This window comes from Pipistrellus kuhlii, unplaced genomic scaffold (genome assembly GCF_014108245.1).
Source record: "Pipistrellus kuhlii isolate mPipKuh1 unplaced genomic scaffold, mPipKuh1.p scaffold_m20_p_1, whole genome shotgun sequence".
Lineage (NCBI taxonomy): Eukaryota > Metazoa > Chordata > Mammalia > Chiroptera > Vespertilionidae > Pipistrellus > Pipistrellus kuhlii.
In genome coordinates, this window is record NW_023425404.1 from 121,620,554 (window position 1) to 122,773,986 (window position 1,153,433).

General features: G+C 40.5%; 2 protein-coding genes, 2 long non-coding RNA genes and 1 pseudogene across 19 annotated transcripts; 3 read left to right on the forward strand and 2 right to left on the reverse strand.

The window, feature by feature from the left end:
- Positions 1-223,077: 223,077 nt before the first annotated feature.
- Positions 223,078-237,669, reverse strand: LOC118707677. The gene is made up of 3 exons (XR_004984360.2): positions 237,520-237,669; positions 233,518-233,521; positions 223,078-223,087 (listed from the first exon to the last, which is right to left on the reverse strand). It is a non-coding gene; the product is annotated as an uncharacterized LOC118707677 (long non-coding RNA).
- Positions 237,670-320,516: 82,847 nt separating this feature from the next.
- Positions 320,517-855,026, forward strand: CELF2 (CUGBP Elav-like family member 2). 12 transcript variants are annotated; one of them, XM_045588688.1, is made up of 16 exons: positions 320,517-320,667; positions 443,156-443,191; positions 693,620-693,816; positions 745,713-745,795; positions 778,157-778,205; positions 786,257-786,391; positions 795,225-795,304; positions 799,342-799,500; positions 803,103-803,166; positions 812,560-812,694; positions 834,152-834,283; positions 835,755-835,790; positions 841,089-841,286; positions 845,995-846,138; positions 849,372-849,543; positions 850,919-855,026. In XM_045588688.1, exons 1-15 carry the CDS (start codon positions 320,564-320,566, stop codon positions 849,497-849,499), a joined length of 1,680 nt encoding a protein of 559 aa, XP_045444644.1. In that variant the 5' UTR covers positions 320,517-320,563; the 3' UTR covers positions 849,500-849,543; positions 850,919-855,026. The 12 variants fall into 12 exon arrangements, with proteins under 12 accessions (XP_045444644.1, XP_036263754.1, XP_036263771.1 ...); XM_036407861.2 differs by lacking the exon at positions 320,517-320,667 and adding an exon at positions 321,980-322,455; XM_036407878.2 differs by lacking the exons at positions 320,517-320,667; positions 443,156-443,191 and adding an exon at positions 535,065-535,191.
- On the forward strand, positions 626,136-626,803 carry LOC123653260. The gene is made up of 2 exons (XR_006742953.1): positions 626,136-626,216; positions 626,300-626,803. It is a non-coding gene; the product is annotated as an uncharacterized LOC123653260 (long non-coding RNA).
- A 27,691-nt stretch (positions 855,027-882,717) lies between the features above and the next one.
- Positions 882,718-895,661, forward strand: LOC118719910 (annotated as a pseudogene).
- A 56,342-nt stretch (positions 895,662-952,003) lies between these two features.
- Positions 952,004-1,121,084, reverse strand: USP6NL (USP6 N-terminal like). 5 transcript variants are annotated; one of them, XM_036407977.2, is made up of 16 exons: positions 1,120,065-1,120,217; positions 1,101,721-1,101,807; positions 1,046,415-1,046,465; positions 1,028,727-1,028,794; positions 1,024,447-1,024,529; positions 1,013,519-1,013,558; positions 1,003,312-1,003,392; positions 994,488-994,595; positions 987,607-987,716; positions 985,253-985,301; positions 982,916-983,036; positions 979,783-979,877; positions 978,859-978,924; positions 978,668-978,767; positions 975,451-975,603; positions 952,004-955,358 (listed from the first exon to the last, which is right to left on the reverse strand). In XM_036407977.2, exons 7-16 carry the CDS (start codon positions 1,003,348-1,003,350, stop codon positions 953,959-953,961), a joined length of 2,241 nt encoding a protein of 746 aa, XP_036263870.1. In that variant the 5' UTR covers positions 1,003,351-1,003,392; positions 1,013,519-1,013,558; positions 1,024,447-1,024,529; positions 1,028,727-1,028,794; positions 1,046,415-1,046,465; positions 1,101,721-1,101,807; positions 1,120,065-1,120,217; the 3' UTR covers positions 952,004-953,958. The 5 variants fall into 5 exon arrangements, with proteins under 5 accessions (XP_036263870.1, XP_036263850.1, XP_036263840.1 ...); XM_036407957.2 differs by lacking the exons at positions 1,046,415-1,046,465; positions 1,120,065-1,120,217 and adding an exon at positions 1,120,926-1,121,084; XM_036407947.2 differs by lacking the exon at positions 1,046,415-1,046,465.
- Between the last annotated feature and the right edge of the window lie 32,349 nt (positions 1,121,085-1,153,433).

Genomic DNA, 1,153,433 nt, shown 5'->3' on the forward strand with positions numbered 1-1,153,433 from the left:
TTATCTTTTCTTCAAAGCTGCATTGTGCTAAGTGATGCAATGGCTTTACTAAACCCACTCTACCCCTTTTGGGAGGGAGATCATGGAAACCATTTGCCAAAATGCACAGGATAGAGGTTGTATATTTTCCAGGTTCCACTTTACAATTGCCAGCATAAAAGGGAATAAGTAGCTACTTCATCTTCCTAAATAAAGCCTTGTCCCTGCAATAACACCATTATAGTATACATTATCAGAAAAACAGAGCATACCTGGTTATCATTTTCTGGCACATTTAAACTCTGAATATAAATGAAATAAATAAAACAAGCTGAAGAAAGCAATAAACTCTGTGCCTATTTGGAAAATATTATTCTCAAAGAGATCAGCTGCAACTGCAAAAAACAAACAAAAAAACAAAAACAAAAAAACCCCACAAGAAAATTAGAAATTAGTCCTGGGATTAATCATAACCATATAATCCAGAGGATATGGCATTCTTCAGCATAATTCCATGCAGTTAGTTAGCAAGTAGGGAGGATGTAATGATAAAAAAAAAAAATAAAAAAAAATGACCAAATAAATCCATCACCAAAACTGCAAAATTGAAAATTCATGGCAATTGGGATGGGATGTGACATTCATCTGAATGTCTTTGAATTTCAGTTTTCTTTATCCAAATGAAGGCTGACGGTATAAATCCACACTTTGCGGAGAAAGGCATAAGGGAGAATGGTGCTAAAATTTGATATCAAATATAACCATTAATATTGAAAGTCCTAAAATTTAGCAGAAGTTTGAAGGAGTAAAGTCCTATTCCAGAAGAATGATTTAATTTCATCTGTAGCTTTCTCAATCTATAATAGACTGGTGATAAAATTAAGTGAAATAACTACATAGCATTTACCTTTGGTTTTATGTATTACATAAAGCACCAGGGGAAAGAGCACTTAGAAAAATATTAAAATTAAAAAGCCATAGCAACTTGGAAATACTACCTAAGTCTTGCACTGGTCCAAACTGGAACTCTCAGGACGTGTCTGTGCTGTCTCACACAGAAAAATTAAAAATTCATGTGTTTTGCAATTGGCAGCCAAATTGTGCATCCTGCCTCCAGCAGATAAACCCTGAGGGTTGTGCAATGCTGTCTAGCAGGTAAAAGGAAAACCACTGACCCCACTGAGCTACTCGCAGTACTACTCAAACATGAAAATACCAGATGGATTGAAAGTGACAGACCTAATAAGCAACTTTCCAAATCTGCATGAACCTAATTGCAGAAAATCCTTAGTGCAGCTGCTTCCATTTGCTTTCTCAAATCCTTGAGCCAAACAACCTAGATCAGAGAGCCTCAGCATGCACTTCAACTACTCAAGCCATCTTTAATGTAATGTCAAATTTCTCTGAACCATGGCCCAATTAGGAATTATTCAAGGAGGTTTTCCAATATTCCACAGAAAAGAATGTCAGGAATATAGGTTTTGCCCATATCTAATTGCTTATAGTTTCAATAATTCCTTCACCCAAATTTCATAAAAGATAAAAGCATTTTTTTCTATTCATGAAATAATAATGATCAAATGTCTTGAATCCTAAGGTGGCTGTATAGTTGGGCAAGCTGAGAACATTCTTTCACTGAGAAATATGTAGTTTTTTTCAGAATTAGACACACTCGGAGAAAAAAGGCTTTGTTTAACTTTATTTCCTACTGTTGTGTTAATTCCCCTTTTATAAATGACTTGAGGTACTTGAAGAATTAGAGATGCCTGCAGTGAGATGGGACAGAATGGATTCATTTAGACTTCTTTTGGTAAATTGTCCTATTTCTATCATGTCTACTTGTGACATTCTGCTAAGAAATATTCTCAGCCTGTCCCAGGAGAAAAACCTTCATTCTAGAGAGTAATCTTTGAGACTTTCCTGCCATTCTTTGGCAGATTTTCTTCAAGATTAACCATATGTCCTGCCAACACACTATTGTAGCTTTGGTGCAGTCTTGGAAAAGTGGGACAGTGGCCACTGCAGTCCCACTTCAGAAAATCTTCATGGTATCTTAACATATTCCTAGAGGACTCAAGGAATTGGTTGCCCTATCAACATGCACAATAATGAACTAAAAGGTGGATGGACATTAGTGACTCAGCATTGATCTGACCAATGATTTTGATTTGTGCTATGCCAGAAACCAAGGTCAAACATCTGCTTAGGCATCTCTACATGACCAAGGAAGAGTTCGGCATCTGAACCTGTGTGTCCTTGCCTATGCATTACACTACTAGATGCTTTCCCCCTTTTCTAGAAAATATGTTTAAATTATATCACCATTAATATTCATTTATTAGTGATTTCTTGGTTATATATCCATATTAGTGATGATCCCTCTGGAAGCACTCTACATCATGATATTCACTTCTGTTTACAAGCTTTGAAATGCTGTTACCCTGATTGAAAAGTTGACATTTTTACTGATGAAAAGTCAGGCATTAATAGTTGATTCAGAAAGGCTCCTAGCTCCTCCTGCACCTATCACTTAGAAAAATAAGTTCTTAGCAGAGCTTCTTTTAGGTTGTACTATTCAGAGATGTGGTACTGAAAACATGAGGAGAGTTATATATAAAATATAAAAATCATTTAAACTTATTTTTACCTAACAAAATGTTTATCTTCCCTGGAGTAATATTTTATCAGTTTGTTTATTTAGTCATTTATTTATTTACCAAATACTTATATGAACTGATACTGTATGGGGCTATGTTCTTGTCATTGGCATGGTAGCAGTGAACAAAATGGATTTAATACAGCTCTACTTAGGATTTATGTTCTAATAGAAGTTACAGACAGTGGATAAATGCATGAATTTTTAGACAGTGATAATGTCATAAAGAAAGTAACAGCAGTAAGAAAATGTGTGGGTGAGGTGATGGGATGACCACTGTAGATTGTATCCAAGGAGGTGATATCTGAGCAAAGATCTTAATAAGAAATGAGTGAGCCATGCACAGAGCTGAGGTACAAGCTTTCTAGATAAAAGAAATAGCAAATGCACAGGAATTGAAGAGAGAATGAGTATGGAATGTTCCCAGAATACAAAAACCAGGGAACTAAGGGGAGATGGATAAGGGAGAGGAGGAGCTCAGAAGAATACGGAGGCCCTGTAGACCTGTGAGGAAGTATGGAGGAAGTTCTGCATTATATGGACAGCAATAAAAGGGTTTTCACCCATATCTGTTTCTAAAAACATATTATTCTGACTGTTGTTTGCAAAATAGTATGTCAAGTAGACTATATGTAAATAATCCTATATAATAAAAGCCCAGCAATTGAATGACCAGAATGTCCTGTCAACAAGTCACTATGATGTGCAGCGATCACCAGGGGGCAGATGCTCAATGCAAGAGCTGCCCCTGGTAGTCAGTGTGCTACCACAGTGGGAGCATCACTTGGCTGACTTGGATGAGTGGCTGCGAACCCCCAGCCAACAGGTAGGAACCTGGACTGAAAATTTTGCTTCCTTGCCCCAAGCTCCTCTTCCTAACTCCCTGCCACCTCCTCCAGAGACCCACAGGCCATGCAGCACTGCCACTGGGCTTGCAGAGCTGATCCTGAGGTTGGGAGGTAGATTCATGGCCCCAGCAGTACTGAGGCCTACTCTGCCACCTCTCAGTGCTACTCTCCCTGGGCCTGGCCCCTACAAGTTCCCCTGGAGAGGTGAGTGCTCAGGCTCCACAGAAAATGCTTGGCTGGGGAGTAGCTGCTGACAGGGCAGGTCCACGGCTGCTCAGCTGACATGGATGAGCAGCGCTCCCACCACAGGCCAATCCCTGTAGGCCATGCCCCCCACCCTCCCTCCAGTGCATGAATCCCATGCACTAGGCCTCTAACAAATAAATAATCTTAATATTTGAAGCCCCCTTAGCATGGGGCTTTTTGTTTGGGGAACACTGTGTGTGGGATGGGGAGGGGGAGCTATAGGGGGAGATAATGGTAATCAATAGAGACCTGCAATTGCTCTCCTGAGCTGGGACACTAGTTCTACCATAATGCCTTGGATAGTTATATCAACCTATCAGTGCTTCAGTTTCCTCATCTATACAACATGAAAAATAACATCACCTACTTCAAGGGTTCTAAGAATTGAATGAGTAAGTATAAACCACTTAGAACAATCTGCAACCCACAATAAGGATCATAAAAGGGCTTACTATTGTATTTTTCTTTATTGCTTTGCAATCATGGTTTCTCTTTTCAAATTGATTAAAAGATTTTTCAGTGAAAGAACTGTGTATTTTTTTTCTAACACTTTTTTGTAGAACAAACAAGAGATTGCAATTGTTAGACCTTGAATAGATAGGTATCTGCTGAATTAAATTATTGTAAACTTAAACCACATGGGTATTGAAACAGGTATATTCTTAAAGGACCATGAGAATCTGGCAAAGTTACCCTAATTTTTTTTTATGGTTATTCAATTTTTATAAACTAGCTCATCGTATCAAGGTAGAAATAAAATGAGCAATTTAGGGAGTTTCTGTGATCAAACAGCATGCCTCCCTTTATTTTCTCTTCCTACAGTTGGAACTCAGTAAATATTTATGTTTCTGATGGCAAAATCTATAACGATAGGACTTAAAATTCAGGACACCAAGTGTCAATAGTTCCATACCGTTACGTCAGGAAAAAATGATTTCTTCATTATCATTGCACATAAGGTCTTTCTTCTGAAAGGTCCAGTGCAGATCCTTCTGGGAATTCTAAACAAAATCACCTAAAGACATTTTGGTTTCTGCTTCTTGGAAGCTCCTGCCCTCCTATTAAACCCAGAGTCAATTCTTTAGTTTCTTCTTAGAATTGTCTTTGTCATCAGAAGATGGAAAGATCAGCTATTATTCTTAGTGGGCAGACAAGTCAACACTCTTGCTTCTATATCATGCTTCAAAGAAATACTCTTCTGACAATTTTAGTCTATTTCTTTTCTAAGAACCTACATGTTGCTTAAAAGGGAGGTTCAACCATTCAATAATGCATCTGGCACAGTAAAAAGAATATGAAAATGGTTGTTTTCTGGAGATACATAAGCTCATCTGGGACACCACTCTTTTGTTGATGGATTATGGCACAATGATAATAATCAGTATCCATGAAGAGATTCAAGTTAAGCATGATAATGGACCAAATGGTATGTACCTTAATAGTGAATTTGCTATGTCATACTTAAGAAATGACATCACCCTACCAAATCTAGATATCAAAGGGCCATGATGTCACAACCAGATCACCCTCACAGATGGTCCTACCAGTCCTGATTTGTTGAAAGGGTAGAATGTCCTTTGTCCTTCTATATAAACTCATTAAGGTCAGACTATTTCCCCCTCCTTTCTATTTCAAAGCTTTATAAGAGGAAGGCAAAATGCATCAACTCATAGGAGTAAATGCTTTTGTCAAATTAAATAAAATTATCCTTCTTCATTCAGGTTAAAGTAAGAGAGAGAGATGCCAAAAACCAGAGTAATACAGAAACCTGAGTTCATCCTATGATCTCAAGTTTGTTTAAGCCGAGCCTCCCACTCATGATAGTTCAAATTACAGTAACATAGCCAAGATGATAGCATCATTTCATCTAAAAGATATAGCATAAGTTTGTTACAAAGCATCTATATACTTTCTTTAAAGACTTTTAATTAAAAAAAAAAAAAAACAGACATTCAGATTCTACTTTGCTACAGACCCTTCCACACTCAAAATTAACTCCAAAGAAAGGGCAAAAGTAATGTATATAAGCAAAGCCTGGATCCTTCTCTAAACAAAAGCCTAGATGCTTCCTCTTGCCAGCAGACCTCCCACCATCCATCACCTACTAAAACACCCTAAAGCCATCCACTCCTTATGGTTGCCTCCTGACAGGCTCATTCACATTCTTTGCCAAGTACACTGAACCCCTGAGGGCTTTAGGAGATGTTATCCCTAGGTCCTCAGGGAATGTTAGCAAATATAAAGTTTTTCATGTCAAATATTCTGGAATGAGAGATGGTAAAACTCAGTTTGGAACTGTGAAAAGGAAGAAATTTACTAAGAGAAATGGCCCTAGACTAGCTATAGACTGATCCATTCATGGGATTGGTTTTTAATAATTTGGTTAAGGACACAACTGGCCTACTGATGGGTGATGATTAACTGAATCAAATATGGATTTTGTTATGAAGTAATAGTCATATGTTCATAAAAATCTAGGCAAGGTATAAAATAAAGTAAAATAAAATAAGGCATGGCTCCTCCTACTTCACAGTAACCCACTAAAAGAACATTAACACATGAGGCAACAAGCACAAGGCAGATAAGATGATCAAGTGCTGGAAAATTCCTGGTCCAGAAAGTGTCCTAAGGGCAGTGCCATGTGTCCTGGCTGAGAGCAGAGGGTTAAGATGAGCCAGGGAGAGTTGGTAAGCTTGTGGATTCACTACCTGGTGAGGAGAGCAGCTGGTGTAATTGAAAATAGTTGGGGGCCCAAGATAGCCACATTGACAAGAGAGATGCTTTTTGGATCATGCTGCAAAGAAAACAAGTATCCAGAGATTGTTTAATCCTAGGCTTAAGTAGAGAAATAAGTAATCAAAATATGAGTGATAATTCCTGAAACTTCCATTGTCACCATTTCATGTGACTCAAATTATTGTGCCCACTAAATTGTACCCTCCATTTCCTCATCAGCAAAATCAGGATGACCTCTGGATGCTTTGCAAAACACAGCTATTTGGCATTGATGAAAAGTAAGGAGTTACATAAGAGATAATATACATGTGTAAAAGCAGCAATGACCAAAATGCTTTGCCTGTGGCATTTTGATTTGAAAGGAGACATGAAATGTTGAAGGCCTAAAGCCGGGGGGCAAGGGTGGGCGAGAAAGGGTCAATGGGCGAGAAGGGGTCAGTGGGTGAGAAGGGGATATATGTAATACTTTAAACAATAAAGATTAAAATATATATATATATATATATATATATATATATATATATATATATATATATAAATAAAATAAAACAAACAAGCATGGAGAAAGGGAACTCAACACATGAAACACCCTCTGAGCTGTCTGTACACAGCTGAACTCTACATAATGTCTGACCATGTTTTATACACACCATGCCAAGTCTTCACAACTGATTCCATACATGTCATGAAGCTGGCATACACTAGTTGTGTAAACTGGTGAAATCACATGGTTAGGTTTTGTATTAAAATCAGCCATATTTATACAAAGAGGTCATCTAAAATCCTTCTTGAATTCATATCTTGTATTTTCTTAATTGCTTTCACTAAAATTCATTCCTTTGATCTGAAATCTTTCCTACTACTGTATAATTTTCAAACACTAATATATAGTGTTTGAACATTTATATTTAATAATTAGGAAAAATGAACCTCATTCCATCTGGTAAAAGAAAAATCAAGTGACCTTGAAAGAAGCAAGCAGGATTATTTGAATTCAAAAACTCCTTTTTCACCAAGGATCCCATTGTGCCCTGCTATTAATCTATTATTACCACTGTTACCTTCACTTTCAACAAAGGGAAAAAAGGAGCACAGAGGGAATTTGTGATGACTCAAGGTCACAATGCCAAGTTGGAAAAATCTCAGGAGCCGGGGTGTAAACTTTGATCAGTCATTACACTAGTTTTCTCTTATGAAAAGCAAAGATGCAGATGACATATTTCATGGCTTCTAAGGTCAGATATTTTTCACCATTGAACATCTCTGAAACAGGGAAACATTCTAACAACTACTGGTGTACCATATTGTAGTGGGCAGTAGTTTTTCTTGCCATTTCCTAGTGATAAATGAAATAATGCTGGGTCTTAAAATCCATGCAGCTTAGATTTGGTAAGAGACAATAATAATAACCAGCTCTGGCAAGAATACGTGAGAGGGATGCAAATGTGGAGAATAGGAGCATGCAGATTATGAGACTGAGGAGGCTACGCCAACAAAGGAAACTTACTCAGTGGCTGGAATTTGCTAGGTGGATGAAAAATTAACTTAAAAAAATTCTCTCATCTTGGTCTAACACCGACTTTTGGAACGCATGACTATCAGATCTGACACCTTTAAAATACCTGGCCACAAGTAAGAAAAAAGCATTGCTCAGTCAATGCAAACAAAACAATCAGAAATTTCATGGACTATATCTGAAGTCTATTATTTAAATCCAAATTCCATGTTAGCTTGCCATTGTGATAGGTTTGACAAGTGCATGTGAGGATTCTGACACCAAGGAAGTTTCCAATATACTTTTACTCTATGAAAAAATAAATGTAAAATACATAAATGTGTTTCTAAATTGCTACTGTTTATTTTGAGAAATAAAACATTCATCATCTTCAAATTCTGTACTTCTGTGCACTGATTGCTATGTAGTAAGGGTGAGGGTAGCAGCAAATTATAGTCAACTAGGCAGCCCAGATAAACTGCAGCTGTTCCAGTTCTGTTTCTGCAACATCCATAGTGGAATTCAGAATTTACTGAGAGCTGGCTTTTCTCATTTTCCTGGCAAAGGAATTGCTGGCTTAATTACCCTTGGGGGTCCTGTGTAAATTATGTCCCTAGATGTGTAGAGAGAAGATGGAAGAAAATAAATATTCAGCTGAAGAGAGAGAGAGAGAGAGAGAGAGAGAGAGAGAGAGAGAGAGAGAGAGAGAGAGAGAGAGGAGAAAAATTCATCTCTGCTGAGTTTACATTTCTTCCCTGGACTCTTCTGAAGCTTAGAAGGGGACAAGTTCCTCCTATTCCTGGATAAAATCATTAGTTCTGCCACCCCCCCCCCTCAGTCCAAGAACATCTTTCTCAGCCTGGTATCTATATGCACCATGACCAAACAAGCCTGGCCTTGTGTGGCTGTATTTATTTATCTAACACAGGTTGATATTCCCACCCTTTGAGGGACCCCCATGATCTTGTAAGTGACCTCACTACTTGTTGAAAGTGGAGATTGTTAGAAATATATATATGAAAAATTCACAAATTAATTAATATGTGAATTTATTAATTTTTGCCCAAAATATCCACCAGAAACAAAATAATATCTAACATTTGTTGAAGTTTGCTCTCTGCCATTTATCTCATCCAAGCTTCAGTAACTGATCATCTGCAGGCATTATTGAGAGTATCCTGCACTTAGTGACTAGATTTTGGAACAGCTTGAGGAGAATTAAAATAAAATATGGGCATTTCATTCTTTTTTTTTTTTAAATATATTTTATTTAATTTTGATTTTTTTTTTTTTTTTTTTTTTTTTTTTTTTTTTTTTTTTTTTTACAGAGAGGAAAGGAGAGGGACAGAGAGTTAAAAACATCAACCAGCTACAGGGAATTTCATGCCCTAGACTGGAATCAAACCTGGGACCTTTCAGTCCACAGGCTGTTGCTCTATCCATTGAGCCAAACCGGTTTCAGCTGGGCATCCCATTCTATGTGGTAATTGCCCTGAAGGAGAAAGAGGTGGAGCCAGTTTTCATCCAAATTCAGGCTGTGTGCCCTGAGTTCACTCTTTTAGCCAACTAATGTATGTTTTGCCTTCCTGGTATGAGAATTCTGGGTATGAAGAAGGAAATTAGAGTATAGTAAGAAAAATGGGGATGCTGTCAACCTTTCACAATCCCAGCCTTGGTCAGCTCAGCTCATATAAATAAGAAATATGATGTTTTGACATGTGACTCTCTCCTAGAGTTCAGGCTGACACTCAGAGCCATATTTTACCTTTGAAGCCTGCATCCTTTAGTCAAGTGCATTGAAGACATCAACAAGGACTAATGTCATTATGAAATGAGCACAGTTTTAGGGAGCGGTTTTGATTGGCAGCACTAAAAAGAGAGGCGAAGGGAACAGGATGAGGGAGTAGTCTCAGTAGGTGCTGAAGTGCTGCCATAACTCTCCACAAGAGCTCTGAAGCTCTTCCAGAAGCAATCCCACTCTGGCAATTATGTGGGAGAGGGCTGTGCTTTGCACAGAGCGTGCGATCCTGCTGAGGAATTATGCAGTTAATGTGCTAGAAAATCTTTTATAAAATGGCATTTCCTTCACTGGCTTTCTAGCCGCCCACACCTGGGGTGTGCCAGTTTTTCTTACAAATACAATGGCCTCGCTAACATTATTGTATTTCATTTCCGTTGAGAAGGTGACAAACCATGTCATAACCACCCACTATCTTCTTGAAACCCACCCAGCTATCTGGACTCCCCAATCACACTTACCATCTACTTATGTTAGGGCAGTCTCTCAGCAACAACCTAGCCCATCTTCTACCTTCACAGGGAAATGATGTTTCCCTTTTTGTCACTTCTTTATCTTTCTCTCTGATCTTAACTGAAATTGTTGTGAGCAGTTATGAGAAGGTGAGTCTTTCCCTAGGTCCAAAAATATAGTTAGAAATGGCCCTAAGAGAAACATTGAACTTACTCCAGCCCAGATTTCACGCAAATGCGTGCACTAATTGTGTCTGATGGAAACAACTGTGATAAAGGACAAATACAGTAAGAAGCAGGATTTTGGTCTGCCACTGTGTGACCTTGGAGAAGTGACTTAATCTCTCTGGGCTCTAGTTTTCTCTTAGATGTTGGGAGAGGATTGTACTGGAGAATGTTTATGTAATGTAATGATTCTATAATTCCGAACACTATAAGAGTAGAGTTCTCTCTTACCTTGAGCTGAAAAGTATTAACCAAAACTCAGTAAAATTCTTAATCAAGTACTAAGTGTTGATGCACAGAACCTGAAAGAAGCTAAATATTTGAACCCAATGCTGATACATACCTTTATCTGATGGCTGCCAGAGTAGATATGGCATATCACAATGTGGTAAGAGACAAACAGCAACATACTCAAAAGGGAAGAAGCATATTTTAAGGACCATCCTAACAGTGACCCAGGTCCCAGAGGTGCAGAAGAGGGCAGAGAAGCTGAGAGGCTCCATCTAAGACTGATTTCCCAGGTGGATAGGGAGGCACTCTGCTGGGAATGAGACACAGGAAATGAGACCAACCGAGCTTTCCACGTGGACAAAATTGTTCAGGAGTTCAGCTGAAACCGGTTTGGCTCACTGAATAGAGCATCGGCCTGCGGACTCAAGGGTCCCAGGTTCGATTCCGTTCAAGGGCATGTACCTTGGTTGTGGGCACATCCCCAGTGGGGGGTGTGCAAGAGGCAGCTGATCGATGACTCTCTCCCATGAATGTTTCTAATTCTCTATCCCTCTCTCTTTCTCTCTGTAAAAAATCAATAAAATATATATTTTAAAAAAATTGTTCAGGAGTTCAATCCCAAAAGGAGTCAGGAGGGGGATAAATAAGAGCCAAGTTTTAGGAAGAAATAGCAGAAGTGTACTAAGTCAACAAAAAAAGTAAAACAACATCAAATAGGAGGATCTGAGGCTCGATATGAATACGGGCTAAGGGAAGCCTGGCACAGATATTGGAGAGATAGGCCAATAGCAAACTAGAGGATTTGCTAAAGTATCAGAATAGGAATAGTGCAAGTTACTTGGCTGTTTGGGGGCAGGTACTATGTATTTATTGTTGGATCCCCTAGTTCAGGCATCAATTGCTGGGGTTCTTTCTCCCCAGCCTTACAAAGGGTTCAGCATTCTGGAGAGAGCTGCGAGTAGATGATTAAGACGGAGTCCCTGGACTGAAGATATTTTTGAAAGGCTTTGAGGGTCAGAGGAGCTTCCAGCTAAAGGAGCTAGAAGACTCTCCTTGTCTCAGGATTCCTTGCTTTTATTAAACACAATTTGTCCCAAGGCAAGGTGGAAATATACACTTCAAAGAGTAAGGTATTAAAGGGTGTACACAAACCTTATCAGTTTTGGGAATAGCCTATAGCTGTTCAGGTGTTTGGCCAACAGGAGGCAATAAAATGCCCTGAGCTGTCTGGCAGTTAACAATACCATTCAGGTTTGGGAGAGATACTTTGTAGCTATTTCCAACAGGTAAACTACTTGTGACTCAACCCTGTTGAGCTTTCCAAGCTTCACCAATCTTTTGGGAAAATTCTTGTAATTATTACATGCTGGAATTGGTTCCTGGAAATTTATGAAGCAGTACCCCTAAACCTTCAGTCTAGATAAGCCCAGGAAATTATGGCTGGTTAAGCAGGAGAGGGGTCAGATAACTCTCCCTCCCTGCTTAATCCACACCACAGTTACTAACTTCACTGCTCTGTATTTCACTTCATAATTTGGGTCTACTAAATCTTTCAGTGCATCGAGTCAGGCAATAGACAAAATATTTGAACACGCTTCACATTTTTCAAACTATATGACAACATTAGACTGTCCCTAGACAACTTTATAAGCATGTATTTAAAAATCTTAGAGAAGCCCAATATTTATCCCAATTTTCATGGCAGTGGGAAAGGACCAGAAGAGCTGGTATGCAAGCCTTTTCATACCTGACACTCTGTCCAACTGTCACTAAAATCAACCCACGTTATTACTGAAAACTCTAGATTACGCAGACCATGGTCAAATACCAAGCCTGCTGGGTCAGGGTAGGTTAACTTTCCAGAACATAATGGAATACTTTAAATTTTTTGCCAAGCACTATATACCATAAGAGCCAAATATTCTTATTCTCCAGCATTTGAGAGCTTGTTCTCAAGCTTTCACCCAGCTAGTGACTATGGAAAGCAAAACCCACGCTGAGTTTTAAGCTGCCAGGAGAAAATAACATGCAAAGGGAAAATGAGGGCACAGTGCTAAAGGCAAGGGTAAGGGAATAGGGCATGTGTGATATGGGGACAGAAGCCGGAAAGCCAAAGCACAATATGAGATGCATCTAGCAGGAGAAACAAAGGGCAGCCAGACAATATTTCACAAATACATTAGGAACAAGACAAAGGAGAATGTAGACCCACTAATTAGGAGGGAGGGAAAACAAATAGCAGATGCATGAGAAGGCTTGAGCTTTTAATACCTATTATGCTCTAGGCTTCACAAAATGGTTCACTATCACCAGAAGCTGAATATAAACCACAGTAATGAGCACATGGGGGGACGGGGAAGGGGGGGGAAGGAAGTTTAAATGGAAACCAAACAGATTAGTAACTACTTAGTCAAGCTCTACGGTTTCAAATTTGGCCCTGACAAGAGCCAGAGTGCTATAGTAATAAAACTATTTTCTGAAATTCAAGTTCCAGTAAAACATTCTGTTAAAGGAGTAGGAAGATTTCAGGTGGCTCAGTCTGAGGCAAATAAGTGGTCAGCATTGAGCAATAGGAAATGAGAGGTGACTGGAAGAAAAGCATTGACCTGGAAAGGGGCATGAGTATTCCTACTGAGTGGCACTCAAAGTTAGTTAAATAGATAGCCTTATCTACTCCGTACCAAGCACAGAAGTGAGGGAAACGCAACTGGCCAGGGTGCCATGGTAGACAAGACCTTGGTGTGAGGCCCAGGAAGTGCTACATTCCAAAATAGAGTCACCATGTCTTCATGTAAATGTCAGACACTTGACCAAAGAAGGCATAAGTGGGAGCCAAGAATGGAGCTGGGAACCTCAGATGGAGAATATAATTGGGGGGCTGGCCTGGCAAGCTGAGTTTAGTACCTTTCATTTTCAGATCAATATAGCTGAAACAGCTTGCATCCCTGCTCTGTGTCATGCCTTGCACTGTACTAATTACTTCATATGCATTTTTAACTTAATATTCTCAATAACCCAAAAAGATAGGCACTGTTATGATTTATATTTTATAAACTCTAAACATCTCTGGGTAGCAGGTCCTTTACGTAAATGATCTAAAGATGGATGTAAGAAAGGGAAGTGGTTGCATTTATCGGTTTATTTGCTCACTCTAAGCTGCATATTCTATACAACCTCTTTGATTTGTTAACTAAAGCAAAGTATATATAATTTAGTTTATTATATTATTTTGCCATCTACATGTAATTCCCAAGGTTTCTTCAAGATGTTAATGCTACCTTTATATATATATATATATATATATATATATATATATATATATATATATATATATATATATATATTATAAAGGGAGAGAGAAATATAAATATCAATGATGAGAAAAAAATCATTGACTGGCTGCCTCCTGCATGTCCTCCACTGCAGATTGAGCCCAAACCTGGTCAGGTGTCCTTGCCAGAATCTAACCTTTAATCCACAGGGTGACTCTCTACACACTGAACCAAACCAGGTAGGGCTGCTACTTTAAAAAAACAACAACACCCATAGGCAGATGTGTTACTTTTAACAAAAAATATGATGCTCTGTAGAATTATCACATCCTTTCCCAATTATCAAACAATGAAGAAAAAATGAACAAGGGTAGCCAGGCAGTGATGGTCTACATCAGCTGAAATTAATAAAAGAGAAAGCCACAGTTCTGCAAGGACCCTCTTAGGGAAGTCACTCTTATCTGAGGGCAAGGATGACAAAAATAAGCAAGTCCCTCACATTTGCTGTACCCTTGACAAATACTGTGAAATAATTACAGCACTCACTCTCTTGGAGTCCATGGGCCCCTAAAGTTCAAGATTCTGTTTGCTAAAGTAAAAGTACCTTATAGAGTAATTCTTCTTGGTGTCAAGGTATCTTGGGCATCAAATTAACTGTCAGGATGTTTGATGAACACAGACTCAGAAACTAGAATCCTGGCTTGATTTTTAAAAATTTATTCACTCAACAAATGTTGGTAAATGTTGAGCTCAAACAGACACAATAGATGTCTTTACCATAGTACTTCTCTATCTTTAACATGCTGATTTGAATTGGAAGTCTACTTAAGTTGGAAGTAGACTTATAATTCCCAAAGTTGGAGACCATTGGGACCATCTTCCCACAGAGCTTGTAACATCCTATAGGGAACTCCATGGCTCATATTTTTGAAAGGTTAATAAGCATATTCCTATCAGGGAACCAAAGGTTATTGTTTTGTTTTGTTTTTTAAATATATTTTATTGATTTTTCACAGAGAGGAAAGGAGAGGGATAGAAAGTTAAAAACATCAATGAGAGAGAAACATCGATCAGTTGCCTATTGCATGCCCCATACTGGGGATGTGCCACAACCAAGGTACAGGCCCTTCACCAGAATCAAACCTGGGACCTTTCAGTCCGCAGGCCAAAGCTCTATCCACGGAGCTAAACTGGTTTCGACAAAGGTTATTGTTAATTATACTCAGTGTGTCTCTTGCTTGGATGACATTAGCACAATGGTCAGACCTAAGTTAAGTTTAAAACAGAGTCAAGCAAACAGAAAGTATGTTCAATGCTGAGGTCCAGACTAAAGGGTTGGAACTCTTTCAGTCTCTCCTGCTGAGAATGTAGCCACCCTATTGAAAGGCAAAGAAGTCTATCTCTGGGAGATGAATTGGGGAGGATCTGGCAGCAACAATGACTCAATGGATAAACCTTGATGGATTGCTATTGTCCAATTTCTTTTTTTTTTAATGTGCATCATGCAATTACTTCAGGCCCTTCAGTTTATAGGCAATTTATTGGGTTACAGCATTCTTTAGTAACACTCTATTCTTGCTTGAAGATACACGTGTCATTCAATGTGTATATAGAAACATTTTAGATACTCTAGCTAAAGACACTTTAAACCATTTCTCAGATGGCTACTTATATCCATTGTACATCAACTTCTATTAATTAACAGTCATAAGATGTTGTTCCCAAATTTTGGAGGCAGCTTATTTAGAGTGATGTTGCTGGGGATCCAGTAAAATTTTGTTAACTTAGTATAAAACCAACATAGAAGACCCCCTTAGTGTGCACCACCAAAGCTGTCATTTCCCAGTGTCAAAATAAAAAATCCATCCTTGTGGTTGGGCTAGGGCAGTGGTCGGCAAACTTATTAGTCAACAGAGCCCAAAATCAGCAGTACAACGATTGAAATTTCTTTTGAGCCAATTTTTTTTTTAAAACTTAAACTTCTTCTAATGCCATCTCTTCAAAATAGACTCGCCCAGGCTGTGGTATTTTGTGGAAGAGCCACACTCAAGGGGCCAAAGAGCCGCATGTGGCTAGTGAGCCACAGTTTGCTGACCATAGGTATCATACATCCATCCAATATCCACTAAGCATTCATTCATTTATCAAATATTTATTGAGTACAATTCTTCATTAGTACTAGAGGTGCAACAAGCAAAATATATATAGCCTGTGTCCTCACCTATAGCTGATGATCTCAGTGCAAGATCAGTAGTGGAGCTTTGCAGGAGTGAGGATAGAACCTCTGATGCTGGAGCCCAGGCTTACCCAGTTCCCATTTCATATGTGAATTATTTCATACTTCAGTTTGGTTGTTCTCACAAAACAACAAGATCATCTTTAATCTTTGAACGGCACCATCTAGTATCCAATGCAAGTCCTGCAGTCAGCAAAGTTACTACAACCCTTAATGTCTATACATATACTGTGTTAATGATTAAGGCAGGTTTAGAGACAATTTTGCACACACAAATAGATATGTAATCTCTACCTACATATTTTTGTTGGGAAGGAATTTCAATGAATAAAACCTATAGACAGCTGGTACTTAAAATAATGAGAAATGTGAAAAGATGTAAATAAAATGAGGATAACAAAAAATGAGAGTGGCAAAGTATAATATGTGAGGACCTACAAGAGACACTTTGGTCTTGGGCTAAATGTAGAGTTCATTAGATAAGTTTGAAAGACTGTCTCATGTGTGTGTGTGTGTGTAGGTATGTGTGTGTGTGTGTGTGTGTGTGTGTGTATGTCTGTGTATGTTTGCATAAATCTAAATGAAAAATAATCTTCTCCAAGGAGGTTCAGAGACCTTGAGGCTCAATCAGTTTCTGCTTTATGTGAACACAAGATGAGCAGACGCTTGAAAAAATGCCCAGTCATTATTAACACAGGATTGAGATTTGCTTAATGCCACCTCCATTTGTATTCACACAAAACTACATTGAAGGAAATTCATGACCTTAATTTTAAGTTGATTCAAAGGAAAATTTACTTTCAAAAATAATGATTTGGGCCGAGACCGGTTTGGCTCAATGGATAGAGCGTCGGCTTGGGGACTGAAGGGACCCGGGTTCGATTCCGGTCAAGGGCATGTACCTTGGTTGCGGGCATATCCCCAGTAGGGGGTGTGCAAGAGGCAGCTGATCAATGACTCTCTCTCATCGATGTTTCTAGCTTTCTATCTCTCTCCCTTCCTCTCTGTACAAAATCAATAAAATATATTTAAAAAAATAATGATTTGGGAGACTGTCCTTAGGAATGACAGAATTTCACTCTGGGATATCTTTAGGAATGGGTAAATGGCTTTCTTAAGAGATTGCAAACACTATCTCCTATTTCCTATTTCCTATTACAGCATAATTTAAATTATGCCTCACACTCTGAGAATGTTAGCATATACTTTTGAGCTAATAAATTACCAAAGTAATTTTATAACTTTGGGTGTAACTTAAGAGCTTTTGTTTAGAAGTATAGGCTATGCATTTCTTGAAAAGAGGAACAATATCTACTACTTATTTAGATAAGTACCTGAAGGACTAGAAAATATCTTACAGTGAAAGTTCAGTCCTGCCGAAACCGGTTTGGCTCAGTGGTAGAGCGTGGTCTGCAGTCTGAAAGGTCCCGGATTTGATTCCGGTCAAGGGCATGTACACTGGTTGCGGGCACATCCCCGGTAAGGGGTGTGCAAGAGGCAGCTGGTCGATGTTACTCTCTCATCGATGTTTCTAGCTCTATATCTCTCTCCCTTCCTCTCTGTAAAAAGATCAATAAATATATATAAAAAATAAAAATAGAAAAAAGAAAGTTAAGTCCTGTGTGTGTAAATATGTGCATGTATTTCTGATAACATCATTGTCCTATACCTAACAATAGAGGGTTCTGAAATGGTGCTATATTTCTAAGTTGCTCAGCTCTTTAGAAAAATAGCTTTTATTTTATTTTTATTTATTTATTTTTTAATATATTTTTTTATTGATTTTTTTTTGCCCCCCTCCCTCCCTCCCACACATCCCCTCCCTCCCCAGAGTTTTGTGTCCATTGGTTGTACTTATATGCATGTATAAAAGTCCTTCGGTTGATTTATTATCTCCCCCAGATCTTCCTCCCCTCCCCGCTGTAATTTGACAGTCTACTTGTTGATATACTGTCTCTATATCTATCATTTGGTTCATCAGTTTATAATGCTCTTTATTATCCACAAATGAGTGAGGTCATGTGGTGTTTCTCTTTCATTGATTGGCTTATTTCACTCAGCATGATGTTCTCCAATTCCATCCAGGTTGCTGCAAATGATGAGAATTCCTTCTTTTTTATGGCAGCATAGTATTCCATTGTGTAGATGTACCATAGTTTTTGGATCAAATCATCTGCTGACAGACACTTAGGCTGTTTCCAAATTCTGGCTATTGTAGATTGTGCTGCTATGAACATAGGGGTGCATATATCCTTTCTGATTGGTGTTTCTAGTTTCTTGGGATATATTCCTAGAAGTGGGATTACTGGGTCAAATGGGACTTCCACTTTCAGTTTTTTGAGGAAACTCCACACTGTTCTCCACAGTGGTTGCACCAGTCTGCATTCCCACCAGCAGTGCACGAGGGTTCCTTTTTCTCCGCAACCTCGCCAACACTTGTCGTTTGTTGATTTGTTGATGTTGGCCATTCTGACAGGTGTGAGATGGTACCGCATTGTTGTTTTGATTTGCATCTCTCGGACAATTAGTGACTTTGAGCATGTTTTCATGTGCCTTTTGGCCTTCCTTCTGTCTTTTGAAAATGTTCTATTTAGGTCCATTGCCCATTTTTTAATTGGATTATTTATCTTCCTTTTATTTAGTTGTATAAGCTGTTTGTAGATGTTGGAGATTAAACCTTTATCAGTGGTATCATTTGCAAATATGTTCTCCCACACTGTGGGCTTTCTTGTTGTTTTGTTGATGGTTTCTTTTGCTGTAATAAAGCTTTTTATTTTGATGTAGTCCCATTTGTTTATTTTCTCTTTAACTTCCATTGCCCTAGGGGTAGTATCAGTGAAGAAGTTCTTTTGGCATACGTCTGAGATTTTGCTGCCTGTGGATGCTTCTAGTATTTTTATGGTTTCCCGTCTGATGTTTAAGTCCTGTATCCATTTTGAGTTTATTTTTGTGAATGGTGTAAGTTGGTGATCTAGTTTCATTCTTTTGCATGTGTCTGTCCAATTTTCCCAACACCATTTATTGAAGAAACTGTCTTGACTCCATTGTATATTCATGCCTCCTTTGTCAAATATTAATTGAGCATAGTGATTTGGGTTGATATCTGGGTTCTCAATTCGATTCCATTGATCTATATGTCTGTTCTTGTGCCAGTACCAGGCTGTTTTGAGAACAGTGGCTTTGTAATATAGTTTGAAGTCTGGTATTGAGATCCCTCCTACTTTACTCTTCTTTCTCAGGATTGCTGTGGCTATTTGGGGTCTTTTATTGTTCCAAATGAACTTTTGGAGAGTTCTTTCTAGGTCGGTGAAATATGTTGTTGGTATTTTAATGGGGAGTGCATTGAACCTATAGATTGCTTTGGGAAATATGGATATTTTGATGATGTTGATCCTACCAATCCATGAACATGGTATGTTCTTCCATCTCCTTCCATCTTCCTCTATCTCTTTTTTCAGTGTCGTGTAGTTTTCCGCATATAGGTCCTTTACTTCCTTAGTTAAATTTATTCCTAGGTATCTTAATTTTTTTGGTGCAATGGTAAATGGAATTGCTTTTTTAGTCTCTGTTTCTGCAGTTTCTCTGTTGGTGTATAGAAAAGCCATGGATTTCTTGGCATTAATTTTGTATCCATCTACATTGCCAAATTCATTTATTAAGTCAATTAGTTTTTTAATGGAGTCTTTTGGGTTTTTTATGTACAATATCATGTCATCTGCAAATAAGGATAACTTTACTTCTTCTTTTCCAATTTGGAAGCCTTTTATTTCCTCCTCTTGTCTAATTGCAATGGCTAGTACTTTCAGTACTATGTCAAACAGGAGTGGCGAGAGTGGGCATCCCTGTCTTGTTCCTGTTCTTAGAGGGAATGGTTTTAGTTTTTGCCCATTGAGTATAATGTTGGCTGTGGGTTAATCATATATAGCTTTTATTATGTTGAGGTATGATCCTTGTACTCCCACCTTGTTAAGAGTTTTTATCAGAAAAGGGTGTTGGATTTTATCGAATGCTTTTTCTGCATCAATTGATATGACTATATGATTTTTATCTTTCATTTTGTTTATGTGATGTATCACGTTTATTGATTTGTGGATATTGTACCATCCTTGCATTCCTGGAATAAATCCTACTTGGTCGTGGTGTATGATCTTTGTGATGTTCTTCTGGAGTCGATTTGCTAGAATTTTGTTGAGGATTTTGGCATCTATGTTCATGAGGGATATTGGCCTGTAATTCTCTTTCATTGAGTTGTCTTTATCTGGTTTTGGTATTAGGGTGATGCTGGCTTCATAGAAGGAGTTTGGAAGTGTTCCTTCCTCTTGGATTTTTTGGAATAGTCTGAGGAGGATAGGTTTTAGTTCTTCCTTGAATGTTTGGTAAAACTCTCCTGTGAAGCCATCTGGCCCTGGGCTTTTGTTTGCTGGAAGCTTTTGGATGACTGTTTCAATTTCTTCCCACGTCACTGGTCTATTGAGATTTTTAGATTCTTCCTGATTGAGTTTTGGCAGTTTGTATTTTTCTAGGAATATGTCCATTTCCTCCAGGTTGTTCAGTTTGTTGGAGTAGAGTTGTTCATAGTATTTTGTAACGATCTGTTGTATTTCGGTGGGGTCTGTTGTTATTTCACCTCTTTCATTTCTGATTTTGTTTATTTGGGTCCTCTCTCCTGGTTTCTTGGTTGTCTGGCTAGAGGTCCATCTATCTTGTTTATCCTTTCAAAGAACCAGCTCTTGGTTTTGTTGATCTTATGTATTGTTTCTTTGGTCTCTATGTCGTTTATCTGTGCTCTGATTTTTGTTATTTCCTTCCTTCTACTTACACTGGGATTTTCTTGTTGCTCTTTTTCTAACTCTTTGAGTTATAGAGTTAGATCATTTGTTACACTTTTTTCTAGTTTTTTTGCAATAGGCTTGTAAGGATATGAACTTCCCTCTCAAAACTGCTTTTGCTGTGTCCCATAGATTTTGGATTGTTGTGTTTTCATTGTCATTTGTTTCCAGGATGTTTTTAATTTCTCCCTTGATTTCTCTGGTAACCCAGTCCTTGTTGAATAGCATGCTGTTTAGTCTCCATGTGTTTGATTTCTTTGGATTATTTTTATTGTAGTTAATTTCCAGTTTTATGCCATTATGGTCTGAGAAGGTGCTTGATATGATTTCTATCTTCTTGAATTTGAAGAGACTTTGCCTATGTCCCAAAATGTGGTCTATCATTGAGAATGTCCCATGTGCATTTGAGAAGAATGTATATTCTGTGGCTTTGGGGTGGAATGTTCTGAAGATGTCAATTCCATCTGGTCTAGTGAGTCATTTAGGATTGATATTTCTTTGCTGATTTTTTGTTTAGATGAGTGACAGTGGGGTATTAAAATCTCCTACTATGATTGTATTACTGTTAATCTCTCCCTTAATGTCCTCCAGCAGTTTTTTTTATGTATTTGTGTGCTCCCGTATTGGGTGCATATATATTTACCAGGGTTATTTCTTCTTGTTTGATTGCTCCCTTTAGTATTATGAAGTGGCCTTCATTGTCTCTTGTTATGTCCTTCACTCTGAGATCTAATTTGTCAGATATAAGTATTGCTACCCCAGCTTTCTTTTCATTTCCATTTGCCTGGAAAACCTTTTTCCATCCCTTCACCCTCAGTCTGTGTGCATCTCTTTTTCTGAGGTGTGTTTCTTGTAGACAACAGATGTATGGGTCTTGTTTTGTTATCCAATCTGTTACCCTATGTCTTTTGATTGGAGCATTTAAACCATTTACATTTAATGTTATTAATGATAGGTACTCATTTGATGCCATTTTTATTCTATACCCCTGTGTTCCTTCTTCGCTTCCTATTTCTTTATTTTTACAGTAGACCCTTTAGCATTTCTTGCATTGCTGGTTTGGTGGAGATAAATTCCTTTAGTCTTTTTTTGTCTGTGAAGCTCCTGATTACCCCTTCAATTTTGATTGATAGTCTTGCTGGGTACAGTATTCTTGGATTCAGACCCTTTCTTTGCATGACTTTGTATATTTCATCCCATTCCCTTCTGGCCTGATAAGTTTCTGTTGAGAAATAAGTTGTTAGTCTGATGGGGGTTCCTTTATATGTAACTTTCTGTCTCTCTCTGGCTGCTTTTAAGATTCTAAGTTTGTCATTGGTGTTTGCCAATTTAATTATAATATGTCTTGGCGTCGGTCTTCTGGGATCCATTTTGCTTGGGACTCTGCGAGCATCTTGGATTTGTGTGGGTTTTTTCTTCTCTATCTCAGGAAAATTTTCTGTCATTATTTCTTGAAATACGTTTTCCATATCTACCTCGGTTTTCTTTCCTTCCAGAACCCCTATTATTCGAATATTGTTTTGTTTTGCATTGTCCCAAAGCTCCCGTAGGCTCTCCTCCTGCTTTTTAATTTTTTTTTCTAGAAGCTGCTCTAATTGGGTATTTTTTTTCCATCTTGTCTTCTAGCTCACTGATGCGATCCTCTGCTTCTTCTAGTCTGCTCTTGATGCTTTCTATTGAGTTCTTCACAGTAGTGATGTCATTTTCATTTCATCTTGAGTCATCTTCATTTCCTCTTGGGTTTTTTTCATTTCCTCTTGGGTCTTACTCATATTGTCAAATTTGTCTTCCATTCTTTTTAGCCATCTCAAGATCGTTACTCTGAATTCTTGCTCTGGTAGGTTGCTTTCCTCTATATCGTTTACTTCCTTTTCTGGTGAAGCCTGCTTTTCTTTCATATGCGGGCTCTTTTTTGGTCTCCCCATGATCTAGGATGTCTGGTTGTGTAGTTCTCTCTCTCCTGCTTTGATTTAAAGGCACAAAATACAACACAACCAGGTACAACACACAAGGCACTAAATAGAAATGTGTTTGCGGTATTAATAACCACCAATAAGGGTGACTAGAATCCAGCTAACAAAAACATACAATCAAACAAAAAGCATAGGCAAATCAATCTTATAAAAGAAAAGCATACAACTTCAGTAAAGTTAACATTCAACATACAACTTCAAAGAGTTAGAGAGAAAGACTGTTTTTTTTGTTTTGTTTTGTTTTGTTTTTAGGACAACTGTGAGGGAGGTGTGAATGGGTTTGGAGCAGGTAGTTGGAAATTAGATATATACAAGTAGGGTGAAATTTTAGGAGGGGGTAGACAGAAGGAATGGGGGAAATCTAGAGCAGGAAAGCGTTAAGATAAACAGAGTATCAAAGGAAAAGATTGGAAAGAGGGTGAAGGCATAAAGGTAGGGTTGAGATAGAATAAAGCGTTGGAGAAAGAAGGATAGATAAAGACTGTAGAACAGTAATCCTGAAATTAATATATATATATATATATATATATATATATATATATATATATAATCAAATGAAATAAAAATAATAAAAATAAACAAAAGAAAATAAGATGAAAAAGGTAAATTAGTAGTAGTAATAATGTTGATTACATATACAATGTAATAATTATCAAGATAAAATCAAGTGAGGAAAAAGAAAAAAAATAGTTTCTTGAGTAAACGTTGCAAATAATGAAAACAAAAATAAAAAACAAAAATTTAAAAATTTAAAAAATAATAATAATAAAATTTTAAAAATTTAATTAAAATTTGCAGTAATTAAGGTCATTTGCTTCCTCTATTGTTATGATCCAGTCCTGATTTTTAGGCAGGTTTTGCTTTGTTTTTATTACACTAGAGTCAATTTGTGAATTAGCCTCTGGGGGCAGGGTTTCTAGGTTGACTTCCAGACTCTAGACTCTGGAGTCTAGAGCCTCTCCAGCTTTTTTTTTTTTTTTTTTTTTTTTTTGTCCTCTCTGAAGCTGGAACTACAGAGGGGGGGAGGGGGCAGGTCCGAGCAACTGGAATCTCCCGCAACTCTCAGATATCCCTCTGAGCCGGATCCAAATGTGTTGCTCTTTAGATATCTCCCCTGTTAGGAGCCCTGTCCACTTTCAAGGGTGACAACAGCCCAACAGCGGGGGCTTCTACTTGTAATCACCGCCCTTGTCCTCCAGCTTCCGCGAGCGTGCTCTGTGCACGCAGGCATTTTGTTTTCGCCGCGAGCGCTCTCCACCCTCTCCCCGCGAAATCTGACCTTTTCGCTGAACAGTGGGGCAATCCTGTGAGGGCAGGTGTTCGCGCCGCCTGGGATCCGCGTTCTGGGGGTCACAGATGCTTGGTGGTCGCTGCGGCTGTGGATATTCAGGCCTCTGACAGGATCCTATCTTCCTCTCAAGATGGCGAGGTTTCCTGTCCAAGCCGGTAGGTAGCTCCCGGCAGGGACACAGCCCTTGTGGGTGTTTCCCTGTGAGGGGCACCTCTGTCAGCAGACCCCCAACAGTTTCTTCTGGTGTTCACTGTCTCCCAGCTTGCCGATAAACACTCACAGCACAAGACCCTCAGCTGCTCTCTCTTTCTGCTTCGGGAGAGGGCTCAGAATCCGCCCATCTATTCTTCCGCCATCTTACCTCCTCAGAAAAATAGCTTTTAAAATTTTGTTTAATGAATATGTTATATATTGTATCTGGTTATAATCCAACTAGAGTCCTGGTGCATGAAATTTGTGCACAAGGGGGGGGAATGTTCCTCAGCCCAGCTTGTACCCTCTCTGATCTGTAACCCCTCAGGGGATGTCTGACTGACTGCCATTTTAGGCCCAATCTTTGTGGAATGTCCCTCTCACAATCTGATACTGTTCGCTCCTAACCATTCACTTGCCTGCCTGCTGATTGCCCTTATCCACTTCTGCCTGCCATCCTGATCACCCCATAACCACTCCCCTGATGGCCTGATTGACTCCCAACTGCCCTCCCCTTACAAGCCTGATGGCCCCCAAATGCCTTCCCCTGCTGGCCTGATTACCCCCAACTGCCCTCCCTTACCAGCCTGATTGCCCCAGCTGCTCTCCCCATGCCGGCTGATTGCCCACAGCTGCCCTCCCCTACTGGCCATCTTGTGGTGGCCATCTTGTGGTGGCCATCTTGTGATGATGTGAGGGCACAAGGACATGAGGGCCACCTAGTCTTTTATTAGTATAGATTATATACATCCCTTTCTTCTCTCACTATAAATATATTAGAAAATATAAAATAATATGGCAGCCAAAACTGGTTTGGCTCAGTGGATAGAGCACTGGCCTGCAAACTGGAAGGTCCCAGGTTCGATTTCAGTCAAGGGCACATACCTTGGTTGCAGGCATATCCCCAGTGGGGGGGGAGGGGGTGCAGGAGGCAGCTGATCAATGTTTCTTCTCATCGATGATTCTAACTTTCTATGCCTCTCCCTTCCTCTCTGTAAAAAAACAAAATATATTTAAAAAAAATAAAATGATATGGCAAATAATATTCTCATAAAAATCAATGTAATTAAGTGCATAAATTCCCCTAAATATCTTTTTTCTGGAATTACAACTTCAGATAAAGTTTTATGGAGAAACATCACAAGTAATGTCACAAAAGAGCAAATGGGACTGGCCTTCTTACCTATCTGATGACTCCTTTAGTCAGCTCCTTTGTATAACTTCAACTGTTACTGTTTAAGGGCTTCCCTCCATCATCATTATTTGCCAACCCCATATTTTTTAGGGTTGGCTTCATACACAACAAATGCTGATAGCTTCTAAACCAGCTATTAGGTCCAAACATGCATATCCAACTGCTTGCTGGACTATTCCACTAGACAACCAGAAGACATAAAATCCACGAGTCCATGTTGAGCTCATCACCCACCACCTGGGCTTTTAGCCACTTTCTATTTCTCTTTTATGGAGTAAATGTTTGAATAAATGAATTAAAAACTTTTAACAGTTACTAAATGAATGTTACATAGAAGACAAGTATTTATATAATGAGGCAAACTGGCTGGACTCTTTTTAAAAATTTTTTTTATTTTTAATATTATTATTGATTTTTTACAGAGAGGAAGAGAGGGGGATAGAGAGTTGAAAACATCGATGAGAGAGAATCATCGACCAGCTGCCTCTTGCACACCCCCTACTGGGGAATGTGCCGGCAACCAAGATACATGCCCTTGACCAGAATCGAACCCGAGACCCTTCATTCCGCAGGCCGACACTCTATCCACTGAGCCAACCCAGTTTCGGCGGCTGGACTCTTTTTAAATTGAGTTGGTTCTTCTACAATTTCTGGAAATCACAGGCTAGTAAAATACTTTAAAACTAAATCTCTAGTCATCTGAGCAAAGAAATAAATTGCATGCTAGGATCAGAGGATATCACAGTTTACATAAACTATTTATGGCATTTTCTTTTGAACCATCCAAGAAAAGTGTTATTGTTTCATTACAAGCCAAACAAAATCTAGTTGTGTTTCTTTGCACACACACTTTATTATGTTTACTTACATAAAAGTAAAGTAAATCAGTTAATATTTGGCTGAGCATCTTCCACCACTACAGTAGTAATGATGTCACACCCCAGTGAGGTCTGAAGCAGTGAATCTGGACTATTCTTCATTAACCAACCTACAAGGTAGAATATTGTGTTAATGCATGATGCTCCTTTTAAGATACCATACACCACAGAGTATGTGGAGTTATTTTCTTTTCCAGGAAACTCCAATAGTTGAGTTTTTCTAAACGATGCTTGTATTTCTTTTATGAGTCTTTAACTTCTTATTTGGCTGGAACTTCAAAGGGCATTCTGGCTAACATTCAGGGAATCTCAACCAGTGATTGAGGAAACAATTACTGCTTCCAGTGTGAGACAATAGTTCTTTACAGGAAGAAAGGGACTGTTGCTTACATAGCTTTTTTTCTCTGGGTTTTTGACACTGTCACAAGTAAGTGCATGAACAGAACCAAACTATCATGAAGGAGTCACTGTAAAGAGTCCAAAGTGGCTAACACTCCTTGACTTGTCTCTATAACCTCATTCAAGAAAAGCTTTTATTTCAGGAAGGGCAGCAAATTGACTCTATGACAGGTATGCAGAGCTTTTTCTTTTCTTTCTTTCTTTATTCTTCTTCTTTTTTTTTAATATGCTTTGTATTGATTTCAGAGAGGAAAAGGGAGAGAGACTTGGAATTATCAATGATGAGAAAGAATCATTGATCAGCCCTAATCTGTTTGGCTCAATGGATAGAGCATCTGTCTGGGGACTAACGGAACCGAGCCTGCAACCCGGGCAAATGCCCTGACTGGGAATTGAATCATGACCTCCTGGTTCATAGGCTGATGATCAACCACTGAGTCACTCCAGCCGGGCTTTCTTTTAGTTTTAATAAGACTTTTTCCTACATTATTTTCTTCTGTCCCTAAAGAAATTAAACAATTTACCCAAGATCACAGTTAGTGGATGCCCTTAAATTAGAGCTCAGGCCTTCACATGTCTAGCTCATTGTGCAACATCCCTTAACATACCACCCCAGTGGATTTAATTTTAATTCACAGATTTTTGAATTTTCACACTTTGAGATATACCCTTTTATTTATTGTCACTTAGCAAATATACCTGGAAGGGATAAGTAGTATCACCAAACAATCTGGGAGTAGATGATGATAAGATGAAAGACATCCTACATAATAAAAGCCTAATATGCTAAATGTCCAGTCATCTAGTTGGCCATTCAACCAATCAAAGGGTGATATGCTAATGATATGCTAAGGTCACTCAACCACTTGCTATGATGTGCACTGATCACCAGGAGGCAGATGCTCCAATCGTTAGGTTAGCGTTAGGTTAGCTTGCTGCTGAGGTCTGGCCAATAGGGACTGAGGGAGAAGGCTGGACATACCCTGGAGCCTTCCTGTAGCCCCTCTCTGACTGGCCAACCTCCGAAGTCCCTCCTCGGCCCCAATTGTGCATTAGTGGGGTCCCTTGGCCTGGCCTGTGCCCTCTCTTGATTGGGCTGAGGAAATCCCCCACTGAATGCATGAATTTCATGCACAGGACCTCTAATAGAGAATAAAAGGCACAGTTTTCCTGAAAGGCAAACTGTGTGAAGGCTTAGAATCATAATTCTAGGATAGCAGACACTTGTGATCTGTCTCACTATCATGTTCATAGCCAGTTGACATTGACATTTAACGTTATTGTTGAAGATTTTATGTGAAACAAACACTATCTACATAACATTAAAAGAGAAGCCTCAAGCTTATAGGACTGCCTCTTGAACCTAAGAAATTCGTAAACTAATCCATCTTCCTAAATCAGCAGAAGACTTTAGGAGAAACTAATCCTATAGCATGGACTCCACTCAGGAGTCTGTCTGCAATGCAGGCGTGTATCAATGCTGAATTGATGTTCAGCCCACACCCGTTGTGATCCATTTTTCTTCATTTATGGAGTGATGATAATTACTATGGTATTCACACTGCTGAAAAGAGCCTTTGTGCTATTGCACATGGAAATGTTTGTTTAAGATCCTTTATCACCAAGCAAGTGAAACAAGAGTGAAAATTGAGCCTTAAAGAAGTGTATTTTGATCTTAAAAGAGAATTTTGTCCTGTAAAACATTATTCCCATTATTAGTAGTAGTTTTATTTTGACACTAGCTTTATCCAGAAAAATCTATCACAGCACAGCCAAGAATGGTAATTGAATGTGAAATTGATTTTTATTATATCTAATAAAAAAGCAACTCTTACTATTATTACAAATGGCCCATAATTATAATTGTCTAGAGACTTCTTTATCAGTCTGAGTGGGATAGACATAAGCTACATGTACTTTCTTGTCTATGAGTTAAATATGGATGCTCATTAATGGCAGTGCAAATTAGCATTCTAGCAAATGTAGTCTATTTCACTCTCCTAGACAGAGTATAATACTGCTGATGAGAGATATTTAGTAGGCAAGTCATTTATTTTTGTGCTGTATCATTCAGAGGTGCATAAATGGTGGCCCTGGTATGTTCTTTCTAGTTAATGGAGATCCTGTCAGCGTTTTACATCAGAACTTGGTTCATAAAATATTAAGCAGCTATTATGTTCTTTGTGTACATCACAAAGATTAGTAAACTATTTACTAGCCATATTTTGGAGAGCACTTATTTTATGAACATGTCACCCAGCCACCTTTACATCTGGCTTCTTGATGAACAGATAATGTAGATTAAATCTACCCCATCTCAGATAAGAACACTAAGGAATTCCAAGGTAAAGACAACAAAAACACTCTATTCCAGGGTATTCATCATCAACTCTGAACCAGATCCCAAGGCAGTGCCAGCATCTCCAAGCTGTGGCTTAGCAAGTATTTAAGGGACTGTTGCCCATCATCAACACAATATCCAAACCTTGTAGAAGTTGATCAGTTTCTAGAGTTGTTTTGCTACCTCCATGGGAGATGAGATGGATGTTTACTTATTTTCTTTTCCTACTCAAGTTCTTCCCCCTCCCCTCCACCGCCATACACACACACACACACACACACACACACACACACACACACACAAATAAGCACTCTGTTTCAATGTTTAGGAACCCTTCTCTTACTGGCAGATTGAGGATGCAGGGAAGGTTAAGGCATCTGGGGGAGAGACCATTTTTAATTGCTATATAACTATCACTTATTGAGGCCTGGTTATTTACAAAGTGGTTTGAAAACAGTGAGTGCTGGAATGGGCTCAGTGTTTTGAAAGAGGAAAAGTTTCTGAAGCAGCAAATGCAGCAAACTATTCAATTCTTACTAAAAACTATTTTCAATGGTGATGAGTTGCTGCTCTTCTTTTATCCCAGGTGCACAAGAATGGTCTCTTTAATGTCATGTCTTCAAATTACATAGGAGTAAACCAGGGGGTCAACCTACACCTGCGGCTGATGATCGCACATAGTATTTAAAATGCAAAGCAGCTAATTAAGATGATGGTCAAGTGGTAGTTTTCTGGTGATATTAGCACAGAAAATCAGGGTTGTGTCTCTATTTTCTTTTTTGCTGTACAGTATCAGCAAGCTAAAAACTAATGGTTAATTTCAGCACCAGAAATTTTAAAAATGAGCTAGCCATACCTAAGAAATGCATTTGCATTTACCTATAATTACCTACCATCTCAGTTTAAACTGATATATCTATACCACTTTCAAAGTAGGACATGAGGACCTCATAAACCAGAATATCTGGAGATTTGTAAAATACAGATTACTTTATCTCACTCTGAATTTACTGAATTAGGTTCCAGAAATCTGCATGTTATCAGTGTCTCCCAGGTGATTTTGATGGACACCATGTGTAAAAAAATTACTCTATAAGATAATTGACCAAAGTATTATAATGCCTTCAACATGACAAAATAGCCAGCACCAAGAGTCCTAAAAAGGAACATACTGTTTACCAGGCTCTGGTACCTGACTGAATGCTCCAGATCCAGGCCACAGATCCTATTCCTGATAACTCTTTCAGGCACCTCTTTAGGCAGCTGTGAGCTCCAATATCAATCCTGCATCTCCCACCCTGAACCAGCTCTGCCCAGGCAAGGGGTGCTAGGCAAAGAACTCTCTTCACTGAGGGCTGAGATGTCCTTTCTTGTGAATTCTGCAGGAGGAGGAGGCTGCTGTTTACATTCCCTACATTCAATTTCATTTTTCACTTCTTTGTTAATAAATTGTGAATCAGAATTAATTGCCTGTACTAAAATTTCTTTGAAGACATTAATTGGAAAGATGGCAAATTACCACCTTTAGTCCAGTGGAAGCCCCCAGCATGCCACAGTACTCCAACCCCACTGACCGTACTGCTGTTGCATTGATGGCTGCATCTACTCCACCCAAAGGGGAAAGTAGGCAAGCAGAGAGCTGAGCATTTGGAGATCGCTAGATGAAGATGGTTTAGAGAAAAGAAATATTTTAAATCTCAACTATTCTGAATTTGCCTAATAGTCAATGAAGTAAAAAAAATCCTCAAGATCCTAAAGAGATAGGCAACATCTCTTCAATCCTCATTGTCACCACTGCAGTTACCATATTTTCCGGCGTATAAGACGACACTGTGTTCTAGTAAAAAGCCTGCTCAGATTGGCCAGAGTCAGGAGGCGGTCATTAAAAAAAGAACTGGTGTTGCCTCAGAAGTGGGGGGTAGTCTTATACAGCGAATATAGGCCTAAACCTATGTTTTAACTGTAAAATTAGGGGATTGTCTTATACACCCGGTCGTCTTATACGCCGGAAAATACTAAGTGTTAGAGTAGACAGGTCTTTTTTAAAAAGTTCAGTTGAACCCTAGCTGCTTTAGCTCAGTGGATAGAGTGTCAGTCTGTGGACTGTGAGGGCGAAGGCGGGGGAGTGTAACCAGTTTGATTTCAGTCAAGGGCAAATGCCTGAGTTGCAGGCTCATTCCCATGTAAGGAGCATGCAGGAGATAGCCAATCAATTATTATCTCTATCATTGATGTTTCTTTCTCTCTATCCCTCTTCCTTCCTCTCTGAAATCAATAAAAATATATATTTTTTAAAGTTCAGTTGAGCCCCTACCAGTGTAGCTCAGTTGGTTGTCCTGTGCACTGGAAAGTTGTGGGTTCCTGGTCAGGGACATGTCCAGGTTTCATGTTCCATCCCTGCATCCCTGGTGGGGCTGAGAGGCATTTGGTTGAGGTATCTCTACTCTCTCTCTCTCTCTCTCTCTCTCTCTCTCTCTCTCTCTCTCTCTCTCCCCCCTTTCTCTCTCTGCCCCTATTCTCTCTCTAAAATCAGTAAAAATACTTTAAAAAAATACAGTTGATACTATTGTAAAACTCCTTAGCCATACATTTGGAAATTCTTTAGTAATCATTTATTCCAATAATTTAATTACAATTTAAGCCACACATCTGTTTGAAAACCTATCTGCAGAAATAGAGGGGCTTGTTCTTGGGATGGTGATTGACAGGGAGAAGCAGATTGACTTGGCACGTATGTAGAACTCATTAATCTTCTTCAAGTACATTCCGGGAAACATGGAGTTCTCTCCACAAGCTGTTACCAAAACAGCACATTTATTTGCACAGTTGGAAATCTAATAGTTTAAGTGGAAACTGCAAGTTAAGGGAGAGGGGGATACTCTCATGTGACCAAGTTTTCCATGATTATACAACCTAATACAATAAACAGGACAAGACATGTTAAATAACATCACAGTGTTTTCCCAGTTGCTGCAGTTTTAATATCTAATAGGCTATAGCTGATTGTGAGGTCAGTCCTAGATGTCATTTGATAGATGTTGATCCTTGCATGTTAGAGTATTTTGTAAATCCTGTAAGTATCAATATGTGTATTTCAAAAAAATGGTTTAATCACTAGAGATCTGGGAGTGCTCTAAGTTATCTTAGGATATCATTGGGAAATTAAATACTACAATGATACTAGAGGGGGGAAATTAAAATGTAGTTATCATTTTTTTTGAAGAAGGAAATCGGTCAATCTGAAAGAAATGTAGAGCAGCTGCCCTTAAATAGACATGCCAATATATTGGCGGGAGATTTGGGCTGATGGAATTTTCATGAACTTAGCTTTCTGGCTTTCTCTGAATGCTGTCTGCAGATTTAAATCCATCTTACTTCAGAATGCTGGGTTTGTAACTAGAAGAAATAGTGCAGATGGCTAAATTATCCTTGCTTGTTCAAAGCCATAACAACTTACTGTAATATAGCTTTAAGCACCTGAATTTAATTAGACTACATTTGAATGTGGAGAGTATGATTTACAATACGTGCTTCAATATGGAGATGTGTTTTGATCTCAGGTTGTCATTTATTATTTTAGCTATAAATGTTGATCAAACAGACTTTGTTTTATCTTTTAATGAATACTGTCTTAAGGGGCAGTGAGAATGGAGTATACTTCCCAATATTTAAAGTATATAAATTTTGGAAAAACCAGAGCAAATTTTTCTTATAATCATGACATAAATGTTACTGATTATTGTGAGAATGTAGGAAGACACACTAACAATTTTGAAATACTTATGAAGGGTCATTACTTTTTTTAGACTTATTAAATTTTTTAAAATGTCAGGTATATTGAGATTTAATTTACATAAACAAATATCATTCATTTTTTAATGTGTCTTCCAATATTTTTTTCTTTTTCGATTACAGTTTACATTCAATATTATTTTATACTAGTGGCCCAGGGCATGAAAACTCAAGCCCTGGAGGGGAGGGGGGTCCCTCAGTCGAGCCTGCTTCCTCTTATAGTCCAGGAGCCCTCAGGGGCTCAGGCAACCTGGCAATCAGGGGAAGGCAATGCCCCCATCACACCTATGATGCTGCCACTGCTGGAAGTGCAAACCTTGGCTGGCTGTGGTAACTTGAGCCTTGAGTGACCCTGGGTGGCTGGGCAGCTGCCATCCAATGCTTGTCTGTGCCTGGGGCTGATCCTGGACAGTTGGGAGGCTGCAGGGACTGGGGGCAGGTGTGTGGGCCTGGCCTTGCTGTGTGCCTGCCACCCTACTGTGGCTGAGTGGACAGGGCACCACCATCTTGTGGCTATGGGCACCACCATCTTTGAGGGCATGTCAGTCAATTAGCATATTTCCTCCTTACTGGCTATGGGTGCTGCCATCTTTTCTATTATGTGAGGATCAATTAGCATATTCCCTCTTTATTAGATAGGATTGTATTCAGGTAGTCAGGTATACAGCATAGTGGTTATTAATATTTATGTAATCCTATCTAATAAAATATTAATATTCAAACTGACCATCACTTCAATGCAAAGGTAGCCACCCCCATGTGGTCAAAGATGGCTGCCCCCATTTGGACACAAGATGGCCACCACAAGATGGCTAATAGGGGAGGGCAGTTAGGGGCGACTGGGTTGGCAGGGGAGGGCAGTTGGGGCAACCTGGTCAGCAGGGGAGGGCAGTTAGAGGTTATTGGGCCAGCAAGGGAGGGAAGTTGGGAGTGATTGGGCTGGCAGGAGAGGACAGTTAGGGGCAACCAGCTGGCAGAGGAGGGCAGGTAGGGGCAATTAGATTGGCAGGGGAGAAGTTAGGCATCAATCAGGCTGGCAGGGGAGTGGCTAGGGGCAATCAGGCAGGCATGTGAGTGGTTGGGAGCCAGCAGTACTGGATTATGAGAGGGATGTCTAACTGCCCACCGGGATCAGGTCTAAACAGGCATTCACACATCCCTTGAAGTGTCCCAGATTGAAGACGATGAGGCTGAGCTGAGGGACACACACACCCCTGCCCCCATGCATGAATTTCGTTCACTGGACCTCTAGTTTTTATGTTTGGGAGCCATTTTATTTTTTAAAAATGTTAAAAATAATTATTTATTTTTGAAAATATTACATATGTCCCCTTTCCCCCCATTCACCCCCTCCAAGCTGCAACTCACCCCTTACCCCAGGCCTTCACCTCCTTATTGTCTGTTTCTTATGGGTTATGCAAATATGCCTACAAGGTTCTTGTTTGATTATCTCCCAATCCCATACCTACCCCCACCTTCCCTCCAAGGTTCTGCACTCTGATCCATGTTTCAATGTCCCCGAATTCACTCTATACATCAGTTTATTTTGTTAATTAGACTCCACATATGAGTACGATCTTGTGATACTTGTCTTTCTCTGACTGACTACTTTCACTTAAGCTTGATACTCTCCAGGTATATCCATGCTGTCTTAAAGGATAAGTACGTATAAACTTACCACAGATTTTTTTCTACTCATCTACAGGTGGACACTTGGGTTGTTTCCAGATCTTAGCTATTGTAAATTGTACCACTATGAACATAGGGGTGTATACATTCTTTCTGATTGGTGCTTCACATTTCTTAGGATACATTCCTAGAAGTGGGATCACTGGGTCAAAGGACAATTCCAATTTTAGTTTTTGAGGAAACTCCATACTGTTATTTACAGTGGCTACACCAGTCTGCACCAGTGTATGAGGGTTTTCCTTTTCTCCACATCCTTGCCAGTACTCATCATTTGTTGATCTCTTGATGGTAGCCATTCTGAAAGATATGTGGTAATACATCATTGCCTTTTTAATTTGCATCTCTTTGATGATCAGTGATTTTTAGCATTTTTTCCCCATATGTCTCTTGGCTATCTATATGTCCACTTTGGAGAAGTATCTATTTAGATCCTTTGCCCATTTTTTAATTGGATTTTCTTCTGTTGGGTTGTATGAGTTTCTTATATATTTTGGATACTAACACTTTATCAGGTGTACTGTTCTCCCAAACAGTGGGCTCCCTTTTAGTTTTGTTGATGGTTTCTCTTGCTGTGCATAAGTTTTTTATTTTGATGTAGGATTTTTATGGTTTCACAACTTACATTAAAGTATTTTTCCATTTTGAGTTTATTCTTGTGTATCTTGTAAGTTGATGGTCTAGTTTCATTTTTTGCACATATTTGTCCAAAACCATTTATTGAAGAGACTCTCCTGACTCCATTGCATTCTCTTGCCTCCTTTGTCAAATATTAATTGAGCATAATGTCTTGGGTCACTTTCTGGGTTCTCTGTTCTGTTCCATTGATCAATGTGCCTGTTCTTGTGCCAGGACCAGGCTATTTTGAATTCAGTGGCTTTGTAGTGTAACTTAAAAATCTAGTATGGTGATTTTTCCAACTTTGTTCTTCCTTTTCAAGATTTCTGCAGCTGTTCTGGGTCTTTTTTGGATCCATATTAATTTTTGAAATATTTGTTCTAGATCTGAAATATGCTGTTGGTATTTTAATTGGGATTCTATTGAATCTGTAGATTGCCTTGGGTAGTATGGACATTTTAATGATGTTGGTTTTACCAATCCTTGAACATGGCATATTCTTCCACTTGTTTATATCTTCTTCTATCTTTTCTTCAACATCCTATAGCTTTCTGAGTACAAATCTTTTTTCCTTCTTAATTAAGTCTATTCCTAAATATCTTAATTTATTTGTTGCAGTGATAATTGGCATTGCTTGTTTAGTTTCTTTTTCTGTGAGTTCATTATTAGTGTATAAAAATGCCACTGCTTTTTGGATGTTGATTTTGTATCCTGCTACATTGCCAAATTCATTTATTCTTGACTTTACTTGTTTTTTTTAGGTAGGCAGGTCTGTGGTGCTATGCACTTCCCTCTCCAAAGTGCTTTTGCTGTCCTAACGATTTTGGGTTGTTGTGTGTTCATGTGATTTTTCATTTGTTCCCAATAATTATTTTTTTTCTTTCTTGATCTTGTTGATAACCCATTCATTGTTTAATAACATGCTATTTAGTCTACATGTGTTTGAATGTTTTGGGGTATTTTACTGTAATTGATTTCTAATTTCATTGCACTGTGATCTGAGAAGATGCTTAATATGATTTCAATCTTCTTGAACTTGTAGGGATTTGTTATGTGGCCTAATATATTATCTGTCTTTGTGAATGATACATGTGCACTTGAGAAGAATGTATATTCTTCAGCTTTGGGGTGAAATATTCAATAAATGTCAATAAAATGTATCTTATACAGTGTGTCCATAAGATTCACTATTTCCTTGTCAAGTTTTTGTCTGGATGATTCATCCATTGAAGTCAGCAAGGTGTTAAAGTCCCCTATTATGACTATACAAGTAGCCTGGTACACAAATTCGTGCTCATTGAAAATAAATTAACTAAAAGAAACATTTTAATGTCTCTGTTCACCTTTTCTCTATAATAAAAGTGTCAACTAAATTCACAATCGACAATGACAGATCTAAACACATGATTGGCAACAGTAAGAGCTTCATATGTATTGCACATGCACGAGTCAACTTAGCCTTTTATAGATATATAATAGAATAAACTTACTTAATTAAACCTGCTTTCTGATTTAACTAAACATTTTCCAACCCCATGAAGCACCCCAACTTTGCTTTCAGGTGATTGTCAGAAACACAGCAGTACTAGTAAATATCAAAATGAAGCAGATTATTATTGTAGATCATGCAGGAGGTACAAAGAGTGAAATATTTAACTGCAGCAGTCTTTGACTATATTCTGCACAGTGAGAAAATGTGAAGTTATTTTCAAGGTTCACCATTTCTTACTTCTTCTCAGTCTGGTCAAGTTCCTAAGCTTTCTAAATTTCTGTTTTCTGGATAATGAAAAGAAAATAGAATTCCACCGAGTCTCCTAGGTGCCTACTCCAGGACTTTTGGAGAAGATCAAATGAGATAAGGCATGGTAAAATACTTCACAGACATTTGGTTAAAGTATAAAATGTTTGCACCTAGCTATAAAGCAAGTTGTGTTTCTGGGCTGGAGAAATTCTAAGAAGGTTAGTTGCTAGGGAGAGGAAGCTGGGCGTTGCTACATGATGTCATTACCTGGTGTCCAAGGCCAGTTTCCAAGTTGGGCTGGGCTGTGAGCCACATTTTTGCCATGGTGTCTTGGCAGTGTTGGCTGCGATTTGATGGGGTATTACTCTGGTATGGTGGCAGGGTTCTGTGTTCCACTTGGGAGAAGCCGAGTATTGGTTTGTAGGTACCAGGTCCATGGTGTGGTTTCTCTGTAAATTGCCAGCTCCTGTGCATCATGGCAGCTCCTGAATTGAGCATCTGGCCCCTGGTGGTCAGTACACTTCATAGCAAACATTTGAATGGACACTTAACATATTAGCTATATATATATATATATATATATATATATATATATATATATATATATCCCTTTTAATCCTCTAGAATTTTAATTTTTTTATGAATCTAGGTGCTCCTATATTGGGTACATTTATGTTTACCAGGATCATATCCTCTTATTTAATTGATCCCTTTAGTATCATGTAGTGACCTTTGTTGTCTCTTATGATGGCCTGCATTTGAAGTCTATTTTTCAGATATAAGTATTGCTATTCCAGCTTTTTTTTCTTTTCCATTTGCATGAAAAAATGTTTTCCATCCCTTCACTATTATCCTATATATATCTTTTGTTCAGAGGCAGGTCTCTTGTAGACAGCATATGGCTGGTTCATGTTTTTCTATCCATTCGGCTACCCTATAACTTTTGTTTAGAGCACTTAATCCATTTACATTTAGGGTTAATATTAATAGGTACTTATCTATTGTCATTTTTATTATGTATGCTGTTTTTCTCTCTTCTTCTTCTCATTACAGCAATCCCTTTAGCATTTCTTGTAATGTTGGTTTGGTGGTGATGTACTTCATTAGCCTTTTTTTTTTTTTGTCTGGGAAGCTCTTTATCTGACGGTCTATTTTGAATGATAGCCTTGCTGGATATAGTAATTTTGGTTTCAGATCCTTGCTTTCCATTACCTTGAGTAACTCATGCCATTCCCTTCTAGCCTGTAGAATTTCTGATGAGAAATCAGGTGTCAGGATTATTGGAGCTCATTTGTAGATAACAATTTTATTTTCTCTTGCTGCCTTTAAGATTCTCTCTTTTGGGGGGTGTGGGTCAATTGGGGGGGGAAGAGACATATGTAATACTTTAAACAATAGGAACTATTCTCTCTTTGTCTTTAATTTTTGACATTTTTATTATGATGTGTCTAAGTGTGGATTGTTTGGGTTGTTCTTGCTTGGTGTTCTCTGTGCCTCCTGGACTTATGTAACTTTTTCTTTTACCAGATTCGGAAGTTTTCTGCCAGTATTTCTTCAAACACATCCTTTATCCCTTCCTCCCTTTCTGCCTCTTCTGGCACACTTGCTATTTGAATATTGTTACATTTCATGTTGTTCCACAGCTCTGTTAAGCTGTTCTCCTGTTTTTTAATTGTTTTTTTTTTTTGTTTGTTTGTTTTGTTCTCTGATTGAGTGATTTTTTTTTCAGCACAAATTCACTGATTTGATCTCCAGCTTCCCTTACTCCACTATGTATTCCTTCCAATGTGTTCTTTATTTCTGTTTTTATAGTTACTGCATATTTTCTCATGCTGATGAGCAACTTTATCATCATTACTCTGAACTCTGTTTCAGATAAATTTCTTATCTCTGTTTCATTTGTCTCTTCATATGGAGAATTCTCTTATTTTTTCACTTGGGGCTTGCTTTCTTATTTCCTTATTTTGGAAGCTGGTTTGGTTTTGTGACTGTGTATTAGATAGATCTGCTATGCCTCTCAATCTCTAGTTAGGACAGTGTCAAACAATGTTGCTGACTAATTAGATCAGGGTAAGACTCAAAGACTCCAGAGACTAGTCAGCCTACAAACTGATAGGATTCAAATTTGAATTGCCCTCAGGCAATTGTCCTTAAGTGTGGCAAGAGTGTTTTTTCAACAGGATGGGGCAGTTTCTTCTGCCTGGAGACTAATTGTTATTTTTAGCCTCTTAAGTGGCCTCAGAAACTCTGCACTGAGGCAAGGTGTTTTCCAATGGAGTGAGTCAGCTGTTTTTCCCCAAGGCCATGTGTATAGCAAAATTCTGTATGGGAAAGATGTCCTCTGCTGCATGAGGGAATGACAGAGCATAGGACATTTGGGTGTCTGCCTCCTGAGCTCTAACTCCAAAGCCCCCTATTCTGACTTATACTTTTATACAGCTCCAGTCCACTCTGCCTTTCCTCTACTGGAACACAAGGTGTGTAGCTCCATAGGGAATTTTGTGCATTGGCCCTTTAAGAGAGTGTCTGAATTTCCAGCTAGTTTCCCCTGCCAGACAGCAACCCTGCTACTTTTTTACAGTCAGATGTTATGTGGATACTATTCTCAGTTCTGGGGCTCTCTGCTAGGAGACCCAGCTTGGGGATTAGACCCCAGAGTTCTCAGTGGCAACCCCCCACATCTGAGATATCTCTGCAGAACATCAATTGCAAACTGTGAGCACCTCGCCAGCCCTTTCATGCCTCTGTCCCTCCTATCAATCTCTGTGGGGTCTCCATTTTCAGTCCTTAGGAATCAGGTGAGTCTTTCGCTAATTATTCAGGAAGTTTTTTCTGTATTTTAGTTGCAATTCCAGTGTGTTTCTGGGTGCTTGTCACCATAGTATTCACTTACTTCACCACCATTTTTTTAATCTCCTGACACTTATATAACTTATGAAGCAATAGCCTAGTGTTCACCTAATGTCATACATAATTATTACAAATATTATTGACTACATTCCTTATGATGTGCTTTATATCCTATGACTATGTTGGAAATACCAATTTGTATTTCTTAATCCCTTCACCTTTTTACCCAGAACCCAATCCCCACCCTCTTATTTGGCAACCATCAGTTTGTTCTTTGTATTTATGGGTTATTATTTTTTATGATATCGATAGTACTCCCAAAACTTTATTAAGGCTCTTTAAAAATGGAAACTAGATCTTATGAATTTCTTCCCCTCTGAGTAAATTACTAGAGGAAAAGCATAGTGTATAGTGTAGTCAGACAAAATCTGTTTTGAATCTAGACTCCACAACTGGCAAGCTGTGTAACCTTGAACAAATGGCTTAACCACTCTGACAAAGAGGGATTATTTGCAAATGACAGAGAAATAGAACCAGAGATAATGGGACACAGATTATGCCCAGACAAGTCAGTCTCTGAAGAAATAAATAATTAGCATCTAGATAGGTTGAATCTGAGATGCTGGTGCACCATTCAGGAAAAAATAAATGACAGGCAGTGAGAAATTGGGGTCTAGGAGAAAGCAGGAGTATACAGATGAGTACTTGGAAGTTACTGGCAAGTAATATTTGAATTTATGGAAGTGAATTAAATCATCAAAGGAAAGAATACAAAGAAAAAAGAATGATTAAAGATATCCCTGGAAAATTTAAAGGTCACTGGCAATGAAAGAAACCAAGAAGAGACTATCTGAACATAGGAAGAAGTTCAAGATACTATCATTTCACAGGGTATTTGAATGGGAGAAAGTAGACCACTAGATCAAATGCTTTCAAGTGGGGGGGAAAAAAAGTCTAGAAAAATAAAAGGCCAGAGGGTAGCAGTAAGTATAGTTAAAAACAAAACAACAAAAAACAAAGGAACTAAGTATAGACAGGCTTTTAAGAAGTTTTTGGTTAAAGGAGAGGTGACAAATAGCAAATGGTTTGAAGCAATCCAGATAAGTTTTTTAAACTTGGGAGACCAGAGTATGTGTGTTGATGGGCAAAGGACTCAGAGAGAAAGAAATTGATTGAGAGTTACTAATGAACCAAGGAATAAATAGGTGAGGGACAAAAAAAAAATGGGTAACCTTGGAAAAGAGAGACTTCTCTCTGATCCAGAGAGAGGAAGGATAAAGGGAGATACCAATAAATGTTATGGCAGTTCACTAAATTGAATTTCTCTGCCTTCTATGTTGTTCTGTGCCTGTCTACCCTCCTCCCAAACACACACACACACACACACACACACACACACACACACACACACACACACATCAGATATTAAGACAAATTCTGCCGGGATTGGTTTGGCTCAATGGATAGAGCGTCGGCTTGGGGACTGAAAGGTCCCGGGTTTGATTCCAGTCAAGGGCATGTACCTTGGTTGTGGGCATATCCCCAGTAGGGGGTGTGCAAGAGGCAGCTGATCGATGACTCTCTTTCATCGATGTTTCTAACTCTCTATCTCTCTCCCTTCCTCTCTATACAAAATCAATAAAATATATTTTAAAAAGAAGACAAATTCTATGTTTGAGAAGAACAGAATGTGTTAATTTTTAAGAAATGGTTAACTTCAGGCCCTTGCAGTATTTCTGTGAAAGAAAATCAGAGATCATCCTAATACATCCCTGTGCCCTGAAAGCACTGATGAACTTTGATAAAGGGGAAAATGTAATTCTTTCCCCTAGTAGATTTTTCCCTGCACCTATGAGACTGTTCAGTGCAGATGGTGACCCTTTGCTGGACCAACTTTAGAGGGAAACTGTATGGATTTGAAAGAACAAAGACTCTCTCTCTGTGTGCTATTTTTGGACTTCACTCATCACCACTGCAGCAATAGGAGAAGTTGGGACAGGTATTTCACTCCCACTATCCAGATGGAAAGTCAAGACACAGAAGGAAACATGCCCTAAATTAAGGCCTTGCGATGCTTGGCCGCTGGCACTACACAGAAAATTCTGAACTCCAACTCCTAAGAGATTAATTTTATTCCTACACTGTGTCACTGCTTATACTCAGCTTGCATTGAGAATGCCTCCCAGATAGAAATTTTACCACTGGGCAATAGAACCCATGTGCAATGTCCATCATTAAAAAAGGCTGAAGCATAATAGAACACATTTGAAAAAGCTCAACAAATACACATGTTCAGTTACAGAAGCTTTCAAAGTAAATGACTTGACTACTTGAAGCAGAAAGTAAGAAAATAAGCCAGACTAAATAAGGGAGTTTTTTCTAGATTTTTATTTCTCTCCTCTTGGGTACTCAGGGAAGACTGCCAGGTGTAGTTCTAGCAAATTGAGGAGATAGATTACTGCAATAGAGGTAAAGGGAGAACTGGACTTTTCTGGCTCCCTTGTTTTTTAAAAAATACTTATACTCCAACTCTCTCCAAACAACATCAACAGAGTAATAATTCCTTTACTCCTGTGTCTCAGTTTTGAAAAGCAGAGCAGCTATTAGGAGCCCTGCAACTTCTCAGCTTCTCTTGGTGGAGGCAATCTTCCTCAGTTAGGTAAAGGACTAGAAGATGAAGTTTTAATTCTGTGTTATGGTCCAAGGTGTTCCATTGCAAAGTCTGGAAGCATGCATGTCAGTACATACAACACACCAAAATAACCAGAAGTCTGGGTTCAACTTAATGTGATACAATGTCCTGCATGCTCCTGGTTTTCAACGCCACTTTATTCTTATCTCTTGCAAATAGTTCTCGGCTTCAGGCTCTGACACTGAGATCTTCCCAGGAACTTTTTGCTTTGAGGGATGTTCACAGTAGTCATCAAGAAAAGTCACATGGATTGCCTAATTTTCAGTCAAATATTTAAGCTGGACTTGTCTTTTGAAAGAGCAAAAGGACTCTTTAATTTCTAAGTTCTAGAAGGCCTCCCTACCAACACAGTGATTCATGACTAAACAGAAGGAAGTTGCAGAACAGCAGGGAAGGAAAGGTTGATCTTTTGGTCCAAACCATGTAATGTTACCAATGATAAATAATTCAGATAACTTCCTGGTGGACATAAATAAAAAATCTGCAGAGAGCACAGGGTTCCTTTCAGGGAAGGGATCCATCTATTTCCACCAATAATTAAAAAACATGAAGTGACCAAGATTGTGTCCACTGTGAAAATCCTGGCTGGATAGATTACATGATGCTGGTGTCTATTCTCCTGCATACTCTGTAATAAACACCCTGAAAAGCTTAGTGTCATACTAATCTCAACCCTGTAAGGTTCATTGGATGCCCCTGAAGTTCCTACTCAACTCACAACCCAAAAGACCCACACATGAATATAAAACCTTCTTAAATCTTACTGATATCAAATTTCAGGATTCTTCCTAGATTAGTTAATATTATTATATACTAAGTCAGATAACTTTGTGAATAAATGGTAACAGTTTCAAGTGCTGCCTCTCCTAGATATGATTTATATCATGTAGGGTTTTTTTTAAATATATTTTATTGATTTTACACAGAGAGGAATTGAGAGGGATAGAGAGTTAGAAACGTCGATGAGAGAGAAACATCGACCAGCTGCCTCTTGCACAGCCCCCACTGGGGATGTGCCCGCAACCAAGGTACGTACCCTTGACCGGAATCAAACCCGGGACCTTTCAGTCCACAGGCCGACACTCTACCACTGAGCCAAACCGGTTTCGGCTATATCATGTAGGTTTTATACCTGATAATTCAGGTAAAAAGAAAGGATCAGAGGATAATAAACTTAATTGTAACAGGGATGGTAAGAAATAACTACCACTAGCACCTAGAATAGATAATGTTCTAGGTGTTTTATGGATATCATGCCATCTCACTTGCATCTACTGTATGATGCAAATCCAGTTATCATTCCCATTTATAGATGAGGAAACTGACACACAGAGGGTTAAGTAACCTACCAAAGGTCACACAGCCAGCAAGTGTAGATACCTGTATTCAAAGACAAGTAAGTGTGGGTCTGTAGCCCCATACCTAACTGCTATATAGTCCAAAGGGAAAGAACATTTGGTGATGTGGAATAAATGAAGATGAGCCAATGAAAACACACAGAAGCTATTTATTGAGGTGTCATTAAATATCAATATCTATATTTATTGATCTACCATGGTGTGTGTGTGTGTCGCTAATGTGCAAATAGACTGAACAGTGAAACAACCAAACAACTGAAAAACTGAACAACCAATAGCATGATGTGCACTGAGCACCATGTGCAGAATGTGGAGGGCGTCTACAGTAGGCACCAGAGTGTGGAACATGGTGGGTGGTGGCCGTGGTGGGAGGGTAGAGCAGGTAAGTGAGGACACCATTGCAAAGGTGGGGCACTGGTCGCTGTCATTGGGGTGAGCCTCTGGTGGTTACTGAAAATTCTTTGCTCCAGCATGCCATAGTCCTACTCACATTCACAGCCAGCTCCAGAGCCGCTGCTCACACCCACTTCCAGAGCCAGTGCCAGTCCCAGTTGCTTGGTGCCATTAGTGGGCATAAATGGTGGCTGCTGGCCCTGAGAGGCCCTGAGGGCTTTTCCACCTTCCTCTGTTCCTGAGAGACAAGCGGGACAGCAGCTGCCACTTGCACCTGCTGACAATGCCAGCTCTAACTGCTTCATGACTTCAGCAGATGCAAGCAGAAGCTGGTCCCAATAGTGCATGGGAGCAGTGGCAGTGGCAGTGGGGCTGCAAGTAGACAGAGGACCAGGGGGTCACAGCAGAAGGGACAGGGTGGGGGCATGGAGAATAGGTTGTGACCCGCCCCTGTGCCCACCATAGCCTTGTGGCCCACAGTTCCTTTCAAGGTGCACAAATTCATGCACTGGGCCCCTTGCATCTATCTATCTATCTATCTATCTATCTATCTATCTATCTATCTATCTATCTATCTATCTATCTATATCTATCTATCTATCTATCTATCCATCCATCCATAATTTAGATAGATAGATAGATAGATAGATAGATAGATAGATAGATAGGTAGATAGATAGATAGATATAGATTCTAGAGGCATGGTGCATGAAAATTCATGCACTGGAAGGGAAATCCCTCAGCCTGATCTTCCCCCTCTCACAGGAGCCTTCAGGAGCAGGAGGCAATCTGGTGTTCAGGGAAATGTGACACCCCATCACACTCTGCTGCTGCCACTGCTGGCAGTGCAAGCCTTGGCTAGCCCTGGTTTCCTGAGCCTTGGGCGGCCCTGTGTAGCTGGGCAGTTGCCATCTGAGGTTTGCCTGTGCCTCAGGCCATCCCTGGGCAGCTATAAGGCTAACATCTGAGGCTTGCATGAGCCTCAGGTGTTAGCTTGGCAGCTGTCATCCAAGGCGTGCCTGCACCTTAAGTCAGCCCTGGGCAGCTAAGGGTCTGAAGGGACTGGGGGACTCCAGAGGAATGCTTGCAGGCCTGGCCTTGCCACACACCGGCCACCCCAGGGGGGCTGAGGGGAATGGGCACCACCATCTTGTGGCTGTGGGAGCTGCCATATTTGAAGGCACATCAGTTGATTAGCGTATTCCATCCTAATTGGCTGTGGGCACTTCCAACTTTGCAATGGTGTGAAGGTCAATTAACATATTCTCTCTTTATTAGATATGATATATAAAAAGAGCAGGTTGCAGTCTTTTGTACTTTGGCCAAGACTCAAAGGCAGGAAGAGGAGTAGGAGGGTTTTATAAGAGAAAAGGAGGAAGGCTTTGGAGATGCCCTGATTGGTGGCTGTTTGCACAGGGAAGTTGTAGATGGGCTAACTAGAAGTGAAATTTCTATGTGATTAGTGAGAGGTGCATGTTTGGCCTCCTCTGGTTAGTCCTAAATTGGAAGCAGATACAAAATTTAGGAAACCTATCACTTATTGATCAAGCCCTGGTTGTTTTAGGTCAATTGTTATAAGGGTTTGTGTTTCACTTCCTGAACTATGTTTTAGAAATAGTGGTTTGACTCCTTACAAGTCTGACTATGGGAGGTAACTTCTTGCGCTAGTTACTGAAGATAAGGGGTTGGTTTCCTGGACTGATTGCTGCAGATAGCAAGCCATACTTTTATTTTATATGTAATCTGGACATTGTCACTCTGTATATTCAGCCTTTCAGGCAGAAGAGTCCTCTGGAATCATTCATTTGCCTCCAGCATGGAAGGAGACCTCCTGCTGGGAAGGGATCTTCAGCTAGCAGCAGGGTCTTTTACTGAAGCAGGTTGGTGAATTACAGTGAAGTCTTTATTTCTGGCAAAAAAGATATTTGTTGTGTTTCCTCGTGCTGATCTCTCATATGCTACTTAATATTTGCTAGGCAGAGAAATCGTTATTTCTAATAATGCCCCCAAAGTAAATGTCAACTGCTGGCCAAGGTCCTAGCTGGTAAAGAAGGAAGGGAGAACACTCTATTTCCATTTCCTCTGTGTAAAGGAAAACACAAATCTCAAAATAACCACACAAGTGAGCTGGAGGTGAACCAACCTGGTCAACCTACTTGCTCCCAAATGCTACAGACCTTTTCAGCAGTTGATCACCTGCACAGCAGCCTCTAGCCTTTCATTAAGTTAATAGATGGTTCTGTTTGCAAGAGGACCAAGCATATCCCAGAGAACTTCAAATATAAACAATACAGGTAGGCAGTAAGTGTTTCCTGAGCACATACTCTGTGTTCATTGTGATAAAGGAAGTAGAATATAATGCCTCTGCTTCAGAGGGTCTTACAGCTTTTATGTGTGATACATTTTTCATTGACTAGAGCGAATTATAAATAAATTCAACACTAAGCATCCAGTGTGTTTTGCCTTGAGAAATGCATGCGCCCCTAATGAGATATGGCTCTAGCTGTGATTTTATTGCCTCTTTCTAACACGGAGTTAATATGAAAGTGCTTGCATTTGGGGACATGAATCAATTACATACCCACAACAACTACAGATGTATGTGACATTAAAGGCATGCCAGCATGCTGTCTATTATAAATGTTCTGATGTAACAAATGCCAGGGACCAGTGTTAAAATTAGATTCTAGTACAAAATAAACAGTGACTCCTTCTAGTCACCAGGTGAGAACAAACCCAAGAAGTACATTCCCCATTGGCAGTGTAGGCGAAATGCTGATGAAGGCATAAGGTGATTGGTCAAGGCGATGCCAGGGAGCAATTTGGGACCAGGGAAAGGGTCACAGGAGAGCAGATGTGAAGACTGTTTAGTTACATAATGTGCAGTTTGATTAACCTGGGTTCTAACCTGATTCAGTTATTACTTAGTGGAGTGACTTTGGGAAAATTGCTTCCCTCTTGGGGCTTCAATGAACGTTATACCTGACAGCTACAATAGATAGTATATGTGTGATTTTTTTTAATAGATTTTTGCAGAGAGATGTAAAGTGTTTTAAATAAAAATTACCCATGTAGAAAGCTATTAGTATAATAGTACTAGTATACATTAAAATGATGGCTATATAGAAGAAAAATAAGTGGAAGATTAAAGGAAGAAAAGGACAAGCCTAGACTTTTACAACTCTTTCTCAGCATTAACTATGGAGACAGAGAGAAGAGAGAAGAGAATTTTCCCTTCAGAAGCAACAAAGGTAACAGAACAAGAAGTATCAGAGGTCACTCTTCAGCCAGTGTAGAAACCAAGCTGGACATTCCTTCCAATAGCACATATTAAAAAAATAATACCCTGTTTTGATATTCTGATGGTAAAAAGTGACAACATAACCTCAGTACAGGGACACTTGAAATAATGTCCAGGTTTCTACATGTGAAAGAAAAATATTTTGACCAATCATCTTTTTTATTCTTATGCGTGAAGTGCCTGGCTTCTAATCACTGTAATGCACAAATCTCAATGGGTATTCTGCTTTTCTTTGATGGACACATAGAATTAAGTAGTCAGCCCTGGCAACTTGTCAGTGCTCTTCTTGAATACTTGATGCATAAAGTAAGAGACCACAATAATACAGTGGTGCCTCGCATAAAGAACACCTCTCACAGCGAACGCTGCACACAACAAACTTCCTTTCATGATTAATACAACGAACTTCGTTTCACACAACGAAGTCGCCCGAGCTTCCACGACCGCTTTGCCCGAGCTTCCACGACTGCTTCGCCCGAGCTTCCACGATCGCTGCCGATGTATTGCATCCTTCCGTGCAGGCACTGCAGGCAGTCGTTAGTCACTGCGCTTAACTTAAGCACGTATCGCGGCAATCGTTCTTCATTACGAATTAAATCACGCACGTATCACGGCAGTCGTCCTTTTAAGTTAAACTCAATATTTTTTTTATATCATGGCTTCTAAAAAAAGCAGGAAGGTGATTTCTGTTGAAATGAAACAGGAAATAATTAGAAGGAGTGAATGTGGGGTAAAACAGTGTGACCTCGTCAAAGAGTTTGGCCTCAGCAAGACCACCATTTTCACCATTTTGACAAATAAGAATGCAATCAAATCAGCCAAAGTAGCCAAAGGAGTATCAAAACTATTTCATGAAAAACATAGGTCTTCAATCCACAAGGAAATGGAGAGGCTATTAGCGATTTGGATTAAGGACAGGCAGGTGAAAGGTGACGTAACAACCCAAGATATTATCTGTCACAAAGCCAAGAGAATTTATGACAATCTAAAGAAAAACGTCCCTGGAAGTAGCAGCAATCAAGATAATGAAGAAGAATTCAAAGCCAGCAGGGGGTGGTTTTTTAGATTTAAGAAAAGGTGTGGAATCCACAGCGTTACTATGCATGGTGAGGCTGGCAGTGCTGACAAGAAAGAAGCAGAAAAGTTCTCTATTAACTTTCAAAAATGTATTAAGGATGAAGGATACTGCCCACAACAAGTGTTCAATGCCGATGAAACGGGTCTTTTCTGGAAAAGAATGCCGAGCAGAACCTTCATTACAAAAGAGGAGAAGAAATTGCCAGGACACAAAGCCATGAAGGACAGACTTACCCTTATGTTTTCGTCTAATGCCAGCGGAGACCTCAAGATCAAACCTCTATTGGTTTATCACTCTGAAAATCCAAGAATTTTCAAGAAAAATAACGTTATTAAGTCCAAACTGCCCGTCCATTGGAAGTCCAATCAAAAAGCCTGGGTGACAATGGATTCTGGAAACCTTTGCTCCTGCCGTGAAGAAATTCTTGCTGGAAAAAGAACTGCCGCTCAAAGCCCTTCTGATACTTGACAATGCCCCTTCTCACCCAAAAGACCTAGAGGAAATATTGCAGGAAAATTATCCTTTTATCAAGGTGCAGTATTTGCCACCAAACACCACATCCATTCTTCAGCCAATGGATCAGCAAGTTATTGCGAACTTTAAAAAACTCTACACTAGAGCCCTCTTTAATAACGTGTTTGAAGAATGCGAGTTTGGTGGAGACAATATGACTGTCCGAAAGTTTTGGAAGGAGAAATTTGATGTCCTTATGGCAATACGACTTATACAGAAGGCCTGGGAAGAAGTGTCACAAAGGACCCTCATTTCTGCTTGGAAGATGCTTGTGCCTTCGTGGACCCAGGAAGAAGCAGTAGTTGATGACACAGAAGTGGTGAAGGACATCATCACAGTGGCCCAAAGGTTGGAATTAGAGGTAGAGGAAGAGGATGTAGAGGAGCCTATTGAGGAACATGAAGAAGAGCTGACAACTGAAGAGCTCCAAGCACTTCTGGTCCAGCAACAGGACAATGCTCAAAGGGAAGCGTGATCTGATAATGAGGAGCAACAATCAAACAATCAACCAATCCCAACTGCTGACATCAAGAACATCCTGGTCAAATGGAAAGCAGTTCAGGAGTTTACCAATGCCCACTATCCGGATTCAGCTGAAGCAAACAGGATCAATGATCTTTACTCCGATACTCTTGTCCGTTATTTCCGGCAGATGTTGGAGAAAAGAGAAAAATAAACGACTTTGGACAGGTTTTTCATGAAACCATCGGCCAAAAAGCAGAAAATGGATGAAGATGTGCAAGATTCGGTAGACTCTACTTAGTCTGTCTTAAAATTAAAAAAATGTGTGTTTTTTTTAAAAAAAAATTATGTTTTTAGATGTATCTAAATAAAAATAATAACAAAAAATTTATCTTTTTTTATGTCATCTTAGCATATTTTATGGTACAGAACGAATTATTTTTTTTAACATGTATTGTTATGGGAAAACACGTTTCACATAACGAACTTTTCGCATAACAAACTTGCTCCTGGAACGAATTAAGTTCGTTGTGTGAGGCACCACTGTACCTGCAAGATTATGCTTTCTATTTTTAATGTAAGGATTCCCATTGCTACCTTAAAACATTATTTTGCGATTTATTTTGAAAGCTATACATGATCTATGAAATATGTATAGGCAGTTTTGTGTGTGTGTGTGTGTGTGTGTGTGTGTGTAAAGAAATGCAACTACTGCCAAAACCAGTTTGGCTCAGTGGATAGAGCATCGGCCTGCAGACTGAAAGGTCCCAGGTTCGATTCTGGTCAAGAGCATGTACCTTGGTTGCAGGCACATCCCAGTGGGATGTGTACAAGAGGCAGCTGATCGATGATTCTCTCTCATCGATGTTTCTAACTCTCTATCCCTCTCTCTTCCTCTCTGTAAAAAGTCAATAAAATATATTAAAAAAAAAAAAAGAAATTCAACTACATAAGACATACCTGTTCAGGTTACAGAGGTTATTCTCAGATATAAACATTCTACTTAAATGTGCTATGGCATGTAATCCTATAACTGAATTAACTCTATATCTGCCTACAGTCAAAAGAAACACAAACAAGTCCATTACAAAAGAAATGGAACCAAGTCTGTTTCTCTAAATTAGGGGTGTCGAACTCAATCAGAGAAGGGGCCAAAATCTAAAATCCAGCCTAAATCGCGGGCTGAATGGTTTACTGAACAGTCATAAACTGTCATTGTGATGGAAACACAGCGGAGTGCAGTGATGACAGCGCGGTGCGGGCCACATTGCAAGGCCTGGTGGGACGGATTTGGCCCGCGGGCCTTGTGTTTGACACATGTGCTCTAAATAGAAAAAATATGTTTTAATTAATGAAAAATGATGTCCTATCTTATAACCAACTAGAGTCCCAGAGCACGATTGAAATCTCACAAGGAGACACCCTGCCTCCAGCTGTGCAAAGAGGCACCTGCCAGGCCACCATGGGAGTCAGATCAAACCAGCACCATGGGAATCAGGCTGGACCAATGCTGCAGGTGTCTGGGACCCATGATTGACTTCTGCCTGATTGCCCCTAACCATTCTGCCTACTGCTCTGCTCTCCCCTAACTGTCCCCTGCCACCAGCTTGCTTATCCCCAAATGGCCCCCTGCTAGCCAGATCACCCCAACTGACCCCCCACCCCCACTAGCCTGCTCATCCCCATCTTCCTTCTGCACTGGCCTGCTTAACCACAAATGGCCCCCTGATGACCTGTTCACCCTCAACTGGCCCCCCTGCTTGTCTTCTTATCCCCAATGGCCCCTGACATCCCATCCTGGTCTGATCACTCCCTGGTGATACAAGGTACCAGCCCCTCTTTTTTTCTTTCTTTCTTTTATTTTATTTTTTTTTTCAGCGCCTTCTTGAGCAGAGGCTAGGGTCAGCTGGAAGCAAGTATCTAGGATTTATTTATCTTCTATAATTGAAATTTTGTAGCTTTGAGCGGAGGCCAGAGCCTGCCAGGGTGGGTGGGAAGCTTGGCTTCCTCCATTGCCAGGGCAACCAAAGCCAGCTCCATGGCTGGCCAACATCTTGGTTGGGTTAATTTGCATACTCACTCCTGATTGGCTGGTTGGCATGGCTTTTGGGTGTGGTGCAGTGATGTTTAATTTGTATGTTTCTCTTTTATTAGTGTAGATTAGAGGCCAGGTGCATGATTTCATGCATGAGTAGAGTCTGGTCAGCCTGGCCAGGGGGAGGGGCAGTTGGCCACCCTGCCTGCTGGCCGAACTCCTAGTCAAAAGGACAATTTGCATATTAGCCTTTTATTATATAGGATATACACTGAGTGGCCAGATTATAATGCATTCAGTAATCATAATTTGGCCATTCAGTGTAATATATATATTATGATTAGTTGATCACCCACTGCATTATGCTCAACAATGAGCATGTAAAATAAATAAAATGCAAAGCCACAAATAAAATGATACTTTTGTTACATTTTTGGCTTCTAATTATAATTTCTTATTGGGTTGACATTATTCTAAGAATAGAAATAGATATGCAATCTTTTTATGGTAAGAAAGAGCAAACCTTCAAATAGAACACATTTTTTTTTTTTTTTAAGAGAGAGAAGTTCAATATTTTATGGATGAGCAAGGTAGCAAAGCCATGAGAGGAGGCCTTTGGCAGTGCACTAAGAAATAATAGCAGTGTGCCCTGGCAGTTGTAGCTCAGTTGGTTGGCATATTGTCCCATGCACCAAACGGTCACAGATTTGATTGCCACTTAGGACACGTTCCAGGTTGTGAGTTCCATCCCAGGTTGGGATGAATGCAGGAGGCAACCAATCAATATTTCTTTCTCACATCAATGTGTATCTCTCTCCCTCACTCTTTCTCTAAAATCAATTAAAAGGTCCAATTGAAAAATGAGTAAATGACCTAAATAGATACTTCTCCAAAGTGGACATACAGACAGCCAAGAGACATATAAAAAAAAAATCCTCAAAGTCACAGATCATAAGAGAAATGCAAATTAAAATGATAATGAGGTATCACCTCACAACTGTCAGAATGGCTACCATCAACAAATCAACAAATGTCAAGTGCTGGCAAGGATGTGGTGAAAAGGGAACCCTAGTACACTGCTGCTGGGAATGCATACTGGTGCAGCAATTATGGAAAACAGTATAGAGTTTCCTCAGAAAAGGATAATATGCTAATTAGACCAGATGTCATTCCTAACGTCCTTCCTGTCAAAGCCTAGGCTACTTCCCTCTCAGGTGCCTGCAGACAGCAGAAGAGGGAAGTAGCCCAGGTCCTGGGTGTCAGAGGGAAGCCGGTGCCGGCAGTTGGGGAAAGGAAAGCCTACTTTTGCATAGATTTTGTGCATCAGGCCTCTGGTTATAAATAAACTGGTTATAAGTGTTTGAGTGAGTCAAAGCATGTTCTACTTCTACTCTGCATGGCCATATACTATGGGGCAAGAGCGAGCTCATCTAGACAATTACATGCCATAATTACTCTCTGGTAAAGAACACATATTAAATTGATTTTTTATGTTGTATTATAGGTACATTATTTTTCTGACTTGTGTTTTTAAAAAATACTGAACACGCCAAAACCAGTTTGGCTCAGTGGTAGAGCGTTGGTCTGCGGACTGAAAGGTCCCGGGTTTGATTCTGGTCAAGGGCATGTACCTTGGTTGTGGGCACATCCCCGGTAGTGGATGTGCAAGAGGCAGCTGGTCGATGTTTCTCTCTCATCGACGTTTCTAGCTCTCTATCTCTCTCCCTTCCTCTCTGTAAAATATCAATAAAATATATTTTAAAAATAAAAAAAAATAAAAAATAAAATAAAAAATACTGAACACAAACCTTCCACACAGAAAAAATAGAGAAAGGGAATGCAAATACCTAATGTACATTTCCCCCATAATCATTCCTTGAAACTTTATTTTCAAGGAAGTAACTATGAATGAAAATTATTTTCTGTGTATTGTGGGGAGTGGGAATGTTAGGAGGGACAAGGGTTTTGAATCTTGACTCCATTCAAAACTTGCCTATCAAAAAAATATCCATTACAATGTCCTGATTAGTGTGGCTCATTTGGTTGAAGTTGCATCCCTTACACAAGAAGGTGGCAAGTTTGATTCCCAGTGAGGGCACATACCCAGGTTGTGAGTTCAATGATCTCTAGTTGGGGCCCATACTGGAAGCAACCAATTAATGTTTTTCATGTTAATGTCTCTCTCTCTCTCTCTCTCTCTCTCTCTCTCTCTCTCCCTCTCTCTCTCTCCCTCCCTCTCTCTCTCTTTCTCCCCCTCCCTCTCTCTCTCTATCTCTTTCTTCCTTCCTTCCTCTCTCTCTCTCTCAAATCAATAAAAACATATCCTTTAAGTGTATAGAGTAGTTGCCCCTTTTTTTCATAGGGAGTCACCCATGTGAGAGCCACTTGGTCTTTGTAGAAATTTCATCACTGTTGGGCCCTTCTTCCAAGAAATAACACTGCATTTGTTCTTAGAATACCATAGAATACAAGTAGCCTGACAGTGCAATGATACTTTTTTCACTCAGTGAAAAATTCTATTAAATATTTTAAGGTCTATTTTTCTGAATAGCTGATTCATCAAATCTGTGAAATTATTAGACCTATTGTTCTCTAACCTTTTTTATTGAGCAAAATTTATTCTATTCTATATAAAATATTTATGATTCCACCCATGAAAGCTAACATTTTATCATGTGACATACAAGTATATGCACAAATTATCACATTTATATGCAGAGATAAATATAATTCATAAAAGGTGTGGGTCTATTTAAAAGCTTATTTTGGAGTTTACCTTCTATAGAAAGAATAGGCAGTAAGTTTCTTGTGCTATTGCTCTGAGGATTTTTTAATTATAAAAAAATAAATAAAACTTTGAATGGCAAAAGAAAGAAAGAAAGAAAGAAAGAAAGAAAGAAAGAAAGAAAGAAAGGAAGGAAGGAAGGAAGGAAGGAAGGAAGGAAGGAAGGAAGGAAGGAAGAAAGAAAGAAAGAAAAAAAAGAAAGAAAGAAAGAAAGAAAGAAAGAAAGAAAGAAAGAAAGAAAGAAAGAAAGAAAGATATAAAGAGAGGAAATGGAGCAAGTTGTAGGGGAGAGAACCCTGGATGATCAGATCAGCCAAGGGCTATTGGTTCCAGTCCTGACTCCAGTACTAATGAGCTTATGACTTTGGGACATCATTTAATCTTCCTTGGCCCCAGTTCCCTCATTTATTAAATGGACTAGAGAGTCTCCAAGTTTCCTCCCACCCTAAAATACAATTCAAAATCATTAATTGTCAACCTACCTATATAATTATTACTGCAAACATGCATTTGCTGGTTCTTGTTGGTTCTAAAAAATAAAATAAAATAATTTTAAAAAAAGGATTTGTCATAGTCTCAACTTCTTATTTCAACCTTCCACTGCCTAAACACCAAGATTTTGAATTTTCACAAGATTCAGCCTTTCCAATTTCAGAGAGCAATTCTAATTGGACAGACAAAGCTTTAAGTTATTCTAATGTGGTTTTATTTTTGATTATGTATATTCCAGTATATCCTGAGAGTAGAAATACTTTGATGCATTTGAAATATTTGAACTTTATCAACTTGACCAGAAGCATCATTATTTTATGGTTATAGGAATCATAGTATTTTACAAAGTTATATAAAAACTGATGACTTGGTGCATGGATTCATGCACATTTGAAAGGAAATTAATTAGAAGAAATATTTTGATATTGCTATTCACCCTTTCTCTATAATAGGAGTGTCAACCAAATTCACAATCCACAATGACAGATTAAAACACACACATGTGAGTGTCACTAGTGAGAGCTTTATATGTATTGTGCAAACAAGAGTCAACTTAGCCTTTTATAGATATAGAATAAACTTGCATAATTAAACCTCTTTTCTTATTTATCTAACCTTTTTCCAGCCCCATGAAGCACCCCAACTTCTCTTTCAAGTGATTGTCAGCAACACAGCAGTAAATATCAACAACAAAAAAACACAGATTATTATTGTAGATCATGCAGGGAGAACAAAGGGTAAAATATTTAATTGCAGCAGTCTTTGACTATTTTGCACAGTGAGAAAACCTGAAGTCATTTTCAAAGTCCACAATTTCTTACTTCTTTACAATCTGATCAAGTTTCTAAGCTTTTTAAATCTCCATTTTCTGGCCAGTGAAAAGCAAATAAGGTTCCACTGAGTCTCCTATGTACCTACTCTAGGACTTCTGTGAGGATCAAATGAGATGAGGCATGGGAAAATGTTTCATAGACATTTGGTTACAGTGTAAAACATTTATAACTGGCTATAAAGCAAGTCATGTTTCTGGGCTGAAGAAACTCCAAAGAGGCTAGTTACAAGAGAGAGGAAGCCAGGTGTTTCTACATGATGTCAGTACCCAGTGTCCACAGCCACCGACTGTGGGTCACATTTTGTGCCATGGTGTCTTGGCAGCATTGGCTGCAATTTGGTGGGGTATTGCTCTGGGATGGTGGCAGAGCCTGTGTCCCACTTGAGGGAATCCAGGAGTTGCTTTGTGGGCACCAAATCTGCAGTGCTGTTTCTCTGTGAATGGCCAGTGTGTGTCATGGCAGTTTCTGCATTGAGTGTCTGCCCCCTGTTGGTTAGTGTGCATCATAGTGACTGGTCAGACAGACACTTGGCATAATAGCTATACACACACACACACACACATACACACACACACACACACACACACTACTGGTCTGGTGCACAAAATTTGTGAATGGAGGGAGAAGGGGGGTCCCTCAGCCCAGCCTGCACTCTCTCCAATCAGGGATCTCTTGGGGGATGACTTCCCTCTCACAATCTGGGACTGCTGGCTCCTAACTGCTCACCTGCCTGCCTGCCTGATAGCCTCTAACTGCCTCTGCTTGCCTGCCTGATCACCCCTAACTGCTCTCCTCTGCTGACCTGATCTCACCCTCAATGACCCTCCCTTGCTGGCTTGCTTGCCCGTAACTGCTCTTCCCTACTGGCCTGATCTTTCCCCCAGCTGAACTCTGCTGCTGGCCAATTTGGTTCTGATTGGTCTATACCAGTCAGCATCTTCAGGCCTATGTATGGGCCTGATCAGAGAGGCGGGGCTGATCCACAGTCCCCACAGAAGTCCTGAGAGAAACAGAGGTGCAGCTCCTGAGAAGCCTGGAGAGAAAGAGAGAGGCAATGGCTGCCAAGGAGGCTGTGGATCAGACCCTGCCTCTTTCTTTAGGTCTCTCTCTAGGCCTGATCCTCAGTCCCATCGGCAATCAATGTTGGGTTGCTGAGACCCCACTGGTGGCAGACTGTAAGACTGACTTTGGGTATTTGGTAGAGCCTTTGGTCAGTAGCTATGAACCCTGGGTTTTTATATTTTAGGATAGTTTTTATCTTTCAGGGTGGGTCAATAATTTTCCCTGGGCTAAGATTAGAGCATGATTTCTTATTTCTTAGAAAAGTGATCAAAGTTGCCTTAATGTCTTTTTTGAGATTGGGTTTAAACTATTTTAGTTTTTCTAAGTAAATGTCTATTGTATATCTTGTACTTCTGTTTCATGCTCTATAGTACCTTGAATTATATAAGTATGTTCATTGTGGAGATACATGTTATTTTAATGATTAATAAAGAAAATAAAAAGCAATTTGTGAGTTGTTCCTCTTGATCAACCCCAATTACAAAAACCTTCATTCTGGACAGAGATTAAATGAGATTGAGTGTGAAATTGTTTCTTGGAATCTGTTGGGCAGTTAACAGTTGCTACAAAGGGATCAGCAGATGGCAGTAAGAATTTCAGATTTCATCTCATGGAGCAGAAAGGCATGGACTTTGAATCAGGACTTTTTGTGTTTTGGCTTTGTCACCTTAGACCAAATAATTTACATCTCTGACCCTCAGGTTCTCATTTATAAAATGGAGAGACAAAGGCAGTTAGAGAAGATGTCTTAGGTAGTATATTAGTTTGGTAGGGCTTCCAGAACAAAATTTTATCTTTTTATGGTTCTGGAGAATAGAAGTTCAAGATTAAGATGTGGTCAAGATGAGTTCCTTTTGAGGCTTCCCTCTTTGGCTTGGGGATGGCTGTCTTCCCTCTGTGTTGTCACCTCTGTCTTGCTGTGTGCGTGTGTCTGGTATCATTCTCTCTTTGTCCAAAGTTTCTCTATTTTTTTTCAAAGTTTCTCTTTATATAAGGACACCAGTTCTGTTGGATTAGGACCTATCATAAAGACCTCACTTTAACTTTATCACCTATTTAAAGATCTTATGTTCAAATACAGTCACATTTTGGGAGGTGAAGACTTTGACATATGTATTTGGAGGAAAGACAGTTTTTCACATGTGGGTAACATTCTGAGATGCTATCTACATGCAGCAAATTTACAGGGCATGGATGGGAAATCTCAGAAACAAAAAGCAAAAAAAAAAAAAGTGATGGAAGCAAGAGTGGACAGTGGAAGAATTTGAACCATGATAGAGTCATAACAAAGGTCTGCATTGATCCCACAGAGAGCTTTGGAGCTAGGATGGCCCTTCAGAGTTATCCTGAATTGGGCAAGGGGGCTGAGTCTTTGCACCCTCGCATTAACCAGATGCCCCCAGGAAAGGCATAACCTCCAGGGGAGGAAAGGAGGAGTATCCTTGGGTCAGGAAACTTCTCTCATTTGAAGGTCATTTGTCTAAGCCTTCAGCTGCTTTGGTCTTGAAAGAGGAAAGCTTGGTGGTGTGCCCAGGTCCATTAGAGAGCTAAATGCCAATTTGATCATTGTATAGAAATGTGATGAGGACTGGCTGAGACAAGTATAGTCCCTGGCAGGTAGTGGAATCTCTATTGATATTAATTCCCTTCCATGGTCCCAATCTTCCAGTTCCATAAGCCCCTTCCTTAACAGCAAGATCCTCAACAGTGGGAGATCCTGGCCTCCCACACAACTCTTAATGTGATTCTAAGGAATAAGTACAGAGTTGCAGGGAGCTGGTTCTCAAGGACTTCCTAATGTTGATATTTAACTTCCCTCCCCTCTGACCTCCTTTCTGTCATCCAGGTAGATCATATCAACAATGCATAAACTCTCTGAACTCTTTAGAAAGGAGCTCTTTAGGGAGCTGCATGCTGCTCCCATACAAAGCTCAATAATTTTCAGGTTTTTTTTTTAATTATGAGTATTTTTAATAATACCCTACATTGAACGTTTCCCATCTGCAGAGCCATAAAGAAGAGCATGTGGAACACAATGTGCAGTGAGCACAGGAGGAAAACAAAAGAGGAGTGGGTGGGTTCAGACAAAGGGGTTGCCTTTATCTCTGACACAAGGCTTTTGTGGTGGATGTTGATCCGTGCAAATGAAAATCCAATTGGGAGAGCCGAGTGCCTCTCCAAACTATGAAATAATACTTCATGGCAGTGAGTCCTTGGGTAGAGGAACAGTTAGGCTTAGAGAGAAGCTAAATGGCAGTCCATTGTTATAGAAAATGTAACCTAGCAATGAATGGATGGAGATAAAAGAATAACTTTAAATAAAGAAAGGCTGTGGTGGAAGTGAGAGAAATACATAGTATACCTCTTTTATCAGCATTTCCTAATGGAAACTAGCAGAAAATAAATGAAGATTTGTTCCATGTGTTTATTCTCCCAAGGACAAGACCTTATGTGGCCTGTACTTCAATACTACCTGGACATGAATCCTATTTCCAGGTGTTAACTCACACTCACAACATAGAGTAGGATAAAGAAGCAAAATGTTTCAAGCCATGAAAGGAAACAGTTTGTTCTGACCTCCACTGAGCCTCCTGAGTGGGTAGGCTGGGTGGGTGGGTGGGTGGGGGGGCTGGGGGGGACATGAAACAGTCACATCCTTGTAATGGACACATGAGAGAAAAAGGCTCTTTCACATTAAGTGATCAGGGATCAGAGACATTCCCAGGGCAGCATTTAGCTTATTGGGCTGCCATTTCCCTTCTGACATTGTTTGTTAATTCTTCATTCAATTAGTCAGCCCAGGCTGCCATAACAAAATACCTCAAACTTAAAAAACAGACATTTATTTTTCCCAGCCTCAGAGCCTAGGACTCCAAGACCCAGTTTCCAGCAGATTCTGCTCCTCAATGAGTGCATCCTTCCAGATTTCACATAGCTGCCTTCTCACTGTGTCCTTGCAAAAGGTAAAAGCGGGAGAAAGGCAGTAAGCACCCTGGTGTCTTATTTTAGGAGCACTAATCCCATCAAGACAGTCCCCACCTCAGGACCTTGACTAATCCTAAGTACCTCCAAAAGGTTTCACCTCCTATTTCCATCCTATTGGGGATGGGAGTTGAGCGTAGGGCTTCAACACCTGAAAATGGTGAGGGGAAAAGATTCAGTCCAAGCACCTTTTAGGCTAGGGAGAAGGAGAAAATGGGGATACAGAGAGAGAACATAGTTAGGAAAGTAAAAAAATTCCCCAAAGACATGACTGAGCCAGGATCTGAGAGATGAGCAAAGGACAAGTAGGAAAGAGCATTTTAGGCAACTGAGCAGTATGAGCAGAGGCCCCATAGCAGGAGGGAAACAAGACAAGTTTAAAGCCTGAAGAAGGGCATTGCATCTGGAGCAGAAAGAGCTCAGGAAAGTGAAACTGGCAAAGGGTTGTTGGGGACCAGGTTTGACAGGGCTTTACCAGGCCTGCTAAGGAGCTGTCATTACCCTCTGGAAAGAATTTACACATTTAAGGTTTTCCATCTGCAGAGCCATGGGGAAGAGCATGTGGTCTTATTTACAATTTGAGATTGCCCTGTCTCCATTGTGAAGAAGAAACTGAAAAGTGACCTGAATTGGAGTAGATACTGGTATAAACCTGGAAGTAATTGCAATAATCCATGCAGGAGATGGTGATGACTTGGACTACAGTGGTGATTGTAGGAAAGATGTGTGAACCGATCCAGGAGTTATTGAAGAGGCAAAGGAGGCAACATGGTTTGGAAATAGACTAGATGCAACAAGGTGGGAATTAGAGATTAGAGCCCTGGTTGGTTAGCTCAGGCTTGGGTTGGTTGGAGTGTTGTCTCAAAACTCTAAGGTTGTAGATTTTATCTCCAGTCAGGGCACCTAGAAGTTCTCTCTCTCTCTCTCTCTCTCTCTCTCTCTCTCTCTCTCTCTCTCTCTCTCTCTCTTTCTCTCTTATCTTTATCTATCTCTGTCAAATCAATAAATAAAAAATAAATATCACAATATCCTTGACACCTGACGGAAGAATCTGACCCAGATGTGTGCACTTAGTACATTTCAGATTTTATAACCCTCAATCTTTACGTGGAGGCCCAGATATGGCCTGGCAAGTCCTTGGCCAGTTTGCTCCCAGACCTCCTTTTGACACTTCTCCTGCTGTACTCTACATATAGAGCAATTGCTTCTGCAGTCTTAGTTTTCCAGGCTCACTCCTGGCTTTTTTTTTTTTTTTTTTTTTTTTTTTTTTGCCATTGGGAGGCCCTATAGTGTTAGAGGGAAGGAAGAAGAAAAAGGTGGGTATAGCTCTATGTTTCAGGAAGTATCCTCTGGGATTCCAGCTCCTGCAGAACAGGTCTTCCTTAATAGCCTCTACTCCCAGGACACTACTTTTCCTTACTGTGCCCCAGACTAAGAGTCACAGTGGTTTTCTCCAGTTACCAATCTCTGGGTGATTTCACTCTCTCTATTTTGCTTCCCAACACTTTCATTGCTTATATATTGAATAACTACTAGAGGCCTGGTGCACAAAATTCATGCACTTGGAGGGGGGGTGTCTCTCAGCCCAGCCTGCACCTTCTCCAATCTGGGACCCATCAGGGGATGTTCGACTGCTGGTTTAGGCTCAGTCCCACAGGGACTTCCCTCTCACAATCTGAGATTGCTGGCTCCCAGCTGCTTGCTGACTGCCTGCCTGATCACTCCCAATCACTCCCATGCCAGCCTGATCGATGACTAACTGCTCCCCTGCCAGCCCAATTGCCCCCAAGTGCCCTCTCCTGCTGGTCTAGTTGCCCCTAACTGCCCTCCCCTGCAGGCCTGGTTGCCCCCCAACTGCTCTCCTCTGCTGGCCTGGTCACTCCTAACTTCCTTCCCTTGCAGGCCTGATCACCCACATCTACCCTCCCCTGCCAGCCATCTTGTGGTGGTCATCTTAGACCACATGGCAGTGGCCATTTTTGACCACATGGGGGAAGCCATCTTGTGTGAGGGTCAATTTGAATATTACCTCTTTATTATATGGGATTTTCCTGAATTAATATCCATCTGTTTGCCAGGTTTGACCTTATTTCATGCAGTTCTGAAAGTCACTATGACCAGAAATACAACTCTTCCAATCACTTATCAATGCCTGAAATTCACTTGTTTCCTCTGCCATGAAATAGAAGGCTTAAGAAGCAAATAATCTGAGGGACTTTACAAATTGAATTATACACAGCACATGGTATCCCCCAACCCCTCTCCCACCCCGTAGATTAGTATATATTCGGTTTAAGTAAACAATAGCCTGAAGTGGGGTGGGGTAGAGAAGTGCTAATAAGAATCACAGGGAATAGGACAAGGACTAAGGAAGGTAGGGAAAAAAGTGTAATGTGCTAAAGATTTACTTGTTTCAAAATTTGCCACAGGCAAGCCACAGGGTGACCCATTGCTGAACACATATTGGAAAGAATGACACCCAACCATTAGGTGAGTTAACAATTAGACAAGTAAATATAGGATCTCAAGAGGAATAGTTATAAAGCTCCATTAGCAAAGGGACCATATGAAACCAAATGTCTGTTCTATTATTTATTTATTTATTTATTTATTACTTTATGGTCAAATTAAAATAATTTCCATCTGAAGTCTATAATAAGCTATGATAGTCAATCAGTCTCCATCTATAGTTTACAAAAAAAACATCTGTTTGTGTAGTGCACATGTTAGACACATGCCTAACATACTGGGGTAGGGAACTTAACCATGAATCCAGGACATTTTTGTTCGGAGCGGGGACCTTTTTACACTCATGAGGATAATTCTGGTGTAATACAAAACTGGATTTGCTTGATTGTAAATATAACCGGTGTTTTAGCAATCTGTGGTGTGAATGACCCAAGTTGTCACTTTTACTATTTTTTTTTATTGAATTTATTGGGGTGACACTGGTTAAAAAATTATACATGTTTTGGATGGACACACACAATATAGTCCACAGATGATGTGGTGTGGACTTGTGGCTTTTATAATTAGCTCACATTTATTATATCATTTGGTACATTGAACAAGCCAAATTTTGCAACCCATGCACCTTTCTTTATGATTCTTCTCTCTCTCTCTCTCTCTCTCTCTCTCTCTCTCTCTCTCTCTCTCTCTCTCTCTCTCTCTCTCTCTCTCTCTCCTTCTCTCATACAACTATAAACACTGGTAATGCAAGATTTTACAATAAAGTTCAGTAAACTACAACACATGCCTTGAATACATGAATGAAATAAAAGTCTCACCTGGTTTCAGTTGCCATGATCCTCATTATTCCACTTTCAAACTTTCCAGGATTTATGTGATTGTATACAATCCCTCATCTCTGTCCTAAAGAAATGAGAGATAGAAGAAAAATGAGACAGAGATGTGTATATATGTACTTCATTACATGTATACATAGTAGTTTATTGAACTTCATTAAGCTTGTCTGACCATGTCATTGATGATTTGGGAAATACAACATTTCCTCTGGGAGATGTGAAATATAGCAAAATAAAATGAGATTGATAATCTGTACTTAAATGTGTCAAGTAAAAGCCCTTGATAAAAAATTTTAAGCCATATATTTTTTAATGGAACACATAATTTATAATATAGGTTTCCATATATTCATTTCTGTATCAGTTTTTATTTTCATTTACTCACTCATTCCTTCATAAAGTATTCAGATGCCAAGTATGGATTGGTAACCTCCCATGTCTTTGCACTCAGTGCCAGGCTTCACGTCCATAGAACCTACAGTCTGTATCTGTGCTGTCTGAGAACAGCAGTCGCTGTGGCTACTGAGAACTTTCAATGCCGCTAGTATGAATTGAGAAGAGCAGTAGTGTAAAATGCAAATTGGATTTCTTTAAGATTTAGTATAAAAATAAAGTAAATAGTTCATAGTTTTAATTGGTTTTCTTTTTCTTTATTGATTAAGGTATTACATGTGAGTCCTTATCGCCCCCTTGCTCCTCCAACCCCTACTCAAGCCCTCATGCTCCTGGTGTCTGTGTCCATTAATTAGGCTTATATGCATGCAAGTCCGTTGGTTGATCTCTCCCCCTGACTCCTACCCTCCCCTACCTTTTGTTTGAGGTTTGACGGTCTGATCGTTGCTTCTTTGTCTCTGTTTTCATGAATAATTTTTATGTTGCTTACATGTTGAAGTAATTAGATAGATTACAAATACTTTCAACTGTTAAAAATATGTGTTAAAAGTTCATTTTAAATGTTTGTTTTTATCTTTTTAATGTGGCTACTAGTAAATTAAAAAAATACACATGCTGCTAATGACAGTGTAAAAAAAATAATCACTATCTGATGACAGGTTATAATAAGCACTATGAAACTCAAACCCTCTTCTACCACCATGACTGACCATGTCATTGGTGATTTGGGAAATACAACATTTCCTCTGGGTGATGTGAAGAATAGAAAAAAAAATTAGATGTGTAGCCAGAGAAACGTGACTTTGAATCTAGTACTCACTAGATTTGTGGCCCTGAAAAAGTTATTAAACTTTCTGAATCTTAATTTACTCATCAGATAAACACCCCACAGGATTGGAGACATAGTTAAGATAATGAATGCAAAGTACCTAGTTCATGCTTGACATATACTAGCTACTCAAAAATAATACCAATTATTTTTCTTGTTTTTCTTTAATCAAATATTTAGTGGGGACAAGTGGGTAACACAAGACTGATTTTGCAATAGTGTCACCAACTCAAGCAGCATCAAAGATTCTAATACACAGTGGAAATCATATACTGATGCATATTGAGGGAAATGCCTAGAACATAAAAATTTCCAACCCATTCAAATGTCTCACCTGGGAATTACAAGGTAGCATTTATGCCAATGGCACAATAAAAGACATGAGCAAGGTATAAATCCCTCTGCTCAGAGGTAGACTTACTACTTTCAACTGCCAGCCACATTCTGCCCATGTGACTAAGGCCTCCATAACCTTAGCCATGATCTTTAGTGAGGTTCTCTGGGAGTATAAAAATGTGTGCTGAAATTATTATTGAGTGCAAATTTACCATTCAATGAAGATTTAGAAGTCTGTGATAGTTTTCTGTATTTCTAAAAAAAATGTAGTACATAGTTATCTACATACTGCTTTAAGTTAGATTACCAACCAATTAACCAAGTAGAAGAGGAAATCATGAATGAAGGCTCAGTGTCAGAAAATCGTCAATCTGATTTATATCTATTGTGACTCTGGACAGGTTTCCCAAAACTCAGGTCAACTTTCCAAGAATAGCTGTCATTTAATAGTAATCTACAGGTTATCCAAAAGGGAATTTGGATCTGAATACATTCTTTCTAATGTATCTAGATCTCCTCTTCCTTTTTCTTTCCCCAAGAGAAGGGTAGCTAGGCATTCTAAAAAATGCATGCTATTATTGCTTAAAACACAGAATTTATTTTCCACATTGCTACAATATTTTGTATAAATCAGAGACCTAATAATTTGTGAAAATGTCTGGATGTGAGGCCAGAAGAGGTTAGAATTGTCTGAGGAAGGAGTTTATGACAATTGAGTTATTTGGTGGAGGTTCTGCTTTTAGGCAGATAAGGGATTTCAGGAACCCAGATGCCTCAAAATAATTCTTATGTCAAAGTGGCATAAATTTTGGGATAGTAGTCCTGATCCCCTTCACAATGTTATCAAATGTTTGGGAAGTACCTTCTTTCCAAAAACCCAGGTATGTGGCCCACAGTGTCTCTAGATGAGGGAGGAAGAGTTGGATGAGGAGTCTGTTGGCCACTGGGATAGAGAAAGGCTTATCCTTCTAGCTTTTGAACCCTTGTTCTGTCTCTCCCAGGGCTTCTAGCAACAGTCCTACCTAGAAGGAACCCAATCTGAAAGGTCTTGGGTAAGAGATGAGGTGCTAGGATAAAAAACTGTGATAATTAAAAAGAGAAGAGAACACCTAAAAATTATGATGGAAGGATGGGATACTTGGTTATGAGTCATTATTAAATCACTATTCAAATATAAGACATATGCTAAAACTGTGTAATCTATGAATGAACATTCTATAGGATGTGTATTCTGTCAGCTTGGAGTCATACAAAGGTGACAAAGCTTAGCTTTCCCCTTTAAATATCTTCAAGTCCAGATAAAACTATTAATTAATTTCCTTAAAAATATTTAACATTTTCATTGTTGAGATTTGTGAGAGGTGATTGAAAGTGTTGATTTCAATAGAAATGTATCATAATTACACTGTTCAACAGACAAGAGTATTGCTCAAGGCTTGTAGCTTGATTCTAGGCAGTTTTGATGTTGTTATTTTTTCCATTAAAAATTGCAAGTAGAAGTGTAACATATTAGAGTAGGTTATCTGCACTAAAAAAAAAATAAAAATCTTTCTTTTGTCCATCCTTTTCCTCCCCATGTTTTGCCTCCAATATCTCTGTGTGAATATGAACCACTTCCAAACAAGTTAAACTTGAAGATCTACTTAGTTTCTCAGGCTCATTACCAAGGATTTAAAACCTCTCTATTCATTCACCAACAATGGTTTCCATGGCAATTCCTGCAACACATGACATCTCCTGCAGCTCTGCTTAAAAATGCACCAGCAGAAATGGCTACACATCAACACATTCACAGGAAAAGCTAGGCTAGGCAGGTCTTCTCACTGGCACTGGGCATAACAAATTATTTTTATTTTAAAAGACAAATCAATCATTTTGATTGCTTTGTGCAATATTTATTTTATCCTCTTTTTATTTCAACCAATCACACTTGTGATGATATGATTTTAGAGCAAATCACTTTAATTGTATTTATGTGAAAGTGGCCAAGGATGAAGACAAAGTGTTTGTCATAATGTCCATCACCTTTTACCCCCTTCATCTGTTTCTGACTCTAGTCATTACTCCTAGCCCTTTCCCCTTCCAAGAGAGACATAAATTCTGAAAGAATAAGTAAAGTGCCAATGTTGAAACACAAATCTAGCTGAGAATCATGCTTTACACAATCTTTCCAGCCTTCCTCTCTTCTACCAAGAAACCACAGTAAAAGCTCTGCATGAATCATTTTATCAAGCGCATATGAGATCTATATTTTTACTATTGTACAAATTAAGAAATGCATGTTCAGAAAGATAAAGAAATTATTTGCTTAAGATCATTCATGCAAATGAGTCAGAATTGATATTTTTTAAACACAATTGGCCCAGCTCCAGAGCCCATGCTCCTGAATTAATTAATAAAGAGATTTATTCTCTCACTCAGGTTTGAGTGAAGATAAGTGGGGAGAGGAGTGCAGTCAAGAGATCTGGGCTATTATATGAGCTCTTGGGAGACCCTAGACACCATTTGGGATCATATGAAACAAGTAACTGCAGCCTTACTCCTTCATTTTTCTGGGAAATGTTAATAGTGATGTTGACCTGCTTTCCTGGGTCATGTAAGAAGAGATTGTGCAATAAGCAATAGATGAGAGTTTTGAAATGTTAAATAATGAAGGTGATCAGAAACTTTCAGAGATAGACCTATACACAGGGAAGGCAGTGAGGAAATGTACACAATATAAATGATTTAAAATGAATTGGAAAAGGGGCTTGCCCAAAGAGAATGGGTAGTGTAATTTAATTACCCTCATTCTATCAACTCCTAAACAGATATGTTGGATGAAAAATGCATGTCAGATTCTAATTTCTGTGAGACCTGGCTCTAGAGGTGAAAAGGTGCCCCATGAGGAGACTGTATAAGTTATTTCTGGTTGTTTCTGGTCCAAGAATATATAAGTATACTAGAGGCCCAGTGAATGAAATTTGTGCATGGGGGGTCCCCTCAGGGATAAGATCAGGTCTAAACTGACAGTAAGACATCCCTGTCACATTCTGGGACCACTGGCTCTTAACTGCTCACTTGCCTGCCTGCCAGCCTGATCACCCCTAACTGCCTCTGCCTGCTGACCTGATCTCCACTCTGCTGGTCTGGTCACCCCCAACTTCCCCCCACCCCATCAGCCTGGTTGCCCCGCACTGTCCCCCCATTGGCCTGGTCGCTCCATGCAGCCTGCTGTTCAGTCTTTTGGTCACGCCTCACTGCCTCCCCCCCACCTTCCCTCTACTGGCCTGGTTGTCCCATATAGCCTTCTGTTTAGTTGTTTGGTCAAACCTCACTAACCCCCCTGCTGCTGACCTGGTTGCCCCACACAGCCTGTGTTCGATCATCCATTGGTTGTTTGGTCATGATGGCGCCTGGCTTTTTTATATATTAGGATAAGACCCTGGAAAACTTGATGTGTGTGCATTAATTTCTCTGCAAGGACAAATTTTTGACTTGGAGGTTTCCTTTTTAGCAAGCATGTTAATAATACAAATATCAGTTATCTTCAGCTTGGGAGCCTGAGTGTGTAACCTTACCTAAAAATAGACAAACTTGTAAATTGACCATACCTCTGCTATCCCACCAGACAATTAGGAGTGATATGAAAATTAACTCAACAAAGATGGTGATTCATTTGCATACTCAGCTGCCAAGTGAAGGGGCAGAAAGCCTGCATCATTCTGCCCCACTCCTGTCTCTCAGGGCCTCTGGATGTGTGGAAAAGAGGGGATGGAGCAGAAAGAGGTGGCTCCTGGAGCAGAAAGAGGCAGCTCCTGGGCCTGAGCAGAAAGGTATTGGGCAGGAGTGGAAAGGCGATGTTGGCAGCCATTCTAGCACAAATCTTTGTGCATCAAGCTTCTAGTCATTAAATAAGGAGCTATATCAGTTTCATATTAAGCTAATAGTTAGGCTTATCTGATTTTTCGTTTGCTTTACTTAGTCTCAGTCCTTAATGATGTATGATATCTTTAATTAAGGGTCAGCAATTAATGAGGCAGTTGAGGTTCCCATACTTTACTTTATGCTTTGTTAACAGAAACTAGTCTGGGTGGTAACTTTGAATCATTTTCCTCTTTTCCTGTACTTTTGAGATTATCTAAAAGATAGCTTTGGAAATAGCACATAACTGTGTCCCCACACATACTCACCTATATACAATATTTATGTCACAAGCCTTTATTTGGTAACTAAGCATACAAAACAGCATCCTGCATGGTCCTTACATTCAAAGAACTAGGGGTCTAGGCAAAACCATAAGAAATCTTAACAAGCATCTGTTAAAAAGAACTATCGTCTATACTATAGATGTGATGAAGTTGGGAATCAAAGACTTGAGGATTACACTTATGTAAAAAATGTGTAGGAAAAATGTGTATCAATGGCCAATGATTATTCCAAGACTTTCCATGATAGTATCAAATAAAGTCACTTGGAAATTTTAATTTTCAGAAAAAAGATAAAGCAATCATATTTTATAAATCTTTGGATTGGTCATTTTTGTCCAGAGCTTACATGTGGTAAATGGATTATAACTGAATTTTTACAGTGGATCTAAATGGCTCTAGATTTTTTCTATTTGGGGATATTTTAAAAAATCACTGTAGGAAATTGATTTAGCTTCTGGGAAATAAATAACTCTTCTAGAATGTATTTCTTATACATATGCCTACTTAAATGTTTAGGTTTTTGAAGATTATACAAGCTATAGTCAAAACACATAAATGAAATTTTTGCTTTCAGAGACATTTCTGTTTAAATGTAAATATGCATCAGTATACATTTTCAAATTGGTCTTTTACTACTAAAAGTGAGGAGGGTAATTACAAAGAGGAGAGTGGTCACTTAGAGAATATAATCTTGATATAGAAAAGGCTAAAGCTTCCAGATCAATTTATTCTAAACTAAATAATAGATGCAACTAAATTGGATGAGTCAAATAAACATCCTAAATGTATAAAAACATAGGGTTCATAACATTCAAAATGACTGAAGGCTCGACAGACTGGAAATCAGTGCTGGCTTGCTGTGGAGATCTAGCACTGACTGCCACCTCTGTGGGCACCCTGACCTAGCACTTACTGCTGAGGCGGCTGTGGATCAGGTTGGAAGAGAGGCCTGAAAGGATAACCAGGGTCTGATCCATAGCCTCCATGGCAGCTGTTTATCAGCCCTTGCCTCTCTCTTTCTCTTGGGGCTGGCCAGCAGCTGCACCTCTCTTTCTCTTAGACCTCAGCGGGGCTACTGATCAGCCCCACCTCTCTGATCATGCCCACTGATAGGCCCAGAAATGCTGACTGGCATAGAAATCGACAAGTCAGAACCAAATCTGGGTGAACTGCGAAGGCAGAACCTAAGGTGAGGGATGAGGAGGGGTTTTGTGGTAACAGCTGTTGTGTAAGAAAGTGATTCAAATTTTTAATGACCGGTTTGGCAGTATAGTGCATATGGTTGGCTATCAGTCCAGATATAGGGATTATGTGTTTTTGTTTGCCAAGAGCATCTCCTCCTGCTGAAAAGGGCTCCACCCCCACCTTCCATTTAAGCAATCCTATCCTATATAATCTATCTATACTAATAAAAGGATAATATGTTAATTAAACTGGGTGGACTAGACCTCTGACAAAGCCATGGTAGTGGGGGCCAAGGCAGAGGTAGTTTGGGGTGATCAGGCCAGCAGGGCAGGGCATTTGGGGGCAAGATCAGGCCAATAGGGGAGGGCAGTTAGGGGTGATCAGGCTGGCAGGCAGGCCAGTGGTTAGGACTCAGTCATCCCTGAGTGTGTCAATGTCTGACTGCCGGTTTAGGCCTGATCCCTGTGAGATTAAGCCTAAACTGGCAGTTGAACATCCCCTGAGGGGTTCCAAATTGGAGGTTGCAGGCTGGGCTGAGGAACTCCCCTCCATGCACAAAATTAATTCACTGAGTGGGGATCCACTCTGCCAGGTCTGCACCCTCTCACAGTCTGGGAGCCCTTGGGGAATGTTTGACTTAGGCCCGCTCCCCATTGGAAGCAGGCTTAAGCTTGCAGTTGGACATCCTTAGCACTGCTGTGGAGGTGGGAGAGGCTCCCACCATTGCCACTGCTCCCACCAGCCATCAGCCTGGCTTGTGGTGTACTGACCACCAGGGGATAGCTTCTTCATTGAGCATCGGATCCCTGGTGATCAGTGCATGTCATAGCAACTGGTCATTCTGCCATTTGGTCAATTTGCATACTAGAATTTTATTATATAGGATAAGTTAAAACTTAGAATTATTTGTTTCTGGAATTTTCCATTTAATATTTTTGGACTGCAGTTAACCATGAGTAATTAAAACCATAAAGTCCTAACTGGTTTGGCTCAGTGGTAGAGTGTCAGCCTGCAGACAGAGAGGTCCCAGGTTTGATTCCAGTCGAGGGCATGTACCTTGGTTGCGGGCACATCCCCAGTAAGAGGTGTGCAGGAGACTGCTGATCAATGTTTCTCTCTCATCAGTGTTTCTAACTCTATCCCTCTCCCTTCCTCTCTATAAAAAAATCGATAAAATATATTTTTAAAAAGTGAAATTGCAGATAAGGGAAGAAGTACTGTATAGATCAATACAGCTTTGGTAAATATCAAAGTTGAGTTCCTTGGAGAAGCCAACTCTAAATTAGAGATTAACCTAGAGGAGCTATTTTTTTAGGGGTGCAGTTGTGAAAAACATCTAGAGAAAGGAAAGGAATAGAAGCAAAATTGGGCATAAAGAGTAGAGCTTTTCTGCTATTTCAATAGAGCAATAGATCTCAACTTTCCTAATGCCTCGATCCTTTAATACAGTTCCTCATATTTTGGTGACCCCCCCCCACCACCATAAAATTGTTTTTGTTGCTACTTCATAACTATAATTTTGCTACTGTTATGAATCATAATGTAACTATCTGTGTTTTCTGATGATCTTAGGTGATCCTGTTACTGTAGAACCTAAGGCCATCAGAAAACTCAGATAGTTACATTACGATTCATTAACAGTAGCAAAATTAGTTATGAAGTAGCAACAAAAAAATTTTTATGGTGGGGGTCACCACAACATGAAGAACTGTATTAAAGGGTTGAGGCATTAGGAAGGTTGAGAATCACTGCTTCTTGGTTTTACTAGGAGCTCTGAAGTTGAGATGGTCCTTGGGTTTAGGTGAGGGACTAGGCTTTGTAATTCCCACACTGATTATTCATTAGCGCCTCCCCAGAAGGGGCCCTGACTTTGGGCATTGTGTCTTCCTTCAGCAAAGGCAAAAGCAAAGACCCATCTGCCATAGCTGCAGGAGGATAAAGTGCCTGATTTTTTCTTAAGTTTATTGCAAGGCAATGAGTAGAAAGGAAAGGAAGGGTGAGTTAAAAGAAAATGGATAAATGAACAAGCATGCTCCCTGTCAAGGATTAGCAAACTAGAGCCCTCAGTTCAAACCTCATCTGTTTTTGTAAATAAGGCTTTATACATCCATGCCCACTAGGTTACTTATTGTGTATGGCTGATTTCACACTACAACTTGAGTAGTTGTGACAGAATTTATGGTCCATGAAGCCTAAATGTTTTACCTCCTGGACCTCTACAATAAAAGTCTGCTGACCTTGGTTTAGAGGAAGCAAGATGGAATGGGATCTAGTGCAGATCTAATGAAGCTCCCCTTTGAATAGAGAATGTGCCCTTTGGGGGATATAATAAGAAAAAATGGAAAAAAGACATACACACAGACATGTAGGTTTATGGATTTGAGGATGAGGAAGAGAAAAATGTTCCATTTTAGTAGCTTTTCATTTCTAAGAGACAAATAAGAGTGTGAAGGGAGGAGTTCAAAAATGTTGAAAAGAGAATGGAAGTTTTGAAGTTCTTGGTTTGGAGAGTAAAAAGTTAATTTTATTTGTAAGTGAAGTAGAATGAAAAGAGGTGATACTATGCACCCAATTGGAGCTTGCAGCCATAAGTTTAAAGTAAGAAATTTATGTTTTCCCATTACTTGCTACTTAATAGGAATCCAGCTTCCAGGAAGGGGGTCTCTACCAAATATAGCTTGGATGAACTTCATTGATTGAGCCTAAATTACATATGGGAAAGAGTTTACAGCATCCCTCAATAAAAGGAAGAAGAAATGGCAGGTGGGAAACCAATCTGGTATGCATGATGAGGTATCAAAATATTCAAAGGTTGCTGACCTGAGAACTATGGGTCTGTTGAGTTGTCAAGGAGAGGAGATAGGGCCCCAGGGACAGAAATTGAATCAAATCACCTTCTGGATCAGTGGTGTGTTGAGCTCTAAAACACCATCATAAGACTTGTTTCTAAGTTTTGCATCCAAGAAGCGGGGTGAAAGCAACTGTTAGATTAGAATTAGTGACAAAAAAGTGAGAAACAGAGAAACAAAAAACTTCAATTCAAATTAACCTAGCAACCTAAATTATTCTAAGAAAGTTAGCAACAAAATCAGCAATTGGAACACAAATTCACTACTAGTGAAATTAATTATATGTGTTGCAGATACTCCAAAGATAAATGAAAGAATAATAACTTTAAAAGTATAATAATTTGTAAAAGAAAATTGACTAAAAGTAGATGAAAATAAAAGAGATCCACTTAAAAACTATGAATTAAAATATGATTACTATAGTCTTTTAAATCAATAGATGTCATAAATATAAAAATAGCATAGTTAAGTAGAGCATTAGTAAATTGAAAATAGTACTGAGAAAATAATCTAGAATAATAATAGAATGTAAAGAAGAAGCTAGAAGTTGTAGACTATAGCTTGAGAGGCTTTTACATACACCTAAGGAGAGTTTCAGAAGTAGAGAATTCAGGAATAATGTCAAAACTACATTTTGAGACTTCTGAATTTTTTTGCAAAAAGTAAAAAGATAAATAGCTGTTCGTAGATGGAACATGCACTGTGGATACAAAGTTCAAGTAAAATGAACACACACTGAGATGAGTTATAATTAAATAAAAGCACATCAAGAATAACGTTAACATCTTAAGAGCTTCTATAGAGATAATGAAGATGACTTAAAAGAAACAGACAAGTACAGTACCATCAGAATGATTATAAACAGTAACATAATGTTTTCAGCAGAAAATGTCATGCTAGCTTCAGAGGACTGAAGAAAAACATAAATGGCAACAAGAATCCTCTGTCTAGATTGACTAGAATTTTTAAAATAACAGCAAAACAAAATATCCAGACTTTCAAAATCCAAGTTTCTACCACCATAGACCTTTACTAAAACTATTAGTGAAGCATGCACTGGAGAAGAATAAAAGGTAGATATATAGTTGGCTTGGGATAAAAGAAAAAGTGCACTGAGACATGGATTCAAATATTGACAAATATTAATCACTGTTGACAGTAAAAAGAAAAGGTAAATTCAGTCACCAAGAAAATATAAAATTTCTCCAAAATCTATGCATTTTAAGCAGCTCAAGAGTTGACAAAAAAGTGTAAATAGTTGGGCTTTTATCACATGAATTTAAGAGCAAGACAGAGAGGTAAGGTTACTATGTAGCAGGGAGTAGAATGATGGTGGGCCATGAATTGTCAAAGAAGTTACAAAGCACACAAAGGCAATGGTCAATAAGTCAAGTACTCAATGTGATCATGGAAATGTTGCAGTCAGGATGCCTGTAGGATAGGATATAAAGCTGAGTCAAAGAGTGAATCTTTATAGATTTTAGAAGTATTGTTTTGAAGGGTGGCCATGGGTATGAGTCATGAAGTGAGGCAAATAAAAAACATTAAAACTGAGGTATAGAGAGTGACAGAGTTCTATCATTCCTCAAAATGAATGGGAGAAGGAATGGAGGAGAAGACAGAGGATCAAGTCTCCAATGAGTGAAGAGAGTAACAATGTGATCTGTAAATGACAGCAATAAGGAGAAGAAGAAGGGGGATAGCCTGATGGAGTAGGGTGTTGAAAGAATTTGGGTATTGCTAGAAGGAGCAGATCTTGAATGGAGTGATGTTTAAATTTTTTCTGTTAGAATGAGTCTTTCAAGAGTTCCTACTTGCAAGGCTTAAGTTAGATGTAGAGGGAGTGCAAACATTTATTTTTTATTGTTAAGGACAGTTTAAAGCCTACTAAGTTCCCTTGGTCTTTCTAGATATAACTTAATTAAATCTTATGATAATTTCAGAACACTTTCTAGGGATTGCATTGTTTTAGAATTCCATGAGTACCCAATGGTATGGAATTATATATTATTCATTGGAGAAGTAATCTCCACCAAAAGAGATTCAGAATTCTTTTTATCAAGGAATTGACAGTCCAATTAAATAATAGCAAAAAACAGATCATATAAGGACATGCACTTGCATTGTTATTGTTTTATTGATTATATGCTTATCTTATATAATAAAAGGCTAATATGCAAATAGAATGAACAGCAAAACAACCAAACAACCAGTCACCATGATGTGTGCTAACCACCAGGTGGTGTGGGCAGAACATGGTAGGCATCAGCAGCAGGCGGCAGAGCATAGAAAGTGACAGGCATTGGCCGTGGCAGGATGGTGGAGTAGATGAATGGGGGTGCCAGACCAATGTGGGGCATTGATTGCTGTCATTGTGGCAAGCCTCTGGTGATTACTGAAAATTATTTGCTCCTGCAAACCATGGTCCTACCAGCACTCGTACCTGCTGCCAGTGCTGGAGCCACCACTGGCACCCGCTGTCAGTGCCCTGCATCAGTCCTGATCGCTTTGCGCTGTCAGTGGGTGTGAGCAGTGACTGCCAGCCCTGATCACTTCTGGGGTCTTCTCCACATTAACCTGCTTTTTAGGGGCAATCAGGGCAGCAACTGCTGCATCTTTCTCTTTTATTAGTGTAGATTAGAGGCCTGGTGCATGAAATTTATGCATGGTGGGGGTTCCTTCAACTCAGCCTGCACCATCTCCAATTGGGGACCCCTTGGGGGGATATCCCACTCACAATTGGACATCCCTCTCACAATCTGGGACCACTGGCTCCTAACTTCTCATCTGCCTGTCTGCCTGATAGCCCCTAACCCCTCTGCCTGCTTGTCTGATCACCACTAACTGCCTCTCCTGCCTACCTGATTGCCCCTAACTATCTCTGCCTGCCTGCCTTATCACTCCTAACCTCTCCCCTGCCAGCCTGATTGCCTTCAACTTCTCTCCCTTGCCTGCATGATGACCCCCAATAGCCCTCCCCTGCAGGCCTGATTGCACCCCCAAATGCTTTTTCCTGCAGCCTGGTTGCCTCCAACTACCCTCTGCTGCCAGCCTGATTTCCCCTAACCCCCTGGCAACCTAATCATCCTAAATGACTCTGCCTTAGCCCCCACCATCATGACTTTGGAAGAAAGTCGGACATCTGGAAGATGGCTGGTTGATCCAGTCTAATTAGCATATTATACTTTTATTAGTAAGATAGATTATATAGGATAGGATTGCTTTAATGGGAGAGGGGGGATTGGAGCTTTTTTCAGCAGGAGGAGTTGCTCTTGTCAGACAAAAACACATAATCCCTATATTTGGACTGATAGCCAGCCATATGCACTACTCTGCCAAACCAGTCATTATAAAATGGAGTCACTTTCTTACACCTTACACCAAACAGCTGTTGCCCTTAAAACCCCTCCTCAGCCACCTTAGGTTTTGCCTTCACAGTTCACCCAGATTTGGTTCTGATTGGTTGCCTTCTATGCCAGTCAGCATCAAAAGCTCTGCCTCCTCAGCAGCCATTGGCTCCTCACAGTTCACCCAGATTTGTTTCTGATTGGTCAGTTTCTATGCCAGTCAGTGTCAAAAGGTCCACCTTCTAGGCTGCCATTGGCTCTTCTGGGAAATCCAGAATGGCTCCGCTGATAGCCTTCTCTGTCTCTTGGCTTGTCTCTGGGTCTGATCTGTAGCATCTGCTGTGGCTGTGGATCAGTCCTTGCCTTTCTCTCTGGATCTATCTCCAGGCCTGATCCAAAGCCTCTGCAGCAGTTGCTGATCAGGTCCTGTCTCTCTCTCTGGGCCTCTCTCTGGGCCTGATTCTCAGCTTCCAGGCCAAAGGCTAACAACCTTGCTGCATCCACCTTGCTCTACCCACCCCTCTGCACCCCACCTGCCCACCTGCTGCCAGCCTTGTGAGCTGTGGGGGAGGGACTGAGAGGTGCTCCATGCACGTCCTGATGGCTGGTCATTCATCTGGTCATTTAGGCTGTGATGGCCCTAGACTATTATTAGTATAGATTTTGATGCTGACTGACATAGAAACTGACCAATCAGAACCAAATCTGGGTGAACTGCAAAGGCGGGGGTCATTTCTCAGCCTGGCCTATACCCTTGCAGTCTGGAAGCCCCACAATTGAATGCCCTACAGATGGAGGTCCCACCCACCCACCACAGACTGCTGGTCAGTGGCCTGGGCCTCTTTCTTTGCATCACAAACCCCCCCAATAGATCATCCCATAGATGGTGGCTTGGGCCACTCTCTTTGGGGTGATTATGGAGCCCACCTTATTGGTCACCCTTCCAGCCTTCCCTCTGCAGGTCAATTGTGGGGCAATGGCCGGTTCACCTAACCAATCACATTGCAACCATCTTGGCTGGCCTGGTGCCAGTGTGTCAGAGTGTGGTCATTTGGACGGTTGTTCTGCTGTTCAGCCACTCGGTCAATTTGCATATTATACTTATTATACTTATGCAAACATTTCATATGTAGATGAACTATATCAATAATATAAATTTAAATCTGCATTTTTAAAAAATATATTTTATTGATTTTTTTTTTACAGAGAAAGAGAGAGGAACAGAGAGTTAGAAATATCGATGAGAGAGAATCATTGATCAGCTGCCTCCTGCACACCCCCTACTGGGGATGTGCCCACAACTAAGGTACATGCCCTTGACTTGACTGGAATCGAGCCTGGGACCTTTCAATCCACAGGCTGATGCTCTATCCACTGAGCCAAAACAGTTTCGGTTAAATCTGCATTTTAAGGCACAGATAAAACAAGGTGTAGCACATTCTGCTTAACTAGGTATTTTAGATTAACAAGATTAGAAATAGCCAAGAAAAAATATTTATTGAAGTCCTTGCATATGTAGGGTGAAGTTTTCAGTGTCACAGATGAAAAAAAAGACATATAAGACAATGTCCCTGCTTCCAGAATTCTAGTTTATATATTTTAAGTATATGTAATATTTTTAAAAGCCAATGAACATTATATTCTAAATAGAAGTATTACTCAGATTATTTTTTAAATTGCTCTATATGTTCAGAGTAGAAAAGGTTCAATATGGTCAGACCTGGTCAAAGAGAACTTCAGAGAAGTTTGTATTTTAAAGATAAATTGCAAAGTTAAAAATGGATAGATTAAAAATTTGGAAAAATTAATGCTGGAGACATTTCACAGAACCAACTTTCTTAAATAAAGGGTCTTTGTATGGGAATAATGGGAAATAAATATTATATGATAAAAGGCTTTGACTATCAGGAACATAAACCCAAAAATATTCAATGCTAATGAAAGACTTTGGGGCAGATAAATAACACTGTAGAGGCAGAAGTATAGAACCAGTTACTGGTGACAAAATACAACAAAGATTATGTAAGGGAGACATGAAGCTCGTTAGTGATGGAGTGTAGTGCTTGGCATGGAGAAATGTAGGCCTACTCCAGAGGTAAGGAGAGAAATGAAAAAGAGGTTGTGAGAACCATACCAGGTCCCCAGATAGTCAAGGCCAATGGGAGCACAGAGGCCTTATTATCAATACAACAGAATGACCAAAGGCCATTCTGAGCATAAGCTTAATCAGGATGTCCAAGGACCCTGAGCCTGGGAACCATAATCAGGCCAACTAGTATAGTAAACAGGATCCAGACCATGTGCATATGTGCAGGTTGGTCTAAGTTCCCAGCAGTTAATATAGTGGACAAGGTTCAAGGAAGAACTAGCCCTGGCATAGTTGCAAAGAATTTAGAAGACTATATAAACTCAAAGCCACTCAGAGCAGCAGTGCTGAGCAGTGATCCTGCTGGCTCTGACAGTGGTTGAATACAAAAGGCATTATGACCAAATAGCAGACTTTGTTACTAATTATTAGCAGTGAAGTGTCAACAAAGAATAAATCAGAGACCCAAAAGAGTCCAACAAGAGATCAGTTTAAGCAAGAAAATTATAGTATTTTTCATGAAAATAGTGAAAAATAGGAAAGAGTGCTATTTTAGCTTAAACTAAGTGTTCTTGTATTATGAAGAATAATATCTACAAACAATCCCAACATGAGTAGCTAGCGGTGTGTATGTTAATGTTTTATCTCAAGGAAATAGCTTTTTATTCTGTTAACTAGTGGCCGGGTGCACAAAATTTGTACACATTAAAGGGTGATTAATTACAGGAAATAATTTAATATTGCTATTTGCCCTTTCTCTATAATAGAAGTGTCAGAGATGAAAGAAAAATAGTAACATGTATATGAAAACCCTCCTCCGGTCAGAGTCTGGGGTGCACCACGGGACCCAGAGTCAAATCTCCATTGACCCACATGCACCTCAAAATTGTGTGAGACCCAGACCCCGCTGGCTCCTACCCACATTGGGCTAGATCCAGACCTGGCCAGTCCCAACCTTGACAAGCTCCACCAGGCAGGGGACATAGCCTCAGGTTCCCTGGCCCAGTGCCAGATGGGGGTCATGCCTTGAGGTCCCCCAACAAGCCCTGCTGGGTGGAGAGTGCAGTCTGAGGTCCCTCAGCCTGGTGCCAGGGTGGGGGTGTGTGGCCTGAAGTCCTCAGTCAAGCCCCAGTAGGGCAGGGGAGGGCATAGTCTCAGGTCCCTGCTGATGGCTTGTTGAGGCTCCTTATGGGAACTTGGATTCTTCAGTGGGTGCATCCATCTTTGTGACAGAATGATGGTCAATTAGCATATTCCCTCTTTACTAGAAAGGATATTAGAAATGCTAATTGTATCTAATAACTTAAAAAACAGTTTTAACAGTGGATAAATAAATAGAAGAACAAAATGTTTCACTGAGTCAGTTGTTCCCTAATAATCACAGCAAAAAAATGAATTAACAAATACAGGAGTAGCCATTACTCATTAGTTCATTCCTTATGGACACCAGATACTAAGAAAATAAGAACATATATAAAGCCCAATATAGTCCTGGCTGGGTGGTTCAGTTGGCTGGAGTGTTGTCCCATACACTAGAAGGTGGGGTGTTCAAATCTTGGTCAGGGCACATACCTATGTTTTGGGTTTAGTCCCTATTTGGGGATGTGTGGGGGGCATCCAATCAATGTTTCTTTTTCACATTGATGTTCCTCTCTCTCCAAAAATCAATGAAATTTAAAAAAAAAAAAAATCCTGAATAGAATAAGATCCAATCATGAAGGAAATCTTAGCAAATCAATTTTGTGTATTTAGTTTACACTTCTTACTTTGCTTTATTAATAAAAGTTGTAGGCCCTGGTTAATTGGTATTTTATATGAAGTACTGACAAAAATTGCATCATGTTGGAAATTTATTCTTATAAAGAAATTTTCATTTTCAAATTATCTTATCCAGACAGGTTTTTCTTTTGTCCACTTTTGTCCACTGTGTTTTATGTGCTATGTCAGGATTTGTTTTTCCTCCCAATGCAAGTTCCATTCTACCACCAGGCAAAAGAAATATTCTCTCACTGTGATTTCTCAGTCTGACCAAACATCAAATAGCAAGAATCTGTTCCAAGAATTAAAAGCTTGGTTTTCCTCTGACTACTAAGGTCGTGTGTTTAATTTTTTAGGTCAATACATCTAATTAAAACAGGTTCAGTACAGAATAGACAGTGAAAGGGGAAAGGCTTTCAATGGACAAGACATTCAAATGTTTTAAGTTATAGAAATAAGGAGAAAATAAAATTTATTACTTGCTTCTGCTGTGAGTATTGGGCACTCTAAATAAAATTCAAGGACTCAAAAAACAATTTTCAAGATAGCATCAAAGGAATTCTGTGGCCCCTGGCAAGGTCAAGAATAATAAACAGACATTATCTCCAGATTTGGAGGAGTAAATCATATCAAAGTGATTTTAAATCAAATCAAAGTGGACGTCTTATCAGTCTCCTGGACTAATATAAAAGGTTCTGCATATTGAACCCTTCACAAAACCTGTAAAGCTCAACATTTACAGGCATCCAGTATCCCCCTGTTTTGTTACCTGGCCAGGCCTTTAGCCCAGAGTTTTTCTGATTCTCCCATGCCCACGCCCAGAACTCCAAGAGCCCTGTGTCATCCTTATAGGGAGATAGAAACCACATCAGGGCTTGGAGCTGGAAGAGAAGTTAAAGAGCATTTCAGAAGGGTCAGGTGATTGGGTAGAACTTACTAAAAGTTTCCTATCATTACCCCTTTCTCTGAAGTTCATAATTAACATGGCACAGAAGATTGCCCTGATTAAATTTTTTTAGGTATTTTTTAACAAGTTGTACTACGAACAAAATATGTTTTTTCTTGCACCCATGTTTTGACATTTTATACACCCATAAAAAAAGACATCAATCCCTGAAAAGGCTTCTGATTCTCTTAATCACCATTTGGTACATTATTACTATGAATTCCCCAATGGATGGGTCAGAGAGATGTGCCTTGTTTCTGCTACTTATAAATGTGTGAAATCAAGCAAATTGTTTAAACACCATAGGTCTTGGTTCCTCATCTGTAAAAATAGTGTCTGCTCCAAAGAGCTGTGAAAGTGGAATTGGAGCTAACACACATAATACATTTAGCCCAGCGATTCTCTCCCTCCAAGTGCTCAATAAATGTCAGCTGTTATCATGTGGTTACTCTGTGAGCCTACTTTAATTCACAATGAAAACTTGATAATATCAAAATAATACTCTACTTTTGGGCAATTGCTTTAATTTCCCTGGGATGACTGAATATTGCCAACATTGTGCCTTTACACATGTTATTTTCCTTTTTTGGGAATAAGCATTAACCATCCCTCCACCAAACCATAAAACTTGGCATACCATTTATCTCATTCAGGATGCTTTCTCTGGCTTACGTGATTCTATCCACTCTGATCTTTTCTCTCAGGTCTCATCTATTTAATAGTTATTTATGCAATGTATGCTACAATACCCTGAGTAACCTACATAAAATAAACTAACAGTGAAGTTACTCCTGTAATTCGCATATTTAATTTTGTAGTAAAGGAAATATAGTGTTGCTTGTGCATATGTGAGTGAGAGATCAGTTTTCATTTTGGAAACCAAACAGGAAGAGGCTATTCTATTTCCAAAAGAGTTTACAGATCTATTTCTATTACCACAGCAAGAAGGAAAACTCTAATCACACAAGGAGAAGGCATCTATCAAAGCAGAGGTCTCAGATCACAGCAGAGAGGAACTCTGAGGCAGAATACTGTACTTTGAACAAGTGCATAAACAAAGCCTAAATAGGGGCTTCAAGCAAGAAGGAAACTGCCTTTGGCCTTTAGTAATGATGGGACTATGTCATGACACAGGGAAGAAGATCTAGACTGGCCTAGATCTGTTTGCTCACCTCCATGCTGTGGGTTATACAGGGTGTCCCAAAAATGTACACACAATGTCTCTAAATTCTATTACATTTGAAAATGAAATGAATTTTAATAAACACTGCCTTTATAATTATTCAAATTGTATATACCTTCTTTGGATACCCTATATTTTTATTAGTGGAAAGGAACTGAAGGTAGAAAAATTACTTAGCTCTTCAGGTGTTTTCAGTAGGAGTAAGTGTCTATTTTGCTCTTATTGTTAAATTTGCCTTCAGTTATTTTCATCAAAACAATTTATCAATTTTCATGAGGTCTTTAATTTTCATACATCAGAGAAATAATCTAATGTGTGCAAATAGTTAGGGTTTGTCCCATAGGACTATTACAAGTGGAATATTGATTTATAAAGTGGGCAAGGTACCCTAAAAGCATACTCAAATCACACAATATAATTATCTTAACCAGATATGCTTCTCTCTGAGTTTTTTTTATTGCAATTGCATTTTTCACTACAAAGACTTAAGTTATCCATGTTTCATATATTTATTGATCCTTTCGTGGGTTCAGACCCTTTTTAGGCATTCAAATATTTATGTTAATTTCTTCCTGTAAAACCTAAGACTAATTTTATTTTACATTGGTCATTTTAACACTCAGTATTTTCATATGTTGTTAAGATTAATAACTTTTACAACCATTAGCTGTTTATATTGTACATATTTTGGCTCTTCAATGAAATTGTGATCTTCAGGTCTCAGATACAGGAACTCTTGTTCCTGCTTTTGAAAACTTCAAAATGATTGGTAGTTCTCTATTCATAGTAGACCATACATTTTTTTGTTTAATAAACAATCAAGGAAACAAATGTATAAAAGAACAAATAAGTGATGTAAGAGGAAATCAGAGTTCTTATTTTTTTGGAATTTCAAACTGGACATCTAAAAAAAACTGAAATACCATCAAAAGCTTTCAGAGGAGTTTTATAAATTTAGTGTGTGTGATTCAATAAGGCTGAACATGTGTGATTTAAATTCATTGGGGAACATACATGTAAGACCTGTTTTATTCATTGTATTTCAGTGTTCTTCAGGTTACTACCTTTCTTCAGGGGATAGAAGCCTCACTTGGCTTTGACTGAATAGATCCTCAAAGATCTCTATAGATTGTAAGATGATTACTTACAATGACTTTTTCATTGTGTTGAATTTGTTACTGGCCTTAAAACTTCTGTTCTAAACTTTGGACATTGAACCTTTGTTCTAAGATTTACACACTGGACTTGGATGTTGCATAGTTTTGATATTAAGATAAAAATATAAAACAAACCATATAACCTAGAATAAACTTTTCCCACCACCTTGAAGAGGCGGCATCTTTGAGAGAGGATAAACATAGGCAATATCTTAACATGGCAATGCTGCTCTAGAATAATAAGAATATTCAGCTTTTGATGCCATACTATTCCCTTCAGAATATATTTGAGGAATTTCTCATCACTTTTGGGAAATATTCATTATCTGATACTACAGAATATTTAAAATATCCAAATATTTTAAAAAATAAAATTATTTTTGAGTAAGGTCTGCAAAGAAAAAAATATATGGCCAGAACACATTGAGGTGTTGATGTAATGTATTAAATAGAATACAGATGGTAGAAAGAGAGATTTAATTACACGAAAATATAAATAAAAAAGGGAGATATAGATTGACATCTGGGGATTCAAGAACATTTTGGAAAGGGTTTCCATAATTTATGTTCTCCTGCTATACAACAATGATACTTGCCACACAAGAAAAATGCATTTAAAGCTTTTTCCTTAAAAAAAAAAAAAAAGGGACAAATACATCACAAATGTGTTTTCATATAAAATTTACAATGAGAGAATGAGTTTGTAAGATTAAGCCATTTTAGAAGCTAGTAGTTGCTCTTTATTTCATCAATACAGGGGAAACTTTATGCAGAGGAAAGGAGAGAAGGAGGAAGGACCTATTATTTTCCCAGAGTCATCTGTGCACTTTGCAAGGATTAGTTTATTTAAGTCTGAAAGCTCTGTCTTCAATGAATTAGTATAAGGCACAGAGCATAATACATGCAAAAAAAAAATAGACTCTAGATCATTGTATTTCAGTTTCAAGCTTATTTTTCTTGGCAATTTGGTCTCCTGAGAATCAAAGACAAGGCAATGGAAATGTTTGAACATGCTGCATTCTGTTGGATTGGTAAATATTTACTATATTACTGAGTCAATGGTGAATTGATCTTATAGTGACTGTATAAACCATGTAGAAGTCAATAGAATTGTCTGAACATATAATGCGAGTAATAGAAAATAATTTCCATTAATAAATGACTCTTCTTTGTGGTAATGTCTATAGGAAAGTTCTAATTTTAGAGAAATGGTTTTTTTTCAGGTCACAATTGCACCTCCATAGTTACAGCTCTTTGTTGGTCCTTGTGGCTTAGAGTGATCATTACTGCCTGTAGGTTAAAGATAACGTGTTTTTAGTTATAAAATATTGGTGAATTATGCATATTTTGAATCTCCTGACAAGGATAAGATGTCAGTATATACATATAATTATTGTTGTGAAAGATACATGGCATTTACAAGCTAACAAATGGGTAGCATTCACTGAACAAAGAAGTTGGCCCTATTTATTCAATTTGGTAACACTTGATCCCAAAATATTAGTTTAATATTAGTCTAAGTGTAATTTTTAGCTGTAATTTGTATATTTAAAGCAGTTATAGAAGTAGCCAATTATGTTAGTCAAGAAACAACCTATGAAAGCCAAGTTGGAAATAGTGCCAATTTTGATGCATTCCCTGTCAAGAGGGTACCTTAATGGAGAAGCCCAAAGCCCTGGAACTTGGATTGGCCATTGCAAATAGGAGATGACAGTCAAGATGAAAACTGATGAGATGACTTTGGCAGGGGTGGAAATTACGTCAATAGTACTCAGAAAAGCTGACATACTGACACAAGTAACTGAAAAAAACTGCTCTGTCATCCTTCCCTCCCTTACATGTTCATGCAAACAGACATTTTAGTCACATGTGGCTTCAAAAAGAATGACTAAGATGGAGACAGAAATTGGCAACCACTGCCATGATCATCTCAGGAGATGAATTTTATAAAACCATACTCAAATCCTTTTGAAAAATCAAGAAAATATCTAGTCTAAAGATTTGGTAATTATTAAGACACCTTCCCATACCTAAGTTAAAGTTAAAAGAGTCACATGTTCCAATCAATAGGAGCAAGATAAACTTATTCTTGAAAACATTTCTCTGATTCTTTCTATAACCCCATAAAGATTGTTTTCCAATCAAACATAATTTCCACTTTACCCCATTTATTGCTACCCTGTGTTTGTGAATCCCAACTCGGTGTTAAGATATTTTAAATAGTTGATGTAATGTTTCTTCAGCAAATCCTTTGCAACACTTTAAAGGTTGCATCAAACTTTAAATATATTAATGAAACCAGTTGTTAAATAGCTTTTGATTATGTGTCTTTGGAAAGGATTTTAATCATTTTTAGGTAACCAGGATGTTAGAAAGGTCGCTGGTATTTTTCTTAATGCCTGACATTGCTTCTTACAATTCAAATATTTTTTCATAGAAATATATAAATTAATCTTAGTGACTATGGAGTTCAGGCTTCTTACTTTAGTGATGAACATATTCTTCATTACCTAGAATTTTCTCCTAACAGCTCTCCTAATCCTTTCCAATTCCAGGGAACAATCATGTTGTTATATTTGTTTATTTTGTAATTTCTTTAGTCATACACATTCTCTCAGATTTTCAAGCAATCAATGTGCATTTTGTTGAGTATGCATCATATTCTTTGAACTGTGTTAGCTAATCTAAGGGTTGTAGATGAACTATTTGCATTGTTATATTTTCCTAAAATAATTATAATCTGAGAAATTGAGTAAAATAAATGAAGGAATGGAGACCACTGGGTTATAAGCTTCTCCTATATTTTGTCAGTTTCTGCCTTCAACAAAAAGTGGTGGTGACATCTCTGGTTTGTGTTAATAAATCTATAAGACTTATGAATAAGGAAGTAATTGTTTCATTCTATTTAAAGCCACATTCTATTTAAAGCCACAGATAATTAAGCCACATCTGGAATAAAATGTTCCATCATGGACTTCTCAATTTAGGAGTTAGTCAAACCACAATGTGTTAAGAGGATAATGAACAATTCCAATATTATGTAGCATAAAGAAGATTGAAGGATAATATGCACTTTAGCCTAAAGAAGAATATATATAAGAGGATAATGAAAACTGTCTTCAAATATTTTGAAGTGCAACTGTATGAATGAGAATTAAGCTCCTACAGATATGTGTAACCTGGATGTCTCTAAAAGTACCAACCCAGAAGTATAAATAAGCTCCCATTGATAGCTGAATTGTATTTTTCTGCCCCACCTACTGCAGGGTTTTACCCCAAGCCTCAGATTTCTTCCTGTTTATGTATGTATATCCTCAGAGTATTTTATAATTCATCACTATTTGTCCCCTCATGTTTTTCCTGCTCTTCCCTCCATTGCCCATTAACCTCATGATGGAAGTGCTTCACATATACCAATGCTGCAGGTAGAAACACTATTTCTCTACCAAGGATGTGTTCTCTTGATACCCCAAAGTTTCAAAATGTTCAAATGCAAAAATCTCTGAGCACTTGAAGTTGCTTCTGTGTTGACCTAAATGAGAAGATAATCCCCCCCTCCAAATAAAGCACAAGATCTAGAGTCTGGGGCAAAACTGGGTACCAGATTCTCTCCCATCACACCCAAGGCAGCTAACCAAAATTTTCTCTTTTCTATAAAATATATTCATAGGTCACAGCACCTGAATAAGAGGAATGGGACCAGCATGAGCTCCTCATACCCAAAGTTATGATGGAGCTTTGACGAGAGAAAGCTAGGACTGATGAGCAGAAGCTCCTGGGAGATGCTTCAATATAAGGGGAAACTAGTCAATAATTGGGCATTTTATCAGATCTAATGTGCTACCTTGAGAAAATTTTCCTCATCACTGTTTCTGTTCCAGTATATACTCAGGAGCACTGTTGGCAAGTTGTCTGGAGAGGATCCAAGCAGCAAATGATTGTTTGGGTCAGAATACCCTGAAGATTCCTTCTGACTCCAAGACTGTAGGAGTCTAAAGTTGTCTACTCACCATGGACAATGAGCTAGGATGTTGGTTATGGAGATCCATCAGTGGGGCAATGATAACACAATCATCACCACAGGCCTAAAAACGAACACAAGGTGTCAAGATGTCTTCATGCCCTCTTCTATGTGTTAACCTTAGTGCTATTTCTCTAACAGTGATGTGTAGACCTTGCAGCAGAATCACCTGATAAGCTTATTAAAAATTTAGATTCTTGGGGTGAAAGCTTAGGAACCACTCTTTAAAGCCACACTCTCCAATAGAACTTTCCACAATGATGGAAATGTTTCATACCTTCAGCCCCAAAACCACAAACCACATAAGCATGTTGAGCATTTCAGATGTGACTGGTGTGATTAAAGAACTGAATTTTTAAGGTTAGTTCATTTTAATCAATTTAAATATAAATTGCTGCATTTGGCTAGCAGCTGCCATGTTGAACAGGGCAGTTCCAAAGTCTTAGAAGAAAGCTTAGAGAAAACCAAGTTTGTGATATATAGGAATAAAGGTAGGCAATTGAAGGAAAATATGAGATCATATCAACATTGCAGCAAATATTAAACAAAAAACAGGAAAGGATCTTAGATATCATCTAATACAATTGCTCACACCCCTTTCCTATGGTTCTGGAACCTTTGCAACAGATATTTACAATCAGAAATATGTGCTCATTCTAATTCATATGATAAATTTATATGAGCTTTTGGAGCGGGAGAACTCTTCCATTGTTCCCTTTCCAAACCACAAATCCCTGACTAGGAATTCCTGATGTAGTAAAATACCCCTCTGTCTATAAACAAAACTAAAACACAGAGTTTCAGGATTAGACCAGTCATTCATTTATTAACAAACTTGGCTTCTATTATCTCCCTCTTCTGTCTTCTGTACATCTTCTTTACTCTAGAACATGTAAACTTCACATTTTTATATGATTAGCAGAACTAGCTAAGATTTATACACAAAAATCAGCTGGGTTCAGCTGGGTGTGTTGGAATGAGCACACTTGGATTTATTTGGAAGTGCAGTGTTTTTTTGCAACACTTAATGCTCTCCTGTTTTGGGAAATGAAGTTACCCTTAGTTCAATAGTCCAACTGCAGGAAGAACAACAAAGTGATTTTGATTATCTTTCCTTTCTCTTATAAAAATAAAATGTGGTTAAAATGAATCAATAAAGAGAAGTCTTGCTCCTCAGTGTTTGATTAGGGAAGCCTTTATCCAATTGATTTTCTAAGCTCTTAGTCATATTGCAGAAAGGTCCTCATACATTTCAGGAGTATTAACTGTTAAAAATAGTTTTCAGTTGCTGGGAAAATACCAATTTGCAGCAATAGGAAAGAAAAATGTAGCATGACTATTTACATCTTTTGAGAGAGAATGTTAACATCACTTTGAGCTATCTGTTGTTTGCTTGTATGTGTGAAGAGAAAAAAACCAATGCTTAAATTAATACAACACTTGGAAGTAACTCACATTTGCTATTGTATGTTCATAAATATTAATCTAGAGAGATAATTAGCTCTTTAAATTTTACAATTAGCCTTTCAGAAAAGAGGTGGATTCTAATAAAAAATAAGGCATGCTTTTAAGCTTCTCTGCTGCAAATGTTTTCACTAACAACTTAGAGACTGGGACTGTCTTTATTTATTTTTTTCCAGAAATAGTCATACTTTACACTTATTTCATCTCTCCCTTGAGACCATAACCTTGCAACAGGGAAAATAGGCTTTCTGTTCTTAAATCTAGTTACCATATATTTTAAAAATCTTTTTCTTTCTTTTTTCCCTGAAATACCCTAGGATAACAAAGAGACCATAGTTCACTTTATAAAATATTGCTCCAATTCAGGCCATCTGAACTCTACAAAAGTGTTTCACCCAGGTGAAATCAATATGTTTGTGTTTGAATGTAGTAATTTTAAGTAATACTCTGGTCTTTAAATCTGAGCCTTAAGTCCTACAACTTAATGTTAGTCACAAATTGGGAAGATGTTGGTCCTAAAGACTTTGTCATACCCTCTTTTATAAATTAAGACGAATAATGAGGAAATTATTCAACTGGAAATCAGCAGTGATGAATTCTAGCCTAATGATATTAACTAGTATAAACTTGAACAAATTGCATAAATGTTTTCTTTGAAATTGAGAGTGTCACCTTGATTAGTGGATTCCTTATCTGTCTGTACACTGGAATCTGGGCCCTGCTCCAGCACTACTAGATGATTTATTTAAGTTATAATTTCCAAACAGTGGGAGCTATGAATTTTTTGTTGTTGTTGAAAACAAGTTCACCTAATAGTTCACAGATACCCAGAGGAACCAAGGGAATTGTATGTGGCAACTAATGAACCCAATGGCTTTTACTGTTCCTTCCTGTTCTAAATACCTGTGATTGAAATATTCCTAGGAATTGGTGCAGAGGACAGGTCTCTGAAAGAAAGGGCTTGCTAGTTGGGTCACACAAATAAAATACAAAATGTGAGCAGGACCAGCCTGGGTTGAGGCCTTTCCTATTCACTCATGGCTGTTTCTTATCTATATTATGAAAATAGTTGTAAAACTGGTCAAACATTTTATGGAGGCAGTCTACAAAATTCCCAGGTTGGGGAATAGTTTCTTTGTGTCATATCAACTATAACTGATAGGTGGTGAAGCCTAGAATCACATGTTAAGAACAGTAAAGATAAGTTTAGACCCAGCTGAGAAAGAGCACCAAGATGTATAGTTAATGGATTAGTTACAATTAGCATCATATGCTTTCTTTTTAGACCCTGCAAGAGGTCTAAAACACACAGGCTTCAAAGTCAGCCTAGATTCAAATCTAAGCCTTATGATCCATGGCCATGGCCTATGGAGGTTTGCTCCCCTTCTCCAAATTCATTAAAAAGTAGGGATAATAAAACTCACAAAGTAGTTTGAGAACTAAATAATGTTTCAGAAGTTCATAATATACCTAGCATCTAAAATGTAAAAACATATATTCTTCACTCCCCACTTCCCACAAGCAAAGGATTCATTATCTGCCTCACTAACATAGCTCCCAATTAAGCCAGTATAATATAATACTTGGAACATGAGCAATGCTTAAATAATACAAATAGATGGTGAATGGATAATAATAGCAACCATATATATATATATATATATATATATATATATATATATATATGTATATGTATATACATATGTATATACATACATATATATGTATATACATATATACATATATACATATATATATATATATATATATATATACACACACACACACACACACACACACACACACACACACACACACTAGAGGTCCAGTGCATGAAATTCTTGCACTGGTAGGGTCCCTAGCAGCTGCAAGCTGCTAGCTGCTGGCCAGGGCCTCCCTACCTTCCCCTGCTGGCCCCAACCCCCTGGTTAAACTCCTGGATGAACTCTTGAACTCTTGGTCAAGGGGATAATTTGCATACTACACTTTTATTATATAGGATATACTGTATATATGTATGTATATATAGTAGAGGCCCAATGCACAAAATTCATGCTTGAGTAGGGTCCCTAGGCCTGGCCAGTGATCAGGACCAATCAGAGCCTTCCAGCTGCCAGAGGGCCTTCCTTCCCACAGCTGCTGGCTGCCAGCCAGGGTCTTCCTTCATTCTGTGCTACCCCCTGGTGGTCAGCACACATCATAGCAAGCAGTTGAACTCCTAGTCTGTTAAACTCCTAAGGGGACACTTTGCATATTAGCCTTTTATTATATAGGACTAGAGACCTGGTGCACAAAATTTGCGCATGGGAGGAGAGTCCTTATGCCCAGCCTTCACCCTCTCCAATCTGGAACCCCTTGGGGAATGTCAAACTGCCTCTCACAATCTGGGATTGCTGGCTCCTAATCGCTCACCTGCCTGCCTGCCTGCCAAACCCTAACCACCTCTGCCTGCCTGATCGCGCCTAACTGCTCTCCTGCTGGCCAGATTGCCCCTGATCAGCTCTGCCTCACCTCACACCTGGGACCCAAGATTCCCTCCTATAGCCAGCCGTAGGTACCTTGGACCCGGGCCAACTTCACTCTGGCCAGCCTGAGGAGGAGGCAGGCACCCAGGACCATGGGGTGGGTGGCTTGTTCCTCTCCTGGGCTGCAGGTGCATGGGGAGGGTAGCTTGTCCCTCTCCCAGGTTGTAGCCTGGTTGGTCCCTATTCCTCTCTTGCAAGCTCATTTGTGCCAGCCTAGTCTCCATTCCTCGCTCCCCAGGGTTAAATGTCTGAACCGTTATGGTGTGATGGCATGAGGATGTGATAACATTTGCATATTAGCTCTTATTATATAGGATGTCTTTATGTGTACCTGGCACTGGTCTAAGCACTTGATAGATTGTTTATTCTTCATACCCGCCCTTTTATAGATAAATAAAACTGAAGCACAAAGAGGTAAATTAACTTGCCTAGTTATACAGTTATTAATTGGTATTCTAGCATTCATGCTCCTAATGACTTGTCAAGCTGTTTAGAGGAGGGGAGAGAAAAAAGGGGGAAAGGATTTTACTTCATTGAATAGAAGGATAAGGAGATAGGCTGCACCTTGGGCAAAATGCGCATTTTGTGTGGCTTGCATGGGATTTATTAAAACTTCAATGTGGGTAGGATAGGCACATACTACCCTGTTTCCCCGAAAATAAGACAGTGTCTTATATTAATTTTTGCTCCCAAAGATGCACTAGGTCTTTTTTTCAGGGGATGTCTTATTTTTCCATGAAGAAGAATATGGTACACATTTATTGTTAAATGAAAATAAAGGGAGTTTATTACTTGTATATGGTATGGTAGTATGGTAGTTGTCAACACAAACCAGACAAACTGTGAATCCTACAGTATCAAGAATTTACTCATTTATTCAATGATAATCATGTCATCATCTTCTGGAACATCATCATAACAATCCAATTCCTGAATTTCTTGGTGAATTTCTTGTGACTCCATTTCTTTCAGAATCAGTGGACCAAATCTCTCATGTTTAGCCTAGGGGGGTCTTATTTTCAGGGGGATGACTTATATTTCACTCAGAAGGAAACCTGTAAATAGGTCTTATTTTCAGAGGATGTCTTATTTTTGGGGAAACACGGTAGTTTCTGTAGTCTCACTACTTCATTGTCTCATAACCAAACTGCCTCACTCATTTCACTCTTATATGTCCCTTCTGGCCCCAGAAGTATTTGAGTTTGAGTCTATTTTAGTGCAACTATGTAGGGCCATGCAACCCTTGCCAAATGAGTAAGTGCCCTTGGATAGTACAGGTGAGTTGTTACTCAACTAAAGGTTTGAAAGCCTTCCAAATTAGATAGAATTTATAAAACCTTCCAAAATTGATCTTTTGTGAAATTTTAAAAATAAAATAAAAACAAACAGAAAAGTAATTAATTCTATGATTTTATTTCCTTGTCCTTTTCAAATTAAGTTCCTAGGGACTTGAAATATTAAAACTATTTAGTTTTAGGCCCAATATTGCATTCTGAGATTTTCAGCTCAATTTTGTTCTTGATCTTTTGTTGTTATTGGTGATGGTGGTGGTGGTGGTGGATTTTCCCTCATGGTTTTCCTACTGAAATGTCTGACTTAGCAAAATTCAAGAGGAGAAATAAGGACTTGGTTAATATGGAAAATTAACCTATGGCTTTCTGGGACTAGAGAAGATCCTAGGGCATGTTGTGAATAGACATTTGCAAATCTGAGGGTTCACAAGGCATTCCAGCTTGAGTACATGTTAACTGGCTCCCACTTACCCAGAGAAGAAATTGGGAGGAAAAATTAATATTCAATTCTTTTTACCTAATATAGAATATTAACTATTGAGGATAAAGATGTGACCCTACCTTATACAGCTTCTTAATGGGCTGGTGACCCTCAGTTTTAGGGATGCTTGAGACCTCCCTCAGGGGGCGTCTCCCAAGGATTGATATTGGAACTTTGAGCCACAAGAGCAAAATTCCTTTTACTTTGAAAGCTTTTAACTAAAACAAAAGAGGAAGTCAATTTACTTCTTCAAACCTCTGCTCTGGCAGTCTGGGACTGTGAGGTTGGTCCAGGTGCACCATTGCACCTTCCCAGGAACCCAGAAACATCTGAGCGAACTGTGGCTGTTGTCTTAGTATTTATTCCAGAGCCATGCCCCATATAGTGGGGGGGGTGGGACTAGTAAAGGGTAGCTTTTTAAGGGGTTGTAGATGACTAAAGTTTGGTATTGATAGTTAATATACTTTGATATTCCAAACAGCATTAAAGAAATACAAGACATATTTTTACCAACAGTGGTCATGACTTTAAAAGGCAGAACAATATTACCTCAAAAGGATCTGTGAACTGTCTGGCTGTTCACAAGGCATTCCAGGCTTTGACCACCTGATTGTGAAACAGACCTTCCATCTCATTCTGGTGTTGATGCTGATATCAGCAGAGCACTACCCTCTTATGTTGCAATGCCTATTTAAACTCTCCCTAGTGCTTTTAAATTCATTAACTCAAATAGCCCCTGGTGTGTTCATGCACATTGACTTACTGGATCTCTACACCTTTCCACCTTAGTGTTAAGTAGTTGTGTTTGATGTTGTAAACCCTTAGTTGATAGAACATAAAACCAAGGCTCATGGATACTCAGTGGTCACTCCAGGACTTGAGCTAGCCCCTGGCTCAGCCAGGATGGCAATGTGTCCTTCTCCTAACATGAGAGGACAGGAATTACTGTCACTCTGTTGTTCATGAAGAAAACCATGAAACCCAGAGAAATCCAGCTGAATTCTCAAAAGTCTTTTACCAATCAGTGTCTGGGAACAGGATGACAATCCAGATTTTCTCAAACAGTTTTGTATTACTTTCTGTATGTCTGCTGCTTCCAAAATACTGACTAAGGTCCTGGACTTTTCTTGGACACTAGGATCAGTGTCTTAGCACATTTGAGGCCACTAAACTGGATGATTATTCACCTCCAGGGCTGCAAAACCACTGTTTGACCTGAAGTGTGAGACACTGGGACACACACACACACCCATACACACACACACACACACACACACACACACACACCCTTCTGTAACCTCTCTCTACTTTGACTGGAGGAATGGGGAGATAAGGCTTCTTAAAGTGAGTCTGTGGGGCTTTTTTTTTTTTGGCAACTGGGGTCAAGGAAAGATTGGTTATTTGGAATCCAGAGATAATCCTTAACCTTTGACTTTAGCCTTTATTTTTAACATTTCATCGAGTAACTTATGAGCAAATTCACCCAAGAGAAAGAGAAATCAAGAACCAGAACAAATTACAAAGGGAGTTATCAGACTCAACTGGATAGTAAGTTACATTATAAAGGCAAAATTATCAGCCCCAGATCAAGAAGAAGTCCACAATGATAGGCAGAATGTCACCAGGCTATTTTTTTCCTGCTTTTCTTTTGGTCAGTTTCTTGCACTGTTACTACCAGCAGCACCAAAGGATCCCAGGGCTTTCTTGTGCCATCTTCAGCCTCTCTCAATATCCCACATGGCCGCCCAAACACGCACGCTCCTTGCAGCAAAGCTCTGCCCCATCCCTGGCTCTACATTAAATCCACCTGTCAAACCTTTAGGAAATACCAAGGTCTGGTCCCTCTATAATCAGTTAAATCAAATCTTCATAAATTCTTCAACTGACTCTGCCATGCGGCTATATCTAAGCCCTGGACATGTCTTTCTTCTCTTGCCTTTTTTTCATCAGAACTTGTCTGTGTACCATTCTTCCAAGCTGTATTATCTTCTAAGAAAAAAAAACACATAACTAGAGACTATGGGAGCAGGCAAATAAACTTGTATATCCCCACTAAGAGTAAAAGAAATTCAAATTAGAACAACTAGAGAGACCTCTTGACTTGTCACATTGACAGTTTTTTAGAATATTTAATTCCTAGTATGCACAAGAATATGGCAAGACATGCAATCTCATATACCTTTAAGTGAGTATATTAAATGTTCTGACAAAAAGAAAAAGTATGTCCATCCTGCATAGCTCAGTGGTTGAGCATCTACCTATGAACCAGGAAGTCACAGTTCAATTCCCGGTCAAGGCACATGCTGGGCTCCATTCTCAGTGTGGGGTGTGCAGGAGGCAGCCGATCAATGATTTTCTCTCATCAATGATGTGTCTCTCTCTCTCTTCTCTCTCTTCCTCTCTGAAATCAATAAAAATATTTTTAAAAAGAAAAAGCATTACTATTATAATCAGAAAAACGTAAACATGTATTTTTATTACAAACTGCTATAGAATTGGAAGTTTGATCTGTTCCCCTTCCCAGGTAACATATTTTCACTTTTTTAAGAACTTGACTTTCATTGGGACAGAGGGTTTCTATGAGTTAAGTAAATGGCAGTCCAGAGAGAGAAGATAATTCTGCAGAGAAGGCATTTCCCAGCCTCTCCACTACCACTATCAGGAGGAGCTTGCTTCACCAGCAGCTGGAACACACATGCTCTCCTGCACTCACTGTCAGACATGGAATTCTGGCTTAGTATACACACACAAACACACACACACACACACACACACACACACACACACACGCACGCACGTGCGCACGCGCGCGTGCGCTCCATCCTCTTGTAATTGTATATATATATTTGTTACATTAAATTCATCCAGTCAGCAGTTTCTGCTGTAAACAGTCCCAGGGTCTAAAGGAAAAAAAAAAGTCAGTAATCAACATACTACTTTCAAGTACAGCGTAATGACCTATCTATAAAAGAAAATTAAGTAAAACCGGTAATTATAACTAGAGTACAACCTTTCAACATAGTCAATGAGAAATTCAATTTGCTTAAAATAATGAGATACTCTGGCAGGAACAATCTGTTCGTGTGCTGTTCCCAAGAGCCTCGGGATGGAAACAAGCTCTGTCTGACATTTGATACTATCTGTCAGTTTATCAACTCTGTCTCAGGGTGAGTTTTGCCATGTTGCTAGGAGGTTTGGGATGGAGGAAAAAAAGTAAGAAATATATTTTCTCTCTTCTACAGGAAAAGCGGTTAGAAAATGGATTCCGATTTCTATTTTGAACACATGAGCAAGTTAAATAATCTCCCTCTGACCTATTTATGATGGGTTTAAGTTAAATACCCTCCACTCTTCTGCACCATCATCCAAACCAAAGGGTTTACATCTCTGAGATATATATGCTAGCTCACAGCCCTCTTTGCCTGAACTTCAATTGATGTTTTCTTGTTGAGTTTATATCTTATTGAGGTGAGATAAAAACATATAGAAGTTGAATTAAAGAGTGTCAACACAAACCACTATATGCTAATTTGGGGGCCTTTCCCAGGTAATTACAGCCTACCTTCAGAACTTCTTCATTCCTTCCTTCATTCATTCATTCACTCAAGTTTTACTGGCTATTACTAAGTGTCAGCCACTCTGCTAGATGTTGGCAGGAAAAGAAAATAGTGAACAAAGTATAGACTATGTCTTCAGAAACTCCAGTGTCTACCAGGGGAGTAGACCCATAAATAGAGCATTCTAAAACTATTTGGAAGCCCAGAGAAGGGAGTTTTTGAGAATGATTACAAGCGGTGCCCAGCTAACACAACCACATAAAGTAGGATAAAGAGAAAGTGTCAAGGAAGAAATAAAAAGATAAAATTGAAACTATAGCTATATAACATAATGACTCAATATCTGTATATATATATTGCAAAATGATCGTCACATTAAATCTAGTTAACACCCATAACCACACATAGTTAAAAAAAAAAATTATGAGAAGTTTAAGTTCTGCTCTCTTAAAAACTTTCAAATATCAGGACAGGGTGAGAGGGGCCGGACACGCCCTCCCTGGCCAGTTGCACCTGGGGCAGAGTGAACTGGGTCCCTCTGGCAGGTGGGGTACCTTGGGCTGGCCTGCGTGGATTGGGCTGAAACTGGCTCTCTGATTTCCCCCAAAGGTCCCGGATTGTGAGAGGGTAGTGCTTGGGTGATGTACCCTGAAATCAGGCTCCCTCTTCTTTGGTTCCAGCTGCATTACTTGAGAACCACAGGTGCCAGTCACTGCAGTTCAACAGCCTCTGCATTGAGCATCTGCCCCCTGGTGGTAGGTGTGCTTTATAACTACTGGTCAGATGGTTGGACAGTCAGCTGTCGCTTAGACTTTTATATATATAGTCAATGTGCTATCAATTATGTCCCCAGGACTTATTTAGTTTATAAGTAGAAGTTTGTGCCTTTTGATCCCCTTCACCCATTTTTGCCCTCCTTCACTCCCCACATCTGGGTATCACTGATTGGTTCTCTGAATCTGTAAGCCCAGTTTATTATTATTTTTATTTACCCTATTAAATGAGATCAGACAGGATTTGTCTCTCTCCACTTGTCTATCTTATTTCACTTAGCATACTACCCTCAAGGTCCATCCATGTTAGCAAAATTATATATATGATGGCACACTATATTTATCCATTGAAGGATATATACCCTATTTTCCGGAAAATAAGACAGTGTCTTATATTAATTTTTTCTCCCAAAGTTGTGCTAGGTCTTATTTTCAGGGGATGTCTTATCTTTCCATGCGCTAGGTCTTATTTTCGAAGGATGTCTTATTTTCGGGAAAACACGGTAGATTGTTTCCATAACTCGCCTATTGTAAAGAATGTTCAATGAAAATGATTGTGTATATAACTTTTTGAGTTAGTGTTTTCATCTTCTTAGAATAATTACTCAGAAGTGGAATTTCTGGATCTTATGGTAATTCTATTTTTTTATTTTTCAAGGAACCTCTGTACTCTTTTTCATAATGGCTGCACCAATTTTCATTCCTACCAAGAGTGCACAAGAGTTGTTTGTTCTCTACATCCTTGCCAACAGTTGCTATTTCTTATCTTTATGATAATATTCATCCTAACAGGTGTGAAGTGCTATTTGTTTGTGGTTTTGTTTTGCATTTCCTTCATAAATAGTGATATTGAGTATCTTTCTATGTTCCTCTTTCCCATTGTATGTCTTTTTTGGAAAAAATATTTATTCAGATCATGTGCCTGTTTTTTTAGTGTATTGTGTTATGTTGCTATTGAGTTAAATTAGTTCTTTATATATTTTTTATGTTAACCCTTTAATATATATATACATATATATACATATATATATATATGTGTGTGTATATATATATATATATATATATATATATATATATATATTACAAATGTTTTCTTCTGCTATAGGGGTGTCGAACTCAATCAGAGAAGGGGCCAAAATCTAAAATCCAGCCTAAATCGCGGGCCGAATGGTTTACTGAACAGTCATAAACTGTCATTGTGATGGAAACGCAGCGGAGTGCAGTGATGACAGCGCGGTGCGGGCCACATTGCAAGGCCTGGCGGGACGGATTTGGCCCGCGGGCCTTGTGTTTGACACATGTGGCTTAGTAGGTTGAATTTTCAGTTTATTGATGGTTTTCATTGTTGTGCAGAAGTTTTTTAGCTTTATGTAGTCCCATTTGTTCATTTTGCTTTTGTTGCCCTTGTTTTTGGTGTCAAATCCAAAAATCATTACCAAAACCAATGTCAAGGAGATTGCCACCTATGTTTTCTTCTAGGAGTTTAATGTTTTCAGGTCTGATATTCAAGTCTTCAATTCATTTTGAATTAGTTTTTGTGTATGGTGCAAGATCGTGTTCCAGTTTTATTCATTTGCAGGTAGCCATCCAGTTTTGCCAACATCATTTATTTTCCCATTGTATATTCTTGGCTCCTTTGTTACAATTAAATTTATTAGAATCCAGGGGTATTGGTTAATAATGGCAGATTTTGTAATCAAAGAAAACACAATTTCAAGAGAAAGATCAAAAGTAATTTATTCAAACTAATGTCCATCGCTATCTACACATTTCTCCAATCTTTCAGGTAATTTGTAGATACTGTCCCAATATAACTTTTCTTGTTTTGAGACAAACCATTTAGAGACCAAATTTTCTACTTTTTTGTATGTTTTGAAGTGCCGCTAAGTTTGTATGCCATTGATCAGAACAAGTGGTAATCTGAAGGAGCAAGGTCTGTGAATATGGCAGGTGAGTTAATACTTTCCAGGCAAGATTTTTTAACGTGTCTTTAACTGGTTTTGAAGTATGTGACGGTAAATTATCATGAAGCAAAATTACTTTGTCGTGTCTTCTGGCCCATTCTGGTCATTTTATGATCAAAGTGTGGTTCAAATATATTATTTGTTGTCAACAGTGATCAGTATTAATTATTTCACCTGGTTTTAGAAGTTTGTAATACACCGAACCTTCTTGATCCCAACAAACACAGAGCAGAACATTGTCTTCTTTCCAAAGCAATTTGGCCTTGCAGTCAATGTTAATGGTTGTCCTGAATTAACCCATGATTTTGTGCATTTGGGAATTTCAAAATAAATCCACTGTTCATAGTCAGTCACAATTCAATGCAAAAAAGACTTTCTTTCCTGTTGTTGAAGCAACATTTTACTGATGAACTTTTGGTTTTCCATTTGTCTTTAGTTCACTTGATGTGGTACCCATTTTCCTTCCTTTAAAATATTTCCGGCCAAAACTGGTTTGGCTCAGTGGCTAGAGCATTGGCCTGCAGACAGGGGTCCCAGGTTCGATTCCAGTCAAGGGTGTGTACCTTGGTTGCGGGTGCATCCCCTGTGGATGCTGTGCAGGAAGCAGCTGATTGATGTTTCCCTCTCATCGATGTTTCTCTTTCATCGATGGTTCTAGCTCTCTATCCTTCTCCCTTCCTCTATGTAAAAAAAAAAAAAATCAATAAAATATATTTTAAAAAATTGTTCCCATTGCTTGTAAATGATCAGAACTTGTTTGCTTAGCAATGTTTAATCTTTCTGCAATGTTTTTGAGTTTGACATGCATCTTTATCCAGTATGCTTCTAATTGTTGGTCTTCAAACTTTTTAGGTTGACCTGGATGCTCTTTGTCTTTCACATTTAAATAATCACTTTTAAAGCATTTAAACCAGTGTTCACAAGTATCTTGAGATGGTGCATGTTCACCATAAGCTTCTCGAAGTATATTACAACCCTTAGCAGCACTTTTCTTCAAAATAAAGTAATGAATTAAAACGTCCTGCAAATTCTCTTTTTTATTTTGGACATCTTAAAAATGTGTCTACAAAATTAGACATTTTTAATCATGAAAACATCTATGATGTTAACTCTCCAGAAAATCTGACTTATGAAATTTTGAAGCCTGCTGTCAATGTAACAAAGTAGCATACATATCAAATTGCATATATATCAACATATTTGTAACTCCATCTATTAAAAAATATGCATTAGTAACCAGTACACCTGGTATTCATCTGTATTTGTATGTGGGCTCTCATTCTGTTTCATTAATCTATGTGTCTATTTTTATGTAAATACTATATTGTTTTGATTCCTATAACTTTGTAATATAGTTTGAAATCAGGGAGCATGATGCCTCCAGCTTTGTTATTCTTAATCAATATTGCTTTGATTATTTGGGGTCTTGTGTTTTCATACAAATTTTAGAATTGTTCAATTCCTGTTAAAAATGCTATTGGAATTTTGATAGGGATTGCTTTGAATCTGTAGATTGCTTGGTCATAAACACCGTTGATTCTTCTATTTCATGAACACAGAATATCCAATTATTTGTGTCTTCTTTAATTTCTTTTACAATGTCTTATAAGATTCAGTATACATTATTAGTAAATAAAATGCAACACATTTCTGTATATTGGTTTGTATACTGCATCTTTACTAAATTTGTTAATTAGTTCTAACAGTTTTTTGTGTTGTGGGGGTGGTAGAGTCTTTAGGGTTTTCTATATATAATATCATGCCATTTTGAATTCCTGACAGTTTTAGTTTTTTCTTTCTGATTTGGATAACTTTTATTTCTTTTTCTTGTCTAATTGTGCTGACTAGAATTTTCAAAACTATGTTGATTAAAAGTGGACAGAGTAATCATCCTTGTCTTGTTCCTGATCTTAGAGGAAAAGCTTTCATCAGTGAGTATGATGTTAGTTATGGGCTTGTCATATTTATATTTTATTTATATTTTAAGTGAATAAATCAAGAAACTATGACTTCAGAGAAACCATAGACTCTGCAATAAAATTTCATTCTCTGAAGACAGACTGACCTCAATTATTATTTTGTTGTCACTGCATTCTAAATATGTGACTTTGAGCAAGTTCCTTGATCTCTGCAAGCCTCAGTTTTTTCATCTGTCAACTGGAGATAATAGCAAATACCTAACCTGTATAGTTCTAGTGAGTTTTAAAAGAGATAAGGCACAATAAAGCACTTCTAAAGCTTGTGACAAGCACCCATTAAACATTAGCCATCATTACTATATATTATTATTATTAATAATAGTAATTATTATTATTATTACTAGAGGCCCAGCACACAAAAGCATGTGCACATAGCTCACCACTACTTGCCACTTTGCCTGCTGCCTGCCACAGAGAGCTGCAAGCCACCCTGCCCACCACCATGAGCTGCTGCTCACAGGCTGGAGGGGAGGGACCAGGAGGTGGTCAATGCACCTCATGGTGACTGGTCAATTGGTTGTTCCAGTCATTATGCTTATGGTCCCATGGCCTTTTATTATATACGATTATTATTGATTTGAGAAATAATGAGAACTCAGATACACAATTTCAGGTTAGAGATGACAAAAGCCAGAAATTGGCAATAGTAGTTGAAGCAGAAAAGAGATGATCGGCTTGAGAAATATTTGGGTGTTAACATTGGAATAAGAAGGATATTGATTGTATGTAGAACTCTAAAAAGAAGGAAGACCCAAGAGAAATCTGAAGATTTTCTAGTTTCGGTTGCTGAGAAAAGTGCTACTAAGTGATATAGCTAATATAGGAGGAAAAGCTTATTTTCTATAGGAAAAATGATGAGCTGTATATGAGGTGAGTGAGTTGGTGATGCCTATTGCAGTCTAGGCAGATGGGCATCCATTGGACAGATACTGTGAGTTTAGGTTCAAGCCTACATGTACCTAATCATATAATATGAAAGAAAGAGAGAGAGAGAGAGAGAGAGAGAGAGAGAGAGAGAGAGAGAGAGAGAGAACAAAACAAAACAACAACAAAAAAACAAACAAACAAACAAAAAACCCACCCTCTACCTTTAAACTCCATCATTACAGGTAAAGGGTCATCTTTTTAGAGGAGAATATAACCTTATTATTATTTTTTTTTTATAAAATAAGCAAATGTAGGTGGCTACATTCCTTTTATTGTTCAGTGTTATTTTTTTAAAATATATTTTATTTATTCTTTACAGAGAAAGAGAGAGGGATAGAGAGATAGAAACATCGATGAGAGAGAATCATCGATCAGCTGCCTATTGCACACCCCCCACTGGGGATGTGCACACAACCAATGTACATGCCCTTGACCGGAATCAAACCTGGGACCTATCAGTTCGCTCTATCCACTGAGCCAAACTGGTTTCAGCTGTTCAGTGTTATTTAACTGACTGCAGTTTCCCTAAAAGATAAGACAGAGCTTACCTTGTCATCCAATCAGAGGTTTCCATTGGAAGGGGATAAATTAGGAGAAATTTTGTTTAGCAGGTTAGACCAAAATGAGGGAAGGGAAGCAGATACCTGGTGAAGAGGGAGAGGATTTTACCTCCTATAAGAGGGAACAGCAATTTAAGGCTGCTCAAAACAAGGGCACTGCAGATTTCCAATTAAATTATGAGATGCAAGAGTTGTGAGGAGGGAAGTAAAGAAAGCTACAGCTTTGCTTAAGAATTGTAGAACTTTTACTGGAAGAGTATTGAGTACCAAGTCATTTTTTTTTAAAGGAATTCTCTGGACCCTTTATTCTCAGAACTCTGGGACAATTAGAGAAAATCAATTTCTTTCCCTAAAGGAGGCCATGAAATCTTCTAAGCAGAAGAGATTTCAGAGGGTGGACTAGTTGCCTTCTGATATCTTAAAGATTTCCCCCAGACAGCATAATGGAAGTGGCCAGTATCTCTGGCTTTGGCATTGGTCAGACAGAATAATTTTCAGACATGCTAGTGTATTAGGCAAAGGATCTTGAAATAGTGACACACTAGGTCATTAGTTCTTAAACTGATAAAACCCATGGGCCTCCTCACCAAGAAAAATTCACATTCACACACAATTACCCATATAATTTCAGTGTTTGCAAAAGACGCTTAAAGGCAGTCCAAGAAAAACCCGATTATCAGAGAATCAAAAGCTAACAAACTGGCATAGAAAGGGGGTTAGAGGAAGCACACAATTCACCAGATAACTAAGTCCTGATTTGGAAGAGTTTTTCAGGGAATAGATCAAGACAAGGATATGCAAGAAATAAACAATTTCACTAGATGATATGCTTGAGAAATTTAATAATGATATGCTGAAAGTAATTAATGAAAACTATTATTGCTGCTCCATTTTGGTATCATGGATACTGAAGCTAATGGGATTGAACTGGGTGAAAAAATAAGGACTTTTGGAATTTGAGAAAGGATTCCAACTTCTATCTGTAAAAAAGTTAGCAATACCAAATTCAAGTCTATATTGTAATGTTCATTTTGAAAGAGGAAGAAAGTTAATTTTTATTTTTGAGAGTTTTTGTCATTACAGGGTAGTCCTCCCACTCTGTGCATTTGTCTCAAATTTGCACAAGTGGCTTGGTGTCCTTCCAGGAAACATTGTGTGCATGAGGCTTGAGTCTGCTTTGCTGTGGTGGGTAGGCAGCAATCTGTGCAGCAGGAGACCCAGTTGCTACTACAGAGTGTAGGTGTCCCAATAGCTTCAGACAGTTCTGTGTACAAAGCAAATAGGAGCCTTGAGGACACAGTTTAAGTCCTCTTGGGATACATCACAACTTCCAGTTTTAAAATAAGACTTTGAAGATCTCTGGTATGGGCTCCTGCTCAGCACATCCATGTGTGTGTGTGCATTTGTTGTTTTACTCTTTAATCGGGTCTTTTTTTTGTTTTGTTTTGTTAATCCTCACCTGAGGATATTTTTCTATTGATTTTTAGGGAGAGTAGAAGAGAGAGAAAGACAGAGAGGAACATCAATGTAAGAGAAACACATTGATTGGTTGCTTCCTGCATGACCCCCGACCAAAGTCTGGGCCAGGGAGGAGCCTACAACCAAGCTTTGGGCCATGACCAGAATCAAACCCAGGACCCTTTGGCCCACAGGCCAACATTCTATCCACTAAGCCAAATCCAGTAGGGCTTTACCCAGTTCTTAAAGGGGATATAAGCCATGATCCCATTGTCTTTTCTTCCTCTTGTTGAACATTTCCTGTCTTTTCCTCTCTTCAAACTGAAGTGCAGCTTAAAATGTGTGAGGGCTGCACGAGACACAGGCATAAGTGTTCAGCCACACTGTGAGTGGAGATATCCTCTTTCCAAGCTACCTCTCTAACTTCTCTCAGATTCTCCTCTTCCATCACAGCCCACTGAAATACAGCCATTCCTCAAAGCTCACACAAGAGACAAACTCCTCTCAGACATCCACTACTACCAAAACAGCAAATCTATGTCCAAAGCCTGCTCATGTTGTGGTCACCTGTTGATTACCCCAGAGTGTCCTCTCTTTATTTTAGAAGAATATAAAACTGAATCCCTCTCCTACCCTCAAACCAAATCTGAGTTTCTTAAGTGTGTTAATCAAGGATAGAAAGAGACATGCTTCCAGTAACTTAAATGTTGAAAGGAGATTGATGATTCAATCTAAGAAAAGGAGGGACCTAATAAGTTATACAAGTTGCATGTGGAAATGCAGTGAACTGTAGTTGTCCATATAGGACTCTGAATGATGGTGCATCTGCAAATGCCATTCTGAATAATGGGAATATTTAAAAATAAACCTTGAGGGTATAATTTCTTTTTGTCTTATATCAGAAGTTCCTAGAAAGTAAACTGAAGCTGTACACCTGACCATGCTGTGGATGTCCGACTGTTAGTTTTGGCCCCATCCCCACAGGCCAGGCCGAGGGACCCCGCCTGCTAGAGGGATCCTGCTCTCTTTGCAGACACTCTTAGAGCCTCTGTGCTTACCAAGGTTTGGCCAGCCACTGAGGGAACACGAGAGATTGACTCCAGGGCGTGTCCAGCCTATCTTGCCCAGCCCTGCCCCTCCTGCCACCTTCTAATTAATTTACTTTCAATGTGCATGAATCCATGCACTGGGCCTTTAGTTGAGTAATGATAATAAGCCACACTTCCAAATCCTTTCCAGGCAGGCACAAGTGTGACATAGACAAATCAACTCTAATGAACAAAAGGACGTTTTTGATAATAACCTTTTGATATTACATAGTAATTATAATTAACTTTAAAGGACTAATGTGTGATATATAGACCTTTCAAAAATCCTTATAGTTGATTCCAAGTTAATGGTAAGATTGGACAAATTAATGCAATTAAGTGGCACTACATTAACAAAACCCACATTTCAAGAGCTCTGATCCCTAGGCCTCTTCTACCACAAAGCTCAATGTTTTTCAATCTTTCTCAAGTGCTTGTTTTAATGACTCAGACACACTTGACTATAGATTGAGCAACATGTTTTCCTACTAAATATTTTCTTTTTAATAATCCCTTGTGTTTTAAGAAAAGAAAATGATGTCTAAGATTAACAATTAAATGTAACTTCTCAAAGACACCCAAAAATGAGCCTTTTATTTTAATGAACCTAGTTTAAGGAGACACCTTTTATGCAAAGAGGATATCATTTATCAATACAATGCTCTCTGGTAAAAGAGTACCCCTTGGTGCCTGGACTAAAAAGCTTTTTGAATAATACTTTCTCTTAAAATGATAGAAGTGTTGAGTTCTGAGAAGATTGGAGTCCTAATGAATGGAACACTTCAACAGCATTTTATTCCAAATCTCATTTTCCACCTGAATATTTAGTGTGAGATGCTGATATGCCCAGAGATGCTGTTTTTGGAATCTCAGAAAGGCATGAATAAAATATGAACATATCTATTACATGTGGTCTCAGTCTCTCCTCATAAAAGATCCTTTTTAGATTGTCACTCATCATCCTTTCAGGGAGGCTTTTTAAACTTTTACTGCAGTTCTTTTGGGACTTGGCAATGGGTATGTAAAATGGCTGTGACTCATGTTGGACAGCTGTGATAATCAATACTGAAATGTGAAACCCAAACATTGCAGCAAATGCCTTGTGTCATGCAGTTGTGATGTGGGACGCATCTGGGGTCTCTGACCTGACAGCACATTGGTCAGGGTCCACTGATCCCAGTTACAGAGTGGCAATACATACACATTTGGTTGGGAGGGTACTCATATCTGTGTAAATTGTTGTGAATGTATACAGATATGCAGAGCACACTATTTAGATGAACTCAACTGAAGCTAAAGATTTTAGGCATGATGAAAAATCTGTACGATTTTGTCAACTTTTGAGAAATTTTGAAAATCAGGGCTGATTTTCTAAACTGAGCACAATTTAGCATTTTGCTTCTTTTCCTTCCCTATGCCCACTTCTGGGATTGATTTTTAAGCTGACTCATGTTTTGGATGAAAATAATTAACTAATATAAAATTTGAAGAATAGTTTATAACATCTGGATATTTGTATTTCACAAATTCATATGTTGAAATTTTCTACCCCAAAATGATAGAATGTAGGGGTGGAGTCCCCCTTGGAGAGTAGAGCCCTCATTAATGGGATCAGTGCCCTTATTTAAAAAAAAAAAAAAAAAAAAAAAAAAAAAAAAAAAAAAAAAAAAGACCTACTTAGCCTCCTCCACAGTGTTAGAATACAGTGAGAATTGGCAGTCTTGTACTGGGAAGAGAGCTCTCACGAGAATCCAACCAGACCACCACCCTGATCTTGGACCCCAGAACTGTAAGAATTACAATTGTGCTGTTCATAAGACACACAGTATGTGACATTAAATCACAGCAACCCTAATAGGCCAAAAGAACAGCAAAAGGAAGTCATTAAGAACAATGGCTTTGGGTGAAATTTTGGTACTGCCCCTTTATAAACTATGACATGTGCTTATCATAGTCTCTTAAACAGATCATGAGACTTCTCATGTTTCTGTTCTAAGGTTTGTAGCCAGTCAGGAGAATTCTTTAAAAAGAGATTAGCTTGTAAGAACATGTAACAAATAACTTCAAAATGCAATGGGCAGAATCCAAGATGGCAGCATAGGTGACACCTAACTGCAGCCTCACACAACAATTTCAATAAAATACAACTAAAATACAAAATGGACATTACCCAGAACTACAGGAAAGTCGACTGATTGAAAATTCTACAATGAGAAAGAAAGAGAAAACCAAAGGAAAATCAGAGGGGCTGTAAAAGCCTAAGGTATGGAGACACGTTGTGTATGCAGAGAGGACGAAGCCTGAGAGGAGGGGGAGGCTGAGTGTCTGGTTGTCGTTCCCTAGTGGGAAGGAGATAAAAGCTCCGGACTGTAGTGAACCCCAGATCCGACAGCACTGAACCACAGTTCTAGGCCAGACCCTGGAGACCCAGGTTCATACAGAGGGAGCCTGGGCTGTTAGGCAGAATCTCAGGGGAGTGGCAAAAGGCAGAGCCCCTGGAGACACGTACAGTATGTGCAGAGGACGGACTGTGGTGGTAGACTGTACCACTAGATTGCCCTAGTGGAAAGGAGACAAAAGCACCAGACTGCTCCAAATGAACTGAACCCCAGTTCTGGGCTCATTGGGGGAGAGCCTAGACTATTTGGTAGCAGGCAAAATTCGAGGGCACCTTTCTCTCAGAGATGCTTGCAACGAGTACTGAAGGACCCTGAGGAATACTGAGACTCAGGAGCCTCATAAGGTGTGGCTGACTGAAGCCAAGGCTGTAATTTCCACCCTGAAACTCCACCCCAACCAAGCTGAACACAGAGACTTTTAAGGCTATCAACTCAGGGAAGCTGTGAAAATGCTGAGACAAGGAAACAAATCAAAAATGAAAGAAATGGAGGACAAAAAGCGACTGGATATAGAGTTCAAAACCACGCTTATAAGGTTTTTCAAGAATTTCCTAGAAAAGGTCGATAATACCTATGAGGATATGAAAAGGGATCAACTAGAAATAATAAGGGATCAACAAGAAATAATAAGGGATCAACAAGAAATAAAGAATATATTGTCTGAAATAAAAAATATTATACAGAATCCTAAAAACAGAATGGAAGATCGCAAGAATCAAGTCAAAGATTTGGAACATAAAGAGCTAGAAGATACTCCTCCACAGAAGCAAGAAGATAAGAGAGCCAGAAAGTTGAAGATAATGTAAGAAACCTCTGGGACAACTTCAAGCGAACCAACATCAGAATTATGGGGTCCCAGAAGAAGAGAGAGAGCAAGATAACAAAAACATACTGAAAGAAATAGTGACAGAAAACTTCCCCCATCTGGTGAAAGAATTAGACTTACAAGTCCAGGAAGCGCACAGAACCCCAAACAAAAGGAATCCAAAGAGGACCACACCAAGACACATCATAATTAAAATTCCAAGAGCAAAAGACAAAGAGAGAATATTAAAAGCAGCAAGAGAGAAACAGGTAGTTACCTATAAAGGAGCACCCATATGATTGTCAGCTGAGTTCTTAACAGAAACCATGCAGGCCAGACAGGAATGGCAAGAAATATTCAAGGTGATGAATAGCAAGAACCTACAGCCAAAAATAATCTACCCAGCAAAGCTATCACTCAGAATCGAAGGCCAGATAAAGAGCTTCACTATTAAGAAAAAGCTAAAGGAGTTCATCACCGCCAAACCAGAATTATATGAATTGCTGAAGGGGGTTCTTTAGGAAGAGAAAGAAAATAAAGATAAAAATTATGAACAGCAAATACATAACTATCAACAAGTGAATCTAAAAACCAAGGGAATTAAAAAACTTGATGAACAATATTAACTGTTGATTATAATAGAGTCAGAGGTATGAAAGGGGAGTGGACTGATGATTCTTAGGGAAAAGAGGAGTGAGGGTTTGGGAAGAGACTGAACATAAACTGTGCACAAATGGATGAGGACAATGGGTGGGGTAAAGGGCAGAGGGTGGGGTAGGAACCTGGGTGAGGGGGCGGAAATTAGAAAATTTTGTAGTAATATGAACAATAAAAATTTATTTTTTTTAAAAAAAATGCAATAGGCATTTAATTTTAAAGCACGCCTTTAACATTTATGTAAAAACATTTTTTGTACTCATTCAATAGAAACTTATCTGGCCACTGGCTAAAGCTAGCAATAAAACTACTGGTTCACAATGTGTTAACTTCTCAGAGATTCAAGTTTCTTACCTGTAAAATCCCTCTTGAGTTACTAAGAGGATTAAATGAGATGACTTGCTAAAAGCACTTAGCACAGTGCTTGGCTCCAAATATGTACTTAATACATATGAGCGATCTCTGAGATTTACTGGTAGTAGATAAAGTCATATTATTCTGTTTCTGAATTCCAGTTGACATCATTAAGTGTGCCATCAGAACTATAAAACTATGGGAAGTTGACAGTAGAAGAAACATTGGCTTTGAAGCTGGTAGGTGTGCAAAGGAGAAAATAAAAGGCATGCCATAAAAAATTTAAAAGATTATCACTATGTTCTTTGTTGCCAAACCACCACCTGTGACAGGATTTTTAATGTTTTCTGTTTTTTTAATTGTTTAATCTATGTCCCCTTTCTTTGTCTGCTTTGATGCTGACCTCCTGCACAAATGTGCTATTATATTCTTAACAGTTATTATCAGTTGATGTGATGGGGTCTAATGGACACCACCAGCAATTCTATCATCAGGAAAATACAGAGTAATTCATGCATCCCAAGAGGGGGGCTCCAGGAAAGAGAAAGCTGGTTTATGGTTTAAAGATCTAGGATTCTGCATAGTAAGCCTTCATTTAAAGGTAATTTTCTCAATTGGCATTCATAGGGAGTCAATTACCAAAATCTATTTTTAAAACTTGTTAATAGGAGCCTGGTCTGTCTCTGAAGTCCTTTGGATGACCACAGCATGGAACATGTCCAGCTGTCATTCTCCTTAGTATTCTTATTATTGAGAGGATTAAAAGGACTTTTGCTTACAGTATTTTTTAAAGAAAAGATTTGGATAAAAACAGAAAAATGGAAGTTGCATGCATGGTGATGCTATTTGTAGCCATGGAAACAAATAAAACCCCAAAGTAGAAAAGGAAGCATTGCAATCTGGGTGCAGACCTTTGGGAAAAGGCTTCAGTCGGATGATGGATAGAGGAAAAGGAGACAAACCTAATAGTCTGAGAGAGAGAGAAATCAATATATTTAATTGACATATAATACAGAGGAAGGGACAACATTTGAACAGTGATATTCAAATAGTTTTTAGACACAGATCCTTCTTCTCAAAAGATTTTACAGAGTTCAATAAATAAACTAACAAGAACAAAATGGTAGGACTTATTATGTGGCATTTCTAAGCATGCATTATCAAGTCACTTATTTAAATGTGCAACCCTATAAAATAGGTACTTTATTATATTTGCTTATTTTACAGATAAGCAAACCGAAGCACAAAGAAGTGAAATAATCTGTCCAAAGTCACACCATCTTTAAGAGGTAAATCCAGAATTTGGATCCAGAATGACTGACTCAGGGTGAGAAAGGTCTAGGAAGATTAATGGAGGAGGAGAAATGGGTCTTTAAGAGGCCAGAGCAGCAGCCAGACCAGGATAAATGGGGAAAATAGAAAAGAGTATATCAGCCAATATTTTAGCTATTAGAACTCCCTTATCTCTCTATTGTTCACAACCAAATTCAATATTAATTTCCTTGCTGAATCCTATAAGAGACAGTCCCAGTCTCCAGCCTCTCCATAGTAGTTCAACCCAAATCTTAAAAAAAAAAAAAAAAAAGTTTCCAGGGGGAATGGAAGGAAATGGAGAGAAAACCACTTAAAATAATTGTAATTTTGATAGGGAGAGCAGAGAAAGGGAGTAACAACTAAGGAAATGAGAGGATGGTGCTGTAAAATGTGTAGTGTGTCTCCAGTCGGGTTGATAGAATTTAATAAGGAAGCACAAAGAACTTTGATAGCCCAAACCCACACTGCACACCAAAAACCAACCACATGTCAGGGGAAAACAGACCCTACTCCTTAAAATTTGGCCCAGGAAAGCACATAGTGAATGAGGATCGTTTAAATTGCACTTGGTTTCTCTTCAAAACATTCTTTCTCTAACCTTTTAAATGTCAAACTTACTGCAATATAAATCTAAGGAATGGCCCATCTGTACTCTATTCCCTCTTTCAAACCAAAAACAAACTTAGCTTCTAAATTTGCATTGTCTTAATATCAGTTTGGCTTAAGCATCTGGTTTCTTATTTCCTGGAAGTGGCGGCTGTACCCACTGTGACAGGCTGTGTATACGGTTTTCCCTGAATTTCCCAAGGCTTTGCTGACCTTGCACAGTTTTGCAAAGTCACTGAAACCTGGTTTCAAGTCTAGGTTCCTTAAATACAGACACTCACTCTTTCTCATATCTGTTCAAAAGCCACTACAGGCTCATGCACAAAGTTGATACTCAATTACTTTTTTAAAAATAGAACTGGCTTGCCTGGTGTGGCTCAGTGGTTGAGAGTCAGCCTATGAACCAATAGGTCAGGATTCAATTCCTGGTCAGGGTACATACCCAGGTTGCAGGTTCCATCCCTACTAGGGGCCAAGCAGGAAGCAGCCAATTGATTATTCATTCTCATCATTGATATTTCTGTCTCTCTGTCCTTCTCCCTTCCTCTCTCTGAAATAAAAAAAAAACAAAAACCTGAATTGCCTAAAGTAATATTAAAAATCAGCAGGTACTGTGACTGGAAAATCCTTTATTTTTAGGTAAATTCATTTCCATTTCACAAATATGTTACTGAGTGTCTACTGTATACCAAATTTTAGATTTGGTAATGAGTTTATCAAAATTCATAATTAATGAAAATGTTTTGATTTGGGCAATGATTTTTTCCTCCCCAAAGCTGGAGGAAAAGAAGAGAGTTTTATTTCCTAACATGATGTTCAGCTGTTTTTCGATTGATTGACACGTGGTGAGCACACATCCATTTATAAAACACAGGCAGGCATCACAAAAGTATCTGTGATGGCACCAGGGAGCTGGTGTTTTGTTTTTGTCAACTTGTCACAAATGAGCCACAAAATGGATAAAGCACAGGCAGATAATTTACAAATAACTTTTCCTGCCTTTTCTTGGCTGATATAGTTTGGGGGATTTAGAATTGCCAATAAAACATGAGACTGTGCATACCAAAGAGAAACACAAAGAGGGAATATGCATTTACATTTATTAATATTTTGGAACTTAAATGCATCTTTGCCAAGTAGTCTTAAAGCTGCTCTTACACCAGCATTTGTATCATCACACCATAACCATAAATCTTTAATTCCATTTTTTATTAATTCTAACTAAAAGTAGAGTCATATAAATGTGCAGATTGAAACACTTGGTAGATCTCTAATAGTGCCCTGCTCTATTGGACGGGGAATTGGAATTTCATTCTTATAAGAAAACTTAAATCTGTTTTAAAGCAATGTTAAGTATACTAGGAAGTTCCATGTCACTTCAAAATGAGAAAAATAGCCAAGAGGACAATGAACTGGAAGTAGAATTATTTTCCATATATTTTGCAAATCTAGGAAATGTACTCTCCATTCAAACTACAAAATGAATGAAGAGCTAAGGGAGCAAGCCAGAGATGAAGGCTCAAATTGCTTTTACCTTGGGCCCACTATCTTCTGTCTCTCAGGATGCACTTCAATCTAAATTATCTATTTATTTTGAAAGAGTGGGGAGGAAAGGAGACTAATTGTCATAAAGTGGATTTCATTGCTAATCTTATCACCAGAACTAAACACTGAACTTAAACAACAACTTGGGATATTTTACTGGAAAAACAAAACAAAAATGCTTTCTGAATAAATAAGAATAAATGTTTTATTCTCAAATAGTCTGCTAATAAACTTCTAAGCCTTTAATATTTCTATAGAAAGTGATCAAATCTTTTACTGCCTAAAGACAAAGGAAGGAAGCAATGTCTTGTATATTTTCATACACAGAAATACACAAATCAGCCTTACAAATAAAACCTTTACTTCTAAAATTAATAATAGATTTCATCATATAAATGATAAAGGTTGAAACACTTCAGAGAGGGATAAAATTAAGAGGTTGTTTAGAAGATTTACAAATAAAAGCTAGGGGAGGGTGGGGGAGGGGGCAGAGATCAACCAAAGGATTTGTACACATTCATGTAAGCCTAACCAGTGGTCACAGACAACAGGGGGTATTGGAATACATGAGGAGGGGTTCAGATGGGAATGGGGGGATGAGGACAATTATGTGATAAATACATTTTAAAAATAAATTTTAAAAATAAAAAAATAAAAGCTAACTCATAACTAAAACAAATTAACTTAAGGCTCTATATATTTAGCATTTTTCTTGTGGTTAATTAGAAATTAATGAAATCAAAGTTTCTGGAGAAGTTTGGTGGCTACAAAGTCTTGTCCAAAAGGATTGAAATTGTTGAAATTATTAAATTCAGTGGGTTTATCTCCTATGTACTGAGTAAAATGATCTCTAAGATTCTTCATAGTAGTAGTAATAATAATAATTCACTGATTCATTATGTAAGTTATGGTAAGTAAGCCAGAGAACAAACATAAGTGCTTAGAAAAATTTACAAAATTGTTCTTTCTCTAAAGAGCTACTCTACTAGATTTGGGTCGGCAACTAAGTAACTGCGGATTTTTAAAAGAAAATCAAAGACAATTTTTTCATGGAACTAAATAACTTTATTCTGTAATGTATTGCCCATTTTGATCAATGACCTTTTGCCATCTTTCAGGCAGCATCATAATCCCAAGTTCAAAAAACTTCTGGTTTTTATTAGCAAAAAACTGAATCAGGTACGATTTGACATCATCATCATTATTGAAATTTTTACCATTCAAGGAGTTTTGTAAAGATCGAAACAAAAAGTAATCAGATGGTGCAAGGTCAGGACTATATGGTGGATGTGGCAAAACATCCCAATCAAGCTCCATTAATTTTTGCCGAGTGACCAAAGATGTGTGTGGCCTTGCATTGTCATGATGGAATACAACACCTTTTCGATTTGTCAATTCGGGCCGCTTTTCTTCAACTGCATTGTTTAATTTCATTAGTTGTTCAATGGAGACATCAGAATTGATCGTTCGGTTGGGTGGTAAGAGTTCAAAGTAGACAATTCCTTTGTAATCCCACCAAACTGATAACAAAACCTTTTGATGAATATCAGCTTTTGATGTTGTTTGAGTTGGTTCACCTGGCCTGCTCCACGATCTTTTCCACTTGATATTGTTGTAAACAACCCATTTTTCATCACCAGTTATCAGTCGTTTTAAAAATGGATCATTTTCATTACGTTTCTTTAGCAAATCGCAGCTGCTAATGCGTTGCGTTAACTGTGATTCTTTCAGTTCGTGAGGAACCCATGTATCGAGTTTTCGAACATAGCCAAGTTGTTTTAAGTGATTTTCAATGCATGTATGTGATACATGAAGCTTCTCTGTAATCTCACGTGTTGTACTGTGACAGTCCGAATTGATTATTGCTTTGATTAGGGTGTCATCAACTTCAACTGGACGACCAGAGCGTTTCTCATCTTTGAGTGAAAAATCACCAGAACGAAATTTGGCAAACCAATTTTGACACTGCCGTTCTTTTAAGGCTTCGTCACCATAAACAGCACATAACTTTTTATGAGCTTGGGATGTGTTTTTCCCTTTGCGGAAATAAAAAAGCAAAATATGACGAAAATGTTCCTTTTGATTTTCCATTTTTCAACGAACGCCAAACGAAAACTACAAAACAGATCAAAAAACTGTTTTTACTGATTAACAGCTGAATAGCCAACTATCAAATAACAAAATGTGTTTTACATTTGTACTACGTCTGCAAACCTAAAAATTCAACTGAAGCCATATATGTGTGAAACCCGCAATTACGTAGTTGCCGACTTAGAATTACTTAGAATTACCTACCTACACTAGCCAGCATCCAATCAGTTAGCAGCACAGAAGTCATAAACAGATAATGTGTAAAATAGTCAAATAAGCATATCTAACTTCTCTTTTCTTAATACATGTTTTATTTAAATTAATAATTACAGATGAAGATACCTTTATCCTTGTATTAAAAATGGAAATATTTTATGATTATCCTTTAAATATGGGTATTTTTTGTCACTATTCCATTACTTTCTAAGAATAATGTTAGAAATAAAAATGCAGAATTCCAACTACAGAATGAAGTTTTGGATTTTTCATGTGATCAAGAAAACCTCTGCCTTGCTGTTGAACCACCCCTAATATGATTACTCTTTTGAATGGCGTATTGGTCAAATCAGAGGGCATGGCTGATTCTGTGGTTAACCACAGTGTCAAACCTAAAGTCTGCTGAGAGCATTAACTGAACCACACCCAGGCCAATTTGACCATGCAGGGCAGGCATGCTTACTTTGAGAAGAGTCCAGGAAATAAAGATTGTGTGGGTTTGCAAAATGTTCTGTAAAATTCCATGTAAGAACATAGGGTCACATTAGGCACGTGAGAAAGAGAAAGTTGATATAGCAAGTGGAAGGCTTGCTTTCGGAAGTTTTGCTTTAATCAGTCCAAAGGACTTAGTATAGAAAGAAAATACAATGAATTATTTGGAAGGTCACTAGAGCTTCATCAATTGCTAGCCTGTAAACATGAGTCAAAAAAGCCTGTGCACCATGTGCCTGAAATGCATGATCTATGCTGAATGTTCTGCCAATATTTTCAGGGCTATAAGTCATTTTACAACCCGCCATGTGACTCAGAGAGTTGGAAAGCACTGATGTTCTGTTGTGCTGAATGCTTTTTCCCACTCCCTTCCCAATTATTTCTGTCCCAATCTTTCTTTCCCCTTTAAAATGAGTAGACCTGGCCTTGGATTTTAGAGATTTACAAAGGGGCTGCTACAGTTCACCAGCTGTGTTGGGTTCTGCAAGTTAAGACACATTTAATGGAATATCTGTAGCACCAAGATATCTTGGCTGGTTTCACTCCTTCAGGGGTGCTTGGGAGGTTTTAGACTGTGATAGAAAATTCCCTGGACAGATAATTAAAGAACTGAATTTTAGTCCCAGTCCTAAAACTAAAGGCAATTACATTTATAAATCAACATATTGCTACTGATTCATGGTTAGTTGAGAATGAGATTTCAATTGGACATGATTTATTAATGATAAATTAAGAAGAAGCAGGCACCATGGCCACTCTTTGGCTGATGGCACATATTTTCATAAGTTATAGGTATCTATTATGGTAAGGAAACAGAAAATTAGTATAGTATGGGGTTCAATCCACAAACTGGGTTCCTTGTAACATGTTCTAACCAACTGAGATTTTATGAAATAAGTTATATCGGTCCTTTTTTGAGCTGAACCTTGCATCACTTTGGAATAGCTAGAGTAAAATTAGAATACTGAAATAATAATTTATTTGATAAAATTTGAATGGGCTAGCTCTGATAAAGACTTGGAAACACCTGATTTCTCATCTAGAGCTACCTGGTTTTGTGGGAGGATGTCAAAACTGAAAGATGACAGATTAGGATTTTAGACAGGGTCTATTAAGAATCAATTGTGTAAACTAGGGAAAGGTTATACCCATCTAATTCTCAAGTTTTTTCTAGACTTGAAATTCATGATTATTTTAATCAAAGGAGATATGGAGGGAAAATGTCACTGATATTGTCTTTAAACACCATATGGGATTCTATGTTCCCCATAGATATTTAAAAGCTATTTAATGCTGAAGGATGATCCTTGACCTAGAGGAATTTTACTTCCTTACTCAGTTTATAACCTTAGCAATGTTCCTAACACTGAAATATTTAGTGAAGCTTGCTCATCAACCAACCACTTGAGATGAGTAATGTAAGTACTCTTTGGTACACTCATCATGTGTTTTTGTTTAGGTGTTTCAGTTTACACCGTGTTACATTTTATTTATGTAAAGAGAATGTTAAAAATAGGAAATGGCAGTGAAATTAGTTATCTGACAGCCTAACAAAATGTCTACCACAGGAATTATGACTTCCATTTGTAACTGCTGGGCTTAAACTACAAGTACTGAAATGACAGGTTATTTCTTTGATAGATCACAAAGCCAACCATGGGTAGAATCTTGTCCTGAAAGAGCAGCAGGTGTTTCCCCCTTATCGTGATTGGGAGTCCCCAAAATACAAAGGTATCAGTCAAGTGAACCAACATCAGAATTATGGGGGTCCAGAAGAAGAGAGAGAGCAAGATAACAAAAACATACTGAAAGATAAAGTGACATAAAACTTCCCCCACCTGTTGAAAGAATTAAACTTACAAGTCCAGGAAGTGCACAGAACACCAAACAAAAGGAATCTAAAAAGAACCACACCAAGACACATCATAATTAAAATTCCAAGAGCAAAAGACAAAGAGAGAATATTAAAAGCAGCAAGAGAAAAGCAGGTAGTTACCTATAAAGGAGCACCCATATGATTGTCAGCTGATTTCTCAACAGAAACCATGCAGGCCAGACGGGAATGGCAAGAAATATTCAAGGTGATGAATAGCAAGAACCTACAGCCAAAAATAATCTACCCAGCAAAGCTATCACTCAGAATCGAAGGCCAGATAAAGAGCTTCACTATTAAAAAAAAAAAAAGCTAAAGGAGTTCATCACCTCCAAACCAGAATTATACGAATTGCTAAAGGGGGTTCTTTAGGAAGAGGAAGAAAATAAAGATAAAAATTATGAACAACAAATATGTAACTATCAACAAGTGAATCTAAAAACCAAGGGAATTAAAAAACTCGATAAACAATATTAACTGTTGAATATAATAGAGTCAGAGGTATGGAAGGGGAGTGAACTGATGATTCTAGGGGAAAAGGGGAGTGGGGGGCTGCAGGAAGAGACTGAACATACTGTGCACTTATGGATGAGGACAATGGGGGTGGGGAAAGGGCAGAGGGTAAGGAGCCATGCAAGGGGAAAAATTAGGAACATTTGTAATAATATGAGCAATAAAGATCTATTTTAAAAAATAATTAAAATTAAATAAATGATTGTAAAGAAAGGCAATTATGAACAACAAATATGTAACCATCAACAAGTGAATACTGTTTCTCTGTTCAATTTAAACCAAGACCACTAGGTAAATTTTTTTCTCAGATTCAAGATATCAGCGAAGAAATAAAATTTTAAAACAAGTGAGTGACTCATTTTCAATCAGGCTCAACTCCCTCCCAAAGATCACTGAAAATGAAAGTCCAGGCATTTTTAAGTGACAGATTTTGTTTTCTTTGATACTAACAAAGGAAAGGTTTAAGAAGTTGAGTAAGGTAAAGCATATGTTATAACTTTGGTTTCATCCTGGAAATCCAGAGAATTACACAAAAGATATTTGGTTTGGGGATTCCCAGCTTAAAGTAGCTACTTGATTTAGATGAGAGAGAGAATTATGTATTTATATTCAGACAAACCGATTAATACTGGTCTGGAGATCCAAAATCATTCATCCTTAGCAACTGTCCATTACTTTAAGCACACACACACACACACACACACACACACACACACACACACATATATATATATATATATATATATATATATATATATATATATATACATACCATCCTGGACCTAGTACATCACACAGGATGCTTAATTAGTGCCAAAGACAACATTAGACACTAGTGATGCCTCTGCGATTTCATAGAGTTTGAGGGGTTGAATGGATCTGGAAGCCAGACTATGTCATCATCTTTAATGGGTGATCTTTAGAGGAAGATAAAATTCTGTCCAGGTTGAATCGGAGGCAAGGGAAAACAATCTGGATGAAATCAAAGCAAATGAGGCCTGACCTCATAGACAGCACTCAACTCGTGTCCTACAAGCAATACTTTCCCAGGTCTCTAAACTCTCTCCAGTCCAAACACTTGCCTAGTGTGTAGTTCCAGAATCACACTGAGACCGAAGAGATGGCATGAGCTAAGGAGTCTCAGAAAAGCTCTGACTCTGCCAAATATCTTCTCCACTTTCTGGAATTCCTCAGTGTATAGCAATAATTCTTAACTAAAAATACTATCTAGAAGTGCCTATTATAAACACCTCAGGATCTTTTAAAAATATAGGTATATATACCCAGGGAGCCCCTTGAATCAGCAGGCTTACATTAGAAATTTTAAATGCCCTGGGGATGGGGCATGACTTCGATTTATGAGCTGAGAACATTTGCCTACATGGCTAAGGACTGGTAAACAGCAGCCTTCTTGCAAATGTGGTCTCCATTGAGAGAGCCACTGGTCTTGCCCACCTTAATGGAACAAGTTCCATCACATTCTCCTATAATTTTAGAAGCTCAGTCTGTGTTCATGTAGTCTACTCTGCTCTGCCTATATCTAGGCGAGGGAACTAAGTCCAGAGGGGGAAAAAAGTATTAACCAAGGTCACACAGATTTAGAGGCAACAGCCAAAGCCAGAAGCCAGTTATTTTGTTTCTGATTCAGTGCACATTCTACTTTGCTACCACCTGCACTGCCATCAGCAATTTGTTTATGTAGCATCCATCATGTAGGTCATGAAATATGGCCCCTCACCAATAATTGGTAGTGAAGCTGGGATGAGAAAGTGGTGTGAAGTACCCAGAGATGCATTTAGAACAGATGAAATGGTTAATAGACGTGTCCTTTATCAAGGATCTCCTTTTGTCACCTGAGTACCTATACCACTCTCTTTGTGTCACAAGTAAAGGCTTTGAATATCTGATGAGAATATTGTAGTTATAGAGGAAGAGGGTAATTAAGAGGAGTGAGTGCTTGGAGGAATAAGAAGTGCAGGAATGAGGAAGTTCAGGCAAACTTTGCTGGGGCCAGCTCTATCCCTACTAATAGAATCAACAGACTCTTCTGACAAAAGAACAGATAATTGGCTCTTAAAGACTTTTTAAAGAACAGATGGGAGGTAGGAGTTGAGAACTCTATTCTGGGAGAGCAGTAATCACTCTAGATGCCGTGGTTTTTGCCAAATCACCCAACTGGCTTGTGACTCAGTTCTCTCCATCTGCTAATGTGCTAAAACCATCTTCTGCACCTACTTGCATCATAGATATGCTTTGAGGAACAACATTTTAAAGCCTCTCAGAGACTTTGGATTAATTTAAAACTACTCAAGGTACAAGGAACTCAACTAATCACTATTGTGAAGGGAAAATTAGTTTTAACTTTTGGAGTCAATGAGTTTCTGAGGTCCTTCAAAAGGTAAATATTATTTTCAAAAAGACAATTGATCTTTGACCAATTCATGTGGATCAATACATTTTGCTGGGCATCATATCATATAAGATAACTAGTACAGGCTGAAATACCCATAATATTTTGATCAAAACTAAAAGGCAGCAAGAATATAAACCTTTTTTTTGTTGTTGTTGTTGTTCAGATAAATAAGATCTATCACAATGAATATGCTAGGAGCTTGATTGAATGTGTCACTACACCCAGCATTATTAATTAGAGCTGTATCTTTAAGATATTCATTGTTTCTAAAAATGAAAATATTCTTTTTGTACCACTAAGGATACATCTTCACATTCCTCCTCTCTCAATGCTGATTAAAATGGTGCCAAACAAGATTTTTCATTCTAAATTTTAGAGCATGTGTGAAAAGTATTTTATTCTGTGAGTGGATGGTAACATATTTTTAGAGTTGACATTATTTGACAGTTCATTTAAAATGATTATTGCTCCAAGTTGTTTTTGCTAATGTGAGATAACTTCAAAATCTTACATTTCTCTTTAGACAAGCTTATACACTTTTTGAGATAGAATTTAGAAGTTTAAAGAAAGAAAATTTTCCTTGATTGAACTCCTCTTAACTTACAGAAAATTGTTCTTTTGTGCTAATAAAGGTTTGTGTCTACATGATATCAAAAGAGTAAACAGTGGAGTGGATTCAGAAGGGTCAAGAAAAAATACTTTGAGATAAAGAAGACCAAGTAACTCTTTCAGTGTCTCACATTTAGACCACTGACAGTGGCTGGGTGAAAGAAAATGGTAGAATTACAGGTTAAGAAAAGAAATATAAAGTTGATGACAGAGCCAGAAGGCATTTTTTAAAGTCAATATTGGGACAAAGAAATAAAGCCAGAAACAAAAACACCACATAGCATCCTAGGACTGAATTACTTTCTGTCTCTCAGGATGAATAGTAAGGTAAGTAGTGAATTTGGAGGGGGCGTTTTCACATGTATCATTGTGTTGTACTATAGTCCAACTATGCTGTGAGTTACAAAGGAGAGGCTGGAAATACCCTGAAGTGTGATGAAGTCAGGTGTATTACTCTGTTCCCCTTGAATAAGTGTGTGGGGGAAGAAGGCACTGCCACAGGCCTTGTGTAGATATACAGAGCCAAGAAGGCAGCTGGAGGCCTGTGCACCCCAGTTTACTGCATGGAGTCTAGGAGATCTCTGTAGTTGATGAGTCCTTCTAAAGATGGTCCCATAGACATAGAGTCCCACTGGGAAATAGCTCACCAAGCACATTCACTTGTCCTAACATCCTTTACTGAGTTTTTTAAGGGAACTTTGCATTTCTCTGCATCATCTCATTTGACCTTGCTTCTTTGAGATGCAAGGATGCCACTTCCAGTTTATTTACCTTGGCAAAATACTTAAAAAGATGGCACCATGGATACATTAGTAATGCCTTCTAGAACCCCCAAATCACCAACACTTGAAATGAAGATACAGTTGGAATAAGCCATACACTAGAGGCCTGGTGCACAAAATTAATGCGTGGGGGGGGGGGGGATTGTCCCTCAGCCCAGCCTACACCCTCTCCAATCTGGGGACCCCCACCCCTGAGGGATGTCCAACTGCCCATTTAGACCCAATCCTGGTGAGATTGGGCCTAAATGGGCAGTTGGACATCTCTCTCACAATCCAGGACTGCTGGCTCCCAACTGCTCACTTGCCTGTCTTCCTGATTGCCCCTAACTGCTTCTGCCTGCCAGCCTGATCACCCCCTAACCACTCCTCTGCCAGCCTGATTGATATCTAACTGCTCCCCTGCCAGCCTATTTGTCCCAACTTCCCTCCTCTGCTGGCCTGGTCACTCCTATCTGCCCTTCCCTGTGGGCTTGATTGCCTCCAACTCACTCCTTTGTAGGCCTGGTCCTTCTCAACTACCCTCCCCTACTGGCCTGATCACCCACAACTGCCCTCCTTTGCAGGCCTGGCCCCTCCCAATTGCCCTCTCCTGCTGGCCATCTTGTGGCAGCCCTCTTGTGTCCACATGGGGACAGGACCTTTGAACACATGGGGGCATACATCTTGTGTGTTGGAGTGATGATCAATCTGCATAATACTCTTTTATTAGATAGGATAGAGGCCTGATGCATGGGTGGGAACCAGCTGGTTTGCACTCAAGAGTGTCTGGATCAGGGTGGAGGTTCCCTTGGGGAGTCAGGTGGCCTGGGCAAGGAGCCTGTGGTGGTTTGCAGATCAGTCACACACCCGGCAACCTAAGTGGAGGCCCTGGTATCTGGGATTTATTTATCTTCTATAATTGAAACTTTGTGGCCTGCAGCAGAGCCAACCCTTCTGCTCACTCAATGGGGGCAGCCATTTCTGTTGGATTTTATTTATCTTCTATAATTGAAACTTTGTAGCCTTAAGTGGAGGCCTTGGACACCCAGGGCTGCAGAAGCTTGGCTTCCTCCATTGCCAGGGATACCCAAGACTCCCTCCTGCTCTCTTAGTAGTCACAGCCATCTTCGGCGGGTTAATTTGCATACTAGCTCCTGATTGGCTTGTGGGTGGGGCTTGTGGGTGTAGTGGAGTGGTTGTTAATTTGCATATTACTCTTTTATTAGATAGGATAACTGATATTACTGCCAGTAAGAATCTAATGTAGCATCCTTTCCTTAAACAAATCCTGAAAATCAGTGTTATCTCTGTCTATGTGTCTAATTTGATTTCCTGATTTGGTTAGTGATTAATGATAATGATGTCAGACACACATGAGGTCCTTTAATTATATTCAAATAATCAAGAGTGCATGTGCATACATATATACATACATAATATTATATATACATATATAATCTCTTTTTATAATTTTATTTTATAATCACCCAACTGTCTTAAAAAGGCAAGCTATTTGTGAGAAGAAAGACCAGGCAGGAATTTAGTATAGCCCATCGTAACTGGGGCTAGGGAGAAAGCAGGGGTTATGTATTTATTTGTACATTATCTAAACATTAATTCCTGACTCCAAAGAGAGCTGTTATTTCAGTCTAATGTTAACTTGAGGAAAGAAAAGAAGCACCCTGTCTACTTGTTATGATATTGTGTAGCAGAAACAATCAGTCAGAAAAATGAAAATGTCCCTTCTATTCAAGTTGTTGTAATACTAGGTAGACCCACCCATAAAAATATGGTAGTGCTTCTATCCAAAGTATGGTCAGTGCTATTCCCATAAAATAAATAACTTTTAAAAGACCTCATTATACTAACTGTAAGATTCCAGTTAAATTACATTCTTGAAAAGGCAAAACTATGGAGACAGTAAGTAAAAAAGTGTTTGCCAGGGGATGGGTACTGGGAGGGATGAATTGAATGGAGCACAGAGGACTTTTAGGGCACTGAAAATACTTTGTATGATACTATAATCATAGATACATGTCATTATACATTTGCCCCAACCCATAGAATGAACCCAAGAGTAAACCCAAAGATAAACTGTGGACTTGGGGTGAATAGATGTGTCAACGTAGGTTCATCAGTTATAACAAATACATCACTCTGGTGCAGTTATATGTCAAACCTCTGTACTTCTGCTCAGTTTTGCTGTGAACTTAAAACTGCATTGAAAAGTCTACTTTTGGGAGGCCCCATTGAGGGGAAAATGCCCGTTTGCCTTTATGGATTAACAAATCCAGTTGTACATTTCATCTTCTTTGGTTACTTTACCCAAAAAATAATAAAATGATAAGCTTGCCGAAGCCGGTTTGGCTCAGTGGTAGAGCGTCGGTCTGCGGACTGAAAGGTCCCAGGTTCGATTCCGGTCAGGGGCATGTACATTGGTTGTAGGCACATCCCCAGTAGGGGGTGTGCAAGAAGCAGCTGTTCGATGTTTCTCTCTCATCGACGTTTCTAACTCTCTCTCTCCCTTACTCTGTAAAAAAATCAATAAAATATATTTAAAAAAATTTTTTTTTAATTGTAAGCTTTTCTATAGGTTGATTGAAGAGGAGAAAGTACAAAGTAATAGGCAAAACACACTCACATAAACACATGTGAGTTCTAATATCAGATCTGTTCCTAATTAGCTATGTGTCCTTGACCTTAAACATCCTATCACCAAACCTTTACTAAGAATTCTATGTGCTAAGACCTCTGCTAGGTGCAGGGACATACAAGCCAGAGAGAGAAAAGGGCAAATAAATAATTCTGATTAACAGAAGCAAGTGACTTACTCTTCCTGAACAGGGGGAACACTATTTGCAAGATATAAAAGTTCTACAGCACAAGATACTAGTAGTATGACAGAAGGAGGGTGAGCCATAATGAGCAAGCCTTTTAATTTCTCCAGATCTCAGTTACACATCACTTTTAAAAATTGATTTGTATGGGATACCCTTCTTTCTGCTAACCCTATGATACCCTTGGTTACTCCAATTTGAAGCCACCATATCTAATCAATTTACATGAACTTTCAAAGCCAGAATAATTTATTGGGTTTTCTTGACTTGGAAAAGGTGACTGGTAACTTTATTCCAATAAAAAACCTTGTTTTCTACAAATAGGAAGGTCTTATTAATGTTGGATTTGCAAGGGCAGTCCTAGCTGGTCACTGCAATCAATAGTCATATAAGAGCAATTGATTTAATTATCCAATTAACATGAAGTGATGGATTTATGGAAAAATACAATATTATGAGAAGTAAAACAGTGTAATGAAGCCTGTATCAGTGTAAAAATTAACAAAGTCTTAACTTTTATAAAGCAGATTTTTTGGTATTTTCTTTTCCACAAATCATGAAACAAATGTCAAGTAAAGTGATAGAGTGCACTCTCTCTCTCTCTCTCTCTCTCTCTCTCTCTCTCTCTCTCTCTCTCTCTCTCTCTTTCTGTCTCTCTCTCTCAGTAGTGAAAATGGGGGTGTGCCATGTGGGGGAAAGGAATAGTACTGTTGCTTGACAACATTATGCTCAGAAAATATCAAAAAGCAAAGAGAGTTTAAAATGGGTGTTTACATATAATATCCATGCATATTTACATTTAATATTATATTGGATTTAATTTTATTACTTTCTAGAAGGCAATTTGGAGAAAAATAAACACAGTGGAATGTTATCTCTTTGCCATGCAGAATCAATATAATCACATGGCTGATATAAACTCATAAGAAAATGCTTCTGACATTTCATCGGATCTTCTTAATTTAGTATTTACAATGTCTGTGTGAAATGATATAGTAATTTTATTGTTTAATTATGGAGATGGCAGAATGTAGCTGATTCCTGACTTTCCCCTCTTAATTACTATTAGCCTACTCTCAAACTGTTCAATGTAGAAGGATATGTTGGTCTCCTGTTAGGGTTGCTATTGCTCAGATTTAAAATAATTTGTGATTCTCCATGAAACTGCTCTTTAAAAAAAGCTTTTCCTCTCCAATATGTAGACTTTTATTATGAGCAATAATGGAACACAGGGGTATGATTATGGTGAGATAATCACAGTACAAAATAAAACTGATGCTTTGGAGCACTATAACCTGCCTGAAATGATTATTCATCTCGCTGATGTCCCTTAGATTTATTGCTCCTTCCTGTTAGGTGATTGGATCTTTGGGAAATGGGGTCTGATTTTTTTTTTTTTATTAGCCTCCATGTGTATAATTTTTAATGACATCATTTGCACCAGCAAATATATAATAAAGGGTAAGTCAGAATGAGGGCATAAACAAATGCCTTGTACCTCTCCCCAACTAATATTGAATTCATGAACTTGGACTATAACCCAGAGTAATGTCTGTGGAAAGGAGACAGGGCTTGTGTTTCTAAAGTAATTTGGATTTGAGAATCTGGGTTAACTGATCCCTAGGGTTGATGAGATTGACCAGATATAGCCTTTTTTCTCCATTGCTCCTTGGGTAATTTTAACAAATTATATTATGCCCTTGAATTTAGCACCAGTTAGATGTCCATTAGCACTTCTACATTACTAGTAACAAAAGAATTACTCCTCACACCCCACCTATGCATTTCTCTCCAAATAAGCAATTATCCCCAACCCTAGGACACAGGCCCCACCCAGAAGCCAATGTGAAATATAAGGCCCTCCCCCAGTAGCAATTTCCATAAGGCAATCTCCACATAAGTTGTTATTGTGATGTTAAAGGCAGATTTGTCTTATGGAAAATAGCTCTATTTAAACAAAGCAAAACAAAAGTAATAAAATTCCACTGTCTCCAGAACTGATAGTGAGTGATTAACATTCCCCACCAATTCACAGTGGCTGCCACAAGGAACTCAGCAAGGGGGGGTTGATTGAGTCTCTTATTCAAAAATAAAAATGAATAGGGTGCCAGATTGACAGGGAGAGATATGAGCCCAGCCTTATCTTCATGTCATTGCCCTTGTCAGTTGCTATCACACTATTAAGATAAATCAAGTTATCCGGGTTTGTAAGCCACTGATTGGAAGTTGGATAGTGAATTCAGGATTTTTCACTCAGAGTATTGGCCTAGCCTAGTCAAAGATGAGTCGGTAAATGAAAAATCTATTTTCTATGAGACAGACATAAGGAAAAAACTAAAGCACTTGAGCTTAGAGCTTTTCCCATAAAATGGTAGGTAGTGAGTGATCAAGTGGTGGGAACTGGTGAAGAGGGGAGATCTGAAGAGTTTGGTGATATCTACAGACATAAATAAATAAGGGTTCAATTTAGTCACTATGGCTACTATTCCCCAGCCCCTAGGAGCCATCTTCCCATCAATAAATGAAGTCTAGTAAGTTCTAGTCCTTGTTATCCGTGAGACCTTTTGTTGTAATTTCTAAAACCATAAAATGGAGATAAAAATACTTAATTCAGTTATTAAGGAGACAAGCTATGTACCTAAATATAGTTGTTCCCTATTCTTCATTGATTCTATATTGTCAATTGGCCTACTCACTAAAATTATTTGTAACCCTCAAGTCAATACTTTTGTAGTCATTTATTAACATGTATAGAACAACAACAAAAAAAAAATCTTGAGTTACCAGGTGTACATGTTCCAAGCTGTGCCTTCTTGTCTTAGCGCACATAATGTAAACAAGTATACTCTTCCAGGTCTATTGCATGCCATGTTTTCTACATTTTGTACTTTGTGTTGGTAATTTTGCTGTTTAAAATGGTCCCCAAGCAAGAAGTGTATAATATGCCTTACAGAGAAAACAGCCATTAGGGTAGGTAAGCTTCATTCAGGTACAAGTTATAGTGCAGTTGGCAAGGGGTTTGATGTTAATGAATCAACAATATTTATATAGTAAATGGGGTGTCTTCAAACAAAAACACGGGTGTCTTTAAATTTTAAACACATAAACAAGGTTATGTATTGGTTGGTTGATGAAAATGTGACCAGAGTCTCCCCCACAAACTCCACAAACTCTAACCAGCTTGACTCTGCCAGGACCCTCAGACCTTTTTTTTTTTTTTTTTTTTTTTTTTTTAGCTATCACCATCTCAGGCCTGGATTACTGCTATGTCCTACTCTGGTTTCTACAATTGAATCTTATAACAATCCTATAAGTCAGTGGTCAAGAATAGGGAAAATAAATTCAACCTATTATCTAAAATAGGGGTGTCGAACTCAATCAGAGAAGGGGCCAAAATCTAAAATCCAGCCTAAATCGCGGGCCGAATGGTTTACTGAACAGTCATAAACTGTCATTGTGATGGAAACGCAGCGGAGTGCAGTGATGACAGCGCGGTGCGGGCCACATTGCAAGGCCTGGAGGGACGGATTTGGCCCGCGGGCCTTGTGTTTGACACATGTGATCTAAAATAAAGCTTGATGGATGTTTTCAAAGTATAACATTGATACTTAAAACCATTCAATGTCTCTAGAAATAAATCCATTTCAAAATGCATAATGAACTGGGCCATTCTTTCTACCCAATCTCTTCTGAAATTTTTTCACTTTGGTTCAATGTCCTATATTTTCCTTATAGGGAATATGCTACTTATCACCTCAGGTCCTTTGCAATTCCTGGGCCCTGGCTTTCTGGCTCAATATAAAATTTGCCTCATGGAACTCTATTTGTATATTTGTCAAATAGGCATCATCCAGGAAGTTGCCTCCTATTTGATTGGGTTTAGTGTTCTACTATGGGAGTAAAAAGCATCCCAAATAATCCCCATCACAATGCAAGTTTCTTGAGGACAGGAACTTCCCCTTGTCTGTCTCACCACAAGGAATGACATATAGTAAGTAGGATTTCAATAAGTATTTGTTAAAGTACTCTGCCCCTTACCTGCTGTGGAAAAACTACTCAGATTTTGAGTATCAGTTTCAAATGTGTAAATTAATGCCTACAAATTTTATAAAATATCTTGCACTGGTAATCATTGGGCTAACTTTAGTCTGCCAGTTTGTTTATCAAATGCACATAGTTTTGTTTCTAAAGATCGATGTGAATTCCTCAGGGAGAGCATGCTTTTCCAGTTCACATTCCCCACCCCACTTGCCCCTCCCTGTAGTCTCATCTTCCTGGCTACTGCCTATTATTAAAGGCATTATAGTTTTTGACCACTGACTTAGAGGATTGTTTGAGATGAAAGAAATGTAATGAGGTGGAGAACATTGTATTATCTAAACAGTTAGTGCTAGAATCCCTTTTAATAGGAAAATTGTTTCTGCTTGGAAAAACATTTTCACAAGAGTTTGGAGTAGAAACTGAGACCCCAGGGACTCAGGTACCATCTAATGCCAAGGTTCTGGAGGAAAGGACAGGATTTCTCTGTATAGGAAGAAAGAGAATTTAGGGTTATTAGTGATGACAAGGATGGGGAATAGGATTGACAAAAAGACTAACAGAGAAGGAAGAAAAAGCCCACAATATATCAAAAGGAATACTCTAGGGCAAGGTTGGCAATTTTTGACCTGGCAGCCAGATTTGTTTTTTGTTTATGTTAATAAAGCTGCATTGAACACAGCCATGATCTGTTCGCATATCATCTACAGCTGCTTTCCTGCTATAAGGGCATATCTGAGTGGTTGTAATAGAGACCATATGGTCCACAAAGCCTAAAAATGTTCCTCTTTGGCCCTGCACTGAAATTTGCTGAGCCTTGATCTAGGGACATAGCCAATAAGCAAACCCTTCACTTGTTAGAGTGGCTAAGCAAAACTTTTTCAATCAAAAAGGCCCAATGTGCAGTTGAATATGCAGTGTAAACATCCTATGCTTCATTAATTCTTTGGGAAGAACTAGGTTGAACATGAAGTTTTTATAGATAAGACTTTGTATGGCAAGTTTGAAGAAAAGTTGAATTTCACATTCAGGACAAAGGAGCATATTCTTATAAATGGATACATTTTATGTGGCCATGAAAGCTATGCCTTCTGCTCCTAATGCACAGAAATCCCTGAGAGGGATTTCCCAGTCAGGAATGGAGTAGGCTGTAGAGGATTGTAGAGGAGGAGTGCTAAATCCAAATTTACCCACCCCCCTCCTGAGAGAGGAAGGATGACTGACATGAGTTACATTTGTAAATGCTCAGCACAGTGCCCGATGCATAAGGGCAATCAAAACACAGCAGGAGCCCTGGTCAAGTTGCTTAGTTGATTAGAGCATCTTCCCAATATGCCTATTTTGCAGGTTTGATCCCCATTCAAGGCACATACAAGAATCAACCAATGAATGCATAAATAAGTGGGCAACAAATCAGTCTCTCTCCTTCTGTTTCTCCTCCTCCCATTTCCTCTCTCTCACTCTCAAAAATCAATAAAATAAAAAACCCAGAAGAAATTATTATTATTATTGTTATTATTATTATTTAGCTCATTTTGCCATTTATTTTAAAGTTGAGAAAATTGGAGGACAAAAACAAGAAGCTACTCCAGAAAATAATCTGCAAAAGCTCACAATTAAATATACTGTTAGTTGACCCTTGAACAACGCAAGGGTTAGGAGCACTGAGTCCCTCTCTCTACACAGTCAGAAATCCTTGTATAAATTTTGACTTCCCTAAAGCTTAAATACTAATATACTACTAATCACCAGAAACATAAGCAATCAATTAACACATATTTTGTATTATATATATATATATATATACACACACACACACACACACACATATATATATACACACATGCATATATAAATATCATATACTATATTCTCACAATAAAATAAAATACAGAAAAAAATGTAATTAAGAAAATCATAAGGAAAAGAACATATATTTACAATGTCCATTAGAAAACATCCATGTATAAGTGTACTTGTGTAGTTCAAACCCATGTTGAAGGGTCAACAGTATCACACAAATATTTATGAAGATACTAAGATCAAATCCAAAAAAAAGTGCTCAAGTATATTTGCTATGAGAACAAAGATAGCCAGTGTGATTGAACCTTCAATTGACTCTAAACTTTCTAATACCCAGGATATAAGAAATACAGTATATTATGAGTCTCTCTCCTTAGGAGAAGAAAGAAAGATGAGTCATTACTAGAAAAAAAAATAAAAAGTTTCCTCAGCCTTAATTTCTCAAAGGAGTTTCTCACATTGGACCTTCAGAGTATTTGGAGTGGCAGAATGGAAAGCAGAGTGCTTCCCAGGCTGTCTACACTGTGAACCATGTGAAGTTTTCCAAAAGTGTCCATCCTTAAGCTTGTACCTACCTATTGACCATCTCTAGGGCTGAGACCCAGGCGTCCCTGATAAAAATCACCATGGATGACTCTTAGGTAAGCCAGGAAAGTTCATTTTCTGATTTAGAAAATTATAGAAGAGATTCAAATGAATATATTTTGGGGTAAGAGAGTTTTTTTAACATTTAATTTTTTCAATTTATTTATTTAATTACAGTTAATATCCAATATTGTATTGCTTTGTGTATAACATAGTGAATAGATACTTACATGACTTATAAACAATGACTCTAAAAAGTCTAGTATTCACCATACAAAGTTGTTACAATATTATTGACTATATTCCCATGTTGTACTTTACATCTCCATGACTGTTATTATAACTGACAATTTGTACTTTATCTTTTTTAATCCATCCTCCAGTCCCCCTCCCATCTGATACTATCAATTTGTTCTCTATATCTATGAGTCTGTTTCTGTTTTGTTTGTTGATTTATTTTGTATTTAGATTCCGCTATAAATAAAATCACATGGTATTTGTCTTTCTATCACTTATTTTACCCCTAGGTCCATCCATGTTGTTTCTAATGGCACCATTACTTTTATTGCTGAGTAGTATTCCATTATATATATGCACCACATCTTCCTTATCCATTCATATATCCATGGACATTTAGGTTACTTCCATATCTTGGCCATTGTCAGTTACGCTGCAATAAACATTGGGATACATATATATTTTCAGATAAATACCTAGAAGTGGAATTTCTGGGTCATATGGTAGTTCTATTTTTAATTTTTTCAAGTTCTATTTTAATTTTGTCATTTCAGTACAAAAAATAATAACTATTTTTCATAGCGGCTTCCCCAGTTTACAGTCCCATCATCAGTGAACAAGGTTCTCTTTCCTCCACATCTTCATCAACAGTGCTAATTTATTGATGACAGCCATTCTGAAAGGTATAAGGTGATATTTCAATTTGGTTTTAATTTGGATTTCTCTGATAATTAGTGATATTGAGCATCTTCTCATTTGTCTGTTGACCATCAATGTGTCCTCTGAAGAAATATCTATTCGGGTCCTCGGCCCATTTTTAAAAAAGATTGTTTCTTTAAAAAACATGTTTCTATTGATTTTAGAGAGAGAAAGGGAGAGGAAGAGATATAGGAACATCATTGATGTGAGAGAGTCATTAATCCTGCATGCTGTCTACTGGAATCGAGCTGGAAACTTAGGCATGTACCCTGAAAGGGAATCAAACACGGATCTCCTGTTTCATGGGTCAATGCTCAACCACTGAGCCACATCAGCTATGCATATTGTTTCTTTTTGTTATTGTTAAGTTGTATGAGTCCCTTACATATTTTGGATATTAACCCCTTATCAGTATCTTTTCCCATTTGGTAGGATGAGTTTTGGTTTTATTGATTTTTTCCCTAACTGGGTTAAAAAAAAATTTAGTTTGATACAGTTCCATTTGTTTATTTTTTTCTCTTTCTTTCCCTTGCTTAAGGAAATATAGCCAAAAAATAAAATATTGCTGAAAGCTATGTCAAATAGTTTACTGCCTATGTTTTCTTGTAGGAGTGATATGGTTTCAGATTAAACCTCTGAAAGGTATAGTGATTCTTTAAAATGCTAGGGTTGCTGCCATGAAATGGGAAAATAATTGAGCATTTTAAAGTTTAGATAAAGATTAGTAATTGGGCTAAGGAGTGGACTCCAGGCAGGATGTATGTTTGTGTATCTGGTTTCAAAATAGTGCCTGGAGCCCTCTTTACGACCATAAGCAACCTTGCTTTAAACAATTTGATGAAATGTTTTCATTCAACTGGGAGCCTGTAGAATCTGCTTCTATAAATTATAGCATGGCTATCTCTAATCCAAAACTTGTCTGCAGAGAATATCTAGGGTTCTTCTTATCTCCAGAGGGCAGCAAATGTGGGTAATCTGTGTCATAAACACACATCAGAAATAGCTCCATATTTTGTTTTACATAAAAGTAGAAGGGTAGCTTGCAAGTAGATTGTAGAATAATCATTTAATTTCTTCTGCGTTATCTCTACCAAAACTGTATTCTGATTCTGCAAAGATGCTAATTTTAGCAGTGGGAAATTATGTCATACTGGCAGTATTTTAATGGCATCAAGCCTCTTTCCCTTGGGTAGAATTGGCTATCACTGCATTTTACCAAGTCAGTATGTAACCAAATGCCACTGCAAAAGGAAGGGCCCTGGAAACAGCATGTCAGCCTCGATCTGAGAGGAAGCCTATCAGAGCCTTAGTAATAAGAAGTGGGAGGAGCCAAAATGAATCAGAGATAATGAAGGGGAAAGTAGCCTGAAATAATGAGGGTGATGAGGATAAAAGAAAGTATACCCAATTTACTGATCAAAACATTAAGATGCAGGGAAGTTAATGTACTGTCAAGTGTCAGCCAATGAGTAAGATTGGGCCTTAACCAGTTTGGCTCAGTGGATAGACCCAGAATCCAGGCAATTTGGCTTTAGTGTGATGTGCTTAACCCCCCACACAAGAAGGTATAGAGCCCATCTGATAAAACTGGACATGATCCTTTCTGGATTGTACTATTATCTCTCCATTTCCATTGATTATTTATCCAGAGGTGTTTTTTTGTTGTTGTTGTTTTTGTTTTGTTTTTTTTTTGTTTGTTTTTTTACATGTCTCTGACTTGGAATGAGAAAGAACAGAATATACTAGGCAGCACTAGTGTTATGTGCTCTTGGTCCCTGTGTTCCCCAGATCCCTTTAACCATGGACTTTGCTTCATTTTCACCATCTCCACTATTTCAGTGGCTGTTGCCATGATTCATATCTGAGCTTATGTACAAATACCAGAAATCTGCACTGTCACAATTTCTAAACAAGAAAGTCCTTTTAGCACTTTTAACCTTTCACCTTTGTTTCAGTACACGTGCAATGCACTGGAACAAAGTTACTGCACATATATAATCTCTCTGTAATACATTGTATTATTCTAATAACCTAAAAGATTTGGTCTGATTTACATAATCAAAATGGTTGTCATTTCAGTACAATCAATTAGTAAATCTAACTACCTTAATCAGTTCACATCACACTCAAATAATTTTGTCAATCAATGCATAATGGCTTGTAAAAAATGACCCCAATTAATGTTGCACCATGTTTCAGCATATAAACCTAGTCATGTTATCACATATGTTGACTGCAGAAAACCTTTAAAAATAATTTCAAATACCAATAGATCTAAAAAATATCTAAATAACATACTATACTCAGGTGTCTGCCTGAATTTTGAGCACTGAGATTTTGAGAGATTACTTCATCCCTGAAATAACTATCAGACAATAATCTCCCTCCAGGGAATGAGGGAGAAAGTGCAAATGCAAAGTCACAAGGAGGCAGAAGGCAGGAGGAAAGGTCCTGGTTCTACCACTTCCGTTAACAATAAAAAAAGATGTCACACAGACACATATATTCTCAACTAATGGCTTTTACCCACTGCACCATTACCAAGTCTAAGTGGTTGAGAATATGTATTTGAGTTTACACCCTGCCCCCCTGCAAAATACAATACACAATAAAATAAACAAAGTAACTAAAAAAATCAGTCTTCAGACTGCCATTTTGTGACTTCTTTTTTCCTTTAAGGTTTTCAATGATCAGTTTTCAGTTTAATTTTATAGCAACTGAATCAAAAGAAGGTGGGAGATTTTCCCTAATCATGTAAGTATAGTGTTGATAGAAAAGACAAATAAAAAAATGTCTCCCATTTGGCCTTTAATCCACTTGCTGTGTTATCATTTGCCCGCCTTCTACTAGTAAGTGTCATGACTGTGGGCAATCTTTCTATGTAAATAGGGCCATAATAACCAGAAGAGCAGCAGCTATAGTTCATTGACCTTGTACTATGTGAGGCTGCATTGTGAATTAATTCATTTAATGTTCATGGCAAGCTTTTCTAAGGTACTTTAGGGAATATTAATATCAATCCCATTTTACACAGGAGGCAACTTTGCATAAGTTGGAAGCATGATAATGACATCCTATATTTTCATGGAACAAAAAGCATCATGCTTTGCTGGATCTGCTGGAAATGGCGTAAATTTTCAAAGCTTCAAATCTTGATGCTCTGAACAGCACTGTTTCCTCATAATGAAATAACCTAAGGGCCAAAGCGAAAACCCACCACTTGATCATTTGTGACTCAGGCTGGGTTTAGACTGTCCTTCGAGGGCCAGCTTCCTTGCGCTTTCCTTTCTTCCTTGCAGCCTTCCCTTCAATCCACAGCCTGAGCTCACTCTCTCCATTTGGGCTTTTCATCCATTCTCTCTTGAAGAAGTGAGATAGGCACAAGGCACAGGCAGTATCCTCCTGAGCTCCAGAGGATCCAAGTGTTCAGATGTCACTGAGCCAGCAGCATTTGGTTCATTCTTTGGAATTCATTAAAAAAAAAGAAAAGAAAAGAAAAGAAAAGAAAAGAAAAGAAAAGAAAAGAAAGAAAAGAAAAAAAAAGAAAGAAAAGACTCTAGCCATTGCATATCTCATGTGGTATTTTTTTCTATAAAAATACCAAGTTATCTACTAACAGGAGTCAAGCCTATGACAGTGCAGTTACATGTGGTTTCACCTTCCGTGGGAGTCCTGCTTTCACCTAGAAAGAGAACATTTTGGTATTTGCTATCAACTGGAACCAAAATAAAAAGCTCATGCAGACTTGAATTTATTTTCATTCAACTTGTGTACTTGCATGCCTGCACCAACTTGTGAAGTATGTTGCTTGCTCTATTGATTTACAGTATATTCCAGGTTTGGAGCTTCAGAATCACACCTTCTCCAAACTGCTCAGTAATTACATCAGGGTTGTCATTCATATGAAAGGGAAGGGGTTATTATTAAGGCAAAAACTTATGTATTCAAGTGAAAATGAATTTGTATTAGAAATCAGTCTGGATTAAATGAAATAAGACTGATCCAAGGTAGTAAATCTGCCAGATTTAAGTGAGTTTCGTATGCAGTTAACAGCATGTAAATTTTCTAAATGTGATTAACAACCTCGTGCATGTGAGACCCATCAGCTACTGACAAAGCTTTCATCAGGGAATGAAAAAGGAAAAAATAGGTCACAAATAAACAGATTTACTTGAATCCTATCTCTAGAGTTTTGTCTTTGTGCTGTGGATTTTTATTATTTATATTTTTCTCTTATTTTAGAACTTAATGTGTAATGCTTTTAAGGGTGCCCTATATTATGGAGTGGAAACAGAATGACTTTTCAACTTGGTAGCTCCAATAGCAGGCAGCAGTATATTTTCTATTTGAGGTATTTCATTGACAGCTTATTAAAATATCTGTCTCTTGTGTATATTAATTGTGGAGTCCTCAAATCCTAAAAAAAATAATAATAATAAAATAAATCAATATTTAATCAATTACTTGTTTGCAATAGAATTATTATGGTGCATGAAATTCCTGCACAGGTAGGGTCTCTAGGACTGGCCAGCAATCAGTGCCAATCTGTGGGGTGACTGGCAGGGCGATCTGGGGGCACCTGCTGGCACCACCTTGGATGGCTTGGAGCCTGTGGGCTGGGGGCAGCTCCTGCATTAAGCATCTGCCCCTTGGTGGTCAATGCACATCATAGCAACTAGTTGTTCCAGCAGTCACTCTGCTGTTTGGTTGATTTGCATATTAGGCTTTTATTATACAGAATTTAAATATATATATATATATATATATATATATATATATATATATATATAATTGATTTTTTACAGATAGGAAGGGAGAGGGATAGAGAGCTAGAAACATCGATGAGAGAGAAACATCGATCAGCCGCCTCTTGCACACACCCTACTGGGGATGTTCCCGCAACCAAGGTATATGCCCTTGACCGGAATCGAACCTGGGACCCTTGAGTCTGCAGGCCGATGATGCTCTATCCACTGAGCCAAACCGGTTTCGGCTTTTTTTTTTTTTTTTTTTTTTTTTTAGAGAGAGGATAGAAGAGGAAGAGCGAGGGGGTGGGGAGAGTCAGAGAGAATGAGAGAGAGAGAGAGAGAGAGAGAGAGAGAGAGAGAGAGAGAGAGAGAGAGAGAGAGAGAGATGTGTGTGAGAGAAACATCAATCAATTGTCTCCTGATTGGGGATTAAAACCAAAACCTGGACCTATGCCCTGACCAGGAATTGAACCAAGGACCTTGCAGTGTATGGGAGAATGCTCTGCTAACTGAGCCACACCAACCAGGGCTGCAATAGAATTTTAAGATACTGAGTATTTTTCTCTGTTACCACCACTGATGTACTAATTTCCTATAAAGTATTACAGGACTCAGGGGGCTTGGATTATTTGATGGGTTTGATTTTTATTTTGTTTTTTATTTGTTTGTTTTTGTTTTTAGCATTTCTTAAACCCTAGCATGGAACTTTGTGAAATAAGTGTAAGTTGTTGGATATTCCCTCTCATTCCAAACTCTAGGTCTCTGTCATTTAAGGAGCCTCTGCTATGTGGCTCTGATAACAAAGAACTTGTCAGTAGAATTCAAATCAGAGAATCACTCAATACAAATGTAAATGGGACCTCCACAGCTCCCTAAATGAGCCTTGTCTTATGCCTGAAAGAAGGTGAACAAACTGGTGTTCAGAGCAAGAATTGCAAGTTAGATCCATAAGACTTCATATCTCAGGGCCTCATAGTTTCCAGTGAAACCTCTTTTTTTTAAATATATTTTATTGATTTTGTACAGAAAGGAAGGGAGAGAGATAGAGAGTTAGAAACATCGATGAGAGAGACTCATCGATCAGCTGCCTCTTGCACACCCCCTACTGGGGATATGCCTGCAACCAAGGTACATGCCCTTGACCGGAATCAACCCAGGACCCTTCAGTACCCAAGCCAGTGCTCTATCCATTGAGCCAAACCGGTCTCGGCTCCAGTGAAACCTCTTAATAAATGTATATATACCCTTGGAGGAAAGGGGTAGAATGTAGATTTTGGAGAGTTCTTTAGGGATGAATTCTAAACATGATACTTATGTTTCAATGTCACTACTTGTTGACTAATATTAAATAAGTGAGTGGTCTAAGTACTGCCTTCCAGGGTCCTCCCTCGGCCCAGGGAGTTGATATCTGAGAACAGAGAAAGAAGAAATACTATAGGAGGTCAGAGTTCCCTAGAGAGTGGCCTGCAGAGGGCTGAGGCAGAGCCCTAAATAATTAAAGTGCCTCTTTTCTGTCTAGCATGATATATGTTCACACATTTTCTCATGTGTGCTTCAGCACCTGCTGTAGGCAATTGATAATCTCAGTGGACAGTGACACTGGGTAGCATGCAGCATGAGGAAGGGAGGAGCATGTGTGATGCAACTCAGAACCCACCCTGAACCCAGCAAACACAGTACTTGTCCTGGCTCCTGGGGTCTCTAAAGGTCTCAAATACTTCAGCACCTTCCCTTTGAAGGAAACCTTCTACAGAACCTCTAAAAAATTGTATTATTTTTTATTTTCTATTTGAAAATAAGCTTCAGAGCAGCAGGATCCTGTGTATACAAACTCTTCATCACTACATTCCTAGTGTTTAATATATTTGAATGCTGTGGATACCTAATTCTTATTTAACCCTCTTAAAATCAATAACCCACATGCAATTTCAAACTTTTTATCAAATCATGTGTCATAGAGCCAAGTATATCATTATTATGTAGATTAAGCTGTTCCTGTTCCAGTAAAGAAAGCAGAGGAAGAGCGGAAAGAATCTCATTTACAGAGCACCTACCATATGCCAACAACTCTGCTAGATACTTTCTATGTGTGTGGGTGTGTGTGTGTTCCACTAATCCTTCCAAAGAGTATATGAAGTGAGGACTATAAGTTCCATTTTAGAAATTAATAAATCAAGTGTTAACGATATTAAGTAGCTTATCCAAGTCTCTGGGCTAAAAGTGGTGACACTCATACTTACATGTTTGACTATGAAACATGTATACCTCTATACCAGTATGCCTTCCCATAAATTTGTGTCTATAAAAAAGATGATTCTCATAAAAGGAACATGACTATATATAAGAATATCATGTTCTAATATTAAAACCCTAAAGCTTCTAAGGAGTAGAGAGGATCCACATTTTTAATTCAATTGGAGTATTTAACTGTCCTGTAAAGGCGGGACATTTCATTCTTTCTAGAGAGGTGGTTAATGCCCAGTGCCCCACTTTCTGGGCTCTGGTCAGTAATTGCCCCAAACTTCTCTAGCATTCTGACCTTATACCTCTGACCAAAACATTCCTTGGTTCTAATCTTCTTCGTTCTCTTACTCTCTGGTCCACTCTCCTATCCTCTGAAAGTAGTCTCAAGTCAATAACCACCCCCTGCTTTTTTTGTTTTGTTTTGTTTTGTTTTGTTTTGTTTTGTTTTAGAAGAAAACTGGGAAAGGCACTCCTATTCCTGAAATTCATCTTACAGTTTATCGAACTAATGTGTGCATTTGCTTTTTAATGTTAGGGTCCTTACAAACCCTAGAAAATATCCATACTGTTTTTAATCTTCATTTTAGAATTTGATTTCCTTAAGTTTAATAATGCTCCCTTTACATAATCCCATCTAATAAAGAGGGAATATGTTAATTGACTGTCCCACCCTCAAAGATGGTGGCACCCACAGCCACAAGATGGCAATGCCCAATCCCCTCAGCCCTGCTGGAATAGCAGGTGCCTCCAAATTCCTCCAGTCCCCTCAGCCCCCCAGCTGCCCAGGGCCAGCCCAACGCATAGGCAAGCCTCAGATATGTTAGTTGCCCAGCCCCCCAAGGCCAACCGAGTCTTGTGCTCCTATAATGGCAGCAGCAGAGATGTGATGGGGCATCGCCTTCCCCTGATAGCTGGGTTGCCTCCCATCCATGAGGACTCCTGGACAGTGAGAGGGGGCAGGCCAAGCTGAGGGACCCCCTTCCAGTGCATGAATCTTAGGCCTCTAATCTTAGATAAATATCTAACTATCATGCTTTCTGTAACATAAATTTCAAAATCATTATTGCTTGAGCTACATTCTTTTTGGATTACCAACATACTTTGATAGTAGCAATCTCTCCAACAAAGGAACTGGTATGCTTAAAGATAGCAAAACTCTTCCAGTGAAATATGTTCTAATGAAAATGTTGGCGTGGTAGTGAACTCCATTTTGAAATACTAATTGGAGATATTTGTTTAAAGAAGCTGAACACATGTCATGTGATGCAGTTGCTCTCTGTATAAGTGAATCTTTACAAAGCACAAATGAAGACAAAATATCAAGCTTTTATAAAACTATTAAATAATAGCCTATTAGTTGTCTTGGCCCTGAAGGAGTTTTACCTGATGTTTTAGTTCTTACAAATCTGTACCTACTATTTTTCTATGTGCTCCCCTTTCAGAAGATAGATAATGAAAGAATAATGGAATAATTTCTTGCCAAGCAAGGCACTCCATCTGCTTTTGTTTGTTACTTTTTCCCAATCCATTGCCCACGTTCCCCAAATGCTTCCTCTAATGCAATAATTTTCCTTTAACACAGACCTATGATTTTAATCAGCCCATCTGTATGGTTCTGTCTGGGGGAAGGGATTGAAGAATTAGCATTTGTTCATTTCATATTTTGAATATAAGGGTGCTCAGAGTACACAGTTTCCTTATGAAACTCAGAATTAACAATTGTAGACACCATCCAACAGTCTGAAATCCTCATCCATTTTCTTTTGTTCAGTCAGGGTTGTGCTAAATATTAAGCAAAGGATTGTGTATCATCTTGGAAGAGAGATAATTCTTATACTAACTGTTTGTATTAGAGACCACTCAGATCTTTATTCAATAGTGACTGGTTTCCTAGCTATAAAAAGACAGAAGCCCAAATCACAAATAAATGTGACAGGACTCTAGTGACTAGTGGAAACCAGACCCACTAGGTAGAGATTGTCATTGTAGCCATTCAACCAACAGTTTGTAAAACAAGTGATATTTAAACAAGAGTAAACATGGAAACTGTTAACAGCTCTGGAGGATCTTATGTGTTAGGAGGGAAATTAATGAGTGGGAGAAATGGAATATGAAAAGAAATTGACTGATATCACTATAGCATTATGGCATATGCAATACATTTGAATTACTAAAATTATAAGAACTGCAAAAAATACAATTGCAAATAAAACAACTGCATAGATTAAACATTATAGTTAAGACTTCAAAGAGATGACTCCTACTCTCCTCTTATCTCTAATTCCACTACACAAAGAGTACATTTTAATATCTCATTTGATAAAAATGTGATGTCACAGAGTGATAGTTGCCAGGGGAACTCTAATTTGGAATTGCCAATATTATATACCTTAAGATTCTCAACTGTAATGCAGCATTAAAACTCTTCTTCATGAATTTCTTTAATAAAAAACACAGCTGTGAGCATTCACTCAAATATGTAGTTATTGTGTTTTATTCCGATGAGTAATCACTTCCAGATTCAGTCTGGCATTTGGAACTTTGTTTCTAAATGGAAGACTTTAGAATGAACAAAGGCACCTTTCCTCATTAGAAACAAAGCCAAAGTCATGGTGAATTTGAACAAACTAGACTGCAGCTAACAAAAAAGCTAGTTTGAAAGCATGTACACGTGCTTGGAAATTGTAATTTGGACCCAATACTTTTCTGTTTGTTCACAAAAGTAACCTAAAAGCCTTGGGACTAACTTACCATCTTCATCCCATAAATGTTCTTCACATCTGTCTCTATGTCATGCCAATCTGAAAAAATGTTATTCGATAGCTTTAGAAAAATTTAGGATTTCTCAAAAAACAGGGATAAAGAATAGTCATCTCAACATAAACTAGTTGACAAATGACATAAAACTTTAAAATAAAAGTACCTAAGGTACTTAAAAATAAGAAATACATAATTTTACTTTTTGTTAGGGAAAGATGAGGGAAGCTGTAAATTCCTGAAATGTGAATCAGTTAAGATTTTAGTGAATCACCTTACATTTTCTTTCTTATAAGAGCACCACATTTGACGTTCTGCTCCTCTTTTGAGTTCTTAGTAACAAAATTTCCCCCAGTATAAGTGAAATTCTATTTATGAAGGAAGAATGGTATTCTATAAAATGTGAGATAAGGAAATGAGAAAGCATTGAACAAAAATACCAACTAATATTCAAAGCTGTGATGCAGGGCAAAGTGGATTGGGAACTTGGTTTGCCTCTTACCAACTACATCAAATGATGTTGATGATACATAGTTCTTAGTGTTGTGAAAAATAAATGAAATATCTATGTGAAATGCTTAGCACAATGCTTACCACACAGCAGGTGGTCCTAACCATTCATTCTTTGGCTCCTACATACCAATCCATTCTCATTCCATCTCTCTCTTTCTGCTTTATTTTCAAATGCCAAAATGTCTTAGGCTATAGTCTCATAACTAAAAACAAAGTGGAGAAGTCATTATTTCTGGATTTATTTCAAGACATAAATCTGACCCATACCTTTACACACTAGAGCAAGGCAGGTGTTTCATTCTTTTTTCTTAGAAATATAGACACAAAGGGGGGTGTAGTGAGAGATGAAATGGGTATCATATTCATTGTTCAACCTTGTAAGTAACCCCCTGGCTCATCCAGTGATTTCTTTGATGTTCACACCTAGTTGTGGAAACCTCACATTGTATATTCTGTAAGCACAGTTTTCTTTCTAATTTCCTCTAAAAGTTAAAAAAAAAAAGTACAAGATTCCAATATATGGAAGAGGAAATAATCTAGGAAAGATGAGAGTAAAGTGAAGGTGCTCTGTCATCTGGGAATCAGATCATTGTGACAACCAACCCTCAAGTGCACTTTGTCTTTTACAGTTCTATTAAAATGGCTAACACTTAGTAAACCTGAACTCTTCATAAAATCTCTAAAACTTATTTTTGTTTATTTGTGCTTGTCAATCTTGTTTTAAACATTTGTTTTAATTATTTTAGTAGAGGATAACTATGAAATTCACAAGATAGAAAGGAAGTCTTCTTCCTACCTCTGTACTAAAGGCAACCATTATTGCCAAGGCTCTACAATATTTTTTCAAACTAACATTATGCACACAAAAAGGCACAAATATAAACATCAATGTTAGCATGAGATAAACATTGTTCTGCACCTAAACCTTGCATTTTTTACTTGACAATGTACCTTGTATTTTGCTCCAAATTAGTCATAGAAAGAGTCTCATACTTTATCAAGGCTGCATAGTATTCCATTGTATGGATGCACCAAGCTTTTCTTTAACCTATTTCTCTATTTATAAGCATTAAAGTCACATTTCTATCATCATCATCATCATCATTAATTATTACAGAAACCATTTGATGGGCTATATTTGTGTCTAACACATTGTAAACTTGAATATATCTGTATGACAAATTTATAAAAATTAAACTAGTGGTTCAAAGACTATGGGAATTTTTTTAGAAAGGTAGATATTTACCAAATTACTCCCACAAAGACTTCGTCAGTTATACCATCAGAAATGCAGGAAAATTTCTGCCGGGACCGGTTTGGCTCAGTGGATTGAGCGTCAGCTTGGGGACTGAAGGGCCCCGGGCTCGGTTCCGGTCAAGGGCATGTACCTTGGTTGCGGGCATATCCCCAGTAGGGGGTGTGCAAGAGGCAGCTGATCAATGATTCTCTCATTGATGTTTCTAACTCTCTATCTCTCTCCCTTCCTCTCTGTAGAAAAATCAATAAAATATATTTAAAAAAAAAAAAAAAGAAAGAAATGCAGGAAAATTTCTATTTCCCTACATCTTTTCAACATTGTTTATAGGTTGTTTTGATTTTTGCTAATCTATGAAAATAATCTCTCAGCGTAACATTTGCTTGCTAGGTTTCTTTAGTATATTTCTATTCCCTTGTGTGTGTTTTATTTTATATCCCTTGCTCATGATTCTATTGGCTTGTTAGTGTTTATATATTTTTTATATTTTTATGTTAAAAACTAGAGGCCTGATGCATGAAGATTTGTGCATGAATGGGTCTTCCTTCCTCTGGCAGCCAGCACCGCATTTGCTACTGCTCAGAGCTGCCTTTCTGCCTTTGCTCTGATCTGGAGCCACCTTTCCCTCTTCCCATGCTGCCAGAGACACAGAGCTGATGGGGTGATGTGGAACTCCTGTGTTATCTCCATGGCGATGATGCAAGCATCCTGCCCCACCCCTGGTCACTCAGTGCCTGGGTATGCAAACTAACCCACCATCTTTGTTGGTTAATTTGCATGCTTACTCCTGGTTGGCTGGTGGGCATCGCAAAGGTACAGTTAACTTGCATCTTTCTCTTTTATTAGTGTAGATAGTAACTTCCTCACATGAATTGCAACTATCTTTTTATACTTTGCCTTTAGTATTTGGTACTTTTGATCACATAGCAAATGTTTTTATTTTAATGTAACTAAATTTTTTTTTATTTTCACCTTTTACATCTTCTGGGTTTTGTGTCACATTAGAAATATCTTTCCTACTCTGAGCTTATTGCTTTTTATTAGTATTTTAATGATTTTAGGTTTTTTAATATTTAAGAATTTGACTTTTCTACTATGTATATTTGTGTATAGAGTTTTATTTACTAAAGTTTACATCTTTAAAACTGATTTAAAATACTGTTTTATCATATATTAAATCCTTATATGTGTGTGTATTGGGCTTATTCCTAAATATCTACTCTGTTCCAATTACCTGTCTGACTATTCAACTACTAAAATCACCAGTTTTTATTTTGTAGCTTTATAATATATCTCAATAAATACTAAAGGTAGCCTACTCCCTATTTCTCTGGATAATTTCCCAGGAAGTTTGCTTTTCATTTAACTGTATGCATTCTGGAATAACTATGTCTTGATATTTTAATAAAACCATGTGAAATTTACAAATTAATGTAGAAAATTCTTAAATATTTACAATATCATATCTTGAACCCAAGAACATGACATGCTTTTATATTCATTCAAGCTATCTTTTGAGTTTTTTACTAATGTTTAAAAATGTTCTTTATATGCATTATGCACATCTTATTAATTTTATTCCTAGGTATATCCTCACTTTGGAGGTGTGTCTATAAATAGAGATTTTAATTATATCATACTTTTTTATTTATTGTTGTATATATTAAGGTTATTCATTTCTGAATATTAACTTTTCACCATTTTATTGAATATCATATTGTTTTGGTAGTTTGTCAGACGATTCCCTGTGTTAAGTAAATAACATATGAACAGTAAATATTTCTTCTTAATTTGGTTATTAGATTCTATTAATCAGAATATGCTAGGTCATGATGCAATTCTTACCATCCCCAAATTCTTAGAGGTTTAGCACAGGTTTAATTCTTATCAAAAGGAAGTGTGCTGTGGGTCCAGGTAATTCTCCAAGACAGCAATCCTCTATGTGTTTACTTGGTACTCCAGTTGGCATGAACCTTATAGCACTTTAATATTAGCACATGATTTCCATGGAGACTATGCAGCAAAAGAGATGGACAACAAGCTGGGTATCAGCAGTTAAACCCAGTAGGCAATGCATCTCTTCTGAGTACATTTCATTGCTCAAAGCAAGTGACATGGCTACACTCAAATCCAAGGGGTGGGGAAGGGTTATCTTACTGCACACCTGAAAATAGAGGCAATTGGGCTACAATGCAAGGCCCCTTCTCCCTTAATTCTGTTGTCCAAGTTAACAGATTTTCCAGTTGTCCTCAGCAGAATTAGGTCCTTAATGTATTTGTCATCCTACAAGTAAAAAATGTTTCAAAATTTTACTTCAAATCTTGCTGAAAGGAATTCTTATTAAAGTTTAAATGTACCTGAGAAATGATTTCAAGCCCATTTCTCTTTCTGTGTGGAAGGTCCCATGTATCAGTCCATCTGTGTTTCTTCCAGGGTGCTATCACACATTCTAATCTGATCCCACTATAGGGTTTGTCTCCTTAACTTTTTCTTTTATGTTTTATCCCTTTAATTCTAGATAAACTTTCTACCTCAAGAAGTAGGGATAATGAGGAAAGAGATCTTATTCTTTAAAGTACTGTGCATTAGGTAAAACTTTTGTGTATAAAATGTGTGTGTGTGTGTGTGTGTGTGTGTGTGTGTGTGTAGGAAGGGAATGTATGTGTATATACATTTGCCTTCTCTATCTGCTCTCCTCAAAATCCACACAATAAAAAATAAACATATTCAAGTGTCTCTATATGATTAGCAAAATAAATAATCTTGGCATAGGAGAAGAGTAACATTACATGCCTATGAAAATATTTTTAGGCATTATTTTTTTTAAATTCTATCTAAAATCAAAGTATTCACTTGGTTGACAAATACATACTATCAGTATGGCCTTTAGGTTCTTTTCTTTTTTTTTTTTAGTGGTCATCATGGTGACTGCCTATACTAATAAAAGAGTAATATACTAATTGACCATACTTTGTGACACCACCAGCCAATCAGAGTGAGTATGCAAATGAACCCAACAAAGATGGTGAGGTAATTTGCATATGCAAGCACTGAGCAGTAGAGGTCGGGGAAGACTTGTGTTGTCCTCATGGCGACATCACAGGTGTTCCAAACCACCCCAGCACTTTGGGCCTCTGGGCAGTGCTGGAAGGTGGAAAAGCATCTCCGGGCAGGAGTGGAATGTCAGCTCCAACCAGAGCGAATGAGGTGTCTGCAGCCAGGGGAAGGAAGGCCAATTCTTGCATGAATCTTCATGCATCAGGCCTTTAGTCTATAATAATAAAAGCAAAATATGCTAATTATAAAAGATATCCTTCCAGACGACCTTCCAGATTAAGATGGGGCTGTGAGAGAAGCCCAGGTAATGGATGCCAGAGGGAAGCTGGTGGAGGCAGTGAGAGGAAGGAAGGCCTATTCTTGCATGAATTTTGTACATTAGGCCTCTAGTCATAATATAATTTCTGACAACTCATTTTTTAAAGAATGCCTATCATCTATTAGAGAAAATCCTTTTTTGATATACCCATTTGGGTATATCTAAACAGAAATATATGTGACAAATATCCTAAAGAAAAGGTTATTGGGCATAAATCATTTTTTACATAAGCAATATATCAAAGAACCTAAAGGAATACAATTTTAACATTTCCAAAATACTATATTAATGGCCAATTAGTCAAAGTTTATATTTGCATTATTTTCTTCTGATCAATAATATATTCACAAGGAAATATCTGTTTTAAAGAATTCTCTACATGATCAAAACAATATATAATTGCTACTTCACTTGACTTCCTTTGGAACAGAGCTAATATTTGGCTTTTCAACCTGTAATAAATTCTTTCCTCTCTATTCTCTTCTGATTGTGCTATAATTAACACTAAGGAAGGACAAGTTTAACTATATATGACAGATATTTATTTAAAATACCTTCTGCTGCATATATTAACATTTTTTTTCTTCTTTTTAAAGTAGCCTTGAGTTCAACAATAAAATGAGATTCACATTTCTGTTATGTTAATAGCCCCATTTTAGGGCAGAATATATTATTTCAAAGGAAGTCAGTGCATAGCATTACAATAGTGTGTTTACTGAACTAGACAATTTAAGTAGAGAAGATGCTATGGAAATATGGCATTCTCAATCTCTCCTGCTGTCATCAGGTTCAAATGTGGAAGTTATATCCAAGCCAACTAACAGTAATCTATTAGATCAGTGTTCAATGTTCAATTTGTTTCTAATTTCTGAAATAGAAATTAGAAATGCCCACCGCTTGAAAATCTCCACCCTAATATCATTGAGCTCAATAATTTAAGTATGCCTATTGTCAAAAAGAGCTTCCATGTGATGTTAATCTATAAAAGAAATTATGATGGGAAGTGGCTCACCAAATCCTGGAAACCTAGACTTATGAAACACTTGCATGCACCACAGTGAAATTATAAGGATAAAGAAAAACAAGTGTTGTTTGCATGTTAGGATGTATGTTTTAAAATGTATTTCTTCCTAGGGAAAATACATAGTTGGAATACACCATCAATTATACAAGCAAAAAAATTTGGAGGTGATATCATGATGAATGTGGAAATGAGGGAACCGGGGTTCAGAGAGTTCTGATAGCTACACAGCTTGCAGGCAGTGGCACATCAATTAGAGCCCACTGCCCTGCCTGACCCACCCACACCCACTTTTCCCCCCATGAGTGAACAACCCCTGGTAAGTTATTCAGGGAAAATTGCAAGTATTGGAGTGAAATTTGCATCCTGTATGGATCTACTGTGCCCACTCAAAACATACTGTGCCAGAAAGTGAGGCCGAGTGACAGGAAGATAATCTATTTTTTTTGTTTTGTTTCAGCACTAAGATTGGGACTAAAACCTGAATCTTCCAAGATCCCAAAACAGAGCAGTTTCCCCAGCACTGGATTATCTTCCTTTCCACACAGAAATAATACATCCCACAGCCATTGCATGTGAGCTTGGTTCTCTCAGAGCAGGGAAACAATCCGGAGCAGCATTGGCTCTGATAAGAGGTGGTCAGAGAAGAACCTGGTTGCCATCATTCAAAAGTTAGAGAACGTAGTGTTTTCAGAACTCTGATGCATCATCTCAATACTGCAAAGCGGGAAACTCCCAGTAAATGTAACTGTGAGAAAACCCGCTGTATTTCAGTCGGCCTCTTGAAATTGTTCTAGGATCTCTGCTCTGCTCACATTAACTTGAATAGAATGCTGTTGGCCCCTTTTGGTCCTTTGCATCAAATCTTCATGGTTGCAGCTGCAATAATTCCACATCCTGAATAGGGGTGAAGTAGACTTTCTGAGGTCCTAAAAAGAAGCATCTTAATTACAAAGTTCAATAATAGTTAAAAATTATACTTATTTTTGTAAAAAAGAACAATCATAAGGTAATTATTGATGGTTTCCCCTTTAGTTCAATTGTTGAATAGTTCATCAAAAAGATAATCTTGAGCAATATTTTGTTTAATTAAGGGCACTAACATGGATGAAGTGTAGTAATTTAAATATTGTAAGCAGTGTTGCCAGATCAGAGTGGGAGCTCCCTAGGCGCATGGGCTGGCCTGGGCAAGGGACCTGTGGCCCTTCTTACCTTTCTATCTCATCTTTTTACAACAGTCCCTCTAGCATTTCTTGTGTTGCTGGATTGGAGGTGATAAACTCCCTTAGCCTTTTTTGTCTGCAAAGCTCCTGATTTCCCTTTAAATTTTGAATGATAGCCTTACTGGATAGAGTATTCTTGGATTCAGTCTCTTGCTTTACTTTACTTTGTATACTTCATTCCATTCCCTTCTGGTCTGTTGTGTTTCTGTTGAGAAATCGTTTGATAATCTAATGGGAGATCCTTTGTAGGTAATTCTTCTTTGTCTTTCAGCTTTTAAGAGTATCTCTTTATCATTGACATTTGCCATTGTAATCATGACATGTCTTGGTGTGGATCTTTTTGGGTTCATCTTGATTGGGATTCTCTGCACTTTGTAACTTTTTTCTTCACCAAATCAGAGTTTTAGTCATTGTTTCTTTAAATAGCTTGTCTAATCCTTGCTCCTATGCTTGCCTTTCTTGCTCCCCTCTTATACATATGTTACTTCATTTGATGTTGTCCCAAAGCTCCCTTATGCTTTCTTGCTGCTTTCTAATTTTTTTGCAATTGCTGTTCAGATTGGGTGTGTTTTTCTGCCTTATCTTCTAACTGACTAATTCACTCCTCCATTTCTTCTATTGAAATCTTCCATTGTGTTTTTTATTATAACTCTATAATTTTTTATTTCCTCTTGATTCTTACATTAGCTGTTGATTTTCTTATCTATCCTGTTTATGAATTGTATAACTCTTACTCTAAATAAATTATTTTTCTAACATATTACACACCTCCATTTCATTTAATTTCTTTTCTGGCAATTCCTCCTTTTCTTTCCTTGAGGGTTTCCCCCCCCCCCCCCCCCCAGTTTTGCTGTCTCTTTCTGACCCTGGGCACCCTGATTAGGAGTTGAGAGGTTGAAGACTCTATCAGGGCAATTTTCCAGAAATCATAAGGCCAGAAACTGGGTCTGCCTTAAGTCTCAGGCCTTTATTTTCTTTGCTTTGAGTTGTATTCCCTTCTCCCATGGACTGGTACCTTGGTTGTCTGCTTCAGATGCTCAAGGTATGTGGGAGTGTATGCACAGTTCCTGTGATATGCTACTTCCTGTGAAGACCCAGAGTCCTTTGGAATATAATTTGTTGTATGGCTCTGGCAACCTTGCCAGGGTGGCACCCTAGGTACCTCTGGTAGCACACTGTCATTATGGTCCTGTGGCCCCTGGCTTGCTCCAAGTCACCCCTGCAGGACTGTTCCAGGGACCAGGAGAAGCAGGTGTAGGTTCCTGGGGTGAGATGCATGCTGGGTTGCTCCAATTTGCCCCTTCTCATGTGAAGTGAGGGTTGTTGCCCTGGGTTGCTCAGTCCAAGCTCTCCTGTCCCCATAAGTGAGTTGTGTATTAGATTGCTCTGGATGGCCCTGTCAGGACTGTCCCAGGGTCCAGGGTATAGCAGGCACAGGTTACTCTGTATTGCATAGTCAGAGCTCCCCTGAGTGAGGCATGCACTGGGTTGCTCCCGGTTACTCTAGTAAGGCTGTCTAGGAGGCCAGGGTAGGCCAGGAAACAGTTGCTCTGGGTCTCACAGTCTGAGCTCTCCCAGAGTGGGGCATGCTCTGGGTTGCTCCATATAACCCTGGCAGCAGGTGTCAGGGCTTGGGGTGGAGTGGTTGCCAGTTGGCTCCAGGTCATTCTAGCAGCAAGGTTCTAGTTCCTTGGGTGGGAGTGGGGCACAATGTTCCCCCTGGCTTTTACTCACTGCCAGATCTTGGAGTCGGATCCTAGGATACTAGGTTCCAGTAGGCTGGTGAGGAGGCCTGGTGCAAGAGCTCTCTCTGGTAGCATGTGCTCCTGCAAATGTCTGGGAGCCTGCTGGGAAGTATTGCACCACTCATTGCAAAGCATGGTGGTGGTTCCAGGCAGATTATGGCTGGCAAGCAGCATTCTCTAGGCCAGTGTTTCCCAACCTTCTCTCATGATGAGAATCACCTGGTGGAGTTGTTAAAACACAGATTCCTGAATCCCAACTAAGAAGTGCTAAACTAGAATTTTTGGGAACATATAGGTAAAATTGCATACCTAACTTAGTGCTCTGTATATAAAATCTGTCTTAGAGCACTAGTTAAGAATACAATTTTACCTATATGTTCCCAAAAATTCTAGTTTAGCACTTCTTAGTTGGGATTCAGGAATCTGTGTTTTAACAACTCCACCAGGTGATTCTCATCATGAGAGAAGGTTGGGAAACACTGGCCTAGGCATCCTGTACCCTTCCTTATTGAAAATTGTCTCTTCAGCTGTGTCTAGTTTTTTTAATTCATGGTGGATATTCTCTGATGTAGTTGCTTTTCTGGCCTGGCCCTAGGAGGAGGTGCACTACACGACTACCTATTGGCTGCCATTTTCTCCATCCTTATCTTTATTGTTGAAAATATTACAGATTTCCCCTTTGTGTTTTTTTCTTCTTCTATTTACTCCATCCACCCTTGCCAACCCCTCCTTTCAACACACTATTGTCTGTGTCCGTGGGCTGTGCATATGTGCATAAAAGTTCCCCAGTAAATCACTTTCCACACCCCTGCCTTCCCTCTGAAATTGGTCAGACTGTTCCATGCTTCTATGTCTCTAGATCTATTTTGTCTATCAGTTTATTTTGTTCATTAGGTCATGAGATACTCACCTTTCTTTGACTGGCTTATTTCTTTTCGAATAATATTCTCCAGGTCCATCCATTGTGTTGCAAATAGTACGAACTCTTTTTTTTTTTTACAGCCATATAGTATTCCATTGCTTAAATGTACTGCAGCTTTTTGTCTATCTGCTGAGGGGCACTTGTGCTGTTTCCAAATATTAGCTGTTGTAAATTGTGATGCTATGAACATAAGGGTGTATACGTTCTTTCTGATTAGTGTTTTGGGTTTCTTAAGATATATTCCTAGAAGTGGAATTACTGGGTCAAATGGGGGGTTCTATTTTTAATTTTTTGAGGAAATTCCACACTGGAATTGTGGAATTCCACAGTGGCTACATCAGTCTTCATTCTCACCAGCGATTTACTAGGGATCCCTTTTACCCATATCGTTGCCAATACATATCATTTGTTGATTTATTGATGACAACCATTCTGGCAAGTATGAGGTGATACCTCTTTGTCATTTTTAACTTGCATCTCTCTGATAATTAGTGAGCATTTTTTCATGTCTCTGTATGTCCATTTTGGAAAAGTGTCTATTTAGGTCCTTTGCCCATTTTTAATTGGATTGTTTGTCTTCCTTTTAAGTTGAATGAGTTCCTGATATATTTTGGATATTAACCTCATTAAAAGCTGAATCATTAACAAATATATTTTTCCATGCAGTGGCCTCTCTTTTCATTTTGTTGATGGTTTCTTTTGCTGTGCAGTAGCTTATTATTTTGATGTAGTCCCGTTTGCTTATTTTCTCCTTAGTTTCCATTGTCCTAGGAGATATATCAGTAAACATATTTATTTGAGAGATGACTGATATTTGCTGTCTCTGGATTCATCTAAGGTTTTTTATGGATTCCCATCTTACATTTAAATCTTTTATTCATTTTGAGTTTGTTTTTGTGTATGGTGTAAGTTGGTGGTCTAGTTTCATTTGTGTGTTGTTGTTTTTTTGTTTGTTTTTTGCAGGTATCTGTCCAATTTTTCCAGCACCACTTATTGAGGAGACTGTCTTGACTCCATTGTATGCTCTTACCTCCTTTGTTGAATATTTTTGAGCATAATGGCTTGGGTCAATTTCTGGGTTCTCTGTTCTGTTCCACTGAGAACACTCAGATTTTTATCTTCCCCATGCACCATATGCCTGTTCTTGTGCCAATACCAGGCTGTTTTGAGTATAGTCGCTTTGTAATATAACTTGAGATCTGGTATGGTGATTCCTGCAACTTTGTTCTTCTTTCTCAAGTTTGCTGAAGTTATTCATAATATTAATTATAGACACTATACTGTACATTTCATCCCCAGGATTTATTTATTTTATAATGGGAAATTTGTACATTTTGACCATTTTCACCACCACCCCCACCCTACCTCTGGCAACCACCAATCCATTATCTGTATCTATGAGTTAGGGGTGTGTATGTGTATGTGTGTGTGTGTGTGTGTGTGTGTGTGTGTGTGTGTGTTTGTGTTTTGTTTTGTTTTTTATTCCACATATAAGTGAGATCCCATGATATTTGTCTTATTTTACTTAGATTAATACCCTTTAGGTCCATCGATGTTGTCACAAATGGCAGGATTTTTTTCTTTTATAGCTGAATACTATTGTATACATGTACCACAGTTTGTTTATCCATTCATCCATGGAGGAACTCTTAGGTTGCGTCCATGTCTTGGCTATTGTAAATAATGCTGAAATAACTAAGAAAGGTGAAAATATCTTTTCAAGTTAGGATTTTATTTTGTTTGTTTTTGCTAAAATCCAAAGAAAAGATTTTAATATGAGCCTGGCTACCACTTTATGATCATAGAAAAAAGCTAAGATATAGCCTAGAAAAATGTGCAGTTGTTCTGGATTGTATGATTAACATGGACATTGTGAAATTCTTTCTAATTAATTGAATACTCTAAGTGTTGTAAGTGTTTTCAATAGCTAATATTATTGTTAACTTATATCTTCTAATTATGGCAAAATAAATATTTTTCAATCTAGACTATAACAAAAATGGCACTATATCTTTTGAGAGAATTATCTCTTTAGATACTGTAATAGTTGTTGCAATTTATAGTACTTGTACCATTTTGAAAATGTCCTTTCTTTTTCAATTAAATACAATATTTAATGAAAAGCATGTTTGTTTTTTAAAGTTTGGAGGACATATCTATTCTCAGAAATCATTGATGCAAATGAGTTTATTCTTTTACTTTTACTATTTTCATTTATATTTTGTTTAAACTATATTTGATAAAAAGAGTTCACAATAAATAGATTTTTTAATTTTTCTGACAATATCTTTAATTTTTTTTCAATGAAAGTCAGACTGTGGGAGGAGATGCTATCAATGCCAGACTCCTTTCTTATTATTCCTCCTATGTATGCCATGTTCCAATCATAGGAATACTATCCATTCCTGGAATAGGTCACAACTTCCTGTCTTTGTGCAAACTCTTCTTTCTACCTGCAACACTTTCTTCCAAGCTTAACAAAAGCTTGCTCATCACACCAGCCTCATTTCAAATGTTATCTCCTCCAAAGGACTTTCCTGATTCCTTACTTAATTATCCTTTTTCTAGACTCTCAGTATGTTATTTTCACCCTGATTTAACACTGTTTTCATTATACCTTCATTTTCTTTTATTTGTGCTATTATTTATATACTAGAGGCCCAGTGCATGAAATTCGTGCATGGGGAGTGTGTCCCTCATCATAGCCTGCACCCTTTCCAATCTGGGACCCCTCTAGGAATGTCAGACAGCCTGTTTAGGCCTGATCCCAGTAGGATAGGGCCTAAACAGGCAGTTGGACATCTCTCTAACAATCCAGAACTTCTGGCTCCCAAATGCTTACCTGTCTGCCTTCCTGATTGCCCCTAACCACTTCTGCCTACAATCCTGAAAATCCCCTAACCACTCCCCTGCCAGCTTGATTGATGCCTAACTGCTCCTCTGCCAGCCTAATTGCCCCTAACTTCCCTCCCCTGTAGGCCTGGTCACCCCTAACTGCCCTCCCTTGCAGGCCTGGTCCCTCCCAACTGCTCTCCCATGCTGGCTGTTTTGTGGTGGCCATCTTTTGTCCACATGGGGGCAGGCATCTTTGTGTGTTGGAGTGACAGTCGATTTGCATATTACTCTTTTATTAGGATAGAGGCCTGGTGCATGGGTGGGGGCCGGTGGGTTTGCCCTGAAGGGTGTCTGAGATCAGGGTGGGGGTTTCCTTGGGATGTGGAGTGGCCAGAGCAAGGGACCTAAGGTGGATTGCAGGATGGCAATGCCCCCATGGCAAACCAAGCAGAGGCCCTGGTATCTGGGATTTATTTATCTTCTATAATTGAAGCTTTGAAGCCTTGAGCAGAGGCCAGGGCCAGCTAAGAAGCTTGGCTTCCTCCATTGCTGGGGGCAACCCAAGCCTCCTGCTTGCTTTAATACCATGGCTGTTGCCATTTTTGTTGGGATTAATTTATCTTCTATAATTGAAATTTTATAGCCTTGAATGGAGGCCAGGACCAGCCAGAGCAGGTGGGAAGCTTGGCTTCCTTTATTGCTGGGGAAACACAAGCCTCCTGCTCACTCTGTGGCTGCAGCCAGCTTGGTTGGGTTAATTTGCATACTTGCTCCTGATTGGCTGTGGGCATAGCCTACAATTTGCATGTTTCTCTTTTATTAGTGTAGATGTTTCTGCAATGGGATCTTAAATATGCTGAAAATAAAAACCTTATCTCTCTCTTTGTATCTTTGTGCCACTAACAATGTTTTGAACATATTAGGTGTTCAGTAAATGCTTGGCTTCAATCATTTGTGCAATTATGTGAAGATATTATTTCTCTGCTTTATACCTTTGTCCATTCTGTTGTTCCTTCTGCCTGGGATACCTTCTCCCAAACCCTCTGTCCTTCTCTGCCCACCTCTCATTCAGGACCTCCCAAATTATCATACCCCTTCTCAGATTTTTACTTTCCACTGTACCAACAGTCAGGAAAGATCTGAGTCTTTCTTCTACACTTTCATAGAAATCTATGTCTTCCTCAATCATGGCAGGAATTACCTGATTCTATAATGGCTTATTTAAAAAGTGGTCTTCCTTGTGAACAGGAATCTCGTATGTTTGATTTTTTAAGCCCAGCATAGTAGGCACTCAATAAATATTTGCAGAATGAAATGGATGGATGGACCCAGTTGTGGCAGTGAGTGTCACACCTCACAGACTTCTTTGTTTTCTTCCATACTTTCCATGCCACTTAATTCTACCTACTTAGCTTTGAGAAACAAAAAGATTCTAACTGGCTAGAAGGCAATTATATGAATACTAGGGGCCCGGTGCACAAATTCATGTGCCTTGAAAGGAACTGTGGGTCACGATGCTGTGGTGGGCATAGGGGCAGGTCTCGGCCTATCCTCTGTGCCTCTGCCTGGCCCCTCTCACTGTGGCCCCTGGTCCCTCCTCTCTCATAAGCCCCACTACCACCATCCACACTCCCACCCACTGACAGTACCTTCTCCGTTCACACAGAGGGATGGAGACTGACACTGTCAGTGGGTGCAAAAAACAGCTGCTGCCCCAATGGCCTCTCAGGAGCAGGGGAAGTTGGAGAAGCCCTGAGGAGCCATTGTGGCCGACAGCTACTGCTCAAACCTGTTGATAGTGCCCAGTGGTCAGGGCTGGTGGTGCCAGCAGCAGGTGCGAGCAGGGTTGGTGCTGGCAGCAGGTGTGAGCACTGGGTGGAACTGCAACATGCAAGTGCAAAGAATTTTCAGTAACCACCAGAGGCTTGCCCCGATGACAGCGATCCATTCGCCCCCTTGACTAGTGCCCCCACTCACTTGCTCCACAATCCCACCACGGCCAATACCCACCATGTTCTGAGCACGCTCCCTCGATGTCAGTGTACATCATAGTGACTGCTTGTTTGTTGTTCTGCTGTTCAGTCTATTGGCATATTAGGGTTTTATATATACAGATGATATACCTTCTTTCTTATTTTTTTAGATTTTTTTATTTTTTTTATTAAATTATTATCTGTGTACATATTTTAACATTGTCCCCCCCTCCCATACATACCCTCTTTCCCCAGAGTTTTGTATCCATTGGTTGTACTTATATACATGTATACAAGTTCTTCAGTTGATCTCTTATCTCCCCCAGCTATAATTTGATGCTGCCATAAAAAAGAAGGAATTCTCATCATTTGCAGCAACCTGGATAGAACTAGAGAACATCATGCTGAGTGAAATAAGCCAGTCAATGAAAGAGAAATACCACATGACCTCACTCATTTATGGATATTAAAGAACATTATAAACTGATGAACCAAAAGACAGATATAAAGACAGTAAAGCAACAAGCAGACTGTCAAAATACCTTCTTTAAAGAAAAAAATGTTTTAAAATCTCTGACTGGGCCAGCCAATATGTCTCAGTGGTTGAGCACTAACCTATGAACCAAGAGACCATGGTTTGATTCCCAGTCAGGGCAAATGCCCAGGTTTCCACCTTGATCTTCAGTGGGGAACTGAAGGTAGTAGCTGATGCAGTGGTTAGCTGATCAATGATTCTCTCTCATCATTGATGTTTCTATCTCCCTCTCCATTACTCTCTGAAATAAATAAAAATATGTATTTTAAAAATATATGACTGGAATATAAACTTATAAACTACACTATTAAGAACTTGTGCTACATCAACCTTAATCATATGTTATTAGAAATCCTTGATAAATACAAAGTTTTACCAATTTTCCATAGTCTGAGCTCATTAACAACAATAATGATATTTTTTTTTATTTGGAAGGCAGCAGGTAGTTGTATAACAGAGTATAGTCTTTGTATACAGGCAGATCAATTTTTAAATAATATAAATTCACTTCCTAACAGGACCTTAAGTGAGTTACTTAGCCTTAATATATTCATATGTACAATGGTAATAATGTATACTTTGTCATATTATTCTTAGGAAGTAAACATATAAGTTTATACTTGGCAAAGTGTCTACAGCATGCTAAGTATTATTTTTCTTCTCACTAGTGATAAAGTGCTAAAGACGTTTTTGTAAATTTTATTTTATTGTTTAAAGTATTACATATTTCTCATTTTTTCCCCATTGACTTCCCTGGCTTCTCCAACCCTTCCCCCCCAGACATGCCCTCCCCATTGTCTTGCATCCATTGGTTATTTTAAAACAGATTTCTCATTATCTCTGCTGTCTCATATTTCTCACCCAACTTCCTATTATCATTTTTAGATAGAAATGGGGTAAAATAAATATCAATATTAAACTCAATAAACCTCAGGCAGTATCAGTATCCCTCCTTGTTCTCCCGGCATATCGTGTGTTTTCTGCTGTTGTATCATTTTTTATGCTGTTTATTTTAATAAACTTCAAACCAGATCAAAACCCTTTGAGAAGAAGGACACTGCTTTTATTTCTGATTCTGAGTGCCTAGTAAAGGCCTAACAGTAATGGTCAGTTAGTAATTGATTCACTCATTCATTTATTTAATAGTCAATCAAGATCATCTTAGAATCAAAACAGAAAACAGGAATTCTGCTACACAAAGACAAAAGATCCGAAACAGATAATTTCCTTTGCCTTGGAAAGGGTATTTATAAGAGTTCCAGAATTGTCCACTTTTAAAAAAAATTATCTGAAGCAAATTTTCCTCCCTCTCACATCACTATTGTCCATATCTTGCCACAATAGTGGTGGAGCAAAAGGGACTTTGGACAGGTCACACCAACTATCCTACTCTGAATCACATCTCCTGCAAGGTCCCAAAGCCAAACTCAGATTACCTTAAAAACCTACATTCCCCAACAGACTAGAGTGTTGCATGATTGTTGCATTAATAATGATGTCACAGCCAGACTGAGGATGCCTTTCTAGCAAAGAGCAAAAGGGAAAATGAAACAACTAGGGAGAGAGAGTGTTTATTGAAATGCAAATTAATCCTTTGTGCAAATGCCTTAGAGCTTCTCAAAAAGAAAATCTGTTAGAAGATAGCAGCATTTGTATTTCTCCCTTCCTTGCTTATCTCTACAGTGTTACAGGGAACTAGTAATATGAAAATATATAAATTCTGGAGACAGAATACTTATTTTAAAAACGTATACTTCCTCTAAAATTAGCAACAATATATATAGTAAAGGTACTCAGAAGAGTAAATTAATGTTGGTTCAAACTATTCTTTTCCCAATGGGGCCTTGGACAGCAGGAGTGCAAGTAGAGCCAGCCCCTTCCTAGAAGCCATTGGTGGGAGTGCCTGATGGCATCCCCAGGCCTGCTGGCAGGCCATCTGACCTTGGTGCTGTCACTCTACATGGGTTGCTTCTCAGTCATCCTGGCAGCCTCTTCCCAGGCTCAGAGAGCAGGACACTCCTCATCTTCACTCTGGTAAACAGCAGTTATGAGTATTGGGGCTGGCACAGCCCTTTGAGTTTTGCAGATAAGAAAGTTCTCTTGTGCCAAAACCGGTTTGGCTCAGCGGTAGAGCGTCGGTCTGCAGACTGAAAGGTCCCAGGTTCGATTCCGGTCAAGGGCATGTACATTGGTTGTGGGCACATCCCCGGTGGGGGGTGTGCAAGAGGCAGCTGGTCGATGTTTTGATCTCTATTTCTCTCCCTTCCTCTCTGTTAAAAATCAATAAAATATATTTAAAAAAAAGAAAGTTCTCTTGAAATGTAAAATATTAAAAAAATGTTTTTATATCATGAGCTGACAGTCACTGTGAGGCTGATGGGACCAGCAGAAGAGATGTGTGCTTCTTCATCCTAGTCCAGTGAGACCTTTGTAGGGTCATATTTCTGACAGTCATTTAATTTTTGTAAATATAAGTTTTGGAGATGTGGGAGCACAGAGTTTTAAATATTTTCTCAGTTTATACTGGACTCTGCTATCAAACACTCTTTTATTTGTCATGAACCCTATGTACCAATATCTAAATATTGTTCCTGCTACACTAGAGCTTTTCCATCAATCTACCCAGACTTCTCCTAGAACTGAAATGGAATGTTACTCATTTACTTTCTGTTTTTATGTACCCTCTGAAATTCTAGATTCTTCAGTTTTAAGTGGAAATTTCTTAGTCTCCATTTGCATTTTGAATATCTGACGTGATTACAATTCAATGGTTTATAAATAGTAATCTCATATAATCCCTAATCAGAAATAAGCACTTTCTATCTTCCAAAAGATAATTTCTTGGATATTGTCTTAGCTCTGAGGTAAAATGCAAGATTATGGACATCCTCCCATTCTGTCTCCCAAACTCCAAGTTTGCTTTGTTTTTGACCAGAGACCAAGAGGTTTTACCTCATGGCTAATAAGATGCTGTTGCAAGTTAGGCTTTCTTCACAAAATCATGTCTTCTCTCTACCACCCCATGATAAATAGGATCTGTACTTCTTGACACTAGTGAACAATAGGTGGAATGGATATTAGAAAAATCTCATTTATCTTCTGTTTGTTTCTTGATAGAGGTCCTTGTCATTGGAGCTATTGTGTGACCAGCTCTGGAAAGGGCAACTCATTAGTTTTTCTTATCAAGATAGCAAGGTCCTTTTAAGCAGCAAAGCACTTACATTTTAGATTCAATCAGGAAGCTGCATAGTGTATATGTGCATGCATCAGTGTGCATGTGTGTGCATGTGCATGCGCATGTGTGTGAGTGTGTGTGTGTAGTGTGTGCTCGGATTCACTTCATAGCTTCTGCTTTGGAATGGAGTAGTGTCTCACAGATCCAGTGTTCACCGCAGTTGGAACCACCCATTTGACCACTTCCACAGCGGATGGGCTGGCTGGTCAGCACACTGTCATCAGGTCCCATAGCTTTATAGGAAACAGGGTCAATCTGAGCAAGTACAGGAAGCAGAAAGCCATCAGCATATTGAGGGATGTTCATGGATTTCTTTTCTGAGGTAGTTTGTTTCAAAGTTAAACAAAAGCTCTTTTTCTGAAGCTTCCCCTTGGTTTCCTCAGTCCTGAGCTCTCACACCCTGGGCTCGCTTGACAAGTGAGCTTTTCAGAATGTCTCACAGTTGCCACCTGGACAACTGGGAGAATGTCAACAAATCAGCAGTATTTCTAATATGTCGGATGGAATTCAACTTTTTCACACCATTTCGAAAATCGTAGTGACAGGTGAAATGGGACAACTGTGCATCAGGCCACTAGTTGGTAAATTTAGCCGACACACTTAGAGAGAGCTCTTCTCCTTCAGCAGCTGAGAAAACAAACCAAAATGGAAACATCCTGCCAGGGTTGTGAATGATCTCCTGGGGATACTGGCCTCTTCTGAAAACACAGTGATTTCTTTCAGAACAGTAGGACGCCATGTAGCTCACTTGCTGAGTGGATATGGTAAGTAATTGGCTTGCAAGGTAGAATCCTCTCTTACGGAATGCTGTTGAATTCCCTCTTGTCATTCACTTTCCTTGGAACAGTCACCACTCATGACTCATACTCTTCACAATTATGATGAAGAAATGATTTGCTTGAGAGTGGATGAGCTCTCAGAGTGCTGGATAAGTGTTGTTCACTGAGTACCTCCTATGTCTAACAAATGCCTGATGGGGGGAAAAAAGGTACTCAATTCATTTCTTTGTGAATGGACTAATGACTGAATGCAAAGATGTTCCTGTCTAAACTTCCTTTCCCTTATTGAAGTAACTCCAGTCTGACATTCTATGGGACTGCCATGTAGGATGACTGAGTCCAGCTTCCGACTTTGGGGACTGATATCAGGGGTCTAGCTTCCTAGGGACTCATTTATTCTCATATGATAAGTAGTGTTAACTCAAACCTTCCCAGATGTTCTAATCCTAGACCCTCAGGGAGCTTGACAGTTTATATCCATTTGAATATGCAAATTCTAAAAAAAACAAAACAAAAAAAACGGTTAATACATAAGGTTGCTAACAATTTATTATGTTGTGTTGGTCCTATTTTTTCTACCACCTAAGTGTTCTGAGCATGTGCAGTTAAAGGACTACAAAGAATCAGGGGTCTTGAGTAAGGAAAGAAAGGGAGGCAGAAAAATCACCCAACCCAAAATTCACCTACTTTATAAGTTTCCCAATTACCCATCAGTAAATGCCCACAAATAAAGGCAGAGTACATTCCTGGTAAGCATGAAATCCAACAAACCCATGCAAATGAAAGCCATATCTAACTGATACTAATTCCACAATTTTCCCATAAAACATAGGTCTGTCACGAGTCACCCCCTAAGAGTGCTTGGTTCCCGGCACATCATTATTTTACCCCTTATCTTGCTCCCACGTTATTTAACCAAATATCTTCCATCGCTACAGCACTTGACAATGTTAAATATTAGAGTAGTCACATCCATGTTCATGCATAATTAAGAAATGGATTAGATACTTTGAAAATTAAAATAACTGCTACAATTTCCAAGGCTAGAAAAATTATCCAAACCCAGTATTACTTCCTGAGTTTTGTTTCATGGGATATTTATGACAAGCTCTGATAAAATATTAAACCAGGCTGTTCTGATTAGAAACAGGTGTCATTGAGGTGGAGCTTACTTGGCATTTGTTTGTAAGAGCTCAAGAGCTCTTCTCTGATACACTGACTTTGCTTTGCACTTGCCTTATCAGCTCTGCTATTTTAATGCTAAGAATGAAGAAATGGACCCCAGAAGGGTGAGTGGTTTGCTCTGCACTAATGAATTACCCTGCTTTTCAAACAGTTGCACAAATCCTTCCTAATATATTTGCCTTCAAGCCCCCTCATTGGTGTGAATAAGGATGAAGGGAAGAATACATCACATTTCCTGCCATCTGATATCTCCATGACTTTATAGATATGACCATGGGGACATAATTGATTTCCCCTTCATCTTGGATTCAACCCTGAAATCTGAGTTTGATGACCTGATTCCCATTCCATAATGCACAACCCATCCCTTGTCCCCTCCCTCACTTCACATTCAGGGCTTGAGTGAAGCATCACCAACTGTAAGATATCCTTGCTAACCTGGTCCTTGAGGTTTACTGTCCATTGAACCCACTCCCACACCACCCCATATGCAGGTATGCACAAATACTACTACTTGTCCCTAAACACTGTTTTGTTTTGTTTTGTTTTTCAAATTGATCTCCACTCTTCTGTGTGTTTTTAACCATTTAAGAATAATTTTTGAATGCAAATACAAATGTGGGTCAGATTTTGCCCTCAAATTCCAAAACCATTTTCTCTGTAGCTGATATGTAGCTCTTGCTTGGTAAAGATTTAAATGACTTATCAATAAATGATGATCACAAATCAAGACCACCATTTGAACAGACCCTGCTTTTTATCCAGTGACTCCATAACCAGCATTTTTCAAGAATTTCCTCCTTCACACAGTGGATGTACATCCCTAGGATGCGGGGATACACACTGAAAAGACAGACAACATAAAATATTTTAAGTCTCTTGCTTTGTTTTAAAACTTCATGTGAAAATTTTATCTTTCATGATAAACCTTCTCATTTTTAATTTTTAAATGTTTCAAATTACTCACCATTAATTAAAAATACCAGTCTTAAAAAAAATAAAAATAAATTTTAAAAAAAGATCTCATGGGTCTACAATACCAGATTGAAAAACTAGAATGTCTTTGAACATGATCCTTTTCACTGTTTGGTAAAAGAGACAAGACATTCATTATTAACTCCTTGTTATAGGAGAGAAATATGGGCCAGTTTGATTCACTTCCCTGAGTGACAGATTAGTGATATGCCAGGATTCAAACCCAAATGTGGAAACTCCAAACCTCCTGCAAAAATGTATTTGCCCTTCAAGAAGTTTCCAGTGCCACTGCCCTAGTCTTATATGAAAGATTGTCTTTTACAATCTGGCCACCTAGAAGCTAAGTGGAAGAAACTGCCCACTGCCCTGGCACTACTTATCCCCGTGTTCATTCTGGCTCATTCCACTGGAAACCTTACACCCAGCTCTCAGCCTGGTCCCTTCTGCAGCCATATCCAGCATCCAAACTAGAAACCCATGGGAAGCGCTACAGTCTCTCTGTATATTCCCATTGCATAGCTCCTGGGAGTACTTTATTGTCCTCATTATTATCATGCATCTGTGTTCTGTTTGTTTGTTTATAAGCTATAAAGTCTTTGGTCATAATAATAATCTCTTCTGCATCTTAGTGCCATTTCTCACCCAGCTCAGTATCTGGCTTTTCGTAAGTGCTCTTCTGTTTGTATTTATCAAATGAACTGAAGGCCCAGTGCATGAAATTTGTGCATGGGTAGGGTCCCTAGGCCTGGCCAGAGATCAGGGCTGATTGGGACCTTCTGGCTGCCAGCCAGGGCCTCCTTTCCACAGCTGCCAGCTGCCAGCTGCTGTCTGGGGCTTCTCTTCCCCGACTGCCAGCTGGGGTCTTCCTTCATTCCATGCTGACCCCTGGTGGTCAGCACACATCATAGCAAGTGATCGAACTGGTCTCCTGGTTGAATTCCTAAAGGGACAATTTGCATGTGCCCCTGGACACAGCATCCAGCCTCATGGAAGGGCTGGCAGGCCTGGACACTCTAGCAGCAGCAAAGTGGCAAGGCTGGATCCTTCGCCAGAGTTGGCGGATCCAGCCTCGCCACTTGGTCCCTGTGACCCTGGGCCAGGCCAACATGTCCAGACACTCAGTAGTGGCAGAACAGCTCCAGCAGCCCCCAGTCAGGCCAACAGGCGTGGACACTCCAGCAGCGGTGGAGCGGCGAGGCCCCATAGGTCCTGACCAGGCAGACAATCCAGACACTGCAGCAACAGTGGAATAGTGAGGCTGAATCTGCCCCCTCCGGCAGCAGATCCAGCCTCATCACTTGGTCCCCATGTCCCCTGGCTGGACAGACAGGCCCAGACACACAAGCAGCACCATCTTTGTTGGGTTAATTTGCATACTCTCTCCTGATTGGTTGTTGGGTGTAGTGGTACAGTCAATTTGCATGTTTCTCTTTCATTAATGTAGATGAGTTAGCCTCCTCATTTCCCAAGACTGGGCAGAGAGAGATGGAGCTGGTTTAAAAAAACATGAACCATTTCCTCAAAAGCCAAAGCTGAAAATAATTGCAACAACAAATCACAGCACAGTGTCACTCCAACCCAGGCCACAGCTTTCCCTCTCAGTGTAGGTAATGGCATACAGCATTCTTAAAGTACTAATGGTTTATAGCCTACAGGAATCTAAATTTCCTCTTACTGCCAGGTGAAAAATATTTTACAGTTTTGTAATTTTGCTTCTTAATATCCAAGATGATTGACCATACCACCAAGCAGCTGGAAGGAAAACATCCTTAAATATCATGATTATTTATCCCAAAATACCATAACAATTGTATTTGAAATTTTATTTTCTCAAAAATATTCCTATAACTGCCTTCCCTTTGATCCAATGACTGAAATAGGAGGGAGGGACAGGCTGCTTCCAGGCTGGGCTCTTTCCCATTACTCTGTTTCTCCGTCTCTCCCACTTCCCAAGGGAGCCATGGAATTGAAATGTTGCATGTCTCTCATCTTTTCTTATGATATATTGTAACTTATCAAGGCTTGAGATTTCAATCCTGGATTTTCAGCTGATAGGCGAAAACTGATTTCCCATATATTTGAAAGAGGTACTATGTCTGAAGAAACCATTATCCTCTGATATTTTCACTCTGGTGAAACCATGGATCCTCACAGATAATCCCACACACACTTACACACTCTTCAGTGCCAAGAATGGTGAGCCTTTCATTTTTCTAAATGACCTAATAAATCAAAGGTAACTGCATTTTCTGAATATACTCACCTTCACAATCTTAGAATAAAAAACCAGGTCTATTTTTCTAGAGGGAAGGTTGGAAATTGTTATAAATAGTTGGGGAATGCATCTTCTCTTTCATATTTTACTTTTATATTTTCTTGTATATAATTCAGTTCAATTTCTTCTGGGCGGGGAACGTGGCAGGGAGGGTGACCTGGCCCATCCCCAAGGTGGTTTTTATAAGTTTCACATATAGGTACATCCTATAGAGAGGCAAATAGCGTCAGAGGCCACACAGCTTGTCTTAGATGGCAGTTTTAACTCACAGGCATTACCTGTGTGTAATAAAAGACCTGCAGAGCAGATTCTAAATTGAATCTGGATGTGTAACGATTCACAATTCTAGAAGAAGCAACCAGATTCCCATAGGCACAGCTATCTCTGGCTCCCAAAACTCTAGGTCCTGACAGCACAGTTGCCAGCATGTGAAAGACCCAGCCTTCAGTGTACATAAAGTGAAAATCTCCAGCCAGGCTCACTTGCTTTGGGGATACTCCGTCGCCTGAGAGTACTCAGATCCCCTGGACTGTGGTAGTCCTCCTGCCCACTTCGGCCACCTCCACATTGGTCTCTGGGGAGAAGGAGGATGATGTAAGTGGCCATTTAGATCGATTCCTGAGACTGCCCAACAAAGATATCCACTCTGCCATAATCTGCTTGTTCTCTATGGAGAAACGTGGGCTTAGCTCTCCGAACTGCAATCTACCAAAAACATCCACACTATTGAACATCCACACTGTTCCTACAAATGTGGAATCTAAGGAATAATAAAAAGCAATGCAAAGTACAGCGTCCCTTAGTAGTACTTTATTAAGGCCTCACTTTGAGGCAATAAATTGAAAATAAAAATCAAACTAAGCACAACAACAACAACAACAAAAAACCCTTGTTGGATGTATTGTGGGTATCCCATCAAAGTGTTCACTTTTACAAAAATAGCCTACAAAGAGCAAGACATCTTAATAAGGGAATCAAATTATTTTCATTGAGCATATTCACACATCAGCTATCCATCATTTGACTCAAATTCATAGTTAAAAATTAATTATCCTAATTATTCAAAGAGTTGAAGATATGCATATCCTGATATATCCCTAAAGGTGCCCAGAGAGGCCTACATAAAAATATACATACAGCATTATTTAGAGAGCAAAAGAAGAAAAAATCTAAGTACCCCTTAACAGGAGAATGATTTTTATTAAAACAAATTGAAATACTATACAGTATTTAAAAGTGAAATAGCATCACAAAGTACTGTTTCACATCCTCTGGGATAGCTATGATAAAAAAGCAGAAAGTAATACATGTTGGCAAGGAGGTGGAGAAATTGGAATCCTTATATATTGTTGATAGGAATGGAAAATATTGCAGCCACTTTAGAAAAAACAGTTTAGGAGTTCCAAAAAATGTTTAACGTAGACTTACTGTCTGACCCAGCAATTCCACTCGTGGATATATACCAAACAAAAAACATGTCCACTCAAAAACTTATACATGAATGCTCATAGCAACATTATATAGAATAGTGAAAAAATTGGAAACCATCCAAATATCCATCAATTGATGAATATATATATATAAAAGTGGTATAAGCATACAATGGAATATTAGACATGAAAAGAAATAAATTACTGATGTATGCTGCAACTTGGATGAACCTTGAAAATGTTATGTGAAAGAAACTAGACACATGAGGCCAAATGATATATAAGTTCATTTATTTGAAATATCCAGAAGATGAAAATCTACACAGATAAAAATTAACTTAGCTGTTTTGCATAACTTTGTGAGGAGGAGGAGGAGGAGTGATTGCTAATGGGTACATAATTTACTTTAGGAAAGGATGGAAATGTTCTAAGATTCAATTAGGATAATGGTTGCACATCCATGTGATTATATGTTTAAAAAATTGAATTGTATTTTTTAAATGGGTGAATTGTATGATGTATTAATTACATCTCGATGAAGCTATTTTTTTATGTTACAAAGGAAAATAATGTTATCAACATGATTAATTCTTACAACATAGTGTTGAGTAATTAAAAAAAATGCATATAATATAACTAGAGGCCCAGTGCATGAATTCATGCACAGGTGGGGTCCCTTGGCTTGACCAGGTATTAAGATCTATCAGGGGGCCAGCTGGCTGCAGAGAGGGACTGCAAGAGGATGGCCAGACGGGGGAAGGACCAGGAGAAACTGGCCGACTAGCCCCCTCCCTGATCAAGACGATCAGGGAGGGCAGCCAGCAGCAGGGAGGAACAGCGGGAGGTTGACCTGTGACCCCTCTGACCAGGGCCTAGATGGAGGGACCATGGGAGGTTGGCCTATCAGCTGATTTGGGCCTTCTGGCTTCCAGCTGGGGTCTCCCTTCTATAGCTGCCAGCCAATGGAGAAGCCAGCCAACTGGAGGTGGGGAAGGGACTCAAGAGGTTGGCTGGCCAGGGGGAGAATCCAGAGCAGATTGGCTGGTTCGGAGGTAAAGGACATGGGAGGTTAGCTGTGGAAATGCACTGAAGACTAGTGGAAAGCTCCTGCAATGAGTGTCTGCCCCCTGGAGGTCACTGCACATCATAGTGAAAAGGCAACCAGTCATTCCAGTCATTCCCTTCCTTCCATTGTAAAGGATTTTATATATAGACTAGAGGCCCAGTGCACAAAATTTGTGCACTGCAGTGTCTTTCCCTCAGCCAAGTCTTCACCCTCCAATCTGGGACCCCTTGAGGGATGTCCAACTGCCCATTTAGGCCCAATGCCAATAGGATCAGGCCTAAACAGGCAGTTGGACATCCCTCTCACAATTTAAAACTGCTGGATCCCAACTGCTCGCCTGCCTGCCTTCCTGATTGCCCCTAATTGCTTCTGCCTGACAGCCTGATCACTTCACAACCACTCCCCTTCCAGCCTGATTGATGCCTAACTGCTCCCCTCCAGCCTGTTTGCCCCCAACTTCCCTCCTATGCCTCCCTGGTCACCCCCAACTGCCCTCCACTGCTGGCCTCTTTGCCCACAACTGCTCTCCCCTGCCAGCCATCTTGTGGTGGCCATCTTGTGGTGGCTATCTTGTGGTGACCATCTTTTGGAGGCCATCTTGTGGAAGCCATCTTGTGATGACATGAGGACATTGCATGAGAACATGAGGACAACCTAGGCTTTTATTAGTATAGATAAATTATCATAACTAATGAAAGACTAATATGAAAATTAACCATCACTCCACTATACCAACAAACAATGCCCATAAGCCACACCCACCAGCCAATCAGGAGAAAATATGCAAATAAACCCAACTAAGATGGCTACTACGGCCACAGAGAACAGGAGGGAGGTTTGGGTTTCCCTGGCAACAGAGAAAGCCAAGCTTTCTGCCTGCCCTTGCTGGCCTAGGCCTCCACTCAAGGCTACAAAGTTTCAATGATAGAAGACACATAAATCCAAACAGAAATGGTGGCAGCCATGGAGCTGGAAAGAGCATGAGGCTAGGGTTGCCCTTGGCGATGAAAGAAGCCAAGCTTTCCACATACCCTGACTGACCCAGGCTTCTGCTTAAGGCTACAAATTTTCAATTATAGAAGATACATAAATCCCAACACAAATGGTTGCCACCACAGAGCAAGCAGAAGGCTTGGCTCTGCTCCAGGCTACAAAGTTTTAATTGTAGAAGATAAATAAACCCCAGATAATGCGGCCTCTGTTTGGGTCACTAGGGGACGTGGCCGGCCTACAAATCACCACAGGCCCCTCACCCAGGCAGCCCCATGCCCCAAGCAAACTCCACTCTGATCCAGGACACCCTTCAGGGCAAACCAACCAGCCCCCAATCATGCATCAGGCCTCTATCCTATCTAATAAAAGAGTAATATGCAGATTGACCATCACTCCAACACACAAAATGGCTGCAGGGGAGAGAAGTTGGGGAGGACCAGGCCTGCAGCAGAGGGCAGTTAGGGGTGACCAGGCCTGCAGGGGAGGGCAGTTAAGGGAAAACAGGCTGGCAGGGGAATAGTCAGGCATCAATCAGGTTGGCAGGGAGTGATTAGGGGGTGATCAGTTTGGCAAGCAGAAGCTGTTAGGGGCAATCAGGAAGGCAGGCAGTTGAACAGTTGGGATCCAGCAGTCCTGGATTGTGAGACGGATCCAAGATTGGAGAGGGTGCAGGCTGGGCTGAAGGACATGCCCACCCTACCCCCCCATGTACGAATTTCATGCACCAGGCCTCTAGTATATATAAAAGCCTAAGTGACCATCCAACTATTCAAACGTTCAACCAGTAGCTATGACACACATTGACCACCAGGGGGCCTGTGCTCAAGTTGTAGACATGGAAACATGGAACAAACTGATGAATCTCAGGGGGAGGTGGGGGAGAGAGGAAGGTGGGAAGAGATTAATCAAAGATCTTATATGCATACTAGAGGTGAAGTGCACAGAGCCATGCATTGGTGAGGGTCCCTCAGCCTGGCCTGTGGGGATTGGGCTGAAACAAGCCTGGTGCACAAATTCATAAACCAGTGGAGTCCCTCAGCCTGGTCTTCAGGAATCAGGCTGAAACCTGCAGTCCAACATCCCCAGAGGAGTCCCAGCTGAGGGACCCCACCAGTGCACGAATCCATGCACCCAGCCTCTAGTAATTATATAAAATATAGATAGATGCGAAAAAATGCTACATTAGTATTAGGTATGTATATGCATATGTAAAATAGGAGGGACAAGTGGATGAGGAAAGAGAAGCTTTTCTTAGAGAGTTGGTACACAAGGTTTCCAATTCCACTGGTAATATCTTATTTCTTAAGTTTGGTTGAGGATACAAGATATTCATTATAGTGTCCTTTATGCATTTTAATTTTTTAATCAATATTATAACAGAAATATTAATAATGACTAATAAGCAAAATCATCCAGAAAGGGCAGCTGTATTTTATTAGAACCTTCTTTGCCCTATTATTAGTTTTCTGCTCCCATTAGGTTTATCTTGAGTCATAAAATCAAAGAAAGTTAATTTGCCTATTATTTTTTATTGCAACTTTTATCTCTCTCTCTCTCTCTCTCTCTCTCTCTCTCTCTCTCTCTCTCTCTCTCTCTCTCTCTCTCTCCCTCTCTCTCTCTCTGTTTATATATCTGAGATTGTGCCAGAGTCTGTCACAATCGAAACAACCTAATGGATGACCCGAACAGGCCGGCAGAGGGATTAGCAAGGGATGACCAAACAACTGAGCAGCAGGCTGCATGGGTGACCAGGCCAGCAGGGGGGCAGGGAATGGTGACCAGGCCAGCAGAGGGGAGCAATGAGGGGCAACCAAGCCAACAGAGGGGGCAGTTGGGGATGACTAGTCCAGCAAGCGGGGGGGCATGAGGGATAACCAAGCTGGCAGGGGGGAAGTTGGGGGCAACTGGCTGGCAGGGAGGGAGTTAGGGGCAACCACGCCAACAGAGGGGCAGTTGGGTCAACCAGGCTGGTGGGGGGGGGGGGCAGTTAAGGGCTACCAACCAGAAGAAAGAAGCTGTTGGGGGAAACCAGGCCAGCTGGGTGGGCAGTTAGCGGCGATCAGGTCAGTAGGCAGAAGCAGGTGGTTAGGGGTGATTAGACTGGCAAGGGCCAGTTAGGGGCAATCAGGCAGGCAGGCAGATGAGCAATTAGGAGCCAATGGTCCTGGATTGTGAGAGGGACATCCTAGAGATTGGGCCTAACCTGGCAGTCATACATCCCCAGGGTTCCCAGATTGGAGAAGGTGCAGGCCGGGCTGTTGGAACACCGTCCCCTGTGCATGAATTTCATGCACTAGGCTTCTTGTCCCATTATAAAACTCAAAGGAAATTATGAAATATATCCCCACACTTGCCTTATAAAATGTCAAGGCTTTAAGTTACTTTTGCTATTTCCCTGTTGAATATGGTTACTGATAATTTTATATTTGATTATCTCTTCTAAAATCCAAATACAAACCTTTAAAATAGTAGGATCATTGTGCCCCCTCCTAGCTCCCCCTTTGCTTATCTCAATCTTCTGCTGTTTGACCTTAAGAGTGGTGAAGTTTATGGTCCAAAATAGATTGTCAAATAATTGCTTAATCGTTCTTCTTTAGACCAGATCTCCACTCTTTGAAATGATATTTAATTTTAAATCTGGAATCTAGAATAATACTGAAATTGTTATAAGAAGTGTAATCCTTTAGTTTTTTAATGACTATGTTTTATTTTTATTAAGAAATGCTGCACATGCTGGATCAGGAACCATATCTGCTACAGACTGTCTAAGCAACTTTGTGCATTCATCTGATAGGACCCAAATCTTGGCCTGGTTGCCAATTTATATGAATGCTTTTATCATTAAGGTATTTTAAGCCTATTATGCATTTCTAAAAAAAATGTCTATGCATTCAGGAAGTTTAAACATAAAATATATTCCATATTGTTACAGTTTCTGAATATATAAGCATATTCCGTATAGATCATTTCTGTTTCTTTCCCAATAATTTAACATTTTAACTGGGCTGATAGAATTTGCTCTTCACAGAGTATTGATGGTTGGAACTGGCCATTTTAGGACTTTGTCCATCTTGCCTGAATAATACAGAGAAAATGTCGAGGTCTCTTGGAAAATTGTAGAACCTTCCAGCAAGATGAAGGAGCATTTTCTGTAGTTTGAGGAGAATATAGCATCTTACCTAAAGATAATATTGAAGTCATAAATGAACTCATAAATAACTGTTTGAGATACTAAGAAAATAAATGCTTAAAAATTGTTTGACTTCTGATTAATAGAAAAAGCAAGCATAAGCTTTCTAATTTCTTGCTGAAAAAAGGGCTATTCAAATTATTTTATTGAATATAAAATGGCCTTAAGAGCTTGATAATAAGGGTTTTTGTTCTTTAATATTTTCTTGACCCGTCTAATCCCTCAATTCATAAAGAAAGCAGCCTGATAAAGGAGATTGTGCCCTATATACAAAATAATTTGTTACTGTTTTCATAGTGAATCTTCTTCCAATCAGGTCAGTCAATGAATTGTTTGCTCTTTAATTAAATATTTATGTTTAAAGTCTAAAATGCACTCAGTGTTGTAATATTTTTTTATTTTTTTTAATATATATTTTTATTGATATCAAAGAGGAAGGGAAAGAGAAGGATAGATAGAAACATCAATGATGAGAGGGGATTATTGATCAGCTGCCTTCTGCACACCCCCTACTGGGGATTGAGCCCACCTGGGACCTTTCAGTCTTCAGGCTGACTCTCTATCCACTGAGCCAAACTGGTTTGGGCTATACTATACTTTTTATCATTATTTTAGAATGTATTCTCTCTACTTGTTAAAAAAATTTTGCTGTAAAACAATATGCTGTGCATGCAGCAGCTTCATACATTTCCTTTATCATGTCTCTTGATTGCATCATTTTCTCTGCTTGATTTAATCTTGTGTAGTTTTGTTCATCATAGCCTCTAAGTCTATAAAATCCACTGCTAACATTGCCAGTTAGAGGCCACATTGAGTGATTGACCTGGAAGTGAAATTAAACTGATTAAGGACTACGAAGTGGGGATGCTCATTCATGTCAGACATGTCCTATTTCACCATAGCTATGGTCTTGAAGAACAACAACAAAGTGATGAAAGCTGTTAAATAAGTTGCTTCCTTGAAGGCAAAGACACTGCCATCAATTCAAAATGGGCCTTTATCAGACATGGAGGAACTTGTAGTGACATGGATTAAAGACCAGACAGAGAAGCTATCCTTCTCAGCACCATGATGATCATGGCCAAAGAAAAATGTTTTTGCCATTTTAAAAATAAAAGACTAGGCCTAACTACAATGTTGCATTTACTGCTAGCTCTGAGTGGTTTAAAGATTCAAGAGTCATTATTCATTACATAATGTGAAAGTGAGTGGTGAGCTGAGTGCAAAAAATGTGAAGGCAGCTGAAGAACTTTTGCAATCTCTAGATAAGCTGATTGTGGAAGAAAATTACTGGAAAGAGCAAATATTCAACATGAATGGCACCTCCCTTTTCTGGAAATGATGTCTGAAAGCACCTTCATCCTTAAGGAGGCTAAATCAATGCTAGATTTCAAGGCATTTAAGGACAGGATAATAGTTTTTTCCTGGTTACAGGCTACAAATTGAAACCTTTTGTGATCTGGCACAGTGAGAAGCCTGGAGCCTTCAAGCACATCAATAAGTACACACTGCCATTGGACTACAAATAAGTCCGGTAAAAGTTTCTTTCCTTTCGTGATTTAACTGTTCTGTCAAAACTCCTGAAAAAAGAAATCCATGCTCTCCCTCCCCCTGTCCTCTTCTTCTTTTCTTCAAATCTCTTCTTACACTATGGTGTTTAAGGATAAAATTCATCTTTGACAAGATTAAGAAACTGGTGAAGTTTGTAGTTCCCAGCTCACCTGGTCCATTGCAATGACTGCAAGGTTATGGCCTCCTCCCCAGCTCTAGGATCCTTCCTAGTCACTCTCCACCTTAATTAGAATCAGCTCCCTGAAGCACAGATCTAAGCTTATCAGTGTGAGGATTCTTTGCTGTCTTTGGATCTGGTTCCCTTATAATGGTATACTAGGTGTATGGTTTAATAACAGATTTTGTTATTAAAGAAAACACAATAATTTCAAGAGAAACATCAGAAGTGCTTTATTCAAAGTAATATCTATCATTAGCTACACATTTCCACATCTTTCAGGTAATTTGTGGATACACTCCCAATAGAGCTTATCTTGTTTTGAGGCAAACCATTCTGAGACCAAATTTTCCACTTTTTCATACTTTTTAAAGTGCTGCTCAGAAAGTACGTGTGCCACTCATTGGAACAATGGTGATCTGAAGGAGTAAGGTCTGGTGACTATGGCAGGTGGGTTAATATTTCTCAGGCAAGATATTTTCATGTGTCTTTAACTGGTTTTGAAGTGTGTGATGGTGTGTTATCATGAAGTAAAACTACTTTGCCATGTCTTCTGGCCTATTCTGGTCGTTTTATAATCAAAGCATGGTTCAAATAGATTATTTGTTTTCTGTAGCGACCCATATTAATGGTTTCACCTGGTTTTAGAAGTTAATAACACACCACACCTTCCTGATCCCACCAATGCAGAGCATTGTCTTCTTTTCAAAAGCAATTTGGCCTTGCAGTCCATGTTGACGGTTGTCCTGGATCAACCCATGATTTTTTTTTTGCATTTGGGATTCTCAAAATAAATCCACTTTTCATCACCAGTCATAATTCAATGCAAAAAAAGATTTTCTTTCATGCCATTGAAGCAACATTTTACTGATTACTTTTTGGTTTTCCATTTGTCTTTCTTTCAGTTGATGTGACACCCATTTTCCTTCCTTTAAAATATTTCCCATTGCTTGTAAATGACCAGAACTTGTTTGCTTAGCAACATTTAATCTTTCTGCAAGTTGTTTTTGAGTTTGACAGGCATCTTTATCCAATAATGCTTGTAATTGTTGGTTTTCAAACTTTTTCAGTTGACTTGGATGTCGTCTTTCACATCGAAACCATCACTTTTAAAGCACTTAAACCAGCGTTCACAAGTATCTTGAGATAGAGCATGTTCACCATAAGCTTTCTGAAGTATTCAGCAGCACTTTTCTTTAAAACAAAGTAATGGATTATAACTTCCCCACAAATGCTCTTTTGGGGGGACACAAAATTTGACATTTTTCACCATAAAAATATCTATGATGTTAACACCTTCAGAAAATTTGACATATGAAATATTGAAGCTTGTCAAATTGCATGTATATCATCATATGTATAACTCCATTTATTGAAAAAATCTGCATTATTAAGTGGTACACCTAGTACAATATTTTTTTTTTTTTTCCTGGCCCAACCAACCTCTTGTATGGTCAGTGCCACCGTCTTTGCCTTGCAACTATTCAGAATCTGCCAAATGGTCTAAGGATAACTCAAACCTTTATATTTTTTCTTTATTAATTCAGGAATTACATATGTGTCCTTATCCCCCATTGCCTCCCACCCCCACCCCTGCTCATTCCCTCACCCCCTTGTCTCTGTGTCCATTGGTTATGCTTATATTCATGCATACAAGTCCTTTGGTTGATCTCTCCTCCTTACCCCTACCCTCCCCTACCTTCCCTCTGAGGTTTGACAGTCTGATAGATACTTCTCTATCTCTGAATCTGTTTTGGTTCATGAGTTTATGTTGTTCATTATATTCCACAAATGAGTGAGATCATGTGATATTTATCTTTTTCTAACTGGCTTATTTCGCTTAGCAAAATGCTCTCCAGGTCCATCCATGCTGTTGCAAATGGTAGGAGGTCCTTCCTTTTTATTTTTATTTTTTTTTAAATATATTTTATTGATTTTTCACAGAGAGGAAGAGAGAGGGATAGAGAGTTAGAAACATCAATGAGAAAGAATCACCGACAAGCTGCCTCTTGCACACCCCCTACTGGGGATGTGCCAGCAGCCAAGGTACATGCCCTTGACCGGAATCGAACCAGGGACCTTTCAGTCCGCAGGCCGACGCTCTATCCACTAAGCCAAACTGGTGCCGGCAAGGTCCTTCCTTTTTAAAGGAGCACAGTATTCTACTGTGTAGATGTACCAGAGTTTTCTAATCCACTCATCTGCTGATGGGCACTTAGGCTGTTTCCAAATCTTAGCTATGGTTAATTGTGCTGCTATGAACATAGGGGTGCTTTTATTCTTTCTGATTGGTGTTTTTTAGTTTTTTGGGATATATTTCTAGAAGTGGGATCACTGGGTCAAGTTGGAGTTCCACTTTTAATTTTTTGAGGAAACTCCATTCTGTTCTCCACAGTGGCTAGACTAGTCTGCATTCCTACCAGCTGTGCAGGAGGGTTCCTTTGTTGCCAGCAATTGTCTTTTGTTGATTTGTTGATAATTGCCATTCTGAAAGGTGTAAGATGGTACCTCATTGTCGTTTTGATTTGAATATCTCAGGTGATTAGTCACTCTGAGCATGTTTTTATATGTCTTTATATGTCTATATACTCTTTTGAAAAGTATCTATTTAGGTCCCTTGACCATCTTTTGATTAGATTGTTTATCTTCCTATTGTTAAGTTGTATGAGTTCCCTGTAAATGCTGAAGATTAAACCCTTACCAGAGATAACATTGGCAAATATGTTCTCACATGCAGTGGACTTTCTTGTTGTTTTATTAAAGGTTTCTTTTGCTGTGCAGAAACTTTTTATTTTGATGTAATTCATTTGTTTATTTTTCTCTTTAGTTTCCATTGCTCTAGGAACTGTATCAGTTAAGCTTTGGCATATGTCTGATATTTTGCTACTTGGGCACTCCTCTAAGATTTTTATGCTTTCCTATCTTATGTTTAAATACTTTATCTGTTTTGAATTTATTTTGTATATGATATAATTTGGTGGTCTAGTTTCATTTCTTGCATGTATCTGTCCAATTTTCCCAATGCCATTTATTGAAGAAACTGTCTTGACTTCATTGTATGCTCTTGCCTCTTTTGTCAAATATTAATTGAGCATAGTGGTTTGGGTCATTTCTGGGTTCCCTATTCTATTTCATTGGTCTATATGTCTATTCTTGTATTAATACCAGGCAGTTTTGAGTAGAGTGGCTTTGTAATACGGCTTGATACCTGGTATTAAGATCCCTCCTACTTTGTTCTTTCTCAGGTTTGCTGCAGCTAATCGGGGTGTTGTTTTTATTTATTCCAGATTAATTTTTATAGAGTTCATTCTAGATCTGTGAGATATCCTGTATTTTAATGGGAAGTTCATTGAATCTATAGATTGCTTTGGGTAGTATGGATATTTTAATGATGTTGATTCTACCAATGCATGAAAATGGTATGTTCTTCCATCTATAATATTTACTTCTTCCTCTATCACTTTTTTAAGTGTCCTGTAGTTTTTTTTAGTACAGGTATTTTATCTCTTTAGTTAAGTTTATTCCTAGATATCTTTTTTTTTTTTTTTAGGTACAATGGCAAATAAGATTTTTTTAAAATCTCTCTTTCTATAAGTTAACTTGTGGTGTATAAAAATGCCATAGATTTCTTGGCATCAATTTTGCATCCTGCTATATTTTCAAATTCATTTCTTAACTCTAATGATTTTTTGACGGAGTCTTTAAAGTTTTCTAAGTACAATATCATGTCATATGCGAATAAAGACAGTTTTATGTTTTTCTTCTAATTTGGATACATTTTATTTCTTCTTCTTATCTAATTGCTATGGCTAGTACTTCCAGAACTATGTCAAACAGGAGTGATGAGAGTGGGCATCGCTGTCTTGTTCCTGTTCATAGGTGAAATGGTTTTAGTTTTTGCCCATTGAGTATGATGTTAGTGATAGGTTTGTCGTATAAGGCTTTTATTTTGTTGAGGTCTGATCCATCAATTTCCACTTTGCTGAGGGTTTTTATCAAGAATTGAATTTTGTCACAAGCTTTTCCTGCATCAATTGATTTCTGGATATTGTATCATCCTTGCATCCCCAGGATAAATCCTACTTGGTCATGGTTTATGATCTTTCTAATATAATGCTGGATCCGATTTGCTAGAATTTTGTTGAAGGCTTTGGCATCTATATTCTTGAGGGATATTGGCCTGTAATTCTCCTTTTATGTGTTGTGTTTATCTGGTTTTGAAATCAGAGTAATGCTGGGTTCATAGCATGTGCTTGGAAATGTTGTTTCCTCTTGAATTTTTTGGGAATAGTCTGAGGAGGAGAGATTTTTAGTTCTTCTTTGAATTTTTAATAAAACTCCCCAGTGAAACCATCTGGCCCTGGGTTTTTTTTTTGCTGGAAGCTTTTTGAGGACTGCTTTAATTCCCTCTATTGTTATCAGCCTCTTAAGATTTTAGGTTCTTCCTGTTTGAGTTTTGGAAGGTTGTATTTTTCTAGAAATATGTCAATTTTTTCTAGGTTGTCTAGTTTGGTGGAATAGTGTTGTTCATAGTATTTTTTTTTTTTTTTTTTTACAATCCTTTGTATTTCTGTGGGGTTTGTTGTTATTTTGCCTCTTTCATTTATGATTTTATTTATTTGGGTCCTCTCTCTTTGCTTTTGGTGAGCCTGACTAGAGGTTCATCAATCTTGTTTATTCTTTCAAAGAATCAGAATCAGCTCTTGGTTCATTGATTTTTTGTGCTTTTATATATATATAAAATATATATATATATATATTTGATCTCTATGTCATTTATTTTGCTCTTTTCTTTATTATCTCCTTCCTTCTGCTCACTCTGAGCCTTTCTTGTTGCTCCTTTCTAATTTTTAAGTTGTATAGTTAAATGATTTATTACCATTTTGTTTTGTTTTTTTGTTTTTTGAAATAAAATGGGCCTGTAAAGCTATAAAATTTCCTCTCATGACTGCTTTCACTGTGTCCCATAGATTTTTTGGATTGTTGTGTTTTCATTGTCATTCATTTTTAGGATGTTTGTAATTTCTTCTTTGATCTCTTTGGTAACCCAATCATTATTTAATAGCATGCTATTTAGCTTCCAGTTGTTTGAACTTTTTGATTGTTTTTATTGTAGTTTATTTCTAATGTTATGCCATTGTGGTCTGAGAAGATGCTTTATATGATTTCAATCTTCTTGAATTTGGAAAGACTTTACCTGTCTCCCAAGATGTGGTCTGTCTTTGAAAATGTCCCATGTGCACTTGAAAAGAATGTATATTCCGTGGCTTTGTGGTGAAATATTCTGAAAATGTCAATTAAGTCTATCTGATGAAGTGGGTCATTTAGGAGTGCTTTTTTCTATGCTGATTTTTTGTCTAGAGGATGTATCCAGTGATATCAGTAGGGTATTTAAGTCCCCTACTAGAAGTTTTTTTTGTTTTGTTTTGTTTTGTTTTTGTATTTGGGTGCTCCTGCATTGGGTGAATATATGTTTACCAGGGTTATAGCCTCTTGTTATAGTGATCCCTTTAGTATTATGAAGTGACTTTCCTTATCTCTTGATATGGCCTTCACTTTGAAGTCTATTTTGTCATATATAAGTATAGCTACCTCAGCTTTTTTTTCATTCCCATTTATCTGAAAGATATTTTTCCATCCCTTCACTTCCAGGCTGTATAGTCCCTTGTTCTAAGTCTCTTATAGATAGCTTATATATGGATCATGTTTTCTTATTCATTCAGCCACTCTATGTCTTTTGATTGGAGCATTTAGTCCATTTACATTTAAGGTTATTATTAATAGTTATTTGTTTGTAGCCACTTTTTATTTTTTATGCTTGTGTTCCTTCTTTCTATTTATTTCTTCTTTTTACACCAGTCCCTTTAGTATTTCTTGAATTGTTGTCATGAACTCCCTTAGCCTTTTAGCCTTTTTTTTGTCTGTGAAGTTCTTATTTTCCCTTCAATTTTTTAAAAAATATATAATTTATTGATTTTTTACAGAGAGGAAGAGAGAGGGATAGAGAGTTAGAAACATCGATGAGAGAGAATCATCAAACAGCTGCCTCTTGTACACCCGCTACTGCGGATGTGCCCACAACCAAGGCACATGCCCTTGACCGAAATCGAACCTGGGACATTTCAGTCCGCAGGCTGATGCTCTATCTACTGAACCAAACCGGTTTTGACTCCCCTTCAATTTTTAATGGTAGTATTGCTGAATAGAGTATTCTGGGATACAGTCCCTTGATTTGCATCACTTTGAAACTTCCTTCCATTCCTTTCTGACCCAGAATTTTTCTGTTGAGAGATCATTTGATAATCTAATGGCAGGTCACTTGTATGTAACTTTCTGTCTCTCTCTTGCAGCCTTTAAAATTCTCTTTGTTCTAAATGTTTGTTATTATAATTACAACATGTTTTGGTGTGGGTCTTTTCAGGTTCATCTTGTTTTGGACTCTCTGTGCTTGTGTGACTTTTTTCTTTACCAAATCAGAGAAGTTTTCTGACTTTATTCTTCAGATAGGTTTTCTAACCTTTGTTCCTCTTTCTGTCATTCTGGCAATCCTATTATTTATAAGTTTCTTTGTTTCATGTAGTCCCAAAGCTCCCTTAGGCTCTCCTTCTGTATTTTTATTATTTTCTCCAATTGCAGTTCAGTTTGGGTGTGTTTTGCTTCCCTGTTTTGTAATCTGCTAATTTGGTCCTCCTCTTTTCCTACTCTAATGTTGAAAGTTTCCATAATGTTTTTTACTGCAACTATATCACTCTTTATTTCTTCTTGATTCTTACATAAGTTGTTGATATTTTCATCAATTCTTTTTATAAACTGTATGACCATTATTCTGAATTAAATTTCTTACCTATTGCATGCCTCTGTTTCATTTAGCTCTTTTTTTTTTTTTTTTTTTTTTTTTTTTTTTTTTTTTTGGTGTTTCCTCCTTTTTTTTCCTTTGGGATATCTTTTCACCCTATTTTTGCTCTCACTGAGGGATCTAGGTATCAAGTCCTACAGGAGGCTGATCCTTGGTGACAGTGACTACTTGGGCAGTGGCTGCTCCTCAGTGGTGGTGGCTCCTCTGGTGGGCACTGCTCACCCAGCTGCAACTCCTTGGATGGGAGTGAGCTGCTCACCTGGTTGCTGTTTCTCAGATGGGAGCAGTCTCTGGGCAACTTTATTCCTTAGATGGGGATGGGCTGCATGTGGCTGCCATTTCTCAGATGGGGGTGGGATGTTCATAAGGCTGCTGCTCCTCAGATGGGGGTGGGCTGCTCTCAAGCCTGCTGCTCCTTGGATGGGGGAAGGCTGCTCACGATCCTGCTGTTCCAATAATGGGGGAAAGCTTCTTGGGGCTGCTGCTCCTTAGACAAGGGCTGCTCACAGGGCTGCTGCTCCTCCAACAGGGGTGGGCTGCTCATGCTGCTACTGTTTGTGTGATCACAGTGCCCTGGGCTAAAGCAGTGGGTCAGCAAGAGGGAAGCACACTTTGGAACTCAACTCACATCTTTATTCTGTGGTAGGCTGTATAATGCCCTTCTCCAGAAATGTGCATCAAGTCTCCAAATCCTGGAATATATTACTGTACATGTTAATGGAAATTTTGCAATAGTGATTAAGTTAAGGATCTTGAGATGAGGAAATCTTTCTGGACTATCTGAGTTCCCTCAATGTTATCACAGAACTTTTAAAGAGGAGGCAGGAGAGTCTGAGGGAGAGTAGGTTGTGTGATGACAGAAGAAAAATGTAGGTGATGTGAAAATGAAAGCAGAGGTTAAAGATCAAGACTTGAAGATACAGCACTGCTGCCTGTAAAGATGGAGGAAGGGTCTACAAGACAAGTAGTCTATGCAGCTTCTAGAAACAGTAAAAGACAAGGAAACAAACTTAATTTTGACACCCAAAATCAAACTTTACCAGTAATCTTTGCTATAATCCTGAGTTGCTAATCTGATAAAGCATAATTTTAATGGATGATTATGATTTAGGAATATCACCTTTCCCAGAAAATAATAATAGTGAGAGATGATTTTATAGCAACACTGGCATTGTTATGGAGGTGATATATTGAGAGAATGCAGGTTGACATTATCCAAAGTTAGAAATTATGATGTGGAGGCTGAAGAGGAATAAGAAAATTAGCCAAAGTGAGAGTATTTTGCAGCAAAGGTGCTAAGTTTCCTAAATCCAGAATCATCATACTTTAACAGAACCACACTGTCTCTTATGGTTTATTAACACCTTGTGTGTTTTATTACTTAAAGCATCACTTCCTTTAGCAAGCTTGTCCTAGTACCCCAGATGGATTTTTCTATCCTCCTTTCAGCATCTACATGCCCAGTACAGTATTTACTTCTACCACGTCTTTTATCTCCATAATTGTTACAATCAGTTCTTTCAACACATCTTTTGAGGTTGAAAAAATATCTTATTTTTCTTTACATTTCTGGCATCTTTCAGTACTTGCAATGCTGGTAACTAAATCACAAATGTTTGCTAGAAGAAATTTGATGAACAATGGAATTTTTTATATTTTTGCAAATTGTCATCAAAGGGTATGACCTATTACTTTTTAAAAGCAATCTAGAGAATCAATTCTCTCTCTCTCTCTCTCTCTCTCTCTCTCTCTCTCTCTCTCTCTCTCTCTCTCTCTCTCTCCTCTCTCTCTCTCACCAAGGTAAAACTAAAGTAAACTTGTACCCATGTGGAACACTAAACACTCTATAGAATAAATGCATGGGGATGCAAAAATATTGCAACCAATCATTTTGGTCTATATTTGAGCTAACTTTTTCATAGTTCCTGTTCAATACACATTTATGATAAAAATAGAACTCAGAAAATTATGTTTCTCACACGTACTTTTTTAAATTGAAGGGTAATTTACATACAGTGAAAGGGTCAGATCTTCAATTGTAATGAATGCAAACCAAGGCAAAATATTTCTATTACCCTAGAAATTCCTACCTGCCCCTTTCCAGTCACTTCCATGTCTTCCTGTAAAGTAACCACTTTTCTCACTCAGGATTGGTTTTGTCTATTTTAGACATCCATTTAAATTGAACCAAATGGTGTGCGCTTTCTTATGTCTGTCTTCTTTCACTCACCATAGTAATTTTGAGATTCACCTATGCTGTTGTGTGGGTAAATAGTTCATTTTCTTTATTGCTTAGTTCTATTCCATTTTAGGAACACAGCACAGTTTACATTTCCTTTCCTCAGTTGATGGGCATCTGGGTTGTTTTGAGGTTTTGGCTTTTATGAATAAATCTGCTGTGACTATTCTTGTGCAGGACATATGTTTTCATCTCTCTTGGATAAGTACCAAGGAGAATTCCTGGTTTACACTTTAAACATACATTTGTATTTTACCAGATGGAGTAAATACATCTACATTTTAAGAAGTTCAAGGACAATGTAAATTAATATAGTTGTCCTATAACTATTAGTATGTTGCAATAGTAGAATTAGTTACCATGTGTCTTGTTCCCTTGCAGTAGAGTCAGAGACTGGGATTGTTATGGAGGTGATATATTTAGAGAGTGCTTGTGAGAGAAAACTGAAAGGAAGTAAGGGAAGCAGGGGAAGAGAGGAAAGAAGCTAAGCAAAGAGGTAGTTTTTGCTGAAGCCCAACCATAATTTTATCCCACAGAAAGCTCACGAGCATCTCATCTTATGGTAGGAGAGCTGGGCTTTGTACCTCACACTATAGCTGGTTGTTTGTTGAAGACAGCCCCTTCCAGATGGGTAGAATTTGCTTGTGCGAAGTAACCTCCCAGGCATCTCTTGGCTTGAGTGATTTCTGTAGTGATCAAGAGCATTGAAGAAGGGAGCAGTTGTGAGACCTACTATCCAACACTCACAACAAATAGGGAATGGGAACACAGCCTAATAAAGGGGATCTAGGTGGGGCTATAACAGTATCCATTCTACCAGATCAGTCATTAGAATACGTAAATCCTCTCCATGCCACAATTTACCTGCACTTGTTAAGAATAGAACTATCACACACAAAAAAGTCACTCAGATTTTAATTTGAAAGACTCACATCCATGGTCCAGATCACATCGTTCTAGATGACAGATATCTGTCCAAGCTTATTACATACCTCAAAAACTGCATGGCTTCTCAAGGAGTAAAAAGCCAACAGTGGCTGCCATCCTTTGAACTCTGCCTGATAACTTTACACTTTAAGAATGGTGTGGCTGACATCTTTTAGCACTGACCTAGCTCCTAGTATCCTGGTGCTTTAATCACCATTTAATATTGTATTGCAGATTTGTAAGACTAGCAGGATTGGCAAGCATATGAGGAAGGATATGACTTGTGACCTGAAAGAAATGTATGTGCCCAAGAAGTTTCATTTTGCATTAACACTGACTCCTCTTCTATAGACCTGCCTTTGGAGCAAGTGGTGTCTTTCTGTGAGGAATATGTGAATCCTAAATTGACAGAAATTGGTATAAAAGTAAAGAACAAAAGGTCACTAAATGGCAAAAATAAATAATGTATCTTCTTTTTAGTCAAACCTGTAATAGTAAAGAGATCAATAGGCAAAGGGGACTTAGAAACCACCAGATGATCTTTGACCCTGTAGCTTTGCTTTCTGATGTGTTAATTGGAGTGCACATTAAGCACTTGCTAAAAAGAGAGGAATGTCACTACAGCATCGTAATGCTTCCATGGTAACTCAGTGTCAAGATGTCTTTCCATGACCCTGTGGCACTTTGTATGAAGAAAGGCTCATTCCAGTTTCTCAGTCTCACTGCTATTCTGGAGGGTCTTACTGACAGCAATATAAGGAGCTATTGTTCCACTTCTTAGAAATGAGATAGTGGTAGGAACAAGAGCTGTTATTGAAAACTCATCATAGTTTATTATTTCCATCAAAGAAAAGAAGGAAGTCCTCAGGCAGGCCTAGCTGAAATATTACAGGAGCTAAAGGTGAATTTGAAAAACCTTTCATTTTAAGCTTGCAGCTGCTGTGTACACTCAAAATACTGTGAGGAAGAACTTGCCTAAGAACAACAACCATGAAATTGAGCAACATTTATTAATCTTTGGTTACTTCTCTGTAGTTGTTCAAGAGCAAGCAGCCACAAGTTAATATTTAGGGTCATTTAAGTGGAATAGTCTCATAAGTTGGAACTTCTTTCCAGTTTATCCAAAAGAATAAAAGCATAGAAAAAATGTAGGATATTCACACACTGAATCAAAGGAATTGATTTTAGGGAGTCAAGCATATTATTTAAATTTTTGTCATTCTCAAATTTTTATGACATTAATTTTGGCTACTGAAGCTGTCCAAACCATTTGATAACTGTGGCCCAAAGAATGTCTATGTCAGCAGCTGAACCAAGGGGAAAACAGGCAAGAAGATATACCTAAAGTTCATTATTTCTCAGTAAATTCCCAGTTGTTAGAAAAAAGTGTAAGACAGTTTGTAGATACAGGAAATTACATGGTAAGATGATAAGAAAGCCTCGGATGGTTGGCCCATTGAGAAGTCTCTTAAGACTGACTTACTGTTTGAAATGAGTGTTTGGTGATATCGGAGACTCATGTCCCTGGCCCTGAATATCTATCCCTTCCCTGAGAGATGAATCATAGCATGTAGCAGAAATATTACATTTCTAACTCAACAGTAGTGACATGTTATGGAATTATAACACAAATAAATTCTTCAGTGTGTCATCTTCAGTTTAGTACCAGTAGTTAACCTATTGGAACAAAAGAAATCCATTTTGTTATAAGTGGCATTTTGAAAGAGATATTGACTTTGAAAACTCACATTTATTTAGCCTTATGAAGCTTATCTCAAAGAACTTTAAACTCTCAGAAAAAAATTAGTTTAAGAATAAAAACCATTGAAGATATATGCATATTAACTTCCCTACTGTTAAAAAATAATTATGAGTCCATTCAAAATCTGTATCAAAGACAGGTAGACAAAAGTACAGAAGCACAGTTTTGATGGTCCTAGCAGATCACAATAGAAAGATAAAATTTCAGCAACTAAAAATGTTACACATATTGATATAATGATGTTGACAACAATAGAATATATTCAGAATGAGATGAGTCAGGAAGAGGAACCATTACTCTCTTTCAATATTCATTGTAACACTCTTTATTTGCAACCATTTGGGGGCACAAGCTTTAAAAAAGTGGGTATTGAAATATAAACGCAAAGGGGAATAAGACATGCTCTGTGATTAAAGGTTAATGATAATGGAGGTGTTTTAACTTGGAAAAGTAAAGCTAAAAAACTAGCCTCACAGCAACCATTGGGTATTAGAAGCAATAGTACAGAGAAGATACACAGTGAATTTTCTTTCTTTCTTTCTTTTTTTTTTTTTTTGCTAAAGAATAAGCCAAAGAAAAAATGCAGAAGCAGACTGGCTAGAAATTACTACACATATTTTTTTTTATTTTAACACTGGGATAGGCTATCAAGGGAAATTTGGGATCCTAGAGTTCTTTAAAAATAGCTAGATAGAAAACATTCCAGGATAGAAAACCTTCTGAACCACTTGCCTTCAGTTCTGCAAAGCATACAATAAACTGAAGAGAAGTTTTGTGTTCATCTTCATGGCACTGGCCTTAAGTGTGTGGTTTAGGAGAATCTGTCTTCATATGCATATCTTGTACTTGAATTCTTTCCTTCACAAAGTTGGATATGAGTCATATAAAACATTACTGAAGTAGTTATGACATTTTTTTTGCAATTGCAGAGAGAGATTCATATTAACTGCATAAGTGAAAATCATCATCATTCTAAAAAATCAAATATACCCAACAATTTGAAAACAACAATACCAACAAATGAAGCCAGTGTGAAGCCACTCAGCACTGTGGTACTGGATTAATTATATTGCTCTTTGAGAATTTAAAGCTTTTAATCATGTAGTGCTGCAGTCCTTGGTTCAAATTCATGGGCATTTGATGGGTTTATTTTGATCCCCAGGATCCATGTATTACACACTAAGTACAATGAAAACCAGTTAAGAATAAAGAACAAAAATGAATGTCAAACTGAATAAAGGAGTTGAAAAGGTCAAAACTTGTTCCTGGGGTCAAAGAATATGCTTGCCTGTGGAAAAGACCACGGTGATCAAAATTAAATAGAGAGCTTATACCCATAAATTTGTTGAAATAGCAAAATTGTCTGCAAATCAGATTTCAATAGCTCAGTGTTACAAACACATAGTATGCATAGAATATATTATGGATATATGTTAACATATGTAGAATCAAGAAAGACATTTCTATTTTTTCTTGGAATCCAAATAGAAATATCTACCAGCAAGCCTTAAAATTTTGTTATCTCGTGATCTAATTAAAAACAAACATAATACTGATATAATAAAGAATATATAATTCTATATTTAATCCAAATGTCAATCCATTGTAAATTAGTTTTAAAAGAGGGGAGATTCTATAATTTTGCAAGTCATTTATTAATAAACACTAGGATTCAGGATTGCTCAAAGGATTGGGTACATCAACATCTTGAAAATTATCCCTAAATGTCAATGCTCACCAATAAACAGTCATGTTGTAGAAAAATTCTAAGGAAAAATAAAATAAGTTCTACAAAGACTATTTGTTCAAATTTATTCCACATAATTATGAGCAGTTGAAGATCCATGAATGAAGCCAATGGATCTTGAAATATGTGCTTGAAATAAGAGTGTGGTCTATTCTGCCAGACCCAAGTGACTCTAATGGTTGGGGACCTTCTCAGCAGGTTTCATTCTCTCCCTGCTTGAAAAGGACAGAATATTCTTCCATTGGTTTTGTTACCACCCTAGCTATGTTCTAGGTATCTTAGTTTTCTTTTCTCGCAAAGTCATTTTCCATGTTTCCAAATCTGCTCTTCAACCTGACAGTGCCAGTTTATTCTTTTCATTCAGGACCTCAGAGCTTCAACATTTGCCTATTCCAGGTGAAAAGAACCAGCCAAGCACCAGTGACTGGCTGTGTTATATTTGTGGATTCCACTAGCCAAACCAGTTGCTGATGGAAGGACCTCCAATGGCTTGGTGTCTTCCCAGGGGAAATGAGTCAGGGGAGGGCAGTTCACTGGTAGGTATCCAGCACTGGTGGTAGCTCTGCTTTCAACCTCTTCATCCCCACCATGACCTCCAGCAATCCCCACCATGCCTGCCCCTTGAGCATATTTGAAGGAAGCAGAATGGATCTCAAATGGTAATGGGAGTAACAGATAAAGAGAAAGGGAAGCCTTGAAATTATTTATCTTAGAAACAGCCAAGATTTCTACCTGAGGAGAGAAGCTGTATGCCATTAAGAAAGAAGTTAGTTCACCTTGTACCTTATTTGAGAATGTGTTTGCTTGATTGTTTGTTTTTAGCACACATACTCATTCACATACACACCACCACCACCACCACCACCACCACCACCACCACCACCACCATCATACTTTTATAAGCCAGGGGCTCTCCAAATAAATTAGATGGGGATGTATGGAAGGGAATGATAGAAAGGAAAATGAATATGCATTCTGGGCAATCCAAATGAATCTGTTTCATTTGAAGATGTTTTTAAGATGACAGGTTGAAAGGCACCATTGCTATTTGAGTAAGTGAATTGGTTATCTGGCATTCTGGCAGTTGCAGTTATGATTACTATTTCTCAAACAGCTCACTTAAAAATATGCAATAGAATCAAGAAAATGTCAGGGATCAGGTTCTTATTTTCGTAACAGCCTATATCAGTGGGTTTTGTGGAGATTGATGAAGCATTTGTTTTAGAAGTAGGAACTTATTTAAAATGTATTCCTGAATTTAGCTCCTTCCAAGAGAATGAAAGAAAAGTCTGTGTTAGTGACTGTGAGCTAATGTTATCGGGTGTCTGCATGTTGAAATGGAGATGCTTTGATGCCCAAAGGCCACAGGAATAGTTACCAATCTAGTCACAACTATAAATTGCTGTTGAAATATTTCTTATAACTTAAAGAGCATGTAAGCTGGAGTTATTGAATATGTTCCCCACATTTCAAGGAGCCTTTTTATTTTTATCTGCAGGAGCAATGTTATACTTATTGATGGACCTTTTAAGCACTCGGCAGTGTGTGGGCTTATGCAAATCAATTTTTCAAAGGTGCCTCTGTGAGTGCACATGCATTAGCCCCCAATCTGCTGAGACACCTGGGATAAGTGCACAGGTGGAATCAGATGAAGGTCAGATTGAAATAAAATTGAGCCTTTCCGCTTGCTCAGGGCATAGCTTATACCATTTTTCAGTCAGGAGTGTTCTGGGCATCTCAGAATAGCAGTTCTGTTTAGCCTTTTGGTTTAAAACTAACCCCATGATTCTCTGCACACCTTTGCCATAAGCACAACCATTTTTACTACATTAGCTGCTCAAATTATGTCCCTCAAAAGGGCACAGATTCACAAAAGCAGGCATGCCAGTCCTTCAGTTTTCTTTACTGTTCAAAAGGATGAAATGACCATTCAGGCAAAACAGCAGCTTAAAAAGAAAAACTGAGATACCTGGAGATTGAGAATGAGTATTTCTATAGTTTTGCAAATTGCTTTCAACATTCACATTTTAAACATTATATTTAAGTATAGTTAACAATCATTAAACTGTACATACTTAAAATGTACAATTTGGTAAATTTTATTATATCCATGAGACCATGACCAGAGTCAACATAATATGGCACTTTCTCTCAGGGTTTCTTTTTAAATTTTTTAAAACATTTAATTGATTTCAGAGAGGAAGAATGAAATAGAATCACCAATGATGAGAGAGAATCGTTGATCAGCTGCTTCCTGGATGCCATAAACTGGGGGTTAAGTCCACAACCCACACATATGCGCTAACCATGAACTGAACAGTGGTCTCATGGTTCATAGGTTGACGTTCAACCACTGAACCACATTGGCTGGGCTCTTGGGGTTTCTTTTTTATCATTCCCTCCCACCATTCCCTGCATTTCTCAACCCCGTTTTACAACTATAAACTTAATCTGTTATAAACAGAACCCCTGCTGGAACACCCCACCTTCTGGATTGGACTGGTTGCTTCTTCTTGGTGACAATTAGTATATTACTCTATATCTTACATTTATTATAAAATGGAAGGTATATTTAAAGGTCGGATAAAGTCACATTATGCATTGAGTTAAAAATAGCATGTATATTTCATGAGGCATCACATCAAAGACACTTAATATCTGGTAAGCCCAACTTTTCTGTTTTACTTTCTCTGATACCAGTTTTTATTTGTTGTTGTATTTTTGTTCTTTGCTTTTAAGGATGTATTTTGTTTCAAGTTGCATGCAAACAAATCTAGCCACATGAATGTGAATATTATTTGGGTTATACTTAAGGGAGTTTTAATGCTGCCTCCATTATAAAAGATTTTTATATTCACCTTATTAACTCCTCACTGTGAAAAGAGGAACCCTAGTAGGGAGTTGGTGGCAGTAGACATGAATTGCGGCTCTCTCATTGAAAGCAATGTGGCCTTTGGACAGTTTACTGTACATTTTTTCCTCTGAGCATTAGTATCCTCACCTGCAAAATAGAGATTAAGATGTCAATCCCAAACACCTGAAAGTTTTGTTATACAAACCAAAATAGATAATACCTGGGGTTGATGTTCTGTGAAGAGTAAAATCCTAATCAAATAATATTTTTTATTATGCCGATGTTCCTTTGAGATAAAGAGGAATTCTAAGCATTATATTGCACAGGCAGATAAATAGAAACACAGAAAGAACAAGTGACTACATACCCAGAGAACAGAATGGTATCTTCTTGAATCCCACCACTACAGTGGATACTGATTTGAAATTAACAATGCCTTTGTAGGAGTCAGGAGCTAAACTCATGGAAGGACAACAGTCTACAGCTGTATCATCTGCTCTCACTTCAAAAATGCAGTCTATAAATCACCCAAACTGGATTATCTATTTTCTCAACACAACCTTGCTTAACTGCCATTACTAAAGCCACCTCTTCCATGATATCACTTACACTTACAAAATATAATTTCCTGCTGAACCTTAGACAATTTAAACTTAACTACACATTTTTTCATAGTACCATTGCTACTTATTGAAGATTGCATGCCTCTTGGAAATAAGGACTGAATTATATGCATGCCTTCTACATAGCATATACTCACATATCTTTGTTGAATTAAATTAAATTGACTTTCCAGTGAAAGTACTAACATCCTTACTTGTTGGCCAGCCCAGCTATGACCATTGGAAAACAAACTAAATAACAAAATTATGATTAAAAATTGATAAAAAATAAATAAATGAAATAGCTTGTTTATAGGTTAGCTCTTACAGTTTTAATAACAATGAATGCCAAATTTAAATTAGGGGAATTAAATTGAAACTGCATACCAGTAATTAATCATTATTCTAAGGGCTGGATGAGCTAAATACTTCACCTTTGATTGCCTCCACTTATTAATAATATAAAGTATTTTAGTATAGTAAAAAAAAGAAAAGAAAAAGCAGATCTGTTTGGGCCAGCTGCTCATGATTTTATTGAACAGCTGTAAGGTAATGATAACTGTAGCAATGCATGATCTGGGGGGGAGGGCGGGATCTGCCAAGATTATTCTCTAGGGACATTAGTGTATCCATTTACATGATGTTAATAAAGTACTTTGGAGAGTCCCATCGATATATCTTCAGAATTATATAGAAACTAAGTAGGTGCCATTTATATATACAATGGCCAAGGAATCTTAGTTTGTGGATAGAGCCATTGGATGCAACTTTTCTACTGAGTGATAGAATGTGTGCTTCCTAAAAAGTACATTAATTACATGGTGACAGTAGAAACCAACAGCCCTTATCAGAAGCCTAAAGCAGTTTTGTTTGAGCTACAGCACAAAGAAACTTAGTGTTTCTCTAAGGTTCTTGGAGACCATCTGTATCAGAATGACTTAGGTACTTACTGAAAATGTATATCTTTGGGGCTCTAACACAGCATATTAAATCAATCTCTCTGGAGTGGAACCCAGGAATCAGAGTTTCTACACAAGTTCTTTTAAATGATTGTTATACATAATAAAACTTGAGAACTGCCCTTTGTGTGCTCCAGCTCTGTCTGCAACAGTATGTGGTGGTGCCACCATGTGGTATGTTCTCTACAACTATATTCTTGACTTGGAAGCAGCCTGGTGTTTAGTACTTTAAAACCCCAAATGTGGCCAGCTCAGGCTTTGGAGAATCCTACCTGGAATCTGCTAAACAATGAAACCAGTTGTCACAGGGTCAAGTTGACTGAGTTGTTCAGTTGGCCAGAACAAGCAAGTAATCAATGAGCAGCCTGATTATTTAGGGCCACATGAACAATGAAAACAGGTGAAGCCAGATAATGCAATAACCAGGAATTGACTAGTGACAGTCAATCCAGGTGACTTGAAAAAGGAAGTCATGCTATAAAATGACCCAGTGAGTTTCTGTCTTCAGTCTACACACATCCATCCACCCATCTGTCTGAGTGGACCACTGAAGGAGGGAGGTCTATGGCAAAATGCTGCTTCTTTAGCATACTTTCACTCTTCTACTCAGGTGGTTACCAGCCATTGTTATCATCTCTTTCCCTTTGTGACCTATAAGTATATTATTTTATAGGAGATACCCTTTCCCCTAAATCTAGCAAAGATGTTTCCAAAATGGGTTGACTTGTAGGTTATCAGTAAAGGTTAATAAATTATATATGATGCCTTAAATAAGTTAAACGAATACTTAAAATTATTTCCCATTACTGTGACCATATTATAAGATCTCTATTTGGGAGCTTTCAGCTCTGTCAGACATTAAGCAATGGAAATTGCTACAGAGGTTCAATGACCTAGCAGTAAGGAAACAAGCTGTGTCTGAGCTGCTCTTCCTACATAAAGATAATGGTGGTCTTTGATTGTGTGCTGTGTAGATGTGAAATGATGGCACAAAGACCAGACACTGAGCCTGAAGATCTCTTTGGGTGCAAAGCACCAATTGTTAATGGGTTCAAATCCTCCTTATGGTCAATCAATGTAAAATTGTTTACTGAAACACACATTAGTCCTCGAACTGAGAGAAGTGCTGAAAAGGGGAGAGAAACCACAGTTCTCACTGTGGAGGAAATTATAATCACCATTCTGAGCATATGTGACTCTACTGAGTAGTGGAGGTTTTGAGGTCATTGACTGTAACCTTACTGGCAGGGTTCATTTTGCTGCAACTTAGTCATAAAAGAGACATCACATATACTGTTCCAAAGGATACATATGAGCAATGAAACAGAATTTCTAATACTGTGGAAGATAACAATCAATATTTTATCACACTACCATGACAATTGTGATTATAATCTTTGAATAACTAAGTGACTTATTTGTGGTGGGGTACTTCTTTTTCCGTGTCCCACACAGAAAGGGATAAGGACAGGTTCCTGAGTGGAGGAGCTGGGGATTAAGAAATAAAAGAAAGAAAGAGACAAGAGGCAGAAATAGATTCATCAAGCTTGGATGCTAGGTGGGCGCCATCCTCTCTGATAGAGAGGCAGCAAGCAGCCCAGCAGCAGCAGGTTTATTTTATAGGGTCAAAGGAGCTTATTTGCATTCTTAACTAGGCTCTAGCATTACTGGATTTACATATCTAGATCCACCCCTGCTGACACCTGGACAAAGGTAAGTCAGAAACTGAATACACCCTCAGCCCTTGGTCTCAGCTGACAATTTAAAGGATGTCCATGTGCCTTCTCAGGTGGCACTCTACACTTATTCCTTCACACACAAAAAGGTAATAGTTCTTGAGCAATGAAACTAAGGACAAAATAGCAATCTTTTGTGTAGCTGAATACATTGCTACACTGATCCTATGTGTGTGCATTTGTATGGGGTTATTTAAAGTAATGTACTTTGTGAAGAGTTCTTTTCCATATTTTTAAATAGTGATATATTATAAATTCACAATTGTACATAAATGCATGTGTACAGATTAAAAAAGAATTATATATAATATCTTGTTAACCACTATCAAATGAAGAAATATAATATTGCTACCATCCTAGAAATCACATGTTATGCCTAGCACCAAACCTTGGTAACCACTAGCATGATATTTTTTATGTGTGTGTATGTATATATGTGCAGATACAAATAAGAAATGTATATACACTGCATTTTTTTCAGAAGTCTCCAAGACTACCCTAACTTGTCAAACCAGTTGAAAGTTAGGAGTTCCCTAAAACCAGCCTCTGTTTCTATAATTTCCTGGAAGAACTCACAAATTTTATCAAAGCTGTTATGCTCAAAATGATGTTTTATTACAAGGAAAATGCAGAGATTAAAATCAGCCATGGGAAGAGGGTTCTAAGTGCAAAGCTTTTAGTGGTCCCCTGCCATTAAAATTGTGTTGATCATGCTTATCTCTCCCAAAACTGATGTGCAACAGTTTGTACTGACAACCATAGCCTACCCAAGTCTTGGTGTCCAGAGTTTTATTTGAGGTTCTGTCACAAAAACATTGTTGACCATTTATAGGGCTGACTTTGTCCCGGGCCCTGTAAATGTCCCCAGCAGTCAAGTTGATACTACTTGGTCCAAGGCCCCATCTAGGGATCATACATCCCTTTGGTGGCATATATTATCTGGCACAGCCCAATATCTCCAGGTAAACAATGACATTCTTATCAGACAAAATATTCTAATGGTTTAACAATTATCCTCCAAGAGCCAAGAACAAAGGCCAGAACTTCTTTTGAGCAAAGTTAAATTTTCACTAAAAAATATGGTTGGGTTGTGCCTGATTTTAATCTTCATATAAATGCTTAAGTGTTATATGCATTAAATGCATACTTCACATAAATGTGTAAGCCTTTTGGACTTCATATAAGTGATTATATATATATATATATATATATATATATATATATATATATATATGCTTCTTTCGAGATTTTTTCTTGTACCATGTTGAATAAATGTTCTAGGCATTTTTATCAAATATTAAAGAGAATCTTGAAGTCTTATTATAAAATAAAAAGGAGATTTGCTGTGACCATAGTACAGCAATGAAACCACTCTAGAACCTGCTGCATAAATAGGCAAGTACTCCATTTATTCATTACTGTTCCCCTACGGTCTGTAGTGAGCAATCTAAATGACTCCAGAATGAAATGCAGTCCTTTTTAATGGCTTGAAAAGCTATTACTCACATGCCTATATGATCAGCTTAAGTTAGTAAGATCTCCTCACATTACCTCCCAATACACACAAGGAAGATAAAATAAACTATAGCCTAAGCCAGGGGTCAGTACATTTTCCTTAAAAGACCAAGTAGTACATATTTTAAGATTTGAAGGCCAAATTCTGTGTTATAACTACTTACCTCTGCCATTGTGGATAAGAACAATCATACACAACATATATGTGTATGTTCCAATAAAACTTTATTTATTAACACTGAAATTTAAATTTTGTGTAATTTTCACATGCTATGAAATATTATTATTCTTTTGGAATTTTTTTTCAACTGCTTAATAAGGGAAAAACTCTTCTTACTTTGAGTCATATAAAAAGAGGTAGCAGACTGGATATAGTCCCCAAACTATAGTTTGTCAACCCCTGCTTAGGCCAATGGATTCCAGGATTCTAGATTGGAGTTTAAGATTTCCATTTATAATAGAATATTCCTCACTGCTCCTAACTTCTCAATCTTACTCCAATGACAACCACAAAAATTAATTGTAACTCACTGAAAACATTTTAGAACCCAATCTGTATTGCTTAGCAAAAATATTTTTTTTATAATAAGCAATTTTACAGTAAAGTTTTGGACCAGAACAACTAGTGAGTGTTCTAGATTTTGCCACACAAATAAAATAAACTAAGCAGATTCTCAATATAGTTTTCTGACATTAAGTTCCTAGATAAAATTTTTGTGGCAGAAAAAGGGCATTCATTTTCATCCTTTCACACAATTCAATTGATATCAATAAAATAAAAGGTATACATCAGGTATCAAAATTTCCAAGTTAATATAGACAAACCCTCGTCAAAATCTCACTGGCATGATGTGACAACAATCAGAAATCAATAATGCATCATTATCATTTTACTCTGATGACAGAACAAGTCCCCACTACTAAATTTCACTCCTGCTTTCACATTAGGTCAATGAGTAATTTGCAAGAGCAAATAAAAGAATATTCATCTCAGTTGCTAAATCGTTATGTATTTCTTGCATTCCTACTTTTTCTTTAACAAAAATCAATTATTTTCAAAAATTACATGTTAGCCTAGAATATATTTCTCAAATTAATGAACTTAGTTTAATTACTTCTACTTTTTTTTTAATTTTAGGGCTACAGAACTAGAGAAGAAGTGGTCCAGCCAAGCAGGTAGGAGCTGGCTTCTTTTGCAGATTTACGGTGGAAAGGTAGATAGAGATGGTGATTGACTCATGTGGATCAATTTTCTATCCTTTATGCTTTCTGGTAAATAAGCATTTCTAATATTTCCCTTTGGGTTTTTCTTTCCTGGATTTTGTTTACTGTTGAGTCTGATTCACTGTCTCTTTGGATCACATTGGTGGATATTTACATTTCTGTATGACCATTTGATTTCACATTCCAAATGCTTTTGTTTTATTTAGTTTATCCAAAACATTGGCTTCTTTTAAAAAATATATTTTTTGAATAAGGTTATTGGAAGACTGTTTGGAAAATTAGGTCTTTGGGTATAGTTAGAAGCAATATACTATATACCAGTTCCATCAGTCCTCAACTGATAAAAGGCACCTATGCCCAGTTACTTTCCAAGTTACCTACTGCCTGTTCATACACTCAGAAGGACTCTATGGAAATAGATCATAGTTTTTTGTTTTTGTTTTTCTTTTCTGTGATTTTTTAATATAAAAATAACAATATTCAAATTTAAAGGAATAATTAATTCTTCTTCTTAAATAATTTAATACAGGGCACTTTCCCCCAGTGTAATATTTCTATACCTTTACTTGATAAAGATTTATGCACTGCCAGTTTTTCAAGACTGCCAAAAAAAATGCACACGAACTAATCAACCATTTTAAGTCATCCTCACAGATAGGCTTTTCAGAATCTTTTTTCTTCTCTTAAGTTTTTAAATGTCTTTGAAATTGAATTTTGAGGACCACAAACTCTGGAATATTGTTACTGATAAATGATTGCTATGAATAGCAATTTCATTCATTTGAGTTTTTACACTTATTTGGGTTTTGTTGATTTTCATGCACATGCTCTTTTTATTTTTTCAATATATCCCATTTTCCTGTTTCTTTCAATGTTTTTAATCCAATTATCAGCCCAGTAAATAAGCATTTGCCACATCTACAGTAGGTGCACTGAACTGTGAGTAAAAGTGATTTTTGATTACAGACAGGCTAATTTTCAAGGGACAAGAGAAACAAAATGCAGTGAACTGCATAAAAGAATAATGGTAAATACCTTGTTAGGTGACATATGGCACAGATTTAGAGCACAGATGGGAAAGGAAAAGTTACTTATTCCTAAAATATATATGCATTGCATGGATAGGAATTGCTATCTCACTCTTTTATGATCTGCTTGTTTATAAAAGGAACAATATTTTATACATTTTATTGCTCAAGGATGTTCTTCAATATTAGTATTAGCTGCTCTAATTGACAAGGTGACAAAAAGCAATTTATTGTAGATTCTTTAAAACCATAGAGTTGAGTCAACCAGGCTAATGGCAAAACCATGAGGCAGGAGTGTTTCCAGGATTTGACCATTTTCAATTTCTTGTCATCGTTTTTATTTCTCGGTCCCTTCTTCATCTATTTTTAGAATTTGTAGCCTCTACTTACACACACACACACACACACACACACACACACACACACACACCTACAACTGTACACACACACACAAATCTCACATACTTCCTGCATTTTGAGGTATGATTACTAATGTCTTAGTGAGTTATCTTTATTACAGCCTTTATATATTGTCTGGCATTTATACCTTAGGATAAAGGGAGGAGCCAACAGATTAGCAGATATTCTAGGGAGTCCAAGGACCACCATGGATCCTCTGAAATCATGGATCTCACTACAAAGTGGGTTGCTGCTTCATCGATGTGAAGCCTAACCAAGATTATCTGTCGGAGGCAGAGTCAAAACAAAGTGAGTGTGCAAAACTAGATATCACTGATTTTATGGAACCGTTCTTTTTTTTTTAAATAGATTTTATTGATTTTTTTACAGAGAGGAAGGGAGAGGGAGAGAGAGTTAGAAACATTGATGAGAGAGAAACATCAATCAGCTGCCTCCTGCACAACCCCTTCTGGGGATGTGCCCACAACCAAGGTAAATGCCCTTGACTAGAATCGAACCCGGATCCACAGATCGGTGCTCTATTCACTGAGTCAAACTGGTTAGGGCTCTGGACCCATTCTACCTAGCATGAGTGAGGTATGGGGTTAGGGCTGGAAAGCCCTTACCATTGGCAAAGGACCCAGTCACATAAAGATGGAAAATAACAAGAGCTTTGTCAGATTAGGCCCCTTCCATCATGATAATAAAATGTCCTGTTTTGAAGCTCCTAAATCAGAGTAACAAGGTTCATAGGCTATAGACTTCAAAGGAACCAGCAAGTATCTAATAGTCACAGCACTAGAAACTATTTCACAATCCTTAATCATTGTGAGCTAAGATTCCTACATAATGATGAATTCTCAGCAAAACTAACAAAGTCAGGAGATTTAAGCACAAATGACCACCAGAGACCAAATTATCAGTTTCTTAGAAGAAAAGAACTTGCAATGATTGTCAGAGCAAGTTAAGTACAATGAATGGAAATCAGGTAAACTCTTCATTTTCTCTGCAAGGTGTGGACTTGATGAGCCTCTGAGAATGAGCGTCCAGAGGTATATAGATCAACTCAAACATGGACAATGTCCTTCTCTTTTCAGAGGCCAAAGGAAACTAGATCAAACATCTGCCTCTTGATGGTTTTAAAAAGCATAAACTGACTATACCAAGTAATGCAGTTTAGGCAAACATTACATCATAGAACTTTGCACAGTATTTGAGAAACATTTAGCTGCCAAAGGATGAATAAAATGAGTGATTTAGACACTGAAATCCAAAGCTTGGTGCCACTTTTATTACCGCATCTCATTATATATTATAAAATAGAGAACTGTAACTTCAAAGTAAAATCACACACACTGTATTTTGTAGATTCATTTCTAATACTAGTACGATGCATTTTAGACAGACTATATAGTAGGTATACAACTAGACCATAGGACTTTTGACTTTGGTATCAATGGTTTTACATGATATCTCAATGGCCTAGAGCTAAAGTGTCAGGAGATGTTCATTTGAATTGGACTTAATTTGGGGCTGACTTATATCCCAGAACCCCTGTTGATAAATAAGACTGTTGAGGATATGGGTGTGAAGCAGTCTGTTTTCTAATATGCACTTGTGTGAGCTAAGGAAAGAGAGGGAGCACAAGTAAGACTTCAGTAAATAGAAACTGACATTTAGAAGGTGCATAATCTAATTTGGTTTTCTACATTGGTCAAATTCACTGAATAATTGCTGAGCAGCCCTCTTCCTTTACTAGAGGGGTCAGAGGAAAGAGGCCAATTCAGAATGGTAATGGTGGGCAAGAGCTGGGCTGCCCTCTGTGGTTTTCCTCAGTCACAGCTGTCACAGCATCTCTACAAGCCACAGCTCTATATTTAAGCCCCTGCTGCATGACAGGGGGTCTTAGTTACAATTCCTCTGTCAACATGGTGACAACTTTTTGAGAAGCTGGACTTCATTGTTGGCACATAGTATTAGATTCTTTTAATTTGTAGCTAAGATGGAGGAGTGTTTAGCTTTGCACGGCCCTATGCTATTGGCAGATTAGTTGGAAAGGAGTTTGAAGTTATCACCAGGGAAGTCTAAATCAGGTAGCTTTAACAGAAAATTTAATTGCTGGGGGGGGGAAGGGGGCACTTAAGTGTGTGTGTGTGTGTGTGTGTGTGTGTGTGTGTGTGTGTTTCACACCTCTTGTTCGCTCATCCCTTTTGCAGTCAAGCAGGGAAAACTTCCCATCACATCTTCAGGTTGGTCTACCTCCAATGACTGGTGCTGTGATGTGGCTTTCTCATCTGTATTTAGGACACTGAGTTTACCTTGATTACACCTTAAATAATAGTTCTTCTACCTAAATTTTTGATCTCTTATAATTATGTACTACTTAACTCTTATTTCAGCCATTATTTCAGGAATCTAGCCCTCGCCTCTAATGTACTGTGATTCTGTTCCTAGGCCTGATTTATGTCCTCACAGACCTGAGGACAGTGTGAAAACATGCTATGCTTAAGCCCAGGGGCCCTTTTTCCATTTTAGTGTTTCACAAAAGTGTCTCTTGTAGAATCACTGCTCAGATGGGCATAGTTACATGGTACTAATACTGTGCTTCTGAGCTTTTTTTTTTTTTTTTTTTTTTTTTTAAAGAATGCCTGCAGTCTATGCCCAAAAGGACTACCATGGCAATACTAAAGGTTAACTTGCCTCCACCTCAGACTTCCTACTGAAATTAGAAGAGCTCATTTGAGAGATAAATTTGCTCTTTAAAAATTTATTTTCTCTGCATTCATTTTCTCTTTCTATAAATGGGAACCTGGGATCTCATAAAACTGAATTAAAATTATCAAATACTATTGAACCAACCTAATGAAAATTTTAACCAAAAGTCATTGTAAATTAGGTATGTGTTATACTGAGAACACAAGTCTTTGTAAAATAGATATTGTTCCTATGTAAACTCATGAATGGGAACTTTCTTGAATAAATTACTTCTTAATAACATTGGATAGTCATCAGCTAGGTAAATATCTCCGTATGGTATTCACTGAGTTTCTTGAATTTAAATGTTCAATAGAATTTCATATTTGTCATGAAGTTTTCCTTCATGAACTAACAAGTTTTCCTTTATGAAATCATTATTAGCATGAGAAAGTTAAAATTTTTGTTCACTTTTTAGAATTAATGCAGTTTTAAAGATCTTGAAGGATTAGAATTTGTCCTCTGGGAATGCAACATTTACATAATTTCTATTGCCCCTACATTTACTCTTCCAAGTCCACTGTCAATTTACTACCTGAGGCAGGAGAGGGAAAAATTATCAGAACCACCAAGTGTCTGGGAATTTCTGCTAGGAGGAGGAATGGGCTCTCTCAAAGAACAAGAAAGCAAAATCATGTCTTCTAACATGTGATTTAAGTATCTAAAACCTTTATTGTTGTCCTTTCTAACCACATATGCCCAGCAAGAGCTGTGGTGGCTGCTACATATATAACACCAGCTTGGATTACTGAGTTTTAAGAACCAGCTTGGTTATGCTTATTATAGAGTTTATTTTTTATTTTTGAATTTAGGATCTTAGCTGAATTTCTTTTATTTCAACATGGCAGCACATGCACTACGTGTTCTTATATCAAGATAAGAGCTGAAGGTCCTCAGAATTACCTAGATACCTGATTCTGCAGAACCCTGTGAGGAGAAGATGAAATGCTTGCTTATAAACAGACCTGAACTGCTTCTTTCACATAGAGAATACCAGGTCTATGCTGTGAGATTTCACAGAGGCCATTCCCATGACCACTCAAAAGAAAGATGCAAACAGTTTGTCATTACTGTTCTCTGTGCTGCCCAAATTCTTCCCAAGTTCCTCCTGTTTGGGGCTAACTATATTCTCAAATTTACAAGTGACTTTATACCACAATGGGCAAAGTCAATAGGATATTTGCTGCATGCCTAGGTCAGAGAAAGTTCTGGATGCAACATGGGATCTTCCATGCATTGCTCCCTGACCACTAAGTGTTTATAGCACCTTTATAAGATTTATAGCATTTAGGTTCCCTAAAAATGGAATCAGTACCTTAAGACTAATCCATGATGGCTTTTAATTAGATTTGTATTGATTTTTAGAGAGAGAGCAAGGAAGAAGGAGAGCGAGAAATATCTATCAGCTGCCTCCTGTATGCCCCATACCAGGGATAGAGCTCACTACCCGGGCATGTGCCCTGACCAGAAATGGAACCAGCAACTTTTTGGAACACGTGATGACACCCAACCAACAGGGCTAATTTATGATGATTTTATTGGAAGGGGAGACAAAATTATACCCTTTCTGAGTGCCATATTTTTTAGCCACCTTTCTAGTATATCAGGTCAAAAATATTTTGTATATTTAATAAAACCATAACATGAATAATTAAAACTAGCATTTGAACACACATAATATTACTATAAAATTTTAATACATAGGTTAATGATATTAATAGCAGTTACTCAAAGATGGTTTTATGCAAGTGAATTTGCTCCTAAACAAACATTCAAGAAAGCATGCAAATCACCATGGCACAGGTTTGCAAAGAACCCATATTAGCAAATAGTTGAGTATGTACCCCAACTTCCACAAAAAAACCCTATATTCAGCCAGCAGTTTTAAACAGAAGTGAAAGTTGTTTCCACATTATGCTACAGATTCATTGAAATATATATATTCTAATAAATTTATATATATATATTATATATAACATTTTCTATTGAATTTTAAATCAAATCAAATCAAATCTGACTAAAATAAAATATGAATTCCCATAGAAAATATCGAGTCATTCAACAAGTATAAGTTGAGAACAATCTAAGAACTAGACAGATTTTAGAGGCAGGAGTCAGAGTAGAGGAATTGAGAATGAGGTTTAAACAGTGAGTAGTTCTGGGTAGCAGAATTGTGACATGCACACAAGGTTGCTGGATGCTGCAGTCTCTGGTCAATACTGTGGATTATCTTTGTATCATTTCTACAAACTTGAACTCTCTCCTCTTCTTCATTATCCTCCAAGTCTGTAAGTATTTCTAGCAGATCCTCTGACCTCATATTTAAAATTTCCAGAACTTTGCAATTTTCTGTTTTTGGACTGTCTGCTTACAATATCTGTGTTTCTGGTGTCAGTCTTGATGTTGTCCAGTCCCAAATTCCCTTATGTTGGAGACTTAAGTTATATAAAACAAGTATGTTTCCTGCCTATCAATTCTGTATAATTAAAATAGTCAATTTATCTTATTTAATGAGCTATTTGTGTGTATGATAAAGCAGTATCCTACATAAAATGCTGATTTGCCAAGATAAAAGTAACAAACTAAATCAAAATGTCTACTGCTCCCATCAAGCCTCCCATCAGTGTATATCCTATACTGGTTGGTAGTGGTGATGGAATACCAGAATGCAAAATCCCAGATCAACCTCCCTGAAGCTGCATGTCCTTGGGAAATTTTTATTTTCTCATCTCAGTTTCCTTTGCAAATACAAGAGAATCTGTCTCATAGTATAGTTTTGTGGATTAGATAATAAAGTATATTGAAGATGCTTGGTATCATCATTGGAACATGTTATTATGACATCCTGCCTTAGAACATGGCAAAAGAAGTAGCTGTCAATTTGGAGCAAGTATCCTGTTGAGTTCTGAGGAAGATGAATACACCATTTGATTGTAGAGCATAATAAATGGCAATACTGGAACACCAACAACAAGGCCTGGGAATCTTCAACATGATAGTGGTTTTATGCAGGATGTTTCCAAGAGTACAGAGGTATGGAGAATTGGTGATAAACTACCGAACAGCTCTTGGATGACAGCTGTTCATTGCAAATAAGGAGGACCACAGAAAACCCATCTCTCACTAAGAGCGCTCCCAAGCACTGCTTAGGGTAGGTATAAGAGCTGGGAGTTGTAGAGACAGATAAACTCTCTAGCTGTCTATGAGAGTTGGTGAGGCAACCTCAAGCCCCAGCATATTACCAGTCATTTCATTCCACAGATCCAAGAAACTTGTCTAATCTGACAGTGAATCTATGGTGTAACATTCACTTTAACTGGAAGATGTCTGGGAAAGTATCTTAAGCCAGTGGAATTATTCATGGAGCTCAGAATGGTAGAACAGTTTTGCAAATTAGGCTATACCTGTTATGTCATTCAAATTAACTGACTTCTCCAATATAACATGTCATTAACAGTACCTCCATTTTTCAAGGTGTGGGGAGAGTTAAATAACAAAGATAAAACCTAAAAGTACTTCATGCAAAATAAATATACACACATGTAATAATGTGTGTTTTATTCATCATTCTATCTACTTAAAAAAAGGAGAAACCCTATGCTTTTGCAGAATTATATACCCACTAATTCTCAGGATAACCTATTCAAACCATGTAACAGACCTCTCAGTAAACAGCAGGTCTGGGGCTCTGGTCCAACAACATGTGTGTGCCACAAATGCATTTTGAGCTCATTGCTCCCGACTGATTTCTGTTTTATTCTATCTTACTTTATAGAAGAGGTAGCAAAGAAAGACTTCCCAAAGCATCAATTTATTTATTATTAAAGAAAACAGCAAAAGATTGTGCTAAAATTAAAGAGCCATTTTCACACACGCCAACACAGAAAGCAGTTGGTCTGAAGTCAGTCTTTACAACAGCACCCACATAGAGCTACCTCCATTTTAAGCATCACTCTTGATTATAAAATACAGCAGTGAATTCTGTCTTTGCAACTAACATGCAGTGTGGTTTTAGGTAAATATATATAATATGCTGGTAAATGTATACATATAACATAATGTATATTTAACATATAAGTACAACATACTACTAAAATAGTATATTATATATCTACTTTACATCATATATACATATATAATATACCTGTTATAAACCCTAGTTTATAATAGGTATCTGCTATACTGTATAAATTATCTATAGTAAATAGCTGTTACATATTTGACCTCTTGTAAGATATCTATATACATCTTAATTTCTTCATAATAAAATGTCCTTATTTTCCTCATAGATTTTTTATAAAAATATCATAGAAGTTGCGAAATATCCTTTAAAAAATTAAATATTATCCCAATTATGCTGCACATTTTTTGTGGATAATATGCATGCATACATATCAAACTTACCCCCACAATACTATGTGTTTTTAAGGCAATTCTGTTTAAGTTTCTTTCTGATCAGTAAATTAACTATAATAATAATAATCAGAGTAAAAGGGAATTTCTACAAAACTTTTCAGACATCCAGTATAATTTGTCAGTCCTATACATAAGTTGGTTGATATTATAACTACTTTTTATTGAAGCCCCTGAGCCAGGCAGTATGCTAGAGAAGGGGATGCCAATGATGAGTGATTCATATACATTCCTTGTCTTTGTGGAGATGGGTATTTACATGTTTAGTAAATAACGGCACAAGTAGATGCATAATTCCAAATTGTCTCAGAGCTGTAATGGATATGAATAGAGCACATAACGAGGGAATGGGTCCTAATCATCAAAGCATTCCCTGAGGAAGTGACATTTGCTCCAACATCTGAGGGATGATTTGCAGTAATCTAGATGGAAAGATGGGCCTGGGAGGGGAGGAAGTAGGGGACGAGGGGCTACCTTTCCAGGCAGAGGGAGCATTAGGCATTCCTTTTGGAGAAGATGGTTGCTTGAGGCACAGTTGTTGCATGGTGGATGAACTGGAACGATAAACTGATTCTGGCTTTCATCTGGAGTGAAGAGATCTGTGTTTTCTAAATGGAAGCTCTGGCAAGTGATTGTGGAGAATAGAATGGTATCTTCAAATTTTTTCTAGATTTCACATTTTTACCTTCATCTTAGGAAAGACTAGTCTTAAATATATAGAAATGGCATCTAAATAATTAAACATTTACATTTCAATAATTCCAGAAAAAAAAACCTCAACCATATCTTAAACTAAAATTATGGTCCCTGCTAGATATCTGATATTCCAGACAAGAAGTCTACTCCTGTGGCTTTAAGGCTTTGTTCCTGGGGATAGGCTAAAAGGGATAAATGGTGGGGAAAAGGGGGACATATATAATACTTTCAACAATAAAGATTTAATTTAAAAATAACCTAAAAAATAAAATGCTAGAAATAAAGAAATCAAGTTTTTAAAAGGTAGCACATAAACCCCATCTGTCAATTATACTTTATTAAGGATCATTGACTCCTTCCATGGGAAAAGGTTTTGTTTAGGAAGAGTCAAAATACAAAAAGAAAGATAGGTAGGGTGGAATGAGTAACAGCTGGAGAAGGGAAAAGAAGAAAATGAGAAGGTCCAAAGGCAAAATTCACAGACTGTAGTGTTTATTCTGATCACCCACCACCCTGTGTGTGGAAAGCTTGCAAGAAGCTTCCAAATTCCAAGTTCTGGCATCATTATTCCTTCTGTTGTACCTCAACTCAAAGATCCAATCTGGGCTTCTCCCTTTTCCTACCATAATAAATAACAATTCTGAAACCTAAGCTAAGAGTTATCAGGGGCACTCAGATATAGCAACTCATTAAAGCTCAAATTAGTTAGTCTCTGCCTTTCTCCTGGTATAGAAAAGGGAGGAGGCATTTGTGAGCCTCATGAGCTGCTTCCAACCTGCTCAGAAGGATTAGACAGACAAAACCTAAACAGAGAGAAAGATGCAAATGTCCCCAGGAACTGGGACACATACAAGTCTCAGCTCCAAATGTCAATTACTGGAAGTCTCCAGAGCCTGGTTAAAAATAGATATGCAGGTTTCTTTGTTCACGTGTCAGAAAGGGGCATCCCATCAAGTCAGATTCCCATCACCTTCTTTTTACCCAATAGCTGAGATGTCAACCATTTGTAACTGTGAATCTTGGTTACAGTGCTGTCACAGGGTCTAAATTAGCATGTGCCCTTTCAATTATATCCAGATACCAGCATCTCCAGGTTTGCACAGAATATGCATGATATGGGACACACAGAAACATAATATGTGTAAACTTTGCTCTAACTAGCCCTCAACCCACCCACCCAAATAGACTCTTTTTTTTTTGGAGAGAGATGAGAGAGAGAGAGAGAGAGAGAGAGAGAGAGAGAGAGAGAGAGAGAGAGAGAGAGAGAGAGAGAGAGAGAGAGAGAGAGAGAGAGAAAGAAAGGGGGAGCAAGGAGCAGTTACAATTCCTATCAGGCAAGGTAGGCAAACCAGGAGGCAGGTCTGGTTTGAGATGGGAGAGAGAGCCACATTCCATTTTCCATTTCTGCCACCACCTCACTAAGGAACTTAGAAAGTCCCTCAGACTGCATTTTCCCTCTTTCTATATTTAGGAGAATTCCTAGCTACCCACCTTTGGTCAACAAATATTGTACAAATGAATGAGACTTAGACTGAAGGACTCATGAACTTCTCCTGCTAAATGTGCTTAAATTTGCAGTCAACTCCAAATTAGACTTGATAATTGGAGGAACTGCATACAGATATCCCCAAATATCAGACAATTTAAAAGTTGTTTTGACTTGATTCCAGTCAGCAATGTTTGATTTTTGAGGTGAGCAGAGGATTTGCTTCCCTAATTACTTTTAGCTTAATCCAGTATTAAACTTATATGTATTCTATTCTTTGAGCCCTGCCTTGCTTGAAAGAGAAAGATATGAAATAAGGAGATGCCCAAAATGTAAATTTGCCACTAAAAGTGGAAATATACATCAAATTAACAAGTTACAAATTGCCCATAAATATAGGTTTAACTTTAGAGAGAGCAGTGGTGGTTGTATGTTTAATTTGTTATTTTTGCCAGAAGTTTCATTGTCATTTAATGGAATCCTTTATGTGTCTCTCAACAATATGCCTCTGAAATTGACCCTTGCTAAAAGGTAAACACCCATCCTCACTAGCTCAACTGGAGCACTCTGGTTTGGGGACAGCTTCACAAACCTTATTACATCTCTGTAGTAGTTCCACAGATAAGCAAGCATTTTTAAGAACTAGTCTTTCCTCTCTAAACCATTCCAGATCCACTTTTGGTGGTGAATAGAATTCATTAGAGTAATTTTATTCTCCTGTCCATTTTCTAACATAAAGTTTCTTCCCCTAAATATGTACAAAATAAAAGATCTACTAAAACTGACTCCTTTCCAAACCATGGCAGTGTTTACTCAGAAGGACTGCCCTTTTCTTCCTGAGAGCTCCAGCAATTCTGCCCTCTCTTGGGGGGCCCAGCCAATCTTCTCAGAACCTACAGACATTGTAAAACATTGCCTTTGGCATCCTGTGTTGCCCTTCAGATTCATTTGAATAACAACTAACAAGTTTATAGTTCTTGCCAAGTGCTGAGAACGGAACCCTTCATATAGATTAACTTAGTCCGTCACAACTCTATAGATACTTTTATTATGGGAATTTTACAGATGGAGAAAACTGAGCATTGAATGAGACATTAAAGTAAATTTCAATACAGAGCACAAGTACGTAGTAAGGGATAGAGTGAGAAGTCACACCAAGCAGGCTTATTACAAGGTTCATGCTTCTACTCTATACCTGCACCTAACAGTGAGACTCTCCCCTATCTTGCCCTGGAATCTACACTTATCCTCACTACTGTGGCCCAACTAAGGACTCAGACTACAATATTAAAGATTCAGCCCAAAACAGAGCTTTTCATTGGTCCTTTAAAACTATCAGTGATCTTGCAATGGCTCTCAGTCTTTAATTATAGCAGAATGTCTGCAGATGGGGAATGGTGAGGTTCCTTCTGCTTCAAAGGACCTGTGATTGCAGAGAAAAAATACTCTGCTAATGCTAAATGACAACCAGAAGATGGGTTAAACTATCTTTTTTTCTTACTTCCTCACCCTGCATTTACAGTAGAACTTTCATGGTTCTCAGTTCAGTACTCTGTAAGTCAGATAATTATTTTAAACCCTCTGCAGTCCCAAAGCTATCTCTGCACAAAGATTTAATGCCTGAGTTCCATAGTGAGATTTCTGATTACCCAGACTTCATTATCTTTATGAAACAAGCAACAATTCATTTACTGGTGTGCAGGTAAGTTTTATTATAAACTGTTAAGTCTGAACTACCATTGTCAAAAACAGATAGATAAAGTACAATATATTGTGCGATTTGCTTTTGTTGATTTTTTGTGTGTGTGTCTTTTTGCCTACCCACTCATCTACAAAATTTGGTAATTCACAATAGGGCTTTCTGTCATTAGTCTGAATTAGTAAGTTTCTACTATATTTTAGAAATCAAATTGAAGTCCTCAGGAGGTTGAAATGCTTGAAATTATCTAAATGATTTTCATTACCAGACCTCAGATTCTATTAAACATGTTATTACTTTTCAGAAATTGTGAACTATAATATAATAATTAATAATCAAACATCAAGGAGTACTATATTTTCTACTACAGAGTTAAGATGGTGATAATCAGTCCCATGTGTCTGTAGTCTGAACGTGATGGAGAATTTGGGCTGAGTTAACTCCCAGGCAGGCACCCTACTATCTCCCTCATCCTGCTGATGTCCTGGCACTTTGTGTCTATTGGGTCTCAGCACAGGCTCTCAACCATGAAATCGAAGTTTCAACAATGTTCACAGCATTTAATGCTAAGAAATTGCAAACGTTCCCTTTAAAATGCCCTCCTGACCATTCCAGAAGAAATGAAGAAACTATATAAGAATTCAATTCTTCCTCCCCTCCCCCTTATCCACCCAGCCCTACTTCCCTTCCAGACTCTTCCATGAGTGAACATAAAGTTACAGAATAAATTTGTGATGCTCTGTGTGGGTGGGCATGTGCAACGCATTTTCTCCTCCTTTCTTCTATCGCTCCACATATCTAGAGGAAACTCTTCCATATCAATTGTGTAACTCTCCAAAGCATTTGCATTCCTGCTATGAAATGAAAGGCTATTTTTGAACTTCAGGGTGGAGGAGGGTAAAACTATTATATATATATACATAAAAATCTAACGTGGAGCCTCAAACTTCTTGCATACTCACTTAGCACTTTGGAGTTTAGAAAAATACTATGAGTTTGGCTCAGGTCATTCCTGCAATGTATCTTGGATATCCTGTTTTGATCCCCTGCTAAAATCTTTCAATTGTTTTAGTTGTTTAATTTTGCAATTATTCTAGGTGTTTGTTCCTCCATTCCTCCTGTCCCCCATCGATATGTTGGCCACATCAGGCTTAATACTCTTCCTCCAGGAAGCCACGCCTGGGCTGGGGTCCCTTCTTAGTGCACATCTCCCAGTGGTCCTTGATGGTTCATAGTGCTTTGATGGTATCCTCCACGTGGGCCATACATTCTGAGGACAGGAACCGTATTTGATTGCTCTTCTTCATCCTTAGTACCTAGCATAATACTCATAAAATTTTTGTTGCATGAAAGTGGGTAAATGAATAGATGGATGACAGTGATGCAGGGAAAGTTTGAATGATTTCCTCTCCCTGTTCATGCCACTATCCCTGGTCCAGGTACCCCTGCAGCCCTTCTCATCCTTCTGGAGCCTTTCATCAACATCCTCCACTTACAATATCTTAACTCAGAGTATTTTCTATGAAGTGAAGCCTCCAGCCTTCACAACACTCAAGGATGAGAAGGGAAAGCATGTGCAGAAACAGAAAGAACCATCTCCAATAGGAGACTATTATAAAATTCTTGGGACCCTATGTAAAATGGGGAGCAGGACTCCAAGTTTTTTAAAGAGCCAGATGTCAGAATCAAATACTAAAAATGATATTGATTGGAGGGGTGGGGGGCATAAAAGAAGGGAAACTAGCCCATGGAATTATGGTTATCAAGTGACTTTAGTGACACTAACTATAGATATTTTAAAAATTGACCAATTTAGAAAATATGTATTAAAAACTTAGAATGGCTATGTGGCTATAACACAAATTTGCACTAATTTGCATAAATTGCTTACAAATTTTGCCTAAACATGATGCAGTAAAAGAATAATTTTATTTATCAAAATATATAAGTCAATGTTTACCCTTGTGATCAGCCTTTTATTAGTAGAATGACAAACCCAACACATACATTTTTTCTACTTCAATTATCTGAATTTAGCTTGGTCAACTCTCACAACTTTAAAAATCTATGGAGAAATCTTATTATCTATGCATATGTTGAATTTTGCATCATTAAATGTTTTAAATGATGAAATTAGCTTTCTCTAAATGGTTTGCCCATTTGGGAAGAAAGTGGTAGCAACTGACAACACTTTTTTGTCAGGACCTACCTTTAACTTGTTTAAGTTTAATTCAACAAAAATAAATGAGTACTTCTAATGTAATTAGTTTTAAAAATATCAAAGAGAGAACTTTTGTCAAATCTCCTATCCCAGCTAGATCTTTTAGGAAAACCAAGCCCAAAATTAGCTAGAGCTAATCACATAGCCAACCCATCATCAACATCAACCCACCACTTCATACTAGACTCATGTCATTTATTTATTTTTTAAAAATATGTTTTTATTGATTTTTTTTTTACAGAGAGGAAGGGAGAGAGATAGAGAGTTAGAAACATCAGTGAGAGAGAAACATCTATCAGCTGCCTCTTGCATACCCTCTACTGGGGATGTGCCTGCAACCAAGGTACATGCCTTTGACTGGAATTGAACCTGCAACCTTTTGGTCTGCAGACCGATACTCTATCCACTGAGCCAAACCGGTATCAGGTGTCTTCAAACTATGGCCCGTGGGCCACATGCGGCCAGCAGAGGAGTCTGATCCGGCCCGCAAGGTTTTTTGGGCAGTGAGCGCAGCCGAGGTGTTACAGTAGGAATTAGTAGTTCATATAGTCTGACCCTCCAGCTCTCTGAGGGACCGTGATCTGGCCCCCACTTTAAAAAGTTTGAGGACTCCTGATAGACTCATGTCATTTAGAGCACACTCCCTTTTTTCAGCTTCTACCTTTACAGTAATCAAAGTTATAGACATCAATTTTGTATGGAAGGAAGATACCTGAATTGTAAGCACTATTTAACAAGATATAAACCAAATGCAACCAAACCTTTAGTCATTCCTGATAATGGGAATCAAATTAGCATATGTATTAAAATTCTCAAGTAGTTCATTATCCTTCCTTAAGTATATTTTTATTGAGCATGAATGAATCTTAAAGATATCTACCTAGATGATTCTCTCGGATTATATATTAGGAAACTGAAATCCAAAGAACTCAAGTGAATTGTCAAAGCTCACGGAAGCATTAGTGGCAGTCAAGAATAATACTCAAGTCTCAGATATATAGTCCAATGACCTTTCACTGCCTAGATTTTACAATGTTAAACTTTATAGTTTCACCAAAACTTTAGGAAGAGAGATTTGCCATCCACATAAAGATTTCCTCAGTCTTCTACTGATTTTAATGAAAGAATTATCAATAAAGCAGATGAAAATATCAAAAAGAAAACTCAAAATTTTACAAGAGAACAACTAGTTCATCAATACTGACCTGCAAGTCTGACTTTAATGTTCCAAAAACATACTAGTTTTACAATAAAGTTTAATCCTAGAATCAAAACTAAAATTGTGAATTCTGACTTTTAGGTTGATTAACTCTTCTACCATATATCAATGTTGTTTAAATATTCAAAATCATTGGAAATGCTGGCTGTTTGATTATAATGCTCTGGTTGAAATATAAATAATAACTCTGCTTAAGGGCACTAATTGCATACATAAGCCAGACTTTCTAATCAGTGCATAATTTAATCTAGAAATCCTCCTCTGTCTTTATACTTTATTTAATGTCAGCAAAATCCTAGACATCTGATATTAGCTGGGGCATTTGCCTATGTCACATAGGGTGAAAATAAATTTCTTTCTTTTATGTAAGGTAGGAAAATTGGTCAACCAAATGAGGTTGATGTTGTATATTGTAAAGTGATAGATGTCATTAAATACTTGAATGGTGAGAATGTTAGATGAATTTCTTATTAATGTAGAGGCAAAACTAGTTTAAAAGGTGGCTGAAATATAGGTAGATATATTTTTGGTTCATGTGGAAAAGTCAATACCTCCTTATAAGAACTTATCAACAATATAAATGACCAGTCATAAGAATCTGTGAGCAACTAGCCACTGCAGAAGCAGAAGCAGAAGCATACTGGATGACCACCTGTCAAGGTGGTGTAAATGGGATTCCTGCTTTGAGTGGTTGTATTGAGCAAGATGATCTCCTTTTTACTTGTTCCCCCTTCTAATAGCAGGCATTATACAATTTAACTTTCATCCATTGATTTTAGTAAGATTTGGAATATTAGTTTTATCAACCAATCCTAAGTAGCTAAATTTGTACTTTGCTAGACATTGTACAGAGAGAGAGTTTCAGGGACATAAACCTAATCCTTACAAACTGATATATACACACAAACATTGAGATAAGAATGAGTTCACATTTTATGCTTTTGGGATCATCTAAGGAAAGGAAGTCATGAAAGCTTTGAGTATTTGAAGTAGGGAGCAAAATCAAATGTCATAAAAAAAGAAATATCATTGTATTGTTAAATAAAAATTTCTTGTTGCACAGTATTTCATAGCACTGGCTTGGTCCATAAACCAAGAAACACAGGATCATATTTAGGTACTATAATGAACATATGTTCTGAATAAATATACAGGTAGAATCTCATAGGTAGAACAAACTCCAGATCCCATAATCTTCCATAATCTTTCTTTATAGATGAGGCAATTAAGACTCAAGAAGGTGAATGACTTCCTTACCATCTCATGGGATTATTATAGAGCTGAGGGACTGAGACCTGTTTCTAGCCAAACTAATTAATTTATGTAAAGGCTGATGTCTTGAGACATAAGACAATGGCATTACATAGTTCTGAAGGAGGAAAAACAAATAAATGACTTGGCATGCATAAAATACCTCCAAATTAAAACATAGCAAAAATCATGTCAGTGCACATAACTCATAAGAAAGAAGAAAATGGTATAGAGCTTCATGATAAGAAAACTTGTCGACTCAAGAAAGATGAGAAAATCATTGAAAAGGAGTTATAGATTATTTCATTTTAGAGCTATTTCTCTAGCTTTTCTTTTTTGTTAACTCTTTGTGAGATCATTTCTTGGAATCTTATATAAATGGTATTATTCAGCCAAGAATAAAATCTAACACACATGATTTAAATAAGATCCTGAGAGTGGTTAAAATGATATTTAGGGTAAGAAATAATAATTCCATTAGCATATCAGTATTCAACTTGAAGCTTACACACACACACATACACACACACACACAAAATTTTTATCTAAAAATGAAGTCATCATTACATAAACTATAAAGGTAAAGGTTATTTCTGTCCTGTAGTCTTTAAATTGCCTGCCCTGAAAGGTGTTATATATATAATATATGTTTAATAGATACTTATATATGAAAAGGATAGTGATGATAATAACCTTTGCCAAATGCCAATTACAGGACATCCAGTCAAAGCTTCATGGATCAATACATCAGCAGAAAGAAAGCAGCAAATGGAATTAAAATAATGTATCTGTTTGTTCATTGTTAATGGCTGCTATGAATTTGAATTAGGCCAGTAATTGCTTCCCTGATATGAGAGCAAAATGCCAAGGTAAAGACTGTAATTAAAATTCAGAAAGAATGTAGGCCCAGAGTATGGGGATGCCTTAGAAAAGAAATATCTAATTTCTTCTGTCCCTTTTCCAAATCTCTTCCTAATTTCTTATAATTCTTTGCTCTCAAAATTCTTCATTTAAATTTTTGTCTCTCTCCTCCCATTGCTTTATCTATTTATCAGCTATTATCCCCAATTATGAAGCCAGTGAAATTCCTGTGTTTAAAAAAAATGTTACTTCTTTTCTGAGAAAAGTTAGGGAATAAGAAGTGTTTAAAAATTCAACTAAGTAAATTTGAAGTTCTAATTGCTTTATTCAATGATTCATGACTCAGGCAGCATCCTAGCTAACAAATATAAAGGAGCTCCCAAGAGCTGTAGAAAAGCAAAGGCTTTTATAAAGGCAGAGAAGGAGAGGAACAAAGACGTTTTCTACCAAAAAGCACAAAAAAAGTGGATTGTTTCAGGCTTAGGTCACTTTCCTACAGGGTGTAGGAGTCAGTCAGGCACATTACCTCACTTCTGCAGACCAGATTGACTGGTTAAAGGTTACAATACTGGGAAAGTCTGGAACTGAAATTAGGTTAGGTGGTAAGCCTTAGTTTGCTGATATGAAGCTTAGCACCAGCAACTCAATGTTGGGCCTATTCATTTATAACTGCCCTACAAGCAATAAAAGGAGTCTTGATGAGGACAGTATGGAAATATCTCTGAGATACTCAATTTTCAAAATAAGACTTACTGTGCCAGCTCCTCTGAATCCAAGGGGAGACAAGTTGCCTTTTGTCATATCCGATCACTGCTTAACAGGGAAGGCAAGAATATGGCTGACAATTTTATGTCCAAAAGAAACCAACTGACACAGCTGCATCCATCAAGAAATAAATAATAGTAATAACAAACATTTTTTAAATAAAACACTTAGATTTTTCTGATTTCAATTAGTTTATATCAATCTGTGACATCTTACTGCTTTTACTAGCTTAAAATATGGTTGATATATCTTAGAATGTCTTCAATTTCCTCTCCAAATCACAGGATTCTATAAGGAAAATAAATCTCCCCAAAAGGAAGCTGATGGCTTGGGGTTTGGTGAATAATACTGCTAAGAATATTTGCTTTGTTCATTGCTTCCCTCATGACTCCTAACTTGTGCTGGATTCTACCACCCTGTAACAATGTTTTGACTGAGGACTCCACAATATAGTCATGATAACTCACATAGCCCAACCTGCCCCTTTGCAAGGACTCAGACTCCTGTAACACTAAAAGAATACTTTAAACAGCAAATGGAGAACAGTCTTCCTCTACAGGGTATGGGGCATAGGAACAGTACATTTGAAACAGAATAGTGGCTGGGAAAATGTATTTCTCAAAGTAAAATCTTCAAGCAAGTTGTGGTTGTTATAATAATAAAGTGGGGTATAGAAATATATTTGAAAAAAACTTCATTGTCTTGGTATAATTAGTGTCCCAGGCAAAAATTTTCTAAGACAAGGATTTCATATTTAATTATAATAATTACAAGGAAACAGGAAAGACAGTTTTATCTCAGAGTGTCACTTATTTAAGAAGCATGTACTAAGTATATACTGCATGTTAGCATTGTCTTATAAGCATAACCGAGTCCAACAGAAGTGTGTTTTTGATTTTGTAATATGATTAAGGAAAGAACTGTTTGGTTGAAAATCAATTGCACTGAATACCTACTACCTGGTGTGCTTCAAATCAGAATTTCATTATGGGTTGTTTTCTTGTTTCTTTTTTAGAATGACTTTAAAATGTCAAATTTTATCTCAAGAGCAGAAGGGTTTTTTGTTGTTTGTTTGCTTGCTTGCTTGCTTGCTTTTACTTATCTTTATTGTTCAAAATATTACAGATATCCCTTTTTTCCCTATTGATCTCCCCTCTCCTCCCCATTACCATCCATCCCCAGCCTTCATCCCACTATTGTCTGTGTCCATGGGTTATGCATATTTGTATATAAGTCCTTTGGTTGATCTCTTCACTCCCTTCTCTACCTCCTTCCTTCTGAGGATCCTCAGTCTGTTGCATGCTTCTATGACTCTGGATCTATTTTGTTTTTATTAGCAATATCAGTGACACAAAAACTTCATAATAAATGCTAAAGTGCATTAATGGAATCGATAGTAATCTATGGGCACTTCTGTGCACTTCTCATGGAACAGCTTTCCCATTTTCTTTTTTCAAATGTGAAACCAATAGCATAAATTTGAGGCATTGATATTGTTATATACAGATATTACAGTCGAGAAAATGAGCTAACAGGCTGGTATTCGCAATTCATTTTAAAATTAAGACTAATGCTGAAAATTAAGTATGATTTTTAGTTTTCTTTATATCAGAGTTTTCAACCTTAACATTATTGGCATTTGCTGTGGGGCACTGTTTTGTGGGTTGTAGGAGAGTTAGCAATATCCTGACCTCTACCCTCAAAATACCCCAGGAGTCCCTCCAGTGACAACCAAAACTGCCTGTCTCCAGACATGGCCAAATATCCTCTGGAAGCACCATCCATTCCCCATTAAGAACATCTGCTGTATATTGATGTCTAATTGTGTGAGTCGCTATTGCCATTAGAGAAAATATTGAAGTCAATACATCATGGCTGCTGTAAGTTTAGCCAGGACATCTCATAGACAGGGAGTTGTAACTTATGGAATTTATACTGTTACTGACTCACAACTTCTTTTCCAAAGAAAAAGATGAAAGATAGTGTATGTGCTCATCCCAGGGTTGCCTTTCTGAGTGACAGTGGAGCATCTGCTGTTTGGATGTCAGGTCCACCCCTAACCTACCCTGAGCAGAGACAACCTTGAGCAGTTGTTCTAATTTGCACACCTTGGGGTTAGATATAATGACTAACCATTTTACCATGAAAATAATGGGGAAAATGAATGTCTTTAGTATACTGCTGGTTTACCTGATGGGAGGATGACAATCTGTTGACCTCTGGATTTGCAGGGAAGTGAATGTGATAGGTGTACTGAGGTTAAACAATTCTTGACTTTTCAAGGCCTTCATTTTCCTGTTTATAAAACCGTTTGGTGGCCTTAAATTATCTGGATTTTTTTTTCATTTCAAAAGATTTTAGCATGTCTCCATAGTTTAGCAAATTCCTTTGAGATTGGTAAAATATAACCACAAAGAAATAGAATATATCAGGACAGGGAAATGTAATGCTTTTTGATGGTGGTCTACTCAGGTTTACATTATAGATCAACCACCTAGATAGTCCATTAGATAAGATTTTCATTCTTACAAGATACAATAATTTTTAAAGTGGACTGTTCTTACTTAACATTTTAGCACTTGTCATGATTGAGGGAGTATACTCTTCTTCTCTAATAATTTTATTCTCTTGACTTCTATGATTTACATTTGCCTGGTTTTCCTACTATACCACAGGCCCCTTTCTCCTAAGTTCCTTGACTGCATCCTTCTTTCTACAAAACCTATAAATATTTCAGGGTTTACAGGACTCTGCCCTCAGGCCTTCTCTCCTCATATCCACTGCTCCTATGTGATCTTATCCAGTCCCATGGTTTCAAATTCAATCCATATATCAGTGATTTACTTCCCCAGCCTAGACCACTCACTGAGGTCTGTCCTCATTTATCCAACTCCTACATGACATCTTCATCTAAATAACTAGCAGTCATCTCCAACATAACAAGCTCAAAGTGCAACTGTTAACTTTTCGTATTCACTACTGTCTTCTATCCCACTCACACTCCAGTGTTCTCCCAAATCTACGAGTCCCTTTTTTGCTTCACATTCATATTGAGCTCTCCAAAATACAATACTAATCCAACCACTGCTGGCCTTCTACTCTCTTGTACATTAGTGCAAACCTTTAGTACCTCTCCTCTGGATCAAGGCCATAGTCTTTGAAACTGTTGATCTGTCAATAGATTATTTATAAAGCTTTAAATCCTTTGTGCTTCCCATTATACTTGGAATGAAATCCAACCCTTACTAAAATCTGCAAGGCCTCCAAAAGCTGGCCCTCACCCCTCCCATTTCTCCCTTCCTCTCACTCACAACACCATTGTCACAGTGGCTTTACTTCTGGCACACAGCACATCTGGTTTTGATCACAAAGCCTTTTGCCCGCTATTTCTCATGTTTGTGACATTCATTCCCAAAATCCTTGTAAGATGCACTCCTCTCATTATTAAGATCTCAACTCCAGTGGGCCCTCCTCAAAAAGCCTTACCACCTGTTAAAGCAGCTCCCATCTCCATCCAAGTGGCACATTCATCTCTTTTATCTTATTCATAGTATGTATTCCTGAAATTATCTTTTTATTTGGTCCCATGTCTATTGTACACTCTCATGTAGAATACATGCCCCTTTAATGCTATATACCTATGGCCTATAACAGTGCCTAACACATAGAAAGGTTAAATAAATACTTGTGGGCTGACTATCTAGAAAGTTAAATGCTGTTTAAAAAGTCAACTGCTTGGCTCTAACACATGACAACCTACCTACCACTAGAGTACATTTGCCCATTGAGACCTGGGGATAATCCTAAATTGCCCTTCAGTCATTTTAAGACCAATATATTAACTAATCAGGTAAACTCAGGTAAACTCCTTTTTCCAGATAGCTTGTTTCAAATGCTGTTGTGTTATGCAATTCTGCTTTCATAATTTTGCTTACTTCTAAGATTCAGTGATATCAGTACTCTTATGCAATTTGATCAAGGATGAGTCATCATGAATGAATCGAACTAACACCAAAAGAAAATATGGATATAGACACTTTGAGAGCAAGGAGATTTACCTAAAATTACTTTCAGACAATGTTTTGATGGTGATTAAAAATGAAAACACTCTCCCCCAATATCAATTATTTTGGACCACTAGAAGATATAAAATTTCCTTTAAGAGCAGCCTTTAAATTGAAGCTCATTTTTTACATTTATATCAATGTCATTAAGTCTCTAATTATTTTGTTATTAACAATATCATCAGCATTATAGTTGTTAAAAAAAATTTTGAACTGGGAAAACAAAGAAAGCATGTTGCAGAGTTGCCAGTATTGACCTGAAATATAAAAATAAGATGTTAACCAAATTATAACTAATTAAAGACTAGCCATCAGATTAGGATGCTCTGTTGGTTAGGCATGTTTAATTTCAAGAAGAAAAGAAAGTGTGAACTTGGTGGGGGGGGCACATAATCTTCCTTGGATCTTTCCACAGTTTGGCAAATAAATGAAATTCACTTCAATTGAGATCAAGGATGCCTGTAGGCTGACACAATAAAGGAAGGTTTTATATGCCCATATGACACATTGACAGAATTACAATCATTTCAGTACTAGAAGGAAAGGGAATTTTTGATGAGTTCCTTACAAGGGATATCTTTTAACCATAGGGAAAATAATTTCTCTAAAATATGAAAGTGGATATGTTAAAATTATTTCTTTTTTTATCCACATGCTTACATTTTAATTGGCAAATAATTATGTTAGCTTAGATCTACAGTGTGCTTTTTCTCTTTTATCCCCATGCCATACAATCAAAAACATTTTAAAAGTCACAGATTCAAAAAAGTCTAACTTATTGAAAATAGTTTATGTTACTATCAGAGGAACAAATTTTTCTCTACTTTCTTGGGTATGGTAATAAAAACAATTGATTTTAAATGATTTTTACATGTCACAGAAGGTTCATCTGGCTGGTCTAATACTCAAACAGGCATAAGACAGATTAACAACAACACACACAAAAAAAACCACAACATATTTAATGTGTACATATGTATGGGAATCCTGGATACATGAAAGAGTCAGACACCTCACATGCAGGAGAGGTTCAGAGACAGAAAAGGGAATGGAGGTACTAGTATATAAGGCATCTGAGCTAGAGACAAGGTAGTGCACCTTGGAGGCTTCAAAGGATCACTGCAGGATTATAAAAAGAGCAAATGACTAGATTCTATATATATAAAAGCCTAAGCAACTGTTACAATCAAATGACCAGAATGACCAGAACTATCGGTCAACCAGTCACTATGATGTACACTGACCATCAGGGGACACATGCTCAATGCAGGAGCTGCTCCTCGTGGTCAGTGCGCTCCCACAGCCAACCTTCCATTGCCCCGCCCCTGCCAGCGGGCCCCTCCAATAGGCCCCAATCAGGGGGCCACACAGCCAACCTCCTGGGGTTCCTCCCCCCAATTGGTTGGCTGGCCCCCCAATAGGCCAGCCCAAGAGCCCTACCCATGCACAAATTTGTGCACCAGTACTCTAGTTTAGTACATAAAAGTTTGCCCGGCCATACAAGTGGGTTGGAAAAGTTATTTCTCAAAATCTTCTATGAGCAAGACATCTAATTCAAATTCTTTTAGGCAGATAAAGGTGAGGGCATAGAAGTTTCTCCTGGGTACATGTTTAAATTTGTCTTTAGCTCAAACAAGTCTCCATAATGCAGAAGCACAAGTTGGGGTAACTTGTACTAAAACCCCTACATTACAAAAGGGTTTTATTTCTTCCATGTGAAAGATTCATCTTTGGATGACTTATAAGGAGCTCTCCTGTGTTTTTAAGTGTTCAGTTGGAGATTATGACTGAACCTAGATGACAGAAAGGAGGAAATTTAAAGGTCACATTCTAGAAGGCATAACCAATTGAAGAGTTCTCAGAAATAAAAATAAAGAACCTTAAAAATCATTAAACATGTCAATAGGAAAGTAAGTTAACATCTTAAAAACTTGATAGATCATTTTAAAAAACAAAAATATGACATTAAAAAATGATATTGGTAGCCAAGAAGCAGAGAAAACAGACACTCTCTGAGAAACTGGTAACAACAAAAAAAAAAAACACACAAAAAAACATATTTTTTCATACTATGTTCATAGAATTCTAAATACTCCAGCCTCCACCACATAAGCCAGACAATAAAACTGAATATCTATAATAATAAAAGGGTAGTATGGTTATTAGACCAGAGATCCCTCCAGATGAAGTCAGGGCCAGAGGGAAGCCTGGGTCCCAAGTGCCAGAGGGAAGCCAGTGCAGCAATCAGTGGAAGGAAGGACTGCTTGTGCATGAATTTCATGCATCAGGCCTTTAGTATGAAATAAGTTTCCACATATCAAAACTCTTTGGCTTAGTGTTCAGTAATCTCCTTATATTTTTTTAAAAAATTATCTTTCACCCCCTTGTCTCCATATGCACCCCCTCCCCAAGGCTAACTTTTATTCTTGGCCAGAGATTACTTTTCACTGTTTTATCAAAGCATATTTTTCAATATTTACCATTAAATACCTTTATAATTAAAAGTCCAAAATCCCAGTGACCTTTATTAATTTGTTACATAAAATTGTGGATTCAGATAGTTGGTATAAATCACTATAGCACTGTTCTATGAAACCAAACACACCTGACACAACTGTCAAAAACTCTGATAGGAAAGCTGATGACCAGGATTGAATTTGAGTCCAATTACATAACCATCATTTCCTCAGCAGTAAAATACCTCATCTATCAGTTTGGCTGATAGAGTTACTATAATAATAGGGTGGACTGAGCTATATGGAAACTCTCTGGAAAGCATAAAGAGCTATACATAAAGTTAGGAGAAATAGTGATATCTAACAGTGATATTGGATTTACATTTATAAGCAACAGGTGATTAGAAAGTTCTTCTATGGAGTCCAGAAAAGATTGATCTTCTGGCATGTCCTCATTTGTGGTGATGGCTCACCATCTCTGCCACTTGACTTGTTCTTTTAAAACCAGCTATAGTTAATACAGTCCAAATATGATTTGCTCTGTATCTTAGAAACAAAATCCATTCTTCATTTGTTAGAAAATTCTATTTGAACATCACGAGAAACCACATGGAAGGAAATAAGAAGGTATTTAGCTTATTTTCCTTGCTGGCCCATGGATATGAGCATGGATAGAAATTCTATTACTACTAGCACTTAAGAGCAATTTTGATCAATGATATTTTTCTATTAGTATTCAAAAGATGCAGATTATAATTCATGAAAGTTTTATAGTATATGCAGGTTTTATTTTGAAAACCTATTGACAGGAATAATTTAAAAAACAATTTCTCTAAGGTTTTGTTTGTTTGTTTGTTTGTTTGTTCGTTTGTTTATTTTTATTGAGACAGGTCAAGTTCTCTTCCCTGTTTTTATTTTAAGCCCAGGTGGTCACCATACTGAATGTCACAGATCAAAGTGGTCCGTGGAGCCTGATAAAACACTAGCAAAGAAGATCTATTGTTGGAACTTCCCTCATTCCTGCAGTGTTTGGGTGTTTGTTTGTTTTTTGTTTTTATTGTTTTTGTTGTTGTTGTTGTTGTTGTTGTTGTTTTGCTTTTATTACCATGCCCAAAGTTCATACCTATATCTCACAACCCAAATGCTTTAATTATGCATACCATAGCTAATCAATGTCAGTGAGATGGTCCCATAATTTAATAAAGAGAGAAAGCCTGAATGTCTACAGATAAGAATAAATCATTGGAGCATGTGAATCAGTTTTTATCAGAGACTCAGTGGGACCATAATGTAGTCTTTCACTCTGTATCAAAGGTAGTAGCAGGAAGCTATTTTATAGATTTCTTGGTAATTTGAGCTGATGTTATACTTGTTACAGGACTTTTCCAATAAAATAAAAACACAGCAGGATAAAAAAAAAAATACAAATGGTGATTTTATAACAGTCAATAAAAGCATGACTCTATAGTAATGGAAAATTTGTTCATGAATTGTGAAGTATCAGTGGCTCAGTTGGTGTGGTAATAAAATAATTTGTGTCCTGCCACTAGAACTTTTTTTTACTGTGTTAGCATGTACCTTTAATTTACTGTGGGGTTTTTTTTCTTCCCTTTGAGAGAGGAGTCACCAAAGGCAATGAAACTTATTAAGAAAATAATGTATCTTAGTCAAACACAGACACCTAATCAAAACAGCCTCTTAAAGGGCTTTTTAAACTACTTTATAAGCCATTACTTTTATTCAAGAAAGAAAATTTCAGCCCATTATGTGAAAAGTAAATTTATATTTAGTTCTTCCATGTAAATGAGAATGAACCAGTTCATGTATAAAATAGTTAACCTCATGCCTCCCAAATTAAGAGCTTTCATTACCTTTTAAGTCACATGTTAAATGCAAAAATAATGAATCACAATTTTATGTGAGCATTTAAATGAAAGCAAGAAAATGCAAAGACAAAGAAACCAGGGTCATTTGGGGGAAGAGGGCATAAATAATATGATATTCTATTTGACCCATCAAAGTATGTTTTATCCAAAAGGTTTATTCCCAACCCTCTCCAAAGGGAATGCTATTATACAGGATTCTGTTAGTGTCTTTGCAGATATTAATTTGCTAGGAAAACTTGCTTCTGCCTGACCTTACCCCAAGGCTCCCAATTATTACAAATAATTAAATAATGGAAGAATCCTGATTCCTAGTGAGGCTATACTGACAAATTTATAAATTGTGATTATTCTCTCTCAGTGACCAGATGCATTTATTTAAATAATGACTTTATATTTGCTATTAAAGACAGGGGGAGAGGATAATTGTTAACTCTAGAATATGAAAAATGAAATCTGGGAGCAGAACCTCTTTTAAATGCTTTCTTGCCTGAAAACCAATCCAATTTTCTTTTAATTTCTAAAAATTTAAATAAACAAATCTGAGAGACATATTTGAAAAGATGGGTGTTATCTTGTTCATAACAGGAACCAAGAGCACACTAGAAAATTTGAACTAAAGACCTATATTCTGTCTACTCTTTTGCCCTGACATCCTACCCATGAGTCTAGAATGTCTTTCCAATCATTTTTATGTGATTGAAAAAGCTTTAAAGTGCCCAGCAGCATAGATCATGAGGATGTTGCCATAAAACTCCACTACACTGTGTGGTGCTAATCAATATCACAGTCCTGGTCAGTTGTTCTGCTTATTTCACCTTCCTTCATGTTGGTCTGTCTCCCTCCTCCTCTGGGCTGGTTGCAGAATGAGGTGCACCTCTCAGACCAGCCAGACCAAGGGGCCAGGACAGGAGCAATATCAACACTCCTGTAATCCAGCCGGCAGCATTTGCTGGACCCTCAGAAGTGGAGTAGGAGCAGCTCTGCTGTGTTTGCACAATTAACACAATGTTAAATGTGCAAACAGAGCTGGAGTGCAGACAACATGCTGCTGAAAACACAATCATGGTCACAAAGAATTGAGTGGTGCCTTGCTCAAGGTAGCTGTTGGGTTCATTTTCCCACCTTCCACTCACTTAATTTTGTAAAAAACAGCTGTATGAGAGGCTCACCATTCTCCTGCTGAAGAGTGTGGCTGAAACCTGGGTGGCACTAGGAAGCATTCTCCAAGAAGCCAACCAAAGTTAGGCCACCAAAGACCAGACCCTGCAGCTCTTGTTGTATCCTCCTCACACTGTGGGAAATTGCCAGAGCTGCAGGTTTCCCATAAATACCAGTTAACTTGTCACCCTGGGATAGTGAACTAGATTTCCCTCTATACCAACTCCCCAGATTTCTTTAGCCTGAATATTTGAAGATTTTTTTAATTTAAATTTTTAAAAAGTACTTAAATAATTATTTAAATAAGTATTTAATAAATATTTATATAATAGAGACCAATGCACAAAGATTCATGCAAGAATGGGCCTTCCTTCCCCTGGCTACTGTCACTGCCTTCACTCCTGCCTGGAGCCGCCTTTCTGCCTTCCCAAGCTGCCTGGAGTGGCTGGGAGTGGTGTAGAACACCTGCATAGTCACCATTAACTCACCATCTTTGTTGGGTTAATTTTCCTACTCACTACTGATTGAGTATCAATAAAGTATGGTCAATTTGCATAATATTCCTTTATTAGTGTAGATTCCTATTAATTCTAAAGAAGCCTAATTAACTTCTTTTCAGAATAATGAATTATTGGAATCTTTATATTGTTTTTATGTTTTGTATGGCAGTCGCCAAGAACTCCCTTCAGGTGTATGAACTGAATTATGGCAACAGAGCCAAATTTTCTGAGCTCCTTTCCAGATAGTTTTGTTATCTAGCTGTGTAACCTTAACATCTCTCAGTCTCATGTAATCTGAAGAGGAGGAGTTTAAGTAGTACCTACTCCATAGGGTAATTAAAAAGCTGTATAGAGGCAAAATTGTTAGCATAGCATGAAGCAGCATACAATAAGCATTCAATAAATGTTAGCTATTGATTCTGATTTTGGGCATTACAGCAATCCATAACCTAATCTGGAAAAAAAAAAAAAAAGGAGCAGTTATTTGCAGTCCAGTGACAGCCATCCAGTTAGTCACAGTTATGGGCTTATTATTAGCCCCTTCATCTGCCTGAATTTCATCATCTTGGGGAGCTTGTTCAATCTTAAGGGGATACAATTTAGCCCAGTGGAGTGATACAGTCAGTCTTTTTTATTAAATGAGACGGGAAAATGTGATGGTGAGTAATGGGCCTTGAGTAGTCAGAGGCCCTGGGACTCTAGCTTTGGCTTAACCACTGGGAAGAATGTGTGGCAAGTAACTCATTTTAAGAACAGGGATAGTGGTAATCCTACTTATAAGTTTAGTTTACTAAACAAAACTGTAATGCATAATCATATTAACTGTAGAATACTGGACAAAGATAAAGGACTGTTACTTTCTTTAGTAGCATATTGCCTGCCCACCACTAATTTGCCTGCTTCCTCCCTGTTTTTGAAACTGTCCTCAACACCCAATAACTTGAGATAGTATATAAGATCACTTTTATAAAACAACTAACAAATAGTAGAACAGCATCTTTAGATACTAGATCCCTTCCCTAATTCTCTTGTCCACCTCCACCTGTATCCCTTCCTTGGGAGGAACAATGGTACAGAATCTGGGGCACACAGATTTTGAGGAGACAGGGCAATGCCAAGAATTAGATTAGCATATAGTGTTGACTGGGTGGTCTTGATTAAAAAAAACTATATAAAGGAATCTGGAAATATTGTAATACAAGAAGCTGAAGAGTACCATTGAGGTCTCTAAATTGATTCCTGGATTCAATTCCAAGGAGGGGAGTGAAGGAGTGGTTTCCCACAAACCTACAAACAACCCCCAGATACCAGCATGGCATGTAAGAATTCAACTATACCCTAACACTATCTACCCCAACATAGACTCAGTTTCCACAGGGTAAGGGTTTAGTCCTACAAGATTGTCCCTTCCTCCCCAACACATCCACACATGCACAGGTCAAACTTTGATTGCAAGTCCAGGCAGGCTCTTACCTATGCTTCTGGCTATAAATTAAGGATCGCACAATCCTCTACTTGGGTTCAATTAACTTGCCAGAATGGCTCACAGAATTCACTAAAACTCACTTACTGACTAAATTACCATTTATTACAAAGGATATTAAAGGACACAAATCAGCACCCAGATGAAGAAATACATAGGTACATAAGACAGGTCCCAAACAAAGGAGTTTCTGTCCTCGGGGAGCTTGGGGCTCCAGGCAGTGGCACATGGAAGTGTTTTGGTTCCCCAATACAGAATCTGCTCAAACCCCCTTCTTTTGGGTTTTATGGAGGTTTCATTACATAGGTATGATTTGATAAACTCATTGACCACTGGTGATAGTTTCAACCTCCAGCCCCTCTCCCCTCCTTGGAGGTGGGGGTGAGAAGATGGGACTGAAAGGTCCAATCCTTTAATCACATGGTTGGTTCTCCTGGCACCCAGCCCTCAATTCTTAGATACTTTCCAAAACTCACTTCATTAGCATAACAAACTTCCTTGATTTCTTTCAGCACTTAGGACATTTCAAGCTGTGAGCAAGGAATTGTGGACAAAGATAAGATATACATGAGAAATATATTTTGGTCATCAGAATAAATAAATAACAAATCACACAATATAAATATCTTTATCCAAAGTAGCCCTGTTAATCCTGAGTTCAGTCATCATTTAATCTGTACTCAAGTAATCTTTTTTTTTTTTAACTAATTACAATTTATTGAGAGCCTACTATAAACCATGTTCCAGAAAACTTTGCATATCATGTTTCCCACTATCACAACCACAATTGGGATTATATATTGTCCCTGGTCTATAGAAGAGGAAACAAGGCTTAGAGGGGTTTGATAGGCCTCAAGCTCACACAGGGGTTGAATGGTAGAGCCTGTATTCAAACCATGAGCACAGAAACCCAACCTCTTGCCCTATTCCACAGTCTTCACTGTGATTCAGAGGGTGATGAGTCCAAGTCACCTTGATGAGCAACTGCTGCCAAGCTACAATAAAATAAGCAAAAATAAAATTTTATGAAAGCTAGTTGGGAGGAGGAGAAATGCATGAAAACTTTAAAACTATAATTTAAAGCCCTACTGGATGGCTCTAGTCAGTTTGGCTGAGCAGATAGAGCATCGGCCTGTGGACTGAAGGGTCCTGGGTTTGATTCCAGTCAAGAGCACATGACTGGGCTGTGAGCTCAACCCCCTGTAGGCGACGTCCTGGAGGCAGCTGATCAATGATTCTCTCTCATTGATGTTTCTCTCTCTCTCCCTCTCCCTCTCCCTTTCTCTCTGAAATCAATAAAAATATATTTAAAAAAAATAAACCCCACTGGATGTAAAATAAAATGTTCTTCCTGGTGACAGATTAATAAAATAATTAAACAGGTAATGTTTTTGTCAATTTAGTGTGGGTAAAGCATTCTAGCACAGATTGCAATTCCTGCTTAGACTATAAACATTTGCATTTTATGAGTTTTTAAAAGCAGTTCATATTTCAAATTCAAGGCCTAATGTCACATACAACTGCATTTGACAAAATGTTATTCCTGTGCTATTTGGAAAGAAAACCCAAATACTAGGTTTTGGCAGAGGTTTTGAGCAGGGTGAGGTCAATCTGTAAATAGCCAAATAGATCTAACTTGAAATATTAATCATTTATATAATCCTATTTAATATATTTTACCCCAAGTTAAAATGCACTGAAATCTCACTTGGAATTTAACAACCATCTATACTCAACCATCAAATATTTAGTGTCTGTTTAGGGAAAGTAATTGGTAGAACGCACAGCTACTATTTATTCTGTTTGATTAATGTTTACCAAGTGGACGTTTTGGAACAAAATACATCAGTGTTCCACACTCACTGATGGTCCTTCTACTTATCAGTACCTTATCTCCTGATGCTGCTTTCCATAATTCTTTGAAAATTAAGCACAATGATTATTTTCTTGAATTAATTTTTAATTTCTGTAAAGAATTTGCATTGCTCCTGGACAATAGATGTATCACCTTTTCATAATCCACTCTAGATTAACATATCCACTTCTCACTACATTTGCTTCTCAAAATCACTAAGGACAGAGAGCAGCATTCCTCCTTTCCTGGTGCCTCTCGTTGCGTTACTTCAGGTGAATGCTATGATCTCTGGGGGCAGCCAAGCACCTTGCACATGCTATAGGTTCATGGTTTGATTACAGAATTAATGAACCTCCTGATATGATAATGGAGTCCATCCTGCTGATTGAACAGGTGGTTTCAATGATTAAACAAGGCATAGTCTAGGAATGACACTTAATCTGCCATGACCAGACATCCTATGAGGAACAGAAAAGTTGAGAATAATTTGTGTGAGTTAATTAAATGTCCTCACTGTATTTCCAGAAGCAAGTGTTAGCATTTTCTTTACAATACCCCTATCTAGGCTTAAACAAGGTGACAGCAGTAGTGAGGTTTGGGGACAAACTAAAAGATAATAAAGCAAGGTCCTTTCTGTCCTGACAAAGAAATGATACTTCTCTTCTTCAATTTTGGGTGTTGATATTAATCTTATTTTGATTCTTCTAAAAGGAAAAGCTAAAGTCTTAACTGTATCGTACAATTGATTCCTTCCTCATAAATCTTCGTGTTCTATGACAGTCATGAGTTTTGCCTTTTCTCTGTATTTTAGTTAAATGTTGTCTAAGAGGAACAATATTTTTGAGCCAGTTGTTGTCAATTGAGAAGACTAAAACAGCTCTAGGTTGATCTTTTTTTTCTTTTTTAATGTGACTCTGTATCTGGTTCATGCTTTCCTCCAGACAGTTGTTATTGTTTTCATGGGAAGCATTGCATGATGAATATATTAAAGTGAGTATAGCTCTCTCAAAAAAAGATACAATATTTCTTGACATTTGGGAACCTGAAACGAGAGAGCTCTTGGTCCAAAAGATGTTCTAAGCCATGTCCCTTCCATCCTAGAAAGGAAATTCTCAGTGGTTACCCAAACAGATCTGATGAAAGAGAGAGAGAGTCTATATCAGAGATTATAAAAGACTAAAGGACTCCTCAGAATTTTGCAAATGTGTTTTCAGTTCTTAGTTAATTATCTTTTGAATAATGTTTGAGTTGCTAGAAATTGTTCACCAAATAGCATGTATCTTGAAATGTGAATCAGTTTTTTGGAACATGTTTAAGCCATCTAGAGTATCCTACATCTTATACAATCCTTGTAGTGTTTTTGTTTTTGTTTTAAAGTATTGATTCTTTTTTATATATATATTTTTATTGATTTTTTACAGAGAGGAAGGGAGAGAGATAGAGAGCTAGAAATGTTGGTGAGAGAGAAACACCAACCAGCTGCCTCTTGCATACCTCCTACCGGGGATGTGCCCGCAACCAAAGTACATGCTCCTGACCGGAATCGAACCTGGCACCTTTCAGTCTGCAGACCAACGCTCTACCACTGAGCCAAACAGGTTTCAACTAGAATCCTTGTTTTTAAAGCACAAAACCACACTATCTATATGAAAAAGAGAATGGGGGATGCTAGGGAGAAAAAGTGAACAAAGTATAGAGAGTCCCTGGAAAGGACCTGTGTGCTGTCTGGGAAAAGAGAGAGTGAATTCTAAAGGAGGTAAAACTAAAAGCACTAGTGTATATTTTAAGAACAGCCAAGGTGTTTGCAAATGACTAGTTATATTTGAGTAAACCCATATCTCATTGGCAGTATTCTTCACTTATTGGTCAGATAGTTGCCCTAAATATCATTTTAAGGATAGTAAAAAGATGAAGATAAGTGTTTGCTTTTTTTTCTTTTAAAGCAAGCATGATACTTGATCTTTAAAGAGCCAGTAACATTATATGTCAATCTATTAAGTCAAAGCAACCTAGAATTAATGTATTGTTATATTCAGTAAATGCAAATTTGAGCTCTTCTCACTTTTGTCCCAAGCTAAGGACTATGATGGCTGACTTAGGGCTGCAGAAACATCCAGCCCCACCGTTTAAGTTTATAACCATAGTAAGTCTCCTCATATCTCCTCATATATATGTGTATACACACACACTCACACACACACACACACACACACACACATATATGTGTGTGTGTGTGTATTTATCCTCCTTTTATTTTGAATATATATATATATATATACACAGATATATATATACAGATATATATATATATATATATATATATATATATATATATATATATATATCCTACTTTTATTTTGCGTGAAAATAAATAAAAAACAAAGATATAAACACCTGGATAGTAATGATGACACGTTTTTACCCCGCTGCCATCTCTCTAGGATTCTTGCCTCCTGTGAATGTTTCTAGCTCAGCAGTTTCTATATAAGTGGCTCACACAGTGGCCCCGTGGAATTGACTTAATGGCTGTGTCTTTTGGGATGTGTATGAGACATTAATTTTGATATAGATGTAGAAAGCTCAGAAAGATGTGTAATTTTTAGTTTAATCCTAAAATGCACAGCTCTACTTAAAACAGTTTGTCCTGACTAATAGAACTACTTCTCAACCCCTGTTTTGTGCTGCTTTGAAAACATGTTCAATCTCAGCACTAACTTTTGTGAATTTTTCTTGGGTGTACTGTTGCTTTTACCAGAAGTCCAATCCTTAGCTCAATTATCGACTGTAATTTCCCTAAGGGTAGCTTTCTTTTTATAATACTGAAAAATCAATGTTTTTGTTTCCGAATATGAATTGAAAAGTGACTCTAATTATCCGCCACTAACAGGGATGATAATAACTACATTGGTAAGTGCTTACATTTATATAGGATATTATTTGTATCAAAGGAGGATAGAATCCGTCTCCTGTTTGACAGGGTGATAAACAAACTTGATCACAGTGATGGATTCAAGCTCCTAGGGTGAAATGTAGTAGCTACTAAATAGTCCACAGCGGTACAAAATTGAAGGGTAAAGAACAAAAAACGGTTTCTTTATTTATTGCCTTATCGAATGTATATCCACTGCTGGTGGCCCCTCTTAGACTGCCAGAAAAAAAACCCGAAAAAAAAAACCCCAACAATTTGCTTGTAACAGGATTCACCTGTAAACGCTTGCGTTTCCACGTTGGATGCAGTGTTAAGAAAGTGTGTTCTAATGAGACAATCACAGGCTCCGAGCCAGATGAACCGGCTCTCTAACTTCATTTCTTCCACTTATGAGCTTATCAACTTGGGCCATGAATACAACCTCTGTGAGCAGCATTGTCCTTGTGGGGTAAATGCAACATGAGGTGATGACTCTCTTGGCGGGATGTTATGAGTATTAAGTGATGTACAATATTTGGGTTGTCTGGTAGGTATTTGAATACTCCACATGTGATCGTTCCTGAGGGAGGAAAGTAAGGAGTTGGCATTCAGGACTGAGAGCGGGGCTGTGGCTCTTTTCCATTGTATTGGCTGGTTATTGTCTACAAGTTTTTTGTGGTTTTTTTTTTTTTTCTTTTGCCAATTTGCCCCTTTCCTGGTCTTTTGGCTAGAGAACAGATCTTTTCTCTGACATATTTTTGGGGGGGAAATTCTGAAGCATTTGTCTTGATTTCTACCTTTATAAGCATCTGATACAAAACATAAGTTGATCTTTTTTATTAAATATATTTTATTGATTTTTTATAGAGAGGAAGGGAGAGAGATAGAGAGCTAGAAACGTTGATGAGAGAGAAACATTGATGAGCTGGCTCTTGCACACCGCCTACTGGGGATGTGCCCGCAACCAACATACATGCCCCTGATCGGAATCTAACCTGGGACCTTTCAGTCTGCAGACCAATGCTCTACCACTGAGCCAAACCGGTTTCGGCATAAGTTGATCTTTTTAAAATTACAAATAATGCTATATTGTCTATCATAACTACAGATGCTGTCACAGTGGGATTAGCTCCCACTATAAGTTGAATATAAAAATTTATTTCAGACAAAAAATAGTTTCCTGCAGTAGTTAAATCTGTTTGCTTGCATTTTCCTATCCCATTTGTTTGTTTTTATGCAGCCACTTATTCTAACATTATTAGAGGATTTTATACCTCCTTCCCAATCCTTCCCACATTGTTTGTAAAACCACTCCACTATGTATTAATATTGAACTAAACTCCTAGCTGGCTTTATATCATCAGCAAAATCACAGAACACCTTGATTGCTTTATAAAAACAACAACAGGGTGCAATCTTAAAGGTTGCTTTATGGTTTACAATAACTTTGACAAATAGAAAATATTTTCTATTTAATCCAATTCATTTTTATGGGGCACTACAATAAGCGAGGCACTGAGCTGCTAGGAACACGAAGATGAATACGATCCTCCCCCAAGTTGTCCGCAGAGGACTGAGGAGGAGGTCACACACGGCTAAGGCCAGGTAAAGACAGCATGAATAATGCTGGCCTGGGTTGGGAGAAGGGAGTTGGGAGAGCCTAAGAGTAGAGGTGACCTTTAATCTGGAACTAGAAATACAAGGAGGATTTTTATTTTGTTTCAGAGGAGTAAAGGACTAGAGAACAAAAAAAAAAAAAAAAAAAAAAAAAAAAATTAAATTTAAAAAATGCATGCATGAGTACAGGGACAGCAAAACACCCAGAGAAGCTCAGGGCTTGGCCCAGTGCCTGCTGCTCCGGAGATTCTTAGCAGGTCTTTGCAGAGGTATTGATTAAGGTTGCATGGTGAATAGGAGAGGGTAGGACACAGTTAAAGAGTTTCCTAAAACATTTAATCTTTGTCTTTTTCTACTTCATTAAGCACCTTTACTGTGCTCTCTCTTTTCACCTGCCTCAGATATGTAGTCATAATATATGCATATTGCAAACTGCACAAAGTGAGAATTTACTTTCTTAGGAAAGCAGACTATAAGCAGGTTTTATCTCCTTTTTTCTAAATTGTAAGCACTGAATTGGTTAAATTATTTTGTCACTTCTAAATGTGGAATATAGTTGAGTTCTGGAGGAGAAAAGAATTGATTGCCATAACAAGGTCTACTGCTAAACTGAACATATGTTGCTCATAATGTCACTTTCTAAATCAATGAAATTATCATTATAGAACATGTCGACAAATTAGACATGTAAAGTGCCGGCTGTATGTGGGAGAGAGGTAATTTGGCTCCATAAAAAGAAAATTAAACAATAAAATATCATTGACAGATGTAGTTAGCTAAAGGTTTTGAGGTTTAAATACCAATTTGTGGGGGGAAATTATGCAGACAAACTGAGAAAACTAGATAAAAATACCAGTCTTCATGGAGAGGAAAATTCAGTCTTTTGACCAGATGTTCTAAGACCTTCATTGTGGCCTTTTTTTTTTTAACAGATGGGTATTCTGACAGTTACTAACTTTTTCAAATCCAAATAAAGTAGGTTAGTGGTGATAAAAGAATAAAGCCAATTAAATATTTAGTTCATGTCTCTCATTTGAAAGAGTAGGTTAGGTTAGATTAAGAAGGTCAGGTTCTTCCTCACAGGGCTTCTTCAAGCAGAATTTGTCTTGTGTTTCTCTCCTTAGAATGCAACATGCCAAAAAGCCACAGGTTCCTACATTTTTTTATAATTGTGGTTACTTATTTCTAACAATAACAGCACTGTGACATTATATGAAAGTCTTAAATATAAATATAAACATTAAGCAGCACAGTTATTGATGGCAAGCTGATTGTCATTACTATGAAAGCTGTGTATTTCTACTTGGATAGTAAAACAAGTGAAAATTAATCTCCTTTTATACTCAAACTACAATCATTATTCCTACTGGGTTTCAGATTTATAACATCCATAGCTGAAAAAATAGCTGCACCCACACTTTTCTCAATATTAAAGGCTGGGACAGAGTAACGGAATATAAACAGTAGACAACATTGCTGGTGGCTTTTACAAAATATTTAGCATCACCTATAGATTAAGATGGTAAACATTACATATACTGAGATTATAGAAATAGTATTAGAATATTTTAAGATCAATGAGAATTATTAAGGGCCTTCTTCAATCTTTTCTAAACCCTCCGCTTTTATTTTTCTCCACTATGCCCACTAATCCTGAGAAGCAATAGTAAATTCATGATTTTGTTCTCTAGCCCTCAGCACAGTAACTTTCACATGGTAGTAACTAAATAAACACATGTTGAAGTAGCTTACAGATGCGTAGAGGCAGAGAAGAAATAAGGTTAAAATATTTCCCAAGTGGAAACCATGAATCCTGCTTATAAAATAATTTTGCCTTGCATGTCCCAGGCACTTGGGACGGTTATAATTCTGGCCCCCATATAGTTTATTGGAGCTGCATGAGCAGGACTTCTACCAACTAGTTGTAAGGGAAAGTGCCCTGAATCACTTCCAGGTTGTGCTCTCTCATTGTTGGTGTGAGGCCCAGCAGAGTGTTCTTCCATTTCTTGGTGCTCTTGCCAGTTGCTCTATCAACCTGAATCCTGGGTCAATTAAGCCCACTCTAACATATGGGTGGACACAGTGCATTAGTGAGAAATAACTGTTTGTCACAATGTATTAGTGAGAAATAACTGTTTGTCCCTGAGATTATGCTGAGTGATACAATAGGCAATGGATCAAGTGGCCACAAATATTTCCCAAGAAAGATTGCTTCTCTTATTAAAATGCCACATGAGCCTGGCCAGTGTGGCTTAGCTGGTTGAGCCTTGTCCCATGCACCAGAAGGAGACCAGTTCAATTCCCAGTGTGGGCACACACCCAGGTTGCAAGCTGGATCCCCAGTAGAGGGTGTACATGTAGGAGGCAGCTGATCAATTTTTCTGTATCTCTCTCCCTCTTCTGAATTCAATTTAAAAAATATTTTTTTAAAAACCACATCTTTGCCAATATCTTACCCTCACTCCCAATTTCCATCCTTTTTCCAAAATAGCAGTTTTATTGAATGTTAAATATTGCAGTAGTCCACACCTGAAGATTTTTGTCCCATGGAAAAACTCTTTCCAAAGTGGGCTATATGCTAATGAGGTAAGGATGATTCTGCAGAAGAATACACATACTAATACATACAGACACACACTACATCCTAAATAACTTTATTTACTCTCTTCTTAGCCAAAATAGAAAAACATAATGATATAAATAGTGGGATTATCATGGTCATTCAGGTAGATACTATTTTCTTGAGTTTCAATGACTAATGGAAATTGATGGCTACATTATATTTCACACAATATAATTAATAGCAAAAAATGACAAAATTATACAAGTGGGAAGAAATGAGTATTTAACATACTAGTAAATGACATTGCCATCTGAAAGTTGTGGGTAGAAAACTTTTCCTAGCATCTGTTACAGAAATATGGAAATTGATATTTTTAAATGCAGTGTGAAATGTGAAATAAGAATAAAATGTGGTTAGTCCATATTTGAGGATTATTGCTTGTCAAAATAATGTGTCCAAAAAGAAAGCCATCTAAAAAGGTTACCCCTCATAATACTGCCACCAATAGTGCATTTCCAGTAAATGATATATTTCATATTTCCATGCAACATTCAATACTATAAACCTAATACCCCAAGGCAACCCAAAAAGAACAGAGAAGGAATGTACCAGTGCACATATGTAATCTCCGGACTGTGTGAAAGAAGGAATGTGCCAGTACATATATGTAACCTCCGGACTGTGTGAAAGAAGCCATATTTCAACAGGACCAGGGAGTCTATACCCAAAATCCCCTGAAGAGAAAGAACTCATGGCAGGGGTCATTTCACCAGCAATGGAAATTAAGAAGGAAACATCCAGCAATGAGGAACGTGACGTAGCACAGAATACAGATAACCCTTGAACAGCACAGGGATTAGGGTTCCAAAACCCAACATAGTAAAAAATCTGTGTATAACTTCTATTTTCCCAAAAACTTAGCCACTTATAGTTTACTGTTGGCTGGAAGCTTTGCCAATAACAAAGTCAATTAACACTTATTTTGTGTTATATGTACTATATGCTGAATTTTTACAATAAAATAAGCTAGAGAAAAGAAAAAGCTAAGAAAATCATAATGTACAATAAGATGCATTTATAGTACTATATGTATTTCTTTTTAAATCCTCATAGAAATGAACCCTCACAGTTGGAACCCATGTTGTTCAAGGGCCAACTGTAATTATCTCCTAAAAGTTAACTTTAGGACCATTATTTTAATATCAAAAGCAGCATCAGAAAAAACGTTTTATGAAGATGGCACCAAAAGCTAAGAAGGAACCCCCTGCCTCTCCCAAAGCCAAAGCCAAAGCAAAGGCTTTGAAGGCAAAAAAAGCAATGTCAAAATGTCCTCGGAGGAGCACACCCAGGAGAACAAGCTTGCTCACTATGCCATCATCAAATTCCCCCTGACTACCAAGTCAGCCATGAAGAAGATAGAAGACAATAATACACTGCTGTTCATTGTGGATGCCAAGGCCAACAAGCACTAGATCAAATAGGCTGTGAGGAAGCTCTATGACATTGATGTGGCCAAAGTCAACACCCTGATCAGGCCTGATAGTGAGAAGAAGGCATATGGATGACTAGCTCCTGACTATGATGCTTTGGATGTTGCCAGAAAAAAATGGAATCATCTAAACTGAGACTAACTGACTAATTCTAAATATAAAAAAATTACACTGTAAAAAACCAACCAAACAACAACAACAAATAGCATTGGAGTGCAATTCAATAACCATTAACCAAAGGAAGGAGACCACTCTTCTCAGGAAAAAGAGAGAGCCTAAGGCATATTTAAGCACCTGTGTCTGTTTGCCCAAGGTGGAGTATATATCTAAGCCTATTTTTCCTGTCAATTTATAAGCCAGTCAGAAAAAGACAAGTATCACATGATCTCACTCACATGTGGAATATAATGAACAAAACAAAGTGATGAACAAAATACATACAAAGACATGCACACATAAAGCAGACTCAAATCTCAGAGAGAAGGCAGATGGGTGGATGGGTGGGAAGAGATCAGCCAAAGAACTTGTAAGCATATATGCATAACAGATGGACACAGACAATAGGGTGGTAAAGGCCTGGGGTGGGATGGAGGCTGGTTAGAAGAGATCAATGGAGGGGAAAAAAGGGGGACATACATAGTACTTTCAACAATAAAGATTTAAAAAATAAATAAATAAAATACCCCCCCCCCCCTAAAAAGAAATTTGCTATTCTTGTCTGGATCTTCATGTAGCAGATCCAAAATTTATATATTTTCCTTCAAACTTTTGTTTCAACTTCAGTCTTCAAAGAAACAAACTGGAGCATGTAAGGAATTAGGAAGTGCACCCAGAAAAGCAACAGAAAACAGACATAGCCCCTGGAAAACATTTCACCTGAGATCTAGGTCATCCAGGGACATCATCCAGGGATGCTTCTAGGTGTTGTGAGGCTTAAAACTTAAAAATTGATAGACCCTTCCGAAACTGGTTTGGCTTAGTGGATAGAGCGTTGGCCTGCAGACTGAAGGGTCCCAGGATCGATTCTGGTTAAAGGCATGTACCTTGGTTGCGGGCACATCCCCAGTAGGGGGTGTGCAAGAGGCAGCTGGTCGATGATTCTCTCTCATTGATGTTTCTGACTCTCTATCCCTCTCCTTTCCTGTCTGTAAAAAAAAAATCAATAAAATATATTTAAAAAAATCGATAGACCCTCTATAAGAATAATACAAAATGACAAAATTAAATAACTTAAAAGTATCTATTTAGAAAGAGAAATCATAGAAAATTTTAAAATTTTAAGTATTAAAAACCCAGAAAGGAAGCATAAGTGTATTTATTTATAACTGTTGAACATATCTAAATAAACCCATTTCTCCTGATTTTTTTTGGCTTCATAGTCTTTGATCACTCATTGATATGATAACAATCTTGTGTGTGTGTTTTTATGAAGAAAATGGAAAGATATCCAATCTTCCAGGGTGGTTGATCAGAAACTGGTAATTATTATTATTGCTAGTGTGAGTTCTTCCAGCCTCACAACTTGTGATTGATAAGAGCAGGTACATATTTAGGATTGTAGTTAAGTTTGGGAGAACCTCCTCAATTTTCTTTTCTAATTAGGTGTGAGACTTGGAAGAATTTTCTACAGCAGAGTCTTTGGATCTGCACATTTCACATCCTATCTTTCCTCCATACTTCCGGTGCAAGGTGCTGTTAAGAAATAGTTACGTCTGGATTGGACCTCTGTCATTGCATCAGTGTGTTGCAGTGTGAGATGGGTTGGCCAAGCAGGCATAGGAGCAGTCCTGGGAACCTTTCCTAATCTGGAATTGTTGGCAAAGTAACTGTCCACAGAAATAACTGTGAACCACATAAATACAGTATATCCCTCTAATTGCAGCTCAGCCTCCCCTTCACTAAAAAGTATAGAGGGCTATCCCAGCAACACAAGAGTGAGTAAGACAAAAGGGGAGGAAATCTGAGTGGGAATGGGTAACTCTCTAATCATTGTCACCATAACATCTCATTTTAAAAATTGTTTTTAAATGTTTCTTATTTGTTTATTTATTTACTCACTTATTTATTGGGGGGGGCGGGAAAGAGAGAGAGAGAGAGAGAGAGAGAGAGAGAGAGAGAGAGAGAGAGAGAGAGAGGTGCACAGAAACATTGATGTGAGAGAAACATGGATTAGTGGTATGGAACTTGTACTCAGACCTTGGATTGAACCTGCACCTCTCATATCTGGCCTGACTGGGAATCAAACCAGCAGCCGTTCAGTGCATGAGAGGACATTCAACCACCCGAGCCACACTGGCAAGGGCTCATTTAAATAAAATGTTACAAACTTATAATCCTGTATAATAGGGTAGCCAATCATCTCAATTTGCCAGGACAGTCCCAATTTTATTACTGAAAGTCTTGCATCCCCAGAACCCTTTAGTCCCAGGCAAAGAACAATTGATCACACTATTTTGTAAACTCATTTCCAGGACACTTCCCAGGGCCTAAAGGGTGGGGTGAGTTGAGTAAGTGAGGGGTCCAGAAACTCAGTCTTCATTAACCTCATCATTAAGCTAATCCTGGTTCCAAACCTCATCCTGCCAATTATCAGGGTATAACCTTGGGCAATGTACTATATCTTCTGAATTTTCTTCTTTTAACAGGTACAAAAATGTTTCTTGAGAGGAGTAGAAGAATTTATAAATATACAGTATCTCTAACAAAGTGGGATTGTTATTGGCAATTATTTTTGTTGTTGTTGACAGTATTACAAATGTCCCCCACTTGCATCCCCCCCCCCCCGCCAGTTGAACTCCTCCACCCAGCCCCTGGTCCAACCCAGGCCTTATCTACACTATTTTCTGTGTCCATGGGTTATGCATTTATACATATATATTCTTTGGTTAATCTCTGTCCATTCTCTTCACTCCCTTTTCTTCTGAGATCTGTCATTCTGTCCTATGCATTCACACATTAGGACCTATTTTGTTCACCAGTTTATTTTGTTCACTAGATTCCAAGTGAGGTCATGTGATTTTTGTCCTTTTTTGTCTTATTTAACTTAGCATAATAATCTTGAGATTCATCCATGCTGTTGTAAAGGGTAAGAGTCCTTTTTTTTATAGCCATATATTATCCCATTGCATAAATATATCACAGATTTTTTATCCACTCATCTACTAATGGATGTTTTTTTTTATTATTATTATTGTTATATGTTAAGGTAGGCCTGTAATGCTATGAACCTCCTTCTCAGGAATCTTTTCCCTATGTCCCATAGATTTTGGGTTGCTGGGTTCACTTTCATGTTTCCAGGAAGGTTTTTTTTTTTTATTTCTTCCTTGATATCTTTGGTAATTCATTCATTGTTTAATAATATACTTTTAATCTTCAGTGTGTGGGAATGTTCTTAAGCTTTTGTATTGTAGTTGATTTTTAGTTTCATGCCATTGGGATGTGAGAAGATACTTGTTATTATTTCAATTTTATTGAATTGGTTTGTTAAGACATATTTTGTGTCTTAACATGTGGTCTTTGAGAATGTTCCATGTGCACTTGGAAAGAATGTATATTCTGCCACTTTAGGATGAAATGTTCTGTAAATATTAATTGAATTTATCTTATCTAGTATGTCATTTAAAGTTGCTGTTTACTTGTTGATATGATGTCTGGAAGATCTATCCAGTAAAGTCATTGGGGTATTAAAGTCCCCTGCAATGACTGTATTGCTATCAATCTCTCCCTTAAATCTCTCCCATATATATGGTCCTATATTGGGTGCATATATGTTTAGAGGGGTTATATTTTCTTGCTGGATCAATCCCTTTAGTATTATATAGTGACCTCGTCTCTTTTTATAGCCTTTGATTTGAAGTCTATTTTGTCATATCTGAGTTTTTGCTATTCCAGCTGTATTGTTATTTCCATTTGCATGAATTTTTTTTTTCAGCCATTCACTTTCAATTGGTGTGGATCTTTTGTCCTGAGGTAAGTCTCTTGTACACAGCATGTATATAGGCTTCTTTATCCATTCAGCCACCTTTGTCTTTTGATTGGAGCATTTAGTCCATTAAATTTAAGATCATTATTTATAGGTACTTATTGTCATTTCTTTTCTTTATGCCTTTCTTTCTTCTTCTTAAAACAGTCCCTTTAATATTTCTTGCAATGCTAGTTTGGTGGTAATATACTGCTTTATTCTTTCTTTGTCTAGGAAGTTCTTTATTTCACCTTCAAGTTTAAATGATAGCCTTGCTGGATAGAATCGTCTTGGATTTAGGTCATTCCTTTTCATTACTTTGAATACTTAATGCTAATCTCTTCTGGCCTGAAGTGTTTGTTGAGAAACCAGCTGACAGTCTAATGGGACCTCCCTTATAGGTAGCTTTCTGTCTCTCTCTTACTGCCTTAAGATTCTATCTTTGTCATTACCATTTGTGATTTTAATTATAATGTGTTTTGGTATAGGTCTCATTGGGTTCATCTTGATTGAGACTTTCTGTGCTTTCTGTACTTGTGTGACATTTTCCTTCACCAGGTTAGAGAAGTGTTCTGCCATTATTTTATCATACAGGTTCTGTATGTATTGCTCATTTTCTTCTCATTCTGGTACCCTTTTGATGAGGATGTAATTACATTTCATGTTGTATAAAAGTTACCATCTACTGTCATCCTACTTTCTAATTCTTTTTTTCTTTTTGCTGCTCTAGTTGAGTTATTTCTCTGCCTTGTCTTCTAATATGCTGATTTGATCTTCTGCTTCATACAATCTTCCTTCCTGAGTATTATTGGTGTCAGAAAAGCTATTCTTTATTTCCTACTGGTTCTTGTTCATGGTTTCTATTTTATTTTTCATGCAAAATTATTTGTAATTCACACTAATTTCCTTGCAATTCTCATAAGCTAATTGAGCACTCTTATAAACATTATTTTGAACTCTATATCTGATAAATTGCTTGCCTCCATTTTATTTGGCTCTTTTCTGGAACTTCCTTCTTTCCTTTCATTTAGAAGTTGTTTCTTTGTCTCCCCATTTTTACTATCTCATTGTGTTTGTTTTTGTATTTGATAGAACTGCTAATCCTCCCAAGGCATAGCATTATGTAGTAAGTATCCTGTAAGACCCAGTGCTGCAGTCTCTTTGACCTCCTGAGCTGTTGACAAATGAGTTTCCTGACCACTGCCCTAGATCGTTTCAATGCTTAATACCATGCCTTCCAGGAAGTCGTTTCTTATTTTTAACTAAACTTTATTCTGTTGCAACATGAGCCCATTTGTATTGCTTGCATCCATACAGTGATAATAGATGGTCAACAACTTCCTCAGAACATCTTATACCCTGTGGACAATTATTGCCCCATTGCCTGTCCTAGTCTAAATGTAACAATACCATATATTTTCAATATTTATGAGAGAAGCATGGTGACAGACTGAATATAAGCTGTATGATGGCTCACTTGCCACTCTTTTCTGTGCTTTAAATTCAATAATACTTGATATATATCAAATGCAAAGCCAACAAACATCTGCTAAATAAATAAGCCTGCCAAAAGCTCAATGTATGTATTTAGGTAAGTCACCAAACCAAATAGGCTTAATCATGTTCATCTTTTAAATAAAGGAATTAGATTAAATTTTATTAAATATATTTTCCTATTCCTGAAGTTCTACCATTTTAGAATCTTTTTTTTTTCTTCATTCTTTGTCCTGGATTCTTTCTGGAGAGCCAAAACAAAATACAAAACCTTAAAAAAAGGACCCAGTCCAATGTACTGACAGGGCTTTTATGTTATTTTACTAGTAGGTCATTAAAGCCTACTTTCTTTTAAAATAAAAGTTCTGGGAATGTAGTCCACTCTGTAGTTCAGAATTTCTTTCTCTAAAATTAGTTTGTTTTTCTTTTACCAATATCCTGTTTTGCACTTCTTGGTTAGAGAGATTTATCAATCATGTCAAATTGACAAAATCTGAAATTCTGTGAATAAATACCTGATAAAAATACTCCATAGTAACAAATAATAACTTAAGAGAGAGAAAGTGGGTTTTTAATTTTGTTTGCTTGATTGCTTGTTTTGGCTCACAAAGTCATACCTATAGAGTGAGATGATCTATTTGGAGGAAAAGGAAGAGAAAGAACCTTAAGCCCAGTCTTTTTGTTGAATTTATAGGGACCACATTGGCTAATAAAATTATATGAGTCTAAGATGTACAGTTCTCAGCCTTTTCAGTTAATAATATCATTTAATCATTTAAAAAAAAGAAACCACCCAAATCGATCTGTTTAGTAGTTTTATATGAGTACTGACTAATAATTTTGAGCAGACTGATACAGCAACTGGCATACAAGTTTCTAATACTCTAGGGATGTAAGGAGTCAGTGTGGAGGTAATTGAGGACAAGCTGAATTGTCATTGGACAGGTGAGACATGAGACTCCCAGGGCTGAGCTAGAGGTCAAAGATTCATTCCAAGGAAGTTCTAAAACATGTTATCAGCTCTAACATGGCAGATGACTTAGCCATGGGAAACCTCACTGGAGTCTCACTAGATCAGACTATAACTGGAGCTCTTAAAAACTTTTGCCATCAGAAAATAACAAGAATGAAAATCAGATATATACCTACCACTTCAAGTAAGTTTTCGTACCTGTAACAGTTTTGCAGTTGAGCTAGTTTATTTGATCATCAAGCAGTAATACTCATGCTACCAACACAACTGAGAAAAATGTATATATCAATATTTTTCACATTATGTATCATAAAATTAACTGAGTCACAATGAACATTTTTAAAACAAAATAAAATTTCAAATATAAAAAACAAGTCAATGTGCCTTTCAAATGGTGCAACTGAATCCAACAGAGAAAATTACTCAAGTGGTATGATCTGCCCCTATCTGTGTAATTATAAATTATAAATAAGTAATTAAAGATTAATTCCAAATCTCAGTAGGCCCTCTGACAGAATGACCATCTGGTTGTGCCTGAGATGTTCAAAGAACCTTATATGTCCCAAGACCTTTAAAAGAGAAAAAGTGCAAGAATTTTTAGCATTTTGTTCTCTAATGTATTTATTTGTCCCATCTAACTATTGCCTAGACAAAATTTTCTGGTCACATTGTAATGTCTCATGTAATCACATAATTATCTTTAATCCTCCATATATATATATGAAGATTTAGGAGATTCTTGTACTTTATATCAGTCCTTTGTCACCTCAAGTGTGATAAATATCTTTGCATGAAGAATTACTAAGTCACATCAAAAGATAGATCTAGTATCTAACACAGAATTATCTCTGAACAGCTCTTTCTGATGCTTTTTTTTTTAATGTTCTCCTTATCCTCTGTAATGTATTTCTGTCAGGATTCAAAACTAGCAGAAAACTGTCAGCTGTCTAAATGTTGTTACTTTTATCTCTCCATTGCTCTTCATTTCAAGGTGGAACTCTATGTATAGCAGGCAAGGTTAAATTCATTAGCAGTTATTCAGCCTTCAGCAGTACCCAGGGTCTTCCCATTTGTTGTCCCTTCCCTTCTCATCACCCAACGCCCTCCCTCAAAATAAATTATGTTAGCACTTCATTTTCTCTTTCCAGTCCTACATTCTGCATTTTCCCACTTGATAGCAAGTTAGAGTGGTTTAAGAAAGAATGAAATATCATCTGCATGTTGCCTTTTTATTATTTTGATGACACTGAGCCAAGCTTAAAAGAAAAACACCCAGCCATAATCTAACAGCCCATTTTAAGAAATGAAGACATGGCACATATCACATTAAGGAGATTGGCTCTCTCCTCTCTTAGCAAGCTTCAAATGGCCTCCCACTACACTGAGAATAGAAGGTAAAATCTTTGTACACCCTACACAATTGGGCCTCTATCCATCTACCCTTCCACTCCAACATTGTCTTACATTATGCATATCATGCTCAATCACTCCAGCTACACAAAAGTAGTGCAGAGAAATGTCATGCTCTCACTGTTACATGCTTGATGCTAAGACTATGGGTTACCATAGATACTCTAGAAATCCATTTTATACTATGCATCAAAAGCCTCCCTCTTTGTATACTATGATCAACCATTCATTCCTTGTTGTTTTTGTGTGTTTTTTATCCCAAATAAATAATCAGTAATACATTCAGACATCAATATTCTAGGTTAGAATGTGCTGCAAGGTTTTTTTGTGTGTGTGTTTTAAGTAATTAAAAAATTTAAAACCTTCTACATATCTACCTAAAAAGAAATTATTTAACTGAATTGCAATATACTCATAATTCTGAAACCATTAAAATTAAACTGTATCCTAAGTGTGAAATATGTATATGAATTCCTTCCAAAAAGTACTATAATATATGAAAAAATGAGGAAATATGTAATTTTTACAGTGAAGAAGCCTGATGAACAATATATCTCAGCCAGATGATTAATGTCAATACCTATATGTTGACATGAACCATGTTGAGGATATGTACCCTTGATATGTTATGAGAATGGCAATTTACTTCTGTGGTCTTCCTCCAAGATAAGATTACTTGAATCTTATCTTGAGAAAATATCAAATTCTAATAGAGGGATTTTCTACAAAATACTTGATTAGTAAATCTCAAAGCTGTCAAATTCATGAACAGTAAGCAAAGTCTGAGAAATTGTCAGACTAGAAGAGTCTGAAGAAACATAGTCAGTAAATATAACCTGATATCCCGGAGGGGATCTAGAGACAGAAAAAGAAAATTAGATTAAATTTTTAAAATCTAAATAAGGTACAGACTTTAGTTAGTAATAATGTATTAATATTGGTTCATTAAGTGTGACAAATGTATCATACTAATGTAAAATATTAATAGTAGGAAAACTGGGTGTGGATTATATGAGAATTCTTTGTAATATATTCTCATTTTTTTCATAAATCTAAAACCCTTCTAGAAATTAAGGTCTGTTTTTATAATTTATATTTTAATTATAATTGACATACAATATTATATTAATTTAATTGTGAAACAGTGTGATTAGACTTCTATAAACCTTATGAAGTGATCATCCCAATAAACTGAGTAGTACTTATCTGACACCATAATAGTTATTATAGTACTAGAAGCCCAGTGCATGAAAATTTGTGCATTTAGTGGGAGGAGGGTCCTCAGACAGCGTGCCCCCTCTCACAGTCCAGGAGTCCTCAAGTGATGTCCTACTGGGGAGCATGTCTAAGCTGCAGTCTGGCCTCAGCCCATCAGGGAAAGGTGATGCCCCCATCATGCCTCTGCTGCTGCCACTGCCAGCAGCCACAACTGCCTGAGCCTTGGCCCTCACAGCCACCATAGCTTGTCTCAGCCTCAGCCCAGCCCAATGGAAGTGGCAGCTGCCATCTGCGGCTTGCCTGAGCATCAGTCAGCCACTGTGGCTTTGTCCAGAAGGACATCGGAAGACATCCACTTTAATTATCATATTACCCTTTTATTAGTATAGAGTATTGACTATATTTCCTGTGTTGTAACTGTATTTAAAATTGACTATCTCTACTTCTAGAAAAAATATTTCTTTTCCCCTACTTATATATTTAAATTGGTATGAACTTATGCCATTCTATTGGTTATTATTTAATACTGTTGCTCAAATTGTTCCAGACTTTGCCATTAAGAACTCCTTTGGTTTGACTCCTTTGTCCTTTTGATATGCTTCCACCAGGTCTGGACAATTGCTTAATTATGGCACCACTAGATGTTCCAGGATTCTCTTATATTTCTCTGCTCCAACCCTGAAATCACCCCCCTCTGCAAGGAACCCTGGTTTCTTTTATTGGAACCAAAATCTATGCCCAAGATAATGCTATTAATATTGGAAAATCATTGCTTCTAGGACCTCTAAACATAAGAAATATATTTAGCTCTACTGTAATTTTCATTAGAGCAGATACTTGTGTATTTTCTTATATATCCCTCTTTTTTACATGAAGGTAACATACTATAGGTTCTCTTTTATACTTTGCTCTTTTCTCTTAACAGTATATTCTGGAAATTTTCTATCAGTTCAGAAAAATCCCCCTAAATCTTTTTTTATATTAGTATAGTACAGTTTTACATCATGTGGTTATTCAATACTTTATTCATTTTTCTCTGATATATGGGTATATAGATTGCTGCCAATGTTTTGAAATTATGAACAATTCTATAAGAAATAATCATAGGCCTATATATTTCCATATTGTTGTAGGTATAGCTCCGGAGTAAACACTAGAAAGTAAGGCTGCCAGGTCAAAAGACAAATGCAAATCCCATGTTTATTGCAGCATTATTTACAACTAGAGACCTGGTGGATTCCTAGGCCTGGCTGGCAATCAGGGCTGATCAGGGCCAGGCTGATCAGAGCCTGCTGGTTGGATGGAGGGACAGGGGGAGGAACTGTGGGCCGATCAGGGCCTGCTTGGCAGGGGAGGGATATGGTGCCCTAAGGCCCTCCTGGGAAAGGGGCCAGATCTGCCACCACCCACTCCTAGTTCCCCAGCCCAGCCCAGGGCCCAAAGACCCTAGTGAGGTCAGGAGAGGAGGTAATAGTCTCCAGGCCGGATGCAGAAAGAATGGAAGCTAGACGCAGATACTGACAATGGTGTCCTGCCACAGCGTGGTTCTCCGCCTCCCCCCTCCTTCCCTCATCACTACACTGCACCAGGGGGGTGGTGGGCCAATCAGCGCCTGCCAGCTGCGGGGAGAGATGGGGTGTAGGAGGTTGTTCACTGGCCCCGAGGAGGGAGCCAGCCCTTGGCTTCCCTAAAAAAGGGGCCATGTCCACAGCCACCCACCCCCAGTTCCCTGTCCCAGCCTGGAGCCTAAAAGGTCCCAGCTGGGTTGGGAGAGGAGGTGATGGTCATTGGGCCAAGCGCAGAAGAAATGGACATGCGCACCATCGCCGGCTGTGGGAGCACACTGACCACTAGGGGGAAGCTTCTGTATTAAGCATCTGGCCTCTAGTGGTCAGTGTGCATCATAGTGATTGGTTGACCAGTTGTTCTGGGCATCCAGTCCTAATGGTTACTTAGGCTTTTATATATATAGATAGCCAAGACTTTTATGTAGCCCAGGTGCCCATTAATAGATGAGTATCTAAAAAAGCTGTAGTGCATTTATACCATGGAATGCTACACACCTGTAAAAAAGAAGGGAATCTTTGCTTTTGCAACAGCATGCCTATATGGTTTTATGCATACATTTAGACCCATATTCAAGTTAAAGTTTATTCCAATGTATGTCCACACACCCCTTTTCCAGCATCTCTTAAGGACATTTTTCACTCAAGTGAAATCACCTTTGAATAAATCAGATTAGGGAAATATGTAGCATTGCATTAGGTATAGAAAAAGAGAAATTGTTAGAGGCAAAGCCAGTGCTTATTGCAACTCTGTATGGTTGAGTCTTTACCTGCCTCTCAGCCTCTTTTCTGTAAAAGCAGGGCCATTTATCTCCCCTACCCAGGGTCTTGTACCTCACTGTAAATGTACATTATGACAAGACTTCTGATCTCTATTAGCAAAAAAGGAGAGTGGCAACTGTATGCAAAGGAGAGATTCAAGTTGATGTTCTTTGACCTGAAGTTGGTGAAACATTCTGAAAGTTATTCAGTAGGTATTTCTGTCTTTGCTCTTATGGAATCTACTGTTACATTAATTAATGCCTTGATTTAAATACTTTTATTTAAGACTGCTTCAGTTTCTACGTAAGTAGTGAATAAAACAGTCTTGACTCCCACAGTTCCTGGATTCCTCGGATCTCTTAGTAGCCTCAGTCTTACTCCCCAAAAAAAGTTTCTCCAAACTTGGAAAGCACCCAGGGATGACCACTGAGATTAGTGTGAATGCACTGACAGTCTCTCTTGGAATCATTAGAAGCAAAGCAAGCTTCTTTAGACTGGAAGAAATTGGAGCATTATTTTTTCTGAAAAAAAAAAAAGGAAACTTATAGGTGTATACAATAATATGGTTTTTCTGTAAAGTGTTCCATAGTATGCAGCCAGATAGAGGACTGCCCTTTGAGAAACTGAGAATAGCTCTAATCTCTAAGTGGTTACTGCAGTTGGCCCATTATCACCCTGATGAGAAGACACCATCTGCCAAACTCATTTGAGGATTCCCTCACTGACAGGCGACTTCCAAGTGCAGTGAATTTTTTAATTGGAAAATACTATTGTTCCATTTTGTCTCTTTCCCACTCATTTGTATAATGTGCAAGCAGTAACTTTGTCTTCATGATGTTCTACTCCTGTAGAACATCTGAAGTCTTAATTCTATTTGTGACATTTAACCCATAAGCAGTTGCTATGGAAATTATTAGAATGTCATACACAAAGGATTATTGCCTTTGGTTGGAACTTTCCAGACAGGGTACCCAACCCAAAGGGCATTATTTAATGAAAATATTCTAATGAGAAATTTGAGAGAAAATCAATTTGGGGAATAATAAGTCTATTGATATAAGTAAAATGCTTCTGTTCAGTATTGTTGGTTAGCTCTGATAATCCTAGGGTGTGACATACAGAGGTGAAATTTTTCTTAGTAACTCCTTTTCCTTATTCACATTAATTGTGTTCTACCTAGTTTTTAAAATATAAGTTGATTTTTTTTCTAAATAATTCAGATAAGATAGTTTTACAAATATCTGATATAGTGAAAATGACCCAAAGCTACTCAAAGATACTCTAAAATCTCAAGCTCATATAAGTACCTACAGATATTATCAGCTCACTCTACCACCTACATATTGAAAATAGTATTAGAAGCAGCACTCTCTCCTAAATACATTTATTCTCTTTGAGGTTAAAAATATCAGTGTTATTTTACATCCTGAATCATTCAAATGCATATAATTTCAGTGCCTCAAAACGTTAGGTGTAATTATTCACATTTGCAAGAGGCATGAAGAAATTTGTTGGTCATAAATTAGCAGTAATCGGATATGCAATTTAGCACTTATTTATTTTAGTGCATTTCCAAAGTGTTTAAAGACTACTTTTCAAAGCAACTCTCCATGATATTTACTCTTTCCCAATTAAGGGAAAGTTGGCACAGTGATTATATTTTTCCTAATCCATACCCACCATCTCTAGCCATTAAATACCACTGTGGGTGGCATGATTATCTCATCCCATCCATCTAGCATATCACCCTCCACATCAATTCCCAAAAGCCTATGTAATGAGATGTTGTATTTTTTTTACTTCAAAATCTACATATATATATGTGCCTGTTGTGCCAGTAAAAATTATTACCCCCCCCCTTTTTTTATCAACTACTTACTGAGTACTTACTATAAATTAGGTACTTGGTAATCTGACATTTAGCTGGCCAATACAGTTGTTAATTTTTGTCCCTCATGCTCTGGCTTACAAGTGATTTGTATGCCAGAGAGGACCTCAGTTAAGAGGAGGGATCTTTTTTCTATCTAAACCCTCCCTCTACCTAAATTGGAAGCCAATTAGCAAACTTTCCTGCTTTCAGATCACCAACTTTACTGGTTTATGGTTCATACATTGATCTCAAAATCCTCCATTCATCTTTAGCATCAGGGCTCAGGAAAGCCAGTGTACAGACATGAATATTAGCTTATTCCTGTCTGAGAAGCTTCTCCATAAAAGTTATGCAGATTGTGTTTGCTGTCAAATCCATCAAAAGTATGCCATGTAAAGCTATAGGGGGGAAAAAACTGATAAAAACTGAAGAGACATTTGCAAAGAGGCCTGTTTTGCAGATATGGCCTACTTGTGATTTTTTTTTTCCCCTTATCATTACTGGGCAAGTGAGCAGAAAATTTACAGAACTGGGATTCAAACTCATGTGCAAAATAACACTATATTGGTCAAAACGGCTGCTTCATTTCCTTGATTTCTTGCTAAATTATTTCCCCTTCTTTACTCATATCTCTTTTTATAGCTTTCAAATTTCTAGCCCATGTGAATTTGTTCAATCCCTGCTAATAGATCCATGTAAACATTTTCACATGTCCATCCAAATTCTTCTTTGTCTACACCCCTACTGAGCTCTCTTTGATGTAGAAAACTTGGCAGATTCTTTCCAGCAAAGCAACATGCTTCCTCGGTGGAGGGAGGGTGGTTAGTTTTGTGTGTGTGTGTGTGTGTGTGTGTGTGTGTGTGTGTGTGTTTAACCTCCTTCTAACTAGCCTGCTTGCCAAAACTTAATAAGATTTTAAACCAGCTTCATTTCCCTCCAGTGAATATATTTGTCCTCACAAAGACCACCTATCTTGGTTCCGTTTCACTGTTTATGGATTTTTTTCTGTTGGCCTCTGTCAAATGGAGAAAGAATCCTCTAAAAGGAGTCTTTTAGAGGAACTGCCCCCTGAACATCAATGCTTCCTATCTTTGACCTTGATGTAGGTGTCTTTGGGTAAGTCTCACAACCCTTGGTAATTTCCCAATACTTTTATACTTGAACAGGGATGATATTCCGGTCATCCCATCTATTTTGTGCTAAAGGAGGGCAAAGCCTTTTTGAATGTTGCCTGCAACATGGTGATATTATTTCCTGCTTGTCATTCAAACTGGATGACATAGACATGGAAATGAATATTCTTAAAGATAGTGTCCTTATTTTGCATTAGTGCCTGATTATTAATTCCCCAAACTGCTTAGCATCTGCCTGTGCCATTTCTCATTTTAATTAGAGGGCCAGTCCAGGGCATAAATCCTTGTGTCACCTAAATTTTAGCCATTCATCTAAGGAAAATCAGCTGCCTTGCCTTTTGCTGCTTTCTTTCACTGTCTTACTTTTCAATCTTGTTGCAGCAGGAATAGTTATTATGAAAACTGAGTAATCTGTGTTCTTGAAGGACAACAAGGAAATCTGCAGAAAACCAGATAACTGAGAATATGGTCAATAATGACACAGACTTTAAAAATAAGATATTAATATTCAGTTATACATTCATTTGGTAAAATGTGTTATAATCATTCTGGTTGCATGTAAAGAATACCAGTGCTGGCAGTCTCTTTGAAAGGTGCTGCGTCAAAAAGCTGAGCAAAGGCCCTGTCCTGGTAAGGTAGCTCAGTTGGTTAGAGCATCGTTTTGATAAACCAAATTGTGAGTTTGATGCCTAGTCAGAGCACATACAAGAAGCAACCAATGTATGCATAAATAAGTAGAACAACAAATCAATGTTCCTTTCTCCCTTTCTCTATCTGTAGAATCAATTTAAAAAAAAATAACCAGAAAAGGGACCTAGTTATGTGATTAATTAGCCATCCTATATAGCTTTCTAATTCAAAAAAATTAGAAATGTAAGTGAATTATTTTAACTTTAAACAAACCTGAAAAATAAGTTTCAGTGCATGTTGTAAGAGAATTTTTATTATCCTTCTAATGATGTCTTTGTTCAGAACTGAATAGAAAGCAACAATCACTGTGAAGCATTTATTTTTTAAAATTTTCAAAACCTGTTACTAAATCTCTTTAGACCTCAAAATTGGGGATTGGGATGATATTGATTTTATAGTTGCTATCCTATATAATAAGAGAGGAATATGCTAATTATCCATTATGCTATAATGTCATGATCAATCTACAAGTGATGGAGAGCTACAGGAGGACAGGGCAGTGAGCTACGAGTGGCAGCAGGAAAGCTACAGGAGGGTGGACCAGTAGGCAGAGAGCTACAGGAGGGCGGGGCAGTGGGCAGAGAGCTCCAGGGGGGCACAGCAGTGAGCAAAGAGCAGCTGAGAGCTACCAGTGGTGATGGGCAGGGAGCCAGCTGAAACAAGCAGCAGCAAGCTACTCACGCAGGGATTTGTGCACAGGGCTACTAGTTCTTAATAAAAATAAAGTAATTATGTTATTCAAGTATTAGAATCATAATGTAAGTATCTCACACACATAAAAAATAGATAACTGTCATATTACCACTGAATCATGTTCCTTAACAGTTTTACACGTAGAGCCTTTGCTGCCTGGTCTCACCATGCATGAAGCAGGTAAGTGTAAGAGAAGTAAATTATTGTGTCAATCTCTAAGTGAGAGCTGGGTGGTATCAGAGTGCAGCATCTCCATAAGCTATAGCTATCTTAAATTGTTTAGAAACTGTATGAATTTATTCATGGTAATCACTTTTTTTCAGGGAGAGAATGATTTTAGGGAACTTTGAGAAAATACTGGAATGGTTTCTAGTTCTGTCCAATTAGGAAAAGATCCATCTTTCAGTGTCTGTCAGCAGGTGGACCTATATATGGCTTGTTATAAGGTATCCCTCTAACAACAAATATTATTGAAAGGTCCCCTACATGCCATGTACTGTGCTGGGCATTAGGTAAAACGCCATAAATAAAATAGATAGGATGGTCCCTTACAGTTTTCAGTCAAGTAAGGGAGACAAAGAATAAACAAGTAAATCAATACATAAATTTTTGCAAAGTATGGTAAGTGCAGTGAAGGAAATGAAAAGGTTCATTGATAGAGTGATGGGTGTTGTAGAAAGTGGCATGAGAAGGATCATCTTTGTGAAGGGTAACAGTGATGGGGGAGACACAGCAAAAAGGATAGTGTAACTGATGCTCTGAAAAGGATACTAAAGGGCCTGGGTGCAAATTAGGTAGTGCCTTATAAGCCATGGTAAGTAGTCTGAGGTTATGTTTTATTAAAAATGCTAAGTGCAAAGGTCAGTATTGTATTGTCTTTAAAAGAGGAGGGCCATGAGCCTCTCCCTGGAAGAGGCCAATAGTGCAGGTGGGAAGTTCTGAAGGAAGGACTCACCAGTGAACTGATGATGGTGTCTTGGGTCAGGGGATAGCTGCAGTGATGAGAGAAGTGAATGGATTGGAAGTGATTCTGTATAGAAATCATCAGGACTTCCAAGTGATAGAGATAACAGTGTTAAGGATGATTCCCAGCATTCTTCTATGACAAAATGTGTGAACTGTGGCTCAATTTGCTAAGATGGGGAGAAGAGAGAGAGACAAGTGATTTTTTTGTTTGTTTATTTTATGGGATATTCATGGCAGTTATTAAGAAGTCAGTATGTGGGTATGCTAAGCTTGAGATGACTATAAGATAATCAAGTAAAATGTCAAATAGACGCTGGGATATTCACTTTACAAATAGTTATTTAATAACAACTATGTATTATTCAATGTTCAATTATAAGGAAGATTGTTTTGCATGTAGGAGAAGTTTGGGCTTGTTAAACACTCAACTGAGCCCTGCCTGTGTGACTCAGTTGGTTAGAGCATCATCTTATGCACCAAAGGTTTTCCAGTTCAATTCCCTCTCAGGGACATTCTTTGATTATGGGTTCAATGCCAAATTGGGGCACATTCAGGAGCCAATCAATCAATGTTTCTCTCTCACATTGATTTTTCTCACTTTCCCCCTTTCTCTCTCTGAAAAATTAATAAAAACATATCCTTGGGTGAGAATTAAAAAAATAAAATCCATTTAGAAATGCTTAATGCCGGCTTCATTAGAAATGCACATGACCTTCAGCTGCCCCTCTAATAAGCTATGACATGAGACCTGTCATGCCCAGCCAAGAGTGACTAAGTACTCCTGAAGAAGGAGATAAGTTACAGCTTTATGTACTACCCATCAAACTGTGAATTAAATGGCACCTGAGTGAGTGGAGTCAGTCAACAATTTTTACTCAATGTGCAAAGAATATTATCACTTATTAATAATAGCAAAATATTGACAAAATCTACGTAGGGGCACAGAAGGAAAGGTTAAGTAGGGTATCCTATATAGTAAAAGGCTAAAATGCCAATAGACTGAACAGCGGAACAACCAAACAACAAGTAGTTATGACATGCGCTGACCATCAGGAGGCATGCACAGAACATGGTGGGTATCAGCAGCAGGCAACAGAGCTCAGAACATGGCAGGTGTAGGCCACAGCAGGATGGTAGAGCATGTGAGCGGGTGTGCCAAACCAAGGTAGGGTGCCAGTCACTATAATTGGGGCAAGCCTCTGGTGTTTCCAGAAAATTCTTTGCTCCTGCATGCCACAGTCCTGCCTGGTGCTCACACCTGCTGCCAATGCCAGCCCCGCTCACAATCATTCTGGCACCCAGCGCTGGCCCCGCTCACTCATGCCTTCGGCAGGTGCAAGTAGCAGCTGCTGACCCTGATCACCCCACAGGGCTTCTCCACCTCCCTCTGCTCCTGAGGGGTGATCAGGGCAGCAGCTTCCACTAGCACTCACTGATGGTGCCAGACCCACTTGTACCCACTGCTGGTGCTGACCCTAATCGCTCCGTGCTATCAGTGGGTGTGATTGGGGCTGGAACTGTCAGCACATGGGAGCGACAGTGGTAGGAAAGGGGCTACCAGCAGACAGGGGTTAGGAGAGGAGGGCCATAGGAGGAGGGTCTGGGCAGAGGCATGGAAGATGGGCTGAGACTTGCCCCTGTGCCCACCACAGCCTCTCGGCCCACAGTGCCTGTCAAGGTGGACAAAGCCCCTAGTATTGTCACCAATACAAGGTGTCAAGGCCCCTAATATTCCTATAAAAGAATGTTAAGCCCAGCTAGTGTGGCTCAATGGTTCAATACTGACATATGAACCAGAAGGTCACAGTTTGATTCCCAGTCAGAGCACATGCCTGGTTTTAGGGGGTGATCCAATTGGGGTGTGCAAGACTCAGTCAATGATTCTCTCTCATCATTGGTGTTTCTCTCTTCCTCTCCCTTCCTCTTTGAAATCAATAAATATATATATATTTAAATAAGTAAAATAATGTTAACCACTCATAATGTGTTTGGAAAAATATTTAATGAGACAAGATAAAATATTTAATGGCATGAAATAATATTTTAAATATACAAATGAAAAGCAGGCTAGTAAGTCACATTTACAATGTGATTTCAGCTTTCTTTAAAGACAAAGTAATATATGCATAGAAAAAAGATGAAGAAAATGAGTAAAAAATGTCAATTATAGTAATCAATAGCTAGTGAGATGCGTTTCATATTTTACCTATGCTGTTAAATATTTTCAAAAATGTTTTATAATGAACCTATTCTACAGTTCTAAATGGAAAGTGTTGGTGTTTATTTGAGAGAAAAAAGAACCATGATAGGCACTTTGGGAAACAGGAGGAACAAGTCAATATGACTCTATCTTAAGTTACATTAATAGACTAGATCTATGAAATACAGGTCTATTATTTCCTCTAATATCACTAACGGGATCTGCAGTTCTGTATATTATAGACAGGAGAGGCCTTGTAGGGAAAGTATACCAGAGATTAGAGAGATATTTTTCACAAGAGCAGGAAAATAAGATAACATGTGAAATTGTTATTGTTAATTAACTTTTATTGTGCACTTATTATGTATCAGGCACTCTTTTAAGTATTTTACATTTAATAAAGAAAAATGAAGAATGTTAAATGTACACTAAATTAATTTGGATTAAACACCATTCCTTTTCTTTACTTGCTCTGATGTAAAACAAACAAAAAATATTGGAAAAATTTAATTATTAAACTAATACATGCATGGAATATATATAAATTGATATATATATATATATATATATATATATGTATATATATTCCATCTACATATTAAGTTAATTAAGACAAAGTTAAAATTTAATTTAAAATTTTGTCACTAATTCTAAATGCAGTGATAAAGTGGAAGAATATAATGGTTGTCACCTGCATGTCTGTTGATTTATCATTAATTAAAGCCCAGGTGGTAAAGATGTCCTTGAAACTGAAGCAGTGAGACAGGGCTCCAGTGTAGTTGCCATGGGTGCAGACAGTAAGGTCCTTAGAGTCTCTAAATTTGTCCCATTCTCATTCCAACTTAAACACTAGATTTATAAAACCCAAGTCCCTTTGTTAAAGCATATATGAAGACCTACAAAAATAACAAACATCACTTTTCAAAATAATTGTTTCAGATTTCAGAAACATTTCAGTAATATCTAGAAATCTTTGAATATTTATTGGCTCTTTACAGATCCTAGCAGGCTATTGATTCCATTGTGCTAGGAATATCTTCTTCACAAAGAAATACTGGTGTGCTGAGTTTGTAGGGAATTTTTCTGTAATCTTATAATACTGTTTTGGGGTCTCTTTATAAATCAGATTTTCTGAGAGCCTCTCCTTCTTCTTTTATTAAAAAATAAGTGTCCTATAAGTGGGATCACTGGGTCAAATGGCATATCCATATTTAATTTTTTGAGGAAACTCCATACTTTTTTCCATAATGGCTGCAAAAGCCTGCATTCCCAGAGCAGTGAACTAGGTTTCCCTTTTCTCCATATCCTTATCAGCACTTGTCTGTTGATTTGTTGATGGTAGCCATTCTGGCAGGTGTGAAGTAATACTTCATTGTGGTTTTACTTTGTATCTCTCTCATTAGTAACATTAGTAATGATTAGTAATGTTTTCTTCATATGACCCTTAGCCATTGGTATGTCTTCTTTCAAGATTGTCTTTTTAGGACCTAAGAACCCTTTACATCAATTAGAAAGAATATAAGTATCCATATGTTCATAGCAGTGCTATTTACAATAGCTAAGATCTGGCAACAGACCAAGTGCCCATCAGTAGATGAATGGATCAAAAAGCTGTAGTGCATCTACAGAATAGAATACTATGAAGCTGTAAGAAAAAAGGATCTTTTACCCTTTGAGACAGCAAGGAGAGACCTGGAGAGTATTATGCTAAGACAGAGAAAGACAAGATCACATGATCTCACTCATATGTGTAATCCAATGTACAAAATAAATTGATAAACAAAATAGATCCAGAGTCATGAAAGCATGGAACAGACCACAGAATCTTAGAGGAAGGCAGGAATACCGGGTTTGGGAAGATATTAACCAAAGAACTTCTATGAATATATACATTAGCCAAGGACACAAATAATAGTGTGGTGAAGACCTGAAAATGAGGAGGAGTTGGGGGGAAGGGTTCAATGAGAGTAAAAGGAAGACATCTGTAATACTTTCCACCATAAATATAAATTTAAACAAAAAATGTCACTGCCTTACAAACAATTGCACCAAATGAAGATATTGTGTTTTCAGAGGACATTTGCTTTAAAGCAAGGCCTGCTGACTATAGTCTCAAGGTAGAAAGTAAACTATAGAAACTAAAAGAACATAATTCCAATTCAGATATAAATCCATGTCTGAGATGGGCTCAAGTTTGCATCAGAGAGGAACAGAATCTACACTAATAAAAGAGAAAGATGCAAATTGACCATACTTCCACGACACCCAACAGCCAATCAGGAGTGAGTATGCAAATTAGCCCAACAAAAATGGTGGATTGATTTGCATACACAGGCACGGATCAAAGGCTGAAGGCTGAGGTCTGAAGTATCAGCTGTGGCTGGAGCCAAGCCTGAAGGCTGAAGGCTTGGCTCCACTGTGGCCCGGGTCCCGGGTGCCAGAGGAAAGCTGGTGCTGGCAGCCAGGGGAAAGAAGGCCTATTGCACGAATCTTTATGCAATGGACCTCTAGTTAAAATATAACTCTCTCAAGGAAAAAACTAGACCACCATGGACAGAGCCCCTCTATATCAGCCATCTTGGATCTCCTCCCAGAGGGTGCCTTCTGCCTTTTCTTCCCATGGCTCCTTTGAGAAGAGCTTCATGATGATGAGGCAAAGCATTGAACTCACTGTCAGTTCTGATCAAAGTACCTCCCTTTCAGAGCTAAAACTTCAGGACTAAGCTTTATTAATTTCTATACCCTGCTCAGAGAAGAATACAATGAAAATAGATCAGCAAAAATTTTGCACTGATTTTGAGAAAATTAGCTTACTATTTTACTTTAATGAGTCCAAATTAGGTGTGTTAGTGAAAGAATAAAATTTCCAATTTGTGAGAGAATTTTTTAATTGAGTGAGAAATTAAATACTCAAGTGCTATTTCCAGTACTTGTGTATTCTTATGTTGCTTTCCTGACCTCATTTTCTTTTATTAAAGTTTGAAATACATTCCTAAATCAAATATGTCAATATCATTACTGAGAAAATATGTGCAAGTAACAACAAATTATGACTGCCTTAGGTCACTGAATTGACAAAGGTGAGGTGTTACCTAACCCACTGGTGTTCTAACTGAAAACACTCAAGTGGATGCAGGGAAGTGTTGGTATCAGCATCTGCAACAATAGGGCATATAACAAATCCAAATATTTGTTCTCCTCTTGGGAGAGACTGGCCAAAACCCAACCCATGAATAACCCTGGATGTTATCTGTCACTGTCTACACTGCTAATCTATCCTTCATATTGTAGAATACTCCTGCTCTAAGATGCCACTAGGAGCAAGGGGACAGCTGGAGTTTTAAATAAAGTGGTTCTAGAAATAGGACATGACAGGAATGAGATCCTTCACTGTTTCTTTATGTGTCAAGATATTTCTGGAGATCTAAAAGAATTCAAGCTAAATAATTTACTGGTGTTACCCAGGGAGGGGAAAAGTGCTGGTAGTAAAAATATTTCCACCATGATAGGCTTTGAAAATGAAATACCCTCAAAATTATCCTATTGGTAATTCCTGGTTCAGAAGACTCTTGGTTCTCATATGAACAAACCAACATTACATGTTTATATACATTAAAGTTGACCACAAATATAATATAATGTACCTAAAGACAGTGTTTTACAATTGATGTGATCCATTACCAAGTTGTGAAATCAATGTTGTGAGCTGATCCTTTTAATTTTTTTTATTTTTAAATAGATTTATAGAATTAAAATGTATCAGATTGCATCTTATTTTATAAAAGTAAATATGGCTTAATAAAACTCTTGTTTCCATATGTAAATATTGGATACGTGTGTATATTATATCACAATGTGAAATGAAATTTAAAGCCACTATCATAGGAGATTTATGTTTATTTGATAATAACAAGTCACACTTTAAAACTTTCTCACTAAAACTGAATTCTAACTTCCAAATTTCCCTGTATATGCCTGTGTATGAGAGAGGTTATGCAATAGAAAGTCACACAAAAAATAAATATGTTACCATGGTGTTCCAGTTATCTCCATATCATTTCTGTCCTGTCTACTTAGAAATAGCAGAATATCTTCTTCTCTGGTAGTGTTATGGAAATTTGCTGATGAACAGTATCTTATGAAGAGTGAACCCATTCCAATCTGCACAACAAAAGAAATCAATAAAATAACAAGAGTGCCATTCCATGGGAGAACATATTTGCCAATGATACATCTGGTAAGGGTTTAACCTCCAAAATCTACAGGGAACTAATACAACTTATCAAAAGGAAGATAAACAATCCAATTAAAAAATAGGCAAACAATCTCAATAGACACTTCTTCAAAATGGACATAAAGAAGGCCAAAGGCATATGAAAAAGTACTATAAGTTGCTGATCATCCAATAGATGCAAACCAACATGACAATGAGGTACTGCCTCACACCTGTAAGAATGGTTATCATTAATAACTCAACAAATGACAGTGCTGGTGAGTATGTGGAAAAAAGGGAACTCTTGTGCACTGCTGGTGACAATGCAGACTAGTGCAGCCACTGAGAAAAACAATTTGGAGTTTCCTCAAAAAATTAAAAATGGAACTACCATTGGACCCAGTGATCCATCTTCTGGGGATATATCCCAAGAACTCAGAAACACCCATCAGAAAGGATATATGCACCTCTATGTTCATTGCAGCACAATTTACAATAGCTAAGATTTGGAAACAGCCTAAGTTCCCATCAGCAGATGAGTAGATTAAAAAACGTGATACATCTATACAATGGAATACTATTTTATCTAATAAAAGAGTAATATGCAAATTGACCACATCTCCACTACACCCACAAGCCATGCCCACCAGTCAATAAGAGCAAGTATGCAAATAAACCCAACCAAGATGACTGCTGCCACAAAGAACAGGAGGGAGGCTTGGGTTTCCCTGGCAATGGAAGAAGCCAAGCTTTCCATCTGCCCTTGTTGGCCTAGGCTTACACTCAATACTAAAAGTTCCAATTATAGAAGGTAAATAAATTCCAACAGAAATGGTGCAGCCATGGAGCTGGAAGAGCAGGAGGCTAGGGCTGCCCCAGATAATGGAGGAAGCCAAGATTCTGCAGCCCTGGCCAGGCTAGGCCTTCACACCAGGCTTCAAAGTTTCAATTACAGAAGATACATAAATCCCAACAGAAATGGCTGCCACCATGTAGTGAGCGGAAGGCTTGGCTCCACTCCAGGCTACAAAGTTTCAATTGTAGAAGATAAATAAACTCCAGATATCAGTGCCTCCACTTGGGTGACTGTTGGGTGTGGCCAGCCTGCAAACCACCACTGGTCCCTCACCAGGGGACCCATGCCCCAAGGGAACCTCACCCTGATCTGGGACACCCTTCAGGGCAAATCAGCTGGCCCCCACCCATGCACCTGGCCTCTATCCTATCTAATAAAAGAGTAATATGCAGATTGACCACTCCACCAAACAAGATGGCCACCACAAGATAGTCAGCAGGGGAGGGCAATTGGGAGGAACCAGGTCTGCAAGGGAGGGCAGTTGAAGGTGATCAAGCAAGCAAGGGAGGGCAGTTGGGGATGATCAGGCCTGCAGGGAAGGGCAGTTGGGAGGTACCCAGGTCTGCAGGGGAGAGCAGTTGGGGGGTGGGAGACCAGGCCTGCAGGGGAGGGCAGTTAAGGGTGACCATGCCTGAAAGGGAAGTAAGTTAGGGCAAACAGGCTTGCAGGGGAGTAGTTAGGCATCAGTCAGGTTGGCAGAGAGTGGTTAGGGGTTGTTTGGGCTGGCAGAAGTGATTAGGGGAAATCAGGAAGACAGGCAGGTGAGCAGTTGGGAGTCAGCAGTCCTGTATTGTGAGAGGGATGTCCCACTGCCCATTTAGGCCAGATCCCAGTGCACAAATTTTATGCATCAGGCCTCTAGTGTAGCTATAAAAAAGAAGGAACTCACCATTTTCAATGGAATGGATAGACATGGGGATTATTATGCTAAGCAGAATAAGCTAGTCAGAGAAAAATAAGTATCACATGATCTCACTCATATGTGGAATCTAATGACCATCATAAACTGATGAACAAAATAGACCCAGAGACATAGAAACATTGAACAGGCTGTCAAACCTCATAGGGAAGGCAGAGGAGGGTGGAGTGGGGAAGAGATCAACCAATTCACTCATATGTGTATATGTATAACCCAAGGATACAGACAGTGGGTGGTGAAGGCTTAGGGGGAGCAGGTGGAAGAGGGCAATGTAGGGGGAAAGAAGAGATGTGTAACTTTCAACAATAAAGATTTATTTAAAAAGAAAGAAAGAAAGAAAGAAAGAAAGAAAGAAAGAAAGAAAGAAAGAAAGAAAGAAAGAGAAAAGAAAAAAGAAAGAAAAGTGATGCCACTCCCCCCACCACCCCTCAAAAAAAGGAAATGTGGTCAAGGGAATCATAACACCATGTTAATTTATTTATTGCCACTTTATTCCTGGGCAACTAAACAAAAGTAGCATTTCTGTTTCTTATATAAAGACATTCAGAATTATTTTGGAAGAACTTATAGAACGAGCAGTTGACGATTGAAACTATATATTTTTTTTTAAATTGTGAGGTCCCTACATTGGGGAGGCAGTCACATGCCCCTGACTTCCCAAATTAAAACTAAAGTTATGCAATAGACTATGCAAAGAAATAGGGCCTTCATAAGATTATGTACATAATTTCAGGGCAAAATGTATGACATCTAGAAAACATGCCTTGTTGTTTAACATGGAAGTTTAATTTAAATGTTTAATAAATACTTATAGGTAAGGGTTTAATCTTAATAGGCTGTTCATCAGATTATATGCATGGATTTAATTAAATTGCTGCTTATTGAGACATGTTTTATTTATCTTATTATAGGTAAATAACACATAAAGTTTGTTTAAAGAATTGTGCTTTTTTAAAACATTTGACTGGAAAATAATTTTAAATGAACCATTTAAATTATAAAGTAGAATCATTCTTCTTCATCTTCTTTAAGATACTAGAGGAGAAATAAGGACACTAGACCAGTCTCTAGCAATGGACATGAGCAAGCAGGATAATAAATAAATAAATGGCTTTAGAGTGAATTCTTCTGTCTTAGAATTTGATAAGATAAGAGGTGCTTAGTCACAGGTCTATTTTTACTGTTCCTGGGTTCTTTAGATCTTTGTCTCTAGGCATCAACATTTTTTGTCAAACTTAGTCTCCAGCTACATTCTAGCCCATGCCCTTCTTACAGATCTGAACTCTTATTTGTCCTTTGAAGCCCCAAGTCTCTCTGCCATTCTCAAGCTTCTCCTGATTACCAAAGGCTTAAGTGATAACATCCTCTTGAATCCCTGAGTCATGAATTATCTACTTCAATTAATTGACAATAGGAATAGACTTTGTATATTGTGCTAGTTATTACTGTTTTTTAAAACATACTTTGTTTCCATAAATGGATTAATTGCTTCCTTTGAGCAGTCACTGTCTTCATTGAGCACAAAGAGAATACTAACTCTTCAGTGAATTCAAAGATAATACTAATCAATAACATTAAATTTATTCCAAGTTCATGTATAAAAAAGATAAACGCTTGGATGAAAACTGAAAAGAGAAACAAAGAAAACATAAGGAGTGATAAAATATGGGTTTATAATCTCATGATGTCATTAAAATATTCGCCTTAGGATATATGGAGAATCCTATCTAATAAAGAGGGGATATGCTAACTGACCATCTCACCCTCATAAGATGGCAATGCTGCTAATTGACTTTCATACCCTCACAAGATGGGGACACCCAAGCCACAAGATGGAATAACCCAGTCCCTTCATCTCCACCTTATCCAACCAGAGTCCCCCAGTCCCCTCAGCCTCACAAGGGAAGGCAGTTGGGGGCAATTGGGTGGCAAGGGAGGGCAGTTGGGGGCAATTGGGTGGCAGGTGAGGGCAGTTGGAGATGATCATGCCAGCAGGGGAGCAGTTAGGCATGAATCAGGCTAACAGAGGAGCAGTTAAGGGGCTATCAGGCTGGCAGGCAGGTGAGTGTTTAGGAGCCAGCAGTCCCAGACTGTGAGAAGGATGTTTGAATGACTGCAGGTTTGGGCCCAATCCCTCATGGATTCCTGTGGGATTGGGCCCAAACCAACATTCAGGTATTCTCCAAGTGGTCCCAGATTGGAGAGGGTGTAGACTGGGTAGAGGGACACCCCCTTCTCCCTCAGTACATGAATTTCTGCATCAGACCTCTAATTAATAATTATCAGATAATGAATGTAACCTTTTATCATTTTACTAGTATACCAGATATTTGGAGTTAGAGTAAGAATATGTGTTTCTTCCATTCTCATACTTATCTTCTATTGCCTTTTTTTCATCATATACTAATATTTCAGTTATTTAGGAATTATTTAGGATGACTCTGGTTGCAAGTAATAGAAATTGGTCCCAACAATAAAGGCATTCATTGGCTTAAAGCACTGGCAATACAGAAGTAGGACAGGTTTCGATTTGCCTTAATCTACTGACTCTGTAGATGTTCCTGTGATTCATTTGGTTCTGCCATCCTGTGTCTGTGACTTCCCCTCAGATTGGTTTTAAAATAGTGGCAATAATACCATGGCCAATATTTGCATATGACAAGTTGTTCAAAGAGAAAAGAACTTTTATAATCTTTTCCAAAACAACAGGGTAGAATGTTCCTAATATGATCCAGCATGTGATATCCCAGTGCTACTGTGTCAAGTTATATCGTGTAGCATCTCTTAGGAACTTAACCAGACCAATCACACCCACATTGCAGCTGTGAGTGGGCCATGATTTACCTAGAGCTGAGTGGGAAATAAGAAGATATGGTAACAAAACTGGGTTCTTTTGAAAAAAAGAAATGAGAAAAAAAGATACTAAAAAGGAGAACAGGAAGATGGCAGCATAGGTAAACACCTGTACTTGCTGCCTTTCTCAACCACATCAAAACTACAACTAAGGGATCTTATCTGAGACCTAAAGATGCTAAAAAGGCAACCAAAATAAATCCCCTACTTCAATGTTTTAGAAAGTCTTTTCTTTCCAAGTAAAACCAAAACATTCTGATGATCATCTCTCTGTTTCTCAGTGTATGTATTGGCTTTGTTAAACATAGATGCTTCCTGTATTTTTCACAATAATTTCACAGACATATTCTTGGGGAAAACTAATAAAAAATTATCTTGAAGGAACCCATTTCATATAATATCCTACCTTATAAATAGTAATATGTAAATTAACCACCACTCTGCTCAATCCACATCCACCAGCCAATCAGAGAGAGTATGTAAATTAACCCCAACAAAGATGGCTGCAGCCACAGGGAGCAGTTGAGAGAGGCTTGGGTTTTCCCTGCAATGAAAGCCAAGCTTTCCACATACCCTGTCTGGCCTAGGCCTCCACTCAAGGATACAAAGTTTCAATTATAAAAGGTACATAAGTCCCGATAAAAATGGCTGCCAACCATAGAGCAAGCAGGAGGCTTGGCTCCACTCCAGGCTACAAAGTTTTAATTGTAGGAAGTAAATAAATTCCAGATACCAGGGCCTCTGTTTTGGTTGCTGGGGCCTGGCTTGCCTGCAAACCACCACAGGCCTCTCTCCCAGGCCATCCCACACTACAAGGGAACCCCCACCCTGATCCAGGACCCCCTTCAGGGCAAACCAGCTGGCCCCTACCCATGCACCAGGCCTCTATCCTATCTAATAAAAAAGTAATATGCAGATTTACCATCCCTCCAACAGACAAGATGACTGTCCCCATTTGGTCAAAGATCCTGCCCTCATGTGGACACAAAATGGCCACCACAAGATGGCCACCAGGGGGGTGCAGTTTTGAGGCACCAGGCCTGCAAGGGAGGGCAGTTGGAGGTGATCAACCCTGTAGGGGAGGGCAGTTAGGGGTGGCCAGGCTGGCAGAGGAGAGAAGTTGGGGGCAAACAGGCTGACAGGGGAGCAGTTAGACATCAATCAGGTTGGCATGGGAGTGGTTAGGGGGTGATTAGGCTGGCAGCAGAAGCAGGTAGAGGCAATCAGGAAGACAGGCAGGCGAGGAGTTGGGAGCCAGCAGTCCTGGATTGTGAAAGGGATGTCCGACTGTCGGTTTCACATCCCTGGAAGTGTCCCAGATTGAAGAGGGTGCAGGCTGGGCTGAGGGATACTCACCCACCCCATGCACGAATGTTGTGCAGTAGGTCTCTAGTCAATAATAATATTTCTTCTGTATTCAGCATACCTAAAATAGTACCAGGAATATGGTGATTCACCAAAAATGCTGATTCTGTTTCTTCCCATTCATATGTATTTTCTTTTGGAAAAATGTTATACTTTACAAATCATTACCTATTTTGATGCAACAGCCCTATTAAAATTGCTCAGCCTGTGTTAAAAGTGTTTAAGAACATTTAATTCATTGATTACTAATGATAAAAGTAATCTCTCACTATTGACATGATAGTTTTTCATAAGGAAATTTCCTTTTCATCTCTTCATTTATAAGGGATAAAATTTAAAAAAATACCACGCTGGTCGGTTAGGTCAATGGTTAGAGATCCAGCCCACCAAGCAATCGGGCCTAGGTTCAATTCCTAATCAAAGGCATGTATCTAAATTGCAGGCTTAATCCCAGGCCTGGGTCAAGGCACATGTGGGAGTCAAGAAATTGATATGTCTCTCTCACATCGATGTTTTTCCCTCTGTCTCTCCCCCCTTCCACACTCTCTAAAAAATGGGGGAGGAGGGAAGAGGAATATCCACAGATGAGGATTAACAAAAAAAAAAAAGAGAAGAAAAAAAAAAGAAAACCCTATGCTTATAAGCATTAGCTCATAATATCAAATAGTCTCATTATTAGACATTTAAAATAGAGTTATGTTTATGGTACAATTTTTTTCTCCTGAAAATAAAAACACACTCACAATTTTTAACTACAGATTTTATTTTCACTTCTCCTAAATTAATATTATGTTACATCTTGATTTACAAAACATATATTACATAGATTTATTTTATATATGTTTAGTAATTTTTAGTGAACATCAGAGGTACTTCACAGGAAATAAATTTCTAGTGAATATGTCTCTCTGATATGTTGACTTTTAATGGATTGGTTATATTGATTCAAATTAAATTAACTAGTGATAATATTTTTATTGATTTTTTTATTTTTACCATTTTTCTTTTCTTGAATTATCATTTTAATTAATTTCATTTTTGATTGCAATTTTCTAGGAATCATTCTTTTAGAACAGTATGAATATCAAGGCCCTATAAATCATATTGACTAAAAAGAATCAATAGGTTTTGTTATTCACTAGACAAAATGCCAATATATATAATAATAAAAACTATGAATTCATTGAAGTCAGCAATGGCAACAACAAATACACATATATACACACCTGCATATATGTACGCATGTCTCTCTGTCTCTGTATGTATGTATATGAGAGGAGATAAAACCAAATGAAAAAGAAAAAGGAATGATCAAGAAATATATGAAAAGAAATTCAACATCCTATATAAATAAGCTACATGATAGAATATATACAACAGTAATGCAAAATGGCAAATAACTTTTCTGCTATAAATTGAAAGCAATGTACAGAGAAATAGAAGGCACAGTTTTTGCCCTTAATATCCTGCCATTGAATCTGTTATAAGATGGTTTTATTTCATATAGTTTAAAATGTGTAAAAAATTTTTAGGAAACGAAGTTTGTAAACAGCCCCTTGTAGCCATAAATTGTTTGAGCCCCAGGACTTTCCATTTATTGATGGGTTCAGATGCTTACACTCTTCCTACAGGCATCACAAATAAAGTGTTGTTAACAGTTGAATGATATTGACAGAGCTATCAGCAATTTGTAGATTTTCATTTTGAACTGTGGCATCCTGAATAAGTTGAAGCAGAAATAATATCTCTGTGTTGAAAGATTTCAAATTCCTTTTATTGATAGGTGAAATACTAGTCTAGAAATAAGTGACTGAAGAATGCTTTGAGAGGGCAAAATAACAACTGGATGGCTAACTAAAGTTGTGGAAGGGAAAAACAAGAGGAAAGGGAAAGAAAATAGCCATGTATTGGTGTATTAAGCTTCAATCCACCTTAGGCTCTTTATCTACTTTCGTCAGGTTTGCCTCTCTGCTTTATTCTCTTCAAAGCTCTAGAAGGAATTATTAGCAACTCAACCCTTTGGCAACACTTAGTGAGAAATGCTAGGAGGTCAGCGATATGAGCCAGTGTAATGACATCTTCCTATCTGGAACAAAGATACCATTCATCATTGTTTAAGTAGAAACACAATGCTGCTGGACAAAACCTCAGCAATGTCCCTTATAGAGTTGACCCTTGTCCCAATATCTACATGGAGTGGAGATCTCAGGGCTGGATAGTGAGATCCTTGCTAGAACTTCAGGGAAAATTAATGGGCTAAATTAGTTGGTTAATTATCTGTATCATTGAACTTGGTGTCTTAATGGGAAAAGATAGTTCAGACATGGCATGGCTGTAAGCAAGGAATTGTAATGTGGCATATATGCTATAACTGACAAACTTGAGTGCACTTAAATAATGTGGGATGAAATAATCCACCCACTCCAAAACAAGTTCTTCCTTTATTTAATTCATTTCTTGTTCTGACTTATGCCTCACTCGATTTCCTTAAAATCTATACAGCTTGCCTTCTAACTTTCCTTGTCTTTTGATTGATACTGTCTTTGTTGAACAAAGCTACTCAGAAAGCTTTCTCTATCCCCTATGTGTCAGACAGTCCTCTGAATGTTTATAACCTTGCCAAAAGCTTAGGTCTCCTCAGTTGGCATGGGTCTTTGCTTCACAGTGACAGACATGGAAATCTAATCTAATTCCACTGCTTTATAACATAGTTTTGCCATGCATTCTCTGAGCTTGAGCATAACATACAAATTCATCATTAAAGCCAAATCCCAGAGGCATAATATTCAATGAAACCAAGATGAAACAAGAACATAAAAATGGTAAGCCTGACACACACACCCCTACAGGAAAGCAGATATAAGTGAGTATTGAGTAAATTCAGTCACCACACTCGACAACCACCATGGTTCACACTGGGCTTCGCCCCAACTGAAGTCACATGGCCTTAGCAGCACATAGGAGAGTTATCACTATCATAGATGGTTCTGTTACTGTAGGCAGTGGGGGTGTGCTGGGGAGTCTCCCCCCCTGGCCAAGATGGTACAGGGGGAGGGATTACATTGAGCATGGAAATGGCTAGCAAAACAGGACCCCAGTGAACCAAGAGCTAGAGAGATGAATGGATGGGTCCTGGTGAACCAAAAGCTAACAAAATAATTGAATATAAAAACAAAAGAAAAGAAAAGAAAAGAAAAACCAACAAAAAGACAAAAAAAAAAAAAAACCCTCTTCTCCCTATTCCTATAAGAACCTCAGGCTTGAGTAAGAAGGTGAGATGGTCTTTGAGTCTAGAGTCCACCATTCTCCCAGGTCACAATACTTGATTACACCTCTTTTCTTTTAAATCAGCATCTGTCTCATGAGTTGCCTTTCATTGTGATAGGCAGCCAAACCCGCATTTTCGGTTACAATTCTTCCAGTATTTTACAAGTCTAACAATTTATTATTTCTTTTTCATGAAAAGTAAGAGTATTCAATATGAGATACCATATTTTTCCTAAATATATGCCTCTCGGGAAACCACACAGAGCAAACAAATTATATTCTTGAAAAGATATGCTATTTCAAATAGAAAAAGTAGCTAAAATAGCCAAGTTTTTTTAGTTGTTTGTTTGTTTGTTTGTTTGTTTGTTTGTTTTTAATCATCTTTACTGTTGTTTGCCTGACTCTTACCCTTTCTGACCTGGCACATCAGAACTCCTCCTACTCCCTGAGAACATGGGATATAGGTATTATATCCTATTGCCTTTTGATCCTTCACATGATCCAGACTGATGGGTGGGGAAGAGATTCTGCTACTGTTACTTGGTTTGGTGTTTGATTGTACAGAAAGAACCAGCCATTTAATTTGCTCATTCATTCATTTACAAAATTATTAATTTATTTACTACCCTGTTTCCCCAAAAATAACACAGTGTCTTATATTAATTTTTGCTCCCAAAGATGTGCTAGGTCTTATTTTCAGGGGATGTCTCATTTTTCCATGAATAAGAATACGGTACACATTAATTGTTAAATGAAAATAAAAGAAATTTATTACCTGTATACAGTATGGTAGTACGGTAGTTGTCAACACAAACCAGACATACTGTGAATCAAGAATTTACTCATTTATTCAATGACAATCATGTCATCATCTTCTGGAACATCATCATAACAATCCAATTCCTGAATTTCCTGGTGAATTTCTTGTGACTCCATTTCTTTCAGAATCAGTGAACCAAATCTCTCATATTTAGCAATAGCACTGTCTTTAAATGAATACTTCTTGTCAAGGTAGCCTGCTCACAAAGCATTTGCAATGCAACTGTCAGTGATTTTCTCCCAGGAATAAATACTTCACCCAAGTCACAACTTCTTGCAGTTTAGGTTTCACAAAGTTTCCATGCTTATTTCTCTCCATTCTATTTTCAATGTAGTCATTAATTTCCATGCACAAATTGTCTTTGAATGGCTTGTTTATTGCAATATCAAGAGTCTGGAGATAGGCCGTCATTCCTGCGGGAATCATTATCTGATCTATTTTTCTTTAATAAAGAAATGTCTTCATGTCTTTAGCACGGTGAGTGCTGGCTGCATCCCAGACTAACAGACCTCTTTGGCTCCCTTGCATAACAAGTGGCAGCATTAAATCGACCCACTTCCTTATAACTACTTATGTGGCCCAGGCTTTTTCAGCTTCAAGAATAAAAACGCCTAAAACACCTTCAATCTTTTCCTTCTTGCCCTTAGAAATGATTAAAGGTGGGATTTTAGTGCCATCCAGACGAATTGCCAAAATACAGGAAACACGTGCACTTTCGTAAGCAGTGGAGGGAATGTACATTGAGGAGGCACCCCGCTGTTCAATTGTTGTTTGAGATGATTGGCCCATAAACACTGCAGTTTCATCCATAGCAATCATGTTGGAAAGATTGTATTCAGAGAAGTCAGCATCATCAATAAAGGACTTGAATCAAGTGTTCCCTTAATAACTTGAGTATCTTCTAACCTAAACAATGTTGTAGACCTTGTTAAAGACAGTTCACTTCGCTGAAGGAAATTATCCAGCCAGTGTTGTGATGCTTTGAAGTCTTCGGGGGCAATGTCAAACTGTGGTGCCATCGCAAGGGCAAATTCTTAAATCTGAGCCCTATTTACAACCAAAGCCTTTGCTCTCCTGTCAACAACCCATTCACAGATCAGGTCTTCCAGCTTGAAAAATAATGGTTGCCAACCTGATCCACACTTGTGCGTTTTAGCATTTCCCTTGTCCACTTGTTCAATGAGGTTACCATACTCTGCTCGCCATTTTTGGACCAATCGGATACTCAACATCTTCTCTTTGCAGAAAGCAGTAAGATTTTGGTCCCAAGAGTCTTTCACGATTCCTTTCTTGTACTCCACGGAGTAGCTTTTTCTTTTTGCGTTCATTTCTAGGGATAAAAAAAAGAAATTGGGGTATCAAGGTTGGGGAAGGGGGATCACTTAAAATGACACGAGGGGATCAGAGGAGGGAATCAAAATGGCACAGGAGAATCAGAGGGGGATTACCATTTTAGTAACCCCTTTTGATCCTCCTGTGTCATTTTGATTGCCCCCTCTGATTCTCCTGTGTCATTTTAAGTGATCCCCCTCCACCCACCACTGTGCCACTGAACACCTTCACCAGACATCCCCCCTACCCCTTTATCAGATATTTACCCCCTGGGGCCTGCCTGGGGACTATCACTGGGCTTGCTGGGGCCTGGATTTGGGCTGGAGCAGGGTCATCATGAGGGCAGCTGCAAGCATCAGGTAATGTCACCAGAGACAGACCATCACTCACCACCTTAGCCTTGTAACATCACTGGTTGCTAGATGCCAGTCGGGGCAGCCCTAGTGACCAGTTTACGGTAAATTAATTTTCATTCTGAGACAGAGCCTAGGGGAGCCTTATTTTCGGGGAGGGGAGGTGCCTTAAATTTCACTGAGAAGGAAACCTGTAAGTAGGTCTTATTTTCGGAGGATGTTTTATTTTTCGGGAAACACGGGAAATGTTACATACTTTGTATAAGCCCTGCTTAACTTAAAAGATGCAAATAATTTAGATGGATAAAACTTATGGTATGGTATGGACAAAGGGTGTTAGGGCATTAAATGTAATTACAAAAGCAGTAAATTATCAGTACCAACAATTAGAGCTGTAATGGAGAAGCAGGGATGCTGTGAGTCTGGAAATACTGGAACTCAGGAAGAGTTCCCAAGGGAAGTGACATCATATGGGTCCTGAAAGCTGCATAGAACTTTTCCAGGCAAAGGCAGTAAAAGGCTAAGAGCAATTTATCAGAAAAAAAAAAAAAAAACATTGTCTGCCATAACTGTTTTGCTCAGTGGTTAGAGCATCAGCCTGTGGACTGCAGGGTCCCAGGTTTGATTCCAGTCAAGGGCATGTACCTTGGTTGCAGGCACATCCCCAGTAAGAGGTGTGCAGGAGGCAGCTGATCAATCTTTCTCTCTCATTGATGTTTCTAACTCTCTATCCCTCTCCCTTCCTCTCTGTAAAAAAAATCAATTAAATATATTAAAAAGAACAGTGTTGAGGAGAAAAAGAGCCCAATGTGTGGGAGCAACTGAGAAAAAACCTTCCAGGCAGGCATAGAGAATGAGAAGGATCAACAAGATAAGGCTAATGATGTTGGCAAAGGTCACATCATGCAAGGCTTTCTCCTGTTCCTAAAGGAGTTTGAATTTATCTTAAGAGCAATAAGAAGTCATAGAAGAATTTTAAGTTGAGTGGTAATCTACACTAATAAAAGAGACACATGAAAATTGACCGTCCCTCTGCTACACCCACCAGCCAATCAGTAGCAAGTATACAAATAACCCAACAAAGATAGCGCTGGCCTCTGAGTGGGAGCAAGCAGAAGGCTTGAGTTGCCCCAGGTGACAGAGGAAGTCAAGCTTCCCACCTGCCCTGGCCACTGCTGAAGTAGTGGCTGGGGGCCTGGGTTGCCATGGAGCGTGGCCAACCTGAAAATGGCCCTCAGCCCATTTTGCTAATTAGACTAGGAGATTTTTCAGGAGACCTTCCCAACTTTCTTCTGGACAAAGCCATGTTGGTGGGGCCGAGGTAGAGGCGATTAGAGGCCAAGAGGCGAGGGCAATTATGGGTGATCAGGCCAGGATGGGATGGCAATTGTGGGTGTTTGGAGTGGGGGGGGGGGGTCTGTTGGGGGTGAGCATACCACAGGGGGGCAAGTTGAGGACAAGCAGGCCATCAGTGGGGGTCAGTTGGAGGTGATCAGGATAGTAGTTGGGGGCAGTTTTGAGTGAGCAGGCCAGTGGGAAGGAAAAGTGGGGGCAAGCAGGCCAACAAGGAAGGCAATTGGGAGTGATCAGGGGGGCAGTTGGGGGTTATCTGGTTGGTGGGGGCAGGGGGCATTTGGAAGTGAGCAGGCCAGCAGGCAGAGAGGTTAGGGGCAATCAAGCAGGCAGGCAGGTGAGCAGTTAGGAGCCAGCAGTCCCGGATTTCAAGGGGGATAACCGACTTCTGGTTTAGACCCAACCCTGTAAACCGGCAATAGGACATCCTTCAAGGATTGGAGAGGTTGCAGGCTGAGCTGAAGGACACTACCCCACCCCCATGGGGCCACTAGTCTTATATAATAAAAGGCTAATATGCAAATTGACAAAATGGTGGAATGACAGGTTTCTATGAAGCGCAGCACTGACCACCAACAGAGGAGCTGCACCTGGTGGTCAGGACACTCCCAGAGGGGAACTGCTGCTCAACCAGAAGCCCTGAGCTAGGCTTACAGCTTGTGAGTGCAGCAGCAGTGGCAGGAGCCTGTCCCACCTCCTAGTCAGTCAGACATCCTCTGAGGATTTCTGGACTGCAAGAGGGTACAGGCTAGGCTGAGGAACCTCCCCGAGTGCACAAATTTCATGCACCAGGCCTCTAGTATGATATAATGAGCATTTTAAAAGATCATTTAGTGCTTTATGCAGTATGGGGCTTTGGTGGTGACAATTAAAAGACTGTAAATCAGTTTGATAAAGAGTCTTAATATTATGATGACCTGAATTAAGTAAGAATATACATGAAAAGAAGTAAACAGCTGCAATAAATACCTAAAAATTAAAATTGGCTGAAGTTGATTATTTGGGGAATGTAGGAAAAGGAAATATAAAAAGATGGCTCTCAGGTTGTAACATAAGTACTCTGTTTCCCCGAAAATAAGACAGTGTCTTATATTAATTTTTTCTCCCAAAGTTGTGCTATGTCTTATTTTTAGGGGATGTCTTATCTTTCCATGCACTAGGTCTTATTTTCGAAGGATGTATTATTTTTGGGGAAACATGGGAGTTGAATGGGTTGTTTTATTATTTTGCTATTGGGGGGAATACTTGATAAGGAATAAATTTGAAAATGATGATATGTTGATTTTTGACAGGTTAAATTGGAAGTACTTATATAAAATCAAAGTAAATATGGTAAATAGTTCATTTGAGATAACAGCTTCTGAAAAGTTGTGATGGTTAACTTTACGTGTCAGTTTCCCTGGACCATGGGGAGCCCAGATATTTAGACAAACATTACTCTTGGTTCATCATTGAGAATGTTTTTGGATGCAATTACCATGTGATTTGGTAGACCAAATAAAGCAAGTTGCCCTCCTAAATATAAATGGTTGAAAGTTGAAAGTCAGAACAGAGCAAAAAGAACATAAGAAAAAGGGAATTCCTACTGTATGAATGCTTGAGCTAGGACATCAGTCTTTTCCAGTATTTGGATTTGAACTGAAAATCAGATCTCCTTGAGTCTCTAGAACTTCCACCATTGGCTCTATTGGATTTCAGGCCTTCAGACTTAGATTGAAACAATACCATTGGCTTTCCTGGGTCTCCAGGTTCCCAAATGCAGATCGTGGAATTTCTCACACTCTATAATCACACAAACCAATTCCTTATAATAAATCTTTTAATGTATATAAGAATTTAAACTTGAAAATTTTGAGCATCTACACAAAGTGGCCAGATTATTTTGATCTCTGAATTCATAATAATCTGGCCTTTTATTATATAGGATATACAGTGAGTGGCCAGATTATTATGCATTCAGATCATAATAACCTGGCCACTTAGTGTAGATGGTAAATGGAGTCATTGGAACTGATAAAGTAGCCTAAAATTGGAAGAGAGGGAAGAGATCTTAAAACTGAGCTCTGAGGCATTTTGACATTAGAGGCTGGGTAGAGAAGGGAAATTCAATAAAAGAAATAGAGACAGGAGGCAAAGTAGGAGACTGAGCCATCATGGAATGTAGGGGAAGAATGCTACAAGAAAGGAGTGAATGGTATACGTTATAGTGAACGTAAGGAGATGATCAGCAGATTAATGTTAGTTGAGCTGAGATTTATGAAACTCAGTGCTTGAAACAGAATCTAATTATGAACTGTGCTCCCAGATGTCAAATGAAAGTAATTTGAGGCATGACTTGGAGATGAGGAATAGAGATATTGTATAGGAAAATTATCTGAGAATTTATTGTAAGAAAAAAAGAGAGAAAACATTGTAGCTCTAGCATCTCTTCCCTCTTTTCCAATGTTAGACTATCTCATCAATTCTAATGGCACCATTTACCATATAGTGTGTGTGTGTGTGTGTGTGTGTGTGTATAGTGTGTATATATAGTGTGTGTGTGTGTATATATATATATATATATATATATATATATATATATATACTATATATGAATACACTATATATATATATATATATATATATATATACAAACATTAGTAGCCCTGCACACGAATCCATGTGCCAGTAGCTCTCTGCTGCCCTCCTATAGCTCCCCCAACCCCCACCCCCTTCCTCCTCTCATAGCTTGCTGCTCTGACCCCTCCTGTAGCTTTTTGTCACCCATTTTTAATTTGCTGCCCCACCCTTCTGCAGATCTATGATCTGGTTGTTATGTGGTTGGTCATTATGCCTCAAGGCGTAATGGATAATTAGCATATTCCTCTCTTATTATATAGATGTTTATTACAATAAGTTGATTTATGGGATTATGGAGTCCTGGAAAGGAGTCACATATGACAGATTTTTACATATCAATAAAGTTCAAACTAGTGCTCAGGAAATGAGACAACATTCCAGAATATCTGGAAAAGCATAACCTCTAACCTTTTGGCAGATGTTCTCAGGTCTCAGGAATAGTGAATTCACACACAATATCTATGCCAATGGGTTTTTATATTAATAAAATCTATTATCTTCTCAAACAAACAATTCCTGAAGGATAAAGCAAAGGCAGATTAAAAAACAACAAAAACATGTTTTCAGAGCTGTAGTTTTTACTGAATACTAGAACTTCATGTTAAAAGTTTGAACTTGTATTAGAAGTCTTAGATTTTAACCCAAGATTTTTCATATACAATCTTTTAACCTCTCTGAGCTTCAGTTAAAAATATACTTGATGACTCTTGCCCTATGAAACTTAGAGAGAGGTTGTAGGAATCTGATGGATAGTGTATCAGAAGGTATAGTGTTAAGTATAAAATGCTGGTCTAATTGGTATCTATGGAACAACTGTTTTTCTCCTGTGCACTAGTCATTGGAATAGTTCCAACAGTTTTTAAAAACTTTCTTAACCCCCCCCCTCATTTAGTATACAAAAATGTAACTATTTCCCTTGTAGTGAACTCTATGAAGTTGCTAATGAAGGATATGTATTTGATAATGGGTCTGAAAATTAAAATCCCTGAAGAGTCCAAGAGTCTGTGATTATGAGAGGGAACCCCCAGCTCACACAGGTCAGGAAAGGGCAGGCCCCTTAGGTCAGGAAAACCCTCTCCAGTGGTTTTAGGGCTGAATAGTGCTTTTATAAGGATTCTTGTTCTTCTGTAGACTTGACCTGAATGTTAAAGAAAAGGAAGCAGAAGAGGAGACAAAAAGCAGGTTAAACTGAAATATAGCATTTTTGTCTTTTGAGTCATTTTTTCAATTGTGTTATTATTCAAACTATGGACCTGTTTTAAATAGAATTAAGCTTAAGCATGGGAACAGAAGGTCAATGTATTCTCACTAGACGAACATATAAAATCCAGTTGGAAAAAGACTGTTAGAATATGGAGAAAGGAGGAGGAAGATTAAAAATGCAAAACAGAAGGAAACTGCCTCCTTTAATATTTATTTGTGACAGGTAAGTCAGTCCATCATATCACCTGAACCGTGGAGAATTGTGCTATTGTATTAATTACTCTCTTTAGTGACTCTCTGAGCTTTGGACTATTTAAGTTCCAGGATGAGAAAGCACTAATGGATATGGTATTGTAGATGTAATGAATTAGTATTTCATGCTGTGCTGCTGAGAGTTTTAAATGGTAACCCACAGACTAGCAGCGTCCCATGCTTTTAGTGTTCATTCAGCCATTCGCTCCTATTAGTAACAGAGCAACTCTGGGCTCATGTAAAAATTCAAAAAGAAAGAAAAGGAAAGTAGATGTCAGTGGGACACTTCAGGAAGATTAACATGCTTTGCTGTGAAGCTGTTTATGATTCACTGTATTGTGTACATTGACAATAGTTCATATTTGAAAGGGAAGTCATGTATCCTTTGAAAATTTAAAATCAAAGCTGCTTTGAATCAGTTGTTTTAAGAGGTGTCCTTTCCACACACAAAAAAATCCATTTGGCAAATTGGCACTGGGCACATACTGTGCCTTCACACTCAGCCATTTCTTTTGGCCTAACCTGGGCTTCCTCGTACATCATAAGTATAAACAAACATGCTTATAGCAGAATATTTTGGAGCTCCAACACAATTGCTCATGAAAACCTAACCAAACAATAGAGGAGCTCTGTGCTTTGCACAAAATGACTTCTGAGGAGAGTCAAGGCCAAGAGCTTCAAGAACAGGAAGGAGGCTGGAGATTACTGGAAAAGACACTGGGTTTATGTTAATGTCAGAAAAAAAACACATATGCATATAAAATGTTTCACATGTCTCATTATCTGACTTTTTCATTCCCTCTAAGGATCTTTTATGATACTGTAAATTATTGTGCCAATGCTTCTTTAAACTGTCTTGAATTGGGAAATGCAGCCAGGAAGAAAAAGGCATCTCCCACTTTTCAGTCATGCCTGTCTCACCCTCACTGCCTGTTAGTCATCTGCTTCTAGATCTTCTGTACAAACTAAATATCTGTTTCAGATCTCCGAATCATTTCTTCAATTCTACCTTGAAAGAAAGCCTGAGGAAAAAAAGCTTATGTGTAGTATTTTACTGGGGAGTACTATCCCAGGAAGGCAGGATTGATAGAAAAGAGAATTGACAAGGGAAGGTGAGACTCAATATAAGGACAGGTGATCATTACCCAGCTGTCCACCTTTGGGGATTGAGTGTCACTGTTGGCTTGATTTTATAGGACTTCTGTCCAAGGAGTCATATGAACAACTGTAACTTCAGATGCTGTGTCTGGGGGAGGAGGAAGGAAACATTTATCTGCCAGCTCTCACTTCCCACTGGTCAATGTTCACTTCATGGGATAACCACCTCATACTTCTGATTTGCAGAAGTGTAGCACTGAGAAGATCTCAAAAACTCTCTTGCTTCAGTTTTTACAAAAATAAAAGGCCCAGGGCAGGCGGCTAGAATGCTTAGTGCAATTATGGAAGGTGCTTTTTGGTTATTCCTGCATGAAACTAGCAAGAATCCCAGCAAGGCTGAATATATAACAGTAGGTAAGTTAAAGGCAGTGGCCTAGGCCTTGGTGTTAGGGAGTCATAATAGATTTTTCCATGCCCTTGCCTTTTGTTGACTTCCCTGTTACAATTTGAGCTTAACTGCTACAAGAACAAGATGCCCTGAGATTATATATGAAACCAATCAAGGCAGCAGCCAGCTTCAATCTCTGAGGACCTGAAGTTAAAAGGTAAGTGAAGCAAACTCTAGTCCTCACCCCTGCATTTGGTCTAGAGCACATGTGTCAAACACAAGGCCCGCAGGCCAAATCCATCCCGCCAGACCTTGCAATGTGGCCCGCACAAGGCTGTCATCACTGCACTCTGCTGCGTTTCCATCATAATGACAGTTTATGACTGTTCAGTAAACCATTCAACCTGCGATTTAGACTGGATTTTAGATTTTGGCCACTTCTCTGATTGAGTTCGACACCCCTAGCTAGAGTCAATGACTAATCATCCCCCACCACCCATTCTACATTTCCCTTCTGCTCAAGGAAGGGAGCACTGGGACTTCTCTGTGTGGCTTACCTGGAGGACTGACCCACACAGCTGTCTTTTCCTTGTCAGGCTGTGGTTGCTGCAATTGTCCATTTTCATCACCATCACTAAATATCAAAGTACAAGAGATACTCCAGTGAATCTTGGATTTCAGATGTACTTTCCCTGCCTCATTGTGCAGCCCTCCTAGATCCTCTTAAAAGATAGAACTATGAATTTACAATAACTGCTATATTGGCCTCTGACACACTGACCCGAGAAACCAAGTACCCTGTGGAAGTGTCCCAACCACTAATCATGGAAACAGGAACTTCTAACCTGGTAGAAGCTAATATAGCAGGGACAGCAAACATAAATGATATATACTTTGGTGATTGGGTAATGATAAGAGGGACCAATTCTATTTCTACCACTTTTGTTCCAAGAAACATATATTCTAACTACTGAGAACAGAATATATGTGACACCTATTAATATGAACTGCATGTATACTAATGTATATAGGATCACACACTGACCTGTAGGGTGTTTCCCTAAACTGGTGCCTTGGTTGAGACTTTGATAGGCCAGTACTATAATGCCAGCTTTTTGAGGTAATGAGTCACAGAATAACAAAAATTATCTTGCTGTGTGTCCATAACTATATTTCTTTTGTCATAAAATGTGTCTGAGATGACCTTATATGGGACTAATCAATAGGTTGAGGCCGTGAGAAGAAGGATGGTGAATCACATATGGAGAGTATATGGGTTCATCAGAATGGAAGGGTCCATTGTGCAGTAGCCCTCCTATCTCCTCTTATAAGATGAAGCTATGTATTTACAACCATCTAATGAGGCTCCTTGAGAAATGGTGCATGTGAGAGCTCAGCATCAGTCTCTGTTGCTAGAAGGCTGAGTATCCAGCAGTATCAATAGCTATGCCAGTCTTGGTGAGGGACCCCATGCCATTAGACTCATGTTTAATTTTCATTTCTATCACCATGGCCACTCTGTTCATGGGCCCATTACACCTTCATTGGGGTTGCCAAATTTGCAGATGCTGAGTGACATCACATAAGGAGTCATCCTGTCCCCTGGATTTTTGAGATACTGCCCCAATGGGCATGACCATGAGACATAAACATCTGCACATTTTGTGCCCACACACATATGCCCATCCACATGTGTGTTCCCTAGAACTACATGTCCCTGACCCTCCAGTCTTTTCCTTCTAATCCCCTGACTATTCAATCAATTCATCTGCCTTTCCCAATTGCCCACATATATTCATATCTCAGACCACTTTTCCATGAGTACAACAGGAGCACCTAAGTATAGTGCATAAAGTTCTGTACAGCAAGGGTATCTCCCTTAATCACTGTGTTTTGTGGATATGCTTGATTGGCACTGAAATGTAACACTAGCATAATTTTTGCTAATATATCCCGATGACCTAGCAAAAAACTATAAATTTGCTTTCAACACATTTAGCTGACCATAAGCACCCACCAACATCACCACAACCATAATGCTGGAGGTGTACATAGAAAGACAGGTATCAATACTTCAGAAGTAAATGATAAGGTAGAATGGTCTAACTCTTCATGTAATTCATGTTTTCTGGATCTACTTAGGCCTGATCCCAAATCTAGAGTTTCTAAAATACCATCCTGAGAGTATTTTTAAGGGCCACATCTGGCACCAACTATCTCATTCTAGGTTCCACCAGAAAGTATAATCTGGGGTTAAAGCAATAATCCTATCTAATAAAAGAGTAATATGCAAATTGACCATACCTCTGCTACACCCACCAACCATGCCCACCATCCAATCAGAAGCAAATATGCAAATAAACCCAACCAAGATTGCTGCGGCCACAGAGAGCAGGAGGGAGGCTTGGGTTTTCCCAGCAATGGAGGAAGCCAAGCTTTTCACCTGCCCTAGCTGGCCTAGGTCTTCACTCAAGGCTACAAAGTTTCAATTATAGAAAGTAAACAAATCCAAACAAAAATGGCAGCAGCCATGGAGCTGGAAGAGCAGGAGGCTAGAATTGTCCCTGGTGATGGAGGAAGCCAAGCTTTCTGCACACCATGGCCAGCCTAGGCCTCCACTCCAGGCTACAAAGTTTCAATTACAGAAGATACACAAATCCCAACAGAAATGGCTGCCACCACAGAGCAAGCAGGAGGCTTGGCTCCACTCCAGGCTACACAGTTTCAATTGTAGAAGGTAAATAAATTCCAGATACCAGGGCCTCTGCTTGGGTTGCCAGGGGGCATTGCCAGCCTGCAAACCACCACAGGCCCCTCTCACAGGCCTTCCCAAGTCCCAATGGAACTCCCACCCTGATCTGGGACACCCTTCAGGGAAAACCAGCAGGCCCCCACCCATGCACCAGGCGTCAATCTATCTAATAAAAGAGTAATATACAGATTGACCATCACTCCAACACACAAGATGGCTGCTCCCATGTGGTCAAAGATCCTGTCCCCATGTGGACACAAGATGGCCACCACAAGATGGCCAGCAGGGTGATCAGGCCAGCAGGGGAGGGCAGTTGGGAGGGACCAAGCCTGGAAGGGAAGGCAGCTGGGTTCAATCAAGCCCACAGGGGAGGGCAGTTAGGGGTGATCAGGCTGGCAGAGGAGGGAAGTTGGGGGTGACTGGGCCTACAGGAAAGGGCAGTTGGGTGGGACCCAGACCTGCAGGGAAGAGCAGTTGAGGGGGACCAGGCCTGCAGGGAAGGTCAGTTAGGGGTGCTAGGCCTGAAGGGGAGGGCAGTTAGGAGCAAACAGGCTTCCATGGGAGAAGTTAGGCATTAATCAGGCTGGCAGGGGAATGGTTAGGGGGTGATCAACTTGGCAGGAAGATTAGGGACAATTAGGAAGGCAGGCAGATGAGCAGTTGGGAGCCAGCAGTCCTGGATTGTGAGAGGGATCTCAGATTGGAGAGGGTACAGTCTGGGCTGAGGGACACCCCCCTCCATGCACAAATGTCATGCATTGGGCCTCTAGTAATTAAATAAATATAAACTTATATGTCACTGCTTTATTAGGAAGATAAATTGTACAGTACAAGTGAGATAGAGGGAGTAAAGCAGAGAAAAAGAGAGAGCCTACCCAGAGTGTGTTAATCACCAGACCATTGTTTGGTGTTCAGTATGATTGATTTCTCAGTCTCATAAGTTTCATCTTCATACAACCCCTCTGTGGGATGCAGGGTGTTAAGAATTTATCTGCCAGATCCCATATCCAATTGCTAAAGGAGTTGCTTCTAGTCCTCTGGGGTTGCATATGCATGGGTCCTTGATGCATGTGATCATCTTTTACATCAGCCCCAAGGTGGAGGATAAGAGGTAATGTGGTTGGAACATGAGGCAGAGTTCTAACAAGTTGAAGCTCCGTGAATTTGATTGGAGTTTATAAAGAGTTTGCTGAAGCAACTACTGGGCAGGCACAAGTGGCCAAAGACTTGGGAACCAGTAAGGTCAAGAGGAACTGAAGACTCTATCTGGTACAGGATTTTTTTTTTTTTTACCTTTATCATTTCCCTCTTCTAGATACTACTTTTATTCCCTCGAAACCCCACCCTGATTTCTTATAGAGTCTGTATCCCTACAAATCGCTGTTATCTACAGTGATAATATTGTACTCTCCCCTCAATCCTTCCTTCCACCCCAAAATATGTTCTACTGTACACAAAATTATAAAATAAGCAAAGGGAGTTTTTGTCTTCTTCTCACTTCTTAATTTTTCTGTGTTCTTTAAATTCTTTTGTTATTGTCTCACCAAGATGTCTATAGTTCAGTACAACAGATATATAAATTTATTACAAGCTTGGCATTTGTACTGTGGAATAAGAATGTAGAGATTAAAGATGTGGGCCTTGTCCTAATCAGTTCACAGTCTATGAGGAGAAAGTGAAGCATTTCTCCTAACCTGGAGGACTAACCAATGTTTCCTGGAAAAGGTGACTTATAGGATGAGTAGTAATTGATCCAGAAAAGAACAATGAAAATGTATTCCAAGAACAGATGGTCACCTGACCAAGGCACAGAGGCTAGCACAGGGTCAGAAAAAAAAAAAACCTGGAATCAGTTATATGTTACTTGTACATAAAATATGATACAGTGGCTGGCTAATGAGTAGTAGATCATGAGGAATCTTTCATATTATAATAAGGAACTCTACATTTATTAAGTAAGTGTGCAAATCCACTGTTAAATTTTAAACAGTAAGGGTAACAGTCAGAATTAACCCTTAGATACATTACTCTGAATGAGGAGTAGAGGATCAACTTATAGCAGCAGCAGGGAGACTAATTATAGAGGTAATGCGACTTCCCAAGCAAAGGATGATGAAGGGCAGAACTGGTAATGAGGTTATAGAGGGTTAGAGAGAAAGAATGAGGTTAGCGATACATTGAAATAGTAGTATCAGCAAAGTTTTATAAGCAATTAGGTATAGATATTGAGGAGAACAGAGGTAGTTTGAGTAGTTTGAAGCTTTCTGAGTTGGATTCCTAAGTGAAGTGATATAGGTTTGGCATAAAAGATACAATTAGTTCTGGATTTGTTAAGATTGATATGCACATGGGATATCCAACAAGCCAAGCTGGAAATATTTGGGAACCATTAGTATAAATTTGGTGGTTAAAATGTAATAATATTGAGATCACCCAAAATAAGTATCAGAGGGAAGAAATTAATGGGTCATAAATATATTTTATTGGATCCAATGTATAAAAAGTGGATAGGCAAAAAGCTACCCACAAAGAGAAAGAGTGGGAATGTGAAGAGAAATAAAACAGGACCCAAGGAAGAGTTTACTTATTTTTATTGTTTTTATTGATTTCAGAGAGGAAGGAAGAGGGAGAGAGAGAAGGAAACATCAATGATAAGAGAGAATTATTGATTGGCTGCCTCCTGCACACCCACAGTGGGGATAGCCCACAATCCAGGCATGTGCTCTTGACCAGAATTAAATCAGAAACCCTTCAGTCTGCATGCTGATGCTCTATCCACTGAACTAAACCAGAGAGAGATCAAGGAAGAGTTTTGAAGAAAATAGAGAGGCCAGCCATGAACATGCAGAGGAAAACTTCAATCTCTGAGAATCGGGAAAGATAAGTAGGAATTCAATTTTATATGCAGATAAATTTTATATTAGAATTGGCAGGTTGGATGGCCCCAGTTTTCTTAGTAAAGTAGGGAATGAAGGATATGATGGGCATGAGGATTGAGTGGGTAGCTTCATGAGAACAGGACAGATGGTAATGAGGTAAAATGATAGCATGACTGAAGGTTTGTGAGCAGCCTTGAGGACATACTGATAATATACACCATGATATGGAGTGTCTTCATACAAAATCCTCAACAGTGAACAGCAGCTGACAAGCCAGATGAAATAAAGCAAAATATGGGAATGATGGAGGACTGAGGTCTACTGAACTAGGGCACTAGTAGGTTGAAGTTTCAAAGTAGTTCAAGCAACTTTATGCTCTAGCCTAGTAGGGGAAGAGATTGAGAAAAAAAAATGAAGAAATGGTGAGCTATAAGAATGAGACTGAATAGAAGTTATAAAAAAAAATAAGAATGTGGAAAAGTTGAGAATGAGGACTAGATTATGGTCAGAAAATGAAATATAAGTTTAAAATCATTCTTAACTAGACAGGGCCCCACTGTAATTCCATATCATACCACTCTACCCCACACCATACACCCCATTAGTGCCAGCCCCAATTTCTCTCTTCTTCATCAAATAGTATATCCTGTATCTCATGCTTTTAAAATCCAGCTGAAAGAACCAGACCAATCTTAAACTAATTCATTATAAGATATTGATGGTTGATGAATGCTTGATATGTAACCATCCCAGAAAATACACCTCTAATGAGTGTTTAAAACAGGAATTCATAACTAGAGATGGCTCCAGGAGCAACAGGCTCTCTCTCATGAGACTGAGTCATCTTGAAGGGGAAAGTAGATGTTGTCAGAAGCCTGAAAATCCTGAGAAACTGCAACACTGGCACCTAGTGAACAGCAGCAAACCCTGGAACACCGATCCCCAAAAGGCATGAGCATGTGGATTCAGAGGAGCTCTGCGCTTCCTCATGGAAAGGTCAGATTTTGCCTGGGATAAGGAGAGAGAGAACTACATAACCAAACTCCCAGAGAAGATAGATCATGGGAAGACAAAGAAACAGCCCGCATATGAAAGCAAAGCAGGCATCACCAGAAAAGGAAGTAAATTAAATGGAAGCAAGCAACCTATAAGAGAAATAATTCATAGAAATGGTCATCAGGTGGATAAGAAGAATGGAAGACAAATTCAACAATATGTGTAAGAACCAAGAGGAAATGAAGAACAACCAAAAAGAAATGAAAAATGACATCACTGCTATAGAGAACTCAATAGAAAGCATCAACAGTAGACTAGAAGAAGTAGAGGACTGCATCAGTGAGCTAGAAGATAATGTATGAAAAAATACCCAACAGAGCAGCTTCTAGGAAAAAAAAAAAATTAAAAGCAGGAGGAGAACCTAAGGGAACTTTGGGACAATACAAAATGAAACAACATCTGCATAATAGGGTGCCAGAAGGAGAGGAAACTGAGCAAGGAATAGAAAACCTGTTTGAAGAAATAATAACAGAAAACTTCTCTGATATAGGGAAGAAAAAAACTCATACAAATCCAAGAAGCTCAGAGTCCCAAACAAAATGAACCCCAAAAGACCACTGCCAAGACACATTATAATTAAATTGGCAAACACCAAAGACAAAGTAAGAATCATAAAAGGAGCCAGAGAATGACAGAAAGTTAGATATAAAGGATCCCCCATCAGACTAGAGACTGATTTCTCAACAAAAACACATCAGGCAAGAAGGGAATGAAATGAAATATACAAAGTCATGCAAAGGAAGTGTCTGAATCCAAGAATACAGTAACTAGCAAAGCTATCAAAGTTGATGGTGAAATCAGGAGCTTCACAGACAAAAAAGGACTAAGGGAGTTTACTACCACCAAATCAGCAATGCAAGAAATGCTAAAGCATCTGCTGTAAAAAGAAGAAATAGAAATCAAAGAAGGAACACAAGGGTAAAGAATTAAACTGATGACAAGCAAATACCTACCAATAATAACTTTAAATGTAAAATGGTTAAATGCCCCAATCAAAAGGCATAGGATAAATGAATGGATAAGAAAACATGGCCCATATATATGCTGTCTACAGGAAACCCACCTCAGAAAGAAAGACGCACACAGACTTAGGATAAAGGGTTGGAAAAAGGTTTTTCAGGTGAATGGAAATAAAAATAAAAAAAATAAAAAAGCTGGGGTAGCAATACTTATATCTGACAAATTAGATCTCCAAGTGAAGGAAATAACAAGAGATAAAGAAGGCCACTTCTTAATACTAAAGGGAGCAATCTAACAAGATATACACACCCAATACAGGAGCACCCAAATACATTTAAAAAAAATAAAAAAATAAAAAACTTCTGGAGGATATCAAAGGAGAGATTGACAGCAAGACAATCATAGTAGGGGACTTTATTTTTTTTAATATATTTTATTGATTTTTTTGCCCCCCTCCCTCCCTCTCATACATACCCTCCTTCCCCAGAGTTTTATGTCCATTGGTTGTACTTATATGCATGTACGCACATCCTTCGGTTGATCTATTATCTCCCCCATATCTTCCTCCCCTCCCCACTGTAATTTGACAGTCTGCCTGTTGCTTTACTGTCTCTATATCTGTCTCTTGGTTCATCAATTTGTAATGTTCTTTATCATCCACAAATGAGTGAGGTCATGGGTGTTTCTCTTTCATTGATTGGCTTATTTCACTCAGCATGATGTTCTCCAATTCCATCCAGGTTGCTGCAAATGATGAGAATTCCTTCTTTTTTATGGCAGCATAGTATTCCATTGTGTAGATGTACCATAGTTTTTGGATCCAATCATCTGCTGACGGGCACCTAGGCTGTTTCCAAATTCTGGCTATTGTAGATTGTGCTGCTATGAACATTGGGGTGCATATATCCTTTCTGATTGGTGTTTCTAGTTTCTTGGGATATATTCCTAGAAGTGGGATTACTGGGTCAAATGGGACTTCCATTTTCAGTTTTTTGAGGAAACTCCACACTGTTCTCCAGAGTGGTTGCACCAGTCTGCATTCCCACCAGCAGTGCACGAGGGTTCCTTTTTCTCCGCAACCTCGCCAACACTTGTCATTTGTTGATTTGTTGATGTTGGCCATTCTGACAGGAGTGAGATGGTACCGCATTGTTGTTTTGATTTGCACCTCTCAGACAATTAGTGACTTTGAGCATGTTTTCATGTGCCTTTTGGCCTTTCTTCTGTCTTCTTTTGAAAATATTCTATTTAAGTCCATTGCCCATTTTTTAATTGGATCATTCGTCTTCCTTTTATTTAGTTGTATAAGCAGTCTGTAAATGTTGGAGATTAAACCTTTATCAGTGGTATTATTTGCAAATATGTTCTCCCACACTGTGGGCTTTCTTGTTGTTTTGTTGATGGTTTCTTTTGCTGTAAAAAAAGCTTTTTATTTTGATGTAGTCCCATTTGTTTATTTTCTCTTTAGCTTCCATTGCCCTAGGGGCAGTATCAGTGAAGAAGTTCTTTTGGCATACGTCTGAGATTTTGCTGCCTGTGGATGCTTCTAGAATTTTTATGGTTCCCATCTGATGTTTAAGTCCTGTATCCATTTTGAGTTTATTTCTGTGAATGGTGTAAGTTGGTGATCTAGTTTCATTCTTTTGCATGTGTCTGTCCAAATTTCCCAACACCATTTATTGAAGAAACTGTCTTGACTCCATTGTATATTCGTGCCTCCTTTGTCAAATATTAATTGAGCATATTGATTTGGGTTGATATCTGGTTTCTCGATTCTATTCCATTGATCTATATGTCTGTTCTTGTGCCATTACCAGGCTGTTTTGAGAACAGTGGCTTTGTAATATAGTTTGAAGTCTGGTATTGAGATCCCTCCATAGTAGGGGACTTTAATACCCCACTATCATGATTGGACAAATTCTCTAAACAAAGAATCAGCAAAGAAGCATCAATCCTAAATGACTCACTAGACTAAATAGAATTAATCGACATCTTCAGAAGATTTCACCCCAAAGCCACAGAATATATATACTTCTCAAGTGCATATGGATAATTTTTAAATGACCCATAGACAATATATTGGGTCACAGGCAAAGGCTCTTCAAATTCAAGAAGATAGAAATGATATCAAGCATCTTCTCAAATCACAGGGGCAAAAAATTGGAAATCAACTATAATAAAAACAATCCAAAAAAAATCAAACCATAGAGACTAGATAGCATGCTATTAAACAATGACTGGGTTGGTTACCAGAGAGATCAAAGAAGAAATAAAAAACATCAAGGCAACAAATGACAATGAAAAAACAACAATCCAAAATCTATGGGACACAGCAAAAGCAGTCTTGAGAGGGAAGTTTATAGCTCTACAAACCTACTACAAAAAAAAAGAAAGAAAAAAAAGAAAGAAAGAAAGAAAGAAAGAAAGAAAGAAAGAAAGAAAGAAAGAAAGAAAAGAAAAGAAAAGAAAAGAAAAGAAATAATGTTAATAAATTATCTAATCCTACAACTCAAAGAGTTAGAAAGAGAGCAACAAGAAAAGCAAGAAAAGCCCAGTGTAAGCAGAAGGAAGAAAATAATAAAGATCAAAGTGAAGATAAATGACATAGAGACCAAAAAATAACAATAAAAAAGATCAACAAAACCAAGAGCTGATTCTTTGAAAGGACAAACAACATTGATGAACCAATAGCCAGGCTCACCATAAAGCAAAGAGTGAGGACCCACATAAACAAAATCAGAAATAAATCCAGAGGAGTTCTTTAAAGGTATACTTTTTTTTTAATTGATTTTTTACAGAGAGGAAAGGAGACAGATTGAGAGTTAGGAACATTAATGAGAGAGAAATATTGATCAACTGCCTCCTGCACACCCTCTACTAGGGATGAGCCCACAACCAAGGTACATGCCCCTGACGGGAATCAAACCTGGGACCTTTCAGTCCTCAGACCTACCTCTATCCATTGAGCCAAACTGGTTTCGGCTAAAGGTATACCTTTTAATGAAATGGTATTCATGTGCTAATTTTTTCTCTACTGTATATAAATTAAAAGCAACATTTATCTGGCCTAGAGCTAAATTTTCATGACTCCCTGGGTATTCTCTTTTTTATCTTGATTTTTTAAGATGTTCAAATAAGTGAGTTTTCTTTTTACTTGACACATTTTCACATATGTTGCCTTGATCTTTCACATTTTTACCCATGTGGGAGACTTTCTAGGAAATAAGGATCTGTGTTTAATTATCTCATGGGGACAATTTAAAGGGAAATCCAAAGCATCTCCTCTATAGCTCTGCCTTAAGGAGAAATAAAAAGCAATGGTGAGTTTATAGCTTTTGACCATTGATAGAGATTTCTCACAGTTCCCTCTGTGATAGCACTAATTCCACCTGTTCACTTGGGTACATCCCAAGTTTGCTGATTCAGACTCTAATTTGTGGATATTCAGTTTGGGGCTAGGCTGACATATACTGTGTAAGTATCACAAACATTTGCTTAGCAAATTAATAAAATATAAAAAGATAAAAGAGTCCTACACAGTTAGGCTCAGTGGTTAGAGCTTCGGCCCCTGGACTGAAGGGTCCCACGTTTGATGCCTCTATCCCCGGCCCAGTCCGAACGCTTTCAGGAGGCAACAAATAGGTAAGTCTCTCTCATAGTGATGTTTCTCTCTAAAAATCATAGGGAAAAAAATGGCTTTGGGTGAGGATGGTCAAAGAATAAGTTAAAAAAATAAGATAAAAGAGGTAGTGCTTAATGAGAACCAAACTACTCTTATGCAACTTTAAACACAAAATTATTTAATGTTTCTATTTATATAGTTTATATTTAATAAGTTTAATCTGATTAAAAATCTATACTCACATAATTTACATTTTATTTATTTTTTAAATCTTTATTGTTCATATTATTACAGATGTTCCTTTCCCCCCCCCCTCCAGTGCTCCCCTCCACCAGGTTCCCACTCTACTCTCTGCCTTTCCCCACACATCATTGCCCTCGTCCATAGGTGCACAGTTTATGTTCAGTCTCTTCCCACATCCCCATCTTCCCTTTTCCCCAAGAAACGTCAGTTCACTCCCCTTCCATATCTCTAATTCTATTATATTCAAAAGTTAATATTGTTCATCAGATTTTTTTAAAATTTTTTTGGTTTTTAGATTCACTTGTTGATAGTTACATATTTGTTGTTCATAGTTTTTTTTTTTAATATATTTTATTGATTTTTCACAGAGAGGAAGAGAGAGATAGAGAGTTAGAAACATCGATGAGAGAGAATCATCGATCAGCTGCCTCTTGCACACCCCCCACCGGGGATGTGCCCGCAACCAAGGTACATGCCCCTGCCCGGAATCGAACCCGGGACCTTTCAGTCCGCAGGCCGACGCTCTATCCACTGAGCCAAACCGGTCCCGGCTGTTGTTCATAGTTTTTATCTTTATTTACTTTCTCTTCTAAAAAAACCCCCTTCAGCAATTCATATAATTCTGGTTTGGTGGTGATGAACTCCTTTAGCTTTTTTTTTATTGGTGAAGCTCTTTATCTGGCCTTCGATTCTGAGTGATAGCTTTGCTGGGTAGATTATTTTTGGCTGTAGGTTCTTACTATACATCACCTTGAATATTTCTTGCCATTCCCGTCTGGCCTGCATGATTTCTATTGAGAAATCAGCTGACAATCGTATAGGTGCTCCTTTATAGGTAACTACCTGCTTTGCTCTTGCTGCTTTTAATATTCTCTCTTTGTCTTTTGCTCTTAGAATTTTAATTATGATTTGTCTTGGTGTAGTCTTCTTTGGATTCCTTTTGTTTGGAGTTCTGTGCGCTTCCTGGACTTGTAAGTCTAATTTGTTCACCAGGTGGGGGAAGTTTTCTGTCACTATTGCTTTCAGTATGTTTTCGATGTCTTGCTCTCTCTCATCTTCAGGGGCCCCCATAATTCTGATGTTGGTTCGCTTGAAGTTGTCCCAGAGATTTCTTACATTATCTTCAACTTTCTAAATTCTCTTGCCTTCTTGCTTCTGCTGAGAAGTATCTTCTGGCTCTTTATGTTCCAAATCTTTGACTTGATTCTTGCGATCTTCCATTCTGTTTTTAGAACTCTGTATAATATTTTTTATTTCAGACAATGTATTCTTTATTTCTTGTTGATCCCTTCTTATTTCTTGTTGATCCCTTATTATTTCTAGTTGATCCCTTTTCATATCCTCATAGGTCTCGTTTATTTTATCAGCCTTTTCTAGGAGATTCCTGAACAATCTTATAAGTGTGGTTTTGAACTCTATATCCAGTCACTTTTTGTCCTCCATTTCTTTCATTTGTGATCTATTTCCTTGTCTCAGCATTTTCGCAGCTTCCCTGATGGGGCGAAGTTTCAGGGTGGAGCCTACAGGATTGGCTTCCGTCAGCCATGCCCTATGTGGCTCCTGAGTCTCAGTATTCCTCAGGGTCCTTCAGTACTCACTGCAAGCACCTCTGAGAGTGAGGTGCCCTCGAGTTTCGCCTGCTACCAAACAGTGTAGTCCCTCCCCCAATGGGCTCGGAACTGGGGTTTAGTTGACTTGGAGGTGGGATTGGAGGTGGCGTTCAGAGCAGTCTGGAGCCCCTGTCTCCTTCCCGGCAGGGCAATCCCATGGCACAGCCAACCGTCCCTTCTCTGCACGTAATGTGCATGCCTCTGAGGGTTCTGCCTTTTTCCGCTCCCCCAGGGTTCCGCCTTACAGCCCAGCTCCCTTTGGATGAGCCTGGGTCCCCAGGTTCTGGCCTAGAACTGGTGTTCAGAGCAGTTGGAAATGGGGCTCAGCACAGTCCGGAGCTTTTGTCTCCTTCCCGCTAAGGCAATCTAGCAGCAGAGTCAACAGTCCATCCTCTGAGTGCAATGTGCATGCCTCCGGGGGCTCTGCCTTTCGCCGCTCCCCTGGGATTCTGCCTCACAGCCTGGGTCCCCAGGGTCTGGCCTAGAACTGGGGTTCAGCGCTGTCAGGTCTGGGGTTCAGCACAGTCCAGAGCTTTTATCTCCTTCCTGCTAGGGAACTCCAGCCAGGCATTCAGCCTCCCCCTCCTCTCCAGCTTTGTCCTCTCCCTGTGCGCTGTGTGTCTCCGTACCTTAGGCTTTTACAGCTCCTCCACTCTTCCTTCTGGTTTTCTCCTTGCTTCTCATTGTAGAATTTCCAGTCAGTCAACTTTCCTGTAGTTATGGGTAATGCGCATTTTATATTTTATTTGTGTTTTATTGAAATTGTTGTGTGCAGCTGCGGTTAGGTGTTTACCTGTGCAGCCATATTGGATCCTCATAATTTACATTTTACAGTTGAAATCAGAGTAGAGAGCTCAAAAGATTTACCCAATATTATTTATCTGGATTATAGCAAAATCAAGATTAGAAAGCAAATTTCCAAAGTCACTGTTATGCCACACTATTTATCCACTAAAAACAGGTTCTCAGGAAACTCTTATGCTATTTCCAGTTGTTTTTATTATATATATACAGGGTATCCTCCAAAAATGTATACACACTTTGAATAATTAGTAATCCCAGTGGGGTAAATCTGAAAAGAGAGAAACATCAATTGAGCTTTCAGCTGTAGAACGTGCACACATTTATATATATATATATATATATATATATATATATATATATATATATATATATATATATATATATATATTATAGAGAGAAACAAATTTGTTGTCCCTCTTATTTATGTATGAACTGGTTGATTCTTTTATGTGTTCTGATCAGGATTCGAACCCACAGCCATAGGGTATCATAGCGACTCTCTAACCAACAGAGATACCTGGCCAGGGCTGTTTTTGTTTTTGAATGTAATATTACTTCTCATAAAATCTGCTCTATAATCTAGAACTTTTTCCTAATTTCCATTCTTGTTGGTTAGTCACATTAATGAGGGTCTACTCTTTCTGCTCTAATAAGATTTGTACTTGTAAAAGTTTTCCTGTCCATGCAGATAAATGAACCCAGAGAAGAGAATAGCAATGATGTACTTAGGAAGTATTTGCCTTACCTATATATATTAATCAGGGAGTTTTTGGTTGCAAGTGACTAAAATTGATATTTTTGGCTCTCATAACTGGGGAGGATATTGGGACAGCACATAGGATTAAAAGAAGAACTTCAAAAACCATAACCAGGGCCAGGATTAGTGACTCACGTAATTTTGCTTACCTCTGCTTAGCTTCTTTCTGTAGACAGACTCCTACTAACATCTGGGAAAGTGGCCATAAGCAGCCTGAGATTTATACTAGATTAGCTAGATTAACAACACTACTGTAAATAATAATAATGACTTCCAAATCTATTTCTGAATCTAAAAAAAACAAAAAACAAAAACCTGATTGACTGTCTGGTCAGTAGGTCTCATTGTATCTAGATAAAACGATACCAAAGTTCCCTAGGCTACTGCAAGTTGGGTTAGGAGAAGATAAAAACTGGAGGAGGGGGCATAGAAAAGCTTCATGAAGAGATAAGAACAGTAACTACCAAAGTCAATTACATATACATGTTATTGATTTGAGGATTTGAAGAAAGGGTCATCTACACCACAGTTGCTTTTCTATTGACTTACTAGGTGCTTGTGAAAATTCTTATGTCTAGTTCTGATCGCAGAGCAACTGAATCAGAATTTCTTAGGATGAAGTCTAGGAAAGGGAAGTAGTGTATTAGTAAAATAGTACCAAAGATGACTCTCTGCTCCATCTCTAGTTATTTTTTAAAAATTTATTTTATTGTTGAAACTATTACACATAGTAGTACATATATCTCTTTTTTTCCCCATTGACATTCCCCCATCCTCCCCTACCCCCTGTCTCATGTCCTTGTCACCCCCACAGTGCCTAGTGTCCACTGGTTGTGCTTATATGCATGCATACAAGTCCTATGGTTGATTTCTCCTTCCCCCTCCCCAATACTCCCTAGTCTTCCCACTGTAATTTGATAGTCTGTTTGATGCTTTACTGCCTCTGTATCTATCTTTTTGTTCATCAGATTATAATGTTCTTTAATTTCCATAAATGAGATCATGTGGTATTTTTCTTTCATTGTCTGGCTTTTTTCACTTAGCGTACTGCTATCCAGTTCCATACATGCTCCTACAAATGGTAAGAATTCCTTCTTTTTTACAGCAGGTAGTATTCCATTGTGTAGAAGTACTATAGTTTTCTGATCCACTCATCTGCTGATGGGCATTTAGGCTGTTTCCAAATCTTAGTGATGCTGCTATGAACATAGGGATGCATATATTTTTTCTGATTGGTATTTCTAGTTTCTTGAGATATAGTCATAGAAGTGAGATTACTGGGTTAAATGGGAGTTCCGTTTTAGGTTTTTTGAGGAATCTCCATATAGTTTGCCACAGTGTCTGCACCAGTCTGCAATCCCAACATTAGGGCACGAGGGTTCCTTTTTTCCCACATCCTCACCAGCACTTGTCATTTGTTGATGATTGCAATTCTGACGGTGTGAGATGGTACCCCACTGTCATTTTGATTTTCATCTCTCGGATAATTACTAATGCTGAGCATGTTTTCAGGTGTCTCTTTGCCTTCCTTCTGTTTTCTTTTTAAAAGTACCTATTTAGGTCCATTGCCCACTTTTTTATTGGATCATTTATCTTTCTTTTATTAAGTTGTATTAAATGTTGGAAATTAAACCTTTATCAGTGGTAACATTTGCAAATATGTTCTCCCATACAGTGGGCTTTCTTATTGTTTTGTTGATAGTTTCTTTTGCTGTGCAGAAGCTTTATATTCTTATGTAGTCCCATTTGTTTATTTTCTCTTTAGTTTCCATTGCATTAGGAGCTGTATTGGTGAAGAAATTGTTTCAGTATATGTCTGAGATTTTGCTGCCTGTGGATTCCTCTAGTATTTTTATGGTTTCCTGTCTTATGTTTAAGTCCTGAATCCATTTTGAGTTTATTTTTGTTTATTATGTAAGTTTGTGGTCTAGTTTCTTTTTTTTTTCTTTTTTTTTTTCCGCATGTATCTGTCCAATTTTCCCAGCACCATTTATTGAAGAGATTGTCTTGACTCCATTGTATGCTCATGCCTCCTTGGTCAAATATTAATTGAGCATAGTGGTTTGGATCGATATCTGGGTTCTCTATTCTATTCCATTGGTCAATATGCCTGTTTTTGTGCCAGTATGAGATTGTTTTGAGACAGTGGCTTTGTAATACAGCTTGAAATATAGTATTGAGATCCCACCTACTTTATTCTTCTTTTTCAGGATTGCTGTGGCTATTCTGGGTCTTTTTTTATTCCAGATGGAGTTTTGGAGAGTTCTTTCTAGGTCTGTAAAATATGCCATTGGCATTTTAATGGGGAGTGCATTGAATATGTAGATTGCTTTGGGTAGTATGGAAATTTTAATGATGTTGATTCTACCATTCCATGAGCATGATATGTTCTTCCATCTGTTTACATCTTCATCTATCTTTTTTTTTTCAGTGTCCTGTAGTTTCCTGCATATAAGTCTTTTACCTCCTTAGTTAAGTTTATTCCTAGGTATCTTAATTTTTTTTTTTTGGTGTGATAGTAAATGGGATTGCTTTTTTAGTCTTTTTCTGTAAGTTCACTATTGGTGTATAGAAATGCCATAGATTTATTGGCGTTAATTTTGTATCCTGCTAAATTGTCAAATTCATTTATTAAGTCTAATAGTTTTTAATGGAGTCTTTAAAGTTTTTTATGTACAATATCATGTCATCTGCATATGAGGACAGTTTTACTTTTTCTTTTCCAATTTGGATGCCTTTTATTTCTTATTCTTGTCTAATTGCAATGGTTAATATTTCTAGTACTATGTCAAACAGGAGTGGTGAGAATGGGCATCTCCATCTTTTTCCTGTTCTTAGGGGAAATTATTTTAGTTTTTGCCCATTGAATATGATGTTGGCTGTGGGTTTGTCATATATGACTTTTATTATGTTGAGGTATGGTCCTTCTATTGCCACCTTGCTATGAGTTTTTATCAAGAAAGGGTGTTGGATTTTGTCAAATGCTTTTTCTGCATCAATTGATATGACTATGTGGTTTTATCCTTCAGTTTGTTTATGTGAGATATCACGTTTATTAATTTGTGGATATTGTATCATCCTTGCATACCTGGGATAAATCCAACTTGGTCATGGTGTATGATCTTTCTATTTTACTGCTGGATTCAATTTGCTAGAATTTTGTTGAGAATTTTGGCATCTATGTTCATCTGGATTTCCCTTTAAATTGTCATTATTTAATGAAATAATTAAACACGGATCCTTATTTCCTAGAAAGTCTCCCAAATGGGTAAAAAATGTGAAATATCAAGGCAACATATCTGAAAATGTGTCAAGTAAAAAAAACAAACAAACAAACTCAGTTATTTAAACATCTTTAAAAAATCAAGATTAAAAAAAAAGAATACCCAGGGAGTCATGAAAAGTTAGCTCTAGACCAGATAAATGTTGCTTTTAATTTATATACAGTAGAGAAAAAATTAGCACATGAATACCATTTCATTAAAAGGTATACCTTTAGCCAAAACCGGTTTGGCTCAGTGGATAAAGGTAGGCCTGAGGACTGAAAGTTCCCAGGTTCGATTCTGGTCAAGGGCATGTACCTTGGTTGTGGGCACATCCCCAGTAGAGGGTGTGCAGGAGGCGGTTGATCAATGTTTCTCTCTCATTGATGTTCCTAACTCTCAATCTGTCTCCTTTCCTCTGTGTAAAAAATCAATTTAAAAAAAAGTATACCTTTAAAGATTTAGATTATCAAATTAGGGGCCTAGTGCATGAATTCAGGCACCTTGAAAGGAATTGTGGGGAGACTGAGGTGGGCACGGGGGGGGGGGTCTTGACCCATCCTCCATGCCCCCACCCTCCTCATTCCACTGTGGCCCCCAATCCCGTCTGCCAGAAGCCCCACTCCCATTGCCATTGTTTCCACCCACTGATGATGTGAAGCAGTTGGGGCTGGTGCCAAGTGGCTGCTGTGAGCAGTGGCTGCTGCCCCAATTGCTCTCAGGAGCAAGGGGAGGTGGAGAAGCCCTTAGGGGTGATTGGGGTCAGCAGCCATTGCTCTCACCTGCTGACGGCACCATGTGATCAGTACCAGCGCCAGGCGCAGGCAGCAAGTGCCAGCGGCAGCTCTGATGCTGGCTGCGGGTACGAGCAGGGCCAGCTCCGGCAGCAGGTGCAAGCACTGGGCGGGACCGTGGCGCATGAGAGAAAGGATTTTTCAGCAACCTCTAGAGCAGTGAGGAACTATATTAAACGGTCGCGGCATTAAAAAGGTTGAGAACCATTGCACTGGAGGCTCACCCTGATGACAATGACCAGCGCCCTGCCTTAGTATGGTGCCCCCACTCACCTGCATCACCATCCTGCCAAGGCTGATGCCCACCATGTTCCGTGTGCAACCTCTGGTGGTCAGAGTACATCATAGTGACCAGTTGTTCGGTTGTTTGGTTTTTCCACTGTTTGGTCTATTTGCATATTAGGGTTTTATATGTATAGATTTGAATGGGGAAGATAGCATTAGGTAGTTTAAATTGTCTGGCCTTTGCTGATTTAGTATTTATTTGCTAACTAGTATCTTAGTAAACACAAATATGGTATAGATTTCAAAAGAATATGAAACAAAGAAGGGAAAAATAACTCCACCTTTTATTTTGCCCACTTTTTAAGACTATTCTCAGTCACATGGCCCATTGTGTCCCATGTGCCAGCACAAGTCTCTCTAAGGGTTCCATTACTGCAGGCATTATTACAAGCATAAACAGAGGCATGAAAATGGAATGTGAGAAATTCTGCTACAGTTTTTCATACTTAAACACATAAACTAAAAGCCTTTTGCTTCATTTTGTAGTTCAGGCTCCAGCATTATTTTTGCTGATGTGGTTTAGTTATGACATAGAAAATTCCTATAGGCATTTTTACCCATACGGGTTTATTCCTTTGATTTAAAACTTAGCATGTTGCATCAGTAAAAATAAGCCATTAGAACAATTTAAGGATCGCTATTTGAGCAGAATGCTGGGTTTTTAACTCGGTCAATCTGATACATTTGTTTCCTGACTTCAGTGGTTTTATAAACCTGGCTGCATATTAGAATTGAGTGGAGCACAGGCATCAATGTTTTTTAAAACCCAGACCCCCATCCTGCCATTCTGTGATTCTTCATCCTTGGCTTTGACTTCTCTCCTATCAATAAGTTCTCTCCTATGTTCACTTCCTTCCCCACCTGGCCCAGACCCCACTGCCCATCTTTTCCATCACTTTCTTCCCAAGAATTACAGCAAACCTCCATTTCCAGTTCAGTCCCACACTCATCATTTTCTATTCCCATGGACAGAATTAGCTGAGATCCATGTACCAGTGAGTCACAGTCCCATAAACTGGGCCTTCGGTGCTGCCTGGAAACTTTTAAAAATTATCTTTATGTATTGCTTCCATTTTTCAATCAACAAAGAAATGTTCAGTGAACATATATTTGACATTGTTTTAGGTGCTGAAAATGTAATTTCAAACACCACAGGGGAGCTTATATTTCATGAAGGAACATGTAATAAATATACACAAATAAAGAAACTGCTGATATGGAGGGCTGATGCACCCTATGAAGAATCTAAAATTGTATCATGTGGTAAGAGGGTGAGAGTGGATTGTATTTGGTGGTGTATCTGCACATTGCTCAGGGAAGACTGTTAGGTGAAGTGACTTGAGTTAAGACCTGAAATAGTAGGAGACAGGCCTAAAATATCTAGAGAAAAACACTCCAGGCCAAGGACCAACAAATGCAAAGACCCTGGAATGAGCTTGGTATGTTTGAAGGGCAGAAAGGAGTCTCCTGTGGCAACAGGGTGGTCAAGTGAGAAAGTAGGAAAATGACGTCATAGAGCTAGACAAGGGACAGATCATGAGGCCTGTTAGCTCCTGGGGAAAATGTCTGATTTTATTAAAGTGCATTGGGAGGCTCAGGGCGGGGGCGGGGGGGGGGTACTTTTAAGCAGGGGACCCACATGATCAGATGATGGATTCTTTATGTTCCATTCACTCCTTAGCCTCTGGCTCTGGTTCCATCATTCTTCTCACAATAATTTGGCAGATACCACTGCATCCAATGAGGCTAAGTCTACAGCATTCTCTTCACTTCTACTCCATGGCCTTGGTCCCAGTCACGCAGTCCCTTTGTCCTGAAATCTCCCTCCTGTGACTTCCACAACACTACTCTCTACAGAATTTAATCCATCCACTCTATCCACTGTTGGACTTCTCTGTCTGTTTTGTGGAGTTCTCTTTTTTAGTCACCCTTAATGGTTAGCATTCCTCAGTATTGTGTCCTGGGCTCTAATTTCTCCTTTTTTTAAAAAAAAATATTTTCTATTCCACAGGTTTTAAATACAACTGAGTAATAGCTTCAGCCCACACCTCCTCCCCAGGCTCTGGGACAGTGTATACAATTGGTCTCTCTGCATCCTCACCTGGATGTCCCCAGCATTGCAATTCCCATATCTCAAACTAAATTCAAAAGTGTCTCTTCATTGCAGAGCATCCTTCTGCACTTCCTTAAAGAATGCAACTCCATTTAACAAGTTGATCAGGCTGGAATTAAATATGTCAGACCTGACTCCTCTCTCTCTCCCTCACCCTTAACATCTGATGAGACCCTTAGTTCAGTCTGATCCTACCTTCATAGCAACTTTCTAATCAACCTCCTTTCCTCCTCTCACACTGCCTCAATTCTGATCCTTTCTTATCTCTAGCCTTGTCAACCCTACACTCCATGGATGGACTTCTTCAAGTCTCACTTGCTTTTAGTCCATTTCTCAACTGCAGTCAGGGTGGTGTCTCTAAAATTCAGATTAATTTGGCACTCAAATTTTAAAAATTTTAAGTGTTCACCTACCCTCACTCCCTTTGTCTTAAGAACGAACCAAAACACTAAAACAAAACTTCATAGCCCTTCATGATCTGACCCCCTGCATACTCCTTCCTCCAAATTTATTTCTTATCATTCCTGTCTTGAACTCAACACCCCAGTCATAAGTAACCATTGGCATTCCCTTGACTTCCTCCCTCTCACTTCCCTCATAACTTCTCTCTGCCTGCACAGCAGTCTTTGGATCACATATCTTTTCTCTTTGGCAACCTTAGGTCTCAGCCTAGAGATACTTCCTTGCAAGAATTCTCCAAATTCATCCCCTGCTTCCAAAATTAGTTTCTCCCTGCCTGATGTAGCACCATATTCCAAATATTTGAAAGAGAAAAGAGAGCATTCCTCCTTCCCATGTACACCATGGTCACCCAAATCTGCTTCCTGATGAGAATAGATATTGACACAGCTGAATTAACATAGCTGGGTCCAGAGAGAGGAACATTGTACCGCATTTTTTGAAAGAGGTCAACATTGTAGTAACAAAATGATTATTGAGTTTTTGAGACTAGAGAGAAAGCAAGGGGTATTGGGGCATAGAGAGTGTATGCTTGGGCATAGTTATAGTAGAAGTCAAGCTCCCAAGGAAAATTGGACAGGAATTTTAAGCTAATAGAGTGACCGAGAGAAGGAACTATCAAATCTGGAGAGGCCAGGGAGGCAAAAATATGAAGTGTGTAGGTGACTTTCTGCGTGGGTATGAAAACACACACATGCATAGACAGATAGCTCAAGCAGCAGGTGACTCTCCTATTTTTAAAACTTCAGTAATCTGTAAGTTTTCAGAATTAAGACAAAGTATAGGAAAAGGGTGAGAGATTATACATTAATTGATATTTAAGTGAGGTTAACTGAGTTGACCTGGTGAAATAGGAGGTCAAAAAAAGTTAAAGAAAAATAAATACATATTTCTTGCATACCTGAGTTATGAACTGAATAACTTTGAATAGTACTCACCTATTTATTTGTCTATCCCTCTAACCAGACCATAAGTGCCTTATGGTGTTATAATCGCTGCCTTATTTGGAGCATAGAATCTGGCTAATAATCGCTGATCAATACAATATATCTGCATGTAAAGAATAAACTAATGAATACAAGGTTTTAGAACAAAAATTAGTCATAGTTAAAAATTCTGAGAACTACAGTCAGTTGGCAAGAAAAACAGGATACAAGTAACTCTGGAGCAGTGTTCTAGTGGAGATGCATAAATGGGGTGATGGGAACACTGGAGGGAACAACTAAAATTCTTGCTAAGAGCCCAGGAAGGCTTCATGGAGGAGATGACTTTGGAACTTGGTCTTGATAACCATTTGGATCCCATATCAGGCCTAGGTAATGAAATCACCTGTTCATAATTTGATACACACCATCTCCTCTGAGGGTCAGTGTGAAAAAAACAAAAGAACAAAGATGGTCCATAGAAGGCACAGAGTTCAGACCCCATGAAGAGGTATTAAGAAAGAACCTAACAGAATAGATTGCATTTGACCAAGTATGAGTCACTCTTTCATTTTAGCTTTTTTTCTCCTTCTTACACTGTATCATCTCTCCATAACTTACATTTGTATCATGGGCTACAGTTCACAAACTATATTCCTTTTATCCTCCCATGTGATAAAATATAGCTAAGGTTTAAGGAATAGATTTCATTCTCTGGAGCCAGAAATAGTTTTAAGCTAGTTTCACCTTATTTTCTCTTTTCCTGTTAGTGTGAAGAATAAAAATGAGGCCAAGCACTTTGAAAATGTAAAATCCTTAATTAAATCGAAGCCTGACTCGAGGAACAGCAAGCTCCTTCATTCTTTGGCCCCTAACATTCAACCTTTGCAAATCTTCCTGTCTCCTTCCTTCCTTTTCCTTCTGTTTTGCTTTCTTCTTTCTCTTCTTCTTGTCCTTTATTCAGCCTCTGAACACACATTCCCCCCCCCCCCATTTTTTGTCCCCTGGGGGAAGCTTTCTGTTAGCAGGCATTGTTGGTCCCAGCTGTGAAATGACTCACAAACTGAATGATCATGACTAGGTATTCCAGTGGTTCTCACACTTAAACTTCATCACATTCATCTGAGGATATTGGGGTGGGGGTGAGGGTGGGGGGTTAAGCGGGGAGAAGGGCAGATGTTCATGTCCTCAAGAGTTTTAAATTCAAATATTCTGGGCTGAAGCACAGACATTGGTGTTTTTAAATACATCCCCAGATGTCCTAGCTGGTTTGGCTCAGTGGATAGAGCGTTGGTCTGTGGACTCAAGCATCCTGGATTCGATTCCAGTCAAGGGCACATGCCCAGGTTGCGGGCTTGATCCCCAGTAGTGGGTTTGCAGGAGACAACAATCAATTATTCTCTCTCATCATTGATATTTCTATCTCTCTCTCCCTCTCCCTTTCCTTCTGATATCAATAAAAATATATTTTAAAAAGATAATAAATAAATACTTCTCCAAGAGATTTTGAAGTGCAATCAGGGTCAAGAACCAGTGACCTGCCAGAACCAGTTTGGCTCAGTAGATAGAGCATTGGATTGCAGATTGAAAAGTCCCAGGTTCAATTTCAGTCAAGGGCATGTACCTTGGCTGCAGGCACATCCCCAGTAGTGGGTGTGCAGGAGGCAGCTGATTGATGTTTCTCTCTCATGGATGTTTTTAACTCTCTATCCCTCTCTCTTCCTCTCTGTAAAAAATCAATAAAATATATTTTTAAAAATAACATTAGAAAAAAAAACCACTGACCTGACTTTTCCTCCCTACCTTAATTTCTTTTTTTGTAAAATCAGTCTAAATGATATTTAAGAAAACTCTCACCTTTCCAGTATACAATTTTCCAGTATACAAGGGCCTATATTGGTGGGTCCCTAAGAAAAAGTTTCTTCAAGAGTAGGGAGTTAGAGAGGATGAGAAGATGAAGTTGGTTTTAAGTAACATGGGAAGAAAAGGAGAGAGGGTGGATTCTGATAATTTTTCTGTTCACCTTTAATTAGTTCTGATTTTTTTTTTTTATAATAGAGGGTTTTATGTCTTTCTTTTGCTTTGTTCAGTTTTTCTCAAGAGGAATAACACTTCCTTTGAAAAAAAGTGTCTTGTAAATTATATATTTGGACATCTGGTATGATTTAAACACTCTGGTTTGTTTTTTGTTTGTTTTGTTTTACTAGAGTCTAAAGCCAAATAGCCATTTTTGGGGGACTTCCTAATCTCACCCAAATTCTGTGCATGTGAATATCTGGCAAGAATCAAAGATTCTTGGAGGCACTTACTCTGGGCATTAAAAAAAAAAAAAATGGTTGACAGTATTACGGATGTCCTCCAATCGCTCCCCCCACCCCCACCCCCTGTATTCCCCTCCACTGAGCCCTCGCCCCACCCAAGCCTTCACCACATTATTGTCTATGTCCATTGGTTATACATATATGTATATAAATTATTTGGTTAATCTCTCCCCCCCCACATACCCATCTCCTATCCTGAGAAATGTCAGTCTGTTCCATGCCTACATGCCTCTGGACCTATTTTGTCTGTCAGTTTATTGTGTTCATTAGATTGCTCTTGCCAGTTTTTTTAATCAGACAGTGGACACTCAGTGCTTCTTAGTGTTGCCAGGTCAGCAATTCAGCTCAGTTACTCTAGAGATCTGTCCCTTCAGACCTAAGAAAATTGTTTGATAATGGAGGGAAACACCTGGAAAGCAAAGGATCCCAAATATTTGTGGCTGAATTTGCAAGGGTTTCTGTGCATGACACCATTTTCTAGAATCTACACATCAATACAACTCTTATCAAGTTTAACTTGTCAATGGGTTTATTACAGACTCTGAATAACTGTTCCACTTGAGGCTCAGCAGGTTTCAAAAAGCAATACACCTTGTTGAGGAAACATTCTATTAGGTCTAGTAATAATTAATGTCGTTTTCTAATACTTTTTTAAATTGAATTTATTTAAACAATACAACAAAATTTAATCAACAATATAGTTGCCATTGTTTTCTACTACTTGTGTCCAACGCTAAGGAAGCATTTTAATCCCTCTGTTGTAAAATTCTTGTGATTTTGATGCAAAAAATTCGGTCAATGCATTTTTGAGGCATTCTTCATTATTAAATTTTTTTCCAAGAAGAAAGTTTTGCAAAGAACGAAACAAATGGTAATTGGAAGGGGCAATATCAGGAGAATATGCAGGTTGAGGGAGAACTTCCCATTCTAACTGGCGCAGTTTTTCAGCAGTGATTCTTGCAGTATGCGGTCGTGCGTTATCGTGGTGAAGAATTACGCCCTTCTGATTAATCAGCGCGGGTTCTTTTTCTCTTAAAGCTTGGGCTAACCTTTCCAATTGGGCACCATACACTGCACTTGTAATGGTTTGGTTAGATGGTAAAAGTTCATAATGAAGAATTCCTTTAAAATTCCACCAAACACACAACATCACTTTTTTCGCATGCAAGTCAGGTTTTGGCGTGGGCTGAGGAGCCTCATTTTTGTCCAACCATTGAGGCCGCCTTTTCAAATTAACATACAGCACCCATTGTTCATCTCCGGTAACAATTTGCTCTAAAAATGGCAAACGGTTTTGACGAGAGAAGAGCGAACTGCAAATTGTGAGTCTTTGATTACGGTTGTTGTCGGTCAACTCATGAGGAACCCATTTTCCAAACTTTTGGACTTTGCCAAGTGCACGCAATTGATTGGAAATTGCTTCTTGTGAACAATTTAAAGTTGTCGCAAGCTCCTGTTGGGTAATTTGAGGATTTTGCACCAAAAGAGCTTGAAGAGCTTCTTGATCAAAATTGGACACACGGCCTCGACCACTCTTGTCATCTAACGAAAAATTTCCCTCGCGAAATTTCTCAAACCAACGCTGGCATTTTCTGGCGCTAACTGCATCTTGACCAAGAGCACTACAGATGTTTTTTGCAGCCTCACTTGCTTTTCTTCCTAATTGGAACTCGTAAAGCATGCAGTGCCGAATATGCTCTTCATCCGCCATCTTCTTAGCCCTAGTTTTGCAACAAAAACCAAACCAAACACAAACTTTTTCAAGCAAAACTTGTTAATTGCACTTCACACGTTCTGTAGATACCACGTGTTTGAAGGTTATGTCAATACAAGTCAACACCAAGCAAGATTTTAAACGAATGTTTAAAAACGACATTAAGTATTACTAGACCCGATACTCCTCTTGTAATTCCGTCAATGAAAGCATTTTGAGCAAAAGAACCCACATACCAAAACAGCTAGTCCTCAGTGTCCTCTCCCTTGCCAGTAAACAGTATTGAAAGAAGCACATACAATGGTAGCATTTTTTTTGTTGTTGTTGTTATTTTCCCTCAGTATTCCAGCTTGAATGTTCTACTTTGTGAGGGAGAACATATTCACCTTCCTTTGCCTTCTTGCAGCCAGAGGACCATTCAGATTTTTTATGGCATCAGTTCAGTAAATCTGAGGTTTTATAGCCATGCTACCCTCAAGGTCTGTGATGAGTCAGGCTGAGCCCTTAATTTATTTTGGGAGAACAATAGGTATGGGTGGAGTTGGATGACTCAACTTCAACCAAAGATGTCCCATCTCTTATTAGTTTTGTGGCCTCAGTGTTTAAAGAAACTGATTTAAAATTTATTTAAAATCTAAAGGGCCACTATGAAGACTGGGGAGTAGAGTTTCTATGAATGTTATAAGCTTTAAAATTATATGCACATTTAAGATATAGTTATCTGTTTTTTGTGTTTGTTTTTTTTTCAGAAAAAATAAGGAATTTCCTCTATCTAGGGCTTTTTGTAATTTCTGTCTTTGATAATTTCTTTCAGTCAACACAAAGTATTTGTTATTGGTTGAATTTGTCCCCCTTAAAAATATTAAATTCCTATCCCCTAGGATAGGGGTGTCGAACTCAATCAGAGAAGGGGCCAAAATCTAAAATCCAGCCTAAATCACGGGCTGAATGGTTTACTGAACAGTCATAAACTGTCATTGTGATGGAAACGCAGCGGAGTGCAGTGATGACAGCACAGTGCGGGCCACATTGCAAGGCCTGGTGGGACAGATTTGGCCCGAGGGCCTTGTGTTTGACACATGTGCCCTAGGATATAATGTCTTTGTAGGTTATTCCATTAAGATCATTAGGAAGAACCTTAATCTAATACACCTGCATCCTAATAAAAGGGGAAATTTGAATGTAGAGATGGAGAAACATGAAGAAAGGAGATGGCCATATACAAGCTAGAAATGCAGGAGGCTACCAGAAACTGGGAGGGAAGCCTGAAAGAGAATCTCTCTTTCAGCCGTAGAAGCAACCAACCTTGCTGATACTTTGATCTTAAACTTACAGTCCCCAGATGTGAGATGATACATTTATATTGTTTAAGCCACTCAGTTTGTGGTATTTTGTTATGAAAGCCTCAGGAAATGAATTCCTGCTAATTTCCAGAAGACTGACAGGCCCTGCAGCAGAAGTTCTGGGTGACAATCTTTTCATATCTTCAGCAGGGCTATTTCAAAGCAAAACAGGAACTGAAGGTCATGATCTCACACCAGCTGCCTTGGGGCTATGTCTCTGGGGTTTCAAGGGCTTAAGATATTTAGCTACACACACTTAGACCCATTTCATTTTACCTGCCTTCTGGTACCCTCACTGCCTCTGCAAGATGTCATATTGGCAGACTTGGCTCTGTGAATACACGCAACCAAAACTCAAAGTGTTTAATTACATAATTTTAAGTTTTTCAAGTAGAACTCCACTGCATTTGAATACTGAAATCATTACGAACCACTACTGTCAAATATGAAGTTTAGATTCATAAAACTTCCCTGTGCCCTTGACTCAAATGTGAATTATAGCCTGTTCTCATCTTGACTTCTTGTAGCGGACAATGAAGTCCATGTGGCACAGTGTTATCAACCCAACCACACTTTAGCATTACCTGGAAGTTTTTTTTTTTTAAATACTAATGCTTGGATGGTACCATCCTCCAAAATTCTATTCCAGTTTCATCTGTAGGGTGTCTTGATATTGGAATGATAAAGTTCTGAGCCAAGGTTGAGAACCCCTGGTACAGGGTGGATTCTGTGGTCAGCCACAGGTAAGTTTGAATCACTACTCTACTATTTAATGCTATTTTGGGCTTGCTCCCATTCCCTAATATGTGAAACAAGGGCTATAATAATATATACCTCATAGTGCTTATGTGAGCATAAAAAGAGGCAATGCATGTAAAATTCTTGGCCCATATTAAATGTTATCAAGAATAAACATCCCCCCTTTAAACTGTCTACAAATGGATTTGTGGTCATGCTGAGAATTTAGAGAGGCAGTAAAAATGATCCTAAACTATTATATCACAAAGGCACACAGTTGGCCAATCATAAAACTTAGATCTGGATGATGTCTTTTTTTTTTTTTTTTTTTTTTTTTTTTTTTTCCCGGAGGGGAAGAGAGAGGGAGAGAGAAATAGATATATCAATGATGAGAAAGAATCATTGATTGGCTGCCTCCTACACGCTCCACATTTGGGATAGAGCCTGCATTGGGATAGAACCTGCAACCCTGGCATGTGCCCTGACCAGGAATCAAACCACCTGGTTCATAGGTTAATGCTCAACCACTGAGCAATGCTAGCCAGGCAAGGACGGTATCTTCGATCATACCTTATGATTTACCTGAAAAATAAATCCCTACAAAGGGTTAATTTTTTTTTTAAAAGAAAGTTATAGAAGCCTGGAACCATTGCTATGTTTTTCAATCAGTTATAACAAGTTTTCTATACTCTATGATTCAACTCAGAGAATGGAAATCTAGTTAACAGAAAACATTTGTTTTCTGACCTTATTTGGAGGAGGTCACAGGGAAGTAAGAAGAGGACTGAGGAAGATATTTCCATACGGATCAGATGGTCTGCCATCTCACCTGAAAGGTGAATGGAAGTAGAAAGCAATCTATAATTAAACAAAGTTTCAATGATAAACATAGTATATTTAACCTCTCTGCACCCTCTGCAGCTTCAGGAAATATTTACCACTTTTCCTTTCCATCTTTATTTTCCTGTAAAGATTATATTATTAAAATGCATTAAAGGAAAGACTATAGTATACTCCCATTTTCATAACAAACTCATCATGTCAGGAAACTATTTTCAAGTTTTAAAGTGAGAAATTTTTATATACATACTTTGTAGAAAGAAAACATGAGCAAAATGGGACAAGAATTACATTATGTGGTATGTGTTATAACTTTAATATGTGTTAAATATTCAGTTATAAAAAGTTCCTTCTTGCATTTGTAATTATAAACTGACATACTCATTTAAACATTGTCAACAAGATATCAGAATTCTCACTTTTGAATGCTTCAGTAGGAAGAAATCCCTCAAGGTTTGATATCACACATTAAAAAAAAATTCTCATTTTAAAGGTTATATCAAGCCTTTCTTTGAAAATGAATTACACTATGTCCTGGTCCAATGACATCAACACACTTGTTTTGATGCTGAACTAATTTGAACATTTTTTTTCTTTTTACTTAATACTTTTAAAAACACAATATGCTTCCAGCAAAATAGAGAAATTAGAAAAAAAAATACAACCTAAAAAATGAAAGCCAGATTGTTCTCTCTGTTTTTCCAGTTTTTCTAACAAACCAGCTTTATAACTAAGAGAAATGGTCCAACCATCTTGTTTCTAAGAAGCCTCGCCCTTTAAACATAAGACACCGGGAGGGGGAGGTGTATAAAGATTATTGTATGTGTGCCCTAGTGATTCTGTAATTAATTTGTTGTGAGCTTTGTCAAAACCATTCTTTGTCCTTACATACAGGCTGGGCTTTGTAGTTTTTGCCAGTTATTTTATCATAACCCTCAATCGGCTGAGCCTATTACATTCTTTCCTTTCTAGATTTAATACTATAGTTGTGACTGCATTCCTTTCTCCTTTTTTTTTAATCCCCCTTTTTAGGGTGTCTATCCAGAGAAGCCTGTGTCTGGGAGATGGCATGACAGTGCTAATTAAACCTTAAAGCTTTCTATTCTCTCAAGGCCATGCCTGTCCAAACACTTAGGGGATGTTCTAATATTTTAAATAATAAAAGACACTTTGCCCAGTAAACTGCTAAAATTGTACCAGCAACAGAGTCTAGTACTAGAATAAAAACAGCGCTAAATATCACTTAGCTATAATAGGGAAGGGTATATAGGATTTAAAGGACAAAAGAAAAATGCAGATGAAATTAGGACAAAATGAATAGATTATGTCACAAGGGAGTAAAAAATAAGATAAATGTTTAAATCCCGATTTTCCAAAGAAGCTTCTGACAGCTTAGAAATAATTATTTCATAAATAATAATATGACCTATAACTATGTAGAAGTGTGGACATGTGGAAGATCAGAGACAAACTGCACAAGAGGATCCTTTTTATAATTTTAAAAACAACTTTATATCTCCTAAAAGGATTAATAAATAGGTAAGATAATATGACAGTTATTCAAACTTTTCTGATTATAAAAAGAAATAGATGGAGAGAACCTAAGAAAATAGAAAAAAGTGTAAAGAAAATGAAATTATGTAATAATTATTATTTTTGTATTTTCATTGCAATTCATACACAAAAATGTGAATGGTGGAGGTCATTTTTGCATTCAATCACATATGCTTGAATTGTGGAGGTCACAAATTTGAAGCCCCTTGAGGTGCTTTGTTTCATTTTCACAGTATGTACAGGGTGTCCCAAAAAATGAATACACACTCTAACAGCTGACAGATCCATTTTGAAAATGAAAATGTATTTTAATAAACACTGCCTTTGTGATTATTCTAAGTGCACTTATACATTTTTGGGAACACCCTATATATAGATTATAGATAGGAAGGTGATGATAGATGATAAACAGATAGACAGATGATAGATAGATATAAAATGTTGGGCCAACAATTTAAAAGTATAATTTACGCTGTGGCCTGTTTGGCTCAGTGGATAGAGCATTGACCCTCAAACTGGAGGGTCCTGGGTTTGATTCAGTCAAGGGCAGGTACGTAGGTTGCAGACTTGATCTCAGGCCCTGGTCAGGGTGCATATGGGAGGCAACCAATCCATGCATCTCTCACACATCCATGTTTCTCTCTCTGTGTCTCTCCCCTCCCTTCAACTCTCTTTCTAAAAAATAAAATAAAATAAATGGAAAACATCCTCAGGTAGGGATTAACAAAATAAAAAACTAGATTCACATTTAAAAAAATAAGATTTATGTCATCTCTGAATCAAGTGCAGATTTGGCCTCACTCTACCATGGCAAGAACAGATGAGAACTAGACAGAGGACCTGTCCTTAGAGGGCTCCTTCTCCAGGAAGCCCCACTCCTACCTTGGCATCCTATTCCTTCATCTGATGCTGAATTCTCGTTGCCAGTGATTATTCTTTCTTACAGTAAAGAGGAAAGTTGGGTGGTGGGGGAGGAAAGATAATTTTAAAAGGGAAAGGTAGACAAAGAAGACAGAATGTTTCTTGAAAAATTGGAGAAAGGAAGGTTATTGGATTTTAAAAGGCATCTTCCCTGCCAGCATTACTCACTATGATACCAATGTGAACTTTTGGCAATTGAGTTTACAGCCGTGGTAGCAATGCCAAATATTGATAATGCATCATACATAACATGTTATGACCTGTTTTTTTCACTTATTTTATTGTGAACATCTTTCAAACTTATTCCACCAAAACATGGTTTTGATGGCTTCATAACATCCCAATTATATATAAACGTATTTTTAATGCACCTTTAATTGTTGGATTTTTAAGTTGCCTCTAATAGCTAAGTAATGGAATTAGTACTGCAATAAATTGTCTTCTATATAAATCTTAAAAACAAAAATTTAAAAGCATAAATTCAGTATCAAATGGAAGAAATATTTAAACTTTTTAAATACATACCATCAAATTGCTTTCTGGGCAGCAATTAAACATTCATACATGAATGGACACATTTAATCATATCTCATTCTGCCATTAAATATAATCTCCTAAAGGTGTTTAAATTCAAGGGGTAAGACACCAAAGCTCATTTCAAACTTTTATTTCTAGGACTCTTATAGAGATATTGCATACATGTTTTTATTTGAATTTCTCCTTCTGTACATTTTGTTGTTGGCATTTGCCCACATTTTTCTAGTAATTACATTCACAGGTTGTTGCTCTATTGTACATGCATATGTTTATTAATTGGTTTTTAATATTTTAATGTTATATATGTTTTGATAAATGGAACTTTATGAAGTAAAATGTAAAACTTTTCTTCATATTTTTAATATTTGCTCTTATTTAAAAATTGTCTTTATAATTTATTTTACTTAAAAAACAGAGAATTTATTAAGACAAAGATTTACCTCCAGTAGATTATCCTCTAATTTTCTGTAGTTACAGTTTTTTTTTCCCCTTGTTTTTTTTTTTTTTTTAATTGATTATGGTCTCACATAATTGTCCTTATTCCTCCATTCCCATCCCAAACCCCTCCCTAGATATGCGCCCCCCCTATCCCCAACCCCACCCCGCGTTGTCCATGGCCACTGGCTAGGCCGATATGTATGCACACAAGTCCTTTGGTTGATCTCTTCCCCTTACCCCCATCCTCCCTTACTTTCCCTCTGAGGTTTGAGAGTCTGATTGCTGGTTCTCTTTCTCTGGGTCTGTTTGTGTTGTTCATTATTTCCTCTAGATGTGTGAGACCATGTGATCCAAGAAATACCCTTGTAAGAACCTAAACTGCAACAAGCCATAATGGTTATGCTGAGAGGCAAATGAATCAGTCTGTAGTGAGTTCCTTTCTGGGCCAACAGTTCTTTTGCGTCCCAATTTCAATGCCAGATAGTTCCTTATGTGTACATGCCAGCCATGATATTTCAGATCTGGTTGGTGGACAAATGGCAGTAATGCAGGACCGCCTGTCTCTGGTTTAGTTACAGTTTTACATTTAGTTCTTCAATTCATCTACTATTTTTGTTTGTTTTTTGCTTCTAATACAAATTGAGAGCCTAATATTTTTACCTCCATATAGAGTCCACAGTTTTTCTAATGATATTATTTGAGTCATTATTCTAGTTCTTCTGTTATATTTTTCTATTCATGGAAAAGTATAAATACTATGTTTAATTTTGCACCAATAAAATCCTATAATTATTGTCTGGGTAGGTCTTCTTTCCTTTTTTCCTCTTGGAAATATCTCCTTCACAATTGTAATTACATGCATAAAGTTTTTGTTTGTTTTTAATTTATTTTTTACTGTTAAGAGTATTACAGATGTTTTAGTTTATATGGTGAATAATAATTTCCCTCTGAGCACCTGAAGAGCTGTATGACTTTTGTTGCCAACACACTCAAAGACTGATCCTTTGTAAGCTTTGATAGAGTATGTATAAATCATACAGAGATGAGTATTAGAGAGTGGAATTATTTTCTTCTTTAAATGAACAGTTAGGGATGGATGTTTACAAAGGAAAGTATGAAGGCAAGTGAGTAGTCATCATTCTATATAATTAAAGGCTAATATGCAAATAGACCCAATGCTGGACCAACAGAATAACCAATCACTATGATGTGCACTGACCACCAAGGGGCGTGTGTGGAACATGGCAGGCACCAGCAGTGGATGGCAGAGCGTGGAACATGGTAGGCACTGGTCACTGTCATTGGGGTGAGCTTCTGGTGGTTATTGAAAATTCCTTGCTTTCATGTGCTGCGGTCCTACCCAGTGCTCACACCCACTGCTGGTTATGGCCACACTCATACCCACTGCCAGCACCAGCCTTGCTCACACCTGCAGCTGGCACAGGAGTGGTCACTCACACTGCCAGCTCCTGACACCAGTCCCAATCACTTGGCACTCTCTGCGGGTGTGAGCAGCTGCTAACCCCAATCACCCCTGAGAGCTTCTCCACCTCCCCCTGCTCCTGAGGGGTGATCAGGGCAGCAGCCATCACTCACACCTTCTGCTGGTGTCAGCACTAATTGCTCAGCACCATCAGTGGGAGAGAGCAAGAACAGTGCCATCAACATGTGGGAGCAGTGGCAGCAGGAGCTGAGCCTCTGACAGACAGAGAACTGGGGGCCAAAGGGGGAGGGACAGGGAGGGGACAGAGGATGGGCCAAGACCTGCCCCTATGCCCACAGTAGCCTCGAGGCCCACAATTCCTTTCAAGGTGCATGAATTCATGCACTGGGCCTAGTATTATTATAGTTAACTAACTCAGAAAAGACAGTTGTAAAGGGAGGTGAATGGATGATCAATTCCTTTTCAGTGACCTAAAGAGAATAAACCCAGGGTTTTGCCTTCTGCCTTGATATGTTTGTGGTCAAGTTTTATTTAAAGTATGACGCTTATTAATTGAATTGTCCTGGGGGATTGCATTTATGATATTAAAAATGCTTACCCCTTCTTTCTGATTGCCCATGAGACCCCCCTTGTGTATGCATGAGCGTGTGACTCTAAAGCCAGATTGCTTAGTTTCAGATCATGCCACCTCCTCACTAAGAAAATCATTTACCCTCTTTCTACTTTAGTTTCCTCATCTGTACAATAAAATAGAGTGTGCGTCATAGGTGGCTGTGAGGATTATGTGAGTTTAATTTTGTAAAGCCTTTAAACAGTTCCTGATACATAGTAAATGCCATGTGTTTGTTTAATCAGTGAAATTTCCCTCTATTTTCATGTCTAGGCCCTTCTATTTACAACTGTGTCTCTATTGTTTAGTGATTGTGATCTAAAAAAAAATGCTGAGAAAAATACACTAGAGAAAATTAAATAGGAGCCCTCCAAAATATTTTGTAATCTAAATGTTTTTTTTGGGGGGAAAAATACATTTGCACTTTTACCTAGTGAGATATCTTAAACTGTGGCAAACTGCAGTTTTGCTTTCCTTTCTCTAATATAGAATAGGAATCAGTAAATAAAATAGAAATGAGAGGAACCAGTTGGAACTATGTCACACTTACTAATTACCACTTTACCAGTCAACAAAGAAGCATTTTCAATGAACTCAGGTCCCAATTTGATAAATGACTTAAAAATTTCACATTAAATGATGACTTTAGGAATGCTGAACATTAGGTGGCTTTTAAGTTCATTGATTTTAATTTTTCATTATTTACTAAAATAGTATGTTTTTGTTCTTTTTATCAACAATATAAATGGATATATTGTAGTTCCTATTCACCTTGGCTCATATAAGGCTTAGTTCAATACAGGTTCTAAAACTATTCTTTAAAAGTCTCAATAAATTATTTTCTTATTATTGTTGGATACTTTTTATTAGTGCTCCTTAGAGTGTGGAAAGCAGACCAATGCTGGTCTGTGGATCATTTGTTTATAATAAATTACACTGAGTGGATAGATTATTATGATCTCTGAATGCATAATAATCAGGCCACTCAAATATATATTAGAGGCCTGGTGCATGAATTTGTTCATGGCCAGCCTGGCTGGGGGGGGCGGGGGCGCGCGGGGAGAAGGGGGGACATGAGCGGTTGGCCAGCCTACCTGCTGGTCCATTTCCTGATCGAGGGGACAATTTGCATATTAGCCTTTTATTATATAGGATATACACTAAGTGGCCAAATTATGTGTTCAGATACCATAATAATCTAGCCACCCAATGTATAACAAATTTGTAACAATTAAGAGTAAGAGTTTAGACACATAACAATTTTATGGAGTAATTTTATGTCTATTAATCCAATAATGTAAAAAATGGGGCCCTGGTCAGTGTGGCTTCTTGGTTGTGCATTGTCTCATGCACCAAAAGGTTACTGGTTAGATTCCTGGTCAGTCACATGCCTGGCTTGTGGGCTTGATCCCTTATAGGGGGCATGTAGGAGGCAGAGATCTTGCTCTCTCTATTCCTCTCTCTCTAAAAATCAATTTTTAAAAATAATAAAAATAAATAAAAATTGGGGGTTACACATAAATTTGTAATTCAATTTTATTGTATTTTGCAAAAGTATTGATGAGCAATAGATTGTGAATTTAAAAGAAAAAGAAACCTGATCCTTCACCAAGGTGAGAGGCACTGCTTTACCTATTAGACTAATTGGAAAATGCTTTGGCATGTTAATGGAGCATTTGATTGCCAAATAAATACTTTATACAGTCAATCCATAATCAATATTTTTGTTTGTTGTGGTTACCACTTTGAATTAAATGAGCAAGTCATTGAGTATTTAAATCTGTTTCTTCAAGTGAATTTGTTGCACTCTTTAATTCCACTTAGGTCTGCTTTTTTTTTTCTTTGAGGGTAACAATGGAAAGCTTATCTATTTCGTTTAATGATTCAAGGGCAGTATTTGTGCTTAGTCAGTCCTTCCCCATGAGCAGATGTTGACATTGCTGCATTGACTGGAGACTTGGCAACACTGTTTGATTTTGCTTTAAAACTCAGATTTCCCTCTTAAAACCCTGTGAGGAGTCTTGTCTTTAGGCACACAAACACCCGAGTAATCTGAAACTGCCATTTAAAGAAAAAAATGATTATAAAATCAATGTTGCAGGTTTTATTCCCTGGCCTGGGATATGGGGACTGCCTGAACAATGCATCTTCCTTCTGGGCATTCCTTTGTCCCTCTTGGTGTAAGCCGGTGTTAACAAAAACAAACTGGGTATTAAAAGAAGGATATTACACAGCTTTTAAAAATCTCATCTTCCTTGGCAGTACAGGAGTTAAAGCTCTTTTTTTTTTTTTTTTTTTTTACTGTATGTACCAAATTTGGCCTGTGATTCCTTTGAATGGCATGAAAAGCAGCAGGCTGGGTGTAAGTCTCCTTTCCTCTCTTCCTTTCTCACTTTTAAAATATGCCTGGCAAAGACTCAACACTCCCCCTCCCTCAGCTCCAATCCATTTGCCCTCCTGCTCAGCTGACTAAGACTCAATGAAAGATGCATTCCTTCCCAATTGTTAGGAGGGCCTTCGCCTGGTAGAAAATATTCCATACATATGTAGACGCTGAAAAACAACACATTTGGTCTCTCCCCCACACTTAGCAGGTTTTGTAGCTGTCTCTTTAGAGACCCTGTAGATTTTTTTTTTAAATTTCCATAATAGCATTTTTTTTTTAGTATTCCATAATAGCAATTCTCAACTCATTGACAAAGCACCTAAACACAGACCTTTGCTCATAGCATTTTCATCCTATCAGTTCTTGTGAGTCAAACAGGAAAGCACTTGAAATCCCATTAAAGTTATAAGTGAATGCATTTATTTTTAAAGGGAGGAAAAACACCATCTTTGGAAGTGTGTCTCTATAGACATCCTTAAAGTAAAAATATGTACAATACACATTCTATGTAACTGAAGATGAATGATTAACTGTTCAGGTGCAAATTTCTTATGGTAGGAGCTGATGCTTGGTTCAAAAACAAGAAAACACAGCAGCTGAATTAACTGTTAAGTCACTGTATAAAATAAATATAGAAATTCGTAAAACATGAGCTTCAGTGCTTTTGAACACATCAATCTTATCAACACTTAAAATGCAATCAGCTAGCCAGTCTAAAGACAAGAGGGCTGTGTGTCGTTTCCTTATTTCCAATATTGGAAGACAGACATGCTTTGATCATATCACTGCTTTGCTGAAAAAGCAATCTGAAGTAGGGCTTTTTATGTTTGGCTTATCACAGCTAATATAATTTTTATAAAGCTTTACGAACCTTTAAATAAATGTATTTTAATGCCTAGTTAATGACATTGGAACACCTTTATAAAAATCCATAAAAGAAAAATAATAATCACAGTTATGTTGTCATTTTTATTTAAAAGTCAGTCTAGCATGGGGTTGCCAGATTTGGCAAGTAAAAACACAAGACATGAGGTTAAAGTTGAAGTTCAGATAATACACAAATGATTGGGTGTTTTTTTGTTGTTATTGTTGCTTTTGTTTTTTATTGTAAATGCGTCCCATGCAATATTTGGAGCATACTTACACTAAGAATGTACTCCTTGTTTTTTCTGAAATCCCACTTTAACAGGGTGTGCTGCATTTTATCTGGCAACCCCTGTTTATCATCCTTGCCACACTGTAGTGTGCTATGAAAAGCATGCAAAGCTGGATCCTATTTCGAGTTTCAAGAACAAGTGTTGGAGTTTCTGAGCTCACTCCATCTGCCAACTTTAAAACTCTGGCACATCAGAAGACCAGGAACTCTTCTTTTAACAGAAGTAGAATGCATTTCCAATTAGTCATTTCCGTTTCTTAAAGGGAGAGAGAGACCCTACCCACTTGAAAAAAAGGTTACAAGCTGGCAAGTAAGAAAAAGAAAAATCTGGAACAAGCAGGAGGGGAAATTTTATCAGGAAGTAACTGAGTTGGGCGTAGATAAGTTTGAGACAAGAAAATGAAACACTTAGCTTAATCAGATTCCTAGGAATCAGAAATTGGAGATGAAGGGAGAGAAAATGAAAATAGGACATAAAGAAACGTTTTCCATTTTTTCTTAGGAAGGTTGCTTTTTTTTTTTTTTAATTCCTGATGATCAGAAAGTTAGACATTTTATGGGAGAGAAATTTCCTGAGATATCATACCTCTTTCTGAAGCTCTATTTAATAGTTCATCCAACAGAATCTAATAGTTTCCCTTTTTTTGTCGGCTAATTCACACCTCCAGGTGCTTCCTGCTCCTCTGTATCCTATAAGATGAGTTCCCACAGATCCACACCTCTAACTCCAATGACATAGCCCACAACCATATGAAAACCCACCTGGGATGCTGCATGACCAGGGTCGTCTTTCTGCTTGCTAGCTCTATCTTAGCATTTCCCAGGGTGTTCTGTAAGCCCCTGGGTCTGCTAGGAAATGCAGATGCCTTGGCTCCTGCTGGTGTCTCCTCACTGAGATTCTGCATTTTAATTTGCTTCCTGGTGACTGTAATCTCAGTACATGTGGAATTCACAGTCTCATAGGGTTCTTGGCTCAAGGCTTGGGGTGTTGTTTGTTTGGATGAAAGAGGTATAAACAGTGGGGTTGCTTTTGGTTTGGATTTGGATTTTGCTTTTGGATTCTGTATTTGAGGAGAAGGAAGGGTATCACAGATTTTATTTATATGAAAAAGAGAATTATAAGTCTTGCTGATGGTAATAGTAGGACAATCATGAATGTTGCTTTAAGTTGATTGATTTTTTTTTAACACATTGGGACCATTCAGAAAAGGCAAGTATTGAGCCATAATAAGCAACAAAAAAATAGATTTTTAAAGGGGTAAATTTGTCAAAATGTAAGAAAAAGAAGACAAATGAAATCTTGTAATTTATTTAATATATCACAACATTATGGAAAATTATACATCTTTAGCCCAAGTTTCTGAAGGTTAGTCCTAACCTTTGAGTTTTATGTATAGAAAGTTTTTTACTGCTTTTTCTGAGTTACAGATGAATAGTTGGTCTGTTTTGGACAGGCCAGTATTTTTTTTTTTTTTAGTAATCACCCTTAAAGTTGAAGGTGAGTGGTAAATCATTCTGATTGTCTTTTTCTTGGTAAGAAATGGATCCATTTGATCTGAGGCTGCTCAGAATCAGGGAATGCTTAGGGGAACAGGAGAAGGAAATCTGCAAGATATAAAGCATGGAATTAATCTACATCATGTTGAGAAAACACTTGATTTTCTAAATTAAGAAAGAGAAGAGCAAAATATTCAGCCCATTTAATACAGCCTTTAAAAGATCATTTAACTCTGTCACATCAAGTACTTTTAGGAAGTGGATTTCAAAGTGTGCCCTCCTTAAGGAGTGAAAGCACAAGATTCATGCAATCCCTCTTTACTCACCCTTAACCTGATCCCAACCCCAACCCTACCCCCAAACAGACACACTCACTCTGCTTCAATATTTCTGCAGTGGTAGCTCCAGGGGGTCCCAGAGACAGACCTTTTAGGACCCACATACACCCTGTGCATGACTAGTTCAGACCATTGCTTTCTTCTACATGTGCAAAGATCCTAATGTGTGTTAACAAAATGTGTGTGCGCCTGGTAACTCGCCTCATTAACAAGTTAGTTACTAGGACTGAAACAGTTAACAGACCCAAAGAAATTAGAACAGTGCCTCGCACCTGGTAATAAACTCACTTTTATTTGTTTCGGTTCTTGGACTTGGTACAAGATTTTATTCAAGGGAAAGTTTCTACTGCCTTTAAAAAGATTTTGGAAGGCCTACTGCTTCGAAGCAGTATTTCATAATTTATGAGCATGCTTTTGTCCTTTCGTCCTTTGGCTGAAAGCTAAGTCCCTCCCCCTTTCATCCATTAACCCTGAACTCCAAGGGTTAAAGACATATCCCCTTCCTTTCCCAGATGTGGGCTCAGGGGTGTGGTGGTTAATGATATAAGGATGATGTCATTATAGTAACAGAAATGATTGCATTATAATTTGTTGTTTTTCTCTTGCGAACTTTTTAAAGGGAGAAACACTTTATTCATTATCTAAGCTTTCAGAACCCTTTGGAGGTACACTCTGCACAAATGCTGTTATTATCACCCACACTCGGTGAAGTACTTGGGGATTAGACGTGTTATGTAAATGTTTACACATTATTACACTGTGGCCCAAGATCCACAGTGGGACAGCAAAGACAGCCGGGAAAGAAGCAAGAAGCCCCAGAAAGGCAATGGTTTTTGTAAAAGGTATGAAATTCTCTTTAATTATAGCATAAAAATAGTTTCATTTCTGAAGAGTAATTTATGACCATTAAAGAAAGTACCTAGGGCTGTGTAAGAGAAAACATCTAAACTGAAGATTTGCTGCATACTTTAAGGATAGGGTTCTTAGAGAAAAGGCTAATAGGGAAATAGGGAGTGGATTTAATATGCTGTGAGGGGCATTTGGGATTGACTAGAAGAGCTTCCTGGCAATAAAAGGGGAATGTTTCCCAAAGCTGTCACCACCTCTTTGCCTATGGAAAGAACAGATTCTCTTACTTGGTAGGTTCTGCCTGAAGGCAAAAACTTGGAACCCTTCCTCCCAGCTGACAATTTTAATTAGCGAGGTCATTACAGAACATTGAATCACACCATATTCTCTTCAAATGTTTACTCTTCCTCTGAGGCAAAGTTCTGGTTAGTACAAGAGTGTCCTGAACACTCCCAACACTCCCTAGAATTTTTTTAGCCAAGAGAAGCAAAGATCAGTGCCTTTACCTAGTCCGTATGCCTAGGTAAATCCTAATAGGTGTGTTAGGCCAGTGAAGCTGACTTTCCATGTATGGTAATAACCTTAAAAATTAATTTTAAAGTAAGTGTGAGAAAAAAGAGGAATCTGTTACCAAGACAGACTGCCAGACCAAGTAAAGCGCCTGCGGCACGCACATGTAATGAAAATCTTGACCTGAGAAACCATGAGAAATCCATACACTCAGGAAAAACCTACATCAGCACAGGCGTCGCTGTGGGCACTGAAGACAAACAGGCCTGCTCCTGATATTTTAAAAATATCTGCTATGAATGGTTTCAGATGATTACCCAAAGGATGTTCAGTTTTAAACTAAGGGCAAAAGATACACAAGTTGAAGGAGGAAAAAGCCACGCCCTCTTTTCTTAATGTTTAGATTCTGCACCGTCCCCGCTTCATGTTATTTTTAAAACACGAGAAAAAGGAGGGCAGAAACACAGTGCTGCAAAATCTCTGCCAGAAAACACAGTAAATTCTAGCTTGTTAGCAGCCCGGTTCCAAATTATTTTTCAAAAACAAATCCTAAGAGTCATGTAGTTACAGCTTCTGAGGGGAAGCTCTAAACTCAAGGCTGGTGTCCCAGAACCACACACACACACACACACACACACACACACACACACACACGCACGCACATGCACGCACGCACACACACACACACACACACACACACACACACACACAAAGAAACCTAATCAGTCTTCTGACAGGAATCTGAAAGCAAAATCTCTGAGGCAGCAGCAATGCCCCAAAGGAGGAGAGGGCTGCAGCTTGCAGTAATCTGTAAATGATTGCGGGTAAAGTCTGGAGGCTTCAGGCTTGATCTGTGTTTGTTCCAAAAGAAAGCCAAGGAGGACGGTGTTAATAAAGAGAGATTTAACGGAGAGCTGTGCTTGGAATAAAGTGGGCTACAAAAAGGTCAAATTTGATCAGTTGGAGCAGATTACAAGAGCTTTAAACGGTGGTGTGGAGAAATGAGCCGGGGCTGGGAAGGAATATAGCACAAGATTGATTTGGGGGGTGGAGAAAAGCCAGGACAAGTGCTTATCAATCCTAGAAGTAAGAAGAGCTGTGCTGGGCGCCCCATGGCTCTGGCCTGAGCCAAGAAGCAGGCTGGCTGGTTTCTTCCCCTGCACCCACCCCCTCTTCCCTCCTCTCCGATTGGATTCGCCTTCAGCTGCCTCTTAGACAATGGTTTCCTTAATCTCTGACTTGGATCCACTCAAAGACTGGAAAGTTTTAAGGTAGGCCTGCTTTCTTTCTCTCCCATCGCCATTTCAGTTCAGGGCCAAGTTCCTCCCCGCCCCCACCCCAATTACAGAGCTCTGGAAGAGAAGCGAAATGCCTGTGGTGGCTCTCAGGGACAGCCAGAGCTGCGTGGAGGATCACTCCTTTTCCTCAGGGCCACAACCCCAGCAGTTGTGTAAAGCAAGGCGTGAGAAGTCCTCAGTCTCACTCAGAGCAAGCGGGGAATGCGATGCATTTTAATGAGCGTGTGTGCAGTCTTACTGAAATGATTCCTGACACCAGCTCAGTCCCGGGAACCTGTTCTTATATTTATTATTATGCTTCATGGGGCCCTGAAGAGATGAGAGTTGGATGGGATGCAGCAAACTAGCAAACTTTTGGGGACTTAAGATTTAAAAAAAAAAAAAAAAAAAAAAAAAAAAAAAAAAAAGCAAACTCTTTCCAGAAAGCATTATTTATTCCTGCTCTTCTTTTTACAATCTGTGGAAATATGTTCCTCCTATGTCCTCTCCTTCTCCCTAGGTCAAATTTGGAAAAGCTAGAAAAACTCGGCTGACCTTAAAACTGAATGAGTAGAATTTATAAAATGAGGTCTTTCTCTGAATGTTCCTAAAAATGTGAATTCTGACCTTGGCATGTGAACTCAGTGGCCCAGGAAAATTAAAACCAAGGAACTCAAAGTGGCAAATCCACATATTCCCCTCTCTCAACCTACTCTTTTTGTAGAGTTCACAATGAATTCAAAGGTTTAGCGGAACACCAAATGGTATTTCCCAGCAAAAAAACAAAAAACAAAACACTTCTGACAAGTTTTAATATATAAAAAATGAAATTAAGGTTTTTATTAAAAGTGATTCTATAAAATATCAAATTGTTCTAAATATCTACCCCAAAACACGGTTCCATTGCAACTAGATATAGAATTAGAAGTGTGTGTCTGTCTGGGACCACTTATTTTCTGACATTAATCTTGTACTAGAGGCCCAGTACATGAATTTGTACACAGGTGGGGTCCCTCAGGGTAGCCTGCAGAGATCCCACTCAGCTCTCTCAGCACCTGGTAGCTGAGCAGTGGCCCCACCCACTGCCACCACTGGTCACTTTATGTGGGCAGATGGATACAGCAATGGGGACCCCTTTTGCAACAGCTTGGCCTGGTGCTGCCCACTCACCTGCTCCACCATCCAACCGCAATCCAGCTCTCCTCAAGGCCCATTGGGTCTGGCAGCACCTCCACTGCCTTCCACTGCCAGTACCATGTTCCTGATGCCCACCATGTGCCACACTGATCCCTGGTCAGCACATGTCATAGCAAGCAGTGGAACTCCAGGTCTCAGGGTCAAATGACCACCTGAGGGGACAATTTGTATATTAGATTTTTATGATATTACTTAGCTATTTCTTATTAACTCTCATGAAGTCTGCCTTTTTGTTTATATGTTTTTTTATTTTTAAAAGCAACAATATTATACAAAAGAAATAGAAAAAAATACCCAATATTCATCTTAATGATTTTCTTGCTTTCTAGAACTTTATGTATATATTGGTTGTATATCATATTTTAATCTGCTTTAAAAAAAAGTTTTTCCAGGTAAATATCAAACATATTTTCATGATTCTGTTTACCATTCATAACCATGATTTTAATGGCTAAATAAAGCACCATAATATTGGTGTACATTATTTACTAAATTATCATTTGTTGAAACTTTTGATTGACTCCAGTCCTTGATTTGGATTAAAAACAACTCAGTGAACATCTTTATGTATATAGATCTTTGCTTTCATTAAATAATTCCAAGGATTTCTAGGTGAAATGGCACAGTTTTATGGGTCTTTCAGTGATGTTTTTTTCTATTTATAGGTTTAAATTTTATTTGTAAGTCATTTTAATAACAGTATTATAAATATTCTTATAATACTGTTATTAAAATGAATTTTATTCTTTTCTTTAATTGGATTAGTAGACTATTTCTAAAATTAAAATATTTCTTAACAATTCTTTTTAAAAATCATTTCTGGTGATTACCTTATTAATATTATTGCATAAGTAGATAAGGTAGTCCCTAGCTTTAAGAATGTGTGGGACAATACAACTTTTGATTATGTGGCCCTTAAAAATCCTTTTTGGATGATGATCCCAAGTCTTAACCCATTTAAAAATCAGTCATACCGTTGCCTTTTCCCTAATGTGTCCTTAACATAAGTAAAATTTACTTTATGGCTACTGTAAGTAAAGCTTCCCAAACCTGGATTGGCAAGACCTGGCAAAGATATAAATTTTTACATCGACCACTTTGGGTACACCAGTCTCATTGTCTTCACCTCTACTTGGCAAGCATGACTTTATCATCCTTTTAACTGTGTGTAATGCTTTTCTGAAGTAGGGAATTATAAAGGGGATAGTGTTTATGAATTGCATTTTATATTCTTTTATTGTTTACAATGAGGACTTTTTTTGGCTAGTCAGTCAGTCACTGACAATAAGTCTCTGCCATCATATGTGAGAGAATTAAAGATATAACATGGCCTTATAAATGGGACAACTAGCAGGAGAATGAAGATGTGTGTGCTGATGCCATATAGGATTGTATGTGATATGACTTACATCAATAAAATGCTTTAGACATCCCAGAGGGGAGAGACCCCATTCCGGTCAGGAAAAGGAGCATTGTTACTGCCCTTGTCTGATTAATAAATGAGCAGAATGCTTAATTTATGACAGTGGAAAGGTTTCAAACCTGGAATGTTTCCCGATGTTGCCTCCAGGTATGCAGCCTGGAATTCTGCCAAACCTGTTGATCTTGAAAAGTGATCGCAAGGAACAACTTTTTAAATCTGCTGACACCATAATTTAGTGTTTTAAGATATGATCTGCTGCTGGGGAACAAGTTCAGGTCATAAACCTTTCTCAAGAACTGCATATATCATTCTAGGTATATTTTGTCAAATGGAAAAATCAAGGCAATGAATCATGCTATTGGCTGTTTTAATGTAATGTCTATGCTAAGGGATATTAAAGAAATCTAACTTCCGCCTGAAAACATGCCAATAATTTTCAACAGTAAGACTCCCCTCTTGACCATTGAAAAAGGATGAACACAAAAGTTTCACTCAAAGAAAACATTCAAAATCATCTAAATCAATAAAAAGTATTCTTAATGCACAGAATAAACAAGAAATGACTATTTAGACCTCAGATTAAAATAATTTAAAAAAAACACCTTGGCAATATGATTAATACAAGATTGAATGTTTATGGGTATTACTTGAGGGGAAAATAGTTGACAATGAGGGAGAATTAGCAGGGGGTCAACATCTGAATACCTAGCCTTTGCTATACCCTTCCAGCTCCTTCATCACCTCTTTGGAAGAGTCTAGAAAAACCCAAGTCTAGTTTAACTCTACCATTAATAGATGAAGGCATTGAGCACAGACTAGTTGAGGTCACAGAATTTGTTAATGAAACAAGTTTTTGCTATACCTTTCCCTTGAACTCCATCATATTGGCTGAGGGATTTTATTCACCTTACCTTCCCTTTTCATCTCTCCTCCCATAATTTAATAATACAACTCAACCCAGGCTTCTCTGAGTTCCCAGACTTCTCAACACAGCCAATGGTATGTCTTAAGGATGATTGGAGCTCAACAGGCTGTACTATATATATAAATCTCCCCCAAGACCTGATTCTTTCTGGTGCTCACAAGCTAATGAGTCACATAGCTATCTAGCCAGGTATTCAAATTGGAAAGCTAAGCATCCTCCATAAGCCCCCACTTTCTTGCTTATTCACATCCACACGGTCACTACCTCCTGTTGATTTCAACTCCTAAACATCTATAGATTCTTCACTTTCTCCACCTTTCCTTGCTATCATCTCTATGCGACTTCCTAACACATCTTCCTGCTTCAGTTCTTGGTCTCACAGTCAATTTTCCACACAAGAAGAATGAAAAAAAAATTCAAAGGACATAAATAATATGGAGTGACTTTTCTATTTGAAAGCCACCCTTTACTATTCAAATAAAAGCCAGTGTCCTTATTCATCTGAATTAGCCCTGACTACCTCTCCAGCCATATCTCCTCCCTCTCTCCCCACAGACCATGTTTTCAGGAGCCACTCTGATCTTCTGTCTCTTCCTCAAACAAGTCAAGCTTATTTTGGACTTAGGATGTTTGCACAAACTACTCCTCTCCCTACCTTGAAATCTTTGCTATTGGCAGGGCAAGATGCTGCTTGTCATACAAAGCTTAGCTCAGATTCACCTTCTCAATGAAGTTTCCTCAGACCCCACAATTAAAAGTCATTGAAAAGCCACTCTCTAGCCGAGACCAGTTTGGCTCAATGGATAGAGCGTCAGCTTGGGGACTGAAGGGTCCTGGGTTCGATTCCAGTCAAGGGCATGTACCTTGGTTGCGGGCATATCCCCAGTAGGAGATGTGCAAGAGGCAGCTGATTGATGACTCTCTCTCATCGATGTTTCTAACTCTCTATCTCTCTCTCCCTTTCTCGCTGTACAAAATCAATAAAATATATTTAAAAAAAAAAAAAAGAAAAGCCACTCTCTAGCATATATCCCTGATAAGTTGAACCATATACAATTGCCATTTTTGACTTATTTAAAAAAAAACAAACCTCAGTCTCATATGATTTAATTAGTATTCTCATCATAGCACTTACCAATACCTTCTATTTTCACATGTGCTTATTATTTATTTCATTAAAGAGTATATGGTTTGTGTAGTTGATTGAATATACCCAGTAACAAAATATTTTCTGGTGCATAACAGATACTGAATGAGTGAGTAAATGAATTAATGAAGTGCTCACTATTTGTCTCTCTCATCAACTTTACCCTCCCTAGGCCAAAGGCTTTACCTATTTTGTTCACATTCTTATGCCAGTATTTACAGTAGTGGTGGTATGTTATGTGGAATGGATGAATGAATGAATGAATAACTCACTCCTAACTCCCAACTTACTATTTCTATCTCCAAGTCCTCATTTCCATTCTAATCAGTAAAGTGTCTGAATTTGATAACACGGAAAAATGTTAAATTGTCTGATAGGCATCTATTATTCAAGCAGAATTCATTCTTTCTACATAAGAGAATGATCTAGATTGGGGCTTGACAAACTTCTTATATAAAGGCAAGATAATTTTTGGTGGCCACAGAATTTCTATTGCAACGATTCATCTGTTCTGCCAGTTAAAGGTGAAAGTAGCCACAATATGTAAGTAACTAAACTTAGGTGCAACCAAAAAAAAAAACTTTACTTACAAAAATAGGCAGTGGGCTGGATGTGGCCCATGTGCCACTGTCTACCTCTCTTCTATTATCTAGGCTAACAATCTGACCAATGAGAAAATAGAACTGTTTTTTGGTGTATAATTAGAAAGAAGTTTTCAATTTCACATGACAAAGAACATTTCATAAATTTGCCTTGTTATTGGGGGAAAAAATATTTTAAAGATCTTGATAATATTTCAAAGGTCAAAAATGTTTTACGTTATGAGTACTTAATCTCCCAAAGATGATTATGGACTGGAGAAAATTTATGGCTTACTACATCCCTAAAATGTCTAGATGAGCCTTAATGCTATATAACAAAACTAGCTTTGCTGTTCCCTTTCTGGGTGTGTGAGAATCTCCCTTTAATAAGAACAGCACATGGTGATGGAAAAAATAGACCAGATCCTGACATATTTGGCCTTCTTTCTTTGTTTTTCATTGCTTTCTCTAGCTCATTTAGGGGACATTTCCCTTTCACATGCATGATATATCTCCAAGATAAATTACAAATTCACAGAGGAAAGCTTGCTTGTAATTTTGAATGAATGCCATGCTCTTCAGCTCACATTGGATGACAAGTTGGAGATGGTTGGACTAAGGAGAGGTTATGTGGAAGCTTTGTTGGTGTTCACTGAGGGAAAGCTGCAATCTGAAGTTCAGGTATTAGTCTTCTTAGAGGGTGAGATAATAATTACAAATGTTTTCTATATGCCAGATATTATGCTAAGCGCTTTATAGTTAATATGTCATTTAATCTTTGCAACAACCATATGAAGTAGGTGTTCCCTTTTGTCACAATGTGGAGTTGGTCTTTACTGAGCCAGAGCACCTAAAAATGATACTATATGCTGTTCTGGCATTGCATATTACCTTGGTACATTGATAATTTGATGAAACATATTGCCTTAACTATGCCTCAGGTGTGAAAAATTTGCACCATATTATTCTTCCTTTTCCCACAGGAAAGTCTGAAGAATCATGACCTACTTAGTACAGGGTATTAAAAAAAAAAAAAAAAAAAAAAAAAAAACTTTGCAAGAGCAGGGAGGAAGTAGGCTATGAGAATAAAGAGAAGATTCTATAATAATTCTCTTGGTAGAATGAATTACTGTATATGTTTATGAAAGTGAATTCGAGATCTAGGTGTCTTAAATAATATATTATATTAGAAAATAATCTATTTTTCACAAAGCATAACTAATGTAGCTCATGACATAACCAATAATGACAAAAATTATTATAAGATCATATAAAAATGCCATTGCATTTTCATCTCATTCCAGCATTCTAAAAAAAAAAAAATGCTTTTATGAGTTATTTCTGCTCCATTGACACAAATAATCAGTAGAAAAATATTCACATAACGATTACTTTTCCCCCTCCTGACTGGGTCTGTTTCCCTAGTGGGCTGAACCAGCACAGAGTCAAGAACAAAATCACCAAATTCAGATCATTTGAATCCTCTGTTTAAAAAAAAACAATAAGAAATTCCTCATGTAATCTGGTAAACATCTCCCAAAGGTCAGAGACCACAGTAAAGCTATTTTCCCAAAATAGAGGAGAACCACCTGACACTTTTATTCCACCATTTGGGAATAAAAACCAGAATGTGCTCCTTGCTTCCCTACATTATCCAAGTATGTGTTTAAGCTCAAAGTCCCAGAATACTAGAATCATGTGCTATAGATAGTGTGTGCTGGAGGAGAGAACTCTGTGTTCAGGTTTCCTGTGTGTTCTCATGCAGAGCCTCTTTGTTTACCTCCTCTCTGTATTTTAATGCAACAGGAAGAGGTACACAAGAGCTCAACTAATCCACTCTCCTTTCTTCAGTTCTATTTTTTTTAATCTCTATTCCCCACACCCCTAATTTTTTATGAAGACATGGACTGTCTTTTTTATTGCTGTGTCTCCAGCAGTGCCTAGTCCTATTCCACGTCTTTACTTCCTAATTTAAGCTGAGAACTTTTCACTAAACCTTTCTTGTTATCGCACCTTCCAAAAGAAGGAAGGTGTCCTTCCCCTGAATGGTTATAGCACTGACTCTAAACCTGAGATCTTCAAATGCAAGTGCATATTTTCTCCTTTGTAATATTAGATATATATAGACTAGAGGCCCGGTGCACGAAATTCATGCATGGGGCGAGAGTGAGGGAAGGCGGGGGTGTCCCTCAGCCCAGCCTGTGACCCCTTGAGAGGTGGAATGGGGCCTAAATAGGAAGTCATATATCCCTCTCACAATCCAGGACTGCTGGTTCCAAACTGCTCACATGCCTGCCTGCCTGATCACCCCTAACCACTCCTCTGCCAGCCTGATCGATGCCTAACTGCTCCTCTGATGGCCCAATGCCCCTAACTACCCTCCCCTGCCAATCTATCACCCCCAACTACCCTCCCCTTCAGGCCTGGTTGCCCCTAACTGTCCTCCTTTGCCAGCCTGGTCCCACGACTAACTGACTTCCCCTGTCAGCCTGGTTGCCCCCAACTGTCCTCCCCTCCAGGCTTGCCCTCCCCTGCTGGCCCAGTCACCCCTAAGTGCCCTTCTTTGCCAGCCTGATCCTCCCCCTAACTGCCCTCCCCTGCTGGCCTGATCACCCCCAACTGCCCTCCACTACAGGCCTACCCTCCCCTGCTGGCCCTGTCACCCCTAACTGCCCTCCTTTGCCAGCCTGGTAGCCCCTAACTGCCCTCTCCTGCTGGCCTGGTCACCCCTAACTCTTCTCCCCTGCAGGTCTGGTTGCCCCCAACTGCCCTCCCTTCCTGGCCCAGTCACCTCTAATTTCCCTACCCTGGTGGCCTGGTCACCCCCAACTGCCCTCCCCTGCCAGCCATCTTGTGGTGGCTATCTTGTGTCCACATGGGGATAACCATCTTGTGTGTTGGAATGACGGTCTATTTGCATATTACCTCTTTATTATATAGGATGTAAATGTAGATGTATAGATAGATACAGATATAGATATTTTATATAACAAAAGGGAAATATACAAATCAACTGAATGGCAGAATGACCAGTTGCTATGATGTGCACTAACTACCAGGAGGCAGACGCTCAATGAAGGAGCTGCCCCCTATGGTCAGTGCACTACGACAGGGGGAGTGCCACTCAGTCAGAAGCCAGGCTGATGGCTGGCGAAAGGATTGGTGGTGGTGGGAGCCTCTCCCATCTCTACAGCAGTGCTAAGGATGTCTGACTGCCAGCTTAGGCCCGTACCCCAGTGGGAGCAAGTCTAAGCCATCAGTCAGACAGACATCACCTAAGGGCTCCCAGATTGTGAAAGGGCACACACCAGGCTGAGAGACCCCCCCCCCCCCCCCAGTGCAGAAGTATCATGCACTGGGCCTCTAGTAGATCTATATCTTTGTTCCATTCGTATGCTGTAAACTCTCTGAAGATAGATAAAGTCCATATCCAATTCATTGTTGTGTCTACTTGCATCCTTCATATTATTAGACACTGCATTTTGCCCAGCCAGTTCTTAAATACACATCAGTACACTTCTCATTATAAAATGAGAGATTGAACCAGATTATATATCTAAGGATTTCCATTCATAAATTATATGATCAGTGAGATAGAACAAAGAAACATTCTCCCACAGATTCTGAGTCCCACCTCTGAAACACACTATGCATCCTTTGCCCATACTGTAGAGTTTTGTGGAAACCAAGCAATTATCTTTATATTGATTCTCATTTTCCTTCAAAGATCTTTTATTCCAAATCTTTCTGTAGAATTGATAGACTGAACTATAAACCTGTTTTCAGTTATTCTATCTCTGAACTAGGACTATAATGTAAATCAGCTGTTACAGGGATGCATTCTGCTGACACCTACTGACATTAGCAGTCACGTAATTATTCCTATGGGCTGAGTATTGCAGTCTAACCAGGTTGCAGGTGTTATCCTTAACCATGGCTTTGGAATTCTATTTTGTTTTTTCATTGCACTCATTCTTCATTCTTATGGAGACACAAATACTTAAGCCAGAAAGAATTGTTAAAGGCCCATGGAAACTGCAATTCTATATATTTTATCATGTTTCCTGGTGGATAAGTGAAAGATTTTATGCACTGGAAAATTGTTGTCCTCATTTAAGTTTGGCATTTATAAACGAAGCTCATACTTCTTCCAAGCCTTGGCAAATGGCTTCCAACCATCATTATCTTCATTATTGACCATAACAGCCATTAGTAAGTGTCCAAAAGCTGGAATATTCTTCCCTTATTCTCCATGAAAACACATGTTTAAAAGGTTTGTACTAATCCTTGGTGTAACTCTGCTAAATAATTCTATTCAAATTGTCCACTTGCCTCATTGCAACTTCCTCAACACTTAGTTATCACTCTCCAGAGATGTAGGCAAAGTAACTATTTGGGATTTGGGTGTTTTTTTGTTTTGTTTTGTTTTGTTTTGTTTTGTTTTGTTTTGTTTCAGATATAATTAACACATTACATTATCTTAGTTTCAGGTATACAACATAATCTATAATAATAAAATTGTAACATGATAATTAGACCAGACCAGATGCCCTTTAGGACAAAGCCAGGGCTGCTGCCATGGCTGTAAGGGAGGAATCCAGGACTATTGTAAATAATGCCACAATGAATGGGAGTGCATATGCCTTTCTGATTTAGTGTTGTCATTATTTTGGATAAATACCTAGAACATAATTGCTGGGTTATATGGATGGTAGGCCTATTTTTAATTTTTTAAGGAAACTTCATACTGTTTTCCATGGCTGTACTGATTTTCAATTTCACCAAGAGTGCACAAGAGTTCCATTTTATCCATGTCCTTACCAACACTTGTTCTTTCTGATCATGTCATTCTAACAGGTGCAAGGTGATATATCATTCTGGTTTTGATTTGTATTTCCCTGATGGCTGGTGATGGTGAGCACCTTTTCATGTACCTGCTGGCCATTTTTATGTCTTCTTTGGAGAAATCTCTATTCCAATTATCTGCCCATTTTTCTTTTTCTTTTTAAATATATATTTTTTATTAATTTCAGAGAGAAAGGGAGAAGGAGAAAGAGACAGAAATATCAATGATAAGAGAGAATCATTGATCAGCTGCCTCCTACACCCTTACCACATATATACACGTATTGGTGATTGAGCACACAACTTAGTCATGTACCCTGACTGGGAATTGAGCTGTGAACTCCTGGTTCATAGGTTGATGCTCAACCACTGAGCCACACTAGATGGGCTATCTGCCCATTTTTAAATTTGATTATTTGGTATGTGTTTTTGTGGGGTTTTTGTCTTGTTTTGTTTTTTTGTTTGTTGCTTTTGGGTTGAAGGGGTTCTTTATATATTTTGGATATGTATTATTATATATATGATTTCAAATACTTTCTTCCATTTAGTCAGTTACCTTTTTATCTTGTTCATAGTTTCCTTTTCAGTACAAAATGGAATGTATTTTTTATTTACTTATCTATTTCTTTGGGTTACAGAGTAACTTCCACGAAAGCAGAAACCACACTAGAATTCCTACTGTGGTAGAGTGTTTATGAAATGTGCGCACTTGCAAAACATAAAAATATATAATTATTTCACACACAGATAGAAAAAATAAAATTGGATAGTATTTATTAGATGGCATTTTGCTTAAGAATCCAAGAATATTTTGGTCCTGAGGTAGACTTCTCATGTACACATTTTCAGAGGGACTAAGAATAGAGGGACCAAGATGGCGCCCATCAGTTTCTTAACTGATTCTGAGGATTCTGAAAACTGTTTGGGAATCTCTGGAGGCACTGGAACATTCTATAATACTGAGCCAACCTCCACTGCCAGTTTTGCCAAACCCTGACTCTCATGGCCTGAGAGAAACAATGGCAAATTGAGAAGTAATCTATATTATAAAAACCCAGTGACCATAACATTAAACAACCAAATGATCAGTCACCAGGAGGTGCATGGAGCACCTCTCAGTCCCTCTCCCTATCTGCCCCTTCCCCCCCCCGCCCCCGCTCTGCCACCCATGAGCTGCTCTAGGTGGGACAGTGGGGCCAGGCTCATAGTTTGCAGCAGCGTGGTGGGGCATGGGGCTGCTGCTTGTGCAGCATGGAGGGGCTCGTGGTGACGAGCTACTCGCACATGATTTCATGCATGCTGGGCCTCTCATAGTGTATAATTAAATGTGCATTGGTTCAAAACCCCAATATATATATAAATTGAATGAGTTGGGCTGGACTGTTAGGACACCAATTTCCCCCTTAATCTAATCTAGATTGTCCCAGATAATTTCTGCTCTGTTTTATGCTGAAACCTCAGTCTATTAGTTAGGAATGTTTCAGTTGTAGGTAACCAAACACTGAATATTTCAGGTCCATTTTACAGTGACATGAACCAAGGGTTAGCAAATTTTCCCTATGAAGGACCAGTTAGTAAATATGTTTGGCTTTGCTGACAAACCATATGGTCTCTGTCATAACTACTTAACTCTGCCATTGTAGCACACAAGCAGCCAGAGGCAATATATAAATTAATGGGCAATATGGGATTCCAATAAATTCTACTTTTAAAAAAACAGGCAGAGGTATGGATTTGACCCATCAGCCACTTTGCTGACTACTAGGTTAGCCAATGGACTATATATGCACCATCGAGATTTAGACCTTTCAGAGCCAAACAGCCAGGTCAGCAAGAGGGAAATTGGACCAGAGAAAGCAGCAAGAGAAAATGTTCCCTATGTGTTATGTACTGCTCTGACCTGAACTGCACTAGGCTTTAGCCCTTGGGGAGAAAAGAGTGTACAAAGAGTGAGGGAGGGATAGTTGGACTTTCTCTGATCCAGGATCACCTTTCACTTTGGCTATGTGGAGGCAAGAGCACACTGCCTTTTAAGGAAGAGCCAATCTTCTAACCCATCTGACCTTGACAATGACCTGGAATCTCATCCAGGCATAGCAGGAACTCATCCCACTGGGGAAGGGGACAGATTTTGAAATGAGGGAAGGAAGAAAACAGGTTCCTTGGAAAACCTGGCCTAAGGATTATAGGAGTTGTGGAAGGAAGGCAGCTGGGATGATTTATTGCCCAATGCCCTGGAGGGCCAGAACATGACTTCTGAGGAAATAAAACTTGACTTTCCATGCCTTTTGTCTGTATCCACAATTGCCATCTTCATTACCAGCAAATCAACCTCTTCTTTATGATGTGGTTAGCTGTTTTATTATTAAACAAAAAGAAAGCTCATTCCTGGATTGCATGCTAGATTGAAAACATGCATGATCACAACAAGCAAAGAGATTTTGCATCTCATAAAAGCCCTCATTTTCTGCTTATAACAGATACCTCTCTGCCCCCATAGTGATGGGTCATTCATCATAATCACTACAGAACAAAAATAGAATTTTTAAATATATTTAGGATTACCCCTTGCCAAATGAAGTAACCTGGCATTTCCAACTTCCTTCTACTTTAGAAGGTTCTTCAGATCAATCAGTTATAGCTCCCTATGAATTTAAACCAACATAATTTGACATCAGGGAACTTACTTTTTAAGACTTACTTCTAGTGTACAGTGGGGAGGGTGAGGAGCAGAAAGATAGAAAGATACAGGGATCAGAAGTTTGGTGAGAACTCCTCTGTCACAGCCCCATAGATTCTATTTTGAAAGCCTGAGTCAGGAATACTCAGGTGTGAGCCAAGTTCACCCCCCACCCCTGTGTGTGTGTGTGACAGAGAGAGAGAGAGAGAGAGAGAGAGAGAGAGAGAGAGAGAGAGAGAGAGAGAGAGAGAGAGAGGGAGGGCGCGCGCGCGCTTGAGTTTGAGAGCTTTATCTACTCTGAATCTTAATCAATTACCACTTTACAATAAATTACCCTTAAATTACTAGATCAAAAGAGTCAGTGTCCTTTTTCAAAGAACTAAAATTATATAAGAAGGGACTTCAAGAAAATCACTGGAGAGGAAAGTGGTTTGAGGCAGAATTTCTTTTTTAAAGATGTTAATTTCATGATATTATCCTCCCAAATGGCAAAAACCCTCTCAAGCACCTGCCCTGGCCCAGTTGCCACTCAGGTCCCCACCTGGCTGTGGCCTCTGTCCTCCTCCTGCCCCTCCTCCCCTCCTTTAGCAGGAGTGGGTTTCATCTCTGGGCACTGGCACTGGTGATGGGACAGGAAGTGGCAGGATGGAACAGGGCCACATAAAGCAGTTTTCTCAATTAATATTCCTGTAGGAAAGGAAGGATCCTTATTTTCATTTTTGGAAGTGGAGTGAGTGTGTTTGAGGAACAGCTCTTGAGGACATGGATTTTGTAAAATATGTGTCCCCAATTCCTGGAGGAGTATTTGCATTACTATCTTCTCATTACCCAAGGCGTTTTCCATTTATTAAAGGTATCTTGGGCAGAGCTCTTAAAATGGAACTAGTTTGTGATGCTTTTAAAATCTGGTTTTGAGCTCTGTCCACAATCAGGCAGAGCTCTCTAGAGGAGAAAGCTATATTTAAGCCTTACTTCTCTAGTAAATTTTTTGTTTGTTTGCTGCTATGAAATTGGTTTCTTTGTCTTTGCTTATTCTTTGCAGGTCACCATTCAGTATATCAGCAGTTGCCACTCTCAACCAGCCCATTAGATGGGATTCAGAGAGAAATATTTTGCATATAAACTTCCAACATCATAATGTAGAAAAAGGAAGAGTAAGAGGATTTGAAGTCCTGAAATCTATTTCATAGCTTGGGTTTTTCTCTCCAGTAATTGGCTTTAAATCCCTTTTGATCATCATTTCTAACTCTTTTACCAATGTTTTTTCTTTATAAAAACAGTGAATTTTTTTTTAACTTGTGGTCACACCATTCTCTCACATAGATGTTTTTCTTTCATTGACCCCTATAACTGTATTTGCTCAGAACTTTAATCTCGCAACCATAAAATAAAAGTTTAAACCATTTCTTGAGGTAGTAAGTTACTGCCTTTGCCAGTGGTACACTCATAGGCTTATGTTACTGAGAATTCATATGAGGAAAAAAATAAACCTGTCCTAGAAGGTCAGAAAAGATGCTCTAATGTTTCACAAATCTATTGATTTTACATTTTGACTTCACTTTATATGTGATTTAAAAACGAATCAAAGGTAAATTTAGTTAATTTTGTGTTATAAGATGATTCTGAAAGCTGCCTCTCTGCTTATGACTTTAAATAAACCTCTGTTTAAAAAGATATTTGCTGAAAATTTAATGTACCTAATTATAGCAATCAGGATGTTTTGGGTATAGTGAGTGTATTTTGCAAATGCAGGTTTAATTATGATATTCTCTGTATCCCTTTTGTTATCATTATTTTCCCCTGCATTATGCACATAATGATAGCCAAAGAGCTATCTGTATGGGGGAAATGAATAAGTGGAAAATTAAATGTCCAGTTCAGTAGCAACAAGTCTCTGTACAGATATTGAAAACAAGCCATATCTTAAAAACACAGTCCATTCTTCCGAGGGGCCTTGAATAAACAAACTTAGTATTAGTCAAGCTAATCATGTGGTATTAATTTGCTGCCTTGCTTTTCCATTAAACTCTCTCTAGGTGATTCTATATAACAATTGGGTTTGGTATATTCCATATTTTAAGTAATAGATTAAAGTTAAGCAGATATTCTTTTTAAAAGACAGCATGTAACCAGCATCTGTACTAGAATTTTCAACATAAAAACCTCTAGTATGAAAAAGATAAAATATGTTAATATGCACTACTCTGACCCTTCCTTAAGAAAGAAAATTGAGAGTTGGGAAAAGAAATTTAAAGTCTGTAGGTCAGAGTTATGTGGTATCAGCAATTCAGTCAGGTGATTTGGAATCTGGTTCTGGAAGTTTCCAGATGGCACGCAACAAACATGGCAATGGAAGGCAGTGGAGGCAGAGATTGGTGAGGAAAATTGATGTTTCTCATGAGTCAGAGAATGTGGACACAACTGCCTGGCTTTTTTTTTTTTTTTTTTTTTTTTCCTTTTCCTGAATTTTGGGCATTGACACTATTATGTAGTAAAATAATGTTAGTGAACCTGCTCCCTTTTTCAGCATTACTTATCCTAATTTGTCCCTAAAGCCTACTATGTGGAGGGAGAGTGAGCTGCAAAGCACTATGGACTGGAATTCAGATCCAGTCTATCACTTAACAGCTCTGTGACCTGAGGCAAGTATTGATTGGAGGTGGCCTACCTTGAAGGGGTGCTGTTAACTCACAGGTGACCTTTATAAAACCCCTGGCACACTGTTCTCACTCACTCAATAAAAAAGCTATTAGTGCTATCAATATCACTTATACATAAAATCAAGCACTTCTGATATTCTTGGGGTTTACTTTAGAGTAATTAACATTGTTTTGGCAGCAACTTTTCAGAAACTGTATTTTGAGGCTACCAGGCAAAGTGTTAAGAGGTAATCATATGCCATTAGTTTTGTGTCAATAAAAAGTCTTGAGGTACACATTCAGTGACCCTGACATCTGACCTGCCAGAATGAGATTGCCAAATTGCAGACTCGGGCATAGTGATTCCAAGTAGCAGGTACCAAGCAGATCCCGCTTCCCTACCACTCAAATCATATATCTAAAAGAAGGGCTTTCTCAGTAGAGATGAGGTTCAGCTTCCATTAGAGACATAACCATAGAAACTACTTGCAGGGGCAGATAATAAAAAAGCAGTCAGCCTATCTCCAGTCTGAAGAAGGTTCTGACATTCAGAGGTCCAACAAGCAGCATGACTTTTTCCAGGGGGGAAGTTGAGCTTCTGAACAATGGTCTGCTGGGCTTGCTCTGTCTGCAGAGTTTGCTTGGGGGAAGGGGAGATGGGTGTTTCCTTTGGTAGAGGTATGCTTGGTTGATATTGGCAATAGCATACCACCAAGTAGTCTAACCAGGAAGGTTCCAGATCAGCAATATGGGAGGAGCCCAGATTGAAGCTAATTTTTGTTGGAGCATTTAACTGGTTGTGTGATCCTTGATAAATCCATGAACTCGCTAAGTTTTTTACTCTTACCTATAAAAAGGAGACAATAATTATTCCATGTACCACTCCAGGTTATTGGATATTCAAATTATAATATTATGAAGCATATTCAAAATAACAATTGCTTTGATTTTATTTAAGTTGTATTTTAAACTTCATTTTAAGAATAACATTAAAGGGAAATGTGAAGCCATAGCTGGTTTGGCTCAGTGAATAGAGCATCAGCCTGCAGACTGAAGGGTCCCAGGTTTGATTCCAGTCAAGGACACATGCCTGAGTCGCAGGTTTGATCCTCAGTAGGGGGCATTCAGGAGACAGCAGATCAGTGATACTCTCATCATTGATGTTTCTATCTCTCTTTCCCTCTTCTTTCCTCTCTGAAATCAATAAAAATATATTTTAAAAAAATTAGAATGTGAAATATTTATGTTTAGCAAAAGGGAAATTGAGTAAAATAAGACTAGAAACAGTGCTTTGTGGTAACTGAATTTGTAGAAAAAGTGCCAAAATCAACTTGGCTCAAGAGCTGAAAACTAGATTTTTAGCTTGAGTTTAGCATGAAACTGCTTTTGCTAAATCCTAACTGGCAAAATCCAGTGGCCTAATTTTAATCATCATTGTACTGAACTCTTCAGAAGCATTAATACTGTTGATTCACCCCTTTTCCTTAAAGAGTTCCTCATCTTGGCTTCTAAGAGATTACCCTCCACTAGTCTCTCTTCTATGATCTTTCACTAACTTCCTCCCCTTCACAAATTGCTCCTCTGTATATCTAGGCTTTCTCTTTGACACTGTTTGCCTTCATTCAAGATAATGTCAGTCAGCTCTCCCAGAGGCTGAATGGAATTTGTAGAAATGTTTTGTTTTGCTGCTAGAATGTTTTGTTTTAATCTGATCCTGCATACCTTACAGCAGAGCACACATCCTCCAATTCACACCTACAGCCACTCGTCTCTTACTTCATTATTTCACTCATACCTTTTCTGGGTGGTCCCTGGAGGCATTTGAGCTTGCAATTTTTCCCTGTACCTGTCCTCTTATCACTGCAAAGTATCAAGTACATGTACACAATGACTCCCAGTTTTAACTTCTCTCTGAAAAGTATTTTGTATCTATATACCACTATCTTCCTGTGCATTCTATAGGTATCTGAAAATACAGTCTAACCGTGACCCAAACTGAATTCATCTGCCCAACTTTTTACATTGTCCAACTCTCTTCTCAACTTTGATCAATAAATTCATCCATCTCTTGTTCTTACTCATTAGGAATCATGGACTTGTTCATTTAGTCTGTTTTTACTCAATCATTTATTGAGTACCTAATATGTACCAGGCTGTGTGTTAAAGAATTCAGTGATGATCATAAAGACCTGGCCCTGCATCATAGCATTTACAATTGTTAGGGTCGCTGAAGGAGGAATGCACGAGGCCAAAGTGATGAGAGATTATAAATTTATTGCAAACCCAGATGGGCTGAGCCCCAAAATGACATCAGCACCCAAAGATGGAGAGTCAGAGTTTTTTTTAACAGACTGTGGATGGGACATTTCTGGATGGAGAATTCTCTGGCAGGTCCAGATCCTGGGAAGGTCCAGAGGGTAGAGAGAATGGTTTTAGCAAGTAGAATGTGGTATAAGCAAAAAGAAATGTCCATGGTGAAGTGGCCTAAAGGTCAGTTTCTAGGTGAGGGGGTATCAATTAAATTATTTGATCAAACCTAACAACCATCTAGTCAGAAAAACATTTGTGAGCTAATACAAATATAAATGCAAAATTGCACCTGTGCTAAGGTGTAAATAGAGACTACATAGTGCTATGAGAATTATGTATAGGCCTCCAACCCAGTCAGGGATGTCAGGAAAGGCACTCCTATGGAAAGCTGAGGTCAGAACACGATGTGGCACAGAGGGCAGGAGAAGATATTAAGACCCATTCTAGGCCACATTGAGGATTTTGTTATTTCAGCCCAAGAACACTGGAAAGCATTCAAACCATTTTCAATAGAAAGAGATGCTATGAAGAGATTGATGTTTCTGAAGGTTCATTCCCACAGTAGTAGGGAGAGTGAGTATGAATGGATGTGGGAGGAGCATTTTGGAGGCTGTTGTGGATATCAAGGCCAGAGATGACAGTAATTTGGGGTGGGACTGGAGATAATGGACAGATTCAAATGATACTTAGAAAATAAAATTTAAAGATTTTGAGTGATATTAGATATGAGGGTGAGGAAAAAATGAAAGTACCATGGACACCACATGGGTTTCTGGCATGGTGGGAATGACCTTTACTGAGATTGAATCCTATAAGAGAATAAAATTGGGGTTGATTTTGGACATCTGAGTCTGAGGTACATATAATATACCTAAGAAGACATTTCAAGCTGTGAGATGGATGTATAGATTTGGAGTTCTAAGCAGATGGCTGGAGAAATCTACTTATAATTCATTTGTGTAAAAGAGAAAATAGAGTACATATGTGATAGTTGGATGCATATATATGGCATGGAAAGGGAAGGGACCTACGACAGAGGCTTGAAAAATACCAATCACCAATGGCTTAGTTCCTGTCTCTCATCACATTAATTCATTAATTGTCATTAATTAATTGTCATTAATTCACTTTCTTGGAAGTACCTCCTAAGTTAAGGTTCTCATCTTCCTTACTCCCCCTGCCATAATGGAGGTCCTCATCATTACTCTCAAATACTGTTATATTATAACAGGGCTTACAGGTATTTCCTTTCAGACTCCAGACCTTCTAACATGGCTACCCAGTTATTTTCTTAAAAGACTAATGTGGCACTGGCCGGTTTGGCTCAATGGATAGAGCATTGCTTCTACACACTGAGGGATCCCAGGTTCGATTCCGATCAAAGGCATGTACCTTGGTTGTGGGCACATCCCCAGTAAAAGGTCTGCAGGAGGCAGCTGATCGATGTTTCTCTCTCATCAATGTTTCTGATTCTCTGTCCCTTTCCCTTCCTCTCTGTGAAGAATCAATAAAATATATCTTTTTAAAGACTAAAGTGATCTTATTTCTTCACTAATCAAAGTTTCTGGGGCTTCCCATGCTCTAGGAGCACACTATTTAAATATCTGTCCTGCAAGAATCACATTGTACTATAGCTACTTATTCAAGAGCCTTTATCTCCTCTATAGCTGGAATGCAACAAGCTCTCTGATAGAGGTGATTGGGCTTTGCCCACCTTTGCATCTGCAAAGCCTATAAAGGCATTTGTCTTCTAAGATGTGTGCAGTAATTCGAACTCTGCTGCCCTCTGACTTTGACCAAATAAAATCCTGTCATCTGCTTTTGCCTTCATTTTCCTCTGTACAAACACAGATAACAGCTATTGGCCTTTTAACTATTACATCAGAGGCACATTTTGCTGCCAGTTTGAGAGCTATTCCTGCCTAAAGGAGGGAAGTTGTAAAAGCATGCTTACAAGAAATAGCAGTAATACATTTGCAGTCATGCATTTTTAAGTCAATAGTTAAAGCTGCTTTACTAGTTTAGGCATGACATTATTTTTACTCAAAATAAAATACCTTCAAAACCCCATCGGATTAAATTCCACGGGTAAAGTATATGGGTTCAGTGGGTAAAAGTTCAAACTTCAATTTGAAGAACAGTGGGAGAAAGATTTTTTTAAAGCAATTATCTATCTGTATTTGTGTGTAGAACCAATTTACTATTTTACTATTTCTCCCAACTTAGGTTCTTTCTCTATTCTCTTTTCATATGCAAGAGACAGAACTAGAGATAAAGACACACATAGAGATAAATAACATTTTTAAATATAATTTGAGCCAAACCAGTGTGGCTCAGTGGATAGAGTGTCAGTCTGCGGACCGAAAGGTCCCAAGTTAGACTCCGGTCAAGGACATGTACATTGGTTGTAGGCACATCCCTGGTGAGGGGTGTGCAGGAGGCAGCTGGTCAATGTTTCTCTCTCATTGATATTTCCAGCTTTCTATCCCTCTCCCTTTCTCTCTGTAAAAAATCAATAAAATATATTTAAATAATAAATATATTTTGAAGCCTAGTTATTTGGAATAAAGTAAATTAGATTGCTTACTTACTAAATATTTTTATATTTTATCTTGATTGGAAAAGAACTGATTGCCTAGGATTGATGCATTTGGAAGAATCTACTTAGAAAGAAAATTTTTGTCCATTTCTAAGATTTTCACTTGTGAAGCAATGATGGATACCAATAAATCTAAAATGGAATTTTAGAAATTGTTTACTTACTTGATAAGAGCTTAGATGTATGCAGGCTCTTGAAAAATAAGATATTTTCTTGAGTTGGAACAAAAAGGCTCTTAAAAATGACACATGTAATTCTATTCTTGTTGTTTCCTTGAAGAAAAAAATTCAGAATCAGATAGCGCTTTTTAAACTATATTTTTGTTATATGGAAACATAAAGAAAAAAACCCTCTAGAGTTCTAATTAAAAAGAAATGTATAATTAGCCTGTAATTGAAATTACATATTATGTCAAAATTCACTATCTAAGCACTGCCTTAAATCAGTTTAGTTGCACTAATTCTGCACTCACAGACCTTTCTGGCAGTCTTATGGGATAAGGAGGGGAGAGTAAGAATCAGAGTACTGGCAGGGATGGAATTGGCTTATAGGGCTAGAACCCCATCTGGGTTATAGAAATAAGGAGTCACAATTCATCTCATGCTATGACCTTCCATATTTAAGATTTCCCTCTTTCTCTACACATAATGCATTTTAAACTATAGACAAAAGAAATAAAGTTAGAGACTTTTTTAACTGAGCTGTATGTGTATATCTGTGTGTGTGTGTGTGTGTGTGTGTGTGTATGTGGTTTTCTGATTTGAAAATCAAATGTTTATGTGTGTGTTTTCCTACAGACAAAAGTGGAGTGACTGGGTTGTGTTAAATGTCTATAAAATTCGTCAAAACAATTCTATGCATTTAAAAATACTAAACTAAACATGGTGGATAAAATAGTATTAATAATCAATCCTTTATAATTATAGTATCACCTGCCATCTTACCTAATAACAGAGAAATGTATAACTTATCTATACCTCCACTATGCCCACAGTCAATCAGAGTGAGTAAGCAAATTAACCCAACAAAGATGGTGGTTAATTTGCATATATACCTGGGTTCCAGGAACCTCCTGGGCACCTGGGTCACTCCCAGCCAGCCATTGGATGGGTGGGGCGGGGAGGCCTTCCCAAGCCTAAAGTCAGGGGCAGAGGCTTTAGGCTTGGGCAGGGGCCGAGCCAGAGATCAAAGGGAAGGGGAGAAAAAAATCAATGGAAACATATCTTCAGGTGAGGATAAAAAGAAAAATAAAGAAAGAAATGTCATATCCTATGAAAGCCACATCTTAAAAATGCTAAAAGTTGCCATTTTTTCATGGTGAAGGGACTGGAGTCTGTGTTAATCTTGGTGGCTGTTATGACTGGCAGTGGCTGCAGCAGCGGGGTGATGGGGCTGGTGCCTTCCCCTGATCAGCCCAGTCACCTCCCATAAAGGGAGCAGACCTAAGCCATCAGTAGGACATCCCTTGAGGGCTTCCATTATGTGAGAGGCAGCAGGCTGGATGAGGGACCCCTCCCCAGTGCACGAATTTCATGCACCAGGCCCTTAGTTTATATAATAATCACATGCTAAGCCCTGAACTCCACACTTTAAATTTTCATCTCAGCCCATTCGAAGTGGCTCAATTGGTTGAGTATCCTCCCATGCAACAAAGGGTTGCAGTTTAATTCCCAGTCAGAACACTTACCTAAGTTGCTGATACCTGGTCAGGGAGCAGGAGCATGTGAAGGGTAGTTGATCTCTCTCTCTCTCTCTCTCTCTCTCTCTCTCTCTCTCTCTCTCTCTCTCTCTCCATATTTCTCTCTAGGCATGTCCTCAGGCAGGTGAAGATTATATATATATATATATATATATATATATATATATATATATATATGTATAAAATATATATATATATATGTATAAAATATCATTTTTTCATCCTTGCAACAACTCATAAAGCAGGTACCATCATCATCCACATTTTATATAGAAAACAAAGCACAAAACTTGCCCAAACTCATACCGTTAGTGTGCATGCTTATGTCAGATCTTTTGATAAATGAACAATAACTACTTGGCTGGCAAAAACAGAATTTCCCAGAATTTTCTTTTTCTCTCATTTCACAATATTTCTCACCTTTCAATTGTATCAACAGAACCCCAACATTTCAAATGCCTATCTGGAACCTGAGGTACTTTGCCAAAACTCAAGAGAAAAGAATAAAAGTAAACTAAACTTAAGAATGTGAAATTCTTGTCAAAACAGCCTTCACATCGCAGATATTCCCACTTTATAGCCACACATAACTTTAGGATGATTATTATGCAGAGTCTTTTACTGGAGCATTAACACTATTAATGTAAAGCCATACTTTTAGGAAGAATATAAAGTGTAAAGCCACTTAAAATGACCATTTGCTTAAGCAATGTCAGAAATGTTTAGTTTCTGTTGCAGAGCAGACTTGTGAGCCAACCTCAGCCAAAGGAGGTCAGCTCAGATATGTGCCTGCACGTTCAAGCTGCCAAAAAACATAAGAAAATGTTTAGCACAATGAATTGTAAGCTGAAGGTTTCAGCTCTCATGGAAAGTTAACTCTCCAGCACTCACTCCCACCTCTGATGAAGGGGGAAAGTCAGGAAAACAGCATGGAACGGAGCCACCTAATGGAAATATTTCATCAGGCAGTGACCTTTCTGTTTGTCATTGTTTGTCTTTGCTGCTTTCTTGGGCATACTGTTTTAATAAGCATTTGTAATTTTAATCTGCACAAGCATTTTAATAGTTTCCAAAGAGACTCAGAGACTCATTTGAGCTATTTCACAATTGGAACGTGGCATTTATTTGGAGATGGCTCTAGCAGGATCATTAGCTCCCATCCTCCTGGTGTTCCCTGTATGATTTCAATGGTTCTTTTTTGGGAAGGATGCCAATGTTTTATGCTTCCAACCGTGATATTAAGATTTCTGTGTTTCTATAAACTTTCATAATAGTACAGTTAATGCTTGCACATGTGTTTAAATATGCCTGATATTTTTACTGTGTAGGGATAAATCCTTCAGGAGTTATGTCACCTATCTCGATATCTAGAGCAGTGTTTTTCAACCTTTTTTGGGCAAAGGCACACTTGTTTCATGAAAAAAATCACGAGGCACACCACCATTAGAAAATGTTTAAAAAAATTAACTCTGTGCCTATATTGACTATATATAAAGTAATTCTCTTGAATAGGAATCAAATAAACACAAAGAAAGTATTTTATAATTACTTTATTATGAAATATTAAGTAAACAAAATAGTGAAAAATTATAAAATTCTTGTCTTGTCTGCACCTACGGCACACCAGGCAACATCTCGCGGCACACTAGTGTGCTGCGGAACAGCGGTTGAAAAACGCTGATCTAGAGCATTAGTGTACCTCTTCACAAGGCTGCTTGATGTAACAGCAAAGAGCCCTGAGGACACCAGCTATGCATCTACCTGGCTTGGAAACTGGGAATTAATCCTTTTATCTTCCCAGTCTCTGTTTTATCTGTAAAATGATCAACTTAAACCAAATCATCTCTCAGATCTGGAGCTCTGATTATATGATGCTTGTAAATTCATCTCCAAAGAATATCTTAAGGTTAGGCAGTAGGTTGCCCATACAGAGATGATTTAAGAATAACAATAGCATTATCTTCCTCTAATGAGCATGTACTCTGTACAGTCTCTAATGTTAATCATTACTGATTCGGATTAAGGGGCTTAATGAAACAACTGCCAAGGTAACCAAACCACAAGAGGTTTGGTTTCTGATAAATTAAAACCTCTCGTTTGAGCATTAATTTATTGTTAAAATTAAACAGTTTACTCCTACTTTCACAGAATACATTTCATGTAAATATTCAACAAATATTAATTGGATGGAAAAAAATTATTAATCTTTCAAGGTCCCCATTTTTCTTGAGCCTGGTCCTCCTTTGAGAAAGATCATCATTATTCCCACTGGACAGGTAAGGAAGCCAAGGAGTTTGGAGGTTGTGTATCCTGCTCAGTCACTCATCTACATGTGGCCAGGAAAGGCTTCATTCCTACAGAACTCATGTTCTCATGGTTATGAGATTTAGCAAACAAAAAAAATATAGGCCATCCAGTTAAATGTGATATTCAGATTAGTAATAAACACACACACACACACACACACACACACACACACACACATATATATATTTGTATAAGTATGTCTCAAACATTGCTTATGCTAAATATATTTGTCAATCATCTGAATTTCAAATCGAACTGAAGATCCTGTGTCTTGATTGGTCAGTCCTATCTATGACAGAATTCTCAGATGGAACCTGATCTCCATGCTTTGGTAGATGCACTGGTAATGAAAAGGAGGAGGCCTTATTTGTGGAAAGTTTGCAAGCTAGATAATGAGCCTGAAACAATAAATAGAGTGAATATGGAAATATTCACAAGAGCATCTGAGTAGCCTTAGAAAATAAAGAACACTTGTTCACCGTAGGGCCTTCTTTTGGATCTTTGCCTTTGGGATCTAGAATTTGTATTGCCATAGATAACATGGTGGTTTGTACAAAATAATCATGAGAAGCATATTTGTAGAATTTCAGTGTTGAGAAGTGGGTGGCCTCAAAAATCCATAGATTTAGATCCCTTATTTTATAGGTGAGGACACACACTATACACAAAGTCAAAGCTAGTTGGGACTGAAATACAAAGACCTGATTTTCTTCCCTAGAATCTTTTAGGGAATTGCAAGTGAAGGAATGTTGTAGGTGGCATGAGACTAATCATATAGAACTATTGTATAATAGCACGGCTTCCTGGAAATGTTACTGTGATCAAACTGTTTTTGTAGGTAGTTAAGTAGGGAATTCTACTATCCCGACACAGATCCCTGGGCCAGTGAAGGGCAGTTTTTCTCCATTTTGCAGATATTTTTGTATTTTCATGAACAGATACTGGTGCCCACCCATCCCATGAATTTTCAGGAGCTAAATATCTAAATATCAGCAAAATAATATTTACCCAGATATTTTTGCCCTTCTTCCCTCATTTTACTAACATGCTAAGAATTATTTCATAGCTATTACTCTAACCTCTCAGTAATGTCTTTTTCAGAAAATAGGGGGGAAAGTTGACAAAACTAAATAATTTGAAACCCTGAAAACAGACCACTCTGGAAAACCATGAGGTAAGAGAAAGTGTTTAAAAAATAGCTAAACAGGATTTATCTATAGATTTTTACTAATTTATCATGTCCTCACCCTAGCTACCAAAGCTGGGTATGTTAGCCCTTCCTCTGGACAAGAAGTCATTTATGGTCCCTAGGGTACCACAGTGGGACTGAATTATGCTTGATAATAATAGTTCTTAAAACATTTTTCAAAAGTATTCACATGTCATATCTAGCATTTATTTTATTTTTCTCTATGCTGAGAATATTGTTACCCACAAACATGTGTATGTTTAAATGAATGTATGTGTTCATTACAAAGATGAAATGATGAAAGCAAAGAATGAAAATCATGTGTAGAAAAGCGTGAATTACAAATATCACTTGTCACTAGTGCAAATGTCTCTCCAGAGTATAATAGAACACCTTCAAAAAGGAAACTAATTTGGATTAGGGAAATATAAAAAAAAAACAAACAGGATACTACCTCACACCCATTAGGATGGAATTATCAAAAGAATATAGCAAGTGTTGCCCAGGATGTGGAGAAATTCAAACCCTTGTGCACTGCTATTGGGACTGTAAAATGGTGCAGCCACCATAGAAAACAGTATGGCAATTCATCAAAAACTTAAAAATAGAATTACCAAATGATCCAACAATTCCACTCTGGTATGTACTGAAAAGAATTAAAAGCAGGGACTGAAAGAGATATTTCTATAAGCATGTTCATAGTAACGTTTTTCACAATAGCTAAAAATTGGAAGCAACCCAAGTAACCATCAAAAGATGAATGGATAAACAAAATCTAGTATATACATATAACAGAATATTATTTAGCCTTGAAAAAAAAAGGAATTTTTAACACATGGGTGAACCTTGAGAGCATTATATTGAGTGAAAGAAGTCAGTCACAAAAAGACATATGAAATACTTAGAATAGTCAATTTAATAGAAACATAAAAGGTGGGTGCGAGAGATGCAGGGAGAGGAGAATGGAGAGTTGTTGTTTAATGGACATAGAGTTTTACTTTTCCAAGTTGAAAAGAGTTCTGGGTATTGGTTGTACAATAATGGGAATGTACTTAATGCTACTGAACTGTATATTTAAAAGTGGTTAGGATAATTAATTTTATGTTATGTACATTTCATCATAATTAAAACTAATCAAATAAGTAAGTGGATAAATAAATCTAATGTGGTCATTTATAAATTTACTAATCAATATTTATTGAACATCTGTCTATTATGTTCCAAACAATATTCTATACCAAGAATGTCCAGTACTAAGGCAGATATTTTGAGGTTTAGTGGTGGGCACTTAGTAAATAATTGTGGAATGAAATGAATGAACTAAATAACAAGTAAAAACACACTGGAAATGATGCTGTGTTTACCATAGGCATAAGGAGAAAAGGAGGTTGAAGAAGTTCAGCAATTATTATGCATTTGCCTTTCATCAGGGTCCACTAAATCACAAAATTAAAGGTAGTACCTGCCTCCCAGAAACTCCAAGTCTAGAAGAGGAAGTAAAAATTGAAATTACAAAGAAATTGTAATGTGAATTTATAAGTTATGATTCTCAGAATTAACTCATAAAAATTATCTCCTGTATAGAGGAATGGTTCACTATTATCAATCTCATCTTCTTATTTTTGTTGTCAGTGTATACAGACTAATATTTATCTTGAATAATGACTTTTTAACTGCCTGTACTGTCCACTTTTAATTTTTTTAAATATATTTTTATTGATTTCAGTGAGGAGGGAGAGATAAAAAGAGATAGAAACATCAATGAGGAGAGAAAATCAATCAGTTGCCTCCTGCGCACCCCCTACTAGGGACTGAGCCCACAACCTAGTCATGTGCCCTGATCAGTAATCAAATCATGTCCTTCATTCTGGTTCATAGGTTGATGCTCAACCACTGAGCAACACTAGCAGGGCTGATTCATTTTTTATGAAGATAAAATAATCAAGAAAATAATTATATGATTATAAAATAGTCCTTTTTATTTGTTTATTAACAACAGAATTATTTAAAAGTCATTTTCATTGAAAATCAGATCCTAATTCAGGAGTCAGGAAACCTTTATCTTTGACTCTACCTAATTATTAACAAGCTGTAAACCTTGACTATATAACATTTTTTCTCTGAGACTCATTTTATTTTTTGAACCCTTTTTATTGCTGACAGTATTACAGATATCCCCGTTTTCTCCACCTTTGCCCACCCAGCTCCCAAACCCCCTTCCCTCTGACCATCACCACACTGAGACACATTTTAGGATTCATCATGTCTTCTGGAGAAGATTCTTTCCAGAAATGACATTCTATTAGCCAATGAATTTGAAATTTTGGTTGCTCCTAAGCACTTTGTGCATAAGAGATTGGTATAGATATAGAGATAAAGACAGAGACAGAGATAGAGATAGAGATAGAGATAGAGATAGAGATATATAGGTATATATAGATATATTTTTTATATTCTTAATCATTTTCTGGAATTTGGACTTAATATCTTAATTTCTAATCAGAAGTTAATCCAAGGGGATTGCCCTGTCATAATTATAGGTACAACAAGCTTGGGGATGTCAGGTACAAGGATTTCTTCTGATTACCATTCTACTGAAATCTTTTATTTATTTATTTATTTTATTGATTATGGTTTCACATAATTGTCCTCATCCCCCATTCCCATCCCAAACCTCTCCCTACATATTCCCCCAAAACCCTGTTGTCCATGACCACTGGTTAGGCTTATATGCATGCACACAAGTCCTTTGGTTGATCTCTCCCCTTTACCCCCACCCTCTCCTACCTTCCCTCTGAGGTTTGACAGTCTGATCGCTGCTTCTCTTTCTCTGGGTCTGTTTTTGTTCATCAGTTTATGTTGTTCATTATTTCCTCTAGATGTGTGAGATCATATGATCCAAGAAATACCCTTGTAAGAACTAAACTGAGACAAATCATAATGGTTATGCTGAGAGGCAAATGAATCAGTCTGTAGTGAGTTCCTTTCTAGGCCAACCATTCTTTTGAGTTCTAATTTCAATGTCAGACAGTTCCTTATGTGTACATGTTAGCCATGATATTTCAGATCTGGTTGGTGGACAAATGGTGGTGATATAGGTCCAACCGTCTCTGGTTTGGTCCTGGGCATCCTTCAGCAACACAGCTGCTGTCTGCTAGTATGGCCAGGCATTGTCAGCATCTTCCATCTCTGAACTGTTTCTCTTCTGGTCAGTTCCTCTCTGTTGCAGGAATCCAGATGGTCTCAGAGTTGTTTTCTGAAAATATACAAACATATTCTTGACCAAAAGTTAATAAAGGGATATTTTCTATAAATTTGACTTGGGATCCTTTTTCTTTTCTTTCCCCCCTCCTCGCCCACTCCCAAATGATTTTCCTCTGGCTTGTTTTGACACCATGTGTGTTCTTTCATATGTATCTTGCTTGCTGTTAGCATTTGGAATGAAGGTTAATTTTCTAAAGTACAAATTTTCTAGATGTAATTTATCTGCAGGATATTTTTCCTTACATGATATTTTTCCACTGTCACCCCTTTTTTTAATTAAATAATAGCAGGCTATTGGAAATTTTATAATGCAGTCTTGATAGCTTTTATATTTTAATTATTTGTGCTAAACTATGACTACTTTAGGTTCATTACATGTTATGCAATTTTACCATGAGATGCTAACACTTTAGGAACAGCTTTTTGTACTGTACAATCAGTTTTTCTAGAATATTCACTTATTTCCATTAGCCAATTTAATTTCCTCTGAGAAATTGCCTACTATTCAACTGTCAAATTCAACACTCTAATAATAATCTTATTTTACAATGTGTGTATTAGTGGAAAGGATTATTTGCCTTCTTGAGAAGGGCCTGAGCATTCCTGTTACTAGGCTGGACTTGAATATTAAAAACCCACTTGCCCACACCATGGATACAAGACCTCTCAAACAAGTCTTGTTGCAGTGAAAGGGTAGCTGCTGTCAGCCAAGTCTCTGTCTGTTACCTGGGTCCTGATTTGAGCTGTGCATGGGAAGCGAAGCAGCCATAGGGCAGGAGACCTCCCCCAGAAGGGTGAAGATTCAGGTGCCTGCCAAGTTGGGGGGGGGAGGGTAAAAGTCTTTTCCCCACCTCTGATGGCCCCCAAGTTCTCTCCTGATGGCCCCTCTGCGACTGTGCCTGTCTTAGGTTGTTCCTTCCCTGAGGAATCTTACCCATCTCTGACTAACCAGCCATCTTTGGGGCCAGGAACGGTGATGTGAGGTTTAGTTCTGTCTCCTTGGTAGCCTATGCCTCCATGGCCTCCATGCCCAGCACCTGCCTCGGGATCCCCTCACCTGCTGGTGAGGCCTGGGCACTGATCTCATATTTTGGGGAACCCATGTTTCTTCTCCAAAGAGGGTCCAGCTCAACCCACTGGGAGGCAGAGAGATCCATGGTACTAACTACCATGATGCTTCAACCTCAGCATGAACTGAAAGCTCAGATATCAGATGTGGGCAACTGGACCACGAGAAGAGGGGCCAATATAGAATGCTCAGATGCTTTCCCAGGGGGCCCTCTACATATTGGAAGGGATTAAATCCTTTCATGTCATTTTTAAATTGCTGCCAGACATTCAAAGAATTGGTTTGTAAGTTTGTTTGGGATAATTGTACATTATGCTGTTGTAATTCTAAAATATCTAGAGATGTGTTACCTTTGTCTCCAAGCACCAAAAAGATGATTTTTTATTTGATACCCAAGGGTGCGAGGTACTAGTATAGGTAATAGAATAGAGAATCCAGATAACCCAAATCTGGATAACCCAAATCTGGGAAAAATTATAATGACCTTGTAGAATAATATCATGTAAGGATATAGGCCATGGCAATTCCATCTCAAACTGGCTGTCAATTTCTTTTTGTATAGACAAGGTCTTTGTTACATTCTCTGTACCTCTCCCAGGAGGAAGTAGTGATGGTCCCTTCCTCTGGTGTCCTCGAAAGCCAGAAACCTCTCTTTAATTTTACACACAAAGGATCAGTGGTTTAATTTTGTGTCATACAGAAGGGAAGCGGGGTGGTGATCCCTATGTAATTATACTTCCTTGCCCCACTGGTAGTTCTCCTGGATGACCAAGGTGTTTGGTATCATATGCGAATAAGGACAGTTTTACTTATTCTTTTCCAATTTGGATGCCTTTTATTTCTTCTTCTTGCCTGATCACTATGGCTAGTACTTCCAGCACTATGTTGAACAGGAGTGGTGAGAGTGGGCATCCTTGTCTTGTTCCTGTTCTTAGAGGAAATGGTTTCAGTTTTTGCCCATTGAGTATGATGTTGTCTGTGGTTTTGTCATATATGGCTTTTATTATGTTGAGGTATAAATCCTTCTATTCCCACCTTGCTGAGGATTTTTATCAAGAAAGGGTGTTGGATTTTGTCAAATGCTTTTTCTGCATCAATTGATATGACTATATGGTTTTTATTCCTCAATTTGTTTATGTGATATATCACGTTTATTGATTTGTGGATATTTGTGGATATTGTACCATTCTTGCATCCCCAGGATAAATCGTACTTGGTTATGGTGTATGATCTTTCTGATGTACTATTGGATTCGATTTGCTAGAATTTTGTTGAGGATATTGGCATCTATGTTCATGAGGGATATTGGCTTGTAATTATCTTTCATTGTGTTGTCTTTCTCTGGTTTTGATATTAGGGTGATGCTGGCTTTATAGAAGGAGCTTGGAAGTGTTCCTTCCTTCTGAATTTTCTGGAATAGTCTGAGGAGGATAGGTTTTAGTTCTTCCTTGAATGTTTTGTAAAATTCCCCTGTGAAGTCGTGTGGCCCCAGGCTTTTGTTTGTTTGAAGCTTTTTGATGACTGCTTCAATTTCTTCCATAGTTATCAGCCTATTGAAATTTTTAGACTCTTCCTGTGTCAGTTTTGGAAGGTTGTGGCTTTATATGAATGTGTCCATTTCCTCCAGGTTGTCTAATTTGTTAGAATAGAGTTGTTCATAGTATTTTTAACAATCCTTTATATTTCTGTGAGGTCTGTTGTTATTTCATCACTTTTATTTCTGATTTTGTTTATTTGGGTCTTCTTTGCTTCTTGGTGAGCCTGGATAGAGCTTCATCAATCTTGTTTATCCTTTCAAAGAACCAGCTCTTGGTTTTAGATTCTTCCTGATTGAATTTTGGAAGGTTATATTTTTCTAAGAATATGTCCATTTCCTCCATATTGTTCAGTTTGTTGGAATAGAGTTGTTCATAGAATTTTGTAACAATTTTTTGTATTTCAGTGAGATCTGTTGTTATTTCACCTCTTTCATTTCTGATTTTGTTTATTTGGGTCCTCTCTTTTTGTTTCTTGGTTAGCCTGGCTGGAGGTTCATCAATCTTGTTTATCCTTTTTTTAATATATATATATTTATTGATTTTGTACAGAGAGGAAGGGAGAGAGATAGAGAGTTAGAAACATTGATGAGAGAGAGTCATCAATCAGCTGCCTCTTGCACACCCCCTACTGGGGATGTGCCGCAACCAAGGTACATGCCCTTGACTGGAATCGAACCTGGGACCTATCAGTCCCCAAGCCGATGCTATATCCATTGAGCCAAACTGGTTTCGGCAATCTTGTTTATCCTTTCAAAAAACCAGACCTTGGTTTTGTTGATCTTTTGTATGTTTCTTTGGTTTCTATGCTGTTTACCTCTGCTCTGATTTTTATTATTTCCTTCCTTCTGCTCACTGTGGGCTTTTCTTGTTGCTCCCTTTCTAATTCTTTGAGTTGTTCATTTAGATGATTTATTACCATTTTTTCTTGTTTTTTTGAGGTAGGCCTGTAGAGCCATAAACTTCCCTCTCAGGACTACTTTCATTGTGTCCCATAGGATTTGCAATGTTGTGTTTTTATTGTTATTAGTCCCCATGATGTTTTTAATATCTTCTTCAATCTCATTGATAACCCAATAATTGTTTAGTAGCATGCTATTTAGCTTTCAAATGTTTGAATTTTTTGGAATGTTCTTATTGTAGTTTATTTCTAATATTATGCCATTGTAATCTGAGAAAATATTTTATATGATTTCAATCTTTTTGAATTTGGGGAGACTTTGCTTGTTACCCAATATGTGGTCTATTTTTGAGAATGTCCCATGAGCCCTTGAGAAGAACATATATTCCATGGCTTTGGGGTGAAATTCTCTAAAGATGTCAATTAGATCCATCTGATCTAGTGTGTCATTTAGAATTGTTGTTTCCTTGCTGATTTTTTTAAATATATATTTTATTGATTTTTTTACAGAGAGGAAGAGAGAGGGAGGGATAGAGAGTTAGAAACATTGATCAGCTGCCTCCTGCACACCCCCTACTGGGGATGTGCCCAAAACCAAGGCACGTGCCCTTGTCCAGATCGAACCTGGAACCCTTCAATCTGCAGGCCAACGATCTATTCACTGAGCTAAACTGGTTTCAGCTCTTTGCTGATTTTTTGTCCAGAGGATTTATCCATTGATGTCACTGGTGTATTAAAGTCCCCTAATATGATTCTATTCATGTCAATCTCTCCCTTGATATCTTCCAGGAGATTTTTTATGTATTTGAGTACCCTTGAATTGGGTGCATATATGTTTACCAGAGTTATATCTTCTTGCTGATTTGCTCTCTTTAGTATTATATAGTGGCCTTCCTTATCTCTTGTTATGGCCTTTACTTTGAGGTTTATTTTATCTGATAGAAGTATCATAACCCCAGCTTTTTTCTCATTTCCATTTGCCTGAAAAATGTTTTCCCATTCCTTCACTCTCAGTCTGTGGGAATCCTTTGCTCTAAGATGGGTTTCTTATAGAGAGCGGATATATGGGTCATGTTTTCTTATCCATTCAGCTACCCTATATATTTTGACTGGTGCATATAAGCCATTACATTTAATGTTATTATTTTTTAAAAATATATATTTTATTGATTTTGTACAGAGAGGAAGGGAGATAGAGAGTTAGAAACATCGATGAGAGAGAGGCATCGATCAGCTGCCTCTTGCACACCCCCTACTGGGGATGTGCCCACAACCAAGGTACATGCCCTTGACAGGAATCGAACCCGGGACCCTTCAGTCCCCAAGCTGACACTCTATCCATTGAGCCAAACCGGTTTCGGCACATTTAAAGTTATTATTGATAAGTACCTGTTTGTTGACATATTTTTCCTTAGTGTTTGTGTTTCTTTTTTACTTTCTTCTTTTTACAACAGTCCCTTTAGCATTTCTTGCGTTGCTGGCTTGGTAGTGATGAAATCTCTTAGCCCTTTTTTGTCTGTGAAGCTTCTGATCCCACCTTCAATTTTGAATGATAGCCTTGCTGGGTATAGTATTCTTAGATTCATTGAATCTAACAAAAATAAAACATTTTTCAGGCAAATGGAAATGAGAAAAAAGCTGGGGTTATGATACTTCTATCAGATAAAATTGTTTTATATGACTGTGTATATTTCATTCCATTCCCTTCTGGCCTGGTGTGTTTCTGTTGAGAAATCAGTTGCTATTCTAATAGGAGATCCCTTGTACGTAACTTTCTGCCTCTCTTGCAGCCTTTATGATTCTTGCTTTGTCGTTGATGTTTGTCAAATTAATTATGATGTATCTTGGTGTTGGTCTTTTGGGGTTCAACTTGTTTGGGACTCTCTGTACTTCTTGGACTTGGATAGTTTTTTTCTTGCCAATATCAGAGAAGTTTTCTGTCATTATTTCTTCCAGGAGGTTTTCCATTTCTTGCTTTTCTTCTTCTCCTTCTTGTATCTCTGTTATTCTAATGTTGTTTTGTTTTGTGTTGTTCCAAACCTCCCTTAGGCTCTCCTCTTGCTTTTTAAGTCTTCTTTACAGTTGCTGCTGTGTTTGTGTGTTTTATTTTTTCTACCTTATCTTCTACTTCACTTATGCAGTCCTCAGCCTCTTCTAGTCTATTTTTTTTAAGCCTTCTACTGTGTTTTTTATTACAGCTATGTCATTCTTCATCTCCTCTTGGTATTTTTTTCATGTTGGTGACATTCTCATTCAGCCCTTATAGGTCTCATTGAGTTGTGTGTATTTGTCCTCCAGCCATTTAAACATCCTATAACCATTACTCTGAATTCTGTCTCTGATAAGCTGCTAATTTCAAATTCATTTAACTCCCTTTCTGCACCACACGCCCGTCCACACACTCACTTCCTCTCTCTCAGCTCCATCCTGCCAGCGCCATCTTTTTCAGGATCTCCTCTCTACTGAAATCTTTTAAAATGTACTTTTGTTACTAAGCCTTGTGCAGCCAACATTGCCAGAGGTTAAAAAAAAAAGTGTGTGTGTGGAGGGGGAGCAAATGAGATTATTGGAACACAGGTGCATACAGAGGCCCTGGCAGAGCTGAGATGGTAGACTGCTGGTCCTGCAGAGGCTGACTTCCTGGGATGTAATGCATATGTTTGAATGGAGTTCCTCAACTTCCCATGTGGTTGGTTAATCTTTGGAACTATGTAATATTGTCTTAGTATGCAATTTCCTTTTGTAAAACACAATTAGAGCAACCCATAACCCACTGGCCAAGTTCTAATGTTTCTCCCCATCATGATTTCTATCATATTTACTTCTCTGCCTGCCTGGCATCAGCATAGGAAGGCTATTGAACGATAGCCAGACACGTGTCAAGATATGGCAATTTTCACTGAGAAATTTTCTAAGACTCCTTTCTTAAAACTGCATGGGTGATCTACAGTAATAGAAGTCTTCCCACTTGGGTACATAAAAGCAATTGTTTAGCCTAGGCTGTGAAAAGGTTTCCAAAGGGTAATACAAATTGTGAACTATTCAATGGCATGGATTAAAAAAAAAAGATCAATAGGAAGGTATTGTAGAATTACAATAATAATACAAACAGTATTTATTGCAGGTTGTTAGTATCTGAATTCAGATGCAATCATGGCTATTTCATAGCAATAGTCTTTACTTCAATTCTATTTTATTTCCTGAAAGCTTTAAAAAATATAACATAGTTCATATACTGTGTCATCTCATAATGAAGCCAAGCAAAATTGATTCCTCATTTTACATTATTCTTCCTTGAGTTCTTGTAGGATTTTTGTTTTTAATTAATAGCTTACAATCCACTCCCTTCTTTTCTTTTTACATAACTTCCCACTCTTGATGCCCTGTGAGAAAGACTAAGAAAAATAATAAAGGGACTGTGGGAGAGAAGTCAAAGACAAGCCTTCTAAACTCAAGGGGCTTTATTCTTTTATTTTTTTATATTTTATATAAAGAACATTGGCATAGAGAAATCAAGAGATTTATAATTCCTATTATTTGGCTAAAAGCACCACACAAGTACATACTTCCTGTGTGTTAGTCATTTTTCGTTGCCTAGCTGCAGAACACAAATATATTGCAAAACTATTTTTTTCAACACAATTGTACCCATCTGTCAAAGAATCCACTCCCCTAACTTGTTTTTAATATGTTAAAAACAATGGACGTCACCATATCGAATTCCAAATCCCTGATTACTTCAACCTTGCTTAACTTTCTGTTTGATCCCTGTTGTAGTTTACATGTTGGGCTTCTCTGAGGCTGTATGAGAGAATTGCACAAAATAAACCTAAAGACCTGGAAATGGGCAATGGTGGTATCCTAAAAGAACCTCCCTCCCCCGACCCGAAGCCAGTAGAACAAAGAAATAAATGTTCTTATATGCTGAGATGAATTAAAATTCCCAATTGCAAATTTCAAGTATGTTAGCATTATTGTAGAACAAATTGCTCCAGTGTTGACTTCTGATGGTGTAATGAGTATTCTGAGATACTTGAATATGATCCCAGATTCCCTGCTGTTTACCTCCTCTGGGTTGGCTAAGGGTCATGGCTAACACAAAGGGCAGCAAAGGCACTTCTGGAACAGGGTTCACAGAGCCACTCTGTCTTCCCTGTACCATGTGGTGGGAACAGTTTCATGTGCCCAGCTTCTTACAAGGTCCCAGGCCTGAAGACGTGATCAATAAATTCTAAAGCACTGGAAGAAAGATGGGAATGTGATAACAAGCTCAGTTTCCTTGGACTTAGCCTGTCCACAGTGTAGGGGAACCGACAACTTTTTATTCTACCCTGTACAAAGGGACCCAACTCACAAAAACACATTAGGGACCTGCAATGTTGTACTCAAATACTTAGAGCTGACCTCTACCTAGATGACCTATCCCATAGCAATATCTCCCCAAGAAAATGAGTACAGTGTCTGATGTGTTTGCTAAATGTACAATACTCTGGGGAACTTTGTACAAATGGGTTCAAGACAAGAATTCTCAAATGGGTTTTAGACAGCTACTCACAGATACATGTAAATTACCTCAGGACCTCTTGTAATATCTCAGGCAAGGAGACAAAAGGGATCACTAGCAGCACAGTATTATAATTATGTTTAAAAAGCAACAAAATAGGTCCAAGGTCTTCTTTTGCAGTGTCACATTGCACTCAACGACTTTACAAATGTCATTCTTATTATAGAATAAAAGGGAGAGTAACCCTTTCTAAGAGTGAGTATAGCTTCATGATGGACATGCAGTGAATCAGTTCAATATACAGTGGTGGCCAATTGATCAGTTGACTACTAGTCCATAATTCAGGGTCATGGACCCATCTTGACTTTAAGATCTTCTCCTTAGGGTCTTTGCTAATAGCCTCAATGTTACTTATTTTTTCCCCAATGCCTTGTTTTTAAAGAGGAAATATTGTTAAAAACAAAAAATGAAAAACAACAATAAAAAAATTCCTTTTGCAAGCATGTATTCATAGCACTAGAATTGGGGGGGGGGAGAAAAGATGAAATGCAAATTTAGCCTGTTACTTAAAAATAAGGTTTCTGGGTTATAACAACCACCTCTCTCAACTATCTAGGAATCATCCTAGGACACAATTTTACAGTTCTCCATGCTAGATATATTAACAATATATCCAATCTTGGAGATTTTAGCCTAATATAAAAACAGAAGTATATAAATAAATACTTTTAACATGAGTTCTTCGAAGAATAAAAATGGAACAAAGAGAAAAAGTGAAGCTATTTCTACCCTTCAGAGTTTTGAGGATTCATTTTCATGCATGATAATCCCTTATGTTTGTGATTTGTCTGCTTTCCAAAAATCATTGTCTTTTCTGAATTATGGCAGGTAGCCCATCCTAATCAACCTAGTTAATGTAAATGAAGCAATAGAAGACATAATTCAAAACCATAAATAATTTCAAAAGGCTTTTATGCTTGATTCTAGAATGCACATGGTATTTTCCCTTCCCGATTGTGTTTATTAGACTGATGTTCAGTTTGAACTCCACCATAGCACTCAGCAACTGACTATAAAGAAGCTGCCAAGATATCTCCTATGGCCAGGATTGTGCCAAACTATTTGTAGTAAATAAGCTACAAAAAGAGTAATTAGGAGCACATAGCATATCTCATTTGTCCTCACACTATCCCTTGAAACTAGGTAGAAATATATGCAAGGATTTTGAATCACTAAGATCATGGGAAGTGTGGGAACAGACCTGAGTTAAAAATACTGAAGAGTCAGTTGGATTATAAATGCACAGAGTCCATGGCCCTTCTGAACCATGAGTATTACCTAATTTTACAGAAATTTCAAGAATTTGAGAGGTCAGTTATGATGCCAAGGACGCATGTACCGATGGAGTGGCAGATCTGGAAATTATACCCAAGTTTTTACATGATCCCAAAGTCTTTCCTTTTTTATAAGAACTAGGAAGCTCACCAAACATTTTAAATGTCAAATTTGGTTTTCTGTGATATACAATAAAATTATATAATTCATTAGCATCCCAAAATGAAACCTGATATTTTATTATATATTCCTAATCATCCCTATCAGATTAGCCAAACAGTTCAGGGTGATTTTATTCTGCTTTCCTTAAATTCTGTCTGCTTTACTTTCTTTATATCTCTCACATTTGTGCTCTTTATATTAGTGGATGGAATATAAATCACTGGACTATTGTATTAGCCTCCTAATTTTAGCTTTGCATCTTGGACTACCTATGCCTTGTGGCCAGATTAATTTTTACATATTTGAGTCCTTCATATATATAAACCCTTGAATTTATATGTTATACTAGCCCTATCCTTTTGAAGTTTATGATCTATTGGTGCAAAGAGTCAAAAAACATGTAAACAGCAGAGAATCCAAGATGGCGGCATAGGTAATACCTAACTGCAGCCTCACACAACAATTTCAATAAAATACAACTAAAATACAAAATGGACAGTACCCAGAACTATAGGAAAGTCAACTGACTGGAAATTCTACAACGAGAAGGAAAGAGAAAACCAGAAGGAAAATCAGAGGAGCTGTGAAAGCCCAAGTTACAGAGACACATTGTGTGCGCGTGTGCAGAGAGGACAGAGCCAGAGGGGAGGGGGGAGCTGAGTGCCTGGGTGGTGTTCCCTAGTGGGAAGGAGATAAAAGATCCGGACTGTGCTGAGCCCCAGATCTGACAGCACTGAACCTCAGTTCTGGGCCAGACCCTAGAGACTCAGGCTCATACAGAGAGCACTGGGGCTATTAAGCAGAATTTCAGGGGAGCAGTGAAAGGCAGAGCCCTCAGAGGCACGCGCATTGCACGCAGAGGACCGACTGTTGACTCTGCTGCTAGATTGCCCTAGTGGGAAGGAGACAAAAGCTCTTGACTGTGCTGAGCCCCAGTTCTGACTGCACTGAACCCAATTCTAGGCCAGACCCTGGGGACCCAGGCTCATACAGAGGGAGCCTAGGGTGTAAGGCGGAATCCCAGGGGAGCAGCAAAAGGAAGTCCCAGAGGTGCGCACATTGCTCGCAGAGAACGGGTGGTTGACTGTGCTGCTGGATTGCCCTAGCAGGAAGGAGACAAAAGCTCCAGACTGCTCTGAACCCCACTTCCAACTGAACTGAACTCCAGTTACGGACTCATTGGGAGAGAGCCTATACTGTTTGGTAGCAGGCAAAACTCGAGGGTGCCTTTCTCTCAGAGGTGCTTGCAATGAGTACTGAAGGACCCTGAGGAATACTGAGATTCAGGAGCCTCATAGGGAGTGGCTGACAGAAGCCAAGGATGTAGGCTCCACCCTGAAACTCTGCCCCATCCAAGCTGAACACAGAGTCTTTTAAGGCTACCACTCAGGGAAGCTGCGAAAATGCCGAGACAAGGAAATAGATCACAAACCAAAGAAATGGAGGACAAAAAGCAACTGAATATAGAGTTCAAAATCACGCTTAAAAGGTTTTTCAAGAATTTCCTAGAAAAGGTCGATAAGACCTATAAGGATATGAAAAGGGATCAACTAGAACTAATAAGAGATCAACAAGAAATAATAAGGGATCAACAAGAAATAAAGAATACATTGTCTGAAATAAAAAATGTTATACAGAGTCCTAAACATAGAATTGAAGATTGCAAGAATCAAGTCAAAGATTTGGAACATAAAAAGACAGAAGATACTCCTCCGCAGAGACAAGAAGATAAGAGAATCCAGAAAGTTGAAGATAATGTAAGAAACCTCTGGGACAACTTCAAGTGAACCAACATCAGAATTATGGGGGTCCCAGAAGAAGAGAGAGAGCAAGATATCAAAAACATACTGAAAGAAATAGTGACAGAAAACTTCCCCACCTGGTGAAAGAATTAGAACTACAAGCCCAGAAAGTGCACAGGACCCCAAACAAAAGGAATCCAAAGAGGACCACACCAAGACACATCATAATTAAAATTCCAAGAGCAAAAGACAAAGAAAGAATATTAAAAGCAGCAAGAGAAAAGCAGGTAGTTACCTATAAAGGAGCACCCATATGATTGTCAGCTGATTTCTCAATAGAAGCCATGCAGGCCAGACGGGAATGACAAGAAATATTCAAGGTGATGAATAGCAAGAACCTACAGCCAAAAATAATCTACCCAGCAAAGCTATTACTCAGAATCGAAGGCCAGATAAAGAGCTTCACTAAGAAAAAAATTAAAAAATTAAAAAAAAAGCTAATGGAGTTCATCACCACCAAACCAGAATTATATGAATTGCTGAAGGGGGTTCTTTCGAAAGAGAAAGAAAATAAAGATAAAAATTATGTACAACAAATACTTAACTATCAACAAGTGAATCTAAAAACCAAGGGAGTTAAAAAACCTGATGAACAATATTAACTGTTGAATATAATAGAATCAGAGGTATGGAAAGGGAGTGGACTGATGATTCTCAGGGAAAAGAGGAGTTGGGGTGCGGAAAGAGACTGAACATAAACTGTGCACTTATGGATGAGGACAATGGGGGGTGGGGAAAGGGCAGAGGCTTGGGTAGGAACCTGGTGGAGGGGGAAAAATGAGGAACTTTTGTAATAATATGAACAATAAAGGTTTATTTAAAAAAAAAGATAAAAAAACATGTAAACAAATACATAATTACATAACCATTGTGATCTAAAGGATATAAATAGGATGTGGAATAAAGAACAGTGAGAAACCTATTTAAATAAGGAGGCCAGGGAAGGCAACTCTAAAGTGGTGATATTTTAGCTCTGATGGAGCTGATCTTATAGCAAGTCAAGAGTAAGTATTAAAAGCAACAACAGTGTGTGAAAATATCCAAGACAGAGATTATCTTGTCTGGGAGCATACTGATGGACAAAGGGGATTGTATCATGATATGAAATAGAAAAAGTGAGCATGAGTCCAATTGTACAAGGACTTGTAGTTCATGTCGGAGTTTGTGTTTTGTTCCATGTGAGATGGAAGCCATTGACAGTAAGGGTTTCTGTATGAGGAAACTGATATTTTAGGTTCTGAAAGAAAGCTACTGTGGTTGACATATAAAGTGCAAAGGGGAATTGAAGAAAGGTGAGGCCAGAAGTGGTGATGGAACAAGACTGGGTAGGGTGCATTAAATATTGTTACCTTTATCCTAGGATCCACAGGAAGCCACAGACATATTTTAAATAGTAGATGACTTGACCAGATTTGTTATGGCAGAGGAAAAAAACTGAGGTTAATGAGAGAGAGGGTGTAAGAAAACCAGTTAAGAGGCTGTTTTAGATGTTCATGCCAGAGATGACATAATGGCTTAGACTAGGTAAATGGAAAAGAGTTGTCAAATTTAAGTTTGATTTAACAAGTTTTTTATTTACTTTTTAAAAAAATATTTTTTCTTCTGTAGTAAGAAAAATAATATCTACTCTCTAGCAAATTTTAAGTGTACACTATAATATTAATAACTATAATCTATGTTGTACTTAATATATCTATAGAATTTGTACATCCTGCATAACTGAAACTTTGTACCTTTTGGCAATACATCTGCATTTTTCCCACCCTCAGCCCCTGGTTTAGTACCATTCTGCCCTTTGTTTTATGACTTTTTGACTATTTTAGATTCCTCATATCAGTGGGATCATAGAAGATTTGTCCTTCTGTGTCTGGGTAGTGAGGTAAAAGGCAGTATCAAGGATGATGCTCAGGTTTCTGTATAGAACTAGGAAGAGGGTATTTATGAAAATGTGGAAGATTGGGAGATAATTTGAAGAGGAGGTGACCAAGCTGGACATGTTAAATTTGAGATAGCTCTTACATAACTCCTAGGCATCCACACAAAGGTGTCGTGTAGGCAGTGGTATCTGTAAGAATGGAATTCAGAGAAGAATTCTGGCCTACTGATATAAATTGTGGCATAAAAATCAAACATATAGAAATGAACTACCCCATGGGAATGAATAAGGTCAACTAAGGAGAGAGTATAGAAAGAAGAAAACTGAGAGGGTAGACAAGAAGAACTCCATTATCTAAAGATTGGATATAGAAAAAAGATCAATCAAAGAAGAGTAGCTGGACAGATGAGGAGAAAATCAGGAAAGGGTGGTGTTACAGAAGCTAATAGAAAACATTGTTTCATGGAGGAGCAATCAATATCAGAGTTAAATGCTGCTGAGGAACTGGAACTAAAACTAGAAGTGTGACTTATTAGAAATGACAACACTGGGGTAGATAATTACCAGTGGAGAGGTGGCTGTGCAGAAGTCATTCTGGAATGGACTAAAGTGGGAGAGAAAAAAGAGGAGACAGTGTGTACGGGCAAATCACTGCTTAACATTCTATTTAATTCTATTCTGTCACTCCTGGAGTGAGAAACTATAGATGGCTCCCTACTTACTGCCTGTACATAATGTCCACATTGCATAGCCTCATTTTCCACCTGCCTTTCCTACATTCCGGTTAAGCTGACTTACTCTTACTACTTTCTTTTCTCTCCACTTCTGCCCACAATCAATTCCTATCTCAGAAATTCCCTTCTCACTTCTATGTGACCCAGCTCCTGCATTAAACCAGACATGAATAATTGAAATAAATCCATTTGGTTATGGTGTATATTTTTAACACATTGTTGAATTTCATCTGTTAATATTTTGTTGAAGATTTTTGTATTTCTTTTCATGACAGTTATTGATCTATAGTTATCTTTCTTATAATGTGTTTACCTGTCTTTTATATTGGGATAATGCTGACCTCCCAGAATGAGGTATGAAGTGTTTTCTCTGCTTTTATTTTCTGGAAAATTGGTATTATTTCTTTCATAAATTCTTGGTAAGATTCACCTATGAAGCCACATGGAACTGATTTTTTAAAAAGATGATTAATAATTGCATAAATTTCATTAAAAGATATAAAACTATTTAGGGCATCTGTTTTTCATATGAGTTTTAACTCTTTCAAAGAGTTGATCCATTTGATCTAAGTTTTCTTATTTTTAGCCATAGTGTTGTTTGAAATATTTCTTTATTAACCTTTTAATGTAGATGGGTTCAGTAATGATGATCCATTTTTTATTTCTGATATTGGCAATTTGTGTCCTCTTTTATTCTACTTTGTTCCATTTGAAATAAATCTATTTGGTTATGAAGTATATTATTATAAGTATATTAATTTCTAGCCTAAATTTTGTAGTATTTCATTTCTTCTGCTTTCTTTTATCTTAAATTGTTCTTTCTTTGGTTTCATAAAGTGAAGTCAGTTATTATTTTCAGATCTTTCTTTTTTAATATATGCATTTAATACTATAAATCTCCATTTAAGAAGTGCTTTTGCTTCATACCATGAAATTTTTTAAGTTGTATATTTATTTAAGTGAGATTATTTAAAGTATATTGAGGCTGCTTATTCAAGCCATGGCCTATTTAGAAGTATGTTGTTTAATTTACAAATATTTGAAGATTTTATAGCTATCTTTTGGATATTGATTTAGTTTAATTCTATTTAGTTAAATTCAAACATATTTTCTTTTTTTAATTTAATAAATCTTTATTTTTCAGATTATTACAATCATTACTCTTTTTCCCCCAATAGCTCCCCTCCACCCAGTTCCCATCCCACCCTCTGCCCTTACCTCCCACCCACTGTCCTCATCCATAGGTGTACGATTTTTGTCTAGTCTCTTCCCCCCACACCCCCACACCCCTCTTCTTCTGAGAATTTTTAGTCCACTCCCTTTCTATGCACCTGATTCTATTATATTCACCAGTTTGTTCTGTTCATCAGATTTTTAATTCACTTAATTTTTATATTCACTTGCTAATATATATGTATTTGTGGTTCATAATTTTTATCTTTACCTCCTCCTCCTCCTCCTCCTCCTCCTCCTCCTCCTCCTCCTCCTCCTTCTCCTCCTCCTCCTTCTTTTTCTTCTTCTTCTTCAAGAATACCTTTCAGTGTTTCATATAATACTGGTTTGGTGCTGACGAACTCTTTTAGCTTTTTCTTATCTGTAAAGCTCTTTATCTGATCTTCAATTCTGAATGATAGCTTTTCTGCGTAGAGTAATCTTGGTTGGTTCTTGCTATTCATCACTGAATATTTCTTGCCACTCATGTCTGGCCTGCATAGTTTTTGTTGAGAAACCAGCTGACAATTGTATGGGTGCTTCCTTATAGGTAATTAACTGTTTTTATCTGCCAGATAGTCCAGTTTCTCCCCCAATAAATCTGGATTCCAGATTCTCACCCAGAACTGGAGTTCTGCATAGTGGTGAGCTTCTGTTTCCCACCCACTAGGGAAAGCCAGCGGCACTCAGCAGTCAGTCCTTTCTTTGTGCACTCATGTGCGCACCTCCAGATGTCTGCCTTTCATGGCTCACCTGAGTTTCCTCCTAACATTCCAGATTCCCCTGTATAAGCTTGGGTCCCCTGGGTCTGACCCAGAACTGGGATTTAGTGCAGTCTGAATTGGGGTTCAGCGCAGTCGGGAGCTTTTGGCTTCTTCCCGTTAGAGAAAGCCAGCCAGGCACTCAGCCTCCTGCCTGTGTGTGTATCTGTATCTCAGCCTTTTGCAGCTCCTCTGATTTTCCATGTGCTTTCCTCTCTCCTTATAGTTGTAGAATTTCCACTCAGCCGGGTTTCCTGTGGTTCTGGATGCTGTTCGTTTTGTCTTTTAGTTTTAGTTTTGAAATTGTTGTGGGAGGCAGCAGTTTAGGTTTAGCTATATTGCCATCTTGGTTTCTCCCTGATAACATATTTTCTATGACTTTTATTCATCTAAACTTAAGGTGTATGTAAAGGCCCAGAATGTGATCTATTTTAGCTGAATGTTCCGTGTAAGTTTGGGAAGTGTGTTCTGTTCTTTCTGGATGAAGTATTTTATAAATGTCAATTAGATCAAGTTGATTTTTAGTACTGTTCCAATCATCTATAATATCTCTACTGATTTTCTGCTTGCTTGATCTATCACCTATTGACAGAGGATATTAATCAATGACCATGTTTTGATATTTGAAACAAAGTCACCCCTCCCCTAACACTGCAGATCCAGTTTCTCTTTGGATTCACTCAGTTGTCTTTCCATGAATTATAAAAATTAGTATCCTTGACAACTGATGGTAGTTAATTCCTTGGCATAAGTGTTATGAAAATATAGGTTGAACATCCATTTGTGGAGGATACTGTGAAAGGGAATCACAAATCAAGTCAAAATTGAATTATATAATTCCTAAAATCCCTCTCACTCTGGGATTCTGGATTCTCTTAGTTATATTTTTTACTTGACTTTTTTACTTCTTTGTTCTCATTTTTGTTCCTGTTTCACAATCTTTCTATTTTTTTTCTCTTCAGTATTAGAAGTTATCTGTTAAATTAAACCTAATCTGAGAACTCTGACCAATATCCAAGAGTACATTTATTGGAAGAACTAATGTAATAATATGTTGTAATCTATATAATAAAGAGGAAATATGTAAGTTGACCATCATTCCAACAAACAATATTTGTGTATATGAGTGCCTGTCTGAAAACATTCAAAACAAGGGGAAAGAAAGCCATTTCCTCCTGTGAGCCAGACAAAGTGGATAGCCTGTAAAAGTTGGAGAAAACTAAGGATTCTTTATTAATACTTCTGGCCAAAACTGTTGTTTTTTCTGTCGAAGATTCTGCTAAGTGGGGAGAAATCGTGCAAAGAAGACTTGATCTACTGCTGTTTGCACTTGTGTCCCCAGAGAAAATAAGAAACCTGGGGAAACATTGACAGATGACTCTTTTATAATGTCTGCAAATCAATCATACACGTTAATATAAAAAACTCTCTAAGCCTTTCCTCTGAAGGTATTCTTCATTAAGTTTTCTTGGGATTCTCTGACTTTAGGAAAATTTAACTATATCTTATGTCCATGAGGAAGAGGAGTTTGGTTAGGGTTAGCATCAAATTTTGGCACAAAGCCTGATATATGACCTGACAAAGGGAAAGAAAATCTACAATCAGAATTGTCTTGTAAACTGAGGAAAGTACAGGTGCTATTTACTGCTCATCTCTCTCTCCCACAAAGACTTCCTTTTGAGAAAGAGCCTTCTAACTTACTCATTAGTTCTCAGAGCTTCAAGTTAGATGGATGAATAACCAGAATTTTCATTCCATTCTTGTAGACAAGAATGAGAAACAGCAAGGTTTTAATTATTTGCTCAAGGATAGGACTGGTCTTCTAATTCCAGTTCCTGTTCACTGCCTAAGCAGTTTCATAGCCTGTAATATTTAAATTACTGCTTAAATGTTTTATTTAATGATGAGTGACTTTTGCCATCATAGATGGGAAATAGCTTTGGCCACTTTCTTGCTTGAATAACCAGAGACTCTGAGAGGGTAGCCTTATTCTTCAAGGGCCTCAAATGAGAAATCTATTTTAAACATGTGTCCAAGTGCAAATTAGCTTTCTTAAAAGGAGAAAGAAAAAAAAAAAAAAACAGTCCTAGTGTCGAGTCCATGAGTCTTCAGCTATTGCTCCAAAGAAAATGGGAGTTGTTTTGCAAATAACACTGTATTATTGTGATATTATTTGTGGAAACTCCCTAAAACTTTAAAACAAGATAAAATAATAAAACAAAATTACACACACACACACACACACACACACACACACACACACACAGTAGTGGCTAAAAGCCTGTGATGCATTTCTGAGCTATAGCTTCCAAAATAAATACTGTCTTTCGAAACGTTGTCAAAGAGGGATTCTAAAAGCAGAAGATAAAATTGAATATATCTATTTGATTCAGTAATGTGCAATTCATTAAGTCAATAGAGTAAGTCAAGATGTAAGTGTGTCTATGTATTTTAGTTTCTCCATCTGTAAATTTGTTTATTCTGATGTGAACAGATCTTCCCATAGAGGCAGGCATTTCTTTGACAAACATTGTGAATATACAATGAGGAATCTGCTCTCACCTCCTCTTCTGCTAACACCAGGTATACACACACTTTGAACAATTATAAAAACAGTCTTTATTAAAATACATTTCATTTTCAAAACTGAGCTACCAGGTGTTAAAATGTGTATACATTTGGGGGAATGCCCTATATATAGTACAGACGGCTTATATCCTGAGGTTACAGTGTTGTGTCCTAGCTCCTCTGTGCTTTCCAGGACCTGACTGACAATGAAATCTTTCCACTCGCCACCCAGAGTCTTTCACAGATGTTCCCTGTATCAACAGAGCAGCAGCTGCTGCCTGGTCAGTGTGAGTCTAAGGAATCTGCTGGTGTCTTTTCATCTTGGCAAATACTGTTTGGATAAGCAAATACCTTTCCAAAAATCCCAGAAGACTCTGAATGTGATAGTTTCCTTGTCAGTTTCTGTTCAGGAATTTGTCTTTATTTTGATGTTTTTATCACCTGATCTAAAAGGGATCCATAAATTGTGAGAAAAAGCAATAATAGCCTTCAGAGTTGACTGTATCATGCTGAGCCAGGGTGGAAGCCTGAATGGTTCAGATCTGAACTGGATATTTCAGAGCTGAGTTTAACATTAACACAAAGCAGAAAGACACACTTGTAGGTCTGCCTGCAAGCAGAGTACAGTGCATATGAATCTTGAGATCAAGCTCTATTTTGCTGAAATGTGGTTAGAAAGCAATCTAAAGAAAAGTTATATTTTCCTAAAATAAAAATTGAGTTTGGGCATCAAACTGTTGTCCATGCTGTTTAAATAAAATTTGAGCACTTTTAAGTGATGGCAACTTTCAATTTTCTCTTTGTAATTCCCTCTTGCAATTTCATTGTGCCTCCTCGTGTAAGGTTAAGAAAGCTACATCTGGTGTGATTTCTTTCATCGCCTATGTATTTTATATACAATTTTGATAGCTAAGTCCATTATTAGTCTTGAAGAAGATAGTCTAAATACACTAAGCAGTACCTTAATATTTTATTTACAGGTTAGATAGATAAATAATTATAAACATATATGTATATGTATAAACAAAAGTGGAAGATGTGATATGTTGTAATCATATATAATAAAGAGGTAATATGTAAATTGACCATTACTCCAACGCACAAGATGGCTGCCACCTTGTAGTTAAAGATGGCCAGCAGGGGACAGCAGTTTTGGGTGATCAGGGCAGCAGGGAAAGACAGTTGGGAGGGACCAAGCCTGCAAGGGAAGGTAGTTGGGGGCGATCAGGCCTGCAGGGAAGGACAATTGGGAGGGACCAGGCCAGCAGGGGAGCAGTTAGATGTCTAGCAGGCTGACAGGGGAGTGGTTAGGGGCAATCAGACAGGCAGGCAGGCTATCAGTGGTGAACCAGCAGTTGTGAAATTTAAGAGGGATCCCAGATTGCAGTGGGTGCAGGCTGGGTTGAGGGACACACACACCCCCATGCACAAATTTTGTGCACCGGGCCTCTAGTATGTATATAAATATAATGATATATATTAAATATTAAATATTAAATATTAAATATTAAATATTAAATATTAAATATTAAATGGTAAATGGTAAATGGTAAATGGTAAATATTAAATAGTATATAGTATATAGTATATAGTATATAGTATATAGTATATAGTATATAGTATATAGTATATAGTATATAGTATATAGTATATTGTATATTATTCTAGAGGCCTGATGCACAAAATTCATACATGGGGGGTGTCCCTCAGAGCAGCCTGCACTCTCTCCAATCTGGGACCCCTGGAGGGATATCTGACTGCCCATTTAGTTGGACATTTCTCTCACAATCCAGGACTGCTGGCTCCCAACTGCTCACCTGCCTGCCTTCCTGATTGTCCCTAACCACTTCTGCCTGCCAACCTGATCACCCCTTAACCACTCCCATGCCAGCCTGATTGATGTCTAACCGCTCCCCTGCCAGCCTGATTGTCCCTAACTGCCCTACTCTGCAGGCCTGGTCATCCCTAGCTGCCCTCCCCTGCAGGATTGATCGCCTCCAACTGCCCTCCCTTGTAGGCCTGTTCCCTCTCAAATACCCTCCCTCACAGGCCAGGTGCCTCCCAACTGCCCTCCCCTGGTGGCCATCTTGTGCTGACCAACTTGTGTCCAAATAGGGGCAGAATCTTTGACCACATGGTGGCAGCCATCTTGTATGTTGGACTGATAGTCAATATGCATATTATTCTTTTATTAGATAGGATAGAGGCCTGGTACATGGGTGGGGGCCAGCTTGTTTGCCCTGAAGAGTGTCCAGGATCTGGGTGGGGGTTCCCTTGGGGGATGGGGCAGCCTGAGCAAGGGGCCTGAGGTGGTTTGCAGGCCAGCCACACACCCCTGGTTACCCAAGCAGAGGCCCTGGTATCTGGAATTTATTTACCTTCTAAAATTGAAACTTTGTAGCCTGGAGTGGAGGGAGGCCTCTTGCTGGCTCCATGGCCAGCAGCCATTTCTGTTGGAATTTATGTATCTTCTATAATTGAAACTTTGTAGTCTGGAGTGGAGGCCTGAGCAGGCCAGGGTGTGTGGAAAGCTTTGCTTCTTCCATTTCCAGGGGCAACTCTAGCCTCCCACTCTTTCCAGTACGGTGGCTGCCGCCATTTCTGTTTGGATTTGTTTACCTTCTATAATTGAAACTTTGTAGCCTTGAGTGGAGGCTTAGGCTTGCAAGGGCAGGTGGAAAGCTTGGCTTCCTCAATTACCTGGGAAACCCAAACCTCCCTCCTGCTCTCTGTGGCTGTAGCCATCTTAGTTGGGTTTATTTGCATAACCGCTCTGATTGGTGGGTGTGGTTGGTGGGTGTGGCTTATGGGTGTTCAGAGTGATGGTTACTTTGCATATTACTCTTTTATTAGGTAGGTAGGATATTATATATCATATATTATTATATAGGAGTATTATTATGTACAAATAATTTTATATATAAATTTATATTATATATCTTTATAGGTAAAGAGAAAGGGAAGAAAAAGCACTTCATTAGGTGCAAAGTAAACTATGCTAATCCTGTCATAAAGATACTTTTTAAATGTCATTTCAATTCTCCCTCATCAGTCTATAAAATAATGAAGATACTGTCTAACCTATTTACTTTATAGGCTCAAATGAAAAATGTAAATGTGAAGCTGGGATGGAACTCCCCCTTGGTGTGCACATGTGTGAAGAAATGCACATATATTTCAGGACAGGCACCTCTCTCTGTAAACTTTGACAGGATTTTAAATAAATACAACATAAAAAAAAATTTAGGTCATGTTTCTAAAAGGGAGGGTGGCTTGTTGAGGGGGGGGGGGAAAGCCATTATAGAATGACTTTCACTATCAAGTTCTTGTGAAATTTTAAAGATTTCCATTTTCAGGAGCATATCTATTGTAGAAAGCAGAATGTATGTTTTAAAGCAGTAGTTCTTGTCCTTCATTTTTCATAGAACCACTTTGGCCCCATCCCAGAAATTCTCAGTCACTGGGTCTCAACTAAGACTCAGGTATGATGCAGTTTTAAGCTCCTTTGGGATTCTAATGGGCAGCCATATTTCATAGTGGAATTATGCCTGAATGGAAGATAGAATATTTAACACACATCCAGAGGAAAAGTGACTACATTGAAATGCCTACACTCAAGTCAATATTGTAAGCATCAAATTTTAACCAGCAGGAGACTATCCCAACACATACTATATGTATACTATATAGGATGATACATCTTTCTCTCTCCTCCTCCTCCTCCTTCTCCACCCCTCCCTAACTCTTAATTATTTCTCTACTTTTCCTTACTCTACAAGTAGGCAAGTCTGTCAGATTGCTGGAGATTGTGATTTTCTGCTATATTGTGCATATCAGTTCATATTAAATTTTTTAGATAAATTTTTATTTCTTTTTCCTATGGAACTGCCCTTTTAAACAAGTGCATTTTAGATAAAAGCTTTTCTTATTTGATCTGTTGACTATCTCTTCATTGCAATAAAAATAGTAAGATTCTGAATAAGTTTGAATGTCCTTGAGTTAGGAAGTGGAACCATTTTATACACCTAATATTCATGCTGATTCTTTTCCCCTTTGTGTATTGCAAGCTTTAAAATTAGCAACAGTGCCTTAAATGTTGAGATGGAATTATTTTATGTATCACATTTAAGAGCATGACATGTGAAACTCAAAATTGCTAAGGATTAGAAATATTGTTTTTCACCAGAAGACACTTCATAAGAAATTAAAGTTTGGCTTACGTTTATGAATGAAATTAAGACAGAAGTCTTTAATTAGAGCAGTTCAGAGCCGCACTTAACAGAAGGCTAGCTTTGGCAAGAGTTGTGTTTTCTCCCACTTTCTGGAAGGCTCCCATGGTGTTGTGGGGTTTCGCTGGTCTCTTCCCTTCAGAGTAGGAGGGGGAATATTTGTTTTGGACTTCTTGTGGCCTGGGTCATCCTCCCAGGCTAGTGGGGAAGATAGAAAAGAGACATAAAAAAAGAACAGGTTCCTATTCCTGCCTCTATGAATCAAGTAAATTGAAAAGGCCATTTTATTTGTCTCTATCAAGTTTTGTCAACCATCTTGGAAATGGTGATTATAGCAATGAGCTTGAGAGGGAGTCAGAGGGGGTGCCACAATGTTTCAAGTAGCAGCTTAGCCCCATATTTCAGGATTCTTTCCTCTTCCCAGTCCATGACTGTTGACTGCCCTCACATTGTCTCAGTAGAGATTGCCCAGAACAACCTTCCTGTCTGCTATAGTCTGAATATCTGTGCAACCCCCTCCTCAAAATGCTAAAGCTCTAATCTCCAAGGTGCTGGCTTTTGGAGGTGGGGCCTTGGGAAAGTAATTAGGATTAGCTGAGGTCAGAGTGGTGATGACCCATGATGATTATCAACTTTACAGGAAGAACCAACTCTGTGCCTTCTCTACTATGTGAGGACACAGCAAGAAGGGAACCTTGAGAAGAAGAGGGATCTCACCAGACACCCCATCTTCAGTTGCTTTGATCTTGGACTTCCAGACCTCACAACTGTGAGAAGTAAAATTCTATTGTTTATTAGCCACCCAGCCCATTTGTAGTAGCCCGAGCTGACTAAAACAGTCTCTATCCTAGATGCCTCGTTATTCTTCTGTATTAATAGAGTTCATAATTGCAAACAAGAAAATCCATTAGGACTATTTTTCCCCTTTATTTTTTGTAACAACTTTAAACTTGTAGAAAAATCATAAGACTAGTATAAATAATATCATGACTCCCAGATTTTCTATTTCTTAACATTTTGTCATATTTGCTATATCACTCTTTCCATACATGTATTTTTCTGAATAATTTAAGAATAAGTTACAAACCCAAAGACCTTCACTCCTAAGTTGGTCAGTGTATATTTTCTTTTTTTTTTTTTTTTTAAATCAATCTTTATTGTTCATATTATTACACAGGTTCCTCGTTTCTTCCCCCCTCCACCAGGTTCCCACCCCACCCTCTGCCCCCTCATCCTCATCCATTGGTGCACAGTTTATGTTCAGTCTCTTCCTCCCTCCCTTTCCCCGATAGTAAATCCCTTTTCAGATAGCAAATCTGTTACTTAGCATTTTCTCATATCAATAATACCTCCACATGCCCAATGATACACTTCACACAAAAGACATTTCCTAATAGGACAACCAGCCTCATCCAGGCCCCACCCAAGGCACTCACAGATCAACACCCCAGGACTATACTAACTCAACACATCCAGATATAAGCCTTCATCACTTGATTCAGCAGACCCTCAAGTTCCCGCAAAAGTTTCCAGCCATGTCTGAGAGGCAGTCGTGGGGCAGGGGCAGGTGAGGAGCGAGCTGTTTTGGGCCAGGCTGCTCCGGGCCTGGCCTCTGTTGCTCTGGTTTCGTTCCACAACCAGCTGCTCCGTGTCTGGTCACTGCCGCTCCTGACCCAGTTGCTCTGGACTTGGCTGTTGCTGCTACAGGCCTGGCCACACCAGACTCGGCTGCTCTGGGCCCAATTGCTCCGGGCCCGGCCGCTCCGGGCCTGGCTGCTCCCAGCCTGACAGCCGCTTCTCCGGGCCTGGCCGCACCAGACCCAGCTGATTCGGGCCTGGCCGCTCCCAGCCTGGCAGCTGCTGCTTCAGGCCTGGCCGCACCCAGCCTGGCAGCCGCTGCTCCGGGCCTGGCCGCAGCGGACCCGGCTGCTCCGGGCCTGGCCACTCCCAGCCTGGCAGCCGCTGCTCTGGGCCTGGCCGCACCCAGCCTGGCAGCTGCTGATCTGGGCCTGGCCGCTCCCAGCCTGTCAGCCGCTGCTCCTGGCCTGGCCGCACCAGCCCCGGCTGCTCCGGGCCTGGCCGCTCCCAGCCTGGCAGCCGCTGCTCCGAGCCTGGCCACTCCCAGCCTGGCAGCCACTGCTCCGGGCCTGGCCGCACCAGACCCGGCTGCTCCGGGCCTGGCCGCTCCCAGCCTGGCAGCCTCTGCTCCAGGCCTGGCCACACCAGACCCGGCTGCTCCGGGCCTGGCCGCTCCCAGCCTGGCAGTCGCTGCTCCGGGTCTGGTCACTGCCACTCCCGACCTAGTTGCTCTGGACTTGGCTGTTACTGCTACAGGCCTGGCCACACCCGACCCGGCTGCTCTGGGCCTGGTTGCTCCGGGCCCGGCCGTTCCGGGCCTGGCTGCTCCCAGCCTGTCGGCCGCTGATCCGGGCCTGGCCGCACCAGACCCGGCTGCTCTGGGCCCAGTTGCCCCAGGCCCGGCTGCTCCGAACCTGGCCGCACCTGGGCTGGATGCTTTGGGCTTGGCTTCTGCTGTTCTGGGCCTGGCTGCTCCCAACCCGGCTGCTCTGGGCCCGGCTTCTTCGGGCCCGGCCACTCCGGGTCTGGGTGTTCCTGGACTGGCCACCCTGGGCTTGGCCGCCTCTGCCTCAAGCCTGGCTGCCCCTGCCCCAGGTCTGGCTGCTCCAGTGCTGGCCGTTGATGCTCTGGTTCTGGCCGCTGCTGCTCTGGGGCCTGGCCACTGCTGCTCCGGGTCCGGCTGCCACTGCCTTGTGCCTGGCCACTCTAGGTCTGGTCGCCGCTGTTCCAACATTCTGTCCCTTTTTCTTTCTTTCTTACTTTCTTTTTTTTTTTTAAAAACGCATTTATGTTGCAATGTTGGCTGGTGAGTTGAGTTCTGACTTAGTCTTTGATTTTTCAAAATATTCTTTGCATTCTTTCTTAAGTAATTTTACTATCATTTGCTCTCACTTGATTTCTTCACATTGAGAACTTCTATGGTTTTTTCCTCCCCGTCCTGGAATCTCAGCAGGTTGGCCTGTGGCACCACTTTGTTCTCCGAGGGCTCCTGCGCTGCTTCAGCCTGTCGCGGGGTTGGCGCCGCCCAGGAAGCATCCCCGGTCCTTGGCTCTGTTGCCTGCGCTCAGCGGTCGAGGGCTCAGGGGCACCCCCCCCTAGGGGCCCCGTCGCCCGGCTCCTTGCTGGCACCCGGCTGGCCGGTGTCCAGCGGGGGCTCCTGCTCCTCATCACGATCCTCCAGTCTGGAGCTTTCTTTCTCTCTCCCGCTAGGGGAGTCCAGGATCAGAGTCAACAGACTGTCCTCTGCGCGCAGTGTGCGAGACTCTGGGGGCTCAGCCTTTCGCGGTGCTCCCAGGACTCCACCTCAGAGCCCCGTCTCCCACTGCCCAGCCTGGGTCCCCAGGGACTGGCCCAGACCAGGAGTTCGGGGCGGTCAGGTCTGAGGCTCAGCGCCGCCGGAGGCTTTGTTTCTTCTGGCTAGGGTAATCCAGCATCAGAGTCAACATTCAGTCCTCTGCGCACAAAGCGCGCGACTCCGGGGGGGCCCCCGCCTTTCGTTTTTCCCCTGGGATTCAGCCTCCCAGCCCCGTCTCCCCCTGCCGGAGCCTGGGTCCCCAGAATCTGGCCCATAATGGGGCTCAGCGCTGCCGGTTCGGGGGTTCAGCCCAGGCTGGGGGTTTCATTTCCTTCCTGCTAGGGAACGCCAGGCAGCATCCAGCCCTCTCCTCCTCTCCGGCTGCGACCTCTCGGTGCGCGCGTATGTGCGAGCGCGCAGCATGTCTCTGTACCTTAGGCTCTTTTTTCAGCTCCTCTGACTTTCCCTCTGGCTTTCTCCCACCTTCCTATTGTAGAGTTTTCAGTCAGTCGACCACCTGTAGGTCTGGGCAATGTCCACTCTACATTTTAGTTGTATTCCATTAAAATTGTTGTGAGCTGCTGCGGTTAGGTGTCTACCCGAGCAGCCATCTTGGATCCTCCTCCGGTCAGTGTATATTTTCTAACAACACGAATATTTTGTTATATAACCATAGTACAATTATAAAAATCTGGAAATTAATGTGAAATATTAATAGTACTAGGATATAGTCTGCCTTACTCAAAATTCTCTAGTTGTCTGAATAATGTCTCATATTTTTTTTAAATGTGTTTTATCTATTATATGTGGCTAAAATATTTCTGTATTGGTTTATATGTTTATGTCTAAAGATATTGATCTTTTTAAGCCCCACACACAGCTTTTTAAAATTGGATAATTTAAGTGACAAGGGAAATTATTAGATAATAAGATAGTTTGATAATTTACAAAAAAAGGCCAGATAGTTATACTCTGAAGCTATACAACTAGGGAAAAGAACCCAAATGAATGACAGAAAAAACAATGCTTCACTGCTTGGCACCCATGCACTAAGGACTGAATTCTAGAATGCTGCTATGGCTACCCCCAGAATATGTTTGGAAGAGTGAATTGTTCATACATGGCCATCTGCTTTTATTATTCACTTCTAAATTCAAGGCCTTCATAGCTATGCCTGATTGGTAAAAGCTAAATCATAAGTCGCTATCCAAACTTTAAGAAGAGATGGGAATTTAAGTTTTCTGGCTTCTTCCTATGATCTTATAATGTGGGAAATTATCAACAACATGTAAGAAGAGTATTCAAGATGTTGAACAGTGACAAAGATAATAGTAGCAACACCAATTGCAAACAATACAGCTAGCATAAGTGATCATGCCTTATACACTAGACATTCTTTGAAATATTTTGCTTTTTAAATGCAATGAATCCTCATTAGCAACCCAATGAGGTGGCAATATTATTGTCCCTAGTTTATCAGTAAGATAACTGAGGCACAGAGATATTTAGTATGTTGCCCCAAATTACTAAAAAGTAAGAAGCATAAACCAAATTCATACAAGTTCTTAAGCCTCACAACTTCCTTTTGAAAACATGTACTACAAAATAGTTTGGCAGTTTCTCATAAAATTCAGCAATTACATTCTTGGGCATCTATCCCAGAAGATAAAAACTTAACTTCCCACAACAAATGTTCATAGCAGGTTTTTGGTACCAGACTTTCCTCCAACCATAAACAGCAAATGATGATAGAACAATTAGACATCCATATGCAAAAACTAATCTATGATCCTCATGCCAAATTTTAAAAATGTGTTCAAAATGATCACAGACTAAAATATAAAACTTAAAGCAATAAAACCTCTGGGAAAAGGCATCAGAGAAAATATGGCTTTATGCAGGCAAAGATTTCTTAGATATGACTCTAAACTCATAATCTGAAAGTTGGTAAATTTGACTTCATTAAAATAAAGCATAACAACATTTAAAAAGTCTTATTTTTGAAAGTTATTATAAGAAGGAAGAGACAAGCAATAGGATGGGAGAAAATATTTGCAGATTGTATCTTTAATAAAGGAATTGTATCCAGATTATATAAAGAACTCTCAAAACTCAACAATAAGAAAACAAATTACCCAGTTTTTAAAAATAGGCAAAAGATTTTAACAGGCACATCCCAAAGAAATTATCCCCAACATCATTAGTCATTAGAAAATGCCAAATAAAACTAGAATGAACTACCCCTGCCACTTGTTAGAAGGCTACAATTAAACAACTAACTATTTCAAGTGTTGGTGAGAATGTGAAGGACCTAAAATGTTCTTACACCACTGGTGGAAATGCAAAATGATATAATAAATTAGAAAACAGTTCAGCAATTTCTTAACAAGTTAAATATACAGCTTCTATCTCATGCAATCATCTACTCCCAAGTGTTAATACCAGGAAAAAAAATTATATTTCCATACAAAAATATGTGCTTGAATGTTCATAGCAATGTTATCTGTAATAGCCAAAACTGGAAATAACTTGGATCTTTTCCAACAGGTAAATGTTTATATCAACTGTACTACATCCATACCATGGAATACTACTACTCATAAACAAAAATAAATAGATTATTTATTTATACAAAAATTTTAATGGACCTCAAGGAAATTATGCTGAACAAAAAAAGCCAATTCCAAATGTTATATTCTACATGATTCAATTAATATAAATATTTGAGATGATAAAATTATAGAATTAGAGAACAGATTGGTGATTGCCACTTAGGGACAGGAAGAGGCACAAGAAAGGTGTGAGATTATAAAGAACAACATGATAAATTCTTGTTGGATGAAACTGTTGGATGAATACACACCCTTACATGTGTGATAATATTGCATAAAACTAAACATACACACACAAATGAATGATAAAAACTGGGGAAATCTGAATAAGATCCATGGATTATATCGATGTCAATATCAGAGCTGTAATATCATACTTAAATTTTGCAAATGTTACCATTGGACAAGGATGGTTAAAGGGGAAAGGATCTCTATATTAATTCTTATAACTGGATATGAATCTATAATTATTACAAAATGAAAAAATAATTTTAAATTGTTATATATATATATATATATATATATATATATGTGTGTGTGTGTATGTGTATATATATATACACACACACACACACACACACACACACATATATATATATATATATATATATATATATATATATACAATAGCATGAGATAAAATACCTTTATACAGGTCTTCAGTTTTCAGAAACTGTCATTGAATGCAGAACAGGAGACATACAAGTTATTTTTGTGTATTCTTTATTTAGAACGTAGGATTAACATTTTAATTTTACTTGGATGCAGGACAGTTTGTACATATATAATGCAACTATCAATCATCATTTTCACTTTGTCTTTAACACCTTTATCAGTCTTAGATTCTTGGTTGCAATAATAAGAACAGGCAAAATTATCAGGCAAAACAGGTTATTTAGTTAAAGGATCTGGTAAGCTCAGAGAATCCTATCTATATAAGGTAACAAAACCAGTTTTGGGAATTCTGAGCAGAAACAAAAGCAGTTCTGGAGACTGAGGAAACAGAACCTCATAAATACAGTGATCTCATGGTAGGAACAGGTAGCTGGGTGACATGGTGGCTGGGAAGAATGCACTCCACGCATTTTCAGTCAGAACATCACTTATTCATGGTCAAAGTGTGGCAAAAAAATCTTCCCATTGAAGGACTTCCATCACATGCCCTCTTCTTGGCCACATAGAGACAGTGAGACCAAAGACCTGGCCCTTTTTGTCTTCTTAATGAGGTGGGCACCAGAATTTAATACTGTGTAGGAGTCGTGGGGTGAGGCGAGGTAGCTTCCCTAAAAACAATCAGGAGGCAATTAGAAAGGGGAAATGAGTGCTGGCTGACCATGTGATGATGAATGCCTACTAACAAGGATCTTAAAGGGAAGAACAAGATTTACACATACAGGGTGGGGCAAAAGTGTGTTTACAGTTGTTCTTATGGAAAATAATATAATAATTAACAAATAATACTATAAGAATAAACTGTGTTTCAAGTCCTAGTTTACCACTATAAACCTACTTTTTCCACTCCCTGCATATAAAAAGAGTGTGGTATTTAAAGAATGCTAAAAGCCATCTTTTCTCTACCCCAAATTCCTTCTTTGTGTAGTACGCTATGACTACAAACACGATAGTGTGCCAAACCTACAAATAGCTCCTTCTGGATGACCGTTTACTCTAGAAATGAATATACAAGTACCAGTCAGCTAAAAGACCACAGGTAAGAAATAGATTTGATTCAAACATTACCCAAATACACTCCAGGGTCCACATAGCCTATTCTTGGCATAATAACTCATTCAAAGGAACACTGTCCAAGAACCAAAAAAGAATTACTGGAAAAATGATTCCAGTTTTATTTGCATTTCCCTCAGAAATATTAAGTGAATTGTGTTCAATTCATAACCCACAACATCTCCCTAAACCCCTTTCCTCATTTCTCTCCTCTACTTTTCCATGACACAGCAAACTTGAGCACTCTTTCTCTAACTTTCAACTCTCAAATCCAAATCCATTTTCATCTCTCATTTCTATGTCAACTGATTTCCCCTTTTTATATATAGACTAGAGGCCCAGGGCACCCATTGTTGGGGTCCCTCAGGCTGGCCTGTGGGGATCAGGCTGAAACCGGCTCTCCAACATCCCTGGAATCAGGCTCCCTCCTCTCTGGTTCTGGGTGTATCACCCAAGAACCCCAACTGCCAAGTCACCTCAGCACAGCTCAGCAGCTCTTGCATTAAGTGTCTGCCCCCTGGTGCTCATTGAGCATTGTAGATACCAATCGAACAGTGGAATGGTCAGTCACTTAAGCTTTATATATATAAAACCATCTAAATGCAAACCAGTTTTCACTATTGCTCACCTCATCCACCCAAATCCAGTAGCTGATTTAAGGGCCAAGGGCACTTGGGGAACAAGAAGAATGAAGAACCTTGTTCACTCATAATAATTTTGGGTCCTCCTACATGAGGATTTTATCATATCTAAGTGGCAGAAGGTGAATTCCAAGTGAGGAATATTAGCAACAGAGTCCTCCTTTCAGGCAGACAAGAATAAGTTCACATCATCAACACAATGAGGGTCAAATATCAGCCAAGTAGACAAAAGTCTTGTCAGACCTGTGTCCCTTGATGGGAAACTTTATCTTTGGGTCATAATTGCAGATTCACCTGCTTCTGTCTGGTTTCTGAATTGTTACCACTTAGTGCAACTGGATTCCAGTCACAGTGAGAATCTGTGCGTGATGCACAAGCTTTATGTATTTTCACAGTGCTTACTTCGAGGATTTTCAAGTCCCCTCTGCACGTCAAGATGTCCATTTGGCATCTCTTCTCCCAGTCACTTCCTCCAGCCTTGTAATTCAAAGGTGCTTTTTTGGCTTTCCATCTGCAAGTGTGATCAGGTGTAAAAGAGGATGGAACACCAAAGTGACATTGCTGTCACCTAGGATGGACTTCCTGCAGCTGACATGTGTACACACAACGGCAAGGTACAGTCTGCTCATCTAAATCCATTGGCACCAGAGAGAGAGCCAGGGTCTCTGATAACTGGAAATATAGTGCCCTGTGATCAAAGACTAACAGAGAATAGAAAGGTTTGATCCTTTCAATATCCCTGGCACATAATCCTACACAGATTGTGACTTTAAAAGATTTAGCTTCCAGACTTGGACACAGCTTGTTTCTGACATATATAAAGAAAGAAAGCTTCCCATTCATTGTATTACAGAGGCTTTAATAGAGAGGAAAAGCATCAAGGTTGTTGACTTTAACTCATTTATTACCATGACAACAGTTCCCAAAATCTGTTTCATGGAATACTAGAATCCTTGGAGGTATTAACTGACACTAATGTTCAGCATTAATTCCAACTTAATATTTACTGAGTTTCTTTCCTATTATGTGCCATGCATGATTCTAAGCTCAGGAGATCCATCAATGAACAAAAGAGACAAAAATAAGTAAAGATGATAAGGAAATCTCAGTTTGGGGAAACTGAATCTAAGAATAATTCTAGTAAGGGTATTTCGAGGAAAAAAAGAACTGAATTCATTAGACTTCTTTGGTGGATGGTATCTAATGTCTTCCTACTTAGTTAATCTTTCCAGAGAATTTAAAATGTATAAATGCAAGACACAAATGTGTGAGACAGGACTTTCACCAGCTGGGGAGGAGAAAAGAAGAAAGTTGGTATTTCAGTAACAGCTATTGTTGACAAACTAATTATATTTTATTTAATCTTAACACTAATCCTATTTGTGGTGTCAATCACATTTTATATACAAAATTGCATTGGTTTTCCAAACTAGTAAACAATAGATTGCTAATGTTTTATTTTTAAAAGCAATCAGTTGACCAGAATCAAAACCCAGAATTTCTCCATGGTCATTCAAGATAGTATTTTTTTTAACCTTTTATTTGATCCTCCTGGATATAGAAATACTCATAAAAAATTCTGCATAGTGAAACAGAGAGATTAGATACTTAAAGGCTTATAATTGAATAAGAAAAAAATGACTCCATTTTTACTGAAGGTAAAGAACAAATTCTTTATTTTAAAAGGTGGGACAAAAGTAGATTAACAGTTGTTAGTATAGATAATACAATAATTAATAAATAATAATACCAGGAAAAACTCTGTTTTGTATACTCACAACTGTAAATGTTCTTTTGCCCAACCCTGTATTTGCTGTTTCACTCAGTCAAATCATTTGATCAAAGAATAAATAACAGGAATAGTTTTTCACTATATATTAATTTTTACTTTATTAATTTTACTTTATTATTTTGATCATATTTTATTTTTATTCTTAATTATTAGCACCTTTAATTCTGAGTTAATAGTTTTCATCCTCTTTATTAAAGCTGACCCCTCTACTTATGTACTGCTTTATATCCATTCTTACATTTTCAAAGAATTTGGTTTCAAAATATCATTTCTTTCAAGTATCCCCAGATTTCCCTTTTATATATATATATATATATATATATTTTATTGATTTTGTACAGAGAGGAAGGCAGAGAGACAGAGAGCCAGAAACATCGATGAGAGAGAGTCATCGATCAGCTGACTCTTGCACACCCCCTATTGGGGATATGCCCGCAACCAAGGTACATGCCCTTGACCAGAATCGAACCCGGGTCCCCTCAGTCCCCAAGCCGAAGCTCTATCCATTGAGCCAAACCGGTCTCAGCAGATTTCCCTTCTTAATTGGATTTTTCTCATTGGCATATGACATGACTATATTATCTTCCATTTTCAAATAAATAAATAATCTCTGGACTTCCACTTGCATACTCAAGGGAAAATTAGTAATGGACTTGAACTCCCATCATAAAGAGTTAGAAAATTGGACAAAATACATAAATCAAATTTGTTTGTATATTGGAAAAGTGGTATCACAGGATTCTAATTCCTTAGAGGATGGAATCAAGTGAGGTAGCCCCATGATCACCCCAGATTTCTGCCTGTAGGCACTTTGTGGACTGCAATGCAGGAAGGGGGAACCCAACCAGGGAACAGCAGTCTCAATGAGTTGAGAAGACAAAGATTTGAGTTTGGAGACACATAGGTAACTGACATTTTCAGGTGAAAAAACAAAACAAAACAAAAGCAAACAAATATACAGAAAAGAAGGAGCTTTGCAGAGAAGCAGCTCCCAAAATTTATGAAATTGTCCTGAGTCTTTGGCTGAATGCTAAACTTCTCATATATTGGATGGATTTCCACAAGGCTGGGAAAAGAAAAACAGGTATCCTATAAGTTTTTAGAGAGTTCTTAGAAGGCTAGGATTGTTTGAATTCCAACCAGATGGAAGGGGGAGATCTTATTGAACACCTGAAATATTCAAGAGATACCCCAAAAGGACTACTTCTTAGTATTAGAACCAAACTAGTTTTGGAGTAAAAGCTACTGTTGACTCTCCCTAATAACGCTAACTAACAAATCTCAAAGGATAAAGTAGGCCCACAAATAATTGCCCATCAAAACATACTTTAAATAAGGACAATAGTGTGATGTTAAAAATATCCTACATTCCATTAAAAGTTACTAAATGAACAAGAGGCACAAAAATATAATCCACAGTCAAAAGAAAAATTACCGTATTTTCTGGCGTATAAGACCATGTTTGAGACAAAAAAAAGTCAACCGAAAATCGGGGGCAAAAGACCAAAATTGCACAAAAATTATCTGCAGATCTTGATGGCAAAGTATGTCTTTCCTTTGAAGTGGGGGGTAGTCTTATACAGCGAATATAGACCTAAACCTATGTTTTAACTGTAAAAATTAGGGAGTCTTCTTATACGCCGGAAAATACTAGGTAGCCAATAGAAAAGTACCCAGAAAAGACAATGATGATAAATTAACAGGAAAGGCCTTCAAAACAGCTAATATAAGGTACAATCAATAATTTAAAGGAAAACATGACTGTAATAAGTAGAAAAACAGAATATTTTAATCACAACCAGGGAGCATTTCTATATTTGAAAAAAAAAAAAAAAAACCTTTCTAATTTGAAGGAAAAAAAAATCGCTAAATGGGCTTACTAGCAGATTGGAAACTACCAGAGAAAATATCAATGAATTTAAAGGCATTGAAATAGAAATTATCTAAAATCAGATAGAAACTCAGAGAGAATAAATACTTGGGAAAAAAGTGAACAGAGTTCCATTGAGCCGTGGACCAATTCTAAGTGGCCTTAAACATAATTTGGAATCAGAGTGGAGTGAAGGTAGAATAAATTGTTGGTGAAATAATGAGTGAAAAATTTTAAAACAAGCCCACAAAACGAAGAATGTCACAAATAACAAGCAGAGATGGGAGGGTTGCTTTAGGCCTCTATCTACCTGGTCTCTCATCATCCAGTAGACCAGTGTTTCCCAAACTTTTGATATATGAGTACCCCTTCTATAATTTTCATACCCCTCGTATTCATGAGAATGTAGAATTAGGCGCAGCTAAGCATGGTGCAGTGCATATCCCCACCAAACTCTTCCCGTACCCCTGGGGGTACATGTACCACACTTTGGGAAACACTGCTGGCTTGTTTAAATGAAGGTATAAAGAGAGAGGGGAAATCCCAGTGTTTATAGATACTTTTTAAGATTATGCTTGTGCCCCATTTTCTAATGTTTCATTAGCACAGCAAGTCATAGTCAAAGCCTAAAAAGTATACTCTACCTTTTTATTATTATTTTGCTGTTGTCAATCCTCAACAAGGATATATTTTTCATTGATTTTTTTTTTTAGCAAAATTAAAAGGTAGAGGGGTGAGGGGAGAGAGACATTGGTTGATTGCCTCCCTCTCACATGCTCTCTGACTGGCGCCAGCGATTGAACCTGATCAGGAATCAAACCAACGACCCTTCAGAATCTTCGTTTATTATTAATTTTTTTTAAATATGCCAGGTATTCTGGAAAAGTTATATCATTTAGACAAACTTTACCTTTGATGCAAGATCAAGTACATTCTCCATCAGATTATTTTTCAGTGGAAAAATTTAGTAATAGGCAAAATTGACATCTAACTATCATTCTACTACAATTATGTTCAATAATTTCATCCTCATTTACTTCATTTTCGCTGTGAAGGCAATTCCTACCAGCATTGGTAGTACTTGTCAATGACAGTTTTTCAGACATATTCTGTCAACGATGACACTTTCTTTTGGCCACAGAAGTACATTGCGCCAATAGTTGGTCTTCAGATTTATTCTGGTGATGACACCAGCTTCTTTCAGCTGCAGAGGAACAATTTGAGTGGGCCAGCAAGGGCAGGAATGCAGGAGATTGGCCTGCCTGGAAGGGACTACATGAGGACTTCAGGGTGTGTCTAGCCCAGTCTCACCCCATCAGCCCAGCTTGCACTCCCAGCCTGGCAGTCCTGTAGCCCTGCCTGGCACCCTGCCTTGTCCTGGCACCACCCTCTCACCTGCTCCGCCATCCTGCCATAGTCCTGCTCTCATTGGAGCCCATCAGGTCCAGCAGTGCCTGCTGCTAGCACCATATCACCGATGCCCACTATGTTCCACGCCAGCCCCTAGTGGTCAGCACACATCATAGCAAGCAGTCAAACTCCTGGTCTTCTGGTCAAACTCCCAAGGGGACAATTTACATATTAGGTTTTTATTTATAGAGATTCATCAGGAAAGAGAGTTCAAGTAAATCTAGTAAAGTCTGCTGTTCTAGGTCACTCAAAATTTGTTGTCAGCTTTAACTGTTAGAACCAGTTGTAATAAAGCACAGCACTTTTTTGATAATGCCTAGGCAAGGTCTCCTGTATGTAGGAAATTTTTCCTTTGGCCATGTAGAAGAGAAGGGAAGAGGTAAAAATAAAGAGAATGGTGCTGGTGCAGGACCATGGAATTTAAACTGACTTAACAGGAAAGTGATGACAAGAGACTGAAAGAGAATGCACCCCATATGTTGGGCAGTAGTTCTCTATCCATTTGAAAGACAATACCTTCTCAAAACAGATATTTCAGGTATCTTGGTTTAAAGCCCAGCTCTGATTTTTCTAGCTATGTAACTTTGGGCAAATTTGAAAATCTCTCTCAACCTCCATTTTCTCATCTGTCAAATGGAGCCTGGGTGCTTTTGAGGATAAAGAGAGATATTCATATAAACATTTATTATAGTAGTTAGTTCACAATAAGGACTCGATAAAAACTTGCTGAGTGATTGGAAAATAAATGTTTATTTATATAAATGCACACCACACACAAACACACACACACACACAGATACAATGCACAAACACTGTTGTCTATTATTCTGGTTCTGCCAACAACCACTTTTTTATTCTGGACAAATCACTTTAACATCTGGGCACAGTTTCTTCACCCAGTTGCCTATTAGATATCAGAGAAAAACTAGTTTATGTCTAGTCACACATACTTCTTCCACATTTATTGAAATCATGTGTGTACTTCTTTCCTCTCTATATTAAGCTATTTGAGGACAGAAATTACATATCAATTAGCTCAGGCTACTTTATCTAAATACCACAGCCTGGGTGGCTTACACAACAGATGTTTGTTACTCATAGTCCTGGATGCTTTGAAGTATAGGACAAAGGTGCCTTCAGATTCAGTTTCTAGTGAGAGCTTTCTTCCTGGTTTATGGATGGCTGCCTTCTCATTGTGTTCTCAAGAGAAAGAAAGAGTAAGCTCTGTCTTCTCCCTTTTGAGAAGAGACAGGAATCCCATCATGAGGGCCCCACCCTCAGGGCCTCATCTAACTTTAATGACCTCTCAAAGGTCCATCTTAAAATACCATCACATTGGTGGTTAGAATTTACATGTATGGACTTAGGGAGAAAATAAGCATTCTTTCCATAACAGACTTTATGTCCACAGGACTTCATGTGCCATTTGTTCCTCAGGAGAAGCTTGTTGAAATGTTAAAGCCTCATATTTATCCCAAAATTCTATCATCTAAAAGTAATGAAAAAATATATATCCACAATATGGTAGGTTCCCTTCATATAAAATAAAAGAACCTAGGGTATTTTTAAAATAACATAGTGTGGTGGTGTTTTGATATAAGGAAGCTTAATTTGCTGTATCATTGCATATTCATTTAACAATTCCATTTTAATAAGTGCCCTTGAAAGGAAAGAATTAGAAAGTTAATTTTCCCTATTAGGTAATTTTCATTCACTAGCAACCATTAAACAGAATTTACCATGTGCCTCATTTTTATCTGTTCTCAGTAGGAAATTCCTAATGTATTCAAAAGAAAATATGGAAGCAAGGCTTCTGTGACCAACATAACACCTGCTAATGTTTAATGGGATTATCACCTTAGCCATCTGATAAATAATGTCACAAAACAGAGTTCAAGTGGTATGGAGGTTTTGTTCATGCTTTTATTCTGCCTAAAAAATATCACCCTGGATCCCAACATCAAGTTATTACATATTCATCTCTTTTAATTCTCCCCAAAATATTAAAAAACACATTTATGTGTTTCCATTTAATAGAAACAGAACACGATAAAAGGCTTCTAATTTTAATGAAACCTTCCAAATCTATATAACAATTCTGAGATGACTCAAAGAGTTTTATTACCCACTATGTTCACATCTAAGTCATTCTCAGTAAGTTTTTAGTGCATGAATGGAAAAAATATTAATATAGTTTAGTGTACTAAGTAACAGTTCAAAATCCTCAAGTTTGCCATGCCTAGGCAGATAAAATTTTTGTGTCTTATTTCAAACCTTCTAGGTTGAAATGCTCTGAGGATTATGTTTTCATTCATATTCCTAGTAACATTTTCTTTCATTGTGATAACTCATTAATTTGTGTTACTATCCTAAAGCAAAATGAGGGAGAAAAACAATGTAGAAAGTATTTGAAAACTGAATTTAAAAAAAAAATAGCAAAAAGATGAACTGGGAGGATGGGTCTGTCTGGCCTTAGATTATAATATACTAGCTACACTATTGGGCAAGTAGGAGAGGTTAGTACTTTTATTGAGTGAGCGATTTATTTAGCATTCTTTTCAGTGCCAATATGATAGTGTTTGTAAAGAAGGAAAAAAATGGACATTTGAGGGTGAATTTCAGGTCCTGTGACTTTCAAGGAGCATGGGGAGCATGGGTGAGCATTCAATTCTTCTTCACCACAGCCCACTGAGAAGAGACCAAAGACAGCCAGTTTTACCCTCTTAAAATAATCTTCTTATAGTTCATCCCTTTTTCAATTCCATAGTTGCTGAAGAACTTCCATCTTAAATGGAGTAAACTTTGCTTACTTCAGCTTGTTTTCTTTCCTTTTTCCTTTGGTCTTGCAATGTTCTGGCATAGGAAAAAGGGCAAAGTCTATCTTCACATGTAATAAATAATTTATGTTGAATCCAACAGTTGTGCTTCATGCAGCTAATAAAAGTGTGGTAAAATAATGTTCTACTCATGTCCTCTGCAGAATAAGGCATATGTTAATAAAATATGTAACAAAGTTAAATTCTCTTTCTTGAAGTAAACTGAGCATAGAGGGGGAATGAGAAGTGGTGTGCGGAAAAATGTTTAACAACCCATTCTCTGGGCAACAAAAGCCCTGATGTGCAGTGTCTGCAGATTTCTGTGCTGTGACTGTACCACCATGGCCAATTTCAAGCTGTCAAGGTGATGTCACTGATCACAGACAAAAAGAGAGATGTTCACAATTAGCTCTCACAAGTGGAGAGAAGCCAGCTCTAGCACACCACTGAACAAATAGATCTTCAGTTTAAACCTCTATTGTGAATTACCTTCCCACCCAGTGATGTTTAAAAATTATTCACAGATGGAAGTACTGGTTTGGATTTTTTAATTTATTAGTCTTTAAATATTATATAGGTAAGACACTATGTTTCTAGAAAGATTGTAAATATATAAACATAAGAAAGAATTCAATAATATTCTATTTCTCTATCTCCCTAGAGACTTTCTCAGTCCTTTCTCTCACATAGCTCATCTTTTGACCTCTAATTTTTACACCTCCTTTTCTTTCACTTCTATTATCAAGTCTCTTCTGGTTCCATTTCTTTTCCCTACACAGGCTAAAATCCATGGTCCATTGCTTCAACTAATACGTACCAGAACCCACTGCTATTTCATGCTCTCTTCCCTTCCCACCTACTATTTAAAATTGCAATCAAGATCAGTCCACTCATATGATTTCTCTTTTCCTAACTGGAATAGCTGAGCACAGATATGGAAAATCCCAATGCAAGGCAGATGGTTTTCTTGCAATTTACAACTTACAGTATAACCACGGCTTTCAAATATGTCAGTGAACTTTTTCTGGGTTCTGTCTCCAGTTGCACATATATGATACTTTAAATATTAATCCCCTTTAAAAATCCACTACCTCATCTTTTTCTCTTTCTTATCAAACAATATAGCTCCCAAATTCTGTCTTCTCATATCTCAATCATTCAATTGTAAATGTACCCATAATCTTACTTGTTCTTATCTCTTTTCTGCCTTCTTCTTGTCAAATCCAAATTCTTCCATCTGTGCTTTGGTACTGGTTCCAGTTATCTGTTCCTGGTTAGTATATCACTCCAAATGTTAGTGGCTTTAAAATCATTTATTATCTCTTGTGGTTCTGTGGGCTGACTGAGGTCACCTGGGCATTGCTTATGGGCTTTCTCATGCAAGTGAAGTCAGATCTTGGTTGGGGCTAAAATCATCAAAGGTCTTGAATGAAGTTGAAGTTCCAGATGGTACCTTTCATGGCTGGCAATTGATGTTGGCTGTAAGCTAGGAGCTCTGCTAGGGTGTGACTAAACCAACTCCATGTGGCTCTGCTTCAGTGGTTTATAGAACAGCAGTGAGTCACTGAGAAGCTGTAAGGAATTCATGCATGAACCAATCCTGTGTGAACCATTCAGATATTCTGATTCTCAATGTAAAGCTGTTTCCACCTACATGTATATATGTGTATATATACACTGAGTGGTCAGATTATTATGATCTCTGAACACATAATAATCTGGCCACTCAGTGTATATCCTATATCAGTGGTCAGCAATCCACGGCTCATGAGCCACATGCAGTTCTTTGGCCCCTTGAGTGTGGCTATTCCACAAAATACCATGTGTGGGCACACACATACAGTGTGATTAAAATTTTGTGGCCCATGTGCAGAAGTCGGTTTTCGGCTCTCAAAAGAAATTTCAATCATTGTGCTACTGATATTTGGCTCTGTTGACTGAGTTTGCCAACCACTGTCCTATATAATAAAAGGCTAATATGCAAATTATCCCCTCAACCAGGAGTTTGACCAGCAGGCAGGCCGGCCAGCCAACCACCTGTGTCCCCTCTCCCTGGCCAGGCTGGCCAGACCCCACCCAGGCACGAATTCATGCACCGGGCCTATTTATATCTATATCTATATCTATATCTATATTTATATCTATATCTATATCTATACCTATACTTAATACATATATCTATACATATATATGTATATGTACTGCTGCATCCCAGGCAGAACCAGAGCAAAATGCAGCCAGGTGCATGAACTGAGTGGCCAGATTATTATGCATTCAGAGATCATAATAACCTGGCCACTCAGTGTATATGTGCATGTGTGTACATATATTATGTATATGTTTGTATATACATATGTATATGTATACAGGGTGTCCTAAAAATGTACACACACTTTGACTAATTATTAATTCCAATGGTTTATATCTGAAAGAAATATCAATTGAGTTATCAGTTATAAAGTGTGTATACTTTTTTAGGGAATATATATATATTTATGCCACAGCTCAGAAGCAGAAATTTCCAAATTAGCAAAATCCCTCCTACAAATCTTTGTTTCCTTTTATTTCCATTTTTAAAACTTCAACCTTAGATCCTCATCATCTTAACCCATCACCTGCCCAGCCAGGCATCAGCATACATCTGCTGCATCCCAGGCAGAACCAGAGCAAAGTGCAGCCTGCCAGCCTGAAAACAGTCTCCACAGAGTGAAAAGTGATTTACTGCCTCTTTTTTGTCAATGCATCTTGGTTGCCTCCAGCCTTGTTGTTTTTCTCTAGACATTACTGGACTTCGGAAAGCAGTGGCCCATAGTAGACAGGAGGCAGAATGCACTTCGCCCCACCCCCAGCTTGCAGAGGAGAGCAACTCCCTGCTATTGCACCATAAATAATTTAAAGACCTCTTCCAGGCAACACAGTCAAGATGCAGATTTAATTTATTCCCTGGGAGGACTAAAGGTGGATATATAGATCCGTTTCACAGTCAAGCTCAGTTGGGGACAGTAGTTTCTTTCAAAATGTGTCAAACCTACAGAGCTCATGCCCTCAGGTCTAGCACTGGGCTTCATTGCAAGAATGGTTGAGGGTTATTTTGCTTTGTTTTGTTGTTTTGTTTTTCCTGAGTGCTCACCATTAAGGAAATAAACTTTATTCTACAACAGAAAGGGAAATAAAACTGATAGAACTGCATGGCATTTGTTCACAGAAAAAAAATTGTATGCATATATTCTAATGTAGTTGGCTGGTGACAATGAGATGGGGGTCAGATTAACTGAGGGTCAGGGACAAAGAATAACGATATACAACTAAAACACCCAAACATTCTTGGGTCACTATTAAGTACAAAATTGAATGAGTTGATTTCTACACATTAACCTTCTATCTGTTTTATGAAAATATTTTGCATTTTAAAGAAGCATATATTTTAAAGATCTCTGACCTGCCTTCAAATTCCTCTCTTTAGAAACTGGTTAATGGTTTTTATGTGAAGTATTTCCTTTTGAAAAGTATGCCTTTTACTCTTCCTCCCTCCCTCAGTGTTCATTATGAGGGCATTTGCAAACTATGTAGAGTATGACTGGAGCCTTTTTGACAAGTACTTAATAATATCAAGCTTTTCTTTGGAAGGCTGGGTTGCTATGACTGTATTCTTAAGAAAGTTTGTTAAGTTTTGGAAAAACTATGTAACTGGGACCTGTCCCTCTGACCTCTGAGGTGATTTGAGGAAGTGACTTCAACAAATTAACTTCTCAATTGTTTAAAAAATGACTGAGATAGCGAGTAAAGGAAGTCACTGCAGAAGTTCAAAGTAGTGATATTCTGTTGAACGCTTTACAAAATTTTAAGTCCATCTTTCCAAATCATGGAAAATCATTCCAAATAATGTCATCTGATTCATGCCACACAGCTCAGCTGTCAGCTGACTACAAAAATATTATGGTTCCCATTAAGACCTTAGAGGAATGAGATAAGAGGTACTTCTCCTCCATCTACAAAAGTCTAAGGCTGTGTTGATTCTATTATAAACATGTAAAATAAACTCACAGAAACAACCAGTACAACAATCACAAAAAAATAAAATAAAAAAAAATTCTACCAACATTTTAAAAGCTCTTCCATAGGCTCGTGGGCATTTTGGCTTTCTGGGCACGTGGCGTGAGGAAAGGAGAGAATTTTGTCCTTTTGGTGAAACCTTTTGCCAGAGAGGACTTAAAGCATGGAAAATTACATTGTTTATGGAATGATATCTGTGCTTTGTATTGCACATACAGAATCTGGGGGAGAATGCACTTGGGAAGGACTCTGAGTTCTCCCTTACAAGGAGTTTATTCCAAGAATTTCTGGGTGACCTTTTTGGGTAGCTAAAATAAAACACAAACTTAAACCATCTAAATTTCTCTCCCACTTGAGCTCTCCTAATTCAGTGTGCATTTGTGTAAATGTTCACACATCCATACACATTGCTGTATGTATACACATATATTGTACCAAGCTGGCCAATGCAATATTTATGTTTGTACTTTGAGCTGCCTAAGATTTTGTCATAAAATCTAAGCCTGCTGTAGGGGAGAGAGCACATAAAACTTTCATGACTAGTATAAAAAATACAAAATGTTATCATTAATATTTAATAAAATTTGCAGCAGTCAATGAGCAAAATCAATGTTTTTTAATTAAGTTATTCATTTGTAATACGAGTTGTACATTGTTGTGTGTTAGCATGGAATTTAGTGGGTTGAACTTCAAATAAATAAATAAATCTAATGTTATAGCCCTTGGGGTGACAGTATTAGTAATAAAACTCTTAATTGGTTGCCTTGCTTTGATAAGCAAACAGGGTTTCTTCAGTGATAACATCTTGTATTCTGAGGTGTTGTATGAGTCTAAACTGGATGCTGGCCAAGGTGTTTAAAAAGATGAATTGCAGTCCAGAGTGTTTATAACAGGTATCACCATGCTCATAGCATAATGTCTGTTCGCATTAGGTCGTTTTAATAAGAAATGGGGGCAGCTGAGGGGCGGAAGTTTATACAACATGAGTAGGTTTTTTAACCAAGGTTTTAGATCCATCATATGTTAAAGAAATTAGAAATAAACCAAAGGCTTATTCATCTCCCCACCTCTACCTTATTGTGACACTTGTTTTCCCCACCTGTTGTCTCTGTCTTGTTCTCCTTTCCTAATTGTTGACTTTCACACTCTCGCTCCTTAGCCTGGCCTTCTTTCTGAGGGTGTAGAAGAAACAGTGTTCTAGAGCATTGTACCTGGTGGTACAATGTTTTTCTTTATGGCCATTCAAAATACAGGTTTGTCCCGAAACCGGTTTGGTTCAATGGATAGAGCATCAGTCTGTGGACTGACAGGACCCGGGTTCGATTCCAGTCAAGGACATGTACATTGGTTGTGGGCATATCTCCAATAGGGGGTGTGCAAGAGGCAGCTGATCGATGTTTCTCTCTTATTGACATTTCTAGCTCTCTATCCCTCTCCCTTCCTCTCTGTGAAAAATCAATAAAATGTATTTTTTTTTAAAAAAAGAAAGAAAAACAAATTATTGGTATAATTTCTAAATGCAAAAAAATTTAGACCTGTTTTATTATTATACACTAGAGGCCCATTGCATGAAATTTGTGCAAGGGCTTTGGCCCCAGCCCCTGCCAGCTGCAGCCCCCGCCACTGTGGCTTCTGTCTGGAAGGAAGGACTTCCAGAAGGACATCAGTCTAATTAGCATATTATACTTTTATTATTATAAATTAGTGTCAATTAGTCAATTAAATATAAAATCTGCCTGATAGGGCATTATGAAATCCATGAAGGCTCAATGTGAACAAAATAACTTAGAATGAATAAAAATAATATATATTGCTATAATGTGGTGTGTAAGATTTGGAATTAACTTCATAACTTCTAAGAAGTAAACAAAATGGGACATGAATCTAGATAAATGTTCTAAATTCACTAATAATGTGAAATTAAAGATGTGAGCGACAAGGTAGATTTATGAGGGAAGCCACAAAAAAGGGGTTAATTTTTGTTTGATTTAAAAAAAATCTCAAGAAATAAATATAAGATATAAACTGGATTTAATTAGAATAGATCAAGGATGATTTCCTGATCAAAATGATCAAGAATAGTTAATATAGACCATTGGAGGGTTAGGATAATGTAGGAAGAAAGTGTGTGAGTTTACAGTTTGCTCAACTTTCTTAGTTGTTTATTGAAATGTGTCAACTTTATTGCTAATCTTTCACTGTTGGTCCGTTCTTCATTTCTTCAATAAAGAATTCAATTTAAAATAAAACCTGATATCCCATCTGAAAATTTCAATCCCCACCCGAAGTATAATTCAATTAAGTTCCAAATATTTCTTTTAAAAAATACAAAATAAAATCATTCTTTCTACATATGCTATTTCTGCTCAGTTCCAAAAGGATAAAAAAAAAAACTGCATTTGTTTAGTTTTGGTTCATCTATCACTTTGTACATCTTTATGGATTTTTATGTGTAATCACATTTTCAGAGGGGATTTTTATAAAATCTGCTCCATTTCTGCAGTTATTATCTTTCAGCCTTAAAATTATAAAAATTGATACACAATCTTTGGTTTCTCTCTCCTTGGCAAAGTGATAGGTGGCCATTCATCATTCACTGTGACAAGCAAAACTCACTGTGTTTACTGTAGTGAAAGATGACTTTGACTCCTGCTTCTCCTCTTCTCTCTTCTTACTAGCAATGGTGGTGGTGATCTTAGTGGTTCTGATGTGTTGGAGTGAGAGGTTGGGGATAGCTTCTTATTTCTAAGCCTCAAAAATAATCTGCATCTTTCTCCTAAAAGCTCAATAAAATGTGTCATTTTAAAGGAATTTATAAAAGAACTCAGGCTTCCATCTGCCTATCCTGTTGAGGCCACTCTCCATACATTTCTCCCACCAGCCTCTCTCTACCAATTTGCTCTTTACAAGATGATGGCTCTATCACACATAAAAGCTGCCTTTTTCACTTAACTATGTGACAGCCGCTCTCTGTAGTTCTAGGGCAGATTTAATGGTGCATTTATATTCCTTTCAAACTTGAACACAGCAAGAGAAAACCTACCCACAGGGATCATAAGTACTGGTGGCATTTGTGGAGATCTGAAAGCTTTGCATATGGTGTTATATTTACTGGAGCCATACCAAAGTATTATAATTAATACACAATTGTGCTTTCCAGGTGTCAGCTGGGCATAGGTGAGGTTAAGGATCATTTTTATACTTCTTTCCTATGGCTTTTGTAGAGGCTCATTTAATCTCTAACACTTAACATATGGGGTGGAAAAAAAGTGGGCTTATAATTGAATACAATTAAATAATACAATGATTAGTAAATAATAAACCAAGAATAAACTCTGTGTTTCATGTGTTCACAACTGCAAACCTACTTTTGCCCGCCCAATGAGGGGAAAGGAAGACATGGAGCAAACTCTTCCTGTGTGTGTACTGGTTCCCTTTAATGAAAGCTCGGGTCTAACTTCTGTGCTACAGTACTGTCCGCTCACCTTCACAATTCTGAGATTCAGGCTTCCGTTCCCTCTTTGCGTCAATGGTACATGAAGATCTTGCAGGCAAATGTCCAAATGGGCCTTCCTAGACCAGCGTCTTGCCCTAAAAGCACCTTCTGCAGGTTGTACAGATGTACTCAATTTTGGTCAAATTCTCTAAGGACAGTGGTGTATGCTGACCAGACTTTCCTTATCCTGGGTGAGTGGGGAGCTTTCTGAGTAACAAGACATAACCACTTGTGGAGGAGAACGTGTCTGTTTCCAATTAGAATTGAAATCACATAATTGTTTATGACAGAAAGCATGATTTCTTTTTCTACAAACACACAGATGAAAGCAGCTTTGTCCCAGCATCCCCTTGTCTCTTTCAAACTCTAGGTGAAGATCAGGGTCAGGGGAAATGAAGAGCTACAACTGCTTTGCCGCTGAGTCCCTCAAACACATTGTCTGGAAAAATAAACAAAGATTTTTATCCTTTACTTTTCACATGCCTAACTCCCAGGGCTGTCCCACATCTGTTTTGTTTTTGCAAGGACGCACCAGGGGCCATTAATTACTTGTTTCTCTGTATCCAGGGGAATCACTGGGGAAATTGTACCCACAGGTAGATATCCGTTAGGTAATCAAATGAAAGTAGTTAATTCTAAGCCTGCACAGGGATGTTCTTCCTCATAATGGAAGGTAAACACTGAGCCACTTTTTTCACACCGCTGAACATTTTGAAAAGAGGCTGGCAAACCCAACTCCATGCAAAAATTATTCTGGCAGCTCCTCTCTCTCCCTTAGCACCTTCCCCTTAACACTTTTTATTTCTATAGAAGAAGCCATGCTACACGTTGGCTAATGTTTTCTAATGCCACCTGGTTAAACACAGACTCAGTCTTAACTGGAACTTCACTTTGGCCTATCCACTTAAAAAGAGGAATTAAATTGGATAGAGCTGAATTGTTGCATATCTCCTTCTTGACACGGTTCTTATCATAGGTTCTCAGCGTTGTCCATGAAATATGGTATTGAATTTACCAATACTTTCCTAGGAAGCCCAGCATGGAAACCATCCCAAATGGGTAGATGGCAATTCTGTTTTTTAAAGCTCTCTAGGAAAAGGGTCTATGGGACAACTGTTTAAATCAATCAATACTGAGTTCAGAAATCTCTCCTTCTGCCTGATCTGAGTTCCTTTCAATCAAACGAAATCCCCACTATTTCATGTCCCATTCTGCCTTCTACATGCAAATAAATGTTGCGTTTCTCCAACTGTCTTTAATATATGTAATCATTTTTTCCCTAAGCCTTCTCTTCACCAGGTTGAATGTTTTCAAACAGCTGTTCAGCCCCCTCCCACCTGCCACCCTGCCAACCCCACACATTTTATGGACTCTCTTGTCTAGCCACAGAGATGACCATCTTCATAATTAGAAAACCTGACATCTAACCTCCTGAGAAATCTGACACAGATTTCTCAAGAGGTTAGCAATTCAATTTTTATTTTTAAATCCATTTGGAAAATATGTATTCAGCCTGCTAAGTAGAAGAAAATGTGCTCAACCTAATGGGAGTCAGGAAGAGTGAGATAAGGTTCCTATCTTCAAGGACCTTAAATCTTGAATCTGTAAATAGCTAAATAAAAGGACATGGTCATGAGTCCAGCAGTAGCACAAGGAAAGGCAGGTCTCTGTTCATTGAAGAAGGATTAGTATCTTATAAATCCCATGGAGACTGTTAGGGGCTGGCATACCAGGGAGGATAAAGATGGGATCTGGGTTTGGGAAGAGTTATTTTCTTCCATGTCTACTGGTAATGGGACACACATTGTGGTTCCTCCTGTCTTGTCTTACAAGTAGGTGGAAAGGTAGGTGCATTTGCATTTTAGGCCTGAATAGTCAGAACAAAGAGATAGGTGGGGTAATAGATGTGCTCTAGAAATTCGTGAGTCTCATTTCTTAGGATGTTCAAATAAAGGAGGATTCAGAGGAGCACATCTCCTTATCCACATACTTTTACAAAACTGTGATTCTAACCTACACCTGCACAGGAGGGTCCCATTTCTGAAGCATCAAAAGCAGACTGGGGAAAAATAAAGGAAGACCTATAAGATTACACATCCCTGACATTACCACCCTTCAGAGGAGCTGCAACCGGGCCAAAGCCAGAAGTAGAAATAGGTCTCTGTGAGCGCTGTGAGGGAACAGATGCCGTGAAGAGGAGGGAATGACATTTGCTTTTGACCTCACAGAGCAAATCTGAATAACGCCTCCTGTCCAAACAAAGGGTGACTGCCAGTGAAGCAATGCGGACAAAGCAGCATGTCTTTGGGGCCTGAGAGGGCTGTGTAGCTGGCTGGCTGTTCAGGACCCACACAGGATTCTCGCACAATACTGGCTTAAGCTAGTATTTCTGATGTTTGTACTTAAATTGGGTGATGATTTTTGGTTTAAGATCTATAGACAGATTTTTTTTTTTACATTGTGTTAAGGAAGATCACTTTTGATCCCCTTTTACCTAAAGAGGATCAAAAGTGATCTAATTATGGAATCTATGAATTAATTATGGAATGTATGAATTAATAGATTACCAAATATAAACATCCTTACCACTTAATGGAAAACTATATGAATTTCTTGAGTTATGATTCCTTTATTCTATATTAAATGTGATTTCCTGTGACTTTACTTAAAATGTGTTTTACATCTATCTTCATAAGGAAAATGTCTTTAATTTCCTCCCTTCTTTTCCAGATTTTGATAGTAGAGTATAGTAACTTCACCAAATAAACAGGTTATATGTTACATTTTTCTATTTTTGGAACAAATTATATTGTAGGAATTGATTTGGTTCTTTTTAAAATAACTGTTTCTTTTTTAAAAAAATGTGTGTTGAATTTATTGAAGTTATGTTGGTTAATACATTCATATAGTTTCAAGTGTAGAATTCTATAATACATCATCTATGTATTATGTGTTCACTATCCAAAGTTAAGTCTCCTTCCATGATCATTTATCCCCTCTTTTCCCTTTTCCACCTCCCCCCTCCTCCCTTTCCTCTGGTAATCACCATCCTATTGTCTGTGTTTATGAATTTGTGTGGTTGCTATGTTGTTTTTGCTTTGTTTTTGCTTAATCCCTTCATCTTTTTCATCCAACCCATCCCTCTCCTCTCTGAAAACTGTCATTCTGTTCTCTGTATCTGTGAGTCTGTTTTTATTTTGTTTGCTTATTTTCTTCATTTGATCCCATCGGTTCTTCAAAGTTTGGTTTTGTTAAAAGTCAGAGTGTTTAAGGAAGAAAGAAAAACCTCACCAGTAAAACTGATATTGGAGCCTAAGAAGGATATTTTTCCTACTTCTTTCCTACTTTTCCTACTTGGTTTTATTCTTTTCTCAGCTCCACTGATGTAAAATTAACAAATATAATTGCAAGATATTTAAAGTATACAATGTGGTGATTTGTTATATGTATATATTGTGAAAGGATTCCCCACATTGAATTATTTAATACAGCCATCACTTCACCTATTTCCTTTTTTTAAATGCTAAATAATATAACTTTGTTCTATCTAATAAAAGCATAATATGCAAATTAACCATCACTCTGCTACACTGACAAGTCACGCCCACCAGCCAATCAGAGTGAGTATGCAAATTAACCCCAACTAAGATGGCTGCGTCCATGGAGTGAGCAGGAGGGAGGCTTGGGTTTCCCTAGCAATGGAGGAAGCCAAGTTTTCCACACACCCTGGCCAGCCCTGGCCTCCGCTTAAGGCTACAAAGTTTCCATTATAGAAGGTAAACAAATTCCAACAGAAATGGCTGCCACCAGGGAGTGAGCAGGAAGCTTGGCTCTGCTCCAGGCTACAAAGTTTTACTTGTACAAGATAAATAAATTCCAGATACCAGGGCCTCTGCTTGGGTCACCAGGGGGTGTGGCTGGCCTGCAAACCACCATAGGCCCCTCTCCCAGGCTGCCCTATGCCCAAAGGGAACCCTGATCCAGGACAGCCTTCAGGGCAAATCAGCTGGCTCCCACCCATGCACCAGGCCTCTATCCTATCTAATAAAAGAATAATATGCAGATTGACCATCAATCCAACAAGATGATTGCTCCCATGTGGTCAAAGATCCTGACCCTATGTGGACACAAGATGGCCAACAGGGAGGGACCAGACCTGCAAGGGAGGGCAATTGTGAGTGATCAGACCAGCAGGGGAGGGCAGTTGGGAGGCATCAGGCCTGCAAGGGAGGACAGTTGGGGACAATCAACCCTACAGGGAAGGGCAGTTAGGGGTGACCAGACCAACAGAGGAAGGAAGTTGGGGACAAACATGCTGGCAGGGGAGCAGTTAGACATCAATCAGGCTAGCATGGGAGTGGTTAGAGGTGATCAGGCTGGCAGGCAGAAGTGGTTAGGGGCAATCAGGAAGGCAGGCAGGTGAGCAGTTGGGAGCTAGCAGTCCTGGATTGTGAGAGGGATGTCTCAGATTGGAGAGGATGCAGGCTGGGCTGAGGGACAACCCCCCACATGCACAAATTTTGTGCACTGGGCCTCTAGTATGTGTGTGTGTGTGTGTGTGTGTGTGTGTATGAAGTGTATATATATAATATAAAGGAAATGTATATATATATATATATATATATATATATATATATATATATATATATTACATTTCCTATATTTATGTATCCATCAACAAACACTTAGGGTGTTTCCATATCTTTGATATTGTGAACAAGACTGCTATAAATGTGACAGTATAGATCTATTTTCAAGATAATGATTTTGCTTCCTTTGGATATATACCAAGAAGTGGAATTGTCAGATTATATGATAGTTTCATTTTTAATTTTTTTAGGAACCTCCATACTGTCTTCCATAGTGGTTATACCAGTTTAACATTCCTACCAACAGCATACCTTTTCTCTACATCCATGCCAGCATATTATCTCATCTTTTGATAGTAAAAATTTCAACAGGCATGAACAATATCTCATTGTAGTTTTGATTAGCATTTTCCTGATGATCAGTAATGTTGAGTACTTTTGTATATACCTTTTGGTCATATGTAACTCTTTTTTAAAAAACCATATTTATTTAGGTCCTCTGCTCATTTTTTATTGTTTTTATTTATGTATGTATTTATTTTGCCATCAGATTGTGTTTCTCATATATTTTGGATAGTAAATCCTTATCAAATAAGTGGTTTGCAAATATTTTCTCCTCTTTTGTAGATTACCTTTCATTTTGTTTCCCTTGCTGTGTTGAAGCTTTTAAATTTAATGACACCCCATGTGTTCATTTTGCCTGTTGCCTTTGCTCTTAGTGTCAAATTAAAAAAGTATTGCCAAGCCCAATGCCAAAAAGCTTACCACCTGTTTCCTTCTAGGAGGTTTACAGTTCGCAGTCTTACACTTAAGGTTTTAATTACTTTGACTGGTTTTTGTGTTTGGTGTCAGATTGGATCCAGTTCCATTCTTTTGCATGTGGCTATTAATGGTTTTCATTACTATGCAGAAGCTTTAGTTTGATGTAGTTCCCTTTGTTTATTTTTGCTTTTGTTGCCTTTGTGCCTTTCTTGATTTGTTTTCTTCCCCATATAGTCAGTTCATTCATTGATTTCTGAATTAATTTTTGTTTTTTCTTTTATAATTTTTAATCTTTTATATATTTCTGTTTTTTTTATCTTTTTGTTATCCTCATAGATGTAATGCTTAATTTATTTTCATTCATTATTTAATAAATCTACCCAGCTTGCAAATTTTTATATGCTCTTTTTAACACTTTTATTCTCTAATAGTTTGTAAATATTTTATCTTTAATCTAAGAATTATTTAGTGGAGACATTTTGCTTTATTTTGTTTTAGATTTCCAACTGATTTGGTATGTTTGCTTAAATTTTTATTATTTTCTAATGTTATTGCATTAAAGCAGAATCTATGACCTTTAAATGCTTTTAAATAATTTTTAAATTTTTTGATAATGTATTTATTAGGTTAAGGTTTTTGCTACAATTCTGTAATAGTTGCTTTATATAATATAAAGTTGGGTAGGTGTACTTATTTAATTCTATCTATTTTATAATATTTAAATCATATATCCTTGCCTTTTTTATTTTTCACTTGACAAAAACTGAGATGTAATTTCACAGAATTTTGTTTTTGTCCATTTCTCTTATTTCTAAGTTTTTCACTTATTAAGATGCTACTTAAATTGTCATCTGTGTGTTTGAAAAATTTTTGAGGATTTTAACTTTTAATAATGAAAATTGGGCTAATTCTTATATAATGTTTTTGTCTTCAGTTCAGATTTGGCTTGAATTGTTATTTTCACCTCTACTTCTTTTTATTTGTGGTTGCCTGGTATATATAAGCTTATCTTTCTTTTCTTTTTTGTCTTTTAGACACTTATCTGTCCTTTTGTTTCCCTTAAAAGCATTTTGTTTTTAGATTTTTTTTTTAACAGATTCAGAGTCTTCATTTTTAAAGGGGATCTCAGATTTTGCTCAAACATTGCTTTTTTTCTGTCTTAAGCAAAATGTTTAAACAAACTTCTATTGTGGTATTTTATATATTCAATGTTTATATGCCTTATTCTTTCATAATTGTCTGCTTTTTTTCCTCTTTTTTTTTCAGTAGTAAGGAAAATACATTAATGGAAGGTAGAAAAACTTTACTACTAGAGGCCAGTGTGTGAAAATTCATGCACTGGAGGGAGATCCCTCAGCCTGTCCTGCCTTATCTCACAGTCCAGATTCCTCAGGGTGGGAGGCCACCCAGCAATCAGGGAAAAATGATGCCCCATCACACTTCTGCTGCTGCCACTGCCAGCAGTGCAAGCCTCGGCCAGCCCAGGTTACCTGAGCTGAGGGTGGCCCTGGGCAGCTGGGCAGCTGCCATCAGAGGCTTGCCTGTGCCTTGGGCTGGCCCTGGATGGCTGGGGGCTGGGGAGCTGCAAGACACCATCTTGTGGCTGTGGGCTGCGCCATTTTTGAAGGTGTGGCAGTTAATTAGCATATGTCCTCCTTATTGGCTATGGGTGCTGCTATCTTTGCAATAGTGTGAGGATCAATTAGCATATTCCTTTATTAAATAGGATAATGGCCTAATTTAGGAACTGTTATTTTCATTTCTTCCCATGTATAATGAGAAATTTATAGTGCTTTTACTTTTTCTCACTCACCTTCTGGCTAATCGTTATGGGATATAGAATTCCAGATCCTGATAATTAATCATTTATAACTTGTATTTCAAAATTGTTAATAGTTACTATATATATATTTTTTTCTTTCAAAAATTTTTATTTTTACATTTATTTTTACAAAGGGAAGTAAAAAGAGGAAGGGACCAAGAGAAGCATTGATGTGAGAGAAAAACATCAATTGGCTGCCTCCTGTACATCCTGTATGAGGCATCAAGCCCACAACCCAGGCATGTGCCCTGGCCAGGAATTGAACTGGCAATCTTTCAGTCCACAGGACAATGCCCAACCAAGTAAGCCACGCTGGCCAAGGCTCAAAATTTATTTTTAACATTCATATTTAATTTTGCAACTTTATAACTATTGTTTCAGTGTATTCAGTGAAATAATTGCTGGCCACAGTCTATTCAGACCTTGACTTTCCCATGCTGAATTTCTTGTCTTAGATTCATCTTACTTATAACTAGAATAGATTTGCATAAATTTTTAGAACTGGTACATGGATGATATATTTTCAGAGGCCTTGCATATCCAAGAAGACTTACTATTACTTTAAAGTCTGAAAGCCATCTGGCTATGTACACAATTCATGAGTAACCACTTATTTCCTTCAGAAGAAAGTTCTACTTTATTTTTTCCTGGAATTTACATTTGAGAAAAATAAGTCTGATCAAAACAGGCTTTCTTTAATTAGAATAACAAATATTTCAAACCACTGTCCAAAGATGAGTAAAATTAAACAAAATTAAATTCATCATCCACATTAAATATAATTAATTTTTTTCATATATATTTTAGTTCTGTTTCTTTTTTAAGGAAGTAAAATCTTATTAAGAGTTAGCTAAATTTTTGCTGAAACCGGTTTGTCTCAGTGAATAGAGCGTCGGCCTGTGGACTGGGGGGTCCCAGGTTCGATTCCAGTCAAGGACATGTGCCTTGGTTTGGTCACATCCCCAGTGGGGGTGTACAAGTGGCAGCTGATTGATGATTCTCCTCTCATCAAATGTTTCTGACTCTCTGTCCCTTTCTCTTCCTCTCTGTAAAAAATCAATAAAATATATTTTTTTTTTAAAAAAGTTAGCTAAATTTTCAATCTGATATTTTATTGCAGTATAATACATAAGTCTTGACATCCTATTTTTAAAAAATGTATTTTTATTTATTTCAGAAAGGAAGGAAAAGGGAGAGATAGAAACATCAATAATGAAAATCATTGATCGGCTGCCTCCTTCATGCCCCCTACTGGGGATCAAGCCTACAATCTAGGCATGTGCTTTTTATAAGAATCAAACCTGGGACCCTTCAGTCTGTAGGTTGAAGCTCTATGCAATGACCAAACAAGCTAGCCCTAGTCTTGACATTTTAAAAATTTTGGTATATGTCCCTTTACCCCTCAATATTCTTTTCCGGAACACAAATGAATATTTTTCTGTTGACTTGTTTTTCTTAGTTCAAAAAAGTGTTAATTTTTTGGTTCATTTTAAGAAGCCACAAAATGTAATATACATACATTATTGACTCAATCATATGTAATTGAATTATGTGTATATACACACATAATATGTGAAATATATACCGTATAAGAATATAACCTCTGCTTTAAGAACTATTAAAAAGTCTATGTGGGCCGAAACCGGTTTGGCTCAGTGGTAGAGCGTCAGTCTGTGGACTGAAAGGTCCCAGGTTCGATTCCAGTCAAGGTCATGTACATTGGTTGCGGGCACATCCCCAATAGGGGGTGTGCAGGAGGCAGCTGGTCGGTGTTTCTCTCTCATCGACATTTCTAGCTCTCTAGCTCTCTCCCTTCCTCTCTAAAAAATCAATAAAAATATATTTTAAAAAGTCTATGTGGAAGAAGGGAAATTATCTTAGCATCAGAAAGCTATGGCATTACATATCTATTTTTTTTCTTTCTATTTTTTAGATATATGGAATCACGATTTATAGAATTATCAGGTTTTTTTATTTGATAATTTTTACTTAGTTGTTGCTTTCCTATAAATTATCTGTATTTCTTTTTCTCAGCATCAGTGTGCTTTCCTACTCAAACAATTCTGTTTGTTCATTGCTTTAAATACATATTTTCAGCCGAAACCGGTTTAGCTCAGCAGTAGAGCGTCGGTCTGTGGACTGAAAGGTTCCAGTTCGATTCCAGTCAAGGGCATGTACGTTGATTGCGGGCATATCCCCGGTAGGGGGTGGGCAAGAGGCAGCTGTTCGATGTTTCTCTCTCATCGACATTTCTAGCTCTCTATCCCTCTCCCTTCCTCTCTATAAAAGATTAATAAAAATACATTTAAATACATATTTTCATTTACTCTGGTCTGTGTGTTTGTTTTTGTGCATGCCTTTCTTCTTCTCAGTTGCCTTTTTATACTTTGTCCAAATCCCTCCCCTTTAATATTTTAATCTCTTATTTTATAAAATTCATGCTTCCTTTAGTTTCATAATGTATAGTTTCACATAATGATGATGATGATGATGACAATGACAGCAAACAATGGACACTACCTTTGTAAAGAGCATTATGTGTGTTAATTCCTTTAATCTTCATACCACATGGTACTATTACGCTCTCCATTTCATAGATGAGAAATCTGAATCCAAATAGCTAAATAACTACTAAAAGAAAAAGCTAGAATTTGAGACCAGAAATTTGGCATCCAACTCCCCACTTTTAACCATGAACCTATAGTTTGAGTGCCACATTGTGTAATGTTTTGCATCTGTAGGACTATGTATTCTTTTTTTTTTTCTATGCTAGTGCTTTTTTTTTTTCATAGACCCCGCACATTAAATATTTATTTTGTTTTTGTATACTGATTCTAAAAGAATGATGTGCCCATACCCAGTGTTTGTCTGCTGACAGATTTATAGTCCAGAATCTACTTGGTGCTACTAGAATCCCTTTTCCAGATCTGAAGCTTGATAGCCCATTGTTAGGTATATGCCACACATCATTTTAGCTGCCTAACAGTCATTTATCCAACATGATCCCACTTCATTGAGTTTCCTAAGTCTAGGCATGACTAGATATTATTTTTTCTTCAATATGGTCTACCTCTTTTGTCAGTTTTGAATAATTTATCCTAAAGATTTGTGATATTTTCAATTAATAGCTTTCTTTGCTAGGGCTGCTGCACTTTTGCATCTTTTCATTTGCTTCGAAGGAATTGCAGAAGAAATAGGCAAAAAGTGAACCTGGCACAGCTAGCAGATCACCATCATCATCCTCACACTTTCAGTCTTGTCTCATAAAATAAAGCCATGAGCAAGAAAAGGAAAGAACACTCAATGGGGATAAGGGGGAGAGAAGATGGAAAGCACAGAATCTGTGGGTGACCCTCATATTGCTTAAACTCCCATTGAATAGGGTAGTGGAAGTGTAGTTTCCCTCACAGTTGTCTTCTTAATTTTGCCTCCACTCTCATTACTTGACCACAAAAGGCAAGTGTTCCGTTGTCACTAGATTACTTGCCTGAGCAGGGAAGATAGTTTATATTACTTTAATTTTCATTCATAGCTATGAAAACGTGCCCTCTCTTTCTCATAGTATTCAATTCATTATTGCAAAATCCCACTGCTAACATGAACAAATTGAATGATTCCATTGGGTTTTATTGCTCTAGGAAGCAATTCCTTCAATTGATGAGAAATACTCTATAATATACTAAAAGAGAAAAATATAATTCTTAATGGCAAGGATGCCTCCATGTGAATTTTCTCTCTGAAAGCTTTCTTGAATTGGGCCTTTAATATGTAAATAAAGTGTATTTTATTATTCTATTCCTATTATTCTCTCATCACTTTATTATTCCAAAATTTAAAACATTAAAGTCATCACACTCAAGGTACAGCACTAAACTCAGGACCATTCTCTTGCCCTTCAATATAATCTCAGGCTAAGTAGGCTCTGATATATGATCTTGTGACTATATGGTGAAGCTCATTTTACCTCTAGTTTATGAACTCTGGATATTGGAGGATGGCAAAAGTGCTTATTGTCATTCTCCCTGTTTTTTGAAATGCTAGTTCCACACTTTTTAATTAAGATAAGATGGTACTGGGAGTAAAAAGTAGCTTGCTTTCATTTTTATATTATAACAGGTCATCTTAAGATACCCACCCATACACTCATTTTGCTAAAGAGTAACAGATACAGTCACTCATTCATGGGTAGCATGCATAGCTATGGCACTTACCTTCAGAAAGCTTTGCAAATTTAAATACCGACAAGAGGGGCAAATGTATATTAAAAATAATAAACTTCCAAGCAATACCTGAGGCTGGTTATTAACAGAGTTTCATTATATTTCTTTCTAGTTTCAAAATTCCTTATAGAAATTGGACATTAATAAATAAAATTTGAGAAGCACAGCATTTTTCATTTTCACAAACTTCATTTTCTGCTTTATATAGAAGAGAAAATGTTTTACTGCGGCGATGTTGAGATGATCCAAGAGGACCCTGTTGTAGATGTGTGTTCTGTATATGAGCTGGCACTCTTTGTTCTTTCCAACCCCATCAGTTGTCATAGGGGCTGCTGCCCAGAAGAGCATTTTTATTTTTATTTTTTTATTTTTTTATTTTTTTTATTTTTTTTAAATATATTTTATTGATTTTTTTTATAGAGGGGAAGAGAGAGGGATAGAGAGCTAGAAACGTTGATGAGAAAGAAACATCAACCAGCTGCCTCTTGCACACCCCCTACTGGGGATGTGCCCACAACCCAGGTACATGCCCTTGACCGGAATGGAACCTGGGACCTTTCAGTCCGCAGACCGACACTCTACCACTGAGCCAAACCGGTTTCCGCCAGAAGAGCATTTTTAGACGCATCTGCAAGGAACTGTGTGCTCCTCCTGCTGGGTCATTCACAGGAGTCCCTGATGGGGTGAGAAGGGAGGCCACTGTGTCATGTGATGGGAAGGTGGCCTGTTCGGTGCTGCCACATGCCCTGTCGCTGTAGTTGAGATGACACTGAGCCCAGAGGTGTCCAAAGGGGGTCTTTCCTTGGTGGGAAGGAAGGAGGGGAGGAGCAGGATAGGTTAAACAGATCAAATTGCTGATATTTGACCATTTTTACCTGCAAAGACGACTATTTCATATGGCTTAACTTAATACAGTCTCTGCTGCTGCCAATATGAAAGAGATGACATGCGCTAGGGCTCTCTCATCATGATTTCCCTTCTTCTCCTCCTTCCACTCACCTTTTTTCTCTTGCTTCCTCTCATGCTGCTCCTCTTCTTCTTGTCATGGCTGTTTGGGAATGTGATTTAGGAATTAGCAAGGAACCCCACAGTCTTTACTTCTTTCTTTCTCTCCATTATATTTTGAAAACAAACAGTGAAAATACAGCCAAAGCTGAAAAATAAGTAGTTATATCCAGGACGCTTTTCTAGTTTCACAGGTCTGTAACAGTGACTCCGTGAAAAAGAACTACAACTAAGTGGGAGTTTGCTGAGAGCGGGAGCTGTGTTTCCCAGGGGCTGATGGGAAAGCAGTGCCAGTGCATGCCTGCTGCTGGCAGTGAAGTCTGGCCAATTACATGGTGAAGAGTGATGTTTCTCACCCCAGTTTCTAACTTAACCACTGTCCATTGCTAATGCTGCAGTGTTTTTGTGTGTGTGTGTGTGTTTTTTTAAGGCTACGGTCTCATTTCACACAAATCTAATTGGCAGTGCGCTCTCAGAATTCCCTACTTTTTTATTTTATTATGTTCAAATAATACCTTCATTAGTGTGATATATAAGGCTATGAACAGAACTTATCCTACCCTTACCCCACACTCTCAAAACACACACACACACACACACACACACACACACACACACACACACGTGTGAGCACTGCTCTAATCATTTCTTAACTCCTTGCCACTTCTAGAACATGTTTTTGTACTTAAATAACCACAACTCTTTACTCATAATGTTTTCCTGAAATTGAGAAAATCTAAATAAATTAGGATACAGATGATGTCCTATCTTTACTTATCCACAGTAACTCTGCATGCTGCTTTTGGTCCCTTGGTCTTTGTTGTATCATGAATGTACTTTATCGATGTATATGCATGTACCTAAAGGTTATTTACTGTTGCAGTCTCTGCTCATAGGACAGCATAAGGCACATGGTAAGTGATTTTAACATTAAATAATAGATCTTCACAGATTATATGTGTTTGCTTTATACTAAAGCATATATTTAAAAAATGTTTTCTATGAGTACTACCAAATGAAGCAAGTCAAAGTGGTTCTTTAAAATTACATAAGAAATGTCAGAAGTACAGTTCCAGTCTGAATCTAAAATCTAGGCTTTGGATTGACAGGAAACAAGTAGAAGACAGAAATGTTATTGTGTTGAGGAATTTGTGTAGTTGAGAATCAGTTTCCTTTCCCTTTCCAGCTTCTAGGGGCCTTTTGCATTCCTTGGCTCATGGCCCTTCCTCCATCTTCAAAGCTAGCAGAGAAGCATCTTCAAATCTCCTTTTCTACCCAGCCTCACTTTTTCTCTAACTGAATCTCCTGCCCCCTTCTTTCCCTTGCTATAATGCTGAGCTTACTTGAATAATCCAGATAGAGTTCCTTCTCAGTATCCTTAATTTAATCACATCTTGAAGTCTCCTTTGACATGTAAAGTAACATAGTCATAGGCTCCAAGGATGAGGATATGGGTATTTTTGGATGGCCATTATCCTGCCTACCACATCTCAGGACCTCAGAAAGAACTCAGTCTTCCCAGGTATTGTAATGAGTTGGGCAGATGGTCTTTTATATTTGCAAATCAATGTTCTATTCAAGGTCATTTCCCCTTCCTTCCTCTTTCCTTCCTTCCTTCCTTTCTTCCTTCCTTCCTTCCTTCCTTCCTTCCTTCCTTCCTTCCTTCTTTCCTTCCTTCCTTCCTTCTTTCCCTTCTTTCCTTTCTTTCTTCCTCCCTTTGCCCCCTTTCTGTAGACCTTATTGAGTCCCTCCTGAGGATTAAGGACTGTTTTAATAGTACCCACCAAAGTCACTTGGCCAACTCCCCTTTGGCTGTCATTCAAGACAAAGATATTAGGATTCACATGCCACCCAACTTTAAAATTCCTTGTAGGAGCCTTCTATAAACAAGTCTGAACATCATTGTGTTAGAACACTTACTGAACACCTCAAAATCCAGAATCATGGCAAAGTGCTGATAGAGGGGCTGCCCTCCTGATACTTACACTTCTTGACAGAAAAGACTGTTGCGAATAGATAATCAAAGAATGGTCTGACAACAAACAAGCATCGAACATTGCTGTGCATTAAAAAAAAAAAAAAAAGTAAAAGTGAAAGAGGAACATGTTGCCGTTATTTACAATCTGCTTGTGGCATGCCAACCAAGAAGCTGTCACAGGAATTGCATTTCTAGACAGGGTGGGATTTGTGGGTGGTGGCAGGACACAGATATTTGTCTGGCTGTCACAGCTTCCTGAATTTGCAGTTTAGAATGGATGCCTCTGCAGCTTCTCTTAAGCCTTAAACTCCTGTCACCAAGTCTAAAATAACTGGAAATTGGCAGCATCCTGGAGCTATTCCTTCCAGGATTTGTAGCGATATTATTTTTTCTAAACTCCACCTGTGGAATGTTGAATGCCAATCCAACTGGCAAAGGCATCTGATAAGAGCACATCAACCCGAAAGCATTTCTGACAGTCAGTGTCACTATGCATCTTTTTTATCACCCTCCTTTTTACAAGGTATCACAGATAGCACACGAAGTTCAACTGTGATTAATAGGACTCTCTCACCATTGACTTCATGGGGCTCCAGCCTACAAAGAAAAATGTGGCTGCTAATAAATCTCAGATGATAAGAGCTATGTTATATAAGCAGTTTGGGCAAGCATTTCAGTGCATATTATGACATGGTGGTAGTTTGCAACACTCAATTGAATTGACAAGGCCTCTTGTTCCATTGATTTTTCTAAGCTTCTGTACAGGAAAGCTAAAAAGTACTTCTGTTATGAAACCCATATGCACACAATAGACATTAGACTATTTGGCTGCTGGTACATTGGTTTTTTAGAATCATTTCCTGAGTATTATATACATGCTGAAAAGGTTTTTCTAGGCATCCTTTTAATTTTTTTTCTTAGCTGCTATATTATTAATATTTCAAAGCTTCTGGTAGAACCCAGAGTTGAAAAGTTAAAAATTGTCTAGGAAAGTCCCAGGAGCAAGGATAGATGCAGTTGTTCTGTTTCAACTTGTGATGCTCCAGCTGTGTATGGGAGGCTCCGGTTAGCATGTCAAGTTGTATATGTGCATAAGATTTAAGGATTAAATGGAAAATTATTTAGGTTATTAAATTTCTAAATGACAAGAGGTTTAAGAGGTAGAAAAATATCACCTCAGATTTATGTAAGCATAAAGTAAATTCCTTCAAGGCATGACTTGTTTACTGGGAACATTCTGAAGGAAATTTAATTGTGCACACCAGGTATTATAGGGCTCAGAGAAGGCTTTCCAGTGAATTGAAGTCTGTTGGGGTTTGGGGGGGGGGGAGGATTGGAGGTGCAGTTTCCATCTCAAACCATAACTTCAAGCACAGCTAAAAATCATTTGGTTATAGAGCAGCATGTAATTATTAGGATCAGTTATGTAAATGAGTTCTGAGGTTTATAACACATGGAGAGCAGGGCCTTGTATTTGAAAGGCCTTCTCCAGCAGCTCTCATCTATGTTCCCTTAACCCATGACTGAAGCCACACTAGAAACCCTGCATGCCCCACACTTGAGCTTCACTTGAACTTCACGCCACCGTGCCTTTGCTAGAACCATTCCCTTGGACCATCTATTTATATTTTAAGACCCAGAACAAAGAGCTCATTAAAACTAATGAGTACTCCTTTTCTGAAGTCCATTAGTGCACTGTACATATTTCTTTTATAAATTTCATTGACGTTTATCTACAATACTAGAGGCCCGATGCATACAATCGTGCAAGAGTAGGCCTTCTTTCCCCCTCTAGCACCCGGGTCCTGGGCTTCCCTCGAAGCCCCAGCTTCATTTGGAAAGTTGTCTGGAAGGACATCCAGTCTAATTAGCATATTATACTTTTATTATAATAGATGATCTGTTCCCCATTTCCCTATCCCCTTAGATTGTGAACTTCCTGGGCACTGACACCCCTGCCCCCATGACTTCACCTTTGTATTTCTGCCCTGCACAAGCAAACCATAGACTCTTGGTGAATGCTTATTTAATAACAGAATAAATTTGTGCTTAGAAAAGACACCAGACCCTCAATGGGATAGCTCATCAACCTCCTTACATTTCTTATCTAGTCAAAGAATGTAAAACTGTTATCATAAAATCTTCCCTGATGAAGAAAGCAGGAAAAGGTTGTACAACTTAAAATCCTCTAATCTAAAATGTTCATGTGGGCAGATCCAACAGAGAAGGAACTAAACCTAGGGGATTTTCACTCTGAAATCTATGGATTTTCTTTCTTGTTTTTTTCACCTCTTCCCACTAATTCTATGTGATGGAGGCATTTTGCTGGGGTTAATCTACATGTAATGAAGTTTCAGAGAAATCATATACTGTACTATCCTGATCAAGCCCCAGGGATTTTCCTTTCTAGGAAGCATAATACAAAACAGTGATAAATAAGCTGATGCTTATCACTGTTGGTAATACTTTACTTTGATTTTGCCATCCCCAAAGCAAGCATGTATTATTGAGAATGGTTTCTTCATCAAAATTAGAGGTTTCGCACACATTCTGTCAAAACTAGAGAATTTTTGACCAACAGAAACATGAAAGATCCAGATAATAAATTTTATTTCAAAAGACCTCCCCTGGTTTCAGGCTCATATCAATCTGACCTTTGATTCCTAACATAAATAATGGACAAATATCCACGTTGAGCCTTAGCTTGAACTCTGAGATCAAGAACTAATCTCTGCTACCTAAAACCACATACTTTCTGGACAAGAAAGCATAAGCACCCTCCCCTCTGGATTTGCAGCAGAAGAGTATAACACAGAGAGTCCTCCAAAGCACCAGGATTTCAAACTTGGTCCTGATTATAACAAAAGTAAATAGCCCATCTGGAATCCTCAATAGCACTTACAGAATGTAGAGTCTTTTCTATACATGATAGATTTGGGTTAGTTACAACAAGGAGAGTCCTACACAAATGCTGATCAACATTAAACAATCCTCCTAAAATCAGAAGAGCACAGATTCCTAAGATGTAAAGAATGAGGTCAAAATGATGAGAAGAAAGTTTGGTTTTGCTTTGTTTCATTCTCCCCCCCCCCCTCACCCCAAATATTGATAGCAAGTGAAATATAAATGTGATTGATTTTCATGATTTTTTTCTATCTGGTTTCAAAATGAAAGTAATATTAAAGATTAAATAGTATTCAATCAACTATTGTCCAGAATTCTGGAAATTGGTGGTATTCCCACATGCTTTATATCTAGATCTGGAATACTTAAGGAGAATTATCCACATCATAGGGATGAGGTGTGGAAGAAGGACCACAGATTTGGAGTTTGATGGAATAGAACTGCATGTTCCCTCTGCCACTCACCAGCTGCATTGTGCTAGAGCAATATACAAGACTGGCTGAAATCCATAGGATGTCTTGGAAAAAGTGTTTTGTGAACATAATATTAAAAGTGCTCTTTAAGCATAATATAAAAGCATTCAATTGTTCATAATTATAACTAATCCTTGAACATGTAGTTTTATCATTGCACTGATTTTTCCAACCAATCTGTTTAACACAAATGTGATTTTATGTACTACTTGCCCATTTGTTGAAAGAAAACACCTTTGAAACCCAAGTACCTCTCTTTCTTGGAAGGAGGGATATTTACTGAGAGAGGAGAGCTCTGTTTTTGGTTGTTCTGCACAACATTGTGCAAGAAGGCACCTTTCATTTCCACCACAGAAAAGGGAGAAGGAAGTGATGACAGAAAAGAGCATGGTGGGGAAGCTTGAGATTCAGAGTGATTTTTCTCTTTTGTTCAAAAATATTTCCAGATTTTTGGATAGCCTATATAGGATTATTCATAGTGCTTTTTCTGTCATTAGTGAGAGCAACTGGGAATTAACTGTGGTGGTAACCCTCTCTGATAGAAGTCCTTAACCAAAGCAGACAGGCCATTTGGATGGGGAGCAAATAGGACTTACCTGACCCTGATCGCCAAACTTCATGAAAGAATTGCTATTCATTCTTCTCAAAGAGATTTGGAAATAGCTGGTAGTGTGGGAAATTGAAACCTGAGACAAAATCTAAAAGCTTTTTCTTTCATCATCATCATCAATCTACACTAACAAAATGGTAATATGCTAATTAGACCAGACATCTGGCAGCCAGGGGAAGACCTACTGTTGCACCAATTTCATGCCTCGGGCCTATAGTGATAATAATAATAACAACAACAACAAAAACCAGGCAACTTTTACTAAATTTTTTCTATGTGCCAGATGCAGCCCCAGGTACTTACATATATAAGCTCATGGAATTTCATCCTAATAACCCAGAGAGGTATGTATCATACTCTCCATTTTTCAAATGAACAGCAGCTTTGTGTTACCAATATAATGTGACAGTTTTTGAAGAGACAGAGCTGGGACTTCAACCCAGATCCAACTTCAGGCCTCAGTTTACCCATTACTGAATGCTGTTTCAGTGTTTATTAGCTAGACTAGCTGGATGGGTGGATTTACACATCTACACGTCTTAAGGTCAAATAACCTCTGGCTTCACATTTCAGGTCTGTCACTTATTACCTCTGTGGTCTTGGAAGAGTCTCTTAGTCACTCTAAGCCTGTTGTTTCATTTGTAAAGTGTTGTTATTATTGGACCTTCAATCCTCATGGGATCACTGGGAAGGCCACATGACGCAATGTACAATGAGTACAAGAAGATGCATGGTCTCCTGGTGAATCTTCCTTCAGAGTGGTATTGTTTGCAAGATTTATTCTTAAAAATGCATATTCTTAAAGGTTTTGTATTATTCTAAGACATGGGCATTTATCAAGGAGTAGAAGCAATGATATACAGTAAAATCTTTATTTAATTAGAGCCTACATAATAGGCACTCTTAATAATCTACACATTTTTGTTGTTGTTTTCCTTGAATTCCTCTTTTGAGAGTAAGGACACAATTAGTAAGAAAATAAGTAAATAGTATGGGTTTGCTAAAAATCCAAACAGCTTCTCAAGTATTTCTAAGGTCAAAATCAGAGACTGTTAGAGCAGGCTGTTCCCCAGAGATTATATATGTCCAGTCACTCGCCCCCGTTAAGCCTGAAAACCAGGTTCCTGTGCACTTTCTATCATGTCCCCCACATTTCTATCCCACCTCCTGGGCCTCATTTTAAGCCCACACAGATGTTCAGAGTGACTGCGGTCCAGATCCTCGCCATCCGCATGGGAAGGCAGATGTTTCTGTTCCTGTAGATTGTGCTTATTTGTGGTAACTTGGTTCATTGTATAAACACTTTTAACCACAAAGGCTGGAAATAAAAATCTAATTATCAAAATGTTCCATTCTTCAAACAGTTTCATTCATATTTCTTTTTAAAATTTGTTGTTATTTGCCTTGTATAATAATGGCAAAACAAGTTCACATGGTGATTTGTACTGTCTGAGACACATAATGAACTTGTATTAGTCATTCTCACAATGCAATATTTGACTCTGCATATTGCTCAAATTCACAAGAAAACTGCCAATCACACTACAAAATTCTGTAGATCCATCCATCACAGAGGAAAGCATTGTGCAGATTATAGAATATAAAAAGGGTGATTTTAATGGTTAACGCATAAGGCAAACACAGAGAAATGTTGTGTTTGAAGAGGAGGATTAGGTCTAGTCCTTCCTTACTTTTCAGTGGAAAGATTACTCTTTTTTAATATATTTTATTGATTTTTTACAGAGAGGAAGGGAGAGAGATAGAGAGCTAGAAACATCGATTAGAGAGAAACATCGATCAGCTGCCTCTTGCATACCCCCTACCGGGGATGTGCCCGCAACCAAGGTACATGCCCTTGACTGGAATCGAACCTGGGACCTTTCAGTCCGCAGACCGACGCTCTTACCACTGAGCCAAACTGGCTCCGGTGGAAAGATTAATCTTAAAAGAACAGAGCAAGGCACAAAAACTAAAATGTGGCTGTCATTTTTTCTGGTCCTTATTTTCTTATGACGGTTTCATTTTGATTATTTCCTTTCAAACACTGACTCCTTTAGGGCATCCTGGATAGCAGGAGAACAAATGCTTCAAGGATTAGAACTGCCCTTTAAATACAGTAACAAATTAATCCAGCTGAAGTCCCAATGACAAAGGTCAGTCAAATTCTTATTTCCCAGATATGGGTATTTCACACAGAGATTCAAGAGAGGGTAAATTACTTGCTCAAGGCCACATAGCAAGTTATTGAGCAGCTAGGAAGCAATTACACATACAGAATGATCTTCATTACTTGAGCCCTAAGATGATAGAAGTATCATGACTTCTGAGGCATCCTACAGTTCTCTGTGGTCCCAGCAGTTGCCATATCAACTGCCATGAGGATGGGAGCCACCAGAATGCAAGATTTATAAGGGTACTGAACCCCCACTACATTCTCGTCCATAGCTGCAGAACCTAAATAAAACTGTGGCATTGGTCTACTACACAGGGTTCTCAGAGCAAACCACGGCTAGGAATGTAAGCACTGAGTGTCCTTCATGTTTCTAGAATCAGAGCTCTTGGACCAGAATGACTATAGTAACTATAATAAATATGAATCAGAACCAAAGATAATTTCAACAAAATGTGTTTTTAACCTAATTCTCACAGGGCAAAGAAAGTTCCAGTGACAGATTTTTCATTTGGGGCCAAAAACAATTGAAGGTAAACTTGGAAGCTTAACTAACTTTTTGGGTCAGAGGCCAAAACTTGCAGCGCAAGAAGGAGCATAAATGTGAGCGTTAAAATGGATTATAAAGATCCAAATAGAATAAATGTGGGGTCTGAGTATGACTTGGTAGCATGTTACTGGGTCTCCTGAGATGAATCATCTGACCAGGTCAATAGCACCAACATGATAGTTTTAATATAATGTCTAAAATGGCTAAGCTTTGATATTGTAAGTAGCCTGAATACATAGTGAGAGTCTAAGAGTAACTTGATTTTGCTGGTATTGTTCTAAAGTGAATCTCTTTATCAAAGCCACAGATACTCGGGACAGTTTAAAAGTTAATGTGAAAATTCCTCTAGTGTAGGAACTTCACAGTTACTGGTTTATACCACTTTTCAGTCATACTAGAAGTCTAGATGATAGACAGTTGTTTATAAAGGCCTGTCTGAACTTAGGAAAGGGGTGGTTAACTAAAAAGAGTAATCTACTTTGATGAAATATAAAATTAGCTGCCTGAAAAAAATATCTGTATTAAATATGGACAACCTGTCAGGCACAATGTTGTTAAATGATACTAAGTCAATTCCCACATTTATTCTGCTACCCTGTGGTGTATGCCCTGTTTTACCCCTGGTGAATCCACTCTAATGGCCAACCCACTGGAAATCTAACATGATTTCGTGTTCTCCCTTTAGAAGCTAGAAAATATCTGTCCATTGAGAAACCCAAAGTTGTACTTTTAAAGAATTTCTCCTACATTGCTCACACCTGTATTCTCTAGGCAATACCACAGAAATAATCATAATGGCTAACATTTATTGAGAATTGAATGATGGTTGCTACCTGCCTAGCACTATGCTGAGTTTATTAACACATGATATCACTTTAGATCCTCACAATACTCCAGATTTACTGACATTTTATGGGTGAGGACACTGAGGTGGAAGGGGGAGATTACTTACCCAAGGTAACACGGCTGAGACAGAACCAAGATATCTGTCTAGGTGGTTGGACTCTTGACCATTATTGTGCCTCCTCCTAACATCCTTCATGGGCTTTCCCTATAAAGCTATTTTCCTAAGAAAGAAATATTAGCCCACCTTGATGTGAATTTGACAGTGTTACCCTCACTACAGATTTTAATTTGAACTGTAATTGTGAAATTCAAAGCTTATTTTCTAATTAAAGACAAGTTTTTAGGAGGATTTCTGCTTCTGACCAAGTTGGCGTAACACAGACTGGATTTACCTTTCTGTCTGATGAAACAATTTTTAAAAGGACAAAGTATATTTCATAAAAATAGTAAAAAATTAAATTCATTTTTGAAAAAGAGAAACAGCTTGTAAGGCACAAGACAATGATCCTCAATGAATGGCAAACAATGAGGTGACAGGATAAAATGGAGGAAGATGCACAGACTTCCCTGATCCTGCAAGCAAGAAATGGGCTGATAAAACTACTCCACTACAAACATGCTCTATTCTCCCAGAAAATGGAAGAATAACTCTGTGGATGCAGCTATCTATGCAAAGGGCAGAGTAGCAGACCCAGAGGAGAGGCCAGTGAGTCTCCATGGGCTTAGAGGCAGGTTCATGGGATCTCTGACAGCCCAAAGGCAGGAGCTGGCTCAGCCTTCACAGGCCTAGAAGGTGGATTAAGCCTCAGAGAATTATTTTTAGGCCCTAAAGCCTAATGGAACTTGCCCTAATGGATTGCAAATTTATCAAGACTAGTAGCCTCTGTTATTCCATTTATTTTATCTCTCTTTTTTATTTTTTTTGTTTTTGTTTTTGTTTTTATAATGGGAATGACTATCTTATACCTGTCCACCATTATATTTTGAAAGCAGTTCATTTATTTTCAAGTATCACAGTTCCACACATGCACAGGAATCTCCCCAGAAAGGATCAGATCCAGAATCTCACCTATATCCAATTTATAGTATTCATATGATGATATTTAGAACTTTTTTGAGGTGATGACATTTTAGATTTATAGTTAATGGTGGAATGGTTTAAGACTTTTGGGGTGTTGAAATGAGGTGAATATATTTTGCAAGTGCTATAGATATAAATTTGGGGGTCCAGAGGGCAGACTATACTGCATTGAATAGTATCCCCTCAAAATCATATCTACCAATAACCTCAGGATGTGATCTTATTTGGAAATAGGATATTTGAAGATATAACTGGTTAAGATAAAAATCACACTGGATTTGTGTGAGCCCAAAATCCAATATGACTTTTGTGTCCTTATAAAAAGAAGAGAGGCACTCTTTCCATGTAGCTCAGTTGGTTGGATCATTGTCCTGTTCACCAAAATGGTGTGGGTTAGATTCTGGTTAGGCACATACCTAGATTTTGGGTTCAATTTCCAGTTAGGGCATGTACAAGAGGCAAATGATCAATGTTTCTCTTTCTCTCTCTCTCCCCTCACCCCCCGCTTCCTTCCCCTCTCTATAAAAATCAACCTCTCTCTATAAAAATCAATGAAAACATCCTCAAGTGAGGATTAAAAAATAAAGAAGAAAGGCAGCACATAGGAAATATGAACATGTGACAATAGAGGCATAGACTAGAATGATGAAAGCCAAGGTATACCAAGGATTGTTGGCAACTACAAGAAACTAGGAAGTTAAAAGGAAGAATTCTCCCCTAGTGTCTTCAGAGAGATCATGGCCCTGCTGACATTTTAATTTTGGGCTTCTAGCTTTCACAACTGTGAGAGAATACATTTCTGTTGTTTTAAGCACACATTTTCTAGTATTTTGTTACATCACACCTAAAAAATAAATATACCATGATAACATTAATCAAAGGAAAGTTGGAATGGCTCTATCACTTGTATGAATACTACCAGAGGTAAAGAAGGTAATTTGATTATGATAAAGGGGTCAATCCATAATTGATCAAGAAGAAATGCCAATCCTTAACTTTTATACATCTAATTAACAGATATTCAAAGTTCACAAATTAAAAATCGATAGGGGAAATAGGTCCATACTACCCAGAGATTTTAACAATCCTCTCTCAAAATGGATAGAATAGACATGAAATCAGTGACAGTAGAAGAGAAGTGAACAATACTTGAACCAACTTGATATTTATAGACCATTACACCAAACAACAAAATTCATATTCTTTTTAAATGTTTCTGGAACATTTAACAAAACAGACCATTCTCTGGGCCATAAAATAGTTTTCAATGAGTTTTAAAGTATTCAAATAAAAAAAATACACACTTTAACAAAATAAAATTGAATTACAAATAACAAAAACAAAATCTCCAAATATTTGAAATGAAAGCTACATACTTCTAAATAATCCAGGTGTCAAATAAACCAAAAGAAAAATTACAAAATATTTTAAACTGAGTAAAAATAAAAACACAGCATATCAAAATTTGTGGGATGCCTCTAAAACAGTATTATAAAAAACTTCTTAGGATTAAATGCCTATGTTAGAAACAAAAAAAAAAATCTTCAATCAATGACTTTCCAGATTAAGAAACTATTTTTAAAAAGCTAAGTAAGCACAAAATAAATAGAAGAAATGAAACAATAAAGATGAGAGTAAAATAGATAACAGAAAGATAACAGAGAAAATCACTGAAGCCAAATGCTGGTTTGTTGAGGTCAATAAAATTGCTAAGCCTCTAGTTAGGCAAATTAAGGGGAAAATAATTTAATAATGATAAAAATGAAAAATCTGACATAATTAAGTTTCTATAGATACCTAACAGAAAAATAAGGGACATTGTTAATAACTTTAAGTCAATATATTGAACATTTAGATTAGGGACCAGCAAATGTTTACTGAAAATGGCCAGACAGTAAAAAATTTAGTCTTTGAAGGCCACATATGGTATATGTCACACATTTATTTTTCAATTTTTAAAAATGTAAAAAACAAGTTCTTAGTTTGCAGGCTACAAGCCAACTGCTGACTTAGATGAAATAGACTAAGTCCTTGAAAGACATTACTCAAACTCAAGAAGAAATAAATAACCTGAATAGCCCTGTATATAAGAATTGAATTTGCAGTTAAAAACTTTCTCACAAAAAAAACTCCAGACTCAGAACATTTTACTAGTAAAAAATCTATCATATATTTAAGGAAGAATCAATACAATTCTTCCAGAATATTAGAAAGAAGGGAATACTCTCCAATTTATTCTATGAGACCAGCATCACCCTAGTACCAAAACCAAAGAAAAACTATTAAAAAAAAAAAAAAAAGATAAATTTCCACTTGAAATAGATGCAAAAATGCTAAAAATTATTTTAGCATATTGAATCCAACAATATATAAAGAGGAAAACTCATGATGACCAAGTGGATTTTAAGCAAGGCTTGCAAATTCTAAAATAATTTAATGTAGCCCTGGCTGGTGTTTGCAGTGGTTAGAGTGTTGGCTTGTGCACCAAGAGTCAAAAGCTATATTCCAGGTCAAGGGCCTGTGTTGCAGGTCAGGGCAAGTGTCTCACATCAATGTGTCTCTCTCTCCTCTGTCTCCCACCCCACTCAACCCTCCCTTCCACTCTCTGAAAAGCAATTGAAAAAAATATCTACAGGTGAGTATTAAAAGAAATAAAAATATTTTTAAAAGCAATTTGATGTAATTCACTGTATTAGCAAACTAAAAAAAAAGTATATGATCATCTAATAGGTACAGAATTATTTGACAAAATTCAACATTTAATCCTGAAAGAAAGAAAAAAAAATCTCAGCAAAGTAGAAATAGAAACTTCCTCAATCTCTTATAAACAAAAATGACCATTATTATCAAACTTAATAGAGAAAGACAATGATTTTCATCTAAGGTCAGGATCAAGACAATGATATCTGCCTCTCCCTTTCTATTTCACATTATACTGGAGATTTGAGCCAGTGCGATCAAGAAAACACTACTATGGTCTAGCCAGCGTGGCTCAGTAGTTAAACACCAACCTATGGACTAGGAGGTCATGGTTTGATTCCTAGACAGGACACATGCCCCTCTCTCTCTCTCTCTTCCTTTCCTTCTCTCTCTCTTCCTCCCTGAAATCAATAAAAATATACTTTAGGGGAAAAAAGAAGAAATGAAAGCTATATTATGAAAAAGCAATATAAAGGATATGGGTGTGGAAAAGGAAGAACTGACTTGTCTTTTCAAAAGCAACATGATTGTCTATAAATCTACAAGAAGCTACTAAAATCTAATAAATAAGCTTATAATTTGAGAGGAATTAAGATTCACATGTGAAAATAAATTATATTTCTATGAACTACCCCATTTATAATCCCACCAAAACTTTAAATATTTGGGAATAAGTCCAACAAGAGAGATAAATATCTATACACTAAAAAACACAAAAATTGAGAAGAGAAATTAGAGAAAATCTAAATAAATGTAGAGAACATGGATTCATGGATCAGAAGATTCAATATTGTTATGGTGACAACTCTCTCTGAATAAATCTATAAATTTAATGAAAAGCCAACCAAATCCCAGCAGAATATTTTGGTAGAAAAAATGGCTGAAATTCGTGTGGAATTGAAAAGGCCTAAAATAACCAAAACAACTTTTTTAAAAAGAAGATGAAGAAGAAGAAAGTTAAAAGGCTAACACTATACAATTTCAAGGCTTATTATAAACTTCAGTAACCAAAACAGTATGAAATTGACACAAAGATAGACAAATAGATGAAGAAAAGAGACACATGTATATATATAAACAACTGATTTTCAACGAAGGTGCAAAGGCAATTCTGTGGAAAATAATAGGTTTTTCAACATATGGTGCTGGACTAATTAGACATCCACAAGTAAAAAGGAAATAAACTTTGATCCTTGTACTACATAAAATAATTAATTCAAAATTATTATAGGATTTAAATATAAAACTTAAAACTTTAGCACCTCTAAGAAAAAATTTTGGAGAAAATATTTGTGACTTGGGTAGACAAAGATTTTTTAGATATAATTCTAAAAAGAATGATCCAGCTGAAACCGGTTTGGCTCAATGGATAGAGCGTCAGCTTGGGGACTGAGAGGTCCCGGGTTCGATTCCAATCAAGGGCATGTACCTTGGTTGCGGGCATATCCCCGGTAGGGGGTATGCAAGAGGCAGCTGATTGATGACTCTCTCTCATCGATGTTTCTAGCTCTCTATCTCTCTCCCTTCCTCTCTGTACAAAATCAATAAAAATACATTAAAAATAATAATAATTAAAAAATAAAATAAAAAATAAAAAAGAATGATCCAAAAGCTGGTAAGTTAAAAATATTCTTTTTGAGAGAAACATTAAGAGAATGGAAAGACTAGGGGGAAATTGTTTAAATTATAATTTGAGAAAAAACACTGAACACTTAACAATAAGGAAGCAAACAAACCAATTTTTTAAAAATTGGGAAAAGGTTTGAACAGGTAACTAACTTCTCCAAAGAAGATATACAGATGTCAAATAAACACATAAAAAGATTCTCAGCATTATTAGTTACTAGAGGCCCGGTGCATGAATTCATGCACGGGTGGGGTCTCTTGGCCTGGCCATTGATTGGTCCCATTGAGGCCAGGCCAATCGAGGTGGAAGGGGCTGTGGGAGGTTGGCTGCCAGCCCCTCCATTGGAGCCAATCGGGATTGGCCAGCTGTGGGGAGGGACAGGAGAAGTTGGCTGTGGGAGCGCACTGATCATCAGGGGGCAGCTCCAGCATTGGGTGTCTGCCTCCTGGTGGTCAGTGCACATCATAGCCAGAGGTTGTTCTGGTCATTTGGTCATTTGGTCGTAATGGTTGCTTAGGCTTTTATAGAGAGAGAGATTAAGGAAATCCAGATAAAATCTATAATGAACTATCACTATAACCTATTAGAAAGGCTAAAATGTAATGTACTGATCATATCAAATTATGGTAATATGGGAAGTATAGCAACTGTCAGTCATATATTCCCATACAATGATGGTAGAATGTTAAGTGTTATAGTCACTAAAAAAACAGTTTGGCAGTTTCTTAACAAGTTAAAATATACTTACCATACGATGCAACCATTCAACTCCTAAATGTTTACCCAAGAGGAAGGAAATCATACAATGTTCATACAAAGATATGTATATGAATGTTTATAGCAGTTTTATTTGAAATAATTAAAACAACCCACATATCTATAAAAAAGAGAATGGATAAACAAACGGTGGCATATTTGTACAATGGAATGCTACTCATCAGTAAAACAGAATGTACTATTATTGATATAGGCTCAACATGTATGAATCTCAAAATTATTATGCTAAGTAAAAGAAGCCAGACCAAGAAAAGTAATGTATGGTTCTATTATATTTATATCAAATTCTAGAAAATGCAAACTAGTGCAGAGAGAGAGAAAGCAGATCGGGATTACTTGGGGGATGAGGCAGGCTGGAAGAGATTACAGTTGGAGCAAAAAGGAACTTTGGGGGTTGATGATTAACTTGATTGTGGCAATAGTTTCATGGGTGTTTACATATGTTGAATCTGACCAAATCACATACTATAATTATATGCAGGTTATTACATGTCAATTATACATTAAGAGGGCAGATCAGAACTCTTCTGAAGGAAGAGAGGAAGTGGGGAGGAGGAGGGAAGGATTGAGGGAGGGAAATTTCAGATCTCAGAGAAGAAGTTTGGGAGACTAGGTTGGTGAGAGGAAAGGGAGAATTTGCTTGAAGCTCCCTGCCATCATTTCCTAATCTGACTATTCATACAAGCAAACTGACAGGTTCCACTGGAATGTTTGCTCAGATAGTTCCATTCAAATTTACTTTTTACAACTTTTCTGTGATATGTGTGGATCATCAGGGTTTTATCTATTCCAGATTGTTAGATAAAAGTTCCATGATTACATCTGGAACCCAGGCCATGATTGACATTTAGGATGTATTATTTTATTAGTATAAATACAATCTTACTCTCTGTTGAATCCTGACTGTAGAAAATTGATTTCCAATAAGCAAACCCAATTTATGAAAATATAAATTTATAAAACAAGTAAGAGATTGATAACATTCATTACCAAAACAGTCCCCAAAGGCTCCTTTAAATACGGAAGCTTCTTGAGGCCACCAAAATTGATTCAATACATTTTTAATGGATTTTCACAGGAAACAATAAACTACCTACATCCTTTTTTTTTCTTTTGGTGGGGGCAGGGAGAGGAAGAGATATGCTGTTATTTTTTTAACAAGTGGTGTCCATACAGTTGTAGGGAGTTAAAATAAAAAGACATAAAAGCAGATTTTAAAAAATATTATATCAGAGGCAGAAATGAACTGTCATAGATAATAATACTGGTTGTCTCTTGAAGTTTATCCATTACAAACAATACCTACATACTCTTTAAACCAGCCTTTTCAAGCAAAATGATTTTTTAATAAGCTGCATTTTTTTTAATGGGCCTCGCCAGTCATAGGTCTCCTGCCTACATCTCCCATAAACTTCTGCCTGGCAGCTCCCTGTGGAAGAGGGCCTCTGGGGACTTCCATAGGATCCCAAGCAGACAGGAGGCCACTGCGCAGCTGTTGGGAGGGACCTGCTCACTGTGGCCTTGGCCAGTGGTGCTGATCGCAGACCTCTGCACGCCCCAGCACAATGAGCAATTGGCTTTGGGCTGTGGCTGGACCTGGCTGGGCTGCACGTGAAGTGAGTGTGTTCTCCCCAACCCCACAGGTGACTGTCACCAGGGGGAAGCAGGCTGCAAACAAAGCACCTGCTGACCCAGTGCCATCTTGGGCCCCAGGCTGCAGAGGCCCCGCACTCCTGGGAAACTGGACAGAGAGTGGCTGCACAGCTCCTGCTGCCCTTCAGAGAGAATGCAATCAGCTGTGCACCACAGCCAGCCCTGGCACTTCGTCTCTGGCGTGCTGGGGGCTCTGCTGCTGCCTGGAAGTGACACTCCATCCTCTGGGCCCTCAGGTTGGCGGGGTGGCCCTTTAAAAAATTGTACCATACAAGTAAGACTGAAATTTCCTATGCCCGCCACCCGCCTTTCCTCAGAGGCTCTACTTACCCACCGGCTGAATTTCCTTCCAGGCTGGATTCAAGACATTTCTCACTCAGATGACCTCCTGGAACACCTTGTTCTGTGATTGTTTTAAACATCAACTGGATAAACCCAACGTATTATTCTAGAACTCATTCTTTTGATCATACAACAGGCCTGAGAATTCTATCCGTTCTATCCACGCCTGAGAATATGTCCACAGACAGCCTCCTCATTCTCCCCATAGATACTACACAGTGGATATGGCCCAGTTTATTTACCCATTTCGTTACTTGTGGGCATTGAGAGTGTTCAGTTACACACTGCGCTGTAATGAATGGCCATGCCATCCTTTCTTGTACATTTGGGTAACGACCAATACCAGAAGAAGTCTAAAATAACCCTGAACCTTAGACTTGAGCCTGAGAAATGCCATTTGACCTCCCATTTCTGCTCTCAGTGCCACCACTACATACAGACCGTTTTTATAGAAAGTATCTATGTCAGAGAACCACTAAGAGAAAAGCTTACAGATCTATAAGTAAACTTGGGCAGTGACATTTGTTTTCTTATATCCTTGTTCCTCTTATTGTGGCTGTTAGAGTGCTATAGAGACCCATACAGATTATCATCCTATTTTTGAGTCTTTTGAACATGGTTAGCCATGTGCTATTTTGTTTTCTTGTTTTAAGCATTCATTTTTAGAGTTGGACAGGCCTGGATTCAAATATACAAAATTTCTCTAAGTCTTAGTTTCCTTATCTGAAAAATAGGCATCTTTATAACTATGTAACAGTTGTAGAGAATAAAAGAGAATTTCTGTAAAGTACTAAGCAAAGTGATTAAATATAAGAAGTAGTTATTAATGGGTGTTATGAGATAAATGATAAATTTTTATAATATAAATCACATCCAAGTCTATTTCAGTATTTTGAATGGTTTTTTTACAGGAACAATTTCTCAGTGTATTAGCATCTTTAATACTAATGAATGGGATTGCACTTATCCACCCCCAAACAACTACACCTGTACTTTTAGGCTCATGCTTATTGCTTTTAAGATTTGGTCTAAGAGTGTTAAGCTATTCAACAATCTCGAGGTTGTAAAGGACTTTAGGGGATGATCTGCTCCAACCTTCCACTCCATTTCCAGGTGCACAGGCTTTATATAACAATTAATTTCCCAGGACAGCTAATTCAACCAGATAAGTGGTGAAAATATCCTTAATTTACAGACTTGTATTACCCAATTTTATTCTATCTTCAAAGTCAACTAGGTGATTAATTTTCAATTATTACCAAAGTAAGTGAGAAAGATCTGAAAACACACACACACACACACACACACACACACACCTCTATACTAATCCAACATACTCAATTTACTGAGCATTTTACAATAGCCACTTTCTGTTCTGGGTGCTGGTGGTGGATGTGGACAAGTAGCCATCCCTGCCCTCAGATCCTTACAGTCTACCAGGGGAGACAGTGATGAAGGGGCATCAAGTCAGAGTCTAGATTATAAGAGGTAGCAATTCACTGATCCTAAAAGTATAATATTAACTGCACAGTTACTAAATGAGAGACAGATTTGTCACAATCCAGGGACTTCTTAAAGTCTTGGTACTGATAGTTTGGGCATTGCATAAATCTATAGTAAGTAAACAAAGAGGTAGTGTTCTCTCTTATAGAACTAGAGAACACACCTTTCTAACACAAGCAGGGGTTTTTTGTTTTTGTTTTTGTTTTGTTTTTTGGCCTAAAATCTTGAGCAAGAAAACATGCTCTACAGAATTTATTATTTTTATTAAAGAATACCACCCATATGTATGTACATACTCACGCATATACAACTAAAAGGGGGGGAAATTTTATAGCTTGCAACAGGCATAGAGATTTAAATACTGAAGCCTTCAATTTGTACCAATAATTCATATACAGCTACATGGGGTGAAAAAGGTTAATGATGATTTTTTTTTAAAGTGTGTTCCATTGACTATAAATGGCAGATCTGACAGTTAAAACGAAAATTGTTCCTGAAGAAACTTTAGTCAAACTAATTATTGGAGATGTTATAAGGATGTATAATTATATTCTTCACCTTTTAAAAAAAGTTTTGTTACAAATGTGCTTTTAAAGAACAAGTAGAGAAATAAAAGCTTAATTGTTCTTAATTATAGCTAACGTAATTGCACTCAATTGCAATATGCTGAATATCACCAATGGCTCAAGAAATCCTGGCATACCGGCAGTGCACCCACGTTCATGAGATGAGGTGCAGCTTTCTGAATATTCTGTTATCTATAATTTAGCTCTTTTACTGTTGATTTCATTTCTGTTGGTTTTATGTATTTTTTTAAGTGATTGTAGAGATATAGTTGTCACCTATGAATGTGTGAAAGGTTGGAGATTTCATCTGGGGTTGGTTCAAAATTCCCATTGACACAAAAATGACATATTGGCAATTGTTAAATGAGCACTATTGATATGACCCACTCTGGTTGAATACACAGATTTGAATTTTGAGAGGTAGTGATGCATATCACATTTAATTTATCCAGCAAGGTCCAACAAGTGACCCGGAAAATATGAAGGATCTAAAATGGCATTAATTACCCCTCTGTGGATAGCTCTCAGAGTCATGGTATTTCAAATGGGTGAATGTAAGTAGAGTGATGGCTTCTGTGAATGGGAGAGGTTTTTTTTCATTGGATTACCCTGTGCTAAGAATTCAAATTGAGTGCTGTGTTTTGGCCCATACCTCTGATGTTCCTGCCTATCTTTGTGGTGAGAAAGGCTGTGCCTGAGTCCCTGATGTTTTACCAAAAATTCTTGCCCAGCCAGTGGTGTTGCTCAGTGTTTGAGCATTAACCTGTGAACCAGGAGGTCACTGTTCAATTCCCAATCAGGGCTCATACCCGGGTTGCAGGCTCAATCCCCTGTGGGGGGCATGCAGGAGGCAGCGGATCAGTGATTCTCTCTCATCATTAATGTTTGTTTCTCTCCCTCTCCCTGCCTCTCTGAAATCAATAAAAATTCTTGAATCTCATGGAAACACACTTAACTCTTCTGTGAAATGGGGTGATAGTACCCATTCTGTACTTTACTGAAAACTGAGAAGTGTATGTAAAAAACAAAAACAAACAAACAAGAAAAAACAGTGAACACACTATTGTAGAAAAGAAGCAGCTGCTTCAATTTCAGGAGAAAGAGGCATTTTGTGATGTTTTATAGCCATTTTTCTGAAAAGTGAAAAATAATGAACCAAATAAATAATATTCCCCCATATCACATCAGAATAATCTTTATTACATCCATTCCATGGATGACTGCTATGAGCTATCAACCCCATAGCCAGTCAATTTTGACATAATTTCTGGTGTATTTCTTAATTTAAAAACGGGAGGCGGGGCCGCTCAGTGCCTTGGTCTGAACCCCATTCCTGGCTACAGGTTGGAAGTTGGGACCACATAGCAGGGAACCCTCTGAGGGGATGTCTTTTTGGCAGAGGTGATGGCTACACTATTCCCCAGATAGAAGCATGTATGTTCCTTACTTTGGTTATCAGGTAGAAATAAACAAGAGTCATAAGTTCCAGCTTGTGTTCCTCAAAGCCCTACAGGGTCTGCAGGTTGCTTCTGTGAACAGGTAAGAAGGAATCAGACTCAGCTAATCTCAAACAGAGCAGGAGTCCAGGAGCTGGGATAAGCTATCTCCATTTCTTTCATTGTCACCTCATTACATATGAAGTTTGATTGTGGCTGTCGGAAGCCACCTTTTTCTCCCTCTGTTCTCCATGTGTCCTGGCCCACTATTGTCCTCCCCCAAGCCACACTCCATCCTGGAAAAGTGCAGAAGATCCTGGAAGTTTTCACATCTACTTCAAACTGAACAGTTTTTGCATTTTAAATTCTATAAGAAAAAAAAAAATTCTTCCCTTTTCTAAACTATGTTTTATCAGTCATGACTGTGGTATTATTACACTATTGAAGTCTCTGGACTTGTTTTATTAAAAGTCCAGAGACTTCAATAATTTCAATTTTATTAAAAACCAATCCACTAGGGGATTGATTCTAGATGGGGTGGATAAAATCTCATCCTGCTACCTCACAATTAGACATTCACTTGTGTAAGCTTTTGCTGGATGGCTTCCCCACCAGATGCCCAACCTCCTGAGAGAGGAGTCTGTGTTTATTTGTTCCCTGTTGAATCCTCAACACATGGAAACTGGCACATAGTAGGAACTATAGAAATATTCATCGGGCAAATGAATAAATAAATGCTACTAATGAACGTTAGTGAATTCAATACCAATACTTCTCAGTTGATGGATTAGGCCATTAGTCAAACATTACATTGCAGGCTGGTATTTGCAAATCCCTCTTTGATCCAGAAATTATCTGGAATGGGGATGATTTTCTCTCATTAAAATAACTTATTAGTGATATTATGTCTCTGGGAGCTAATAGAGAAAAATTACTCTTTACAGCAAAATGGGCCTCCTTTTAAACTGATTTATCCAAGAAAAATTTTAATTTGATTAATAATGTTTGGAATATGTTCCCTTAAAAAGCCCACTTATGAATTGCAGGGCAGCTTCCAGCACAATAAAGAAGCCTTATTTAATGCAGAGGTCTTTTACTAACCTGGCACCCCTCCCCATGCAGAAACATAGTATTTGAAGAAAATACACCTCTTTATTTTTATTTGGGGGGGAAGATGTTTTGTTAACAATGCTTTTAAAAAACACTCACACAGCCTCACGTGTACATAGTCTGTGATTTGGTTAATTCTGCCTTTGCTTTTCTGTCTCTGAGAGCACAAGTTGGTCAATAGGATATAAGGTGCCTTTTCTAGGGTCTGCAACTGTCCCTCAGGGCTAGTTCGCCATTGCTAAGGTCTAAATGGATGAGTTTTAATGAGCAGGGATTGTTCCTAATGGCCAAACTCAGGTCCTTCCTGGATCATATCCTTTAACCATGACAGGTTCACAGAGCATGAGTGTGGTGACTAATAGGGAAACTCAAAATGTTCATGGAAACATACCCCTCTCTTCCTAATGCCACCAGCAGCGTCTCCTCTTCAGGTGCCTTTCTGAGCTAAGTGGCAAGATGACATTTCTGAAAGAAAACAGAACACCACCTGGAAATGATGGGACAGCAGTGCTATTTGAACAGTGGCCACCTTCAGCAATGACAGTAGGGACAGCGGGCTGTTTTGCAGAATTAAGAGAAACCTTTGACAATTGTATTTTCAAGGCAGTTGAACACAAGAACACGGACACATAATAGTGGCAGTTTTATATAAGGAATACTAAAATAATCTAAAGAAGTCTCAAGTCAAGTAAAAGCTTAGCAAGGGACTCTAAAAGGACTATTCAGAAGGGTACTGGATACATGCGTGTCCCAGCCCAGCTTGCTGGGGCTGAAGGCTCCCGGCAAACAGTAGCAGTTTCCTTAGTGTGGACCTTGTTAGGGATGGTCAGGGGCAGCTCAGTGTGGAGACGAGCCACAGTCAGTGATTCTGTGAAATTAATATTACCGAATCCAAGGCTGCCTTGTGTAGGTCACTAGTCTAACCACCCGCCTCCCCATGTGCTCAGTACATTTCTGTTTCCTGAGGGACTTGGTAGACAGAAGTCCCATCTCCCCACAGTGGTGACCCTCAGCATGAACTAAATACCAAACATGGTTTAAAGATAAACATCACCTTGTAGACTTAATGTTTTAGCTAGGGAATGTGGAAGGGTTGATCCCTGTGAACAAAAGATAGGCAGAGAAAACCTGGAGGGGTCCCTCTTATTAAGTTGGTCTCAGTCAGGATCATGTCTATGAATGTCCCTGGCTGGTAGCTCATTCATTTTCACACAGGAGTGGATCTGAGAGGCTGGCCAGCCTCTGTAGTGATATGAAGTATCTGTCTAACCCTACAGTTTTCTAGGAGATTGGGGGAGTTTATCTGAGGGTCTTGTCTCCCCTTTTAGTTTTTTCAGTGTTTTGATTATATACATCCAGGTCTATCATTTTTAAGCCACAGCAAACACCTAGTTCTGTCTGCTCCATGCAGTGTGCACTGGGTGAGTACTTGCTGAAGAGAAGAGTGAAGGGAAATAGTGCAAAGGAAAGAACCAGCAGGAGGTTTAAGGTGGGAGGAGTTTGGGTGTTTCATGCAGTCACGTGTTCACTCAGTCTTCTAATCAGAGAGCCCTTTCTGACCACCCTGTAGAAAATAGCAGCCTCCTGTAACTCCCACTCTTCCATTCTTGCCCCACCTTGCTCTATTCTTCTTTTTAACATATACTGTGGAAGGTAGCATCTATCTCCCCCTTCCAGATTATAAAAGTTCCTATTAGCAGGACCATGGCTTTTTGCTGTTTTTCGCTGCTCTAGCACAGAACCCAGACAAAGGAATGAACGTGTAACACATTCATTATATCTTGTATGTGCTCAGTATCAGCGTAGAATAGTTAGCAAAAGTGATGGCTCTGGGACTGGAATACCAGGGTTCAAACCTGGCTCCATCTGTCCCTAGCTGTGTGGCTTTGGGAAGCAATTTAACATTTTTGTTTCGTGTTTTTCTCATCTCTATTGTGTTTTAATCATAGTGACAACTCCATGAGGCTTTTATAAGAATTAAGTGAGTGAACACATGTAAATGGCTGGAATTAAGTACCCACCAAGTGTGTGTGTGTGTGTGTGTGTGTGTGTGTGTGTGTGTGTATACAGGCCACCATGTAATTGCTTGTATCTATATACAGACATACACACAGGTACACACACACACACACACACACACACGCACAAATAGTGTAATCATATGAGTGAAAATTGAGGAAGGATAAAAGTGGGGAAAAATAAAGAATAGCCATAATAAAGAGAACATAGGGACTCATAAATGGGGAAAAGAAAGTGGGAGCAAGAGGAAGAAGCAGTGTCTGGGGCTTTCCTCATATCAGAAAGGACTTCAGTCTCTAAGGTGTTTGGGGTTTCCCAGGGCTAAGGTTTACCATATAAGAAATAATCTGTCTTAACTTAACATATGGATTTGTAATGTTGCCTTTAAAAGAGTCTTCTTGCCTTTGTATTATTTGGCAGTATACCCAACTTTAAAAGTCCACAATTTCCCCCAAGCCTGGTGACAAAAAAAAAAAAAAAAAAAAAAAAAAAGAAAAGAAAAGAAAAAGAAAGAAAGGAAAGAAAAGAAAAAAATCTGCTTGATTATAATACTTTGACCCTTAACAAAGTTAAAGAAAAGTTCAGTCCTCTACAACCAGAATGTTAAATCATTTGCAGGACAGGCAAGAAAAAGCAACGTATCTTAACACCTTTTAAAAGCCTTTGTACTTTTGGAAGACTGTAAGGTAGCATCGGAGAGAAACATTCCAGGTCTTAAAAATATTTCTTAGGCTGACACACAATTAGCATGGGGGCTCACGTCCTCTGTTTTATACTTGTCAGCTAATTTTGGAAACTGGCAAGCTGCACAGAAATAGATGGTGTGCCCTTGCTTCAACACCTCCTAAAAAAAGAACTGTTTGAATAGTTCAGGAATGGCAAGGAATGGAGCAGTGGAGGAAGAAAACTATTTCAGACAGCTGATCAAAACTGACATCACCGCACCGGCAAACAGTCTACACGTTTAAAATTGAAGTTTTTTTAAGGAGCTCTAAATAACTTACAAAAAACTGTGTAATACGCATGGGACACTTGTCTGCTTTTAGAAAGACATTTGTCTCTACTGTGTTTTTTTAACTTTGATAAAATTAAATTTATAGCACAACTTCAAATATGCAGAGAACTTTCCTCTTTGTTCCCATTGATGGTTGATCCATCCATTCTAGATCAAAGGGCAGCATTATTATTATAGTCTGGGACTTGGAGATCTGAGAGGCAGAAGGAATTGCCCAAGGATACTCAGCCTATCAGAAGCGCACACCCTCCATCATTTTGGTCTGTTTCTTAGCCCCTAGGACAACTCTGTGTCTCAGAACATATAATCTCGCCTGGTCATTTTTTTCGTTATTGTTTTCACTCAAATTTTGGCATTCTTCTCTCCTCTTGAAATCATATTATCTTGGCAATAATAACTAAGGAAAGTAAATTAGTGCAATTAAACTCGAATACTGCTATAACAACAGCAGGCACTTTAAAAAAAAATTTAAGAGAGTGGAATTACCTTCAAGTAGAAAATGTTTCATGGTTCTATTACACTTATATTTACTGAGTGCCTGGTGTGTGCCAGCCACTGAGTATTTAAATATTTAAATAAGATGTGGTCTTTGGTTAGGGGAGCTTTCAGTTGTGGGAAAATAAGAAGTATTCACCACTTGAGACCTTGTATAATATCCTTTATTTGAGTATAAACACTTAGAAAGAGGGTCAAAATCTGATTCATCTTGGTTCACTTCAAAGCACCAAGCATGGTGTGTGCTGAACATATTCGGAGGGCTCATTGAGTATGTTGGATAAAAAACTATTAGTGAGAAAGATCATTTGTGGTTAGAAACCAATGTTAATAGTGGACATTGCAGGCTATAAAAATTCATTGAAAAAAAAAGCACAGTCTTACGGAACCTTCTTTTTAATAAACTTTATATTTTAAATATTTTAAGGTTCACAGCAAAATTGAAAGGAAGGTAGAGAGATTTCCCACATACCCCTGTCATCACATGTGGTCAGCCTCCCCCACTATCAACATCCCCCATCAGCATTGAATGTTAGAATTGATGATCCTATATTGACACAACATTTTTATCCAAAGTCCACAGTTGACATTAGGGCTCCCTCTTGGTGTTGTTCAGTCTGTGTGTTTGGACAAATGTATAATGCCATGTATCTACCATTATTTTGTCACACAGAGTTGTTTCACTGCCCTACAATTTTCTGTATGGCACCTTCTGTAAGTTCTCTCAGTTGAGATATAAATGAGCTTTGTCTAGGAGGTGAAGCATAGCACATGCTGCTAAATTTACTTTCCTCAGGAATTTTTTTTTCTACGAAAGATATAAATTTATGAAAAATGTGAATAATTCAGATTTGTTAGTAGGAATAAACAGGTAAAAGTGGAGGATTCATCATTTTAAAAGCTTTAATGTTTTGCTAATCTTGATAGTACCTGTTGGTTGGTGAATCCTAGCTGCTTTCTTTGTAATTTTTAAAGCATGGAGCTACATGCTTCAATGGGATCACCACATTTTTAGGTAACATATTATTATTATCATTTAAACTGTGTTCATCCATTCACTTATGCTAACCAATACTTAGTTTTCCTATGAAGTAATGTCTATAACTCTAATATAACTTTAAAAAATGTTTGTATTGATTTTTAGAGAGACAGGAAGGAAGAGGATAGATATATATAGGAACATCAATGAGAGAGGAATATCATTGATTAGCAGTCTCCTGTTCAACGTCTGTACTGGGGATCGAGCCCAAAACATGGGCATGTGCTCTGACCCAGAATCAAAGCTGTGACCTATTGATTCAAGGGTCAATGCTCTTGAACCACTGAACCACACCAACTTGGATCTAATGTAACTTTTTGAGTACATAGTTATAGGAAAGAATTTTCCTCTCCTAGTACTTACTATGTGACAACATAACTTTTTTGCTATAAAGATCAGGCCAGCACCTTTTCTTTACATGTGTGGATCTGCTGAATGGTGTTAGGCACTGTCTTTTGTGCATAAATCACACCCACAATTCATTATCTAGGAATTTCTAGCTTATTTGTGAAGAGGAACAAAAACCAAAAAGACTGGTCAAAATCTTTTTTTTTTCTTTCCCAGTACTTATAGATGTCTTGCCTCTAGACCTAATTCAGCATCAGTGTTTTCTTAAACTGATTTAAGAATCTTTTCAAAGAGTTCAACTTAGTTTTCAAAGAAACAGAGTTTTTCTAATTCATAGTTCCTCATTTTTACATCATGTTCAATTAGATTTAAAAATTAGCATAAGAACCACTAACATAAATGGATTGGAGAGCAAACACAACATACTCCTTGTGAGCATGCAAACGTAGGTGGCAGGAGCCACAGTGAGTATAGCATTCTTGAAAGGGCTGTCATTACGTTTTTTCATGGGTGTAGAAAGTGTTGGTCAATCTGGTAAGACTTTGAAACAGAAGTCAATTATGGATCCTAAATTGTATTGCATTATTGCTGTGGTTCTCCATTGAGAGCAGTTTTGACCCTAGGAGACATGTGACAATGTATAGAGACATTTTGATTGACACAAAAGGAAAAGGAAGAGAGTAGATATTACTAGCATTTAATGGGTAGAGCCCAAGGATGATGCTAAACACCCTATAATGTACAAAACAGCCCCTCACAACAAAGGAATATCTGGCCCAAAATGTCAGTCTAGTACTAGTACGAGGTTGAGAAATGATTTAAGTGGGCTTACGATAACATGTCCAAAATAGTTTTAAAAGATACCAAGGAGACTCATAATATTAAAATACTAGAGGCCTGGTGCACAAAATTCATGCATGGGGGGAGAAGGGGGTGGTGTTCCTCATCCCAGCTTGCACCCTCTCCAATCTGGGACCCCTCGAGGAATGTCCAACTGCCCATTTATCCCTCTCACAAACCAGCAGTCGGACATCCCTATCGCACTGCAGGACCGCTGGCTCCTAACTGCTCACCTGCCTGCCTACCTTATCATCTCTAACAACTCTTCCTTCCGGGATTCTCACACCAACCATCCCCCTGCTGGTCTGATCACCCCCAACTTCCACCCCCCGCCCCTGCTGACCTGATCACCCCCAACTTCCACCCCCCGCCCCTGCTGACCTGATCACCCCCAACTGCCCTTTGCTGCCGGCCTTTTTGCCCCCAACTGTCCCCTGCCAGTCTGCTTGCCCCAAACTGGCTCTCCCTGCTGACCCTTTCACCCCCAACTTCCCTCCCCTCCTGGCCTGATTGCTCCTTACTGCCTCTGCCTTGGCCCTGCCAGCGTGGCTTTGTCCTGAAGGTCTCCTGAAAAGCTCTTGATCTAATTAGCATATTACCCTTTTATTAGTATAGATGTTGGTCTCAAGTTACAAAATGAGAACTAATGAAATTTAAAAGATACTTCTGTTGTGATAAATCTCATAAAGGCAGACAAAAAGGAGGAGTGTCTCTGTAGCTGAGGTGTCCACAATTCTTGCCTTAAGCAGGCACTGGATTCTTAGAAGAGATGAATGCAGGTGAAACATCCGGCATTGCAGTGGAGAAAGCTTTCAACTGTGGTTTTTGCTGAATGAATGCTTTCTCTCAAAAGGCAGTTTCTATATCAATAAAAGCTGAAGGTTTAATATTGTATGATTATTTAGGAAGGAACAATTCTATAGGAACTGAACTAAGAATCACTTATTTATTTAAGGTAGGATGGCTCTACAGGAACTAGAACATCCCTACAATACCCAGGTGCTATCACAAACAGAAAGTAGGAGAAAGTTCTAGAAGCTAGGAGGGCCCCAGACAGTTCATTAAGGAGGTCCTTTATTTGAATTGACAAGATTAGTAAAGATAATGTGAGTTTAAAGTTGATATTCCTGACCCATGGCTGGCATATTTGCTTGGGGAGGTTCATAAACCATCTATATTTGTATACCACATTTTGTGTGTTTATGAATGGGTATGTTGGGTTTTTTTCCCTTAGATAATCATATCTACAATAATAAAAGAAATATGCAGATTGACCATCACTCCAATGCACAAGATGGCTGCCCTCATGTGGTCAAAGATCCTTCCCCTATGTGGACACAAGATGGCCACCACAAGCAGTGCCAGCAGGGGAGGGAAGTTGGGGGTGACCAGGCCTTTAGGGAAGGGCAATTAGGGGTAACCAGGCCTGCAGATGAGGGCAGGTAGGTGTGACCAGGCCTGCAGAGGAGGGTAGTTAGGGGCAAACAAGCTGGCAGGGGAGCAGTTAGGCATCAATCAGGCTGGCAGGGGAGTGGTTAGGGTGTGATCAGGCTGGCAGGCAGAAGTGGTGAGGGGCAATCAGGAAGGCAGGCAGGTGAGCAGTTGGGAGCCAGCAGTCCTGGATTGTGAGAGGAATGTCCGACTGGGCAGTAGAACATCCCTCAAAGGGTCCCAGATTGGAGAGGGTGCAGGCTGGGCTGAGGACACCCCCCATGTAGGAATTTCATGCACTGGGCTTCTAGTGTGTTTATATTTTTAATGAGACTTTTAAAGAAATCAAATGACCCAAAGAAGTGGCTATATTATTGTTTCTAAGAATTATACTTTTTTTGACAATACAACCATCAAATATCATTTTTTTTTGTTATAGGAAGAAAAATTCAAAATTGTCCACAGTGTGATTCCACTTATATAAAAATACATATAGACATAAGCACATATAAATACTGAACTATAATAAGCTGAAATTCTTTCTATCTTATATAATTACAGGATATTTTTATTTTGGGTTTTACTCTATTTTCCAAAATTTTCCCAAAAAAATGGATTACTATATAATTCAAAACGATATTTGGATATTGAAAATGAATATGAACATTAAATTGCCAATAATATTTAAAGAGAGCTGTCCATAGAAAGTGAAGAAAATCCCTACTCTCAGCTGCCTAGTGCTAAAGCTTTAATTCCTAGATGAGAGCAAATTCCCTTTCTAAACCCTGGGACTCTGTATGACTATAAAGATTATATAGAGAATTGCTCCTTCCATATTTTATTGTTTGCAAAAAATGACTTTTAGAAGACCTTTCATTGTTGCTTTCTTCTAAGAAGGTTTTTATAAGAAGAGTAAATGTCAACTTTATTTTGAATCTTAATATTTCCAGAAGGCCTTAACTCCATGGAATATATAGCCTATCTCTTCTCTTTATTCTCCTTTCCCATTTTCTCCTCTTTCCAACTCTCCCTCCCTCCCTATATCTCCTTTATAATGTTTAAGTGTACCTCTTAAAAACTGTCCTCAAAGATGGTAGCTCTTTCTTTGATTTCTTCTGTACTTTGCATCATGTTCAGAGTAGCAGCCTCTATTCAAAGATAACTTAAAAGTATCAAAACTACAACTAAATTTCAGTTGTAATTTTATTATGTTTTCAAGCACCATATGACATAACTCTCTCTCAACACACACACACACACACACACACACACACACACACACAGAGAGAGAGAGAGAGAGAGAGAGAGAGAGAGAGAGAGAGATGAAAAAAACAGTATGTAGGAGGTAAACATGATATTAAACATGATATGTGTTGAACTGCTTTCAGAGAAAATCTTGGGGCTGGAGCAGGAAGTAGAAGCTAGCAACAGCCCATCACTGGAGAGGGGGCAAAAAGTGGTGGTAACTCATTAGCCATTTATCTCCCTTTTCTGTCTGTTAGTTTTGAGGACATCTGGTGGAATGGACAATTAGAATAACTATTCATGGATTGGGGCAGTTGGGAAGGGTGTTCAGGGAAGACACCAGGATGACCTTCGTTGATAATGTTGATAAGGCATACACTGAACATGTTATCAAAAACTTCCAAATCAAGCCAAAGCCAGTTTGGCTCAGTGGATGGAGCCTCAGCCTATGGACTGAAAGGTCCCGGGTTCAATTCCAGTCAAGGGTATGTGCCTTGGTTGCGGGCACATCCCCAGTGGGGGGTGTGCAAGAGGCTGCTGATTGGTGATTCTCTCTCATTGATGTTTCTGACTCTCTATCCCTCTCTCTTCCTCTCTAAAATATCAATAAAATATATATATATATATTTTAAAAACTTCCAAATCAAGATCTAGATCTCCATGGAATATGAAAATGGAGTAACACCATCAGGCGATTGTACCTTTTTAATAGAAATCTCATTGAAAAAGTAAAACAAAAGTGTTAGACTCTATTGCTTGAAAAGAAGTGTCTGGAGAGTAGCCAAAGTTATATTCTTCCCTTTGAAATCTGAGTTTTATCCTTTTGTTTTACCTAGAGGTCTCTTGACGAAAGGCATCCCTTAATCATATACATCTATGCCCGACCAAAGCAGGAAATCACTATCTGTCACTGGGTCACATGATTCACACCAGATTGCTAGTTTATTATGAAGGACAGAACTCAGAAACAGTGGAAGAGATGCCTAGGACAAGGTATATGAAGCTTCCATGCTCTCTCCAAGCATAGCAGTCTCCAAGTTCAATCCAGAAGCCCTGAAAATTACACTTTCAATCCCTCCATCTAAAGTTGAGCCACCCTCCACTTTTAAAATATCTCAACATCAAGCTCTCCTCATCATAACTTCACATTGTTCTTAAGAGCACATCTCTGATAGGAGGACAAGATATTGCAATTAGGAAAAATTTAGTTTTTAAATTTGTGTCTGGTCTAGTGACTTGTCTTTTGTGCCATTTGAGTTATCATAGAATCTGCTTTCAGTAATTCCAACTGGTAAGACATTGGAACAAAGACGTGAAGAGCAGTAATTTGCTACCAAACGAATTGGGTTTTGTGCTGTATGTATTCTTTCATAAACCTCAGGTGACAGCATCAACACAAAGACACAACCTTAAAAGAACATGTTCCTAAATGATTCTTGGAAAGAGAAGACAGATGATTTGTTTAACTGAAAAATATCTAAAAACGTAGTTTAGGATTTTCTTCCTCCTGTTTCCTTCTATATGTTGTACATTTTTTATATATATATTTTATTGATTTTTTTATACAGAGAGGAAGTGAGAGAGATAGAGCGTTAGAAACATCGATGAGAGAGTCATCGATCAGCTGCCTCCTGCACACCCCCTACCGGGGATATGCCCGCAACCAAGGTACATGCCCTTGACTGGAATCGAACCTTCAGTCCCCAAGCCGACGCTCTATCCTAGGGGTGTTGAACTCAATCAGAGAAGGGGCCAAAATCTAAAATCCAGCCTAAATCGCGGGCCGAATGGTTTACTGAACAGTCATAAACTGTCATTGTGATGGAAACGCAGCGGAGTGCAGTGATGACAGCGCGGTGCAGGCCACATTGCAAGGCCTGGCGGGACGGATTTGGCCCCCGGGCCTTGTGTTTGACACATGTGCTCTATCCATTGAGCCAAACCAGTCCCAGCAATATGTTGTACATTTTTAAATTTTATTATTTTAAACTGAATTAAGTTCTACCACCAGGAAGCAGAGGCAGATATTTTGCATGTGTGTAAAATTTCCTTTGAAAATAACCATTGAAACATTTATGGGAATTAAGCAGAAATGTGATTAATCAATATTGAATTCCAGAACAGCTGCATATATAGTATCTTTTGCACATATATAATACTGTTATGCCTTGGATCATTATATTATGATTTTATTAAACCCATTTTTAGAACTTAACAAAATAAGCTTTTCATACGTATCTTCTTTTTTCCCTTCTAGAGAGACAACCACAGAGTTAGCTGGAAGCCTACCAAGGTGAGTATTATAGATGTGCTCATTCTGTGCATGATCTCTGATGTTCCCAGCAAGAAATGCTGTATGCTTTTAAAGAGGACATCTTCATTTTATCTCCCTCACATCAGATTTAAGACCGCCTATTTCACTATGTAAATGCCAAAAACTGTGTATGAGTCACATAGAAGTGATATAACCAAGTAGTGATGAGGGTGATGTCCACATATGACTTAGAGAATTCCCATTCCTTTAGAGTAGATGCATAGATGAGCTATATTCTTCACAGAAATTATCAACAAACTTTTTCCTTTATTATATTCATGGAATTGGATTTTTCCTTCAGAATATCCATTATTGTTATTGTGTTCAAGGATTTATCCTAATATATGAAAACCCAGGGTCCGTAATGACCAACCGAAGACCAATCAGAAGTAAGTCCTGCACTCAGTGCGGGGTTGCGATGGAGACCTAGCACTGGACTGCCATTAGTATGGGCACAGTGACCCAGCACTGACTGCTGAGGAGCCTGCAGATCAGGCCCAGAGAGAGGCCCCAAGAGAGAGGCAAGGTCTGATCTGTAGCCTCCATGCTGCTGCTGATCAGCCCATGCCTCTCTTTTTCTCTCCAGGCTTCACCAGCAGCTGCACCTCTGTTTCTCTCTGGGCTTCTGCAGGACTGCTAATAAGCCTCACTCTCTGATCAGGCCTGGAGATAGGCCTGGAGATTTTGACTGGCATAGAAACCGAACAATCAGAACCAAATCTGGGTGAACTGTGAGGAGCCAATGGCTGCCTAAGAGGTGGAGCTTTTGATGCTGACTGACATAGAAACCAGCCAATCAGAACCAAATTGGCTGGCAGGGGAGGGCAGTTAGGGGCAAGATCAGGCTGGCAGAGGCAGTTAGGGGTGATCAGGCAGACAGGCAGGGGAATGGTTAGGAGCCAGTGGTCCCAGGTTGCAAAAGGGATGTCCAACTGCAGTCAAACATCCCCCAAGCAGTTCCCGGTTGGAGAGGGTGCAGGCTGAGCTGAAGGAACCCCTTCTTCGTGCATGAATTTCGTGCACCAGGCCACTAGTAGATTTATAAAATAATCCTAAGCTTCCTCTAAAGCATTTACATCATAATTTTGATGATAATATAGATACATTTGTATTTCTTATCATCATTGAATTAAACACTTAGTAAAAGTATCTCACCAAGGAAAGAAATCAATATATAAATTGATCAGTCTATTTTACAAATTTTTATATTTTGTCACTTTATGAAATAAGATATGATTAAGTGAATGCAAATTATAGAGAGCTCTCCATCAAAAATGATTACCACTATTTATTAGAGGGAAAAAATGGAAAGGAAGGGAGTGGCAATATTTAAAGAGATATTTTGCTGAGCATTGCATATAGTACCTAGCATCATGCCTTAGCTTTAAAGATGTTCAGTAGCCATTTGTGAACAAATGAATAGGGCATAGGGTATTGGGAACTATTAGAAGTGGAAAAACAAGAGAATCCTAAGAATAAGAAAAAGAAGTCTGGACAGACTATGATAATGAACAGGGAATAGGAACAGTATATATCGTCACCATCTGTTACAGGAGATAAGCACATTTGGTTGATTTTTTATGTAAAGAAAATCTTTGCTTATAGGATCATGATTAATATTGACAAAAAAAAAACCTGTTTACTGTGGTCCAAATATTTAAATTACTCTACGTCTTAATTCTTTGGATAATGTCCCAAAGAAACATTTTAACTGTGTGCTGGTTACAAGGTTAAAGCAGATGTGTGCTCTGCTGTATGTATCCCCTGTGTTTGTTTGTCATTGTGCTTTTCCTATGGAGAAGGTCCACTCCAGAGGCTTCAGCATCCCATCATTTTCAGGGAGAGAGAGAGAGTTGTGTATTTGCCCATGCTTGTGGTGAAGAAGTTAATCCCCATATAAGGGAACAAAGAATGACTTTCAAACTTCTCTAGAATGGCTAAGCAGCGGACCACCCTCAGATGAGATCCACACAGAGCTGTAACATGCAGATAAAAATTACTCAGATGTCTGAAAAATCTGGTGTGCACCCTGAATTCTATTAAGTAGCAATGCTTATTATTGTGAATACCAAGTGGCATTTCCTATATTCACTGCGAACTATCTTCTTTTGTAGCTGTTTTATTACTCCAGGGAGATTTCCCTCTCTTCCTGAGTTTGGTGGGAGATATTTTAGTAATGAGCCTACTTATTTTTTTCATGAATTTTTGTTATTCTAATGTTAGATCATGTTGAAAATAAACATGACAACAATCCCATTCAAGTTGTAACTCTCAGTCGTGGTAATGGCATAGCAATAAGGGTGTGACGAATATGTCAGCTATTCCTCAATTGGCTTCTAATGGAACCTCAGGTTATTCTTTTTACTTTCTCCACAGGCACTTTAGGACATATTCATTCACAATTATGACCTTTTCTTATATTAACATAAAATAATGCAATTATTTAATGATGAATACTTCTCTTGGCATTTGGAATATTGTTTGGTAGCATTTGTTTGTTGTACACTCTTGTGGAATGCCATCAGCTATTTAGCTTTCAGCCTTTTTTCTTCCAGTTTCTTCAGCCTGTCCCTGGGAAAGTGCAGATGAGCCCTGGTAAACGTTGGGGCTGTTAAGAGCAAGGCACCTGCAGTTATTCAGTTTGTTATTTTGTAGTTAATGATTAGTGGAACATGACACTGGGGTTTTTATCCTTTTAGTCATAAAGTACTTATGCTGTGACATCTAAAAAACAGAAAATTGCAATTCAGGCAACTGCTAACTAGTGATAGGAGGCTGGGAAGAAAGACAATGGCATTTTATAGCAGTTTTGTGGTTTGGTTCTCATCAGCTTAGACTGTCTTGAAATTTTCCAAAATGCCATTTACAAATATTGCACAAGGGTAGAATATTTCAACTTTAATTGCTTTATGTATCCTTAATTTAAAGTAGCTGGCCACTCCTTGATAATATTCTGTGTAACTGTCCAAATCGAGTGGATCGTGTCTGGTAGTTAAACATCTTTGAAGTTGAAATGAGTTATGTACACAAGGTGTATGAACAGGTAGCAGGTTTGTTTTCCATTACTAATGATATCCTAAAGTGTTTCTGAGTTCTTGCCATTGCTGAAATTAAAGCATAGTTATACTATGTCACCAGGAAAATTAGATTATATGAGCAACATGCACTAAGCATTGAACTTATATATTTTAAAACCAATGATCTTGTCATGATTAAAACAAATATTTAAACTGGCTGCAGTAGTACTCGTGCTGTTCTCTTTATTGGGAAGTGTTGTGGAAATCAGATGTATGGTTACATTTCTTGAACTGGGAAAATTACCATTTTCAGTCTTACATGTAATTCATCACTTCTGTTTTGCTGTGGCAAAGAACAATTTAGCAATCAGAACAATTATTGTTGTTTATTCCCCATTACAAACATGTCTTTCATGAAGTTTTTTAATGATAAGGAGTCTAGTTTAGGTATATGTATTTTAATTAAATGGTGATACTATCTCAATTGTTCAAAAGGAATCCAGGCATTAAATTAGTTATTATGAGCTTGGTTTTTAATATAGACGGTGCCTATACAGAGATACAACTTATTTTGGATAGCAGAGTAAAGGTATAAACAAGGTAAATACTAACAGAGGTTTTAATGTGATCTGCAATATTAGTGGCTGTTTTTGAAAAAGAAAGCATTTTAATTCCTTGTTAATATAGTCCACTGTTGTCAACCTCAACTAAACAGTATGGAAAATAAAGTGGCTTAATAGAAGTAGCATAACTATTACAGCAGAGATCCACAAGCTGGTTCTTAAAGCACACCACTGAGAAGTTAGGGTAATTTTTGAAGAACATGACGTATCGCTAAATGAAGCTTAAAATAATTAAATGTATAAATCAGATGTCATCTTTTACTAAATTTTAGCATAAAACAGTGGAGGCAGAGGCCAAAAAGTAAAGTTATGAAGGAAAAACTTGGACTTTTTTCCCTTGTATTTTAATCTAATAACATGAACTCTTTTTCTATGCCTTCTTTGAGGAGGTGGGGGAACACAAGTACTCAGTATAAGAAACAGAACTCCCAATTCCTAGACTATCACTATTCATCATAAGATTACTGTTTAAGACATATTCATATTCATATCTACCAAAAAGATATGAACTGCTTGCTTTGTATGACTAACAGAGACAAAGTCATTCACTGCATTGCCATTTCACTTATGCAGATTTTGTCTTAAATCATTGAACTTTGTTATCTAAAATTTAAACTGAACAGACTCCAGGTAGTAGAAGGGCAAAATGAAGTTTCTGATTGACCATATTTCTCAGTCGTGGGTTTGACGGGTCAGGTATTAGCAACAGGAAAAGGAGGAGAATCAAAGTAAGTTGTGCTAGCTCAACTCACCATTTATGGCTCTAGAGGGGTTTTAAGTTATATATTCAGTCTCCTGTAGAGGCCTTTAGTAGCTAACATAATATCATATATCTCATTTTCCTCAATACGAAGTGATGACTTCTGAAAGACCTAAAGAAGATAAAAATGTTGGTAACCAAAGGCAACAAAAGCAAAAATAAGCAAGTGGGAGTACATCAAGCTAAAAAGCTGCTGCTCAGCGAAGAAAACCATCAACACAATTAAAAGGGTCCTAATGAATGGGAGAAATATTTCCAAATCATATATTTAATAAAGGATTAATATCCAAAATATATGAGGAAGTTATACAGCTCCATAGCAAACAAAGAAAACATTCTGATTAAAAAATGGGCAGAGGAGCTGAATAGATATTCGTCTAAAGAAGACATCCCAGATGGCCAACAGGTACATTAAAAGATGTTCAACATCACAAATCATCAGGGAAATGCAAAGCAAAACCACATGAAATGTCATCTCACACCTGTTAGAATGACAATCATATAAAAGACAAGAGATAACAAATGTTGGCAAAGATGTGGAGAAAAGGGAACCGTTGTGCACTGTCAATAGGAATGAATTGGTGCGCCACTATGGAAAACCATATGGAAGTTTTTCAAAATTTAAAACTCCTAGTACTATGGGATCCAGCTTCTGGGTATATACCCAAAGAAAATGAAAGTAGGTTATGGAAGAGATAGATGCACTCCCATGTTCATGGCAGCATTATTCATAATAGCCAAAATATGGAGGGGGAAAAAACCCTGTCTATCGGCAGATAAATGGATAAAAAAGATGTGGTGTGGCAAATATATAGTATATACAATGGAGTACTAGCCTTGAGAAAGAAGGAATTCTCCCATTGTGACAACATGGATGGACCTTGAGGGCATTATTCTAAGTGAAATAAGACAGACAGAGAAAGACAAGTACTGCATGGTATAACTTGTATGTGTAATCTTTAAAAAAAAAAAATTGTTAGTTCCAGGCCAATCTCTTATCATAATCTAGATCAGATGAACATTTCCTGACTCCTTTATAATCCCTAAGAAAGAACAATTCCCTCTGGTTCAATATTTACAGAATTTATCATTTATTCATTAATTCAACAAATGGTCATGGAGCACTAGCTATATGCTGAGAATGCTTGTAGGCTCTGTGGTAGAAAACAAACAAAACATCAGCCCTTTCCCTAAATAGTTTGATCTAGTGTCACAGATATGGACAATCATGGTGCTAGGTGGAAAGTGCTTAATGCCCTAAGTAGAAAGACTTGTAAGAAAACTAAATGCACTAAGAGATTTCAGCAACAAAGTGGGCCACTTCTGATTGGAGGACAGCATCATGAATCAACCTTCTGAGCAGGCCTGAGCAGATGTATCAGATTTAAATATGTGGCAGAGAAGGGGGCTGTGCACAGAGGAAATGTCATCATTAATGCCTAGGGGTGTTGTGCAGGGAATGTGTGTATGGAAGAGGAAGTAGTACCATCTTGTTGGATGGAGTGCAGAAGCAGGAAGAAGAGCTTAGGGGATGATTAGATGATGTGAAGGGTTTAGACACCAGTGTGAGGAGCTATTATTCTCTTTGATACTGTTCATCCAGGGAATGTTCTAAGCTGTCCCTTAAGAACAGTAATCTAGGCAAAGCAATAGAATAGATTTGGGGAAAGAAAAAGGCTTGAAGTTCTTCATATGAAACTTCATGGAACCCCTGAGCCTTACAGTCCTCAGAGTCCTTCTCTCTTCAGATTTACCACTTGGCTAACAATAAAATACAAGTCCTCTGACCTAAGTGATTGGTTTCCAAATCTTTATACCTTACACTATTCAATTTCCTGCTTCCAGCACCCAACCATCATGTTGCATACTGACTCTGAGGCCACAGTAACAGTTGGTAAGATGTGTTCTCTCTTCCACCCTGCTTAGACCCCCACCTCCTACCCTTATGGAATGCATCCTAATGCATCCTTCACTCCTGGTCAGTGACTGAATTCTTTCCTGCTTGAACCTTGCCATATATATATATATATATATATATATATATATATATATATATATATATATATATATAATTTTTTTTCTCAGGTTGAATATATCAAAAAGGCACTCTAGGTATATTAAGCTGGAAAATGCAAATTGAGTTTGTACCTGTAGTTCAAGAGGTTGGAGAGGACCCAATATTAATTCAGTATCCTGGCACATTCCCTTGTGCTTCTCCGCCATCCTCAGCATGTTGGGCATGGTATGCGTCAAGTTCACAATATTGTTGCAGCAGCTCCAGCTATCACATGGACACCTGACCACATATAGTGAAGAAAGGAATCTCTTCTCAAGTATTGCTAGTTTAGGGAAGAATTTATTGCCCATGACTAAGCTCTTAGAGAATGAAAATTGGACTTCTGGTATTTACAGCTGTTATAATGAGATGTATATTCTGCCATCAAGAAGGAAGGTAGGAATCTGGGTAGTGGGAAAATGGCTTGTTCATACTTGAGGAATGATATTTGCCACAGTTCTCTTGTTTCTTTTCCTTCTCAGCCTATTCCAGCCAGATGTCTGACCCTTTGATTATGCTAAACAGGCCTGGTAAAGGTCAGTATCAGCCTCCATCTAGCTAAAGTCAAAGGCCATTTATCTGTTCTCTTGTTTGGTTTCTCATTCAAGATAGGAACTTCTTCCTTCTCCATGAAATGCCTCTTTAATTTCTGAGACACCAAACTTTCCCATTTCCTTCCTCTCTCCAGTGGTTGTACTTTCTCAATCTTTCTGCCCATTCTTCCTCTTCTACTTGACTCTAAATGGCGAAGCAACCAGGTTTCCCTTGTCCTCTTCTCTCTTTAGTGATAGAGAGGTTGTGGAGAGAGATTTTATCTAGTTCCATGGGTTTAAAGATCATCTTATATGAAGAGTTTCCATTTTTATATCTCTAGTCCCAACTTCTTCCTTGAGCATCAAATCTGAATGCCCAGCTATCAATTTAATATCAATACTTAGATATAATACCCTAAACTTGATGTGACCAGAAAAGAAGTTTTGGATCCTACCCATGCCCACATTACCACCATGCACTCAACTGCTCAAATGAGAAACCTAGAGTTATTTATATTGCCTTTCTTTTTCTCACACTTAGCAGATTATCCATCAGCAAAGCCTTTGGCTTAACCTCCAAAATTTATCTCATATTTGTCCACTTTCCCCATCTCTCTCTAAGCCATCATAAAGTCCCATTGTAACTATTAAAATTCTCCCCAACTGGCTCCTCATTTCCTCTGTTGCATTGCAGTAATCATCAATCAAACTATCTTCTTATAAGCGCTCTAATCCCATCATGAAGGCCTCCTCTCACAGCTCATCTAAACCTAATCTTCCCAAAGGCATTGGGGGTTAGGACTTCAACATATGAATTTTGTAGGGGGAGGTTCACACAAAAACATTCATTCCATAACAGGGAAGGAGAGAGGAAGCTTTGAAGAAACTTTCTCCCAAAGACTCAGTGGTAGACCAGATATATGATTTCTGCCTTATATAGCCCTTCCCACTCTACTCACTGCTTTATATTCTTGGCAACCAGAAAAACTCATCTTATTGGCTAAAAGCAATTAACCTAAATTTGTTATCAAGTTCTTTGGATCCTTTGTTGTTGAGTCTATATAGTTATAGAGGTTAAGGCATTGGGCTGTGGGTTCAGACACACTTGAATCTTGTGTTTGCCATTTCTTAGTCATGTGACCATGAGCCTGTTAGTTAATATCTCTGTCTCTATGTTTCATTTGTGAATTTGGAAAAATTGGGATACCCATCTTATAGTGTCACAATAAGAAGATAATCTATATAAAATATTTAGCTCAGAACCTGGCAATCAACAAGCAAATTAATACAAGGTAGCTATTATAGTGGTTCATTCAAAGATAGCTTCATGCTACTTATTTTTATTAGCAGTTGGGTAGTGGCTATGTCCAAGACAAGACACCTGAATGCATTATAAGAAACAGCTTAGTGAAGTGGTTCCACACATGTGCCCTGGAGCCTAATTCCAGCGTGTTCATATCCCAGTTTGGCCACTTAAGTAGTTCTGTGACCTGGATGAGTTTTTTACCTTTATGTGCCTTGTTTCTTCATTTATAAAATGAGGGGTAATGTGGGACCAAAAGTTCTGAGTATGAAATGAGATGATACACGTAAAGTATTCAAAACACTGCTTACTTTGTTATTTTAGTATAAGAAATTCTAGTTGTATATTAATTGAAATTTGAGATAGGCAATGAAGGAGTATCAAGCCATAGGCTATATGAACCTCTAATTCAGATATTAATTATTCAGTGGCTACATTTTTGCTTTGCTATGAATGATTTTTTATTTAAAACAAAAATAAACAACATTAAATATAAAATTCCCTTGACCTTGTTATAATACCTGAAAATGATGATTGCCAAAGAAAGTATATATGCAAATATTTCCCATCTATAATAGACAGTTCTATCAGGAACACAATTTTCATTAATTCTCCAAATTATTGATATCTAAATCAAAACATTTCATTCTTTATTGATGTATGTGAGTCCATATTTTAACTGAATTAAATTATACTTGTTTTGTAATATAGTGTTAGGATATGTAGCAGACTATCAAAGGAATGATCTTTACAAGGAAAACTTTAGAATATTAAGTTACTCACTGCATGACCTATTTAAACTGCTCAGATTCTTCTTGTTGTAGACTGCATAATTAAATTTTAAATGGAACATGATAAAGAAATTATACTGGTGATCTCTAGAGATTTTAATACCCTGTTTGGCTCTTTATAAGAGTATAGCAAAGGCATACTTTAAAATTTAATAAAGGCCTGCCCTAATTTTTATTTTATTTTAGATTTTTCTCATCTGCGCAGTAATCCAAAGCTACACAAGTGCTACCTGAAATAAATGATCAAAACAAAGACTCTAAACACATTTATCACACTATGAGAATTTTACTATTTGTGCATGAGCATTTGTACAGCAGTTACACTCCTTTAAGATAAAACCTGCCATTTGTTACTGTATAGAATTGGAGTTTTAGTCATTGTTTGTGGAAGCATTCATATCTTCTCAGTTTCTAGAGCAAGGGAATTAAAGATGGTTTTTGTGGAAGATATGATTTTAGAATTAGAATTTTTTGTTTGCTATGTAAAAGCTGCACCTCTTGAGAGGATGCAAGGGAACACACATACATACACCTGCATGAGCGTGCCCACACAACTTGCAGAAAGCAGAACCAATGGAAGAATAAAGGAGAATTCATGGCTTGAGCATTCCAACAGCCATTACTACAACCTCTTGGGTAATAATTTTGAATCATGTAACTTCCTGTCATTCATTTTCTTTTATATTTAAAAGGGCCCTGCCAAGATAAAATTCTGTGTTACATACAGCTACTTTATGTTTACTTAATACCACATGGTTATATGAAAGCTTCTCTGGACTCCTCGAAGGATTTCTGATTTTGCTGTCCACTAAGCTTTGACAGCACCAGGTGGGAGAGCTCCTCTTCCTGTTCAGGGTTGGTTTGCTTTCTGCATTTGCCTCCATTGGTGTTTGGAATTGTCAAGCTACCAAGAGCATATAAATTAATAACATTCATTCTAATTTATGCATACTTAATTTTATACCTTGTAAACCTTTCTTTTCAGATTAGGTTTTGTAAATGTTTCTATTATGTATTTCCATTTCCCTCTTTCTGGCACATATACAGATTTCCTTTTGGGCCCAAACCACTCAAGCATTCTATGTTGTTTTCATTTTTCAAATAAGCAATATTAAACTCACATAGCACTTTATAAAGCCAAACTGAAGCAGTGGCACAGCCAACAGAGAAAATAAATTCACCATTTAGCCTGACTATTCATCCTTAGCCCTCTACTTGTATGGGTTCGTCCCTATTCATCCCTAACCTACTATGATAGATTTAACTTTAAGGAGTATTGCTGAGCTATGTAAGGAATTATAAAGAGCAATGCAGATTGGGAGCATTGTTATCCAGTGAATAAGTGAAAATTATGTTTGCTAACATAATACACCATTGAGACCCTCTCTCACCAGAATCAGACTTGCGGTTCTCAGGCTGGTATCTGTAAGCATGTTACCTAAGGGCTTACAATTCATTATAGTGTATAGAGCTCTTCTTCTGAAGTAAAAGGAAATCATTCCCAAATTATACTTTTATTGAAATAGGCTTCTACGACTGGCTCACAACTAATTTAAATATTTAATGAATAATGAAGATGTATATGGACATAATAAATAATGAAACCTCAAAAAGAATCTATGGACATTAACAATGTTCTATATAATAAAAGCCTAAATGATAAGTGTCCAGTCATCCAGTAGTCTGTTCAACCAACAAAGAATAATATGCTAATGATAAGCTAAGGCCGCTCAACTGCTCATTATGATGTGCACTGACCACCAGGGGGCAGTCAACCAGCCGACTAGTCGCTATGACGCCCTCCTCAGTAGCCATCTTGTGCCTGACTTTCATGATGAAAATGTGTACATGACTCTGTTAGCAGAGCTCTGCTGGCAACAGAATTGTGTTTGCTGCCTGCTCTCATTTGGCCTTTCTCATCTTGGCCTGGTGCTTCTCGGCTAATCCATCATGTCTGAAGTTTCATGTCTTCTGGGTTTTTGCCCGAAGCTCTGGCAACTGACAGCGTTCAGTTGAGAAAGTCCTATCCAAGTTCAACTTCCATGATGCAAGAGTCTCCCTTTAATACCAGGGTAATTGAAATCCAAGTTGAATTCAACATTTTACCTCTTCAGTTTGTAAGCTAGTTCCAGTATTGCTTAAATATTATAAATGAAAGAGTAGAGATTACTTTGTGGATGCTTTGGAACAATTTTCTGTGTAATAGTTAAGGAAAAATAGATCATGAAGCAATACCTGGTAGCTTGTATAGTATATTAGCTTAAGGGTTGTTGAGCCATCTATACTTTAAATTTTGTTGACAATCATACAGTTATGCTTATGATGGTAAAAATGTTATACTCCTGTTTCTAGCTAGAATAAGGGACAATACTACTTTAGAATTAGAAAATGAGACCCTGTGAAAGGAACTAAGGCCTGGAGAATAAGATGAAGTCAAGGTGGTTGTCTTGAAACCTCACAACCAGCAACTCTGCAAAGATTTCTCATACGCTTCACTCCTCTCTTTCTCTTACTCTCTCATGGGAATCTCTCCCTTCTCTGATATACAATATAGCCAATTCACAGGCTATATTTATAAAGTAGAAAGCAGCAATAAGACCATTAAAAGGAACAAAGGTAAATAAATGGTTACTCTCACTCAATAAAAAATATAATGTAATATATAATTTTTAAATAAGTAAATGCTTTTCCAGAAGGAAGGAAGGAAGGAAGGGAGGGAGGGAGAGAGGGAGGGAGGGAGGGAGGGAGGGAGGGAGGGAGGGAGGGAGGGAGGGAGGGAGGGAGGGAGGAAGGGTTCCTCTTAGAGAGGTAATAATTACATTTTAACTTAAAAGTTGTCCAAGAGCACAATGTAATCTGCATGAAAATTGTGCAAATATCCATATGTGAGTGTTCTCCTCCCAATATATACCCCCGGATTTCTTTTTTGTATCTTGAATTTTAGAGCTAGATGGAACTTAGTTTGTATCATCATGTTTTACAGATGACTAGACTGAGCATGACAGATTCAAAAGCAAGTCCTCAAACTAGATAATTTGCTCTTGCTGTACAAGCTGGTATTTGCTTGGTGTAGGTGGAATCCAGTTATTATTTCAGGGTCTATTTTGAGGCCATAGAATCAGAAACCCTTTTAGCTACTTTTTGATTGTCTATACCCCCCTTACCCCTATTCTTTGGTAACTTCTGTTCTCCTTCCACACCTGTCCCTAGAGACAAAAACTTCATTTCAAGTATTCACAGCAGAGCTTTGTTCTTGCTAAATGAAAGCCAAGTGCTGAAATAAGTGTTGATGTTATATGATGATGTACAATAGTGTCTCTCAAATCTCAACTCATCTAAGTGGCCAGAGAATTTTATTAAAATGCATGTTCTGATTCAGTTGGTCTGGGGTGTGACCTGAAATTCTCCATTTCTAGCATCTCCCATAGGAGATCCGAGAAGTCTGGTCTCTGGGCCACCTATGAGCAAGAAAGGGACTGGGAAACCACCAGTCACATCTTGTTCAAAAGCTTTCCAAGTTCTACATCCATACCTTTAGGAATATGATTCTTTTATTTATACTATTTTTTAATTTATATTATTCTACCTATATCTCTGGTTGGATTGTTATTATTTACTTTTTCAGAAGATGATACAAAGCATTTTGGAAACTGCCATTGCAGGAGCAATTTCTTTTCAAACTCCGAGTTATTATAAACCTACTGTAGACATCTGTGGATTGAAAAGAACTATATAAAGGCAATATTATGTTATTGAGTTGGTACAAGTTTAGAATACAGTATCAATCAAGGTTTGACTTTCAATTCTGTTTTTATGATGAGTAGCTGTCATTGAAGCAGAGACCACCACAGTTTGACTATTAGGAAGCTTTATTTTACATATATGAAGTCTTATTTATGTCAAGTAATTGAGTTTCCAGCTGTTCTCATTCTGTATCTGTGACTGAAGACAGACAGTATAAGTCTAGGTAGTATGACATTATGAAGATAGATATAGATAGATATAGATATAGATATAGATATACTTATAGATATATCTTAGAATGTATATTATTATATAAGTATATATTAATGCACATATATTATACAATACATATATATGAATATTCAGAAATCAGCTACAAAATTATAGCCAATTCACAGGCTATATAGCTGATTTGTGGAAACTGATATTTATGGACTAGACAGATATTAAAATTATCTTTGTTTTATTTATTCTGTATGAAACTGAAAAGTGTTATTGAAGCAATTTTATTTCTCTCCTTTCACCTGTATTTCCATTTATCTCATCCTATCCCCTCTACTAAAGTAAACTGGGGTGTCTTGTTACAGCAATCTAATTTGGGATGACTCGAGAGATAGAAAGAAAGACAAGTAACATTGAATATTCAGAATTGAGTAATGAAAAATAATCACTGTAGTGAAAAGCCAGCTGTTCTTTGTTTTCTAATAGGCATGTGATATTGATGAAAAATAGTGTTCAAGTAAACTTTACCAAGTAGAATTCATTTGATCCAGATTATAAAATTGTTTTGAGAATAGGAAATATTGTTTAGGTTTAACAAAAAACTGAATAGTACAGCCAATTCAAAGACCCAAATAACAAAGGATTATCTTTACATTTAGAGAATGAAAAATGCTTGTGCATGATATTTAAGACATTCTTTCAGAAAATATGCCTGTGTTTTCTACATTTTTCAAATTCCCCTTGAATTGATGCTTTATGGATGTTTGTAACTCTTAGGGTATATTAAAATGTCATTGCAAACAGTCCAGGCAACTTGGGTTTAAATGGTTCTGGATTTAAATCTTCACATTCTTCTATTTTCTTGGTTGGAAAAAAATTAGAGTTTTGTGACAATTTGGAGTTATTTTTCTATATCTCCCCATTGAGTTTGTAAATTCAAGGAGTTTCCCCAAAAGCAGACTCTGAGACAAGGATTGGAGTCCAAGGACATGAGGGAGTGAGGAAGTGAGGCAAGAAGGGAGGGCAGCTAGGAAACATATGTTCATGAGTAGGTTACTGCCTGGCAACAGGGACTGGAGCCCACTGGAACCTGCTCCAGTGAGGGACAATAGTTTTGATAATGCCTTATCCTTCAGTGGTTGGCATTGCTCCAGATGTGTTTGTTCTCAGACAGTCTGTCTTCCTCATGGTCAATCCAGTCACTCCTAGGGCTAGAGAAAGCCTTCTCTAAAAGGCTGAAAGAAGAAAGAACTCAGAGACTTTTAGGGAAGGATTTCCAGTTGGCCTTCAGGGTAAATTCAGGGCATAAAAGCAGGGCATTGATAGTACCTATTTTATCGGTGTGATTACATATATTCCCTGCAAATGGTATAATGCCTGGTACCTAGCAGATGCTTAGTTGGTATTTACTTGGTGAATGGAGGAAAGAAAGGTGGGAGAGAGAAAGGGAGGAAAAAATGCAAAATTCTAATAGAATTGGAAAAGTCAGCATTGGCTTTCTGTCAGCCAACAACTGTGTTAACTTCATAACTTAACAGTCTGGGTGGTCTTTTGTTCCCTTTTCTATTGTCTGAATGATATTCTACAGAAATCACTCCAGAGGTGGGAGAGGGCCTGAGAAAGCAGCTTCAAGTTTACAGAGTTTGACACTATCAAAGCGTTAATTAGTTAGAAATACATATTCCTTGCTAGAAATATGAGCAGAAAGAGCTTGGCAGTGACTTTCTTTTTTCCTGAAAGAGTAGAGAAATATGCTACAGGGTCAACTTGGACCCAAAATACTGAAGTGTTTTCATGTCCCAGGAGCTTAATGCTGTCTCTCCCTCGGCCTCTATGGCCTGGGCACTGGATGGCAGACCAATCACAGAATGAGTGGGAATTCATCCATAAACACATGCTTTCTTTAGCAGGACACCTAGCTCCTCCTGACAAAGTACTCATACTGATTTATTGACTTAATTTTTCATTGGTGATAGTGGTGGTTATAAAGTAAATTTACCCCAGAAAAAAAAAAAGGATTTGAGGAATTCATTAAGGCTAACATTGCACTTAGATGCTAGATTCACTTTCCATCTGCCCAAAACAGCTACATAAAAGAAGCAAGTGACACCAAGCTAGTGGCAATGAATTGTCTTCTCCATTTATTCTGTTGGGAAGATGGGAATAGAAGAACATGAGTGTTATTTTCCTCTTAATTGTTAACCTTGAAAATCAAAAGTCAAATGACCCTCATAAACACCATTATTTGTAATCACATTTGAATTACAGCCGTGAATTTCTCTTTTTTTCATTTTGATTTAGGACTAAAAAAGAAAAATTGTCTTGGATATATATTTCCCTACTCTTGACCCTGTTTTTATGTAACAAATTACCCCAAAACTTAGTAGCTTAAAACAACAAACATTTGTTATCTCAGTTTCTCTGGTTCAGGAATCTGGATATGGCTATGCTGAGGGCTTATTCTCCAGGTCTTTCACAAAGCTACGATCAAGGATTAGGCTGGGACTGCAGTCTCATATGAAAACTCAACTGGGGAAGGATCCACTTTCCAGCTCATACATATGATTGTTGGAAAGATTTAGTTTCTACCAATGATTAGACTGAGGGCCTCAGTCCCTTGGCAAAACACTCTTCTCAATGAACTAGTTCTCTTCCCTACCCAAGATGGCTCCTGAATGGACTATGTAACTTGACCCTCTGTGGATAGGCTTAAGGGAAGTGCTCTTCCCACAAAGGAGAAGGGAAGCTCAGCCTGTACTCACTATGGAACAGCTGTCTGTCAGCATGTGTTGGGCACATGTTGAACTGGTTCCTGTTCTAGTACTGGATTTATCTAGGTGTGTGACTTGGAGCCTCTTCAGTCACTTTGCCTTATGGGGTGTATATAGTTGATTTTCCAAATGAGAGATATGCCCCTTTCCTCCACTAATAAAATTTTACAGAGGCTGCCAGTGGCCAATGTATAGCTAAATCTAATCCCATGTATAAACATGTCAGTACATATATTGCTTAGTCTCTTGTTAGCATTTGATACCTTTGACCACTTCGGCAGATCAGTAATTACAGTCACTGAAGAGCAGTAAAGAGGTGTATCCAGGACAAGTATTGACCTGAAAAGTAAGAAGGTAGCCAGATTGGAGTGGACTTAAGACATGAGTAGTAAGTAAGCCAAACTGGGGTGGTAAGAAGATAGCTAGATTGGAGTGGACTCAGACATGAGTTGGAAGTGAGCAAGTCTAGATGATTCATTAAAGAAACTCAGCTTCACTAAAGAGAAAATAAACAAATGGGGCTTCATCAAAATAAAAAGCTTTTTTACAGCAAAAGAAACCATCAACAAAACAACAAGAAAGCCCACGGTGTGGGAGAACATATAATATTTGCAAATAATACCACTGATAAAGGTTTAATCTCCAACATTTACAGACATCTTATACAAATAAATAAAAGGAAGATGAATGATCCAATTAAAAAATGGGCAATGGACCTAAATAGAATATTTTCAAAAGAAGACAGAAGGAAGGCCAAAAGGCACATGAAAACATGCTCAAAGTCACTAATTGTCCGAGAGATGCAAATCAAAACAACAATGCGGTACCATCTCACACCTGTCAGAATGGCCAACATCAACAAATCAACAAACGACAAGTGTTGGCGAGGTTGCAGAGAAAAAGGAACCCTCGTGCACTGCTGGTGGGAATGCAGACTGGTACAACCACTGTGGAGAACAGTGTAGAGTTTCCTCAAAAAACTGAAAATGAAACTCCCATTTGACCCAGTAATCCCACTCCTAGAAATATATCCCGAGAAACTAGAAACACCAATCAGAAAGGATATATGCACCCCTATGTTCATAGCAGCACAATCTACAATAGCCAGAATTTGGAAACAGCCTAGGTGCCCGTCAGCAGATAATTGGATCCAAAAACTATGGTACATCTACACAATGGAATACTATGCTGCCATAAAAAAGAAGGAATTCTCATCATTTGCAGCAACCTGGATGGAATTGGAGAACATCACGCTGAGTGAAATAAGCCAATCAATGAAGGAGAAACACCACATGACCTCACTCATTTGTGGATGATAAAGATCATTATAAACTGATGAACCAAGAGACAGATATAGAGAAAGTAAAGCAACAGGCAGACTGTCAAATAACAGTGGGGAGGGGAGGAAGATCTGGAGGAGATAATAGATCAACCGAAGGACTTGTATACATGCATATAAGTACAACCAATGGACACAAAACTCTGGGGAGGGAGGGGATGTGTGGGAGGGAGGGAGGGAGGGGGGCAAAAAAATTAATAAAATATGTAAAAATAAATAAATAAATAAATAAATAAATAAATAAATAAATAAATTACAGTAAAAAATTTAAAAAAATTAAAAATAAAGAAGCTCAGCTTCAAAGGGGACAAGAGAGAGGCAGTGGTGGCTGGTGACTTTGAGGTAGGATGTTTCTTAAAGACAGAATAAACATACACATGTTTAAATGCATACAAAATGACAATGCAGTACCATCTTACACCTGTCAGAATGGCTGTCATCAACAAATGACAAGTGCTGGTGAGGATACAGAGAAAAAGGAACCCTCATACACTCCTGGTGGGAATACAGATTGATGCAGGCAGTGTGAAGAACAGTATCAAGTTTCCTCAAAAAAACTAAAAATGGAACTCCCATTTGACCTAGTAATTCCACTCCTAAGAATATATCCCAAGAAATTAGAAATACCAGTTAGAAAGGATATATGCACTCTTATGTTCATAGCAGCACAATTTGCAATAGCTAAGATTTAGAAATAGCCTAAGTGGCCATCAGCAGATGAATGGACTAGAAAACTATGGTACATATACACAATGGTAGCATTTGATACCTTTGACCACTTCGGCAGATCAATACTACGCTGATGTAAAAAGGAAAGAACTCCTACCATTTGCAATAGCATGGATGGAGCTGGAGAGCATTATGTTATGTGAAATAAGCCAGTCAGAGAAAGATAAATGTTCCCAACCCCTACAACATATTCCAACCCCTACAACACTTCCACTATGGATGCTGCATAGCTAATGTCCACATGATCTCACACATTTGTGGAATATAATGAACAACATAAACTGATGAACAGGGATAGAGAAGCATCCAGAGATAGAGAAACATTGAGCAGACTGCCAAACCTCAGAGGGGAAGGTAGAGGGAAAGGAGGAGAGATCAACTAAAGGACTAAAGGACTTGTATGCATGAATATAAGCCTAACCACTGAACCAAAACACCAGAGGGGTGAGGGCATGAGTGGGGGAATTGGGGGGTTAAAGAGGGATGAGAACACATATGTAATACCCTAATCAATCAAGGAATTTTAAAAAAATAAAAAATAATTCCTCCAGCAAAAAAAAAAAAAAAAAAAAAAAGCATATAAGGAATCAGCAGAGAAAGCAGGAAAAGCGGAAAAGAAGATAAGAAGGCATAGAACACAGAGAAGAGGTAGAAGATTAGCCTAAGTGAGAAGGAGCGCTTCCATTTAAACAGGATGGAAGGAAGCAAAGGTGTGTGTGTGAATTCAGGATAAATCTCTGAGACTGGCGGTGTCAATAGTTCTTCAAGACATTCAGTGCGAAGGGAGACTGGAACAGTAGGGAGGTTGCCCAGCAGCAGGGGATGCTGCAAATGAGCCTGACACTGGGGCAGGAAGAACAGGTAGAGGGTAGCAGATGAGCATAGTGGACAGCATATCCCCTCCCTCCTACCTTGCCACCTGCACTTTAGCAGGTGGATATAGGGTCACGTGCATGTAGGAGCACAAGCAAGAAGAGAGGAAGATGGGAACTATGTCCTAGAGTGGCCAGGAAGAGAACAGTTAGAGCTGGCAAGTCAGAGAAGGCTTCATGGAGGAAGTAGGGCTTGTTCTGCTCTTTGGAAATACTCGGGACTTAGGTGTTCAGGGAACAGAGGAAAGCAGGTAACAGATGCTGCAAAACTGCATCTTGGCAGACTCTGGCATATGTCACCTGTCCTCACCAGAGCCTTTTGTCAGAGAAGTGACAAATTCTGCCTAGGGTCTTTTGACTGGCAACTGGAGGGGCCAGTTTCAAACCTGAGGCCTGTGTAGCCTGGAGGACCTTGGGCAAATTGAGAGCCATGTCTCCTGGGCATAGCTGGGCTCACCAGAACAGCTTCCATAGTGATGAAATTGTGCCTCGCTGACCCAATGGTGTCAGTAAGCCCGGAAATGCTGTTCCAGTGACAGTGGAGTTGGTGCAATCTTTGTGAACTTCTGTGTGCATTGGAGTGGCTAATGGTGTTCATGGCAGTCACTGTGGATGCTGCATAGCTAATGTCCAGGAGTTAGTGGCAGCAAGGGACTGTCAGCAGTGTCAGCAGCTGTTCCAGGATAGAAGCCCAGGAAGGTGGCAGTTCACTATGTTGACAAATTTCTGATGGGGCTATTACAGTATGTTAATGTGCATTCTGGAGCAATATGTTTCCATCTTCCCCCCTTTCTCCCTGCTGGTTTGATTGAGAAAACCATAGTGACCAAATGTGCTAAGATTTATACAGACCACATAGCGGGGAATTGGGTTATGAGCAGGGGGGCCCCTTTGGGAGGAATTTACCTTTTAAAACTAGAGGGGGAACAGGTGCTCTGGAAAAGGCTTATAATTTCGTGAGGGGGGATGGCATTCCTGGAGGGAAAGGTTACTTAGATTAACAACACTCCGCTGAAAATGATGACATCCTGGCTCTGCCATTAAAACAGGTGGCTGTCATTATGGCTGCTCGCTCATAATGGGAAGATAATAGAGGCAGAGAGAGATTTATATAGGCCCCAAAATGATGAAATTGCACATAAAGGAGGAAACAAGGCATAAAGAGGGCCAACTGGGGGGATCCCTCTGCCCATAGGACTGCATGTGATACTCGTTAACGGCGTAGCATTTGTGTCTCTCTATCCAGAGGCTAACATTCCTACAGAGCTTTCATTTATTCAGATTTATTCAGTTATCATTGGGAAAGATTTTCTTCCTCTTTGGATGTTTTTCTTCCATTTAGTAGAGTAGCACGTATAAAAATTTACTGTGTATGACAAATCGTGTTAGCTGGAAAGTGTGTGTTGTCTCCAGATAATGATGAGGTCATGAAGGACTCACATACTAGGTGAGGCCACTGATGGACTGTATGCCCTATTTTTCTTCTTCTTCTCCTCCTCCTCCTCCTCCTCCTCCTCCTCCTCCTCCTCCTCCTTCTTCTTCTTCTTCTTCTTCTTCTTCTTCTTCTTCTTCTTCTTCTTCTTCTTCTTCTAAAGATGAATTTTAAAAAGGAAAAAAAAGAATGAAGCCTAAGAAATTATTTTCTATTTTAATGAACTCTTATATGATACTAATTATTACCAGGCACTGTTCTAATCATTTTATAAATATTAACTAATTTAACACTAACAAGAACACTTTTAAAGTAAATACTGTCATTGTCTTCACTTGCAGTGACATGTCCAAGGTCACACAGCCAGTGAGTTGGGTTTCAGCCCAGGCAGACTCACTCCAGAGGCCATGCTCACAACCCCTACAACACACTGGCTGCACTGTACATATTTTGTCCATTTTCAGTCTTAAGGGTCATTTAAACTAAAATGTGTAAAAACGCATTTTAAAATCTCAGCATGTTAGACATTGTTGCATTAGGGATCAGTAAGATACCAGACTTACACTTTAGCTTGAGCAGATCATGGTATTTTCATTTCATGGAGTGTCTTTAAAATGTGCAGCACATGTCACATTGAGACCTTCAGAGCCCTGCTTTGCTTGCTTTATGTACAGTCAGAGGAGGTGAACTAACCTTTTAAATCCATTAGGATTGCCCATGCTCTCTCTCAAACATAAAAGATCAATCTAAAGTTTCATATGTGCTCACACAGTTACTACAGCCAGATCCCTTTCTACTTTTATATGCACAGTTGAGAGGATCTCTCTTTGGCCATCTTGAGCATATTTTTCCTGGAGATTTAGAGCTGAGTGGGCACAGATGGAAGCAGGGTAATTTACCCTTTTCCTCCCCCTCCCTGTTCATCATTTGATACAAGACATGAACAGCTCTTTCGCCTTACAAGGCCTTGCCAGATTGCCTAGTAATTACCTTGATTTATGATGGTGGGATTAGAAGGTAGCACAAAACATAATTGTTAACTGAGTATGGTTGGATTATCACTACTGTAATTTGTAAATTATTTCATGTTGTGTAAATTATTTCAAGCATATTGAAGAAGTAACTGTATCTTAATATATTTGTGGCCTCAATGCCTAGAACAATGTCTGACTTTCAATAGTTGTGGAGTAAAGAAATTAATGAAAATATGAGTCCCTACAATTGGAGTCCTCCCTTCTAAAAAGATTTAAGGATACCTTTAACTTTATGCTTTCAAGGTCATATATATATATACATATGAAAGTATAATATGCAAATAGACCAGATAGCATGATGACAGGACACTATGACATGAACTGACCACGAGGGAGCAGACACTCAATGCAGGAACTGCCTCCAGATTGCAGACCCCAATCACCTGATAGGCACCTGCCGGCCAACCTCTTGGTCCCTCCCACCTGGCCATCAGGTTCCGGTCACCCAATGGGAAATGGGAAACCAGTAGTAGGCGACAACGAATGTGGGTGGTGCCAGGCCAAGGCAGGTGTGAGCTAGCAGGGTCCCAATCACCCTGCCAGTCATCCCACTCACAGAGGGCGACCAGTATTGGTCACACAGCATTGGTCACAGGCAGCCTGCTGCTGGCAGCAGGGGAAGATCAGCTCTGATCGCAGGCCAGGCCTAGGGACACGACCTGTGCACAAATTTCATGTGCTAGCCTAAGACAGGAAAGAGATAGGCATCTGTATCAACTACTGAGTAAGACAAGTGTGGTGTGTTAGAAGAGACAGAAAATGCTTCCAGTTTGGAGCACTAAGCAAGCTTCTTACAGAGAGAACTGGATAGAGCTGGGAGAGGATAGCTGGGACGCAGAACATGAGACAGGAAGGCTCAGAATGTAGTCAGAAGTTTACACATCCTCTGTTGGAGAGTTAGAAATGAACAGGTAATACAAGGGAGTCATAAAGCTGGGGCCAGGTTTTGACACATTGTAGAGTGTAGCAACTACAAACTGAGGCCCTTGTGTCTGGTGTACCAGGCAACAGGAACAGTTGAAGATTTTGAAGCCAGGATCACAGCTTGCTCTGGCATGTGGAGCTCAGAGGAGTCTGGAGTGAGGGGCAAGTCTGAGGATTGTGACCATTTAGGGAGCTATCAGAATTGTCCTGAGGAAGGGAAACTGCAAGGACAAGGGTGGCTGTGGGAATGGGAAGAAGTCTCTGAGGCATAATTTATAGGAATTAAAATTATTTGGTTGAGAGCAAAATTCCAAGGAAGACTGAGCTACAACTAAGAGTCTGAACCAGGGTAACCAGTGGTTAAGAAATAGAGTGGTGAAAAGAAAGAGAGAGAAGTGGATGAGTTTGGTGGATGGGCAATAGGAAATTGTAACTTGCACTCTTGGAAGTTAAAGAGCTATGGGCCAGAGTTACAGAGCCCACGGTCATCTCATCTCCATGGAAGTAACAGTTGAGAGAATGGATCACAATCCTGGGGGGAAATAAGTGAGGTGAGGTTATGTGAAAATGAACTGTATACAAGTCAGTCTTTCCATTAATGACTGCTACGAAAAATAGCAGTCATTAATATTTTGTGAGCACAAGGCAGCTAAGAGCAGAAACTCCCATTTCCTCAGTGGTGACCAGAATCTACCCCCATTCTTCCCAGTAGGTCTGCAGAGCTGATCAGCTCAGGATACATGTTCACACTGACTTCAGAATGACTCTAGGTGGGAGGTCAGGCCTGCCCTGGGGACCATATTGGCAGTTATTGGGTTATTGGAGTTCAACAATCCTCTAACTGGTTTAGCTTTGCCTTTGCCCTGCATTTCTTAGTCTCTTCACAACACCGCAACAAGAATAATGATGTTATTAAAAATGTAGACCAAGTCACTCCTCCCCTCAGACTCACCAGACTAAAAGCCACAGCACTTCTGAGCATTTCAGAGCCCTCTGCAGTCTGGCCAGGAAGCTTTGCCTCATTACCTGCTGGTCTCCCCTTGGTCACCCTACTCCAGCTTAGCCAACCCCTCTGTCCTCCTTGCTCCTCTATTCTTCCTGCCTTGGGGCTTTTATAATTGAATGATCTTTGCTCAGATAGATTCCATGAAGCCCCAGTGCAACGCATAGCCCCACCAAACTCTTTCTGTACCCTTAGGGGTACGCGTACCACACTTTGGGGAAACACTAACTTAGAGTATAGATGCTGGTCTATATTGCACAGGGGGGAATCTTGGCTTTTCTGTTTCCCAGATGCATTATCTTGAGTTGGTGACATCTATCTCACAAGACCTCAGTATTCTCATCCTTAAAAATGGGGATATAATAATAATATTTAGGGAGAACAGAATAGGTTCCCATATATAAAGTGCTTAGAGCACTGTCTGAAACACAAAAGTTCTCTAAAAGAGGTAGCATTTATATTCCATAGCATTTACCACCACCAGGCATACTAAATACTTATGAGCTTAATTTTATTCATTGGTCTATCTCTTCCCACTATAATGTTAACTAAGGCAGAAATTTTTATCTCTCGGCCATATTGCCAGGGCCTATAATGGGACTTGGCATATACTAAGTACTCAATAAATATTTGTTGAATTAATAATCAACAAGTATTGTGTCTGGTTTGCTTGACATTGGCTTTAGGAAAAATAGAACTCATAAGTTGACAAAATCAGTTGGATTGGGTACGGGTTTTGCTATTAGATTCTAACTAGCCATTGCAATACAAGTCCTTCTCTGAAGGTCCTCCAGATACTGAACTGCTTCCCTCTTCTCAAAACATGGTCTATGTATAATACAAAAGACCTTTGGAGTAAGTCTGTTCTGGTACTTTGATCATTGGGTCCGCTAGCTTCCCAATGCCATGTCTCAGTTCCCAGAACTTCCCAGAACCACTGTGAACCTTCTCATTCATTTGTTCATTCATGGGTCTGCCTCATGCCATAGGTGATGTCACTGAGCTGGTGAGCAATAATCTTTGACAATACCCTCTCAGCCCTCATACCAAAGATTGTTTCTCAGGGTTGGTAGGATGGGCCTGAATATAGGGCAGAAGTAGATTCTGCATCTGTGATTCCCTTTGTATGTACTGTGTTCTCCATCATTCACTGAAGTGCCACAAAATTGATACTTATCTAAAGGTAGTTTCAAACATCTCCCTGTAGGACAATCCAGTACCTGATTAAGGTATCATTCCTCATGCTCCCTGAAAGTCCTTCTAAATCTAATATTTTGTTAGAGAACACAGGCACCTCCAACTATTTTCTCCACAGGAGGCTGAAAGGTGGCACAGGCCATGGGATCCATTGAGGCATCCTCTCTAACTGGAAAAATTCCACATGCAGAGTGCTAGTCTCTTCTCCTCATGCCTCTCTGCCCATCTCTCAACATAATGCAGAAGACCCTAACTCTGCACTAAGCTTAGGATCCATTGGCTCCATATAGTTTGTGGTCAATGGTTACCACCACTGCTCTAGGCCTCACCAGCAGGGGCAAGCTGGAAGGCAGTTCTTTTTGCTCCCAGCCTCCATCTGGATCTAGATGAAGGCACATGGGATATGCAGTGGAAGTAAGTCTGATGTTGATCACTGACTTGATCACACTAGGCTAACAATCAGAAGGGACTGGACTTAGTATAGATCCAAGATTCTGGCCTGCTACCACTATGGTGCTCACTTCTCTCAATTACAACTGGGGATGAGTCTCTGCATGTTATCAAAAAAACACAAGAAAGTGGGCAAGTTAACACACATGGAATGACTTATGGGAACCACTTCCAGAGCACAGCCTGGCTCCACTTTGTTTGCCCATAGTCCTACAATGACATATTCTTGTGCAGGTCTGAAACAGCACTTGCTCCCCAGCAGAGCTCATGCTGCTTTCAGTTTCTCTACCACCAGGAAGTGATTGCATTTACATCTTGCCATTAAATGTCCTGTCCAAAGTTGAAACAGAAAACAGAATAGCCTCAGAAGGATGCTCTATAAATTAGACCTAGACCTCTGTTCTCTTGAAGGAAAGAGTCAGATGATCCCTACATTTTGGGGCTGCTGCCAGAACCTTACACTATCTTGTGATGGCACATGGCACCTGCTGTCTTGGCCATAAAACTTGATATCCTGCTGTTTTATTAACCTTTTTATGTTCATGGGCTACAACCTTTTCTTCCTTTGACTGAGTTAGTTGTTTTCAGAAAATTTCAGAGTGTCTTAAGGATGTTTAGAGGCCAAGGCTAAGTCAGCCATCCTTCAATTGGAGATTAGGGACTTATTCTCTCCATTGGCTCCATACTTTTGTGGCCAATGATTTGAACCTCTGAGCATGTCCCCTTTCCTTTATACCTGGTCTTATCCCTTTACAAGATAAGCAAACTACCTTTTACAAGGCTGTCATGTTTTACCTTCTTAATCATGGACCCTTTCAAATTTCCCATGGTCCTTAATGTGATTAGACCCCTGTTGAAACTCCTTCTGTTCCAGGCACTTGCTGGCTCTGGTTTCCTACAGATGTTCTCAGTTGCCTATATACTTATCTAAAATAGGAGGTGACCAAAGGGGGGCAACTCCTTTATGTATTTCAACTACTGCTTAGACTACTGTTCAGTTTCTCTAAATGAACATGCATATAGTAGGTAAAAACCAGTACTTATTCACAGATAATCAGAGGGGCAGGAGGATCAATCTTCAAAGGGAGGAGAATAAAATTTGGAGTGAAAAATACTTGACATGTGCTATGGCCTGATTATTTGTGTCCCAACCCCAAATTTGTGTGTTGAAATCCTAATCCCCAAAGGTGATGATACTAGTGGGTGGGGCCTTTGGGAGGTGGTCAAGTCATGAGTGTGAAGCCTGCATGAATGAGAGTAGTGCCCTTATAAAAGAGGCTCCAGAGGGACCCTCCACCTCCTTCATAATGTGAGGTCAGTGTAAAGGTGTCATCTAAGAGCCAGAAAGAGGAACTTTAAGAGACCATGAGCATGCTGGCACCTTGAACTTGGACTTCCCTGTCTCCAGAACTGTGAGAAATAAATTCCTGTTGCTTATAAGCCACCTAAAAAGTACGTGTGCATTTTGTCACAGTGACCAAAACAGACTTAAGGCAGCATGAGAAGGCTCTTCTCCCAAAATTTGAGGGTGCTCCATACAGGTGTTCTCTCTTTCTCTGAACCTGCCTCATCCAGCCTTCTCCAAATTCAGCTCCTTTCCAATTCTTCCTCTCTTCTTTAGTCTCTGCCCCATTCCCAAAGCCCCTACATTTTCTGGAACAACCTCTCAATTCCACATGAACTGTGACTCTTAAGGAGCTCTCCCAAACCTTGTTTCACCACTCTGGATAAGAAGGGACACTGGCTGTAAAGTGGAGGACAGGATGGAGTGGACAGGGGATGGCAGGAAGCATCTCACTCAAGGGTTCAGACAGCTGTTCTTTTTTTTAACCTCACCTAGAAATTCACTCTGTTCATGCCATAAGACTCAACTTCTGGCTGAAAGCACTTTTTCTTGCCTACATAAGAGACTCACATTCTCCAGGTTGGCAGAACTTGGACTTTTTTATGCTGAAGTAGTATTTCTCCTTTTTCTGTTTCTGGGTTATAAGAAGAGATTCTCTGATTATCTTGATGGTGCAGGGAGCCACCTCATCACTCCTGAGTTTATCCCCATCAGCAACAGGGACTGGGGAAGGACCAGGGGTAGACTGGTGGACATCCTTGTCTATCTTAATTGTTCCCAGGTTCTGCCTTAATTTTGTGTTCTTGAACAGAGTGGAAGATTGAGCTGGATAAGGAGCTTGATCTGAATGGTAAGAGTACTACTCTGTATCTTTGAATTGCTAGAGCCTCAGAGGACATTACTGAGGGAACACAGAGGCAACATATTGCAGGTGACAGTGTGGTGAGATCATCTGTTTCCGTCCATTGTATCAGCAAACAGTGGATTCAAGTCACTGGGGCAAGAGGTTTCATTGAACCTGTAGTGATTTCAGATGGGAGCCTGGACTAAGGGCAGAACCATGTGATGTTCTTGTAAACAGTAGCAGCCTCAGGGGGAGATGCGTGTGGTTTGTAATATTCTGCTCAGTTTGTTTGGGAGTGGGGAGCATGGATGATTTCTTTAATACTAGTAGGCCACCAGGGACAGCCCTTTCCAGGAAAGTATGGCAGAATTGCAAGGATCTCACAAGGGAGATATAAAAAGAGACTGTTTCTATGCTTTCCCACTAATGCCATCCCCTTTTGGAAATTGGATACCATTTACGTATTTATCATTTTTGTGTATAAAATTACAACTTATGTAATTAACTTGCCTCAGGGCAGAAGTACAAAACATAAAAGTTCAGTTAAAGTATATAAGACAGAACAGCATCAACTATCAGCACATTTTTTTTCTTTTAAGAAGCTTTTATTTTTTTAATTTATTTTATTGATTATGGTCTCACATAATTGTCCTTATCCCCCCATTCCCATCCCAAACCCCTCCCTACGTATACCCCCACCTCCCTGTTGTCCATGGCTACTGGTTAGGCCCATATGTATGCACACAAATCCTTTGGTTGATCTCTTTTCCTTACCCCCTTCCTCCCTTACTTTCCCTCTGAGGTTTGAGAGTCTGATCACTGCTTCTCTTTCTCTGGGTCTGTTTATGTTGTTCATTATTTCCTCTAGATGTGTGAGATCATGTGATCCAAGAAATACCCTTGTAAGAACCTAAACTGCAACAAGCCATAATGGTTATGCTGAGAGGCAAATGGATCAGTCTGTAGTGAGTTCCTTACTGGGCCAACAGTTCTTTTAAGTCCCAATTTCAATGTCAAATAGTTCCTTATGTGTATATGTCAGCCATGATATTTCAGATCTGGTTGGTGGACAAATTGTGGTAATGCAGGTCTGCCCATCTCTGGTTTGGTCCTGGGCATCCTTCAGCAACACGCAGCTGCTGTCTGCTATCAGCACATATTTAAATACCTACCTTCATAACAAGGCTTATTATGAAGAGAGGTCACGCATGGCGTTCTACTGTGTAGGCCTGTTCTGAACAAAGTAGAATTTCTGTGAACAACTCCCCATATGTCAAGTTTGAGAATAGTCAGATTTTAGCTTTGTGTTATGAGTATATAGCAGCAATTATTATCTCACAATATTATTATGGTAACTTGTAAAAATAGCTCATGTCCCATTGCTGACCTTCAGTATTCCTGATCTGCTATTTAGCTAGACCTTGGGTGCTTCTAAATGCCTGTTACCACCCTAGCCGGTTTGGCTCAGTAGCTAGAGGGTCAACCTGTGGACTAAAGGGTCCCAGGTTCAATTCTGACCAAGGGCACATGCCTGGGCTTGATCCCCAGTGGGAGGTATGCAAGAGGCAGCCAATCAATGTTTCTCTCTCATCATCATCTCTCTCTCTCTCTCTCTCTCTCTCTCTCTCTCTCTCTCTCTCTCTCTCCCACCCCTTCCTTCCTTCCTTTAGTCTGAAATAAATGAAAATATATTAAAAAATAAAAGCCAGCTGAAACCGGTTTTGCTCAGTAGATGGAGCATCTGCCTGTGGACTGAAAGGTCCCAGGTTCAATTCCGGTCAAGGGCACGTACCTGGTTGCAGGCACATCCCCAGTAGGGGGTGTGCAGGAAGCAGCTGATTGATAATTCTCTCTCTTCATCTCTGTAAAAAATCAATAAAATATGTTTTAAAAAATAAAAAATAAAATAAAAGCCAGTTACCAAAACATCAGAAGAAATTCTTCAAATCTATTGGTAGCACTTTCAGTGAGCTGAATAGTTCCCAATAGGTAGGCCTTCATTGTAAGATGAGTTTCTGCTCAGTGAACAGCCACCCGCTGAGGAGCAGGGTGACTGGGTGGTGAGCGCAGCTTCATGCTGTTGTGCTCCTATGAGGATGGGAGTTGTGAAGGTTGAAACCACAGCCCTCCAATTCCATTCCTTCTGTTCAGTCTTTAAAGTTGAGCTGGTATCTCCCCCATAAAGCCCACCCTTTTCCCCTTAGGCACAGATGAAAGAAGGCAGCTTGTGCTTTTCCATTGAAATCACACTCTAGTGGCCTAGAGAGAGAAGAGAGAAAATAAAGAGATTGTCTTCTGTTCTCTCTCCCCAACCCCCACACCCGACCCTCCATCTGTTCCCTTTTGGCCCGGCAGCCCAGCTGTAATGAAGCCATGGCCAAGCAAACACTTGGAAAAGGCATGCTGTGTGCAGAGATGTCTGGGACCAATCTCCAAAATGCCTGATTCCCCTTCATCCTTCACTCTTCGGGTTTCTGGGGTTTGCTTACTGTCCCAGGCTCCACCATCAGAGTGGAGAGCAAATAGAGTCAGGACAGCACCAAACCAGAGCAGTTTTCCAGGTATGTGGCTGCCCTCAGGCATGGGAGCCAAGGACTCAGAGCTGTTCTGTGGGAGTCCACGGAGAATATCTGTGGACATTTTCCAACATCAGGAAACAGCAACAAGGAGTACTGCATCCGAATTACTGTCTGAGCTGTACATTCCGAGGAAAGAGCCATATCATAACAAACTCTTAATCCTTACCCGTCAGAGTTTTGCACCTATTATGTACTTTTCTCATCACAGCTGTGCAATCCAGACCAACTCAGAAAAGAGCCAAACTCCCATCCCTTTGAAAAATGAGGTGTTGGGCCAGACCCCAAATAAAGGAGCTACAATTGCACGTGACTTCAAATTTAGAGCCTCTTGAGGTGAAGAAGGCAACTGTTAGAGAAGGAAGACAGAGAAGAAGAAAGACAGGAATTGGAAAGGTGGGGGACAGAATCCCCTGGAAAGTGATCTTCACTGGGGAGTCCCAGAGTCTGTTTATTGTTCCTTTCTCTACAGAAATATTTTAACATTAATCACTATCTAGCTACATCTATTTATTTATCAAGAATTAATGGGTGTGAGATGGGCTAGAAAAAAAGGTTACAGTTATTTAAATGGCTACTTTAAAGTTATGTTTAATCAGGCATTTATTTGTAAAATATAATTATGGTCTATGGTTTCATGGGAGAAAAGTATAGTTTTAAATTTTAAGCAGGAGAAGTGATGCCCTGATTATTGTTCCCCATTTGGTCCACAGGTAATAATTTTCCTCATTCTTCCAATAATCATGCATCTAGAATAATCTGTACACTTTTCCAGGGCCCAGGTTTTGGTGGTGGTAAAAGATGGTGCTAGAGGAAAAAAGAAAACAGATTGGTGAGCTGTTTCAGATGTCTATTCAATACATAATAGAAAAACAGTAATAAAAATGCCATTATCTACATATTGTAGGAAGATAGAATGCAATGCTCATCATGGATGAATGGTTAGTCTCATTCTGTCCTCCAGCCATAATCAATTGTACATCATTAACAAGACACAAAATCTTTACTAATTAGCTTCTATGATGATATTGTTATTGCACTGAGGCATTTAAAACATTGGAGATAAAGGAGATAGGATGCCCACAAAAAAAGAATTAATCGAGAGGAGAGGAAATAATGCCCCATCACCCATATCGTCTTCAGAAATTTTCACTCGCCGTTACCAGCTGTAATTTTTAATTCAATTCACAGTGAAGATTAATATTTTAGTAAATGAGTGACAACTGTTGAAAAGAGGGAGAAGAATATTGAGTGTGCTTTCACACTACGAAAACGGAAAGACATTCAGCTGTTGAAGTTATATAACAAGAATAATTGTTCATTTTCTCTTTACTTAAAATCTTCAAGGATGTCTTTTTCCTACATATAACTCCTTATAAATTGTTCTTCTATAAATATATAAAATAGAATTCAGCCAATTAAAAAAAAGAGTTTAATCCATATCTTCTGCATTTCCAATGAATCAAAGACTTAAATACAAAATATAAAACAATACATTTTTCAGAAGAAGCCATGAAGAATTCTGGAGTAACTTTTCAGAGTAAAAAGCTTTTTTAAAACCATGATGCAAAACCCAAAACCATTTTAAAAATCTGAGAAAAATTCAACTCCAAAAAAGAAAATTCTGCAAACTAATAAATACAAACAAAATAGCAATAAGCAAAGTCAGAAATAAATGACAAGCTAGAAAAAAATATATTTGCAATTCATATCACAGACCAAAGCCTGCTATCTCAAATATATAAAGAGCTGCTATAAATCAAAGTGACAAAGACTAACAAACCAATAGAGAAGCAGGAGGCAAGGGATATGAATAATCATTTCCCAGGAAAGGGTAGTCAGATTGTTCCAAAACAAATGAAAATATGCACAATTGTTCACATAATAAGGTGAATGCAAATTAAACTACATGGAGATAGCACTTTTGATTATCAGATTGGCAAAGATCAGAAAGTTTGACAAGAGATTGTGTTGATAGGGGCATGAGAAACAGGCTCTCTTATTGCTGTTCTGAATATAAATTGATACAAAATCTGCGGAGAGTGATTTGGCAATTTCTAACAAAATAAAGAATGTATAAACCCTCTGATCCAGTAATTCCACTTCTAGGAATATAACTCACAGAAACACTTGTGTGAAAAGATTTATTTAAAAGTTACCCATTCCTGCATTGTTTGTAAAAGAAAATGCTAGAAAGCAGCCTAAGTGCCCCTCAATGGGGACTGGTTAAATCATAAGACATCAATTCAGTGCAATAGTATGTTTCTGTAGAATAAAAATGAGGATCTTTATGTGCAGATTTGGAAAAACATCTCCAAGATACATTGTAAAGTAAAAATAAAAAATAAAAAAATAAAAAACAACAACCACCAAAGGTAATATGTAGTGAAGAGTACATAAATTAAATATATTTTGTTCAAAAGGGGGAGAAATGCCATACAAGTATTTGTTGTCTTTAAAAAAGGTAAATAGAGCCCTAACTGGTTTGGCTTAGTGGAAAGAGCATCAGCCTGTGGACTGAAAGGTCCCAGGTTTGATTCCAGTCAAGGGCATGTACCTTGGTTGTAGGCACATACCCAGCAAGAGCTGTGTAGGAGGCAGTTGATAGATGTTTCTAACTCTTAACCCCTCTGTCTTCCTCTCTGTAAAAAAAATCAATAAAATATATTTGAGAAAAAATAAAAAGGTGAATAGTAATTTATAGTTCTTAAAAGATTAGCTCCCTGTTTCAAAGGCTCTAAATAGCCAGCATTTCTCCCACCTCTATTATCTTTCCTGTTGGTTTGATGAATCTACATATATAAGTATAACTATACATTATTAAAGCATCATTTGTTGATTGGCTGCTACAGTTCTCATAGGTCAATCTTTAAGCTTCACAATGCTTTCAGAAAGATAGTAGGATCTCCATTTTATTTTTTTTTATTTTTTTTATTTTTATTTTATTTTTTTAAATAAATCTTTATTGTTCAGATTATTACAAATGTGATCCTCTTCCCCCCCTCAATTGCTCCCCTTCACCAGGTTCCCACCCCACCCTCTGTCTTTTCCCCATCTCCCATTGTCCTCATCCATAGGTGCACAGTTTTTGTTCAGTCTCTTCCCACACCCCATCTCCCCTTTTCCCTGAGAATCGTCAGTCCACTCCCCTTCCATACCTCTGATTCTATTATATTCACCAGTTAATATTGTTCATCAGATTTTTAAATTCCCTTGGTTTTTAGATTCACTTGTTGATAGCTACGTATTTGTTGATCATAATTTTTATCTTTATCTTCTTCCTCTTCCTAAATAACCTCCTTCAGCAATTCATATAATTCTGGTTTGGTGGTGATGAACTCTTTTAGTTTTTTTTTATTTGTGAAGCTCTTTATCTGTCCTTTGATTCTGAGTGATAGCTTTGCTGGGTAGATTATTTTTGGCTGTAGGTTCTTGTTATTCATCACCTTGAATATTTCTTGCCATTCCCGTCTGGCCTGCATGGTTTCTGTTGAGAAATCAGCTGGCAATCTTATGGGTGCTCCTTTATAGGTCACTACCTGCTTTTCTCTTGCTGCTTTTAATATTCTCTCTTTGTCTTTTGCTCTTGGAATTTTAATTATGATATGTCTTGGTGTGGTCCTCCTTGGATTCCTTTTGTTTGGGGTTCTGCGGGCTTCCTGGACTTGTAAGTCTATTTCTTTCCCCAGGTGGGGGAAGTTTTCTGTCACTATTTCTTCTAGTATTCTTTCGGTATCTTGCTCTCTCTCTTCTGGAATTCCCATAATTCTGATGTTGGTTCACTTGAAATTGTCCCAGAGGTTTCTTACACTATCTTCAACTTTCTGGATTCTTTTATCTTCTCCCTTCTGCAGAGGAGTGTCCTCTGGCTCTTTGTGTTCTAAATCTTTGTCTTGATTCTTGCGATCTTCCAGTCTGTTTTTAGGACTTTGTATAATATTTTTTATTTCAGACAATGTTTTCTTCATTTCTTGTTGATCCCTTATTATTTCTAGTTGCTCCCTTTTCATATCCTCATAGGTCTCATTTATTTTATCGGCCTTTTTTAGGATATTGTTGAATAACCTTATAACTGTAGTTTTGAACTCAATGTCCAATCTTTTCTTTTCCTCCATCTCCTTCCTTTGTGTCCTTCTTCTTGTCTGCATTTTAGTTGTTTCCCTGATTTGATGGAATAGCTTTGTGTGCTAGGTGTTCTGGTAGAGCCCAGTAGCACAGCCTTCCCAGTTACCTGCAGTGGATAGTCTTGGTGTAGCCCTTTGTGTGCTGTGTGTGCAGTCTTGTTGTTAAGCCTTGCTTATTGTTGGTATCACTGGGAAGCGTTGAGCTCCAAGCCAATTGGCTGTGACGATCAGCAGTGTCTCAGCTAGGAGGGTTTCCATACTCTGCTTGAATAGGGCGGGGTCTCGGGGTGGCGCAGACAATCTTTGGTTCCCTGTCAGTCTCACCTTAGAAAAGTCCTGTTCGTGGAGAGTTTTGGAAGATTGGTTGCAGGCGCGCACGTGCACCTCTTTGGTAAAGGTGCAGACAAGCTTTGGATTCCTGCAAGTCCCTCCTTAGAGAAAGCCAGCCTCTGGGAGAGCTTCTGTGCTCAGCCACAGGTAGGGCGGAGTCTCGGGTTGGTGCAGACAAACTTTGTTTTCCCTTTGGCCTCTGGCTTCACACACCTCCAAGAGATCTCTGCTCACTGCCTGACAGTCTGGCCTCTCCCTGTCTGGGGCCGTTTATCAGAGCAATAGGGTGATTCTGTTTTCCTCTCGGACAAGAAAGCCAGCTGCGTTAGCTGTTCGCCCTCTCCATGCCAGGAGTAAGCCAGTAGCGAACTCAGCCCAGCCCGCCTGCTCTGCGTGCAGGGAGTAAGCCAGCAGCAATCTCGGTCCGGCCCTTCCTCTCTGCACCGGGATTAAGCCAGTGCCTTTTCACGCACACAGTTCTCCGTACCTTCACAGTTCCTGAGGTTCAGCGTGCCTTCTCTCTCCTTCCCAGATGGCAGAGCCTCCTCTCAGCCAGCCATCTGGCGCTTCAGGGCAATGCCTCCCCTGTTTTTCAGTTCTAAATTCAAATTTGTTGTGGTAGGCTGCATTGGGGTGTCTACCCTATGCCGCCATCTTGGTTTTCTCCCAGGATCTCCATTTTAGAAATAAGAAAACTGAGATTCAGAGAAGACAAGTGAGTTGCTCAAGGCCACATGGCTAAGCAATTGCGAAGCCTGTGTTTGAACCTAAGTCTGTCTGAGTCTAAAGCATGTGTGCCTCTCACTCAACCATACAGAGCAAGTATGCCTTGCCTTTCTCCAGAGGCCCTTGTGCACTAAGGAACTGGAGTTTTCACCTCTGGCTGGTGGACATTGCAGCTTCCTAGGCCCTCTCCCAAATCTATTGATGAGGCCAGAATAGAGCCTTTATAGTGAGCTTTTCATGCTCCTTGAATAAGCCTGATACATGGTTCAGAACCACTGCAATTCAGGAATATTAATAATAGCACATGGTCACATTCAATCATTTATTCATCAGACAACGATGTGAAGTAGCTACTGTCTGTTGTAAGTGTAGTAGCTCCTCTTAGAGAGATTAACCCAGCTGGTGTTGCTCAGTGGTTAAGCATAAACCTATGAACCAGGAGGTCACAGGTTTGATACCTGGTCAGGGCACATGCCTGGGTTGTGAGTTCAATCCCTTATAGAGGGCATGTAGGAGGCAGTCAATCAATGATTCTCTCTCATTATTGATGTTTCTATCTCTTACTCCCTCTCCCTTACTCTCTGAAGCCATTTTTAAAAATTATATATCTACACTAATAAAAGAGAAATATGCAAATTGACCATCACTTTGCGATGCCCACCAGCCAATCAGGAGTGAGTATGCAAATTAACACCCCAAAAAAGATGGTGGTGACCCTGTCCCTCAGCAGCTCTGGGCCTCTGGGGAGCATGCATGCAGGCATGGAATGGCCAGGTGGGGCAGGGCGCCTGCTATGAAGCAGAGGACAGAATTTGGAGGGAGCTATGGGAGAAGCGCTCCAGCTGGAGCAAAGACTGAAGGCTCTGGCCAGAGTGATGACTGAAGGCAGCAGCCAGAGCGAAGGCCTGGACACTGGGTGCCAGAGGAAAACCAGTGCCAGCAGCCAGGAGAAAGAAGGCCTATTGCAGGAAACTTTGTGCAACAAGCTATATATATATATATATATATATATATATATATATATATATATATATATATATATATATTTGAGAGAGACAGAGAGAGAGAGAGAGAGAGAGAGAGAGAGAGAGAGAGAGAGAGATTAAATATTTAGCCCTGGTTACACAGCTAGTAATGGGATGGAGGCTGAGACTTAAGGCCAAAGGGTTTGTTTCCCAGGCTGTTATCCATTATACTATATTCTTAAGCACATGCTGTGCTCCTATACAGTAATTGCATAAGATAAGACATTGGGATATTGTTGTAGGGACATGCTGGTGTTTGTGTGGGCTGAGGTAAAAGGAACCCCAGGGGTTTCTTCCTGTTCCTCCTAAGAAAACCGAGCTCAGAGAGGCAAAGGGTGATAATAGTTAAACACTTAGCAGAACCCTCTGCTTCCTCCCAGGTCCATCACTGCAAATAAAGTCATCATTTGGAATTGTTCTGCCCAATGTTAGGAAAGATTACACTTGTTAGAAAGAAATGGGAAAGAAAGGGCAACTGAGAATCTATTTGCCCTGGCGTTTAAAGTTGTCCTCAATGAATGGATCAGTTTACAGACATTTTTATTATAGCAACATCCTTCTCCCTTTTTTTCTGTGTTTGATGGGGAGCTTACCAAATGTCGATACTGTGTTATTTTACTTTATGGCTGCCACAAAACTGCTCTTAATAAGAATTGAAAGAAAGGGGAGTGGAGGCATAGGTCTTTCTACTCTACTTCTTTGAGAGAGGTCTGTACTTAAAATCTTGGGGTTTTAAGACTCTTTTTGGAGAAAATGCTTTGCTGTCACAGGTGCACAATGTTCCGGGCGCCATATGTACTTGCATATTTCTCTCCCTTTGTGGCAGTAATTTTCCCCTGGGTGGTAGCTGTTAAATGGGCCCAATCCTGGAAATAGTCCACACTTGGAACAAGTCCTATTTCTCCCTCTTCTAAGCAGTATGACCTGAAGCACTTGTCTTAACTTCTCTGTGAAAGATGAGACAGAGGGCGGAAGACCAGGACACAGGCTTTATTAGAGGAGAAGGAACCCTGCCAGGCTGCCTCCCAAAGGAAGATAGCACATGTGCAGGGGTGAACATGCCTTTTGAGGGGAGGAAAAAGAAGGGATGGGGCTTAGGGTACTCGGTACACGCTGATTAGTGTTTCATATAAGGCACATGAGTAGGCACTTAGGGACTTAGGAGTCCGAGGCTTAGGGTATTTGGTGATTGGTGATTCAATGTACAGTCCATATAAGGTGCCTTATTAGGTGCTCAGGAATGTCCCTGCTGCAGGAGGAGTTTACATTACTCTCCATCCATCAGTTGGGGAAGGGAGGATCTATCATTCTGAACCATAGCTGTTAAACTTCTCTGCCATGGTATTAAATACTATCTACAGGGCAGGGTTGTGAGGCAGGCAGTTCAGTGGTCTACCACTTGTCAAGCACCCATCAAAGCATTTTGTGCATTGTATAGGTGCCCCTTACATTTTAGATCCTCTTCTAATGACACAAACTCAGTGATCAGCCCCAGCTCCACTCTCTGAGCACTCAGGATTGAGTCTGGAATCTTCTACAGGGCACTTTCCCAGTATTTAAAAGCAACCATCTTCTTCAGATTACCTCTTTGCTTCAGCACTCTGGAGTTCTTTACTTTTTCCGTGTATGATAATTAGTCTCTTTATCACTAAACCAACTTCCCCACTAATTCACACAAACTGGTTTATGTATTTAGCTTTGGCCTAAGGTACTGGTTAATTTATTGAAAGAAGTTCATTACTAGTAATGCTACCTTAGGACTGTGATAGAATTAGCATTCTTTTTGTGTGTATGTGTCCTTAGGGAGCTATTCACTCTCTGAAGGATGATCCCAGAATGCCTATTGTTTGAATGTAAAAGGATGAATTGATTCACCTGTGAAGCAATGTGAGCTAAGGCCTGAGAAAGCCCTTGAGATTAACCAGGTTGTGCTTTAAGCAACCATTCAGGCCTAGTGCATTGTTGAAGAGTGCCTGTTCTCCACCCCTCCTCCCCTCTCATTTTCTCTATCCCTCTCCCCCTAGGTCACAGGTCAAGATCAGTGAGTGACCTCTATGGAGGAGGAAAACTAAGTTGCCTTCTACTCTTCTAAGTTCTTTTGGCTAGTCTAATGATCAGAGTGGCATGAACCAAACTGGAAAAAAATAACCAAATTTATTACATGTGTACATAAATCAGGCAATTGAGGCTTATATATGCCATCTTGAGCTAAGAAGAAAGGGGGATAGTGGTTAAGACTTCTAATGGACAGTAGACAATTCACAGGCAGATGAGAAGGAGCAAACATTCAGTAAACAAAATTTTGCCAGGTCACTCAGAAACAATGGTACACAGAGGGGACTCTACCAAACAGACTTGGCAGGTTTCTCCTGTCTGCCCCTCTTAGTTCATATTATGGGAGGGTGATAGCTCGCCTCCTATAAGCAGGTTTTTCTACCTGAATTCCTTTACACAAATAAGGGGGAGGGTCTTTCTGAGTCTTATTTCTTAAAAATAGCCAGCATAGTCCTGGCTGATTTGGCTCAGTGGATAGAGCATCGGCCTTTGGACTGAAGGGTCCTGGGTTTGATTTTGGTTGGGGGACACATACCCAGATTGTGGGCTTAATCCCCAGTGGGGGCCATGCAGGAGGCAGCCTATTGGTGATTCTCTCTCATGAATGATGTTTCTCTCTCTCTCTTTCTTTCTTTCTCTCTCTCTCTCTCTTTTCTTCTCCCTCTTCCTCTCCCTCTTTCTTCTTCTCTGAAATCAATAAAAATATTTTAATAGCTGTAAGGTTTGAGGGGCAGGAAACTGACCACCAAGATATTTTAAAGTAAAGTTTATTCCCTAGTAATGAGCGGGACTCATTATGGAGGTAGAGAAATCAGAATTGAAGGAGTTGGGAGGGGAGATGGACCCAGCCGGGCTGCCTCCTGGACATGGAGGATCAGCAACACTTGGCTGGTCTGGGGATCCTTTTAAGGGGAGGAATAGGAGAGGGTTGGACCCAGGGCAGAACTTGAAGAGGTGGGCTCCAGGACACTTTGGCATGCACTGATTGGTGGCTCAATGTCTTGGAGATGTCTCTGTGACAGATGCTACAGTAGTAATGTCATAACTCAGCCCACCAGTTGGGAGGAGGGAGAACCTTATAATAGCCATCGTAAAATAATCTATATTCCAAAAAGGTATACAAACTCTATCCTCCCTTACCTCTTACCAGGAGACTACTCTAAATGATGACTTCTACTCTCCCACCTCAAAGTAAAATGACAGGTAATTGACCAAGTTGTGCAGCTTTTATCTGTGTGCAATACAACTCTTCAAAGGAGTTTTTAGCTGTGGGACAGAAACCCTTTCCACACCAACTCAGTTTTCTTCAACTTCCTAATTGGAAGATCATATCAGGATCACAGTTTTCTACTTCATTTACTTTGCACCATGGCATGGAGATATGATGAGACTAAACACTAGAATCACTTCAAATGGTTCAAAAGAAAGTTATTTTGTGAAGTATTGTTAGTGTCACTGTGCTCATTATGTGTTTCAGAGGAGTGTGGGGACTTAAGGAATGTTTATGAAGTGTTCAGCCGGCTGGGATGAAGTAGACAGATTAAATGTGAATGATTCTTTAGGAGTAACTCATTGAGGCTGGCTGAAAGCTGTACTGCATCAAAGAAATGTTTAGACAAAAATAAGCATGTATCTGTCTCTGTCCATCTGTCTAGAGAGTGGGATGTTTATAGGGAATTGAGCACGTTTCAACAAGAAAGAGAAGCTCGTTCAAGCATGAGGAAGATGTTTCACTGAAATCTGTTCCTGGCTTCTTCCCAGTTAGTGCTTTTCCCAGGCTTTGCAGCTGAATTCTCAGGGACCTCTCCTCAGAGGTACTCTGTGTACCAGTCCATCTGCTTCTAGAAAGAACCACGTTTTAAAAGGGGAACACAGAACAAACAGTGGAGCCAGGGAGATAGAAGTGAGAAACCCAGCCATCTGCCTAGGATATTTTGTTCCCCAGCCTGAGGTTCTCTGGAGCAAGCACGTGGAACATGGAGCATCCTGGCAAACCTGCCACAGAGGGGGTCTGATTCCAAGCTGCCCTGCCCTCTGCTCGAAGTGTTACCTCATTGCTCTGTCTTTCAAATATGCATAAAACAAAGAATAGGGCCACAATATCACTACAGTGCATGTACTAGTAGGTACTGTGCTTCCATGGCATGTCAAAAACTGAGCCAATACGTTTTTCTAGTCCCAAGCACTCTCAGATCCAGGTTAATATGCCATGGGCTGAATGTTTACATCCCCCCCCCCCCCCCAATTCACCTGTTGAAGTCCTAATCCCCAATATGGCGGTATTGGGAAGTGGGGCCTTCTGGAAGGTGATGAGGGTAGAGCCCCCCTTGAATAGGATTAGTGGTTTTACAAGAAGAGACAATTGAGAAATGATCTCTCTTAGCCATGCAAGGACACAGTACAAATACAGCTATCTGCAAACCAGGGAGAACGCCCTCACTAAGGACCTAGCCCTACTGGCAGCTTGATCGCAGACTTCCAGCCTCCAGCACGCTGAGAAATAACTGTCTGTGGTTTAAAACACCCTATCTGTGGTGACTTTGTTATAGAAACCCAAATGGACCAAGACAAACCCCTTTTGTGGCACTTCGCAATAGTGGCTCTCTGCATATCACTCTTCAAGGCCATCCATTTTATTGTGGCCCTCTAGTTCCTTTATGGCATTTCCCTTTTAATGGGCGATGGGAGACTGTGGTCATGTTTCACAAATATTTACTGAACTTTTGAAATACTTCGAGTTCTGCTCAGAAGAAAACAAATATTTTAAAAATTGTTATATGCATTTTACAAGGGAGACTGATAAGGCTCCAACTAGATGCTTTGTCCAATGTGGAGAACCACACTGGGATTCTATGGGTGTTCTTACATTCCCAGCCTGTGCTGTTCAGTGCAGTTCTACCGTCTTCCTAAGATTAAATATTACATCTTTTCTCCTTGGATATTTCTGATCCATCTGCAGAAGGTGTGTCATCAAATCATTATTGTCTGGCCTTTTCAGAGACAGAGGATGACCCCACACCCCAGAGGGAGTTACCTTAGATTATTTTCCTTTGTAAAAAAAAAAAAAAAAAAATGTTTTCAGCCTTCTGGATGAAAAAGCATGAGGTAGGTGCAAACTACTACAGAATTGAATTATCGTTTTCCTTTTCAATTAGCACCAGTAGCTGTCACCTTGTGTGACCCAAACTGAAAGAGGATTATCATCAACACGCTTTTATTCCAACACAGTGGTTACCTACTTACACATGAAGCTGTCAGGATTCCTGCTACCAGCTTCAAAACTCTCCAACCACTGCATTTTGGATTTTGTAGCCCGATAATAAGCTTCTTAGACAACCTTTCAGCATGCGCACACTCCTCCCGGGGGATGCTGGAGGTCTAAAAACATGATGTTTGCAACTGGAAGGCTTTCTGTTACTTGTGCTGCAGGAGCAATGATGGAAGAATGGGAAGCAACTCTACTTCTCACTTCCTTCCTACCCATCTTTAGTGACTGGGTCTTCTTTTCTCAAATCTTTATATCACTCAAACCACTTGAAGCCAGTACTCTGTGAGGCACTGAACCAATGGGCTGTTAAATGCAAAGAATAAAACCCAACTAATTGGTTTTCCTGTTTTATCAATTATTCACACAGCAGAAACAATATACTGTTAAAGCAGTTGTTGGAATATCCTGTAAAATAGAAACCTGTATTAATTGATATAACCATACTTCACTGAACATAGTGAAAACTGGGGATCATAATGGTGACAATACGGCAAGGAAACATTAGAAAATTTCTTCATCGGGGAAAGATTCAAATATGTTTAGCATTGTCTTAGTCTTGTGTGTGTTTCATTGCATTCCATACCTTGCAAATTGGTAATGCATACCTAGCACTTTTGGTAGTACCTTATTAAACAGAATATTTGATTTGACCTAACATCTCACTTCTTAACAGAGCAGAGTAGCAGAGACATCTTGCTATATATGGCTGGTTATACTGCTTAAGGCAAAGTTAGGTCATTCTCATTTGTTATAGGGAACCTAATAGGTAAGAGTTAAAATCTGACTCCTTTTTCTTTTTAATTGGGCATTAGCTTTCTGATTTAAGTACTCTGGGTGTATTTTAGATGGAGGTATTATAACAATTTTGCCCCCAGCCAGATGACTCCTTGCTTCTAAATTTCTCAATATATAGCATTCTCTTTGGCTAATGGAATTCAAGAGCATATAGCAAGGATGGGACTCTTTCATCGCTCAATCTCTGCCTGTTTCCATACCATAGCCCCCAGATGTTCAATGGACTTTGAATCCCAATATGATCTTGCAAGTAATTTTTTTAGGCCTGAGGAAGGCCAAAAAGTTAATTTGGAATTGGGAGGCTCCCCCACACACAAACACACACACACACACACAAAAGTAAGTTATTTAAGTAGGTGAGGGGATTTGGAGTAGGGAGATAATGATCTCCAGTTTTAAAAGGAGACCCAGAGGAAAACTGACCTCATTTTATTGACAGAACATTACACTGTGTATTTATAGTTTGAAATATTGACTTCTTGAAGAGAAAAAAATAGCACAAAAAATACATTCTGAAATGGTACCATATTAAAGCCAGACATTTCTATCCAGGTAAATTTTTTCATTTGACTTATTTAACATTGATGCCAGTAAAACTGAAGATTTAATTTAGTTTTCTTTTTTAAAGATATTTACAATTTTTTACACATCATTTAATTGGAGCTTTTTAAGTTCATCTTTAATGTCTTCCTGAATATACTTTTTCTTCTCCCTCCTCCCCTCCCTGATCTTTTTTCCAATTCAAGTATGAATAAAATATAGAATTTAATAAATAAAAAAGTAGATAAGGCTCTTTCTTTTCCCCAATTTTAAGCCACAAGCTTTATGGTATGATATGGTAGGGATTTCAGATGAAACAAAATGGGCTGTGGGTATCTATCCCATAGCCCTGCTCGGTCCCCAATCCCAGAGCTCTACTCTGAAGCATTCTTGGAACCACTACTTGTTATAGGATAACACCACAATTCTGCCATAAGAGGCTTTCTGCTTGAAGTAAAAGAGAAAATAGAATGTAACAAGAAATCTCTTTTTCAACAACTAGAGTGAGAAAATGGAGGGAAGAGGAGGGAGGATAGGAAGCCTCCAAAAGTGAGCCAAACCCTTGGCTAATGCTGGAGTAGGTTCTGCTCCATTGCATGGGTGTCTGAACCCTGTGTTTCAAGTGTCATGTTCTTATCAAATGTGAAATGCCTTCTTAGTAAGTCAAATGGATTAATCCTCTTTATAAGTAAATTCTGTTTTAGTTTACACGGAGAATTTCCTTCAGTTCCACACTTAAGGTTGTCATCTTTAGCCCTGTTTGCTTAATGGGGCCTTTAACATTTGTCACCATCAAGGGTTAGAACTTTTCCTTGAAATTTGTCAGAAGTGTATATACAAGCAATCCATGAAGCTGAAAATGAGAAACTTATGTGAAGAATTGGAAGGGAGCCCTGGCTAGTGTGGCTCTGTTGGTTAGAGTGTTGTCCCATATACCAAAATGTTGCAGATTTGATTCCCAGTCAGGGCACATACACAGGTTGTAGGTTTGATTACTGGTTGGGGACCATGTGCGGGAGGCCAACTGATCTTTCACTCTCACATCGATGTTTTTCTCTCTCTCTCCCTCTCCCTTTCTCTCTCTCTAAAATCAATAAGAAAAGCATGTCCTCAGATGAGGATTAAAAATAATAATAGCAATAGTTGAATTTTTTTTTAAAGAATTGGAGGGGAGCACACACTGGCTAGCTTTTCCCAGAAAGTGTGAAATCTCTACATAGTTCTTCTGTGTGAACATCTATTTATAGGTTCATTGTATCATGTACATAAAGTGTCCCAAAACATGTATACACACTTTGAATGATTATAAAGTCAGTATTTATTAATACATAGTCCATTGTAAAAATTTAAAAGAATCTACAGAAATGAATATTTTTTTGCAATGCCTGTTTTCAAACTGATGACCATCTTGGTCCAGGCACTTTTGATGACACAGAGCAATGGAATTGCAAACATCAAGAATAACTTCGTTTGGTATTTCTTCGCCAACTCATCAACCACTACCAATTTTCTCCTATAAACTTTATCTTTTATCTATTTCCATAAAAAGGTCTAGTGGATGAATTTCTTTTGTTCAATGCTTAGTCTGACTTCACCCATTATTTCAAATCAATTAAATCTGTGTATCCTCAAAAAATGTATACACACTTTGAATAATTGTAAAGGCATTGTTTGTACTTCAACTGCATTTTCAAACTTCCAGTAGCATTTTAGGAGGAATTCCTTTGTTCAAAGCTTAGTCTGGCTGAAAAGAAAGAAGCATTAATTCAGTTATCAGCTGTTAAAGTGTGTATACATGTTTTTGGGACACTGTGTGTGTGTGAGAGAGAGAGAGGGGGGGGGGCGGAGAGGGAGAGAGAGAAAGGGAATTATTACTCTTGGGAAGTTTTTAATCATTGGCTTATTGGAAAAATGATAAAGTAGTTTATGAGCTCAGACTTAATTTATGAATTTGAAGAAGAGTGCTGAATTGAAGTCAGAGTGAATGTCATATATCATATATATAGATAAAGTAGATAAAGGTGCCCATCTAAGGTAAAGAGAGGGGTTTAGCTTTCTGAAGCTGTTACCTGCTCATGTTGATCCCAATTTAATGCAACAATTAATATTCAGTTTTTCCTATTCCAAATAACCATACTCACCTACCCCCTAGACACTCCTCATGAACAAGGTTATTGAGTTTCTACCACATTCACAGTTGTCTCCAAAAATTTAGAAAGATTCTCTTCTATACCAAAATCTAAATTCTAATAGAGACCGAAATCTAAATTCTAATGCCATATGCTCCCATTCAGCCTGAAAGCATAAATTAGAATCAAGGAGATACTAGACTAGATGTCTTCATTAGCATCATAATGCATGGTCAGTAGAAAAAAATAGCAACACTTGGGTAGTGTTCTTTCCCATTATTGCACAAATTTGTAATTAAAACCTTTGAAAATCAAAGTGTTTCTTTAACTTGCTACAATTCTAAAATATTTTATTTGGGCTCCCTCGTCCCCATCCTAAATGCAGTGTTAATGGTGAATTTTATAATGTCTATAAAAGTGCTTTATGTTTATCAGAACCTAGTGCTAAAGAAATTGAAGCTATTTGGACTGATGTTATCAGTGATTAAGGAATAAACTGACCACTTTTTGAAGGTGATTTAACACATTCAGAGCTTTAAAATGTCATTTACTACCTTGGAAATGGTAATTCAGTTAACGATACTTTTGTAACTTAGAAGAATTAATGACCTCCCAAATTGAGCACATTATTCCTTTTTCAGTTTTAGAATCAGGCTTATAGAATTATATGTGAGGCCATTCACTTTTCAAAGAGGGTTGATTTTATGTCATTGCAGCAACTTAAAAAAAATATCATCTTGAGAGAGAAAAAACCTGGGGCTTTTGATTTGTCTGTTGGACATTTTCCAGACAAATCTACAGAAGGAAAAAGAAAATAGATTTTTTTAAAATTTTAAACTGAAGGTAAACGTTCCCTTCTCCTATTGTTTTTCCTGGTCAACAAAATCATTATGCCTCTCATGCAGAAAGACCAAACAATGATGATAATAATAACATATCTAATCTTCTTTCATACAATGTTTTAAATCTCACCAAATGCTTTTACAGCCCACTATCTCACAGTGTCAATTATGAATTAGCTATGAAGAGCTTTTCCTGCTCAATAAGAAAAGATTTTAGCTTAGCTCTGGCTGGTGTTAATCTATGGTCAGAGAGTTGACTCATGCATGGAAGGGTCTTGATTTAATTGCAGGTCCAGGGCACATACCTGGGTTGCAGGTTTGTTCCCTGCACATTGACGTTTCTCTCTGTCTCTCTCTGTCACTCTCTTTCTGGAAAGGCAATGTATCCCCAAAAAAATGTATCCAGTGAGAACTAACAAAAAAAAAAGGGGGGGGGGGGGGGGGGGGGAGAAAAGATTTTAGTTAGGCATGAAAAAACTCTTTTAGCTCTCACAGTGATATAATAGTGTCCAGGTTTTCTGAAAAAGTCTGTGGAATCATTGTCTTTGATGTTAAAAACAAAGCACACTCAGAAACACAATTAAATTTACCTCAACCCAATTCTTGGAGTCCAAGAAAAATGGAATAACCTCTTATTTATCATTTACTACAAGATCATCTTGCCTTCCCATTGATACTGTTTTAATAATCTAGTTGTTATGAACAGAAAAGAAGTAAACATAAGACTAGAAAATATAAGCATGTCATTTACACAGTTTTGCTAGTTCTCCTACCAATCAGTGGAGAATCAGTCTATTCTCCACTGATTGGTAGGAGAAGGGACTAGACAAAGGCAGTTTAGATGCATGCCCATGAGGTCTGAATGATGTAGGAAGGTCTTTATCTGTTAGTCACACCTGGGAGCAAGTCAGTGGCCAGAATAGGGATGGCCACTGCAAGGATAAAAATGTGACTATTTAAACTTCTGAACAAAGAGCACCGGGTTCCTGGCTCCCCTGCACCCACATGCCCCATCGCCTTGTGGACTCCACACAGTGGACTAGAGGACTTTAACTAACTGATACTGAACTAGACCCAGCTGCAATGTGAAATGGAAACTTTGGACGCTGATCTTGCTTTTGGCTCTACTAGACCTTCAGATGCCCATCTTTCAGGTCTGGGTTAAAGGGTATGGGACTTGGCAACCCAAGGATGTAACTCCATGCAAATAAAGTCTTTTACCACGTTTCTCCTGTGGGGGCTTCTGAAAATGCTTATTTAATCAGTACCCCAAGAATTCCACTAGTGTTGGGGAAATTGGACCCCCTAATTTCTCCTGCAACGTGATCAATATTAATTATATACTAGAAGCCCAGTGTAAGAAATTCATGTACTGGGGAGAAGGGGAGTCTCTCAGCCCTGCCTGCATCCTCTCCAATCTGGGACCCCTTGAGGGATGTCCAACTGCCGGTTTAGGCCCAATCTCTATGAGCCTAAACTAGCAGTCAGACATCCCTCTCACAATCCAGGACTGCTGGCTCCCAACCGCTCACTTTCCTGCCTGCCTGATTGCCCCTAAATGCTTCTGCCTGCCAGCCTGATCAACCCCTAACCACTCATCTGCCAGCCTGATTGATGCCTAGCTGCTCCCCTGCTGAACCGATTGTCCCCAAGTGCCCTTCCCTGCTGGCCTGGTCTTCCCCAACTGCCCTCCCCTGCCAGCCTGGTCTCCCCTAACTACCCTCCTCTGCAGGCCTGGTCACCCATAACTGCTCTCCCCTGCTGGCCTGCCCTTCCCTGCTGGACCAGACACCCCTAACTGCCCTCCCCTGTAGGCCTGCCTGATCACCCCCTACTTCCTTCCCATGTTGGCCTGATCACTCACAACTGCCCTCCCTTACTGGCCATCTTGTGATCACATGGGGGGTGGCCATCTTGAGCAAGGACATGACAGTCAATTTGCATATTACCTCTTCATTATATAGGATTTAAAATGCAAATATTGAATCATACCCAAACAGATATAATGCAATGAATATGACGATTTCTCTTGAATGTCCCGTGGTACTGTTTGATTTCCATAATTTTAATTATTTATTGTATATCAGTTTTCTATTAATTTCATGTGTGTGAGTCCCCCAACTTGATGGAAAACTCTTAAAAGACAAGACTCATTCTTGGAGTTATTTTTGTAGTCACCATAGGGATTTTGGAAACTAGAACAGCTTTAAGTGAACCATGATTGATCCAATTTCTGGCTTAAAGATAGTAGATACAAGAGATCAGTGGTTCCCAAACTTGAGCATGGATCAGAGGGCTTGTTTAAGGCTCTGGGCCCCACCCTCAAAGATTCTGATTTAGAAAGAATGGAGTGGGGCAGATAATTTGCATTTCTAATGGTTCCCAGGTGATGCTGATGCTTCTGGTCCTAAGACCACAATTTGAGAATCATTGCTTTAGATTTATTTTTAAGGTCTTCAAATTTTACTTGATGATATTTAAGATTTGTAGCAATTTTTAATTGGTATTGAAGAGTGCACAGCAACATTATTCATGAAAACAGATGCAGTTAAACCAGAAAGTTAAAACTTAGGAATTTACTGATACATCCACAAGTTAAAAGACCTAAAAGAAATTAAGCTGGGCTTCAGATATATCAGGCTATGAATGAATAATTTCAACTGATTAATGATAATTTTCTAAATGAGGATGTATCCCACATCATTAGCTATTACCCAACTTATGAATAGATCATATTTCACAGGTTTGGGGGAGTCTGTTGTCTGAAACTTAAAATGTTTTTGCAATAGAAGAATTTTGATAAGCAATTTTAACAGATGTCTCTCTGATTCAGTTTACCCAAGGAAAATAGTACCATGGTTCCTGATCCTGGATTTCTAAGGGGAAACTGTAGGTTTTACAGGTTTATATTACAAGCAACTAAATAGGGGACTGGGTAGAAGACCAGGAAGGAAGGAGATGGAAGTTCCATTTGGACACACTAAGTCTGAGTTTTCTTTACCACATCAGGTGATGCCCACTATGCAGCATTATGGAGATATCTCCACCTCAGTGCCACAAACTCCTGGTTTCCTTTGTCCTTCCCTTTTTGTCACCCAGACAGTGATGGGGAGACTGATGGTGCCTTTCTTCCATCACTGGGTCAATGAGAGTACCACAGAGGAGTTGAAGTGTTCATAAACCACTGATTATTAATGGGAAAAAATTATGTTTCATTATCTTTAGTACTTAGTACTTAGAAAGTAGAGAGCATAGCCGAAGCCGGTTTGGCTCAGTGGTAGAGCATCGGTCTGCGGGCTGAAAGGTCCCGGGTTCGATTCCGGTCAAGGGTATGTACCTTGGTTGCGGGCACGTCCCCGGTGGGGGGTGTGCAAGAGGCAGCTGGTCGATGTTTCTCTCTCATCGACGTTTCTAGCTCTCTATCCCCTTCTCTTCCTCTCTGTAAAAAATCAATAAAATATATTTTTTAAAAAAGAAAGTAGAGAGCATAGATCATTACAAGCCACCATTCTGAAAATTTTAGTGTAAGCCAATCTTAATATCTCTAGATTGATATTAAGAGCTGGTTAAGAAGAGCAAAATGAACTGCTTTGCCTCCATTTTCTCTCAGTGATTAATGAAAGGGCAACAGAGTTTGAAATAAGAGGAAGGAGGTGAGCAGGGAGGGGGTTAGCATGGGAGTAGGGAGGGCTAGCAAAAGCACCAACTTAGTAATTGCTGCTTAATAATCAAAAATCAGCAGTGCATCCTTTTTTTATTATTGCTAAAATTTTCACTCTTTTGACCCAGAAAAAAAAAATCTTGGCCTTTAAATATGGAGCACCTAATTTTTCATTTTATAAATAATCTGTGTTCCGTTCCACTGGGTGGAATGCATAATGATGTTTAGAATACCAGCTGCCACCTAGCGATGTTCCCAAAGTGAAATATACATATATCCTGCTGGATTTTTAAATTATGTAAATAATTTTTTTCTGTCTCTTCTGATGTTGAAATGGAGAAATGAGGAGTTATGATTTCCAAAACCCAATGGGTAGTGTATATTTTATGCTCTTTGTAAGAGGTGAAGATGCAGGGTGAGTAGGATTCCTCTGAGATAATTTTTGAAAAGTTTAACTAATGGGAAGGTCCCCGTGATGATGCATGTGCATTGTATTCTAATTGTATCACACTTCATCCTATTCTTTTCCCCCCTCACTCTGTTCTTTTAGCTTAAAATAAGGTGGGACAAAAATGACAGCATATCAATGAATTTTGCTGAAAAAGTGATAAAAGCCATTCAACCATGAGAGTGAGACAGTTGCCTAATGTTTAGTATTGTTTGGGGGTGGGGGGAGAAGAATACATACACTTCTAAAGACTGGAGTTAAAAATTAATGGTAAGATAATGACTCAGAATAAAACACCCTTTTTTTTTTCCTTGTTCAGAATGAAAGTACATTAACCAGTTCTATTAATACACAAATGAGACTAACAAAGACTTTAGTTTATCTGAGATGGAGAACAGCTAAGATAATGATAATTATTATGACAAAAATATCCAGGGACAATTTCAACATGTGGGACTTGTCACACTCCAAAAGCTGGGAGTGAGTGCCCCTGAGTCTCAGGGTCCAGGTGCAGGAAGCAGTGAGGTGTCTGGAAGAACTGGAACAAGAATGGGCTCCCAGTATTGCAGTAGGTTCATTTTCTCAGTGAAATGGAGATTTAGCCAATAAATAGAGCCATTAATTGCCTTAGATCAACCAGAATATCTCCTTAATTTACATAACAATGAGCATTCCCTTTGCTGGTCTCCCCACCTCTGGTGCAGACAAGCATACTCTCTCACTCAGAGGCACACACACTCATTTATGCAGCTATTGTATAAAAAGGAAGGAATGGTCCTGGCCACCATGGCTCAGCTGGTTGGCACATTATCCTGTGCACCAAAGGGTCCAGCGTTTGATTCCCGGGTTTGATCTCTGGTCATGGCATGTACAGGGAGGCAACCAATCGATATTTCTCTCTCACATCGAAGTCTCTCCCTCTCCCTCTCCCTCTCCCTCTCCCTCTCCCTCACCCTCACCCTCTCCCTCTCCCTCTCCCTTTCCTTTTCCCTTTCCTTCTCCCTCTCCCAAAAATTAATAAAAACATATCCTTGGGTGAGAAATTTTTTTTTTTAATTTTAAAGCAAGAAATGGTCTCTATACCTCTTTGTCACAGAATACTTACAAAACACAGTTAATACCACTGAACTAATGCATAGTTACTTGAGATTTATAAGCTTTTATGAGCTTTACATAAGCTTTTCCCACATAGAAGATGCTTAATTATCTGTGGCAATTAAAGAAATGTACACTTAATGGTCCTCTTTTTTTTTTTTTCTTTTTTTTCTTTTTTTGTACAGAGAGGAAGGGAGAGAGATAGAGTTAGAAACATCGATGAGAGAGAGTCATCGATCAGCTGCCTCTTGCACATCCCCTCCCGGAGATGTGCCCGCAACCAAGGTACATGCCCCTGACCAGAATCGAACCTGGGATGTTTCAGTCCGCAGGCCCACGCTCTATCCACTGAGCCAAACCGGTTTCGGCTAATGGTCCTCTTTTCAATAGGAAGTTGTCTAATACTGTTTGGCCACCCAACAATTATTTAAATACTTGTTTGGGATGGGGACCAATTTTTTCTAACTGTAGTCTAAACTAACAAGGAGGGATCACCACGCTGCTGAGTGGGGCAGCTTTCTGATTAAACCTGATTAAAACTACAATCTTTAAAGTGGAATAATTTCCATTTCTGTTATTATTTTTAATAACTTTAGCTAAATAATTGAAGTATAATTTTATAGAGAAAAACAGCTGAAGAGCCTCTCTTTATGCAGTTCACTTAGAACAAGATGTTTTGCAGACATATCTTTTGAATATGTCCAAATCCCAACATTGACACTTTCTCAAAAACAGTAAGTAGCTTGTGGATTGTTGCTTTGAATTGCACAGGCAAGAAAACCACTTTAAAAAATTGTCTTTAAAACTATCCCCCAAAATACTGACTACCGTATTTTTCGGACCATAAGACGCACTTTTTTTCTCCCAGAAGTGGGGGGAAAAAGTCCCTGCGTCTTATGGTCCAAATATAGCCTACACATATACTTTAAAAACAAAGTTTTTTTACTTGCCCGGCTCTGTGTGGTCTCTGTGTGCTTGCCCAGCTCTAAAATGGTTCTAAATGCTGCTGTTTACTTTACAGGGTTGATTACATGTGTTTATGACTGTGATGCTGGGTTTTAATGCACATAAAATATTTTAGGACACTATTTGTTTCAGAATCTTTTTTTCTTCATTTCCCTTCTCTAAAAACTGATGCGTCTTATGGTCCAGAGCGTCTTATGGTCCGAAAAATACGGTAATTCCTATCTTTAAGTGGTAAACAGTAATCACTCAGAACAACTCTCATTTTCTTGTCTAGGAAAGGATGTGATTTCAACAAAGTGAAAAACACCATCTTGTTCAGATCTATTCCACTCTTCCTGTTCAAGATTCTGGTTTTGCATAAGTCGCTTGACTCAACTCAGTTTAAGATTAACAAAATGAACACCGTGTACTCATAAGATTTTGGTTTGTTTTGGCTTGGCTTGTGTACTTATACTCTTCGATTCACTAAAATTTAACTGTGTGGTTTTTTTTTTCTTTGTATTAGAAAATTTGGGTTGTGAAACTTTAGATGTCAGGAATCCTATAGAATAAAGATGGAATATGCAAATGGTCATGATGCCATGAAGCATAAGACCAAACTGAGTAACAACTGGATCATGGATCAGCAGGAGGGTGGGGCAGCAAGCTACAAGCAGGCAGCTGAGAGCTACAGAAGGGGCAGGGCATTGGGGGGTTGGGCAGGAGGTGGGGGAGCTATAGGATTGCCGAGCAGTGGGCAGAGAGCTACTGGAGGGCAGCAGCAACCTACTGGCAAGCTACAGGCACATGGCTTCATGCACAGGGCTACTAGTTAGATAATAAAACTGAGCCCTAAATTACAAATGAACCCATGGATGAGATGTATTGGTAATAAGGATCCTGTAGTCAATTAAATGTCCCATTCCATGGAACCAGCTACGTGCAACGAGAAGATAATTGGCTAAAACTGAAAAGTGCTCAGATTCCAGTCCTAAATGTCCTTCCTTAGACACACTCTTCTTTAGTGTTTCCTACCTTTTCTTCTGGTTCCTTTCCCTTTGCAGTGGCTTTCATTTCTTTCTTAAATTTCTTCTCTCCTCCTTCCCGGTGCAAGTCAAAGGCTAACTCTTACAAGGAGGCTTAACAACCCTCTACCCCGCCTCCCCCTCTCAACCAATTCTGAGCTCCTCCTCCTCTGCATTCTTACAGATAGGTGCTTTATTTTCATGTGAACACTCCTCATATTCCATCTTAACGTGGGATTCCTTCCCATATCTTCAGGACTTTGCTCCAGCACTTCTCCCTTCTACCCTACTCTCTCACCCCTCATATTTTTGGCTTTTCTTTTTCTCTGACTTTTGTCTTTTCAGGCTATAAATTTGCACAAAGCTCTCTCTTCCTGAATGTCCTACTGATGCTACATCCTCTCTAATTCCTATCCTGGGTATCTTTCAAAATCATCTCTTGAAAGAATAATCAACATTAACTGTTTTCAGATCCTCACTTCTTACTTACTTGTGCCACCTTACCTCTGTCCTCACTGCTCCATTAAAAATGCTCTGCTAGAGGAAATCAGTGATATGCTAATTGTCAAAATACAGTCCTTTATGAGTGCTTATAGAGTGGATCTTTCTGTGGTACCAATATCACAGACAATTTCTGGTTTAGGGTAACTCATGCTATTTTTTCCCAAAGTGTGCTCCAAGGAACATAAGTTTTGAGGGACAGGAATAGGTTTTATGTAAATCGAAGAGTTCTGTTGTCAAATAATTTTAGAAAGCTCTGCATACAATAATCCCCTTTCAAGATTTGCAATACAAATTAGCAAGCCAATTTTACTTTAATTTGTAAAACTCATTATAAAACTAAGAATATCCTTTGGGAAATGTAGCTCTTCAAACTTGATTCCTTAATTTCTCTTCTCTTCTGGTCCTCTGAACCCTCTGGTTGTCCTCCTAATTCTCCTCTTTTTATTGGTACTTCCCAGGATTCTACTTTGATCTAGTACTCTTCTTTCTATATATTTTCTTCTTGGGTGAGCTAATTCATTATCTATGGTTTTAATTATTTCCTAAATATTGATAATTCCTAAACTATGTCATCAGACTCACATATTCAGTTTTCTAACTATACAGCTCCACCTGGAAGCTCATCAAGCAATTCACACTCAACATGTCTCCACTGATATGTCTATTTTCACTCCCACTCCTCATTTTTTACCTGTTTCTGTTCCTGAATACATAGTATCAGTTAATGGCACTCACAGAGTGACCCTCATCAGAAAACGTGGGGTGAGGGTTGGGGGGTGGGCACAGTTAATTTCTCCTGTGGCTTTATTCCCAATTCAGTCAACACTGCCAGATTGTCACTACAGGGTGATCATGAGATACTTGGGAATATGGGAAGAGAGAATGGAGAGTTTCTTTAAGGCAAAGAATTCAGAAACCTAAAGAGATAATTAGACAAAGCAGAAGAAAACAGAGCATGTTTCCAGATGGGATGACTCCAAGGGCCCCAGCTCACCCTGACATGCTGTCTTAGTAGAGTGTACATTCCACTGAGTGTAAGAATTTAGCCCATGACATTTTAAAAGGGTATTGTAGCCTGGCACCCACCCACGCCTGGCTATTCTGGAGACCATCCTTATAAGCCTGCCTACTCACCATGTGGATAAAGCCTGGTGGGAGTAGGAAGATAAGCCACTAGTTCCTTAAAGACAGGCTTGATATAAAATGATGACAGCTTGACCTAAGCTTCCTTTTTAAGTCCTGGATTTCACTGCCATCCTGATTTGGGCTTTCACCTTACAATTCCATTTTTGGTTCCTTCTCCACACTTCATTTTTATTTTCTCATCAGATGTACAGAGAATATAGGACTTTGTAGACAAATGGAACCTCGTCGACTTGGGGTCAGACACACTGGTGTTTATATCCCAGCCCTCCCACTTCAGCTCATCTGACCTTGGACAGGGCATTAGAATTCTCTGTAAACTTGGGAGCAGAGAGGGCTGAATGAGATATCTCACGTTACATGCCAAGCACATGGTGGTCACTCAATATTTAGTGGTTTTATCACTAAGTATGGATTCACTTCCTGGACTGGATCTTTTCTATATCCCTTCCTTCCCCAGAAGTGGCAGATCACACATGTAAGTAATATAGCTCATAATTCCATCAAAATATTCTCATCATATTTAAAAGTTTTCACATAATTTCCTCTCTACGTGCTGGGAAGGTGTTAGAGACAGTAAGCCTGAAATTCAATACTTATAAAAAGAAAACGTACAAGGTATTTAGAGTCTCCATAAGATAAACCGGATTTGGGTTTTAAAGCCTTATTTGAGTCTTGCACATAATAAAAATCTATGAAATGTAATTGATCAAACTCAAGGAGATGAAGAGTCATACAGGCTCTGCTGGGATTTGAACTTGAGGTTTTAAACAGCCTAGGCATAGCAACCCTGAAGCTTAATGCACTAAGCCATGCCTTCTGGCTATGTGATTATATATAGAAAGTTAATGTCCATGAAAAGAGAAGAATGCTTGCTGTAGTGATATTTCTCTAGTCCCACCTCTCAACTATGGTAACTAAACTGCAAATACTATTTTCAGGAAACTCTGTGTTTTGTCTAGTGAAATTCCCATGAACCAAAATGGAAGTTAATTATCAGTTTATGCTGTAGAGTCAAGCTTCTGTTTTTACTATAAAGGCAAAATGTATGGTTATTTTGAAGTGTTCCAACTCAAAAATGTATCTTTTCATATTGACAGAACACTAGATATTTATCTGAAAATGAGTAAAAGTCAGTTGTAATTAATAGTGGGTTGAGAGTGAAGAAGAAAGCCAGCAAGGTTTAATTTTCAATTTTCATGGATTGTAAAAATGTATAGACAATGCTGTTTCTCAACTCCTTTCTAGCTGTGTGGCTTTGGAGACATTATTTAAGTGATTTGTTTTCCTCCGTGAAAAGATCCAGGGATCAGAAGTTTAAAGATCTAATTTATAAGGTCAGGTCCACAGACCGACCACTCAATTTCAATTTGCCTTCCTTGTAGAATGGGAACAACATCTAACTCATGGAGATCTTAGGCTTGAATTTGTTATACTGAAAAACATGTATAGGTGATTGATTAAAGGGAATTTGATTATCATTTGAAGCTAACATTTTTTTCATACCTCCTCAATGACACATGGGCTTACATATGGCAAATGACATGGCCACAGTTACACAGTTGGTCACTTACTGAGACATGTCTACAATGTGGATCTTCTGAGTACAATCTAATGCTTCTTCCAAGCATGTTAGAAAATAATATTGCACACAGAGTCTGTGTCTGCATTTATCTCCATGAAATGAATATGTCTTATGTCAGGTTTGGTGTTTCTTTTTATGTTAAGCTATATTACCTTTCCACTTTTCCATGCCTTTGTTTCAGGAAGGGGAACTTGAAATTATCTTTAATTTTCCTTCCTTTTTCTTCCATTCCTTTTTCTGGGTTCAAGACCTACTTTCCAATCCAGGGTTCCTAATTGGTCCAATGACACAATGAAACTAATGAGTCTTTGAAAATTGCAGAGTGCTTGTAGACATAAGGTATTGATCATCAGCATTGTGACTAACAATGTAATTATTGAATGTTATTTTCTCTCGCCTTTTACAATCCAGCTTCTAGAAATTTCCCTTCTCTTCCCTCAAGGGAACTAAAACTACTGCTCATTTGCAACCCTGCTTCTCTCCCTGGGCTCCATCATGTATGTGTCAGTTCTCATCATTTACTGGGAGTTTTCCAGGCAACTATTCTTCTTGCCCTGCTCAGCCATAGTCTTTGCTGCTGGCCCCGTCATTGAGTTATTTTTGAGTGCAGATTCCACCTACAGATCTGTATCCTGGAAAGACACTAAAAAGTTCTGGTTAATTTCCTTCTGTCAGGAGCATTGCCCTGATTTGGCCCAACTCTTGACAGCTTCCCACAGGCAGACACCTGCAGAAACCCGCCTGTAGCCGCAGGTGGATCCCAGGATCTGCACAAGGTCTGGAGCTCCTTTCATAAGTTTAAGTGAGGATACAAACTCACCCATTCTTCTGAAACTGTTGTGGAAAATTGAGGGGAACTGTAGCTCCCCACAACTCATTTTATTATTCAACGGGAACAGCATCAAAAGCCCAGAACATGTGTTGTTTCAGATGCATTTACGCAGACACTTAGTGATGCAGCAGTTCCAATGGTGTTTGTGTGGTATTTCCAAAGACTGTATCAACGAGGAATATTTTTAGTCTCTGGTGAATATTGTGCATGGTAGACTTATCATTGACATCTGCCTGTTCACATGCAACTACAGAGATCTTTCAAAACAAAACTGTTGCAAAGGATATTTAAACCCAGAATGTCACTTGGGAATAAAATGTTCCCTTCTCTGACTGTCTTTCCTGGTGTGAAATGTACAAATTTTAAAGATTGGGAGAAAGTCGATTTAGATATTCTGAAGCACAGAAATGGAAAGAATGTATTTTTCTGAATGTCATCCCATTCTGAAATTATGGGGGGAAACTTTGCAATTTTTCTTAGAGGAAAATTGAAGGATTTTGTACATTGACTTTCCTGGGCTTATTCAGGTACATCATTGCATACTTGGCAATTCAATGTTGTATGCCCTGAAATGGATTAGATTCAAATTCTGCCTTCATTGCTTCATAGGTATACGGCCTTGAACACAATGTCTAAATCCTCAGGGCTCAGATTCTGCCTCTGTAAAATGGAGATCCTGACAGTCCCCGTCCCCTACAATTGCTGTGAGCAATAAATGTCTTACCTACAAGGAGTTAAAACCAGTGTCCTGGTATAGGAAATGCTCAATAAATGTTAGCTACTATTTTGCTATTATTCTGAAGTGAATATGCTAAAGAAGGTATACATTATTATTTTTTTTCTTCTTCAGAGAAAGGTAGTTAACTTTAGGTGATATTTTGAAGTTGATAATAGATTTACAAAAATGTTCCTATGCAATCACCATATTTATGAGATTTGAAAGTCTTAAAAAAGCAGAATGCTACTCTCAAAACATTTCTAGACTTCTGGAGACCCAGTTTTATATCATATTCAGTTCTTTAGGAAACAAATACCCAGTACTTAGCAAAATCCATCTGGCATAGTTTAACCATTTCATAACCTACTTGTAGCTTAATAATGCAAATGTTGGGGAAAAGCATTCAAACAATAATCAAACTTGATTTGCTTCTTTTTAAAAAGCTACCTCAAGATGTTTTTATTATATTTATGTTTTTATTGATGACATCGACTGGTGGCTAATTAAAGAGGCAAGGACTAAAGCATTCTGTATAGCCCTTATGCCTCTGAGGTGCTTTGTATATTTTCAAGACAAAGGTGATGGGCAACTGGCAACTACAAGTGAATCAGTGTCCAGAATAATTGTTTGAATTGGAACTGAAAAGTTGTATTACACATGCCAAGAATGCAATAAAAACAATTTGGAATATTATAGTAGCTTATGAATGGAATACCAAAGCCATATCTAGCAATAGCTTAGGAAGAATGGGGCAGGAAAAAAATGGCATGACGCAGCACTTCCAATTATGTTGGAGGCTATTACCCTAAGCCTGGAAACTGAATATGGAGAGAGAAGAAAAAGAATTATAAAAATAGAAAGGGACCATTTTAAAAGCCGTTGTCCAATAGCATCAGTATTACTGATGCATAAGAGAAAAAATAACACAAACATTCATGAGCAAAAAGAGCCTTATGTAAGCATATCTGATGTCTTTTGAGAAATTAAATACTAGACAGTTTTGGCTCCTTCCCTGAATCAGTTCATGGTTTCCTCATGACCCATCTCCAGGGTTCCAGCCTTCTTATTTCCTGAAACCTAGACTCCAGCTCCAACTTTCCACCAGTTTTCTGTCTTTGAAGTTCTTCTGTTTACTCTCTGGCTCCAGTTTGGTCACCATTTTCCAGGAGAAAAGTGATTGAAACACAGTAGCCTTTGAGCCAGGGAGATGGAGATGGAGAGTGCTTGAGTCTCTCCTGCACTCCCACATCTTTCACAAGTGAGGGTATCATCTCTGTTCTCTTGGCTCTATGCATGTGCCTTCCAACCCTCCAGATAAGATCTGATTGATACACTTCAGATTGTCAACCCAAGAAGGCATGATAGGGTAGAATCATGGGAATTGTTTAAATAATCCTTAAGGTAATAACAATTATAATGAAAACCACATTGGATTATAATTTTACAATTTGCAAAGTGCTTCAGCTACAAAAAGCAAATCAAGCTTTATGATGCTAGTAAGAGCAAGCAGAATATCAGAACATATCTACTGAAACTTCTGAAATGAGGGATAATGGAGTATTGTTAATAAACTGAGAGAGGAAAACTCTGTGATTGCAAAGATCTTGGTAACTATGTTTCTATCCCTTTTTATTTATTTTTTTTTTATAAAAATAGGTTATTTTTTGTTTAGCATGGTTCTTTAAGAAACATTCAGCCGAAACCGGTTTGGCTCAGTGGTAGAGTGTAGGTCTGTGGACTGAAAGGTCCGGGTTCAATTCCGGTCAAGGGCATGTAACTTGGTTGTGGGCACATCCCCAGTAGGGGGTGTGCAAGAGGCAGCTGGTCGATGTTTCTCTTTCATCGACATTTCTAGCTCTCTATCTCTCTCCTTTCCTCTCTGTACAAAATCAATAAAATGAAAAAAAAGAAAGAAAGAAAGAAAGGAAGGAAGGAAGGAAGGAAGGAAGGAAGGAAGGAAGGAAGGAAGGAAGGAAGGAAGGAAGGAAGGAAGGGAGGAAGGAAGAAAGAAAAAAGAAAGAAAGAAACATTCAGAGAAAATGTTGACAGCACTTGCCCAGGCAAAGCAGAAGGTGATAAATAAGACAGTGTTAAGTAAGCACTCAGCAAGCCAGCACACTAGGCCCCATAAGCCAGCTAAAAGATATCTGAATTTTTTTCTAATAAGTTCATAAAAACACATAAAAAAAAAAAGAATACAAGGAAAGAGAAAGAGAAATTGTAATAGCTTCACCTGCCAAAGAAGAATAACATCAGAGGAGCTATCAAACATTGCACTTAGATTTGCAAGTGTACAACAGAGCAAGGTTAACTACAGACACAGTGTCAAACAGCGGATCACTAGAAGGTATTCATCTTACATAACTGAAATTTTATTCCCACTGATTAGCAACTCACCATTTTCTCTTCCCCCAGGGCCTGGCAACCACATTCTACTCTTTCCTTCTATGATTTGACTATTTTAGATACCTCATATAAGTAGAATCATGCAGAATTTGTCCTTTTGTGGCTTATTTCCTCAAAGTTGCTGATTCATGTTGTCACATATTGTAGAATTATTTTTTTAAGGTTGAATAATATTTGTGTGTGTGAGTGTGTGTGTGTGTGTGTGTGTGTGTGTGTACGTATATTCTCTTTATCCATTAATCCATTAATGGACATTTACATTGTTTCCATGTCTTGACTATTATGAATAGTGAACATGGGAATGCTAATATCTCTTTGATATCCCAATTTTATTTTATTTTTTTTTAATCCTCACTCAAGGACATTTTTCTATTGATTTTTAGAGAGAGTAGAATAGAGAGGGAAAGTCAGAGAGAAATATCAATGTGATAGAAACATATCAATTGGTTGCCTTCTGCAGGAGCCCCAGCCAGGACCCAGGCCAGTGAAGAGCCTGCAACTGAGATATGTGCCCTTGACTGGAATCAAACTTGGGACTTTTCAGTCTGCAGGCTGATGCTCTATCCACTGAGCCAAACCAGATAAGGCTCAATTCTTTTTGATATATAAACCCAGAAGTGAGATTGCTGGATTGATCATATGATAATTCTATTTTAAATTTTTTAGGATCCTCCATACTGTTTTTCATTGCAGCTTTGCCTTTTGGCATTCCCATCAATAGTGAACAAGGCTTACAGAGCTTCTCCACATTCTTCCCACTGCTTGTTGTCTTTTGTTTTTTTTTATATAATAGTCATACTAACAGATAGGAGGTGATATCTCATTGTGGTTTTGATTTGCATTTCCCTGATGATTATTGATGTTGAGCATCTTGTTATGTATCCAATGACCATTTCTATGTTTCCTTTGGAGAAATGACTGTCCAAGTCATTAGTCTATTTTTAATCCAGCTATTAGTTGTTGTTTTTTCCTGGGGTTTCTTTTGTTTGTTTGTTTTGCTATTGAGCAGTAGAAGTTCCTTTTATATATTTATTGGAAATTAACTTCTTATCAGATACATGGTTATAAAATATTTTTCTTCCATTCCATAGGTTAATTTTTCACTCTGTTGGTTGTTTCCTTGGCTGTGCACAAGTTTTGGGACCTTTTTTTATCTTACAGCACACACAGAAGTCAATTTAAATGGATTAAAGACTTACTAGTAAACATAGGACCTGAAGTAGTGAAAGTCCTAGAAGAAAGCATTGGGGAAAAGCTTCATGATATTGGTCTTGGCAGTAATTTCATGAATATGACATCAAAAGTACAGGCAACAAAAGCAAAAGTAGGCATGAAGGACAATATCAAGCCTTGGTTGAATTTCATTTTATACCTTTCCCAGTGCTGATGCCCTATTTTGCTGCACATTAGTTTCTCTTTCCGTATAATAGTTTTATTTTTACAGATGTCATTGTTTATTTAAAAGAAGGAGGGAGGTGGTTTATTTTTCCTCTTCCCTCCCAAGATAGGACCCATCATTTTTACAAGGATTATTAAATTCAAAGTCTTTCTTGGATGTTAGACTTAGGTATATCTCTATTTTTACTGTGTCCTACAAAGTCTGCATTCTCTGTGGTCCAGTCTCTTAGTTCCCACTAGCTGCCTCAGCTCAGCTGTGCTGGCCATCTGATTGCTTCTCAGAAATCACCAGCTTGTTCCCTCCTCAGGAGTCTGTACGTGCTCTTCCCTGTTACTGGAATGCTATTCCCATGGCTCCTGTGCTCTTCCTATACCAAACCCTCCTCCAACACACTTGTCAGCCAGGTATCTGCTGTAAAGTCACTCCTTCACAAAGGCCTTCTTTTATCAGCATATATAAAATGTCCCTTAACCCACCCTCACTCCTCTCATCACTTCGTCTCCTTTTCTCCTAATTCCACTTCTCATTCATTACCATTATGAGATCATGTATTAATTGGTGTATATCAGAATCCTAATCTACCAGCTCATGGGGGCTCTGGGTTGGTGGCACATAAGGGCCCCCAGGATCTTGTGACATATTCATATTAACTGAATTTCCAGAGCTGGTATATATTAGAAACAAAAAAATATATATATTATCATATGAAGGAATGTTTCTCACTTATTTCAGTCCCTTCTTTTACTTTATTATATGCACTTCCATAGAATATATGTAATCAAAGGTCTTTTGTTTAAATATATTTGATTGATTTTTTTTACAGAGAGGAAGGGAGAGAGATAGAGAGAAACATCAATGAGAGAGAAACATTGATCAGCTGCCTCCTGCATCCCCTACTGGGGATGTGCCTGCAACCAAGATACATGGCCTTGACTGGAATCAAACCACAGACCCTTTAGTTTGCAGGCCGACACTTTATCCACTAAGCCAACTAGTCAGGGCGAAAGGTCTTTTTTCTTTAGGCAGTGTGGATGTTAAAATGATGTGACTTGTTGAGAGGTTGAGTGGGGAATGAGCTCTCTAGTCTATACCCACCTGTCAAAACATTCATTGGCTTTTACCACACATCAGCAATACCCTACTGAAGCTGCATTTTGAGAGCACTGAAAAGTCATAGCTGGAAGAAGTAGGGTATATATAGTCTAATACATTCAAGGTTGGAGAATCTGCATTTACAGTATTTTGCACAAGTTAATAAGGGCTTCACAGGGTGACATCTATATTTTTTAAAATACTGAGTTTCTATATCTGTTTTATATATATATATATATATATATATATATATATATATATATATACACACACACACACACACACACACACACACACACACACTGGTCTGGTGAAATTCTTATAAAAGTAGGCAATTTTAAACAATGCTGGCCATAGCTACTCCCCTTTCTAGGACTTTGCTAATTTTATTATATTCTATACTAATCCTTCCCCACTGACATATTATAGGAATAAAAATAGTTAACATTTTTGCGTACTTTCTATGGGCCAGGCATTGTCCACACTCTTTTTATACATTTTCTCATTAATCCTCTCTACTCTATTAGGCAGGTAAAGTTATATTATTCTCATCTTAGTAATGAGAAAACTGAGACTTTGAGAAGCCATAGGGTTACTCAGGATTCAAGCTGGTCTGTCACATTCCTAAGTCTCTGCTTCCAACTGCTTTGTGGACCACCACCTCTACTTTCTGTCACCCTGGCAACCAAAATTCTTCGGCACGTGAAGTCACATAGAAATTACAGGTGGAGGTGTAAGAGGTCTTATGACCTATTAGGTCTAGTAATAATTAATGTCGTTTTCTAATACTTTTTTAAATCGAATTTATTTAAACAATACAACAAAATTTAATCAACAACATAGTTGCCGTTGTTTTCTACTACTTGTGCCCAACACTCAGAAAGCATTTTAATCCCTCTGTTGTAAAATTCTTGTGATTTTGATGCAAAATTTCGGTCAATGCATTTTTGAGGCATTCTTCATTATTACATTTTTTTCCAAGAAGAAAGTTTTGCAAAGAACGAAACAAATGGTAATCGGAAGGGGCAATATCAGGAGAATATGCAGGTTGAGGGAGAGCTTCCCATGCCAACTGGCGCAGTTTTTCAGCAGTGATTCTTGCAGTATGCGGTTGTGCGTTATCCTGGTGAAGAATTACGCCCTTCTGATTAATCAACGCGGGTTCTTTTTCTCTTAAAGCTTGGGCTAACCTTTCCAATTGGGCACTATACACTGCACTTGTAATGGTTTGGTTAGATGGTAAAAGTTCATAATGAAGAATTCCTTTAAAATTCCACCAAACACACATCACTTTTTTCGCATGCAAGTCAGGTTTTGGCGTGGGCTGCGGAGCCTCATTTTTGTCCAACCATTGAGGCCACCTTTTCAAATTAACATACAGCACCCATTTTTCATCTCCGGTAACAATTTGCTCTAAAAACGGCAAACGGTTTTGACGAGAGAGGAGCGAACTGCAAATTGTGACTCTTTGATTACGGTTGTTGTCGGTCAACTCATGAGGAACCCATTTTCCAAACTTTTGGACTTTGCCAAGTGCACACAATTGATTGGAAATTGTTTTTTGTGAACAATTTAAAGTTGTCGCCCCTTCCGTAGACACGGTGGTCGTAGGCGCCCCGCGGAATTTTTTCAAAGTCCTGATTCGGAAGCACGTTTGACCGGGCCGTGCCCGCGCGGGCGAGATGGTGAGGGAGGCCGTGGACGGGGGCCCGGCCCGCTCCCTCTTGCTGCCGCCTGATCCGAAGCACGCTCTTGACTAAAGTTGTCGCAAGCTCTTGTTGGGTAATTTGAGGATTTTGCACCAAAAGAGCTTGAAGAGCTTCTTGATCAAAATTGGACACAGGGCCTCGACCACTCTTGTCATCTAACGAAAAATTTCCCTCGCGAAATTTCTCAAACCAACGCTGGCATTTTCTGGCACTAACTGCATCTTGACCAAGAGCACTACAGATGTTTTTTGCAGCCTCACTTGCTTTTCTTCCTAATTGGAACTCGTAAAGCATGCAGTGCCAAATATGCTCTTCATCCGCCATCTTCTTAGCCCTAGTTTTGCAACAAAAACCAAACCAAACACAAACTTTTTCAAGCAAAACTTCTTAATTGCACTTCACACGTTCTGTAGATACCACATGTTTGAAGGTTATGTCAATACAAGTCAACGCCAAGCAAGATTTTAAACGAATGTTAAAAATGACATTAATTATTACTAGACCCAATAGAACCACTCCCTCTACACTAGGGGTGTCGAACTCAATCAGAGAAGGGGCCAAAAGCTAAAATCCAGCCTAAATCGTGGGCCGAATGGTTTACTGAACAGTCATAAACTGTCATTGTGATGGAAAAGCAGCGGAGTGCAGTGATGACAGCGCGTTGCAGGCCACATTGCAAGGCCTGGCGGGACGGATTTGGCCCGTGGGCCTTGTGTTTGACACATGTGCTCTACACACACACACACACACACACACACTCACACGCATGCCCCTCATGTTATATTTCTAAACTGACTAAAGAAAATCAGTTTCAAGATAACTTGGGAAAGAAATTATTAGCTGCTACAGACATTTCTGAACCTGGCTATCTTGGGCCCACAGTTGAGGTTAATCAAGCAACTATGGGTCCTTGACTGGACCCCAATCCTGCAAGATTCAAGGCTCAAGAATAAGGAGATATGGCCAGAGCAAACAGGAATGAGGTGCCAGAAAGAGCTCCTCATCAGATCAGAGGATGTTAAGAAAGAATATATAAAAGCTTATTACCCTGTACTTTCAGCTTTGATCTGAAGGGAAGAAGTTGGTTCTGTCTCTAGACTAGATTCATTTTTTTCCACCTGAGGCATATTCATTCAGGCAACTTGAGTGTTCCATTTCCCACAGCTATTTTAAAGCTAATTAATTTATCAAGCACTTTCCAGTTTTTCATTCTTGTTCACAACTACCTCAAATCTTCAATTTTTAAAATGATTTTGGTTTTGAAGTTTATTTCATTTCCTATGATCTGCTAGAGCTTTCCTCACTTTTTTTCGTGCCTAAAATTTTAGGGGAATATTGTACTTCTTGATTTATTCATTTAATTGTCAAAAAGTGTGTTGTCAGGATTCTATGCTGAAGAAGTCCTTTACCCCAGCAGTTTGCTGCATTAAAGGGGTTATTAACCCTTCACTGACTTCAGAGCTACCACTTAATTCAGCAGGTTAACTGAGATACTAATTTATTTTAAGTCTTTACTAGAGGCCTGATACATGAAATTCATGCAAAAGTAAGCCTTCGCAGCCCCAGCTGCTGCCTCAACCCTTGCAGCTGCCCCAGACCTCACAGCCCCAGCTTCATCCAGAAGGTCATCTGGAAGATCATCCAGATGGTTGTTCCACTGCTAGGCTGATTGGTCAATTTGTATATTACATTTATATTATTATAGATTGTTGAAAGTATTACATGTGCCCTTTTTATCCCATTGATCCCCTTATAGCCCATCCCCACCTCCCACCCCAGGCCTTCACTACCCTACTACCTGTCCCAGTTTTTTCAGAAAGTAACTTCAGATACATGGGCTTGTACAAGATGGAACTCTTAAATAAAATTAGTGATACATTTGAACAATTTATTTTAAATATTTTTACTTAAATGCCTCATGCAGTATATGTACACATCATAGTACAATAAACTAAGGGTGCTTGGGAGATAGTATTCAGTAGGTAACCTGAACCTAAGTTGATGCATCCTTCCTAACCTAACATTTACTTGGTTAACTTGATTAGACATCTTAAAGAATGAAATTCGCCTTTACAACCAAAGAGTAAACACATATATGGTATGGGTCTTCTATTGGGCCCACCAATTCAATTTACAGTGTTTCCTGAGTCCCCTGTGTTGTGGTAGGGGCTATATAGATACAAATTTTGTTAATGTATATATTTATTCTTATGCTCAAGGACAGCATTTCAATTTGCATGTATCTCAACTTCAATTACTGAGCTATTACATTAAAAATGGAAAACTTGTCCTGGCCAACATTGCTAAGTGGTTAGAGTGCCGACCTGTGTTCAGACTGAAGGGTCATGGGTTGGATTCCAGTCAAGGGCACCATCCTGGGTTGCAGGCTCATTACTCAGCTTTTGGGAGGCAACCAATTGATATGTCTCACCTCTCTCTCTCTCTCTCTCTCTCTCTCTCTCTCTCTCTCTCTCTCTCTCTCTTCCCCCCCTCCAAACCTTCCCTCTCATACTCTGTAAAAAAGAAAAAAAAATCAATGGGGAAAATATTCTTGGGTGAAGATTAACAATAACAACAAAAAAGAATGGAAAACTCATCTATGTGAGTTTGCAGATGTTTTTAAGGCCTTCATTGGAGATATGCAAAGGAACAATAACACTTATGAAGTATCCATTATATGACAGGTTCTTGACATCTGTTCCATTATTCTGTCTTTGCAACATATATGTAAGGTATGCATTATCCCCAATTTACGATTGATTCAGAAAAGAAACTTGCTCAAGGAAACCCAGAGGGTCAGTGAGTCAGAAATTGACACCAAACGCAAATGTACTCTGAAACCTTGTTCTTTCTGGTGTATTTCGCATACAATCATATAATATAAAATTAAAGATTAGATACCTGCTTAAGAGAATGAGTGCAAGTGGCCAAATACAATAAGTAAGACTTTAAACTAGCTATTTTGCTTTGACTCTCTGGCTTATTTAACTGACTACAGCTATGAGATAAATAGATCATTATAAAATACCTAAATTACTTTAGTTATTTGGACATAGGCCTGATGCAATTTTATTCTGGCTAATTATATCTAATTTTAGGTTTATAATAGTTCCTTGTTTAGTTGGTGTCCTAGAGGGGATGATTCCATTTGTGTGTGCTCACTAGTTCTTAGAGCTGGACAGCTGTGCCTCCTTTTCAGGAAAGTCAGGCTCATAGACCTACACTAGGAAATAATCATTTGCTGACAAAAACCACTATTCTTTCTTTCTTTTTTAAAAAAATATATTTTATTGATTTTTCACAGAGAGGAAGAAAGAGGGATAGAGAGAGAATCATCGATCAGCTGCCTCTTGCACACCCCCTACAGGGCACGTGCCCACAACCAAGGTACATGCCCTTGACCAGAATCGAACCCGGGACCTTTCAGTTCCCAGGCCAACGCTCTATCCACTGAGCCAAACTGATCCTGGCCACTATTCTTTATTAAAGGTATTCACCCCACATTTTGTTTCATTAGTTAGACCCTCTAGTATATTTAAAATGTTACTTTAGCCGAAACCTGGTTGGCTCAGTGGTAGAGTGTCAGTCCGCGGACTGAAAGGTCCCAGGTTTGATTCCGGTCAAGGGCATGTACATTGGTTGGGGGCACATCCCCGCTGGGGGGCATGCAGGAGGCGGCTGGTCGATGTTTCTCTCTTGTCGACGTTTCTGGCTCTCTATCTCTCTCTCTTCCTCTCTGTAAAAAATCAATAAAATATATTTTAAAATATATATATTACTTTAGCATATGAATGTGAATTACACTTCTTTTTGGAAATATATCTGTTATTTCAAATCTTCTAAAACTTGGGGAGGAAATGTAATATGTTGCCATACTTCTTTTCCAGCTTCTGAAGAAGCACTTTGACTGGGAATTAGATAAACTTTATTTTATACATGAAGGTGTTTAAACTGTAATTGTATGCTATTTGAAGGAAATGTTCTTTCAATGGAATGATGATTGACTTACTTAGGAATATTAAAATGTATAGGGGTTCACACTTTTATGATAATATTTTATCATTTTGAGACTTAGTCTTAATAGACCCCCACATTACAATTCTATGATGTGGTTTCATTTTCTTTAACAACCATTAATAGCTATTAGAGGTGAAAAAATAATAATAATAAGGCTTTATATAGATCTTTAAAGTACACTTAAGTAATTTAAAATTGACAATTAAATCAGCATGGCAACGCATTATCATAAGTTTGATAGGTCTGCCTTTTTAAGAAGTGCTGAGAAGAAAGAGCCCCTTTGTAAGACACTCCACTGCAGACTATTCTTGCATTTTAATTGATCACAAAGAGCACATTGTCTTCGTATATGTGCTTGGTAATCATCTTTTACAAGTTTCCTTTTGTAAGGCTTTTGATGCTGTGTGTGGGAGTTTGGTTCACGCTAGAAACAGTGTCCTTGGTGAGATTGGTAAGGACCAGCAGCCACCTTTAAACTTTTCTCTTTGCCTCTGTCTGATACTTAAAATGGTTAGAGCCTTACTCTTTAAAAGCCCAGATTCCTCATTTTCTCTATCCTTCTCCTTTTCCTTCCTCTCTTTAAAGACCAATGAATGTGCACTAAGGAGGCTACATCTTAATGTTTCCATGACAGTGGCCACACTGATGGGGGATGGTCCATTCCTGAGCAGCCAATGGGCCTTGCCCTTATCCTGTGGAACCGTAAAAGAAGCTTGCAGACTATATTTGTTTGTTAAATTTGGACTTTTTTCTTTGTCCTAGGATTGTAGATGCAGCATCTATAAATTATTGTTAAAATAGTGCCTATATTGAGATCAAAATACAGAAGTATACCTCCATTTGAGAGGGAATTTTAATCATTCATATAGTTTTCTTCCTTGGGTGAAATTCTAAATATTTAATAGGTAACTGATTAATTTGCACCTTTCTGTATTTCCTCATGCCATGCAACAACAATGGAACTACCCATTTAGAGTAAACCTTAAATACCACAGAATTTATATTTCAAACTATAGAAACAAAAAATTAGAAAGATTAATTTCCATATAATTTGTTACACTCTGAGATAAAGTACCAATAGAGCTTATTCCCTTTAATATCTAAGAAATACTATATAATATGGACATAGTCAAGTTTCATGTGAGGTTGACTACTTTTATAAAGATGTATCTGCTTTATTATATCTTCCTGCTATTATTTAATGTATATATTTTTGTGACTTTTAATGTGAAATAAATGCTTCACATTAAAGGTGTAAAGGATAATGGATTATTTTAAAGTAGTTTTTAAAATGTTGAAATTAGTTACATATTTATATCCGATTAGAATAAATTAAAATTTTGATTTAGCTAGAAAGGAGAAAGGAGTCTTTGCATAATAAGATTAATATTTTATACTGTAGTGTAGTTCCATGCATACAACAGCTACTCAGTGACTATATTTTTAATTCTCATGTGAGGATGTTTTTATTGATTTTAGAGAAAGAGGAAGAGAGAGAGAGAGAGAGAGAGAGAGAGAGAGAGAAAGAGAGAGAGAGAGAGAGAGAGAGAGAGAGAGAGAGAGAGAGAGAGAGAGAGAAACATCAATGTGAGAGAACAACATCAATTGGCTGCCTCCCATATACGCTAGTATATGTCCTGAGACCTAGAATCAAACCCTCAAACGTTTTGGCATATAGGCCAACACTCCAACCATCTGAACCACCAGCTGGACTCTGATTTTTAAAAAATTAAATTGAATTAATAAATTTAAGGAGTTCAAACCACAAAGTATAATTGGTAATTCAATAGACCTCCATGTCTACCTCACTGCAGTGAAGCCAGACTCTCTTGGAGGAATGTGTGAAGTAAGTGTGAGCAGTGAGACTGCATGGTCACATATTGCCATATAAAACTGGTAATATGAACATATACTAGAAAAGCGGGGGGGGGGGGGGGGGGGGGGGCACTACACTCAGAGAAGGCCCTAAGGATTCTCGGCAGTAGTAGGAAGGTGCCATTGGGTAACTGATGAAAATGTTAACAGAATGCTTTAGAGGTGGATAAATTGTTTCTTTCATGGGAAGAAGCCAAAAGTCACTGAGAGATTTTCTGAAGGTCAGCCATGGACAGACTTCTTGGCAGAGGTGATCTTTAATTTTTAAATCTCGCCATCTCAATTTGCTTCTACTACTGAAACACGCTTCAAGGTATTAATGAAGATTGGCAAGGTGTATAGATATTTGACTGCAAACATCAGGCAGCAGAATGGCTGAGCAATTTAAATTATCTGGTGTGTCAGTAGTGAAAACATTATAACCAGTCTTCAGAGATTTTTATTTCCCCATCTTTGATAGAGCACTAAAACCTCACTAATTCAAAGCAGTCTTTCCTAAAACTGGAGAAATTCCCAAATATAAACTATTTTATAAATATTATAATAAACTAAGGGAAGCATATAATACTTAGCTGAACTAAGTGTGTTAAATGAAAGCAAATATCTCTGAGCTATATCAACTGTGTTTCTTAAACTTTTAAAAGTTCAAGTTACATAATTTACTTTTTAACATTTTACTAAAAAATAACAAGTCCTTTGGGATTTCAATTTAACATGGTGTTTTCACTCTGGTCCTTGACATCATTCAAAGATAGAGCACTTTCCTTTAAATCAGTAGCAACAGATGTAGAAACTATTTGAAGAAAACATTAAGTCCTCCTAGAAAGATAAAGAAATTAAGATTCCAGTAAATTTAAGGTGTGTGTAAAAAATAAAAAGAGACATACTATAAAGATATTAAAATTTCCCAAATAAATCCAAGGGTTCAATTAAATACCAGTCCCTAAAACAGCTAGAAATGTTTTTAATAGACAAGGTTATTTGAAACTTCAAGTTGAATTTTCTTTTGCAAGGGGAGAGCAATAATTAGGGTAACTTGCCATACTAGATGTTATAAAACACAGTTACCAAGTTTTTCTACTTAAACAGTGAGGTAACAACATAACAAATGACAAAAGATTCAGTAGCATTGAGTCTAATGCCTCAACATAAATGTCATACACTAACACCATGGGAAAGGAATGGATCACCTAATAAACAATACTGCCTACTTTTGAAAGAGGGAAAGCTTTCTCTCCAAAATAATCTTAGATGGATGAAATAGTAACAATGAAAAGCAACAAAATACAAAGGTAAAGGTTAATCTAGTTACAAAGGTAGGCAAGACCTTTCATTCATGTAAAAAAGAAAATTATAGGGGAAATTATTGAAATATTTAGTTACATGGAAATTTTAAAACTCAGTACCAGAAAAAAATAGTTTTAAATTAAAAGTAAATAATAATCATGAAAAAATGTATAAATCCTCTTATAAGAATTAAAATAAGAAATATATAGAACGTCTACAACTGAATTAAAAAATAACTAGTAATTGTCTAAGGCACATAAACTGACCATTCATAAAGGAAGACAGGCAAATGACAGTAAACATTGAGGGAAATATTTATCTTCATTAGAAAGAAATGCAAATAAAATTTGAGGTAATAGGTTTCATTCCTTACAATTGCAAATATAAAATTAAGTAAAGTCAATATGTTTGAAAGCATAACAAGTCACACATTCTTATCCTGTGGGAGATTATCATCCTTTGCCAATCTTCTGCAAAGCATTTAGTAATATATGTTAAGACTTAGTTCACCTTATTTTCTTCTCTCTGAAGAAAATGTAAAGAATGAAATATGTTACCTATTTTATTTGCATTTATTCCTAATGAAGATAAATATTTTTTCCAATGTTTACTGTCATTTATTGTTTTTATGAATGGTCAGTTTATGTACCACTGTGCCATGGACCTGAAACTAATACAAAATAATAATGCATGTAAACAGTAATTGAAAAAATATATATTCAAAGAATTTTCATCTCAATGTTATATATAAAAACAAAAAATTTAGAAAAACTATTAATATATAATTTTAGGGAAGTAGTTAATTAAATTTTAATATATCAATTAAATGAAATAACATGTAATCCTTAGAAAACATTTTTTTTCAAAAATAATTACTTATGGAAGAAAAATAGCTCATGATGTTTTTAAAAAGGGCCTAAAAATTATATGATCAATACAAACCCAATTTTATATAAACAGATGAGATTTATTAATTTAAAATTATCTAAAGGAAATATATCAATAGTTGAATAATTTTTTTTTCCACTTGGATTTAGGTAATAATAATTTTTCTTTTTACTTATCTACCGGTACATTTCCTAGCAAAACTGTGAATATGAATTGTTTTTATAATCAGTAAAAAAACACCCTCACTGATTTTGCTCAATGGATAGAATGTCAAACTGCAGACTCAAGGGTCCTGGATTCCATTCTGGTCAAGGACACATGCCTGGGTTGCAGGCTCGATCCCCAGAAGGGAGCTTGCAGGAGGCAGCCAAACAATGATTCTCTCTCATCATTGATGTTTCTATTTCTCTTTTCCTATCCCTTTCTCTCTGAAATCAGGTTTTTAAAATGTTACTTTTAAAAGGATCACAAGCTGTGTCCAAATTTTCACTAAATTTGAGTTAATGGCAACTAATTTAGGAATATTTTAATAGTAAAGGTTTAATAATATAATATTATGTGCTCAGTGGGAATTCAGTATAGTATATTGATAAGTTTTATTTGTAGCAAGATGCAAAATAAAGGCTAAAAACAAGGCAATTATTCTCCAGAAATATTTGGATAAATAATTGTTAGAAGACAAGTTTTGTTTCAGCCTGAATCAGTCTGGAAATTGGATTCACTCCATTGCTCACAAATACCCCAACTGGCACACTTTTCTACATCTGTCAACATGGTTTGGGTATCATTCGGGGTGGTTTATGTTCCCAGTGGCTTTGTTCAACCCTAATGGCTTTGCAGATGTTCAGCCATTGAGCCTTCATTTACAGATTCCTGGGAAATGCTCTTCTCATTTATAGAAATTGGAATGAACAGGTGCTTACAGAATCTTCCTGAGGTATGTGTGCGCATGTGTTTTCTTATGAAATATTCCTTTTGAAGTTCAGAGCTTAGGCAGAGAAAGCGTGAATGTGGTGGGTGTAGCTTTCAAATGCACAAAACAGCACCTTTAATCTCATGTTATGATTGGCACCAAACAATATGCAAACTCTTTTTTTCTTCTCCAAAACGCAGTGGAATGTGTGTGCCTGTGGTATTGGACGTGCATGTATGCTCTTGTGTTGTTTGCTCAGTGTAAGCCAAAAGTTTGAAAAGTTCAACTGCAAACACTATGAATTTGATATCCTTCAAGCTATTTCTTTTGAGGAGCAATTCTCATGGCAGGTCCATGACACATGCTCCACGGGAATGTGACAAGGGACTCAGCTGGGTGGACTGCTGCTGAGGAGAACTGCTTTCATCTCCCAAATGAGTTTGCCCAGGATGCATAGATCATTGGTGACCAGGCTGCAAGCTTCAGATACAGTGTCACACCAACCTTTCAACAACAAAGAATGAAAACGATCAGTGGGTCAAGGGGGCTATAAACTGATCACATCAAATCCGATGATTACAGAGACATGATCACCTGAAGGAAGAATAGGAATTACTAGTACTTCCCAGGAATTTTGTTTTCTTAATATTTTCTGAAGGAGGTTCAGGTTTTTCAACTTTCAAGATTACTAGAGTCACATGGAAACTCTGTGGCCTTTTGAACATTTGATTATCAGAAAATAAAGGGCAGATTTCTATTGTATGATTGTACATGGACAACATTCTGCTTATACTTGCTTCTACACTTGCTCCCCTCATTTCCACCCTGTACATCTCTGTCAGTTTCTTCTTCTTCCTAACACCCCTTTGTGCGATACCTCCCTCCGTGTGGTTCTTTGATCATCTGGTCATTTGTTTATTCTAGCATGCAACAAACATCTACCTACACTAATAAAAGAAAAAGATGCAAATTGACCATACCTCTGTGACACCACCAACCAATCAGGTGTGGGTATGCAAATTAACCCAACAAAATGGTGGGTTAATTTACATATACCAGCACAGAGCAAAGGATGAAGACTGAAGTCTCAAGGCTCCACTGAGGTCGGAGCCAAACCTGAAGGCTGAAGGCTTGGCTCTGCTGTGGCCCAGATCCTGGGTGCTGGAGGAAAACTGGTGCCAGAAGCCAGGAGAAGAAAGGCCTATTGCACAAATCTTCATGCAACAAACTCTAGTGTTTCATAGATTTTTTTGTTGTTGATTTTTTTATAGAGAGAGGAAAGAAAAGAGGGAGAGAGAGAAACATTGATCAGCTGTCTCTTGTACTCTCCCACCAGGGATTGAACATACAACCCAGGCATGTGTCCTGACAGGAAATCAATCAATTGAACCACACTGACCAGGGCTGCAATAAGCATTTATTGAACACCCACTATGGAAATCATCACTGTGGTCCCTGGTCTCAAGGAGCCAACATTGGAAATGGGGCACAGTAAAGAAAAGTAATTTACTAGTCAGTTGCTGTGATAAGGCTGCATACTATTTTATTCAAAAGTACAATGCTGTGCAACAACACTTATTCTTACACTTGTGAGTCTGTGGGTCAATCGTGATTTGGCAGATTAAGTTGGAAGGCTCTCTTTCAGGCTGAATCAGCTGTGCTTGGCTTTGGAGGGTGCGTTGGCTCAGATCTTTTCTGCATATGTTTGTTCTGAGGCCCTGGTGGAAGGTGCAGTTTCCCTGGGGCATGCCTTTCTCATGGAAGGTCACATAGTGTAAAAACCCAAACTAAACCACATAAGCACATTTAATACAATGCCTGCTAACTTTAATATAAATAAAGATAGAAAGATAGATAGATAGATAGATAGATAGATAGATAGATAGATGATAAGATAGATTTCAGCGAGGAAGGGAAAGAGAGAGAAATAGAAACATCAATGATGAGAGTCACTGATCAGCTGCCATCTGAATGGCCCTCACCAGGGATTGAGGTAGCAAAACAAGTATGTGCCCTTGACCAGAATCAAACCTGGGACCCTTCTGTCCGGAGGTCATTTTTCTATCAACTGAGCCAAACCAGCCAGAACATACCTGCTAACTTTTCAACAGCTAAAGCAAGTCATATTGTCAAACCTAATGTCAATGGAATAGAGAAATATATTTCACCTATGCTAGTGCACTACAAGGTCAGATGATAAAGGCAGGGCATGAAGAATTGGCAGGAAAATCTAGTCTACCACACAAATTATGACAATAAATTATGATAAACAGTACAAGAGAATTATACTTAAGATTTTGAAAAAGCACAGAGACATATCTAAGAGGAGGAGTATATTAGTCAGGGTCAACCAGAGAAACAGGGGCAGTAGAATAGATAGATGAATGATGGGTGGGTGGATGAATGATAGATAGGTAGATAGATGGTAGAGGATAGATAGATAGATAGATAGATAGATAGATAGATAGATAGATAGATAGATAAGTTAGATAGATAAGTAAGATAGGCAGTTGTTATTGGGATTTGACTTCACACAGTGATGGCAGTTGGTTAGGATGCCTCTGTAAAGTTTTTCCTCTGCATCTGATGCTGGAATTAATATCCACAGGCCAAACAATCAAGAAAAGAAGATGAAAGTCAAGTGTGGTGAGGTCAAGGGCAGGCTAGGATTCAGAAACATGATCTAGAATCCCTCAAAGATGGACTGAAATACATGTCAATTTTATTGCCTTTGCCTTGAGGACCTTGGTGATAGGGGTTAACACACACAATTTGGCCCAGAAATCAGAGACACTCAGAAAGGATCAGGGAAGGGTTGAGGAATGGCAGGCCCACCACATCAGCAACAATGGCAATTGCTTCCCTTCTGTTCTTTACCTTTCCCAAGAATCTTCCTTGTGGCATACTCTCACCAGAAACATTAAAAAAAGAAAGCCCTGGTGGGAGTGGCTCTGTTGGTTAGAGTGTCCCATACACTGAAAGGTGGTAGGTTAGATTCCCAGTCAAGACACATACCCAGGTTGCAGGTTTGATCCTTGGTTGGGGTGTTTAGGGGAAGGTGGGTTACAGATAATTGATGTATTTCTCTCTCCCTTTCTGTTTTGAGCTGGCATGCCCCCAGGGGTGCCTTATGTGCCACACCAGATCAGCCAGGTTCAATGAGCCTGAGTAGGAGCAGTTGAAAGGTTTAGGAAAGACAGACAGGAGAATGAAAACTGATCTCAGTGGGAGGCTGCTCCCTGAAAGACAGCACCGAAGCTCACAAGCCGTGTCTTTATTTTATAGCAGATGCCATGAGGCAAAGTAAGGATGTGGTCAAGATGTTTACAACATTCTCATGGGTTTCCATGTGTTGTAACTAATCAAGCTTTGTTTACTTGCAGCCTATAGCACTTAGGTCAGTGGTCGGCAAACTCATTAGTCAACAGAGCCAAATATCAACAGTAAAACAACTGAAATTTCTTTTGAGAGCCAAATTTTTGAAACTTAAACTTCTTCTAACGCCAATTCTTCAAAATAGACTCCCCCAGGCTATGTTATTTTGTGGAAGAGCCACATTAAAGTGGCCAAAGAGGTGCCTGTGGCTTTTGAGCCACAGTTTGCCGACCACTGAGTAGGCACAGGGGACCATGTGTTCAGACCATAGGTTCAAGCTTACAACTACAGCTGTTGGCTATAACTGTGCTGGGAGGGCTCTGTCCTCCAAGCTGGGACTTGCAAGTGGCTATAAGGGGACTGTGCCCTCTCATCAGTCCAAGGCTTGGACCTGTCCAAACATTGTAGCCGCACCCCACGCCTCTCCTTTCCTCTCTCTGTAAAATCAATAAAAACATATCCTCAAGTGAGAATTTAAAAAAATAAAGAAATAAAGTGAATTCTGGAAAATGTGGCTCAGCCTAGCCAAGTTTTCACATTACAGAGCCATCACAAGAGAAATCTAATTTCAGTATGAGGAAGAATAGATCAGGAAATGCTTTAAGGGAAGGTGGTATATGAATTGAAGTGAATATTTAAGGATTGGCAGCAGGTAACCAGGAAGTAGAAATGGCAATTCAGGCAGGCAAAGGCATGGGACAGGTAATGCTTAGGAATTTGGAAGATTCTGGGGTGGACACCAAATAGCCAAAGCCACCAGGAACACACCACAAGTAAATGTCATGTTTAACTTACTCCAGCAAAGGAGCATGCACACCAAGGGTATGATGGGGCATCTTAGAACAAGGAAGTGGGAATGTGCTTAGTATAGACTAGGGCTTGTGCACATGCTAAGGAAGGTTTAAGGAAGTGGGAATTAGTTCTCAATTGTGTGTTTTTAAAGAAGCGTAGAGTATTGTTATGGACTGAATTCTGTCTCTTCCATCTCACAAAATTCATATATTAAAGTTCTAACCCCTAGGATCTCATTCTATAACTGTACCTGAAGATAGGACCTTTCAGGAGGTAATTAATGTTAATGAGGCGATAAAGGTAATGAGACTGGGTTCTTATAAGAAGAGGAAATCATACCAGGGATGTACATGCACGGAGGAAAGGCTGTGTAAGGACACAGAGAGAAGGTGACTGTCTGCAAGTCAAGGAGAGTCCTCATGAGAAACCAAACCTGATGACATCTTAATCTTGGGCTTCCAGCCTCAGAACTGTGAGGAAATAAATTCCTGTTAAGCCACCCCATCCACAGTATTTTGGTATTGCAGCCCTAGCTGACTAATCCAGGCATCTTGGCAGTTTTATCTAGAGATTAGAGAGATTAGAGCAGAGCTGGACATCATTAGGAAATAAGCAGTTGGAGATATTTCATTATTTTTGTAGTTGCAATGTCTTTGTCTTTATCTTGTTCTACAGGGGTCTCAAAATCTGATTATTTCTATGTTCTGTAAGAGTTGTTTATATGTTGGAAACATTATGTCTTACCCATCAGCTACCAGCTGCCAGAGCTGTTTCTAACTTTCTCATTGGCATATTTGGAGAGGATTCTCATTTACTGATCCAGAAATTATATTGAATTTCTATTGCTTATTATATTGAATCCAGATTCCTTTGCTCAGTTTACAAGATTCATAGTCTGGCCTCTGTCTTCCTAATTTCTTTTATTGACATTTGTCAATACTTGTGCTACTTTATTTATATTTTCTTTTCACTGTCTCCCACATAAATTATCTTTAGTCTGGTCTTCCCTGCTTGAGGTGTCCCCACACTTATCCTCCATGGCCTCCCAAATGGAATCATACTCTTCAAGATTGCCTCAAATCTTACTCCACAAGAAAGATTCTTAGGTTACTCCAGCCAACTCTTACCTCTTCTTCATTGGAACTCTTATGGCTCATTAACCACTGCAGTAGTAAGCACTGTGTTGTTCTTTATTTCATATGGTTAAATTCTGTATTTCTAACATAATCATTGTTTCCTGAGGGAAGGGGCCATGACTAATCCTTCTTTTGAATTCAACTTTAGATAACTAACATTGTCCCTAATAAGAAAGAAGGAGGAGATTTATTTCATCACATTTTTTAAACTAAGCCCATATTTTGACATTTTTGTATTTCCGTGCTTCTGAGGTGATGTCCTCAAATTATCCATGTATTCAGCCAGCAAGCATTTTTGAGCATGTATTTTTGTGCTCAGCACTTGATGTTTCAGCTGAATCCTGAAGGATATGCAGAAATAAATCTGGTGAGGGAAAGAGGGGCGAACACCAGGAGAATTTTGCATGAGTAAGAAACAACATGAATGAATGCACAGAGGCAAGAGTAATCAGGTAGGTGAGGACTAGAAAGAGGTTTATGGAGAAAAAGCATAATGTGCCAGGTGAGAAAACCCATGATTGGGTAGGTCTTATGAACCAAATTATGTGGCTTGGACTTCATCTTCAAGGCAGGGGGAAAGCTCTAATGAGTTCTAAGCAGGAGGCAGCTATGAACATATTAGAGACATAACTCATGCAAATGTGTAGCATGGATCAGAGCTGGTGAAACTACAGAGAGAGACTCCTTGAAAACTCTGAGAGTCTGAATCAGGAGAGCATAGATGGCAAAAAGTAGGTGGGTTCCAGAGAAAGTATTGCTCAATTGGCTCTTTGTCTCTCAGGCAGTTTTTACTCACAAGCATTCTAGTTCATATATATATATATATATATATATATATATATATATATATATATATGTATATATATATATATATATATATATATATATATATATATATATATATATATATATATATATATTAAAGGCCTGTGCACAAATTTGTGCACAGATGGGGTCCCTCGGCCTGGCCAGCAATCCAGGCCCGTCAGAGCTGTCTGGCTTAGTCCAAATCAGGGCTGGCTGGCCAAGAGGAGGGACTTGCAGGAGGTTGACTGTGGGAACACACTGTCAAACAGGAGGCAGCACTTGCATTGAGCATCTGCCCCTTGGTGGTCAGTGCACATCCTAGTGATCAGTAGACTGATCATTAGGTCATTTGTTTGCTTAGGCTTTTATATATATAGAATATGCATCAAGTCATGCTTGTATTATGGAATGAAAAGCAGACTCAAGGTTGTATTGGTCTGAGTGGGTATGTTCTCTCTGTGAATATACTTCTGGATACTTTTCTCTAAGTATATGATACTTCATTAAAAAGTTTAAAGCAGTTGACCCAGGAGATGTTATCCAACTCTAGAATTTATAGTTCCTGATAACTTTTAGAATTCTTTCCTGGAAATATTCTCAGACATCTTAAAAAAACTACCTTTGCTGGCCCAGCCAGTGTGACTCAGTGGTTGAGCTTCAACCCATGAGCCATGTGGTCACAGTTCCATTCCTTGTTGGGGCATGTGCCCAAGTTGCAGGCTTGATTCCCAGTGTGGGCATGCAGGAGGCAGCCAATCAATGATTCTCTCTCATCATTGATATTTCAATCTCTCTCTCGCTCCTTTCCTCTCTGAAATCAATAAAAATATACTTTAAAAACAATCAAACAAAAGACCTTTATTGCTGCCTTCTTGAACTGTTGGAACCAGCCAGAATTTGGGAAGCATATGAGCTTGTTCTGCACTGTTGCCTTCCGGTTCTGCAGGCTGGCTGTGAGGATGCAGGTGTAGAAGTAGTCTGCTTCCTTTTCAGACTAGGCTGCCTTCTAGAGTTCTCACCACAGTTCTTGACCAATTTCTGAAACTTTCTTAACTTTCCTGCTTCTCATTTGTACTGCCCTGCTTTTTCATTTAGCATCCAAACAAAAAACAAAAAAAAATCATGAGCCCATATACACCAAGGAAGCTCAAAAGTTGATAAGCATACGTTTTCTCCCTTTAGCTAAGTTTTAGCCCTTCCTTGATGTATTCAGACCCCTCTTTCACTGGAGCATCTTCCTTTGCCTCCTCAATTTTTGATTTGCCCTGGGGTTCTGGTCTTGGTTTGTTTCTCATTTCCCCCCCTCCGCACTCCTTCTGGCTAATCTGGTCCATGCAGTAAGTAGTTCAGCTGCCTACTCTACTTGGAAGACCTGCCTGCACGCATTTCAAGCTCAGTTTGTCCCCAATGGAATCAGTTACCTTCCCCCCTACCCTATTTTGACTTCTTTGTTTTTTCTTTTCATCTCATCAGTGTGTCATCATTTGCCAAATTGTCCATGTTAGAAACATCAGAATTATCTTCAACTCATCTGTTTTCTCCATTCTATCTATTCAGTTGTCTATATAATGATTCTGCCACTAAACTATATTTTTATCCCCTTACTTCTGAGGCACAAGAAAGACAGCTAAGCCTGACAACCATCTCTGCCTCTTACTGCAAATCAGCTTGACTCTCTCGTCATCTCCTAGGCCCCCAGTGTCCTCCCTTGTTCAATATGGACAATACTACTGATTTGCTGGATTGCTCTGGTGATGGGGTGATTTATGAAGAGTCTAACACTAAGGCCAAGAAGTAGGCAGTGGTCCATGAATGCAAGCACTGACCTCACAGGCTAAACCATCTCCTAGTGTACAATGGCTTTCCAATGACTTTCTCTGTTCTCCATTCATGCCTCCCTGATTCCAGACTCTTTCTGTTCTCCATTCATGCTTCATCTGAAACAAGAGTTAACGTTCTAGTTAACTTTTATGGCCTCTATTGTCAGTGTTTAGTGTGGATTGCCATGTCTTTTCTCCCTCAGCGACAAGCTACTTTCTGCCTCATCTCCATCACCCCTTGGCCTCTAGGAACTTTCCTTTGGAGATCATTGCTTACACATATTTTAAAGCATTTCTATTTATACCATAACAATACATATGTAACAGGAATCTAGAAGTCAAAGTAATGTTTAATGTCTAGCCCTGTAATGTAAAACAAAATAAAATTAATGCACTTTTAAGAGTGAGGATACATCTCATTAGGAACTGACTTAAGGCAATAAATATAGCATTTAATAGTATTTACTATTTTGTTTTGGTTTCAATAGCAGGCAAAGGGTGGAACTCATAAGAAGATAACTTGCTGTAGATTCCTGGGGATCCCAGTGAGGTGAGAGAGGAGTAAGTAGGGCATCTCTGGGAAAAAGGGAGTGACTCATTAACTTTTTAAAATATATGTTTTTATTGATTTTAGAGACAGAGGAAGGAAGAGAGAGAGAGAGAGAGAGAGAGAGAGAGAGAGAGAGAGAGAGAGAGAGAGACATCGACTCGTACAGGGATCAAGCCTGAAACCTGGGTATGTGCCCTGACCCAGAATTGAACCAGCTACATTTTGATGCATGGGAGAGATGATCAACCAATTGAGCCACACTGGCCAGAGTGTGACTCACTAACTTTTGAAGTTATGGCACCATTAACTAAAGAGTTACTTAAACACATTGCATATTTCTACTCCTGAAAATGAGCAAAGCAAAAATTAGACCAACTTATGATTCTTTTTCTTTGATCATAGGATACTGGCTTTTTCTAAGATATCACAAAAATCACCCTTCAGCTAACATTACCCTTAATTCTGGAAATTTTTTCCACTCATCTTGTCTTCAGTGCCCTATCTTACCTGCCTAGAGTTTTTCAACTCCCAAACTTCAGCATTATGGAAATTAATAAGGGAAATATATCAATTTATTACTTCATTTTCTCTGTGCCCATATAAATGGTGCTTTAAAGTTCAAAATAGAAAGATAGATAGATAGATAGATGATAGATAGATAGATAGATAGATAGGTAGATAGATAGATAGATAGACAGATAGAGTGGCAAGCTTACCATTTCATCTCAAGGAATATATAAAGTCCTTAAAGTCAGGAACAAGATCTTCCTGATCTTCCTATCCTCATACCTTCTAGCCTAATGACTGCTCATAGTTGAGCAAGGTAAAATTTTTACCTTTTATATTATACTAGAGGCATGGTGCATGAGTTCATGCACAGGTGGGGTCTCTCCACCTGGCCGATTGGGACCAGCCAGCTGGGGGGAGGGGCTGCAGGAGGTTGGCTGTGGGAGCACACTGACCACCAGGAGCAGCTCTTGCATTTAGTGTATGCCCCCTGGTGGTCAGTGTGCATCATAGTGATCCATCGTTCAGTTGTTTGGTTGCTTAGGCTTTTATATATGTAGACTAGTGTCCTGGTGCACGAATTCCTGCACATTGAAAGGGAATTAATTAGAAGAAATATTTTATTATCACTACTTGCAAGTTCTCAATGGGAATATCTGGCTCCCTCCTCCATCTTGTCAGAGTTTGTGACGGCACCCATGGGGTTGCAGTATCAAAGCTGGTGCCCTGTACCCCCATAGCCAGTGCCCCAGCAGCCATGGGCTGGTGAGTGGGATGCGAGTGGTAGCCTGGCTCTATGGAAACCAAACCTCCCTGGGCCCCCCGGGTTACCTCTAAGCCTAAGCCGTTGCCCAGTGGGCCTGTGGGACTTCTCCAAGTCCTAGAACCTAGCAGGGCCAGCACCCCAGGGGACATGGGGCTGGTGAGGGGGATGAGAGTGGTGGCCTAGGTCTATGGAAACAGCCCTGGGCCTCCCTGGGTTACCTCTTGATTTTCCTGTGAAAAAGAACAGAGGCACTGAGGCCGAGTGGTAGAAAGAGCTGCCATGGCTGGCTTTCTGTCTATCACAGCACTGGGACTGCCAAAAACAGCACAACATGTGTCGATAGAGATGTCTTCATCCAAGGAACCGGCTAGGGCTTTGTTGTAGAATATGGTTGCCTGGCTACCAGGGTTACACACTCTGTTGGGCCCCATCATCAGGAAGTGAGGTCACTGCTCTTGTCAGGAAATGAAATCACTGCTCTCATTGTAGAGCAGCTCAGGGTAGGGGACCAGGCAGTGACCCGGGGGGGGCGGGTTTTGTGTCATTTCCATATCCCAGGTCAAGGCTGGGGGTGGACATGGCATGTGGGCAGCTCCTGCTATCCCAGGTTTATCTGGACACTGGAGCTGAATCTCATTTCCCCAGGTGAATGTAGAGTGTGTGTGTGGGGGGGGGGGGGGCCCTTTGCCCTGATGTTTAGCCCATGGAGCTGCAGCCCCATGGGGTGACTCCCCGAGTCTCACCCCACAGCTGGTGCTGTGAGTGACTCCCCAATCACCTCCTGGTCAACTTCCCTCCAGCGCCCTCTCCCATGCAGCCCCACTCACTTGCACTCCTGCTGTGCACGTAACTATCCTGTGACTGTGTGAGGACCACTTGGGCTTTTATTAGTAAGACTAGAAGCCTGATGCACAAAATTCATGCAAGGTAGGCCTTAGCGCCCCAGTGCTGCCCATGCCCACTGCCACACCCCCTACCCCCACCCCATGGATCACCCTGCAGAGGGTGGCGTTGGCCTCCTTCTGCAGGATAATCATGGGGCTATGGCTGAGCCCCCCAACCAATCACGTCACACAAGCCTTGGCTGGCCTAGCGCCAGTGTGTGACATAGCATGGTCATCCAGGAGGTCATTCTGCTGTTCTGTTGTTCGGTAGATTTGCATATTACACTTTTATTATTATAGATAGCTGTAAGCCACTGAGATTAGGTCACTTAACAAAATGAATGCTTCACAGAGAAATCCAGCCATTGAACAAATGTTTATTAAGTGTCTACCATTTGCCACACATTATGCTAAAGTGGTGATAAAATGGAGTAAGTTCCTGTTTTTATGCGACTTAGCTGCAGATGCAGGAAAGAGATTATAAACAAGTATATAAGTAGATAATGTAATTTCAGAGAGTGATACAAACAGAAATATAACATTTGAAGCACCTGCACATTCTGTAAGAGCTGTGAACATGTTATGGTTGTTTTGAAAGCATCTTTCCCAGACCATCTGGGCTTCTCTTTCATCTCTGTCATAAAAGCACATGAATTCCAATCTTGGTCCACTTCCTTGCAAGGAAAACTCGTCTGCTCCACCCACGGCCTTCATCACACTTTTGCTCTTGACTTCTTAGGACTCCCCAATATCAAAACCACCTGGAAACAGGGATTCCCCATGGGCACCGAGCTCTCCATGTCCATTGAAGCCTCTCGAATAATAGTCAAGTTACAGAATCTCTCTGACATGGCAGTTTGAGCAGGAAAAAAGATGGCTGTGTGTGCATTTGTCTCTCTTAAAAAAATAGCACTAATAAACTTGGTCCATCTCCCATGCAAATACTGATGCCTGACTTAATGTATAGCCAGCCACCTGTAACCTCAGTGTTTCCCATTTGCCTGAGGCTGGCTGTTGGCAAAGCATTAGGCCAAAGATAATCACTCAATTGTGAACATGTTATTTGCTAAGTTGTAAGAGTTCACTGACCAAAATTAGTTATTTTAACAGCTAGGCTATTTATGTTGTTCTGTTTTCATGGGAAATCCTTTACATTCTTCATTCTGTCTTCAACAAATCTTTCCCTACGTGCACAGAAAGAGTTCTCCAAGCCCACTTCATGGATTCTGTTTTCATAACTCCTTTCCTTTATGTAGCAAGCAGTCATTATTACTCTTTATAATAATACCTCTTAAATTTTATCTAGTGTCTGTTTTCAAGTAGCTTCTTGAAGCTCTCTAAGTACTTTATGGCTTATTATTTACACCTACTTATTGATAAAGATGACACTTTATAATTTTGAGGGGCTTCACAATTATTCTTGCTTATTACTCATCCCCATGCCCCACTCATTCTAGAAAACCACCATTTTGAAGATGAGTAAGTAGTCCCACGACTTAGGGGAGAAATATCTGTTTGGAACTTAGGGCCCATGGAATTGTCACTAAGATAGTGACCCCTGCTTCTAAATGTGATTTGGGGGTAATTTTTTGAGAGGGCAGGTGCAAGGAACTCATGTTACACAGATCCTCAGATTATATCAAACCTTCTCTAATGCTGCTGAGGTTTCACTTTAAGCCATCTGTCAGTTTTATGTTTTGTGTTGTGATTTGTGATTTCTACATCCTTTTGGCTTTGGAGGGTTTTCCCCTCGAGGCAAACAGAGGGGCGGGGGGAGGAGGCACTGAAGTCTGGAAGAACAGGATTGCTCCATATTCCATTCATTCCATCTCTTGTCGAGTGTTGCTCTGGGCTTGCCCCTGCGCTCACACACCACTGCCTTGCCTCAGTTTGCCCTTTGAGACCTTTCCTCAGAGGCTGTCAAAGATGGTCAGAAGAACTTTGTATCTTCTGCTCGATACCAGCTCTGGATGGGAATTTATCCACTGACACACAGACTTATCAACTTGACTGAGCACCTACTGTGTGCCAAGTACTGAATATGCTGGAATCATATCTTGTAGACCTCAGTCATTGCTTCATATTACTTCGCAAATTCTCTACGTATTCTTTCCATCTTTCATAACAACACAGGGCATTTTTCTTAATTTAATGTGGCAATTCTTGGTATCTGTGGTGACCCCCCCAAAATTCATATGTTGAAATCCTAATGCCTTAGTTCAGTGGTTGGCAAACTCATTAGTCAGCAGAGCCAAATACCAACAGTACAACAATTAAAATTTCTTTTGAGAGCCAAATTTTTTAAACTTAAACCTCTTCTAATGCCACTTCTTCAAAATAGACTCCCCCAGGCATGGTATTTTGTGGAAAAACCACACTCAAGGGGTCAAAGAGCCACATGTGGCTCGTGAGCCACAATTTGCTGATCATGGCCTTAGGTAATGGTATTAGGAGGTGATTAGATCATGAGGGCAAAGCTCTCATTCATGGAATTAGTGATATTATAAAAGAAACCCCACAGTGTTCCCAAGCCCCTTTTGTCATGTGAGGACTCAGCAGGAAGGTGCCAGCTGGCACCTTGATCTTGGACTTCCAGCCTCCAGAACTGTGAAATATAAATGTTTATTGTTTATAAGCCACCTAGTCTGTGATATTATGTTATAGCAGCCTGAATGGACTAAGACAGTAGTATATGAAATTAACAACTAAGAGGATGTAATGTCCTTGGTACCGCTACATTCCAAGAGTGTTCTTTTGGAATGGGAATCTGAGAGGCACTCTAGATTTTTTTAGTGTCCCATCCATCAAAGTACTAATCTGTGCTTCTCAACCTTACTCTAGCGCACCTCGTGTTATGACTTCCATTGAAACAGTACTTTCTATTACGTTGGCAATATAAATGTCCAAATTTGAGACAAGATAGGTATACAAGGCAGAAAAAGTTGGCATTATTAATGTTGCATTTAGAAATTTAGCTTTTTATTGTAGAAATTACCTATAACATGTGAGTGCACATGTAATATACCTTTAAAAATGTTTTAGGCCAAAACCGGTTTGGCTCAGTGAATGGAGCATCAGCCTGTGGACTGAAAGGTCTCAGGTTCAATTCTGGTCAAGGGCATGTACCTTGGTTGTGGGCACATCCCCAGTAGGGGGTGTGTGGGAGGCAGCTGATCAATGTTTCTCTCATCAATGTTTCTAACTCTCTCTCTCCCTTCCTCTCTGTAAAAAAATCAATGTATTAAAAAAGTGTTTTAGAAAACTAGAAATTTGGCTAATTTCAGCTCACCCCTGCCCCACTTTTCCAGTTTTTCCCTCACCAAGTTTGCATTCAGAGCTAACCATTTAATTTACAAAGTTAAAAAGATCTTTTTGTATGTAGAGAACTTTGAGGTGAGTTTTAGTTGTCCTTTGCTAATTATCTCTGTAATACTTTTTGAAAAATTTTCCTTACAAAGTTAGTAATCAGGATAGTTAAAAATTAAATGCTATGGTAGATAAGCCCCAAAGAATAATAATTTCGTCAAAACCGGTTTGGCTCAGTGGATAGAGCGTTGATCTGCGGGCTGAAGGGTCCCAGGTTTGATTCTGGTCAAGGGCATGTGCCTTGGCTGCGGGCACATCCCCAGTGTGCAGGAGGCAGCTGATCAATGTTTCTCTCTCATCAAGGTTTTTAACTCTCTATCCCTCTCTCTTCCTCTCTAAAAAATCAATAAAATATATATATTTTAAAAAGAATAATAATTTGTCCCCAAAAGTGCTTAGCCTATTTATTTTTAATTCACCCTTCATTTAATAACTTTTTGAAACGGATCCTATATAATAAAAGACCAGCCACCATAAGTATAATGACTGGAAGGACCAGAGACCAGAATCGCCATGCCCCTTGCAGGGCTGGCCCCACCCCCAAGCAAGTGGTTAGGGGCAATCAGGCAGGCAGGCAGAGTGGCTAGGGGTGATTAGGTAGGCAGATGGCCCCTTCCGGGGCTAGACGTGCCACCCAGCAAAGAAAGAGGGAGGCCTAGGCCACAGGCAGCAACTCTGTGGCAGGTGTGTGGCCAGCCAGCGATTGCCCCGCAGAGGGAGGCCAGGCCAGCCAAGCAATCGCATCCCATGCTATCTGCAGAGGGAAGCTACTGGTGGAAGGGGAGGGGGAGCAGCGTTGCACAGATGGCAGGCAGTGGCAGTGGTAGGGGTGGGGCCAGCTTCCTGCAGCCATGGGAAGGAAAGCCCCTGATAAGCCCTGATCTCAAGCCAGGCCTAAGATCTACCCGAGGGGTCCCAGATTGTGAGAAGGTGCAGGTTGGGCTGAGGGAATGCTCACCCCACCCCCCATCCCTCCCCCTACCCCGCCAAGTGCACTAATTTTCATAACAAAGAACTAAACAACTGGTCGCTATGACATTCACTGACCACCAGGGAGCACATGGAACATGGCAGGCATTGGCCACAGCAGGATGGTGGAGCAGGTGAGCTGGGGTGCCAGACCAAGGCGAGTTCCTGGTGCACTGTGGTCCCTCCTGGCACTTGTACCTGCTCCCGGTGCTGGCCCTGCCTCCACTCACACCCACTGATGGTGCCTGGCTCTGGCCCTGATTATTTGGAGCCATCAGTGTGTTCAAGCAGTGGCTGGCAGCCCCGATCATCCCTCAGGGCTTCTCTACCTCACCCTGTTCCTGAGGGGCGTTTGGGGCAGCAGCCACCTCTTGCACTCACTGTTGGTGACAGCCCCACTCGCACCTCAGCCAGCACCAGAGCCGCTGTTCCACCCACTGCTGGCACCTGGCACCAGTACCAAAATCACTCAGCACCCGATGGCTCAGCATCATCAGTGGGTGTGAGTGATGGCTGCCTGCCCCAATCGCCCCTGAGGGCCTCTCCACCTTCCCTGCTCCTGAGGGGTAATTGGGGCAGCAGCTGCTGCTGGCTCCTGCTAATGGCTCCGGCCCCACTCACACTTGCTCTTAGTGCTGGTCCCAATAGGTCCCAATCGCTCTGAACTGTCAGCGGGTGTGAGCAGGGATGGCTCCATTACTGCATGGGAGCTGCGGTGGTGAAAACAGGACTGCTGACAGATGGGAGCAGGAAGGGGTGTGGAGGGTGGACTGAGACCCGCCCCTGTGCCCACTGCAGCCTAGCAGCCCACCGTTCCTTTCAAGGTGTACCATCTATGGACAAGTTGCTCCAACTTTTCCAGCTGAGAAGTAATAGCACAGCTCTACCCAACCCACAGCATTGTTATGGGGATTAAATGAGCTGACAAATGTGAAAGTGTCTTGAAATTTAAAACATAACACCATGAAAGGAATTCTTGGTATTGTTTGCTGTGCCAACTATATGCCTGAATTAGAATAAAAAGTGATTCTTTTTTTATTTCCACATACCTGTTGTGAAGACTACAAAAAGGAATTTTGAAAATAAAATACAGTTGACCTTTGAAGAATGTGAGAGTAAGGGGCACAGTCAAAAATCTATGTATAACTTTTGACTCCAAAAAAAAAACAGAAACACACACTTAATTACTAATAGCCTACTGTTATATGCATTATGTATTGTATCCTTAGAATAAAGTAAGGTAGAGAAAATAAAATGGTAAGAAAATCATAAGGAAGAGAAAATGCATTTACATTACTGTATTTATCAGGGAGGTGGGGGAATCTGTGTACAAATGGACCTATGTAGTTTAAACCCCTGTTATTCAAGGGTTAACTGTAGCCTCTCTCCAGAAGTTCCAATAGTTAAAAATAAATTCATTTCTTTTTAAATTAATATTTACTAAGCACCAGCTAGAGGAATGTTATTCAATCAGGTGGATTAAGAAGTACAAAGATTAATGAATGTGGATTTGGAATTAAAGACTTACAATACAATATGTAAATGTAAGAAATGACATACCTTCTTTCTATTCACTCATCTCTATAAGCACAAGTGCAGCACATAAAACTGGTCGGGGGGGGGGGGGGGGGGGGGGGCGGGCGCGGAGGTAAGGCCTCCAATCTGTCAATAGTGGAGTTTAGACAAGCACTACACTCTTGCCTCAATAGCTCTCTCGTTATTTAGGTACCTAGACTAAAAAGAAAGTGGAGAGAAAAGAAAATATTTGATGGTTTGGCTCAATTCCTGTCCTTACTACTATGGACTCATAATTCATGTCATCATAGGAATAGCCTCATGTCCTGCAGCACTGGCTTCTAAGGATAAGACTCTCTTTATGGGAAAGTAGGAGCATTATCGTTATCTCAGGACTTGCCTCATAGTTCAGGCCACACTAGAAATTGGATGGAAATGTTAAGAAAAGAGATTTCTGTCTGAGCAGAATATTTTTGCCTTTCTATCACAGACAAAACTGTGGCCAATGGCAGTTCACTCATTTTGCTTTTTATTAATATTGGTGGTGACAGAACACACCCAGTTTCATTACCAGCTCTTCAGGTGCTTTCAAACATAATGGCTTTTGTCTCCCCCATTTAACCACTGGGTCAAAGAGAGCTACAGAGTGGTGAAGGGACCACTGTCTCAGAACCCACCCTCGGAGCAGCCGAACCCTTTATCTCCAAGGTCTCTCTGGTCCTAAATTCATTTACATTTATCTGGCTCCCAAAAAACAACTTAGATTTTTAGATCTGCCTTTTCTAGGCAAGTTTATTCATATTTATATATTCACTCCATAACTTTCATATGCCATAATTAGAAAGTGTAAGCATATGGCTGTTTTAGGGACAAGACTTTCATTTCCCTGTTTGACCTTTGCCCGCTTATTCATCATGTTATCTTCCTTTCTTCCTTCCAGAAATAGCGGTGGTGACTGCTACCAGTCACCTTGGCTTATTGTCCCCAATTCAGTGGATAATCTAAGCAAGATTACTGTGCAGTGGAGAGAAAAGAACCTTCATTCCCTTCCAGGGGGACTCCATATTCCTAGCTATGGGTCAAGACTAAGTTCAGAGGTCAGAGATCTAGCAAGATGTTAGGGTGTATTTCAGGTCTTCAAATAGGAAGGAAACAGAGCACACCCTTATTTCCCTACCGCACTATTATTCCCACAAAAGGCCCCCAGGTGAGTACTGAGGAGCCTGATTGTGGTGAGGAAGAAAAGGTGAGGCTTGTGGCACCTGGGAGTGAGGACACCAGGACTCTGATCCAGATCTCTTTGGAGCTGTGTTCTGCATTATTCCATCGGAGCTGAGAGCATTCTTGGCTTCCCCTCAGCTCACACCTCCTGGAGTGGTGCCTTCGTCTGCACTTTTGGAAGACTGCCTATTCTGTCTGTAGCATCTCGTTGTTGTCTTTTTTTTTTTTTTTTTTTTGTGTGTGTGTGTGTGTGTGTGTGTGTGTGTGTGTATGTTTAACTTGCTGTTTCCTTGGCTAATCTGCATGGAATTCTTCTAATTCCAATAAACAGCAGTACAATGTGTATTTCCCTGGCTAACAATATGCTAAGCCCAGAGAGCATAATGAAGTAGGGAAGCAGGTTTTTCTTATTTGAGAAAAGAACACCTCGTTGGTCTTTTGAGGCAGATGCTCCAGTGCCAGGCAGGACATCAGTGTGACCCAACAATCTTTGCATTGCCTGCCTCCTTTAGATGCCATGCTTCAGGTTGAGGATAGCTCCGATCTGCAGGAACGCTGTTGCCCACAGAGTTAAAATATTTTCAAGGTCTCCAATGCCTGTCCTCCGCATCCATGACCCAGGGTGGGGCTGAGGGTCTTGACCTTGTCACTCTTCCCGAGGACAAGAGCAGAGGAAATGATAAATCCAACTGTGAATTCCGTGTCCCAGAAAAAAAGAAGTAAAAATCCTTCCCAGCGCAACAACTGATCCAAATCTTCTCTTAGTCATCCGTGATGCTTGCTGGTAGCTGAGAGCAAAAAAGAAAACGTGAGATTGGCTTTGCTGTTAAATGTATAGGAGAAAGGTAAACAAGTCCCTTATTTTCCTTTCCAAATTTTTAAGATGGCAATTAGGAGAACTAGCACCAGGCAGGCCTGAGTGAATACAAACAAGACCCCTGTAGGCAGCACAGTGTATTAATGTAAAAATATGCCTAGACAACATAACTTGTCAGAGAGGATTATTTCTACTTAGTGAGTCTGCAGGAGCCCCTTTGCTCCACCATTCAGAATTTGACTAGAGAAGAGAGTGAGGCGAGAGAGAGAGAGAGAGAGAGAGAGAGAGAGAGAGAGAGAGAGAGAGAGAGAGAGAGGGAGTCAGGGAGGGAGAGAGAGAGTCAGGGAGGGAGAGAGGGAGAGAGAGCGCGGGCATTAGTGAACAGCTACTGTGGCATTGATGTTTGAGCGCACTTCTGAACTGGCTTTGTTGAGACTATCAGTGTCTCAGTGCAGAAAGCATGCGCTGTCCCAAATCTGCTGTTACTATGAGAAATGAGGAGCTGCTTTTAAGGTATGTTCGGTGGCCTTTGTTTTAATGTGTCTTTTTCTTGTTTCCAGAGCTAGTTGAAACAACAATCCTGCTCTGAAGCAAGTAGCTTAGAAGAAGGGGGAATAATCTAGAGAGAGAGAAAGAAAGAGAGGGAAACAAAAATCCAGACCAAGAGACTGAGAGAGAGAGAGAAAGCGAGAGAAAAGGACAAGGACTGCTGCGAGCGAGTTCTATTTGCAGGAGTTGCCTTTTGAAAGCATATCATGTTTTTGCTCGCTGGGATCTGTGAGTGGCCAGTGGCTCATTTTAACGGCTCTGAATCTGGCTCTTGGTTTGTCTTTTCCTTTGCAATGCCTAAGCCTCTTTCCTTATTATGCACTCTGCATGGAGTAATGACCGAAAAAGGAGCTAAAGGGACCCCATATTAGACTTGTGTTCCAAATTCCGCTCTAATCTGGACTTAGCCTACCTAGATAGCCCTTCCGTGTTACCAGGTTTGGATCACTTTATCCTGTTTGCCAAAATGTGTACCTGTTTAAAGACCTCTGTTCATGCATGGCGTCCCGGGTCCCTGTGTGTTGAAAACAAATAATTTGTTTCCTGCATCTGTGTTAGGGTTCTATCGCATACCAAGAATGAGCCACTACTGACCTTTTGGAAAGCAGAGAAAGAATTATGAGAGAATTGGCATCCTGCTTTGAAAAATGTAGTCTTTTGTTTATTTGCTAGCAGACATTGTAGCACTGAATACATCTTTGGGTCTGACAATGGGACCCGTTGAACAATGGAGCTGTCAAACTAGCTTAATGCTTGTCTGGGCCCTTTTTTTTCTTTTTTTTCTTTTTTTTTTTTTTTCCTTCTCAACGCCCTTTTTATCTGCTATAATCTTGTTTGTATAGACTATACAGAATGAATAGCTTTTGGTACTGCTTGTTTGTGGTTTTGTGCTTTTAAAAAATTTAATATCTGCCGTTTGTAGAGCTTTTTGCATTTTGCAGCTATGTTGGTTGGATTAAGTTAAAGATTTATTGCTTACCTCTCTGTTAACTACAGAAAGAAATGTATTGATTGAGACTGCTTGTAATACCATTATCATTCTGGCAAATACCTTGTTATCAGACATGCCTCTACAGTATTTATGCTTGGGGATTTAAAATTTGTCTGTTTGGTGGACTTACAGAATGTAAGCAAGAAAGAAGTTAAGAGGAATATTTCTGTGTTGAAGTAAATTATAATTTTAGTCTTTATCACCTCTTTTGGCATACAAATAGAGAAATAGTTTAGAAATTCAAAGATAAGTGAAAACTTTTGCCCTTATTATTTTGGTCACAAACTATTATTATATAGCCTGTTAAGTTGTTAAGTTAAAGGTCTCTGTGGGACATATTGATTTCTGATATATGGTTATGTGCTCATAAAATACATTTCCATGCAGGGAAGACATTTCACACATCCTCAATTTTTTTTTTCTTTTTATGACATAAGCATCTATTTCTAATGTGAAAACAGTGAGACTTCAAAAAGTGAAAAATGGAAAAATGTGTTTTGAACTTCTTATAATATTAAAATCACTTTTATTCTCATACTAGATATTAAAGAATGGACCTTATAATATTAAATGGTGCCCTGGTTTTGCTCAGTGGACAGAGCATCGGCCTGTGAACTGAAAGGTCTCAGGTTCCATTCTGGACAAGGGCACATGCCCGAGTTGTGGGCTTGATCCCCAGTGGGAGATTTGCAGGAAGCAGCCGATCCATGATTCTCTCTCATCATGGATGTTTCTATCTCTCTCCCTCTTCCTTCTTCCCTAAAATCAATAAAAATATATTTTAAAAATAATATTATTAAATGGTAATTTATTCACATGACAATCATCACATTGAGGTTGGTTTCTGATAGATAGATAGATAGATAGATAGATAGATAGATAGATATTTTACCTAACATTTTAATGTTTTGTTTTAATTAGCTGCTTGTGCCAGAACAATATTTTAAAAAATATCAGTAAATTTATGGAGAGAGATAAAGGACCTAATTTTTTAAAAACAGAAGGAGAGTCATTTTAATGGGCAAAATTTAAAAATATTTAGTTATAATTATTTCCTTTTAGATTATATTGTGGTATAAATTAGTGAAAATACTGGTAAAAAAGGAACAAGATGTATTATTTTTGAAAACACAGTTAAGAAATAGTAACTGTTTTTTAGAGTTTGGACTTACACTTTCATTTATTAAACTTAGGTTGAAATGTTACAAAATACTCAATTCAGGATAATTTAAATTAATGTTACAGGCTTTAAAATTGCCTTCTCAAGTATAGATTTTTCTATGGGCAATATTTTCAGAGCCTAGGTGGACCCAAACGTATCTGCAGTATAATGATATTTTTTAAGTTATCCATTGTGAATAGAATGGATTTTAAATGCGTACTTATTATGTTCTCTTACTCCCAGTGGGATCTGAACTGCTCACTCCATCGGGTATGCCAATAATTGCTTTTAGGATGAGCTCATAAAAGGTAGTAATTGGTGAAGCTTTATAACTGAAGCTGGCCCACTGTTACCAGCACACCTAGATGCTGCTTTCATGGGAAATTTTTATTCCAAAACAAAGGTTGCAAAGCAAAATTTTTTTTGTGGTTTGGAAGGAAAAAATAGTCCCCTATGCTCCCTAGCTGCCTATCAGTAGCACACTGAAATAAAGAGACAACTTGGGAACCTCCATGTTGAATTTTTTACTAAATTACAATTATTTCCCTGAGATCAATTCACTTGGATTTCTAGGTAGTCTTGGGTTTAAGGGAGGGAAATCCCTTCTTACTTTGTTTGCTTCTCCTGGGTCTGATCCATTATGAGCCAGAATTTGGAGACACCCTTTTTAGCATTCCTCATACAAATTCTCTTTTCCTTTAGCCTGATGGGGAAGGTAGGAAATGGCCCAAAGTTGGCAAACTTGTCTACGTTTATTTTCATGACAGTCACAAGATATGTAATTTGCCATCAGTGTGATGATCCCCCTCCATAGTGACCTAAAGAAATGTCAATGTAAATTTTAATTCTAAGCCAACCCTTGCAGAAAAGGAATAGCAAAAGATTCAAACTGGGAAAATGGCTCCTTTCACACACAAGCCTCCGGAATACCCACGTAGACATGCTCAGCAGGCCATAGGCTGAGATCTGTAACTTCGATGTATTGGTATTCCTTTATTTATTAAAATAAATCCTCAACATTTTTTTTCTAACATTAGTGTATACAATAGCAAAATACTCTTCTGGGAGTGAAAAACAAAGAAGAACATTTGATTAATATTCATATCTGGAACTTCATAGCAAGTACAGATTGTGCTTAAATAGGTAGGAAGTCATTCCAAGAGTGAATCAATACTAATTATTGTAATCAGGGGGGTTAATTAGGTGAGAATGTGGCTGATGGGAAGTTCATTGCTCAGAGCCCTGGAAATACCAAGGTTGATGAAAAGAAAGGCAGAATGCAAAAGGAAGAGTGCTGTGTGGGAATGATTGCTCCGTCTCAAGGGGTCAGGGTTCGTAGATGCGAAGCACACCTTGATTCGGTTTAATCTGGTAGTAAGGAAATTAGAAATCTCCAATTTAGGTCCTGGTGTAGAGATTTCTGTAAAAGTCGTTGGAACTGCCGCTTGTTTAGTGGCATCTCGCCGAGATCCATAGCATCTTTCTGCACCTCTTCAAACAGTAACAAGTACAGTCTATTCAGTTGCAATAATGTCTTCGATCATCCTTACTAGCCTTCCTGAATTTCTTCCTACAGTTCGGTGATTCCTAGGGGACTTTCCCTTTCATAAAACTATTGATTGCTTCTGTAATGTTTATTGGCTTTGGGAATTTTCTGAACTCACAGTGACTTTTTTTTTTCTGTAGGAAAGATGAGGCAGCAGAGGTTTGGAGAGGGTTAAAACCTGTGGCATTTTCCTTAACGGACACAGGGAAGAGGGTGTCAGAGGAAGAAAAGCATATGTGAGGCTTTAATGTTGTAGCCCATTAAGACTGGAAATGAAGTGTTCTAGAGCTGTAGCACCTTTCTGATCACATGACACCAATCTACAGAGATGAGGCTGAGATGGAAGCCAAACATACATGTAAGGGGGAGAGAGAGAGAGAGAGAGAGAGAGAGAGAGAGAGAGAGGTTAACCCTGACTTGTGATGAGGTACACAGTTTTCTGCTTCACATGAAATCTTTAAGGATTATCACATACAGGAATGTTTGTCTTCTCCATAACATTCTCCTCACTGTGGGACTCATCCCAAGCACATTTCCTTGTATGTCAAGGCCATCAGAGTTAACGAAAACTGGCATCTGTGGGCAGAGGATGACAGTGGCCCAGAGTGACAGGTATTACCAGGACAGCTAGAGCTGCCACCTCAGCCCATTCCAAGTTGACCCGCCCATGACTGGCTGCTTAGGACTGTGATGAATCACTGGAGTTTATGAAGCAGGACGTGCCAACATGCCCTTGCAGCAAAAGAAACACTAGACTTTTCCTGTAAAATCATTCTGTTCAACCGGCTTTGTTGTCTTGGCCAAGAAGAGCTGTCCAGGGCTTTTTAAATGCCTGTCTTGAGAAAGGTGGCAGCTGCCGTCCGTAAAACTCTGCTGAAACCTATGGATGGCATTGCTGGCTGCTAGCTGGCGTGTGAGCGGACTAGAATGGGCACAGCTGTGTCTGATGCAGACATGGATCAGATGCTTCTCACCCCTCCCGGGACGCTGCACATCTCAGTAATTCAAGGGCCCTGCAATGTGGTTGTCTTTGTCATGGTATTCCTTTGTTAATAGCTTGGTCTGGGGCCCCCTCTCTCTTTTGGGTTCTGTGAGATGAGACGGCTCACTGTTCATTCATTCAGAGGTGATTTAAGAAGCGCTTCTGTAAATGAAAAGTGCACTGTGTTGGGGGTGGTTGGCATGAGTTCCTGGTGGCAGCAGTTAGTATTCCTTGGACTTTCTCTTTGGAAACTGACTTGGTAAAAAGGGATGGAGACCTCATTCCACACCCCAGCACCTACTCTCCATAAATCAGAATCTTCCTCTTCCCTCTAGATTAGACTGCTGGTCTCAGACATAGAAATGTCAGTGGAAACTCCAATGTTATAGGACAGTAACATTAAGACTGGCTTTCTCTTCCTTCCCACCTGCCAGTTCCATGTTTAAACAAAGATTGCAGGGTGGGAGTGTTAATGATTGAAGTTAAGAAATAACATCAAAATTTAGTAACAATCGACTCTATGCCTCCCACTATATTAGGTGGTCTCTTTTATCTTTTATAATGTAATTCTTACATATATCCAAGAGTTCTGTTATTCCCATTTTAAAGCTGGAGAAACTGAGCTTGAGAAAGGTAAAGTGCTAGGCCTAGAGGCACAGCTTCAAGTGGAAGGGATTCTAACTCAGAGCTCAAACAACTCCTTCCTTGGCCAACTTAAAGTATAACAATCGGATATTTGACACATTAAAGTCAAGTCTTCCTCTGGGGCTGCATTCCCATGGTGGACTTCGATTGGTACACACCTCCTGGTTTTGCCACTGAGTAAGCTGAAAAGTCAGAAAGGGTGGGGATAAGGAAGAGAGATCAACCAAAAGACTTGTGTACATGCATATAAGCCTAACCACTGGTCAACAGGGGGATGGAGGCATGTGTGGTAAGGGGTTTGGGATGGGACTGGGGAGATGAGGATAAATATGTGATACCTTAAACAAAAAAGAACTTTTTTATAAAAAAGTCAGAAAGGGAATAGAAAGTGAAAAACTATCAGCAGTGTTTTGCTTCTGAGTTCTGACCACAACTCCCCTCTGTGTCTCTGCTTGTTCATGAGGGCTTTGAATTAAAGCATCGTAAGCCTCACTTTTTTCACGCTTTAATCTGTATAATGGGAACAAATGTTGGAAGGAATAATGGAGTACTTTAAAGCTTTATGAAGTTGAAACATGACTTTTTATCTGTATTCATGGACAAAATATGTCATGCTGGGATCATAACCAATCTGGCATTAAAGACATATCGTGCTCAATATAGGACAGAGCCTCAGCCACTAAGAAGTTCACAGCAGTTATGAAACAGAGCAGTGGGTAAGAAGGTATCAAGTGGTGTAATGCAGAGGAGAGAAACATTGAACGAGGCCTTGAAGGACCAATGGTGAGGATGGGAGGGAAGATATTCTTAGAACACCCTGGTCTTATCTTTCTATTAAAAAGAGCAAAAAATATCCTCAGCCTCGTCACCTTTCTTTTTCAGATTCTCAAGGTCATTCACATCTCTCCTTCTCTCTAACCTTGCCACATTCCTCTGAAATAGGACAAATGTAGCTATTAGCCTCCAGAGAGTATGGGGAAACTAAGTGATTGGGTAACACAAAGGTTTACACTCAGCAGTAGAGACAAGATGAGAGAACACATTCCATTTAGCTTGGGTAGTTAGCTACACCATTTTTCCATGAAGATGTTAGGTAGTTGTTGTTGTTTTTTTGTTGTTTTAAGAGAAAGGGACAAAAAAAATCATTTTTCCTAATGGACTTCATGGGAATTAGCATCACAAGCAAGCTTAAATAAAAAGCCACTTGGGATTTTTGAAAACCTCTATCATAAGCTAAAAATGGCTAGAGATCTGAACCATATTATAGGGGAAAAAATAAATTTCCTGTGCTCAAAACCTTAATGTATTTTCAACCTCCATGTCACATTAATAGCTTGGTTATATAATTGCGGTGGGAATAATTAGGCTAACACATTGTACTTCTTATCTGAGGATCATGGTGGGTGTTGATATTCCAGCCAGTCATCCCTACAAGGAAATGAGGGCCACACGTGTGACAAAGGTCTAGCGAGGAATCAGAAAATTAAATGGTGTTCCCAACGTCCATCAACTCTGTGGCAGAATTCAACAGGTGTGGTTCTTAAATCGTATAATCTTTTTCACTCAGTTTGAAAGCAGCATTTGCCTCAAAGAGTCTAGTCTGCATGCACCATATCAGATGACTTCTGATCCCCGTAACCAGAAGCTCTTTGATGGGGCTCTGTCATCGGTGTGGATAAAGCAGATTCGTGTATTTTGTTTTTGCAGAACCCCAGACTTTTGCTCTCTTAATCCTCACTCTAATTCATTTGTTCAGGAAAAGGAGAGACATTCAGGCAAATGGGGCTGTCATGCCTGCAGAGATTTCCTCTCAAATTGAGTTTCTGATTCTTGTCAAGGGCTGTCTAGGGCAGCCCCCACCCTTCGGCTAAAACTTCCATTTCGCTTTCTTTGCTTTCTTTCACCCTCACCTGTTGCTGCTTTCTCTCTGGACCTAGTGTCAGGCCTGCTACTGTATCCACCCAGCTGCTGCCACTCAGCTGTTGTCCTCCATCAAGCAACCGTTTCTCCTTTTAAAATTTAACAACACGTGACAGTAAGATGAGAACTTTGGGCCAGTAGGGGAAAATCTTTTGTGGGGGTGGGAGTGTTGAAGGGCAGATTGCCAAGAACTAAAACCCTCATTCTGATAGGTATAAATTTTGTTCCTGCCGCCAGCCTGGCACCAGATAAGGGTACCTGGTATAGTCTGAAAAATCTCGGCATCTTCAAGAGGCCACTGAAACATTCCTTCGGAGTATTTTTTTTCCTCTCAGTGCCTTTGTGTACAAATCGCCATGCCGGACAGACAAGCCTTGTTCATCTTCCCATCCTTTCTCCATTCTCCTTCCCCATTTTCACATCTGAGACTGACTTCGTGGGACACAGCCTTGCAGCCTCCCCCTCCCACCCCTTGTCTGGAAGGAAGCCCAACTCCAAAGACAGCTGTTCCTAGGTCAGAAACCAGCCTTGGTCAAGGCTAAGGCAAACTCCATTTTTCTGGCAGATAAGCAGCCAACAACAACTCATTTCACTTTTGTACTCACCTGCCTCTTCAGGCACCAGCTGTAGAGGGAAGCTTCTGGGATTGTCTGGCTTCCATTTGAGAGAGAGAAAAAGAGAAAGCCGAGGGTGGGGGGAACAAAGAAGGCAGCAGCAGTATAATGGAGAAAGAAGGAAAAAGGAAAAGCAAGTTAGAGAGGGATGTGATGAGCTGGCTGGGCTCTGGCTTTGTCAGATCCCCAGTGCTAACCTTTCATCCCCTTGGAATGGAAGCATCTGAAAACCCTAGAAGGGCACCGCATTTGAGAGCAAGAAGGTATGTATGCAAAGAATGGCCTTCAGTCTGAGGGCCTCTTCAGAAGGGAGATAAATTCACCAGCATGTATTTTTGCTCTATTAAAAACAGATTCAGAAAAACACAATATTGCAAAAAGCCAGTAGCAGCTGTTCTCAAGGGAGAGTGACTATTTAAAATTCCCGTAAAAATGTAAAATATGAATTTAATAACGATCTCATCTTTATTGGCATTTAATTTCACTTAAGTTGTTTTAAGGCTGTGATAAAATCTCCATTCCAGAAGCTTTCAAAGGTGGGGGCGGGGGGAGAATAAGGCGATAATTTTAAACTTGTGATTGGTGATGTAAGTATTTATTTCTTAGATGATACTCTTATGGTGCTAAGAAAATATATATTTACAATGTCTCACTTAAGGATCTGTTTGTTTGTTTCCAAGCAGCTAATAAAACTGGGTAAGCCCAGAACAATCCCATGGCCACGAAGTCAGATGCTCTCTTAGGTACTTAAAATTCATGCAGATTTCAAATTTATTGGCTGGAAATGATGGGAAATCCCCTTATAGGGCCTCTATTTCCTGCTCCAAATGGCTTTGAGCACAGTGGGCTTTTTTATTTTATAAAAACCAAATAGCGATGTTAATAAAATTTGAATTTGAAAATGGGACAGGGGAAAAACGTTTTGGATTCTAGTTTGTAACGATGAGCCAGAAGGAGGGAAGTGGGGAGAGAAATCCTTTTATGAAGGTGGCTTTTTGAGTAGACAAAACAGTGCTGGTTCATCTATAGTCACATAGCTGATAGGTTGCTTTTAAAGAGATTACGATGCATAAAGTTATGTGTAGGGATAGTTTTTTTGTTTTGTTTTTTTTAAAAGGGAGTTTAAAGGGAGATTTATCCTGAAATATACAGGGTTGTCTGCAGGAGAAGAAAATTCTATAGATGAAATACCAGTCTCTAAGTTGTAGTATATAGATGTACAAAAATGCTGAAAGGTCTGTAGTTGAGGGACTACATTCTGGTTCATTGATTGAAGGAGGTGACAGGAATAGGATTGTTTGATTTCAAGCAGTGTGTGCACTCTATGTACAAATGCATTTATTAGCATTCTGCTTCTATTGAGGGTTCTGTTGTTGTTTAAAAAAAATGCCAATGATAATTCAGTGCTCAAACAATGACCATTGGACAAAATTCGGTTTGAGATGAGGCAGGAGGGGGAAAGAGGTTTGCTGAGACAGCACAGTGCACCCCATTCCATTGCCTTGGAAGGCCTCCTGTAAAAATGAGGTCATTCAGAAACTTTCCCTTGAAGAGCTTCCAATTCTTGAATTGCCTTTTGTTTGGGAAATGAATAGCAAGTTGATTAAAAAAAGAAAGAAAAGGAGACAATTAGGGAAGGTAGGGGGATGGGCCCAGGGAAGAGCTTGAGGTTTTTCTGCAACGAAGCTAAAACTGTGAGGAACGTCATGGTTCCCAACAGCTCTGCCCTTCATGGTGTCACCAGCCAGGTGGTGTCCTCAAGAGGAGCCTGCTAATGGCCCCATCCGCTCTCACGGCTGTTAGCGAGATCCTTGGCTGTAAAATAGCTTCATTGAAACCCAGTGTTCCACAGCGCCCAGTGGTCTGCCAAATAAGTCTAACTGCCAAAAATGATACCTGATGGCTCATTGCTGCACAAAAATTAAAAAGGAGCCCCATTGAGTCATTATATATATATATATATATATATATATATATATATATATATATATATATATATAATTTCCTGTCAAAGCAGTGAAATGAAAAATTTAAGCTTTTCATCAGGTGTTATTTGGTTGGGATTTTGTTTTGTTTTTGGTTTTAAGCTCGAACCTTTGAAATTTGTGTACATGTACTGATATCATGGAAGCAAAACCCTATGGGATGGGTGTATGTGTGTGTGTGTGTTTTGTTTCTCCCTGGCACCTACATCCCGTCCATTCACTACATTACTTGTGTATCTGGCTGCCAAACTATTTACACTCAACCGTATCCCATAAGCTTTCCTTGGCTCATGCCATCACTGTATCCCACATAAGAGTGATCTTTTATATTTGACCCCAGTTTTGCTTCTCACTCTAAATGGTAAAGCAAGTGTGCTTTGAAAACTCTGGCACACTAGCTGTTGAATAAGGCAATAACCTATGCACTTGTAATTCTTTCTCTATGACCTACTTACACACTACTTCACCCTCCTTATAGTATGATTAAAAGCTTCTTTGAATCCACGATCGCCTCCAGGGATTGGAGGCGAGAATTTAACAAACTGCTGAGAAGGCTTAAGTCAGTAAGAGGGCTTCCCTACAGCTTCTCCCAACTAATTCACATGCAATTAAGGGGAAAATAAATATTTCAGAAGTGTACATGTTAATGAAGCCTTTTCTACCTTATGGAATGTAGACATCTATGGAGCTTTATTCCATAGCAGTTTTGAAAATATTTTTTTTCTTTTGATTAATGCAGTTGTGTTCTGCTTCTGTTCTTTCATTTTAAAATAAGTTTATTAAATATAGTCAACTCGTTATATACATTTGGGACATATGTAAATAATGTGTGGAAAGCCAAGAACTGTCAAGTTTGTCTCATTTATCCAGCTAGTTATTAAAATCATTGAAAGACCAACAGAATTCTTAAAAATTTTAAGGTAGTTTGCAGTAGCTGAGGGAGGAATAAATGTAACCTAGTGTTATTAGGAAAAGTTTGGGCATTTTGAATGTGCGAATTCATTTTATTGCACCTGCTTTTCAATTCCTTATGAATCTAGACCTGGTTCCTCAGAAAGGCAATGCTGTCAAATGAAGATTAGTCCTAACCTTACATTCAATGGTCTTGGAATTAGAATGATCTTGGTCAAAAGCCAGCTATACTGTTCAGTTGAAGAAGGAAATCGAGTGAATTATGTATGTTTGGCCTTAATTGAATACTCCAGGCCTGTTACTCTATATTGCTCAATGCTTCAAGCCTGGATTTAAATTGCTATGTGAATTTAAATTGGTATATACATATTTATTTTCCTTCAAAACCTCTAGAGATGGTCAAGTCTCATTACTACACAAGAAATTGGTGAGAAAAAAACAATTTTTCCCTCCATATTGTGATGTCTGATACATTTAGCTACAAGCGGTACATTTGGTACATTCACACGTGACTGAATTGTTTAACCCCCTGGCTACTGTGATTAGCAAGAGGCAAGCTATTAATGTGAACACTGCAATTTATGATGTTGCTTTGTGAACTAGACCATGATGTAGTTTTACATACTTGTGACCTTGTGAAAAGTTCAGTTTCATCCAAATAACCAAACAATAAAATAATGAGAATGCTAAATTAGAATGCCACCATATAAATCCTTTATCTTTCAAGAATTTGACAAATCACGTGGGAAAATCAAACTCACCTGCTTCTATTTATTTGTAAGTGTGTTGTCATTTTTTCTCAATTCCTATCAGTAAATCAGTCACAAATCTTAAATAGGTATTTAAGCTTCATGGCCATTACAGATCTAACACTCTTCCATTAAGTCACTGTTGCTTTTTTATCCTCGTGTTAAATACTAGGAACTGGCAAATTCATGATTTATCTTTAAAAAAAAAACATGATTTATTACGGTGTTTCTTATTTCCATTCCTTTTATAATTCTTCGTGTTTTCAAGATGATACAAAAGGAATCATAACTGTACAGCGATTGATTCATCTTTCTCCTTACAGCTCTGAGTGAGATAAGTCCCGAAATGTCACTCGGGTCATTTAGGAGATACTGACTTTGGCTAAACCAGGAATCCTATTTCAGTTCTTTTGGTTAGTTCACACCCAGACAAGCCTATCACCCTGAGAGCATTTACACAAACACTTGGGATGATTCTGTCTCTGGTGACTTTGGGATTTGCTTTTGACCTGCACCACCCGAACTAGGCTTTGGCCACACCGTGGCACGGAACCTAGCGTCGCTTCTGGGGCCTCTTGTAAGCGACTGGAAATGGGGCATTAAGAGGAGTAGGGCAGAGTCCGTGCCTTGAGTGTTTCTAGATGCTTCGGGACCCTAGGAAAACTGGGGCTATTTTTAAAGCGGGTGGTGAGCTCAACAGTCCCAGCCGGCCGCCCGCCTCCGGCAGGTCCCTCCCCCGGGCGGGCCCGCAGGGGTTAAGCGCGGAGCTCCGCCCCCGCTGCCCGCACCTGGCGCTCCGCACCCCGCGGCCTGGGCTCCGGCTCCGGCGGGGATTGGCGGCTCCGGCTCCGGAGGGGATTGGCGGCGCGGGCGGGAGAGAATGTGACCGGTGCCGCCGGCTCGGGCGGCCGCCGCGGGGAGGGAGGCCGCGCGCACCTGTCCCTGCCCGTCTCGCCGGCCGCGGCCGCTCGGACGCGCGCACCGCCGCCGCCCCCCGCGCGCCCGCCCGCCCTCCGAGCGCCTCGCGCGCCGCCAGCATGACTTCTGCCTTCAAGCTGGATTTCCTCCCGGACATGATGGTCGAGGGGCGCCTGCTAGTTCCCGACCGAATGTGAGTGAGTGGGGTCCCCGGGCAGGGGGGACGGGTGGTCGGGCGGGCGGTCTCCCCGCGACCCCGACCGGGTGGCCGGCCGTGGCCAAGTCGCCTTCCCGGAGCCCCGGGGCGGGAGAGGCGGGCGCGGCAGCTCCGCTGCCCCGGGGACGCGAGCGGAGACTCGGGCTCAGCCTCCTCCGATGGGCTTCGGAGCCGGCGCCGGGCTTGGGGAGGAGGGAGAGTGTCCCGACCGGCAGGGCGGCGCGGGGACAGGGGTCTGGGATGAGGTTCGGGGGACCGGCAAGCCCGGGCGGCGAGGAGCGGCCAGCGGGGCGCGGCGTCCCGGGGCGGAGAGCGCGCGTGCACGTTCCTGCCATGGGCATCGCGGGGCTGTCGGAGCTCTGGTGGCCCATGTAGAGATCCCTTCTTAGCAAATTATCTGCTCCTCTGACTTTCCGTTTGCAAAGATTCCTTTCCGGTGGTGGGAGAGTGGGAGGGGAGAAGAGGAAAGAAAAGAAAAAAAGGGAGGGGGCGGTTAATTATAAAGCATTACAATGGCCAGGTGTGCTCTCTTGCAGACATGAGTGGTAAGTTTTTACGTAATCGTGGCGGTTTTGTCTGGGTCTACAGCCCTATCATTTAATCATTAATGTGCTTCTGGTTGTTTTACGTGTCGTCAAACTAGGGTAGTTTTTACTGGGAGAAGTAGAGAGCTGGGATTCCTGAGGAAAGAAAGGGAAGTATGCTTCATGCTTATCTAGTGGGTTTGTCTTGGTGGTGGCTGAGCTGGTAAGAGAAACTTTGATCATCATCACCTCAGCAGGATCTGTCTGTGTGTCAGGCGTGTGTGGTGGAAGGAACACCCGAAGAGAGAGAACGGGGATTGCCAGAAGTGGGTCTTAAAAGAACTGGAATATGTGAAATTGTCAATTATCAGGAAAGGATTTCGGTAGCGAATCCAGGCTGCAATTAATCTAGGAAAAAGGACTGCTGCCCTTGGTAAGCGTCCACATAGCATGTTCCCTATTCTGCACAGTGTTAAGACTTAACACCCATATTCTTTCTGGCACATTACTGTACTCGTAGCAATTTTCATGCCATTCCAAGCTTTATGATCCATTTCCCTGGCAACTAAGTTTCCCCTACGGTGCTAGATTCTTTTTCTTGTATGTTAAATGTTATGAGTTGAGAGATTCTTGAGAAACTCCGCAGCGGCCAATTATTTGAGCCCCAAGGATTTTTTTATTTTTTTTTATTTTTATAGGGCAGAGGATGATACTATCTGTGAAATGAGAATTGTCTTTTCACTCGATATTAAGAACATTAACTTGCTTGTACACACGATCAGGTTCATTATCTCAACTAAGATAATCAGATAATATAAATTAAAATATTGAATTTCTTTTTGGCAGTTGTCTCAGAGAAATTAATCTTGGTTAGTAACATTCCCATGATATTTGTTTTAAAAGGTCTCTGTCTTGTCCTCCTTAAATGTGTGTGTGTGTGTGTGTGTGTGTGTGTGTGTGTGTATGCTATATAGCTATATAATAGATGATTGCACATTAGCTTTTGAAAGTTTTGTGTGTTTTCTCCTCTCTAGAGGAATGTCGGGCTGAACTGAAGGATTGGCTTACCATGATTCTGAATTTATGGTCACCTGCTATGTTATGGCCATAATATATCTTGCTAATGAATGCTCTGTGAATTTAAAGTGTTAGTGGCCTCGGAAAGGTGCTGTCTCTTGTCAGTTAAATTATGAAAGTTTAATTTGTCCTTTTCATTTAGGTGGGTAAAGGTGGCATGTCCAAAGTATTTGCTCCGAATAGAGCCTTTGTTTTTTAGCTACAGAATATCCACACAAATCCTAATGTCACTTCTACCCCACTTCTCTCCCAGATGTTAGTTATTTCCAAATGATGTCCTTTGGAATCAAACTTAAATTATTTTCAGGGTTTGTCAACTATTGCTTAATTGACCTTTTACAGATAGAGGAAAAGTAGAGGATATGTAAATGATAATCTTATTGGTCTCCTTAGCCCTAAGAATACTGTACCATGTTTTCCGAAAGAGTTTGCAATTAACTCACATTAGAGACTGACTTGGGGGGCTACAAGGGTGTGTGGGAGGGCACTGACCAATGGAAAATGCTTTCGCCACATACATACAGTTGAGGTGATAGCTGTGTGGCTTTAATATTTTCCAGGCTGGTTATCATGTATAGAATATTGCCCTTTGCATTAAGTTTCAGTTGGCTAGATATTGGCCAGTTTCTATAAGGAAGTTAAATAAAACATAGGGGCTTTACTTGTGCTGATTTTTTTTTAAAGCAGCAGGATGTATTTTCGATGGTATTTTCTCAGGAGAATGAATACATTAGATAAGTTTATAAGATGTAATTTGTTTGAGTCCTGGAGGCAGATGAACAAATAGCTTTGGAGATGAATTATTACGCTTTGTGGCCCCATAAGCCATCCAGTGTTTAAAAAGCCCAGGTCACTGAAGGTTCTATAGTGTTATGGAATTATTAGGACATATGCTTCTAAGTCTTGGGGTTTTAATATTCATTAATAAACTGTAAGTGGAAATGGACCCTTTAAATTATCCTAACTAGTAAAGTTTTGTTGTATCATTTGTAACAAAGATGAAAATAAAATAGGAACTGATTTTTTTTAAAATGTGTTTTAAACTGGGGTAGCTGGTTTTGGATTATTGTTGGGGGTTATCCTTCTTTGTCTTACTTTTGAATGATCATATATTCAATGAGGGTTTCTATAAGTTTTTTTTTTAATTTTGAACAAAAATATAAGAAATAATATCTTGGAGATGAGAAATTACAGATGGGAAAATCTATAAATGCAACTGAAAAAATTTTAGTTCAGATTATGATGTTAAAATAACATGCTGAGAAGAAACTACCAATAAAATGAAATTTTATTTCCCCCCACCCCCTCAATTGGTAAGTAACCTTATTGAAAATGATAGAAGTTATCCTGAGTGTAAATTCATCATTTGGTGAATTCCCTGCTGTTCATTAAATCCTCTCAAGTGAGGATAAATAGGAATATTTATCAGTGTCTAATTGAACTGATACTTGGTTCTAGGGATGTCATGGTTAAAGTTGAAAGAGGCGCCAGAGACCATCTCATCGGCCCTTATTTTATAGATTAAGAAATGATTAGAGGGACAATTCGACCAGTCCAAGAAGGCAACATAATCACTGCCTTCCCCCCTTCTCCCCTGATATGCCCAAAGCAGGAGTCGTTAATGGAATGCCTGCTATGTCTCAAGACACTGTGTTTACAGTCTCTAACCTTCACAGTAGATCTGCAGAGTGGTTATTACACTCATTATACAGGTTATCCTGAAAGAGGTTACATACTTGCCTGTGCCACATAGGCTGGAAGTGGAAAAGCTGTGGTTGGCTTGTGTGTGTGTGTTACATAAATGCATGCTCACATGTTAATTCGAGAGAAGAGAGATCAGTGAACTAAACAAGACTTTTTTTTTTTTTTTTTGGTCAGAAAAACAAAATGGTGCTACGTGGGAATGAGTGAGCATTATAGGAAATACATACCATATCAAGTTTTCAGACTTCACTATCTAATTTTATTTAAACTGAGTTTCTTATTCTCTGATTTGATTCAAATTGGCACTGTTATTTCATATTTCAGTTAACTAAAGAGAATCTATTTTAATTAAAAATACATTTTTGTTTATACAATACAAGCAAATTGAAAGTCAGAAGCTGTGTGTCTTTATTTTTTTTTATTTTTTAAGGTGGCATTTAAAGTGTTTTTGGAAAATGCCATTACAAATAATAAAGTACAGAGATTACTGAGATTTATCATATGATCCATGATGATCATGAGAGAAAATTAAAACGAGGAGACTCCAAAGAAAAGATCTAGGCATACAGTTTTTTTAAAGATGCCTAAAACATTTTTTTAGGTGGGATTTCTCGGGTGACACTGCATATTTTAATATCAGCTGCATCCTGAGACCCAAAACTCACCCCACATCTGCATTTAGAACACTGGTGTTAGCTTTGATCTGGGTAAGAGGTATTGCTTTACTTGTTAAGTCTTGCTGTTTAATTGTAATTTGCTGGATTGAGGTTACTTTGGCATCTGTTGTGGAGATGCAGTGAACTGGGGGGAACAAGAACCTTGCAAAAACAAGATTAAAAGGATATAGGGTTTTCAGATATGAACCTAGTAATTAAGATTTCATGGGACCTCTTGGAATGTTTTTCACCTCAGTGTTTTTCCTACTCAACAACAGCAATAATAACAGTATATTCGGCCTCTGATAAAAGACCGCATTCTTACTCTCCTTCCCCCGCCTTTTCTTGTTAACACAAATCCCCAGACTTTTCTTTCTCTTTATCCCTTACTTGTGGTTTGTTTTCTTATAAGTTAAATACTCATTCATTTCTTATAAAAAGAGAGGTAATGTTTGGGCACACACAATAATCTGATAAACTGTCAGACAACCAGCACAGATATGATGTGTAGGTATTATGCCAAAATTGGGGTGGAGTTCCTTGTGGAGGTTTATGGGTAGATTCAGGAGACCAGATATCAACAGGGGTCTGATGCCACTGTAGTGAATGAAAGACAAACCTCACAACTGCAAAACAATACTATGAACATCCCTTATCGTGTTTGCATTTCGGTGGAAACTCGATAATTTTCAAGGGGTTGCAAGGAGAGGCGTTACTAAGTCATTCATGTGTTGCACTTCTGTGCTGAACTTCACCCAAACTTCGTTGGTATTTCCAGTTTAGAGTGTTAATGCCAGCGGGTTCCATTTTTTTCAGGGGAGTGTCCCCCGTTTTGCTGTTTGTTCGCAGATCAGGACTCGACAAAGGAGTCAGCCATTTGTCCCTATCATCTGTGTTCCAGGAAACGGCAGAAGGGAGAGCTGGGAAGGCTGGAATGATTGCCAGTTGTTCAGCACCTGCACGTGCTCATGCCTTCGTGTCTGTGCCACTGCCGGGGAGGGGCGGTAATCTAACAAAGCCGCCATCAGCCCTGTGCTACTTGTGTAGCAGAGCAGAAAATGTATTTTTATTTTTCCCTAAGAAAAAGCTCTTGCTCAATCTAAGAGAAATGGAGTTGTGCACTCCTGGGAAAAAACCTTTGAGGGAAACAAAAACCAATTAGCTCACTAAATGGTGCCGCTCTCAGGTAATTGTCAAATAATCATTCCCCTTCAGCGTCATCACTGTTTAATTGTGCCATCCAATATTCTGCTCTGGATGTGGATGGGGAGGGATGGAAACTTCACTTCTCTCCCGGGATTTCCTTTTTCATTTACTGAGAGCCTTAGACTCCTCTTAAAGGACTGTTAAAAGAAAGGGGGAGACTGAGCCACTTCCCTCTTCCCATTTGTCCTGACTCACAACAGAAAGTGATTACTCCAACTAGCTTTGTGGAAATGCAATCCCAGTTATGCAGCTGGAAATGCCAGTGAGCGTGTCTGAGATTTCCACGATCTCCCTGTGGCACCCAGAGCTTTATGGACTGTCTGTTTTCGCAAGTGCAGGTTTATATTATGCTCCGAGACTGAGAGCGATGCTTTCAAATCGGCTGATGATGTAAAATGGAATGCTAATAAATATGTAATCATATGGCTCTCAAAATGACAGATGAGTACAAATTTGTTTTTTGGTTAAATTTTAATTACTCCTTGGAATGAATGCCTCAAAGCTAACTTGCCAGCAAATTATTAGACCCATTTTTTTTCTCCCCTATCTTATGTATGCAAATTAAGTTTAGGCTGCATATGGACTAAAATACCATTTCCGTTTTATTATTCTGGACTTTTCTACCAGACTCATTTGGCTTTTTACATAAGGTCAGATTTTAAATAAGGAAATCTACTCTGATGAGACCTCGGTTTAAATGAGTTGTGCTCCCTTTAAGAGTCTTACAGATAGATGACCTATGCACAGAATTTCTTTGACCAATAGAGCTTTAAAGGAGGGGAATGCAGAATGTTTTGATTTTAAGCCTTAGTAATGAAAGAAATCAAGGAGCTTCTCCTCTCTAATGAAACCGTATGGTTCTCTCTGTTACCACCACAGAAATAAGTTCCCACAACCCACCCACCAGCTGCTTTGTCTGACATTTATAGGCTCAAATAAGACTGGCGATTTCCTCCTTTTGCACGTGATGGTGTTGACTCAGTCCTCACAGGGAATACAGTTAATTTTAGATGATTTATTTAACACTTTGACATAACTTTGGACAGCTTGAAATTTTTTTTATTTTTTAGTACCATAAGAGTGAATAGTTCTTCAGCTTCCATAGTAGGATAAAACATCCTATGATGTTATGCTGAAAGGCTTATATTCCAGGCTTTCTCTAAAGAAAGTGCATAGCTTGACTTAGGCTCATTAAATTTTAAGGTGGTATTTTATATCCTTTTCCAGGAATTATGTCTTCATTTCTTAGTCTTCCCCTGAAGCAGGAAAGTTGTACCACATTTATCTGATACAGACTCAGTCCTGTAGGCTAAAAGAACAAAATATGTTTTTATTGACCTGGCTGTGGTCAACGGACATAAAATACGTGTACACACACATGTATATATGGAAAATGTATGGAAAAACTACTTATTGGGCATAATGCTCAACTTTCTTGAAATAGCTTACATTTAATGGTCTTTGGCTATAAAAGTTATGAAACTGTTGCCCATCATAATATGTGTTTACATATTATTACATTTGTAACTGAAAAATTAAAGATTCAGGAAGGATTAACATCTTGACCAAAGATGTGCTTCCAATTAGTGATGTAGCAGTAAATCGGTCTCAGGACTTGATTTTTTTGACTCTTCGGCCCAGACCTGTGGTCAGCAAACTTCAGCTCAAGAGCCACATGTGGCCCTTTGGCCCCTTGAGTGTGGCTCTTCCACAAAATACAATGGCCTGGACGAGTCTATTTTGAAGAAGTGGCATTAGAAGGAGTTTAAGTTTAAAAAAAAATTGGCTCTCAAAAGAAATTTCAATCATTGTACTATTGATATTTGGCTAAATGAATTTGCCGACTACTGGACTAGACCCTCAGAGTGGCTTCTATTACAGGTGTGAAAAGTAGTTCACTCTGCTGATACTGTCACACCTGACTGGGTGACACGCTGACCCAGTGTAGTGACCCTGACTATCCTTGCTGCAAACTCCCTGAACCTGGGGGTCATTTCTAGTTCTCAGTTACAATGAAGATGTTGCTACTGTTGAGATCTTTTAGGCTTAGAGTAAGAAGAAAGACTCTTCCCAGGAAAATCTGGGCAGTAGACCTAAAATTGATTCTTTCTTGGGTAGACACAGCTGGCCCTGGCCAGACCAGATTTCTGGCTGCTGCCGCATTTTATGGTACCCATTTATATTAACTCATAGCTTCCTGTCACTATTGAAAGGAATCCTTGAAATTGTGATTGTGTCTAATGGGCAGCCAGCACATAAACTGAACCTCTTAAAAGGCTAACGTCAAAGGAGATTGATGGACCTACAAGGGGGCAGATTGGCATAAACCAACTGAAACACGCATGATCACGCTCACCCGGCTCTTTTCCCTTTGCATCTCCAGAGAAAGACATTGGGTGTCACCCAAGTGAACAAATACAGCTTGAGGTCTGACATGTCATCTTCCCCTTGAGAACTCTTAGAGGGACAACAAAGGGGAAAGCTGCTATGAAAAAGCATAGAGGAGGAGGAAAGCTTTTCGCATAAAGGATGCATGTGCATTTTGTTAGGTTGTTTTTTCTTCTCCCCCGAGTCTTTGTGCCCCAGCTTAGATTCCTTTAGGTCACGTGTCAAACACAAGGCCCACGGGCCAAATCCGTCCTACCAGGCCTTGCAATGTGGCCCGCACCGCGCTGTCATCACTGCACTCCGCTGCGTTTCCATCACAGTGACAGTTGATGACTGTTCAGTAAACCATTCGGCCCGCGATTTAGGCTGGATTTTAGATTTTGGCCCCTTCTCTGATTGAGTTCGACACCCCTACTTTAGGTGATGAAGGGGATAGCTATTTTTGATGATTTCTTTCTGCCTTTTTAAAAACATTTTACTGATTTTGTATCTTTTCACTCTTCTCTAAGATTAAATGGACTTCTCCGAGACCAGTTCATCCACTTCTGAGTAGTTTTCTAAATTTCAGGAGAAGGGGCCACATCTGTCCACCACACAGTTCTGAGCATGGGAGCCCTGCGAGGGGGGCAGTATCTGAGCAGCTCAGTCACCACTGGGAGTAAAATTCCACTGGAGCAGCTGCATGTTTCTGAGCATAAAACTGTATTTTGACTTCTTCCTACATTGTGGAAGGGGTGTTGAGTTTTCTGGTTGAGCATAAGGGTAGCATATTTCAGAATGATTAACTTTATGGATGTCATTGTCGTGGCCAGCTATATTTGGCTCTGCTGCAGCTGTGTTTGCTTTCTCAAAATTGTCACCAGGAGGCCTCCAACTGCAATCATTCCCTTCCGTCATGCTGGTAACATCTTTCCTTGTGACTCCCGTTGTCCATCCAGCCATCTTTCCCAGTGTCAGGATTTAAAGGCAACTCACAAGTCCTTTGGAAAGCCCAAATGCTGGCTAACATCATGGCAGCTCCATCTCCAGGCGATTTCTGCATAGGAAGTCATCTTTATTTTACATCTCATGCTCCCTGTTGGCATCCTTCCTTTTCACAAAAAGCTACAATTTTCCCGACTCTTCTTTTCCTCCTCCTCTCTTACTCTTAGGTGTCAAAAAGTCACTTACAACATCTAGTGATGGGCAGTGTTCCCTCCTTTTCTGTGGGACCAGGGCCTGGAGCACGCTTTCACTTCTGACTGCTAGAGGTGCCTTATAAGCCCTGTGTGCAGAGGAGGTTTAGGGAAAACATTTTTTCCCCCCTCTTCATGAAACACTTGCCATTGAATTTACTTTCTCTCAGGGAGAATCTGGGAAACATTTTTTTTTTTTTCTTCATACAGAAATCAAGTCTATGGGCTGTTGGTGAATTCTAACTTTTAGCTAGAAACCACTTCCTCTTGGATTGTTTCTGCTTGCAGGGACACACACACACACACACACACACACACACACACGCCCCCTGCCTCCGGAGGGAGCTGTTTGTGTGCAGCAGAATGGAATCCCTAGGAAGACTCCTCAAGGTCTCTCCAGCACTGGGTCAGAAGGTAGATCTTCAGGGCCGAGCATCCTTCACCAAGCAGCAGCCTCCTGCATTCTCTTGGCTGCGTTCTGACTTGTTCCATGCCCCCTGCAAATCTCAGGTGACTTGTCAAGATTTCTCATCTAGAAAATAAGGATAATAAGATATGCTTCTTGCCTGTCCCACTGTATTACTGTGAAGCGCATACTGGGAAAGGAATGACAACCTAAATATTTTATGGCTTCATGGTACTTAAAAGTGACCACAAGTTCATCTGCATTGCCTGGGAGAATCGAATACAATGGAACTTCATTACAGCTGGCCAGCTAATGTTTTCTCCCCTGGAACATTCGTGCTTTATAAAGTCTCAGCCGAAAACCCATCTCGCAGTATTGTTCCCATATAAAGTCTCAGAAAATGCTCCATCCCCAGGACCACATTAAGAAGATGGATTTTCTTTTCTCCCTCTTTCTGCGTGGCGATTGAGAAATAAAATGCAGTTTGTGGGCCAACAACTGTGAACTTGTGGGCCAGACCTTCCCTTTTGGGATGAGGTGAACCAAAAAGCAATATCTCCCCATCCATTATCCCCTGATGCATGTTCTGAGAAAGCCCATCCCTAGCCAGCTGAACCCGATTTTGATTTTCTTATGGGATGAGAATTAGCCGCAGAATATGAAGGCTGGTTCTCACATAACTGGACTCAGCCTGGCAGAAACTCCTAGGCCATTACAGAGAACAGTTTTGATGGTATGAGTGTGGAGGGGGAATTTCATAGACCTGCCTGCGAATGGCCTCACTGGGAGCTCAGGTCACAAAGCTTGGAGAACAAAGGAGGAGGAGGAGTGGAGTCTCTGAGCAAGGAAACCATTTGGAGGAAGAATCAGTGATTTTTGCCTTTAGAGGTGGCCCAGAGGGTGTAGGATATGCATCCAGGTGGTGCCTAGCTGCAGGATGCATCGCAGTTACTCTGTTCTTGTGGTTTAACAAGCAGGCCGTTACTTCTGCTGACATAGCCATTAGGGTCCTTGAAACCATGGTTAGTGGGAAGATTTGCTTCTCACGTAAAAGTCCTTTGATTTGTTAGATCAGATGCGATGAGATTCAGTTGGGAAGCTTAAAGCATGACCTGAGGTCATTGCTGAGGAGGAACTTCCTGCCTGCCTGGCCGGCCAGGGGAACACTCAGCATCTACTCTGGCTAAGAGAGTGATGTTGGCTCTGAGAAACTCTCAGGCCATGAATGTGACCTCCAAGCTGAAGGATCGATCCCTTGCCTCACGTAAGAGACCACTTTGCATTAGGGGGAACCAGGGCCAGCACTGAAGGCAGTGGGGACTTGAGCAATATCAGAGATTACTGTTGTTTCTGAGATGGGAGAGGAACACTAGCCAAGTCTAGGAAAGTTGGCAAAACCTTTGAGACGGGAGTCTGCCACCCAGATACTAGAAATGTTTCTGTACAAATTAATTGGTCCTTTGTAATCAGCACATTTCAGTGCCTAAAAAGTCCCAAGTTTATTGGCAGTCTTTCAGTGAGCCAAGATTTTGTGTTCAACCATTACAAAAGGTGACTGAAATGGGACTGTTGTCAGCCTCACAGGCCACGTGAAAGGAAGCCTTTTTCCTTGCCTCTAACTATGTCTTGTTTTTCAGGCCTATTCAGAACATAGTGCTTTTGATCCAAATTGATTTCTAGTTGTCTGTTCAATAAAAATGATGTAGACCCAGAAGCCAACAAATGTTTTCTCGCATCAACAAAACTGTAATCCACTGACAACCAAATATTTTTTGGCGTGTATGTTTCTCCTAATTCTGATGACTCACACTTAAGGGACACTGCCTTCCCATGGGTTCATGTTCTGAAATATTTTATAATATCACTTGTCCTTGATTTAGAGCATACTGTGGGACAGCCATTAGGCTAAGGGATTTAATATAAATTATCGATAATTTCCAGAAACATGTTGCAAGGTAAGTTGTATCACTCCTATTTTGCAGGTGGGGAAGTCCAGTTCTACAAGGTGGTAGAACTGAATGTTCTAGCCTGTGTCTGTCTGTCTGTCTCTGTCCGTTTGCAAAGCCTGAGATCACAGTTTGGCCCTGGAGGTTGCTTGTAAGTCTTTATGGTCCTTTTAAGACCATAAACAGATTGAATTTGTAGAGATGTTGGTGAATTGGCAGCTGATGGGAGGATTGAGTGTGAAATAGAGTTTCTTAGCTGCATCCTAATAATCTGCTTTTTTTTCTGTGCTCTTTCACATAAATTGCTTGTTCTTGGTTTTTTTAATTTCATAGCCAGACCACTTTCTGAGTCTAGGAGGCAAGAGGGTTGTAAGAGATGTCAATAGAATGAGGCACCTTAGCCAAGTGATGGCAAGATCTCCTAATGCCTGAGGCAGACTCTCACTTGACTGCTGAGATAAGGAAGCAATTAACATGGAATGTTAAGGTGAATCCCCATTCTTCATTTAAGATAACTGTGTATTTCACCAAGAGGTTTCTTTTAAGGATTTCATTTAGAGAACCTGGATTTCCTCCCATATACTTCCCAGGGCTTAATTTTTGCATCTGATTTAGGTGAACACTTGGCCTCCCTCGAGGGCCCTCCAGGCTTTCAGGTGGAGTTAGGTCTCCTCTGTCCCCCTCAATCCGTGACTTGGTGCAGTATCCTTTCTAGAGTTACATGCACTTCTACCCCCTTCCTCACAAGTGGGTCAAAGTAAGTAGAGTCTCTGAGCAAGATGACAAATGGATTTAAGTGATGGACAGTTGTGACCCACTCCGTTCTAGTACCCAGTCCATTTCAAGTGTCAGTGCATGTTTGAACACTCCATAGGATTCTGGGCTTCCAGCAAATCATAGATATTTCTTTCATGTGTAGACACCCAATGTAAAGGAAGGGGTACTGGAAAAGTTCGAGTAGAATTCATGTATGTGTTGGCCTCCTCCACAAGCCATTCCCAATATTCGCTTGTCGAAATGCCTTGGCAGGAGACAAGCGTCATAACCTAAGAGGTTGTGATTTGAGTGGCGTTCTCATGCCCTGTGTGCTTATTGTATTCTTGCTACTGATGCAAACATTATCTATAATTACATTTTCAAGTGACTGAAAATTGCCGGCTTTGTTGAACAGAAATACAGCCAAAGAATGGAATGTATATCCACTCCATCCTCGTTATAAGGCTTTCAGAAATCAGCTGATAAGGCCCAATACCATGTCTCTCAACTCCGTGATACCAACTCCATTCTCTGGTGTCTGAACACTTTGTTGAAGCCATGGGTTCTCAATGAGGATCATATACTTGGAGAAAGATGCCATTACTCTTCCAGCACTTGAGTGGCACCTCCTCTCACAAACCCTCTGTGTTCAGGATGTAAAACAGGAAAGGACATTTGACTGAGACCCAAGCATGATGGGCCACGCTGAGAGTTGACTGGGATCTAGACACTGTTGCTGCCCTAGGGCAGGTGCTGTTGCACCCGGTGACAGCACGTTGTCTTTAAAAAAAAAAAAAAAAAAAAAAAAAATATATATATATATATATATATATATATATATATATATATATATATTATATTATTGATATTTTACAGAGAGGAGGGGAGGGAGATAGAGAGCTAGAAACGTCAATGAGAGAGAAACATCGACCAGCTGCCTCTTGCACACCCCCTACCAGGGATGTGCCCGCAACCAAACAAATGTATATGCCCTTGACCGGAATAGAACCTGTGACCCCTCAGTCCGCAGACCGACGCTCCAACATTGAGCCAAACCCGTTTCAGCAACAGCACGTTGTCTTTATGGTGCTTCCTCCCCTCTCCCTCCGCCTCCCCCAACCCCCTCATCCCCCCGTCCCCTCCCAGGACAACAAAACCACTGCTTCTGTGGGAACCTACTGTGATGTGGACTCTTCCCTTGGTCTTAAATCCTGGCTGTGGGACAAGAAAAACATCCTGGACAATTCCTGTTCTTCTGGACACTAGATAAGATTTTATTTCTGATTTCAGTGAGAGCTTAAACCACTGAGAGAGCCTAAGCTGTTATGCCTTAGTGTTTTGCTCATCATTGATGAGCATTTTAAAACCCGAGGAACCCACATGATAGAAAATGCTTCTTGGCTTTGGGCGGAAAGCAGGTGCGGGAAAAACGATGATGACCTTGTGAGTGTTATTCTGTTCCCGAGGTATTAAATTTGTCACATGTGAAGGTTCACAATGTTACAACTCTGAAAAAGCAAAGAAAAGTTGTAGTGAAGGTTTGACCTAAACAGAAGCAGAACCTTACTTGTCGAAGGTTGCTAAGAAAACCCACAAACCACCTCAGGTCCTGCTGAGTCCTGCTCTGATAGGCGGGACAAAGATGTTAGCAAACGCAGAAGAGCAGGTCCTGATGAAATTGTGAACAGGTGAAATCCATTTTGGTGCATACTAGTTACTTTATAGTTCTTTTTTCTAACATAAGCGTGGTTGGGATTTTGACAGGCCACTTTACACAATATGGTGAAAGGTACCAACCATATTCAATGTTTGTACTTTCATAGATGACTAGATAACTTTGGGTTCCAAGTAAAATGTGTTCAATGTAATACCACACATCAACAAGGGTTATTGTGGGATTTTTTTTTTTAAGTAAATGAACTGTTGGAGCTTTTGAAACAAGGCCTCTGCAGACATAGCCAGTCTCCATAATGTAATTGCCCAATTGTGAGTTATAAATAAATGAGGGCAACCCAATTTGTCTCTTTCATGAATTCCCTCTGTGAATTACCGACTACTCTCTCCGATGTTCAGGGCACTGTTTTTGACAGGTTTATGTGCTTATGTTTCTAAGTGCCTGGGCATTTGATAGTTTGGGTTCTTAACCAATCAGCAACTCACTTTAAGAAATGTAATTAGCCGAGAACCAAAGTAAATTAGCGTTTAAGGTTATCTAATTCCCGGGGTTTCTTGTTTGCCTCTCCAATAGCAAATTGATTCCACTGTGGTGTAAGCACATGGCGGTTGTACAGTTTGAAACACAGATTCAATAGTTAAAATTAAGTTGGACAGCTGAGGAGTTGAGGATTTATGAGTCACACTGACCTGTTAGTTGGTGGAATCGATTCGTTCTTCTTTCGTCATGTGGAAACCACCTAGACATTTTCTGTGCTGAGAGTCAGGTTCCTTTTTTTCACTCTAATGTGCCTGCCAGTGATCAAGAGTTGCAGCTTAGATTAAGCTCCATTCTCAACACAAATATTGAATGTATCATGATGTACAGGTTGTTGCCTGTGCTAGGGGTTGCAGCATTTTATAAAGTGTTAACAAGATAGTCTTACTTTAACTCCGACATGTGTTGCTCTGTGAGCTTTAGTTTATCACTATTGACTGTTTCTTTTTTGGGGAAACACATGTTTAACATGAAGGACCTAGGTGAGATTAATAAAGGATTTTCTTGTTCTTGAAACAAGAATGTAACCGTTCCATCTTTCTAAAAAGATCTGCACATTGGATGAAATGAGCATTGCAATATTGCCTCACCAATTTTTTGGCATTTCTAGATCCTTCCTAGATTCCTTAAAAATAACATTTCATGTGTTCTTTTAGAACACAGTAGAGGAAATAGTCTTTTGGTGGATGTGCGTGTACGTGAACACCTTTATAATCTTGACCATTTGGGTTGTAGAGACGGGAGAAAAATCAACATTGATTGAAGTTGGAGATATTACAGTTCTTTCCAACCCAAAAAGCTACAAGACAAGTAGTGCCCTACCTACTTCGGTAGGTCAGACGGGATCTGGTATGATCCACAGACTTAATTGTGCAAGCAGAGACATCTTTTGCTTCCTGAACTCCCTTTTGATGAGTTCTTTGATTTATACTAGATCTAGAATCCTGAGAACAAGTAGGTAGGGAGGACGAGGGGAAGCCAATGGATAGCAGCTACTTGATTGGCATTGCAGATATGCTCTCAAGCCTTTTCAGGCTTTTGGCACTCACGATACAGTGAGTCTGTGCCCTAGTTTCCTGTAATACTTTCTCACACCAGTTGACCTGGCATTATCCTAACTGGGCCCCCTTTCACTCTGCAACGTGAGTGATAATGAATGCATGATGTGGTTCCTTCTCATGCTGGACCTGTATCACTAGCTTTCTTAAACACAGGGTGGGGGCAAAAGTAGGTTTACAGTTGTTTGTATGAAAAATAACACAACAATTAGTACAATAATCAATAAATAACGATATAGGGATGAACTCTGTGTTTCGAGTACTCACAACTGTAAACCTACTTTCCTCCCCCATCCTCCCACCCTGTATAAATGCATTTGCCAGCTTTTAAATGACTATGCATAGGACTAACCCAGCTCTTCTACAAACATGGTTGGCTATCCATGCTTTTGAACTTCCAGAAAATGTAATTTCTAGCCTCTCCTTCTCTGACCCATTCCCTTACCAAAATCCTTGTAAATAGAAAGATTACTCAGAATGTGACAGAGGTCTGGTGGGTGTTTCTAATTTGTTGGCACACTGCCTGGCACTTTGGGACGTGCTGTCTGATTAACTTACATGTCTTTCTGACCTAAATCTCTTGTGCTGGAAATTCCCGTCAACAGCTTTGTCTGAACACTCTTCCCTAGCACATGGGCTCCATGTCGGAGGACTCTGGGATGAGACTTTGAGGGCGGGCGGCCTGTCCATTCATTCCATTCCATTCATGAAAGAACGACTCCATTCTGGAAAGCTCACATAGGAGGAAGCTCTGTTGCTTCTGTTAACCTTTAGCTGCAGTGTGGCCAGGGCCAGAAAATGATCTGGTGATGAGGCCTTTGTCTGTTCTCGCACTGCCCTTCATGGAGCAGTAACAGTAGAGCCCGGTGTTAGGACGCCAGGGTGCCCAGCTAGATTCTTGAATTTTATTCTGGCTATTTCCACTCTCTTCAGTGCTCATTGGTCTTTATCATCCGGTGCTGGAATTTCAGAGGATTGGTGAAATGTGTGCATCCAAAATCGATTTCCTGATTTTACATTTATACCCAGCTGTTTGTTATTCAGTGCAGCCACCAGCATGGGAGTCTCAGCGGACCATGTAATGTGCAGCTGTAGCCAGATGTAATGCTTCTGCTCCTAAATGTTTCCGTTAGAAGCTTAGAGAGGCAGGCTAGACTGCTGATAACCAAGTTGCCTGCATTAATTTTCTCTCCGGAGCTACACAAATTCTGTATGGCAATTGTGTTTCATGACCAACAAGCAGAGCAATGTTTGTGATCTCTTCCCTGGTAGTAATGTTGACATTGAGTATATCAAGTATATCTGCACTGTTATGAAAGGTACTTATACAGCTAATTCACACCACAGGAAGCTTTCTGATCTGCATGCAATACAGCAAGCTTGTACTCAAGAAACATCAGCCAGGATTCATATCCAACCTTGGCCTAGATTAAAATAGGTTCATAAACTAGTCTCTTGAGCAGAGGATTTCTAAAGGAAAATAACTTTAGGATCATTCCTCTTCAGTCTCCACTCAAACCTTGTTTCTCATTTGCATTTATTATTCAGATCTGTGTTTCCTTTTGTAATGGTGTGATGGTGTCTTTGTTTAGAGGCTTCAGCTTCTACTAAATTTAATTACTTCCCTTCCAGGCTTTAAATTGAGGGCAGGTCTATTAATTGCTAATTACTTTCTCTTGCCATTTACGCAGCAAAGGTACGGTTACTAATTGAGGATCCCTTCTGTACAATGACCAGAGGCTTCTTCACTCTCAATATTTACCTTTCTTTGGGGGCCAGTTCCTATTTCTCTAATCTGATCTTTTTTAAAAAACATAAAAGTAAAAATTTTAATGATATATTGGCCATTCCTCTGAACCAATGTTGTTAGAGATCCCTGAGAATGATTGGGAATCATATTTGGCTCGGTGTCGCCATCTGGTGGTTGTCTTGATCTCATCTAGCCTCCTTAGACCAGTTTTTCAATGGAAGAGGGTATCCCTGGACCTGTTGCTTTGCTAGTTTCACCCCACCACCTCTCTGGGGATTTAAAGTTAGCCTTGTTCCTCACTGGTGACAGAGGGAAGCATCAGTATGGCCTGGTGGTTTTTATGTCGTTAAGTATTCGTTGCATGTGTGTTAGATGTTTGGCAGTTTCGACCATCTCCTTAAAATTCCTCACTTGGCCTCTGTGTTACGTGGTTGTTTTTCTATTTCTGTTTCTTCTTATCTCTCATCTCCCACACCCAGTTTTTCCTGCCTCCTGACTATGGGTACCTTCTGTTACTTACTCTTTGACTCTCAGCTTGAACTTCTCAACCACCCCTTTCTTGAAAGCTTATATCCTCAACTACCCTACCATAGCTGATCGGGGTAGGGGCAGGGGAAGCTATGCCTCAACATTTGCATGTTATTTCTGTCTGGATATGTTTCTGCCTCAGTAGTCTGGGCTCAGAGTCAGACGGGGAGGAGGTGGTACATGGAGACTGTCCATCAGTGATGGCTACTTCCTAAGTGCCCTTGGGCTGGCCACAGTCCCATTTCAGCAATTTACTAAGAGCATAATGAATCCCAGGAAGAGTTTTATAATTTACAAAAAGAACTAGCAAGACCTGTTTCTTCATTTATTTGACTCAGTATTTCACAAGATGAAATTACTTCCCAGCCCAGCTTGGACTATTTAATTTTCTTCCTGACCTTTTAATCTTTGCTTTAAAGTGTATCTGCTGATATTTGGCTTTTGTATTGTGATGCACTCCTGTTACATAGTGCTAACACTTTTAATTTAAAAAAACCAACAGCATAAAGGTGCAAAGAGCAAGAATCAGGATATAGATTGAATTAATGGATAGTGGCACAGTGAAAAGCTTTTGAACCCTTGTTATTACTGGGAAGTTTAGATTTAAAGCAAAATCAAAGTAACTTGAGTTTGTGGTTGCTGTTGGATTTTGTAAAAATGCATAGAACGTCAGGTCAGTAGCCATGTTAACTTGTAAGCCTATCATCTCTGAGAGTTCTGTTGGACAGAGGAGCCAAAGCCTGGAGGGGGTTGCCTCGGAGAAGAGCAACCCACACTAGCAAGGATGAGCACAGGCAGGGTTCAGGAGGGACAGTTCATCCCTTTTCCCACCAGACCCAGGCTCCTCTTTGTTGCATTCTCTTCCATAGCCTCTGGCCTATCTCCCTAAGAGAAAATGCATCTCTTCTAGAGAGAACCTGTGTGAGGTGGTATGTACTTGGTTACATGTAGCTGGGTTGTGCTGGTGGAGGTATGTGGTGTGTGAGATTGAGTGGTCTTTCAAACTGTAGTGCTTATTAAGTTATTGATGGATGGTTGTCGAGTCAGGCAAGGTGGGAAGATAGTCCTATTAGAAAGTGATTACTCTTCTACCAGAATGCATTAAAAGAGTAGTAGTTATGCTGCTGGCACAGTAAGAATTATGACAGGATTTCTGTGATGAACTAAACATTTTGCAGCCCACAGCTATAAAAAATGCATTCTGGAGTGAAACATACAATATCCTTTGCAGCACAATTTCATACATATTACACACATAAATTTACATACCATGCAGAAATTACGAAGAGGTGGAAGAAGACATTTCAAGGATTATCATTTTAAAGTGTGCTATACCCTTTGTATAAATATCTCACAAAAACTATTTTAAAATTTGGAACCCTATGTGTGGGCTTGAAATCATGATAATTATTTAAAATTGTACAGGTTGAGTTCATTTTTAATAAAATATTTTGAACATCAGTAAACCTCATTTATTAAACATGATTTGGGAATAAAAAATGGAGAACTTCACAAATTATTTGAAATGGAGGTAGGTAGGGTTTTCTGTAGGAAGCCAACTGCCTTGTCTTCTCTTTCCATCTCCCACCCACCACCCTAAGCCGAGTGCGCTGTGCTCCCACTGTGTCCTGTACGTGTGTGCACGCATGAAGCATGCTGCTCTTAATGGCATATGCCACGCCCATATGGGAGCATTCTTAGTTCTGTTCAGTCTCTCCCATTGCACTGTAGGGCCCTGGAAGCAGAAACCAAGCCACAGGACTGAGCATTGCACGTGGCCCAGCATAGGTGCAGGATGGAGAAAGTCAAGAACTAGCATTGCTAGTATTAAAATGAATTGAGCAAACTCCCATGGAGCATCTACCATATGCTGGGGTGTAGGACATAAAGACAAAAAGTGTTTCATGGAAACTGACATCAGTACTTAACTGAAATCCTCAAATTCAGTCTCTGAGGACTGGGAGTGCCTGACACCGAACTTCAGTGCTTAGTCATTTACCTCAAGAGACACTGCTCTGCTCGTTCCATATTTGTCCACGTACATGTTTTATTCCTTATGTAAGCTTTATAAGATTCTAAATGCACATTATTGAAGGAAACCTTTTGGATCACACACTTACTTTTAAAGCTTTATTTAAAACCATTCAGTGGAAAATAGATATTAACTGTGCTTCATAACTTTGGTCATTGAAATAGGAACTTACATATCAGGGTTTGTTTTTATTTTTTTGCTAGTTTTATAATAAAATAAGGAATAATTGTGAATATCACATTATACACTTTTATGGCTGCGCTCCTGGAGGAGACCATGGGCCTAAGCCTTTTAAATATGCAGAGAGATATTTTAACATTTAGAATGTAGTATATGTTATGTTGGGAGCTGAGGTGGAGAGGAGAGTAGCATTGTTGTGTCTATTATGCTTTCATCAAGCTAATATTACTATGCCACCTGTCATCTCTACAGAAAGGATTACAGAAACATCCTAGGGACCGAGAAGAACAAAATATGTTGACAATCTGTATTATCAATTGATTTTTAATAGACTTCTCATTTCCTGGTTAGTTCAGTGTCTTCTAGGGAAATGGTCAATTTTTAAACATTTTATACTCTTCATGTTATTGAAAAGGGGAACACATGATTCTTCTAAGGGAACTGGGGCAGGAGAAAGGGAAAGAATTTCCATTCCAGTACGAGACAGAAGGAAGGGGTGGCATTCACGTACTTGATGTGTCTTCACCACTAGTATGTTCTCCTTGCGATTTGTCGCCAACAGGATGGAGATAATTCAAAAGAAGCACTGATATGATTTAGACACAGAATGTTGGAGGAGAAATGAAATAGGTTCTCGGTTATATAAACACTCCAACTTAGGTTTAGTGCTTGATAAGATCTTAATTTTCTATAATAACATTTTCACTGATAATTTACATCATAGAGTAAAACAATAATTTATAGAAACTCTAACAGTATAATTTGTACGGAATTTTAATCATGGAGCAACAGAACTCAGAGCCACTAGGCAAAAGCTATTGTGTCCTGTATTTCCTGTGTAGTTGCGGTTACTTATCGTTCTGGTCTAGTTGGTCTCTCCCTTTTTCCAATGTAATAATTTTAGTTGTTATTTTTTGGTTCAGCAAACATTTATGAAATGCCTGCCTGTGTGCCAGTTACTAATCTTGGTGCTGGGAAGACCCTGCATCCCCAAAGCTGTACCCCCATTTATAAAGAAGATAAATTTGTATTTCCCTCCTATTTTGTGTGTGCACTTCTTTTGAACATTTCACCTTGGTGCCTTCTATCACTAATAGTGTCTCAATATATTCGGGCTGCTAAAACAAATGCCTTATTGTGAGCAGCTTAATAGCAGATGTTTATTTCACACCATTCTGGAGGCTGGGAAGTTCAAGATGAAGGTGCCTGCACATTTGGCTCTTGGATTGCACACAAATAACTTTTTGCTCTATTCTCACATGACAGTTCTCACTATTTGATAATATACATGGTAAGTTTTGTTGCTTATTTGTTTATTTTCTGTTTGATCTACTTGGAAGTAAGCTCTGGGGTGGTAGCACCTCTGCAAATTTGGCTTACTGCCATGTCCTCTTTGCCCGGAACAGTACCTACTTAGCACACTTTGGGCACTCAGTAAGTGACTGTGGAATAAACAGGTTGTCTTATTCTTTTTTGGCATCACTCAGGATCCTTTGCTGTCAACTATATTAGGTAAGCTTTGAATCTTTCGTACATTTTATCAAACTTCTATATATTTATGTATCAACTAGAGACCCAGCGTATGAAATTTTTGCATGGGTATGGTCCCTAGGCCAGGCCAGCAATCAGTGCCAATGGGGCCTTCTAGCGGCTGGCTGGGCCTTCCTTCCCTGGCTGCTGGCTGCTGGCTGCTGGCTGCTGGCCGATGGCCGATGGCCAATGGTCTTCCTTCATTCTGCGCCACCCCCTGGTGGTCAGTGCATGTCATAGTAACCGGTTGAACTCCTGGCCTCCCAGTTGAACTCCTGATGGGACACATTATCCTTTCATATGTGTGTGTGTGTGTGTGGGTGTGTATGTAGACTATAGGCCCAGTGCACAAATTCATGCACTGGATGATTTTTAACTCTCTTTGCCTCATTCTCCACATCCAGTCCAGTCGGCCCATGCCAATGGGGGCCAATTGGGGGTGGTGCTGGCTGGGACGAGGGGCTGCGGTTGTCCTGGTTATTCTGCCATTTGGTCAGTGGTATTTTATAATATAGGATTAATCAGCTCAGACAGCCATAACAAAATATCATAAATTTGTGTGGCTTAAACAACAGAAATGTATATTTCTCACAGTCTGGAGGCTGGAATTTGGGGTCCCATAGCATCGTCCCATATACCAGAAAGTGGGGGATTGATTTCCAGTTAGGGCACATGCCTAGGTTGCAGATTCAACACCCAGTTCAGTGAGTGCAGAAAACAACGGAACAATGTTTCTCTTTCTTTCTCTCCCTTCTTCTCTTTGAGATCAATTTAAATGAATGATAAATAATATTCTATAAATATGGTTTTAACAGGAGAGATATTAGTAAACTGTGAAGTGAAAAACTCATTATAACACATATATACAGCATGATCTCGTTTAAAAATTATTGATTTCAGAGAAGGGAGACTGAGAGATAGACAGAAACATCAATGATGAGAATCATTAATCAGCTGCCTCCTGCATGCTCCTACTGATGATTAAGCCTAAAACCTGACCGGGAATCATATTGTGACCTCCTGCTTCATAGATCAATGTTCAACCACTGAGCCCCACCAACCAGGCCCCATTTTTATCAATACCAGGCACATGATGTGCATTGGCAAGATCTCACTCCTAGACGAAACTCTGAAATTGCCCAAACTCCTTTGCAGCTAGGTTTCTGGATATGAATTTGTTTCTGCCGATTGAATGCACTTGCACAATATTTTGAAGGCAGAAGTGGGGCAGAGGCATCTTCCCACAGTTTGGGATGTTTGCTGCTGGTGATCATGTTTGGAGAGATGTGGAGGTTTTCTGCAGCGGAATCCAGGCTATGCACAGGCAGTTGTGGCAGAGGCAGTGCCCAGTGACCTGTTTTGTGGGAGCTGGGGGACACTTGCAGGGACAGCAGTTTCCTGATCCCTGGGTCACAGATGTCCCAGAGTGCCCTAGAATTCAGGTGTGGCTGAGGGAGCAGCTCCTCCCACTGGGCAGGGAGTCTTTCCTGGGGAGGGGGGCGAGGGGGAGGGAGAGATAGCCTAATACCAAGTCCTCCAGCTTTCCGATGATTTCCCAAGCACCAATTCCCTGTGCTAAATTCTTTCCTGCCTAAAACAGCAAAGATCTAAAAACATGTTGGATCCTCTACTTTCAATGAAAACAATGCTGCACAGGGTCAGGTCTGAGAAGTGGGTGAGGTGTTGCAGAAGGCTCCCTGCTTTGAGTCTCAGCTTCCTCTTCTGTAGAACAGAGACCAAAGCTTATTTGTACATAGTTACTGAAGACCATGGCAGCTGTGTTTCCTGAAGATGGCCACAACATTTTCTATCCCTCCTATGGCCTTTTCACTTTCTGCCACATCCTCTCTCTTGAAGTGGGGCTGACCTCTGATGCGCTGATAGCCAGGACACTGGTTGCTACAGAATTCCAAGGCGAAAGACTGAAAAGGCACAGGGCTACAGCCCTGCCCACTCTGCCAGGGTTTCCAGCTCCAGCCCCACCCACACAGCTCTGGGCTCTGGCTGGCCCTGGGCCTGGTCCTCATGGCTCACTTTCCCTCTTATGGCAGCCCAGCACCTTGCTGCACACCATGGCTCGCCTGCTAGTGCTGCTGGGCCCAGCAGGTGGGATAAGAGCCCAGGTTGGGCCTCACACCTCCTGGCTCTTGTGTGCTGCTACCCCCTGCACCCTGCAGCCCCTATTCCTGCTGTTCCAACTGGGGCCCGATGCCTGAGTGCTGTGCGTGACCCACAGGGACAGCTGTGACCACCAGGAAAAGCCTCCTCATTTCCCCCCAACTCCTGCACCCTGATCCACTTCTACCAAAGTAGAGCTTTGCCCACACAGCTGCCAGAGACCGGGCACCTCCAAGGTCCCTGGACCCCAAATTTTTGCCAGCCAAGGCAGTTGGCGGGCTGTCCCTGCCTTGGTCGGATTGTTGGTGGTATTTGGTTGGTTGCCACAGTGCCTATCATAGCCACTGGTCATCCTGGTCATTCAGCTGTAGCGGTCACTGGATTTTTATAAATAGATAGATGTGTGTAAGCCTTTCTGCAGCACAGTATCTTCATATACACATTTGCAATAATGCAAGGCAGGTGCTTTGAGACGTCATTTAAAAAATGTTTTCCCCCAAAGTATCGAAGATTATGATTATATTATTGTCATTTTTATTACTCAATCTGGGTTTAATACATTATAACAGTATGGCCCCTATCAGCCAAGTACATGATAATAGCCTTATATTATAATACCCTAGGATGTAATATTGTAATAATGTGTTTTTACCGTGGTTCTAATAAGAATCTCGCTTTTACACACATAGAGCTCTGCTAGTTTTATAATAAATATCCAGGAGTAAGAATCTGCTGTTGAGAATCTTGTGTAAAACAAAAAACAACACAAGGGATATCAACAAAATATGTCCGTATGTATGTTGTACATTCGTAATCTTATTCTTTCCTCTGTCTGTGCTGCACATTGTTACCTACAACTCTCTTTTGTTCAGGGGCCTTCTAGCCTTCCGATTGTCTGTGTATTCCATTTCATGAAATTGCCCAAAATAAGTGAAGCTAATATTGACTTTGTTGAAAGTAATGTTCTAGAGCCTCCCACTACACTAAATGATTAAAGAGAATTGGACGCAATGTATGAGTCCTTGCTCTCTACAGCAGGGTTATCCAAGCTTGGATCTTAACCTGAGTAAGCACTGTGTGTCAGTGAGGTGCACTCTTCCTAAGTCCTTTATCTTCGATTTTCTCACCTGTCAAATGGGATGAATAAGAATAGCTCCTTCGTAAGGTTGCATGAGAATTAAATGAGATTATTTATACCAAGTACCTAGCACTTAATAAAATGTTCAACCAATGTTAACTACGATGATTTCTACTATTGGTATCTTAAAACATTTGTACACTGTGTGAAGAAATAAATATTCTTTAGCAAAGTGATGCTAGAATGACTACCAGGTAAAGAGTAGTAAAAGGGCTTTAAATAGGGTAATAAAATGCAAATGTATTCCCATTGCTTTTCCTCCCCAGAACTGTATTTCATTCTGGCTGGCTGAAAATAACAAATATAACACAGATAGAGACCCCCTTAAGGTACCATATATGTTTATAGCCTATTTAAAGAACAAAAATTGGTTTTTCTGTAGCACTGAATCTTGGTCGAGATGCTCCGAATACTCATTAGCTTCTGTGCTGGTTTGGTTGTTATAATGAAAGTTCACCTTCTTTCCTCTTCTTACAAAAGCCTCTGGGGATGGAGGTGAGAGAAACAAAATAGAATGTAAAGTGCCTTGGTTTGTTTTTTTCCAAAGGCAGCACCTGATCAGAAAGCGTCTGCTCGTTAAATGAAACTGACGACTCTGTAAACTCTGGTGCTCTGTAAACTCTGGCGCGGTGCTGTGATGCGCACTGTTTAATGATTTCATGCTTCCTGGGCTAGCCTGGCTGCCAGGGGTTCCCAAACATGACCTCGCCCGAGAATCACTACGGAGGAGCTGTTGTAAAGCCTGAATGCAGGGTCCACTCCCAGAAGTGCTGATGCCCTGAGTTCAAGGCAGGACTGAGAATTTGCTACTGGTGGTCAGGAAATCAGACATGGCAAAACACAACAGCTCGCAACTTGAGATGCCCCCAGAGCGGGGCCTGGAGTATGCACTCAGTAAATACTTGTTGGTTTGCTGCATCTAATGACACCGAAATGAAATATAAAAGGAAGATAAAGTATATTAAGGTTCTCATTAGGCACACTGCCTGATTCTCATTAAGACTGTCCTGATTTCTTTTATGTCCTGGGCATGTGGGCGCAGTGCTAATTTTCATGGTGTCTGTGTCCCTGATGTGCCATTGTTTTCGTCTACGCCACGTTTCTCCTCATTGACCCCTTCCTTTCTTGCCTCATTTTACACTGAACAGAATCCTCAGGACTAATACGTGAATGAGAATCCTTATTCCTTCCAGAGAGATTTTAGAAGTCCCTCATCATTAATTTCATTTCACTCTTGTCTCTCCACCCTATTCACAAAGAGCTGAAACTCTGTGGCTTTGTTTTCTAAAATGTTAAATGTTATTGCAATTGCCTCGACTAAGCTGACATCTGATGGAGTCACTGGGGAGAAGAGAAAGATTTATAGAGAAGCAATACAAAACAGATTGAACTTGTGGAGGAAGGGTTGTTTGGGATTATGATATTGCCAAACTCACCGCTTATTTCACTCACATTTTTTCTGAGTGTGAGCACGTGGAGATTTCTTCACCAGAAAAGAATTTGGCGGGTTTTGCTGGGGGGAGGTATTGTTTTGCACATGCTTTGGATGCTTTCTACTGGAGCATCAACAAAATTTAGAGAAAAGTGATGTTTCCTTTTGTTAAAATAGAAAGAAAAGAAAGTCTCTGTGAGTTGGTTTTCACTGACCCATTATTATTTACAGAAGAGCCTTTTCTGCAAATGTGCTAAAGGCCTTTCAATATATTTTCCACGGTTTCTGAGTATTTCACCCTTTGCTCTCAGCCAACAAACACATGGAGTCAGCCTTTAGATTAGTGTTTTCCAAAGAAACTTCCTGGAACACAAGGAGGGTGCTAAATGAATGAAAAAGATTCTGTGGCAGAAGATGAGGAAACCTTATAAACACAGGTTTAAACCAAGTTAAGCAGGTGTCCTGAACTCTTTAATTCAGGACTGCGGGCTTTGTGGGTAGAAGAGAGGGCAGAGCCTCTCGTGGCAGCGGTGCTGACAGACTTGGGGGAACACGTGTGAAGATCGCATGACACTATCCTGGTTTCATCATTTCTGATTCCTAAAGAGGCCTCAGAGGTATTCTAGCTCCACTTCTCTGTGTAATCAGATATGATGAACAACATCGTGGTTCCTTTTTGAAACATAAAAACAATTTTTTTCTTCATTTTTTTTAGAAAATTTATTAAAGAGATCGTGATGGTCAATAATTTTTGTCATTCCCTTAAGAGCTCCATGTTTCTACTGAATGCTGATTCGGGGTTAAATTTTCCTGGAAGGATAGACATTTACATTCTATATTTTTATATTTTAGTATTTAGGCAAAATTCCACTGCCCAATCTACCCAGCATTCTGTTGGCTGACTTTCTCCAGTACTCCAGGATGAAATACTGGAGAAAGGTCAGGAGTTTGTTTGTTTGTTTTTCTCCCAGGTATCAGCTTTCAAAATTATGGAACATTCAACTTAATATTAATTTGAAACTCAGAATTTAAACAAGCCCATGACACCATGTATCCAAATGTAAGAATTGCTGCTTTTGTGTTTGTACTATTTCAAGTTCATTGTTTTTCCCATACCCGCCTCTTAAGACCCACCCTTCGGGCTCTGTTCTGGTTAGCAATACTCAGCATGTCACACTGCCCTTGTCAGTCACCAGAAAATGTCACGGAAATGTAGTTCGAGTGGTAGAGGCCATTACTCTCTGGATGCTGTCGTAGGAAAGGAGTTTTATAGCTGTAGGTTATTAATAGCACTGACAGTAGAAAAATTGACATAGCCTTTTCGTCGCACTTCGTCTGTTGCTTCTTCTTTCTTTCTTTTTTCTTTTTTCTTTTTTAATTGGCAATGACTAGAGTGTGCATTTGTAGCTGTTTCAGTAGCGCATATAGAGGTGGTGAGAGATGAAACCAAGCCTACACTTTATAAAGAGATGTTTGCTTTCTGAACATAGAGCATTCTCAGTTATCTTGTGCAATCAAACTTTTCGTTTCAGGGTAGTTATTTGTGACAGTGAATGTGTCAGTGTCACCAACACTTATTTTCCCTGTTAACCCCCCCTTCCACCCCTCACATGAGGAATACTGGCATCTGGAGGGAGTTAGATCACCCCCATTTGCCAGCAATATTATGCTTGTTAAGAGCCACTGAACTGTGAAAACATACCCATAAAACATCGGAGATAGACGTAAGGAACACAGTCTCCTTCCTCTCTTCTTGAGGGGCGATCCAAACTTTCTTCGTGGTGATGTATTACAGAGCACTGTTATTGTCTGTCCCAGCCAATCTGGTTCTTATTCCATAACTATAATTACACGGGCAGGTATATGAATTATTTGCTCAGAAATGACAAAATGCACACAGACATCAACGGGTTGCATGTGAATGTCTTGAGTACAAAATACCCAATTTAAATAAACGACAGGGAGCACAACGTTATTGAAGTTGTCAGGGAAACAGCAATTAGCTGTTTTTATGGCCCTTTATCTCTTTGTGCTGCCTTGGTGTATTAGAAGCTGGAGGAACCGCAAAATACGCACAGAATTGAGTGAGATCTTGGGTGTAACCTATTGCCCTCAAAAATTGGCAAGAAGGAAATCACTTCTTGTGTTCTGTGTGTTATGTAACTGTGAACAGACTGTTCTGTTAAAAAAAAAAAAAGTCTTCACTTTTCCTTTGCTGGAAAAAAAAAATCAAACTTCAGCCTTATTTGTGACAACTGCACTGGTTGGTGTGCTTTTTCATTGTTTTTGGACTGCATCCCTCCATATGCTTTTACCCAACAACTTCCCAAGTGTCGGATCACAGATGTGAGCTGGGATTGAGAGTCACAGCAACTTGACTTTTAACAGTATTTTAATTATTTGGAAGATTACAGTGTGTTCAGATGTGCGGAGTGTTCCATCACTGCTTCACTGCTGCAATCTGATGTCAACGGGCTGTGCTGGTCCAGATGCCCTTGCTTATATCTAATCATTTTATGGCAAAAATAGATGGGAAAGGTTAAGGGCATGGTCTGTGAAAACACGCTGTACCCAGACTTTGATTTTCCAGAACCCGACTCTCTCAGAAAACTGCCTTTATTTTGTGCTTTTCATTCCCTTTTTTTTTTTTTTTCCAACAGGTTGGCATTTTTTGGTCCTCCCTCTCCTTTGTTTTAGTTCTGATCTTTTCATTCTTTTTCCTTTCCAAAAACAACAAAATTTACTTTATCATTTTGTTTCTGCATTTCTCCTTTTCTGCACCATTCTATGCTTCCAGTATACACTCGGACTCCCAAGAATTTAGACTTAGAAAGCTCCATGGAGACTCTCTTTATCATAATGTCTTGCTTCCTTCTTCTGGTGGTGTTTTTGTTTGTTGTTGTTTTTTGTTTTCTTTGAATGGTTTGTCTATACACTCTGGGGATTATGGGGAGAAAAATGCTAAATGTGATAACCTTTACAAATATCTCTGCACAGTGGAGGAGAGTAGAGGGAACCTCATGAGAACGTGACCAATCTAGTGGACTGCTGATGTCTTCATGGATCTCTGTGGCTTGTAAGAAACATTTGCTGGTCCCTCCATTGTGCCACCTATGGGTGAGGTGCCGGGTGCCTCAGTGGCTTCCTCAGGATCTGAGGCTCAGCTGGCTATCACACACTCAGTCCCTCCCTTGGGGTTTGCTGACAAAGTGGCCTCCTGCTGGAGAGCAGGGAACCACGTGGCAAGGGGAGGAGTTAATGGGCCACAGAAAATGTGACTCTCAGAGAACAGAATGTAGTCTGTGTTTCAAACTCTTAATCCCTGCATTTTGCAGAGAGAAATCCAGTGTAAATGACCTTAACACCGCCCTGCTTGTGTTGATCTCTTTTGAATGGCGAGAGAAAACGCCACATTTAAAAATCATTATAGCACTTTGTTTTATGATCTTGCTGGGTTGGGGTTCAGGTACTTCTACGTCATGCATGAGATGTTTAACACGACAGCAGAAATGGTCCTATAGGAGATGGTTGTATTTTGGGCAGTTGCCCTGCTTGAGCCTGGGTTTAGGTCTCATCTGGTTCTTGTGGACTGAGTCAGCTACTGTGGCACCAGTTCTCACCCACTCACAGTTGTGTGCAGACACTTTTATACATTCCTATTCCAGCCTGTGTGTCTTCTTTAGTAGTGGGTTGAACACTGGGTTCCGTAGGCCTGTATCCCATCGTTCCTCACATCCCTCTCTCCCTAAGACTGTTGTGCTCATCTCTACACAGCCCTTCCACACAGCATGGCCAGATCACCCATCTTAAGGCCGTCTGGTGGGGCCATGCCTCTTCTCAGAACACAAGTGGTTGCCCTGACCTCTCACTCAGAGCTCAGCACACTATCCGTCACCTCTTTACCCACTAACCCAGGAACCACGTCTCTCACTTGCCTTCTGGCCTCCGTCCTGACCCCTTCTGGTAAAACTTCAACCTTTGAGGGAAGAAGAGTTGAGCAAAACCCCACACCATGATAGAACCTCACCTGTTTCCCAGGGTTGTGTCCCCTTTCAGCAGCTAGCTGAGGGAGGACACTGATTGACTGGCATTGTCTTCTGTAAAGCACAGGACAGTTGTTAGATGCAGGAAGGGAAAGGTCTGGGAGACGTAAAGATTCTGAGCTACATCTCTGGCATCTTTGTTTTCTAGTTTTTTCTTCAAAAGACTCTCCTCAAAAAGGTCAGCCTTTGTAAAAGAAGACTTGCATTGGGTTGAATAGGGGCTGTACAATGAGGCAGATGCTCTGTGGAAAACATCCTCTCTACCACATTTCACATGAAATGCTTACTTACACTTTGAATATTGAAAATAACTGAAACATACACAGTTCTCTTTTTGAATATCCATTTACTTATGAGAAATATTTAAATCCAGCAGGGTTCTAGCCTATATTCTTTTGTATTTGTCTCTCCAACTCAGCTGGCTTTGGTAAAATATAATAACTAAATGGTGCACATTTATGAAACTCAACCTAATATCTCTCCTTCAGTGTATATTGAACACCCACCTAGTGTGACAGGCTCCACGCTAGAATTTCACAAGGCAAGGCTTAGTACACTTGAGGGGAAGCCCGCTATTTAAATATTCACACAAATAAGTAATTATAAACTAGTTTAGGATGTATAAACAAGGGATTTGTCTTCATTTCACCAGGGTGACCCAACTGGTGAAAGAGATGAAATGTTTAAGCTTCCTATTTAAAAAAAAAAAAAATAAAAAAAAAATAAAGAAAAGAAAGCTCTATGTTGCCTATGATATAGGATTGCCAGACAACTTAATGGCCCTAACTGCTTTCTAGACTTTTAAGATTTCTGATTGCATGTGTGCCGTGTGCACATGTGTGTCTGTTTGTTGTTCATAGTTTCTGCTTTGCTTAATTAGGCCTGTAGAAGACTTAACCAGTAGAATCAATTCCTTTTTTCAAAGACCTTGCAAAATTTAGTTCAGATAACTTAGATTTTAGTTGCTCTGATCCAGTCTTGCTTGACCCAGGCACCTAGGAGAGACATTTTTTTTTTTAATACTACAACCAAACTCTTTGGTCCTAGGAACCACGAGACCAGAAAGTGCTGGTGCACACCCACGCTTTCTGAGGAGATGGTCATTGTTGCGAGGGCCTGGGTGGGGTGTGGCCCTGTGAGTTTAGCAGAGGGGGCCTTCAAAGCTGTTTAGAGCCAAGCACTGCTATGTTTAAAAATGAAAAGCAAACTGCAGATATGTCAAATACAATTCACTTTACATAATTGATTGATCTTGCTGGTTGGCACCTCTCTGGATCCATATTATTAGACACTATCCTTGACAAAGAGAGGTTCCTTACGAAGAAGGCTCTTTCACATCAGCGTTTTGTTTGATCCAAGCAAAAACCCTGTGAATTAGACAATGTTGTTATTACAGTGGGATTTGCAGGATGAAAGTGGAGCCCAGGAAGATTGAGTAAGTGGATTTAGGTGCTACAGCTAGTAAGTCACGTGACAGAGGTCTTATTTCAAAAGAGAGTATTTTTCTCACAATGTAACACAGCCTTTCTACCCTAACCCTTCAGAGCTTATTCCTCTTCTTAGTGTGAAATTCCTTCTTGTCTGATTTAACTCTTCTCCTGACTGGAACCCAAACTATTATTTTTTCAGTGTTGCCTTTTTCATCATCGTCTTGTGGATTTGGGTTCATTATTTCAAAGCTTTATCTTTTATGGAAAGCCAAGGTCATAATAGTGTAAGTTGTATTCTCACAGATTGGAGCAGTCCTTTAGAAGAATCCAATCCATCTGTGCCTTTAAATTATCAACCATAAACACTGTAATTATGTGACACATTCTCTGGACATTAAGCATTATTTTTATTAATACAGTCACTTTCCCAACAAAATGTCACACAAGACCATTCTTTAGTTCCTTGGATCAAATGCTAGTTTTTCTTCAATAAATCATCTCATCTCTGGTCTTGTTCAGGATTTTCTAGTGCACAGATCCTTTTCTAAAAATCATCACTGGTCCTTTTTTTCACCCCAGAGACATCCAAAGAAATAAAATGTATTCAGACATATTCAAAATTAATCTCAACTAGGTTTTGTGGCTGGATTAGGAGGAAACATTTCATGTTTTCTTTTTTTCTCTCTCCCATTTGTAGACTAAAAGAATTTTTTCTTTTATATCAACAAATTTCTGTCATTTTTGTTCTAAGAAATGTATTTTAAAAAAGACTGAATCAACCCTGACTGGGTGGCTCAGTTGGTTGGAGCATCATCCCATACACCAAAAGGTTGTGGGTTGGATTCTGGATCAGGACACATAAGTAGGTAGTAGGTTTTGGGTTTGATTCCCCGGCCAGGCACATATGGAAGGCAACCAATTGATGTTTCTCTATCTCCTGCTCTCCCTCTCTTCCTCTTCCCCCCAACTCTCCCCTGCGTGTCTGTCTGTCTGTCTCTCTCTCTCTCTCTCTCTCTCTCTCTCTCTCTCTCTCTCTCTCTCTCAAATCAGTTAAAACATATCCTCAGGTGAGGTTTAAAAAAAAAGAAAAGACAGCCAATTTATTTGAGTAGTCATAGCCATACTCTGATTTCTGTCTATATTCATCTTGAATATACTTACTTTGGCAGTTCTGTTTATAGTTTTTGTTAGTATTATTATTATAAGTAATGGAACCACATTTGGGTAATGTGGAAAAGAAAGAAAAATAAATGCTGCATTTTGATACTGTTCAAACATAGTCACAATCTTAACATTGATGTATTAATATAATGGCTGTCTTTAGAAAGCAACAAATTATTTAACTCAACTCCTCAAAAGGTTGAGAAGTAAGGAGGTAATGTCCATGAACCATTACAGAGCCTGACACTTGGGAAGGCGGCCTCAAAGGCTCTGATGAGTTCCACAAACTTAGTGCATATTTAAGTGGTGGGATTCCTTTCTTTCCGTTGCTCCTATCCTTCACCAGTGCTCTTGGTGTTCGTCTTTCCTTGTCGTATTTTACTCTCCCCTATCGACTTCAGTGTCATTAGCAGGAGGCAGATGATACTTGGGGCAGTGGTTCTTATTCTGGGAGGGGTGTGCATTGGTGTTAAGATTATATTTTGACCGGGAAGGAGGACATTTTTAAAAACCTGTCATCAGGTTTTTATCAACTTCTAAAAGGAGGCAACCTCAGTGTGTATTAGTAGGGCTATCTTTTAACTTAAATAATTTCAGTTTTTTGAAAAATCTTCTGCATTATCCTTAGTGATCTAATTTCACAACCATGGAATCTGTGGACTGGCACTGCATAGATGAACCGTGAAGATAAAATGAAGGTCAAGACAAGTTAAGATACTATTCAGGGAAGACTATAAACTCCCTTTACTACATATTTACTCATGGGTGTATTGTATGAGAAATAAATCCATGACCTATAGTAGATGGTGAAAATCTATTGAATTGTGGATATTACCATAATGGTCATAATTTACATTTCATGTGTTTATATGTCATTTATACAGATTTCCTGTTGCCCAAAATAACTGAAAAGAAAATATTTCTAGGAAAGGTATTATGTTTCATCTGTGTTTTCTCCTTGTGTACTTTGCTAGTGCAGAGTGAATATGTTAAAGACAGATACACACACATTCACACAAAACAAATAGGTAGACCTGACATGTGTAAAGTGCCTTTATGAGTCCAAGTTGATATTCATGCTTACTCTATTATATTTAGTACTCCATTATACAATAATAAGAGTACTTTATAAATAGGACAAATTCCTATTTCTACTGAGTTTTTAAATTGGAATAGCTAAGGGAAAAACAATAAAAGGAATGATTTGACTGGCAAAATATAATTTTATATGGAATAGCTTTAATGGAGGTACAGATAATGCAAGTTCATGCAAGTACCTTTTCTCTGTCATCCATGTGCCCTCATTTTTCATGCGCTCGAGTGGATGAGTGGGATAGGTGTGCAGGTCTTAAATATTTTTGTAAGATCTGTTCTGCCAGGAGGTCACGGTTTCATTCCCAGTCAGGGCACATGCCTGGGTTGTGGGCTCATTCCCCAGTAGGGGGCATGCAGTAGGCAGATGATCAATCATTCTCTCATTGTTGATGTTTCTATCTCTTTCTCCCTCTCCCTTCCTCTCTGAAATCAATAATATATAAATACACACACACACACACACACACACACACACACACACATACACACTGTATTTTTCGGACCATAAGACGCACTTTTTCCCCCCCAGAAGTGGGGGGGAAAAGTCCCTGCGTCTTATGGTCCAAATATAGCCTACACATATACTTTAAAAAAAAAAGTTTTTTTACTTGCCCGGCTCTGTGTGCTTGCCCAGCTCTAAAATGGTTCTAAATGCTGCTGTTTACTTTACAGGGTTGATTACATGTGTTTATGACTGTGATGTTGGGTTTTAATGCACATAAAATATTTTAGGACACTATTTGTTTCAGAATCTTTTTTTCTTCATTTCCCTTCTCTAAAAACTGGTGCGTCTTATGGTCCGGAGTGTCTTATGGTCCGAAAAATACGGATATATACATACATACATATATATATATATATATATATATATATATATATATATATATTTTTTTTTTTTTTTAAAGATCTGTTTTAACACTGATATCCTGTGGAAAAACTTCTTTTTCTTTTTTTTCCCTAAACATGACCTTGTTTTGATCCTACTTGCTTACTCAAACTCTTGATGGCATTTAGAAGGCATGGCTCATTCAGAAACCCAGCCCCCACCTGAAGCTCTTGCCTCCTTTCCCCTCTCTCAACTGGAGAATCCTCGGTCTAGCCATTTCTAACGGTTCCTTTTCAGTCCCAACTGCTGTATTACTTAAATCCATCCCCAGCACTCACTGCGAGCAGTGCTCAAACCTGCTTTTGTCTTTGAAAACAAAGCTTTAAAGGTAGCCAGAGGAGCCACGTGGAAGAGGAGTGTTTTTGTGACAGTGGCCTAAATTCAAGAAGTGCATTTAGAAAGACTTTTTGTTTGTTTTAAACAGAATTTGCTTCAGCATGTTTGTCCATTGAAAATGGAGAATACTGAGCTCCTGTACAGATTTTAAAAATTGGAAGGAAACTGGAGATTTTTGTTATTGATAGAAATATATATGCACCATGGTGCATTATATTTCTCAATAATATAGATCTATTAAAATGCACTTTATAATCATGCAGACCATCCATTCTACATATAGAATGTTCCCTTTCACACTCCGTGTTATTTTTAGGGTCTTGATGTAAATAGGGCTTTGATGTGTCTATAGGATATGAATAGTTAGGTCTTCTGCCTTTTCTAAAATGAACAGGTGGCTAATAGCATGCCTGGTAGTTTGTAATCAATTAGGTAATAATGGTTTATTGAACGTGTACAAGTTTCTCAGTACTGTGGCAGTCTCTGTACAAGAAAAAGAGAAGTGAATGATTCTATTGTCAGCATAAAATTCCATAAAATGCACTCCTGATGCAAATTGAGAAAGAGGGAAGGAAAGTTAGAGACACACAGACAGGGATGGTAGGAGAGGGGGTCTGGAACTCGGAGGAACTCTTGTTCAGGAAGGGAAAGTATTTGAATTGTACAGGAAGGGAGTCAAGGGTTAGACAGTAAGGATGAAATGTTCACCAAGCGTGCTAGTGTCTTTCTCAATGGGAGCATCACAAAACATCGAAGAAGAATCAGAGGGGACACTAACAGCCAGTGCCAGAGTGAATCATTTTGATCCATCAGGCCATTTCAAAGAAAAAAATTAGAAGTCTGCCAGGCACAGACATTATAAATGACTCTGTAACTTAGAGTAAAAAACTCAGAAGTTACAGGACTGGGGGAATTTCCTACCTAGTCAAGAGGGAGGTTTGGAGGAGGAAAACCCGGTCCCTAGTCCAAGCTTCCAACCGCACACTAAGGTGGGAGCCCCCCTCTGGGAGAGGGAGAGGATTTCGAACCACTGAGTGAGCCGTCCAGTCACCTGCTCTGAACTGAATCCTGAAGGGTGGGCCCAGGGGACATTGTGCTAAGATTAGCAAGCTGCCTTGCTAGTAGGAAGCTCTGGAACAATCTGCAGAACGGGGAAATATCTTCCCTGCTGAAAACACCGTTTCTAGAGGCAGCAGGTCCCAGACCTGCCTTGAGGTGAGATGCAGATGGAGCTAATGAGCCCAGGCAGGAGAGGGTGCAGAGGGCCACCTCCCTCCGCCCCCCCGCACCCAAACCCACTGCTCTGATTCCACTGCTCTGTGAGAGGAACCCCTTACCAGAGGAAACAGTCTTTTTTTATGAATGCCTTGAAATACAGCCAGGCAATTACCTGGAGGAAATCTTCATTTATTAGCTAAATGTTAATCTGTAGAGAGAACAGAGAAAAAAGAAAAAACAAGTTAATGGCATGATAAACAACTACTCACTATAGAACCCTTATAAAGAAGCCCCAGACAGCCCTGGCCAGTTGGCTCAGCAGTTAGAGCATCAGCCCTCATACTTGAAGGGTTATGGGTTCAGTTCTGGCCAAGGGCTCATACCTTGGTTTCAGGCTTGATCCCCAGCACTGGTCGGGGCATGTGAGGGAGGCAAACAATTGATATGTCTCTCTCACGATGTTTCTGACTCTACTTCCTTCCACTCTCTCTTAAAAAACCAATGGAAAAAATATCCTCAAGAAGCCCCAGTCTTGTGGGAAGTGCATTTGAGTAAGGGTTAATCCAAGAATGCTTGGACTTTATAGGTACAAACACTAATTATATGCTCAACACATTGAAATGTTATCCTTTTTTTTTTTTTTTTTTTTTTTTTTGCTTCTGATGAAGTCCTTAAAGTTGGTTTTTAAGTATAAGTGTCTAACTATGGATGATGAGTGTCAGAGTATTCCATGGGGAGTAAGCCTGACACCCTTAACCCCATATTATCAGAAAGATCCATTTTTAGGTATTGTATCCAACATGATTATGACATTTTTACATTTTTTGCTGTCTATCACAGAGAACAATTATATTTAGCAGGACTAATTCTGCATTTTACTATTAGCAAGACATGTTAGACTGAAGTATCTTTTTTTTTTTTTTTTTTTTTTGTCTAGATCTTAGATTGTCTGGCAATAAAAAGGAGGCTAAACAAATGAAAATATTTTATTCCCAACCAAATGGGAATGTATTATCTGATGGGGGGGGGGGGGGGACGGGGGGAATTGAAATGTAGTCTTAAAATCCCCAGAGAATTTGCATGCCCAGGCTAGGGTTTAATATTTAAATACAATGCAAAAGAGGATAAATAAAACAGAGACCAGATCCGCCTTAGCTCAGCCGTGTAATAACGTGTGAAGTACTGTCTGCAGATTGCCCTGTAGGTGGAATGTACTCAGCTGCTACGGCTCTGCTGTACGTTTCTTCAGTGAAAAGTTTTAAAGGATTCATTGCAGTGGGTTATATTGTATTTCCTTCCCACTTCACCTCTGCTGGCTTTGAGTGCTGTTTCAGTGTTTTATATTAAAGAGTAAAGCATTATTGTCAACCACCCATCCGAGCCAATTGGGTGAGGCTTACCATATTTAGTACATGAGAAAATGAAGCTTCAGACACCAGTGAATAGAACGGCTGCTGGAATACTAGGTTGTCTGAGTCTCATCCACTGTTTTTCCTTCATGTGGTTTCACCAGGTGATGCTGCTGTTTTCATGAGTCAGCCAACATAACATGAGTTCTGATCCTTAATCCGTGACTTTGACTTGATGTGAATCTAAAAATCTATTTTAGGTGGAGGTCTTGTGCTTGAGTTTGTCTTTACTGTGGGTTCAAGGATGTAGCCTGCTTCACAGGAATTTGGGGGGCCTTGAGCCATTTCACTTTAGTGGAAAACCAATTAGTGAATTAGTGAGAGCCCTTCCTGAATAGGCACACTGGAAAGTGGGCCCTTTCCTCAGAGCCGGGGGCAATGTTTTGCTTACATAGCAAGTCCTTCTCAAGGCTAAGTCTGTTTGTTTGAAGGAGAATGTAGGTGTAACGGTGGAAACACACCCCCTGTGATGGCCTTCATTTCTCTTGCATTGAGGATTTTAAATCTTGAAATGAAGGCAGAGTCCAAAGAAAGAGTTGTGCAGCCATACTTCCCAAGTTCACAGCGGTCAGGACAGAGGGAGGCTGCAAGAATTCTGCCAGCCAGAAAAAACCTGGCCTCAAAGTAAGGAAACTTAACTCTAGGCCTCCCAAACTGATTGTGTTGAGTATGTGACATCTCACAAACATGAAACGATTTCATCTTCTGACAGTGTGCCTAAGTGAGGGCATCAGACCTTAGCATCGAATTTATCTGAGTTTATCTGATTAAGTGCAGTTTCAGCTTTTAGATACTGAGGCTCGACACAGAATAGATACTTAGAAATAGTTGACTTGGCCATAGTTCATTTTCTCTGATTCTCTTCCTTTAAAATCTTATCTGAAACACATCTTCGCAATTAGGCTTGAGCTCAAAATGAAAGAGGAAGAGATGTCTAGTCAAGGTCAGGGGTGGAGGCTGTTGGCCACCTGTGAAGGAGAACACAGTGTTTGAAGACTCAAATTCCACGTTGTCTTAAGTCTCTAGACAGCTCTGTGATCTCAGGTACCTCCAGTGGTTTAACTTTCTTCTAATGCCTGTGATAACACAGAGTACACCTTGTAATTGAATTCTCCCCATAGGTACTGAACGAAGCTCAGTCACCTCTGTCAGTATTGGGAAGCCCAGGAATCCACTTTCCCACCACCATATCTTAATGATCCAAAAGGCATTGTGCACCTGCAGAGGGGTGAGCTATCCCTATATAAGATTTGGTTGTTACAATCAAATGAATATAGGCAAGGTGTAATTTAGAAGTATTTTATTGAGGTTTCTTAATGTTATAATGTTCTCTGCATTTTATAACCTCAGACCTGCTGCCTTGACATTTCTCCTTCGCCATTCTTAGACTTTGAGTGCCACCCTTCTTTGATATAATTTTGGATTGAATATTTAAGAACGTACTACATGTAGCCGGGACCGGTTTGGCTCAATGGATAGAGCGTCGGCTTGGGGACTGAAAGGTCCCGGGTTCGATTCCGGTCAAGGGCATGTTCCTTGGTTGCGGGCATATCCCCAGTAGGGGGTGTGCAAGAGGCAGCTGATCGATGACTCTCTCTCATCGATGTTTCTAACTCTCTATCTCTCTCCCTTCCTCTCTGTACAAAATCAATAAAAATATAAAAAAAAAAGAAAAAAAAGAAAAGAACGTACTACATGTAAAGGAGGGCTTTTACGTGTTTGCTTCCCATTTGATAATGAACTGATTTGAAATCATTAAAATGAGAAATACTGTTTTGAGGTGGTCAGGCCACTATATAACGCTTGTGATATATCTATAAAATCTAGGCAGAAACATGAAAACATCAACATATGAACTGGAGGATTTTCTTAATTTTTATTTGAAAGCACCATTGTATGTCAGGTACTGCGCATAGCATTTCTACTTCAAAGTAATTTGGGATCACGTTTTAAGTGTAAGCATCATGGACATAAGGATTATTTCTTAACTTCATAGGAAATAAAATGGTTTTAGAACATATTTGTAGATTTTAAATTTAAATATTCAGATTCTGGCCCAGCTGGTGTGGCTCAGTAGTTGAATGCCAAACTGTGAACCCGGAAGTTATGGTTCAATTCTGGTCAAGGCACATGCTTGGGTTGTGGGATCGATGCCCAATGTGGGGTGTGCAGGAGGCAGACTATCAATGATTCTTTATCATTCTCTTTCTCTCTCTCACTCTGAAATCAATAAAAATACATTTAAATAAATAAATAAATAAATATTCAGATCCTCTCTAATTCTTACATAAGTGTGGCAAATGCCTGGTTTTTCTTTTGCTTATCAATATGGATAAAACATTAGGTAAAAATGTTTATATTTGCAAATTTAGTGTTATATAGATCAGTTTTCTTCATTTTTGTCTATGTATTAGGATGACCTCGGTAAGTCTTTAAAAACACTCCTCATTGGGTCCTGCTCTGACCAGTTAAGTTAAGCTATCTGAAAAGTGGAACCTGAAGGTTGTTATTTTTGGGGGGGCAGAGGGAGGGTTTAGGGGGACTTGTGCCTTTTGTATTCCATAGAGATAATTGCTCCTGAAGAAAAGTGTTCCATCTAATGGCATTGTATTCACACAACTGAACAACAGGGAACCCTTTATTCACGAGTCAGTCCAACAAATATCTTAAGGGTCACTGTGTATCAGACACTACTCCAGCCCCTGCTGGGAAAGACTTGATGCCCTCCTCCTGGAGGTTATATTTTTTGATTCTGGCAAAAGATCATTTATTGAATCTTCTCGAAGTCTGAATGTTGCACTCACAGGATCATCTTGTTCCATTGGTAGATTTAACCTCATTCTCAAGTCTGGGCTAGGTTGTCAGAATCAGTTATAGTGCTGACACTTCTGACTTTAGGATATTGTTTCTTCTCAACTACATTCAGTATTTGGATGAATTCACTTTCCAGCAAGCCGCTCTGTGCTGTGCGTCCCTCACACTGTTCTGTGGTCATTTAACCAAAGAATCATTTTTGTTTGCCTGTTTGTAAAGAGAGAAAGAAAGAGTACATTGCTTTTATTTTTCTAGAAACCTAAGCTTCAGAGTTAAAATCAAACAGCAGTTCTTAGTATTTTTTTAAAAAAAGTTTAATACTGTAGAATAAGTAGTAGGTAAGCCAGTAATATCAGTTAAATGATAGTGATTCATTGTATAAGCAAACCCATCATTTCAATAAGACTTTAAATTATTCTGGTATTTTTAATTGTTCTGCTTCAAACCAAGTGTATTTACTATAGTTCTTTCTGCATCTGATACCAGTATTTTCTCTCTTCCCTACCCTCCAATAACTATCTACAATCTTGATATATAGAGCATGAACACCGGAGATAAAATGCACATGCAATTAGGCAGAGACTTTTAGCTGACCTAAAAAGCAGTTCATTCATGAGATAATGTGTCCTGCAGTCATAGAGACGAAAATCTGTTGCTTGAGCTGAGGTAAACCTGGCATAGTGCAAACTCTACAGTGCTCAGAGAATTGTCTAAAATTAGATCAGGCAGGAAAATACTGCAAAAGCTTTGTAGGCCTGGTCTCAGTTTCAGGAATATCTTCTTTCTCAAGATGTGCATGTAATTTATCTCAGGTAATCCTTAAAGCTTATCCTTATTAGTATGAAGAGCCTTGGTGTCAAAGGAATTCAGCAATTAAGCAATTTATATATATTTAAGGTTAGTCTCCTGTTTATAACGAGAGAATCACACCTTCTGTGAAAGAGTTTCCTCTTTGGAGATGGTCCATGTATGTTGAGAATTTTGGATGGGCACAAATTTGACTATGGTTGCCATTACCCAGGCATCTGTACTTGTCCTAGAAACCAGTACTCTGTATTGTGTTTGCAAGATTATTTTTCTTAATCATGATGATTCCCTGTGCAAAAATGGAAATTATCTTTTTGTTCAATTAGGTTTCTTCTAGTGTATTGCTAAAAAGAAATTCCTTACCATTGAAACAATCTCAGATTTTTTTCCCTCCAACAGAGATGGATAGAGATAAATTCAATGCACAAATTCATTTACTCCCTGGTAAACAATGTAATGTGATGGTTAGAGGATTGCTGGGTCATTTAAATCATAAAGGTCTTTAGACATTGTTTTGATGTATACATGTCAGAACTAAGAAAGGGCAGGAATGAGATTTTCTTCTTTGAGCCAGTATGGGAAACTTAAAGGAAATATAAAATAGTAAGCTGGGTCTCTCTTTGTTCAACAGATATTTATAGAGCATCAGTGAACAAAACAGATAAGTCCCTCTGCCCTTTTGGAGCATAAAATTCAATGGGAAAAATAGAAACTAGACTCTAAATAAAATAACTAATTTATATTAGAAGGCAATCAGTTCCATGGGGCCTTGGGGACTAAAATCAGAGGAGGGAGATTGAGAATGCCCGATTTCGTAGAGGAAGGGTTGCAATCTTAAATAAGATGTCAGAATGGCTTCATCAAGAAGATGTTGGAACAAAAATAGATGGATATGAGGGATTTAACCTGATGGTCATGTGGCATAAACATCCTAAGCAGCAGGTACAGCTAGTGGAAACACCCAGAGTGTGTCTGGCAGGTTGGAGGAGAGCCAGAGGTCAGTGTGGCCAGATTGGAGGGAGTAGAGGGAACCAGATCAGTGACAGAGCTAAAGGAGTCCAGACCACTAGGGCCTGGTGGGTCTTGTTGAATATACTGACTTTGCTCTGAGTGACGAGTGACAAGGAAAGCCTTTGGAAGTGTTTGAGCAGAGGGATTCCTGTGTGTCTTAGCAATTACAGTTTAGTAATTGCTTCTTATTCATAAACTAGAGCCTGGTGCACACGACATTTGTGCACTAGGTCGGAGGGTCCCTCAGCCCAGCCTGCACCCTCTCGCAGTCTGGGACCCCTCGCTTCTTACTGCCTGCCTGTAGCAGAGGTGGGAAAGGCTCCCGCCAATGCTGCTGCACTCACCAGCCTTGAGCCCAGCTTCTGGTTGAGCTGTGCACCCCCTGTGGGAGCTCACAGACCACCTGGTAGTCAGTGGATGTCATAGCGACCAGTTGTTAAGCCGTCCAGTCAACTTGCATATTAGGGCTGTATTATATAGGATTTCATATCATTTATGAACCACACAATTCTTCCTTTATTTTTGACTCAAAAAAAAAATAGAACAATGGCTAACATTTGCTGTGTTGGGTAAATTGCCAATCACTATATGCAGATTGTACCCGTGTAACTCTTACAAGTTTAAGCAACTGTTATCATCATCTCCATTTTATAGGTAAGGAAACTGAGACATAGCATAAGTGACCTACCTAAGGATCTTGAATCATGTAAGTAGCAGAATTAGTATTCAAGCTCGGCAGTTTTCTTAGAGTCTGGGACCTAACCACAGTGGTAAAACACTTGTGCCCCTTTATCCTAAGTCTGCCACAGACCTGCTGTTGAGCAGCTCATGACTCATCAGACCCCTGCCTTTTTACTCCACAGACCTGGTTGGAGGAAGACCAGGTAAAGCCAACCTAGGGATGCATGTGGGTTATACCATATGGGTCTCTGTGTTTGCCAGGAGTTAGAAGTGGGAGCTGTTACTGCTTGTGTCAGAGTCATCTATGGGATTTTATCGAGTTATAATCTCGCAGGTGTAAGTTTCCTGTGTGCCAGAATGTGGAAAGGGGAAGATGAAGAGATAAAGAAGCTAGGTAGTGCCGGGGCCCTCTCCATTGAGCCCACTGGTGTAGACGTTGCTGGATTGCAAACAGAACACGTGGGGTGACTCTCTTCTTGGGTCTGCAAGAACCATCATCTGGCATGATGAACACTCTTGCCTACAGGTAACATTATCATGAGGGAGTTAAATTTTCAATTTTCACTCCTCTCTCAGTTGCCTCCTACATCCAGTTATTAGTCATGTAATGTCACTCTAACCTTTTTATGAGCCTTAATGATCTTATCTCATGAATTGTGTTTTCTCTTGAAAGGAGGAACCAAAGCATCTAATAGAAATGTATGTGGTGAAATGAGTTCTAAGGAGGGGAACCATTATAACCTCTTATAAGAAGACATAAATGGGTATATTTTTGGCAGATTTAGAAACACTGGGCTTACTTTCCATTGTCATATTTTATGGAAACAAGCATTATGATAGCCAATGGAAATATATTTTTGAGGTGCTGGTAAAAGGCAATTCCTTCATTGGGGAGCTTTCTGAAATTGCTAAGGAAAACTTCCTCACAAACATATGCCATCTAAAGTACATTATTATTAATATATTGGAGCTGGCTTCCTTTTTACCAAGGGAAATGAAATGCTGGTTAGTGTCTGTGTGGTATAGATTTCAATCTTATCTAATAAAAGATAAATATATAAATTGACCAGCAGTGAGTATGCAAATTAACCCAACAAAGATGGCGACAGCCCAGCTGCTCCAGGCCTCTGGGCAGCGCGCCTTCTCAGGGCCTCCCTGCTGCACTCCACACCTGTCAAACGTCCTTGCAGCCTCCCTGTGGTCTAGCCCCCAGCCTCAGAGGCAACCCTCTGGTGCCTAAGGTCATAGCTCCCAGTGTCTGGTGTCTCCCTCTACCGCACCCCTGCCCCACTGCTCTGGTAAACAAAACCCTAGCATTGAAGCAACCTGTGGGCATGGATGCATGCGGGAGCTCACTGGTGCACATTTAGCGTGCCCTGGGAGCCCTGGGCCAGCCAAGGGGTGATGGTGGTGGCTGAGGCAGCAGTGGCAGGTGGCTCACCTTTATTTTGAAAGATGAAAGAGGTCCCCTATACAGTAACCCAAATTATCAGATCTTCCTCCTCCCTATCTCGCCAAATCAAGAGGAGAGGGACAATGGGCATGGAGGGAGGGCGGGTGAACAGGAGGTGGAGAAGGAAGAGGATGAGGAAGGGGGCCAGTTGCATCCCATTTTCACAATGGGCAAATGAAACGCACTAGTGCACCTCACCTCTCCAGGCCTCCCCACCTGCCTTGCTCCCCCCACCTTTTCCCTTCCTCGCCTCACAAGGAGCATCAGTGTTGCACAGAGGAATTCTCTGGTGAAGGAGGGTGAGGAGGAAGGAGCATCGGAGTGCGCAGGGTTTGCCACCACCACTGCTGCTTCACAGGTTGCCGGAGCGAACCTGCTGTGTGCCAGCAGCCAGGGGAAGGCCTATTCTTGCGTGAATCTTTGTGCATCAGGCTTTTAGTTTTAAATAAGATCCTACACACAAGGCAGAGAGTACAAGTTTTGCAGAAATATAGAAATTAACAACAACAAAAAAACCAGAGATTAATTAAATCTAAATATTGATTTAAATGAAATCATAGCTCTTTAGACAACACCACTTAAAACCCATTGTTTCCTAAGCAAGAAAGTATGTGTTCTGAATAGTTATAAAAGAAACTAGAGGCTCGGTGCACAAAAATCTTGCACTGAGGGGTGGGGGGAGGTCCCTCAGCCTGACCTGCATCCTCTCGCAGTCTGGGAGCCCTTGGGGGATGTCCAACTGGTAGCTTAGGCCTGTTCTCCATGGAGCAGGGCCAGTCTGATATCCTTAGTGCTGCCGCAGAGGTGGGAGAGGTTCCCGCCACCATTGACCATTGCAGCACTCAACAGCCATGAGCCGGCCGGCTTCTGACTGAGCAGTGATCCCCATGTTGGAGCACACTGACCACCATGAGGCAGCTAGTGTTCAGTGTGTATCATAGCAACCAGTTGTTCTGCCGTTCAGTCAATTTGCATATTAGCCTTTTATTATATTGGATAGAAATGCTTCCCATGTGTGTTTGGGTGGAATGGAGAGATCACAGGTCAGAGTCAGATCAGACATGGATTTGAATCTAGTTTTACTGTTTATTGGTGCTATGACCTTGGACAAATTATTTACCCTTCTAAATCCCAGTTTCTCATCTGTGAAATGAAAATAATATTATATTAACTTTGCAAAATACCGAAAATTTAAAAACATGTAAATCACCTGACTCCAGTACATACTTAGATCATGTGGTTGGTGGGATTTGGGAGAGGGAGAGAATGAAAATATGTCATAATATGAAAGGAAAAATTAGCAAATAATAATGGGTAATTATAGGCATTTCTCATAGTGTAGAGTAGGGGTGTCAAACTCAATCAGAGAAGGGGCCAAAATCTAAAATCCAGCCTAAATCGCGGGCCGAATGGTTTACTGAACAGTCATAAACTGTCATTGTGATGGAAACGCAGCGGAGTGCAGTGATGACAGCGCGGTGCGGGCCACAATGCAAGGCCTGGCGGGAGGGATTTGGCCCGCGGGCCTTGTGTTTGACACATGTGGTGTAGAGAGAAAACAAGTGAGTTGGGATCCATTTTCTAAGTTCCCCATGGGGAACCTACTATGTGCCATGCTTGATTCTAGGTGCAGAGAATACACTGGAAATCAGAATCATAAGTAGTCTCTGCCCTCATGATCTGTACTGTTTGTGAGAGAGCAGACATTGATTACACACTAATGAGACCAATAAATGTCAACTTGTAACTGTGCTTAGTGCTGTGAAAGAGGAAAATGATGTTATAAAAATGAATAAGGACATTTGACATAATTGGGGAGAGTTTCAGAAAACCTTCCCTGAAAAAAAAAAAGAGCAACAATGCTGATAACTTAAATGTGAGTAGGTGCCTTTAGCCCTATCAGGGTCCACTGGGCCTTCCTCGCTGTAAAAAAAAAAAAAAAAAAAATCAATAAAAAATAGATTTTTAAAAAAGATAATGTGCTACCAGAATGTTAAGGATACTGTGTTTTGATGATGTAACTTCAAGGAGTAATAACAAGTTAAAACTAAACAAAAGCCATGTGGCTGGAATGCAGGGAAGGCAGGACAGCAGGAGAGAGAGGTGCGGCTGGAGAAAGGAGTGAGGACTTATGATGCATGCTTTGTAGGCCTGGTGAGCATTTTCTCTTCATCCGAAGAGCAAAGGAGCCAACCAAGGGTCTTATGCCAAGGACTGACCTTATCACATCTGCATCTCAATAAATGAAACTGCGTTTGAGATGATTTTTGAAGTATCCAAAATGAGATAGTATCAGGCAGACAGCCATGTATACGAGACTGGTCCTCACAAGAGGTTTCTGGGCTGGACATTTTAAGGTGTGGTTCATCTACAGTTAGTTCAGTTGAAAATCTTTAATTACTAACTTCTTGATCAGGGTGAAATCAGCCAAGGGAGAGAATTGAAGCGAGAGGAGATCCAGGATCCGGTCTCTGGGACGACCAATTATTTTTGGCCCTGAGGAGAAGATGAGCTTGTAGAGGAGGCAGAGGAAGGAGGACCTTGTGACCTAAAGGAAACCCGGAGAGTGTTGTGTGAAGGAAGACGGAGGAAGTGAATGTTACTTGAGCAAGGAGTCCGCAGCATTGACTGCTGCTGGGATGGGGGTGGGAGTACGCTTTAAAACTTATTTTTGAATTGAACAATGTAGAGGTTCTTGGTAAATCTTAGTGGGAGATATTTCAGTAAAGCAAACAGGCCAGATGGAATTAGTTATGGAATAGAAAGTGTGGTAATAGAGACAACCTAGATAACTGCTTTTAGAAATGTGGCCGTGTGGGAAGGGAACAGAGAGAAAAGACACAGAAATGTAAATTAGCCAGATAATAACTATGACAGTGTACTTAACTCATTTTAATCTTTTTTTTAAAGTATATTTTATTGGTTTTTTACAGAGAGGAAGAGAGAGACAGAGAGAGAGCTAGAAACATCGATGAGAGAGAAACATCAATTAGCTGCCTCCTGCACACCCCCCACTGGGGATGTACCCGCAACCAAGGTACATGCCCTTGACCGGAATCGAACCTGGGACCTTTCAGTCTGCAGGCCAATGCTATATCCACTGAACCAAACCGGTTTCAGCACTCATTTTAATCTTGTTTTTATTTATCAAGGCAGATTTTGTTTCCTTGTTGATCAGAGTGCACTGAAATAGAAATGCTGAGTTTATGAAGACAGCTATGGCTTAGAGATGGCCTTGCTTGTTACATTGTTTTGATTTCACAGTGGGATCAGGCTCACCCAAGTATAGCTGGATCACAAATTCCATGTAAAACAGAAGAAAGAGTTGATAGAGGTGAGGTAGAGCCATACTATTCTTTGGTTCTTTTCTAGGGTTTTCTTCATGATCAGAGTCCCTGTTTAATACCCATTTTCAGCCTATAGAAGGCACTATTTTGAAAGAATTGTGCCTTTTTCTTTCCTAGAGTTTTGTTCCTTTTATGCATATCTCTGAAGGTAACTCACAGAATCTCTTTAAATTGCATGTGACAAGGTGTTACTTTGCCTTGCGGGGAAAATTTTGGTGTCACAGTAAATGGTGTTAGGACTTAGGCATCTGTTTTCTTTGCATTGCCCAGACCACTGTCAGAGTGAAACTTCTGATGCCTGCACTCATTCTATGAGGCTGGAACGTGACACTGGCCTCTGTATCTCTGTTCTTTATAAGCTTCACTTCCCATATTCAGGTCTGAGCACCGACCACCCCCATTCTGGTGGTATTTCCGACTGGGGCCTGGGGCAAAATGATGTTGATGTTCTTTCCTAGATCTGAACTTTACTCTGACTGAATTTTAAAACAAAGATTTGTGATGAGGCAGCCTCTGCCATAGATACACAAATACACAGTAGTTCCCTTATCCGTGGGGATATGTTCCAAGAATCCCAGTGGATGCCTGAAGCAGTGGCTAGTACTGAACCCTACATATACTATTGTTTTTCTGTATATGTGTACTTATGATAAAGTTTAATTTATAAATTATACACAGAAAATGATTAACAACAACAGCAATAATAAAGGGCATTGTAACCGTGTACTGTAAAAAAGTGATGTGAATATGGTCTCTCTTTCCCCTCTCAAAATATTACATTGCACTGCACTCTCCTGTCTTCTTGTGGTGACATGAGATGATACAATGCCTGTGTGATGAGATGAAGTGAGGCGAATCATGAATGCATTGTGATGTAGTGTCAGGCTACTATTAACTTCTGAAAATACGTAACAAACACTTTACCCTTCTCTTTGGCATATCTGACTTCCCAGCATCAGTTCTCTTGGGCTTTGGGGCCGATACTCAGGTAAAATAAGGGTGGCTTGAACACAAGCACTGTGATCCCAGGGCAGTCGATCTGGTGATCGAGGTGGCTCCTCAGTGACTAAGTACAGTTTGGAGACTCCGGACAAAGTGATGATTCATGTTCCAGGCGGGACGGAGCAGGACGGTGAGAGATTTCATCCCGCTACTCAGAGCAGCGTGGAACTTAAAACTTATGTGTTTACTTCTGGAATTTTCCATTTAGTATTTTCCAGCCGTGATTGACTGTGAGTAGCTGAAACTGTGGAGAATAACGACATGGATAAGGAGGAACTACTGTAGTTTTCTACCCCATAAAGTTCACAGATAGTAACTAAGTTTAAAAGACACCTTGCACTAGTACATATCATGAGACTGATATCCATTTGGGTGATATCCTTTTAGGTGAATTAAGTTTCCCATTATAAATCAGAGGTACATTAACTAGGGGTGGAACCAAAAGTCCCTGAAATATATAAAATTCATTTTGAGACATAAAAATGAAAGAAAATAACATTTAAAATAACTATAATAGATTAAAATATGTTTAAATGTGTACATCATATTGCATATGTATTACTGGAGGCCCGGTGCACAAAAATCATGCACTGGGGAGGGGAGGGCGTGGAGTGAGGGTCCCTCAGCCTGGCCTGAACCCTCTTGCAGCCTGGGACCCCTTGGTGGATGTCCGCCTGCCGGCTTAGGGCCTAAGCCATCAGACAGACACCCCTCTCTCAGTCCAGGGCTCTCAAAGTGCAGCCGAAGCAGGAGAGGCTCCTACCACTGCCACTGCGCTAGCCAGTTGTGAGCCTGGCTTCTGGCTAAGTGGTGCTCCCCCTGTGAGAATGCACAGACCACCAGGGGGAAGCTCCTGCATGGGGCCAGGGGGGGAAGTGGAAGGTTAGCCAGCTGCGAATGGCTCCAGGGAGTGTCCTGGCCCATCTTGTTCAGTCCCCATCAGCCAAACTCCAGCAGGAAGCTAACCTACTGGTCAGAGTGACTAACACCTGGTTGTCAGCGCACTTCATAGTAACTGGTCATCCAGTTGACTGCCCCCTGGTGGTCAGTGCACATCATAATGAGCAGTTGAGCAGCATTAGCATATCAGTAGCATATTATGCTTTGATTGGCTGAAGGGACTACTAGATACTTAGCATATTAGGCTTTTATTATATAGGATGTAAATTATAATACCCCTGTATGTGCATTAAACAAAATATATCACACAAATTATAAATTTTATGTTACAAATTATAAAATTACACATTTTATAATATAATTAATATTAATGTAATTATTATAATTTAATATACAATTTATAGCCATGATATTATACAACATTTAAAATCTCAAAAGTTAGAATGTAGTATAATGCCCTCCAGCAGTGTGATTTTAGTGTGTTTCACAGAGTGCTCTCACTGTGAGCGGAACTGTGGCCATTTGCTTTCAAATTCCTGTAGCATTTTCCTCTGAGAAGGCTTTCTTTGAAGGAAAGGGAAAGAAGGGGTCTTCTCCCCCAATTATCATGATTTTGTTTTTTTATATAACTTTTACTAGGAATAATGATACATTTATTTAAAACCGAGGGATGAAAATAGACACAAGGAATGAAAATTCCAGTGAACTTTTAGAAATCTCTGCAACTACATCATTACAGAAGGTTTTCTAGCATTTGGTATACATTGCTTTAAAAAAAAAATCCCAAAATTCAGCTGAGTAAATTTGAAAGACCTTATAGACTTTATTCAATGATTCATGAATCAGACATCTTGCCGTCTAGCAGCTAGAAAGGAGCTCCGAGGAGCTGTACCAGATGAAAGACTTTTACAGGCAGAAGGCAGCAAGAGCCAGGAAGCCACAGGAGCTGAAAAGGCGGTTGGTTGTTGCAGAGTCACTTTTCTGTGTGTGCGTGTGTGTGTGTGTGTGTGTGTGTGTGTGTGTGTGTGTGTGTATGGGGGAGGTGGGGGGAGGGGGGTTGGATGGCAGGGTCTGTCAGGCAGGTTATCCCACCAGGCCATTCCTGACTGACAAGTTTAAGATTCCACTTTTGGAAAAGCCAAAAATGTAATGAAGACTTGGTTGATGATGTGGGGCTTAGCATAAGCAACTCCATTTTGAGCCTGTCAACTTGTTTTCAACACTACCCAAGTTTAATGAATTAGTAGCCTGTGATATGTTATAGGAATAGCCAAATTTGCTACCTAATCTCTATCAGGCACCGTGCCTACACACTTAATATGAAGACTATTTAGCTTCAAATAAAAAGATGTTCATATTTGACTCCACTGTAGTTTTCTGGTTAGAGATTATCATGGCATTAAATGGTCTTGCTCTCCTCAGCCTTCTGATTATAATCACACCCACCTCGCTGAAGAGGGGGGACTGTCCCCCGTGCAGGTAAGAGAAGGTGATAGAGTAGTGACATGGAAACCCACATGTGTACTTTGTGTTTTACTTGGTTTTGTGAAGCAAAGTTATGATCTAATTCAGAATTTATTTAAAGTCATTATTTTGCCAATTAAATTTAAAATAAGAAAATATTTTTAAAATGTAACCAAATGTAAAATAAGTGAGAGAAATTAATTTTCATGTCATAGAGTTGAAAACTTGCAATTTGAAAAATTATTTCAGAGAAATTATTTCCAGCCTCTGAGCCCAAGACCCCAGAGGAGCCTGCAGAGTTATTACCACACGTTCTAAAATCCTTAACACATTAAGCATTTTCTATAGATGAAAGTGTATGTGAGTGTATGTTTGTTATAACATTTGTCCAGTCTATTATGTTGCTATCTTGATTAGTAAAATAAATAATCTACACTAATAAAAGAGAAACATGCAAATTAATCATCACTCTGCTACGCCAAGCCATGTCCACCAGCCAATCAGGAATGAGTATACAAATTAACCCAACCAAGATGGCAGCTGGACAGAGCTAGAGCAAGCAGGAAGCTTGGGTTGCCCCGGAAATGGAAGAAGCCAAGCTGCTTTAGCCTTGGCCTTTGCTCAAGGCTACAAAGTTTCAATTATAGAAGATAAATAAATCCCAACAAAAATGGTGGCAGCCACAGAACTGGAGCAAGCAGGAGACTTGGGTTGTCCCTGGTGATGGAGGAAGCTAAGCTTCCTGGCCAGCCCTGGCCTCCACTCAAGGTTATAAAGTTTCAATTATAAAAGATAAATAAATCCCAACAAAAATGGCGGCAGCCATGGAGCTGGAGCAAGCAGGAGGTTTGGGTTGCCCCCAGCAATGGAGGAAGGCAAGCTGTCCACCCACCGTGGCCAGCCTTGGCCCTGACCTCTGCTCAAGGCTACCAAGTTTTAATTATAGAAGATAAATAAATCCTAGATACTTCCAGCCAACCCTGGTCTCCACTCAAGGAGGTGCTGAAAAAAGAAAAAGAAAAGGAAAAGGAGTGATCAGGCCAGGATGGGATAGCAGGGGCTGTTGGGAGTAAGCAGACCAGCAGGGGGGGCCAGTTGAGGATGAGCAGGCCATCAGTGAGGTTCAATTGGAGGTGATCAGGACAGTGGGGAGGGGGCAGTTTGGAGTGAGCAGGCCAGCAAGGGGGCAGTTGGGGATGAGCCGGCTGGTGGAGAGGGGATTTGGGGGTGAGCAGGCTAATAGGCAGAGTGGTTAGGGGCAGTCAGGCAGGCAGGTGAGCGGCTGGAACCAGCAGTCCCAGGTTGTGAGAGGGATGTCCAACTGCCAGTTTAGGCCCAATCCCAGTAAACTGGCAGTAGGACATCTTTCATGGGGTCCCAGATTGGAGAGGGTGCAGGCTGGGCTGAGGAACACACCCAGCCCCATGCATGAATTTCATGCACCAGGCCACTACTTAGTAAAATAAAAAACTAATTTTGAATCACAGTGATCAATTCAAAGTAGCTTTATAACTTTTTGTATTTTCTTCAGTCATTTGATAACAAAAGTTCAACTATTATCACATAAGGGGGTAAATTTTATATATATTCAAAAAGGGTGGGAATTACTGTTTAAGGGAGTTTTTAAAAAATAGCCAAAGATTGGAAATGACTTAGTGACTTTGGCTTCTAACCTGGTTCTCCATTCTTAGAAAGTAAACAAGCTTTTTCTAAGTAAAGTGTTGTCATTGAAATGAATAACCCAGTTCTCAAAATATCTTAGTACTGCCTTGGAAGCAACTTGGAATTAAAGGGAAAGATTTCCAGCCAGTGTCTGGTTGCTGTTCTTTGGTTCCCTAAGTATTAATAAGTATAAAATAAATTACCTGTTAGTCTTTGCATCATGTTGAAAGAGCCCTCATTCTGTGCACTGATGTGATTGGCAACACTGTGTATGCAAAGACAAAGCATGTGGTACAAGATATATCAAATGCAGTAGCAGTTCTGGATGCCACAGAAGGCATAACTTGTGCATTGCAGATCGGAATGGTCCAATTGGCATAGCTCTATTTGAACCTCTGCCTAGGGAAACACCCAATTCTTGAGTGAAAATGCACTGTGATCCTGCCCAGCCATAGGAACAGTGGGTCATTCTGTAGTCAGATAGCCAAAACAAAACAGTTTGGTCTCTAAAGGGCAAGTTAGTCAAAAGTCTAAGTCACTTATTTGAATTTTGGAACGTAATTTCTTGGAGAAATGCTTTACATTCAGGTTCCCAGCTGGATTATTTTTAAAACCCTCTTTGACTTAAAAGGGAATGAGAAGGTATTTTTTATAATATTCTCATTTGCTGCTGTTGCTAAGGAAAGATGTTCCTCTGTTCTAATAATTCTGCCCTAAAAGTGAATAATCTTCCTTTCCTTGCCAAGCATGGCATGGCTGTCCCCTTCCTTTGCCACAGGAAGCATGGAGGAGCCCCCATCAGGTTGGTCTCCATTTATAAGGGATGTTCGTAAGTCACCTGAACACATTTATATTTCTTTTACAAAGTAGCTGAAGAAAGCATAGTGCCCACTTCACCTGGAGCTTTTAGCATCCCCTCAGCTCAATTCTTAGAAATTCTTAGTAAGAAATTCTTGCTGAAACCGGTTTGGTTCAGTGGCTAGAGCATTGGCCTGAAGACTGAGGGGTCCCAAGTTTGATTCCAGTCAAGGGCATGTACCATGACATTTATAAAGGACCCAGACAAGTAGATACTATGAAGTTCCAGTCAGGAATTTTGTAGGCAAGAAAAACTTTACTAGTATTAGAGAGAAATCTCAATTAGCTGACATATTTAATTTACTGCTCACATTAACATCTAAGAATGAGCAAAGCAGAAAGGGCTTTTTCTCCCTGTTTTAGTTAAAAAGCGTGTAAAAAGTGATGCAGTAGCATATTCTTAATGTGAGAAAACACTGATTAATTCAGAATTAGCTTGTTTAAGAAAACCTTTGAATTATTTAGAAAGAAAAGTCATGATCCCTTGTTGTTGTTTTTTTTGTTTTTTTTTTAAAGTCCAGTTAGATTTTGGATAGACATAAAAAAGCAGAGATTTTTTTAAAAAAAAAAGTGGATGGAATATTTATTGTAATAGATAGAGGGCGTTTGACCTAGAGGAAAATATACCAAGCTTAACTCAAGCAAACTTGACTCCTGGCTGAGGAAAATATTGGAGGATAAAGATAATGCTCTATGGGGCCTTTATCTTAGAATCCTAAGTGATAGAGTCCATATTTAGCAGCAAGCAAAAAAAGGACAGAATTTTTAATCTGCACAGTGAAAAGAAAAGGCGGATGCTGTGAGGTTCATTTGCATTGCGAGGAGGTAGGCTGGCTGTATTATACAGCAAGAAGTGGATAAATATGGCCTGCGGGCTTTCACTGTGCACTGCCTGCTTTAATATCTAGGAACAGATCTAGATCCACAGCTGCTTTCCACTGCTTGACTGTTTTCTTAGGTGAACCTTATGAGAATGTTTTACAGCCCAGAATTAAGTTAGGCAGTGATTGATAACAAGTTTGAGTTAGCAATGCAACACGTCGTGCCTAGCATTCTCTTTCACAGGAACACTGGCTGTAGATGAAATGGTATACTGAACCTCTGTTGGTATGTATAAAAAAAAAAGTGGATTCATTCAGAAGTTTGTGAGACAAGCATTGCTTGGATGGTGGGCATTATCTGTTTTCAGCTTCCTAAACCTGAGGAAAATTTAAATTGCGTGGTGTGAGCTCCACAGATGAAAACATTGGTAGTCAGTGATAGAATTTCAAGCTTAAAGGGGATTGACCAGAGGACAACTTGCCTTGCAAATCTAACTTGGTTACTGATAGCATGTAGTTTTACATGGGGGGAAAAAGGTTGTAGTAACAAGAGAGACTGTGAAAAAGTATTGAATGTGTAGATTTCATCTGGCCTTATATTCTCGCTCTGCCATTTAATGCTCTGTAACCTTAGGCAAGTTGCTTGATTTTTCTGGGCCTCCATTTATTCACCTATAAAATGGTGATTTCCCAAATCCTTTGCAGTTTTAAAAACCATTAACTCCGTGATGTGTTAATGTCTCCTTGGTGATGTAGTTCATAGATGCCTAGGGTTATCTCTATAAATTCCAGATTTTCAGTGTATAGAATGGTTGTGGGAACAATGTGTGAAACAATGGGAGGTGGATGTGCCGACAGCCACAGCAAAAGACTACTCTTGCCCTGGTTTTATTTGATTAAAGGTTTTGTGATGACTGCCAATATTCTTTCATTTTACAGACAAGTTCAGATGCAGTAAGGACATACTACACTATAAAAAAAATGCTAAACAATCCTAAGTGGGTCAGTTCTGCTCAGTTCCATTTTTAAGGTATTCTGAAAAGGTTTTGTATCACTGGAGATTCAAAGCTATAAATGCGAGCAAAACACCAAAAATAATTAGGGCAACTAGTCAGCATTAGAAACTTCTATCTTCTAAGTTCTTGGGAGTGTGTATGTATTCTCCCTCCTGGAAAATAAGGGAAGTCTTCTGAACTGTATTTAAAAAAATATGTATTATTAGTTCTGTTAGTAAAACTTGAAGTTGAACCCAGAAAGTCATGGTTTCTAAGTTATTTATTGCCGAGTATGTTAAACAGTTTCCTGCCCTCTCAGATATATTGAAATACAGGGTAAGCCTCTTGACAGATGAATTATAAACAGTTCATGCACAATCTCAACCATACCGTACACATAAACATAAAGTTAATTTCAGTTGTACAGAATTCAGTCCCATAGCTCCAGAAGTTTTTGTGAGAGTAGAAGAAAAGTATAGACAACTCTGGTTTTCAAACTGTTACATCAGGATGTAGACATAAATAATACTTATGAAAGTATATAAGGAGTTTTGCAATTAAAGCGCCCAAGTAATCCTTGAGGAAAGCATATCAAAGAGAATGAAAAGTACAAATTAGTGTTTGAGAAATAACCTGCATAGGTCGACTGGAGCAGACCATTTTCTGCGCGTTCAAGGTCATTCCCTCTTACGTACTTTACATTTCACCCATTTAAGTTTTGAATATCTTAGTTGGAGGGCAATTTCACAGTCTAATAGGTAGAGGTATTTGGGAGTTTAAGACATTTAGGCTAAATTTTCTTTTAATTTCCTCTTCCAATTTCTACATAATTGCTCTTCTCTCGTATTATCCTAGAAGGAGTTTGTGGGGAATGTATGCAGGGGGAAACAGAGTTCAACAGCATTGCTCTCTTGGGTGCTACAAATTTCACCTTTCATAAATGTATGCTTTGCTCAGAGAAAATGATTACAAAGGGAATGAACTCACTGCTTTTCCAGAGTTGAACCAGATATAACTGGAAGAGAGAAATTCCCTCATTGTGTATTTTTCTGGCCCCACGCTGGTACCTGACCCATTTTCTAGTCACCAGTTTCACTTGTTTTGAATCTTCTTCCTTTTGAAGTTCTCTGTCTTCCAAAACCTACCCATACCCACTACAAACTTACTACTCAGAAATGTGATACTACAGTTTTATATACCCATGAAAAGCTTGTTGAATGAGTGGTTCTTTCAGATCACAGAAGTGTGGCTGGTTCTGTTTCTTCATGCACTGCCCACAGAAAATAGAAAAATAATCCAAACCCGGCCAGTTTGGCTCAGTGGTTGAATGTCAACCTATGAACCAGGAGGTCATGATCCGATTCCTGTTCAGGGCACATGCCTGGGTTGCAGGCTCGATCCCCAGTGTGGGGAGTGCAGGAGGCAATCAATTAGTGATTCTCTCTCATCATTGATGTTTCAGTCTCTCTCTCCCCCTCTTCCTTCCTCTCTAAAATAAAAAAAATAAAAATAAAAATTATACACACACACACACACACACACACACATTTCCCCCCCTCCCCCCAAAAAAAAAAAAAAATAATCCAAGGCAGCCATTCTTTGTTCTCTTACCTCTTATGTGTTCTTGACCTAGGCAGAAAAGAGGGTAAACCTTTGGATGCTCAGTAGATAAGATCTGAAAGTGAGGATGCTTTTGAGCATGTCCATTTCTTTCAGAGAATCATATTGCTCCTATCTTCAGTATAAATGTGATGTGGTTAAAGAATTAAGTAAGCAAACACTTTTGGACCAAAAGAGATTTGTTTTACAATTGATTAATTCACTAGAGTAGATAGCCTTCTTTCAACTGTTATTTGTATTCCGAGTGTACATTAGAGGTGTGATAGTGCTTTGTATCCCTTATGTCCTGAATGTATAAAACCACCCGTCTTCCTCTGTTCTGCCTCCGTGCCCTCACTGTGGTACCCTTTGCATCTGTTGCCCTAGAAGTAAAAATTAAAATCTTCTTAAACTTGTTCAGAGGGATAGGGAGGGAAGGACATCTGAAAAATATGTAAATTCATAATATTTTAGGTTCGAATTGAAATAAAGCCCTGTCACATAAATGATCTCTTATTCCAAATAATTTCTGCAGACTTTGGTTTTAGTATACACCCAGTTTTATGGGTCGATGTACAGCTGTCACCAAAACAAAAGTATGGGGGAAATGCAGGTCAATGTAAGTTAGCTATTCAAAGTAGAAAGAAAAGTTGTCACCCAGCCCTCTTTCTTGGGTCAGCATTTTGCTATCACCTGGCTGTATCATTGCATGTGATCAGAATTACAATGCAGTGCAAAGAGCAATAGAATTTCATAATAAAAATTAGACTATTTGTATCACTCCTAACACTAAAAACAAAACAAAACAAAACAAAAAAAAAACCTGGCTGAATAATCAAGTTTATAAACCATTATCAATTGCTTCTTGATTTGTAAATGTTTTGCCACATTTATGAGAGCTAGTAAAGTAGAATAAAAAGAGTTTTGCCTTTGGCAGACACTAGTTCAAATGCTGGATTTGCTATTAAATATCACCTTAAGCAAGTCATTTAACTTTTCACAGCTTTAATTTCTTCATCTAAAAAAATGGAGATGATAAGCTTATTATGAGAATTAAATGGGGTAGAATAAAAAGTTCAAGTAGGGGCCCCATTGATGTTCACTTTGCTTTTTTTTTTTTTTTTTGTCTCTGTTTAGTGAATCTGTATATTTATAAGTGTTTTGCCATTATTAAAGGACTATGCCTTAGTTTGTGCCCATTTCTAGTCCATCTTGTTTTCTCAATAAATGTTCATGGACTGAGTGGATGTGGCTGTTATTTCCTATATTAGACAAGGAACTTAGAGTTTGCAGTTTACCCACGATTACCCAGAAAATGAATTCACTGCCTGGATGGGCATCTAGAAATGTATAAATTGATAAATTGTAGGCAACACCAATATTAGCCTGGAAAGGTTGCATAGGCATTAACCATTACCTCCTTCTGTGTGAAACACTCATTTTGGGAGGAAAGTTGTGCATGGCCCTGAGTCAGATATGGAAGACCGTGTGCAGCGTGTGCTGTCCAGAGAAGATCACCTGTGTGCTTCCCTTAACATCTGGGTCAGGAGAAGTGCTGTTCCGGGAGTGGTGGATGGCCCTCACTGGGACAGTGTTCAATTTGAATCAGAGTCCTAATATTCACTTAGTGAAAAGGAAATTGTGTGAACCTTGATTTGATGCAGGTCTTTTGTCATTAGAATCAAGTCTGTTTGCTGCCAATTTCTGGAGGCTGGCTATAGCCCTCTTCTTCAGCCGCCTTTTGTTTTTGGTTTCTAAGTTGGCTCTGTTAGATGAGTTAGTTTAGCCTTTATTTGAGGGGAAAAACATGTATTTGTTGAATTCCTGAAATGTTGTTTCAGCAGCCATTTCATAGAAATTAAACTTTAAGAAGTTATTCTTGAAATAGAAAGATACTCATTTTGGAGGAGGGCAAACTCAACTTTTAATAAATATTTTAGTAAAGAGAAGAATCACTAATTTATCTTTTTTTAAAAACACAATATTTTTTATATAGTAGGGCATGGTCTCATGTTAAAAACATGGAAAGTCAGATGCTTTGATAAACACCTAAGACAATTCGAGTCTTAAAAACTGTAATGGATGTCCAGACAAGAGCACTTACACTCCCTATAGCATTTGTTCCCAGGAAAGACGGAAGTTCTACTTGAAGACCCTCTTTCACTCTTTTGGCACTATGGGTCCCACTACCAGCCAGAACCTGGGAGGGTTGAGATAGGAAAAAAGAGAATTCAATGAACTGACACATTGGAACCTCTCAAAGGTTCTCATGGATGATTAATTTGGAAATAGATGAAAATGTGGACAAGGGTATTGGGTTGCTTGGCTTTATTTTTCTCTGAAGTACTGACAATCCTCTTGCCCACTCTGGTAAATAAGTACTGTTCAAAGGTTTCCATTGTCCATCAGCTGGGCATCCTTGTTGTTCTTTTTTCTTAGAAAAGAAAGGCTTTCAGGGCACGTCAGGCATTTACTGATGCATTTCCTTGGATTCTAATTTCCCTTTATCCTGGTGCTCTCTTTCATACATTTTTAACTCAGAGAAGAAAAACAGAACAAGCTTTATTCTTGGGCCAATAGTACACCACCCTGACCTACTTTGCTTTCCCTGAAGGGACTTTCAAAATTCCCTGTAATTTTGGCCAGTTTATCACAAAATGGTCAATATACCATTAAACTGGGGGTTGGGGCCCTAGTCATAGCCAGGCTTCTATGGAAGAGAGGAGTAAAGAAGGTAACACATTGTGGGCTTTAGTCCTGTCTACCCTCTTACTCTCCCCACCCCCACTTAACCCTCAAGTGCTCTCGCAGGGTTCAAACCCAGTTACTTCCCCCCAATGATATCCATCCTTTACTTCCTGGAGCAGAGGACCCTAGGGAAAAGTCTGTCCATTTCCAGGCTATGGGTGAACTATCTTTGGTTGAAATAATGAGAGCGATGAGTCCCATGACCTGCCCAGGTCTCTCACTCTCTGAACTCTTATTCCCTCCATGTTTTCTAGATTTCCAGATCACTTAGCTGCTTATTCAACAGCAAAGTCTAGGTGGCTGATGTGGTCAAGGCAGTGTGCTAGGTTTCTCTGCAGAGTGGAGAACACAGCGCCTAGGAGACAGAAAACTTGGGTTCCAGGTTCCACTTAGACGTGAGCAGCTGAGGCACTGTGTGTCAGTCAGACCTGCCTGGCTTTCTGCTCTCACCTGTAAAATGAAGGGGGTACTTCGCTGAGCCCTGGGATCCTCTCCTGGTCTTACAGCGCTGTGATTTTCCCATCACCAATCTCTGGAGCCTGTTCCCTCACATTTCCAAATGTAAGCCAGAAACAAAATTGTCTCCATTCTTGGCAAGAAGCACGTGGCAGGCTCTGAGGGGTGGCATGGTTTGTGCTCGGTTGTCGCATCGTGACAGGTGTTTGTTGTAGCGGCAAAGGAGGCCCGACCTCCAGGCAAACGCATCAAAGCCTTGCCATCCTTTGGAGTGTGTGTGTGTGTGTGTGTGTTGAACAGCCCCTTCGCATCTAACAACCAGCTTTTAGGAAATCACTCTTGTCTTCACATTATTTAGCACAGGATTTCACTTTATATTAATATCTCCAAATAGAAGCCAAGTAAAGAATTCCATTTAGACAAGAAAAAAAATAATGTTCCTCCTCACAGAAAGAGCCACTTGTAAAAGATGGATCCCAACACCAGGTCCCATCCCAACATGCATTATTTCCTTCCGCTGTGATTTTTATTCTGTCCTGACTGGCAGTGAGGTCAGAGGGCCCTTCTGTCCGTACCATGGAATCTGTTGATGGCTGACAACTCTGTTGGGAAAATAAAAACTAGCTGGTAAAAGGACTATTGTCATGTTGACAGATATACATTATTGGGGACTGTGCCTACTGGTAAATTCCTAATGATAAAAAGCAAATGTGTATTTCACATTCACTTTGTGTATGGCTTATAGGAACCTGTGAACTTAAACGTAATTGAATTTAAATAACAGAGAGGTGGAGAGGCCAGTGGAAACTGGTGTTAAGGATAGTGTGATGACTGTCATCTGTATTTCTTTCTGTCATTGATGTGAGTGAGAAAGTGCCAAATAACTAGCCTGAGTGACTGAAACCGACTTGAGTTTTACATGAAAGCTTTTATGAGGGTGCTGTTGTGTGCCCTCTCTCAACCCTCCACTTTTCCCGTCTTCTTCCCCCGTGCCCGACCCCTCTTTTCCTGAAGTGGGTGAGAAATGCGTTTGTCCCTTGACCCTGCAGCCAATGGTTTAAGAGCAAGGGCTCTGCGGTCAGACAGCTTGAATGGACTCCTAGTTCCCTCAGTTCTCTATCTGGGCAAGCTACTTCTCTCCGAGGTACCTCAGTTTCTTCATCTTTAAAAGGGGAGTGAATACTGCTTTTCTCATTTAGTGACAAGGAGGATTAAAGCGGAATGGATGGTGAGGGCTTGGAGGCAGACCCTGTCCTGTAGTAACCACATCTTCACTCCGTGCTTTTCACTGCCAATCTCAACAAATACGACCTGGGTCATTTGAGACTGTACTTAACATTATCCCCACCATGAGCTGAACTCTGTGCTGGGGGTTCAGAGCAGTTCCCAGCCTATCGTGAAGATCTAGTGTGTACTGGCTATCAGTGGTCTGAGCACATAGTTTGGGTGGTAAAGAAAAGAAACTGATACCTAGATCATTCATTTCTTTCCAGAACAGTGAAGAATCCAGAAGAATCCATGTTCTTGTTCTCTAATTGGATATAACCCCAAGGAGTGAAATAATTAAATCACTTATACTGAGCAGCAGCTTTGTGAATGGATGGTATAACCTGCTTTGCACCTCGCACTCTCCCTTTCAGACATAAATTCCTTACATATTTGTTATAAAAAAAAATGAGAATAAAGGTGAGGGAGGGGACAAACATTAAGACATATGCGTCATCTTTTGACTTTTTATCTTGTTGGATAGAGGAATGGACTACATTTCTGAGAAAATGTGGATTAGCAATGGCCTCTATGCCTAGGGTCTTATTGGGCTGAATGAAGGGGCACACCAGCACACAACTGAGTGTGATGTGCAGGCTGTGACATTGGAGGTGCAGAAGGCTTGGGGCCTCCAAGAAGGGGAAATGAGTGTCATTTGGAAAGGTGGAAGATGACAATTTGGAATTTGAATTGGGCCTAACAAAATGGATAGTATGTTAATGATCAGAGTCAAGGGGTAGGATTGGGAGAAAGAAATCAAGAAATTAGACTTTTGAATTCACAAGTGATATAATTCACAAGCATTAATTTCTGCTTTTAAGTGGAAAATACATTGCTGAAAAACAACTACCAGTTTGCTGTTAGTATAGCAATCTCAGACTGTACATGATAATTAATGCACAAGTCTGGGAAAAGAATAAAAGGCGGGGGTGACTAAGTTCTGCCAAGATAATGGAAAAATTAAGGTCTAGGAAGTATAAACCTCTTCACCAAAAAGTTCGTTATCATCTAATTGCTAAGGTAATCGGTATATATGCTCTTAAATAAACCCAGTGATTCTCTTAATATCATTATTGAAATGGCAGGCTCCAGCACATTAAAAGTATTCTATTGGGATGTTTTGCTATTCCTATATTTTGCAAAGTATGTTTTTAGAGTCTTTGACTTTTTATAATTTCTACAAGTAAACACCCTGTGTCTTTATTAGTTGATAATGCTGTGATTTTCTAAATATTCAAATGTACCTTTGTTAGGGTTTTCTTTCATATGCATAACATTTCAGATAGATTGCATTAGGTTTGCAATCACTCTTGATACTGTTCTTCCCCCTAAATTAACAGGAAGATAAGTGTAACTTTTTATGTGATACCATCTTTAAAGACATCTGAGATAATTTTCTAGTTCTATATTTTGTGGGTAGGAAAGCTAGACCCAAAGATATAGAGTGCCTTGATCAACATCATACCTCATTGGTTAGTGACTGACCTGGGTCTAGAAGCCAGACCTTTTAGCTCTGAATTTGGGGTTCATCCATTATACCTTCATTCTGTCCATTGACAGAACTGGCATTTTATAGATTGATATGGGTTAAGAGTCCAGGAGATTTTAAGTACATCTCCACTGACACATGGTTATTTCAAAATAATAACAACAGCTAACATTTATGAAGTTTACCTAAACACTGGTACATATTTTAATTCATTTAACCCATCACAATGACCTTGTGACATTGGTCCTCTTTCTGAGGTTTACAGATGGTGAGGTGCAAAGCGTTTATGTGGCCAGAGGTGAGGTGTGTTGCCCATAGCTGGGATGCAGGCATTGGGGATTAGGGTCTTTGCCCCCACCCAGCACCTTATTCTGCTTCCTCTATGGATGCTGGTCGTTAGGAGCTTTTTGTGCCTTCCTCCCATCCATCTTTTATCAGAAGCTGGCTTTGTAATTTCATTATACACTTCATAGTTCGTACAATACAGTGGCAATACTACTCAGGTTTCCTTTGCATCCTGGATCACTGTTCCATTTACAGAAATGCATAGGATTCAGAACTGTCCTCAGTTGATACAGAAATTTGTGACATGGGTAAATCTGCATGGTGGCAACAGTTTTGCCCCGTACAACATCTCTCTCAGCCACGGAGCAATTCCACAGAGTAAGAGAGCAGCACCTCCCTGGTTGGGCAGGTGATTGAAAAAAACTCCCTGGGCATCTGCAGCAATAGTGTCTATATTTTACTCTCCATTTAGACCAAATCTGGGCTTTGGGAGAGGATGCTTAAGTGGACAATATTATTTGTTTGTGGTCCGTGGGCCATGGAGGGTGAAGGCTAAACTGGGTCTCAAGCAGGATAGGGACTAGACTCCAACGTTATTATGTGGAATCAGACATAATTGGGAGAGTTGGGACTGAGCAATCCACAATGTTTGATAACATTGAAAGAGCTTTTTCCCTCTTCCACAGTTAATCCATATCTCCATTTGCATTTGTAAAAAAAACCAAAAAATCCTGACAGCACCAACAACACAAGGAGAGAAATGCACAGCCTGAGCAATAAATCTCCGAGGCATTCAGCAAGTGCCACAGGGCTCATTAATCTTGGTTATTCCCCGGAATAGATAACTTCACAAATCAGCTATTATTCCTAATCACGCACATAAAGATAGCGGACAGATAATAGCTTCCTGCATGGCGAGACCAAAACAAAATTTCAGTTAAAAATATATTTCTGCAAATTCCAGGGAAAGGTATTTTCTTCTGCCTTCTTAAAGGGGCCAAGGGAGATGGGGAAGCAACCACCAAAAGAGAAATTGATCCTTGGGGATTGGGCTTTTATAAGGAATTAGGTATGTTTGATTTTCTTAGTGATGCCAGCCAAGCCTGTGTGTATCACTGCATCAGTGTGAGGGGGGATCTGAGAGAGGGGATGAGAAAGAATTGAACAGTTCCAGCCTCCAGGTGGAGTTCAAGAACTCCCAAGAGCCAATAAGAAATGCAGGGATGCCAGGGACATCCTGTATCAGTAAAGTTGGCAGTTGGATTTCAGGAGTTTTGCTGGGTTTGATGAATTCATTTATCTTCACAGGGTAGACAAGATTACCATAGGAGTGGTCTTCAGATTCCAGCCACCAAACAGAATACACAACCTCGAAAGGGCTTATAGGAGACTCACTTGGGTAGGGTGAGGACAGCAGCATGTTTTTTTGAACAGGGGAGACTACTTTATCTTACACCTGAGAGTTCCCAGCTCTTTGGCAAGGGGCAAACTCATGTATCAAATTAGGTGCTGGAAAGAGTGCTAACTAAAGTTGCCCAAACAAAGGACGTTAGCAACCAGCTTCCCATCCTCAGTTATGACTTTCTGGAGGCATTTGGATGGAGAAGGAAAGACTTTATCATTCAGCGGTGAGCTGCTCCGTCCATCACTTTATTAACAAATGCCAGTGAATTGCAGCAGGGCCTGGAATGAGATGTGCCACATTTTTTATGGGATTTGACTCATTATTCAGTCAGCAGAAATAATTGACCTATAAGAACAATAAAAACAGGGGCTATAGCACTTTATTCTGCTTTCCCCAAATGGGAGCTGGTCGTTGGGAACTTTTTGTCCCTTCCTCCCACCCACCTTTGGATTGCAAATATCTGTTCTTTTATAGACCTCTTCTCCAGGCATCTACGGTTAAAATTTAACTAAAAACTCCTCTTTTTACCTAAAATGAAGTACTATTACTTCCTCAAACCTTCCAAAGGAGGAAGCAGAAGTGGTCATTCCATGGCCTTCTACGTTATTCGCATTTATTAAGTGTTAAGGCAGAAGACTTTCCAGACCAGGTGATGATACACTTTTCCTGCTGATGAAGTTGGAGTTTCCGGTATGTTCCCAGCAATGACAGAAAGGCTGAATGTTTTTTAATGGCACGGCAGTGTGTCAGGTGCTGGGGAAAGAGAGATATCCAAGACATGAGCTGTGCTCTTAATGAACTCAGCAGTCCAGTAGTGGAGGGGATGTGAAGACAAATATTTGTACAGGAGGAAAGATGGGGCACGTAGGAGTAAAGGTAATTATGTGCTGGGAACAGTCAAGTGAGGCAGGCCTGTGTGCTGAAGGAGGCGTAAGCTGTTGTCCCTGACTGAGAGAAAAAGACACCCAGGCAGAATGGACAGCATGAGCAAGGCAAAGCCATGGGAGCATCTTGGACATCTCGAGATTAGGGTGATTAATCCAGCTGGGTTGGAATGAGCAGTGAAAATGGGAGGTAACTCAGAGAAGGTAAATTTAGGCCACATTTATAGAGGACGTGGTCCATAAACATTGGAGATCTATTAAAGCAGTGGTCGCCAACCGGTGGTCCGTGGACCACTGGTGGTTCATGAGGTCCAAAAGGTTGGTGACCGCTGTATTAAAGAGTTTTCAGCAGGGAAATGATGTGGTTAGACCTGTGGTTTAAAAAAGATTAATTCAGCAACACACAGAATGGAGGGAGAGCAAATTGGTGCTCACCTAAACTTGTAAAATGATTACCTGCCTCAGCGCAGTTGTGTAAAATGGATAGAAGACATGCATTGGATGGCAGGGGACATGCAGAATCGGTGGTTTTGCTGCATAACAAATCTTTTCAAACTTTGTGGCTGACAACAACTACATCATTATGTAATCTGAGGGTCAGGAATTTGGACAGGATGTATCCATGGGGGCTTATCTCTGCTCCTTGAGGTCTAGGACCTCTGCTGAAAAAATGCAAATGACTGGTGGCAATTCAAGGCTGAGGACTGGGATCATCTGGAGCCTTCTTCAGATTCACATGTCCGTGTCAAAGATAAATAGTGCCGGTTAAAGAGGTCAGGATAGATTTTAATCAGTAATATTCTATTATAATACGGAGAGAGTCCAGTGTGAAATGAACTGAACTTAACTTCCTGTTGTACAGAGGTGACTGGGCATTTGAAAGGGAGAGAGAAGGAAGAGGGAAGAGGTGAGAGGCAGCTCACAGAGTTAGGGAAATTGAAAATTACAAATAGCAGGAAGGAGGGTTTGGTCCACATAAAACCCATCTGGGTTTGTTAACTGGCTTTTACGGAATTTAGACCCCCTTCCTCCCACTGAGACTGGGAGACAGAGATTCTGGAAAAAAACAAAACAAAACAAAACAAAAAAACACAAACCAAAAACCTATTTTGGTATCCTTGAGGTTTCCCAAGTAGGTATTTAAGGAGAGGTATTTAAGGAGAGGCAGGAGTTATCCTGGGGATGGAGGTGTTAGAAACTCTATTAGTGCTTGTTGAAGTCTTCACAGGCCAAGGGTTCAGAGGAGCCTGGCTGGAGTTGGCTCCAGGAGAGAATCTTTGTCATCTGACACCCGGGATGGGATAACTCAAAAGCTGGGCTCAGCTGTACCTGGCGATTGAAGCACATGCATGCTCACTCTATGCAGCAGGGCTTCTGGGGAGGGAGGAGGAGGGAGGTTGGGCAGGAGGACGGGGCTTCTAGTAGAAACAACTGGGCAAGAGCTTCAAGCTCCTCTGACCCAGATTCCAGTCACAGTGCTCCTTCTGCCACTTCTGCTACTTATAAGAGAGTCATTAAAGCCAGCCCAGCTCCAGGGGGAGAACTGGGCTCCCTCTTCCGAGGGTAGTGGGAGGTCATGTTTCAGAGAATTGCAGCCACCTTTGGCAAACACAGTGTATCATGGTGGAGGTTGGCAGTTGAGAGCAGCCAAAATGACTAATTCAATTTTGCACTGGCTGAGTTTGAGGCATCCATAGGACTTTGGAGGGGGAAAGGGCATAGTAATTTAAAATGGAGGAATTATGCTCTAAACTGGAGATAATCAAGAATGTCCAGGAAGAGGGTGTGTGCCTCGAAGGTGGCAAGGATAAGCGACTCAAAATGGTTAACGTTTTCCAACCTTCTAATACTGAAGTAGTTGACAGTACAGCTTTCATGGGAAAAGGCGAGATGAGGAGCCCAGGAAGGGCAGTGGACCCAGGAGAATATAGTCCTGGAGTCTGAATGGAGGCAGAGTTGTAGAAGGGAGTTGTTTTGGTGACTGGCTATATTCATTTGAAGTTATATCAGTATTTAAAGAAAATATCTGCCATACAAGCTAGGAATGGGAGGAGTCCTGGAAGAGGAGGAAGAAAAGTATGAGCGAGGTTAAAAATAAAACCAAACAGCCATAATGCATATCTCAACTTTATAATTTTAGGGAATCACTACCTTAATGTAATCACATTGGTCATCACAGTGGAACTATTCCAAACACCAAGCAAACTTTTAAACAAACCCGATACTCCTAGTAATCCACATGTGTAAAACAATGGGACAATTTTGTATTGACCAGGGAATAATAACTTTGTTACGTGCATATCCAGGCCTCTTTTTCCAGCTGAATCAGCCAGTCAGTTTTGTTAATGTGGCCCAGACTGTCAGGATGATCACTCATTTCTTGATCTGTTTTACAGCTCGAACCCCAGGATGGCTAATTAATAAGGTCAACTTGCGATGTGATTATGATAACCTCAGACTGTATCTCTACCACTCAGACTACATTAACTCTTCTGAGGTTGAGTCAGTCTTTTCCATCATTGTCATGGGCAATTAGTAGCCACTTATGATTGGTTACAGTTCATTTCTGCTAATAGTATTTGGATGAGATCCTATGGACCACGGGACAGCCCTCGGGAGTTCTCAGAGACTGGACGTCCAGGTGGTAGACTGGAAGCAGTTCCATTTTCCAGGCGTCTGCTGTATTCCCGTGCTTTATTTGCATTCATGTTTACGAAAATGTATCTTTCTGGCAAATTAACTTGCTGGACACCTAGCTGCCTGACTGAATTGAATGGAGAGTAGTAACTTTACACTAACTATACAACAATGACAACAATGGTGTGTAATTTTAGAAATCTGGGAATGTGTCTTTATTTTTCTAAAATGCCATCATCTGTAAGAGTAGCTTTGGAAGAAAAGCGTGTGGGAATCAGCTGTCTTTTATGCAGGTTCCAGTTACTGAGCTCTGCATTCATTTGTGGGCAAAGAGCTGCATTGTTTTTTTGGAAATCACCTTGTGGGTCTCTTCTCTTCCTCATTCTTATTGTAATGATCTTGGGAATGTTTAGTGGATCCGGTGACTCAAAATGGTTAACGTTTTCCAGCCTTCTAATACTGAAGTGGTTGACAGTACAGCTTCCATAGCAACCAGCCTTTTCCTGAAAACATTTTCTCTGGAAAGGGAAACAAGCCAAAGGAAAGCAAGAGCCATGCATCTGTGTTAAATACATTTGCTGATTTATTCTGAAAGGTAAAAAGGCAGCATTTCAAGCACTGTGGGAAAAGACTGCCTGCAGTGTCCATGCCAGGATGTCTGTCACTTGGTTTCTGAATATTCCCAAGGAAGACTATGGCTCGGACGGATAAACCTTAAACATCAGATAAACACATGTGAGACTTTTTAGGGATAAACTGCTAGAGTAGGGGACGCTGGCAAGAATCCTAGTGCAAAGCCATGAAGGATACACGGCAGTTGTTTTTAATTGAATATCATTTGTACATTAATTAATGTGTCCGTTCTAATTTCCTGAAATGGCAAATAATGATGTGTGAAAACAGTATAATTACATTTTGATATTTTTGGAGGAGTCATAACTAGATTCGATGTGCTTTTGATCTGGAAAGTTATTTATTATTCTTATCAATCATTCATCCTTTTTAATTGCATTTATATTCATTTGCGGTTTTTCTTTTTAATTCTGCACTGAAATTGGCACTGGCCCTGACGCATTGCCCAGCAAGACTTTGTGCAGGGGATTGGCGTGATGGGGTTTCTTCCTGGGCTTGTTAGCAAAATACTAGTGCACACAAACGCACACGAACGCACTCACACACGCAGGCTCACTAAGCAGAGCTTGTGACTTAATTAAAATGAGAACCCTCCTTGGTTTCGTGTGGAAGTAGCCAACTGTCTGGTTGTCTGCTGTGTAATTCAGGAATCTGTCACTTGGATTGGAATCTGTGTGCTGTCACGGAGTTGCCCATGCTTCAATCCTCCCGTGTTCAGTTTATTCTCTCCTTTCCCTTGTGATGGTTTTACCTGCAACCAGGCCGCAGCCGAGGGATGTTTTAATCGGGGCAGCTGAGGTTTACCAGAGGCCCAGAAACTTCTCTGTCTTTTGCTCACATTTTCACAGTGACAGGGGGTTGTCACTTGGAAACAGCTTCTCAGCGTCAAAAAGGCCCCCTTGCCTTTCAACTTGAAAGAGGTGGTGATAGAATTTTTTGTCTGGAGACCAGAAAAGGAGAGTGTCAGAGGCAGAAGTGCGACACTCTTCAGTGGGAGAAGCCAGGCTTCAGCATCCATCATAACGACAGGAGATGCTGTTCCTACAAAATAGGAGACCATAACTTAAACTCAGGAAACCCGTGATGAAACAGCTTGTGAAACTCTTCAGTGAAACGGGACACATTATTTTAGCTGGTGTGTTGAGTAAAACCGTTTTTAAATAATAAAAAAAAAAAAATCCCTTGGTATTCACAATTGGTTTGAACATTTTGCCATTTTAATTCCATATTATCTTGGAAGTATGTTTGCACATCACATTCTTAGGTATTAATAGTTCCTTTTCAGGCATCTGGCCTTGGTACTGATAATCAGTTCTCATTTTGCAAAGGCAAATCAGTAACCTCATATTGACCTACATTTGTTCTAATGGCTTTATGCACCAAATGCAGAGTAGATGCAGTTACTTCTAACTCGAAACAACTAAGGCTTACATAATGCATTTCAGCAAGTAATCTATTAGAACAGCTCTCTTGAGAAGTGTTATGTTATGAATGGATTCTGCATTCAAAATATCCATTTTGTTACTTCCCTCCCACTAATTACTTTTCTTTGTCTTCTAATTTGCATCAGTTAAGCAGAAGTGAGGGGACCTAGCTGGCTGCTTCCCCTTCACAAATCCTTACACTTAATCCCTGCAACTGTAATATTGACTTAAGCTCATTTCTGTTAAGGAAAACTGCTTGGCCAAGGAAAATATGCTTGCTAATAGTTAATCGCTACATCTAATTACCAAGTAAAGTAAGTCACTAAAAACAAATTATCTATACTAATAAAAGGGTAATATGCAAATTCGTCTGGACGCTCTCACACAATGACAGAATAGCAGGCTGCATGGGGCGACTAGGCTGGCAGAAGGGGCAGGGAGGGGTGACCAAATGACTGAACAGCAGGCTACTTGGGGCAACCAGGCTGGCAGTGGGCGGCAGTTGGGGATGACCACACCAGGGGGGAAGAGGCGATGGGGGGGGGTGAAGGTGGGGGGACAATTGGGGGTGATCAGGCAGGTAGGCAGAGGCTGTTAGGGGCAATCAGGTCAGCAGAGGGGGCAGTTAGGGGTGATCAGGCAGGTAGACAGAGGCTATTAGGGATTAGGGGCAATCAGGTCAGCAGAGGGGACAGTTAGGGGTGATTAGGCAGGCAGGTGAGCAGTTAGGAGCCAGCAGTCCTGGATTGTGAGAGGAATATCTGACTGCTGGTTTAGGCCCAATTCACTCAGACATCCCCTGAGGGGTCCCGGATTGGAGAGGGTGCAGGCTGGGCTGAGGGTCCCTCCCCCCCATGCACAAATTTTGTGCACCAGGCCTCTAGTATTAAAGTGGGAAGTAAAAGCAGTTACAAAAAGGCAAAGTTCTACCATCTCTCTAGTTTGTGTCATGTGGTAATTGAAGGTCCACTGGGTTTGGATGGATGTCAAAATTGGGGGTTGCCAAAGCTTTTTCTTATGGGACCCCTTTTTGAGGCATCGATCCAAAATGATGAAAAAGAAAAACCAAAAACAAAACACACCACCATCATAGATTTTAACAGTTATAAGTATCTTTTGAAAATTAGAAAGCCTCGGGTACCCTTTCTGTTTAACTCTATGGACCTACTCACACATTCTTTTCCTTCTTAGGAAATCACTGTAACCCTAATTTAAATAAACTGAAAACGAATGAGAATATTATACTTGACTTTAATCTGAAAAGGTCTTAAACAAGCTTGTTACTAACCAAATCTTCCTCCTCGTTGCCTTTTTTTTTTTTTAGAACTACCTACTATGTTTTCAAATGTAAGCCAATCTTCTGATGTTAATGCCAACAACAAAGTGAATGTTTTAAAAAAAAATGTGATCTGAGAAATACTATTGTTCCTACAAAATTCTCCTGATCATGTTTTAAATTGACACTTTCCATATTTTTTTATCTAGTGTAATTTGGTGATTTATAATATTTCCTATATGAATCTCCATAAAAGTAGGGGTGATCATTGCATTAATTTTTTTTGTGTGGTATGCCTGTGGGTATCATAATAAAAATTAAGAAAACAGAATTGTTTTATTGAAACTTTGATATATGACACTTGCCCTTAAAAAATGCTTATATCTTTTAACTACATATCCATAACAGAGTTTCCATTTGCTTTTCAAGTTATTTGATATAGTTGAAGAAAGATCAGAAAGTTTTAAAGTTTCTGACTGGTAGGGTATAGGAGATGGGTGGGAGATGGAAGTCTGGTCTGGAAAAATGTAAATACCTAATAGATGAACCTGCTTAGTCAAATGATTCATTACTTAGAGTCAGTTGACACCCCTACACTTAGAAGATTCCACTCTACCCTGAACTTCAGGACCATACGATTTGAAGGAGTCCAGTGTTCTGATTTAGTAACTAGGTCTCATGTCACCTTTACTGCCTGTCCATCTTGGACCTTACTTCTCAATTCAGAAATCTGAGTCTTTGCCTCCATTTTTTTTGTTTTGTTTTGTTTTTTAAACAGGTTCCCACATGTTCCATGTAGCATAGCCCATTCATCCATTTCTTCTTTTAGAATCCTAAATTTCCACGACATTTTCTAATATTATGCTCAGCATACAAAGGACACCTTCAAATAATGGGTCTCTCTCTTTCATTGACTGGTAAAACTCTGCCACCAGGATCACTATCATTGGGGCCTTCCCAGATCGCAGTAGGCTGGGTCTCGCTCCAGATTCTGACCTCCCAGGTCATCACCCAGCCTGCCACCGACCACCTGAAACTCTCACGTAGTGAGCCACATGAAGCTGGGTGTTGCACTTAAGTCCTTAAAGTCTGACAAGCATGGAACACTCGTCAGAGGTGAGGAGACCTTGTCAGTGAACCACATGCATCCCCACATACTAGTCAGAAAAGAAAATTCAGGATAATTATTCAAAGAAAGGCAGAATTAGTGGAGGTTTGAGTTTTGTCATTTTGAAGGGTATAGTGTATTTTGGATTGAATGGAACTCTTAGGATTGGGGGAAAGAAGCTGGGTAGTAGAATTTGCTGTGGATAAAGCCACCACATTTTCTTTCTGTGAAGGGTCCGGATCTTGCTTACTCTTGGTTTCTGCTTCACCCAGGAGCCTTAGACGGGGGTCTACAAATCTTAACAAGAAAAGGTGTATGTTCACTGCTACCATGTTCTCTGGCCCATTCACTCCTGGATCAGGAGCAGCGGGGTATTAGCTCAAACCCCAGTGGCCTGGAGAGGAATGGGGGAGGAAGTACAGAGGAATGGGACATAGGAAGAAGGGAGAAGAAAATGGATAGGGAAGAGGATAAAAGAGGAGATGATTAACACTGAAAACATGTCTATCTCTTTAGAATGGAAACTTTTATTTATAACTAGAGGCCTGGTGTACAAAATTGTACGTGGGTAAGGTTCCTAGGCCTAGTCTGTGATCAGGGCCATCTTCCCGGGCTGCCAGTAAGCGGTCCCACCCCCACCATGACCCACCCTGTTCCCATTCTGATGGGAGCCTGGTGGCTGGAAGAGGGACCAAGAGGTCACCCATTCCCGTCAGTTCACTGGCCCCACCCCTGCCACTGGTTGCCCTTTGTGTGTGGGGTGACTGGCCTGTCACCACTGCATTCCCCACCACCCATCCTGGTTCCCCATTTGCCATCAACAGCCATTGGAGCCTAAGGACTGGGAGGAAGGTCCAAGAGGTAGGCCTATTCTGCCTGCTCACCAGTCTCACCCCCCACCACTCCCACTCGGGTTCCTCCTTCCCTATCCAGCAATGGGATCTTGACGACAGGGGGAAGGGACTGAGAGGTAGTCAGTGTACCTCATAATGACTGTTCGAGAAGTCGTTTTAATTGTTCTGCTGTATGGTCGCTGGGCTTTTATTATATAAGATGGGCTCTCATTACCTTTCTATTTAAGACAAATAACTCATGATATACCAATGTGTATAAGAATTATGTTGTTTTCTCTGTGAAAATAATAAAAGTGCTACCTAAGCCAAAACTGGTTTGTCTCAGTGGATAGAGCATTGTCCTGTGGACTGCAGGGTCCTGGGTTCAATCCGGTCAAGGGCATGTACCTTGGTTGCAGGCACATCCCCAGTGGGGGGTGTGCAGGAGGCTGCTCATCAATGTCCCTCTTCCATTGATGTTTCTAACTTTCTATCCCTCTCCCTTCCTCTCTGTAAATAATAATTTTTTTTAAAGAATCCTCTTTAAAAAAATGCTACCTAAAATAGTCTGTCTCAGCAATTTTCACCTTTTTTTATCCCATGGTGCACACAACCTAATTACTAAATTCAGCGGCACACCAAAAAATGTTTGTTTGCTTGTTTTTTGCTGATCTGACAAAAAAAAAGGGATGATGTTGACTGATTTAAAATAATAATCATAGTAACTATCTGCTCTTTTTGCTCAAAAGTGACTTTTTAAAAAATCAAAATCAGGTGCCTATACTTATTTCTGGTACCAAGAATTAACCAATCAGACACAACCTTATCATGTCATGTGACCAATGAAATACAGCTTTATTATATGTCCTATATATTTATGGTTCAAGGCAGGGCATTCACAACAGACAATTATTGGGTTGAGTGTTGTCATTTTTTAATTTAACAATCTAAGGGAAAGAGGTGAGTGCCCCTGAATAGTTTAAAAATTCTTACAGCACACCAGTTGAAATTCACTTGTCTGGTAACTCTTTTCTATGGGTTGGGCCTCCCTCTATCTCATCCATGTGGTTAATTTCTTTGAACCAATAAGCAACTGATTTCACTGAAGCTAGACTCTGCCTGGGGTGATAATATTACCTGGACAGTTGCCTAGAGGTGAGAGCCTGCAAGTTCCTCATGCTTCTCCCACCCCTTCAATTTGAGTACAGTCCAGGAACAGAACATATAAAACTAGGCTGAGTTTAAAATCTAGATAATGGACAGAAGTGCATACAGTGTTGTACTATATGAAACACAGGGATGACTGCAGGTGAAAGTTTGGAGATAGAGTTGGCACTTTCCAGGAGCAATGTGATAATCCTCTATCACAAGTCAGCCCATTTTTCACAACCTGCAGAGTATGCTAGTCAGTAGGAAGAAACTGTTTGAAAACCAAGGGATATGTGAAATGTGACTTTATGAGGAAGTGAATGTACTCCCAGAATACCCTCACCTTTTTAATAGCAGTATGTTGCATGGGCTGTTCTGTTCTTCAGTAAAAATGATTAATAGCCCCCATCCATCACATTGTACAGTATGGTATGGTACATCTGAGTAGCAGAGAGCTTATAAAATACACTTGGCAATAAGTCACGAAAACATTCGTATTTTTTAATAACATTTTTGAAGGAGAAAAATCTGTTTTTCAATAAATTCTGGCATGGCTTCCCTCCTGATTTTATTTCTCATTTGAAATTATCTTGGGGTTGATTTTTTTTTCTGTTCATTGGCTTTTTACTGGTTTCTGCCTAAGACAAATAACACTTCAGAGCCGATTAAAAAGAGGACCAGGGCATGGACAGAGAATTCCCAGTTTCCTTCTATTTCCGGTTTTTGGTTGTGATGGAATTAGCACCAATGTAGTCACTTAAATTTCACTGACATTTTATAGTCACTGTTACTCAAGATCAGGTAAAATTATTTCTCAGCCCCTTGCTCTGTTATTGCCTGTATATTTGGCTTTTCTTTGAGAAATATTTTGCTTACATTTACTGCTGTGTAAATTAGTCTTTTTTATAATATAAAGGGATATGTCACTACCATTTTTAACAATAGAATACTAAATTTATTATGTTTATATAGTTGTCCCTATTAATGGAACCTACCCACCCCTACTTTTTTAAAAACAGAACTTATAATTACAGTGCCTAATTGCCCAGAGACAACAAGAGAATGCTGTAGAATAGCAGCTAACGGTGATAAATAGAAAATCTCCCCCGTTTCATTCTTAAGATGTTAACACAATATTGTTAATAAGTGGCATGGAGTTTTTGTTCACAGCCAGATGTGAGTTCCTAATAAATAAATATAAGCAGATTATACTGTCTAGGAAATGAAAAGGAACTTTTAGAAGTCCTTGAAATTCATTCTAATATCTGAAAGAAAATATGACACTTCACCCATCTTTCATTCTTCACACTCTCACTACCTATTAAACATTAAATTTAAGTCTCTGAATATAATAATAAATATGTGCCTGCCCAGAAAGAGGTCACATACCATCTAGTAATATGGGATATTTTTTAAAGCAAGGAAAAAGCTTCTGGCACACATATATAAACATTGAAAGCTAGTGAGCAGGTACCTTGGGGGAGGTGGGTAAAGCCAACTCTTCTTTGTTTACTGTGATGGGAAGTCTTATAAACCAGCTGTTGGAGTTTCTTCTCTTCTAGGAAATGGCTATTTCATTCAGTGAAAACCTGCATTATGGACCCAGACAACAGTGCAATGAAGGCCTGTGAGGTGGTCAGAGGTGGGGGGTGGCATGGAAAGGGGACGTTTGCAATACTTTCAACAATAAAGATAAATTTTTTGAAAATGTAGATAGTAAAATGGTGGAAAAACTGGGCAAAGAGAAAGAAGGCACTCTTTCCACTAATTACCCTTGGTGCTGGCTTGTTAGAGTTTGAGGCTTGATGATTGTTTCTAAAATATTTTGTTGCTGAATCCTACATCTCTTTTAATTGAAAGAGATTTAGAAGGAAAAGTCCATAGGACTTTGTACTGGATTTCATAGGGCAGGTGAGAGTGGGAGGCATAAATGATGCTGCATGCTAATAAAGGAGGGTTTCCGTGTCCTTGAATGAATGATTGTGGTAGTCAAGTAGAAGGCTAGTCAGTCACCAGGAGGGAACTCTGTTTGGACGAGAATGATCAGGAGTGTTAGGTTTCAGGTATGAGGAGTGAGATGCCATAAATCAAGTCATTTCGGTGGTGATGTCCAATAGGAGTTGGGTGTATGGATCTGGACTACAAGGAAAAGGCCTGGGTGAAGATGTAGCTTGTGACTGTGTATATATAGGAATAATTTCAGTAAAGTGTGAATGGGATCTAAATGACTCATCAGCTGGTAAGGAGACGATGAGCCTGCACAGAGGGTGGAGGAATAGCCCAGGAAGTAGGGACAGTTCCAGGACAGGTAGGTCACAAAACCCAAGTCAGGAGAATATCTCAAGGCCAGAGGAATTGGCAGCCCAGACAATGGAATGTGAGGCTTTCCCCTTTAATTCACCCACAGATATATGTTGGCAACATCAGAATCTAAACTCCTTTGTAGGAAATCAGCTGTGCTTTCTAAACAGAAGGGTTCACCATGGCTGGCTGGTATGTTTTTAGCATCATGACACAACAGAAACCCTTCCGACCTCTAAATACCAACATCATTTCTCCCTTGCCTGGAATAATTTTGCCTTAATATCACCCGGTGGGAAATCTATCTAGTTTATTGCACCTTTCTTCCTATCTTATATGGGATCATAATGATCTTTCCTTTTGCTGACAATTTGGATAATGACTGGAAGATACTATTATTGCTGAGGTATCTTGGTTTAAAGCAGTTTCCTGGGAGAAAGTATCAAACTCCCACAATAAAGTTAGAATCCAAGTTTAATAAATATATTTTAAGAGCGGTGTTGGACAGAGAATGTGTGTGTGTGTGTGTGTGTGTGTGTGTGTGTGTGTGTGAGAGAGAGAGAGAGAGAGAGAGAGAGAGAGAGAGAGAGAGAGAGAGAGAGAGAGAATTGGGCCTTTCATGAACTAATTCTAATAAGACTCTTACTAGAACTATTATGGTTGAGGAAAATGAATGTCCTCCCTCAATTTACTTACCTCATTGAAGTTTCAAAATTTGATACAGTTCATCAGACTAATCCAGTGAATCCATTGCATAAGTAGAAATAAATTCATGAGAATATCAATTGTTTACTGAAACTTTCAGTCCATGACAAAAATATAACTTCAGTAGAGTGCAAGATATTTTCCCCAACACGCCCATTTTTAAATCATCGATTAAAAGAAAAAGACATTAATTGCTTGTTTGGGGGAATATGAGGTAAGAAAAAATGTACTATAGTAGATGTCTAAGCAATTGTCAGTTCATGAGTAACTTTACTTTTCCCATATGTTAACAATCTCTGTTATAGCTGAAGATGGGACAAAAGCATATGCTATTGATTCTGTTGGCAAGTTAAACTGTCTTACTCTTGAATCTTGCTAATGCTAAAGAGTTTTCAGATTTTAAAAAACATGGACTTCCGGCATTAGAAGCAAGTGGTTGTCTGTAACTGTTCGGGGGCAGGAGGGGGTGCTGTTTTCACCTGAAACTGGGCACTATTATCCCCAGGCCCCAAATTCAGCCACCCTTGTGGCTTTAGACATCACTCATATTGCACTGCCTTCCAAATCTTAATCGCAAGCCTCACTTTTTGCTTGAATTTTAGTAATTCTCAATTGGAAATGTCTACATTTATCTCCCACAAGCTGTCATATTTCATGTAAAATGGAATTTGTAACTCCCTCTCTTAATTTGCTTCTAGGGAAGTTTTACAAAATTTGCCTAAGAGTCCTTTCTCTCCCTCAGTACCCTAAGAGTCCTTTCTCTCCCTCAGTACCCACAGCTCATGAGACCCTTGGTCCTATATATATATTTCTTCCTAATTACACTATAAAAAATCAGTCCCCTTCTTTTCATTGTGCATGGACAGACCACCTCTTCCTTGCACATTGGCAGTAATCTGCAATCCCTGCCTCCACACTGAAGTCACTGATGTTTCTAAAATGTGGGTCACTTCCGATTTGAAATTCTGCAGTGCCTTCCCTTTGTCTCCTGGATGGAGTTTCAAATTCTTAGCATGTCCTACAGGTTCTCCCCAGTGAGGCTCAAACTGCTTAGTTAGCAACTTGTATATGTTCCTTACTCACCTATACAAAACCATGTGTCAGTATTTGAAGAAGTCCACACTTTGTGTCAGTCCACCCCACAGCCATGCTTCCATCTTGGAGCTTCTGTTCATCATTTAAGATCCCCCCTCTGATGAATGTTGCCCTGATGGCTTCCTATACATTCAGAACTAAACTTCCCCTTTATCTTTTTCCACGATATTGTGTATGCACAGAGTGAATACATTGTTAATACATTTAATTAACATTTTACAAGAGGCAATATAGCCTGGTGCCTTTTAAAAACCATAAGATTTTTAATCCGTTTGAAATCTGATTTCATCATGAGCTCTGAATCTCAAGTCATTTGACCTCTCTGAACCTCATTTACTCATCTGTAAAATGAGATTCTAGTAATACCTATCTCACAGGGTGATCATAATTATCTGAGATAAATTGAATAAAGCACTTGGATCAGTAAATCCAATACTGTACCCGGTGCATATTTATTTCAGTGGCGGTGACGTTTATCTTTCTTTTGAGATTGTGGGTTCCAATAGCTGGTCCTTAATAGAAGCTCAAAAAATATTCAATGAATAGAAAACAAGTGAGTGAATTCACATATGAATGTAGTTTTGTAGGCCCAAAGATTACAAATGGACCATTCTAAGGCATGATAATATTATTGGGATCAGAAGACTAAAATTATTGAGTACTTTAAAATTGGATGAACAAACTAATGATTTCTAAATTTACCCTCCTGGAATGTGAGAAATTTGGATTATGATTTTTATGCTCATTTACTCTATTTTCATTCAGCAAAGCCTGGGGGATATTTTGACAAAGAAATGTGGAATGACCTCACCTTTTGGCTCTTAGGATTTGATCTCCAACTTTAATCTGATTATTGCTGATGTTGACTGCTACTCAAATCATACCATGTTTAATATGCCATAAATTAGATTACACAATTCCATATATTTAGAGGAAAGCAATTTTGAAAGAGTTTAATTCTTCTAGTATTACTTATTTGTCGTGCCCTATAAACTATAATAATCCTCTGTCGGATGCCTTATAACTCTATGATCTTCAGATTTTAAAAAAATCTGGTTTTAATTTCCAGGAAATGACATGCAAAATGTTCTGATGAGGTTTACCTCATGATCTGTACATATTTGCCAGGAATAGTGAGACCTAAGAAATAACCTTGAACTAAGGAAAAAATCCACTTGATGTACTAAGAAAAAAGATCATTAAAAACAAGTAACAGTTTATTTTCTAATAATGTTCTTTGCAGTGGATATATAGAAGAATCTTCTGAGGAAATGATGGGATGTTCTGCGCCTTGGCATCGGTGTGTGTAGTTGGTATATGTATTGGTTCCGTAGCGTGGGGCAGGCAGGCACAGGTGACTTGGTGAGGAATATGGAACAAGAGAGATTGGAGCCACTGCCGGTTCACCTTCTCTGAAGTTCCACATTCAAAGAATGAAAACCCTGATCCAACTGAGATGGAGTTGAGCCAAGCATCTTTTTCCCAACCCTATGAATTTTAGCCAAATAAAGATAGTAAATCAAATATTCATCCAGTTGGGTGAATGGCTGTGGACTAAAACTTTAAGCCCAGAGCAATCAAGACCCCTCCCAGTTTCCGCTGGGTGAAGCATAAACGTCTATCGCCGTGAGTAGGACACAGCTTCCCGAGCCAGACCATCTGGACTCCATTCAGGCCTTGCAGCTTTCTGGCTGTGACCTTGAGTCAGTTCAGTTCTTTAGGGTTCAGTTTTCTCATCAGTAAAATGGAATGGTTAATTTCCGTTATCAAAGAGGTGTGGTGGAAACTAAGTGAGATTATGTGTTTGTAAAACTGTGCAGTAGCTTCTGCACAGAATCAGAAGTGGGAAGTGAATTTTCTATTGCCTTTCAAGGTGGATCAGCCATGACTTCAATGACTTCATTTATCTCCAAAATACAACGACCCCCGGATACCTCTTCAGCCCCTGCCCTTTTTGACATCCAGTTGTGTTTTACAACTACCCACTACAGGTCAACAGTTTTGTTTTCTTTTGGGCTCTGTATACCTCTACCTCATTCATTTTCTCTTTCTTCTGGTCCACTCTAGATGTTCTCTTTCTCCCATGTTTCTTTAGTCAGTTCAGTCACTCTCCAGCACACTGGGCTTCTTGTGCTTCTTCAGTCACCTATTGCCCATGTTTGCCCCAGGGCCTTTGCATGTGCTCTTCCCTGGGCCTGCAGTGCTCTTCCACACATAACACTTAGCTTGGAGGTGCTCTCTCTTGGTTTAGATTTCTGTCACAATGGTAGATCTTTCTTGACTACTCTCTACAGTATTGCACCCCAATCACATTCTACCTCCTATCCCTTTATATATATATTTTATAACCTGAACTGTTATCTGCTAGTATGTGTTGTTCACTTACAGATTCTTTTTCATGGGGGACAAAAACACCTAGAACAAAGCATATAAAAGGTAGTACCTTACCTGTTTTGATAGAAAATTCTGGCTTTATATTTCAAATAATTGCCATAAGGTCCTTATCAATCCTTCATATGTACCTTATCACATATGCCCTGATCATTTTAAGATGGTCCTAGCCACTTTAAAGACAGGCTTAAGCAAAAAAGAACATTTAAACTCAGAACTAAATCATTTTGGCACTTTTAATGTTAATCTTAGAACATGAGCAGTACTCATTTCCATAGGACTATGGAATGAAGACAAGGACAGTTATCCTCAAGAGTATTTGATGTAGATGTTTTAAGCAAGGATATAGTAGTTAATGTAAATTAAATCATGAATACTGTATGGAGCAGACAGTCATTGCTTGTTTTTGTCATCTTAGCAGGAGATAACATCTGAGCAGAAAATCAGGAGTCAAAGTTACAGGTATATTCACTTTGAAGGGAGTAATTGCCCTCAGGATCATGACCACCCAAAGACACAGGCATCTTCTCAAGTACGGCTTACTCTAAACTTTCTTTTACACAAGTTGTTGGATCCTTGCCTGCTTGAGTATCTTCCTACCACAGGTGAACCAGCGACTCTCTTTTCCCTGCCCCATTTCCTCTGCCAGTTCCAAAGGGAGCTGAGCCCTTTGGAATCTTCCAAATTGACTCATGAATTGGACTCATGCTTGTTATAAGCTGGGACTTACATTGTTCTCATTATTGGCCTGCTCTGCCCAATGACCAGTTTCTTCTGTGGCTCAGGGCAGCCTCGCACATTGTCCCACCTGGCAGTGAATGACTGACAACAGCAGTGTTCCCCTCTTAGCTGTCTGGAAAGGCCTGACAGGCAGTGCAAGCAGGACGGAGGGCTGGGTTGGACTGCGGCAAATCTGAGGCCACACCTGCTGTGGGAAGGCAGCTTCAGCAGTTCCAGGTGGAACTGATAGGTGGGCCATTGTACCAGACTTTTCCAGTTTTCCATGAGAATTAGTAACCTAGACTTAATGTAAAGCCTAAGTATTGGCAGCTAGTTCAATAACATGGTCTAAACTTGTGACCTTTGTTCTTGAGAGTGGACGTTACACTTTGTCTAAGGTTCACTCTAACAAAGTATTCCAGGTCATCATGCTACTCCTAGGATAAGGAATGTTAATTTGGGATAAGCAAATATATGTGAGTGTACATGTGCATTTGTGCATGTGCAGATAGATGAATAGGTACATTATTAGATGTAAGCACACACACACACACAGATAGATGAATAAATACATTATTAGATATATTCGTGCACACACACACACACACACACTTCTGAGCTTCTAGGAATCTTCTCCCGTTCACCAATAGCTGTCTTTCCTTTTTCACGTGTTCCATGGATTTGGGAGCTGAGGTGGCAAGCCTATCAGAGATTGTAGGAGTCACAACATATCTATAGTAGAGCTGGTTTTAGTTTGCATCTATCCCTACTATAATCTCAAGTGTCTGATGTACATTCTTTTTACCAATTAAAAGCACTCTTTATTGAGGTATAATTGACATCTAAAAATCTGTATGTATTTAATGAATATAATTTTATGATTTCAGAAATTAGTATATACAAGTGAAATCATCACCACAGCCAATGCCAAAACATATTAATCACCTCCAAAAGTTTACTTCTGTCACACACACACACACACACACGTATTAAGAACACTTAAGATCTATCTAACCTCTTAGCAATACAGAATTGCTGACTGTAGGCTCTATGCTGTACAGTAGATCTCTCAGGTGATTGATCCTGTATAATTAGAACTTTGTGCCCTTTGACCAGCACTTCTTCTTTCAAGAGATCTTAATCTGGCCTGTTTTTAAAATAATTCTCATTCAGGACATTTATTCAGCTTCTATTTAATTCTCCATCTCAAAGAGAAATAATGATACCTATCTATTTTGAATAGTAAATTATTATGTACACAGTTTTCTAGCGAAAACCAATTAATAAGTCAACATTTAACCACAATAGAAAACATACATCCCTTTGTTTTTAGAAATAAGTAACTACTTTGTCAGTCCACATAGTTGTTGAGCATTTGCTCTTCCTAAAAGTCAGGGCGCCATGGAGAATAACCAAGTAGAATAACGGTTCTTTAGTTAGAGCTTGAGAATACAAATGAGGGACAAATGAAACATTAGACATAACCACTACCTATGAGCCAAAAGGCATATTTTTCTTTTAATGCAGTGAAAAATAAAATATTTTTAGTTTCATTACAATAGATATAAACAATACATATTTATTAAAATGCATAAAAATAACAATTTAATTTAGCGTGAGAAAATTGCAGATCTACACAGAAGAGCTATGGTGTTACTTGAGTTTGCACAGTTGTGTGGTCTGTAGTTCTTTTTCCTTCAGAAGACTGTATATTGGATCTGGGCTTTGCAGATAGCAGGATATGACTTGGTGCATCCATGGTCTACTTTTGGGCTCTTGCTACCTCACACACAAAAAGAGAATTTTTCTGCCAAAGATCCTAGCATTTATTTGTGGTCCTCATTAGACCAACTGGAATCTATGTTGAATGGGTCTTTGAGTGCATGGGACTGTATTGGGTTGCTTGTGCTCAAAGATTAATCATATTGATAATGCATTTACTCCACAAAAATAAGTATTAGCTCTCACATGACACAAAGTAAAATAAAATCAATTTAGCAAAAACCCAGACTATGTTATTCATGGATTTGGACTCAAGGATAATAAGTTAATGATGGTTAATATTAAAAAGTATTATATATGCTGATGAAATAGCAGCCCTAAATGTGAGCTGATCCTGCTTTCATAATGAAAAGGTACCAAAAGCTTTTTGATCAACATGAATATATTAACATAATGAATGTTAATAAGATAGCCAATGTTTATTTGAACTGTGTAATATGACTTTGGCTATATAATCATGTAAAATTATTTTATATAATATGTCAATTTAGAAACACTTCTCATTTCAGAAACAATTTTATTCAAATTCTTTATGTTTTGATGCAATGTCTTTGGAAGAGTCACCTTTTTTTTTTTTTTTTATAAAAATATATTTTATTTATTTCAGAGAGGAAGGAGAGAGAAACATCAATGATGAGAGAATCATTGATTGGCTGTCTCCTGCACGTCCCCTTTAGGGGATCGAGTCCGCAACCTGGGCATGTGCCCTTGACTAGAATTGAACTTGACCCTTTAGACCACAGGCTGACACTCTATCCACTGAGCTAAACCACCCAGGGCAAGAGTCACCTTTTGAGACATCTAACAATTGTCCAAATTTGTCTTGTGAATAAAAATACCTTGATTTGGCATATGATGCAACAATTGGGAATTTTTATCTACAAACAGAATAATAGCCACTTGAGAAACATCAAGACAGTTGCTTTTCATTGTCTTATAAGACATATTTCCTATTGCCACAAGATAAACAACTTACTGAATTGCTTTATGAAAAAGTGATCTTCATAGTTTTGTTTACATCTATCCACATTCCAACACTAAAAATAAGAAGGTCCCAACTAGAAGAATAAGGTACTAAAAGAATGTATTAGAAGAATCTGTACTAAAAGTCTTTGTTTCCTCTTCTGCTGGTTTCATTAAAAGCCTTATCAAATTCTTAGCACTGATTGGGACTTTTTGGGTTAATGCCTTTTTACAAAGTTCTTTTTTTTTTAATTTCTTGGGGTAACACTGGTTAACAAAATCATACAGGTTTCGGGTGCACAATTCTACAACACATCATCTGTACACTGCATTGTGTGTTCACCACCCCAAGTTAAATCTCCTTCTGTCACCATTTATCTGGTAAATACTTTTTTTTATTAAGATGATTGAGTCTTTTAAAAAATATATATGATTTTATTGATTTCAGAGAGAGGAAGGGAGAGGGAGAGAGAAACATCAGTGAGAGCTCCTGCGACCCAGGCATGTGACCTGGTCAGGAATCAAACCTGACCTCCTGGTCCATGGGTTGATGCTCAACCACTGAGCCACACTGTCCAGGCTCTCTGGTAAATACTTATTAATTGAATGTCATGCTATCTTTTTTAAAAATATATTTTTATTGATTTCAGAAAGGAAGGGAGAGGGAGAGAGAGAGAATCATGGCTTGGCTGCTTCCTGTATGTCCCCTTCTGGGGATTGAGCCTGCAACCCAGGCATGTGCCCTTGACCAGAATCGAACCTGGGACACTTCAGTCTGCAGGTGACACTCTATCCACTGAGCAAAACTGGCCAGGTCAAATGTTATGCTATATTTTAACAGGACATATGTTTCTGAAAAGTAAGCTATCTTCTCTCATGTATCCTCTATTTAGTCTTTTAATGGTTTTGCCTTTTAGCCTTTCACCCTGTCTACATTCCAGTGTCAAAGGCAACAAGCAAGGCCACTCTTCAGCTGGTTCTCCCCTCTCCCACCCTGGTCAGGTGCACAGAGGTGGATCATAGAGTCATTCTCCTCCACATGACACATCCCCTTATCAGGCCGTACAAGGACCCCCTCATTTCGTTTTGTTTCCCCTCTTGCATTCAGTGTTACCTCAGATGTATGTGTGTCCTTGAAAAACACAGATTTGCATGACTGAATTTTGTAATATACATAAATTGTATTATAGATTCTATTTCTTTTTTTGGGGGGGGTGGGAGGGTTAGTGCTGCTCTTAGAGATACTTATGTTGCTGGATGTGAGTCTTATTCATTTCTTCTGACAATTATGTGGTACACCATCATAAATCCTCCACATTTTATTCATTTCCCTAGTAATAGTCACCCTCAGCTGCTTCCAATTGCCAGGGGTTCCAAATAGTGCTGTGCTGAATACCCATGCCCTCTTCTGGCTTTGGGAGTGAGATCCCATGGGGGATAGACTCAGGATAGGGGGGGGCATGAGCACACTTAATTTCACTAAATAGAAGACTGCTGTACTTCTATAGCATGAGAAAACCAGTTTATCTTCATACCTTCCAGGATGAGGAAACCAGTTTATTCTCCCAACAGCTGAGAATGAGCCTTCCTGTGTACCCACATCTCCACCTGGCAGTGTTTGACATTCTAGCCCTGATCAGATAGCTGTATCCTTGTCATTTTTGCATTTCTCTGATTACTAGAGAGATTGAACTTCTCACATACTGTTCCACCATTTGAATTTGTCCTTCCTTGAATGGCAGGTACATATTTTATGCACATTTTTCTGTTGGGTTTCTTTTTTTCTCATTGATCTCTTTGTCTGGATATGATTCCTTTGTTCATTTTTAGAGATAAATACCTTCTGCCCATTTTTTTCTATCGTATTTTGTTGTAAGCACACCCATCAATGTATTCCCTTATGACTTAGAAAAATCATGTTTAAGGAATCTTTATCTCAAGCTATCCAGAATGTTTACAGTAGCTGTTTCTGTTAGCTTCATAGTTGTATTTCATATCTACATCTTCACAGCATTTAAGGGGAGGTGTTGGGGATTTGTTTTGTTTTTATGACGGTGAGGTATTGACCCAACATTTTCTCTCTATAGTAAGCTAGTTTTTACAATACAATCCCCTAAATCAGTGGTCTGCAAACTCATTAGTCAACAAAGCCAAATAGCAACAGCACAACGATTGAAATTTCTTTTGAGAGCCAATTTTTTTTAAACTTAAACTTCTAATGCCACTTCTTCAAAATAGACTTGCCCAGGCCATGGTATTTTGTGGAAGAGCCACACTCAAGGGTCCAAAGAGCTACATGTGGCTCCCGAGCCACAGCCCTAAATAATGTTTCCCTGTAATTGATATTGCTACTTCTTTTATATAACAAGTTGTCACATGTACATGGATCCATTTTAGGAGCCTGATTCTGTTTCTAGGACAGCATACAGACTTAGGTATCTTAGCGCTGAAATCCCTAGAACTTTAGGCATCTGAGGAATGTACTCAAGGAGTTTTCTATCTAGAATTTTAAAGTCCAAAGGCCTTTAAAAATAATCTACTTCATGCTCTCATTTTTTAAAGATATTTTTTATTGGTGGTTTATTATTATTATTTTGAGAGAGAGTGAGAGAGAGAGAGAGGAAGGGAGGGAGAGGGATAAACAGATAGAAACACCAATGAGAGAATATTGATAGGCTGCTTCCTGCATGCCCCTTCCTGGGGATCGAGCCCTAAACACAGGCACGTGGTTTGACCAGGAATCAAACTGGTGACCTCTTGGCTTATGGGTCAACATTCAACCATTGAGCCACACTAGCTGAGCATGTTCTCATTTTTACATACAGAGTCTGAAATTTAGATCAAAGTGCTCAGAGTCACAGCCCCTTGGCAGATGCAGGACCTTTATCCGGTTTCCTCCTGCGCAGCCCAGTGTCTCCTGAATTCCCCAGCTGCCTCCTTGCTCTCCAGGGCAAAACAGGCTGTTTTCAGCCTCCCTCTCTCCTCTTGCATGTCATAGTTCTGTGGGTTTCCAGTGACTTTGTTGAATGACCTTCTTCAGTGACCAGTGTATTTTCTATTTAGGCTGGTGATTCTCCTTAACTGCTGGGTGCAAATGTTTCATATCCTGCCTGCCTTTCTTCTTTTGTAGCAAAAGGGAATTTATTGGTACCAGTCTAAGAAGCAGTTGAGAATCAAGGCAGATTGGAGAGCAAAGGTGATGGGAACAGCCTCTTGGTGCTGTATATTTTAATGTGTGTCTCAGAAAAAAACATCTCCCTGTCATCGCTTCCTAGATGCACTGTGTTTATATGCATTACAAGGATAGGTTTCTCAGTGTGAATACCTCTCTCTCTCCGTTTCTGTCTCTCTCATTCTTATTGAGTGGAACAGGAAAAAAAAATTGTTATGAAACAGAAAGAATTTTAAGAAGCCATGCAACTCCTTGCACTTTCCTCTTCGTCCTACATCTAGAACAAACCCTTCCTGGGCATCTCATTATTTCTTTGCTCTTCCTCAATACTGATAGGTTCATGAGTATATTAATTCACGTAATAGAAACAGAGGATCTTTAATAAGGAGTAGTGCCCCACGGAGGAGAAGTCAGAGAGGAGAGGGAATAGGGAGGCTCAGTGACTGCTGTTTGCTGTCTGGTGACTAGTGAGGGAGGAAGAGGCTGCCAGTGAGACCTCGATGGTGTCCTCTGAGGTCATTGCCTTCTCAGCAGTGCACCAACAAAGGGCTACTTCTTCCCAAACAATAGACTAAAGTGTACCAGAGGGAGAGTCTCATCTGGTACTCTTTCTACTCATGGCTCAGATCTCTGAGCCTGGCCTTCACTGCTGCCCCATGTAACTCCTTGACCTCCCCACCCCCCACTCAGGCCCCTGAGAATACAGTACAGCCACACACATTTGTACCCCTATTTTTAGAACTGCGTAAGTACTGGGTTGTGTGGCAAGGTGCTGGGAGAGGGGCTGGCAGATTGGAAGACAATCAGTTCAGCCTCCCCCATGCTGGGACAATAGTTCTCAACCTTTCTAATGCTGTGACCGTTTAATACAGTTCCTCATGTTGTGGTAACCCCCAACCATAAGCTTATTTTCATTGCTACTTCATAACTGTAATTTTGCTACTGTTAATGAATTGTAATGTAAATATCTGTGTTTTCCAATAGTCTTAGGCGACCCTGCTAGTGGTTCTCAACCTGTGGGTTGGAACCCACAGGTTGAGAATCACTGCTGTAGAGTCTAAGACCATTGGAAAACACAGATATTTACATGAAATAAGATATTTACATTACTGCTCTGCCGTGGAACACTACTCCTTATTAAAAGTCCTCTATTTCTATTATGTGAATTAAAAAACACAAATATTTACATTAGATTACATTAACAGTAGCAAATTGCAGTTATGAAGTAGCAACAAAAATAATTTTATGGTTGGGGTCACCACAACATGAGGAACTGTATTAAAGGGTCACGGCATTAGAAAGGTTGAGAACCACTAGCCTAGGATGTGCCATGTTGTCCTGTTTTCTGCCTCTGAAGTGGGAGCTGCCATCTGGGAGTGAACTGAACCCCTTTGATGAAATCATATGTAGCATTAGTGGAATAATTTTTTACTCAGGGGCTCAAACACTTTCTGGGCTTCTTAATATTAATCTTCGTTTTTTCTGCTGGATATTTTATTTGTTTTAAATTTCATGTTAAAGTAGAGAAAAATATGACCAAACACAACTATTGACCACCCGTCTGCTCCGTTAGGTAGGTCACCTAGAGAAGCCTGGAGGAGATAGCCCCGAAGTAGGTGCTGCATTTTGAGGCTTTTGTTCGAGGTGAATGTTTGTCAGTGTGGTGGAGATGGATTCCTAAAAAGAATCAGCTTAGTTTCTCTTTGATCCACCTTCAATGAAATCTGCCTCATAAACTGGGAAATGTTTTTTTCCTCCCAGCAAAGCCTAACAGAGTTGTAGAGGAAAGCTATTTTCAATTATAAAGAGGATTTATTTTTCTCTCACTTTAAATGGGAAACCGTTCCTGGTTTATGGGTGGGAAAAGATTCCAAATGCTTGTCTGTCTGATGTGAAAGCTTTCTCCCTTTTACTAAGCAGCTTGCCCTCATGTCATGGAGGTTACGGATGAAAAATGATTGAGATCACAGGACTGCATCTTCCCGGGCTGTGTCTGTAGCACAGGCAAAATGCTCCGAGTTTGTGGTGCACGCATTGAAGCTCAGTGTTTCCACAGGCAACTGGAGAACAAATCAATACCTCAGACAGTAATACATTTTAGGGAGAGACTTCTCAACTAAAGCAGTGGAAGGTGCAATGTGTGAACTGGGTTGACTTGTAATATTCAAATACTTTGGGTAGGAGAGGCCAATTCTCTGACAAAAAGAGTCAATGGAACCTGTGTGATAGGCCTGGTTTTTATAAAAGCTAGCATGCTAAGTATTTGGGGAATACCCCAGAGTGACTTTTTAAAAGTCTACTTAACTGTTTATTTCTTTTATCCATTTTTGGCTTTTAAGGAGAAGGGCCCATATTGGCGTATTTAAATATACATGGAACCCTAGAGCAGAATTTTAGAAATGCTCTCTATCAGTGCAGATTCTGAGCTGACGCTTTTTGACATAACGGCTTTTGTATTGGACTCTACTATCTTTTCAAGAAAATCTTGCTCTTGTGGGCTATTTCATATACTGCTTCATCTGTAGTAAGCGTTTTAGTTTCTTTAAGATGCAATGCAGGAAGTGGAAGGCATCAGTGAGAGATCATTAACTATTAACTAGGGACACATACAAAATATGAGATTATGGGTTAATTGATATGGGAAAGAATTGATATGTGAAATCTGAAACTATAATACTACAGGAGTTGAAGAAAGATGAGGCCAAACTGATTGCTAGTGAAGACATATAAATATCTCCCTAGTCCTAATCACACACACACACACTCTCACTCACTCAAATTAGAAAGACTAGTTAATGGTTGAGCTAGTACTGATTCATCAATTTTCTAACTAGTCATGGAAAGGAAGGATTCAAAATGAGCTGTGTTTGTGGCTTTCTTGTTAGTTTACTATTATATATATATTTTAATAGAAGTACAAAGAATAAACACACACACACACACACACACACACACACACACACAAAACACAAGAAAGAAAGAAAAAAATGGAAGTACAAGTGTGGATAACCGGAGAGATGCCTTTTATGTTTAAAGAGGAGTTCAAGTGGCAGTAAACTATGGACACAAATATTTATTTGGGGGAAAGCAGTAGTAATAATCAATTTTAATGTTAGATATCTGTGAGGCAAGAGAAGTTTGGGCAACAGAAATGATTTATAGAGAGGAAAATAAAACGAGCAAGTGTGAATGAAATTATGATGGAAGATTGTTTTGAAACTGAGTCATAATAAGTAAAAGCCTTGCATTTCCAAATGTGTAGCTCATAGCTGAAGCTCATAGCTGTGCCCCAACTTACAATTATTTTATTGGCTTACTATCAATATTTGGAAAGCCAGTGAACAAGGAAATGCAATTTTCAATTGCTTAGTAAATCGGTGTCTTTTTATTTTAAAATATAGATGGTTTTAGCTTGCATTCTATCCTGGAGGCTATGGTGATCCTAGTTAAGGTAATATGAGCACTTTATATTTCCTGGGAAATGTTTCCAAAAGGAAAATCCTTCACTCATTGTTAAAATGGCCTTTTTAGGTTTTTTAAATTCATCGAGATTCCCATCATCAGCATCATCATTACTGTTAATATAATTATCATCACCACTAGATGGTGCATGGGGAATTGGGGGCACCGAATATTATAAGAGTCATTCTCATGTATGTTGTCACTAATTGGCTGATCAGGGAATAAAGAAATGTATCAGAGGGTGAAAAAAAGGGGGTAATAATATTCAATAGACTTGTCTCATTAATTAAAATTACGCTGCAGAGAGAGTGGTGGAGGTAGTTGTGGCAGGAGAGGCCGCCTTCCATATTTGCATCTGTAAATATACATGGAATATTAAAGTAGGGGTATGCTGTCTTACATGAAACAGTTGTCCTGTATTGGAAGGAATATTCCTTAAGTCAGAATTGGAAAGGGCTTCTGCTTTTCTGGTGGAGCTGGGTTCTTGAGAATCCCGCATTAAACGCCATAGTTTGTTTTGACCTGGGCCCCAGCAGGCGCCCCTGTGTAGAGTTGATTGAGTTGGGGCCCTGGCTTGGCCACTCTGTGCAGCTGGCCCAGGAGCATAAGAAATGAAATCAAGGTTCTGGATTAGACTGTCATTTTCCAGTACCATCCCTGCTTGTTTTTTTTCTTTCTCCTAGTGATTTTGATAGACTTTTGGAAGTCCCTGCTGTCAGAAAGTGTACTGGCTTCTGGCTTCATGTGTAATGTCTTGTGTCTGGCTTCCTCTAGACTAAAAATATAAGTGGAAAGAATTATAGATGGTTCAATTAAAGTAATAATTGAGCAAAAACAGCTCCTAAGAAATCCATTTCTGGCAAATGCTTCTGTGCTTTGATTATTATGTCCCTCGCATTTCTCCTGCTTAATTTTTTTAAATGTGATATGATAGCTCAATTACAAAGTCCCTATTTCTCATTTGTCTTTCTAGTCCTAGTGCATAGCACAGGGCCTGGTTCTCAGAACATAATGGGAGTAAACATAGCGAAGGAGAGTGAATAATGACCCAAAAAAACTTTTAAAAGTGTTTTAAATATGAAATAATTTCTTTATATCCACAAACATAATAGGCCAATATTATTTATGTAAAATGCTGGGGTGGTGGTAGGGGGAGAAAACAGATGTGAAGAGATATTAATAAGAAACACTGAAAGTATTAGTAAATAGATAGCATATTGAAGATAATTTGTACGGTTTTAGATATTATATCAAATCTTTTGATCACACCAAATTTGGATAAGTCACACGTCACTTCATGGCTATTTAAAACCAACTAACGCTCTTACTTAGCTATACTCTCAGAGTCATAATTCAAAAGGGGACTTGAAGACACATGGATGGAATTTCAGGACAGTCAAGCTCTGCTCTTTATGTGAGGTTGAGTGAGAGGGTGATCGTGGTGGGTTTTGAAATGAAAAGATTCTTAGAAAATGATTGTCTAGTTGTAATGGGTTGACAAAAGCTCTTTAATTCTTTAGAGTTGAGATATTTTAAGTGTACTTTACAGAGATAGACTTCACAAAGATGTTTATACTCTGGAAAGACCCATTACCTTGTCTAAACACCCACAGCAGAACATGCAGCAATCTTAGCATAAAGCATAACATTTTAAGCTTTGCTTAGCTAAAACATACAACCAGTATATCAGAATTATCTTGTTTACTTCTGGTTATCAGTTCGGTATGTAATTGACTTTCTGTATGTATTTCTGTCCATTTTGTATCATCACTGGGTTCTCCCTACCCCCCAACATGTCTCATAAAGCTTCTGGCACATAGTAAGGGCTTAGTAAACATTTTTAAACGGGTGAATTCAAGCTACACATCCAGAGAATATAATATAATTTTTTTCCTACATAAATGTGTGCAGACAAACTTGTTGCAAATTGTTCAATATACAGATTGACCACGTGGGTCTGTGGGGCTTAGTTAGGAAGCTAGAGCAGTGGTGTGTGTGTGTGTGTGTGTGTGTGTGTGTGTGTGTATGTGTGTGTGTGTATGTATATGTATATGTATGTATGTATGTGTGTATATATATATATATATATATATATATGTATATATATTAACATTTTTTCCTAGCTTCATTTTCATTGGTCACATCAAATCAGATACTAATGGGTTTTCATGGGTTAAGAGGATGTGTGTCTTTATATCCAGCTACCCAGCCACGCAGCTGCAGAGAACTTGGCACTCCAGGCATTTAATAAATTTTTGTTGGGTGGTTGAGAAGCGGAAGGGACGGATGTATTGGGTCATTAAGAATCCTTGCCCTTTCTCATATCGAAAAGAAAAGGCTTGCTTGTAGTAGGAGGGAGCCGAATTTGTGAGTCAGAGGGATCCATTATCCATATCTGCTGAAGGGCTGTCAGATATGAAGTAAATTTAGAGACCTACTTGTCCCTTCAGCTATTCATCACTGTGGATTGGCTCCGGCAGCAGGCAGCTGTATTTTTAGAGACTCGAATGATATGGAATTTCTTCATGTACAGAACATTAGCTGATCCCATTATTCAGAGCTCCTCAAAAAGTCATAGCTGACACTTGACTGAGCTGCAGAGGAAAAACAATAGACCCCAGAAACAAAATACTAAAATGTGCGATGAAAATATATCGATAGGTAGATTCAAGTAGCTCATCACTACTGTTAACCCAATTTGCTGCTGCTAGTTGTCAGTGGTATTAAAAAAATCTAATTTTCATAAGGATTGATTTTATGTGTCTCTTCACCCTGTCAGAGAGTGAAAAATAGGTTGATTTTTTTTTTTCACCTTGCACCGCCCTCCTTTGAAAGATACTTGACGTTTCTGCTTTGACAATTGGTGTGCGAAGACAGCACAAAGGACCTATCCCCTATAGCAGTGGTCAGCAAACTCATTAGTCAGCAGAGCCAAATAGCAATAGTACAATAATTGAAAAATCTTTTGAGAGCCAAATTTTTTAAACTTAAATGTCTTCTTATGCCACTTCTTCAAAATAGACTTGCCCGGGCCGTGGTATTTTGTGGAAGAGCCACATTCAAGGGGCCAAAGAGCTGCATGTGGCTTGCAAGCTGCAGTTTGCCAACCACAGCCCTATAGCATGACAGTGTCCAAAGAGGCTTTGCTGTCTTCTGACAGCAGCCAGTATGGTACTAGTATATCCTGGTTTCCAAAACATAAATGTAGGAAAATAATAAATAGTTTTTTAAATGGCCATCATTCAGTGGGATGGTATTAGTAATTTTGAAGATAAAATCTTTTTAATTGATGCTTTTCACCACAGATATTTATAGATCATCCCCTCAGAAGACCAAGCCATATGCAATTGTAACTGGCAGGAAGTGGCCAGAACTTATCCAGGGTAGATCCCTTTCAAGTGGCCAGATCTTATCCATGGTAGATCCCTTTCACATACATACTATATGTGTAAGGTCCCAGAAGGTGGGGTGATTACCTAAGCCTGGTGGTCAGGGCTATAGGTCTCAAGCCACAGTGCACTGGTGGAGGTGGTAACCACTTTGGCTGAAAAAGTTTCTATCTTTGATCAACCCATGTAATTATTTGGTGAGATCAAGAGTTTTCCAAGCCTCAGAGAGAGGAGAGACCCCAGTGAGTCTGAGAAATAAGTCCGATGTTCGGTAGTGGATATTTTGCTTTTTAAAATTGAGGAAAGAGGCATGTATTCCTTTTGATCATATGGTAAGACAAAGTATCAGGACTAGTTTTAAAAGGAACTTTTAAGAAGATGTCAGTGAGATGCTGTGTCTTAAAAATTTATCTGTAAGTTGTTTATGACAGTTGGAGAAGAATCCTCCATATCATAGTAGAGTAATTTATTCATTCACTTAGCCCATGCTTATATAACAGTTATTATATGGCAGATGTTACTTTAAATGCTTTACAGATGTTAACCCATTTAATTCACATGAGAATCACATGAGGTAGGTTTTGTTATTGCCCTCATTTTAAAGATAAGAAACTTGGCCACAATTGGTTAAGAAACTTGCCAGGATAATACAACTGGTAATGGCAGAACTTGGATTTGAATGTGGGCAGTCTGGCTCAAGACTGTGCTTAAATTAGTATTCTTTTTCTATTAAGTAATACAATGCATGATTTGTAAATCACACGACAACCAGTGATAGAGATCAGTTTACTCCTTTATAGCATATCTCTCCACTTATCTTTTTTTTAATATATTACTTTATTGACTACAGAGAGGAAGGGAGAGGAAGAGAGAGATAGAAACATCAATGATAAGAGAGAATATTGATTGGCTGCCTCTTGCATACCCTCTACTGGGGATCGAGCCTGCAAACCAGGCATGTGCCCGTGGCAGGAATCGAACCTGGGACCCTTCAGTCTGCAGGCTGACATTCTATCCACTGAGCCAAGCTGACTAGGGCACCACTTACCTTTTTAAAGTGATTCTCTAGTGATAATAGTGTCTAGAGGAGCCTTGCCGTCTTCCTGTGGCTCCAGGTTTCCTGTTACTCCCTGTAGGTGCTCAGGAGGCCACTTCTAGACCTAGGACTAATGTGAGGACAAGCTGGACATTCATGATTAAAACAAAGACCAGGCTGTGACACGATCATGAAATAAACACAATCCCTGTTCACATTACAATGGAGAACAGAGTCTTCATTCTTGGTGATAAATAGCACATTTGCTCAAATATTTTTTAAATGCATGACTCTCCAGAGAGGGTACCTTTGAGCAGCTCTGCCATTGACCCCAAGTGATGTGATACTGAACTTCCAAGGCATTGACTCAGGTTGAACGGTATTCATCTTAGCTCCTGGTTCTGATCTTGTAAGAAGCTAACTCATGCATGCACAACATGATAGGCCATGTCACGCTCACAGCCCTTTTCTGTGCTATCCTTTTATACATTTTTTATAAGGCAGAATGTATTCAACGCATTCTGCCTCAAAAGGCATTTTGCTCTAATGCTTGTGTAGAAGTGTTTACACTCTGCTTCTATGTTTTTAAAAAACAAAAGGGTAATCAGAAGCATTTAATTGTCTTAGATGCTCTACAAATAGTAATTAAGAGCTCTCAGTTTTGCAGAAGTATAAGCATGTCTGTGAATTAAATAAGGCCCGATGTCAAGCCTGATTTGCACAGCAAAGGTGATACATTTTTGCAGTGCCAAACTGAGGGCTCCTTGCCCACTTGCATGATGAGTAAGCCCTGTTTTAAGTGAGTGTTTATTCTTCATCCTTATTATCAGTGGTCCTGCTTCAAGGCACAGTGTACTGTTTTCAGGATGTCACCAGCTCTTGATTCTTGTTGCCATTGTATAATAAGAGGCATGCTCAAAAACCATATTTATATCTTCTATTCCCAAAGCTTTGAATAACAATATTCAAGGATCTGTTACTTCTGTTACAAGATCAGTATAGTCAATGAGTTCATAGTGTCCCCAATTTCAGAGAGAGCAAAACTGAGACCCAGCAGCTTTCAGTCTTTACATAAGGTTATAGGGAGTCTCTGGAAAAACTGAAGTTGTTAACTTTTGGATTCTTGTCCTTCAGTTCAACAGCCTCTCATTTGGGTGTCCAGATAGATGTTCAACCAGATAGATGCATTAGCTCATCCTGTTCAAGGATAAGAAAATCAAGAGCCTGTCGTGTTATTTTACAGCTCAGGAGTCACTTCTCTTGTCCTTGATTCGTCTGAGCAGGAGACAAGGAGGTCAGCAGACCTTGATTCTATTTTGGGCCTGACCAAAGGCTGGTTGTTTGACCTTTCACAAGCCACTTAACTTCTCTGTCATTCTCTGTGAAATGAGGATAGAAGAGCCCTGGTCTCCTGCCTGTCTCAGGGGGTGACTTCATAAAGAAAGGCGAGTGGAGAGGCTCAGACAATGGACTGCTGAAGGCACCCTCTGAGCCACCCTCTGGTTGACCAGATACACAAATGAGGCTGACATTAGATGGGGACTGATAATTTTTCAGTACGAAGATGCATCAAAAGGGCAGTATAACCTTGTCACCTGTTTCTTTGCATGAGTGAGATATGGTTGTCTAGAAGATATGGGTTTTTTTCTCCCCTGAACTTAGATATCTTGCGTAAACTTGAATAGATAAATTTGAGAGTGTTTGATAAACTAAAGCAATACATTAAGTTGGTGAAATTCAGGGGATATGCTTCCTAAAAGTCAGATTTTACTTTACTACCATCCATCTTTCTTAAGGAGCAGTCAGTGTCAGCCACCTGCCTCACAGCAAGCTAGGAAATGTCCTGTAGTTCAGGAGAGCGAACATAATTTCTTGTGAAAGCATGTGACAAGCACTCTTCATGGACTCTTTCATAGCGTTTTAAAAATGTGGTGGTGGTGTGTGTGTGTTTTTAAATTTTGTTATACAACCAATCAAATTTATGGTTTCCTCTAACGTAGTCTGAACATTAATAACTTATTCTATCAACTTCAGAAAAAAATGCTTGTTCAGAAAAGTTATGTTTGTACTATAAATCTTTAGTTCTTTTATTGACAGAGTTCATATATTTTGATATTTAGAATATTTTACAGATTATATTTCAGAATTCAAAGCCCCATAAAGAAATGGATAAGGAATACAATAGGCTTTTTTCAAAAGAAAAAAAAATTCTAATATACATATGCAAAAAGCCTTCAGTCTGATTCTATAATGATCAAAGGGACTAGAACATTCTAATGGTCAAGAGGATAGCTATATCTGGGTTCAAATTCTGACCCACATATTTACTTGGCTGTTTTTCTTCCCTCTTTTGTTTATTAAGGTATAATATATGCTATTTTATGTGTGCAGTTTGTCGCATTTTGATAATTGTGTACAATCTTGTAATGCCACCCAGTCCATTTCATTCTTTTTCATGCTTCAGTTTCCCAGAAGTCAGTTTTCCTGACATCTGCAGAATTTGGTTAGATGCAGGCACAGTGCGAATTCTACAGGTGAATGGGCTCATTCAAGTCAGCAAATATTCGTTGAAAACCTGTCATATGTCAGGCACTTTTGCCAGGTGCAGAGAATGCTGTCTACAAGGAGTTTCAGTAGCAGGAGGTATGGGCACTTGCAGTTGGACATATCTATAATAATAAAAGTGTAATACGCTCATTAGACCAGCCAACCGAGTGACGTTCCGGTCGACCTAACAGATGAAGCCAGGGCTGCGAGGGCTGAGCCCCTCACACAAATTTTGTGCATTGGGCTTCTAGTTTAGTTACTAATTACACACTGATAAAGTAAAGGATAGCAGTTTAGTAATGTCAGGAAGCACATATTCCCAGGATAATTGATTTTTCAGGTGACCCGATGGTCCACATCCCCTATACTACCCCTTTCCTCTCCCAACCCCTTCCCCCGCAACTTTCAGGAAGAAGAAAAACTTTTCTGGGTTTTGCTCTAGATACTTCATATTCTAACATGACTTCATTTCTGGTATTTCCATCATTGTTCAATAAGATGATATTTACCAAGAGCAAGTTAGACTTGAAGCTTACTTCATGTTATTGGAAACATGCTAACCCCCATCATCTTTGAAGTCGGAATTCATCTTTGAAGTTGAAATATCAAGCATCTCCAAAGACCCCCCTCCAAGCACCAGCTTTCACTCTGGGAGCTCCCTTCAGACCTGAGACCCTGAGGCACCTGTGCTTTCGCCCTTCCTGCACCTGGGCCTGGGTTCCCCCTCCACCCACCCCTTCCCCAGCCCTCCCAGTCCTTCCATCCACTTGGTACTATGGGCCCTTGATTTCCAAATTACCGTCTAGAGAAGGAAGAGGGCCATCGAGAGCCCTGCAGCAGCACTGGAGAGAACACCCGGCCTCTTACAAATACTTTACTGGTGCTCCTCTCCGAAGCCTGCAGTCCTTCAAGTGCAAAATTACTGCAGGTGTGGTTCACACAGTGCTTGGTTTGGCCAGCCAGTGCCTCTCAAATCAACAGCTTCTAAGCATGTCCTTTTGCGCCTGTGCGGAAAGCTTGCAGGTAGATGTGACGCCTGTGAATGAGCTCAGTGCCTACGGTTTCCCTCTTGACTTAGACCCCTAAGGCATGTTTCTGTCGGGTACAGAAGTGACCAACCTAGACCCTGATCTGGCCTCAAAAGTTGGTGAGTCTGCACGATGGGACTTTTCAACTAAATGCTAATTCTGAAAATTTAGAAATAATAAAATTCCGACCAATTTCCAGGCATAGAAAAGCAATTTCTCCCTTGATGGGTCCAATTACATGGTTGGTATAAAAATTTAAAGACCCAGCTAGCTCAGTGTTTTCAGAGGCTAGCCACTCTGTGGGCTTGTGAATATTTAGGTCATGTGAGATGTCTGAATATTTGTAGGTCAGGACTGTTTGCATGAAAGAAATTAGGCAAACTGTCCTAATGCCAAACCATTAAGCACCTCTTTCCTTATTCCCTTCCTCTCTGAGTCTCCTCCTCCTCTTCTTTCTTCCTCCTTCCTTCCTCAACAAATATTTAAGACCTTATTACAGTGCCAGGCTCCATGTAATGCTTGGCACACAATAATCAACAAAAACAAAGCTGGTTCACAGTCTCATAGAGCTTATGATCTGGACAAAGCTGGTTCACAGTCTCACATAGCTTATGATCCGGTAGAGGAGACGGACGTTAGCCAAACCATCATGAAAATAAGCACAAGTTACAGACTCTGATCAGTGTGTGAGGAACATGTGCGGTGGTGAGAGAGTGTCTGTCCTTCCACTTGGAGGGAAATGGCTGCGCCATGTGTCCATGTGTCTGTCTCCAAATGAAGGGTTGCCCCTACTGGGCTTTTTACAGGCGATTTTTTAAGGGAGGTCTTACCTGAGCACATCACGCCCAGCATCCTAAGAGAAATGCTCTGATAACAGAGGAGAGTAAAGATTTTATGACTTCCATGGAAACTATTATGCTTTTTACTAAGGAAGTTGACTCTGCCAAGAATGGCTCATACAGACTGATGGGGGTGGGGAGGTCGGGTGGGTTGGGGTATTCTGTTCGTATTTGCCAGATAACAATAACCTAGAAGGACGGCAGAGTGTGAGGAGTTGTAAGGCCGGGAGCACTTCAGATCCAGGTGAGATGCTCCTGGCAGTTCAGGCATCTCTGGATACAGCCTCTGGCTTCTGTCCTGCCTTCCGTCATAGCTGTTAAGAAGCCAGTGAATGGAACATCCATTTTTGAAACGCACAGCCCTGTTAAGCATGAGCAGCAGTGTTTTTGGAAAATGGATCTTTGCAGTCAGTCCAAGGCTGTATACATGGGTCCTTTCTGAATGTGACATCCTGTTGTCCCTAGTACTGAGCAAAAAAGGCTTGCTTTGCAGCCTTACTCAACTATTCTCTTTTCTCTCCCTCCCTCCCCCCCCCCCTCTTGTAATAACGATGGCAACCATTAGAATAATATAAACCACTTACTAATCAGTTTAGTAACCAAGGACATCTGCTATTCACAATACAGAGCCAAATTAAGAAGGCTTTTATGATGTTCAGAAATTGCCTGTTAGACAAAGTCAGAAAACCTAATGGTAAAATCAACTGACTCTTTGTGCCAGTTCCCAACCAGCTGTACCCTCCAAAAAGTGACTGCACTAAGCCGCTGATTTCACACTCATTCAAATGCCTTCAGAAAGTAATCCTGCCATAGGTAGTATTGCAAAATCTTCCTGCCTCCATTACCTGGAGGTGGGAGTGGAGCCTCCTTTTCCTCCTCCTCTTGGATTTGCTCACTGGAAGCCAGGAGGAATGGGCCTCTGAGGAACAAGCAGTCATGGAGAAAAAACATTGTCTCGCACAGCAGATCAGTTACAGCTTGATTTGTGCATATCGAGTATTGAGGATGGTCAAGCGTGGTGGCTTACAAAATGTAATTTTTGTCTTCAGGAAACTTATTTTTTTGGACACAAATACAGGAAGTTATTTTAGAGTCTGAAATTGCTGGCAAGAAGCTAATAACTGATCTCTGGGACCTGGAAGCAGGCTCCTGGTCTGTGTAGGGTGAGAATTGGAGGAGCGGGGAGAGCATCTGTCCAAGACCGGCAGGTGCAGTTGCAGTATCTGGGGCCAAAACTTACAACTTTGAAATCCAGTCTCCCTGAAGTCACAAGAAAGGCAGAAAAGGGTATATAAGTATGACCTCTGGTGTTTCTCCCCCACGCCTTCAGTTCCCAGGTGCAGATTCATGGAGTGAAAGTCATCGATGTGAAAGGAGGAGGCATCTCCTTTACCCGGGAAGGGGCGTGGTCTCCAGAGTGTCCCTGTCTATAACCACACTCTGCTAGGCCACCTTCAAGTACAGGAAAGGGGCTGTTTCTAAGGCCACACACCATTATCCAAGTGGCCAGGGCTTCCTGAACCACACTTCCTATCTTCCAGCATTTCTCATTAGCCCTTTAGGATTAGTGTTCTGACACTGTTCCTCTCATTGTTCACTATAAAATCTGTCCTACACCAGAAGTGAATGCGTTAAGAGCAATGGGCCTGAGAAAACTCAGCTGTGGCTCTAAAACCATACATGGTTTGGGGATCTCCATTCACAGGCAGCGTTTTGATGGGTGGCCAATGATATCAGAGTTTGGTGGTGATACCCTGTAATGCTGGCAAGGTCTCTGATGCTGCGAGCCACATCGGTCCAATTCCATAGCAGTGTGGGAAGTTAGTGGCTCGCGGAGAAGAGAACCAGCTGCTCCTGCCATGCAGCACAGTGGCTGCCTCCTTCAGGGAGGGCACAGACAGATCGCAATCTGGAAGTGCTTCGCTCTGACAAAGCAGAAAGACATGGAAGCAATTATAAAGCTAATAAATACAAAAACGTGAAAACATGTGTCTTCTCTCCCCGCTCCCTCCGTTCCTCTTCTCTCCCCTTCCCCGATCCCCTCCCCCTTTGAATGCCGAAAGGCTCAACATTTATGTGAGCACACCTCCCGACACACACTCAGTGCAGCCGTGCCTGTCATTCTCGATGACTTTCCTGTGCAATGAAATTGGCTCTAACTGTCTGTGTGCCCATTTGAGAAAGGGATCATATCTCTTAGCTTCTTTATCCCTGGTAAAGTGGGAAATGGGTTGAGATAAAGGTTGCTGTGTCGAAAATAAATTGCAATATAAATATGCATATAATTCAGTTCTGTTTCTCATATCTAACAGAGAAAGGGACTCAGCATTTTAAAATGTAACATTCAATGACAGTGCTTAACATTCTCCAAAATTTAGTGATCATTTATATCAGGTAAATAGGAAATTTCAAACGCGTTATCACTCATTTGTTTACACAATGGGCATTTGTTGACCCGCTATATTCCAGGCACTGTCCTAAGTCCTGGGTCTATAATAGTTCACACCACATTCTTGGTCCCTCCTCTCATGGAGCTTAGAATCTGTTATCATATATGACATTTGAAAAGGTGTTCAACAGATTCAAATCCTTCTGATATGTTTTCACAAATTCCTCCAATAATTTCTGTAGCGTGTGGTCAGCACAATATTTTACTCTGGTTCATAGATGTTCATTTTAGAGACAAACATAAGGTTGTTTCCTATAGGCCAGGGTAGAGGGGGGGAAAACACCAACTGAAATTATCTTCCTTGCCACAGCAGGACGGTCACCAATCTGCATAGGTAGAATTTTCCCATGCTAATGCATGGCGCTGTTTTACAAGTTACTTCCATGTACATGACTTCCTTTCTAATGGGAACCACTTAGCTGGACCATTAAGGATGATGGTTTCAGGTTCAATGGGCTCTCTCTTGAAATTGACCTGATCAGTGGTGGAAATGGCCGGGAACTTACACAAATGGAGTGTGAGGGCCTTGGGGCCGCAGACAAGTGCAGACCATTAGACAACAGGTGTCTGCAAGCCAAATTCCAGTGCTGGCATACACTCAGGGCTCCAAGGGGGAAAGAATCGTCATTTTTCTTTTGAATGTAAAACTAACTTGGCTAGGACATAAATCTCAACATTCGTGAGCCAGGAATTGGAATTATTCAATGGCCTTTGTTATTTGTAGCGCGGCCATAGGGCAAAAAGCCCCTGAATGTGATTCATTGGTAAAGAGAGGCAGGCTTAGGATGGGTAACTTGATAAAAGATGAGGGTTTTGCACAAACAACTGAACAGCTCAGGACAGATGGCTCAACCTTCACAACTAAATTTTGAAAATACTCCTGTAAAGGATTGAGTTCCCCCGTTCACTCCCCTTTGTAATAAACTGATGATCTATTATCTAATAAAGCGCCTTCTTCATTTTAAGTCACTCTAAAATGGCACCGTGGCTCGGAGTTGATGCTATTAAAATAGTGATGGTAACGTTTAGTCACACTGCCTGTCACCTCTCAGTTTTGCTGTCCTACCTCCCTACTTTGTCACTATAGCCTTAAATCCCTGCTGTCCCCATTAAAGTGTCTACTTGTCTCCTAAAACTCATTTATACTGTTTGTTTTTGATGTCCTTCTTGGCAACTTAATTTATATGTCTGCGATTTTTCAGAGTAATACTCTGCGCTTGCTCTAATTTCCTGCATCTTTAAAATCACAGCCTTTGGGTTTGTGTGGCTTCTACCAATATAAACCATTCATCTCATTCCTCTATCAACACCCTGCTTCTAATTTTCAGTCTATGTCCTCAATTTTTTTTCCCCATCGCTTAGAGTAACATCTTCCTGCCGTTTGACAGAGGTATTAAATCCTTCAACTCCGGGGGCCGGAGCCACTTTTCATCTCCTTTGAGTAACCAACATGTGCCACCTAGAAAACGGTGGCCACGGAAGGACAGTTCATCGATAATGGCCAGTATCTTAGGAGAGAGTAATATCTGTACCTAAGTTTCCAGTTCTCCATTCTATATTTATTTCTATTATCTTTCATAGACTTTTCTATAATAACCAAGGAATCTTGAATCCTTTCAGAACCAGATGTCACCCCTGCATCTGTTAAGCACTTGCTTTTCCTCTCTCATACAAGACTACTCATGTTTCAAGATATCAGCAATGTACCAGTATACTTGCAGTGTCAGAGAGGAGTTTAACATAACCCCCCCTCCCCCAATTTCCAAGGTAGCATTATGTATACAAGGAAGTGCACGTACATGTGTCTATTTGTAGCTCTATCAGAATACAGTGATGATCTTTACAACTATTCTCTGAATAAAACATTGGAACATTGGTGATATGTATTAAAAAAAATTGGTTTTCCTTCATTAACTTTGGTTGCGGCTAATTAATATCATTTACATAGCTAAAGCAATGATGTTGAGACACAAAATGTAATATATTAGTAAGAGGGTAGAAGAAAGCAGTCATAGCTGTGGATACGGAATGAGTCTTTGAGGTTTGGCACATTTCATGTTATTAGTGGCTAGCGTTTTATCGTTGTTATGGCCTTGTAATAACCTGAGTGTTTGCCTGCATAGTTTATTATGCACGCCAAGGAACATTCTTGCTCTTCAGTCATCCATTCTCATTCATGCTTTAATCATTCATTCAACAAACTCCTTAGGCCAGCATTGCTACAGTTCAAATATCCCTAATACTAAAATTAGGGGGACAGAGTGGTCTCATGAGACCAGTGAGGAGGTAGGAGCCATGGCCATCATATCCATCAAGAGGAGCTTGGCCCCTCTTCCCTCTTCACTTGCCACTATGAAGGTTTTTCTTACTCTGATGCTCCAAAGCCTGTAATACATAATGTATTTATATGTATATGTTTATTTGTAATATGTATTTGTGTTAATGGCCCTGAGTCTTGAAGTATATATATTTTTTATTCTTCTAATCAGATTACATGCGTTTGAGAGTACAGTGCGTTTGATTTATCTTTATTCCCTACATCACTACTAGCATAATCTTTTACATTCCTAAGTTTATATGTCTGTGTACTTGTATATGTGTATTTGTAAGTGCTAAACAGATGTACTTGAAACCCAGTCTGTTATTAGTTCACGAAATGTCAACTGCTCTACCTTTGCACTAGATGTTGAAATTTAGAAAAAGGCGATCCATTTATTGTTAGAAATCTGTGGAACCCCTGAAACTGCATTTTTAGTCATTTGCTTATTAACAGAGATATTCATTGACCATTCAAAATTAAGTCCTTTGTTACGTGTTAGTTGTGGTTTCTTAACCAAAAAAATAAATTAAAATGCCTCAAATTGCAATTTCACTGAAAAGGTTTCACAGTAAAAGAGCTTGGAAATTTGAATATTTGATTTTTCTAGAAAGGTGGCAGGACCATAATTGAATTGGGATAACATTGACACACTGCCTCTGAAACCTGAGGACAAGAAGAGAGTTCCAAAGATCACAGTGCCCTTTAACTGCGTCCTAGAGGAAGCCGCTCTGGTCTTGTGTTTGGTTTCGTGAAGGATACACTGTACCAAGAAGCATGAGACCCCCTGGGGCTCATTATGGACCTGGTACACTTGGTCACAAAAGAAGTGCCGTGACATTTTTACAGGATTCTGCTGCCCAATTTTAAGCTCTGAGATTCATCATTTCAGCCGAGAAAAGGTTTCAGTTAGTGGCTAGGGTTTATCCTGCACTTAATAGACCTGCTCTGAAAGCCGATTTTGACCCCAGCCTTCATAGCTGGTTTGTAAAGTCCAAATATATCAAATAACAACCACCACAAATTTTTGTGGACAAATAATTTTTTATTGAATTTATTGGGGTGACGTTGGTTAACAAGATTGCATTGGTTTCAAGTGTACATTTCTATGATCCATCATCTGTATATTACATTATGTGCTCACCACCCAAAGCCAGATCATCATCTGTCGCTACCTATTTGCCCCCTTTACCCACTCCTACTCCCCATCCCCTTTCCTTCTGGTAACCACCAAACTGTTGTCTGTGTCCATGAGATTTTGTTTGTTTTCCTTTTTTATATATGTTGCTTCATTGCTTCTAGCTTTATATCCCACATGAGTGAAATCATACAGTTTTTTAACTTTTTCTGTCTGACTGACTTCTCTTAGCATGATATTCTCAAGGTTTATCCATGTTATCAAAAATGACAATATTTCTATTTTTAAAGATTTTTTTTTATTGATTTCTAGAGAGAAAGGTAGAGAGAGGAAGAAAGATATCTGTGTGACAGCAAAACACTGACTGGCCGCCTCCTGCATGCCCCCCACCGGGAATTCAGCCACAGCCCTGAACAAGCCCTGGCCAGGAATCAAACGGGCAACCTATCCAACTGAGCCACACAGCCAGGGCAAATGGCAGTATTTCAACCTTTGTATGGCTCAGTAGTATTCCAGTGTGTATATGTACTACTTCTTCATTACCAGTCATCTAACAAAGGACACTTCAGTTGTTTCCATGTCTTGGCCACCGCGAATAATGCCGCAGTGAACATAGGGATACATATATCTTTGCAAATAATTTTTTTCAAAATTTTAAAGTAGATAGAAGAGGGGTTGCTAGGTCAGATGGTAACTCCATTCTTCTTTCTTAGAGGAACTGCCTTTCTGTTCTCCGTAGTGGCTGTACCAGTTTACATTCCCACCAGCAGTGAATGAGGGTTCCTTTTTCTCAACAACCTCTCCAACACTTGTCTTGTTGATATTAGCCAGTCTAATAAGTGTGAGGTGGTATCTCATTGTAGTTTTGATTTGCATTTTCCTAATAGCTTTGAGAATCTTTTCATATATCTGTTGGCTATTTACCTGTCCTCTTGGGAAAAGTGTCTTTTCGGATCCCATGCCCATTTTTAAATTGGATTTTTTTTTTCTTTCTTGGTGTTGAGTTGTATGAGTTCTTTATATATTTTGGATGTTAATCCTTTGACAGAGGTATGGTTTGCAAATATCTTCTCCCATTAGCTTGGTTGCTATTTTGTTTTGTTGGTTTCTTTTGTTGTGCAGAACTTTTTAGTTTGACATAGTCTCATTCATTTATTTTTGCCTTTATTTCCCTTGCCTTTGGAATCAAATTCATAAAATCTTAAGACCAAGGTCCATAAGTTTATTACCTATGTTTCCTTCTATGTAATTTATTACTTCTGGTTGTAGAGTTAGGTCTTTGATCCATTTTGAGTTAATTTTTGTTTATAGGGGCAAGCAGTAGTATAGTTTCATTTTTTTGGAAGTAGCTTTCCAATTTTCCCAGGAAAATTTACTGAAGAGGCTTATATATTTCTGATTCTTTGGACAGATTTTCTACCATTCTTAGGCCTCCTCCCCAGCATCGTCTGTGATCTGCATTCATAGGCGACCATCGGAATGTTGTACACAGGCTATACTTTGCAGCTAGTTGCAGCTCAGTAATAAATTGGCCTTGGTGATTTGGTGATTTCTTCAGGGAAAAAGAGGAATCTGTGATGAAAGAGAGATCATTTCAAAGGTTTTCTCTGGGATCTAGTTTCACAGCTGGATAAAGCCAGCACTCTTAAAATATCAAGCCAAAATAAAATAATTGGTTCACTGTTAATTCATAGATGTAATTATAGCAGAGTTTGAGTAATATTTTGGGTGGATGTTAAATTTTAAGTCTCGCTTTCATGGATTAAACTATAATTTAAAAAGAGCAGGAGATTAGTAATTATTTAAACCTTTTTTTACACAAAGTATAGTTTATATCTCTATCCAAATGTGTGTACAGGTTAGTTATCCTCAGGTTATCCTGTTCTTTTATCCATGTCTCTTGGTTTCATCCTCCCTCCTGCTTTGTTTTGAAGAATTTTGCTACCAATTAGATATGTCCACCATTGTGTCGTCAAGACCTATGAAGAAAAAGGAAGGATCATCCATGTTACTTCTTGAAAGAAATTTACTTTTTTGCAAAAGATCTAATGTTTAAAATGAGCGTCTGTGTGGATATTAAATATTGTTAACCTTTTTCTTCATTTGTACCAGTTGTTACAAGCAGGACATGCTTTGAGGAGGGCAGAAGCCTAGTGTATTAGAAGGTAGAACATCAAGGGAAGGAAATAGGAACATACTTTGGTCACAGTGAAGCTGAATCAGCTCCAGAGCACAGTAAAGGAATGAAAATGAACCACCTTCTTCTTTCAGTACATGTGGCAGTAGAGGCAGCACTTTAGAAACCCACAGGATCCTGAGTAATCAGGGACTGTGTATTAAACAGTGACAGGGCCCAAAGCAATTGTCTTTGTGTTATAAATTTTCTATTGCAGAAAGTTACAGCTCATTCAAGATGTAATATCCATAATGCAGTCTGACAGCAGCAAAATCACACCACCAGCAGGAGACTTAAATGAAGAACAATGCTAAATGCCCGCCTAAAAGAAAAAAGTGGCACAGTGTTATCTAATCACATGTCCAAAGGGTGTCAGAGAACACGGGAGAACAGGGCCACCAAAGGGACCCTTAAGGCACCATTCATTCTGCATCCAAAATGTTGGTCATTCATACAATGGGATTTTCTATGTTTAGGCCCCAGAAGAGTTTCCCAGCCCCACAACAGAGCAGATAAGGACTGAATAATCTCAGGGGCCGGACTAGTAGTTATCTGTAACAAAGCTACAGTGTTATGAAAGGGATGGCAGAACTGTTGGGCCAAATGTGAGTGACAAAAATGTCATTAATTAAATCATGATGGGGAGGGAGGGGATGGGTGGGAGGGAGGGGGGCAAAAAATATATATATTAAAAAAAAATTAAATCATGAGAGTATAAAACCGTAAGGAGGTTAAAGAAGACAGCTAGGCTAGCTGTGTGGTCTACCCTAGAAGACCAGTGAGCTTTCCATTATTAAATAGGAAACATAAAAGTTTAGGAAAGAAGGAAAACACCCCTAATTTTTCCTAAACAGATTCTACATGCATAATGAACCATTACGTAGAGAGGGGCCAGGTCAGATAGCAGGTTTTGGAGCTATCAGTGGACAGATAAAAAAACAAACAAAAAAAAAACCTAGACTTCTTACCTTACATCAGAATTCTCTAACAAGGGTTGAGGAACCTTTTTTTTCTGCCAAGGGCCATTTGAGTATAAAATCATTCACAAGCCATACAAAATTATCAACTTAAAAAATTAGCCTGCTTTATTTGGTCAAACATTTAATTAACTCATCCCTAATGCCTTGGCAGAGCCAGACCAAATAATTTCTCAGTCCTTAACGTGGGCTGGACGTTCCCCACCCCTACTAAATAGACTCTAAGAAGCTAGATCCATTAAGTGTCCCCTAATTCAAGTATTGATCCCCCATTCAAATGTTGTCCCCTCCATTGATATACTGATTCTTTGACCCAACAGCTTCTGCTGTGGGACCAGGAAGAACAATAAAAATAGAAGTTTTTACAAGTTTCATAATTGAGAGGCCTGCAGTACTACATTTGATTGTGACAACAATAGTAATTGTGAAAGGGAAGTCTTGTGTGTGTGTTGTGTGTGTGTGTGTGTGTGTGTGTGTATATGTATGTGTGTGTATATATTGTATATATATAATATATATATATATATATATATTATATATATATAAACAAGTTATGGAATATGTTGTTAATGTCTGAACAAAAAGTGCAAACATATTCCTTAAAAACAAAGGGAAATGTGTATTAGGCTCTCTGAAACATATTCATATCACCTTATTTAATCCTCATTCCAATCCAGTACAGGAAATCTGAATCTCAGAAGGGCCCAGTAACTTGTGCTGGAGACTATTCCCCACCTGTTGCCCCTGTCACACCTGTCACTTTTGCCTGACTTCTTGCTCTTGGCTCATTAGTCTCTTCTGTGGAGGTTCAGTGAAAGACATGGCTTTCTCTCAGAAGAGGAATCATTCCTTAGGACTGGACTGGAAAAGACCTTGAAGTCACTAAAGAATGCCCCCTCCCCAAGTTAGCAAGTGTTAACCAGAGACTGGAAAACTCAACACGTGCACAACAAATTTTGGGCTAGTTTCATAGCTGCTTTTTCTCTGCACAAATAGGTTCTCTGTGTACTTTTTGGTTAGCATTGTGTATCATCAGCCATTTTCTACAAAGTGTGCAATCACTAGCATAGCAGCACTTGCATATGTTGGACCAAGGATAACAGGACACTCTTAAAAAGAAGTGAGCGCTGCTATCCTCCCCTCTCTCCAGCCCGATTGAGGGATGCATTGCCATCAAGTCCAGTATCCGTGCCTGATGCAAAGGTGTTCCAAATAAAGAGAATTTTTCCGTTTTCCTGTGAGTGTAAGGTTACTGTTCTCAGGGCTGTGTTAGATCCCACGGTTCTACTTATTCATAGTGAAAAGGTGTGGTGTGTTTCCTGTTGGGTGCTCTGAGAGCACTGGTGATGACAGAGCAGATAGTTAAATGTGGCCTCAGAAGTGCAGCCCCTGGGGTATTGGGGATGGTCACTAGTTAAGTAGAACTAGATCTTACCTGATGAATGCCATGGGCATCACTGTGAGACTCCCAAGTTAGCATGTGCTTTTTTTTTTTTTTCCTCTCAGCACTCCCCTTTCTTGAAATTACCACTGGTTGAGCCAGTCCTTCATGCTAGGGGTGTTTGTGAAGGCGAGGACCAAGTGCCCCTCGTTCACCACCGTCCTCGCACCTGGAAGAGCATACCCGCTATGTTGCAGACCTTCGGCAAACACCTGTTCAGTGACTGCATGAATGAATGCTTGTTTCCTAAGTATTAGTGCTTCTGCTGACTATGGGGTCTGAAAAGTAGGCAGGAGGAGAGAATGGGGATTCTTGGGTAACTTGCCTTCCTCACAGCCTCTACCCATGCAGGCAGAGCCCTTCCGGCTGGAAGAGGTAGGGTGACCTGAGACCCTCAGAGGTGCATGCCACTGTTATTTGAATTGAAACACTTTCCTTTTAAGTAATTGAAATAGCTCTTGCTAGTGGTTTGAGAGGGTATCATCCAAATCACACACGTCAGTGTTGTTGGAAGTCTTAGGTTCTCATGTGATCCTCAAATGCCCATTTCCGCAGCAGCACAGAATTTTTAAAGGTTAAGCGTTTATAGTGACTGACTAGAGGCCCAGTGCATGAAATTTGTGCTCTGACTAGAGGCCTGGTGCATGAAATTTGGGGGAGGAGGGGAGTGTGATGCGGGGGAAAGGGGTCCCCCAGCCAGACCTGTGCCCTCTCACAGCCCAGGACCCCTTGCTCCTTACTGCCCACTACTGCCCACAGCAGAGGCAAGAGAGGCTCCTACCACCGCTGCTGCGCTCACCAGCTGGGAGCCTGGTTTCTGGCTGAGGGATGCTCCCCCTGTGGGAGCACACTGACCACCAGGGGGGCAACTCCTGCATTGAGCATCTCCCCCCCCCCCCCCCCAGTGAGCATCATAGCAGCCAGTCGTTCTGCTGTTTGGTCAGTTTGCATATTAGGGTTTTATTATATAGGATGCTTTGAGAGAAGGGTGACCCCGAGAGGAAGACTGGAATCTCTGGTCCTGAGTCCTGTGCCTTTTTTCTCCCAAGCAGTTAACTGCGCCAGCCAGTGCTGGTGTAATGTGCTGTGACATTATTTTGTGCCCTCTCAATGAAAATACTGCCTAATTTTTCTCCCACAGTGCCATTGGTGTCTCAGTTCTTGTTTTAAAATAATCTATATGCAGTTTCTATATTAAACTTGCTCACCTCTTTTTAGCAATTTCTTCCTTCTCTGACATGGTGGAGGTCAGGAGCCTGGATCAAGTGCATGGCCTGTACATTATGTTTCTTTTGCCTGGTCAAAAAAGAATTTGAACTCTCATTTATTAAGCATGCAATTCTCTGACATGTCTTGATTATAGTTCACAACTTAGCAAACAGATTTCCTCGTCTATAAAATATGCAGCACCTATAAAATATGCTATAAGAAAGATTCTTGGCCCTGGCTGATGTGGCTCAATTGTATGGGCATTATCCTGTACATCAAAGGATTGCTGGTTTTATTCCCAGTTGGGGCAAATGCCCAGGTTATGGGCTTGATCCCCAGTAGGATACAAGCAGGAGGCAGCCAATGGATATTTGCTCTCACATAGATTTCTCTCTCTCTCTCTCTTCCTTTCTCTGTCTTTAAAAATCAATGAAAAAAATCTTCTAAAGAAAAAGAAAGACCCTTGCCTTAGAAATATTCTAAATATCTATAATCATGTTTTCTTCCTTCTCAAGAGATCATAAAACTTAAGGTCATAGGAAAGGGCTGCTCTCAGCTGCTTTATAAAATTCATCATTACTGTTCCCCTGCGTTTTACTCCAATAGCTTGGGCGGCCCTGGCCAAAGACCTTACCCAGCATTAGTCTTGCAGCAGAGGGGTAATCTGTCTGTACCCAGTGTCACTGGGCGCATTGGTGCAGTTGCTGGGATCTCTCTCAAACCTGCGGAATCAAACTTGGGGCTCAGGATGTTCGCCCTTCTGCTGGGCTCCTAGGTGATTCTTGGCCATCTGAGATCAGTTGCAGCAATGCAGCAAATATTCATTAGGATTGGTGATGTCTCAGGCACTTCACTAATAGATGCTGGGAATAGAGAGATGCTCAAAAACAGACGTGGAGCCTGAATGTGCTGCTTTACATTTGTTTTGAGATGTGACTGAGCCTCAGATGGAGAGGTTCAGAAAAATGCATGCAAACCTGGAGGCGACATGTTCAGTCAATCAGCCAATTAACATATTTATTCAGTTCCTAGGAGAAAGGCATTGTGCTGAGCACTTGAGATAACAGAGAATATACCAATGTTCCTGGGCTCTGAGGGTTTTCTAATCTGGTTGGGAAAACAGTATATGAGAAGTTAAACAAGAGGAGGGAAGTCAAGTCATTCAGTAGGACAATGCAAAAGAACCAGGATCTGATGTGAGACTGATTGCCGAGTGGTAGTACTAATGATAACGTCAGTGTCTTAGATGTTACTCTTCCCTGTGCATCTGCTTCCATCTGGAATTTTCCCCACCTCGAGTCCATCCTACTTCCAGTATTTAAAAAAATTTAACATATAATATTAAATATCACTCTTAAAGTAGTGCATATTACCAGAGGATATGTGGAGTTTTTGAAACCTCTGTTCCATATCATTCTGCTGACTTAACGTTGTCTAACCATAAAGCAAAGGTTCATTACCTAGTTATATAAAGGTGTATTTAGATAAAATGGGAATTTTTTCTTAAAATGCCACCCAGTTTGAATGTGTGTGTATGTATATGCACACAGTGTATGTGTATCAGTGTGTACATATATACCTGTGTGAATATAAATATTATATATTTGTTAAGTGTATACACACATTGAAAATCCAAGGACAAAGAAGATATGCTTGAGAAATATGTAGTTCCAGAATACATTAATTCACCTAAAAGTTATGATACAAGAACTTTTTTTGTTATATGAAATATTAAAGATTGCTACGGGTTGACTTTGTAGAGGAAACCGGAATATCCTCTCTAGGGAATTTTCAATAGATCAGTAGACAGCAGTGTGTTAGAAATGTTCTGTGTCATACTCTCCAATGACTCTCCTCCTGGGATCTCCTGGGGTCTGCCCTCTAGAATGTAAGTGTCAGAATTTAAGGCACTTAAATGCTTTAAGTTGGATGCTTGTAAATTGCAGAAGGTGGAAACCCATCAGTACAGCTGTGTCTCAGGGCTTTGGTTTAGAATCAGACACTTGTCTGTTCATGGCAGGCTCTCTCACTATGTGGCTATGGGACCTAGTTCTTAGACTCAGTTTTCCCAACTATAGGATGGCATGAACCAGAGTACTTAACTAATAGAGATACAGAAAATATTAAAAAAGTTTGTAGATGTTAAGGATGTAGTCAAAGGCCTGGCGAAATTAAGCTCTCAGTAAATATGAGTTCTGATTATTACATCACTATTTATTATTTGTTGGAAGAACCCACTGTATCATCACTTATGTGCCTTTGCCTTAAAAGTAAGACAAACTAGGTTCTACAAAATAACTGATCAGACTTTCAACAACTGATTCTCCACGTATTTCAGCAAGTGATTATACTTATTAAAAATAGAATTATCCATATTCTTTTAATTATCCAAAATCTTGTAATTATGGAGACAAGCTTCAAATGTGTTTTTGTAATCTATACCCAAAGAAGGGTATGAATTTACAGACACGTAATTTAGTAGCTCATAGTGCGTATACCAACTAGTATATGCTCAATTTAGGATGGTGAAAACTCATTTGAACAAAATTAGCGTCATATGAAATGGCCCTGAAGCAGAATCTCACAGTTCCCATAAAACAGACCTGGAAATATTGACAGTGATGATGATGGAATTTCCACTTCCCAGCAGCCATTGTTTCTTAGAGCTGCTTACATATTAAATATTAGAACATTTCTAAAAAAGAAACCCAGACACAAAATCAAATGACCTTTGTCCTGAGGCTAACAGGCCTATGGACTTAGAGGGGACCTAGCCATGCTGGGTGATGGCACTCCCTGTGTGTTTGATCCCTGGCTCTCGACCGTCCAGGCCCAGCTTTCAGGGGACACATGGGGGACTTCTGAGCAACCAGCACTGTAAAAGCCACACAGCTCTCACAGTCTCGTCCTGTGTCTCTTCCTTTATCCACCAGCAGACATACATCCCGAGAGCGTAGCGCATGCAGGATTGTGCTGGGTGCCGTGGGGATTAACATAAGGAAAGCTACCTTCAAAGGACTTACAGTCTAACAAATAATGAGCCTGAAGACATGCTCCCACATTTCTATTTTAGAAATACATTTTGGGCAGGTGTCATGAACTGCCTTTGTTCAGAGTATATCAAACCTTGTTTTCTTTTAGGAAGCCAGGATACTAAAGTGAATGGCACTTTCCATAGGAGACGATCTCTTAGTTGGTGTTAAACAAAGCCATGTTCTCCCTCCTTAGCGATTTGTAATGGTGTAAGATGGAACCTTGGGTGCTGTGATTGAAAAAGGCCATAACTTATCAAGTCTAAGAGAGGAAGTTAATGCTTTCCATTTAACTTAAGCCTGGGACGTATTCGAGGCATTAAGTGCAATGGTATGTGACTGAACTGATGGGAGTTAATATGTAATTATTGTTTTTTTACAGTATGGTTATAGTGATTATATTCTATTTATTCTATTTTCCTCTGGAAATACAGCATAATGTAATTATAATTAATAACTCTGAAGATGGGCTCAATTACTTAAGTCATGAAAATGAATTACCATCATCACATTGAGAGTTTTTCAACCATCATGTATAGAGCCAACTATAGAAATACTAGTGCTTCTGAGAATATTACTTGTAAAGAAACTGCAGTGAATAAAAGCTGAGCTTATGCTGATAGCAGTACCATTTTTAAACAATAAAAAAATTACCAGAATGTTGTAGTTTGTGGTTACCTTTAAATCCTTTTACATATTTTATGAAACTTCCACTTTAATTGTAACTTTATTTTTTTTAAATATAAAAGTTACATTTTAAGAAGCCTTATCTTTGGGAAATATACTTTAAAATAGTTTTAAAAGCGTGAAGAAAGAAATCCTGTTAAAATTCAGGATTATTTTTAAATCATTGTTCTTTTTTTAAACGACAAAAAAAACCTTATATTTATATAATGGCATTATGTTCTAAAAGGAGCCATATTAATGTTTCCTTATAAATAGTTCAGTTACCTTTTGAGATGAAAACTTTATGCGATTATGTGATTTTTATGTAAAAGTGAAACCTGCAGGGAAGAAGTTATCACCCAATTTTGTGAATTATTTCCGTGTGACTGTTATACTACCGTGTTTCTCCGAAAATAAGACCTAGTGCATGGAAAGATAAGACATCCCCTGAAAATAAGACCTAGCGCAACTTTGGGAGAAAAAATTAATATAAGACGCTGTCTTATTTTCGGGGAAATAGGGTAGTACTAGAAGCCCAGCATGCAAAATTGCGCAAGACCCAGACCCACTGTGCTGGCAGGACCCCAGACCCACCACAGTGGTGGGACCCAAGACCAGCCATGCATGAGTAGCTCACCGCCGTGATCCCCGCCTTGCCACATGTGCCACAAGCCCCTCCACACCACATGAGCCCCGCATGAGCCCCTCTGCACCACGCAAGCCCTGCCCCACTGAAGACATGGCTCGCAGGCTGGGGCGAGGGACTGAGAGGTGCTCCATGCACCTTCTGGTGACCAGTTGTTTGTTTGTTACAGCATTACGGCCACTGGACTTTTATAATATAAACTAGAGGCCTGGTGCATGAAATTTGTGCACAGGGGTGTGTGTGTGTGTGTGTATATGTATCCCTCAGCCCAGCCTGCACCCAATCTGGGACCCCTTGAGGGATGTCCGACTGCCCATTGATTGGGCCTAAACTGCTAGCCTGATCACCCCCTAACCACTCCCCTGCCTAACTTCTCCCCTGCCAGCCCGATTGCCCCCAACTGTCCTCCCTTGCAAGCCTGGTTCCTCCTAACTGCCCTCCCCAGCTGGCCTGATTTCCCACAACTGTCCCCCCCCCTTGCTGGCCATCTTGTGGTGGCCATCTGTGTCCACATGGGGGCAGCCATATTGTGTGTTGGAGTGACGGTCAATTTGCATTTTACTCTTTTATTAGGTAGGATACTTTTTCCTATTGTTATACTGGAAACTTCCTACAGCACCATGATTCTGTCACAGAACTAACAGTCTTCTAGGTTATAAAACCTATCAGACCTTTACCTTTTCCCCTTTCTCTATCCCCTCCACATGACATTTGGTTACTTGCCTTATCCCATAAATTTTAGCTTTACAAATGCTAAACTATTCTTTACTTATTCCCCATTCCTAGCACCCTAAGTTAGGCCTCATCATTCCATTATGTTTTATTCAACAACTTCCCACCTTCAAATACCAGTCCTCTCCCTCTCCTCCTGGCCACTGTTATCACCTTTAATTTCTCATCATTATTTCTAGAAGGTTAGAGGTAGACAGTTTCTTGGGATTTCATTTAAAGTCAAAACTGTTACTTCTTACGGGGTGATGAGCTCAACATATTTTGGGAAGCAGTCTCACTGCTCAGTCAATTAATGAAAACTACTGAACAGGAACTGAATTCCCCTCAACAGAAATCTAGCTGATGGGTTTGGATCATTCCCTAGTGACAGGTACCCAACAGGACAGGAATTATATTTTAGACTTAAAAAAAAATGTTTTTATTGAATTTTAGAGAAAGAGGAAGGGAGAGGGATAGAGAGATAGAAACATCCATGAGAGAGGAACATCACCAATCGGCTGCCTCCTACACTCCCCCTACTGGGGATCAAGCCCACAACACAGGCATGTGCCCTGACCAGGAATGGAACCAGCAATCTCTTGGTTCCTGGGTTGACCCTCAACCACTGAGCCACACTGGCCAGGCTAGACTTCATTTTTTGATGAGTGGCTCATTCCAGCAATCTGGTATGCTTCTCTAGGAAATACTGTAAACCTAGAATAGTTTTCCATTCTGTTCCAGCTGCCTTTTAGCCCTCAGGCACCTCACTTTTTCAGTAGTTTTATTCGCTTTGACTAGACTTTTTATGAGAACTAGTCATTTTATGAGAACATACTTTAAATCATGAAAAAATATTTTGAAATGTTGAAAAAGCGGATGGAATACTGAGCTCTTTCGTTTTGTCACATTTAGTTCTTTGATATTGAATGTCTTTGCACTTGTTGAGCCCAAATAATTTTCTGAAATAATACCCATCACTTATTTGCATTGAGGATAGATTTTGATAACATTGTTTATTTAATTCATCCATAAAGGCGTTCATTTAGTACTACATTTTAAACACTCACCATATGCCAGGCCTGTGCTGACCTCTGGGAATAAAAATCTGAAGCCATGACCCTTCATTAGGAAGCCTACTGTTGAAGTCGTATTTGTGTTGCTGTGGATCGTAGCACAGTGCCTCCAAACCAGTTGTAGAGCTAGGGGGCTAGAGTGAGAGAGGAGTTCCCTGACGGGTATCATAAAACCAAATAGGATTTGGCCAAATGAATGGAACTGAGAGGCAGCCCCCCGAAGAGTGAGTTGTGTCCATTCTTGGACCAGCAGGTTTGGAGCAGAGACTTTGAGGGGTAGCGTAGTAAAAGCAATAGTATGGAATTAGCCACAGGCCAATTTCTAAAAAAGGCCTTGGTCACTCAGAAGAGCTTGCAGATTATTTAAAGGACCTTTAAACAATTTTTAAGGAATGGAGTAACTGAGGCAGATTTATATTCTTGAAAGATTCCCTGGGAGCCAAGTGGAAAATGAATTAGTGTGATGGAGACTAGACAACCCTAGAGTGAGGGAAACCCAAAGCAACAGGCCCTGGCTCCTCAGTCCCTTTGCTGTTGACATTGAGTGCAAAATACGGAACCATTGCACATTCATTTAGTTCCTGGTGCATGTTTAGATCCTGATGCTGCCTTAACAGGCAAAGTTGGGGATTCAAAGAACTGTTGATCCTGGTCCCTGCCCTTAAGATAATCAGAGTCTAGTTGGGGAGAAAGGTAAAAACGTATACAGTATATTGTGTTTTGATAGTTTACAGAGTACTTCACATACAATACCTCTTTTGATTTTTAAATCAACAGTAATATGTCACATTATTACACCCAATATTTCATTAAGGGAATATTGCAGCCCAGATCCATCCATGTTCTGTGGCCCAGTTGGTAAGAAATGGAGCTGCAGCTCCCACCATGGTCTTTGGACTCATGGACAGGAGATCTTGCCATTGGCAACACTCTCCCACTTGTTAAATAATATAATTAGGTAGCTGTATATAAAAAGAAAATATATATGTGAGATTATATAAAATGTGATTAGTCATCACATGGCTTACATAGGCAATAAGTATGTGGAGAGTTTGGAGAAGAATTGATCCTTTCTTGTGTCTTGAATTGTAGTGTGTTTCTTGATGTGGTAGGGAGCTGATTCTAGGATGAGAAGGGAATGGGCAGATGGCAGGAACCCTTGTGTCCAGTGGTTCTTGTAGGGGAAATAGGGAAAGAACCAGAAGGACCATTTGGATCCAATGTGAAGAACTTGGATGTTAGGATTAAAAGTATTTGGGCCATCCTAAAGAGATTGGAGACTACAGAAATATTCTATATTCTCACATAGAAATATCCTATATAAGAATAGAGGAATATGCAAATTATCTGGGATGCCTTCACAACCATTCAACAGGGTGGTGGGCGGGGCTGTGGGGCCATGGGGCAGTACTCCGGGGAGAGCCAAGTGGGGCAGGGCGGCAGGTAGCTAAGTTCTTGGGAGTCTGAGGAGAGCGTCTGACAGGAGCCAGAACTGTAAAGAAGGAAGAGGAAGTGGCCACAGGGCTCTTCCAATCCCCCTGCACAGACTCCCTACCCCAGCCCCTGTACCCATGGGGGAACGGGGAGGCTGACTGGACAGGGAGAAGACCCAGTCACAGGGGCTGGCCACAGCCCACACCTCCAACTCCCGATCTCTTCCCCTGACACCCCCACAACAGGGGTGCCCACAACAATAGCATGCTGTTGATGCCCCGTCAGTGCCCCCGAGCATCTGGGGCCTGCAGCTCATCACTGCCAGGCCCCCTCCGCTGGGGCCGGGCACACTTCTCCCTACAACTCCAGACCTGGGTGGAGGCAGACCCGAGTAGCTCCCCAGGGTCTGACACCCCTCACCACAGCTGTCTCCGAAGTGGAAGCACACAGAACCTCACCAGGAGCCACAGCTAAATCCGCCCTCCTAGCCCCTCTGGCTGCACCTAGGCCCTGCCCCCACCCCACTCCAGGAGATTGGAGCCCCGACCTGAACAGGTACAGCTGCGAAACAGCTACCTACAATTTAAAAAATGGCACCAAGCAGGGAGGTTTGACAGTTACTCCTCGTTTGGTCTCACTGCCCTCCTAAATAGCCCCCAACCCCCTGGCCAGCACCTCCAGGGACAACCACTGCTACAGGGCTGCTGGCCAGAGCCCGCCCCTCCTAGGCCTGTGGAACCCTCTGCAAAGCTTCCATAGCTACAGTCCCAGGAAACAATCATGCCCTCCTCCCCTAATCTGCACCTGCTACCTGTGAGGGTACCCGTGGGCTTAAAAATAACAATCTCTTCCCATTTAGACATCACTTACTAATGAAACATTTCATTAGCTCAGAACCTCCTCATGACAACCCAGTGAGGTAGATAGAGAAGAGATTACAATTCCCATGATATATGCGTATGTGTTCAGAAATGAAGCTCAGAGAGGAAAAGTGTCAAACCCAGTGGTTTCCAAAGTGTAGCACACACCCCACAGGGGGGCAATTCGAGAATGAGTTCACTGAATTTTTTGCATTTCTTATGGTTCTAGGGGACCTCATCTACAGTGTATCCTACATAATAAAAGGCTAATATGCAAATGACCAAATGGTAGAATGACTGGTCACTATGATGTATGCTGACCACCACGGGGCATACATTCAATGCAGGAGCTGCCCCCTGGTGGTCAGTGTGCTCCCACAGGAGAGCGCCACTCAGCCAGAAGCCAGGCTCACAGCTGGAGAGCACAGCGGCAGTGGTGGGAGCCTCTCCTGCTTCTGTGACAAGGCCAAGGATGTCTGACTGGTGGCTTAGTGGGTCTAAGCTGTCCGTCAGACATCCTTCCAGGGTTCCTGGACTGTGCGTGGCCGTAGGTCATTCTGAGGAACCCCCCTTACCCTGGTGCATGAATTTGATGCACTGGGCCTCTAGTCATTAGGTTTTTAAAAAAAGTCAGCCATGGTGCATGGAATGAATGGGCAGGTGAGATGTGAGGCCTGGCCATTTAAGAAGAAATAGCTTTAAAGCTCCTACTTCTTCAGTCCCTCCTGTTCTCCTTCACATCCCTCTGTCACTCACCCCTCAGCCCATCACTTCCTAAGGCTCTTCTTTCTGTCACTTTTGCTTGACTGTGACAATCCAGCTCAGTGAAGTGTTTTGCTTATCTTTAATAATTGTGGTTCCAGAACATTGAAAATCTCCAAACCCTTGAAATGCTAGAGATTTGCAGAAAAACGTGGTCACTTCTCTCCAGGTCCTGGGGACTCTGGTGGGTTTTCTTAAAAAATAAATAAATAAATATAAATATAAATATAAATATAAATATAAATATAAATATATATATATATATATATACACACATATACATATACACACACACACACACACACACATATATTATATATTATAGTAATTGATTTCAGAAAGGAGGGGAAGGGAGATAGAAACATCAATGATGAGAGAGAATCATTGATCGGGGAATCGAACTGTGACCCCTGGTTCATAGGTCGATGCTTAACCACTGAGCCACACCAGCTGGGCTGGATTTTCCTTTCATTCCACATTAGATTGGGCATTGGCTTCCTTACCCTCATGTCAGATAATTCTTCCCAGTGCTGTCTTCCTACCTTCATCAGCACTTAGAACACAGAGGTTCTGGATGATTTTCACCCCAGATGCATTAGTTGGAGGTGTTCTAATGAACATGTAATTTTTTTCCTCTCCCCTGGTTTCTAATCTCTTGCATACCTCACATTGGTTACTTCAGTCCCACACACAGTTGACCATGTCCTGAAATGTTTTTATTCCCCATTTCAGAATTCCTACCAGACACCCATCCTACTCTAGGCTCTGCATTAACCTTTTATGCTCTACAAACATCAAGTCTCCAGGTGTATCTTTGAGATTTATTGCCATTTTTATCTTTTTTTATTATTATTCATTCATACACTTAACTACTTATTGGGCACCTTACTATATATCAGACACAATTCGAGGAGCTGGGAAAATATCAAGGTAACAAAAGATACACAAATTCATTTCCTCATGTAGCACATATTCTGTGTCTACAGATAGCCACTAAACAAAGACATAAGAAAATTGTCATTTTTATTAAAAGATATTTCTCTTTAAAGGCCAGACCTGACCTTTTTTTAAAAAAGAATCCTTTTTAGAGTGGTGACACATCGTTACCGTATTCCTTTAAAAAAAAAAAAAGGGGGGGGGGGGGGGGGGGAAACTATTAAATAAAATGCACAGGCCTGCAGGAGACAGCCCTCTAAGTAATATGCTGTGTCCGCAGCTGCCTTCCACCCCAGGCAGCGCTGCACGGACTGAGCTGCCTGCAGCATCGCCACAGTTAACGTGGGGCCGTGCGTTATCTTTTCTTTTCCTTCTCAGATCCACTCTCGAGGCCTCTGGTTGGTGCGTGTAATGTGGACATTATCTAGCGAAAATGCCACGTTTCATAATGCTGGAACAAAGTTTCACCATAATTGCCTCTGAAAGACACTCGCAGCTCTGGATTTACAGCTCAGTGTCTCACTAATTTACGGCAAGGTCAGAAAAGCAGCAGGCTTGCCAGGAAGAGGAGAGGGGGAAAAACACACACACACACACAAAAAACCTGTCCTTCATGCTCATAATGATTTGTGCAGTGGGAAATTAGGCAAAATATACAAATTGTAGTTTGATGCTGTATTAATAGATTTAGCCATGGGATATAGAGTCATAAGGAATGTCACCTTCTCAGGGACGCAGCTGCAGTGCCACATGCAAAATTGTTACTCTTTGGCTCTTCAGGATGGGCAGTATGTACTTCCCAGTGAATTAGAGTGTTTCTTTACTTTGTTCTACTGACTCTTTTGTTGGTTCGATGTTGGGAAAGCAGATTACAAAATGCTGAAGGAAAGGAATTTAAGAAACAAACTTACAGAAGCATTGACTGTAGTGGTGGTGGTGGTGGTGATTTTTTTAAAGACCTCTCGACCCTCCCCCATGGTGAAGCCCTCACAGGGACGCACTGACCTGACGGAGGAACAGGCCATTGAAAAATACACTACACACTAAGCCTCTCTTGTTTATTTGTATGTTGAAGGCAAGGCAGCTTAATAGAATTTGAATATGACTAAATCCAGCCACTTAGCGTAACTGTCTGTATCCCTATAAGGCAGTAGCCAAAGGTAATGTGCTTGTTAGGCACTTTCTTTTATGATCTCAGCAAGTCCCAGTTCTGGAAGCAAATGTTGTATTTACCATAATCCACGAGAGGGAAACGCCAGGGCTGAAAATACAAAACAGAACAAATGTAAAACATTGCTGCCGCTCCAGTCCTGTAATTGGTCTATAAATGAGTCCCAGGCATCTGTGTGGCAGAGATACTTTTATGTATCTCTGAGAGAGCTGGCTGCGCTTCACATAGGTTTTCCAGGGCATCAGAATTCATAAGCGGCTCCGAGAGTCGTTTTGTGCTGACCAGGCAAATCGTAGCAGGTTGTATGCAGGACTCCCACGTTTGCAAACACAGTGCCTGGTGAGTGATTACATTTAATATGAGAATCAGGTAAAATTGTTTGCACAGAACCAATTGGTGGGGTGGAGATATTAAAGAGTAGAATTGCTCGGGGAGATCTATATTCTCCAATCAGCCTCTGAGGAAAGGTGGGGATGCTGAGGCAGGAAGAAGAGGGAGAAGTGAGCTGAGGGTAGTTGTGTGGCGACTACAGAGAGAGAATTGTAAACAGGGAGCTCCCTTCCACCACAGATAAACCCAAGTAGGGTTTAGAAAATTCAGCCAGACCTCGGCAGGATAGAAGTTGCTTAATTTATTGTTCTTCCTTTAACATCATGATCAATATTGGTTAAGCTTTATTTAGCAATCTGAGTGCTTGGGGTTGTGTTAGTCCATGTGGCTTCCATTTAAAATCTGGCAGATGTGTGCTGCTGCTTATCTTGTATGAGAAACAATTGTATTCCTCATTTGAGCATTTTTTAAATTTTTCAGTTATTACTTAAAATTGGAGAACACTTTGAGAGCAGATATACTCTTTCCAAGTGTTGTGAGACATTTAAAATATCTTATTTGATCCTTACAACAGCCTTACTGTGTTTATTCTCTAGCTGAAGAATTTGCCCAGGATTATGTCTCAAGAAAGCTGCAGTGCTGGGTTTGAACTTGAATCTGGCTGGCATCATACCTTCCCCCTTTTCTATTCATTATATTTCCTAGAAATATTTTGTAGTATTTTATAGACATTCAGCTAATATGGAATAAATGGATGATTTGAATAATACTACTTTATTAGTAGTATTTTAAATGCATTTGTATGAAGTTTTCCAAAAGGACTCCTCACCAAGCTTCTTATCAGGGTATATTTTTTAAACCTCAGGAATATGTCTGTCTCTACACATATTAAAAAAAAAAAAAAAAAAAAAAGAAAGGAAGAAAGAAAAGAAAAGAAAAGGAAGTATGTTTTAGGTTTGAACAAACTTTTTAAAATTTAAATTTAATTCTTTCCAGCTTCAGGACATATAACATTGTATAAATTTAAGGTGCATACTGTGATGATTTGAACAATCAAACTTTCATAATAAAAAGGGGAAGAAACATTCTTGTTACAATAAAAACAAACTTTGGTTTGCCCCCTTCACTTTATGATTATCCCTTGAGGGGCCTGTGCACCTACCATCCAGCCTTAGCTGGCTGAAGGGAATCACACGTACAGTGGATTCGGGAAGAATGTCTTTGATCCCTGAGCCACATTCCATCATTCCCTGGTGGCCACGTGCTCTTGTATTCTGTCTGTGCGTTTGTTGCTATTCACATTTCTAAATAATGAAATCTTTCCTATAATCTAAGAGGTCTTTTCAGAATTCTTCCTCTCTGAAGCCAGAGCAACCTTGACTCTCCTTATCATTCGATAGTTCATCTTTCACTTACAACCTACAGCCACATCTCAGTGTCTTTATCCACATAGTACATCTTTGTCTGATCTCCTGATATCTCTTGGGTGAGAAAGGAAGGCGGTGTGGCAGCCAGCCCAAGGCCATGGCACAAGAAGACAGAGCTAGATGGGAATGGATGTGTTCATTTAAAAGAAAAGGATGGAACCAAACTGCTAAATGTAGTTTTTTAAATTGGTATTCTGAGTGAACGGTGCCTTAATAACAAAAGTGATTAGAAATTATTAGAATGTTAGGTGAGTACTTGAATTAAGAGACAGATTACTATATCCCATTTATTTATCCTGATCTGTGAATTCATGCCAGCAGTAGTGGCACTGTCAGAAAAGTCACATTTTAGTTGATGTTGGAATGTTTAAGGGACTCTTCGTTTTAAAGACTGTTAGCCTCAGAGGTAGCAGTAATTAAAAACCAATCCTACTTCCCGCCTTTTTTGTTCTTTTAATATGGTGAACCCCAAGAGCTTCTGTAGTTATTAAAAACTAAAATGCTTGTGCAAAGCTTGTCCCCATAAGCCTTTTTGAGGGTGCCCCCCATGCATGCAAACCAGGATGTCTTTGTTAAGTAGAATAAGCCTGTTAAAACGATTGAGCTCAGTGTTTCATAATCGCATGGCAGTAGCTGAGAGGCAAGTGGATTTCTCTTGCACGGAGGGTGGACTGTAAGTTATAGAAACATACATAATCACTGTTTGCTAATTTTATGAGGAGGAAATTGCTCTGATTATAAGATCTCCGTGGTGCAAAGTGGAGATTTCAAGTTACTGTGTCACTTGAACATTCATTTTCATGAACGCCTGACCATGAGTGTGTACAGCTGCCAAGCGGAGCTGTGCCCGGGCCTCTCACGTGGTGAGATTTCCTTCTTCCCAGCAGGGTGGTGGCCACCGCAGCAGCAAAGGGGGTCACTCTCCCCCGTGGAGAGCAACACATCAGGATGATGACTGGCCTGCCGGTGTCAGGGATACTATTTATGTGTTAGGTTAAATAAATTTTACATCAAAAGCAGACTAGAACTTAGCACCATGGATGCTGCCAAGAAAAACCATATTCTTGTTTATTTGAGTAAGTTAAGCAGCGGTGAACGTGGGAATTGTATGCCAAGGACCTGGTTTAATAAGGAAGGGGCTCCAATGCTTTTCCTAATGGTATTCTTTAAGATCCCTGGGTTAAAACTTAATAAAATAAAAGGTATTCCAACCATACTGAAAATCGGTACAGTAAGCAACAAAGAGACTCGCAGGCTGTGACGCATTGTGCATCGTCCAGAGAGTGCCAGAGGTGATCCTTGGGCTCCTTTTCGCGGCTTAGAGCAGATGGATCAGCTTTTGCTGACTGGTTAAAACGGGCAAAGTGTAAATATTAGACCTGAATTTTGCCCAATATGCTTCTTTCTCCTATCTTTAACCAGCAGAAATACAGAGCTGTAAATAATTGAAGCTGAGACTCAGCCAGCAGTAGAGACATATATGAATTTTAATAAAATCCAAGGACAGTTGAAACTTTAGCCGGCTGGCAAGATGACACACTTTTTATATCTCGGGTCATGTTATTGTGTCCTTTCTAATTCTTTAGATGCTTGGCTTCCTAAAATGACCATCTTTATTTAGATTAAGGGCCCATTTGGAGTAGTTTTAATAATGTATGGTTTCATACATAAGTGATTCCATAATTTATTTCACCATTATTCTCTGTCAGGGTTTTGAATGTTATTGTTAATTAAGGAGAAAAAGAGAGAAAGAGAGTACAATGTCTCCCTCCAGCCAGTCAAGCTGGTTGCCCTTGTTTTTATCGATTGTTGTCTTAAAAACAAAGCCACACACACACACACACACACACACACACACACACGCACACACACACGCACACGCACACACACCCCTAGCAGCCTGTCAATAATGGCCAGTTAGTGAATTAAAAATTGCCTCAGTAAATCTCATCATTCCAAGTTCACAGGTGAACTGCCTTGGCGCTGGAACCCATTTATCACAAGTAACCCATGTACCAGCGGAACTTTCTACCAATTTACTCCCCATCCCTCCCACCCAGACCTAAATTATTAACACAGATATTAAGGAGATTCCCTGCCTTCCTCCGCTGATGCAATTTGATCTCCCCACACCACTGAAACCACAGATTTTATGGTGTTCTGTCATCTAGCTGAAAATTCTGAAAGAACAGATTCTATCAATACAGTGCGTGTATATATGGTCAGCGGAGGTGGGATGTCCAGAAGCAGTGTCTGATATAAACAACGGGGCTTTGCACTTTCTGAGCGTGGCCTCGGGACACATCTGGCGTTCCTATTATTTCTAGATCTCTCTGTGCTCGCACTGCACTCCGGGCCCTGTGAGCCAAGGCGGACCGCAGCTAAGCTGTCCGCAGAGATCAGGATGTGTTGGGCTGCTAATGAAAGCTGTGTGTGGAAGCTTCAGGAACAAGCCGGCCTGAAAGAAGGAGTGCATTGTAGGTCCGCTGTTAGGACATCACCTCACCTTGGATTCTCCCTGACCAGTGTGCCCTGTTCCTCGATGTTCATTCACTCATGTGTATCCTCCAGCCTGCTGATCTCCAAACATCCCAGCCCTTTCTGCTGCCAAGTACGTTCTTAATTCTATGGACACAGAAAACCTCCACTATTGTATTTCCCAGGGGAAATGTGGTTTCCAAAATTGATGCCATATGACTCTGGGAGGAGAGTTAGAATCATTTTTATAGCTATTTGGTTTGTTGTTTTTAACATTTCTGTGTCTTCCTGTCCTGGATGAGTTGCGAGGTTCCAGTGTCATTAGTATTTCTGTTTCATTGTTGATTTCAGCAATAACAACATAACAATAACAAAAGACATAATCCAAGTTGTTTTGCTTTCCCTCAATCAGGCTCATGGAAAATAAGCAATCATAATGATTTTTCAAAGTAAACATGGAGCTGAAGGCACTAAACCACACTTCTTTGTGTTTTATATTTTTTGTGCTTTGGCAGTTACTAACTTTGTGACACTGTTTCCATTGTAGTAGGTGTGTCTGTTTTATACATAAATGTGACCCTGTCACCCCAATTTTAGAGCAGCTTACTATCTAGTTTACATTATTTTGGAACTACTTCTTTCATAGTAGTTATTTTAAGGACTCCATTGATATGAGAATTTCTCTTCAATTTATTTGATTTGATTGTCCTTATAACAACATTCTCTGTAAAAATAAATATAACCTAAAGTCTGAAAGGTATTTGTAACACCTTTCAAAGCAGCATAATCCTGGTGGGTAACTATTCTCTGCTTTCCCATCAGCAAAAGCCGAGGCATCTCCATTTAATCAAATCTCCCAACATTAAACAAGAGGAACACAAGAAACCCAGGCAGCACTTTGTTTTTGGTTTGCACTTTTAAACTCAGTACTAAAGCTATGCCACACTTAAATTTCCAATCTCCGATTTATTTCCCATGTGTAAAACCTCCTTCCCTTCAAGGAGACTATTTAGCAAATATTGTCAATTCTGGAAAATTATTATTGTAATTTCAGTTGCCCCAGTTTAGAGCTGTCATTTTAAAATTGAAGAACTGTCGTAATATGCCTCGTGTTGTTGTTATTAAAGATAACAGTAATTATTTCAATGATTTAAAAATACCAACAATAATAATTGCAGGTGGCTTTTCAGTGTCTATATTTGATTCCCCAACACCTTTCAAGAGCAATCATGAAAAGTTTTAAGAGGAGCAGCAGTAAGTGAGGAGTACTGATCAAAAGAAAGTTTTTAAAAGATGAAGATGTTTAACTGATGAGACAAAGGCATGCTGTTTATAATCTCTTTGTTTCCATGACCACAGCTGCTTGCTCTCACAGTTTTTAGTAACAGAGTATTGAGCTTTCATTTGCAACTGAGAAGTTTTCAAACTCGGGTCTCATAGTCCAAGTTGAGTTATGAAATTTACACCTCATGATTTTTTCCTATAGACTCCTGGATCCCAATGACCATATAGGTCCTAGTAAAGAATCCTATTGCTAATGCCTTGAGTTTTGTGTGCATTTGAATTTTTTTTTCATGTGTTTTTCATGGTTGGAATAACAAGGAATGACACCATGCGCATACATGAAGATACTGTAGGATGCTGTTGTTGTTGTAGATAGTCTTTGATTTATGCATGTTCTCTCATTTTGCCTGGAGGGAAGGAGATATGAATTCCTTGCATTTGAGTGAGATGAGTAGCATTTTTGAACTGCAGGAGCCTTCTATTAGCTTTACCACTCTTGCAGACATACCAGAATGGATGCTCGGGGGACACTGTGTATGGCCAGGAGCCATGGTGTGGAACCCATGCCTCTTGGCCAGAGGAAAACCTGAGGTTCTTTGTGCTCTGTGAGCTAAGCCTGAGACTTTCTTCTCAACACACCCTAATCCTTGGGTCTTCACAACCTCATGGTGAAATCAGTTGGAAAGGAAAGACTGTAGGGAAGGCTTCTTAGGAAAAGCAGAACAGCCTTTCTCCTTCAAACCAGAGCATCTGGCTGAGGCCATTCACTCCCCCCCCAGTCTCCCCTGGGTTTCACTCTGCCATGCTATTGTAGATGTGCAAGGATGGGTGAGGCACCCACCTCTCAGAGTAGGACGCAGCCCTAGTACATGCTGCACCAGCCAGCCATATTGAGTTACAAGGGAGAAGTCCAAAGAGAAAAACACTTTATGGGTAAATAAGAACCTTTGTGAGCTTCTTTGAATGCTGCACTGGAGGGGAGGTTCCATAGTGTAATGGTTAGCACTCTGGACTCTGAATGCTGCACTGGAAGTTCTTACCCCAATACCATAGCCTAGTTATATCCCAGGCCTGGGGTTTGACCCCGTCCATTTTCCTTCTGAAGAATGGAGTAGGGGGAAAGGAATCAAGAGGGGTAGCAAGTGTCCTGTGATTGAATGAATGTTAGCCCCCCCCCCCTAATTTCATATTGAAATCTAACACCCAGAGTGATACTATTAATTGGGAGGTGATTGGGTCCTGAGAGGAGGACTCTCATAAAGGGATTAGTGCCCTTTAAAGAGACTCCAAGGAGCTCCCTCACCCCACCCCCAATGTGAGCACACAGCAAGGAGATGGCTGTTTGTAAACCAGGAAGTGGGTCTCACCCAACATGAGTCTGCTGTGCCTTGATCTTAGACTTCCTGTTTCTAGAACTGTGAGAAGCAAATGCTCGTTGTTTATAAGCCACCCACTCTTACGGTATTTTTGTTATAGCAGTTGAAAAACAAGGTAGGTAGAGGTGGATTTGAGCAGCCAGCTGTTCCCTCTGCAGAGCTGTAGCAAAAAGAGTTGTCTCACTCCAGAAAAACCTAGTCAGGTAGTCACTTCAAAATGGATCAGACTTTGGACAGAAAACACACACACACACACACACACACACACACACACACACACACAGTATGATACCTTGTTCAGGATCTTGGATATTTGGTTGGACAAGCTATTAACAATGAGAGATGTAAGGACAGTGCCAACGTCTTACCTGGCATTCAATAAACAGATTTTTAATAACGGAAAAGCCCTGGCCGGTATGGCTTAGTTGGATGAGTAACGTCCCATGAACCAGAAGGCCATGGTTTGATTCCAGGTCAGGGCACATGCCTGGGTTGTGGGCTGGATCCCCAGTAGGGGGGTGTGCAGGTGGCAGCCAATCAGTGTTTCTCTTTCATCATTGATGCTTCAATCTCTCTCTACCTCTCCCTATAATCAATAAAAATATTTTTTAAAAATCAATAAAAAATATATTTTAAAAATAATAAAGAAAAAATATGTAGTGAGTGGAATCATAATGGACACAATGGCAGAGTCAAAGAGCAGTTACTATAAATGAGGAGTAAATATGTATAGGTCTTTCTTTTGTATTTCTGGAGAGACTAAGATTTGGAGAATTATCCCCCTTTTAACTGTTCAGGGTTCTGAAGAATGTTCTTGAAGAAAACATTTTTTTTTTCTATTAAGTTATCTTTTCCCAATAAAACTTATTTTTCTTTCACTTTCTTTTTGAAGAACCTAACTGTGAACTGTATGTAGTTCATATTTCCACTGTCTCAACCTGTGTATTCAAAATGCATCAAACTTATGTAAAGCCATAGTTGTCAGTTTTGTGGGTTTTTTTGTTTTGTTTTGTTTTTTTACCTGAAAGTATTTCAGGTGGTTCTGGATTCTGGATTCTAGCAATTGAATCATAGTTATCCAGCACCATAGAGAGGGGAGGAGGTGGCTTACTCAATCCAGTTAGCTGAGGTTGGTTGTAGCATTTATTTCTCTGAAGCTCACCATCTACCATGGTCAGACTTAATGAGGTGAGCTATTGGTTTCCATAAACAAAATAGATTACTTTAACCACATTATAAGAAAAACTTCTGTCTGTTACTGGGTAAAGTAAGGCATTTCTGGATGTGAGCTAAAGCATCGTTGAGAGCCATGATGGTGCCTAATTTTCCCAAGAAACCAGTGATTACATTTTTTTCTTATTCAGGTTGACCCACCAAAGTTGAGCCACTCTAGAGGGGGTCTCTCCCCTCTCTTAAGTATAAATAGAAAGATACTTAATTTTTAATATTCTCTTCCATGTTTTTTGACAGGTTATACATATGCTAATAGAAATAAGCTTATTATTTGAAGCACAGAGCTGCTTGTCACCGAAGCTTCATTAACACTGTTATCACTGCCTGACATTTATCTTATAATTTTCTAGAGCTGACTGTTGTGTCTCCATGGAAACCCAAATTGCAATTGAAATAAGTAGGATAATAAAGGCATCCACTGAGATTGACAGCAAGCAAAGCCTGGCTACATTTGTTTGTAGTTCCTTCAGTAGCTACAGCTAGAGATAGAGAATATACACTTTGGGTGCTTAGAAATTAAAATAAATAAATAACTGTCATATCACGTGTGGTACCTGACTCTGCGTATATGGCAAGTTTACCATAATACTGTTCGTTCTCAAGTTAGTAATTAGGTCGCTCATCTTTACTGGAATCATCTCAAAGCATTATGAATATTGGATGTAAAATTAACTGTGATTCTATTTGGATCCCAAAAGAAATTCTTCCTGGATGATTTTGACACTATGAAATGTTGGTCAGACCTTAAACTGGTGGTTCATGGTGCCTGATGGATTTCTTTCTGGACAGGGGGAGCAATCTCATTGTCCCCCCTTGATATAGAGGAACCTGTGCTCTTCTAAGTTCATGATTTCACATCAGTTTGGTTGGTACCTCAAAGCAAAGAGTCATGAAACTGGAGTGGGTCCAGAGTGAATTAATCTGAAATTAATTTGATTTTGAAAGACTCCATCTGGCTATGTTTGGGAAAGGCAGTTAGACAGATATATAAACAAATCTATATTCATTGTGCCAGATGTAGTGTCAAAAAAAAAAAATGAAGAAATTACTTAAAAAAAATCAGCTATGGGAATTTTGATATAATGATATTATGCCTCTTAGAATAACAACCATTATAATGTAGCACATAATCCTATTTTTATTCTTATTTGTTAGGTGGTTAGATCTGATGGGGTATTTTTTAAATAAGCAAATTAAATGTCAAAGCCTATTTTAATTAATGATTTAAGATGCTAAATGAAATTTATGACATACTCACGAGGGGGAGAGGCAGGACTATATGAATTAAAATGTGGTGTTTTGGTAATGATTTCATCTTAAGATATGATTTAAGGATTTCAAAACTAGCAAAGTAGAATGCCATTTGGACCTTGCCTTTTGCTATGTAGTTTTGTAGCATGACAACTGTGTGTTGTATCATAGGGAACCAAACACAGAGCTGACATGCATAGAATTCTGGAAGTCTTCTCTGAGTCAATCTACAGACTTGGCACTGTTCCTTTTTGTTATTTTGCAAATTTCTTTAACCAGACTATCAGAGATGCAACTTTTTAGATTGCTATCTAGGAATTTAGTGTAATCATTGTAGAACATCTCATTGCCTTTACTTATATCGGACAGAAAGAGTCTAGAGCACATGTGTCAAACACAAGGCCCTCGGGCCAAATCCGTCCCGCCAGGCCTTGCAATGTGGCTGTCATCACTGCACTCCGCTGCGTTTCCATCACAATGACAGTTTATGACTGTTCAGTAAACCATTCGGCCCGCGATTTAGGCTGGATTTTAGATTTTGGCCCCTTCTCTGATTGAGTTCGACACCCCTAGTCTAGAGAATTCATGATTAGTCTCTTGAATGGTATCACAGTCATCTCTTATGGGCCTTTCATTTCCAGTTTTTAAACCTCAAATGCCATCTTTTGTAATGTCTTTAAGAGAATGAATTAAAGTTTACTTCTTGATCTGTGAACAAGCATAATTTACTTTAGGGAAACAAACTCCCCAATAGCAACAACTCATTTCTCCTCAGGCCCCCACTCTCCTCCCTTACTTCTGCTAGCCAAGCAACAGCAAGAACAATGGTAACAGGAGGTAAAAATAGAGCAGAATACTTAGCAGAGATTTACTTCCCAAAAGCTGTCTTGGCAAAATTGGTTGCTGCATTTAATGACAACAAATTAGATGTTGCACAAAGCTTAAATTTTGATACTCAGGGGAGTGTTAGAATGAATGAGAAAGTAAACTCTGAGATACCTGGAGCCCCTGGGGAATGAAATAGGCTTATTAGCTAAGTTTGCAGTAGAGATGAAAGCTTATCCTTTATGGCACCAATTCTCTTTATTGTTTCATTTTAAAGGAATTCTTCTTAATAATAAATTATATATTTCCCTGCCTCCTTAAACAGAATGTACTGAGCGCAATGTGACCCTTTAGTTAAGACAAGATTGTTTTTATGCAAATTAATTATTCTGCTACACTGCTGTCCTTGGGAAGGTCTGGGGAATATACTAGTAAGTTGGCCCAGCTCTGAGGGGGCTTTCCCTGCTGGGCCCATTCAGATTCTCATGTGTGTTGGCCATCACTCCACCAGCCTCTTATTACAAGCCATCCTTTGTGTTCCTTCTGATCTCCTGTGGGTTTAAAATGCAGGTGACAGAGGCTGAAAAAACAGTGTAACAGGAGAAATCTCTGAGGAAGGGGTTGGGAAGTTCCCCAGAGGGCTTAAAGGGCATGGCATCAGGGCAGGAACTTGGTGACACATATGTTGACAGCTCTGAAGTCCTTTATGTCTTAACTCTGTTGTTGGCATTTCACAAACATATGAGCTTGAAGGCATTTTAAAAACACAACACACACACACATGCACACACACACACACATCTGAACCTAATTAATTAGGTTAGTCTACAGAATCACATTTCTTCACACATGGGTTCTGCTTTCTGACCTAAGCTAAAGTCATTAATATGACGTAATTAGGCACTATTTACTGTCAGCTTTTGATTTTCCAGATCACTGGAAGAGGCAGTGACTTACTAATCTCTCACAGGTTTGAATCAAACCTTACACTGCTGGCTGCATCCCTTGCGCTGGTGTTCGATTTACATTGTATTCCTTGATTACACATCGTTTATGACGGAAGAAGGTTGGCCAAAAATCAGCTTGAGGGGAGACCAGCCTGAGATTCAGTTCTGCCATTGATAAATGATAAAATGAGTAATGAATGGACAGATAATCAATATATAAGGGAGGGGTAGATGGAGTTTGGAATGCCAGGTGAGCACAAAGCTCAGTGAAGTCTGTCCTTTGGTGCAGAGTAGGAGGCAGTGTTCCCTGGACAGTTTTGCAGTGGTTTTCGCATCAGGATAGCTGGGACCTTCACAGTGGCTGAGCTGGAACAAGTAGACTCACTGGGTGTTTAGAGAAGAATGGGCACGTGACTCATTGTACGGTATTAACGCTCAGCACTAGGTGGGACAACACAGTTCTTTATAATAACGGTGACGATTTGCGTGATGTGTGACTTAATTTTTACAATTCATAAGACTTCTTGCTGTATTAAATCTATTTATTCAGGAAATATGTACTGAAGATACCCCGAGTCCAAGGCACCGTGCTCACCTTTCAAATGAGTTCTTCTCTGAACACCTGATTTAGCATTGCAGTCCTACCCCCACTACTCCCTGTCTTTCTTTCCTGCTTTAAATTTCTCCTTTGAAATGATTTAAATTTCTCCTTTGAAATGATTTCTTTCTAATCTCTTAGGTTTGCTTATTTCCCTCATTTTATGCCCCCCTCTAGAATATAAGCTCCATACAGGTAATTTTACCTTATTTTATTGCTGTATTCCCTAGCACCTTACATAATGCTTGGATTGTGGAATCACGTTATAAATACATACTGAATTAATGATTAAGACATCCTTGCCCTCACAGCTTCACTCTCTCACCACATAACTGATCAGGAGCTCAGTAATATTGTTTCTGTAGCTTCAGTGGTCAGAGAAGCAGCGAGATTAGACAAGCAATAACTCAGCATTGAATGTGTGTTCTGTGGAAGACACTGTCCTTCTTCTCAGACTTGGGGTAGGGAGGGGTACAGTTTGAGCCAGTAAGAAAAGCAGGGAAGTTGGACATGAAACCTAATTGGAGGACAAGATTATTTTTGGATATGCTGAGTTTGAAGTGGGGCCAGACCTCCCTGTCAGCTGTCGCTATAGAAGCTCAGATTGGACGGTTGAATGGACATGCCCAGAGAAGCGATTTTCACATGAGTGGTAGTGAGTGCCAGGAACATTGGAGAAATGGTCACCTCTGGAGGAGTTAGCTCAGAGTAAAGCTTAGAGACGGGTGGGGCTTTATGGATGGTAGTAGCTTCCCGGTGTATGGGCATTGCAAGCCAGCATAGGTTGGGGACTGGGCTGTGCCCCCCGGTGTGAGGGCCAGCAGAGCACAGGATGGTCGTCCAGCCAGGGGTCTGTGCGGGCAGTCTGTCCATTGTTGCGCAGGTCCCCTGTCTCAAGTGCATGGTTGTGGGAGAGAGGCACGTGCTTTCTCTCAAGTCACAGCCTGCTTTTTCTTTCAGTTACTTTCTTTCAACCTCCTTGTCAACTCCGCAAAAGACTACAGCTTATCATCCGTTGCCTCTGAATTTTTCACATTCCATTTAAAAATGTGACTACAAGAATGAAGTGCGGTTTAGAATGCTGGATGCCATGCCCGCAGCCAAATTAGTCACTTGTTGCTGGCTTTCTGCAGGCCCTGTATTGCTCTGTTCTACGCCTTATCCCTTTGCATTTTGGTTTTATGTTGTGCACATCTTTATCTCTTCTCATTGGCTGAGTAGCTTAAGGGCATTAATTATTTATTTTTCAACTCTCTCCTTCAAACCTAGCACCATGCCTGACATGAAGTCTCAGTAACTATAATACGGATTTAAGGAAAAAGACTGTGTGTGAGAATAAAACTTAGGTGGATTTAGTGTTTCTTCAATGGGTGGAGAGTGTTGTGAATCCTCTCTGGTTGCTTTCTCTTGCAGAAATAAGTACCAGCAAAATGTTTTCTTTTAGACAGCTGTGAATGCAGGGATTCTTTGCTCAGAGAAGCATAGTTGCTAAAACCCAGGTCCAGGGTACCTGGCACACCATGTCTGTTTTGTTTGTGGCTCTCGGTGTACATTCCTTATTTTCATCACTTGCTGATAAGAATTGGAATTTTAGTGAAAATCAGTATTCAGTTTGGGAAGTTTCCTTCCACATGTGTCCTTGTTTCATAAGGATTCACATTTCAGTTGATTAACTGATTGGGGCAAACTGGTGTCTTCTCCCTCATCCAGAGAGCCATCTATAAGTACTTGTCCATACAAACAGGTGACTGGTGCAGCATTTAGCCGTGGGCACCAGAGCTAGGTGGGTCCCCCTCTCCCTTCCTTTCCCAATCAGGGAAATTGGAGCAGTAATCCTGACCTCAGCCATGAGGGGAGGATTAATTAATGTGCACTCCAGGAGCACTTGGAAAATGTGAAGCTGATATAAATCTTCTGTGTGATTATTATTTCCCCATTGCCATTTCTAAAAGTTCATCTAAGAAGCCTCTCCCTGTACAAATGCTTTCTGCTCTGCTCTGCAGTCCCCTGAACTATTTCTGATAAATCACTGAAGGAAATGAGTTCCCCAGACAGGGGTTATCCAGGGCCGCTGCCTTCCCAGTGAGGGTCACTGTGTGTTCAGACCCCAGGTCCTCCCTGGATGCCTCCACAGTTCCTTCTTTGTGTGTGTGTGGGGGGGCGGGGGGGGTGTTCCAGCTTTATGCCTTTTACTAGCAGTCAAGTTGAACTAAGGTAATAAGGTTTCTCTCTCCCTTGGTGAACCCTAAGGCTTGTGTTTTGCAGCCCTTTCCTCAAGTATAAGGTTATGCTTCACTCTGTTAAACAAATGTATAGATGTCCCCTGATCCAGGACAGTACAACTTGAGATTCTTCACCTTTCTGGTGGTGTGAAAGCAATATGCATAATAAATTACATGAGATATTTAACACGTTATTATCAACTATTGTCCTGGTGCACAGATTTGTGCACATTGAAAGGAAATTAATTAGAAGAAATATTTTAATATTGCTATTTGCTCTTTCTCTATAATAGAAGTGTCAACCAAATTCACGATAGACAATGACAGATCAAAACACATGCATGTGATTGGCGCCAGCAAGAGTTTTATATGTATCACACAAGCGCAAGTCAACTTAGCCTTTTATAGATAGAGAATAAACTTGCTTAATTAGACCTGCTTTCTGATTTAGCTAAACTTTTTCCAGCCCAGTGAAGCACCCCAATTTCTCTTTCAGGTAATGGTTAGCAACACAGCAGTAAATGTCAACACAAAGCAGATTATTATTGTAGATCACACAGGGAGAACAAAGGATAAAATACTTAACTATAGCAGTGTTTGACTATATTCTGCACATCGCAGTGAGATAACCTCAAGTTCCACCATTTCTTTTCTTTTTTTTTCAGTCAGGTCAAGTTTCTAAGCTTTTTAAATCTTCGTTTTATGGCTAATGAAAAGAAAATAGGTTTCTAATGAGTCTCCTATCTCCCTACTTCAGGACATCTGTGAAGTTCAAATGAGATGAAGCACGTTGAAAACGCTTTTTTCAACAAACATTTGTTAAACTGTATAATGTTGGTACCTGGCTATAAAGCAAGTTGTGTTCATGGGCTGAAGAAACTCCAAGAAAGCTAGTTGCTAAGGAAAGGAAGCCAGGCATTGCTATGTGATGTCATTACTCAGCGCCCACAGCAACCATTTCCGGGCTGGGCTGGCCTATGGGCCACAATTTGCACCATGGATTCTTAGCAGCGTTGGCTGTGATTTGGTGGGGTGTTGCTCCAGGCTGGTTGTGGAGCCTGAGTCCTACTTGGGGGAAGCCCAGTGTTGGTTTGTTTGTGCCAGGGCCATAATGCCATTTATTTATCTATTTATTTAGTAAATATGTTTTCATTGATTTCAGAGAGGAAGGGCAATGGAGAGATAGAAACATCAGTGATGAGAGAGAATCATTGATTGGCTGCCTCCTGCAAGCCCCGTAATGGAGATTGAGCCCGTGACCAAGGCATGTGCCCTTGACCGTAATCGAACTCGGGATCCTTCAGTCCGTAGGCAGATGCTCTGTCCATTGAGACAAACTGACTAGGGCAGTGCCATTTATTTTTTACAGGGCCACTGTGTGTCACAGCAGCTCCTGCATTGAGTGCCTGCCCCCTGGTGGTCAGTGTGCATCGTAGCTACTGGTTGGACGGATGGACACTTAGCCTTTTATATGTATAGATAGATTAGGTTTTGCATTAGATGATTTTTCCCAACTGTAGTTAATATAAATGTTCTGAGCATGTTTAAGGTAGGCGAGGCTAAGCTGTGATGTTAGGTAGGTCAGGTATAGTAAATGCATGTTCAACATATGAGATTTTCAACTTACAGTGAGTGGGTTTATGGGAACATAACCCCATCATAAGTTGAGGAGCATCTATATAGCTTTTGGACCTCCAACCAAATACAGTTTAACCTTAACTCCAGCAGTCCACCAGAATGCTTGTTACATATGTATTCTTGCCCAGCTGCCTGTGAGTGAAACTGATGTCCTGTACATTCTTAATGAAATTTTATTTCAAATTTTGGCAAAGCATAGGGATGAACATATTGCATGTAAGTGTACTTGTAGGAAACTTGAACATCTTCTTCAAAGGAGCACAAATTAATTTATTTACAATTTGAAAGCCTTTGCTTCCTCCAGCTACTTAGAGCAGTGATTTTCAATTAGTATCCGCGGCAGGCACAGGTAAGTTGCGAGAATTTTTAAAACATGCAATACCTGACTCAGGCACTGACCTCTTTTCCCTTAAATTGTCAAATGAAAATTGACAACAGCCAACACAATAGCTGTCCAGTGTGAATGAGTCAAAATGATACCTTTCATTTTTTTTTGGTCAGATCCACACAAAAAAATACCATTTTTGATGCACTTAGAATTTTCATAGTTTATGCGTGCCATGAGATGAAAATGATTGAAAATCGCTGACTTAGGGTATCATCTGAGCCAGGGAATCATCTGTGAATTCAGCCGATCCACAGATGTCTCAGAGATTTGGGGCCCCATTCTGTATCAGAGTGGCCATGACTCACAAGGCTTTGCTGTACTTGGTAAGTGATAACAATACCTTCCAGGTAAATACAGGAATGGGATTGGTTTGGTCTTCTTTCTGGTGAGAAACTATGTCCAGAGATTTCTGTTGAGCTTGCAGTCACTCAGCAACCCCGGAGCCCACTGGGTTAAGATGTAGCTGCGTCCATGGTGGGAGAGGCAGGATGCGCTACGTTGAAAGGCAGACAGATGAGGCTTTCTGGAATGGGAGAGCAGGAGGTTGGATGGCAGCTGATTCCTTCTTCTAAACTGAGAGGCTATGGTGAGTGGAGAGGAGAGGGAGGAGGCTCCAGAGGAGGCCTAGTCCGAGTCTCTGGAATATTCTCCGCAGCATGAGAAGGAGCTGCTGCTGTTTCCAGGTGCCACATTGCCAGGCGGGAGAGAATTCTGTTCTTAAATAATAATAACAACATGGACAATGTAGATGGTTCACAGTATTGGATTTTGTGCCCATTCTGTGGTCCACCAGAAGGCACCAGGCCCATCACCAGCTTCTTCCCACTTTTCCCTCATTTCAGCTCAGTCTTGGACAATTTCCTGTGGTCAGCAGACAAAGCCTGCTTCTTCATGTGGTCTTAAGTACAGGCGATTATTAGAAAACAATTCCCGGGCCCCGTGAAAGAGTGGCCTCTCAGCTGACTCAAATGGTGGGACTGCGGTTGGGATATTAGGAAGAATTAGCACAAATTGAGAGAGATGATGCTCTGGCAGCAACCCCAAGCCACCAGCCACCCGGTGGCTCTGTCTGAGCCTGTAGGCTTCTCTCCACAGTGTAGGTGACACTCGTCAGCTCCCCGGCCCATGCCTTAGTCACTTGTAAGCTAAATTGGACACAGACAGGGAATCATCCCAAGGTTTCAGGCAGCTGGTCATGTTACGTAAATCATCTTTTCCATATATCATCATCTACGTTCCAAACCATAACTGTAGAACTACTGAAATTAAGAACCAGGTGGTAACTATTTTGCTCTTTGTTTTATAAGTAAGGAAACCAAGGCACAGAATGACTGTATGATTTGCGTGGAATTCCACAGTTAGTTGAATGAATGCTGAACCATGACAAGAGCCTAGGCCTGCCAACCCACTGTCCCACGGTCCCACCGACATGCTGTCCTGTGCTTCAAGCCTCCATGTCACCTTCCTGGCCCCTCATTCTCATTTTCCCAAAACAATCTCATGATGAAATAATATTTTAGTAAATGTCACCTCCGATTAGTTTTTGTAAGGTATATTTGCATTTAGAGCTATTTAGATTTAAAGTGAAATAAAATTAATAATTCAGTTTCTCAGGTGAATTAGCCACTTTCAAGTCTTTAGAAGCCACATGTAACTAGTAGCTACCGTATTGACAGTATGGATTATAAGACATTTCTGTCATTGCACAGAGGACAGAACTGATGCAGGATATTCTACAGAACACAAAAAGTACAAAGGATAAAAAAAGCATGTGAATAATAAGACTATTAAGTACCAGGGAGATTAGCTATCTTTCTACAGAATTTTTTCAAGACAAGGCATCTTTGTGTGTTGGTTTTGTGTTTGAATATCTTCAGGATGTGGCATTTTATGTATTTTTTTCAGCATTAATATAATTATTTACAGCTACTTGGCATTTCTCATACCTCTTTTGTAAGTTTGTTGTCCTTCCTTTTATGTAAATAAAGGAGATGTGATGAGAAAGTTGCTATCCAAGGAACTCAAAAAAGAACAAAAATATCAATTCCTTTGTTTCCATTCTCCAAAAGAAAACGTGCAATTCTCTGGGCCTTATAAAAACTTGCTGTCCTGGAAATAATAATAATTAATAATAATAATGCATTAATTTTAATCAGTTATTATAATTTTAACATTTTACCGCTTAGAGGAACCTCCAAGCATTTTGCATATCTTCTGCTGATATACTTTTCTTTACTCCACGATGGAGTAGGGAAGTAGGTCAATGCCTGTGCTGAAAGCAGAAAGTAAGCACTCTCATTTTTCCACCCCAAACACCGTTATATTTCCCTCTTGGCTCTGAGAATGATAGCACCAGTGCCCCCTGGCTTAGTGCTCTCTAACTTGTGTTCTGGTTCCATATGGCATCTGTCTGGGAGGAGCCTTATAGTTGGCTTTTTGCCAAGAGCATAAGTGTAATTGGCACTTGGGATCTTGTTGCAGTTTGTAGGTTTGGTGCCAGCAGAGATGTATGTGCCTGTTCCTAGGGCCTGCACATGGCCACTGAGTCCATAGGAAACATCCCCCTAGAGCAGTGGTTGGCAAACTGCAGCTCTTTGGCCCATTGAGTGTGGCTCTTCCTCAAAATACCATGGCCTGGGCAAGTCTATTTTGAAGAAGTGGCATTAAAAGAAGGTTAAGTTTAAAAAAGTTGGCTCTCCAAAGAAATTTCAATCGTTGTACTGTTGATATTTGGCTCTGTTGACTAATGAGTTTGCCCGAGAGGAACCAGTTTATGGAATATTGAACAATGACAGTTGGCCTTCACATCTTCGTGTGTCCAGATTCTGCAGGCACCGCTTCTAAGGGGGGTGACATAGGAAAAGTCACTTTACCTCCATGGCGGCTCTTAATTACTTTATTTCCAAAATGGGGATAACGATTTCAACTTCCTAGAGCTGTCCTGATACTGGATGTCAAACACCTGGCAAAGGTTTCTAGAAAAGAGTAGGCCCTCAATAAATATTATTTGAATTTGAATTAATTCCAGTACTGTAGTGGGTGCTGAGGAGGTCTGGGGAATGCAGAGAAGAGAGCTAGTCTAGTTTTCTAAGCATGATATCAGATTCTAGTACCCCGCCCTGCCCTCTCAATCTTACTGAGAGTCTTGCTGAAATTTGGGGTATTTATTCCCATAATTATTCCTCTGAATAGTACATTGGCTCTTCATGGTCTCTGGCAAGTACCCCCAAAGGTTTAATTGTGGGACACAGTTTTTGGCTTACTTAAAAGTGTCAGTGCTGACAGCCCCGTGAGGACAAAAGAAGTCAAGTCTCTGCTAGAAATGAGCCTCAGCCAGGCAGAAAGTTGGGAGTCCAAAGGAGGAATTTGTGTGCATTAGATCAGTTAACTAGGCTGTTGCAATACGAAGGGGGGGGGGGGGGGGGGGATAGGATTTAGCATCACATGGATGGGGAGGGAGGGGAGGGGGACCAGCTGTCCTGTAGGGAAGCTTTCCTTGAGGAAGTTGTACTGTTGTAGCCATTGTTGAATTTATTGTACTGTTGTAGCCATTGTTGAATTTGTATAATAGCTAGAGGTCCTTGGATTTACTTAAGGAACACATTGTTATGCAAATATGATGCAAATATTTGGGATGGTTGTTTGCAAAATGCAAGTAGTTAGGAAGGGATTTAGATGTGGATGAGAGGCACTCTGAGGTGACTGGGAATAGAGAGGAAGAGGTATTTGTGAAGGTGGAGACAGCTATGTGATTAGTGAGGAAACGTGGGCTGTAAAGTACTCCTAACAGACCCTTCAGTTCAGCGTGTCTCACTGATAGAAAGAGGACAGGTGTGTGTCTTTCTTGCAGTGGTACCTTTAATTTGGCACTGGGGTTCCAGGGACCCAGTGTGTTTTGCTCTTGGCCTTGTCTTCTCATAGGCTTGCTGTGAGGTGTACACGCTCAGTCAAAGGCAGACCTGATGTAATATTTGGCAACATGATGGATTAGGAATATTTTGTGCTTTGGGCCTAGGTTTGAATTCTGCTTCTATAATTTATGAGCTGGTAATTTTAGGAAAGGAACTTATTTCTTAGATATTTGCATCTGAAAATAATACTTTCACTACAGTTATTATGAGGGTTAGAAATAATGTATGTAAAGTAGCTAGCATACTAGCTTATAAGTGCTCATTATAAGTATCTAGCTTATAAATGCTCATTAAAAGGTACTTATTATTTAGGAGATGAGTTATGTTTGAGCCTATTCTATGAGAAAATTTGGAATGAAAAGTAGACATTTCAAGTGTGTCACAACTGCAAAGAAGAGATTAAAAATAGAAATAGCTAACACTTACTAGGCACTTACTCTGGGCCATTTCCTGTACGAAGCACATGACTGCAGGAGATGAAGTCCCTATTCCCATTGTACAGACGAGAGGTCTGAGCCCAGAGTCGCACAGTTAGGAAGCGGTGGTGCCATGATTCAGAGCCCATGCCATGAGCGCCAACACCCCACTGCCTCAGGGCAATAAGAAATCTTCAGGCATTTCTGAAGTATGGCTAATGGAAAGGGGGTTATAAATATGGAGACCGGCAACATAAAGACTAAAGGCTTAAGGGATATCCTCCATTTCTCCTCCTTTATATACACCACTATGGGTGCATTTTTTGAGAAAGTAAAAATGCCCTCTCATTTGGAGAGAGATTACAGAATGGCATGCTCTAGAATTCTAAGTTTAGATACTGGGACTGGTATACTCTCTCCTAGCTCCTTCGTTGTACTAACTGCTCTGTGCAGACAAAATGCAACAGCCCCATTTTGGAACTTCCGTTCTCTGTTAGCTGAGACCTGTGGCAATGCCTTCCTCTTTTCATTCTGGCTCATTGTCAACAGCACTAACCACAAGTCCTTCCTGCCCCAGAAACGAGTCTTGCCACACTCTAAGCTCTCACGGAGTTGTGAACACTACATCCCGTGCTGGGTAGGACTCTGTCACCTCCACCCCACCAGAGTTAGCTCTGTGGGGTAAAAGTGTTGATTGAATTCTCGAAGGGTGATTTGAAAAGAAGTAAAGGTGCACGGGAACAAGAAGATAAACGATTGGTCTGTAATATAAACAAGCATTATGTTACACCGTTACACCTAAATTGTTGCAAGAAGATTTTGTGCTCAATATTTTATTTAGCAGAACATGGTTTATAACAATAAGGTTGATTAGAGGAAAAACCTCTGAAAGTGTTTCAAGCTACACAGTTTGATTGTTTATCTCACGGAGGGAAAAAAAAAATAGAGTGGTAAAATAGGGTGAACGGAACAAGTAGAAATTAAAGCCAGGCCCTAGTGAAGGGTATTTGCCATCATTCTGAATACCTTATTATTCTAACCCCAAGACTACATTGAAATGACACCTGCCAGTGGCAGTAAGGTTTTAGTTGATGTGGGCCCTTTTTTTAACCTTTCTGCCTCTTGGGCTAGGGGCTCCAGGGTGATCATGGACCGGACTCTGTAGGTGTTTTGTCTGCCAGGTGTGACCTTATTTAGGTGCATTTTATTTTCACGGGCTGAGATGCTAAACCAAGAGCACAGCTCTGCAAACGAATGCTGCTCAGGGCAGTCAGCCCTGCCTCTTGGCAGAGTAGGTGGGTTTAGGGAGCATTCAGAAGATGGAAGACAAAGAGGATATGTGATTTTGCTTTATTATTTACTGAAGGTCAAATGGGGAGAATCTCAATTAAAAACTGAACACCCTCATTATCGTGTTTCATGATGGGGACTAGAATTGCAGGCTCTCTTCCAAATGGGGGCTTTTTAAGTCTTAAGGAAGATGGATATGCAAAGGCTTATGTTCTTGCTTTTTGTATCATCCCCAAGTATTTACTGAAGCTAGGAGAAGAAAAGGCAGATTTCCCTCTTCTCTCTTCCAAACGTGTGATTGTTTAGAACTCAAGTGCAACATCTGGAAGTCAGACACACAGAGAGCAATTTATGGAGTGTGAAAGATTTGAAATATTCAGTGTCCTTTAGCGGGAACTCAACTTTCTGCGGCTACATTTTTTTTTTCCCGGCACAAAGCAGGCAATTCTGAGATCGCCTTTGCCTCCCTGAATTAAACCCTTTGTGCCTGGGTCCCATAAACAATGTGCTTTTTTAAACGGGAGCCCCCCTCCCCGCCATGGCCCTCTTCTCCAGCATAAGCAGCCAATCGGCTGCAGCCAGCCGCATTGCTGGAGCACTTTCCATTCTGAGCAGCAAAAACGTACTAATTTGATGCACACATGGATGCCTCGCGCACTCTGCAAATTCATCCTTCAGCATCTTGCATTAGTCATCTGACGGACTGCCAAGTGTTTCATTTTCTTTTCATGTGACTTTATCATTATCACCTCTCTTCTCCTCCCTCCCCCCCAAAAAAAAAAAATTTCCAAAGAGGGGAGGGGAAGGAGAGAAATCCAGCAGAAACCCAGCCCTGCCTTTCTTTTCACAAGAGAGCCAGCGTGAGGCTGATAAGGCTGCAGATGCATTGATGGCAGCCTAGCAGAACGAGACCTGCACTTAACTTGCAGCTGCCTCCTAGCTGGGTTTCAAGATGTCCACGCCCCGGGTGACAGCCGGCAGCGGGGCGCTGCCCGGGGCTCGGGCTGGGTGCTGAGCAGCAGCAGCCTGCAGTGCGAGCCCGCGCCCTGCCTGCTGCCGAGGAGCAGCCCAATGGTGCCTGCGCTTTGTTTTTAGTTCATCAAATGTCTAGGACTCATTAGGCACTTTGCCCCAGGCTCCTCTTCCTCCTCCTCCTCCTCCTCCTCCTCCTCCTCCTCCTCCTCCTCCTCCTCCTCCTCCTCCGCCCGCCCCCCCCTCCCCGCCCCCACCCCACCCCCTATTTTTTTTCTTCCTGTCCCTCACCATCCTGCAGCCCTAACTCTGGCTCCCGGTTCCCTTTTTTGACAGTAACGGCACAGCCAACAAGATGAACGGCGCTTTGGATCACTCCGACCAGCCAGACCCAGATGCCATTAAGATGTTTGTCGGGCAGATCCCCAGGTCCTGGTCGGAAAAGGAGCTGAAAGAACTTTTTGAGCCTTATGGAGCCGTCTACCAGATCAACGTCCTCCGGGACCGGAGTCAGAACCCTCCCCAGAGCAAAGGTACCGTCCTCTGCAGGCTCGCGCGCGGTCTGGGGCCTTGCGGGGCGTCCTGGGCATCGCGGGAGGGAGGAGGGAGAGCTGTGAGTGGGAGCCGCCCGCTGCCCCTGAGCCTGGGCCAGCCGAGCTCCTCCCCGCGCCCCCGCCCGCCGCCCGGGCAGGTGGACGGCGCTGGCCTGGGACGCAGGCGAGGAGGAGCGGAGGGAGGGGCGCGGCCGCGCCTCTGTCCAGGCGTGTGATTGCTCTCCCTCCTGAGGAGGTCACTTTCTAGGCAGCACAGGCTCCTCTCCCCTCCCTGGTGGAGTGCCTGCCTCTCTAAGGAATCATGTTTCTCAGTCTTGCATTTCAGGAGTAACTCTTGCTGCCCCTGCCTTCCCATGATTGCTCCTGTAATTACAATTGCATTTCACTTTTCCGTAGCCTGTGGGGATCCTGACATGCCTTACAAACAGTTAGTGTGATCCCACTGGCCTAAGGAACAGAGGGCACACTTTTAGGAGGGATGTCAATGACTGGGGTCTAGATGGGCATCTTTAGGTGAAGTATGCCTTTGGGGGCGCGGGAAGTAACACCCTAGTGGCCTGAGATAGTTAGCACACCTTCCAAATGCTTGTGGTCTACGCCCTTACCAGGGCTGAGACTCACGTGTACAATCCAGTGGTTTCTGCTGCCTCCATTTTAAGATGAGGGTGATGTTGGGAGGGTGGGGGGGACAGTTGTTAAAATAGAGAGAAGCCAGAAGCCTCTGCACACATTGAAGCTTCGGTGTATGTGAAGCATAGGTGCATGAGAACCGTCCTTTGCAAGCTCTGTGCAGACTGGATTTAACTCCTCTGCTGCCACTTGGTCGCTGCTGATAGGTTAACCTTGCTTTAGGAATTTTGTTCTTTCTCTGTTCTTGATCTCTTGGTCTTTCTGCCCAGGGCTCCTCTGTCTTTCTGTGAGTCCGCATTTCCTTTTTCTCTGTGTCCTTCCTGTCTCTGTTATTTTATTTCTGTGTGGCCTCTCACAAGAGCTCCTGCAAGCTCATTAGTGAGCACATGAACATGAGCATACGCTTTTCTCTGAGCCTCTTTCTTACTGTCAAAGGTGAAGGGATGGGACTGAGTAATGAGGAAAACGCTGATGGTCCTGACTCTGAGAAATGGGTCATCTCTTGTGCCCTATAGTTGCAGAGATCTGACAGGACTTTTTTAGAACCTTTTAAGAAATTTAAAAGGCTAACACGTATTTTATAAAGGTGAACAGACATAACTTCTGATTACGTTCATGAGGCTCTCATTTCCTATCTCAAAATATAATCATGTATAGTAATACCAAGCATACTTTCAAAAGAACATACATGAAATTTTGTCACCACATACTTGGTTGTCCCTAAACTTGAGAAATAGGAAATTAGGTATATAAAACAGAAGGATTAAACCCACCACAAATTAGGACAACATTGAAAGAGCCTTTCTGAGTCGTATTCCTACACTGTTTACCTACACGTTTCCCGAATGGAAAATACTAGAATTAGGTTTTTGATACTTAACCCCTACAGTCTCCTTAGGAAAGACAGCATAATGCCCTGGACTAGACTTAGCAAGTGAGGCCCCCCCTACCTGCCGTGCAGAATGACACCCACAGGAAACTAGGCCACAGGCAGGAAACCAGTGCTTCAGAGCAATAGCCACCCTTCATCCTTGGGTAGGAAAATGTGCCTCCAAATTTTAGCGAGTTCCACATTTTTCAACATGTCCTCTGGCAGAATGCTCAACGCTCATTTCTTGCTATGATGCCTGGTTCCTTGCATTTAACTTTGTATTCTACATGTATTACTTTAGCCAGAAAGACCTTTTTCTCAGTCAAGTGAGTACTTGTGCATGGCTTAGTTCTTCTATCATATTCTCTCTTTTTTCCTGATGTTCCTCTAAGCATCTCTTCATCAGGGTATATTTGAGACCATACACTTCATTACCTTCTTTCACTGGTTTTTGTAACTAACTTCACTAAAATAGTTTGCATGAGCCCATAGTCTTGGAGGAAAAGGTTCACCTGATAAGGGCTTTTGGAACCCATGCTCTGTGCCAAGTCCTATGTGAGAAATTTTACATATGTTCTCTTCTTTGGTTCTTACTGAAATCCTGAAAGTAGTGATATTAGTCACATTTTGCAGAGGAATGTTAGCCCAGTTTATGCAGCTAAAAAGAGGTTGAGTAGAAATTTGAGGACAACCCATCTATCTTCATGTGCTCCGTACACCAGCTTGCTTCTCCCTAAGGTAAGGTCACAAACCAGCCTTGTTCTGCTTCATTTCAGGGTTGGGTGAGAGGCCTTCTCCTTGACCGCAGTGTTCCCCAGGTGAACAGAATGGAACTTTGCCCTTTAAGAGCAGGGTTGATTTGTTTCTGTCTTTGTGTTTAGTTTTTATGCTCCTGGGTTTAGATTGTACATCACGCCAACCTATGGTATCATGGGATACAAGTTACAGATGAAATCATTCAAATCTTACCTTTGGAAAGATAGGTCAATTCCCATCACTGTGAACTCCAAGGCTCACATCAAATATTGCTTGACGTACGTGGGCTGTCAGCCAAAGCCTGAAAGGGTTTTTGTTATACAGACATCTCTGTTGTAACGGTATTTGTTGTGATGGGATTTGAGCTGTATAATGACATTCCTCTTGGAGGATTACAGGCCTTAGCCGCTTACGTGTAGAGAGCAACAACCACCGTTTTACTTTACACTGATACTTGTGTGTGTCATATGCCATTTACCTGTGTGTGTGTAAAGTAGGACCCCACATTTACGTTCGTCCTGACTATACCAGCACAGTACAATTATGTTTTCGCATGGCTGATATCAGAGTTTCAGAAGTTAGAATTTTGAAGGCATTCTCTAAATGTAGTTTAAATGATCTAAGTAGGACTTTCGGAGTGGCCTTGATTCATTGCCTTGCTGATATCAATGATTCCAAGGAAGGAGACAAGGTCAAGGTATTCCCTAATCCAGGTGAAACAGATATTTCTACCACATTGCATCTGATAATCTGTTTAGTCTTGAGGCATAAAAACTTTGTTCCATTTTTGAAATCATCCTAAGAGTTAGAGCCTAAGCTATCTGTTTCTTCTCTTTACAAATGTATTTGTTGACCATGTAGGCTCAGCCACTCAGGGGAACCTGGCTAAGTCAACTATCCCACCTATTAGGGCTTATGGAGAGGATATCTTATTCCATGATTATTGGTCAAGTATATAGATGATGAGAAATACCACATAGTAGTTAAGAGTATGGCTTTTAAAGTCAGACAAGCGTAACTTCAATTCCTGGCTCTACCACTCCTTAGTGCTGGCCTTGGGCACATTACTTAATCACACCAGAAAGTGGGAACAGTCCTCAAAGGGTTGCTGAAATGTAGTTATATGCTTTCATAGAGCTGGAATATGGTAGGTGCTTGTGATGGTGGTGGTAGTTACTATTACAATTATTATCAACATCATCACTGTTCTCAAGAACTTGAAATCTAATATGGACAAAGAGGCCAGCTAGTACACAGGTAACTAGAACCTAAAAGAATATGAAGTAAGAGGAAGCAAGAAAGAGATGAGCATATTTGAACTCTGGAAGTTCAGGGGAGGAATGAATAACGTAAAACGATAGGAAAAGATGGCATCTCTACCACATCTTGAATGGAAAAAAAAAAAATTTTTTTTTTTCAATAAGTAAAAACAATGCTGGACATTGCTCATGGATAAACTGGCCTGTTTCAGGGAAAAAAAAGGTAAGAAAATGAAGGCTTCTGGGAACTATGAATTCTCCCAGAGTCCAGAGGAAATGTGAAATACATGAAATGAAATGGAAGATGGGAAGGTCATGGGGTCTAGAAATATAGACTCGGTCCAGTTGTTAGAGGGCCTTAAGCCTCAGGCTAAGACATTTGAATTTTATTTGCTAGACGATTGTGGTTCTGTGAAAAGGGAGGGGCTGAGAGATTGGCGCAGTGTGTTATCTGAAGTACATGGAGTTAAACAGGGAGGCTGTTTATCTGTCATGGCAACAGAGAGGGTGGAATTGAATGGCACAGACGTGACCGGGTGAAAGGAAGGAGACTTGATAACTAAATTGAAGCAATGTTGACCAAGAGATTTTGGCGTAACTGGGAAAAACGGAATAGCAGTCAGCAATGGTGGGGACAGGGGAGAGAGGACTACTCAGTTCAGTTTTGATGTGTTGAGTCTAGGTGCCCCAGGAAAGTCAAGAAGGACGCAGGCCAGGAAAAGCCATTGGACTTGGCAGTTAAGAGGACTTGAGAACGTGGAGGTCGGGCTTGGGAGAGGATTGCTAGGTTTACGTGCAGGCCTGTGAGTGGGAGTCTGCCCTTTCTGGGAGTCTGGTCATAAAAGAAAGAGAGCTTAGATACAGCTTGTTTTTTAAACAAAAGATAAGAAAGCAGAGCAAAAAGCGATAGTGAAAGTGTAAGGATGATAGGAATCAGGGTCCTTATTGAGACGGGGGAAGTTGGCTGAAGAGCACATGTGAAAGGGCGGAAAGATCCAACATTTGAGACAGCGGGGCAGTTAGGAGGAAGTAACAGAGATCGTCAGTCTAATGGGGGCAGGAAATAGACATTCAATACAGATGGCTTCAGTCTTCTCAGGAGATAGTACATTTCTAAGAAGGTTGGGTGGAGTTGAAGACTGAAGAAGAATGGAAATGGAAATGGTTTAAAATGATAGCTTTGGAAAAATCTGATAGAGGAAAGAGCAACAGGATGGACCCACTTCCCCTTGGGTTGTGTGGATTTGGAGTGGGCCCTAGTTGTGTGGCTCTGTGACTGTCCCAGAGCAGAGAAACAGCGTCATAGGAACCTGAGTTGGAGTTGACCAAGGCAGATGTGGAGAAGGTCAGGAAGGGCTCTGTGGTCTAAGGTAAGGAAGCTAATGAAGACAGAAGGCAGCTCTTGGTCTGGAGGAGAAGGGGAGGTTGAGGAGTTGGAGATCGTGGATAAGGGACAGTGGAAGAAAGAGGTGGCAGGTCTAGATGGTGTTCAGTGACACAAAACTCAGAATCTGTAAGTGGTTGGGACATTCTGTGTGGTGGATCATCACTCTCTTGATATTTTAATTTTCATCAAATTTGGAACCCAGTTTCAGAGCTCCCTGTAAAAGCTTACTCTAAGGACTGCTGGTTACCTATGTCTAAGCTCAGTCGGCTAGGCATTGCTCGTCTGGTTTTGCAGAAAGGAACACTTAGGAGCCTATGCTGAGTGATTAGAATAAAATCATTTGGCATTTCAGACTGGGAGGTGAAACTGACCCTCGGCCCTGCCTATTGCTTCGTTGATCCCATTTTACCCTCTCTTTGGTGACTTTTCAGCCCGAGAACCAGAAATAGGAAGTGGCTTGTGTGGACTCTCACTGCGTGCCACAGGCTTGAAGGACAAAACTTCCCTTTTTCTAGAATTGTGCTCAGATCATGGCATAACTGTTTTGCGGCTGCAGCCCTTACAGTGCTTGGAGCCCAGAGTTTTCTGGGTGGAACAAAGATTAAATTCAAGGCTCCTCTGGGAAGGGTTATTAACTTTAAATTTCCAAAAAGCACCTTTTATAGTGGTTCTGATGCTGTTACCGGTTCTTGTTCCCGATGGTCAGGCAGCAGTTAGGGGGACAAGGGGACTGGCCTGGACAGCAGCTCGCCTTCCATAATTCGATGCTTCTCCCCACCTCCACTGAGCTCAGACTGTGACAGAATATGAGTCCCTTCTTTCCATCGTAAAGGCTTGACTTCAGTCTTCAAGAATTCATTAATAAAATCCGAGTTCGTCCTACCCTCTCCCAGTTCAGTACAGTGGAAGCGTCTCTGGAGGATGAGATGAGATGGCCTGAGTTAAGAGGGAGAGGGGAAGAGGAGGAGGCTGTAAGGCACCAACGCCTAATTTCACTCATTTCAGAACTGGGTAGGAGGACAACGGCCTTGAGGGCAGGAGAGTTTTCTGTGCTCTGGTAGAATGAGAGCAGGCCCTGGAAAGTCGGGAGGCTTACCAAGTTCTATCACAAGCTAGTTTAGAGAATGTGCCTCAGTTTTGTTTTGTTTTTATCCTTACAATAACAATAATACCTACCTCAGAGTTGTCTGACATATTCTGTGAGAGAACAATGCAAATGCTGCTAGCCTGAAGGGAGTTGATAATCTTATAAACTTTATTCTTCTTTAAAATGTGAAAGGTTTGTAAAGAACATTTTTGACCTTTTTCTTAAGGGAATATATTGGAGGAGTGCAGTGGCAGCAGGGAGGTTCATTTTCATATTTTATGTCTTCCCTTTATTTCTAAAAAAAAAAGAAAAGAAAAGAAAAAAAGAAAAGCACTGTCAGAAACTTCCCTTAAGTAATAGAAATGGACTTGAAGCCAGTTTTTTAAAGGCACTGTCATCTTGAAATCAGTAATTGAGGAAGAATGGAAAATGTAGGCAGATGAGCCAGTTTTACATGTTAATGCATACAAGCAAGGGATGGGATTTCTGCCCTGAATTTCTTGAAAACAAGGGTTGCTGCCCTAGATTTTCTGGGACAGTCCCAGTTTTGTTGGTGCTGCCGCCGTGGCCTCCAGGAAGGATGCTTTTCATCCTGGATTAATTTTACGTTAACAGAAATCACTGTAACTTATTATGACACCCTTTCTTTGTTGGCTGACCCAGGTCCTACTGGTTAACAGAAGCACGGTCAGAAGTTTTGTATTCATGCAGGATCCTTATCATATCCTTGGAAGGGATAGAGTTATGTGTTACATTATATAGTTATTTTTAAATTTTTAATATTTTTTTTTCAAAATGGAGGTTTTGATTCTTTCAACTAACACAGGTTGCACTCATAGAACTGATTGAGATAAATGAGAAAGATTTTAAATAACTCTCTTTTAAGTTATAGTGAGAACAAATCTCTTTAAATACAGCCACACCCGGTGCTTAGAGACTGGTTCATGTCTGTCCTGCACAGGGCTGGATTTCTGTTGTTTATATCAAAGAACAGTTTCTATCCTGCCACAGAATATCTCTCCTTGGCACATTTTGAGTCTTACATCTCTGGGGAGAAAAAGTGGAAGTGGGGGAAGGGGAAGGGACAGGGAGATAAAGAGGACACACCAAAAGAGCCCAAATCAAAGACAAAAAGAAATTTCTTAAGGCTGCTTCTAACCATTTTGTTTCCTTCTCCTCTGCCTTGAGGACATCAGCTGGTCCCCAGTCCTCTTTTCCCCAGTGGACCTGCATTTCTGGCATTAAAGTAGCAAAAAAATAAAGAAAATGGCTCTGGACAAAAGGAGGACAGACTGTTGGAATTCCTCCAACACATACTATAGGTGGACTGAAAGAGCTTCATCTGGGGCATCTCACCATGTGCATTTCTCATCGGTGCATTTACAGTTTGCTCAGAAGTTTGTTTGTGTGTTTTTTTTTTAATATATTTTATTGATTTTTTACAGAGAGGAAAGGAGAGGTATAGAAAGTTAGAAACATCGATGAGAGAGAAACATCAATCAGCTGCCTCCTGCACACCCCCACTGGGGATGTGCCTGCAACCAAGGTACATGCCCTTGACCGGAATCGAACCTGGGACCTTTCAGTCTGCAGACTGACGCTCTATCCACTGAGCCAAACCAGTTTCGGCTGTTCAGAAGTCTTAGTCTCCTTTTATTTGAACCCAACAAGGTTGCTGGACACTGGAGGTGCTTCACCATCAGTTACACAATGGTACCACTCTGGGTGGCCATCCTGTGGGTCATTATGAAACCAGCCGTTCGCAATGAGAGGTCCTGTTTCCTACCCGGAAAAAGAAGTGTTTCAATGGCTAATGCTATTAGTCACTCTGAACACATGTGCTTCACCTGGGAATCGGCTTAGCGTGACCTGCTCTCCCTCACTCACTTCCACTCCAGAGGCCCCAGATCATCAGGCACAGGGGTTGCAAGGTTTCCTTCCTTCTTCATACTTTGCATCTAATTAAAATTTAAAGTGAACCATAGCTAAGTTATATTTTAGAAGTGTTCAGAAGGCTAGGATTAAAAATACAAATAAAATCACATACCTTTTAAGGAAGTTTATTATCTGTAAAAATTCCAACCGTAGTAAAATGCACAATGCTCTTAGTGCAGTTAGTACCATTTTCTTATCTTGTGTTCATAGATTCTTAAAGGTCTGAATATTCATTCCTGGACAGATGCTAAAGAGATTTCTCCTTGAGGTCTCTGGTTCCTTGTTAATTGTCGAAATTTCACTGGTCCTCAGCCCTTTGATTCTCATGCTTTGTTTTCTAATATTGGCTAGCCCAAACCTCTTACTAAGCAACTCTCCAGCAAGACGTGTGTCAGGGTGTACCACCGTGAAATGGAGAACAGTCATTATGATCTTCAACACCATTGGAAGCTAAAAAGGGATGAAGAGAGAATTGGCCAAATGGGAAAAAGCAAAAAATAAACTGAAATAATATGATTTAGAAAAGGATTGGTATACATTATATGCTCTGGTAACAGAAACAATGCTAGTGTGTTGGCTTTAAAGACAATTGGTCAAAAGATTTGAAAATGTTCTGGCTCAAACTGTGAAAATCAATGGAAAATCAGTTAGACATTAGGTATCTCAGTGCTACATTAGGTACCACACTAGAGAAATTTGCAGTGAATTAGATCAATTAAATGTATGAAAGAATCTGGTTCTTCAAATATCTAAGGATATTTTCAGATCCGTTTTGGTGAGCACATATATGGAGAAAGGAACCTGGAAAAAAAAAAAGGCACATATGGCATGATGGATTATTTCAGGCGTCCTCAAACTTTTTAAAGTGGGGGCCAGATCACGGTCCCTCAGAGAGCTGGAGGGCCGGACTATATGAACTACTAATTCCTACTGTAACACCTCGGCTGCGCTCACTGCCCAAAAAACCTGGCGGGCCGGATCAGACTCCTCTGCGGGCCGCATGTGGCCCGCGGGCCGTAGTTTGAAGACCCCTGGATTATGAAGTACTTGGATTTCACAAGGCCCCTTTCTGCTGAGTCACACTGACACATAGGTAGCAAAAATAAATAAAATAAAACAGATTTCACCATAAATGGAAAAGGGAGCTAGTTAGCTAACAGGCAGGTTATAATGGTTAAAACTAATGGGTCAAGGAGAATGGGAATGGCAATTGAAACACCACAGGAATTGGTATTAGGATCAATATTTTTCACTTTCTATGTAAATGACTGAGAAAGATGTCCCTAATCCAGAATCCACATTCTGGCATTAATTCAAATTGGAGAAACCAAATTGGAGACATACACCCTGGACAGTAATCAGTTTGAAGAATAATGGAATGAATTTCTCTGTTTCCATTAGAGGATCAGAAATTAGAATTCGAGAAATGAATTAAATGATTGAAACAGAATATCCACTTATTACAGTCTATTAATGACCCAGAATCTATTCATTTTTAAGTATTTTGGGCTCTATTAGGCCTAGGTAGGCCAGGTTCGCAGCCTGACTTGTATGTGGATCAAGACCTGTCTCCCCATAGTCATCCTCAGGGTTCTGGCAGATGAGTCCATAAAATGTTGGTCTTTTGTTTCCTTCTTTTTAGTTTAAGGTAAGAAGAAAAAAAAAATGCTTCCCCAAACTCTTATGGTTTAATGGAAACAGCACCCAGCATCCTAACTAGACATGTAGAGAGAGAAAGAGACATAATATTAGGGATAGTGAAGGTCATAACAAACAAGGCCTCAGACTAGTTAATGGTCATAAGGCTAAATATTACAAATGAAGATGCCAGACACCAAGTGTTAAGGAGCTGGTAATTCACCACTTGTCACCGAGTGCTTTTCACTCCTATGTAGGCCATGGTGCCCAATGTTAGGACACGTTACTGAAGATATATCAAGGAGCTGGAGGTGTTCTGAGGGAGAGCAGCATGAGTCTCTAAGGTCTGGGAAGGTGAGCCCAGATGGAAAGGTCAGGAGGTTAACTTAAAAGGCCTGAGAGCATCGAGTCACAAGAATGAAAAGAGGGAAAAGCTGTAGCAAAACATAAAAGGAAGGATCATGCTTTCAAAAAAGTTAGAAGAGAATATGATTGAAGTTTTGAAGATGCTAAAGTACAGTGTGAGGTTATATATATATATATAGATAAGCTCTTTAAATTAATGCTAAACCCCAGGATTCTGCTGCTTATACTTGAAGTGTTGGAAGGGCAGGCAAAGTGCGGAGTTTGAACCAAACTTTTACACAGAAGAGGTGGTGAACTTGTAGAACATGATGAAAGTTATGGAGACGGTGGGGGCAGCTAACCAAGATCCCCAGGAGTGGACCTCTGGCCAGAGCTCTCCCAGGCCTAATGCCCAGCTCTTTCATAAGAGGAATTTGGATGTTAGGGTAGCCATGAAAGCCCTAGGTTCCATTTAATATTGAATTTCATGTAGAATAGAAAAAAAATGAAAGGGATGACCTAGACAGTTAAGTATTTACCAAAGTACCAGTCATGTGGCAGTAAGTACTTATCAGCTCCTAGTGTATGAAGGCATTATTCTTAGTGCTGAGCATAGAAAGGTGAACAGGCCATGTTCTTTGCCCCAAAAGGAAAGAAGGTAGTGGGTGCTATCAAAGATAGGACTGTTTTTCTAATGGAGAGCCAGCTTTGGGTTAGCAGTGCCCGTCTGAGATAGATATAGATATAGATATAGATATAGATATAGATATAGATATACAATAGATATAGAGATAGAGATAGAGATAGAGATAGAGATTAGATATAGATATAGATATAGATATAGATATAGATATAGATGAGTGTGTGTGTGTGTGTGTACATGTGTGTTCGCCTTTGGAAAATATACTGAAGAGGCCTCAGGGGCAGAGAATCCAGTGCTATTCATACAATAAAGGTGAAATGAGAGTGTTAAGAGAACCCGAGATCATGTGAGGTAGGAGTCCGCCCCTTTCCCTTTCAGCAACATGCCCTGTACATACTTTGCTCCTTCATTCTCCTCCCTTTGCAGGCATGAGTAACGTTTGGCCTGTGGGCCCTAAAAGGCCCACAAGATCATTTAGTCTGACCCTACCAAGGCATTAAGGGTGGGTTGATAAAATGTTTGACCAAATATAGCTATTTGATTTTTAGGTTGATAATTTTGTTTGGCCCACAAGTGATGTTATAAATATCCAAATGGCCCTTGGCAGAAAAACAAGGTTTCCTACCCCTGTTTTAGGGAGTATAGGATAAGAAGAGGATACAGTTTCACTAAACAAATCTTTCTTGGGGTTCTCCATTAAATCTAAGGATGTATAGTTTGCAGTCCTCCTGTTAGCATGACTGGGATATTGGTAATGCATTAGCTGACCCTTACTACCCTCCTCTTGTGAAACAGTGTTTGGCGCAGGATCCTGAAAAGAGAGTCCAGCTGCTACCTGATAGAGCATCCACTTGACCCCAATAGCCTTACCCGCCATGGGAGGAACTTGCGTACATGTGCTCATACATAGTTTTCAAACTTTGTGGTAACCCCGCGTTTTATTTCTTTGCACATCTTTTCTTCAAATGGCTGTGTCCACATAGCAGACTTGTGAGGAATAAACCGTTTAAAGAATAGTAAACATTAATTTGCCTCATGCAGTGCCTGGGGGATGGTGGGAACTGACTGAAGGATAGTAAGTCATATATGATAGATGTAGAAGAGGAAGACAAAGGTGAAGAATTAGCTCAGGCAAAGTGGTATCTCGATTTTGTGAAGTGTATATTAGGAAGGGTTATTTTTAAATGTTTGTGCACAGAAACCTACTAGTGCTTCTTTCTCAACTAGTTTGCTAAAAAACATTACTGTGTCCTACACAGTTTAAATCAGCACTCTATGGGGAAAGAGAAAGGCCTGGTGGAATAAGGCAGGGGAATTGGCAGTCAAGAAAAACAATGGCCGAAACCGGTTTGGCTCAGTGGATAGAGCATCTGCCTGTGGACTGAAGGGTCCCAGGTTCGATTCCGGTCAATGGCATGTACCTTGGTTGCTGGCACACCCCCTACTGGGGGGGTGCAAGAGGCAGCTGATAGGTGACTCTCTTTCATCGATGTTTCTAACTCTCTCTCTTCCTCTCTGTAAAAAAATCAATAAATTATATTTAAAACAACAACAACAACAAAAGCACCAGTGGTCTCTGGGGAAAGAGTGTCAGAGTTGGCAAAATCAACATTTAAGACTCAGAATCAGACACCCAGAGATTCCAAACCTCAGTAATTATTCAGAATTTTTTATCTTAGTGTCCCTGGCCCTGAGGACAGTGGACTCTTTCAAAATAATTACATGTTATGTTATCTTGCTTTGGCCCAAACTTCCATGGACATTCTATAATCACGGGAGGCCTCATGTGATGGTGCACAGCACACTGGACTGTGTTCATATTGCACTAGACTTCCTGTTTGGGGTTTTCAGGTGTGGTTTGCTTTTATCTTCAGCACACAGAGCTTTCTGTCTGATTTGTTCAAGTTGACATTGTGGACAAGTGGACTAAACTCCCATCAACAAGATGTTACTTTTGAGTTATTTTTGAAAGGGTATCATTTTTTTTTTCATTCTTTTATGTGGTGGCCTCTCTTACTGTCAGCTGCCCTCAGTTTTGAAGATTTGTGATTGGAAATAGAGCAGCATTTGGTGGCCATGAAGGGAGTGAAGTCTACTGACTGCCAGGGCAGGACTCTCTCCATCTCCTGAACTTGAACCATTCTTATGAAGATCATTTCCACACAGGCTAGCTCCTAACCCTCCCCTGCACCTACCTTCCCCTTCCCTGATTCTAACCCAGAATGACCTCAGGTTTCAGAAGCCTATGTGGGGTCACTCATTTTGGACACAGTATCATTAAAAGAGTCACAATGTGAAAAGGAACTTTGCACATTAACATCAACTTTTGTACATATTAGCATCTCTCTCTCTCTCTCTCTCTCTCTCTCTCTCTCTCTCTCTCTCTTTCTCTCTCTCGCAAAAAAAAAAGTTATATTATGAAGGCAGCCTTTACAGGGGACTTAGAGTCTGTTTAGTAAAGGAATATTGCAATAATTGAAACCAACTCTGAGTAGTTTTATTTAAACATATAGTTATTGAAATCTAATAAAGAAGTAGAGTTTTCACTTTTCACTTTCTGTGTTGCTTCTTAAAGAGTCTTTAAGTCAGGTTGGTTGGTGTTTGTTTAGTTGGGTGTTTATGTGTATGAATTTTATAAAAATAATGATAGGTTATTAAAGAGAACCAAAATGTTTGCATGAGTTAAGAAAATGAAAGAGCATTGCTTAATTTGTACACTCCACCACTGCTCAGGAGACACACCCTCCTTTCGCACTTCCGTTAGGGAGGGAGGAAACAGACCCTCTTGGTTTCTCTGTCTAGATTGAATCAAATACTTCAGTGGCAAAACAGTGAATAGTGCTTTTGTTGTTTTAATTCTCTATAGGATGCTGATGAGCGTCCAGGTAAATAAGGCATTTGGACCATTGTTCTTGCCCCTTCTTTTCAGGATTCATCAATAATTTGTTCATTTGGGTTGAGAATGCAAAGTAGCCCAAGAAAGGTTAAAGGGGACCTTTCTTGGCCTTCTCTGCCCAAGAGCTTTCCCATTGCTGAGATGGAAGCTGATGGGAAAGTGTCAGGGCCCTTGGCAGCTCTGTCCGTCCCTGGTGGTGATCTTAGAAGGCCACCGCTCTGTGGCTCTGTGAGCCAAAGCCTCGCTTGGAAAAACATGGCTTTGTGGTAGGATAAATGAGACAATGACTGTGAAGTGCTTTGAGGTGTTCTGTAAGGAGTCCGATGGATCGGTAAACATAGAGTTCTCCTCCAGAAGCTGCTGACATACTGCCTGCCCTCATACCTCCGGCTCGCCTCAGTCCGCCTGAGTAAGCAACCTGCTTGGGCAGAACCAGTCCATGCAGTTTCTTTGCCCAGTCCTGCCTCCTCTTTGCCAAGTAGGCTGCTGAGTGTGATGCTCTCTTTGTGAAGTGGACATCTGTCTAATGGGAACTGGATGGCCACCACCAGTTCATTTTACGCAGGCCACCGTACAGCTGCCAGATGGTGGTGGGTCTGAGCTGTTTTGCAAGTCCAATGTGGCCTGTGTCCCACTAGAGAGGTGGGAAAGTGATGGGTCCCTCCACTAAGCCCATGTCCCTGCATAGGGCAGCGCTTCCAAGAGCCAAGGCTTTGCTCTAATCTCTTTGAAGGAAGAAAAAAAGACTTAAGAAAAGGTAATGAATAAATTAAAGACACATTTTTTTTGTTTAAAAAAATCAGGTCTTTTGGGTTTTCCTCTCCACCTAATTGTACTCTAATCTGTACTTAGGAGCACAGTGTTTAAGTGGGACATGTCAGGCTTTTACACTACAGATTACACTGCAAAGCAAATGAAATTGTGACAGTTTAAGAGGAGAAGGAAGAAGCCTGCATCAAATGGCAGAGTTTGATTGTTGCCCGCAGACTAATCCACATTGGAGGGCCTGCCACATATCTTCAGGATGCCATGCCGAGAACGCTCAGGAGATAAGAGAGGGGCCCACCTCTCGGTGGCTTTCTCTCCCCTGCATTAGCTGAAGGGCTGGGTGAGGATATGTAAAACTATTGGTCGGATCGCCCTAGCAACACGAAATGCTGTGTTGACACATACGCCATCACATGTTTGCAGTGGAAACACTGTGTTTTTAGAACACTTCAGAGCAAGGAAACTGTTAAGCCCTATCACATCCTCCCTTGCCCTCCGGCCACTTCCCTCACACCCCCAGGAATTGCCCCCACTTTAAAGAAGAGGAACCTAAGACAAAGATTAAGTGATGTTTGAGCAAGGCTGAGAATACCTGGGGAAATTGCTGATGTAGCCTTAAAATCTAATACAGCCTTCGAAGTAATTTTTATAATGCTTCTACCTCTTTTACCTACACCATGTGAGTTCCATATGACCTTAACTCTAAGCCTTAATATTGTATATGGAGTTCAAAAGACAACTGAGTCTCCCATTTACTCGGCTGGCATTGATTCAAATAAAAATAGGCACAAAACACTGTACTGTAAAAATCAAAGCTCCAGGCACACTTTGAAAATCTTTTAGAATTTATAACACTTATTTTCATAGGCATCTTTCATGTGAGTAGCTTCAATTGCTTGTTTAAAAAAAATGCCTTTGTATCTATGAACTTCCTGTGCCTAGTTCAGTGCCTGGCAGGGCGACAGACATTCAAAATTCGCTGCCGATTGAATGAATGAAGTAAATACTGCTTACCCATTTTTACAGAGTTGCTGCCGAGAAGCAGAGAGGCTTCCATTCATTCTTAGGACATGTTTGGAGAGTCGTCTGTGCTAGGCAGTGAGCAATGTACCAGGATACAAAGACAAAAGGTGTAGCCCTTGTCCACAGGGTGTTCAGAGCCTACTAGGGTGAGGCACACCAAGGCAATGGGGGCGGGGAGAATAGGAGTTTGGGGAAGGAGACTATTATATTCTTCCTTTTTTCCCTGAAAGCTCTCAGACCCAATAAAGGTTAAGAACAACAGCAATGTACATCTAGGAGAAAGGAACATCTGAGTTGTTCAACTTGCATAGTGTTCTGCTAAGTACAGTAAGGCCACACTTAATATAGTTGGTAGGTACTGTGACTATAGGCAACATAATGTATAATGAAACTAATTTTACTATAGGCTAATCCTATATAATAAAAGGCTAATATGCAAATAGACCAAACGGTAAAATAACCAAAAACTGGTAGCTATGATGTGCGCTGACCACCAGTGGAACATGGCGGGCATCAACAGCAGGCAGCAGAATGCAAAACATGGCGGGTGTTGGCCATGGTGGGATAGTGGAGCAGGTGAGCGGGGCACCAGACCAAGGTGGGGTGCCATTTACTGTCATCAGGGTGAGCCTCTGGTAGTTACTAAGAATTTTTTGTTTCCATGCACCACGGTCCGGCCCCATGCTTGCAACTGCTGTCAGCACCTCCCCCACTCACACCCGCCTATCAGATATAATTCCAGCTTAAACACTGTGTGTTCCAATACAGGCCTTGGAGACTGACCTAGGTGTCTGACCAACCTAGGTGTCTGACCAACCTCTCCCACCTGCTTTCTTTGTGTCACCTGACACCACCATGCCTCAGTTTCCTTATCTGCAAAATGAGTAGAGTTGTTATACAGATTGAATGAGATCACTTATACACAGCACTCAGAAAAGTGGCTGGCACATAGTAGGCTATTTTCCCCCACTTTACTCTAGATGAGAAAACTGAAGGTCACAGAGGTTAGTGGAGCCATTATAGTCTAACATTGACCCCAGCAACAGCTCAGCATGCAGCCTGCATTCCTGAAAAATTGGCCTTTCAGCAAAAGCAGGATCAGTTCTTGGTAGTATCCTAATATACAAAGAGCCAGGGTCCATTACGACATAAACCACTGGATGGATGACCAAACACCAGGCTAGGGTCCTGGCTGGCGCGGCAGAAGTCAGTCCTGGGTCCCGGCCGCCCACGGCATGGTGGCAGGGGGCAGCTGTGGGAACAGAGCCATGCTACCATTGGACTGGCCTCTGGGTCCCTTCCCCCACCCGCAGGCTCCGGGGAGCCAGAGCCATGCTGTGATGGGAGTGGACCCTACCAAAGGGGTCCCAGATTGAGAGAGCATACAGGCTGGGCTCAGAGACACCCCCTCTCCTGAGAGCACAAATTTTTGTGCACCAGGCCTCTAGTCAACAATAAGAATAACAACTAATGTTTATATGGGATAATTGCTATGTGGCAGGTTCTATACTCAGAATTTAACACACAATATATTGTTATAACATATCCTCACAACAATTCTGTGTGGCAAATACCATTTATTGTACTCATTTTATAGCCAAGAAAATTGAAACTTAGATTTCAAATACATCCAAATGAATGGCAGAGATGGAATTCTAACCTAAATAGTTGTGTTTTTAGAGTCTGTGTTCCTAATTATTACAATGCCCTGCCTTTGGAGTTCCTATAAAATTCTGGGTATATCTCTATTCTAAATATTTATGGTTATTGCACTGAAATTATCTGTTTCAGTTCAAAAATCTTACCTCTGGGGTAAGTTACCTGTGACATCTCTGTATGTCTGCCACTTAGCACAGTATATAGTAACCAACAGGGGCTTCATAATGTTTGTTGAATTATATTGACTTACTAGAGGCTTGGTGCACAAACTGTGCACTAGTGGGGTTCCTCAGCCTGGCTTGGTGTTTGGTCATCCATCCTGGGATCCTGGATTGCGAGAGGGTGCAGGCCAGACCGAGGGACCTCTCCAGTGCACGATCAGGACCAGGGAAGGACAGCAGTAGGGACCATGGGAGGGCTCCAGGGTGTGTCTATCCCATCTTGTCCAGTACCGATCAGCCGGACCCCAGCAGCAACCTAACCTACTGGTCGGAGTGTCTGCCCCTTGGTGGTCAGTGCACATCATAGTGACTGGTCGAACAGTCAAACGAATGGTCAGATATTTGGCATATTAGGCTTTTATTATATAGGATTCTCTGAACACTCCTTGTATCTTGGCTCCCACGCTCTGAGTCTTCCCCATTTCCTATACCTAGAGGCTTATTTCTTCTTTACAATTCTGATTGTTTATATCCTGGCCTTTAAAAGTCTAGTGAAAATGCCATTTCATTCATAAGGGCTCCTTCTGGGACACTCCATTAAATTCCACTCTACCGAAATCCCCACGGCATCATGCCTCCCCTTTACCCTGCAGATTCTTTCCGTGTCATACTGAAGTTGTGTATGTACTGGTCTTGAACTTGAAACCTCTTGCAATTGGGCTATTTTAGTCAATTGCTGTAACTTACAGAACCTCACACAGTGCCTTAAAACTGTAATACACATTGATTCGGTGAGTGAATACAGAACATTCAAGAAAAAGGGGTGTTTTTCCCACCAGCTATTTTGTGTTCTTTCCCCTTATTTTTTGTTTTCGTGGCATGTTGGAAGAGAGGGCCCCATTGCACTCCAGCGTCTGGGCACTCTATGGAGCATGAAAAAATATTGTTTCAACTGAAGCAACGGAAGTAAGAGAATCATTTTAGGGTGTCACTGTAGTGTGAAAAGTTTGACATTTAAAATAAAATAAGGAAGGAGAAAAGCAGTTCCCTCTGTCGTTGGAGCCCTCTGAGCAGCATGCTCACCTGAAAGCCCGCCAGACTCACAGATGTTTCCTTTGGCTCTGGGGTGAAGAAGTGCGCTGCCGTTCTCAGGAGCCGTGCCATTCTGGCAGGGCTGGTGTAGCAGGGAGTGGGGCAGCGAACAGAGAAATGACTTCATAGGCCTTACATTTCCAGTTTCTTATAGCCTGTGGTGCACCTCGCCTTTTCCCGTCCAGTGTTCATACATCACTTTATTCACTCGGCGCCAACACACACAGCCTTTTTCTATGAGGCTACAAGAACTCCGCTTGGCTGAATGCACTTTTGAAACGCGATAAGATGAGGACCTGGTAGATTTGCCTCTAGATCCTAGAAATTCCCTGAAGGTCACATGTAACTGAATGGAACTCTTCCAGACTTGGATTTTCTCCCTTCAGAGGCACAGATTGTAGCCCAGAAGGCAAGGTATCCACCCAAGGGGAATGCAGGAGGAATGTGAAGTGGAAAGTCTGGAATTCCAGAGGCTCTGTCTCTTGCCTCTCTCACTTCTAGTCCCAGGTTTTAAGCTACCCTTGGAATGAGATGGTCTGCCAGCACCCAGCATGTTCACAGCGTGAATGTACCTGCTCATCCTTTGGTCACCCCTGTTGCTGTTAAGGGTGCCACCTGCCTTCCTGTCAGCCAGTCTCCAAACCTTGGTTATACCTGACTCCTACATTTTCTTGCCCTGTCACCCAAACCTTGTGAGTTTGAGTCTTTTGTATTCTTAACAGCCATGTTTTCCCATTCCTGCCACATTTTTAGGATATTTAAGTAGCCTTTCAATTATAATAGTTGTTTCTACATGACAGATTTATTTAAGCATAATTAATACATAATTTAGCTTCACATACTAAATGTGTAGAATTTAGTAAGTTTTATCATGTCTAAACCTCTTAAACCATCACTACAATCAAAACAACAACATATCCATCACCCCTAAACACTTCCTCATTTTCCTTTGCAAACCATTCCCTTCCCCTACCCTCCCTCCCTCCCCACCCGCTTACTGTCACTGTAAGTTTTCATTTCCTAGAACTTTATATAAATACAGTCATAGAGCATGTGATGTGCCTTTTATTTTATTTTGGTCAGGCTGGTTTCACTCAACATAATTATTTCAAAATTCAATACCAGTAGTTCATTTATATTGGTAGTTCATTCCTTTTCATCTCTGAGTAGCAGTTATTTGAATGATGATGTGCACCATTTCTCCTGTTCGTTTGCAGTTGGTTATTTCCAGTTTTTGACTATTAACAAATAATGCTGCTATGAACATTCATGTACAAGTGTTAGTATCGATATTATTTTGTTTCTCTTGGCTAGACATTTAGGAGTGGAATGTCCAAACCAAATAATAAATGTAAATTTAACTTTCTACGAAACTGGAAAACTATTTTCTAAGTTAATGATACCATTTTATATTCCAGCAATATAGGAGTTTCTCCACATCCTCAAAAACACTTGATATAATCAGTATCTCTAACCTTAACCATTCTGATAGGTGTATAGTGGTGTGTGTCAACTAATTTTCATACAACTAAAGATGCTAAGCACCTTTTCATGTGCTTATTTGATACCCATACATCTTCTGTGAGGAAGTGTCTATTAAATATTTTGCCAATTTCTTACCTGGGTTGTTCCCTTATTGTTGAGTTTGAGAATTTTCAATATACTCGATATTCACGTCTTTATAGGATACATGTTTTGCCAATATTACTGCCAAGTTGTGTCTTGTCTTTTTATTATCTTAACAGTGTCTTTAAAAAGCAGATGTTTTTAATTTTAAGTTGTTGGTTTTGTATCAAAGAAAATCTAACACAGTCACAAGCAAAAATAAAACAAACAAACAAAAACAGTTTACTTCCTTTCTATTATAGGTACTTTTTTCTTTTCTTGCCTGATTACACTAAAGCCTTTAGCACAGAGTTGAATAGACATGGTGAGAGTGGACATCATTATCATGTTCTATATCTTAGAAGAAAATCACTCTGTTTTTTGCCATTAAGTATGATGTAGCTATGGGTTTTCACAGATGCCCTTACTCAAGTGAGGACATTTCCTTCTATTCCTATTTTGCTGAGCATTATTATCAGGAAAGGATGTTGGGTTTTGTCAAATGCTTTTTCTGCATTGATTGAAATCATATGGTTTTCATTTTTGGTTTGTAAATATGGTGACTCACATTGATCAGTTTTCTGCGTTAAAGTAGCCTTGCATTGCTGGAAATAAACCTCACTTTATCGTGATGTACAACTCTTACATTATTGGATTCTCTTTTGCTTACATTTTATGGATCTGTTTTCAGCAGGAGTGTTGTTATATTGTTTTCTTATTTCTTTGGCTGATTTTGGTTGAATGTAATCCCAGTCTCATGAGTGACTTACAAAGTACTCTCTCCTCTTCAATGTCCTTGGAAAATTTTGTATTAAATTGTATTATTACTTTCTCAAATATTTGTTAGAGTTCATCACATAAGTCATCTGGGACCCATGTTTTCTTTGTGAGGTTAAGCACAAGTACTAAAATTCCTTTAGTACATATAGATTTACATGTACTAAATCTATGTACATATGTGTACCTATATGTGCCTATAAGTCTATTCAGATTATATTTTTTCTTCAGTTTCTCTCCTTTAGAGGATATGTCTATTTCACATAACTTGTCAAATTTATTAGCATAAGATTAATATAATTTTCTTTTATCTCTTTAATATCTGTAGAATTTGTAATGATGTCATCTCTCTCATTCCTGATATTGATTATTTGTATTCGCTCTCTCCCTCTCTCTCTCTTTCCTTCATCTGGCTAGAAGTATCTCAGTTTTATTTTTTTGCTTAAAGAACTAGCCTTTGGTTTTATTGGTTTGCTCTATTGATTTTGTTTTCTCTATTGATTTCTACGTTGATTCTTTTCTTTGGCTTACATTGGATTTAATCTGCTCTCATTTTTATAGATTTTAAGGTAGACACTAAAGCCATTGGTTTGAAATCTTCTTTTTTAATGAGCACAATTAATGGTATATAATTTCTCCTAACTACTGCTGTACCTACATCCCACAAATTTTGATATGTTATGGTTTCATTTTCATGTAGTTCAAATTTCATTCTAAGTTTTCTTTTAATTTCTTCTATGACCTGTGGTTATTCAAAATATGTCATTTAGTTTCTAATATTTGAGGATTCTTCAGAGATTGTTCTGTTACTGACTTCTAATTTGATTTTGTGGTCAGTGAATGTAACTTTCAAATTTATTGATAATTGTTTGATGTCCCATAATTTGTCCTGTCTTGATAAAAGTTCCATGTGCACTTGAAAAGAAGATGTATCCTGCTGTACTTGGATTGAGTGTTGTGCAAATGTAAATTTGGTTGATAGTATTAGGCAAGTACTCTGTATCCTTACTGATTTTTTTTCTATAATTGTTCTACCCTGTTTCCCTGAAAATAAAAGTGTCTTAAATTAATTTTTGCTTCTAAAGATGCGCTAGGTCTTATTTTCAGGGGATGTCTTATTTTTCCATGAAAAAGAACACACATTTATTGTTAAGTGAAAATAAAGGAAATTAATTACTGTATGTGGTACGGCAGTACGGTAGTTGTCAACACAAACCAGACAAATTGTGAATCCTACAGTATCAAGAATTTACTCATTTATTCAATGACAATCATGTCATCATCTTCTGGAACATCATCATAACAATCCAATTCCTGAATTTTCTGGTGAATTTCTTGTGACTCCATTTCTTTCAGAATCAATGGACCAAATCTCTCATGTTTAGCAATAGCACTGTCTTTAAATGAGTACTTCTTGTCAAGGTAGGCTGCTCGCAGTGCATTTGCAATGCAACCGTTAGTGATTTTTCTCCCATGAATTCTTCACCCAAGTCACAACTTCTTGCAGTTTAGGTTCCACAAAGTTTCCATGCTGGTTTCTCTCCATTCTATTTTCAATGTAGTCATTAATTTCCATGCGAAAATTGTCTTTGAATGGCTTGTTTATTGCAATATTAAGAGTCTGGAGATAGGCCTTCATTCCTGCAGGAATCATTATCTGATCTATTTTTCTTTCATGAAGAAATGTCTTCATGTCTTTAGCGTGGTGAGTGCTGGCTGCATCCCAGACTAGCAGATCTCTTTGGCTCCCTCGCATAACAAGTGGCAGCATTAAATTGACCCACTTCCTTATAACTGCTTGTGTGGCCCAGGCTTTTTTAGTTTCAAGAATAAAAACGCCCAAAACACGTTCAATCTTTTCCTTCTTGCCCTTAGAAATGATTAAAGGTGGGATTTTAGTGCCATCCAGATGAATTGCCAAAATACAGGAAACACATGCACTTTTGTAAGCAGTGAAGGGAATGTACACTAAGGAGGCCCCCTGCTGTTCAGTTGTTGTTTAAGATGATTGTCCCATAAACATTGCAGTTTCATCCATAGCAATCATGTTGGAAAGATTGTATTTAGAGAAGTCAGTATCATCAATAAAGGACTTGAATGCAAGTGCTCGCTTAATAACTTGAGTATCTTCCAACCTAAACAATGTTGTAGATCTTCTTAAAGACAGTTCACTTCCCTGAAGGAAATTATCCAGCCAGTGTTGTGATGCTTTGAAGTCTTCGGGGGCTATGTCAAACTGTGGTGCCATTGCAAGAGCAAATTCTTGAATCTGAGCCCTATTCACAACCAAAGCCTTTGCTCTCCTGTCAACAACCCATTCACAGATTAGGTCTTCCAGCTCAGAAAATAATGATTGCCGACCTGATCCACACTTGCGCTTTTTAGCATTTCCCTTGTCCACTTGTTCAATGGGGTTACCATACTCTGCTCGCCAGTTTCGCACCAATCAGCATCTTCTCTTTGCTGAAAGCAGTAAGATTTTGGCCCCAAGAGTCTTCCATGATTCCTTTCTTGTACTGGATGGAGTAGCTTTTTCTTTTTGCGCTCATTTCTAGGGGTAAAAAAAAGGAATTGGGGTATCAAGGTGGGGGGAGGGGATCACTTAAAATTACACAGGGGTATCAAAGGGGGGAATCAAAATGGCACAGGAGAATCAGAGGGGGGATTACCATTTTAGTAACCCCTTTTGATCCTCCTGTGTCATTTTGATTGCCCCCTCTGATCCTCCTGTGTCATTTTAAGTGATCACCCTCCGCCCACCCCTGTGCCACTGAACACCTTCACCAGACATCCCCCCTACCCCTTTATCAGACATTTACCCCCTGGGGCCTGCCTGGGGACTGTCACTGGGTTTGCTGGAGCCTGGATCTGGGCTGGAGCAGGGTCTGCCACTGACTGAGAACCTTCAGTCATCATGAGGGCGGCCGTGAGCATCAGGTAGTGTCACCAGAGACAGACCAGCACTCACCACCTTCGCTGCATCCCATCTGCTCTAATCCTCCTGCTCTTCTACATGCATCTGCGAAAGTCTCCTCCTCCTCTCTCCTGCCCCAAGCTCACAGCTCACTCTGACCTCCGCTCTGCCTCCACACAGCAGTGATGTCAGGACTCTGCATAGCATCACTGGTTGCTAGATGCCAGTCGGGGTGGCCCTAGCAACCAGTTTACTGTAAATTAATTTTCATTCTGAGACAGAGCCTAAGGGATGGCTTATTTGGGGGGGGGGGGGGGGGATGCCTTATATTTCACTCAGAAGGAAACCTGTAAGTAGGTCTTATTTTCTGAAGATGTTTTATTTTCGAGGAAACACAGTATCAATTATTGAAAAAGACTATTGATATCTCTAAATATAATTGTGGCTTTTTCTATTTATCCTTGTGGTTCTATTAGTTTTTACTTTGTGTATTTTGAAGTTTTGTTATCTGTTGTATAGATGTTTAGAATTTTTAAGTCCTCTTGATGAATCAACCCCTTTATCATTTTGAAACAATTTTTCTTATCTCTGGTATCTTTTACTTTGAAATCTACTTCAACTAATAAATATACCAATCAAGGTGTTTTTTTTAACTAGTGTTACAATGGTGTATCTTTTTCCATTTTTTCACTTTTAATCTATTTGTATCTTTATATTTGAAGTTAATTGCTTGTAAATAACAAACAGTTGGGTCTTACTTCTTTTTGAATCACTGTAAAAAGTTCTACCTCCTAATTGAAGTATTTATATAATTAATATTTAATTGATTGTTGATAAAGTTGGGTATAAAACTGTCATTTCACTATTTGTTTTTTTATTCCTCTCATCTGTTCTTTTTCTCTTCTGTTTCTTCTTAAGATTATTTTTTCTCATTTTATCTCCTTTCTTGGCTTATTAGCAATAAAACTCTTTTATTTTATTTTAGGTGTAGCCTTGGGATTTATAGTATTTATCTTTACCTTAGATTATTTTCCTGCAAATGATAGTATACAACTTCAAATATAGTCTGTTAATCTTATAATAGTGAACTTTCATTCCCCACCTTGCCAGACTTTATGCTATTATTGTCATATATTTCACTTACATATGTTATAAACCCTATAATACATAGTTATTGTTTTTGTATGTATAGTTAAATTTATTTTAAACAGATTTAAACAATAAGAAAAATATCTTACCCATTTAGTTACTATTTCTGGAACTCTCCATTCCTTTGTAGAGACCTCTATTACCTTCTGGTATCATTTTTTTTCTGATAAAGAACTTTTATTAACATGGTTTATAGAGTAGGTCATTGGTTGCTAAATTATTTTACCTATTGTATGTTTCACCTTTGTTTTTGAAATATATTTTCACTGAAATTAGAACTCTAGGTAACAGAGGTTTTTTTCTTATGTTTTATTTTTTTTCATTATTGAGATTTAATATACATATAACATTGTATCATTTTATGTATACAACATGATTTGATAATGTATATATTGCAAAATGATTGCCACAATAAGTTTAACATCCATCATCCACATAGTTACAGAATTTTTCTTGTGATAAGAAATTTTAAGATTTATTCTCTTAGCAACTTTTACATATACAGTACACTATTTTTAACTTGTTACCATAATGTACATTATATCCCCAGAACTTGTTTATTTTAGAACTGATAGTTTGCAGCTACCTTTGGCAACCACTGATCTGTTCTCTGTATCTTAAAGCATTTAAAAAATCCACTGTCTTCTCACTTTTATTATTCCTGCTAAGAAAGTTTATGTCAACCTTATCTTTGTTTCACCATATATGTCTTTTTTCCTCAGTCTTGATTTTAAGATTTTTCTCTTTATTACTGTGTTTAAGCAATTTGACTATAAAGGGTCTTGATTTAATTTTCCTCATAGTTCTGGAACGTGGGCTTCATTGAGCATCTTCATTTGTGATTTCATAGTTTTCATCAAAGTTGGAAAATGTTAAGCCCTTACTTTGTTCAGATATTTTTTCTGTTCCCTTCCTCCTCTCCTTCAGGGACTCCAGTTACTCGCATACTTGGTCACTTGAAGTTGTCCTATGGCTCATTAATGTGCGCTTCTGCTTCTGTTTCTTCTTTTAAAATGTTTGCTACTCTCTGTGTTTCATTTTGAAACACAGCTCACTAATCTTTTCTTCTGTAATGTTTAATCAGCCGTTAATCCCATCAGTTCTATTTTTAATCTAGATATAGTTTTAATCTCTAAAAGTCCATTTGGATCTTTTTTATTATCTTCTAAGTCCCAGTTACCTTTTGGGGTACACCAAATGCAGGGTTTATATAATCATATTAGTATCCTTGTCTGCTGATTCTAATATCTGTATTTGTTCTGATTTTTTTTTTTTCTTTCACTCTGGATCATGTTTTTCTGCTTCTTTGCATGCCTAGAAATCTTTGATTACTGAGATACCAGACATTATCAATTCTGTCTTTTGGGGTGTTGGATAGTTTTGTATTCTTCTTAAAATTTTTCTTGAGCTTTCTTCTGCAGTGCAGTTAAGATACTTCTAAACAATTTGATCCTCTTGAGTCTTGCCCTTTTTTTATGTATTAGGCAGGTCTGGATCATTATTTCCTACTTCCAAAGTTAAGCTTTCCAAGTTCTCCACCCAATATGCTATGAATCATAAATTTTTTCTAGTCTGGCTGGTGTGAATGGCACCATTCCTAGCCTGTAATCCTTTGGGATGGTCCTCCCCCTTAAATCCCCCACCCCATTTCCCCTTGGTCTGTGGTAGTTTCTTTATTCACATGTATGATCATTACTGTACTGAGTACTCCGGAGGGACCATATGCATCTCTCTAGGGTCCTATCTCCATGTAGCTCTCTCCTCTCTAGTAGTCTTTCCTACAAATTTTCTTACCTCCCCAGACTCTCAGCTCCAGACCCCCAACTCATGATGCTTACCAGCTTCCCTTGGCTTCCCTCTTTTTTTGCTCTTGAGGGTTGTCAGCATTTTACAGGCTGTAAGGCTATCTATCTAGACTGGAAGCAGAGGTCTGCTCTTCTGGTTATGTTTCTTATCTCTAATTCTTTTCTCATAATGCCTTCTTATTTATCCGGAAGAATCACAGTACTGATGTTTGTACATGAACATTTAGTGGCACTATATGGCCTAGTAAATAAAGCCTAGAGTACATGGCCATGTTTTCCAGATCTTCCATAATCCTTCCTGTTTTTTTCTAATTCACTTCATATTCTCCATTCCTTCAGATCTATGTTTTATAAGCTAGAATTCCCGTACTCTCTCTTTCTCTCAACAGACTGCATTTCTTCAAGACCTACCTTTTCCTACAAAGTTTTATCAAATCTCCACATTGAAAATAATCTCATCTTTCTCCAAACTCCTATAAAGACTTACATATGCCTCTTTAATTCATCCTGTCACCTTCACCATGTGCTAACTCATTTATCTACATATCTTAGTTCTTCTAATTATAAAAAACTCTTCAGTACAAAATTTGTGTCTTATTCTGATGCATTTATAAACGTACAGTGTCTACATATTAAAGCAATCCATACATGTACATTCAAAACACATTTATTGGAAATCAATAGTAAGTAGGTATTAATGAAATTCTAGCCCTATTGATAAAGAATATACTAGGCTAAAGCAACTGGAAAGTGACATTTGTCTACAGGATGTTTTTGGCTACTCCCAATTTAGCTGATATATCTCTTCTTTCTTCCATCCTGCTTTGCAAGTGAGAATTGCCATTGTCCCTTTGAAAGAACAACTGTAAAGGCAGAGGTTTTTATATGGGAATCTGTATTCCCATAACCCAATATTGTACTTGGTTCAAGAAATAGCCCTTTAGTCACAGCAGTAACTCCCAATGGGAGGTCCTCTCAAAAGAATTATTTTTTAAAATCAAATTTAAAAAGCCACAAAGTAGTGTGGCCCATGGATGTGGTATGGAGAGCTTTTATCTTTCAAAATCTGTCTGAAATACTGAAAGCATTCAAAGAAGGAGAAAGTGTAAAACTACACTGTGACTCCCTGGGTTTTTGCTCTTTAAAAATCCATTGACATGATTCCATTTATATGAGGTGCCTGAAGTAGTCAGGTCATGAGAGAGAGGAAATAGCATGGGGTTGCCCGGGACCGAGAGAAGGTGGAGTGGGGAGTTGCTGTTTAGCAGGGACAGAGTTTCAGTTTGCAATGATGAAGAGGTTTCTGGAGACGATGGTGGTGATGTTGGCACAGCGTAAATGCACTTGCTGTCACTGAACAGAACACCTAAAAATGGTTACAGTGGTGAAGTTTAAGTTACATATATTTTACCACAATAAAAAAAAAAAAAGAAAGTGTTAAAGTCCTGGTCATATTTAGGGAAAGGTTATAGGTAAATCTGGGTTTAAATTCTAGTTCCCATTACTCACTAGCTTGCTGTGTGAGATTGGGTAAGCTGCGCATCCCCTCTGAGTCTGTTTTCTCACCTATCAATGGGGCCTAATGTATCTAGCGGTTTCTGACCCAGTGCCTGTAACCTAGTGGGCCCTCACCTTGTTCCGACCTTTTCAGCTTTACAGTGGCTGTCTTCTTACAGGAAGCCCTGCCCAGTGCAGGGTTGGAGAGTGGCAGGGGCATGGTTGGTGGCTTGGGAAAGAGCAGTGTGTGGTGTAGCTCAGCCTGGCCTCCTGTTACAAGAGGCTGAAACACACCACCAGGACTGTGAGGCTGTAGTCTTCGGAGGTGTCCCTGGGCAGGGAGACTCAAAGGTGTGCCAGCCGCCTGATGTTGCTGTGGGGAGAAACCTCTGGGCCAGGACACACCATGAGACCAGCTGCCAACCTGGTGGTCCCAGGACAGTGACCCATTAGGGGCAAAGAAAAAATGGGGATACGCCTTGAAATCTGAAGTCACTGAGTGCAGGAAAGTAGAGCTCGGGGTAACACTGTTCTTGCATTTCATTTCAGTGTGGACCTCCCAGGATATAATTCCCTAAACGTCCTCATTCTCAAAGCTTAGATCTTTTCCAAATCATCAGACTTGACTTCTTTGGCAAATCAAAAAGTGATTGTTTCATTAGCGTTCAGATTTCTGAGCAAAGCAATGATCCGGAGTCTGCATGTAGAGCAGCGAGTCTCAAGTGAAAAGGAAGGGAGGGTGTCCGTGTGCATATTCCACTTCTCTGGCTTTTGTTGCACACCCTCCCTGTCCTCAGAGTCCCAGGCGCTGGGTCAATTTGGCTTCTTGGAATTGGACTACAGGGGATGTTCCTGGAGAAGTGTGGAGTCCGTGTCATTTCATGGGTCCCTGCTGTTTGCCCGGAAGAGCCAGTTAGTAGTGAGGGATTGTTCTTTGCTCTTCATGTGCCTTCGCGTGAGCATGTCCATCAGCGTTAAGGAGCCATCTGTCCCTTGTGTGCAGATGCGCGGGCCCGCGGGCTGGGATCTTGTGGATGTCATGGGCTCTAAGCAGGGTATTGGCGTCTGGTTGTGGTTGGATGGGGCTCTTCCAGCACGGTCCCGGAAGGCCCTGCCCTAGCCCCCGGGAAGCACCGCCTGATCAGGTCGCCTTGTCCCAGCAAGGCTGCAGGTGAGAGGAAACCGTACAGTAATCGAAGTGCCAGCCATGCTGCTCGTTCATGCTAGTGCATGGCGGTAACAGGGCACCAGCTGGCCTTGATTCCAGCAAGTCATTGCTCACACGCTGTGTATCTCAAGACAGAATACGCTGCCAAAACCGGTTTGGCTCAGTGGATAGAGCGTTGGCCTGCGGACTGAAGGGTCCCAGGTTCAATTCCAGTCAAGGACATGTACCTTGGTTGCAGGCACATGCCCATTAGGGAGCGTGCAAGAGGCAGCTGATAGATGATTCTCTCTCATCGATGTTTCTGACTCTCTATCTCTCTCCCTTCCTCTCTGTAAAAAATCAATAAAATATATATATATTTTTTAAAAAGATAGAATATGCTGCCACAGCCCTACCTGGCCTTGCTGCCTTGTGACTGACCCATTGAAAGGGAGACTGTCGGTCACTAATATGAACAGATTAGATTTCAGGAGAGTCAGAAGCCCATGGAAGTCAGTCACCCTGCTCTTTAACTCACCCCTGCCCCCAATCACAACTGCCCTGTGACAGTCTGTTGCAGCAGTTACAAGGAGCCGAGTTATTTTGGAAAGATGTCAGGGACTTTGACTTGTGACTTTGGACTTGGAATTATCTCCTGAGTGACCTGGAGTAAGGTGCCCACCCGCTCTGAGCCCTTTTCATAAAGCTGATGTGAGATGCAAGCAAGACACAGTAGTTTGCAGCCCTGTTGGTGAGCATCACCTAGGGCAGTGGTCGGCAAATTCATTAGTCAACAGAGCCAAATATCAACAGTACAATGATTGGTCTGTGGCTGGCAAACTGTGGCTCGCGAGCCACATGCGGCTCTTTGGCCCCTTGAGTGTGGCTCTTCCACAAAATATCCGGCCTGGGTGAGTCTATTTTGATGAAGTGGTGTTAGAAAAAGTTTAAGTATTAAAAAAAAAAAAAATTGGCTCAAAAGAAATTTCAATCGTTGTACTGTTGATATTTGGCTCAGTTGACTGATGAGTTTACCGACCACTGACCTAGAGGAACTGAAAAACAAAAATGCCAGTGCCTGGGCTCCACCCTCAGGAGTTCTGAATTCCTCTGAGGAAGGGCGCGGTCAGCAGCTCATGTGCTCCAGTGATTCTCGGGTGCAGAGCCAGTGTTCAGAGGGCTGGAGGCAGACTAGGCAAGAATGTCTGAGAAAGCATAAGCCACTCCACAAGCGTAGTGTGGTTGCAGTCTTTCTATTTCCCACCCATTTTGGTGATGTCTAACTGTTTTAACCTTGCTAACGGGAAGATACTGAATTCATTCATGGCCTAGTTTGATTTGTCTTTTAACATTGCTTCCGGCACCCACCCAGGCCGTTTTTTAGAGAGGGGTAGACACTGTTGTGCACCTCGCTGAACACAAACCTCCCTGGGCGTGCGGTGATGTTGCCGCGGAGTTTCATAATAGCCTCTCCCTGGGAGAACCTGGTGTTGCTGGGGGCTGGGAGAACCAGGCCGGCCTCCAGGCCTTCGGCGTCAGGTGGCAATGATTGCCTTCTGGTTGGAATCCCCTCCGGCTTCTTCAGTGAGGCAGGTGCCAAATGCAAGGATTAGGGGAAAGAAGTTTTGATGGGTAAGATTCTCAAAGCCTTACAGCGAGGGGTCTGCAGGAAATCACAGGTTTATGTGAGCGTGAAGAGAACAACTCAAAAGTTTCAGTGACAAGATAAGTGCAGTAATTGCATTTCAGTGAATACAGAAGAAAATTTCACTGGAACCTGAACTTGCAATAGAGTATAATTTAGTTAATGTTGCCATCTGCCTGTGTTCCTGCCAACGCCCTGCGGGTTCTGTTTGGGGCTGGCCCACCCTTAGCAAAGCTCTCCTGTTCCAGAGAGGACTGGGCTAGGGTGTGAACCAAGCCTGCCTAACAGTGGGTATTTTTCAGAAGGGAGAATACCGTCTGAGGGCCCAATACAGTTTTTGCTGCAAGGAAAAAGTAATGCCGGGTTAAGGTTATGATCCGTTAAGGCACTGTCTGGTTCTGTATGCATTTGTAGTACTTTGTCCATGGAATAGCTTTTCCAATAAATGCTAAAGCACACGTGTGTATACAGTGCTTCACATGGACAGGTCTATCAAGTATTAATTCTCAGTGTCATCCTGGGAAGGAGGCGGAGCTGTCATCCATCCTCAGATGTGGGTGGGAAAACTGAGATTGGCAGTTTCAATGATGGTCACCTGGCTAGGAATCTGGCCATTTGGAGACTTGACTTAGTGATCTTAAGATTCTCCTTTTGATGCTTTTTCTGTTTTATGCGTTTTCACTTCTTTTACTCTGAGCTTTAAAGGTAGAGACATTAAAATTGTTTTCATTTTGAATTGAGAGAACTGAAGATTTTGAAATGAGAACTCAGCCTTTGTCCAGTAACCCAAATATGTCTACGTCTTTGCATTGATCTAGCACTTTAGAGTCAGTGAGTCCTTTTTCTGCAGAGGCTACCCTCAGACATTCACAGTCCAAATATAGATCACAGAAGGGCTGGAGCAAAAGTATAGCCAACTGCCTGGATCCTTGAAATAAGCTTTTCCTAACCACACCCCCACCACCTGCTATTATTAGCAGAGATCAATGGCATGTTAACATATGCTCTTTTACTAGGAATATAATGTCAAATGTTAATAGATACAGGTTAGCATTTTCTGACTGGAAGAAATTGGCAGAAGATGCAAACACCCATAGGTATCGCTTTTCATGGAGAAGTTCAACTCAGTTTCTATATTTGCTGTCTATTTCAAGAAAACAAGAAACCATCCTGTTTTATAGCACCACGTGGGTTACAAAACTACTGGTGGCTCTTTGCTAGACAAGCCATAATCTCAGGGAAGAATGGAAGTGAGCTTTGATCCCGGTGACCTCTGCTCTAAAGGATCACTTTCAACAGGCACTTTTAGGCATCTCTGGCACTGGTCCCATCTCAGGATAACGGGCCCGTAATGCCTTCCCTGTGCATAGTTTAGAAGGAGCTTTGAAAGTGCCCTTGTGGACGCTGTATAAATCTGCGATATTTATTGTGAGTGTTCCACTATGAACTTCAAATCACCTCCTATCGCACCTCCAGGTGTGATAATACTTCTCATTCTGCTACAATAGAGTAATGCCACACTTGGCGCCTTCACTGTCCTTTTCCTAGAATATCCCCGAAGTGCTTTCAGAGAGTGTTAACTGCCGTTTGGCTCATTTTTCTGTACCTGGAGAGAGCAGAAACGCACCAAGAGATTGGGGGTATAGCGAGTGGGTGGTTCCGAACAGCAGCAGCGTTTGGCATTCCCTAACCCCTCCGTTTTTCCTGTGCCAGTCACCAGGTCCTGATAGCTGTAGCCATGCTTTGCTATCACTTCTTTGTATCCTCTCCCTCCTCCCCCATCATCCAACTTGGTTCTACACCTGCCACAACCCTTATCCAAGCCCACAGCCATGCGCACATACAGCAATGTCACCTAAGGAAAAGAGGGCTGGGGATAAATGGTGCTGGAAGTATCGGCTGGTGTCTGTTTAGAAACAGGACAGAAATTAATTGATCACTCCCCGGGTACTCCATTGGCAGGCTTGGGTGCCACAACTCCACCTTTGCTGGAAACGAAGCGGGGAAAGGAGTCGCAGTCACTAAGACAATGATCAGTCATTTCTAATCTGGTGATATTTTACACTAACTGGCGCTGGTGTGCTTTATGTCATTCATCTTCCGACTCCTTGTTCCACGTTGCCTCCCACTTGAGGCCAAGAACAGTACAGCTGTGCCAGCGAGTGGGTGGAAAAATAGCCTTATTATTAACCTACCTTGAAAACATAATGGTTCCTTGAATGTCTTCATTCACAGATGCAGTCACACAGGATACTAATGCTCTTTCTTAAACATAGCAGAACAGAGTCTTCATTTAAACCTCCTCTGCCCACCTCGTGGGGGGAAAAAATAGCCCCTTGGAAATGACTTTGTCCTTTACATTTTCATAGGGCAGTTTGAATTCATCGGCGGGCTATTTTCATTGGTTAGCTGTAGTATCATATAAACCATGAATATGTAATTGAGAGTCATTAAGACCAATCGCCCACGGTAACCCTGTGAAATTCATGAGTGTGGTAAGCTTCTTTGCCGAGGGAGAGAAGGCGTGGGAAGTAATTTGCCGGAAGCTGCTCAGTTTCTGCTATCCCCAACCCAGGTTTATAAACTAGAGAGTTTTGATGCCCCGTTTGATAATAACTTCCATCTGTATAGACTCCTTCTGTTTGTGGTGCATTCTCACACCATCCTCTCACTGATTCCCGGTGATGACCCTGGGATAGGCAGGTGGGGCGGGCATCTTGCTTTTACGTAGGACTCTGTGGTTGAATGTCCGTGACTGACCCCAGCCAGGAGACTTGGGACTAAGGCCACCCTCTCAGGCTCAGGCCGGTGCCCTTTGTTACACCGGGCAGACTGTTTAATCCAGGCTCTGTCCTCTGGACGCCAGACAGCTCTTCTCTCCACTCTCATACGTAAAAAGGCTTCAGATGGGTCCGTTTTCATTTCAAGTCTCAGTTCTCATAAAATAAACTGAGACTAGGGTCTCAAAGGATCCCTTACCAAACGTCACAGGGGAAAAGGAAACCAAAATCATTGTCTGTACTCGGCAGAATCCATTCTGGGTCCAGGTTGCCCTAATGCCCCAAGGAAAGCAGCAGCAGCGTTTATTGGTGGCCTCTCAGAGGACCGGCCTCTTTGCTGTCCCACAATGCACCGTGGAAGTAGCAGACTGGCCTCGGGCTGCCCTATACGGGACACCGAATAGAAGCTCACTGCTGTTTGATGTCCATGGTTAATGTCAGAGCACCTGTGGGAGAAGCAGCTCTTAGATCTCTGTTCCCAAACGGATGTCTAATATTTAGGTGCTTGTACACAAGCTCTGTCCAATTCCTGCATGTTTAGTGTGTTGATGTGTATTTACTGCTGATTTTAATTCACATCTTCATGAAGAATCTTCTGTATCGTTTTTTGACGCTGACAGTTTTACTAAAGGCTATCTCTTTACATTCTGGTGTTATTAGTCTTTTTAAAGTATATGGTTGTGGCAGCTTTGAGGTAGTTGCAAAATACTTTTTTTTTAAATATGGAAGTTGGATTAAAACATACAGTAACTGTCACCTGGTAACCAGACCCCATATAACTCTGTCAACATTCGCCAGTGATTTATTGCTTTAAATTGGAATCAGCTGATATTTGGTTTCACAGTTTTTAACTCCGCAGGGTTAATCTGGAACCTGCTGGTACACATGAAATAGTTGTTTTATCTGCTGCTCTAAGACTGATGAAATGTTTTAAACATGGCTGTATAATCAGTCAGTTATCTCTTAGTGTTACAGCTTATTCCGTGCAGCAGAGTACAATCTCAAAACTAATTATTCTGCTGTGGTTAAGACATGGGAGTAGAATGCAGTAACTGATAAAGACTGCAGTCAGCCCATCCCTGCCTGAATGGGGTAGTTCCCCAGTACTTTGTTATCTTCTTAGAGGAAAAATATGGGTTGTGATGGTCAGACCTCCTAGGAGCCTGCAAGCTTAGGATCAAGACCTAGGAAACAGAACGCTTAATCTGCTGTCAATGTCTTTTCCTACCTTTGATCTTTTGTTTTTAGATAAACTTGATTAGACTAGACTTTCACTCATCTAGACCTGGATAGACCCCTTAGAAATAAGAATGCTGGTGCTTACAATTTTTTTTTTGTTCTGAGTACAATAATAATAATAATAAAAAATCTAAGGTTATGTGGACTACAAAAAAAAAAAATTCTAGGTCAGTATCCACTTTTTAACATTCTTCTTTCATAGCCAGCCACCGCAGAAGGCCTGAAAGGGAGGGGTCGTTCAGTCTGCTCCAGACCTCACCTTTTCTACAAAGCTCATCTGAAGGAAAAGCATCATAGATTTTTTTTTTCATAGACTCTGTCTCCTCTAGAGATAATTATTCCTGCTTACAAAGATGTTAGCAGCAATCCATATATGACTTATTGATGTTTCAAAGAAGACCCAAGACTCAGAAGAAAATCTTGTATAGAAAGGTCTGCCAATTAGATTACACAGCCTGTCTTTGAACTGGAAGTCTATCTTCAGTCTAGCGAGTGTTTCTTGGTTCATAGGGAGGAAATGCAGTGAATTGTCTGGTAAAGTTATTCTCATCTTGTGGACCAAGTGCAGTTTACCTATCGGGTAACCAAGGATCCCAGGGATTTGGAAAACTGGGAGTACAGTAGTATGATTATTTTTCACAGGTGACAGATTATCAGGGACAAAAGGATAGTTTTGTTAGAACCCAAGAATATTATCTCTGGCACCAACATCCTTCATTGGAGACTAGTGAGAAGCCATTCGGTTAAGAAAACAGTACAAGATGTTTTCTCTTTGTTTCTGTGATGTTTTCTTACTCTCCTCAGTTCAGTTAACTAATCATCCTATTGGCCCTTCTTCTTTCCCTCTTGAATATATAGCAAATTACTTCCAAACAGACTCGTATCCCTCCAGCCAAACTCTTCCAGTGTCATACGTGGGCTGGCTTGCCATCGCTCCCCAGCCAGAGGTGTCAGAAGAGGGTGTGGAGCTTGCCAGCAGCCCCACACATTACTGCACTGTCTAGAGCCCAGCATAGATAGATGAGGCCTGCAAAGGGGGATTGATGGATGTTGCCCCCGCCTTTCTCAGTGTACTTTCTCTTGAAAAATATATTTAATTACATGGAGTCCATTTCTAGTCACAGTTAAGAGTAGGCCCTCCGGACTCCACTTGGCGTGTCTGTTATGAGGAAAAAGCCATCAATATTTTAAAAGCTGCTGACAGGCAAGAAGTTAGCCTTGATAGCTAGAATTTTAGAGGGATTTTTAACTCTATAAGATACACTCATTGCTCCTCTACAGCACTGCTGAGGGGAGACTTAGTAAAGAGCCAGGGATGTGGTGAAGAGTAACCCCATCAGAGTCTTCAGGCTTCAGGTAACCTAAATGTGTCCTGGTTTTTTGGCCTGAATTTTTCACCCAGGAGCTTTCCAGAGCACCCAGCACCTCCCCGATACCAATGTCACAAAACTGGGTCGTGGGAGGTGTGCGCCAGAGAATCTATTTTAGGGCAGATCTTCCAGGGACAGATGTGGACGGCTTTCTGGATTTCCTGAGGTTAAACAGAGAGAATGATGTTCACATTCATCCAGACTTTCCAAGTATCACCTTAGTGGTGCTGTAGTAATCAGGGTAGACTAAACTGCTGCAACAGAGAGACCCATAATTGAATTTTAACTAAAAACCTAGTAGAAGTAGCCTTCTTGCTCATGTCAGTAATCCTTTTTTAGGTGTTCAATTTGGTGAATAGCTTTCCTCCACATGATATTACAGGGATCCAGCCTTCTTCTTCATCTTGTGGCACTTACCTTCTCTTTATATTTTTTGTTTGTCATCTGCATCCATCCAAAAGGAAATATGAAAATATCTGTTCTATTGCAAACCCTGGCCCTGACACAGCAAATATCACTTCCATTCACATTTCCTTGTCCTGTACATAGTGACATGACAAGAAGCTAGCGGATGTGGTTCTGCCATGCACTCTTCTTCATTCCTGGTGCTGTGGGAGAAAGGAGGAGATCAGTGTGGATGGCTGCTAGTCTCTGCCACAGGTTGTATTGCCCAGACTTCCTTGAGGATGAGATTAACTAGGGACCCTGATACACAGATTACACAGGCCTTTTCCCCTGAAAATCCTGACCCAATATGTCTGGATGGTTTTAGGAATCTGTGTTTTTACAAACATTCCAGGTGATTGTCTTAGGAAAGTTTGAGAAGCACTATAAGATGTAATGAAATTTGGTGAGGGTAGTATACATTTGTTGCAGTCTTAGGATCTTATGTTTAAGGAAGGGTGAAAGACTAGATGGCCAAAACCTAGTTCCTGACACCCTTTACCTATCTCTGTTCTTAGAATTTAGAGGCAGCATTACATTGTGTCTTTACCATGTAACACTAATATGTCCGTTCAGACCTGAATTTTTCTTCGAATTAACTAATTGCTTCATTCAGCCGACCAAGGAGGTTAGCAGACATTTTGACATACAGTTGTTTTATGGATCATATCAAATACTTGGAACATATCATCCCTTGACAGCTCTTTAACACGTAGGTCAGTGTATAAGATTGACTAGGAATGAAATATTGGGAGTTCCCTGGCCCCCGAGCCTCCAACATAATGTTGAATCCTTTTGAAGCTTATTGTCATGGAAATTAAAAACGTAACTATATTGGACAAATAATGGGTTGAATTATTTATGGGTGATCTCTGTCCCAAACTGGAAAATAGAAAGCTGTTCCACTCACCTTCCTGAACATGCCAAAAGAACACCAGGAGATGTGTGAAATTTCCGTTTCATATGCTCTTCACAGCACATTGGAATCCTAGTCTCTGTGCTACACAGCAGCGATCTGGACCAAGACCCTTTGGACAAATTGGGGTGTGCTCAGGGAATTCAAGCCAACTTTAATGTTTGCCATTGACAGTTAATATTTAGGAAAATAATTCTTTCTCTCAAAATATTCCAAGGACATCCTGGGGGGGAAAAAATTGGGATGCCTACTGTTTTGGATTGCCTGAGTTATTGGTCTTCCTGTGATAGGACAAACTTTAGAGTAAAGAGGCCTTCAGTGGCAGGAGAACCTCTTTGGACTACAAGGAAGGATTATTGTCATTTGTTATCTGCACAATTAGGAAGCAATCGAGTATAGCAGAGGCTTTGCTGCATAAGTGATCTTTGTTTCCTCCAACCCTTCAACTCATTGTTGAGTGTTTTTCAACACGCCTTTCTCCCCACCCCCATCTGTGTGTGTGTGTGTGTGTGTGTGTGTGTGTGTGTGTGTGTGTGTGTGAAATCCACCGAGTTCTGGCTCTTAAGTCCAAAAGGGCTGAAGACTTTTAATCCATCTTCATGCAGTCATCTTGAGGACAGAGTGGGAGCCTGCAGGATATTTCTTGTCTCTCTTTCCTAAAGGTTTAACAGAAGAAAGAGTGTCGTTGACAATGATTGAGAAAAATGAAAGTTTTTAGATCAAATACTGCTTCGGTGTGGGGAAGGCTAATAGATGGTGTCTTCCTCCAGTGGAGCCACATAGCAGCTAATCAGTGTGTAGCGTGTAGAGCTTTCTGTAACCTGGAAATCAGGGAAATATTTCACTTTCCCTCTGAGGTTTCCAGAGAGAGAGATTCCGTGGCAAAGAAGATGAATCTTCTTCTCTCTACCTGCTGCAGAATGGGCATTTCACTGTGCAGCTAAATTTTAAACGCATCAAGTGCAAGGACCATGACTATATTTTTCTTGTACCCATAATCAGTTATGTTTATTTAATTTCCTGGAAGTGGAAAGCCATGCTCAGCATATACTTGGGTTGGGATTCAGAGCAATCAAGCTGCATGACGGTCTTTGGCAAGAGCAAGCCCACCTGATTGGATCCAGGCCCAGCCTTTGTCAGTACCCAGAGAGTTGATGCTCTGTCCAGATGCCACCTATCTATGTCCCAGTTTCTGTTTCCTTTTCTTTTTTTTTTTTTTAATTATTTTCATTCATTTCAGAGAAGAAGAGAGAGATAGAAACATCAATGATGAGAGAGAATCATTGATTGGCTGCCTTCTGTGTGCCCTCTACTGGGGATCAAGCCTGCAACCTGGGCATGTACCCTGGCCCAGAATCAGGAATCAAACCGTGACCTCCTGATTCATAGGTCCATGCTCAACCACTGAGCCAAGCTGAGCAGGCTATGGCCCAGTTTCTTTAACTGGAAATGGACTAAAGCTGCACGGTTGCTAAGTTCCCTTTACTCTCTCAGTCTAGCTCTGGGAGATGATCACAGTCAGTTAGGACCAGCTCTTGTGAAAATTATGATATGTGTGAAGTTTCTCTTCTTGCAGCCACCCCAGTTTTTTGTCTTTTTTCCCTCTTTCATGACACCACCTCATGCCTCAGCACCCGCCTTGTCACTGAATAAACTCATATCAAAACTTGTCATTGGAGATTTATTTATACTATAGTGTACATCACTGGAAAAGTAGATCATAGTGTTTCTTTTGAGTAGTCTTTATTTTAATATAAGTCAGAGCTTCTGGCCATAAAGATGAAGCTCACAGGAGAAAGAAAAGCAGTTGAGAGAGAGAACAAAAGAGAAGGGTCTGTGTGCTCACTTGTGACAGCCCTCATTTTGTTCTGTTGTCCCAGAATGACTATTCATAATCTCCCTGCTACTTTCCAAAGAGTCTCCCCCCTGCTTGGTGAGTTACTTGATCACCCTAGATTTAGAGGAAGCCTCCATGGTATCCTTAAAATTAAATCACAAGTAGAAGGAAGAAAAGAAGCCAAACTTTACTTCTTTGTGCCAGAATCCAAGGTTGGCACTGTGTGCAGATTATTTTAAGAAGTGGATTGAAAAAAATTCTGCCTCACCTAACCAGCAAACTACACATGTCTTAGGGCAGAAATTGGTCAGCCATACCAGAGTCATTTCTCAGAAAATGGACTAAAGAGTATCACATGGGCTATTTTTACCACCATGAATAGCCCACATCAGAAAGGCTCATAGAACATGAAATGTAAAAGAAACCGAGTTGCTCTGGAGTGAGCAGATGGGGAAATGCCATGAGGACCGTCAGCCAATAAGTACTTAAAAAGCACCTGATGGCCCAACTCAGTGGTTGTGTCAACCTATGAACCAGGAGGTCACGGTTAGATTTCCGTCAGGGCACATGCCTGAGTTATAGGCTAAATCCCCAATAGGGGGATGTGCAGGAGGCAGCTGATCAGTGAGACTCTTTCATTGATGTTTCTCTCCCTCTCCCTTCTTCCCTGAAATCAATAAAAATATATTTTTTAAAAAGCACCTGATACCTGGCACTGTGCCATGCCTTGTTAAGGGGACCGAGGGACCTTTCAATGTGGCCCCTGCTGGCAAAGAGCTTCGGTGGTCCTAGGAAAACAGGAACTGAACTACATTTGGAGACAGCAACCTATCAGGCAGTCAGTGATATTTCCTGTGTGTTATCCTTGTGTGATGGTGACTCTCAACATGAAACCCAGCCACTGGAACCCCATTTGCAAGTTCCTGAATTCACCTGGGGGGACAGGCACCCCGGTTCTCCTCCCTTTCCTCTCTGGGTCCTACACATCTCGGGTTCCGCCTCTTCACGCAAAGCCCAGGTCATTGCTTTTCCCCCCTCCTTCATTGCTAAAATAAGGGGAAGGGACACACATCTGTGGTTCAACTACTTTCTTAGTAATGAAACCTGGGTGAGCTCATTAGACAGCAACAGGTTTTATTTCAAAGAACAAACTGTTTTAGGGAATTCTGGGCTCTTGGGGGAGTACCATCAAGGGTACAGTTGAGGAAAATTGTGTACCCTGAGCAGGAAAAGTCACCACAATGATTCCATTAAAATTGATTGACTGTTCAGAGGCCACGTAAATGGACGCGCCAGGTCCTCAAAGGCCATGCAAATGGGTGAACTTGGCTGATTCTGAGTAATTACTTCAGAAAGCAAGACAACAAAATCAATTCCAAACCCCATTAAAGGGCGCGTGGCCATCATTTACAGAGGGACTTGTGTGTCTCCCGTCCACGCGAGGCCAGCGGGGAGCAGCACAGCACTGTGGGAGGCGTGTTGACGCTGCCTTTCGGTCCCTCAGGTTCTTCTGTTCTAACATTGGGGTAACACTGCCTGCCCCTCACCTACCTCCTAGGTAACCTGTATGGGTCCTGCCTGCCTTGGGGCTTTATGGAGGAACATAACAAACTTAAGGTGGATAATAATATGTAGAATTTATTAAGCACTTTGATGGATATGCCAGGAGCTGTGCCATACATTTTCACAAATTATTTTGTTTAATGTGACAACCCCATGATACGACTATTATTGCTAACTAGATTTTATAAATAAGGAAACAGAAGCTTAAAGAGGTAAAGAGCTGTGTCATATCCCCAGTCAGTCTGAAATTCTAATATGGGGTGACTGACTACTTGACTCACTGCAAAGTTTTATGAATGAAGCAGGAGAGAAAATCCATTGTGACTTTGAAAACTGTCAGGGTCTCTGCCATGAGAACTCTGGGACTTCTTATCCCTGGAACATCAACTAATACTTGGCTACATAAGCACATTTCTTTACATGGGTCCTGCTGTTCCAAGAAACTCGTAAAAGTCTCTCCCTCCCTGATCTACAAGCGCATGAAAAATGATGCAGTCATCGTGGGAGTGAGTGAGGCAGTTACAGTGGTCTTATTAGCCACTCTCTGGAGTCACAGCACAGGAAACGGGCTAAAATCAGTGTAGAGCTTTCCTTTCGCCAGCATACCATTTCTATAGCCAGAGGGTTGGCCTCTACATTTCGCTTTGGCTGTGAAGACGAGTCAGGAAGTGGATATGATTTCTTTCTCCAGTTCCAGAAAAAATATCTTGCTTCTACTCTGGATTGAAATGCCTCTGGAGAGTTCAGCCCCACCTAGATCAGGCCAGCAAAAAGCTAGAATACCAGTGATATCCACAGAGGGACAGAGCTGAGCCATCCTTTACACTCACCACAAGGGGCCTATATTTCTAGTCTCCACGGACAGATCACCACACCTTCGAAGCAGCACAATGAAGTTGAGACGCAACAGATTGGTCTAAAAGCCCAGTGTGCTGAACTGAGAATCCTAGCAAAACAGACATGATTTTGACCTACTTCCCACTGCCACCGCACTCCTAATTAAAATGCCAACCTATCCTCAAGAGAATCCATACTATGAAATAACCTCATATTAAAAACTTCCTTTTAATGAGGTTCTTCAGTACTTTAGAAACTAAATCCTTTTTAATTGAATTCAAGGCAGAAGTACCTTCTCCCACAGTTAACCCTAAGCCGCCTTCCTTTATCTGTGTGGAGATGTCTTGGTTAAATCGGCCTGTAGGCCTGCTGCAACCATGGGCCCTTAGAGAAGAAGACATTGCTGCCATATTCAGGGGTATGTACCATCTCTGCCTCATCACCAAGACTCCTGAGAGACCCACCAGCCTAAGGAGTCTGTCTGTCCAGTCACACCAAGTTTAGTGATACTGTCCAGTCACACTAAATTCAGTGATATAAGCCTTTTACAATAGTTGACTTGTCAAGTTCAAGCTGTTTACTTTTTTTTTTTAACCTTTTTTTACCTTTAGAGAAAAAATATGGTCCTTCTTCCTACTCTAGAATTAGTATTTAAAAAATAAAATCATAATCTAGCTGGATGTGGCTCAGTGGTTGAGCATTGGCCTTTGAACCACGAGGTCACGGTTCACTCCCTGGTCAGGGCACGTGCCCAGGTTGTGGGCTCTATTCCCAGTGTGAGGCATGCAAGAGGCAGCTAATCAATGATTCCCTCTCATCATTGATGTTTTCATCTCTCTCTCTCTCTCTCTCTCTCTCTCTCTCTCTCTCTCTCTCTCTCTCTCTCTCTCTCTCTCATCCTTCCTCTCCAAAATCAATAAAAAAATATATTATTATTAAAAATAAAATTGTGATAACTTCACTGTTTGCTTATTACCTTGTATTCCAAAGCTCCGATGACCTTTTCTGTAACAAAGGAGATTGCCTGCTTCCTTTATCTTGTCCCAGGCTCCGTGATAAGCATGCGCATCGTCTGTAAGCTCACCATCCCCTGCTTAGAGCAGAGGGGGAGAGTCCAGGAAGCGGCTAAATGCAATGATTGTCATATCCAGGGAAAATGGTGACATTAAAATTCTTCAGATACTTTTACAGGAATTGGACATTTGTAATGGTTCAACATAAGTGTTTTATTTCAAAGGCCCAGGGTGAAGGGGGGAAAAGCAGATACTAGCAGTTTTGTCCTTGATACTTTTTCTGCTTGTGTCCTGCTCCCCTTGTGTTTACATAACAGTGGGTGAGGAGTATGCAGCACACACGCAGCTGTGCACATTCCTCCTCAGTTGCTTTTCCAAATGATTTGAAAATGCAGTAGATTTAATCTAGGGTAAAAAAAGAAAGAAAGAACGAAACTCAATTTTCCTGGCAGATTTAGAGAGTGAGCCTGTCCTCACGGGGCTGTGGAGCATCAGGAGGTGATTTCTCCGAGAGGAGTCCCCAGGGCAGCAGGAGGCTGGCAGTAGCCTGTGGCCACTTAGAGCGTGGTCATGTGGTCACTGCACATCAGGCTCAGTGTCTGAGGGAAGAGTGCAGGATTGCAGGGAACCGGTGAGATCACTGTTCTCTCCCTGGCTGATAGGTTGGCTCAGATCTGCTGCAGAGAGGTGGTCCTGCTGGGGACGTTGAGTCAGAGCTCTGTGAGGAACAGAGAATCCCTGCCCCTGGCAGCCGGAAGTACAGCTCCTGCTTTGTAAAATTCCCAAGGGATTCCCTGGGGTTTTTGCATTTGGTGACCCAAACAATGACAGCCACATAATTCAAGCACTGAGAGCAGAATGGCAGCGTTGTTTTTCTGCCTCCCAGGTAGTGGCCAGATGGTAATACTTTCTACATCAGGGCACCAATTATATTAAACTCCATAAAACTAAGCTAATTGGATATGGTTTCATTAAAGGTGATTTCTACAGGACATGGCATTTGTGTTGGGTAGCTGTAATGTTGGCTATGGAAGACCCACTTTTAGAGAAGAAAGGTTTGTCCTAGGACAGTGGTCGGCAAACTGCGGCTCGTGAGCCGCAATTTGGTGCTCTGTTGACTGATGAGTTTGCCGTCCACTGATCTAGACTCTCGATTCCAATAATTACAGGTTATTGTTGTTCTTTGTGATTAAGCCCCTGTCCCAGTGGTCAGCAAACTCATTAGTCAACAGAAAGCCAAACCGTGGCTTGCGAGGCACATGTGGCTCAAGAGCCGCAGTTTGCCAACCACTGTCCCAGGAGACAGTTAAAAGTTTCAAACAAAAGAGGTTTAAATTATAAAAGGACATTTTTGGTGACATGAAGGGAGGTTGAAAGAGTTCCAGACAGAAACTGTTGAGTGGTTCAGGGCACAGCCCCCGGTGAGAGGTGTTGACTTTGAAGGGTGCTGTCAACGAATAATTGTCAGGATGGCTTTGCCTTTTCTATCAGCTTCTTATTAGGGTAGTTGAGTTAACGAATTGTAAAGTTCAGTGGTTCTGTGAAAGGGGTATAGAAGCCAAGAGAAAGCAATACCATGTTCACTTCCTCTGATTTTCTGAGTTTAAAGCAAAAACCTTGTGTGTGAGAGGGGCTGTGAATGGCTTGCAAAACAAAACTCCATCTTCTTATATGTTCTTCCCCAGCTAATTTTTTTTGCCTTGGATGCTACTTTTTTCATTTCTAACCTTCGCGTCTTTCAGCATGCGCCTCTGCAGACATCTGGGCACAATAGCCAGGGGGAGAGGTGCCCCAGTCAGAAAATGGAAGCAGAAATGCAAGCCTGTGCTGTGCAGCATGGGAGCTGCATCATCATGTTACCAGATAGTTCAGCGGTCACCAACCGGTGGTCTGTGAGGTCCGAAAGGTTGGTGATGGCTGGTGTAGTTGGTAGCAATACTTGGGACTCATGTTTTGAGGACAAAGTAAACAAAATCAACACCCAGGACCATGGAGGGCACAAGTTAATACAGTGCATTTGACATGGTTTTGCTCTGGCTGCACCAGTTCTTGGTGGGTGGACCTTGGGCCAAGGAAAGGACACATCTGTGTACTTGTAAAGAATGGCATTTTGTTATTATCTTTTGCATCATGGCGCTGAGGGTCACCTTCCAGACCACTGATAAACTACTTCTTTTTTTAAGGTCAACACTAAGTTTTCTTTAAATATACAATTCAGGGAACTTTTGATGGAGTTTTTGAACTTTTAACTGCTTTGTAGAAGCTGAGAGTCGAGGGTGCTGGCAGGGGTGAGGCCGATGACTGACAGTGGAGAGCTTGGTGTGTGGGAAACTCACTTGAATACAAAATACACCACTTCGATCAACAATCTTTGGACTTGGGGAAAAGTATTAAATTCTCAATAGAGTGGCGAAGATTGAAGGAGGAAATAGATCACAAGGGGAATCAAGGGTGGAGAAAGAGTGTGTCCTCTTTTGACTTCAACTGGCCTGGATGCGACTGACTTGACAAATAGCCAAGATCCTAGTTGCAATGCAACTTGTGTAATGCGGGCACCTACTTTGCTTGCAAATGTGCACAAAATAGATCTTCATTCACAGAAAGAGAAAAGCCACAGTGGGTTGGCTAAGTTAGCCTTCCAGGGCCTTTGTCACTTTATCTGTCAGCCCCTTAGAATTCAGACACAGCCGTTAAAGGGGTTTTCAGTTCACAATGTGATGACTTTGTTGACATCCAGAATTCAAATGTATTTTGAATTGAATTTGTCTGCTACAGCCATCAGAAGATCATTCTGTGGCTGTTTTCAAGTGTTTATTTGCTTAGATTTATCAAATAACATCGATTTCTTACGTGGATGACATTGAATGGCCTTGAAGACATGGGCAGGCCCCTCTGCATCCAGTGGACAGAGTCCATCTGAGGAGACAGGTGTCTACTTGCACAGGACCATGAGCTCCAAACCTGAGATACATTTTATTTTAGTGGCTTAGCCACAGAGTTACGGGAAATCATTTTTTCACCTTCTCTTTTCCATCCTTGTTTACAGTTATTTCTATGCACTTCAGAAAATGTCCCACAGTTTTTGATATGAAGATATTACTGGAGTGTCATCAGAAAAAAGAATCTGCCATGAGAGCCAGAACATAATAAAAAGGCCGTTTCTCCCATTTATGAGAGCACCATTCCCAGGAGAATTCATGCTCAGTCCAGGCTGAAGTGTGAGGAATGTCTCTAGATCAGCCGCATGCAGGGCTGGCTTCCTGTGGCCGAATCGTTGGCCTGTGATCTGAAATGTCTACACTACAGCTGATGGGCGACTCTTTCAATAATTGCGAACCATTCAAGTCACTGACCTCTTGTCCTTATACCTGGATTCCTTACAGCAAGCACACAGATATGATACAAACTGCCTTGTTGTCTATATTTTAGAGTCAAAGGCTCTTCAGAGCCTCAGACCTTTGTTCCCTTCCTCCCCAACTTGGTGAGGTCTGGAAACCTCGGAGGAAGTCCCTGGGATGAGTAGGATGTCCGTTTACTTCGGGGCAGAGGTAATTTACAAATCTGGTCTCTGGCATCATTCTTTGAGGCTGTGTCTACACCACCCTCCACATTGGACGATATAAACAAATTGCTGTTTCACTTGGGGCAAAACATGGTGTAAACTGGTTGTTTCCACAAACGAAGTGAATTTTTTAAAAATTCTGCATTACCAGGAGTTTCCAAGCAGAGATTTTCAAGAGAAACAGCTGTGGTTTGAAGAGATTTATGATAATCCAGATGGTTTCTTTGAGGATAAATCTACTTGATCATTTAAAATTAAAGCCTTTCAGTAAAGTTGAGTGTCTTCTTTATGATTTTAAATATACTACTGTTGTGTGTGTGTGTGTGTGTGTGTGTGTGTGTGTGCGCGCGCGCGCTCGTGCGCCCATGCGCGCGCCTGTCTTGTTCAGAGCTTTGTCTTTGGAAATAGCAGAAACCTCAAGACAGTGTCCCAAATTATTCAGCAGTTAAGCCTGCAGAATACCTGAGGGAACACTTCGTAACAGCAGAAACTGTTAGTGAGGAGATACAGTCAGATGCATCTCCCCTGTCTGGACTGTGTAGCAGCCAGCCTCCCTGGGAACTGCCACTCTCAACTTCTGATACAGGATGCTCTAATCTTACTGCACAATTATAATACTGATTACATTTCACTTTCCAAGCTGCACATGTGCAACTAGATTGCTAAACTTGTCCACTTCTGGGAACCTGGGCGTGAAAGGCTCCCAGTCCCCTTGTTGGGGCTCTGAGGCGACAGAGGGGTGGCAGACCAGGGGCTCTGGAACCAGTGGCCTCTCTGTACCTCTTGCCTGCCCTCAGTGCCAGGCAGTCACCTAGAGATGCTCACCTGAGGCCCTGCACCCGGCCTTCACCGAGGGCCCTCTGCAACCCGGGCCCTTCCCTTCCAGCCTCTTCCACCGACCATCACACTTGATCTGTCCTACGTTGCCTACCTGGGGGCTCTGCTAGATGTACAAATTCAAGCAGCGAAATGAGGTCTCAGGGAGATGTAATGTTCACCGTGCTTTAATGTGTTACCAATAATGTTTCAGACTCTTCATGCATCTCTTGATGATCAGTGGAGGAGTCATCAGCAGTGGACATGTGAGCTCTGTGTAGGCCTGAGACAGTGTTTGGCTCACTTGACCGATCTTACCTGTGAATTTGAAAAGCCCTTCTAAGGAGCAGTGGACTGGGGTTGGTAAATGGACACGTGAAAGATGGATCGTATCGATGAAACTGGAAAAGCAGGATGCCATAAAGTAACTTGGGTGTGGAAGGTCATGTTCATCTTTTGTAAGTTGGCTACTTGCCACTAGCAGAAACTCCTGAATTAGTGGCTAAAGGTGGTGAGAATTGTGTGGTCCAAGTGCTTATTAGTGTCAAACAAGCAAAGCCCCAAAATGTAAAGCAACAAAATGAGCAGCATTTAGCAGAAAAAGGAGGTTTGAGGCTTGCTGAGGCACCTGACTCATCAAACTGCATTAGCCTCTGCTAATCCCTCAGGGGCCCTAGGGTGACTCTCCCATGTTTGACATTCATGAATGTTCCTGAAACCCCCATAGTTGAGCTGTCCCCTCTGGTGCCTGTGGCAGCTGCTGACCACTGAAGAGCACCAGTGGGTGTTGTAGATGTTTAACCACCCATCGTATGATAAAGCTGGAAGCAGACCTGCTGGAGGAGGAGTCTGTCCCCACAATCAGATTGCTGAGCCATCTGGTGCTGCAGCTGACCTGGAAATGCATCCAGTGAATTTCAGCCCCGAGTTACAGCTGGTGTGAGGGAATCTCGAAGACAGGTGGTTCCCTTAACAGCTGTACCTTCGATTAGAGTAGGCAAGAAAGAAAATTCTATCCTTCTTGAACCTTCATGGATCTTCTGGGATCTGTAGTAGCTCCCTGAACTTTTTCCATGGTAATTACCATATCAAGGCAAATAATGATATTTCTCCCTTCCTTTGTTGAAATAATCTCTGTGAGTCAATGAATAGAAAATTTTAAGTGAGCTTATCAAGTGATATATGGATAAAAATTTTTTTAAAAAGACTATGGTTTCTAGAGAGTGCTCACAGAAACAAGTCTTTAACACATTTTTTATGCTGGAAGTATACAGACTGAAGTTCCATCGGGGAAGAAATACAGATTGCTGCATTTAAGGGAACTATTTAAATTTATAATTCTGTATTTACCCTGCAAATTTTAAGATAATTTAATCAAACACTGTTTTTATCAAGTGGATTGCTTTGCATGCTGAATGAAGTGCTAGACATTTTTAGCCCAAGAAAGATAAAGAAATAACTTTTGACTTTTGACCTAAAAAATTTGTTCTGAATGAAACACTTTGCCTTTATGCCCATATAATTTGGGGAGGATTTTAGGCAGACCTGGTTTTTATTCACTGACCTGGAAGTGATGAAGCTAAAGTAGCTAAGGTACAGAGGAAGTTAGATATTTTCCCAAGTCACTCAGGATCCAAATGTATGAAACCAAAGGGAAGAGCCTTGGGGTGATACTCCAAATTGTGTCATCTTCCCCATCACCCTCACCTTTCTGCACATTGTTCACTGCATGATGGGGCCCAGTGGAGGCTGCAAGTTGGAGCAGAAACTCAGCCTGTGCGCTGCTCTCCAGGCCACGGGCTGTGCCCACCTGGAGCTGGGACACCTTCTTCAAAGGTGCCTAGTTGGGTGCTGAGGTGTTGGGTTGGGTCCAGTGAGTAGTGAGGGAAGCGTATCACCAATGTTATGCCAGGGCTTCTTCAATGCATTGCAATCAGAACAAGAGCTGATCTTGGCAGCATTAAAAAAAAACAAAACAAACAAAAAAAACCAGCAACCATTGTTTACATGGGCATGGAGTGAGAGTTAAGAGCTGTGCAGAGTTTGGAGAGGACCAACATCATGAACGCCCAGTTTCACCTTGTCAGTCAGACAGGCAGGGAAGGCCCCCGATTAAACTGGACAGAGTTTGAGATTTGAGGCATCCTCCCATCTCCCCTTCTGTACGTTAGGCTCCTCTCTCCATTTCCTTTTCCCCTTAGTCCCCATCCTGCACTGCTCAGACCTCAGCTTCCAACGTGCCTTTTCTCAAAAACCACCTTCCATCCTAAGAACTTTGTTCAAGAGGAAAACACTTTAGCCAAATTTATAATAAAGATGTTAATAGCTAGGAATGGTGGAACATTACCACCCTCAAGGGCACCCTATTAATACTTAAAAAGAAATGAATTGTTCTTCCCAGTGGGTTTGGGGCAGTGGGAAATGGCCGGCATTCTGTTTGGTGTTTAAGGCAGGCCAGCTTGCTTTATTCCTGAGCTCACTGCTTACTGGTCAGCGCTCTTCAGGTTGGCCAAGCATACAAGTTTCCTTCAGTTTCCATCATCTTTGCTCCTGTGCTTTTATCTTAGCATCATGTTTAGTTCTCCATTTCTACCTCCTGTTACTTCTTTAGACCGATTTAAATGCTTCATCCTTAGCTCTGAGCATGGCCAGACTGGCTTTGTTTTACATATTCCTTAACTTTCTCCTTCCCAGGCAAACTACTACTATCCTGTAACTTCTATCCCAGCCCTAATTTTTTTTTCAAGTTTCACACTTCCAAAACCCACCTGCTTGAAAGTATCAGATTCTGCCTCTTTCTGAAGCTTTGATTGTTAAAGGGAAAATTCAGAGCCTTCCCTCTTGCATCCTTATCTGGCATCTAACTCTGTAAGCCAGGACCGGGAGAGAACTTAATGAGAGTCTGGTTGTTAGAAGCTTTCAGAAGGCAATGGTGGGACTTTTCTCTGCTTTTCTTTCTATGCCAAGCCTAGCAAAGTATAGCTGCTAGTTTTTCTTCTTAGAACGATTACGATAGGTACTGGAAGCTGGGACTTGACTTTGCTGCATTATTATTCCTTGATCTACAGCCATTCCTATAGCTTTTCTTGGGTTTACCTAATGCCAGAGAAACTAAAACCACTCGTTAAATGGATTAGTCCAGTAAAAAATACACCCTCGGGCAGCATGGCTAAATGAACCCTGGTCAGAGAAGTCCAAATAGCTGAAATGAAAGCTCATATAAATATGGTCAGTCTGTCCACTTGTGATTCTTTAAAGAAACCTCCTAATTTCCCATTTCTTCTGTCATGCCAGTGGTATATATTAAGTGTTTCATTTCTCTCAATGCCTGTATTTTTAAATGCCAGGAAGCTATGCTCATACTCTATTTTGTCTTCAAGGTAAAAGGTTTTGCATATTTAATCTCAATGGATTCCAATGAAATCAAACATATGACAGATTTCCAAATCTCTTTCCAAACGAGGAGGAGGCATCTTTCATGCATTTAGGGATGCTATCTGAACAGTATTGTACTTTTATTTCCCCCTCTGCCTTTGAATGAGTATTTGTTTTGAAAAATCAGAATAACAACTTAGCATTCTAAAGATGGCCAGTGGTGCCAGCTCCCTGCCCTCCAACTGTGCCTTTTTCCTTCTTGGTCTTATTTTATCACCCCCCCCACACACACACACACACACAAATAGAACAACCAGTGTTGATGCCTAAGGGTCATGTATGTGTCTCTCCTGTTGCTTGCTGTCCTTGCCGTCTCTGTCTGGCTCCATGAATTAGGATCCTATAGTGAAGGGGGTAAAATACGTACTGTCTTGGTGACTGCGTCTTTCCACCTTTTTTTCCTCAGCCCAAAGACAGACCATGTCAAAGGCACATCTTATTTCTTTAAATGTTTAGTTTTTGTCCACATCCTTTGTCTAAGCCTGGTTGTGCTAAAAAAAAAAAACTGTGCTGATTAACAGATTGTTAACTGGAGTCTTTATCTGGTTTAACCAGATATGTTACCCAGTCTTTTTAGCTACATATTGAGGGAGGAGTCTGCCATCCTTCACAGCACAGAAGAAATGGTCCAAGGCTCTGACGCCATTTCTTTGGTGGAGGGAGCTGGCTGTGTAGAGGGTGGATGCCCACCTCTCCCGGAGGGGCATGCCTCCTGGACCCCATCAGCTCTGAGATAGGGAATCAAGAGGATGTGCCACAGCCAGGTTTAATCCGTGGGACAGAGTGTGCAGACACCTGTTTGGGCATGTGGCCAACTGTATTGGAACTTACTTGCTAACTGGTTAAAGTAGTCTATCATTCTGGTAAACAAATATTGAGTATGTCATGTATGGGACTTTGCATTATGTACTGTGGTGGAGATAAAATAGAGCATTATCCAGGCTTTTAAGAGGTTTATAATCCAGTTGTCTAAACCATTGAGTTTAGAAAGTGTTTTAAAAGTGTGTTGTCCTAGGGATACCCTTTAAGGAAATCATAGTTAATATTTCTGCTATTGTGATTAAACACTTTCCTTTGTACGGTCCTAGTACCAGCTCACCCCCCACCTCACACCCTCATTTCCAAAGGGCTGTGTTCCAGGTGGCTGTGCACAGAGCTATGAATTTATCTCAACACAGGTGAAGCTAATAAATATGATTCAGGATGAAAGGCACTGTGTAAATGCTTGGGATGTTGTTATTACTGTTCTCATGCGCTTTATTATTTTTAAATTGTGCATCCTTTTAAGTAGATTATTTGTTCACCACAGTCTCCATTATATCTAAGCAAAGCATTCACAGAAATTTCTAAAAACCTTTTCATTTCTCTCTGTAGGTTGTTGTTTCGTAACGTTTTATACAAGAAAAGCTGCACTTGAGGCCCAGAATGCACTGCACAATATTAAAACTTTACCTGGGGTGAGTCGGTTTACTTTTGTACCAAAATCACTTTATTGCTTGAAAATGGTCCTTTCAACTGAAGGTTCTTAGTTATGGGCTCTTAGTGCCAAAAATGACTTTGGTTTTTTGAGGAGTGTGTGCTGACCTCTCTGCTCCCCTGCGGCAGCCAAACCAGCTGGCCGGCCCATAAAGAAGCACCCGCATTAATGCCGACGGAAAGAGCTCTCAAACCATGTATCCCCTGGTTAGAAAATCAGAGTGACCCCACTGGGTCACAGCGGCTGCCAAAGGGTATTGGGTGGGCTAAGACTTTAAAAGGGAGGAAAAAAAAACAGCTCACACAAGAGAAGCAAATGGAAAAGGAAAAGCTTTTACTCACCAGGAGCCCCTTTTCAAATTTAGTCTTCAGATTTTTCTTTTGAAAGAACAAAATGTACCCTGTACAGCTATAATATTAAACCTCATAATGGCTTCTAAGCAGTCAATGGTGGTTAACAAAGTCAATGTTTTAATGCCCTGTTTGCGGCTTCATGTTGATAGAGAACAGAAAATACAAAGCTTACTTTTTTTCCCCATTACCTTCCCAATAATATCTGAGAAGAGTATAATTCTCTAGAAATGAACTGGTTTATGTGACTGCTTTATGAGACTACATGATTTCTGGAGTTTGGGGGCAATTTTATATAGTGCATGCTAAGATGACTATTCCTATGCTGTTTGGATATGTCTCCCATTGATTTGAATATCAGTGCCGAGTTCATTGAATATCATAATGATGTGCATTGGTTATATGAAGAACCTGTGGTAAGTAGTGTATTGCTAATTATTTTATTGAAACCTGCTTTGGTAAGAATAGAAGAAATGTAACAAAAATGCCAGAATGCCCCTAATGTTTTCAGGGTGTAATTCTACCTTTGTGTCTCTTAGCTATCTCTGTAGATGTACCTACCACACGTCCGAATTTTATCCCCATCACACCCACAAGAGAAAGCATTTGTGTAATGCACCTTAGATCCATTGAAAAGCTTATGATATTTGTACTGGCAAGACTCAACAAAAGGTTTTCACAACATCAGCTCCTTAATCACCCAAAAATAATAAATTGTGAACCTTGGTCTTGAATCGCACCCCTTTGCTGTTCCCCTTTTCTTGTGAGCAAATCAAAGAGAAGATCCAGCAAGCGAGCATGTGGCCTGAGGATTCTCCCTCCCACTTTAATTAACTACTTCTCTCTGAAACTTATGAGGGGGATCTTAGTAGGTCTAAGTGACTTAAAAAGGAAAGTAGTACTTCAGCTTCCATTTTCCATGTATATGGGATTTTTTTCCCCAATGTAAATTCGAGGAGGTTGCAGTGTTATGTCATAATAGCGCAACCAAATCCCTTCTATGTATGTGTTGTTGTTTTTTAAAAATGCTTGAAATGTTGAGTGGTCATTTGGCATGTAGGGTATATTGATGCCAAATCACATTCTATTTTAAATTAACACAAACTTTGGTTAGTCTGCATTTGTCTCCATAGAAGCACAGCTCTCAAATGCCTTCTTTATTTATGAATGGGCTCTCAAGAAACCCAGAGTGAATATGGTGACTGAGCCATGTTGAAAATCACACAAGTGACCGATGAGCGTGCTTCTGTTTGGGACATCTTACTCTCTGACCCCTTTCTTAGCAAACCAATAGTATCTTCTGTATTTTAAAAGAATGGCACATATGTCTCTCTTTTTTTCTTTTCTTGAAACTACTGCATGTAGAAGTCAGGGATGGTGATTTTGGAGACTGCTATTAAAGACAATGATTCTGGGGTTGGAAAACATGGTTTGTGGCTTGTTTTTGGTTTTTCTTTTTATCCTGTTCGGTTTCGTATGCCCAATTACTTGAGGCGGGTTAAATGAAAATTTTGAGATGTCGGGTCTGATTTGTAGGCTCTTAGCCTTCGCAGCACGCACACTGCCGCCACACTTGCCATTTCCAATTAGGTAAATGGGAACAGAGTTCCCGGTCTTGCATTTAGTATAGCTTTACCTGATAAACATCACCCTTAACAGCTACAGGAAAAAACATGAAAGTGGTTTCTTTTCAGCTGTGAGCTTTTGGTGGGCAGGAAGAAATGGGACCAGACATAAAAGATTAATGCATATTCTTAGGGAAAAAATATTACAGGATGCCTTGCTGTTTGATTACAAGCCTTGGAATTAGTCAACATTTCCATAATTCTAAACCAATACACACCTGTTTCCCCACTGCGATGTGAAGGCACAACTTAATTTAACAGAACCCCTGCTGCGCTCGGTCTCTCATTAAATACCTAGGAGCTCAGTAATTTAAAGTTGTACCACTACTATTTTTACTGGTTGCCTTCCTATTATGAAATTAATAAGAAATTAATGATGCACTGTGCCATATGCCTTTAATATCTTTCCGAATAAAAATAAAAGGGATAAAGAAAAATGCATTACCAGCTGACACTTTAAAGCTTTCCTGCTGTAATCATTTTCCTGTGGATAAAATCCATTAAAAAGGCACTTGCTGCCTCCTTTTTTTTTTTTTTTTTTTTTTTTTAAGTGTCCAAAACATTCCATTTAAAACAAGATCAAAGGGTGCTAGGTGTTAGGGTTTTTTGTTTTATAATTTTTTTTATCTATTTTCTCTTGTAGTTGGTATTTTATATCATATGGAACCTCTGTCATGCAACCAAAATTAGGTGTTTAAGGATCATCTTTCTTTTCTTGCTGAGAGAGAGACAAAGAACTTGGTTGCTATGGGAGAGGTGAAAAAAAGCCAGCGGGTCTGTGTGTCATGCAGTGGACTGTGTCTGCTCTTAGATTTGTGTATACAGACACCCTTCCCCTCATGTCATACATGGCTATAGAGACCCTGTACAAGGAGGGTGCAGGGCACATGGTCCAGGTCAGGGCCGTACTCAGCAGTGCAAAGCCATTAGGGACCCATCTCTCAAGCCTGTCTTTTATCCTATGACTGAGAAGCTGAGCCTTACATCTTCTGAAATGTTCAACATGAATCCTAGAAATACAATATTAAAAATAAAGGGAGTAAATTCAGTAGCTCAACCCATAGAACAAGGAACGGGAGTCTGGGGATCATGTTCTCTTTCAGAAATGGCAGCTTGAAGTATGAGCAATAGATCAAATCTTATGTTTAGTGCCCTACTTATGACTGACATTTCATCAGATTAACAAATCACTAATGATATTGAGTGCCTACTGTGTACTAAGGGGACTAAGCAATTCTGATCTCTCTCTCTCTCATGCACACAAACACACACGCACACGCACACACATGCACACATACCCTTTAATTCCCTGAGCATCATGCTTCCATAGCCTGTAGAGCAAGAGTGCAACTGTGTCTGCACAGGCCATAGGCCGGGCTACTTGATGAGCCATTGAGTTTGATGCAAAATTGTTAGACTGACTCTTCCCTTAGCTGGGCCATTTGTGTTCTTGGACCAAGTTGAGTTGCCTCAGCTTTGACAGTAGGCCTTTGGCTTAGGGCTAGCTTCCTTTGTTTTAGAGTTTCAGGTAGGCACAACATAACTAGTGGGATCAATCAATAGAAATGTCATCATCTGCCATTGTATTTCCCAGAGAGAAATCCTTGGAAAGGCAACTTGCAAAATTTGTTTTGTTTACACTGACCTAATTTAGCTTAATTAAAAAATAAAATGAAGACCTTAATTGCAGCACAGAGCAACTACCACAATCTTTTCAATAATCAGATGTCAGGGCCAGATATTCCTGTGCCAGGGACGGCTCTGCGCCTGTGTCATTCTTTTTCAAGGTCCTAACACACATTGTCTCTAGCAATAAGGCGTTTTGATTGAAAATCTACAGCAGTATCATTAGAGCATTCACTGTATAAATTAATTTAATTAAGGATGTAATAACAGAGAGGAATACAGTTTTGGAAAAAGCTCTTAAATTTTAACAGCAAGAAGGAATTGGTGGAATCTAAATGTCTTGTAAAATATTAATTGCAAATTTCTTCCAGACATTTTCTCTGAATATGCCTTACTCCGTTCCCTCTTAGAGCCACTACGAGTTTTATTAAATGCAGTTTATATTAAGGAGTTATTGCCGTAGGAGAACATGTGTTTGGAGCACTCCATTTGGGCGGTGGCATACCAAAAGGTGTTTTATAATAACATATGAGACATGAGCACCAACTGAAAATAGATTTGAGATATAAAAACAAATGAGCCTGGTCCAGGGGAAGAAGCGGTAAATAAAACAGCCTCTTGGGACAAGTGTGTTCATCCTCACAAAGTGAACGAACCTCTTCCTGGCGTGCCCTGAAGAGATGACTTACCTGTGGGGGTGGGCGCTTTCCTCCCGGGAGGACTTTAACTCCACGCCCCATAGAATCGTCCCCTGTGCCCTTCAACGGGCTTGACTATCCTTTCACCAGGAGACCAAAGTCAGTATCTACAGTAATGCATTTTGACATTGTCGCTTACTTTGAGCCACCTCTTCTAATTATTAATATGTATTTAATGACTTTATTCTCAGAGTCGTGATGGTATTATTTTATCATTATCATTGTCTTCTATTTCTGTCATTAGATCTATAAAACTTCATGTCATCATTATCATGGAAATTTCCCCAAAAAACATCCTATTTGAATCAAAGCCTAACTAGGTCAAGCTAGAGAAAGTGTTTTCTCAGATGCTTTTTATTTAAAACTAGAAGCCCAGCGCATGAAATCATGCAGCCCTACCCACCAACACACCTTGCCATGCTCACAGCCCCGCCCAACCACATGTGCCCTGCCCACCCACCCACTGCCCCACCACGCTGCTGCCCCAGGATCTCAGAGTTCCTCCCACTGTGGAACCCAGAGTCCCTCCCGCCACCATTGATGGGACTCATCAATGCACCTCCTGGTGACCAGTTTTTTGTTTGTTACAGAGTTACAGCATTACAGCCACAGGCTTTTTATAATATAGATTGTTATGAAAAACAGCCAAAACATTTCTCTGGACAAACAGGTTTAAGTCCTTAAAATCATGGACCATCTGGGACATTCATAGACCCATTCAACTAATATTTGCTGAGTTTGAGTGGTTGTAAGGCACTGTTCTAGGTAGTAGAGGATACAGTAGACACCATCCTATATAATAAAAGCCCAATATGCTAAGTGTCCAATGGTCCAGTCATCTGTTCAACCAATCAAAACATAATATGCTAGTGATATGCTAAGGTGGCTCAACCACTCATCATGATGTGCACTGATCACCATGAGACAGTCATCTGGTCAACCAGTCACTAAGACATGCACTGACCACCAGTGGGCAGATGTTCTGACTGGTAGGTTAGCTTGCTGCTGGGGTCTGGCCATTTGGAACTGAGTGATATGGGCTAAACACACGCTGAAGCCTTCCCATGGTCCCTCCCTGCCTGGCCAACTCCCACATCCCTCTCTGGCCTTGATCATGACCAGTGGGATCCCTCAGCCTGGCCTGCATCCTCTCGCAATCCAGGACTTCTTGGGGGATGTTAGAGAGCCAGTTTTGGCCCAATCCCCAGGCCAGGTCATGGTATCCTCACTGGTACATGAATTTGTGCACCAGGCCTCTAGTATTTAATAAATTGCTCTGGAATAGTTAATTCTGGAATTGGTGAGTTTTATAAAGTATTTCCAGAGGAGTCAAGTTTTATTCCAAAGAAATTGTAATTCTGGCCACAGTTATTCCCAAGGCTTCAAAATATAAGATGAATGTGGATTTATTATTACATGTGTGTATAATGTTGTAACTTATTTATGTGCAACTCTAAATGCACACATCTACATGTGGATATCAGTTCAGTCATATAAATGCGGGAAGATTATAGCTTAAAACTCATTTTCTCTTTGGCCTGCCAACATACCCTTAATTACTATGCAGCCATCTTTCTGTCTGTAGTCTCAGTGAAATGTCTTCTGTTTGTTCGTCTGTTTCTGCTCTGAATCAGAATCAAGGCTAATTCTAGTACCTGCCCAAGGTTCTAGAGAACTGCCATTGGAACAATGGTAATGCTGCCTCCACCTTCTTCACAGGAGGGCTGGGGCTGGCTGAGATAATACATGTCAAGCTTTCTGAGCCCCTGAAGAAAGTTGCTCCCACAACATTGTTTCTGTGGATGTGCACTCCTCTTCAGTAACAACCCAACGTACAAAAGCATGTGGACTGTGGACTGTACCACTCAGAGCATCCATCTGGGGGGCATTCTGCAGATTTGCATTTGCAGAATTTGGTCTGGGCTGAAATACTTGGCCTCATAGGACTGCCCCAAAGCAACTATTCTGCTGCCTCTGTTGTTTTAATATAACACTTAAGTCCCGGAGGAAAAATAAGCTGAACAAAAAGGAAGGCCTTTCTTTAAGATGACTTTTTAAAGGGCTGTGATGGAGTGCCACAGTGTGGCTACCGAGGAGCTCTTCTGGGGGTGCCGAAGCCCCTGTCCCCCCCCCCCCCCCCCCCCCGCCATTCCACTCTGGGAGCCACGGTGTGTGAAGGAGAAAGGCCCCAGTGGAGAAGCAGCCCCAAATGGGTCTCAACCAGATGACAGGATTGCTGGCCAGGTAGCTCCTCAGGGGAGATGAGAAAGAGAGAGAGAAAGAGAGCGAGAGCGAGAGCGAGAGCCAGAGAGAGAGAGCGAGAGAGAGAGAGAGAGAGAGAGAGAGAGAGAGAGAGAGAGAGAGAGAGAGAGAATATGAATGAATGAAGAAACGCCTGGTCCAGTGCTTCCCAGTCTGCAGACCCAGGCACCAGAGATCTGGGAAAGTATATTTTAATGCTTCATAAAAAGCCATTGAAAATTGTTTCACCCACGATGAAGTTTCCCATGCCACCTGAATAGGGAGTGATTTTGCTTTGGGCTGACAGTCAATTCGGTAACTTTGAATGACAGCTATTTATGTGTGTCTGATTAATTAAAAACCTAGTTACTTTTAAAATACGGATGACTTAATTCAAGGAAGTCTATAGGAGAAAATGAATAAGACTGGTCCTTGCTGGTGAAAAAGTTGAAAATGGCTGAGCTAAGCAACCTAGCCAGCAACAGGGCTAAAACAGGGAGCAGTTACACCACTATTTGGAAACACAACTCAGTATTTTACTGTGCAAATAACATAGTCTCTGCTACATACCTAATTAGTAGGACTAATGTGAGGTTTACGAGAGCACGTGTGAAAGTGACCTGGCACAGGTGCCCAGCCAGATGTGCAAAACTGCTGGGTCAATGTGTGAGGGATATTGGTGCTGCGTTGTTATGTGAGGACATGGTAGCATGGCATGGTGGCAAGTGAAGTAATCGTCATTTCTTTGTATCTCAAGTTTAAATTGGGGATATTAAGTATTAAGTTCACTTATATAGACTTCAGTTCCCAAGAGGTTAACACTATTTCAAAAGAAGATTGTGGATGGAAAAATATGTTCATGAATATGATAAAGGTCTATGTGGAATTGCAGAAGAACGGGTTGGTTGTGACAGTGAAATTAAAGGGGGAAATCAAGCTGTAAAATTGTCCACATTTGGCCTCAGAGTATGTGGTCTCCATGAGAATTCATCACCCAAAAAAAAACTATGACTGTTAATGCTGGAAAGAACTCAGTTCACATGTGGGCTGAGCTCAGGAGACTGTCCAGTTGACCTGGGCTGGCCAGTGCAGAGCCTCAAGCTCTAGGCCACACAAAAAATATAGCAGGTCCTGAGATGAGGTCATTTCATTATAAGGATAAGATGCTGTCAGAATTTAACTCTTAATTTATATCAGTTAGCCAGTGGTAAAATTGTTTTCATTATAAGTCATTTTGCTTAGTCACAGAACCTGTTGATGATATTATAATAAGTGAAGACTTACTATATATAACATGAGCCTCAGACCCCACCCCTTGGCCACATCTGCTTAAGTATAGGGGAAGCATACTGGCCACTGGGAAGGACAGAGGCAGGATGTAGATAAATGGATGTATGGTGGAGACTGAGGGTCCCCTCCGTCACTGTCTTGGTTGTGGAACAAGACCTAGGATGCTGTGTGACCATTAGTTAATTAGCTCATGGGTCAGACCAGAGTGTCATGTATCCTTTGCTTGTTTTAGCCACAGACTGTCCTTGTGCACAGGTGCTCATGAAGTCCATTTAGTATTGACATAGTGTTACCTTTGTTTTCCTAATAAAGCCATATTTGAGGGCCAATCTTGACACTCTCGCTACCCACCAATTATAAGATGAAAGGATGAGCAATAAACAATATCTGAGGGAGATTACAGAAAGGGACACTGTGACAAATGTTGTCTCGTACTTTCTTGTTCCTGACTGTCATTACCTCCCACGAGTACTCAAAACGCATACTGTGCTGTCATTTCCTCCTCCATCGGTACTTAAAAATGCTTCACAGACTGGTTTCTTCATCTGCAAAACAAAGTGGTGAAGTAAGTGATTCTTAGAGTCCTTTCCAGTGTCACAAAACTGTTCTTCACCTTCCATGCACTGCCTATAGGAATATCACATTTAATTTTTAAAACTCTAAATAGATAGATAGGCAGACAGACAGACAGATGCTGGACAGAGATGGACTGATTTACATGACTTTATTTGCTTTAGGTATTTGGTTAGTCATTTCAGAGTCCTTTATATAGATAAAGCTGGACCATTTAGGGTTTGACTCTTTTGAGAATCTCGGAGCAGCTGCTTTCCTCTCCCCTCTGGTTGGGAACCAACAGGGAGCTTAGCACTCATCACTGTTCCAGCAGGGCACAGAGAAAGGAAAAGGAAGGTGACAGACTCTAACAAGTCAGTCCAGCTCCTCGCTTACAGCTTTGGTTTGACAAGTAAGGGCATTTAACCTAATGAGGTTTCAGGATTATTGGTGGCTTTCTTTATCTGTTTGAGTCCTGTCCCCCAGTTTCCATGGATAAGTGAGCCGCCTGTGTTTGTAGATGGCTTTATGGTGCTATTTATTTGTTGCCCCTTCTAAAAATATTTCAGGTGATACATTGATAGCATTCACCTTGTTACACTGAGGACACCGAGGTGCCGGCAGATTAAATTAACTTCTCTGCCCTCCCCTGGCAACGCTGTGACAGAACTTGAATTAGAAGTCCCAGCTGCTAACACTCCCCCACAGCCTGGCCTCCTGATGGTGGATTTTGGCATGACGTTCACCACATTGTAGGGAGTGGGGAGCATGACTCAGGAGGTCAACACAGCACAATAAAAACCAGGGCAAAGTGACTGTTTATCGATTGCCCGCCTATCAGGCACCACGTGCAGGCCCCAGGACTATATTACTTGGAATTGTCACAGCTCCACAAGGCACGTGTGATAAAGCCCCCCTTACTGATGAGAAAGCAGGAACGCAAAGGAAAAGAGTCACTTGTCCAGGGTGACACAGCTGGTGGCTGTGAGTTGGTAAATAGTCGGGGTTAGACCAACACCCCTGGTTTCCAATGCCTGGATCCCACCAGCCCGTGTTTCAGGGGACCGGCACCAGGAAGCGTGCCCCCTGAGGACTTGCATTGCTTCCTGGTAAGCTCAGAATGCCCATGTTTGCTGCCTTTGGAGCTGTCCTAAAGCAAATCCACATCCTCAGCTATTACACTGCTGTCACCTGGTGAGCTTCCCGAGGTCAGGGCCTCCAGCCCGGTGCTTTGCTAAGTGCACCTTCCTAGAATCAGTGCCCTCCCCCGAGAGCCAGGCCTGATGGCACGTGTGCCCAGGCCCCGTGGTGTGTAGCTTTGCTTTCCTGCATAGGCAGAGGCCACCAAAAACACTAGTGGGCGAGGCCCTCCATACAAGGTGACTATCACCGAGCGCTCTAAGGGGGAGCCCCAAATCAAAGGCTGTTCATACTGTAAGAGGGCCTGCTTTGCAAAAAACGATTATAATGCAGCACCTTTCTTCCGAGGAGTATAGCTTTACCAGCATCATCTCATTAGCATTCATGTTATTAGGATGCCTTTCTTTATCTGCATCCACAGGCTTTCAGTCCCAATCCACAACCTGCATTCTAATGTCCAGGCTCTATCCAGCTGGCCTCCCACCACTTCCCTCCCCCTCACCCCAGGTCTTGTCCATAGGGAAGGGCAGATTGGGGCTGAGCTCGCAAACCCTATTACTTGCCACCTGAAACACAAAATAGCAGACCCCAAGAAGTCTGTGGATGTGGCCTATGATTGGGAAGCAACCGGGAGTTCCAGCCCACCTTCCCTTACCACACCCTGCTGAGCTGAGGAGACCTGGGGCTCACAGAAAACCACTGGGCTTACCCCTTATTTTATTGATAAGGACTCTAGGGCCTGGGCAGTGAAGTCTGTTTGGCCATATCAGTGTCTGAATTCTCTGCTTCTGAAAATGGGGATCAAACTCTCCACCACAAGCATAGGCTCTAAGAAATATGCAGCAAATTTGTTCACAGTCCTCTCGGCAGTCACGCCAAGTAGCAAAGTTAAAGCAAGGAGACTGGGCCCGTGCAGTAGCAGGGAGCTCAGGTGTTCCTTCTCTCTCTGCTCCCATCCAGCCATCTGCTCTGTTCTCCCTTTTAGCCAAGAAGCAAGTTGATGTATTGATAGCGCTTCCTGGTGCAGGTCCCTTGAAATACGGGGGCTGGTGGGACCCAGGCATTGAAAGCCAGGGGTGTTGGTTTAGTCAAGAAGCAAGTTCCCAAAGGCTGACGTACTGACTGAGATACTACGGCAAGGTCTGCAGTTACTCCTGTGGGGTCATCATGTTGTGATGTCTGTGTTGATGGGGATGTATACAAGTGGATGTATTGTGGAGGCTGAGGGTCCCCTCTGCCATTGTCCTAGTTGTGGAGCAGGAGCTAGGATGCTGTGTGACCATGGGTCAGACCAGTTCTGTGACCTCCAGGCCACCACTACCTACATTCTTGTCCTGCATCAGGGACAGGAAGACCAAGTAAGAGTGTCTAGGTTCTCTAGAAACTCACCTTCACCCCACAGGAGTTTAAGATTAAACTGGGTGACTATGGGTCAACAGAGTATATTTTAGTGATAAAATGCAGTGCTTTATTATACTGGCCCGAGCATGTACTATATTAGAGTTCCTTCAGAAGAGGGTATATTTACATACAGACCAGAAACCTGTGCCTGATGCTTTGGATTAGTGGGTATTTGGGGTCCAGGGCACAGTAGATGAATTATCAAGAAGTCATAAGGATTAGGAAATGGGGAATGAATTGCTGTTGTTGCATGTTAAATGCTGGGTATAGCATCAGAACAGTAGTTTCTGGCACATTTTGGTTTTATAAATGTTTTGTCTACATTTGTCTATATTTCCCAATGGCTTTCAGAATTTTGATAATTTTAACCAATAACAATAAATGTTCAATTAAAAAATATAATAGTAATAGTTAACATTTACTGAGTGCTTACTATGTCTTGGACATGGTACCAAGAGCTTCATATACCCCTGACCTCGTGTAAATAATAATACTAATATACTAGGAAATAAAGCAGTAAGTAATAATTTGTTTTCCCATACTGGCTGCCTTTCAACTAGTATTTTATCTTTTTAAACCCAAGAGAGTTAAAATCGCTTTGACTCTAGAGAAAATTTCTCTGACAAATCAGTGACTTCCTCTTATGGGTAACAATTGGCCTCCTCCATCTAGACACAAGTGTAATGCAAAAGAGAACTGTCAGCTGATTAATACTAACTCCACCTTGTCATCTGAACCCATTGCTAATGTCTTGTTTATGATTTACTAATATTTATAAGTTATCATTTAAATGGGAAGGGGATCTTTAGCCAAGATTTTGATGAGTTCTATCTTAATTTCTTCTACTGCTTATGGAGGCCTTAACTCTAATCACAACTCCTAGTGGGGGAGAAAAATCTCACAAGCAGTTCTGAGTCATTTATTAGAGAATCTCATCACCAAGTTCCCTAAATCACTCCTGAGTCTAAATTTCCAAATGTAAAGCCCCTGGAGGTAATTAACACAAACTCAGTATAAGTAAGGAAAATGAAAGTAAGAGTCACAAGCCGATGTAGTCTTGTGGCTAATTTCAGTAGGTTTCTGTTTATTTGAATGTTGTTCTCTGGGTCAGCAAAGGAAGAGAAGGCATGTGGAGGAAAATAGGCCAGATCTTATTATAGATCAGGGACTGTAGAAGCTAAAAGTGGTTTTAGAAACGCTACTCTCCAACCCCTCCCTTTGTAGGTAAAGAAACTGACACCCAGGAAAAGTTAGGTAATAGCCACTTCATGGTAGAGGGAGCACAAAACCTCATGTCTCCTAACTCTGAGCCTGTTGCTCTTTTCAATAAATCATGCCCCCACAATTTTTTCTACAAGATTATAACAACATTGTTTTGGAGAATCAGAGACTCAGAGTGCAAAGGCCAGCCTGTCCGTGGCATACAGTCTGTGATGTGAGGGTGGTGGAACAAGGTGATATCTTTTCTCATTTTCATTTTCTAAGAAAGACCCTGAAAGACAATACGAATATTTATCCTGGCCATTTACCTAAAATGATGGATGAACTAGATGAATTTGTAAAGGAATGGATGACAAAAAGAAAAGTGGATTTCATATTTCAGTAAGCCCATTTGTATCTACAGCTGGGCCGGTGATCCCCAGCTCTATCTACTAGTCTCACTGGGGAGCTTTCGTAAGTACATGTGTCCCGGCCACACCTCAGGCAAATGAAATACGAATATCTTGAAGCAGAAACCTGGCATCAGTATTTTTAAAGTTCCCCAAGTGGTGGTAGTGGTCAGGTGGGTTTGAGAACCACTGTTGGGAGAATAACTCATCAGCCCCCCGGGTTAGGAGCTGGTGATTACCTTGTTTCCTTCTCCCACTCTTCATTTGGACATAGCGAAGTACTCTTACCTGCCCACAAGCACAGTAAAGCCTAGCTACTCAACGTGTGGACGAAGGACCAGCGGTGTTGCGTCATCCAGGAATGCACTGAAGCTAGATCCCAGGGAGATGCGTGTAGACGATAAAATTTGAGAAGCGCTATTCTGTAGGCGCAGACCTCACCTGTTTTCCAGGGAATCTGTCACAGTTCCCTCTAAGGCAGTATTGAGTATATGTGCATACATTCCTCTTGCAACCGTCAAAACGATATGTACTCTCATCCGAGTGTTCAAGAGGCCAGAGCTGCACCTCCCCTGGTGTCCTGTGGACATCTGGACGGTGCGCTGGGATGACCTGACCATCCGGGACAGGTAGAGAGGTAGATGGGCAGATGAGGAGGTGTACTGTTTGCTAGCATGTTTGTATGGACAACGGTATTTGTCCATCCCATCAACAGTGTAAGACCTGATGGGAAATCTCACATGAATGAGACTTATTGTAGAATGAATACACCCCAGACTGTAAGAGGACAGACGGAGTTGGTGTTGTTGTAAGCACAGTTTCTCTGGCCAGAATAAGCTCATTCTAAAGCACGAGGAGCAGTTCTCTGTCCCGAAGAATTCATCTGTACTACTTGGCAGCCCAGACCCACCTTGCAGAAACAATAGGCATGTGGAGTCGCTGCCCAGCAAGCAAAGCACTGCTTGTCCCATTCTCTTGCTTTCACACAGCTGGCGAGACTTGGGCTAACAAGGAAAATTTAACCTCTGCATGAATGGTAGGGTAAAATGTACTATCTCCTAGTAAGGAGTGTTTTATGTATGTATGTTTCTGCAGTTTGGGAAGCTTAAAAGGAATGTCATCTGCCCCAAATAGTTGAGACATCCCCTTGAATGGGCTCTTGTTTCCCATCCTTACTTCTTGAGGATCTGGAGACATTTTTCATGTTTTGGGGTTATTCCTAATCACCTCAAGTACAACCAACATCCTCGGTAGCAGTCAGAGTCCTTTATTGCCACATAAAACATACCATGGCCAGCATTTGCCTGAGTGGGAGCTTTGCTTATCAGACCAGCATCAAAGCACAGACTGCAGCTCATTGACCAAATAAGAAGCAGAGAGTGAACAGAGGAGCTGGACGGGAAAGGAAGGGATGACAGGGCAGGGCAAGAGAGAGTCTGTGCCCAGACACAGAGCAAATCCAGTGTAACAGCTGTTGATGGTGTGTGAGGCCTGAACAGAAAAGGGATCCAGAAGGAGGCCATCGAAAGGAAGCAAAATGCTGCCAGGACTTACACCGGCACACATACACCTTGTGTTGATTTTGCTTATCACGACCAAATGACTGAGTCATAAAAACCCTCTCAGCTGAGTTCATATGCAGGTAACACCTTTCACGCTCACATTCCTCTACCCGTTTTTTTTTCTATCTCAGTATCTGATTAGAGCTAAATTAATAGGATCGGGGTTAAAACAGTAGCTTCTGCCTCTTAATTATGCATTTTGTAGATGGAGAGATTCTGTTGCTCATGGGTGTTCTGTGCCTCTGAGTCACAAGAGCCAAGTCCCCTCCCTCTGGTCTTAAAAAGAATTAGAAGACTAACTCCAGGGCAACAGGATCCAGTGGTAGATGGCACGTGAGCTCATTAGTGAAAATGAACTCCAGATTCCCAGCCTTGATGACGAGCCACGCAGTCTCCTTGTCACTCGAAAAGGAAGGAGAGAGCCATGGTAAGGATGTTTCTGTCCCTGTGGCTATCATTGGGCATCCCTCCTGAAAGGTGCCTTGATGACACTGGTTGAGTAGAAGTACGGCACTTTGAGGCCACACCCTTGTTATATGTCTGCGTAACTTGCTTCATAGGTGTAGCTACTCACATTCATGGCTGAGGAAAGGAAAATGCAAGAGCACTGCATCCAAGTCAAGGAATCTCAGGGGAGGCAGGTCTCTCAAAGTCAATTGTGCCAAGTGCCCTGTTTCCAAAGTAGCATCCCAACGTCTCAAAAAAACCAGGACCTTCAGTTTCTGTCCACATTTGGTGGGGCAGATGTTGTAGTTCGGATTTCTTGGGTGTGTTCAGAGGCATTTTATCTTGCCTCTCCTCTCTAAAGATGATATGCTTTTTAAGTTCATAGTAAGGCAGACATTAAATGTTTCCAGTGGTAACTGGAAAAAGCTTTACTGGGAAAGGGAAAATTTAGTTGGACTTTAACAAAATTCTAAATGGTGAAGGAGTAAACACACCAGCTGGAAAGGCCCAATATTGACTTATGAAAGGGGAGGCTGAACCTGGCCTTAAGCTTGGAACATTGGGGAAACTGGATCTGATTAGAGCTGAGTGTAAAAGAGAACATACTCTATGTGCCTTCCCAGTGCCTTCATTGTGACAGTGAAGAGAATTTATTAAAAATGTACTTTCTCCCAATAGAAAGAAATTTGATATTTTTCATATGGGTATCAAGCAAAAACCTATGCCTTACAGGTTTTGTATTCACCCTTTCTCAGGCTGTACGATTCCCTGAGGTCTCCACCAGCTCACAGCTTCTAATATGCTGCTGGCTCCCAAGTGTTGATCTTAAAATCACACTCTCCTGCTGAGCCCCAAACCTAGATATCCAATAATCTGTTATTGAGAAGTTTCATTCACATGATATTCATAAGAAATTCCAATACTTAATTCTGTTCCCCCACAAACCAGGCCCTGGGGAGGTGTTACCTGTCTGACTGGATGGGTGGTCCCAACAAAACCAAAAGCTGAAATCATCCTCCTCTTCCTCTTCCTGTACCTCCCCGCTCCATGGCCCATTTCTCGTCAGCGAGGAAATCCTGGATTCTACCATCTCTAGAATGCTGCCCTCTTTACCAGTTGGGACTTACCAGTTGTCATCACAGCTAATAAAAGCACAGAAGGGATTAGGGGGCTTTTGAAGTTAGCCCTGTGATAACTGCACTTGTTAGTCCTCCAGATGCTTTCTTGAATGGAAGAGGACAGGTGGAATCACAGGACACTGGAAATTACATGTCACCTTCAGCATGTGTGAGCATTGTTGTGTTGCATGTTAGGGCAGAAAAAATGGATGCAACTGCTGAGTCTTTAGAGTGAGATCTGCTCTGGCTGGATTGAAGCATCATCCATACACCTAAAGGTTTCAGATTTCATTCCAGGTCAGAGCACATATCTAGGTTGTGGGTTTGATCCCCAGTCAGGGCACCTATAGGAGGCAGCCGATCAATGTTTCTCACATCGATGTTTCTCTCTAGTTCTCTCTCCTCTCCCCCACTCACTCTAGAATCAATAAACATATTCTCTAATGAGGATTTAAAAATAAAAATAAAAAAAGGAGTGATATCTGAACTTCATACCATGCCCCTTCCATTTTCTCCAACTTCTGTAACATTCTTGCTCCCATGCTGTGTTCCAGCCATGGGACATCATACAAGTGCAGGCTTATGTGTCTAGGCAGGTAGAATTGAAGATGGTTCTATCATAATCCACTATAGTATGTGCTGAAATTCACCCTGCCACCTGCTGGGTTTTATTCCCCAGGATTGTTTACATCTCAGCCTTTTCCATGTTAAGCTCCAAATTCCTTGAGGAGACAGAACATTCCGAAAGCCCAGCATAATCACCATAGGTACTGCTCAACAAATGCCTGCTGAATAAATGAACTCTCAAGGGTAGCTTTTATTTATAGACACCCTCTCAATATAAAAATATCTCAAGGATTCTTTCCAAACTGGTGAAGTAGAAATGGGATTTGGGAGGGTGGTCTCAACACTTTTATTCCCCATTGAAATCCTTTGGGTCAGTTAGACACCATCCCTGCCCCCCCCCCCCCCGACCTCTACAAACTAGAAGTACAGGTGAGACATGGTGAGACATGGACATGTATAGTCAGTCACAAGGCACTTTTCACTCTAATTGTAATCCTTAAATGAATTAAAATAAGAGTTTGTAGCCATATCTTACTTTATAGATTACTGTGTACTTTCACATATATTATTTGATTCAATCCAGACAACTATGAAAATAATCATTTTCTGATATGATCCTTGCTATCAGAAATGGTAGGAGTTTCTGAGGCTTAAAGAGATCAGATAGATGGTGGCCTGACTGTAGGTACTTGCAGTTGACAAAGCCAAGATCCGAACCCAGATCTTCTGGTTCTAACTGTTATATTCTTTATAATACAAAACAAACATAAAACAGCCCTAGTTTCCTAAAGCCTAATTCAATACTGCATGCCCAAAGAGGTAGGAAACCATCCAAGTAGATTTGCTGTTTGTAGGTCAAGTGCTGTAATGAAGTGTTCTTACTATCTTTCCTTAATATAAAATTTCTGCCGTCTTCTTGGCCCATGTAGCACCTTTCCTTTTATTGTTGTTGTTTGTCTGTTTGTTAATCCTCACCCCAGGATTTTCCCCATTGATTTTTAGAGAGTGGGAGAGGGAGAGGCAGAAAGAAACATTGATGTGAGAGAGACACATCGATCAGTTGCCTCCTGCACACACCTTGACCAGACGGAGGGAATCTGCAACCAAGGTACATGCTCTTGACTGGATCGAACCCGGGACCCTTCAGTCCACAGGCTGACGTTCTATTCACTGAGCCAAACCAGCGAGGGCTCCTTTCCTTTTTTAAATAGTTTTTTTTTTTTAATATGTTTTGTGTGTGTGTGTGTGTGTGTGTGTGTGTGTGTTTTCATTTATTTCAGAGATAGGAATGGAGAAGGATACAGAAATAGAAATATCAATCAGCTGCTTCCTGCATGGAGATCAATCTCCTACTGGGGATCAAGCCTGAAACCTGGGCATATGCATGTCCTGACTGGGCATCGAACCAGGGAACTCTGAATGCGTGGAACAGCACTCAAACAACTGAGCCACACTGGCCATGCCCATGTATCCACTTTCTTAGTTAACCTTTGCCATTTAAATCTTGGGGTTCCATGCCATATTTGAAGGCCCAACCCTTGAATTTGATCTTCAGAAGACCGAGCTTCAGAGTGTTATTTATAGGACAGTTGAGCCGTCATAATTTCCCTAAGCTCTGCCAGCAATAATCTCCAAAGTTGGTAACTGATCTCTTGCATTAGAGTAGAAGGTGGAAATCAAAATAAGATAGTAAAATTAAAATCAAACTCATAAAGAATTAGAAGCACTGGAGGAGATATCTTCATTTGGCAAAATATCAACCAAAGTTTAGTACTACTGTGGAAGATGAGATGAATAAATATAGCTGCTAAAAACAATATCAGATGTCTTGCTCAGATGTTTAATGGATTTGCATTTTAAACATGGGTAATAGAAATAGCCCTGAAGGCATTTTTTCAAACTTGCCATCTATTTTTAGTTGGGATTTTTTATTTTTTATTTTTTTGCTAGCCTCATTTGTTTAAAAAAAAAAGAGAGAGAGAGAGAGAGAGAGTGCTACTTAATCATTTTTGCTTAAACATGATTAAGAAAAGGATATTACACTAGTTATCTACTTTCATTCACTTAGTACAAATCCCAAAGGCCATAGAGGTAGTTAAATAAATAAATGGGGAAAGACTGCTGAGTGAGGTATGGTATTTATTTGTCTGTTGTAAATGAAGTTGTCATTCCTAAGCCAATCAAATCATGCATATTTTATGAGAGGTTGCAACTTGCAGAGGGATGGAAATGTTAGACACTAATTAATGAACGTGGCTGGCAAAGCAACTCAACCCAAGACTCAGAAGCTAAGCTATGGAGGGATCATTAGAATACAAAATTCACTGGAGCATTTTTGTTGATTTGATGAAACTCCTTACATCCTGTCAAGGCAAAATACAATTGGCTTAAATTTTCCAAGTTATATTTGAACCAGAGATTTTAACGATTTGCTTGTTAGAGGAGTATTCTGGCGGTGGCTCTAGTTTGCCTTAAATTTGAAAGGAAACCATAGATTCCTGGGTAAAGCCTCACTGATCTTAACAGAGCATTGAAGCTGCCATAGGCCCATGGAGGGCGCCTTGTGTTACACAGTTTGTGTAGAGGACATGTTGTTTTAAGTCATCAAGTTCATGTTTAATTTAAGTTGTGCAGTTTGTAAATAGTGCAGATGAATTACTGGAAAGTTGTCTAAACCTTACAAAGGAGAAAACCTACATGAATTGAGCTTTGGGAACTTTTTTTGAGTCGAGTAAAAAGAAGATAATGCAGTTCCATTGCTCTGCAAAGATATGAGGTAGAAGCATATGAAATTGTTGCTATTCAACCACTTTTTTAGAAATCTATCTTTATTGTTGAAAGTTATACAGATGTACCCTGTTTTTCTTCATTGACCCCTTCTAGCTGCCCCCTGCCCCAGGCCTTCACAATGCTGTTGTCTGTGTCCATGTGTTTTATATATCTATATCTATATCTATATCTATATCTATATCTATATCTATATCTATATATATATGTTCTTTGATTAATCTCTTCCCACCTACCCACCCAACCCCACCTTCCTTCTGATATTTATCATTGAATTCCATGTTTCTATGTCTCAGGATCTTATTTCGTTCATTTATTTTGTTTTTTTATATTCCACATATGAGTGAGATCAGGGGCAAAGAACCTAAGTAGACACTTCTCCAAAGTGGACATACAGATGGCCAAGAGACATGAAAAAATGCCCAAAGTCACTAATCATCAGAGAGATGCAAATCAAAATGATAATGAGGTATTACCTCACACCTGTCATAATGGCTATCCTCAACTACTTTTAATCTGCAGATGTGGCACTTTCACATGATTCAACCTAAAATCCTGACATACAAGTGTTTCTGTATAAGCAACAAATAACTGTCATACTGGCAAAGGAAATATTGTGTTTATATGCATGAGAAGGATCATTATGCTTTTCTGTACATGCGGAATGGCAGAAGTTACAGTAATAGGGAGCTGTCCAATTTGACTAAATAGAAGAGAAATGTAGACCCTGAAAAGGTAATTTGGGGCCAAACCATGGAGTTCCTTGAAAGACAGGCTAAGGAGCTGGAATTTAATTTGGCAAAAATATTGCAAGTGTTTGAGTAGCAGAGAGAAATTATTTGACCTGATATTTAGACTGTTTAAAAAGGCAGAGGGTATAAAAGGCAAGGCCCAGAGTGGTGAGGAGGCTATTGCAGGAATCTGAGTGAGCAGGAATGACAAGCCCAGGAAGGCAGCAGCGGTAGAAATAGAAAGGAGTATAGAAGAAAAATCAAGTTAAGGGGGGTAGCTCTAAACTGAGAATGCCCAGAGGAAGAAAAGGAAGCAAATCTAGGTGCATACCTGGGTGTTACAGGAGGGTTCCGGGAACCCAGCCCCAGCAGCTGCTCTGTCCGGGAGATGATGCTCCATTAGCACCACACGTGCTCAAAGAGTGCCCAAATGCAAGTGCAACCTGGGCATGTTTCACTGCCCACGGATATTTCCTGTGGGGTGAGGCACAGGTGTGGCTGAAGGAGTCTAAAGAGAATCCTGGGAGCTGTGCCAGGGCCTATCAGGAATGGAGTCAAGCCCTGGGAAGAAGGAGAGAGACCCAGGGGAGGAGACATGCTCCCAGTTTCTCTAAGACACACGCAGCAGAACAGTTAAACAAAAACAGTTGTTGCCACACCAGTTGATGGTTAACAAGAGAGGCGCAATGTCTCCACTCACCAGCATGCGGGGCTTGGTTCATCCCAGTTCACTGGGCGCTGAGGACTGGGTCAGGGTTAAGGACCGAGAGCAGCTGGGGTTGGAGAAGGAGCCACAGGAGCCAGGCAGGCTGGGTTCTCCTTTATTCTCAGGCCTTGTGAGGCCAGTGGTGGTCATTAGGGAAGAGACCAATGTCAAAAGGACCATTTTCATTTTAAACCAGGCTCATTTGTCTTAAAATATGAGATTATCCTAAGTGTGTAGCCAGTAGGATCATAGCATTGGAAATGGAAATGAACTACTGGGTCCTTAAACAACTCCATGACGGCCAGGCCAGACGTTATAATTTCAGTGTGATTTTGCATGGCTCGATGAGGCAGCATGTCTGATTTAGCATCTGGGTAACATCTGGAAGAATGACTCTTGGAGCATCCGTCATTGATTTTGGAAGACAGTTGCACAATCAAAAAAGAAATCACGGTTAGAGAGGATATCCGTATATTCCCCAATTAGTGAGAAGAGCAAAATCATTACCTTTCTCTACATTTTGGCTCATTAATCACCAGTGATTGTGATCTTCCAACCGTCACACAAAACCTTCCGGTGGTCTGCTGCTGCTATAATAGTATTGCTACAGCAAAGAGATGATCCTACACGCCTTTTCCATTTCCAAAATTGTTTTTTACCCTCCAGTTTCTTGTTAGTAGAACATATCTCTCTAAACAGAGGATTCTAGACAAAGCCTACATATACTCTTTTAGTTTTAACTAGCTTTGCTTTGTTTTTCACCAAATTTATTTGGGCGCTCAACTGACTGTATAAATTATTTATTATATCCCAAAGATGCATAGGCAGAGGGGGAATAACTGAAATGTTATCAAAACACCACTTTCTACTTGAAATAACATTGCTGAACACAATAACATTATCTAATCTACTGAAGTAACAGCTAATTAAGTACCCAATATGACTAGAGGGTTAAAAAGTATCATACATTTACCTTTCTATGTACTATGGCATAATATCCCAAGAAAAATTAAACTAAGGAAGGATTAACATTCTACTTGAACAGCAGTGCTTCCAAAAGCATCATGTTCTCAGTTATAATAATTATTTTTCATTCACGTTCCATGCCTCCTGCGTTGAGCCTATTCATTTTTCTTCTCATTTTAAAGAATAAATGAGGCAAAATGGAAGCCTGTGTTATTATTTAGTATGAAAACAAAGAACCTAATCATAGCTAATGAGTATAATAAATGCCGGGACTGTACCTACCCCTCTTGACTGTATGTGTTTTATGTACAGAAGGTAACATAGGCTGAGTAACTAGGACGCCAAGTTACTACAGATGGGGTTGTGGAATGTTCTTTGACAGCCGATTAGAGTAATCTGTCAGAAATGATGACTTAATCACTGTAACAGACTCCAAATTCCCTCATAGAATTCTACCCAGAGTAATCTAATTTTCCTGTAATATTTTACTGTATTTTATTTTGTTCTTTGCCACGTCTAAGTGGTTTCAGTACCCTATGATTGTTACAGAAACTGGAACAGGTAGAGTAACTCCAGGTAAAACATGGCATCTTTGGAGCTTGATAAGCCAAAAGCTGATATCAATTGGGGACCTAGAGGTTTTTTTCTCCCCTGAACGATTAGTTTATATGAAGAAAGCTGGGAATTAAGCAATACTAGCTGTTTACTTCCCAGATGATCAGAAAGGACATTCCTTCCAGTATATTCTGTTAGCTTAGGACATTCCTTCCAGTATATTCTGTTAGCTTTCAGACCTTTTCCCTCAGGAAAACTCTTGCACTAAGTAAAATAATGATGATTTTTATTGAGCACTTATTACACAGTTCATGCTGTAATCTCTTCACCTGTGTCAGTGTCTTTGAAGAGGAAACAGTCATTGATTTTCACTACTACAGGCTCAGTGCACAAATTCGTGCATGGGTGGGTGGGGCTCGGCCTGGCTGGCGATCAGGACTGTCTTGCCCAGTCCTGATCAGGGTGATGGGGACGGTAGGCCAGGGAAGGACTGTGGGAGGGCTCCAGGGTGTGTCTGGTTCTCTCTCTCAGTTCCAACCAGCCAGACCCCAGCAGCAAGCTAACCTTCCAGTCTGAGCATCTGCCCCCTGGTAGTGTGCATCATAGCGACTGGTCATAAGTTGAACACTTAGCGTGTTATGCTTTTATTTTATAGGATAGTTTTCCCCAACTAGTTGTGATTTGCCACAGGTAGACAAGGTATAACATACATCACTTAGTTGTTATCACACTTAAATACCCTTTTATTCTTGGCTTGAGTCACTTTTATAAAAATATGTCAGCAAATATCGGTTGAAAGTTTCCTGCGTACCTACCATGTTAAACAGCTAATGGGAATGTACAAAAGAGTGGTTTGGAATAGCACTGTGACCCCCAGAATGGCTGGATCCCATGCACTCGGCATCCACCAAGGTATTTGCATCTTCAGAGGACAGCGAGGCACTTGGTTTTCTCCAGAATTTCCAAAGCAGTATTTGAATAAATGGACATTGTACAATCCAATCCATTTACATACAACCATATTCCAGGGCCGCCTTGTGTGAATGCTGGCTCAGCCAACAATGCATGGTCCACACTGATTCATTCTGTAAATTCCAACGTACTTTTTACATTATCAGTTTGTGTATATCCTATATAAAAAAAGGCTAATATGCAAATTGTACCCTTGACCAGGAGTTCAACCAGCAGGCAGGCTGGCCAACCACCCATATTCCTACCCCTTGGCCAGGCTGCACAGACCCCACCTATGCACAAATTCATGCACCAGGCCTTTAATATATAGATATAGATATAGATATATAGATATAGATATAGATATATATTATATGTGTGTGTGTATATGTATGTATATGTGCACGCAGGCCCACATACACACACACACACACACACACACACAAATACATATATACACACACACACTTAGTGGCCAGATCATTACACGTTCAGAGATCATAATAATCTGGCCATTCAGTGTGTTAATGTAAGCAATTCAAAACTGTCATATTCCTCTCACATAATAATTGTTAGCTAATCTTGCTCATGATTAGCTTGCTTCTCACCAGCTTAGGTATCAGATGTTTCCGAGGGCTTAGCTCCTCCCTCCCTCTTCCTTGCTTCCTCATACACACCTTGCCTCAGGGTTGTTGTGAGCATTAAATTGTTAACATACCTAAGGAGCCTTGAGGGTGAAGGGAAATATTGAGAGTGAAGGGAAAATTTACTTCAGTATTCTCAAAAATTGCCTTAAATTCTATACTTAACAGGTATAGCTATGAGCTCTGAATCTGGCTATATCCCTGGTTATAAAAGCTGGTTTTGACTGACCAAACACATTGTTTTTGTCATCAGTAATCTTGCAGAGATATCTCTACTCCTGATATCTTAGCAAGATTACCACCTTGTTATTACCATTTAAAAAATCAGAAACTCAGAAGTTCTCACTAATGCCTGTAAGTCAGCATTCCTACAGCTGCTTTCGTTCCACCCCCTCTTTCTCAGAGAGACAGGGTGTGACAGTGCCTGAAACAGCAAAGATACCTAGAGAGCTGGGGAACCCTGCATGGCTCTGGGAGCCCTCCTGTAATAGCAGATCCCTTAATACACATGGTCATTAGGGGGACGGTGTGCCTCCAGGTTGGTGGCAATTCCTTTGAAAGTGCCTTTGCCATTTAGAAAACTTTTTAAAGAAAAGTCCAGAAAGTGCAGGCGCTTCGGGTGCTCCCCAGTGCTGCGCTCCACGGCGCAGAGTGTTCCGTGTGCATCGTGCATTGTTGTCAGGGGGTGAAAGGAAAATGCCGGTTTGTCTGTATGGCTGGAACCTTTTCCTTTTCTCACGTAGTGCAGAACTCTTCTGTGAGTTCACCTCTGCCCCTCCCCTCTCTTTCTCCCTTTAAATATTTTATGGGCAGTACGCTTATAATATGTACCACCACGGCTGCTCTCTCGAGGGGTCAGGACAGGTCTGATAATGGGATGCGAAACAGTGACTCCGTAAAACCCATTTCACGTTTTAAAATGGCATGTTTTATTGAATCTCGTGTTAGAGGTGGTTCACTCATCAATTGGCGAAGGCTGGGGTTAAACAAGTTTAAACACGAGCTCTCCTGTGTGTCAGGAGTCTGCCCCGTCACCTTCCCCTCAGCCCCTTTCCTTCCCGCAGACCCTCTGTCTTGAGGCTCTACAGGCCGCATCAGCATTGGCTGTGTGAGCACAGCCTCTCCCGCATTCACCTCAGGACCAGGGCACAGGGAACTGGGGCACTCGCTGGACTTCACATGTAACGGGAACTCTGGAGTGTGGGCGCTGCTGCTCTGGGGCCCAGCCCCAGCGCTGTCATAGGCAGCGTAGGCAGGGACAGCTGCTTCTGGGCTTACTTACAGCCTTATACGTGAAGTCACCCCCACAGACTTGGCGGGATGAATTTGCTGTGCACATGGAGTCTCCTTTTTATTTTCATGGGCTGTAGCTGGGCTCTTGGCTTCAAATGGAAGGTCAATGCAGACAGGAGTGAGGGGCATCAGTCCTATCAGAGATCTGCGGACCAGAGCCAGGGAAACCAGATCTGGGGCCCTCTGTGTGTGTGCGGGGAGCGTAGGGGAGGGGAGATAAAAGGAGGACCGAATACCACTCATGCCTCAGGAGGTGGCATATGTCCCCAGCACCCAGACAGCATCCTGCTTGGGACAGTCACGGGCCTGCGTCTGTGGCCATCATCGCCACGCTTGGCTTCAGCACAGAGGGGACAGTGAGATGCAGTCCCTGTCCTCAGGCAGCTGCAGCTCACTGAGAGCCTAATCAGACCCGAGGCGACCCCTCCGCGAGCCAGCCGAGCACCAGAGCTGTTCCCCGGAGGCCCCCCCTTACTGTGCACGTGGCGCAGCGCTTCATACACAGACAAAACCGAAATTCAACAACCGTTTCCAAGGAGCATGCTTGGCTCCACCCTCCCCACAAGGATCAGAGAAGGGAGGGAACTCTTAAAATTTCCCTTTTCATTAGGCTTCATTGGTTCTTAAACAAACAGGGTTAAACAGGAAACAAGACTAACCATTACCTTAACGTGTAACTTGAGACAAAATCTTCTTCTGTGATAAAATGAAAAGGAAACTCATATGCAGTCAAATATTCAAGGGAATGGATTTTGACAGCTTCCTTTTTTCAAATGTAAACTTGATGAAATGTGTTAAGTCAGATTCATTGCCGTAAACCAGGACCCATTTCCAAAACAATCTTGGGATCTCCCTGGCACAAGCACTCTGCCAACAGGGAGTATGGGTAAGGACAGCCCGAGCCCTCCTGTGTCTCACTGTGCTCCAAGGATACTGGAGTTTTTCAGGCACAACCAACCCTGCATGGTTATGGAGACACAGCCTCGGTTTAATTGATCCATGTCTCTTAGGAGACTCCGTGCAAAAATCTTGAAGATCATGTGTTCACTTGCAGAAGGAGGAAGGACACCCACCAACCCACCCCCCAGAGAACTTGGCTCCCTCCTGACTCTGAATTCCCTTACAGCAGGTGAGGCATTAGGGGAATGGAAGAATGACTGTCAAGTTCTCTGACCCTTCCTCTGGTCTGCTGCTGTCAACTGGACCTGTGAGCGCAGAGCACAGAATGGAGCGCCAGATTCCGCTCCATCAGCCCCGGCCACAGATAAGGCCAGTGTCCCTTGTAAGCTGCAGCAACAGTGCTGAGAAGCAGCAATTCTGATGCCAAGGCTTTTGTCTTTAGTTGTTGAGGAATGCAGTGAGGATGTGGCCACTGGCTGCCAATCATGGTTCCTGTGGCAGTCTTAATTCAGGATTGAGTAAATGTGCATTGTTGTCTCTGTACACTTGAAATATTTCTAACCATGGATACATCCCTCACTCTTAGTCTTGTTGTGCTTTGAGTACTTTGAATTTGTGTAATGATCTTTAGAGACTTTATTGCTTCTTCTGTTGGTTAAGATGTCCTATCATCATCTATCTATATATATGAAAGCCTCTCTATATAAAAACTTAAGCGACCAAACCATCTGTCTACTGGTCGCTATGATGCGCACTGACCACCAGGGGGCAGACGCTCAGCACTCAGCTGACTGATGGGTGCCAGAGGCAGGGCTCACTGCTGGCAAGCCATGTGATGCGAGCCTCTCCTGATGGCCCACGGCAGGCACAGTGGGACCTGGATGAGTGGGATAAGCGGGAGTGGCAGGCAGGAGCAGTAGGCACCATTGGACTGCTGGTTTCTGCCCGATCCCCGCAAGCTATGCCGAGGGACCCCACCAGTGCACGAAGGGCCTCTGGTTCTTTAATAACAACATGACCTATTTCTCTTACACTGTACCTTCAAACATGCTGTTTCTTTCCTGAAGTGTGCCCTTCACTGATGTGGTGGTTAGCATTAGTGTTCCTTCAAGATTGAACTGGAACATTGCTTCAGCTGAGACACCTGCTCCAGCTTGTCCTTCCTTCATCTGTGTTGGGCATCTCTCCACTGGGTTCCCACACTGTAGGTCTTGGCACAACAATCATCATCTGGGGGTGATGGTTGTCATATCTCTCTCTACCACTACATGACTGGCTCAGTCAGGAAAACTCTTTTCCGCTGTATTCCCAGCAGCTAACAGTGTCTGGTAAAAGCAGAAATAAGGGAATGGATGAGTAGTCCTGGTGTCACACCGGATCAAATCTTTGAAACCATGTCCCTCTGTTATAACTGGAAACTTGAAACTAGAATGCCTGATCCTTTACAATAATTTCTGTACTCCATTCAGTAAATCTCAACCGTCTTTGGAGTCATGAGATTCCGAGGAAGGGAAACATTATGAGAAGGACTCCTCCAGACCGTTTTTTGTCTTCCTTGACATTTACATCCTGTATCTGGTCAGAAATTTATAACTCACATGAACTGTTCATGATAATGAGCCATTCTTAATATAGTACTGATTGAACAACTCTCTCCAAGAAGGTCATGGTGTTTTACATATATTACCTAAGAACATACCTGAAGTAGGGGTGACTACCCACTCAGATTTCACCAGGGTCTGACAGTTGCAATCTCTGTGAAGTTGACTTTCACTCCCTGTTGGCCTAGGAAAGACCAAAACAAAGTTCAAGTCCTCAGTGGCAGTAGCTTGTCATAGTCATTGTTCCTTAACAACAGGATACCTTCTGCGAAATGCATCGTTAGGCAGTTTCATGATTGTGTGAACATCACAGACAAACCTGAATGATATAGACTAACACACCCCCAGACTATGTGGTATAGCCTATTGCTACCAGCCTGTACAGCGTGTTACAGTACAAAACAAAATGAGAGTAAATCAAGCACAAGACCAAAGATGCAATCAAGAGACACAGTACACAGGATATGTATGAAGCTGCTGCCAGCATAGCAGGGCATACAGTGTTTACAGTAAACTTTTTTAATAAGTAGAAAGAGTAGATTCTAACACAAGCATGTAAACTTGCAGCCTGTGCACTGTATATGTATACCTCATTTATTTGGCCCTTGTTAGCCTTTGAGTTTGACATGCTTGCTCTAACATGATAGCAAAAGGTATAGTACAATAAACATATAAACCAGTATCAGTCATTTATTGTCATTATCAAGTAGCATGCTGCACATGCTTGTATGTGCTATACTTTCATCCGACTGGAAGCACAGTAGATTTGTTTACATCAACATCACCCAAACACGCGAGAAATGCATTCCTCTAAGATAGGGGTGTCGAACTCAATCAGAGAAGGGGCCAAAATCTAAAATCCAGCCTAAATCGCGGGCCGAATGGTTTACTGAACAGTCATAAACTGTCATTGTGATGGAAACGCAGCGGAGTGCAGTGATGACAGCGCGGTGCGGGCCACATTGCAAGGCCTGGTGGGACGGATTTGGCCCGCGGGCCTTGTGTTTGACACATGTGCTCTAAGATGTTCTGATGGCTATGAGGTCACTAAGCAATAGGAGTTGTTCAGCTCCATTATAATCTTATGGGACGACTCTAGTTTATGTGATCTGTTGACCAAAACGTGTGTGTGTGCATGACTATACCACCACTACCGTGTTCCTGAGCCTTCTGGGTAGTCTCAGGTCACAGACTGAGCTAATTCTCTCAGCAGCTGCAAGGAAACCAAGAGTCAAGTCTCAGTATAATACTGGTTGTAAAGCTGCAGAGATAAAGAGTTTGGGGAGTTTGGTGGAGGGAAGATTACTTTCATTGGGGGATTTTGCAGGCGCCTTCAAACGAGTGCCTGGCGCCTTCAGTGAGTGCGGCCTGCAGTTCTTCATCCTGGGCCCACGTGTCCAAGCCCCCTGTGGGCATTCTGTGGCGAAGCAGTGTGATGGGCGATCAGCATCAGTAAGAGCAGGGAGCTTGGATTTCTGACCCCATCCCAGTCTTAATGAGCTGTGTGTCCTCAGTGAAGTTGCTTAGTCCCCTCTGACCTGTACATCAAGAGCATTAGACTAAATGCTTGCCAGGGCGCTTTACAGCTTGAAAGGAGAATGATCCTGTCCTCAGAACTACGGCTCCTGGATTTCCTTCTCCAGCCCTCCATGCACGTCACAGATTGAGTGTTCTCGGCGCTAACGTTGGCCCCCATTTTTCTTCTTTACGTGAATAGTTGATATTGTCAGTTCCCTGAGGGCAGGAGTCCTAGTCACTTCATTTTGTGCCCCATACAAACTGTAGGTATACGTATCTCCTCTTTCCTCTTTAACCTGTGGGTCTCACATTAACCTGCACAAGTCTTTGTTACCTGGAAAGGAAAGACTCCACCCAACCTCCCTCCGGCTTCCTATATCTCCCCCTTTGTAGCTACTCTTCCTGAAATAGAAGTCGATATCTTCTTATCTACTTATCTTTCCTACTACTCCCCGGCTCTTCCCCACTTATCTTCCCTACTGCTCCCCGACTCTCTGCAAACTCACATTCTGTCCCCATTCCCCTCATGAGCGTTTTTGATTTTTTTCCCTACAAAAAAAATTTCCTTTTATTGCCAAATCCAAAGGACACTTGGGCATTTTCATTAGCGGTGCCACCTTGTTCTTAAAGCTCTCCCCACATGGCTCCCGGAGTTGTCCCTGCTCCTACTTCTCCCACTGCCCTGTGGTCTGTTGCTCTCAGACACCATGGTTCTGCCCGTGGCTCTTGGCTCTCTTCACTTCGCATTCCCCCTGTGGACAGCATCACCCATACCTCGGCTGCCACCTCCCAGAGCAATTGCACAGCTTGAAACACACTTCCCCAACTTCTCTCTCATCCCAGTCACATCCAGTGTGTCATGTGCAGCCCTATGCTCATCAGTCTCCCCCCAAACAACTTTCTTGTGTTTTCTTTATTTGGGTGATAATCCCACAATCTATCTGGTTGTCCAGGCCTGGGATTCTCTCTCCCCCTCTTCCCTCCATCCATCCAGTTTCCTCTGAAGGTCAGGCCTTCATCAGTTTCACACAGATGTTTGCAGTAGCCTCTTTGCCGTTCTCCCTGCCGGCTGTGTCTCCCCTCTATAATCTGTCCTCTGTAGCCAAAAAAGGCCTTTTCAAAACTTCAAATTTGATCTTGTTGCCTTGGCTGCTTAAGTCTTATGTGCCTGACATTGACTTTTAGACAAAATTTCGGTTTCTTAGCACACAAGGTCCTCTGAGAGCTGGATACCTACTCCCTGTGCGGCCGCTTCCGTGCCCCTCCCCACTCACTTTGGGCGATTTGCTATGAGAAACTGTGCTCTCTCTTACCACTGCATCTGTGTGTGGGCTATTCCATTGTCCCACCTGTGCTGACAAGTCCAATTCGGCCTTTAGGACACCAATCAGATACCACTTTGCTGAGAAGTCCTCCCTCCCTCACCAGCTCCTGCCTCCTTGGGCTCCCACACATCTCGCTCCTGCATCGGCCATAGCTCTTCCCATCTTGCTCGGGGCTGCTTACGTGCCAGTGCCCTCAACTGCACAGGGAGCACCCGGAGCATCTAAACTTCTCCCTCTGGGCCTTCATTCCTCACTGCTTAGCCTAGATGCAGGGACACCGTGGGTTCCTCACACACATTTGCTGAAGGAGTCAACAAGGCCTGTGGGAAGAAAAGTGTACTCAAAGACTTGGCCCATCCTCCCCCAATACTTAGGTTGAGCCATTCTCCCCATTCTTACCTGTAGGATGGAGGCCACTTTCCTTAGCCTACATAGGTGCCATCATAGGTGCCATCATAGTGTGCTTCTGCCTGCTTTTTAGGTGTATATTCTAGTCTTTGTGTAAAATTCTGATATACTTAGCCCTAAACATTTCATTCTTATTCTAGACTCTTCTACAAATTGAATAGACTGATGAACGGAGTGGGAATATGCGTAGACCCAACATCTCAGGGCCTATGTTCTATGCATAAGAGCATCTTGCCTTTTAGCATAAACAAAGCAGCTCTGAATTACTTAGCCTCTCATCCCCTGGTGCTTCTCCCTCTTTCCTCTGCCTCTTATGTTTGGAAGACCCTGGCAGGCATTAGCTGCACATGGTCCTGACTGCCTGATAATAATTTCCCAACGTTTAAGTGCCAGAGCCAAGTACCATTCCCCTTTCATTTAAATTAGATAAAACCCGAGCTGTGGCTTGCAAGTGATGGAAGTCCACTGGGGAAATTAAAGGTTCAGAGAGAATGGGACCCATTATAATAAAAGCATTTGCAACGCTAGTGATTCCATCTACCCTGTGGCTCCCATGCTCCTTGGGGTAGGATGAAATATGAAGCAAAAGAACCTTTGAAAGTAGACTGAGGAATTTATTTTAATTGGAAATGGTGACGGCATTCTTCGCTCGGCGTAAACTCTGCAGATCACGCACAGTGGTGTGATGGGCATTGCGTAAAGGGCCCGAGGCCACCCAATTCATCTCAGCTTCTTTCTGCTCCCACATACGTACTGAACAGACATGGCTCCGAAGCCTGTGTCTCCCTCCTTCTCCCCTTCTCTTCCTCCCTCCTTCCATTCTATCCCACACTTGGTGTTTAATAAAAATTGTATGATGGCACCTAAATCAGTCAGCTGCTAGACCTTCAATTTCTGTTGACTCTGAGACCTCAGAAAAATCCAGACAGAATGGCCAGAAGAAACACAATCTGCATTCACATTTGAAATAACATTAAATAATAATAGTGTGGCCCTAACCCATTTGGCCCAGTGGATAGAGCGTTGGCCTGCAGACTAAGGGGCCTGGGTTCTATTCCGGTCAAGGGCATGTACCTTGGTTGTGGGCACATCCCCATTAGGGGGTGTGCAGGAGGCAGCTGATCAATATTGATCAATATTTCTCTCTCATCGATATTTCTAACTCTCTATCCCTCTCCCTTCCTTTCTGTAAAAAAAAAAAAAAAAAAAAAAAGGGTTAATAATAACAACAACAATAATAATAATAATAATAGTGTGTGTGTTTTTCCAACATATCCTATGCCCAGTTGGTTAAACACATTACTTGCATTTCTCATTTAATTCCCACAGCCCTACTGTGCCAGTGGTATCTCCATTTCACAGATGGGGAAACCAAGTCTCAGAGAAGTAAAGATACTTGTCCAAGGTCACATAGCTGTCATCAATGGCAGAACCAGAATCACTGCTGAGTTACAGGAGGGGACGAGGTTGAGTGGCAGAACCAGGTTTTGAACTCAAGTCTGACTGCAGAGCCCATGCTTTTCTAGACTGTCCACATGACTTGAGCAGGTTCTATTCCTGAACACAAGATACGGGCTTGCATTTGGATTCGGTTCCTTTTACCTGGGAGAGGTCTTGTTATGACTGTGTCCTTATCATAATGTCAGAGTTCAAGTTTAATAGTGTGGGATTTCTGAGTCTGTTATACAGTTGTTCAATCTGCCTTTACCTTCTCGCTTTTGTATTTTAGATGCATCATCCCATTCAGATGAAACCTGCGGATAGTGAGAAGTCAAATGGTAAGTGGTGACCAACTGTCTCATCTAATGTCTGTGTCTGTGAATCAGGGGGTCCACTGGTGGAGGAAGGTGCCAGCCCCAGCGCTTTTCTCTCAGCAAGGTGGAGACAACTGCTCCGGAAACTTGCCCTGTAGCTGGCTCATCTGGGGAAACTTGAGCTTCACTCTCTTGCCTCATTTATCTCTGGAGTGTAAAGGTCGGTGGAGATGTTACTAGAAATGGTTTTTTGTGTCTCTCTGTTGTGGGCTTGCTCTGGGTGGTGACCCTGTGGCCTCTGGCTCTTGTGTATCTGCTCCCACAGAGCAACACAGGACACCTGATAGGGAGGAATGACCTTACACTGTGCAGAGAAGGTGAGTGGGAAAGGAACCACGAAGAACCAGCTACCTCTTTTCTCTCTTCCATTTATTTTTCTGTGTCTTGGAGGCTGACTTATTGCACTATTCTCTAAATTGTTCCAATGCATTTGCATCCAAATTCATTCAGAATTCAGTTTGCTGATTAAATAAACATACATGAGGTGCAAAAATATGCATTTGGTGAGGTCCGTGGTGGAATCATTGAGACTTGACTGTCTGAGACACAAGAGGGTTGATAGCCACGTTTCTCTCTCTCCGGCTTTTGCTTCCACTGACACCAGCCTTCTGTCCCTGTTTTGTTCTTTGAATTTACTGAAATGCATGTTAAAGGACTATTCTACCTTCTTCGACCTCAGAGCTTGCCCATCCCACAAGACTGACACAATCGGCATGCTCCCTTCCGCAGGCGGTTCTGCACCTCATTCATTAGTAATCAGGGCAGAAGCCATGCACTCAGAAATCTGCATATGTGCGAATGTAAATTATGATTGGTCTCTAAGTTTCTCCACAAGGTTTTATTTGCTAAGTGTAGTACATCCCATTTTCTGGCTTCTTCCCAGACTAGAACGTTTTGAAGAGAATCGCATGTATTGTGGGCTGCTAGCACCTGGTTTGTGTGGCGGGGAGCAGACCTCAGTGCTTTGCCCACGATCTTCTCCTCAGCCACACCTTCTCGGAGGGTTACCTCCCCGTGTCCTCCTCTACTGCATCACCAACAGGGCACTTAGTATCGGAGGGTCTCAAACCTGCCACTGCTTTGTTGCAGGATCTCATTCTGCAACAGCGATCTCATTCAGCAATCTCAAGTCGCTTCATTCCTTCATTAGACAGTGAGTTCTGATTCTGTACTGTGTGCCAGGCACAGTACTGGCTGGGGCTTCAAGAATGGATTTTAAAAAGAACAGTCTGCCTGACCTCATGGAACTTATACTCAGTCTACCGATCTCTGCTAGTCACTCAAAGACTGAACTTTAATGCCCTCATCCATAAAATAAGAATGATGGCAACTGCCTCACACAGATTGCCCTTTTTTTTCAGACGTGGACATGGTGTTTGTCACATTGCGTTGTAAAGGACGGAGCACCTCTATACATATTGACTGCTGCTATCAGATTTGTCCCTGGGCATGTTCACCCATGCTGAAAGCTGTGCACCCATGCCAGTTCCCAGAACCCTTTGCTCCAGAGTCACGTTTACAATCTGTTCTGCTCCCTGTGGAAGAGAAGGAATCTTGCATTCATGGAATGAATTCTCTCTCAGAGTTCTGGCCCAAAGAGATGCTCCCTGTCCTCTGGCCCTATCACTCTGTAAACTGTGTCCATACAGCGACCAAGGAATGGAAGTTTACAGAAAAGGGATCATCTTATTTCTGAACCTTAGGTCCTAGTTATAAAGACATGATGAATTAGTGAACTGAGTAGGAAACATTTGACCTGAAATACCCAGACAATCGAGCCATGAAGGGATTTCTTCTTTTGCATTTTCGGATGCCCAGGGGCCCAACCCCTGACTTCCATAGAACAGCTGCAGGGGGTCACAGAATGGGCCGTTGCCCTTGCTGTCCACTCTGCACGCTGAGGTAATGTTAGCCATGATCTCAAAAGCCAAGCAGGACTGAGCATTGTTTTGCTAAGATGAGAGAATACCTAAAAATAAGGACATTTTTCAGAGAGAAACCTAGAGTAGCCATTAGAAACCAGTTTGAGGAGCCTGGGCTTTACCCCTGGCCCTGCGCTTGTTAGCTGTGTCCTTGTTCATGTTCTGCAACCTCCCCTGGCCTCCTGTGTCCAGCTGTAACGGGGCTGCGGCGATCTGTAGGAATTCTGCTGGCAACACATGCCTCTCGAAGGAGTTTGAGGGGTACATAAGTCACCATCTAAGAAGATGGAGCATAAAACCTGGCACATGGTAAATGCTCCCAGTGCTGTTATCGATGGGAGTCCAGCTCGCTGACCCTGGCACTTCTAGCTGTGGTCGTTCATACCAAGCATAGGCTTGTACATACAAAGGAGCCCCACCCCCACCCCCCCAAAAAAAATCTTCTTGTTGGATCATTGCTCCCTTTGCTTTGTAGATTGGCCTTCATTTCCTAAGTTTCAAATTTAAAAAAATAATAATAATAAATAAATAAATAGACCAAAATGTGCTTTTAAATTGGTCTTCTTTGCAGAGGCTCCAGTGGAGCCCATCTTGCATAGACGTGACCAGGGTTCAAGATTCTCCTTGGACCTGGTGGAGGAATCAGGGGCAATGTATACTTTTCCAAAGCAAGTGATAAGAGCTGCATGTCTTTTCTGATTTCACATGGCAGCTTTGACAGGTAAGCATCATTTCAAAGCTCAGAGAGCACCAAGATTGCTTTGGCTCAGATGCTCGAAATAGCTCCAGTAACTGTGAAAGAAGTCTAACGAGCTCTAATTGCACTTTTATTGAGTTTGCTGACATTTATGGATAACACAAAGGACTCATCACAGTTAGACAGTTACTGCCTTCATTAGCAGGATGTTCTGACTTATAAAACTTTGTATTTTCTGAGCAAGACAGGCTGCTCATCACAGATTAATTAGTGATGGACAAATGAATTCCAGAAAAGCAATCACTTTTTCAGCCTTCATCCATGCAGCGATTCTGACAAAGGCTCTGTGGTGAGCTCAGAAATGTTGGACTGCTCTCCAGTCTGCCCTGCACATCTGTATTTTACTGACTGGACTTCTGAAATCTCCCTGGCTTCCTCTAGTCCGCCCTTTTCATTAGCTCTGATTTAAGTTGCAGTTTCTAGCACATTTATGCCAACTCACTCATTTGCTCCTGTCTTCATAGTTCTATGCAAGGTGCCTCTCCCCGCCCGCCCTTCCCCAAACACACACACACACACACACACACACACACACACACAGCATTAGCAATAAAATGTTTCATCCTTTAAGAAGAACACACTGAATCAATACCCAGATTTCAATAGAATCCAACTTTTTTTATTATTATTTCTCCATTGCACACAGTCCAGTGATGGTAGGGGAAGGGCATTGGAGGAGGTATGGCTTTCTGGGACCGGCATATGCCAGCACAAACATAGTTACTCTTTTCAATGTCGTGTTATCATTGGAGGGCCTGTTTTCCAACTTTTAATCCTTCATGACTATACAGAAAAAGATACCAGCAGTGCAATATTGAAAATTAAATGCAGTTGCTAGATCTGAAGTTTGTCTAGCAGTGAGTGATAAGAAAAGCATAGAGTTGCCTCTGGTTCTGTGCTCGGGACCTTGGTGGCCGGAGCTGGTGCACATTCTGGCATCATGCTCCTGAGTATGAGGCTTGCCCCTGACTCTGTGGACAGAGCATAGATCCATCCTGCTTTCACTCTCAGCCCTCACAGCTTGTAAGTGTCCTTGAAGCCTCAAATCCAGAAATGCCATTCCAGACCCTTGTCTCTCTTCCCAGTGCCTTCTCCAAATTCCCCAGTGTGTCCATGCGCCCAGTTCAGAGCTCTCATGGGTCAAGATAACTGAGTATTGCCCTGGAGGATAAAGACCAGCAAGGCTCCAATACGCACAGTTATACAGGACCTTCCCACCCAGCCCGTTTCTGATTTACTAGGAGATGAAGAAGTAATTCTGAAATTCAAAGTGGAGGAACGCACGGATTTGGAGGCGGTAATTAAATGCCATATGTCAGTACTAACACAATGAAAAGTTGTTAATTAACTTAGGCCACCCCAAATCCAGGTGTGACTTTGACAGGTTGTATACCAGGGTGTAAGCATAGGCTTACAATTAGGACTTTTTTTTTTTTTTTTTTATTTAAGTTCCTCTTCCCCAAACTTAAAGAAGTTCCCACTTATCCTATTAACCCTTTCTTATTTAAACTGTGGAAGGAAAACTTGGAGTGGTCTCTGGTCTGGAGACCCTTCCAGTCCTGCCATGTTGTTACTGATGACGGAAACCCGGCTGTGCAGCAGTGTGCACTGGTCTTCCCCCTCATTCAGCCGCAGGCTGTCCTGAAGGAAAAGGAGCTTTTTCCCAAGACCTTTTCTTTTTTTCTTTTTTCTTTTTCTTTTTTTAATTTCCCTAAAGCACTTAGCAGAATATGGTGAGCATGGTCGGTTTATTTAAACAATCAGCATTCTTGTGGATTGAGAAAATAAGTAAGATATTTACTGCCTGTTCATCAAACATTGATGGAAAAGTTAAGTGAATTGGAGATAATTATATTTATTTAAAATGTTGACAAACCTGTTTAGAAGGATCCTTAGCATGGAAATCCCAAGAAGAGTTTGTATGAATAAATTTTCACTGGAAAGTCAGGAAAACTCAAGGAAGAGGGAGGGTGGGTATGTGTAATTTTCCCCATTTTGCCATCAAAGCAAACATGGCCCAGCTGTTAAAACCTCAGAGCAACCTTGACTAGCAAAAGATTGCAAACATCCAGCTCCCTTTGTGCATGTGTACTCTGTACATACACACACACACACACACACACACACACACTAGCATTTTGTCTAGGATATGGATAGTATAGATTTTAATTTTTTTTTATTTTTAGCTAATAGGTGTAATTGAAAAAAGTGATAGTTAATTGCCCATCTTGCTGCCTGTCTGAATTGACCCTTCATGGTGACTAGAACATCAGAATTTCTTATAGTTTTCATTGTTTTAATACTCGTCTTAGTTAAAAAAAAAATCTTTTTTTAGCATACTGAGGAGCTGCCTATTTGTTTATTATCGTATCCCTCTAAAGCTCAAAATCTACAAATTGTTTCAGCTAAATACAATAATCATAGGTTTACCAGTGAAACCAAGGACCGACTGGGAATGTGTTATTTGCTTTTGTCTAAAAGAACTAAAACCAGAGTTTTTAGGATTAGAAAAAATAGAACAGGGATTTATTGTTACTCTCATAAAGGCAGCAGTCGCAGCCTCCTCCAGGCAGAGCCCCAGAGGTGAGAGGGAAGACGGAGGGTAAGAAAGACACCTGGAGGTGATTCCCTTCCCACTGCCCCTATCAGTGGGTTCCTGCGCTCCGTTCCAGCCTGGACAAGGCTGTGTCCGCCCAGCGAAGGGTGTCCTGGTGCTGGAGCTCACAGCACCCCATGGGAAGGACGCTGCTCCCTCAGGCACCCCGTGCTTCTAGCACCCAGATCACCTCTGTGCCAACGCCGCCTATGGCTTCCTGTGCTTCTACCGGTTCGCAGGAGGTCATTGGTAGTTCACTTACTCTGAAGGGGGAAAAGATGAACTAAGAAACGTTTCGCCTACATCCAGGAAGTCAGGTCCTCAGTGGCCTCCCTCCAGGAATCGGCAGTGACCTCCAGGGCCCAGGGCACAGGGCAGCCTTGGACCCTCTGTTACCTTCCTTATACGTTGAGCCCCTCTCCACAGAAAAAGCAAGTCCCAGTGCCTGTCGTGCTGAAGCCAGACTGCTTTCCTCTGTCAGCCCCACAGGCGGCCTTCCTTCTTCCTGGCTCCGCCCCTGCCCCGTCAGCATGCTGCCCCCCTCCCGCTGCCTGTCTGTCTGCACCCTGCCCGTGTGTCTGGAAAGCCAGCTTCATGTCCTTCCCATCAGGCCTTTCTCAAAAACCGTGGTACAGTTCTCCTGGACAAGCCCTGTGGGAGTGTGGTTTCAGCCCGTGCTCCTGGGAGCCCCGTGCTCCTCTGCATGGTCTTCACAGCAACCACAGCGTGGGAGAGGCTGAGCAGAGGGCCTCTGGGCTCCACCATTCCCCCTACCCCGTGTGCTTCAGTCAACCGAAGCTGTGGCTGGGCCACTTCTCTCCGGTATGTAAGGAGGGGAGAGAGGAGAGAGGAGAGGGAAGGGAGGAGAGTTTAAACCTTCCTTTTATAGATGACAAAACGTGTCCGCAGAGGTCGGCTCATTCTCCATCAACAGAATGGCTGCCCTGCACCAAGGACCCGAGTTTCCCAATCCCAGCATCGCTCTCCCCTTCAGGCCTCATCTGCTGCCTGTGGGCTGGCAGGCAACACAGGGGAGTGGGAAAAGCCTGGACTGCCGTAAGGTACTAGGTCATGGTCCAGGTTAGACCACCTACTTGCCGAATGACCAGAGCGAATCCCTCCCCACTCCGGCCAGGCCTCGGAATCTCTCTCAGAGCTAGACAACGCACCTCTGCATTCCCTCTCTCCCACCCTGGGGTTCTGTGACCTGAGCAGTTAGCTGTCTCACCTGGACCCCCTCGGAGCTGCGCTGTCCGAGAGAGAGTCACAGGTGGCTTTTAACATTTGCATCGGCTAACAGCAAATGGCATTAGCATCCAGTGCCTCAGTCACAGGAGCTGCACGTGCTCCAGCCACTGCAGGGACATCACTAGAACTTGCCCTTCCTGCAAGCTCTGCTGGACAGCCTCGGCACCGGCGCCCCAAGCCACATCGCTGCTGCACACGCAGCTGCTCTGTCCCCGGCCAGCGGCAGCGGCCGCGGAGTGCGGCTGACACGCCCAACGTAGCTGGCCTAGAAGATCTAGAGTACAGTGGGTTGGGTGAAAGAGACGCTTACTTTCCAGGAAGAGGGTGAGAGACACCAGGAAAGATAATAAAGCGCACACAAAAGGCTTCTGCAAGGTGATGTCTGGCAGAGGCTTTCCCTGGGCCAGGCCGCTCCGAGGGGCTGCGGCAGCCACGGCCCCTCCCTCCCGTTCTACTGATGGAACTTCAAGGAACATGGGGGCAGCGAACCTTCTCCCTGCGGTGCTGTGACAGCCTCTCGCTCTCTCCTGAAGGACTCCGGGCCCTGTCCTGAGCCATTAGGGCACCTTGGAGGCTCAGTGTGGGCCGGTCGTCCTGAGCACAGGCATGTCGATTCTGAGGACAATCTCCCCAGTTGTCTGAGGCAAACCTTCCCTCATCTTTACCCCCATCGGGTTCCAAAGTTAAAATTTGCATGTTGTCATGACAGCCAAAGTGCACTTCTGTTCATCAAGGGCCCTGCCTCTGAGTGGGAGGAAAAGAACAAGAACCCCTCCTTGTTCTTTTTTCAGTAAGGGCTTCACCCCGAGCATGGGGTCAGGATAGGGCCACCCTGACGTAATTCTCCAGTAGCTGCAGCCCCGTTCTCTTCCCTGGGTTCGCCTTTCTCTCTCCTTGAAGCACACCGACCCCGGGTGCCGTCCTGGTTAGGGCTGCGGGGCCCTGGTGCGGGGCAGAGGTCCCTGACGAGGTCCCCAGAGAAGCAGGCGTCTCTCCGCCCCTTCCCTCCGCTGCAGCTGTGGGGACCCGGCCACGTGGAATCGGAGGAGGATGTTTTCTTCCCTCCGATGCTCGGTTCAGTTTTGTTTGCTGTTCCACTACATCTGTTCCTTTTGCTTTTCCTCTCCTGGCCTTGTTCTTTCCCTGTCATTCAAAAACATAGACTGACTCCAAAAATATCTCTGTGCCACAGTAACATTTAGCCACTACATGGAACTCCAACGTTTTGGTAAACACCTTACCGTTAGTTTCCATATTGGGGGGGAGAGGGGGGAGAACTTCTTGGCGTCCTGCGTCCTGTGAGGCTCTTCATGGGTAAGAGCGAGCTCACAGAGCGCATGCGCAGGAAGGGCACGGTGGGGCGGTGGAGGCGGCCCTGGGCCCCGCGCGCGGGCTCACGTCGCTGGCAGGCGGCCTGGCGGGGTCGTGAAGCATCAATGACAGGGAAAAAGGTGAGAGTGGCCTTTGCTCATGCGTTATTTTTCCTTCCTAGCCGTGGAAGACAGAAAATTGTTCATAGGAATGGTTTCGAAGAAATGCAACGAGAATGATATCAGGGTGATGTTCTCTCCGTTCGGCCAGATAGAAGAGTGCCGGATCCTCCGGGGGCCCGACGGGCTGAGCCGAGGTGAGTGTGCTGCCGCGCAGGTCTCGCTGCTCGGGCGCTCACTGGAGCTCCGTGTCATGGCCGAGGCAGGTGCAGCTTCCACACGCAGCCAGGGTCGCCCTGTAGCACCTCCCGCGCGGCAGTTATCCAGCCTGAACTTTTCACCGCAGCTCAGACGATCACGTTTTATTTCTCACGTCGGGAAGGTCCCGGTGCCAACATATTAGCTCAGGTTATCACTGTCAGATGGGAAGCCGGCAGGCTGCCCATTATTACACATCCCTTCTCAATCGAAAATTGAAGGCGATACGTGAGGGGTGGGGGGAGGAGATGTACATGTGGGAGAGGAGCAGGAATACTTACTGTTTTCATCTTAGTTTCTGGCTTTCTGGTTGTGCCTGAAAGAAACGTGGAGGGTGTGGGCCTCTTGGCCCTGATGTAAACCGAGGAAAACCGCCCGCACTGCCACGGAGAGCAGAGCAGAGCAGATTAGGCACTCAGAGGAACTGGCCCTTCCAGGGGCATCAGGATTTTATGTCAAGGCTCCTGGAGTCCAGAGCGCAGGGAGCCCATGTAGTGACAGGGGAGTGACTCCACCCAGAAGATTGTCGCCGTGGTGGAAGCAAGGCTGTGGCTCAAGCACTCTGAAGCCAGTGTTTTTGCAGGCAGTTATGCAGTGTAGCTGGAAAAACTACTCTCTTTCCATTTTTGCCGTTAACTGTGACAAGACCACCCCCACACACACACCCTCCCCCTCACCCCTGACTTTTTAACCCACTCATAAGGGCTGTCACTGAATGTTAACACTCTTCTGGTGGCAGTTTCCCCATCCGCCCAGCGAGGCCCAGCTGAAAGCAAGTATGTAGAATACATTTCTTCTAAGAAATCCATATTTTTGCAACATGGAGAGGATTTCATTGCACTAATGCAGTGATCAGCACAAGTTCCGTGGAGCTCGTTAGAACCGTCTTCTCCATCCCAGGCTCTGGTTCGCCCCCCCCCCCCCCAACCGCACGCAGAAGAAAAGGCTGGGCACCAAGTATCACAGCTCTGATTTTCACCCGTTTCCCTGGTTGACTTAAAGTCAGCACCACGTGCGGGAGCACGCTTGTTCTTCTGACTTTTAGACACACCGCTTCAGGATGTCAGCTGTCAGAATGGCAGGCACAGAGAACAAAAGCTTTCCACCCACATCCACCTCCATGGCCCCAAAAGGAGGGGGTCTGGAGCAAAACTAGGAGGAGGCGGATCCGCCTGGAACTTGCCATTCCTGTATTTTCTTCTGCAGATGGTTTAAAAAAAAAAAAAAAATAGAGAAGGAGGGAGGAGGCACGGAGATCACAGGCATGCTTTAACAAGTCTGAAACTCTCATTATGAAACCCTCACTGATGAGATGTGGTTCTCTAAAAACTGAACAAGTCGGTGGTATTGAGGGCTATTCTAAACCTCAGGCCCAGCACCTCCATCTAATCTGTCGCTCACCACCTGTTCCATAGCCCAGTGGTCTGCAAACTCATTAGTCAACAGAGCCAAATATCAACAGTACAACGATTGACATTTCTTTGGAGAGCCAAATTTTTCAAACTTCAACTTCTTCTAACGCCACTTCTTCAAAATAGATTGGCCCAGGCCGTGGTATTTTGTGGAAGAGCCACACTCAAGGAGCCAAAGAGCCGCACGTGGCTCGAGAGCCACAGTTTGCCGGCCACGGCTGTAACCAGTGTCACCCAAAGTAGTGCGTCATGCTGGTGATGCCCACAACCTCGGGCTCCTGTACAGCCTCCCCCATGAAGGCCACTAGGGTTTTCTTCCTAGCCCTCTGTGCCGTCCCGTCCTGGCAGATTCGCACCGTAAGAGCTTCTAATCGTGTGTAGTCACTGGTTCTTCTGCAGTTACAACACAAGTGTGCCCCCTCAGGCAGACAAGCCAGGAGAGAGGATTCCGAGGGAAAAAGGCAGGGTGGCAAACAGAGAAGAAGTGTAGGAGACACACCATCACGTTTTCCCAATCCCTTTCTGCTGCCACGTTCATCCATGGAACCACCATTCCCTCCTGTTGCGGTTCTCAGTCACTCTTCTGGGTTTTCACGGGGTTTTCCCATGCGCCAGGGCTCATGACACTGAGGACAGCAAGGCAGGCCCTTCAGGTGCTCACAGTGGAATCACAGAGGGGTGAGGTCTCAGACCCCCAGGCCCCACCTCGGAACTTCTCCTGACGTGAAATGTGACTACAATCGTTTCATCTTCCCACCACTCTGCCTCAGTTTCCCCATTTGTAAATACTGCCCTGCGTTATCTTATAATGCGTCACGGGTGAGCAGTATGGGAGGTTTTTAATACAAGCATGCCATCCACCTGGTTTAGTGGAGACCTTGACCGTGAGTTAGGAAGGCATGGCTCCCACTCTCCCTCTTGCAGGGCTGGGCCTGTTGGTCCAAGGACAGCCCCCCACCCCGCCCCTACCCCGTTCCCTTTGCACATGTCCAGTGGGGACAGTCAGGAATGGCTTTGGAGCCTGCAGGGTCTAGAGCTCCCTGAGCAGCCGTGAGCTACTTCTGCAGATTAGATTGTAAAGCAGCCCGAGCCCACATGGGAAAGAGCTGTGCACGGGCCTTCGCCAGAGAGTCGGCCAGTTCAGACACCGGCCTGGACCCTGAAGCAGTCTGTTTCTGAAACAGTCAGGGAGGACCCTCACCACAAGTTCATGCGAATGCTGGCTCCATGTGAATAGCAGAATCCTCCTTCCTGCCCCTCTCCCCCCCCCCCTTTTTTTCTTGAACAGAAAAGTAATTTCTGATGAACTGATGAGCATTCCCTATGGCAAAGAAGAAAATGCTCATTTATAACCATTTGTTCTGAAATATAAAGGCAGACAGTGTGGTAGATTTTTCAATTAGCAGGACCCAGGGACTCATGGGTACAGGGGACCACTCCTGAATCAGTGTATTTACTAAAGGAACAATTCTCTTCCTTGCTACTATTCTGCTTTCATTAAATAATTGCAGTTTTCAATCAAATATTAATGTGCCTCCCATTAGTGGCACGGCAGATAAAGGGCGCTCAGCACTTCTGGTCTCAGTGCCTTTTGCTGGCTCAGCTGTTTCAAAAATAAATAAATATTAAGTGAAACGAGAAAGCTTAGCTGCTCCGAAAACTGCCTTCTAACAACTAAGCCAGGGTATAAACTAGTCAATAAAAAAGTGTTTATTGGGTGGTTCATTTTTCTTTTTTTTGCTTTTCAGCTACAAGAATGATGATGCTCCCCCTCAAGTGTCTAATGTCATTTCTTCTCTGTCACATCTTAAATTCCACTGGGGTGTCCCCAGGCTTGTTGACTCTGCTCCCCATACTGAACTGGGCTGGTGGGCTGCCAGGGCCCACAGCTTGGTACCCATCAAGCGCCACTGTACTCTCAGCACCGCTGCCTATAAGAAAAAGGGGGGTGGGGAGGGATCCTGCCCTGCCTATTGGCAAGAAAGGCTATTTTAAAAGTCCCATCATTACTCACCAGCCAGCACCCAAGTCTGTCCTGAAACAGGACAGCCCCAGCCCCAGCCCCACGAAATCGTCGTGACTGTGCACAGGCAGCACCCAGCACCTGCTGATGATGCTCCCCCTCAGGTGTCTACTGTCATTTCTCCTCTGTCCCATCTTCGGCTGAGCACACTGAAGACACTCAACTAGTGCAGTGTGCCTACATCTAAGCATGCGTTTCTCCTCGGGGAGCAGTAACCCATTCTGCCATCTTTTCTAATTTGGCAAGTTTGGTTTGAGCAGCTGTCAGGCACCTTCATGGTACTCACCTCCTCCTGCGATGGCAGATGGACCTCCCAGGCTGCTGCAGGAGCCTTCATTGAGAAAGCAGACAGCGTGCCTGGAGCCCACACCTGGCAGGTCAACTGAGATCGCAGCTCTCAGAATCAAAGCCTGAGGCGCCTGAGCCAGTACACTTATGTGACGGTGTTTCCTTAGTGTGTCGATTTCCTAAAATACACATGTTTGTTCTCACCCCCAGAGCCTCACAGTCAGAATACACTATTTGGGTACAACCTCCAGGGTTTTCTGCACCGTAGCAGCTGAACATTTGTAACTCAAAAGACAATGAAGGAATTCATTTCACGTTTCTTTCCCAAAAACTAGAGTCAAATCTCCATTGCCATTTAAGGTAACTTTCTGCTTGTTTAAGAATATTCCAGCTGTGTTTAAGGCGTTCCAACATTCTCCTGCCAACCCCCTGACAAATGATTTGGCAATATTATCAGGGATGTTGGCCAGCACCGACTGGACTCAGCTATTAAATCCTCATTTGTTTTTGTTATATCTGATCAGGAGGTTAGGATAGGGCCTTTGGCTCTTAAAGCATGTACACAGAGAGGGACTGGGTTTTGACCCCACCATTCTAGTCTTGCCCACATAGTGCCTAAGCATTCAGAAATGTGGGGACTTTGATCAGATGCCCCTGGATTAACCATATCATATCACCTAGCTCTGTATACAATCTTCCAATCTCATCTCAGATATGAGATTTTGCCAATTAAGTCCCGGTCTGCAGTCACTCTCAGGTGCTGTAAATGACTGGTCTCTTCGTGCCAATTTTAAATAAGTGGACTCAACATCGGGAATGATTCACTGAACTATTAATTTTTGTGCCCAAATGTTATTACACTGATAACGTGTGTTTAGTGACCCCTGCCACTGCTGAAAAAAGATGGAGCGAGGAAAACTGGCTACACAACCATCTTTTTGCAGCTGGATGGGAATTTATAAACAAGTTTTCCATAGGTTGAAATCTTCATGCTGCACACGTTATTTTAAGTTATGCTTTTTTTCTGTTCAAATGTAGCAGGCTGCTGCATCTCTTTCAAAGAAGTAGCCGAAAAGAGGCCCAGGCATTACAGGTGCCTTTAAAAAGCGCCTGTATTTATTTATTTATTTATTTATTTATTTTGTACGTACGGAGCAAGAATTCATCTAGTTCTCCAAAAATTCTCTTGCAGCCAAGAGTAAAGGTAGAACACCTGAGTTCAAATATCCTTTCAGCTGAAATGACAAGTGTAATAGATGTGTCCCAAAATCTCCTCTGTGACAGGGTCACGTGCTTTCCTTATCCTGTCTGTAGGAGGAAATTACTTTGAGAAACCTTCCCAGTCAATCATTTATCTGTTTTAGCAAGAACGCAACCTCACTGAAATAAGAAAAATCCAACTTCTTTCATTTCTACTAGCAATCTCTGACTTTCTGAAAATGGAGACAATAAATAATTGCAAGATTGGCCACATTCACAGATGCAAATTTTTCTTTTGCTGTCATGTATTTAGAGGCTTTAAGACAGTAACATACAGGCTATCTTATCTAATCCCTCCTCCTACCCCACCCCCAAGAAAAATATGTAGCTTCATTGTTTGGGTACCTCTATCTTTTCTTTCCAATCTACTTTCTCTTTTCAGTTCTCAATGGCCTGAGAACTGACTGCTAAGACAGCACATACAACAGTCTAGAGAAGTTAAGGAGTAGACCCTTTAAGACCAGAGCCATTGTCCTAGCTGGATCTCATGACCCCTCCACCCCCCCTCAACCCCCCCCCCACACACACACACCCAGAAGCCATTTGTAGTAGAGGATAATTTAGTAGGAGGCAATTATGACCTAAGTTACTTCTATCCAATGGAAAGGCATCTACCGTATTTTTCGGACCATAAGACGCACTTTTTTCCCCCCAGAAAAAGTCCCTGCGTCTTATGGTCCAAATATAGCCTACACATATACTTTTAAAAAAAAGTTTTTTTACTTGCCCGGCTCTGTGTGGTCTCTGTGTGCTTGCCCGGCTCTAAAATGGTTCTAAATGCTGCTGTTTACTTTACAGGGTTGATTACATGTGTTTATGACTGTGATGTTGGGTTTTAATGCACATAAAATATTTTAGGACACTATTTGTTTCAGAATCTTTATTTCTTCATTTCCCTTCTCTAAAAACTGGTGCGTCTTATGGTCCGAAAAATACGGTAGTTACCTTGTAGAAAAGGAGCCAACAGCCAATCTTGGTGGTAGGAGCTGATGTTAGTGAAAAGCCACAGAGTTGAGATCTTAATCCTAAATAGCCACAGCAAAGTTTCCAGTGGTGTTGAAATGAAAATTGAAATCTAACCAGAGCACTACCATGACCTATTCCTTTAGAGAAATTACAAAGGTTAAACAGCTACCAATCCATGAAACATTTGGTTCTGAAGTTGCTTAACTTCCTCCAGAGTAGCATAGAGAGTGAAATATTTCAACATAGGCCCTCACTTTATAAATGACACAGTAATTTTCTCTCCTGAGTAATTGAACACAGCGCACAGTACAAAACTTGACAGAGCCCCTACGGAGACAACTTGTCCCTCACTGCACCACTGCCAATAGAATAAAAAGGTTAAAGAAGTCATCAGATTTGTCAGGTCATTTTTTTTCAGATGGGATGAGGATCATATAATTGGAAGCACCAGTCGAGCTTTAATTGAACGTTTCACAGAGGAAAGGGCAATGGGTTGAGCTTATAGAAGTATAATTTTATTGTTCTATCACTAATGCTTTTCTTTTTAGACCTGATGATTACTATATCTCTCTAAGTTATTTACAAAAGTTCAATTTGTTCTGAAATTGTAGTAAATGCATAAACTGTGCCTTATGATTTTTGTTGACATTTTATATGTGTTTTTTTATGCATTCGTCTGTTTGGAAACTGTCAGTTGGGCACATGTCCCTGGATAATAAGAGCAAATGAAGTGAATGACACAGCTCTTCCTGACTATTCAGAGCAGTTAGTCCAGGCTTCGCATGGCTTCAGAGTTGCCTCCATTAGATTATTTGCTTTTGCCTCCATTGTACTCTCAGGATAAAGAAAACATGGGAAAAGAAAAATCTGTTCGTGTTATTTCCTCCATTAATAATGACAATGTTTTTGAAGAGGTATGACTTTGAAATGGATGGTAAATTTGGGACTCTGCTATTTTAGAGCTGAGTCTCAATATGAAAGCCAGTACAGGTGCTGTCATCTGCCTCACACGCTATTCCGCCCATCATGCAGGTGCCTTAGAGAGGTTGCCAAATGGCCTTCATTGATGACAGAACCTGCAGCCAGTGTAGGCACGGGCAGCATGTTGAAATAGAGAACGATATGAAACAGCTCAGCATTCATACGGAGCTACTCTCAGGCTTCAGAAGGCCCACCCAACTGGGAGGGGGATGTTAGATGAATCTCCCATGCACTGAGAATGTTGTGTGTTAAAAATTACAGCATAATGCAAAAAAAAAAAAAAATGCATTGACTTATTTTATGACTGGATGTTGTTGTGTTTTGGGGTTAATGGGCAGGCATTGATGTTTGATTAAAAGGTGCTAGTACAGTATTGACTTGATAATCTCACCAGGTACACATGCAGAACAAAAGAAGAAATATGGTTTATGGCTCACAGTGGGTTTACATAAACCAAACAATCCACTGGTTGTTTAGACGTAGGACCTTCCATTTGGCTGGCTGGCAAAGGGGCAGCCATCTGCCTTATCGATGTCAGAATTCCTCTTTCTTGGATCCAATCTGAGATGACGATGGGCTTTAGCCTCTCAGTGCTCAGATCTGCTTCATGTGGAAATCTTTTAAGTAGTAATAATAGTAAAGTTTTGAGTTAATTGAGTGGAACACTAAATTATTCTCTGATACCCAAGTTCAAACTGTGCAATGCTAAACAAGCTTAAAATCAATGCACTTTTATAGTCATTAGAGATCATAAGTGAACTAAGTTTGCCTTGCTTTAGCTCAGATCTTAGTGTGCTGTGGTTTTGTTATAAAATCAGCCTGAATCTGCATTAATTTCACAGTCTTTTTCTCTTAAAAGCCCAAGGGTACAAGATGAATAAAATGTGAATTTCAGAAGGCAGTGTTTTTATTAGTGCAAAGGGCAATGAGCCGTGTAGTTGGAGTGGTGGCCTGCATGCTAGCCAACACTGTGATGAGGAGCGGGGCCAGGCACTGTAGATTCTAGTTATTTTTCAGAACGAGAAAAAGATAGCCATGGAAAGTTCGATGGGCCTCACAGGAGACATTCAGAGAAATGCACATTGTCTTGTGAATGTTAGATTGTAGGTCAGATTGCTGATATATGTCAGAAAGTCACAACTTCCAAAAGCCATGATGATTCCATACAGTAAAAAAATTCAATGCTAATTTAAAATGTTTGCTTTATATGCACTGTTGAACCTTAGAGTAATAGAGCATTTGTTTTAGTTCATAATTAATACATACTAGTTTGCACAGGATTTGGTATATGGGTTTGCATTTGTATAGCAGCAATGTATATTTCTACACGTATACTTTTTAACTATCCAGAAGAAATTAGATATATTTATTTGCTGACATTTTGAGTTTGTCCTTGGAGTGATGGTTTTATTATTTGTTGCTTAAAAGTCGATGCTAAAATTTGAAATCCAGAGCCCTAATGTGTGGATGCCTAAGAAAAGGTAATCAACCAGACAGAAAATGTGAAAGAGCAACTTTTTATTTTAGAAAACGTTAACGAGATCTTGCTCATTTCAAACCCGTGGTTAAAAAGGGTACCCGACTTCCTTCTCCTCATCTCCATTTTTTAAAAATAAACTAATCAATCAGAACTTTCTACTCTGGTCAGATTAGCAAGTCAGCACTGTGCGTAAAGAGCAGACTATGGTAAAACCAAAGAGAGGAGTTGTTTATTTTATGTACTACTGAGAACAGTGTCGTCCTGTGGCAGTTCTCGTAGACCGTGTTGGTTTAACAAGCGTCCAACCCTTTTGTCTTGTTGTTTTTTGTCTTTCCTGCTCCCTGTCCCCTTGTTTCCCACAGGCTGTGCGTTTGTCACATTTTCTACAAGGGCAATGGCACAGAATGCAATCAAAGCCATGCATCAGTCTCAGACCATGGAGGTACTGTATCATCTGCCCTTTCTTTGTTTTCTTTGTGCAAATGATGGGGAATGGTAACGCAATTCTCTCCTGTGTGGATTGTTCCCATGACAATCACAGATTTAAACTCTCACCACCTCTCTTTTCATTCATTCATACTCTTTTTCTCTCCTTCTCCTGCTCTCTCTGAATTTCCCCCCTAATGGCTTGAAATGGACTTAGGAAAGCCTGCTCCCATTATTTTTTGAGCCTTTTATTGCAGTGGCCCAGGGCCTGCCATGTGAAGTCACAACGCAATTGAAGCCAAGTAGTATTCTACACCCAAAGGGTCCCATCTGCTTCTCAGCCCAGGGCTGGTACGGATTAAGCATGAACAACCCCCACTCCAAATTGCAATTTGCCCTGTGCTAACTCACGGGGTTCTTTTTGTGTGTTGTGGTTGTTTTTTAATGTGGGATCAAGTTATCTTTAGTTACACAAATTGTGTTTTTGCATCAAGAATGTTGGAGAAAGTTACTACTTCTCCCACTTCATTTAACCAGTGAAAACGCTCATGGATGAGAGCCCCCTGAAAAATTAAATTTTTTCCCTTACTGAAAAATGACCAATAATCCAGAAGCATCAAGGCTCAAATTTGGTCTTCTAATGAGAGATAGTGGCTTTCAAGGAAAATAAAGATGCTGGTGTGGGTGCTTACCCGCCAATGCAGATAGATGGCTCTCCGCTTCTAGTCTGTGATTTGGGTCATGGCCTTTCAGAATTTTGCACAAAAGCATTCCAAGAGTGATATGCTGTTACTTATTCTGTACTGTCTGATAGAATCATTTGGGAGTGCATGTGCTGCTGTATTATGTACAACTGTATCTCTGTGTATGGGTGATCTTTTCCACAGGTGGCCTTGTGGCATTATCTGAAGTTATGTTTTTTTATCTTTGGGGGGGAAAATATTTTCAGTTTTATTTAATTAGCAAAAATTTATTAATTGATTGTTTGAGCTTTTTTGGCCTCCATTTTTTGGGGAGTTTATTTTTTGTTTGTTTTGTTTTGGGGTTTTTTTTGTTGTTTTTTTGCAATGCTGCATCTCCCAAAGCATGCTGGGAGCTAAGTGCTCATTATGCGTCATGTTTTGTGGCAATATTTTTACAGTGAGCCAAAGGATGGGTGGGAAGGGAGGGGGGATGAGTGTGCATGGCATTGTCATTAAGTGTTTACTGTACTTTTCTAAGTTTTGATATCAGCATTGCACAGCCTATTGTCTTTTTCGAACTTCATTTTGACTTTGATATTCCTAACATATCTTATATAATCACTGTGTTTTCCTTTCAGTGCAATGCATTTTTAAGACACTTACACCCCCTACCTGAAGGCACGCTCAGGTGAAAATCAGCCATGATAGTAGGAGATAATTAGCGGGATTTGAAGTACCTAGGAGCCAGTCTTTACAGCCTGCAGTTTCCTATGTGACAGTTTTTGTAAACCCAGCCCCCTCACTTGGGCTGCTCCATCATTCTGGATCAGTCTGGTTTCCAGCTTCATGCCAGTTTGGAGATTAAAATGAAAGTATCATCAGGAAAAAGAAAGTCTTTACCTGTATTTATTACCTTCCATGTATGTGCTTCATTCTTAATTATTTTTATTTTCTGTAGTTTAGTGACTTGTACCTAAATTGGTCTCATCTTAGATCATTTTTTAGTCTAAATTTGTTCCTCTCTGCTGGAAACATTGCCGCCCCAGCTGCTTTCCTCAGAGCCCCCTGGTAAAGCCCCAGAGGGGCTGGCAGGGGCTCTGGTTCCCCCAGAGTCGCAGCAGAGGGAGAGCATGAGGAAAGGAAGCACTACTGGTTATGAGCCCGAGCGCAGAAGTCATGGGCTCTCAAAATGAAAAGATTCTGCAATAGAGAAGGGGGGGGATGCTGATTCTTAAAGAGCCCTTGATCCTTAGTTATGGATATCTATTATAAAAAACCAAATTTGGTGCAATTGTTTGAAATCTGGACATCCATGCTTAAAGAAGAGGGTCCTCAGACACTTAAATGTCTCATTTAATTAAAAAATATTGGCATTTAAATGGAAAATTAGACATTACTCAGTTACATTAGAGTCATACAACTGAAGTTTATTTTCTTTTTTTTAACAGATTACATTATTTTCAGGGCTCTGGCTCACATCTTTAACCAAGATGTGTCATCTAAGAGATTCGAATTCAAAATGATGTGAATGTCAAAGTTTAAAAGAACATGTTTTTAAAAATAATTGATCTTTTAATATTGTATCTTCTATTTTTCTACTTTCCTCCAATCTCTCCCTATCCCATTTTTCGGTGTCATGGTTTAAACAAGTAATTTTTTGCTATAATCATTGGCCTGATTTTCTACTTTTATATCCTCTTATGGTATTTAAGGAAGAAAAAAAAAAAACCAACAGTGAATGTACTTCTAGGAGGAGATGCTATAATTTGTTATGGAACAAATTTGATAAAGTAATAATAATCCTTTTCCATGCAAAACCCTTTGTCTCTATAATTTTCATCTTCAGAATATTTTGCCCTCTTTAAGGAATTAAGTGCTGAAATATGGAGCCAATGAAGAAAAATGAAGCATAGTTTTTTTTTTTAATGGTGAAAATAAGAAATACTACTTTTATGCAATTTACTGACATTTAACATTCTGTCCTATGACTAACTATTGCTACCAGAGCTAAAGACTGATACGCTGGAAATTCAACAGTCACCTCATTTTTCTCCCTTTTTTTTTTTTTTTTTTTTTTTTTTTTGTAATACAGACATGATAGCCTCATGTAGTCATAGCTACCTCCTCCATAAACTACCCAAGGTGATAAGAAAAAAATGCAAGGGAGTTCTCTAGGAGAAAGAAAAGTGGCCCCAGGGGAAGAGAAAGGAAACCTCCACTTAAGTAGGAAAATAAAATTCTGAGAGAAGTGAGAGAGGTGTGGTATCATGCTGAGTTTCAGTAAAGTTTTGTTTTTGTTTTTCTTTTTCAAACACTTGGGGGAAATTCTTTTTACCTCAGCAAAATTTAATAACTTTAATTGTGATGAGATGTGTAGACAAGCTATACTAAGGAGGACAAAAGAGTAGGGAGGGAGGAGAAATGTTTCTGCAGATGTTTACCAAATGCAGATGTTTAACAGGGCTTCTAAACGGAGGTCTCTAATGGAGGTCTTCTTCATGCCTCGAGGAGTTACTTTCCTATGATTTTTATCTGCATCAAACATGAACTTGTCCTATTTTATAACCCGTAGCCATTGCTTACTGCCCCTACTCCTTGCCTTTTAAAGGAATGAAAACAGAGAAGCACCTAGAAGGGTGAGATTTGTTAGAAAAAGAAGCCAAGTGGATGCTGCCTCCTGCTATCCGGTATCTCCTCGGACTGGACCATACTGCTAATGTTTTGGTTCAGAGTAGCTCAGGGACTGGATAGCATAGATGTGGCACCGGAAGGGAGACCTTTCTGAAAACATGGGAACAGTTATGTTGGTCAAGGCCCATGTTCTCTTACTCTCTCCTCCCTTCATCCGTGTTTCTAATACAAATCTTCTTCTCCCAGTTATATTGCTGGATCAGTAGTATTCCCACAGTTCCACAGTTAAAAAATACAGAAACTGAAAATTGGGGAAAATTCCAATTTCCTTGTCCCCTGCTCACATGTGAAAAGAGATAGACACACAAAACAGGTCTATCTCTCAGACAAGTGAACTGTGCTGGTTAGTTAAAGAACACAGATAAGGTCTGTTGTCTCTGAGGAGGCTCTGGGAAGGCTGAAGGAAGACGCACGAAGAAGGAAGGAAAGGCAGTTTAGTAACCTGAGCAAGAGCGCCAATGGCTCCATCGACCACCAGATCCCCAAGGAAACCCATGACAGTATCTGGAATTTTCTGTTGATGGTACTATTCCAGAGAAGAAGAAGGAATATCAAACCATTTTAAAACCATTCCATGTGCTCCAGGGTAGTTCAGAAAGCTAGACCCAGGGCTGAGTCTGCTGAGAGGACTGGACCAGGCCGTAACTCCCTCTTCACTTTCCGCTGTGTTTGACCACAGGGCTGCTCTTCACCTATCGTGGTGAAGTTCGCTGACACTCAGAAGGACAAAGAGCAAAGACGCCTCCAACAGCAGCTGGCGCAGCAGATGCAACAGCTCAACACTGCCACCTGGGGGAACCTGACGGGCCTGGGCGGACTCACCCCACAGTACCTGGCGGTAAGTGCAAGAGGCCAGTCAGTGCGTGGTCCCCAGGAGAGAGGGGAGCATGCCCACTATATCTCTTACAGCCTGCTGGTCCCCTGAGTATGCTAACGCATTCATTTGGGGGACACGTTGGATCTCGGGGAATTATTGAACTCAGCATTGATGCAGGATATTTTTCCATGTTAGGTGGATTAGCATAAGCACATGACTAATTCTTGACTGATATAGACTGAGCACAGTCCCCCAAAGCTAAATTTCTAATCCCTGTTTCAGAGACATCATAAAATTCTGCTGGATAGACTTGTTAAGGAAACTGAGGCACCTGTGGATGGAGTGCTCACTGCCTCAGAGGTTCCTCCGTTCCATGTCAGGACCTCAACTGGAGTCCCCGTGGAACTTTCCTTTGGAGACCCTGGGTCTCCCCCGTTGACTAGACAAAATATTTCTTACTTTATCTATTAGATACCAAAAAATTAGATTCTATTTCAGGCCACATCGACCCAATTCTTTCAGTCATCCCTCACATTTCATTGTTTCTAAGCTTTCACTTTCTTGGTTTTCCCATTTCACTCTGTCAGTGTCTTTGTTAAATATCATCACCAGAAGTTAAGACAATTCCCCTGGTGAGACCTAAATAGCACAGGGCAGTGGCTGTTAGCATGGACTCTAAAATCTCTTAATGTAGCTCGAGAGTGGCATTTGTCGTAACACGGAAGGCAGTTATACGCCTATTTATCTTTGCTTGAACTGCTGCCAAACCATGTTACCCTACTCCATTTTTCTGTTTTGGAACCTAAAGGCTGGTCTCCTCGTTTATTAATAGAATTTCATGTTGTGAGATTGGGCCTTTTTCTCAGCCTCTGTCATTGTGTTTGTATGTATGTGTTCATCTGTGTGCTAGCTCTGTCATTGGACCTAACTGTCCCTCTCAAGATTGTATCATCCACTAGACTGGCTTGATCGCAGAACCTGTACTGCTCTGCCAAACGGTCCTCCCTGGGCCCTGACAGGTCAGAACAATTGTCTGTAGAGGAGAGAAAAGAGAAACTCAAATGGGTAACATCACTTGCCCCAGGCTTGTGCTACTGCTGGCCCCAGGGATGCATCCCTCTGTGTGTTCCCTTAGTGTGCTCCCTCTGTGTGTTCTCTCCATGTGTTCTCTCCATGAGTTCCCTCAGTGTGTTCCCTCCGTGTGTTCCTTCTGTGTGTTCTCTCCATTTGCCATGTTGCTTCTCAGAGAAGAGACCTAGCTCCTATGCCTTTATTCCCGAATGCCTGCCCAGTGCCCACTGGGTCCTGCACATAATAGCTTCTAGTGCGTGTTTGATTAATATAGGAGAAGCCAGCTTCTCCGGTCTTCATATGAGTCCTCATGAAAGCCACTGACTGAATTTGCAGTCATTTTCAGGCCATTGCTCGAGGAAGGCACATGGGAGGTTTTGCCAGGTGTCCTGCTAAAATCTATACAGGACTTGCCAATTCTTCTGGTCCGATCAGTGTAGAAATGTCATGAAAAAAGAAATGAGTCTGACTTAATAATTAGTTTTTCACAAACTTGTGCTTTTCAGATGTTCACAGTCCATCTGTTCAGTGGTATATACAAGAATTTTTTATCAGAGATTGAAGTCAGCTCACCTTGTCATGGTTTCTAAGAATCCAGCTTCCCACTCCACCGTTTCCAAAAACCAAGGCACATACATGTGCAGGTCCCTGGTCCGCAGCACAGCTCCATGCCCCATGGTGTGCAGAAGTCTCTGGCTGTTTCTTGAGTCACAAATGCAAGTGATTTCTGTACCCTGGAAGAGAATTAGCCCGTTCTCATGTCTGACACATGTTTCTATACACTCCTTACTATTCTTTCTCCTACTCTGAATTGCAAGTCTATGTCTGCAAGGGCTCGTGGCCTTTGCAGCATTCCCTGCCTCCGTGTTGAGGGGTGGCTTCTGAGCCCGACTCACCAGAGAGTGGTTTTCATGGAAAGAAAACCATGAAAGTGGTTTCTTGACACTCCAGCCTGAGCCTACTTATCTCAGTAGGCTCTATTAATTCCTCAAAATGTCACCTAATAGCAGGAGTAAGGAGTTGCAATCACAAGAGAATGAAAACCCCAAGTACCAGTAATCAAATAAAAATAAGGGACTTTTCTATTAAAATGGATGATCCCTGGCTTCTCCCTTTCTCTCTTTGTGTGTGTATGTTTCTCTTTCTTTCTTTCTGTGATGACTAGGTAATACACAGGGGTGAGCAAAAGTAGGCTATATTACCAGCCATCATTGCCTAAAAGATAAATCATAACTAAGATAAAAAATAATGATAAGACAAATAAATACAATAATTGATAAATTAATGATAATACAAGAATAAACTATTTTGTGTATTCACAACTATGAGCCTATTTTCGCCCACCTCTAGGCAAAAGTAGGATGAGAGTCAAGAAGGATGAGAGAACGATAGAGACATTTTTCTGGTAACGATTAAAGTTAATCCCTGTGATACCATTGTAAATCTTTGGTTTGATTGGCCACTGATACTACACTCTACTCAGTGCTTTCAAGTGAACTGATACTGATACATGCCTATTTTTGAGTCATACTTATCATGGAGTTTTGTTCCTATTGAACCAAAGGAATGGTGGTCTTCTACGTTTTGTTTCAAAGAGCTCCAAATAAATTCTGGAAACTCTCTTTTAGATGGTGAATCCATCTCTTCCTCCAAAGCTCGTAACAACTTTTCAATAATAAATTTGGTGTGAATCTCTGCTTTTTTGTATTCATGTACATTTTGAGTAGTGAAGGTAACTAGAAGCTTATCCTTGTGTACAAACTGTGTCTCTAGTGATCAATCTTAACCGAAAGAGAATATCAATACATTCAGTCAAATAATTAGCATAGCACCTGAGTGTTAACCTGTAACTCAAGTCAATTGGGCCAATAAAAGAGCATTTTAGGGCATCAGCCACATGCCTTTACCTTGTGGCATCCACTGATTCCACGTGAGGAAAAGGTGACGCTGACTTCGTTGAGTGCAAAGTGCAGCCTCACCAGATGGTTCCAAGTTCTGACAACACATTTCTCACTGCAGTGAAGACCCTGTTAAAATGGACTGTCTTGGTCATGTAGTCGTGGCTGTGAAGAGATACGTCATGTCTGTAGTTACCATGATGATTTCTCTGTCGGCCCAGGAATCAGTGGCTCCATGTGCATCTAATGACGGATGAAGGGAACAGAGCTGTGAAGGGACGTGGAAGGAACCGAGGCATGAACCCTGATTGACAGGACTTACAGTGACAACCAGACTGCAGAGAGCTCGGGCTAGTCATGCCGCCATGTTGGCTTCCATAGATTGAACACCTGGTTGTTAAAAAGAGTAAATTGTTTAATTGTTTTAAGGCAGCAATGTTATTGAATTTCCCCAGCGTCTGTGTTTCTTAATAGAGATCAGGCAGTGCTATGGATTTACAGCCCCGACTCTGGGAACCTCCAGTCCATTAAGAGACAGCAGCCACCAGCTATATACACGTAACAGAAACGGGGTGTGTTTGGTGTAGTTTGGGAGGCGCGTGGCCCTCACCTCGGTGCTTGTTAACGGTTGCATCTCCCTCTGTTTGTTTGCAGCTCCTGCAGCAGGCCACCTCCTCCAGCAACCTGGGCGCCTTCAGCGGCATTCAGCAGATGGCGGGTGAGTGGCGAACCACGCCTTCCCTCTGACTGTGCTGTTGTCTGAATCGAGGGGGATCAGAGAGCAAAGGAAAGCAGCAGCAGGGACAAGGAAGAACAAAAGCAATTACCAGCCCTCTTTGCTCTCCCTCTCCGGATGGGGTGTTAAAATTAGACCAGCGGTGGGAGAGTTGCCCTCCTGCCCCTGGCATTTCCAGCAGTTGTAACGAGGGGGCACAGAGCGTTCCTGCGTAGTACGCCCGTTGTCTTATTTTTAAAATTGGGATTGGTTACTGGGGAATTTCCAGCGAGGTTCTTGTATCCAGGGCAAGCCAAAATGATGAACGTCCTTCTAAAATTTTAATAATAGGCGCTCCATAAAAATGGTCTGACCTCCATAATGAAAGCCTGGGCTGCAGGCCTGTCTCCGTAATGGTCTGCGGTCCCCTGACGGCCACAGACAATTAACAGGGTGCCTTTTCCACTGTCGTCCCCCAGCTGACAGAATCGGGCATCCGACGCTTTTATGTGAAAGCATCATCTCTGTTCTTGAGGAAAATCAAAGTGTGGCTGGATTTGAAAGCCAGCCCGCGAAGGGGTTGCTTTTCCTAATGAGCTGTGTCAGTGGTGAGGCGGTGCGGTGACTAGTGCCGGGTCGCTCCTGCTGTGTCACCTTCAGGCTGGTCCCCTAACTTCCCACAGGGCGGGGAAGGCTGATTGTGCAAGAAATCCGAACACAGGTGCCGGTCACCTGCCTCAGGGAACAGCGAGAGCGCTTTTTCCTCATTTCTTTCCAGAGAGGTGGGGAGCAAGGGCAAGGAAAAGAACAGGTTTTTGGCCCGTTAAAATCAAGCAGTTTGTTTTAATCAAGGACACACTGAAAAAAATGTGCAGAATAAAAGCCAGATTTCTTATTCTGCCAAGATGAAAACTCCTTTTCTCTCTTTCTCTCTTTTTATTTCCAAATACATAACCCTTGGTTTTTTTTGGTTTTTTTTTCTTGTTTCACTTTGAATGGATCTGGAAACACTCTCCATAGGTTTCCCCTCCTGTGTGCTGTGATCACCAGCCCAGCCTTTCATGGCGGCCTCACGGGCTAATGATAGCTTGTCTGACGGGACAGATTGGCCCACTGTAAACATAAAGCAGAATCAGTCACTGGGCTCTCAATCTACTGGCACTGCCAGCTTATTCTGCTGTAATTATAGCTTTTGGATTATTGGGGGGGGGGGGGGAATGTATGTTCAAATGATAAGTAGTTAAATCATTCATCAGTATCTTTATGAATACAGTTTGGGAGGCTGGCCTTGGAGCCAAGAACCATATCGAATGGTTCATTTATTTTTAGTTCTGTGAAGGGAATTTGAGTGGCATAGGTAAACTACTCAGGAAGTGTTCTATGTTTTAAAAAGAAAAAACCTCCAGATTGCAAGTGCTAACATAAATGCTAAGGTTTGTCACACTTTCCACCGATGCTAGGTTTGTTTTTCTTACAGAAAGCATGGCTGCATCTAGATTCACAGTTAGGGCCCTGGCTTTGAGGAAGCCTCAGGCTCTCCCTCTCCCACTGCTGAGTTACGCAGAGAAGGTCACCAGGTCCCCAGGCTGCTGCCAAGCGTACTTCCCGGGCAGGCAGACAGAGCACCCTCACTTGTTAGCTGGGTGCTTTTTTGGCTCACCAGCCACAAGTCAGGATGGCGTTCACGTGCTTCGCGTGCTCATTTACAAACAGGTATCTGTGAGTCGCCTTAGAAGGTGCATGGATCGGATGGCTAATTTGAGGCACTCTGTAAATGCCCTGGCCTCCCCCAAATGCCCCATTCTTGAACCTTCAATATATGAAGTTCAGCACCCAGTGTCGGCACAGGCCAGGAAACCAAATGCTGACAGTCCATGGGGACCATTGCCTTGAATAGTATTAAGGATGTAGATGTCAAGGCTGTCTGCTGGGCGAGTTTTCAGGAAAGGGTGCCCTTCATTCATAAGCATAATTGTGTCATCGTCATAATCTTTTGAAGCATTGTGGTTTAGGGTATTTTTTTTTTTTAAATAAGGTAAAGTTCAATGGCCCGCTGCTCTTTTGTCTTCTCCCAGAAGTAGTGCTTCCTTTTTGTCTTTGCCAGTCATCTCACCCAGTGTTATAAAGTGACCTGTGATAGAGGCCACTTTCTAGAGAAAGCCTCCCAACTCGCCAGATGTGGGAGGGGTGCCTCTCTCTCTTGTGACCCTGACTGCCTCCCCTTCCTCCCTCACCTCTCTGACATACCTGAATCATCAGTGTCCGAGAGGCCGTGGCCTGGGCTGATGGACCAAGAGGTGCTCACAACTATTTTTGAGTAAACAAATTTATAAACTGGCAAACTCAAATTTATGTTTTTGGATACATTCCCAATGGCACTTAAATTAAAAGCTTTCTTAATTAAGAACTTTGGTGTTAGCTTTACGTCTAAGACCCCCCAAAAAAAGAAAAGAAAAAACACATTATATAAACTAAAGTATGTTCACAGGTAAATTGTCGTCGAGGATTGAAATTAGCTAGTTCATACAACATCACGCATATTATGGTGCAGATGGTCTGCAACACACGTGGGAGGAGGGCCATGAAGGCACACGGAGGTCATGGGTCCCAGACCCACCTGAGGTTAAAATGCTCGCAGAGTGGTTGAGATTGTGGCACAGTGCCAGGGGCACCTACACAGTTCGGATGCCATTTGTGTGTCTTCAGAGTTACATGAACTCCAGATGTAAAGTTCAGTCACTCCTGAATGGAACACTCACCAAAGAGAGGGAAATATCATCGCGGAAACCAGTAGTATGTGGCTGTGGACCACTCCCAGGCATGGCGTTCTGCCCTTCGAGAGACTCCGGTTTGTCACAGTCTGAATGTCTCATTTAAATGAGTAAAACACTCACTGGAGGAGAAAAATAAAGTAAATCTAAAAATAAGAAGCAGAAAAAGAAGTTTTAGAAGAGACGTTACTAATAGTTGCAATCATTAAAAGTGAATGAGACATCAGTTATACTTTTTTTATCAGACTAAAAGTAACTGTAAATGTGTTCCATGATTTTATTAAAGGATATCTTTATTAAATATGAATTTTAAAGAAGAAAGATTGGGATGAAATCTTAGTAAACTGAATACTTTTATGGTAATTTTTGTGCATCTATGAAGTTGATTTTCCCCTCTCAAAACTTCTAGTAAAAAACGTATCTATTTTTCCACTCAATTATTTGTTGCATGAATTTCTGAAATCTAAACGTGGGCCTGAGTTTGGGCTCAGAGTCTGGATTTTTCGTGAAGAAGAAGGAACAAAGGAAAAGTGGCTTAAGGTCATTAATTCCTTTTAACAAAAGAGGATTGTTAGAAAAACAAGAGTAGTATTTTACAACTTTGTTTTTAACATAGCTCCTTGAAATAACCATGCCCTTTATCCTCACAGCATGCCCAGGGCAAAAGCAACCCTTTGTTACTACATTGAAGTTGGGGAAACTGAAGTAGGAAGAGGTTAACTAAGTTATGTGAGGCCATAGCACCAAAAAGGGCATAAAATGGACTAGGGTACAGAATCCCCAAGCATCAAACAACTTTGAGGTAGGGACTGCTAGTGTCCCATTTCACAGGTGGGGCAACTGAGGCTTAGAGTGGTGGAGAAGAAACTTACCCAAAGTTACTGCGCAAGTAAGTGGCTGATCCACATTTGACATCCATTGCAACCTGATCCTGAAACCGGAGCTCTCGGAAGCAGGGCTCAGCGTCTCAGCAAATGCAGGTGTGCTTGCACAGGTACAGCTGCAGGACCTCCCTACACCCAGGGTTTAGCAGGCTTAGTAGCACACAGGGGCAAGCTGTAGATAAATAATACAGTGAGGGCCCCAAATCTGCTCAAAAAAAGAAGTTCAGAGACAGGAAAAGTGTCTCCATTCTGAATCACATTTCAAGTGTGTAAGTGTGGTTTGCTTTTGTCAGGAGAATGTGTTTTCTAGAGTGAGGAATTGTTACTAGAAAATTATAGAGATTCTGAAGCAATCAGTGGCTGCAGAGTGTCTTTTTTGTTGTTTTTATTGATTTGATTTGATTTGAGAGAGAGTGAGAGAAAGGGAGAGGAAGAAAGAGAAACATCAGCAGCCTCCTGCATGCCTCTACTGGGATCAAGCCTACAACCTGGGCGTGTGACCTGACCGGAAATTAAACCATTGACCTCTTGGTGCACTGGACCATGCCCAACCCATGGAGTCCCACTGGCCAGAGTAAAGAATAAGTATCCTTTGATAAACAAGAGAAAGCTTTCACTTTACTTCTGACACTCAGTAAAGCTGTTAGTTGTTCCGTTTCAGAATATCTAATCTACGTTTTAAAAGTAACAATAAAGTTATAGAGTGCAGGTATTTGCTTCAAACACCAACAAGGCGATGCTTTTCATCAGTTTGAGGCCCATTCCCAGAGAAGACTGTCTTAGAATATCTGTGATGAGTGGAAAGAGGAGAGGTATTTAAAAACCTGTACTGGAGGCTGAGAACCTGACATTGGAGATCCCGCCCAGGTGTAAGGTGTGCATCCCCATCCTGGACCCACAAGGATTCCCGTACACCCCAAGGCCGGTCTCCCACCCTCCACCACAGACACTTGCTGCAAATGTGCTAATGGGCCTTATGAGAACCTTCTATAACCACCCATCTGTCACTTTCTAACAGACCTGATTGGCAAGCACTTGTAACAACTGACATCTGTTCTCGCTTATTGATATGCAGATTTATGGTAATTGCCATGAACAATAAGACACAAAATTACCTAAGGTGAACATTAAATTAAATTTTCATGCCCTCTCCTTATAATTTCTTTTTAAATCTTAAGTTTCGAGTGGGCATATTTGCACATCTGTTCTCCACACCATTTCTTCCCTTTGAGAAGGACCTTCTTTTCCCCGGTGTGAGTGAAGCGGGGAATCCCTGTATTCCTTCCCAGCCTTTTTTTTTTTTTTCCTGCCATCTTGATCTTGGCACACTATTGGATTTCATAAAACTTACGCAAATGCATTGCATTTCTAGTCACCCAGATCATCGCCCCTGTTTTGAGGGTGTCCATCCAAGCAGAGCTCTTCATGAGGTTCACAGTGATGGCTTTCTTCTTAGAAATGAGCCCTGTGCCCAGTCAGATTCAGCTTTCCCGGGATGCCGCCCTCTGCTCTCGTCTGCTGCCCTTTCTGGATCATCCTAAGGCAGCAGCACAGGAGCTGCGGGAAGGGGAAAGTGGGAGCAGGCGGGTGGAGAGGGCAGGACCCAGGAGGTGCCTGTGAAAGGAGCTGAGACAGAGGAAGGATACGCTCTGACTCCCCCCACATCCCCACCCGGAAAAAAAAAAGAAAAAAAAAAGATGGAAAAGCCCAGCCGGCCTGGAACAGTGGTAGAGCATCAACCTCTGAACCAGTAGGTCACAGTTTGATTCCCCATCAGGGCACATGCCTGGGTTGTGGGCTCCATCCCCAGTGGGGGGCGTGCAGGAGGCAGCTGATCAGTGATTCTCTCTCATCATTGATGTTTCAATCTCCCTCTCCCTGCCTCTCGGAAATCAATTAAAAAAAATTTTTTTAAATATGAAAAGAACCATAAATGTGAACTCGAAGTGAGCAGAAGCAGAAACCCCCTGTCAGTGGGGCGCTGGGGCCTCAGTGTTGGCCCGGCGCAGAGGTAAAGGAGAGAGGGCTCGCTCCAGCCGGGAGCAGGTGATCGGCGGCGGGTGTCGCCTGAAGAGACGGATGCAGTCAGTGCGCCAGCGAGTCTGGTGCTGTTACGGAGGCAGAGAGAGGAGCTGCAAGCTGGTCCCCGTGGGCTTCCCAAGCTGCTTTCTGAGTTTCTGGAAGCAGTGTGGCCCCCAAGCCCCCTTCCTAATTGAGAAGTCCACACCATGGCTGAGGGCTCCTCGTTGTGAGAGGCTGGAAGAGCCAAAACCACAGTCCCCAAGGACCCATGCTGTAGGCAGTACGGGCTCCGTTTTATCCCCACTTCACAGCTGAGAAGTCCGAGGCACAGGCAGCCAAGCAGTTTGCTCAGGGAGGTTGGTTGGCAGGAGGTGAGGCAGAACCCAGGTGGAAACCTGCACTCCTCTCCATCAGCCGTGCTGCCTCCAGTAAGTGGCAGTTGTCACCAGCAGAGAAGCCTGTGCATCCGAGGCCCCAGGAACTCAGGACAGGGAGATGAAGAGATGCCTCTGCATTGAGAAGGAGAAGTGTGGGGGTCGGGGCTGGAGATGGGGCCCACCAGCATAGGCAGCCAGGAACCACCCTGACCACCTCTGGGGTGCTGAGCACTTCTGTCTGGGAGTGAGTGGGGAAGGGGCACCTTGAATCCTGCCAGGGTTATCTCACCTGAAAGGACTAGGATAGAGGATGGGCATGGCCCCTCCCCCTTGAGCACTTCAGCCGCCCAGTGCCTTCCTGTGCTGTCTCATCCCCGGCAAACTAGAGACCAGTGAGAGAGTTTCTGAGTTCCAGAAACTGACAGCAGGATTATCCCCCAGCTCCTGGCTCCTCCCTGCTCCAATATGCAGTGTCTCTTTGCAGGCAGGGACTGTCTCATTTTCTGCTTAATTCTCAGTGCAGTACCCGGGTCTGGCTCATATGGTCACTCAGTAAAGGATGGACAGATGAGTGAATGGATGCATGGGCAGATGGATGGGTGGGTGGGTGGGTGAGTGGGTGGACACTTGATCGGACAGACAGGTATATAGATGGGCAGGCACATACATGTGCTGCCCTCTGCTGGTTCTCTCCATCTAACCCTTCCGTTTCTCTCCCCCTAATCCAGTTTGTCAGCAAACCATGGCTCGAGAGCCACATGCGGCTCTTTGGCCCCTTGAGTGTGGCTCTTCCACAAAATACCACATGCAGGCGTGCACATACAGTGGATTGAAATTTCGTGGCCCATGTGCAGAAGTTGTTTGTCAGCCTGGGCGAGTCTATTTTGAAGAAACGGCGTTAGAACACTCAAGGTGCCAAAGAGCCGCATACGGCTCTCGAGCCGCAGTTTGCCAACCATTGCCCTAATCCCTCCGGTGATAGGGATCATTGCAGCCTCTCCTTTCCACACACCATCTCTGCTTCAGCCCACATTTTCTTCCTTTCCGTGCGCGAGGGTTGAACAGAGTGCCTCCCCTTCCTCTTGCTCCCCTGCCATGCGGTGCTCTTCTGGAGCCAAGATCCCCTGCCTGGCTTTTCTAGCTGAAGCAGGGGAGCCTGAGCGGCTGGCACGCTTCCGGTGGTGAAGCACCGGAAGGAATGCAGAGGGGGCCCCAAGGGACACACAGGGCCTGGCCGGGCTCCCTAGTGGAGAGGGCAATGGGTAGCGCAGCTGAGTGGTATGGCCAGACTCCAGGACCTCTATGGAGCGTTAGTGATGAGATGAAGGGGTACACTAGGCTCTACTAAATATTTGTAGAACGGATTAACTAACGATTGAGAGAAACAGTCAATACTTGATGCATTGTCAATACTGACGAGCTGACAAAACTGGAGAAAGCTAAGCACTTGGATGGCTCTATGGACAGTAAGTACTGTTCATTTCTCTGCCCACTTGCCCTACATGGAGTCACCATCGCCTGCTATGTAGACAGCAGTGTGCGCATGCGCGTGTGCGCTTATGTGTGTCTACGTGTGTGTATGCATGTGGGCATAGGTGGACTTGATAATGATTAAGACAACATCTTTCATCTTTGTCCTCAAGGAGCTTGGTACCTAGCTATAAAGGTAAGAAATACACAAAAATAGCATCAAAGTGAGAGATGGTGAATGAGTGACACCAGAGTTAAGAACAAGGAGATGAGGGAGTGTGCAGGGAACACACAGAAAGTACGTGCCCGTGTGAGGTGTGGCTGCAGGGCTGCCCCGGATGGGAGGTTCTGCCACCGTTGGCTCTGTGCCCTGTGGCCTGAGTCTCTGACCCAGGCGAGTGGGCTGAGGTCCTTCAGGCTCGGGAACTCTGCCCTCCGGCACGGCTCTTGCCTGGGGCAGGTCGGAGGAGCTGTCCCTGAGGAGGACTCTGAACCTGGGCCTACGATAGTGTATCTCCATATCATTAACGGATGCCAGATGTGCATTGCAGGTTTTCATTTTAGTGCTAAACCCTCCTCTTGCTGTGCAGCCAGCTGTGAGCAGTATAGCCTGGTCATCTGGTTTCTATGATTAAAACATCAGAGGGAACATTTGTCGCTGGAGAGCCAACGGGGGACAGATGGGTACACACATGTTCCTCACTCCTGGCAGCGGCACTCGAGGCCCACGCTCTTGTCACAAGTGTGAGGTGCATCCATGCAGCCTTTAGGAGTCGCCCCTCACCGGGTCCGGGTGGGTCTGCGCCGAAGCCAGGCGGCTCCTGTACTCCCCCGGTTCCGTTCTCCTAGAGCAAACCTGACAAGACTGTGCTTTCCGCACTCCACATCCTCATACATGGCCTGCAGCGCCTTGTCTGGTGGCGGGGCTTGCCAGCAGGTTGCGCTCACAGGACTCCAACCTGCATGTGTCCTGCTTCCCAGAATCCCCAGAACCAAGTGGGTTTTGGAAAACGGGTGTTGGCTCTCCCCCTGAGCCAGTAGAGCTGGGCACCTCTGGGAAGAAGGTGGAATATCAATTTGAGCAAAATGAGAGCCCATTTTGCAGCAAAGACATTAAGAATTCTTTTCTGAGTGGATAAGTCCTGACTGAGGGGTCAGGACAGAGGGTGGGGGAGCTTGGCAGTCCTGGGCAGAGGCTGCTTAGACTGAAGGCTCCAGAGCTGCGGCGTGGGGCCTTGGCAGGTAGGTTGCCAGAACATTCTCTGGCGCTTCATCAATACCATTGGGGGCTTACATTGAACCAGTCAGTCACTGTGCTGAGTGATTTGCATTCACCATCTTATATAGTCTTCACAACAGCCCTTTGAGGTAAGATACAGTTAATACTTCCACACCCTGAACAAGAAACAGAGAGGTTAAGTAATTTACCCAGAGTCACACAGCAGGTACAAAGGGCGGAGCCAGGAAGCCCTATCAGTTCAGCTTCAAAGCAAAAGCTTTGCCCCAGTAAGTTTTCCTTTTCTCTCTATATGCATCTATCAAGTTTAGAGACTGAGAGTTTACCCCTTGGACCCCCACCTTGTCCAAGCCCAGACCTCACCTCTTCTAGACAGTTCTCTGGTGGAAGGCCCGGCTGTGGCCAATGCACACAGAGCAATCTCCACCCGTCTTTTCCGATGATCTCTCAGCCCTGAACCGATCTGCGAAGGGCATCCTGGGGTAGGACAGGCAGCACCACAGGGAGATGATGGTGCTGAGAAGTTAGGAGACACACAGGTCGCCAGGGCTTACATCCCAGGGCGGGCTCTGTGGCCGTCATCTGCCCGGCAAAGGGGGTCTGTGGCTAACGGCACCTTTCTCTTCCTCTGGCAGGCATGAACGCTTTACAGTTACAGAATCTGGCCACGCTGGCGGCCGCTGCAGCCGCAGCCCAGACCTCAGCCACCACCACCAACGCTAACCCTCTGTCCACCACGAGCAGCGCCCTGGGAGCCCTCACCAGCCCCGGTAAGAGGACGTGACAAAGGGCACCCAGGTCTGCACACACCCGGTGCCACGGGCAGGGCAGGCGTGCCCAGGCAGCCAGCGAGCTGACCTGGGCATCGGGGGGGAACTTGTTTCTTTATTTTTGAAGAACCAAACTTTTCAACATGTGTGTTTTATTTTCCAACGGAAAAAGGTTTTTTCTCTGAGAGAATCCACCATGCTAGTGGTTCTCACACATCCATTTTGTTTCAAAATGCTGTCCACTCAATCCTCACTAGGTCTCCACCATTATGAAGTGCTTCAATCTCTTAGTCATGCTTTTTCTCCCCTCCCTCCCCCCCCCTCTCTTTTTAGCAATTTAAGAATTCTCTGTTCAATCTCAGCAGCCCTAATCATTGCAGTGTTACATTTCTCACCACCACCGTTCTTCTCGTTTGACTTTAAAGCCCAGTCCAGAGGGGCCACCTTTGTTGCCTGTCTGAGGTCATGCCTGGGCTGTGTCATGCAAAGTCTTTCCTCACATATGTTGATGCCTTATTCAAAAGCAGATGCCATTTTCCTTTCACACAAGCCAGACCTAATGGGGTTGCTTGGAAACCATGATTTGTTTGTTAAGAAATGTTGCGCTGGCTTCTCCTCCTCTCAGAATTTTCTAGACCTTGATAAATGACCTCACCTCCTCCTCTGGTGGGTGGAGGAGTTGGCCTGGACAATCTCCAAACTCTCTCTAACTCTAAAAACCTCATGACCCTCTGCCAGCTATGCCCAGAAGACTAGCTAAGTGTTGAAAACGCTTTTATGTAACAACACTGGTTTTCTTTGAGAAAAAAATGAAAGCTGCAGCACTCCGCTGACCAGCTGGCTTAAGGCTTTTGACATCGGGGAGGAAGGCAATAGCCCTCGGTTTGTCTCTAAAACAGTGAGACATTTCCCTCCGAGCACAGTTTGGAGGGAGAAATCCAGGGGATGTTTAGGAAGAGCTGGGGGATTTGTCCTTAATGTGCTGTGATCTCATAGCAGCAGCCCATAGAGCATTGACTCCATTCTCTAAATTGCCTTTAGAAGTGCACCATTCCTCTAGGTGGGCCTCGTTCCCTGAAACAAATGGTGTTCCTAAGAAACAACTTTGTCATTTTTTCCAACCAATTAAGTTATAGCTCTAATGCAATTAATGATGCGTTTGTTATTTAAATAATTCATATAGTGACTCTTTTTAAGAAATAAACTTTTTTGACATGATAAATACCACTTATAAAAATAAGGATTTTTTCTTAAAAACAATTTTTAAAATTAACCTCTCTGACTTGTTCCATAAATCTGATTGTAAAGTATTTTCTCAAATAAGAATTTTTATCTCCCCTACGAAGGCTGTGAAATTATTTTATTAAAACATCACACATTTTATTGTATCTTTAGTCAGAAGCTGACCTTTTTAACTATATTTTATTGGAGAGAAAGAAACTAAAAGTCACTCAAAAATCTGAACACTTTTTTGTTTATTTAAAAAGGATGAGGATTTGCACCTTTTTTTTTTTTTTAAGAGAAAACAATATTAACTTTATTTTGTCTAAAGTAAATTTTTCTAATTTTTCCAGTCTTGGAAAAATTACCTTCATAACCAGCAGGAACTGATCAAATCACTGGTAACATGGTAGAAAGAAGAAAACTCTTTTTCTTATGAAAACTCTCTTCCTTGTATGACAAAGAGCCATATAGGCCACAGTTCGGACCATGGTTCCTTACATTAAACTTTGATATATTATTGTAGTTACATTAAAATTATGCTGTTATTCTGACAGGCTAAGGGTATGTGGCCTGTTGTTTGCTTGTTAAGGGTTCATTTGACTTTATTAAAATATATTCTTCTGTCATGATTTTGTTCTGGAATGTGCCTTGGTTCCAGGGAATCAAAACTAATATTCACATATTTCATTCTTTGTAAGAGGACGTGTTGGTTTGAGAAGCAGAGCTCAAAAGCGGGTGGGAGGTACTCCGTGTGGTACTGTGAGTGGTAGATGGTACAGTCGGACAGTGTCAGGCGCTGCCCTGGGAGCTGGGGCAGAGCAGCGAACAGAAGGGACAGTCTGTCCCCTTCTGTCATTCCACTTCCAGCCCACCAGGGTAACGGACAAGAAGCAAGCGAGTGTGTGCCCTGCACGCAATGGACACACGCTGTGAGGAGAGACCAGGCAGCAAGGTGGAGAGAGGAAAGGGGTTGGAAGCGGCTTTCTTTCTCGGAAAAGGTGACATTGCAGCAGAAACCTGAGTAAAGAGGAGGGGAAGCCATGTTGACATCTAGGGACAGGGCATCAAAAGACCAAGCAGTTGGGAGGCAGGAGGGAGCTTGGCATGATCACACACTAGCAAGGAGACTGTGGTGCTGAGCAGGGTGAGGGTTAGGGGCATGGAGGTGAGGTCTCATTCATGGCTCCACATCCATTTCCTCCAATGTGGTCAGGAGCACAAATATGGTATAACCTTCTTTAAAAAAAAAAAAAAAAAATATTGGTTTTGAGAGAGAGGAAAAGAGAGGGAGAGCTGGAAATCAAACCAGCAGTCTCTCAGTCAAGACGATGTCCAACCAACTGAGCCACACTGGCCAGAGATGGCGTAACCTTGTTAAGATGCAGTGTACTTAGGCAGCCTAGGATGATGCCTGACGTATTTAAGGAACTTTAAATATATTTGACCCTTTTCAGATTTTTCCTGGGGCCTTACAGAAAGGCATCCTGTGTCCTGAGATGGGTCCCCTCCCTTCCTGCCCACCGCCAGCAAGGTGTCCTTCCCTTTGCTCTCAGAGCTGTCCTTGCACCGCCTCTGCTAACCAGGAATCGTGGAGCATGGCTTTCCTCCCTCCACTGAGGAATGCTTTGCATAATAGCTGAAAGTATTTCATTAGAATCCTGAAGTGTAGCAGCAGAAATGATTTAAATCTATATTTCAATTATTTTTCTTAAGTGTAACTAAAAAATCTGGCATTTAAGTGAAAGTAAATTATTTGTCTAATTTCCATCAGGGACTCTTTCAAAGTCACAGAAAACGTGGTTAGTATAGAATTCATGGCTCTCCACTTCATCAGAGCAATTTCCTATGGGGGGGAAAAATGGTTGCCAAGGCCAATGTCATTGCTTATTTTTTTTAAATAATAAAAAGCGAGGCTTACTATTGTTCCATGAACAACTCCATCAAACTGAAGTGCACCACTCCTGTACAGGCCTTGGCTTTGCCCTGTTTTTAAAGATGTCTCTTATGCTTCAGACAAATCTATCTAGAAAGGAAAGGGGCATTCAATCCCCTAAACTATTAATTCTTTTAATTGTAAATTTATCATTTCAATTTTTGCCAGGAACAGTCTCCCTACAGCATTATTATAAATGATTTTAAACCATCTATGCTTTAAAACATGAAAGATTAAGCTTTAATTTTTGTTTAAAAAAAAAAAAATCCCCTTAGGCAATAAATAGATTCCTTTGTCTCGTAGCCTTGAAATAAAAATTAAAATGTTCTAAATTGCCCATGGTTAGAATAAGTGTTTCATGCAATTATCAGATGGTAGTGAATAAAATAAGAAATTAAATCATGAAAGAATAAAAACCAGGTAGATGCATAGTATCCCTTTTATAACTTTATCCCAGGTCTTTTGAAACCTAATTTAATCATGTTTCTTATCTTTTATTTTGATGCTAGTGACCCAATGCATGGATTCATGTACATTGAAAGGAAATTAATTAGAAGGTGGCCAGCAGGGTGGGACTGGGCGAGATGGGCTGGTTGTACCCTGGAGCCAACCTCCCACGGTCCCTCCCCAATGTTTGCAGAGGGAGTCGGGTCCCTCCAACAGGTTGGGTCCCTTGGCCTGGCCTGTGGGGATCGGGCCAACACCGGCTCTCTGACATCCCCCAAGGGGTCCCTGAGTGAGAGAGGGCACTCTGCAAAGTTGCTGTCATACAGGGTGTGGAATGCAAACACAAGTGTGCAGGAAACCAGATTCATGGCTGACAGTACCCCAGCAGCAATGTAACCCACGGCCCGAGGTGGAATTGGGCTCCTTCATGTCTGGTTTTGGAGTGCATCACCTGAGAACCTCCACTGCCAAGTCACCGCAGCTCTGCAGCTCCTGTGTTGAGTGTCTGCCCCCTGGTGGTCAGTGCACATCATAGCGACAGATCAAACAGTTGGACACTTAGCATATTAGCCTTTTATATAGATAGATAGATAGATAGATAGATAGATAGAGATAGATAAATATAGATAGATATATAGATATAGATATAGATATAGATATAGATATAGATAGATATGATAATTTGTCCTTTGTTTATTTCAATCTCATATTTAATTAATTCTTGGGTCATTTTTTCTTATCCAATTTTGAACCTGTTTTGAGGAATCTGTTATGTCTGTATTAGTATAACAAGACAAATTGTCTTTACGCGTGCATCTAGGTCTTAAAGAAAGATAATATTTGTAGACACATTGTTTTGCTTGGTGATTTTGAAAACTTAGGTGAGAGCGTTGTTATTTACCACATGTGAACATTTCTTTGGCATTTTCTGTCTACAATACAATATTGTATTCCTATATCACAGTATTTCACTGACCTTCTACTTCCTTTGGTTTCTTTTTGTTTGTTTTGGTTTTTTTATGTTTTAAAATTCTCCAAATGCTCTTGAAGTGCACTCAATCAAGTGCACACTTTGGGATAATAGGTAATTTCTTTCGATAGTGTAAAGCATTTTAAAATACTAAGGGAGCATTTTTCCATTCCCACCGTTGACTTTTCAACTAGTTTTCACCTGGTATTCTAGGCAATGTTGTTTCCTCATCTCCCAGATGTTCCCTGCCTCCTTGAAAGCTGTGACAGACACAATAAAGTCCCAAGAAACAGTGTGGCTTCCCTGGAGACTGAGGTTGAGAGATTGGGGGGTGCATTCCTGTGACTGGGGCCTCTCCCACACTTCTCACACAGGAATTACAGGGAGTGGCCCCTTCTGTGTGGAGAAAAGCTGCTAGCTGGATGGCTGGAAGAGCAGTGAGGCACCAGAAATTACCCTCAAACTTTCCAGAGTTCCCAGAGGCTTCCGTCCCCCTTAACTGTGCCTGCAGGGTGCCATGCACACGCTCGCGCCATGGAGAGAGGGGGTCTATCCACTGATGGGACAGTTTCCCAGCCTTCTGCTTTTGCAGGGCAAGCATGTCATACATTTCTAACAAACACCTGATTCTGCACCTGAGCCAGAGGCACACTCCTTCCTCGGCAGCTGCACTAGGAGCTCTTGAGGGCAGAGACAGAGGCGAGGCTGAGTTGGCATGTGGGGGAGAGGGGCTCTACTCTTCCCTGCTACCAAAGTCCGTTCCGCATACTCCTACCAACACATCCCGCACACTCCCGATGCGGAGTAGTGTTTGAGCACACGCCTGGTCTCTCGCCATCCAGAGAGTAAGGCCTTTCAAAGCAGGGAACGTTTATTTGTTTGAATCCCCCTTGCATTTGGAACAATATCTCGCACCCAGGCACTCAAATAGTGTTCAATTCCATTAATGAGCAAAATGAAGATGTTCTCAGACAAGTGTTTAAAAGCCCTTTATTCGCCGAAACCGGTTTGGCTCAGTGGATAAAGCATCGGTCTGCGGACTGAAAGGTCCCAGGTTCGATTCTGGTCAAGGTCATGTACATTGGTTGCGGGCACATTCCCAGTAGGGGGTGTGCAAGAGGCAGCTGGTCGATGTTTCTCTCTCATCGATGTTTCTAGCTCTCTATCCCTCTCTCCTCCTCTCTGTAAAAATCAATAAATATATTAAAATAAATAAATAAATAAATAAATAAATAAATAAAAGCCGTTTATTCATTCTAGTCCAGGGTGAATCTCCGAGAAGGAACCCCAGTCTGTCACTGACCTTCGGCAAGGTCAGCGACCCACCCAGACTTGGTCCTTAGTAACCTGAAAATAGCCACTCCGCACAGTGAGGATTCAGGTCTGAAGAATGAATCAAAAGTAATTCACATTAGAACTAAGCAGTTTTATATTCTAATAATTTTAGGAAGATTGGCTTTCACATTGTTCTGAGGTCATGTGATGTGGAATAAGGCAGAGTCTCGTATCAAATAAAGGCATTTTATTTTCGGAAGAATCACGGACTCCTGTGTGGGCTTAGGGAAGCTCATCTGCCAAAAGTCTTCTTCGTTATGAGAGCTTCGCTAACTCCACGGGGTCCTGGGGGTACCTCCCCATTGAACTTCTCAAGGTGTTTGTCACATATGCCTCAGTGTTTATTAATTCAGGACTAGTTGTCTGAACCTCCCATTGTTCTCCTTGGGCCCATCTTGTCTCATTGCTTATTTTCATGGAAAAGAAGTAAATCTCAAAACAGTTTTCTCTGTCACTAGCTAGATGGCTTGTTGTTTCATTCAGGCTGTTGTTAAAACTGGCTATTCATTTGTGGGGTCAAATCAGTCAAACAGCTTACACCCCTACTGCTACCGAAAGAGAACGGACATCCCCTTCTTCCTTCGTTTCCTGAAAGTTCCAGCATTTTGTGCTTTTTTTTATTTTTTATTTTTTTTTGAGGTTTCCACATGTTAACTCGTTCTTTATTTTCATAACTGTTAATGGAGGTTTGACATTATGTAAAATGTTCCATAAAGTGTCAGTACTGTGATGATAATTTCCCAGTATATTTTTCATTCATTCAATAATATTTATTGAGCATCTGCTATGTACCTGGGATAGTCTAGGACATTTGAAACATATCAGTGGACAAAGCTGACAAAAATCCCTATCCTTGCGTAGATTATATTCTTGCATTAGCTTTTTAAAAAGCATTATTTTACTAAATCCCTAATATAGTAAAATGATTCCATTGGCCTTTAAGCATCAACAATAACTTTTACACCCTTTGCAAACACCTTTCGCAACCATTATTTTTGTGTACTTTATGCTAAAATGTTTGTAAGACCACAGAAGGGGAGGCCTTTTCTCACTACTTTCTTCCCCCCGTGTGAACTGTCCCATTTTTCTAAACAGTTAATGCAATAGGAGCCCTGGGGGCAGTATTAGCCATTAGGGTGCATTTGGTAATTCACAAAGCTGAAAAAAGTGAGACTCATGCTTGGTACTCTGCTCTGTGGATTCTTAAGAGAAGCATCTCGTGTAAATCAAATATTTCAAAAGTTCTAGGCACTTAAAACATTTTTTGACATAATCGGCAGTGGTCTGCTTTCTAGTGAGTGGTTCTGTATTTGGTATTGGCCGTCCAGCTTCTGGGGTGACAAACAAAACCTTCTGAGGGAAAGTTTGTATGGAAGCTGATTGGATTTTGCACGAATTGTTCAAACAGGCCTTCCATTTACATGCACCCCACAGGCACCTGGGTATCTGAACCTCGAGTCAGATAAGGATGTAAAAAATTTAAGGCAGAAAGTATTTACATCACATGCAAGTAAAGAATTTCAGTATCTACAACCAACCAAAACAAGTTCATACCCAGGGCAGAGGTTTAGAAAATACTTAGCCTAAAGAACGTAGGAAAGGAATTACAGTTTTATTATCTTTCTAGAGGCTGTGGACATCTTGGCTAAGAGCTGAAAGACTATGATTTTGAGCAAATCATTTCATCTTTGTTCAGTTTTCTCAGTTGTGAAGTGAAGTTGTTTGCTTTTACAGTGGGAAATTTGACTTGAGATTATAGGACCAACACACCCTACTTACCAAAGGCGAAAATGGCACTATTAGATTAAACCGAAGGAGATACCACAGGCAGGCAGGGAGCCAGTCACCACTGGGAGCCAGGCCCAGAACCCAAGGGAGCTGTTGGCTCTGTGTCCAGCAGCACCCAGGCGGCGCTGGGAGGTGGGCTGTGTGGGGAGGCGGCCACCCTGCTGGCCTGCGGCCTACTTGGCCTGCCCCGCAGGTCACAGCCTCTCCCGTCTAGAGCTTTGCTGGACAGTCTCCCGACCCTTTGCCAGCCTGGGCATCATAGGAAGATCTGCCCCCTAGAGAGGAGTGTGTGTGTCCGTCTGGGCAGACTGCCCTTCTCCAGGACCTCCTGACACCAGGATGCAGACGGGTTTGGGTGCCTCCCGCGGAAATGCAGAGAGTGAGCCTGGTCACAGCATCACATTCTAAGTTGTGAGGGATTGTCAGGACCTAGCCAGGTGCCTCATTCATGACCCACGTGGGGCGACGCGCAGAGGTACCATCATGAGAGGTTTGAGCAGGAACTCCCGGGGAACCGGAACTACCGTATACCTCTGGATTTTTGCACTTATATGTTCTCACCCTCATGAGAAACCACTAACTTTTTTTTTTCTTCAATCTGTGCCCATGACCATCTGTTAAAGCAAGCATCGGAAGTCAGCTAAGGAAAGGTTTGTACTTTTATTTATTTTGGTAAATTACAAGCACAATATCATTGGAAGAGAAAAATAGATTTGATCTTCTCTTTCCTTTGTCCCATTCTTGTTAGATGCAAATCCTTAGTTTTATATAAGCTGACTTTTTCAAACTCATGGCCCAAACTCATGTCTGCCCTTTATGGGACTGGAGCTGGGAAGGGCAGAGGGGAAGGTGTTACTAAAAATAAGGTTAATTAAGGAGGTACCCAGCTTTAGTGACAACTAATAAAGTAGATTTTTGTCTTAGAAGATCAGCTAGTGAGTGCTCCACCAAGTGGAAATGAAAGTGAAGAAAACAGTGGGACGGCTTTGGACATTAGGAGTGTGATGCTGTCCACATCCATTTCTGTAGCACTCTCTCACCTTCCAAAATGCTTATCATCATAGAATAATGCCTTAAGGGTAGTTCAGAGTTCAAACTCTGTGCATTTCCCCTTACCCGCTTCTAGAGAACCAGTAATGGCTTGCCCTGCCCTGTGATGCAGCACCACGTTGCTCACCAGCCTCCGCGTGGCTCGGAAGTGACGGCATGAAAGCATGCAATGCGTGGGAGGCATGCCTTTTGCAGGGTGTCAGGCAGTGAGATCCAACACCTCAGCACCTATCGGCACCATCTGCACTGCACACAACCTCCTCCTACCCTGTCTCCTCCCTCTTCCCACCCTCCCAGCCCTCAAAGATAAATCTTTTAGAGATGAACTAAAAGGAGAGGTGTGGTTATTGTGGGATAATTAGGCCCCATGGGAGAAGAGAAACTGTACTGCTGCTGCCCTACAGTTGTGATTAGCTAATAACGATAGTGCCTGTGTCGCTGCTTAATTATTCTACGTCCTCACAGCCTTCCCTGCGCTGTTGGACTCCAGTGTCCGGGCTCACCTGAGGCAGAACACAACCACAGGCTCCGGTGCCCTGAAGTCTGGGTGGTTGGTGCAGGCAGTTTTCTGTGCTTACAGCTATTTCATGTCCTAAACCACAAGAACATTGCTTTCACCGTGCCATTGTTCTGTGGAAAGTGTTTAATGAATGCACTGAAGGCAGGCTCTTGCTGTCTGTGTTAATGTTGTTTCATTGTTGCTTAAAAAAAAAAATACTCCTGTCCAGGAGAAATGGAAAGAGAGTTAATTTAAAGAAATAAATGCTTTTGGTTCCTAGAAAGCCCAGTCGCTTCTGGGCTGGCCTTGATGATAGGCATGAGCTGCAGTGGAAGACAAGGAGGAGAGGGCAGTGCTCACGTAGGAAGGATGACGGAAATGAAGAAGCGGTCAATCCCGGAGGGCCATGTAATTAACTCTTTGTGGATCTGGGGATGGGTGGAGGATCTCCGAGCACCCCGCAGTCAGCAGGCAGCCATGCCCCCAAGTGGGAACCATGTTCATCGCCCCACCTTCTACCTGGCCTTTACTTTGTGTGTCCCTGATTCTGATTCAAGCAGAAAGCAGGTTCTTGGGCTGGTCTTTAAACTTGGCCCTGTGCATGCTCCTGGCTTCTCCCACATGAGTTATGTCAGAGGCATGAAGGGTCTCTCTCCCCATCCTGGCTGCGTTGATTCTATTTTTTAAAATACCCACCTTCTTTCTCTGGCATAAAGCAAAAAGGAATGGTTTGCTGGGTCTTTGAGCCACAGCTCAGTGTGCCACAGGACCCCGCTGGGAGGCTGGGAGGTGGAGTGGGATACCCTTCATCCAGCCCTTTCAGGCCTCCACATTGGCCTCGTCCTAAGAGAAACTGGACATGGAGTCTCCAGTAGAATGTTCATCTATTCACTCACCAGAAAGTTAGTGCCCACACTATGTCAGTTACTCTTGTAGGTTATAGAAAATAAGAACTCCTGCTCTCTAATAAGCTTGTCTCCTGGTGGGGTTTTCTTGCACAGAAGATTGTATCATCACTTACTACTCTTACATAGTGTTTGCTCCTGGTTTCCTGCCCCCTAGCACCTGTTTCCCTTTCTTATCAAACCTTACCTCCCCCTGCAGCCTTTCCTCTCCTCATGCCGCAAACTAAATTCTACCCACAGCCCTGGTGGAGTTTGATGGTACTGCGCTTGGACAGCCCTGAGACCAGCGGTCTTCAGGCTTTATTGAGCCAGACACACCAAGAGGGCTTATTGAAATCAGATTCCTGGGTCCCACCACCAGAGATTTCAGTTCAGAGGGTCTGAGGTTACTTCCTACTGCCGGAAGTCCTAAACTGTTAATTCTTTAAAAAGTGACCTTTGCTGTTAAATGTGTGTATGGTTACTGTGCCCGCACTGTGTTCCCTGCCTCCAGCAGACAGAACGATCCTGACCAAATGGCCGTCAGAGCATCTCAGCCCCCGGGCCATGGGTCAGGGGGTTCACATCACAAAGTCTGGCCTTTCTCTCGATGATCATTTTCTCTGCGATTCAGTTATTCAGGATTTGAGCTGGGTGTGCTCAGTGGGGCAGCTGCTGTATGCATTCCTGGGAGAGGAGAAGGCAGAAGCTACACTGTGTATTGAGCCTGATCAGGCTTGTGTTTACTCTGCAGTCTCTAACTAGACCTGAGGTTTTCTTATTGTTCAGTTGTGCTGTGGGCAATGGAAATTGGAATCTTCAGCAAAGTTCAGCCTTGAACCAGTAGAATTGTGCTTTCTTGCAGACCCTGTTCCCCTGCCAGGAGATGCAGGCAGTGTGTTTGGCACTGGTGAAAACAATAAGAGCTTTTCAAAAGCGAGTTTATTGGCCCTCCAAGGCTACCAAGCATAGCCTCGGGGCCTTCAGAACCCCATCCGTGACCATCAGAGGCCTCCGGCTTTCATATTTCACAGATGGGGGGGGGACCTGCCTCTGAGGCAGTGGGGCTCACTTTGGAAGAATTCTAATCCGTTGACACTTTCTTTGTACTGAATCTGCCTCCTTATAGCTATCACCCACTGATCCTCATTTTGATCTCTTGAGCTATAAAAAAATATATTTCTGGTGTTAAGACCTAAAACCATTTCTTCCCTTAGTATTCTTCCTCTCTAGGCTAAATTGTACCTTTTTATCAACTGTTTCTCTCTCACTCAACTTGACTTTCAGGCCTGGACAAATTTATGCGCACAGACTGAGTTTCTTGATGATCAGACTAATGAGAGAGGCTGCAAAATTTGTCATCCATGCAGCAGCCTCGCTAGGGGGGAAATGTTGAATCTTCAAGTGTTGTAAAATGATGTGAAAACAATGTAATACCTCCTTCTGAGGACAGAATAGCCAGATTCTCTTCCTTCAGATATAGACCCAACAAATGCTTATTGATCATCTATTAGCTATCAGACATCAATGCCACCTCATTTGACTATTTGATTATCATGTCACTTCTCGGAGCTGAGTCACAGTATTCCCATTTGGCAGATAATTGCTAACCCTGGCTAAGTCACACCCCAGATTTTACAGATGAAAGGGACAAGGCAGAAAAGTGGGGGTGAATCTGAGTGGCTGAAAAATGCATTGCTTCTGCAGTACATCTTCCCAGTAGCCACATGTGCAAGGTGCAAAATAGGAATTTAAGTTCAATATCAGCATAATATTAACTCTTTGGAGCCAGCCAGCTGGGTGAGATCCTGGCTATACCACTTATAGCTGTGTGACCTTCCACACGTTACCTAAGATAGTTATAAATGATTAAAGGAGCAAACATTCATAAAATCCTTAAAACAATGACAGACACATGCTAAGCACTCAATAAATATGTTACCATGATCACTAGCTTTGTTCCTGTAGCAGAAGCTACACTCAACTGAGTTTTCTTTTACTGCTCTGGTTCTCTCTCCACTCCCTCTTCCAGTGACAAGGACCTTGTGATGACCCGGGCCCTCCCAGATAACCCAGGGTCATCACTCATCTCTTGAGCAAGCAGCACTTTTCACTTCCTCTTGGTCACACAGCCTAACTAAGTCATGGTTCCAGAACTGGGACACGGGCATCTGGAGGGAAGGAATCATTACCTTGTCTACTGCAGAGAGCACAGCAGCACTCTAACCTCCCCTCCACGCACAGCCCTGAGTACCGCACAAACATAGTCTGTCTGCCTGCCCAGCAATGCAGAAGTTGGGACAGAAAGGGACCAGAGAGCTGGATGACCCTTGTCAGGCACCCACTGGTGTCACCTGTCCCCTGGCCACTGTGGGTGTTGAGTCCTTCCAGCCCCTCCAGTCAGGTTAGTCACTGTCCTCCCTCAGGGAGATCGGGGCTGGGAGGGTACCCTCCAGTTACCCATGGGCAGAGAGAGAAGTGAGGTGAGGGCCTTTCCTCTGGAAAGCTGAGAAAAAAACAAAGCATGTATCTCTGGCACAAATAAACTTAAGAAGAAAATAAATGACACTTTCTTTTAAAGTTAGGTAAGAGTAGGCTTGCTTGTTACTTGGGTTGGTCTAAGAAAGTTTGCTTAACCATCCCTGCTCCACACTGTTACACGTCTGGATGGCAGGCTCTGTGTGGCCCCTCATCCCAGCTCCGCTTCCAGCTCCGGGCTGCTCCCACACACGTGCACCCTGGGCGATCCTCTGTTTCCTCTTCTCCAAAGCAGGCTGACTCCTTGACTGGGTCACGGGCTGCCAGGGAGGACCCTCCCTGGAATGAATACGTGTAAAAGACTTACCGTCCTGTTACGGATGGGGATTCAGGAAAAGAAGCAGACATTGGAGCCACATGGGCAAGTGCAGCTCCCAGCCCCGCCCCACCAGACAGCGCTGATCCCGAGGGCCTGGGAGCACTGTTCTCTTTCTTCCCTTCCTGTCCTTTCTGCTTTGCTTTCTTTCCTTTTTTTTTTTTTTTTACTTTGCTTTTCTCCCTCCCCTGATTCCTTTCCCCCTTGCAGAGCCAGGGACCTGATGACTAGGCACTGTCGGGAGGTGCAGTTTTGACATGGGCCAAAAACTCTGCTAGATACATTGTTCCTCTAAGATGCAGCTCAGCCCTGAAGAGGAAACACTTAGCCCCTAGAGCGGGGTGGCTGCTTGGAGACTGCTCAGCCTATCGTCCTCCGAGTATGAACTCACCTGGTCAGAAGAGCAAAGAAATTCTGTACCTAGGTCCAAGTTGACACATTCTCACCACCAGTGTCCCTTTTACCCGCCAGCTCCCCTCACTAACACCCCACTGCCCTTCACACACTTTTTTTTTTTCCCCATAAAAAGTCACAGAACTATGTTACCATGTGAGGTAATAAAAACATGTCTTCCGGCCATCGCATGACCATTTTATTCCTGGTTAGCCAGCCGGTCATAACATCTTTGGGCTGGTTGGGAGTCTTAACCAGTGGTGAAACCGGCACAGAACGCGACATGTGACAAGTTTGTCTGCCACCCCGTGAGCAGCGAGGCGGCTCAGCTTCCCCCACCACTCTGCTCTGGGCTGTGCAACCTTTTCTCTGCAGGCCTTCCATGGAGAGATTGCTGTGGGCGTTTATGATCCTACATTTATGTGCCACCTTCTTCCGAAATGTTCCTTCTGTAAGCAGTTTAATTGAGAAAGCAAAGGGTACAGTTCTCAGTGGAGACGAGGGAATTTTAGGTGGGCGGAATGCAGTTACCCAGGCAGCACCTTGTCAGTCTGCCAACCCAGAAATAGGCAAGTGTGTGTGTTGGTGGCATTTAATTTGTCTCTGTCGATTGTGCCTTGGGTCTCTACTGTACGTCTGTTGACCACTTAGTTTTGAAGTATTTGATAAAGGTTGGCCACGTGACAAAGTTGAGTTTTCCTTTTGCTTTTATATAAACTACTACTTTAGTTAAAAATCAATAGCTTCTGAAAGGCATCTAGATATGCAACCAAGATGTTTCTTCCAACTTAGACTGAAATTGGGGCAAATTTTCAGAGCCCTGTCCAAAGGTCTGAAACACAAGGCATCTTCTCACTTTAAGGCAAACTATTAGTCTCACGTTTGATTCCTCTCTTTCCTGTTCTCCCGGTCCCCATCTTTCTGGGGGGACTACCTAAGAACAGCATAAGAAAAAGGCAGGAAACTTTTGTTCAGTCTTGGTTCACTGTAACTGGTCTCCCTGAGTTTTTAAATAAATAGAAAACCAAGACATAGAGACCTGTGTGTAATCTGCATACTGTTTCTTGATTATCTGTCCCAAAATGGGCAGTGAACTGCCTAGCCTCGCCCCCTTTCCCATCACCTCCAAGCCCAGGCTTCCTCTGGGCTCCTGTGACATATGTGTCTGTGATGAATTCTCTCTTCAACTCACGGTTTGCCATCAAAATTGTGACTTGCCCGGAGTCTGACTTTAACCGCCTCTTCCTCAGACCCGTCTGAGACTGGAAGGATGTGAAAGTCATCCATGAAGCGTGAGGTGAGCCAGCTCTAATGTCATCCAGTTCCTTGTCCCTCTTAACATGGAGTGAGACTCCAGCTAGGAGTAGGTGACTGATAGGTCTGCCCCCTGCTGCTCTGATTTCTCTGGATGAGAGAGCAGTGCAGCTGCATGGCCAGTGGTGCCCACCATGGCCTTTGTAGGAAGAGAGGGCCTCATGGGTTGGCACGTGGCTCCCCTCTAGAACTTCCTGTGAGAGAGAAGAGGGTCATCCAACACAAAGACACCATTGGTTGTGTACTCATCAATAACTGAAGGTGTTTAGACTGAAAGTGGAGGAAGTCTTGTCCAGTTTTTGTTGTTTTATGAAATATATGCTATATAGGCTCAGTTCCATCTGTACCCAATAAGTGATGACCTAAAAATCCCCAAATGGTGCCAGATACAATACCAAGTTCACTACACAGCTTACTTTACTTAATCCTCATACCTTTTTAAGTTGGGTTTTTGTGTTTGTGTTTTTCACCATTTAAAAATGAAGGAGCAGAAGCCTGGGGAGAGCAGGAAACAATTTGAGTTCACAAAGCACTCAGTTCTCACTACAACCCCATTTTGCCTCCAGTTTTGTTTTTAGATGAGGATGACAAAATTGTAATGTTTGTTACTTATTCAGAGCTATAGGCTCATTTTTTCATTATCTCTGGGGCCAAGCTAGGGCACTTCTTCCTGTGGTTCTCAGGGATGCCCATGCTAACCAACCTTATAGGTTAGTCGGAGGGTGACCCACCCAGGGTCTGTGCAGAGAATTAGAGACTAATGAGGTCTGGAACGTTTAAGCTGCAGAGACTAAGGTGGTAGTAAGACCCTGTCACAGGTTTTGTGTTTCTAGCGATCACATTGAATACTCCACAGCATCATCCTAACTACAGCACCATAAGACTTTAGGAAGGTGGGGTGTCCCTTTCTGATAAGCGACTTCTCCAGGTGATTGCTCTCGGTGCTTTGACACCTATACCTCTCCATCATTGGTGCTAGTGACGACCAAGACTGGGGACCTTTCTGATAATAGCAGCCGCTCCCACAAACGTATTCAGACGTGTACCAGAATATCCTCATCCAGTTACCCATCAGCTCCCTCCCACACCTCATCCCAGTTTGCTTCCTATTCATGTTCTGTGCTGTGCAGGAGTATCTCATCTTCTCACTGGGTTTCTTCCCATTCCTTTCCCTTCTCTTGGATCTAAATGAAGAGTCTGACACAGAGACGAAAGAACAGAGCCTGAACTACATAAGGGTTTTCTGACAGTCATTGTACACCTGCACTGGAGTCCTTTTTTAGCTACATTTCATCAGGACAAAAATAGATTTTCATGAAGGCATGTTAAGGTCCTTTGCAATGCAAGCAATTTATCCAAAATTGTTATGAAGTCTCTCATGCTTGCTGGTTGCATAGTTTATATTTCCATCCTTTTACTTTCAACTTATTTGTACCTTTGAATCTGAAGTGTGTCTCCTATAGACTTTGTACCTTTGAATCTGAAGTGTGTCTCCTATAGACAGCATAGACAGAGCTGGGTTTTGGTTTTTCTTTTGTTTTTAAGTACTCACATGAAGAAACATTTTTTATTGATTTTAGAGAGGAAAGGGAGAGAGAGCAACATTGATTGGTTGCCTCCCATCCACACCCCAACCAGGGATCAAATCCACAACCTTTTGGTGCATGGATGACACTCCAATTAATCAAGCCACCTAGCCAGGACTAGTTTTTATTTTTTTAACCCAATCTGACAATCCCTGCCTTCTGGGTGGATATTTAATTCATTCACATTTAGTGTTATTATTGATATGGTTGCATTTATATGTGCCTTTGTACTTTTTGTTTTCTACAATATATGTCACATATCTTTTTGTTCCTCTATTTCATCTTTCTGGCTTTATTTTTCTTTAAGTAAATATTTTCTAATAAAGTATTTTAATTTCTTCCATGATTTTTTAAATATTTTCAAATTTTACTTTCTTAGTGATTTCCCTAGACACCATAACTTACAGAATCTACTTCAGATTTATGCTCACTCCATGCTGCTAAAATACAGAAATCTCCCACAGAACTCTCTCCTCCTCTTCTTGTGCTATTTTTTTATACACACATTACATCTGTATGCTCCAAACCCAGCAATGTATTGTTATAACTATTATTCCATACAACCTACTACATTTTAAAGAAACTAAAAGAAGGGGAGCAAGTAGAGATCAATAGAGTTTATAACCCTCTTATTTATCATTTTTGTTTCTCTTTGTTTCTTTTTTATTGCCATCCGGCATAATTTCCTTACTCCAGTGTTGTCCTCACAACTGCCTTTGTGCTTTTATTGTCAAGTATATTACATTTCCATATGTTACAGGCCCAACCAATGCAATTATATGCATATTGTTTTTAGACAATTGATTTTTAAATCAGTTAAGAGAAGATAAGAGGAAAAATGCAATTGCACTGTCTTTTATAATTGCATAATTACTTCATCAGTGTTCTTTGGGATTGTTTGTGAGTTTTTGTTGGTTTTTTTTTTTGTGTGTGTATGTGTGTGTACTGTAATTACTGTCTGGAATCATTTGCTTTCGGCCTGAGGAATTCACTTTAGTGTTTTCTGTAAGACACATCTGCTAGCCACAAATTCTCTATTTTTGTTCATTTAGGAATGTTGTTGTTTCTCCTTTGGTTTTGGAAGATAGTTTTGCTGGATATAAGATTCTTATTTCATAGATTTTTCTTTTCAGCACTTGGAATATGCCTTCCTGCCACCTTTTGGTTCACTGTTTGTTCTGAGAAATCAGCTATTAATCCTATTTTAACTCCCTTATACATAAGTAGTCTTTTCTCTTTTCTTTTTTCTCTCTCTCTCACTGAATTCAAGATTTTTAGCTTTCAGCATTTTTACTATCACATGTCTATGGATGGATCTCTTTGTTTAATTTTATTTGTAGTTTGTTGACTTTCTTATTTGTATAAATTAATGTGTTTTATCAAAATTGGGAACTTTTTAGTCATTGTCTCTTTGAATATTTTTTCTGCTCTTTTCTCTTCTTTTGGTACTCCCATTACTTGTATGTTAGTGTGATTAATGGTGTGCCATATCTCTGAGGCTCAGTCTTCTGCCTGCTCAAATCAACTGGTGAGCCCCACAGTGAATTTTTCATTTCTGTAGTTAACTTTTCAGTTCCAGAATGTCCTTTTTGTTCATTTTAGTAATTTCCATATCTATTATGTGATGAAACATGATCAGCATACATTTTTTAATTCTTTTTAAAAATACATTTTTGTTGATTTCAGAGATGAAGGGAGAGGGGAGAGGTAGAGACATCAATGATGAGAGAGTATCATTGATTGGCTGCCTCCTGCACTCCCCTCACTGAGGATCAAGCCAATTGAGCCATGACCACCTGGTTCATAGGTCAACATTCAACCACTGGACCACACCAGCTGGATCAATTTTTTATTTCTTTAAATATGGTTTCCTTTAGTTCTTTGAACATATTTATAATAGTTGCCTTGGTGTCTTTGTTTAAGTACAGTATCTAAACCCTCTTAAACAGTCTCTGTCACTTGTGTTCTTGCTGTGTCTAGATCACGTCTCCTTATTGTTTACAACTGGACATTTTAAGTAATATATTATAACAATTCTGGACACTGATCCTTCTCACTCTATTTCCCCACCCCCAGACCCAATTTTTTCTTGTTTGCTTATTTGCTTAGTGACTTAACTAGGCTAGTTCAAGGAGACCTATTCTACTACTGAATGAGTCTGCTGTCTCTCCTCACGAGACACAGCTTTAGGTTGTGGCATTCTTGTGTTTCCTTTTTTTAAATGGCATGACTCTTTCTAATGGCTCTCTGCCTGCCTTTCTGCCTTAACTCCCTGTTAGACTTCTGTGGGTCAGTTTCTATTTTATCACATCCAGCCATTAGCCTCCACTAATTTCTAGTTGTTTGATCTGTTGTTTGGCTCTGGGCATAAAGTGCACCTGCAGCCTGATTCAGTTCATGTCAGACCCCTGCACAGGGAGCCTCTTCAAGGCCATTCCTTAAAGTTTGATCTGACCCCAGGAGGACTCTTCTTAGCTGTCTCGGTCTCTGGTTCTCTCTGTTAAACCTCCAGCTGGCCTATCATGCTGTAATGGAGCTGTGAGTCTCTTAATGCCTTACCACCAAGATTTCTATTGTTTTGAACAGCACCTTAGGCTTTCGTGCCAATATAAATTTAAAATTTTAGAGTACACAATTTCTTAGAAAGCTGTAACTTAATAAAGCTAATTCAAGAGGAAAAATAAAAATTGAATAATCCTCTTTATTAGAGAAATGTAATCAATATTTTAAAGCCATGCCATCATGAAATATTAAGTCAAGGTCATTTTTACTGGCAAGTTCTACCAAACATTTAAATTATACGTATTCAGCCAAAACCGGTTTGGCTCAGTGGTAGAGCGTCGGTCTGCAGACTGAAAGGTCCCAGGTTCGATTCCGGTCAAGGGCATGTACATTGGTTGTGGGCACATCCCCGGTAGGAGATGTGCAAAAGGCAGCTGGTCGATGTTTCTCTCTCATCGACGTTTCTAGCTTTCTATCCGTCTCCCTTCCTCTCTGTAAGAAAAATCAATAAAATATATTTTTAAAAAATAAATAAATTATACGTATTCAGTCTTTTTTTTAAAAAAAGTTCTTTATTGTTTAAAGTTTTATATATGTCACCTTATGTATTCAGTCTTATACTATCTCTTCCAGAGAATGGAAAAATGAGGACATTCTCCCAGTCATTTGGCAGTGAAACTAAGAACAGTACAAGAAGGTCAAATAAAGGTCTATCTTATTCACACCCAGGCTGGCCACACCCTCATGGAGTAAGAGTCCCTGCTGGGGGGCATGGCCAGCCTGCAAACAGCCATCAGCTCCTCACCTAGGCTAGTCAGGCACCCCAGGGGGAACCCCCACCATAAAGGGTGTATGGCCTACTTGAAAACAGACCTCAGCCTCTCACCCAGGCTGGCCACACACACCTCAGCAGGGACCCTCACTCCATGGGGGCATGGCTGGCCTGCAAAACACCACAGGCCCTTCGCCCAGGCCGCCCCATGCCCCAAGGGAACCCCCACCCTGATCCAGAACATCCTTCAGGGAAACCAGCTGGCCCCCACCCATGCACCAGGCCTCTATCTATACTAATAAAATGGTAATATACTAATTAGACTGGGAAACCTTCCAGGAGACTTTGGAAACATTGTGATAAGTCAAAGTAGTCACAAAAAATCACATATTTTAAGATTCCATTTATATGGAATGTTAATAGGCAAATCATAGAGAAAGTAGATCAGTGGTTTCCAGTGTTAGAATGGTATGGGTTTCTTTGGGGAATAATAAAAATGTTCTAGCCAGCCAGTGTGCTCAGTGGTTGAGCGTGGACCATGCACCAAGAGGTTGCTAGTTCAATTCCTGGTCGAATCACATGCCCACCCCAGGTTGTAGGTGTGCAGGAGGCAGCCAGTTGATGTTTCCCCTCTCATAGATGTTTCTCTCTCCCTCTCCTCTCTCTTCTCTGTAAAATCAATTTTTTAAATGTTCTAAAATTAGATAGTGGTGCTAGTTGTTCACTCTATAAATATACTAAAAACCGCTGAACTGTATACTTTAAGGGGGCAAATTGTATGGTATGTGAATTATATCCCAGTAAAACTGTCATTTAAAAGAGATGGCAGGGAGGGTGCCTGGCCGGATAGCTCAGTTGGTTAGATCATCATCCCAATATACCAAGTTTGTAGGTTCAATCCCTGGTCAGCGCACATATAAGAATCAACCAGTGAATATATATAAATAAGTAGAACAACAAATCTATGGCTCTCTTTCTTTCCTCTTCTTATTTCCCTTCCTCCCCCTCTTCTCTCTAAAATCAATTTTTTTTAATATATTCTATTGATTTTGTACAGAGAGGAAGGGAGAGAGATAGAGAGTTAGAAACATCAATGAGAGAGAGTCATCGATCAGCTGCCTCTTGCACACCCCCTACTGGGGATATGCCCGCAACCAAGGTACATGCCCTTGACAGGAATCGAACCCGGGACCCTTCAGTCCCCAAGCCGACGCTCTATCCATTGAGCCAAACCGGTCTCGGCTCTAAAATCAATTTTAAAAATAAATAAATAAAAATAAAAAGAGGTGTGTGTGGGACGAGGGGGGGGCGGGGGGAGACACGGGAAGGAGAGTCTGGAGCAAAATGGTTTTCTCTCCTATACTCCACCCTGTCAATTACCACTGCCACCAGGGTCCTGGCATCTCCTGTCATACTCAGGAAGATGTGATTTTTTTTCTTTTTCAAAACTTCATTGAGAAAGTGCCAACTCTGCAGCAGAAACAATAAGGAAGCCAAGCATTACCATTGTACTCCTCCACTTCTTAATGTGTTAACCTGGAGGAGGTGGCTTAGAGGATTGGGGCCTTTAAAACTTGATGGACTGGAAATCAGGACACAAGAGGGCTACCCAGCTCTCAGGCCCACCCCCCCGCCCCCCTTCTCGAATTTTCCTCAACCAGGAATGAGGGTGTTCACTGCATCGGCCAAATACTAGTAGCGCTGTGATCATTTTTTATTAATCACCAAATCTAATGGTCAAAAGTGCCATAAGTACAATCAATCCCCTGTGTCTTTCCCACCCAATATACTAGCACGACTCCCTGGCTTCCCCTGCTGCACTGACAGCTGACTTTACTGGACCAGTTGGCTCTCACTCATCTTGTGCTTTCTCTCCCCTTTCTCCCATCCTCCTCTTGTTTTTCAGTGGCTGCTTCAACACCCAACTCCACTGCTGGTGCGGCCATGAACTCTTTGACCTCTCTCGGGACTCTGCAAGGACTGGCGGGAGCCACAGTTGGACTGAATAATATTAATGCACTCGCAGGTACCATAAACAGTGAGTATTTGCTGCTCTGGTGGACAGCCTTCCCCCAAATTCTCCACAGAAAACGCTCAGCCAGAGTGACCTAAAAAGGATACGTAACAGGGAGAACTAATACTTGGGATGGAGGAGCGCATGCTTTGATAGGCAGATGCTGTCTAGGTTCATTTTGCCTCAAAGCACCCAACCCCTCCCCACCCCCAGTCTCCTCTAATATGCAGCGTGTACATATCCATCCATACGTCTCTGGGGTTGGCAGACATTTGTAGGTTTTGAGGGTTTGGTTGGGTTTGGGATTTGTTCTGTTCTTCTGAGAGGCAGTGTGCTAAGAATAGAAAAATTGATGGACCAGAAATCAGGACGCACAGGTCCCACTCCGAATCTGGTCGCAATTACTTGTAGGATCTTAGGCAAATCACTGCCCTGCTCTGAGCTTCATTTTCCCATTTGACAATTGAAAGTTCTGGATCAGGTGACCGTAAGAGTGCCCTCTAGCTCTAACACCCAAAGATTCGTGCCAGTTAAATAGAGGGGAAGCAGGGCCTTGGAACGAAGAAAGTCCAGCTGAGCAGAGAGGAGCCGCTGCATACGAACGTGGTCTGGAGTCTTTATTAAGCCTCACAGGCAGGGTTACTGAGCAGTGCAGCTCTGAAGGGCTGCTGTTCTTCCCCCACAGGTTGGGTCAGACTCTTACAGAATCACAGTTCTGAAACATAGAGACTCACCCAAGATCGCTAGTCTGCTACGTGGCTTATCCACTCTGGCACTTTAGACCTGGGAGCACAGTACCCAGCCAACAGATAAACACATTGCAGGCCCTTGCTTGGCCTTGGCTCCTGCACTGGGGAACAGCCCTGAGCCCACAGAGGGGCATCATGTTTGTCTTTCCCTCAGCCCGGTCCCCCCTGGGTTCCTGAGAGCAGCCACGCCCAGCAGCTCCGTGAGAGCCCAAAGATCCTGATTTGAGGATCTAGTTACCCACCATGCAGCCCAAGCAGAAAGTTGCCCTGTTTTAAGTCATGATTCAATAAGTAAACTGTTTTTAAAGGGTGATCGGGCAGTGCAATTTTGTTAAAAAGGCAAAAAATAGGAATCCCAGTAAGTCTAGACTTTCAAAGCTCAAAAAGAATACCCTGCAGTTTATTTGGCAGAACCCAGAATTCATCCAAATGAAGGCTGTTATAATCCTGATAAGAAAATTAATCATATATTTAGAGGTAGGAAATATTCAGGTTTTATGAAATCATTTTACTCAGATGCTCTGGGAAAGACAAATAAACATGAACTGAGTTTTATCTGACCAGAGGCCAAAAATAGAAGAAATGAGAAACCTGTTTCCTTCCAGATAGGATGGCTCTCAATGAGCAAATAGTGTACAAAGTGGTAACTGTGCGGCAGCACAACGTTTTATTCCAGTAACGCTGCCTCCAGCGCCCCGTCAGGATCCCTCATTGCCTTGACTCCTGTTTCTGACCTTGTTCTGCAGACGCTCCAGCCCACTTGTCCTTGCCCTCGGTTGCAGGTGTGTGTTTGCACACAGCCCTTCATGCTGCTTCTCTTGCCCCAGGACCTAGTTCCCCTAAAACAAGGACTTTGATTTGATCGCCTGCCTGTCCTTGGTCTGCAAAGTAACAGGCCAGTGGGAGTGGCTGTCCTCCTCAGCACGTGCTCATGATACTGTGTTGTCCTCCCATCCGTGCGTCTGTCTCTCTCCATCCTGTTGTGTTGTACCTGCTGGGATTCCCCATCGTTATCAGGGGCTAGAGAGGGACTCTGTCGAATGGCAGAGAATCTATGACCAGGTCTTGTGTGGGCTCTGTGTGGTACAAATTTTGCTTCTGGCAAGGACAACAGGCTTCAGTTGTTTTTTAATTATTTGCCATTGGGTTAACATCAGTGTGTGCAGTTCATGGAAAATGAAGAATGTGTCTACCAGAAAGGATGAACCAGGAGGATGTTTAAACCAAAAACCATGATAAAACAAAAATACGTTCTTTCTGATTTTGGGGATGCTACTGGTGCAGGACTATTGAACAATCACAACAATGGCTGGGAGCTAGTATTTACTTCTCATCTCAAATACAAAGAGAAAATCTTCTAATATACACAGAGTGTCCCCTTTCAGACCATTCTCCCTCCACAGACAGTGTGATGCCGCCTGTCCTACTGAGTAATTCTCAAAGCAGGTCGTCAACAAACAGCTACCTGGACAGAGGCAACTTCTAAAACAGTTGGCCTCAGCTTCTCTATCAAAGAGCCAACTCTTTTCCATGGGCAAAGGAGCCAAGAAGAGGGTAGATGGAATCCACAGTTAGTTCCCAACTCATCTTGGTGTAAATTTTGCCCTCTTCCCTGCCAGAGGCCTTTCACCTCCCCCTTTCGTAAAGTCTTGGTTAGTAAGCAAGTAGCTAAATTGAACTGAGTTTGATCTCCTTTTCCTTCCTTTATGCATTCATGAATGGAGGGGTGGGAAAATAGTACAGTACAGTAAAGCTACGAGCCGAAATTGTCCAGATCAGAAGTGAGGAGAGTGGGTGATTCGCTAACTGGGCTCACTTGTGTATTATTTGAGGCTTCTCCAAGCATGTTTTGCATATTCATATTTAAACTAAGATGAAAATCTTTTTGCACATATGTCCACCCAAGAATCTGTATCTGGTTTTGTGTTTTAAAATGTATGTTTCCTTTTTTTAAATGGCAATAAGCCTTCCAAATGGCTTATCCATATAGTGCTTAAAATTATGATGGTCTGATATAACCAGCCACAAATGTCTAATGAATAGTGTTTATGGAAGTATTTATTTTTAAAGGAGAGGAAAGAGAAGATGTTTTGGGCATATTATTATTGTGGCTTGTCACTTTAATTTGCATTGTGAAATGACTTTTAATCCATATCATTGGAATATACAAAGGTATATGTAGTTAAGTACATACCTAAGCACATACAACCTCACACACTTGTGACCATATTAACACAAGCATACATATGAGTGCCCCTAACTGTGCATGTTCACAGTCATCTACCCTGGTTCTAGATACCTTATACTTGAGTTCTCATTACCAGTTTGCAGCTTACAATGCTATGCTTCAGCTACACCTAGGAGGCTTACCTCAGTAAACAGACTTCAGGTCTATGTTAACACATCCCTCACTTTTGCTCTGTTTTTATTCAGTATAAAACTTGTCAGAGTGGCTTGAAAATAGCCATGGTTCACTTATGGTGCTCTGCTTCTGATCCTCCATTTCAGAGCCACCTTCATAGCGACCACAAAAAATGTTCATGCTCCTGTTTATGGTGGGTCCTCTTTCATTTTCACATATTTTCTCAGTCATCTCACCATTCCTTAGGTCCCCATCAGGTGAGAACCTTGGAGAGCAATTAAGTTTAAAGTACTTAGTAGTACACACTAACTTTACTGACAGACCATTTGCAAAGCCTTTCCTTGGTGGACCTTGCCACGCCTGTCATTCTGTCCCAGCCTTCGCATCCAAGTGCCTTTCTTGGGAACCAGATTAAATGGGATGAAATGACCGATCCATTTGGCCTTTTCAAAGAAAAGCCCTATTCTTCATGGATAAAAGCATTTTATCCAACTTAACCTTCTTCCAACCTGTTTTTGCTGTCCAAGTTTTTAGATATAATCAACTCCCAGCAGCTGAATTACCAGTGTTATCTTTGATATGACTACTTAATATAGAATAACATTAGATAACTCATAGGAACAACTCTGAGAGGTTGAAATCTTTTTTTGATGGTCCTTCAAATTCTACTGGGGAATCAGTTACCTATTCTGCCCTGGGTTTTGGCAAATACAACAGAATTTCCCAGGTTTTATTTTAAATATTCTCAATGCATTTGTATTTGTTAGAATTTTTATCCCTATTTTTTGTTCCAGAGAATGGTTGTACCATGGAGGGAAGCTAGAGAGGCCCTGACTAGTCCTCTCTTTGGCATCAACACCCCTTTTACTTGTGCCTCTTCTGCTACCTCCCTCCCCACCCCAGGCACGGGAGGCCAGCCCTCACTGTCTCCCAAACACATGGCATCGGCTGAAGTAAGCAGAAACCCTCAGAAAGCAAATCTGCCCTGAGGTCAAGTCTAGAAACACAGCCAGCCACTGTGGAGTGTGGGCAGGCAGAGTGTGAGGGGGTGGCTGAAAGGTCACTGGCTGGAGCCACAAGCCACACAAGGACTCTAGTCCTGAAGCACTGCCCAGTCAGTCTTTCAGGAGCATGAAGTGCATGCCGCTTCTGTGTTTCAGAAGGGGGAAATGGCAAAAGGAGGAAAGAGGTAGAAGATAACTCACCTGACCTGGACAGCAACAGGGGCATGTCCCAGTCAGGAAGGGAGGCAGGGGCACCAGTGACTGTCAGTTAAATCCCACCTGTGTGTCTAGAAGCCATGTTGCAAAGACTGCAAATCACGCACGGGAAGGCTCTCCTACACAGTGATACATGGGAGGCCTGAGAGCCCTGGGCCCCTGAGTAGGCAGGGCACCATGGACGTGTAGTGTTTCAACCATCCCATACACATCAGGGGAATTCGGAGACATTCTTTATAGTGGAGCTTCTGTCTGCAGCCCCTATCTGTCAGACCACTGTGTTCCGCCCAGCTCTTAGGCCACGATGCTCACCTAGAACCGTACACCTTGGGTGTAAGTGGAGTGGCAAGTGGCTGTTTCCTCCTCCTAGAATTTCCTCCCACCTACATGGGAGCTTGACTTCCTGGAGGGCTTAGCCCATGACAGGCCATCTGTATCCACCGATTTGCAGCCTGACAAAAATGGAACCAGCAGCGCTTACCAGCTGTCTTAGGCTCTGCTCGAATTATTTTACAGCTTCCTCTCACCTCCCAGAAAAGCAACACTGATGTTTCTTTGCATTCACACAAAGATTGGCAGGTGAGGATGAAATAAGACCAAAGAGGAAACGAGAAATTACTTCCCAGCCCTTGAGCAGCCATAGGAATAACAAGGATAGAGAAGACAAGAAGCAGTGAGGTGCATGTGATTAGTTGTTGTCTGAGGGACTGTTTAATTAGAGGACAAACTCTTTCCAAGCTCTTAGCACTGACTTTCATGACCAAAAAAGAAAAAAGAAAAAAAAAAAAAAGAATAAACTCCTTCATAAGAAGAAATTTAAAGCAGAGTGAGCAGAACCTCTGCTGGCCACTCCTTTTTAGCCTTGTTTACATTCCAGATCTGCTTGATTTCCTTTTCAGTAGGCTTGTTCCATTCTCATTTCTTTGGGGCTGTCCTGGCCACTCCACCCACCCCAGGCCTGTCTGTACTTGGTGATATCACCCAGGGCCCCCAGTTCTGTCTCCACAGCCTTCAGAAAGAATACCAGACCTGAGGCACTATGAGATTCCTCTGCTGTAAAGCGATGGTCCGATTCATATCTTCCATGTAGTTCTTTTATTGACGATACAAAGTTGAAAAAATAACCAATTCGTGTAGAGTAAGGAGAACATTTCCGGGGTGGCAGGGAAAACCTCTGACGGGAGTGTCAAGGTGATGCTGGCTTTGGATCTCTCTCTATAATTTCTAAGCATCCTCATCTTAGTTCTCCTTTCTCACTGGACTTCTTACCAACTTTTTTCACAGTCATCTTTGCTGATTCATAGCCTTAATCAATATCCCTAATTCCTTTAAGGTGTACATTGTTTTCAGTGAGTTCTTCCCAGAAATAGATCCTTAAAAAAAATTTTTTTTAGGTATTAATCATAAAAGAAACTAAAGGCAGTTATGATGTCACCTCTTCCATTTCCTAAGTTCATATGAAAGTTAACACTCTATAAAGTCCTGCTTGTTTTGACTCAGTATTCGGGGAAAATATGGCACAGTCAGCAACCATAATAGAGCAAAAGAGCAGCCAGGATACAAGGAGAAAAAAAATGAAAAAAGTGTGCTGGCCAACCTCCAGTTCCCATCAGTGACTAGCCAAGACCCAGCCTGCGGACGCAGGGCCACTTCAGTTGACTGAAAAAAGCGACACAGAAGCTCTTTTCCTTGGCAGAAGCCCCAGTTACATGGTCATTGACTCATATTCGTGTGTGCCTATGTCTGTCTGTCCGTCTGTGTGCTGCTAAAAACAAACCGCCCCATTCCATGTCTCGCCTCTCATACTGGAATAAGCAACTTCCATTTCTGCAGTTAGGGGAGGGTGCACACTCTTTCCTGTGCCTTCATTATCAACCAAGCCATTCCTATGCTCCTATTCCTGGCCACTTTCTCCTGCAGTTCAGGGAAGTCAGTTAACGGAACTGCCAACCCACTAGTTTACTGAGTACAGAGCTTGTCTTCTGTGCCGCTTTCTTACCAGACAGCTTACAGGAGAAACGTTGTATTTCTTCCTTTCCTCCTCAACCTCCTGGTCCTCAAAGAGCACAGTAAATGGATTTAAGTGTACAGATGTTTCAGGTCCCTGTCAGAAGCAATATTTTACCTGCTTCTAAGCTCTAAGAAGTAGAGGTTTTATTTCAAAAAGATAACCCCAGTACTTGCCAATAGCACCCTGCATGGAATTAAGATGTGCTGTGTCACTGCAGCACTCAGTGAACGTTGATCACCGGCCTAGGCAGAGAGGGGCATCATTGCTCAGGGTTTTTTTTTTCATTTCCTGTTGCTGTTTGTTTGTGTTTTTACCGTTATTGTGAGCTATGACTTCATAGTTTCATTTTAATTTCATGTTGGTTTCGTTGGTGTGCTAGCTGCATGCACTTACTGTTGTACTTGTGTCAAATGATTCTCTACCTTCCTTTGGAAAGCACTAATGAAAAGTGCTATTTCTCTTCTCTATTGTTGGGTTTTTTGTAAAGTTGCTCAAATGCTCTCAGGTATGGCGGCTCTGAATGGAGGACTTGGCGCCACGGGCTTGACGAATGGCACAGCGGGCACCATGGACGCCCTCACCCAGGCCTACTCAGGGATTCAGCAGTACGCAGCCGCGGCACTGCCCACTCTGTACAGCCAGAGCTTGCTGCAGCAGCAGAGCGCAGCGGGCAGCCAGAAGGAAGGTACGTGTCGCCCTCGGCCCAGGGCTTGGCCTGGTGTGGCCAGCCCAGTGGGCAGCATTCACCTTCACAGCATGTTTGCAAAGACACTAGACTGAGCCAGTATCATAGAGAAAGCAATTGTTTTATTTCAGCTATTTGTGTCTTTTTTTTTTCCCCAAGAAACCTGATAAGCCTAAACCATTTGTTTTGATCTTCATGTTCAGTCTTATATTTCTTTTATCTTTTGATTTAACTTCTCATCTACTTCTTAAGATGGATTTCTCACCCACTGTGTGTTTATACATAATTACTTAGTAGTTGCTGCCATCAAAAATTGCCAGGAACCCCCTCTCCCAAATCCCCCTTACACGAGACTCTCCCTCAGTGGGCCGGGTGAAGCGTGCCAGTCCTGTGGACCGAGTACTGACCAGCCGGTCCCAGATTCTCAGCCACACATGCTCTATAGGTGGTGGTTTCGGGTTAACGATAAATCCACTATGGGATTGACTCTGTCTTTAATTGGGAATCTTCTGGGAAAGCAAATAAGTGATTGATTACCTTGCTTCCCTGCCAATAAAGCAAAATGAATACCAAGAAGTTAAAGTTCAGAATAAATTTAGGCTAATTATAAAATAGTTAATGAGCTGGTTGAAAAATAGTAAGAGCTTGTCTCTTTTTCTTCCTTCCTTTTGGTTTCTTCTTCCATAATTGAAGTTGCTTTAAAAGCAGAATCTTCAACATTTCATTTATTCACTTTCTGACTTGTTAAGAATCCTATAAAATAAAACCCTAATATGCAAATCAACAAAACAGCAGAAGGACCAGAATGACTGGTTGCTATGATGCGCACTGGCCACCAGGGGGCAGACGCTCGACACAGGAGCTTCCCCCTGGTGGTCAGTGTGTTCCCACAGGGGAACTTCAGCTCAGTCAGAAACTGGGCTCACAGCTGGCGGTGGCTGGAGTCTCTCTCGCCTCTGCAGCAGTGCTAAGGAGCTGTGAACCAAGCGGTAAGGAGCAAGAGCAGGCAGGCGGTAATGAGTGAGGGTTCCTGGACTGTGAGAACGCGCAGGCCAGGCTGAGGGACCCCCTCCTCTAGTGCACCAATTTCGTGTACCAGGCCTCTAGTATAGAATAAGAAGCTAGAATAGGAAAATATTGTTGAAGTTTTTAAAGTTTCTTTCCCTTCTCCCTTACCCTCACCCCATAATTCCAAACTGGTTTTGTCTTAATTACTTCAACTTTAACCATGGCATTCTATTATAAAGAAATAGACTAGTTTTACTTTACAAAGTTATGAATTTTAAAGGGGACACAGCTTTAAAGATACTCATGTAAAAAAAAAAAAGTGGAAAGTTCTGTTTATTATAAATAACAGATTGTTTAAAATAAAAGATTTGTGAAAATCTAAGTTACTTTTCATTATTTCAACTTTCTCTTAACTCCTAGTTGTGGCTGTTGTAGATTTTTTTAACACACACACAGCTGTTCAGACAACTATTTCCCTAGGTGTATGGAGATGCTATGTCATAAATACACAACCTCACAGAGAAAAGCTTGTTTTGAGGTCCCTTGTCTGGATTCTGACTACAATGGTGACAAATAAGGGCAGCAGGAGGTCATATAAGATAATGACTTCCTCAGAAGAGACAGTGAAAGCCAGTCCCCCCACTGGCGTTGCAGTTACCCCTCCATTACCCAGCAGTGTCTCTCAGTAAATTGTAGAGCCTACGTTGATGGGGAAATGTCACCAAAAGACTCAAAACTTCGTGGGTTAGGGATAAAGTCTGGGCCTTGAAATAACATCTCCTCCACTGATTTACCCCAGCCCTGCCCTAAATTTAGTCCCTACCTTGAGTTGTCAGGATTGCTTGTACAGGAACAAACCCTCTGGGATTAATGTAAAATAGTTTAAAATTATGATTGCCAAATGCAGATTACATATATTTAGGTATTTAGGCTACCAGTAGCATGGTGTAGGGTTTTTTATTTTTTGTTGTTGTCTATGGTGTTTTCTGTACAGTTATTTTTAATCACATCTCATCTTTTCATACGTTCTAATCATCCTCTGCTAGCTAACGTGAGCTCAAGAAATATAAACCATTTTAATATTAGTTTAATTAAATATAATGAAAAGGCAAGTTATAATGAGAAGTAAAAAAATATCATTATGTAGAGATTTAGATTTGCTACTACATGGTTCTGTCCTTTTTTCGGGAGAGTTGAAAGTCAGCTTGATGTTTAGTAGTGTATGCCCTGGTGCATGTTGGCCCACGGGAACACATGTACAGCATATGTACAGCATATGGTTTAAAATCTTCCGAAGTGTTATGGCATCCCTCTCGATCTAAATCCAGCAAAGCTGACCACTTTTCCCACCTAAATACCCTCTCCCTCTGGCCTCTTTCACACCTTCCCAAGCTTGTAGGAGGCAAATCACACACACGCGCGCACACACACACACACGCGCGCACACACACACACACACGAGTGGAAAGAGCTTCTAACACCCAACAGCAAGCCAGTGGTCTGATAGAAACCCCCAGTACTTTATATAAGTGCTCTGTGAGAACCACAAACATGAATAACAATCAGCTGAGAGCATTGTATAACACAGAGATCTCTAACAAGTTAAAATAACGAGTTCTAGGAGAAATATGAGGAATGTGGGATTTGTCAGCTGGCTTTACTAAGGGAGAAGTGAAAAAGTGGTGAAACACTCAAAAAAAATCGCTTGTTATTTACCATTAGTGTCTATGGCAGTAGCCACCTTTCTTGCGCACAAGAGAGGTTTTCCTTTTAGTCACTTTTTTTTTTTTTTTTCAATTTTAGTGTTAACAATATTGGTGGGGAGAAATGGGGAGGGGTGTCTATGGTGGCACTTTTGAGAAAGTGATGACTAAGAGGACAAGCCTCCTTGGGTTGACCTGTCTTCATTTTTTTCTTGGGCCCCTATCTGGCAGGAAGGCACACATTGAGACTATAGTGCAGTCTTGCATGCCAGGGTTGTCCAGGCATAGACAGTAAATTTGCACTTTTCTCTCCAAGCTTCAGGAAGTGAGATGACCTCACAATTCAGATTAGGTACCATTAATCCTCATTTGTGAGTTTGGGTCTTCTGTTGGAAAGGAACATTCCGATTTGCCCACCTGTACACTGCAAAGGATGGCTGTGGCATAATACATTCAGAGCATCCTTTTCCAGTGTTTTGGTTTTATATCTATTTACAGTTTGCATTTTTAGGAGTTTTCTTAACCCAGGAAACATTTGGGGATCAAAGCCTGCAACTGTGTCCCTTTAAACCCAGACTGCCTCCTTTGCACTTGATGGGATATGTCCCTGGAAATGTGAGTGAGGTAGCACGGTAAACTGGTCACACTGACACTTACGGAAGGAAGAAGTTCTTGTGTCCAGCTTCAGAAATTTGCTTCAAGAAGTTTTCCAATAAAAACCCATTTGTTAGAATACCTTCTTTATGAATTTTTTTGTAGGAAGAAACTGGTTTAACTTTTCTTTGCAAAGATATTCATTCCTTTTATTTGTACAAAGTTCTTTTACCAGTTATATTTCTTAGACTCATTCCCATGGACTCCCTCCTCCACTGCAGCTTATGCCCTGGGCTTCTCAGTGGGGCCAGCAGTCCTGGGTCCGCTCCTGGGAATGCCAGTTAGGGTTCCATGAACCAACTGCAGAGGTTACTTCACCAATTTTATGAACTCCCTTCCCTCCCAGACACTATGACCAGAGGCATCCCACTTGGGGCCTCCCCAGACCCTCTGGGAATGAATGTGCATCCTCTGAGTTGGAAAGCATTCTTGCCTGTTATATATTAGAAGATAATCACCTTCCATCAGATCATTTGGATTCTCTCTTTTCTCCTTTTTTTTCTTTTAACCTTCAGATAGTTTTTGTGTAGGCAGCTAGAGAGGTGGGAGAATGAAATGGAAAGAACTTGGGAGAGCTTACCTCTCCAGCCAGTACAGCTCACATCTTCCTCACAATGCCCTTGATTCTTAAATTTCTAGGAAGTGATAGTTGAGAGTGAAGGGCCTGGCTTAGCTTAGTCTTTGACTCACTGCTGCAATTCATGCATTCATTTCCAAGGCTGATTCCCAATGCTATAATTCCTATCACAGTTGTGAAACTCTAGCTACCTATTTTTCCCTGCCTTGACTCATTGCCAGTCATTTCTAATAAAGATGATTATTAGACTGTGTGTTAAGAGATTTGGCAAATCAAAACTGGATGGATAATTAGGTAAATGATTGAGAAATCCAAGCAGCATTACTGCTATATCCATTATTCTCAATTGCTGCAATTTGCTTAGAATGCACAGGACACTCTCTCCCCTGAGAGGCACAATATACATAAAGCCAACACGGCTACCCAGGCAAAACCCGCGCCTGCCTTCTCCTCCCCCACTCCACCCATGTCTGCCACCTTCACATTGAAATATTGCTCATGTGCAGTAAGCACATGTGACCCACAGAAGATTACCAGTGAAAAAGAAGCTATTTGGTAATCAACACTTCTGAGGAAATGATGAAAAGCTGGAGGATGTCTGCTTTCCTAAAAGGCACATCAGCACGTGCTATTTGACCCATCCATTCCATTCTTCAGTAAGGGAAAGCGAATGCTTAGCCTGCCTGTTATGGAGGCACTCCTGAGAGGAGGCTGTGGGAACTAAGAAGCGAAGAATACCTTACTCTGATTTTTGTTTCCTCTTTAGGTCCAGAGGGTGCAAACCTCTTTATTTACCACCTTCCACAGGAGTTTGGAGACCAGGACATTCTGCAGATGTTCATGCCTTTTGGAAATGTTATCTCTGCTAAAGTCTTCATTGACAAACAGACCAATCTGAGCAAGTGCTTTGGTATGCAAAAGAAGCCAAGCTAGACTATTACAGCACAGCCCCAAGTGAGGAGTCATGGGAAGGAAGGTGTAAATGGCAAATATTGTAGCAGTCAGGACAGGGCCTTGTGGTGGTGGTTTCTGGATCTCTGGATCCATGTAAAGCAGAGTTGGAAAAGTTGGTTCATAAGAGAGAGAGAGAGAGAGAGAGAGAGAGAGAGAGAGAGAGAGAGAGAGAGAGAGAGAGAGAGAGAGAGAGAGAGCGAGAGAGAGAGAGAGAGCGCGCGCGCGCGCGAGAGCGCGCTGTAGAATAAGGATCTAGTAAATTAAACCAAATACCCATACCATAGGTCATGTTGTATACTATACTATGGATGTATCTTGCTACATATGTCTACTGGTTGGTCATTGTAGAGCAACAGCAGTTTCTTTAAACCTCAAATACTGAACCACAAACTCTGCCCAGTGGGAATATGTCAGTGACTTGCAGTTTATGCTGTCCTGGTACAGAATGGCACCATGGCCACTTTACTAGTAGTTTCTTACCCTGCTGGGTGCAGTGTAACTGAGCCACTGTGGTTGCAGGTGACACTGTACTGGGGCCTACTCAGTGCACTGCACACAAGTACACACCTCGTCCCAGGAGGCGAGTGCTCCAGCCGCCCGCCACATGCGGCTCCAGGAGCACAGGGGTGGCTTGTGGTCACGGAAAGCACCGTGTTGTGCTGGGATTCTGGAGCCAGAAGCCGGGATGCCGGGATCTGCAGGCACTGCCTGGGGGGTGCAGAGCATGAAGGTGCGGGCATTGGGCATTGAGGACATGGGGAGACTCAGCTCCTGGGCAGCTGGCTGTCATGTCCTCCTTCCACAGGCAGCCTGCTTTGCCTCCCCAGGCGGTTTTTACCCCGAGAGAGGAAGGCACTAATGTTTTACACCAGAAGGAGAGCACTCATTACATTATTGCTTGTTTTCTTTTTTTCAAATCCTTGTAGTCCCCAGAGTAGTTAGAGGCCAGAATGTTCAAAGTCTGTATTACTCACGTGAGAAGTTCTAGCCCAGTTTGAGGAAGAACATTAGCTTGAGTCACCTCTCCAATTGACTAATTCATGCTGGAAGTAGGTATTAACAGGAACATAAAATAACGTAGAATACCTTTGGGCCAGAGAAAATACAAATAAAATGGTATAGTAAAAAGAAAAACTTCAAAGGTCAGGGGTTCTCAGACAGCCAGAACTCAAACTTAGTATCTGGCTAACTAATAATGGGCAACCAGAATGCTTTGGCTTCTAAATCCCCATTATCATAACATCTTTCTCATCTCTGTGCTACTGCCCAGAAAGATCTGAAGCTTTGGTGTTAGGGGAATTAGTATGTCAACCACTTAAGTCAGTTTTTACCCAAGTGGAGGCTGTCAGCCTGAACCCATTAGCACCACTGCTGCCGTGCAAGTGTGTGAACCCTGCAGTGGTTCAGGAGGCCGCGGAATGGAAGTGAGTTGTTACAAAGGCTGAGTTTCAGAGTGAGCTTACCTCTGGGAGCTTCCCTGCACAGGTCTGAGCCAGACTTTTAGATTCCTCCTCGCCAAACAATATCCTGGGTTTGTCTGGAGATTGGAAAGGGATGGAGTTTCGTGGTTTGATTTTGAGAAAATACTTACTGCTTTTAAAAGAGCTTATATCACAGCCCACAGCTACTTAGTGTTCATAATAATGCAAGTTATAGCTATAAGTATCAGTAGACAATTGTATTAGTATAATGGACAATTGTGTTAGTATAATAGTTTTCAATTTTTATTAAAAGACATGGCATCCCATATCGAGGTTTCTCAGTGGGTCAGTTTTATTTCTTGAGGAACCAGGTTTGCTAGTCATAAGGTAGGACCCTATTTTTCATTCTAACCTCTTGGCCACGTTTTATTACCCATTTCACCCTTGACCCATTCCCATTCTTTAATCATCTTGCTACTTCTGGGTGAAAACTCAAGGAGAAAGTCTGAGCAATTGTCTTAGATTCAAGATTACATTTATTGGGAATTTGATTTCAAAAAGTGTAAAGCACCATTTTACAATATAGTCTGCCTATGAAAAACCTACTCATGTTTGTCAGCTAAGAACTCTGCTCAAGATATATTTATGTCTTTTTCTTCCTCCTCTAGTCTGTGAAGGAATTTTCTCTTCAACTTTGAACTTTAATAGTAGGTATATAGAGAAGCTTAATGTAGAACCGTCTGAACAGCTGATGTTCAGAACAGAAATGCAATTAGTATGAGAGCTTCCTTTCACTACCAAAAGTAAGTAGGGACTATACAGGCTCACCACTTTTGCATAGGCATTAACTAAAGAAACCTTTGAGGCACTGCCACGCCTGCCCTCTCCCACCCCCTGGTGCTAGGACAAACGGTATGATCAGAATTGTCTCTTAATTTTCACAGAGCATCATCAGTTTTTCAAAAGCATGCCCTTCCTCTTATTTTGGCGGTGAGTGTTGAAACAGAGGATATTGGGAACTCTGTTAGGATAGTTGTTAAGCCCTGAGCTGTTTAGACTATTTATTCTCCGAGACGCCTGGGAATACAAGGGCAGCAATTTCCATTCTGTTGAATTCAGTGGAGCTTTGAAAATGGAAGTTAAGACAAGAAGAAAGGCCCAGCATTTCCCCTGGTTGCCTAGGTGCCTCTCAGTAATAATCCCACAATGTTGAAAATCGAGTATAAGTTATTCTAGGGTTAATTCACTAAACCCATCCAATAGCCAAAAAAGTTTAAGCCCTGTGACATGGATGAACTAGAATGAAAGCTGGCCATGATGTCTGGCAGCACACCCTGTTAGCGGCCTTTCCATAAATTATCCTTCCTTTTAGGCTTACCTGGTTGGGCCCTATGCGCCCACCTCTTATCTGAGCAGCACTTACTCACGTTCCTGGGGTTCTTGCAGAAGGATTCCAAGGGACTTTAAACACAAGTGGTTTTGTGAAATCAGTAAGCAAAGAGACTAAATTTACTCAAACATCTGAGTTGGAGATTAGCTTTCTGCAGAGGGGTTTTCTCATCAAACCCAATTACCCATCCAGCTCCATTTTTCCACTGCTTTTCAGTGGCAGTTTCCAATGTTGCCTTTAAAACATGCCCTGCTCACCATGGGATCCGCCCATGTAACTCACCAATGGCGGTGACACTGTCCAGGGGGCCCTGACCCCCTTCTCTAAGCACCACCTCTCCATCTTGATTTCTGCCTTCCTTCCCCTTCTGTTTTCCAGGTTTTGTTAGCTACGACAATCCGGTGTCTGCGCAAGCTGCTATCCAGGCTATGAATGGCTTTCAGATTGGCATGAAACGCTTGAAGGTCCAGCTGAAGCGCTCCAAAAATGACAGCAAACCTTACTGATCCTAACCCCAGAGGCTCCCTGCTCTTATTTTAGCTTTCTTAGGGTAAGTCCCACGAGCCAGCCTGTTCTCACAGGAAAGGCGGAGGAGGACCACATTGCCAACTTTTACCAAGAGAGATGGTTATTTTTACAATAAGGCCTCCATCTCCCCCTCCCACCCCGACCCCATTCGCCATATTTAAACTTGGGTTACCTTGTTTCTCTGAGTAAACTCCTCCAGTTGTGCCACCGTATTCTCCTTTGTTTTGCAATTTGAATCTCCTCTTTTTTTATTTTTTTAGATTTTGGGGTTTGTTTGTTTTTTTGTTGTCGTTGTTTCGCTTTTTCGAAGGAAAACATACATACACAAATAAATCACATCTCGATCATTTAAAAGGCAAACAAAGGCTGATGTGCAGTTCTAACTCGGAGACCCCCTGGTGCCCTGAGAGCACTGCCTGGAGCACCCACCCCCTCTGCCCCGTTATCCCTGGGAGGGCACCAGCTGTTTAGAGGTCAAGGTGGTGGCCTAGAGCAAGAGAAAAGCCAGGAGAAGCACTTAAAACAATACAAACGTCTTTCCACTACATTTGGTTTGTTTTAATAAGTAGGAATTTATTTTAGGGTTCAAAGAAATATGACATTTATTGGTCAGGTTATTACACTGGTTGTCTATTTTGTTATTGTTTTATTTTCGTTTTAGAAAGGATTAATGTAAAAAAGATTTAGAGATCTGTTTCTTAAAGCTACAGGGTTTAAAAACAAAATAACAATGAATGAAAATACTTGATGTTTCTTGAAAGATAAATTTAATAAATAATACATAAATAATACATAAATAAAAAAGAAAGCCACAGGCCTGTAAATTTTATTTGTAAAAAAAGCATTTCTATTTTTGTACAAAATTTTTACTGCCTCAGAAATAATGGAAGTTATTTATTGCCTATTGTTAACTTATTGGGTACCTAAAGAGCAGTTCTCTGTGCTAGTTAGATCCTTTTGAAGTAGTCTCTAAAGGAATCGTTCTAGGAATGGGCTTTTTTTCACCGTTGAACCCTAGGCCTAAAGTTCATGCTTTATCCTCTTGTTGTTTGTATCTGTCTGATTATTTTGTTTGTAACTTCCATTATCTAGTTTACAGTTCAGTTGTCTGACTTTCCCCTTATGTTACATTTGTTGAAACTGGATCCTCCCCGTCCCTTGCCAGCCCCTCACCCCAAAATACTCAGAATCCATCCCCTCTCCCTCTCCAGATGGATTCTCTTGGGGTTCCATTGTGCTGTGATAAAGATTGTAAGAAATGCAAATTATGTGAATGGCTAGTAGACTCTCTAATGACCTAAGATTTGCATTAGTTTTTCTCCTGCACCCTTAGAGTGATTTTGTTGCTGCTGCGTAGACTCTGTGTAACTTTTTCCTCTCCCTTGTTTTCTCCCTAGACATCTTCATGCCTGTTAGTTCACCGTTTGCCTAGCATGTCCCTGTGGCGTCTCAAAAAAAAGTTTCATCGTCCCGTCATTGTTTCTGATGTCTTTCTGACCTCACATCATATTTGGTTCTCCTACTGACCTTTGATCTAGTTTGACCTTTGAAATTTGCATGTGACCTCATCTAGCTATGAATTCTGGGAAGTCAATGTGAAAAACATTGCTGCATTCATGCAAGACTGAAATTTATTATTAGAAAAAAATAATTATAGAAAAAAACCTGTGGCAAAATGTTTTTCTTATTTTTCTTTTCTTTTCATAAAACAGACTTGAAAGTATTATACAGGGATTGGCATTCTTCCCGGTCACTGGTAACAATAGCAATATGTGTCCAGGGACACAGAATGTTGGTTTCTAACAGACTACTTCCAAAAACAGTTTGAGAAAAAAAACTGTCTGATTTTAAGTCTCTAGAGGTCTGTAATAGTTTTTACATTTTTCAGGCAGTGTAAAGTTTTTTGATAAGGCCATTTTAGGTGGCTCACTTTCTCATTAAGATATATATATAGAACCACTTTTTGTAGATTAGTATAAGAAAAATATTTACCCTGTTTTGGGGCAAATGCTACCTATTTGTGTCACCTTTTGCTGAACTGACTCACAGTTAGACAATCCATGGTTTAATGCACATGAAATTACCTATATTTTATACTGTTTCAATGTACAGGAGAAAGGTTACTGTAAACTGTGTTGCGTTGGTGCTTCTGTGAATTAAGTTGTGGTTTCATCATGAGTCTTACGGTCTTAATGTTCTTTGTTGATAAGACAAGTTTAGAACTGATTTACTTAAAAAAGAATTTCAAAAAAAAAAAAAAGTTGTTTGCTTAAAAAAAACAATTTCATGTGAGGGGGGGGAAAAAACTATTCCAGAATAAGTTTGTGTTGGCTTGTAAAGCATTGATGTCATTTTTATTATTATTATTGTGGACTATTTAGATGTGTTTGTGTTCAGCAAAATGTGATTTTTTTTTCTTTTAAAGAAAAAAGTGAAAATATATAGTGCCAAATTCCAAAGGTACTTCCTTCCTAGAGCTTCAGTGTGTTTCTTGTGAGAAGTAATTTGATAACATGGGTATTTTATTATGTGTTTTGTATAAATCCCTAATATTTAAAAAACAAAAAACAGGAAAAAAAAAAAAGAGGTTAAAAAGTTTGTTAACTTGCTATCCTGTGGTCTTGTTGCCTGAAATTGTTAATGTTTGTTATTTCTCTATGATGTTTTTTGTAAGACATTGTATAAGTGCCCATGTCTCACTTTTTTAACCACTCTGCACATCAATGCTGTGATGGCAACCTCACAATGTATTTTCTTCATAATATATGGAAACCTCTAAGGTGAGAAAGTTTTGAACTTTTAACCCTTTCTACCCAGAGCTATCTGGAATGTTGATAACTTTTATACTGTCATTTAGTTTGTTTTGGGGTGATTCTAATTTGGATTTTTTCCCCCCCTACATTTATCTTCTCTGAGTTGTTTTGTTTTTACTACTTTTTTATCCTTTGGTTGAGATCCAAAAGAAAAAAAACTCCAAAAGGCAAATCTGCAGGAAAAATATATATGTATTTTTAACCCTCTCTCCTTTTTTCCCTTCACCATTTTTTTTTTTTTAATCTGATTGTTTCTGGTCATTTTTTTAAGAAGAATTCTTATGTGCTGCTAGAATTCCTTCTGCTTAAACACAGTTTATTAGGTAATCGTGAGAGGGATGGTGGGTAGATTCAGCACCTAACTAACCCTTCAGTTCTGTATGCTATTGAGATCAGATGTAGTGGGACATCCCAATTAAGAATATTTTCATATACCTTCCAGACAAATGACATGGTAATTGGGTAGTTTTTTTGAGATATTTTTGCTTTTCTTTCCTAAATATTCCTAATTAATATTTCTAATCAGCCATTGTGCTGGGGATTTCTCTGACTGTGGATGCCTCTGAATAGCAAGGTGTCTGGAGTTAGCTGAGAGTCCTTTCCCCTTCACACATGTCTAATTTTTAATTAATTGAATGCATATACTGGCCATTTAAGTAAAACTTAGTTCTTTATTCCAGTTACTAACCAAATACCTACCGTGTTTCCCAGAAAATAAGACATCCTCCGAAAATAAGGCCTAGCGCATCTTTGGGAGCAAAAATTAATATAAGACACTGTCTTATTTTCCAGGAAACAGGGTAGCATCAGTTCCTGCTGCCACTTTTTAAAGTGCCATATTACTTTGACTTTGACTTCACATAAACACATCTCCTTGCTGTCCTGACAAATCCCAATGTTCTCCCAGCAGCCCCAGTCCAAACCCCTGCTTTCCTGAAAGCAGGCCCTGGAAGCTTCTTTGTCTCTAATGGAGTTCCGAAACGGCTGGCTCCCTGTCCTTCCTCACCACCCCACTGGGTTTAGTTTGTGTGTGGATGTGATAGCCCGGGGATGGAAAGGACTAGCCTCTAATGATGCAAAAAAAAAAAAAAAAAAAAAAAAGTTTCCTTCTTAGGGCACGTGCACTTATAATGACATGATTTGTATTATCCTCACGTGTTTACTACTGCTGGGGCCTTCCTTCATCCTTTGAGGGCTATTTTGTACTTCCTGCAGCAATCAGCTGAAATGAGTTATCACACACGCCTCTCTCACGTGTAATATATGGTGGTGTGTAGATACATGCACAGGAACACAAGAGAACACCATCTGAACTTCTTCGATTCGTTCTGAATCTCTTCATTTACCAATCTCTACAGAGATCTCAAAACAGTTTTTTCCCCATTTCTTCATTGAAGCAAACTGCCCTCCCCCTGCCCGCCTCTCTTTTCTCCCACCTGCACCGCCCCCAGAGGAACTGAGTGCAGCTGACAAGAGGTTCAGGGTGGGCACTTAAAGTTGAGTGTTTCTTATTTTGCAGGCAACCAAGACACACGGAGTGGGAAAGTCTATTCTTCCTGGGTTATTGGGGGTATTTTTGGCATGTTTCATTGTTAAGAAGATAACCCTCCTCAGAGACAAGCTGTTCTTTTAGTCACTTTATCTTTTAATAACAAAAGGAAGAAGCTGCAAGGGTGCAAGGGCCTGTGCCAGGAGGAAAACACACAGCGAAACTGCTTTTTTTAAAAAATCAAGTGTAGAGAATAGTCATTTTTAAACTAAATTAGAGAATCATGATCAAATGGCAGTTCTTAAGGCGGAACAAGTTCATCTTTCTTTCACCATAGGGGTTCTAGTTCTTTGGCTTGTGCTACTCTGGACTCATTTTACTGTTGTTTTTATTATTAAGTGCTAATTAACAAGAAGAAATAAAATTTTAAAAAAACCTGTAGTTTCATTACCTTTTTGAATAATGTCATACAAAAAAATGTATTTGTGTTTTTTTGTGCTGTGAGAATTGTTTGTAGATTAATATTTTGTTTAGAATTACAAAATAGTTTTTAAATATTGTCTGAGAAAAGCCAAAGTTAATGCAACCTAGTGGAAACTGTAAGACCATTGAGTATTGTTTGTTTTATTGATGCATTTGGATTTTGTTGTTTGATGGAATTTGAGCCAAAAAAAAAAAAAATGCAGGCTTTCCTATTTCTACAATTGATTGTACTTATTATGCATTTTGTACCAGTGGAACTTTTTATACTGGAGATTAAAAACATGGAAAATTTTGTGGCTTACTCTAGTGGGCCCCAGACAATGACTGATTTCAAGTTTGATTTCTGGTTGATAGAAAGAAAGTTGGTTTTCTTTTGAGAATTAAAAACTTTGGCTTGATTTCTTTTTTCCCTTTGCTTATATCTAGAATTAGAATTTTGTCTTAAAATACAGCGGTAAGTTTCACTTTTTATTCTGTATTGTGCAGTTACACAAATAAGGTAATTAGATTTAGAAGTACTCAGTCACTTTAAGTGGATAAATGTATTAGTTAAAACTTTAGGGGTTTGCTTTTTGCTATTTAGATCAAAGTTTTTTCTGATTCTTCTGTCCTCATTGTGAACATAACCGTGTAGTTGAAACAAACTTATTTTTGTAACGTATGTTATTGTGTGATGCAGTTTTTTGCTTCTGTCTCCAATATTAAACCATTTTCCTAATACTTGTTTCTCTCTCTGCGTGTTGTATTGTTGGTAGTCTTATATGTTGGTGATACATCTACACACCTCACTGTTTCACGTATCTGTTTTTTTCTCTCTGTTGTGTAAAAAGATACAGTCGATTCCACCTAAGTGAATATCTGATTTGGGGGAAGGAGAAACTGCATACCAGCCACCTCTGAGTTATGTCCAATGGCCCATTTTAACCACTGCTTCCAAGATTTACACTTATTTCTGTGATTCACTTACATAACTGCCTACACATTTGCCAAGACCTTTTATGGTATTCTGACCACACTGGGAAATTTCACCTCTTCTGTACTCTTCTGACCTCTCTCCTCTTTTCACTCCTCTCTCCCTCTATCACAGGTGTATGTATGCAGTTCTTTTTGTTGTTGTTTTTCAGGGAGAGGAAAGGAGTAGGAGAGAAATAGAGAAACAATGATGAGAGGGAACCGTTTATTGGCTGCCTCCTGCACACCCCCTACTGGGGATTGAGCCTGCAACCCAGGCATGTGCCCTGACCAGGAATCGAACCGTGACCTCCTAGTTCATAGTCGACGCTCAACCACTGAGCCACGCAGTCCAGGGTGTATGCAGTTTTTAACATTCATTTCAAACTGCTGTTGCTTTGTTGCGTAACCTTAAGAAACTTCAGAAGAGAGGCAGTAGAACTTCTACCTACCCACAGGTCCAAAGGAATAATATTACAGCCATATGCATCTTAGAAACTAATCACATTTTTAAAAGAGCTGCGCTTTCAAGGACAGAAAAAAATAAACTTGGTGAATAGAAGATGTGAAAATAGTTAAGTCTGTGTGTTGTGTCAACTGAGAGAGATTTTTAAAAAAGTAATTTAAATTATGTATTTTTAAGAGTTAATTGAATCCAGGAGCAACTTTAATCATTAAAACTAATAAGGGAAGAAATATATCTCAGTGCTCAAATGCAAGCTCTATCCAGTGGGCGGGGTGGAAGGGGGAGGGGGTCAAGTGCCTCAAGCTTCAGTCTTTATAATCGAGGGCCCATTTCCAAACAAAAAGCCTAGAACCTAGAACGTCCAGTGCACCTGCACACTCCCTGCTGAACGAAGGAATGTTTTTTAAAAAGCTTTGTCCCCTCACTATCACCCCAACCACAGTTATCAGAAAGAGAACTAAAGAACAAACCAGTCCTTGTATGCCCTCTACCTGAAGCCACAGGCCCTCTTCCCTGTTCTGCCCATCTCTCATGCTCAGGAATCTGATTGCTCTCCAAGTGCTCTTAAAAGATTCCATTGATGTGTGCTCCCTGTCTTAGCTCTCCAACTTCTCAGACGCACAAGCTCTGTCTGACTCTGGCCCCCAGCACAAGGCAGCCTTCCTTTTGGCTGCCAATCAGATTCTCCGAGCAGGTGCTCAGGCCTTTCACCTGGTTCCGGAGCCTAGAGCCCTAGATTGTCTTTTCTAGTTGACTCAATACCCGAGGGGCTGGTGATGGTGAAGAAAACAGTCTCTCCTCCATAGGCCAGACCCTCAGTGACTTCCAGCAGCTCCAAACCTGCACAGATGGCAGCTGACTTCCTGCCACTACTTCTGTTGTAAATCTCATCTTAGCCTTCCTCAGTTTGCCTCTGAGAATCCACAGCTTACGTTAGTGGTAAAAAAAAAAAAAAAAAAAAAAAAAAAAAAAAGGCTAAGGTGTGGTGGTTCTTTTTTTTCTCCTTTTTTTGGGGGGAATAGGGTGGGGGTGTGGAGGAGGGGAGAAAGGGAGTTAGATAAAGAGGGTGAGCACGTTTATTTTTTAAATATGTAATTACATATTTTTAAATATGTAATTTATATATATATATATATATATATATATATATATATATATATATATATATATCTGTGCACCATTTAGCCAAGGCAGAATGCTCACGCTAAGTAAAAGAAGGGAAAGCAAAGCCACTTTTCTGTTGTTCTGAAAAAAAAAACAACAAAAACTAATTCTCCAAAAGGGGCAAAAATGCTAGTTTCCTTAAGCACTAATGACTACTGCTTAAATTCATACTTATTTGATCCTGTAAAACACAGCTGCAGTGTTAGCAAGGTGTGCGCATGGCCCATCTTGGGAAATTACAGAACTGTCAACTGTTTCCTTTGCTGGTGGAAGCCACGTGTCTGCCCGGCCCACGACAGTTGTGAGCTGCCCATGGTCTGGGACTCGTAGCTGGCAGGCTAGGAAACACAGTGAATGTGAATGTACTGTGAATCGTTCCTGATAAGTGAATAAAACATTGTGACCAAACAATCAGCTTATTCACTTATCAGGAATCGACTGTTCTGCTGATTCGCTGTTTCTGTTTTTCATCTCTGTTGTAGTTCACTATTTTTGCTGTGTTCTGTTTTCTCCTCTCATGCTTGGGCAAAATCACTGGGAGTATTATCTTCATATGACCATAAAACGTTTCTATCGAGTGAAAATGATATCTTAACAAAATCTATGCACTTGCTATCAGGAACACAATACTGGATGTGTCTTATATATATTGAACTATATATAATAGTACTCGATTTCTTAAATAAAGCTTAAGAAAGGATTCTGTTGTGTGTAATGTTAATGTAATTATTTTTCAAAGCAGTGTTTCTAAGGGGTATTTTTGTCCTTTTGAGTCTTGAGTGATACACGATATTTTTCATTAAAATTATATCACTGGCTTTATGACTTAATATTCAATAAATTGACTTTGGAATCAAAATGGAGTGGGGGGAGTTCTTCCGAGTGCACTTTAGCTAGAGGCATCTGGGAAACCACCCCTTCCAGGTGTCCATGGCAAGTCTCTACCCACGGCGCAGTGGGTGGCAGAACAGAGCGATCCTTCCTCCCAGAGACCTCTGAAAGCATCCAGAATCTGCCCTAACCCAGAAAACCAACTGCCTTTCAGACTATTCTCTCTTTAGGCTCCAAAGAAAGAAAAAAGTAAGACATTTCCGAGAATAATGCTGGTTCGCATCAATGCTTTTCCAAAATGACTGACACTGAAACTAGCCCCTGCTGGGGAGCAATGGCGGGTCTATTCAGGATGCAGGGCGAGGGAAAGCAAGAGAAGATGTTTGATCATGCAGGATAAGAAGGATAAAATTTCAAAGTGATATGAGAGAGACATCCTGAAACAGTTGCAAAGCTTAAATGGGAAGCCTGCTGCTTGGCCCTTTGAAGGAATATTTTTGAAATTTTTCCTACAGGCCATAAGTTGGCACAGAAAGGCATTTTATGTTGGATTTATTTAGCTGTGGGTTTTAATATTAGATTTGTTTTTCTTGCTTAATGTTTGATTCTAAGAAAAAAAATCCTAAACTTCTACTTGGAAAATGGCACAGGCATCCTAATCCTTTACAAAACAAATCTTAGTTATCCCCGATAATGAGGGACAGAGAGAATATGATTAATGGAAATCCACATAAATCTTCCAGTCTCTACCTCTTCGCACCCCAAACTTCCTACTTACAAATTTGTCGACAAAAGCAAAGGCTAGTGAAACTGAGTGATCAGAAAAAGAGCAAAGGGTAGCAAAATCAAAAGGTCTAGAAAGGCTGCATTGCTGGAGCCAGGCGGTTTGAGGTCGGGGAGAGGTTTAAAACAAGTGTAACCTGAAAACCGCTGGTCTACATGGGTAGAGCTCCAGGGTTGCAGAGCTGGCTGCATGGAGGTGCCCTAGAAATACTCTCTTCTTTGCCTTGAGCACTAGTCACACAGTTAGAAAGCATCCTCTTTTTTTAAACAGAACACATCCCAGGCGATGTGTAGGAGAGCACGGAGCCTAGGTCAGGGAACAAAGAATGAGAACCCACATATTCCCCTTACAGTCTGCAGACCCAGCACAGAGGGACAGCCTGAGGGCCTGTCACGTGGGAGCTGCTTTGGGGTAAATACGTTTCTTTTAACCTCTCTCTACAGGGCAGCAAAACAGCCGGGTACCTTCTATCTGCCGACATCCTGAGCATTTTTAATTAGAAAATAAATATATTAATATACATCATGTTATATATTAAATATATAAATATAAAGGACATATTGTGTTCTTCAACTGGTCAATTACAGTTAAAGTCCCAGATGAGACCCTGCAATTTTGAGACACTGGATTACGCTTCCATCACAAAGCTGGTCTTAAAAACATACAAGGCACTTAAGAGCATTTCTGGTGAGTCACACTGCCTGTTTAAATGCCAACTCTGCCCCTGATACCCGTGTAGCCTCTCTGTGCCTTCATTTTCTCACTGGCAAAATGGGGGTTAAAAATAATACCTAATGCCTATTGCATGGGGTTGTTATAAGGAGTAACTAAGCCTAGATATAGAAAACAGACCAGGATCCTCACATTGTAAGTCCTCAGTACATTCAACCAGTGGGTAGTAATCTTCACATCCACTGACATGGTCAACTAAGCTCCCCTCTGCTGGCCTGGCCTCCTTTTGTCTTCTCAGCCATCCCCAGCGAGCCCCATGGCTCTCCTTTGGTTCCTTGGATAACTACAGACAAGGATGAACCAGAAAGCATAGCTCCCCCAGCAGAGATCTCTGCACTAACAAGTTCCAGAACAGGCTTCTCCCCTCAAGAGAAATTATACACTGAAGACATGCCCGCCTTACAGGCTGGCACACCCACAGTCATGAGGCCTAACAACTAACTCCATTCTCAGAAAGGGAAACTGATTTCCCACTCTAATCCATCCCTGCTTCCTACATCTAAGGATTACACTGTGGCATCTCTTTCCCAAAAGAAAAGCCTAGCTATCCATTTGTATCCTAAATGGAAATGGCCAAATCACCTGGAGGTTTGCCTGTAACAAGCCTGTGGGTTCTATGCCCTCCCAAGGCAAAGCTGTGTCCTCAGCAGCAACCTGAACTGATACATCCTTGACCATCTTGGGAAGAGAAGTGATCAGGGCTCAGAAGCCTGGATGTAGCCAAGCAGTGAGCTCTCTAGACCAGCGGTCGCCAAGCTGTGGTCCACGGACCACTGGTCCAAAAGGTTGGTGATTGCTGCCACCACCCCCATCTTTGCCACCCCCAATTTAGCCAAAGGCACTCTCCTTATTTTACTTATTGATGGTTCATGTAGAATTTAAAAAGACAATTTTGCTACTAAATGCACAAAGATTAAAAACCACTACTTTCAGAAGAGGGTTTGTGAGAGAAGCTCACCATTACCTAAGCTTTGTGATAAACATTTATTATCTTGGTCATCCTCTCCTGCTCTTATTTCTCTTTCCCTGCTATATTCCCATAGTTCTTTGTCTGCAATGTATCATAACATTCACTCTTAATTGTTCACTGTTTACATCTTCCTTATGTCTGTCTCCCAAGCCTAACTGTGAGCTCTGAAGAAAGTGATTGTGTCTCATTCATCACTGTATCCCCTGTGCCATACAATGCCTGTCATATAGTCAGTGTTCAAAATATTGGATGGGTGGGTAGATGGATGGATGGGTGGATGGATGAATGGATGGATGAGTGAATATAGCAGGTGATCTTACTGGGGCTCAAGAAAAAGATGCCTTATTAAATGGACAACTCAGGAAATACCTCAGAGAGAGGACTGATTATGGTATGGGATGAAGATGGTAAAAATAAGAGGCAAAAGTCAGAGCCACTATGGGAGGCCTGGACACAGATAGGGATGAGGAACAACATTATTCTGTTTATGCATCCCCAAAATCCAGCTTCTGACTTGTTGCTACAGAGCTAATCACCTGCTGGGTTCCAAATGGAAGAATATTCCTGCTACCCTAGATATATTGTCATTTTTTTTTTTTTTTTTTTTTTTTTTTAGCTACATTTTTTACCTTGTCAGCAACATTTTAGAGGTAGGGAATGTCCCTAGATGGATGCGTAACATCTAAGAGGCCAGAAAAGCCACATAACTAATACAAATCAGTAGAAAATTATGAATAAAGGCATCTGATTCTAAGGCATTTCTGAGAATCAGGCAATTCCCTTTAACCTTCACTTCCAATCGCTTCTCGGCCTTTTGGCTAAGATCAAGTGTAACCTTCACTTCCAGCTGCAGCTACCCTGTTTCCCTGAAAATAAGACATTTGCTCCCAATTTTTGCTCCCAAAGATGCACTAGGTCTTATTTTCAGGGGATGTCTTATTTTTCTATGAGGAAGAAATATGGTACACATTTATTGCTAAATGAAAATAAAGGAAATTTATTACCTGTATACAGTACGGTAGTATGGTAGTTGTCCACACAAACCAGACACACTGAATCCTACAGTATCAAGAATTTACTCATTTATTCAATGACAACCATGTCATCATCTTCTGGAACATCATCATAACAATCCAATTCCTGAATTTCCTGTGAATTTCTTGAGACTCCATTTCTTTCAGAATCAGTGGGCCAAATCTCTCATGTTTAGCCTATGGGGGGCCTTATTTTCAGGGGGATGCCTTATATTTCACTCAGAAGGAACCTGTAAGTATGTCTTATTTTTGGAGGATGTCTTATTTTTGGGGAAACACTGTATTTATCCTGCCACATTAGTACCTGGAGCAGGATGGGGCCCAGACCATCCCACAAACAGAAAAACATAACCAAGTCTTTAGAACAGCCTTGCTCCAAATCTCCAAGAAATGTCCCAATTTGTCAGTAATTACCATAGGGACAATGCATAATCTACTCATCATTCATTTGTTCAAAAGACAGGTATTAAACAGCAATGCCATGCAAGGCACTCTGTAGAAACTGAGAGTACAAAAAGTAGAACATGATCCTGCCTCTAGGAGTTTGCCATAAATAGCATGCATTGCAGAGTAAGAAGAAACCCTTCAAACCTCTAAAAGTGGATGATCCAGAACAACCCCTCTCTCCCCACAGTGAGCACTATATCACCATGGTGCCCATACAAGATTATATACTAAAGATTCACAAAGAGATGGAAACTCTTTCAGACTTTTTAGTCCTTAGCTGAGCTCAGTGCTACTCAGACACAGTGTCTCTCTAGCTAGAGCTTAAAAATCTTTCTGAGGGGAGAATCATCACAAGATGGCCACACGCACAGTGGAGGCAGGGCCTGGTGGCGACATCATGCGATGAGGCCCATGGCTCCACGTCGTGAGGAGGAGGCTGATCCTGGCGTCTCCGCCGCCTCATACAGAGGAGGCAGGTGGCAGCAGGGAGAGCAGTTGTGGGCTGACAGGGGAGGGGGGCAGTTAGATGTCAATCAGGCTGGCAGGGGAACAGTTAGAGGGCAATCATGCTGGCAGACAAAAGCAGTTAGGGGTAATCAGGCAGGCAGGGAGGCGAGCAGTTAGGAGCCAGTGGTCCTGGATTGTAAGAGGAGTGTCCTACTGCAGGATTGGGCCTAGACCAGCAGTCAGACATTCCCTAAAGGGTCCCAGATTGGAGAGGGTGCAGGCCAGGCTGAGAGACACCCCCACTCCATGCACAGATTTTGTGCACTGGGCCTCTAGTCTATAATAATAAAAGCATAATATGCTAATTAAACTGGACATCCTTCAGGACATCTTTCCTTATGGACAAAGCCACAGCAGGCGGGGGCTGAGGCAGAGGCAGCAGAGGCCCCCCAGCCATGGCGACAGTGGGCGGGGGCCAGGGCCGGGGCCAAGGCCCTTGAACAAATTTTGTGCATCAGGCCTCTAGTTATTGTAAATACTGGTATAATGGATAATGAGAGCAGGGGAGCTGCTTCTGAGGTTTTCTCAATGCCAATGTCTCTCCAAGGGCAGAGCTGAGCAAAGTGGCCCTCATGTCTCCCAACTAGTCAGCTATACATAGCACATTCTTACCTGTCTACAGAATGCTACACCTCTTTAAAAACTATGGCCCAGCCTGGCTATCGTGGCTCAGTGGTTGAGCATCTACTTATGAACCAGGATATCCCGGTTCGATTCCAGGTCAGGGCACATGCCCGGGTTGAGGACTCAATCCCTCAGTGTGGGGCATGCAGGATGCAGCCAATTGATGATTCTCTCTCATCACTGTTGTTTCTATCTCTCTTTCCCTTTCCTTTCTCTCTGAAATCAATAATAATATATATTTTTAAAATGCTGTTAACTATATTTAACTATATCTTCCTTTTGGAAATTCACAATGTGCATTAACGTATGAGAAGTCTCTGCACCCCTTGCAGCAAAAATATAATTTTGTTCTAACTTATTAAAGTAGGCCTTTGTTTTTAAAATTTTATATCATATAATATTTATTAACCCAGCAATTTCAACCAGTGTGCTATGACAGGTACACTGGTGTGCCACAGCAATTTTTAAAACATGCAACACTTGACTATTTAGTCAGGGGCACTGATCTCTTTTCCCTTAGATTGTCAAATTAAAAAAATGACAACAGCTAACACAATAATAACCATCCAGTGCGAATGAATCAAAATTATACCTACTGTTTTTTTTCAGATGGGCAAAAAAATACAGTATTTTTTGGTGTGCCTCAGAATTTTAGTAATTAAGTCATGGCATGCATGAGATGAAAAAGGTTAAAAATCACTATATTAACCTAAGGGACAATATAGTATGGTGGTGAATACCATGGCATTTCGGATAATACTTCCTGCATTTGAAACCTGACTGGCACTGCCATTTATTAGCTATTAGTTTCTTCATAACACTGCCTGTTCTACATGCAAAATATTTATAACAGTATTTATGACATCATAAGCAATAAGATTTGATTAACATCCAGCAGAACCAGGATTCCAATACACACTTTGGGAAACACTAGTAGAGAATCTAGCCCATTCTCATAGGTCTCCTATCTCTCCATGAGAAGATTACAGACTAGGTTGAGAGAAGGGTATCTATACTAATAAAAGAGTAATATGCTAATTAGATCAGACATCTTCTGGACACAGCCATGGTGGCAGGGGCCAAGGCAGGGATGGTTAGGGGCTATCAGGCTAGCAGAGGAGAGCAGTTAGAGGTTGATCAGGCCAGCAGGGGAAGGCAGTTGGGGACAATCAAGCTGGCAGGGGAGCAGTTAGGGGGTGATCAAGCCAGCAGGGGAGCAGTTAGGGGCATCAGGCTGGCGCAGAAGTGGTTAGGGGTGATCAGGCAAGCATTTAGAAGCCAGCAATCCTGGATTGCAAGAGGGATGTCCAACTGCTGATGCAGGATCAGGCCTAAACCGGCAATCAGATATTCCCCAAGGGGTCCTGAGTTGAAAAAGGTGCAGACCAGGCTGAGGGACACTTCCCCTCCCTTCCCGTGCACGAATTTTGTGTACCGGGCCTCTCTTCCTATATCATAAAAGGCTAATATGCAAATTGAACGTGGAACGACTGGCCACTAAGACATGCACTGACCACCAGGAGGCAGATGCTCAATGCAGGAGCTGCCCCCTGGTTGTCAGTATGTTCCCACAGGGGGAGCGCCATTCAACCAGAAGCCCTGAGCCAGGCTCATGGCTGGTGAATGCAGCAGCAGTGACAGAAGTCTCTCCCATCTCCACGGCAGCACTAAGGATGTCCGACTGCCTAAGATTTCAGTTGGACATCCCCCAAGAGCTCCAAGACTGCAAGAGGGCACAGGCTGGGATGAGGGAACATCCCCTCCCAAGTGCATGAATCTCATGCACTGGGCCTCTAGTATATTTATAACACAGTATGTTAAGTCCTACACAAGGGCCAAGTAAGGACTTTGTAGTCCGGAGAAGAGGAGGAATAATATTTCTAATGGTAAGGTTTCAGGAAAGGATCCATAGCCAAAGGGACAGAAATCTGAAAATGCGGGTAGAAATTCAGCAAGCAGAGAGTAGAGAATATCACCAAAGATAGTACTGGTTAAGTAGTAACCAGTACTACTTAACCAGTGAATAGACTGATTTGACTAGAGTTGAAAGATGAGGGATGTACTAGAAATGAGTAGTTTATTGTTAGGAGCCCTCTAATAAAGAGCACAGACATTAAAAACAACAAGTAAACCAGAGAAGGATCAGAGGATCAATGTGGGAAGTCAGTAGAAGAGAGGAAAAGATTATGTGCAAGAGTATTACCGTGTTTCCCCGAAAATAAGATATCCTCTGAAAATAAAACCTACTTATAGGTTTCCTTCTGAGTGAAATATAAGGCATCCCCCGGAAACAAGCCCCCCCTTCTAGGCTAAACATGAGAGATTTGGTCCACTGATTCTGAAAGAAATGGAGTCACAAGAAATTCACCAGGAAATTCAGGAATTGGATTGTTATGATGATGTTCCAGAAGATGATGACACGATTGTCATTGAGTAAATGAGTAAATTCTTTTTTTTTAAAATATATTTTATTGATTTTTAACAGAGAGGAAAAGAGAGGGATAGAGAGTTAGAAACATCGATGAGAGAGAATCATTGATCAGCTGCCTCTTGCACATGCCCTTGACTGGAATCGAACCTGGGACCTTTCAGTCTGCAGGCCGACGCTCTATCCACTGAGCCAAACCAGTTTCAGCATGAGTAAATTCTTGATACTGTTTGTCTGGTTTGTGTTGACAACTACCGTACTACCATACCGTATACAGGTAATAAATTTCCTTTATTTTCATTTAACAATAAATGTGTACTGTATTCTTCTTCATGGAAAAATAAGACATCCCCTGAAAATAAGACGTAGCGCATCTTTGGGAGCAAAAATTAATATAAGACACTGTCTTATTTTCGGGGTAACAGGGTACAATAGTTCAGGTATAGCAGAGAAAAAAGGAGCAGACAGATCAGAGAAGGGAAAACAGGTTTAAAGGTTTTTAAAACTAGCAAAATATCAAGGGTGACATTTAGAAAAAAATTTAGACATGGCAAAAATAAAAGCATAATAATTAGGTTGGAGGGCAGATTGGCGCTGGGGGTGTGAAAAGACCATGGGTGGCAGCAAGTAACCTTGAGAAGGATCCAGAAAGAATAGAGTGATTGGGCTCACATACAAGAGTGTCAACAGGAAGGAAAAGGGCTTATACTGAACTAGAGGCATAGGGCATAAAAATTCGTGCACTGAGGAGGGCGGGGCGGGGGGGGGGGTGTCCTTCAGCCTGGCCTGTGCCCTCTGACAGTGCGGGAGCCCTCAGAGGATGTCCAACTAATGGCTTAGGCCCACTGTGGGTCTAAGCAGTTAATCAGACATCCTTAGTGCTACCACAGAAGCAGAAGAAGCTCCTGCCACTGCTGCTGCAATGGCCAGCTATGAGCTGGCTTCTGACTGAGCAGTGCTCCCCCTGTGGAAGCGCACTAACCACGAGGGGGCAGCCCCTGCATTGAGCATCTGCCCCCTGGTGGTCAGTGCACATGGTAGCGACTGGTCATTCCCAGTCATTCTGCTATTAGGGTCAATTTGCATACGACCAAATGGACTACCAATCACCATGAAGTGCATGGAGCACCTCTGGGTCCCTCCTCTTCCCCCTGCCCTCAAGCCACTTGTCATGAGGTGGGGGGTGGCGGGGGACAGGTCTGGGGACTGTTGCAGGCTGCTTCACTGGGCAGCAGTGAGCTTAGTGGAACAGTCACCGGGCGGCAGCGAGTTTCTCAGAGCAGTAATGGGGTGGGGGGAGGGGGAGTTTCCTGAAGCATCCAGCAGCGAGCTTCACAGGCAGTCAAGGGGTGGGGGGAGCCCCACAGAGTAGTGGCAGGGTCGGGGGAGCCTCACGGAACAGTCAAGGGGCTGCAAGCATCACTGAGCATCCTGGGGCGGGAAGCTTCACGTAGCATCATAGAGCGGCAGAGGCCAATGCCAGAGGCCAGGCTAGGCCTCTAACCACGTATGGTTTCGTGCATGCTGGGCCTCTAGTATAGGATAAGAAGCAGGATGGAGCTTTATTTCTCCCCTCCCCAAAAAAGGATCAGAATGGGTACTCTGAGAAGCTGGGAGGTAACGTTTTAGGCTGAATGTTCCATTCAAATGATCATTTTTCCCCAGAGGCCTTCCTCCTCTCCCCACTATTGACAGATGCCTGAGATTTCCATCAGTTGAATACACTTTCCCCTCTCTTCATGCTGGCCAGGGGATTGCCAAGCTCCATGCCCCTCCACAAAACTCTGTTTGAAATGGCTACTCGACACCAGAAAATAATGTTTCATTCAGGGATAAGGATGAAGTTCAGGATGAGTTAATGGTCGGTAATGTCTGATATACACATTACTTGGTAATAAAAAAAGAAATCTTTTTTTCTTTTCTTTTCTTTTTTGCCACACCTGTGTCAAAATGGCTGCCTCAAAACCACAATAAAATTTCCTACCTTGTTCATCATTCTTTCTATCCCCACCTGGATCAGCTGAAATCTCCAGGTAAAATTTGCTCATCTAATTAGCTGCCCTCCCTCTCCTGCAGCTGAAAACTACACCAAATGTACATCAGTCATGTCCCTCCCGGAGTGCAGGCCCTGCTCACTTCCTGCTGACTTTCCATTTTGAGGATAATTGCCCCAGCCAAGAATAGACATCTCTGCAGCATGTCCCTGAAAGTCCCCAGGGTCACAGTTTGGAGCTGTGCCTGCCAGCTCCCAGCACCCAGGTATCTCCCAGCTAACTGCTGGCAACACTAGAGCATTGCCCTGTGCCAGGAGCAGGGCCCAGACCTGTGCCTAGCATTGTGCCACCTCTCTCCTCTCAGGATACACCTGCCATCTGCTATGATTCCCCACAGTGGGGAAGGGTGCTCTGCTCCATGCAATTCCTCCCTAACAAGCTCCACTTAGAAACTAAAGCCCTGCATTCCACAATTAGATAAAAGGCAAAAGGCAATGATTCTGGCAGAAGTTAAATAACAAAGGTTCCACCTGCAAGCTTGAATAGCCCTTTGTGAGATCATCTATACCCATGGTCGGCAAACTGCAGCGGCTCAGAGCCATATGTGGTTCTTTAGCCCCCCAACTACCCCCCAACTGCTCTTCCACAAAATACCACAGCCTGGGCGAGTCTATTTTGAAGAAGCGGTATTAGAAGAAGTTTCAGTTTAAAAAATTTGGCTCTCAAAAGAAATTTCAATCAATGTAATTGATATTTGGCTCTGTTGACTAATGAGTTTGCCGATCACTGATCTATACTAATAAAAGGTTAATATGCTAATTAGACCAGGAGACCAGACATCCTTCTGGGCAAAATCATGGTGGCAGGGCCAAGGCAGAGGCGGTTAGGAATGAGCAGGTCAGCAAGTGGGGAGGGGGGGAACAGTTGGGGGTGAGCAGGCTGGCAGGAGCAGTTGGGAGGCAACAAGGCAAGCCAGCAGGGGGGGCAGTTGGGGGCAGCCAGGCAGGCCAGCAGGGGGGAAGTTGGAGAGTGACCAGGCCGGCAGGGGGCAGTTGGGGGGCAATCAGGCTGGCAGGGGGGTTAGTGAGGGATGACCAAACGACTGAACAGCAGGCTGTGTGGGGCGACCAGGCTGGCAGGGGGGGCAGTTGGGGGTTGCCAGGCCAGCAGGGAGCAACCAGGCTGGCAGGGGGTGGGAGGGTAGTAAGGCTGGGGGGGCAGTTAGGGGCAACTAGGCTGGCAAGAGGGGGGTAGCTGGGGGTAATCAGGCTGGCAGGGGAGGAAGTTAGGGGTGATCAGGCCAGCAAGCAGAGGCAGTTAGAGGTGATCAGGTGGAGGGGACTGTTTGGGGCAATCAGGCAGGTAGGCAGGTGAGCAGGTAGGAGCCAGCTGTTCCAGATTGTGAGAGGGATGTCCCAGATTGGAGAGGGTGAAGGCTGCACTTAGGGGACCCTCCCTCCCATGCATGATTTTCATGCACTGGGCCTCTAGTCTATATATATATAAAACCCTAATATGCATATAAACCAAACGGCAGAACAACAGTCACTATGACATGTGCTGACCACCAGGAGATGCGTAGGAAACATGGCAGGCATTGGCAGCAGGCGGCAGAGCATGGAACGTGGCAGGCATCAGCTGCAGCGGGATGGTGGAGTGGGTGAAATGGGTGCCAGACCAAGGTGGGGCACTGATTGCTGTTATTGGGGCTAGTCTCTGATGGTTACTGAAATTTCTTTGCTCCCATGTGTCATAGTCGCACCCAGCACCAACTCTGATCGCTCGGCTATGTCAGCAGGTCGGAAAGGCAGCTGCCAGCCCCAATTACCCCTCAAGGTTACTCCACTTCCCCCTGCTCCTGAGGGGTGATTGGGGCCAGCAGCTGCCTCTCGAACCCACTGCTAGAGACAGCCCCACTTGTACCCGCAGCTGGCGCCGGAGCCACTGCTCACACCCACTGCCATTGCCTGGCGCTGGTTCCAATCCCTCAGCACTGTCAGTGGGTGCAAATGGCAACTGTGGACCCTGATGGCCCCAGAGGGCTTCTTCCCCCTGTTCCTGAGGGGCAAATCAGGGCAACAGCTGCCACTCACACCAGGTGCTGGAACCAGCCCCAATTGCTGTGCTAGCAGGGCTGGTGCCATCAGCGTGTGAGAATGGGGCTGCTGGCAGACAGGGGACTGGGGGCCACAGCTGGAGGAGTCAGGCATGGGTGCAGAGTTTGGACTGAGACCCGCTCCTGTGCCCACCATAGCCTCATGGCCCACAGTTCCTTTTAAGGTGCATGAATTCATGCACTGGGCCTCTCGTTTTAATATAATAGCATAAATGGCACAAAGAGACTTCTCAACAGAGAGAGGATGTGGTCAGGGGCTGCCCAAAGACAAATTGCTGCTGCCCTTTAATAAAGCTGACGTATGGCACCTTTCCTATGTGCCAGGTATTGCACTATATTGGCCCGATATACATTATCCCGATGAAGGGGGCATGTTTCCATTTAATAGGTAAGCAAACTGAGGTTCAGATGGTGACTGTCTACCACCAAACAGCCAGTACTGGGCGCCGACAGCTCTGTTCCCTGGTTTCCGACACCATCCTCGTGCACAGGTGATAAAAGCCCGGATCAGAAGGACAGGTGTGGTTCATCCCCTATGCCTGTTGATGAGCCCTGATGGCTACAGGTGCAAGGGAAGCGTGCTCTGATATATTTAGGGGGTGGGAGGGCACAGGGAAGGGCGCTGGCCACAACCGTGTCCCCGCCAACCCTGGCCTCCAAGGGCCGCCTCAAGCAAGGGCAGTGGGGAGTGGGTGGGCCTCCTTGGCCTTGGCCAGCCGGTTCCCGGGCCCTGACCACTCCTGGGCCCCAGAGCCTGGTGCCCTGGCCTCCTCAGCGACCCCTGCCCAGTGAGGCAGGTCACCTGTCCCCGACCAAGAGGTCAGGTGCGCAAGAACCTGATTGTTTCCACTCACTGCCTCTCCTTGGGCCTCTCGTTTTCACGTTAAATCTAGTCGGTTTCAGGATTTCTGGGCAAATGGGGAGATGAGGTTTTGTGTGCCCTGCTGTCATCAGGCTCCACAAGTCGGGGTTGCCTTACTAGGAGTGAGCTCTGCGCCACGCCCTCTGCCCAGGCTGTCCGCGAGTCCTGCGAGGCTGCTTCCCTTGGCCCTTGACATTGCCTTTGACCCCTGACCCCGGCAGAGGCCAAGTTGGTCCTCCGGCCTCAGGGCCCCCAGGATACCGGGAGCAGGTCCTCCGCCTGTGGATCTGAGCTGCGCGAGGAACCCTGGTATATCTGGTTCCCGCGAGGCACAGTGGGAAGGGTCGGTGGGGAGTGGGCGGGGCCTCGACTGCCTTGGCCTTGGCCTTGGCCTTGGCCAGCCGGTTCCCTGGTCCTGACCTCTCCTAGGACCCCAGAGCCAGAGGTTTGTTGTTTTCTTCTTATGCAGAAAAATAAAAACAACTCAGCAGGAGTCTTCTTAGCATTCCCATTTTATACTACACCACAGCTTTTAAACTTAAAAGCCAACCATGTGTTAGCTTTTAAGTTTAAAAACTAAACCAGGGAACAGAACTTTCTTTGATTTCACTCTGCCCTGGGGGAGGGTTGCCAGGGAAAAAACCCAGTGACATCTGAATTCCAGGTAAGTGTCAGATCACTTCTTAGTTAAGGTGACCATACATCCCACTTTTGGCGGGACAGTCCCGATTTTTCACAAGTTGTCCCGCAGCATTTTATTTTATTTATTTATTTTTTTAAAATCAATCTTTATTGTTCATATTGTTACAAAGGTTCCTCATTTCTTCCCCCCTCCACCAGGTTCCCACCCCACCCTCCGCCCCCTCCCCATCCCCCATTGTCCTCATTTATAGGTGAAGTTTATGTTCAGTCTCTTCCTCCCTCCCTTTCCCCGATAGTAAATCCCTTTTAAGATAGTAAATCAGTTACTTAGCATTTTCTCATATCAATAATACCACCACATGCCCAATGATACATTTCACACAAAAGACATTTCCAAATAGGTCAACCAGCCTCATCCAGGCCCCACCCAAGGCACCCACAGATCAACACCCCAGCCCTATACTAACTCAACACATCCAGATCTAAGCCTTCATCACTTGATTCAGCAGACCCTCAAGTTCCCACAAAAGTTTCCAGCAATGTCTGAGAGGCAGCCGTGGGGCAGGGGCAGGCGAGAAGCGAGCTGTTCCGGGCCTGGCTGCTTTGGGCCTGGCCTCTGTTTCTCTGGTTCGTTCTACAACCAGCTGCTCCTGGTCTGGTCACCGCCGCTCCTGACCAAGTTGCTCTGGACCTGGCTGCTGCTGCTCCAGGCCTGGCCGCATCCGACCCAGCTGCTCTGGGCCCGGCTGCTCCGGGCCTGGCCACTCCCAGCCTTGCAGCTGCTGCTCCGGGCCTGGCAGCTCCCAGCCTGGCAGCTGCTGCTCCAGGCTTGGCCGCACCCGACCTGGCTGCTCCAGTCCCGGCCGCTCCCAGCCTGGCAACCGCTGCTCCAGGCCTGGCCGCGCCAGACCCGGCTGCTCCGGGCCTGGCCGCTCCCAGCCTGGCAACCGCTGCTCCGGGCCTGGCCGCACCAGACCCGGCTGCTCCGGGCCTGGCCGCTCCCAGCCTGGCAACCGCTGCTCCGGGCCTGGCCGCACCAGACCCGGCTGCTCCGGGCCTGGCCGCTCCCAGCCTGGCAACCGCTGCTCCGGGCCTGGCCGCACCAGACCCGGCTGCTCCGGGCCTGGCCGCTCCCAGCCTGGCAACTGCTGCTCCAGGCTTGGCCGCACCCGACCTGGCTGCTCCAGTCCCGGCCGCTCCCAGCCTGGCAACCGCTGCTCCAGGCCTGGCCGCACCAGACCCGGCTGCTCCGGGCCTGGCCGCTCCCAGCCTGGCAACCGCTGCTCCAGGCCTGGCCGCACCAGACCCGGCTGCTCCGAGTCTGGCCGCTCCCAGCCTGGATGCTCCAGGCTTGGCTACTGCTGTTCTGGACCTGGCTGCTCCCAACCCAGCTGCTCTGGGCCCGGCTTCTCCAGGCCCGGCCACTCCGGGTCTGGGTATTCCTGGACTGGCCACCCTGGGCTTGGCTGCCTCCGCCTCAGGTCTGGCCACTCCAGTGCTGGCTGTTGTTGCTCTGGTTCTGACTGCTGCTGCTCTGGGCCCGGTTGCCATTGCTTTGTGCCTGGGCACTCTAGGCCTGGCCATCGCTGTTCCAACATTCTGTCCTTTTTTTAAAAAAAAAACAAACGCATTTATGTTGCACTGTTGGCTGGTGAGTTGAGTTCTGACTTAGTCTTTGATTTTTCAAGATCTTCTTTGTATTCTTTCTCAAGTAATTTTACTATCTTTTGCTCTCACTTGATTTCTTCACATTGAGAACTCTGGTTTCCCCCTCCTTGTCCTGGGAGCTCAGCAGGTTGGCCTGTGGCACCCCTTTGTTCTCCGCGGGCTCCCGCGCTGCTCCAGCCTGTTGCCGGGGTCGGCGCCGCCCAGGAAGCAGCCCCCGGCCTTGGCTCCATTGCCCAAGCTCAGAGGTCGATGGCTCGGGGGCATCCCCCCCACTGGGGGCCCTGTCGCCCGGCTCCCTGCCGGCGCCTGGCTGGCTGGTGTCCAGCAGGGGCTCCTGCTCCCTGTCGCATTCCTCCAGTCTGGAGCTTTTTTTTTTTTTTCTCCTTCCCGCTAGGGGAGTCTAGGATCAGAGTCAACAGACTGTCCTCTGCGCGCAGTGCGCACGACTCTGGGGGCTCCGCTTTTCGCCACTCCCCTGGGATTCCGCTTCACAGCCCCATCTCCCCCTGCCCAAGCCTGGGTCCCCAGGGTCTGGTCCAGGACTGGGGTTCAGAGCAGTCCGGACTGAGGCTCAGCGCCACCGGAGGCTTTGTTTCTTCCGGCTAGGGTAATCCAGCATCAGAGTCAACATTCAGTCCTCTGCGCGCAAAGTGCGCACAACTCCGGGGGCCCTGCTTTTTGCTGCTCACTTGGGATTCTGCCTCACAGCCCCGTCTCCCCCACCGGAGCCTGGGTCCCCAGGGTCTGGTTCATAACTGGTGGTCAGCGCTGCTGGTTCGAGGGTTTAGCCCAGGCTAGGGGTTTTATTTCCTTCCGGCTAGGGAATGCCAGGCAGCACCCAGCCCTCTCCTCCTCTCTGGCTGCGACCTCTCCACGCGCGCGTGCGTGCGAGCGCGCAGCATGTCTCCGTACCTTAGGCTTTTTTTTTTTTTTTTTGATTTTCCTTCTGGTTTTCTCTTTCCTTCTTGTTGTAGAATTTTCAGTCAGTCGACTACCTGTAGCTCTGGGCGATGTCCACTCTACATTTTAGTTGTATTCCATTGAAATTGTTGTGTGCTGCTGTGGTTAGGTGTCTACCTGAGCAGCCATCTTGGATCCTCCTGTCCTGTAGCGTTTTAAAATTCTTTCCAAAAATTGGGACTTTTTTAAAACGCCGCGGGACGCGGGACAAATTGTTAAAAATCAGGACTGTCCTGCCAAAAGTGGGACATCTGGTCACCTTATTCTGAGTATAAGCATGTCCCACGTATACTAACAATTAGTTGTTGTTTAATTGAACCAGGCACACACACACACACAAACACACACACACACACACACACACACCATCTATTTATTGGCTCAGGCAGCCCTGCTTGGGAAAGTGGGGCCCCTGTTGGGGTACTCTCAGTCAGGGCAGGGCCTGGGGTAAAAGGAGTCTGTGTGGCCTTGTGAGGTGGGAGGTTACGTTGCTATTTCACAATATATCATCTTCCCACACAGAAATGCACACATTTCATGGACGTTTTTAAGGGAAGCACGATAGGGGCATTTATCTGCAGAATCCATAGAGTTGGATATCTCCAGGAATTTATTTGGAACAAATAAAAGTGTCATGTATGATGTAAGGTAGGAAGCACATGTTCCTGCAAAGTACAGTTTACTGCCACCTGCTCTCTGGTAACTGTTTTAGTCCCTGACATTCGGACCCGGCAGACACAAGGGAATTCAACCGAACAGAATTCAGCAAAGCTCCGGTGGTGCCTTTTCACACACACATACATACTGATGCTTGCCTAAGCAAGCAGAATTGCAAAGTGTTCTTGGCATGAACTTGGATAAGTTACTTCACATCTCCAACCCCAAGGAAAGGGCCTGGCACAAAATAAACATCTCCTAATCAGAATTAGCGACTGAAGTAGTGGATTTGTGATACTTTATAAGCAATTTAGATCCACTGAGACAAAGGAATTAACTGTGGTTACTCAGCTTCCTGAAACATGTGGGAGAGAGAATGTGGGTAAGTTGGAACACTTCTAACAGGTTATTCATAAAAGCAAAAAAATTGGTCTTTGGGGGTGACTGAACCTCTGTCATGTCTGTGTTGCCCAGCACATCCCTAGGTCTAGAGGGACCGCTGCCCTAGGACTTGGGAGAGCCATCTGGGCAGAAAAGAGGGTCTCTGCAGCAAGACACGGGAGACCCACTAGATATTATGTGTTTTTTCCAAAGATGCACCCAGATCCATCCTTACCCAATTGTCTTAGGCCTTCCTGCTACTCCCATCCTCCCTCCCACCCCCAGCAACTTCCCTCCTGATTCATATTCCTGCCATTTCACACTTCACTCTGGGATCAAAGTTGCCATAGTCACAAACAGCTGCCTCCTGTGTGATAATATTATGACCACTCACAAACTGACTGCACACACATATGCAGGAATTTGAGAAATAAAATAACTTTGGCCTTGAGAGAAAGATTGACTTTTCTTAGCACCAATTGCGTTTTTTTTTTTTTTTTTTTTTTTTGTATCACTGACATAACCAGGGAGCATCCTAGATCTGATTCTGTCGTGCTCAAAAGGAGGCTTTAAAAAGAAAGGGCCTCCATCCTGCCCTGGGCTTGTGACCTGCCTCAAGGTCCCCTGGGGAGTAAAGGACAGCAGCAGCACATTTTAAAAAATCTATCATCTCTCAGAGCCTTTGTGGCTGTGACCTTTTTGCATAGAGAGTCACTAAGTGATGTTTCCCCTCAGACCTCCTTTGCACACGTTCTTCTCTCATGAAGAAGAAAATAAAGACAGATCACCTGGAGGCCTCTTCTCAGAAGGGTCAGAAATATTCCTTTTCATTCTATTGTCTCTGAAGACACAGAAAGCCAAAAAGGGGCATAACTCACCAAGAAAGACGTGTCCATTTTTAAACACACCTTCCCTCGCTACCAGGAAGGAAACTATCTTTAGCTCTACTACAATGACCTAAATAAGCAGTGAATGAAGTTCTTGAGTTCCTCATGTGTGCCCAGCATTATTCTAGGAATTATAGGAATAGCATCTGCCTAAAAGAGCTTAAACTCTAGAGTCTAGACCGTCCAAAGCAGGGATCCACATGGGTAAATTTACCTAGTGAGGGGGCCTCTGCCACACCAGCTCCACCCTTTCAGCCACCTCGAGGCCCATCTGTGATTATTGGGGCAGCAAGGACCTCAAAGAATGACCTCAGGTCTGAGAAGGTGAGTACTTGACCTTGAGAATAGAGTAGTAGGGAAGTAGATCTTAGGGACCAGCAAACTAATTCTCCATCTGCCATATTTATTTTCACTCCACTTCCTCTAAGATGTAAATTCCTCTACTTTTCCTTTCTTCCACCCCTCAGCTCTTCTTCATCTCTCCCAAAGAATGCTGGGCCTCCTTGTTCAGGTTTGGAGGGCAGAAATGGAGCAAAGAAAGGAGGGAAACTTTCTCCAGGCCCTGCTTTGCTTCTAACCAACATTTTCGACATCAAAGAACTACAAAGGTTGGGGCATAAAAGGGAGGGACAAATATGAGTAGTCAAGAGATGGTGAAGCATCTGACCAAACCTCCCTCTTCCTTCCTGCTCAGAACTATAGGAAAAGTCAAGATCAAAAAGCAAAACCAGGTTGGAATGATGAGCAGAAAAATCACAAGGCAAAAAAGCAGTAGCAGTGAACTCTCCTGAAGCAAATGTTAAATACACTTATTATCGCAATAAATAATAATGCAGGATAGAGTGTACATGGTGTAAACACCTTTAATACAATTTTAATTTTCTCTTTGCTTCAAGAGCCACAGATTGTTATGGCAACAAAACAGAAAAACAGATCACAGTATTAATTTGATATCTGGGCTTCATTTGTTCCACATTTGCAATACAGCTCATGCATAGTAAACAACCCAGGCTGAGCCAAAGCAGAGAAAACATTAAAACTACACAAGGGCACAAAGGAGCACCCTCTCAGCCTTGAGTTTTGTTAAATAAAAAATAAATAATAATTTTCTACAAAGCACAGCAGTTGAGTCGCCCACACAATTTGCTAAGTGACTGATAACACTTGAGAAGCAGATAATTCCATTGTTGCCAGCCCGATGAGACAAGGGAGAGTGAGGGCAGCAGAGCATGCATGGAAAGCTCTCCACTGCAACTTCTGAGCTGAGGAAACTTACCAGGCCGGCTCTTCAGTCTCCACGTGCCTGGACCCCCATTGTACCATTTCCTACCACCCACCCACCTACCTTTTTAGTTTGCTATCACAGTGATATTTTCAAAACAAAAAAATATGATTTTTTTATGTGGAGAAAAAGGAACTCTCATGGGAGAATAAACTGGTAGAATCTTCCTTGGATAGAAACTTGGCAATATCTAGTAAAGTTGAATATTCTTGTAACCTATGACCCAGTAACAATCCCCTTCCTGAGTAAAGAACTTTTGGGTATAAACACTTTTGCCCATGTCTCTAAGTATACATGTGCAAGACAGTTAATTCCAACATTGTTTATAACAAAAAAAAAAATTCAGAACAATATCAATATATATAAAAGCCTAAGTGAGTGGTCGGTAGCTATGATGTGCACTGACCACCAGGGGGCAGATGTTCAACGCAGGAGTGGAAATCACAGGCATGGAAACATGGAACATACTGATGAATCTCAGAGGGAAGGAGAGAGGGGAGGGTGGAAAGAGATTAACCAAAGGTCTTATATGCATACTAGAGGCCTGATGCACAGGTTCGAGCACTGGTGTGGTCCCTCAGCCTGACCTGAGGGGATCAGGCCGAAACCAGCTCTCTGACATCCCCCAAAAGGCATCCCGGATTCTGAGAGGGCACAGGCCAGGCCAAGGGACCCCACTGGTGCATGAATTTGTGCACTGGGCTTCTAGTATATTCATAAAATGAATTACTCTTCAGTTATTTAAAATAAATTAACTAGAACCACATCTTCAACATATATAAATTTCAAAAACATTGTTGAGCAGAAAAAAAAACAAGCTCAGAATGATACTTATAGTATATCATTTGCATAAAGCTTAAAAACTTGAAAAAAGCCAGAATCACATTATTTATATGAATCCTCAAATATGTAGTAATGTATAAAAACTCAGATGAAAGAAAATAGGGCAACAATGAGAGGTCATGCTGGTTTATATTTGATGGTTAGAGAAGGCTCTCTGAGGAAATGATGCTTGAGTGACAGGAAAGGGCTGGGTGCTGAGACAGGGCAGGAGCAGAGAGTTCTGCATAGCCTGGAATCAAGTCCTGCTCTGTCTGCTATTTAACCACTCTGTGACCCTGGGCAAGTTATATGACCTTTCTGTGCCTCAGCCTCCTCATATATAAAACAGCACAATAGGAGTATTTACCCCACAGGGCTGTGGTGAGAATTAAATATGTTGACGTGTATAAAAAAATTAGAACACTGGCACAGGGCAATGGATATATAAGTGATCACTATTATTTATTGATATATTCCTGATGGAGGAAACAGTAAACTCAAAGGCAGGGTGAGGGGGAGAAAGGAGGGGCAGGAAAGCTTTATGTATTCATATATGAGCAAGAAGCCCATGTGACCAGTGAGTGAGGCATGGTACAGAGTGGATGGCATTGAGTTGGAGAATGAGGCAGGGGTCAAATCCTAGCAGGTCTTAGGGGTTAGGCAAGGAGTGTGCATATTGTTCCAGATGCTACTAGAGAGATGTAAGCCATGGGACAACGTGATCCAATGTGCATACTTGAGAAAGATGACTCAGTCAGCAATAAATTTAAAAAGCAAACTATAATATTAACACAATTATTGGATGAAACTTTAGGAGATCATGCACAGTGGGGAAAAAATAGCCAGTCCCAAAAGGTTACATACAATATGGTTGCATTTATACAACACTGTTGGATGACATTATAGGACTGAAGAACAGATTAATATTTCCCAGTGGTTAGGAAGGGGTAGGGGAGGAAAAGACATGGGTATGGTTATAAGAGGGCAACACAGGAAGAGATACCTGCACACCCATGTTCATAGCAGCATTACTCACAATAGCCAAAAAGTGGAAGTAACCCAAGGGCTCACTGACAGATGAATGAATAAACAAAACATGCTCTATGCATACAATAGGATATTCAGCCCAGAAACAGAAGGAAATCATGGCACATGACACAACATGGACAAACCTTGATGACATTATGTTAAGTGAAATAAGCCAGTCACAAAAGGACAAATACTATATGATTCCATGTATATGAGGGACCTAGAGTAGTCTACTCGCGGACACAGAAAGAGAATGGTGGCTTCCAGGGGAGTGGGGAGTGAGGAGTTATTGTTTAATAAGTACAGTTTCAGTTTTGCAACATGAAAAGAATTCTGTGGATGATTAGTGATGATGGTAGCACTACAATGGGCATGCACCAATGTCACTGAACTGTATAGTTAAAAATGGTTAAGATGCTAGATTTCATGTTATGTATATTTTAATGCAATTTTTAAAACAAACAAAAAAATAAATAAAGCAATTCAGGAATCCCTGTGGTACTGGAGCTGTTCCATATCTTAACTTTATCAATGTCAGTATTCTGGGTGTTACCCTTATACTACTGTTTTGTGAGATGTTACGAACTGGGGAAACTGGGTAGAAGGTATATATCTCTGTATCATTTCTTATTTTTCTTTTTTCTTTTTTTAAATATTTGCCTCTTTTTTTTTGGAATATTTTATTGATTTTGTACAGAGAGGAAGGGAGAGAGATAGAGAGCTAGAAACATCGATGAGAGAGAGTCATTGATCAGCTGCCTCTTGCACACCCCCTAGTGGGGATATGCCCGCAACCAAGGTACATGCCCTTGACTGGAATCGAACCCGGGACCCTTCAGTCCCCAAGCCGACGCTCTATCCATTGAGCCAAACCGGTCTCGGCTCTGTATCATTTCTTATGACTGCATTTGAATCTATAATTATCTTGAAATAAAAAATACAATTAAAAAAAAGAAAACAACACTCTAACTGCTGGTGGAGTGCAGGTTGGAAGAAGCAGTGTGGGGACAGGGAGCCTGCTTGGGAAGCTGTTGTCGTTGTCCAGCTGAGCACACTGAAGCTGAACCATCACAGGATGTGGTACAGGGGAGTGTGGATACACAGCATGCTTTAGGAAAACAGGCAGATAAAGCTGGAGGAAGGGAGATCATGAGGGAGAAAGAAGGGACCTGAGGAATCATCCAAACTTTCTTCGTAGGATGACAGATTATCCAGATCAGCTCCATGTAATAAATAAAGGTCCTTCGCAGAGGAACAGAGAGGCAGAGGAGTCAGTGTCAGAGCAGAGCCATGTGGGAAAGGCTGAATGGGCCATGGCTGGCTCTGAAGATGGAAGGAGACCATAAGCCCAGCACTGCAGAAAGGCAAGTAATCAGATCTCCCCAGAACCCCCAAAAAGGAGTGCGAGGCTGCCAACACCCTGGTTTTAGTCCTGGAGCCCTATTTTGGACTTATCTCTAAAGTGGATAATAACTTTATGTCATTTAAGCCACTAAGTTTGTAGCAATTCGTTACAGCAGCAGTAGAAATCTTATACAATTCTTAATGGGTAACAACATGACCTGGTTTGAGAAGGACCTGAGTAAAGGCCCTGTCAGGTGTCAAATCCCCAGTGATGAAGGGAATTAAAAGATAACTCAAAAGTGTAACTGGCCCTAGCTGGTTTTGCTCAATGGTTAGAGCATTGGCCTGCAGACTAAGGGTCATAGGTTCAATTCCATTTCAAGAGCTTGTTCCTTGGTTGCAGATTCAATCCCTGGATCAGGGGTGAGAAGGAGGCAACCAATCGATGTGTCTCTCTCATGGCAATATTTCCCTCTCTCCTCTTTCTCTCTCTCCTCCTCCCTCTCCCTTCCACTTTCTCTAAAAATCAATGTCAAGCTGAAACCAATTTGGCTTAGTGGATAGAGCATCAGCCTGTGGACAGAAAGATCCCAGGTTTGATTCCCGTCAAGGGCATGTACCTTGGTTGCGGATGCATCCCCAGTGGTGCAGGAGGCAGCTGGTTGATGTTTCTAACTCTCTATCCTTCTCCCTTCCTCTCTGTAAAAAACAATAAAATATATATTTTTAAAAAATAAATGGTATCCTCACTCCTTGGGTGAGGATTAAAAAAAAAAAAAAAGTGTAGTTGAATAACAAATCTGAGGTTCACCCCATCTGCACTCGAAACACTGTTCACATCAGACAATAGAAAAGCAATAGAAACATCCCTTAGATAAAAAAATAGCAACAGAACCACGAGGAATATTGGGCAAACTGCTACTTTTACTGGCCTCACAGGATGAGTCGCCCCATCCATGGCCCATGATATAGAGGCCTGAGGCTCTTTCTCTCCCTGGGCTGCCTGAGAAGAGCCTCGCTTTGTTTGGGGAAAAGCAGTCTGATGGGCCCAGGAGTTCTCTGAAAATGGAATTTCAAGCTATTCTTTTTCATAACAAAAGTGGCATTTTGTATTGCCATGTATTTTAGTGTCGTTCACACTGATAGGAGTTAGTGAATGCCTACTGGTTGGATAGATCTGAGTATGTTTGCCTTTCTGTGTTCATTCTCTCTCTCTCTCTCTCTCTCGGTTTTATTGAGAAATAATTTCCATATAAGTTATTATTTCTATTGATATATAAGAAATAATTTATATATATCTATATAAGTTTAAAGTATACAACATGGTAGTTTCATTTGTATATATTGTGAAATGATTACCAAAATATGTTTAGTTAACACCCATCATCTCAGATACAATAAAAAAAAAAAAAAGCAATAAATAAATAAATAAATAAATAAATAATCCTTGTAATTGAGAACTCTTAGGATCGACTCTCTTCACAGTTTTCCTAAATGTCACACAGCGGTGTTAACTATAGTTATCATGTTGTGCATTACATTCTTAGTAGTAGTTCTCATTGCTCTTATAACTGGAAGTTCATACCTTTTGGCCACCTTCCTCCACTTTTCTGCAGGACCTGCCATGGTGCTTGCTTCATACTAGAGGCCCGATGCACAAAATTTGTGCAAGGGTGGAGGGCGGTTCTCAGCCTTCCTGCGCCCTCTCGCAATCCCGGATCCCTTGCTCCTAACTGCCCTCCTGCTCGATCCTAACCACCCACCTGCTAGCTCTTTACTGCCCACCTGCTCGCTCCTAATTGCCCGCCTGCTCACTCCTTACTGCTTGGCTCACCACTCTTTAGCGCTGCCACAAAGGTGAGAGAGGCTCCCGCAACCACCACTGCACTTGCTAGCCATGAGCCTGGCTTCTGGCTGAGTGGTATTCCCACTGTGGGAGTGCACTGACCACCAGGGGGAAGCTCCTGCATTGAGCGTCTGCCCCCTCGTGGTCAGTGCACGTCATAGTGACCAGTCGCTCTATTTGTTCTGGTCATTCCACCATAACGGTTGCTGGGCTTTTATATATAGAGATACACTAGAGGGTCCCTCAGCCTGGTCTGTGACCTCTAGCAGTCTTGGAGCCCTTGGGGAATGTCTGGCTGCTGCAGAGGCAGGAGAGGTTCCTGTCACCATTGCTGCGCTCAACAGCCATGAGTCCAGCTCAACAGCCATGAACCCAGCTTCTGATTGAGTGGCACTCCCTTGTGGGAGAGCACTGCCCATCAAGGGGAAGCTCCTGCATTAAGCATCTGCCCCTTACTGGTCAGTGTGTGTCATAGTGACCAGTTGTTCTGCCATTGGGCCAAAAACACCTCTCTGACATTCCCCAAGGAATCTCAGATTGTGAGAGGGTGTAAGCCAGGCCAAGGGACCCCACCAGAGCATGATCAGAGCCTGGGAGGGATGCAGAAGGTTGGTCAACCAGGGAGAGACCACAGGAGAGCTGCAGGGTGTGTCCAGCCCGTCTTACTCAGACCCAATTGGCAGGACCCCAGAAGCAAGCTAATCTACCAGTCGGAGCATCTGCCCCCCTGATGGTCAGTGCACATCATAAACTGGTCAACTGGTTGGCTCTGCCACTTAGTTGTCAGTGCACATCATAGCAAGCGATTGAGTGACCTTAGCATATCATTAGCATATTATGCTTTGGTTGGTTGAATGGACTAATGGATGCCTGGACACTTTGCATATTAAGCTTTAGTTATATAGGATACCTAGATTGGATCTATAGGCAAAGAATTGATGTCCAGGGAAGGGGAATAGAATTGTAAAACCAACATGTAGAATATGGTAAAATCCATAGCTGACAAAGCTTTGGAATTTCTGGGCTCTGAATCTCAAAATGGGTGGCCTCCAAAACTAGGACTGTACAGTGGGATGGAGAAGACTCTGGAACTAAAGGCTGGGGTACAGCAGAATGTAGGGAAAGTGAAGTAGTGAAAGCAGGAAGATTGTTTGAAAGTATATAGGAAGCAAATTTAGACTCCCAGGCTCTAACCCCAGCCAGTCTAACAATTCACTCCAACCCCTGGGAATGCTAAGACCTTGAACCAACTCAAGGCCATTGGGGCAAGTGGCAGTGGGAGGGCCAGGATGCACAGAGGTGAATTCAGTGAAGGCGTGCACACTGACAGGAGAGACAACAGCCCTCTACTCCCTCCCAACTCCAGAACTCTTTTGTCCCCAGCCAAGGGACTGGAGGATGCTCCCCCAAGAAAAGAAAAACCCACAGATATTGACACAGGGGTATCTCCAAGGGAAAAGCCTGCTGACCATCCATCCCTGCTCCACCATAGCCCCCAAGACAATATGCCAAGAGAGAAACCAAGATGGCAGCCTAGGTAAGCACCTAAGCCTGCTGCCTCGCACAACAATTTCAAAACAACAACTAAAAGACAGAATGGACATCATCCAAAACCACAGGAAAGCTGTCAGAGTGGAAAATCTACAACTAGAGAGAAGGAGAGAGGCTCACGGATTGGATTGGGAGCCGCACAGCACTGAGGTAGGGAGACACTCATGTGCAGAGAGGAAGGGCGGACGAGTGCCTGGTTGGCAGGAGGCAAAAGGAAACCCCTGGCTGCACTGAACCCTTTCCGACTGCACTGAACCCCAACCCTGTCCGAAACCCCGTGGACCCAGGCTCATACAGATGAAGTCTGGACTGTAGAGAAAGGCACCCTGAGACTCAGAAACTGGGAGACTCGGAAGAGCTGGGAGCTATAGCTGGCAGGGTCTACAGTCGTGCACGGATGAGTGCATGCAGAGAGGTCTGACAGCGGAGGTTGCCTCGCCTCTCCATAGTGGAAGGAGTCAGAAGCTCCAAACAACAGAGACCCAACCCAATTCTGGGTGAGCTCCTGGAGTACCCACACTCTTGCACAGGAAATCTGGGACGGTCAGGCAGAAACTCAGGGGAGCTGCGGAAGGCAGAGGTCTGAGGCGCACACACAAGGACAGGGCTGACAGGAAGCCAAGATCGTCAGCTCAGCCCTGAGACTCCACCCCATCCAAGCTGAGCAAAGAGGCTTTTGCAATTTTGCAAGTCTGATCCTATAAGACTGTCTCCAAAATAGAAGATATCCCAGAGTAGACACAGCTGACACTCACATCCAATTGGCCTGGAGGTGAATTCTTCCCAGTAATACCAACAACAATCAAGACTTAATTACAACAAGTCTGCACACCTAGTCTGAAAAGGGAAGCACCAAGAGTGTCTACCTCAGGCAACTTGGGAGGCTGATGCACCAGCCCATATAGGACACCAAGCACACAAAGCCACCCTACCAACTCAGGGAAGCAGCAAAAGTGCCGAGACAAGGAAACAGATCTCAAATGAAAGAGATGGAGGAGAACAAAAGACTGAATATAGAGTTCAAAACCACGGTTATAAGGTTTTTCAAGAATTTCCTAGAAAAGGTTGATAAATTTAATGAGACCCTCGAGGATATGAAAAAGGACCAACTAGAAATTAAACATACACTGACTGGGAATGAATAGGGGATTTTGCAGGAGGATCCAAGATGGCTGCACAGGTAAACACCTAACTGCAGCACACACAACAATTTCAATAAAATACAACTAAAATATAAAATGGACATTACCCAGAACTACAGGAAAGTTGACTGACTGGAAATTCTACAACGAGAAGCAAGGAGAAAACCAGAAGGAAGAACAGAGGAGCTGTAAAAGCCTAAGGTATGGAGACATGCGACGTGCGCGGAGAGGACGGAGCCAGAGAGGAAGGGCGGCTGAGTGACTGGCTGGCGTTCCCTAGCGGGAAGGAGATAAAAGCTCCAACTGTGCTGAACCCCAGACCCGACAGCGCTGAACCCCAGTCCTAGGGCAGACCCTGGGGACCCAGGCTCAAACAGAGGGAGCTGGGCTGTAAGGTGGAAACCCGGGGAGTGGCGAAAGGCAGAGCCCCGGAGGCGTGCACATTGTGTGCAGAGAACTGATTGTTGACTGCTGCTAGATTGCCCTAACGGGAAGGAGACAAAAGCTCTGGACTGTGTTGAGCCCCAGTTCCAACTGCTCTGAACCCAGTCCTAGGCCAGACCCTGGGGACCCAGGTTCTGGGAGACTAGGTTATAAGGCGGAACGCTGGAGGAGCAGCGAAAGGCAGAACCCCCGGAGGCGCGCACATTGTGCGCAGAGAAGGGACGGTTGGCTGTGCCATGGGATTGCCCTGCCGGGAAGGAGACAAGCTCCAGACTGGTCTGAACTGCACTTCCAACCCCATTTCCAACTGAACTGAACCCCAGTTCCAGGCTCATTGTGGGAGAGCCTAGACTGTTTGGTAGCAGGCGAAACTCGAGGGCACCTCACTCTCAGAGGTGCTTGCAGTGAGTACTGAAGGACCCTGAGGAATACTGAGACTCAGGAGCCGCATAGGGCGGGGCTGAGGGAAGCCAAGACTGTAGGCTCCACCCTGAAACTTCGCCCCATCAGGGAAGCTGCGAAAATGCTGAGACGAAATAAATCACAAACGAAAGAAATGGAGGACAAAAAGCGACTGGATATAGAGTTCAAAACCACACTCATAAGGTTGTTCAAGAATCTCCTAGAAAAGGCTGATAAAATAAAGGAGACCTATGAGGATATGAAAAGGGATCAACTAGAAATAATAAGGGATCAACAAGAAATAAGGGATCAATAAGAAATAAAGAATACATTGTCTGAAATAAAAAAATAATATACAGAATCCTAAAAACAGAATGGAAGATTGCAAGAATCAAGTCAAAGATTTGGAACATAAAGAGCCAGAAGACACTCCTCAGCAGAAACAAGAAGGCAAGAGAATCCAGAAAGTTGAAGATAATCTAAGAAACCTCTGGGACAACTTCAAGCGAACCAACATCAGAATTATGGGAGTCCCAGAAGATGAGAGAGAGCAAGATAACAAAAACATACTGAAAGAAATAGTGACAGAAAACTTCCCCACCTGGTAAAAGAATTAGACTTACAAGTCCAGGAAGCACACAGAACTCCAAACAAAAGGAATCCAAAGAAGACCACACCAAGACAAATCATAATTAAAATTCCAAGAGCAAAAGACAAAGAGAGAATATTAAAAGCAGCAAGAGCAAAGCAGGTAGTTACCTATAAAAGAGCACGTATTCGATTGTCAGCTGATTTCTCAACAGAAACCATGCAGGCCAGACGGGAATGGCAAGAAATGTTCAAGGTGATGAATAGTAAGAACCTATAGCCAAAAAAAATCTACCCAGCAAAGCTATCACTCAGAATCGAAGGCCAGATAAAGAGCTTCACCAATAAAAAAAAAAAAAAAAAAGCTAAAGGAGTTCATCACCGCCAAACCAGAATTATATGAATTGCTGAAGGGGGTTCTTTTGGAAGAAAAAATAAATAAAGATAAAAACTATGAACAACAAATACATAACTATCAACAAGTGAATCTAAAAACAAACAAAAAAAAAATTTTTTTAAATCTGATGAACAATATTAACTGTTGAATATAATAGAATCAGAGGTATGGAAGGAGAGTGAACTGATGATTCTCGGGGAAAAGGGGAGAGAGGGTTGTGGGAAGAGACTGAACATAAACTGTGCACCTATGGATGAGGACAATGAGGAGTGGAGAAAGGGCAGAGGATAGGGTGGGAACCTGGTGGAGGGGAGCAATGGGGGGGGGGGAGGAACATTTGTAATAATATGAACAATAAAGATTTAGTAAAAAATAAAATAAATAAATAAATAAATAAATAAATAAATAAATAAAAAATATACACTGACTGAAATAAAAATTATTATACAGAGACCCAACAGCAGACTGGAGGAACACAAAAATCAAGGCAAAGATTTGGAATACAAAGGGGCAAAGGACACTCCTCTGGAGAAGCAGGAAGAAAAGAGAATCCAGAAAGTTGAAGATACCGTGTTTCCCTGAAAATAAGATATCCACTGAAAATAAGACCTAGAGCAACTTTGGGAGAAAAAATTAATATAAGACACTGTCTTATTTTCGGGGGAACAGGGTAGTTTAAGGAGCCTCTGGGACAACTTCAGAATTATGGGGGTGCCAGAAGAAGAGAGAGTGCAAGATACTGAAAACCTATTTGAAGAAATAATGTCAGAAAACTTACCCCACCTGGTAAAAAAAATCGACTTACAAGTACAGTAAGCACACAGAACCCCAAACAAGAGGAATCCAAAGAGGACCACATCAAGACACATCATAATTAAAATGCCAAGGGCAAAAGACAAAGAGAGAATCTTACAAGCGGCAAGAGAAAAGCAGTTGGTTACCTATAAGGGAGCACCCATACTGATTTCTCAACAGAAACTGTGCAGGCCAGAAGGGAGTGGCAAGAAATATTCAAAGTGATGAATAGGGAGAACTTACAAACAAGATTACTTGTTTGTAATCTTGTACTCAAAATTGAAGGGCAGATAAAGAGCTTCACAGATAAGAAAAAGTTAAAGGAGTTCATCACCACCAAACCAGTATTATGTGAAATGCTAAAAGGTATTCTTTAAGAAGAGGAAGAAGAAGAAAAAAGATAAAAATTATGATCAACAAATACATATATATCAACAAGTGAATCTAAAAATCAAGTGAATTAAAAATCTGATGAACAGAATAAACTGGTGAATATAATAGAATCCGGGGCAAAGAAAGGGAGTGGATTGATAATTATTAGGGGAAAGGGATGTGGGGGATGCAGGAAGAGACTGGATTAAAATCGTACACCTATGGATGAGGACAATGGTGGGGGGTGGTAAGGGCAGAAGTTGGGGCGGGAGCTAGGTGGAAGGGAGCTATGGGAGGGGGGAGAAACAATTGTAATAATCGGAGCTATAAAGATTTATTAAAAAAAAAAAAAAAAAAAAAAAGTCAATATGCCCTGCAGGGACACACAGGGCTGCTCCAATCAGTTTTCTACACTGCACCCCAAAACGTGAATGAACATGAAAGATCACCCGGCACTGCAGCACTGTCCTCAGTGTGAAAGGGAGATCCCAAAACAAACTGAAAAACCAGCGCCAGGCAAACAGAAATGTCAAGGAATAGAATAAAACTTAGGGGGACATGCCTATAAATAATATCCTCAGCTGGATAAGGAAAAACCTAAGCAGACGACAGAATAATGCAGTTATTAACTCCAAGAAAAATAAAAGTTGAACAAGAAATAAAATATTGTCATGGTACATTACTCGACACAGCAGTGAACACTATTCAGAGTCACAGTAGAAAATATGAAATACAGATCTAATAAAAAATGTGATTTCACCAGGGTGGGAGGGTAGGAAAGGAGAAGAAAGTAAAAACCCTCATCTTTTACAAAACTGGTGAATCATAGCTCAGAACACTTACATTATTTAGGAATGTGGCATTAAATACTAGAAGAAACTATAAAGACAATAAAAAGTATGCTTTAAGGAGGAGGATAGGGTGGGAATAGGGGCTAGAGGACTCTTTTTTCTGATTTAATTTTTACCATCATTTAATTTGTTTGACTATGTGCATGCTTTACTTGGATAAAATAAAAATTGGTCTAAAAATGTAATGTCTCAGCCACATTGAAACGTATTAGATGATGATCAATTCACAGTCACATTCCTAGGACTCACCCACCTGATGGACCCAGTGAAGCAGGAGTCGTGTGTTGTCCCAGCCAGCTGAGATGGTGAGCTGAGGGCACCTGTAGCACAAGACAGTAAGCCTGCGAAGGCGGGGACCTCACTGAGTACATCCACTTAGCACTAACCCCTACACCTGCTACGCCAAATAATTATAGCCAGTGTTATTATTTAACTCTTACTATGTGCCAAACACAGGAAGCATTTTGCATGTGGCAAACAATTTAATTCTGCCAACATCCCACAAGATAGATATTACTGTTAGTCCTCACTTAGTCAATGAGACAATTGAGGGACAGAGAAGGCAAGTAATTCATCCAACACTGCCAGCTGGCCAGTGCTGAAGCCAGAGTTGGATTTGGTCTGACACCTTTCCTGCAAATATCTGTAGAAGGGAGATGGCAAGGCAGAAGGCAAGAGGGAAGAAAAATTAGCAGGAGGAAAGAAAGGCCAATCTGATACCACACAGAAACGCCAAAGTTCCACTCCAGAGAGCAGGGACACAGCCATTTCAGCCTTGAAAAGGTTGTAGGCACATCTACTCAAAAGACGCTTCCAGAGGATCCAAACCAAGCTCTCATAGACTGGCCTGCGTGGGGCAGCTGAGCTTGCTGATGTCTCTTCTCCAACATCACCTCCCTGCAAAATGGAGCTGCAGTAATGAAGGCAGCGCCCCCACAAGGAAGCGGCTGGTAGGTCAGCGAGAGCCTGACCTCATGGGGATGCCACTTCTAGACATGAAGACATCTGCATATGTAATTTGAGCATCCCATTTAAGAATCAACATGGCAGTTATAACACAGGATTTCTCTGGCTGCACCCCACTCACTATCCCAGTGCCTTAGCAACCCTAGCACACACCCTTCCCGGCCCTCCCACATGAGCTCACAGGGCCTGGGAGTTTCCCACCTCTCCCAGTCCAGCCCCAGCTGCCACCAAAGGCTCTGATGTTTGGCTCACAAACTCCCACGTGTCGTCCCCCAGGTGCTGGGAACCACGGGCTCTCTCGCAGGTGATTTCCTTCCCTACCTCACTCCACCCCCTGCGGCTCCCAGGCCTCCAGCAGTGAATTCACATGGACCAGATCACTCCCTGCCACCCCCACCACCACCACCCAGAGAATCAGAAGAATTGCTTCCCCACTTTCTACTCCAGAATTTGGGCACAAATTCCTGAGATGTTAATTAAAAATAGATCCCACCTGTCTCCAAAGCAGCCTACTTTGACCTGAATTGAGTCTGGGGCCATGGTCCTCTCTTCTCTGTGTATTTTCTCCCCCTTAAGCTCCTCTACCAAACAGACCCCTGAGAATAATTCTAAGGAAAAATGAGGAGGAGAGGGAGACTGAGAACAAATCATACAGACTCTTCATTTGGGAATAAAAATGCTTTGCCAGCTGAGTTGGCCAGCGGATGCCTTAGGGAGGATGTGAGAGAGAACCGAACCTCAGAGCAGGATGGGATCCAAGAAGAGGGGTGCAAGGCAGGGTGCCAGCAGGGCAGGTGGCAGCCCAGTGGTCAGAAGTTGGAAAACTGCATGTGCTGAGCCAGAGAGACAGGTAGGAGATACCAGGTCAAGTAGCACAGTGTCGCCAAAACTGGTTTGGCTCAGTGGTTAGAGCGTCGGTCTGCGGACTGAAGGGTCCCAGGTTCGATTCCGGTCAAGGGCATATCCATTGGTTGCAGGCACATCCCCGGTGGGGGGTGTGCAGGAGGCAGCAGGTCAATGTTTCTCTCTCATCGACGTTTCTAGCTCTCTATCCCTCTTCCTTCCTCTATGGAAAACCAATAAAATATATTTTAAAAAAATAAATAAATATCAAAGAAGGCCAAGACCGGTTTGGCTCAATGGATAGAGCGTCGGCTTGGGGAATGAAGGGTCCTGGGTTCGATTCCAGTCAAGGGCCTGTACCTTGGTTGCGGGCATATCCCCACTAGGGGGTGTGCAAGAGGCAGCTGATTGATGACTCTCTCATCGATGTTTCTAACTCTCTCTCTCCCTTTCTCTCTGTACAAAATCAATAAAATATATTTAAAAAAAAGAAAAGAAAAAAAAAAAAGAAGCACAGTATTGGTTTGCTTCTTTCGTTGGGGTAATTAACTTCTAGACACTCTAAGCTTGAACAAATGAGTTAGATGCTTTGGGAGACCATCCGCTGGATGTCCTTGACTCCAAAATTCCAAACAACCAGAACAACCTCCCAGCACAGAGACAGACGGAAGGCTGCGTGGATGGGGCGCCCATCGAAACCTCCATGCTGATGGCGTCACTGCTGGGCTCCTGCCCTCACAGACCTAGGAAGGGAGTTCTCGCACCCCAATCCATTAAACAATTGGGTCATTTGAAGAGCTAGTTTTATGGCACCCCACATCCAGCTGACATGCTGCACATGAAGTCTGGGGTGGGGCGGGGAAGATTTCCTTCCCCAGCACTCTCTCCTCTCCACAGATCTGGGCTTCTGAGTCAGGAGCTTTTCCAAGGCTTCTCCTCAGCACCCAGAAGGGCCCGTTTCCTGTTCTCTGGGCTCTGACAGGTCCGGGTCTGCCTAACACCATGAGCGGGGTGAATGGGTGTGACCTGTGAATTGCACAGCTGCTCAGAGGGATAATTGCCCATAATGGGAGTGAGGGAGGAGTTTTCCACAGTGGCTGTGCTGCATGCCTGAAGATGTACGCAGAGGCAGCTCCCTGGGAACAGAGTGCCAGCTGGGCACGTGGGGTCCCATGGTGGGGAGAGCAGTATAAGGCCCCATCGAGGAGGAAGGACCCCTGCGCACACTGTGCAGGGAGCTGGCCTAACTCTTCAGAGGCATTCTGCCAGTGAGTGCCCATCAGAAGTGGTACACAGCCAAAACTGGTTTGGCTCAGTGGATAGAGCATCAGCTTGCAGACTGAAAGGTCCCAGGTTCGATTCTGGTCAAGGGCATGTACCTTGGTTGTGGGCACATCCCCTCCCCCCACCCCCACCCCCACCCCCGTCTCTCCCTTCTTCTCTGTAAAAAATCAATAAAATATTTAAAAAGGAGGAGAAGGAGAAGGAGAAGGAGAAGGAGAAGGAGAAGGAGAAGGAGAAGGAGAAGGAGAAGGAGAAGGAGAAGGAGAAGGAGAAGGAGGAGAAGGAGAAGGAGAAGGAGAAGGAGAAGGAGAAGAAGAAATAGCTGAAACTGGTTTGGCTCAATCGGCCTGCGGACTGAAGGGTCCCAGGTTCGATTTTGGTCAAGGGCATGTACATGGGTTGCAGGCGCGACCCCAGTAGGGGGTGTGCAGGGGGCAGCTGATCGATGTTTCTCTCTCATTGATGTTTCTAACTATCTGTCCCTCTCTCTTCCTTTCTGTGAAAAATCAATAAAATATATTTAAAAGAAGAAGAAGAAGAAGAAGAAGAAGAAGAAGAAGAAGAAGAAGAAGAAGAAGAAGAGGAGGAGGAGGAGGAGGAAAAAGAAAAAGAAAAAGAAGTGGACAGGAGGCATGGGGCAGTTGCATTTTGATGGTGGCGCCAAGGCCTGCAGGAGAAGCACCGGACTCATATGCATTGGTCCCTGCGTGGCATCTCGGAGGTAAGGCCAGCTTCCGGCTAACAGCTCACAACCCGCCACCCCTTTGAGAACGAAGAGGATCCCTGAGTCCTATCCCACTGAGTTCCCTGCCTCTTAGACTTAGAGCCAAGTCCCACATCCACCCAAACCCCAGCTACTCCACACTTATTGGCCCTCTGTGACTGTGTGCACAGCCCCAAGCTGGGCAGATGTGAGCCTGGTGCCAGTGCCCTTTGGTATGGGCAGGGGCCATGGGGGGCACTGTCACTGGCAGGGCAGCTGCCAATCCAGAGAGCTTGGGAGGAACCCCCCACCCCCAACACAAACACAACCAGTAGCTGAGCCGTGGATAGGAGAGCTGGCTCTGGAAGGCTTTAGGAGGCTGTCCATAGAATGCTCCCTAACCACCGTCAGGTCAGGTTGCGGAGTAGAGGGGTCCAAGCAGGTACCGAGCACCTCCCGCCTGTTGTTGAGAATGGGTGACAAAACCACGGTCCCTTTTTCACGTCAGCCTGAGGCTCTGGTCATGAGAAGAGAGTGATGGTTGCTCAGAGGGGCTGGGTGGGTGCTTGTTAAGGACATGGTGTGAGCACCACTAGGTGGCACCACTTCATGGTGGCCCCAGAGCATCCCAGGAAAACCACCCCCACTCGCCTCCTCCCCAACTTCTACCCATCTCCCTGACCTCACCTGACTCCACCAGTCCCCACTGGGCAATCCTCCTCTCCCTCTCCAGGAGGGCGGAGGGATGCCCTTGGCTAAGGGGCCCGGAGGAGGCAGCTGACAGGAGGAGTGGGGGAGGGGAGGATGCTCAGATCTCTGTTGTCTGGCCCAGACCACTTCTGCAACTTGCAGCGCTGACACCGCTGAACTAGCTCCCCACTCTCGCATCCTCCGCCCATCTGCCACCTGCTTTCCCCACCCACCCACCCACCAAACTGGTGCTTTTAAAGGGGCAAAACCCGAAACCCCTCCAAGTAACAAAGAATCATATAATTACTCTGCAGCTACTTGTCCTTGGTAATTTGATGTTTGTGTTGCTATAATTACACATTATGTGGAGTTAGAGAGTCACGAAGCTTGTGCGGTCAACCAGTGACATCTGCAGTCTTTGCAAACAGAGAGAACAGTCCTGGAGGGAGCTGGGCTGGTGCAGCCCGCAGTCCCGGGGCTTGGAGGGCTGGGGGCAGCAAACGGAAGACGTGAGTGCAGGTGAGGCTGGAGCAGTGCCAGGAGGGGGGACTGGGTGTCCATTCTGTGCTGGGTGAGGTGCACACGGGGTCTGTGAGTGAAACCTCACTGTCCTACCATGAGGTACTGCAAATCCACTCTGACCCCGGTGTGAGGTCGCCTCTGAAACTCTCTCACTGGCCCCCATTTCTCTTCCTCTCCATCGAGGCTGCCGTCTCAGCCCCACTGCCCCATGTCCATCATTCTGCACACGCTGGGCCATGGTCTTTTTAAAAAGGCTGATCTGGTGCCATGGCTTCTTGCCCGGCATTCAGGGGCTTACCATCGCCTTTGGGAGAAAATGCCGAGCCGGGAGGTCTGGCTGCCCCAGGGGCAGCACCTCATCTCTCAGATTGTCCTCCCCACCCGGCTTCACCAGGAACCAGGAGCCAGGAACCGCTGAGTCCAGGGCCTCGCTATGCGGTCACCACGCCCGTTCTCCCACTCTGTGTCAGCTTTTATTCCATTTCAGGGTAGATCATACTTCAAATTAATTTGACTCTGAAATGATAATAGACACTAAGTAAGTTAAAAAACAGAAATTTGGAGCTGGAGCCCTAACAGGTTTGGTTCAGTGGATAGAGCGTTGGCCTATGGACTGAAAGCTCCCAGATTTGATTCCGGTCAAGGGCATGTACCTTGGCTGCAGGCACATCCCCACTAGGGGGTGTGTAGGAGGCAGCTGATCAGTATTTCTCTCTCATCAAAGTTTCTCTCTATCCCTCTCTCTTGCTCTCTGTAAAAAAAAAAAAAAAAAAAAAAAAAAAAAAATCAATAAAATATATTTAAAAAACAAAGAAATTTGAAGCTGGATAGGACTCTGGAGGCTATGGGGCCAGTGGTTCCCAGCCGCTGTGCACATTAGAACTGCCTGCAGGGCTGTGGACAGGTGATGCCAGCCTCATAGGCCGAGTGCATTGGTCTGGGGTGGGTGTGCCTGCGCATCCACAGAGCCTAAGAGCTCCTGATGGTATTGGTGAGGAACCCAGCACTGGAGACTGAGGAATGTGTCTGTTAGCACAGGGCTGTGCAGGGATGACCCAAGGGTCAGGCAGGCCTCCCAGGCCCCTGCCCTTCACCCTGCGCCCTGCTCCATCCCAGCCAGGCAAACAGGAGGTGGTAAAAGTAAGGATATTCCTAATTTTTTCCCTAAGAGCCTTATAGTCCCACTGGATTTAGACCACCCAGCCACATGGGTAGGGGCCTGGCATCATGAACCCATTTCATTGATCTGGGAAACTGAGGAGCTGAAAATTTAGGTTCTAGGAGGCAACACACAGTCCAATGGCTAAGAACCTCGGCCATGGACTCAGACCATCAGTGCTGACTCTGTACTCACCAGCTGTGTCGTCAGGCAGATCACTGACCCTCTCTGAGCTTCGAGGTTCCTCGTTTGTTAGGTGGGAAACAGTAAGGGTATTGTGAACAGGCAAGAGTCTGGCCCATTAGGAGCACTCAAAATAGAAGATGCATGATGATGAAGTGCTCCTCAATCTCTGTCAGCTCCTGAGCAGACAGGAAGGTGCACAGATGATTTGCAAAGGAGAATGCTGAGGCTCAGCTCTCACTGCTGGGCGGGCAACAAGCACAGGGCTGGAGTGTGGTGGGGAGACCACCGAGGGGCCACCAGAGCAGCTGAGCCCTGTGGGCGGAGTGCGGTCCCCTCCCTCTAGCAACCATAGGTCCACCAGGAGCGCTCGCAGGCCATGGGTGGAAAAGGAGTGGCAAAGAGGTGGCCCGGAGTGAGGACCCGGGCAGCCAGACTCAGAGTCCCTGGCCCTGCGGAGCAGGCCTTAAGCTCCCTCCCGCAAGACTGTCGCGAACCAGCTGTCCAGAATACAGGTCCCGGTTGCTGAAGAGGCCACAGGGGTCCTGCTACCTTTTCAGAAACTCCCATGCAAAAGAAACTCTCTGAAGGAAATGGAGAAGCCATTGTCTGCCCTTGGAATGCAAAATGGTTGTCCGTGGGGTTAATTGGGGAAAAAAGCAGTCCGGAGGGAGAGGTCCAAGTGAGGAAGCTGAGAGGTTTGGAGAAGTGTGGAGAAGATCGCTGAGCACCTGGGAGAAATGAATGAGGAGCTGCCCTGCAGCCTGCAGGGCCCTGGCCAGGGGTTTGTAAGCAAACTCGACAGGAGAGTAAAAGCCACAGTGAGCAGTTTTATGAATATTCTGGAGGAGGACACTGACACACTAATTCAGCCAGAAAACGTCAAAGGCAGTGGACTGAAAAGGAAGGGTTTGGCCAAAAGGATGGGGGCAGGTCCTAGCTGAGTGAGACCCAGTGAAACAGACCTATTAGGAGCTGTAGCGGCTGCAGGAGACCCAGAGACTGCGGTCCACAAACTTGGCCCTGGCCCCCTGAGGCACAGTGGTGGGGCTGTGTGCCCTAAAGAACAGTACCACCACCTCTGCCCACCCTATAACAGAAGTCACTTGATTTCTCCAATGGCCAGTTTTCCTTCTCCTGCGCTTGTTCCCAATGAACATGTATTGTCTTTACAATCTTAAAAACAACCACAATAAACCAACAAAGGAGAAAGCTAAGACTCAGGAGAGGCAGATGAATGGACCAAGATCACACAGCAAGCCGGGTACAGGTCTGGGCCTGGAACACAGACCTGGAGCCCCCTCTCAGCCCGGGGCTTCCCACAAATGCTCCAGGAACCCAGGTCTGTGGACTCTCCCGCAGGCCCTGTGCACGCTAACGTGCTGCTTATAACGAGCCTGGAAAGTCAGCTTCTTATTGGAAGTCCTGTGGGGTGAGCATGTGAAGCGGGAGAAGGAACCCACCGGCCCTGCAGCCTCCACAAAGCACCGGCCCCTGGAAGAAGAGTTTAATTAAAGTTATGAATCCTGGGAACAGTGGCGGCATCACCACTCACACTAACTCAGCCCCCATGAGATCTCTCCCCGGGGCCACCGCGCAAGGAAGAGCTGATTTGCGACCCAGCACAGACTGCTTAGCTTTGGATTTACAGTTTGATAAGGCACCACCCGTCACCTTTATGGGGAGATAATCACTGAGGAGTACCAGGAATAGTGGTCTGAGTCACAGCTGGAGGCCAGCCCAGCCAGGCCTTGGGACGACCCTGATGGGACCATCTCTGGAGGCAGGGAGGAGGACAGTGGGGCAGAGGCCACCTGGGGAAATGGAGAGTAAAAGCCTCTCCCATTCCCCATTGGCCTCTCTTCCAGTTAGGCTTGCTCGTGCTGAATTCATTTCCCTGACATGAGGAAAGCAGCCAGGAGCAAAGCAAGCAAGCAAGGGACACTTAGGAGAGGAACCCCTATGTTCCCAACACGGGGGAGGGGAATTCATGAGGCGGGAGTGGGGCGTGGCCCCTATTGTGAAGTCTCTGCTCAGCCAGTTAACTGACTGCGTGACCCCTTGCCCTCTTTCTGGACCTTGTTGGGGAGCACAGGAGATGTGGCTGGAAAGTTTGTGAGGGGGACATTCTGAGAAAAGGGAAGTGTGGGGAAGGCCGCCTGCCCTGTTTATCGGAATTCCAACTTAGGGGAGACTTAGGGGAGTGTCGAAGGTGACGCCCCTCATTATTCCTTGACCTTTCCAAACAAGTCTGTGCACAGGTAGACTCCTGGGTGTTTAAGGGTATCCTTATGTTTAATCCCTGGATGCCCTTGCCTCGAGGACAATGCAAACACAGGTGTCCTCCTATCTGAAGATAAAACTGCAATAAAAGCCTATCGAGGCAGGCCTTCTGGGCTGCCTGGTCCCTTGGGCCAGGCCAGCTCTTAGCCCTCTCTTTCCCAGCCAACGTGTCAGAGTAATCCACTCATCCATCGCTCAAGGTCTGCTGGACAGCCCTGGCAGGACCCCATTTATGGTGACCGGGTCAGACCACGCTCTGACACACTGTCACTCTGAGGCCTTGGCAGGAGAGCCGAGTGCTCAGGAGGGAGCAGGGCCACCGCTGGCAGGTTTGGCCCTGGACTCCACTGCAAGGACGGAACCGGCTCCAGGGGCCCCCACCCGGCATCCAGGGGGTGTGAGGACTAGAACATCAGGACCCCTGGGAAATGTTCCTTTAGAAACCGGGCTTATCTGGGGCTAGAAGCACGGGAACCACAGAAGACTCAGGATACCAGTGTGGGCATTTCGATTCTACTCCTTGGGAAACTGGGGACTGGATTTCTGAAGGCAGCGGCACCCTCCCGCCCACTTCAGGATGATGGCAGAAGAAAACCGGGGAGGAAGGATCCAGGCTCAGCCCTTGCCAAAAGGTGAGGGATGGGGGCTAGAGTCCTCGTGGATGCCCTCTAGTCAGCCCTATTCATTCCCATTAAATTTGAAAATTGGAAACTGCCTGAAGCTTGTTATCCTTGTTATTTTTTTAGACCTAAAGGCATGAAAAACAAAGGCACAAGGGAGCGCAGAATGTGCGCCCGGCAGAGGGAGCTCTCTCGGTCGCCCTGAAACCTCTGCTTCGCCTTCATTAGAGGAGCCCAGAAATGACTGTTCAAAAACTGGCTCTTCAGCCAGAAATGCCAACTGCTCAGCCTTTCTCGGAACCGGGCTGCTGGCCATCGCTGGAGCCAGAGCCCTGGGTGGCGAAGTGTCCCAGCAGTGCGATTGAAATATCCATCCGGTGCCACCTCTGCCTGTTAATTGCCACACGCACAAGAGTGCTCCTTGCAGGACCTCCCGCACTCCTCCCGGGAGCCCACTGGCTGAGCTGCTGCCCCAGCGCCGGGCACCGCTGCCACTCCTGTGCTGCTTCCAGCAGTGGCATCTGGATCTCGGGCTGGCTCCTGCTTCTTCCGTGGCTGGCTCCGCTCCTGGCAGCGCAGAGCAGAGGAACAGCTTGGGAAGCCGGGCTGGCAGGTGGTGACAGCTCGGGCACTGGGCCCCCCAGCAGTGACCTTCTCCCAGGCTCAGCTGCACGTGGGTGGTCGGAGGAGAGGGCAGCACGGGGTGGCCACCAGGGGACTCGTGATCCTGGCTACTCTGAGCCACCAGACAACACGGGACCTCTGCCCGGGAAGGACAGGGGAGGAGAACCTTAGGGTGAGGCTGCCACCACAGAGGACTGGGTTTAGAATAAGGAATACAAATTTGCTCCTCTCCCTCCAGGAGGCACAGAGCTCTGAAAGGCTAGGAATTTTCTAAGTGAGGAAGTCATAAAGATCTCTTTGTTGTGTTTATGAGGTGGCTTTTGGAAACTCCTAGGTAACCCCAAGGTGGGGGCTGTTGCCAGAGGAACCAGTGGCTAGATGGTTGGGACTTCCTGTCCCACCAGAGGGCTGGCGATTTAGTTCAATCATCAGTGGCCAATGATTTAATCACTCATGCCTTAGTACTGAAGTATCCATAAACACTAAAAGTATATGGTTTGGAGAATTTTCAGGCTCTTGAGCACTCGAGGTTTGAGGAAAGTGGGGCACCTGGAGAAGCATGAAGCTCTGCGCCCTACCCATGCCCTGCCCTGGGCATCTTTTCCATCTCATGGTCCTGCGTTCCATTCCTTCATAATGCACTGGTCATCTGGTAAGTATGCTGCTTTCCTGAGTTCTGTAAGCTGCTCTAGCAAATTAACGGAACCTGAGGAGAGGGCCATGGGAACCTCCCATCTAAAGCCGATTGGTCAGAAAGCAGACTTTCTACTGACATCTGAAGTGTGTGTGTGTGTGTGTGTGTGTGTGTGGGTGTGAAGGGGGAGGGAGGAGGGAGAGGAGGCATGAGGAAGTAGTTGTGTGGGGCCCAGCTAATCCTTAACCTGTGCGACGATGTTATCTGCAGGTAGACAGTATCAGAATAGAGATAATTGCTTGGTGGTGTTGGAGGAAAAACACAACGAAATTGGTGTCGGATCCTCCAGCTTCCCATGAGAACTGTTGGCACGGTAGGAGGGATCAAAATGACTCTGTATAGCCGAAACCGGTTTTGCTCAATGGATAGAGTGTCAGATTGGGGACTGAAGGGTCCCGGGTTCGATTCCGGTCAAGGGCATGTACCTTGGTTGTGGGCACATCCCCAGTAGGGAGTGTGCAAGAGGCAGCTGATTGATGATTCTCTCTCATCGATGTTTCTAACTCTATCTCTCTCCCTTCCTTTCTGTACAAAATCAATAAAATATATATATTTTTAAAATTACTCTGTATTGACACTGAGAGGTGGAGCCAGAGCATCTTGGTGGAAGCAACAGAAAGACAAATTTCATTTCTGTAAAGCAGTGGTGGGGGACATCAGGCCTGTGGCCATATAAGGCCTGTAAAATCATTGATCTGGCCCTGCCAAAGCTTTAGTGGTGAGTTAATTAAGTGTCTGATCAAATATAGCAGACAAATTTTAAGTTGATAATTTTGTATGGTTCGAGAATGATGTTATAAATACCCACGTGGCCCTTGGCAGAAAAGGGTTTCCCAACCCTACTATAAAGGAAAGTCGTGTTAACATAGGTGTGTGGGGTGCCTCTGGAGATGGTATGTTCCCCACAAAAATGTCAGAGGAGGCCAGGTACTATTGATAGGGTATCAAAAGACAAGTTCACCTCATTTGAAGTATCTGGTGCTGACTAGCCCCCAAAGCGTGCCTCTCTGAATAATTTATCCTAAAATTTATATGCAACAACAAAACACCCCAAGTAGCCAAAGAACACTTGAGAAAGAACAAAGTGGAAAGTATCATGCTCCCTAAAATAAAACTATACTACAAAGCTACAATAATCAAAACAGTATGGAATTGGCGTAAAAACAGATATATAAGTCAATAGAATAAAACAGAGATCCCAGAAATAAATATTCAATTATAAGCGGTGCTGGCAAAACTGGACAAATACATCCAAAATAATGAAATTGTACCACTTTTTACACCATATGCAAAAATAAATTCAAAATGAGCTAAAGACTTAAATGTTACACCTGAAACCATAAAACTACTAGAAGAAAATGTAAGCTTTTGACATTGTTCTTAGCAATATCTTTTTGGCTATATCCTTTCTAGCAAAGGAAACAAAAGGAAAAATAAACAAATAGAACTAAATCAAACTAAAAAATTTTTGCACACTAACGGAAACCATCAAAAAAACAAAAGATAGCCCTAACTGGTTTGGCTCAGTGGATAGAGCGTTGGCCTGAGAAGTGAAGGTTCCCAGGTTTGATTCCCAGCACATCCCCAGTGGGGGGTGTGCAGGAAGCAGCTGATTGACATTTCTCTCTCATCATTGTTTCTAACTCTCTATCCTTCTCCCTTCTTCTCTGTAAAAAAATCAATAAAATATATTTAAAAATAAAACCAAAAGACAGCCTACTGTATAGAAGGTATTCTCAAATAATACATCTGATAAAGGGTTGATACCCAAAATATATAAAGAATCCATACAACTTAACACCAAAACTCAAACAATCCAATTTAAAAATGGACAGAAGATCTGAATAGAAAATTCTTCAAAAAGGAAATACAGATGGCCAATAGACATGAAAAAATACTCAACATCACTATCTGGGAAATACAAATTAAAACCACAATGAAATATCACCTGTTACCTGTCAGAAAGGCCATCATCAATAAATTAAAAAATAAGGAATGCTGGCAAGGATGTGAGAAAAGCATCACTTGTGCACTGTTGGTGGGATTATAAATTGGGGTAAGTCCTACAGAAAACTATGGAGATTTCTCAAAAAATTAAAAATAGAGATTCCATGAGATTTAGGAATTCCTCTTCTGGATATTTATCTGAAGAAAAAAAACACACACACTAATTCAAAAAGACATATGCACCCCTATGATCATTGCAGCATTACTAGCAATAGACAGGCTATAAAAGTAACCTAGATGCCCATCAGTAGATGAATGGATAAAGAAGAGGTGATATATATATATATATATATATATATATATATATATATAGTAATGGAGTATCCAACAATTAAAAAGAAGGAAATATTGTCATCTGTGACAACATGGGTGGATTTGGTGGCTATTACACTAAGTGAAATAAGTCACTTATATGTGGACTTGGAAAAATAAAATAAAAACAAAATCATTGATAAAGAGAAACTGATTGTGCCAAAGGGGAGAGAGTGGGGAATAAGAATTTTAAAATACTGGCCCTAAATATATAATAAATTCAAAACACTCCTTGTATTCTAAAACCAATTCAATTAAAAAAAAAAAAACATATTGAGAAAACATGACATAAAAATAAGAAGTGTGCCTGCCTGCAATGCAGAAGGGAAGGAAAGAGCAGGGGCTAGAGATTCGGATGGGATGATTCCACTCCCAATTCCACCACTAATTTGTTGGCAAATCACGTCATCTCTCTGAGCCTCAGGCTTCTAGTCTATAAACCAGCAGGTCTCAGAGAAGACTATCTCTGAGTATTTCCAATCTTAAGCCTGGCAGCGCTGCCTGGGCCCAACCCTCTCCCCTCTCCTATGGCCAAAGAGGGGGCTGGACATGGGGCACTTCAGAGCCAAATTAATGAAAGAAAGCTTCACAAGAGCAGGAGGGCAGGTGTGCATCGTGGAGAATTTTCTGTAACACAAAAGGTCAACGTTACGCTGGCAAAGAGGCTCTGAGGCTCTCCTGTGAAACCGACGACGGCTCATGGCAAAGTCAGTCTTTGCAATCTGAGATATATTGGATTGGTTTTAGGTGCTTAAGGTAATGAAAAGGAAGAGACGGCTGCCTCTTCCTTTTTTTTAAATATATTTTATTGATTTTTAACAGAGAGAAAGAGAGAGAGATAGAGAGCTAGAAATGTTGTTGAGAGAGAAACATCGACCAGCTGCCTATTGCACACCCCCTACCAGGGATGTGCCTGCAACCAAGGTACATGCCCTTGACCGGAATCGAATCTGGGACCTTTCAGTCCACAGACCGACACTCTACCACTGAGCCAACCTGGCTTCGGCATGCCTCTTCTTTTTGGTGTCACCAGCGCCACCCCTTTCGTTCCGCTAGGCACAGACGGATGGTGTGTCCAGTGGTACCCAGAGGCGGTAAATGCTCACATGACAATGGAAGAAACTTGAAACTTCTCAAATTCTGGTGCAGGGTGGGGGTGGGGTGTGGAGAGGGAGTCTTGGGGGAAGTTGAAGGAGTTAAAAGCACAGAAACACAGTGTGGAAAGGAAAGAAATAGCTAGTGAAGCAGAGAGGATACCACGTGCTGACCAAGGGGACATCCATTTGGGGTCACCCCAAAGGTCTGAGCCAAGAAGACGCCCTCCCAGATGAAACAAAGGTATAAGATGGCTACATCAGGATTGGGGATGGAGAGCAGCACCTTACTCCCTCCACATGGCCTTGTTCCACTTGTTCTTCCCAAACTCATGCCCAGCCAGCTTTCCAGACTCCTGCTTGGTATTAAAAGGAATTCCCAAAACACACATAAACAGATGGTGTGACGTTCCCAGGAACCCAAGTTGGGGAGTCTATAATGAGTGTTAAATGTGACACAACATTTACAACCAAAATTAAAAATTCGGTAATAAAAAATAACTTATTTACTTTTCTTGGAGAAATCACTTTGAAGTAACTGTTTTTGGTAAGTCACTTATGTGAGTGATGTAATTATCAGAGATGACTGTAAAACTGTCTTTTACGGAAAGTGGTAAAGCCCATAACCCTTTGCTTCACCGTGTTCTGTAGGTTTTGGTGCAAGTTGGGGACTAAAAGCTGGGCAAAGCCGCTTTGCTATGCATGAACGAGGAAAGGACCCAAGTCAGGCACTGCGTGGGGGTCGGAGGTAGAAAAACTCCCAGAAGATTCTAGAGAAGCGAACGGGTAAAATGGATCTTAAAGTAGGTGGCTGTGATGTAAACCCCTGTGTCTGCCTCCCAGTGGGAGCGTCTCTCAGCCCTCCCCTCTCACTGCTGCAATGGTGCCAAGGCTTCCCTCAGTCTGCTCCCACATTGGCGCAGGATAGAAATACAGGCACTGCTCAGGCCAGAGGACGAGGGACGGCTGACATCTGGCCCGAGTGGATGGACCATGAAGTTGGCATGCTGGGTATAACCTGAAGACGTCCTCAGGAGGACACGGGGCTGAGAGAGGCAGGACGGCGGATGTGAAGACCGTGGTGGACAGGTGCCCGTGGGGGGCAGCTGATGGAACCCCAAAGGCATGTGGACCTGCCTGTGCCCTGTTTTCTCCTTTTGTGCCAAAATCTTTGATTCTCTTAAGTCAACAGGCCAGAGCAGGGGAATGGGGAGGGCAGGAAACCAATGCCACAAGGGCTCACAGGAAGCTTTGTCGTGGAAAAAATAAAGGCGGGCTTTTACAACAAGCACTGCTCTGAGAATCCAATTGTTCCGGCCCTATTTTAAGTGTACGTTTACTAAAAGAGAGAGAAAAAGAAAAAAAGAAAAAAAAACAGATAAAAGCAATTGAAATCCTCCTCCAGACAGAAGGCTGCCCCTGCTTGGACCCAGCGGCCACTTCGCCCTATGGCTCTCTCGAGCTTCATACAGCTGGCCACAGAAATGAAGACTAATTAAAACAAGGCTGCTGCTGCTGCTGCTCAAATTAAACTCTGTAAAGAAGAAGAAGAAGAAGAAGAAGAAGAAGAAGAAGAAGAAGAAGAAGAAGAAGAAGAAGAAGAAGAAGAAAACATGTTCGATAAAGAGAGACTAAACTCAGCAGTCTTCATCACTGTACTACTTTTCTTCTTCTAGGAGGATTAGCAAATCTAAAGTATGGGGCCTAAAAATTTTGATCAAGCAAAAGTGTTTTAAATGGTTTTGTTTCCTTCCTCTTTCATTAAAATTGCACTACTGTGGTTCTATTCTGTATGTCACAGAGGGAGGTATAGACATGCATGCTGCCGTGCGTCATACGGACCTCATACGGACAATAGGACCCTCTATAGGAGCTGATGTAGCTTTAGGATCTGCTGGGGGAAAACCATAGGTACAAAAATATAAATGAAAATAGTCCTAGATATAAGAATGTAAAAACAAGTGCTTATTCCATTGCCCAGGGAGTGGATTTGAACTTGGGAACACAAGAGAAGTACATTTATTAGCTCCAAGAGGCAGTTCTGCAGGAGGGAGCATGTCTTAGGGGGGCCAGAGAGAAGGCTCTGGAGGCCCCTCTCCCAGCTGCTGACCTGAGAGGAACTGAAGCCAGGGCCACAGAGGAAACCCTGAGGGAGGATGCTGATTGCTGCAGCCTGGAGCACCTGCTCCCAGCACTCCACCTCCCTCAGCCCAAGGACCGGAAAGGAAGGGAGGGAGGAGAAAAAGAGTAAGAAGAGGAGGAAGAGAGGAAGAGAGAGGCAGGCAGAGAGGAAAAAAAGAAAGGGGAAGGAGAGGAGGGGAAGGTTGCAAGGAGCCTCTGGTCCCAGGTTAGAGAAGCCAGGTCAGCCAGTGTGAGAGAAAAAGGGGTGGGCTGTGAAAACAGAGTGGGCACCTCTTGGACATGCACACAGGCGGGACTCCTCCGGAGAGTTCTGGGACAGGGGCTTACGGAATCTTCAGGGAACAAGGATGGGTAGAGAATGGCTCTTGGGTTTATCTATCTGGAGGTCACAAGAGCAGTTTCTGGGGAGTGGAGGGCTGGCAGCCGAACCTCTGTAGGAAGAGGTAGGCGCAGGAGGTGGGGGGTGGGGGACAATCCTGGCACATGTGAGCTGGGATGGGAAGCAGGGGGGAGAGTCCCAACTGGGGAGGTTAGGGATCCCAAAGGAACTTTTTAAGAGGGAAAAGGTCTCAATGATGTTGGAAAAAAGCTAATAGAGAAAGGCACGGGGTCTGGAGGAGGCAAGAAAGAGAAGAGACAATTCTTTTATTTCATCACAAAGGACGCAGGAAACGAAGAGCCATCAGAGCCTATAATCAAAGCGATGGAGCCCCAGCCAAGGGCTGTGTGTGGGGCACGCTTGCAGAGGAGGGATGTGCCGTGTAGATCATGAGTGTAGAGGGAATGGATGAGTTACTAAAAACTGAACTCATGAGTGAATACCCAACACGTTTGGCAACTAGACATGCAGAGCAGGCCTGCTATTTTTGTATAAGATTTGTCCCCAGATTGCTGCCTGGGCCCGGTGGCCATTTGGTATCTAGACTAGCAGATAGGACCTTCCCATCACCACATGGAAATAGCCATCCAGCTGCCCACAGGCTGGCCAAATATTTTCTCCAGGACGTTTTGAATTAGCTGTAAAAGCTGCAGGGGTGTGATTTAAGCCCCTAAAGCTGCAAACCAGAGAGCAGGCATGGACTGATGCCTGGGCCTGACTATTTTAAGGGCCATTGTGATGAGCAAAAACAGCTGGCGTGGTTCCTCTGCACAGGGTTCCTCCCCCTCCCTCCCTCCCTCCTCTTTCCTGCCTCCTCCCCTCCCCACCACTGCAGGTACCCACTGCCACAGGACTGCCCCCCTTGTGGGCCCTGGGGTCCCACGTAAGACCCGCTAGAATAACTGGGCCATTGAATTTCAGATTAAATCGCCCCCACAGGCCTCCTCCTCCTGTTACTGGGCTCATTAGAGCTCAGATAATGGAACACCTCCTCCCGCTAATGGCCCGTGAGCGAGGGAGGGAGAGAGCCAGCCCCTCCGCTCCGCACTAAAGAGGAGGCGGGAGGAAAAGGTCACCGGCTACAGCCCCAAAGTTTTCAGCGCTTCGGGAGAACTTCTCCTGCCCAGGAGAGATCTGGAGCGTGAAGAAAAGTTCCTGCGCTGTGCTGGCTACACACAGCACAGACATCCTCCGTGCTGCCGAGTGACCGAAGCTCAGGGTTCTGGAACTTGTCATTCAAGAGGCTTCCATGCCTGTCTCACGGGTGGGCAGGGGGCTTGGGAGATCCCTCGGGCCGGAAGAGGCCTTTGGGAGCTGTGGGGGTGGCGCGCAGAGAAAAGTCAGGCCCCCTAGGAGCTGCCTGTTTCGTGTTGACTTCTCCCCCCTGGACAAGGGCACCCTCTCCGGGGCAGGGGGCAGTTTCCCCGGGCAGGAGGCATACAGAGGTTCACCAGGATGCACCTGGCGCCTAGCCACGTGGGCAGCGCTGGCCCCACAGGTGAGCAGCTGCTGGCAAACAGGCCGCGTTCTCCTGGTCTAGGAGCACTTCCCGGCCAGGGCCCCACCGGTGCCTCTGCAGGGACCATGCCCGGGGCCGTGGGGAAAGGCCGTGCTCCTGTCGCCCACCTGTCCGACCTTGTGCCCTTGCCCTTGCCAAGCCATGTTTGCTTGTCTAGAAATCAGCTGACTTAAGAAGCCTGATAGCACCAAAACCGGTTTGGCTCAGTGGATAGAGCGTCGGCCCGCGAACTGAAGAGTCCTGGGTTCGATTCCGGTCAGGGGCATGTACCTTGGTTGCAGGCACGTCCCCAGTAGGAGGTATGCAGGAGGCAGCTGATCGATGATCCTCTCTCATCGATGTTTCTAACTCTCTATCCCTCTCTCTTCCTCTCTGTAAAAAATCAATAAAATATATTTAAAGAGAGAGAGAGAGAGAGAAGCACGATAGCTAATAACGCAAAGGAAATTTGGTCTGGGGGTCCTAGCCACAAGAAAGCTAGAGCAGCCCCTGATTGCATGCGGACCAGACAGACTTTCCTTAAAGGACAAGAGCAGAATGAATGGTCATCGCCACAGAGAATGGTGAAGGCCTCACGTACACAGGTGAGCTATCAATATTTCTAGCTGGCCCATTAGAATCACTGAAATGAATGGAAACAGACATGGATCCAGGCCTCCCTAACTCTCCAGTCTGGGAATCGTTTCCAGAAGGCGAGTGACATCAGGAAAAGAGGACGGGGACTCAACCAAATCTCACTGCAATCTCTGGTCTGCTGCTTATTGCCATTCGGAGGTAGGGGTGGCTCTTTGGGACCAGCTAGGCCCTCCCTCCCAGCTGCCTTCCACCAGAAAACGGCAAAGGCACTGCCAAGAATGCCCACAGTCTGCCATTGGAGGACAGGGGATGTGTGGGGTGTGGGGTTGCAAGTGGGACACGCGAATTTCATAACCTATGGCCTTGGTGAGCTCAGTTACATCACAAGACAGAGAACCCTCGCCATGGCAACCAGAAGGCACACAGCTAGGGTCCAGGAGAACCCTGTGACACAGAGGTCTCCTACTGTGTCGCTCTTGTGAATCCCCTTACGGCCACCAGGCGGGGGAAGGGGGGGAGGGGAAGACACTGAGGGGAGACTCAGCAAAGGCTTTTTACCTCCTGTCCCTTGGCCCCCACCACCCATCCTCCTAACCCCCCCACACACACAAACACACACCTCTCCAAAGTCCTAAGGACCTCTGGAGGCCCCATCACGCAACATAAGGAAAGTTAGCGGTTCATATACGATGTTTAGGACAATATGAGAACGCTAGTGTTTGCTGAGAGCCATCTTTGCACCAGACACTCTGTTATCCCACGCAGATCACTTCATGCTCAAGGAAACCCCAGTGACTTGGCTCTGTGCTTATTCCCATTGGATAGATGAGGAAACGGAGGTTCAGAGCAGCGAAGCAGCTTGCCAGTATGTTAAACCCAAGCCATCTGGCCTCTGAGCTTTTACTCTTGCCCCTTTCCTTCAGTGTAGCTCCCAGGAGCACTTGAGATCTAAGCTTAGACACTTAGGAAGAAGACAATGCTTAGCCCCAAGCCTTAATCACTACCGCGAAGGGCGCCTACATGGAGACTCACTTTGAGAGAGAACTGCTCTGAATCGCTCCCCTGGTAACCACCTCTTGCCCCCATCGCTAATTCAGAAGGATGAAAGGGGATTCAATCAACCTCTTGCTTCATTCTTTCATCTTTTATCTGTTCCTTTTCCAGGCTCCCTGCCCAAAGTGACACGGGTGGCCTGCGCATGGCCAGGCGGGACCCCAGGTGGCCCCACACCCTGTGTCTGTCCCTCAGAACCACAGTCCTGCTTGCTGTGACCCTCGTGAGCCACTCTGTTCTGAGCTGAGTGGGACAAGTGGACAAGGGGGCCCCCATCCCCTCCTCACCCCACCCCAACAGCTGTCCCCCAAAAAGTCCTAGCCCCGGCTAGTCTGGACAGGGCCAGGGGCTCTTGAAGCCAACTCAACTAGGCTGGGGTTCTGCTCTGTCTCCGCCTTATGAGACAGCTTCTAGGGCCATGCTGTCTGCAGATGTCCCTTGGAAAGCTGATTCAAAAAAGCAGATCTGATGACAACATTGTCCTGTGGAGGCTGCAGAGGGAGCTAAATGGAGGAATGCAATTATCCAGCTGCCCTGGATGCATTCACCTCTGCAACCCCAGAGCAGAGTTGGGGCATATAGCATACCTGGACCCAAGCCTGTCCCAGTGGGAAGGACCTCTGGGAGCATTTTGGTGCTAGGTCCTCAATGCACTTGACCATGGAAAGAGCGGGGGTCTGGATTCCGGCTGAGTCTCCTGGCCATGGTGAAGAGGCAACGTCGCACCTCATGAAGGACAGCTGGTTTCATTGGCATTTTTCTTTCTATCTTTCCCTTTCTCTCTGAAATCAATAAAGATATATATATTTTTTTAAGAAATGGCAGATAGCCGAGACCGGTTTGGCTCAATGGATAGAGCGTCGGCTTGGGGACTGAAAGGTCCCGGGTTCGATTCCGGTTAAGGGCATGTACCTTGGTTGCGGGCACATCCCCGGTAGGGGGTGTGCAAGAGGCAGCTGATCGATGACTCTCTCTCATCGATGTTTCTAGCTCTCTATCTCTCTCCCTTCCTCTCTATACAAAATCAATAAAATATTTAAAAAAAAAAAAAAAAAAAAAAAAAAAAAAAAAAAAAAAAGAAATGGCAGATAGTTGCCCCAAGTGGGCTAGGAATAGTTTTCAGCCCCCACAAGGCAGAGGAGCTTGTCCGCAGTCCGGACCTGGCTCCCTGGAGCTGGGGTCAGGCCAGGCCGCATCCCTGGCAGCATGCTGATGGGCGTTCGGGAGCTTGCCCTCCCCCGTGCCCCGCCCTCCCCCTGGTGCCGGGATCCAGCTCTGATTTAGTCATCTTCCCCTCCTAAAACGCCTCATCCATGCCCTGCTCCACTTGAAGCACATTTTTAAAGCATGTACACAGGTAGAGAATTTAATGCACCCCTGTTATCACCTAAGTTCAATAATTTTTCAAGTCAGTCTTATTTTGTCCATACCCCCTACTGCTTCCCCCGCCTCTACCCAGACATCATATTTCATGCGTAAATACTTCAGGAGGTATCTCAAACAGATCAGCGTTTCCCTAACACACATCCACAGTATCATCGTCCTTCCTTTAAAAGTGTTATCAATTTCTGAACATTATCCAATATCCAGCCAGCCTGGGTGTTGCTGAATGCATCTCCGAGATAACACTGACTATGCTCCCCATCCTTTGAATTTCCTATAGAGAGATATTTAGATCTAAAAACTTAATCCGGGTCAGTACGATTATTCCTGGCAAGAAACATCAAAGGTGGCCGAATTCCTTCCACCTCCGCGGAGGCACACGGAGCCTGGCTGCTCTTCCTGTGATTTCAGCAAGGCTCTGATGACCCCTGCCAGACCCAGCCAGCCTTCAGAGCGGCCACTTGGTGATGTCCTCATTCTGGAACTCTTTCATGTATTAGCTAGAATGCTTTCAGAAAAGAGAACCTTCATAGGGGAGAAGAACAAATGCTCAATTCTTTCCCTCCTTCTACCAATTTCCCAAAGAATGAATTGCTTCCCTTCCATTCTCCACGAGTGACCAACGAGAGCTGTGTTTTTGCATCATTATAAAGGCATGGATGTCTTTCATGATGTGCTTTCATCCATTGCGTCAGGCCCTTGCAGCTGTTATCCTAATGGATGTTTGAGTCGCCTTGTTTTTGGCTCGCAGGAGCCACTTTGCCCGTGTCCACTCTGGCAGTGCCCTCGCTTTCTGGTGTGACAGCAGGCTCCAGCTATTCTTACACATTCATCTCCCTCTTGTTTATTTCAATAGCAGGCCCCCTGACCCCGCCTCCCATCTGTCTGTCTTCACAGCAGCCAGATTGATCTTTCCTTAAATTAATGTTGGCTCCCTTTCTCTTCTTGGGAGCAGGGTGAGACAGGGAGCAAACGTGAGCTTCGGAACTTGGGAGAACTGAATTTAAAACAGCTCATGCCAGTGACAAGCTGGGCACCCCTGGGCTGGTTCCGTCCTCTCTCTGGGCCTCCACTGCCAAAATGGTAATAGCTTTCTTTAAAGGTGAGGGTAACGATGAAATGTAAAGCACCTTGCTTAGAATCTGGCAAAAATGAGTGCCTGTCAATATCCGTTCTTTTTCTTCGTGTTCTTTTCTAGAAGCATCCTAGTGCCCTCCCTATTGCCCAAACTTTCTAGCCCCCTCTAGTCTGACCACTTTATCCACCAATCCTATTTCTGTGCCTGTTCTCCCCACCTGCCTGTCAAGCTGGTCCCGCCAGCCTGCTCTCACCTGATCTACTAACTCCCTCACCGTCCTCCATTTACCCTGCCCCCACATGCCAAACGGCCTTCTATTTATTCAAATCCTACCTCTGTGAAACCGAGCTCAGAGCCTCTGTTTCCCCCACCCCTTCAGCCCTCAGTTTCTTCCCATCGTGTGAAGCCTGAAGGGGCTCCGAATCACAGAGTCCTGGTGGCCCTGACACCCCCCCCCCCCAAAACCTCAGCCAGGATGTGGGAGGACCCTGGAACTTGGTCTTTACAGAGACCTGGGGGGCGGGGAGGGAGCTCAGTTTTCTTGACCAGATGTGGCCCCATCTGGAATGAGAAGAGCCCTAATTGATGGTTGTTCCCTAGGGAAAGCTTCCCAGTCCAGATGTGGCAGCCGGGTCTGAAGCTAAAGATGAACTCGGCACAGAACCTTTCCATGGAAGATCCGTCCACAGGGAGGCGAGGAGTGACGACACTCAGCAGGATGGTCTCTGCCCCCCGAGACAGGACAGCCCACCCCCGACTTGACAAAGTGGCCCCAAAGCACCACAGAACCCAGGGAGGCAATCATGCCCGTGATGTCCACCCATGGCCCTGCCCGACCCCCAGGGCCTGGCTCAGGATGGAGCCCACAGGCAGAGCCCGGTCACTGCTGCGCAGAAGGAAGAAATGCTGCTCCAGTGAGATGCAAAAGGCGCTCAGGGCGGGTGGTCCTGGGTTTCTGAAAATAGCCCTCCCTGGGCTTCCTTGGGTCTTTGTGTGTAAATGAAGCCCCTGCTCCTTTCTAGGTAAAAGGGCTTTGGCCAAGCCAGGCTCAAAGCTCAGCATAAAACAGCAACAGTGATCCAAGCAATACAACCAGAATGTCCCCCAGGACTGGAGGGAAGGGGGCAGGCCGGGCTGAGGAACCTCCCCTCTAATGCATGAATTTTCATGCACTGGGCCTCTAGTGTGTGTGTGTGTGTGTGTGTGCGTGTGTATGGATATATATATATATGGAAAGATCTTGGGAAGTTCTGCAGAGGAGACTCAGTTCACACCACCCTCAAGGAGACAAGGGACTCTGGGCATGGCCTGTGCCAGAGAAAGCCAAAGTGGGAGTCAGGCCCAGTGTGAACTTGGGCACATATACCACCAGTCTGTGTGGGGTCTCAGCCATGACTGGGGCCACAGTGAGCATTAGATCACATCTCTGGATTCTAAAGTGAATGCCCTCTGCTAGAGAGAAAGGTCTTGGAGAGGGACTTTTTCTTTTTCTTTTTGCAAAGCGTGGTAAAATACACAGAAGATAAAATTTACCATCATAACGATTTTTAAGAGTACAGTGCAGTGGCATTCAGTACATTCACATTGTTGTATAACTATTAACACCACCCAGCATAGAACTTTCTCATCTTTGTAAACTGAAACTCTGCACCCATTAAACAATCACTCCCCATTCCCCCTCCCTCCAGCCCCTGACACTTCCATTCTGCTTTCCAACTCTATGGATTTGAGTACTGTACGGTCCTTATATAAGTGGATTCATACAATGTTTGTCTTTTTGCGAGGGTTTATTTAACATAATGTCCTCAAGGTTTACCCATGTTACGATATGAGTCAGAATTTCATTCTTTTTTATGGCTATACCAGAGGCCTAGTGCATGAAATTCATGCATGGGGTTGGTGGTGGTGGTAGTGTGTGTGTGTGTGGGGGGGGAGGGTGTTAATCCCTCAGCCCAACCTGCATCCTCTCCAATCTGGAACATCCCTCTCACAATACAGGGCTGCTGGCTCCCAACTGCTCACTTGCCTGCCTTCCTGATTGCCCCTAACCACTTCTGCCTGCCAGCCTGATCACCCACTCCCATGCCAGCCTGATTGATGTCTAACTGCTCCCCTGCCAGCCTATTTGCCCCCAACTTCCCTCCTCTGCCAGCCTGGTCACCCCTAACTGCCCTCTCTTGCAGGCCTGATCCCTCTCAACTGCCCTCCCCTGCTGGCCATCTTGTGTCCACATGGGGGCAGGATCTTTGACCACATGGGGGCAGCCATCTTGTGTGTTGGAGTGATGATCAATCTGCATATTACTCTTTTATTAAATAGGATAGAGGCCTGGTACATGGGTGGGGGCCAGCCTGATTTGCCCTGAAGGATGTCCCGGATCAGGGTGGGGGTTCCCTTGAAGCGTGGGGCTGCCTGGGCAAAGGGCCTGTGGTGGTTTGCAGGCTGGCCACGCCCCCAATCCCTGCGTAACCCAAGTGGAAGCCCTGGTATCTGGAATTTATTTTCCTTCTACAATTGAAACTTTGTAGCCTTGAGCGGAGCCAAGCCTCCTGCTTGCTCTGTGGCTGCTGCCATTTCTGTTTGGATTTGTTTACCTTCTATAACTGAAACATTGTAGCATTGAGTGGAGGGAGGCCTAGGCTGGCCAGGGCTGCAGAAGCTTGGCTTCCTCTATTGCCGGAGAAACTCAAGCCTCCCTTCTGCTCTCTGTGGCCCCAGCCATCTTGGTTGGGGTTAATTTGCATACTCACTCTGATTGGCTGGTGTGTGAGGCTTGTGGGTGTAGTAGTGGAGTGATGGTTAATTTGCATGTTACTATTTTATTATGATAGGATACTATTCCATTTTTGTATAGGCCACATTTTGTTTCCTTATGGGACTTTGTCTCTCTGTCCACTGCTGTACTGCAACATATAGAACCTTGCTGGCATATAAGAGCTGTTTAAATGTGCGTTGAAAGAATGATTTGCATGAAATAATTCATTAAAGTACTTCTTTTGGGCACAAATAAGCTTTTTGAAAGTATTAGCCATTGTTGTGATTTGCCATCTTTATCCTTAACTCATCTGTATGAATATAACACATGAAAGAGAGCAGATCTTAGCACTGCCAGGAAGTGGCTCCATTTCCTCACTGCCCCATGTGCACACACTGAGTGAGACAGGAGAAGCCACAAGTTGGAGTGAAACATCGCTAATGCTTTTGAGCTCAAGTTAACCACAAGTTCTACCAACTTCTGCCTGGGGAGGCGCTTCCTGGAGCCAGGCTGGTCCCTGCCACATTGGCAACATTTTTCTAGATACACACTCTGGTGGGAGCCCCTGATCATTGCCTCTGTCACCTCCCATCTTCCTCAGGGGCCCCTGCTTCCCTCAGAGACTAGCTACCCTTTCCAGAAGGCCCAGTGCAGCACAGAGCATGCTCTCTCTCCCCCCCCCCCTCTCTCTCTCATACCCTTACCCAAGGATATGTTTTTGGTTTATTTAGAGAGAAGGATTGGGGGAGAGAGAAATAGAAACATTGACGTGAGAGAGAAACATTGATCAGTTGTCTCCTGTATAAGCCCCAAAGGGGGATGAACCTGCAACCTAGGTATGTGCCCTGACAGGGAATCAAACCCACAACCTTCTATTGCAGGGACGATGCTCCAAACAAGCCACTGGTCAGGGCTATCAGTTCTCCTGAAAACAGGGAATGAAGCGTCTGAGGCATGAAACCACAGCCCTGTTTGATCCCCAGGTGCTATGCCTGAAGAAAAGCTGGGGGAGAGAAGCCCTTTGCACTTCCTCCTGGAACATACCCTAGGAGGTTCAGATTACTTGTCCTGAAGAGGGGGAGCCAGCAGCCCAGGGCCATCTTTCTTGTCACCATTTAGGCCCCAAGATGGTGCCATTATCTGAGGCCTCTGCCCCAACGCTGTGGACTGTGGGCTGGTGAGAGCTGGAGGGAGCATGAGAAAGAGGTTGCTATGTCTTTACACAGAAAACTCCAGAACCTTCAACCCTCCACTGAAGCCTCATGGCCCAGAGTTTGATGGGGGCCCCTCTACCTTCTCCTGTCAGATTTGCACAGTTCAGCGTGGTGGCCTTTTGACATGAAGTAATAATTGTCAGAGAGGGTCAGGACCGCACCGTGGAGAGAACTCCAGTGTGACCCTGGAAAGGAGAGCGGGTCCTGCCAAGCCGGCCGCAGCCCATTAACGGGTCAGAGGACCTTCCCTGCTGACACCGACGGCGCTGCCGCGTCAGGAAACCTGACCTGCGAGGCGTCCTCCGTGCCGCCACCTCCGCGAGCCTGTGCCGAGCCCTCCGCAGAGTGGCGCTGAGCAGATGGTTTTAAATGTCATCATAAAAACACAATGGAAGGCGTTTCATGGGTATTATTACCATAATACAAAAGCAATAAATAATCATAGACACTTGGAGATTACAGAAAAAGTGGACAGATGGAGTAAGTCGTCTATAATTTCATCCCTAAAAGATTAAATGAGACTTGTTGCCACTGTGATGCAGAATCCTCCAGTCTTTGTCAATGCCTATGTGTGTCTGAGGCATATATGTATGCACGTGCGTGTATATGTATATGCATGTGTGTGCATGTATATGTGTATGTATGTATACATGTGTATGGGTATGAAGATACAACCATCCCCCTTTATCTGCAGGGCATACATTCCAAGACCCCCGCCCAGGGTAGTGGTCGGCAAACTGCGGCTCGAGAACCATATGTGGCCCTTTGGCCCCTTGAGTGTGGCTCTTTCACAAAACACCACGTGCAGGTGCTCACGTACAGTGTGGTTGAAGCTTCGTGGCCCCTGCACAAAAGTCAGTTTTCAGCCTGGATGAGTCTGTTTTGAAGAAGTGGCCTTAGAACACTCAAGGGGCCAAAGAGCCGCATGTGGCTCATGAGCCGCGGTTTGCCAAGCAGTGCCCCAGGGGATGCTTGAAATCCAGGATAGCACCAAACCCTATACTATGAAGTTTCTTCTGCATACATATCTTTGAGAAAGTTTAATTTATAAATTAAGCACATAAGAGGTTAATAATAACTTACAATAAACAATTATGGCAATATACTGCAATAAAAGTTTTGTGACTGTGGTTTTCCCCCTCTAATAATTTTCATTTTTTTCAGTCCAAAACTACTCCTGCATCTGTGTAACCTTCCCTTCCTTGCAGCGAACGGCTTGCTGTCAATCATTTCAGAGGATCCTTGGCTGAAATCTTCCTATGAACTCAATGCTTTCTGGTACGACACAGTGTTCTAGCAAAAATAATTCCAAAACACTCACAACATGGTTGCGTTTGGCTGTTCCTGGGTGCATTTAGCAAAGGAAGTTTGCAAGCAGAGCTGGGAGGCTAGCTCTGGCGAGGACAGGCCACTCTGCCCGTGCCTGCCATTGAAATGGACCAAGCAAGCGGCAAAGCCAGCTGCCTCGGGCCCAGTGGCAGCGTGCCCTACGAGCTCAGGGCCCTGCCCAAAGGCTGCCGACAGAGCCTGCGCGGCTGGGCCACGGCCTCCAGCCTGCGAGCAGCAGTCAGGTGAACGGCGTTGCCTTCCACTCACATTTAACATTTCCGATGTGTTAGGAATGTCACTGTGAACATGAGAAGAGGCCTTGGCAATGGGAACGGCTACATAAGAGAAGACCTTGCCCTAGCTGGTTTTGCTCAGTGGGTAGAGCGTTGGCCCGCAGTCTGAAGGGTCCCAGGTTCGATTCTGGTCAAGAGTACATGCCTGGGTTGCAGGCTTGATGCCAGCAGGAAGATGTAAGAGGCAGCCAATCAATGATTCTCTCTCATCATTGATGTTTCTGTCTCTCTCTCCCTCTCCCTTCCTCTCTGAAATCAATAAAAATATATTAAAAAAAAAAAAAAAAAAAAAAAAAAAAAAGACCCAGGGCAGGCTGAAGGACTGTGTCCAGGAGATTTTTGAGTAGACTCTACACTAGGGGTGTCGAACTCAATCAGAGAAGGGGCCAAAATCTAAAATCCAGCCTAAATCACGGGCCGAATGGTTTACTGAACAGTCATAAACTGTCATTGTGATGGAAACACAGCGGAGTGCAGTGATGACAGCGCGGTGCGGGCCACATTGCAAGGCCTGGAGGGACGGATTTGGCCCGCGGGCCTTGTGTTTGACACATGTGCTCTACACCATGGAATGAACCAGAAGCAGACTGAAAGTTTGAGGTTGGAGGTGGGGGTGGGGGACAGGGAACTCACCCTGACAGAGAATCCACACCTTTCCCACGTATGGATGTTATTAGTACAGGGCTAAGAGCCACAGCTTTGTTTTACTCTGTCCTCCAAATCAAGCTCTTCAGATCAAATGTCTAGGGAAGGAATGGTTAGCCATACGTCCTCGAGGAGACATTTCTGTTCTTAAAGACACGCGCACACACACCACAGCCACCCAGGGCTGATGGGCCCACGGCAGGTAAAATTCCTTTAGTTCTCACAGCAGCCTGTGAGGGGCCTCTATCCGCGTCACCTTTTATAGGCAAGGAAACTGGGGCTCAGAGAGGTGAAGTCAATTTCCTGTCATTCATTCCCTGAAGTAGCCCTCAGAGGCCCAGCCCGAAGCAAGGGAATCCTTCACTGCGGCCCTTTGGCATGACGTCAGCACCTTAGGAACCGCCTGCTCTGTGGTACCAGCCTGAACACATCCCATCCCAAACTGGGAAGAGCCCTGTTCCTCTGGCAGGAAACAGTTTCAGATATTTAGACACGCTGATTGGGGGTTGGGAGTGTTCACTGTCTCTAAGCCTCTTAATTGGACGAAACCATAAATATCGAATACTTTTCTTTTAAAGATAAAATACAAGCGTTCCTACTAAAACCTCCAACTCAAATCCAGAACTGTAAGGTTTTATTTAACATCTGTACTTCCTTCTCTCCATGTGCCGGGTTACAGCCCTCCGTGACACCAACAAAAGAACTCATTGGCTTCATTCCACAATGCACACACAATAGTTTTAGAATAAAAATGTTTGCCCTGGCTGGTGAAGCTCAGTGGTTAGAGCGTTGGCCTGAAGGGTAGAGGGTTCGATTCCTGGTCAAGGGCACATACCTGGGTTGCAGGTTCAATTGTTGGCCCCAGTTGGGGTACATGTGGAAAGCAACCATTAATGTGCTCTCTCTCTCTCTCTCTCTCTCTCTCTCTCTCTCTCTCTCTCTCTCTTTCTGTCTCTTCCCCTCCCTTCCTTCTATTCTCTCTTTTAAAAATCAATGGAAAAAATATCCTCAAGTGAGAATTAACAAACACACAAAAATGCCTGATGCCACCACAAACAATAGTATTAGTGAGTACAGTCTTAATTTTTTTTTTTTTTTTACAATTCTTTCTGACCTCAGAATGCCGCCTAACTCAAGATATCAAGTTAAATTACTGCATTTTATAGTCACTGTACATAGTATCTCTCTGGGTAGTTAGATACTGGCTCAATACCCAGTTCCGTCCACTTGTTTCACTTTGTTTTCAACAGGATCTACTTCTTTAAATTTAGTTCTGTGAAAGAAGAGAGCCACATGCTAACCTGACAAGCTCAGGGAAGGCCTGCGTGGCAGTCTTGCAAACCCAGAGACCTAAGAAAACCACAAAAGATGGTTTGAAAATTAAATATCTAACAGGTTATAGTGGGTAGTCATGTCCCAGATATTTTCACAAAGATCAACTTTGATCTTTTTACTGAGCCCATTTGCCTTTCTGCCTCTAAGATAACATATCTGTGAGATGTCTGGGTAACTTGTGGCTTCCCTTTTTCCAGAGCCCCTGAGGCACAACCAAATGTGGTGAGCCCCAGGACAGATGCCTCAAATTCCTTCGTGATCATGTTAATTGTTCCTGCACTCACCTGAGTACCCGTCCATCATTTTATTTTTTATCCAATCCCAGGACTTTCCCACCGCTTTGCTTTCTCCCACCTCCTTACTCCATCACCAATGAATTTCATGTAACCCACCTATGTCCCTCCTTTGATTTTGGTGTATAAATAGAGAAATGTAACCCGCCATTCTTCGGAGCATTATCTCAATCCGTTGAGGTTCTGCTTCCCGGCCTATGTCGACAGTAAGGCTCAAATAAACTCACCAAAAAAATTCTTTACAGGTTTCAATGTTGTTGTTTTTTCCCCGTTAACAGTTCAGTTACATAAACTACTCGGTTCTAAAGTCCAATATATTAGGTCTAGTAATAAGTAATGTCGTTTTCTAATACTTTTTAAAATCGAATTTATTTAAACAATACAACAAAATTTAATGAACAATATAGTTGCCGTTGTTTTCTACTACTTGTGCCCAACGCTCAGGGTGCATTTTAATCCCTCTCTTGTAAAATTCTTGTGATTTTGATGCAAAAAGTTCGGTCAATGCATTTTTGAGGCATTCTTCATTATTAATTTTTTTTCGAAGAAGAAAGTTTTGCAAAGAATGAAACAAATGGTAATCGGAAGGGGCAATATCAGGAGAGTATGCAGGTTGAGGGAGAACTTCCCATTCCAACTGGCGCAGTTTTTCAGCAGTGATTCTTGCAGTATGCGGTCGTGCGTTATCGTGGTGAAGAATTACGCCCTTCCGATTAATCAGCGCGGGTTCTTTTTCTCTTAAAGCTTGGGCTAACCTTTCCAATTGGGCACTATACACTGCACTTGTAATGGTTTGGTTAGATGGTAAAAGTTCACAATGAAGAATTCCTTTAAAATTCCACCAAACACACAACATCACTTTTTTCGCATGCAAGTCAGGTTTTGGCGTGGGCTTCGGAGCCTCATTTTTGTCCAACCATTGAGGCCGCCTTTTGAAATTAACATACAGCACCCATTCTTCATCTCTGGTAACAATTTGCTCTAAAAACAACAAACTGTTTTGACGAGAGAGGAGCGAACTGCAAATTGTGATTCTTTGATTACGGTTGTTGTCGGTCAACTCATGAGGAACCCATTTTCCAAACTTTTGGACTTTGCCAAGTGCACGCAATTGATTGGAAATTGTTTTTTGTGAACAATTTAAAGTTGTAGCAAGCTCTTGTTGGGTAATTTGAGGATTTTGCACCAAAAGAGCTTGAAGAGCTTCTTGATCAAAATTGGACACACGGCCTTGACCACTCTTGTCATCTAACGAAAAATTTCCCTCTCGAAATTTCCCAAACCAACGCTGGCATTTTCTGGCGCTAACTGCATCTTGACCAAGAGCACTACAGATGTTTTTTGCAGCCTCACTTGCTTTTCTTCCTAATTGGAACTCTTAAAGCATGCAGTGCCGAATATGCTCTTCATCCGCCATCTTCTTAGCCCTAGTTTTGCAACAAAAACCAAACCAATCACAAACTTTTTCAAGCAAAACTAGTTAATTGCACTTCACACGTTCTGTAGATACCACGTGTTTGAAGGTTATGTCAATACAAGTCAACGCCAAGCAAGATTTTAAACAAATGTTTTAAAACGACATTAAATATTACTAGACCCGATACAAAACCAGGTCCATTTAGTGGACTGCCCTAAGCAGTTGTGGGACCTAGGACCAGGTTACAGACAGAGGCCCATGCCTCACTTATACCTGTATTTTAAAGTTATAAAAGCCAGCAAACTCTTAGATAAAGCAGGTCCTAGCCTGCTCTTAGACAAGCCCTTCTTCCCATGGACCTGGCCCTGAGATTCCAATGTAGAATCCTGGGCTCCTGAGAGCTCCCCCATGGAACACAGGGGCGTGGGAGAGCTGCCCTCCTCCCCCTCCGCTTCCCTTCCTCCAATTCCCACCCCACGAGGGGCGGAGAGATGGGCCCTCCGCGTGGGCTCGGGGTGACCAGGGAAGCGGGGCGCTGTCAGCTCGAGGGTACGCGGCCCCGGGACTCCTCGCCCAGCGGAAAGGCTGGCCAGGCGGCCCCAACAGAGAGAGAAACCCCGCTTCTCCTTTGTCCTCGGCATCTGCCATGTTTGGTTTCTCATTCCTTCTCACACAGACAAGTGCATTGTAGATATAAATCTATTTATTTACGCACAGATCCTCTATCAAGAGGGGTCGGCACACACAGGATCGCACAGCCAAGTGCCCGCGGCGCCGGCAGAACAACGGGCCCCCCAGCGGCCCTGGGCACAGGCTGCGTCCTGCCACCGGGAGGCCATCCCCGGGTCCAGCCCGGTCCACAGAACCGGCAGGAAGGTGCGGTCTCCACAAAACAGGACCAGCGCGCGGGCTCCGAACCCACAGCGCCGCCACCTCGAGCTTCACCGCCCGCGGGACCAGGGCGACCTCGCCAAGGCGCTTTCTGGGAGGGAGGGGAGGGAGGCTTCTCCTCCGCCCTCTGCGCTGGGGGTGGGGGGTAGGATGGTGGGGGGGTGACTCGTTTCCCCAAAGCATTTTACAATCCGCCCTCTGCAGTTCCTGGGTTTTTCCCCGCCCCGCAGTCCCATGGCGCCCCCTGGTGTTCCCGAGCGGAGCTTCGCGGCGCTGCAGGCTGCTCCGCGGCCGCAGGGAGAGAGCCCTGCACTCCGCCGCTAAGTGAAGGAGGGCGCAGGTCCACGTCTGCTGGAGTTGGGAGGATGGAGCCAGAAAAACAAAACTCAGAGCTCCAGGCGTGAATCAGCCACGTGTCTTTCTAGTACAGGAAGAGAGCCGGACTTGTCTTGTCCGGGACAGCCTGGCGGGGGGGGGGGGGGGGGGGGGGGGGGGACACGACACACCCTATTTCCCTGGGACACCGGGATTCATGCGGCGGCCACTAGGGGGCCTGTGGGGTCTCCCCCAGAAAAGCTGAACCAGTAAACCCAGGAACTAGTGTTTTGTTTTTGTTTTTGTTTTTTTCCACTATAAATATTGTAAATAAACATATATAACTTTAAGCTTACCATAGGTTATACTTATAAGAACAATGTGGTGTCCACTCACTTAAAACTCTACCTAAAAACCACCACCTCCCTTTATTTGGGGTTGAAATCTTCCCAAATTATTTTAGAGTTAGAAATATCAGGAGCAATGTGCACTCCCTATTAGCCTCACAGGAAAGAGGTCTCCTTAAATAATAATTAGCAGAACTTTGCTGGAGGCTCTCAAAGTCCCTTTCCTGGGAGAAAACCAACTCTTGCGGTGGGCTCTTGTCCCCTGCCCCTTGATGTCTCTCCATTTGTGTAATTAGAAATAAAACCTACATGGAAGCAGCCAGGTGCAATGCCCTCCTCATGATTAGCTACCCAATCAGGAATGAGGTTCCCCTTGGTTACCACGGGCAACCACCACTTGTCCCTCCCTCTCTCAGGCCTTGCCTCAAACACTACACTGAGACTGAGAAGATTTTCTTTGTTGAAGAAGAACCTCCCTCCTTCATACCTTCAGCTCCATCCTGACACCTCAGACCAATCTGCTTTCTTTCCTTTTCAAACACGCCGGCGTTTTATACAGACCAGCTGTGGAATATAAATGATTCCACAGCGAGGTCACTCTGCAGGGCTGCTGGGCTGGGATGTCAGTGTTATCACTTGTGGAAACGACTTTGTCTACAGAAGACAGCTGGTGAAAGGGCCTGTCTGCTCTAAAGATGACATCACAAGCTAATCTTAACCTAAAATACTCTGCATGGAGATGGGATTCTCAAAAATAGATTCCAACAAAGCTACAGCACCCATTCTCCATTTTCTTCCTCTTTACCATGGTGGCTAGGTGCCCAGCACCAGATAATGAACCACCACACAACAGTCCTGTTTTTTTTTTTTTAATTTAATAAAAAAAAAACTAACGGTGGCCTATGACCCACTTTGGCCAATGAGACCTAAACGAAAGTAGGTGCAGAACACCAAATGTTTACTTTTCCCATTAAAGGGATAGGCACGGCTGGTTCTACTCCCGACCAGGTGGCAGTGGCCACCCCGCGGCCCCTGCGGCAGCACCACGGGCCAGCAGATGCCCTCTACGAGGGGAATACGTTTGAATGGGCCTGAGTGCGTTATTTTGAAGAAATCCTCAACATCACCTGGTCCCAGCAGCTTAGTTAGCACCAATTTCAGAGCTTTAAGGAAAAAGGGGTAAAAAAAAAAAAAAAAAAAAGACCTGGAATTTATGTAGCAAATCATACCCGCCTATTATGGTTTCTGATAACATAACCTCCGGTAGGGACAGCCTTGTTATTATTAATCCCACTAACTGACTTTTGGCCAATGAGCTTCATCAGTGTCTCTTGACCAGGAAGGCGCCCGTGTCTGTCTGTTTGCTGGCATCCCAGTGCACTCACTGCCACCACTAGAACGGCCAGATTCCAGGACACGGACTGGGCCAGGCTGGCCAAGGCCAGGATGGTTGGTTGCAGGCGTCTTCAAACTACGGCCCGCGGGCCACATGCGGCCCGCAGAGGAGTCTGATCCGGCCCGCCAGGTTTTTTGGGCAGTGAGCGCAGCCAAGGTGTTACAGTAGGAATTAGTAGTTCATATAGTCCGGCCCTCCAGCTCTCTGAGGGACCGTGATCTGGCCCCCACTTTAAAAAGTTTGAGGACCCCTGGTAGGGTGTGTGGCGTCCTTTTCCTGATCCTTCTCCCACATGCTGCCTTCTCCCAAGCCATACCACTTCCTCTGAGGGACAAGATCTGATGTGTGGTGTCTCTGTCTAAGATGCTTTTGCAGGCAGAGGAGTGTTGGCACAGGCACCAGCCTGTGGAATCTGTACCGTATGGACAGGGCAGGCCATGGCACTGGCCAGGGCCTTGAGTTCAGACCTCTACTGGGACCTGCTTAGTGAGGTCAAACTGAGCTGGTGGGAGCTGTCCTGGGCGGAAGAGCGATCCTTTCTGGGGTCCGCAGGGGCCCCTCGCAAAGGCATTTTTGACTCTGATTCTGGTGTGCGGTGTGTGTGAGAAGGAAGCACGCCGCACAGGGGCTGCAGGAGGCCCTGTCTGAAGGGCAGAGCTCTTCGGGCTTCCACATGTGGGGCCATGGCCTACTGTCCCCTTCGCACAGCTGCTGAGCTAATGAAAGCAAGGGACGCCAGCGCAGGGAGGTCCATGGGCAATGCTGATTGTAGTCTTTGTTTTTTTTTTTTGAAATAGAGAAGAGAACTGGGGGTGAATTAGTCTCTAGCGCTGCCTTACCAAATGGGCACGGGGTGGTTTAAACCACAGACATTCACTTTCCCAGTGCTCTGGGGGCTGGCAGTCTGAGATGACGGTGTAGTCAAGGTTGAGCTCTCCTAGGCCTCTGCTTGGCTAGTAGAAGGCTGTCTTCTCCTTCTGTCTTCACATGATCTTCCCTCCGTGTGTGTCTGTGCCCTAACGTCCCCTTCTCAGAAAGGGGTACTGGATTAGGGCCTATCCTACTGACTTCATTTAACCTTAAATGCATCTTAAAGACCCTGGCTCCAAATACAGCCACATTTTGAGGGGTTAGGACTTCAACACGTGAATTTTGAGGGGACACAATTCAGCCCAGAACAGGACTCATGTGGTTACATTGGCCCCGCCCACGTAATCCAGGATAATGTCCCCATAAGTCTATAATCTTAACTATATCTGCAAATTCTCTTTGGCCTTGTAATATAACACCATTGTACAGTAGGTTCCAGGGATTAGAAGATGGACAGCTTTGGGGCGAGGCCCTTCTGCCTTCCACTTTGTGCTGAGTACTTCACATACATTCCCTCATCTGTATGCGGGCAGGTTATCCTCTTACCCCTAATTAACAGCTATACCAACAAAGACCTAAAGCAATTATGAATGTCACAAGGTTGGTAAATACTGGGCTGTGGTGCACCCCTGGCCAAAGACAGGGCCTGCCCATTTTAATGGCCACCCTGTGAGGCCTCACAGCAGAGCAGCTTCAGGTCCAGAATCTGAGGGCTATACTCCCCCAGCACAGACGTGGGGTAAGTGGACACACTCTGTCTCGCTCACTCAGAGTCTGGCTACCCTGACCTCCCTGTGGCCAGAGTCATGGTTCGCAGCATAAATCTGATCTCATCAATCCTCTACTTAAAATCCTCAAGCGGTCCAGGGCCCTCAGGTGGCAATGGTATGAATGTGTCCCCCCAAATTCATAATTATGAAATTCTAACCCCCAAGGTGATGCTACTTAGGAGGTGGGGCCTTTGGGAGGTGATTAGTCGTGAGGTGTAGCCCAGTTGAGTGGATTAGTGCCCGTATAAAAGCTCTCTCATCCCTTCCACCACCTGAGGACACAGCAAGAGGTCTGTGACTTGGAAGAGAGTCCTCATCCAATCATGCTGGCACCTTGATCTTGGACTTTCAGCCTTCAGAGCTGTGAGAAATATCGATACTAGTAAGCCACCCGGTCTCTGGCATTTTGTTACAGCAGCCCCAATGGACTCAGACACACAGACCAAAGCACACCATATGCTGCTTTTGTAGGTACTCTTTGATTTAAAGCTATGAAAATCCAACTCCACTGTGGAAAACAGTATGGGAATTCCTCAAAGAGTTCAAATCAGAGTTTCCACATGACCTAGGAGTTCCACTCCTAGGCATGTTACCAAAAATAGTTAAAAACAAATACATGTACACCCATGTTCACAGCAGCATTACTGACAAAAAGTGAAAACAACCCAAGTGCCTGTCAACAGATAAATGAATAAACAAAATGTGATATATACATACAATGGATATGATTCATCTATAATTAATAAAAGCCTATGTGGTTGTTACGCCCTCACACCATGATGCCCTCATGCCACCTGAGCGATCACCAGGAGGCTGTGTAAGCAGTGGGCGCACGTGGGTGGGCAGGGCTGTGTGCACTTGCGGGTGGGTGGGGGCTTGATGCTGCATGCACAGTGCAGAGGCGGGGCCCACGGCATGGAGGTAGGACTCCCAGCTCTGGCCCTACCTCTTGGGGCAATGGATCAAGGAGTTCCGGCACTGTGAGAGGGCAGAGGCCAGCCTGGGGGATCGATCCCACCCCCAAGTGCATGAATTTTGTGCACCAGGCCTCTAGTTCACATGTGTCAAACACAAGGCCCGCGGGCCAAATTCGTCCCGCCAGGCCTTGCAATGTGGCCCGCACCGCGCTGTCATCACTGCACTCCGCTGCGTTTCCATCACAATGACAGTTTATGACTGTTCAGTAAACCATTCGGCCCGCGATTTAGGCTGGATTTTAGATTTTGGCCCCTTCTCTGATTGAGTTCGACACCCCTACTCTAGTTCATCTATAAAAAGGAATGAAGCACTGACATGCTACAAGGTGGATGAAACTTGAAAATATTGGCCATGATGGACCGTCCCCGAGCTCCCTTCCCCCGACAGTGTCACCCTGACGCTTATGGCAGCTGCCGTCCACTGACCGGCTCAGTCTGACCCTCCTTCAGAGGCTGGGCTCTGGGAGGACATACGTTCACACTGCAGTTGCATCAGAACTTCCAAGACACAGCTGCAGCCCGATATTAGCACAAGCCTGGCCCCGGACTTGCAGAGAGGAGACCCTGTAGAGAGCAAGGTGGACGTAGAGAGGAACGAGCATTCGGGGAGCGGGGGGAGCTGCCCAGCGTGCGCCCAGGCTGCTGGAGCTCTGAACAAAAGAAGAGCTGCTAAGCCTCCATCCATCATCCAGGCGGAAGGCAAACCGATCTTCTCCCCAGACAGCACTTCTCTTCAACAAACAGTGGCCATAAAAGCAGAGGCTCAAAAACTTTAAGAGGCCGTAAACCTTTTTGGCAACGGCACGGGCTCTGAGAACGCACACATGAATAAATAAAAATCCAAAGCTGCTGCCGAGTCGTGGCTGCATCCGGAAGGACACGGATCAACAGACTCTTAGAGGAAAGAAACGCAGGCCTCTCTGCCAGATAGCATTTCACAGGAGCTGGGGGCAGCTGCCCGCCAGGCACCGGGTCCCCCCAAGTCCTGAGCCACGTAGGCGGCTTCCATCCAACTGGACAGAGCGGATGCGCTGCAATACAAAATTGATGCCCATTTTTGGTGGCCGAAGAGACCTCATTGGATGACTCACAGGCTCGCAGACACTCTGCTCTGGTCAGGGAGAGAACAGCCATCTGTGCCTAAGGAGGCAGACACACCTCACCCTGAGTTACCAAGTTCAAGTTCACATCCAGCCTCCCAACTAAGTGCTCAGGGCAGAGAGGCCCGAGTGTCAGGCCCCGCATTCCATGGTGCCAGTGGGAAGGCTCTCCATGGGGAAAGGCTGACATTAAATGCGGGTTTCTCCTTTGAGACCCGCTACGAAGACCCTGCAGCCTGCTTGCACCAGGCTTTCATCCTCAATTTAAAAAGTCTTTCCCCTGCGGACCTCTGAGCGGTGACTGGAAAGGATGACAACGAGGCCCTGGGGTCAGACAGAATTCATCTGACTCGCTTCTCCCACTGGCTCTCGCTGGGCACTCAAAGCCCAGACGGCATCCATGCTGCCCCTTTCCCTGGACCGCATGCCACGGCTGTGAGCTCTGTCCGGCTTCGGGGATAAATTGTAGTGGAATTAGAGTTGAGGGTATTTTCCTGAGAATGGGAGGTGGGGTGTCTTTCTTTTCCTCATCTTCTTCTCACCTGCAAGCACACTTTCCCAGTCCAGTGCTCAAACACATGTATCAGGGCTGAAAAATGCACAAAAACCAGGACTTGGAAGAGGCTAGACAGAGACTCCATTAAGCCCCTGGAAGGAGGCAGAGTGTGGCAAGTGGGAATAAGGCAGCATGAGAAATGAACCTATTAGATAGTTGTTCTTGGTCCCCTGAGCACTTTTTATGTGCCGGTGCCACGCTGGGTGATGGAGACATAGCAATTCCGGAGCAGAGGGGAAAAAAAAGACAGAAGGCGCTGGGAGGCAGTTGTGCCCTTGGGATGATGGACTGGCCTCCTCAGAGGGGTGCGTTTGAGGACAGGCCTAATCCTTCACCTTCTGGGTGAGGAAACGGGTGCACAGAGACAATAAATTCAATGAAGCCTTTCCAAAAATAATAATGCAGCCTGTGACTGCTTCTAAATCACAGGACTACTGTGTCAGGAAACCCCTGATTTTATCTGGGTACAAATGAGCCATGTGGACTTTCTTAGACCAATCAGGCTGCTATAACAAAAATACCACAGGCTGGGTGGCCAGCAGGTTCCTTGTCTGCTGAGGGCAGACTTCCTGTTTGCAGATGGACACTTTCGCTTGTCCTCACAGGGTGGCCCTGGGGAGGGGGCTGTCTGGAGCCTCTTTACTAAGGGCACTAATCCCATTCATGAGGTCTCCACCCTCATGACCTATTCACCTCCCAAATGCCTCATTTCCAAACCATCACACTGGGAATCAGGATTTCAACATATGAATTTTGGGAAGACAAAAACATTCAGTCCAAATCACGAACCAAATAAGCAACGTATTCTAAGGATCAGCTGATGAAGACAGGAGAGGCTATTGTTTTTTGCGGGGAGTCAGAGAAGGTTGGGGGTCCCAAGATATCTTTTTTTTGACATCTGCTGCTAGAAACAAGCCATCTGATTTTTTTTCACACTCCTGAAAAACTCCCCCTTTTCCCAAATAAAAACCTTCTTCCTTATTCCAAAATAATTCCACTTTCTTGTTTTAACGTCTCCAGGCACCAAATGCTATATATGTAACCCTCACAGCACTCCTGTGAGCCTGGCCTCCTCCCATTTTGTGGGTGAGGATATGGAGGCTAAACCACCCGCTAAAAGTCTCACAGACGGCCATGGGCTAGCTATGATCTAGTCAAGGCCGAAGCAGATGAGTTCCCCTTTCAGTCTCAGCAAAACTCTCTCAGATTCATTTGCTGCAACGAGCAGGCTGCCACGTCTCCTTCCACAGCTGCAGGGACACATGGAGCAGATAAATACACTCAACTCACTGGCTTTCTCTGGCAAGGCTGCCCTCTAAGACCGGCCCGGAACAAGTGATTCCTGCTGCACACCGGAGGGTGGGACGCATTTGGCAGCAGGGGCCATGGTGGGGCTGCAACGGCCCCCTCGGATGGCCATACTCAAAGGTGGCTCAGACTGTGAGCCTCCCAGGGGCCCGAAGACTGAGTGGAGGGATGGCAGCCACTATGTCTGGGAGTCACCAGCTCCGTGTGAATGCCCAGACTCGTGTTCCCATAGGAATGCAGATGGGATACCCGAGTCGATCCCTGTGCACCGCCCCCAGGGTATGCTGGTGTTGAGCTGACCTCCATCACAAGCGACAGCAATGCATGTTTATACCCCTCTACCAGAATCCCCTGCTGTTTCTGCCCTGAAACTGGTGGCAGAGCCAACTTAGAGGAATCCATTCATTCACTCATCAGACACTGAGGGGTCCCCTTTAGACAACCTGCTATTGGTGAAGTAGAAATGTTACGGGCTTCCAAGAAAGACTTGTCTTCAAATCTTGGCTGTGGCACAAGATGTGTGACCTTGAGAAAATTACATGCCTTTCCTGCATGAGGCTCTGACTGGATGAGATGGCATAGCACCTAGAATGGCAGGTGGTATGATGTGTTCCCACACTCCCCCGAGGCAGGGTCCCTGCCTCCCTCCGCACCACGTCCACATTAGACATGGACCTTCAGCGCTTCAATTCGCGGCCAAGAGTTTAAGAGTTGTGACTTGTATGTAAAACAAGAAGACGAAAGCACAACTGACAAAAAACAAACAAACAAACAAACAAAACCATGTGCCTCTCCATGGAAAGGGAGAGGGGAAAGGAGAGCATTGCCAGGGAACGAGAGAATGGGAGGCGTTCTGTAGGGAAGTTCCCAGATAGAGCAGTTTGGGGCCTGAGGGGAGAGCCTCTCGGTGGCTTTGGAACCCGGCAGTGAGCAGAAGCTGGGAGGACTGTGAGGAAGTCTCTGTGGAAACTGAAGAGCCTTGGAAAGAACTACTTTTTCCTTTGAGGTATAGATGACATATAACATATTAGTTTCAGGTGTACAACATAATAATTAAATACTTGTATATATTGCAAAATGATCACTACAATAAGTCTAGCTAAGATCTGTCACCATGCATGTTACAATTATTTTTCTTGCAATGGGAACTTTTAAGACCTACTCTCTTAGCAGCTTTCTCACATACAGCTTAGTACTGCTAACTATAGTCACGATGTTGTATATGACATCCCAGGATTTATTTATTTCATAACTGGAAGTTGTAACATTTTAACCTGTTTGTAGAGACACTAGAGGCCCAATGCATGAAATTTATGCACTGGGGGGTACGGGGAGTTCCTCAGCCCAGCCTGCACCCTCTCACAGTCTGGGAGCCGTCAGTCAGATATCCTTAGAGCTGCTGTGGGAGCAGGAGAGGCTCTGGCCCTGCCACTGTGCTCACCAGCCATGAGCCCACTAGGGGGCAGCTCCTGCATTGAACGTCGTCCCCCTGGTGGTCATTCTGCCATTTGGTCTATTTGCATATTAGCCTTTTATTATATAGGATGACTGTCATTAAGGAGACCTCAGGTAAAGGCTTAAACAAAAAAGAAAAAAATGGAAAGTAAAAAGAGTACCTTATGCAAAAGGAGATTTGGCTAAGGAGAGGGTCCAAGCAGAGCACTGAAGGTGCTATCTGATTTCTTCTTGCTGCTGCTGATAAAGGTGAGAAAAGAGAGATAGTTAAGGAAGGACTGTTAAATTCTTAACCTCTCCAGATGGCAAATAATATTGAAATTAAGAAAGGGCTTCCAGGCAAAAGTCCAGTACAGGGCACTGTCAGAAAAACCCATTCTAAATAAGAACCCAAGGGTGCCACTAGGCCTTAGTCTGCTTGGACCTTCATAACAAGTCACAAATGCCACAGGCTGCATGGCTTAAACCACGCTCTCCTCTGCAGGGCTTATATTGAAGACACTTACAGCTGAAGCTCTCTTCCTAATGGAGTGAGCCCAAAGTGTTTAAGAACGTTATACTGGAAGAAACATTGCCAGCTTGCGGTGAAAGGGACAGACAATGCAAATTGAAAAGATGCTTTTGGAGTCAGAAACTTCTATAGACAGGAAGCAGGCTGAGAAAATGACACAAACACAGGAAAAGGAAGGATAGCTCAAAGGGTGGAAACCAAAGTCCATGGAGAAGCCAAGAACCATGAAAAATCATTCTGAAGAGTCATCAATTTGTACTCCACTGGATTTCAGAATTGCTATGAACTAGTGACCAGCGCATCCCTAATTTCCACCCTTGTTCAGCAGGAGGGTCTACAGTAAATATCCTATGCTTGTCCTATGATGGTACGTTGTTGGGGGGAAAGGGACAGATAACTTGTCTCTCTAGTTCACATATTTCCGATAAAAAGAGCTGGATTTGAGGAGTCAAAGAGCCACACCCAGGGAGCTTCAGCAATAACACATGGACCAGGTTTGGATAATAGGTTTCTGGACTTCACTCTGACACTCTCTTGGGGTGAGAGCTTTGGGGGCTCTGGGAGAGGCCGAGCCCATGCTGTGTGTGGGAAGGACGTGCGTCCCTGGGGAACAGACGGAGGACTGTAGTAGCCAGTTTCCAAGGTGTCCCCTAGGGACCCCCACCTTCTGCTATTCGCTCCTTTGTGCCATCCTCCCCACACAGAACGGAATTGACCCATGGAACCAATAGGATGCTGAAGAGCAGAAGGATGTGACTTCTAAGGTATTATGGCTTCCTCATGTTCTCCCTCGGGAGACTCGGTCTGGGAGACCTGTCATGAGGATACTCAAGCAGGCCTGTGGGGAGGCCCACCTGTGAGGAGTGGGGCCTCCTGCTCACAGTCCTGTGAGGGCCCATCGTGAAGCAGACCCTCCAGCCTCCTTCAGGGGCTGCAGCCCTGGCTGACCTATTGTTTGTAACCTCATGAGAGCACCCAAGCTAGATCATCCCAGAAAAATGCTCTTAAATTCCTGACCAACAGAAAGGGTAAAACAACAAATGTTTATTGTTGGTTTAAGCCACTAAATTTGGGGGCAATCTGTTACCTAGTAATAGATAACAATGATAGGATTAGAATGAGCGCATGCCAAAAATGTCACTCAATTCATTAATTAGTGATAGAAATAGAAATATAGTTCTACTAGAGGCCCGGTGCACAAAATTTGTGCACGGGTAGGGTCCCTAGGCCTGGCTGGAGATAAGGGACAATCTGTGGGGCAACCGTCGGGTTGGGGGCCCCCTATGGCACCCACCTTAACTGGCCTGGTGCTGCCCACTTGCTGGCCCTGCTCCCCACTGCCGCCGGTTGCCTCCCTCTGCAGGGCGACTGGCGAGGTGATAGGGGGGCCCTGCTTTTTGAGGAACTTTATATTTGTTGGCAAGTTAATAAATAACTGTTAGAGTTTAGTGTTAAGTTAATATAAAATAATAAAAACTGGTTATTGTCCTACAGGGTAATAAACTGCAACTTTTGGGTTATCTCCTCTCCCAGATAGAAAGTATATTCATCTCCATTAATCAAAAATCGAAGTTCGCACAGAACTTCTAGGACCTCTAGCCAACAGTGCCGGGCGTGGAATGATTCTGTGCTGTGAGGGGCTGCTCTGTGCTTTGGGGCAGGTTTGGCAGCATCACAGGCCTTTGTCCACTAGTTGTCAGTAGCACCCCCTCCTCCCCACCAGTCACGACCATCAAAAATGTCTCCAGACATTGCAAATGTCCCCGAGGGCCCCAGGATTGCGAACCACCGTCTTAGGTAACTAAATAACCCTTGGGCAGACCTATCAAAGGATGCCCCTTTGATACTAAAATGACATGCCAATCACCCTTTTCCCTCATTTTTTTTATCTTAACAAGCATATGACCCAGAAACTGAGAAAGGGAATTGCCTCCCACGCGGCTGACTTACTTTCCAAAGAGGAGGGTCCTGACAACCTCTGCCCCTGGGCTACACCCGGGCGTGACCTCCCTCACCTCCGCTCAGAGAGGATAGAAACAAGTGATGAAGAGGCAGCAGATGTGGCTGGAATAGCTCATGGGGTCAGAGCGGTCCCAGGGCAAACAGCATGGCAGCCTGTGAGGACTTGTCACAAAGCAGCTGGCCGGACGATGGGTTGTTAGATGGTAACAAGGTGGGCCGGAAGCACAGGTGGTCAGGGAAGGAGAGAAACCCGAGGCCCTAACTAAGATTGTGAGGGTTTTGTTCATTTTGTTGTTTTTTAAAAATCATTTTAAATGTGCAAGAAGTATTTATCTAATCAAAAGAAGAAATTCGAATTCACCTTTGGGGCAGATTCTTTGTTTTGGGAAGAACCACCAAGGGAATAAATACTAAATATGAAACCCATACTCACATGGTTCGTGTGGAGTCTGGTGGCTGAGGAGCTCCACAGCCTGTGCCAGGTAAATGGCAGAATCAGAACTGTTTCTGAAAACAAATTAGTTGGTGGCCAGAGGCTCAGGAAGTGGCTGTCCCCGCAGCTGGGGGTGGTGTCTGCAGCAGGCCAGGCTGTGCAGGAGATCGACACCCCATAGGAGGAGGGGAACCAGAGCAGGGCCCTGGTGGGGTCTTCGGGATGGGGATGCTGTGGCTTCTGGCTTGTTGCTTCAGGCTGAAGTCTGGTGAGTGCTCGTGCTGGACAGTCATGGTTGGGTGGTCCAGCCTCACAGGGACCAGATGGCCCGGGAGCATTCCTGAGGCTGAGGGGGTAACTCTCCAACACGGGGGTATTCTGTTCCAGTCCTTCTGTAGGGCTGGTCTCCAGTCAGGAGGCAAAGCTGGGGGTAGGGAAGGAGGTAGCCTCCAGCTGGGCCTCCCAGCAGCTGGGTAGGCCCCTGGTCAAGGACATGCCCAAGGCCTTCCAGGAGGCCACCTGGATGGAGGCCAGGTGAGGAGCCCTGCGGAGGACTCCAGGGGGAGCCACATTCAGTCGCCTCTCAGGTGCCTGAGCCGCACGCATGTCCTCGCCCTTCTTTCCCCGCAGCTCCTCAGCACAGTCTGTTGCTGTTGCTGTGAGAGAGTTTAGGGAAAAGCCTGCTCTGTGCCTTGGAACACCAGCACGTAGGTCAGGAGGGGAGCCTGAGGGAGGCGTGGCGGCCTGACTCAAGTACAGAGCGTGTGTGAGTCATCCCCACCCCCAACCCAGACACCTGGGAGGTCCCAGAAAAACTGGAATCGGGGCAGGTAGGGCACCCAAGCTCACAAATTAACAAGCATCTCAGAATTTCTCCTGTTAATCTGCCTTACATCCATTTAATTCTTCTGCCCAGCTGAGACTCAAAAAGGGGAAAGGGAATTTTCCTCCCTTACAATGGATGGATAGATGGATGGATAGACAGATAGACAGATGTTAGATAGAAGATGCAGAGAAAGAAAGAAAGAGAGAGAGAGAGAGTATGAGTGTGTGTGTGTGTGTGTGTGTGAGAGAGAGAGAGAGAGAGAGAGAGAGAGAGAGAGAGAGAGAGAGAGAGAAAGAGGAAGAGAGAAAAAGGGAGAAAGGGAGAAAGGGAGAAAGGGAGAAAGGGAGAAAGGGAGAAAGGGAGAAAGGGAGAGAGAAAGAAAGAATGTTGTGGAGGACACATTTAATTTATTATATTTTTAAAATGTGGACAAGGGGCAAAGAAAGGTCATGAAAACCTAAGTGAATGAGAACCCAGAATGCAACTTACTTGCTTGGCTCATCACCCCCCAGGCGGAGTTTGGAGGCCAGGTTCAGTGGTCCCCAGTTTCCCTGTCCAGATACTGTTATGGTTTATCACAACCATTTCACCCAACCCTGACCAGGAGGTCAGACAGCATGGAATAGAACTCCAAGGACCAAAAAGTGCCCATGACTGCCCCCAAATCACATGGAAAAAATGGAAGAAAAGGAAGTTGTCTTGAGGGGCCTGGGCAAAGGCTGTTCTCGGGATGTCACCTTGAGCTCCTCAGCCACGTGGCCGCCTCGACTGGGTCCTTTTCCCTCGGTTGGCCATACACCGGGTGAAGGTTGAGATGTTTTGCCTTCTTTCTAGGGTGTGTCAAGCAGCTCAACCACTATTCTAAAGAATGTGATTGACTGGGGGGTCAAGACCCCACTCAGGACTGACCACTGTCAATGGATCACAGCCCGGGGCTCCCTGAGACGTGACAGCCAGATTGGTTCTGTGGGAGCGGGAGACGAGATGGAGCCCTGTGGGACGTGGGAGTTCTAATCCTCTGTGAAAGCCTTGCTGGGAGCCCAGCCACACACAATGTGCCTATTTGTCTGTGCTTAAAGCTGATTACCCACCATGACCTGAAAACAAAACAAAAAATTATTTGTAATTACTCTAGGCTGAGAAGTAGTGACTTCTGGAAGTTTTTTGATTCCCCTCCTACAACGCCCATTAATGGATGTGAAGAGGGAATAACACTGCATTGATTTAGAACAATGCAACAGATCAGAGCGTGATTCACGTCTTAGGAGGTGGGCGAGAAGGATCTACCTTTTAAAGAACTCCAATTACAGTAATTACCATTGTTACAAAAATTACTGTTTTTAAAAGACTGAAGTCTTGTATTGGAGAACACTTCAGGCAGCTGGGGGGAACCTCACATGACCGGCATGATGAAGGAGAACAAAAGCCAACCATTGTTTCAACGGGGCTGCTTAATCCTCCCGTGGTGGGAAGGCATCACTGCTGAAAGCTTGTCAGACTTTCAGCTTCCAAAGAGCTGTCAGCACTGCTCCTGGGAGGCAGGGGGATGCCACGTGAGCGCTGCTGCTCGTGGCAGGGCGACGGCTGTCACCTGCTCTCCTTCTGAACTTAGAGCAGGCGAGGTGGCATCCTGCGGCTCCTCCTGGTGGAACAAAGGGAGGATGGACCACAGCGAGGGGCTGGGTCTGAGACTGCACACTCAGCCCAGAAAATTGCAGAAGAAATGGTAGCAGGCAGGGCCAGCTGCCCTGCGGGGGTGGGGGCACAGGAGGTGGTCCCAAGTCTGCATAACCTGTGTGCTCTCAGCGGGATGCTGGAAAGACCAGATTGTGGGTTGATGTTGGTGGAGATGCTTTCAAATTATGAGGGGACGGACTGTTGGTAAAATTTTTGCTGTGGATAGTACCCTAAAAATTAATTACTAAAGACATGAAGTTTATAAAGAATTATGAAATTCTAGAGGCTGAAATTTGTGCACTGGTTGGGGGGCGGGGGGGCCCTCAGCCCTGCCTGCCTCCTCTCACAGACCGGGAATCCTCAGGGGATGTCCTATTGATGGCTTTGGCCTCCTCCCTAAGCCACAGTCTGGCCTCCCCCTGCAGGAGGTGACCAGGCTGATCAGGGGAAGGCAACAGCCCCATCATCCCACTGCTCCTGCCACTGCCAGCCGCTGCATCTGCCAAGGTGTTTTCATCAACACAGACTCCAGTCCCTTCACCATGAAAAAATGACAAATTTCTTTAGGCATTTTCAAGATGTGTCTTTCTTGAATGTGACATTTCTTCCTTTCTTTTTTTTTAATCCTCACCTGAGAATATGTTTCCATTGATTTTTTAGAGAGCTTGGAAGAGAGAGGGAAAGATAGAGAGAACTATCAATGTGAGAGGGACATTATGATTGGTTGCCTCCTGCACGAGCCCTTACCTGGGCCCTGTTGAATGGAGAAGAGACGACCCAAGAGGCAGAGACCCCTACCCGGGAAATAACTCCAACTAGCCAATTGCGGAGTCTAATTACAAATTTTATAGCAGATTCGAATCTGGGCTGCCGCCGTGGCAATGGCGCGGCCAGAAGCAGCAGCAGCTACAAAGCGGTCTCTCTCTTTTTAAGCATTCTTCAAACAAGCACATTCCAAACAAGGGGGGGGGGGGGGTGGTCTTAACCTTGTGATTGCATGCATCAGCCAGATGGCCTAATCTCCCTCCTTGGTTTGTTCTGCTATCTTAGCCTTGACTATCCCAGACTGCTGATTTGGCCTTCAGCCTTGACTAACCCAGACTGTTGATTTGGTCTTCAGATCCAGGAGGGGGAGGGAGTAGTAACTTTCTACCCTCCAGGCAAGGTCAGTAATTTTTCACTACTCAGGCCCCAGCCAGGGTGGAGCCTAAAACCTAGGTACATGCCCTTGATCAGAATCGAACCCAGATCTTGCGGTCAGCAGACCGAGGCTCTATCCACTGAGCCAAACAGGCTAGGTCAGGATATGACATTTCTTAGCCCCTCCAGCAGCAGACCTTCATTTTTTCCTCCAGGAGTGAGGTGGAAAACCCTAGATCATCTTCTTGCATTCTTTTTACCCAAGTTACCAAGAACACTGCAATTGGCAGCATACAGGGAGTTTAGCCAATAAGTGGTCAGAAAAGGTGTTTCCTCTGCAGTTCACATGCAGAGGCCCCCTGCGTTGGTCCGCTGGGGTGGAGGCATGCTTTGAACCTTGTGGCAGCCACCTGGAGCATGCCCCCAGCCCTGCCTTGTTTCTGCTGAGGTGGGGGCATGCTCCAAGCCACACAGTGGAGCAGGTGCCCCTGTGTGCTGTCTCTCTGCTCCAGCCCTCTGCAGCCAGAGTGCAGGATTCTGGCCTTGTTGCTGGGACATTGCCGTCAGAGTCCTGCCCCAGCCACTATGGGCACCTCCATTTTGTTGCAGAGTGATGGTTAATTTGCATATTCCTCTTTTATTAGATTAGATAAGTCCCATGACTTTGCTAGTAGGCTCAACAGGCAATAAAAATTACTCTGTCCAGTAAGTTTAATTGTTTAGCTATAATTAGCTATAAAGTTACGAAAAGCTTACTCTGAGCTTCTGTACTTGCGTCTTTGCAGACCACCAGTCCACACTTAAAGCATCTCTGGTCTATACCAGCATATCCCAAAGTTGGCACTAGAATGACTAAGTCACCAAGGTGACCACAAGAAAATAGTTCTGGTGGTCAAATAAGGTTTGCAAAAAGCTACAGGTCCTTTAGAACATTCACAAGCATGATAAAGGCTATGAGACATTCTGTATTGAAAACAAAGCCAAAAATGACTCACTTTTATTGAACTCAGTTTTCCAAATTTATTGGCTCTCTCTCTCCTTTTCAATTGTATTTGTTTCTTATTAATTTCTTTTTGCAACATTTTCTCAACTACATTCCACCAATAGATGGTAAGCAATGCTTGCCAAGGGTCTGCCTCGCCTCCCCCTATCCCCCTCCATGCCCAGGACTTGGCATCCCCTGGAAGAAGTCAGTCAGCAGTGCTGGACCCCAGAGTGGACAGTCCCCCCACCAGTGAGCCTCTGCCTGCAATGGTGATACTGTACTCATCTGTAGACCTTGCCACTCGATGCAAGGAATTGCTTCCAGGGACACTCAGGTGCCTCCTCCTCTTCTTCTACTCAGGTGCCTCCTCCTCCTCCTCCTCCTCCTCCTCCTCCTCCTCCTCCTCCTCCTCCTCCTCCTCTTCTTCTTCTTCTTCTTCTTCTTCTTCTTCTTCTTCTTCTTCTTCTTCTTTTTAAGAAAAGGTATTTATTATTTACACCACTGAAATAGTCCCGTAAGAACAATATGCACCAGGTTCATTTGAAAGGATCAGATTCCTCTTTAATTGTTTAGCTGCAGCAGATAAGAATCCCAGCTGTTAGTGCTGCTGCACTGTGGCAATGCCTCGCATGCTGAGACATGGCGGCCTTTAGCAGACGTCTGCGCACGGAATAAACTCAATCAACTGGAAGGAGATGCTGAGCTACCCTGGGGGCTCCAGGCACCAGCTAGGGTGATGCCATTTAGCCTTCCCTGGGCGAGACCCAGAATGCGTTTTCCTAATTAGTTGGCATCAGGCACACATCCTGTGGTGCAATGCACATCCTTATAGCAGGCCCTGGAATACTGCTGGGGAGGACATTAGAGTCACCAAGCCTCCCGATTCCCCTCCAACCAAACAGTTCCAGTTTCTGCACATGGAGTCCTACGTGCTGTTCACACTGGGGCAGTGGAAGGAGAGGTCCGGTTGTAGCAGGACTCGACTTGCCATTGGTCTAACAGTCTCAGAGGCAACTGGCTACTCCTGTCAGTCTCGAATACACCTGCCTTTCAAATATCTAGGGTTTCCTGCTCTTGTATCAGACATCAAAGGCACACCAAAGTTCAAGCCACGCTCTTTTCCACTCCCCAATCTCCTCACTGGCCCCTGTCTTCCTAATGCTATTTTATATCCCACTTTACAGTTGGCCTGAGTCACAGGAAAAAATGACCCAGGCCTGGGGGTTTTCCTGGTGACCTCAGAGATATGGCATGTAGTCAGAAAATGTAGCTACTTGTCTGCATGTTACACCAAGTCTGACAGGAACTGCCAGCCACGGCAGGTACCCTAAGACTTGCTATTGACACAGGGTATAGATAGGAGGCCCCCAGACTGTGTCACAGCTTCTTGGACTCGCCACCCAGGGAAGGGCAGAGTCCAGTTTCCCTCCCCATGATTAAGGTCAGCCAGGGGCACAGCTGGAGGTCAAGTCTTTCTGGGATGCAGTTGTTCGGGAGGCCCTTCGGTGTGGTCAGTGGCAGGTTTCCATTTATTCCGTGCCGCTGGCCTGCAGTGGGGTACACATGGGCGTGAACATTTCATTGACAGTCAAAGGTCATGTTAAGCTGGTGTGGGGGGAGTGGTCATAGGATATGAGTTTTAGCCTAGGTCCTGCTATTGACAACCCAAAGGAGACCACTCTACATCTAAGGAGCCTACCGGGAAATGCGTTGCCGTCTACCTGCTCAGCAGGCTCAGAGCACCTCCGGCTCTGCAACCCCAGGCGTGTTTAGGACGCCAGCGTTTTCCATCAGTGGCGGGAAAACAACCAGAGCATTTTGTGGTGACATCTGCTTCATGTACAATAGCTTTCTCCTTTGTGCTTTTCTTGTTTCACTCACTTATTCATTCAACAAACACTGAACATCCATCTAGGCTACAGAAGTAAGCTGGCGATGGGTATTTCCTCTCTGTGTCTCAGCCTCATTTTTTTTTTTCTTTCTCTCTGAGCTATATACCTTAGGCTCTTAGGGTGAAGCTCAAGGCCTCAAAAGCAAGAAAGGTGGTTAGTTCCTGTGCCAGGTGGTCAACACGAATGTCCTCTTTGCACGAGTTGTAGCCTTCCCAAGGCCAGCTGATATCTGCTGGCAGATCCCAACATTCTGCAACCCCACAGGCATGAAAAAGGGGTTGAGCAGCCTGTCTCAATGTGAACTGCAGAAAATACTTGAGAAGAAAGCAATGGGTGATGCAGGAGAGCAATGACTAAAGGTTTACTGGAAACAAACATGTCAGGAGCTGTGGTTCTGTAGGGATGGGTTTGTCAGAGTTGGCATCTACGACATGGCAAAAGGCCCAGGCATAGCAGGTGGCCTAGACACAGCCTTAATTGATAGCTTAATTAAGGAATTAGGGAGGCTATAACTTCCAACCTGCAGCTTGGTTTAGGGAAATTTTATGATCTTCCTTTCCCATAGAAACACACACACAGAAGTGAATGAGGAGTGGGTGTCATCACCGTTGCTGACCTGGGTTAGCTACCAGCATGGATCAAAAGGAAGAAAAACAACGTGCAAGAGGGGAAACATCCAGAGTCACTTCCTCCACCTGCCGGAAGCTGCTCCAGGAAACCCCAAGGGCAGTGATTTACCCTTTTCCCATAAGAACTTGCTGAATGAAGATGAGAAACATCATCTGCAACCCCCAGACGTACGCTCTCACATGGTCCAGGTTTGTGAAATAAGTGGTCTGCCAAGACATGGAGGAAGAAGACATAGAGCCATTTCATTAGTGTCCACAGCTCTGGGGAGGCAAACTGCTACATGCCTCAGGAGCCACATGGGGTGGCTGGGTGGCCCTCTAGCATGGGCGTGGTGGGTCTTGAACTCCCTTTTGGTTCATTTCAAGGAAGCCTGGCCCTGGTCTTTGATGTAGCATGGACCTGTTTTAATAACATCAGCATCACTGGGGAGCGTATAAGGACTAGAGAATCCCTGAATAAATCACAAGCTGATGGGGTCAAGCCTGCATTTTTAGCAAGATTTCCTAGGTGATTTCTAGGCACATTAAAATTTAAGAATGGGTGACCTGGAAAACTAGATAGTACAGTCCAACTTCTAGGTAAAACAAACCCTTTCCTTTAAAAATTCTGTGTAACTTGAAACTGTAAGAAGAGCAAGTTCTATGAAAATTATAGGCCACTGGATAGAGGCCCGTGACTGAGATGCCTCACCCTTCTTTAAATATAAATGTGATGTGATAGCCAGGTGGGTCTGAATTAGATATGGGAGGTGTGTTCAGGGGATAGAGCATACAGGAAGGGAGTGGGACACTGAAGGCTTTGTAATTCTGCCACCAGCAGGGTGGGCACTGGACACTACTAAGACCTGCAACCCACAGAACTGAGAGACCAGCGGCACCTCTTTGTGGATCTCGTATGCCAGCAAAACTCCTGTTACTGTCACACAAACATCCAGCTTTGCTACTCCCACACCCACCACTGTCCGAGTCATTTCCAGGGAGGCCCTGGGCCACTGGCAGCAGAGACAGGAAACCCTCCGAGGAGGGCGCTGATGTCACAAACAGCTTTGAAAGCCGGCTGAGTGGCCGGAGCAGCTGCCGAGCTGTTTGAGCAGGAAAAGGACATCACCCATGTTGGGCATTAAAGGTGTGATCTGAGATTGTGCAGTGGAGTAGAAAGTTATGGCAATAGTCCAGGCAAGTGTTACTGAAGACTTTATGAGGATTTTTGATTTTTTAATTGGGGTTGAAGTGAACAAATGTAACATTATTCTGGCAGAGGCTTATGGTCCATCACAGACATTCAGTGACACCAGATTGAGTGAATGAATGTGACATCATTACACAGACCCATCTATTGTATAATGCAGTTAAACCTTACATTTTGTTGAGCTCTTTTCACCTGTATTAACTGGACTGAAATACCATTTCCTGAATATCTGTGCCTGGTGGTTGGTGGCTTTTCTATGTCACGAGGTTCTGATCACTTTCCCTCCCTCTCCGGCTGAGGGCTGCCGGCTGCTGTGCAGTCTGCTTGGCATGCAGCCGTGGAGAACGGTGAGGGCTGGTCCTCTGCTCAAGGCCAAGTCACTGGACGATTCTGGGCTCTTTATCTATGTGCTTCCCATCAGGAAACAGGGAGAATTTTAGAAACTGCCCGGCTCAGTCCACTGGAGACACGAATGAGCCTGCTGGACTGAGGTGTGGTCTGTCATCCGGAGGGGTTCCCCGGCAGGCACAGCATTTGGGTTCTGCGGCTCTGAGTGCGGGATGTCCACATGTGAGGCCAGGTCCATGGTGGCTTCTCGTCCTCAGGCAAAGCTGCCAGGTGACCGGATTCTGGGTAGGTAGAGTTGTCCCTGGTTCTCATCAACACACTTCACCGTAAAAGAACATCTGGTCTTCTTTGCATGTGTCATAACTCCTTGTATCAGCTTCAGTCAGGTCCCACTTTCCTAAAATTCACTCAGCTTATCTATATGTAACCCAGAGATCACAGTGGGTTTTTAAAACACATTGCACACATTCCATCTCTGGACTCTGATTAACTCACACTCTCCATCTGGCATTTCAAAAGCTGTTGCAAGCATGGAGTCCTTCTCTGAGGTTATTTGCCAACAATCTACCCATAAATTAATAGTTATGGTATGTTTATTAGTTTCCAAGACTTTTAATAGTTTATTGATTCTGGCCAGAAGGTTAGCATCTGGTTTGGCTAAAGAGTTTAATTTTCTACAAACCACACAATCTAATCATATCATCTGGTATTGAAACAAACACTAATCCAATGGCTTTTAAATGCTGATGTGTGCACCAGGGCTGAGCCAAGCAGAGTTTTCACCAGTCTGCCATGAGGTGTTTACAAAATAAAAATTAAAAATTAAAAGATCAATCTAGTGGATTTTTTAAAATGGTAACTCTATTCAATTTAAAGGCTGTCCATTTTTCTGAGTTGATGCTCCTTCTTCTTTTCATATGTACTATGAGTCTTTAACATATTTTTCTTTTAATAAATGTATTTGACAAAATAAAAATGGACAACTCTATGACAGTGCCTCATATTTTAAAGGACATTTTACTCATCCATGAAACCCAAAGAAATAGGCTATCCTGGCCTAATGGAGCACCCAGTGATTTTTAAAAGATGGGACAAAGCCAGATTTAAAACCTGCTCTACCCCTTTTTGGAATCAGTAAACACCTGCCACTGGTTCTGGTCAGGGCCTGCCATGGATAAAAGGTGGGCGTCCCAGACAGGCTCAACCACAGAAGACTAGGTCTAACATCGACCTAGTCAGCAGGAAGAGAATATGAGGCATCTGACCTCCTACCCCACCCCTCCCCGCAGTCCCAGGTCTTCATATTTCTAAATAATTTTCAAAAAGAATTATTGCTGCCCTGACTGGGTGGCACAGTTGGTTGGAACATCATCCTGCACACCAAAAGGTGGTGGGTTTGATTCCCAGTCAGGGCTTATATAACAATGGCTCTCTCTCTCTCTCTCTCTCTCTGTCTCTCTCTCTCTCTCTCTCTCTCTCTCTCCTCTCTCTCTCTCTCTCTCTTTCTGTCTCTCTCTGTCTCTCTCTCTCTCTCTCTCTCTCTCTCTCTCTCTCTCTCTCTCTCTCTCTCTCTCTTTCTTTTTTCTCCTTCCTTTCACTCTAAAATCAATAAACATATCCTCAGGTGAGGATAAAAACAATTCATTGCTAACATTCACTCACTGGGCATTATGAGCCCTCAGTTTCACTGGTAAAGTAGGACTGCACCCTCTCCTCCCAGGCCGCCCCAGCGCGGCAGCCAGGGCATGCCTGCTACTCATGGCCCCTGGTTTCGGCGACCAGCCTGTGACCAGCTGCTGCCTTTGAAGGCTGTCCCAGGAACCTTTCTGATTTCTTACGCTCCTTCCTCCCTCCCGATTGATAGCACTGGAAGGAAATAAAAAAGGCAGTTCAAGAGGAGGGAACGGCGGTGGTTTGAGTCTGTCCACTGAGGTCCGGCAAAGCCCTGTCATGCTGGTTCTTGGTTAAAGCCTGAACGGGACCCAAGTGGGGAGTGTATGTTCCCTTCGCTCCCGCCTCCTAGTCCTTCCACCTGGGACACACCCTGCCCTCACCTCAGGGGTTCTTGTTCCTCCTCACTTCCCTCTTTAATGGTGATCCTTACGTGTCCGATGCCTGCACAGCAGTTCTAAAACATTCTTCACTGTCTAACAGGCTGCAAAACCTTCATGCAAACAGAACTTCCATGGGCTCTTTGACAGCCCGAGGTTCCTAAACCCATGGTCAGCAACCCCATCCCCCACCCAGCCATGTCCTTCCCCACCACATTGCTGACTCTAGCTGCAAGGCTGGTCTGAGGGGAAGCCAGGGCAGCTTTTTCGTTTAAAAATAAGTCAGAGACATCTTTCCATGTCAATCACATGGGTGCATTTTTAAAGGGTGAACAGGATTCTTTTTTTCTTTTTTTTTTAACCTTCACCAAAGGATATGTTTATTGATTTTAGAGACAGGGAGAGAAACATCCATCTGAGGGAGACAAAATTGATAGGTTGCCTTCTGTATGCCCCCCAAATGGGGATTGAACCAGCCACCTAGGATGTGCCCTGACTGGGAATGGAACTGGCATCCTTTCTGTGCACAGGACAGCGCTCAACCGAGGCACTCGGCCAGGAGTCAGCAGCATGCTTTGTACAGTTGTATCATATTTTAATTGGCCCTCTATTGATGGGCATCAGGTTATCCTCTTGTATGTATCTTTTCCACTTGTATTTCTGTTCATAGAGGCGGTATTTCTGGACCAAAGAGTGCAATAACCGCTGGGCGTATTTGTGGAACACAATATCCCTCTCACTGACAGGGCACCACCATTCTTTTCACAAACTGTCTTTGCCAATCACTGTTTAATTTCAATTTCTCTAGTTGATTGGTTTGTACAATATGTTTAATAGTGTTGCACTTCTTTATATGTACCTTTTCTTTTAATATTCTTTGCCCATGTTCCATTTGGGGGTACTTAATAAGTCTAAAGAGAAAAAAGCTCTTTAAATAGGAGTATCAGTCCTTTCCCTAGGAAACATTTACATTCATCACTTAACATTAGGAGAGCTCTGTGTTCCAGGCACTGTATCACATGCACATTATCTGAATTAATCTTCAGAACAAACTTGCAAGGGAAATCTTATTTTCTCTGTTGTAGTCATGAGATTGATGTCCAGCAAGTCAGGTGGAAAAGCTGAGACATCTTCAAATTTGTTTTCAAGCCTGTATTCTTTACATTATACCATTCAAAACCTCTAAATAGAAATCCTCTAATAGGAGGTTAGGGTGGTTTCCTGATAGCAGTAGATGATATGGAAACTAGAAGAATAAAGAAAGAGGTCTAGCTCTATTGATTGGGCATCATAAAGAATAATGCTAAGGCCGGTTTGGTTCCTTTGTTTGGGCATCATCCTGGCACTGAAGGGTTGCCAGTTTGATTCCTGGTCAGGGTACATTCCCCAGGCTGCAGGCTCGATCTCTGGTAGGGGGCGTGCAGGAGCTAGATCAACATTTCACTCTCACATCAATGTTCCTCTCTCTTTCTTCCTCTCCCCCTAAAAACCAATAAAAGTATTTTTTTAAAAAGAAATAGAGGTGGAGAGAATGATGTCTCTCTTTTTTTCTCTATTGTCAAAACACTTGTTAACAGTGGCAGGCCATTCATGGTTTTCAAAGGTTTCAAGGCCAAGGCTCTGATTTCTTGTAGGATATTCCTTTACAATTGCTTTCCATGGTTAGGTTCTAAGGGACAGACTTCAGAAACATGAAATGTTGCCCTGTGTAAGTATTTAACTTAATAGTAAAAAGTACAAACCCTGCCCTCCCTGGTTTAAGCTCAGTGGATAGAACACTGGCCTGTGGACTGAAGGGTCCCAGGTTCGATTCTGGTCAAGGGCACACGCCCAGGTTGTGAACTTGATCACCAGCAGGGGTCGTGCAGGAGGCAGCTGATCAATGATTCTCATCATTGATGTTTCTCTTCTCTCTCTCGCTCTCATTCTCCTTTCCTCTCTGAAATTGATTTAAAAAAATAAATTTATATATTTATTAAAAAGTGCAAATCCTAATTCCTGGCCACCCCGCGAGATTCTATCTTAATTGATCTGGGCATAATATTTTGGCATCTCCTCAAGTGATTCTTATTCACAGCCATGGTGGGGACCCAGTTTTAGGTCATTTCAAAGACACTTTTCAGCTCTGATGCCTACATTTCACAGCTGAGGAAAGCGAGGCCCAGAAAGGGAATGTGACCTGCCCAAGGTCACCCAGCTGATGACCAGCAAATGTAGCCTACCGTGCAGGTTTGATGGCTTCCAGTCCTCTCTACCAAAGGGCCAATGTCCAGGGAGGGCCATGGCTGGCCTTCCTTTTCAAAGGCAACTCAGCTAACGGTACTATTCAGACCCGGATGAGAACTTAAAACTGTCTTCATGTTAGTGACTCCAGCTCTTTGTGTCAATATTTGCTACTCTGCTTTCTTTGCTCCCAGGTTGCACTGAGAGTTGCTGTTATCCCACCCCCCACCCAACCCCCGTCTGGAGCGGTTTCCTTTGCCCCTTATCAGGACTCACATCTTTCTAATGAGCAGCATCACCTTGCTTGTGCCACTATCATAGGTGCTAGAGCACTGGATTCTCTTCTGGTCCTGGCCAGGACGTGGTCATGTGTGTTGGAAACCACATAATTAAGATCAGCCTTCTCCACAGACTGCCCCCTCCAGGAGGCCAGGGGCCGTCTGGCCTTTGCTCACCTCTGCTTTCCTAACACGTGTCACAGTACAAAGCACAAAGACAAACAGGCCTTGGGTTGCGAAACCCTCCCCTTAGAATTTGGGCCAGAAGCCCTTACAAAGTTTCCATCTACCTCCAGAGTTTACTGATCAGAAAATGTGTCCCAGAGGCCCAGGGACCTGCCCAAAGTCACACAGGGAATGTGTGAACACTGAGTTAGCATTTTAGGGGGCAGTTTGTTGGTGATTCACACTGAGCTTAGAGAAAAGCCAGCCTCTCCACATATGCTACTTCTGAATCACACTTCGTTAGTGTATATCACACGAATCAAAACTTAAATACGTGCTCATCAATGTCAGTGATGAACAGGCACGGCATTAATAGTTTCTTTGATGCTGATTTTCCTCCAAATAAAGTGAGAAATCTGAATTGCAGAAAGTTTAATAATGGGTGTTTTAATACTCATCAATACATAAAATAACAGACTGGAATAAAACCAAGGGCTGAACTGCAGAAGGATTTGAGTGTGTTTGAATGGTCAAAGCTGATTTCTAATTAGCATTACTTTCTCCATGTAAATATATCTGCTCCCCCACTCCTGTCCTCATCCACCCTACCTTCCAGCTACTAGTCAGTAACTGTCCAGCCCGTCTTTCCACATGGCTGGAGAGCTGACCACCTCCCACTGGGGCCTGTGCCCACTACTATGCTCTAAGGACAGCAATGAGCTCCTAATTGTCAAATCCAAACCGTCTTTTCAGACGTAGTCGCTGGGCCTTTCCTGTTGCATTTTACCCTGCTGATGACTTCCTTCTTCTTGGAACTCCTCCTCTAGCCTCCCTATGTGCCTTCCCTCTCACCTGCCATGTATTCCTCACCGGGAGTCACGGTCCATACCCTCTTGCTCACCAGTGGGGGAATTTAAGTCTAGTCAATATTCCAAAGTATTACTGTGTGCTAATGCTGCCTTGAACACTTCACACAAATTAATTCATTTAATCTTCACAACTTTCTGAGATAAAAATACTACCGTCTGTCTCCCTTTTATAGTGGAGGAGAGGGATCAAAACGTAAGCTCCTTGACGACAGGGATTTTGCTGTCCCTTTACATCTCAATTTCACCAGGACCAAAGATAGAGGCTGGCCCATCAATGCAACGTTCAAACAGGAGTCTGACTCCAGAGCTGTCCTCTATCACTGGACATTTACATATTGTGGAACCAGCCCATGACTGCTCCCCCGAGTTCTTCATGCAATCCTTTCCCTCTGGCACCTCTTAAATGCCGGAGCTCCCCTAAGCTCTCCCCTTCTTCAGCTCGCTCCTCTTCTCCCTCAACAAGTACTCTCTCATGGCTTTGCCTCCTACATGCTGGCAAACCTTTCTGGAGTTTCCAGCTGCCTGTCAGACAACTTCTGTCAATAACCTAGTCCTCAAATTCTACATGTCAAAACGTGTCATCTCCTCACTAAACCTACACCTGCTCCTTCCCCTGAATTCCAGAGGGTGACCCTATGGCAACCCAACGTGAGAATCGTACCAATCAACCTGGACCCTTCCTCTCCCCTCAACAGTACAGATTAATGTTTGAGCACACTGGCTCCAAAGAAAACAATTCCATTCACAGAGCAAGGAAAATATACTCATAGAACAAGGAAAATTATACTCAGAAATAATTTCAACAAGATGTGCAAGACATATACTAGAACTACAAAACACTGCTGAGATAAATTAAATAAAAATACATGGAAAGATATACTTATGGACCGGAAGACTCGTATTTTTTAAGATGACAATTTTTCCAAAACTGACCTGTAGATTTAAGACAATACCTATCGAAATCTCAGCATTTCCCCCCAGAAACTGATATGCAGATTCTAAAATTTACATAAAAATGCAAAGGACACAGTAGCCAAAACAATTTGGGGAAAAAATAAGTTGGAGGATATGTACTTTTAGGGAAAGTGTAGTCTTTAAACACAGGATGCTGAGATGACTGATACCCACGTGAATTTAGACCCTTACCTCCCACCATATACAAAAATTAATCTCATAGGCTGAAATGTAAGTGCTAACTGTATAAAAGTTCCACAATAAAACAGAAAAAATCCTTTGGGTCCTTGGGTTAGGAGAGAAACAATACTAAAAGCATGATCCATAAAGTAAAAATTTGAAAAATTTGACTTCATTAAAATTTAAAACATTTGTGCCTTAAAAGGCACCATTAAGAAATTGAAAATACAAGTCACAGATTAGCAGAAAATATTTGCAAATCATGACTTAGAAAGGACTTGTATTCAGAATATAGTAAAAATTCTTACTATGACATAAGAAAACAACACAATTTTAAGTGAGCAAAAGATTTGAACAGACATTTCACCAAAGATATATAAATAGCCCATGAGCATGTGAAAGGATTGGTTGAGATCATTAGTTATTAGAGAAATACACATTAAAGCCACAATGATATATCATTTTATACCCACTGGGATGGCTATAATAAAAAAAATACAAATAAAAAGACTTGAACACAAATGGTCACAGCGTGCCGACAGTCCACGTGTCTACCAGCTGGTGAGTGAACACGCACATTGTGATACAGCCACACAATGGAATACGATTAAACAGAAAAAGAAAGCACTGATACATGCTACACATGGACAAGCCTTAAAAACATTTGTAAATATGAAAGATGCAAAAATAAACCGCACATTATCTGATTCCATGTTTATGAAATGTCCAGAAAAAGTGAATCTGAAAGATAAAGTGGATTGATGGTTGCCTGAGGCGGGGACAGAAATGGAGACGAAGTGCAAATGGGCCTGAAGTATCTTTTTGAGGGGATGGAAATGTTCTAAAATTGGGCACAACTCTGTAAATTTACTAAAAAATCATTGACATGTACACTTAAATGGGTAAAACGTTATGCCTCCTATAATCTTTATAGGGGTGTGTGTGTGGGAGGAGTGTTAGGAGGGGACGGATCCCAGGCTCTAGGTTCAGATCACTTGGATTCAAGTTCTGGCTGTTACCTACCACTGTGTCACTAAGTTACTTCAACTCATTTGTGTCTTAGTTTTCTCATCTGCTCACTGTGAATTACAGCAGCACATACGCCACAGAGTTGTTGGAAGAATTAAATGAGTTAATATGGGTAAAATGCTTAAGCAAGGACCAGACACGTAGTAAGTATCCAATATCATTAGCTACTTTTCTTATGATTATGATGATATTTCAAGCAGTTATCAAGTTTTGCCCATTTTAGTTAGTAATTAGTTCCCAAGTTAATCACCTTTTCTTTGGAACTTCTTCCCTGGCCTTCAGCTCCTACCGCCTTTAGTTCCTCTAGGCTTGTTCCCTCCCAGCTAGCCTCCAGCGCCTTCTAGGGGCCACCCAGGTAATGCAAACATGCTAGGGAAAAAGCTGCCTCCAGGACCAACTTCAATGACATACAAGACCGTCCAAAATGTTCTGTGGAACCCCACACCCACACATCAAAGTGGCAACCTTTCCCACAGATCCTGCAGGTGCTCATGCTACCCTGGGGAGAAATGCCGCCTTCCCTCGCTATTTCCTGTCCTCTCAAGGATCCTCAGACTCAGCTGAGGCAACTCCCCCACAAGCTTCCCCACTCCTTTTGGTGGGTGGCCTTCTGTGCCTGTAAGAATCACCTGTGCGGGCGGGTCTCCAACACTGACTGGAGACACGGATTATAAAACACGTCTCCGATATTGAAATATGAGTCCTGTGCTCAATGAAGTGTTGACTGGTAAAGTGACTAAGAAGCATTTTCTCAGCCCCTCACATAGAGAAATGCATGCAGGCTTCCAGACAACGTTGACCTTTGTTTTAGCATGTCACTTAACAAAAACGAGAGGTTGTCTAGGGAAATGGAAATCTTAAGGCACTAGCTATTTTGTACAACGGTTGCCAGCCCTAGTGAGAGACATTACAGTCATGCTACTTTCCATCGGAAGACATTCATACCTTCCACCACTGTCAGTTCATCAAAACTTACAGGTTCCTGATAATGTTCATCTTCCCAGTGGAATTTTTGCTAACTTACTCAAACCGACTTGTTAAAAAATTTTTTGAGACAACTCAGTGAGAATATAAGACTATCAACGTTAGAGGGATTTTTGGAAATGGCTTAACTGACAGAAGGGAGGAAAATATAATTACCAGATACCGGGGATCCACCCCAGCCATTCTGGTTTAAGGGGCAGAGGGTAGGAACCAAGGAGATTTTTAAAAAGTTCCCCTGAAAATTCTAAAGAGCAACAGGGGTCAAGACCCACTCCTATGAAATCTAAAATTTGCTCCTTTCTCAGTGTTCTTATCTATACAATGGTGACACCTATCCTTAGATTTATGGTTAATTGAAACTCTTTCTGAAGGTACAAATCATAAATACATTTTAAATAGAATCCTTCTTCCTAATCACAATCCCTTGATTATAAAAGTTTGACTTATTAAAATCACCTTATCCATAAGCATTAATATCCATATTAGAAATGGACATTTACAATCCATTAAAGGACAATTAAAACAAAACCAGATTTCAAAACCATAGTCTTAGCCCACACTTAAGTGCATACTAAAATAAACTGAGTATAAAAGATAATTGAGAGCACTAATATTTCCATAAAATTAAGGCTGGGTCTGCTGTAAATAAGTCCCTATTTCTGGACATGGCATATTTTGCTCTAATCATGAAAATAAAAGAGATCTCAGCAAAGTATTGAGGAGGTACTGTTTTTGTGCCCAAATTAAAATATGTCCTGAGAGAGAGATCTTCAGATAACTGTAGGCATGAAACTCAATTTTAAAGTTATACTAAGCATGACATAAAATCTTAAAATGAAAAACGTTAAAGCAACCCTTTTGTAAATATCCAGGACATGCTACCCCAAAAAATGCCACTTTGGCATGAGAAAGGTTTTGAGCTGAAGGCATTTGAGATCCCAAAATCCCTTATCTACCTATAGTAGAAACCTCCCCAAAGAACTCAACAGTCATGAATCCCCTCCCTGGGCAATTCTCATCCCTCTGGCACCCAACCCAGCCTTGTCACAAACTATCATATCTCGTTTATTTCCAAAAGGTCTGTTTATTTTCCAAAAAGTCATTTACTTTTCCACGAGTGCCTTTCTCCCTTTCCCTTCTCCACTAAGTGAGGTACCTAGTCCCACACCCGCCCTTCTTAGAAACTCATCCCTGGATCCTCCCATTTTAGTGCAGGATGCAGATGTCAATAAACTTGTTTTTCTCTTGTTCACCTGTCTTTTGCCAGCCCAATTAATAGGGCCTGGCCAGAGAACCTAGAAAGGTAGGCAGAAAAATATTCTTTTCCTACCCTACAATTGATATCTGATTTTACATATATTTCCCAACTTAAAAAAAAAAAAAAACCTATTAAAAAACATAAGCATTGAAAAGAGTCAAAGTTTAACAATCCTTTGAGACTCAGGGTCTAGTTTCTTTAACCTTTCAAACTAAATATTAAGAAAATAAAAACTATCCCAAAGTGCTTAGTGTTTTAGTCAAAACTACTATGAAGACTTTAGCAAAACATTTACACCAAGTACATGCAGTTACAGAGTAAAATCAGCCTCGACACCATAAAAATTCTTACCAAATATGCTTTTCATAAATATATTTTAACCCACTTTACCAATATTATTTCACATTTTATCATTACTTCATTATTTATCTTTAGTGAAAGATAAATCTGAAAGCGTGAAATTGTATGGTGGCAAGACAGCTTCAAATTAAATTTTCCTACTTAAAAAGCTACCATAGCTATACATTATAATGGGGAATACTAGAATTAATACCTATTGCTATTAATAACGACAGAATACATAAAGGAAAGATTCTGTAATTCTAAACACAGTACTACTGGAAATTAATATGCATATAACATTGAACTTGAGTATGCAAAGCCATGTCCACAAACATTGGCAGTGTCTACTCAATTAGAAGAGAGTTAGCTTTAGAAGGCTCAGGGATGCAGCACTTCTGCCATATGAAAAAAAGCACATAAAAGACACAAAACAAAATATATGTATTACTTTTAGCATGTTAAAAACAATCACATCAAAAAAAGTATACAGATAAAAAATGTCATAGATGACATAAGAAAATAGTGTATACATATTTTGCATACATACATATGTATATAAATCTACAGTTATTTACCACTGTTGATATATAGATTTTGGAGCAGCTCAGATGCTGTTATCATGAACTAAATTGTACAGCTTTATTTATTACAAGTCACAGAATCATGGTTTAAAAATTAGAATTAATGTCTTCTGCTACATTTTTATATACATTTATGTCTAAACTTCACATAATCTGAATCGAGAGCCCAGTAATGTCAGGAGTTCGTCTGAGCTTCCGTGTAGTGCTCACCTGCTAATACACTGCATTTATTTAGTCATTTAATAACATCATTACCAAAGCGATTAAAGTTACATTAGACTCATTATATACATAAAAATTGTTACATTCACTAGCTAAACAAATGTTACTTTCATTTTAAAAGACATACTTCTGTACCTTGAAAGCTTAAAGCCACAACTTACAACGAGAAGAACCCTCAATGTTAGGTTTTCCACTCTATTGTTCAAATGCAAGCCAAATAATGTTGAAAACAAGCTCTCCAATTAAACACAAAGTCCTATTTTCTTGGCATGCTCCAAACTTGGTCAGTGTTTTGGTAACTGTAGTGTAAATAGAATATTTTAAAAGACACTGCTAATTTTTTTTTTTTAACATAAACCTAAATTTTTGTCCCTGAAAAATATTTTTGAAATTATGAAAATCACACTATTAAAAAAAGAAAAGGGAATAATTCAAATCATTTTTACAATTTTACATGCTGGTAATTTAATGGCCTAAGTGGCCGTGGCAATATCTTCTAGAAAGAAGAGTGCCAGGACAAAGATCATGTAAAGAACCACCCAGCCCTTTGCAGTGAGGCCCTGCAGGATATGAGGGGCGAAAGCAACCATATTGCTAATCCTGCTTTCAAAGGAATTTCTGGGAGTACGTTCTGCTGCCCCAGGGGAACTTGCCTCCTCTCCCTCTGGCACCCACAGGAGCTGCAGCCTGGGCCACAGCATTGCCTTCATATCTGGCAGGAACATTCTGCTCTACTCTTTGCAAAAAGGCCAGGCCAAGGGCACAGAGGCAGGAACAGGTCTCGGTGCCCAGGGATACAGAGCCTGCACCTGTGGACACATGGATACCTGCACCTGTGGCCTTCAACTTACTTCCACTGCCACAAATTTTAAGCACCATTAAGTGGTTAGACTTTCTCTCCAATGTCTTTAATTTTCAGGTTGAAAGAAAATGGCAACACAAAATGAGTATCCTGTGAGATCTGAATTAATCACCTCATTGCAAACCCTTAAGTCAATTTAGGATCTGTGTTAAAAATATGAGGGGGTGGGGGAATTTGACTAAAAGACCTGTTAAAGAAAGAAAGGAAAATAAATTATTCCATGGATCTAGGTTAAAGCAGGTTTTTTAATGTTTCATTAGTTCTGTGTTGAAGTGTGTATGTATAGATGTCTATATCTACTTAAAGACACATACTCTAGTCTAGAGCCTTAAAAATGTCTAGTATTCATAGACAGTTTTTCAGTGCTTTGTAACATTACTCAAAGTAAAATGGACTAATAGGGTAAGTGTTTAGGTTTTGAGAAGTTATAAATGGAACTGAGTAATAAATTTATTTTGTATGCATCCCTAAATGCTATTGCTATGTTTCCACGGTAAATTAATAGATTCATTGATGATGCAATTAAAACGCTCATCTTAAGCAGCATCTACATGGGGATGAAAACACTCCCATCTATTCTTATTACTAACATACATGAGAAATTGTGCGAATTGTTTACAATGGTATAAAATACTGCTTTGGCAATTACAAACATAGCAATATAGATTCTGGGAGATTTCTATTCTCATCTTCAGCAAGTATAGATGAATTCTCACAGCAATACCGATTCTTGAATAGAAAGTCCATCCCGGTTTCTGTAGTGATACACTGGAGCCGAGGGCCCTGAATACTGATACCCAGAGGAGCCGGTGTCTTCTAAAGCCGGGGAAGTTCTATACCGCACTGGGCCGTCCACGGAAACTGGGGGGAGGCTCTGGTCCTGAAAGGGTACATGCTGAAAGGCAGAATATTTTGCTAAATTGCTCAAGTGGCTACGGTTAGCTTCCCGAGTCCATGACTGCTCAGGCATCTCAGGTCTGAATGTGTAACTGACTTCTGACCATTTTCTGTTATCTGGCAAATAATCCACTGGAGGAATGATGAATTTTCCATTCTTTGGTGACCCTGAATATCGCCCAGCACCAATATCAATGGGAAGAACTTCTATGCGACTAGATGGTAGGACAAGAGGAGCTGGACGGCTGTGAGATTTCTCTGGAGAAACATGGATGGAAAGAGTGGGATCATGAGGCCTCCTGGAAGGATTCATTTGAGCCCCGTGGCTAAACTGTGGAGACACAAAGCTGCTGTTAGTGGTGGGGACGTGCTTTGGAGAATTTCCGTGGTAAATAGGGGGATTGCTGTAAGATGGGGGGTGCACGGGCCCCCGATCTTCTCCATCTAGCTGAGCTGGATATTTTGCATAACTTAGAGGCTGCATTTTAAAAGTAAACTTGTTTGGTACTTTTGATGGACTAGAAGTTGGCTCAGGATGCTTTCTCGGACTGTGCGTGTAAACAATATTCCTTGGACTCTGAGAATAAGCCCTTTCCAGTGCCTCTTCAATAGATGGGCCATTTTCGTTTTCAGGTACATTATCATACTGTGACGCAGTCGAGCCCCGTTTTCCTTCATCGGCATCCCAGACCTTCATCTTCTGCCTTGCATTTGACACCCGAGGGTCAGCAGAACTCGGGATGGTGACTGTAAGGGTGGGGTGTGCGAATCGACTTTTGCCTTCGGTGGTGTATCTGGCAGTTCTTTCAATAGCTGAAACATCTGATGGTTTATTCCATTTGGGCACAAATTCCTTCCTCATATTTGAAAGAGCATTGCTATTTTGGTTAGCAGATGCATGGTCATATTGCCTAACACTGTCTTGTGGAACCGATGAAGGTTTTCTTTGAAAGTCTGCTTCATCTTTAAGCTTTTTACTGTCCTCTTCCACTGATGCCCGGCTTGGCTGCCTCGCTCTTTCTGGTGTACTAATTCTGCCTTGCTGGTGAGGGGACTGCTCGGGCTTTTTGTGAGGTGATGAGCCACTCTCTCTTCTGATCTTATGGGGACTTGATCTGCCAACACTTTGTCCATTGCTCAGGAGACTAATGCCAGTAGACTGAGGTTCAGGTGGAAGTTGTCCCAAAGGTTTCTTTGGAAATTCATCCTCTTTACCTAAAGGAAAGATATATTTATGAGTAACATTAATACATGAGTAAACAGCACCAAATATAAGAACCATGCTATGAATAACTGTATACTTTTCATATGTACACTCATACACATACACACAGAATTATAGTTACAAGAGACACACTTTTTAGAGAGACTGATCGTAAAACACACCAAAATTCAAAATCTAGTAAGATTAGGCAATGTGCAGGTGGGAATATTTTATAACCTTATGTGTAACATATGATTCTTATATTTTGTTAAGACCTACTGTTACATGCTTTTTTTTTTTTTTTTAAAGAATGCAAGGCTGATAGTCTCATTTCTATTCTTAAAACAATCCTGTTCAATGTCTTACCATCACCTTCACTTTAACTTACCTCAACTTAATATAGGTTTGAAATCTCAGTAAAACTTTTCTTATCAACTTCAAGCAGATCTGCCAAATTTAACAGCCAACTGTGATCTGAAGTTGTCCACAGTTTATTATTGTATTAAGCACCTTTCACCATATTACTGCAAAAAAGAAATAGTACTCTCTATTTTAAAGCTAATATTCTAAGAGGATCCTATTTTATAGGGGGGAAAAAGGAGGAAATCACATTGGGTACTTTTAGTTTTATATTTTACTAGGTCTCTCAGCCTGGCCTGCACCCTCTTGCAGTCCGGGAGTAAGCCGGCATTTGGATATCCTTAGCGCTGCTGCACAGGCAGGAGAGGCTCCCACTCCCTCCCCTGTGTTTGCCAGCTCTGAGCCTGGCTCAGGGCTTCTGGCTGAGCAGTGCTCCCTCTGTGGGAGTGCACTGGCCACCAGGGGGCAGCTCCTGCATTGAGTGTTGAGTGTCTGCCCCTTGGTGGTCAGTGCACAACAGAGTGACTGGCCGTTCCCGTTTGGTCGATTTGCATATTATCCTTTTATTATATAGGATTTTATTTTGTAGATAATATTCTTAAACCCAGTTCTGGTTTCTCTCAGTGCTCTCCTTCCTCAAAGCTGCAGTCTTCTGTGTTGATGATGACAGTGATGCCAGAAATTCTCCATCAACTTGAGCTTCAGGTTGAATTTATGTAGGAACTTCTCAAAGTCACCTGCAACTTCTTAAGGTTTCTTGGTAGCCTTTGTTGGACTCTAGCAAACTCTTTGTCTATTCTTTCCTGCTGCTATCTTAGGAGTTGATTAATTCTGTGCTAATCCCAGTCTTGCTGTGACCTCTTCTGTAAACCCTTGGTTATAAGATCTCTCTTCCGCTAGTCTTCAGTTGATTATTCAGGATGATTGTTCTATATTTCAGTTTTACTTCCAGTTTGATCCTGGAAGAAGATGAGTGTAGCTTCCATCTACTCTGCCACCATCTTGCATTGAGAGTTTTATGTTTTAAATAACTAACATTAGAAATGAATGAGGAATTAAAGGAAGGTGCAATAAACTTGCCATTTAGCAGACACCATGTAAACATGATCTATTACAATATGAACATTCAATAAGTATCATCTTGAAAAAAACAACTTGTAAAAATTCTATTAAGATATGTTTTTCACCAATTATTGCAAAATATATTTCCCTTAAAAATAAGTTGCTGCTCACTTCAAATATCTACTTGTTGTCCATCCATCTAACAAATATTTATTGAGTTAGCTCTGCTTTGGGATTGTGCTAAGCAATGGATACATTAGTAGTGAGCAGACAGATCCAGTCTTTGTTTTCATGTAGTTCATTTCTTGATGAGAACAATTTTGTTATTTAGCCACATATCTTAATTTTCTTTAAGACATTTGAAAAAAAAAATTCAAGAATGTGAAGAAACAATATCCTTTAAATAGAAAAGCTGCCAGAATCAATTAAGCTAAAAATAATCTTTGTGCTCTTCTAATTTAGTGGTTTTTAAGAAACAGACTTTTTTCAAACCAAATTTCATATGAAACCCCAGCATATAAAGGAAATATAAGTAACACTGCTCCAGTTGAAGTGGAGGGGCTCAGGCGCCTCCCCTCACCCTCTTTCCCACTTCCCTCAGCGGGGCAGCTTCTCAGAGATTTCCACCCTGCCTGCGTTTTATAGACAGGAAAGCAGTCTCAGAGAAGCCAAGGGATCCTTAGTGGCAGGAACAGAATGAGAACCAGGACCCAGCATTCTCATTCCGGGTCACTGTTTTCTCCCACACTGCCATGGTTCATGAAATTCCAGAGAAACTTTGGAATGGTTTTAACCAAATTTAACTTTACTTTCACAATATTTGTGCAAGCTCTTTATTTTATACATGTGAAAGCGCACAAAGTATTAGGATCGGGAATGGTTTGTTTCATTCATTCACCCATCCAACAAATAGCTATAGAGCAACTACTATGGGCCAGGCACACTGGTTGCTGGTGATGCACAAACAAAACAAACAGGGTGAAGCCCCCTCCTGCGGAGCTGCTGAGCTAGTTGAGCAGGGCTGTGAGAGCAGCACCAGGACAAGGAGAGCACAGTGATTTGGGTGTGGCAGGCAGAGCAGGGAGGAGTGCTGGCAGGTGCCCTGTGCCAGGTGGCAAATGGCTGGGGACAAGGTCAGAGGAATGGAAGAGTCACATCACACAGGGCTTTGAAGACCACAGAAAGAACTCTGGATTTTTTTTTTTTTCTTTTTCTGAGTTTACTATAAACTACTGAAGGCTTTTCAGCAGGAGAGTAACATGATCTGATGCCTATCTTATAAAGTTCACTTTGAAAGGTGAGTTGGATTTAGATTGTATAATAATTAATGACAATAACATTAATAGCTAACACTCATTGAGCCCTTATATATCAACACTGCTCAAAAGCTATACATGCAGTATCAGCAATAGGCATATAACATAGCTCACTACTGCTGTTCTCATTTTGTAGATGAGAAAACTGAGGCAGCGTGACCTTGCCCAAGGGCTCATAGGTAGCTAGTGACAGATGGAGAATTCAAACCCAGAGCTGATCCCAGAGCCTCCTCTCTTTACGCTAAGTGTGAGGGAGGCAGTGAGGTGAGGTTGCGCTAGGATATGCTTTAAGGCAGAGCACAGACACTTGCTCTGTGTGACCCGTGAGTGATGAGTGGGGTGAGGTATGGTGCCTGATTTAAAGACAGTTAACAGCTCGGTCGGTGTGGCCCAGTGGGTGAACATCTACCTATAAACCAGGAGGTGAGGGCACACGCAGGCTCAATCCCTACAGGGGGCGTGCAGGAGGCAGCCAATCAATGATTCTCTCTCATCATTGATGTTTCTCTCTTTTCCTCTCCCTTTCTCTCTGAATCTATAAAATATATTAAAAAAAAAAAAAAAGAAAGAAAAGAAAAAAGACAGCAACAACAGACAGGTACTACTCAGAAACAGTAGGCATACCAAATTGTTCTGTGTCTTTTCATAATGAAGACATTTTACAATATGACACATGACAAATGATTACAAGTGATAGCTTGAATTTTAAAATCCTTGTCACTGGGAAAAGTTTCCTTTGTTCATGAATGCTGCATGTAAAATAACCCAAAGAATTTCAGTTCAGCTCTGACTAGTCTCAGAGGAAATACTGGAATCAGGGCAAGAGAGTTGACTCAAAGGCAGCCAAGTCAAGAACTTTCACAAGAAGTTATTCAGTATCTTTGGTTAAAAACTAACAATAAAAATTAAATCTATTTAGTGTCCCCAAAATGTTTTTATCAGCTCAACAAATAATGATTCATTAGTTCCAAATAAAATTCCTTCCTCCCTACAGGCAACTGACCCCAACAAACACAAATTATCAAGAAGATATAAAGACCCATGTAATAGAAAAACTGAATCTATGAAATTTCGTTTAGTCCTGACTTTGATCATTTTCTAAGGGCATGCAACTCAGTTATGTGACCGGCTGCATCGATGGCTGGTTGGTATTCCTTCAGATAATAATATCGGTCAATCATCAAAGCACCCTTTCAGGTTTGTGTGTGGGAATCTGATGAAAAACTAACATTAAAAAGAAAAGGAAGACGGTGGCACCCAGAGAGTGGTCAATTCGTGCCTGCAGAGGCGCTGTTCCAGGGACAAACTTCAGGCCGGGCCCTGTAGCCGCCCTGCTTCTCCAGCACTCAGTGGCCTGTATAAGGTGACCAGACGTCCTGATTTTTAACAATTTGTCTCGAGTCCCGTGGCGTTTAAAACGCCGTGGGACGCGGGACAAATTGTTAAAAATCGGGACTGTCCCGCCAAGAGCAGGACGTCTGGTCACCTTACTGTAGCAGCCTGCAGAGAGAGCCTCGTGCATAGGAAATAATTTCAAATGTTTTTTTGTTTTTAAATTCTCCATAGCAGTATTGTTAAGAAAAAAATAAAAGAACTGCTGTTGCAACTTGCCTGTGTACTCCCTAGAACTCAGGCGGCTAGTGAAAGCTTTTCTTAGTCTAGACTAGGGGTGTCGAACTCAATCAGAGAAGGGGCCAAAATCTAAAATCCAGCCTAAATCGCGGGCCGAATGGTTTACTGACTATAAACTGTCATTGTGATGGAAACGCAGCGGAGTGCAGTGATGACAGCGCGGTGCGGGCCACATTGCAAGGCCTGGCGGGACGGATTTGGCCCGCGGGCCTTGTGTTTGACACATGTGGTCTAGACTGTGGCTACTCAGAGACTGTTTTCCCACCTGTGTCAATTCACAACTCACAAAACCAAATCCACTTGGAAATGGATTTTTCAAAGACTAGCTAACTGCTGTAGACTAAATGTCTGTGGCCCACCTCCACCCCCGAATTCATACATTGTAATTCTACTTATGTAATGTAATGGCATTTGTAGGAGGGATTTTAGAAGGCAATTAGGTCACAAGGGCAGAGACCTCCTGATGGAATTAACATACCAACACACTCTGAGTGGAGTGCAGATAGGGGCTCAAAGAGAGGTGTGATCTGCCCAGTGTTCACCTCCCGCGCTGCAAAGGCTTCTAGAAAGTAGCCATGTTGCATCCCAGGGACTACAGCCCTTAGGTTCCTGGATTGTGGTCAAGAGTGGGGTGAGGAGAGGCCCTGGCAGAGCAGGGAGGAGCACCCAGCTGGAGAAGTTGGCAGAAAGGGAGCGCTGGACCTCGTGGGGACAGCCATCTCTTTCGCCATCACCCCTTCTCAAGTACACAGAGAGAGGCGACACCTAACAGGAAGGAAGGCTGTTCCCTGACTAATGTGTGGAGTCCTGGACAGTGCCTGGCACAGGGTGGCCTCAGCCTGGATCCCATGGCATGGACTGGCACTAGAGTTGGTAATGAGTCACCTGAGAACAAATTTGTGTGTTTCCCCTTCTTCAGCAGGGTCTGTGCCTAAAAACACCTCATTGTTACAGGCTGAATTCTGTGTCCTCCGAATTCGTATTACACAGGTAACTCAGAATGTGACTGCATTTGGAAGTAAGGCCTTTCCTGAGATAAATAAGGTTAAATGGAGTCATCAGAGTGGGCCGTGGATCCAATATGATTCGTGCCCTTATAAGAAGTCATTAGGACACAGAAATAAACAGAGACAACCATGTGAAGATGGCCATTTAAAGCAAAAGAGAGAAGAATCCAACCCTACCAACACTTTCATCTTAGATTTCCAAGCCTCCAGAATTGTGAGAGAATCAATTTCCATTGTTTAAGCCACCCAGCCTGTGGCATTTTGTTATAGCAGCCTTAGGTCTGCATCCTAGATTTGAAAGCTGACTTGCTTCATTAAGCACACATTTTATGGATTGCTTTTTATCTGTTAGTAACATGCTGCATATTTTATTATTTACGATCATCTGCTTTTACAGTCCTAGCACCTTTTTTCAATGTCCACAATTATAGTAATTAAAACTTATTTTACATATCACATCAAAGAGGCAACTGAACAGAACAAATGTGGGAGGTGGATGTAAGTGTTACCACATCTACAAGGGTAACTAGAGTTCCATTACGTTGCAGATTCCTATACGTTGTTTTCTAGTCATCAACTTATTGCTAAAACAGTCATTTTGGGGTTGGCTTCCATAAGCATTTTTCATAGACATCAGCTCTAACTACTTATTGACAATGATGAAGATAAAAAGGCATCCTTGTAAATGTGGTAAGCAGAAATTAAGCAATATTCTAGGTTTGGACTAACTGAAGCAGAATAAAATAGGGTGTAAAAAGGAGCCAATGAGTGAAAGAGGTTTTGAAAAGATGAAGGAAGAAAGTAGGGAAAGAAAGAGGACTAAGGGAGAAAACTGAACATCTTTGAGAAAAATACCATTTCACATACTGTTCTTATTCTAATATCCACAGGCTTTTCATTCTGAAATACTTTAGATACATAAAAGGCACAATCGATAAAAACTAACAGGACACATAGTAAAATGCAGGATATGCGTGTATTTCTCAGGACAAGCAATAGAAGAATTGAGGAGGAAGTAATGAAGAGACTGGGGTAGTAATTTCATGTATAAAACAAAATGGAAAGGTATGCAATCATACCCAAGTGGGAGATTTAATTTTTCAATATAAATGGTAAAAAAATTATTTACCTTATACTTAACATTACTTTATATTCAAGTCAATAGAGAAATTTCTCTAAGAAAGACACATTGATATTCTATGCATCTACACATCATATTAGAATAATAAGAAAAATTTAACATGTTCCATTTACTGAATAGGCAAGAGGCCAAAATCCACATTGGGGGGGAAAATCTGCCACTGTTCTAAAATATCCAAAAGGCAGCATCTTAAAGTTATTTCATGCAATACATTTCTCTTTCCCAGTAGACAAAAACCTACTTAAAAGTGACTTTTTGTACTCTTTCCTATAATATCTAAAATAATAACAGAATTATGTGTAAGATGTTGACAAAATGCCCACTGGCATATAGTAAATATGCATTATAGTAACGACACACTGTTCATACATACATTACACAAACAGAATGGTTACAAATACCCAAGATCTGCATAGCCAAGAAACTAGGTATAGCAGGATTTCGAGGGGGAAAAAGTTCAGTGCAAACAAAAAGAAACTGAATCTAATTACTTTCTAAATGTCAATCTCTTGTTAGGAACTAGAACTCTCTAAGAGGTACATGGTGAATACCTCAAATGTATAAAGATATTTAAAAAGTATGGTCCTTTGCCCTCCTGAAGATTTTCAATAAGCACAGAAGAAGATAAAGCAATTTGAAAAGAGGCAGTTGACAACAATGTAAGAAAGAGCCTCCTAAAATATAAGTGCTTAAAAACAGTGGATAAGCATGAACTCATGAACCAAGAGGTCCCAGACAGGACACATGCCCAGGCTGAGGACTCAGTCCCCAGTAAAGGGTGTGCAAGAAGCAGCTGACAGATGTTCCACTCTCTCATCAATGTTTCTATCTCTCTATCCCTCTCCCTTCCTCTTTCTCTTAAAAAAAAAAAAAAAAAAAATCAATAAAAACACTAAAAAACACACACCATACAATTCCTCCCCCTTTTAAAGATAGTAACACCAGTTAGGGTAGGCGGTATTACGTGATAGGGGTGAGGGTCAGAATAATGTGCTGGGATTTGCTTAATTTCTAAGTATCAGGTGACATCTACTTTCTATAATGATTTGTGACCAGGGAGCAGACTAAAGACTAACAAGAGAAACTAATTCATGGCTCATGATCCAATATAGACATCTATCTTCCATAAATATTTGTGGACTGATAACACTGTTGGGTTATGCCATGTACAAGTTACTCTCATAACTGTCCCAACACTCTGAACAGTGCAAATTCTACATACATTGTTGGCACTTCAGCAAAGGCCCTGAGGGACCCTCAGGACCACCTCATTTGTGGAGAACTGTGTCTCTCAAAAGATGAGAAGGAATGAAAAGTGGTGGAAAGACGTGACCAGAGAAGAAAACAGGGGAAGAAAGAGAAAGAGAGGACAAGAGTGGGCAATTGTGGTAGGTGAATAATGGGAATGACTGAAAGGAAAGCAGATGGCAACGGGATCGGGAAGGCAGAACGTGGAACTGGCCATAGGGAACCTATGAGGAAGCTTCTCCAGTCTGAGAGCAGGTTGTAACTCCCAAGTCTGAGTGTGGACTTGCTCATGTTACACTGGGCGGGCCAGAGGCCTCCGAACTCCAATAGCAGTTCCAAATGTGAGGCCTCTGTGCCCGGGCAATCTGACCTTTGTAAATATGAAATTAGGAAGACAATCTACTTGGCTTTGTTATAAAGGCAATTCTTTTTGGAGATTAACTATTTAACTTTCACTGAGCTGAAGATATATGGCATAGATCCTGTGAGGACAAATTCCATCACCAGCAATATTTTCATATGCTAGTAAATGTTCTCTGCCTCTCTCCCCTCCCCCAACGTAGATCTAAATAAACATTAAACATTATTGTATAGCCTCTTCTTAGATCCATCATAACCTACACACACACACACACACACACACACACACACACACACACAGCTGCACTTGGCCTTTGTTAACTCTTTTTCATCCCTAAGCAATGGAGTACAATGAAAAACTGAAGAATAACTGATGTCAAAACAGATGACTAAAAATAGGCAATAAGTATTAATATTTATTATCAATAGTTTCATTCTAGACTTCTTTTCAATAGGTATAGTATTGTTTTGTTCAACCCAGCATAGCTCCATGCCTAAAATTTTATTCTTTCCTTCTTCCTCCCAAACCACGGGAGTTTAAAAGGAAGAATTACTGCCCTATTCCTTAAGGGTAGGAAAGCACCGCAATTCTCATCAGATATAACAAGAGATGTTTTTGTGAAAATATCACATTAATGATATTTTTCACTGTTGTTGTCATCATATAAGTGATATTTTTATGCCAGTGTCAATAATTATGATATTCTATTAAAAAAGGGAGATATAATGATATATTTAAGAATAAAGGCAATAATATTTAGTAGGTTTTTTAGGCCAACAAAAAGAATACTCTAGCCGAAACCGGTATGGCTCAATGGATAGAGTGCCGGACTGTGGACTGAAAGGTCCCGGGTTTGATTTTGGTCAAGGGCATGTACCTTGATTGCGGGCACATTCCCAGTAGGGGGTGTGCAAGAGGCAGCTGATCGATGATGATGTTTCTAACTCTCTATCCCTCTCTCTTCCTCTCTGTAAAAAATCAATAAAATATACTTAAAAACATAAAAAAGAACTTAAAAAAAAAAAAAAGAATACTCTAACCATCCTTAAAAATGTAAGGGAAAGAGTCCCTCCAGTCTGGTCCATCTTTGATTTTATTCAGTCTCTGTCACCATCTAGTGGACAGCACACTCAACTACAAGCCTTGAAGATTAATTGCCTCAGAAGGCATTAACAGGTTTTTGCACCCAATGAGACACAGGATTACAGAAAAGTGCTCTAAGTGCTCTTTCTTGGGAGCAACATTTTACCTTGAAATTTCAACAATAGGACACCATATATACATACATACATATACATACATACATACATATATATACATACACACACACACACACACACACACACACACACACACATATATATATATATATATATATATATATATATATATATATCAACTATTCTAACAGTATTCACTAAGAAATGGTGGGGGTCACTGTTAGAAAAATTATCCTGAGAGAGGCATCTCATTCCCTTCCAGATCAAATATAAAGTCCAACTCAGTTTTAAATTACTGGCAAAAAATTCCTTTTAATATGCCATCAGCCAAAAGAATATACAATTCAAACACTATTATAGCCTAATAACTGGTGATCTAAAGAGTACATACAGTCTGCTTTCTAAATTATTGCTAGGTTATTTTAAAAATTAAAAAAATATTGTAGTTATTAGGCTTATGAACTGTACTCCCCCCACTCCATCATATTAAATCTAAAATATAAGGGAAACAGAAAGAAGACAATTATTTAAACATATTAATCATTTATACACCTGTTTAATACCACATAAATTCAGTAGATTTTTGTGAAAAAATTATTTTAAAAATCTGCACTTTGTGTTTCCTATCATTTCAATTCACATACACATACATAAAAATTGTTGGACATATGTGACTAACACTGGTTCCCATTTTATAAACAACTAAACGTGAAAACACACTCAAACACTCAAAAAGTGGGACAGAGGTTTCTCCTTTATAAACTTACAATAAAATTGACTTATCTCTGTGCGTGTGTATTCAACCAGGATACAAAACAATTCCATCACTTCAAAAAACTTCAGTAATGCCTTCTGTTCTATACATTTTATTTTTGAAATGGTAGTAAAAAACTTTGCAACATATGAGAAAATGTTTGTAAGCTAAATTAATAAATTTAAAGAACATCAGTAAGCAAAATACTAATTTTATAAACTTATATAATGTGTATGGAAAATTATCCTTGGGGAATTAAAAAACAAACAAACTTAAATTGACAATACCTTATTGCAAAGGGCTGCTGAAAAAAATAACTGAAATGTGTATCTAAAGAAAACATTTTGGAAGGAGTCTATTATAAGACTCAAAAATTTGTTGTTATATTAAAAGTGGCTAGGAGCAGGAATATCTCAAGAAACCAGAAACACCAATCAGAAAGAATATATGCACTATTATGTTGATAGTGCAATCTACAGCAGCTAAGATTTGGAAACAGCCTAAGTGCCCATCAGCAGATGAGTGGATTAAAAAATTGTGGCATATCTACACAATGGAATACTATGCTGCTATAAAAAAACTCTTATCATTTTTAGCAACAGATAAAACGTAAAAGCAACTAAAGTGTCCATTTTGCATGGATAACCAAAATGCAGTTTATGCATATAGTGGAAAACTAGCCTTAAAAAGGAAAAAATTCTGACACAGGCTATAACATGGATGAGCAGTGAGGACATTATGCTCAATGAAATTAGCCAATCTTCAAAAGACAAATACTGTATTATTCCACTTACATAAGCTACTTAGAATAGTCAAAGTCACAGACAGAAAGTAGAATGGTGCTTTCCAGGGGATGGGAGGAGAGGGGGGAATAGGAAGGTCTTGATTAATGTGTATAGTTTCAGATTTACAGGAAAAAGAGTTAAATAGACAGATAGTGGTGATGGTTATACAACATTATGAATGTGTTTCATACCATCTAACTATAACTTAAAAATGGTTAAGATGGTAAATTTTGTTATGTGTATTTTACCACAATAAAAATCCCCAGATAAAATGGAAAATTTACCTTATAATAGCAATAAGAAAGATAAATCACCTACAAGAGTAAGAGTTTGGGTGGGTAGATAAGAAATGTGTAACAGTCATATGGAAAAAACAAACTTGACTGAGATTAAAGTAAACTGAACAGCTTAAAAGCTTGCATTTTAAAAAATACTATCTTTTAAATATCAATTTTCTCTCAATAATCTTTAAATTTAATGCAATCTTAATTAAAATACCAGTGGTTCTTTTTTTGTAACTTAACAAAATAATACAAAGCAATGAGGAAAAATTAGCACCAATATATATTAAAATTGTTTGTAATTAGAAAAGTTGAGATCGATGGAACAGAATAAAATGCTAAAATAGACATTTTTGGTACTTTATCACATGACAATGATGGCCTCTCAAATTGCAAGAGGCTGTTGAGCTACATGGCTAGTTATATACAAATACAAGCAAAGCCAAATCCTGATATCCTTCTTTAAACAAAAAGTAATTCTACATGGTTAAAGAATCAAGCAAAGACCTGGCTGCTAGGAACAGTGTCACTGATAACACACTTCAAGTTAAGATCACAGACGATGCCCTCTCTAGAGACTTGTTCCCCATGGACTATCACTATCTGGGGGACAATGAAAACAGGCCAGTTCGGTAGATAGTTCTGGAAAATCTGGTTAATAATGAGTTCTCCAGCGCTAGAGATGTGTGGGCCTTCAGTGGGAGCTCATGACTTTGGGCCAAACGCCCTAAGTGGACATCGACCCCTTTGAGAAGGCGGTGTACCTGAAAGACAATTACAAATAGCCCAGCCTATCAACTGTCCTGATGAACTATTTGCTATGATGGCTTGTTGCTAGGCCGTGGATCCAGAATGTCTCTCGGAGTTCCACGCAGCCCTAGGGACCTATGTTTGACTCTCACCACAGTGTCCAGGCGGAAGGTGCCCGCCGGGCTCACTGGAAACCAGTCAGGGATGTTCACCCACCCCGCGATGCCAGCAGAAGCACATTCCTCTTACAGAAACTGTGCCTTATAAATGGGTTAGAATCTGAACTTTTAAAGATAGACTTAATAACATTTTCTAGATATCACTTTTATTTGGTTGAAATGAAAAGGTTTTTGTAAATGTTTTGGCCAAAATTTTTTAAAACATAGGTACTTTGGACTAGGGGTATCTTTATTAAAAAATAAAGTTTTTAATTTTTTAGAAAAAGAAATGAAGCATAAAAAAATAAAAACATAAACACTATAAGATAGAATAAGGGTAAGTAAAAAAAGTTTTCATTCACCATGTAGAAATTCCTTTACATACTAGTAAGACACAAAAGTGAGATGCCATAAAGAAAAACACTGGTTAAAATTTTTAAATTCTATATGAATAGCATCTGCAATGCATATATTAAATTAGCTAATCTCCTTTAACTTATATAAAAAGTTATATAATCAACAACTTATATAAAAAGGACAATAAAAGAATGGGCAAAAGATAAAGAGGGAAGTTTACAGAAGAGAAATAAAATGAGCAATTAATACATACTATTAAGAAAGATACTTGATAAAAATGAAAGAAATGCAAATCAAAACAATGCAATACTCTGTCCAACCAGCAAAAAAAGTTAAAACTTTAATAGTGCTACCATGTGTTTGTGTGGGTCTAAACAGGCCCCAACACATTACTGCTGAGAGTTCTACTAATGCAGTACACAAAGAGCCAAACAGAAATAGCATGCTCAGAGAGGTTTTTAAAACTATACATGTGGTACAAGAACAGACATATTGACCAATGGAACAGAGAACCCAGAAATTGACCCAAGCCATTATGCTCAATTAATATTTGACATAGGAGGCAAGAACATACAATGGAGTCAAGACAGCATCTTCAATAAATGGTGCTGAGAAAGTTGAACAGATACCTGCACAAAATTGAAACTAGACCACCAAATTACACCATACACAAAAATAAACTCAAAATGGAAAAAAAGGACTTAAATGTAAGATAGAAAACCATAAAAATCTTAGAAGAATAGGCAGCAAAATATCAGATATATGTCGTAGCAATATTTTTACCAATATAGCTTCTAGGGCAATGGAAACTAAGGAGAAAATAAGCAAATGGGACTACATCAAAATAAAAAGCTTCTGCACAGCAAAAAACCATCAACAAAACAAGAAAGCCCACTGCATGGGCCAATGTTGTATCCTAATCTGGGGAACTAATACATCTTAACAAAAGGAAGTTAAACAATCCAATAAAAAATGAGCAAAGGATTTAAATAGACAATTTGAAAGTGGACATATAGAAGGCTAAGAGACATAGAAAAACATGCTCAAAGTCACTAATCATCTGAGCGATACAAATCAAAACGACAATGTGATACTATCTCACATGTGTCAGAATGACTATCATCAACAAATCGACAAACGACAAGTGCTGGCAAGGATGTGGAAAAAAAGGAACCCACTGCTGGTGGGAATGCAGTCATGTTCAGCCACTGTGGAGAACAGTATGGAATTTCCTCAAAAAATTAAGTAATGGAACTCCCATTTGACCCAGTAATCCCACTTCAAGGAATATATCCCAAGAAATCAGAAACACCAATCAGAAAGGATATATGCACCCCTATGTTCATAGCAGCACAATTCAGAATAGCTAAGATTTGGAAACAGCCTAAGTGCCACCAGCAGATGAATGGATTAAAAACTGTGGTGCATCTATACAATGGAATACTATGCTGTTGTAAAAAAGAAGGAATTCTTAACATTTGAAACAGCATGGATAGACCTGGAGAGCATTATGCTAAGTGAAATATGCCAGTCAGAGAAAGATAAATATCACGTGATCTCACTCACTTGTGGAATGTAATGGACAACATAAACTGATGAACAAAAACAGATCCAGAGACAGAGAAGCATTGATCAGATCATCAAACCTCAGAGAGAAGGTAGGGGAGGGTGGGGGTAAGGAGGAGAGATCAATTAGAGTACTGGCATGCATGCATATAAGCATAACCAATGGACACTGACACCAGAGGCATGAGCTGGGAGGTTAGGGGGGTATGTGATAGTTAAGGACACATATGTAATAATTTAATCAATACAGAAAAAAAAGTAAAAAAAAAAAAAAAAAAGATCATAGTAAAATAACTCTAGGTAACATTATACCATAATATAAAGCTATAGTCAATATTAAACTCTTCTTCCGATTAGAAATTACTCACATTTATTTTTGCCATACGATTCCTTTAGCTAAATTTTTTTTGAATTTTGCATTCTTGGTTATTTATAAAGTGCTCAATTATTTTCTAAAAGAAAGTTATATATATATATATATATATATATATATATATATATATATATATATATATTTTTTTTTTTTTTTTTTTGGGTTAAGAGAATTACAGAATCACAAAAATAAAAAAAATCTATGAAATAAAAGAAAATTATTTACTCAGTCACACCACTGTAAAGCTAGTAAATTCCATAATCTGGAATTTTTGTTGCAGAATTTGAGGCTATTTCTACTACATTATCTACTGCTGCTTCCATCATTGGTATTGTAGTCAGAAATTTCAAGGGATGTCTACAAGGAAGTGATTACAGAATACAATTCAGTCAGAATAAGAGTAAGCAATGAAATCTTACCTTATGCAACATTTCATTTTAACCATTTTCAATAAGTATAATGAAACTAAGAAGTGTGATGCCTTTATATGACAACACAGAAAAGAATGTGGTCAGATACTGACCAAGTTACTGATGATGAGAAGTTGCATTGGCAATTGGAGAACAACAGGGATGTTTTACCCTGCATATTTGGCATGGCTTGGATTTTATTTTTATTATAACAACTGTGTCTTACTTTTGCAATCATGTCAACTTTAAAACACAGACTTTTGAGAAACTTTTGATGTTTTTAAACTGTTTAAATTGTTTTTGTTAATTTCCAAAACCAGGCTTTTAACTTTTATACAATAAAAAAATAACAATTAACACACACACACACACACACACAGAATATATATATATATTGGATATATATATATATATATATATATATATATATATATCCAAAGACAGAAGTTTCGAACAGACCATCAAACTTCAGAGGGAAGGCAGGGGAGAGAAAGGGGTAAGAGATCAACAAAAAGACTTGTATGCATGCATATAAGCATAACCAATGTACACAGACACTATGGGGGTGAGGGCATGGGGAGAGGTCACTGCTGGGGAGTGGGAGTTGCCAGGGAGAGGTCAATGGGGAAAAAATAAGAATATGTAATACTTTAAACAGTAAAAGATTAGAAAAAAAAAAAACCCAAAAAACAAAACCCTATATATGTGATACTAAAATTTCTTGTTATAATGTTGGTCTAATTATTTTAATGTTTCATTTTCAGCTTACAAAAATGTAAAGAGGAAAACAATAGGCAGGCTTCAGAGCAAAAAGTCCAAAAGGAAATGTTGTAGAAGTATAGGTGAAAGACAGATTGTTGTAGTAGAAAGTGCAGTCACCTGACCATGTTCAACCTTAACTGCCAGAATGATCAGAGCAAAACAGAGCCAATGTTTCTGGTCTTATTTATCTACCGGAGGCCCAGTGCATGAATTTGTGCATAGGTGGGGTCCCTCAGCCTGGCCAGCGATTGAGCCCTATCAGGAAGCCAGCCAGCTGGTGGGAAGGACCACGGGAGGTTGGCCAGTTGCTCTCCCATCAGGGCCTGGGAGGGGAGGGGTGGGCGGCGCGTGGCGGTTGGCCACCACCCACCCCATTGTGGGGAGTCAGTTGGGGTGGAGGCAGCTGGGGAAAAGGGCTGGGGTAGTTGGAGGGAGCCAATTGTGGCCCAGATCAGGATGGTTGGCCACTGCAGTGCCTGTCACAGTGACAGATCATTTTGGTTGTTCTTCTGTTTGGGTTACTGGGCTTTTATACACACACACACACACACACACACACACACACACACACACTAGAGGCCCGGTGCATGAAATTCGTGCACAGGGTGCTAGTGGAGGGGGTGGTGTTATTCCTCAGCCCAGCCTGCACCTTCTCCAATCTGGGACTACTCGAGGGATGTCCGATTGCCTGTTTAGGCCCAATCCCGATGGGAGGGAAAGCCCTCGATGACAGAGTGGGCAGCAGAGGGATTGGGCCTAAAGAGGCAGTTGGACATCCCTCTCACAATCCAGGACTGCTGGCTCCCAACTGCTCACCTGCCTGCCTGCCCGATCACCCCTAACCACTTCCATGCCAGCCTAATTTATGTCTAACTGCTCCCCTGCCAGCCCATTTGCCCTCAACTTCCCTCCTCTGCTGGCCTAGTCACTCCTAACTACCCTCCCCTGCAGGGTTGATCACCCTCAATTGCCCTCCCTTGCAGGCCTGATCCCTCTCAACTGCCCTCCCCTACTGGCCATATTGTGGTGGCCATCTTGTGTGCCCATGGAGGCAGGATCTTTGACCACATGGGGGCAGCCATCTTGTGTGTTGGAGTGATGGTCAATCTGCATATTACTCTTTTATTACATAGGATAGAGGCCTAGTGCATGAGTGGGGGCCAGCTGGTTTGCCCTGAAGGGTGTCCCGGATCAGAGTAGGGGTGCCCTTGGGGTGTGGGGCGGCTGAGCAAGAGGCCTGTGGTGGTTTGCAGGCCAGCCATGCCCAGACGACCCAAGCGGAAGCCCTGGTATCTGGGATTTATTTACCTTCTATAATCGAAACTTTGTAGCCTGGAGGGGAGCCAAGCTTCCTGCTTGCTCCGTGGCTGGCAGCCATTTCTCTTTGGATTTGTTTACTTTCTATAATTGAAACTTTATAGCCTTGAGTGGAGGGTTAGGCCGGCAAGCGCAGGTGGAAAACTTGGCTTCTTTCATTACCTTGGAAACCCAAGCCTCCCTCCTGCCCTCTGTGACTGTAGCCATCTTGGTTGGGGTTGATTTGCATACTCTCTCTGATTAGCTGGTGGGTGTAGTTTGTGGGTGTAGTGGAGTGGTTTATTTGCATATTGCTCTTTTTATCAGGTAGGATAGACTAGAGGCCCAGTGCACAAAATTCATGCACTTGGGGAAAGTCCCTCAGCCCAGATTGCAAAAGGGTTCAGTTTGATTGGTTGGAACCCCAGCAGCAAGCTAACCTACCTGTCGGAGCATCTGCCCCCTGGGTCATTGCATGTCATAACGAGCAGTTGAGCAGCCTTAGCATATCATTAGCATATTATGCTTTGATTGGTTGTTCCGTTGTTCTGTCATTAGGTCTATTTGCATATTACCCTTTTATTATATAGAATCTCTCTCCCTTACCTCCCTGTCCCATTCTCTATCCCAATTCTACCATTTCCTAGTAAGGAGATCTTAGAAAGAACTGCAAGATTCCTCATGTGTGAAATGAGGACAAATACTTCCTTTTAAGTTATGTTTAGGGAATAATTGAGATAGTGCATGTGGTAGGTGGAACAGAGTAAGTATTCAATAAAGATGAGCTGCTAGTTAAATGCTAAATTACATAGGTTTTGATATTTTATTCCCATGTTTAGACAGTTTTACTCTATGCATCTTTCTCTATATTACTTTTAGTAAAACTTGTCTCAAACTCTTTTTAAAAGGTAGGCAAGATACTTAAAAATGAATGTTAAAGTAGTAAGGGTGTACTTTGTAATTGTGTTCCAAATGCAGTCCTGCTACAAGAAAGAATTAGTAGAAATTGGACATTATCATATTGAACAAGAGAGAATTGACCTCACTTAGAAAAAGTGATGCTTTCTGTTCCCACACTCCATTATTGCTGTAATGTTTTTTTTCCCACTGAACCCTGATGACCCAGACAAACTTCTGAGAAACACTATCGATTAGACCCCTTAAATAACTAAAAGCAGAGCATCTTGGTTTTCATCAAAGGAGGAAAGGTATGCTTATACATTAATATATTTCTGCTTTTTCTGTACACATACATCCAAGGAGACATCAAAGCATGGATCACACTGACTGGAAACATTAAATCCAACTGCACCTGAGGTCTTACATAACTGACCACATTTACTTTTCATCTATCACCATGGTCTTCCACCTCCCAACTTCCTTCCCATACCCATCCATGCAACAAAGGTAAGAAAAGGAAAGGGCAGACTAATTTAATGTCAAGTAATATCTAGTCAAAACTCTTAATTAAAAGTTATTACTACTGTGATAGTTCTACATTTCCTCTTTTCTTCCCTCTCATCCTCTACTCGCTTTAGGATCCAAGGTCCTTCCCCTGTATCCTATATTTATCTAGATCTATTATTACTCCTTCACAATCTATTTATCTTTGTGTAAATCCCATCTTTCCCTGTGTGCACCCTGAAAGCAAGAAGCATGTCCTTCTTTTCAGTTGTTTATCCCTCATAGCACCTAAAAGAAAACGCAATAGGAGGTACTAGAAGATGTCTTAAAATCTATAATAATAAAAATGCAATATTCTAATTAGACCAGAAGACTTTCTGGACTGTGGTCAGCAAACCACGGCTCTTTGGCCCCTTCAGTGTGGCTCTTCCACAAAATACCACAGCCTGGGTGAGTCTATTTTGAAGAAGTGGCATTAAAAGAACTTTAAAAAAAAAATTGGCTCTCAAAAGAAATTTCAATTGTTGTACTGTTGATATTTGGCTTTATTGACTAATGAGTTTGCTGACCACTGTTCTGGACAAAGCTGCAGCAGCAGAGGCCAAGGCAGAGGCAGCCACCATAACGGTGGGGGTGGAGCCCCTTGCATGAATTTCATGTGTCAGGCCTCTAGTCTATTTATATAAAAGACTAAATGACCACTGCATCTGAAACAACCGAATAAACAATCGAACAGGCTGTGTGGGGCGACCAGGCTGGCAGGCGGGTTAGCGAGGCATGACCAAATGACTGAGCAGCAGGTTGTGTGGGGTGACCAGGACGGCAGGAAAGTTAGTGAGGGGCGACTAAACAACCGAGCAGCAGGCTGTGTGGGGTAAACAGGCTGGCAGGGGAGTTAATGAGGAGCAACCAAATGACTGAAAAGCAGGCTGTGTGGGGTGGCCAGGCCCACAGGGGGGGCAGTTAGGGGCGATCAGGCTAACAGCGGGGGGTGGGGGGGACAGACAGCGAGGGGCGACCAAATGACTGAGCAGCACGCTGTTTGGAGTGACCAGGCCAGCAGGGGTGTGAGGGGCGACCAAACGACTAAGCAGCAGGCTGAGTGGGGCTACCAGGCCCACAGGGGGCACGGGGGAGGGGGAAAGTTGGGGGAGACCAGACTGGGGGGGGGGGGGCAGTTGGGGGCAACCACGTTGGCGGGAGCGGGGGAAGTTGGGGGTGACCAGGCAGGCAGGTGAGCAGTTAGGAGCCAGTGGTCCCTGATTGGGAAGGGTACAGGTTGGGCTGGGGGGACCCCCTGTGCACAAATTTTGTGCACTGGGCCTCTAGTAAGTAAATAAAATAAATCATCTTATAGTGCAATACACTGTAAAGAGCCCTGGATTAATAGTCAGAAAACCTGGACTGTATTGTCAATAATGCTCTATGCTGGTCCTGTAGCTTCATATTTAAGCATTTTAATATCAGTTTCCTCTTTTATAAAGTGGGACCCTTACTTGCTCTGTTATTACATATGGTTTCATAAATTGAAATGATGAAAGTAAAAAGAGCTTATTGTTATGCTAGTTTAAAGCTATATGGCTACTTCTGTTGAACATTATTACTTGTCAATCAAACTTGTTAAGTTTAAGTAGGGATAGTACAGTTATTCTTTTAGGAAAGGCAGATTTAATGAATACATTTACTTGCTTTTTAAAAAAAATAAAATAAAGTTATAAACAGCTGGTAAAACACTGATTTACATTATGTCATCACAAGCATGTATAATATTTATGTTTGAAATAGAAATGGCCCATGTTAATTGCGCCATATTTTCCAGTTACAATTATGAGTTAGATAAAGTGTTTGGATATTTCTTACCAGGTTCTGGAAGGTCTAATTTTGCCCGCTTTAGTTCTGCCATAGAAATCTGAAGTTGCTCTATTACAAAGTCATCTTCAAAGAAAAAGTTCTTTGCCAAGGTCTCCTGTAGAAATTCTACAAGCTCTTCCATAGACAATTTCATTAAATGTTCTGAAAAAGGACAAAATAAAATGCTATGTCAACAGCTAGTTTAGGTTGAGAAGATAATGTATTCTATTCTGAAGTAGCATTTTTTTAAAGGGACACAAGAAACAAATTAAATATGGTATTGCGAATATCATTGAAATTCAGTATGACAAAACAGTCACAGAGAAAAGCAGGGACTCTTAGTGTGGGGATGAGGAACTGAATACTACTAAATACCTTCTCATTGGTTTAGTAATAATCATACCTAGCATTCATATTAATCCAGAGCAACAGCTACTTAGATACAACAGACATAGACCACCTAAGATGACATGAGATCTTTCTGTTTATTAACATGGAGCTCAAAACTCACTTTTAGGTCTATATTTTTACTGTTTCAGAATTTCAAAATAATATGGATTACTAATTTTACTTATATTTCTACTTATGAAATTACTTTTATAGGAAAAACTAAAATTATAGCTATAAAACAAAGTAAAAATGAGCTAAGATCCCATAGTAACTGCCCTATAAGATATATATATTAATACATGTATATCAACTTAAAAAGTAAATAATGCCACCTTAGTGGCAAAAGTAAATACACCCACTCAATAACCTATATCACAGATATCCCTTATTTCAACAAGTATACTTGTACACCATCATTTTTAATAACTGTGTTCATTTGCTATAATTTTTAATATAGAACACCTAGTTCCTCCCTCCCTTCCGCCTTCCCTTCATTTTTTACTGTTAAACCCATTGTGTGGTGAAGCTGCAAGAACAATGTTTCAATAGTGTTAAGGTAATTGGGAAATAACCTAGAGAAAATCTTGGGAGCTTCAACTAACTATTGGTTAAGGGCTCAGACACAGTTTTTGAAGCTTCATATGGCAGTGAATGAACTTCCTGTAAGTCTTTGAGCTTTCTCTTCCTAAGAAAAAATACACAGTAGCACACAGACTTTTTTTCCACAGCTTTAGACTACTGAAGTGATAATATAGTATGTAATTGTTACACTTTATTTACAAAGGGTGAAGAAACTTTTTACTTATCAAAGTTAATCTAGAGACATATAAGTAAAAATACTTTAAGAGGGAGAGGAGCACTATCGAGAAATAGAACTTCACATTTTTACTTACTAGTTTAATGTTTAGGGATAAGTAAAAATCTTAATACAAAGATTTATATCTTGGTCAATTTATAATACAGAAAGAGGAAAGGGGAGGAGAGATTGAGAGAAACTGAGGGAGACTGATTTCCTGTGGTTAAAGGACAGTCTTGGAGACAATTCATTGTCAATTGCTTTGGTTGGTACTGTGGTTTGTGTGTTGGGGAAGTAAGGTTCTGGGTGTAAGAAAAACAAATCACAACACTTTCTGAATCCTTTCTTTCAGAGTAAACAATACAAATATGATTTTAAAGGGGATTTTCATTCCTGTCTAAAGTTTGGATAATCTGGTGCTCATGAAGTCCACTCTTTTCAGGTAAGCAATCAAACAATCTTATATTAAAGTATCTACTGTGTGCTTAGAACAATGCTAAGCACAGCAGGGGGAAAACTACAAAATATGACCTCAAGTACTCAATTAGATTATAATTTAGTTGGGAAGCTAAACAGATGAATCATTTGAGAATCTATGAGAGTGAATACAATGAAAGTAAAACTAGGTTGTGTGACCTAATTAAAAGTCCAAATGCAGTTCTAAAGCTTTCAGTGATTCTCTTTTCCCCTGAGTTTAAGGTGAACAGACGTCCCACTTTTGGCGGGACAGTCCTGATTTTTAACAATTTGTCCCTCGTCCCGCAGCATTTTAAAAAAGTCCAAAAATTTGGAAAGAATCTTTCTAAAAACCGGGACTTTTTTAAAACGCAGCAGGCCGCAGGACAAATTGTTAAAAATCGGAACTGTCCTGCCAAAAGCAGGACGTCTGGTCACCTTACCCAAGTTACAACAGTAGTCATAATTTTTAAGGTTGAATTGAGACATTAAGATGAATAAGATTCTTCATTTTATGAAGAAAATCTCTCATTTCTTGATTTTAAACAAGGCATAGCACATCAAATTTACTGAGCCTCATAAATATTACAACTGCAGACTTTTTAAAGCCTTGTTGCATTTACAGTAGGCAACTATAGACATGAACCGCACTTGCCCCAGAGGACACAATGCAGCCAAGCAGAGAGATGAGCTGAGGGTCCCCATCTTGTGTCTATACCTAGGAGTCGGATGCTTTTTTACCCTAGATAAAGAAAACAGTAATGGAAAATATCCTCTCTAGACCTGTAGACTAAGGTGCTTGGTTTCTTTGGTCTCCCTCTTCTATTACAAAGCTGAGATTCAGACTAATGAAAAGAACAGGGTCCCAGTGGAAACAAATCTACATTAATAAAAGAGAAAAGAAAGAAAGGAAGGAAGGAAGGAAGGAAGGAAGGAAGGAAGGAAGGAAGGAAGGAAGGAAGGAAGGAAGGAAGGAAAAAAGACAGACAGAAAAAGATACAAATTGACCATACACGCATGAGGGCCACCAGCCAATCAGGAGTGAGTATGCAAATTAATAAAAAAAGATGTCAGGTTAGTTCGCATATACAGGTGTCGATTGGCTGAGGATTGGATGCTTGTGTTATCGCCATGGTTCTGCACCACCTAAGCTGCTCTGGGTTTCTGGGCAGCGTGGAAAGGCGGGAAGGCAGAAAGGCAGTTCTGGGCAAGAGAGAAGGCAGAAAGGCGGCTCCGGCCAGAGCAAAGGTAGTGCTGGCAGCCAGGGGAAGGAAGGCCCATATTTGCACGAATCTTTATGCATTGGCCCTCTAGTACTTAATAAGATCAATATTATTAGCAAAACCAGCACAATGCATTCTACTGATATAGAGAAAAGAATCAAAGACCTTTGCAATGAAGTAAACTTTATCCTAAGAACCAATGAAAGTGAATTATCAACTGAAGATAATTTGTTCATTGTTTTTCAGAATTTTTTTTTAAACTCACTACTAAAAGAAAATGAAGTTGAGTGGGAAATGAAAACTCAAGAGTTAAAACATGACTAGATTTTCGTGAAATTTTTATAGTTAAACATTTTCTTACTTCTGTGTAATTTTAAGATTGTATAAGACATAGCAGTAAGAACTCGTTCTCCTTCAAAGATGTAGATATCCCATATTCTGAGGTTTAGCGTAAAGGGAGTCTGTAATTAAAAACAGACAGAAATAGGATTAATAGTTTGCCCAGTCTGATATTTGTAATTTCACAATTGGGTTTTGTTAATAAATACTCACACGATCAAGGAAACATTGGAAAAACCATTTCATTGTATAAAAACTTGTGTAAATTTCTTGAGAATCCTGAGAAAACAAAGACTTCATAATTTCTGGATTGTAGCAAACAAAACATGACATATAACACTAAAATTTACGAAAACTGTGGGAGGTAGCTATCAAAGCTACACATAAAACCATTTCATTACGAATCTTTTTTCATGTTGCTGTAAGATTTCTATTTTTTTTTCTTTTTGTTTCCTCTCTCACTTTTTACGTTTGAAAATCAAATCCTTCTTATGACAGGATTGTAATACAACATTTTATTCTTTTTAATATAGTTGATAGTGAAGTATCTTTGCTTTACTAAACTACTGTGTTTTATCATAGATCATATATATATGGTTCATTAAGGACAAGCTTATATGACCTTTAAAAAACTTTTTGTGCAATAAAAACACCTTCAAACCCTAGCCAGTGTGGCTTAGTTGGTTGGGTATCAACCTGTTTACTGAAAGATTACATACTGGTGTGATTCCCGGTCAAGGCATATGCCCAGGTTGCCATTAATTCCTTCTAGGGGGCTTGCAGGAGGCAGCCAATCAATGTCTCACACTCTCACATTGATGCTTTTTTCTCTCCCTTTCTTTCTCTCTAAAATGTCAATAAAAATCTTTTAAAAAATGCCTTCAAAATTACTGAAATATCATATATCTTTAAAAGCTGTATATATCAGCTTCAAAGAAGTTTGAGTTAGGGCTGTGATAGTTGATCAATCAAAATTTCACAAACTCAATGTTCTTTAAACAACTGGGAATTATAACTATACTAAATGAAATGGACAGCAATATAAATTGATAAGGTAATTGGGACCAAATGCTGCACTTAATTCTGCTAGCTTATCCTTGATGTAAGTGGGTTTAAGTCATTGTAGCATCTACCTACCAAGTGTTGCTTAAGCTTGGACAGGAATTTATTCAGTATTTTTTCGTGATGTTCTTGAAACCTCAAAAGTTTAGGAAAACCATGGACAAAAAAGCCTAGGATACAAACATAAAAATAATATTTCCTAAATAAGACCAACAAAAATTCCTATTTTAAAATACAATCTTTTTTTTTTCATTTTTAACTGTCAACAACAACAAAAAGTAAATCCTGTAGTTAGCAAAATATTTTCCTCCCCACCCAGAAAATAACTGTGTATGAGCTTTAATAAAACCCTGTAGCATAGTATTGTATTTATTTTTTAAAGATCTCCTATAACCTTATGAAAATATAAAAGAGGACAGAACATTTCTGAATTAAAAGGAAAACAAAGAAGCTAAGAAAATATGAAAAGTGAAGTCATTAATCAAGATTAGACTATAGGCAAAATTCGTGCAGGAGGTGAGGGGGGGCCGGGGGAGGGAGGGTAGGTACATGTGTCCCTCAGCACAGCCTGCACCCTCTCCAATCTGGGACCTCTGAAGGGATGTCCAACTGCCTGTTTAGGCCCGATGCTGGTAGGTTCAAATCTAAACAGTTGGACATCCCTCTCACAATCCAGGACTGCTGGCTCCCAACTGCTTGCCTGCCTGCCTGCCTGCCTGATTGCCCCTAACTGCTTCTGCCTGCCAGCCAGATCACCCCCTAACCACCTAACTACTTCCGATTGCCTGATCGACACCTAACTGCTCCCCGGCCAGCCCTATTGCTCCTAACTGCCCTCCCCTACAGGCCTGGTTGCTCCTAACTGCCCTCCCCTGCAGGCCTGGTATATCCAACTGCCCTCCTCTGCTGGCCTGGTCACCCCTAATTGCCCTCCCCTGCAGACCTGGTTGCTCCCAACTGCCCTCCCTTTCAGGCCTGGCCCCTCCCACCTGCCTTCCCCTGCTGTCCTGATCACCCTTTGCCCTCCCCTGCTGGCCATATTGTGGCAGCCATCTTGTGTCCACATGAAGGTGGCCATCTTGTGTGTTGGAGTGATGGTCAATTTGCATACTACCCTTTTATTAGATAGAATTATCTGTTCTCTTAAAGTATTGGGTCATATCTTAAATGTGCAAATTTTTATAGGTTATTCTAACTCTGATTTCTTATCATTTTGTTTTACTGTTAATATATTACATACTAAACATTTCACTTCTTTTTTAAGATTTATTCTTAACAATTTAATTAGTATCATTCTTCCAAAGTTTCTATCACTTTTAATCTTTCTATAAGTGACATTTAACAGCAGATAAAATACATTGGCACTATGTGATCAATGTTATATCAAAAATGGAATTTTTCTCCACCTGATTATATAATATCCTATATAATAAAAGTGTAGTTTGCAATTCTACAACCCGGGAGTTTGACCAGGGGGCAGGGCCGGACGAGGAAAGGGAAAGAGGCCACAGCTGGCTGCTGCCAGCCACTAGGGACCCTACCAGTGCATGAGTTTCACGCACTGGTTGGGTCTCCAGTAAAGTGTAAGATTTCTAGATGGCAACTAATTGTAAATAGTAAGTCAGTATTAATTTTGTGTATTTAATTCATGGAATCTTTCAGATATTTTTATTCACAATTTTTCTTTCCGATATTCTACATTCTATTAAAAAGGATATATATTTAATGGGTTTACAATTTTTCCATATTCATATTAAAGTTTCTTAGTTGTTTTATAGACTAAAGAAACATTTAGTCTATAAATGTTTAATTCAGTCTTCCAGACTTACTTGATCCTGAAGACCACTTTTACCCCATAAAACATCTGTTTCCCAAAGCAAAACTATGTTCCTCACACACTTTTGGGAAATACTGCTTTATATATTTTGGGGAAGGGCTAGTTCATAACTAATTCTGTTTTCTAAGGTGTGTGTAAAAATTTCCACAGACATTCTACTCCTCCCCTAGTAATGTTTTCCAGTGAAATGATTTCATAAAAAAAATCCATATCTCTGTCTGTGCCACTTTCATGGTCAATTTGATAGGGATTGAAACTGGAAGAATCTCAAGTGTCTGATTTTAAAAGTAATGTTCTTCAATAACAAGTACTAGCTAAAATACTTAATTTTTCTTCACTTTTCAGTGATATCCTAGACTTGATATTTTAAATCTCATTTTCTTCAACCCTCACTTTATTGTATACATTTATAAGTGATACTTAAATATATGAAATGCAAAAAAAAAAAAAAACTTTTCAAAATAGGGAAGTCTTCTACATATTTATGTATACCTAAATTATAACATTCCACTGTACTACAACATATATCAGCAATACTATCTCATGGTAAAGCAAAATAAAAACTGATGCAAGGCAGAGTTATTTTTCTTTCAAGATGCTGTCCATTGGGTGGCAGTTCAATGTAATATGTCAGACTTTTGGAGTCTATTCAAGAGGTGCAAAATGTCCATAAACAGTTGCCATAAAGATAGTATTTTTTTTTTTTTTTTTAATTCACAAGGAACACTAAGGAAAATAGCCAAATGCTAACACACACGAGTGGTCATGTGCGAAAACACATACAGACCACACACATACAAAATACCCCCCAACCCACATAGTAAGAATGTGAGTTTTAAACTATGAAAGGTCATGTGAGATTTAATAAACTGTAAACTATGGAAAGTGATGTTAAAATGTCACTTTAAACATGTGGCAGGTTCCCTACAACATAGGTTTAAATATTCATTTAAATGGCACTGGGAAAAATTATTTTCCCAGTGCCATTCATGTGATAATACCAAATAAAAGAAAAAATCTAACACCAATCACTCCAAGAATGGTTAATGTAAGTTCTTTAGCTTTTCTAAATTCCTCCAAACTTAAATTAGTTTATTCTGATTGGAGGGGCAATTAAAAAAAGAATTTTTAAATGCCAACAATATACCCTGGGGTAAACACAAAGGAATATAAATGTGAACAGAAAAATTTAGAAGAGTTCAATAAAAAAGAATGAAATAAAAATAAGTAACAAACACTAATTAACTGAATGAGCCCCAGCAGTAAGTTTTTGTTCTTAACTCTGCCAACCATCTTCCATAGTTGTGTTTTAATTTACCTTCTTTCACCCTCCTTTGCTTATTATGTAAGATAACTATGGGGCTTTCTTACCATGCATGGCATGTTTGGGGCCTGAGAAGAGTTTGACCAGGGCCCAGAAGGCATCTTCTTCATTCATATACATAAGGAGTAAAGCTGTGATCTGGCTCATCCCCTGACAGTATCCAACTTCCTGAAGAACAAATGAGAACAAAGAACTGGAGGTTTTAAGATCGAATTATATGCATATGCACATATAAAACTGACCTATAAAATAATCAGAAAATGCCTAAATACATTCTTGAATGAGCAATTCCACAAAAAATTTTAAATACCAACAATATACTCTGGAGTAATACTATTCAATACTGTTCTAAAAGGGTACTAACAGTATATATATGCCTGGTACACGAAATTTGTGCATGGGTACAGTCCCTAGGCTTGGCCTGTAATCAAGGCCATCTTCCCCAGCTGTCTGCAGCTGGCCTTGCTCCCCAATGCCCACCCCCCCATCCCCATTCGCCATCAGGTGATCAGTGCCTGAAGGCTCGGGGAAGGGACTGAGTGGTCGGCTATTCCTGCCAGCTCGCCAGCCCTAACCCCACAACTGGTGTCCATCAGGGGATGGGAGCCTGCTGGCTGGGGAAAGGGACCAATAGATGGTCAGTGCACCTCATAGTGACTGATCTGGCAGTCGTTCTGGTCATTCTGCCATTAGGGTCAATCCGCATATTACCCTTTTATTATATAGGATAGAGGCTTGATGCACGGGTGGGGTCAGGCTGGCCTGCCCTGAAAAGAGTCCCAGATTGGGGTGGGGGTCCCTGCTGGGATGGGGATGGTCTGGGCGAGGGACCACAAGCGGTTTGCAGGCTGGCCACACCCTCGATCAGAGTGGGGGTCCCTGCTGGGTGGTGGTGCCTGGCTACACTGCCGACTGGTGTGGGGGTCCCCTCTCCGGGCAGGCCCAGCCTGGGTGAAGAGCTGAGGGTGGTTTGCAGGCTAGGCACACCCCCGATCGGGGTGGGGGGCTCCCACTGGGGGTGGGGCAGGGCTGGGCGAGGGACTACTGGAGGTTTGCCGGCTGGCCAAACCCCCCAGCTTTGCCAGGAAGGACGCCTGATCTAATTAGCATATTACCCTTTTATTAGTATAGATTCTCAGCTCAATAGTCCTCTTCTTTGTTCAGATGCTGGCAAATCTCTCTCCTCCTACAGGTCCCAGTTCACTGTCTGTCCTTCTCTAGACTTCTGGACCTTTATGTATACACATTCACAGCCTGTGCCCCTACTCTGAGAACTGCCCACTCTCCCCATGTCTCCTGCTCATCAAGTGGCCTTAGGTGTAAATGAACGAAAGCTGATGGAGCAGAAGAGGACACTTAACCCCAGGTGATCGATAAATTGGCTGCACTAGCTAATCACAAACTCTTTCCAGGAAATCTGAATAAAGCCTCAGAGACTGTACCAGATGGTAATGTGTCCTTGAATAGAGTGGTCACGGTGAGTCTGTGGTTGCAATTTTAGCCATGGAAAAACTGATAAGTAGGCAAAGAAAGCAACTAGAGAGAGAAATATTGGAATAAACAGTTTATATAGGTAATCAGAGTTAGCTCAAGAGGAAGGGAGAAAAAGTGTAGCTCTTTCTCATGGAAGGCTTTCCACTACCTTCAACTCCTAGGAGGCCCAAATACTGCTTCATTTCTATGAGAAGTTCCTTTAGTATACTCCTTTTTAACTTGCCCTAGTTTGGGATTTCTATCCCTTGTAACTTAAAGGTTCCATTATAATAAAAATGACTTATCTCAAGGTTCAAGGCTGTCCTTCCTGAAACCTAGTCAGCAAGCATTAATTTAACACCCAAATTAGGTTCAACCCTAATTGATCTTCCCTAAAATTACCATCTCCCCCAGAATGATAAATATTTTAAGAACAACGTGTTCCATTACCAGAAAGGTTAGCCTTAGTCTGCTCTTTGGAATAGCAAATAGACACAGGCAGTAGCCTAGTTGAACCTCACTGAATGGATCAAGTACAAAGTAAAAATTAATTTAGCTACCAACTTCCTGTCTTTCTACTGCTGGTCATCCCCAGTCCTGTTTGCTTAAAATAAAAATAAAACAAACAACAACACAAAAATAATAAGCAAACAGGCTGCAGAAAGAGGGAAAAAGTGAGGTTTACTGATATGCTGTGAGTTTTCCCACTTCCAAACCAGCTTTGCTCTAGACTCAGGGTCACTGTAAGGAGCCCTGAAGAGATCCACAGAGATCAAAGACTGGGGGACCATCTAGTCCTGAGATGAAGAAACTCAGCCCAAAGGGCCTTGTTAGGAAGGGAGTGCTAAAAGATTCCTCCTATTCCTCAGAATGCTCCCCCAAGAGCTACAGGCAGGCATGTTCCAACTTACCGTATTATAAATAGAATATGCAGCAAGAACATGGAACAGGGACTGTTGCCTAGAAGGGGAAAAAATTCATATTGAACACAATCTAGTTATTTCACACATTTTAAAAATTATAAGCTTTAAAAATAGGTTGACTAAAAATAGATAATCCACATAAAATTACTAATAAAGAAATGAACCCAAGCTCAAATTTTAACAATTTCTATGTTATTTTATTTTAATTTTATTTTATTTCTATATTGTTATTTGAAATTAACAATTTCAAATTTATACCTAAATTTGAGGTTAGATAACACTCATTTTGATAGAAAGAATTTATGCCAAAAAACATAATAGACTTCACAATTACTTACATTTGTTGCCTTCTTTCATTGAACTATTCTCACTATAAAATCATCCCTATGGAAACAACTGGCCTGACAGAACCATTGAATGGCCTGAGTTCCTTCCCACCAGCTAGGTGTACAATACCTGTAAAGCTGAGGCAATGTCTTCCAGGAGGTTGTACATGCTTTAAATCAGCCTGCAGTATATGGTGCTGTCTCTCCCATAGCCAGGACCCAGAGGTCTGAGACTGAAGGGGTGGAAGTGGGAAGGGCTCCACCCACAATTATCTCTAGTATTCTAGTAGCAAAATGTTAATTTCCCTTCCCATCAACCTTAGGCTCTCTGGCAGTCTGGAGGTCTTAGAGGGCTCCCACCAGGAAACACAATGATTCCACTGAACTGAAATTGGAGACTGCCACCCACACTTTTGGTTCCTTTTGCCTTTAAATCAAAAGGCAAAAAAGTGGCTGAGATGACTGATCCTAATTATTGAGGGAAAATTGAGTTGCTACTACATAATGGACATAAGGAAGGGTATATCTAAAATATAGGAGAACATTTAGGGTGTTAGCATTACCAAAACCTGTGATTCAAGTCAATAAAAAACTACAACAATCCAATTCAAGCTGGATTATTAATGGTCGAGACCCTTTAGTAATAAAAGTTTAGGTTACCTCACCAGGTATATAACCACAGCCAGTGGGAGTAGTTGCCGAGGGAAAAGGAATTAGGGACTGGATAGGGAGTTATAAACTAGCTCTGACCACATGCCCAATCAGAAATGAAGACTATAAATTAGTATTTCATCCTTATTTTTGGTATATGTTTGTCTATGTTAAAATATTTTCCTTCCTTCTCTTTTTCCTTGTCACCTTATGAGATATAGCAACAATAGTTAACTTTATATCATAGTAATTAGTTGATAGAATATTAAAGCAGAACAGTAAACAGACATCCTTTGTGGGGAAAGGGTTAACATATTCAGTCATAAGCAGTCAGGGTAAGGTATAACTTTGTTATTGTTTTGTTTGGAAATTAAATTGATAAGGGTTGACTGTGATGGGGAAATACTGTCAACTTGGCAAGACTACAGTAAGTGCTGCTACAAAGAAGGTATTTTGCACATGTGATTAAAATCCATAATTGGTTGACTTTAAGTAGAGCAGATAGTCTGGGTGGGCCTGATCCAATCAGTTAAAAGGCTGTAAGAGCAGATCTGTGGCTTCTCTGAAGAGGAAATTCCTCCTGTGTCAACAGCTTCAGCTCATGCCCAAGAATCCCTTTGGACCTCAGACCTGCCTAGTCAGCCCCTAAAACTGTGTAAGCTAATTCCTCACAAAAATTCTCTTTAATATATAGTGGGTGTGTGTCCGTCTCTCCCCGCCCCCCCCCCAAATTTATATACAACTTTTAATAATTATAAAGGCAGTGTTTATTAAAATACATTTCATTTTTAAAATTGAGCCATCAGCTATTAAAGTGTATATACATTTTGGGGGACAACCTGTATATATTTATTGGTTTCTGTTTGTCTGGTTGAACCCTAAGCAATATAGAGGTCAGCAAATATACTTTTTATACTATACTTTTTATTCATAACTATACTTTTCAGTCATAGTCAATTCATTCATTCATTTCACTAAAGGTTGTTTTTTTTTTATCTACATATGAGGTGATGGTTACAGGGATATATTTATCATTGACACAATTTTCGAAAAGCAACACAATCTCTCATTTCTTTTCCAAGACGTTTAATGAAAGTGTCATATTTTTAAGAATTCAAATATCATAATTCTTTTAACAATTTTGTAGCACCAACTATGTAAAAAATTTAAAAGTTTAAGTTAACTTTGAACCTAAGTTTCACACATGAACCAAATGATCTGCAAAGCATAAAACTTCGGGACCTGAATGAAAATTATTAGTCTTTAGGAGACAGTCTAAACACTAAAATGTTTAAGTTAATAAAAATTTTGATTCAGACTATTTACAAAGGCTATTTACAATGCATAATATTAAACTTTACTTACTTGACACCGTATCTGTCTCTAAACATAATATGGTCCCTAAATGTGCGGTTGACATCAAGGTCTATTTGTCTGATATCAGGTGAACAACTACGTGCTTTGTGTTTTAATTTCTGAAGAGGAAAAAAAAGGGGGGGGAGAGAAAACACAATTTGACAAGTAGTAAAATAATTTTCATTTTAAAAGTTCTTTTGGTTTAGGGAAATCATTCCCACTGTTCAAACATGAAAAAACATTAAAAGGTACACAATGAAAAGTTTCTCTCCTATTCACCCCCATCTCTACTATTCCCATTCCCTCTTTTCCCATTCCCTTTCCCCTCCTGTCCTATCAATAGAGGTAGATGCTAATTTTGGACAGAGAACTTTTTGGTGTTTGCATTGCAATGTAAAAGCTCTTCATAGCTAAGCCATCTAGTCTACTATGATTTCTTTTTTTCTTTCCAAATATTCTTGTTTTTCTTGATTATTGCATTATTTCTTAATCTGTTTGTCTTCTACATTGCATTATTTCTTGATCTGTTTGTCTTCTACACTAACTCAATCCCAAACTCACTTTAAGTTGCATAAATCTCTTCTGGTGATGCTCAAATAGAAGGGGTATTCTCCCAATTTCAACTGTTTGCAGACATTGCTCCCAGAGCCTTTTGACCTGCTCTAGTTTGGGATACTGCACAGGTGTCTTGGGTCTCCCTTCACCATCTGCTAGGCCTCTCCTTGCTTGGGTCCCCTGTTTCCTGCATTTCACATCTTCTTTTCTGGTTTATTTCCTTGTTCCGGAGGACCACATCCTCCAATAGCTCCTGTGAAAGGCTGTATTTTTTGAAACTTTGAATGTCTGATAGCTATCCCCTTTCTTAAATATTTGGCCATTTTGAGTTCTAAATTGGAAAATATTTTTGCTCAAAAGGCATTGCCTTCATTGTCTTCTAACTTCCATTGTTCCCATTCTAATTCATGTTTCATTATATAAAGTCTGTTTTTTCTCTCTAGAAGCTTATAGGAGTTTCTCTCTCTAGGTCTGAAACACATTTTTTGTGCTTGGTTTGGATCTATTTTTATCCACATGATTGGGCATTTGATGGATCTTTTCAATCTTAAAAACTCATACATCTCTCAGTTCTGAACAATTTTCTTCAATAATTTCTTTGTTGATTTCCCCAGCCTCTCCTCCCACGTTCCCATTTTCTCTTTCTGGAACTCTTATTATTACAGTGTTGGATCTCCTGGGCTGTCATTTAATTTTCTTATTTTTTCTCTATTATTTCCATCTCTTTGACATCATAATCTACTTTCTGAGAAAATTCTTCAATTGTTATTTTCAGCCCTCCTCTAGAATCTTTCATTTCTATTATCATTTTTATAATAACAAATTCTTTGCTGTTCTCAATTGTTCCCTTTAAGAGCATTCTATACTTATTTTATGGATGCAATATCTACTTTTATCCTTCTGAAGATATTGATAGTTGTTTTGTTTTCTTCTACCGTAGTTTGTTTTTTCAAGTTCCTTTTTTTCCATTTGTCCTCATTTATCTTTCATATTAGCTCCTTTCCTTAAATGAACAGTGACACTTCGTTGTCTCGTATATTTAAAAGTAGCAGACGAACAGCTGGTGGAAAGCTTTGTGTGCAGAGGTGGGGATTCACAATTGTCTTCAGTGGTTGGGTAGTTTCACTGGGGTCCCCCTGAAGTCAGTATCTTTGGGTTAATTTTCTTAAGGTGGTCAGATTTTCCAGAAAAGGCTCTTCTGATCTGCCAAAAAGACAGGCACCCAGCAGTCGGTATTCTAGGAGCTGAGTGGAAGGAAAGACTGCAATGCCCCAAATTCAGGATATTCAATTCCTCTGTACATGTGTTACAGCAGCCCACACTCAGCAATGCCTGTGTTCTCCAGTCCAAAGGCCCAAATGGTGAACCTCCAATCTTCTGCTTGGGTTGGGGAAGGAGACTTAAGGGCTCTAAATGCTTCTGCAACGGACTTTTAACCACTGTGTTTAGCTTCACTTCCACTTCCAGAGGCACCTGGAATTGGTAATTATCAAGACTTGTGAAGATTCTGAAATATAAATCAAGTGTTTCTCCAATTTCTTACTACTAGCTTATGATTAGTTTTCTCAGGTTTGCTAAGACTACAAAGTATTTGTCTGAATTCTAGTTTTCAAAAATTGGCAGCTGTTATCTCTTCTATTTTTTTCTTCCTTGTGGGTTTGTCTTTTAAAACACCCTCTCCTGTCAATTTAGTGGCATTTCACCCATGTTTAATCAGATGGGAGATTAAAACTTATATAATTTATACTTACCCATGATTAAGTCTCATTAAGCCATCTATACACATATGTTATATTGACCCATTGACTGTAAACTGGTAATATATTTCTGCTAAAATCAATTCCAAAAATATACATAAAATATAATTGTTAATTCCAGACTTAAGCTAAACGTGAAAAAAAAGAGATATATTGGATGTGAGTGTAGATGTAGTTTTGTGTTTTGAGGTGGAGCTCAGAGAAGAGCAGCTCTGTAGTTTCTAAAACATTCCAACTAGCCATGGTGCCCTTCAGAGTTCCAAGGACAGAGGAAGATAACTTAGGAGTGTTGTACTGGAATCATATGACCACTAATACATTATTATGTGCTCTATATGATGTAAGTTGGTCCAGAAAACATTACAAAAATTTAGCTTTAAAAATCTTTACATATTTGCTCTTTCAATATCTGGGGAAAAGGTAATGGGTAAGTAAAGAGGTTCAATTGTTGTCCTCTAGGCCTCCTGGTAAAAGATATCAAAACAAAGAAAGAAAATGTTTGACAAGACATGATAAAATAGAATTCACATAAAATTTAGTTGAAAGGAAGTAACACATCTGTGTGTGTGTGTGTGTGTGTGTGTGTGTGTGTGTATTATTGATATCAGAAAGGAAGGGAGAGAGAGATAGAAACAACAATGGTAAGAGAGAATCACTGATCGGCTGCCTCCTGCACGCCCCCTACTGGGGATCGATACAATAACCCAGGCATGAGCCCTTGACTGGAATCAAACCTGGGACCTTTCAGTCTGCAGGCCAACACTCTATCCACTGAGCCAAACCAGCTAGGACAGCCTAATGAAAGGAGGTTGGCAACCATTCCACCATTCGCTATGACCAACTGGGGGCAGACACTCAATGCAGGAGCTGCCCCTGGTAGTCAGTGTGCTCCCACAATGGGAGTGCCACTCAGCTGTCCAATGGGCAGCTCACAGCTGTCGAGCACCACTGTAGTGGCACAAGCCTCTTCCAAAGACATGCCCCCTGCACACCCCTTCCCCGTGTGGACTGGGACCAGGATGGGAACTGACTGGGCATGAGCCTGCTGGGAGACTGCAGTGGAGCAACAGGCACAGCGGGGCTGGGATGAGTGGGAGTGGCGTCAGCAGACTGCCAGTTTCTGCCCAATCCCCACAGGCTAGGCTGAAGGACTCCACTGGTGTATGAATTCGTGCACTGGACCTCTAGTATAAGAAACATCTTATTTAAAAGAAATAGATTCTAATGAACCTATAAAACTGAGGACAGAAGTTGTGTGGAATGCATTTAAATGAAGAACTAGCACTGTGGGTTTGGCTTACAAGATTATTAAGCCCCACTAAAGCTGTAGATGAGGTTGTTAACCACAATAGACTAAACCTCTACCATCTGTAGGATATTTCACTAGGCCCCAGAGAGACAAATAATGATGAGACATAATGTTCTCCAGGTTCATTCATGCTGCTGCAAAAGAGTAAAAGTTTCTTCCTTTTTATGGCAGGGCAGTATTCTATTATGTAAATGTACCACAGCTTTTTTTTTTTTTTTTTTTTTTTTTTTTAAATCCACTCATCTACTGATGGACAGTTAGGCTGCTTCTAAATCCTGGAGAACATTTTGCTAAGTAAAATAAGCCAGAGAAAGTCAAGTATCATGTGATTTCAGACTGTCTTCTCCACAATTATAAGAGAATAAGTTTCCATTGTGTTAAGCCACTCAGTTTGTGGTACTTTGTTATTTCAGCCCTAGGAAATGAATACGGTATGCTGAATAAAAGTAATTTACTTCTTGCCCTAACCAGTTTGGCTCAGTGGATAGAGCGTCAGCCTTCAGACTGAAGGGTCTGGGGTTCAATTCTGGTCAAGAGCATGCACCTTGGTTGCAGGCTCTATCCCCAGTCCTGGTCCAGGATGCATGCAAGAGGCAACCAATTGATGTGTCTCTCTCACATCAATGGTTCACTCTAGATATCTCCTTCCCTCCTTCCCTTCCTCTCTCTCTAAATATCAATGGAAAAAATATCTTTGAGTAAGAATTAACAAATAAACAAAAAATAATTTACTTATTTTATTAAACAAATATTTACTGAGCACATACCACATGCCAGACACACTTAGGAGGTGCTGGGATTAGATTTCATATATGTTCTTTCAGACACAATTTTCAATACTGATGCACAACTACGACACTAAAAGCAAATACTTAATCAACAGTATAAAATAATAATTTAAAACTCGAAAATCATGATACATATCCCTTGTTCAGCTCAGTGGTTGAGCATTGACCTATGAACCAAAGATCACAGTTCAATTTCCAGTTATGGCACTTGCCAGGGCTATGGGCTTGATCCCTAGCAGGGGGCGTGCAGGAGGCAGCCAATAAATTATTCTCTGTCATCATTAATGGTTTCTATCTTTCTCTATCCCTTCCTCTCTGAAATCAATAAAAATATTAAATATGTAAATTAAAAATCATGAGAAATAAACTTATAGTCTGCGTACGATCCAATCAGCTAATTTTTAAATTTTTATACAAAATGAGCAATTCTTTAAATTAAGCCAGTATTTTTTTTACCTCCATTTTGATGAAATTTTACCTATATTAAAAAGAAAATACCAAAAGAGCATTTCAAAGCCCCCTTTATATAATTGAAACTGTGTTTATCATTTTTCCATTTATTCTAATTTATTCTATTTATATACATTTTCTGAGGAATATATTCCAAACTGATTTTTAGATATAAGTGTTTTACTCCTTTCAAAGATGGATATAAAACTTAGGTTTCAAAGGGAAATAGCTGAGATGACAAAAAAGTAAATTTTATGCATTAGGTAATTTAAGGAACACATGATTGATCACTGAGTCAGAGTTTCACTTTTCATTAATAAATAATAAAACCTAGAGTTAGCCTAATAATTATTTTTAAATTCTTCTTTTTCACATTTATAAGAAAACAGTCAATCATATGCAGGCAGTTGCTGGAAAAACTAAACTCTATTATTTTCTCATAAATAAAAGTGGCACTGTAAATATCTATATCAATACTACCTTGAAAACAAGCAGCTACAATCAGGTCTTAGTCAATTTTTCTTATGAATATGGCCCAAAACTGACTGATCATTTCAAGTATTTGAAAAGCACTTGATAACTTACTGACTGATACAGAAAATAACGTTTTCACTGAAGTATCTGTTTAAAATTTAGGAAGTAGAGTGCAATAAACAAAACTGCCAAGAAAACAGATAATAGCCCTATTAAACCCAATGTAGTAACATCCTATCTAATAAAAGAGTAATATGCAAATTGACCATCACTCTAACACAAGATACCTGCCCCATGTGGACACAAGATGGCCACCACAAGATAGCCAGTAGGGGAGTGCAATTGTGGGCAATCAGGCCTGCAGGGGAGGGCAGCTGGGGTGACCAGGCCTGGAAGGGAGGGCAGTTAGGAGCAATCAGACTGGTAAGGGAGGGCAGTTAGGGGCGACTGGGCCGGCAGGGGAAGGCAGTTGGGGGTGATCAGGCTGCAGGGGAGGACAGCTAGGGGCAACCAGGCTGGCAGAGGAGGGCAGTTAAGGGCAACCAGGCTAGCAAGGGAGGGAAGTTAGGGGTGACTGGGACAGCAGAGGAAAATTAGGGCCTACAGAGGAGGGCAGTTAGGAGCAATCAGGCCTGCAGGGGAGGGCTGTTGGGGGCAACCAGGCTGGCAGGGGAGGGTAGTTGGGAGTGACCAGGCTTGCAAGAGGGGACAATCAGGGTGACCAGGCTGGCAGAGGAGGGCAGTTAAAGGCAATCGGGCTGACAGGGGATCAGTTAGGTGTCAATCAGGCTGGCAGGGGAGTGATTAGGAGGTGATCAGGCTGGGAGTCAGAAGCATTTAGGGGCAATCAGGCAGGCAGGCAGGCAGGCAGGCAGGCAAACTGTTGAGAGCCATCAGTTCTGGATTGTGAGAGGGGTGTACAACTGCCTGTTTAGGCCCGATCCCACTTGGATCGGGCCTAAACAGGCAGTCGGACATCCCTTTAGGAATCCCAGATTGGAAAGGGTGCAGGCTGGGATAAGGGATACTCCCTTTCCCCCACGAATTTCATGCACCTGGCCTCTAGTGTCTGTCTCTCTCTCTATCTATCTATGGCTAAGGGACTGTCCCACCATGTGCTTGGTAGCTATGATGTGCAATGACCACCAGGGGGCAGACGCTTCATCCAATAACGGAGGGAGCACGATTAGTTGCAGAATTGGCCATAGATTAGGTTGCTGCTGGGGCACTGGCCCTGAATCTGTTTCATCTGTAACCCGATACAGAGAGAAGGGAGGAGGGAGCCCAATTCCCCACAGAATCAGCTGTGGGTTAGGTTGCTGCTGGGGCACTGTTGCCCTGCATCTGCTTCACCCGCACCTGGATTGTGAGAGGACTCAGGCCAGGCAGAGGGACTCCTCTGGTGCATGAATCTGTGCACTAGGCCTCTAGTTTTAATATAATTTCAAATAATGATATGAATACCTTACATCATCTTGAATGCTAAAAAAAAAAAAAAAAAAAAAAAGGGATTTTACTTTTGAATTTCAAAATAACAGCTTGATGTCAGATACTCACATTATAAAGGTCTCTTGTTTCTTCTTTCATTTTGGGGATCTCAAGAAGTAGAGCCCAGACTTCACCTCGGAGCTGGAGTGGGATCCCTTTGTAAATTCTCCTATGAAACTTATTGAAAGGAAACATACATTAAAATTAACAACTGACAAAAGCTTAGACTGGTCCCTTAAATAAAATTAATATTTGTTAGCCTTTTATTTTCATAGTATCCAATAATTAATTACACATTTTTAACATGGCACATTTGGATATTATCATCTCTATTTTTCAGATTTTAATAGAGACATAAATGCAGAAAGTAATAAAATGTTAAATATGCATACTACATTAGTATTTCCATACCATTCATAACAAAGGTGCTCCCTAAGTAGCATGAAAGCATAATCAATGTTTTTTTAAAGTTGTGAACATCTGTTTTACACATTCCCTATTGATGTGTAATCAACTGATTACATACTTTCTTCCTTTTAATCCATATACCTAAAAGGATCCAAATAGCAAAAAGGTTTCCTATTTGCCAGAAGTCTTCACAGAGTATAGACAGTGCTATTAACCCCTACTCTCTTTCCCACAATCTTTTCATCTTCTCCCTGGGCTCTTTAGAACAAAGCAGGCCCCTACACCTCATAATCTTAGTTAATTCCACCCACAACCTTCATTACCCTCTCCTCCCCCACCCTTTCGTTTTCTCTTTTTAATTATTAATAATTTATTCAGGAAAATCTTTTTCCTTTTCTTAGTGACACAGATCCTATCTGATCAGACAAATATAGTAATAAATCCCCATCAGGAAGGAATACCATCACTTTTGAATGAAATTATCCATACATCAGTGTCGTCAATTCTTTGGTTCCTTGAAAGTATATTGCTAATCTTCTAAGAATCACTCAATTCTCCATTCTTGTAATTATATGTTTTTCCTCAAGGCTAATTACTCAACATAACATACAAACCTATTATGGTCATTATAAAGTTTGAATAATAAAACCTGGAAACTTATATCCTTATGATTAAAATAATGTATTTAAAAGTATGGCTAAGAAAATAAGATGCAAATTTTAATAAATGAAATGTTGGTGAATTATGAATAAACAGAGTTCAACATCCACCACTATACTACTTATATTTTTATAAACTAAAGCTTTAAGAAACTTTGATTAAATGGTTTAAAAGGAGTGACACTATAGGACAACTTTTACTATGGAACAGTGAATATTGTGAAATTGATTCAATTAGATAATTATATAATTTCAGCTTAGTTCTTTGGTATAAACATAATATGCCCCAAGTTAAAAATTTAAGCAGATAGTGACTAAAATCATAAACGTTTTAATGTGTAGCAGTTCTAACTGGAAGAATATAAACAGAAAGGCTTTGTATAAACTAGACTCTGCTACTTGTAACATTTCCCATGTATTAAACATTTACCACCATTAGGTACAAACTGAATGTGGTAAAAAAGCAAATGATTTATTTTCTTAAAGAAAGTCTGTCATCTATAATATATTCACATCAAAATCATAATATACTTTTTAAAGATATATCATCCACTAAAAGTTACTTCAAATTATCTCCTAAATTTCTAGAGTGAAGGTGCTACTCTATAAGCAAACTATATAATAAAAGCCTAATACGCAAATTGTCCCCTCAGGCGGTCGTTTGACTTGGAGACCGGGAATTTGACCACTTGCTATGATGTGCACTGACCACCAGGGGGTGGCCTGGAAAATGACAGGCATCAGTTACACGGCGCTGGCAGTGGGCAGCAGTGGAGGTGCTGCCAGCCCTATGAGTGGGACTGCGGTGGGATGGTTGAGCAGATGAGGAGATGGTGCCAGGCCAAGGAGGTGCAAATGGGGGTCCAGTTGCCACCAGAGGCAGTGGTGGCAGGGGGCGGGGCCACCACCAGGCTCCCAGGCGCTTGATCAATTGCTCTGCAGGTAAGATGGTGGAGCAGGTGAGGGGGCGGTGCCAGGCCAAGTGGGGCTGTGAGTCTAGGGGCACAAGCTTGGGTGTGATCCCCGCAGGCCACCCAAGGGACCCCACCTGTGCACTGGGCCTCTGGTCTAATATAAATATCAGAAAGTATGGAAATTATTACAAATGTAAAATGTGGAATTTTAATAGCCAAGTAGAATATAATGGCAGGTAAATAGATTAACTTTGATAGACTTGAATCTCCATTAAGCAGATGTTTTTCAAAGAGTAAAATAAGAGCTCTGACATGTACTTCTTAAACTATATTTTACTTAAAAAGCTTTTTGACATTTGTTGTCACTCAATTCTGCATTCAACAATCGTATATAAATTACTGTCTATTACTTATCTTAAAGTTTAATAGAAATTTAGGAGAAAACCCAACAAATTTTATGATAAATTGGGAAGAAATAATAGAGAAATATCAGATAGCAATAAAAAATTAATGGTCCAGTGTTACTACAGGGCTCAAATAAAACAATTAGTCACATATGGAAAAGGTTGAAAAAGAAATGCTGGTACATTATCACTATCATCATCAACAGTGACAATTAAAGTAAACTTTTAATGAGAAAACTTTTAAAAGTTATTTACAGATATTTATCTCATTTAATCATATTGACAACTCTATAAGAATTATTATCCCAATTTTATAGATATTGAAAGTAAATCACAAAGAGGTAGAATGGCTTGTCAAACAGGACACATAAGATCGTACCAATTAGTAAAAAATACTAATTTTTACATTTTATAAAAAACCAAGACTATCTTTTAAGACCACATATAGTATCCATTATTCTGCTCAACTGTTCTTATTTACTAAAATACAAGGAACATGTATTAAGGAAGTCCAAGATAAAAAAACTATTAAAATAATGGTAATAAAAGTAAAATAAAATATGAATCTGAATTTAAGCTGTGAGGGGCAATGAAATGAAGCATGTACAAAAGTCATACATAGACAGAAAAAAAATACAGATAGAGAACAGACTGATAGCAGCTAGAGCGGAGGGGGTAGAAGGGCCGGGTGAAAAAAGTGAAGGAATTAAGCAAAAACAAACAAACAACACTTAGACACAGACAGCAGTATGGTAATTACCAGAGGGAAAGGAAGGTGAAGGAGGTGGAGGAGGGAAAAGGGGGATAAATGGTGACGAAGAAGACTTGACTCTGGGTGGTGAACACATACTACAATATACAGATGATGTATTATAGAATTGTACACCTGAAACCTATACACTTTTGTTAACCAATGCCACTCCAATAAATGCAAAATTAAAAAAAGAAAATTATGAGACCCCAAAATAAGAATTTTTAATTATGTTTATTATGTTTAAAATATTTATACTATTATATGACAGGCTGACTTACGGTTATATATCTTTCATCACAAATTTTCAACTATCATAAACATTTTATAAAACAGTAGAAATTACGTCAAAGCACAGCAGTTGTAATAAAATTTGTTTATTCTCCAGAACAATAGTCCAGTTTACATCTGTTAAGAATCTTTCAATGGACAATGTAATGTCTCATATTTTCTAGAATAACTCAGGAAATCAAGGGACAGAGAAGTGGTTCGCCTAGGTTAGAGAATTATCTTCTTATTCCTACTTCAAGGTACTTCTGCACCACCTCCTAGAGATTACAGCTTTATTAAAGTTGCAAAATTTGTTAGGTGATAGCTGACTGTCCCAATTTATAAATTCATTCATTTATTCATTCAAAAAAGAAACTGTAATGACTGCCTGCTTGTGGCCAACACTTACAAGGTACTATGGCTACAAACATGAAAAAGTTCTGTGCAGCTCATAGTGTGGTGGGAAAGAGAAGTATGTAAGCAGATAATTTTAACATAATATAATAAAGCCACATACACAAGTTGCTGTCAGAGCTGAACATCCCACTCTGTCAGAAGAAGTTGTGATGAGTACAGACTCCCCCAGAAGTAGGCAAGGTTGGTAAAAGGAGAATGGTAAGCATTACCTGTAGATCTGCAGAAATAACACCAGGGGACAGTTAGTCCTTATGTAGGATAGTGAGATTCCAAGGGGAAAACAGAAAAAGTTTACAGATAAAAGTGTTGGGAGTGAGGTCAGTAAATCTCCCTTGATGGTCACTTTTCTTGGTCCAACACAGTGCCTCTCATCCTGAGACTGCATTAGAGGTACTATAATGCAGGGAGGAGGGAAGGGATGAATTCATGTTAGGAAAAGTTTCTTTCAGACAAGATGGCAAGAAACCCAATACTGAAGGAAACATAGGGATTTGCCAAGAAGAGAAAATGAAGGTGGGGATGAGGGTGAGAATAATGATGAATCTAACAGTAATAACAATGTTAATAACAATTACACTAACATTTTCAGGTGATTTATTAGGAGACAACATATTTGTTTCTAGATCAGAAATTTTCAACCTTTTTTTATCTCATGCCACCCATAAACTAATTATTACAATTCTGCAGTACACCAAAAAATATATTGTATTCTTCACCAATATGAGAAAAATAGATTTACTTTTGATTGATTTAAAAAAAAAATAGTAGTAGTAATTACCTATCCTTTTTTGTTTCAAAGTGTCTTGATTTTTTTTTAAATCAAGTGCCTATACTTATAGATAGGATTTCTGGTACCAAGAATTAACCAATCAGACACAACCTTATTACATGATGGGATCAATAAAATACAACTCTATTATATGGCCTATATATTTATGGTTCAAGATAAGGTAATCACACCAGATGGCTATTGTATTAGTTGTTGTCATTTTTTTTATTTGACAATCTAAGGGAAAGAGGTCAGTGCCCTGACTAATCAGGTATTGCATGTTTTTAAAATTCTTGTGGCACACCAGTTGAAAATCACTATTCTAGATCAATTTATTCCGTGTAATATTATTACACTCCTAAAGAGGTAGGAACTATTATTATCATTCCAATTTTAAGGGTGAGAACATTAAGATGTGGAAAGGTTAAATAACTAGCTCAAAGTCATTCTAATAAATTGTGGAAGAACTGAAATTCAGTATTACTTTAGAGGCCATAGTCTTAACAACCAAGATATAGAACTACCACATATAGTTTAACAATGTATTTTAATATTCTAATTGAAAAGTACTATCATTAAAATTCTGTTATAATTTTATGAATATATATTATATAAAATCTTTAAGGAAAAAATAAATAAGGTTGTCTGAAATCTACTTTTGTTTTTAGCATATCTGTTTACTTGTTAATAAAATCAAGCAGTCTACCTTAGTCAGACAGATACATTAAAAAATCCATCAACTAAAAAAAAACCAATTCCATTAACTCGCCTGATGTTTTCAATACTTATTTCAAACCTGAGTGATTCTGAAACAGAAATAAGTGTGCCGGTCCACGTCATCATGGCTGCCAGAGAGCAAATCTGTCAGCCCAGCAAGTTTAACTCAATTTTATAGGACTTTCAAAACTGCAGTGTACACCATGAAACACAAGTTCATCCTCAGAGCTGCTGATGCTCCTCACTGCCTCCCCATTTCCTGTAATCATCCTTGCTCCACTGCCTCCTTGATCTCTGCCTCCAAATAGGCACGAGGCTCCACAGTTGTATCTGAAAAAGTTTAAAACCATCCACAGGCCCTCCTGCATTTTATAATTGCCTTCTATTCCCCTCTGACCTCTTACTGAAAAACACCAAAAGGAAAAGCTAGTGGAAAAGATGATTCAATGAACGAGCCCCAAAATCTGGCCATAGGACCTCTTGCTTAGTGGTGCCTTCATTTCACATCAGTAAAATAAAATGTTGGCTAATATGAGTACATTAATTATTTGACCAACAAAGATCCATTCAGTTATTTGATCAAGAGAAAAATATATGTATCTGTAGTAGGTACCTTGCTGTGACTTAAAACACCTTACATCATGACTGGTTAAATCATAATGAGCTCCACGTAACAGAGATAACTTCCTTTAATAGACTATAGTTAAAAAATACATACTATTGTCCATAGGGATCAGTCACTGTGAGAATACACAGGCAACACAAACAGCCTTACTGGAAACATTTTCATCAATGCTTATATCTTAAAAACCCAAATATTCTCTATGAGGGCTATATTTTTATTTCAAGATATTTCTATGGCCCTAGTTGGTTTGGCTTAGCGGATAGAGCATTGGCCTTCAGACTGAAGGGTGCTGGGTTAGATTCTGGTCAAGAGCACATACCTTGGTTGCAGGTTCCTCCCTGGCCTGGGCCCTAGTCAGGGCTCATGTTGGAGGCAACCAATCAATGTGTTTCATATTGCTATTTCTCTTTCTCCCTTTCTCTTCCACTCTCTCTAAAAATCAATGTAAAATATCCTCAGATGAGGATTAAAATCCTATCTAATAAAAGAGAAACATGCAAATTGACTGTACCTCTGCTATGCCCACCAGCCAATCAGAGAAAATATGCAGTTACCATAGAGCTTGAGTGAGCAAGAGGATTGGGTTGCCCCCAGCAATGGAAGAAGCCAAGCTTCCCGCTTGCCCTTGCTGGCTCTGGCCTCTGTTCAAGGCTACAAAGTTTCAATTATAGAAGATAAATAAATCCCAGTTACCTGCTTCCAGTCAGCCCTGGCCTCCACTCAAGGAGGTGCTGAAAAAAAAAGAAAGAAAGAAAAAAAGGAGGAGCTGGGAGCTTGGGTTGCTGGGGGACATGGCCAGTCTGAAAACAGCCCTCAGCCCCTCACCCAGGCTATCCAGGCATCCCAGCAGGACCTCCACCCTGATCCGGGACACCCTTCAGGGCAAACCAGGTGGCCTCCATCAGTGCACCAGGCCTCTATATATACTAATAAAAGGGTAGTATGCCAATTAGACTGGGAGACCTTCCAGGAGATCTTCGGGACATTCTTCTGGATAAAGCTACGGTGGCGGGGCCAAGATAGAGGCCGTAGAGGCCAAGAGGGGAGGACAATTGTGGGTGATCAGACTGGTGGAGGGTGGGGCCGTTGGAGGTAAGCAGACCAGCAGGGGGGCCAGTTGGGGATGAGCAGGCTGTCAATGGGGGTCAGTTGGAGGTGATCAGGTCAGTGGAGGGGGGCAGTTTGGAGTGAGCAGGCCAGTGGGGAGAGAAGGTGTGGGCGAGCAGGCCAGCATGAAGGCGATCAGGCTGATGGGGAAGGGCAGTTGGGGGCGAGCAGCCCGGCAGGCAGAGTGGTTAGGGGCAATCAGGCAGGCAGGCAGGCAGGCAGGCAGATGAGCAGTTAGGAGACAGCAGTCTTGGGTTATGAAAGAGATATCTGACTGCAGGTTTAGGCCTGATCTCTGTATACTGGTCCTCTATAATAAAAGAATAATATGCAAATTGACCTAACAACTGGTTGCTATGATGCGCACTGATCACCAGGGGGCAGATGCTCAATGCAGGAGCTGCCCCTATGATGAGTGCCCTCCCACAGGGGAAAGCTGCTCAGCCAGAAGCTGGGCTCACGGCTCACAGCTGGCGAGTGCAGCAGTGGTGACGAGAGCCTCTCCCACCTCTGAGAAAGCCTTAAGGATGTCCAACTGACAGCTTAGGCCCTCTCTCTTTGAGGACTGGGCCTAAGCTGTCAGTCGGACATCTCCTGAGGGCTCCTGGACTGTGAGAGGACGCAGGCCAGGCTGACGGACACCCCCTTTGAGTGCATGAATCTTGTGCACTGGGCCTCTATATCGTGTGTGTGTGTGTGTGTGTGTGTGTGTGTGTATAAATATGTATATATACATATATACGTGTATATGTATATATGTATATATTTCTACGAATCTTTGTTTACTACTTTGTAAGTAAGTAATCTGTGGAAAGAAAACTTATACCTGCTCCTCTTAGAAGAGAAGAAAAATACATGCTGCTTTTTTACTTCAACGCAATTTAAAACTAGATATGATTTGGGAATCTTGCATGATACCACTACACCAGCGGCACTTGTTAAAAACTAGATATGATTTGAAAGCAGTGATTATTTTAGAAGGTGCATTCTGTTCACACTAAAATGGACCATATATTTCATCCAATAATTCTACCATTATGGTTGTGGGAAAGTGTTTTAAAAATTATACATCAAAGAAATAGTTCTGTTAAAATCTCTCTTACTGGGAACTAAATTAACCAGAGTTGTTGTGCAGAATGATAGCCTAGAGAACTGCCCATTTTACAGAGACTTATATACTATCATAAATATATCTATATATCTATATATCTATATATCTATGTCTATGTCTATGTCTATGTCTATACCTAAACCTATATCTATATATACTAGGCAAGAAAATAAAGCCATACAACTCTACAAATACCTTATTAGACTGAATATGAGATTAAAGCATAGGAGCTGCTTTAATGCACCAAAATTTATCCTATAATTACCACTTGAGCAATCATTCCACAAAGACAAAAGGTAAAGTATAATTGTCAATTTTAGGCCAATCTGAGAGACTCCGAAAAATATTAAACAAGAGCACAGGCATTGTAACTAACATTCAACTTGGAACTGATTCTCTTAAAAACATCATGACTTCCAACACATAATGCTAAAACACACAGATAATAAAATCATATATACATATGCATATATGTCATGTATACTAATCCATAATTTGTATGCTTAAAAATTTTTCAGTCTGTGATCTGTCTTATAACTTAATATGTTGTTTATTACTAAACAGAATCTTAACATTTTTACAAAAGAATCCTATTTTGAGGCATTTCAATAAAATCCAATTAAACTAAAGTTTTTTAAGAATATAAATGTTATAGTCTTATAATTAAACAGAAACTTGTACTGGGAAAATCCACACTGAACTTGTATAGTTTCACCAGAAAGTAACATTATTTTTAATTACCTTTTCAGAGTTCTTGTATTTTTCCCATCCTTTTAGCATTTTCAACCACTTAGTAGTTCTTTCAATTTCCAGGTGCTTTTGCTAAAATAAAATCGAAATTTATTGTTACTATTTGTTCAAGGCTTCTTTAGTTACAAATTTCAAAACAATGTCAAAGAAAATACTGCTAAAAATGACTGCTAAAAGAATTATGCTATATTAAATAGCAAATATTCTATTATTAAGTTGTATTAATAATTTTACAGTTGTATCAATGGAATTCTGTAGGAAGCAGTTATAGGGTTAAGCCTTCAACTGACCTGCTGGCAAAGTTGCAAACAAGTCCCAGTTTGGAGGGTACAGCCCTCTAAGCATAATTAAGCTTGATCTTGTGACTGCTCCCTAAGTCTTTCCTGGGTAGCTAGTGGGCTGTGGGAGGGGCAGCAAGTGCTGCCAAAACAAGTGAAACTTACAAGAACATTGTAAATTATCGTGTTTTCCCCTGACTATAAATAAAGCATCAGCTTTCCAGTCTGAATCTGTTCTGTGGCCTCAGCAAGGCACAGAAGATCCACCTAGAATCTAGACCCATCTTATACTCTTGTCTTTTTCTTCATCCTTCACCAGCCTCCCTCAGGCTCGCCGAATCCTTGGCTGTGCTGGCAACCCTTGGCTGTGCTGGCAAAGCACAGAATTCCATAGCAAAAATTAAAGATACACAGGAGGTATTTCACTGGGGTAGGTAATGAGAAAGGAATTGTTGAAATTTTCCAACATGCTCTATTCTACAAATTTAAACCAAAAGGAAATTTTAAAATATTTTGAACTATCTTTTAACAACAAAAACACAACTTCAAAATTTCATTTTCTTCCCTTTCCCCCCACCCCACACATTTTACTGAGTTCTAGCATTGTAATGTTTTCAGTGACAGAATTGGTTTTTTAAAGAATTGGGTATTTCTTGATTCGTGGAGTGAATATTGTAGTATTTAATTATCACTATGCTACTGAAAAATTATACAAAAGTAACACTTGCTGCTGAAAAAGAAAGTTTGCCATTTGCTCAGGGTGACTGGTATGGAAACATGCTATGACAGGGTCTGTCACACAGTGTCAGGAAGGGTGAGAGTGAGGTTATGGTGGAGGGAGTCATCAAGCCTGCCCTATGGATGGCAGAAGATGAGCCTTTCATAAGGTATGGAAGGATTATCAAGATTTTCATCCAGTGCAATGTGGGGAAGAATACTCTAAGAAACATGAGTGGATAAAGTTCTGAGATAATCAGCATTAGATGAGGCTGAATGGAAACAGTCTTGTAGGTCACACTAAATTGAGACCTAGAGCAAAGCTGGGGAATGGGGCGGGTGACACAGAAAGTGCTTCTTCCTCACTTCTTTGGCTGCCAGGAGAGGTATATTGTTTTCCCAAGGAACTGGGCTCGTTGTCCAATCTCCTACTCACTCCGAAGGTGGTAGAGTGACTGTGATTAGTAAGTTTAGAAAAAGAACTGGGCGTACAGCCCTCAGTCCCTATAACTCTCAGAAAACATATTTGTTTTCCCTCCTTTCAGACAAGAAAAAACACCCTCCGTGGCCAAGAAGTCTGTGGTGACCTTAGCCTATGACTAGGCGAGCAAGTCTGTCTCCCTTTAGGGGTCAGAACACCTGCACATCAAACCCATGCTCTTCCCTAGGAAAGCTGCTGGGATGTTTGCTGTTTCCCCACTGCCCAGGTCCGTGCTGGGCACAGAGTAGGCACTTAATTTTTTATTTTCATGAAAACAAAACCTAGCATAATTTTCTCTTATAACTGAGCTGAGATTCTGCTATTTTGTTCATTTTTCTCAATCCCTATATTTTCCTCACAGGAAACAGAAGCACAAAAGAGTTAAGTGACTGTCCAAATTCCCCCATTTAGTAAGTTCAAGTTTGAAGGGGGCTTGAGGTTGGGCAGCTTGGCTTCAGGACTTGCACTTTTAGCTCTGCACCTATCTCCTGCTTCTATCGTGGCCCTGCTCTAGCTCAGGCAATGGCACTCCTGGATGAAGGCAGTAGCTCCTACTGACTGTTTATATTCCAGCCTCAAACAGGCAAGGCAGGTGGCACATGCACACCATCAATATTTTCAGACTTAAAGGTTTTATGGGCATAAAATCCCAAAGAAGAACAGTGCAGCATATATTAGGTCTAGTAATAATTAATGTCGTTTTCTAATACCTTTTTTAAAATCTAATTTATTTAAAAAATACAACAAAATTTAATCAACAATATAGTTGCCGTTGTTTTCTACTACTTGTGCCCAACGCTCAGGAAGCATTTTAATCCCTTTGTTGTAAAATTCTTGTGATTTTGATGCAAAAAAGTCGGTCAATGCATTTTTGAGGCATTCTTCATTATTAAATTTTTTTCCAAGAAGAAAGTTTTGCAAAGAACGAAACAAATGGTAATCGGAAGGGGCAATATCAGGAGAATATGCAGGTTGAGGGAGAACTTCCCATTCCAACTGGCGCAGTTTTTCAGCAGTGATTCTTGCAGTATGTGGTCGTGCGTTATCGTGGGGAAGAATTACGCCCTTCCGATTAATCAGCGCGGGTTCTTTTTCTCTTAAAGCTTGGGCTAACCTTTCCAATTGGGCACTATACACTGCACTTGTAATGGTTTGGTTAGATGGTAAAAGTTCATAATGAAGAATTCCTTTAAAATTCCACCAAACACACAACATCACTTTTTTCGCATGCAAGTCAGGTTTTGGCGTGGGCTACGGAGCCTCATTTTTGTCCAACCATTGAGGCCGCCTTTTCAAATTAACATACAGCACCCATTCTTCATCTCCGGTAACATTTTGCTGTAAAAACAGCAAACTGTTTTGACGGGGAGAGGAGCGAACTGCAAATTGTGACTCTTTGATTACGGTTGTTGTCAGTCAACTCACGAGGAACCCATTTTCCAAACTTTTGGACTTTGCCAAGTGCACGCAATTGATTGGAAATTGTTTTTTGTGAACAATTTAAAGTTGTCGCAAGCTCTTGTTGGGTAATTTGAGGATTTTGCACCAGAAGAGCTTGAAGAGCTTCTTGATCAAAATTGGACACACGGCCTCGACCACTCTTGTCATCTAATGAAAAATTTCCCTCGCGAAATTTCTCAAACCAACGCTGGCATTTTCTGGCGCTAACTGCATCTTGACCAAGAGCACTACAGATGTTTTTTGCAGCCTCACTTGCTTTTCTTCCTAATTGGAACTAGTAAAGCATGCAGTGCCAAATATGCTCTTCATCCGCCATCTTCTTAGCCCTAGTTTTGCAACAAAAACCAAACCAAACACAAACTTTTTCAAGCAAAACTTGTTAATTGCACTTCACACGTTCTGTAGATACCACGTGTTTGAAGGTTATGTCAATACAAGTCAATGCCAAGCAAGATTTTAAACGAATGTTAAAAAAGGACATTAATTATTACTAGACCCGATACTTAATATATGCTTCACCAAAATCCACCCTGAATTTAGAAAAAGATTATCACCAATAAGAATATTTTCTAGAATTTTACTTTTAGGCATATTTTAAAAACTCTTTAATTACTTCTTATCTCTTTATAAAATTTTGATAATAAAAGATGATCACTTGTGAGCAAAAGGTATTGTTATAAATTCCATTTTTCAAAAGATAGCGTATTCTTCATTATATTATTAGTGATAAAATGTTGCAGATGGTCCTAGAAATATGTTTAATTTTAAAACTCAGTGGGGCACTGAAATCTAATTAATGTTTCTGCTCAATGTGACTTTAGAGAAGGCGAAGCTATGAAAAATTAAGATTGATCTATGCTGCCATTTGGGTTTTTTTGCACTTCCTTCCCTGACTTATTCGAAGCATATCCTTTTCTCCACCAACAGGAAAGCATGAAATAATTCAAGCCAACCCAGAGTACAATAACACACTTTGCAAGGAACAACCCTGCTGAGATCTAGCCTGTCTCTTGCTATCTTTCATTTTTATGACTATGAGTTATCAATTAATCACATTAAGAAGCATTCTCTTTCATAATGGCTCTCTGGTATTCTAATTATATATATATAGATAGATAGATAATTTTAAATGCTATAAATTCTCACATGCAAAGACAACACACACACACACACACACACACACACACACACACTTTTAAGAACCATGAAGTGTGATTTTCTTTCCCCTGAAGCAAAAAACAAAAATGTTACACCTTGGGAAAAGCTCCCAGGCCATAGGATTTTAAAATTATGTATCAGTAGTTGAATCTGGTTTAAATGTTAACTCCATGATACCATCAGTTCAGCTACACAAGACTTGAATGCATGTGAATGTCTTTCCCCACCCTCAGCTCATGAATCTATAATTCATGGATAAAATATACTACTTTATCACCAAACATGCTACAGCTGACTATTCCAAAATTAATTGAAAACCATGTGACAAATGTGAACTCAAGTGCTCTAGAAAAACAGGCTGAGGAACAGCATCTTGCCATGAACAAAATTAAGACCAACACAAACAAGAACATAACAGCAAGTTAGAATTTCAACCTACATGTTCAGAAAGTACTTGAAATTCAAAACATCCAAAACCATTTCCCTCACCATGCTGCTATTTCTCTCCTCTTTCCTATCATAAATTAACAGCATCACTACTCACAAAGTCAAATTAAAATCTTAAGTTGTTCTCAATCTTCATTTTACCTTCCTTCCCACATCCATACTACACTCTGCTGGTCCCATCCATGTCTTATGTTTCCATGTCTTCTGCTCTAATTCAGGCGATCCTAATTCCTAGATGAAAGCATTAACTCCTCAACGGTAACCCTGATTATTTTCAAAAAAAGCCTCTATACTGCCACCACAATTTTTAAAAGGTGTCCCAGTTTAAAATCGTTTAATGGCCACCCATTAATCATCTACAAAAATGTTCCACATGGATGGGTCTTCACAATATGGCCCCAACTCACCTTCTTGCTACTTTTATGATTTGTCATCTTGAACTATTTGTCATTAACACATAATGCTATTAATTGGATGTGTTCCTTAACAACTCTACTCAGTGGTCTCACCATACATTGATAATCCCTGTCTGAATCAATTCTGATTCTGATAGTGGTAAATGATGTATGTTTGTTTTTTCTAATCCTACGATTTCTTCTGTATGATTAACCGACATTTTTTCTATTAAAAAGGACTGCCTTCCTTGCTCCTCCACATTTTTAAAAAGCATTATGATACAAGGAGTTGTTTTATCAATATACTGTAATCCACTATAATTGTTCTTTTTAAAGTTCCAATTGTCCCAAATTTAGCTGACCCCTCTTATTTGGATGGAGATTTCTCTCTTCAAGTGGGTCCTTTAGACATATTCTATCTTTCACAAAATAATTCAGGCTCACTTTATACACTTTCTACCTAGACTTGCAACAGCCATTTCTTTAAGGAACAGTTCTTTTTAATGGGGAATGATCTTCAAAAATTAAGATCTGGGTACTATATATGCTCATCATTGCAATTTTTAAAATCATATAGGAGACCCAGGTATAAGAAACTTCTACTCCCCTAAGGATATGACAACAACATGTATCAAAAGGAAAATGATCCGAGGTCTTAGTCTCCATCCTACATTCTCTATATCTTTCCATTACCTCCACTGACTACAAAAATGGTACACTGTTGTGTACTCCCCTCTCCATCACCAAGGGTTATTTGCAGCAAAGGACTAAACTTACATTTGAAGTGTACATTCAATTATCTTAAATTGCTGCCCCTAGGAGTCATAACTGCCCCTCTCCTATTTGAGCAGGGATGGTGTAAAGACTAAAACTAGACCAGTATCTCGTTTGTTACCTCTCAGCTTCCATATATTTTTGACCATATGCAGGGCCAGTAAGCACTTAACAACTGTTGATTAGCCACATATTAGCTTCTCTTCTATCTGGTCCAAGGCTCCTCCCACTATTAACATAATGAATAATCCAGATGGTAAAGGCTAAACACACACACAAACACACACACACATGCATGAATGGGTATTAAATAGCTTCTCTTCCAGAATAAGAAATCTTAGAACTTTAATGAAGTTTACATCTTCAGGTACTTTTTTTTGTCTCTCCTGCTTTAGGAAGCCTGACAGGATCAAGTTGACCAGAGACACGAACACCTACACCTCACCAGCAGAGGTCAGGAGAGGACAAGAAGAAGGAAAGCTTTGTGTTTTGACAGAATAACGTTGAGATTTTATCCATCGTGTATTTTAAGATTTCAAACCACATAAAATTAAAATGTAGTTTCGAAAGGTAGGAATAGACTCCCATATTTTGTAAGCCATGCAAAATATTGCACTCATAAAGGAATAGATGAACCCACAAAGACAGTTTTTACATATCCTTTTCTCCTTATGAAAAACATTAATAAGCTCAAAGAAACAATATAACTCATTAATAATATTGTTCTCTGTACAGTAAACGTAATAAGTGTGTTTGTATATTTGTTTAACTGCCTATTTGGAGGAATCCAAAGCATTTTGTGAATATCAACACTAATCCTTGTACAATGGGCTATCCTTATTTTAAACAGAATATCCTTATTTTAAAAAGAGAACTGCCTTCCATACAATACTATATTGGCAAACTTGAAACTAAAGCTATGATTAGTTGACTGTGTGTTAGCGTACAGGCTTTCTAAGTGACAATAAGTACATGCTTCAAGTATCCAATATATGCTTTGTAACGATTAATAAACATCTTAGACATCAGCAAAGCTATCATTTCCATTGATTTTATTTAACAAAGTCATACATGTAGAATTTTCTATTAGTTTCCTCAAAATGGCAGAGCTTGGCCATGAGGACTGGGCAGTCATGAAGAATACATAAACTGAAGTTAGACCAGAAAAATTGGAGGAAATCCTGATAAACTAAAAAGTTTGCAGCCTTATATTGCTCTGCCCATGTCTAAAGTTCCCCCAAAATTATAAAAGGCAGGTCATGCAATATGAGAGCAGTTTATATATAAAGGCACAATGGAATTCAATCAGCAGCCTCAGAATTCTGCCCTTCTCTCAATATAAGACTGACAGACAAATATAAAATTAAATTTTTGTTAAATTATTAAGGAATGCATAGGTAATTTTTTTAATGATTTCCTGTTATATTAAACTCTTGAGATTAAACAACCAATTAATTACAAGCTTGACTGCATTGTGCAGGCATATATATATTAAAAGGGACTCCTGCAATAATGTTCAAAAAAATTTTTAATTTAATAATAATAAGGTATTTTTTAAAAGTCTACCTAAAGTATGCATCATCTAAAATACAGCTTTTGTGTTATCATTCTTCTTTTCTTTACTGTTACATTTCTGCAATCTAAATCGCTGGATCCAAGACTTTTGGATTTCCTGGACCAGGAATTTATTTTTAAAAGAGAAGGAGATAAGCATTACAGAGAGAAGTCAATAATGAGTTGCCAGATTTCTATTTTGCACACTTCGGGTATATTTTGTTCCAAGATATCTTCCAACTCTTCTCTCCATGATGTCTCATATAAAGGGTATTTAACATTCGAAGGGACAATCTTGGCAGTGTTTAAATCAACGTATTTCTTTATAAAGCAGCAATACCCTTCATCTGGTCATTCACTCAGCCTCTACTTAGTGCACAAATACTAACATACTCTGTGCAATACTCTAGGTTCTGGGGATACAACAGTGAACAAAGAGGTTTAAAAAAACACCTCACAGAGATTACATTCTAGTGGGAAACTCATACATTAAAAAAATAAGTAACATATTTACTATTTGAAATAATAATTGATAAAGAGAAAAATAAAGGAGAGAAGAAAATAATGAGTATTGTGGGGGACAGTTCCCAATTTTAGAAATGATGGCGAAGGAAGGTATTTTTCTGAAGGTGACATTTGAGACCGAAAGTAACGAGGGACCGAGACTTGTCACTATCAAGGGGAAGAACATCCTGAAAAGGAAGCAGCCAGTGCAGAAGGCCTGATGGAAGGACTGTAGTGGGCATGCTCAGGAAGCACTAAGGATGCCAGTGAGTGAGCAAGGGAAGGCATTAGGAGACAATATGAGACTTCACACAAGCCAGGGCATACAGGGTTTTGCAGGCCATTATAATGACTTCCCCTCTTCCTGTGTTTCAGTTAGAGAATGACATGATAGTACTTATTTTAAGAGGATCATTCTGGCTTTTAGTGAACAGAGAGACTTGGCGGGGGGGGGGGGGGGGGGGGGGGACGGGGGACGCGGTGCGCGGACGCGGGCGCGAGGAGGGGGAAGAGGAAAGGTGGCAGAAATAGGAAGTTAGAAGCTCCAAAAGAGATGCTGCAGTGGTCCAGGTGGCAGAAGTGAAGCTGGTGATCAGATTCTGAATACTTTTTGAAGGCTAAGAGATGAAAAGAGCAGTAAGAAAAAGTCAAAGCTAACTCATAAGTTTTTACACTAACTAGAAGAATGGAGTTCCCATTTACTGAGATAAAGAAGTTTATAAATAGAAAGAATTTGAAGAGAATAACAGAAACCCCAGTTTGAATATTTATCAGACACCTAGATGTATATAGTCAGATATCTAAGTCTAGACATTGAAATGTATATGCAAAAATATACATGTCATCAACATACAGTTGGCATTTAAAACCAAAAGGTAGATGAAATTACCATAGAAGAAACACAGATGGGAAAAAGAAGTTCAAGGTTGAGCCAGGAGGCACCCTGAAGTGTAGATAAAGGAGGAGAGGAAAATCAAGCAGAGCAAACTGAGAAAGAGCAGTCAGTGAGGAAAAAAGAATATGTAAGTTCCGAAGTCCAAGCAAAGAGAGTATGTCAGAATAGATAGTAATCAACCATGTCAAATACTGCTGCTAGGTCAAGAGGAAGTCTAGGAAATGACTACCAGATGTACCAGTAGAAAGGTAATTAGAGACCCCGATAATAGCAATGGGGTGGGGGGTAGGAGTTAAAATCTAATTGGAATGGGTATAAAGAAGAACTGCAGGAAAGAATATAGGAACCACTTTCAAGAGAAGAGCAACAGAAAATGCTGTAGGAATCAGAGCAGTAGCTGGGGATGAAATAGGGTCAAAAGAAGATTGGTGTTTTTGTGAATTTATTTTTTAATGGTAGTAATAATATATTTTACTCTAATGGAGACAATTAAGTAGAAAAAGAATGAATTCAGGAGGGAGAGGGAAGAATACCTCGAATGATGTTCCTGAATAAACAACATACACATGCACAGGAACTAGAGCTTTAGGCACAAATGACGACAGGTGGGTAGGTGTGGTTGTGGAAGCCCAGGGAAGTTCTCTTTGGGTTGCTTCTGATTCCTTATGAGAAACTACAGGCCCAGTGCATGAAATTCGTGCATGGGGGAGTGAAGGAGGTCCCCTCAGTCCCGCCTGTACCCTCTCCAATCTGGGACATCCCTCATAATCCGGGGCCACTGGCTCCTAACCACTCACCTGCCTGCTTGATTGCCCTTAACCACCTCTGCCTGGCAGCCTGATTGGCCCTTAACCATTCCTCTGCCAGCCTGATTGCCCCTAACTGCCCTTCCCTTCCATCCTGGTCACCCCTAACTTCCCTCCCTTGCAGGCCTGGTCCCCCTTAACTGCCCTTCACTGCAGGCCTGGTCCCCCCCAACTGCCCTCCCCTGCAGGCCTGGTCCCCCTCAACTGCTCTCCCCTGCAGGCCTGGGTCACCCCCCCCCAACTGCCCTTCGCTGTAGGCCTGGTTGACCCCAACTTCCCTCCTCTGCTGGCCTGGAAACCCCTAACTGTCCTCCCTTGCAGGCTTGATTGCCCCAACTGCCCTCCTCCATTGCCAGTGGCAACCCAAGCCTCTTGCTCTCTCCAGCTCTGTCGCTTCGCCATTTTTATTGGGATTTATTTATCTTCTATAACTGAAACTTTGTAGCCTTCAGCGGAGGCCAGGGCCAGCCAGGGCAGGTGGGAAGTTTGGCTTTATCCATTGCTGGGGGTGACCCAAGCCTTCTGCTTGCTCTAGCTCTGTGGCCACCATCATCTTGGTGGGGTTAATTTGCATACTTGCTCTGATTGGCTGATGGGTGTAGAGTGATGCTCAATTTGCATATTCCTCTTTTATTAGTGTAGATGGCATTCAGAATCAGGAATAGATTTTATTCCTCTTGTAAACCCAATTCATCAGTAATAGTCAGTAAATGCAGAGCTGGACTTACCCGTTCCACTGCTGCATTATGATATGGGAGCTCTTCCTCACTGCAGAGAAAAAAACAGTATATGTCAAACAGTTTTAGCAAACTTTGAAAAAATTATAAACCAATAGGTATACAAGATGTACAACCATCATTTGTGATTATAAACATTAAATAGCTCCCATTCCACCTAATTCCTTATAAAACAAGTAGCTATATGTAACCACACTGTCCCTTATCTTCACATTTCTAGACATGCATTGTCTAATAAAGTAATCTCTAGGCACATGTGGCTATTTAATTTTAAATGTGAATTAAAATTAAATTAAAAGTTCAATTACTCAGTTTCATGCTATAGTTCACCAACCTTCATTCTCTGGCTCAAACCATGTCTATAATATATAAATGATTGCTTAAAAAATTAGTATAAGGAAATAAAACTGCCTCCAACAAATTTATGAATTAAAAAGGAAACTTCACCTTTTATTCAATAATTAAGGAAATCTTCATTTGTGAAAACATCAATTTTTAATATACAATAACTGATAAGTTTCACTTTTCTGACAGTAATTTTTGTGCTATCACCTTTAATATAAAATATTCTGAGATTCTTACATCACTGTCAGTAACATAAAAACAATCTGCTATCCATAAACAAAGTTATATGCTTCAAGTTGCTATCTCAGAATAATTTATGTTTTGGCAATGATATGTACACATTCTTGCCTCAGTTTCTCTTGAGATCACATAATACTACTTTGAAGAGTGTAATGCATTCGTATTTAAGAGTCCAGTATTTGCCAAAACCGGTTTGGCTCAGTGGATAGAGTGTCGTTCTGCAGACTGAAAGGTCCCGGGTTCGATTCCAGTCAAGGGCATGTACCTTGGTTGCGGGCACATCCCCAGTAGGGGGTGTGCAAGAGTCAGCTGGTCGATGATTCTCTCTCATCAATGTTTCTAACTCTCCCTCCCTCTCTCTTCCTCTCTGTAAAAAAATCAATAAAATATATTTACAAAAAAAAAGAGTCCAGTATTTAAGAGTAGCAGAGTTTTGCTATCCTGATGACTGGAGTCCTTAGGTGAACCATGAAGTTACAGCCATGGAACTGACAAAAAGCTGTAATAGTTGAGTAAAGTAATAGTCCAAATCCTCATTTCACAGATATGGAAACTAACATTTTCATTTAATCACACTTCGCCTAATGTAGAGATGTTTAGGATTATCTAACCCATTCAAATTAAGATATAACTTCTGGTTTAAAAGTGTACCAATGCATTCTTTTACTGATAGGAGAGGACTTGTTGACACCACTGGAATGTACTTCCTATGTAATTAGGTCAGCAGCGACACCTTGAATAGTATTTCTGGGATAAGTGGACTGCTCTGGGCAAGACCAACCTTTTGTACAGCTGATTTGAGCTGATTCTGACAACTATTTATTTGAACATTCTGAACCTATGGCTGCCTATCACAGGAGAAGTTTTTTGAAGTTGCTGGGTGAACTTTTCTGGTGTTCTCCTATTTACTAAACAAGACTGACAGACCTATTCTCAACCCAAGTTTTGCACTTGGCTGTGGAATGATGCTGATCATCTATCTGCTCAAGCTGCATGGCCTGTGTTGGGCAGGTCCTAAAATCTAACTGCTTTGTGAAATTCAAGATGAGACAAGACTTTGCATAGTACCCCACTTCACATTAACCTCAAATCATGCTATTGTAATTCTGGGGGCAGAATCTATCTATATAAAACCCTAATATGCAAATAGACCTAACAGCAGAACGGTTGGGGGGCAAGGCCAGCGAGCCGGTGGCGTCAGGCCAGCCAAGGCAGGTGCCAGCAGGCAGAGAGAGATGACCAGTGGTGGTGGCAGAAGGCAGGGTCGGCCAGCGGGCGGCACCAGGCTACTAGCCAAAGCGGGTGCCAGCAGGGGAACCCCAATCACCCAGCTCAATGTCCCATAGAGTGGCCCTGATCACCGGCCAGGCTTAGGGACCCTACCCTATATATTGGGAACAGTATCTTAGATTTAAAAAATTAAAACCTGGCAAGGCTACTCTAACACTGAAAAAACCGGATGCGAAGTGATGACATGCATGGACTCTGGCTTGCACATTTTGTCAGCCCTGATTCTGACACTGTGTGACAAAGTCAATTACTTAACTTCTCTCTGCTTCAGTTTTTTTTTTTTTCCACCTATAAGATGAGGAGAATGGTACTGCCGCTTCAGAAGGATCACGTTATGTACTACTTCTCATAATCAGGACAAAAAATGCAGCTACCCATACAACAGCAAGATGCCTTTCACCTGTATGAAAAATATGGTCACTGGTGCATGCAGCATCCTGGATAACGAGAGGGATGTCCGACTGCCAGTTTAGGCCCATAAACCAGCAGTTGGTCATTCCCTGAGGGGTCCCAGATTGCGAGAGGGCGCAAGCTGAGTTGAGGGTCTAACCCCTGCCCCCATGCACGAAATTCATGCTTTGAGCCTCTATTATACATATAACCACAGTCAGCCCTAGGCAAAATCTAAGAGTACACAAACCTGGTTTAGATTTCCAATCAACCCAATATTTCACATAGTTACCCAGTGGCAACCCCACCAGGATCTGATTGCCAATCCAGTTCCCATATCATGATACCCAGTTACTGAACTCCTACTATCCAAGCATGTTTTAAATGTTCATTTTAAATTTTATTTATTTAAAAATTAAGAGACAATTGACATATAAAAATGTATTTCTTTTAGGCTATAAGGATTTGATGTATGTATATATACTGCAAATGAAATCAGGAATTGTAATGCCTACAGCCTTGTTCTTGTGCAAAATTGCTTTGGTATTTTGGGGTCTTTTGTGATTATATAAAAGTTTTAGAATTATTTATTCTGTTTCTGTAAGATAAGCCATTGGAATTTTGATAGGGACAGTACATTGCTTTAGGTAGAATGGACATTTTAACAATGTTAATTCTTCAAATCCATGAGTATAGAATATCATTGCACTCATTTGTATCTTCTTCCATTTCTTTCATCTATGTCTTATAGTTTTCAGAGTACAGATCTATTACCTCCTTGGTTAAATTGATTCCTAGATATTTTATTCTTTTTTATGTAACTGTAAATAGAATTATTCCCTTAATTTCTATTTCTAATAGTTACTGGTATATAGAAACACAACTAATATTTTTGTATTTTGAATCTGTATCCTGCAACTTTACTGAATTTGCTTATTAGTTCTAACAGATTTTTTTGGTGGAGTCTTTAGGCTTTTCTATATTATCTGCAAATAGAGACAGTTTTATTTTTTCCCTTCTGATTTGGATGCCCTTTTTTTCCCCCTCTCTCTTGCCTTTTTGCTGTGGCTAGGACTTTCAGTCCTATATATTGGGGGGAAAAAAAGTGGCAAGAGTGGGCATTTGATCTTAAGAGGAAAAGCTTTCAGTTTTTCCCCAATGAGAATGATCTTAGCTATGGATTTGTTGTGTATGGCCTTTATTATTTTGAGATACAGTCCCCTCTGCCCATTTTGAGAATTTGTTTTTCATGAATATTGAATTTTGTAGTAAGCCTTTAGACTTCATAGATGGATGATAGACCTCAAGAACTTGGTCAAGGTTTCCCACATGGATTTTCATGCATTATTGCTCCATACTTAAAACTTTTTATACAAAATCTGTTTTGTGTATAACACTCATCTCCAAAAAAAACCAATTCCTCCTCAAATCTCTGTGGTGGCATACACTGATTTCCACAGCCTTCCAAGGAGACAGCAGGGGAATACTGCCTTCCCAACAGCTACCCACAATGTCTAGATACACATGTAAAGCACTGCACCAACCTCAGGCACAGGTGCTGACATATTGAAGGAACACACAAATATTGCTGAATGAATATATGATGAGAAAGATGAACGCATGTCTGCATGCACATGAGCATATTTACCTTGTCATTAAATATCCTTCAAGTAGAAAAAAAAAAAAAAGACCAAAATCTGGGTGAGTGGAGTGTTCCTTTAGGTCAGCAAACTATAGCCACGGATCAAATCCGACCCACTGCCTGTTTTTGTAAATGGAAGGCTTAATGGAACACTGCCACACTCACTCATTTATGTATTGTCTGTGGTTGTTTTCATGCTACAATGGTAGAGTTGAAAACTGTGATAAAGGTTCCATAGAGCCAAAACTATTTCAGACCTGGCTCTTTACATTAAAGGATTGCCTTCCCCTGCTTTAGAAAACAAGGGCTTATGCTAAGGCAAAGAAGCACCTAGAAGCTGCTCAAAGAAAACACCAAGCTGACAGTAAGAAGCTATGCCTCACAGAAACACAGTAAGCAAAACAGCAGCAACATAGTCATCTTGGAAAGAGAAAAACCTTAATTGGATCTATTTTTTCTATTAAATATAGTATTACTAATTAGACTAAATGTGTCTATAATTTTTCAATAGCTCAGAGCATTTCTATAACAAGTTTCATTTAGAAACTTAAAAATTAACTTGTTAAAATCAGTTAAGCCAGCCGGGACCGGTTTGGCTCAATGGATAGAGTGTCGGCTTGGGGGCTGAAGGGTCCCGGGTTCGATTCAGGTCAAGGGCATGTATCTTGGTTGCGGGCACATCCCCAGTAGGGGGTGTGCAAGAGGCAGCTGATCGATGACTCTCTCTCATCGATGTTTCTAACTCTCTATCTCTCTCCCTTCCTCTCTGTACAAAATCAATAAAATATTTTTTTTAAAAATCAGTTAAGCTGAATATACTTACTAAATTTTTTTTCTATTTTTGTAGTAGACTTGTTCCACTCAAAATTATTAGTTCAGTAGAAAGTTCTCAAGCCCTTGTCATCAAAAGAGATACATTTTAAAAACAAAAACACCTTTATTCTGACTTTCCAGTATTTATATAGACATCATAAACTATAATCAGTTAAATGTTATAAACGTATACATTTTAATAACTAGTTGAAAACCTGAAACTTGGTATTAATTTTATTTTTTGTATATTTTCCTTTTAATCCTTCTATTAATAACTTGTGACCTAAAAACATTATCTATCATTATCCAAATACCAAGCATTCTTTGTGAGCAGAGCAGCACTGGCTATTTTTGACAGAAATGTTGAAAGTTCTCTAACTTTTTAAATAAGCTCAATTTCTCTACTCTCAGATACAATGCAATCACAGCATATGGATTGGGGATAGCGCCCCATTTCTGAGTACTTAACAAAGATATTCCTGTTCCAGCATCAAGCCAAGCTGGTTTGGCAACAATTTTCATATTTATTGTGAAATCTGTTATAAAACCAAGTTATTCCTGTACTGCATTTGCTAATTATCGTCATCCTTCCCCACATATCATAACAAGTCATTTAACTTACTAAAACTATAATTAGATATGAAGTCAGCAGCCTTCAGAGAAGGCGACAAAGTTAGTTTTTGCTATTGCATTGTACTGACATTGACACTTAACCCAATTCATTGAAGAACCAATCAAAAAATCTCAAAGAACTAAGACAGCAGAAAGAAAAGCTCTTTGATCAAGATGTGATAGGAAGCAATATCTAAATGCTTAGGCCATTTATTCAATAGAACTCAAAAAACTCCAGTCTATAGTGACAAGCAATAAAAGCCACCAGCAGAGGCCTCTATAGAAATCGTTTTACTGAAATTAGACATTGTAACAAAAATCAATGACTTCAGTGAAATTTAATAAAGTCTAACATTACATTAAAATCCATTTCTATGCTTCATTATTTTCATTTCTGCTGTCTGCTTTGGAACTCATCCTAAAGTAAATTTTTTTAAAAATTACTGTGTCAGTATGAGGACTTGTATCAATTGGTTTCGTTTTTAAAGAAGTGATGAGTTTAGCTATCTGAGCATACCTCAGTACATGTGATCAGTTCAAACAGTATCCCTCTCTTAGGCACCCTTTTTTTGTTTTGTTTCTAGGCGTTTCAAAGCCTTCTACTAGGTTGCTCTTATTAAAAACACAGGAGAACAAAAAGGAGAGTGCAATGCCGAAGTTCAGAACACAGGCTTTGCTGTAGGACTGCCAAGGTCCACAACCCATATCTGACACTGTCAGCACAACTTGGGCAAGTTGCATGACCTCTTTGTGCTTCATTTTCATCTGGGGGGAAAAAATGATAAAAAAAAAAAAAAAAAAAAAAAAAAAAAAAAAAAAAAAAAGAGTATCGCCGAGATCGGTTTGGCTCAGTGGATAGAGCATCGGCTTGGGGACTAAAAGGTCCCGGGTTCGATTCCGGTCAAAGGCATGTACCTTGGTAGCGGGCACATCCCCAGTGAGGGGTGTGCAAGAGGCAGCTGATCGGTGACTCTCTCTCATCGATGTTTCTAACTCTCTCTCTCCCTTCTTCTCTGTACAAAATCAATTTATATATATATATATATATATATATATATATATATATATATATATATAAAGAGTACCTATCTCAGAGTTTTTTGAGAGAATAAATTAGCAAATCCATGAAAAGAGCATAAAACAGTACCTGTCCCACAGTAAGGGCTCAATATATATTAACTAATATTATTAAGATAGATTATTGACTGACTTTTCCCCACTAGTGCCAAATGGACCTCAACACAGATAAAAAAATAAAAAATAAAAATAACTGAGTGGGATTTTTAGACTGCCAAGTACAGGCCAGAAACTCACTCAAGATGTTCACAGCAATGCTAAAGGGGAATTTAGGTAATTCCTAGACCCTTTTTGGGAATTCACAGGTTTTTCATATGTATCTTGTACTATATCAGATCATTTTATGATTAAAACATCTCTTAGAGTGGTTCACTCCCATCAGAGGTCAAAATCAGCTGAGTTGTATTCCACTTGCTGAATCAAAATATGGGATAGACCCCAGAAATCTATTTAAAAACATTAAATAGTTCCCAGATGACTCTAATGTGCAGGCAAGTTTGGGACCCACTGATCTTGACCAGGCTAAATGATCAATTTTTCCTTCAAAACTCCCTCACATACCTCAGATCTGCCTGTTAACCCACACAAATGTGTAATCATTTCCTGTCCTATTGGTGGCCAACACTGATTTACTTTAAAAAAAAAAAAATGGAAGTGGAGGGTTAGTTTAAGAACAGTATTTTCATCATAGTTAAATTCCACTCTATTACTCTGCTGAAATTCAATGTCTTCTAGTTATAACTATTCAGGAGAACATTTTGGGTGTGCTAATGTCATGCCTTTAGGTATAATAATAACACCTTCTATTTGTCCAGATCTTTATGGAGTCTTCTATCATTTTATGTCTTCAAAGCTTCCATGACACTGTTAGTATGCAGAGTAGCTTTACATGAGGCATGAAATGGTTAACTGAGTCAGTGAAGACACAAGAAAAGCATATATTCTCTTAACTTTCAGAACTGTTTCTGTTTATCTATTTGCTTATTTTATCCTGAGAAAAACATTAGACAACCAAATACTGTCTAAATGCAAGAAGACTAAACAGAAGGAGAGAATAAGTTCTGAGTATTATTTTACTGCTATGAATTAGTATACAAAAAAACTGTATTTTTCCTTCAATATTTAATCATATATCATAAAATAAAAATCTCTGGCTTCTTCCTATTTATAATAAACTAGTGGCCCAGTGCATGAAATTCGTGCATGCTGAGAGAAGGGGTCCCTCAGCCTGGTCTACACCCTCTCTAATCTGGGGACCCCTAGTGGATGTCTGACTGCTGGTTTAGGCCCAATCCCTGTGGACATCACTCACACAATCCAAGACTGCTGACTCCTAACTGCCTGCCTGATTGCCCTCTAACTGCTCCCTTGCTGGCCTCATTGACACCTAACTGCTCCTCTACCAGCCTGATTGCCCCCAACTACCCTCCCTGCTTGCCTGATTACCCCCAAGGCTTTTATTAGTATAGATATGACCCCGCACAGAAAATTTTACTAACCCTGCTTTACAATAAGGGTTTGACGATTGATTCATTGGGGCCAGACACCAAGATTTCCTTTCTATAATAGTGAAGGGAATAATTATCTTGTCTTTAAGATAATGACTTAGAAAAGTATAAAAGCACCATATAAAGACAACTGTCTTTTTCATGTACTGAAAAGACAGTAATAAAATGAAAAACTTTTTATTCTCCCCTTTCCTTCCTTTACAACTTTGAAATTCATAAAAATTTCACTCCTATTTTAATTTCTTTACATTTAATATTATTTTGTATTAGTTTCAGATTTTATACTTGTTACAGAATAGTGGTTATACAATCATATACTTTACAAAGTGTTACCCGATATTTCCAGTACCCACCTGGCATCATACCATCATTACAACACTATTGACTATATTCCCTATTTAAGTAACAATGGGTTTACAGGTTCCCTCAGTCTTTCTTTTGTGTTGTTCGCCTTTCCTTTTCTTTCTCATTTCTACACTCATCTTCCTTATATAGTATCTCAATTGGCCATCAAAGCTCAGCAAAGGCACTGGGACATGCTTAATCCATTTTACAGACCAGGAAACTGAGGCCAATTCCAGTTGTCTGCGGAACTTAAATCAGCATGGAGGAAGCCCTCAGAGCCAAGCTCTCTGCCCTTCCTCAGGGGCAGCTGCCGGGCAAACAGAACAAACCTTCCTGTCAGGCTTCTGAGCCTCTTTCTCAAGCACCTTTTCATTGCAGACACTCCACACTCTTTCCTCTCCCAGGTCCCCCTCCCCATTCTTTACTGCCCCCACTTCTCCGGAGCTGGTGGTAGGCTTTGCACTCACTGTGCAGGGTGAGTGCGGGCCTGCTTTTGGGCCAAGGAGGGAGCAGGAGTCACTGCTTCTGAAGTGCAAAGGCCGCCTGGGCAAGGCCCAGTTAGCAGGTTAGGGTTGAGAGCTTCTCTGAATCGCATCAGTCAGGTACCCTGCAGTGCAGCACCCCTCCACTGAGGTGGCGCTGCCCCTCAACTTCCACTCAGGACTGCGGCTCCATGCCTCTCCGCCCAGGCATTCTTCCATGCCCCTTGATCCTTGGCCAGACCTACCTGCATCTTGGGGCCACTGCAGAACCTCTCTCTCTGCAGGCGAGGCAGATTCCTGCCCGCTGGCTCCCTGCCCCTCTTGCCCCTCTTGCCCTTTGGGAGCACCCTGCCTCTCCAGGTTTTTGCCTTTGATCTATGGCATTGGTAACAGCACACTCCTAGCAAGCCTGGTACCGCGAGGGGCACAGGGTCAGTTCTTTGCCTGGAATGTTAGAGGTTGCAGTAGCATTTGCAGATGTCGCCCAGAGCCTGCTGGAGAAGGCAGCGCCTGTGTGGGGTGTCCTCATAGAGGGACAGTGTGGCACTGCTCTGCACCTCTTGGAACACCCCCTCCTGGCCAGCCGCTTCCCTACAGCCGTGGCGCTCGCCCCTCTCAGGCAGCCCGACAGTCAGGATTTGCACCTCTGCTAGGTCTCCACCCTCACCTGGGTCACCTCTTTTCTTCCACATTTGGCCTTCATCCATCTCTCTCTCCTGCAGTGCTTGCGCACCAGGCCCAAAAGAAAAGGACTAAAGGACAAAACCCAAAGGAAATGAGTCTTGAACCCCCGCATCCCATACTCTGGATTTCCTCCTGCATCTCCTCTCTGTGTCATTTTTAGAATGGGCACCCTGTGGCCCAGTCACATGGCCTCCGGGCAGCCTGGTAGAGTTAGTCTCCACAAAGCTGTAGATCTGAGGTCAGAGGCCTGGCCTGTGTCTCAGCAACCCCATGCCTGTGATGGTCCTGGGATCCTGTTGGCAGGGCTTGGCACCACCACTTTTGCCTTCCCGGGCAGCAATGGTCCTCGGAGGCTTCAGGCTAGGTGACCATCCACCAGCCACTTGGCACCTGTATATGCAAATTAACCCACCATATTTGTAGGGTTAATTTGCATGCTCACTGCTGATTGGCTAGTAGGCATCATGGAGGTATGGTCAATTTTATTAGTGTAGACAAGAGTTAAAAAATACATTTGAATGAGAACTTAATCACTGAACTATGCAGAGAAGTATCCATTCTATGGGAACCTGACTAGACAATGCTAGAATCAGAACAGGCAAAATCACATCATTAGCAGGACAGAAATGCAGAGAAGTATCCATTCTATGGGAACCTGACTAGACAATGCTAGAATCAGAACAGGCAAATTCACATCATTAGCAGGATGTTTCTAAGAGTCAAAATCCTTTTAACCACTCTATTTTGTAACAGTATAGACATCTGTCAACTCTTTATGTAATATATTCAGGATGAATGGAATTAATTTTGAGAACAAATCCTAGCTGGTGTGGTTCAACATTGACTTATGAACCAGGAGGTCAAGGTTCAATTCTAGGTAAGGGCACATGCCCAGATTGTGGGCTCGATCCCCAATAGGGGGTGTGTAGGAGGCAGCTGATCAATGGTTCTCAAAATTGATGTTTCCATCTCTCTATCCTCTTCCTTCCTCTCTCTGAAATCAATAAAAAATATATTTAAAACAATTTTTTTGATAATAACATGAATACATTAACATGAATACAATTATAAGGAAGATCAATGGCATTTTTTTTCCATTGCTCAATTTCAGGCTACATAACACTAAAGTTCTAATAGCTCATTATTTTAAAAATGAGTTTATATAAAATAAAATGTTTTATAATTATTTTTTAAATAAAATTTTTAATTAATCTCCATTTAATTCTGACAAAGTATTAATCCAACTCATTTATTGCACTAAATGTTCTTACTAAAATGTAACAAATACTGTTAAAGATTGCATTCTTACAAAATAGTTGAATTTCGATGATAGAGGATAAAAATGCAGGGAATTCAATAACAAAAAACATGTTGCCGCACCAGTCTTAGAATATTATTCACAACAGTGCTAGTAAAAATAAGTAAAATCAATATAACAAGTGTCCGCAAAAGCATCATAATAAAAGTTAGTTTTCAATCTATGCAACTTACTGTAAAAAGCCAAATCTATCCGTGACTTTGTAAACAAGGTAATCAGCATCTTCCCAAGGTTCAATCTCTGCACCTTCTCGTCCCTATAATAGTGAACAAAGAAGGGTGTTATTAGAAATCTATAGAACTGAGTAATTTTTCAAATAAAAAGGCCAAAAACAAAGAATTCTTTTTTTTTTTAATGTATTAACAGTAAGAGTTGGAAATAAGGCACTATCCACCTTAACTTTATATTTATATTTATACAATACTTATATATTTATATATTTGGCAATATAATCACCGTTTTCTAATTACAAACTTTGGAAGATACTGTATGTCAGCAACAGCTAACATGTAACTAAGCTTTTCTTATTGTTTTTTTGTTTTTTTGTTTGTTTGTTTGGTTATTTATTTTGTTTTGTTTTGTTTTTTGTTAATCTTAACTGAGGATATTTTTCCATTGCTTTTTAGAAAAAGTGGTGGGAGAGATGGAGGGGGAGGGGAGAGATGAAGGGAGAGAGGGAAGGAGAGAGAGGGAGAGGGAGAGGGAGAGGGAGAGGAGAGGGAGAGGGAGGAGAGGGAGAGGGGGAAGGGAAGGGGAGGGAGAGGGGAGGGAGAGGGGGAGGGGAGGGAGAGGGGGAGGGGAGGGGGAGGGAGAGGGGGAGGGGGAGAGAGAGAGAAAGAGAGAGAGAAAGAGATCGACTGGCCGCCTCCTGTACACGCCTCGTCAGGGGCCAAGGATTGAACTTGCGACCAAGGTACATGACCTTGACTGGGAACTCTTCAGTGCACAGGCCAATGCTCTAACCATTGAACACACTGGCCAGGGCACATGCTACTAAGTTTTGATCAGACTTGAGTTCCTGTAAATACCGGCAAAGGAGGAAACAGCAGAGGATAAGAAAGAAACTCAAGAATGAGCCATCAAACTTTAAACTTTTAGAGTGAGCCTGTCTTAGGAAAAAAAGTATTTCTTGTCTTTTCATCCTAACTTCTCATTAGAGTGGGCTATCCACCTTGTCTCTCTACTTCTTTACTTACAGATACATCAGCCCAGAAGCTATTCCTGCCAGAGTCATAAGTAATCTCCCACTGTTAAAACCGGTGAAAAACGAAGAAAAACTCTTCTAATGGAGTTTTTCAAAGCAGTCTGCATTGTTGCTCACTCCTTATTCCTTAACCTCCATGGCACCACCTCTCCTGGTTCTCCTCATGCCTTTCCAACTCTTTTTTGGTGGCTCTTTCACAGTATCTCTGTTGATGTGGCCATAACTCTGTCCTCAGTCACTGTTCTCTCATTCTTAAAGCTGTTACCTAGCACTGTTGGTACAGGAACCCCAAATATAGCTGTCTATAGCAATCCCTCAAATTTCAGACTCAATACCAAACTATCTTGTGAGTCTGTGCAGCTGAATATCCTACCTAATAAAAGAGTATTATGCAAATTAACCATCACTCTGTTATACCCACAAGCCATTCCCACTAGCCAATCAGAGCAAGTATGAAAATTAACTCCAACCAAGATGGCTGCTGCCACAGAGAGCAGGAAGGGAGGCTTGGTTTTCCCCAGCAATGGAGGAAGCCAAGCTTTCCAGGCACCCTAGCCGGCCTAGGCCTTCACTCAAGGATACAAAGTTTCAACTATAGAAGATAAATCCCAAGAAAAATGGCAGCAGCCACAGGGCTGGAGAGAACAGGCAAGGGTTGCCCCAGGCAATGGAGGAAGCCAAGCTTTCCACCTGCCCTGTCCAGCCTAGGCCTCTACTCCAGGCTACAAAGTTTCAATTATAGAAGGTGAATAAACTCTAACCAAAACGTCTACCACCACTGAGCGAACAGAAGGCTTGGCTCAGCTCCAGGCTACAAAGTTTCAATTGTAGAAGATAAATAAATCCCAGATACCAGGGCCTCCACTTGGGTCACCGGGGGGCATAGCCGGCCTGCAAACCACCTCAGGCCCCTCGCCCAGGCTGCCCCACACTCCAAGGGAACCCCCACCCTGATCCAGGACACCCTTTAGGACAAACCAGCTGCCCCCCACCCATGACCAGGCCTCTATCCTACCTAATAAAAGAGTAATATGCAGGTTCAAGATCACTCCAACACACAATAGCTGCCCCCATGTGGTCAAAGATGACTGCCCCCATGTGGACACAAGATGGCCACCACAAGATGGCCAGCAGGAGAGGGCAGTTGGGAGGGACCAGGCCTGCAAGGGAGGGTAGTTGTTGACAATCAAGCCTGCAGGGGAGGGCAGTTAGGGGTGACCAGGCCGGCAGAGGAGGGAAGTTAGAGGCAAACAGGCTGGCAGGGGAGCAGTTAGACATCAATCAGGCTGGCAGGGAAGTGGTTAGGGGGTGATCAGTCTGGCAGGCAGAAGCAGTTAGGGATAATCAGGAAGGCAGGAAGGTGAGCAGTAGGGAGCCAGCAGTCCTGGATTGTGAGAGGGATATCCCACTGCCCTCCTTCGAGGCATCTCAAATTAGAGAGGGTGCAGGATGGGCTGAGGGATAACACCGCCACACTCCTCCTCCCCCCCCCAACCCCCCGCATGAATTTCGTGCACTGGACCTCTAGTACTTTATAATTGTCTGCTCCTGGGTTCTCCTCCAAGTAAGCTGTGAGCATCTTATGGGCAAAGGGTACTCTAACTCATGTCTGTAATGTGAATCCCTAGGACCAGCACAATGCCAAGCCTGGTAAATATTAGTTGCATGGGGGGAAAAGACAATGCATGCAAGCATCCATGAGTAGTAGTTTTACTGCTCCAAATGACCAACTTAAACTCTGAGTACATCAACTCTGAGTTGAGACCTGCCCGTATGCCTCTCTGAAAGCAGGGCAGAGTCCAGATGGCTTCCTCTAATTCTATGCCCGTTATTCTCCCCAAAAAACAAAAATCCTATAATAATGAAGTGATATGCAAATTAACTGTCACTCCAACACACAAAATGGCTGCCCCATGTAGTCAAAGATGGCCGCCACAAGATGGCCAGCTGGAGAGAGCAGTTGGGGGTGACCAGGCCAGCAGCGAGAAGCAGTTAGGGGCAACCAGGCTGACAGGGGAGGGCAGTTGTGGGCAACCAGGCTGGCAAGGGAGGGCAATTAGGGATAATCAGGCTGGCAGGGGAGCAGTTAGAGGGTGATCAGGCTAGCAGGCAGAAGCAGTCAGGGGCAATTAGAAAGACAGGCAGGCGAGCAGTTGGAAGCCAGCAGTCCTAGATTGTTAGAGGTATGTTCCAGATTGGAGAGGGTGCAGGCTGGGCTGAGGGACACCCCCCCAACTTCATGCACTGGGCCTCTAGTAACATATAAAATTACATGCAAGTGATAAAATATGAAACATGACACTTATAAATCATTGCTTCAACCCAAAGATCTCAAGAGATAAGGAAATAATGAGACATTAAATCGTCAATAATTGTGATTTCCTGAACTCAAAAACCAGATTCCATAACTAATTTAATGCTAATGGAGATGATATATAATGTGTAATTTAAATTTTCAGATCCAGGTTCAATTTTTAATAGCACCCATAAATTATGACTAAAATGGGTATTTATTGAGAACCTAGTATGAGTCAGGAATTATTATACATATTTAAAACACAAGAGTAAATCAAGCTCAGCTGGTGTGGCTCAGTGGTTGAGCATCGGCTTATGAACCAGAAGGTCACACAAGATTTGATTCTCAGTCAAGGCACATGCCCGGGTTGTGAGCATGATCCTCAGTGTGGGGTCCTCAGAAAGCAGCCAACCAATGATTATCTTTCATCATTAATGTTCCTATCTCTCTCTCTCCCTTCCTCTCTAAAACCAATAAAACATTATTTTTATTTAAAAAAAAAAAAGTATATCAAAAGAAATTCTTACATTTAGGAATGACAACACACAACAAAAAAAGTAAGTATAACATATAGTATGTTAATATCATAAGTGCTATGGTAAAAAGTAAATAAGAAAAGGGGATACAGAATATAGAAGGTATGGGGAGTATTAAACAATGTGCTCAGTGATTTCACTAAAGCAGTATCTGGGTGAGATCTGAAAGAGGTAAGGCCCAGAGCGAGAAGCAAGCATGGTGTGTTAGAAAACAGCAAGAATTTGGAAAGGTTAGTGCAGAGGAAAGGAAGGAGAGAACATTTGGAGATGAAGTCAGAGAAAAATTATGGCCTCAATGGTCACATGAAGTAAACAAACTGGTTCGGTAATTTAAGTGTTCCAAAAAGCAAATCCATTTCTATTTATATGTTGTTTTTACTAATAAATATAACTCAAAGAGAAAATATAAATACTTACTCTGTCATATTTAGCAACTATATCAGCTCGCTCCTGGGCAAGTTTGAGTATTACATCCTGGTCTGAACCTGGGAGAGATCAAATTTAGATGAGTTATTATTTAAAGAATAATAAAGTTAATTAATTATAAAACTGACAAAACAGATACAAATAGAATAAATCCATACTGCCTAAGACACATGTGTCAAACACAAGGCCCGCGGGCCAAATCTGTCCCGCCAGGCCTTGCAATGTGGCCCGCACCGCGCTGTCATCACTGCACTCCGCTGCGTTTCCATCACAATGACAGTTTATGACTGTTCAGTAAACCATTCGGCCCGCGATTTAGGCTGGATTTTAGATTTTGGCCCCTTCTCTGATTGAGTTCGACACCCCTAGCCTAAGATGACAAACCAGCAAAAATCAATTAAACTTAAAAGGATGAGTTAAGTATCTGTAATTACAACCTTAAAATATCAACATATATATCATTTCAATATTATGTATAATATTGAAATAAAGCAACTTTGTTAACATAGCATTAACTTAGGGATTATGATAAATCTTATCGCTCAAGAATCAATTTTGTTCTAATTTGTAAGACACCACTGCACTCGGACCAGCCTGTTCTAATTTCAGAGAAATGAGTATTAAACGAGAAACTGAAAGTAAAAGCTTTAAGTTTTCAGATGAAGCCATTTGGGTAGATGATGAAAAGAGCACTCAAGAAGGCTCTTAAAAATTAGTGGAACTCATCCACAAAGAAAACTAAAGCAAGTTATACTTTAGGAGTGTTTTTTTAAAGAGTTATTTCTCTTACATGATGAAAATAATAATTTCTTCATTTAACCTCTGAGGTTAATGTCCCAAATACTATAATACTATATCAATGTCCCAAATACTATAATATCTTCAGTTTTACCCTCCTCCCCGAAAATACACACACACACACACACACACACACACACACACTCGCCACACACCACACACCACACACCCTTCTTTGTTACCCTCAGTTATCTTTCAAAAACACAAATCTGATAAAAAGTAGAGATCATAACATAAAATAGTATGAATATGGTGCTCGCTTCGGCAGCACATATACTAAAATAGTATGAATATGACTATACATACCAAGTATCATGAATAAAAATAAAAGACCAATGACAGACTACATAAATGGTACCACTGATCAATAAGAAAAAGACAAGCATTCCAATAGAAGATTGGGTCAAGGTCATGAGCAAGAAATTCACAAGAGAAACAATAGGAGGAACAACTATATTTGTACTCTTACTGTGCCTAGGAAAGAGTTAAGAAACTGCTAGACAGCAGATACTACTGTGAAGAGCACTTTATAACACTCTAAGATAGGTATTCTATTAATCCTATTACACAGATGAAAAAATGACATTTAGAGATTTGAACCAACTTGTCTAAGGTCTCAGTGCTAGTTAATAGCAAAGCTAAGATTCAAATCCAGACAGTCTTGACTCCATATAAGCATTTACATTATAACAGGGATGACTAAAGAAAGAAAAAGAACTTCCAATTAAAGATGGCAGGTGGAACACATATATCCATTCCTCCTAAAAAAGAACTGAAATGACAATGGAGGAATTCTTTAAAGCCCTGCCCTCAAAGGCTTAGCAAATGATAATTCCTGAGGAGAACAAAGTGTGGAGTTAAAGGTATCAACTCCCTGAGAGTTGAAGGGATGTGCATATATGTACAGAGGTTGGGAGCACAGACCCTCACCCTCCATCCAAAGCATGAAAAATAGATGATGCCTAAAGCTGCAGAAGCAGGAAATAGCAACAGGCATGTGTTATCTTGCACTATGGAAGCAAACACAAAAAGAATCAGCAAGGGGAGTAAGCAGTGAGGAGGGCGGAGTATGGAGTCAGCTATTTTTCAAAACAAATCTTACAGGCTGCTGAATCTTTAAACCAACTATAGCTCTGACAAAAATAAAATCTAACTTTAAAAGCCAAGACATGGGATAGGGGAGGGGAAATCAAACTCATTAAAAGCTAAAAATATACAAGTTTTAAAATATCCCTTTGCACCTACCTCAGACTAATAAAAAAAAAATGCAACGGTATTGCTCAAAGCTGACAAAAGTGTGGGAAAATCTGAAGTACCTTACACTGGGGGTAGAGTTATAAATTATAAATCTTTCCAAAAGCAGTTTGATATTATGTATCAAAAATCTTAAAAGCAGACATATCCTTTACCCAACAATTCCACCTTTAGGGATTTATGTCAATAAGATCATCAAATGAGCACAATCCTATATAATAAAGAGGTAATATTCAAATTGACCATCACTCCAACACACAAGATGGCTGCCTGCCCGCATGTGGTCAAACATGGCTGCCCCTATGTGGATACAAGATGGCCACCACAAGATGGCCTGCAGAGGAGGGCAGTTGGGAGAGACCAGGCCTGCAGGAGAGGACAGTTAGGAGTGACTGGGCCTGCAGAGGAGGGCAGTTGGGGGCAACCAGGCCTGCAGGGGAGGGCTACTAGGGGTAACCGGGGCAGCAGGGGAGGGAAGTTAGGGGGGGACCAGGCCTGCAGGGAAGGGCAGTTGGGAGAAGGGGACGGACACAGACCTACAGGGGAGGGGAGTTGGGGGGGGGGGCAAGCCTGCAGGGGAGGGCAGTTGGTGGGGATCAGGCTGGAAAGGGAGGGCAGTTAGGGGTCACCAGGCCAGCAGAGGAGGGCAGTTAGGGGTGAACAAGTCAGCAGGAGAGGGCAGCTAGGGGCAATCGGGTCAGCAGGGAGCATTTAGGCATCGATCAGGCTGGCAGGGAAGTGGGTAGGGAGTGGTCAGGCTGTGAGAGGGGGCAGGCTGGGCTGAGGGGACCCACACACACACCTCAGTCTTATATAATAAAAACCTAGCGACCAAATGGCGGAATGACCAGAATGGCCAATTCTTCAGTTACTATGACATGCACTGACCACCAGAGGGCAGATGCTCAACAGAGGAGCTGTCCCCTTGTGGTCAGTGTGCTCCCAAAGTGGGAGAACTGCTCAGCTGACCGGGATGAATGGAGCTCCCACAGCGGGCCAATCCCTGCAAGCCACTCCTCCCACCAGTGCACGAATGCCCTGCATCGGGCCTCTAGTTCAGTGTTTTTCAACCTTTTTTGGGCAAAGGCACACTTGTTTCATGAAAAAAATCACGAGGCACACCACCATTAGAAAATGTTAAAAAATTTAACTCTGTGCCTGTATTGACTATATATAAAGTAATTCTCTTGAATAGGAATCAAATAAACACAAAGAAAGTATTTTATAATTACTTTATTATGAAATATTAAGTAAACAAAATAGTGAAAAATTATAAAATTCTTGTCTAGTCTGCACCTACGGCACACCAGGCAACATGTGCCGCGGAACAGCGGTTGAAAAACGCTGCTCTAGTTATTTAACAATTTGCACTGAAACAGTCAGATTTAGAGTTAGACATAGCATCCTTAAACTTAAGCCTGCTACAGTTAAATTGTGTTTCATACTATCTAATCTATTGTTGAGAAGTTATTAAGAATTATACTCAAATACTTCCTTTGGTTTCATTCTACTTGCTTACTTAGAAATTGCATTGCAAGAACAAGAGTTTGCCCTAAAACCCTGATCACTGGGATATCAACAGCTGTCTTGTGTCTGTGTGTAAGTGTATACAAAGTTCCAGGCACTTCTTAAACATGACAGCTGTGTCACTTAGTATTTACATCATATATCATTCTCAAATTCAAAAAATCTATTACATTATTCAAGCCAAATTAAATCAAATTTAATTCTTATTGACTGTACATTTAATATAAAAATGTTTCAGTTTAAGAGGCAAATTTTTAAAAGGATAAAAGGCTTGGATTAAATAATACTCAATGATACAAGAAAACATTTCTGAGCCCAGATTTATGAAAGAAAATGACAACTATAGAATTTTAAGAAATGTTTTATAACATTTTAAGAAGACTATTACCTCACTTAAATACAAAAACTGTTTTAAAAAAAAAATAAATCAAGTATCCTCCTGAATTACATTTTTTAAAAAGCGTGCATTGTCACTCAGTACAACTCAACTCCAAATTCAAATAAACAAGTCATTCAAAGCTGTCAAGTTTCAAATTCAAACCCATAAAACAAATGGACAGTACCTCATTTTCTTGGTGTATATTTTGAAAGATGAACATTAAACATATAAAAATCTACAATTTTAATATAAAAATTACTTTACCATTTGTTAGATACCCAGTCTCGCCTTGGGAATTAACAACAACTTCAGTCCTCATAGAGTAAAGTTATCTATTCCAAGCTTTCATTATTAGTTTACAATTCTAAAGCACACCAAGAGTGTTAGGTGGTACCCCACACATTCCGCAACGAACTAAAACAGAAAAATGGAAGGCAGCTCTACTTTACTGGTTGAAACAAGCACAAGAAAGAAGACATTTCAGATACATTCTAAGAGAGAGAAAAAAGACCTTGCTGTGGTTACACAGTCCATAGATATTCAAACAAAGATGATATTTGTTGAGAGTAAAACATGTCTTTCAGGCTAGATCCCAAGTACGAACCACACCAGCCTACACCCAGCATTCCATCTAATAACAAACAAGGGCTTTAAACAAGCAGCTTCAGGATATTCCTTACTCTTGTAATTCAAAATCAGCCACAATCTTATTAATTTTAATAAAGTTTGCCATGGAGAAACAAAGAAAATTTTTATTTAAAACATTAAAGCTAAGTAGAAATGCTCTCATACTCAAATATATTTTATATTTAAACATAATCTTAATGATAATTTTTAAAGTGAAAACTGCTGTTTCAGGCATTGCGAAAATATATGCTAAATTTTGGAATGTTTTGTACTTTTTAACATACCACGCGTATACAAATGAAACAAATGTTTTATCTAACAATATGTATAACTACTGCAGATAGCACTGTGAAATTTTATAATCTATTTGTTCTTTTTTCTCCATTGCTTCCTTCTTCCTTGCTTTCTTTTAAAAGGGTAGGGACCTACAATTTGAAAAGTAAAGAAACAGCCACATTAGAGGCATGCTTATGAACTTAATTACACTGAACTGGACACTAATTTAAGTTGATGCTCATCTTAAGTCAGTTGTAACATTCAACATATGAAGAAAAAAAAACAAAACCATCTCCGAAAAATCATCTCAGAAGTTTAGAGAGGGGAAAATGTCAAGCCATACACCATGGCATAAGAATCAGGTTGGCAGCAAACTTCTTATCAACAAGAATGGTCATGAACTTAGAATTCTATAAGTCAAACTATCAATTAAGCATGAGAAAAAAATAAAACCATCCTATATAAAAAAAAAAGAGGTAATATACAAACTGACCACCACTCCAACACACAAGATGGCCACCCCCATGTGGTCAAAGATGGCCGCCACAAGATGGTCAGCAGGGGAGGGCAGGTGGGAGGGACCAGACTTGCAAGGGAGGGCAGGTGGGAGGGACCAGACTTGCAAGCCTGCAGGCGAGTACAGTTGGGGGGATCCAGGCCTGCGGGAGAGGACTGTTGGGGGAGGATGCAGGCCCGCAGGGGAATATAGTTGGGGAGACTCAAGCCTGTTGGGGACGACAGTTGGGGGGATGAGGCCTGCAGAAAAGGGCAATTGGGGGAGACCAGGCCTGCAGGGGAGGGTAGTTGGGGGCAACCAGGCCTGCAGGGGAGAACAGATAGAGGTGATCAGGCCTGCAGGAGAAGGCAATTGGGGGGGACCAGGCCAGCAATGAAGGACAGTTAGGGGTGACCAGGCTGGCAGGGAGGGCAGTTAGGGGTGACTGGGCCAGCAGGGGAGGGCAATGAGAGGGGACCAGGTCAGCAGGGGAAGGCAGTTAGGGGCAATCAGGCCAGCAGGGGAGGGCAATTAGGAGGTGATCAGGCAGGCAGGCAGGCAAGTGTTTGGGAGCCAGCAGTCCTGGATTGTGAGAGGGATGTCCAGATTGGAGAGGGTGCAGGCTGGGCTGAGGGGGACACCCCCTCCATGCATGAATTTCGTGCACCAAGCCTCTAGTCTACACTAATAAAAGGGTAATATGCTAATTAGACCGGGATACCAGACATCTTCCAATGCAGTCTGACTTCCTTCCGGACAAAGCCACAGTGGTCAGGGCCCAGGCAGAGGCAGTTAGGGACCATCAGGCTAGCAAGGGAGAGCAATTGGGGGGCCATGAAGCTGGCAGGGGAGGGCAGTTGGGGGCTATGAGGCCTGCAGGGGAGGGCAGTTGGGGGCCATGAGGCTAGCAGGGGAGTGGTTAGGTGGCGATCAGCTGGTAGGCAGGCAAGGGGTTAGGACCCAGCAGTCCCAGATTGTGAGAGGGATGTCTGACTCCTGATGCGGGATGGAGCCTAAAACAGCAGTTGGACATCCCCCAAGGGGTCCCAGATTGGAGAAGTTCAGGCCAGGCTGAGGGACTCTCCCCCTGTGCATGAATTTCTTGCACCAGGGCTCTAGTTTTTAGATATTACAAGATATGTAAGTTGAAGAATGACCCCCTCCCCCCACCCCCAACAAATGTCCATATCCGAATTTCTGGAACCTGTGAATGTACCTCATATAGCATTAGGAATCTGCAGATATAGTTAAATAAGGATCTTGAGATGGGGAGATTATCCTGGATCATGCATGTGGACCCAATGTCATCATAAAGCTCCTTGTAAAAGGGAAACAAGAAGGTCAAAGGATGAAGTAGGAGATGTGAGCATGGAAGCAAGAGGTTGCAATGATGTGAGGAAGGGAGGAGCCATGAAACAAATTCTCTTTTAGTGGCTCCAAAAGGAACCAGCCCTGATGACACCTTGACTTTAGCCCAGTAAAACTGGCCTCCAGAACTCTAAGAAAATAAATTTATAGTTTTAAGTCACCAAGTTTGTGATAATTTGTTACAGCAGCAATAAGAAACTATTATAATACAATAATTCAAAGTTTACTGCCTTGCAATATTTTTCTTTAAAAGCCTTTGAGAATATACTACAGAAAATCAAAATAACATCAACCAAAAGAATTGACAAAGACTGTCTCCTTGTGCACACATCAACCAGGCTCACAGAGCCCTCCTCTCAAGTAGGCCCCAATCTTGGTCTCCGGTTCTGTATTCCAACTGCCTAGCCCAATTTTAGCAACAATCCTACTAAGTCAGTTGAGTGAGAGTTGCCCCCCCACCCCCACAACCCTTGATATCTGATCACCTTTGATATCTGGTCAGAGTGTCAGATATCTGGTCAGCAAAGCAGAGTATCAAGTCAATCAAATATGAAGTAATGTACAAAGGGGCATGGCTGTGAATCTGATGGTATATGGAAAAAGTGAGTTCATTTTTTAATATTAGGATTATATTTCCTTAATATCTGAAGTTGAGATAAATTATATTAACATTATTATATTATTACAATATTGTTAATAAGATTATTGATCGCTCTTGATATCTGGTCAGATTCCTCACCCACCACCTTTAATATCTGATGCCTTTATCAGTAATCCTGTTATATTGACTTAGGAAGAATCTCCCTATCCCTCTTAGTAACTGTGCATCCACCAAATTCTTCACTTTGTTTGTTGGCTATAAATCCCCACTTGTTTTTATTGTATTTGAAGTTGACCCCACTCTCTCTCCCCTGTTATGATAGTTTTGATACCTGAAGCAATACTGCTGAGTAAAGTTTTTTTTACTGTTAACAAGTGTCATAATAATTTTTTCTTTAACAGATCAAAAAGAGGGGCAGATATAGGATCCATAAAATTCAGGAAGCTAAAATTAGATATTTCCAGATGCCAACTGTGTAATTGCCCAGAGAATAACTAGTCTACATTAGAATAGGAATACAAAGTTTCTCAATAAAAATGGGCATTCCAGACAACATGGATATTATTAATGATACATATAAAAGACACTTAAAAAGAAAAAGAAGATGAGAGGACTATTAGAAATCTCATAACAAGCAAAGCAGAGTGTCAAGTCAATCAAATATGAAGTACAAAGGGGCATGGCTGTGAATCTGATGGTATATGGAAAAAGTGAGTTCATTTTTCAATATTAGGATTATATTTCCTTAATAGCTGAAGTTGACATAAATGATATTAACATTATTATATTATTATAATACTGTTAATATGATTATTCATCTCTAATCTGCACATATACACACACCCCACTCCAAACCTAATCCTCCATCCTAGAAGCAGCCACTGTTACCTACCAAAAGTACTCTCCACACCACACAAGAATCTGTATGTGTGCAGGCACACACACACATATATAAATCTCTCTCTTCCATTCAAACACTAGATCATCTTATAAGTAATCTTACACCTTAGTCTCTCTTGTTTAACAGTACATCTTGGAGATTGTGCACTTCAACACCTACAGATCTCCCCAGTGGTGTGCCAATAAAGGTTTAGCAACCATTTTTGGAGGCAAGAAGTAGAGGCCGTGAGCGTGGGTTCGTGGCATCTGCCAACTTCCATGTTGTGGTATTCCCACTAAGGTGGCCAATACCAAGCTACCAAGGTGATGTCACTGAACAGAAAGTGCAGGCTGGCTCCAACACATCAGTGCATCTACCTCAATCTTCTTGATAGTTGTCAAGTTTCCTGACACATTAACGTAATTTATTCAACCAATCCTCTTTTAGGAATTTGAAGTAGTATAAACTGAGAGAGTCCAGTTGCAAAGGGAGTTAAATGAAACATCAGGAGGCAAAGAGCACAATAGTCAATAGTGACCAAGACAGCTGGAGAAAGAAAAAAAAAAAAAAAAAAAAAGAAGAGAAAGCAGAATTGACCAGTTACCTGAGAAAAAGCAGCTGTTGCAGAGAGGAGAACAGTACCTGATCTGCAGAGCAAAGCAGAGTCATCACCAAAGAAACCTTTTTGCCTCAAAAAGAGCCAGCCCAGCCCGGAAGCTGCTTCATGCCTCAGTTCCTGGTAGCTTTCAAGTTCAATGTATTCACATGGCACATACTTTTTTCCTGAAGTAATCTGAATAAGTTATTCATGTCTGTTCCTTAATTCCATCTCATCTTTCAACCAAAAGAGGGTCTATGAATCAACAGTACCTCAGCAACGATTTCAATTATTTGGATTACTTCCTCAATATAATACTAAGATATATCAACAATAAAGAATCTTTAAATTGTAAAATCTTAGTAGGCACCACTACTAACATGTCAACATTTATTTTGCTGTGCTATAGATCCAGGCGAAAGGAATGCTCAGAGGAGAAATAAGCAGGATTAAACAGATCAACTACAAAATACAACTAAAAACAAAAAAAATAAAATAAAGGAAGGTGCTGCAGTCATCATAAGATAACCTGAAATATTGCTTATTTTAACAGGCCGTTTTGTGCAAGATAAAATTAAATGTAGGCACCTAAAAGTTACATATATCTGGTCCCCTCCCCCGAGAAAGCTTATTCTTAAATAGCATCCCGGGACACTGAAGTAGCCTAAGCCAAAAGCACCATCTGTGGCCCTGTGAGAAGAACTGATCCAAAATCTCCTGTTCCTTTATCCCCTCCTTTGGTTTGGAGGTGGGGGTGTCTATAATTCAGTACTCCTTTGCAAGCCAGCGCAATCCCGCTTCTATTTCTCATAACTCAGTTAACTCTATGTTAAACGAATTTCTTATCAAAAAATGCACAACCTCAAAAACCCACTTATCTCCTTCCTCCCCCACAGTGTAATAATCTTAGAAAACTCATCTGGCTTCCTTCCCTCTTTCTCATGTTCACTTGGGACACACACACAACACAACAAAAGATTCTGATCATAGCTGCCATTATAAAAACAGTATAAATAATCATGATCAAGGAGGGAAAGCCCAAGACTGAAAGTTAAATACATGAAAGAACCAATGCCATAAACCCAACAGTCCTCAAAAATGCTATCTTGAAATAGAATTTTAAAAACCAATAAAAGATATGAGAAAGCTAAGAATCTTTGGCAAAGGTATACTTTCTGCAGTGAAGGTATATCTGAAAAAATAGCATATAAATCCAATTTTAAAAACAAATTGATTAAGTACTTAACTGATTAATTCACATTTGAATAATTTTTCTTATCCTTTTAAGAAATATTTAGTGAGCATTTACCATATATATATATATATATATATATATATATACACACACACACACACACACACACACACACACACACACACATATCTACACTGCAAAAAGTACACCTTTGCCAAAGATTCTTAGCTTTCTCATATCTTTTATTGGTTTTTAAAATTCTATTTCAAGATAGCATTTAAGATTCTATTGAGTCTAAAATTCAGCTATAAGAAGTCACAATCTATTTCTAACACTTCTGATTATTACTAGTCCTTCATATCCATTAAGGGATGACTGAATGGATAAATGAACAAACAGGGACAAACAGATGGAGAAAGAATGAACGTAAGAATGCTCTTAAAAGATGCAGAAAACCAGAAACTTGTTTGTTATGTCTATATGCCAATCTACTCTTCTCTGTGAGCTTTCCTTTTACCTAATTTCCAATCTACTCACGGAATTTCACAGTCTCTCTTTCTGGAAGATCATGTTGACTTGCCTATGTGTTTCCATCATGCTTCAAGTAACTCTGAACTCTCTCCTCACTCTTCCCTTATTCCTCTCATGGGGCAGAAGTTTGGGGGGTCAAGGAATCTGAAAGGAGCACCTGAGCAAGGCTGAGGCCAAGCTCAGACTTTCTCTCTCAGCCACCCTGTCCCTGGGTGCAGGCCCTCTGCTCTGCTCTCCAGGTAGGAAGCCATCTGTCCTGAGGGGAGGCCTAGGGTTGCTTATCCTGAGGGTGAGCCTGTCTAAGTCAAGGCGAACTAAATTTCACTTCACTTCAGATCTATCGTCATGTGTCCTGCAATCAGCCAAGAGGAATCATTCTGATCTTCATCTGCCATTCTCCTATGTTTTAGCTCTCAAAGAGAATAATTATCACTACTGGTTTCCTAGAACTCCCAATCAGACAAGTGACTCCTATGTTTATGTGTAAAATTATTCACATAGGAAAAGGATATGAAGTGATGTAATATTATTTAAATAAATACCATTACTACTGATGAAAAACATAATCACTGGTTGTTGAATATGAGTGTAATTCTCATTTGGGGGGCAGGGTTGAATGATGATAAAATTGCCAACAATAGATACTTAGCATCAACACAAGCATACAATAGATACTTAGAACCAAGACAAGCATATGAGTCATTTTACTCACGTAAACCCACCTACACTTGCTGGCAAACTCAAGATTATACCTTAGCTGCAATTCCGCCAAGTGTCATCCTTTTACTAGATGACACAAGACTGGTTTGTAACAACTGGTTTGTGGATGCTTTATAACCTGTTTAGTCAGAATTTACTGCTGCCAGACACCGTGCTGGGCATTTACTATACATAATCTCATAATCCTCACAGTGAACCACCTATTCTGTTAGCTTAATACTATCCCCAGTTTACATATGAGAAGCCTGAGGAGTAGAAAGGTTATGTCATTCTGAACCTATCGTAAGTAAATGGCAGAGCGGGACTTAAAAATTAGGCTTCCTAATTTCAAAGCCCTATTTCTTACCACCAAGCCATTTTGCTGAAGTTTAAGTGAAGGATCCTTCTATACTTCTTCTAACTTCTGCTGTTTCTTTTCTTAGAAACACTTATGAATTCTTAATAGTTGAGTTTTATAAGTTCCAGTAGCTTTCCAATCTTATCACACTAAATTGTCAATTATTTGTGCAAAATGGAGACCAGTAGTATTGTAGAGGATCCAACAGCCATTAATATGAAATATTTTTTGTAACCATATGCAACTGGCTCTGTTACATTTTAAGTTGTGTGTTTTAGGAAAACAACAATAAATAATTGAGAAACAATAAAAAAATTGACAGAATATTAACCAGTGGATACTGATATTAACTTTACTAAAATATACTTTTACTTGATAAAATCAAAGGTCTTCATGATTAATTTCTATGATTATAGAAACAATTCTGTTGAATTCACATAATTTACTTAACTTTCATAATTATTTCAGCTGATTCACAATTGTAAGCATATACAGTTATATTCATTGCAATAAAAATTTGTGTTGAAGTCAGCCCAAGGGGTTGAAAACATGATACAAATTCAGCACTTTTTTATAAACCAATATAAGACAAAAGGGATAAGAAAGAATTCAAACTTGTCCACCAGAACCACTTAGTAGCACACAGGAAGACTTGTATTGATATACAAGCAAGTCCCTGAATTCCCTTAGGTTCAAATTGGATCAGAAGGCCATCAAAAACTGGCAATTTAGGACAAAATCAATACAAATGCTCATATCACACCACAAAATTCTCACATGCAGCTGTAGTCAACACATCTCACTGAACAAATCATAAGAACATTATAGTATCTCTCAGGTTTAATATAAGTATTCTTTACATTCTGTTACTGTTATTGTGCTAATAATGTTGTGTTAGGGAAACTTCGATAATTAAGATTTATTTTACATTAACAAACAACAAAACTGCAACACATATATGGTGGTCTAGATCAGTGGTCAGCAAACTCATTAGTCAACAGAGCCACATATCAACAGTATGATTAAAATTTCTTTTGAGAGCCAAATTTTTTAAACCTAAACTTCTTCTAATGCTACTTCTTCAATATAGACTCGCCCAGGCCGTGGTATTTTGTGGAAGAGCCACATTCAAAAGGCCAAAGAGCCACATGTGGCTCGCGAGCTGCAATTTGCCGACCAAACGTCTAGATGAATTAAGTACCAACTAGGAAGCTGGGCTCCTAAATCATAGGTAGCATTTATTTTGCATGATATAAGTGTTTTGAGTTTATTATTTCATTTAATGCCTTCGTATCAAAACTATGAGATAGATATCAGTATTGTCATTTAGCAGATAAGAAATTGTTAAGTTAAATAACTGGCAAAGATCACATAGCTTTGGAGTTTAGAAAGGGCATCTGGAAAAAGGCAAAAAGTCTCCAGAGTGCTCTTAATCACTCCACATAGCCTTTGAAAAAAATAAAATGGCAAGCAAATGAATGAAGGTTTATCAAGAGAATCTGTCAACAGGGATCCTCAAAGCAAATAAGGGAAACAGGCCACGGAAGTGTCCACCAGTCAACAGGAGGACAAAAGAGGTGTTTCTGTTTGGGGGGGGGGGGGGGGGGGAATGAAGGCTACCAGGAAAAATAGTTTGTTTATTAATATATCACGTTTGTTTAACTGTTATGCATCAGGCACTGTGCTAGGTATATAACTTATTTAATATTCAAATAGCCCTACTGTCCTTTACATTTTAAATAAAACTTATAAGTCAAGCAACTTGCCCAAGTCTATATTAGTGTGGGAGCCTCAATTCAAACCAACATCCAGAAGGCTCCAAAGTCTGTCCTCTTGCTCACTATGCTAAGAGACAGAGAGAGAGAAAAAGGGAGAGAAATGTGTCTGTGAACCTCTAAATTAATAAAGTACAAGCTACTAGCTAGTGCACAGGAACCAGGAACCAGGTGCGTGGAGTTCAGTGCTAAAGCCTCCATTATTGGTGTACTTCCTCAGTAATACCCTACTCCCTCCTGAACAAAGAGAAACCTTCTCAGATCTGCCAATGATGACTTTCCAAATTACTAATTCCGATACCTTTCCAGATAGCCAAGTTCCCAAGGTTTTACTCCACGATACCATAAAGCTGCCACAGAGTTTTAAAAATATAAAATAGATTTCAATAGTATCTGATTATTATGAACACAGCAAATATTTCCAAATGTTAAACTGCGACAATTACATATTGCTTTCATATACGACTTGGTACAATTAAGCTTAGTTTTTTATCCTGTACTAGTTATCAACTGCAGACCCTGGGCAGAAAACAGGGAAATGTGAGTTCCTGGCCAATAAATTTCAGTTTTTGGCTTATACTCTCTATTCAGTCCCACTCTTATTTTTTTCAAAATTAAAACTGAATCTTTATTTTTCTTCTTTATATAAATAAAGAAAAATGTTTTTCAAAGTAATGATTCATCAACCCTAAAGTACATCAAACTTTAAAAAAACAGTATTTCCAATACTACTACTGGCAATTTGTTAACATATAATATTGTACAAAAACTTTAGTATTTTCCTGACAAAGAGGTCTTAACAAAATTAATATTGTTCACAAAAGCTAAGGAATGGGGAGTAAATGTATTGCATCATTGCCTCAATGGAAGTATTGCTGTTTCACACAGTGCACTTAGTAAAATTATTGTGTCAATTTAATTTGAATATCATCTTGGAACATAAATGTGCATAATTTAAATTAGCTTTTAACTTATACCAAAATATAAGTGAAAGAATTTTCTATCTGAATTAGAACAAAATCAGTAGTGCAGCACATTAATATTGTAATATCTTCAATAAGTAACTGTTTAGGTCCAATGAACAATTCCTCTTCACTTTTGGGATTTTGTTGGTCAAGAGCAGGTTAAGTAATAAAGTTCCCTTAGCTTATAATGAGACATTTGAAAACTGATTATATAATTAGCCACCATTTTTGCAGTCATCTGTTTATTCAGAAGTGTTGATGGAGAGCCAGCCATGTGCTCTGGACCCTGCAGTGGAGGGGACCATCAGGGAGCCTGCCCAAGATAACTGGGGACTCCAAACACCACACTGTGATAAAGGCTTCAAGAAACATACATGCAGTGTGCTATGAGAACATAACAGAGGGAGATTGGACTCTGGCTTGGGGAGTCTGGAAAGACCTGAGAAAGGTGACCTATAATTTGACATCTAAGCTGTATTTGACAATATAAAATATTTTCTTTGTCTTGAAATTCACTGCCTAAATTGTACAACTTTCCCTCAGTTCTCCTATCCTTGCTATTTTTTCCCTCGCTGTTCTGTGTTAATTCCTTGTCTTCTGCTTATTCTTGAAATATGACGTTCCCTAGGATATGCTGAGAGTGGTTCTCATCTCATCCTTGGCACTTGAAAATTTCAACATTGAAGCAACTCCTGAAGGCCATGACATGTAACAATTGGCAATCTTCCTGAGGCATGAATTTGATTCAAGGATTGTCAGTATGAAAGCAGTTCTCCTGCCCAGTGAGTGAGCCTATGCTACCTTGCTGGAGCTTATCAAAGTAGCTTTGTTTTTTTTTCTCTGCTCATTATCACAAACACACTAAATCCCATGGTTGGAGTGAAACAAAACAAAGGAAAACATAAAATGTAATGGCCTCAAAAAGAAAACAAGTAATATTTTCTAAGTAGTTCTGAATTGAGGGATTTACTAAGATAACAGAGACAGTATATGGACCTGGGCCTGAGATCCCAAGGACACCAGATGGCCAGAAAAAAACACCAGATAGGCTACCCACAAGAATGTCACCACCCCTCTATTCTCTGCTCAAAAAAATGCAAAATTTTATCTCTCTTCTAAACACTTGTTTCTCCTACCCAGACATGGAAAATTCCACAAACCCACCTTTTTCAAGTCTCACTTTTTCAAGCAAGTCTGGTTTGTCCTCAGCTTATAAAAGCAGCCAAGCAGAGCCAGCCCCATGGTCAATTCATAGGACCCTTCCTTTTCTCTCTGTTGCCTCCCCTGTGCTCGAGCATAAGCTTAATAAACTCTGAAAATTTATCTGGGTTTCCTCTTGATTTCTATCTGGGGAACCCAAGAACCCCCATGCCAGTAACAAAACAACATAAGCCTTCGAGATATGATCTACAGAGATCTTAAATGATAGATATCACCACAACTCTGCCATCCAATACCTAGAATTACTCCAACACCAAACAATAAATCAAGCATTATGCAAAACAAAAAAGACCATAAACAACAACAACAACAAAAAGAAGACTGGAATGAAAAACACCAAAATGTTAACAGTTTAACTTCCAAAAGAAAGAAATATGAGTAATTTTATTTTCCTCTTACATTTTTGTATTTTTTTTCTGAATGACCAATAAAACACATATATTAATCTACACTAATAAAAGAGAAAGATGCAAATTGACTGTACCTTCCTGACGCCCACCAGCCAATCAGAAGTGAGTTTGCAAATTAACCCAACTAATATGGCAGTTTAATTTGAATGCACAGCTCCCAGCAGTCAGGGGCCAGTTTGTACATTGCCAGGCATTCTGCACCTGCCAGCATTCTGCACCGCCCCAGCCACTCTGGGCCTCTGGGCAGTATGGGAAGGTGGAAAGGCACCTCTGGGCAGGAGCAAAGGCAGTGTCAGCAGCCAGAGGAAGGAAGACCCATTCTTGCATGAATCTTCACGCATCAGGCCTCTAGTTTTACTATAAACATATATGTTTTAGCCCTCCCTAGTGTGGCTAAGTTGGTTGGAGCATTGTCCAGTACACTAAAAGCTAGAGGTTTCAATTCCCAGTCAAGGCTACAAGAATTGAACAATGAATGCATAAATAAGTGGAACAACAAATTGATGTTTTTTTCTCTATCAAAATCAATAAATAAAATAAAAATAATAAAAGTAATAATCTTACATGACCTGAAACATGAAAGGAGAGGAAAGTGCTGCCACTGGGCTCCAGGTTCACATTTAGGATTCTTTACACTAATCTATCCATTACATCCCCATCCCAATCTCTCACCCTCAATTTCTGGGCCAAAAACTTATACACAGGTTCAATCATTTTCTAAATCCATATTTTACACAGTAGAGTAAGACTCTTTTAAAAAATCATTAAGAAGAAAAGCAAGCCTCTTCCAGAATTATGTACTAGTATTTGATGAGTTGTGCCAATTTCTGCATGAAATCTTACCTTATTCCAAGATGACTGACTATAAATAAAAACACATTTTACATAAAAGAACTGCCATCTTTCTCACTGTATTAAACATTTCTTACAAAGCACTGTTTAAACTCTCTGAGTAAACCATCAGGAATTATAGAAGGTATTTATAATAGCAACACCAATTCCTTCTTTTTAAGCAAGGCCAACTTCACAGTGCAGCAACAAAGACTGCAAACAACATAAGTGCACCAGTTCAGCTATTAAAAATCATGAAGAAAAATTATGTACTGATTTAAATGATTTCCAATATACTGTAAATAGGAAAGAAAAGGAAGGTTCAAAATAGTCATACAACACACAGTTGGGGATTAGGAATGAACATAAATGCACAAAGTTCATGGTGGTTATCCTGGGGGAGATCAAAAGTAGATAACTGAATGAAATTATGCATTTTTCACTGGATACCTTTAGTAGACCTTCAAATTTTACCATGTATACGTATATGTTCTACCTAGTCAAAATATAAAAATCATTTAAACAACTGTAAAGATAATTGATGTTAAGAGAAAAATCCCTCTACAGGAAAAAGTTGAAGATTCAATACCACTCCAACATATCTACTTCTACACAAGCAAATGGTTCCTTTCTCTACCACACCCTTCTTTAAGCCTCCAGAAATCAGAAACATTAGAAGGGTCAAGAATAAGTCACCTCAGCCTATGTGGCTCAGTGGTTGAGCATCAACCCATGAACCAAGAAGTCGCTGGTTCAATTCCTGGTCAGGGCACATGCCCAGGTGGGCTCCATCCCTAGAGGCAGCCAATTGATGATGTTTCAATCTCTCTAAAAATCAATAAAAAATATTTTAAAAAGTAAACCAAATTTAAAAAAAAAAAAAAAGTCACCTCAGCCTTTTCTGATAGAATGCCTTCAGCTTTTTAGTTTTCTTTATTGCTCTAAAAGATGGGAGGGAAGAACACAAATTCAAAGAGATGGAAACGATGGCCACATGCATAACTACTTCTCTTGTGACCAAAAGAAAACCAGCTAATACTTTCTCTTCCATCCAGTAGGTCATGTAGTCTGAGGAGCAGTGTGGTGCAGAAAGAAGAAATTAAGTGTCTATATTCTACATTCTTAGCATATGAATAAAAAACCAGGCCTAGAAAAGCATATCCTTACTCACTGCAATAATTTTCAAAAGGGTTAGCACTTTATTGAAAACTGCAAAAATTAAAGAATAATACAAATGGCCCTAGCTAGTTTGGTTGAGTGGATAGAGCAACAGCCTGTGGACTGAAGGGTCCCAAGTTCAATTCCAGTTAAGAGCACATGCCTGGGTTGTGGGCTCAATCCCCACTAGGGGGCATGCAGGAGACAGCTGATCAATGATTCTCTGTCATCATTGATGTTTCTATCTTTCCTTCTCCCTTCCTCTCTGAAATCAATAAAAATAATAAAAAATTTTTAAAAATAATAATACAAATGCTAAAGTCATTACATTTTATGCTATTAAGGGCTGTTTCAAATACTTTAAAAATAAGTTCAAGCCAAATAACGAAAGTTATAGGAGAATCTGCCTCAGCAGATCACTGCAACTTTCCTGATGAATTCACTTACTACAATAAATCTGGGTTGTTTTAAAATGGATTTCTTACAGGACTTTGATTTAAAGCAGCTGTTACCAACTGGTGGTCCGCAGACCGCTGGTGGTTTGTGAGGTCTGAAAGGTTGGCGACCACTGATTTAAAGTGTTTTTGAAATGCCTTTAAAGCCTTTTCGAAGGTATTTTTCCCCCCTTTAAGTCCTATTTTCTATAAGACATTGATTTTACCAAATGTAGTTGTTCCAACATTAGTCCTTTTCAAGAACATACTTTAATATACTCGTTGACAAATAGATTACATTACTATCATTATGAAAGGTAAGTTAATTTAGCTGAGCATTTTTAATATAGCCAATTTAGTTGGTTCAATGGTTTCTAATAAAGCATAATAATGCATTGATAATTTCACAAACTCATTATGTGCAGGGCTCTTTACAAGTATATATTGAGAACAATAGATTATTAAAACCGTATCTGCCTTCCAGATGTTTACAACTTTGTAAAGAAATAAAAAAAAATCCTTGCTTGGCTGGTGTGCTCAGTGGTTGAATATTCACTCATGAAACAGGAGATTCCAGGTCAGGCACATGCCCAGGTTGTGGGTTAGATCCTTGGGAGGAGGTGTACAGGAGGCAGCCCATCAATGATTCTCTCTCATCATTGATGTTTCTCTCTCCCTTCCCCTTTCTCTCTCTGAAATAAAAAATAAAATAAAAATGGGTGCTTTTTTTTTTTTTTAAGAAATAAAAAGAATCCTTACTATAAGAAATACTACTATGTCCACTCCAGAAACTAAACAGCATTGAGAAAATTCAAAAACAATCCTTGAAGCACACCACACAATCTACAGGGGATTCCTTCTTTACTGTACAACACAAACTGTTTCCCACATGACTAGAAAACTACAGAACAGTTCATGAATTAATTATAACAGATGACTATCTGAAGACAGAAAAGAATTTTAGTGAGATCATTTTTGGGTTTTTAAATTATAAATGACAGCATATTTGGATTTTTCTTCTAGGAGATGCCTTTAGTTTTCCTCTAGAAATCTAAGCACATCTAGAAATCAGAAGGTCAAATTGCTTGGTAAGTACACTAGAATGCCATTAGAACTCAAGTTAATTATCTACTTCCTTTTAAACACTATCAGGCACCATAAATCTTTTGGAAAATGTGGATATCTTCATTTATAATATGCTACAGAAGAGGCTTTCCTACTGAATTATATCTGGAATGTGTGTGTACATGTAAATGTACATGTAAACACATGCAAACTAGAGCTTTCCCAAAATCTAGTTGTTTCACAGCAGTCTGATGGATTCATTTAACAAATTAAATGACATCAATACTATTTCACAAAATACTAGTCCATATGCCAGTCATTGTACTTCATTTTTTTTATTTGTACTCCATTTTCATCTAATTCAACAGAATTCTCAATAACTGCTCTACCACGAATTACTGATAGAAACTTGGACAAGTCTCAACCTGTATTAGGTTGTCTCCTTACCTGCAAAAGAGAAATATAATGATGACAACAACATTAGCTAACATTTACTGTCTACTATGTGTCAGGTATTGTTCTAAGCATATTATACTGTTCTAAGCATATATTCTCAAACCTATTATCATACGTAAACCCAACAACCATAAGGTACAGTTGCTATTATTATCACCAAATTACAGATGAGGAAATGAAGGCATTCAGAGCCCAGATGGTTTGGAACCCAGAACCAACCCATACTCTAAGTCATTAAGATGCAACTGTTAGTCACAAATCATCTGAGAAAGGCATATCAAAACAAAAATGAGTTATCATCTCACACCATCAACAAGTCAACAAACGCCAAGGATGTGGAAAAAGGAACACTGCTGTTTGTACACTGCTGATGGGAATGCAGACTGGTGTAGCCACTGTAGAAAACAGTATGGGGTTTCCTCAAAAAATTAAAAAATGGAGCTCCCATTTGATCCAGTAATCCCACTTATAGGAATATATCCCAAGAAATCAGAAACACCAATCAGAAAGAATATATGCACGCCTATGTTCATAGCAGCACAATTTATAATAGCTAAGATTTGGAAACAGAGCCTAAGTGCCCATCTGCAGGTAAGTGGAGTAGAAAACTGTGGTACTTCTACACAATGGAATACTATGCTGCTATAAAAAACAAAGAACTCTTACCATTTGCAACAGCATGGATGGACCTGGAGAGCATTATGCTAGGGGAAATAAGCCACTCAGAGAAAGATAAATATGACATGATCTTACTCATTTGTGGAATACAATTCACAACATAAACTAATGAACAAAAGTAGATCCAGAGACATAGAATAGAAGCTTGGAACAGACCATCAAACCTCAGAGGGAAAGCAGGCGATGGAGGGCGGGGAGGGGCTGTAAAACAAACTAGACGACTTGTATGTATCCTTAAGCACAGCCAATGAACCCAGACAGTAGGAGGGTGAGGGCATGTGCTAGGGGGTGAGAGCTACCAGGGAGAGGTCAATGGGGAAAAAAGGAAACATATAATACTTTCAACAATAAATAATTTAAATTTTTTTTAAATGCAACTGTCTAAAAATTGTAAGCCCCGCCGGTATAGCTCAACGTTGACCCAAAAACCAAGAAGTCACCAGTTTGATTCCTGGTCAGGACATATGGTATGCCCAGGGTTGTAGACTCAGTTCCCTGTGGGGAGTGTGAGGAGGCAGCAGATCAATGATGTCTCTCATCATCAACGTTTCCATCTTTCTATCCCTCTCCCCTCCTCTCTCTCTAAAAATCAATAAAAACATAAAATTGTAAAACATTTTCTGACCAACTTGTAGAATTCTTGTGACCATAACATTTAATTGGGCCTCCTAAAAGCATTTTAAAACCTTTACGTACTAATATAAACATAAGATATTTATTTTTAAAGTATATTTTATTGATTTTTTTTTTACAGAGAGGAAAGGAGAGGGATAGAGAGTTAGAAACATCTATGAGAGAGAATCATTGATCAGCTGCCTCCTTCACACCCCCTACTGGGGATGTGCCCACAACCAAGGTACATGTCCTTGACTGGAATTGAACCTGGGACCCTTCAGTCCGCAGGCCGCCGCTCTATCCACTGAGCCAAACCGGTTGGTTAGGGAAAGAATTTATTTTAATAAAGTTTCAGGGACAAAATTAATAATATTAATTGTAAGGTATCTAAGAAGTAAAAAGTTTTTTAAAAGTTAAAGAAATTGGAAGGAATCTTAAATTGTATCTAGCTCAACCTCCCACAAATGATAACATCTTTCATATCACATCCTTAGTAAGTGGTCACTTAATTTAATGCTTCCAGAGATGAAAATCTCACAAGTCATCCCATTCTATCTTGAAATGTTCTAATTATTATTAGAAATATTTTCCGTTAGTTCTAAACAAAATTAGGCTTTCACATGACAACCCTATAAATAATAATCACTGAGATATATTGCTCAACACATGACATTTTATTCAAGTCCCCTCTGAAATCTGATACTCTAATGCAACATGATACCCCAGAAAAAATCTGATGTTAAGAGAACAACTCTATTACCTCCCTTTATCTGTAACCAAATCATTCATTTTTCTTTTCTGACTGATAAGTCCATTAATGGGCTCATAATTAGCATATATTGCACTGGCAATCTCTCAATACTCTCTCTTAAGAGCTGTCGCAATCTCAGGGTAGAATTTAGAGTTCTATCATTTTAAATTAAAACTCTTTTTCATTTTGCTTCATTATCCAAGCCTGTAAAGCTTTTCTAAGTCTGAATTTCAAACCTTTCTCAAGCTATCTCTGTCAACTTTGGATCCTCCCTCTTCCTTCATAAATCCAATTATCATGACCAAATTTTCATTCTAGCCACTGAAAAACTGTTGAATAAGCTAAGACACTAAGACACCCTAACAAAGACCTTTACTCTGACATAAATGTAAATACGGTCCATCAACAAATTATAAAATCCTTAAATGACCTGCACTTCTCATCTACGGTGGCATCACAGAAATTTATTAAAACCTATCTCCAACATTTCCACCTTGGCCAGTGTGGGTGTCATTCTGTGCACTGAACTGAAAATTGTCAGTTCAATTCCTGTGGGTTCAATCCCTGATAGGCAATGTTTTGTTCTCACATCTATGTGCCCTCCCCTCTCCTCTCCTCCCCTCCCCTTCTCTCCCTTTCCCTCCCCTTTTCTCCCTTTCCCTCTCTTCTCTTCTCTCTCTCTCTCTCCCTTCCTTCCTTTCCCTCTAAAAAAAAAAATCAATTAAAAATCTTTTAAAAACAACTTTTAGGATTTTTGTTGGAACTTTTCTACATCATGAGGTGGAAGCATTATGATGTAATTACAAAAATTATCAAGCTTTGTGCTTTGAATGAATTCACAGTAGGTAAATATATACTTCAATAAATCTGAAAAAAATTCATCATCTCACATTTTTAATAATCAATCATTGTATATTTTATTATACTTGCCGCTTTTAGAAAATCTCTAAATTCATGACCCAATTTTCCATTTCTAGGCTGTTATTAAAAAAATCAAGTAACAAAATTCACATGAGCAATATGAAAAATAATTAGCAACAAGCTGAGTGAGAACCCAAAGTCCTCTCTAAACAGCCCCCTTTAGTTTTTAATACACTGACTCTGGCATCTACTTTGCAAACTATTTGCTTCCTTCAAGGTTTTAAGTGACAACTCTAGAAGTAACTAAATAAATAAGGGATCATTATAATAATAACAATGATACCAACTAACATTAATCATACTCCTTGAATCAAACACCGCACAGATCATGAATAGCTAGTTACCCCACTCTTCACAATCTGAAGCAGCACTGCTACCAGACAGGCCTCCTTTTAGTTCCTCATAACAACTGTCCCCCACCCCCACTGACCTGCTCGCCCACAACTGCCCCCTCCTGCTGGCCTGATCGCCCCCAACTGCCTGGTGGGATGGGGCCTAAACTGGCAGTCAGACATGCCTCTTGCAATTTGGGACTGCTGACTTCTAACTGCTCACCTGCCTGCCTGTCTGATCACCCCTAACCACTCTGCCTGCCAGCCTGCTCGCCCCAACTGTCCGTTCCCCCTACTGCCAGCCTGATCACCCCCAACTGCCCTCAGTCATATCTGGGAACAGGTCATTGGCCAGAGTAGGGATAGACACTGAAAGCGTGGGAAGATTGGAATACTTAATCTCCTAAACAAATGAGATCACTCTTTTGTTTGCTCACACTTGACTCCTGGCTTGCAGAGCAACTGCCAGACTCGAACCTTCCGTGCATGTATCACCCAAACTTTACTGGGCATGTGTCTGTTCCTTCCCTGTCCAGTCTCTTCCCCCAGGGCTCTGAGGGGAACACACCGGTGGCCCCCTGAGGAATGTTAAACTGCAGCTTCCTGACAAAGCTACATAAATCACATACCTACAATATCTGGCCTTTCCTTTGCTCCTTTCCTGTTAGTAATATCTAGGTCGATTACAACCATGTCACATAGACATTAACATACTCCTGCACTTACCCACATGGCCCACACTTATATGGAGCTCACACAATGGACTAATGGGCTACAACTAGCCTGACGCTGTACCCGACCCAACTCTACCGTGGAGTGAGCGCCTCTGGGCATTGGCTTTGCTTCTAGCTCTGCTGAATCCCCAGATGCACCTCTTCCAGGATTAAGGGAAATGAGACTTTAGAAACCAAGGGATGTAATTCCACGAAAATAAAGCTTTCTACCACATCTCATCCTTCCAGGGGGCCTTTAGAAATCTTATTCCAGAGGTGCCCCATGGACCTTATTCCTACCAGCAATGAAGAAAGACCAGCCAAGCTTTTCTCTGATAACAAACAGAGTGCAGTAAAACTCATTAAATTTTAATGAGGACTATTTAAGATATTTCCTGGAATTTTGCTTGATCAAATATTCTTGGAAATAACTGGGCCAGCTCAATTGTTAAGCAGAAATATTTACTAGGCCTGATGGCTTTAATTGGGTACAACAAAATTTATAGTACATTTCTAAACAACAGATGCATGTTTCCACTAAACTAAATTATGTAGTATTTATACATTCATCTTATTAACAAAGAGCTTGTTGTCTTCCCACTCTTAGACACTACTAACTCTCACTATATTATACTTCCTGCCAAGACTAAACAAAAAAAAAAAATGCCAGCCATCATAAGTAAAAGCTTTGAATATGCCTTGAGGCGTGGCATATACACACCAATTAAGAAAAAAACAAAGGTTATATTCAGCAATGTGAGACTTATTATAGCAATTCTATTCATTGGGAGGAAAAAAAATAAAGCCAGGGGAAAAAAAGGCAGAATAAAAGAGCTTTTGAATGGCAGTGAATTTCAACAAGTGAGTCAGGATAGTGAGTCATTTTCAAGTGTATTCCTCAAAAATGTGAACAGATACTACCATAAACCCTAAAATGCTAATTATAATCTGTGTCAAAATAAGGAAATAATGCTGCTTTATGTTGAATTACTGTTTTCAATGGGTCATAGTTTTGCCACAAACTTAAGAATTATATTTTAAGACCAGTCTCCGACATACTGACTGGAGATAGGGGCAGCTATAGAATATATAAGGGTACAGCTGCAAACAATGGCTTGGAAAAGTTCTATAATATCCTTTAAAGTGGGAAAAGGTAAAAAAATCCTTTTACATTGATGTTATACAATTTACATTATGCAAAGAATTAACACACATCAAAAAGGAAGCATGCCAACTAAACATGTTTTCAACTTTAAGTAATGAGACATTGATTTTTCTTACAAGAAATCCTTTCCCAATTTGCCTTTTACAACCAAAAGCATCATCATGTCAGACCTTCAATTCAAAGGCTTACTGTCATTTTTAACATTTTCTTTTTCTTTTAACTCTCTATATGTAATTTCTCACTAATTTCTGAACATGTTTTTCAATCATCCCTTACTTTTTTTTATTTCTCCCTTTACATTGGTCTACAATCACATTTTGCCCACAGAATATTTGTGGAATGGAAAAAAGAGTGTTGATTCAAGGCAGTCTATAGTATTTCCCAAGTATGGTCTATTGGAATCATTTGGTAGGTATGTCATAAATAATTTGCCAATAATAATAACTAAAATCACCTGTATTCAAGTATTTCTCTATAGTAACATTCCTCTCACTAACTTGGATTTCCATGTTTTCTTGTGAGAAAATTAAAGTGATGGCATTTAGGCAAGTATGGGAGATATAATACACAAACCCGTCAATGAAACCATTCACTCAATGAATGGCAGTTACTATCTATGTCACAACTATATAAAATATTAAAAACCAATGACCTTTAATATAATAGTGTTGAATGTATGCATATGTAAATTTGCTCAATTAATTAGCATTAGATTTGACTGGATAAACACAAAACTTAAAGTAGCAAGGCTAAAACAAGAGATGATGTTGATTTACCTCCTGATATCTAGGAAATCTAGATCTAAGTCTTCTAGGTCTGATATGAGGACTCTAGAGTCAATAGGATCCCAGGCTCTTCGATCTTTCTTCTCTAGAACCCTCTTCAAGGCTTCCAGCCTCAAGTCAATTCATGGTCCAAAGACTGGCTGTTGGATCTCCAGCCATTAAATTTGTATTACATACAGCAAGAATGAAGGAAGATGGGTAGCAAGAGTGTAAGAGGGAAAGAATGCCAACACTGCCCAGCCCAGATAAAAACTGCTAAGAGGAAGAAAACTCAACAGTTATCACTATCTCCAGGGCTGGGAATACAAATACTGGCACTCAGGGCACTTGAGTCAGACAGGGCCTGAAGACCAAGATCCCCAGAGAAAAGAAAACAAAGAGAAGTCAATCTAAAATCTCATTGCTTAACTCCATAACGTATTTGCCAATTCATAAGCAGCACAGACTTCAGGAAGCCAAGTAGAAACTAGCAATAGCAGTTAAAGAGCTAATAAACAGAATTTCTGGCAGTCCTGGGAGATAAAAATTGGAGTTCAAGACCCATGAAAGAGGCATGCTCCTGGTAGGCACCCCAGATTTTCAGCTGAGATCTCTGAATGACTATACCCTAGGATTAATGGAGAACTAGAAATAAACAAAGCCTTATAAATACTAAAATTCAGACTTGCAACAGCTCAAACATAATGAACAAAGTTGCTCTGTTTGTTATCTAACTGCCTGCCAGCAGCTGAAAATTTATTCAAAACCTCTACAAATTTTTCATGTATAATAATTGCCATTCAATGAAAAGTTTCCAGGCTTATGAAGAAATCATATCAAACGTAAAGAAAAGAAAAAAGACCCACAAGCTAAGATACATATTGCAGTATCTGACATAGAATTTCTTTTAAATTTTATAATGAACATGTTTAAGAAAACTGATGACAAAATGTATCAATAGAATCTCACCAAAGATTTAGAATCTTTTTTTAAGAATATATAAATTCTAGAATTGAAAAATGCAATCACTGAAATTAAAAACTCAACAGATAGCCTTAACAGATTAGACACAGTTAAAGAGAAAATTAATTACTAGAAAATCTCTAGACTGAAACAAGGGGGGTGGGGAAAGAAGGATAGAAAAGACATGAAAGAACATAGAAGATATTTGAGTCACAAGGAAATGGCCTGACACACATTATAATTGAAGTCACAGAAAGGGAAGATAGCTATAATGGTGTGGAAGTAGTTTTAAAGTTCTAATAATCAAGAATGCTAATTCACAGATTCAAAAGGCAAAATAAACCTTAGGCAGGATATATACAAAGAAAAAAACCTCCAGGGCACATAAGAGTAAAAAGTTCTGAAATTTGAAGACAAAGAAATTTTCAAATCAGCCAGAGAAAAAGATATATAACCTTCAAAAGAACAAAAATTTTCTAAACAGAAATTATTATAGTTGGAAGGCAATCAATTAACACTTTTAACATGCATGATGAAAATAGCCAGCAACTTAGAATTTTAAGAAATGTAAAATACATCCTTCAAATTAAATTAAAATAATACAGATATTTCCAGACAAACAATATCTGAGATATTTAATGGTCAGCACACATACACTAATATAAAAGGGAGTTAGTTCTTCAAGCAAAAAAAAAATGAGCACTGGTAGAAGAACATACATGAAGGAAGAAATAAAAAGGAATGAAAAAAGATAGCCCTAGCCGGTTTGACTCAGTGGATAGAATATTGGCCTGTGGACTCAAGGGTCCCATATTCGATTCTGGTCAAGGGCATGTTCCTTGGTTGCAGGTACATACCCAGTAGGGAGTGTGCAATAGGCAGCTGATCGATGTTTTTCTCTCATCAATGTTTCTAACTCTAACCCTCTCTCTTTCTCTCTGCAAAAATTAATAAAATATTTAAAAAGGTAAATATATGGATATTAAATACATAGGGCTTAAAATATATGTAGAATTAAAATATACATAAACAATACCTAAATGCAGAAGGGATATAGATAAAGTTAAAGTATGTGAACATCCTTAGATTTTTCTGATAAATAGGTAACTGCACTAACTTGCATTTTCTAATAAGGCAAGAATGAATAATGCAATCTAGAGTAACATAAAGAATAGCAAAAGAATTTATAGCTAACTAATAGATCTCAGAATAGATAATAAAATCTTTTGAATAACCTAAAATGTGACAAGAAATGACAGAAAAATCATTTAAAACCTGGGGGAAGATATAAACAGGAAGTCAGATTTATTAGACCTATAGATAACAGTAGTACATATAATAAACTGAACACTCCAATTAAAAGAAAAAATTTTCAAATTAAATGTAAACACATATAGAAACATCTTAAATATATCAACATAGAAAGTTTAAAAAGGAAAATACAAACAAATTTACCATGCAAACATGAATATAAAGAAGTTGACATAATTGTATTAGACAAAATAGATTTAGGCAAGAATAACTACTAGAAATAAAAAAATAACATATTTCATAGAAACAAAAGAATCAATCCATAAGAAAGACATAAATATCAGGTCTAGTAATAATTAATGTCGTTTTTAAACATTCGTTTAAAATCTTGCTTGGCGTTGACTTGTATTGACATAACCTTCAAACACGTGGTATCTACAGAACGTGTGAAGTGCAATTAACAAGTTTTGCTTGAAAAAGTTTGTGTTTGGTTTGGTTTTTGTTGCAAAACTAGGGCTAAGAAGATGGCGGATGAAGAGCATATTCGGCACTGCATGCTTTATGAGTTCCAATTAGGAAGAAAAGCAAGTGAGGCTGCAAAAAACATCTGTAGTGCTCTTGGTCAAGATGCAGTTAGCGCCAGAAAATGCCAGCGTTGGTTTGAGAAATTTCGCGAGGGAAATTTTTCGTTAGATGACAAGAGTGGTCAAGGCCGTGTGTCCAATTTTGATCAAGAAGCTCTTCAAGCTCTTTTGGTGCAAAATCCTCAAATTACCCAACAAGAGCTTGTGACAACTTTAAATTGTTCACAGAAAACAATTTCCAATCAATTGTGTGCACTTGGCAAAGTCCAAAAGTTTGGAAAATGGATTCCTCATGAGTTGACCGACAACAACCGTAATCAAAGAGTCACAATTTGCAGTTCGCTCCTCTCTCGTCAAAACCGTTTGCCCTTTTTAGAGTAAATTGTTACCGGAGATGAAGAATGGGTGCTGGATGTTAATTTGAAAAGGCGGCCTCAATGGTTGGACAAAAATGAGGCTCCGCAGCCCACGCCAAAACCTGACTTGCATGCGAAAAAAGTGATGTGTGTTTGGTGGAATTTTAAAGGAATTCTTCATTATGAACTTTTACCATCTAACCAAACCATTACAAGTTCAGTGTATAGTCCCCAATTGGAAAGGTTAGCCCAAGCTTTAAGAGAAAAAGAACCCGCGCTGATTAATCGGAAGGGCGTAATTCTTCACCACGATAACGCACGACCGCATACTGCAAGAATCACTACTGAAAAACTGCGCCAGTTGGAATGGGAAGTTCTCCCTCAACCTGCATATTCTCCTGATATTGCCCCTTCCGATTACCATTTGTTTCGTTCTTTGCAAAACTTTCTTCTTGGAAAAAAATTTAATAATGAAGAATGCCTCAAAAATGCATTGACCGACTTTTTGCATCAAAATCACAAGAATTTTACAACAGAGGGATTAAAATGCTTCCTGAGCGTTGGGCACAAGTAGTAGAAAACAACGGCAACTATATTGTTGATTAAATTTTGTTGTATTGTTTAAATAAATTCGATTTTAAAAAGGTATTAGAAAACGACATTAATTATTACTAGACCTAATATAAACCTAATAACATAATTTCAAAATATATAAAGCAAAAATTGGCAGAATTCAAAGGAAAAATAGACAAAATCACAGTGGGAGAATTTAAGATAGAGAGGTATCAGGAAGAGTATCTCTAAACCTCTCTTTAACAACAAATCAATCGCATTCAATACTTTTGAGCCTATCGATGCAGCTCTCAATTTCATTCAAAAACTTTGATATTTTTTATATTTTTTGCATGAAAGAAAAAAAGCCCATTGATTACTTCCTTTCGGGTCATAACTAGAGGAATTTAAATGAATTCTAGGGAATTCCATGTCCTCAGTTGAATTTTTAAGAGATTAATAAAAGCTAAGGTATACAACTCATTATGAATAACGGCTATCGTTAACTACATATCAGATTAACTTTGCTATATATGTTTTCTTTCTATAGTAAATTTCCTGCATGTTAATTGTTTTCATGTTCACTCAGCTCAATTTTTCATTCACAACTTCATTCAACACATTAGAGAGAAACTTGCAACCATCTGCTTAATAAAAACTAGACAATTTCTTAGTCATAGGAAAGTCACACAAAAAGACATATGGAGACCAATACCACAAAGCCAACAAGTATGATGCCCTATATTTTACAGAGCAATTAAAATGTGTTACCATTTTAGCATCTTTTTTATAATACAACCAAAGCAACTAAAGATGGGTGGTAACGTGTACACATTCCTCTACTTGGCATAAGAATTTAAAGTGGTGTCAATAACATATTCTAATTCAAATAAGACTTATTACTTTTTAAAATCAAACTTTAAAGTGGATTATCACCCATGTTAAATTAAAGTGATGGGGCTGAAAATCTGACTTGCGTGCTTTTAAAAGAAAATGGAAGCAGAGAAATTAAGGACAGTGAGTACAGACAACTACAGAGGGGAACAAAGAAATGAAACAGTTGCTGGCAAAATGAGAATCAAATTAGTATTGTTTCATTTGATTAATGATGGGTATGAGCCAACAAAAGAGGAAAACTGATGACACGAGACAAAGAATAGAGAACTGAGTGAACAATGTTTTGGGGAAGGTGAGAGGACAGAGAATTTAGTGCACAAGGAAAGGAGCTATCATTACATAGGCGTAGAGAGAGATCATCTACACTAGGAACAGGCAGACTACATGAGGTTAGTTAATATGATGTAGGTCACATGTGTCAAACACAAGGCCCTCGGGCCAAATCCGTCCCGCCAGGCCTTGCAATGTGGCCCGCACTGCGCTGTCATCACTGCACTCCGCTGCATTTCCATCACAATGACAGTTTATGACTGTTCAGTAAACCATTCGGTCCGCGATTTAGGCTGGATTTTAGATTTTGGCCCCTTCTCTGATTGAGTTCGACACCCCTAATGTAGGTAATTGACACTACTAGGAAGATAGTCTCACAAAGAAGGAAGCGAGATTATCAGCTGAGAACTGGATACGGAGAAGAGATGTTAAAGGTGTGAGAAAAAAGGGGGAATCTCAGATAGTTACTTTCGTGAATTAAGTAGGATAATATAGTATGATTTCCAGGCAACAGTAAAGTCCAACTAAAGATCAAGATCATGAATTTAAAAAACTAGTCAAAAGCTTGTGGTTTATTCCTGGATACAAACATAAGGCTGCATATGTACAATAAAGTTAGCAAGAGCCTGTTGGGAGGTAAGAGGTCAGTACAGATAACAAAAAGATTATGAGGTCTTGGCCTCTACCCACCCCCCCACCCCCAACTAAATTCCACTCCAACAAATAGTACAGGCATTAATGCCATGTACAAAAGAACACCAGCATCACAGGGATCTGTCTCCTTTTCTAACAGCATTCCCTTGGGTTCTCTCTGCTTCTCGTCTATCCCTGTCTTCACGAAGTTCTCCATAAGTGGTTACATCCATTCCCAAAATGATGAAACCTCTATCTATGTTGCTCTACCTGGATGCTGAACTCATATTCTGCGGCTTTCTGGATATCTACATCTGGCTATCTTGAGGATCCCAATGTTTCTGAAACAACCTTTGATAATCTGGTCCCAGTCTCAGGTTGTGAAATTCCAAACATCTCCTACCACTCCCGATCCTCAGACCCATAATCACTTCTACCCCAAACACACCCAACTCTATAACTACTGCATACCTCTACAGAGAGTCACATTTAATTACCAAATTAATTTTATATAAACTGGAGAGAGAAACCAAGATGGTGGCATAGGTAAACACTAACTGCAGACTCACACAACAATTTCAAAAAATAAAACTAAAATATAAAGTGGACATTATCCAGAACTACAGGAAAGTTGACTGACTGGAAATTCTACAACGAGAAGGAATGAGAAAACCAGAAGGAAAATCAGAGGAGCTGTGAAAGCCTAAAGTACGGAGACACAGTGCACATGCGGGGAGAGACAAAGCCAGAGAGGAGGGGGCGGCTGAGTGCCTGGCTGTAGTTCCCTAGCGGGAAGGAGATAAAAGCTCCAGACTGTGCTGAACCCCAGTCCGACTGCACTGAACCCCAGTTCTGGGCGAGAACCCTAGGGACCCAACCTCAGACAGAGGGAATCTAGGCTGTAATGCGGAGTGGTGAAAGACAGTCCTGGAGGCGCACACATTGCGCACAAAGGACAGACTGTTGACTCTGTTGCTAGATTGCCCTACCGGGAAGGAGAAAAAAGCTCCAGACTGTGCTGAGCCCCAGTTCTGACTGCACTGAACCCCAGTTCTAGACCAGACCCTGGGGTCCCAGGCTCATACAGAGGGAATCTGGACTATAAGGCGGAAACTCGGGGGAGCTGCAAAAGGCAGTTGGAGGCGCACACATTTCACACAGAGGACAAACTGTTGACTATGCCACTGGATTGCCCTAGCGCAGGCGTCTTCAAACTACGGCCCGCGGGCCACATGCGGCCCGCAGAGGAGTCTGATCCACCCCGCCAGGTTTTTTGGGCAGTGAGCGCAGCCGAGGTGTTACAGTAGGAATTAGTAGTTCATATAGTCTGGCCCTCCAGCTCTCTGAGAGACCGTGATCTGGCCCCCACTTTAAAAAGTTTGAGGACCCCTACAGCGGGAAGGAGACAAAAGCTCCGGATGGCTCTGAACCCCATTTCCAACTGCACTGAACCCCAGTTCCAGGCTCGTTGGGGGAGAGATTAGACTGTCTGGTAGCGAGCGAAACTCAAAGGCACCTTTCTCTCAGAGATGCTTGCAGCAAGTACCAAAGGACATTGAGGAACACTGAGACTCAGGAACCTCATAGGGCGGGACTGACAGGAAGCCAAGGCTATAGGCTCCACCCTGAAACTCTGCCCCATCCAAGCTGAGCACAGCGGATTTGCAAATTTCCAAGTCTAGTCGAATAAGGCCGTCTCTCGGCATAGACACAGCTAATCCTCAAGGCCAATTGGCCTGGAGGTCAGTTCCTCTCAGTGATACCAACAACAATCAAGACTTAATTACAACAAAGCTGTACACAAAGTCCACAAAGGGGTGCTCCAAGAGTGTCCACCTCAGGTAACTGGGAGGCTGACCCACTGAACCATATAGGACACCTTAGCACACAAAAGCACCCTACCAACTCAGGGAAGCAGCAAAAATGCCGAGACAAGGAAACAGATCACAAATGAAAGAAATGGAGGACATAAAGCAACTGGTTATAGAGTTCAAAACCACACTTATAAGGTTTTTCAAGAATTTCCTAGAAAAGGCCGATAAAATAAACGAGACCTATGAGGATATGAAAAGGGATCAACTAGAAATAAAGAATACATTGTCTAAAATAATAAATATTATGCAGAGTCCTAAAAACAGAATGGAAGGTTGCAATAATCAAGTCAAAGATTTGGAACATAAAGAACCAGAAGACATTCCTACACAGAAGCAAGAAGACAAGAGAATCCAGAAAGTTGAAGATAATGTAAGAAACCTCTAGGACAACTTCAAGCGAACCAACATCAGAATTATGGGGGTCCCAGAAGATGAGAGAGAGCAAGATATCGAAAACATATTGAAAGAAATAGTGACTTTTGAAAAAAATCATAAAAAAAGCAATATAGATGGGTGGTGGGCACATGGTGCAATATACAGATGTTGTAACATAGAAACCAACACCTGAAATCTATAAGTTCATGTAAACCAAAGTCACCTCAATACATTTAATAAATAAAATTTTAAAAAACAACAACAGCCGAAACCGGTTTGGCTCAGTGGATAGAGCGTCAGCCTGCAGACTGAAAGGTCCTGGGTTCGATTCCGGTCAAGGGCATGTACCTTGGTTGCGGGCACATCCCCAGTAGGGGGTGTGCAAGAGGCAGCTGATCAATGATTCTCTCTCATCGATGATTTTCTAACTCTCTATCCCTCTCTCTTCCTCTTTGTAAAAAAATCAATAAAATATATTTTTTTAAAAAAACAAAACAAAAACCCCCCCCACAATTCAAGCCATTCAGTCAAGCTGGTTACATACTTCTATAATCATGACAGTGTAACTTTCAAAATATAGGAAATAAGAAACTGCCCATTTCCCTAAGATAAAGGTCCAAGTGTAATAAAGCAATTAAGGAAACAGATGTGTATGTGTGTGTGCATGTGTGTAGTGTGTGTACACCTAAGGTACTATGTAGGCAGTATACACAGTCTAAAATAAAAACTAGTTTTTCAGGGAGTTTCTGAAGGTTATAAATAAACTAGAGGCCCAGTGCATGTATTTGTACATGGGTACGGCAGCTGGCTGACCCTAATGGGGGCCCATCAGACTGGGCCAGCAGCGGGGAGGGGCCATGGGCAGTTGGCTGGCCGGACCCACTCCTGATTGAGGAGGGGGCTGATCAGGGGCCGGGCTGGCCAGGATTGGTTGCAGAGGGCCAATCAGAGTCCTGATCAGGCCAGTTGGTGCAGCAATGCGCATCATAGTGATGGGTCATTTTGGTCATTCTGCCATTTTGATCACTTGGCATGTATATATATATGTGTGTGTGTGTGTGTGTGTGTGTGTGTGTGTGTGTGTGTAAATGCTTTAGTATGTTTAAATTAAAGGCAATATTTACTGACCCAAATAACAATTTCTACTTCTTAAAGACACATGAATAGGAAAATTAGAAAATTTCAAAAACGATTACAAAAATAAGAATTAACTTAGTCATTTTTAGTGCAATAAAAGAGCAATTTTAAAGTAATTTTATAGCCCTGGCCCGGTAGCTCAGTTGTTTAGAGCACTGTCCCAATATGCCAATGCTGTGGGTTCACTATCCAGTCAGGACACATGCAAGGAGCAAACAATGAATGCATAAATAGGTGGAACAACAGATCAATGTCTGTCTCTGTCTCTCTCTCTCTCTCCTCCCTCTTTTTCTCTCTCACATCAATCAAAAGCAAATATTTACTTTAAAAAATAATTTTCCAAATTACTCAGTAATTCAACATCTGAGTGAACACATAATGCATCCCCAAACACTGTTTAATAAGACTCTATAGTTTAGAGAATATTAGTACAAAATCTCACTTTGGCTTCAACCATACAATTTAACATTAATGGGTCTCAAAACCTGCATATCATCTAAGTAACATTAAACTATAAAAATACATGGAAAAACAACATACTAAGCCCAAACCTAGTTTGCTTTCTAAAACAATTACAATGTACAAGCTAAACCTTGAACAATAGCTTAAAACACAAATTATTATAAACTGATTCTGGAGAAAATTGATTTCAACTAGGCAAGGAGGAAAGCCCTTTCAATAACCACTGGAGAAAACTGGGGGGAAAGTACACGGGACCTCTTCGTACTGTGCTTTGAAACTTCCTGTGGACCTATAATTATTTCAATTTCAGTGTGTGTGCTGCCACAGTGAGCAATATAATTAATTTTTTAAAAATAATACTTTGATCCTATTTTTGAAAACACTATAATCAATATACCCTTTTCCAGTTTTCAACTTTCTCCCAACAAAGTCTGGGTAAACTTTTTTCTTCCTTTCACCTCCACTCCAAATCCCACAATTCCAGTCAAGGTTTCACATGATAACCAGAATACATGAGAAAGTCACTGCTTTTACCAACCAATTTTGCACACGGACAAATCCTAGACATTGAGAATTCAGCCCAAGGGACATCAGAATCATAATAATAAAAGGCCAAGAGGCATGACGACCAACACAACCAAAGGACCAGTTGCCATGAGATGACATTGACCACCTCAGCCTGGGTCCGGTGGGTGGCGGCAGCGGCCAGAGCAAAGCAGCTCAGGTCCTAAGCGCCAGGCAGCGATCAGAGTAAAGCAGCCTGGGTCCTGGGTGCCAGAGGGAAGATGATGCTGGCAGCAGAGGGAAGGGGGGCCTATTCTTGCATGAATCTTCGCTCATCCAGCCTCTAGTCTATATAATAAAGAGGCAATACACTAATTGGTCCTAATGGTGTCACAGTCACGACCAGGCTGGGTGCGCACAGAAGCTGATGGGCAGGATCAGGACATGAGGTTGCCGCAGGTGGTGGCCCCCTGATGGAGGCACGCACAGGCCTGTCAGGATGGGCCACGGCAGCACCCCCAGGAGAAGCACGCGCACAGGCCCATGGCACCGCAGGCCGGAGTGGGGTCTCAGCACGGGGGCGGGGCCTCAGCAGATAGCTCTAAGCATTCCTGCACCAGGATCTGAAGGCATGGAGAAGAAGGGCGAGCACATAGGCAGTTAGGGGGTTTAGAACAGGGGGGGAGAGTAGATAGTTAGGGGGATCAGACAAGGAGGAAAGAGCAGTTAGGGGGATCAGGCCAGCAGGGAAGAACAGTTAGGCAGTTAGGGAGATCAGTCCAGGAGAGGAGAGCAGTTAGGGGCATCAGGCAAGAGAAGAGCAGTTAGGGGCATCAGGCAGGTATCTGAGAGCTTAGGAGCCGCTGGTTCTGGATTGTGAGAGGGATCCCAGATTGGAGAGGGTGCAGACTAGGCTGAGGGACCCCCCTACCCTGTGCATGAATTTCTATATATATATAAAAGCCCAATGGCCAGAATGGCAGAATAACCAGAGGCTATGACGCGCACTGCAGCAGCCAACCAGCCTGATCTGGGCCCTGATCAGCCCCAACACCCCAATTGGGGGCAGGGCCAGCTGGCCAACCACCAGCAGCCCCTCTTTCCTATCGGGGCAGGTGGGCCAGACCCACCCATGCACAAATTAAATTATAACCATCCCAAAAGTTTTTTTACTGGCATTTTTAATTGCTCACTCTACAGAAAGATAAGAGCTTTCCCATAATTACTTAAAGGAATATTAAAATGTTCTTAAATAGTAACTAGATAAGCCTAAATCAGATTTTCCAGGAACAGCATCTAGTATATTGTATTGAATGTTTTTGGTAACTTTAGTGATGAAACTAACAGATATTGAGGTTAATAGTCACTAAAAGCTCTTCATGACTAAGTAGCATAATGAACTTTATGACTCACTGTACCTGGTGTCGGCTAAATAAGAGAGAAAAAATATTCCAGTAGCCTATCTTTAAAGGGTAACAAGTTATCTGAACGAAGACACTGCAGAACTTTCAAATTATATTTAAATTCTATCAAGATAGTGGTACAAACAAGCATTTCATTCCAAGAATAAAATAACTCATGGCAAACCTAATTGTTCTCTAGAGAATGTTTATAACATCTACTGAGCAGTCTGTTTCAGTAATAAAATAACAGAGTACAAACAGAATCTCCTCATTAATTAGGTAACTGATTAAATAGAACAATTATCTCTTATCCACATGTGCATTCATCACTTTGATGATAAGCTATAGAAAAACAAATACCAGGCAAGCTTATCAACCACCGTATTCTTCAGAACATTTTTAAAAATACATTTTTATTAATTTTAGAAAGGGAGAGAAACATCAATGATGAGAATCACTGATCCGTTGCCTCTTGCATACCCCCTTACTGGGGAATCCTTGACCAGAATCAAACCTGGGACCCTTCAGTCTGCAGGCTGATGCTCTATCCACTGATCCAAATCAGCCAGGGCCAGAACTAATTTTTCTTCAAAATGGTGAATGAATTATGGCTCTTGCCCTCAAGAAGCTCACAGCTTAATACACAGAACTTTAAAAAGGAACCATAAGTATATATGTTATAAGGTAATAGAGATACATGCAAAGGGCTACTCTAACTCATCATTAAATAGAAGCTGGTATCTCTGTCCTACCAGTTTCCAACTATCCTCCCTGCCACTTCTAAAAACCCTATGGAAGCAACACAGGATATTGACTCAATGTCTCAGAGAGGATGTCTGAGTATCTCTGATTACTCTGCAAGACGATGCATAAATTTGATTCACATTACTGGTCTTATCCATTCTTCTCCATCAATATAATAACAAGATAACTTCCACAAGATATACTTGTGACAGTATGTGCAATTCAAAATGCAGCCACCAATAGATATTTATGACTTTGCCATTGATATAATTATCTACTAGAGGCCCGTTGCAGGAAGATTCCTGCAAGAATAGGGATTCCTGAGGCCTGAGGGAAGCAGAGGAGGGAGGGAAGCCTGCCTTGGCTTCCACCACTTCTGTCGCCACCCCCCACTTTCCCTCCCACCACCGATGCAGCCCCGCTTTACACTTCCCTCCCTCTTCCTTCTACGTTTTCTTCAGTCTTCACTCCGAGCCTGCATATGCTAAATAACCATCATCTTTGTTGGGTTAATTTGCATACTCGCTCTGATAGGCTGGTGGGCGTAATGGAGTGATGGTCAATTTGCATATTTCTCTTTTATTAGTATAGATTTAGCAACTTATAACAAATAAGGATTCTGTATGGTCTTATTACACCACAGGCATACACTGTTCTACAGAAGTTTACATTAAAGTTTTTACACTTTTTCTTCATTTGGAGGAGATAAGCCTATTTAAAGTAAAAAAAAAAAAAAGACCTAAATTATAAGTAAATGTCATTATTATAGAAACATAAAAATAAGTCTTGATTGTTATATTTGGATGGTATTTTTTCCTTTTGATTGACTTGTTTCCCTTTGTTATAAGATGAAAATTTGAGTATAGTCAGAAAAAATAAAACACAGAGAAGCAATGAACAGTAAAGCAAAGAATATGGAAGATAATTTAAAGAAGTAAAACAAAATCTTCAATCAGCATCCTTTAAATATGTGTTATCCAGAAAATCACCAAATGGTGATTTGTATGTCACCATGTTATGGGAGTTGTGCCCTACAGTGGTGAGAACTCTTATCCAGACCCCTTCCCAATGAAGCAAACATGCACAAGTAGTAGGGCCTTGAAAGAAGCAGCACAATTCTGATACTTACAACACAGATGGTAGAATGGGTTTTAAATTTCTTTTATTGCAAAGATTATTTGAACAAACCGGTTTTGATAATAAAAATTTCAAAAACTAGAGATTCTTTTATTCGACAAGCATACATTAGGCATTTACTAAACGTACAGATAAAAATAATACACATCCTGGAAGAGTTCATATACCCTTTGAGGAGATGAAACCACCATTAAATATTTTTAACAACAAAGTTACTGATTAACTAAACAATGGAATAAAGGACTAGAATTGATGGCAGAATGAAAAATGAATTGGGAAGGGCTGCCTTGAACTCCCAAATGCCTGACAAAGGAGACTGCCTTCACCCTGAAAGCAGTATACACTCACATTTTTTTAAGGTAGAGTGCATAATGAAAACATTATTCTAAATTGTGGCCTAATATAAAAATGAAAAATCATTCAAGCAGGTTGGTATATATAATTTTTCCTCTCAAAAGGACAATAAAGATACACAAATGATAAAAAGGTAATCACTATACGTTAATAAGTTATAGAGCAATGTAAATCTCAACAATATGCACATTTGTTTACTTAGCAAACACTGTGTGCCAGGTGCTATTCTGAGCACTTTACAAATACTGACTCAAGGTAACATCATTGCTGCTACTACTCCAGGAATCTGACAGAAAAACTTGCCCAGAAATCCCTAGCAAGGTTTGCTTACATCTCAGGAAATAGACTTTGTTGATTTGTTTTTAAACTGAGCACAGTAGCACCCCAAACAAAATCAATGTTATTTTGTTCCTAGTAAAAAAAATTAAGGGAGAATGGATATTGGATGGGCAATGACAGTGTTTGTTTACCACAAGAAGCCACTTCTCAGCTTCTAAGTAAATATCACAGTATCTTCTTTTACTGGTCAAGACCATTAAAATTTTTATGTATCAGAGCTTCAAACAACTAAAATATACTAGATACTATGACTTCAGTTTCTGAAGCTTAAATAGTCAACATGTATAGCAAAATATGGATATATTTTAAATATAAGCTGAAAGCTATTATCTTATTAGACCATTACAAAATATCTCCAAAGGGCAATCAAACATTTCCCTGACCATTGTTTGTTATTAGCTATAATACTTCTTACTTAAAGATCAGTTTATGAGACTTTTAATCATCTAAAACACAGCTAAAAAACAGACTGGAAGCAAAAACAGCCAATAAGCCAAAACATTTATTTAAATTAATATTAATTGCCAATTTAATAAATATAATCATAATTTATAATATAATTTTTAAAGGTATAGGATTAGAGATAAAAGAAAGATGCTAAGAATACAAAGAATGGAATCATTAACTCAGATCTAGAGTAGTGATATTTCACTCTTTTTCATCTTATGGCACCCATAAATTAATTACTAAAATTATGTGGCACACCAAAAAATATATTTTTGGAGATTAAAAATGGCAATGGATTAAGTGGATGCTGCATAGGCATGCTCTCAAGACCAAACTGGAATTACAACTAAAAACAGAAAAACTTCCTGAACAGTTAATAGAAGGCTTGCTGGAGAGATCCCTGATAACCAAAGACCAAAAGGAGAGACTGCATAGAGACTAATGGGGCAGAGGTGGGAAAGGGCTCAAGGGCTCATGGGCTCCCAGCAACTGAAGTTTCAGAGAGATATCTGAACTATGAGGGGTTAAGCACTAAGAACTCTGGTGTCTAATCTCCAAGCTGGGCTGCCCAGCAGAGAGCACCAGAACTCAGAAGGGTACCACATAACATCTGGCTGTAAAAAAATGGCAGGGTTGCTGCCTGCCAGGGAGAGAGAGCTGAAATTCAGGCACCTTCTGATAGAACCAACACACAAAATTCCCTGTGGAGCCACCCACCCAGTGCTCTGACAGAGGGAGGGCAGAGTGAATTAGAACTGTGTGAGCAGAAACCAGGATCAAAAAAAAAAAAAAAAAAAAAAAAAGCTAGGATCAGAGGCTCTGGGGTGAGAGCTCAGAAGGCAGACACCCTCATTTCCTTTGCTGAATCATTTCCTCACACTGCAAAAGGTCATCTTTCTCACCCAGACTTTTGCTACATAGGCCACCTTGCCTGGGGGTAAGACAGCTGATCCATCCTATTCAAAAACACCATGTCCCTCCCAGCAGGCCCATTAAGAGACTGAAAAGAGCAATTAACCTCCAGGCAGAAGCAATTGCCCCAACCTGTTGAAAAAAAGCTCTTGCCACACCTATGAACAATTGCCTGAGGGGAATTCAAGATAAAATCCTATCAGTTGTAGACAGAGGTGGTCTCTGGAGACTTTGAATCTTTGCCTGATCTAATTGACACTGTCCTGCACTAGAGATTGAGATGTTTGGCAGACCTTTCTAATACAGAGTCATAAACCCCAACAGGCAGCCAAAATGAGGAGTCAAAAAACAACACCGTAATGAAAGAACGAGAGAACTCTCCAGAAGAAGAGATAAAAGAAATGGAGATAAGACATTTATCTGATATAGAGTTCAGAATAATGGCATTAAAAATGCTCAACAGCATGAGAAAAGATATAGTAAGTAAAAAAAAAAATAAAGAAAGAATAACATAGCACAAATAAAGAACATACTCGAAGGAATACACAGCAGATTAGCGAAAGCTGAGGATTGAAACAGTGGATTAGAAGACAGGGTTGAAAAAAACAATCAGAGAATTAAAAAGAAAAAAATAATTTTAAAACAGGAGGACAGCTAAGGGAGCTATGAGATAATGTGAAACATAATAATATTCAAATAGCAGGTATGTCAGAAAGGATAGAAAGGGGAAAAGGACAGAGAACATGGTTGAAGAAATAATGGCAAAGAACTTCCATAACCTGATAAAGGAAAAAGTCACACAAATCCAGGAGGCACAGAGAACCCCAAGCAAGAAGAACCCAAACAGGCCCACACTCAGACACATCATAATTAAAATGCTAAAAATTAAAGACAAAGAAAGAATCTTAAAGGCAGCAAGAGAAAACTATTACATACAAAGAAGCTCCAATTAGGCTGACACCTGATTTCTCATCAGAAACTCTACAGGCCAGAAGGGAAAGGCATGAAGTACTTAAGGTAATGGAAAACAAGGATCTCAAACCAAGATTACTATATCCAAAGAATGAGATGCTTGGCAGACCTACCTAATACAGAGCCACAAATCCAAACAGGCAGCCAAAACGAGGAGTCAAAAGACAACCACAAGGCTATCATTCAAAATAGATGGTCAAATAAAGAGCTTCCCAGACCAAAAAAAAAAAAAAAAAAAGGCTAAAGATGTACATCTCCACCAAGCCTGCATTACAAGAAATGCTAACGGTACTGCTGTAATAAGAAGAAATAGTGAGAGAAACCTAGGCATACAGAATTAAAATGGCAATAAATAAGTACCTATCAATAACTTTAAATGTAAATGGATTAAATGCTCCAACCAAAAGTCATAAGGTAGCTGAACGAATACAAAAACATGATCCAACTATATGCTGTCTACAAGAGACCACCTCAGAACAAAAGACACACAGGATGTGAGTGAGGAATGGAAAAAATTTTCCATGCAAATGAAAAGAAAAAAGCTGGAGTAGCAATACTCATATCTGACAAAATAGTGTATTTTTGCTGATCTGACCAAAAACAGGTATAATTTTGACTGGTTTACAAAAATAATAATAATAGTAATTACCTGCCCTTTTTTGCTTCAAAAGTGACTTTTAAAAAAATAAAATATGCTAATTAGACCAGACAGCCAATTGAAATTCCAGACATCATTCCCAATGTCCCTCAGGACAAAGTCATGGCAGTGTGGGCCAAGGCAGACATGGTTAGGGGCAAACAAGCAGTTAGGAGTCATCAGGCAGGCAGGCAGAGTTGTTAGGGGCAATCAGGCAGGAAAGGAGTTAGGGGCATTCAAGCAGACAAGCAGAGGCAGTTAGGGGCAATAGGGCAGGCAGATGAGTACTTACAGGCGGGTGGGCAGGCAGGCAAGCAGTTGAGGCAATCAGGTAGGCAGGCGAGCGGTTAGGAGCCAGCAGTCCCTGAGGGATCAGGCCTAAACCGGCAGTCGAACATCCCCCAAGGGATCCCAGATTGCAAAAGGGTGCAGGCTGGGCTGAGGGACCTCTGCCCCCTTTCCCTGAATTTCATGCATTGGGCCTCTAGTATTTATATATAAAGAATGATACCAAGAATTATCAAATCAGATGCAACCTTATTATGCAACATGACCAACGTGCAACTCTATTATATGACCTATATATTTATGGTTCAAGACAGGGCACTCACACCAGATGGCTATTGTTGTGTTGGCTATTATCATTTTTATATTCGACAATCTAAGGAAAAAGAGGTCAGTGCCCCTGACTTAAAAATTCTTGTGACACATGGGTTGAAATCACTGACCTACAGTGGTGATAGGAGATAAAGTTCAGAGAAGCACTTTGGTGGCGGTGGCATTTGAACCTTGTAGGCAGATCTGTATGGATCTGATAAAGGGAGAAGGACTTACAGTCCTGATGGAGCAGCATGTCTGTTAATAGCAAGCATTCTGTTTAGCTGGCACAGTCAGTGCATGGAGAAATCTAGTGATACAGCTAAAAATACAGGTGAAATCCAAATTCAGGTTTAATAACATTGTTTCAAAAAGCTATCTCATAGTATGGAAGGATGGAATACAGAGTTAAATGACCAACTACAATATGAACAGCCTTCTTTCCTTTTTCCAGTATCTCTTTAAGAATATTTCCAAACTTCTCACATGGAATAGAAGTCTCTTAACATTTGGGCAACTGAGTTTCTTCCACTATTTATTCTGATTGGAATGCTTACTAGGTACACCAGTTAATAATGTGGATTTTTTTCAATAGATGGAGTTATACATATGTTGATACAGTATATGTGATTTGATATGTATATATGCTATTTTGTTGTATTGACAGCAAGCTTCAAATTTGTCAAATTTGCTGAAGGTGTGTTAACATCACAGAGATTTTATGTCGAATTTCATGCAAAAAAAAAAGGAGCATTTGCAGGTAGTTTTAATTCATTACTTTATTTTGAAGAAAAAGTTATCATATACTTCGGGAAGCTTACGGTGAACATGCTCCATCTCAAGATACTTGTGAACGCTGGCTTAAATGCTTTAAAAGTGATTATTTCTATGTGAAAGACAAAGAATGAAGTATTGGATGAAGATGCATGTCAACCTCAAAAACAACTTGCAAAAATATTAAACATTGCTCAGCAAACAGTTTCCGATTGTTTACAAGCAATAGGAAAGATTTTAAAGGAAGGGAAATCGATGCCTCATCAACTGAACAAAAGACAAATGGAAAACTGAAAAGTCATCAGTAAAATGTTGCCTCGAGGGCCCAAAAGAAAGTCTTTTTTGCATCGAATTATGACTGGTGATGAAAAGAGGATTTATTTTGAGAATCCCAAATGCACAAACTCATGGGTTGATCCAGGTCAACCATCACCGTCAACTGCAAGGCCAATCACTTTGTAAAGAAGATAATGCTCTGCATTTGGTGGAATCAGGAAGGTGTGGTGTATTAGAGGTTCTTAAACCAGGTGAAACTGTTAACATTGATCGCTACCAACAAAAAATCATCAATTTAAACCACACTTTGATCGTGAAATGACCAGAATGTGCCAGAAGACACAGCAAAGTAATTTTGCTTCATGATATTGCACCATGAAACACTTCAAAACCAGTTAAAGACACATTAAAAAGATCTTGCCTGGGAAGTATTAACCCACCAGCCATATTCACCAGACCTTGCTCTTTCAGATTATCACTTGTTCTGATTGATGGCACACACACTTTCTGAGCAGCACTTCAAAAAGTATGAAGAAGTGGAAAACTGGGTTTCTGAATGGTTTGCCTCAAAACAAGAAGTTTTTGGGTGTTTTTTTTTTTTTAATATATTTTATTGATTTTTTACAGAGAGGAAGGGAGAGAGATAGAGAGCCAGAAACATCGACGAGAAAGAAACATCAACCAGTTGCCTCTTGCACACCCCCTTCCTGGGATGTGCCCACAACCAAGGTACATGCCCTTGACCGGAATCGAACCCGGGACCTTCCGGTCCGCAGACCGAGGCTCTACCACTGAGCCAAACCGGTTTCGGCAAAACAAGAAAAGTTTTATCAGGCAGTATCCACTAATTACCTAAAGATGGGAGAAATGTGAAGCTACCAATGGACATTACTTTGAATAAAGGACTTCTGATGTTTCTCTTGAAATTATTGTGTTTTCTTTAGTTACAAAATCAGCCATTATTAACCAGTACACTTAGTAAATACACTCTTTTTTTTTTCCACTAGCTAACTAGCTTTTATTCATCCTATGAGAGCATATGTCAATTCACCAAAGAGCAGAATCTCTTCACTGTCCTAATTACCAAACCAAGACCAGTTTCCTGTGGGGTTCCCACAACATCCTGTCTACACCAACACCAATCACACCATATTAATTACTGACTTCTGTCTCTTACCACTTACATATGAGCTCCTTGAGGATACATCTCTGTACCTTTGCATCTAAGATGTGATAAATGTTCAGTGCAAGTTTATCAAATACAATATACGAGGAAGCTATTTTAATAATTTAGAGTAAGGTGCAAATGCATGAAATTGGGAAATAAAAAGTTTAGGGCAGATACCAAAGCTCATATGTTTGCTCAGCAAACAGTTTCCGATTGTTTACAAGCAATAGGAAAGACTTTTATAGGAGAAACCTTAAATCTATTCTCATTTTAAAAAATAGTTTTAAATGCTCATCAGGTTTTATAGCCTACAAAAAATATATTTTTTAATAACCTGAATCATTAAGAAAAAGTTAAGTTACAGTGAGCATGGATCAACTTAACAAGATAGAGAAAATTGCACAATTTCCAAAATAAACACGAGGCTTTTTTTTGCACACATCAAACACTTTTCTGACATTCTGTGACAAACTGTAGCAAAACAGAACCTCATACACCTTGTGAGGGTATAAACTGATACAATTTTATGGATATTAATTATCAATAACTCTAAAAATTTTAAAGGGATTATCCTTTGGACCAGTAAATCCACTTATAAAGTTATCTTGCAGACATAGTTCTGTACTCTAAATAAGGGACATTCATTCACTTAGTACTGTTTATAATAGCAAAAGACTAAACAACCCACAAACCTATCAGTAAGGTTAAAACTAATATATGTTTCACCCATACATTAGAAAATTATAGAGCATTTCAAATGAATAAGATAAATCTACACATACCTATGTTAAGATCCTCTGACATATCTAAATATATAAAAGCCCAGTAACCGTTACAGCAGAAGGACCAGAACAACCGGTCACCATGACACACACTGACCACCAGGGAGCAGACACTCAATGCAAGAGCTGCCCCCTGGTGGCCAGTGCACTCCCACATTAGGAGTACTGCTCAGCCAGAAGCCAGGCTCACAGCTGGAGAGCACAGTGGCGGTGGCGAGAGCCACTCCCACCTCCACAGCTGCACTAAGGAGTGGCTAGCCAAGTGGTAAGAAGCAAGCAGGCAGGCGGTTAGGAGTGAGCAGGTAAGCAATTAGGAACAAGCAGGCAGGCAGTTAGGAGCGAGGGATCCCAGATTGTGAGAGGGAACCTTGAATTGCGAGGGGGCGCAGGCTGGGCTGAAAGGGATCCCCTCCCCCTGCACGAATTTTGTGCATCAGGCCTCTAGTTAGGTGAATAATATAATTTGCATATATAAATAAAACATTTATGAAAAGGATATATTTGGATACTAGGGACCTGTTGCAGGAATATTCCTGCAAGACTTCCAACGGGCTTCCCTCTCACCACCGCCACTTCTCCCATTGTGGCAGGCGGGACGGGGCACCCATGGCTGCATGCCTCATCCCCCAGGTCCGACCTGCTGCGCAGGGGAAGGGCAGTTAGGGATGACCAGGACTGCAGGGGAGGTCAGTTAGGGGTGACCAAGCCTGCAGAGGAGGGCAGTTAGGGGCAAAGAGGCTGGCAGGGGAACAGTTAGGCATCAATCAGGCTGGCAGGGGAGTGGTTAAAGGGTGATCAGGCTGGCAGGCAGAAGCGATTAAGGACAATCAGGAAGGCAGACAGGCGAGCAGTTGGGAGCCAGCAGTCCTGGATTGTGAAAGCGATGTTCGACTGCCCACCAGGAGGATAGAGCCTCAAGAGGCAGACATCCCTCGAGGGGTCCCAGATTGGAGAGGGTGCAGGCTGGGCTGAGGCCCCTTTACCTCCCCTTCCCCCCACCCCTCCCCACCCCCGTCCCCCCATGCACAAATTTTGTGCCCCAGGCCTCTAGTGTATTATAAAATTGTACAACCAAAACCTATATAATTTTATCAACCAATGACAATCTCAATAAAGTCTATTAGAAAAATAGTAACTAAACTAAGTGAAACCAGGCTCACAAAAGCCTTACTTGGGAACTGTGCTACTGAATGATGACCAGAAAGGTAAAAACTGCCACTCAGAATACATGTAGTATCTGTGCCATTGTATACTATATGTGAGACACAAGTAGTATCTGTACCATTGTATACTGTGTGTGTGTGTGTGTGTGTGTGTGTGTGTGTACATGCCCCTGCGAACAAGCCAAATTCTCACAATAACCTGAGGGTCATGTAGGAGCTGTTCTTGGTATCAAGTCAACAACAGGAACCTGAGGTGAGCTGGGCTTCAGGACAGCACCCAGAGCCACTAGGAGTGACTGAGCAGGAGTCACTTTCTCACCTGGTGTTGGAGAGGTGGGTGCTACCTCTGCCGGAATCACAGTCATTAACTGAAGTGTCTCATTGTGTTGCTGCTACACCAACTGCCTAGAGGCTCCTCTCTCCTGGGCCTTCCAATGGCTGGGATGGGAGGTGGGCTGGCTTCCCTGGGTCTTCCTGCTGGCTCCCATACTGCTGACAGTCACTGGGCAGTGGCTTGATTTACCAGCCCAGGGATGAAGACGAGGACCTTGAGGAGCAGTACACCCCAATCAGGAGCCCAGCCAAGGCTAAACGAGGCTTTGTGCAGGGCCATTCCACACCATTGACCATTCTTGTCCCTTCTCCATCTCCAGGAAGAACACCAAGGTCTTTTGCTTGGATCCTAGTGGTCTCCCACACTGCCTCTCTGCCATGTTGCAACTTTAGCTTTATTTCCATTCACTATAATTGTTTTCCCTTAAAGTCAACACCTATTGTTGCTGCAAGTTCTGGTCAAAAGTATCATCTGTGAACCTCAAGAGCAGGCTAGACTTGCCCAGCCCACTCTCCCGGTGGATAAGGATCTTCAGAGTGGCCAGCACACTCCAAGTCCATCCTGGCCCTTGTCAGCTCCAAGCCCAGCTGCCGGTCAGGCTCTCAACCCTTCACTAGGAAGAGCTGTCCCTGCATGAGGCAGACGTCCCTTGAATGGGCAGGGGACCCAGGTGGCAGCGCAAAAAGTGAGGGGGGCTGGCCAGGGAGCGCACAGTAGATGGGAGAGGGGGTAGGTGTTGCAGCAGCTGAGGCAACAGGTTTATAAACAAGCTCTGGTCAAGGTGCCAGCCTCATCCACAAGGAGGTGGGGAATGGGATGGGCAGGAAGAAGTGGGATGTGTGGATACCCAGGCCCAGAGGAGGGTGGTGGCTAAGAAGCCTATAGCAAATTAGGAGGAGGAGGGGAGGGAATGGAGCACAGGAATGAGTGTAGAGGGGGGCTAACAGGGATGGGGTGTGTCAGATGAACTCACTGGAGTCCAGAAGTAGGAGCCAAAGGAAAGGGAGCACAACATGGGGGGCGAACTACAGGGGGCACCTTGGAAGGGTTTGCTGGGGAGTTGGAGGCTGGGGGGGAGGGGGAGGTTTGAAGGGGGGAAGGTGGAGGTTTCATCCAAATAAACATGAGGCTTTTATTTTCTTTTTTAATATGAGGCTTTTAAGGAGAAAACTAGGCTCTTAGATAATACAGGTACGATTACATTTGTGCCTAATGTACATCTGAATAGATTGTATGGTTTTAAAAAGGTGTTTTCCCTTCCTAACCTACTCAAGCTGGGCCCTCGAGATGCAGGCTAACTAGGACATTCCAGAGGAAAACTATGACAGCTTATTTTTCCATTTGGCATAGAATCACTGATCCCATTCCTTTCCCTGGTTCACGAGATTAAATTGCTTTAACTCTGCCCATGATGACCTCATGGCAGAAGATACAATCCACTATTCTGCCCTGAGTATAATACCTCTTAGACTAGACCAGTGGTCGGCAAACCACAGCTCGAGAGCTACGTGTGGCTCTTTAACCCCTTGAGTGTGGCTCGGTGTTAGAACCACTTCTTCAAAATAGACTCGCCCAGGCCGAAAACCAACTTCTGCGCATGGGCCACGAAGTTTCAATCCCACTGTACGTGCATGCCCACACATGGTATTTTGTGGAAGAGCCACACTAAAGGGGCCAAAGGGCCGCATGTGGCTCGCAAGCCGTGGTTTGCCAACCACTGGACTAGACTATCTTAACACATTTACCTGCCTTTCTTTTTTCCTTCTTTCCTCCCATCCTCCCTCCATCCTTTTCATAAATAGCTGAGTGTCCCAGGCTTGAACAGGGATCGTATCTTATTTTCTATCCCCAGTCACTAGCAAAAATTGAACACCTAAATGTATATATTTTTGCACATTTGACCCTGTCTCTTATAAAGCAAGGATACTTTTCCAAGACCAGTTATCCTGTGCCTAGTTTTCCTTTATTTTGTCCAAAATTGTATTACAAAACATCCATTCCAATCCGTTTCAACTATCTTACAAATGTCAATCATTTCCATCAGTTCCTGACTGTGTCATTAGAATAAAGAATGTGAGTCCACTAAAATTACCCTTCAAACAATATTAGTTCTCTCCCTTTCTTACCATGATAACTGTTGCAAAATTCTAAGTTTCTTAAAGAGCATTAACATGAACTCTTAGCACTGGATTTCACTAAGTGCTGAGTAGGTTGGGATACTTCAACTAAATGACAAAGCAGTGATTTAGCAGATGTTTTGAAAATTTTAGTGAAAATATTCCTTAATTTCCCTCCTTCCCCAAAATAATTCTTAACCATACCTTGGGTCCTACTTATAATACAGTATATCAAGTTTTGTTTATACCTCATACCAACAAAAACTAATTAATAAAACTTTTTTTTAAATGTATAATTATTTCATTCCCAACTTTGATATTTTCCTTCACAAATCAATTTTCCATACTATTTATTAATAGTCTAATATTAAATGTGAATACAATACATTAAAATGTTGCTCTCTATATTAACCAAATGTATACTATATTTTCAAGAACTGAGTCAAAAACTCTTTGTATAAGTCATTGTTTTATATATCTGTAGGACTTTGCCATTTATTAATATTAAAAACTGGTAAAATGTAACAATATTTTAAGAAAGGATAAAATGGCAAATATCTTACCTAAATGATTAAAAATACTATTAGAATAGGTTTGAAAAACAAGTGTCTTAAAGCTGTTCTACTGCTTTAGTATACAGTACCGTTTAGTATTATTTTTCTATATTCATATGGCATTTCGCAAATGTGAGTGCACTATCCGTGTGTATGCGCATGCATTATAAAAGGCAAGAAGAACCCAGCCAATATGGCTCAATGGTTGAGTGTCGACCCATGAACCAAGAGGTCACAGTTCGATTCCCGATCACTGCACTTGCCCAGGTTTCAGGGTCAGTCTACAGGTAGAAGGCAGCCAATTGATTATTCTTTCTCATCATTGATGTTTCTATCACTCTCTCCCTCTCCCTTCCTCTTTGAAATTAATAAAAAAACATTTAAAAAATAAAAGACAAGAAGAATATCATTATTCGTTTCTCTGAGTATATTCCAACTAACCATGATTGTGACTGTAAACATAAAGTAAAAAAAATATTCCAACAAACAAATTCTGACCATAAAGATTAAACTATGAATCTGATCATTTTAAACAGATTAGGATTAAATTAATTTATACTATCCTGAAATAATAAAAGGAGTAAGCTTTTCAAAAAATACCTAATTGTTTGAATTCTGCTATTCAGAGGCAGGAATGCAGTCTTTGGAGGAAATGGAAGGAGGAATAAAGTAGAAAACAGGAGGTAAATAACTGTAAAGCGTTTCAAAGGTAAATGACAATAGTTTCTGTGCTTTTGAGATGTATTTTTGTTCATGTATCATATTTCCCCATAAAATGAGGATAGACGGAAGATTTCTAAATGTTCTCTCAAGCTATAATATTCTGTTGGTTGATTATACTATACTAGAGGTCCAGTGCACGAAATTCATGCATGGGTAGGGTCCTTAGGCCTGGCCAGCAATAAGGGCCAATCTGTGGGGTGACCAGTGGGGTGATGGGGGAGTGACCCAGTGGCACTCACTTTGGCCGGTCTAATGCTGTCTGCTCACCAGCTCTGTTCCCCACTGCTGCAAATAAGTCTCCCTCTGCAGGGTAACTGGCAGAGCCTTCGGGGGCCCCTGTTGGCACCCACCTTGGCTGGCCTGGGGCCTACAGGCTGGAGAGAGCTCCTGAGTTGAGCATCTGCCCCCTGGTGGTCAGTGTGCATCATAGTGACCAGTGGCTCTACCAGTAGTACTGCCATTCGGTCAATTTGCAAATTAAGCTTTTATTATATTACTTCAAACCATCACTCTAAATCATTTTACATAGGACTTAAGGAATCTCATAAGCTTTCCTTTAAACACAGATCATATCAAGCTTTTAAAAATACAAATAACTTATATATCATATGAGTTATGCTATTCAAATACATAGACAGAAAAGTATATTTTACATATATGCTATATATGTAAGTTTATCAATTAACTGATTTTAAAGCAGTTAGTGAATTTAAAGCAGTTAGTGAAATTCTAGTATTATACACTTAGTTGCTGGCCTATATTTTTAAAATCAATTCTTATGTGCCACTTTGGAGAATTACTATTTCAAATGTTTAAAAGGCAAAGTATACAAGTATTTCTTCTAAGATGTGTCTGCAATAGTTCATTTTAAGAACTGTAAGTCAGACATGCAATTAAAAAAAGATTTTAAAAATGTATTTCAGCATATCCCAAATTGAGACAGGAGTATTTGAATAAAAACAGCATTGATTAAACCTATAATCATAAGCAGAAAAAATTAATTATTCACTGAAAATGCAATAAAATCGACCATTCACTATCTAATTCATATTTATAACTACTAGTTTATTAGCTATTTACAATAAGAATCATCCAGTTCTTTTGCCCAGCTATCGGCAGAATCCTAGGTTGCTCCCTTCTGGTTTCTACCATATACACTTATACTTTAAAACTAAAAGAAAAGAGAATGATATAAATTATTCTTCTCCCCCTAAAATACATAATGCAAGAGAATTTTTACAATGTGAAAAATACTATTGCAGCAGATATGTCAGAACCTCTCCTTACTCTTCATACCTTTTAATATAATAATATGTTTCTAATGTGTGATCTAAAAACAGTAATAATAAGGCATGTTAACATTTATGCCATAACCTGATCCTTTCAGATACCATAATATATCAGAAGCACAAAAGCATATACAATAACTCAAAACTCCTTTTTTTATCTGGTCCATGTTTATAAAAATCTGAGTGGTGCCTTAAAGTGCTCCAATTGTTCAATCTAATACTGCTCCTACCTTGCTTTGCTGTGGCTGCCTTTTGCTTCAATGGTGTCACCAGCTCCTTTACAATCTGGAAGACTTGAATCATTGTTACTTAACAAGCCAAAGACCCAAGCTGCTTCCTCCAGAAATCCAACAAGTTTCATCAGCAAGAGCTCATGGCATTTCTGCTTTCAGGAAGCTCAGGAACGAAACAAACACAGTTCAACTTGAGAGAAATAAATCCTTTGCTTAACTATCCTTGAAGGCTCTGAAGCAGTTAATAAGAAACGAAAAGATAGGCTGTATCTTCTTGAAATGATGGCTTCAACATGATTTCAGCATATGTGAAAACCAACATCCTCAAAGTCCCAAAGGTATGACTTTGCAAAGCATTAACAGTTATAAACAAAACAAAACATGGGCAGTCATCTGTAAATCAGCAAGCAGAGTGAAAACATTTTCTTACAAAAGTCATGACAAAAAAAATAAAATGTTGTGATGTAAATTCTCACATACTGGATCACAGATGCTATGTGCAAGTTCTTAAAAGCACACTCAGAAGCAGTCAACCAAAATACCCTGCACTGTCAAAGCCTTAATACTTTTTTCCTATTTCTCAAACATTCATATTTAAAATACAGAAAATAAAATGTAGATAAAAATAAAATTCTATCTTGCTAACTCTAAGCTCCCAGAACTGCATAAAAGATATGATATCTCAAAATATATCCTCCAAATTCCTTGCTCCTTACACACACACACACACACACACACACACACACACACACACACACATCTCTAACATCCTAGTAGATAAAGATAAGTCTAGGTTCACACTGCACACTAGAAATCCCCTAAGAGGTATGTAAATTCACTGGTCTCACCATTAGAGGCACAGACCAAAAAATTTCAAAACCAGTATCACCACCATTTCTGCCATGAGTTTTAGCAGCCAAGTTGCAACAATGCTCAATTAATATTTAATACCTTTTTTTACAGGTTCTATTTTTCACATAGCAGCCCTTTTCAAAATAAATCCAGAGTTAACTAAAAGAGAAAACTGACAGTAAGCTTAATATGATTAAACTAGAGGCACAGTGCATGAAATTCATGCACAGGAGGGGGGGTGTGCCCTGAGCCCACCCTGCACCCTCTTCCATCTGGGACCCTGGTGGGAGTGGGCCTAAACAGGCAGTCGGACATCCCTCTTACAATCCAGGACTGCTGGCTCCCAACCGCTTGCCTGCCTGCCTGCCTGCCTGCCTGATTGCCCCTAACCGCTTCTGCCTGCCTGCCAACCTGATCACCTCTTAACCATTCCCCTGCCAGCCTGATCCATGCCTAACTGCTCTCCTGCCAGTCTGATTGCCCCTAACTCTCCTCCCCTGCCAGCCTTGTCACTCCCAACTGCCCTTCCTTGCAGGCCTGGTCACCCCCAACTGCCCTCCCCTGCAGGCCTGATCACCCCCAATTGCACTCCCCTGCAGGCCTTGGTCCCCCCAACTGTCCTCCCTTGCAGGCCTGGTTGCCCCAATTGCCTTCCTCTACCAGCTTGGTCACCCCTAATTGCCCTCCCCCGCTGGCCTGATCGCCCATAACTGCCTTCCCCTGCCAGCCATCTAACGGCAGCCATCTTTGACCACATGGGAGCAGCCATCTTGTGTGTTGGAATGATAGTCAATTTGAATATTATATAAGATGTTACGATTTACTAAAGTGAATTTCCATTAGTAATTTTTTCTCCATACTGTGTTGCAAACTTCCCTCTCTGGGTTTTCTTCTCATTTATTATTTTGATATTCTTAATGTATCATAAAATAATGACTCCCAGAGCAAATCAAATGCAGTTCCTTTGCCTCCACACAGTTGAAGGCTTATTTGTTATTTTCCCATTTTTCAATTGGACTACTGAGGCACACAGCAAATCAACCAAGGTTGGAAGTAATAGGATCCAAAATTCAAAGGCTTCTCTGATTTCTCTGACACTAAGCCTCTTCTGTAAAAATGTACAGGGTGACGTTTCCAGCTCTTCAAAGAAGAGGTGCTATAATGTGTGCATATATATCCACCCATAATGTATTCTCCATATGGGTGTTAATTTAAGACATCAGTACTACAGATCTATAATACTGAGAAAATATTTGCAAATGGAGGACAAAATAGGGCACTTATCCTAACTACACATTATCTTTAAAGACCATATTTGCACTTTCAAACTAAATAAAAGCAAGAGCTAAGATGGGTCAAAGACCAAGTTTTAAACCTCAAATCAAAACTGTGTACTTTAACGAATAACTATGAAGACTTGCTATGGACAAATTAACATTTATTTATTATCCTCACCCAAGGATATGATTTTTACTTATTTTAGACAAAGAGGAAGGAAGAGAGAAAAAAACATCAACGTGAGAGAAAAACATTGATCTGTTGCCTCCTGCACACTCCCTGATGGGAATCAAACCCTCAATCTTTTGGTTGACGATGTTCAACCAACTGAGCCTCCTGGCCAGGGATAGACAAATTAACCTTTTTAAATCAAACTCCTCATATCAAGTTCCCCTAATTCTTTATATCCCCTGTTCTGTTTCCGAGGACAGTTCTGAACACGAAATATGTATTGTGTATCTCTGCATTTATTTTCCAGTTCTTTGCATTTCCAGCTCCTGAGAAATTACTTCTCTTCTGGGAAAAAAATAATGTTTTTGAGAGATACTTTGGTGTTAACATTGCTCCCCCCCAGAATATTTATCTTTCTATTCAAGGAAGGGGATATAGAGGACATGACCCTCTCAGTCAACTCTATGCTCCATGTTTTATAAGTGAAGAAAAAAATATTTTATTCATGTTTCCATAAATTTCAATGCTCATCATCATCTATCTCACTGATACCATGCTGGTTTAGAAAATGAAAATTGCCTGGCTGGCATGGCTCAGTGGTTGAGCATCAACGTTGACCTATGAACCAGAGGGTCACAGTTCAATTCCCAGCCAGGGCACATGCCCAGGTTGGGGGGAATAGGGGAACTCGATCCCCGGTGTGGGGGTGTGCAGGAGGCAGCTGATTGATAATTCTTTCTCATCACGGATGCTTCTATCTCTCTTTGCCTCTCCTTTCCTCTCTAAAATCAATAAAAAAAATATATTTTTTAAAAAATAAAAATCATACAGTAATCAGTTTGGACACATTGTTTCAATCCTTACCTTCTGCTAAACTAAGCAACAACAGCTTTTCTTCTCTTATTCTATTCTCATAGTTTTATCTCACAGTACATCAGTAAAAATATCTGAGCACAAATTCTAAGCTGTGCTCTAAAATGTCAAGATCATGGAAGGCAAAAAAGACTAAGAAACTATTATAGATTAGAAGAGAGTGGAAAGCACAGAGTTAAGATAACTAAATGTAACACATGATCCCAGATTAGATATTGGACAGGAAAGGGAGAGGAAAAATGTATGGCATTTTTGAACAACTGATAAAATTAAAATACAATCTATAGATTATCAGTGTTAACTTTCTGACTATGAGCATTACACAGTCGTTATATAACAGAATATTCTGGGTTTTAAGAAATATACCCTGAAGTATAAAATATTTAGGGGCCAGTACTTAAATAAAATTTACTCTTTGATGATTCAGGGGGGGAAATATTAATATAGAATGAGAAAACAAATGTGGTAAATGTTAACATTTGGGAAATCCAGGTAAAAGAATATATGATAATTTGTATTACTCTTGCAATGTTTTCCTAAGTCTGAAATTATTTCAAAATAAAAGTTAAATACTGACTATATATTCTAATATGTATACTTGTTTAAAAAAGATATATATATTAATATCTACATTTAATTATATAAAACAATAATTTTAGAGGATAAGATAAATATAAAGAATACACATGTGCATTTATGCTGTTTCAGTTAACTGTGTACAAACACATATATACTCTCATATCTGCTTCCTTCACCCCATAGGTCACTTTGAACCCTTCTGGAATGAAAATTCCAAAGGCAGACATACCTCTGGGTTACTGTGACATGGATAATTTTAAAAGAATTCATGTCCAGCATTGGCAAGTTTTGCATAGTGATTAGAAAGTTGGCCCGCACCACTCAGGGTTGGATACCTGGCCCTGGTCTGGACTCATTCAGGAGGCAACCCATCAATGCATCTCTCTCACACCTATGTTTATTTCTCTCTTCCCCGCCCATCCTCCCTTCCTTCCACTCTCTCTAAAAAAGCAATGAAAAAAAATATACTCAGGTGAGGATTAAAAAAACATAGAATTAATTTCCAGATCCTTAACTTCCATATATTAAGGATTGCTAAAGCTGACCTGCAGCAGGGATCCTCCATTCCCATCCCCCTTCACAATCTCCTTTTTCCAACTTTATAAGAAGGCTAACCCTTGCCCTAGCCCTGTGGTCAGCAAACTGTGGCTCACCAGCCACATGCGGCTCTTTGGCCCCTTGAGTGTGGCTCTTCCACAAAATACCTTGGCAAGTCTATTTTGAAGAAGTGGCGTTAATGGTTAAGTTTTAAAAATTTGGCTCTCAAAAAGAAATTTCAATCATTGAACTTTGCTATTTGGCTCTGTTGACTAATGAGTTTGCCAACCATTGCCCTAGCCCATTTTACTCAGTGACAGGAACGTTGTCCCACCAACTAAAGGGTCCCACCAGGTTTGATTCCAGTCAAGGGCATGAATTTCGGTTGCAGGCTCAATCCCTGGCCCTGGTTGGGGCACATGTAGGAGGCAATCAATCAATGTGTCTCTCACACCAATGTTTTTCTCTCTGTGTGTCTCTCCCCTTCCCTTCCACTCTCTCTAAAAAAATCAATGGGAAAATAACCTCAGATAAGGATTAACAACAAAAAATATCAAAAAGTTACCAATGATTGTTTTCCTCTGGAAGGTAGCATTATATACTATTTTTTACTGTCTCCTTTTTGCTGTACTTTTCTACGGAGAACAAATTTTATTAATTCTTTAAAGAAATTACATTTTGTTTTTTTAAAAAAGCTGTATCACCTCACCAAAAAAGATACATAAATGGCAACTGAGCACATGAAAAGAGGCTCAACCTCTTAAGGTCATTAGGGAATTTCAAACAATGAGATACCACTACACACCTACTAGAATGGTTAAAATCCAAATGCTGTTGAGGATGTGGAGCAACAGGAACTATTTCATCACTGGTGGGAATATTAAATGATACACACACTTTGGAAAAATTTGGTGGCTTTGTACAAAAATAAACAGTTTTACTGTACAATTCAACAACTGTACCTCCTGTTATTTACCCAAATGAGCTGAAAACTTCTATCTACACAAAAACCTGTATATGAATGCTTACAGAAGTTTTGTTTATAATTGTCAAAACTAGTCAGCAACTAAGATGTTCTTCAGTAGGTGATGGAATAAACTGGTACATCTAGACAATGGAATATTATTCAGCAATAGAAGCAAATAATCTATCAAGCCAAAAAAAGACACAGAGGAACTTTACATATTGCTAAGTGAAAGGAGCCAATCTGAAATCATACATGCTGCCTGATTCCAACTATATAACATTCTGAAAAAGGCAAAGCCATGGAGACAGTAAAATGACCAGTGTCTGCCAGGGGCTTGAGAAAAGAGAAAGAAGGATGAGCAGGTGGAACACAGAGAATATTTAGGACAGTGAAACTAGTCTATGATATTGTAATGGTGGGTACATGTCCATCATATATTTGTCAAAACCCATAGGATGTACAGCCCAGAAAATAAAACCTAATGTATATTATGGACTTCAGTGAAGAGTAATGTATCAATATTAGTTTATCAACTACAGTAAATGTACCACACTAATGCATGATGCTAGTAATAGGGGAACCTGAGAAGATAGAGAGCATTATCTGGGGGAATAAAGGAACACTTGGTACTTTCCACTCCATTTTTCTATAAATGTAAAACTGTTCTCAACGAAGTCTTTTAAAAATAACAAAGGAACTCTATAATATATATTTAATCTATATCCTACTCTTCAGACTTTATCTGAAATAATAAAAGATAAATAAAAAATACAGAATTTATGTGGAGAACAGTATGGAGTTTCCTTAAAAAATACAGAGTTTAACTAGAGAGAGTGCTTAAAACAAATATTAATTGCCAACAGAGAGAACCAAGATGCCAGCATAGGTAACCGCCTAACTGCAGCCTCACACAACAATTTCAAAAAATACAACTAAAATATAAAGTGGACATTACCCAGAACTACAGGAAAGTTGACTGACTGGAAATTCTACAACAAGAAGGAAAGAGAAAATCAGAAGGAAAAGCAGAGGAGCTGTCAAAGCCTAAGGTACGGAGACACGTGGAGTGCGGAGAGGACTGAGCCGGAGAGGAGGGGCGGCTGAGTGCCTGGCTAGTGTTCCCTAGTGGGAAGGAGATAAAAGCTCCAGACTGTGCTGAGCCCCAGCTCCGACTGCACTGAACCCCAGTTCTGGGCGAGAGCGTCGGGCCCCAGGCTCATACAGAGAAAATTTGGGCTGTAAGGCAAAAGCTCAGGGGAGCTGCAAAAGGCAGAGCCCCAGAGTCGCGCACATTTCGCACAGAGGACAGACTGTTGATTGAGCCGCTGGATTGCCCCAGTGGGAAGGAGACATAAGCTCCGGACTGCTCTTTACCCCACTTCCAACTGCACTGAACCCCAGTTGCAGGCTCATTGGGGGAGAGACTAGACTGTCTGGTATCGGGCAAATCTCTAGGGCACCTTTCTCTCAGAGGTGCTTACAGCAAGTACCAAAAGACACTGAGGAACACTGAGACTCAGGAACCACATAGGGCAGGGCTAACCGGAAGCCAAGGTTGTAGGCTCCACCCTGAAACTCCAACCCATCCAAGCTGAGCACACAGGCTCTTGCAGTTTCCCAAGACAAGTCGAATAAGGCTGTCTCTTGGCATAGAAACAGCTGATTCTCCCACCCTCCGAACTCAGGGAAGCAGCGAAAATGCCGAGACAATGAAACAGATCACAAACGAAAGAAATAGAGGACAAAAACCGACAGGATTTAGAGTTCAAAACCACGCTTATAAGGTTTTTCAAGAATCTCTTAGAAAAGGCCGATAAAATAAACAAGACCTATGAAAATATGAAAAGGGATCAACTAGAAATAATAAAGGATCAACTAGAAATAATAAGGAATCAACAAGAAATAATAAGGGATCAACAAGAAATAAAGAATACATTCTCTGAAATAAAAAATATTATACAAAGTCCTAAAAACAGAATGAAAGATCTCAAGAATCAAGTCAAAGACTTGGAACACAAAGAGCCAGAGGACACTCCTCCGCAGAAGCAAGAAGAGAAGAGAATCCAGAAAGTTGAAGATAGTGTAAGAAACCTCTAGAACAACTTCAAGCGAACCAACATCAGAATTATGAGCATCCCAGAAGATGACAGAGAGCAAGATACCAAAAACATATTGAAAGAAATAGTGACAGAAAACTTCTGCCACCTGGTGAAAGAAATAGATTTACAAGTCCAGGAAGCGCACAGAACCCCAAATAAAAGGAATCCAAAGAGGACCACACCAAGACACATCATAATTAAAATTCCAAGAGCAAAAGACAAAGAGAAAATATTAAAAGCAGCAAGAGCAAAGCAGGTAATTACCTATAAAGGAGCACCTATACGATTGTCAGTTGATTTCTCAACAGAAACCATGCAGGCCAGACAGGAATGGCAAGAAATATTCAAGGTGATGAATAACAAGAACCTACAGCCAAAAATACTCCACCCAGCAAAGCTATCACTCAGAATCGAAGGCCAGATAAAAAGCTTCACAAATAAAAAAAAAGCTAAAGGAGTTCATCACCGCCAAACCATAATTATATGAATTGCTGAAAGGGGTTCTTTAGGAAGAGGAAGAAAATAAAGATAAAAATTATGAACAACAAATATGTAACTATCAATAAGTGAATCTAAAAATCAAGGGAATTAAAAAACCTGATGAACAATATTAACTGCTGAATATAATAGAATCAGAGGTACAGAAAGGGAGTGGACTGACAATTCTCGGGGAAAAGAGGAGAGGGGGGTGCGGGAAGAGACTGAACATAAACTGTGCACCTATGGATGAGGACAATGGGGGGGTGGGAAAAGGGCAGAGGGTGGGGTGGGAACCTGGTGGAGGGGGAAAAAATGAGGAATTTTTGTAATAATATGAACAATAAAGATTTATTTTTAAAATATATTAATTGCCTATATATACAAGAGATCCAACATGACTTGATGGATTAAAAAAATGTTATAGTTGTCCTTGCAATGAACTGCCTGCAAATAGCTGCGATCTAATTCTTTTTTTAAAATACAAAACTATTTATTGAACACTGTTTATCAGTATTTACAATAAAGTAAACAATATACAGTTGGATAACATTCTGTTTACTACAAAGCTATTGTTTTTCCTGGCTCTGTTGAACCAGTAACCCAAATACTGGGGCTAAACCTAGATGTAAGGAATGAGTTGGAGTAAAGAGAAAACATGCAGGTCAAAAACTTAGATTACAAAAGTTTGTTTGACCATTTATTCCAGCAGGCCCTAAATTGCCAAGGTCTCTGATAATCTGATTAGGAATCCATAAATAAAGTGTTACACATTCCATGATCATAACATTTTAGTTAATACAGTACCGGGATTTCAACTTCTTGTAAAGCACATGTGTCAAACACAAGGCCCGCGGGCCAAATCCGTCCCGCCAGGCCTTGCAATGTGGCCCGCACCATGCTGTCATCACTGCACTCCGCTGCGTTTCCATCACAATGACAGTTTATGACTATTCAGTAAACCATTCGGCCCGCAATTTAGGCTGGATTTTAGATTTTGGCCCCTTCTCTGATTGAGTTCGACACCCCTATTGTAAAGGAACAGTCTACTGGGTGAAACCTTTATGTAAGTATTGCTTGTCTAATTAAAACACATGAGGGAGATACTGGAGACACAGGACCAGGAGCTGCAAGGAGGTGGTTAATAATAACTCTTCAAGTCTATAATAAAAAATGGCCTCCAATAAAACTGCACTGCAAATATGGGAAACAGAATGGAAAGAGTAAAACAGTAGAAGAGGCAGAACCTGAAGAATTTGTAGTGAAAAAGTATTGGCCTGATGTGTAGTGAATGGGAAAGTGGAGTATTTCCTGAAGTGGAAGGGATTCATAGATGCTGACAATACTTGGGATCTAATTTTTTTTTAAACAGATAATTCTTATCTTAATCTTGTTTCCTACATTTGTATTTTTATTATTACACATGGCCACCTGAAAACCACTAACTTTTGGCTAACCCCAAAACTGCTGACTTACTTTTTGTCCCTATGATTTCCACACTCAGCATTCCCAAAGTAGAATACAAGGGAGAATATCTGTATGAGAACAGGAATGAGACAACAGAGAGAGAAATGCCAGGAATATGAGCATTCCCTATTGTCCACCTATTTGGACATCCAACTTAGACCATTCTCCTTTCTCCAAATGAAAATAGAAAGCAGACAGAACTTCTTTCAGATGAAAAGGGATCAATAACAGGACTTATATGAACAAAGAGCTAAGTAAAGGAAGAAAATCAATTAGGTGAAGAAAGAAAATCTTTTCCCACCATTACTCATGCTCCAAAAAAGAAAGAGGGAAGGAGGGAGGAAGAGAGAAAGGGAAGGAGAGAAGGAGGGAAGGAAAGAGGAAGGGAAGGAGAGAGGGAGATGGGGAAAGGGAGGGGCAAAGAGGAAGGGGAGAAAAAAACAGAAAGAAGGAAAGAACTAGATTAAATTTAATCTCATTTGTATTCTTTCATTTATTTAATAAGACCATGAACAAGTTCACTGGAGCATCCTGTTTAGCCCTAAGTGTAAAGGCCAAGAGAATCAGTATTATTTTAAAGCAAAATCATACTACCATTCATAATAAAAAATGTTATAAATAATTCAGTCCAACTCTTAACTTCCTAGAATCTTAAAGAAATACAACTAATCTAAAAAGTATATTTTTTTCTTTTTGTCAACATATATCTCTAATAGTTTTCTTTATAACAAAATAATGCATGTTTACTATAGAAAATAAGTATCCAAAAATATATTAACTTTTGTTTCCCCCAAAGTTAACTCAATTGTCCCTGATTCAAAAGAAAATAAAAATTTCTCTTAGGCTCTAACAACCTTTTAGACTTATCCATGTACTTTTTTTTTGCTGATTTTTTAAAAAATGGAGCATAATTATACATACTCTTTTGGAGTGTATGCATTTTTACGTTTTAAAATATTTTATCGTCATCTTTTTATACAATCAACACAGACAGTGGTACTTGCATTGTGCTCTGCGTCTACAAAAACTTTCTGAACATATGAATAACATCCCAACATCTTCTCATTCTTGGCATCAATTTAGATTTTTTTCTAACCACTTGTCAGAAAATTTGTTTGGACTTCCTGGAAATATGTTTCAGAATAAAACTGCTGTCATCTTTTTTCAACACATGTAGATAAATGAGAAGAAAAAAATGTGAGAGGCCACACTTCTTGTGACACAAATATTCTGTAAATATTCCAGATGTCAACTGATCTGAAAATAGAAAAGATTACTGAATATTAAACTATAAACTCACTTCTTTCTCACTGGTCTCCTCTTGGGTTAATCAGTTAATATACTTAAAATGTCCTGAAATTGTAAGATGTGGAAAGAACCACAGAGTATGTGTTTATGGATGACATTATCCTTCTTTCACATAATCTCAAAGCATATTAGATGTTAGTGTTTATGAACAAAAGTACCTATATTGATGTAATTAAGTTAGCAGTTCTTTCAAAACCAGTTTTTTTAAAAAAAATACTTTACCAAAAGGTAATTCATTTTGCTTAGAAAAAACAGGCAAGAAAACTTCTCAACTCTGCAGCTCAGTGGAAACTGTTATAAATATATGCAAAATATACTTCACAACATGGAAAATAAAAATATATTGTCCCAATATATCTTTACAGTATCTAGAAATTCTTAGTGTACTGAATACATAAGTATGATAAGACAATGAAATCAGGTTCATCCATTCAAAATATATTAAGCACTTAGTATGTGCAATGCTTAGTAGGTACAATGCCAGTTGAAGGTTATATCAAGGGTGATCAACCTCCTTCCATTCTACCATGAGAAACTGGCATTAAACACATACAAAATTAACTAACTAATTACAATTGAGATGACTCCTCCAAGTAAGTATAGGATGACAGGAGAATATACCCTTAAGTGAAAAATTAGTGTGAATTAAAAGCCATACATAGTACAGTTGACCTTAACGTGGGAGGTTAGGGGAGTCAATCCTCAGGCAGTTGAAAATCTGCAAATAATTTTTTATTTCCCCAATTAAATCAACTGTCCCTCAGGACTGCTTCTAGGACCCATGCTCATACCCTTTTAAGAAAGATGGGCAAAGCCCTAGCCGGCTTGGCTCAGTGGATAGAGCTTCAGCCTGGGGTCCCAGTTTCGATTCCGGCCAAGGGCACATGCCTCGGTTGCAGGCTCAATCCCCAGTGGGGGTTGTGCAGGAAGCAGCCAATCAATGATTCTTTCTCATCATTGACGTTTCTCTCTCTCTCTTTCTCCCTTCCTCTCTGAAATAAAAAAATATATTTAAAGATAAAGAAAAGAAAAAAAGAAAGATGGGCAAAAACATTTCCATACTATAAACCTATCCTAAGGAATTAATTCTGGTTTTTTTGTGTTTTTTGTTATTATTTTTTTAAAGGACTGCCCTGGCCAGGGAACTCAGTTGATAAGAGGATTTTACCAAGGTTGTAGGTTTGATGCCCGGTCAGGGCACAGACAAGAATCGCCAATGAATGCAAAAATAAGTGGAACAACAAATCGGTATTTCTCTCTTTCTCTCTCTCTTCACCCTTATTAATAAATAAAAGAAAAAAGGGCAAATTCACCAGTGATATTCATTTTACTATTTTTTTTTTTTTAATTGAACCACCCTAGCCCAACCAGCATTGCTCAGTAGATATGCTTTAAGCTAAGAACCAGGAGGTCAAGGATTGATTCCTGGTCAAAGAACATATTCAAGTTTCTCTCTCTCTCTCCCCTCTCTTTTCCTCTTAGAAATCAATAAAAATAAACTTTAGTAATTTTTTAAAAATTGAACCAACCTAAATAAGCAAAGTATAGGGAAATGATACATCATTACCTTTAAGTAATAAATTATGCATTCTAATTATGAAAAAGAAATATAATTGTCTAAGCATAATTCAAAGTTATAAATCTAAATATAAAATTTCATATACACTATGAATTCAATTAAATAAAATATATATACTATTTGAGCGATAACAGAGGGTCATATGCAAAAAAGCAGACAGGTGCTTTAATATAGTGGGGTTACAATGACGTTTTCCCCCCAATATCAAAGTGTGCTTATTTTAAAATTATGGTTATACTTTTAAAACAGTAGAAAGAGTTTAGGAAAGATGAAGAGGCTAGATTAGTTTAGATGAGTTGGGTAAAATTATATATAAAATGGAGGAAACAGTACAGTGATTAAACCAAAATTATAAACTTAATCTCCTCCAACCACCTATTTCTCAACCAATGCTGAATTTTCCTTAATTTCTTCATCTTAATCTCAAACTCTTAACTTCAGTCTTCACACATATTATTCCCCTGCTTAGAACCCTCTCCCTCTTCTTCATCTTCACTCAGCCAGGACTCGGCTGAAATGATTTCCTAATGGTGGTCCTTCCTGCCCTCTTTGCAGATCAGCTCCCTTGCTCCTGAAAACCCTATATTTCCCTTTTTGTTTTAATAATACTGTGCTACTTGGGCAGTATTAAGATTTTCCAATAGTAGTATGTTCTCTATGAGGCCAAGAGCCATGCCTGTCTTGTTTTTTTTTTGTTGTTTTTTTAATATATTTTATTGGTTTTTTACAGAGAGGAAGAGAGAGGGACAGAGAGCTAGAAACATCAATGAGAGAGAATCATCGATCAGCTGCCTCCTGCACACCCCCCACTGGGGATGTGCCCGAAACCAAGGTACATGCCCTTGACTGGAATCGAACCTGGGACCCTTCAGTCCACAGGCAGATGCTCTATCACTGAGCCAAACCGGTTTCAGCTCTTGTTTTTATCTATATCCCCAAAGACCAACACAGCAGAAGTATACATGGAGGTGCTCATAAAGTATCTACAAAAATGAAATCAGCCCCTGCTAGGATTGCTCGGTTGGTTGGAGCATTGTCCCAGGAACCAAAAAGATTGCAGGTTGGATTCCTGGTCATGGCACTGTGAGGTCCCCTGTTGGGGCGCAGGCAGGAGACAACTGTTCAATGTTTCTCACATCAATGGCTTCTCTCTCTTTCCCGTCCTCTTCCCCCTTTCTTCCCTCTCTCTAAAATCAATAGAAACATGTCATCAGGTGAGAATTTAAAAAGTTATTATTTATTCAAAATCATATCATCTCTTTCTTTAAATGTTTTAAAATCAAACTCAAATATCAATCTTAAAATATTTTAGGAAATTAATTTATAGCATCATGTGTCTCAGAATGTCTATAAAACAATAATTCAATCTCTTATACTTTGTATAATATTCCAAATCAATTTTCTAGCTTTCAATATACCTTGCAATTATTAAACTTTTAAGAGACATAACTATGGATCATAAATATCCTGACATTTTACATCCTATATAATAATAAAAGCCTAATATGCAAATCAACCTAACAGTGGGCCAACCAGTTGCTATGATGCGCACTGAACGCTCAAGATAGGATCTGCCCCCTGATGGTCAGTACACTCCCACAGGGGGAGTGCTGCTCAACCAAAAGCCAGACACACACTGGTGAGCACAATGGCGGTGGCAGGAGCCTCTCTCGTTTTTGCAGCAGCACTAAGAATGTCCAACTGATATTCCAGGAGGAGCAGGCCTAAGCTGTCAGTTGGACATTCCCCAAAAGCTCCCACACTGTGACAGGGTGCAAGCCAGGCTGATGGCCCCGCCTCTGAGTGCACAAATTTCATGCACTGGGCCTCTAGTTAAAATACAATATAACTCATAAATTTCTAAAACCTAATGATAATCAAAATCTTGATATGTTAATTTTCTATTTTTAGCTAAAGAAAATTTACTAGAACAAAGACAAAGAGGCACCAGGTCATGAGAAAGGCTAATCTTTAGTGAAGCAATCTCAATTTACATATGAAGGTCTGCACTTAGAGACCTCATACCTTCATAGTATTTGTTCATCAACATTTGAGATTTTTGTCAAAATAATTCAAATTAGAAATCGTACAAAAAGAAATTTCTCTTGATAAAAGCCAAATTTCTCCTTTCAGAGTCATCTCTTATTCTAGATTTCATTGCTATTTTTTTCTCAAGATTTTGCAATAAAAGCAAAACAAAAACTAGGAAAGCCGAACAATAAATACTGTTCTTATGTAAGAGATTTCAATCTTATTTCAATTCAAGAAAAAGTGAGAAGTTTTTCTGTTAAAGAACTAATGGGAAGGAAATCTAGAGATTACCATGTAGTCTTCCTTTCTTTTCCAGATTTGTATGTAAGATGTGAAACCATAAAATTCCAAAAGACAACATACGTGGTAAGCTCCTTGACATTGTTCATGGCATTGATTTTTTAGAGTTGACTCCAAAGGCAAAGGCAACAAAAGTAAGTATAAATAAGTGGGACTATATCAAACTAAAAAGCTCTGTATAGCATAGGAAACCATCAACAAACGGGAGAAAACATTTGCAAATTATAAATCCAATAAGAAGTTAATATTCAAAATAACTAATGAACCCATACAACAAATAGCAAACAAAAATTTTTTCAATTAAAAAATGGATAGAGGCCAAAGCCAGTTTGGCTCAGTGGTAGAGCGTCGGTCGGTCAAGGGAATGTACCTTGGTTGCGGGCACGTCCCCGTAGGGGGTGTGCAAGAGGCAGCTAGTCGATGTTTCTTTCTCATCGACGTTTCTAGCTCTCTAGCTCTCTCCCTTCCTCTCTGTAGAAAATCAATAAAATATATTTTTTTAAATGGATAGGGAATCTAAATAGACATTTTTTCAAAGAAGATATACAGACGGCCAAAGGTACATAAGGTGTTCAATATCAATAACTTCAAGTAAAAGAAAACAAAACCACAATGAGATATCACCTCACACCAGTTTGAATGGCTATTATCAAAGAGACAAGAAATAGCAAAGATTGGAGAGGATATGGTGAAAAAGGAAACATTTGTAAACTGTTGGTGGGAATGTAAATTATCTTCTCCAATATTTCTTTTTCAAAAACAGTTCCGGATAAATTCAGTTCCCACTCCCTGGAAATTGCAACACAACGTAACCACCACAACATCCCCTCATCCTGAATGGTCCACTCAAGGATGACTTTTATCACTAGGCAAAATCAGCAACTTGGCAAGAACAAGAAAGAGAACTCCAAAGTCTATTCCAAAGGGAGACTGAAAAGAACTGAAAACTAACAACAAAGTTGGAAAAGGCAAAAACTGCTTATAAATATCAGGATATTTATGATCCATAGTTATGTCTCTTAAAAGTTTAATAACTGCAAGGTATATTGAAAGCTAGAAAATTGATTTGGAAAAAATCACAAAAAGAGATCGAGGGAGAGAGAGAAACAAAAGGGAAAGAAAAAGAATTCTCATCAGAATGTGCCTGAAAAACTACAGAACATAAAGAAAATACCAACAATAAAGGAGATGTAGTGTCTCCTAACACTACATCTTTTTAGTTTACATCTAACAAAAATGTCTGCTTGTCAGAGTAATTTTTCCAGAATGAAACCTTTAAGTGTTTTTCTAATTGAAATCCTTAAATAGTTCCTTAAGCCCTACAAGATAAATTCCAAACTTCCTGGAATGTATGTGGCCTGGCCTTTCCTATCTCTAATCTCCAGAATGTTCAACTACTTGGTAACAACTACCAGTAGTCAAACCTTCGTGTATCTCTCACACTGCTCCACCTACTTGGAATGCTTTCATCCGGTTGGTCTCTCTCTCTCTCTCTCTCTCTCTCTCTCTCTCTCTCTCTCTCTCTCTCTCTCTCTCATCCGGGGTCTCTCTCTCTCTCTCGATTTTAATACAGTATGATAGGTACCAGAATGAGGCAAGCAGAGTGCTATGGAAAGGAAGAGCAATGGGGCTCACCTAATCAGCAGAGTGGTACAAAGAAGACAGAGAGGAACTCTAGGAACTAGGGAACTAAGCAGAAACTGATTTTTTTCTTTTAATCTTAAATGTGAAGGAAGGACTTTGGGCTTTTTTTGTTGATTTGATAATTATCACCAGAGAATATATTTCTTCCATTGGTTTTCAGAGAGAGTATAAAGGAGACAGGAGAAGAGGGACAGAGAGAAAAATCAATGCGAGGGAGACACATCGCCTGGTTGCCTCCAGCAAAAGTCCCGACCTGGGGGTGGGAGAGAACCTAAAACCAGGTACATGCTTTTGACTAGGAATCAAACCCAAGACTCTTCAGTTCTCAGTTCGACACTTTAACCACTGAGCCACACCGGCCAGGGCTTTGGGGCTTATTTTAATATCAATGGCATTGTTCATTCTTTGTGGTTCCCCTGTCTTTGCAACAAACAGAAAAATTCCAGACAAAATATAAAAACAAATCACCAATATACCTACATACCAAAACATGTTAAATATCTCGATGGATCAAAAATCTAACAGGAACACGAAGTGTGAGCCAAGCTGAAGCCAGGAGGCCTCCTGGGCTATGGGCCCCAAAGAAGGAAAATCAACAGGAAGTTGATTTTATAGGGTAATCGTAAATTCAAGGATTCCATGTAAAGCAGGGTAGTAGCCAAGCTCTTAGGTTAAAACCAGGGGCAGGGTGCCACTTCTGATTATGAAACCAGACTGAAAAAGACTTCTGCTAACTGCACTGAGGCTACAGCTTGGGATGCTGCTGACCTAATGCCAAGCTGACTCGGTGACTAAGTCTGTGATATCCTCCACGTCACTATGGGCCAGGGCTCTGATCTCCTAACACTAGACCAGATTCTGATATGGGAACACCAAAGCCAGACAAGACACAGCTATAAATGTGCTATAGACCAGCTGGAAAAAAATCACAAAAAGAGATCGAGGGAGAGAGAGAAACAAAAGGGAAAGAAAAAGAATTCTCATCAGAATGTGCCTGAAAAACTACAGAACATAAAGAAAACACCAACAATATCAACAACCACAACATAAATTCACTGGACAAAAAAATTTAAAAATAATCCAGTGACCTAAAAAAGACTTTAAAATAAACGTGTATTACAGGTTCAATCACCAATTCTCAGCCCTGGCCAGGGTGTGTGGAGGCAACCAATTGATGTCTCTCTCACATCTATATTTCTCTCTCCTTATCCCCCTTCCTCCCTTCCACTCTATCTAAAATCAATGGGAAAATATCCTCAGGTGAGAATTAACAAACAAACTAAAAATTCTTGCAAATAAAATATAGCCATTGTGATTTACATGTAATAACAGGCTCTGAGTTCTTAGGGGCAGCTGTGTATAAGACATTGTTAGACACTGAGACTCAGAAAGTAAAGATACATGGCACCTGTCTTCAAAAAAATCACCATATGGAACAGTGATACTAACAAAACATTAAGATTACACTTCTAGGAATATATTCCAAGAGGCTAGAAATCAGAAAGAATATATGCCCCCTATGTTCATAGCAGCATAATTCACCATAGCTAAGATTTAGAAACAGCCTAAATGCACATGAGCAGATGAGTGGATTAAAAAACTATGGTACATCTACATAATGAAATACTATGCTGCGGTAAAAAAGAAGGAATTATTACCATTTGCAACAGCATGGATGGAACTGGAGAGCGTTATGCTAAGTGAAATAAGCCAGTCAGAGAAAGATAAATATCACATGATTTCACTCATTTATGTAATACTATAGGTCTAGTGCACAAAATTCCTGCCTTGGGGTCGGGGGGTGTCCCTCAGCCCGGCCTGCACCCTTTCAAAGTCCAGGAGCCCTCGGGGGATGACCAACTGATGGCTTAGGCCTGTGGGAAATGGGCCTAAGCCCTCAGTCAGACATCCTTAGTGCCGCCACGGAGGTGGGAGGAGCTCCTGCCACCACCTCTACACTAGCCAGCCATGAGCCCAGCTTCTGGCTGAGCAGTGCTGTCCCTGTGGGAGTGCACTGACCACCAGGGAGCAGCTCCTACATTGAGCGTCTGCCATCTGGTGGTCAGTGAGCATCATAACAACAGGTCATTCTGCCATTCAGTCCATTTGCATATTAGCCTTTTATTATATAGGATAATGAACAACATAAACTGATGAACAAAAACAGATCCAGAGACAGAGAAGCATCGATCAGACTGTCAAACCTCAGAGGGAAGGTAGGGGAGGGTGGGGATCAGGGGGAGAGATCAACCAAAGGACTTGTATGCATGCATATAAGCCTAACCAATGGACACAGACAACAGGGGGGTGAGGGCATGAGTTGGAGGGGTAATGGGAAGATGAGGATACATATGTAATACCTTAATCAATAAAGAAATTTTAAAGAAAGATTACAAAGAAAAACAAAATTTAGTTAAATTTCAAAAATGTTAGTATTTTTTAAGTTAAAAGACTTGACATTTCTCTCTAAGTTTTCACAAACTAATATCTTCACCTTTATTAGAGATGTGACTTTATATTAAATCAGTGATTTTCAACCTTTTCATCCCATGGCACATATAAACTAATTACTAAAATTCTGCAGCACACCAATATTATATTTTTTGCCGATCTGACAAAAAAAAAAGTAGGTATAATTTTGATTCATTTATACCTAATAGCTATTGTTGTGTTGGCTATCATTTTTTTTATTTGACTATCTAAGGAAAAAGAGATCAATGCCCCTGACTAAATAGTCAGGCATTGCATGTTTTGAAAATTCTTGCAGCACGCCAGTGGGAAATCATTGCATGAGGTAAACATTCTCATAAAAATGCATATGAATAGAGCTGAAATAACAAAAGCAGCTTCTTTCTTAATCTGTATTTGAACTCATCTAGCAACTATCCTTGTTTATCCAAAGTGCACCACTGTGAAAATGTGCACACTGGAAAGTCTAAAACATCAAAGACTACTTCTTGCAATATTATTCTTAGTAGAAAGCCCTCAAAGATACCAAAATAACAACAGCTTCATTTTTATTTATCAACTAGAGGCCCGATGCACTTGATGCAGGCAAGGGCCTTGGCCCCTCCTGTGGCTGCCTCTGCTGCAGCCCCTGCCCGCCATGGCTTTGTCCGAAAGGACGCCCGGAAGGATGTATGGTCTAATTAGCATATTATGCTTTTATTATTATGGATTGCCTAATTATTTAAATTGTTGATAAGAAAAGGTACTCTGGTCAATATTAGGGTAAATACAGGGTGGGGCAAAACTAGGTTTACAGTTGTGAGTATGCAAAACACAGTTTATTCTTATATTGTTAATTTAATTATTGTATTATATTCCATATGAACTGTAAACCTCATTTTGTCCCATCCTGCATAATCAATATAAATAATATGTAAAGAACTTTAAACTCCCTAATATTATAATAAAGAAATGCTCACTTCTTCCCAAAATTTTCATAATCAAAAAGCTGTCATATATCAACATAATCATAGGGTTATGATAAGGTAAAATCTAAACTCTGTCCTCACTCTCTAAAAGTAAACAGTTAACACAAAATAGTAAAATCCAGTTCTCCTATTCACAAGCAGAAGTGGCTAGAAATGACAAAGAATATTACATATACAACTGAGAAGATAAAATCTACAACAAATTTGGTAAGTCTATAGAATAGACTTGGTTCCTTGTTCCATCAAAGATGTTGATAAAGAGAACTTTATTATTCTTTTCTTTGTTTGATTTTGTATTTGAACATAATATTAACCCATGTTACTCAATAATCACATTTCACACAATAAAACATCTGCTGATTAAGGCCAACTGCAATTTTCCCACCTTCATATTTCTAATGAGTCATTTTCCAATAGCTAGTCAATAGAAAATTATAGATATCGTAATAGAACCATAAATCAGCCACGAAGTTAATAACACAGATTTCCTTACCACATTCAACTTCTTAGAATAAGTCAAACAACTTCAATTTCTTAGAATAAGTCAAACAACAAAAAGTATCACCTTGTTTAAATAGAGAGAAGTGCACAGTCCTGCGTAAAACAGATTATCCAATCTCTTGGATGAAATCACATAATTCCAATTTGTCCAGTAACAATTTTTTTCTCTTTTTAAGTACAACATTGTAAATGCTCCTGAGACCACTGAAATGAATAAAGAAGGACACTTACTCATGACTGGAAATGTCTCTGTATGTTGCCCCAATCAGATATTAAGCCAAAATCTGCTGTCCAAGGTTTCTCGGAGGAATACATGTCCTGGTCAAAAAACAAAGAGAAATAAGTATATTTTGTGAAGGTATTTAAAATTAAGTTTTCTAAATGGAGATGCATATAATTTAGTTTAAAATTTTCTTTGTCCAAAAGAACCTCTTAGTGCCATCTATAATAATAAAAGCATAATATGCAAATTGACCGAATGACCGAACAGCAGAACCACCATTGGGATGACCTTCCAGACAACCATGCTATGACAACCCCTGGCACCAGGCCAGCCAAGGTGAGTGTGATGCGATTGGTTGGGGGCCCAGCCATCACCCCATGATTGCCCTGCAGAGGGAGAGCCAGGCCACCAGTCAGCAGGGTGATCAATCGATTGGGGGACTCCACCATTGCCCCAAAGAGGGAGGCCCAGGCCACCGACCGGTGTTCTGAGGCAAGTGGGCAGGGTCTCCCTCTGCGGAGGCGTTCCATGGCGGAACCCAGCTAAGTGGGCAGGACCTACCTCTTTGGGGCAATTTATGGTGGAGCCCTGTGATCAATCGCCCCAAAAAAAGAGGCCCTGGCTACCCAGAGGCGGCATTGTGGCAGGTGGAGGCAATTGATTGCAGGGCTCCCAGACTGTAAAAGTCTAAATATAACAAAACTAGAGGCCCGGTGCACAAAATTCACACATGAAGGGGGTTTCCCTCAGCCCAGCCTGCACCCATCCAATCAGGGACCCCTCAGAGGATGTCCAACCACCGGACATCCCTCTCACAGTCTGGGACCACTGGCTCCTAACCATTCACCTGCTTGCCTGCCTGATCGCCCCTAACCCCTCTGCCTGCCTGCCTGCCTGCCTGTACGCCCCCAAGTGCCCTCCCCAGCCGGCCTGATGTCACCACCCACTGCCTCTGCCTGCCTGATCACCCCTGACTGCCCTCCCTTGCTGGCCTGATCTCACCCCCAACTGTCCTCCCCTACCAGCCTAGTTGCCCTCAACTGCCCTTCCCTGAGGGCTGATCTTGCCTCCAACAGCCCACCCCTTGCTGGGCTAATCTTGCCCCGAACAGCTCTTAAAACAGATTAAAGTTAGGATAACATTCTTTGAAGAAATAATGCTTGCCCCATATATATACTATATATATATATATATATATATATATATATATATATATATATATATATATGAAGTATAAATTTACAAACTGACCATCTATATGAATAGTATGGCTCCTATACTATAATTAACAGTGGCATACAATCATAGTGCTGTCATGTAATCAATCGCCTGACCCCTATCTCATTCGCTTTTTTCTTTATCTATACAGGCTTCTATTAAATGATTTTCATTTCCAGATAATCCAATTACCACAAAGGAAATGAGAAGTTATATGGAAAATTCAAAACTTATCATCTACATGTTACTTTTAGACTACACAATGGAAGTTACTCACTACTAATACTCTTTATGAATGGTATTTCACTGAGTCTATTAGAGTTATTTGCCATCCCAAGAACTATGAGGTTGACATGCTGAATGATGATGTAGAAAGGCAATCCCATGTTACAAATACACAAAGTAAATGAAATGTTCACAGACGACCCAGGAGTTCGTTTGCTTACACTTTTACAGTCTAATCTCTTTGATTGGAGACTTTTCTTTTTATTCATGTTTGAATCAGATTTTTTAATCTTAAAAATACCAAAATGGCAACATCAAAGCACTTTGTACTAAGCATTGTGCTCCTTCATTCCATAATCATAAGTTGCCAAATAAATAATTATTCCAGGATTAAAGTTCCCAAGATATCAAGAGTTTTTTCAAGAAGAACAAAGTAGGTTGGATCTCAATATTGTATTTCAAGCTGTACTACAAAGCCACTGTTCTCAAAACAGCCTGGTACTGGCACAAGAACAGACATATAGACCAATGGAATAGAATAGAGAAACCAGATATCGACCCAAACCACTATGCTAAATTAATATTTGACAAAGGAGGCACGAACATACAATGGAGTCAAGACAGTCTCTTCAATAAATGGTGTTGGGAAAATTGGACAGATACATGCAAAAAAATGAAACTAGACCACCAAATTACACCATATAAAAAGAAAATAAACTCAATGCCGAAACCGGTTTGGCTCAATGGATAGAGCGTCGGCTTGGGGACTGAAGGACCCGGGTTCAATTCCAGTCAAGGGCATGTACCTTGGTTGCGGGCATATCCTCAGTAGGGGTTGTCCAAGAGGCAGCTGATCGATGACTCTCTCTCAATGATGTTTCTAACTCTCTATCCCTCTCCCTTCCTCTCTGTACAAAATCAATAAAATATATTTTAAAAATAAAATAAAATTAAATTAAAATAAACTCAAAATGGATACAGGACTTAAACATAAGACGGGAGGGAAACCATAAAAAAACTAGAGGAATCCACAGGCAGAGAAATCTCAGACATATGCCAAAGTAATTTCTTCACCAATACCACTCCTAGGGCAACGGAAACTAAAGAGAAAATAAACAAATGGAACTACATCAAAATAAAAGGGATAGGGAAGGCTGGGGGAAGGTCTATTGGGGGGTGGGGGGGATATATGTACTATTATATGTAATACTTTAAAGCACATGTGTCAAACACAAGGCCCGCGGGCCAAATCCGTCCCGCCAGGCCTTGCAATGTGGCCCGCACCGCGCTGTCATCACTGCACTCCGCTGCGTTTCCATCACAATGATAGTTTATGACTGTTCAGTAAACCATTTGGCCCGCGATTTAGGCTGGATTTTAGATTTTGGCCCCTTCTCTGATTGAGTTCGACACCCCTACTTTAAACAATAAAACCTGTGGAAATTACTAATGCACGGAAATGCTTTAAATAGAGCATTTTACCCTCTAAAAAACCTGCAGTGCACCTCTGCTTCATTAGCTTTCTTTCTTTTTTAAAAATTTTAATATATTTCTTTATTGATTTCAAAGAGTAAGGGAGGAGAGATAGAAACAACCAGGAATTCATTGTGGGGGGGGGGGGTTCAGCTCTGGCCAGTATAGCTCAGTTGTTGATTGGGCAGTTCTATGTTTTTATTAATATTTTCATCTTTTAATATACTTAAATTCTTTGTAGAATAAGAAGACAAAATAATTCTTTCTCATAATTTTTAACTTCCTAATCAGTTTCTACTTCAGAAACTTTTAGCACTCAACTATGAATTTTTCCATTTTTATCATTCAAGGTAAGAACATTTCCAACTAAAACTAAAGATATCAGAAATATGTTTCCAAGATTTTTGTACCCAAATGGTTTGTACATCCTCTTATTAGATGGCACCTAAAAATGCTTGATAAAATATAAGGATTGGCCTTTTAAATGCACAGCAAAACTCACAAGGAACTCCAAGACAAAAGTAAAATAAATAAATAGGAGCACAGAGAGTAGGCAATGATGCTGGCAACTGCCCTTAGAAACATTTGACAATCTCTCATAACTAAGCTGCACTGTCCAATACCGTAGCTACTAGCCACATGTAGCCATTTAATTTTAAATTAGTTAGGTAACATTTAAGTTCCTAAATTAATTTTAGTGCTATATTTAAATATACAAATGAAATGAATATTAATGCTTCATAGTTTCTTTCTTAAACTAGCCACATTCCAAATACGGCTATAGCTACTATATTAGCACAGATATAAACTATTTCCAGTTACAAAAATTCTACTGGACAATGCTGAAGGGCTTTCAGAATTAACAGTGTGCATAAGATAAAGCCAAACCTTTATGGTATATAATATGGGAAGTCAGAGTACAGATAAGCACATAAAGCCTGGCACCTGAAGGACTAGATCTTCAGTAACAGTAATAAACAATGAAAAAAAAAAAATAACCCAAAGGGATGCTAATAAGGAAAATTCTGCCAAGTATAGGTTTATTTGTATTTGGGGAGGGGAAAGAGAGTATTCCTTGGAAATCTATAACCAAACCAACCTTCACACAAGCTTCAAGTTCAAATTCAAATTACTTGTACGTTGAGAAAATCTTAAGCCTAGAAATTAAGTGGCCCTGGGTTGACAGTGTCCTTAATTGCAAATTCCCATGGGAGAAAGGTATTAACTCAGGTCTCATAAGCATTTCCACACATGAAGATATAATAAAAATGAGCTCAAAATGTAAAACTATGCATAAGTAAAATTCAACAGAAATAAGTAGACTACTCAAAAAAACTTTTTTTAAAAAAACAGCAATGTTGCCCTGACCAGTTTAGCTCAGTGGATAGAGCGTCGCCTGCAGACTGAAGGGTCAAAGGTTCGATTCCGATCAAGAGCATGTACTTTGGTTGGGGGCATATCACCAGTAGGGGGGGTGCAGGTGGAAGCTGATCAATGTTTCTCTCTCATCAATGTTTCTAACTCTCTATCCCTCTCCCAGGAAAAAAATCAATTAATATATTTTTTAAAAGTTTCCAAATGTAATATAAAATCGAAACTACCGTATGAATAAAAAAGGGAACAGACTTGAAGAATCAAATGAAAATAGAATTTGTCAAACCTGTCAGCTAGAATTAAATGCTCATAGTGGTACACCACTGAAATTTAGCAGTTGTTTGTTACACAGCAAAAGATGGCTAATGCAGAGGATAAATATGTTCATTTTAAATGCAAATAAATTTGTGAGTTTTAATTTTACTAAAATATTTTACTCACTAAATTTGTGAATATATACATACATACACATAATGCCATTTATATAAAGTTCCAAAATACAAAAAAAAAAAAGTTCCAAAATACATAAAATTAGCAATATGTTCTTTAGGGACATAAGCCTATCTATAATAATAAAAGTGTAATATGCTAATTAGACTGGACACTCAAACAACTTCCTGGATGTCCTTCCGGATGACCTTCCAGATGAAGCAGTGACTACGAGAGCTGAGGCAAGCCCCTACGGCTGCAAGGACTGAGCCCCCGAATTTCGTGCATCGGGCCTCTAGTCTATAATAATAAAAGTATAATATGTAATTAGACCAGATGTCCTTCAGGACGACCTTCAGGACAAATCTGGGGCTGCAAGGGAAGCCCAGGTGCCAGGTGCCTGCTGGCAGCCGGAGAAAATACCTGGGTCCCGAGTTCCAGGTGCTGGAAACTAGAGGGAAGCCGGTGCCATCAGCAAAGAGAAGGAAGGGTGTCTCGTGTAATTATAACTATGAAGAAAAGCAAGAGTTGGCACTGATTGTTTCCTCAGGAAAATAAAATGGAGTAGTGGGGAGATGTGATCCAAGAAGTACTGATAATATCACTGAAGCCGAAGGAGGGGATAGTATGGACATCGATATATTAGACTATGTAACACGTATTGCATATGATTTTTGAATAAATGTAATATTTTAATATAAAAAGTGAAAATCTTCCAATAAAATAAAAAAATAAAATCATTATAAATAAAAGTAACCTTGCCCTAGCTGGTTTGGCTCAGTGGATGGAGCGTCAGCCTGTGGACTGAAGGAAGGGTCCCAGGTTCGATTCCGGTCAAGGGCATGTACCTTGGTTGCGGGCACATCCCCAATGGGAGGTGTGCAGGAGGTGGCTGATGGATGTTTCTCTCCCATCGATGTTTCTCTCTATCCCTCTCCCTTCCTCTCTGTAAAAAAATCAATGGAATATATTTTTTAAAAAGTAACCTATTATATGTAAATGTCATAAAGGGGTTAAACAAATACAAGTGACAGCTAGTTCTACTACAAATTGCAAGATGGCTTTTCTGTGAAAGACTGATAATTACCCATTATCCACATGTAGAACCAGCTCACCTACCCAAAGAGTTGTCCCATTTGTGATGTCTGATCTCAGCTGTCTGATCTCACCTTTGCCATTGTGTAATCCAAATTCATTTTCTAGTAGAAAATCCTAAATCCGGTTTTGCTAAATTGCTATTTGTTGAACTGCCATTCCAAGAGAAAGCTTAGGAAAATCCCTTCACTGAAGCATTATTTGTAATAGCAAAAAAAAATTATAAATAATTTAAGTGTCCAATAATAAGGGATTGACTAAATGAATGTTGTTAATTTACACGCAGTGGACTATCATGCACTATTTTAAAATGTCTCAAAAACATCTGACAATGAATGAATGCTCTGCAATGTACATTATGCAACTTTCTCATAACTGGCAAGATGTAATAAAAAATTATGCCTCAACCAATTTAAATTTATTTACAAAAGGGGTATAAGCCAATACTTAAATGATTAATGTTCCGTTTTTAAACTTAAAAGACAGATAATATAAAAATGTACTATTCATTCCACAAATATTTGCTGAGCAGCTATTATGGGTCAGGCAGTACTCTAGGCTCTGAAAAAACAGCCATGTCAAAGTAAAGAACCTGCTCCCCATGGAACTTACATCATAGTGATTTTAGTAGCTTTCTTTCTTAATTCAGAAGCACAGTTTAGTAGTTCAAATATATTATGTCAGGGCAAAGTCCCAGGTAATATATTCGCATTCCAGATAAAGAAATAAATTTAGTTAATATTAAGGTCTTTATTAATTGACATGGAAGGTCTCACCACTGTACTTTCACAATTCTTGGGCTTTCTATTAAAAAATGCTTTTTTTCCTGCAATTTATACACCCTAAAACATAATGCTATAAATCGCCACAATTTTAAGTATTTTCCCAGCTCAAGAGAAGTAAAGCAAATTTATTATTGCTAGAGTAAAATGAGGTTTATTTATCCTGTTTACTAAATCAACAAAGTACTTCTTGCTAAGATCAGAGAATGAGATGGACAAAATGAGAAACCTTTTGGTTTCCTCGGTTTGTTTACACTTGTTTGTTAATGAAGCATCTGATAAGAATGAGATCTAATTTCCCCAACTACAGGTGGAATTTAAGTTAGGTTTCCAAAAGGACTTATCAAATTCTAGTAGCTTTAGGCTGGTCAACATTTGAACTTCTAAGTATTTAGGAAAACAAATGTCCCATCTAATGCCTCCTTACTTATCTGTTACAGAGGCAGCATCTTTCAAAAGTGGCTTAGAACTTGTTTACGTGTTACATTTGCCTAATTCTCTTGATATATCCTATTAGAACTGTACGTAATGCCTGAGCTCCACAGATAAAAGCTAAAATGAAAGATACAATATCTCTGACTTTCAGGAGCTCCTTTTAAAAGTGAGTTAAAAATTACAGACTGCCAACTACAATACTATGCACTATACCAGACACCATGATAAATATAAAGAAAAGTAAACCTGATTCAATTTTCAAGAAATTCATTTCTAGCTGGATTCTTTACACAAGACTGCATCCATTCATTCATTCAGAATATACTAATTGAGCCATACAATAATGCAAAAACTTATCAAGGGTCTGCAGATACAACAATCAAGAGAAAACTGTATGGTGATCGTGATCACCAGAGTAAAAAAGAGGGTGGTGGGAGGTAGGAGAGGGTAAAGGGAGGACACATGATGATGAAAGAAAACTTGACCTGGGGTGGTGACCACAGAATACAATATACAGATGATGTATTATAGAATTGTACCTGAAACCTATATACTTTTATTAACCAACTAGAGGCCCAGTGCATGAAATTCGTGCAGGGGGGGGTGGGTGGGGGATACGGGAGGTTTTCCCTCAGCCCAGCCTGCACTCTCTCCAATCTGGGACCCCTCAAGGGATGTTCGACTGCCTGTTTGGGCCTATCCCGAAAGGATCAGGCCTAAATAGGCAGTCAGTTATCCCTCTCACAATCCAGGACTGTTGCTCTCAACTGCTCACCTGCCTGCCTTCCTGATTGCCCCTAACCGCTTCTGCCTGCCAGCCTGCTCACCCCCTAACCATTCCCCTGCCAACCTGATTGATGCCTGCTTCCCTGCCAGCCTGATTGCCCCTAACTGCTCTCCCCTGCAGGCTTGATCACCCCCAACTGCCCTCCCTTTCAGGCCTGGTCCCTCGCAACTGCCCTCCCCTGCTGGCCTGATCGCCCACAACTGCTCCCCCTTGCAGGCCTGGTGCCTCCCAACTGCCCTCACTGGCTGGCCATTTTGTGGTGGTCATCTTGTGTCCACATGGGGGCAGCCATCTCATGTTTTGGAGTGATGGTCAATTTGCATATTGCTCTTTTATTAGATAGGATAGAGGCCTGCTGCATGGGTGGTCCAGTTGGTTTGCCATGAAGGGTGTCCCAGACCAGGATGGGGGTTCCCTTGGGGTGTGGGGTGGCCTGGGCGAGGGTCCTGTGGTGGTTTGCAGGCCTGCCAAGTCCCCTAGCAACCCAAGTGGAGGCCCTCATATCTGGGATTTACTTATCTTCTATAATTGAAACTTTGTAGCCTTGAACAAAGCCAAGCCTCCTGCTTGCTTCATGGCCACAGCCATTTTTGTTGGGATTTATTTGTCTTCTATAATTGAAACTTTGTAACCTTGAATGGAGGCCTAGGCCGGCCAGGGTGTGTGGAAAGCTTGGCTTCCTCCATTGCCAGGGGAAAACCAAGCCTCCTGCTCACTCTGAGGCTGCAGCCATCTTGGTTGAGTTAACTTGCATACACACTCCTGATTGGCTGTTGGGCGTGGCTTGTGGGTACAGCAGAGGTATGGTCAATTTAATTTGCATATTACTTTTTTATTAGATAGGATAAAATTAGAGAGAGAGAGACCTGGTTCCAGCCATCCTGAGCTGGACAAAAGTACCAAGGGAAACCAGAGTGAGATGGGAGTTAAGGGCTTCAGCTCATTCAAAGGCCAAAAATACACATACATACAGTTGAAGAGAGGAAGATTCATATAGAATGTCAATAAACTTGAAATTTGGCAAGTTGATGACAGACCTTATTTAAAAAAAATTAAATAACTCAATATATAGGAAGTCCCAGATACATATGGACCAGCTCTAGAAATTCAGATCAAGTCACACCACTTCTCTGACCCTGTTTATCTGTAAAATTACAATTAAAATTTCCAACCTATCATTCAAAATTATAATGGGTTATGCATAAAAAATGCTTTGGTAAACTAAATATCTTATATATTTCACATATATTACTACTGATCCATTTTTGGTCTTATTGTATAAAATAAAGGAGTTGAAATCCAACTGTAAGTTCTTGTTCTAGGACTGAAATATTTATGACCTAAAAACTTATTTTAATTCATTGGGTTACTAAGAAAAATTCTAGCTTCCTTAGCATTATAAACAGGATCAGTTGATCATAACCAGATATGAACTAAAACAAACTAATCTAAAATGCAGATTTTTTTTTAATAGGCCACTTAAATGACACTTAGAAGAGAGTAAAATGACTATTAACAGTGAAATAATCAAAGGTAACCCTAAGTCTGAGGGGAGAAGCTAGAGGGCATTCTGTTGGCAATCCTCAGTGAGAGCAAATCATCAACTTTGGAGGAAAACTTTTCTGTAATAGAAAAATATTTCCCAAGCAAATCTAAGCAAATCTAGCTTAGAATCCAAAGTGGTATAAAAAGTTGGGTCAAAGCAAACTGTGATATAACTGATGAAGAATGGGGTTCAAGCATCCCAAAAAGCAATTTCTTAAAAATTTTCTTAAGCAATTAATGTAGATAGTCAGCTAATGGTATTATTCTTAGCAGTATTTGAGTACATATTCTAAAATATTACTTTTTTCAGTCTATTACTTCACAATCAGACTCTTCTACCTAGTCTTCATGTTCTAATAACTAAGCATCTAACTGGGAAAGTAAAACACAAACACATGAAAAATTGCATAAAAGACAAAATAAGGGATGTGCATTTCCAACAAAGATAGATCAGGTATTATAAATCAACCTTCTTGCTTGAGGAGAAAACTAGACAAAAAAATATATATTCGTTAAGTATATTTTTAAATTACTAAAAATATCAGAGGGTATAAATTGGTACAACCACTTTGGAAAATGGTTTGCTAGTAACTATATTTATATTTATATATTTATTCACATTTTCCTTAGTCAATAATTCCATTCCTAGGAATATATCCAAAAGGAGGGAATACATATATAAAAATGTTCTTAGCAACTTTACTATAATAGCCAAAAACTGGAAACAATTACGAGTCTATTAAGAGAATGGACAAATAAACTGTGACATAGTCATGTATTAGGCTACCTTTAAGGCAGAGTGTATTTTCCAACAATGGTCACTGTGTTATTTCTGGTCTCACATGCTGTTCCAGAATTATGCCTCTCCCTAAAAGGAGGCAGAATCCATTTTTTTAATCTCTTTAAACCTGGGTAAATTCATAACTGCCTCAAAGATTAGACTGAAGTGGAAATAATACTGAATAAGCTTCATAGAAAATGTCAAGGCCAAGTCATAGAAGCCAAACTAGCGTCTGTCTGTCTCACTGGCTCTTCACTCCCCTTCTCACCACATCACATGTGGGTTGGACACTTCCCCTTGGAACCTAGCCACCACGTAGTGAACATGCTCAGGCCACATTTAAATGTTCAGTCATCAACCACCAGACATATGAGCAAACCTTCAAACAATACTAGACTCAGCCTTCAAGCAGCCCTACTTGAAAGCTAATGAAGCAGCCCTAGCCAGCTTGGCTCAGTTGATAAAGCATCAGCCTGCGGACTGAAGGGTCCTGGGTTCGATTCCTGGTCAGGGCACATGCCTGGGTTGTGGGCTCAGTCCCCAGTAGGAGGCATGCAGGAAAGCTGGTCAATGATTCTCTCTCATCATTAATGTTTCTATCTGTCTCTCCTTCTCCCTTCCTCTCTGAAATCAATAAAGAAATATATTAAAATTTTAAAAAAAGAAAGAAAGCTAATGAAGCAGAGGTGAACTGCAGGTTTATTAGAGGGTAAAAATGTTTTCATCATTAAAGTCATTGAGGTGCAAGACCATTTTTCGGTCCCACAGTGCCCAGAACAAGTTCAGGACAATAAAAAAGAAACATCACTGCTACATGAAACAACATAGCTGAATCTCACTGATACAAAATAATGTTGAATGAAAGAAGTCAGATATAAAATACTACATACTGTATGTTATCATTCTGATGAAAAACTAGAAAATGCAAAACTAGTCTCTGGTGGCAGAAAATTGAATAATTGTTACCTGGGGTAGGAGAAGAGGTAGTATAATTGGGAAGGAGTATGACAGAGCCTCCTGGGGTGGCAAAAATATCCTATATATTGAAGTGTGTATGATTATATATACGTACTTACATTTATAAAAATTCTTTAAGGTATACATTTAATATTAGTACACATTTCTATATGTATAAAATACCTTCATTTAAAAAAGGAAGATAATAGGTACACAAAGACCTAACAATATAATAAGTAATTATCAGCTAAAGGGATAATAGGAATTCAGAATGCAGAGCACAGCATTTTACTTTTGCCTAATTGTTTGCCTAATCAAAACAGGTGCCTGAGAAGCTAAAATGCACTTCGGCACACTTACAGGCTAAGAAGACAAAATATCAGAGTATAAGGTCCACCAAAGAAGCTACCCCCTGCTTTAAAATAAGACCTTAAAAAGCCGAATCCAGAAGAATGAACAGCCCATATGAAAACTAAACTAACTCCATGTATAGACTCTCCCCCCAAAAAAATCTGTTTAGATAAAGATGATCCTAAGTGCCTGGCAAAATTCTTATTAAATCTATAATTACTTTTAGAAATACTTTTTTTAAATACAATAAAGTAAGCAGGCACATAAGGAGATTAGCTTCTCATGAAATAACAGACCACAAAACAAACAAACAAAAAAAACCTACAGAATTCTGGGATTGAGATGCCATGCTTACTCTGTCCAAAAAGATATGTGCAAAGCTTGAAATTTTTTTTAAATATATTTTTTATTGATTTCACAAAGGGAGAGGGAGAGAGACAGAAGCATCAATGATGAGAATCATCAATAGGCTGCCTTCTGCAGGCCCCACAGAGTGGATCAAACCTACAACCTAGATAAGTGCCCTGATGGGGAATCAAACCGTGATTTCCTGTTTCATAGGTTGATGCTCAACCACTGAGCCATGTAGGCCAGGCAGAGCTTGAAATTTTTGACAGGAAATTAGAAACTATTAAAGTGGTATAGCAGATTTTTAAAACATCACATTGAAATTTAGGGCGAAAAATACAATAACCAAAATTAAGAACCCAGACAATATAAGTAAGACTGTTCTTACTTATATTGTCTGGGTTCTTAATTTTGGTTATTGTATTTTTAGACAAGATGAGGATGGATTTAGTAAACTAGAATATAGGCCAGAATAAAATATTCACAACAAAAAAGAAACAAAAGAATGAAAAATATAGAAGACAAGTGAAATTCATAGAGGATTCAGTGAGATTCAACACTGAATATAATTGACACCCTAAAAGGATAGATCTGGGGAAGAAGCAATATTTGAAGAGATGATGATTGAGAACTATAAAACAACTGGTGAAATACATCAGGTCACAGCATCAAAAGGTATTTGTCCCAAGAGAAAAGAAAATAGGAAAAATCCTCTGAAATCAGAAGATAAAAAGAAAATCCTTAAAACAGTCTGACAAAGAAACAAATTATAAACAAGAAAGCAATAAATTGCAGCTGACTTCTCAATAGAATTATAAAGTCAAACACTTTAGAATAATTTCTTCTCCAAAAATAACACATAAATATACATATTTATATAGCTCCAATTTGAATTTTATACCTAGCTAAATGTATCTTTCAAGAATGTAGGTGAACTAAAAACATCTTCAGACAAACAAAAAGTTTGAAAATCTGTCAATACTAATCCTGTTTAAAGAAAATACTAAAAGCACTCTTCATGCAGAAGAAAAACTATTCCAAATGAAAGGTCAGTAATGCAAAAAGGAACTTAAAAAAAAATACAGTAAATCTAATTAAATAACAGTATAAAACAATAGAAAAACTTATTTGGGGGTTAAGTATACAAATATGTATGTATGCATATCTATGTAATAAAAGCCCAGGCGTCCATTATAGCGAAACGACCAGAATGACCAGTCGCTATGATGCGCACTGACCACCAGGGGGCAGACGCTCAACACAGGAGCTGCCCCCCCCCCCCCCCCCCCCCCCCCCCCCCCCCCCCCCCCGGTGGTCAGTGCGCTCCCACAGGGAGAGCACAGCTCAGCTGGAAGCTGGGCTAATGGCTGGTGAGGGCAGTGGCAGGAGCCTCTCCCACCTCTGCAGCAGCACTAAGGAGCAGTGAGCAGAGCTGCTCCCTGTGGAACCATGAGCGAGTGGGTGGTAAGGAGTGAAGGGTCCCGAACTGTGAGGGATGTCAGCTCGGCCAAGGGGTCCCAGGCTGTGAGAGGGCGCAGGCCCCCTACCCCCGAGTGCACAAATTTCGTGTTCCGGGCCTCTAGTATACTTATATGCACTTAAAAACATGGTAACAACAAAATAAATAATGAAAGGAAATTGGCTTTAATGTTTTTATCTGCATTAAGGAATGCATTATCTGAAAAAAGGATGACAATTTCTATTGATATTGCACTGTGATAATTCAAGAATACATATTAGAATTTCTTAGACAAACACTGAAATAGTAGTGTGTGTGTGTGTGTGTGTGTGCGCGCGCGGGTGTCTGTGTGTATTCCCAAGCTAATAAAAAGTGAGGAAGTGAAATAATTATTTTTTAAAAATCAACCCAAAACAAAACCATAATGAGAAAAAAAGAACATGAAACAGATTGAGACAAATGTTTTTTTAATATTTTTATTTTTTAAAATTTATATTTTTTAATATTTTTATTTATCAGAGAAGAAGGAAGAGGTGAGACAGAAACAACAATGAGAGAGAATAACTGATCAGCTGCCTCCTGCACACCCTATACTGGGGATCGAGCCTGAAACCCAGGCATGTGCCCTAACCAGGAATTAAACTGACCTCCTAGTTCATAGGTCTATGCTCAATCACTGAACCACAATGGCTGGGCAGATGTTTTTTAATTTTAAACATTAATGTCAGTAGTCATTGTAGGCCACTTGATTAATTTTTATAACAAGCATTGGCAAAATACACATGAATATCTAGCCCATACACAACAAATACCTAACCTTAATTTCAACCTCCTCATCTATTTGATTTTTTTACAATGTGACTAACTTTTTAAAACCTTATCTTTTTTATGTTACCACAGATAGGCTATTGAACATTAAAATGTCCAAAAAAGAAACAGGAATAAAAAGCCCCAAGAACTGACTGGCTTGTAAATATTGTATTAATTCCATAATAAAATATTAATTTGCCTTTACTGGTCTACATAATATTGCTAACTGAAATTAACACATAAAAAAGCTTTAAAATGATATCCTTTCACTTATTTCATGAAAAATATTACTCTAATTTTTTTTTAATATATTTTATTAATTTTCCACAGAGAGGAAGGGAGAGGGATACAGAGCTAGAAACATCCACCAGCTGCCTCCTGCATACCCCCAACCGGGGATATGCCTGCAACCAATGTACTTGCCCTTTACCGGAATTGAAGCCAGGACCTTTCAGTCCGCAGACCGACGCTCTATCCACTGAGCCAAACCAGTTTCGGCTACTCTAATATTTTTAATTCACTTGATAATTCAGTGAAAGGAAAATTCCAGGATAAAATTGTACCTTTTTCTACACTCATCAATGCTAGCAAGACATAGGTACAACGTGTACATCTACCAGAGAATAATTAATGTCTTTAGTACCAAAAACACTTAAGCAAAGAAGACATGAAACTCCAGTCACTCCTGATCTTCCTAGAAGCAAATTAAACTCCTGCCATTTACTCATTTTAATTTTATTTTTTTAGGGTAGATTGGTATTATTATTTTGTGAATAAATATTCTAAATAAGGTAGTCTAAGCTCTTCTAAGGGAACATGACATCAAGGTTAAATCAAAATATGATACTGACATCAGCATATAATACACTGTTATCAGATGATAGTATCTCTGTAAGGATATTAAAGAATCTTTTATTTAACATCTAATTCCAGTTTTGGAGATATAAAAACTAACAGGTAGTGGTGCCAGAGTTGACAGTAGACCCGAAGTGTGCAGAGAGTCATTTCCAGGTCTAGTACAGTTAGAGTCCACTAGATTGATGGCCTTCCTATAATTGCTATGGAACAAGATGATTAGAGTATGGTGCCAAGAGCCTTCTCTATTCAACTAACAGTGGTTACTTCCATACCCTGGGAGTACTAACTATATAACACGCATTCTTATCTAACCTTCTCAACAGTCTCAAGGAGTGGGTGCATGCCCTTCTCTCATCCTCAAAGGGTCCACCCACCCATTTCTCCTTTTCAACTAGCATATCCTCCTCATCCTTCAAGTCTTACAAGTCACTTCCTCAGGATACCTTGTCCTGACACCTCCAAACAAGTTAGGTTCCCTACTTACGTTTCAGAACTCCCTATACTTTACTTCAAAATTCCAAAAGACTTATGCACCTTCTTGCTAAAAACAAGGTACCTAACTCAACGTCTTGGGGGATATTAAAGGCACTAAAGAAACACCTGTTCAATAAACAAACTTAAATTTATGTTCCCCAATTTTACCAAAAACAAACAAACAAACTTGAAATGTAAATTAATTGCATGAAGCGAAATAGCCTGGAAGTGGCATAGACCAGTTGAGAAACCAAGTGTTAGCGACTCTAATTCCCATGCTCTAGTCCTACATACTATAATGAAGTGTGCTAGAAGGCAGAATTCTTTCAGATTAACATTATCTTTGTATTGACTTCCACTGTAAAAATTGAGACCATTTTTAAAAGGGAAAAACATGAATCTCTAAATATAAGTAAATCACACCTAAGAAGGCAATATGCCTCCCAAAAATCACACTGAAGGGACAAATTATAACTTTCAGGTAATAAACAGTCTGAGCATTGTTTATAACAATATCAATGCACTAAAACAAAATAACAATGGTTAAAGTAAAATTGCAAACATAAACCACAAAATGTTAATCTCTTGTCTCGTTCTCTCTACCTGAGGCAGAGAGAAAGTACTGTTGCTAACTCTTTTGCCAGCTTCAAACTGTCTTTTCATCCCTAGCACTTTATAAGCAAAATAATGTTGCTTTTAATCTGCCACTAGCTTGAATTTACTGGCCTCTTTTTCACCCATTTCCACTGGCTACAAAATGTAACAGTAACTTGACGTAGATAAGCACATGTTTGCAAAGACAGGCCAGGGCAACCTCTCCTTGGCACTGGAGGCCCAGCCCAGTCTGGATCCGCATGCCAGGAAGTCGTCTTGGTTCCCTATGATGCTAGAGGCTGACCAGTCCATTAACAGACAGTGCCAAAGCTGTCACTTATACTTACTGACTTGTTTAACCAATGGCAGTTGTCCTTACTAGGAGCTATTTCATGTCAAAACACTGTTCAAACTGGTAATGGGATATCCTTACCAAAAACAAATTACAAGAGAGACTGACAGTCTAGTTAAAACCAGCACGGAGGAGGCACCAACACTAAAACTTAATGTCTGGCACACAACGCTCTTTGAATGCCTTTGTGACAATTCCTTGTGACAACAAGGAATTTCTGTTCACTCGGGCAACCTGTACTTGAAATTAAAGACTAGGGTTTTCCTTCAAAAATCAATTTCCACTTTATTAGTATAATTTTTCTCTTTTGACATATTTCAATTGCCTATGTAGCATACAACAAAGGATTAACATCCAGTTTGAGTAATAAACTAGTCTATCTTGACTAACTTTATTATAAAAGAGAAGCAAACTCAAATGTTTTTCTTAACTTTCGGGTCTGATGGAGTAAGAAATATCGATAAAACCAAATAAGTCACCCTGGACGATGGGACTCAGTTGGTTAGAGCATTATCCCCTACACCAAAAAGTCCCTGGGTTCGAACCCCAGTCAGGGCACATACCCAGGAAGCAGGTCGGGTGCCTAAGGAAGGGAACCATCCATACCCACCTCTCTGCCTGTCTCTCTCTCTCTCTCTCTCTCTCTCTCTCTCTCTCTCTCTCTCTCTCTCTCTCTATATATATATATATATATATATATATCTATCTCTCCCTCCCTCCCTCTCCCTCCCTCCCTCTTTCCCTTCTCCTCCCTCCCTCTCCCTCACATCCACCTTCTTCCTCTAAAATCAATGGAAACATATCCTTGGGTGAGGATTAAAAAAAAAAAAAAAGGCAAATAAACCATTGTTTACTTGACGCCGGCTAATTTTAATTCTCATTAAGGTGACTTCCTAAAAGAAAAAAAAAAAAGGCACCCCGATTTCCCTCCAACAGAACTTTCCTGAGGTTCAACATGTAAGTTGACCAAGGTGGTCTTTAAAGTTCTATGGAACTTTTCTGAGCTACAACATACTAACTATCGATCCCAAAGACTTCGTTCTCTTCGGAGATGGGTTAACACAGAAATGAATATATTCCAGCCAACAGTCAAGATCGTGCCCCCACTTTTCTGTTCCATGTGTGTCCCATTTCTCCAATGACTGGGGATATTGACCATTCAAAACTCTTTCCCAGCCGCATATAAAGGGACTCAGGAACTCCTGGGAAAGTCTGCGGACTAGGAAGCCTCTGTAAAAGAGGAAGGGGGACGGGGTGGAAGAGGAGTTCCATCTCCAATGAACAGAAACGTCCCCGGGCGGGTTCACACTCCTCACTTTTTCTGGCATTAAAACACCTGCGGGCAACCACGCTCCGGCACCAGCCGCAGCCACGCCGCCACAGGGCTGCCGGCCGCACACCGTCCAGCCAGCTCTGCAGAGGCGCGGGCTCCCCGGCCGGCGAACCCGCACCGCCCCCTCCTCCCGCCGCCCGGTGGCAACAAAGTTCCCGGCACCCAGGCGCTCATTGAAATGCGCCAAGTTTTTGCCTCCGTCCTGCCCCTTGAGGCTCCGAGGGACGCAAGTGAAACTTGCAAGGGAGACGCGCCTCCAGGGGCCGAAACTTGCTCCGGGGGCAGCGGGCAGCCGCTCCCCCTCCCTCCCTCTCTCCTTCCCTCTCTCTCTCTCTCCCTCTCTCTCCCTCCCTCCCCGCGCGCTCGACCCCGTCCCCGCCCCGGCCCCGCAGCAGGTCGCCCCGCGCCCCCCGCCCGCCTGCCTGTCAATCACACCGCGGGACCCCCACAGCCCCAGTTCCAGAGGGGGACACGGGCGGCCCCACAAACGTTTCCGGAGCCCGGTCCCTCCGCCCCCGCGGAGCGCCCAGGGGCGGCCGCGGCGCGTCCCCTCCCCCGGGTCCGAGAATGGCGGCGGCGTCCGGCTCCCCGGGGCCAAGCCAGAGTCCCTGCCCCGGAGGGAAGCCCGGGAGCCGCCGCGGGCAGGCGGCGGGCGAGGGGAAGGGGAGTTACCTCCGGACGGTCCCAGCGGAGGCCGCGGCGCGGGCGGAGCAGGGCGTCCCGGCGGCCCAGCAGGTCTCGCGCGGCGGCGGCGGCGGCGGCGGCTACCGCAGTGCCCTCCGCCCCATTGTTTCCCTTCCAGGAGGATCCCCGCGAAGCCGAGCCCGGGAACCAGGAAGTTCCCGGCGCGACACCTCCTGCCGCCGCCGCTATGGAAACGGCCCCGCCCCCAGGCCGGCCCGGGACCCGCCTCCGCGCCGCCGCCCCGCCCGCCCGGCCGCCTCACGGGCCGCCGCCGCAGAGACCCGACGCCGCCGCCGCCACGGCTGCCGCCATCTTGGCGGCCCCTTCCCGGCGGCCACGGCCGCCCCGCGTTCCCGCCGCCGGGGGCGCGCCCGCTTCCCCACACCCCGCGGCCGCCCAGGGGAGCCCCGCGCCGCGGCTCGGACCCGGGCGCTGAAGGGAGAGGGCGGGGCTGGGGGCGCCGCGGGGACGGGCAGCCTTCACCTGGGGTCCGGAGGAGGGTCCGGGGTGGATGGAGGGGCCAGCGGGAGGTCCACAGGGGAGTCACCGAGAGCAGGGTCCCCGCGGCCGGGTTGCCTGGGCTTTCGTTTCCGACGCCACCACTTAGCCGCGGCCCCGGCGTACGGGACGGGCTTCGCGTTGTCGGTGCCTCGGTTTCCCTCTGACAGCGCCGCCGGGGAGGGCGGAGGCATCGGGAGGCAGAGCCCAGGGACCCTCCACTTAGCAAACAGCACTGCTCCTGACAAAATTCGCATTGCTCTCGTTTGTTGTTTTTTTTCCAGGACCGTCACCTGAGGGTTCAAATCAGCGCGGCTCTCCATAGGCTGCTGTGCAAAACCCCTTTGCTACCTAGAAGTTCTCCAATGCTCCTCCCCTGTACGATCTTTCTCTCGGTCAGCTTTCCTTTTTAATTCCATGGGAGTTGTCAGGAGTTGTAATCTCCAGAGCTCCCTTTAAGAGGTGCCATGAAAAGCTGAATGATGTAAACTTTCCAACACTGTTTTTGCTGCGGTTAAATGATGTATTCGATGGGAGCTAGAAAAGTGAGGCTGTGTGAACAACTGGAGGGCATCCTGTCCTTGTTCCAGGAACTGAATGACGGGCTGGCCGCTCGGCATGTGGTGGCGGTTCCCTCTCTCCAGGCAGGTGAGACTGACACTGAGAACTGGGTGCTGTGTGCCACGTGGGCAGGAGGGACGAAGGAGGTCACTATACAGAAGATTAAGTCTTAGGTGGTCTCTAAGGCTCCTAGCTCACAAGTGTGATCTTACTTGTACACTTTTAAGAAAATACAAACTTATACTTCCCTTTGGGTCTTTTTCATTCATTTAGGCCAGATTATTGAAGACTAGTGTTTGTTTTTGTGATCCTGATCCAAAGTTAGCATATAACTGTTTGATATATGAATTGAGGTAAAAAAAAATAAATAAATAAATCAGGAGTTGGGAAGATGTGGGAAACACTGTCAACATCCAAACACTTCTGGAAGGGGCAGAAGGAGGGGGATTCACCAAAGATCTTATGTGAATATATGCATTACCTGTGGACACAAATAGGGTGGTGAAGGGTGGTGAAGGCCTGGTTGGGGGGGGGGGGGGGGCAAATGGAGGGATAAGAGGGGAACATCTGTAACACTCTCAACAAAAAGATTTAAAAGCAAAACAAAACACTTCTTATGGAATACTCGGGTTAGCTGTCACCAAAATTGGGCCATACTGAACTTCTGAAAAGCAGAGGCCCCACTCACACAAGCTTTGTAGTCCCACTGGACCCACAGATTTCTTTGTACGTGGTAGGCCCTCAAAAAATGGTTATTGAATTAAATTGCCAAGATGTGGTTCAGCTCTCATCATTTAAGGAGACCTTGGGAACCACTGAGTCACACAAGAAATGTTACTTAAGGGACATCCTTGCAAACATCATAAACAAGAATCCAAGTGACTAGTTAATAATGAATTCATGGGAATTTGGATGATCTACACTGGCCACAGGATAATTTGCAAAATGAAGTAGAAATTTCAGATATGTTTTTCCCATAAATTATACAAGTAATTTTTTTTAATTTTAGTTTGGACATCTTCATGAGCACTATTGATTCAATTTTATACTTCAATAATCACAGCCTGACACTATAGTATTTTTTAAATGTTAATTTCAGAGAGGAAGGGAGAGGGGGAGATAGAAACATTAATGATAAAAGAGAATCATCGATCAGCTGTCTCCTGCAAGCCTCCTACTGTAGATAGAGTCCGCAACTTGGAATTCTGCCCCAGACAAGACTCAAACCCGGGACCCTTCAGTCTGCAGGCGGACACTCTCCACTGAGGCAAACCGGCTAGGGCTATAGTATTACAATTCAGAAATCTTCACATCTTTTCCCAAGTCAAAAAATCATCACTGAGTCATTTCACATCAACATAAAACCTGATTCATTTTCCGGTGTATAAGACAACCGGGCGTATAAGATGACCCCCTAATTTTACAGTTAAAACATAGGTTTAGGCCTATATTTGCTGTATAAGACTACCCCCCACTTCCGAGGCAACACCAGTTCTTTTTTTAATAGACCGCCTCTCTGACTCTGGCCAATCTGAGCAGGCTTTTTTTCGTTTCAAAGGTTGTCTTATATGCCGGAAAATACGGTAGGTATAATTTCTGGGGCTTACCTTAATTTTAATTAAGCTTCTTAGAGGTATTGTTAAACTATAAACACAAATTTTTATCTTTCTTGTTTACTAAGATATCTCCAGGGTAGTGCTTGACATGTGATAAGCATACAATTTTACCTGTGGCATTTAATAAATTTTAAATTTATGTCAATGATTTTAAAGAAAATATAGACTTATTTGTTTAAACAGAATAGGCAAAATTTTTATCTGAGGGGAAAGATAGTAAACCTAAGAGCAGTCATAGATAATATGTAAAAGAATGAGTTTGGCAATGTTCCACTAAAAATGTACCTATAGAAATATATTACCAACCCCTAAATAATTGCATTCACACCATGAATATATTTACTACAACATTAAATGCTAGATATTAAAATATCCTTTAACTGAAGAAAAACTAAAATCTTTCTATCAATAAAGCACCAAAAGTGAAAAAAAGAAAGGGGTGGGGAGGGGGTACGGGGGTTGGGGGTGGGACGAGAAAGAGAGAGAGAGACATATGGAGTAACAATTTGTGCTACCAATTAAAATATTTCCCAAATACCAAAAGTTCATTACTACAACCAGTGCAATAGTAGATAGAGGGACACTTGCATTTCGCTTTTGCAAAAGTTATGTTATGCAAATGAAAAGAACTTAAAATGTTGCCAAAAGTAAAAATATAGGTTTGAGTCCCCCACAAGGATGTCATAATAACTAAGGCCAGAAGTACAATTTGTGGTAAGAACATAAAGATAGAGGACATAGAGCAAAAAATTCTACAAAGCAAGCCATCCATCTTTCACTCTCATCTTCAGAATATGGATGAAAGGGTAAGTCCTTAGAGTCTCCTGTAAATTGAGACTTCGAAATGTGAATCCATGGCTATCTGAGCCATTTAATTTTTTTAAGAGGGGTAAGCAGATAGTTTCCTAAGGAAGGAATTTTTTTTTTTTTTTTAATAAAGCTGTAGGAAACCTTGCAGGTCACATTTTCATCCACACAAGCAGCCATGCTTTCTGAAATTTCATAAGGAACCAATTCTCCTCCATCTGTAAGGAAAGTCGGTTCCAATGACACTGCATGTAGTTGTTCTTCATGGTTGGAAAAGGAAGAAAAAAAGTCAACATCTGTGTACTCAGTTTAAATGGAAAAGTAATGAAGAACCAACAGCCACATCCACACTGTTCATGTTAAAAAGTCATCCTTTGGTTTAAAAGAGAAGTTATTAATTGCAGAGCAAGGAGGACAAGTCCATAGGAAGATTGTGAACCCCATAAAATTGTATGCAAGATGTTGTGTATGCAGTTTGTTACTTATAACTATCTGAGTTTGTCTTGTTTATTTGTGGGTGTGTTTTCTTTTAATTTATTGATTTTTTACAGAGAGGAAGAGAGAGAGATGGTCAGAAACATCAATGAGAGAGAGACATCTATCAGCTGCCTCCTTCACACCCACCACTGGGGATGCGCCAGCAAACAAGGTACATGCCCTTGACTGGAATCAAACCTGGGACCCTTCAGTCCGCAGGCTGAAGCTCTATCCACTGAGCCAAACTGGTTTTGGCTGTGGGTGTTTTATCTTGTTGTTGTTGTTAATCCTCACCCAAGGATATTTCTCCACCAATTTTTAGAGAGTTGAAGGGACAGGGAGAGACCGAGGTGACAGAAAAATCAATGTGAGAGAGACTCATCGATTGGTTGCCTCTGGCATGCACCCGATCAGGACCAGTTTGATCCCTCAACCGAGGTACATACCCTTAAGTGGAATCAACCCATGACCCTTCAATCTGAGGGGCTATGCTCTGTCCACTGAGCCAAAGCAGCAAAGGTTGGTGTATCATTTTTTTCTGGGTTTTTTTTTTTTTTTTTTTTTTTTTCTCTCAGTCTCCTTATCTTAAGAATGTATCTGCCATGAAATTGGGAAACTTATCTTCTTCCCTAATCTACCCCGTGGTACAGATTGATATCTGATACAGAATCAGCTTCTATAAATAATTGTACAAGGAATGAAGGAAGAGGGGGAGAGAGAAGAAAGGAAGATAAGGAGGAAAGAATGCAGGAAGAAACAAAGGAATACAAATAACCATTTTAGGGGAAAAAATTCTAACTTCTCTCATATACCCAAAAGTATCTGTGACTCAAAAAAAAAAAAAAAAAGCAGGAATGACTAGTTTTCAACTACAAAGGCTGCCTCTCATTATCTCCTCTGCCTTTTTGCTCACAAACCACCCTGCTCCTAATTACATACCAAAATGGGTATCATGGTTTCCCAAAAATCTATAATGATGCCTTATCATTTGAAAGTGTCTCCTTATGTTTTTATAGCTTTATAGCTCTGCCTGCTCAACTTATAGCTGAGCACCTCTCCATTTGGTCACTTCTTGGATGTCATTCCATCCTATATAATAAAAGCCTAATATTTGCAATTCAACCAAATGGCAGAATGACCAATCACTATGATGGGCTCAAGGCAGGAGCTGCCCCCCAGCCTGCAGACCCTAACAGGTGGCAGCAGGGGGTGGGGCTGGCGAGCAAGCGGAGCCAGGCGAACCAAGGCGGGTGCCGGTGTACCCCCCCCCCCCCATTGGCCCCACCAGTTGCCCCACAGTTCGGCCCTGATCTCTGGCCAGGCCTAGGGAAACTATCCATGCACTAATTTTGTGCACCAGGCCTCTATTTATAATCTGTCTTATCAAGCAGAGGTATATTAATAGGTATTGTTAAGATATTTTAAAATGTGAAGTCCAAGTTCAAGGCATTTTTATCTCAGTTGTGGGGTAACAAAACTTTTGCCTCTGTGTAGATGATTTTAAAATAGCTTTTAAACTCTTGCACACATATCTATATAAGTTGCGTGGTAGCAAGTTTTCAAAGATGCCTTCCCTTCACGGGAGAACTATGCCTCCAATATTTACAACCTTTTTTTAATCATCCTCCTCTTAAATCTAGAACAGCCCTGTGACTTTTGTCCAGAAGAACAGGGTGGGAGTGATGCCAAGTGATTTCTAAGACTAGATTGTAGGAAGTCTTGCAGCTTCCACCCAGGTCTCTAAAACGCTAAGGCTCCCGAACTCAGCCACCTCACTGAAAGAAGCCCCAGCCACAGGGAGAGGCCACAATGAACCTTTGCTGAGACCCTGGTAAAAGCCAGCATTGACGGCAAGCCATGTGGGTGAGCTATCTTGGTGTCCAGCACAGACAAGCCTTCAGACGCCTTGAGCCCCCAACCATGTGACCCCATGAGAAAGCCCAAATGAGAATGTCTCAGGTGAGCCCAGTCAACCCATGGAACCATGAGAGCAATAAATTGCTGTTTTAAACCACTGAGCTTGGAGTGGTTTGTTATCCAACTATAGGTAACTGGGAATAAGTTTATTAAAAATAAAATCTTAAAGCAATAGTTAGCTACATTTTAGCTAAAATCTTTTTTTAAAATCACTATAAATATTAACAGAAATGCTGTATAAGCAAGTCAAGTTATAAAAGAACAAGGGATATATAAATGTCTAATTACTGTCTTGTTCTCCCCAAACTAATGTAATATTGCATGCCAACTGTAATTGGAAAAACATATTTAAGCCCCCCCAAAAAACATATTTAAGCCTCCCTTAAAAATAACAAGGTAAACCTTAGGAAATCCTAAGGTATTGTTTTTCACTCCTAAGTTGCTGATTTTTCTGGTTCTGCTTTGGTGAGGTGATATGCTGGGCATTCTGGAACACGATGGCCTTAACCTTAAGGCGTCTGCAAAGTAAATATACTTGCAATTACATTTGACTTAAATAGAAAAAAAAAATAAGTCCTCACCACATGCTTTGGCTATAAAAGGAGAGGAAAAGCAGTCACAAGTAGCCTGACTAAAGATTAATGAAGATAAAAGGCAACAAGAAAAAAAAATTTAAAAATCCATTCAGCTTCTCTTTTCTATTTGCTAATACTTCATGATAATTGCAGGTCCACAATTCCTAATCTCCAATTTTGAAATCCACCAAACTATGAAAACCAAAAGTTTTTTCCCCCTATGTTTTGCACCTACCTCACTTGGTAGTAAAGGAACTGTCCTTTAGCTGTTTATGGTCTTTGCCTTATTTAATATGAACACTCATCCAATTGCAGAACTATTAGTGTGTTTGATTACAAGGTCCTGTCCCAGATCCCTTTTAAACTGCCCCACAACTAACATGCAGTGTACGTGCTGGGTCCCCCTTCTAAAAATCGAAACTTCTGAGTTCCAAAACACTTCCGGTTTCAGACTTGAAGCAGACTTTATTGCAGACCTGAAGTAAACATTTTTGTGCAGGGGAAGGGAGTAAGTGTGGAGTCACTGAACACTCTCTGTGTTCACACAGCCTGCATTCAAATTCCCACTCTGCTGCTTGCCATCTCTGAGACCTGGGTTAGTAAGTCACCCTCTGCCTCAGTTTCTTCCTCTGCAAAATAAGCATGGTAATAGAAACTACCTTATGGGGTTCTTTTTAATATATATTTTTATTCATTTTAGAGAGGAAAGGAAGATAGAAACATAAGTGATGAGAGATATTCATCAATCAGATGCCTCCTACATGCCTCCACACAGGGAGCCCATAACTGGGAAATGTGCCCTGACCCGGAATCACACCTTGACCTACTAGTTCATAGCTTGATGCTCAACCACTGAGCCATACTGGCCAGCCTTTATAGAGTTCTTAAGAGAACTAAATGAAATTATGGGTTTCAAATCTTTAGTCCAATGACTAATAGTAAACACTCAACAAATGTTAACTCTTTTGTACTATTATTAAAATGTACAAAATTTTAAAGTTTTTCCCTAATCGGTTTGCTCAATAGATAAAGCATCGGCCTGGGGACTCAAGGGTCCCAGGTTCGATTCCGGTCAAGGGCATATACCTTGGTTGCGGGCACATCCCCAGTGGGGAGTGTGCAGGAAGCTGCTGATCAATGTTTCTCTCTCATTGATGCTCCTAACTCTCTGTCCCGCTCTCTTCCTAGCTGTAAAAAATCAATAAAATATATTTTTTTAAAGAAAAAGAATGTAAGCTTTTATGAATTCAATAAAACTAATATCTCAGTTATGGTTCAGTGAGGAAACTACTCGGGTATGAACAGCAGAAAGATATTTAATACAGGGAATCCGATGCATGCAAAGTCTTTGGAAGGAGAAGATGAGTAGAGTTTGAAAAGGGACCACCACTGACTCAGGTTGTGCCACGTCAGAGAGGACATCAGGAAGCTGTGGCACCCAGTATCAGAAACTGCAGGAAATGGCAGAAATCACTGCCAGTGTCACAGCTGCCTTGCAGCTTAGAAGCTGGTTACTGCCAGGGCACTTTGGGGAGTCCAGCTTCAGTGCAAAAATTGTTATCTGTTAAACCCTCATGTCCAGTGCTGTGCTGGAGGAAGAAAGACACGCTCCTTATGCTGACCAAACCCCATGCGTGTGTCTCACTGGCAGAACGTACACCTTACCAGGATCGTGTGCAAGGGCAACCCCCGTGACGCAGAAAATAACCAACACAAATAATTTAATAATGTAAGTTCCATGTGTAAAACAATGAGGTAGGAACTGCAGCATAGAGGGGCTCAGTGGTGTGCCCACTGCTGCACAAGTAGAGCAGAGAGACTCAGGTCCCCACACCCACCCTGTGTGTGATTCTTCATGCCAGTGTGTCCTATTTAATCATCTGAATTCTACTGGACTCCCAAATCCTCGTGCCATTTACATTATTATATACCTAATGTTTTTCTTTAAGTGGGCTCACATTTCAACTTAGATCAAGTTAAAGAAGAAATTTTTGCAACACAATCTATAAATTATAATGCACATCATTTAAAGTGGAAAACAGGTGTCCTGAAACATAAATAAAAGATATAAGTAAAAATGAACGCACTGAAAATGACACAATGCTATTAAAACCACCTTCATAGTGTTGCCCACAGAGAGCTCTGAGCCTGGAGCCTGATCTCTCTTCTTTGAAAAAGGAGATTCATGTGTGTTAGAGATATTAAGCATAGTAACAGCTAACATCCTAGCACAAAATTGAGACTTTCACTGATGCAGTCACAGGGACTAAAAGGTGACAAAAATCTCTGAAAAGAAATTAAATTTCTCACTATGTGAGGCAATGTTATTTAAAGCCTTTCCCATCTGACCTACCATCATTAAAACACACCCCACACTTTGGGTAACACTGATTTCTGCCGCATCATTTTGAAAGTTTAGTTGAGAATCAGTATTTAGTAATTCAATTTTTTTAAAACTCTTGATAGATGAGTATTAAATGCATGTCAGTATGTTTTGCTCCTATTGACTCATTCATATATTTTGTTGAAATAAAATTCATATAATATAAAATGAACTATTTTAAAGTAAAAAAATTTAGCCTGGCCCAATGGCTCAGTTGGTTGAGCATTGTCCCATGCACCAAAAGGTCCCAGGTTTGATTTTCAGTCAGGACACATGCCTGGGTGTGAGCTCAATCCCCAGTAGGGAGTGTGTGAGAGGCAGCTGATCGATGTTTTTTTCATTGATGTTTCTCTCTCTCTCTCTCCCTTCCTTTCTCTAAAATCAATTTAAATAATATTTAAAATAAATAATTCAGTAGCACTTAGTGCATTCACAGTGTTGTACATTCAATGTTCATCACCCCAAAAAGAAACTATGTACCCAGTAAGCAGTTACTCCATTTCCTCTCTGAAAAACACTAATCTCTTATCTGCTTAGAATAATGTTTTCAAGATTTACCCATGTTGTAGCATGAACCAGTACTACCTTCCTTTTTATAGCTGCATTAGAGGCCCAGTACATGAAATTTGTGCATGGAGTGGGGGGTTCTCTCAGCCCAGCCTGCACCCTCTCGCAATCTGGGACTGCTAGCTCCTAACCAGTCACCTGCCTGACTGCCTGATTGCCCCTAACTGCCTCTGTCTGCTTGCCTGATTGTCCCTAACCTCTTTGCCTGTCTGCCTGATTGCCCCCAACTGCCCTCCACCTGCTAGCCTGATCTCGCCCCTAACTGCCCTCCCCTGCTGGCCTCATCTCGCCCCCAATTGCCCTCCCCTGCCAACCTGATTGGCCCTAACTGCCTCTGCCTGCCTGATTGCCCCTAACTTCCCTCCCCTTCTGGCCTAATCTTGCCTCCAACTGCCACCATGACTTTGTCCGGAAGGAAGTTGGATATCTGGAAGATGGCCAGTCGACCTGGTCTAATTAGCATATTACCCTTTTATTAGTATAGAGAAATTATATAGGATAGGATTGCTTAAATGGAGGGGAAAGGGCTTTTCAGCAGGTGGAGATGCTCTTGGCAAACAAAAATACATAATCCCTATATCTGGACTGATAGCCAGCCATATGCACTATAATGCCAAACTGGTCATTAAAAAATTGAGCCTCTTTCTTACACCTTACACCAAACAGCTGTTGCCCTTAAAACCCCTCCTCAGCCTCCAACTTTGGTTCTGCCTTCACAGTCCACCCAAATTGTTTTCTGATTAGTCAGTTTCTATGCCAGTCAGTGTCAGAAGCTCCACCTCTTAGGCAACCATTGACTCCTCACAGTTCACCCAGGTTTAGTTCTGATTGGTTGGTTTCTATTCCAAGTAGCATATCTGGGCCTATCTCTGGGCCTGATTGGAGAGGCAGGGCTGATCAGCAGCCCCCAGAAAGGCCTGGAGAGAAACAGAGGGGAGCTGCTGGTGAAGCCTGGAGAGAAAGAGAAAGGCAATGGCTGATCAACAGCTACCATGGAGGCTGCAGATCAGACCCTGCCTCTCTCCCCAGGCCTCTCATTGGGCCTGATCCGCAGGCCCCTTGGGAGTTAGTGCTGGGTCACCATGGCAACCCACCACTGACTGCAGGATTGACTTCTGGTGTTTAGTAGAGCCTTTGGTCAGTTGTTACAGACCCTGGGCTTTTATATATTAGGATAATATTCCATTGTATGGATATACCACATTTGTTCACCATTCAATCATTGATTGACTTTTGGGTCATCTCCACCTTTGATAATTCTCAGGCTTCTGAGAACACTGTTACTATGAATGTGTATGTATATACATTTATTTCAGTACCTGTTTTATAGTTAGTTTAGACATAAACTTAGGAGGGGAATTATGAAGCCATGTGGTAATTCCATAAGATTAGCTATCTGAAGATATTAACTTATCCAAAGCATTACTGTGAAATTTAGAGTATGTACTAAAATCTCAATTTTATTAAATATAACCAATTCAAAATAAGTTAAAACTGAATATGAAACAAAATATAAAGGTAGTAGTCTATATGAAATCTTGAAAAAGAAGAATCAAATAGCAATATTTTGTCATTATTCAACCTTCCCCATCAAAAGTAAATATTACACTTAGTAGAAATGAATATATCTACAAGAAAAAGATATACTGCATAATCTTATAGAGATCATTTGTCAAATTCTATCATGGCTTGGGTGTACCATCACTAAAAATCCTTTAACTGCTTTTTCTATTTCCATGTTCTCCAAACAAGTTTCTTATTGCTATTAAGCTCCTCAGGTAAATTCTTAACAACATAAAAAGAGTGTTCTGAATGGAAGACAAAAGAGTTTAAACCAGTTAATATTTTATATTTGCATTTTAAATTAATACAGGATACTAACAAGATAGTTAATCAGTAAGCTACGCTGTTATAATACTGAAAGCAAGCATCAGATATCAAAGTCTAGAGTAGTGTTTAGAGTTAGGCCATACCTATAGTCCACATTGAGAAGTCATGCTGGCATGAGGAGCAGCACTTAAAAGAGGGTGTGAGCAGGGAGTCATTAGGTGGCTACTTTATAAGCTACCAGCCTCTGGTTTACACACAATACCCTATTCACTTCCATTTGTCCTCCCTTAAAATTGAGTACAGTCTATCCTTTCTCAGCTGTGTGAAGCCAGGTTTGTTTACATTGCAGGTAGGATATTCATGGAGAAAGTCCCTGTAACCATGGTAGTGATAATGGTCATCACAGCAGAGAACCCAAAGGGAAGAGAGAAATGCCCATGTTTCTCATGGGACGTTGTTTGATCCTTCTTTCTTGTCACATCTCCAAACCCCCAACAATTCCCTCCCTCTCTGATACTTCCCAAACCAAGAATTGAGGTGTTTTGTATCTTGCTTTAAAATCAGAAATGCCTCTGAGACTTAAATGTAACAGGCTGGAAATAGATTAGGACAGGAAGCTAGGCAGTACTCTAGTCAAGATACCACTCTACACCCAGGGTGGGGTCCTGAGATATAGGCTAAGGGGGAAACAGGAATGAGTGGGTAGAAGAATGTGGCAGAGTCTAGCACACACTCACCAGACCCATATCCTTGTGTAGCACACAGCCTCATCACATTTCCAGGCTTTCTGCAGTCAGGTGTGGTCATGTCACAGTGTTCTGCTCAAAGTGGGCAAGAGAGATGTGCACCACTTTCCATCATGGCCCATAGAAATCTCCCACAGGTAACTCTCTATGCTCCTCTCCCGTTCAGAGCAACTTTGGAAGTCAAGTGTGGACGATGGCATGGATGGAATGAGCGTGGGTCTCTGCACCTCTACTGGAGAATACCACCACCCAGTAAAAATACCCAACTGGTTTTTACCTTCATGAGAAACAAAATGTGATTATGTTAAGTTACTGAGATTTAGAGAGTTATCTATACATCTGCCTGGTTATTCTCTCTTGGTCCTCTTTGCTCTGTCTATCCCTAAATAAATGGTTTTCTTCCCTCCCCCTGGCCTCTTTTATTGTATTTTAAGTCCTCCCCCCAGGAATGATGCTGTTTTTTTCCATTGATTTTTAGAGAGAGTGGAAAGGAAGTGGGAGAGGTAGAGAGATAAACATCAATGTGAGAGAGGCAACAATGATTGGTTACCTCCCTCTAGTCGGGGCTGTGGATAGAACCTGTAACCAGCCGAAACCGATTTGGCATTGGCCTGCAGACTGGAGGGTCCCGGGTTCGATTCCGGTCAAGGGCATATACATTGGTTGCGGGCACATCCTCAGTGGGGGTTGTGCAGGAGGCAGCTGGTCGATGTTTCTAGCTCTCTATCCTTCTCCCTTTCACTCTGTAAACAAATCAATAAAATATATTAAAAAAAAAAAAAAAAAAAGAACCTGCAACCAAGGTACGAGGTACATGCCCTTGACCAGGATTGGAACCTGCGACCCTTTGGTCCTCTGGTTGATGCTCTAACAACTGAGCAAACTGGTCAAGGCTTTTTCTCCTATTTTATCCCTAAGAGTACTCTGAAAAATTATGTGCTCTTTCTGTACATTTTTTTAAACATTCTATCTGTATGTATATTTTATTGATTTAAGAGAGGAAGGGAGAGGGAGAGAGAAATGGAAACATCAATGAGGAGAGAGAATCGTTGGTCGACTGCTTCCTGCATGCCCACACTGGGGATCGAGCCGCAGCCCGGTTCTGTGCCCTGACTGGGAACTGAACCGTGACCTCCTGAGCCACCCTGGTTGGGGCTCCTTGTATATTTTCAAGTTGAAATTTTAAAATTTTATCCTAAATATAAAGTTGCAAATAATGCATTTTCTAGTACATCATAATTATCAATATTTTGAAATGAAACTTTTATAATGCTCTTTTGAATAAGTCTAATGAAATCTACAAAACATAATGATTTGTTATAACCCACCAACATCCATATTTTAAAATATTTGAACAATCCCTTATTTAACAGTTGGCATTTTATATAATTTCTTTTTCCCATTGACATCATAATTCTTTTCTCACAGAATTTAATCCTAATGTAATATATTTTGTATTTTATAGCCTTTATTGATCACTCTCTTACTTCTCTGGAAAACAAGTAAAAATTTAAATTTGTTTATGTTTCCCACAGTCAGAAGCCTCTAAATGTTAAAAAAAACTCTTCTGGATTGAGTTACATTACATGATTAATGGTACATAATTGTTATAAATTTTATAAATAATTATTAAACAGAAAAGTAGCTTTATCAAGGTATAATTTCGATACAAAAAAAATACCCATTTAAAGTATACATTTTGATGAGCTTGACAATTGCGTTCAGTTATAAAACCAACACCACAATCAAAACCAAGAAGATAGAAAACATTTCCTTAACTCCAAAAGTTACCTCTTGCCTCCTAGCAGGCAATCCCCAACGCTATCCCTGCCCCAAGTGACTGATAAACTGCTTTCTGTCCCTATAATTTTGCCTTTAAAATAATTTTTTATTGGACATTGCTGTGGTCTGAATGCTTGTGTTTCCTCCAAACTCATATGTTGAAAACCTAATGCCCCAGGCGATGCTATCTGAAAGTAGAGCTTTGGGGAGTGTTCCACCCTCATGACCTCATGATCAGGAATAGTGTTCTTATAAACAGAGAGCTTCCTAGCCGCTTCCATCATGTGAGGACACGGTGAGCATGTGCCATCTATGAACCTGGAAGTCCTCACTAAATCTGCCAGCTCCATGCAAGATCTTGGACTTCCCAGCCAGAACTGTCAGAAATAAATGCCTGCTGTTTTATAAGTCACCCAGTCTGTGGTATTTTGTTATTGCAATCCGAATGAACCAAGACAGAGATGCATCTCTTAGTTTACAGCACTAGAGATATATAAATAGTTTAGTCATCTGTTGGTAAATATTATTTGCTGCTAAAAGGAGACAGGGTACAGAACCAATTCTATTCTTTTCCCATCTTTCATTTTTAGAGATGTAAGTTCTGAGAAACCTATTCACATACAGTAAATAAGTGAAGGAGAAAAGAAAATGTATTTATGCAAGGGTCATGTATACATTTATGCAAGAGTCGCAAAGTATACATGTGACTCCTGCAGTAATTGCTTGTATTTTATATAAATGCATCTCAAATCTTTGAACTGCTTCTGAGTTATGCTAAAAATCATAGAGTGATGTAGAATCACAGATGATTCGTGATGGTTTAACACCTGACAACCCAGTAAATTTTACTTCAATTCTGCCAAATGTAGAGAGTGGAGACCACTAGCTGGCAGAGGGTCTGGGGCTTGGACGCTAGAATCATTTGCTATCTCAGAACCAGCACCAGTGTTTCCAATCGCCCCTTTGTTTGCCATCCTGGAGATGGTTTACCCCCTAGGACAATGCAATGTGGTGCGATGAAGAGTGTGCCTTTCTTTTTGAAAGTGGAAGAAAGGCAATTGCAAAAGGATAAGAAAGGAGACATTGTCCACTCCCCAACCCATCGCGGGCACATCTCAGACAAAGCAGTTAAAGGAATGATTAGAAATGGAAGCTGAGGCTCGAGAAATGGATTCCATTAAAACATTCATGCTTGTGTAACCCTTAGAAAGTATTCACATGCCCCTAACAGTACTTTATCCCAGTTTAAAGACCTCTGCCTTAAATAACTAATATTAATTTGAGTTCAGCCCCACATCATCCTCATCTCCTCTAGTTCTATACATCCCTTCTGCAACATTTCACCTTTGACTTCAACCACCATGTTAGGCTGCTAGCTCCCAAATCTTTTCCCCAGATCAGACCTCTATCCTGGGCCTAAGAACCATGTATTCAATTGGTTGTTCAACATCTTCACTTCTCACTCTTCTGAGTTTGATATGTTTCTTATATGTACAAACTTATTCTATACTAGATTTACGAAAAAAATACTCAACCTCATAAAATAAATTGAGAACTAAGTAGCTAGCATGGTTCTATTATTTTACTATTACAAAGTGCTCTCATCTATATACACATGTATATAATACAAAGTATATATGTGACTGTTGTAGTAAAGGCTTGTAATTTACAGGTGAGCACACTGAGACTCAGGGAGATAAAGTGAAAAGTCAACTATATTCCAGAAACCATGAAGGAAATAAAAGATTTAGTCTCTGCCTTGACTCAGTTGCAGAGAAATTTCACAGGAAATATTAAAAATAAGCCCAAGCCTGTGCACACTAGGATCCAAACAACTGCTCAGGTGGATGGGCAAAGGTTATATATTCAATAAAAAACAGAATAGATTTGCAATCAGTGTACCTCATTTCCTTCTAGAAATATGAAAAAAATAAACGTAGTTGGGAAATAAATTATGCTACTCATAATACCTAAGACCCAAAACAATTTGATGAACAATTTCAATGACGTAAGGGTTGTTCAGCCAGAAACAGGAGGTGAGATGTGTCACTTCCTTGGCTTCCTTCCAAGAATTTAATTCCATGCAAAAGGGGAAAAAAGGTTTTCCCATTTCGATTGTGTCTTTGACATAGTCATTCATTGAGTGTACATTTCTTGCCCTGAGTAAGGTGTTTGTGGATTGTGGGAGAAAGGAATGTCTTAGGCTCTTCACATCTTGAACAAGTGTTTGTAACAAAGCCCAGGAAAGGGACATTCCGGCTTCACTCCATAACTTTTCTTACTCAAACCATAAATATAAGCTATCAGTCACCTATTTCCACCTTTAAATGAAAAATTAGACTTTAGTACCTCAGTGACACTAAAGTACCCAGTACGTTACTAATGTTATTGAATGTAATACATTTTATCATCACAAAGGTAATGCTTATTTTAAAAAATTCAAACAATACAGTGGTAGGCAGAATACAAAATCAAAGTTCCACTCCACACAGCTCCTTCCCCCGTAGGAATTCCATGTTAAGTGGTTGAAATGAATAATTTCATATCTTATCTCTTTCTATACATTTACAAACACACAGTATAATGTTTTTAAAAGCCTAAATGATGCCCTAGCCATTTTTTTTCTCCATGGTTAGAGTGTTGGCTCACGAACTGAAGGGTTGCAGGTTTGATATCTGTCAAAGGCACGTACCTTTGTTGCAGGCTTGATCCTCTGCCCTGTTCAGGGTGAGTGCAGGGGCAACCAATCTATGTGTCTCTCTCACATTAATGTTTCTCTCTGTGTTTCTCCCCCTCCATTCTACTTTCTTTTCATTGCCAAAAAAAAAAAAAAAAAAAAAAAATCCTAAAATTTTAAAAACCTGAAATGATATACCACTTATAGTATTCTGACATTTAGATTTCCATTTAACAACTATAGGCCTGGTGCACAAAATTTGTGCATGGGTATGATCCCTAGGCCTGGCCAGTGATCAAAGCACAAGCGTCTGGTGTGAAAGGGCAGGTCCCAGCTGATCTACAGGTCCTAGGCAGCACCTGGGCCCCTGAATCCCCACACCCCCCCCTCATGTCACCTAAGTCCCCACGTGGAGATGTTGTGAGTCCAGCTGGATGCTGCTGGCTGGGGCACAGTGTGGACCTCTGGGCTGCCCAGAGGCACTGCACCAAAGCCAAGGAGGCAGTGTACTCTCTCCCAGCTGGCCTTGCTGGCCAGCTCCTGCGCAAACAAACAGGGAGCCCGACTGGCCCCTGTGGTCCCTGCAGCTGCGGCCAGGCTCACCAGAAGAGGCCGTGTGGGTGCAGGGCAGGCTCCTTGTGAGTGTCCAGCACCTGAGTGTGGGGGCTTCCCCAGGTGAGCAAGCCCTGGTGTCTCGGGGGAGGGTAGCAGGGGGAGTGAGAGTGAGCTTGGAAGACCCCCCATATTCTCACTGCACTTCTGTCCCTGTCACCACCCCCAGGTAGCCTATGAGAGGTTGAAGCCACCCCCGCCCCACACCTGGGCAACTCGGGAGGTTGGTCACAGCCACTCCCTCCCCCCCGCCCCCAGTTCCCTGTCCCAGCCTGGGGCCCGGTTCCAATCTGGAGATCAGGGCCTGCCAACCACAGGTCACTGTCTGTGGGGTGATTGGAAGGGGCAGGACCCCCCACCCCACTTCCTCAGTACTTGGGAGCCAGGTGGTGGCCCCACCCCCTGCTGCCTCTGCTGGTTGCTGTCTGCGAGGCAATCAGTGGGGTAATTAGTGCCTGGCTCACACTCACCTTGGCCTGGCACCACCTGCTCACCAGCTACACCATCCCACCATGGTCCCACTCCATCAGGGCCAGCAGCACCTCCATTGCCACCCACTGACAGCATTGCATCGCTGATGCCCCTGGTGGTCAGCATACATCTTAGCAATAGGTCCAACTCTAGGTTGAACTCTCAATCGAGGGAACAATTTGCATATTAGGCTTTTATTATATAAGATATAATTTAGAGCTCATTTTTATATAGATCAAGCTTATTCCTTTTTTTTAAATATATTTTTATTGATTTCAGAGAGGAAGTGAGAGGGGGGATAGAGAGATAGAAACATCAATGATGAGAGACAATCATGGATTGGCCACCTCCTACACACTCCCTACTGAGGATTGAGCCTACAACCCAGGCATGTGCTAGAACATGGGACTCTTCAGTCCACAGGCTGACACTCTATCCACTGAGCCAAACCAGCTAGGGGTAATTTTCTTTATTGATTAAGATATTACATATATGTGCTTATCACACCATTGTCCACCTCCATTCCTCCCCTGCTCATACCCTCGCCTCCCTGGTTTCTGTGTCAATTAGTTATGCTTACATGCATGCATACAAGTCCTTTGGTTGATCTCTCCCCCTTACCCCAACCCTACTATACCTTCCCTCCGAGGTTTTATGGTCTGATTGATACTTCTCTTTCTCTGGATCTGTTTTTGTTCATCAGTTTATGTTGTTCATTATGTTCCACAAATGAGTGAGATCATGTGATACTTATCTTTCTTCAATTACTTATTTCATTTAGCATAATGCTCTCCAGATCCATCCATGCTGTTGCAAATGGTAGGAGAGTTCCTTCGTTTTTACCGCAGCATAGTATTCCATTGTGTAGATGCACCATAATTTTCTAATCCACTCACCTACTGATGGGCATTTAGGCTGTCTCCAAATCTTAGCTATGGTGAATTGTGCTGCAATGAACATAGGGGTGCATATAACCTTTCTGATTGGTGTTTTGAGTTTCTTGGGCTATATTCCTAGAAGTGGGATCACTAGGTCAAATGGGAGTCCCATTTTTAGTTTTTTGAGGAAACTCCATACTGTTCTTCACAGTGGTTGCACCAGTCTGCATTCCCACCAGCAGTGCACGAATGTTCCTTTTTCTCCACATCCTTGCCAGCACTTGTTATTTATTGATTTGTTGATGATTGCCATTCTGACAGGAGTGAGATGGTACCGAATTGTCATTTTGATTTGCATCTCTCAGATAATTAGTGACTTTGAGCATGCTTTCATATGCCTCATGGCCTTTTTTCTGTCTACTTTCATAAAGATTCTATTTAGGTCTGCTGCCCATTTTTTTATTGGATCATTTATCTTCCTTTTATTAAGTTGTATAACTTCCCTGTAGAGGAAAAAACAAGATGGCGGCATAGATAAACACCTATACCTCTCACAACAATTTCTTTCTTTTTTTTTTTAATATATTTTATTGATTTTTTACAGAGAGGAAGAGAGAGTGATAGAGAGTTAGAAACATCAATGAGAGAGAATCATCGATCAGCTGCCTCTTGCACACTCCTTACTAGGGATGTGCCCACAACCAACGTACATGCCCTTGCCCGGAATTGAACCCAGGACCTTTCAGTCCACAGGCCGACGCTCTATCCACTGAGCCAAACCGGTCCCGGCTCTTACAACAATTTCAAAACTGCAACTGGAAGACAGAGCAGACATTGTCCAGAACTACCAGATAGCTGGCTGAGTGGAAATTCTGCAACTAGAATGAAAGATAAAAGGACACTGAGACCTAGAGGAGCTGTGAAGGACAGAGGTGTGAAGACCAGTGTGCACGGAAAGGGTGTGTGGCTGAATATGCAGCTGGTTTACTCACAGCGCTTGGAGAGGGTGGGCAGCAAGCACACGGCCAGCTTTCTTGTTCAGGAGGGAAATAAAACCTCCCAACTGCACTGAAATTTAGTTCTGGATGAGACTTTGGGTACACAGACTCATTTGGGAGAAATTGGACTGTCTGTCAGCGGGTGAAACTCGAGGGCAGCCTTTTCTCAGAGGTGCATGCAGTCATTGCCACAGGACAATGAGACACAGGGGCCTCATAGGGAGGGGCTGACGAGAAACCAAGCCTGTCTGCTCAGTCCTGAGACTCTATCCCATCCAAGCTAAGCACAGAAGTTCTCCTGGCATAGATACAGCTGATCCTCATAGACAATTGGCCTGGAGGTCAATTCCCCCTAGCAATACTAACAACAATCTAGGCTTAACTACAACAAGACTGCACACACAGTCCACAAAGGGGTACACCAAAAGTGTCCACCTCAGGTAACTGGGGAGGCTGAGCTGCTGGGCCCTGCTAGGACACCTAGCACACAAAGCCACTCCATCAACACAGGGAAGCAGCCAAAATGTGGAGTCAAAGAGGCAGGTCACAAATGAAGGAAATGGAGGAAAGTAAATGACTGTATATTGAGTTCAAAACCACGGTTATAGGTTTTTTAAGAATTTCCTAGAAAAGGCCGAGTAATTTAATGAGACCCTTGATGATATGAAAAAGGACCAACTAGAAATTAAACATACACTGACTGAAATAAAAAATATTATACAGAAACCTAAAAGCAGACTAGAGGATTGCAAGAACTGAGTCAAAGATTTGGAATATAAAAAAGCAAAAACACAACTGGAAAAGCAAAAAAGAAAAATAATCCAAAAAAGAAAAATAATCCAAAAATAATCCAAAAAGTTGAAGATAGTGTAAGAAACCTTTGGGACAACTTAAAGCATACCAACATCAGAATAATGGAGGTGCCAGAAGAAGAGAGAAAGCAAGATTCTGAAAACCCACAGAAATAGTGACTGAAAACTTCTTCCACCTTGTGAAAGAAATAGACTTACAAGTCCAGGAAGCGCACAAAACCCCAAACAAAAGGAATCCAAAGAGGTCCACAAAAGGAATCCGAAGACACATCATAATTAAAATACCAAGGGCAAAAGACAAAGAGAGGATATTAAAAGCAGCAAGAGAAAAACAGTTAGTTACTTACAAGGGAGCACCCATATGATTGTCAGCTGATTTCTCAACAGAAACTATCCAGGCCAGACAGAATGGCAAGAAATATTCAAGGTGATGAATAGCAAGAACCTACAACGAAGATTGCTCTACCCAGCAAAGCTATCATTCAGAATTTAAGGGCAAATAAAGAGCTTCACAGATAAGAAAAAGCTAAAGGAGTTCATCACTGCCAAGCCAGTATTATTATATATGAAATGCTGAAAGGTATTCTTTAAGAAGAGGAAGAAGAAGAAAAAGATAAAGATAAAAATTATGAACAAATACGTATCTATCAACAAGTGAATTTAAAAACCAAGAGAATAAAAAATCTGATGAACAGTATTAGCTGGTGAATATAATAGAATCAGGAGCATAGAAAGGGAGTAGACTGACAATTTATTGGGGAAAAGGGGAGTGAGTGGTGAGTGCAGGAAGAGACTGGACAAAAAGCGTACACCTATGGATGAGGACAGTGGGGGGAAGGAAAGGGCAGAGGGTAGGATAGAAACCTGGTGAAAGAGAGTTATGTGGGGAAAAAAGAGGAACAATTGTAATAATCTGAACAATAAAGATTTATTAAATTTTTTTTAAAAAGGAAGCAGAACCTGGACTGTAAAAACCAACCATAAGACCAGGGACTTTTGAAATTAAGTGGGGGTTATCTGAGCATCTTGTTAAAATTGTAGGCCACACTTTCAGTGTTTCAGAAACAGTGGGACTGTGGTGAAGTCCAGTATCTCAAAAATTCCCCCAATGATTCTGATGGGTGTGGTCTGGAAGCACACTTTGCTCAGTGTATCACTGTACCATCATGCCTCTTTTGCTAATCTTCAAGAAGTCCCATTTTACAGACATCACTGCAGATGTTACGGATGGAATCCTGGACGGGGTGGACCAAGCTTTTATAGTCAAGGTCGGGAATCTCAGAACAAGCCAATGCAGGTCTGTAGCTGTTACTCCTTGGAGATCATTCTCTCCTCGTGACTTCTTTCTGCCTGAGTTGTTCCACATGAATGCTATATCATCTTTCCCTTTTATTTTCAAAGAGAATGAAACAAAAGAGCATTACAGAAGAGGGAGCTCCTAAAACCACAAGAAGAATCAAGAAAACATGTAATCTCTTCCAACTTGCTTGTCCCTATCTACTGAGGGGAACTCAAGTACTGAAAATTTCAACTTGAGGACTTCAAGAGTCTCCACACTACCATCATCTTTTAATTTTCATTTAGTAAGATTTTTTTAATTTAAAGTTTAATAAATGGTAGAAAAATAAAAATTTTTAAAAAGTTGTGTAAGTTCCCTGTAGATGTTTGAGATTAAACCTTTATCAGTGATAACATTTGCAAATATGTTCTCTCATGCAGTGGGCTTTCTTGTTTTGTTTCTTCTGCTGTGTAAAAGCTTTTTCTTTTTATGTAGTCCCATTTGTTTATTTTCTCTTTAGTTTCCATTGCTCTAGGGCAGCTCTTGAGCCACCTGTTACTGACAGCCCCACTTCTTCTAATGCCACTTCTTCAAAATATACTCGCCCAGGCCAAAAACTGACTTCTGTGCATGGGCCATGAAGTTTTAATTACACTGTAGGTGCATGCCTACACATGGTATTTCGTGAAAGAGCTACACTCAAGGGGCCAAAGAGCTGCATGTGACTCAAGGGCCACGGTTTGCCAACCACTGCCCTAGGAGATGTATCTGTGGGATCCCTTATCACGTTCCGAATGGTTCAGGATTCCTGTTCAGAGTCCCGTTACTGAAGAAGGCCGCACACAAATGAAAAGAAACTAGAAAAGAGTTAATTTGGGAAAAATGGGGAGCCAGGGAGGAGTCCACCTCTAGGGGGAGGACTACAGCTAGGCTCTGGCCTTGCTATCCCTTTTATTGAGACTATGGGATACACCCATTACCCTTAAGCAGGTTTGGGATACACCCATAGCCCTTAAGCAGGTAACCAGTGAATTATCATATCAGTAAGGATTTACATGATTACAAGATGGGGAAGTTGCCTCAGTAACCATTGTTTCAATTAGTTAGGGAGTGGTTGGCTCTGACCTTTCAGAGCTTCAAGGTTGACCAGCCTTTTCCATCTTTCTGTTTTCTATTAGTGAGACAGTGATTGCTTTGGCATATGTCTGAGATCTTGCTGCCTGTGGATTCTTCTAAGATTTTTATGGCTTCTCGTCTTACATTTAAGTCCATTATTCTTGTTAAGAGATGCATGATATTCTTGATTTACCATAATTTATTTGACTATTCCTCTATTGGTGCACATTTAGATTATTTACAGCATCCTGGTATTGCAAACAGAGGGGCAAGGGACAGCCTTGTACACATTTTGTGTACATCTGCCAGAATTTTTCCAGGGTAGATTCAATAAGGCCCATTGGACACTGGAAACCTGCATTTAAATTTAAATTAGAATCACACAGCAATTTATGATGACATTTTCTTTTTGGTCTTTCTTCTTAACTCACAAAATTTGATCACACACATTTCAAGCTAGAAGAGACCATGCTAGTGTTGGGAGAGGCATTTGGCATCTGGGATGTGTCTTAGTCTGTTCTGGTTGCTATAATAAAACTACCACCGTTCTGGAGGCTGGGAAGTCCAACATCAAGGCACAGGTAGATTCATTGTCTGGTGAAGCCCTGCTTCCTGGTTTATAGTCCTGTTGCTATGCCCTCATACAGCAGAGGGGTGAGACTTTCTCTGGGGTCCTGTGTAAGAGCCTTAATCCCATTCACGAAGGCTCCATCTTCATAAACTAGTCACCCCCAAAGGCCCTACCTCCTAACACCATCACCTTGGGGATTAGGTTTCAACATATGAATTTAGGAGGACACAAAACTTTATAGTCTACAGCAGGGTGGGGCAAGTCTTTATTGGCAGAACTGTCCCACTGACTACAGGCCATTTAGCATCCTAGACTCTGCTTATTAAAAGCAAATCACACCCTGTGTGAGTTATCTATTGCTACATAACGAATTGCTCCAAACTTAGTCCCTGAAAGCACTAATCATTTATTATCTCATGTTTCTGTAGGTCAAGAATCTGGTTTGCAGGATTTAGCTCATCACCACATGGGCCTCTTTGTGAGGTTGCTCATGAGGAGCAAACAGAGAGAAAGAGATTGACAGACAGACAGACAGAACAGAGGGTTCAAAAGTAAACTGCATTTGTCTTTTCTAACCTTATTTCAGAAGAAGTGGAATTTTACTTCTGCTACATTCTATTGGTCACACAGATCAATTTTCCTACAATATGGAAGAGGCTACAGAGGGAATTTTGAAAACTGCCTACCATATACCTACAATCATTGCATACAACAGAAATATCCCACACATACTCCCAACTACTATTCCCTTTTGAGTTAAAAATATCACCTTATTTCATGGTGAGGAAACTTATTTCATGGAGCAAGAGAGTGAACAGTGGCTTGCTTAGGTTCTACATTTGTTAGTGGCAATACTCCTGCACCATATTGCCTCTCGGCAAATGTATTTGTGGATAATAGTTGGAAATCATGTGTGTTCATTCAAGAAAAAAAATTATTATAATGATCATATATTTAGGTTAACAGATTTTTTTCCCCCCTGTGCCTAGAAATTTCAGAATTTTTTATATGGCATAAACTAACAATTTAAAACTTCTCTCCAGTTTTCTCAAATATGAACAAGATTTGGTCTGGTACTATAACTTTTAGTATTGGCCAAACATTCATGAAATATTTTTTTATATGCCAAAGAATTTGAATCTTGCAAAGAGCTCTTCAATTTGGGGTGAGAGGAGTTAGGAGGGTGTGATAATGGATATAAGCCTACTGACACTGATGAAGATGAGGCCATGGTTTTATTTATTTATATTTTATATTTAATATTGAATAAATATTTATTGTTCATATTATTACAATTGTTCCTCTTTTTTTCCCCTATAGCTCCCCTCCACCCAGTTCCCACCCCACCCCCTGCCCTTACCTCCCCCCACATAGGTATACAATTTTTGTCCAGTCTCTTTCCACACTCCTACACCCCTTTCCTCCTGAGAATTGTTAGTCCACTCTCTTTCTTTGTCCATGATTCTATTATAGTCACCAGTTTATTCTGTTCATCAGATTTTTAATTCACTTGATTTTTAGATTCATTTGTTGATAGATACATATTTGTTGTTCATAATTTTTATCTTTACCTTTTTCTTTTTCCTCTTCTTAAAGAATTTCATATAATACTGGTTTGGCAGTGATAAACTCCTTTAGCTTTTTCTTATCTGTGAAGCTCTTTTTAAAAAAATATATATTTTATTGATTTTTTACAGAGAGAAGGGAGAAGGATAGAGAGTTAGAAATATCAGTGAGAGAGAATCATGGATCAGCTGCCTCTTGCACACCCCCTACTGGGGATGTGCCCTTGACTGGAATCAAACTTGGGACCTTTCAGTCCTCAGGCCGATGATCTATCCTCTGAGCCAAACCGGTTTCAGCTTATCTATGAAGCTATTTATCTGACCTTCAATTCTGAATGATAGTTTTGCTGGGTAGGGTAATCTTGGTTGTAGGTTTTTGCTATTCATCACTTTGAATATTTCTTGCCACTCCAATCTGGCCTGCATAGTTTCTGCAAAATTTTTTGGACTTTTCTAGGAAATTCTTGTTCATCAGATTTTATAACTGTGATTTTGAACTCTATATCCAGTTGTTTGTTTTTCTCTATTTCTTTCATTTGTGATCTGTTTCTTTGTGTCCACATTTTCGCTGCTTCCCTGAGTTGGTAGGGTAGCATTGTGTGCTAGGTGTTCTATATGGCCCAGTGGTTTGGCCTTCCCTGTTACCTAAGGTAGACACTCTTGGTGCAACCCTTTCTGGACTGTGTGCACAGCCTTGTTGTAGTTAAGTCGTGATTGTTGTTGGTATCACTGGGAGGAATTCTCTATCCCTCTCAATTCCTTTCTGTGTAAAATCAATATATATATACATATATATATATATATCTGAATTCTTCAGACTTGCAACAACAAAAAAGAATAGTAGTAAATTTTTTAAGAAATGCTAAGAGGAGAACCTATGAATAAGACTAAAAGGGTTATAATTCTTAAAGATGAAAGAACTAATTATTTTAATCACTGGGAATAGACTGTATATTTAAGACTGTCCCTAAATTGATAATGAAATTTACAAAATGATGTGATTATAAATAACACTGGGTTTCCAGTCAGTAAGGTACAGGCATATTACCTTGACACAAATACAGTGAGACATCACATTCCATGTCAAACTTTTAGAACTGAGAATAATCTGAGTAGTCCTGACTGCCAACTCTCACCCTTTGCTTTACTGGCCCATTTTGACATAGCATCCCTATGTCCTCAGCCATTAGTCATCTGAGCCTCACCTAATCTACCATCATGTTAAGTTCCACATTTATTCTACTCCTATCTAAAACTGACAATACCATTACTATTGAACACCGAGTGTGTACTAGACACAGTTTTCAGCATTTTAGATACATGACCTAACTTAATCATTGTAATACTTCTCAAAAAATAAGAAATCAAAGTGATTCATTTAAATAATCTCCCAACGTCAAAACTAGTGAACAGGTCAATCAAATTCAGAGTTATCTGACTCCCAAACTTAAGCTCCTGTAACATAGCACATTGCTCTGATGTGGGAAGGTTGGTGCATACATTCCTTGGGCAGTATTAACACCTTATTATAAGCAATGGTGAATTATATATTTCTCCTTTCTCCATTTACCTGCATCATTCAATTTTAGTTGATTGTATTTTTTTTTCTGTGCTTTTCTTTATACCTTTAAGAATATGTGGGCCATTCGAAACCATGCTATAGAGATGAGGGTCATGAAATAATTTGGTTGGAGGAAAATTGTGGGAGAATTGAAAAATCAAAATACACATGATGACATAAGCACACAAAACTCTTAAGAGCATGCCCCAGCATTCAGATCCATATTCACAGTGTAACTGATGTGGAGTAAGAATTCCATGTGAGAATACCTACCAGATCATATAGTGAACAATCAACAAATAAACTTTGTTAAATTATATATGTTTTTAATTGTTGTCCTCATATTTGAGATACCTTATTATATAATCTCTTTTAAATAATGGATAGAGGCTATAAAATAAACTTTTCTAAACAAAGACCATGACAATTACTCAACTGGTGGGCATTATGCTCAAAATCAAAATAACCAAACCAATAAGTGAAATCTCAATCATATAAATAGATTTTTTTGCTATTAATGCCAATAGCAGTGATAATTATTTTAACAGAACAATACCATCTGTCACACTAAATGTCAGTTTCTATTATATGAGTTTTGTAGTTGTGCTAGTACTTAATATTCATTGATTTTTTTCATTGTATAAAAGCTATACATACAGCATTCTGTCTGGATTTAAATATTAAATATATGTATCATCAAAAATCTTTCTGTTGTGAGAAAAATGTAAACCAATCTGGTTTGTTTTCATCTCTCACAGCCCTCCTGACTCTAATCAGTGTATTGACTCAATATTTTTTAGCCATCTCTTCACGGGAAATATACACATCATCCACAGTTCTGTCCTCAGTCCTTCCCTTTCTCTGCACTTTGATTTGGGAGAACTCATCCACTCATGCAGTTTAATATTGTAAAATGACTATTTAATCTCTACATCACTATCCATGATCTCTTCAAACCCAAATTTCCACTTGCCCGATGTACATCTCTACCTCCGGAGTGATATAACAGACCCTGACAAACTCTCTCCCTATCTCTCTGTCTGTCTCACTTCTGTCTCTTTCTCTCTGATATAAATATATTTGAGTTTTTACAGAGAGAAAGGGAAAAGGATAGAGAGTTAGATCCCAATGAGAGAAAAACAATGATCAACTGCTTCCTGCACTCCCCCTGCTAGGGATGTGCCCACAACCAAGGTACATACTCTTGACCTGAATCGAACCTTGGGACCCTCAGTCTGCAGGCTGACATTCTATCCACTGAGCCAAACTGGTTAAGGCTCTCTGTCTTGTTTTAAAACAATAATATTTTAACCATAATAGGTTAAGGCCACAGTCCCTTTCCTCTTAGGTTTTCTCTCCATCATATTTCCCTTTGCACAGACATCCAGAATGGCTATTGCATTCTGGATTCCAGCTAAGGGGATGTTGAGCTAGAATGCATTTTACTGGGTTTGGTGGTACATATCCATGAGGTTCAATCACTTAAGTGTATGATAATTGCTAGCCACCCTGGTGTCAGAATAGCTGCTAGGATTACTCTTACTATCCATTAGGCTGATTCACCAAAAAGGTATGTTGTGATATGATATGCAAGTGTTCTACTACACCCAGCCCTGAAAGGATACAGGTGCTGGAAGAAAAACATGTTTAAAATATGTATTAGGCTCTCACTAAAGCTCAGCAGAAAAGAAGTCCTCTCCTGGCAAGAGTACTCACTAATTCAGCAAGATCATTTTAAATGCACTGCCCCCTCTTTTTTTTTTTTTTTTTTTTTTTTTTTTTTTTTGTGTGTGTGTGTGTGTGTGTGTGTGTGTGTGTGTGACAGGAATCATGTAAAACAGCATGATCATAAATTCTGTATTTATAGGACACATATTGCAAAAACCCTATAAACAGCAAGTATATCGAAAGCAGTTAATATGTGAAAAAAGCCATCTACATGTCCAGAATAAAAATCTACAAAGTAAAATATAGGGGAAATCTATGAAATAAGAATGTTTTGTCTCATATATTATCTTATTTGATTTCTATTGCATAAACAGAGAAGGTATATTTTCACAGAAGGCCCAAAGAAGTTGTCTAAGCCCGAACTTGCACCCGACACCCCTGCACTCTCACAGCACAGAAGGAATCTCAGCCCCTGGCCAGCTGATCTACCAATCTGAGCCTCAGCTGCTCTCCTTAGGTAACATTGGGTACAGGTGCTGGTCTTGCACCATTGTTGGCTGTCAGCGATGCTCTGCTCACCATGACCAACTGTGATGTTCACACAGACCCAGCAGATGTGTGGATGGCGCTGAAGTGCCAGGTGCCAAGTGTGCTCCTTGCAGGGTACTGCCAACCAGCTAGAGAGGTTTTCTGCCCTTGATGTGCTAGTGTTCCTCCCTGACATGCGACTATAGGTAGAAAACATTTCCCTCTAACATTTTATTTTTTAAAAAGTCTCACCTACAGAAAAGTGAAAGAATAATATAAGAATAGCTATATACTCATCACCCAGACTCAATTGTTATCATTATGCCTATTTGCCCTCTCACCTTCTCCCCTTCTTCCCTGGGCCCACTACTCACCTTCCTTTTCTATACCTCTCTCTCCCTCAGTCCCCTTCCCCTTTCTCCTTCTCTCCTTCTTTCTCCATCTCTCTCTCTCCTTTTTGTTTGAAAGTAAGTTCCGGACATCAGGGCATTTCACCCTAAAATCCTCTGCATGTATCTTATAAGAGCAAAGACATTGTACTACACAACCCATAACCAAAACCATAACCAATAACACATCATGCACAAGAAATGTAACACTGATACAATAGCATTATCTAGGGTGGAGTCTAAACCCTACTTATCCAAGTTTTTCCCCTAAATATCTTCCATAACTCTTTAATTCTGGGGCAATCAAGGCTCATATAATTCACTTGGTTCTCATGTCTCCTTAGCCTCCTTTTATCTAGAATAGGTCCCCATATGTGGGTGTTTTTCCTTCCATGACATTTTTGAAAAGTTTAGGCCACTAGCCTTGTAGAATACCCCACAATTCATATTTGTTTATTTCCTCATGATTAAATGCAAGTTGAACCCTTTGGGCAAAATATAACACGATGTACTTTCCATTGCTTCACATGAAGATTGTGTCTGATAACGCTGTCTCACTATTGGCCATGCTCAGTTGATTACTTGATTAAGATAGTTTCTGTGAGATCTGTATTTTAAAGTCACCTTTTCTAATTTTCAGTTAATAAGTAACCTGTGGGGTGATAAAAGGAAACTTTTAGAAATTGTGCAAATATCCTATTCCCAGCAATCTTTAACTCAATGATTTTAGCATTATTACATTGGTGGCTGGAAAAAAAAAAAAAGGTAATTTTTCTAATTCTATTATTCTGTCTACATGCATAACATGGCATTCTTCATAAAAATTTCCCTCCCCTGCACACACCTTTTTAGTATCACTATAAATGCATGGACTCTTTTGTAATTTCATGTTTTATAATCCACTGCCATTATTAGTCCATTTAGTGCTCTCAAATTGCCCTACAATTAACCAGTGTGAGTCCCTTCAAGCTGGCTCTTCTGAACTTGAACACATCTCCCATTTTCAGGGTTGGCTTCCTGGACGTATGATCCCTACAGTTATATAGACCCTGCTCTTAGAAAACCCTTGCATGGCTCAATGTGCTGCTGTGGCTGAACTGACATTCTTTCTAAATTTTCAATAGGGAGCCCTGCATTCTAATTTTTCACTGGTTCACCCATTGGTCTTTGAGCACTGTCTTGCTTTCTGGCATGAGAATATATTTCAAATACATTGTACCTTCCTTTAATGCCCTCCCTTAAATGCCTGCCTGGAAAGCTCAACACTGCCAGGAGCATTTACTGTTTGTTTCAGCCCTGACAACACTTTCTTAGAGCATTTACTAAAAAGGGCTTCCAATTGTGAATTCCTCCTTTATCCATTTGAGATATACAAGTATCTGCTGTGGCTCAGAAGGGTCTTCTTCAAGGCCATCCTTTTGAAACGTCATCATCAGGGCCTCTGTCTTCCTGTTTCTATGGGAGGATAGACTCCTAACATTCATCATTTCCAGCTGGCAGGCACAAGTGGCCTAATCACACCTACACCAATTGTTCTTTGTGCCCCTCTCTCTTCCTCTCCCACTCATTTCATCTCCCCTTAAAACACCCAGTCCCCACCGAAACTGGTTTGCTCAGTGGATAGAGCGTTGGCCTGCGGACTGAAAGGTCCCAGGTTTGATTCCATTCAAGGGCATGTACCTTGGTTGTGGGCACATCCCCGGTAGGGGTTGTGCCAGAGGCAGCTGATTGATGTTTCTCTCTCTTAGATGTTTCTAGCTCTCTATCCCTCTACCTTCTTCTCTGTAAAAAAATCAATAAAATATATAAATCAATCAATCAAACAAACAAACAAGAAACACCCAGTCCCTCTGCACTACTCTCAGCCTTTTCTTTACTGTCAGTAGTTACTGAATAATATCTGTTTCACAGCTTTAACTAACATCCCACTCTGTCTCTGACACTGTATTGAGCTGGAAAATCATGAATTTATACTGAGATCTCCACTTTGAATCCAAGAGTAACTATTTCTCCATTTGCTATTACCCTCCTCCTACAGCAAGAGCCATAAGTCAACCCACACAATCTGTATATTTACTCATTTGCTGTGGCCTACAATATATACAAAAAAGTTTCAGTGTGATGTTACTGATATTACTATTAATTACAAACCCAATTTATAAGCCTCCTGTAGGTTTTTTTCCTCCAGTAATATATTCCACTAGTCAGAATACAGGGTTCAAAAGTTACCTATAATTCTTACCTCTGTAATTCTTGTTTTGCTATCAATTTGCTAACCACTTAGATTCCTTTGTTTGCACTCCCATTAAGATGTGTTTTTAAATCTTCTTTGGTTTAATTTTTTTGAATATTTAAAATATTTACATGATTCAGAGAGAAACCAAGACGGTGGCATAGGTAAACACCTGAAATTGCTGCCTCACACAACCACTTCAAAACTACAACTAGAAGACAAAATGGACATCAGTCAGAACCACAGGAAGGCTGGATGAGTGAAAATTCTACAACTAGAAGGAAAGAGAAAAGCACATTGAGACTCAAAGGAGCTGCAGAAGTAAAGTACAGAGGTATGGAAGCATGCGAGGAAAGGGCTGGCAACTGAGTACGTGGTTGTCTTTTTCAATCAGGAGGGAAACACAAGCTTCCGACTGCTCTGAACTCCAGTTCCAGGTGAGACTCTGGGGATCCAGACTCATATGGGGCCACCCAGCAGGAGCTATGGAGAGATCAAACTGGATTGTCTGGCATCAGGCAGAACTCGAGGGGGGCTTTCTCTTAGAGATGCTTGCAGCAATTATCCCAGGACACTGAGACCTGGAGCCACTTAGGGCAGGGTTGAGGATCAGTCATAGCTGTTTGCTTCACCCTGTTGATTCCCTGAGATCCCGCCCCACCCAAGCTGTGTGCAAAGGTTTTGCATATGAATTACCTGGCCCTTTGAAATCTAAAATTACTTAACCAACTGCAGCTGGGTCAGAGAGCCCCAGAACTTCCAAAAAAAAAGTCCCAAGGCCCCACAGCGGCTTGCATGCTTCACATCTGGGCCTCATCTGAGCACCTCCAAATTCCAAACAAAGAAGAGGAATCTGCAGATCTCTCCATAGCTCCTGCTGGGTGGCCTCAGGCAGAGGCTAAATTTGTACCACCTTGGAGATCCAAGAGCCAGTTTATCCAGTGGTCAGAGTGGGACCATCCAGATTACAACTCCTCAGATCCATAGGGCCACACTCAGGGGGCAGACTCAGTGAGCACCAAAGCAAGTCTTGCCCCATAAGGGTGTCTCCAGCACAGAGATTCTCCCATCATAGACACAGCTGATCCTTACAGCCAATTGGCCTGGCGGTCAATTCCTCCCAGGGATATTAACAACAATCAAGGCTTAAATACAATAAGATTGTTCTCACAGCCCACAAAGGGGTGCACCAAGAGTGTCCACCTCAGGTAATTAGGGAGGCTGAGCCACTGGGCCCTATAGGACACCTAGCACACAAAGCCACTCTATCAACACAGGGAAGCAGCAAAAATGTAGAGACAAAGAAATGGATCATAAATGATAAAAATGGAGGAAAGCAAACTACTAGATATAGAGTTCAAAACCATGGTTATAAAGTTTTTCAAGAATCTTCTAGAAACCATGAATAAATTTAGTGAGACCCTCAAGGATATGATAATGGACCAACTATAAATGAAGCATACACTGAGTAAAATAAAGAATAACATACAGAGATCCAACAGCAGAGTAGAGGATCCCAAGAATCAAGTCAAAGATTTGAAAAACAAAGAAGCAAAAAACGCTCAACCAAAAAAGCAAAAAGAAAAAAGAATCCAAAAATTTGAAGATAGTGTAAGAAATCTCTGGGCCAATTTCAAGCATACCCCAAGAATCAAACCAAAGATTTGAAATATGAGGAAAGCAAAAAACAACCAACCAGAAAAGCAAAAAGCAAAAAGAATCCAAATTATGACCCTCTGGGACAACTTCAAGCATACCAACATCCGAATTATGGGGGTCCCAGAAGAAGAGAGAGAAAAAGATACTGAAGAAATAATGACTGAAAACTTCCCCAACTGGTGAAAAAAATAGACTTATAAGTCCAGGAAGCACACAGAACCCCAAACAAAAGGAATCCAAAGAGGACCACATGAAGACACATCACAATTAAAATGCCAAGAGTAAAAGACAAAGAGAGAATATTAAAAGCAACAAGAGAAAAACAGTTAATTACCTACAAGGGAGTGCCCATACAATTGTCAGCTGATTTCTCAATGGAAACTATGTAGGCCAGAAGGGAGTGGCAAGAAATATTCAAAATGGCAAATAGCAAGAAGCTACAACCAAGATTACTTTATCCAGCAAAGCTATCATTCAGAATTGAAGGTCAGATAAAGAGCTTCACAGATAAGCTAAAGTAGTTCATCACCACCAAAGCAGGCCTAAACTGGCAGTCAGACATCCCTCTCACAATCCAGGAC

Coding starts and splice junctions, on each gene's coding strand:
- CELF2 (XM_045588688.1), top strand. CDS start 320,564: ATGTTTACACATTATTACACTGTGGCCCAAGATCCACAGTGGGACAGC. Junction 320,668..443,155: donor GGCAATGGTTTTTGTAAAAG/GTATGAAATTCT, acceptor TTTCCCTTCTAG/AGAGACAACCACAGAGTTAG. Junction 803,167..812,559: donor CGGCATTCAGCAGATGGCGG/GTGAGTGGCGAA, acceptor TTCCTCTGGCAG/GCATGAACGCTTTACAGTTA.
- USP6NL (XM_036407995.2), bottom strand. CDS start 1,033,012: ATGAGGACTGAAGTTGTTGTTAATTCCCAAGGCGAGACTGGGTATCTA. Junction 1,028,795..1,032,957: donor GACTGGGTATCTAACAAATG/GTAAAGTAATTT, acceptor GATCTCTCCCAG/GTTCAGACCAGGATGTAATA. Junction 1,024,530..1,028,726: donor TAGTTGCTAAATATGACAGA/GTAAGTATTTAT, acceptor TCACTATTATAG/GGACGAGAAGGTGCAGAGAT.